The sequence below is a fragment of the Nycticebus coucang genome, chromosome 9 (assembly GCF_027406575.1).
Source record: "Nycticebus coucang isolate mNycCou1 chromosome 9, mNycCou1.pri, whole genome shotgun sequence".
In the NCBI taxonomy this organism is placed as follows: Eukaryota; Metazoa; Chordata; class Mammalia; order Primates; family Lorisidae; genus Nycticebus; species Nycticebus coucang.
In genome coordinates, this window is record NC_069788.1 from 14,783,313 (window position 1) to 15,936,745 (window position 1,153,433).

The 1,153,433-nt window shown below is 36.8% G+C and overlaps 1 protein-coding gene, 1 long non-coding RNA gene and 2 other non-coding genes across 5 annotated transcripts; 1 reads left to right on the forward strand and 3 right to left on the reverse strand.

Annotated features, from left to right (window-relative positions):
- Nucleotides 1–99,252: 99,252 nt before the first annotated feature.
- Nucleotides 99,253–99,359, reverse strand: LOC128594987 (U6 spliceosomal RNA). The gene has a single exon (XR_008382683.1). It is a non-coding gene; the product is annotated as a U6 spliceosomal RNA (small nuclear RNA).
- Nucleotides 99,360–143,735: 44,376 nt separating this feature from the next.
- ADGRB3 (adhesion G protein-coupled receptor B3) lies at nucleotides 143,736–882,332 on the reverse strand. 2 transcript variants are annotated; one of them, XM_053603066.1, is made up of 30 exons: nucleotides 881,561–882,332; nucleotides 592,051–592,161; nucleotides 585,613–585,774; nucleotides 579,220–579,384; nucleotides 567,862–568,026; nucleotides 567,239–567,403; nucleotides 550,505–550,606; nucleotides 550,027–550,133; nucleotides 534,490–534,684; nucleotides 514,054–514,122; nucleotides 508,895–509,003; nucleotides 481,615–481,764; nucleotides 480,691–480,766; nucleotides 467,829–467,931; nucleotides 457,105–457,148; nucleotides 303,704–303,830; nucleotides 301,974–302,077; nucleotides 297,964–298,066; nucleotides 206,025–206,175; nucleotides 203,528–203,597; nucleotides 200,639–200,705; nucleotides 198,200–198,285; nucleotides 192,690–192,788; nucleotides 192,193–192,364; nucleotides 180,383–180,478; nucleotides 179,092–179,131; nucleotides 172,823–173,466; nucleotides 162,284–162,319; nucleotides 150,901–151,005; nucleotides 143,736–144,540 (listed from the first exon to the last, which is right to left on the reverse strand). In XM_053603066.1, exons 1-30 carry the CDS (start codon nucleotides 882,315–882,317, stop codon nucleotides 144,352–144,354), a joined length of 4,569 nt encoding a protein of 1,522 aa, XP_053459041.1. In that variant the 5' UTR covers nucleotides 882,318–882,332; the 3' UTR covers nucleotides 143,736–144,351. The 2 variants fall into 2 exon arrangements, with proteins under 2 accessions (XP_053459041.1, XP_053459042.1); XM_053603067.1 differs by lacking the exon at nucleotides 192,690–192,788 and having other exon boundaries at nucleotides 881,561–882,317.
- A 2,615-nt stretch (nucleotides 882,333–884,947) lies between these two features.
- LOC128594358 (uncharacterized) lies at nucleotides 884,948–885,025 on the reverse strand. The gene has a single exon (XR_008382539.1). It is a non-coding gene; the product is annotated as an uncharacterized LOC128594358 (long non-coding RNA).
- A 210,766-nt stretch (nucleotides 885,026–1,095,791) lies between these two features.
- LOC128595071 (U6 spliceosomal RNA) lies at nucleotides 1,095,792–1,095,894 on the forward strand. Its single transcript, XR_008382760.1, has one exon. It is a non-coding gene; the product is annotated as a U6 spliceosomal RNA (small nuclear RNA).
- Nucleotides 1,095,895–1,153,433: the final 57,539 nt, after the last annotated feature.

Genomic DNA, 1,153,433 nt, shown 5'->3' on the forward strand with positions numbered 1-1,153,433 from the left:
TGCTCAGACCTCGAGAGAAGGACATAGTTCTAGCCTGTCGTGAGGCAGGTAGATGCCACCCTGACTCCAAGTCTCAGGAGGTTTTTATTTAAGATTTTAAGGCATATATTTACGGAATGAAAAATACAAGAGTTAATAGTTTCATGACTCAATGGTGCAAGTGGTCTTTTGATTATGAAAGAGGTCATCAGGGTGGAGGCACTAAATCATGGAATAATTCTCAAGGGCAGAACTAAGTAGATAACAAACGAAGTTGCTTTAGGGGATGGGAGAGGATCCGTTATGGTTCCAGCCTTCAGGCTCGGTTGTCTTCAATCAAGATTAGTTTTTAATCCTTTTGAATTTTAGATGTCCCCAAACAAGTTTTCTGTCTATGCTGGGGAACATTCCAACCCCCCTAGGTATGTGCAGAACAGGGATGGGAGGCAGTTGAAGCCCAGGGAATTCCCACATGAGTCTTCTGGAATGTCTGCCTGCATAATATTTCTACTCACATGATTTGATAATTTTGTAATAAACCCTGGAGATTCTTGTGAAGAATGGATCATTATTGTTAGAGAAGATATAACCATATTTATAATCTTTTAAAATTTCACATACATTTAAATGTTATTCATGTTTACCCATACAAAAAGCAAGAAATGGATTTAGCTACAAATATTGTATAGAAATGTCAAACTCATGGAGTAGGATGGATAACAGTTATGTATACCAGACACACATTACACATTAAGGGAATTCTAGCCATCTCTCTTTTACACAAGGGGAAACAGAAGTAGCAGACTCTAACTGCCAATGTCAACTCTGTTTCCATGATTCCCGTTAACTCTTGGATACTGGTAAGAAATAAGAGTGAATGATATATTGGAATTTGTATTATTGACAGAATTTCTTTCTGCAGTAGGTCCTTTGTCTCAGAGATTCAAAGAATGAACCCATGGACCACACAGAATCAGTGATAAGATATGATTTATTAAATAGAAAGGCATACAGAAGGAATAAAAGGCACCAGAGCCTCTGGCAGAGAGGGAAGACCCAAGTGGGAAGTCCCTTGCAGGTTTTTTGTCTAGGGGGTTATGTTTGTAAACAGAGAGGTCTTGAGAAGATGTGGTAGAGGGAAGACACCTTTCAAATGTCAGTTAGCAAATGAGTGTATTAACAAATAAATGTAGTCCTTCTGACTCCCAACAAAGTGGCAGGGAGTTCACTTCAGAAGAGGCCAGGCTTACGTGAAATACTGATAAAACTGCTTTTTTCCTATCTTTGCTTGTATTCAGAGCATGTAGTTTGGAGAAAAAGAAGTCTGTTGTGTAGGCCTAGAAAATGGGGGTCCTTGTCCAGCCCTGAATGGGGAAACACCGTATCACTAGTCCATCTTATATTTCTCTCTTTTTCAATTTATTATTTTTTACTTTATTTTTAGAAGGTTAAATGGGGTCTATTTGAAATTTTACATTGCTTATAATTGGATCCATTGTTAAGCCTTCTTTTTCCCCTCCTATGGGTGTCAGTAGAATCTTTCATTTTGTGATTTTGAATTTTGTATCTGTATCTTCTATTTTCTCCTTCATTCTTTTTCTCTCATGGAAATTTTTTTCTGTTGTTGTTCTGCCATCACACTGAAAAAGTTTATTTATTATAAGTCTAGCACAGCCTGCTAATTGCTTATGCATGCCATTCTTTCTCACTTCCTTAAGAAAAAGCCTGGAATTTACTCCAAGCATTAACATATGCTTAAGTAAAAAACTCTAATTCTCAACTTGCAGATAGTGGTGGCCAGCAGATATTGTTGAGTGGTACTTCCAGGAAAGTTTCTTAAGGAGCTGACTCAACTGGTATGAGCTGTGTGCCTTGCCTACTGTCTTTCACCCTTTGTCCTGTCAGGAAGGGACTATGTATGGACTGACCCTGAGGAAGAAAGCCACTTTCTATTAGTTGAGCTGGGTCTCTGATATTTCTGCTGCTTCTGTATTTCTTCTAACCTCTTGCAAGTGGGAGATAAAACCCTTGTCTTGCTTAGGCAATATATTTGGGTTTTCTACGATACATAGCCAAACTGAACCCTATGTGCACCCATACATAAGATTTGCTTTGGCTGTAAGTCATAGATAACCCAAACATGTTTTATATTTTAAAAAATGTCTACAGTAGATAGAATGTGTGTGTATACATTTTATATGTGTTGTAAATACACCTATAAACACACTGTAGACATTTAAAAATATGAAGGTGTATAAAAAATTAAGTGGAAACCAAGCATTACCTGGATACATACATTGTTTTAAATGCATATTCCTTTCAGTCATTTTTAATAAATGTTTTGTTTTTACAAAATATTTTCCTTTATATGCTGCCTTTTTTCACTTAAAACTACAATATTTTCCCATATTGTTAAATGTCCTCCCTGAATCTGATTTCAATAGTCACATCGTTGTCCATCTTTTGAATTCACTGCAGCTGATTATTGTCTCTTTATTGTTGGATATTTAAATTGCCTCACTTCTTACTAGACTGATTTTTAAATTAATATTTCTATACATCTATAAGTATTTCTTTAGAATAAATTTATAGAAGTGACATGGCATTGTTAATCATAGTTTAAAATGGAACAAACATTTCTAAAAATCTTGATCAATTTTCTGCAATTGTCTTCCAAAGAGGGCATTCTGTTAATGACTAATATAGGGTATTGCCATTTAAAAATACCTTGTGACTTTCTTAATAAATCGAGTTTTCTTTCTTAAAAAGTTATCCTTATTTGAGTACTAATAAAATCACATCCTTTGTATATGTTTATAGGAAGTCATTACTCTTTTTCTTATTAGTTTATAAAAGTACTTTGTGGATTAAAGATACTGACATTTTGGGTTAAAATTTGATTCCATTTCCTGGCATAGTGCTGGTACCTAATAAGTGCTCAACAAATTTCGATTGATTATTAATATTTTTCTTTTAATATTTAAAGATAGGAACATAATAAAGGAATAAATTTTGAGTTTTGGTAGAAAAGAAAGAGAAGCATTCTGTTTTGTGGTGTTGACAGGGTATCTACATGGAGTTGTATTCTATCTCATTATATACAAAATATAAAGTTAAAAAACTCATAAATACTAAAAATATTGTATCAAAAGTTATTCCTCTCATCTCATTTAAAAATTATTCTATCTTTGTGTTTATGTTAAAAATGTTTGTAATATATTAATAAATCATATTGTGTATCATCATTAAAAAATCTCTTGAGAACTAATTATGGTGTGAGAAGAAAATATTAGAAATTCTATTTTCACTTTTTTTTTTTTTAAATAATTAAGCTTTAGGTATGGAGCAACATGGTGGTTCAGAAGGATCATTCAGCTGAGCTCTCCCAGAACGAATGGGGATAAAGAGAGAACCCAGCCATAACTGGCACAAGGACCTGACCCATAGTCATAGCTCAGGGAGCACAGTGAAGAGGTGATGAGCCAGGTACAGCATATAATCCAGAGTGCTGGAAATATGATGAATTAGGCAAGTGTTTGTGACTGGCATAGGGGTCTGGAATGGGAAGAAGCTTTTCCAGAGATTTCAGTTGTTGGGGAAGCTACATACTACATGGAAAGCTAGGATGAGTGGGTGGACTCTAACAGTATATAGCAACCAGATTTGAATATCAGTCAGAGTGGATCTGCTATAAGTTTGGTGGCTGGTGTGGCAACCATACTGAGAAGGTATCAGTGACCAGAGGGTGCCATTGTGGGAAGGTCATGAGAAAGTCTTAGCAGGGGCTTAAAGCATAGGCATCTAAAATTCCATCTGCTGGGATCAGAACTCCACTCTTGGGATAGGCTGAGGGACTCCTGCACCCCATGGGAACTGGAGTTGGGGGCACTGTGAGACCTTCCCCTGAAGAATTCTTGTGAGCTTTAAGAACCCAACCCTATAGCATCTGAATGCTGAGGAAACAATCAGGTGATTACCAAAGGCAACTAAGTTTGAAATCAGGACCATAGAGGTTGCTGGCTTTGCTCTCTGTCTTCTATTAAAACCACAATGTCATCTGGTGTTCCTGCAACATATTGAAACATATTGTCATCACGAGCAAGAACTTCTGTTTATTTGGCAATAAGGAAGAGTTTGGCTTTACTCAGGCTGAGGCCACTTCAAAACCCAAGCTCTGAGATCTGAGGGAAAGAAATTTGAAGTAAAGGTGGAAGTGAGAAGGAAAAAGGAGGACAAGGAGGTGAACAAGTAGAAAGAACCAAAAGTTGGACAAGTGATAGGTAGAATATAGAAAGGATGTGGCAGAGCTTAAGGAAATGAAGGAGACAAGCAGGGAATGTAAAGTTGCAGTAGAAAGTATCAAAAATAGGTTAGAACATGGAGTAGAAAGAACCTCAAAGCTAGAGGGTAAAGTTTTTGAGTTAACCCAGGTAGTTAAAGAGGTAGAAAAGAAGAGAGAGAAAGCAGAACAGGCACTTAGAGAACTATGAGACTCCATCAAGCATTCAAACATATGAATAATAAGGATACTTGAAGGGGAAGAAGATTGTTCAAAAGGAATGGAAGCCCTACTGGAGACTATCATACATGAAAACTTTCCAAGTTTTACTAAAGACCTCAGCATATTTCATTCAGATGGATATCGTATCCTGGTCATCTCAGATCAAATAGAGACTCTCTAAGACATATTGTAATGAACGTGTCCAAGTCAAGATGAAAGAAAAAGTTCTGCAAGCAGCCAGGAGAAAGCTAAAGATTAAAAGTCAAAACCTAGTTTCCACAGTGGGGCAAAGGATAAAACAACACAATGGACTCTCACAGAATAATATGAATAGAACTTCACCACCGTTATCAATCCTCTCAATAAACTGAATTCACCACTCAGAGGTACAGGCTGCCTGATTGGATAAAAAAAGCACAAGCCATCCCTATGATGTCTAGCCTTAAAGGACAAATCAAGACTCAGAGTTAATAATGGAAAACAGTATTTCAAGCAAATGGAAATCAGAAAAAATGAGGGGCTGCAATCTTGCTTTCAGATACAAGTAGATTTAAAGCAAGTAAAGTTAAGAAAGAAAAAGATGGACACTTTACACTGGTCAAAAGAACAGTACAACATTTCAATTTTAAATATTTATGCACTCAAATGCTCGCGGATTTATGAAACAGACCTTGGTGGATCTGAGCAATATGACATCCCATGACACTATAATAGTCAGGAACTTTAACACCCCTCTGCTGACAGTACTGCACACATCCTTTAAATAGAAACTAAACAAAGATACAAAGGACTTAAATGTGACCCAAGAACAAATGGGATTAATACACATATATAGAACACACCATCCCCAAACTAAGGAATACACATTCCTCTCATCAGCCCATGGAACCTACTCCAAAACTGACCACATCCTAGGATACAAAACAAACCTCAGCAAAATTAAAAGAATAGAAATTATACCTTGTATCTTCTCAGACCTTAAGGCAATAAAGGTGGAACTCAACTTCAACAAAAACATTCATCCTCACACAAAAACTTGGAAATTAAACAACCTTAGGCTGAATGATAGCTGGGTTCAGGAAGAGGTAAAAGAGGAAATTAAACAACTCAACTCTAAGAAAAACATTCATCCTCACACAAAAACTTGGAAATTAAACAACCTTAGGCTGAATGATAGCTGGGTTCATGAAGAGGTAAAAGAGGAAATCATTAAATTCTTCAAACATAACAACAATGAAGACACAAGTTACCAAAACCTGTGAGATACAGCAAAAGCAGTCTAAAGAGTGAAATGTATCTCATTAGATGCCTATATTAAAAAAAAAAAAAAAAAACAGAAACAGAGTGCATCAACAAATGTATCAATCATCTCATGGAATTGAAAAAAGAAGAACAATCTAATCCCAAACCTAGCAAAAGAAAAAGAAAACAACCAAAATTAAATCAGAGATTAATGAGTTTGAATACAAAAGAATCATTCAGAAAATTAACAAAACAAGGAGTTGGTTTTTCAAAAAAAATAAATACAATAGACAAACCTTTGGCAAGATAAACTAGAAACAGAAAAGTAAAATCTCTAATTACCTCAATCAGAAACAAAAAAGGGGAAATAACAGATGCCACAGAGATACAAGATATCCTCTCTGAGTGCTACAAGAAAGTCTATGCCCAGAAATTTGACAATGTGGAGGAAATGGATCAGTATCTGAAATCTCACCTTCTCCCTAGACTTAATCAAGAAGAAATAGATCTCTTAAATAGATTGGTTTTAAGAACCGAGATCAAAGAAATAATAAAAAAAAATCTCCCAACTGGGCGGCACCTGTGGCTCAAGGAGTAGGACGCTGGCCCCATATATTGGAGGTGGTGAGTTCGAACATGGCCCTGGCCAAAAACTGCAACAACAACAACAACAAAATCTCCCAACAACAAAAAAATGCCCTCCAGGTGGCTTCACACCAGAATTCTATCAAACCTTCAAGGAAGAGCTTATTCCCATACTGAAGAAATTATTCCAAAAAAATTGAGGAGGAAAGAATCTTCCCCCAACATGTCTACAAAGCAAACATCACCCTGATACCAAAACCAGGGAAAGACTCAACTAAAAAGGATAATTTCAGACCAATTTCACTAATGAATATAGATACAACAATTCTCAATAAAATCCTAGCCAATGGATTATTGCTACACATTAAAAAAAAATCATCATGATCAAGTTGGTTTCATCCCAAGTATGCAAGGCTGGTTTAATATACATAGGTTCATAAACTTAATTTACCATATCAACAGGAACAAAAACAAGGATCACATGATCCTCTCAATAGATGCAGAAAAAGCATTTGATAAAATTCAGCATCCTTTTTTAATTGGAATATAGGCATTATGAATATAGGCATAGGTGGCACATTTCTTAACTTGATTGAAGCCCTCTTCTACAAACCCACAGCTAATATTATACTGAATGGAGTAAAACTGAAAGCTTTTCCACTTAGAATTGGAACCAGACAAGGTTGTCCTCTATCACTACTACTATTCAACATAGTGCTGGAAGTTTTTGTCAATACAATCAGGCAAGAGAAGGAAATAAAGAGCAACCAAATAGGTGCAGAAGAGGTCATACTCTTGCTCTTTGCCAACAATATGATCTTATATTTAGAGAACGTCAAAGACTAAACCACAAGACTTCTAGAAATAATAAAAAAAATTACAGCAATGTGTTAGGATATTCATCAACATCTATGAATCAGTAGCCTTTGTATATGCCAATAATAACCAAGAGAAGCAGCTAATCAAGGACACAATTCCCTTCACAGTAGCTTAAAAATAAATGAAATTCCTAGGAATATATATAACAAAAGAGATGAAGAAACTCCACAAAGAAAATTTTGAAGCCCTAAGAGAAGAAACAGCAGAAGATAGTAACAAATGGAAGAACATACCATGCTCATGGCTGGGAAGACTCAACATTGTGAAAATATCTATACTACCCAAAGCAATCTACAGATCCAATGCAATCCCCATTAAAATATCATTATCATACTTTTAAAAATTGGAAAAAATAACTCTTTATTTTGTGTGGAAGATAAGAAACCCCATATAGCCAAGGCAACTCTTAGTAATAAAAATAAAGCTGGAGGTATCACCCTACCAGAATTTTGGCTATACTACAAAGCCACAGTGATCAAAACAGCATGGTATTAGCACAAAACTAGACACAATGACATTTGTAACTGAATAGAAAACCATGAGATGAAACTAACATCTTATAGCCACCTGATTTTTGATAAATCAAATAAGAACATATGCTGGAGAAAAGAATCCCTATTTAATAAACAGAGTTGGGAGAACTGGATAACCACATGTAAAAGCCTGAAATTGGACCCACACTTCTCACCACTTACAAAAATTGACTCAAGATGTATACAAGATTTAAATCTAAGGAATAAAACAATAAAAATCCTCGAATAAAGTGTTGAGAAAACACTTGAAGATATCAGCCTGGGAATGATTTTATGAAGAAGACTTCCTTGGCAATTATAACAACAATAAAAATAAACAAATGGGACTTAATTAAACTGAATAGCTTATGTACAGCTTAAGGAATCAACAACCAAAGCAAACAGACAACCTTCAGAATGGGAAAAGATATTTGCATATTATGAATCAGACAAAAGCTTGCAACTAGGATCTATAGAGAACTCAAATCAACCAACAAAAAAAGACTCAACAATCCCATATATCATTGGACAAGAGTCATGAATAGGAGCTTCTCTAAAGAAGATGGAAGAATGGCTAACAAATGATGAAAAATGCTCATCATCCCTAATAATCAGAGAAATGCAAATCAAAACTACCCTGAAATATCACCTAACCCCAGGGAGATTAGCTCACGTGTCACAACATCTCAAAACTGCAGTTTCTGGGGTGGATGTGGAGAGAAGGGAACACTTTTACACTCCTGGTGGGACTGCAAATACAACCGCTTTGGAAGGAAGTTGGAGAATCCTCAAAAAACTCAAATGAGACTCCCATTTGATCCTGCAATCTAACTACTAGACATCTACCAAGAAGAAAAAAAATCCTTTTATCATAAGGACATTTGTACTAGACTGTTTATTGGGGCTCAATTATAATCACCAAAATGTGGAAACAGCCTAAATACCCACCAACCCACGAACAGATTAACAAGATATCTATCTTCTTTAGAGAAGGTCCTAATAGTATACCATGGAATACTATTCAGCCACCAAAAAAGATTTTTTACGTCTTTTGTATTAACCTGGATGGAGGCGGAACAAATTCTTCTTAGTAAAGCATCACAAGAATTGGAGAGGCAAGAATTCAATGTACACAATTCTAACATAAGGGCAGCAGATGAGCTAATACAAGGAGGAGAGGGTTAGGGGAAGGAGAGAGGAGAAGGGCATCATGGTGTACAGCACACCATTTAGGTGTGGGACACTATTATAAGAGGGACTTTATCTAAAAATGCAATCAGTGTAACCTAATACTTTGTACCCTCAATGAATCCCAAACAATAAAAATTAAAAAAAAAAAAAAAAGAATTAAGCTTTCCTAAGTGTCACCTATGATGAGTACTAGCTGTCTTGTGTGGTCTCTGTTCCACGTCCCAAGGTGCATCATGTACAGTTACCTGCACCAAATGTTTAGTTCTATACCTACAATGAGCTGATAGTGGCACCCTCCTGTGTCTTATCAGGGTTCTGCCCCATGATGACATTGGATAAGTGGATTTTCAGAATTTATTGTTTTTGAGTATTACCCTGTTTCCCCGAAAATTAGACAGTGCCTTATTTTAAGGTGTGCTCCCAAAGATGCGCTAGGTCTTATTTTCAGGGGACATCTTTATCTTTCCTGTAAGTAGGTCTTATTTTCGGAGGATGTCTTATTTTTGGGGAAACAGGATAGCTAAATATACTCACTAAAGGGACAAGAGATCTAAAAACATTAATATGGAGACTATAGCTTGAAAAATTAATAATACAAGCCCACATACATCATAAAAAAGTATCAGAGCTGACTCCTTATTAGGCACTTTGTCAGCCATATTACATGGTTAAAAGCAAGGATCATTTCCTCAGATCTGACAGAGTCTGCCAAATACATCCAATATTATCCATGTGTAAGTTTTGTGCTAATGGCAAATGGAAAAAATAAATAACTTCCTTTTGTACCATGGAAAGACTATATTGAAAACAGACATTTGGAAATCTTTTCATACTTTTCATAGGAAGTATCATAAGTGTGCTATTGGTAAAGTTACACACACACGTATATATATGTGCATACACATATAAGAAACTTGGAAACATAATTTTTAAGCTGTTTAAAATTATTTCACATTTATTAGTTGCTTGAACCCATTCAAAAAATTTAAACAAGCAAAAAAGTCTAATGCATTTTGATGGCAACTGATTGAAATCAGAGAAAACAGATATTTATCAGCAGAGATATTTGCTTTCAATGACTGCTGTAAAAGATACCTCTACTATATATCAAAATAATCCAAACTTAGAAAGTGTTCTAGAATTTAATTACTTATAACAAAATATTTAACCAAGATTTTAAAAAATGAGTCAACATATTCAATCACACTCAATGTATTTGGGAAATATAATCTTAGAAAAATAAAGTTTAAACATATAAAGTTAAAGTAAAACTCATAAATACTGATAATATTGCATAAAATAAAATTCCTCTAATCTCATTTAAAAATTATTCTATCTTGGTGTTCATGTTATAATGTATACAACATATAAATATATTATACTGCATGTTGTCAGACAATATTATAAATAAACATACCTATTGATATTGGTAATAGAGGGACATTATAAAAACGCTTGGAACCTGTTGGTGAAATAAAAAATTGGAGGTTAGCCTGAGAGATTACCCTTTTTCAGATAATTGAGGGATTAAAGTCATTTAGGGATGTGTGTCCAATGAGAAATGTGGGGAGAATGTGAAGGGGCACAGTCCCCTGCACCCTTGTAAGGTGAATCAGTCTCATTTGTGCTCCTTGAGGTATGAGGACCTGAGAAGAAACACTTCCAGTACTTGGGCTAGATGTGAGTTTTGGGGGATATTCTCACCCAGCTTGCATAAGCAGCTTTGCTGAAAAATGCAGGCAGTCACACCTTAAAGGAAAGAATGTGCCGGAGGGCCCCCGCCAAATTGCAGCTGGAGACAGATCATCTGCCTGGGGCAATGGACCGTTGCACTTAATCCCCTACCTCTATTTACACCATAACTTTCGGTTAGTCATACAGGGAAGTGGACAAACAGAATGGACAACCCAGCGCCTTTGTGGTTTATCTCCATTGTTGTTTATCTCCAAACAGGATATTCTTAGTTTAGAAAGGTGTGTACAAAGTAGCAAATTAGCTACTACTGCAAAGTAGCTGTATTAATGCTGATAAGGAATCTCGATGACAGTTCTGTTACCTTTTGTCTTCTTTATTCTTGGATTATTTTTATCTGATGAGTTTGGGTATATAAGAAAGTGAATAAAGACAAGTGATTGCTGTTGTGCCTGAGCAAGCACCAGCCTTCCCTTTTAAAATCATTCATTTCGTCTGTGGTGCTGCCTCTGTGTCATCAACCAGTAGCCCAGTGGACAGCAACAAGAATGGAGACTGAAGACCCCATTCTTGGCAAAGGAAAACACCCCCAGAAAAGGGGAAAAACAAAGGACCCTATCCCTGGTGCAGGGACCTGGCAAGAAAAGACTGTTCGGAGTGCTCCTCTGTCTCCTGACAATTGGGATCCAATTATAGAGCAGAAGCCTGTGGAAACATAATGCACAGAATCTATAGTAGAAACACGTATGAAAATGCAAAGGGCTCTGTGTCCAATAACCCTTAATTTCAATTCTGTCACTAGCATTTCCTAGTTGTATAACTGGGCAATTTATTTCTCAGAAATTCATCCCCCATATACATAAAATGCAAATAATACCTAATTCTTACAGTTATTCTAAGCATTTCTGAGATAATATGCACAAAATACTTAGCTTCCTGCCTGGCATACAGTAGATGCTCAACAAATGATAGTTTTTGTTATGGCACTTACTCAATGTGATGTCATTAACTGAAAAAATGAATTTCCTAATAATTATCATAGTAGTCTGAATTTCATTTGCATATAGGAGGCATTCCCATGTTTTTTTCCTTTTTACTTTCTTTACCACATTGATGTGAGCTCGTATTTACTCCAAGTTTGTGGTTTGTGGTGGATATATTTCTACTGGATAGGGAAGGATATAAAAAAATTCCTATTACCTGTGATTTGCTCCCCAAAGCAGTTAGATTTAATTTTATCTCTGATCCACCTTGAATCTTAGATCCTTTCATGAGACATCACATCCTTTTTCTTGTCCCTTTTGCTATTTATTAAATTGTATTGCATCATAAAAATATTCCTGTGCTCTTTTACCTTTCCACTCCAGCTCTCCACTCATCCCCACTGTGTTTAAGACACTACTTTTAGGCCATCTCTTCTTTGGACAGAACCCTGCTGCCAGACAGTTCTGCCCACCTACCAGGAAATCTTGAAAACATCCTTTGTAGGCTTTCCAATTTACTGGCAGGTGCTAAGAAATTCGTATTTTCTCAGCCCTGAGGGTCCAAATGCTATTCAGAAAATCCAGCCTTTGGCCAAGCTTTGTGCTTAATTACTGCTGCCAGTCACCTGTCAGCAGAAGAGCTGCACACCTTTGGCTTTTGATAAGTAAACCAAGCGTCTGAAGGAAGATCATCAAGAGGATAGAGGTAGGGTAATGGCAGGCAGAAATGAGTTTCTACCCTGTTTCCCCGAAAATAAGACAGTGTCTTATTTTAGGGTATGCTCCCAAAGATGCGCTAGGTCTTATTTTCAGGGGACGTCTTATCTTTCCTGTAAGTAGGTCTTATTTTCAGAGGATGTCTTATGTATCTAGAGATCCCTGGATTTCTCCTTCTCTCTCCAGTTTTTCCCATCTCCCGGAGGGTTTTCATTACTGGCCAACAGAATTGCCCTCCCTCCTGCCTCATCATACATCATTACATTAGGTAGATCAAGGCTGCTACATGAAGATTAAGAGGCTTAATTCTCCCTATAGAAGGTCAGAGAAGAAACTTCTCCCCCTTTGTTTTAGAACGCTTACTAATGTTCTAATTTCAAGAAAACACGAAACATTAAGTTCTTTCTGTGACTTTTAAACTGTGTGCAAATTCTTCTGAGGGACAGTTAGGTCTTTCCCCAGCTTTATGGTATAGCAGCGTCTTTCTCAAGCACCTGGGAGCCATGTCCTTGACACGGTGACATGAAGGGAGACAGCTTCCTGGTCTCTCAGTTTCTGTGGGAGAATAGGAGCATAACTTTGCTGGATGCCTTGGTTCAAGTTGCAAAACTGTTTTTTGTGATTAAGATAGGAGAAGTTTGTTTTTTCTTTGAATAAAGCTGATTAGCTAGCACAGATGGTCACCCCAATTACCAGTTAACGTTAGGATGAACTAAGTGGGACAAATGGTGCTATTAAGTCCTCTTACTTAAAGACTAGTTATATACAATGGATTGTATCTACTTAACAATACACAAGGGTGAGATTTCTTTCTGTCTCTGCAATCTACTTGTGGACTACCCATGACGTGCAGTACTTTCTGGTTTAATGCTTATTCAAAAACAGTATTATTTTCTTTCCCTATTACCTTTGTGGAGAGAATTTCTGGGTTGGAAGAAGATTTTGGTTTTAATTATATTTTCCCAATGTAATTATTTAAGGGGGAGGGTGCATGTAGAAGGGAATATAGTGTTTACTGTGAATAAAAGAAATTCAGTTTGTTGGAAAAGGGCCTGAAAAAGCCAGGGAAGAAAAATATGGTGGGGTGTAGTGTGCTAGAATATCTAGGTGGAGATCGGGCAGGAATTTACATGTGGTCTAAGACACCTAAAAAGAAGTATCTTAAAGTAAAAGACAGTGCTCTTTGCTACAATTTTCATAGCCACTTCTGGATTGAGGGAAAGGAAGGCAACTTCTCTGCAGGCTTTCCAGATGCCGGCAGAGCTGGGTACAAAGCAAGATGAAGGAGTCTGCTTTCTTTTTCAGAACAACACTGGCAAAAATGATGAAAACAGACATAACTTAATGATATAGTCTCTTGAAGAGAGAGCATTTCTGATAGGGAGTTCAAAAAAGTGTCAACTGACAAAGAAATCAAGAGGATGAACAAAGTGTTCAGAAAAACTGGACAACTAAGCTTTTGAGAATATGAACAGGAACAATTTGATGAAAACAAGTGAAGGACTTGAGAGGTACCTTGTCTCCACGCCATCTGACAAGTTTCTGCTCCTTCCGTGATCTCTCTTCCTTCTACAGATCGGCAACTGTCTGCCACTCCAGGAAGCCTGGACATAGAGCTACCTCTAACCATAAAAGCAAAAAAAGCAACCTTCACATGCTTAAAATAAAATGAGTGCCTCCTTGGCTCTAACTCCGTTTTCTCCTTAGCAGCTCCTGGCACTGGTCTCCGGGTAGGCTTTTGGCTGACACTGGAGTCAATTCATTTGTAAGAATATTCTTAGAGCTCTGCCGTAAGCTAATGTGAGTAGGCAGACTACACATCACTATTTAAGAACTACAGACTGGGGTTATACAAATGGCCTTACACCGGTAGATAAAACAAGATGTACAGTTCTACAGGGGGAAAACTTCCTGAGTGTTGGTTCAGGAAATGTTTGAACTCTGACATTTGAGTTCTTGATAAGTCATTATGTTTCTGTTTGTTTCATGAGCTGGGACAAGTGTAAATAGTATTTTACTAGTTTTTCATTCTTTGTTTGAATATCTCTATCTAATATGCTATTAGAAATTGTGGCTATGTAGTTTTCAGAGCCATGAAGAATCTCATAAATAATAAAGGAAGAAATTGAACAGGAAATTAGAGCCACCTCCTGTAACCAAGTTTGAATGTCTTTGTCCCTCCAAACTATGTATCTTGGAACCTAATACCCGATGTGCTAGTAATAAGAGGTAAGACCTTTTGGCAAGTGATTAAAGTTATGAGGGCTCTGACTTCATGAATGGATTATAGCTCTTATAAAGCTGGTTGAAGGAATGCCTTTTGCCCTTCTTCCCTTCCGTTATGTGAGGACACAGCCTTTGTCCTCTCTAGAGAACATAGCAACAAAGTGCCATCTTGGAAGAAGAAAGCAGCTTTACCAAACACTGACTCTACTGGCACCTTGATCTTGGACTTCCCGACCTCCAGAACTATGAGATATAAATTTCTATTGTTTATAAATTAGTCTGTGGTATTTTTGTTTTAGCAGCAGGAATGAACTAAACCAGAGAGAATGGCACGTTTTTCCAGTTTACCATAAATGCATGCATTAGCTTAAGGTGGCAATTCTTTTTCTGAAGGACTGTCATTTACAGTTTTGCATGATTTGATCTGGTACAGATTTTACATTGGCGACCCACACACTATGAATTTAAAGTATGAGAACATGTGCGCTAATGGTTAAGAATGGCTCACTTTTGCCCAAATGTATTCAAATAAATTCAACAAGTATTTTGTAGTTACCTATAGTATGGGGACACTGAAAACAAAATAAAACAAAACAAATGATCAAAGGAAGAAACACAGAGGGAGAGTCCATCTCCAGTATGACCCCAAGGAGGGTGTTTTTTCCCCAACCCACATGTTTCCTCTGGGTCAGAGGTCAGCAAATGTTTTCTGTAAAGAGTCAAATAGTACATTGTTTAGGCTTTATGTGTCACATATTTTCTGCCACAATGGCTCACATCTTCCAGCGCAGTGTGAAAGCTGACATATTGTCTATACAATACGTAAACAAACTCGAATGGCTATTTCAAAATAACTTTATTTATGGGCACTGAAGTTTTAATTTCATATACTGTTCATGTGTCACAAAATATTCTTTTGATTTTTTTCCAATCATTTAAAAATGTAAAAACTATTTTTAGCTTGAAAGCTGTACAAAAACAAGTGATGGGCCGAATTTGGCATAAAATGGCCTATTTTATGGCCTAAAGGAGATCATAATTTGCCTACTCTTGTTCTATGAATAAGTAACTTCTCATCATAAAACTTCCGACCTCTCTTGACATTGTCACTGTGCTTAGGGATCTGGGGAGAGAAATTGGGCATCTGTAGCTCTAGCCCTTCACCTTTTTTCCTCTTTGGAGCTGGAGAACACTCCATTCTTCTCTGGAGAGAGGTTCTGCCTCAGGTGAGGAAGCTATCCCAAGTCTAACACATGTTATGTCTGTTGATCTCTGGAGTTCAGGATTGGGAAATTCACTTACTCACCAACATAAACTACATCCTGAAACCTAGTTTTACCTGAGTGATATTTTGGCCTCCAACATATTGATCTTATCAGGTTCAGAATTTGGATAGTAAGAAGAGAGCAATTTGTATGCTTACTGCAATGACCTTGAGAATTGATATCTCTTCCCAGAGACCAGCAAGTCATTGTTTCAGAGACTTCAGTGTGTGGACATTCTTTAGTCACAGACATCAGTGACTGGAGGTGTGCCTGGAATGTATAAATACTAAAAGTATAGTAAGGTCTAACAATACTAGGAGGCAGAATTTGGGTGGGAGGGGCAGAGGGAGGTTGACTGCCCCAAAACTGGGGTTAGAGTCCTGCAGTTTTTAGACTGCCTATAAGCTGATGCATATGGTTGTCAATGCAGTTTTTTTTCTTTTTTAATGGCTCCTATGATATAATCAATTAGGTTTTTAAAAATTTCAGTAGATTTAGGGTGTACCAATTTTTTTTTTTTTTTTTTTGAGACAGAGTCTCACTATGTCACTCTCGATAGAGTGCTATGGCATCACAGCTCACAACAATCTCCAATTCTTGGGCTTAAGTGATTCTCTTGCCTCAGCCTCCCAAGTATCTGGGACTACAGGCACCCGCCACAACGTCTGGCTATTTTTTGGTTGGAGTTGTTATTGTTGTTTGGCAGGCCCGGGCTAGATTCGAACCCGCCAGCTCTGGTGTATGTGGCTGGCTCCCTAGCCACTGAGCTATAGCCACTGAGCCTACAAATGTTTTTTTGATACATAGATGAATTGTATAGCAGTAAAGTCAGAGCATTTATTTACTTATTTATTTATTGAGACAGAGTTTTACTCTGTCATCCTGGGTAGAGTGCCATGGTGTCATAGCTCACAGCAACTCCAAACTCTTGGGCTTAAGCAATCCTCTTGCCTTAGCTTCCCAAGTAGCTAGGACTACAAATGCCTGCCATAAAGCCTGGCTAGTTCTTCTGTTTTGTTTGTTTGTTTGTTTTTTTTTTTTTTTTCAGTAGAAACAGGGTCTCTCTCTTGCTCAGGCTGGTTTTGAACTTCCGAGCTCAGGTGATCCACCCGCCTCGGCCTCCATGAGTGCTGGGATTACAGGCATGAGCCACTTCACCGGGCCAAGTCAGGGCTTATTGTGCCTGTCTCTCAAAAGGTATATGTTGTACCTGATGAGTGATTTTTGTGTCAGCTCCCACCTGCACTCCTCCCTTCCAAGTCTCTAATGTCTACTATTCCACTCTGCATGACCACAGATATCCATTATTGAGCTCCCACTTACAAGTGAGTATATGTGGTATATATTTTTCCATTTGGGGATGCCTCATTTAATGATTGTGGCTTTCAGTTCCATCTAAGTTGCTGCATAAGACATTATTTATTCTTTTTTATGGCTGAATAGTATTTCATGATGTTAATACATTGTGTGTGTGTATAAGTAACATTTTCTTCATCCAATCATCGGTGTATGGGCACTTAGGTTAGGATATCTTTTCCTTTGGGGGTAGAAATCTAGTATCATGATTTCTGGATTGAATGGTAGGTCTATTTTTCCATTGAAGAAAAATAGAATCACCAAACCATTTTCCATAGAAGTTGTAATAATTTACATTCCTGCCAACAGTGTACCAGTATTTCCTCTTCTCCACACCCATGCCAACCTCTATTGTTCTCTGACTTTAAAAAAATGGCCATTCTGACAGGTGGTGTTTCTTTGTAGTTTTAATTTGCATTTTCCTGATTAGTAAGGTTGATTGTTTTTTCATAAGTTTATGGCCCATTTGTATATCTTATTTTGAAAAATGTCTGTTCATGTAATTTTTCCACTTTTTAATGGAATTATTTGGTTTTCTTTTCTCCCTTGGTTATTTGTTTAAGTCCTTTGTAGATAGTTATTTGGAATAGGTACAGTTTGTGACCAATTTCTACCATTCTGTAGATTGTCTATGTATTCTGTTGGTTATTTCTTCTGCCGTGCAGGAACATTTTAGTTTAATTAAGACCCATTAACTTGTTTTTATTGTATTTGCTTTCAGAAGCTTCAGTCACTATTGCCCTTCATTCAATACTTTTTTGATTTCCATCTTGGTTTTGTCATTGACCCAAAGATCATTCAGCAACAGGTGGTTTAATTTCCACATATTTGCACAGTTTTGAGAGTTCCTCTTAGAATTTATTTCTCGTTTTATTCCACTGTAGTATGAGGAGATACATGGGTATAATTTCAGTTTTTCAATATTTGTTGAAACTGTTTGTGTGAACTAAGATATAGTCTATCTTAAAAAACATTCCATGTGCTACTGGGAAGAATGTATATTCTGTAGTTTTGGGGCAGAATATTCTGTAAATGTCTGTTAGGTCCATTTTTTCTAGAGTCCAATTTAACTCCAATGGTTCTTCGCTGATTTTCTGCCTGTATGTGGAATACTGAAGTCCCTGGCTATTATGATATTCCTGTGTATTTCATTTCTGAATCTAGTAGTATCTTATTTGTGAATAGGGGAACTCCGGTGGTAGATGCATATTTATTTAGGATTGTTATATCTTCTTATATAATTGATTCCTTTATCATTGTATAAAAACCATCTTTTTTTTTCCCCTGCTGTTGATTTGGAGTTTATTTGATATCTGATATAAGAATAGCTATTCCTTCTCAATTTTGGTTTTAATTTGCATGGAATTTTTTTCTTTTCCACACTTTATTTTCAATCTATGTAACACTTTATGAATTAAATGAGTTTCTTATAAACAGATATTTGGGTGGTGTTTTTAAGTCCATTTCATCAATCCATATTTTTAAGTGGGGGCATTTGGATCATTTGTATTCAGTGTCAATATTGATAAGTGAGATTCTGTTCCAGTCATTATATTGATATCACCTCGTTGCTTTGTATCTTTCCTTGTGTTATCATACTTTTATGTAAGAGCTGTGAGTTTTCACTTTCGAGTGTTTTTTACACTGATGAGTATCAACCATTCCTTTTGTTTTTAGAGCAATTTTGAAAATTTCTTGCAGGTCAGTTCTAGTGGTGACAAATCCCCATAGTACTTACTTGTTAACAAAAAAATGTTATTTCACAAATAAAATAAATTTACACAAATGTTATTTCACAAATGAAGTTGTGAAACTTACTTTTGTGTACAGGATCTTGGCTGATCACTGTTCTGTTAAAGAAGACTAAAGATGGGATCCCAATCCCTTCTGGCTTGTGCCGTTTCTGCTAAGATGTATGCTGTCAGTCTGATGGGTTTTCCTTGTAAGTAACTGGATGCTTTCATATCTCAGCTTGTAGGATTTTCTCCTTCACTTCGACCTTGGCCAGACTGATGGCTATGTGCCTTGGTGATGTCCTAATTGCCACAATTATTCCAGGAATTGGTTGACCTTCTTATATCTAGATATCCAACTCCCTAGCAAGACAAGGGAAGTTTTTCTACATTATTTTCTTAAATAGATTTTCTATGCTTTTTTGCTTTTTCTTCTTTTCTTTAATGGATGCCTATAATTCTTACATTGGGCATTATATATAATGCCATGTTTCTTGGAGTCTTTGTTTATTTCTCTTGCTTCTTTTCTCTTTATTTTTAACTGATTGGGATGATCTGAAAGCCTTGCTTTCACATTCTGAAATTCTTTTTCCTGCTTGGTTTATTTTGTGTTTTGAAATCCCCCCAATGACTCTTCTATTTCCAGACATTCTGTTTTGTTTATTTTAAAATCTCTATCTCTTCAGTGAATTTTTCATTCATAGGCTAAGTATTTTTGTTTGTTGGTTTCTTTGTGTTGGATTTCATCTTTCTTGTTGATTTGTGATCCATATTTTGAATTCCATATCTGGCAATCCTAATTTTTTTGTCGTTCTTGTTAGAGTTTACTGCTGGAGAGCTAGGGTGTCAAAAAAGCCTTTTTTTTTTTTTTTCATGCTGTCAGTACTTATGCTGGTTCTTATCCATGTGGAACCTTTTCTTTTAGCTCAAAACAGACAGCTCTGTGGCTCTGCTGTCTTCTCCACTGCTGGGAGCTCTTCTCCACTGCTGGGAGCTCTCCTGCTCAGTGTAGAGAGAGAGGGTTGCCATCTTTTTGGCTGGCCATGTGGGTCAGTTGTACCTCAGTCCCTTGGCAGAGTGAGTGTGCAGGTGCCTACCATGGTGCAGTAGATGAGGCGTTCTTCAGTCCCCAGGCTCCTGGATGGCAAGCTTGAGTCCTGGGGTGACTAGACCAAGATTGGGCTGGTAAACCTTCCCTTGACCTCCCCTGAGCTGGGGTGCTGGCTGTGCTGATGAGAGCAGGAGCTCATCCTGCTCTAGAAAAACGCTCATGTGGGAAGGATGGCCCCTCTTGACAAGGCTGGCTGGGGCAGGCAGCTATGGGATGCACAGGCTGCTCACATTCCTCTCTCATCAGTGACAGCATTCTCTGTCTTTTGGGGCCACAAAACACTCAGCTTCCCAGCTTCCAACCTGACCTGGCTATGTGCTATGGCTAAAGTACCCTGGTGAGGGAGGTGCGGTTGTGTCAGGGACTTGCCTCCCAGGTGGGTAGGGTCCTTCTGGCAGAGACAAGCAGTCCAGGAAGTGGACTGCTGGCTCTGACCTCCCTCAGGGAGGAGGTAGGTTTTGTCCTTGGGACACACAAAAGCACTTGCTGAAGATTCTGAGAAGGAAAGAAGCCCCCAAGCCTCACAGAATCCTTGGTGTGAAAGGTACTTTGTCAGAGTCAGGGCAGCTGTTCCTAAGTGCCCCAGCTTAAGTATTCCCCCAAGGAATCCTTCCTGGTCCCAAGTGGAAATAGCCATGGCTATCTCTGCAGCAGTGGGTTGGGGAGGAGAGAAGAAGTTGACCTTCTGGTGCCCCTGCTGCCCTGTGACCTAAGGATGCTTTACTCTGTCATGCTTTACTCTCCTCTCAGCTTGAAGTGGCCCATCCCGAATGCCCAAGCTCTGGGCGACCCACAGTTTCCCTCTACCAGTCTCCTAAGGCTGCTCCAATCTGAGCAGATGGCAGGAAGCACTGGTCATAGACACAGATGTGGCCTGGACGTAGATACACAGAATCTAAGATTCGCAGGTCAGAACAGTAGTAAAATCACTGTTCATGAAAGGAGGTCAAAGAGCACCTGGGCACATGAGCAGAGTACTGTCGAGAGTGTGTTCCCCTACAAACCTAGAGGTGGCTGTCCCATAGTTTATTTGTGCCAAAACTTGTGTTTGGGAGCAGCACAAGTCCAAGGCACTGGATGTAAGAAATCCCTGTCACATGAGCTTTCGCTGGCTGCCCAGCTTCAACCTCCAGAATGGTGCCTGGTGCCAGGGGCCACCAGCTCCACCTCCTGTCAGACCAGAGGTGGCATTAGATTCTCACGGGAGCACGACCCCTCCTGTGAACTGACCCTGAGAGGGGTCTGGGTTGCAAGCTCCTTATGAGAATCTAAGGCCTGATGATCTGAGGTGGCGTTGAGGACATAAACAACATGTTTTGGTGTCACTGCTTCCATCACTCCAACAGGGGACCATCTAGTTGCAGGAAAAAAAAAAAAAAAGAAAGAAAGAAAAAAGAAAAGAAAAGAATAAACAAGCTCAGAGCTCCCACTGATTCTGTATTATGGTGCATTATATACTTATTTCATTATATATTACAAGGAAGTAATAATAGAAATAAAGTGCATGACAAATGTAATGTGCTTGAATCATTCCCAAATCATTTACCCCCCTCCGCTGCTCCCATCCCAGCTTGTATATAAAAGGTTTTCCATGAAACCAGCCCCTGGTATCAAAAGCGCTGGGGACTGCTGGCCTATGGACTTCTGTGCATGCTCCCTTTCTGGAACAATGTATTTGCAATCTCCAAGCAGCTCCCTGTGTTAGATCTGAGACCTGCATAGGCTGGGAACTTCTCTTTTAGCCAAAATCATAAAAGTTCATCTGAGGAAGTAAAACCCTGGGGGATTTTCTCTCATTGTTTCATGGCATGCAGGAGGTTCTTCTAGCTGTTAGCCAGCCTCTGGCCAGGCAAGTTGCTCTAACACCCTCTCCTTACCTACTTTTGATGCTTCCCTGGTGAATCCTAATACTCTCTCACAGATAATATGTTCAAACTGTGAGAATCTGCCTAATATTCCGGTTCTTTTCCATGGAGGAGCATGGGCTACCTGTGTCCAGCTGGCCATCTTGATTGGCACTCCTGTTGATGGTTTTTATTCAAGCTGTTAGGATTAATAAGAACGAATGAAATGGAAGAAAACTTAATTTATACCATCACACATCCTTGTATTATAGAAATATTGAATTTACTTTTGGAAAAGGAAGCATAATTTGTGTGTGTGAGAAAGTGCGTGTGTGTATTATTTCTGAAAAGTTATTTGAGAAAAAAAGCAGCACACTTTAATAAAAAGTGTGCTGATACCTAACTTAGAAGTAGAGGAGAAAATCCATAGAAAAAAGATTTATTTGGATTCCTAATGAATGGATGTAAATACAATAGGCAAATTGACAGCAATTACTGGAAACTGCCATGCAGATTTAAAACCAGTACTAAAGGATTTTACTCTGTAGCTTTGTCAGCAATTTGTCCCCACCTTTTCATTCATTCCTTCTCAAGGTCTCTCCACTCTTCTAGTTAAATTGGTCCAGGAAAGCATCTGGGCCCATATCCCAGTATGTGGTTTCTGTCTGTGCGTATCATTTCCCCTGCTTGGTACTCACTGAACCTTGTCCATTCAGGTGGAAGCGTTTCTTCAGGTGTAGTCCCAGTTCTACCTCCTCTAGGATGTGTTCCCTGACTACCCCAACTCAAATTCAGGTTTCCCTTTTCTAGCCCCTTATAGCATAAAAAAATCTATTTCCTTAGTTAAGCGAGGTGGATGTAGCTAACACTCATGGCATGCTGGTAATGATTAGTGTTATGGAAATGGGCTTAATTGAGACAGGTTGTGGGTTGTGTTCATTTTCTGGTTTTAAATACAACTTCAGGCCTTTCTCTCCTATTTAATAATACTTACCTGTATACGGGGGCATTCCAGTGACCTCTTACTGAGAAACAAAAGTGCCAAAATTTAGTAGGTAGAAACAAACATTAATTTCACTCACAAATCTACAATTTGAGAATGGGTTGATGGGGTGGGTCTGCACAATGTCAGTAGGGTGTTTCAGAGGGGGTCAAGAAGGTCCACTCGGCTGGAATATTGATGCTGGCTGCCCCTTGGGAACTCCGTGGGGCTGGAGATTAGCGGTTGGCGGCCTCAGTTCCTTTGCATATGGGCCTCTCTATGGGCTGCTTGGCTTTCTCACAGATAACTTGTTTCCTAGAAAAACGGCAAAAGTACGTGGCACTTTAGGATCTCACCTCAGAAGTCCCATAGTATCACTTTGCCCTACTGTCTTGGTTGAAGAAGTCTTAAAAACCTACCCAGATTTTGGAGCAGGGATATAAATGCTACCTCTAGATAGTATGTGGGAATATTCTAGAAAAGTCTGTGGGACAGGAGGTACTGTTGCAGTGATCTTTAGAAAATGTAACGTATCGCGATGGAGTTTACTTGAATGAAACTAGCAAATGATTCCAGCATACTAGTATTTTAACTATGTTTTGCTAGAGACTATGCTGGTTAGTAGTTAGTTTTTCTGGATTTAATTTTAAATTGTTAATTATATTCTCATTGTCTCACATGGGCTTCCTTTACACCCCAAACTAAATTAAAGGGCAGGGACCATAGTTTTTAACCACTCACAACAACTGGCAGGATGCTGGAAATCTGAGAGATTCAGGAAATGCTCATTGGGAGATGAGTAGACAAGGATTTGTGCAATTTATTTTGCCTTAATAAGGAAATGAGAGTGGTGTTTTCAGGAAAACCTGTATTAAACACTCAACTGAGTATTTTTCTATAAAGCCGTCATCTTAGGAGGTTCCACAATTTTTCCAAAGTGGCTTCTCTTGCACATAACATTAAAAAAATTATCATTAATTCTTGCTTCTTGAGCCCTAAAAAAAAATGGTTGGAGATGTCTGAAGTTTGTGGCCTAGCGGCTGGGACAGCCATACAGGTGAGTGAAGTTCACTGAGCATCAGTCACAACTTTTGCTTACAGCATGGGCCAGATACTGTAGGCCACCCAAGACACACACACACACACACACACACACACTCTCCAACACACACTATCCAACACAAACACTTAGGTGCTATTCAAGACATATACACCTATGTGTACATCACACCATCACACACACGCACCTCAGAGAGAGAGAATGAGAGAGAGGGACACAGGTTGATAGGACAATCCTGAATTTAATCTCATCTCACCATTCCCACTGCTGTCGTTGTGAACTAAGCCTCCATCACCTCTCAGCAGGTACAGTGTTCTCTGTTTCATGTCTGTTTATGTGTTTCATAGAGTAGCAAGAAGAATTGTCTTTTGAAACCACAAATTAGAATTCTTACTCAAGCCACCACATGAGGGATGGCGGTTACTGTTTAAGAGGTGCTGAGTTTCTGTTTGGGGTGATGAAAGAAAAAGTTTTGGAAATAGATAATGGTGATGTTTACACAACAGTGTGAATGTAATTAATGTTCCTGAATCGTACACTTAAAAGTGGTTAAGATGGTAAATTTTATGTTATATGTATTGTACTATAAGAAAAATGTAAATCAGACCACCTGGCTTGTTACTAAGATCTTCTAAAGGTCTCCTTGCGCTCTTATGAAAGACCTAAATTTTTTGCCATGGGTCATGAGACAGTCTGTGGCCTGGATCCTGTGTGCCCTCAGCCTCTCCACCTGCCACTCTGCTTTGGCTCAATGGGACTTTTGTCTACTTTGTCCCAGTGATGTTCTTTAAATAGGCTCAGGGTTCCTCAGTGGGGTTTGCCATGGGGTTCCTTCATCTGGAATGCTTTTCCCCCAGAAATTTCCATCACTCACTCCTTGTTTCCTTCAGATCTGTGCTCTGGGCTGCCAATTCATTTAAAGAATTTCCCCCAGTGTTACACTTGTCTGTACCTCTTCCCAGCTAAACACTTTTGGATTATTTTTTGTGGCCCCTATTGCACTGCAGCCTCTCTGAGGGCAGCGGCCTGGTGGATCTCGCTCACTGCAGTGTCATCTGCTCCCGGAACAGTGCTCAAATGGATGGAAGAATTAAATAAAAATATGTCCTCATATTTGTCGAGTACTTAAATTGGAATTCTTATTCATTCTACAACATGGAGGAGCCTTGACATAATTATACTAAATGAAAAAAGACAGACACTAAAGGATAAATATTGCATGATTTCACTTATGTGGGGTACCTACAGGAGGCAAATTTATAGAGCTAGAAAGCATAATAGCGGTATAATAATTTAATAAGTTCTGTAACACTTAATAAGTTGATGTTTAAAATGTTCTAGGAGCACATCCTAAAAATAATCCTGGGGGCTTGGTAGGGATATATTATGTACTTTGAATAGAATCACTGATGTTAATAATTTAATGTTTATTATATTCTAATAGATGATCATAATTATCATCACTGCTCATCTTTATTATGTGTTTACAATATTCCAAGCACTGAGGTAAGAGCTTTGTATGTATTATCCATTTAATAACAAATGTAGGAATTACATGACATAATTTTATCGATGAGGAAATGTAAGGTTCAGAGCAATAACTGGCCCCATGTTACTCAACTCCTGGCTCTGATGGGAACTCAAATAGCTACACACTGTCCTGAGCACAAAAGAGATGCTGAAAATTAGGGATCCCCAAACACAGTGGTGACTCAGAACCACTCGGGGAATTTAAAAATGATCTTTACATCACAAGTCAAAAGCTATGTACAGGAGGTAATATAGTTTCCTGACCCCAGTTTTTTCTTTTCCCTTTTTCTCCACTGAGTGGGCTTTGCCTCAAATAAGCACCCAAATATCCAGAAGGAAGAAGTCATTTGAGGCCCTGCATGGATTCTTTGAATTCAAAGCAGACCCACTCATCTGAAAAATTATGATTTTGAATTCCCAAACCAAACCAACCAATAAATAATCTTCAAACCCTTGATTGGTAATATTGAGATTCATATTTATGAAAGAAAGTTTATCTCATTCAACTATAAACAATAGAATGGAAAAAAATAGACCAAGAGCCTGTTCCTTTTATCCAAGAAAAGAAAAACCCTTTAGAAACCCGCTAGGCCTGGCTATGAAAGGACTCTCGCCCCACCCTGGCTGTCCAGCCTCAGCCCCATCACAGGGCTGTCTCACACTCTGGGGACAGCACTGGAAATCTGGGAAGCAGAGATGCCAGATGACTTTACTTAGGTGGGGCACAGGGAAGCAGTTATAATGTCAACTTCCATCTCTATCTCTGCCCTAAATGTCACTGAAGAATATGTTCAGGGAATGTCATGCTTTATTTTGCTCTTATCTTAGAACTCTAATTTTAAGGCACCTACACAGCCTTTTTCTCTCTCTCTCTCCCTCCCTCTCTCTGTAACACCCTGGAATCACTGTATACTATTGATAAAAATTACTTCAGAAATAAAAGTAAGCCAAGGAAGGATTTGGTTTACAATATTTCTCAATCCGGGCAGGATCCTAATCCATGTTTTATTATACTACAGCCCGAGGAAACAGACTTCTAAGATGGTGCTCCTGCCGTTGTGCTGTCCCCTACCTCTTGAGTGCAGGTTGGACCTTCTGACTTGTTTCTAAAGAATAGTGTACATCAAAGGTGATGAGGCTTCGCTTGCATGATTAAGTTTCCAAAGACTCTGCCTTTCATCTTGGTGGGATGCTCTCTCTTGCTCGAAGATGCTTGCTCTTACCATATTGGCTCTCTGACTTTGATGAAGCAAGCTGCCATGTCAGAGGGGCCTGTGTGGCAAGAAACCAAGGGCAGCCTCTGGCCAACAGCCAGCAAAGAACTGAAGACCTCAGGCCAGCAATCCACAAGGATTAAATCCAGCCATCAGCCACATGAATGAGTGAGCATGGAAGTGGATTCTTCCCTAGGCGGCAGCCCACCAACACTTTGATCACAGCCTGTGAGAGACCCCTAAGTCAACACTTTGATTGCAGCCTGCATATGGTATCCTGACCCACAGGAACTAGGAGATAATACATTTTGTTGTTTCAGGACACCAAATGTTGAGGTCAATTTGTTACACGGATAGGTAACAGTGCGATAGCTCAAGCAAATCTCAATGCTCACATTGGCAGAAAATAAAATCCAACACTAGAAAATAGAATAAACGCCCGAAATCAGGTATTTGATAAGTAACTTAGATACTTATTCTTCTTTGCGTGACACTTCATTCCTTTCTCCCAAACAGTTCCTCAATGATAAACTAGGATTGGGTTGGAAAAAATAAAATGTAGTAAGTTTACACATACTGGTTTCCATCGTAAATTACTTTGAGTTTATTAGGTGCCGAGATTTGGTAAATGTTTTCTTTTTTCTTTTCACTGAATGATACAAATTTATGTTTGACTATAATGATACTAAGTAAGTGGCAGCTGGACAAAAAACAATAAATGTAAGAATGAGAGGCGGATGATATGGGCCTTATTGGAGGTAATGTCCATCCTGTGGGCACCTATATATTTGTGTGTGAGAAGTCCCCATGGCAACAATAATTTACATTTTATAAAGATTTTAATATGATTATCAGTGGAAATTCTCCATCAAATCTTACATTGGAGGAAAATTAATAAAAAGGGACTCCCCTACCTCCATTTGAGAATTATAAGCCAGTGATATCAAAATGACGATTGTCTAAATCTTGGGCTTAACAAATCAAAGTTTGTGTTTGTCAATTAGGTTTTACTTAGCTACCTTGGGTGCTGATGAAGGAGATTCCCATGTGACAAGCTGTATATGGAGGAGGGAAAAGCCTGGGAAAAGCAATAATATTTCAGTCTTACACCAGCAGTAGGCAGTCGCTTCCAGTGATTTTGCTTTGTATAGATTTTTAATAAATATGGACCTTTCATGGCTGGAAACATTTATCCTGTGCTATTTGTTCCAGATTCATATTGTTTAACAGTCTTACTCCATGAACTAGATGTTTTCTAGGAGATAACTGTTATGAATGAGTTATTAAGATAACCTCACAGGAAAAATAAAAAAGAATGATTGCTCTTCAGTGATGACACTTTGTTTAATGGGACAATATTTTTCCTTACAGAACCCAATGCCTTCTGGCTGAGGGTAATGACTGTACTTAGGCAGAGATATAGCCTAACATCACTTATTTTCAGAGTATGAGGGGTGTGAGGGGTGGGAGATCTCTTTCCTTCATCAAATGAAACTGATAATCGGAATAAAGCTGGTAATTGGGATGGATTATTGGTCTTTATTTTTGTTTTCATGGAATTAACAGGCACAGAAAAAAATATATCAATACAGAGCTGAGGCTAAGGGTATAAAAGTTGGTACAAAAATATACATAGGAAGAGGGTTAATGCATTTTTGCCTTTTTTTTTTAAAGAAACAGAAGCTCACTCTGTTACCCAGGTTAGAATTCAGTGATGTGATGAAAGATCATTGCAACCTTGAACTCCTCAGCTCAAGGGATCCTTCTCCCTCAGTCTCCAAAGTAGCTAGAGCTGTATGCACATGCCACCACGCCCAGCTAACTCTTAAATGTTTTGTAGAGATGAAGTCTTACTATTTTGTCCAGGTTGGTCTCAATCTTCTGACCTCAAGCGATCCTCCCATCTTAGCCCCACAAAGTCCTGGGGTTATAGATTCAGCTACTGCACCAGCTGGTATTATTTATGATTAGATAGGCTTTTCTCAGCTCTCACAAGAAATGTTATTGCTTATATTTATAGCTATACCATGTATTGGATTTGTTAATAATTACTCATTTTAGGAAATTTAGAGAATACAAAACATACATAGATATGAACAAAACTGACCCATTATCCATTTCCATTGCTCGGAGGTAACTATTGTCCTATTTTCTAGCATAGATCTCTGTGTGCGTGTCAAGCTTTTCCACTCAGTGCCTAATTTTATGCAAGTTACTAAATTCCCCTGTGCCTTGGTTTCTTGCTATATAAAACAATGACAATAATAGCAAATGGATTGTTATAAAGATTAAATGAATTCATATACGTATATGCTTGGCTAAGAGTAAAAGCTATTGTTTTTATATACAATATATTTGATTTGAATTGAAGCTATATTGTACACATGGTTTTTTACACTTTAGCATTATCTCGGGAAAATGATTCCTAGTTCATGGAATAGTATTGAACAATATGATGTTAAACATCCAGATAGTATTTTGCCATATGAACAATGCATCACAATTGATTTAACAAATTCCCTTTTATTAGATAGGTAGTTTTTCCCATTATAAATAATGCTACAATCAGCCTCCTTTCATCTACATTTTTACCAGAAATATAATTATTCTTTTAAAATAAAGATATAGAGGGTGAATTCTTGAAACAAATGGCATTTACGATTTTAAAGACTTTTTCGTTAATGTTGCCAACTTGTTCACCAATTTACACCTCCCCTAGGAAATCTGTTAGAGTTCTTCTTTTCTGAAACTAAAAGACACCCAAAAAAATTCTCTTATGCTTCTTACTCATCAAAAAAACAAAACCTACACCAAAACCAAAATTCTGTAACAATTTTATAGGGGTAAAAATATTTTAATTTCCATTTTTCATTATTGGTGAAGCTGATTTTTATGTCTTTATCATTTAAAAAATTATGTTTATAGATTTCTAGAGACTGGTAAGGATGAGAAACTAAAGGAAGGGTTTTCTTTTATTTGATTAAAGACACACGGCCTATGTCACCGAAACTTGGGACTCTGTTAAGATACAGGTAAATTGAGTTTCAGAAGTTGTCAATTTGGCTGATAGGGGGATTAAATCAGCTGTTACCTGAGCTGATCTGTTTTAAAAAACCAAACTGTAAGTGGAAGCTTTCCTTGACTTCCTTCCACACGAGGGCTCTCAATGCTGCTACACTTCATTTCTAAAACTTTTCTTTTAAGGATACACTCAGAACATAAGTATTTCCTTAACAGTTAGTAAATTCCATTTTCACGATTAACTACCTTGGTCTTTAGAAATGTTCCACTGTCTGATATGAAATATAATATATAGCAAAATGTTACAAACGACGTAATTGCACAGGAAATCTGTGACTACCTACAGAATCTATAGCCAAATTATTAGGACGTAGAAATGAGATCAGCATGTTTGCTGAATATAAAAACTGTCATACAGAAATGAATAGCATTTCTATGTATCATCAAAACTAATTAGAATATGTGATTTTAAAAACGCGTTCAGTGCAACAAAACATCTATCTGGTATCTAGAGATATAAAAAAAGTCATTCATGTCTTTTTTGGAGAAAATCTTAAATCTCTACTGAAGATAAATGTAAATAAATGGAGAGAAATTCTATGCTGTTGGTACGAAGACAACATAGCAAATGTTTCTAATTTGCCAAAATTTATTAATAAATTAATTTTATTCTTACAAATCCAAAAGTGCTTTTCTTGAAACGTGATAAGATTATCCTCCATTCTAAAGCAAGAATGGGGCAGTGCCTGTGGCTCAAGGAGTAGGGAGCTGGCCCCATATACCAGGGTTGGCGGGTTCAAGCCTGGCCCTGGCCAAAACTGACTGCAAAAAAAGAAAAAAAGATAAAAATGAAACAGGAATGAAGGGCAAAGAGTTAAGACAAATTTAAAGGAGGAGAAGAACAAAGAGGGAATGTGTTTATTTTCCCTACCAACTTATAATACTTACAAAACTACAATAATTAAAGCAGTATCACTACTAGATTAGATGAATAGGCCAACTTAAAAGGAATTTTTAAAACCTAGATGAAACATCATGTTTGTAAAAACTTGTGAAAGGAGTGCCGTATGAATTAGTGGAGAAAACTTGACTGTTAATATGCAGTGCTGAGACAAAACCATTACGTGGGAAAAGTAAAATAATAGTCCCAGCTCCTACTTCATTTACACAAAAATTCCAGGTGTATGAAAGGCCTAAATAGATAAAAAGTGAAATTCTTAAACTTCCATGAGGAACATAGGAGATGATCTTTATGGCATCAGGATAGTGAAGGGTTTCTTAAATAGGACACAAATGAAAATATGGATCAATTTCTCTATGGAAAATACAGATCCTGGGCATATACCCAGAAGACAAAAAAATCACATCATAACAAAGATATTTGTACCAGAATGTTTATTGCAGCCCAATTCATAATTGCTAAGTCATGGAAGAAGCCCAGGTGCCCATCGATCCACGAATGGATTAATAAATTGTGGTATATGTACACCATGGAATATTATGCAGCCTTAAAGAAAGATGGAGACTTTACCTCTTTCATGGATGGAGCTGGAACATATTCTTCTTAGTAAAGTATCTCAAGAATGGAAGATAAAGTACCCAATGTACTCAGCCCTACTATGAGACTAATTTAGGGTTTTCACATGAAAGCTATAACCCAGTTACAACCTAAGAATAGGGGGAAGGGGGAAAGGGAGGAGAGGGAGAGGGGAGGTGGGTAGAGGGAAGGGGATTGGTGGGATTACACCAGCGGTGCATCTTCAAGGGTATATGTGAAACTTGATAAACGGTCTGTGAAGCTAGTGAATGATGCCCCATGATTATATCAATGTACACAGGTATGATTTAATAAAAAAAAAAAAGAAGAAGAAAAAAAAGAAAATACAGATCACCCTTCTCTTTGGAGAAGATATTTGCTAAGCATAGAGCTAACAAAGGTTTAGTATCCAAAACACATCATGTGAACAACATTTACAGCTCCATAAGGAACTCTATCTATCATCTATCTATCTATCTATCTATCTATCTATCTATCTATCTATCTATCTATCCATCCATCCATCCATTTAACTATCTATTCCTCCAGCCATTCATCCACCTACCCACCTATAATTCAGAGGAGAAAACGGAATGACCAGTATACATATGAGAACATGTTCAACCTCCCTGGTTCTAACAGTTACAATCCATTCAGGAGACATTAATCATGAATAATTAGAACAGGGAAAACGTAACACAAAAAATAACTAGTAAAAAGTAATTAACTGCTAAAAGAAGTTTAAAGGGACTGTTAAAAGATAAAGAAGTAGCAAATACAGAAAACAGCTACTACTTTTGAATAGCATGAGAATAAACAAGACAGGAATTAAAACATTAGAATACAGCCAAAAATCTCTCCCCTCTTCTCTGCTCTCTTTTCTCTCTCTCATCTCCCCCCCCCAACATAAAACAAATGTATACTTTTATATTCTAAAAAGAATTTAGAACACTCTGCTGCCCTTTCCCCACGAGTTACCAGTGGGAGGAACTTCACTAGAAGGCCTGGGCTGGGGCTGGTCGGTAGGATCAGCCAACCTAGTGGCTGAGAAACTTGCCAGAGGGTATGAGGGGGTTGGAGTAGAAGGGTGCAGACCAGGGGTGAGGACGCTACCAGGCCTCTTCCACATCAATTTCCTGGCTACTGTGCTGAACAAGAAAAGCCCTGCGAATGGAGGAGGGGACACACCTTTTTGCTCTGTCTTTGCACTCCTGGTACTCTGTATTGACAGAGACTGACATAAAAGGGCACATGTTGCATCGGGCCCTGCTTCAATATTGCAGAGCAGGACAATGAAGGGTAGATTTGGAGCAGAAAGTCAGTGAAGTGGTAGATGGTACATTGCTCATAAAAAAAATGCAAATAAAATAGCAAGGAATACCAATGACAAAAATCAAACAGGTGATAATACCAAGTACTGGCAGGGAGCTGGGGAAACGAGAACAATCAGACGTTGTTGTAAGAATGTGAACAACGAAGCTGTCTTGAAGGACAATTTGGCAATCTTCCAGCAGAGATACAGATGTGTGCACCTCATAGTTCTCAATGCTACCGCTGGGTACAACAGGGCAAGGTACCTGACTACAGGCACCTGACTAATGAAATGCACATGAGGATGCCTATTGCAGTTTTTATTTTTAATGACCAAACATCAGAGACAATCTAAAAGTCTATCAGTAGAGGTATTATACAATAAATTGTGACATTCTTCATTGATATTTTAGCTATGCAGCAGCTTATAAGGATGAATTAGATCTACAGACATCAAATTTAATAATTTTTAAAAATAATGTTGAGTGAAAAAAATGAAAGTTGCATAATGACTCTTTAATGTGAGACCATTTATGTAAAATTTTTAAGGCAGACAAAATAATGTTTAGTATCAGGGATTAATGAACTTTTTTTTTCCTTCACATTTTTATTAATATTCAGTGCAATGCTGGATATCATTCAGATATTATCTGTGATGGTTAATTTAATGTGTCAACTTGGCTAGGACATGGTGCCCAAATATTATCAAACAATATTCTAGATGTTTGTGTTATAGTGTTTTGGGATAAGATTTACTTTTTTTTTTTTTAAGACAGATTCTTATTCTATTGCCTAGGCTAGAGTGCAACAGCATTATCATAGATCACTACAACCTCAAATCCTGGGCTTAAGCAGTCCTCCTGCCTTAGCCTCCCCAGTAGCTGGGACTACAAGCATACACCACCATTCCTGGCTGAGTTTATTTATTTATTTATAGAGATAGGGTCTTGCTATTGTCCAGGATGGTCTCAGACTCCTAGCTTCAAGCAATCCTCCACTTCAGGATTATAGGTGTGAGCCATTGCCTCAGACCTAGATTTATAATTAAATCAGTGGACATTCAGTAAAACATATTACTCTTCATAACGTGAGTGGGCCTCATTAATTTATATGAAGGCCTAAATAGAACAAAACACTTATCTCTCCCAAGCAAGAGGGAATTCTCTAGTAGACTGCCTTTGGACTTCATCTGCAATATCTGTACTTCCCATTTTTTTTTTTTTTTATTAAATCATAGCTGTGTACATTAATGCGATCATGGGCCACCATACACTGGTTTTATAGACCGTTTGACACATTTTCATCACACTGGTTAACGTGGCCTTCCTGGCATTTTCTTAGTTATTGTGTTAAGACATTTACATTCTACATTTACTAAGTTTCGAACATACCCTTGTAAGATGCACCACAGGTGTAATCCCACCAATCGCCCTCCTTCCGCCCACTTAACCCCTCCCCCACTCCCTTTCCCCCTTCCCCCTATTCTTGAGTTATAACTGGGTTATAGCTTTCATGTGAAAGCCATAAATTAGTTTCATAGTAGGGCTGAGTACATTGGATACTTTTTCTTCCATTCTTGAGATATTTTACTAAGTAAAATATGTTCCAGCTCCATCCATGTAAACATGAAAGAGGTAAAGTCTCCATCTTTCTTTAAGGCTGCATAATATTCCATGGTGTACATATACCACAATTTATTAATCCATTTGTGGATCGATGGGCACTTAGGCTTTTTCCATGATTTAGCAATTATGAATTGGGCTGCAGTAAACATTTTGGTACAAATATCTTTGTTATGATGTGATTTTTTTGTCTTCTGGGTATATGCCTAGTAGAGGAATTATAGGATTGAATGGCAGATCTATTTTTAGATCTCTACGTGTTCTCCATATCTCTTTCCAAAAGGAATGTATTAATTTGCATTTCCAACAGCAGTGTAGAAGTGTTCCCTTTTCTCCACATCCACGCTAACATCTCTAGTCTTGGGATTTTGTGATATGGGTTAATCATACTGGAGTTACATGATATCTCAAAGTAGTTTTGATTTGCATTTCTCTGATGATTAAAGATGATGAGCATTTTTTCATATGTCTGTAGGCCGTGCTCCTGTCTTCTTGAGAGGAGTTTCTCTTCAAAGCCCTTGTCCAGCCTGCGATGGGATCACTTGTTCTTTTCTTGCTTATACATTTGAGTTCTCTGTGGATTCTGGTTATTAAACCTTTGTCGGAGACATAACCTACAAATATCTTCTCCCATTCTGAGGGCTGTTTGCTTGCTTTACTTACTGTGTTCTTGGCTGTGCAGAAGTTTTTGTTTGATCGGGTCCCAGTAGGGTATTTTTGAAGCTGCTTCAATTGCCCGGCCGGTCCTCCTCATAAAATACTCACCCAGACCGATTTCTTCAAGGGTTTTCCCTGCACTCTCTTCTAGTATTTTTATAGTTTCATGTCTTAAGTTTAACTCTTTAATTCAGTGAGAGTCTATCTTAGTTAATGGTGAAGGGTGTGGGTCCAGTTTCAGTCTTCTGCAGGTTGCCGGCCAGTTCACCCAGCACCATTTGTTAAATAGGGAATCTTTTCCCCACTGAATGTTTTTAATTAACTTCTCAAAGGTCAGATAACAGTAAGTAGCTGGATTCATCTCTTGGTTCTCTATTCTGTTCCAGACATCTACTTCTCTGTTTTTGGGCCAGTACCATGCTGTTTTGATCACTATCGATTTGTAATATAGTCTGAGGTCTGGTAGCGTGATTCCTCCTGCTTTGTTTTTATTTCTGAGTAATATCTTGGCTATTTGAGGTTTTTTTCTGATTCCATATAAAATGAAGTATTTTTTTCAATATCTTTAAAGTATGACAGTGAAGCTTTAATAGGGATTGCATTAAAATTATATATATTTTTGGGTAGTATGGACATTTTAACAATGTTGATTCTTCCCAGCCATGAGCAGGGTATGTTTTTCCATTTGTTAACATTTTCAGCTATTTCTTGTCTTAGAGTTTCATAGTTCTCTTTATAGAAATCTTTCACGTCCTTTATTTCCCAAATGTTTCATCTTCTTTGGCACTACTGTGAATGGAATAGAGTCCTTAACTGTTTTTTCAACTTGACTATTGTTGGTATATATAAAGGCTACCAATTCATAAATGTTGATTTTGTAAATTGAGACGCTGCTGTATTCCTTGATCACTTCTAAGAGTTTTGTGGTAGAATCCCTGGTGTGTTCCAGATATACAATCATATCATCTGCGAAGAGTGAAAGTTTGATCCCTTCTGACCCTATATGGATACCCTTGATTGCCTTTTCTTCCCTAATTGCAATGGCTAAAACTTCCATTACAATGTTAAAGAGCAGTGGAGACAATGGGTAGCTTTGTCTGGTTCCTGATCTGAGTGGAAATGATTTCAATTTAACTCCATTCAATACCATATTGGCTGAGGGTTTGCTGTAGATGGCCTCTATCAGTTTAAGAAATGTCCCTTCTATACCAATTTTTTTAAGCGTTCTGATCATGAAGGGATGCTGGATATTATCAGAAGCTTTTTTCTGCATCAATTGAGAGAATCATATGGTCTTTGGTTTTTAATTTGTTTATATGCTGAATTACACTTATAGATTTACAGATATTGAACCAGCCTTGAGGCCCTGGGATAAAACCAACTTGGTCATGATGTATAATTTGTTTGATGTGTTGCTGGATTCTGTTTGTTAGGATCTTGTTGAATATTTTTGCGTCTATATTCATTAGTGATATTGGTCTATAATTTTCTTTTCCTGTTGGGTCTTTTCCTGTTTTGGGGATCAGGGTGATTTTTGCTTCATAGAATGTGTTGGATAGTCTTCCTTCTTTTTCTACCTTTTGGAACAGGTTGAGTAATATAGGTACTAATTCCTCTTTAAAGGTTTGGTAGAATTCTGTTGTGCAGCATCTGGTCCCAGGCTTTTCTTTTTAGGGAGGTTTTGTATGGTTGATGCTATTTCAGAACTTGTTATAGGCCTGTTCAACATTTCCACTTGATTCTGGCTAAGTCTTGGAAGGTTACATGCTTCCAAGTATTGGTAAATTTCCTTCAGATTTTCATATTTCTGAGAATAAAGTTTCTTGTAATATTCATTAAGGATTTTTTGGATTTCTGAGGAGTCTGTTATTATTTCATCATTGCCGTTTCTGATTGATGAGATTAGAGATTTTACTCTTTTGTTCCTGATTAGGTTAGCCAAAGGTTTATCTATTTTATTGACTTTTTCAAAAAACCAACTTTTTCATTTATTGATCTGTTGTATAATTCTTTTGTTTTCAATTTCATTTAATTCTGCTCCAATTTTGGTCATTTCTTTTCTTCTACTGGGTTTGGGGTTGGAATATTCTTCCTTGTCCAGCTGTTTGAGATGTCCCATTAAGTTGTTAACTTCCTCTCTTTCCGTTCTCTTTAGGAAGGCTTGCAGTGGTATAAATTTCCCTCTTAGGACTGCCTTTGCGGTATCCCAGAAGTTCTGATAATTTGTGTCTTTATTGTAATTTTGTTCCAAAAATTTGGCAATTTCCTTCTTAATCTCATCTCTGACCCAGCTATCATTCAGCATAAAGTTATTTACTTCCATGTTTTTGTATGAGTATGCAGATTCCTGTTATTATTGAGTTCAACTTTTATTCCATGGTGGTCCGAGAAGATGCAAGGAATAATTTCTATTTCTTTCAATTTTCTGAGTTAGACTTATGACCTAAGATGTGATCAATTTTGGAGTATGTTCTGTGGGCTGATGAGAAGTATATGTATTCAGTTTTGTTGGGAGGAAATGTTCTGTAGATGTCTGCTAAATCCAAATGTTGGATGGTTAGGTTTAAATCTAAAATTTCTTTGCTCAGCTTCTTATTGGAGGATTCATCCAACACTGCCAAAGGAGTGTTGAAATCCCCAACTATTATGGAGCTGCAGGAAATAAATTTGCTCATGTCTGTTAGTTTCTCTTCTAAACTGAGGTGCATTCTGGTTGGGTTCATAGATATTAATAATTGAAATCTCATCATATTGAGTATTATCCTTAACAAATAGGAAGTGACCATTGTTATCCTTCCTTCTTTTTGTTGGTTTAAAGCCTTTTGTATCTGCAAATAAAACTGTAGCACCTGCTTTTTTCTGATTACCATTTGCCTGAAATATGAATGACCATCCTTTCAACCTGATTCTATATTTGTCTTTTAAGGTAAGATGTGACTCTTGTATGCAGCAAATATCTGGCCTGATTTTTTGTATCCAGTCAGCTAACCTGTGCCTCTTCAGAGGACAGTTTAAGCCATTCACATTAATGGAGAATATTGATAAGTCTGGTAAAATTTTGGGTATCGAGTTTTTTGAACATCCAGTGGACATTTTTAATCCTTTCACCAGTGTGGAAGTTGGAGTTTGATCAAAAGTTTCTAAGTGAGTTTACTTTTGTGGTAGAGTACTGGGCTGGTCATCATGGAGGATAGGTCTGAGAATATCCTGAAGAGCTGGTTTGGTTATGGCAAATTTCTTCAACATATGAATGTCATTAAAGTATTTAATTTCTCCATCATAAATGAAACTCAGTTTAGCTGGGTACAGGATCCAGGGTTGAAAGTAATTTTGCTTTAGGAGGTTAAAAGTCAATGACCACCCTCTCCTGGCTTGAAAAATTTCAGCAGAGAGATCTGCAGTCATTCTAATATTCTTCCCTTTGTAGGTAATGAATTTCTTATGTCTAGCTGTTTTGAGAATTTTCTCCTTCATATTAAATTTAGTGAAGTTAATTATTATCTGCCTGGGGGATGTCTTATTGGGATTGAGTCTTTCTGGGGTTCTGAAACTGTCAGCAATCTGAATTTCAGAATCTTTTGGCATGTCTGGAAAATTCTCTTTCATAATTTCATGGACAAGAGCCTCTGTACCTGGCGAGGCCACTTCATCAGTTTCAGAGATTCCAATGAGGCATATATTAGTCTTCTTCATATTATCCCAGAGCTCTCTGAGAGCATGATCCATTTTGCTCTCCATTTCTCTTCCTCTTTGAGAGTTTGGGAGCGTTTGAAAGCTTTGTCTTCAATGTCAGAAATCCTTTCTTCTGCTTGCTCCATTCTCTTACTGATTGATTCTACCGTATTTCTCAGATCTTTGAAGGCTGCAAATTCTTGCTTCAGTACATCAAAATCCTTGGTGGTTTTGTCTTTAAATTCGTTAAATTCTTGAGACAACTTTTGAATTTCTCCTTGAATTTCTAATTCCGACTTTTGAATTGCTCCTCAAATTTCTAATTCCAAATTTTCCTCCATTTTATTAATCTTGTTTGCAATCGAAATTCTGAATTCGATTTCTGACATCTCGGACAGCTGTTTATGAATGGGATCTTTAGTTACATCTTCCATATCTTTCCTTGGGGGGGTTGATCTATTCTGGTTATTCATGTTAATGGAGTTTTTCTGCTGATTCCTCCCCATGATTGTTTTACCCCGTTTGATTTTTCCCCTGGAGCTTTGTCGAGGACCCGTACAGTGCTATCGCCTGAGAAACTGGGGACCTGTTTGGTGTGGTGGGGCTAAGTGGTTCTTTTTTCCAGCTGGTTTCTGTTTGACCCTAGTGAAACAGTTACTCTAGGTTGAAGTCTCAGCTGTGGAGAAATACCAGCAATTAAGTCACCCCACCCCTCACAGGCAACAATTGGAAAAGGAAATCAAACCTTCCTACAACCACACACCCAGGGCGCCACCTGAATAGTCCTCAGGTGATTGGCTGAGTTCAAAAGGTTCAAATCAAGAGTCTTAGTCAGCACCTGTCTCAGGTAGGAGAGATCCAGGTGGCAACTGGATCACAGGTGTCTGGTGACTATTCTGATTTGGCTTGCTCCAGTGCTGCGTGGAGTCAAGAGGAGCTACCCAGCAAATAGATCAGTCTGGGAAGATTGATGCCTCCTTCCCCACCTTGCACCTCTGTCACACCCAGTCACTGATAGCTCGGTAGTTGGCTGACCCAGTTGCCTATAGTGAACAGATACTCCAGGGGTTGCATCTGCCTGAATCACAAGGAAATCTATTTCTGCTCAGCCAGGCCACTGTGATTCTGCCTCTATCTAGCAGGAGGAGGTGAGGCCTGACAACCTTGGTGCTTGATGGAGGCGGGGGGTGTTCATTCAGTTCCAGCCCCACCCCTGATTGATGTTACTGACTGAACAGACCCGAACAACTTTGCTGGAATTTGTTACTGTCCCTGCTAAATTCCCCTGCAGAAGAGAAGCTGTTTTGAGTTCCCAGAGCCTGTGCCTCAGGCCCTGTCTTTGCTCCTGCAGGTTTATATTTGGTTACCTGTCAGTTCTAGCTTGCTGCCTTCCTTTCTCTATAGGCTGATGATCCCCTGAGGGCCGGGTGCATCTTAGGCTCAGTAAAGCAGTCCTCTGGGTCACCCCTGCGCTCCACCCAGGTCGGTACCGCCTCAGACAAACACTTTACTCACAGGGCTTGCGTTTCCACCCCAGATCTCTTCCATGGTAGATGCCTGGCCTCCTCTAGTTGCCCAGGAAGACAGGGGGTGTGGCTTCAGAATATCCGGGAGTGAGCCGTATTATTGCTAAAAGATGGCTGTTGCTCTGCACCTCAGGGCACTGCTGATCCGGTGTGGTTTCCTCCCAGCCGACCGTCCTCTCCTCGCTTCGGTGCCCCAGAGTCAGCACTGAACAGCTGCAGTTTAGGCACTGTCCACACCCCTCCAGAAATCACCCATGGATCTGGACTCCTGGGGGACAGGCCTCCAGACCTCAGAGTGAGAGTGGAGGGGAGTGCTGGGAGCTCAAAGTTGCAGGTAGAGAATATGTACAGTTTTATGCAGTTTTATGCCTGGCAGAATGCCAATAGGGGCACCCTATTAGAGGAGGTAGGTCCAGTTTTTAGAGGGTCTCTCCTGTGGAATGTAGTGGGAGGGCCTTTGAATTCTGCTAGTTTGTTTGTGGGGCACTCCGAGCCCTTCTGATGGGGGAGGGGACTCCCGTCCACTTGGTGATGGATTGTGTACCTTTTGTTTGTATCCTTGTGGTTGTAGCTTGCCTTAGCAGGGTTGATGTGCATTCTTCAACCTTCTCTCTTGGTGCAGCTCAAATCCACCAGATTACTTGCTAAATTTCTGTCCTTTAACGCTCCTTCTGGATGGGAGCCTCTGTGGAAAGCTGGCTTCAGTCAGCCATCTTGTCTCTGCCCCTCTTTCTTTTGTTTTTTTTGTAAAGAGCCTGGTGATGAATATTTTGGGCTTTGCAAACTATATGTAATCTCCCCTGCCTATATTCTTCTTTGTTTTAACCCTTTAAAAATGTGAAAAACATTTTAACCCATGGGTCATAAGAAACAGGCTGGGGCCAGATTCGGCACGCTGGTTATAGTTCATCAATCTCTGCTCTACATTGTGTATGAAAACCTAAGTGTAGGAACACATGGATGTGAAGGCTGTTTATACATGGATATGAACTTCATATTGGTGGCTGCTTCTCAGCAGGGAGGGATAAAATCAGATTGGGAAATTATGGTAGAATCTCAATATTTTCTGGCTTCAGGAAGTGAGTGAAAATATATCTTCTATATTATCCTCTTCATTTTACTTTATGTTTAACATATTTTCTTATTAAACATAACTTGAAAAAAGTATTATAAAAACCAAGGGCACACACAGTGTACACATTAGGACTAAAAACTATAGGTGTGATCCATCTGAAATGAACAGCAGAGAACTGCTTTTCCACTCATTTTTATTATTACTTATACCTACATTAATATAAATACCTGTGTGTATTTAGAATCAAATCTGTGTGTATCATTTGTAGTGTTAGTTTGTAGTTTGTGTTCCAGAGTATTTAGAAAGAGACAAAGGAAAAGCTATTTAAAGAAACAAAGCACAATGTAGTTAATTATGAGAAGTTTAAAGATAAAGGAGAAAATTATTTGAGGTAGACACTGCTTTTGTGATGAAAAAAAGACGAGGAAAGGAAACTATTAGAGAAACCAATCTTTTAAAATGATGGGTTTAGATTTTGAGGCACGAGCTCAAAGTTGTGAATTTGTGGTATAAGAAGTTTGCTCTAATTCTCAATTTTTCATGTGGAAACAGCAGTGGTTGAGTTACACAGTAAACTTCATGATAGGTTTAGTTTGATTGGTAGTAGCTATCTGCATTTAAAATTACTTTGGGACACAGTCGTGTCTATTAATGGTTTGATAATCATAAAATTCAGGTCACAGAGAGTAGTGCATTACAGAAATGCCAAGGAGATAGTCATAGCCTCCTTTCAATGGACGTGCTTCTGTTAAGTCTTAGTTGAAGGTCACAGGGCACACTTTCCTATGCGCATTGTAATGTAGTTTAATTTTAGCTTGACTAACATTTTATTGCAATATCTGTTATATAAGTCACTTTAAATTTGATTGAAAAAATATGACTAAACAAAAATAGAGATCAGTTATAAATTCAAGGGGGTCAAAAGATCTCTAAAAATGTTAATTAAAATGTGTAGCTCTGTAGAGAAGTGACTAAACATATTGTGTTTTATCTAGAGCAGTAATCTGGACCAAACAGAGGGTAGTGTTGGTTTGAACCTTGGCTTAATGTCAAGCAGTGAGTCCCTATCTGGGATGCACAGAAAACCCAGGGTTCTCCCTCAAGTTCTCTTGCTAAGCTACTGCACAACTAAGTTTCCGAGTGCTAATCAAAAATACGAACAAACAAAAATCAAACAAGCCGACAGCAAACAGAGAAACAAAAAGACAAATGAAGTCTAGGACTATGGCATTCATCTTTGTAATAAAGCGTTTACTTAATTACAAGGGTGTTCATCTAGTTTAACCACCACTGTTTTATTACCACTCGCTTTGATTTCCCTTAGTGTAGTTTGATGATGATGGTTATTGCTAAGCACCTCATATGCGCTCTCCGTTTATGACATATAAAACATCTTTAGCTTTGGGGGAAAAATTTGCTTTAGAAATGTGAACTTCATTTTGGATGATGAAGTGGGTAATCCATCTTCCAATGTGAATGAATCGCTCATTAAGTGCTTGGGTATGGTTGTGTTTACAGTAAAGCGAAAACCATTCTTAATAAGAAAGTTTAACAATTTACGTAAACCCTGAAAAAATTTGGTCTTCTGGAACATTTAAAAATGCTGGTTGTTATATTTCAGAATGAAAGGGTAATTTAGGGGGGGTTCTGTGATATACAGTTAGTAATCATTCAGCAGTATTACAACTCAGTGAGATACATAATTAATCTGTTGGAAAATTATAGGGTTTGCAATAAAGAACAAAGGAAATATTAATAAAACATTTAGGTGAGCGGGAGATTTCATAAGGCTTTGACAAATGATGGTCACCTGTTAAGTTTATTAGCCAAATGAGTTGATTATTAATAAATATATTGAATATTAATAAGCAGATTTTTGTTTAGAGGCTTCATTTGGTATATGTTTTCTTAAAAAAGTGTTACTACTGCTCCAATGAATTAAAAAACTAACCTTAAAATCCAAAGAGTAAATCCAAGAAAAGCATCCATGTTTAAATACAATTTAGCAAATTTCCCTATATAATGAATTTCATGGACTATTGCTGGGCTGGCTTATATATTTCTTCTTCTAGTACTCCTGAGAGTATTGGAAAGATGGGACAGATGCACTTAGCAAATGCTTATAATTAGTTTAATTAAGATAAAGCAACATTAATTCAATGGTTTGGCTATGAAGTTGGCAACATGTCTTCCTCTGTGGTGCCAAAATCATAATTTCATGAATGTTTCCATCAGCAATTTTAGAAGAGCTGAATTTCTTTCAGATTTCTTTGAAGAAAGTGTGCTTTCATCTCTTCCAGGCAGTTTTCCTGTTTGCTCAAGACAATTGTTTCTAATCCTCTTGGTAAGGTCCCTGGTCCCCATCTCAACCTCAAATCTACTTTGCTTACTGAAAATCCAGACTCATGTGGCATCAACCTTTCGTGATTTTGCCACAGAATGGGGCGTTTCTTACCTTTGCCCTAAAATCTTCAATTATTTTATTGTATATATCTAAAATGAACAATACCATGTTTTGTCCAATGTTTTGTTTAAAATAGTTGTATTTTAAATTGCGCACGAACGTTTATGGATACCCTGTATATAGTGAAGTGGTTACTGTAGTCAAGTTAATTAACATATCTAACACTTCATCTAGTCACATAGTTATCCTCACTTCTTTATGATAAAAGCACATAAAATCTCTTTTACAACCTGAATGTGTTAGATCTCATTGAAAGTCTTTTATTTGCTTTATTTTCTCTTCCAAGATATTAAGGGAGTACAAATGTTTTGTTGCATGTAAACCTTTATAATGTTCAATTGAGCACCTTGGGTGTTTCCATCACCAGAAAAGTTTTCATTGTACCCAATAAACAAGTTTTCCTCTCTCAGCCACCCACCTTCTTGATTTCCAATGCCTATCATTCTAATGCTGTAAATGTTCAAAAAATACATATTCTATTTCTATTTTTTGCACAATTTGTAATAACTTATTTTACTACCTTGGTTAGGGATTTCCAAAAGAAACAGTAAGATGTGTGTCTGTACCTCTATCTTTATCTATTTATCTATTAATAGATTAATTGTCAGAAATTAGTTAACATGATTATGGAGGCTGACAAATCCAACAGCTGTAGGGTAGTGCAGCAGGCTGGAGATCAGGGAAGAGGTGATGCTGCCATTCAAGCCTGAAAGGTGTCTGCAGTATGTGCTTCGTTAAGGCCTCCAATTGATTGGATGAGGCCCAGCTGCACTGTGGAGGCCAATATGCTTCTTTACCCCAAATCTACTAATTTAAGTGTTGATATTATCTAAAAAAACACCCTCATGGAAACATCCAGAATAATGTTCGACCAAATATCTGGGCACTGCCTCAATGAAGTGGACATGTAAAATTAACAGGTACATGTATTGTCAGGATCATCAGTATTGGTAAAAGACTGGGGCGCCTGTAGTCCCAGCTGCTTGGGAGGCTGAGGCCAGAGAATTGCGGAAGCCCAAGAGCTAGAGGTTGCTGTGAGTCCTGTGACATCATGGCACTCTACCGAAGGTGGTAAAGTGAGACTCTGTCTCTACAAAAAAAAAGAAAAAAACATTTGTGACCCCAAGTCCCATTTGCTACTCAGAACATGGGATTGGGTTATAGTCAATTTTATCTGATATAGATATAGCTATTTCTACTTGGTTTTGATTTCCATTTGCATGAAATGTCATTTTCTATTGCTTCGCTTTCAGTCTGTGTGTTTCTTATAGGTGAAGTGGGTTTTATGTAGGCAGCATATATTTGGGCCTTGTTTCCTTATCTGTTCAGCCACTCTATGACTTTCGATTGGAGAAGTGGCTCCATTGACATTCTGTGTTATTATTGATTAGTAAGGACTTACCACTGCCATTTGATTACTCCTTTTCTGGTTGTTTTGTAATTCCTCTTTTCCTTTATTAATGTCTTACTGACTTCCTGTGTGGTTAAGTGATTTTCTCTGGTACTGTATTCAAATTTGTTACTTTTTATTTTTAGTGAATCTATTATAGATGGATGGTTGTAGTTACCATAAGGCTTACATAAAAAGTTTTATAGACACAGCAATTTATTGTAAAGAGATGGCAACTTACCTTAGGTCACAAAGAAAAGGAGTCTTTTTCACTAACAAGGAAAAAAATGGAAAATAAAAACACTACTGTTTATTCTGTTTATTTTGACCTCATGTTGTGTCAATTTATAGATTTTTATATTGCTTATCTCTTAATAGGTTGTTATAGCTATTATCAGTTTTGACATATTTGTCTTTTGGGCTTTATACAGATGTTACAAGTAGATTTCACACCACCCTAAAACATTACTGGGTTTGTCCATGTACTTAATTTTACCAGTGGGTTTTGTACCTTCAAATATTTTGCTTTGTGCATGTTAGTCTTTTATTCTTTCGGAATGACTAACTCCCTTTAGCATTTCTTAAAAGACAGGTCTGGTGGTACATTCTCTCAGCTTCTGTTTGTCTGGAAAGAATTTGTTTCTCCTTTATATTTGAAGAATAGTTCTGCTGGAGACAGTATTCTTGGATTGCAGTTTTTTCTCTCAACATTTTGAAAATGTCATATACTCCTTTGGCCTGTGTGGCTTATGGGGAGAAGTCTGTTGTCAGATAAATTAGAACTTCTTTATATGTTATTTGCTTTCTTTACTTGCTTTTATAATCCTGTCTTTGTCCTTGACCTTCGAGAGTTTCATTAGTACATGCCTTGGGGTAGTCTTATGTGGGTCAACTCTGATTGGTGTTCTCTGATCATTTTGTACTTGGATGGTTATTTCTTTCCTGTGTTTTGGAAAGTTTTACATTATTATTTATTTGAATAAGCTTTCTATCCCTTGCTCTTGCTCAATTCCCTCTTGAAATCTGCTTGTCCACCTTGATCTCACTTTTTCCAGTGTAGAAAGTGTGAGTCGGGGGGATTTTTTACATGCTTGGTACCAAGAAAATTGCAGGAAAAGGCCTGGCAGATGTGGAACTCCAATTTCCTTATCATCTGAAAGCTTTTTACTTCTCTGTGGCCCTGGTAACTGTCTTCTCATATTTGAGTTCCGGGAAATTGCTGGTGATAGTCTTGATGCTGTATATATACTTGCTTTTAGTTGTCTGTGAGGAAGGGAAATTATGCCAACTTGTTTCTATACTACTGTTTGGAATGGGAAGTTGGAGAGCCTTTTAATGCCCTACTTTATACATCTTGTTTTTGACATGACTCCACTACTGTGTGTCTTGAAAGGAGCATTTATTTCTTTAGCTGATATGTTTCGTGATCCCTCCTTATCCGTGGGGGATATATTCCAGATCCCTGATGAATGTCTAAAACCCCTGGATGCTACCAATCCATGTCTCTTCCTATTTGTACAAAGCTTTGATAAAGTTTAATTTATGAGTTAGGTGTAGTAAGAGATTAATAACAACTAATAAAATAAAACTATTATAATAAAATACTGGAATAAGAGTTAAATGAACGTGGTTTTCTCTCTCAAGATATTTTATTGTGTATGATATTTTCAGACTGGTAGTTGACCCAGGTAACTGAACCCACTGGGAGGAGGGGGGGATGCTACTATGCCTGCTTCAAGGGCTTTGCATGTCGCTCTGAGAAAGAATTCCTGGTAACCACTGTTGTTCCAGATTTCAGAACTCCATAGTGACAACCTCTTTATAATAATAAATTCTGTATCAAATAGGTCTTTGTTCAACAGCCCCCCAAAACTTATTTTTCAATTGCAGGGGACAGTCTCCATTCAAACTGAGGTTTTAGAAATTTCACGTTGCTTTAAAAAGGTTGGAAGATATAGTTGGATTTAAATGCTTGCACATTACAATTTTCTTTGTCACTGCATGATTTAATCTCTAAAGCTGCCTGCTATGTGGAACTTGTCTCTCTTGTGTACTGGTTAAGTATGCAGGCTCTTGAGCGACCCTGGCTCACTCTGTACTCTGGCTTTATTATTTCCTGTGAAACTTGGGCAGATTATTTAACCTCTCTAAGTCCTAGTTTGTTCCTTTGTAAAGTGGAACCCAGGTGCAGTGCCTGGCACATAGGAAGCACTTGATCAATATCAGAAGCTATTATCATTATTGCTAGTAATAAGTATGTACCTATACTCCTTTATGTATGACATGGTAGGTAAGAGTATGGGCTCCAGAGCCAGATTCACCTTGGCCAGATATGTGACCTGAGAAAGCTCCATACCCAGCCTGACCCTCATCTTCATTATCTGTATAATTGAGATGAGTATATACTTAATAGGACAGTGGGAAATGATTTGAATTAGATAACATACATAAAGCACTTGCTTAAAAGCTGAACAACTTTTGCTATTGTTCTTAGCATGAAGATTTCCTTCCTGGGTCCACCTATCTGTGATGGTTATCTCCCATAAACATGTAAAAAAAAATCACTTAAATCAGCAAATGGTACATGCTATGATGCATGGCTTAACTTGTTACGTGCGTATCCTTCCTTCCAAGTTCTAAGTCCCTGGGTTAGAGGGTTCATGCTAACATTGCTATCCACATAAACTTCCCTACACATACCCCTGATTAACATATATTTCTATATGACATCTTGTAGGGTTAATATGTCATATAAACATGAATGTTCAGGGAGAGTGATAAGTTGTTATTAAGTGAATTCATGATTAGTGAAATGGGCATTCACTTAACATGTATATTGGGAATGCAATGTGTGGCAGGCTCTGTTTTAGGCTCTGGAACTGTCACAGCAAAAAAGCATCTAAAGAATAACGTTTTGTGTATTTCACTCAAAAATACAGTTTGGGGTTGGGAGCATGCTGATGAAATATGAAAGTGGAAAGACAGGAATGGAAAATTTTTGGTCCTGAGGTAGAGAGATCGTGGGGGAAGTCAAGGTGCTGACTGTCACACCATGGCTTTGTTCTTTCAGGTTGTGAACTGCCTTGGAGCATTTCCCTCAGCAGCCCAGGATTTCACTTCTCTGTCTCATTACTGCAATTCCGCCCCTGGCCCTGCCTGTCTCTTTTGTCCATTACTTATTGGACCTCTCACTGTGACTTGAATATTTACTTAAATTGTGTTTGTCCTTTGATAATTATCTGATATTTTTATGTAAGAAAGACAGAAAAGGGCAAGAGGAGACAGAGAGAGAGAAAGAGTGTTTAGCTATTCTTGAGCTTGGCAATTAGTAGTCAGAGGTAATCTATAAGAGAAAGGGGAGTTAGGGTGGTCAAATTCTACTGCATATGTTGTTTTTACTTATATAATAACCAATTGTACAGTTTATGAAGACTAATGCTTAAAGTACCAAATAAAATGTGCAGTACTACATATAGATCATTTATATTCACTTAGTATTGTTTTGCTGGGGCTTTGGGTGGGGAGGAGAGATTACAAAGAAACGAGATCTTCATCTGAAAACAGATGTGTAAGCTGCTGACCAATTGGTGATTAAAGACCGTTGTTCTTGGTACAGTTATAAGAAATCCAGATTAGTGAAAAGTCTGCACAGAGATGCTCTATCTCACACATAAGATTTTTGGACAGATGTGTTCCACACCTGAGTTTGTATTTCCCTCCTAGTTTGATAATATTCTTTCTCTCATCTAGTAGCAAGTTATTTTTTCAAGTTATTTTTCATTCATTTCTGTATATCCTGAGGCATTACAATATGCAATTCACAGATGAGTTAATATTTTCAGGGAAAGTTAGTAGCAGTAAATGATACATCCATTGGTCACTCTGATGCGTTTAATGACAGAAACAAAGACATCAGACTGGTGTCTACTTATAATTCTAACTTAGCCAGCCCCTGAACTTCCTTGTGATACACTACAGAACTAACAGAGCTTAAAAAATTTTATTGTTGGGCGGTGCCTGCGGCTCAAAGGGGTAGGGCGCCGGCCCCATATGTTGGAGGTGGTGGGTTCAAACCCAGTCCTGACCAGAAACTGCAAAAAAAAAAGAAAAAAGTTTATTGTTTTCCTCCTTAACCCATCTCTACTCTGTGAACCTGAATAACATCCCTCTGAGGAAAAGCCTAATGCTTGAAAAAGTGAATCCTTTCTTGCCTCAATTTAAGCCTTTCCAAGTGAATAGAACATATGGCATATCCTCATAAAGCTAAAACTAATCTATGATTTTGAAATTGTTCCATGGAACTCACAGAAATCTCACAAGAACTAACCAAGTAGTTTGATTTAACAATAAAAATAATATAGAAATGAGGATGAGTGCCGCGCCCACGGCATATAGCTGTAGTGAGGCAGTGCTGTCCGCGTTATAGAATGACGGGAAGGTGGTTTGTGCTCCCCGGAGCTTTGCCCCCAGCGCCCCCAGTATGCACAGCATCAGAAATGTTGCCTAGCATGCTCAGTTACCCGCTTAAGTTTAAAGATTGTGGCGTCTACTCATGTGTTTGTCATCCTGTACCAGAAGTCTGTTTGTTCTGATAAACTATCAATATGTACTTTCTTAAGAATGAACACAATACACTGTTAATCCAGATATAACACCACCTCATGAGCTATTAGACTCAGTGGCACCAACAATGAGCACATAAAGATGTTTTCCCACCATAAATACCAGTGAGCTAAGACGATAAGCTTAAGGACACGAAATACAAATTATCTACATAAGTTACAAAGTCACTGAAACACATCCACCCACCATGAAGTCCTGTTCAGAACATCTTACTTCACCAGCTGTCACACATAATAAAAATCAATAAAAAAACTAATACTTGTCAAGAAATTTACTCTAAATCAAAATTATAATTATCAATAACAATAAGATCAAATAGTAAATGTAGAATTAGTCAAGCATTAACATAAAGAAGATATCAAGCTGTTCTAAAAAGATAATAAGAAACTAAGAAAAGAGTTAGAGGCGGTAACATTCCTGAGATAGGAGGAGAGTTGACTAATAACCGCTACCCTCCGGGAAGCGGAACCTTAAGACATAACAATGCATGATAAATCACACTTACAAACACAAAGATAACCCGCGCACGTAAGCAGAAAGATTGCAAACTCTGTAAAAATGTATAAATACCAACATGTGTACCCAGTAAATTTACAGCTGCATACTTCACCCGTAGTGTGTCAGTCTGTCATTCCTTCGCCGATCTCTCAACCTTCCTCGTTCCTTCTCCCTACTTTCCCTCGGACTGGAGCCCACCGACAGGGCGGTCCGAGGCAGATGAGTAACTGTATATTAAACATATACTTGAGCTAAATCCAGCATGTTTCCAGGCCTCTGGTATTTTCACCGTATCTACCAGCCCCTTAAAAGTCTTATAAAAATTAGCAAATGAACTTAGGATCTTGGTGTTGGGGTGTGTGGGTGCGTGCCATCTTGGAATGTGAGTGGATTTCCCCCTGTTCCATAATTGACTTTGAGGAGTTGAAACTGGAGATGATCTATGATGTCTGTAAAAACCTAGTTGATTCTCTGTTTAACATTTTGAAACATCAAATTAGTCAGTGAAATGGGTTATTTGGGAGCTTGGCTGACTACACTGGCTGATAATGAAAAGACCTTCTGATGTTTGATTTTTTTTAAGTATGTTTTATGACTAAGATTTGTTTATTATTATGTTCTTTTAGGATGGAAGTTTGGAACCTCTTTTTTACTATTTGAGGACAGAAGTTTTAAAAGCAAAAATTAAAATGGAATTTCAATTATTAGTAAGGGCTTTTCTGCTTAGTAAGGTCATTTCTTCTTCCCAAGATGTCTGATAGAGCACATGTAAAGAATCCAGGGCTCTGCAGACACAGTCTGAGAGCCACTGTCCTAGGATTTAAATTCTTAATAGGCTATGATGAACTTTTGGTCAAAAGGACAAATTCTGAAGCAAGATGTGTCTAGGTTTTAATCTCAGACCTGAGATTTATTGGTTCTGTCTACTTGGGCAAGCCATTTAACTTTCCACACTTCATTTTACTTACTTCTAAAAAGGGAATGACAATATGAGTGTTATAAGGATTAAATTAGATATTTCAAGGGTTCTTATTTGTTTTGCATCATAGAACACTTTGATGTAATTAAAAAATAACACACATAGGATTATAAATCAATCAATCAAATAAAAATATAATTATCAAAATATTAGCAATCATGGGTATAATAATAATATATGATTCTTTACATGTTAAATAACAAGCTCTTGTGATGAGGCTAGTACCTCACAATTTCAATGCAATAATGAGCATAAACAAGTTTCAAGATCACAACTGTAAGTATAATATGTGATGAAAAACATTTGATTTCTATAGAAGAAAATGCTAAATTTCTATTGAAAAAATACTCGATTTCCATTAAAGTTTAGGAAACATAAAGGTGTAATTTTTTCCTTTTAAATTCATGAATCCCTGGATTCTACTATACTTTTAATTAAGAATGCCTGTATCAGAGGGTTTAATACATTTTATAAAATAGGAGGTTAAGTCATATTTTTTGGCTATAATTATTACTATTATCATCATTGTCACCTTTTCAGAGGCAGAAATACGAATTTAGAGTTAGTAATTTAGTAATAATGTCTTAAGGTTATTATGAGATACTAAAAATTTAGGAAGTATTCAATAACATTATGAAGTAAAATATCTTTTTCTAAATTATACATTCAGTGTGAGAAATGTATAAATGTAACCTTTCAAAACTTTAGTGAAAAGTAATGAACTAGTGATTGTTGCAGATATTTCATGAATAATTTATATTATTTAGCGTGTATTATTTTAATATTTGTCATTCTTAAGTAGTATACACTCACTTAGACATAGGCTGTAAGTATGGTAACTCAATAAATATTTGTCAAAGGGTCTGCTGCACTTGCAATTCTAGTCATTGCCATCAGGTGGCAGTAAGGCAATGTAAGTCAGCATTTTATTTGCCTGATTAAACAACAAAAACACCTCACTGTAATATGACAGTACTGATATTGCATTAGAATTCTATGTAATTCCCTCTATAGAGATCCTTCACCCTCTTTGTTAAATATATTCCAAGTTATTTCATTTTCCTTGCTCCTACTGTAAAGAGTATTGAGTCTTTCATTTGATTATCAGCTTGACTGCTATTGGTATATATGAAAACTACTGATTTGTGTACACTGATTTTATATCCTGAGATATTGCTGAATATCAGTTTTATCAGTTTATCAGTTCCAGGAATTTTGCAGATCAGACCTTGGGATTTTAGGTATAAGATCATATTGTTGGCAAGGAGTGATAGTTTGACCTCTTCTGTCCCAAATTGGATACCCTTGATATACTTTTAATGTTTGATTGGTTTGACTAGGACTTTTCAGCACACTATGTTAAATGGTAGTGGTGACAGTGGACATCCTTGTCTGGTTCCAGCTCTAAATGCAGATGCTTTCAATTTTTCTCTCTTCAGTATGACACTGGCTATGTGTTTGTTATAGATGGCTTCTATCAATTTAAGGAACTTCCCTTCAATGCCAATTTTCTTAAATGTTCTTATCAAAAGGGGTGCTACATATTGTCAAATACTGTTTTCCATATCTATTGATAGGATTGTATGGTCATTCTTTATACTTCAATTTATGTGGTGAATTGTATTTATAGATTTCTATATGTTGAATCAACCTTGCATCTCTGGAATGAAGCTCACTTGGTCATCATGAATATCACTTGGTCATCATGAATTGTTTTTTTTGTTGTTGTTGTTGTTTTTTTTTTTTGGTATGCAGAATTCTGTGTCCTAAGATTTTATTCTGTATTTTTGCCTCTATATTCATTAAAGATACTGATCTTTAATTTTCTTCATTTTTTTTCTTTTTTTGGTTATGTCCTTTCCTGGCTTTGGTATCAGGGTGATGTTTCCTCCATAGAAAAAGTTCCTTCTTTCTTAATGTTAGGGAATAGATTCTGCAATATAGGTACAAATTTTTCTTTGAAGGTTTGGTAGAATTCTGGTGTGAAACCATCTGGTCTGGGACTTTTTTTGTTGGAAGATTTTTTTCATTGTTGCTCTAATTTTTATGCTTGATATTGGTTGGTTCAGGAATTCTATTTCTTTCTGGTTGAGTCTAGGGAGGTAGTGTGGTTACAGGAATTTGTCCATTTCATCTATGTATTCAAATTTCTGGGCATACAGGTTTTTATAGTATTCAGTGATGATGCTTTGTGTTTCCATGGAATCTGTTATTTTCCTCTTTTCATTTTTGATTAAGCTTATTAGAGATCTTACCTTTTTGTTTCTGGTTAATCTGGTGAAAGACTTATCCATTTTTTATATCTTTTCAAAGACCCAACTTTTTGTAGAGAGAACTATAAACATTGAGAAAAGAAATTGTTAGCAAATGGAAAAACATATCATGCTTATGGACTGACAGAATCAACATTGTTAAAATGTCTATACTACCCAAGGGGATTTACAGATTTAATGCAATCTCCATCAAAATGCCAATGTCATATTTTGCAGATACTCAAAAAATAGTTCTATACTTTGTATATAACTAGAAAAGACCCCAAATAGCCAAAGCAATTCTGGGAAATAAGAACAAATCTGAAGGCACCATTTTATAAGACTTCAGCTTATACTACAAGGCTGTCATAATCAAAACAGCATGGTATTAGCATAGAAATAGAGACATAGACCTATGGAACAGACCAGAGAAGAAACCATCCTCATGTTGTCATCTGATCTTTGACAAAGCAAATAATGGGTACACTGAGGAAAAGAATACCTATTCAATAACAGGATAGCCACATGTAAAAGTCTGAAACAGGACCCACATCTCTCACCACTCACAAAACTTAACTCATGATGGATAAAAGATTTAAACCTAAGGCATGAAACTATAAAAATCCTAGAAAAAAAGTGTGGGAAAAACTCTTAAATACATCAGTCTAAAGAAAGAATTTATGAAGAAGAACTCAATGACAATTGCAGCAATAACAAAAATTAAACAATGAGACCTGATCAGGTTAAAAAGTTTCTGTACAGTCAAAGACACAACCAATAAAGCAAACAGACAATCTAAAGAATAGGATAAAATATTTGCGTGCATCTGCAAATGGTTGATAAACAGAATCTACAAAGAACTCAAGGAAATCAATAAGAAAATATCAAACAACCGCATTGAACATTGGGAAAGAGACATGAACAGAAATTTTTCTTATGAAGATAGGCTAATGGCCAACAAACACATGAAAAAATGCTCATCGTCTCTCATTATCAGGGAAATACAAATAAAAACCACATTAAGATATCACCTAACTCCAGTGAGAATAGTAACATCATAAAGTCCCAAAGCTGCAGATGGTGGCTTGGCTGCAGAGAGAAAGGAACAGTTTTACATTGTGGGTGGAACTGCAACCTCTATGGAAAGTAGTATGGAGATTCCTCAAAGAACTAAAAGTAGAACTTCCATTTGATTCTGCAATCCCACTACTAGGTATTTACTTGAAGGAAAAGAAAGACATTTTATCACAAAGACACTTGCACTCAAATGTTTATAGTAGTGGAATTCATAGTCACAAAGATGTGGAAACAACCCAAGTGCCTTTCAACACTTGCATAGATTAGTAAACTGTGGTATATGTGTACCATGGAATATTACTCAGCCATAAAGCCAAGATGGATATCCAGTATCTTTTGTAACAACCTGGATGGAACTGGAGATCATTCTGCTAACTGAAGTGTTGCAAGAATTGAAAATTTACTCAATACTAAATTGGAACTAATCGATCAATACTAAATTGGAACTAATCAATCAATCCCTATATGCTCATGTGGAGGCAAAACTCAATGAATTCAACTAGGGAGGAGGCAGATGGGGGATGAGTAAATTCGTACAGGATGGGTAAATCTTATGGGTATATTGTCCACTTTCTGGGTAAAGGACACCCCTATAATGCTGACTGTAACCTTACAGAAGCAAACTATGTAACTAAAACATAGTACCCCCATGATAATCTGAAATTTAAATAAAACCTATGCAAGATATTTTCTTAAACCACATAAAAAGAATTGAAACTATTAAAAATTAGATAATTTACTGTCTCTAAAATTTTTATCTATTTGACCTTTTTCCTTTTTAATTGTAATCCTAGTATGTTTTTGTTCCCATTTTGTGGTGGCTCATGCCTGTCATCCTACCACTTAGGGAGGCCAAGGAAGGAGGATCACTGAGCCCAGGAGTTTGATGCCAGCCTGGAAAACATGTTGAGACCCCATCTCTATTACAAATGGAAAAATTAGCCAGGCATGACAGCCTGTACCTGTCATTCCAGCTTGGAAAAGGAGTTTGAGGTCATGGTGAGTTATGATGATGCCACTGCACTCTAGCCCAAGTGACAGAGTGAAACCTTATCTCAAAAAAGGGCTAAGAGAGGATTGAGAGGAGGGCTACTGGAGACTGAGTGAAATATTGTGATTTATAGTAAGAAATACATATTTTGGTCTTCATCTCTGGGGCCTGGCACAGAAGTCCTAATATCTTGAAATTTCCTGGTTGTTGGAAATGCCTTTTTTTCTAATTAGGTGACTCTTCTGGGCTTCTCACAAAGACTAGGCCATGATTAGAAGCTTAGAATTTTTCAGCCACACTCTCATCTTTCAGGAATGAGGAAGGAGCTGGAGACTGAGTTAAAAATCAGTCATGCCCATGTGATGAAGCCTCTATAAAAATTCCTAAACCATGGCAGCACCTGTGGCTCAAAGGAGTGGGGCTCCGTCCCCATACACCAGAGGTGGTGGGTTCAAACATGGCCCTGGCCAAAAACTGCAAAAAAAAAAAAAAAAAAAAAATTCCTAAACCATGGGGTGTAGAGAGCTTCTGGACTGCTGGACACATAGGAGTCATTGGGAGGGAGGGTGGTGTATCTGAAATGCTATGGAAGCTTTGTGTCTCTTCCCTCATACTTTGCCCTACGCATGTTTTCCTTTGGACTATTTCTGAGTTACATCCTTTGTGAAGAACCACTAATCCGGTAAGTAAACTGTTTCTCTAAATTCTGTGAGCCACTCCAGCAAATGACTGAACCTAAGAAGGAGTATCTGGGAACCTGTGATTTGTAGCCAAGTTGGATAGAAGTTGTACTCAATCTGTGAGACCTACTGCAGGTGATCGCTGTCTGAAGTGGAGGGCAGTATTGTAAGATTAAACCTGGGGTCTGATGCCATCTCCACACAGTATTGGAATTTAGTTAAATTGTAGGACACCCAGAAGTTTCACTATGCACCTCTGTGCTAAATGACTAGTAGGCAAAGTGTGTGTTGATGCAGGAGAGACAGAGAGAATTGCTAGCATGATGCCCTGGCATGGGAAAAAAGGGATGGATCCCATGGTCACATGCATGGCCTGGTGTAGACAGGTGCAGGGATAGTTCATCTCTAGCAAAAAACAAGAAGGAAGAGTATGTGGGTGTAGATGCTGGTAGGAGTCTGGAAGTTCTTTTCTAATTGTTTCAATATTACTAGTGAACTGGGACTCAAGACCAACAACCCAAAAGTGACTTTTGGGATGAATAACAGATCAATTAAGGAAGAGTAAAGGTTAGCTCAGATCAAATCAGGTCTCTAGCCAGTGTCTGGGCATGACTGGATTGAGAGTAGGGAAAGGTGGATAGTAAAAATTGGGTCTACATTTTGTTAAGAGGATGTTAGTAAGAGCTTGGTAGGAAATTAGGACCCCATTTAAGAAAACTAGGGCTCGATGGGGAGAGCAAGATGGCGGCCAAGTAACAGCTTCCCTGAATCTGGGCACCGTGAGTCTGGGGAGATAAGACTCCAGGCATCTCTGGCTGGTGGGATCTGCCTATAATCATCCCTCTGAGGATACAGGGAGTCAACAAGAGACTTCTGGACCACAAGAGGAGGATAAAAACAGTGGAAAACTGGCAAGTAATCGCGTGTGTTCGATCAGTCTAATCCCGCCGACAGCTACAAGTGCAGTAGCAGTGAGACTGCAAACCGGAAAGGCCTTACCTGTGAACTGTTTTGGTGTTTTTGGACTTGGCACTCAGTTGAACTGCCTTGGGGAGAGGTTGAGCGGGAGTGCGGAGAATTTTGGGTGTTGTCTCGGACCCCAGACTGAGCCGCTGAGCTGGACGGATGGAGCTAATAGTGTTTGGCTGTAGGCGCAGAGAGCCATTGTGAGAGAACTGCCCCAACAAGGTCCACCCTAGGGGTTGCAGAGCAAGGATCAGGCGGGACCTAGTAACCTAGTGACTGAATAGCCTAAAGGCGGGGTCTGAACCGCTTTACAGCCCTAACCCTCAGGGGCAGAGTGAGACCGGTTTTGGCACACTGGGTAAGTGGATAGCCACTTCACCAGTGATTCCAGCGACAAGCACTTTCCTGGAAAAGCTTCTGCTTAGCAAGTTTAGAAGCTTAAAGTGCCTTTTAAGAGGGCTGAATAGAGACTTAGGGTGTCTACCCTGTGGGGTTTGAGAAATCAGTAGAGGCCTCCAGTCGTATCAGCATTGTAATTAACATCTCATACCCCAGAAGACCACCTGTTGCCCAGACAATATTCAGCAAGATATATATACTGCTTTGTTTTTGGTTGTTTTTTTTTGTTTGTTTGTTTGTTTTTTGTTTATTTTGATGTTGTTGTTGTTTTGTTTTGTTTTTTAATTCCAACCTTTTCTGTACAGATTTTTTCTTTTCTTTCTCCAGTTTTCTAGTATAAATACAATTCCCATTGCTGGCTTTTTCAATAACTAGAACTTCATTTTTGCTAGTATTTCTACCCCTATTATTTGATTTTTCACCCAATTTTATCCTGTAAAGTTTTCTGTTTGCTTGTTTTGGTTTGATTTATAGCATTTTTGTCTTTCCTCTCTACTTGGTGGAGGTGGGGTACTGTGTCTGATCAGGTTAGCAAAGAGTTGCAGACCTCAAGGGAACCACCCAACCGGGCAACCCCAGAGGTTGGGGTTTTTAAGGTTGTGTCAAAGTACCCTACTGTACACCTATATTGCTCTGTCTCCCTCTTTCTGTGCTTCTCTTCTTTTCGTCAATATTCCTTTTACCCACCCCCTCTCCTTTCTCTATTTTCTTTTTGTTCATTCCTTCCTTCTTTCATCCCTTCTTGCTTTTCAACTTTCTCATCCTTCTGGTCCTATACCAAAAGGACTCATCGAAACCTTAGTCCACAGGCACAGGAACTTAAAGAGCAAGAGGAAGTGAAAGGAAAATTAGGGCAAGGAAACAGATAAAAGAAATCACTCATGAGGAAGAATCAGCAGAAAACTCCAGGCAACATGAAGAACCAGTCCAGAACAACCCCGCCAAAGGACCATGAGGTAGCTACTGCAGAGGATTCCACCTGTAAAGAAATGTTAGGAATGACAGAAAGGGAATTTAGAATACACATGATGAAAACAATGAAGGAAACTGCTAATAAAGTGGAAAATAACAAAAAGGAAATCGAAAAACAGAATCAAATAAGAGATGAACGATATGAAGAATATAGAAAGGATATAGCAGAGCTGAAGGAACTGAAACAGTCAATTAGGGAACTTAAAGATGCAATGGAAAGTATCAGCAACAGGTTAGACCATGTAGAAGAAAGAATTTCAGAGGTAGAAGACAAAGTTCTTGAGATAACTCAGATAGTAACAGAGGCAGAAAAGAAGAGAGAGAAAGCAGAATGTTCACTGTCAGAATTGTAGGACCTTATGAAGCATTCCAACATAGAAGTTATAGGAATCCCAGAAGGGGAAGAAGAATGCCCCAGAGGAAGGGAGGCCATACTAGAGAATATTATAAAAGAAAATTTCCCAAATATCAACAAAGATTCTGACATACTGCTTTCAGAGGGATATCGGACCCCAGGTCGCCTCAACTCTAACCGAGCTTCTCCAAGACACATTGTGATGAACATGTCCAAAGTCAAGACAAAAGAAAAGATTCTGCAAGCTGCCAGAAGTAAGTGCCAATTAACCTATAGGGGCAAATCCATCGGAGTGACTGCAGACTTCTCTAATGAAACGTTCTAAGCAAGAAGACAATGGTCATCTACCTTTAATCTACCTAAACAGAACAATTTCCTGCCCAGAATTTTGTACCCTTCTAAGCTAAGCTTTAAAATGGAGAGAGAAAGCAAATCATTTACGGATATACAAACATTGAGGAAATTCACCACAACGGGACCAGCTCTACAGGAAATACTTCAACCTATTCTACACACTGACCATCACAATGGATCAGCAGCAAAGTAAAAAATCAGAAATTAAAGGACAGAACCTAACCTCCACACTGATGCAAAAGATAACACTAAGCCATGGACTCTCACAAAATAAGATGAATAGAACACTACCACACTTATCAATTATCTCAATAAATGTTAATGGCTTGAATTCCCCACTGAAGAGACATAGATTGTCTGACTGGATTAAAAAACACAAGCCATCCATTTGCTGTCTGCAAGAAACACACCTGGCTTCAAAAGACAAATTAAATCTCTGAGTCAAAGGTTAGAAGGCAATTTTTCAGGCAAATGGAATTCAGAAGAAAAGAGGAGTTGCAATCTTATTTTCAGATACATGTGGATTTAAAGCAACTAAAGACAAAAAAGACAAAGATGGTCACTTTATATTGGTCAAGGGAAAAATACAACAAGAAGACGTTTGAATTCTAAATATTTATGCACCCAATTTAAATGCTCCCAGATTCTTGAAACAGACCTTACTCAGTCTGAGCAATATGATATCCGATAATATCATAACAACAGGGGACATTAACACTCCTCTTACAGAGCTGGACAGATCCTCTAAACAGAAATTAAACAAACATATAAGAGATTTAAATGAGACCCTAGAACAACTGTACTTGATAGACGCATATAGAACACTCCACCCCAAAGATAAAGAATACACATTCTTCTCATCACCCCATGGAACATTCTCCAAAATTGATCATATCCTGGGACACAAAACAAATATCAACAGAATCAAAAGAATTGAAATTTTACCTTGTATCTTCTCAGACCATAAGGCACTAAGGGTGGAGCTCAACTCTAACAGAAACATTTGACCCCACATAAAGACATGGAAATTAAACAATCTTCTGTTGAATAACAGATGGGTGCAGGAAGAAATAAAACAGGAAATTATTAACTTTCTTGAGCATAACAACAATAAAGACACAAGCTACCAAAACCTGTGGGATACTGCATAAGCAGTTTTGAGAGGAAAATTCACCGCTTTAGATGTCTACATTCGATAAACAGAAAGAGAGTGCATCAACAAACTCACAAGCCATCTTATGGATTGGGAAAAAGAAGAACAATCTAAGCCTAATGTCAGTAGAAGAAAAGAAATCTCCAGAATCAAATCAGAGATCAATGAAATTGAAAAAAAAAGAATCATTCAGAAAATTAATGAAACAAGAAGTTGGTTTTTTGAAAAAATTAATAAAATAGATAAACCATTGGCCAGACTAACGAGAAATAGAAAAGTAAAATCTCTAGAAACCTCAATCAGAAATGATAAAGGGGAAATAACAACTGATCCCACAGAGATACAAGTGATCATCTCTGAATACTACCAGAAACTCTATGCCCAGAAATTTGATAATGTGAAGGAAATGGATCAATATTTGGAATCACACCCTCTCCATAGACTTAGCCAGGAAGAAATAGAGCTCTGGAACAGACCAATTTCAAGCACTGAGATTAAAGAAACAATAAAAAATCTTCCAACCAAAAAATGCTCTGGTCCTGATGGCTTCACACCAGAATTCTATCAAACCTTCAAGGAAGAGCTTATTCCTGTACTGCAGAAATTATTCCAAAAAATTGAGGAAGAAGGAATCTTCCCCAACACATTCTATGAAGCAAACATCACCCTGATACCAAAACCAGGAGAAGACCCAAACAAAAAGGAGAATTTCAGACCAATCTCACTCATGAATATAGATGCAAAAATTCTCAACAAAATCCTAGCCAATAGATTATAGCTTTATCATCAAAAAAGTCATACATCATGATCAAGTAGGTTTAATCCCAGGGATGCAAGGCTGGTTTAACATACGCAAGTCCATAAACATTATCCACCATATTAACAGAGGCAAAAATAAAGATCACATGATTCCCTCAATAGATGCAGAAAAAGCATTTGATAAAATCCAGCATCCTTTTCTAATTAGAACACTGAAGAGTATGGGCATAGGTGGCACATTTCTAAAACTGATTGAAGCTATCTATGAAAAACCCACAGCTAATATTTTACTGAATGGAGTAAAAATGAAAGTTTTTCCTCTTAAAACTGGAACCAGACAATGTTGTCCTCTGTCACCTTTACTATTCAACATAGTGCTGGACATTATAGCCAATACAGTTAGGCAAGACAAGGAAATAAAGGGAATCCAAATGGGAGCAGAGGAGGTCAAACTCTCCCTCTTTGCTGATGACATGATCTTATACTTAGAGAATCCCAAAGACTCAACCACAAGACTCCTAGAAGTCATCAAAAAATACAGTGATGTTTCAGGATATAAAATCAATGTCTACAAGTCAGTAGCCTTTGTATACGCCAATAATAGTGAAGATGAGAAGCTAATTAAGGACACCAGTCCCTTCACCATAATTTCAAAGAAAATGAAATACCTAGGAATATACCTAACGAAGGAGGTGAAGGACCTCTATAAAGAAAATTATGGAAACAGCCTAAATGCCCACCAACCCAGGAATGGATTAACAAGCTGTGGTATATGTATACCATAGAATACTATTCAGCCATTAAAAAAATGGAGACTTTGCATCCTTCGTATTAACCTGGATGGAAGTAGAAGACATTATTCTTAGCAAAGCATCACAAGAATGGAGAAGCATGAATCCTATGTACTCAATTTTGATATGAGGACAATAAATGACAATTAAGGTCATGGGGGGGGAAGCAGAAAGAGGGATGGAGGGAGGGGGTGGGGCCTTAGTGTGTGTCACACTTTATGGGGGCAAGACATGATTACAAGAGGGACTTTACCTAACAATTGCAATCAGTGTAACCTGGCTTATTGTACCCTCAATGAATCCCCAACAATAAAAAAAAAATAATGAAAGAAAAAACAAAAAAAAAGAAAATTATGAAATCCTCAGAAAGGAAATAGCAGAGGATATTAACAAATGTACGAACACACCATGCTCATGGATGGGAAGAATCAACATTATTGAAATGTCTATACTTCCCAAAGCAATCTACCTATTCAATGCAATTCCTATCAAAATACCAACATTATACTTTCAAGATTTGGAAAAAATGATTCTGCGTTTTGTATGGAACCAGAAAAAAACCCGTATAGCTAAGGCAGTTCTTAGTAATAAAAGTAAAGCTGGGGGCATCAGCATACTAGATTTTAGTCTGTACTACAAAGCCATAGTGGTCAAGACAACATGGTACTGGCACAAAAATAGAGACATAGACACTTGGAATCAAATAGAAAACCAAGAAATGAAACTAACATCTTACAACCACCTAATCTTCAGAAACCAAACAAGAACATACCTTGGGGGAAAGACTCCCTATTCAATAAATGGTGTTGGGAGAACTGGATATCCACATGGAAAAGACTGAAACTGGACCCACACCTTTCCCCACTCACAAAAATTGATTCAAGATGGATAAAGGACTTGAATTTAAGACATGAAACAATAAAAATCCTCCAAGAAAGCATAGGAAAAACACTGGAAGATATTGGCCTGGGGAAAGACTTCACGAAGAAGACTGCCATGGCAATTGCAACAACAACAAAAATAAACAAATGGTACTTCATTAAACTGAAAAGCTTCTGTACAGCCAAGGAGACCACAACCAAAGCAAAGAGACAACCTACACAATGGGAAAGGATATTTGCATATTTTGAATCAGACAAAAGCTTGATAACCAGGATCTATAGAGAACTCAAATTAATCCACGTGAAAAAAGCCAACAATTCCATATATCAATGGGCAAGAGACATGAATAGAACCTTCTCCAAAGAAGACAGATGAATGGCTAACAAACATGAAAAAATGTTCATCATCCCTATATATTAGAGAAATGCAAATCAAAACCACCCTAAGATACCATCTAACCCCAGTGAGAATGGCCCACATCACAAAATCTCAAAACTGCAGATGCTGGAGTGGATGTGGAGAGAAGGGAACACTTTTACACTGCTGGTGGGACTGCAAACTAGTACAACCTTTCTGGAAAGAAGTATGGAGAAACCTCAAAGCACTCAAGCTAGACCTCCCATTTGATCCTGCAATTCTATTACTGGGCATCTACCCAGAAGGAAAAAAATCCTTTTATCGTAAGGACACTTGTACTAGACTGTTTATTGCAGCTCAATTTACAATCGCCAAAATGTGGAAACAGCCTAAATGCCCACCAACCCAGGAATGGATTAACAAACTGTGGTATATGTATACCATGGAATACTATTCAGCTATTTAAAAAAAATGGAGACTTTACATCCTTCGTATTAACCTGGATGGAAGTGGAAGACATTATTCGTAGTAAAGCATCACAAGAATGGAGAAGCATGAATCCTATGTACTCAATTTTGATATGAGGATTATTGATGACAATTAAGGTCATGGGGGCAAGGAAAAGCAGAGAGAGGGAAGGAGGGAGAGGGGTGGGGCCTGGTTTGTTCCACACCTTCTGGGGGCAAGACATGATTGTAAGAGGGACTTTACCTTACAAATGCAATCAGTGTAACCTGGCTTATTGTACCCTCGATGAATCCCCAACAATTAAAAAAAAAGAAAAAGAAAACTGGGGCTCAGAGTAGGCATTGATTACTGCAGTGAATAGAATCTGGAAAAGTCTGAGAAAATCAAGGCTAAGCCATGAGAAGGAACTGAATAATAAGGAAAGACTCAGTTTAGTGTGTCTGGGATACAGAGACCCATCCCAGGTACAGCTAGATCCCAGCAGAGATCCTCACTCTGACTCAACCTCTGTCAAGGTGTCAGGGGGCTGAATACATACGTGGAACCCCTTTGCTGCTTGGAGCTTGAGATTGTTGGGGGATAAACAGAAAATTACAGAATTCAGCTTGTTTTTAGTTCTATCTACATAACACCAAATGTTGAAATTCTATCAATTATGTTATGTTATGTCCACATAAGTATGGAAATTTAAGCAAATAGCTTGAGTATTGGGCTTGTGCCAACATGGTCTCTGACATCTCAAAATAAGACTATAATTTCTAAGTGAGTATAAAATGTTGTGATAGTGTGTTTCTTTTAAACAATTCAAATGTTTATATACATTTTAACATGTTATTCTAAGAGGCAGATAGCATCATGCTGGATGAGAAAGCTGTGTGATGGAGCTGCAGAATATTCAAGTTCACAATGTGATGAGCAGCAGACTCAAAACTGGTTTTGATTCAGTGAACACTCACTAAGTTGCTGTGTGTTGCACATCCTCCTGGGTGTTCTGTTTTGGTGTACTATTTCCACTTTATGCTCTTCACAAGAAAAAAAAAGATTGTCTTAGTCATTTTGGGCTGCTGTAACAAAATGCCACAGGCTGGGCAGCTTATAAGCAACTGAAATGTATCTCTCACCATTCTGGAGGCTGGAAGTCTGAGATCAAGGTATCAGCAAGGTCAGGTTCTGGGGAGGACTCCCTTTCAGGTTGCACACTGCAGACTGACTTTATATGCATGTGGTAGAAAGAGAACCAGAGAACTATCTGGGCTTGTACTTCCAAGGGCACTAATTCCAGTTACAGGGGCTCCACCCTAATATACTAATTACTCTCAAGGGCTCCACCTCCTAATACCATCAGTTTGGGGATAGGATTTCGACATGTGCATTTTGAGGCACACAAACGTCTGCTGCAAAGACTGTTCTGAGAAAATTTCCATCACTAGAAAGAACTATTTTTCATTTATGCTAAATCATGTGAAGTTATTCTACATCTTGTATTCATCAACATATTCTTGCAGGCAGCACCTGTGGCTCAGTGAGTAGGGCGCCAGCCCCATCTACTGAGAGTGGTGAGTTTGAACTCAGCCCAGGCCAAACTGCAACATACTCCTGTTATTTTCACTAATAAATGATTTCTACTTAAATCTGCCTATATTTTCACAAGAATGGGCTATAACTATTCCAATGCCATGTTCCAATTATACCACCTTCTGAAAGAGTGTTTTGTATGTTGAAGACTATTTGCAACTTTTTATCAGCAACAGCAAAGAAGTGTCAGTGTTCATCATGGTAAGTCAATTAATACAAGTGAATTCAAGTCCTGCCATTTCTCCCCTGAATGCTCTGTGTTTGATTGCAGACTAGTGAGCATAACAGAAAATAAGCAGCAGTAGGAAAATTGTGCCACTTTTCATCTGCATTCAACTTGAAGGCAGGTGTTTATAGCTACTTTAAGTGAGTGTTCAGATAATGTGGTACACTTTGTCATCACTGTGCCAAGGCAAGTAATCAGAGGCAAGGAGATCTGTGCTTAAAGAAATCTGTCGATAAGTTGACAAAGTTGATCTCTATAAAGCTAATGGGCTTGACTGTTTAAATGCTTGCTTGGGAGACCATTAAGAAGACAAAACTTCTAACAATGCCAGAGGCAGTGCAGGCTAAAGCCTCAATTATTTACTGTACTAGTATTTTAAGATCAATATTCCTTTAATTTATACAGTTTGGAACCAAGCTAGGACTTTCTGTCTCGGTATTTCATGGTACCATCTGGAGATGGTGGTTTTTTAAGAATGTGCATGACTATTTGAAAATTCTGTTATGATGTGTGAAACTTGGCATAGGTGATAATAAAACATATATATAAAGGCCTGTCTTCAGGAAACATGGGGCCAGTAATTGGTACACTTGTTACATTGTAAGCGTATCGATCAAGTTCTCTGCTTTTCTTTTGCCTACACTTGTTGCTTTTCTGAAACCTGAGCATGGGGCAGTTATCAATGGGCACAGCTAAGTTCAATGAAGAGCTAACTCATTAGAGAAACCCCCAAGCCGATTCTAGGAACATTTATTTAAAAGCATATTTTCAGTTCACGAAGCCAAACAAACTGGAATCGAATGATCAGTCAGCTCCATTGCCAAAGAAGAAAATTTTAATTCTTTAAAAAAACAAATACTTTTCTCTTGGAGCTGCCTCCACTGCTTCTGCCTCATTCCTATAAATGTTTAAACCGTTTTACATTCATTTTATTCTTATTCAAATGAGCGACACTTTCACATATTTTAAAAATCAAAATAATATAAAAAGATGTACACTGACAGGTTTTTGCTTAATGTGTTTCCCCTCACTCCTAAAAATGACCATTTTATTCCTTTTTCGTGTGCAACCTTCCAGTGACTCTTTATGGAAATACAGCTAAATACTAGAACTGCTGTCTAGGTTCTCGTCTGCTCCCTAACACTGATCTGAATTTTAAGTTTTTTTCAATGAAAAAAAAGAGAGAAAGAAAAAACCAACAAACTCAAATACTGGATCCTGGGCACCTGATCCTAGGTCTTGTCATGTCAGCAGTACAGGGATTCTTTTTAACAGTTGTGTGGTATTCCATGATGTCTACATAGCCTAATTTCCCCCTATTAATGAACATTTGGGTTGCTTCCAACTTTGGCTCTTACAATGTGGCAATAAATAATTGTTTGTTATGTCATTTCTTGTTGTGCAATTATGTCTCTGAGGCAAATTCTCCTACATCTCACCAGGACCTTTCAAATTTGCAACTCCTAGTCAGCCTGTGGCAAAAGGGGGGAAGTAGATAACTACCACCCAATCAGATTATTATATTTAAAGTATAATATATATACACACACACATATATGTTATCTGTCAACAAATTATTTTATCTCAAGGTGATGATTTAAGTACCTATGTTTGAGTCTCCCCCTTCTCAATTAATTATCATTGAAACAATAAAAGAACTATTAAGAAGTCTTTGAAAAGTCTGAATAACACGTTCTTCTTAGCAAAGTCAGAAGATTAGAGAAGCAAGAATCCAATATAATCTATTTTAATATGAAGGCAATAGATGAGCTAACACAAGGGGGTGGGTAGGGGAATGAGCAAGAGGGGAGAGGGGAGGAGACAGGGAACGGAGGTCACGGTGTATGGCACACCTTTTTTTGGGGGGGGAACCCAACTACAAGAGGGACTTTACCTAACAACCACAATCAGTGTAACCTAATTCTTTGTACCATCAATGAATCTCAAACAAAAAAAAAAAAAAGAAAGAAAGAAAGAAAAAATAGAGAAAAAGTAAAAAATAAATAAATAAAGGAAAAAGTCTGACTGGGGGTAGAAAACTGGAAAGCTCACTGTGAATAAACCGTGTATCTTTAAGACATGGTGCAGAGAGGGTCAGATTGGGGAAAACAAACAGCTCCCTCTGAAATACATGTCTAGGAAAAAATCTCCTTGAGCATAAGTAAATGTTATCCCTAGGAGTAGTCACAAAATCTGCCCGAACTCAGAATGGCAGTGTCTGGAAGTGAGAAGGAGTCGTGGGGCACGCAGCTAAGGAGCAGGGGTCATAATTTTACTCTTCCATGACTTTGGGAAATACCAGCAAACACAGGCTGATTTGATCATTCACTCTCTCAAATTCTTCCCTGGCTTCCCATTCTTCCTAGAATGGCCAAATCTCATGAGTCATTAAGTATTCATGCTTCTTTCACACCAGATGCTATTCATCTTTAAGATCTCAGCTGGAGTATCCCACCACTAGAAATATATTTTGTGAGCCCCTTGAACTGAGTAAAATATAATTTAAAATAATTCAAAGTAGACTGTAATTTTCCTTTGTGGTGCTCATCACAACCATAATTAGGTGGTTGTTCAATTTCTGTCTTCCCTTGAAGAATATAGGCTTTCTGAAGGCACAAAAAACATTTCTTTTGTATTACAGCTACATACCCTGTATTCTGTTATATGGTAAGTATCGATACACTTGCACAGAGTTCAAGTCAATGATATTGATAGCTGTTCATTCTATATTTATAGAAGCTACTTGGAATGAACCCTCCATTGAGAATGAGGGCTGCAGCCATAGACAGTTTGGTGATGCTAAACAAATATTATGAAAAAGTTAAAAGAGAGTTTCTTCACAATTATCCCTTGCCATTTAGTTGAAATTCCTTTTTTGTAACTCAGTCAAGAACAAAGGAAAATATCAATGCTTCCTTTCCCTCATGTTGTCAAAGTAAACAAGGATAGATTTTCAACAATGTAAAAGTCCATCTCTCTATGGTTTGTAAATATAATGAAATCACTGTGATTGTGAAATTATTAAGTAAAATAATGGAGACCAAGTAAGACCAAATGGCCTGTGTGGAACTTACTTAAAATGACAATTAAAAAACACAAATATTTTTATTCAACAAGATTCAAGGTGATCTTGCATTTATATAAACAGAGGAATTAGAAATTAGAAAAGATGTATTTCAAGTTACCCAGTGATTACTGAATTTGAAAAAAACAGGAGAGCCATTGAACGTCCAATTAGATCTCACAGAAAACTGAATCAGTGAATTGGAAAAGCAGCTCAAGGAATTATTAGAAAATGTAGAGGGAGAAAATAAGTGGTTATTCCAAGGAATATGGCATAAACAACAGAGAGGATAGATCCAGAAACTCAAGTATAGGCATGAAAGTAAATACATAAAACTTCTTCTGAAATGGATGTGTGTGACATCCATCTGGATGCTGGTTTAGTATTCTACTTCCTTCACTTCCTCCCTAGAGATGCTAAATCAATATGTCTAGAATTGAATTTAGGTATATTCGTTTTTCAGAATAAGTACATTAAATGTTTAATGATGTGACAACATTGGAAAACATTGCCACAAATGAAAGAAAAAGTAAGTCAGAAGAAATTTTAAAAGTTAAAACAAATGATAAAAGATTATTTCCAGAAGTTTTTAAAAATTTTGGTCATAAAATGACACAAAAAGATAATGAAAAGAAACATATTTTAGTAAATCAAATTTTAGAATAAAAGGGGAAATCTTCTGAGTATCCATTCAGAAAAACTTATAAAAAACAAAAAACATTAGCTGTCATTCTTTTATAATACCAAAGGCTAGAAGACAAGGAAGGAGTGTCAACAGAGTTATGGCAGAAAAGCCTATATTCCGTGAGAGGCCATCGTTTATGGCAGGAGCAACAGAGACATCTGCAGAAAAGTAAAGTGTTGTATCTTCTTACCTTTCCTAAAATTATTACACAAAGAAGAATATTAAAAATTAGAAATGGGAAACATGTAGCCTTATGTAGTCAACAGAGCTTAATTTAAATGTTAAAAATACAAGTTACTGAATTAGATGATACACAATACCCCAAAAGAAAATAATCTGTATTTTTTTTTAAAGACATTATCTTAGCAATACCTTGGACATGAGCAAAAGAAGTAAAAGTATACATGTGGATATTCTAAATATTTTTTAACTCGATAGAGAAATGCATTTTAACGTATAATTAAAATTTAAAGATGACCACCAGTTACCTGAACACGTGGCCCCTGGAGTAAAGAACTCCCCATGCTTCCTACTGCTAGGTGTGGCCACATTGCCAGAAACTCAGAGTCCGAGATCCCCAGAGGGACACAAGGGGGAGCTCCAAACTCTGTGTAGAAACTCTTCACATCCTTGGCTGAGTCCAGAACTCCACAGGCGTTGAGCGAGTCTCCAGGGCACCCACGGGAAAACAACAGCTGGAAAGCTTAACAAGGACACTCCCACCAACAGACAACTTGGGAGCTACTGCTGGGAATGCAGAGCTGGGGGTTCGATTCTCACCAACTTAATGGTATTTGGACAGCGCCCTCAGACTTTGGATGGAACCCAAAGGACCATAGTCCAGTGTGTAAGGGCAAACCGTTTTCACAAAGCCTGAAAGCACACCTCCACACTATCAAAGTGATTCTCCACTAATTCAATTGTCCGCAGGAACACAAAACTCTTCAGAGAAAGAGTTTTGTACTAGAGGCAAATGGGCAAACAGATCGATAGGATGAAATAGTTTAGCAACAAATCCCCCAAAAGAAATTGTATTAAGTAATAACAGTTTCAGTTGCATTTAAGAGAAAAACATAAGATAAAATTTGGTGTACAATAAAGAAATGGAAAAGTGTGGCTCATAGCCAAGAGAAAAATATGGTTCATAGAAACAGAATCACCCAGATAACAAAATTAGTAGATAAGAACCTTAAGATAGCTATGAGTAATATGTTAATGAATCAACTAAAAATGATCGAAGTAATGGGAAGAAACTGGGAAATTTAGAGGAGAAATAGAAAGTCTACAAAATGGAATTTCCAAAATTAAAAAAATACAATATCTGAAACCAAGAATTAATTTTATGGGATTAATAAATAGTACAGGAACAACTGTTTAATTATTTGAAAAGAAAAATAACATTAGACTTCTACTTGACATATTGCATGAGAATATAAGACTTAAATGTAAAAATGTGAAATTTTCCTGTAAAAACATTAAATACTATTATAAAATATTTAAAACAAAAACATAAAAATGGTACACAAAAATATAGGTAATAATTATATTATCTTCAATTGGAGAAGGTCATTCTCACTATAGCACCAAATGTAGAAACTATTTTTGTGTGTGTGTTTGAAAATTCCTTTATTATAGGTAACTATAACCCTCTATGTGTTAAAAAGCTTTCTTTTTAGATTACATTATAACATCTAATGTTAAACAAAGAATCACTGATCAAAAAATTCTAAACGGTTTATGCTTTCATAAATTATTATATATTAACAGTAAGATTTTACCCTTTTAAATTAATCTCAGTTGCATAATACTGTAGTAGGAATGGAAAAATAAACAGAAAAGTGGTTAACACGTGATGGTGACCTTTCCTATACAAAGGAAAATGTGAATTTATAGTATCATAATATTTTACTTATTTATTTATTTTTAAATTTCAGAATTTTACAGGGGTACAAGTGTTTTGGATACATGGTTTGGCTTTTGTACAGTTTGAGTCAAATTATAAATGTGCGCACTACTCAGATAGTGTACATTAAACCCATTAGGTGTAAATTTACTCTTATTTGTAAGAGTAAATTATAAATTTTGGGAGTTTTACTCCCAAATGTGCACATGAGTGTTGATAATTTAGTTCCAATTAAATAGTGAGCATACATGGTATTTGTTTTTCCGTAAGAATGGTCTACAGTTTCATCTAGGTTGTTACAAAAGGTATTAGGCCACACTTTTCTTATGAGTAGTATTCCATTTACACACACACTGCATTTTATTATTCTACTGATGTATTGATGGGCACTTGGGTTGATTCCACATCTTTGTGATTGCACTGTAATAAACACTTGAGTGCACATGTCTTTTTGATAAAATGATTTTTTTCTCCTTTGGATAAACACCAATAATGGGATTGTTAGATCAAAGAGTAGGTGAAAAAGCTTCTGCACAGCCAAGGAAATAATCAATAGACTGAAGAAACAACCTACAGAATGGAAGAAAACATTTGCACACTACATAGCCACTAAAGAATCTATAAAGAACTCAAATTAGAAAAAACAAACAAACAAAAAAAACCCCTCCATAAAAAAGAAATGGCAAAGGCATGAACAGAAGAAGCCTTTCAAAAGAAGATAGACTAATGGCTAATAAAAATATGAAAAAATGCTCAACACCTCTAATCATCAGAGAACTGCAAATAAAAATCACAATGAGATATCATCTATCACCAGTGAGAATGGCATTTATCAAAAAGTCCCAAGACAACAGATGCTGGTGTGGATGCAGAAAGAAAGGATCTCTTATACATTGTTGGTGGGGCTGCAGACAAGTACAATCCCTGTGGAAAATAATATGGAGATACCTCCCCAAACTGAAAACTATTTTTTAAAGAAGTAAAGATTTTATGAAAAAAAAAAAGTATTATGAAAATAATACTCCCCCAAACTAAAATACCAATTTTGATACAGGAATAGCATTTGTAGAATAAATATGCTATTTATTTTAGTATAAATATGTATCATCAATTAATAAAAAAGTCAACGTTTTAATACAAAAATGGGCAGAGGATAGGATAAACAATTTGCAAATAAAGAAATATAAATGACTAAGAAACATGGGGTCAATTTTCAGTCTCAGTAACAGGTAAAGATCCAACTGAAGACAAACGAGATGTCATTATTCATCTATCAGGTTACCAAGTTTATAAGATTTAAAGGATAAGTTGATGGTGACTTGGGGAATTGGGCAAACATACAATGAGGTCGGAATATGAGATAGAACAACTTTTCTAAAAGGCATTTTGTGAAAATATATATTAAAATCATTAAATATGGAATTCTCTTTAACATTTTAATGTTAGAAATGTATCCAAAGGAAATATCTAGATATTCCATGATATGCATTTATGTAAACTTACAATACAAAAAAGAGGAAACCTCCCAAATACCTATGTTAGTCATTTCAGACAATTGTAACAAAACATCACGCTATAACCTGGGTGGCTTGTACACAAAAGAAATGTATTTCTCTCAGTTCTGGAGTCTGGGAATTCCAAGATTGAGGAGGTGTCAAAAAATTCAGAGCCTGGTGAGGACACATTTTCTAATAGAGGTGCCTTCTTGCTGGAGTAGAAGAGCTAAGGCTTCTCTCTGGGGTGTCTTTCATAAGGACACTAATTCACTTTCCAAAGGGATCTCCTCTTAATACCAGAGGATCCCGCCCCGAGAGCAATGTCCACTGAGACCTATGGAAACTGGCAGCAATTGACTGAAGAAATATAGAGTTAGAAGTGATGGTAAAGAAAGACAAGAGACATAGAGTAGAATTAAAAGTGGGAGCTCAGGGGTCCATTGCCCATGGTGGGATTCTGGCAATGGTCCAGGGTGTTTGCTCCATTCTGCTTTTATTGAAGTCTATTTGGCCAAGTGTAAGATGGGGGGGGAACAAAGACATCAGTAGTTTCTGGGATTGATCATATCAGCTCCTATTGTTATTATTATCCTTAAGGGTAGCCTTCAGAAATCTGAAATCTGAGCCTTGTATTGGGAGAGCCTCCTGCTTGAGGTCACACACACAGATTTCTAGGGAGGTGTTAAGCTCTGCTAGTTCTGTATGAAGTAAAATGCCACCACCGTTGTTAATGTCCTCTGAGAGATTCGTTAGAGGGAGGCATTTTCCTTCCATCACCACCACAGAGGATCTTCCTCTGTGATAAGGGATATAAGCTTTTCTGCTCAAATCTCAGGGCTCGAGCTACTCCCTTGGTCTCTGCCTCAGGCAAATGCGAATCTCCACAAGGGTATCTCTTTGCCTGTTTAATGGGCAGGAAATGTCCTAGAAGATGTATCTTTTCTAGGACTTGCCATAATCTCTTTTATGGCCATTACTCTCTTCAGAGTGCTCACAGACCCAGCAGGGTGTTTGTAAGCTGTATCTCCAATAGGCTAGAATTTCAGAAAAGGCAAGAAGCTTGCTAACAATAGCTAGCTTAAATGTAACTAGCTGACTTATCTTTGTTCTAACTCACTCATCTTACTTAGTTTTCCTCTTTCTCGGGGGTACTTTCCTTTCCCAAGAATGGGTTCTTCAGTCCCCATTCTCCCAGCACCATCCTTTGGGAGTTACAATTTCAACATATGAATTTTGGAGGGACATAGCATTCATCCCACAGTAATACCAAAAATAAAGATGGATTTACAAGTTGTAATTTATTTATTCAGGGTGGCCATAAAGTTTATGTGCAATTCTAAATTGCTTTGGGGCCATTGTAAGTCTCTGAATAAACAAGAGACAATCTGTGTTCATACTTTGAGTGGCAAGCTTAATTTAGAAAATCTGCAAATTTGAGAAAGAGATTCCGTTAATTCCCTTTGAGCTTTTTTTCCTCTCAAATTGACCGAAGCCCTTCGGGTCTTTCCATGGCCATGGTTGGACTCAAATGTGTACACAGAGCTCTCTTGGCACAATTCAGCAACAGCTTCCAATGGAACTCAGTCATTGTAAGCCCTGGAGTGCTCCTTTCAGAATTGCATCTTTGGTTTCCTGGGTGATGTAGACATCTGTACTCATGTGAGAACAATACACAACTTTGTTACCAGAAGTGCAAGCTACTTGATTTCTGTGCAGAAAGGAAGAAAATCAGAAACTGCATAACATTTCTATTAAGATTCTGGGGGAAAGTGTGGGGAATTCAAATGGGAATATGTTATTTTGTGCTGAAATATTAAAATTGAATATTTATAGGGACACTGTGATAAAAGCTCAGTGCATGAGTAAACCTTTTTCCTTTCTCCATAGTTTGGAAATAAACCTCTAATAGATAACAACAAGCTCCATAAGCTACTGGTGTTTTAATTTCTTTTAAATTGTTATTTCAGGCAGTCCTTGATTTACACAGTAGTGAGGGAACATTAAATGGTTATATGTGCTAAAACTGTGCAAATAAAGTGTAATAAAAATGGGAAAATCTACAATAATGCCTCGACCATTCTACATTGTTGTTAAAGTATTAAAGACAATACTGTACTGTTAGTGTTCAATTTATAGGATTTAACAATAATAATAAAACTAATATTTGATCGGTACACTGCTATTTAAAATATTAGGAACATTAATAATTAAATTGTTTTATTTCTTTATAAAATCTTATTAAGTGTAGTTTGAATAGTGCTTGGTTTATTGTCATCATATAACATAATACAAGGTGATAGTCTTTCTGTGTTTTGGACAATCATACTCTTTTCCTTAGGAACTTGTTTCAGCTTTCCACACTTTTGTCCTTTACTCCTTTGAGGTTGTAAAATGTCAACTACAATTCTGTAGTAAGAAGTATTTGAGAGCATGACGTCCTCTGAGACACCATTTTCTTTTTCATCATGACCACTTTTCTCATGTCTGTTCCTAATTTTACCTTCACTGTGTTTTTTCTTTTAAATTTGTATTTAATTACAAGATAACATTATATGTTTTAAACATATACAGTAGGATGTTTTGAAGTATATATATATTTTGGAATGGTTAAGTTTAGCTTATTAAAATGCATTATTTCAAATAGATGTTATTTTTGTGGTGAGAGCACTTAGCATCTGCATTCTTTACATTTTCCAAGGATAAAATGTCATCATTAATATAGTTACCTTGATGTACAATACATCTCTTGAAAATTATTTCATCTATCTAATCATCATTACATATCATCTTTTGCACAGCCTCTCCCCACCTCCATCTCTCTCTTGACTACCTCAACCCCTGATAAAAACTATTTGATTCTTTTAGTTTTATGAGGTTGACTTTTTGGGATTCTATATATGAGCGAGATCATGCAATATTTATATTGTATTGCTTTCCTGGCTTATTTCACTTAGTATAAGGTACTTCAGGTTCATCGAAGTTGTCACAAATGACAGGATTCCATTCTTTTTTTAATAGCTGAATAATATTCCATTGTGCATGTGTAATATAAGCCACATTTCTTTTATCCATTTATTAATTGATGGACACTTAGGTTGATGCCATATCTTGGAATCAGCTACTGTGAATTGCTTCAATAAGCATGTGAATGTAGATAACTTATCAGCATACAGATTTTATTTCCTTTGGATATATATGCAGTAGTGGGACTTCTGGCTTATATGGTAGTTCTACTTTTAATTTTGGGGGGGAATCTCCATACTGTTCTCCATAGTGACTATACCAATTTACATTCTCACCAGCAGTGAATAAGAGTTCACTTCTTTCCACAACCTTGGGAATATTTGGTATCTTTTGACTTTTCGGTAATAGTAATTCCAACAGTTGTGAGTTGATATTTCATTGTGATTTTGGTTTGCATTTCTGTGATAATTAGTGATGAACATTTTTCATTTACCTGTTGAAGTGTCTTTTCAGCTGTTTTACCTATTTTAAATCAGGTATTTATACTGTTGAGTTGTTTGAGTTCCTTATATATTTAGCTATTAACCCCTTGTCAGGTATACAGTTTGCAAATATTTAATTCCATTCAATAAATTGTCTCTTCACTCTGATAATTGTTTCCTTTGTTGTGATGAAGCCTTCTAGTTTGATGTAATCCCATTTGGCTATTTTTCCTTTTTTTGGCCTGTGATTTTCAGGTCATACCCAAAATAATCCTTCCCCAGACCAATGTCATGAAGCATTTCCTCTATAGTTTTTTCTAGTAGTTTCAGAGTTTGGGGTCTTATATTTAAGTCTTCTATACATTTTAAGTTGATTTTTGTGTATGGAAAAAGATGAGAGTTAAATTTCCTTCTTATGCTTATGGATATCCAGCTTTCACAACACCATTTATTGAAGAGACTATCTATTCCCCAGTGTGTGTTCTTGACACTTTGTCAAAATCAGTTGGTTAAATGTGTGTGTTTATTTTTAGGCACTTTATTCTGTTCCATTGGTCTATGTGTCTACTTTTATGCCAGTACCATGCTGTTTTGTTTACTATCGCTTTTTAGTGTACTTTGAAATCAGGGAGCATCATGCCTCCTGCTTTGTTCTTTCTGCTCAAGATTGCTTCATCTATTCACCTTTTAGGATTCCATATAAATTTTAGGATTTTTTTTCCTATTTCTGTGAAGAATTTCATTGGTATTTTTATAAGAATAGCACTGGACCTGAAGATGGCTTTGGGTAGTATAAACATTTTAATAATATTAATTTGCCCAATCAATAAGCATGCATATCTTTCCATTTCTTCGTATACTTTTCAATTTCTTTCATCAATGTTTTATAGTTATTGTAGAGATGTTTTACGTTCCTAGTTGTATTTATTTCTAGGTATTTTTTTGTAGCTATTGTAAAAGGGATTGTTTTCTTGATACTTATTTCAGAGCATTTATGATTACCATATTGAATTGCTACTGATTTCTGTGTTTTATTTCATATTCTGCAAATTTACTGGATTTGTTGGTTAGTTCTAAGAGTTTTTTAGGGTTTTCTACATACAAGATCATGTTGTCTTCAAAAAGGGACAATTTCCCTCTTTCCTATCTTGCTTGTATGCCTTTTCTTTCTTTCTTTTTTCTAATCATTCTGGCCAGAACTTCAAATACTAAGTTGAATAGAAGTGGTGAAAATGAGCATACTTGTATTGTTCCAGAGCATAGAAGAAAAAGGTTTTAACTTTTCCCTATTCAATTTGATTAGCTGTGAGTATGTCATACATGACCTTCATTGCATTGATATACATTTCTTCTTCTCTTTCTAACTTGCTGAGAATTTTTCATCATGAAAAGATATTCAGTTTTGTCACATGCCTTTTCAGCATCTTTGAATGGATCACATAGCTTTTGTTCCTAATTCTGTTAAATTGATGTATTCATTTATTGATATGCTTGTGTTGAATCATCCTTGCAACCCCGGAATGAATCTCATTTGATGATGATGAATGATCTTTTAAATGTACTGTTAATTTTGGTTTGCTTTTGTTCTTTTGTTGAAGATTTTTCCATCTAGGCTCACCACAGGTACTGTCTTGTAGCTGTTTTTGCTGTGTTCTTGTCTGGTTTTGATAAAGGCCTCTTGAAATGAGTTTGGAAGAATCCCCACCTCCTCAATTATTTTGAATAGTTTTAGAATAATAGATATTTAGTTGTTTTTTAAATGTTAGATTGAATTCAGCAGTTAGATCATTAGGTCCCAGGATTTTCATTGATGAGAGACTTCTTAGTAATGATTCAGTCCCCTTACTAGTTATTTGTCTGCTTGAGGTGTTCTATTTTTTCACAGTTCAATTGTGTTAAGTGGACGTGTCTGGAAATTAATGCATTTCTTCTGGTTTTTCCAATTTATTAGCATTTGATTATTTATAATACTCTCTTATGGGCATATATATTTCTGTGGGATCAGTTGTAATATATACTTTATTCTTTTTCATCTCTGATTTTATTTATTTGGGTTTTCTCTCCTTTTTCTTAGTATAACTAATGAGTGAAGATTTTGTTTATCTCTTCAAAAAAACAATTTTTCATTTTGTTAATCTTTTGTATTGTTTTCTTTTTGGTCCCTACTTTATTTCCGCTCAGATCTTTATTATTTCTGTCCCTATACTAGTTTGGGGGTTAGTTTGTCTTTTTTTTTTTTTTTTTCTAGTTTCTTAAGGTGCAACATTAGGTTGCTTATTAAATTTTTCTTCTTTTTCTTAATGTAGGTGTTTATTGCCTAAAACCTTTCTTTTTGAACTGCTTTTTTGGGTGTTTAAGTCCCCAACTACTATTCTATCTCTCTCTTTATATCTGTTATTATTTGCTTCATGTACACAGGTGCTCTGATGTTGATACATATTTATAATTGGTGTTTCCTCTTGCTGAATTGACTCCATTGTCATTATATAATAATCCCCTTGTCAGCCTGTCCATTGAAACCAAAGTCAGGCATTGACTCTCCTCTTTAGCTATGAAAGTCCTAATTGTATTTTCTTCCAATAAAAGATTGTTTAAAATCTACATTGAAAATCTGTTTAGTGTAAGTGACCTTTATCAATTACCTTACCTTGATCTTCTGGAGAACTTGCTATAGCCTCTACATCAACATTTGCTGCTTTGCCTTGCACTTTTATGTTATAGAGATGGCTTCTTCTCTTAAACCACATGAACCACCTCTGCTAGCTTCAAATTGTCATCTGCAGCTTCCTCACTTTTCTCAGCCTTCAGAGACTTGAAGAGATTTAGGGCCTTGCTCTGGATTTGGCTTTGGTTTAGGGGAATGTTGTGGCTGGTTTGATCTTCTATCCAGACTACTCAAGTTATCTCCATATCCATAACAGGCATTTTGCTTTCTTACCATTCATGCGTTCCCTGAAGGAGCCCTTTAATTGTTTTTTCAAATGCTTTTCCATTCTGTTCACAATTTGACTAACTGGTGTAAGAGGCCCAGCTTTCAGCCTATCTTGGCTTTCAACATGCTTTTCTCACTAGTCTTATTCATTTCTAATTTTTGAAATAAAGTTAGAGACTTGTGACTTTTCCTTTCTCTTGAATATTGGAGGCCATTGTGTGATTATCATCTAGTCTGATTTCTATATTGCTGTGTTTAGGGAATAGGGAGGCCCAAGGAGATGAGAGAAATGGGGGAATGGCTGATTAGTGAAGCAGTCAAAACACACAACATCTATTGAGTAAGCTCACCATGTTACATGGGCATGGTTCACGGTGCCCCCAAACAATTATACTAATAACATCGAAGAGCACTTATTACCTATCACCATAGCAGATATAATAATAATGAAAATGTTTTAAATACTAAGAGAATTATAAAAATATGACACAGAAACACAAAGTGAACACGTTCTTTTGGAAAAATGCTGCCAGTAGACTTTCATGACTCAAGCTTGCCACAAACTCTCAATTTGCAAGACATGCAGTATCTTCAAAACACAATAAAGCAAAATGCAGTGGAATAAGACATGCTTGTGTCTCTGTCTTGTTTTTTTCTTATATCCATTTAGCTATTTTATGGCTTTTAATTAGAGAATTTAATCAATTTGCATTTAAGGTAATTGTTGATAGGTAAAGATATACTCCTGCCATTTTGTTAATTGTTTTCTAGTTCTTTATTGATTCTTATTTTTTTTCCCTCTCATACTATCTTCATTTGTTGTTAAGCTATTTTTTTCTAGTGGTATGCTTTGATTCCTTGATTTCATTTTTATGTTTCGTGTATATGTGATAGGTTTTGGCTTTGGGATTACAAAAACTTACCAAATACATCTTATATTTATAATAGGTTGTTTTAAACTGATAGCTTTGATCACACACAAAAGACCTCTATACTTTAACTCCACTCTCCTTCACATTTTGAATTTTTGATGTTGCAATTTACAACTTCTTTTATTACATATTCCTTGACCAATAATTGTAGTTATTATTTTTAATAGTTTCATATTTTAATCTCTATAACCATGGTATAAAGGTATACATGGTTTACATACCATAATTATAGCATTAATGTGTTCTAAGTTGGACCAGGAACTTATTTTCATTGGTGGGTTTACATCTTAAGAGTTTTCCTATTACTCTTGATATACCTTTTCTACAACTTGAAGAAATTCCTTTAGCATTTCTTCTTATAAGATGGGTGAGGAATCTGATAGTGAGGAACTCCCTTAGCTTTTGATTGGGAAAGTTTTTCTCTTTTCTTCATTTCTGAAAGATACCTTTGCTGTGTATGATTTCTTGATCAGGATTTTTTTTTTTTTTTTTTTTGTAGAGACAGAGTTTCCCTTTATCACCCTCAGTAGAGGTAGAGTTCTGTGGCATCACACAGCTCACAGCAACTTCCAACTCCTGGACTTAAGCAGTTCTCTTACTTCAGCCTCCTGAGTAGCTGGGACTATAGGCGCCCACCACAACACCCGGCTATTTGTTGCAGTTTGGCCAGAGCTAGGTTTAAACCTGCCACCATCAGTATATGGGGCCAGTGCCCTACCCACTGAGCCACAGGCGCTGCCCTCCTTCGGGATTTTGAATATATCATGCTATATCCTCTTGATCCATATGGTTCTGCTGAGAAGACTGCCAGTAGGTATATCGGAATTCTCCTGTATGTTATTTGCTTTTCTCTTACTGCTTTCAAGATCTTCTCTTTGTCTTTGACCTTTGAGAGTTTGATTATAATATGTTTTAGGATAGTCTTATTTGGACTGAATTTTATGGGTAGCCTTGCACATTTCTGTACCTGCATAATTATATCTTTCTCCAGATTTAGAAAGCTTTCTGTTATTATTTCTTTTTCTTTTTCTTTTTTTTTTTGAAACGGATCCTCAAGCTGTCACCCTGGGTAGAGTGCTGTGGCATCACAGCTCACAGCAACCTCCAACTCCTGGAATCAAATGATTCTCCTGCCTCTGCCTGCCAAGTAGCTGGGACTAAAGGCACCCTCCAGGCTATTTTTTTTTTTGGTTGCAGCTGTTATTGTTGTTTAGCGGGCCCAGGCTGGATTCGAACCCGCCAGCTCAGGCATATGTGGCTGGTGCCTTAGCCGCTTGAGCCACAGGTGCCAAGCTATTGTTATTATTTCTTTAAATATGCTCTCTACCTTTTTGTCTTTTTCTATTTTTCTTTAATTTCGAAGACCTAAAAATTTGCTCTTTTGTTATTGAACCACAAACCCAGTAAGATTCTTTTGTTCCTTTTTATTAATTTTTCTTTTGCTTCTGACTGTATATTTTCAAATATCCTGTCCTCAAAGTGTACTGATTTTTTCTTTTGCTTGATCAGTTATGCTGTTCATGCAACATATTTTCTTTTTCATTATATTCATTTTATTTTTCAGCTCCAGGATTTCCATTTTATTTTTTAAATTCTCTGTTAATTTCCTCTGATAAATTTCTGCATTGTTTCTCTATATTTTCTTGAAATTTGCTGAGTTTCCTTAAAATAGTTATTTTGAATTCTTTGGCAGGGAGCTCATGCATCTCTGTCTCTTTAAGGTCAATCACTGGCACTTTATTTTGTTTATTTGCTGAGGTCCTGTTTCCCTGATTGTTCTTGAACCTGTGGTTATGCACTGATGTCTGTGCATTGAATATGTAGGAATTTATTCCAGTCTTTTCCATCTGGATTTGTCTGTGAGTGTACTTCTACAGTAGATAGTCCTAGAAATCTTGAGTCCCTAAGTCCATAACCACTGAAGCCATTTTAACAGTAAAGTGTGACATAAGCTTACATAAGCTTACATCAGCTGCAGCTGGCACCAAGGTTCACATGTTGCTTGCTATGATCCTTAGCTCCATTCTTTGCTTTTAATTGCCCCTTGGTTTGCTAGTCCTGCAAACATCCACACTGCTTCTTGTGGGATAAGACGAGAGCGAGCTTCCTGTGAAGGGTGGCAGAATAATGAGGAGCCAAACATCTGCCTCTAAACTCACTTTTTCCATTAAAGAAACCACAGATCCAGGAGAATTCTCCACATGCAGCACTTTGCAGGGTTGGGGGCAGGGCAGCAGGGTTAGGAGAATTTCTTTTGCTGTCTGATTTGCTCTTGGCTCTGTGGTCTAAGAAAATGTCATGGCTTTAATTCAGAACTCCGGAATATTTAAGATGATCTTGACTCTAGGTAGTGGCGGGTTGGATTTTCTCAGTGGTGGAAGGAAACTGGAGAACTCCTTCTTCATGGTTTTGCTGACATCACTCTTCACTATATTCTCTGGCTACACTTCTCTCTCTCTCTCTCTCTCCCCTAAGGGTTGCAGGGTAATTCCCACAGTCAGTGATAAGTCTATTTACATTTGAGTGTAAGTTCTCTCCCAGTGTTACTAGTCTTGTTGCCAAATTCCTTCTTTTGATGGTCTGTTTTTGTGAGATGCCATGTGGAAAACTGGGAGACAAGGAAGCAACACAAGCACACGCTCTACTATGCGTTAAACTGAAGAATGTTTATACAGTGACCAACCACGGGCAGACTTTGATAAAAGTGTTGTGATTATACACAGGTCATGATTGTACCTTTATTATTCACCTAGTGATTTGTGGAGTGAAAATCTAGCTGTGAAGTATTTTACATAATTACTCATAGTTAATATGCTCTGGTAACTGAGATTTAAATGGTGGTGTTAAGGGAATGGTGCTATTTAACTAATCTGTAGTAACTGGAATTTTTGCAAAATGAGGTTGACAGTGGATTAGAATCATGACCTCAAAACTTAGGTAAGAGGAGACAAAGTTCTGTGGGAAAACTAGAGCTTCCTTTGAATTTCTGGTGTCAGAACTACTTTTCCTGAAGCTGTGGGTTGAACAACAGCATATTTTTTATGGCAGCACAATCTGAAAGATTAAGCTGCATTCATAGAGTTGATACAATGTGGACCATAGATGAGTGAACTGAAACTGACATTCGGAGTGAGATTATTGGCAGATTTGTGGGAATAGAAAAGAGTTGTTTGTCTCTGGGTAACAACAAGGAAAGATGAAAATAGTAGGAAAAAATGGTGGAGTGGTTCTGAACATCATAGGAAAGATAGAGATACTCTGATTTCAATAATCCAAGAGTTTTATTTAAACAGTGAATTTGTTTTTCAAGGTCTATATATTATGCCAAAATAGACCATATTTAAAAAAATATAGTGGACAAAATAATATCCAGATGACTAACATAAAATTGTAAAGAAAAAGCTTTCTAGTAAATAAGATGAGGTCTGTGTAGTAGTGAACATGGAGATTTTTAAAAAGTAAGTGGGTTGTTCTCATTCAGTCAATTAGCAAAAGAAAAATTTTATTTTAAAGTATGGAAGAATTTGTCAAAATATCTTTTAGGAAAATAAAAAGAATGCTCATGAATACTAAAATAGAGTCAAGGCATCAGGTGCATGTTTTAACACATTTTGTGAATCAGTTTTGGAGATTATAAAAGACAAGAATTCCATGCAATACAGAGTTGTTATTTGCAGCTTCAAGAAAGATAAGCAAACATACAAAGTTATTAATATTAGAAGAGATGATTACACAAAATTTATACATATAGGAACAATTTATGAAATGTTTTTGTTTATGAGAACAGTTAAGAATAAATTGGATTTTATCTTGAACATTTCTCTTTTCCATTAATATTATATTAGTAAATAAGCAGATGGCTCTGCATCTGAGGTTTGCTAGATGATTGATAATTGATAGAGTACCTTGAGAACTGGATTTATCTCCCAAATTGGGTTTAGCTGACTTGAAGAAGAATCGTTGCAATCAGAAGGATGTACCAACCCTGATAATACATGTGAGCAGGTTCAGTTGGAGGAGGTAGGGAGAGCTTGGGAGGGTGCCTCAGCAGTCATTATTAGATAGACTCATAATTACATAATTAGCATTTTTATTAGGATATCTGAATAAGGAGTAAATATCAAATTAGGGGAACAGCTGAAAAAATGAACTAGGAACAGTAGTTCATAGCAGTGGGGAATGTCATAAAATATAGATAGATAGAAAATGAAGAACTCCATTGAGGAAAAGAAAGTAAGAGAAAAGAAAAAAACAAAACAAAGCAGAAGTCCAGGTTAGGAAGATGATGAATCATTTCCACAAGAACTTCAATCTTAAACTCAATTTAAATGACTTTGAAATTGCATAATAATACCTAAGGTATCTGCATAGACAATAAACCCGGGCATTGTAAATTGTTATCAGGGTGTTGTCACCCCAATAAATTATTCTGTCTACACCCGTATCTCTCGTGTAGCAAAAAACTACTGGAGTGGAATGCTTGGATCGGAGGTGGGCAGAATATCATACAGATTGTAGCATAAAGTCTTGAATTTATTTCAATTATCTGATTCATTAAGGCAATGTCGTTGTTGATGGTTTTCAATTAGAAGGATGTGCTAGGCTTTAGTTTGGTAGCTAAGCAAGAACCAGCTGGTGGTAGCTATTATTTCATTTGGAAATACAGAATCCAAAGAATTTTCTAAAATTTTGCATTGATGTAATTACTCCTGTTTATTTGAAAAATTGAATAGACAGATAATTTTTAATTGAACATCAAAGCTAATATAGCTAATGAAAAGTAAATTGAAATTCATTTGGGAAGTCTTTACTAGACTACTGACTCCTAGGCAAAAAAAGCAGTGTGATTAGCAAACTAAATAGAAATTAAGGATGAACATTTTTCTTACCTGGTCTTTATTGGAAAAGAAACACCTTCAAATTTTATTACTTTGCTTTTGCACTTTTAAGTCATTTAAAAATGCAGTTATAAGAGCAATTATGTCTACTTTGCCTTAATAGCCAAGACATTTAAATCTATTCAAATCCATTCTGTCCTAATATGACTTGTTCTATTTTCTACCTCAAAATAATGTCTCTTTATCATCCTGACAAATTCATTCATTGTTTTACTATTTCCTAAACAAAAGATACTCTCTTTTTCCTTAAAAAAAAAAAGAGAAGCATTTTATTGTGAAATGATTTAAAAACTAAACCTTTAACTCTCTGAAATCTTTTATTTACACCTCTACTGGAATTAAAAAACAAAAATGAAAGCAAAAAAGTAAAATAAAACAGAATCCAAAACTAACTAGCTAACACTGTCACCAGCAAAGCCACAGAAAACTTTAAGAATTTTATCTAATGGTATGTTCAAATCAGGGGAGAACATTTTTTAAAAACCACAAAAGTAAAACTAAAATTTGTTAAATCTTCTTTATCATAACTAGCAGGTATTGATGCTAGTTAACCACTATAAATATTATCCATGGAAACAGAATATCTCATTTATTCTTTATAACCTCATGAAGGGTTAGTATTGCTGTTTCTAGTTTGTAGGCATAGAAAAGTTCACAATTTGCCTAGAGACTCAGAATCTCCAGGAAGGTTATAAAGAAGCTACACTCAGCCAGCTGCGCCCCACGCAGTTCCCGGTATTTCCCATTTTGGGACAGTCCATGCTCAACGCTTCAAAACCTATCTCAATTATTTAAAAAAAAAAAAAAAAAACTCAAGAGGGAATGTAATCTTATTTGGCGTTTGGAGAAATGAATTTGATGGTATAGAAGGGCCAGTGGCCATTCAAGTTAGGATTCTTCAATGCTGGGTGAAGCCAAGCGTTCATTTGATTTTTAAACCTCAGGTTGTAGTTTAGTCTCCTCCAGCACGATGTCAGTATTTGTACCATGCTGTCTAGGCTCTGTAGGGTAGGCAAAGGAATAGGGATCTGCTTAATGTGAAGGTTTATGTTAACATGTAATTGACGGTAAGGTCTCCTGCATTTATCTGCTGAGAGACGTCAACTGCAAAATCTTTTCTTCCATCTAATGTAAAATGATCACAGGTAGGATATCCCATCATATTCCCTATCCTGTCAACAGTCAAGAGGAGGGAATTATGCTGAGGGTATACACCAAAAGCTGGGAATCTTGTTGTCCATTGTAGAATTTTGCCTACTGCACAGTAGAAGCTTCTGTAAAATTTTTGTTGCCTCACATATAACAAAGATGGGGAAAACCCTGATTGTTACATGAGTGTGAACTCACAAGATTAAACTTTACCTGAGCCCCATAACCTTGGAAAACAGCTATGATTAAGAAATCTCATACTTTTGTGTTTCAGGTTGCTATAAAGAACCACTCTTCTCCACATGACTTAGGTAAAACTCAGGGGTATTCCCTTGTTTACCTGAGACAAGGCTTAAGTTCCCATTTTTGCCTCATTTAAGATTAGCAAAACTCATTTGTTCCCACTAATCAATGGGAAATGATTAAAAATGCCTCTTAATATGACTTGATCAAATTTTAATTAAGTTCTTCTTCTTCCTCCAGACCCCTGAACTTTGGTCCACCCTCAGCTTGAGGCAACATACACTTATTAATGGCCTCTCCAAAGCGTAGACTGACAGGGGTGTCCAACCTGCATCCTGTGGGCCACGTGCGGACTATTCGAGGCTTTTTTCTTATCTGTGAGATCAGGGAGAGTGTGCAGAGGCCTTTTCCTTTGCTCAACAGCTTTCATCAGTATTTGTGTATTTGCTGTGGGGCCCAAGACAACTCTAATTCTTCCAATGTGTAGCAGAAAAAGAAAAAAAGGTTGGACACCCCTAAAACATTCTCTGCCCTCCTGCTTATCATTACTTCACTCCTTCATCCCACTTCCTAGATAAAGGTTCTCTGGAGACTTGCTTACTCCTCCCATAAAAGAAAGCTCCTTTATGCCTGCCCATCTAGAGATGCTCCGGGCATCAGAGGTAGAATATCACTCTCTCACAGTCTCTTTCCCCTGCCTTGCAATATTCCTTTCAAATGGTCTCTCCTTAACCTAAGGCTGGGTTTGTTTTTTATTTGACTCCTGTGTGCCCTCTAAGGCCGTATTCCATTCAACTGACGTGAGTAGCATTCTAAACTGTTGCTCTAAATGCAGAATAATTGTTCTTACATCTCTTACTGCCGTGCAAGGGACAGTGACCCCAGTGACTCATGCAGAAATCTCCACGCAGCAATGGTTCCCTTCATTGGAACAGTTAATTAAAATTACCCCCCTCAGATGCCAATGAATTTAATCTGGTTAGCTTAAATTAACACTGAATTAAAATTATAGCAAGTTAGAATTTAAAGAAGAGAAGTGCAAGGCAAGGTCACGACAGTTTTAAATGTACTAGATTGCTATGGATCCTGGCAGCAGGGTGAAACTATTTTTATTTGGAGGCTAGGTCAGGATGAAGGATATTTTTAATCCTTTGCTTATACCCAAAGGTTCATGTAAAATAAAATAAATTCATGATCTTTAAATGGGGTCTTGTAGGCTTCTAGGAAATGTTAGTCACTCTACAGCTTCATTTCTTTTTTTCAGATTTCTGATAAGAACTAAGTTTCATATTCGTTTTTCCATTTTTAACATATTTTTTTAGTTTCCAGATTTAAATTATAGCTGTGGTTTTTATATTTTTTCTTCATAAACCAAAGTTTTTTCTCTTTCTCCCCCAGTGATAGTCCTCACCTAGGATGATTATACATTATTTAATGATCGAGTCTACCACGAGACGCACACAAAAAAGATTCCACAGTTCAAATTACGAGAGAACTAATACTCTCGGATGTGACCAGGTTCAAGTGTTCAAACTTGAATTAATAAAACTCTTTAGGTTTTTGAGGAAATTTAGACCTCAATTTTTAAAATGTGTTCTGTTCAGATTTACAAAGCTTCATGTTCACCCAGGAAGGTACCCTTACCAGATTTAGAGATTTAAAAAGTAAAATAGAACTCAGAGCTTAGAACTTACAGATTCAAGCAACTTTCTCAAACCTTTATTGGGCCGAATTCTTAAACACTAGATTTTAGATTTAAATAATGTCCATTAATATATGACGTCTACATTTTAGTGTATAGGTTGAAAAATCAACTAAATTATGTATGATTTAAGACCTGATATATTTCCTAACTACCAGCCAAGGAGATTTAATATGTTGCCTATTACATGTTAACATGTGCTTAGTGGCAGTCTGATAAAGATGATTTTCATGGGAAATCTGACTTATTGGCAATTTGATAAATCCATGTCAAATTATTTTATTATAATCATCTGTTTCTTTGCCCTACCTCATAGCCCTTGTATGAAGACATTAAGCAATACTCAATCATTTAGGCTGCTATAATAAATAGGAGTAATATTAAATTATTTGGAATTTGGATACTTCTACATCTGAACATTTCTACAACTCTCTGAATTTTATCAAATCTCAGATGAAAATGTTGTGCATTAAGAAAGTAGAAATGGTAGCGTAGTAGGTTTTGATCCACTAGGATGAGAAAGGAATAGCAGAATTTATTCCTTAAGTGTATTACCTCGGGTACAGCCTCAGAGATAGGGAACAACCTTATCAAAGACTTAAAATATTAGAATTAGAAAATCAAGATTTTCTTTTAATCTTAAACTGATGGATGAATGACCATTGAGCAGCGCGGTGTCATGATAATGGCTATGTCATGATTCATGACAGTCAGGCGGCAGCCACTTCTACCATCAATTGATGTAGACTGATCCTAGCTGGACCCACAGTGCATTCAACAATCCTTTCTTTATCTTTAAATGATCATGAAAACCTTGTTCACGGTGCCCTGGCACCTGTCTGTATTTGCTGTATCCCTTTATTACTCTTTGCAGATGACTGTATATGGAGACTAAGATCCACTAAATGTTTTTTAAAGTTTTCTCTTTTGAACTTCATGTTTCTGCTCTTATCAAGCATCTCAGAATAAGAAGTGAGTTCTCTCATAAAAATTGCTTTATTGAGATATGATTGTCACATATAGTTTTAGCACATGTCACTTGCGTGTGGTGTGAAGTAAGTGTGTTTCTCTCATGCGCTCCCACTCCTCACTTTCCCAGGAGCCTTGCACATTCTTTAATGCTGTTCCACTGGCTCCTGTCCACCCATCAATGGGTCTTTTCAAGCTTTCATCTTTTCATTTTTTCCTGCAAGGTCAATTTTTTTCTAAGTTTATTAATGTACATTTGTTCACTAATTACTCAAATCTCTGGCTATTACTCAACTTGTAGTGACTTCAAAACTTTCTACTAATTGGCTGGTTATCAAAGTCTTGAGAAAAAAAAATTAGCAAAAACTGCTCTGATGCTCGTAGTGAACCCTCACCTATTACCAGCTGGTCCGATACAGCTAGAGCTCACAATATAGATGCTGGTCTGACATTCGCAGGTAGGCCATGCTTTTCTTTTCAAAGAACATCACCACACAAGGTCACTTGGAGACCCTGGTAAGTGAGACAAAAACAAGGTGACTGTGCAATCTAAAAAAAGCACTGAACACCCCCCTCTCTTAGCTAATGTGAGTGACTACTCCGTTCTACTTACAGCTTTATTCTCACCCTAGTCTGCCCTCCTTATAGATCAGATGTATTGAGATATACAATCATAGCTATAGGTGTGTATGTGAGAGAGAGAGCGGAGGGCAGGCAGACAGAGAGACAAAGGCCTGTATCTGACCAGTGTAACTCATTCCCTAACAATAATGATTTTCCTAACATGTGACTTGGGAATATAGGAATCACTCCTTGGGATTCATATGTGAGTCACATAGGTGTTCCACAAACACGTGAACAAAGATACCATTTCTCTCTGCTCTTGTAACCAAGCCAAGGAAGCCAGTGGCCATGTTTCTTGCCATGTGGAGCAAACTTTTTGGTGCAAAGAAGGAATGCAGGCACGTGCACAGAGGCAGGGTAAGAAACAGAAACAGCGTTCTGAGGTCTCTGCTCTGCTCGCAAGCATTCCCAGGCATCATGCCTCTCTGCCCTTGCTGGAGTTTGGGTGTTCAGCTCTCCCTTAGATTCTGAGAATTCATTAATCTATCTTATTTTCTTAGTTCAAGCAGGGTTTCTGTCACATGCGAACTAAATATTCCAAACTGATAGACTCAGCCACACTCTTCTGTTGGTTTCTATTTGGTCTTTGGGGGCCATACCACAGAAAAGAAGATACACAATGTTTCTGGATGAATGGTTCTGGAGAAGGGAAAAGACCCAGACAGATCCTTCTGACCTTGACCCTGAGCTAGAGTTTTAACAAATAGCCATCCTTACATGTGGTTAAGATTTATACCAGATCTCTCTGTGACCTTCCAGACATTTTAAAACTCCAGATATGTTCTAAATGCAAAATTCTTGTTGAGAAGCACCATCCCTAGAGGTGTTGCACAGAATGAACACATGAATCATGTGTAAACTGGACAACATTTTTTTCTCCTTTTGAAAAGGAAGGGAAAAGCAAACACCAACATCTAGCTAAATAAATTATGTTCTGATTTGAATTTCCATTTTTTCTAGTATTTTGGGTCACAGTTTTGCAATTTGTAGAGATAATAAACCTGAGTCTTGGTAAATAAAAATGAATGAGCATCACTAACATATTTTATTTTGTTATCAGATTTGTCCCCCATCTGGAAAAAGATCCTTGGTGTTAGTTTAAACAAGTGATTAAACAAAGGGAAAGGGAAACATCAGGGTCTTCATATTTAGTTCTATGCAACTGCGTTTTCTGATAAAAATATAACGTGATTGTTGCAGTGTATTAGCTATTTGAAAGTTTCATGGTGTCTAAGCAACCCAGTGAGAACAAGAAGGGAAAGATCAGAGGAAAAGGATTCTTGATTCTCTGAAGTTAAAATGGCAATGCAGTCAATTGTGTGCTTAAATGAAAGAGTGGCAAACACATATGTGAAAGGTAGTTTCCTTTGATAATAATTTCACCGGTAACATGTTCCCCTGAAGAGTCATGAAGGATGGCACTGACTTCTGGAATTATTTATTCAAGAAGGCTTTACTGAGTTCTTGCCTTATGTGACATGTTAATCCAAGCTGTGGAGATACGGTGATAAACAAAAGACCCGGTGTTGTTCAAGGAGCTAGTAGACAGCAAGGTGTGAGGTTCCAAGATCTGGCTGGTCTCCATGCTCGCAAATGATAGTTACGAAAATGATGACTGTATTTCCACTGCCCACGATGGATATGGAAAAGGAAGCTTTACTTGGTGAATTTTACAGTAGAAGCAAGATCCTTTGAGTATACTCTTGCACCTAAATATGTATTTTGCAGATGTATCAAGGTCAATTGCCTTCAACAGGATGAGGTCAATTGCTCCTTCTTCTATTTATAGGAGAACTATGTAATTTCTCTTCCAAACTAGGAAACCTTAGAAAGTAAAAGAAAGCACTAGCAATAATTATGTTAAGACAGTAAGCATGAGGGCAGCCCCATGTACCCAAGTGCCACGCCATCCTTTGTCTGTGGATCCTGTATCTCCTGTCTGTCCACTCTGCTGATCTGTAGCCATTCTACTGCATAGGTATGAATTTTTAAACAGTCAGCCCGTACCACCTAGTAGGACCCTTGAGCTTCAGCAAAAGCTGGCTCACTTTGGACATATAAAAGAGGCTCTGATTTTTAACTTCCCGGGTTTGCAGAGCTGGGCAAAAATGGTCAGCAGGGAACACTTGACATTTGACAGCCTCATTCCCAGTTCTCCAAAAAAAGACCAATCATTGTTGCTTTATCAGCTTCAAAGAATGGTAAAGGACATGTTTGAGTTCCTTGTCCTTGAGCCCTGTAAGTTAAGAGAGAATTATGTGAGAACTCCCTACGGCATCCCTGCTGGATAATGAAGAAACATTGTGAAATTCCCAAGGCTTCCACCTGCCATAAGTGGGACAAGAAGACATGACGTACAGGCCTGCGGTTCTAATCTTCATGATATAATATTTGATGTTTCACAGGTGACACTTTTACTAGCCTCCATAATAAAATACTACAATCATTCTTCTTGGCCAATGTTGGTGCCATAGATTGATAGCTCTGAATGTGTTGTTATTTATTATTATTTCATCTTGATTGAGCTCCAATAGTGCTGCCATTGAATGAGACACACTCTGTGCTTTAAGGAGCATCTGCTATGTGATTTAAAATTATGTATATATATGTAAGAATTTGATGGCAGGAAGAAAGTGAAGGACATTATGGATAAGCCTGCCTTACCTGGGATAGCTGTTCAGTAATTCTCAACATTATTTATTTGATGAATTAGCTTATATTTCCTTCTGGCCTGCCTGATCAGGCATTTTTCTGGTTATTTTCCCCCCAGGAAATCTGTGCTCTTCACCCACTGGACTTTGGACAATTCCTAGAATACCCTGGAAGACTGTATCTGTTTTGTTTTCTGTTAAAGTCTCAATACATGCTTATTGGTTGAATAAACAATTTTTTTCTTTTTAGTGATACAGGTGGATTGATAATATGGAATTTTGGCAGTGCTGAACACTGAAGTTGTCAAAATATGATGTGTATCTTGGGAGTTATTTGAGCACACTGTTTCCCTATAGGCATATACAATCTCAGCTAACACATTTTCTTCTTTGTATTAGAAATTAACTAAGGGGCAGCACCTGTGGCTCAAGGAGTGGGAAGCTGACCCCATATACTGGAAGTAGAGGGTTCAAACCTGGCCCCAGCTTAAAACTGCAACAACAACAACAACAAAAAATTGAATAAGTGTCTCTCTGATTTGAGGTATATCTAGCAAAAGTTCCTAAAATTTCAACAATTATCTACCATTTTCTTTATTGAAAGACTTTCTTCAAGAGTCCCCATTAAAATGTGAATAAACCCTTGTCTGTTAATAATCCCCATAGCTGAGATGAGTTACCAAGAAAGTCTGAGAGAGAGACGGGAAGACGTCAACATCTCTGTTAACTTCTGGTTTGCCCCACATCAACATTTTCACATAGGTTCCAAAACACTAGAAAACCTGTCATTTTCTGGAGAAAGACTCCATGTGAATCAATATAAAACATGGCCAAGATTATGGAACTTGAGAGATAGCAACCGTAGGCATTATTTTTTCTTTTATGAGTTCATAGCTGTGTTTTAGAGTAACAACTGTAGATCCAGGGGAGAGGGACGATTTAGCTCCTATTTCAAATTAAGATAATTATTATCATTTTTTAGAAAAATTATGAACGGCAGTATTAGCATGGCATTGGACTTTTATGCTATCCATTTCCCTTTATAGTTAACTTTCTTGAGTATTTTACTTAGGTAGTAAAGATGAGGTTTTGACAGATATTGTGAGGAGTTATTTTGCCTTCGAAAGACAGACATGTTTACTCTTTAGGGGCCCAAATTTCTCATGGAAGCATTGATGATTTGGACAAAAATTGGGAGCACTCCAGTTGTATTTTCAGTTGTGTGAGTGAGGGGCCGAAGGTAGCACTTACGAACATTAGATTTTCCTCTCTGCTTGCACAAGCACAGAAGCTACTTTAACCTATGATTCAATCAGGAAATTGCTGTTGGGGTGTGAGAGTTTCTCCAGCCTGCAGTGAGTTGAACAAGCTGTGCAGAAGTAAGCTATTTTAGTATGTAATATTGACTTAATGGCAGTACTAAAATGCAAATTAAATGTCCAACCAAGAGGTTACAGAGGTGACAAAAACACCAAGTCGATGATGTGTCATGAAGAGTTTAGAGCATTTTTGATGACGTAGAAAATGTGCCAAGGGCAAGGAGATATACAAAATTAAAGCTATGAATCACCTTTTTTATACAAATTAATTTAGCTAATTAGCACCATGAACCCTTGGGCTTGTTATAGATCAACTGGAATGATGTAAGGCTATGTGCACCTACGGTATAGTCACCACTGCCATTTAGACATCCCTCTTGTATTCAGCTTCCCTCTGTCACATTTCACAAGCCCACACATCCATCTTTCTTCTGAACATAATGGGTCCAAAGTGTGACATTTCACTAAGAAGCAAAGAATATCAGACGTGAGCTTACCCTCTTCTCTGATGACAACTTTCTAAACCCCTTTGAATAAAAGGTAGGTTTATATTAGAAACGATGTGATGCTGTTACGGACAAGTGACCTAACAGAGTAAATCACACTTCAGGTCTGTTTCTTGACCTAAAATGAAAAATAAAGCAACATGGAAAACAAAGATGTGAAATGTAAAATAAAACATTTTTCCTTTTTTAGTTTGTGAGCAATTCTTTAACATAAAATCTCACTATGCTTCTGGCTCTAGGAGAAAGGTTTTAGCTTTTATTTGATTTTACTTTTGAAATTTATGCATGCCTCACTACTCTTCAATCTGTCTTCTTCTATTTATATTACCATATCATGGAAGAGGCGATGCCAAGGCTCCGCAGAGGCCAAGCCCACCCAGTTTGGCATTCTGAAATACGGACAAAAAATAACTCCCAAGGATGTGCAGAAGAAAGGAATTCTGTCTTCCAGGGCAGAAAACAGTCTTCAGCCACTTTTCTACCACCTGTCTCTTTTGGGCTTGCTTAAAAATATATAACAAATACATCTATACAAGTGGACAGTAAAGATTCAGAAAGAACGAATACCCTGAGTGGAAGAGATTTGATTTCTACCTATCTCTTTTTGTGAGCTTCTCCGGAGTTGAATTTGTTTACTTTCTTATCCCCAGCACTTAGTAAAGTGCCTGGCACATAAAATGTAGGTATTCATGAAAAGTTTTAATGAAAAAATGAATTCAAAATACTTAAAAACGAAAACGAGTAAGCGTGACTGAGATTAAAAGTGTAGATGACAGGCAAAGCAGTCAGTGATTTCACAACCCTTTATAAACAGACCTTCTCAGTAAGAGTCACTGTGGAAAGAAAGGTTTCGCTCCCCCCTGCTTTTCCTTCCTCTACTATTTATCTTCATAAAAAATAAAGCACATTTGCTTCTTTCTTCTTCTTTTTTTTTTTTTCCAATTGCCTGCTGCTTGGAGGTTCAGACTTCTGTTCCAAAAAGAAAGTGTATAATCGTGTTTTTGTTTCTGTTTTTTTCCCAGAAGGATCGTTCCCCCCATACTTTATCACAATTGCCTTCACTCTGATCTGAATGCGACAGCTGCTGACTCTGATCTGAATGCCGTAGCTTCTCATGTGAATGACTGCTCAGACCATGCATGGAAAACGTTTCTACACGAGTGTGGTTTTGCTCAGTTGCTCTTGGTGCTCCATTTCCAGTCAAAGTCCTTCCACTGGTTTTCCCTGAGTGATTTCTACTGTTGTCCTAGCAAAAGGTCACATTTGTGGTCTTTCTGCTTCACTAGAGAAATGTATTGATGAGAGCATCACCTTGAATTCCTTGAATTTAACACTCTTGGCAGCTCTTCCCATAAGGAAAGCTGTGACATTTATTTAAACACAATTTTGTTCACATTCTATGTTTTTTTTTTAAACAAGTTATTTGTGGGTTAATTGGCATATGTTAAATCACACATCTTTAGAATGTACAATTGGTTAAGTTTTGACATGTATATACCCTCAGCATAGTCAAGAGAATAAACATATTCACACCCTCAAACTGCTTTTTGATCCCAGGCTCTGGGTCCTGGACCATTTCTTAAAGAGGCGAGGTAGAGGAGTGAATTAACGTTCCCAGGTGTCCTTTCATGCCTATTTCATGTCTGGGGTGGTATTATAATGTATGAAAGAAATTTGTTTTACACAGTTCAAGGCACTTGTGTTGCCTCTATACGATGCTGCAGAGAATTGCTTCGATGCTCTTATGGCAGAGACAGCTAGTTGTCCTCCAATATCTATTCTTTCACTTTTCCTCTAGTAATAGCTTTAGCTGGACAAAATATGCCCTCCCAAAGGACATCCCCATTGCCCAGCTTCCCTTGCAGTTAAGTGTGGCCAAGTTCTGTCCAGTGGAATGTGAGCAGAAGTAGTAAGTGGATCTCACAGTTGTTCTCAGGAAGGGAAGGAAGGATTTTGGAGACACTTTGCTTTACTTTCTCACCAGTGAGAATACAGTGCAATGGTCATCTTAGACCATGAGAGAGAAAACTCAAGTGGAAGATGGCAATGTGAAAACTGAAAGGGATTATGTTGACCCTCAACTTCTTAAACTGTTAGATGGGAGAAAAATAATGTTCTCAATTGTTTAAGACACTGTTCCTTTGTAGGTCCTTTTGTTACTCACTCTAAGACAATGTTGTAATTAATGTAATTAATGGGCTTTTGTTATGTGGTCTGAATGTTTGTGTCCTCCCAAGTGCATATGTTGATGCCTAATCTCTGGGGTGGTGGTATCTGGAGGTGGAGCATTTGGAGGGGGATTAGGTCATTAGAGCGGAGCCCTTGTGGATGAGATTAGTGCCCTTATCAAAGAGCTCTGAGGTAGTTTGTTCACCCCTTCCACCAAGTGAAGACACATGGAAAGCACCACCTATGAAATAGGTATGCCTGCACCGGACACCCATTCTGCTGACATCTTGATCTCAGACTTGCAGAACTCTAGAACTATAAGAAATAAATTTCTGTTCTTGGCTGGGCACACAGTAGCTCATAACTGTAAACCTAGCACTCTGGGAGGCAGCATTGGGAATATCACTGTGCTTAAGAGTTTGAGACCAGCCTGAGCATGAGCAAGACCCATCTCTACTAAAAATAGAAAAATTAGCCAGGCCTTGTGGTGAGCACATGCAGTCCCTGCTACTCAGGAGGCTGAGGCAGGAGGATCCCCTGTACCAGAAGTTTGAGGTTGCTGTGGGTGAGGCTGATGCCACAGCCCCATAGCCTGAGCACTCTGGCTCAAAAAAATAAAAACAATAAATAAATGTCTGTTCTTTATAAGCTATCCAAACCATAGTGTTTTTGTTATAGCAGCTTTCCTGAACTAAGACAACTTCTATTTTATAAACAGTGAAAACTTGGGCACAGAATGAATAAATGGGCAGAACTGTGATCTGAGTAATTTTGTTACAGGGATTATTTGCTTCTTCTTAAATAAACTCAAGGGTGAAGAGTGGGCTATCAAATCATTCAAATCATTTTCAATGAATGCCATGCCAGTTACATAGGAAAATGTATTAAGATTGGCAACCTCAAACACTCTCATAGTTGCTGCTGATTTTCAGACTTTAATGTAGTTCTATAAGTCTGTTCTCAAGAATTGTTCTTTGGACAAACCCTTAGCTAGATACACTAGCCTCATTTGTTATACTCACAACATTAGTATTCTTCTTTTCTCTAGGCCATTGCCATTCTACCTTCATTACAGTGGTAGATAGAAAGTTTTCTAGAATGGCAAGAAGACTTGATTTGATATAATCAAGTAAATAGCCTGGCAGGATGCCTTTTCAGTGCTCTGCCAGAAAGGACTGAGTGTTAAACATGTCATCATTTTATACTTTTTTAAATGCAGAATGCCTACTTTGACATTATCACAGTGGCACAGCTGCACTGAGTTTCCTTGGTACCTCTATGCCCCTAAACATTTGGCGATCCTTTATTATAATGGTAGATATTATGTAATGAAGGTAGTTCTAAAAGGCCATAACACAACAGACCTTCACTGCTGCTGAATTGAAATATCAGGCTCTGCAGATGAACAGGTTGCCTAGCAACTGATAACTGCAAGCTCCAGCGACTGCTCATGCCCACCGAGATTGACAAGGGAACCATCACTGGCTGCTTGTACCTTCCTATTTAGCAATTCTGATGGTGAGACCAAAGGAAGGGTGTGTGATTAATTATTAACCTTTAAAGAATGTGCATGTGTGTGTGTATACGTGTGTGTGTATTCTGTCCTTAAATGTATACTTAGAAACATACAGTTAGAAAATTTTCTTAGAGAAATTCCTATATTAATTAAAAGAGAGTCAGAACCTAGAGGACAGAGGAAGTAAAAAAAAATTAGGATTTGAAAAACAGCAAAATGAGAAATGAACCTACTATGGGCTTTGGCTTTCCATTTTGTATTGAGGCCCAGTTTCTTTTGACTGGGAGGCATGTCTGATGCATGCATGGCTAAGCATGTCCAAGAAAATTTATCTTAGAACATAATAACCGTGAAATGACTTGACTATCTGAGTGCACTTTTTTACATGCAACCATGATGCTTGTGTGTTGTGCTCAAATTGTCGAAGAGTACTAGCAGTCTGACTGAGAAGTGTAGGTTTTCTTCCCCTGGAAATGAGATTTTATTTTATCTTTTGTAGTTCAATAATTAACTCTTGTGAACTATTTCTTTCTGACACTGTTTTACAAACACTGTTTACTTTTTAGAATTTTTGAAACATGTAAACGTGAAGCACTATTCAAATGTATCTCGCAATCAATTCAGGGTCCTGCTGTGCATGACAATTCTTTTGTGAAATGTTTAAGCAAGGAATTGTAACCCCTTTTGCTTCAGAGGAAAAGAAAGAATTCATTTTAAAATCCCTCATATTTTCGAGGCAAATTATTAATTATGACCTCTGTCTCATTTCAAATAAAATTAAATTTATATATTTACTATAAATTTCCTCTAAAAATTATTTTTTTTACCTTCATGGATACACAGCATGTAGGTTAGTTATGCATATTTCAAAAATACATGTACCCTCTGACCCAACAATTCTACCCGTACAAATTTGTCTTAGAATAGGCTCCCAATGTATGGAAACATGTAGGTCCAGCAATACCCAATGCAATAGTGATTCTAAGAGCAAAATCCTGGTAACCTAAATGTCCTTTAATAGGGTACTCATGACATAAATTATTATATAGTTATAAAATGACAATATGTTTCTATTAGTGGAATTAATAGATCATAAGGTATTTGCATTTGTTAAATATGTCAGCTGGGCCATATGCTTTATATCTATTCCAAGTATCTATCATAAATAAGATATTAATATATATTTTTTCAAGAATTATATCTGAGATATATTGTTAACTATACAAAATTTGAACAAGAGAATGTAAAGAAAAATTCTATTTGTGTCCAAAATCTGGAATATATAAATGTTTATATGTAGATACATACTTTTATATCAGTTACTTTTGGATAAAATGTTTAGGTACGGGAAGTGGGATGGGGAGAAGGATTTTGCTTTTTAAATCAGTCACACACAAGTATTACTTTTACAATTAAAATACCCAACCATACATTGCTTAGTACCAATACTATGAAATACATCATTTCATTTATACTTTGTGCAGATAGATACAGGTTGAAAAAATCCTCCTATTATTTCAGCATATCACCTTTATAATCATCTTGTCTTCAATAATCCGGTTAAGGTAAAGATTAAAGATGATACATGTCCCTAGTTGTTCACTGGGTCTTGTGTGTGTTTCTAGAGTCTTAAGTAAATTAACTCATGAACTTTCTGAATTACAGGCAATTATCTTTTGAAAAGTCTTGAGAAGAGTCAAGGGATTAAAAAGGAGCAAATGTAATGCTGATCTCTTTCTTTCTTTCTTTTTGAAGCCCCAAAGCCAATAATATAATTATTTCCTATTAAGTCTTTTTTTTTTTTTTTCTTGATCAAAAATATGGAACGCTTCACGAATTTGCGTGTCATCCTTGCGCAGGGGCCATGCTAATCTTCTCTGTATCGTTCCAATTTTAGTATATGTGCTGCCGAAGCGAGCACCTATTAAGTCTTTTTAAACCTTAAGTAAAATAATGAATCAAGTATGGCAGAAGCGGAGCTATAAGCCTTACATTATCTCTGATGCAAAGAGATATGTTTAAGAGGTGCATGCAAGTACCTGGGAGTAAATATTCTATTTGGGGAGAAATGTTAGTCTGCCTTGGATGACGTGTTTTACTGTATGACCCCTCTCCCTCACGGAAACAGAGATTACTTAAGTTTATTAAAGAAAAATAATGACTTAATTGGTGGAAAGTTGATGGTTTAACAGAATAGACCAACTTTATGATGATTTCCTAACCTCAGTCTCAAAATGAGATAGTTCAAATATAATCAGTTTGGATTGTGATTACAGCGAGAGGGACTGGCTCCCAATTACCAATCATTTTCTGAAAGGAAGGCTAACACACAGAGGTCCCCAAAGTCGATATGATAAAGCATAAATAAAAGGGCTGAAAGAGAAACTTGGGAGATATATAAGACTCTGTCCCTACAAAAAAAAAATTAATTAATAAAAAAAAAAAAAAAACTTGACCTTGTCACTGAGTGGTTGAAGTCTGAGTTTCTTCAGATTCCACAGAATGAACATGGAGATACTGGTAACAGTATTGTTGGACTGCTTTGGAATTAAAGATGATTATAGTCACTAATGTGCTTCAGCACAGCCATTGGTAAACACAAGGCAACTGCATCTTCTCTCTCTCTTTTGAGAAAAATAAGGATTTTTTTTGTTTGTAGTTTCATTTTGTTTGTATTTACCAAAAGGAAGAAAAGCAAGCTAAGGAAAGGTATTTTATTTTATTTTGAGTCAGAGTCGTACTATGTTGCCCTAAGTAGAGTGCTGTGGCGTCACAGCTCACAGCAACCTCAAACTCTTGGGCTTAAGTGATTCTCTTGCCTCAGCCTCCCAACTAGCTGGGACTACAGGCACCCGCCACATGCCTGGCTATTTTTTGGTTGGAGTCTTCATTGTTGTTTGGCAGGCCTGGGCTGGATTCGAACTTGCCAGCTCTGGTGTATATGGCTAGCGCCCTAGCTGCTGAACTACAGGCGCTGAGCCAGAAAGGTATTTTATATCATCTTAACTATTTTTGAAATATTGCTATTAGTTATCTTTTGAAGTTTATAATTGGCAGTGAGGTTGACTTCCTCAGACTAGTTCTGTCAATTGCCAATTTCGCTCCCACGTTGAGCGTTTTTCCCTTCTCCTCCAGGGCAGGCGAGCCTCCTGACCACGACGCCACTGACCACATGGCCCCTCCTCTTCTCTTCCGTGGTTTTGTTCATGTCACTTTTCTTTCCAGAATGACCATCTCCTTTTTTTATCAGCCTGTCATCTCTCTCCTACAGAGACTCTGTCTTCATTCCCTTTCCTATGATCAACTTGACTCCTCTTCAACCACAGAAAGCTTACTTGTTTAAGAGGAGAACGATTTGTTCACAACTTTAAATGTTATTTTTTTGTTATATTGAATTGAAAGCTGCTTCTTCATTTTAATCTCTGACCCTAATTTTGCCTGTTGTAATAATGTAGACTAAATCTAATCTCCTACATGATTGATTTGAATTCAAGGGTAGAAGAAAGGTAACGTATTTCTTGTGAATTTTCTTTTTTCTCATTTTTAGATGTTCTAACTTTCAATCAAATATCTGAATTTTAGGACCTTTGTGTTCCAAACTGTCTTCCTTTGGTGGTTTTCTGGTTTGCTCCTGGTATTTTAAAACTATAGTTCTGTAACTAAATATCCCACATTTGGGTTAGTTAGTGAGCAATCAACTGCAGCTGAAAATTACCTCCTTTGAGTTGAACAAATATTTCTATTAATATAGCCCATTATTGCATTTGCCACTAAAATCAGTCAGATCCTATAAATTGCTCAACATTCTCATGCTAGACAGCCTTGCCTTCTAAGTGTGTGGGCTCAGAGTTAGATGCTTGGTTTCACATGTTAGATTCATCATTTCCATCTATGTGACCTTGGACTAAACACTCTGTGCCTCCATTTCCTCATCTATAAAACAAGGATCATCTATGTGACCTTGGACTAAACACTCTGTGCCTCAATTTCCTTATCTATAAAACAAGTATGATAAAATATTGCTGTGAGCATAAAATTGACAATGCATGCAAAGCATTCATCTTGATACATACTTAGTAGATGTTAGTTATTTTATGAAACTAAATCCAATTCACAGAAATTGTCATTAAATCAGCCCCTTTCTACTTCCACAACACCTGTCCCTCTGCAGTCAACATTTGGAATATGAAATATAGGTCTTCAAATTATATCATTGTGTTTGCTTGAAAATGAAGCCTATTGATATACCTGTTATTTTTATTCTGTGTTTTTGTCTCTTGGACATTTTCCTTCGTTTGTGTCACCTGCTGAGTTATTTGTTTTTAACAAAGCCATTGATAAAATGCTGAATGTGATGGAACACAGACCCAAGAATGGAGCCCCTGGAAACCCTTTCTTCCTGCCCTCCACACTACTCTGCACCCTCTAGATGACACTCTTGGGGGTTTCTGTTCAACCAGCAGTACTTGCAACAAATAGCCTGGTCTCAGTCTTGCATTATTCCTTCTAGTCCTGAATTTCTTGGGCTCCAAAAAGTGCTAATACATTATAGGCACTCAATAAAACAAAACAAACGAACAAATTGCCAAGTCATGGACAACTGGCAAATGCCCATCAATCCACGAATGGATTAACAAACTGTGGCATATGTGTATCGTGGAGTACTATTCAGCCATGAGAAAAGATGGTAAACATAAAAGAAAACTGTTTTATGTTTATCTGGATGGAGTTGAAACACATTCTTCTTAGTAAAGTATCTCAAGAGTGGAAAAAAAAATCTAATGTACTCAATACTAATATGAAACCAATATGTAAACAACTACATGCCCACATGAATGATAAAACACAAATACAGTCTAGCAAGGAAGAGGAGGAGGGAGGGCAATTGGCGGGATCTCACCTAATGTGCACAATGTGAGGGTGTTGAGCACACTCCACTGGGTGAAGGGCTAAGGTACAACTCGAACTTTACATTAGAAATGAAAACAATGCAACCTAAACATTTGCACCCTCTTATTAATTTGAAATAAAAAAGAAAAAAACCAAAAAACAAATCAGCATTGTGATCAAATTGTTATATAAATACAAAGGCAACAACTATTAATTTTGCCTTTAGGAATCAGGGGAGATGCCTCAGAAGTTGTAATATTTGAGTGGGGCCTGTGAATCAGCAGCATTATAAACAATGTAGGAGGTGGTTATAAAGATAGTAATACAGTAGTCCATGACCCATAAGCACTGGGAGCTAAGCTTCCTCAGCCAAGCTCTGAGGAAGTAAATGATAAATGTTTATGTTTATATTTAGAAAACTTATCTTTTGGCTATTAAAGGGATTGTGTGCGGTGCGTGTGTGTGTATGCATCTTTCTCTCTCTGTGAAGGGAGGAATGGAGGGTCAGAAGGAGAAAGAAGGGGTGAGATAGATGGTGTGAGCTAAGATTGGACATTTAGAACTAAGTTTATAAGGGCTTTGAAAGCTTTATTAAAGAGCTGGCCTTCATTCAGTAGGCAAAGTAGAACCATAGGTTTTTAAAGTATGGTTGTGAAATAATTAGATTTTTGTTTTAGAAAGATAACGGCGGATGAGAAGGGATAGTGGACTAAACTAGGGCACTGGTAGAGAGAAAGGAGATAATAAAATTGACTGATTCATAAGGATCTTGAAGGTGGCAGCGATAGGACTTGGAGGCTGATGGAAATGGCAGAGAGGAAAGCTGGATAACTCTAAGGCATCTAATCTGATTAGACAGGGTGGATGAAGACAATGATCCACTGGCCGAGGGAGAGGATGGTGCTGGGAAAGACAGATCTTTCAATCTGCTCCCTGTGCATTTGTGATAACAATGTGTAGTAGACAGAAAGGCAACTGAGAATTCAGACATGGGAGGAAGTACATCTATCAGTGGATTTCACATTACCAGAGTGGACCAGTATGAGCTTTGGAAGGCAGCATTCTAGAAATCGTGTTGGTAACATCTGGATTGTTCATTCTTGACAACCCAGATATCTCCACCTATAACAAGACCTAAAAAGTGGTCTTTCTTAAGGATTTCAAGAAAATAATAGAAGAAAGAGTTGAAAATAACTGAGCCCACTCTAGGAAGTAAGAATTAAACACAGCTGAGTTCAACCTAATCATGGAAATCTATACAAAAAGTAATCAATAGTTCTCCACCATATGCAAATGTGGACCTTTGCCGCGGACCGCCAGTCGAATGAGTCTCAGTCCGAGGGCTTTCAGGGTGAGAACGGCTCAGGTTGATTGAAAGGGCGACGCAGGAAAATGACAAACTGCCACACACCAAGGATGATGAAGAAAGCAGTTGTACTTTACTGAATTTTAGGCATGGTATTTATACATTTTTGACAATGTGTTACGGACCACAAAAGATATTTTTATGACTTGCTGATGCTTACAAAGTTCTTATCAAGTTTTGCAGATGTGAGTAGTCAACCGTCTTTTCTTACACAATGCTTTTGCCCGCAAGGGGGAACAAAGACTGCTGCTTATCAGCAGTTACTTTTTTACTTCTCTTTAATCTATGTTTAAACCTTCCTTTTTTGTGGGACTGCTTTGTTCACATTTTACATTTTTCTTTTATTACACTTAATTTTGATTTCATATGTTATAGGAGTTATATGTGTATGATTTAGGTGTTAGATTTAAGTTTTAAAGAGTAATGAGTAAAATTGTGTGGAAAAACAATTATAGTGAAAGAATAGATTTTAGAGAAAAACTTTACTAAGGAATGTAGTTTCAAAGAACGAGATAAGAAGTCAGAGGGAGTGGGTATCTGGTAGGAACATCTTAACTCGCCGTTTCTGCATTCTCTTGATACATTGTTTCAATTAACTGACCTTTATGGTGGGAACGTGTTCCCTTGGAGACATTTAGTCTCCATTGTATAGATGAAGTCATGGATTAGTAAGTCATTATGTTTATTCTTAGTTTCTGAGGACATTCAAGCAACAATTAACCATTCAACTCAACAAACAAGTTTCAAACAGGTTTCAGGGTAAAGGTTATTCAGGCCTTTATGCCGCACCTCATGAATTCTTACGTTCACTAAAAGGCATGCTAGGCAACTTATGCGCTGCTGTTGCAGGCCAGGGGGACCGGGGGCAACGCTCCGGGGAGCACTCACCGCCTTACCACAGTTTTTACAACGCGGACAGAGCCATCCCGCCACGGCTTGATGCCGGGGGTGCGGCATTTCCCCCTTTTTTGTTAATGAAACGTAGCTCAAAGAGGTCTTGGCGAACAGCCTTTAAGGAGGAAAAGACACAACGAAGGAGACAAGGTAACAGTAAAACAACACAGAATATCAAGCATCCAATAATGACAATAAACACAATGTACTGAATCCAGGACACAGGATTTAAAGATTTAAGATTGTCAGAGAGGGATTGAGCCAGTGAATCAAGAGAAGTGCTAGGTAAATGAGCTTCACTGATGGCAGTGATATCTTTTTGAAGAGTATGTAAATCATGTGTAATATCATTGTCCTTCCAGACACCCTGTAGATGAGCTTTAGTTTTGTCCCAGGAAGTGGACATATTATAAGGTAAAGGAGTTACACAAATAGCAGGAAAGGCAGAATGACATCTGGTTTGAAGTTTATGTTGTATAAACTTTATATCTTGTCCTAAGGCTAAAACTACTTCTTCTAGGATGTTAAGTTTTGCTTCAAGTTTATTATCTATGCTGGCTTGAGTCATTAAAGCTAGAGTTATGTTGCTGCTGAGAGAATTAACAAAGTGAGCTGTGTGAACTTCTTGAACCAAAGCAGTAGTGGCTACCGCAAATGTTGTGACTATAGAAATTAAAGCTAAAATACCGAGAATCAAAGCAGCTACAAACCTCTTAGGTCGAATTAATTGATTAACAGTATGTAAAACTTGTAAAGCAGAATTATCATACCAAGGATCATCTTGTAAATCAACAGGTAATAGTACATAAGAGGGTCTTTTAACAATTAAAACAGAATTAAACAAGCGTTCATTGAATAAATCAGTAGAAGTAAGACAATTTGTAACTTTACAAGCGGTACAAGAAATATGATAAGAATTTTTAGATTGTGTAATAGTTAGATACCTATTTGGAGCTAAAAGTAGAGCATATGGATATCCAACACAAGTTCGTATTGATATTGGATTAGGTTTAGGCATATTAGGTTTTTTTTCTAAGATTAAGTTAGAAGCAGCAATAAGTCTAAACAAGTCATAATGTATTTGAGTTCTATTGTTGTATTGAGCCACCCATATGGGCTCAACTAAACCAGGTGTGAACCACCTCCGTACTGGCTGAGGGGAACCAGACCATTGATACCTATGATATTTATCCAATTGATTAGATAAATATTTGTTATGATCATAGTAGGAAGTAGGAGAATAATCCCAGATAATTGTATTAGAATTAATGGGAGAATGTTTGTTAGCAGCGTCTGGGAATCCGCAAGAAAGCCAAGTAGGGGTTTTTGTTAAAGAGGAGTCCCAGAAATGATTTTTATCTCTATATTTTTCATTACAATTAGGGAGAGGTAAGTGGTCCACAGATAAACAAGTTTCATTATAATCAGGACTTCCAATAGTTTGTATTTCATATTCCCACATATAACGTCTATTGGCATCATGAGGATCAGGAGCATCAGATAAAAAGACTCTGTAACTTGTGGGTAAACAAAAAGGAGGCGGTTTGCCTTTTAAAGTAAAGCAAATAGGTAAGGAGTCGGCTTTGCCAGTGAAATTAATTAAAGCCGCAGCATGATGTCTGGATTCTGAGTCAGTTAAACCTCCTAAGCGGATAGAATCATTAGAAAGAATTTTTATGGGGTCTGGATCTAGCCAGCCCACAGGGTGTAGCAGAGGAGGATTAGGAACATAAGACCAATAAGCTGCAGTTTCTACCGTAGGAGTAGAAATTAATGACAAAAAGGCAATAAAGTACATTGTTGGAGTTAGAGGGTTGTTTTGAGATATGAGAAGTTGTTTAGCTTGTTTCACCAGGGTGCGGATCCGTGTCCATGTGATTTTTGAGGGTTTCGGTGAAACTTTCACAGTCGTCTTCATCTGTGCAGACAGGATCTTCATCCGCCGCAGGCGTTGTCTTCTGCGCCGGGGTCTCCGGAGGAGCCGGTTTGATGAGCCGGTCTGGAATCCAGATGGGAGAGTCGGCATCCTGTGGAAATATGCAAGCATAGCCTCGTCCGGAGGTTAACAATACATCAGGGCCTTTCCATTGGCCCGATAATAAATCTTTCCAAAGAACTTTTGGAAGGGTGGCAGCCGATTGTGGCTGCCAATGGGAGAGAGCAGGGGTTAAATTGTTGGAGTTTACATTAAGGTGATTTAGGACGAATAAAGCATGGGTTAAAATATGATGAGGAGAGAAATATTTATGAGCTTTTTGAAGGCGTTCAATTTGTAATTTTAATATTTGATTAGTTCTTTCAACAATCGCCTGACCCTGAGGATTATAAGGGATCCCCGTAGAATGAGCAATTTTCCACTGTATACAAAATTGTTCAAATGCTCGAGAGGTATAAGCTGGAGCATTGTCTGTTTTTAGTTGAAGAGGGACACCTAGCTGCTGAAAGCAGTAAAATAGGTGTTGTACAACATCTTTGTAGGCCTCGCCAGATCTTGCAGAGGCACAGATAAAATGAGAAAAAGTATCAACAGTAACATGTACATATTGTAATTTTCCAAAACTAGACACATGTGTTACATCCATTTGCCATAATACATTGGGGCGTAAACCCCGAGGATTAACACCAAATTTTAAAGGATGATGAGTAACAGGACAGGATTTGCACTTCAAGACTATTTGTCTTGCCTGTTCTCTAGTAATTTGAAACATTTTTCTTAATGCGTTAGCATTTTGGTGATGTAAGGCGTGGCTTTCTTCAGCTTCGGCCACTGATGCCACTATAGTATGTGTTAATAAATCTGCAGTGGCATTTCCTTGGGCCAAAGGGCCAGGTAAATTAGTATGTCCTCTTATGTGACCAATATAAAATTGATTATTCCTTTGTTGAATTAAGGTTTGTAGTTTCTTTAATAAAGGTAAAATAGTTGAGGTTCCTGTTAAAAGAGCAGTTTCAAGAGCCGGAAAAAGAGAAGCAATATACTTTGAATCTGTATACAAGTTAAATTTTTGTTTGAAATTATTAAAGGCCGAGATTAGAGCCCATAATTCTGTTTGTTGGGCAGAGGCTTGTGTGACCTCTTTAATAAGAGGAGACAGGCCCGGGCTAAAAACTACGGCTCGACCTGTAGAGGAACCATCTGTGAACAAGGTTATTGCGTCAGACAGAGGCTGTTTGGAACACATAAGAGGAAATATAAGTGAAACTGTTTTTGTAAATTCAATTAAAGGATGTTTAGGATAATGGTATAAGATTTGACCTGCATAGCCCTGTAAGGTTAATACCCAATCATCATTATTTTGAAATAGTTGTTCTACTTGAATTTTATTATAAGCAGTTACAATTACATGAGGATCTTTACCAAATAATTCTCGTGATCTCTTTCTTCCTTTATCAATTAATAAAGACACCAGGTATGGATAATCAGCAACAATCTTTGTCTGAACATGTGGTAAATGAATCCATTCTAAAATACCTTCCTGCCATAGGCAAGCTGTAGGAGTATACTCAGTAGAAAAAATGAGTAAAGACCATGGGTTTTGATAATTAATTTGTTTAACCCTAGCTTGAGTTAAAGCCTGTTCAACAACTTGTAAAGCCTGCAAGGCTTCTGGAGTTAAATGTCTAGGGGAACGGGGATTAGAGTCTCCCTGTAAGATAGTAAACAAAGGACTAAGGGTTCCCGTAGTAATCTTCAGAAAAGGTCGAATCCAATTTATTTCTCCCAGTAATTTTTGATAATCATTAAGAGTTTGTAATTTATCTCTCCTTATTTGCACCTTTTGAGGTGCAATATAGTCAGAGTGAATCCATTGTCCCAGATAACTTAATGGTTTATCTCTTTGAATCTTCTCTGGGGCAATGACTAAGCCAAATTTAGTTAATTGTTCTATAGCCTTTTCTAGCATTAGCTGTACTTTTGGCAGCTCAGGATGAGCTAGCAAGATATCATCCATATAATGAATTATGTAAGCACTAGGAAATTGTTTTCTCAGTGCTGCTAATGCAGCCGCCACGAATTTTTGACATAAGGTAGGGCTGTTTTTCATGCCCTGTGGTAAAGTTTTCCATTGATATCTTTTAAACGGTTCCTGTAAATTTAAAGAAGGAACGCTGAAAGCAAAACGAGGACAATCTTCAGGATGTAAATTAATAGTAAAAAAGCAGTCTTGCAGATCTATAATTATAAGTGACCATTGTTCTGGTACTGCTACAGGAGACGGAAGCCCAGGTTGAAGGGAGCCCATGTCTTCCATAATGGCATTTACTGCTCTTAAATCTTGTAAAAGTCTCCATTTACCAGATTTTTTCTTAATAACAAACACAGGAGTATTCCACGGACTAGTGGATTCTTCCAAGTGACCTTTATCTAATTGTTCTTGTACTAAAATTTGTAATGCCTGTAACTTTTCTGTTGTCAGGGGCCACTGACTAACCCACACAGGAACATCTGTTAACCATTTTATTTTACAGGCATAGTTTTCTGCAGTGGCCCCTATGAAAAACACTGATCGTTAAGTTGATCACCTGTAACTAGTTTCATGTCTAGGACATGTAAAAGATCTCGTCCCCATAAAGTATAGGGTAGAGAGGGTAGCACATAAGGTTGAAAGTAAATTTTCTTGTCCTTATATTCACATAACAAATGAGATGTACTACGCATGACACCAGAAACAGAACCGAGACCAATTAAAGAAGACCCAGTTCGATGAACCGGCCAGGATCTCGGCCAGTCGGAGGCAGCAATGCAGGTTACATCAGCGCCTGTGTCCATCAGGCCCTTAATGGGCCTGCCTTCTATTTTCATTTTTAACATCGGTCTATCATATAAATCATGTATAAGAGCTACACAATCTTTATCAGTAAATCCAAACTGTCCCTCTCCCCTGGCATCATGTAAGTGATAAGTGGGGAGTGGTATATATGGCAATAATAGTAACTGAGCAATTCTTTGTCCCTTATGAATTTGTGTAGTTTCTACTAGAGACTTTACCATGACTTTAATTGTATTTTCAGTGTCAGAATCAATTACTCCTGGAACAATTTCAAAATGTTTGGTGTAATTGGAACTTCGTCCCAATATAACACCAACAGTACCTGGCAATAACTTTCCTTTTATTCCTGTGGGAACTAACACAACACCATCATGTTTGGATATGATTATATCTTTAGAACTGGCAAGGTCTAAACCTGCACTGCCAGGAGTCCCACGTGGGAGATCATGAATTGTCCATTCAGGTGGTATACAATTAATAGTAGATGTGGGCTCTAACTTAGGTCGTACTGCGGTAGAAGCAGGAGACTCTCCCTTGGAGTCGGGGCTAGGAGAACGCCCCTTATCTAGTTTTTTGTCTGGTTGGTATCAATAAAGTTAGCACCCTTGTCTGACAAGGGGGTTCCATCTTTATGAAATTTAGATTTACATTCATTTTTCCAGTGCCTGCCCTTCTTACAACGAGGGCATGGTCCCGGGGGTAATCCACGGGACTTATTATTATTATTATTAGCACCGGTGGATTTCTTACAATCCTTCTGTATATGACCTGGCTTCCCACAGTTATAACAAGTGGGTAAGTCATGTGGGGGATTACACCCAAAACATGTATTACTGGGGTCTCTATCAAAAGCACCTTTAACATATGAACTAAATTTCTGACCCCGCATAGCTGCAGCAAACGCCATTCCCTGGACAATTGCTGGTGAGGCATCCATGCATGCTTTAATATAATCTTGTAAGGTACCTGTTTTCCTGAGTGGACGTATTAAGTCCTGACACAGCGTATTTGCATTTTCCCAAGCCAATTGCTTGAGTAATAATTCTGTGCCCTCTGATGGTGGAAGCATTCTATTAATAGCTTCTTCCAGGCGAGAAATAAAGTCAGGATAGGACTCTTCCATACCCTGTTTTATGCCTGCTAAAGTTGTGCCCTTGGTTCCCGGAGGAGGTATTTTTCGCCAAGCGGAGACTGCATTATGGCTGACTATCTCTAAAAATTGTCGGGGTAGTTTAATTTGATTTTCAAAAGAAGCAAATTCATCTGTCCCTAGAAGCATGGACAGCGTGGGCTGTGCTTTTCTTCCTACATGTTGATTAATACTTTCTCTACATCTATCTTCATACTCTGTTCTCCATAAAATATAATCACCTGGGGAAAGCGTGGCTTTGGCCGTTTGCTGCCAATCATACGGGGTAAGCCATTGACTGCTAATTGATTCCACAATTTGTAAGGTATAAGGGGCAGAAGCTCCCGATGTACGGACAGCCTGTTGCAGTTCTTTAAGCGTCTTTAACGACAGAGGTTCCCAGGTGGGTGGTGCCCTATCCTCAGTGGGAAAGCGTACCGGGAAAGCAAATGTAAAATCTCCCTGCTGACGGGCTTCTCGCACCGCCGCTTGAAAACCCGCGGGCGGCGGAGGGAGACAAGGAGGTACACGGGGAAGCGGAGCTTGTGAGGTTGTCTTAGATGTGACTTTTGGGACACGAACTGCCGGGTAAGCTCGGCGGGGGTGAATAAAATCATTCATTCTGTCCCTCTCATCTGGTTTAGTAAATTCATCGACCACATCCCACTCGTCACTGTCTGAAGAATTATCAACCGGTGGGAGTGGTGGTAGAATGTCTTTGAGCGTTGGAGCCGAAGGGACAACGCTCTCAGTGTTTGGTACCGGTTCAGGATCTTTAAGAACCTCGGGGGGAACCTCATCAGGAATCGGTGCCCCTTTAGATTCAGGATCACCAACCTCCAAATCAGTTTCTCTTATAAATGCTTCTAAAAAGGTATTGTCAGCTAAAAGTTCTCTAACTTGTAACCATAAAGGAAAAGCCTGAGGGGGCAAGACCTTCTCCCCATGTTCTTGCATGTATTTCCGCATTTCGCGTCCCACCCTTTTCCAATCGGAGAGAGAGAGAGAGCCTTCCTCCAGAAACCAAGGACTTACCAACCTTATGAAATGTATAAGCTCCTCCAACCGTTTGAGAGACACATGAAAACCATTTTTCTCTAATAAACGCTGTATCATGACACTGAGCATGTGTTCTTCCTTACCCAATGTATGCCCCATGTTGTCCTGCGGATTACTCACACTTAACCGGTCAGCCTTTACCGGCGGGACTGCAGCTCCCTGGTGAGAGTCGCCTTCAATCTGAAAAAAGAGAGGAAAGAAAGAAAAAGAAAGATCACCTGTCCTTCAGGTCCCTGTTCGAGGCGCCAGCTGCCGCGGACCGCCAGTCGAATGAGTCTCAGTCCGAGGGCTTTCAGGGTGAGAACGGCTCAGGTTGATTGAAAGGGCGACGCAGGAAAATGACAAACTGCCACACACCAAGGATGATGAAGAAAGCAGTTGTACTTTACTGAATTTTAGGCATGGTATTTATACATTTTTGACAATGTGTTACGGACCACAAAAGATATTTTTATGACTTGCTGATGCTTACAAAGTTCTTATCAAGTTTTGCAGATGTGAGTAGTCAACCGTCTTTTCTTACACAATGCTTTTGCCCGCAAGGGGGAACAAAGACTGCTGCTTATCAGCAGTTACTTTTTTACTTCTCTTTAATCTATGTTTAAACCTTCCTTTTTTGTGGGACTGCTTTGTTCACATTTTACATTTTTCTTTTATTACACTTAATTTTGATTTCATATGTTATAGGAGTTATATGTGTATGATTTAGGTGTTAGATTTAAGTTTTAAAGAGTAATGAGTAAAATTGTGTGGAAAAACAATTATAGTGAAAGAATAGATTTTAGAGAAAAACTTTACTAAGGAATGTAGTTTCAAAGAACGAGATAAGAAGTCAGAGGGAGTGGGTATCTGGTAGGAACATCTTAACTCGCCGTTTCTGCATTCTCTTGATACATTGTTTCAATTAACTGACCTTTATGGTGGGAACGTGTTCCCTTGGAGACATTTAGTCTCCATTGTATAGATGAAGTCATGGATTAGTAAGTCATTATGTTTATTCTTAGTTTCTGAGGACATTCAAGCAACAATTAACCATTCAACTCAACAAACAAGTTTCAAACAGGTTTCAGGGTAAAGGTTATTCAGGCCTTTATGCCGCACCTCATGAATTCTTACGTTCACTAAAAGGCATGCTAGGCAACTTATGCGCTGCTGTTGCAGGCCAGGGGGACCGGGGGCAACGCTCCGGGGAGCACTCACCGCCTTACCACAGTTTTTACAACGCGGACAGAGCCATCCCGCCACGGCTTGATGCCGGGGGTGCGGCAGACCTTTCTCATTAGGAAAGGCTGAAAATGTTTGTCCAGGTGTGGTGAAGATAATTCTTTTCCTTCAGCTTCTACTGGCCCTGTTCTATAGTCCATGCTATTTTGTCTTATACCAGAAAGTACTGACCACACATTGATGTGCAGTTCCTCGAATTTCAGTTTTACAACAAGAGTGATGAGTGCTGTATTTAGCGCCTTTATTTCAAATACTTTATACTAACTACATGCCCTTAGTTATTACTGACTGTCAGAATTGCTTCTTTCCCCATATGTCTTGTCTGTCCCCCATTCTCCTGCAACTAAACTACTTTCTCTTTGATTTGCCTTTGTGTACTCTATGTTCAGTCCCAAGGGGAGACAGAAAGACAAAAGAGCTAAGGAATACTGAGTAGAAAATTTAGAAGGTAGTCCCTCTCCTTTTCATAGGCAGATTAACTTCCAAAGTGTGTCCAGATTAAATATAATTACCTCTACTGGCCTGATATTTGCACACCCCAATGCTTCTTGCATAATTGTGTTGAAATATTTCACTGTCTCTTGTACTTTTGAGGTTTTACTGACTTATCTTTTTGGCTACCAGAATAGTGGTAGTTAAACTCCTGAGTTATCCTAGTGAGAAGAATGTACAACCAGCAGACAGAGACTTGATGATAGAATCCTGTTAAACCACAGTTCCTAGAGAACTGGCAGAGGAGAGTATGAAGAGCTTACAGTACTCAAATCTGGTCTCCAGGGATTGATACTTTTATTTTTCCCCCTAAAATTCTTGTGAGTAATTCATTAAGTAATCTATTCTTGAATTCTCCTGGAGATAGGTGTTAAGCTCACTGATCTATAGTTTCCAGAACTTCTGGGATGGTTGCCCACCTCGCTGCTGGCACACCTCCCAGTCTCTGTTATCTCTCAGTGATGACAAAGAGTCCTGAGTTCTCTTCTGCCTGTTCCTCTCTATTTCTTCTTCTTCTTTTCTTTATTATTAAATCATAGCTGTGTACATTAGTGTAGTCAAGGGGTACAATGTGCTGGTTTCATATACAATCTGAAATATTTTCATCAAACTGTTCAACGTAGTTATTATTTTCATAGTTATTGTATGTAGACATTCGCATTCTACCTTTAGTAAGTTTCACCTGTACCCATTCTAAGATGCACCGTAGGTGTGGCCCCACCCATTACCCTCCCTTCCCCAATCTCCCCTCCCCTGGCTCTTTCCCCATATTCTAGTGCTATAGTTGGGTTATAGCCTTCATATGAAAGCTATAAATTAGCTTCATAGTAGGGCTGAGTACATTGGATACTTTTTCTTCCATTCTTGAGATACGTTGCTAAGAAGAATATGTTCCAGCTCCATCCATGTAAACATGAAAGAAGTAAAGTCTCCATCTTTCTTTAAGGCTGCATAATATTTTGTGGTATACATGTACCACAGTTTATTAATCCATTCGTGGGTCAGTGGGCACTTGGGCTTCTTCCGTGACTTAGCAATTATGAACTGGGCTGCAATAAACATTCTGGTACAGATGTTTTTGTTATATTGTGATTTTTGGTCTTCTGAGTATATACCTAGTAAAGGAATTATAGGATCGAATGGCAGGTCTATTTTTCGATCTCTGAGTATTCTCCAAACATCCTTTCAAAAAGAACATATTAGTGTGCATTCCCACCAGCAGTGTAGAAGTATGCCCTTTTCTCCACATCCACACCAACATCTCTGGTTTTGGGATTTTGTGATATGGGCTAATCTTACTGGAGTTAGGCGATATCTCAAAGTAGTTTTGATTTGCATTTTTCTGATGATTAAGGATGATGAACATTTTTTCATGTGTCTGAAGGCCGTGCAACTGTCCTCTTTAGAGAAGTTTCTCTTCAAGTCCTTTGCCCACCCTGAGATGGGATCACTTGTTCTTTGCTTGCTAATACGTTTGAGTTCTCTGTGGATTCTGGTTATTAAACCTTTGTCAGAGGTATAGCCTGCAAATATTTTCTCCCATTCTGAGGGCTGTCTGCTTGCTATACTTATTATGTTCTTGGCTGTGCAGAAGCTTTTTAGTTTGATGAGGTCCCAGTAGTGTATTTTTGATACTGCTTCAATTGCCTGGGGAGTCCTCCTCATAAAATATTCACCCAGGCCAATTCCTTCAAAAGTTTTCCCTGAACTTTCTTCTAGTATTTTTATAGTTTCAAGTCCTAAGTTCAAATCTTTTATCCAGTGAGAGTTTATCTTAGTTAATGGTGAAAGGTGTGGGTCCAGTTTCAGTCTTCTACAGGTCGCCAGCCAGTTCACCCAGCACCATTTGTTAAATAGGGAGTCTTTTCCCCACTGAATGTTTTTAAGTGGCTTGTCAAAGATCAAATAATGGTAAGTAGCTGGATTCATCTCTTGGTTCTCTATTTTGTTCCAGACATCTACTTCTCTGTTTTTGTGCCAATACCATGCTGTTTTGATCACTATAGATTTATAATACAGTCTCAGGTCTGGTAGTGTGATTCCTCCTGCTTTGTTTTTATTTCTGAGTATGTCTTGGATATTCAAGGTTTTTTCTGATTCCATATAAAACAAAGTATTATTTTTTCAAGATCTTTAAAATATGACAATGGAGCTTTAATAGGAATTGCATTAAAATTATGTATTGCTTTGGGTAGTATAGACATTTTAACAATATTAATTCTTCCCAGCCATGAGCATGGTATGTTTTTCCATTTGTTAACATCTTCAGCTATTTCTTTGCTTAAAGTTTCATAGTTCTCTTTATAGAGATCTTTCATGTCCTTTGTTAGGTAAACTTCCAAATATTTCATCTTCTTTGGCACTACTGTGAAAGGAATAGAGTCCTTGAATGTTTTTTTTTTTTTTTTTTGGCTTGGCTATTGTTGGTATATATAAAGGCTACAGATTTATGGGTGTTGATTTTGTAGCCTGAGACATTGCTGTATTCCTTGATCACTTCTAAAAGTTTTGTAGTAGAATCCCTGGTGTTTTCCAGATGTACAATCATATCATCTGTGACGAGTGAAAGTTTGATCTCTTCCAACCCTATGTGTATATCCTTGATTGCCTTTTCTTCCCTAATTGCAATGGCTAAAACTTCCATTACAATGTTAAAGAACAATGAAGACAATGGGCAACCTTGCCTGGTTTCTGATCTAAGTGAAAATGATTTCAAGTTAACTTCATTCGATATGATATTGGCTGTGGGTTTGCTGTAGATGGCCTCTATTAGTTTAAGAAATGTTCCTTCTATACTAATTTTCTTAAGTGTTCTGATCATGAAGGGGTGCTGAATATTATCAAAAGATTTTTCTGCATCAATTGAGAGAATCATATGGTCTTTATTTTTTAGTTTATGTGCTAATTACATTTATAGATTTAGGCATTTTGAACCAGCCTTGAGACCCTGGGATAAATCCCACTTGGTCATGGGTGTATAATTTTTTTGATGTGTTGTTGGATTCTGTTAGTTAGGATCTTATTGAATATTTTTGCATCAACATTTATTAGTGATATTGGTCTATAATTTTCTTTTCTTGTTGGGTCTTTCCCTCGTTTAGGGATTAAGGTGATGTTTGCTTCATAGAATGTGTTGGGTAGTATTTCTTATTTTTCTATATTTTGGAAGAGGTTTAGTAATGTAGGCACTAGTTCTTCTTTAAATGTTTGGTAGAATTCTGACATGAAGCCATCTGGCCCTGGGCTTTTCTTTTAAGGGAGATTTTGTATAGTTGATCCTATTTCAGAACATGACATGGGCCTGTTCAACATTTCCACTTCATTCTGGCTAAGTCTTGGTAGGTGGTGTGCTTCCAAATATTGGTGAATTTCCTTCAGAGTTCATATTTCTGAGAGTAATGTTTTTTGTAATATTTGTTAATGATTTTTTGAATTTCCAAGGGGTCTGTTGTTATTTCATCTTTACCATTTCTGATTGATGAAATTAGAGATTTCACTCTTTTTTTCCTGGTTAGGTTAGCCAAAAGTTTATCTATTTTATTGACCTTTTCAAAAAACCCACTTTTCGATTTATTGATCTGTTGTATAATTCTTTTGTTTTCAATTTCATTTAATTCTGCTCTAATTTTGATTATTTCTTTTTTTCTGCTGGGTTTGGGGTTGGAATGTTCTTCTTTCTTCAGTTGCTTGAGATTTCCCATTAAGTTGTTAACTTCCTCTCTTTCTGTTTTCTTGAGGAAGGCTTGCAGTGCTATAAATTTCTCTCTTAGGACTGCCTTTGCGTTATCCCAGAGCTTCTGATAATTTGTATCTTCATTGTCATTTTATTACAAAAATTTGGTAATTTCCTTCTTAATCTCATCTATGACCCATCTATCCTTTAGCATAAGGTTATTTAGCTTCGATTTTTTTTTAATGGGTATGCAGATTCCTGTTGTTATTGAGTTCAACTTTTATTCCATGATGGTCTGAGAAGATGCAAGGAATAATTTCTATTTTTTTAAATTTGCTGAGGTTAGACTTGTGACCTAGGATGTGATCAATTTTGGAGTATGTTCCATGGGCTGATGAGAACGATGTGTATTCAGTATTTTGGGATGAAATGTTGTGTAGATGTCTATAAATCCAGATGTTGAATGGTTAAGTTTAAATCTAAAATTTCTTTGCTTAGCTTCTTTTTGGAGGATATATCCAACACTGCTAAAGGGGTGCTAAAATCTCCAACTACTATGGAACTGGAGTAAATCAAGTTGCTCATGTCTGTTAGAGTTTCTCTTATAAGTTGACGTGCATTCAGGTTGGGTGCATAAATATTAATAATTGAAATCTCATCATATTGAGTATTACCTTTAACAAATATGAAGTGTCCATCCTTATCCTTCCTTATTTTGGTTGGTTTAAAGCCTATTGTGTCTGCAAATAGGATTGCAACACCTGCTTTTTTCTGCTTTCCATTTGCCTGGAATATAGATCTTGAGTCTATATTTATCTTTTAAGGTAGGATGAGATTCTTGTATGCAACAGATATCTGGCCTGAGTTTTTGTATCCAGTCAGCCAACCCGTGCCTCTTTAGAGGACAATTTAAACCATTCACATTAATTGAGACTATTTTGAGAGTCCAGTGGACATTTTTAATCCTTTTGCAACTGTGGAATTTGGAATTTGATCAAAATTTTCTGGGTGGGTTTACTTTTGTGGTGGAGGGTTACACTGGTCTTTATGAAGAATAGGTCTGAGAGAGAGCTGGTTTAGTTATGGCAAATTTCTTCAACATGTGAATGACATTAAAGTATTTAATTTATCCATCATAAATGAAACTCAGTTTAGCTGGATACAGGATCCTGGGTTGAAAGTTATTTTGTTTTAGAAGATTAAAAGTCGATGACCATCCTTTTCTAGCTTGAAAGGTTTCAGCAGAGAGATCTGAAGTTATTCTAATATTCTTCCCTTGTAGGTGATGGTTTTCTTTTGTCTGGCTGCTTTCAGAATTTTCTCCTTCATATTAACTTTAGTGAAATTGATTATGATGTGTCTGGGGGGATGTCTTATTCAGGCTGAGTTAGTGCTAGAGTTCTGAAACTGTCTGAATTTCAGAATCTCTTGGCATGTCTGGAAAGTTCTCTTTCCTAATCTCATGAAGAAGAAACTCTGTGCCTTGTGAAGCCACTTTGTTGCTTTCAGGGATCCCTATAAAGTGAATATTGATTTTCTTCAAATTATCCCAGAGCTCTCTGAGAGAGTGATCTGTTTTGCCCTTCATTTCTCTTCTTGAAAGTTTGGGAGCGTTCGAGAGCTTTGTCTTCAGTGTCAGAAATCCTTTCTTCTGCTTGCTCCATTCTCTTACTGATAGATTCTACTGTATTTCTCAGATCTTTGAGGGCTGCAACTTCTTGTCTCAATGTGTCAAAATCTTTGGTCATTTTGTCTTTGAATTCATTGAATTCTTGAGATATCTTTTGGATTGCTGCTAGAAATTCTAATTTGATCTTATTTGCTATCCAGATTCTGAATTCAATTTCTGACATTTAGCCATTTGTTTATGCATGGGATCTTGTGCTGTGTCTGCTTTATTGTTCCTTGGGGGAGTTGATCTACTCTGATTATTCATATTTGCACAGTTTTTCTATTGATTCCAGCCCATCATTGTTTTTCACCATTGCTTCTGGCCATCCTCAGAGTTGGGGAATTGTCTCTCCAAGATTAGACCCCAGTGGGATGACTCTATTGTTGTTGGATCTTTGGAGGGAGTAAGATTGTGTAGCTCCTCTGGGACTGCCCCAGTCAGGGAGTTCTGGCTGTGGGAGCAGCTCTGGAGTGTGGCACACCTGGATCCAGCAACAGGGTGGGGGATGGTGTATGTGGTTCTGGGAGTACCTGGCACCCGGTGACTTTGGCACAGAGAGCCCGGGGCTCCAGCAGTCTCTGGCCAGGAGGAGGGCTTCGCACAGAGGCAGGGAGGGCTCCAGAGGGAGGGTTGGGTCGTGCAGCTTCCAGAGTCCCTGGCCAGACAGGCGGGGCCGGTGCAGAGGCAGGAAGGGTACAGGAGGGAGGATGCAGGTTGCACGGCTCCCGCAATGGCAGGGAAGACTTTAGTCCAATTTTTCTGCCTAGCAAGAGAGTGTTCAGAGTCGCAGCAGGGTCCGTCTGAGGAAGTAGTCTCACCTGTAGGGTGAGACAAGATGTCCACAGTTCACCGCTTGTCTGTAGAAAACCCACAGGAGCAAACGAAGAGAAAAAGAAAAAAAAGAAAGGAGACAGAAAAATCAAAAGCAAAACACAGCTCTCTTGGGGGAGGAGATGGACACTTTTCCTTTCAGATGAATTTTGTACTTGAAGTTGGTTTCTTGCGGTTACAGCTTATCTCAGCAGAGGTGACCTGCAGTTATCATTTCTCTCTTGGCTGGGCTCCCAGTCTTCAGCATAATTGGGCTGTTTCTGGACATTATCTTTCCTTTTGGATAGGAGCCTCTTTTGGAAGCTGTTTCCAGTGGGCCATCTTGCCCCTACCACCCACCGAGACCACTCCTCTCTATTTCTAAACATCATCCATCTGTTCCTTGAGGCTTGTGTCCCTAAGGGATGGATACCCTATCACCCTCATTTTAACTCTCTTTTTCTGGATTTTTTTACTGACCTTGGAAGCTATCTTCACACCATGCTTTTCTAATAGGAAACATTAGGAAAAATGAGAAGTTCTTAAATTTTATGGAAAACCAATAAAAAAAGACAAAGTTATCTGATTCACCTATATTGAATTTAACATTCCAGAGTTGATTAATTTTATAGAAAATGGAGTCATTTCTTGAATACCTTTAATATTCTTTTAGAACCTTATTCTTTGAAAGTATGGATTTCCTTTATTCCTTGTACCATTAAGTCTCACCTGGATTTACCTTCTGCTGTAATTCTTTCTTGGGTTATAACCATAAGCTGTTTAAATCTAGATCCAGTTGCATATACCAGAATCCATCAAAACAGTGACTTAACACTAGCTGGACATTTACATTTTTCACAAGTGAAATAAGTCCAGTGCTAAGCAAAGACTCCTACAATGGCTCCAGACTCACCAGGGACCCAGCTACCTTCTCTCTTGCTGCTCTGCTGTGCTGCGTATAGTTTCACAGCACAGCAGAGCTGTGACATCCTTCAGTAATGCACTGAAGGATGGGCTTCTTCAGTGACATCCTTCACAGCTGCACTTCAGCCGGCAGGAATGAGCAATGGGCAAGGAAAAGCAACTTTTCTTTTGAGGAGACTTTCTAGAAGTCCCCGTGCAACACAGCATTTCTACTCACACCATGGGGACACTCATATTTGTAAGAGAGACCAGGATATGTGATAATAACCAGATAAAACTATGACCAAATCTAGTCTTTGTTTGGAAAAGAAAGAGAGAATGGATTTCTGGCAGAAAACTAGCCATATCATCATTCCTGAATTTATATTATACTTATAAGAAATACCATTTAGTTAAGAGCAATTTTCAATAGCCTTGCTATCTTCAACTTAAGCGTATTTTTTGTTACCATTCTTATACTTCTTTACATAATATGCTTAGCTTCATAATTGCTTCTTAGCTTATCACAGAGTATGTTTGGATATGTCAGTCCCAACTTTTCTCAGCACTGTTCAAGTCTTTCATGGGAGTTAGGGGTAGTGGAAGTGGCTTAGTTTTTTTTGAGAGTCACTTGATTTTTATTTTGAGTTATTCATGAATCACTATCTCTGAGAGGGAAGAAATTCCTGTTTGGATTTTATGTCATTACAGGAAAGCAACTTTTTAAATCTGACTTATAAATTCTGCTGTATCTCTCAGGAACTCCACACTGTTCCTGTATGAAAAAAATAAGCTGGGTTGTTTTCATGCTCCCTGTAAAAAATAAAATTATTGCATGCAATGCTGCTAAGCATCTGCCATTTTCTGCTTTTTCTTCCTCTATTTTGTCTCTGACTCTATTAGGCTTCTCCTTCCTCACTATATGTTAAAGGTCACAGTTTCTAGGTCTCCTACCTCTGCTATCTAGGAGACAACATCTACTCTGCAGGTCCAACTTGTGGAGGGCCCTTATACAATGTATCGATCAGGCACAAAAACAGGATGGCGGAGGCGTACTTTAGGAAACCTGCTTGCAGGCTTCGCCCTGGCAACAACCTTGCTGCCCGTGCCCTTTGCGCTCATTGGAGAGATACCTAGGTCAAGAAACCGCAATAACAGGATGTGTCCTAGAGTATATATACAGAGTGCTGTAAACAAGGTTAGAGAGGGCTTTTCCATCCTGCTCTCCCCGGACAAAGAGAGGGCTTTTCCATCCTGCTCTCCCCGGACAAGGTTAGAGAGCTTTTCCATCCTGCTCTCCCCGGACAAGGTTAGAGCTTTTCCATCCTGCTCTCCCCGGACAAGCTGCTTGCCCCTGATAATAAACTTGCTGAAAGCTGTCTGTGTTGGTGTGTTCGTCCCTGCTGGCCGGTGGCCGAGCGACACCGACAACTGGTGCCGAAACCCGGGAACTTCAGGATCCCCTCTCGAGACTGCTTTCAGCTGACAGGTAAGCCGCCCCCCGTGCCGGGTTTGTCCGGGTAGCCCCACCAGGTAGATAAGTGGTGGGGGAGACTTCTGCGGTAACCGCAGAGCTTGCAAGGGAGGAGAAGGGATCCGGCTCGTGACAAAAGCGAGGGCCCGCGTTCAAAGCGGGGGAGGAAAAGGGATCCAGGAAAAGGGATCCAGCTCGCGACAAAAGCGAGGGCCCGCGATCAGAGCGGGGGATTGTGTACACGGGTCATTGGCCACGACCATAGTGGCGGGTGTTAGTCTTTTGTTAAGTGTGTGTACTGTCTGGTGTTCGTGATCTGTCTTGAGTCTGAGTAAGAACAGCAGTTCGTTGCCTGTCCTCGTTCAACACAATCTTCTTCATTTTTAATTTTTTAACTTTGGATGCCAAAGGGCAAACAGCAGCAGACCGCCACTGCCTGGGTCGCCAATGTCCTTACCAGCCAATGGTGTGGCCCAGACCTGGTTCGCATCTGGAACCGAGGTGCAGTTTGTGTTTCTCCACAGGACCAGAGCTCCCCGGTGTGGGTCCCGGAAAGACTCACCTGTCCAGTGAACCCCCCTCACACGATGAAGCCGCGCCCATGGAACCACATCGAAGCGCGACTTCGGAGTCACCGCGGCCCTTGTCACGGCCATCGCCACAGCCCTCGCAGCCGCCGCCACCGCGACTGCAGCCCTTGCGGCGGTCCCCACCACTACTGCTGTCAACCAATTGTCCGCCTCAGTTGCGGAGGCCCTGCGCACCCGGGCCGCCGCAGCCGGATGCCTTCGCGCTGGACTGTTGTTGGTCGATTAGGGAGTGGACATTTTGCAGCAGCGGGTGGATGATGTGGAGAGATGCCTCTCCTTTGGTTGTTTAGTTCCTTGTGTGTTACCCCCACAATTTTTGAACCTAATGGTACCCTGCGTAATGCTTCCTTGCAACTATCCCGTTACCTTCTGGGGAGCTGGGATGCATAATTTGAAAACCTCACCCGCAAAATGTTGAATCATATTGTTAGTATCAATAGCACTGGAGTGCAAGTAATTACATCTCGCGATATTCTAGGAAAAGTAACTAGTTTGCTCTCCCATGCCCGCAATTGGGCCGGCACCGCGGCTTTAAGTATTATACTTCTAGTTGCCATAGTCTTTTGCATCAAACTTCTCCTTACCCTCCGCCAAAGACAACAACGAGACCGCGTCATCGTCCAGCAGGCCCTCCTCGCCCTCCAAGCAGGAGGTTCCCCCCAAATCTGAATTAGCATGCTGGACCAGTAGCCAATGACGGGTAAGATCACCCCCGATGTAGATCAACCTAAGACAGAGGACAGGCCACTGCTGCCTGTACCCTCCATGACGGGTAAGACTATACTCGGAAAGGGGGACAACCTAAGACAGGCATGGTCACAACTCGCAATAAATAAATAAAAAGGGGGAGATGTGGAGGGCCCTTATACAATGTATCGATCAGGCACAAAAACAGGATGGCGGAGGCGTACTTTAGGAAACCTGCTTGCAGGCTTCGCCCTGGCAACAACCTTGCTGCCCGTGCCCTTTGCGCTCATTGGAGAGATACCTAGGTCAAGAAACCGCAATAACAGGATGTGTCCTAGAGTATATATACAGAGTGCTGTAAACAAGGTTAGAGAGGGCTTTTCCATCCTGCTCTCCCCGGACAAAGAGAGGGCTTTTCCATCCTGCTCTCCCCGGACAAGGTTAGAGAGCTTTTCCATCCTGCTCTCCCCGGACAAGGTTAGAGCTTTTCCATCCTGCTCTCCCCGGACAAGCTGCTTGTACCTGATAATAAACCTGCTGAAAGCTGTCTGCCTTGGTGTGTTCGTCCCTGCTGGTCGGCGGCGGCCGAGCGACACCGACACCAACTACCACCCATAAGCAGATTGATGGCAGATATATCTCTCTAGTGCAAGCTTTCCTCTGAGTTGTAGACTTACTCATCTCCGTACCTAATATCTTCTGTGGAATGCCACCAAGAAACCTCGAATTTAACAACCCCCAAATAAAGCTCCTACTCTGCAGCCCCTCTTTTATGCCCTCACCTTCACACCTTCTTAGAGTTGTCTGTTTAACAGTTGCCACCACCATCCATCTCATTGCAGAATCGAGACATCAAGTCATCATCTTGGACACTTTTTCTTTCTGTTTCTTGACATATCCAACCCTTTCTAAGTTGTGTTGACTTGATCATCTAAATACATTTAGATACAATCATTTCCCTCCATCTTTAAAGGCACCAAATCATCTTGGGTGACTGTCAACTGCTCGACCATCTCCTAACTTGTTTTTTTAAATCTACTCCTGCCTAGCCCCTCTACTATATTACGTCCAAAATGTAATATTTTCAAAAGGTAGACAAGAACACATCACTCTTTTGTTAATACTATTTCAAAGTTTAGCCTTTTTTTCCTTGGGATAAAAACAAAGTTCTACAACATGATGTACAATGCTCATCTGATGTGGCCACTTCTCAAACTTTTACCTGCTTTTCCTCACTTGGCCTTTCTTTGGATACTTCATTCTCTGTGGCCTCTCGTGTCACAAGGCCTTGTGTTCTGACTTCTCTACCCTCTTCTTTTTATCACAGAACAGATGGTGGCTTACTCATTACCATTTGTAGGCTTGATGTCTAAGTTTGCGACCAGATCAAATTCTCCTCGTGGTGCTGTCCCGGCAATGTGTCCCAGCACCTCACTCTTTCATAGCACTCATTTTTTTCAGGAATTCATGATTAACAGTGATTTTCAAAAAGATAAAAGTTCCACAAGATCTTGAACCACATTTGTTTTGACTCAAAATGATGTCTTCCTGTCTCAGAAAAGATCCTGGCACACAGGACACATTGGATAACCCTTTGTTAAATGAATGGATGGTTCCATGACTATGATGAGTCCTTTTAGACTGATGCTCCTTTTTAATGATGCAGATGAGATTAAAACAAATTTTCTAAATCTGGTGAAACAGCACTGGCAATATGGGTTTGGGCTGGGTTTTGTATGTACTGTGGGCAGCACCATGCTCATTATGACTTCTATTATATTGCAGCCTATTGATGGCGAACAGACTAGATTCTAAGTCAAATTGTGAAAGTTTTGTGCCATTTCTGTGTCTTCTGCTGCCTCTGTTTCAGCTCCATTTTGCTTCCTCTTCTCAAACTCTTTCCCTTCTATTAAAACAGGAAAGCACCTGACACCAGGTGTTTTCACCTGTTTTTATCATCAGTCTCCTCCACTTTCTATGCTATGTTTCTCCCCGTGGTTCGTTGTTTCTTTCTTTCTTTCTTTCTTTCTTTTCTTTCTTTCTTTCTTTCTTTCTTTCTTTCTTTCTTTCTTTCTTTCTTTCTTTCTTTCTTTCTTTCTTTCTTTCTTTCTTTCTTTCTTTCTTTCTTTCTTTCTTTCTCTCTCTCTCTTTCTTTCTTTCTTCTTTTTTTTGAAACAGAGTCTCATTCTGTCACCCTGGGTAGAGAAGAGTGCTGTGGCATCATAGCTCACAGCAACCTCAAACTGTTGGGCTCAAGCCGTCCTCCTGCCTCAGCCTCCTGCATAGCTGGGACTACAGATGCCTGCCACAATACTAGTTTTTCTATTTTTAGTAGAGATGGGGTCTTGCTCTTGCTCAGGCTGGTCTCCAGCTCCTGAGCTCATGTGATCCACCTGTCTTGGTCTTGCAGAGCGCTGGGATTACAGGCGTGAGCCACTGTGCCTGGCCTCTCCCATTGATTCTTTACTTTCTTACCATCAAGCCTTCTCATTTTAGTATCTATCTCCTTCTACTAATAGTAAACCAGGTGTGGTTCTAATGGTCATGTTCCCATTTCCTTGCCTTCCATTTTTCCGACCTGGCATCTTTCTGGGCTGGAGCTGCTGGAAACTCACCCTTGACACCAGTAAGGGGAAGAGACAGATCTGGTAGTCACTGACTTCTCCCCTGGGTTCCTGCAGGATTTTCTTTGCACAAGAACACTTGACTGAGGGGTAGACGGCAGCTACAATCAAGTACACCCTCTGGTTGCCAAGCCAGGTGCCCTGTGTGGGAATGCCTCCCCCCAGGGGAAAGGCCATCTCTTTCTAATTTATACAAAGTCACCAGTATGTATAAAGTTTCAGTTAGGCAAGATGAATAAGTTATAGAAATCTGCTGTGCAAAATGTTGGCGATAGTTAACAATTCTGTATTGTGCACCTAAAAATTTAGGAGGATAGATCTCATGTTAAGTGGTCTTACAACATAAACAACAGAACAACCTCCTCACCTATCCCCCAAAAGAAGCACAAGTGAATTTTGGAATATGATGGATATGCCTATGACCTTGATTATGCCGATGTTTTCATGGGTGTACGTGTATGTCCAGACTCATCAACTTGTATTATAGACGTGTAGTTTTTGTGTATAACATACTTTAATAAAGTCCTTTTAAAAGTCACCATAGCAGTCGGGGCAGTGCTAAGACTTTGTTCAGTTCTCCCCTGGGGCCTCCAATCGGGCTGCCTCCTGCACGACCTCCTGCCTTGCTCGCTCTGCCTTTCTCAAACTATTCCTTATTCCTTCTCTCAGCTCCTGGATTCCCCTCCCTCTGCCTGTTCATTTTCTCACAACCCCCACATTTATATTTTCCACCAATTCTGATGCTATTTTAATTTATATTTCTTTCTATACATTTGTTTTTTATTTTTTATTAAAGTGACATATGCATAATTTAGAAAGTTAAGTGGCTCCAGAGACTTCTTATGAGAAATCGCCAACTCTTACCTGTTACGCCTTCTCATTTTCTCCTCTTTCTTCAATCGTATAGTCAGCAAGGATTTACTGGGCATCTTCTCTGTGCCACACGCTGCTCTGGGTGCTTGGGATACACAGGTGAAGAGAATAGGTAAAGATCCCTGCCTGTGGATTTATATTCTATTGGCGTGAGGAGGCACAGACAAGAGATAATATTGAATAAACAAGTAAATTGTTGGTATGTGTGATGGTGGTAGGAACTGTAGGGCAGAAAGAGGAAGCAGGGGAATTGTGAGAGGGGTAGATGGAGGGCTCAACTGAGCCTCACTGAGGAGACCTCGGGCAATGGGCAGTCAATTGGCCGTGCACTTGTCTGGACGAGTGCTGTCCAGGCAGACCCGACAGCATGGGAGACCTGAGTAGGCGGCAAGGCCTGGTGTGTACACAGAAGCCCAGACAGCCAGTGTGGCTGGAGCAGAGCCAGAACAAGGTGGAGTAAGAAATGAGAGCATCTAGGTAAGGGAGGAGTAAATCATGTAGCCTGTTAGCAGGTGGGACAGTTTGCAGCTCTTATAGCAGTTTCTATTGTTCATTACCATATACTGTGAATTAATAATTCTTTTAGTTTTGGTTTTCAGGTTTTAGGTGATAACAGAGTTTAACTCTCATCTCCTTATTTTCACCTTGAACCTATTATTTTATCCCTTCCCCTTCTACAATGTAGTTACATTGTAATTATATTTAGATCAGTAGCAATGACTACATGTTCACACCTGTGTCTGTGATGCACACCAACTGAGCATAGCCGATCTGTGTCGTATACTATTATTGGATATCTCAGTGGTTCCCAGTGTGGGTGCCAGGACCCAGGGGACGCCCCAAGATTGTTGCAGGGGTTCCACAAAACCAAAAACTGCTTTCTCAAGAATGCCAAGATATTAGTTGCCTTTTTCCCTGTATTGGCCAAGGGTATCAATGCAGGTGTGGTAAGACTTCTGGTGCTTTTTAGTGCAAATAAAAACAGTGGTATCAAACTTCACTAAGACTCATGGTAGCATTCTTCACTTCAAGGCACTCTCAGGATGCAAAATAAAACAAAAAAGAAAGTGAAACATGGTGCAATGTCACACATGAAGGGCCTTAGTGAATCAGTAACAATGATTCATTGTATTATTATTAAATCTTTGTTCTTAATTACATGTCTTTCTAATATTGTGTATGATGAAATGAGAAGCACACATAAGGCGATTCCTCTGCCAACTGAAGAACTATGGTTGTCTCAGGAAAAACTACTTTGCAATGGAGTTGCAAGATGAACTAGATACTTGTTTTATAAGCTAAATTTTTCTTGGAGAGAAAAAATTGCAGGCAAGTAGTCGAGAGACATTTTCTGAATACTGAAAAAAGTGAGTGAACCTGTCCCTTTAAGGAAATCAACTGAGAGTATTTTTTGCCAATGATAAAATTTGAGTTTTCAAATAAAAATTCAAATTTTGGAAAACTTGTGGCTGCTGCCATGAGCTTGATAGCTTCGTAATACTTAACTCTTTTCTGATGAGATTAGTGGTGAGAGGAATAAATGTGATTTTTAAATATTATATAAGTGAAGACCTTAACATAAGGAAGACCTGCATAACTCAACCACTATCTTCTAAGTAATCAATGCACAATATTATAAAATTATGGCAGGTACAAGACGTGTTCAAAGTCGAAAAGAAGGCTCTCAAAGTATAAAAAGTTTATTGATATAGTTTTAGATTCCTTGTGGCAACTAACTGTTCTGCTGCTAGTTTTGGTGTACTATCAAAGAAGAAGATGCAGACTTATCTAGAAAGATTATAAAAGCCGCCTCGTTTTTATTATCACGTATTTGTGTGCGTTATGTAGTTTCAATGGAACATACCGAATGGAGAAGCCAAGAAGAGAATCCAGCTGTCTTCACATCAGCCAGGCACTTGAGGCACTTGGAAGAAATGTACAACAATGCTATTCTCATGACACTTTATTTTATTTAGTAAACTAGGTTATTTTCCTAAAATATGTCATGTTCACAAATACTGGTTTATTATTGTTCTTCTTAAATAAAATGTATTGAGGGAGGGTGTTGGGCATCAAGGGATAGGGTTCACCTTTTGTGGGAGGGACTCAAATATAAGAGGGTTTATCTAACAAAAGCAATCAGTGTAACCTGCTTCTGTGTACCCTCAGTGAATCCCCAGCAAGAAAATAAATAAATAAACAAACAAATAAATAAATAAAATTTTAAATGATTCTTTTAAATTTCCAGTAGGTGTATATCAAATATTTTCATAAAGAGAAGATATCTGGGGTAGCTATTTTTAAAGAGTGTCAGGAGGTTCCGATCCCAAGTAGAGTCTGAGGGCCCCTGTGTGACAGGACAGCTGGGGAGGAGCATCCCCTGCAGCGGCAGAGTCCTCCTTCCACGGCCGGAAGCCTCTGCACAGTGTGTCAGCTCTGTTTGGGTGACGCACAAAGGGAGTGGTACTTTAAGCCCCACTGGGCACATGAGGAACCTTTTGATTATTAAAAAAACCTGCAAGTCGAGGCTGAGGCAAGAGAATCGCTTAAGCCCAGGAGTTGGAGTTGCTGTGAGCCGTGTGACGCCACGGCACTCTACCCCAGGGTGGTACAGAGAGACTCTGTCTCTACAAAAAAAAAAAAAAAACCTGCAAGTGCTTGTATTTTTATTTTATTATTTATTTTATTTTAGAAACAGAATCTTTCTCTGACACCCAGACTAGCATGCGATGGCCCAATCATAGCTTTGAGTAGAACTCTTGGGCTGAAGCGATTTTCCTGCCTCAGCTTCCTCAGTAGCTGGGACTGCAGTTGCATGCTGCCATATCCAGCTAAATTTTCCTGTTTTTTGTAGAGAGAGGGTCTCACTATGTTGTCCAGGCTGGTCTGGAACTCCTGCTCTCAGGCAATCTTCCCTAAAGTGTGGGGTTGCAGGTGTGAGCCAATATACCGGGTCTGGTTTATGTACTGAGCAGATCCTGATACAATTCTACCTCACTGCTGGCAAGCGCAGATCTGGGGGTTCTGTCTGGAGAAGCTTCATGTGGATTCAACACCCAGAACGCAAGTGTGTGTCAGTTCCATAACTGACACAGAGCAGAAATTTGCCAGAAACTTTTTTTCAACCTTAATTATCCTTCAACAGTTTTCTTAAATATCTTTCCTTCTGTAGTACATGATAATTCAGGAGCAATTTTCTTGTCATCATGTTTTCTTTCTTGTTTTAATTTTCAAACACTTGGGTGATGATAAGGGAGGTAAGCTACGTGCCATGGAATGTTTTTCTTCTGGCATAAGTCGTGCTGCTAGTTTGGTACGCTTTTAATAAAAACATTGTTTTTCTTTCAAAAACTGAAGAATTAAATTTGGGTTTACACTGATCATAAACTGTGGTGAAACAATCCTTATGAAGCCCTAATTTCAATCATTTAATGAAAAGCAACTTGACAAATAAAAATTAATTTTTGAGATGAGCTCCTCTTCCTTAATGCTTGGCTGGAGAATGCAGTTGCCTTGTGATAGCAGCACTGCCAATAATGATATTATCAGCAGAGTGCTGTACTCTCTTTTAATAATTCAAATACCTTTCTTTGATATAAACAAAATTTAGCATAAAAATTCTATTATCTAAGAATCTTTCAAAGTGTTCTAAATTGTTCTAGACTACAGATAAAGCGATGTGTTCTTTTTACATGAAAGGAGAGATGTTGAATCCATTTCAGTAATTTTTATTATGTGGTGAGACAATATTTTTAAAAGTCATCTCCAGTTTCACTGTGGGACATTAAGTAACCAAAGGAAATTCTCTGCATTACTTTAGTAGTTCAAGGTCCACTAAGCCTACCTACTGTTGTATTTTCAAATAAACCTTGGTGAATTTTTGTCTTTTTGTCCAGTGTTCTTTTTCTAAGGAATAAGAGATCCTTGTGTTTCTTTTATAGATACTAAATCAATCTTTGAGGTCAACAAAACAGATTATGATTGCTAAAAATTTTGGAAATATTCCATTATGTGAGGAGGGCCTATTGTGAATTCCTGCCTTGAAGGAGCTTTTCCAGAATGTTCCTAAAGGTGATATGCAGACAAGGTGAAGCTCAAATGCAGCAGGATTTGAGGATGGCTGCTGTGCCCCTGTTAAGGCTGAAGGTTCTGCAGAGGAAGAGAAAACCAGCTACAGCAAGGCTCAATTCAGAGGACCTGACTTTAGTAATAAACAAACACATAAATTAATGTTTATGGAACACTAGCTCTTTACATTAGAAAAGGTGATCTGAGAAGCCTAATACAGCTTGTAATCAAAGGAGACTTGGCCTTTCATAGTTTAAAGGGCGGGTAAATGACCACACTTCAAGAGGGTCTGTGCACCACATTTCTAACCAATCTTAGTGATGTGCCAAATGTTTTCATCATTGATACCCCAAAGTGCCATTTTAGTCATTCTGATTACATGAGTAAATGACTGTGCTAGCTGATAATGTACTTGTTAATAAATTAGTCCCTAATTGCTTTTGTTATCCTTGTCAGAGAAGGAAAAGATGTCTTTGTCTTCAGAAAAAGAAGCAAATTAAGTTCAAGAACTCATCCTAGTAAAAGTGCTACCTCCACATTGCTGAGTATCACTATGGCCACTTTGAAGTGCTCTCCTTGGCCATCTGGTGACTGTTGTGGTATTCAGCAATGAGGTAGGTAGCACGTTTCTTAGGATGAGTTTGCAAACTTAACTGTCTGACCTGGGCCAAGTCACTCTCATGCTTCTTACTCTCCCTTGGAGAAAGAAGAGATTTCACGTGCTATCGCCCATCAGATTAGGTAACCAGGCTATGTTACCAAAACAGCAGTGAACTCCAGGCTGTGTCTTACAATGTGATGGTATGTGATGATGGTCCTAAAGTACCAACTGTTTTCTCTTTCAATAAATTTTAGAAGCATGCATGGTTTCACTTTCCTTAAAAGCAAAAATTTATTAAAAGAAATAATGGTCTAAAATTCAAAGAATTTTAATTTTTCTCCTAAATATTGAAAGGAGACTTGCATTGTGAACTTCTGCCCTCAGGGAATACTTTTGTTATGATTTACAAACTCGGACTGGAGATGACGTGGCCTTCCAAGCGTTTTCATTTATGTTCCAGACACTTCTGCCATGGGAGTACACAATCACATAGTCTCTTTCTTCACTGACATACATTCCCCTGAACGTCTTCTTTATAGGGTATGATTACATTACAGTGTTTATTGGAGTCATATATTGCAGCTAATATGACTAATTACAGTGTTCATAACATTTGGGAAACTAACTCTTCCTCAGCATCATCAAGAGCCCGTCAGTCCTGCAGTGGTAAAGTTATGACTCCCATCTTGCCGTCCCACTTCCTACACAACTAGAAAACAAGTCTGTTCAGGAACAAGGTTCTCCCCTGTTCTCCCATTTCCTCTTCTTTTTCTTCTCTGTCATGTACTTTCCCATCCAAATGATTCTTTTCTTACACATAAGTAATAAGAACAATTGTTCCTCTGGGCTATTGGGAGTAGTGTGCTTGTTTTTATAATTAGTTAAGGGCTGAGGTTAAATGAACTCCTAAGAGTAAAAACATTGTTCTTAATCTTGATCAGTATGTTGGCAAAATATACAAATGGAATCCAAGCCTACTGAGAAACAGCATTCGTTTCACTCAGAACAATTCTACGGAGTCATAAATATGTTTCCCCAATGATTTTATACCATCTGCTAGAGAACCAATGTTCCCTAGACAAATAGGTGAATAATCTGGATTTGAAAAGAAATCAAGAAGCTTTATTTACTGTTCACAGCAACAATTAACATACATAGGAGACCCCCCCAAAAAAACACCTTTAAAAACGCCCTGTGGCTGACGGTCCCTTCATGTCTCCCTGTGCCTCCATGTGGCTGACTGTCCCTTCATTTCTCCCTGAGCCTCCATGTGGCTGACTGTCCCTTCATGTCTCCCTGAGCCTCCATGTGGCTGACTGTCCCTTCAGTGTCTCTCTGTGCCTCCTTGTGGCTGACTGTCCTTCATTTCTCCCTAAGCCTCCATGTGGCTGACTGTCCCTTCATTTCTCCCTGTGCCTCCATGTGGCTGACTGTCCCTTCATTTCTCCCTGTGCCTCCATGTGGCTGACTGTCCCTTCATTTCTCCCTGTGCCTCCATGTGGCTGACTGTCCCTTCAGTGTCTCTCTGCGCCTCTATGTGGCTGACTGTCCCTTTAGTGTCTCTCTGTGCCTCCATGTGGCTGACTGTCCCTTCAGTGTCTCTCTGTGCCTCCATGTGGCTGACTGTACCTTCAGTGTCTCTCTGCGCCTCCATGTGGCTGACTGTCCCTTCGTGTCTCTCTGCGCCTCCATGTGGCTGTTTCTTCAGTGTGTCTCTGCACCTCCATGTGGTTGACTGTCCCTTCAGTGTCTCTCTGTGCCTCCCTGTGTCTGACTGTCCCTTGGTGTCTCTCTGCGCCTCCATCACCTGTCGGCTTCTTTCTTCCTTTCAACATCCCCCTGGCTTGTTCGCGGCACCGACAATGCCTCTTGGTCCCTTTTCTTTTGCACAGTGTTTTCACTGAAGACTAGAGGCTTTGTAACCCCCACAATTCACAAATGCCTTTGTCTCGCAGGGAAGCAAACATTTGCTGTCTCGTCTCCAGGTTGCTTTCAACATGTGCCTTTGGTGTTTCTCCCAAAGTTGGCTTTTAATTCTTCTTCCTTCTCACTGTCTTTCCCTCTCCCTCCTGTTTTGGCCTCTGCTCCTTATTCACCAGTCCTTCAAAATAATAAAGATGCTTTTATTTTAGAATTCTTCTACTTGTGTCTTTTTACGATTTTTTTTAACAACAGAAATACTCTAATAGGTAGAAGTTTGAAAGGCCTATCTATGTAAGTATGTGTCAGTATAACTTGAAACTTCAGAGATGAGGATCCATTTCTAAATGACCTTTTTTTGCGTATGTGGTTCGAAGTAAGAAGTAGAATAAATTGTTCAATCTCACCCTCAATGTATCAAATATTTCTGGGGCATCAGAGGGGACATGCACAAGGACGATTTAGCCTGAATATCATACACACTTAGGCAGGGGCCTACTGAAGCCTATCAGCTTATCTTGGATATATTGCTAAAGGAATCAGGATAACTTTTAATAATAAAATAATGTTCAGACATTTTTCTCTTTAAGTGTAAAGTGATAAATTCTGAAAAACCTACTGTGCCAGAATTATAATTCTGGAAGATAATTACACCAATTAAAATAGGGTTGGGAAGGTCTGCACACAGCTGTGATGGAGTGAAGCGTTGGGAATTGTGGACGGGGCTAGCAGGCTGCTGTAGAAACACGTGGTGGTCATAATGTTGAGTCAACACAAATATGTGTGACTTCAGCTCTGTAGTGCCCTAGAAAACATGTTGGATAAATACTCAGAGGGTCTCTGCTTGGGTTCCTGAGAAATCTGTGTGTCGTGTGGTTATTAACAATTTCTTGGCTATTCCACAATAACACTTACAGAATTACTTTTTTTTTTGTAGAGACAGAGTCTCACTGTACCGCCCTCGGGTAGAGTGCCGTGGCGTCACACGGCTCACAGCAACCTCTAACTCTTGGGCTTCCGCGATTCTCTTGCCTCAGCCTCCCAAGCAGCTGGGACTACAGGCGCCCGCCACAACGCCCGGCTATTTTTTTGTTGCAGTTTGGCCGGGGCTGGGTTTGAACCCGCCACCCTCGGCATATGGGGCAGGCCCCCTACTCACTGAGCCACAGGCGCCGCCCCAGAATTACTTTTTTAAAAAAATCATACAAAATGATGTCTCGGATCTGATGCTTTGGATACCTCTATGAAAAAAATAAAAGGCCACACCTTTCATGTAATTGAAGTATTGTTAGGAGCCTAATAACATCTTTTTCATCAGATGAATGATCTGCTGCTCAATTAAAAGAGTGCTGATTATGACGCCTGTCCCTGCTCAAGAGGCATCAGGGTGGATCTCCATGAAGTGCTCTCTGATTCGCTGCCAACCTTGGCAGGGATAGCGGTTTGTTCGGCCTCCTCTTCCATGCCTTTCTGAAGCAAGAAAAGAGCTTGGCCCACTCCGAGTCTGGTGCTCCACGTCGAGCACCAATCCATCTGAGCCAGTGGCCCCGGCAGTTTCCCATGCATGCTCCTAGCAAACGAGCTTCCTAGCAAACGAGCACACAGGTCTGTAAAACTGGGAGACCTTGACAGTGATGGCAGAGCCCCAACTCAGAGTGTCAGTATCATACTTGCATCTCTCTATGGGTCCCCTTTTCACCTATCTGATGAGTGACCAAGAGTGAGATTGTGCAAATAAACTGCTTTTGTTTCTCATCAGATAAATCGTCTTATTTGCCTGGAGGATGGGTCTGGAAAACTCTGGAAATGAAAAGGAAATGATAGTTGCCTAAAAGCTGGTCACAGTTCAAGATCCTAAATCAAAGACAAATACAAGTCACTGGCAGAAGGGCCTTGTAGTGGGTGGTATCTGCTGAGAGAGATGCCTGGTAAACCCCCATCTGCAGCAAAGTGTGGCAGCCATTTCTGTCCACAGAGGGGATGGCATGGTTGACTGTAAAGAGAGGAGGTGGCCTAACCATGAATTAGCTCTATTGATTATTCTGCTTTTCTGATCCTGGGGTCACAGGGAGGAGGACAGCAAGGGAGCACTTGCCAGGGCTTGATTTTCCTGTCATCCCATGAAGTGGGGGACAAACCAGGAGTAGCCACGTGAAAGCTCTCCCAGGCTTAGCCAGAAAAATCACTGTGCATAAACTTAGCTGTTCTTGCTAAAGTCATCAGATGGTCAGAGATTGTATAGAAATACATCTAAGACCATTCAGATTTGTCTGGTTACATCACTTAGATGTCAGTGTGCTCTGTAGATATATGACACACAACTCTAGCTGTAAAAATATCTGGCAAATTTGATACTTCTATCCTCAGAATTATTATTATTATTAATCCTGCCTATGGCTAATGTTCAAGAAGGCTATTAGTATACATTTTATTTTTAAGAATAAAAGGTTTTTAAAGACCATACTACTCTTTTTAAAATAAGCACAATTAGTTGCTAGACATTTCATCTGAACCTCATAGCAGTTTTATACAAGGATAAAAAAAGCCCATGTCCTGGCTTCCCAGGCTAATATTTGATGAGTATTCGAGTGAGCACGGGGAACACAGCTGGTCTTTTTCTTCGTGCTCTTTTTCATTTTGATGGTAATTCTATGACGGAAAACAAAGAACAGAAACAAAAAACCAGATAACATCAGCAGCTTTTATCCACCTTTATTCCCTGGTTAAGGACGCTTATACATAACCTATGTCTTAATTTTATCTTGAAAGTTGAAGTTTGTGGAATGATGATCCCAGCACGGTAGCAATTTCAGAGAATTCCTAGTAAGACAAAACCAAGCTCCTCTTCCCATCATGACTTGCATCCTCTCCTTGATGAAGTGGATATGGTACCCACTCCCCCCAACTCCTGGAACAGAAAGACGTAAGTAATCTCCGCTAGTGTCCCCTCTGATAACATGGCTTAATGATCATGAAATGGTACGGCCATAAGAGACAGGGTGTCCGCCGACCTAATCATATCTGCAAGCATGACTTTCAATTCACAATTTAAAAATTTTTAATAAAACTATAACTGGCTAATTAATACTAGTTAGTGATTTCGGAATCAATTTTTCAGCCACTTTATCCTACATAGGACACTGGAAAATTATACCACTTAAAAGTTCAATGTTTCATGAATACTTACAAAGAATGCTTCTGTGAGCACAGCGTACTTTTTAATAACCTGAGGCTAATGTTCTCTAAGCAAAAGTTATCATTTCTATGTTCAGTGATGTAGAACACTGGGCTCAAGTCTCTGACGTACCCTCTTATTGAACCAAATCCAAACATGTGTTCTGAGGAGGTTCTTGGCAGTTCTTCCAGAACACTGTTCTGTGTGGTGAGGGAACAGTCTTCTGGATATCGTGTTTCTAGATTATGAGGACAATAAAGCACACAGGTCTCATCTTAATTCACCCACAATACTCGCCACTGGGTTTAACCTTAAACTTTCTGCTACCTACAACTTATCATTTTCAGCAGAAGAATTGAGAACTTTAAGACAAAATTATGAGGATGAATCTTGGCTCTGCCGGTTACTACTTTTTGTGATCCTGGAGAAATTATGTACATCAATTTCCTCTTTTAAAAAAATGAGAACAATGGTGAAATATGCCCTATAGGGTTTATTTTGAGGATGAAATGGACATTTCTACATCAAGCATTTATAAGCACTCAGAATGAGCTTAAAATTGCCAAAATTTCTGTTTCAAAAAATTATATTCAAGAATGAGTTCTTGATGTAGAATGGATGTTCAATGTTTTTTTTTTTGTGTGTGTGTGTGTGTGTGTGTGTTCAGCCAGACCGTGGGAGAGCTATATACTCCTAGCACAATGTTTTTACCCTATGACAAACTGTTCCTGGTGATTGTACTTGGATATTAAATATTTACATATATAGTCAGGGTTCTCCAAAGAAATAGAACCAATAGGATATATGTATGTGTGTATGTTTACACACACACACACACACATATATATGGAGAGAGAGAGAGAGAGAGAGAGAGATGTGTTTTTAAGAACTACCTCATATATTGGAGGTCCTGTCAAGTTTAAAATCTTTAGGGCAAGGTAGTAGCTGGAGACTGAAGAAAGACTTGGTATTCTAGCCCTATTGCCAAGGCAGTCAGGAATCAGAGTTCCCTTTTCCCCTGGGAACCTCAGTCTTTTTCTTTTAAAGGCTTCAACTGATTTGATGAGGCTCCTCCACATTATGAAGGATAATCTGCTTTACTCAAAATCTACCAATTTAAATGCTAATGACATCTAAAAAATACTTTTATAGTGATGTCTGGACTGTTATTTGACTAAATTTCTGGGTAAGTATCTGGGTGGGCTACTCAAGTTGACACATAAATTACCCAAAACATTCCCTTCAAGCAGGGACATAAGAATTATCTCTGAACAACTCAGAGAGTTTATAAGGATACTACCGATAAAGAACTTACCATATAATGAAGCATGAAGGGTTCACAAGAGGCTCTGATGGGAAATGTTGACTTGTATTTCAGAGACACTGTGACCCACACAACTAGTTGTATTTTATCTTTGCAGAGGTTGCTAGGAAGCTCAGAACCCTCACTCAGCACAGCCCAGGGAAGAGTCCAGGGCCCTTAGGGATACATTTTAGGTGTTGAAGTGTACTCAGCAACCCCCCACCCCCCCACCAGAGACTTTTTGACTTCTCACTTAGGTGGTTGCTGTGAGGAGAATCATTTTCACAATGGGATGTTGGACCGTATGTAAGAATTGTTAGATGCTCTAGTTGGATGGTTTGAGGTGACTGAACTTCAGTGTTCTGAGCTCAGGGGTGGGCCTCATTAACTCAGCTGCCTTTCAGGAGTCAGCATTAGTGTATTTGTGACCCAGATTGTCTTAACCTTCTCCTCAACTTGGCTAAACTTGAGACGATCTTCTTCCCGACCTCCCCTTTTTTATAGTTTTTACTTTAGAAAACTTGTAGATTCTTTATCTGCCTCTTTAACATGTATTTTTTTTTTTTTGGACTTTTTAAAATCTTGTCAGTTTTCCAGCCCAGAAAAGTTTTTCTCAAAGACCTTGGAACCATTTCTGTGAAATACATCATCTGCTTACAAAATTCATCGGCCATAACCAGTCTTTAAATACAAGTGCAGGGAGGGTTTGGAAGGTTGCAGAAAAGTGAAAATGCAGCAAAAGTACAAGACACGTCCCCTGCCCCACATTTGGTCATGTCCCTCACATGTCTCCTGCCACATCATTTGCTCATGTCCCACTTCTGCCTCTCCACACAGAATGCCAGTCTGGCATGTTATGTGATCCATCCGCACCCCATTTCCAATACTGGATGTATAACATGGTGTAAAGACATCTCTCTGACTTCACAGAAGTGCATTATAACAATGTTGTCTTTGTGTACAAGATTGTGCATGTGCATAAAATTGCTGAAACTTCCTCGGGAAATGACTAGATACCCCTTCTGTGCATCTGCATTTGTGAAAGAGAAATGTTCTCAAGATCTAGACTCTCTGGGCAACAGCATAGGTGGTGGTGACCTATCACCATTTTTGATCGATTGTTTGTCAAATGAATGAGGTTGCCCATCATAGTATGTTAGATGACCATTTATTACTGCATCAGTTACAAAGCTCGGTGAACACAATTACCAGTCATAGTAATATATGTTTATACATTTCCCTTTTTGACTTCTTTATGAATATGGTTTTTCTGCTCATAACAATTGTACCTGTGTGACTGTTGTTAGTACACCTGAGTGTTTATGCTTGCAAAAGTACGTATATTTTTATTGCCTATTTTATTGTATAAAATAGCCTATGAAGTATTGTTATGTTTTTATATGTTTTTCAAATAAATCCCCTTTAAAATATATAAATAAATGTCTTTTAAAGAATTAAAAAACAACAACAAAAATAAACATGGGAGAGTCATGAAATAAAAAAATATACAATCCTCAAGGAAGACGGTGCCCCTGTCTCCCAGTTTCTGTGCAGGTAGGAGCCAAACTTCTGCTCGCTCCAGTGTGAAACTACCTCCAGTCTTGAAGATACAAGAAAGTGAATGTGTCTTAGGAGTTAGGTCACTTAGGTAACTCAGGAGGCCTGTGCTCCCTCACCCCATTCTGTCTCTTCAGAAACTGTGCGGCCTGCTTTCCCCTAATGTAATTGGCCCGAGTAAAGTCTTCTTTGCCTGTGTAAGTTTGTCCAGTGCAACTTTTCTTTGGACCCCTGGATGCCAGGTCTGCGGACCCATACCAATGGCATGTCAAGGAATGATTTCAAAACATAGCATCAGTTTTATATTTTGAAACTGAACCAGCTAAGTATTTCTGAACCAGCATCCCAATACAAGCACATTTTATGGTGTAAAGGTATAAGCAGGACTCTAACCCAAGAAACGACTGGTAAACCCAGCAGTAAAATTAGCTATTCATACCAAGCCTGTGATGCTTACCACTTTAACTCTGGCATGATAGCGGCATAAAGATCCACTACTGTTGGTTTAATATGAGAAAATCCTTTCTTTTAATCATTACAGTTTTTGAAAAATTTCTCTCATTCCAGTGGGCTGTTTGTTTCTTTACCTATGGTAATCTTGAACTTTACCTGAGGCCTGAGCTCATAGAAAACAACAGTAAGGATCAAAACATTCACCTGCTCTCCTCACCCTACCATTTGATAACTTGACCAAATTTGAGTCAGGTTTCTTGCTTTCCCCAGGGCCATGAGTTCAGGACCACTCTTGAGTTTAAACTCAAGTGTTGGGATCTTAACTCAGTACTGTAAAATTGGACAAATTCCCCTCCCCGCACCTCTCAGGATTAGCTGGCACAAGTACCTGATTACACGTACTACCTACTCACCCGACGTCGTCCACATGCCTGGCTCTTTCTAGTCTTGTTTATGGCTCCAAAGAGAAGGCCTTTCTTCCTGTCCTTTGAGATGTTCATAGATCTTACAGTTAGAGCATTCGTTCTTTCTATTGCATTAGCTCCCCTTCTCCTGCTGCAATAGTCTTTTCAAATAAAGCCTCTCCTCCTTTAAATCTACACTTACTTTTTATTTGACATCTGAAAATGACAGGCATTTTCATTGATTGCCATGTTTTATCCATCGCCACATTCTCTGGTTCTGTTCTTGCTTCTGACATCTCTTTTTCTCTTGTACATCTTCAGTCACAAATTTAACGTCAGAAGCCTCTCAGAGGCAAGATCAACTTTGTCACCATGAGGAATTTTGTGTAGATGGACATGCTAGAGATAAATTTGTTTCATATTTTTCAATGAAGTCCTATACATTTTTAGAATTTAATTAGTTGTTTTTAACATAGATGACTCTGGGAAACAAACTTGATAAAAGTTTCTCCAAGAAGCTGATGATGAATTAAAATTTACAAACTACATTTTCTGAAGCAAAGACTTCTTGACTATGAATTTTCTTTTTCTTTTTTTTTTTGAATTGTGGCTATGTGTTTTAACAGAGTCTGAAGATAATATGAAAATTCAAGTTGGCTTCTCTTTTCCATCTCCCGTTACATGTGTACAGGAAATAATGAAATTAGGAACATATTAACTACATATATGTAAAGCAGGTGCAAATAAAACCAAACAATGGACCATAGAATCAAATTTATTTAAGAACATTTGTTATGTCAGGTCAGCCATGCCCTTTTCTTCTGTCCATCAGCTACTGGCCTTGCTCCCGCCATGACACTGAGACCATGTTTCCAGTTCTGTGCCTCTACTTCTTGCCTGAAAATAACTCCATGGAACTGGTTATAATTTTATTTTGGGACTTAATAATTGAGCAGGAATAGGGATGAACATCATAGTGTCACAGAAAATGGCTCTAGAGAAGGAGTCAGGAGACCTGGCGTTTGTTTATGGTGATCCTGAGTGGATCACTTAAACTCTTCCCATTCCTTCCAGATAACTGATTCCTGCCTCATGTGTTAATCTTAAGGACAAAAAGGAATAATAGAGTTAAGAAGGGCTTATTAGTATTGAAATACTATCATTACTGGTTTTGCATACGTATCATATTTTCAATAGATTATGAGCTATATAAAATGGAGACCCTAGAGAATGCTAACTGGCTAACGTAATAGGTACATAATCGTAGTTCAATCCTTCGTTTCCAGTGTGAGGCTGTATGTATGACAATACGCAACACTAAAATGAATTCCCCAATTAACTCAACATTCATTGTGTGAACATTATTGTGCTGGGTTCCTTAAGAAATATAAAATGCTTCAGTAGGATTCCTACCCTCAGACACTTACAATCCCTCAAAGGACATCAGAAATATGTATAAGTAACAAGACAGAAGATTAGAAGAGTCGTGAGAGTTCATAGGAGAAATTATTTCCAGTTTCGAAACTTAGGAAGAACTTCATGAAGATGAAATATATGCATTATACCTTGAAGCACAAGTAAAACAAAGACACAGAAGAGCGGGAAGAACTTGTACTCCAAGGGCACAAAGATCCTGGCAGATCATGAGTGCAGGGCGCTGGGAAGGAACTGCCCAGGATGGAGGACACGTGTGTGCATGTATGAAGTGGAAACGTACAAGGACTGGGTCAGAAGAGGGCCTGCTTAAAATTTGGATTCGTTGATATTTATCCACCTGCACTTTCGGTTATAGATTAAACAAACAAACAAACAAAAATCCACTTCTGCTACAACTTAGAATCCGTCTTAGAGTAACCAAAACATTTGCCCTAATATTTTTTTTTTTTTTTTTTGTAGAGACAGAGTCTCACTGTACCGCCCTCGGGTAGAGTGCCATGATGTCACACGGCTCACAGCAACCTCTAACTCTTGGGCTTACGCGATTCTCTTGCCTCAGCCTCCCGAGCAGCTGGGACTACAGGCGCCCGCCACAACGCCCGGCTATTTTTTGGTTGCAGTTTGGCCGGGGCTGGGTTTGAACCCGCCACCCTCGGCATATGGGGCCGGCGCCCTACTCACTGAGCCACAGGCGCCGCCCTGCCCTAATATTTTTTAAGTATGTGATTTCTACTTAGTTTTGATGTATTAATTTAATACTAAGTTACTAGAACTAAAGAAAAATCAAAGTGAAAGAATGTAAGTTACCGCAGTGAATGTTTAGAATATTAGGCTAATGTATTGAACATTTATATGTTTTTAAACATTTACTGAATTGTTTGAATTTATGTTTTCAAACATATGCTGAGTGTGTTTTTTCCATCAAGATTTTCCAATGTGGAGTGGGTGACTGTAGGTTACTGCAATGAAACTGGGCGTTATCGATTTAGATATTTAGATAGAAAGATAAACAGATATACAAACACATGTACATATATACCTACACATATGTGCATGTTATACATGTATATAGTGAGATTGATTTGTCAAATATTATTCATGTCGCCAAGAAGTCATCTTATCAATTCAATAGGCTATACAATTACATTATAATTAACATAAAGTTTAATTTATTGAAAAATCAGTCCTTAGTTATGTTATACTCTTTTTTGCATAACAATGTTGCTTTTATTTTTAAAATCTGATTAAAAATATACTTTTCACATCTTGACATTGAGAACACCGTAGTATCTGACAAGAGTTCAGCGCGAGCTGTGGGCTTTTTAAGGCTCTCGCTTAAGAGGCGCACTTGAGTGCTGAAGCACCATTGTCTCTGCTTCCCGGCCTGAGCGCTGGGTCCCCAAGTTGCTGAGGAGCAGGAACCGATTCACCTGAGTTTTGGGCAGACCGCAGTAGACTACACAGCTCAGGTTTAGCCACAAACTAATCTAAATAAACATTTTAAGAATTTTGAGGACCTCAGTCTCCACTCTGCCCCTCCTTTACATGCCTCAGTCTAAAACTCACAATTTCAGCTCCTCGAGAGGACAAGAGATTGCTGAAACCCTTCCCACGGCTTTTCCTTCCTGTGTGTCTGAGGGAGCGAGACGTCAGCGGTGTGGCTTTAACAAGGGACTCCGTGAACCTCTTGGGCAGCTGGCCCCCCGCAGGCTTCCTGGCTTCAAACCAGAGACAAATCATTCTATCAAATACATCTCTCCCCCTTCTCCTTCTGCTAGAGAATATATAGATAAAAAATTTAAATCCTGAATAAGTTCATTTTTTGTACGCTATGAAGAACTGTAACATGAGTAGTCTCTTTTGTAAAACATGCAGTGAACTTCATTACCGAAAATTAACATTTCCCCTTGTATGTTTTTCCGTATGGTAACTTACTGCTTTCTAATAGTTGTCTTCTTGCCACAAGATAGGGGGAAAAAATATAATTTTTATGTCAGAGTATGATGGTAGCAGATTTTTGACAAGCCCCATTTACATGGTACATTGTTCCAAAGGGTGTTTGAGTAGAAAATACAGAAGCATGATACAAACCTGTTATTACATTTGAGAAATCATTAGCCTCTAAGGAGTCATAATGGTATGCTATTAAAACCGTGAATACATTTTCAGTATCCATATTGAAAAAAAAATCTTTATAAATATGTAAATTTCTGTTCAACAAATCCAAAATAAAATGCACTAAAAAACTGATATGTAGACAAAAGTTTATTTACACCATACAACATTTTAAATATTTTATACACAGCTGCAGCAGAGAAAGCTACTCCGAGCTTTCCAGATAAAACTGCAATAATAAAGATGTGAAATATATTATTCATATAAAAGTGAGATTATTACTTTATTGCATTTAAAGCAATGAAGAATGTAGCTCAACAAACATTCATTTAATGACAAAAACTTTGCTTTTATATTATAAAGTAAAAAGTGTAGTAATGGCCAAACAGACTGTTATAAACTTTAAAAACTGCATAAATATATACATTGTGCTTCATGGTGAAGTTTTTTGAAAACTAAACCATATGAAGCAGTTACAACATGAATCGTTGCTTGAGGTTTATCTATAAAGATTACCTTACAAATCCATTCCACGGGTACTTACAACACAGGATGGTCAGAATGTACACCTGGTCGTCCTTCCACTAGCCTGACCAGTGAGAAGTTACCTTATGAGAACACCACTGACATTTGTCACACTGAGGTCCTGACAGGGTCGTCACACTGTCCAGATAGAAATGTTAGGCTTCTCAAGTCTTAAGTGTCAGTGCAATATTTTTTTTTTCTTCCACCTCAGTGCATGATTTTGTTAAACTTCTGTTTGAAAGTCACCCTCCTGCACATCCAGAGGCAGATTCAGACACTTCTCCCACTCCGCTGGCCTCAGTTCCAAAGCATCCTTTGCCTCTGTATCTAAGACATTGATTGTGGTATAATGTTGGTATTCACTGGGGTTTTTGAAAGTGTCCCATGGATTCTTGTTTGGTGCTGGATTTTCCTGTTGTGAAGGGAGGGGAGGAGAGTTATTTATTTGATATTTGAATTTTCCAGCGAGAGAGCATATTCACAACTTTAATCCAGTCTATATGATTCAGAGATGATTTGAAATGACGGCCAGCTGCAAGAAATGGCTGATTTCAGTTTTCTTTCATTGAACAAACTGATGAGAACCTTCTCTAAGTTAGCCTACAATTTTCTAGGACTCTAAGGAAGTGAACAGCGCTATGGAAGGCAAAGTAGAGGAGCTTGTGGGTGGAGCATCTTGTGAAATATCAGCAAGGCTACATGCTCATGTAGGAATAAGAGCTAAGTCACCACTGTGATTAAACATAGTAAAAGCTATGTTTGTGAACATTTTGAATGGGGTAAACAATTTAAATATTGTGAACATTTTGAATGGGGTAAACAATTTAGAGATATTTACTGGGGCGTATTATTTAATAATAGAAACAATTATCCAAACTTACAGTATTGTATAAAAATAATTTTAGATTAGTATCTTTGCTTAATATTCTCAAAAAATTTTACTTTAGGGAATATTGAAATGTCACTATAGGCCCCTGTTAGTGATTTTTTTTTTTTTTTTGCTGTGCAATACTTAGATTCATTAGTAATCATTATTCACGAGAGAAAATTTAACTGTTTCTCTAAATAACTTTCAACTTTTAATTTTATCCCCCCCCCCACATCTATCAAGCTTTGAGGCTTTCCTCTTGAAAATATCTATCTTTTAATTTCCGTTAGCTCTTGATTTCTTTTATTCAAGATTATTAAAGTAGTTTTAAAGGCCTAACATTATAATTTTATTTTCATTTTTCAGTATAGAATTTAGTGAGAGTACGGTAGTTGTTTAATGTGTCTTTCCAACTCCCAAAATCTGGCCATTTTCTCAAATGGAACATCAAATAGGTGCTCGAATTATGATCTGAGTCCACTCTGTACATTAAACATCGTCTTAAGTTATGGGTAAGAAAGAAAGGTACTCTCTAGATACACATACAAGTAAGCCACATGCAGTGGTGTGCACTGTGGTCCCAGCTACTCAGGGGGCAGAGGAGGAGGATCCCTTGAGCTCCGGAGTTTGAGACCAGCTTGGGCAACATAGTGAGACCCTGGTGCAAAAAAATAATGCTTATCATAACTAAACATTAAAATACTAAAATCCTCAATGCACTAGATGTTTTGGCAGTTATTAGCCTTACTCACGGGCAACACAAGGAAAAATCAGCTAATAGCAAAGATTTGATGAAAAGTTAACTTTCAGGATATGTACAAGGGATTAATTCTGCTTTAGTCTAATATCCTAAAGCAGGCATCCTCAAACTTTTTAAACAGGGGGCCCTCAGACCACTGGAGGGCCAGACTATAGTTTAAAAAAAAAAACTATGAACAAATTTCTATGCACACTGCACATATCTTATTTTGAAGTAGAAAAACAAAACGGGAACAAATACAATGACACCGCCTCAAGTGGCCCACCGGCCACAGTTTGAGGACCCCCGTCCTAAAGTATCATGAAGCATAGTCTTTTTTTTTTTTTAACTTTATTTATTTATTTATTGCAGTTTTTGGCCGGGGCTGGGTTCGAACCTGCCACCTGTGGTATATGGAGCCAGCGCCCTACTCCTTTGAGCCACAGGCACCGCCCCATGAAGCAGAGTTTTATTGCCCTTGCTCGCCTGTCTTTTCTTTCTTCCTTCCTTCCCTCTCTGCCTCTTTTCAACCAGTATTTATTTATTAGCTGCTCTGTGCCAGACATGACATCATTTACATACAAGGGAGGATAAGGTGACAGATCAAATATGGAAATGCAGCACGGTCCACCAGGGAACTTGGGGTTTAAAGCCTGATGCACCCAACTCAAAACACTAGTCTGTCCACCTCACATGAAAGTGACCTTGAGCAATTTACCACCTCATATGAAAGTGACCTTGAGCAATTTACCACCTCATATGAAAGTGACCTTGAGCAATTTACCACCTCATATGAAAGTGACCTTGAGCAATTTACTTACGTTTTCTGAACCTCAACTTGAGTATTTGCTAAACAGAAATATATTTTGTATTTTGTGTCAAAGGACTTGGCAGAATGCATGAATCAGTACCTACCTGGTGGGGTTTGAAAATGTTAAAAAATGTAGGACTGCTTAGAATAATACCTGGAGAACTTCATAAATGCTCACTATATAGTAATCATACTTATTATGGAAGGTGGTTATAGTTAAATGGAGGCATAAACGATATTTCTATCTATGATCCAGAAAAAGTGCTATGAAAATTCAGAGGCAGGTAGAGAGAAGGCATTTTTTTTTTTTTTTAAGGGAAGCACATAGCACTCTCTGACAACAGTGACATTAGGGCTGGCTTAGAAGGATGGGCGTGGCCATGAAAATATGTGTGATTGAAGGTTTGGTGGCTGAGCAGGAGCACTAGGAAGTAAAAAAATCCACAGAGGATGGAGATGGGAAAACTGTGAGAACATTGACCTATTTATTTCTGTTGGCATAAAAAGGAAGGGCAGAAACAAGCCAGAACATGAGGGGTTTCGAAGGCCAGGCTACTCCACTTGGAATTTATTTTGTATGCAATTGATAATCACTGAGCATTTGGGGGAAATATGGTGCCTTGACTCGTCAGTCATCAACTGATAAGCTCACTGGTGTGAGTTCTGCTGAGTCAGTATGTCAAGTGGACTTACCGTATCTTAGACAAGGTCTTCCTGGGTCTACAGGAGCTGTCTGGGAATTTTTAGTTTAACAAAAAGTCCAATTAGTTCAACCCTGAAATAATTCAAAGTATGTAAAGTGATAGCTTATTTGCTTGGAAAATAGAAGCTCCCTTGTGTTTGGAACAGGTATATGTTTTTCCTTCTATGTTGCAAAGGTCAAGCACTGTGGATACATGAACTAAAATGGCTAATCTCAAGCTTTGTCAGAATATCTATAGTCTAATTCCAAAGCGTATTATTATCAGTAATGACCTATTGAATTTCTGAGAAGTCCTACTAGTGATTAATACATTAATTCACTACGTTGGCTTTCTTATTGATTGTTTTTGGCATCCCAAGGCACTCCCAGGTGAACTGGGATTCTCACCTTTGTTCACAAATGCACGGACACCCTTTAATTCAGAGGCTTAGGCTGCTTCAGTGGTAAAGAACGACTGCACCCAGAAGTTAGAGTGGGAATAAGGTCTGTAGGGAGTGAGGATGGGGGCTGGCAGTCAGGGCATGGTGCCAGGAGCTACTCATTTTCCTGTGTTTTGGGCATGCCACGAGGGAACTTTACAGACTGTCATATAGAAAAGTGTAACATTTTCAATGGTCTGAGTGAATGGTGAACCATGGGACAGCCCAGAGGGATCACTGAAGCAGTTAGGGAGAAGAGCAGGTACCAGAAAAGGCTTCAATGGAGGCCTGTATCTTATGATAAACAACTCAACTGGAGCTAGTGTGAGTTCCTCAATTTATGCAGCTGTTTTCTGTTTGTTTGTTTCATTTTTGAGTTTGAGTATGGAATACAGGAGACGCAGTTAAACTGAAGCATGTTTGTTAGAGGCCCAATAATTATAAATTTAATATAAGCCAACATGCGCAAAGCTTCCAAAAATGCTAATTTGATCTGAAGCTGAATTGGTAGAAATAGAATGTTAGATGAATATGAGAATTCAGAACCATCCAAGATAGGGCAGGGCTGTCTGAGCCTTTCCCATAGTTGACGGGTGCAGGGACACGCTGGCTGTGCATTGTGGATAAGTCCCTCTCTCTCTCCTTCTTACATACATCCTTTTTTGTTCTTACTCTTCCCTTTCTTCATCCTTCCCTTCCTCTCTTCTTTCTTTCCTTCTTCCAACCTACCAATACTTGGGAACAAAGTAAAAGAGCGTATGTTTATTCTAAAAGAGCAAGAATTTGGAGAAACTACTTGGGGGGAAGAGATCTTGACTGCGAATGGCTGTGAGACACATTCAAAGTAAATAGCTTCTTTTCTGGAGATCATTGAACTGTGCCTTTTCTTAGTTTGATTTAAATACTGGAAGCAGGGAAATGCACTAAATAGTCTTTTCATTTCCCTTTGATTCCCCCAAATCTATTTTTCTACATAATTATCATCATTTGCAGTTCTAGGCAGGTGTTGTGAGTTAGAAGCACAGAAAAAAAAAAAAAAAGAAAGAAAAAACCTTTTATTGGAGATTTTAAAAAAGTCTTTCTCCATCCAATTATGTAATTTTTCATTACCAATGTGCCACTACAAATTATGTGACTGAATTGAAGATAATGAACTCACTCACATGTTAATTATTAATCAAAACTGAATAAGGAACTTCCCCCCCATTCTTAGATATTTAGGATAATAGTCAAGAAACAATGAAAATTCTACCTTCCCCACTCCTAACCTTCCAAATGGTAAATATTTATAAATCTCCTCTAGAAAAGGCATACTGCTGCAGAGAAGTGGGGTAATTAGTAGTCTATTTTGGTTGTCAGGAAACTGAGATACAGATATTTGCACTATTAATGATTTAATATTCAGACTATACAAGGGGAAATTATAATCATTTTATAGCAGTCAGCGAGCTGTATCTGTTACATAAGCCTTTTAGATTTGTAAATATAACCCTTTCCTTTTATAAAAAACAAATGAAGTTTCTTCAATTTATTTCAATGTTAGCTTTCAATATTCCAAAATGAATAGCTAATGTGTTTAGGGCAAATCTCAATGGTGTAATTCTCGTTTGCTAGCTAGCTGAAAATTGATGGCTCAATATTAGGAGGAGCAGATAAGAAAGAACCACTGACGATGTATGAAATATCTTCTATATGCCTGGCCTTGTGCTGGTGATGACAAATAATATGTGATCCCTGTGTTAAGGAGCAAAGTAAATTGACACGAACATGAAGTATTTAGAGACCAAGTCAAAGTGTACAGTATTCCTTAAAACAGTCAACAAATACAGATTAAATTATCATAGGCATTCAGTAAGTCAGCAGCAGGCATTTGCTGATAACGTATGGCGACCGGCGTTGTCCTAGTGCTGAGAAAAAGAAAAGAAAAACAGAGGGATACATTCAATTCTTGCTCTAATGTCAAAGCTAACGTTACAATCAGGAAACTAAGACTCATAAACCAAACAGGAAAGAATCACCAGATGTGGAGGGTGATCAGACACCTTTTTGTACTGTAGAGAAAAGAAATATATATATATATATATGTCTGGAAAAGAAGGAGAGCCATCCAAGGTCTGCAAACAATAGGAAGCAAAGAACATACCAGACTCGGAGTGAAAGACGGCAGTCCCAGCCCTATGTCTGTTTCCTAATCTATCAAGTGTCCTACTTAACTATTGAAACTTGTTAGAATTGAGGGGACCGTGTAGTAACTACTGTTTTCTATTTAGTAATTGAGGTTTATAGAAACCTGAGTTTGGTGACTTGCTCAAGATCAGCTAGTTCCTGCTTGAGCTTTTGATCAGTATACTCATTTCTAGAGCCCCGGTCCAGTGCTCCTACAAATAATTACACAGCCTTCTATGAAGCTGTGACTGTGCCATGCATACAGGAACTGCACAATGTTATTTTATTTGATGAAGCCCTATGTCAAGATTGCAGGAGTGCATGTGAAGAAGAAGAGAAAATTGATAATCACTGACCAAAGTCCCCCAGGTTGATGTATGTACCAAAATTCTTACCACAACACAAGTGCAAATTGATGGCTCCTGGTTGCATGTATATCTCATGTATATAAGTTAATTATATTTTATGCCCTTAGAATGTCAAGCATTAAATAAAAATGAAAAAATCAGCCAACTATTTGAATTTTTCTATAAACTGAATTTGAACTCCAATGATAAAATGGCCAGAGAAAGCAAACTAATTCTAATGAGCGTGTATAAATAATGAGATTTGAAATATGAATATAATGCTGAACGGTTCTGTCATTCCTAATTAGTCTTTTATTTTATTTATTTTTTTGTAGAGATAGAGTCTCACTTTGTCACCCTCGGTAGAGTGCCATGACGTCAAATGACTCACAGCAACCTCCAGCTCCTGGGCTTACGCGATTCTCCTGCCTCAGCCTCCTGAGTACCTGGGACTACAGGCGCCCGCCACAACACCCAGCTATTTTTTTGTTGCAGTTTGGCCCTCTACCCTTGGTATATGGGGCCAGTGCCCCACTGAGCCACATGCGCCGCCCCTTAATTAGTCTTTTAGTAGTCTTTTCAAAGTACATTTTAGGGGCTTATTGTCTTTTTCTAGATATGCCAGTCTTGAGCTCCCAAGGTGAGCAGCAGCTTGTGGAGGGCAGGGTGAATACCCGACCCGGCGCATCTTCCAGCCTGATGGAGCCCCCCATACTCACCAGACTGCTTGTATTTGGTATATCCCGAAATCTGTCCAGAGTTTGAAATTTCTGATTTAGTTCCTGAAACAGTTCCATGTGCCTCTTCCTTGTATGCATGACCTTCTGCAAAAAATAAATAAATAAATAAAAAAGAATAAGATGGCTGTCATTCCTATTTTGTTTTATGTTTTTATAAAAAGAGATTTAATATTTTTGCCTTAATGATAAGAAAAGTCAAGTTTGGCAGGAACCGGGAGGTTCCAAAAGATGCCACAAATATGAATGATGGCACCAAATCTTGGTCTCAAGTTCAGCCCCTCTGAAACATGAATAATCAGCCTTATAGGCCTTTTCTTCTGCTTATGAAATTACCAAGAAATAGGTCTGTCTTACGGGTGCATTAAAAGTGCAGCAGTCATTCCTATGTAAGATTTTCATCATTCAGAAGTTAAATCTGTTTTACAAAAATTGTTATCATATTTTTAAAATGTTTAAAAAATTTGGACTTGTAAGGCATGTTGAGTGTCTGATGTCTGTCATGGGAAATATTACTTTTTAATGTTTTATTTCCATAAACACTAAAATCCTAGCTGGCTGTACTAAAGGGGGAACAGAATCCCAGGCCCTGCCATTAAGGCTGACTCAAAAGCACTAAAGTGTCTGAAATATATGTAGGATCTAAAATCTTGCATTTTCACATGAATCATGATTGAGCTTCCCAGAAAGAAAATCTGACCCACAGGTTTCATATATTTGTTTACAAGATGGCCCAGATTCTTAACAATTACGGTTCCAGAGCATAAATTATGTGGTTGATGTGCTTTGAAAATACTAGATACAAATATATTAATGCTCTTCATCTCTGCTTACACTCTTTTCTCTCAGCTTCATCATAACTCAACAAATGGAGGCATAAATCAAAATGACCTTGGGGAGTGGTATCATGGGCTGAATCTTTTTTCAATTACAGAGCCCCAAAGAGCCTGGACAAAGAAAATTTAGATGCTGATTTCTTTGTACCTACAAGTCTTGTTTTAGAGGAAAACATGTCTTCCTCAATTTTGACTTTTAAAAGTTAAAAATCAATATTTTGGTGATTCTTCTAGATTATATCTTAATGCTTGTGTAAGATTTTGCAGTATTTTTTAAGATAGGCTTCATTACTGACCGTTTGCTCTTGTGGTTTGCATAGGTATATTACATGCTGGCCTAAGATACGATCTGAATATTTGGTCTATTGTTTTAAGCACCAGATATTTTCAAAAGTAGGGATTTGTTTTAAGAAAGAAATGTCTTTGGGGGAAGATTTATAATGCCTAAGTAATGCCTAATTTCTTTTAAGAAGACCCTTGTACAGAAACACTTGAACTCCTTGAGGAAAACGTAAAAGGCAAAAGAGAAATACAAATTGAATCTTTAACTTGTTAAAAAAGCCTTTCTGCCAAACGTGGTGGCTCACGCCCATAATCCTAGCACTCCAGGAGGCCAAGGCAAGAGGATAGCTTGAGCTCACGAGTTCGAGACTAGCCTCAGCAAGAGCAAGACACCTGTCTCTATTAAAAAACAGAAAAATTAGTTGGCAGGTGCCTATAGTCCCAGGTACTTGGTAAGCTGAGGCAGAAGAATTGTTTGAATCCAGGAATTTGAGGTTGCTATGAGCTTGGCTGACATCATGGCATTCTAGCCTGGGCAACAGAGATTCTACTTCAAAAAAAAAAAAAAGTCTTTTATTTTCTATGCACACTTTAATTTTCTATATTTAGTGACTATGCATCCAGACAATATATCGCTTAGCTAGTTTCTTCTAGTTTCACCAGACTTTTTTCATGTGGGCATATTCTGTCATTTTAAGCCTTGCAATAACCAAGGCTTTGCTCCTCTAGTTCTGGTAGCTGGCTGTCGAAGAAGTCAGGTGGTTGAGGAAAAGAACATGGCAACACTTCTTACGATAGGGACATGAAACATAGCAAGCAATTACAGAGCGATTAACTTCTCATCGATTTTGGGCAAAGTACACAAAATAGATTTGCAGGATTTACAGAGAAATACCAGGCAAACATAATTTGGCTACTGAAGGGTGGTGGAGCTTATGAGAGGGAGGATTTGCATAAGCAACTCCATGGAGGGATTCTGAGGACCACATAGTTGGCAAACATAACATAGTACATTGCGTCCTTGGGGAGACAAACTGTTCCATACACTACCAGGTCCCAATGTACTGATTAAAGTATGGGTTTGTATCATAAGGAATACATCTTGCAAAAATCTATTGCAAATACAAGACTGGCTCTGTCTCTAGTTTACAAAGTGTGTTTTTCATAGGAAGGAACTTTACTACATAGTTATTTTTTTCTGCGGGTGGTAGGAGTGATGTCACACTGCTGACATTTCTCTAGGGATGTGCGTTCCATCCTTTAATACATATTTATGAGCATCACATATAGTGCTAGGTAATGGGGTAAAAATAGTGCACAAAGTCTTGGTTGAGTTCTCCCCTCTTGTAGCTTGAAGTCTAATGAAGGACAAAGGCATTAATCACGTCATAACGCATATAAATGTAAATTTTAACTGTGATAAAACATGTGGTGCCATTGTAGGAGTAAATGATAGAAGAATTTTATAAGAAATACCCAAGTGAGGCAATCCTCACGTCTTGACATACTCATATTTAATTTGAACATTCTCACACTGGGTTATTCCCATGATCCTCTATTCTGTCTTTTCAATTTTCTAGAATTCAGAGGATTTCCAGGTCAAGTTTTGATTCTATGCTTGAATCCCTTCTCCTCAAAAGAGATCTTTCCTTTCCAAAAACAAGAAACTAATCCTCTTCTAAGATAGTTGATACCAAAAGCACAGTGGTCCTATGAGCATCTGATGATTCTATCAGCACAGTCTCTTTTCATCTTTTGTCTTGTGAGAGCATTTTTACTTTGCTTTGGGGAGTTAGACCTTCCCATGTTGCTAGAAACATTACTCTGGGTTTCACTGTTCCCTGGTTAAGACATGGATTATTCTACATCCTTCCAATGAAGTTTTCTTCCGTTCATTAGTAAAAGACACTTCATTTCTTGCAACCAAATATGTCTACTAGATAAAGCATGTTTACAAAGCAAGCCAAATGGCAAATCTGTCCTGTGAAAAAGAAGATACATGGACTGATTCTAAGTTTTCTGATCATTTCTGATTAAGAGCAATACCTTGTTCTGAACTAGATGAATTTTAAGGGGTTAGATTGTTGGGATATTCTAAAAATATGCAAGAAAAATGTAAAGTTTTTATATAAAGTTTTAAATATAAAATATAAAATATATAGTTTTCATCAATATATATGACCAAAAAGCATTTGAAATGTTCTATATAGGATCATGAACATCATTCTGAATAATAAAGCTCAGGGCCCCTGAAGTGAATATGGAAGCAAATGAAAAATCTGGATGCTGAAATATGGGGCCCTTCCTACCTAGCAACATTAATTGCAGATACATCCTCATGCCAGATAATCATTGTAAATTGAAACTGCCACCTTGGTACTTCCAGAAATCACTATAGCAATGATGGTCTGGCATTCTGGCGGAAGTCACCATATGAGAGCCGCCATTGACAGCTCACATCTCTGTCATGAACTCTGTTTGATTTTCTGTGCATGATTCCTGCTTGTTCAGAGACTCAAGTAGATTTTCTAGTCTACAAAAGAGGAAGGTCCCTCCCACTGATAAGAATACCAGCTTAGAATACAGTGAACACTGGAGGGTTTACAATTCAACATTCTGGGATAAAAACTTGGCTATGGTTTTAGTTTTCACAAGTCCTAAAGGCTTCTCCTTATTTATTTTCTTGTATGAGTATTTATTTGCAGCACGATACCTTGGAAGGTCTTAACTATTTGACTAGAAGTTTTCATGCTTATAAATCTTATCGGTCCATTTCAATGGCTGCTTTTATATGTTCACTGGCCTCAGGATTTACCTGCTTACCTTTTTCTTTCTTTTATAACTTAAACATGCTGTTTTCTAAAAAAAATTGACTTCTGTGAAAAGCTCAATTTAGAACTTCATTTTTAAAAATCATGTAATGGTGATAAAAGTCTAACACATGTGGATTTTCTGTTAAATAACCAAAGGTATATCCCCATCGACAATATGCACACAATTCAGTTTCCTTTAGTTGCAAATATTATAGGCATCTTTGCCAACAATAAGTGCCTGGTATTGTTCCCTTGCGTTCAGATTACTCTCATTGAACATTTTTGAAGCTGCAAATCAACTCCCATCCTAAGAGACCGCCAACCTAAGTGCATGAGAGAGATACAATACTGTCCTGAGTAGCTTACTCCATAGGACTCTTTTCTTTCAGTTTATACTTCTTTAAGTCAAAAGTCAGTCTTTGTAACTCTTTAATTTTTGATATTAGAAAAAAATGACAAATTACAAAGCACATTCCTTATATTTCAGATGTTTGAGAAAAATGAAGACAAAAATCAAACTGTGTGTCTCGGGCGCCTACTATCTCCCAACAGCTCTCTTAGACCCTTTCAGTGCTTGGAACATGCCAAGTCTGATAGCTCTGGATCTGGAAAAGCTTACATTAAGATCTCAGTTCCATCACTGTCAAGTTGTGTGATCCGACGCACAAAACTCAATTGTCTTTTAGCCCCAGTTTCAGCAATCAGACTTACCTTGCAAGGTTAATTTGGAGACTTAAAAAAGAATATTATGCACTTATCACTGGACCACACAGATAGGAGCCACTTAAGAAATGGCAGCCATTATCATCTTTCTTAATCCTCACAACAACCCAGGGAGGCAGGAGCCATTATCTCCATTTTACTGATTAAGAAACTGAAGCTGGAGGAGGCTAAGTAGTTCCCCAAGCTCTCACACGTGGTGAGCATTCTGTCATTCCTCCTGAATCCTGCCTCCTGCTCTGTTGTGCCTCAGAGATTCAGGGACCATCCTCCTTTACACTTCCTGATTTGCGATTACTTCTTACTCAGAAGGAAAATGAGACCAAACAACCCCGGAAGGGTTAGGTGCTCTTGGCAGTGAGCCCATCAACTCTTCAGGTCCTGACTGCAGTGAGCTCTGTAAGGGTGGGTCCTCACATCTCGCCTCTGAGCACGTCCCGGGCAGGGACTTTTCATCTTTGTGTCCTCACTCCTGGCACAGTGTCCGACATTCAGCAGTCGCTCAATAAATGTGTGCTGAACAAAGTAAATGAATGTGACAGCATAGGTATACAGCCAGGGAAGGTAAGTATTTTCTTCTTCTTCAAAAAGGTTTCTTCACTCTCTCTTTTTAACAGCCCCATCAGGAGCTCTACCTCCCCATCTGATTCTGTTATGTTCCCTTCTTTTTCATACAAATGGAAAGGCCCTCTAGGTAGGCTTTACCCTGTAACTTTAAAGGATAGGGCCTAGAAATCATGTGCTGATAGAATTATAAACCTGTTGGCCTGAATTCACTTTTCCAGCCTTTGGAATTTATCCACCTGAACTGCCTTGTCCACACCCACTAGGATAAACCTGTGGGTATTTTTATTCTTCACTGCTTGGCATGTGAGTTCTATGACACCGTCTTCCCCATCCTAAGGGTCATGGTGAACACTGCTACAAAACACAGGCTAACAGCTGAAAACCGTAACATGTTAATTTAATCAGAGATTTACAGGACACGCGAGCCTTCAATACCAAGACCCCCAAATCAAAGGCAAACCAAACCATCCATTTTTATGCTTAGATTTGATGAAGAGTAGATAGTTGTGTGGAAATGTGACAGGACAAAAAGAGAAAGATCTAACAGTAAAAAACTGACTGGGAAAACCTAACAAGGCCTGAGTATGCAGATTCTTCTCAGCTTCTTTGCCAGCATTTCTCCCTCCTGAGTCTGGGGCAGGGCCCAGCTGGAATGAGGGGTTTACGTCGTACTATATTGCACAAGGCTATGTCAGAGAACTTTTTTATGGCTGGCTCTTAGACAGAAAGGCAGGGGAAGGTCTTATGACTTGCTGGTGGCAATAGAAGTTCTAGTTTCCAGGGCCATTTTGGGGAAGAGGCATTCTAGTTTTTATGACTTGCTTCGGGGGAGAATGTGAGGTGATAGGAGAACAGGAGAATGTCAGAGAGATTTTTGTTCTAAGGCTGCTTCTGAAGCCTTTCAATATCCAGTAATTCAAATTACTCAATGGTCCAAAGCACTGTACTTTGGGGTATCATTTTCTGAACCTCAACATTCCTCTCTCCAAAGTGGGTTGTGCAATACTAGCCTTGGGTGAATATCAAAGGTCATATAATGAGGCAATGCAGAAGCAGGGATTAAGCTTAATTCTTAACGCTTCATTGTGAGAGGGGAAGGATTTACGTGGCTTTCCTTGGCCAAAGTCCCAGTGTGTCCATAAGACAGAATATGTAGCAAATGAACAATGCCTGACATTATGGTGCCTATGTTTCAAATATGTTTTTATTTGAATAAACACGTTGCTGTCCCTTAAAAGAAACAAAAGGGTCTACAAAATCCAAAGTTGCATATTTTTTATTTTGCCAGTCTTAATCAGAGACATACTTGCTATAAATGCATAATTTTTCAACAGTTTAAGTACCATAGAGAAGATGGATATAGTCTAGGACTGAACTGCTCAGCTTTTCATCCCAAAGTACTCCAGTTATCTACTGAAGTTCACTTATTTCTGGGGGTGAGGGAAAAGGCCGGAAGGGACCTGACATAAACTTTACCTTCAGTGTCAAGTTCATCTGTGTTTTTGTAATGATATTGAGTTACTATAAAATATTTTATTTTACTTGACTATGTTTCTCTCAGTTTAGAAAAGGAACACTTCTACACTGCTGGTGGGAATGCAAATTAATACATTCCTTTTGGAAAGATGTTTGGAGAACACTTAGAGATCTAAAAATAGATCTGCCATTCAATCCTATAATTCCTCTACTAGGTTTATACCCAGAAGACCAAAAATCACATTATAACAAAGATATTTGTACCAGAATGTTTATTGCAGCCCAATTCATCATTGCTAAGTCATGGAAAGAGCCCAAGTGCCCATCAATCCACGAATGGATTAATAAATTGTGGTATATGTACACCATGGAATATTATGCAGCCTTATAGAAAGATGGAGACTTTACCTCTTTCATGTTTACATGGATGGAGCTGGAACATATTTTACTTAGTAAAATATCTCAAGAATGGAAGAAAAAGTATCCAATGTACTCAGCCCTACTATGAAACCAAGTTATAGCTTTCATGTGAAAGCCATAACCCAATTATAGCCCAAGAATGTGGGGAAAGGGGATAGGGAGCGGAGTGGAGGGAGAGGGTAAATGGTGGGACCACACCACTGTGCATCTTACAAGGGTACATGTGAAACTTAGAATATGTAGAATATAAATGTCTTAACACAATAACTAAGTGGGTGCCGTGAAGGCTATGTTAACCAGTATGATGAAAATATTTCAGATTGTATATAAAACCAGCACATTGTACCCCACAATTGCATTAATGTACACAGCTATGATTTAATAAAAAAAAAAATTCAAGCCCCCATGACGATGGGCCATGATGATCCTGATCTTTTGTCCTCTAGCCACCATTGCTGCCGCTCAGTGAGAGAAACACAAATTTAGTGCATCTGTGGAGCTCACTGGAGACTTCAGAGAAATATCCTAAACTGTTTTCAAAAGGCCACATCATTTGCATGAAAGAATGTAATACAGCTTATCTCTATGGTTTTGGAAGAGGAGATAAAAAATAAATATCTTTCTCTCCATATATTTTTAACATGGAGTTGATATTATTACCTACTACAGTTTTGGAGTGGGTGTCTGTAATTGTGTTCCTAGGAATTGCTTGAGCCAAAGCTCAACCTGAGACAGACAAATGAAACAACCTGCTTCATTTCCAGTGTAAGACCTTCTGAGGTGATGTGTGCTTAAAGTATTAAAATGGAATTCACCTTGACTGGATTTGAGTTTTGTTCCTGGGACTAGTCCCAACCCAGGCTCCGAATTAGTCATCTTTTTTCTGATCCTTTATTCAGGTAAGGACCAAATTCTATAGGTTCTGCCTCTGTGGTTTCCCTTCACTGCCCCCTTTTCCTACTGCCTCCAGGAAGGGGGCCTTTAGTTACTAGACTAGCCGCACCTGAATGGTTTTCCAACATCGTTTTCCACACTACTACAAGCTGTTCTGTTACTGACATATTCAGCTTTCTAAAGCCCAGATCATAGCAAATGCTTCCTCACTGAAAAGAAAAACCAAAATAAGAACAAACAAAACAAACTCTTACTAGCTTTTAGTAGCAAACTGTAGGGGAACCTGAGCCCTGACCTTTAGCATAAGACTTGCTTGGGAGACCTGGAGAATCACGAGAACAGCATCTGAATTTTGTGTGCAGGAGATCAGAAAACTGGTCTCCAAGAGAAAAAATGTACATGTGGGGTGTGGAACTAACAGTTACGGTAAAGATTCTCTGGATTCCAAAGGTCCCCTGATGCTGGTGGCAGAGGTTGTGCTCAAGGTCTGCAGTTTTCCAAAAACAAAGGTGGAGACGTTCTATCTGCCCTTCTCCATATCCTTCCTAGTTAGTGCTAATGACGGACAAACAGCTTTTGTCTACTTCTGACCATTTTGTGTTAATAAATATCAATGCTGAGGTTTACTTGGGGTCACCTGGTGACCCCAAACCCCTTTGACAAACTAGGTAAAAACTCCTCCTGGACTACAAGACATGGTTTCTAAATAACCCCCTCTGTATGTTTTTTATTTTTTATTCCATTAATCCCTGTTTAAGTAAATTCTGACTTCTAATTTCTTGAGGGTGTCCTGAATTTCCCAATGTCTTTGCCTTTCCCTCCTCCTGGAATTTCTACTTGCCATTTTTCTTCCTCCTTGGATTGTATCTGACCTGGATATCTTTGACGTCTAATGTGGTTGTATTTGAAGTATCACCTCTAAGGTTGCCCATTTTCTATACCGCCTCTGCCTTAACTCGAGTACAGTGCCCAATAACTTTTTGTTAAAACAAAACTGGATGGAAAAATAATTTAATTTTCATTTGTTCATTTCAAAAAATTATTGAACACTTACTGTGTACCTGGGCCTCTACTGAGAGATGGGCATATAAATTCAAAAGGGCATTTAGTCACAGAACATAAAAATATCACTACAGTATTTTCTGTATACTTTCCAAAAAGCAAGAATTAGGGCTTCTCCAGTTTATAAATGATCAACCCTTTGCTCTATTTGTTCTAGAAATATCCTGGAGATGGGCTTTTCCTTAGGTACGACATTAGCCCCAAGAATTTTAGGGCTATAAGAATTGACAGGCTACTGTTATCATGTATTAACTCTGACAATTGTGGCAGGCTTGAAGCTTAAAGAGATGATGCTTTCAGGAGTCCGGGGATCGGACTGTGAGCGGCCAAATGGCTAAGCTGGCCATCATATGGCAAAGCCTACAGGGGGGGAAGGATCTTAGGGAACTTGACATGAATTTGATTAACCCAGCCGGAATTAAAAGAGGGGGGCAACTTGGACTCTTCCTCAAGGTGCACCCACAAAAATACAAATAGATTGTATTAAAATTCATCAACACTTAAATCTGCAAATAATTTTTCTGAACCAAATCCATGTGATATGTGCCACATACCTGTATTTGCGCATGGCCCTAAGGAGGATAACATTCAGGGGTTTGTAAAGAAAAAATAATGCCTTAAAGTTTTTTTCCTCCAAATTTTGACAACCTTAGTAATCATGTAATACCAAAGAGTTAAGGGAAGAAAATGCCCCAGGTTCTTTTGCTGCAGCTTCTCTATCAGCAAATGTTTTGTAAACAGTACGGTTTTATGTGTGGAATACTAAGCATAGAAAGACATAGCAGCTCCAGGAATCTGCTACCAGTTGCCATAGAGAATAGTCAAAAAAATAAATGAATAGTTTTCCTAAAGCTGCAAATGATACAGGATGATTAGATTTCTTTCCAGCGCTTGTGATTACATAACTTTAGTTTGTTGCACTAAGGCTCAATTTTACATCTAGGTTTTTACTACGTTTGATGACTAGTGGGTTAATTCCCATCTCCTTTCTTTTGTAAGAACAGAACAATTTATTGGTTTCAGACAAAAAAAAATATGTAGTATGATCCTCTATTTTTGCCTACCCAAAGAATTAATGTAAATAATTAAAATATCTCTGTTCCTTAAATGGCAGTAAAAAATCTAAAGGTGAAGGATGCTGACTATCTTTGAATTGTTATTCTTGAGAATTGTACGCTAAAAATTTAGGACACAATAAAGTATGTATCACATGGTAGTTGCTATAACAGAGTTGAATCAGTATTAAAATTTGGTACATTATCATCCAGACCATATTCTTCAACATTAGTGTACATTTTGTAGGCTGAAGTGTTACTAAAAAAAAAAACAAACAACAGGAAAACAAGAAAATGGGTTCTAAAACCATTGTTGACCCTTGCAGTAAATAAAAACAGTACATCTCATTTTGATACCTGATGTATATTGTAGAGCTATAATATTCATCTACATAAATGGAATAATTGAATTATAATTTCCATGTTCTGGGAGGCTTCTGTAAGTTTAGGAATAACAGTAAGAATAGAGTATTGAGTTCTATGTACATATCACAAGGGTACAAATGTGCTAGAGAAGTTTATAATGTGTTATATCCAATTATGTCAGGAAACTATGAATCATGTCCAATTATCAAGATGCACAAGTGCACTTTATATGACGCTTCAACATCATTAATTTTGTTTAGCTTAAGCTGCTCAAATGGTATGATTTCAGTAATTTCCAGCATCAATATGACAGCATCACTATAAAGTCAATGTAAATTGGAAAATGAAAACTTTCATCTTGTTTTATCTGTGAAAAGACATTTACTAAACATAGGAACACATCAAATCAACACTAGCTAAGAATCTGAATATACTGCAGAGAACCTAAAAAGTAGGAAATCAAACATAAAATAAGTTCTCAGAGAAAGCCTTGTTAACTCGCTGAAGCATGCTCATAGGATCTGTTTAGGAAGTCACAGTAATACTAAGAACATTATTTTAAATATAAAACACAGGAAGTCAACCTTCCCACCTCCCCACAAACTAAACCGACCATCAATTGCCCACTTATTATTGCATTTATAAAGTAGGTTTCTTACTAATCCAGAAAAATCTCAGTCAGCATATACTTAAGGCTATTAGAAAATTTTGTCTATAACTAATTACACAATATGGATTTTAATTTAAAATGTGTGACTTATTAAATTAGTGCATAGTACTTTCATATAATTGCACAGATTAAAGTGTTGAAGTAATTATGTATGAATTTTAAACACAAGTAATTAAACTTATAAAATAATTCACAGAGACTTACCTCAAAGTCAAGGTCTGAATATCGTGATTTTCTTCTCTGTTAGATATTTCCCCAAAAAAAGGAGAAAACCAATAAAGTTACGTTTAGTCATTCAAAAAAACCATAAATCATTATTTTCAATAGATAATCCTGCTTTTCTATGTTATACATATTCCTTTTGCATAAGAACATGTGAAAAATTTTAAAATTTCAAAATATTTCATTCTTAGTTTTCCATTTTTGCTTTGAACTTCTTTTAAAATCACAGCATACAAAAATATAGAGTATTTCCCATCTCAATCTCTTAACTCTTAATTTTTAGTTAGGAGAGATATTCATGAACATTCAGACAAACATTTTGATCTTGAAAGAGACTTTATGTCTACTAAAGCAAAACCACTTTGCAAACACCAACAATTAAAAACTGTATAAGAAAACAATCAGTGAGTTACCTCAACATCTCCTACGAACCAACCTTTAGTTTTCCTTTCTACCAAATGCTACATGATCCTTTAAGTCCCAAAGTTCTGTGTAAATCTCATTCACATATTTCTTAAAATCTGATACTCCTCCATGATGGGAGGTCTTGTGGCCATCCCTTAGGAACCAACGTATTATTTCTAATTAAGCAAAACTACAAACACTCCAGGCCACAGCAAAACATAGACACACATGCATATGTCTCGTAGTGTTACTTTATGACCCTGACTTTGTTACGTATTTCCTGAAATCTAGTTATACATAGAAATGCATTAACAAAACAATGTGCCACAGGCCTGATAAAATCAGGAAATAGAACTAAAATATAATTAATGTGATCTCAGGTGATAGGATGATCATGATATTAATGTAAAGAAATTACTCTCAGCAAATTACTAAAACAGATTTTTTTCTTTAATTTGCATTTTTCTTTTCTTCTTTTTTTTGGTAAGCTAGGGGATGATGCACAGTGAGAATTAATAAATAATTAAAACCTGTAATCCTGTAATATTCAGGCTATTGGAAAAATAAGTAAACCTTTGAGCAAACTATTTTGTATTCCACCCCCTCCCATCGCAATTGCCAACAATCTTAACTTCGATAATGTAACAGGGAATTACATCCAAGAGAGGCAGGAGACTCTATTGTCTACGGTAACTGTTGAACATTAGGAGAGACAGAAAAGTACTAATGTAGTTTGTTGAAAACTAGGATTAAATTTCTGCAGCTAGAGTTTAAACTGTCATTACAAAACCAGAATGGCCCGGTGTAACATACTCCTCAAATCATGTTTCAGGAGACAGAGGTCTGCAGCAAAAGAAAGGTTTCATTTTGAAAAGAACAAAAAAGTTCAGAAATAATTTTGTTTTGGTGAAACCACTTACAGTTAAAAATGTCGTCTTCAAGTACAACCAAGGACAAGGCAGAGGGGAGACTTCTTTAGAAAATGGGAATTGAGCATGGGGATCTCACTTTCCCCTTGTCTCCAACATCAGCCTGGTCCCACCCTAGTGACATCTGAGAGCAAGAAGAGAAGGTGGGAAGGCCCTGGACCCACCTCTCCTTTGCCTTCTCCCCGCCACTGTTGTTACCTAACCACACTCCCATGTATCTCGATGCACCCAGACGGCACCTGGCTGCAAGGCGCCAGACTCCATGTCAGTGTTCCCAGTCCGCTCCCGGTGCCTCACCTTTTTTTGGTACTGTGACTCAGGAGGACATGTTTGTCAGTGGAAGTTAAGCAAAATTCTTTTGTGCAGCAAAATTCAAGGCTGGAAACACTGAGTTTTAAGCAACTATTATTAAATATTAGTTATGTCCTTTGCATCCTATTTGAAAATTAAATAGTGATATCTTATGAAAAAGGTTCAGCTAGCTAGAAGAGTAAGAGGCCCTTCTGCTGCATGCGCTGGGGGGTTGGCTGCTGGCCACAAGTGATAACTGTCAGGTGTCACCCTGTTTGTTTCTGAGCACAAGGACACGCTGCCTAAGAAGTGGAAAATACTGATAAATATGTATTCCTAAAGGCTTCATATTTTAGTAGCAAGAAATGGGAGCCTAGAGGAACACCAGAGATAGAATTCTGCTTCTGAGAGCAGATGTCGCTTATGTCAATGTGAAATGTGGAAAGCAGAGGATTCACTCCTCCAAATAGATCTTGTGCTCTCTCTCCTATTTAATTCTAAGAATAATTAAATTCAAACATAAGGTAGAGTGGAACTGACGGTCTTGAGAAGGTAGCCAAAGGAATAAATAAATGAAACAGGCAGATTTTAATGAAAGGAGTCTGAAGACGGTGGTGAGGTTTGGGGTGGATGAGAAATGAAGCAATAAAGACTTAAAGATCTGAGAGTGGGGGGGAATGGTGCCTTTTGTAAGTCTCCGAGGCTTAAGACAATTGTGTAGTGTTATTACTTTATTTATATTTATTTATTTTGGAAGGAAGGGGTAGCATGCAGTGGCATCATTGTAGTATTACTGCACACTCAAAATCCCAGGCTCATGTGATCCTCCTGCCTCCACCTCCCAAGTGGAGAGAATTCTCCACCACGCCCGGCGAATTCGAATTCTTCAACTCTTTTATAGAGATCGGATCTCGCTCTTGCTCTGACTGGTCTTGTACTCCTATTCTCAAGCAATTCTCCCGTCTTGGCCTCCCAAAATGCTAGGATTATAGGCACGAGTCACCACACCTGGCCAGCCATATAATCCCTGTGGGTGGTCGGAGGAAATATTATTTATTTTCCCAATTTTATGAATGAGGAAAACTGAGGGCCAGTGGAGTTAAAACGGTTCATTCACTTCCCTTGGGTCTTCAGCAAATAAGCTGAGACTCACCCTCAGGACTTCTGGCTCCAAACACAACTTTTTCTCCATTCTCTCTTGCTACCTGCATACAAAGGTGATATTTTGCAGCCAAGATGTCTGTAATATTTTTTCTGACTGTTACTAGAATTCAGTGGCAAGAACATTAGATGACCAGTCAGTCCACGGTTGCTAGCAGTACGTCTGAAGTGCTTTCTAAGCCTAATTGCAAGAGCAAGCAGATTAGCTGCTACTTGCCAAATGTGCTTAATATTTTGTAGGAGAAAAATTATCAATTTGATATTTAGGTGTTTGAGAGAAAGATCTGTGTTGAGTAAAATAACTTTCCGAGATGGGACAGCTTATGAGCAAGGATATAATAGGAACAGTAGCAGATTTTTCCATCTCAAGATATGACTCTCCCATTGCAAAATCTAGTTTATCTTAAAGAAGCATTGGGAAACTAGTAGCTTATGTGTATAAGAAGAATCAGAATGTTAAGTTCTGTTTAGTTCAGGCCTATTTACACCCCTGGTATACATGCAGTGTACTAGAAAGTCTTTCAAAGCATTAAGTTTGTTGAAACCAAGACTGACATAGTTTTTTATTCAAATTTCCTTTAGAGCTTTTTGGAATGTTATTGCAAGGTCTGAAGGTGATCAGAAATAATGGTTATATGTTTAGGAAATGACAATGAACTTTAAAAATGATAAATCCATAAATTGATAAACGAAACAAATGCTATATGTTTAATTTAAAATAAACCAGAGTGATATTTCAACATTTTACAAAGATATAAATACCTCTGGAAATATATCTCTAATTTTCCAAATAACTTGATACATAAGAAAAAGATAATTTGTATCAAATAATCTATGCTGTTTCCTCTTCCTAATTTCCCACTTAGAACTCATCCTAGGCCAGGCACAATGGCTGATGCCTGTAATCCTAGCACTCTGGGAGGCCGAGGCAGGTGGATTGCTTGAGCTTGTGAGTTTGAGACCAGCCTGAGCAAAAGCGAGACCCCCATCTCTACTAAAAATAGAAAAACTGAGGCAGAGGATAGCTTGAGCCTGAGTTGGAGGTTGCTGTGAGTTATAATGCCAGGGCAACAGCTTGAGACTCTTATCTCAAAAAAAAAAAAAAAAAAAAGAACTCACCCCAATTTGTATTCTGTTCTCAACACTCCACAAAGTTCTTCTTGTCAAACAAAGGTCTCTGATGAGCTCCATCTGGTCAAATTGCAAGGTCAATTTTCTGTCCTCATCTTATTAGACTCTCAGAAGCTTTTAAACGTTAACCGTTTCCTCATTAAAGCACTCCTCATATGTCAGTTTTCTTTTTCTTTTTCACTTCCTCCTATTTGGGGAAGCTCATTTTCAACTCTCTCTTGTTGGCTCTTTCTCCTATGCCTGCCTTCTAAATGTCGAGTTCCTGAGCTCTCCTTTTTCTCATATTCTCCCTTGTATAATCTAACTCATTTTCATGACGTTAAACACCATCTTTTATGTTCCAAACATACTCTTCTTCCTCCCGTCTTTCCCATCCTCGGCTGTCAGCATGCCTCGCCAGGCAAGCCAGAGGCTTAGGACTCGCCCTTCATCCCTTCTGCTTCTCACCCTGCATGTTAAATCCATCAGCGCATGTTCCATCCGTTTTATCTTTAAAATAAGTCTTGTTCTGCCTACTCCTTTCCATCTCCACTTTTGCCTCTATTGTCAGGGCACCCTCACTTATCTGGAATACTTTAGTAGCTTCCTAACTGTCCCCAGCTTTCCTCTCCACCCCTGTCTTACAACCACTGGCTCTAATCCTTTCTCTTTTAAACAGCCAAAGTGATGGACGGAAGGATGGATGCATGGATGGATAGATGGGTTGAGTGGGTGGGTAGATGGAGAAATAATCTCAATTATCTTCTGTGTAACACTCTCTTTCATTGTTTTGTAAGGGCTCTGCAAAATCTGGTCTCTTCTTTCTACTCGAATGTCATCTTAAGGAGCTCCCTTGCTACAAGGTCTTTGGATCCTATGAGAATATGCCAAGCTCTTTCCCACCTTGGGACCTCTGCATTTGCAGTTTCTTTTGCCTGAAACATTCCATCTCCACCTCCTCACCTTCCCAGCTCCTTGAAAGCCATGTTCCTTTTCAACTTTTATTTCTTATACTCTATAGCACTTCAAAAGGCTTCCTAGACCATGTCATTTAAAGAAGTCTCTGCTGACTGCAAAGATATAGTTAGATAGAATGAACGACAGTTGAGAGCACAACAAAATGACTATCATCAACAATAAGTTACGGCACATTTTAGAATAACCAAATGAGCCAAACCAGAATGTCCTTAACTGCCCAAATTGAGGTGATGGATACCCCCATTACCCTGATTTGATTAATGCGCATTGTATGCCTGTATCAAAACATCACATGTACCCTAGAAAGGTGCATGATTATTATGTTCCCATAATAATTGAAAATGAAAAAAAAAAAGAAGTCTCTTCCTTGCATTCCAGGGCTAACTACCGAGGACAGCACAGTTTTTCAGAGTATTCACTGGTATAATGGTTAATTATCTCTCGCGCACAGAGTGTATTCTCCACAGGAGCAGATCCATGTCTGTCTTGATCACTTTTACATCCCCAGCATCTAGCAGAGGGCACACCACAATCACGGACACTCACAAAGTTACTTATAAATGATTGAAAGAACTGCACTATGGCAGACCAAAAAAAAGTCCAAAGAATGAGACATTTTGTTTTTGTTTTTGTTGTTGTTACTTTTTTCCAGGGAATACTCTGTGAGAGCTGGTTACGCAGGTGGACTAAATATGCAAAGAAAACTACTATGAATGGAGCAACTGCTGGCTAGCATAATCAAGACAAGTTACAGAAGGCAGCCTTATTCCTAATAGAAGGGAGAAATTCTTTAGGACCATTTAAGAGTGACCAATGTGCAGGAGTCTGAGAAATGCTTAGTGAGCGCATGCAGGGAGGCATTTCCCGGTATCTAAGCCTTGTAGAATAATGAATGATTTCTCAAAGGGAGTACTTCATTGTTTGTGTCACTGCAAATGAAGCCAGACAAGACACTGGAAGATTCACAGCAAGTAATAAATTCTACTGACTAATGAATGACACTCTGACTGCCATTAAAAGTTTCTTTGACAGAGAGAACCAAGAACCCTCTTGCAAGGAGAAAGCTCTGATAGCAAATTCATTAAAAATGGCTGTGGAAATGAAATCTGAGAAAATTAATTTTTTGAAATGATTTTTATTCAAGCTAATTTTGTTTGAATGCCTGGATGGAAGGCAAAATCTCCTAATTGAGGAAGAAAAACCAAGCAGTAACGATGGGCAAATCCTCCTTTCACCAACCTATGTGAGGAAAAACAATGTAAAAGAAAAAAAGTTGTTTCTGTACATGGTCAGTTTTGTAAGGGTTTCTGTCAGTAACAGAGTCCCCAAGGTCCAAGTGAGGCCATAACATTTTCTCTAATAGCCTGAATATCGATTTAGTTCAGTATGCAAGCTTCTTTGCAGAGATTCAGGACATAATGGTAACGACATGATAATAACACAATCTTCCATCTGAAGTGCTCCTTAAGGTTTTCAAAGGGTTTTTATGTACATTATCTAATTTAATCCTCACCACAGCTATAAGAGAGGTACCTGTAATGTGATATTATTCCTAAAACATTTTACCTTTAAAAGCCATTATGGTGAGAGCACTATAATTCATATCCAGAGAAAAATTGGTGTAAAATATAGCCTAGAACGGTGTTTCTACCCACCCATTTACAAATCGAGAGCGACCTGAGAATGTTTTCAGGCATGTAGGTAAGTTTATATAGACAGAGAAAAACTTGAGCTGTTTTTGGCAATAATTTTATAATGTACTAACTCCTTTCGGTTTTTAAGATTTTTGTATTGATAAGAACAACAAAGGCAAGATTTTTCAAGCGAACAGACACAACTTAGGGTGTTTCCATGCCAGCAAAATGTTCCAAAGTAATCAAATGATGGAGGGAACTGAGAAGCCCATAGGGAGAGGAGGTATCAAACCTCCTAGGTCAGACGAAGAGACCATCAGCCAGGGGCTGGGGTCTTGGCAGAAGCAGAAGCACCACAGAAGACAGAGCCAAGGACAAAACTTTCGGAAGGCAGAAAGATGGAGGGGAAATGTTCCAGGCTTCTCTCTACTCTCCAACCTGCAGTTTCTCACTAGTGCTTCCCACCGACTGAACCCAGAGGAGGTCAGCCACACAGAAACCCACATCAACCTTCAATGAAGCAGAGAAAAAGGGTGAACAATGTGTTAGGAAGACAGTTAGGAGCTCTGGTTCTCCCCGGGGATGAGGGGTGGACGCCCTGACTTGGGGTTGCCCTTCCACTATCCTGCCCTGAGTAATTTTCCACATCTGGGGGAGGAGGGACCATCCTGCCAATCTACCACTCAGAATGCAGCATGCCTCCTGCCAATCTGCCAATCTACCAATCAGAACGCAGCATGCCGACTGCAAAACAATGCATAGGGCTGCCTGGCCAACAGCACGGGTACAACCGGGTCTGGACAGTGACCTAGTACAAACTTAAGGCTAATTATCATGTCATTAGCTTAAATCCATATTGCCATTCACCCTCCTCTACCATAATGTCAGGTTCATGGGAGGTCTGCATGTGAAAAATTCTACCATATTAATATTGCAATTTCCCCATCATGGTGGAGACTCTAAATCTAAAATTTTCAGAATTGCTTAACAAGTCCATTCTGGGAATGACTATGGTTAGGAAGAATTATACAAGAAAGAGAAAAACAAGGTAATATTGGGCACAGAGAAAATCTAGATATGGTTTCATGTTAAGATACTGGATGAAGGGATTATACTTTTTATATTCAATAATTGTGGGTTAGCTGAACAGACCCCCCCTTAAAGCTGGAGCCTTTTCTGCTGGAACTGTCCTGGGGTTGGGCAGCCTCCCTCTGCCTTTGTTACCTCCTGCCTATTTGAATAAATACCTCCACCACCTACTCAAGCCTCTTTGGCTTTCTTTTCTTCTCCCTCAACTTGTTTCCCCCCACGCATGCACATTCTGTGCTACAACTGGTAGCTTTTGCCCTTTCCTCTTTCTTCCCTTCCCCACTTCCCACAATGGTAATTTGTGAAAACCTCCTCTTCTGGAGGCAGATTCCTGAATTAATATAAACATCTTTGTACAATATCCTTCAAAGGCTTCCAGGGTACTAGGCCATCTTCTGCTGTGCCAGCTGCCCAGGATACAGGTTCCTGTGGTTCTAATCATCCTTCCCACTAAAATTGCTCTATTGCTTAGGCCTCCTGGAACCCCCATAGTTACCACCATCATCTTCACTTTACCTTCTAAGACTCAAAAACACCTTCTGCCATTGTGGGAACATCATCTTCCTCACCAGTTGACCTGGCATATACGCCCTAGCAGAGCTGACATCTCTGTCTGTCAACGCTCAACACAAACAAACAAACAAACAAACAACCCAGCCACACCACTGGCTTTGTCCTCACAGACTGCAGCCTTATTTCTGAAATCTACTAGTTGTACATACTTCTATAGGAAAAGAGCTTTACTCATTTCATCTTTATTCACCGTGTCCAAGGGTCTGTCAAGGGTTTAAAAGAACCTTAAAGTTACCTTCATGCTAATACTCGTGCTCATTACTCTGTCTTCCAGACAGCGTAAAGTTGATCAGGACAAAAAGATTCTATTCCAAGATTTGCTGTTCATTTCATTTACTCTATAACCTTGAACAGAAGACTTTACTTCAAGGATTATAACAATTTATCCACTGCACAGAGGTGTTGTGGAGATTAATTAATTCATGTTTTTAAGGTGATTTGAGGATCTGCTAATGAAAGATGCTATATAAATGCTAATTTTTATTATTCATTCTCACATCCATATATTCTCTTTCAGCTGTCTCATAAAATGGTCACCCTTAGAAATTACTATTAAACTCTTTTAAAGAATGAAAATGAGGAACTGAATTTTCATTCTGAATCCTGAATTTCTGTCCTTTTCAAGATGTAATTCTTGGGATCACTAAGTCATTTAAATGAAGATCTTTTGGCGGAATCACAGTTATATATGATGCTTATACTTAAGAATATAGAGATTTGGAAAAATTACAAACTGAACACAGTGGTACAGTGTATTGTTCAAGCACATGTTACCTGTACAATATCAAACCCGGTGAGGCTTTTAGGCTTTTAGATGTAAAACATTTTTATAACAATCCAACTATTTTTAATAAAATTCCATTCATACTTTCTAAGTACATTTAAAAGAGCCATTGGGTACAAAAAACTCCCATATGGTCATTATGATGGCTTATGATGTTATTGCTTGCACACTTGCTGAAAATCCTTTTAAAAAATTTGGGACTTTGCATAAACATTTTGCTTTTGTTCTTCTGTGGTCATTATTACAGTAGACATGGCTAGTCTCTGGGGCATGAAAGTTATACATAGGGAAATGTGAGCTCTTTCGTTAATAATAATAAAATATTTGTGTCCAGAGGCAAGGTCTAGACACCATGGATGGAGCTGAACTTGGCCTCACTGTCCTTATTTATCCTTTGGTTCTGAGAACTTGGGGATTTATCTTAGGTTTTACCCACATTCCTATTTGGTCTAAAATTTCCTTTAGCTAGTTGAGAAAACTTTACAATTATCCTATTTCTCACATTTCTTTAGCCTCTCAGAATGTCATTTCATTTTGATCTAGTGGAAAGAATGGCTTGGGAGAGAGAAGAACAACTGCCTTTGGGAACTTTTTGGTACTTAAATATACAATTATCAACATAACTTTGATAGAAAGGGCAGACAACCAATTATAGCACCTTTCTCTACATAGTGTCTAATGCAATTATCTAAAAACAATTTTCAGGTTATATAAAAGAATGCATGTCCTGCATTGTACACTGAACTTATATCAGCAGCAGGGCTGCACCTACTTTCTTCTGAGAACACTTGTGGTTGCTTATGAAACACGTGGTCTGATGTCCATGTGGCTGGACGTCAGAATCCCGGCTCTTAGTATACATCCTTCCTGGCAAATGACAATTTAAGACCAAAATTTTTAGTGGTCATCATTTCATAAGTATTTAGAGTAAAGCAATATTTACCCTGAACCATACTGATCCAATGTAATAATAATTAGAGTTTACAATCAGTGCAATTTTTAGTGGTCATCATTCCATTAAGTATCCAGAGTAAAGCAATATTTACTCTGAACCATATTGATCTAATATAATAATAATTAGAGTTTATAATCAGTGTAATCGTGAAACTCAGGGAAACATTTCTGTTTTGTTATTTTTAACAGTTACCTTTGTGTGGAAAATGCAGATCTTGGTTTGGTTTGTAATGCCAGGCGGATGCCCTTTACACACCAAAACGACCAGAGGAACATCAGAAAGATCTTTAGTAGTTTTTTTTTTTTCTGTAAGTGCCCTATTTAGTTCCTAGTATTAAGCAATTATGCCTGATGGGTATCTTTTAAAATATGCTGGTTTTATTTTTTTTAACAAGATGGGTTTGAATAAGGGGATTCTAATGCTCTACCAGAAAAACCCTCCTTCCAGAATCTTAATCCCACCTCCAAAAAATTCTTCTAAGATGCTAACTGCAAAAGCGAATGTGAGTCTTCTTCCCCTAAACCAGAGTCACATGAATTGATTGATCTGGACACCCTGTCTCTATACCTATATGTCAAATCCAAAGAGGAGATTTAATCTTCCATGGCTCACCTCTAGAGAACTCATGGATATCGTCGACCCGGTTTCACTTCTTGATAGTCCTGCATTATCATCCAACTCAGAGGCCATGAAATTCTTCACAGCTGTGCGCGGCTCAAAGGGCAAACTCTGCATATGCTCCTGGGGTGCGAGATGTGGATCTAAGTTCATACTGAACTGGTCCATTACGGGGGGATTCATATTGAATTCGGGATTGACTTTATAGTGCAATAGCCTTTCATGCGGCAAGGTTTCCATGCCAATATTCATTTTGCTTTCCTCCTTCATGGTTGGCTGGGTATTTACAGAGCTTCTGGGCATCACAATGTAGTCACTTTCCATCATTCTCTCTTGAGGGTGGACGATGTCCATATCAGCCCCTCTCAAGTTATCATCCGTACATAAGTAAACAGTTCTCCGCAATTCACTGTTCTCTTTTTTCAAGCATTGGTTGCTCAGCTCATTCATACTCATAGGCATGTGCAGACCTGTGGGCTGCTGGATTATGACTTTGGAAATGACGTTTCCAGGCAACGTTGAATAGCTCAGCCCTTCCGGATTTGTCCCCTTTTCTTCTTCGTCATCATTTAGAGAAATCCTGGAGAGCGTTCCCGTTATTGTGGCTGCCCGGCAAGGACCGATGTCCTTATGAAGAACTGTGAATCAGAATACGAAAGTTGATAAAAGAGATTTAATGTGTATTTGTTTTTTATTATTATATTCTAGTGTCTCTTTCCCTACTAAATAATTTTCTTAATAAATTGAAAAATCGATTTTAAAGATTACATATCAACCGGTTTGTATGTGGCCTAGACTACTCACTCCCTCTGTCTTAATTGTGGTATGCCCTCATAGATCTTAGGTCGCCCACAGCTACAGCATATCTGAAAGTTAACAGGCTTTCAGAAATCACAAAAATAACTCTGCATAATTTTTCAGGGAAAGGGTGATTGCCAGAGATATTTTCTCCATTTATCTATTACAAAGTTTTTTTTTTTTTTAATTGTTGGGGATTCATTGAGGGTACAAGAAACCAGGTTACACTGATTGCATTTGTTAGGCAAAGTCCCTCTTACAATCCTGTTTTGCCCCCAAAAGGTGTGGCACACACCAAGACCCCACCTCCTCTCTCCCTCCCTCCCTCTTTCTGCTCTTCCTTTCCCCATCCCTCCCTCCTTCTTTCTCTCTCTGCTCTCCCCTTTCCCTACCCCCACCGTGTCACGAATTGTCATTAATTGTCCTCATATCAAAATTGAGTACATAGGATTCATGCTTCTCCATTCTTGTGATGCTTTACTAAGAATAATGTGCTCCACTTCCATCCAGGTTTAATATATAGGCTGAAAAGTCTCCATTTTTTAAAATGGCTGAATAGCTTTCAAAGGGGTTTTTAAAAAATAAAATTATCAATCTATTCACACAGATTTTATTTTTTCTTAAAGGCTTTCACAAGTGTTCTAGAAGTTCTATTCATTAAAATACTTCTTGAAAGATGTAATTAATGAGAACTTCACTCTAATGGGTCAAAAATTTCTCCCAAAATTGTGCATGTTTAAAATTAATGAGAATTTATCCATTGAAGTGTATATTGTCACGGTAGATAAGTGATTCAAAAGTAATATCATCTTCAGCTCTATGCAGGAAAAAAAGAAATTTTTAAAAAAGATCAATATACATACTTGGATGCTTTTATGGGGTTATTAAAATTGCCAATTAAATTTAAGAAGAAAAACTGTATGAGCCATTGGAAACTCCATTCCACTATAAGTCTAAAAAATAGCGATTTAGGGAAAAAAATATATGGGCCAGGCATAGTGACTCACACGTGCAATTCTAACGTTAACTCTGGGTGGTTGAGGTAGGAAGATGGCTTGAGGCCAGGAATTCAAGACCAGTCTGAGTGAAGCAAGACTCCATTTCTAGTAAAAATAGAACAAATCAGCAGGGTGTGGTGGCACAAGCCTGTAGTCTCAGCTACTTGGGAGGCTGAGGCAGGGAGATCTCTTGAGCCCATAAGTTTGGGGTTGTTGTGAACTATGATGATGCCTCTGCACTCTAGCCAGTGCAACAGAGCCAGACTCTGAAGAAAAGAAAGAAAGAAAGGAAGGAAGGAAGGAAGGAAGGAAGGAAGGAAGGAAGGAAGGAAGGAAGGAAGGAAGGAAGGAAGGAAGGAAGGAAAGAAAGAAAAGAAAAGAAAAGAAAAGAAAGAAATAAAGAAAAAAGTGTATGATAATTTGTAACTTGTAGAAAGAAAGGGAAAAAAATGAAAATGTAAACAAATCAAACACAAACAAACCAATCGACAAAAGAGTTCAGAATCCTTCACTATAATATATTTTAGTTTTTTTAAATCTCTGTGTAAAAATGAAACCATGTTTTATGGCAAATAGAGGCAAAGTAACTCAAAGCATGCTTCACTGTGAACAACCATCAGTATGAGGGTATGAAAGAGTAAAATTTTGAAGACCTATTCTTGGTAAATTTGGTATTGAAAGCACACAAACAGCTCTGTGTAAACGTTGGCTTAACAAGTGCACCTACCGCTGTCCTGTCTACAAAGCTGAGTAGTTGTCATTTAAAATTTCATTAGGCATAGATAACACTAAAATAATTGGTTTATTGTCTCATAAAAATTTCAGAAATATTGAATTTTGTATATTTTTCAATTTTTAACTAGAACAATATTATGCATTCAAGCAGAGGTGAAAAAATAGAAGATTATGGACATTTTCCTTATTACATAGAAAAGGAGCCTTTAAAATTATTTCAAAATAAGAATCATTCATGTAATATCTATCTTTAAGATATTGTGTATAGTAATTGTATTATTGTCTCTTTATTTTAAACACTATAAATCATGTCAAATCTCTATTTTTTTTATTTAATCAACAATTTACTTGTGGCTTTTTGTAGCTTACTATGATATGTCACATAAAATGCAGTTTTAAGACATTATTTCTAAACCTCTTAAGATAATAGACCACTAATAAATTGTGGTTTGCAGAAATAATTATATATGAAAATATTAAGATACAAAATATGTTAAACAGATGGAATGATAGTCTAAATAAAATACTGCTTAAATGTCTCCAAATTTAGGAAAGGGCACTTTTAACCTTTAAATGTCTATAAAATCAATCTAAAATTTATAGCAGTAAAATTCAAAGGTGAGTTGTGGGAATTTATCATATTGCATCATGAACAGATACTTTTACACTTTTATTAATATAGTATAAGTTATAAAAGAAGAGTTAGTACAGACTATTGACTTTATAATCTGTGTACAAGACACACTTAATTTTGTACAAATATGACATGAATTATAGCTATAGATAATATATTTTTATCAAATTAAATAGCTATATTTACTGAAAAGTTATAGATATTAAATATCAGGATAAAGAAAATTGTTCTAATGAAATAGTGACTACTCTATATGAGAGATATACCTGCTTCTTAGACTTGTTCAAAATATATTCCAATTTTTGAGTATGCATCATAAATAAATCACAGCATTTCTTCATGAAAATGTGATGTTGAAGTGACGGGACTTTTCAGAGAAATTAATCAAGTAGTGAAATGAAAATGCACTCCCCCCAAATCATAAAACACTTGAGTATTTTGCATAGTCAGATGCATGGTTCACCCTTTGGAGAAGTGAATTTCAACAAAATTTAGAGGAATATTATTTAGAATAATCATCTAAGACTTTAAAATTGAATATATGTCAGTATGGACAGTAATCTCCAAATGAACTCTGAAAAAAACTCCTGACAACCTCAGCTAAAAAGAGCACCAATCAAAAATGAAAACAGAAAATAAAAACATTAAAAATTATTTGCTAATAAAATCATGGTACTGGCTTATATGCTAAATCCTAGCATATAATGAGGCCTGGGAAAAATGAGTAATTTAATAAAAGAAAGCCAAATAAATACTGAAGGGTTAAGGTCATGGTTCAGGGAGGAGGGTCTGATACAGCGGTTCTCAAATGTTAGCATGCATCAGAATTACCCGAGTGGTTAACTTCTTGGAATCCCCTCTGCCAAGTTTATGAAGGAAAAGTTCTGGGGTAGGGACTTGAAATTTGCATTTCTGTTACCTTCCCGGGTGATGCCAATAGTGGTGGTCTGGGAACCATACTTTGACAACTGAGTTAATGTTAATAGCTGTTGTAAGTCTCCTTTATCAAGGAGAAGTATAAAGAGAACCCCAAAAGAGGCTGAGAGGAAACAAAGTTAAGGGAAGAAGATTAGAAATTAAGCAAAAATCTAATCATGTTAAATACATCCAGGCTTCTGGACCTACACAAATCACATCCCATCTTGGAACACAGATGTGGAAACTGGCACCATGACTGGCAATATTGGAGAAATGATAGAAGGTGGATAGAGCAAAGAAAAGATATCTGACAGTTATCCAAAGAGGAAATGGTAGATGCTGGAAAACAAACATTAGCGATGTTGTGTCTTGGCAATATTTTGTTAGATTTTCAACAAGGAAGGGTAATGCTAACACCCTGCACAGATCTACTATGGTTTGCCAAATCGTGACAGTCATTTTATTGCTCTGTGATGAACATACTCTGCCTAGAGTATTTTGATAGAATCCAGGCACGGGATTAATTTCTTACACTCTTTTAACAAAAATTGTGAACTGAGATTCTGCACAGATCTTCACAAAGGGCACCTGCTAGCAGGTGGGGTGTGCCTTACGGGAGCATATGTGGGTTCTACAGTAAGTCTCCACTACTCTATTGATGGTTTGAATGAAGACTTAGAAGATATTCTCACCGAGCTTTAAGAACCAAACAATCTAAATGGGTGGTATGTGCAGGGACAGGAGAAAGTGTTTGGGCTTCCTCTCCATGGCCTTGAGGACAGGACAAGATGACGCTGTCTGGGTTTTTTTCTAGGAAAGCGCCGTGTATTCCTAGAAGACTAAATGTGGTATATTAAGGTCATGCTTATGTAACTGCTGCTTTACATGCTGCGGCTTGTGTTCCCAGAGGTGTAAAAATGCCCAGGACCTTCCCCCTGTGCAGACTGTGACTTGCAGATTGCAATGTGCAATGAGCTCCATGGCCGCCAGGAGCTGGGGCGAACTCGCCACGCTTCCTCTTCCTGCCTCGTGTGAGCTGAATAAAGCATGTGACACCCGTCCTCCATGCTCAAGTTTCTCTCCAGTCTGGCCAAATTAGAGCACTGGCATTACAGTTTGCTAACCTGAAAGTAGTAAATAATAGCAAATAGAGATAAATGCAAAAGCCAGAATATTTTTTTCCAAGGAAAATATACCAAAAAGAACTTTTACATAATCTTAGACTGGAGGTGCCATAACAGCTCCTACAAAAAGTCTTAGGAATTTTATATAAGTTGACACCAGTACTGAAATGGAAATCAGATACAAACGTAGGTAGCATTAATATAAGTAAAGTGCCAATTGTGATTGGGCACTAGGTCTGCGAAGATGCTATGAGAAATGAGTGATGAAGTATGGCTTCTTTAATCTGGAGAAAAATGACTCTGATTGGGCTAAATGTTAGTGGCTTTCACATTTTTGAATATTTAGTTAAAATAGATATTCACTCTTGTTCTAAAAGGCAGCACCAAGACCAACAACCAAAAGGTAAGATGATGTATATTTTATGCCAGTATTAAGGAGACTTTTCCAACAACTGGAACTATCTCCCCAAATCGAACATGGACTTTCCTTTAAAACTCCCGAGCCATTTACTCTGGTGAGACTTCAGCCACAGGCTGGAGGACAATGGGGTGTTAGTGCTCTAAGGCAGGACATGCTGCAAGCTTTCTCCTGGCTCCCTCTAAAAATATACCAACAACAATAACCATAACACATGTAAATGTGCTCACACACACACACAGACACACAGACACACAATGGTATTTCGTCCTTACAGCAAACCATATTGCATATACAATGACATCGAGACAGAGAGGCTAAGCTGCCTGTCTTACACCTGACGACCAGTACCGGAAAGAATGGAAATATTATGCCTTCACGTTTTGCGGTCGTGCTGACCCCGAGGAACCATTCCTCGCCCCTCTCACATTCCTCCTTCTCGCTCCTTCTCGCTCTTTCCCTTGCCATTTCTCCCCCTCCACACGTACATTTCTGTTATTATCATCCTGACACTGAAAAGATTCTATTTATTCATGAACATGAATATAAGTCGTGTAAACCACAGCATTTGATTTAAAATCAAAACACATAGAAATAATTTAACTCCCCGATGATTTGAAAAATATAAACATTCTTACCTGATCGACAAGCTATGTCGACATCCTTTTCAAAGTCTGTCTGTAACAAGAAACAGTAAGACATAGAACCATCATTTAATGAAGACCTCATGTGTCTTTTACGAATCATATTGTCTGAGGCTTACAGATGTCTAACTAGGCAGTATGAGTTTATTGTTTTGTGCAAAGGCAGTTTCTCAAGAAATAATTAGATTGCTCTCGAGAGTATTTTCTGAAGACAAAATGTTGACTAGTATCAATTGGAATTTGGCATATAATTTTAACAAGGAAGTAAGTTGCTTAACATCATCTTCATTTTGGAAACTGACCAGTATGTATAAAAGGATACAATTTTAAGTCACTTTCTTAAATTCCCATGAATATACTTAAATGTCTTCGTTTGTATTTGAACATTCAATTTGAGTACATTGTTTGTAATAGAATGTATAATAATATAGCCTTGTCAAACTAGGCACTTCCAGTGATTCATTTTTACTCAAATGTGGCAAAAGGCTTTCAGGTTTAGAAATTAAAATTGAAGATTAAACAATGCTCATCTGGTCCAGAACCTTCTGGAAGTTAGTTTCATCCTCATACTTTCCGTAAACTTTTAAACAATTCAATTTATTGAATAGCAAAATTAAATTATCCCATCTTAATTAAGGTCTTTTAATCATATGCATTTTCCTATGAGGCAAAAGATTTATATGATCCAGAGAGCAACCAGTGTATGATACACCTTTTCCAATAACTATGTTAAAATCAGAGATTTGGGTAGTTACCTGTTTTTATTAAGGAATGAATTATTCTTTCTCAAGTCTTAGTTACTAATGTATCATTTAACCTATTATTTTGTTCTCTAGTCCATAAAAATTAACGATAAGTCAAATATAGTATTAAAAAAAAATCCCTGTTTAAGTTCTGCTTTGAATGACACAGTTTCAATCTTCTTTCATTTCTAAAATAGTTATGCTTAAAGTATCCTGAAATTCCAACAATAGTCAGACCTCCTGTTCAATAACTGATCTGTCACTGGAAGGGTGGCTACTCCTGTGTTTTAGGACAGTAGTTCGATAGCTGCTCATGGAATCACCAATACTGGACTCCACCCCAGGGGACCAGGAAGAAATCCTGGCCTCCCAAGCAATCCAGACAGACTACTTACCTAGGATCAGAATCCTAAGTCTGTTAACGAACTAAAGCCAAAGTCACTCAAAATGGGATTTTGATACTATTTTACTAGCAGGCTATTTTTTTTATTTTCTTGAGATATAAGAACTTAATTAACAATCAGAGGAAAATAAAAGCTCACCATGATTTGAGCATGCCCATTAGGAAAAGAACTGGAGGAATCAGCATTGATTGGATCCTGGCAATTTCTCAATCGGCATCTAAATGCATCCTGAACCTGTGGGGGGAAGAAAACAACGCACATTAATTTTCTTCTCTCTTAATAATGATAAGATACTATCTAGGTTGGCAATCAGCTATGAGAAAATGGTTGTCCTTGTTTTATAATCTAATACCCATTTTGTTTGTTCTTAATACAAATACTGGTGTACTGGGACTTTGCCTTATGCCAAGGAAATTTATCACTTGCCGTAATCGACAGGGGGAAGCTCTGGGATCTCCTTAGTTATCAAAATGGCCATATACGGCTCAGTACTAATAATTCCTGCCAGAGGGAAGATTTATTCTACTGTTACAAATAATATGTGCCTTTCAGGGAGAACTTAGTCTTTTGGTATGGCATTATCTTCATAATAGCTTTAAACATTGTGAAAAATGAGATGACTCAATGATCTCTGGCCTGGAATTGATTTGGGATATTTTTTCCGTGTGTAAGAGATCTTTGGGCAGACTATTTTTTTTTGCTGTCTTCCCTGATATAAAAAACAAAACACAATGAAACAAAAGAGAAACAAAACAGCTCTATTTCCGATTGACTGTCTTGGGAATAAAACATCACCCAGCAAAGCCAAATTTCCTTAATATCCATTCATAATCGAATTCTGAATAAAGAACAAACGTATCACAAGAAAGTTCTAACAACGTTAACTCTTTTATTAAAAGTAAGTCAGTAAACATGAATGGTTGCACAGCAAGCACAGAAGCAATTGACCATGACTCTGATCCTATAAGGCCTGTGCCTCGGTTTGTCCTGTTCATTGCCTCTGGTTCCGTAGGCTCCGTACACGCTGGGGAGAGACACTTCACAAGTAGTGACTTAGTGCAAGTCAATCAGAAAGTCATTTTACTAATATTTATTTTTCTAACTTCATATTATTGATATTCTCCTTCTTATTTATTATAATCTGTTTGATTGGTTTAAAAAAAGCATAGATGATGTGTTTTCCCGTATTATATTGAAGCACCTTTATAAAGACTACCAGTGTCCACAAAGAAGAACTTTTACTTTTGAAAAACACTCATGTAAAATATCCCATCGCCGTTTTGATATGAGATGTGGGTAATATACCTGTGGGCCAGAAAACAAACAAACAAGCACACGAACGCACAAAAACCAAACCCTGGAGCCTATTGTTTCCAGCTTCCTCCCAGTGCTCTCAACCCGTTTCACAGTCATTAGTAGCCTCTGTGCAAGTTTCAGGATTTAGAAAGTGGCACCAAGTTTAGTCACCACGACAGACGGGCCAACCAGTCTTGTTATGAGACCTTCATCTACTTCTGTTTCCCCACCTCGGGTTCTAATCCTGGTGCTGTCACCATGAAAGCTGTGAAGTAAAAGAACTGGGAGGGGGGGATGGATTCAGTATTCCCTGACTCTCTCCCCTTCTATGATGCTAATGTTTCTATAGCTAGAATCTCCCTGGAAAAGAATGAGGAGCTGTCTGATATAATGCAGCAAGGTAATTTCTGACTTCCTTTTTCAAACACGTCAGGACAAGTACAGATACTGTAAAATCTAGTCCAATCATTTTTTTCCTACAGGACTGGATGAATGCTTTGTAGAATGAGACCATCCGGCGTTTCCCACTGGAGCCACAACCAGGACAAAGATTTTTGAGACGTGAATGTTTTCAGCATCCTCCTTTTTCTAAGACGGTGTCCTCAGTCACAGAGTGACATGCTAAAAATCAAAACTTTGCAATGAGTCTAGTATTTGCCAGCTAACCACTTTTTCTGATACACAGAAATCTGAACTGGGGCATCCACAAATAAAGTATATCTATTTCTAGGAAACAACCTGAATTAACCAGTGTCAGAAAAATAAATCCATGCTAATTTTCTGTTTGTGCCCCAAGGCAACTGGTAAAGAAGCACTGTTTATAAAGGAAGATAAATAATGTGTATAAATGTATAAATGGGAGCTTGTCCCATGAAGATTTCTTTCAAATCTATTTCTAAGTATTACGATACATAATATATGAAACATTCTGGTAAGACCAAACATGAATCCGACTGGTCCACACTAATCACTTTATTTTCAGACTTTCAGAGTGTAACTATCAGTATTTCTGGCTAACAATGAAATGTAAAAAAGCAACTTCTGTAAGTTTCTCTTAAAAATTCACTAATTGAGGGAGATATAAAAGATACTTAACTCCTTTTCAGAATATACAGACACTAAATCCATACCTTCAACTACTAACCTCCCAAATACAATAATAGAATAAAAGGCATTTCTACACTGGAGAATGATGTCAGCTTCACAGATCAGTCCATGCTGTTTAGAAGAATGTAAAACAGAAGAGTACAAAAAATTTCCAGTAACTCCAGGGTCATCTGAATGGTCATATAGATGCCTTAATTTAAGTGTTAGACTCTCTGACTCTCTACTTCAGATAGATCTGTCGAAGTCTTCTTGATTCCAAATGTTCCATTAGGTTTTCTAAAAAATCTTAAAAAATGCATTGGGGCAATCTAGAGGAATTGGCCTTAATATTTGGCCAACATTGTCAGGAAAGAATGATTAGTCTAGATTTCATAATCACAGAAGATGGTGCTCCAGGCAACAAAGTACTAGAGGAAGCCTTCACAGCCAGTTGGAAATATTTTGATAATAAATTCAGTTTTCTATCAGGTAAACAGTGTTTTGATTTTGGTGAGTCAATGTGAATAGTGCTGAAGAAAAACATCTAGAATTTTCTAAAAATGCAGACATCATAAAAAAGGTAAAAGAAAGGGATGGCACCTGTGGCTCAAGAAGTAGGGCCCCGGCCCCATATACCAAAGGTGGCAGGTTCAAACCCAGCCCCGGCCCAAAACTGCAAAAAAAAAAAAAAAAAAGGTAAAAGAAAAAAACCCCAAAAACCTTGAATCTAGACCTGCTGTCTCATCCTGAAATTAAAATCTTCTGTGTCAACACTCATAATTCCAATGCTGGACAAGGCAGTCTTTAACTCCCTATTCATGGAGAACTAGTCACTTACTTTAGGTAATATTTTAAGTTAAGATTTACTAGATATTAAAATCATGAGTTCTTATATAATTAATATTTTTTAAAAAAACTTACTTGAAACTAGTAAATATAGTTTTTAAATAATCCTGTAGAGAACAATTAAATAATTAAGATAAATCTTGAGACAGTTCAAACTTAGACTTCAGTATTTCTTTTTAGGATAAGCTTATAGTAGATTGTTCACTTTAATTGACAGGTTTACATATTTGGAGGAGGAGCAAGAAATAGATATGTAACTGGCCATGGAACATTTAGAGGACTTTAAGGAAATTGGATGGCATGTGGTGAGATGAAAAAAAAGAAACATGACAAAATACGGTGAAGAAAAAACAATAAGCCATGGAGGTTGCCTCCTGGCAAGCGTCCAAGCACGCCCTTCCAAAGATATCTTGACTGGATCCTGCTGTGGGCTGCTCTGAAAACTCCCGAAAAAGCCATCAACCCTTCTTCTTGTGGAGAAATTCCTGGATGAGACAGAAGTTCAAAGAGGTTTGCAGAGGTATGTCTGGCTCCTGTATCTCCCCCACAGAGAGAAGAATTCAGTTCATCTCAGCAGCAGCAAACTGAGAGCTTCTGGATTGGCCGGAGCTCTGAAGGCAGCTGGCAGTGTCACTGTGAGAATCGGCGCCAGATTGAGTGATTGCTGGGGACCAGCATGGAGCGTGTTTGGCAGTGTTGCAATTTAAAAGAACCTCGCAGGGAAGAGCGGTGCGGTTTGAAGTGGGCTCTGTATTTAGCTACTGAGCAACTCAAACCCCAGATCTTCACCTTTCAGGGTATGGTTTTACCTCTTTCCTTCTTGCCTCCCTGTTCTGGAGGATCATTTTAAGCCAGGAAAATAAATAAAGTTACATTCTTGTCATTCTTTGAGATTGCTTCCTTGTGGGTGGGGCAGTTCTGCTTTTCCTGAGTCTCCGGCCTACTATTGTGTCTATTGTTTCAGATGGCTCTGCTCTTTCCCATCACACAAACCTGTACCTAAGTTAAGCACCAGGTAAGTGAGACTGTTCTCATGGATGCCGTCCTATGGATGACTTCACATTATTGAAACGTTACCTAGCTTTTCTGATAGCGAAGGAAATAAAAAACAAAAATGAAGGTTTGTCATCTGCTATACAAAAAAAGAAAGATCTGGGCTACACCCCCAAATCTCAGTCCTAATAACTTTCTGTTGGAATCTTCTAACACGTAAAGTTTCACTGAATCTCTAAATTGCTTCAGCTTTTTACCTTCAAATGACTTTTTGCATCACTTTTGGGGTCATTGTAAAAGCTTCTCTAAATGACATTTCTTATACATAGTCTGAAAAGATGTAGCAGCATTTCTTTAACATGCAAATGGCAAAGAGAAGAAAAGGAAATTATGGAAAGAAAAGGAAAGGAGATTTTGCCTATGCCAGAGACCGTGGTGATCCCGGGCCTTCACAAGGGATCCTTTCCGTTAGCCTCATGCCACCCACCACGGGGCAGGCGTTATTTCATTGTGATAGATGGGGGCGCCCAAGATTTGAGAGCTTAAGTCACTTGTTTAAGATGACGATAGTAAGAAGTGACTGGGCTGGGAGTGGGAGCAGGTCACTTAAACCCGAAAGCTAGTCCTCCTTCTAATACACCCCTTTGCTTCCACCCTTCTGGCCTTCCTAAGCCAAGAATAAGATTGGGTGAAGGAATGAATCACAGCAATTACTTCTAAGGGGTCCGACATTATGTTGCTGTACCATAATCTTCTACCTCTTAAAATTTAGATAAAATGTAAGAAATAAAAAGCTACGAGGTAAGTTTTCATTTGAAACATCTATTCAAGACACATTGAACTTCTTTGTTACCAGTCTAACACTCTTGCAAGGGGGCCCTGTGAGTGTGGATGGAGAGGGAGGTGGGACTTGCCGGTCCACATGCCTGTGTCCAAATATCCCTCCTGATGACAGAGAGAAGAACCGCGCAGGCCCCCAGGGTGAAGGACAGGTGGGAGGGCAGTGGTAGGCGACAGCAAGTCACAGTGGGATGTCCCCTGGCAGGCATGCCCGCTTTTGCCCATCTTTCTCCTGAGCTCTGAGTCTGAACTGGTTCACTGATGCCATTTCTCTCCCCTGATTTCAAGCTCTTGTTCACCCCTTAAACCTCTGTGTGAACTAAGAGAACCACAGTGCACGTTAAGACTGATACAAATATTGACAATATAATTGCAATTACACTAAATCAGAAAAGTCTAATCTGGGATGAGAAGTAGAATTTATAGTCCCCTGCCTAAGAAATGGAAAGGCTATGAGAAGAAGTGCGGTTGATAATTTCTGGGAAACGGAATAAAGGGATATGGACATACTGTCCACCAGACACCACAGTAAACCGTATGCCCGGTCACCTCTCTCATCTTTTGATATTTGAAACCTTAATCAAAGGAGGACTAACTTCCTTAACCTTTCAACAGCATTGTTCCCTTAGGGCCCCATTACATTCTGGAAAGGTGTACAGGAGCATGAGAATATTGTCCGCATTTGTATCATGTCCATGCTCCTATTTAAAAGCAGCCTTTGTGTTCCCACTCTGTTCTGACAAAATCCAAGTTCCTTTTGATACCTCCAGCCATTCTACCACCTCAAAGTACATATCCTATTTTACTAAAAACAAATCAGAACAACAAAAAAAATTAAATGCTTTTCTCTGATAAGGACGTTTCATCCTGATAAGGACGAAGCTCTTAAAAAAAAAAAAAAAAAAAGACAAAGCTCTTCGTAACCCACTTCCCCCTTAAATCTTCCTTCCCGGCAAGCTCAGAATGTTAGTCTCAGTCCCTTGACCTTCCCTGCACCAGTTCATTCACTTGCTAATTCCCTGCAATTTATTTAAATTGTGATATAACACCACTCACAGGGGCTTCTTATCATGACCACTGAACAAACACCCTGGCCAGAGAGCTCTGAAGCGCCACTTAATCAATGCCAATGTCCTCACGCGTCACCACTATTGTCTTTCTTTTGATGCGGCAATAATAACTATTTTTAAAAAGTCACTCTGGTGTCCAGGATCAGATCACGCCTCCATGTGCTTTATGTGGTCCCAGAAAACAATCAAACTCTTTACTCTTCACTCCATCCCATATACGCCACATGCCCAGTAATTCCTCTCCATCGTCTATTTGAAACTTTTGCTTCCTTAATCCTTCCACCTCATTGTTCTCTCAGGACCCACTGAGTTCTGAAGTCTCTTACCAACTACTCCTTCTGTAAAGACCAGTTGAGCCTCAACCCACCCTGACTGTGCAGTTCTCAGATAGAAATCCTTCTATACTAATGGGTCACACCTCGTTTCTCTGTAAGTGGTCAAGCTTTGAGGTTCACACAGCTTTTTATTTGAGCTATTATATGCAACATGGAATATTCTATACAACATCTTTTTGAATTTTTTGTCTAGTTATTTAATCACTACTGACTTCATTTAAAAAAATGTTTCCCATTAGGAGAATATTGGTTTTACAGTAGATAGGAAAGAATGCTTGACTATGTAGTCACTGTCATGGGCTTATAAATAATTTTGTTTATCTGTACTCTTTATGGAAAATAATAAGACCAAATGGGAAATTGGTTTACAAAAGTGAAGGAGGGAGTGAGGGAGAGAGGGAGGGAGGAAGGGAAGGTTAAAGAAAGCAAAAGAAAGAACGGAAGAGAGAAAAAAACAGTTCATTTTTATTTTAAGCACTTTGCTACAAAATTGTTTCACAGGTTTGGATCAGGATTTTGGGACCTCATCTGGTGCAGCCTAGCCCTCCTGCCAGGGCTTGGAAAAGAGAAAAGAGGAGGGCGGCGCCTATGGCTCAAGGAGTAGGGCGCCGGTCCCATATGCTGGAGGTGGTGGGTTCAAACCCAGCCCCGGCCAAAAACCAAAAAAAAAAAAAAAAGAGAAAAGAGGAGCTTGCCCCTGTCACTGACTCCACAGAACAGCCACAGGATTCTCACTCCCTGATAACAACAGAATTATCCATTTAAGCGTTTTCTTTCTCTCCTTCCATTTAGCGGAAGAGTTTTATTGTAGCTTATTTTGTATCACAGTCTTGTTATTTTCCCCCTCTGACATCGAGCTGTAAGATTGAGCTAGAGCCAGACACAGCTAGAGACAGAGAGATGGAAGGAAGAACGTTCAGGCACCAAGAAAGTGGTTTCCTAGCAACAGTAACTATTTCAAAGGTTTCATAACTCTTGTGTGTTTGAATTTCCATAGCAATGTGGGGAATAGTAAATAGTATATGCGGATATCTGCTTCATCCAGTGAATTCTAACCAACTGATGATGGTTGAGGGAAGGAAGCATCTATAATTGTCCTGTTAGAATTATTATACATATTAGCTTCTAAGATCCAGGTTTTGTTGCTGAAAGTGACGTGTTGTGATAAATCAGATGGCTTACTTTTTGTACTACTCTCACTCGCTCTTTCTGTTTTCTCTTTTCTACTGAAAAGAGCCATTTTCTTTAGAGCCATTTACTAAAACAATTCAAAAGAAAACGTTAATCCAGAAGAAGAACCTCTATTTTGAAGAATATACATTTTATGAAATTTAATATTAAGATTTCAGGTCTGGAATTCACAAGAAAAAGCTATGCAAAAATCAATATATATATATATATATTTTTTTTTTTTTATGGAGTGGAATATAATTGAGTTGGAAGCACCAGAGAGATCATTTTGCCCTTCTGTCCTGATTTGAAATGATTTTAGTTTCAAAATTGTAGCCAATAAAAGCAAAGGCGCTTCTAAAATAAATTAGATTCCATGTACAACACATTCAAATTACTGCAGTTCTAGTACTATGTATTTTGTTTATTTTCTTCTTAAACTGCAAGGCTATATTCCTTTTCTGTATACCCACCTCCTCCACAGAAAGATTGCACAAAGAAATGCGGGTAAAGCCTTTTGAATTCATATTGGGACAGTCATTAAAGACTAAAGAGTATAAAATGATGTTCATGAATGTCAAAAATACACAGAACTAGAACTATTTATGTAGCTAGCATCTAAATCAAGAGGAAATATTTCTTACATTGCTGATACATTTTTAAGGAAGAAAAATCCACACAAATTATTTTGACTTATGGTGAAGAACATATTTTAAAGTGAAAGAGCACTCAAAACTACATTCCTAGGATCTCTTATAAATTATCAAACAGATTCATAGGTATGAACCATCACCCAATACTTTATAGCCAGTGATCTATTCCATAAGCTTTGGTGTATTTTTCTGGAATAATTGTTCACAGGAGACCGAGGGGAGATGGGAGTGTCCTTCTGTTTTCATAACACCATGGTTGATGTTAGGGCAACATGGTTGATGGTGTGATGAGACAGACCCACTGCCAGTGTCAAGGAGTATGCATTTAGAAGGTCAAAAGGAATTTCTGTGGCCTCAGGAGGCCCACGATGATATGTTCCTTGGGATTTGTAAAATCCGTTTAAACAAGAGCCTTTCGGGGCTTCAGTAACAACTTCTTCTTAGGAATTCTGCAGAAGACTTGCCCTACAACTGAAATCTGTTCCGTGAATTTATAGTAACATTACAAGGTATTTTAAGGTTCAATGCAAAAGAAAACAGTGGCACGAGATTTTTCACTTCAGTGTTGGTACTAAAGAATGTATGCCATTCTGATGTTAATTTAACACCTATAAAATTATTATTCAATTTAAGCTAATAATTGAAAATGCAAAAGAGATATATCCATAGTTTTATTCTCCATTGATACAGAAAGCATATATTTACAGGCACCTACTTTAGCAGAAGCATTTATTTTATGACTTGATTTAATTACCCTTCAATCATGTTTTTCACCATTAATAGTCCAGTTATCAAGTATGAAAAAATTCTGATGAAAAACTAGATTTTTCATGCCAAACATTTTTCCTTATGTAAGCAGGAAAATTTTGATAATTAGCCATCACCGTATGTCACTCTGAAAAACGCATATTCTTATGATAGCCCAAACTATCTAGAAAGCTTATTTCAGGAAAACAAAACAAAACAAAACAAAACAGAAGCTTATTTAGAGATGTAGCACTTTTTTATTCTTTAGCACCTAAGATACTATGATGTTCTGAAAACTGCATGTAGCTATACCATGTATTTTACATAAAACCTGCAACATTTCATTCTAAATTGTCAATCAAAAATATATTATTTATCTAATCTTTAGATCAGTTTTGTTACTTAAATACGTTATAGAAAGATGAAATACAGAAGACCTACAAGATAATTATAGTTGGAGAAGAACATAAGCTAAATTATTGTTCAATTTCCTTTTAACTTTTATTGCCTTGGCCTATAAAGAGTTCTGTACTTGGAAGATTTGTAATGCTGATATTCAACGTGAAAATTTGTGATGAAGGAATAGTAAGGCTTGGAAACTGTAAACTACGTCAGATTTCTTAAATGGGGAAAATACTCTCCTCCTCTTGCAATGTGAAGTCCCTCTTCATCTGTTTTCATTGTGTTTTTTTTTTTTTCATAGAATGTTCTTAGAATACACATGTAGGTTTACTGCTGACATCTGTATCTTATTAAAATAGCTCAGAAATATCGTTATCCCATCTGGTAAAGCAGGTAAAAACCTTTGGTTCCCTCCACGTGTTGTATAAACTGCGTGGTGTGTATTTACATTCACATGTGTCTCTTTGCAAGGTGCACATCATAATAAAGATCTCAAACAAACTAGGTAATGCAGAATGACAGAGGAGACCATTTTCTCAAAATCACTAGCATGGCACTGTATCAGTGTGTTTGTCACCGCTCATCCCTAGAGTAAACGCTAAAATGAGTCGTAAACCCTGTATGTGCTGTGTCAGTACCTGCAAGTATTCAGAATAATTTGCACACAGGTTGGAAAACAATGTTTTATCCCTAAACAAGTCAAGTCTGAAATCTCTCACTGCTCTGGTTGGATCTGGAGCTAGTTCACATCTCCACTTAGGAAGGATGACTTCTTCCTTCCCTGACTGCTGACAGCGAACCTCAGTCATGACCCAGGGAAATGCTGTGATTATAGGTCTGCAGTTACTGGGGACAATTACTGCCTGGCATGTCCCACTGTGCACAATGTTAGTATTTTCTGAGAGTAAATATCCATGTCAAAATCCTTAATGTTTAGTAACCTTAACTATAACTCAGTATAGAGACAAAAGAACTGTTCATCCATCTCCAACATTTTCTATTTAAAATAAAATTAGTTAACATATGTTAACAGTAGCCGGGCGTTGTGGTGGGCGCCTGTAGTCCCAGCTGCTGGGGAGGCTGAGGGAAGAGAATCGCGTAAGCCCAAGAGTAGAGGTTGCTGTGAGCCGTGTGACGCCACGGCACTCTACCCGAGGGCGGTACAGTGAGACTCTGTCTCTACAAAAAAAAAACAAAACAAAAAAAACAAAAAAAACATATGTTAACATATTAGTTAACATAATGAGGATTTGCTGAGGGAGGAAGCATGAGTTAGGGAATGGGTTGATGAACTATGCGATTGATTGATTTTTTTGAGACATAGTCTAACCTTTTTGCCGTTGGTAGAGTGCTGTGGTGTCAATAGCTCACAGCAACCTCACCTCTTGGGCTTAAGAGACTCAGTCTCCCAAGTAGCTGGGACTACAGGTGCCCGCCACAACAGCCAGCTATTTTTAGAGAAATAGTTCTATTCTGGCTTGGGCTGGTCTCAAACCTGTGAGCTCAGGCAATCCACCTGCTTCAGCCTCCCAGAGTGCTGGGATTACAGGCATGAGCCACCATGCCAGGCCCCTGAACTATGTATTTTAAACATAGGCTACCCTATCCTCTCATCCACCATGTGTTCTAACAGACATGTGTCTATCAATCACTCCTGAATCCTCTCTTTCTTTGTTATATTTTTTAAAAGTTTCAGATTAATGTGAGAGTACAAAAAACTAGTTTAAGATGTTTGTATTTGTTAGAGTCCCTCATGTAGTTGTGTCCCACACCCAAGAGGTGCAACATATACCCTTATATTGTGCCAATTAGGTGTGAGCACACAATTCCCTTCCCTCCTCTTCTCTCCCTCTGCCCTGGTGCCCCCTCCCTCCAACTGTCATTTTAATCATAAGGACATTTGCACTAGATTATTTATTGCAGCTCAATTTACGATCAACAAGATATGGAAACAACCTAACTGCCCATCAACTCAGTAACAGATTAACAAACTATGGTATATGTATACCATGGAATACTGGTCAGCCATAAAAAAATGGAGATTTTATATCTTTTGTATTAACCTGGATGGAGTTGAAACACATTCTTCTTAGTAAAGCATCATAAGACCGGAAGACCAAGTATCCAATGTACTCAATACGAATATGAAGCCAGTAGATGATTTCATAGATGCCCACATGAGAGAAAAACTGTATCCTATCTTTAACCTACTTTTCCTGGTTCTTGGCACCTCTGGCCATATCTCCTCTTGCATAGACCCATCTGTTTACATCACTTTCAGACTAAAGCTCCAGGGGCCCTCCTAAGCTATGGGCCCTCCTGAGCTAGGCCTTAAATCTACCTGTCACCTTCAACTCCTAAGTGACTGCCAGTGGAGGAGACCAGCTTTCATCTGAAGATCAAGATATCAAAATAAAAGATAATACTTGTTAGCAAAAAATAAACAAATAAATAAATAAAATGCCCTTCTAATCATCACTCTTCTCTCTTGTAAGAATTATAGTTCTCACCTCTCTTCGAAGAATGCAGTGGACCATGACGATGACAAAGCCTTGCAACGAATCAAACACGGCAAAAAGGATTTGAAACAATATGGAGCGTTTATCTGTCATGGCCAGCACGGCGGACATCCATGTCAAGGCCAGGAGGGGCAGCACCACACAGGAGCTCCACAGAGACGCCCTAGGGAGAGACAGAGGAAGCGACATGAAGTGGCTGCACATCCTGCCCGAGGCCAGCACCAAACCCCATCAGCAAAGCATTCTTGTATGTGGTACCAAGACCACTAACTTGGAAACCACAAAGCAGATCACAGCTGAGAATTTTATATTTTTTTATAGACTATCCCACAATAGGTATAAAGGCAGCTACCAATTACGAATATTTAAGTATGCTCTTAGCTCTAGTATTAGCAAATGCATTTTTTTTTTTTTTTTTGCATCATAGCATTTTCTCACATGCACTGTAAAAGATTTGTAACAAGAAGATGTAAATGATTGGGACTAACATGGCGTTACTGGCGGTGGTGGCTGACAAAGCTGTTGTTGAAACTACTCCACACTTGGCACATTTGAGCGTCAGACCGCTATGGGGCTCACTCATCTGACTGCAAACAAACAGAACACCCACAAAAAGAACAAAATATTGAATGGTCACCGAAAAAAAAGTTTCTGCTGCAAGTTAGCTTTTAAATACGATTTCATGCAGAAAAGTATACTTATCAAAGATGAACGCTCTAGACCATTGTTAAAGATGCATTTATACTATATATTATCTTTGTAATATTTCCCTTACAATAGTATGGGCCTTAGTTGCATGCAAAGCATATTGATATCATTTACACCTTAAATAGCACTAAGTCTATAGATCAGAGTTGCCCAATATACTGAGTTAAGCATGTATTTGTGTAGACATATAGTGAGAACCCTTTATTCAGACCTCTGACAATCGAAAGTATAAAGACTCTTAGCTTTAAGGATTTTCGTTGTTATTTGTGGAAGGCACATACATCAGTTAAAACCTTCTGAAATGTAAACATTTATCTCGGAGTTTCAATATAGAAAGGGATATATTTGAGGAGTATTCAATTAGTTTTTAAACATGCAGCTTTTATTTCAACAGATTCATATTTTGAAATTTCTTACAGCATCAATGTACCGTCCGTATTTTAAGATGATCTGAATATAGGGACTGATGAAACTTAATGAAATATTAGTTGATAATATAAGGAGTGATAAGTTTTCTGCTTTCATAAAACCCATTTGACATAATAAAGTTTAAAATATTCTTTCAGAAATTTCTGAAGTCATAGACGCCAACCTCATAGCATCGAAATGGTCTATTCTATTATAGAGGATTCTACAGGTAAATTCAGATCCAAACAATTCAGACTCCATCTGGTACATTACAGAAGCAAAGCCACTCTGCCCAGGTAAACTCTGTGTGCATTTTTTGTAAAAGGGCGTACCTTGAAAATGATGGGTTTATTAGAACACAAACCAAAACCAAAAAGAGTTATGTGAATTAAGATTCAAAACTCATTGAAATAATATTCTGTGGTGTGAGGCTTTAGTCTGTTCCCCTGGGCTGTCTATACCTAATATGTTTACCCTGTAAGATTTTAGGAATAATGTTTTAGTGGAAATACATGACGATGTATATAACAAAAGTGGCAGAAGAGAGAAAATTGGAAGAAGCTCATTGGTTAGAATGTCTGGTTTCTTTTAAATAAGTGTACTCACTTGTGACTAGTTCTCATGGGAGATAATAAATTGGAAAGCTAATAAGTATGTAGCTTGATCAGCAGACCCCATGAGAAAAACGGAAGCTTTTGAAGTTGGATATGAAGGTGAGGACTACAGTACTAAATCCTTCACTTTACTGGTCCAACCCAGAGTATGTGCAGCAACCGCATGGGCCCAAACTTCTCAAAATACTATGTAAACAGTATTCTATCTAGTTTAGTTCACGAATGCCTCAATGGATACGGGATATGCTTAAAACCACTCCCAAAGAGTACTTAGACTAGTGATCTCTACAGAGGCTACACTTCAGCTATTTATCCCCAGCTCCAAAGACTCTAATTTAAGGAGTTCCGTGCATTTTGTCTTTTTAAAAGTTCCATAGATTATTCTGAGGAGCAAATAGGACCACCACTGCCCTAATGATACATTTGAATTAAATCTGATTAAATCTCATCAGATTAATATGGAAAAGGCCTGGATTAGCCATTTATTAGTTCCTTTATCGCTGAAGGTAGGATAGTTGGTACTTGTGCTGTGAACATGAACGTGGCTTCTTTCTCAATTGAATAGATACTTTGTCTTTAGGCTCTGAAACAAGATCGAAAAGCCAAAAATTACTAAAAGCTAATTTTGAGTAAACAATGTATAAGCAACTATCCTAGTCCTGAAAACTGTGATTTAATCTAAGTATGATCTTGTCTGAAAATAAATTTTATATCAGTATTTGAAGTGTTTATTTGTCTTTGAGATTTATTTGAGTCCTATACCTACTTCCCTTACTCAGGGCTAAATTATGAAAACCATGATGGGGACCAGTTGATTAGATATCTCTGGCCTTCTATTACTGAATGTGAATAAAGTAGAAGAAAGATTAGTTACCTAGAGAGATGTGATATTTTTCCTGGTTTCTATGGCCACTATAGAATTTAATAAAATAGGAAGAACATATAGTCCAGATGCTAAATTGATTGCTGCAGTGAAGAATAAAATCTTATTTATTTCTTACAGAGGAAATTATGCATTTGTAAAATAAAAAGTTTGGTTAAAAAAAGTTGAACTGTCTATATGTTTAAATATAACAAATGTATCCACCAAGGCACGTATCCACAATCTCAATTATTCAGTCTACTCCCGTTATTACTGTGTATCTCAAAGTTGACAAATTCCCAAGTTACCTTCTTTTTTTTTATTTTTATTTATTTATTTTTTTTTTGTGTGTGTTTTTTTTTGGCCGGGGATAGGTTTGAACCCGCCATCTCCGGCATATGGGACCGATGCCCTACTCCTTGAGCCACAGGCGCTGCCCACCAAGTTACCTTCTTAATTTTTTCTTTCCTATAAAATATGATCTAATGGGTTGATTGTTATTACTCTAAAATATTTCCCGGAAAGGAAATATATTCATTCCCTCCCGCTATGGAAAAGTCACATGCAATTTTCGAATGATCCTGATAAATAGTCTGCTTAGTTTCAGGTAGATAACTTAAAGCATTGTTTTAAACAGTAGACAAGAAAGCTACACTGCAGAAAAATAGAAAAAATTAAATTTTATGTTTAAGATGTTCTAAAAAATATACCTGACATTTTACCCTGTAAAATAAATCTCCCTTTGGTAAATACATTCTATGTATTAGAAAAAATTTAATATAGTTTGGGTATTATAAATCTTGTCAAACTATTTTATTATTTATTAAACATTCTTTCATTCATTTCCTTATAAATATTTATTGAGCACACACGATGAGGTTGGCCATTTCTAATAAGTGATTACAAAAAGAAGGGAACAAAGAAATAGAAAAAGAAGAAATACCCTGATGTAATATTCTTTTCTAAATAATAACATAGTTGCATAAAAAGCTTGATATGTATGTTTTTTCAAATAACCCAAAAAGGTTTTTATAATTTGAAAGAGCAATTGTTGAGTCTATAAATCAGCATCCTGCTCAATATTTCTGTAATTTTGATTATTTGGTATCAACTGAAGTCTTTCTTTCTTTTTTTTTTTTTTTTTTTTTGTAGAGACAGAGTTTCACTTTATGGCCCTCGGTAGAGTGCCGTGGCCTCACACAGCTCACAGTAACCTCCAACTCATGGGCTTAAGCGATTCTCTTGCCTCAGCCTCCCAAGTAGCTGGGACTACAGGCGCCCGCCACAACGCCCGGCTATTTTCTGGTTGTTTTGCATTTTGGCCAGGGCCGGTTTGAACCCGCCACCCTTGGTATATGGGGCCGGCGCCTTACGGACTGAGCCACAGGCGCCGCCCTGAAGTCTTTCTTTCTACAGTATTCCTTACCTCTCCATGAACTGAAATTATTTCAACAAATGTAGCTTCTAAAATTATTTTAACCATGCTTTGCAATAGATAACATATTTCAATTTATACTTACCTAAACTAGAAAAGCATTTCATATTAGCGATATTTTTTTCAAAACTAAAGTCATTAATTTATAAATAGCTCGAATTCTGCCTTTCTAACCTATCCATTTCTCTGGCAGTGGCCTCTGGACTAGAAGAACACTGACCCAATATTGCTAATGAAATATACACAACTTTTAAAAATATTTTTAGAATTAAAGGTTTTGAACTTATAATTTCTTGGCTAATATATACATATTAAAATGGATAATTTTAAAATAATGCAACAATATCATTTCTTCTAAATCTATGTTATCTCTTACAAAGAACTCTATGAATCAAACTGGGTGTTGCACATAAGATAATTAACTGATATGAATTTAATAAATCCACAGCACTGGCGTCATTTCGATGCTCTCACCTCTCTTTCTGACCATGGACGGTGGAATCACAGACCCTTGATTGATAGTCAGGGACCTTGGAAAACAACTTCACCTGTTCCAGTTGGCTTCCTTACTTCACTCAGAGTAGGAATGATGAGTGGATGCTTGCTGTTTATTAGGCACTTGAATACATGCTTTGTACACATTATACAGGGTGTCCATGAAGTTCATGTGCAATTTACTACATTAAACTATTTTAAATTGCACACGAACTTCATGGAAACTCTCTATTTCATATAAGCTAAGAGACAAGAGGCTTTTTCCCCATTTTACAGATGAAGACATTGAGTTGCAAAAAGATAGTGATGTGCCCCAACACACACAGAAAGCTAGTAAACTGCAGGGCTAGATGCTGAACGTGGCTTTGTTTAACTACAAAGCTTTATCCTAACCACTACACCTCCCATTTTTCTTTTTTGGTCTAAATTATCTGTGTTTATACCACTGATCGCAGAGCTGAGTTTCCTATACCTGGTATTCAGTATAATCAATTTATTTTACTGATTATAAGGTGGGTAAAATCCCACCTGAAGGTTAAAATGAACGCTACTTGGGTGATGGGCACATGTTTAGCCCTGATTCAAGCTATGTATCAAAAACATCTGTACCTCCTTAATATTTTGAAATTAAAAAAAAAAAAAAGGTCAGAAAAAAAGATAGCTCAGCGTCTGTACTAAGTTCCAGTTTTTCTATTTAGGGTGTTATGAAAACTTACCTGCATTGAAAAAAGGCTATAATTGAGAGAAGAGATTCCTCTCTCAAGAAAGAACTTCCAGTGATATTTTTATTACATTATTGCAGTTCTAATGTTTGATATAAATGATATCAAATTTTTATATTGAGAGTCATTAAAACTAGTCTTTTACTAGGAAAAAAATGCCTGAATTATCTTATCTTATAAATCATTACATAGATTATAAAAGCACAGAAGACTTAAAATTCTCACCCATAAATGATCAAATTGTAGCCAGTTATAGTTAAAATGCCAACAAAATGAAAATACATGAAAAAAAGTGTTTGATATCTTTTTCTGATGTATACAATTAATCAGAGAAAATACAGCATTTCCCCCCTGTTTAGGTTGGCGTGTCCCTATTCTGTTGTGTCATATACCAACATTTTGTCCAATCTATCTCCTGTGCTTTGCCACCCAAACTAGGAGTCCTTTGAACCCTTACCTAAGGACAACTACGCTAAGTCCAGTCTTCACATTTATCCTACGTAAGAAGGGAGGAGCAGGCAGTAGGCACAATAAACTCAGGTTTTTTAATTGGCTGTTATATTGTTGTTAGGTTTTTGGTCATATTCCTTAAAAACAGCATACTGGAAACTTTTGAATGACGGAGTCTACCAGAAGCACCAGCACAACCAAAAACGAAATTCAAGGCAGAGTCAAACGCAGTCAGTGATGACCTGGAAGTGGAGTATGGGAGTCACCGGTAAAGAACCTTCAAAATCCACCAATCGCAGCTTACCCGGCTCTGTGTTTGAGCTTTTTATCTAGGATCCCATCTCTGGAAACAAGTTTATTAAATACCAAAATGCCAATCACCATGTTGACCTGTCAAACAGAAACAAAGTTGACCTTTCAATGATACTGAAGGGAATCAGGTCCCTGTTTCTCCTGAAAAATCATCTTTTGTCAATTTATAACCACGCTCACAATAGTCCTGGTAGGTAGCGCTTCTCAAACATTTTTTAAGTGCATAAAGAATAATTTAACAGAGGTGTGCAACTTCACGGTTGTTAAGTACATTAAGTACATTTGGTTTCCTTGCTTTGTTGCTAGCCCTGGGGTGAAATTAAATTTCAGTTGCCTAGATTTTAAATGCTACCATATATGCTAATCTGACATTCTTCACTTTGAGTCAACCCTGAATAGAATCAACTGGTTCAATGAGCTTCGCTCTATTTATTAGTGCCAAAAGATTTTGAATCTCAGAGTATGAGGCTAAGGTAAGTCCTGGCAGCCAAAGGTATTGATGCTTAGTCACCTTTTAGTGCAGGGAGGACAGAATGCCTGAATTTCAAACAGAGTGTGCTTGTTCTTTTTTGTGGGCTAGGGAGCATTTTGCTGCTTGGTGCTTTCCTAGGCAAAAAGGAAAGTCTATTCAACTCACCAGAATCCTTCAAGCAATGGGCACTAGCACCAATTTTTACAATATGCTCTAGTGAATACTTACTATTTCCTAAGACTTTCTGGCTATCACTTAAAAGGTCCTTTTCATGATATAGGGGAAATTAAATTGCACACATTTTTATTTATCAAAATTATAAAAAGTTACAGAAGTTTATTTGTCACAGTTTATCAGGACAAGCACCTGTTGGTCTCCCACTATTTCCACAGATAAAATAATCCAGTCTAATGGGGAAACCAAAATAATAAAGACATTTCTTTTCTTTTAAAATTCCTTTCTTGCCCCTTATCTTCCATGATTCCTGGGCAACAGAATCTTGGTGCCTGCCAATGCAATCTGTGCATAGAAATCTGAAATATGTTTAATTGCTGATGTAACAAAGATCCAAAGTACATCTATTAAGTAGGGACCTTGGAGATGTCAGTCTTCATAGTTCCTGATAAGATGCCATTTAACCAAGTGAATGCCATTCATCTTTCTGCTTCTCACTATTTGAATTAAACGAACAAATGTATTCCACAGTTTCCATTAATCTATGACTCAGTCATGAGGGCACTTATCACCACTCCAAAGCCCATACTTTGGTGTTTCAATTATAAACATATTCTTTGTTTCTTCATTTTAGGATTATACGCACATTAACTGAGCAGCTGAGGGAAATAATTCAATTGATTAAATAAAAATTCACTGCAGCAGACAACACTGTGTCTAATAGTTTTGATTTCCCTATGCGCTAAGCCTCACGCCTTGATTTTATTTTTCTTGTGAAAAATAGGTTCTGCTCTCTGTTACAGCTTGGAGAAAGGAGAACAGACTTTAAAGAAGGAAAAATGTCACACACTCTAAGTTAGTAAGAAAGATGTTATTGGCTCCCAGTGTTCTGAATGAATTGTTCAAGAAACCAAAGGGCAATTTTCCAATCAGAAATCTAATTGCACAGTGATATGAATCTCCATATTTAATTTAGGTCATTTTTTTCCTCCCTTATTTTCGCCAATGATTTATTGGGCAAGAAAGATTTGTAATCAACAAATCCAGAGAAAGAAAGTGAGACAGAGAGAAAGGCAAATTGGTAGGAACATTGTTATGTTACCCTAACTTAAAATTTTAAGCAATTACTTTGTGATTCTGAAAATAAAAATTTTAAAGCCTTATATATAACATATGCCAGTAATTCTTAATCAGGGTGATTTTGCCCCACATGGAACATTGAAAAAGTGTGGAGACATTTTTGATTCTTATAACTGGAGGGTGCTACTGGTAGGTAGTAGATGGAAGGGACAGATGTGTCAAACATCCTTAAATACATAGGACAATCTCTATAGGAAAAAAAAAATCCAGTCCAAAATGTCAGTTTCACCAAGGTTGAGAAAACCTGCTAGGTATTCTGCTTACATATCGGCAGCTTTGGAGAGCTCTTCCTGTTAATACCTGTGTCCAGGGATCATACAGAATTATATAAAGTGAAATGATAATAAACGGTGAGATTCTACACTTTAAAGAGGAAGAATTTATTAAGATATACTCAAACGTTTTCACAAATCTGAAATTACCATAAGAGAAACATCACAAACCCAAGTTTAATATTCTTTGTATTCAAAATAAGAATATTTTAGAGTAACGAAAGACCGAACATCAACTGACATTCAAATCAATGGTTCACTGAACTTTACAATCTACACACAAAACACATTATCAAAATCACCACTCTAATTGAACCAAAGTAGTCTTCTCTCGCTAAAAGAAAAACGACGTAAGTTGATTTCAATGGTTTACCAGGACAACAGCGGCTGCAGGTCCAACGAAAGCATAGAGAAGTCCTCCTTCCAGGGAAAGCCAGCAGCTGAAAGAAACATTAGATAAAATCTAAGAAAAATCTGTGATAAGTATTAGACTAAAGGATGATGTGAATAACTTAGGACGCACAGTTAGCCTTGGAATTTTGGCATATTTCAAAGATATTTAATTGGAAGAATGCATAGATGATTTAAAAGAAAAAAGCTCGGATTAGAGCATTTCAGGAGTGAGAAATACTATATGCCTCTTACTGAACAGGAACTTTTATTATAAGGCCTTAGGTTCAGGAAGTTAAAACATTTTACGCAAATCACTCTTGGAATGAGATTTCTGTATTTACTTTTATTACAAGGGTGACTATTACTTACATTTTGTAAAATGCGACTTTGTATCCATTATTGAATTTTTCAAATGCACTTTAAAGCAAGAACAGTGTGTTTATAGAGTCTTACCTGTGCTATTTAACTGCTATTCCTAGAGGCCATGGAGACGTTGGGTGAAATTGGTTGAAAAGCCATCGTGGCAAGGAACAGATAATCTACATTTGTATGCTTTTTTCCTTCAGATTTCATTTTTTCCAAATACTACTGAGAAAATTCACTGAAGATAAGTTTGTTTGTTTATTTATTTATTTATTTATTTATTTTGAGACAGAGTCTCACTATGTCGCCCTGGATAGAGTGTCATGGTGTAACGGCTCACAGCAACCTCGAACTCTTGGGCTTAAGTGATTCTCTTGCCTCAGCCTCTCAATTAGCTGGGAAGGGACCCACCACAATGCCAGACTTTTTGGGGGGTTGTAGTTGTCATTGTTGTTTGGCAGGCCTGGGCTGGATTCAAACCCACCAGCTCTGGTGTATGTGGCTGGCACCCTAGCCACTGAGCTATAGGCACCAAGCCTGAAGTTAAGTTTTAAATAAAAACAAAAATAACTGTAGCTGTGTCTGTTTCAGTGGCTAAACTCACCAAGAGATGTAGGTTTTTGCATTGATAGAGACATGATAACCGGTTTAGGGAAAAACATTCATTCTCTCGCAGGAGAAGGGAAGGGAGGGGAATGGTGTCCAGTGCTGGAGGCTTTGCAGGGGGGCCCACCCGCACGTGTGTAATCCAGAAAAGTCAAGATGAGGGGAGCCTAAGGGACTGCTCCATAAACAGCCACGCCCCCATGTTCTGCCTTTCAACCCTTTCACTATTTCTTCTCAGTCCACAGCATCAGCGTGCTGCCTTTGAAAGTAACAGCGATGAACACCGATTCTTCTGCATCTAACAAGGAAGTGCTCTGTAATGATCGTGATGGTGGTTACACGCCCAGAGATCCCTCAGAACTCATAGAACTGTACACTCAATAGGATGAAATAGGATGACTGTTACTCTATGTAAATACTTCAATAACATTTATAATCTAGTAGCCAGATGTATACACACACATGCAGATTATCAATACGTGGATACACATTTATGTGTATGTATTTAAAGTCTGCAGTTAGTTACTGTTCTTCAGTGTACCAGCAGACAGATAACATTTTACTTCCACACTCTGAGATGGACAATTTAATATCTATTATTTTTTATGAAATGCTTGAAGAATAAAAGTCTTTAGGCTGGAAGAACACTATTAATTTTGAGAATGTGACTGAATTTCTGCTGCGTTTTTGTGTACGCTAATCTTTCAGCCAAGATTTAGTACATCATTTAAGGTTTGCTAGCAGAGATTTTGTATAAGATTTTGGTTATTTCCCCTCCCACCCCCCAGGATTTACACTGCTCTAAAGAAAATGCATAGTTATAAACTAAATACATGACTCATTGCATTGTATTTGGCTTTAGTTATAAACTTTTTGAAAGTAGGAACCATAACATCTATAATCCTACTTTCTTCATACTCCCAATACAGCACCTTTTAAATACTAGATTCATCTCAATATAGTTATGCTATTGTGAAAAGTGACAACTTAAGGTAATAAGGGCTCTGCAATATAATAGCAGTGCTGTTAGAACTGTTTTCACTAATATAGATTGCATTAAGGAAAAACAAATGTTCTGATGACACAAGCTCTTTAAATTCTTCAGGAGTTTCTTTAGGATGGGAAGGTGAAGAGATATCTCTTGGTATACAGGCAATTTGAATGAAGCCATCAGAGGTCCTAATAACCAATGATTGCTACCTCAAATCTGAAGACAAATAAATGGAACATCACACTTTAAAACTTAGGCGTTTAATAAGATGCATATCTCATTCCCATTTGTCAATTGCCTCCTCAACTTGAGAGCAGATGAAGTAAAACATGAAAAAACATTTTAGATTTGAAATATCAGATTTAAGCTTTATAAATTCTTGCATAGCATTTATCAGCACTACAGCTATAAAATGGGCTGTTGCTACTCCTAAGTTTTCCCGTAGCTCATGCATTTTCCCATGTGGAATCTATTGATCCATAATTTTTAGTCTGCATTGCCACCTAACAGAGCAATAAAACGTGAACTAATGTGACAAATATGGTTAATAACAATATACATTATCATCAAGGAAATTAGAAGCTCAGAGTAGAATCACATTCTACAAGGTTAAGTATGTCCAGATTTATCCAGTTCTGAAAAAAAAAAAGTACTTGAGATTGAATGTGTGCTATAAATATTGAAATGTGTAAAAATCCAAATAACCCTGATTTTAGATTGAAATAAGGATTCAGAAGGGTGGCACAGCACATAAGCTCCCTTATATTATTCTTCACCAATGCAATTTCTACCATTGTTAATGACTCAGGGACAAACTGCAAGCCATCAACAGCGTCGGCCAAGACTAATGAGGACTATTTGATGATTTGCTTAAGTATAAACGTGATTTATCACCGTGGATGGACTTACTAGTGATCAGTGCCATATCCTTTCGTCCTGGTGAAGCCCACAGACGTGGCGACTACTAGGGCTGGTAAACCTGTAAGAAAAGCAACGTCACGTTTCATATTCAGTTATAAGAACTGTGCTTATTGATCCAATAAAAGCCAGGACAAACTCCAGACGACGAAATCACAGCCACTACCTTTGGATGAATCACTTCACAAAGTATGTTTCCATTACAATTTTTTTTTTCAAGTACAAAAAATCTGAGAGTGACACCTGAGTTTTCAACTTACTGCACTTCTCTGATGTTGCTAGGTTACCACCGCATTTGACATGGGTTGAGAGGGAAGTAATAACAGAGATTTAGTATACCTTTTAAGTTATTTTACCTTCAGGGTCTGCACTGTTATAAAGGAAATTTATACTTATAAAATCAAAAGGCAAAAATGGGATGTTTTGCTGTGAAGAAATATCACCGAAGGGGAACATTCAGTTGGCCACAGATTGATCCTCATCAAGTTGTACTTACAATAAGACGAAAAAATAAATACTATCAGTTAATTTTTACTTTATAATTTATAATGTAGAAACAGAGAGTTCAATTAACCTGCACAAGTGCTCCAATTATGACCTAACATCTTTTTTTGTTTGTTTGTCTGTATTTATGTGAATCACACCTCATTCAAGATCAGTGGAGCCTCCCTGTACTTTGGTAAATAGAATTATGGCTAACTTACGCTGCCTACAGTTTTTTTAAGTTGTGGTGATCCTTCCTTTCAGGAAGATCACACTTGCTTTTTCAGCTTCTTGCGTTCTCTGCCCTATCATTCTCATCCTGCCGGCTATCCTCTCTGCTGGGAGTCTTCTACAGTGACTTCATATTCTCTCAGGAGGAAGAACATCTCAGAAGGACATATCATATTTTTGAACAAAATATTGGTGACTCTCTATAAATACAGCACAAATTATTTGTATATATATATCTGATGTTATAAATAATGATTGTGTCCTGTAGAAAGCCTATTCCCCTCCGGCCCCTCTTCTTTTACTTTCTCCTTCACACATGTCATTTGTTGACTTTTTTGATTGACTGGACCAAGTTCATTAGAAAAATTAAAAGTTCTCTCCTGGGTCATGACTGAAGAATTAGTCTTTTTTCCATACAATTTGGGATTAAATTTTTTTTTTTGCTAAATTCATCATGTTTCACTTGCCCATCATGAGACTCATATGCCACAGTTCTGCCTATCCACAGACTTTCTGCCAGTCTAGCACCACTGGTTTAGCTTTTGCTACCCACAGTAGCTTAATACTAGCTGTCGAATTAGTAACTGCAAACCCTCTTCTCAAGATCATTAGCAACAATTTTTAATAAAGTCTTTACTAATCCTGCAAATCACTATTCTTTATTCTTTATCAAAAATATGTTCTTTTACCTGAATTCTGTATTTCTTGGACCTACGGGACAAGTCATGATTCAATACTAGCTCAGCTTTAGAAAGTCTTTGTCATGGAAAACAGACAAAAATTTTATGACAGTCTAAGCAAAACACATCCATCACCTTCTTAACTGCCTTCCCATTTGCCTGCACATAAACTCCTAACATACCAGTCAGACACAGTAGATCCTTGCTGAAAACTGGGCCATCTTTAAATGTTCTTGATCCACTTTTTCCATCATGAATTATTCTAGTATTGCAATAAGTCCACTTAGTTGTAATTTTCAAGGTTCTCTCTAGCATTCTAGCATTCTATTCTCCATCTAGTAATACGATTGATATTTGTTGTATATTTGGTCTAAAATTTTCTAGTTTACTAGCATGAGTGAGTCCTTTAAAATGCAAAGGTAAACATGGAAAAAAATGGAATTTTTCTAAAACTGGTTTTTTAAATTAACTAGGCTGTCATCAGAATTGGTCCTATGGTATAGATCTTTGAGATGTCTATGCCTTAAGGTGATTTGAGAGGAACTTTTCCTAATAAATACAAATAAAAATATAGTTAATTCTCAGTCTGTCTGCACTTCTGTTTTTACTTTGAGAACCCCACTGAGTAGCTGTAAGGTTTCATTCATCCTCTACATGGTCTTTTCCCTATGGTAAGAATAGTTTTGTTCCTTAACTGTTTTGAGAATTCTTGCAATGGAATCTGCAAAGTTTTTTGGCAGGGAGTACCTGCCCAGTGAACCACCATGCCTTGGGCTCTGGGCATTTCAAAACATTTGAATTCTCAGAAAATATTAACAGAGAACACTTTGTTTTTCTGCGTGTATATCTCTGAGGTCTCATCTCACACTATGTGGGTACTATTGATTGTTAATTGAGTACTACATGGCCATTCAATACTTACTCCTTTTTAAAATAACAAATGACCAACAGATGTTCAAAAATGGCCATCCTCATGTGCTTCCACTTTCACATATCAAATTCAACACGAAGTAGCCTGGGGATAACCTGGGCCTGCTGCCTCACAATGTAAATGTTCATAACAAGAGCGAGAAAGCGCGGATTAATCTGCTTACCCCATCCAAGGCACAGAAAGCGTTTCCTTATAAGCCGTGTCCTGATTTTTCCAGTTACAGCCATATATGATTGCCACGCCTCAGTCAAAACCCAACAGAATGAAGCCAGGAAGAAAAAATGCAAAAATGCAGTGGTGGTTGTACAGATGCTCTGTGGAGACAAAACAAACAAACAGAAAAAGACTCACGCTGAACCTGGTCTGGGCCGTGGGGTAGAAGTCTCGTGGCTTTCAGAACATCGTTAATTTCTGACTCATTGCTTTTATTTCAAGTATCTACCTGTCCTCAGTGACAACAGTAATTATTTACAGAAATTAGAAGCCATATATTCTTTATGCTGCATATAATACCTATAATAAAAAAGTATATAACCTAATTACATTTGTGCATTCATTTTTTTATGAGGAAAACCTTGACTATAAATTTAAACTCAAGGGAGTTTGAAATTAATGCTTTGCTGAAATTTTTCCTTGAAATATAATTATAAGAATTATGGGCTTCCCCCCCCTGGTTTTAGTTACAGACATCTTGGCATAATTATTTTGGCTACATTCTTTATCCTTCCTTTACAACTGAGAATTTTTTTTCTTTTTTTTTTTTGAGAATTTTTCTTTATTATTTTATCTGTGTTGATGGTAAGATTATATTTCCAAGTGCAATAGCCTTTCAGAAGGAAAAATTACTTTGCTTTTGTATGTGTGTGATATTTAAGGTATAACAGCAAAGTGAAAAATACGATTTGGCTAGGAGCTTACCACAAAAATAACACATGTATCTGAAAGTTCTTAATACCTTGCTGCTGTGTATTACATTGCAATGTGTATCCTAATCAAATCATTTTGAAAAGTTAATCAAGTCACTGGCAGTACACGGCTATGATTTTATAACTATATTTCTTCATGCAACTTAATCATTTTGAATGTCCCAACCATTAGTTGTAACACATCTGCAAAATATCAGCAGCTTCATTTTGGTAAAGGGTGCTATATTTTTCCTAGTGGATATAATTTCTTTGTGTTAATCTTGTTGAAATGCAAGTCTTTATAAACCAGACCAGCAGCAAAATGAATTCCTTCCTTTGTCATTCTCATTGTTGTTTCTAAAACTTGAAAATAGCAAAACAAAGATAGTATGACTAAATAATAAAAAAAAACTCAGCGCAAAGAAATAAAAATATAACTCCCATCTTCCCCTTCTACCTTGATCCACTGCTACTGCCAAATATCTTATTAGACTTTTTATTTGGGGGCCCAAATTATTCATATTATTTGTTTATTCTGTTGAAATGTGCCAGATATTAATTTAGCTTTCCAGTTCTTCTAATCATCTAACAAGAGCATTAGCATGTTTATCTCACCAGGCTGTCTCCATGAGGACAGAGACTGCATTAGAGGCTCAGTACCACTGTGCTTGGTATACAGCAAGTGCTCAACCAATATGACTGTTATCATCATTATTACAAGAGGCACTAAAAAAAGGTATTGCTGTTTTTCAGCATATGATTTCTTATTTCATGTAATATTTAAATCTACTTAGTTTTACATTTACCATCACAAAGATGATGTAATAGTGGGTTTCTTGAACACTCTTCCTCACACCTACTCCCCCATCTCAGGTGTAATGCACCCGCTCTCCCCAGTGTAATTCCGCTTATACTGAGACACTGACATTTTCTTTTCCAGGTTGTGGTTTGATTATGTGCAGAATTACTCCTTCGCTCATTCTTGATCTGTGGTCCCTGATCTCCATTTGAATTTCAAAGACAACTCTTCCATTTAATATCCAATGACATTTGTATTTCATTTCCATCCATCAGTTTGCCTCATCTCTATTGTATGTGATAGCAAAGCTATTCCTTCTGCGTTTTAAAACTATTATGAAGGAGTGATATCACACAATGTAAATATGTTGGAATGTGAAGAGTTGAAGTGCTGGATGCATTGAAATTTTGTAAGAAATAATGACGTGGATAATGTCTAAATACAGAGATTTTTGAAATTTCTTAATTTGTTGGTTACTTTGGGACTCCCTGGTATTCACTCTCATTCTAACACAAACCAAAGTAGACGTAATTTGGGGCTACTGACATTATTTCAATAATTCATGTCTCTCTGGACAATAACAGAAGTAAAGACTATTTCTACAGGTAGCAACATTCAACCAGGACTAGACAAATATTCATACATTTCTTGAAAGTGCTCTAAGTATGCAGGTAAGCTGTCTCATACCAAAGGATGTGTATAAGAACTAAGGAGATCTAAAGTCACAAAACTAACTGTATATGAAGAGTACAGCAAAATCTACAATTTAGAAAAATAGAAAAGGGTAACTGCATTTTGCTTCATCAGCATGTGCCAATCAATATAAAACCAAACACTCAATATAATGGAACAAATGGTGATTTTTCTGCTCATGTGCTTGGTAAGTTGCAACACTGAAAACAGTCTTTTTAAGACATAGCTTTTATAAATAAAATTATTATCATTATTATTTTTTTTTTGAGACAGAGCCTCAAGCCATCACTATGGGTAGAGTGCTATGGCATCATAGCTCATAGCAACCTCCAACTTCTGGGCTCAAGTGATTCTCCTGCCTCAGCCTCCCAAGTAGCTGGGACTACAGGTGCCTGCCACAATGCTTGGCTATTTTTTGGTTGCAGCCTTCATTGTTGTTTGGCAGGCCTGGGCTGGATGCGAACCCACCAGCTCAGGTGTATGTGGTTGGCGCTTTAGCCGCTTGAGCCACAGGCGCCAAGCCTATAAATAGAAATTTTTAAAAAGGTTTATGATTTTCCACTAGACACATCACCTTCCCCGAGAATGGCCTTTCTAATGTTCCAGGATCAGGATTCTTTAATTTCGTCTTCTAGTCTAAATCCTACATTGGCAAATTCCCAAAGATTAACCATCTGTTATATCCCCTAAGTACAAAGGCCTTTTTCTTTTCTCTAAAAAACATAAAAGAAAATTGAAGGAAAGAAATTGGTGCTCTACCAATTCTTTTTTTTTCTGAGACAGAGTCTCACTATTTTGCCCTCAGTAGAGTGCTGTGGCGTCACAGCTCACAGCAACCTCAAACTCTTGGACTTACACAATTCTCTTGCCTCAGCCTCCCGAGTAGCTGGGACTACAGGTGCCCACCACAATGCCTGGCTATTTTTTTTTTTTTGTTGTTGTAGTTGTCATTTAGCAGGCCTGGGCCAGGTTCGAACCCACCAACCTGGGTGTATGTGGCTGGCACTGTAACTACTAAACTATGGGCGTCAAGCCAACTAGGGCTTTTTTCATTTGCAAACCTCCAGCTCTGATTCTTCTTTTCTATAAACAGGTTCATGCTTTGGCAACTGGTTAATTACTGATACCACTGAATCCACCATTGTGATCCTTGGTCTTACACCTTTCCTCACCCAGCCCTCAGTGTAGGCTCTTGACTCCCAGGCGAGCTGAGTCCTCACTGTTCACCATTGCAAACGTGCGACCCACTAGCCCTTCAAGGGTCTCATCCAGTTCTTCTGATCTACCTGCTTTGTCAAATACCAATCTGGTCTCATCAGTGTCAGACATGATGAGAATTACTGACAGATATTACAAAACTTAAAATGGAATTAAGTGGACAAATGGAACACTGTGTATACCTGTCACCCTAATGCACATGTTGCACTCCAAAGCCTTGGAAACAACAGATAAGATTTCTCAAAGTAATTGGAAAAATAAGTGTGAACTGTGAAGGAAATCCCATAAAAATGAAAGCATATGAGAACAGAGCAAAGATGGATACTATATCCCAAAGCTAGGTATTGGGAGCAGGAATTTTACACATGGAAGGCAAAAAAGAATTATGATGCATGGATGACACAGAAGTTCTAGAATATATTTAAAAGACTTGCCCAAAAGAAGAAACATAGAAAATTGGAGGAAAGACAGAATTAAAAAAAATATGATAGGAAAATAACTCAGAACTTTTAAAAATTCTCCTGGGTGTAGGATAAAGATCACACACACGCACACACACACAAGATCTATTGTGATGAAATATGTGAACATTGGGAACAAAGAAAAATCTTAAAAGCTGTCGGAGTGAAAAGAAAGATTACTTACAAAGAAATAAAAATCAGATTAACATCCGATTCCTGTGAGCAACTCAGGATACAAGAAGGCAGTGTAATAATATCTTCAACATTTTTAGAGAAAATAACTTTGAAGATAAGATTCTACCCCCAGCCAAACTATTATCCAAGTGAGAGGCTGAAATAAAATTATTTTTAGAATTGAAAGGAACTTTGAAGTTTATTATCTCAAAACCCTCTCTGAAAGAATTGGTAGACAACCTAAACCACTAATAAAAAGAACAGCAGGAGGTGAAAATGAGATACAAGAAGTAAAAAATAAGAAGATAAAAGATAGTTTATAAAAACTAACAAAATCTATTAATCATAAATAAGTGTTTAATATTTACACATACATACAATTGTTAAATTATAACCACTTGGGTATAAAATGCAAAATCATATCATCAAAGGTCAAAAGAGAAGAGAGGTGAGTGAGGGAACAGAGCAAAATAAAACTACCCTACGACATTTTTATATTTTTTATTCTCAGGAACATTAGAGATACTGATTAACTTCAGATGAGGAAAAGATATGTTTGAATATTCATGTTAAAAATGTTAAAGTAACCACAAAAATGTATAAACAAACATTCATTAAATAGCAGAAAAAATAGAACTAAGAAAAATCTATCACTCCATTAAAAGGTGGGTAAAAAGACAAACCTAGAAAACATTACAAATGGAAAATAAGAAAATAAAAATAATTCCAAACCTCAAAATAAATGAGACTGCTTTAAATTCATTGGTTAGAAATTATTAACTTTCATGTTGGATTAAAACAATTCTATTAATAATTCCGGTAATTTATTTTGAAGAGACGTACCTCAAACCCGGGGAGACAAGAAGATTGCGAATAAAGACAAAACGTATTATACAAAGCAATGTCTAGTTAAGTAAAAATCAGATGTCACATCGTTAATACTGGGAAAAACTTTGAGAGGAAATGGAACTTCTCATACTGATAAAAGGAGCAGGGCGCAAAGAAGATTCAGAATAACATATCTCTATGAAAACAATAACCATGTTTCAAAAAATAGTAAGCAAAAACTGAGGAAAGTACAGGGAAACACTGTCAAACTGAGATTATGATGAAGAACTTAAGACAGCTCTCAGAAAGCCACAAAAAAAAAAAAAGGAGGAAAAATAATGTAGATGGCTATAATAACACAATCAGGACACGTGATTAATATTTTCTCTTTGCAATAATATATATAAGAGCAAGACATGCGCAGTTCTTTAAAATGTCAGTGAAGCATTTACAGAAGGGAAGTAGTGCTGGAAATAAAATGGATTCAAGACAGCTTATAATACTGAAGACATTGTCACAGACTGCAACTCAATAAAATCAGAAATCAAAACTCAAGTTTTCTGCCTCGGGGAAGACACTGTTAAATAATTAACAAATTAAAGAGAAATAAAGAATCTAAATTATAAACTACTTAGAACTGAATAACAATTAAGGCAATATATTTATCAAACTTGGTGAGATTTGCTATGATCATACTCAGGATATTTGTAGCCTTAAGTAGAAAACAAGAGAACACGAAAACAAATGGGCCACTCGAAGAAATTAGAAGAGATTTCAAAAAGATCAAATAAGAAATTAAGAAACTGAAAAATTAAAAACACAGTAAAATTCATCAATCAAACCCAAGCTGACTCTAAGAGGCTAATCCTTGGTAGCTGTGATTTTTTAAAAGGTGAGGAAAAAAGAAAAATAAATAATATTGTGAATAAAAAAAGTTATAAAAAGCATTTCATATATACAAACTTAAAAAGTTATATGAAAGGATATTCTAAAAAAATTATTAAAATTGGCCTGAGAGGGAAGACTAATAATATTAGATAAACTTATAGGATAATGAAAGAATAACTCTTCAAAAAAATACACTAAAAGTTCAGAAAAATTTACAGACAAGTGCTAACAAAAAAGAAGCATATAAAATTCCCATGTTATAATATATTCCCAACTTATTTGACAAAGAAGCTATCATGACACTTATACCAAAATGAGCAACTAAATTATAAACCACTTTCATTTATTAGCATAAATGTGAAAGTACAAAGCAAAAGATCAAACCCAGAAATACAGTAAATGGATAATAAATCAGTTTTAAATCAGTGTGTCCAGAAATGGGGGATGATTCCACATCACAAGTAACCTCCGTATAATGTATTACATTAACACATTAAAGCAGAGAAACTGTGTGATTACATCAATAAATGTGAGGGCATTTACTATACTTCAAATGATCACTTAAAAATAATCTTTGCAAATTATGAACAGAGGTGAACAGTCTTCCTTAATAAAGATGATCTTTCTGGAAATTACAGTGAAAATCATGTTCAATAGTAAAATTAGATTAATTCTATCAGTTATAAAAAAGAGGAGGATGTCCACCATTGCCTCTAATATTCTAACGTATGCAGGAGTTTCTCAGGAAAGCCATAAAAGAAAAAGCAAGTATAAAAAGACAGACAATATTGTTATCACTGCATATAATGCCTCTCATTAGAAAATCTGATGGAATCAATTTTTAAACTACTAGAAATAAAAAGATCAAGATGGCTGGATGCATTTTATTAACATGCATTTTATTTCGTACACATTGAGATCAATATACAAAAACGAATTTTCCTATATATCAGCAATACCATTTACCCAAAATGTATAATTACACATGACAGATTTATCTCTCTTTTCTCCCTCCAAACAATGCTAAAATGACCAAATTATGAAGTCATAGGGAAGAAGAGAATAGCCAGTGGATACAGTGAACCCAAGGTGCTGACAAATTCGGAAGGTGCTGAGGGAAGAAGGTTAACTGACGTAGAGTGGGAGAGGTGGTTAAGGCGGATGTGCTTGTAGAGCATGCGGGTGGTATTGGAAATATTGATTGTAATAAAGCCAATTCACTCTGCCGGTATCTGAAGGGCTTAGTTCTTAGAAAGCATAAGGACAAGAAATGGAAGAGGCCAGTCTCCCTTCCTCCCTCCCTTCTTTCCTTTGTCTCACTAAGTCACTCTCAGTAGAGTGCTGTTGAGTCACAGCTCACAGCAACCTCAAACTCTTGGGCTTAAGCGATTCTCTTGCCTCAGCCTCCCAGTAGCTGGGACTACAGGCGCCCGCCACAACTCCCAGCTATTTTTCGTTATTGTTGTCATAGTTGTTTAGCAGGCCTGGCCGGGTTTAAACCCACCAACTCCAGTGCATGTGGCCAGTGCCCTAACCACTGAGATATGGGTGCCAAGCCGAGGACACAGTTTTAATAGGGACTGTAAAAGAGTGGTTGGCTGAAAAAATCTACACAAATACTCCAACCCCAGAGTTTGAACATCCCCTTGATCCTTTACACTGCTTTTGGACAATATTACCTGCTCTTTCCATAACCTAATCCTCACAGTTTTCCTCCTTTTGTCCTATGTGAGATGGCCTTGTCTCCTACATCACTGATGTGAGATGGCCAAGCCTCCTACATCACTGATGAGGTACAGACCATCTCTGCTATACTCTCTGAGCCTAGGAAATTTCTGCCTAATGCCATCAACTTTCCTTTCCAAAGCAAGCGTTCCCCTTTCATGTGACAGTAAATGTGACAGGGTAGCCAGATGGTAGGTTTCTCTTGTCACATTGCGTGTTTTCAACACTTCTGCTTCATTTATTAGCGATACTTAAAATCTCTGTGCCTCTTTCCTCATCCATAAAACGAAGATTATAATAGCATCTACCTCACAGCATTGCTGTAAAGATTGGTTGCATTGTAACTAGTTTTTTTGGGGGGGCAGGATAAAATTTTTTAATTACTACAGCATGTTATTACAGTAAAGTTTAACACATTTTTACAAATACACTTTTTATTGACAACAGATATTATAAAACTTAATGCATTTTTATAAATGAATATACCAGTATAACTCAAGATCAAAATTTAGAATATCCCCAGCCTTGGGTGACACCTGTGGCTCAGTGGGTAGGGCGCTGGCCCCATATACTGAGGGTGGTGGCTTTGAACCCGGCCCCTGCCAAATTGCAACAAAAAATAGCGGGGCACTGTAGCAGGAGCCTGTAGTCCCAGCTAATTGGGAGGCTGAGGCAAGAGAATCGCTTAAGCCCAAGAGTTTGAGGTTGCTGTGAACTGCGATGCCACAGCACTCTGCCACAGCACTCTACCCTGAAATTCTGTCTCGGAAAAAAAAAAAAAAAGAATATCCCCAGTCAATAGTGACCTCCCAAGCCTAACCTCTAATCTGACTTCTAATAGCAGACATAATAATGAATTTGATTCCATCCTTGGTCAGCTCGGCACTCTCTTTTTTCAGTTAGCACAATCTCTTAGCTTACAAATCTGTGGCAATCTCTACATTAAACCAACCAACCACCTCTTCTTTGTCCACGTCTCTGTATCAACGACCCTATTATTGTCTGCTCTCACTGGCTCTCACTGCTTTCTTTTCTCTTTTTCCAATTGTGGCCCAATTTCTTGAAAGACGCAGCTACTCCTCAACTTCTGTTTTTTTTTTTTTTTGGCAGTTTTTTTTGGCCAGGGCTGGGTTTGAACCCACCACCTCCAGCATATGGGACTGGCGCTCTACTTCTTTGAATCACAGGCACTACTCTACTCCTCGACTTCTTTACGACCTGTACGATCTTTCCTCCTGTCATTTGCCATCTCTCCTGAATCTTCCTCCCTTAGGAATCACTCAGGACCTCCTAATTTCCAAAGCTAATGAATATGATATTTCCAGTTTGCCATAAAAACTTCACGTGTCAATATTCTCAATTTTCCTATATAGTCTTCAAAAGATTTTCTAGTTCTAAAATTCAACGAGACAATTAATTCTCTAATTAGAGGCTTTCTTCTCGAATGAATTTTGGAAACTTGTCCCATGAAACTATCCATTTTGTCTATATTTTCTAGTGTGTGAGTACATGATTGTTATAATATTCTCTTACAACTTTAAAGGAATAAACTTTTTTTATTCTCTAATGTTGCTTATCTATGCTTCCTATTTCTTCTTAGATGTATCTGAAAAGTCTGTCTTATTATTTTTCAAACATTAATGAGTTGAAAAAATTACAGTAATGAGTTTCTTAGAGTAAGAAATATTTTACTGCTTTTCACTTGGCAGGTTTTCAATATTTCTAGAAAAAAATACACAACGCTATTCTAAATATTCAAATAAGTGAGATAAAGATTTAGCATTTAAAAAAATCTTAGACACTTATCTTTTAAGTATTTCAAAAAGCAAAAGAGAAAATGTTTTCTATGAGGGATGCATGATATTAAAAAAACCTTCATGGAATACAGAATACACAGAATCTTGGGGTTTTTGGAAACATGAAATACAGAATATTAAAATGAAGCATTTTTGTATAATATTTAGAAATTCCTAAAGAGTATCAATATCTGTGGTATTTATAAATAAATCAAGAATTTCACTATAGCAACATTTGCAATATAGCAACATTTCAACAGTCTTAGGCAAATTAAAATAATTACTACATACAAAACAATTCTTACTTGAAATAGATCATTTCATTAATTCACACACTGATTTGTCTGCAATAAATTAGGAGTGCATATATCTTGCTATTTACATGGAAGAAAAACATGTATAAGACATTTACAATATAATTATGGACACACTAGTAACTTTTAAGATATGAATTAAAATGTTCTTTTACTATGGTAAGAAATCTTGATTCATCATCGTAGTAACCTCAAAGGCAGTTCTTTACAAACTACACCAATAACTACCATTGACTTTACTAAAGACCATGGTGCCGACAGACTAAAAGTAAATTATGGTGAAGATGAAATAAGATAATGGCCAAAAAGGGTTTTGCACAAAAGTAGTACACAACTTCACACAAAGTAAGTGCTCCATAAGTGATAGTTCATAGTGAGATTACAGGAAGAGTTTAGTCAGATATATGAGTCAAATTTTTATTTGGCAAAATAAGCACATTTGAGGATACCTGACTGCATCTAAAAGGATGATGAGAAAACTAATGTATCAAAAACTTACTCTCTCTTAAACTCTAATTTTTTAGCAGTGCTGCAAGATAAATAGTTTACAAAGGAGGAAATGAAGCTCAAAGAGGCTAAATAACTTGTCTGAAGTTACACACGTAAATGAAGAAGCACGTGCTCTTTCCACGATAACCTTGTCTTATCAAAAAACTCTGATTTCCTATTATGCAGCCTTAAAGAAAGATGGAGACTTTACCTCTTTCATGTTTACATGGATGGAGCTGGAACATCTTCTTCTTAGTAAAGTATCTCAAGAATGGAAGAAAAAGTACCCAATGTACTCAGCCCTACTATGAAAGTAATTTATGGCTTTCACATGAAAGCTATAACCCAGTTACAACCTAAGAATAGGGGGAAAGGGGAGAGAGAGGGGGGGGAGTGGGGAGGTGGGCAGAGGGAGGGGGATTGGTGGGATTACACCTGTGGTGTATCTTACAGGGCTACATGTGAAACTTAGTAAATGTAGAATGTAAATGTCTTAACACAATAACTAAGAAAATGCCAGGAAGGCTATGTTAACCAGTGTGATGAAAATGTGTCAAACGGTCTATGAAACTAGTGTATGGTGCTCCATGATCACATTAATGTACACAGCTATGATTTAATAAAAAAATAAAAATAAGGGCGGCGCCTGTGGCTCAAGGAGTAGGGCGCCGGTCCCATATGCCGGAGGTGGTGGGTTCAAACCCAGCCCCAGCCAAAAAAAGCCAAAAAAAAAAAAAAATAATAAATAAATAAAAATAAAAATAAAAATGTCTGTTGAACAATAAAAAAACTCTGATTTTCTAATATTAATTTTTAGATGATTATACTATATCCTTTTGAGTCACATAAAATTCTTTTTGAAATAAACAGTGTACAGACAATAAATAAATGTTATGAAAAACAAAAATTATATAAGTCACTACAAACTAAAAGAGAGAAATGTGCTGTTTCTAAGTACATTGACACGTATACAAACGAACTTGGAGGTTACCTGTGGAAGCGCCTAGATCCCAATGAAATGAATTATTGATATCAATGGGAACACAAGGTTCATCATTTCATAAAATTAAATGCAAAGTTTTATGGCCCTGATTATCTAATCGGAAGCTTTTTGTTAATATCTCTTTATCCACCCGCCCACATTCCCTTGCTGCTTCTGACTTGCTACATTACAACAACGTCCTTTGTACAGAGACAGCTGACAAATATCTCTCAGTGACCTGGGTACTTCGCCTGGGCATTTTCTGTCTTGTATTTTACAGAAAATATCCATAGAAGAGATATGATGGGATTCTACTGTTTCTTAAATCTCTTAGTTCACAATTAAACACCAGTGGTAATATCTGCTTAAAAGCTATGGCAAAAAGCTGTGATGAAGAACCCATCTTTGCTGAAAATTTTCTGGCTAGGCTCAGTGGCTCATGTCTGTAATTCTAGCATTTTGAGAGACTGACGTGGGTGGATTGCTTGAAAGCACCAGTTCAAGATCAGCCTGAGAAAAAGTGAGACCCCATCTCTACTAAAAATAGAAAAACTGAGGCAAGAGGATAGTTTGAGCCCGAGTTGGAGGTTGCTGTGAGCTATGACACCACCACATTCTACCCAGGTCAAAAGCTTGATATTCTGTCTCAAAAATAAAATAAAACAAAACAAAATTAAATTAAATTAAAATTTTCAGTTATTTTCTGCATACTCATAATCTCTGTCACAAGACTGACTCTACATAGCAGAAATTGCCAGTATAAAGTCATATATGATACAAAATAATCAATGAATCAAGGAACAATAAAATTAATAGCTAAGTAACTCCTCTTTGCTAGATTTTAATAATTTCATATTAAAATAAAGCATCATTATTAAAAAGAAAATGAAGGCTAGACATCAACAGAGATACAAATCTGTTCCACAGATGTCAAAAAACCATGTATCTACAGAAAAATTCTCATAATTTGAAGATTTTAGAAAGTTTGTTGCACAGAAGAAGAAAATATGATTTTTTGAAATGTGTCCTTTGGGGATCCAAACATTTGTACATCACACACAGCAGATGCTTCATTATATATTGTTATCTCCAGGCTTAGGAAAAACAATTTTATTCAAGATGAAATATAATTAGGGCATTTGCTGAATAAGGCCAAGAATTCAATGAAAGTCAAAATTTCTCTTCAGAAAGCTAAGAGAGTGGATGTTCAGTATTATCACTGCAAAGACTGTAACCCCGTGAAATGGTGTATTTGTTAACCTGACAGAATTAACCATTTGACGATGTACATAGATTTCAGGACGCCATGTTGTACAAGTGCATACATTTTTATCTGTCCATTTAGATAAATAAACAAAGGGAAAATGTGTTATAAGGTCTAAGAGAGACACTGATTTACCCTGTGTTCCTTATCTATAGAGTGATTCTCTTTTAGTGGGTTTGAGGTTTGACCCTCAGGGTTTAGGTATTCCTTCTCATGTCTCAAGGATCGTATATATTGGTCACTCAAAAGCAGAGCTAAGAGCAATGCAGACAAAAAATCACTTTCAACTTGTAACAAGAAGAGCAAACAAAATCCTGAAGCCCTGTTGCTGAGATTTCTAGGCTTTGAGAATATTTCTTTCAATGACTTGGATGGTAGAAGATAATACTTCCCTATTAAGAAGATATTTATTCTGTTTACCATGTTTGACCAATGGTCCTGTTGGTTTCCTAAGAGTATTTTAATGTGGAATGAAACAATTTTTGATTTACAAATGACAAGGCATAAAAAAATTCTGATTTTTTTGAGGCAAGCTAGTATTTTTTTAATCTTGGCTGCACACTGGTATCATGTGGGGAGCTCTAAACAGTATGGCTCTATTAGTGCTACTCCCCAGGATTCTGATGTCGTCTGTCTGAGGTGCAGCCAAAGTATTAGAGTTGCTAAGGGTCCCCAGGTGATTCTAATGTGGATCCAGGGTACGGAGTCAGCAACTTAGACACTGGCAGACTGACTCTTGGCAAGCAAATCTCCCAAATGTGTGACACACATTGTCTCACTTCTCACAGTCTTAATCTTTTATTTGTAAGATGCAGGTGAGAATGAGAATATCTATAATGTAGGGTTACTGTAAAAATGGCCTGTAATATATGCAAAGTACTTAGTCCTTGGAGGATTCTCAAAAGTATTAACGATAGGGCGGTGCCTGTGGCTTAGTGAGTAGGGCGCTGGCCCCATATACCCAGGGTGGTGGGTTCAAACCCGGCCCCGGCCAAACTGCAACCAAAAAAAAAAAAAATAGCCGGGTGTTGTGGCGGGCACCTGTAGTCCCAGCTATTCGGGAGGCTGAGGCAAGAGAATCGCTTAAGCCCAGGAGTTGGAGGTTGCTGTGAGCTGTGTGAGGCCACGGCACTCTACCGAGGGCCATAAAGTGAGATTCTGTCTCTACAAAAAAAAAAAAAAAGTATTAATGATAAAGACTATTCATGTGCATTCCCAACCCATGATGGTAAATTATTTGGACACAGCCAATTTCTAAAGTTCTAGAAAGAGTAACAGAAATGGAAGACTGTGCTGTGCATTTGTAGTTTTATTCAGCATGCCGTGAGAACTGGTAGACTCCTTCTTTAAACTAGCTATGAAGACAAACTAAACCATTCATATAAAGATGAACATTTGAACAACAAAAAGTACATATATATGTGTGTGAATATACACACATATAAAATTTAATTATAATATGGCACTCTGCGTGTGTGTGTATATACATGCAGAGTGCCAAAAAATGTATAATATTCAAAGAAAGGAAAAAACTGCTTTAAAATTGTAATAATATATACCAAGAATGTTTGTTATCTGGTATACTGTATCTTGTATGTATTGTAATTGCAGAGGTCAACTGCATGGATATATATATGCTGTTACATGCGTATTTATTTGCAGGAAGAAGGAATACTTTTAATTGATCTTATTCTTTGGCCTTCTCCAGACACTTAAGAGAAAATGCCACTTATGACAACTATCCCAGTTGGGAAATGCTAATGCTATCACTGGGTCTCCAGCCTGTTATGGGTGTGGTAATTTATGTAGCTCTTAAAGGACTTCTACTCAAAGGACCAATTTAAACCCTGAGATTGATTCCTTTGGTGCCTGTTTTTTAAGACCTTATTTGTTTAACTCTGGACTCAATTTCAGATTTGAAGTTTAACATGCCCCCAAATTCTCTTTCTACCTTTCCCCTTAAGCCAATTCCTCCTTCTGTGTTTGTTACCAGTGAAATAAAACTATTGCTCCCAATCGGGACCCTGGATGTCATCTCTGTGATTTCCTCATATGCAATCAATCTCCAATTCCTAGTTGACTACACAGAAGAATGATTACAGCAACTCCACTGATCTCTCCATTTCCATGGACTATCAGTGAAAACTGGGATTCCTGGGTGGGGAATGCTCTTTTGCTAGTTCCCCCTCCACTGGCAAAGAGTAAAATGGAAGCTTCAGAGCTAAGTATGTACCTAGTGAGAACTGCTCCCACAAACTCAGCATTCACTAAATAAGTTAATAAAGTTCTTCAAATATGTCTGGCATAGACAAAGTACTCAATAAACAGGAATGGGAGTCATCAATGTTTTTATGATTAAAATATAGAAGAGGATATGGTTATGGGATTTAGTTATACAATGAGAAATACAAAAATGAGTTTAAATATTAAATGACAGGGTCACAGAGGGGCTCCTGACGAATAAGGATGAGAAAGAACTGATTGAGTCAAGTTTGGGAGATGTCTGATGGAAATAAAGTCTAAAGTACACGAGGACCAGTCCCCTCTGAACTTCAAACAGGTAGGAAGGAAAAAAGGTGGAATGTAGATAAATTAGCACATTTTGTGGTGGGAAGGGGAGATGATCTCAGTCTGTTATGGCTAACAAATTCTTTCTGGAGTAGGAGTGGGGTCAGATGTGAAGGCCAAAGATGTAGCAGAGAGATCTGAGGGTTGAGTACCCGCAAACAGATTGGAAACTCTCTTTGCTTAGAATCGGAAAGCCAGATCACATGGAATTGCTGGGAAGTATTGAGGCTGTGCTGGGCTCAGTGACTCTGAAGTTTTGTCAGCTCTTTACCACCAGACAGACAAATGGACTATACCACAGACCCCCTTCCAACATTGAAACCATGGATTCCAGTCCTCTGCAAAGGGGGAGATATACTAGTTTTGCTGTTTTTCTTTGGGGGCTTTCTCTTGAATCCTTTTTGAAAGAACCATCCTGGTGCTTGGTTCTATTTCCTCCTCCCTTTGAACTTCTTTTGACACACTTGTACCATAAGAAGAGATAAACCAGTTACATGAAAGCAACTCATACTGTTGCCAAAAATAAATCAAAATTTCAGTCCACTGGTTTGGAAATGCTAAAATCACATTGTAGCAAATCCCTTATTCTGAAGTAAGTTTGAAGATGTGTCTTGAACTACTTGTTCTCTTTCTAATAAACAATTCCCTTTGAAAGTCTGGAACCCTACCAGGTTAGTTTCTCAGTCTCCCAGCATGTGGGAAAAATGACTATGGTCCACGTATTAAAGTTTATATTGGACTAAAATTACAGATGGCAAAACAAACTATTTCTAGTGCCTTTACTTTTATGAGTAATGACTATAAATACCTAGTGGGAAGACAGTCATTTATTGGAAAAAGATAGTTCAGTCCTAAAAAACCCTAGGTAGTCTTTTTCCTTACCATGGCTTCTTTATAGGGCTTTGTCATTGAGGAATTCAGGGTCAAAATACCTATTGAGTATCTGATGTAAGAAAATTCTGTATTAGGCAAGTTATAAAAGTTTTACACAGGAACATAAAAAAGAAAAAATGTGTAAGTATAAAAACATCTCCAAGCAAGTACAACCCATGCATGTGTTTAGAATGGATTATTGGAAAGAGTGAGGTCAAGAAGACAATGATAGGGAGGCACCTGTGGCTCAGGGGGTAGGGCGCCGGCCCCACATACCCAGGGTGGTGGGTTCGAACCCAGCCCTGGACAAACTGCAACAACAACGAAGAAGACCATGATATTTCCAATGTACACTGAATTTATATTGCTATTGTTTTTTTGTTTGTTTAAAACAGATTTTTTTTAATTACTAAATTTCTTTAATCAATACAGAACATAGCTAAATTGTATGACTACAACTCATTTCTAAATCTAAAGCCTAAAATAAATTGAGAAAAAATTGGTTGAAACGAGGAAGGAAATTAAATGTCATTTGCTTTACCTTCAGGACATGGAAAAATTAGCAGCGTAATACACAATAACCTCTAACTTTGTGTAGAAATGATGACAGCTCGATCACAATGTTTACAAGTTGAGCCACAGACTTATAATACTAAGGTCCTTGGTCTTCAATATGACAAGTCATGTTTTATGCCATTTCCTTCTTTCCTACTTAAAATTTTTATTCTAAACAAGAATGGGAAAAAAAGGTGTCAACAAGAATAGAGAAGAACAATCCAAAAGATCATTAAGTCAAAAATAGATGTTGCTAAATATTTTAACTATAGTCTTTTATTGTTATATCATGACTTTAAATTATATAGTTCAAAATAACGTGGATGAGCTGAGAAACTCCCTCCATTTTTACCCACAAGCATAAAAGTAGTATAGAGAAAGAAAGAAAGATCAGGGCCCAAGGTTGAGGGGGAGAGGGTGGAGAGGGGTGGGGAAGGAGGGGGAAATGTGTTCCCAGTCTTCTCCGGAGAGCTGTAATTTTATCCCTCTTCGTTTTGAGTGGGTGAAAACTGTTCCTCTCACCCCACCTCCAACCTTGCTCCTATTCTTTTCTATATATTTTTGCCTTCTGAGAAGAGGCGTGGTGGCAGTCAAAGTTAGCAGGAAAGAGAGAAGAAAGAGAATCCAGTTACACCCGGCACCCTGCCCTCCCACTCTGACCACGTGCTCTGATGTCAGGATTGCAGGAGGAAGAGTCTTACCACATCATCTGTCTGATTTAAATGAACCAAATACTACGTAAACAGCCAAGTCATTTCAAATCGAGCTAATACTACATAAATAATATCTGCCTTCGTCTAAGTGCCTAATTATCTATCTTATTCAATTCGGCTTGAATATACCGTGTATATTTCTGTGACAAATCAGATTATCGTTCACATTCAGTCCTCGATCACAGTCTCTCAAGGCATAAAATATTCCCTTGTTGTAAATGAAGCACTTTGAGAGGAAGATACATTCCCCTTGGTTTCCAGAATTCCATTCAATGCATGACTACAGCAAATAATGATTGAATCTCAGAATAATGTGCCTTTTTTTTTTTTTTTTTTTTGCAGTTTTGGCTTGGGCCAGGCTTGAACCTAGCACTCCCAGTATATGGTGCCAGCGGCCTACTCCTTGAGCCACAGGTGTCACCATAATGTGCCTTTTTTTTCCTGCCATGAATTCAAAATTACTTTCTCTTACACCATCACATTGTTAAAAATTCCTATTTTTATTCTTATTTCATAGATTGTATCCTGTAGGGGGCAGAGGATACAAATTGTATCCTCTTTTATGTCCACTACAGTAGCTGGCACATAGGGTTTATCTAGTAAATACTTCTTATATGAAAAAAAGAAAAATAACTCTATTATCAATAATTTCAAAGAGGATTTTTGTCTAAATATATTACTTGCTGGGGATTAACTGAGAGGAGTTCTCCACTCATTGTTGTAGTTGGATCATTAGTTTACCTCAATATTTTTTTTTCTTTCTTTGTTCTTACAATAGAATATATATAATATATATATTTCAAAATAACGTGGATGAGCTGAGAAACTCCCTCCATTTTTACCCACAAGCATAAAAGTAGTATATATATATATATATATATATATATATATATATAGAGAGAGAGAGAGAGAGAGAGAGAGAGAGAGTGTGCTGGCACATAGGATCCTAGAATAAAAACCAAATTTCCAATCTTTTTTTTTTTTATGTGATTAGAGTCTTGCTAATGGAAGAGAAGCAAGAATAATAGGTAGACATTTGTAGAGTATCTTTCTTTTTCAATTTTTTTCCTTGTGTCAGCAGGAATGTTCACATGATGGCTGGAGCTGGAGCACCCATATTGGACATTGAGGTGGAAATTCCAAGTTTAGCGTGGTAGAAAAAAATCATTTCAAAGGAAATGAGTCTGTAATGATCACAGAGTTACCTACATTTATAAATATAAACATAAAATGAAATAAATTTTTATCTTTTCTATGTCTCTATTGTTTTGGTTAGATTCAAAGGTTAAACCTAATTGTTAAATTTGGTATCAGAGCATAGGAGAAAGCCACATATCATCATGCTATTAACTGTCAAAATATTATCCATTGTGTTTGAGTAAATGCTATCTGTGACTAAACTGGAATAAATTATATTCATCTGCCAACCTCTGAAGTTAACCCAAATATTTCTACTTCATTTAATAAACTCTAAACCATTACTTCCTTAATTCCACTAAATCTCTCTGCACTTAGCAATAAATGATATTTGTAGTGTGGTAGGTTTTACATAGTACGTTAAGACTCATTATCTCATTTTATCCTTTATCATTTTATCCTCAGCAGGAAAGGGAAGTATGATCCACTATCATTCTGATCATATGGATGAACAAAATAGGCCCAGTTGAGACAATAGGCCCACCACCCTCCAAAAATCACACTTTAAGGGCAGAGATAGAATTCAAATTCAAGCTTTTTGATTTACCAGTCCTTATTTGCTTAACTTTATACCAAATGGTCTTACTGGATGTTTTAGAACTGAAAATGGCTTATACTATCTAATATTATTAGTCTAGAGTAGGTCTCAGACGGCTAGGCCTTGCTCAACAAAGTTCTCACCTTGTCGGGGTGGCGCCTGTGGCTCAAGGAGGAGGGCACTGACCTCATATACTGGGGGTGGTGGGTTCAAGCCCGGCCCCAGCCAAAATTGAAAGAAAAAAAAAAAATTCTCACCTTGTCTCTCCTTGCCTTTCTAGTAATTCATGTCAAGATTCTCAGTATTCATATTATCTAGATACAATACCACTACCAGAATGTGCTCAGGTTTTAAATTTAAAACATAACTTGAATTGAACTACCTCATCCAATTATATAGGAAAGGGGACTCTGGAGTAAAGACAGCAACGCTTGTGCCAGCCGCACCGTCTCGCCATCTTCCCTGGTTCTTTCACTGGGATGCTCCGTCAGCCTGGGCTGCTACAATAAACTAAAACAGACAGACACGTGCTCCTTATGCTGTCTTTAAATAAGATCTTGAACTCAGGACTCGGGAGGGCTCAAGAGGAAAAAATTCTATCCTTTGTAATAACATTTTTTAAAAACAGGATAAATACTATAAAAAAGAGGAGATATTTGAAAGGAATACAGAGAAATGGATAGATCAAGACAAAACTTGGTCAAGCAAAGAATTGCCAAAAGTGTCAGGGAGAGGTGACAGAGAGATGTAGAAGATACACTTATAATGTAACTTCCACTTTACCGTGATCTCAAATAAGATGCTGCAGCAACTCCAAACGTATAGTACTCAAATGACTCAAAAGCCAGAGATTGTGACACACCACTTTTTAGTTGATTTGTATTTAATGTGGATCACGTAAGCATGGCAACATCCCCTAGCTTTGTTTAAAATAGAGCACATAGTGTGGTTCTGAAATTCATACGAAATTTAGCTACAGTCCATTTTTATCAGCTGCAAATGTGATTGTCTTTAAAGTCATCCCTCCACAGATGATAACGGCATCAGGATAGATTTTTAGAATCAAACAACAGTCAATGAAAAGGGTCACTTATTGAGAATTCAGTGCGTCTCTATTTAATATTCCAGTTTGGACCTAGAGCATAAGTATAATTGGGGAAGCAAAAAAGTCGTTGGAAGGAAACAAGATGTATTTTTACAAATGTATTTGTAAAATACAAAAAGTATTTTTACAAATACTATGATATCCTGGACACAAAACGGAGAGGGGAGAATTAGGGGTGGCAGACATGCGAACCAGGAATTGCAATATCCAGGGACTATCCTAAGAAGCTATGATCGCAAGGTAAGTAGGAATAAATACGATGAAATACTCTGGGAAATCCTGCTTGATCCTCCAAATCTCGGAGTCATCCTCCCATGTTCCTCTGGGCCTAGACCTCCCGTTAACATATCTCGTACTATATCATCACAGCTTGTTTAATTGTCTCTCCACAACCCTCTCTCCCCACCACATACAAATTAGGAAGTAAATACCAAAGACGGTGTTTCCACTTGCTATTATTTTCGTTAGTATTGATCCTTGTGATCTCAGAATTGGGTCCTGACCTTTGTTCAGAAATAAAAACATTTAGCTGCTGAGTGGATGACTGAGTAAATTGCCGGCTGAATGAGTATTTTCTGACTTTGCATTACAATATTTATAGCAATTGATATACCTGGCTTATCTCCCTTAGTGTAAACTTCCTGAAGAAGATCTATTTTCCGTTCAATTTCTTTGTATGTTACTTTGCATAGCACATAGGTTCTCAACGTAATAAATCTACAAGTGGGAAGCTATACTTACTTTCTGCAATGAATGAGAAGGCAACATGTCACTCTATAGATGATAGCGATTGAGGACTTTTGATTAAAAGTAACACATAAGATAAATGTCAGTGGTCTTGATTTTAAAAAGAAATTACGTGTTATACAGCAGTACATAAAGACATTGTTGGGCTTGTGAAGATAATATAAGGGTGGTGCATATTCATTGCTTGTGTAGATAAGATAATGGTGGTGCATATTCATTGCTTGTGTAGATAATATGATGGTGGTGCATATTCATTGCTTGTGTAGATAATATGATGGTGGTGCATATTCATTGCTTGTGTAGATAATATGGTGGTACATATTCATATGATGGTGGTATCAATTCATTGACATGCTGTTAATTTCTATAATATAAAAGAAAATCTATAGTAATATACCAACTCCCATCCTACTTCAACGCTAACATATATGATATTTCCTCCATATTCACAGGGGATTGATTCCAGGACCTCTGTCAATACCAGTGTCCATGGAAGCACTAGACTCTTTTATAAAATGACACAGTATTTGCATATAATGCATGCTTATCCTCCTATATACTTCAAATCATTTTTAGATTACTTATAATACTTAATATAATACCTACACATCATTTTTATTCACAAGGATTCAACCTAGCATTCTATGCATGGTAAATTCAAGATTTGCTTTCTAGAACTTTGTGGAATTTCTTTCCTCCCTAATGTTTTCAACTAGGTGTTGGTTGGATCCATGTACTCAGAACACATAGATATGAAGGGCTGTGACGGTATTTAGAATTAATGACAGTAGACTATTCTAAGTTCTGAGGAGTAAATGTGATCAAAGAAAAAGCCCAGAGCTGACCGTACATGAGCTGGTGCTCAGGTGGCCTAGTTAGCTAGGGTTCCACCAATGTGACCAAGGCTATTAGTCTGCGGTCCCCATACTGACTATTTGGTTTCACTCTGCTGTTTTTTCCTCACCACTCACCACAAACGCTGGTGCTCTAATCTTCATTGTCTGCAGAATAACTGTAAAGGGACTTGTGTGTAGAAATGTATAAACTTAGTCTCAGTTTTAGAAAAAAAAATTAATCAGGAGCATCACCTTCACAGCAGAAGAGCAGCAACTTCATATAAATAAAATATGATCCTATAATTCTAACAAAGAAGTAACTTATAACCTCTCAGCCAGCAATCATTACTAAGCACGAAAATAAATATCACGAGCATAATAACAGTCACTGTGTAATAATGGCTTGGTGATGCTGTCTCATGTAGAACACGTTGTCATTAATAAGCAGAATGATTAAATGATGTTTCTCTGTCTTAGGTATATTTTCCCATGTATATTTAGGTTTACTTTAGGAAAATCGTTGTGTTTTCGACAATTAAACTCCTGTGTTGTTGTTTTAAGTGGAAGCTGTGTGGCCAGGGACTGAGCTAAGTTTATTTGCATTATTTCTAGCTTGTACAATAGTCCTTTCGGGACGCACTATCATTTGTTATTATCCCCATATGCAGATGAGGAGAGTGAGGCTCAGACAGAGTTAGTAATATGGTCACAGTCCCATAAAATGCAGTAAGCCATGCTGGGATTCAGACTTAGACCCATTGAAATGTTCAGCCTTAGAACTTCTTTTTTTTTGGCTGGGGCTGGGTTTGAACCCACCACCTTCGGCATATGGGACCGGCGCTCTACCCCTTTGAGCCACAGGCGCCGCCCGCCTTAGAACTTCTTATGTGACTGTATATCTTATCTTAAATATTTGAAAATCATAGATTCATGCCTGTTCAACAACAGAGCTGGAGAGTAGAACATAATTTTAGCCAGAACCCTTCATTTGCAAACCATTTTAGAAATACGGAACACCCGTGTATGCCTTCAAAACAAAGAATGCTGAAGGAAATAACAGCCCTTATGCTAGAGGCAGATATGCTGAGAAAAATAATGATTATGTCTCTGAAGATACAGAAAATTACAGCAGGCACATATTTTATGCAAGAATATATTTTATTATCAATTTCTATACAGTTAACTTCTGCATTCAATACAGCAAAAACGAAGCAGTAGAAAAAACAATTAGACATCCCGTTTTGAAGTACAAAGACTGACAAAATATAACTATCCAAGAAGCAAAAGGGTAACTTTCACTTATGTTTATGTAGCTAAGAGTTTAAACCAATAGAATCAAACCACGAAGAAAAACCAAAAGTTGCAGCATCTATAATATCTGGTTATACTTTTATTAACATCCAGTAGCTCTGTTATATTTTACTTTCACTCCCAGTAAGGAGAGTCTACCAAATACTGTATAGGAAAGGAGAGAACTTTTAAATTTAATTCATTTTTTTCCTATAAGACTTTAAAATCCTAGAATCAGGGGTTTTCACTTATTGAATGTGGTCACATCAAGTGGATGTTATATTGTTGTCTTGATTCAAAGGCTGTAGAAAAGAGTTTTCCATGGTGATTTAATTATCTACCCAATATAATTTTTTAAGGGGAAAACCTAAAAGATCAACAACTTAAGGATTAAAAGGGACAGCCCTCAGCCCTATGCCCCCCTAAGGATAAAAATGCATAAAATGTGGCACTAGATAGACTACCAAAGGACCCCTGGTTACCATTGGGAGCTGAAACAAGAAGGCAGAGTGATGTCTTATTCCATGTCATCTGAGAACATGCACACATGTAGGGGGATTTGAATTTTCCTCTGTGGTTGTCCATGAACATGCTTCCAGTATTGTTTGGGAGTCACAAATCAATTTTATTGAGTAGGTGCATACCAAATATGTGAATAATGAATATTAACGATACATAAAAAGCTTAGCACACTACGTGCCATGAAACTCCCCAATAAATGTTAACTGTTGTTTTGGCAAAAAAAATCAATAAATAAAAATAAAATAAAAATTCAACTTGATTTACTATTCAGTCACAAAGCAAGAGTATTAAAAATTGATTTAACATGGAAATTAGAAAATAATTATATAAGCTTTGTTTATAAAAATGTATTTTGGTTGAAATTTTTACTTAAGAGTAAGATTATTAAAAGAAAAAAAAAAAAGGAAAGAAAAATTGTAAGGTGGGCCCATAATGGAGCTCGAGTCCCAAGTGCAATTATCCAGTAGAGAAGGTTGAAGTCCTACAAAGCACTCTGAATTCAGGGAGAGTATCTTTCAGAGAAGAACCACAATTCTTAGGAGGTGATTACTATTAAGCTAATGATGGGCTCCTGTTTAATGACTGAACCAAAGATCAGACTCTTAAAAATAAAAGCCCCCTTTTCATGCATTCCATTAAAAAGACAGGGCCTTTTAGAGATAGGGGGGTTACGTGCTGTTTTACAATAGTCTATTATTGTTTAGGGAAGAAGGCATAAAGTAAAAATGAGCAAAAGGAAAAAAGAAATAAAAAGGTGAGATGGACTGGTAAGAGATTGGAGCTGAATAGATGGCAAAACTTCGTGAGAAGGAAAACTATTGAATGATTAGGAGTTCAGGAGGCAGCAGAGGGAAGGTGAAGGTAAGCAAGACAGCCTGGGTTTTCCGTTCAGAATGAGAAAACTGTAATGCAAGTGGATCATCACGAAGGTCTTCATTCTCACGGTCTTCCCCTACAGGGGGCTGAGGAGGAGGAATGTGGGGGAGGGGAGCTTGATCTGCCTTTCTCAGGGTGGCAGAGGCAGAAGAGAGGAGGGGCGAAGGGGACGCAGAGAAGGCAGGCACGTTCTGCAGAACTTTAATGAGATACACTGACATATCTGTCTAACATTTTTGTTTCTTCGTTTCTCTAAAAATGTTTCTATATGGTATTAATTCTTCTTCCAACATTTGGTTTAGTTTCAGGACCCATATCATTGGAGGGTCCCTGTCACAAAAGATATCAAAGCACTCTTACATAACTGGATCCCTCTGCCAAGTTCTACTATGCTGTTAACAACTGCATTCAATACGGCAAAGTTGTGAAAATAATAATATCAATTACTCTCTAATGTCAGTCTGTTTTCTGGCACTGTTTCTTCTGCTACATCGTTTTCCTTCCCACCTGGTACCAATTCAGAAGCTCTGTCTCCATCAAGTTGTCTTTCATTAATGCCTCTGGGGTGTGTCTATGAGCTGTTGCATTTTTCTAAGATCTATATTTTGAAACCCTTTACCCACCACCCTTTTTTTTTATGCCATAACCTCGATCTATTTCATGATTTCCTTGGTTGGCTCTGGTCTAAGTTCTGTGAAGTCATGTACAACAGTGGACATAGTTTTCTCCAGCCAGAATGTATCATTTCCGGTGTGATAGCTTTCAGGACTTTTTCTGCATGACATTTCCCATGGTGTAAACCTTCCAGACTTCCATGAAAGTGTCTCTACAGCAGCTCTGTTCAATAGTGTTGACAATTCTTTCCCTAGAGCACTGTGTGTAATGAGCCTTGAAAATCCTTATGACCCCTGATCTCGAGGGTGAATCGGAGCTACGTTTGAGGGTGAGTGGATTACTTGAACATCTTTAGTGTGGAACTCATGGGGCTCAGGGTGGCCAGGGGCATTGTTCAACACCGAAAGAACTGTAAAAGGCAGCTCTTTACTGGCAAGGTACTTTCTAACTTCAGGGACAAAGAATCAATGGAACCATTACTAAAAAGGAGGTCTCCTTGTCCAGGCATTCTAGCTGTATGGCAAAAAAACTGGCACTGGTGTTTATCTTTTCCTTTCAAGGCCCAAAGATTAGCAGGTTTATATGTAAGGGCAGTCCCAATCACAAACCAGACTGCTTTTACACCAAACAGTGGAGTTAGCCTACTCGTTCCAGCCCTGAATCCTGGTGTTCACTTCTCTTCCTTATTAATTATATCCTTTGTGGTGTTTTCCCCCAGAATAACACTTCTGACTACATTAAAAAACTTATTAAGCAAATATCTTTTCTCCTCAATGAATTTCTTAACGGCACCTGAAATACTGTCTGCAATTTTATTCAGTTATATTTAATACTGCATCTTTATGTTTGTTTACATTTCTCTCAACTATGAATAATGCCATGTATGATCTGTGTTTGTGTAAGTTTTGACATATTTTTAACTTTTTATAGTAGACGTGTGTACATTCTATGGTAGCAAGTCATAGGATATTATCTACATATATTTCATGTATTCATGACATACCTAACTGTATAGTTTGTGTTTTTTCACATTATTGCAAATCTGCAAAATTTTTTCTAATTTTTTTATTGAAAAAAATCATCTATAAGTGCACTTATGCAATGAAAACTATAGAACATCGATGAAAGAAACTGAAGAAGACACAAAAATTAAAAAGGTATTCCATGTTCATGGATTGGGAAGGGGAGTGGACAGAAGGGAGATGAAAGGAAGCAGGAAAATGGATTAAAAAATAGAATTAGATAAAAGGAATAAGAACCACTGTTTGGTGGCACAAGGGAGTGACTACAACTAAGGATCAATAATTTATTTTGCATTTCAAAATAACTAAAAGAGTGGGATTAGAATGTTCCTAACACAAAGAAATGATAAATGCTTGAGGTAATGGATACCCCAATTACCCTGATTTGATCATCACACATTGTATCCTTGTATCAAAATTTCACATGAACCCCATATATATATATATACACAACTGTTATGTATCCATAATAATGGAAAATCTTTCTAAAAATTAAAAAGAAAGACAATGCTTCTATCTCCCAGTCTCTGCAGGAAGGCTAGAGTTTAACAATTAGCACATGAATGGCCCCCAAATCACCACCAGTGTTTCATTAGCACATCTGAGCATTCACATCTTTTTTCAGCAGAGTTCAGTTCAATCTTTCTCTCTTATTGCAGTATTTCCTCTTTCCTATTGAAATGACAAGTCTTCCTTGCTATTTTTAACAACTTTTCGGTGTAATTTTTTTTTAAATAGGGGAAGGTCTCATTTGATTCTTATAATAACTTCCAAATGGTATAAGAACAAAACTCAAAAAATCCAAGTACCAAAAGTACATACTGAGTAAGTGATGGAGTAGGATTTCAAACTATCAGCTCTTTCTTTTATAAGGCCAAGCTCTTTCCACTCTTTTACGTAAAGGAAAAAAAATTAATGACAAAAATGATACAGGTAAAAAATGTAATTTGAGAAAAATCTCTTTTGAATGTATTTTTCTTATTTAAAAAAATGCCATCCTAAATAAAACTGAATTTTCTATTTTTGGTTCCATTTTTAGTGTTCATTTGCTTGGCCACTTCTCCCATTTTAAAGAACACCTAATTACTCAACTGAGGCCCTTCTTTCTGAGTTCACCTTTTATGATCTGTGAAACATCTTCTGGAAACGTTCTGCAGTCCCTTCATTTAATGAGGTATGTTGAAAACCAATATACCTTCACCTCTCCCAGCCTTCCATCTTTAGTAACCTTATTGCTGGGGAAGAAAAATTCTGACCTATTAATTTTTGCCTCCCTCATATCTCAGTAAAATGAGTGTACACAAATGTACTTGTAGTAGTGTAACATCACAAAGCCTTCTCAAAGGCATGTACGTTTCCTTAAGCTTTCCTAAGTGGTTTATGGTATGAAATTAGTGGAAAGCAGGAAGTCACTTATGAACAGAATCTCCTTGGCATTTGTTAGGTTAATATGTATTGGTTCGATGGGCTCCACATATTAATAAACACCCTCCTTGGCCTCCACTGTCACCACGATCAGAAAATTCCTGGCACCAAGAGTTGCTGACCAAACTCTGCAGTTTCTCCTGTTGATGTCTTTGGTGCAGCTGTGTACCAATTAGGCTGCATTTACCCCTGAGTGAAATCCAAGACCGATGGCGATCCAGCCAAATGATGCATCAATGTGGTCAGACTACAACACAAGCCTGTAATGTAATCCAGCTCTGTTCTCTGTTGACAGGTGCTTTAACAAGTTTTTAAAAAGCAGCAGCAAATTTTCACACAGAAAAACAATATCTATAAAAGGCCCAGTCTTAATCCTAATGCGGGATTTGGGGGGGCCAAGAGCTCTGTTGAAAATGATGACAAGTTCCGAGGTTGGGTTTGGACTTCTCGGCTGAGAACTCCATAAAGTATCATATCCTTGGTCTCTATTTTCCTCATAGGAATGATAGGAGGATACCATGACATAATTCAAGTGAATATATTTTGAAAGAAAAGCTTGGTAAGTAAGGAGAATTATTTTTATTTCTAAGAGAGTGGCCATCTGTTTCCAAAGAACTCAAGTGAGAACACAACAATTCACTTTACATGGAGTAAATTTCAGATAATGCGTTTTCATCGCCTCCTGTGCTGGAACATTACTTGAACTGAAAGACACTCTGCCTCATAATTTTCTGACATGTAGAGGGCTCTAATTATTTCTAAGGAAGACATCAATTCATATCAACACGAGAAAAATGTTTCTGTGTCCCAAAATATGCATTTGGGAGATGAGGAGAGTGGAACAAGAAAGCAAAGATAAAATAAGTGAATAATAAGTGATGGGATGGCAGTGATGATGAGACTCTGGGCTAGGACATAACCATTCATACTAGTTATTCACCAGGATTGACCCACATGGGGCTAGTTAATCTCTCAAAATTTGCAGTGCAATTCCGTTCATTGTACTTATTACAGCTATTACCAATAACAACTCTATCTCACTTTGGATATTCATGAACTTAGTTAACATGGATACTATGACAAAAGGTTACATGTTTGATGAGAGTCACTGACAAAGCACAATTTATTGTTTAGCTTAAATGCCAACGGAAGCAGTAAGAGTAACATAACCACACAGGCCAGCTGGGACGGATACAAACTATTCTACATATGCAAACACTATGCCTCCAGCCCATTGAGTGGGACATATATTTTCATATTCTCCCTCAAGATGTCAACAAGATTTCCCGATTCATAGTCATATTCAAGTCTGGCCCCCACATATGAGTGAGGCGGCTGCCTATGTCAACATTTAGAACAAAACAAACAATGAGAGACGGCGAACGTAAACAGTGGGCTCTTCGTGGGTGACTGTGTGGTTTGCTGGTTATTGATTTTCCTTTTCTCATTTTATTAAGAATGATGCAACTGCTGTCAAAATGAAAGGCAGAATGAATCTTACACATCTTCAGTAGTTCAGGTGCCAGCGCTGGCAGGACTGAGCTTCCTGCCTTGGGGTTTGCATGAGATAGCCCCTGCTCCCAGGGCAGAGGGACACGGCAGGGACACGCACAGACGCCTCACACTCGCCCCTCCCTCTAGCATGACCGTCTCCTCAGCCTTTGGTGCAGCTATTTACTCTCCCCCTCGATGCCAGAGGTCCTCTGGCCTATGGTAAAAAGCCTCAGGTTTTCTGGTTGCCCTTTCTGCATCTTACGGGGGAAAAGCAAGTTCAACAAGGAGATGGTGGGGTGAGCAGGAGGCCCATTTATTGAAAAATAAAGGCCAGTTTCCTCAATCCACTTCTCTCAGCCACAGCCCTGCCCTAAGCTGGATCTTTTATTTAAATGGAAGGCAATGTGATCACTACTCTAGAAATTCTGACTAAAAAAAAATACAAGGAAAGACGGCAACTATTGAGTGAGGGGAGCTCCATTGTTCGTTTCTCGTTACCCTGTTATTTATAGATTAGATCTGGATTTCAAAGATCTCTGCATCTACTGACACGGCTAATTGAAAATTGGCTGCAATTTTTAGTAACATCAGGCATTAAAGGAGATTACTTTCCTTTTCCCTCTGCCGCTGCATCTTGGCAGTGTCTCCCAGGGCAGCCAGAGCAGGCTTGCTGCAGCGAGACGGGGCTCTAAGCAAAGGCACAGAAACGGAAGAGACAGAACATCACCAAACTGATCCTTAATTTCTCTCAGTAAGGATTTTATCAGCGAGAATTGGACAAGGTGATATAGAACACAAAAGTACAGAACGTATGTTGTAGCATTGGAACCAGGATGTCTTTAAACACAAAATCTCATTTCTGAGTAAACAGGGACAAAGATCAGAAGTCAGATGTATGTCAAATTCTTGTGCCTTCCAGGAAAAAAGAAAAAAAATTAGGAAATGAATTGTTACATAACCCAGGCAGTATCTCTCTTCAAGCGTTATCAAGAAATCAGACGTGAACATCTCCAGCCTCACTGCACGGGTTTTATCTTCATTATGTAAGGACCATATGTGTAAGTCTTATTTTAAGAGCGAACAGTGCACTGCCCTAGTAGAGAGACACGTGAACAAGACTCAGTGTGGGAAGTGTCGGAGCGCATTGTAGAGAGCCCGAAGGCTGCAGCTTGCCACCAAAGCCTCTATATTAGGCAGGAGACAGTGTTTAGTTGTATCACTTTCACTTTCCTGCCCCTCTGCCTGGCATGTTGAAACATTCCACTTCTATTTTTCTCCATCTGTCCTATTTACCTTGCAACTCCACATGCAAATTTAGGTGCAGCTAAATATGTGATGCCTTTTGAAATACGACTTATGAAATGTGCATGTGTTAGGAAAAGATTTAGATTGTCAGAAAACATTTTCTACTTCGGAATCTATCTTTGCAATCAAGCTGATCTCTTCAGTTCAGATGAATCCCACATACAATGCATGGAAAAATATCACTGTGATCTAACAATTTAAAGAAAAAAATTTAAGCACACTATATCAACCTGGGTGTCATCAGGAAAACAGAAACCTCTTTCTGTGTTTCCATAAGAGGAAATTTAGTATAGGCGATTGATTAAACAGGTGAGGAAAACACTGAGGAGACAAACGGGGGACAGTGAGGCATCTGGGATATTAGAAAGAGGCCACCCCGTTCTGGGGGAATCCTCAAAATTGGTGGGAGTCTGACATCTGGGCAAGGTGGAACCATAATCTGGGCTCCACGTTCTACAAGACTCCATCCTGTTCTTTCCCAGCCATGTTCTTTCCTACAGAAGAAATTCCTGGGCCAAGAAAACATAAACACCCAGATCCCACAACCCCACCTCCTTCTAGACCATTGCAAGCAGACAGATCCTTGGGTTTCCTACCCAAGTGGATGAATGGGCCTGACTGGGTCTTTTCCCCCAGTCTATCCTCCCTTAACAGCACAGAACCACTGAGCCACAAGTTGGCCCAAAGGAGGTGGTGGCTATTTATAGTTGGGGAAGAAAGTGGATAGAGCTTGGTGTGGAGTCCACAGAGTCCACATGAACACTCTCAAAGCTCCTTACAGCATGGGACAGAGGCAAGAGAAATGAATAGGTTATGGGCAAAAGGGTAAGACGTAAGAATGTGAAAATTCTAAATTTGAACCTGGACTTCAGCCTCAGCTTCCTTTGAACAAGGTAAAAGGTCAACACCAGCCACGCTGAGAGAGTGGGGACACCTGTATGACAAGCATTCTTGACTTAAACTAGGTGGCATAGTGAGGAGCATCTCAGTGTCCCCATCTGGGAGACTCTTCCAGTTCCCAGACAGGGGAGATGAAGGAGGACGGACTGACAGGTGGAGAAGTAACAGAGCCTTGGATATGGGAAGTGAGAGCCTCCACCCTCGCCCCCATGAGTCAGGGAAAGTGGGTGTTTATCCTATGGATTTCTAAGCAAGTGATTTTTAAAAAAATGTCATTATAAAGACATGTTTGTCAACATAGGGAAAAAAATAGAAAACAGTGTAATAGTTTGCATTTGATTTAGAGCTTGTGCACATTAGACCACAGAGCAATGGGCTTCTTTTTGTACCCTGCCCTGGGCCCTGCAAATGGTGAAACAATCTGGCCAAAGTGCAATAGCTGGGGCTGTTCAGTGGGAGCTAGACCCAGGGTGGGGAGCTTCGGGGCCCATGCAGGGAGGGGTAGTCCAACAGGAACCAGAACAAAAGAGGAGATGCATCTGCTGTAAGCATAGAAAGAGGCTGGGAGAAATGCCCTCACTTTTCCTCAGTCCTTCCTCCTGCCTCCCTACCATGCACGTCATTAATGGATCCTGCCCAGCAGCCAAAAGGCAGCATAGTCTGACAAATGTCATTTCCTATGATGTGTAGCAGAGAATAACAGAGGAAGGGGTGGGGAATAGAAGTAAGAACAGACAGATAAAAAATAATATATAAAAAAAATGTATGAACTAATGGATTCTGTTGAGGGCTATTTGATCTGATTCAGAAACTCTCTGAAAAGGAGAACATGTATTATACTTTTCTTGGTCTTATCTATCAATTATTTTCTAAATAAAAGAAGGAGAATTGGAGTGATCCAGAAGATAATTTGCAAACTCTCACTCTACCTCTTAATAGTAATTATTCATCCCATTATCTCTAGTAAATGTTTGTGTAGGGAGGGAAATAGATCTTTTTCTCTACTCATCTTAGGTTCGTGGATGAGGCATCTACAACAAAAACAGATTAACAAAAGAAAACCACACCATTCATTTAATCTAGGTTTTAGGAGACCCGGGAGCCTTCACAATAAGATTAAGACCCCCCAAACAGTTAAATCTATATATTTTTAGGCTAGGTTCGATGAAGAGTGGACAGTCGTGGAGAAATTGATGGGGCAAAGAAGCAAATGATCTAATAGTAATAAATGGGGGAAACTTGGCAAGGATTGTTTATTCAGATTTTTCTATGCAACACTTCACAGTCTGAATTAAGGCTGTGCCTTTCCTCTGGGTATAGAAAGGTCACCTCTCATGGAGGGTCTTGTGACTTGCTTCAGGGAGGGTCAGAAAATCCTTCCTAGATTTTATGCTTGAGGAAATAAGGGTGGAGAGAAGGTCAGAGAGACCTTCCTGCACTTGTCCTTACTCAAATTCCTTCAGGTTAAACTATTTAATATGCCAAAGCACCATATTTTCAGGGGAGTGTATCCTGAACCATATCATTTGCCACGATGTTTGGGGCTGCAACAGGCTTTCCTTACTGAACAACCACAATATGTATATGTGAACTTGGGCAGCATTTCCATACAAGGTTTCCTATTAAAGGATATAGAAAATATACCCTGTATTGTTATGAGCAACTCAATTCTAAATATTAAAAATAAATACAGTTACCTAATGCTAATAGTGTTAAGGAAGTGAGAATTCATAATTACACAGAAAAATTTAAATAAGGGTATTAGGGGAAAACTATGGAATTCTACATTTGAAGGCTTGTTCTTCTGGTTATTAATGGTTAGTATGTATTTTTTGGTTCAATTCCGAAATTCCTTTAGCCTTAGTCCTCTTATCTTTCCAACACAGGTAATAATATAAACCTACTGCAAGTTATAATTCGTATTAATATTCCAGTACCTCTGTCCTTTAGTAGATGCTCAAGTAATACTTAATAATAATTATGACAAAACAATCACAGTAATAATAATAAAGTAGGAACTGTTGAAATTCCAAGACTTACATGAAGGAAGGTTTGTACCCCAGGGCTAAAGTAGCCCCCAGTCCTATTTTCCAGCAAAGCAAATGAAGAAAATCTCACAAAGATTAATCCCCCAAAATTAAGAAAATAACAAACCTTCCTTTAGAAACCCATTTCCAGTTTTAAATATTATATTCTTCCCTGCTAATCTTAATGCTTGAGCCAAAATTTTTCTGTCTGTACAATTAGAGATGACTAAGTGTGAAATCTGAGCACAAATATACCAGTGACTATCATCCTAATAAATGTAATAAACTGGTTAGAATTACCATAAGGAAAAAATACTAAATGTTTAGAAAAACTTATTTTGAATACAGGTCAGCCTTATTGTCCTCTTCAACATTAACATATCTTTGAACAATGACTTTCTTGAGTAGTTTCATTCTGTCTGTGATATTGTCATACAGTTACATAAGGTAGACTTACCTGGCCAGAATATTCATTAACTAGGCTTTATTTAAACTTGTATGGTTGAAATTTGGTTAACTTATTCGTTTGGCATAAACACTCTGCTTTTGTTATAGTATTTAGTGTTTGCCAGAGAATAAGGATGAGATGGAATTGCACGAGTATGTTTGAATATCACACATTCTGAATTTAAGGAGGCTTAGTCATATACCGACAAATATAATTAAAGTCTAGAATCTGATTTGGACTGACAAGCAGTTATCCTTCATTTGAAATTACAAGTGACCTATGCTTGTCTCTCTCTCCTTCTCTCTTCCCTCTCCAGCTTCCATATCTCAAGAGTTAATGTTTTGACAACTCCAAGATCAGCCTTTGTTACCAATTATTTTAGAACCACAACTGCAGCAACTTCTGTTTGGTGAGATTTGTTGCTTTCCCGTTTCTGTCACTCCCTTCAGTAATTAACCTTGCTATTCTTAGCTACAAAGCACAGATTCTGTGCCAGCCTTCTTCAGGATTCCATTTTATAATATTTCAATGGCCGGTTACTGTCTGATTTTCTCTGGGGAAAGAGTCTATAATCGCTCAATTGTATTAACGATGAGGATGACTCAATCCCTCCCCACCATTCTCCTTTCCTTCTAATAATACTAAGCACAATTAATCCTTTCGAATTTAGTAGCCTGGATTCAAACAGTTTACTTCGTAGCCTGAACAGCCAGAATTTGGACCCTGAGGTATGTGCAGTAGGAACCAGTAAAAATGCAAGTTTCCATTGCAAAACTCCAAGCTCTGTGTGTTTTGAACAGGCTTCTTTCCTCACAATTGAGAGTCTGTGTGCACTCCCGAGAAGAGTGCTGCTCTCTAACAGCTGCGCTACACACTGGCACTGACTCACGTTGCCCAGCAAGCCAAGCCCAGGATATACCCACAAAAGAGATGGGGCATGGAGTCTGGTACTCAGTGACTGGCGAAATGGAAGAACCATACCTGAAAGCCAGAGAGACTGTTCTCCTGTGTTAGGCTATTTAGGCAATCAGTTTGCACCAGGGGTGAAACTGCAATGCCAAAAATATTTGTGGGAACATGGGTCACTATGAAAGTTTTGAGACAGTGTTATGGTCTGTTATTTCTCTTGGAATAAACACAGTTGGCAGCGTCCTTGCCGATTCACCCAGGCAAGGGTCAATGTGCTAGGCTTATCTGTGTTGGTGGGAGGGCTTCATCTGTTTCCACCCATGTTTTACATCTCTTGACTTTTGTGTATCTCAAAACTTTCGTAAAGACCCACATACAGAAAATCACGCTTTCAATTACTGAAGATCAAATGCCTTAGTCTCAGTTTGTCCTCCCTGTGCACACCTAGCTAAAACTTTCTTTGGTGCCATGAACCAGCAGATGTAGATGAGGCATAAGATGGGGAGGTATAATTCATGGGCTGGAGATAAAAATCGGTGTGGCTGCAAAGAAAAATCTGGGGCAAAACTAAAAACCCTGAAATAAAACCTGTTCTTGTTGTACTGTGAAGAGGTGGAGGCAGCAATGGCCTCTCCTTCTCTCCTCTCATTTCTTGGGTTTGGTGTTTTTTTTTTTTGGTTAGAGGTTCATTAAAAGTGTTAAAGAAGAATTTTTGGATATTTTGACATGCTGGTCCTCTTCTGGTGGAAGAAAGTGGTGTTAGGGCATACCATATGTGGAGGTATTACTTAGGTGACTGTCTGAGAGACGTGATGTGTGAGGCAACTCAAAAGTCTACCTAACACATAAAAATTATCTCTTAGTCCTGTGCTGAGCCGCCTTCTCCCTTTCGAGTTGGTTTAGCATTCACATCATAGAGCTATTCTTTGGCCAAAAAATTGGACTCTGTCTCTGGAGGTCACCTCTGAAATGTCCTTGTGTTAGTACGTTTTAGGATAGGAGTCCTTCTCTCCAATTACTGCAGTATGTATTTTATTAGCTAATTGTCTTTGTTTCTAATGCAAATAGACTACAAAGGGAATAATCCTTAGGAGAGAGGTGGTTCAATTTTGGGTGTTAGGAGGTACAAGTGTAATGCCATGGAAAAGGAAGGTTGTTCTCCTCTGAACCACAGCTGTCTCTGATTGTTCCAATAATACTCCTTGACATACAAGAAAACTACCTTGACAGCAGTATTTTTTCTATCATTCCATATATAGAGATTCCATTGTTATTAACAGAAATCTTGTAGCAGACTTGAAGATTGAAGTCTTTAATTAAAAATGAATGAACAACAACCCTGAGAAAGCTAAAACCAAACTCTTGCCCAGAAAGTAAGTCAGAGTTTAAGCTAACGACGCCCTTGGGGAGGTGTATCAGTTAAGAACTGCCATTGGATTTGCTCACCTTTCAGAAGTTTATCAAGATGTAACAATGTAAAAAGAGCTGAATGAAATCTCTTTCAGTTTCTAGAGAATGGTAGACAGTGATCTTCAAGGAAAGAAAAAAGTTTCAATTGCAATATGAAAGACCCTATCGAAACCAAGTTTTTTTTTTTTTTTGGCTACCACAAGTTTCAGTCACCCAAATAACACAATAAAAGGGAATTCTAATTTCTCTCTCTCTCTCTCTCTCTCTCTATATATATATATATATATTTTTTTTTTAATAAAAGTAAGATTCTAAAGGTAACCTTCTCGGGGGGCGGAGACAAGATGGCTGACTGAAGCCAGCTCTCCACAGAGGCTCCCATCCAGAAGGAGAGTTAAAGAACAGAAATTTAGCAAGTAACCAGGTAGATTAAAGCTGCACCAAGAGAGAAGGTTGAAGAATGCACATCAACCTCCCTGAGGCGAGCTGATACCCCAAGGATACAAACAAAAGGTACAAAATCCATCACCAAGTGGACAGGAGCCCCTTTCCCCATGAGAATGGCTCGGAGTGCCCCACAAACAAATGAGCAGAGTTCAAAGGTCCTCCCACTACACTCCATGGGCGAGATCCTCTAAAAACTGGACCTACCTCCCCTACTAGGGTGCCATGGCGTTCTCCTGCCAGGCATAAAACTGTATATATGCTCTACCTGCAACTCTGAGCTCCCAGCACTACCCTCCACTCTCACTCCGAGGTCTGGAGGCCTGTCCCCCAGGAGTCCAGATTCTTGGGTGATTTCTCAAGGGGTATGGATAGGGCCTAAACTGCAGTTGGTCAGTGCTGACTCTGCAGCATGGGAGTGAGGAGAGGATGGTCGGCTGAGAGGGAACCACACCGGAGCAGCAGTGCCCCAAGGTGCAGAGCAACAGCTGTTTTTGGCAACAATAATGCTCACTCCCAGATAGTCCAAAGACACACCCCCTGTCTCCCTGGGTAGCCAGAGGAGGCTGGACATCTACTAAGGTGGCAACCACTGTGGAACAGATCTGGGACAGAAACGCAGGCCCCATGAGAAAAGGGTTTGCCTGAGGTGATACCGGCCTGGGTGGAGTGTGGAGACAAGAAATGCATGCGCAGAGCAGGGAAGTTCCCAGGGCAGGGCTGACCCAGAGGACTGCTTTACTGAGCCTAAGACACACCCAACGCTCAGGGTATCGTCAGCCTATAGACAAAGGAAGACAGGAGGCTAGAACTGACAGGTAACCAAATACAAACCTGCAGGAGCAAAGACAGGGCATGAGGCACAGGCTCTGGGAACTCAAAACGGCTTCTCTTCTGCAGGGAATTTAGCAAGGACAGAAACAAATTCCTTCAAAGTTGATCTGTTCTATTCTGTCAGTAACAGCAATCAGGGGTGGGGCTAGAACTGAGTGAACACCCCCCAGCCTCCATCAAGCGCATGAGGTGGTCAGGGCTCACCTCCCACTGCTAGATAGAGGCAAAGAGCAGCGGCCTGGCTGAGCAGAAATAGATTGCCTTGTGATTCAGGCAGGTGCAAACCCCTGGAGTATCTGTTCACTACAGGCAACTACTGGGCTATCAGTGACTGGGTGTGACAGAGGTGATAGGTGGGGAAGGAGGCATCAACCTTCCCAGAATGATTTATTTGCTGGGTGGTCCTCCTGACTCCACGGAGCACTGGAGCAAGCCATATCTGAGTAGTTACCAGATCCCTGCGATCCAGGTGCCAGAGACCTTTCAAACTCTCCTACATAAAACAGGTGCTGACTGAGAAAATTGATTTGGACCTTCTGAACTGAGCCAATTGCCTGAGGACTATTCAGGTGGTGTCCAGGGTGTGTGGTTGTAGGAAGGTTTGATTTTCCGTTTCCAATTGTTGCCTGTGGGGGACGGGGGGACTAAATTGTTGGTATTTCTCTACAGATGAGACTTCAACCCAGAGTAACTGTTTCACTAGGGCCGAACAGAGACCAGCTGAAAACAAGACAGAAACACTTAGCCCCACCACACCAAACAGTTCCCCAGTTTCTCAGGCCATAGCACTGTACGGGTCCTCAACAAAGCTCCAGGGGAAAAATCAAATGGTGTAAAATAATCATGGGGTTGAATCAGTGGAAAAACTCTGGTAACATGAATAACCAGAATAGATCACCCCCCCAAAGAAAGATACGGCAGATGTAACTGAAGATCCCATTCATAAACAGCTGGCCGAGATGTCAGAAATTGAATTCAGAATTTTGATTGCAAACAAGATTAATAGAATGGAGGAAAATTTGGAATTAGAAATTTGAGGACCAATTCAAAAGTCGGAATTAGAAATTCATGGAGAAATTCAAAAGTTGTCACAAGAATTTAATGAAATTAAAGACAAAACCACCAAAGATTTTGACGCACTGAAGCAAGAATATACAGCCCTCAAAGATCTGAAAAATACAGTAGAATCCCTCAGTAACAGAGTGGAGCAAGCAGAAGAAAGGATTTCTGGCATTGAAGACAAAGCCTTTGAACGCTCCAAAACTCTCAAAGAGGAAGAGAAATGGAGACCAAAAATGGATCATTCTCTTAGAGAGCTCTGGGATAATTCGAAGAAGGATAATATCTGCCTCATTGGAATCCCTGAAAGTGATGAAGTGGCCTCGCTGGGCACAGAAGCCCTTCTCCATGAAATTATGAAAGAGAATTTTCCAGACATGCCTAGAGATTCTGAAATTCAGATAGCAGACAGTTTCAGAACCCCAGCATGACTCAATCCCAATAAGACATCCCCCAAGAATATCATAATTAACTTCACTAAAGTTAATATGAAGGAGAAAATTCTCAAAGCAGTCAAACGTAAGAAATCCATTACCTACAAAGGGAAGAATATTAGAATGACTGCAGATCTCTCTGCTGAAACTTTTCAAACCAGAAGAGGGTGGTCCTCAAATTTTAATCCACTAAAGCAAAATAACTTTCAACCCTGGATCCTGTATCCAGCTAAACTCAGTTTCATTTATGATGGAGAAATTAAATACTTTAATGACATTCATATGTTGAAGAAATTTGCCATAACCAAACCAGCTCTTTAGGATATTCTCAGACCTATCCTCCATGATGACCAGCCCAATACTCTACCACAAAAGTAAACTCACTCAGAAACTTTTGATCAAACTCCAACTTCCACAGCGGTGAAAGGATTTAAAATGTCCACTGGACTTTCGAAAAACTCGATACCCCAAATTTTACCAGACTTATCAATATTCTCTATTAATGTGAACAGCTTAAACTGTCTTCTAAAGAGGCACAGGTTAGCTGACTGGATACAAAAACTCAGGCCAGATATTTGCTGCATACAAAAGTCACATCTTACCTTAAAAGATAAATATAGGCTCAGGGTTAAAGAATGGTCATTCATATTTCAGGCAAATGGTAATCAGAAAAAAGCAGGTGTTGCAATTCTATTTGCAGATACAATAGGATTTAAACCAACAAAAGTAAGGAAGGATAAGAATGGTCACTTCATATTTTTTAAGGGTAATACTCAATATGATGAGATTTCAATTATTAATATCTATGCACCCAAACAGAATGCACCTCAATTTATAAGAGAAACTCTTAACAGGCATGAGCAACTTCATTTCCTCCAGCTCCATAATAGTTGGGGATTTCAAAGCTCCTTTGGCAGTGTTGGATCGATTCTCCAATAAGAAGCTGAGCAAAGAAATTTTAGATTTAAACCTAACCATCCAACATTTGGATTTAGCAGACATCTACAGAACATCTCATTCCAAATGAACTGAATACACATACTTCTCATCGGCACACGGAAGATACTCCAAAATCGATCACATCTTAGTCACAAGTCTAAACTCAGTAAATTTAAAGGAACAGAAATTATTCCTCGCATCCTTTCGGACCACCATGGAATAAAAGTTGAACTCAGTAACAACAGGAATCTGCATACTCATACAAAAACATGGAAGTTAAATAACCTTATGCTGATTAATAGCTGGGTTAGAGATGAGATCAAGAAGAAAACTGCCAAATTTTTGGAACAAAATGACAATGAAGACACGAATTATCAGAACCTCTGGGATACCGCAAAGGCATTCCTAAGAGAAAAACTTATAGCACTGCAAGCCTTCCTCAAGAGAACGGAAAGAGAGGAAGTTAATGACTTAATGGGACATCTCAAGCAACTGGAAAAGGAAGAACATTCCAACCCCAAACCCAGTAGAAGAAAATAAATAACCAAAATTAGGGCAGAATTAAATGAAATTGAAAACAAAAGAACTATACAACAGATCAATAAATCAAAAAGTTGGTTTTTTGACAAGGTCATTAAAATAGATAAACCTTTGGCTAACCTAAACCAGGAAAAAAGAGTAAAATCTCTAATCTCATCAATCAGAAACGACAAAGATGAAATAACAACAGACTCCTCAGAAATTCAAAAAATCCTTAATGAATATTACAAGAAACTTTATTCTCAGAAATATGAAAATCTGAAGGAAATTGACCAATACTTGGAAGCACATCACCTTCCAAGACTTAGCCAGAATCAAGTGGAAACGTTAAACAGGCCCATATCAAGTTCTGAAATATCATCAACCATACAAAATCTCCCTAAAAAGAAAAGCCCTAGACCAGATGGCTTCACATCAGAATTCTACCAAACCTTTAAAGAGGAATTAGTACCTATACTACTCAACCTGTTCCAAAATGTAGAAAAAGAAGGAAGACTACCCAACACGTTCTATGAAGCAAACATCACCCTGATCCCCAAACCAGGAAAAGACCCAACAAGAAAAGAAAATTATAGACCAATATCACTAATGAATATAGATGCAGAAATATTCAACAAGATCCTAACAAACAGAATCTAGCAACACATCAAACAAACTATACATCATGACCTAGTTGGTTTTATCCTAGGGTCTCAAGGCTGGTTCAATATACATAAATCTATAAATATAATTCAGCACATAAACAAATTAAAAACCAAAGACGGTATGATTCTCTCAATTGATGCAGAAAAATCTTTTGATAATATCTAGCATCCCTTCATGATCAGATCACTTAAGAAAATTGGTATAGAAGGGACATTTCTTAAACTGATAGAGGCCATCTACAGCAAACCCACAGCCAATATTGTATTGAATGGAGCTAAATTGAAATCATTTCCACTCAGATCAGGAATCAGACAAGGCTGCCCATTGTCTCCACTGCTCTTTAACATTGTAATGGAAGTTTTAGCCACCACAATTAGGGAAGAAAAGGTGATCAAGGGTATCCATATAGGGTCAGAAGAGATCAAACTTTCGCTCTTAGCAGATGATATGATTGTATATCTGGAAAACACCAGGGATTCTACTACAAAACTCTTAGAAGTGATCAAGGAATACAGCAGCGTATCAGGTTACAAAATCAACATTCATAAATCAGTAGCCTTTATATATACCAACAATAGTCAAGCTGAAAAAACAGTTAAGGACTCTATTCCATTCACAGTAGTACCAAAGAAGATGAAATATTGGGAGTTTATCTAACAAAGGACGTGAAATATCTCTATAAAGAGAACTATGAAACTCTAACAAGAAATAGCTGAAAATGCTAACAAATAAAAACATACCATGCTCATGGCTGGGAAGAACCAACATTGTTAAAATGTCCATACTACCCAAAGCAATATACAATTTTAATGCAATCCCTATTAAAGCTCCACTGTCATACTTTAAAAATCTTGAAAAAATAATACTTTGTTTCATATGGAATCAGAAAAACCTCTAGTGTGGCACCTGTGGCTCAATGGTGTAGGGCGCCGACCCCATATGCTGGAGGTTGTGGGTTCAAACCCAGCCCCAGCCAAAAAAACTGCAAAAAAAAAGAGAAAAAAAACCTCGAACAGCCAAGACATTACTCAGAAATAAAAACAAAGCAGGAGGACCCACCTCAGACTATACTATAAATCAATAGTAATCAAAACAGCATGGTATTGGCATAGAAACAGAAGTAGATGTCTGGAACAGAATAGAGAACCAAGAGATGAATCCAGCTACTTACCATTATTTGATCTTTGACAAGCCAATTGAAAACATTTAGTGGGGAAAAGATTCCCTATTTAACAAATGGTGCTGGGTGAACTGGCTGGCAACGTGCAGAAGACTGAAAGTGGACCCACACCTTTCACCATTAATGAAGATAGACTCTCATTGGATTAAAGATTTAAACTTAAGACATGAAACTATAAAAATACTAGAAGAGAGTGCAAGGAAAACCCTTGAAGAAATTGGTCTGGGTGAGTATTTTATGAGGAGGACCCCCCCGGGCAAATGAAGCAGCTTCAAAAATACACTACTGAGACCTGATCAAACTAAAAAGCTTCTGCACGGCCAAGAACACAGTAAGTAAAGCAAGCAAACAGTCCTCAGAATGGGAGAAGATATTTGCATGTTATGTCTCCAACAAAGGTTTAATAACCAGAATCCACAGAGAACTCAAACGTATAAGCAAGAAAAGAACAAGTGATCCCATTGCAGGCTGGGCAAGGGACTTGAAGAGAAACTTCTCTGAAGAAGACAGGCGCACGGCCTACAGACATATGAAAAAATGCTCATCATCTTTAATCATCAGAGAAATGCAAATCAAAACTACTTTGAGATATCATGTAACTCCAGTATGATTAACCCATATCACAAAATCCCAAGACTAGAGATGTTAGCGTGGATGTGGAGAAAAGGGAACACTTCTACACTGCTGGTGGGAATGCAAATTAATACATTCCTTTTGGAAAGATGTTTGGAGAACACTTAGAGATCTAAAAATAGATCTGCCACTCAATCCTATAATTCCTCTACTAGGCATATACCCAGAAGACCAAAAATCACATCATAACAAAGATATTTGTACCAGAATGTTTATTGCAGCCCAATTCATAATTGCTAAGTTATGGAAAAAGCCCAAGTGCCCATCGATCCACGAATGGATTAATAAATAGTGGTATATGTACACCATGGAATATTATGCAACCTTAAAGAAAGATGGAGACTTTACCTCTTTCATGTTTACATGGATGGAGCTGGAACACATTCTTCTTAGTAAAGTATCTCAAGAATTTAAGAAAATGTATCCAATGTACTCAGCCCTACTATGAAACTAATTTATGGCTTTCACATGAAAGCTATAACCCAGTTATAACCTAAGCATATGGGAAAGGGGAAGAAGGAGGGGAGGGAGGGGGGACGTGGGCAGAGGGAGGGTGATTGGTGGGATTACACCTGCAGTGCATCTTACAAGGGTACATGTGAAACTTAGTAAATGTATAATGTAAATGTCTTAACACAATAACTAAGAAAATGCCAGGAAGGCTATGTTAACCAGTGTGATGAAAATGTGCCAAATGGTCTATAAAACCAGTGTATGGTGCTCCATGATCGCATTAAGGTACACAGCTGTGATTTAATAAAATAAATAAATAAATAAATAAAGGTAACCTTCTCCAAACAATAGAAAACAAGAACTACTGGTATTAAATGAGCTGGAGACATCATATGTAGACTAAATTTCTCAGGTGTAGAATAGACTCAAATTGAATGTCCACCACTTATTTAAGTCACTTGTACCCACAAGATGAATTTGGTCTCACATTACTGGGGGAGAAATTGAGGCAAATTTATATTCAAAAATTATGTGTAATAAAAAAGAGTGTGTGATTTAGAGTCCTGGGCACCTGGGTTTAAATCTTGGCTCTATCATTTATTCTCTCTGTAAACTTGACATTCAGGGACCTCAGTTTCTCCAAGAGTGAAAAAATAATAAGAATAATTACACTGTCTCTGAGTTGCTGTGAAGTCTTAATATATCAACATTTGTGAATATATCTGGTTTGATGCCTGCTACATGTTATGCTCAGTTTTTTTTTCTTACTGCAGTAATTCCTTCCTTAAGAAATCGTATTGAACATTGATGGAGTTAATATCATTTTTTCTAAAAACTTCACACGTGAAGACTTTAACTACTGTTTCCTCAATCCAGAGGAAACCTCCATTTAGTTGGGGAGTGAAGAGGTTTTGCCACCCTTTCCCACTTAGTAGTCATATTCACTCAGCCCATGTGTTAAAGAAAAAACAAAACAGGCCCCGACTGCACTCGACCATTGGGGAACTAAGAGCATCACTTCGAAGGGGAGAGGTGAAATACATGGTACACACACACTCAAAAGGCTGCTCCTTCCAACCGTGTGTTTATACAATACCCAGTATTATGATAAGAGTGCAGGATATGTACAGCTGCAATGTTGAAATAGTTGTTAGGTTGTTCAACAGACCCTATAGAATTGTCTTCATTATAGGTGCTTGATAAACATCAGATTAAAGAAAACCAGCAGTGTGTTAGTCACACTAAAATAAAGTTCATCAGAAAAGTGAATGCCTGGTCACTAATCCTGCATATTTAATAGCACTGGTATGACACAACAATTTAATTCTCAACAGGGTGTGAAGAGTTTACAAGAATGCGATTTTAACTCTTCTTTCTTTTTAATAGGAGTTAGAATTTTCATTGTTTTTTCTTCAATTGGGCTGTTTCCAAACCAGGAATTAAATGGGTTCCAGAGAGGATTTAAACATGATGACTTTTAATGTACTATATATATAGTTTTCTTCCTGGGCACCTTTCATACTTTTTTTAATTTTTAAGTTTTTCTTTATTGTTGGGGATTCATTGAGGGTACAAAGAACCAGGTTACATTGATTGCCTTTGTTAGGTAAAGTCCCTCTTATAATTGTGTCCTGCCCCCCAAAGGGTGTCACACACCACCATGAGCCCCCACCCCTCTCCCTCCTTCCCTCTGTCTCCTCTCCTTCTCTCTGCTATCCCCTGCCCCCACCCCCTCCCTCTCTCAGCTCTCCCCTTCTCCCATCCCCCACTGTGTACTAGGTCATTAATTGTCTTCATATCAGAATTGAGTACACGGGATTCTTGCTTCTCCATTCTTGTGATACTTTACTAAGAATAATGTGTTCCACTTCCATCCATGTCAGTTTCTACTTTTGAAAAGACTCCCACACAGTTTCTCCCTTGCCTAATATTTGTGATGGCAACAGCTGCATTTTTCACTTGGCTTCAGTGTCGGGTTCTGGCAGGCCTTCCTCTGGACCTGCTATGCGCTGCTCACGCTAGCCTCACCTGCCAGTCTGGTCTCGCTGCACCTGGGATGTCTGGCACACACAGCCTTCGGTGAGATGACAATTAAAAGGAGACAGGTAAATAGCATCTCCTTTGGAAGCTTGGGCTCACACACTGCTGTCGAGATAAGCACTTGGGAGGAGGCAAGAGGCTCCAAGCAGATCGGGGCGAGTAGGAAGGAGAAGTAGGAAGGAAGAATATTAAAACCAGGGACAAGAAAAGGGAAGAGAAGGGCAGATCAGATGTACGAGAGAGGTATTCAAAATGGTAAAGAGAGAAGGGAGACACAAAGCTTAGAAATGAAGACATATGTCTGAGAGGTGTCTGGAACCAGGAAAAGGAAATATTAAGAATGAGGACTGCCAGGAAAAGTTAGCCAAGGTCAGACTCCCCTCAAGCAATTTGTTTTTTTTAATCTATTCTTTATTCAGCACCCGTTTTGTAGAAGCAGGAGTGAAACAAGTGCGGCCCAAACTAACTAAGACACCCCAGTTTCAGTAATACGTCTGACAAACCAACTGTGGGAAGGAGACAGTTGGGGAAGCAGAGGCATGAATCCTTTGGCTCCTTTAATCACAGGAGTATTTAATCAGGGTAAAGCTATTGTTTTACCTTGACCTGCATATAACAGGACTAGGCTAGTATCTTCCTAGAGGTCATGGGTAGGAAGAGAGGCTGGACTCAAGCAGAAAGTCTGTTTTGCAAAGAGTTTGAGCTAAGGCTGGGTAGGGGTTAGGCGTAGGCCCATTATGCAGTCTCAAAATATAGACAAGGGCTGCACGTTGTTTTTGAGCAGGAGACTGACACAAAAGTACTGTTTTTAAAAGAGAACTGTAGGAATCATATGGAGGATGGTTTGGAAGTAGGGACAACTGTGAAGCTGTTGAAGTAGGGACAACTGTGAAGCTGTTGAAGAGAACCAGGTTTGTGGAGATGGAGGTGAGGGAGATTGGACCACCAATGAACTTAGCAAGAGGCAGGTTCACTGGCCAGTTTGTTACGCTCTTTCCTGACTACTCAGTGTACAATATCTATTTCCTATAGCAAAATTTCTCTGTAGACTTCTTGATCATGGGAACTAGGGCTGTTATGCCAGTCCCTATGGATTATTTAAATATTTATGCCTCTTGGGCAAAGAAACAGCAGTAAGAATCCATAAATTCTAAAGTTTTCTTTGAGCATCTTACTACTCCCCAAAGGTGCTATGTGGGTTTTTTTTTTTATTGTCGACTTTCATCATCTTTTTCATTTTCAATGATTTATCTCTACAATTTCTTGCCAATTTCATTTGTTAGATCCAAACTTTTACTTCCTATTTTTCTTTTACTTCTCCGTCTTCTCTGCTGACTTTCTGCACCTACCATAAAGCCCATTATAATGACCTTTCATTTTTCCTCCCCCTGTTTCTAATGAAGAGAATTAACTTGGAGAACAAAAATAAAAAAAAAAAAAGAAAGAAAAAAGAAAAGAAAATTGGTCACATGCATCTGACTGGACATTTTGAAAAGTACGTTTAGTTAATTGTCAGGTTAAGTGGAGAAGCTCACAGAAATTGATGCAAAGTCAAGTTATTTTTGAGGGAAAGGTACACAGTGTCAAGGGGAATGAAGTCCTATTTCAATTTGCATTTCTATTCCTTTTAGAAAGATTCAGAGAAAGAGCCAGATGTTGAAAAGCAATAACTAGGGTGCCTTGCCCAATTTTACGTGATGCTCACAGGCCTTTCTTGAGCGCCTGGCCAAGCTTATGGTCTTAATTCTGACAGGCTGCAAGCCCTTTCCAGTTGCCACCGTAGGAATCACAATGCTGGTAGCCAGGCGGACCAAATCAGTGGGTACAACCCCATTCTCTGACCTTTCCCAAGAACACAACAGGGATCGATTACTTTTACTGCCTGATGGATTACAAAGGAAAGCTGGACTACAAATATAGTGGAAAAAATATGATGAGTGTGTCCAGAGTCCACACATAAAGGCAGTGTGCCAAAGAGAAGGGATGGAAGGTGGGCGAGGGAGGAGGGCAGCACAGAAAACCTCAGGGTTCTGCTTCAGACCAGCACTGCCTGGTTAGGTGATATCAGTTCTACTCCTGACAAGCCTTAGACTACAAATACTATGAACAATGAGAATTAGAGCTTCTTCATCACCTACAGAGAACAGCAGAAAAAGTAATTTTGGGTAAAAGAAAGAGGCATCATTCCTGAGCCCCGTTTGTGGAATAAGCCAGCAGCCCACGAGTCATGGTTGCTTTTTCTCTTTTCAGGGAAGAGCTTACAGAGGATGGTAACTGCCTCCTGCTGCCACATTTTCACAGGGGATCCACCCCGAGCTCAGTGTTTCAGTGGACACTGCTCTGACTAAACATGCTCCGTTGGTCCGGTAAAAACACAGTTCAAAATGCTTACGTGTGTTCAGATTTCCCTCAGATAATCTGCAACTCTGTGTCACTGCATGGTGCATGGATAGAGAACACATGGGTTTACTGAAAGGAATATTCCTGGACCCAGAGAGAACCCGGTTCTAATGGTTGTACATGCAGTCACAGCTGGCACTTGTTTTTACCAGATGCCAACAACCATGCTAAGCTTTCTTCACAATAGAAGAAAACTGAGGTATGAAGAGGTCGGGTAGCTTGCCCAAGTTAACAAAGCACACGGCGTGAATATAGGTCTCACCACAAGAAGGCAAAACACTGCCCAGATTCTCTGGGAGGTCTTTGCTAGTGGAGGGAAGAAGCCCAGTCTTTCCCTGTCCAGGAGTGCAAGTGCGGATATGGCAACTGTTACATAGTCAGCTGGGTGGCCAGCTCCTCTGCAACCCTTGAGAAAAGGGGTGAAGCGTGAAATTGTCTGCAGGCCCCCGGGCTTGGCTGCTCTCTGGGGTATCATTGGTATATCAGTCTGACTTGATTTTCATTACAATCTAATCTCTTCCTCCAAGCACTTTCTAATTGTGTCACTACCCTGTTACAAAACAGAAGCAAAAACAAATATCTTTTAATATATCTCCCAGTCCCCTTGGCAATTTCCTAGAGAATAAAGCTCCAATTATTTTCCCGGGCTCATCTTCCTTTATTCCACCTCTGCTATCCTGAAGCATGGAGCAGCTACCAGACTGCTCCCCATCACTCTGTTCTTTCCTTGGGGTCTCCTTGGCACCTTTGCCTCTGCCTTAGTCCATCTCCTCCTTGGTCCATCTTTATTATTTTCTTCCCGTTCTGTCTACATTCGTTTGAACGTTCTGGAGCTACACTCATCCTCCTCCCTGTATTCTCAGAGAATTTTACCCAAATCCAATAGCTTTCCTCTGTCTTCTAATGTTTCAAATGGTAAGGCGGCTTCCTTTCTACAGTTTAAGGTATTTAAGGGTAAGAATTGTTCTGTGTTCACCTTCATAAGTCTTACGTGGTACCTAACTCAGTGACTGATAAGTATTAATGACATGATGTTTCTACTGATGTGTTCCCACTCCATAAAGGCATACTCAGTTCTGTGCAGCTTATGGTTAGTAAAGAAATCAACATTTATTTAGCTCAATAAATTCTAATTCAATATTGTTTGAGCTGCAATAGGTCCATTACTAATCCTTTCACATATTTCCAACCACCTCCCATTTGTCCTTTATAAAAATCAAAACAATAAACTCTTTATCAGAACTTTGATATTTTCCCTATAATTACTTCACAAAATTAAGACGCTCCCCCCCAAAAAAAGATAAAAAAGAAAAAAACAAATTCTGAAGAATCATATTACCTGGAAGGAGTGGTGTAAGTGCATTTTAATTCACGTTTCGGAAAAGTAATTCAGACTGTCTATTGCCTTCAATGAATTTGTCTCTTTTTTTAAAAAAATGTTTTTATGAACTTGTGACTGTATATTGTTCGGGACCTTTGCATTATTCTTTTATTCAGATATCTATTTTCCCCTTAGTCTCCCCAAGCCCATGTCATCATTTAGCTCTGGGAATAACCTCAAACATTGTATGCCTTCGAGAAACAGTGGGTGGGTTTCCATGGGAGCGGCTTTTTAAATCCAATGTTCAAATGCTAATATTCATCCCATCTACCAAATCATTCTGATTTGGAGCCGTTTCTCTTGAGAAAACTGGAGGTAGAAGCAAGACCTCTTGGGAGACTGGGAGGAGAAAAGTTTTGCATCGTAAGCTCCTGGTCCACAGCAGAGCCTTGGTGAGAACCTAGGAGGAGCCAGGCTTTCTCCTTTGTGAGCATGTCATGCTAGTCGATAAACTGGGAACTGTCCTTATTGAGCCTTTCCCCTTCCCACTAACATGCTCACATCAGGATGATGAGTGACTCTTAAGAAAGCTAGCGTAGACTGGTCACCAGGGCATTTTCTTTCCCTACAGTGACAAGATACATTGTGCTAAATCTGATAAATTTGATTTCACTCCTTGTCATAGCTATCAATTATGTAGCTTCAGTTGGCACCAAACACAGAGTAAGCAAGGCTTTGAATTTGATGGAAAGAGTGGATTCTCCCAAAATGAGTTTTTCTTCATGGCTTCCCTTATCCTTCCTAGATCTTGGCAGGACAGACTGTGCTCTTAATACAGAGCAGTTTTGCCGGTGCCATGGGAGATTCATTGTTAGGAGAATTCAGAGCAATGTGGGCTGAGATGCAGCAGGTGTACATGGCCTGACAGCTTAGATGCCCCTCCACCCGCTGACCCACCTGAGCCAGGTCCTCTGAATCTATAAAGAGAGAGGCAACCGCTCTGCATTTTGGGGTACATCTCTCCTAGGCTAGGTTTCCACAAGCATGAAAACATTCTGTCATACCCAGCAAAGGGACCCCTAAAGGCCCCTAACTGTCTTAGCCTGAGTCCCCACCCGACTCAAACCTCCCTCCCCTTGGATTAATTCCTCAAACAGGTTTCAGAATAGAACAAGGAAATTTCCTGAGTTCCCAAGAACTCCTAGCAACAGGTAAAACAATAGTAGAACTTACCCCAATCCCCTAGCAATGGCTAAACAATGGTAAAAAGCTTACTCAAGCAAAATTCCCCAAGCCAGGTTTTCCCCATGCCAGCTGCCACAAGTAACCCCCTGACTGGCTATAACCCCGCCCTTGTGCCAACCGCCACGCTGTAGCCCCCCTGAGCCAATTCTGTAACCCACCCCGGGGCTAACTAACTGCCACATTCTGCTTTTGGTTTTGCTTTCTTGCATGGCAACAAAAAAGGTTTAAAAGGCAACCTGCTTTTCTCTTCGGGGCCATTTGCCTTTGGGCAGCGGTCCACCTGTGCAAGTGTAATAAATCACCATCTGATTTCTACCTGAAGTGGGGTTCGAGTCTTTATTACAGGTGGCAAATGAGTAGAACAATTCATATTGGTTACCAAACTATTTGAGGTTCTTTTATGCCTCCAAAGGTTTCCCCCCGCTAGCTCACCACTTGTTCTAGTCAATGTCCCCTGCAAAGGGAGCTGCAATGCTAACGTTCTGTGAATCAGTATTTGTGTCTAAAGATAGGCTCAAATTTCCTGATACAGGTGTGAAGAGCCTGGGAGTCTATCCCTGCTGCAGCCACTGTGTGGGCAGAGAATGCTGTTCTCCCTCTATTTCAGAGCACCTGTGACAAGCAGGAAAGCAGCCACAGAGAGGACCTGAATAGGAAAACATGCTCCAGTGGAAATGTGTGCTCCAAATCACCAAAGTTGCTCCATGGTCTGGGCTTAATGAAATGATGCAAGGCTGAGTGCATTGCCTAGTTCTCTAGGTAGCGCTGTCCTTTTGACTAAGCTTTCATACTAATTAATTGGCCTGCAGTGGTATTTCAGGGGGGAATTCTGAAAGATTGGTTACTAGGACATTTCTGTTTGACAGAAGGATGATCCCACCACTGAGATTCTGTCTCCTGATGCAGTGCACTGGGCTTTTTTTTTTCCATCTTTATTTTACTGTGTTTCGTAACATTTGGGAGCTTTTTTGTTGTTACAGAAACATATACAGTAGAACCTTTGTAAGTTGACCACCTAAGGAACTGTAACAAACTGGCCAACATATGGAAGTCATCAACATAAGGAACTAGGCCCACTGCATTGATACGTACATGTGCTGCATGCCTGGTGTGTGAAAATGACATCAATTTAAGGAGGTTGTCAATTATGGAGGCTCTACTGTAATTTTGTTTTGCCCTCATGGAAATGTACGTGGGGTATTTGCCGTTTAGAACTACTGATTGCTTTGTCTTTAAGAACTAGTTTGGATATTCACATTGCGTCCCAGGCATTGTGCTGGGTTTGGGGGATTAGAAAGATTGATTAAAACCTGTTCCCTTCCCCTAGAAAATAAAAGCAAACCTTTGGATGGCAGTTACTACACTCTGGGTCCTCCTCTAAGTGTTTACATATATTAACTCATTTGATCTTAACATTACCATGAGGTAGATTTATTATTATCATTAATTATGACTATTAATGTTATTCCCTTTATATAGGCAAGGTAACTGGGGCACAGAGAAGTGATAGAGCTAGGATTCAAAGCTAGGCCATCTTCAGCCAGAGTCTTTGATTTTTACATATAATGTAATACACCTCGCAGAAAGACCTAGCTGGGAGCTGCAAGTGGGAGACAGGCCAATTCAGCCTGTTGTGATCAGGGGAAGCTTTAAGATTCGACAGTCACAAGTGCTAAGCGTTCTGTGTCTTTGTCCACTGAGATGGGCAGGCCATCTGCACAGAGCAGAAGAGAGAGCAAACGAGGAAATCAGAAACATACATTGCAGGAGTCTCATTGCGTCACCCTCCCTCCTTGCTCTGGCTGTCAGCTCGGCTTCGAGGCACCCATCTCCTGCCGGTGACTGGGGAGCCAGGCCAGAAATGAGGAGCACGGCACCTCACAGCTGTGGGAGGCCCGTGACTACGGCAGCTGAAAGCAGAAGGAGGCTTTTCTCTAATGTATTTTTTTTTCCTTGTTGGAGGTTTTGGTGGCGAGACAAGATACAAAGAGGGAGTCTTGGCTGCCTAGTGTGAAAAGCTGAAACGTGAGGCTAGTCTCCGTCTAGCGCATGCGGACACGTTTTTCCTCAATCCACCCAGTAGCTCTCCCCTTCATTTCTAGGCTAAGGACAAACTCAGCAGCTCTCCTTCACAGGGCTGGAGCCCAGAGACACAGAGAGCAGGCCTTTCGGCTAAGTGGGGTCACATTTTAATCAGATTGCTGAGGCCAGCTGGTATTGACCTTGAAATTGGTAATGTCAAAATGAAGCATTTTTCTCAAAAATTTCAAAAGTAGTTACTTTGGAGTGTACAAAAATAGATCTGCAAAATTAATATCTGACAGACCAATTATCAGCTGGAATCAAATTCTAAATGGAGGCAAGAAAGCATCATTAACTTAAAAAATAGCTAGGCAAATGCACACACACACACACACACACACACACACAGAGTCCCGGCTGACAATGGTTAGAGTCACGCTTTCTAGACTTCGGGATGGTGTGATAACAACACATATTCAGCGGAAGGCCGTGGGCTCTCGTGATGCTGAGCAGCAGCACAACCTGCAGGTTGCAGTCAGCTCTGAGATCAGGAGGTGCTCCGGCGCTCTGCAAGGCCTGTACTTTGTTGCCAAATGATTCTCCCCAACTGCAGGCTGATGCCACTGTGTGAGGGAGGCCAGTCTTAGCTATCATACTCGGTACCTTAGGTGTGTTAAATTTTTTTTTTGTTGACTTGCGACACTTTCAACTGAGGTTGGGACTGTCAGGACGTGACCCTATCATAAATCCAGGTTGGCTATGTGGTAAGTGCCATATGAAGTGTGGAGGAAGAGAGAAAGGGAAGTGGGAAGGGAAATTTTGAAATACACTTCTTGTTATAGGAATGCAAAGATCAGTACATTTAAGAAAGAGACTTTCATTTTCAAGTATTCCATGAAGTTTCTCATTTCTGGATTATGTCTAAATGTGATATGAAAGACTATTTAAAGACAGCGAACATGTTCTTCTTTGCCAGAAACAGCTAGGCATTTTACGTATCTTTAAAAATTATCTTTGATCCTCAGAATAACCTTGTAAGACAGTATTATTACTCCCCCCCTTACAGAAGAAAAAAACTAAGGTCCATCAGATAGGGTAGGAAAACAAAGACACAGGAAATTGAACCTGGAACTTCTAATCTTCACCAAGACATTGAATGTTCACTGATTTTTCAGTGAATACGGCTTGTCATGTCTTACATCCAAAAGAGTCATGGGTGTAAAAGAGTTAATACATAATTTATTGAAATTATACTTATAAATGGCTATCAATGCCATTTATCAAAAAACAGATTGGCCAAGATGAAGAGAAGTGCAAGGCATCATAAACAATGGGGGAGAGTAATTTATGAGATAATAGGGGAAATCTAATATCTCAATTGTTATACTGAATTAATTCATCACTAATATTCTACTGCTATGCATCATAATGATTTATCAGAGCTCACTAAATTAAAACCGCTAATGATTAACCTCTTTTTATGTTTTGACAGGAGAATGAAGTTAAGAGTGCAAAATGTCTCTTGCTTATAAAAGCAACTGATCAGAATGAATGCTTTTATCATATGAATAGATTAAAATTGTTTTTCTAAGATTCCCTGTTGTATTGAAAATGCTAATGATCAGTGAGTGTGCCCCCATGGTGCCTAGACATCGAAATTCTGTAAGTGTAGTTATGAATTCTGCATTTTGCAGTCTTATTCTTTGGAGAAACATTTTATTTTCCCCTCAAAACCATTTTCATAAAGCATCAATTTAAAAAAGGCATCTTAGGCCAGGTGTGGTGCCTCATGCCAGCAATCCTACCATTCTGGGAGGCCGAGGCAGATAGTTGCTTGAGCTCAGGAGTTCAAGACCGGCCTGAGCAGAAGCAAGACGTGGCCTCTATTAAAAATAGAAAAACTTGCTGGGCGTGGTGGTGCATGCCTGTAGTCCCAGCTACTAGGGAGGCTGAAGTAAGACGATTGCTTGAGCCCAGGAGTTTGAGGTTGTTGTGAACTATGATGATGCCATGGCAATCTACCCAGGACGATGAGAGTGAAAGTCTGTCTAAAAAATAAAAAAAAAACCTAATATTTAAAATTAAAAAAAAAAAAACTAAAAAATTAAAAGGCTGTCTTATGTGTGGAGAAAAAACATTACTATCAACCAGTAAAAATGTTTCCAAGGTTAGAGCCGTGTTCTTGGTGTGGGGGGCAGTAGTGAAACTGTGGTGACAATAATAGTTAACTCCAGTCAGTTCTTGCCACATGACGGTGTTTTTCTCAGCGATCCACTTGTACTGTCATACTTCATACTGGTCACAAGACTACGAGGGGGGGACCATTAGTATCTCCATTTTGCAGATTTTGAAACTAAAGCAAAAGTGACCAACCAACTTTCCCCAGATCTCAAAACAAGTGGTGGAGCCAGGGAGTCATACTCCTGGGTCTGTGTTCTGAACCACTGTATCTCCTGTTTCCTAATCATCCTCATCCTCATCATCATTTGGGGTGGGTAGAGTATTATTTCTACAGAAACCCTTAGCAGCAGATCACAACTCTAAAATGTGGCCGTTGATGCTACCTGAAAGCTTACATTGTGGTGACAGATGAGATGACAGCTGCACATCCCTTGAGGTCCTCTGAGGATGCTTACTCTACAAATCCACAGGATCACCTATGTCGTGCCAACTCCGTGATGATGTCACACATTCTGGTGTTCTGTATTTACCAGGGTATCAAATTTGCATTTATGCTGGGACATAGGAAACACAGAACAGCAGGTTCTGTAAAGCCATAATGTTCTCAGAATGACAAATGACGAGGATCAAAGAAGTGAGGTGTGTAGATTCCATTCATATACGATCTACCCACTGTTCACATTATTTATTCTCAGAAAGCCCTGAGATCATTCACTAGTGACTGGTGAAAGGAGGCTGGGAAGCCTTCTCCTGGGCTCTGGAAAGAGAAAGTTTAAGACTGGAAGGCTGTCACATAATATTATATGTGCTTATTTAAAAAATAAAAACTACAAAAAAACTTTGGCGGGAATTTATTTGAGCATTTCTCTCTTGCAGAGGCTTCCTTCCTCCTAACATGCTTGCAATATTTTTTATTTTATATTGATTCCAATTCAGATTTGGAATGACTTATACGTGGGAGGTTGTTTATTTGCTTCTTTTTCAAAATTTATGGGAATAGCCCCCGACTACAGCCTGAATTCGCAAGATAGCTTATTTTAACGTCTTCTGTCTTCTGCTCCACCTGGCCCTTTGTTGATATCTAGACATTCAGTGTCACTTGTGAATGCGATTAAATGTTTCTAGTGTTTTTCTTCTTCATGGTGTTCTCTCCCTCTTCTTAGGCATAAATGGAGACATTTCACAGAAATAAGTTAAATACCAGATGCTGTAGAATTGCAATCCAAATTCATTATTTTTTTTTCCTAGTCTTGTTGCATTTTTTACCTTATGGGAAAGCCCAGTGTTTAGGCCAAATTTGAATGAAGTGAAAATTTTATTATTTAATATGACACCACAAAAACAATAAATGCTTAGTTACTATGGAGATGCCTCAATTAAAGAAAAAATAGAGAATGGCTAGGCCTTACATGGATTTGGAGAAAGGATACTGAGAGAAACCTACAGCATGTAAATTTGAATATAATGTTTGTATTATTTTGACAGCCTTTTTCCTCTAGGAATAACTTGCCCTTGAAACTCAAGAGAAATAATTCTGTTAACCTGAAAATAATCAGAGGACACCATAAATAAGTCCTTCCATATGATCTCAGGGACTGAGAAAATATCTGCAGGTCCACCGAAGTGTTTAGAGCTGTACCTGGGTATAGCTGGGTATCATTTGATGTATAATTACAACTTTTATCTTATGTGTACTCTTTAACCAAAAATATGTAAAAAGAATAACGGATTATTGTATGTCTTTTATAGGAAAGTTTTTTTTGAATATGTATTATACTAGCATCTGGATCATACATACGATTATATATTTTTTATGTTATTTAGAATACCATAGGACTAATAATACATAATATTTAATTAGTCTCAGTTCCATCTCCAAAAATGTGAGGTTAAAAACTGCTTTACATAGAGGCTATTGTTGAAATCTCAAGGGCAATGGGGAATTACTGAAACAGTTTTTCCTCCCTCCTTTCCTGTTTATTTTTTTTTTAGTTTAAAAAATTGCAAATCTTAGACTTGGGAATATTCTTTTCTAAAGAATTTCAGCTGAATTCAAGGGGGAAGAAGAAACTATAAAGTACTGATAATTCAAAGCCTGAAGTGTTTTTTGAGATTTTACTTAAGAATTCAACCTATTGATTGCAGTCAGTCCGTGAGATTCTGGAAAGAGGCACCACTAGTCAGATCGCAATGCTCTTGGCATCTCAGCCCTGCACCACAGACCTGGAAAACGTGCTGGAGGCCTAAGATGTCCATTCTTAGTAAGTCCATGACATCTCAAAGTGCGCCCTTCAAATATTTCCTTCTGTCTTTCCCTGGGAATTAAAAACAATTCTCCTATAAAGTAATGGCGGCTGGGTAGTAGTCAACACCATAGGCCACTAAATGAAGAATGCTAAAGAGGACAGGGTTGGCAGAGGACCCTTTCTAAGCTTTGGTTTCCTTCTTTGGACCAGCGTCCGCTGGAGTTCCGTTGCTGCTCTGCAGACGCCCTCCTTCAGCAGTAGCAGGCGTAAAGGAAGCGTAGAAGGCCTTTAAGCCCCTTATTGCTGCGTAGGTGGCTCTTTTAGACTCTTTAAGTACAGCCTCATTTCTCCAACTAGATTTAATTTTTTTTTTTTTTGCTAGAAAAAAATAAGTAAGAAGGAAGGAAGGAAGAGAAGAAAAGAAGGAAGAAGGGAGAGAAAGCAGGAAGGGAGGGAAGGAGGCAGAGAGGAAAAGGAAGTAACTTTTGGCATAAAAAACCTTTTTCTCTGTACGTTATCTCCCACCCTGGCACTTTTGTGAGGAACTCCAAAGTTCTTTGCTTCTTGGTGCGAACACTGTAAGTCAGGTAAAAATGCTTAGTTGTTTCTGACCTGGGGATTAAAGGGTAGAAGTAACAAAATTGGACTGGCGTAGATCGGTGTAGCAAACACTGATTTTTGTTTTTTCCTTCTCAGACATTTTAAAGTGCAACTTGGAAGGGTGAACACTTCAGCGTATGGGTAATCTTTTTATCTTCCTGATGTTCTTTCTTTTTTTTTTTTTTTTAACTCAAAGTGCCCATTTCAGCTTCTTTGGGGTTTAAATAGAAATTTGTTGACCTTGGATTATCTCTGTTCACATTTTCCCCCACCATTTGAAGACATCCACAACTCCCATACAGACAGCTCAGCTTCCAGAGCTGCCCATTGTATTCCAGCGCAATGCATCATCTCCACTTCAGGTAGCTGGTGACTGGTGGGAATTTACCCCCAGGAGGCATTTCTTTTTGCAATCAGATGCACAGCCCATATGGTGGAAACGCAGAGATAAAGCTCAATAGACCACAGACCTCTCCATCAGCAGGAGAGCTATTTCAGGCATCTGAAGCCTCCCTAAATCTCCCACAATTACTCAAGGTTGTCTTGTCTTCCCTCAACATTAGTGATTTTAGAAAGTTGCACAAAGAAATTTGAAATCTGCCTCATTGCTTATAAGCATTTAGCATGTAAACATTCCCAAAATGGACCTACAAAGAAAATGATCAAAACCAATGCTCTTAGTTCTTATGGTTCCCGACTGTAATTCACTGCTTTATTCTTTTACACACCAGCCATAACTGCTGACATGCATTTTAAAGTTTTAAAATTTTTGAGTACTAACTATAAGCAGCCAACACAAATAATTTCCAGGTCTGTGACACGATCCACATGGAGCCAGATTTCCCATTTTGCTAGATTGCATGTATCTGTCTTTTTTCCCCCATGCTGTATGTGGTCAACAAAATGGCTCCTCTACGTGGCCTCATATTTCTTAGAAAGAGAACTGATTATGGTTAATATAACTTACACAACCTTTTCACATGCAAACAGTAAATTTTTATTAGCAGCATCCAACCAGACCCAACACCTGGCAGAAGTGAATTTTGGTGGAAGAGAATTTTGTTTAAAATGATAATAAAGCAGACAGTTATCAGAGATATAAAATAGAAGGGGAAACCTCACACTCAGAATAATTCAAAACTTCTTTACTGTGCTCTTGGTTCAGACTAGCTGTGGGAAAAGGCAAGAGTGCTCTTCTAGGGTCAAGTCTGTTTTCTTCCTGTGCTCCCCCAAGTCACTGATCCCTTCATGGCCCCTGCACTTGAGGGCTCATCATCTCTTACTTACTTATCACAACAGAGTTGCTCTTTGTTCCCCCATTTCCAGTCTTTCCTCATTCTAATTAGTCCCTCACATGGTAGACAATTCTTCCATGGACAGGAGTGGGGAGGTGATGTCAGGATGATTCAGGTGCACGTCATCTCTATTTCAGGTCATCAGGCATTCGATTCTCATAGAGAGTGTGCATTCTAGATCCCTCACATGCCCAGTTTACAGAGAATCTAATGCTGCTGCTCAGCTGCCAGGAGGTGGAGCTCAGGCCCTGAGGTGAGTGAGGGGGAGTAGCTGTGAATATGGATAAAGCTTCCCTTGCTCACCCACCACTTACCTACTGCTGTGCAGCTTGGTCTCTAACAGGCCACATACCAATACTGATGCTCAGTCTGGGGGTTGGGGACCACAGTTCTAAAGGACAGTTCTTTCCCAACATTTTTACCATGATGTTCGAGGCCAATCTCTGTCCACTTCCAGACTCTCCCTTTGATCTCCCTCTACATTCTGTGTTGGAATTGCATGGCAGTGTCTCTGACTGTCTCTCTTGCTTGAGTAAATTTCTATTTATATGTTAACTCCTTTTCCAATTCCATGTCCTCCATGGAATTTTCCCTACCTTTGCCTTTCCATTCTTACTTCTTTGTGAAGAATTATTTCCTGTCTGCTCTCTGGAGCTAGACAATAACCCTACATCTTGTCCTAATTATCTGGTGACCAGGGCAGCAAATGTAGCCCATTTGTCTCTATCCCCCTAGGAGCTGGTGGGGACCAGGTGATGAAAGGACAGGGAAATTAAAGAAATCTTAGATATATTCCAAGTTCAGATGGGAATTCCTACAACTATTGGGACCAAATTTTGATTGGCCCAGTAGGTGTGTAAATGTGTATGTGTGTGTGTGATTTTACCTTTACTTCATTATTATATATTTTTTTAATCTTTATGTGTTTGAAAACTTTTTGTGTGAGCTACTTTTGATTTTTTAGGTAATTAGAGATGGATGAAGTATACAATGATAAGAAATGATACCTTTAGTGTTGCAATTTTGTTAATAAATGTTTTAACTTATTAAGGCAGAAATGAATTTTTATATTTAAGAAAGAAAAAAAAAACAGACAAAAGGACTAACACACAAATCTGACTAATCAGAATCCTTAATAATAATATTTCATCCTGAAATGGAAAGATGGGCGTTTGTGTATGTATGTGTGTGTTTGTATGAACTTTTAAGTGAAAATGAGATACAGTGTTAGAATGAGAGAAAGACAGAGTGAGAGAGAGGTATGTTTACATTTCTGACTTGAAACAAGTTAGATAAAATATTTTGCTTGATGTATTAATAGCTTTAAATAGAAAACCCAAATTTAGACTAAGATGATACATAATTAAGGGAACATACATGTTTTCTTATTCACTTAAAAAAGCAATACTTAAGATATTACTGTAAATAGAAAAGAAATAGGATAATGCATTTTTTAAACTTAATTTTAACTTTTTTGATATCAGCTGTACCAGTATGAGATTAATCTTCACACTCAGTTTATGTCCTGGGGACAGGGACAGATACTCCACGGGAAGACAGGCAGTTCCCCTTGATGATCCTGACTGGGACCCTGAGAAAGAAGGTGACTGGTGACATAAACATTTTCTAACATATATCCTAGAGGGTTTATATCAGTCCAAGAAAAAAACCTGTAAATTATTCCAAGTTGTCTACTATTTGGCAGGAGCAAAATAAGAGTCCCTCAGACTTTCTTGAGCGGTTTAGGGAGACAATGAAAAAACACACCTAGTTAGCAGCCGACTCTATAGAGGATCAAATTATTTAAAAAAATAAATGTATCGCTTAGGCGACCCATTCAAAGAAAACTCCAGAAATTGGCTCTAGGCCCAGATCATAACCTGGAGAATCTTCTTAAATTGACCACTGTGGTATTTTATAACTGAGATCAGGAGAAAGAGGCTGAAAAAGAGAGAAGGGAACAAAAAAGAATAATAGCTCTAGGGATGGCACTCCAACAAACAAGCACCTTTCAGGGGCAGAGGGAAGCCAGAGGAGCTAAGAACAGGTGCTTCCAATGTGGTCAGACTGACCGCTTTAGGAAGGACTGCCCGTGACTGGACAAACCACCTGGCCCCTGTCCAGAATGCAAGGGTGACCACTGAAGGGTGGCCTGTCCTCAGAGGCAAAGACCTCTAAGAACAGTGATGCCATCAGCACCCAAACTGGACTAAGAGTGCCTGGGGCAGATTCATGGCTCCAGCTTGTGTCATCACCCTCAAGAGCCCAGGTTTGCCTCACAGTGGAGGGCCAGGTAACAGAATTTCTCCTGAACACAAAAACAACCTTTTCTGTACTCCTCTCTAACCTTGATCTTTTATCCCCTGAATCTGTAACTATACCAGTTACCACATTTTCCACTAAGCCTTAAACTGCAATGGGGATGACCATCTATTCTCTCATATCTTCCTAATCATGCCTGCAAGTCCTACTTACCTTTTGGAGAGGAACATATTAACTAAAGCAGGAACAACCATTTGTATAAATATAAGACAAGGACCTATTCCATTAGGTAAATTTCAACAAATCCTTAAAGGCTTCCCCACTACAGTTGCACATTCAACACTAAAACAACTTTTTTCTCCTAGAGATATAGTCATGATCAAAAAGTCTTTCCTCCAGTTCACCTTCCCTAACCCCAACTTGGAAAGGTCCCTTTTCTTTTATCTTGTCTTCTTTTACAACTGTTAAAGTAATAGAAATAGATTCCTAGATACATCATTCACAAGTAAAATCCTAGAACCCTCCACCTTCTACAGAAGCAGACCATGAAAAGAATCAACCACAGTCCACCTACACTTGTGAGCCTATAGAAAGTTTAAAGTTACTGTTTAAAAGACAGCAAGAAAAGTGTTAATGTAGTTCTTTCAACATCACTAACTTTGTTCTTCTAACACTGTAATTAACCCCCTCTTCTCACTGTTCTACCCTTGTCTTTTAATATGCTAATCAAATTTATATTTTCCAAAAATACCATCAAGCCACACCAGTAAAAATAGTTCCAGTCCAAGACCTAAGTCTATCATGTACCCCTGGATCACTCTACCTCCAGAAAAACCCTAACTACCCCTTCTATCATCACCGATTAAGCAGGAAACAATCAGATCGAGTCTTTGCCCTTTTCCCTAACAGCAGTTAAAGTTTCTACTCAGAGAGGGAGAATTGATACAGGTGGTGCCAAGACCTGCTGCCTTAGCCCTGGCGGTGTTGGTGTGGCAGCAGCCAGTGGTGGAAGCAACGGGCTGGAGGGTGAATGGGGGGCCCTGGGAGGCTCCAGTAGCTGGAGTGGCTGGACATCTGTGTGGGGGACACTGGTGCCTTACTGACTCCTCTCTGTGCACTTCGGCTGGTCAATTTCATGGAAACCTACCCTAAAAGTAAACATTGAGTTCTGGAAAAACAATCCCCTGCAACTATATATACCCCCCCAACCCCCAGCTCCAGAGAGCCTGGAGACAAACTTCCTCCAGGGAACAAGAGAGCTTATTCCCCCCCTGGGGTTCTCTCTGCCAGAAGCTTCAGTTTTTGTAGGTTGTATTCTTTGTTTCTGTGAATAAATCCTGTCTTACCACTGATTCTGTGGTCTGTGGATTCATTCTTCGAAACAGCAAGACCAAGACCCTGGAACTCTGGTATCAAGTATGAGATTAATCTTAACCCTCAGTTTATGATGTTTTTAATCACTGATCTATGTGTGGCTTTTTAAAAAATTCGTTGAATGCATGAATAATGTAACATCTACCCTTAATGCAGCCACCCAATACAAAAGAAAATATCTTACGTATTTTCTCTCTTTGTTCTCTGCCAACCAGTTACCTTAAATTAACTCTTGTGACCTGGGGTGACCACACCCTGACCACACCGTTAACTGTTCTCCTGTGTCCTTATTATTCAGTTTTATTGTACATTTCAATATTCTCACAGTTATTCCCTCCTATGCTTAAAGAATGCTTTTCTAGTTTTAATGAAACAATCCTAGGAGTGTCTTCCATTAATGACACAATTTATAACTTTCTCAATTTAATGCAAAGTGTGTGTACCTTCTCAGTAGTAACTCGCCATTTGAAAGAGAATATTGTCAGCTAATCTAAAATCAATGAGGAGAAAATTGTCATGCTGTCAATTTACTGGATTGTCTAAAAAATACAGGGTCACCATAAAGTTCGTATGCAATTTAAAATAGTGTGCAATTTAAAACTTCACATGAACTTTTTGGTCACCCTGTATCTCTTTCGTATAATTTTTCCCTTTAAAATATTATTAGGTACATAGACTAGATAATAAACTTAAATTTATGCGTGCCACTGATTTAATCTGTGTAATGTATCCAGTGAAGGAGGGGAAAACGCTATTTTTAACCACACAGTGGGGTAGCGAATTTGCCATGCCAGCCCCTTTTCTTCCAGTTGCTGTGATTATGGCTTAAGGTTCAAGTTGTTACTAAAAAAGGACTACATGCTTGATTGACTCAATTGATAGATCGGGGGGTTCTACTCAGTCTTTACATGCTTTAATTTTCTCCTCAGTAAAATGTATTTATTAGCCTCATTTCCTTTAAAAGGACAATCTGTGTGCGTTTTTAAAATCTATTCTTTAAAACAGTACGTAGCTTTATTTTCTTTTCTCAATACTGAAATCTTATAGACTGCTACATCTTATTGTTACAGTATTTATAATTTCATTTTAATCATGCCCACAAGTCTCCTCTTTAATCTAAATCTCATGTGAGAGACATTGCCAAGTAATAGCTAATGACTAAAAGAGTTGAAAAAGTATTGGACGACCCAAGGTTTTTTCTGTGACGGCCTTTTTTTCCAGGCTGGGAATTGCTAGTATGCTCATCTACCATTATTCATTTAACTGATAAATACACTTGATATTATGTACCAAAAGCTCTAAGGATGGTAATGCGGTTGATCTCAAAACCGTATTTGAGAACAATTCACTCCTGGAAGTCTAATACTAAAATGTCAGCCACGGTGGAGGGACTGAGCCCATTAAGTGTAATAAACCTATCACAACCTCCAAAGACTGCCACAACCATCCATGCAACTCAGATCAGCCGATGTATAAAGACGAGAAACATCACACTCTATCCATTTGTGTTATAAAAACTGTCCCTTAGTTAACAAAATTGCTCTCAAACATTTAATTTTAAAGTTTTTACTAGTGTGCTAATACTACAAATGCGTCTAGTACTGGGTGAAAAAGGATTTTGTATGATGAAGTGCAATGTAGGTCTACAACGTGAAATTTCTTTCTTTCCTTTTTTTTGCAGTTTTTGGAAGGGGCTGGATTTGAACCCACCACCTCTGGTGAATGGGGCCAGTGCCCTACTCCTTGAGCCACAGGCACTGCCCTATTTTTAAATTTCAAAATGAAATCATGATACAGAAAATTCTATTTGAGAAACCTAAAGTAACAAGAAAATGAAATGTGAAGTAAATGAAGGCTTACAGTAATACGAATTTTACTTCTTACTCCTTACTTGTAGAATCAGATGTTACTATAAGCTAATTATTTCTGTGAGCACTTCAGTCAGGATACTCCTTGATTTGAAATGTAAATGACTTTTATGCTAGTATTAACTGTTTTAGAAATATCAAGGCCTAATGCTAACAAAAGAAATACAAAAATTATTTAATAGATGCACATTGATGCATTCAAATTCTGGCTAATAAGTACCATTTGAGAGAGAGCTAATTTTGAATGTGTAAATCTAAGTAGCAAACTACTTTATCAAAACGGACATATCAGCCTAATTCAAATTATAGGAGAAACAATCATTTAAGTAGACTGTTATACAGTGAAAGCATTTTTAAATGGTCAATATTTTTAATACTTTTATTATCTGATCATGAAATCTCAAGGGAAACCTGTATTCAATGAAGTTTTTAATTCATATTTCATTCTGAATAAACACCTCTATATTGTGATGTAAGTAAGAATATTATCCCTGGAATTAGACAAAGCCGAGCCCAATGTGTGATTCTGACTTGTCTTAGCTGTATGACCTTGAGCAAGAGATCTAACATTTGTAGATTTCAGCCTTTTCATTTCTAAAATGGGGAAATAAAATAACCTGTTTTAATGGGCTATTCTTTTAGGAGTGAATATAAAATATAAAAATATAAATTTATATAAATTGCTTGGCATAGACTTCTCTCTAAGCAAAGTACAAATTTTTTGTGAGCATTTGCAAAAAGTAAATGCTCAATAAAAATGAGTATAAGAATAATACTTATGGGTAATGATGTTTATAAGGGGTAGAAGAGGAGTTACCATCCAAACTGCACGTGTGAAGTCTCTGAACCAAAAAGAACCTGCTCACCTCTTTTCATGGAGGAAAACATCAAGGTCCAGAGAGTTTCAATAATATCCCCAGGATGTCGTCAGCTTTTTAAATCTCCATAAAGTGCTCTGGCTTTTAGTCAGTCCTGCCCTAGCCCCTGCTAGCCCACGTTAGGAGTGGGGAAGTAGTCTGCTAACATCAACGTGAAAAAAGCCCTTCTCTAATGAACAGAGAGTAATCACGGATGACAGAAGAGCAAAGTTAAATGACTTCATTGATTTTTCAGAAAATCAATGTGACGTTTCCATCCAAAGAACTGCTTCCATGCTGAGATCAAGGAGTCCTAAGGCCTAAGGAAAAAAGTGCCCAGGCCCCCAGGCCAGGATGTGTCAATACTTGTGTGTAGAAGCCTGAAACGCTCCAGGAGCCTGAAAGCAAATCATCCCTCTGGCTGCTCTAAAATGTTAGCGAGGTCATCTTGTCAAAGCAGTGATTGCAAGGAGTGAAGTCTAATAGGAACAGCAATAAATTCAAGTAGATATAAAGTCAAAACTGTTTAATGCAATACAGTGGAGCTGACTTCCTGCCCATCCCAAAAGAAGCAACTTCTTTGAGAGGGCTTAGTTCAACAATAATAATCAAGAAAATAAGACACAGTCATTCTGTAGCTTTTCAATAATTCCATTATTAAGTTAGATATTAAAATTATAATTGGGCATTATGAAAACATAAAAAATTATAATTGCACATCATAAAAAACTGGAAAAATAATATGACAAATCTCCATAGTTACTTATCCAAACCTCATCATACTTTTGAAATCCTTGTACACTGTTTTCAAGTTTTATCCCTCTATAGACTAGATACTGAATTCTTCCAGATTTCTCTAATCCAGAAATTTAATAATCTCTTCAATGATATTATTTTAAAAAAGGAACTTCTCTGTTCCTAAAGCCCTATAAACTGAAACTCGATGAATTTTAAAGAACAAATCTTATGCCTGATGTGTGGACCACGCAAAACTGCCAGAAGTCATGATGAGAGACACTGAGACTCCAAACAAGGAGAAGTTGAGATTTTCAGGTTATGAGCAGCTTTCCAAGACATCAGAACAAAACTGCACATCGTAATGAGAATCCTATCCCCCTTAATACTTACTATTTCAATTGGCGGGATAATGGTGTAATTGAAATTCCATAACCAGTACCTTCTGTTGTTGAATGGACAGAATCTGACCTAAGAGATTCTTTAACATCCACTAGTTGAATAAGAAAACAGGACACACATGAGTCTTACCCAATTCTCCATGGTCACTTGATTTGTTCAATTGGTTGCCTTGAAGCTCAGGTTGATGGCTCAAAACTACCCTGTTTCCCCGAAAATAAGACAGTGTCTTATATTAAGGTGTGCTCCCAAAGATGCGCTAGGTCTTATTTGCAGAGGATGAGTAGGTCTTGAGTAGGTCTTATTTTCGGAGGATGTCTTATTTTTGGGGAAACAGGGTATTACACAAACTGTGTTTGTCATTGTCCTATTAATTTTACTTTGCATTTTCCCCTTTTAAACATTGTATCTGTTACTTGTACTTTTGCAGAAGTACAACTTCTAACAGAATAATACTGGTTCAACACTTGGAGATGATGGCAAAAGGCTAAGAAAACTGATAAAATTGAACTTAATAATGGACTATAGGTAGACTCAGCCTGAGAAACTCTCCCGTCAAGCATCCCTGGTTGCTCAAATGTGAGTAAAATTTACTCACTTACACCACTCACTTCCCCCAACATGGGACCAACAACCAGGACAGGCTTGTGCCAGCAACAAGGGACATAAAAACCTAACTATGGCATAATTTATTAGTGATAATTCCAGAGAAAAATTTGACGAAAAGACAAAAAAAAAGGGTGGGGGATTGTTAAAATCAAAACAGAAACAATAATGTTAAAAAAGTCCCTGAGTAGTAGAGCCAGGGAGGGCTGTGAAGAGAGGATTCTCATGCCTGTACACTAATGAAAAGTATCACAAAAGACTCTGAGAAAACAATAATCTGGCACAGAGGCCACTGCAACTTTACACAAAAAAATACTTGCAAGGCCACGTGCCCAGCAATTGCCTATCCAAACTCTGACTGGTGTCACCTTTCTTATTGATCCTTACAAGCAAAGATAACCATTTCAAAGCAATTATGTAATCCTCATTTATCCTTTCAAAACCACAGTCTACTTTTACGTCCCTTAATACACACAGTTTACAGTAGCACATACATTCCCACTGCAATGCTCTTTCCTCAACACTTACTTTGCATAGCTTCTCTTTGTTATGTATCTTGTTAATATATCTACATACAAGTATATGTATGTGTGTGGCTGTTATGTATTAGTGTGGTTGTTAAAAATGGTTTAAAAGAAAAAGATGATTGGGTACACTACTAAAATGTATCGTTGGAATTGGTGAACAGATTAACAGTTTAACTAGTACAAATGAGTGTTAGATTCTATCTATCATAATGAATTTTTTGTAGACTGAGATTAACCTTTTGTGCCAAGATCTCAAAAGACAGTAATTTACATGGGGCCTCAAGGGCAAGTTTTCTATCTACATCTAACTAAAGCTTCAAGAGACTTTGGGCTATTCCCGTCACTATGACAAAGGGCTCGCAAACACTGAAGTACTGACATAGGTTCCTTTGAATTAAATTAAAACACACATACACGCTTCAGATTTGTTTTTCATCTATGACTGTTAACATGAGAAATTAACACCCTATACAGTCCTTTGAAGACACACACAACATATCTATTGTGATCATTCAGTAAAAACTTCACGTCAGTAGCTGTGAACTATGATACTCTACTTTTCCTTCTTTTTTGACATTTTTTAAGCAGAGAAAAATCTAAAACAATAAAACACATTGACATATTTTTCAAAAAACCAATTTCATAAAACCATAAGAAAGCTTTTGTAAGTTCTCCCTTATCTTAATACGTACTTTCCAAAAGGATTCAAGAAACTTGAACTATTTCTGTTATTTTTAGGTATTAAATATGTAAATAATGAACGTAGAATGAAGGACAGGGTGAGGTAAACAAACTGCATTTGCCTGGAAAGAATCACTGTCTTCTACAGATGACCAGGCTGCTAGCAGGGGGCAGGCATTTCTTTAACCTCAGTCTATCACAGATTTGGGTTCAGCTGTTTGAAAATGTGCTTCGGGACACACATGGAGATAGCATTTGGGGAAAATGAAAAGATAGAAACAAAGTGGATAGGAGCAATTCTATTTTTAAAATTACAGAATGACCTCAGAATCGTAAGGCATTAGACTAAAGATGTACAAGGTACTAGTCTGGATTTTATTTAATTAATTTATTTATTTTGAGACAGAGCCTCAAGCTGTCACCCTGGGTAGAGTGCCATGGCATCGTAGCTCATAGCAACCTCAGACTCTTAGGCCTAAGTGATTCTCTTGCCTCAGCCTCTTAAGTAGCTGGGAGTACAAGCACCCATCATAACACCTGGCTATTTTTTGGTTGTAGTTGTCATTGTCGTTTGGCAGGCCCGGGCTGGATTCGAACCCGCCAGCTCCAGTGTATGTGGCTGGCACCCTAGCCACTGAGCTACAGGCCCCAAGCGTGGATTTTTTTTTTTTTTAAGTTGAATCAAAATGATTTCTTAATTTTTATAACATGTAATTTGGTAACTTTCATCTGTATCAGATTAAATTTAGAGATGCTTTTCGTGAGTAAGTTAGATTTTAAGCAAATTTAGAGATTAAATTAGTCATTTTAGAAAAAGTACTTAAAAGTTGGGAGATTTCTACCTCTGGCATATGAGGGTGAGAACAGGACCTACAAGCCTGTGGTAAGAATCAAATGTGAGATCAGTTTAGGACAGGCTGAGAAAGAGTCTTGTGTGCGGGGTGAAAGCTGGGGTGGTGCGCGCTGTGTGAAGACACTGCACTGTACTGTACATACATAGAGTTATTTTAACATGGATGAGTGGAATCATCCATGTTACCTTATGAAGTCCATGAGAAGGTCTGAGGTTCAATACTGCCTGCATCTCAGCTCACTCACGACAGTGTTTAACACTGCAGTCCCCTGAACTCACCCTCCGAGGTTCCTATCTCACTCAGTCATGGGTGGGCCCAAGGACTCTCAGCTTTATAGAACTCTGGGTGAGTCTCATGACCAGCCCAGCGGAGAACCACCGTATAGGGCAACATTCCAGTTCATTTCTTTCTAGTGAAAGGCTATTATCTGGATTTCAGTAAGAGATATAAAGAGTGGGGTGGGGATTTGAAAGAGAGAGGGAGAGATGAGAGAAAAAGCCAGTGACATTGTGGATATTGATCTCACTTGGAGAGAAAACGATGGGACCATGTTTCTTAACAATGATTCAGACTTTCCAGAAGTGTAAGGCACCAACAAAATTTAAAAATGAGCAAGGCCCTGAGAATATTGTGGAACAGCTACTTAAAGATAAATAATTTTTTTTTTCTGGCAAATATGTAAGGGTGTTTCTTTTTAAGGTTTAAAAGTACGCTCACTCTAATCCATTACTGTTGTTCTGTTATACAGTAGGATGGTGGGTGGGTGTGTACAGAGGGTCTGGCTGAGAGGCCCTATTCTCAGGTGCATGTGTGAGAAGATGGGGAGTGAGAATGCCAGCCGGAGACCCAGCAGGATAAGAAGAAAATAAGCACAGTCCACAATGGCTGTGGCAGTCAAATCCTCAAGTTCCAAATCCAAAGGAGAATGGGGTGGGAAAGCCAGACCTGTCTCGTGAGAAAGATGGTCTTAGTACCAAAAGGAACAGGAAAAAACGATGAAAGATTTAGTTAGGAAGATGCAAGAATGAAACCAAAAGAGGGGCCAGAAAGAAGAGTTTTAAGACGGACAGCTCAAGTTAAGACCAATGACACGGATAGTTTTTAGCACATGAAAGCAGAGCCCTGTTGGGCTTGAAATAGCTGTGGCAGTTCCTAGGTATAAATCTCCTTGGTCTATGAATCACAGATACCCTGGTTGTATGTAACTTCTGTGCTTCAAGGGAAATGAATTTCTCTAGAGAGGTTCCTCCTCACTTGGTAGATTGGCTTTTTCAAGAAATTTTAATGGAGATAGTTTTCGTGTCTATCTTTGATTTGGTGAATGAGGACAGGAATACAGGTACCCATCGATGGCTGGGTGCATTTCTGACCTTGAACACTTTGACAATCTTGACTCTGGAATCAAACTGCCTACTCCGAGATGTAGGGCTGTACGGAAGGGAATAAATATTTTAAATATACATATAAGTCGTCTAAAGGAGGTTCACAGGAGCATCTCACTGGAGCAGTCTGAGTTCTGTTTGGATCTGCTGCTGATCACTCAATTTGCTTTAATCAACCCTCCACGTCTCAGTTTTCTCATTTGTAAAATGAGGAGTTTAAATGAAATTAATCAAGACTCCTTCGAACAACAACATCATATAAATTCTTATGAGACATCACATCAGTCTCCCTGAGGATTTAATCGGTCTGAAATTTCACTTCTCCATAAAGCCTCCTCAAACTTATCAGCACTGACCCTCCCACATGTAAGACAGACATGTGGAAATTCAGCTTTAAATTTAGCCTCCATTTTTGAGCCTAAGTTAACACATGCAAGAATTGCACAAGAGGCAAAGATGACACATCTTTCTGCTAAATTGTTGTAGCTTCCAGAGGCTACTGTCCAACACAGTGCTGTTAGGAAATGTGAGTGCTGCCTAAGAGAAACAGAGATTCCACTCACGAGTCAACCAACTTTCTTGTGTCAAAATGTAAAAGTCACTTAGGTGCCATCATGCAGAAATATCTCTTCCCACCATTGTGATTTTGGGAAGAAAAACGTGAGAGAAATTTTTCTGCCTCACAACCAATTATATATCTGAGATATAGCAGATGAATCGAGAATGAGGATTTATGTTCCCTATGGACGTCAACGCCAGTATAAAAAACACCCACTGATGTCAGCGGCAGTTCTACCAGTTAGTATAGAAAGACAGAGTTGCTTAGTCTCCTCGCCTTGCAGATGTGAACTGAAGAAGGTCAGAGCAAAGTGATGTTTGGAGCTTCCTTTAACATCTCTTGAGAGCTACTCTTTCATAAAGATAAACTATACCTAAAAGTAACCTTAATTTTAACCTTTGTATTTCGGTAAAGAGTCAGACTCATGTTTCCTGAAACCTTATAGTTAACAAAATTTAAATGGATCTCTGTTGGGAAAATTTATATGTTTAGAAACTGCTATGTGTAAAGTCTCAAATACACTACCATACGTAGTGTCCCCTGCGCCCTAAATCCTTGGGGCACATGCTCCAAGATTCCAAATGGATACCTGAAACCTTGGCTAGTACCAAACCCTACCTATACTATGTTTTTTTCCTACATAGACTTACATATGAATAAGTTCAATTTATAAATTAGTATGGTAAAAAAATTAATAACAGTAATCATGAAATATTACAATTATAATAATATACTGCCATAAAAGTTGTATGAATGTAGCTCCCCTCTCTGTCTCTCTCTCTCTCCCACACACACACACACACAAACACAATAATACTGCACTGTAGGTAACTAAAACTGTTCAAACTGAAACTATGGACCCTGGATTGGAGGGAACTACTGTCTTATATTTAAAAATCAATCATTAGAATTTTCATATGATATTGGTAGGAAAATTTGAGAAATTACCAATAAAAGGTAGATTTTTTTTAAAAGCACAGGTGCAATTAAAAATAGCATATCACATCTAGGGTCCTAACCATTCACTGACAGAAAACCATTAGTGTAAGTAAAGAACTGTCATTGATAAGACCGAAGGGAACAAAATGAAGAAAAAATAGATCCCCTCAAACGGAGTTGTCTTTCACAAGCTTTTAAGTCTGCTCATCTTTTTCCTGATGGACTTCCACTTCAGGGTGCCAAAAATTTAAACATGTCTAGAAAAAAAATGAAATATAATGAATAGCTTTGAATAAGCAGATGAAGACATGCTTCTCTTTTAGAACAGACTCACTAGGAACCACGGTGCTGCTTTAAGTGTGGTTTTCAGTAGCACGAAACAGAATTTGATATAAGGCTGGAGTCTTGTGGACCCCATCCAAGGTATGCCAACTTAAAGACAAGACAGGCAAGTTGGGTGCTTTATTACACACTAAGTTTCTTTTCCCCCCAAACATATTGATGTATTTGTAGGAGATACACAAAGCATTAAAGGCAAGGCATACTAATACTGATTTTAAATGTTTATAATTTTTTGATAAAGGCAAATTCTCTAATCATAAATTAAACTTACATAATTTCACAAAACAACATAGTTCTATATTCATTCTAGTATTACCAAGTAATACCAAGGTCCATATGGAATTCTTAACTATCCTTTAGCTCTCCTGATTCTGGTCATATTTGGGCATATATGATAAAATTTTCCTTTTCTAAAAAGTTTAAAAATGCTTTGGTCTTCCTTTTCAATTTGGATCGCTGAAATAAATGCTATGGAAAACAAACCAAAGATTTACCATGAACACCCAAACGTTAGATATTATTGTACAAAATGTCTTAGAAGATAATTCTCTCCCAAGACACAGATTCATATATATGCATATTTATTCATTTAAGGCCTTCTCATTTTACGTCAGCTCTTGAAAAAAGTATAAAGAGGAGCTTCCTGAATAAGACACTTAAATAATTTTACTGAGGCTCTACAATTTCAAATAGATGAAAATAAACATATAGAAATTAGCATATTTATGTAATAATTCCTATTATAGGCAGTCCCCAGGTTATGAACAAGATAGCTCTGTAGGTTGGTTCTTAAGTTGAATTTGTATATAAGTTGGAAGAGGTACATTTACCTATTTATTACCTGTAATAGCCTCTGTACATAAGTGAGAGTTATATGTCAGTCAGATATTCGTAACTTGGGGACTTACTGTCATGGCCCCTGTTCATAAGTGCAAGTTGTACATATGTACAAGTCAGATGTTTGTAACTCGGGGACTTATTGTCATGGCCCCTGTTCATAAGTGTGTAAGTCAGATGTACATAAGTCAAATGTTTGTAACACGGGGATGGGGACTAACTGTACATCCAGCAGCTCCTGGATCTGCATTTGGAAAGTCAAACCCATTTTCACTTCCCTACATGTGATAGACCTTCATGAACTTTGATGCCAATGGCATGTCTCAAATAAATATTTTTTTATTCTGCTTATATTGATCCCTACAAATCCATTGCAAGCTGAACTTATGGCATTTGTAAAATTCTGCCAGTTCTAACACCTCGAAACCTTTTTCTTACAGAAACATATCTTTCTCTGCAGGGTTCTGAAAAGTCTCCCAGCAACACTCATTAAGAAATGCCACAGCTATAGATTAGCCTTTCTGCTACTATTTTCCTTGTAAAGTAGTTTTTTGATGACAATTTTATATTCAGTAGTGCAAGTGCGTGTAATTATTCAAATTCAAGAGCCTATTGTAAATACAGGTGGTGGGGATGATGACAAGAACACCCAGAAGCGAATGAACTACTATGACTTTAGACACAATTTTGTTTTGTTCGTCATTCTATTTAGTGACTATTACCATCAGGAAAGATCTTTGTATGAGAGTGTAAGGGCAGATTTGGTCCACTTGCAGGGAGATAATGTTTCTAAATACAATTTAGACTGGCGCAGATGTATGATAAACATAATAATTCCCATCTCTAATATATTAATGTATCATCACTAAATTTTGTGGAAAAAACACAATAGTAATTGCTAATGTTCTCATTTTAATATCAGGACACTGGGAAATTAGAATACATGAATAAAAACACAAAATACATTTTTTCCTAGTCAAGAATTCTAGAATCTCAGACCTGTAAGGTAATTAAGATAGTTTTCTATTTAGTGTCTCTTAGAAGAGTCCAACCCTTCTCACACTTTACCTCAGCTACCCAATATAGATGAACATATTTCCAGTTAATGTTGAGGCAGGCTAAAAGACTTGAACAAGTCATCTTTTGACTAGTGACAGGGTTAGGATTTGAGAAAAGAACTCTTTTATCTATGCCAAATTGACTCTGAAAGAGTGTCTATAAGGAAGTTCTAATAATAAGACCAAAAATTGAGTAAATTCATTTCTGTTGCCAAGGAGGAGTGCCTCTCTATTTCCCTTGCACTGCTCAAAGGAAGGTAAAGGTGCTTATAGCAGAAGGCCTATTACTTTTGTGTGTCTGAATTATTGGCTTCTTGAAGGTAAGACTCCAAAGCCTGGGGAGAGATATAAAAGCATATAGTTCCACCATATAAAATCATAGACAGAAAAATATTGTACACAAGAATTTGCATTAAAGGATATAATAGTGCATTATTATATGCATTAAAAGGATATAATACATGGATGTTTTTAATTTGTCTTTAATAGATCCCTCCCTTACATCATCTTTCCCACCATAAAATGGAGAATTATGAAAACTAAAAATTTGTAATTGAGCATAAATCACATTGCATGCATACACACATACATATTTTTGTGTGTGAGATAAAAACAGACCTCATACAAGACATTCCTATGTTAGGGAGAGTTTTGTTTACGTGTATTTGAGTTGAATAAGATTATGTTTTCAACTTCTAGCTAACTTCTCTCCTGTTGTTAATTGTAATTTTGTACTTAGAGTTGTTATAACTTACATGGAAAACTTACCCAGCTTACAGAATCTCATTATTATCATTTTATTCTTTTTATTCTTTGATATATCCCAAGGCGTTATAGCTGAGTTCATTAGTATTACACACACATTCTTTGGACTATACTCTAAGATGATGCAAATACTGAAGAGGGGAAAACACTATAAAAATATTCTTCTTTAAAATTTTAAAATTTAAACTGTCTACTATATGTTCTTGAACACTGGCATACAGGAAAATATTAAAAAGTGGTAGTTGGAGGGCTGAGAAATGTGGCTGAAATAAGTTTCATAATTGAAGACTTATAAACTACATGTTCCTTAAAAGTATTCTTCTTATAAGCTCAGCTATTGTTGAATCTCATCTCCTTGGGGCTGAGAACTTGCATTAATTTACACTGTACTGACTCATTTTCTTATTAAACAAATTTGAAATGATATGATATTTTTGGCTTAGCTGGATTCCTTTCTCTTAATATCTTGTGCTTTCCTCTAGGAAGATCAAAAAGTTTAATAATCATCTCCATAACATTTCCATGGTGTATTCTTAACCTTGGTTGACACACAGGAAAGCTGAGGGGAGCAGAGGATTACACGGGCTAATCCACACAGAAGGACTGGTGGGCGGACGTCAGCCTTCCATTCCTTATCCAGCTTTCCATTTTCCATTGCGAGCTTCAGTAGCAGTGGCTCTTTACTAACCAGGATGCCTGTCAGAACCACCTGTGGAGCATTTTAAAACCATCGATACAATTCCCAAAGTCACAGCAGAACTTGGAGGTGGTGTGTGGCAGAGGAATCGAAAACTCTCCAGATGGTTCAAACTGTCCTGGGATATGTGTCTTGCTCCTTCCGTATGTTTGCCTTTATTGGTAATCCTTTCTAAAGTGTTTGTCCCATAATAGTGATTGAATAATTCCTGTTTGGGGGCCCTGGACTACCCATTTACTCATTTAGAAAAATGAAAGGTAATTTCTTTCTTTAATGACTTTGCAGTTTTTGATTTTGCAGAATGCATTAACTTTATCAAATGTGTTTAAATAAAAATCAGCAAAATTCCTAACTGCTTCACTTCCCTATACATGTAAACTTGATATGTAGTTATTTCTCATATTGACAAGCCTTTGCCAGTATTCTATGAAAAGAATGCCAAAAGTACACAGTATTCATGTCTCCTCCGAGTTCCAAGAAAAAGAAATGGCAGAATGGGAGTTTATAAGTACATGAAAAGTGTAAAAATCAGCTCCTGTCCAGGATTTTCATTTCTGTACCTTGCTAGTCTTCCTCTAATCTCCAAGAATTCCCTTGCTTTTCTTATAATTCTCCCTACTAGCAGAAATAGTTGTCTTTTTTTTTTTTAAATCCTTCTCTGTGAATACAATTCCATTTCTGAAAAATGGAGCTTAAGCACTTTCTTCTTTATATTGCTAGCTGCAGAGATTTCATTCAAATTCCCCTCTTTCCTGACAAATGGGCTCTGGAAGCTTAACAAGGATCCTCTTCATAGCTGGCCATGAGACTGGGGACGCGGCATCAATACACTCCAGCAATCTCCACTGCAGAGTAACAGCCACGCTTCTACAAATAGACAGGGCTGCCAACAAGCATTAAGACTACCGTGATGCCCTGCCCTGCGCCATACCCTGAAGGGTCTCCTTCTTCCTTGATGTGCATAGCTGAGCTCTATTATCACCAAAAGAAATTACAAGTGGGTATCCAGGGGAGAATCTGCACTGAAAATACACTTCTCTCACAAAATTCATGCTGTCTCCCTCACTAATGCAGACCAGTCGACTAAATCTTGAACACGATCAGCAGACAAAATGGAAAATAATTAACTTTTTCCCCATCTGTGTAATGCGTTTTTGCCATTTGTTTTTAATTGAGTTTATCATCACCTTCTAGCAGTGGAAATAGGTAAACAGTGTTTTGTTTATTTCAGGTGGCATTTTTTCTTCTTCTTCTTTTTGCGGTTTTGGCTGGGGCTGGGTTTGAACCCGCCACCTCTAGCATACGGGGCCAGCGCCCTACTCCTTTAAGCCACAGGTGCTGCCCAGGCATTTCTTTTCTTTCTTTCTTTTTTTTTTTTTTTATTTACCTCCTATTACTAATGAAGCCAAATGAGAAGCCTACAATGGGTGCAGGAGGAAAGGCAGAGACATTTCTGGGAAAAAAAAACCCATCAGTTCTAAGTGAGTAAGAAAAGACACTCAGTAAGGTAAATCTGAGACGTGATTATAAGAATTATAGCTTCAGAATTTAATAATAAAAGAAGATATATCTTTTTTTTTCTTGACAGTATGGAAAGGAAAAGAAAAAAAAGATGGTATAATACTACCTACTCCTAGTCCCATTATCAGTGAAAGAGCCTCAGAAGGAAAAACTGAAGCATACTCCATGAGCAAAACACACTTATACACAACAGGATCCTTCCTAATATTAGATTAAAAAATAAACACACTTATGCTATTACAGTGTTAGTAAAAAGGATCAGACTCTAGTAATGACACATAGGTGAATGTCTTAATTTACCTTTTGAATAACAACCCTTATTATGTTTGGATTAATAGGCCAGAAGGCGGCTGTTTTCAGGTATTCTGATGCTGAGCAGTTAAGAAGAGACCAGACACACAACACTTACCTGGGCACTTTTTAAACCCAGTCAGGGAAATTTAAACATCAATGTTTTCCAGATAGAATATTCACTAATGGGTTTAAAAATCTGCTGTCTTCCATTGGAAGTTATGTCAGAGTACTTTCTATAACCCAGTTACAACCTAAGAATAGGGAGAAGGGGGAAAGGGGGGGGGGGTGGAGGGAGGGGGATTAATGGGATTACACCTGTGGTGCATCTTACAAGGGTATATGTGAATCCTAGTAAATGTGGAATGTAAAGGTCTTAGCAAAATAACTAAGAAAATGCTATGAAAGCTATGTTAACTAGTGTGATGAAAATGTGTCAAACGATCTATGAACCAAGTGTATGGTGCCCCATGATCATACTAATGTACACAGCTATGATTTAATAAAAATTAAAAAAAAGAAAAAAAAAGTGGGGGTGAGCCCCACCCTGGAGAAAAATAAATAAATAAATAAATCCACATGTGTCTGAAAAAAAAAAAAAGAGTACTTTCCCAGCCTAAATTCAAGTCCCTGCAATCTTTCTAATTTTTTTCTTTTTAATTTGAGAAATAATTTACTCCCATGTAAAATTGACAGTATGGAAAGTAAAAGTAAAATTATCCGACTGTCTGGTGGGAAACACGCACGCTCATTTCTTAACTCTCTACCAAGACTCTTTTTGTATCTAGTCCTGCCCCCAAAATACATAAAGGAAAAAGTGGCTCATGATGTTTTGATTTTAGAAATACTTTTCCCCTCAGGTAATCTGAGCAAGAACAAGTGATTTACAAAAAGCAAAATCAGTCTGCAATTGCATCCTGTTTTGACACATTGGAAATACACAGTACTTAGGAAGGAAAATGCTCTGACTTTCAAAGAAAACATATTTAGGAAATAATTCTGTGAAAAGCCCCAAAAGACAAAGACTTGAAGGATAACAAGACCAAGGAAACCAATGCTTGATGCAGAATATTTTCCCTAGAGCGCGACACAGTTCCCTCAACAAACTCCTTATTTCTCCAACCGTTCTTCAGTTTAATAACTGGCATTATGTCTGAGCCCCCAAACCCTGAAATTTCTGATGTCCCTTCTTTCTCAGCATCCTCATGCAATTGCCACATCTTAATGGTTTTATTTCATGAAGCCAATCCATCCTCATTACCACTAGATTAATAATAATGGTTATTGAACACAGATATCAATTCTTACCTAAATTAATCTGAAGATTCAATGCAATACAAACAAAATTTCAACAGGTTTTTGTTTTTTTGTAGAAATTGACAGCTAGATTCTAAAATTTACTTGCATATCCAAAGGACCTACATTAAACAAATGTAGACAGAAGACCTCAAGTAAACAAAGTAATCTTGAAAAAGAAGAATGAAGTCAAAGGACTCAAACTCTAACTTTCCAGATTTACTATACATATTTGGTAATAAACATTACAGTATTGGCATAAAGATCAACATATAGGCCAACAACAAAAATTGAAACTCCAAAAATAGACCCCCACTTACAGCTATTTGATTTTATAAAGATAACAAAGCAATTTAATGGGAAAGGAATACCTTTTCAACACATGGTACCAGAGCAACTGGATATCCACACAGAATAAAATGAACCCCGACCACTACCTCATATAATACACAAAAATTAATTTAATATAATTCATAGATCTACATAAAAGCTAAGACTATGATGGAAAGCTTACAGAATATAATACAGAAGAATATATTCGCAGTCTGGAGGAATAGCAAAGATATCTTAAAGAACAATCACAAAACACAAACTATAAAATAATTATAAACTGAAATTTATAAAATTAAAAACTTCTACTCAGCAAAAGATTCCATTAATAAAATCGAAAGACAAACCAGAGAGAAAATATTTTATGTGTGTATTACAAAGAACTTGTATCCAAAAGACCCAAGTTAAAAAGGGAAGGGCTTGAACACATACTTTTAAGCAGAGGATGTAAAAATGCCCTATAAACACATGAAAATGTGCTAAACTTTAGTTATTGGAGAAATGTAAATTAAGAAAAAAAAACGTTGGCAAGGATACGGAACACTGCTGCAAACTATCACAGATTGCTGGTGAGAGTACAAAATGGTATGCCCGTTTTGGAAAGCTGTTCAGCAGCTTGTAAGTTTAAAAATTCTAACCTGTCTTCAAACCCAGAAGTTGTACTCCTAAGTATTTACCCAAGAGAAATGAAAATCCATGTCCATTTAGATTTTTTTCAAGAACGTTAAAACAACTTTATTCATAACAACAATAACAACAACAACCTGGAAACAAATAGCTATCAACTGGAGAATGGATAAACAAATTGTGATCTGCTCATACGATGGAATAATAGCGATATTAAAAAGGTAATGCACTAATACACACAACAATACAGTTGCATCTCAAAAACAAGTTTAGTAAAATATGGCCTGAACAAAAAAGTACTTCTTGTATGATTCCATTTATATGAAATCCTGAAACAGACCAATCAATTCATGATGAATGAAATCAGAACAAAGGTTGCCTATGAGGGTTTGGGGTTGACTGGAAGGAGACAGGAAGGACTTTCTAGGGCAACAATTCTGTTCTATAGCTTGATAAGGTGCTGGTTATACAAGTATCTGTTGGTCCAAACTAATCACAGCATTTACTGTACATTTTACTATGTATATAATTTTTACCTCAATCGGGAAGGATACAAACTTCCGGTTAAGAGAAAAAAATTTCTAGAGATAACCACAGTAATAGTTAAAAATAATACATTCTATATTTGAAATTTGCTAGAGGAGTAAATCTAAGTGTTCTTACAAAAAATGATGTAAGGTCGTAGGTGACGGCTATGTTAAATATCTCGAACACAGGAATCATCAAAACACCAAGTTGTACGCCTGAAATGTATGCAATGTTTTATTTGTCAGTCATAACCTCCATAAATGAAAGCTTATTGTATGCCAGGTATTGTCCTAGCTGCAATTTTACTTGACATCCCTTCCTCACGTCTAGAGTAAAAAATAGCAACAAATGAAGCTTACGTATTGTCATCACTCATTTAAAGATATTTAATGAGTGGCTGCTATGGGTTGGGCACTGTTCTAGGCACTGGGTATACAGTGTAAATCAAACAGTGTCCTTTCTCTTCTCAAATTTTAATTCAAATAAGATTGAAATGTAAAGTTGTGGTTATCAAAGAAAAAAGAAATTGGATTCCTAGAAAGAGTAAATAGGAAAAGCATTATAGTGTTTTGATTTTGAAGGAGTGAGATTTTAGGGAAAGCTATTCTAAGATTACTGTTTATCTGCAGGACATATGCAAGTTAACTAGGCTAGCCTAAGAATGGAAGAACACTAGTTATAGTAAAGAAGGGAGTATGTGAAAAAGCCAGGAAGCTGAGGAAAGAGCGAGGCAAGGCATGTAATTGATGGAACACAACTAAAAGCGGTCTTTCTAATAATTTCACTGGGACAGCAGCACAAACCAGCCACCTGACTGATGGCTCACCGGCTATCTTTATAGCATTTCTAGTGGATGGCCAGGGTGACAAAAATACAATGAAAGAAAAATAAGAGTACAAGGCAGTGGGATGGGAGAAGCAGTATGTAGGGGCCAGATGATGTTGGAACTTGTGGGCCATGTTACGGTGCTTGGATTCCATTTTGAATGTTATAAAAGCTTCAGGAGACAGGTGACATGATCTGATGTACCATTTTAAAAGATCGCTAGGCTGGTGTGTAAAAAAAATGGTTAAATAATTTAACAAATGGCACATGCCCAGTAAGTGGTGGAGCTAAAAATGCTTCGGTTAGAATAAGTGAAATCTGCATCCCACCTGGGTGATCTAGATGAGGGGGTATTTTACAGAACATCTTCCCACTGCAAACACGCCTTCCGATTACTGCGGCTCTGACACATCTTCCCTGCAGCCTCATGAAAAACCCTAAGCTAGAATTGCCCAGATAGATTGCTTCTAAACTCCTGACTCATGGAAACAGTGAGGATTATAAATATTTATATTTTTAAGCTACTAAGCTTTGAGGTAATTGGCTAGGTAGCAATAGATAGCTAGTACAGATTATCCTTTTCATTACAATAAAGTGTGTTCTTCCCTAAGCATACATAATTCATGTTTTACCTTTATTTGGGATATTAGGAAAATATATAACAGAAGTTTCTCGATAGGGAAATAGATATTTTTATTTCTAATAAAAAGAAAACACACAAAAAATAAGCATCTGTGTGAAAAAGAAAACCAGAACGACTTTGTATTTTGTAAAAGCAATAAATATCATCTCTATCCATCAGGAAAACTCACTTTAAAATACAAATAGAATTTAATTGACAATGGGAATATAAATAGATACAAATAAGATTTATGCAAAACCCTCTGATCTTCATTGTTTATGTATACCGATGTATCATCCACCAAAGACACATCTCTAGAGATAAATAAAAAACTACGTACATTATAGTTTAACATAGAACATTTACATTGGCCCTCATCATTACTATTAATGAATTAAAATGCTGTTTATAGTTCTACTGTTAATAGTAATCATTTCTTCTTTACATTACAATTGAAATCTTTATCTCTGATTCAATCCACCAGCAGCCTCGAAGAACTACAAATATTTTAATTTACTTTAAATTTCCTACATCTTACATTTCATAGTTAAGACCTAGGCTGAACTTAATCATATGCCTATTCCTTTCTTCAAGGCTTAAGATTTAAAAAGAACTGAGTAGCCATCATAAAAGAAGTGAAAAATGAACTTTAATCTTCAAATGTGCTTATTTTCTTTTTTCTGATTATAGGCATTAGTGTTTGGTCTTTAGTTCTAAGGTTTTATGTACCTAATATACATAAAAATTATCCAACTTTTAGGATAAAGTGAGCTAGAATAGAGAGGGAGAGATAAAAAGAGGATTCTGTTTATGGGTGAATATGGTGGGGAATTCTATCATCTCTATTTTCTGCTTCAGATGTTACTTTTTTGCCCTTTCAGATGAAAGACTTTCTCAATAAGGGCTTTAACATTTACTGTTGGACATTAAGAAGTTCTACAAAGAAAATGGGCACTGTTATCACATGTGCTGGGCCTTTGTTAGCTACTTTTAACCTCTTTGATTTACAAAATCCCTTCCTTGTTTTGACTGGTTTGATTCGCTTTTGATTTTATAATTTTATATAATGGTAAACAATAGTCATTATAAGCGGAGAAACTTTGTGTTTAGTTCTTGCTGCAAAGAAGAAATTCAAAGTGCTTTGCACCCCTTTTTATCTCTGCAGAAGCCTTTTCAGAAACTGTCAAAGGTCTCGTGTTCCAGTTCTGCAGGCTACACAGGCTAAACTTTGGGTAGACACTTCAGAACTGAAGGTCGTTTTTATTTAAAGCATCAGCCTAAAAATAGGCTAGTCTCACCTTACATTGCATTCTTCTGTGCCTATGTATACTGGATACTTATAGAAAACTCCCAATTTCCCAAAGTTGGCAAATGGTGGTCCCAGGCCAAATCAAGCTTAACCTGTTTCTTTATGCCTGTTGTTGCTTTTGAACTACAGAAACAGGGTTGAGAAGATTCAGCAGAAACCATATGACTTACAAAGGCTAAATATTCACTATATGGCCATTTACCCCCAAAGCTTGTCAACCCCTGAATTAGATCCTATAGCATTGGTCAAAGGCATTCTCCACAGTACTCTTCACCCCACTCCAATCTCTCACTGGGACAAAGTTTTCCTTGGTCAAAAGATCTTTAGTGATAACCTAAATTCTCTGCTATTCACTTCATATTCATCCCCTGAGAGGCATAGTCTCAAAGTTCATATCTTGGGCCCTTGAAAACTCTCTTATAATCTTATCTTAAGGGACTTTCATTTTGGGGGAGAATTTTTGAATTAAAATAACATCTTCCTTTCTCGGGAAGGGAGATGTTTATCTATCATTTCAGTATTTTATAATGTATTAAGAATTCTAATAAACATTATCAGCTATACTACAACATGGTTCCCTTGTTGATATTAGTCAAACTTATGACCAGTTTTTGTTATGTACTTAGAAGGGGAAAGATAAAAAAAATCACACATAGGGAAAACTGTAATTTCTCTATTGGTTTGATTCTATGGGAGAAAAACAGATTATCTTTCACCCTTCTGTAAGACTCCTGATCATCCACTCTGCTTCTCAAATTTTCTTTCAGATATTTCTGCACCAAGATAAAAAATCTGACTCAACTCAATCAACGCTCATCAAAGGAGGGTCTCAAAAGGATTTTCTAAGTCTTGGGTATTTCCTCAACTCCCTTATCCTATCATAAAACAACAAGAGTAACAAAAAAATATTGACCTGTGTTGCAGTCATTCCAAATAGGGCTCCCAATGTTGAAGTGGTTGTACTTCTGTTATATTATCCCTCATCTAACAGATATACTCATAACTTCAATCACTCAATGTTTATTGATTTCATCTCAGTTATAAAACAAGTACTAGTATTAATCGTTATAAATTGTAGAAAAAAGATGAAAACACTGCAAGACTTTTGAGTGTGAAAACACTGCAAACACTTAAGAATCACAGTACAGTAGATAAGGTTAATCAGTAAATGAACAGTTGTAGAATAAAATTAGTATTAAAGAACAAGGTATATATGTATGTCATGAACTATGGAAACAGTAAAATATTGAAGGAGCTAAGATGATTTGCATAAGCCAACTCTTGAGAATGGTAGGAGTTTTTCAAGGAAAGTCAAAGTCAAAAGCACAAAGACAGGAGTAGCTCCCATAGACACAGAATATCTGGGAAAGCAAAGAGATAGGGCTCCTGCCAGAAGCAGAAAGGGAAAGTTGAAATCTAGTCCTTGTTGCCAAGCCAGAAGCCTTGCTATAGGCTATTGGTCTGGAAGGAGAGGATCATTTGCATGACTTTTCTACCCAGAAGAAGCGTCCTTCTCTATTGCCCACAAAGTTACCTGATGTACTACAGGTGACTCCCTGTATGAGACAGTCATATGAATATGGGTGATGTTTAGAACATGGAGTGAATCTCAAAACTCTACAGAACTTTACTGGAGTTTTAAGCAGGGGACTGACATAATCAGGAATGTGTTTTTTTTTCTTTAAAAGTAAGATACTTCTCACAGTCATATTGCAGATGTGCTAACACAAACAAAGGCTACAGGAAGAGACCAAAGTTAGAAGAAAGTTACAACTGTCCAACTAAGGAATCATGAACGCTGAGTCTAAAAACAGGCCAGGATGGAGAATAGGAACTGATGATCAAGTCATGGAGTCCTTCTACATTTCCCAAAGGACACTCCTATAGGATACTACAGCTTCCTGAGGATAATGAAGAGTACTTATCCACAGTGGGACTGACATTGTCAAATATTCTCAAAATAATTGCTTTTACGATGGGCTGAGATGTGATTCTGCTCCTCCCCTGTCGCTTACACTTTGGGAGTTTTGCTCAGCTTTGAAGTTGGAGCTAACTGCACGCGCCGAATACCCAAACTGGCTTCCTTGTCCCTCAAGGTTATTTCACTCCTGACATCTCATCCATTTCATCTCTTCATTGCTAAATAATTCAGTGGGTCAAGAAACTAACAAACCAGTCTGTACCACTGCTAATGAAAGTTTTTAGAAATTTAGAAGCATCCTAGCAGAGTGAGTAAGATACCTCAGAATGGATTCAAATGAATCACACATAAGCTTATTACATTCAGATCCTATTACAAACATCATAGCAAGTCAACAAATTAGATTTAATAAATCTAAATGGGAGGCATTAGCTTCAGCCATTAGGATCACACATATATTTGAGACACAATAAACACACACTTGGGACATTATTGGCAAGATACGCCTTCTATGAGAAAAATTATGACTAAGCACATTTTAAGGTTCTGAGCAGTATTTTACAAGATTGGCATTTATTAGTTTTCAGGGTCTCCTTAACTTAAACCCAGGAACCATATCAACTTTAACGCATCACTTAGAGCTTAAAACATGGCCCAAGAAAACAGTATTTATTACCATACTGGCTGAAATGATTTTTGGAGTAGGGAATCATACTCTTTGTAAAAATAATTGTGCCTATTAAGTTTATAAATGGCTTACATTTATAAACTTAATAATGTATTCAAATAAATTTACTTATTCACTTGGTAATTATTTATTATATACTTTAATTATAAAGACCATATACTGGTAACGAATTTAAGAATGAACATAAAGCAGTCCTACACTAAGAAGTATATAATCTGGTTCAAAACAAGTAATGTAATACAAAATAGTAGGTAAGCCCTGGAAATTGTAGAACCCAGAGAAGATAGACCTAAGCAGAGAGGATACAAGAAGGTTTTCTGGAAGGTGGCAAAACTGGGCAGAGGGTTAAAGAATGGCCATGAATGGGTGGTACCTGTAGCTCAGTGGGCAGGGTGTTGGCCACATACACCAAGGCTGGCGGGTTCGAACCCAGCCCAGGCCAGCTAAAATCAATAATGACAACTGCAACAAAAAAATAGCTGGGTGTTGTGGTGGGCACCTGTAGGTCCAGCTACTCAGGAGGCTGAGGCAAGAGAAACACTTAAGCCCAAGAATTTGAGGTTGCTGTGAGCTGTAACCCCACAGCATTCTACTGAGGGTGATATAGTGAGACTCTGTCATCATCTAACTCCAGTAAGATTAGCCCACATCACAAAATCCCAAAACCATAGATGTTGGCGTGGATGTGAAGAAAAGGGAACACTTCTGCACTGCTGGTGGGAATGAAAACTAATATGTTCCTTTTGGAAAGACGTTTGACCCGTCATTCGCTCCTTCAATCCACTACTAGGTATATATCCAGACCAAAAATCACTTTATGACAAAGATATTTGCACCAGAATATTTATTGCAGCTCAATTCATAATTGCTAAGTCATGGAAGAAGCCCAAGCACCCATCTACCTACAAATGGATTAATAAATTGTGGTATATGTACACTATGGAATATTATGCAGCCTTAAAAAAGATGGAGACTTTACCTCTTTTGTGTTTACATGGATGGAGCTGGAACATATTCTTCTTAGCAAAGTATCTCAAGAATGGAAGAAAAAGTATCCAATGTACTCAGCTCTACTATGAAACCAATATTTAAGCACCCACACTTCCATATGAAAGCTATAACCCAATTACAGCCCAAGATGAAGGGGAAAGAGGAAGGGGAGGGGGGAGGATGGGTGAAGGGAGGGTAATCTGTGGGACCTCACCTATAGTGCAGTTTACAAGAGTACATTTCAAATCTATTAATTGTAGAGTATACACATCTTAACACAATAATTAAGAAAATGTGGTGAAGGCTATGTTAATCAATTTGATGTGTTTCAAATTGTATATAAAACCAGCACATTGTACCCCATAAATGCATTAATGTACACAGCTATGATTTAATAGAAGAAAGAAAGAAGAGAAGAGAAGAGAAAAGAGAAGAGAAGAGAAGAAAAGAAAAGAATGGAAGGAAAGAAAGAAAGGGAATGAATGAAATGAAGACAACTAGGAAGTCAGGTAAGGTGGGGCTGGGTGGAGGAACAGAGCTCAGGATGAAGTACCTCCTGAAATAAGAAATCATAGATTAATTTTGATTAATAAGCAGTTTGGTATTGCTGGTGTAATAAAATGAAAGTTGGTAAAATTGTATGAGGATGGAGAGGACAGCATTGCAGCATGAGTCATGTTTAAGATTGGTGTTACCTCAGGTTTTATAAGCTACAGAATGCTTTCCCGAGTAAAACTGATTTTTGAGTTCTATGTTATTGTAAGAAAAGCAGTAATGGAAAATCTACATAGATCAATAACATATGTTTCATTGCTTGTGTCTGAGCACAGTTTGAAAATCATTTCTATAGGAAATGAAAAACAATAAATGTCACGTAGCCAAGTAGAGTGGTCAAATTTGAGTTTTCATTTCATCACTTGGGCTACAGGGTACAGAGCGAGTTTGGTAATGCTGGAGCAGCAGATATGACCAGTATGTGATAAAGGCAAGAAACTGGATTTGAGAAGTATTTGAAGGTTCAACTGACATAGGTGGATGATGTATTAGTTTTACTACATGATAGAGAAGGAGAATCCAAGGGTAACTTTCAGAGTTCTAGCTTATGCAGGTGGGTTGCAGGCCACAGAAAAGGCCTTCAACTTAGACTCAATGTATTGATGCAGGGCAGAGACACAAATTTAGGGGTGAATTTAGGGGTGACCAGGACTGAAGCTCAGAAGAGAAGGATGTAATAATATGCACACCAGGGAGTCATCCTTATCATCACCATGATTACAGCTAATGTTTAAATGGAGCTTACAATGCACTGGGCTCTCAGTCGAGTGTGTGGTATGTGCTATCAAATGCAACCCTGACAAGAATCTAAGATCTAGAGATGCTCAAGATCACACAATGGGGAGAAGTGGCCAAGTGAGGAAGCTCATCTGGTTTGAAATGCCTGCCTTTAACCATCCCCCTGACAGAATGCTATCTCCAGGGGGAAAGACACAGAGCTCTGAAACTCAAGGCAGGGGCAGCCACTTCCAAGGGTATCGGGGGAGACACAGCAGATAGTGGGAAGCACATATTCAATATCTTATGTCAAAATCTGAAAACACATAGGCATTTAGAAGCCAGGCATGTATGTAAATATATGTGAAGAGGCTGAGACTGTGACAAAAGAAAGTCATGGGCGAAATGAGTGATTTGGAGTGTGCTTGGTCCAATTTAAAGTATCAAATTCAAGAAATTTTACTTTAAAAACCACCATTCTGACAAGACAAAACCCATTACCATAACTATAACCTCTAGTTTGCCCGTCTTTACTAATCATACAAACCACAAACAAAAACATAACAGCATCTTTATGAAGGCTAAATAAATACAAAATGAAGGAAAAAGGAAAACAAAGACTTAGTAGTACAGGTGGCTTTTTAAAAAGCACTTAAAGACAGAGAAGTTCTATACCTTTTGCAAGCCAGTGTTAAAGACAGAGCACTTCAATGTTCCAAACATAAAAAACGCGAGACAATCTCCTCTTCTCTGGAGATGTTTATCCAAATAACATAGAAACTTCCCTTTAGCTCTCAAAGAGGACTTGGTCTTGCCTCCTAGGACTCTAAAGAGTAAAGCTGGAGTCTAACTTTGTCCTATCAGATTTGACTAGCATTTTTCAAATTTTAACTTTTGTATGCTTGCTAGGATGTCTGCAATTTATTTTATAGTACATTAGTATTCCCAATATAATATTATACACGAATATGTGCCAAATAGTTTACCCCTTAATTCACGGAGGGCTCCAGGAATGTATAGACTAGGTTGGCCTTTTGATTTAGGTATATCTACCCACAGCCAACACTGCTCATTATCAAACTAAATACAAAGATTGGGGTCTTTACTGATGAACCAGTGTCTGGTTAATCATTATGATGGATGTACTGGTAGATTCCCTTTGGTAGAAATAATGCCACTTGACTTGCTAAAACAGTTAAACACTTTTTACTCTTGAATGAACTGTATGTAAGATTCTGTTGAGCCCTATATTTTGTAGAGAAAGGGCCTGCAGTTTTATCAGTTAAGCATGTTGTTTCCAGGCATTGGAGCAGGAGGATTTCTGATTAAATAATGCTGACTGAAAGGCACAGAATCCTGCTTCTAGAATATTGCTATGTCTACTATAAGTGCATATAACATATGGTATATCAACGAAGTATTTAAAAGTCCTAGACATTCATTGAGTAGGTTTTGTTCCTGATTTGCTAATGCATGATTAATCATTATCTGAATGTATGATAAAATGTGAATTTAGATTTGCTTTCATTATACTCTGGTTGTAAGGCTATGGGAGAGAAGATATCTCTAGGTACTAATGGCCACTCTGACCTCCTTTGATCTAATCAACAAAACAAAACAAGCAAACAAAAAAACGAGAGTTTTGCCAAACGTGGCCCCATCAGTTTAAATAAGGGCTGCCGCGAAATCTTCAATATGATAAATCACCTCCAAGCGTTTTGGGAAAAAAATAGTAGATATATGTTTTTGTCATTCAGAAAACTATTCTCTGAATTTATGTTTTTCCAAAATCATCTTTGCTTTCTACAAAACAGTAGTACCAAAAATAATCAGCTCAACAAAAAACATGTGCATGCTTTAAGGTGTAAAGGGAGCTTTTTACAAATAAACAACATTTGAGTGATCTGTGAACATCCTGATTGAAATTTTAAATGAACAAAGACATCAAAGGGCAGCATCAGTTTATGAGAAAGCTCAAAATATAATAACGAGGACTAGAATTAAATTTTACAACTGCATTGTAAGAAAAAGATACAAGAAATCGAATTTAGTCCCATACTTTGTTGAATATACAGCTTAATGATTTGAATATATTCACATTTTAAACAATAGCATGTTGAATATACAGCTTAATGATTTGAATATATTCACATTTTAAACAATAGCATGTCAACTAATTTCTATCTCAATTCAAAAGGAAACAGAAATACTCAGGAGTGAGATAACTGGGTCAATTACATTAAACAAGCAATTCGGACAAAGATCCCGATATTACACTCCAAAACTATTCTGGAGATTAGTATCAAATACCTGCTTTCATACGACTAGCCATGACAACTCTAAGCTGCAGTGGCCAGTAATCGTTTACCAAGAAGCTCTGCCAGGTGTGTCCATTTTCTAAGTAGCAAGTGCTAACGCACCAATCAAAACTTATCAGGGAAGTCGAAGATAAGAATCTGATCAACTACAAAATGCCCACAACAGCAAAGGGGCCCTACAAAAAGCCTAAATAAAATACTATACCCACAGGTCAACAGTTTATCTTTTTTAAAATAGGTACTTGGAGTTTACACAAATCATAAGTTGTACAGGTGATGATACACTTACTATTTTTCGCTTCTATGTGTGTGTGTGTGTGTGTGTGTTTTTCTATTTTGAGAAACCATTAATCCCAACTACAGTAAAGCAGATAGAGCCTTTCATGTACCACATTCTAATATATAATGGCAACTAGAGTCAATTCAATCCGATCCAACACATGAAATACATTATTTTTCCCCCTAGAAAACTTAATATTGTTGAGAGTGAGGATAATGAATAAAATATCAGCTGGGCGCCTATAGCTCAGCAGCCACAGTGCCAGCCACATACACCGGAGCTAGTGGGTTCAAATCCAGCCCGGACCTGCCAAACAACAATGACAACTGCAACCAAAAAATAGCTGGGCATTGTGATGAGCGCCTGTAGTCTCAGCTACTTGGGAGGATGAGGCAAGAGAATTGCTTAAGCCCAAGAGTTTGAAGTTGCTGTGAGCTGTGATGCCACAGCACTCTACCCAGCATGACATAGTAAGACTCTGTCTCAAATAATTATAATAATAAATTAAAATCTCAGTGTTTTACATTGTTCTCTTAATCACTCTACTGTGAATTGTCCTAGGCTTGTAAGAACGTCTACTCGGAGCTAGTAAGACAAAATTAATGTAGCATAGAGATAACTAATAATTGTTCAGTTTCTTCATCACTACCACCACCTACCACCTACTCTTCCCCACGAACATCAATAACTTTTACAGCAAAAATTAGCAGGGTCTAGCTAGAATAGAACCAATGGTTCCAAAACCACATGGAGTCTATTCTGTTGTTAGTGATGTGGGGAGAAACCAAACTATGCCATACTTTTGTTTTTTAATAAGCCCATACACGTCAGTCTTTAAAATCAGAAATGAAAAATAAAACTAGTATTGTCTTATCTTGTGTTTAATATTCATAATATTTGCATAGACCACGGAGATACTGTTTAATGGAAGAAAGAGGGCTTGAAAAACTTGGGGAGGTCAAATGAGGCAGGCAGAATGTCATTTTTTGAGCCAGTTTTAGTTTCTAACTATTGCTAGCATTTGGACTTACACAATATCACTGTCACTAGCTGCACATAGCCCCTGAGCATTTGAAATACAGGTAGTCGAATGTATTGTAAATATAAAATATGCACCATATTCTGAAAACCTAATATTATACAACACTGTATTACTAAATGTTCTATTAATTGTATCTTAAAATGATAATATTATAAATACACTTAAATAAAAATTTAAATTACTTTCATGGCTTTCCATTTGTGTCTTGCATTTCTCTGAGATGGCAATGATTCTAGGGGTGTCCAACCTTTTTTCTCTTGTGCTGCACATTGGAAGAATAACGGCTGTTTTGGGATGTACATCAAATACACAAACACTAACAAAAGCTGATGAGCAAAATAAAAAGTCTATCTGTACATACTTTTCATGATATCCATACCACCACACCACAGATAAGCGAAACAGTCCTCTAAAAAACCAGCACCGTGGCCCGTGAGCAGCAGGTTGGACACCCCCTTTAGCCCATACCCACTATAATATGTGGTAAATGTTGCAGAACAGTCTTTTTGAACACTGGGCTTAGAACTTTTTATATTCTGTTAAGTATCAAAATACTTTTTGGTTAAAAAGTTTTGACGGACAATTTTACATGTGATGTAGCTTTCACTTAATGCTCTCTTCAATTACTGCCTAGAGATGGTTTTTGAGTTGATTTTCAGGAACGATACTATACTTATAAGCAATTCACAGTTGCCTTTTAAGAATCAATATGTTGATAAATTCCAATAAAACATAGGCATTGTTTCCTATTATGATTGGATCCTATTACAATTAGACTAGTGAATCAAAATATGTGCTTTTAATGTCCCTTTGAACTTATAGAACTTGTATATAATATTTAAACAAAGGCATATTTTTACTATTTTAAACAGCCTCTCAATACACAGAATATTAAGCTGAGGGATATAATGCTGAAATGGAATAAGACAATTTTCACCCAGAAAGTAATAAAAATAATTTTGTTTGTAAAAATTATTTTGACAGCAATTTTCCATTTTATCTAGAATAAAGCTTTAGATTATCAATAGCTAACTGTTTGGCAAAACATAAGCACACAGAGAGTAATTACTAGTCATACCTTGTTATGTGTCTGAGTCTGTCCAACCAGTATGAGGATGTTTGATGAGATGATAGACAAGCAGAAGTTAATTAGAATGATGGACCTCTCAGAGCGTATGTACCTAGGGAGACAGGAAAAAAGTGTCCAATTTTAAAATTCAACAGAAAGATGACTTCTGTATTGTGCAAGTTATAGGACTTCATTGGGAAAAATAAACACCAAAACACAGCCTTTTCAGGAACGAAAATATAAAAACCAGTTTTTAAAATAAAGATTATTCTTAAAGACCCAATTTTATAGTGGAATGGTGTGTGAAAGGGTCTCTTAGAACTTATTTTCCTTTGATACCAGGGTGGAAATTGTGGCATTTCTGAAAAAGCCTAAGGTGCACCTCTGTTACCACAGTACATTTTTTTTCCAGAAATATACATTTACTTGGGAATGTATCCATTAGTATAATCACCTTACATATACGCGTGTGTATAATATGTTCAGTATTATCAGCTGAATCAACCAATAGAAACTTTAAGAAGCAAAAATTAAAATTGCACACAGATTCTGAACAATCCTCCTTGTTGACTAGAAAGATACCATTACATTCATGAAATGTAAACACTTTCATCCACTCAAGAGTTTTTATGTATTTAACCTGTTTCTCTTCATATTTTTCTTTTTCTGAATAATAGTTCCAAAAAATCCGGATCTTTTTCTTTAAAAACTCATCCAATCCACAAACGGATGGATCCGCAAGTGGATTGGATCCACTATCAGGCTGGAAATTACTTGGCACCTGCCATATTTTACCCTTATGAGGAAGCGTTTATGTGCAGCCTGTAATATAGTTTTTAAGTGCGCCTAGAATGTAAGCCATAGAGAAGACTGCTCAGAATCAAATGTTTCACCAGCTGTTTTCCCTGAAAGTGTAACAGCTATTTTGCTTTCCCGTACCCTGTGGTAAATCATGGAATGACAGTAACAAAAAGACATCCTTGTGTTTGCTGTGCATTTGAACCCATTCAATTCACATCATACCATGCAGTCACGTTCCACAGCAGGCATGGCATTGTCTGTGCAGTGTTAGATGGGGGTACCAAAGATAGGGAAGCCCGCTTTGGAAGGTAAAACCTATCAAGGTTCTCCCCCCAACTTTGCCTTTGAAGAATATTTAGGCGAAGCCCCCCATTCCCTCATGTATGTCAGAAAAGAAACCAGAACCAACACAAGAGTAACAACATAAAACAAAAAGGGGGTGGGGGTAATAATATAAGAGGAATTTCCTTTCTTCCCAAAACAAAGCCAAATGAAATTAAGCTAGGTCAAGTCTCAGCATAAAATGGTCACGGAAGTGGCTGAAACTTGTTCCTGTAATCGTGAGTTGCTATATATACATATGTCCATATATACGTGTATATATATATACACATGTATATACATTATATATTTATTTACATATATATATAAATAAATCACACAGTGGGATACTGAAGACCACCAAATGTTAAGCTGTCCTTTTTATTTGTAAGTGAGGGGTATAACGTAAAAAGTTTAAGGGCTTCACAAAATTAACCCTTTATATAATGCCAAAGCTTTCCATGACAACACAACCCCACAGATGATATTAGAAGGGTTGCAGTTATTATTATTTTTTTGCTCCATAAACAGAGAAATACTGTAATAAAAACTCAGACTGACAATCCTGAAAAGTCTTTAGATGTTTCCATTTTTATAAAAATTGTTGCCTTCGAAATTTCTATAAGATGTCTCAACTTCCTAAACTTTTCATACCATGTTTGATGTTTTAAATGAGATTTGCAATTGCTTTATGCCAATATAGTGGTTAAAAGAACATGGTTAATTGTCCAGGTACCAATATAACTCTACAGAACACTTCTTTAGATACAACATAATTTAGTGTGTTAAATTTTTGATGGATATTTCTGATGATCCACGTGGAATACCAACAACTTTCAAAATAGCACATTACCTATAAAATAATTAAGATCCTTACACAGTTTGTGAATCTTTAGAAAATCACAATTTCTGAACATTTTACTTAGGCAAAAAGGTGATAAGATCCTAACATGCTTATTTCCATAATGCTACAGGGTAAATTCAGTGTTGAGAAGGAGCAATAAATTCATCCTGCTACAAGATTCAGTTAATAATTCATGAGTCTTGACACTTTCTTCAAACTACTAATACTACATCAATTCATCTGTTTGTAGACAATGAGTTTCTGAACACTAACTTGTAGGAATCCAGATTTGCACTGTTTTTTGGTACTCTCTTTTATAATTTTCAAGTTCAGATCATGTTTTAATAGATTCTTTAAGGTATTATGGTAATTCATAGAAATCATGGTCAGTGATATTAAATTTTCTTAATGAAAACTTTCTTATGGGCAGATTAATATTCTATTATTTGGTTAATTTTACTTATCATTTATACTGACAATGTTTATGCTAGCGTTAAGCCATATGTATTGGAGGGTAAAGAGGAGGTAGAATTGGTACCCAGACCCTAAGTGCTGAGAGATGGAATTTAGTTATGAATACTTCAGTGAGTAAGGATTATGATGCTGTTGTGGTTACCTAGTTCCTGGCCTTTAAATGCCTCATTTTTGCCAAAGTGCCATTCAGGAAATTGTGTGAAACCTTTACCTTGCTCTGCATTACTAGGATAATAACCTCCTGGACTGAGTCCTGAATCCAGGATTCTGATGCCGACAATATAATGTGCAGACTAAGCATTTCTTTCATTTCCTAGAATTGGCCATATTTTAGCAGACTGTCCCACTTTGCCGGTGTTTCACCACCACAAAACTTCTTCACAGGAGGGCAGAACTTCTATTACACACAGCGTTAAAAATAAAATATGTGCACATCTCGGCACATATTTTATTTTTGTATGAAGCATAAAAGTTCTTACTATCTTTGACAATTTAAATATCCTCGATAATTAATATTTGCTCTCAGAAGAGTAAAACTTACAGGGAAGAACACAATTATTTTTAAAAGGAAGTTAAATAAAATGGCCTTCTTTGAGTAAATTGTCATATACTTTTTAACTGAATTGCTTTTTGATTTTAAGTAAAAGATAAAGACTAGTAGATCTGTGAGGCAGGAACATTTATTTTTGAAATTTTAATATTGCAACCATTCAGAAAATAGAAGGTAATTCTATATTTACTAAAGTAGTTAGGTGCATGTTAGACCTTTTGATAATAAATAATATAAAATGTTTAGTATTTAAAATTTTAAAAATGATTAGAAAGTTTGGCCACATAGCTATACGTATTCATTATCAATATGTAAATAGATATAGTAAAACTTGCAAGTCTAATTCCTACTAAATTCTTACTAACAAATCTTAAAGACATAGTAAACTTTCATATAATATCAAGCAGGAAGCAGGTACAACTTGAAATACTGTAGAACAACTCTTTCAATCACTTGCCCTTGTTTACATATTTTTATGATTTCCTTTAATCGATTTGTCAAAGTCTGATTTAGTGGAACACTCAACCAGGAGGCATTTCCTAGAGATTTGTCATAACGTGTTAGTGCTTTAATATTATAGAAGGTTTCATTTGTTGTGACATACAGAGAGCATGTGTTTGAAACTTAAGAACTTGGGATTCTATTTCTATAACAGAGAAATTAATTTGACTGTACCAGTAAACTCTCAGGCTAAAGAGCAATTGGGATAAATAGAAACTACCCATACAGTTAGCTTGGAGCAGAAGAGTGCCATGCTTGGGGCTAAGCAACATGTTGAAGGCTCTCCTTATTTGAATTGGGAAGAAAACTTTGTGTGTTTTTGTTTATTTTCTCACCACAGGAAAGTACGAGAAGAAAATTAGGTAAATGCCATTCATTTATTACAGCTCAATCACAGCAATTATAAAACCGTTGTGCAAATACTGCTATTAGTAAATTAAGAAGGCAGGAGAAATGTAGTAATCATCATACTCCTTGATTTAACTTTGAACAACTAAGCATTCTATTTCAAATCCATCGATTACATACCTCCATAACGCTGCATAGACAACTGCTAAGGTGATCAAGGCCAAGCAAGAAAGGCCACTGCCCACTATTAGGGTAACTGAAGGTGTACCAGAAGATTCCATGATCTGTAAAAAAGAAGGAGAATTTTTAAAGAAAATAAAGTAACTTCTAAACTCAGTACAACTAGCCTATCACTCAAAAATAGCCCATATATTTAGTTGTTATAGTAACCAGATAATTACCCATGAGCCCACTCTCTTCGTATATTCTCAACCTCTACCATTGCTAATTCAAGCTTCCCTGTCTCTCCCACTATGGACTCAGAAAAGTCCTCAGAGACTTAAACACTTGATTATGGCACGTTACCTACTTATCGCTTCCTAAAATAAAGACCTGAAACTACAACCTGGTCAACATTCACATGTTACATTTTCTCTAGCTAAAATTGCAAGCAGCATTCATTTTTCTTCAACTAACTACAGTTCAGTCATTTCACAACATGATTTTTAGTAAAATGTATCTTGAGCCTCATCTGCAACTCATTATGTTACACATACCTGTCTCTGGTACACAGATACTGAAAATTATTTCAAACTTTCAGACTTTTGACAACTTTGTTTCAAGCCAGCTAGGCTCACACTTAATTTCACTTGCTTGGCCTCTGAGAATACTGAAGAAAATCAAATGTCAAATTTAAGACCTTCAAATATATTTTGTAATTTTTGTCTGTGGATGAAATACGTGGGGATAGTTTTCACATTGCCAGTATCAGTCCCTAAATATGTGACCTTGAAAAATCAGCTTTTATATCTTTTAAAACATATATAACAGATTAAAAGCATTCACTTATCTGAGAGGTTTCTTTCCTTGGATGCTAAGATGGCATTAAGTAATAAAATCTGTTGGTTTTCACAGTGTCAATACAGAAGTTTGAAGAAATACACTTTAAGATTAAGTGTGTTCTAAAACCTTAGCTAAGCACATCAAATTATATTAAGTATTTTTTTTTGTCATCAAAATAATAAGTAGACTGATGCTGATTCAGGCCAAATTTAGGCAGAAAGTCACATTTACCTGAATAATTATTTTCCAACATTTCAATTTTTGTTCTATTTTCTCAAAATATATTTGATGAGAATCTTATTTTTCTTTTAGGTAGTTCTATGCAGCTGACTCAGAAACTACTTTCACAAAACCTATATACTTTTAACGAATTATTTCTCAGTTTCTGACAGCCATGCTTTCATGAAAACTTCATTTGAAAAAAAAAAGAAATCTATGCATATATATGTGTGTAAAATTTCCAAGGGCATCCTGAGAAAACATGTACTGAAAATACCCAATGCAGACATGCAGTGTGTTCGGCTGCACTGTCTGGGGGTCTTCAATCTACTACTAACAATATTCTTACAAATTCCCCAGAACAGCTTTCCAGCTTTAAAATAAAGGTTGAGTTGGCAAATATTTTTATTTGAAAGTTTGCAGCATATTAATAATAGGGTTGGAGTGCATCTTCAAAACTATACTGCAGAAATTTCAAGTTAGAAGACATAAAATTGAGTAGCATTTAGTTACAGCACGCCAGCTAGCCTTCATTCCACCAAGCTACTGGAGCTAAGGAGGAGACAAACCCGTTTTCGCCACCCTGCAACATTTTGCATCTCCCCCTTTAAAATGCAGTTCCCTGGAGGAACACTGGCTACCAGGTCCCTGCCTTTGCATGACAGCCGTGTTTTCCCTTTGTTACTTACTATTTCTCTAGGTTGCTGAGCCAAAATGGCGAAGGTGGAGAGACGATCACATAAGCATTTCGTGTGGGATGCATCGGTAAGCACAGTTTTACATCCCTGGGTGGACCACGTTCCCAAAGACTCGTTCCTGCAGAGGGGGAGGGTGGGGGAGATCGGGATGAATACGCCTGGCGGACAAATCCGTAAAGAAGAAATGCAGCCTAATTGAGAGAATCGTCTACTGTAATTCCCGTACAGGAAAAAAAAAAAATCTACTTGTTGTTGAACAGGACGCAATTTAGATGCATATCCAGGAATGCAAAGCGCGAGCGGGGAGCCGGCGGCAGAGCGCGTGCAGCGAGCTGTCCAGCGCGGAGGTGCTGAAACCAGGGCTGGCTCTGTCCAGCCCTCCGCCAGCAGCGGCCGCGAGTCCAGCGGCCGCTTCCCCAGCTCATCGGATCGCTTCACTCAGGATGTAGGGAGGCTTTTCATATTTTCATACCGGCTCTGATTCCCGGCCCATATTTTGGACCATAAACGCTGGCTTTCAAAATGCAGATGTCTCTGAAAAGCCTGCCTGAAAGGTTACATGGCTCGGGTTGAGGGATGGGATCTTCCCCGCTGCTGGAGGGGGATTTTTTCCTCCCTTTAGAATAGCTGCTGTGAAAATTTCACCCTGGAAACGGGAAGCAGCAGCAGCGGCATCAGCTGGTTCTGACTCTCACTGCCTTTGCCTGGTATCCAGGGGAGGGGTGGGCTCCAGATAGAAGCTCCTACTCCACACTCCACTCGGCCCAACTCACCATTTCTTCCCCTCGCCCGCCTCTCTGCCCTGGGGCAGAAGCCTTGAGCTAGCCCCAAGTCCACAGGCCACTTAGAGCAATAACCCCACCCCAGCGTCCAGGAGGAGGGGAGGAGAGAGCCTGGCTCAGAGTCCTCTTGGTGTGTAGCCATTTAAAATGCTAAAGCACATGGTTTATTTCCCACCCCAGCAGAACAATAAAAATGGTATCAACCTACATCTTCTTAGTGGGGGTGGGGATGGGGGAAGAACCTTCCACTCCCCAGATGAACTACTCTACAAGAGGAGATTTAAAAAAAAAAAAAGAAGAAAGAAAGAAAGAAAAGAAAGCTATAGAGCTCCACCAATCAACTTTATTACCATTACACGTGTTTCAAACTGAATGCACCAGCTGTCACCTCCCCTCCCCCAGGCATGGACTCTCTCCATTTAACACACCTGTGTGTGTGTGAGAGTGTTTAAATTTGAAACCAAGTTGCTATCCTGTGTTTAAAATGACTTCAAAACTCAAAGAGAAAAACACAAGATTTGATGTTAATTTTGATATGGGACTTTTGATTTTTGCCTCCTCTATCTCTGAATGCCTGAAGCTATTGGGTTAAAGATGCATGCAGTGTATTTCAGAGAGATTGCAATGAAAGAGGCCTCTCTGTAATGCTTGAGAAGAATATAACTTAACACTACAGAATATAACTTAACGCTATTTCTTTTTGGTATCCACCAGCAATATCCTTTTATTATTTATGATTTTATGTCATTACTATTCATGACTCAATATACTCCTAATTACAACTTTTTAAAGAAAGAATACACTGCATTTGTTACACTTTATTTGAGGGGAGTTAGAAAAAAATTATACTCAACTTTCCCCACACACTTCTAAGCTTTAGCCATTTCAACATTTGTAAGTATTCTTTTCTTTCTCATGATGTCATTGCAACCAAGCCATTTAAAGGAAAAAATATCTGTTATACTTTCAACTGCAACAGTATTAAATTCTGGCTCTATCTAATCATAGCAGTGAATCAATTTATTTTATTAGCTGTCTGCCTCTTATCTTCTTGTGACAAACAGTTAAGGGCAAATGAAAAGCATTTATCTCAGCTGATCAAAGTTTAAAGAAGAAAGATACACTTAAGGGAATCTGACTTGTTTTAAAACACAACATCTGCATTATTCATCCTGGACAGCAACTTTATTTTAATGTAGTATCAGTACTTTCAAGATGGAGTCCAGGACTTCCACTTTTCACATTGTGAAGCTATGCCCAATAAACTAAATCAATATCTTAACAAGAATAAAACTTCCCTGTAAATAAGACCTCCTATGGGACAAAGTTATATATTTATATCCATGTAATGAGCATTTATTTGATCTTAGCATCATTAAACTTTAGCTGCTTACATTCCATATGATGTGGCTGCGTTGTGAAGACCATGTACATGTTACATGATATCTTTAGCAAAGTGGGTCAGTTTATTTTATTTTGTACAATGATTGCATTCTTGACCTGGCCCAACCCCAGGGGAAATTGGAAAGTAAGTAACACTGGTCTCCCTGGTTTAGTCCTGCACTCCTTTCAAGCATGAGAAATGCTTCTAATCTCGCTGGGTCCCTTTTCATGCAGACATTCCTGAGGCTACATAACCTCTGTCCTTATCTTTCTTCAGAACTATTATCCTTTGGTTGACTTTATATAATGTACAATAATATATGAATGGCTGGAGACAGCTTAATGTACTCTTTTAAGTTTAAAAGTAGATATATACCAGAAAGTAATGCGTCTGCTAGAACACCAGAATCTGTAGCAGGTAAGTAGGAGAAGGGATCTTGAAAAGTGAGGGGTAACAACCAAGCTCTGCATTTGGTCACTCCCAAGCAACAAGCAAGCAATGCTAAGCCATTCTGACGCCAAATTGTTACCAATTGTTTCACAAAACTCTTGATATTTAAAACTCATAAATGAGCTTCTTCCATCACCAGCATTCATATAACTATTATTACAAACACTGTACTATGAGTTGTCTGTATATTCATACTTTTCATAGCTTATTCCTACTGTACAAAGTTCTTTGAAAGCATGGTACATGTGTCCTATTGATTTCAGGGAGACCTTGTAAAGCAAACTGTTAGGTAGCAGAGCAAATGTCAGGCAAAAGAGCTTCCCCATTCTTCAAAGAGCAGTGTTTTTGAACACGTGGACTATGTCAACAGTCACATTCTTCTTCCAATGTCATAGTTCTGCATATTATAATAAATGATACATCTGTGAATTTATCTTAGTTATTAAGTCTAGTTTGTCATCAGTAGGGCAAACAAACACAGTGAAATAGTATTAAAATGAAAGATATAAGAGTAACAGAAACAGAAGGGTTGTCTAGGCATATACCTTATATTGAAAATTATTTCTTTTTCATAGTGTCTTTCTTGGGTGTTAATTCATTTTATTTGAATAGTTTTCAAACATAACTATACCTGCGGAAATTCCATACAACTAGCACATTCTCTTTTGGCTGCCTCTATGGTCACCCATGTTATCTGCTGTTATCTGCAGATATCTGTTATCTGTACCTCATCTCCTTCTTCCTATCGCTGTATGTAAGCTGCTTAAAGGTAGGAAACAGCCTGCCTGTCCTAAGGATTCAGAAGTAGGTATCCAGAAACACAGAATTCTGCAAAACTATGACCCAACATTTATTAATTTCTAGCTTAATGTTATTTTCGTTATTGCCCTAACTTCCGAAGAGTCTACACAGTTTCTTTGGAGATCTGAATATTTAGTTGAGGTTTTCGGTTCACGCAGTTTTAAATAGTAAAGCATGTGTGCATGTTATCTGGTATTCAAAATTAGAGAGAAAATTATCTTCTTACTTCTGTGAACTCTGTGTGGTGAAAAACTTATAGCAAAAATGTATAGCGACACATCAAAATTATATCAAGAAATTATACTTTTAATCTTTATAAATACCAATACAACTGGATATTACTCTTCAATCTGTCTTCTATAAAACTGTCCACTATGATTCATAATCAATCAGTATGTAAGTTATTTATTATGAATAAGTTACACACTTATTGTAGGAAGTTTATTAACTCTTATGATATTGAATCTGTTTATTCAAAATCAGAACAGCCCATCTTTTAAGAAAATTTACATAAAATTTCTACTGCCTTGTCCTCTAAAAGAAAGTAATAGCTTTCCAAATCCCAGCAGTACTTAATTTCTAAGGATTAGGCAGACCTATATTATTTTTAATGCATATGTTACACGCAAATGATGTATATATGGATATTGGTATAAATTATTCTCATAATGCAGATTTTTGGAGTATAAATGAGATAATATTTTCAATTTTGAGTAGAAACAGTCTTGGAGGGTAATCTTTAATTTTCAGGATATTGCACATACTGAGAACATTGTTATCTCTGACAACTCTCAGAAAGTTTTGCTGGAAGCAACCTTAGTGATTATCTAGGCCATTGGTTTCCAACACTTGCAGTGCATTAAAATTACCTAAAGAACTTTAAAAATTAACCCCTAGGCCTGGGCTTCAGCATTATTAATTTTTTAACCCCCCACCCTGATGATTGTAGTGTGCAGCCAGGGTTGAGAGCCACTGATCTATTCCAACCACTTACTTTTATAGATAAGGACAGTGAAGTGCAGCAAATTTAGGAAACGTGTTTTAAGTCTCCGAGTGGGAAGCAAAGCTGGTCTTTTCGTTTTGAGACAGGGACTTCATTAAGTGCTAAGTTATTATTGTAATCTTTTTTAAGACAGAATGTGTTGAACATGGTCCTGTGAGGTTGTAAGAAGATTAACTACACAGATCTGATACAGTAAATACATATATTTGACTACAAAAGACTAACACTGCCATAAATCATACATACATACCATTACTTTATTCATTTGGATAAGACTAAGAAGCACATACTTTCCCACCACCCAGAAAAACACCTAAATCTAGGCATGGAATTGATAGTGGTCCTTGCATCCCATAATACCAGATGTTTAAATTGTCATCTAAAAGCTAACTAGTCCCAGGAATACGCCAACACTTACATCTCCCTCACATTCCTTTGCACCTGTTAATGCTTCCCATTCAGCACCCTAATATTAATTGATAAATTCACCTCACTTCCTTCATTGATAAAATTAGCATGCTCCAGGCCACATTAGAATATGAATGCTTTTTAGAACTGTATCTTGTTGATTTTTGATCTATGACACACTGTTTTTCACTTAGTAGAGACTTAATGATAAATGTTTAGTTAATTCAATGAATTTTTACATTTCAATGGATGACTTTTCTTTATTTTATTTTATATTTTTTTGGCTGGGGCTGGGTTTAAATCCACCACCTTCGGCATATGGGGCTGACACCCTACCACTTTGAGCCACAGTCGCCGCCCAATAGATGACTTTTAACATAGAGTTTGATTCAGACAGGTTGTCTCAGCTCTAATTCATTTACTGTCCTTTAGCATACAGCCAACGTGTAATGTGAAGAGTATTTATTGGACCTTAATAGGTTCATCTATTTGCTTTTGGTCTTTAAATATCATTTGATGATGAACTGTAAAAGTATCCTGTGGTGAGTGTGTTCCATCCAGCAGTCCTTATTAGCCAGTCACTACATATCTAATGAGTGCTTTTCAAATGCCGGGTAAGATAGAAGATACAGAAAACAATGAATAAATAAATGTAGTTAGCTTCTCATAAAAGTTGACAATCTGGTCAGTATGACTATACATGATCCAAGAATATGTTTTCTGCCTAATTAGTTCTACAGATTATTCCAGAAAATGCTGTGAGTTCTATCGTTCTATTTCAAGCCACCACCATCTCTCAGCTGGATTAATCTCATCACCGAGTTCCTTGTTTCCATTCTTGCCACTTACCCTCAAGTCCAGTTTCAATACAGAAGCCAGAGAGATTCTGTTGACAAATAAGTCAGACCATGCCACCCTGCTAAAAGCTGTCAATGGCTCTTCTAATTTCACTCAGAGCAAAACACAAATCTGTTACAATGACCTATGAGGAACTACGCTCTCTGGTCTCTCACTGGCCCTCCACATTTGTCTCCTCACACTTTTGTGTTTTCCTGTCTCTTCTAAACACAATGAGCTTCTTTCTGGCCCCCTTAGCACTTTGCACATTGACCTAGCCTGCACTCTCTCTCTTTTTTTAAATTTCAGATTACTATGAAGCTACAAATGATTAGGTTTCAATGTTTGCGTTTATTAGGTAAGGTCAGTGTTGCGGCTGTGCCCCTCCCCCAGGAGTGTGCCACATACTCCTACACTGTGCCTTTCAGGTGAGAGCACAGCAAATCCCTTCCCTGCTCCCCTGCTCCCTCTCCTCTCCCCTCTCCCTCCTTCTTACCCCTCCAACTTAAATGAAATTGAGTTTGCTCTTGTGTGGGTGTCTATTAGCTCGTCTTCTTGGGTCATATTAGTATTGGATACTTGCTTTTCCTTTCTTATACTTTACTAAAGAGTATGTTCTTCAGCTCTCTCCAGGTTAATATAAAAGATGTAGAGTGAGTGCCACCTGTGGCTCAGTGGGTAGGGCACCGACCCCAAATACCGAGGGTGGTGGGTTCAAACCCGGCCCCAGCCAAACTGCAACAACAACAACAACAACAACAAAAAATAGCCTGGCTTTGTGGTGGGCACCTGTGGTCCCAGCTACTTGGGAGGCTGAGGCAAGAGAATTTCCTAAGCCCAGGAGTTGGAGGTTGCTGTGAGCTGTGTGATGCCATGGCACTCTACCGAGGGTGATAAAGTGAGACTCTGTCTCTACAAAAAAAAAAAGTCTCCATCTTTTTTATGGCTGAATAGAATGGATTAATAAACTGCAGGGTAAGTAGGATGCACAAAGATATTCACATTGCTTGTTCCCCCTCCTCACTTTGGCCTCTCTCCCCTTATGTGATCCTAGCAGAGATGTCATCACTGCCTACCCAATATAAGATAGTAACTCCCCACCTTGCAGTAGGTTAAAAATGGCCAGAAATATACCATGCATATTATTCTTCCCATCAAGAGGTGGGGTCAATTTCCTTTTATTTTAAATCTAGGCGTGCCTTCAGCCTTGATTTAATTAGAAAAATGTAATGAGGGGATGTGTGACTTCTGAGTCTATGCCTCAAAAGATGTTAGTTTCCACGAACTAACTTTCCACTTCCTTTCCACTAACAAGATGTTAGTCATCTTGAAATGCTACTATTATGTGAGGTAGCCCTGGCTAACCTCCCGGAGAGTGAGAGATTGGCATCCACCACCACACATGGGAATGGAGTCATATTAACAGATCCAGCTCCACGATGAACTGCCAGACGCAGCAGATGAATGACACACATAAGATCCGCAGAAGAACTAACCACCTCAGCTCAATTTAATCGCTGAACCTTAGAATTATGAGTAAATAAAAATGGTTGCGATTTGAAGCCACTAAGATCTGAAGTGGTTTGTTATATGTTATTGATACACCACGTACCACCCCCATGTCCTTTACTCTTAACTCTGTTGTTTCCCATGGCATTTATCACACGGGATATATTATATACGTATTTTTCTATTTGATTTTTGCTTGTCTTTCCTCACTAGAATGTAAGGATCAGGAGGACAGGGATATTCTTGTGTTCACTTTGATATTCTCATAGTGCTTGATGCATAGTGGGTGTTTAATTATTATTTCTTGAATGAATGCCTGATGAAGATGCTGATTTTAGATAGTTGAACTTACACCATTCATTCATTCATTCACTTATTCATCATCGAGTAAGATGCAGGCCCTGTGCTAGGTAATTTTGTGGATATATTAGATTCCCATGTTGCATTTCAAAGCTCGAGAGCTTCAGTGGAAACTATCTCACCGGTGTAGTGTCACTGCCTCTTTGTCATGAAATACACATAAAAGTCAAGAATATGTCACTCTTAAGGTCAATGAGCTCTATTTAGAAGCATGGTAGTTTTATGGCCAGTAACACATTTAAAGATTAAATATGCTAGCTTCCATCATTAATTATCCCAGAGGCAAATAATAATAATCAAACTAAAGAAAATAATGGCTAACATTTGTTAAATGTCTACTCAGTATTACGTGCTATGGTAGACACCTTAAACATATTTTTTTAATTATTAAACTTAAAATTAAGGCAGATATTATTATTATTTTCTCTAGAGAAAGATGGAGTTCCTATCTCCACCCAGCATCATAAAGACCCTAGAGATGAAAGAGTCTAGAGCTGGAGGTTGCCAGGATATCTGAATCCATGTGCTGTATCCATGCACACCCTGGACTGCCTACTTTGCTGTTATTATTTAATGTTCAAAAGAAAGAAATGGAGCCCAGAGATGGTGACATTCTTAAGGACATCAACTTGGTAAACAGCTGTGTTACTCATTGAGCCCAAGTCTATGTGGCACCAAGGCAGAATCCCCTCACTCTGTTGGCTCAGTGAGGGACGGACAGAATGAGAGAGCAGAGTCAAAGGTGGGAGCTTCCAGGGAGAGTGCTCAGAAAGGGTGACAGAGTACTGAGAATTAACATCTCACGGAAAATAAGTGGGGACGGTTTCATTAAAAACTGATTTATCAAAGGTCAACCACGTGAGAGAATAAAAAGATGAGGCACAATGACAGTCCTTGTGGGGATGGGGAGGCCACTGCAAGCCTTTGAGAGAATAATTTCAGCAGAGGGGTCACAGAGAAATTAAAGGGGTCACAAGTTAAAAAAGGAACCTTGTGATATCAAAGAGATCAGCAACAAAAAGGAACACTGCGTGGAAGGCAGACAGCACAGAAAATTATGTTTTTGTCAAGTACGTTTTCACTCTGAGGTGGGAGTCAGTCTCCTGACGTCTTACAGTTCAACCCGAGACGTCCATGGAGAGACAGATCCTGACAGGGCACAGCAAAGATGAGAAAGACGTCCCCAGTGTGATTCACAATGACGAGAGTGTTAATATTAAAAAGAAGGAGAGAAAGAAAATATCTTCTCCTGAAACCACGAGGGCCAAGGCGTTATTGCTTTCAGTAAGATGGAAGAAAAGTCAAGAATACAATTTCATTTAAATCATTTTAAGTCTTCTTTCCTCAGAAATTTTCAAAAAATTCGTTCGGAACATTAAAAGAAAAAAGCAAAATCTGGTATAGACAGGAAAAACAGAAGACAACTTGAGGGATATGGAAATATAATTTTGAATAGAATTAAAGATGAATGTTGCTATATACATTTGTCAGCTGATGAATTATGTATGATATGTCTAATAAAACAACAAAATACATCTTTGTTCTGAATAACTCTAGATTAAGAAGGACTTCCAAAGTTTCTCTTGGATGGAGGCAGAAGCAGATCTTAAATTATTATTTTTTCTCTCATTTCTTTTCAAAAGGCTTGAAAATGTCTTTAACATGGAATGTTAGTTAATCTCAAAATCACAAAATAATTCATTATATTTGCATATTTTCTTCCTCAAAAACACTGTTTGTCTGGGCTGAGAACCAATTTTTAGACCAACATAATTTGTAGCAGCTGAGACGCACAACCCTTCAAAATCAGGATTACTGAAATAAAATGGAGCAAATTTAAACGTATGTTACTTTCCACACTAGTTTTCAAATAATCTAGACACAAGGCGAGTCCTGAGATATGATTAGATCATTGTAAAATTTATAACAAAATGGATCCAAGATCTCACCAGTTTAATACTAGCTAGTTCATTTTCTGATTCTAATGGCTTTTTATTCAGGATTTTTAAAAAAGGATTAATCCCAAATGTGGTATACTGTGTATAGAAAAATAAACATACAAAAAAGGAAAGACTGAAAATATATTAGAAAAAATAATGAAGTGTAGTTGTCTCAAAGGACTGAATTATGGGCATTGTTTTTAGCTCCATCATTATTGTATCTACTTTTCCATTATTCTCATATATTACCTCTGCCACCTGAAAAACTCTTTTGAGATTCAAAAAGAAAATTGTATGAAATGATATCAATGTAACTTATAGTTATATGAAGATTAATTCTTTTATAGTCTATATTTGCAGGAAATGAATATTTCTTTTTATACACTTCAATAATCTGAACCCAACAGTTCCTTCATCAGAAAACTAAAGGATATAGTTTAAAACTGTATGTCTTTCAAAGTGTACATATCTTTATATGTGACTTAGGAATATAAGAAGGTTCAGATATCAAACAGATTCTCCAAGTCTTTTAGTTTTGGTTTTCAAGTCATTTTGTCACATATAAAATTTTTCTCATAAACTACAGTACCATCACAGTACATCAAATAGAATTAACAAGGTTAATGGTTTGGTTCCTAGATAGATGGTCATTTTTGTTACTTACTACTGTTTACTAATAAGGCTTTAACTTATGTATCTTGCTATATTACATAAATAATCTCTGCAGATTTATGGCAATAAGTCAGATTTTGCAAGTTGATATTTAACCATGGACTTACAGTGGCCATTTATAAGACCCAGTCGTTATATTGTAGAAGACACAGCAAAAGAACTATGGGGTATGAGAAAAGGGGAGAGGGAGGGGAGGGGAGGGGAGGGAGAAGGATGTGTGGAAGGAGGGTAATTGGTGGGACCACACCTATGTGCATCTTACATGGGTACATGTGAAACTTACTAAATGAGAATGAATATAAATGTCTTAACACAATAACTAAGAAAATGCCAGGAAGGCTATGTTAACCAGTGTGATGAAAATGTGTCAAATTGTATATAAAACCAGTGTATGGTACCCCATGATTGCATTAATGTGCACAACTATGATTTAATAAAAAACAAACAAACAAACAAACAAACAAAAAGAAAAACCAGTTCATAAGCCTAGGAGTACAAGTAAAAGTAGTCAACTGTTTCTCCTGAAAATTTATGGTACATGTCTTGGGAAGTGATCACGAGAATTAGGGATTCTTTCATAAGCCAACTCAATATATTATTAAACATTATCTACCAAAAACATTTTGTAAAATAGTTTAGTTGTTTAGTTTAGTTTAGTTTAGTTTAGCAGGCCCAGGCTGGATTCGAACCCACCAGCCCCGGTACATGTGGCTAAGGCCCTAACCACTGATCTATGGGTGCCCCTGTAAAATATTTTCATTAGTTTGTAAAAGGTACATCTGTGATGCACAACAGTCCTCTATAGGCTAAAACCCTAGTTCCAAGATTTTCAACAGCAGAATCACTGAATAAGCATCTTAGGCCGCTATTTGCATTTTATACCATTTGCCCCCCCTCCATTATGTTTGAGATTATAGTTATGGTGAGGCTCGGCTATACACTGCTTTAATCATGTTTTCACAGGAGGTCATAGGTTCACTATTTTCTAAGTTAAAACTTTGAGCACATGCCTGCAATGTTACTCTAAAGTAAAAGAACAGTTCTCAAAAATTTACAGTTGAGACATTAAATTGAGACATCAATTAAGGGTTTAGCCTAATTAACTAAAATTTTTGATGCATTTTTTCTGGGATAGGGCCAGGAATATGTGATTTTGATATCAGAGTTATTAGTTTCAAGAAATAGAAAATTAAAATCGTGAGTTAATTATACTTCGAAACTATGATTCATCACCGCCTACACAGAAATGGCAAAAATGAGGGTTCTTTGGACATTTATATCATTTAAACAACTATTAAGATGACATGATATTCCTAGAACTCTGAAAAAGAGAGTCCTGAGTATTAAAGGAATGTTTCTGTGTTCACTTCCTCAATGTATTATGTGCAATTTGGGAAACTGAATATGAGTAAAAAGAAAATGGAGAGGACTGGAGAAGCCGAACAAGCTATTCCTATATACAAACACTTAAAAAAGTAAATAAATTGTCTCTACAAGAACAAACTGGATCCAATTAAAATATAAACTAGTAAGGTGTTCACTTCAAACCAAGTGGTTCAAAATCATGTACTTATTAAACTAGCACATTAATTTTGCATCAGTTTCAATATCACTCATTTGCAACTATTGAACTCTTTAAAAACTGATCAATATCTCAGCATTGCAGTGTTAGAAGTGAAAAAAGTTCACTCGATAAAAGCCATGCTGTGAACATTTTGTACCTACTTGATGATAGAGATAAGTGCACTTCCCAAATCCAAATTTACAATAATGGCTTCAGTAAATATCACAGAAAATTTTCTTTTCATCAGCTTTTATTCTTCTAATTGAAATGACACTTTGGATTTGCTTGTGATCACTTTCAAAAGAGCTTGCCAATTTTTCTCCCTTTTACATTATCTGTAGAATCTAGAAAAACAAATATCTTTGTCCTGCATAGAGTTTTTAAGTTTAATTTAATTTTTACATCAAGATGTGGCAATAGAAAACTTGGCTTCTGACGTATCTGCACTGACGGAGTCATCTGGAGGATACCACGAGCATAACGCGGGACTTAGTGTCCCCTTTTATAAAATCAGACAATTACATGTTCTTTCTACCTTACAAAAATATTATGTTGATAAAACTCAAAATAATGAATATCCCTGACAATTGTTTATTTAGTGGCTATCTGGATCAGAAATTACTTGTAGGAATAAAAATCCTTTTTCTATGGGCAGCGCCTTTGGCTCAGGCTCAAAGGAGTAGGGCGCTGGCCCAATATGCTGGAGGTGGCGGGTTCAAATTCGGCCACAGCCAAAAACTGCAAAAAAAAAAAATCCTTTTTATACAAGTTAAAATTATATATAAATGCAATATATGATTATTATAATCACATGGATCATTTTTTGACAAGAAAATAATGTTGGAGGGATCAAAGGACATAAACATGATTATCTGTCAAAGATTCTCTCTCTTATGGTGGCACCATAACATTTTCAGAGTTGAGAGAAATGCCAGAGGTCAAATTTGGAAGACCCAAATTTAAGAAAGCTAAAGTAATTAATGTCCTCCAGGAAGAAAAAAAGAAATGAAACGAATTGACATTTACCATGAATTCTCTTTTTATCACTCTAGAGGTTTTAGGAAATGAAACCCAAACCCTCTATTGCCAAATCTCTTTGGCATCACAGAGCCACACAGCTACCAGTTGAGCCACATACTGTTTTTAAGTCATGGATGGACAGAAAAACATCAAATGAAAAATGATATACTATCAAAGAGAAGAATCGACCATCATATCTTAGTATGAAACACAATATAGATGGTCTTCCTATCTTCTAAACATTGCCATTACCAAGAAATTACCAATAGAAATCTTCCACTCTAAGTACCTTCTTTGAAAATTATGACTACCGAAAATAAATATCCTGGGAATGGTGGTCAAAAAGAACTCTCTAAGAAATTCCACAAAAGTAATTATTTTTGTAAACTTCTAGCTTTTAGGAACCTTGAAGATAGAGCTCTTTTGTGGGAGGCCAGAAATCACCCACCTTCTGTGAAACAGTGAGATGTCTGGTAAGCAAGAATAGAGTAACAGTTCCTGCTGACAGGAGTTCACAGAGGAAGCAAACACCTGTATCACCCACCACCTGGCCGGACAGCCATTTGCCAAGGTATCTACTTTTTTAGCTACCTGACGACTAGACCAAAGAGCAACAGTGGAAGAGCAGTGGAAGCCTGTGCTACACCTCAATGACATCCCATGCAGAAACGAAAACAAAGAGGCGGGAGTGTCTTTAAATGAATTAGGTAACATGGCTGCTTGTTAAAGTCCAACGCAAATTGATTTTTAAGTTCTGATATAAAATTTGAAAGGGCAGTATTCTGCTATGCATTTATGGGTAGATAAAATTAAGGCCTTTTGATGATGATCTAGACACTCTAAAACACTAAATTTGATAATTTACAGATTATGACATTTTGGTTTAATGTCACATATTTGAAAATGTATGAAAAATGCTTCAGTGCCTCTTTTGTGCTAGCCAGAGTCCAAGGCACTGGGATTGCAAAGATTACAAAAACAAACATAGTCCCTGTGTTCAAATATAGTGAGAGACCAATATATACTGTAACTTGTTCATCCTAACCCTAATTGTGGCAATTCCAAAATCTATAACTCGGTGAGAAGTTGTAGGGTGTGGCTAGAGCTCTGCTGATAAAAGGAGGAGTATCTAAGTCCATTTCTCAAAAAGCCTGGCATTTAAAGAAATATACCTTGTCATGTATTTAAATAAATGCACAGTCTTGTCTTCCTATCATACTGTTACTCCTCTTCTTAATACATTACAAAGCCAAGCGCTGAAAATTCACGGTTGAAGGACAGCACTGAACCCCCAGTGGCATAATTAACATTTTAATGAGTAGTCAAGGCCTTTCTGTGTTTTGAATCTCAACCATGTGTCTCCTGAGTGGATCTCAATCTGTTGAGTGAATGAGATGATTCTGTCTTAGTGAGATTTTAAACGCGTGATCACACAGGCCACAGTTTCACCTTGCCTTTGCTCTCTCCTTTGTTAAAAAGTTTGACGTTCGAACGTGCCATGGCAGAGTCCAGCAACCAGTCTTCAGCCTTCTCTTCTCTTTTAGCATGCACAGAAACGGTACCCTAACACTCATGACCCAGGAGTGGCTCATTTTCAGTTAACTGACCAAGTCATTACAAGTTCCCCTCCTTTACAAGGTGCAGTGGGCTAACTGCTATTTGGGGACACAACCATTTGTAGAACGAGCATCGGCTAATGCTTTTAATTTAATTGTTTGCAAATCAAACTTTGCCAGCTACACCAAAGATACTAAACTTCTTCATCGGGGACAAGTTTCAAAGTCATTAAAAAGCTATTTGTTTTGAGGCTTCAGAAAATAAAGTATCTAAAAAAATGTTCTAATGGATAGAAAACCACTTTTATTCCCAGATAAAATCTCTCAAAAACATTAAAAACCAATCTCCTTATTTACATTACTAAGCCAAAAGAAAAAAAAAAAAAACCTGTCATGAGAAAAATTCCCATGGGAAGGTTTCAAGTATCATAAAAATGGGGCTTATAATGGAAAAGCTTTCTCTGCCACAATTAATATAGCATCACTAATATCAAACTTGGGCTGCTTCTCCTGTCTTCATATCTCATTTCTGACCACTGCAGACCCATTACTATTATGTACATTACACACAGCGCACAGGGATGTTCTACTATTATTAGATAAAGGGTGAAGAATGTAGGGGAATTTTAACACTGATTTCCTGGTGATAAGAATGGATAGCTCAAGTTTTTGCTAAAGAAGATGTAACCATTAATAATCCACATAGATATTGATGTAGTTCAACCACTACTTTAAATTTTGCTTACTGATTCAATATAAAACCAAGGACGCCATGCACATGGTGAATTACATAATCTTTCAGCAAACTTGCAAACTCCAGCTGTGTTTCTTGTATCCCTCAGGTCTTCTATTAACCACAGTCAAGAATATATATTTTTTAAAAGTTAAAGCATGAAATGTCTGCCATTTTTAGCTGATTGGTATTATGAAGAATAATCGTCATATGGTATCTGTCACTGATAGAAAGTTTGTCTGGAGAAGAGGACGCCGAGTTCTCCCCAAAGAATCAGACATCGACATAATGTGCCATGATATAAACAACCTATTTTTGTAGCCAACTATCCAGGATACATAGAGAAATCCCAGGAAGTCAGAAATTTTCCTACAGAGGATACATTTGCTATGAAGATTGTTTATTCTCCGAGTGACACATAAAATTTACTTTGCTAATGGCACAATTTCCAACTTTGCAATTTCAAGACAAAGAAACAAATTATCTGTGTTCTAATTTTCACTAATTCAAGCCATTTGATGTATTTTCAATGTCCTAGAGTTGGTTAACTATGGCCATTCCCAAAAACGGCTCTGGGAAGTACAATAATACCTGCATCCTGAAGCAGTGGTTTTAGGTTACTGAGGTGCCTCCTGTACCTTTTAACCTGTGAGAGAAACGCTGATAGAAATTCATGGCATGTCCAAGGCAGAGTGAGTAGTTCCATGAACTACATGCAGTTTTGAAAACATATTTAAGAACTCAGTAGATGTACAGAAAATCCAATGGATCTGACCCCACAAATTCTCATTGGCTCTAATGTTCTCTGGTGACTGCAATTTTCCCTTCCTTCCTTCCTCTCTTCACCTAATTAGGATCTTCTTGCTAGCAGACTTGCAGGACAAAGCTTGCTATAAAAACAGATTCTCTATGGAAAGTCAAGCTTATGTAATAGGTGCAAGAGCGAGACCTGCTTTTCGAGTGCCCACGTATGTTCTAGCAGTTCCGTGTGATTTCTTTTAGGTTGTGAATGTAGACGTCCTTTGAGGCCAGGGTCCCACCCCAGGGTCCGCAAGGGTCCACAAGACCTGTGGAGCTGGCAGAGATGGACTGAAGGAAAGTAAAGTTAGAAGCAGTGAGAGACAAAGAATAGAATATTCACAGGTGGGAAATACAGGGGGCCATCTCCCCTGAGTGGGGTTCCAGGCAATGGCCTGGAGTATTTATTTCCTCAGCTTTTATTGAAGGCTATTTCCTCATTAGCCCGGAGGGTAAGCTGAGGAAGGGAACAAAAACATCCGTCATTTCTTTGAGCAAGCTTGTCAGCTCCTATTATTTCTATAATCATTAACTGTAAGGGTCTGAGCACCTTCAGACATCTGGAGCCTGAGCCTTGTGGGGGGCAGAGGGCGGGACAGCCTCCTGTGGTCACACACACAGATTCCTTTGGGTGGGGGTTAATCCCCACTAGTCCACTGTGGAGTAAAACATCACTGCTGGTGTCAGTCTCCTCTGAAGAACTGGTGGGGCAGGAGAATTTTCCTCTGATCCCCACCCAGAGGCACCTTCCTCCGTGGTAAGCATGCACAAGCCCTCCTGCCTATATTTCAGGGCTCCAGCTGTTCCCTTGATCTCTGCCCTGGCCAAATACAAACCTCCACAGTGGGCATTTGCCTTGCCTATTGACTGGGCAGGGGGTGGCCTGGCTGACCTTTCTACTCAGGCCTTGCACACAGCTTCCTCTGTGGTCATTGCTTCTTCAGTGTTCGCAGACCCAGCAGGGGTGTTTGCAAGCTGGATCCCCTACAGGCCAGGCTTCTAGGACAAGCAGGAAACTGCTCAGATAAGGGATTTAGTGGTCGGTTTAACTAATCTGTTTTTATTCCCCCTTGCTTAGCTTATTTCTCCGTTTTTGCCTTTTTCAGGGGGTCGTTTCCCTTGCCAAGAATGGGGTCTTTAGTCCCTATCTCTTTCTTTCCCATCTCACATGACAAGAAGAAAAGCCTGTTTTCACAATCTCTCAGCTTCCCTTCTCTGCTCCCTCTTCTCAGAGTCCCAAAATACAGACTAAATTGATTCCTGCTTCTATGTCTGCCCTGGGACACAATCTTCAGTATATATAAAATTCTGATGTAAGTGGGACATTAGAAATAAAAAAAAAATAATAATTTACTAATGGAGTCTAAGATTGGACTTCTATTTAAAATACGAGTAGCTTCTTTTGGTACCAAAATCAGTCTTGACATTAATGGGTCCCACAGATTCAACTATACCTATTTATGGACCATTTTGGAGGAAAGGTTTCATATTAATGTAACAATGACTCTCTCTTTTGCAATGTAAATCTTGAAAAACCTTGATTTTTTTTTTTCAGACAGAAATAAGGTTTTTACATGTTCACTCGAAGATATTAATGTTATGTGTGAAAAGAAGTATTACTCAAGACTTCCTCCTGAATATCAGAGGGCCTTGCCTTGCTATTTAGAGTGATCTGTTCTGAGCCAAACTCTCCAGCACCTGCATTATATTCATTTAATTTTTGTAAAAGCTAAATACTTACCTATCTAAAAGGGTAGGGGAAAAGTGCTACAGCCATCTTTCTTGTGGATTCAAATCTTACCCTGAGATATACATCAGGAAGGACTCAAGGACAGAGAACTCTTCCCTTTGTTAGCCAAGGAGGCTACGAAGGAAAGAAAATCAAGGGTTTTAATCATCCCAGCAGCACAAAAGAGAGAACATGCTAACAGCAGAGTATCCATGTCCTGCGGCATCATTCAAGTAAATCCAACTCCTGCTGGACCAGAGTGGAGGCCTCCTGCAGCCCCTAAAACTGGGCAACACTCCCTTTCCTTTCCTTGCAGCTCAGCCACTGTGAACGGAGTGCGGCAGCCCTGCTGTATCACACAGCCGTCCTTACCAGCCACGGTACTGAACTAGAGATGATTGATGACTGCACCACTCAGGGATAAGGGACAGGAAAGCAGATGCCCAAGGCTGGGTTTTGCCAGTTTTATTCTGTGTGCTGCCTATAGTTTCATAAAGATCATTTTCTTTCCCCCTACAAGTTTTATTTACAGTCATTTGCAGATGCAACTTGAGAGACTCGAGAGTAAAGCAGCCAGTGTTTCAGACCTCTCCTCAGTATAGGTAGTGATAAGAACCCTCCGCTCCTTGGTGACTGCAGCCAGGACTCGGGCCAGCTTCCACGCTGCTTCCCTCACTCTGGGGTCATCTGCCGTGAAGCCCCTCCTGGATGCGCTATCTAACCCACCCACTCAGACTCAGAGACACTGAGGGTCCCCTCTTCTCACACTCACCAGTTAGAATGGATCCAGAATGGCAGAAAGGTGTGGTGATGATGCCATGTGACCCCTGTGTTTCAGCGGTAAGAATCCTGCCTCATCATTGTCTTTTCAATTTTTCCTCTGTCATCTCCTTTACAGTTTCTGGACAAAGGCTGCAGGTGAGCGAGAATTCAGGAGTGGAGACTGGATGGGCAGCCCGGTGGCCCCTTCATCTCCAAACCTGAAGGCAGGCAATGCCTCTGTTTATCCAGACTGACACCTGATTTCCTCATCCCACTGCGATGACCATTTAAATGAACACGAAAGCCACGAGGACCCTCCCATCCCTGCTCACTGCTCACTGCTACACTACCACCAAGGAGCAGACTTTTTCTAAATATTCTGTCCAAGCAGATTCTTTCTGCCTCAGGGTTCCATGTGACTGTCCCAAGGCTTTCTAGGCTATTTTTCTGTTTCTTTGGAACTGAACCATACGGCTTCATTTTATGTGTTCTTGGAATGGCTTTGCTCTGGCAACATGACAATGTTCTCTGTCCTCTGCACTCTCAGAATGGACTCCCTGGTTCTGTGTTATTACACAGTCCTAGTTTTATCTACAGGCACTGCTCAGGGTGTCTACTCAGTCTTACTTACGTTTGCTTTCCCTTTTATCAAATCATAACTGTGTTCATTAATGCATTTCTGGGGTACAATGTGCTGATTTGATATACAATGTGGAAAGCTTACATCAAACTTGATATTATATCCATCACCTCACTTACTTATTTGTTGTGGTAAGACATTTATACTCTAAAGAATTTTGAAATGGACCATTGCATTATGCACATTATGCACATTCTCCCTCCTCCTGGCATCCCACCCCATCCTCTTCCCTCCTTTCTGGATTATAGTTTTGTTTTACCATTCATATGAATGTGTAGGTGATTATATATTGGTTTCATAATAGTACTGAGTACACTGGGTACTTTTTCTTCCATTCCTGATACACTATACTAAGAAGAATATGTTCCAGCTCCATCCAGCTAAACATAAAAGATGTAAAGTCTCCATATTTTTTATGGCTGCATAGTATTCCATGGTGCGTGTGTGTGTGTGTGTGTGTGTGTGTGTGTGTGTGTGTGTATATATATATATATACCATAATTTGTGAATCCATTCATGGGTTGATGGGCACTTGGGCTGCTTCCATGACTTGGCAATTATGAATTGGGCTTCAATAAACATTCTGGTGCAGATGTCTCTGTTGTAAAATGATTTTTGATCATCTGGGTATATACATAGTAGAGGAGTTGTAGGATTGAACTACTTGTAGTTCCTTGAGTATTCTCCAAACTTCTTTCCAAAAATTACATATCCTCCACCTTTTCCTGGGCCAATGGCATTAAGAATATCCTCAAATAACCTCTGCTAGGTCCTGTGAGTGTTTCTTCTCTTAACTAGGTGTTAAAAACTTTTCAAATTACATCTTTAACTGCTTGTCAGGAACCTTGATCCACAATCAAACCTAAGTAAATTTTCTCCATAATTTTGTTATTCAAATGCAAGTGATTCCTGGCAGTAGTCTTTGGAGATGGAAACTAGGCCCATCAGAATCTTTGATCAAATAAATTATTATTATTATTGTTATTATTTTTTTTTTTTGCAGTCTTTGGCCAGGGGCCAGGTGTGAACCCGCCAGCTCCAGTATATGGGGCTGGCGCCCTACTCCTTTGAACCACAGGTGCTGCCCTGATCAAATAAATTCTTTAGCCAGAGTCTTCTATCCATCTGTCTATCTAATAAAAAACAGTGTCTGGAACTGTTAGAAATTTAACAGGACTTTGGGGAGATGAAAAAGATACTCTTGCACTATATATTACAATATTTAAAATAAAGCCAGTATTTAGTGGCAGTCTAAAAATATGCTGGACAGAATATAGTTTTATTTAGATTATAATCTCCTATCCCAGTGGAAGATTTTGAAAATAATCTTTCTGCACCGAGAAGCAGTCAAGGTAGATATATCAGTTTAGGAGATTTAAATGTATTTTAACAATCTAGATGAACTGTGAACATAGAATTAAAGGGGTTAGCAACATTCTGCTTGAGGATTATTAGGGCCTAAGAAATTTATTTCATCATGTGAAAGACAGCCACCCACATTTAATCCCTTTAACAAGAAGCCAGAGAAATTTTGTTTTAACTATGGGAGGAGGTCTTTTAAAAAGCCATGGAATATTACAAGAATATTACAGGATACCCCAAAGGCACCTTCATACACAGGGAAAATGAGAAATTGTAGCTAAATGTACCTTTATTTACCAAATATTTAGTACGGAATTTTACAAAGAGGTGACCAACATGTAGAGAATATTTTTTATGTATTTTGTAAAATTCTATTATGATATTTTGTAAACAGAGGCACATTCATCTATAATTCCCCATTTTCCCTATGTGGGGTGACTGCAGGGGTGACTTTCGGGTCCTCCTGGATTATGAGAGAATGGTCAAAGCCACAACTAATAGGCTCTGATGTGTTTTTTCCCCTTCCTCCCCAAATAATTGAAATATTTCTAATGAGAATTGTGGCTGCATTAGATCTGTTTAAGGTCTTAGAACTCTTTATTCAAGCAAAAACTCTTGAGTTTAGCTAGTATTATCCCAAAAAGAAAATACATAACCTTTGAAAGCAATGGATATTTTGTAAGACAGAAAGATTGAATACAATGTAGATATATTTATATATTTTTATTAATTTTCTATTTTTCCTTCTTTTCAAGACAGAGTCTCACTCTTTTGCCCTGGGTAGAGTACCATGGTGTCATAACTCAGAGCAACCTCAAACTATACTGGGTTCCAGCCACCCTCTAGCTTCAGCCTCCCCAGTAGCTGGGACTACAGGTGCCTACTAGAATGCCTGGCTCGTTTTTCCATTTTTAGTAGAGATGGGTCTCACTCTTGCTCAGGCTGGTCTTGACCTCCTGAGCTCAGGCAATCAACCACCTGCTTTGCCCTCCAGAGTGCTAGGATTAAGGTATAAGCCACTGAGCCCCACCCTTAATCTCCAAATCTTATTCAAAAATCCAGTTGTGTATCTGATATCCTTTCTAATCTTGCGTCCAATCCAGGATTCTGCATTGCCTGTGCACTGAGTTGTCTTAGCTTCTTTATCTCATGTGGGACAATTCTCAGTCATCATCTTTCATAACCTTGATAATTGTGAAGAGCACTTATTTTGTGAAATATTCTTCTACTTAGGTCTGTGTGTGTTTTCTCAAGAGTAGACTGACTATGTATTTTTAATAGGAACATCACAAAAGTGATGTTTTGGTGCATAACGTCAGGAAGTAATTGATGTATGTATGTCTAGTTCTGGGTGATGTCAACTCTGAGCACTTGGCTAAGGTTGCATCTGCCACACTTCCCCACTTTTTCCATTTATAATTAATTAAGATCTTTTGGAGGAGATGTATTTTATTTGGAGAATATGAGCTCTCATAGAGACTGAGACATGGGTGATTCTGGGGACCATATGGATGGAAAGTTTCTGACTCCTACATTACATTAGGACACTTCAAAGTCATCTCTCTACAGCCCTGCAGCAGAGTGTTTATCTTAATTTTAAACATACGCAGATTTTGGGAGTCAAGTTTGTACAGCAAATGTCACCAGCCTGGCTGTTATTTTAGCCACCTTGTTGGTTGATCTTTGCTAGAAATATCTACCATTAATATAGCATAGCTCTTAGATGTATGCTTGCCCCAACAATAAGAAGGCAGTCACTTTTGCTTAGCAGAAAAATAAAACAGATTTGTCCCTCAGCAGGGACAGAATATGCTTTAACTTCACATCACTTCAAGCAGCATAGACGGTAATACCTGCACTTTTAAGTGCTGAGAACCCATATCAGGTACTCCATGTTATCATCTGTTACTAAGCTGAGGCCTCAGCACAACATCACTTCCAACTGAGGATCGGGACAGGAAGGGCTTTGAGGAACGTTCAAATCCACCATGCGTATTCATCCCTCTGTGTGCTTTTGCTAAGGCTGTTCTCTCCTCTCCTTAACCTGTGCATAAAACATTCTTCTCTGGTTCCGGTCAAATAGATTCTCCTCTGAGATTTTCCTTGATATTTTACACCCAGAAATACCAAAAACTCTTTGTGTTCTGATAACCATTTTAAAATTTTCATTTATAAATAACAAATTGGACAAAGGTTAGTTATGCAGGTCACTTTCTCCCCTCCTCAACTCCTACTCAATTTTTAGGTCCTTAACATCAGAGACTATGTTATTCTAAGTGGAATCACAATACGTAGCTATGAATTTATTGGATAGTAAAATTGAGCGTTCATTGATCAAATTAGTACAAACTTTAAAAACGGTAAAACAGTGAATGCTATATCACATTCTCTCTATTGACATATTTATTGATCAACTGTCAAATCTAACTTTACCCTCCTGGTTATAGAAAGATTTAAAGTGGTTATTTAAGAATATACAATAAAAGATAAAAATAATATTAAACAAAAATAGATATGAGCAAGTAGGGATAGGAGAAAGGAGCCAGGGCTGTATTAAGCAAAATACACGTTGTACTGTTCTGTACTTTTGCTGGAGATGAAGTCTAAATAAAGCTTTGTGATAAATAAGAAAAAATAGTCCCCAAAATGTCAGATAACCCAGGGTACCATACTATATACCCACAAAATGTTCCAAGTCCTGATTTCTTTACCTCAAAGCCAATGTATAGCAAATACTAATTTCTGAAAACAAAACACAGGAATAATCCCGAATCATAAAAAAGTATTTCATAATTGCTAATCAAGGTTTATTGAAGCATTACACATGCTAGTCTCCTGTTTAGATTTGTGATTTTGACAAAAAAGCCCCCTGGAGCTAGGGCAATGGATAGGTGGCCCATATGGTAAAATACAATGTGAAAGTTAAGTGCAAATTAATTCTCCCATTTAATGGATTTTCTCATTTCTAGAATTTATGTATCGAGCAAAGAAAATGACGCTCATTTGAAAGCTTTTTCAGGCGGAGTAGGGATAGTGAGGTATGAACAAATAACTGAATTTTTTCATGTGCCTGCATTTATTTGTGCAAAGTATTCACAGTCATCACAACATAAAGGACCTCTTCACGAAATGAACACTTCACTTATAGCGTGAACACACTCAAGTTTTTCATTGGAGAAATGGGTTAAACTCAAACATGATTTGATCGCATTACAGAAACACTTTTGTAGTGCTGTGCATCAGCCTTGCTACAAAAGATAGTATCATTTTTCCCTTTCACTTTGATATACATTTAAAATTAAAATAATGCCTGCAACCTCCCACCATCATGCTGTAAAGAGCCATCTCAGGCCCACAGATCTAGAACATTCTAAAATAAGCAAGATGAAAGCTAGTTCTGACTTGCTGATAAAGGTGACATGTGAAGACCCTTAGTCAAACAGCACCCATTCCTTTTTTCTGACACATTAAGTTTTCTTACCAAACTAGTAGGTTCATTGTCTGCAATGGAATTTGAAATAGGAATAACTAGCCAATTAAATATTTCAAATATTCTGCCTAGCAAAAATCAAGAAAGGAGCCAGACAAGTAAGTAGTACAATTTTATAAATGTTCATTAGTCTGGAGGAATAAAAGAGAAGGGCATATTTCAGTTTTTACTGGGGAATCTTTTGTTTTGTTTTTTTTTTCCTTTTTAAAATACAACTTTTATGGAAGAGATACAAGAAATAATCACCTTTAACCTTAAAATCATTTTGAAAATACTGTAAGTTAGTTCTTTTGTTAGGTCATCTTTTAAAAATTTCAATGTTCTACATAAAACAAGAACTCAAAATAGTATGGTCTGAATTATTCTTAACTAAAAAGTCTTGTGTTTCTCCAATTTCAGGCTAAATTAACTTGTGCATCTACTTTAATTTTTTTAAATGTAGTTCTGTGTAATTTAGGTTTTCCCCAATTCAGCAAAGCTAATTAGAGGGCAATACTGAGAAAGGTCTTCACAAAGCATGTTTCATAGGCAAATAAGCAACAAGAATGCATTTTGATGCTTTTTCAAACGTTGTATTTTGCTCAAAGTAAGGTTGTGCTAACCATATTCGATTTCCTGGAAATTCATTATGTTAATACTGAACATTAATTGTACTCTTACACCCAAATTTTTAGAGGTCAGAAAATATTAAACTTCTTTTTTATCTTAAAAAGAAGAATCAGATAATAAAGTATCTTCTTGAGTTTACCTCTTCTATGCTTGATACATTCTCTGAATTATGCAGTATCTGAACATTAATCCTATAATCAAAATCATGGTAGAATATGTAAAATACAAAGAAGACTAGTTGTTATCCACACAGTATTGTTTATGAAGGATAAAACAGTGGATAGTAATGCAATCTAGTGGTTGAGAGATGGATCTGGAGCCACCTACTCGTGTGGTCAACAAATACGATGCCAGGCCCAGTTCTAGGTCCTGAAGATACAGCAGCAAAAGAAGCAGATATACTAGATACCAACAATTTTATATAATATAAATCAGAGTGGAGTAAGGGAATAATCAATTCCAGAGATGTTCCTTGGTTTCCACTTGTGCAATCTGGGCTGTTTATGATCAGTTTTAACATTATTTTATGTTGCTGTCTACCTCATAGAGTTGTTGAAAGAAATTAAATCTTATAATGGAGATAAAATGCTTAGACAGTGGCTGGCACTTAGATGCACAAAAATAATAATAATAATAATAAATAAATGGTAAGGATGAACAGGATTGGGTTTGGAAGAAAACCCCAAATAATATTCTCTTTCACATAAAAACTGAAGGCAGGTATCCTAAGGTTGATGTGATATTCCACTGTATTAATAGAAGAAGGTCCTTTTCTTTTATTGCTCTATAATGTATGAGCTCCGGGTTCAATCCCTAAGATAACTGATCCAGATCCAGACAGCCCATCTTCATTCCAGCCACCCAGAAAACAAACAAACTAATAAACAAACAAACAGGGACCTTTCCCTCATGTCTTAAGAATACTTCCTGAAAGTCACATATAGCGTTTACTAATTATACTTCATTGACTCGTCAGATTTAGGTGAAAGGGAAGCTGGGTTGTGATTTGAATATCTCCTCCAAAACTTATTTTAATTGCCATTGTAAATTTAACTGCCATTGTAACAGTGTTGAGAGGTAAGGCCTGTGAGAGGTGATTAGGTCATGAAAACTCTTCCTTCATGAATTAATTCATTCCATTATCACAAAAATGGGTTAGTTATCTTGGGAATATATTCCTGATAAAATGATAAGATTTTCTCCCTCTGACTCAGATACTCACTTTTGCCTCCCCCACCTTCCCTCATGGGATGGCCCTCATTCACTGCCAGCAGCGTGCTGTTGGACTTTCCAGCCTCCAGAACCATGAGCCAAATTAACTTCTGTTGTTCATTTATTACAGTCTGTGGTATTACAGCAGCAGAAAATGGACTAAAACACTGGGTAATGTAAGTTTTTTTTCTGTTTTGCTTTGTTTGTTTGTTTTGTTTTTATGTTTAAGAGGTTTTTTTACTGTAGAAAAAAGACAGGATTTTGGTAGTAGTTTCACTCTTTGATACGTGGGGCCAACGTAACTGAGCATGAACAGTTGGTCTAGAGTAGCTTTGAAACTTCTAACGTCTTAGAGGGTGGAGAAATGCTACAGCAATGTGTACCTCACGTGACATAAATTAAATAAAACTTTCTTGTATTAAGCAGACGTTAGGCTTTTAAGTTAATGTTTTGATGGTAGGAGTGCTAAGCCACATTCTGTTTCATTTGCACAATTATGTGTTAATGAAGCTTAAGTCTGGTTGGCTTTGCCAAATGTCCAAAAAATTTAGAAATTATTCAGCATTTACTTGAGTAGGGTTTTCAAGGAAAAAATATATTAGTAAATTATAGAAAAAATTAATATAAAAAGAATCTACCTTTATTATGCCAAGCTTTGCTTAATATTATAGGAAGAAGATGCACCGCAGGTGTAATCCCACCAATCCGCCCCCTCTGCCCACCTCCCCCCTCCCTCCCCTCCCTTTTTCCCTACTCTTAGGGCATTGTAAGCATATATGTGAAACTTAGTAAATGTGGAATGTAAATGTCTTAGCACAATAACTAAGAAAATGCCAGGAAGGCTGTGTTAACCAGTGTGATGAAAATGTGTCAAACGGTCTATGAAACTAGTGTATGGTGCCCCATGATCACATTAATGTACACAGCTATGATTTAATAAAAAAAAATTCATAGGAAAAAATATTATACGAAGAACATGGTAACAGGCAAACTATGCCTTTTATAAATAAAAAATTCTATAAAGTGCCCATAGCCTTCTATTTGCTTTTTAGGCCATCACTTAACTTTGTCCATTTATTATTTAAGCTTTAAAAGAAACTGGTAACAATTTACAACAATTCCATAATTTTATAGTCTTGGAAACTGGGGGTCAGTTAGGTTAAAGTACTTGATCAAGAAAAAAACCAGTAATGGTGGCACCCAGGAAATGAGCCTTCTAATTTCTTAATAAATTGCTTTGTTAAAAAAAAAAAAAAAAAAACAAAAACAAAAAGAATATGAACCTGGAGAAAAGCACAAGTTGGAAAAGAAGACAAACTGTATGAAGCTCTTAGCACCATTCTTAGAATATCAAATTCAAAAGCAAAAAGAACATAAGACATGGAGCTATCATGTTGGTACTTATGGGGCTCAATATTATCTCAATTGCTTATTCAGGACTTTAAATACTTTTAACATTTTTTGTAATTGAGAATATAATCATTTTTATTATTGTTAAAGGAAAAAAGAAATATAATTTAAGTATGAAAAAATATGTATAATGTCCAATGAAAACACTTTTATCTCATGGAAAGGGAGAAATATTTTGAGGGCTCTGGGCTTTTTATACTTTACACAGAACATTTAGGCTTGAAAGCCATGCCAAGTCTGAGAGGCTTTGAAAGTTCAAGTTAATGTGTCCAGAATAAAGGTTAGCGCTTATTCTTAGTGCACTACTGGTCACCCAGTCAGCTGGTAAATACCAGTTATTAAAAAGTGAATGTGTGCAGGCAACAGCTTCGAGATTGTTAAAAAAATAAATGGTAGTTTTGTTTCTCTTACCAGAACTGTTAATTATCTCAAGTACAACCAAGAACGTTCTCCCATGAAAAATTTGACGTGAAATAAAACATAAATATATACAAAACTCGTGGCAGACCTCCTGGTCTCTGTACATAAGTCCAGAGGGATCACTGGAATTACTCATAGTGAATTGAGAGAAACCAACCCTTGAGATTACAAAGGATGCATTCCATTAAAAGGGATTCCCAGGTTTTTGAAATGGGAGTGCTGTGTGATAATATACATGTTTGTCTGTGGGGATTATCCAAGATAACGCTAATGTTTGTTAGGTTAACAGAAAGATGTAATGATTCCTGACAGCAAGCAGATTGCACACAGAATAATACGTGGAGCAAGAAGCAGACAGCTTTGTGGCTGCAGAAATGGGCAGGGGCCAGTTATTAAAGGTCACTTTTCTAAGATTGGCCTTAATCGTGTAGATGATTTTACAATACCGAGAGATTTTAAAAGAAAATGACATGACTTCCCATCAACTTCACTAACTCCTAACGTATCTCCAATCTTAGTATAATTAAATATGGGCAAAAGAAAGGGAAGACGGGGGGCGGGGGGAATTAGAAGGAAACAATAAAGAAAGGACGGGAAAGTGAAAGGGCTCTGGCATTTGTGCCCCTAAACCCAAGGTTTCCATTTGATCTTGACAATACCGCCCATTTTGTTGATGAATGATTTCTTAACTAGGTGTAGCACTGAAAACCTTTTCAATGATAAGAATGATTAAACTATAGCAATGACAATTCCATGCACTAAGCAATGCCCTTTTACTTTCTAGGATTAAGGTGTGATTTAGAACTTTTCACAACCTCATGCATTATGCTGTACTAATGTCACAAACAGCTTTTTATCAAATATCTGTGTTCTTAACTGAGATCCTCTAAGGCGTCAGAACCCTATCATTCAGTGGTTGCAATCAAATCTATTATGTTACCATTTTTACTATCTGTCATGGTGTTAATTTTCACATCATATTTGCTGTTATGATTATGCACTAGCAGCTGGGAAGACTTAATTTATGACTTGGCCATTACTGTTGAAGGTCATGTAACTCCAATGTTCTGTTAAAGCATTTGATCACACCCTGCATACCTTGCCAGAGGAAGATTTTCTTCTGGCAACTCCTCAGGCTTCTGTGGAATTTATCACTTTATCAACCAGGAAAGTTGAAGCAAGTAGGCACTTATTTCTGGTAGCTGCCAATAAAGTATCTGATTTATCAAATGCCCTCTGTTACCATACCCAGTTTTTCTTAATTCAGTAGTTGGAAGAAATGACGCTCATAAAAATTCAGCTACCCATACACTCATCCGTCAAGTATCATTTGGAGATTAACTTAGTTCTAAAAATTACTTGAAACTTCATCTAGGAAAATGCACTGCGCTATTTTAGGTATAGGGGAGGGTATGTTCAATTCTACCTATGAAAAAATCTACTAATAGTGTAAGGGTAAATCATGTCATAGGATGATTTGAGATAAGCAGAGGAAAAATCTGTCATCCATCTATCCATCTAATAAGGAGTAGGAAGTATAGATTGAGACGTTCTAGAATGTAAAATGCACAGATAATGCAACTGGGAAAGTGTTTATGCCCTAGACGTGAGAGAAAAGAGAGTCAGGATACACTTCAGTGTGTAGAAAAGTAGGGAGGTTTTAGCAATCTTTCATAGATACCATAGGTAACTTCTCAATTTGATATCAGTTAAATATGAGAATTATTCTTTTATCAAGGAAAAATGTGAAACATTTATACACAGGAATCTGAAAAATGAAGATATAACTCCCCAGTGGAGTTTAGAAGCTCATATTCCTTTCTGATAAAATAGGTTATGGGAGGAGGGAAAAAAAGAGCAATTCTATTGAGGGATACTCAGGGATTGCTAGGGAGGATGAATGGATGGGAACAGAGATGAACTGGTAAATAGTTCCCTATTTGAATGAGTGTGAGAGACAGATGTTATTTCTGTTTAGGTGTGATAACACTCCTGGCCCTACAGAGAGAATAAAATAATGTGTGTTCTCCTACTTGAGTCTGGATGTTAGAAAGATAAAGACACTTTAATATTTTAACATTTTGGCAGAATACTGATGGTCGTGGTGGTGGGGAATCAGTGAGACTTTAAGGCTTCTTAAATCAGACCAGCATTAAAATGCCAAATGGGAACATAAAGTATCAATTTCATGAAACAAATTGTCTGCCAACATTAGAATAATTGTAACCAAAACACAACCTCGCTAATTAAAAACATTTGTGAACAGATGGAAACAATATATCCTCAAGATAAGACTGAATTCTACTTTGGGTTCAGCAGAATGTTCAGGGAGAACTGAGAATCACACTGGCAGACAAGGTGGCCTGTGGGAATGATTCTACTGGTTCAAGGTAAACCTAGCTCACCATACAAAGAGCTGCAAAGGGCAGCTCACATTTTCCCTGAACGACATGTTTGAGTAGTGATGGCAATGCCTTATTTTGGGGACCATATTTGTGCCACTGTAAGTAGCAGGGATAGACTTAGAGGATATGTTGGTATTTGATAAAATAATCAGTTGGATTGGAGAGTGGTGGGAAGATTCTGAGGGTGATTGAAGTAATCAGGAAAAGAGTAAGAGTCAAATGAAAATTCTGCTATGAAAGAAATCTCATGAAGGAGAGACAATTTACAATAGACCTAAGGTTGATGATACCCATGGTTACACTTCTGAAATGGACAAGAGAGCGGTGATGCCGAGGAATAATGACACTAAGAACAAGCACATAAAAGGAAGATATAATTCTTTAATAAGTCTTTAAGGAATAAGTGTTTAGAAGAGAATACATCCAAAAATAAAACTCTAAGACATGCCCACTTTCAAGAGTTAGGAAATAAAAGATTGAAGGAAATCAGGGTCAGAGAAAGAATGAAGAGCGATTAGAAAAATAAATAAATAACCAAGAGAGGTTAGAAAAAACCAACAGAGTATCCCAAGACAAGAGTATGTAGTCACGAGGGCCAAAGGTTCCAGATAGTAGGGTTCAGGAAGAAACAGCTGAGACAGGTCTTGGGAACTTTAAGGAGCCAGAGGAGGAAGTCAGATCCCGCCAGGTTGGGGAAAGTGAGGAAGCAGCGAGTATAGATCATCCTGTGAAGAATTTTGAATCAAGCATTTCAAGAAATGGGGTTAGTTCAAGAAGAATTGTATTTCTTCAGTGGGAAAATATCTGGATGAAAGTGTTTGAAGAACTAGAGAAAGTAAAGGGTGATTTATGGGGCAAGGTCACAGGTAGAATCAGAATAGCATGTTTATGTTAAAGCTATTGAAGCAGTATGCTCTGGGAAGCATTCTTGTTATTTTATTGTCACTTATTAAATAAATGTACATTTGCATTTCTTTAACAAATTAATAATAATATTAATAGGAAGATGGACTTTAAGTCCACATAGATTCTAGCTTTTTCTAAAAAAAAAAAAAATTGCCATTTCTTTTAATTCTCTTTGCTTTTAAAATTCAACTCTGGGCCTCTAGGGGTTGGCTTTTTCAGGTTTTCATAAAGCCACCTGCTTGCAGATTCCTTGTCTGTAGGACAGTCTCGGTGCGTCTGCTGGTGAGCCACATGGGACTCCATGGAGCTGCAGCGGGGAGCCTTGCTGAGCCTTTCCTAAATCTCACAGCTGCTTCTTCCATCCTGTCAAGCAGCCACTTGTTTTCTACAGAAGCTTAGATTCAGAATTTGAACAGAAACATTTTATGGTTGGTCAGAACCTCCAGTCAAATAAAACCTGTGTGGACAGAAAGCCTTGTTGACGGCTCAGGCCGACACACAGCATTTATCTCTGGTGTCCCCACGGTTTTTGTGCACTCAGGCCTTTGCTCCTTCCTAATCCAGGTATTTCCCTTTAGTAGTTTTCTCTGTCATTGTGGCTTTAATTCCATTTGTATACTGATGACAACAGATTGATGTTATAAAATTAGCCTTAATGTTCTCTCTGTCACATCTGTGCTATACGCTTGCCAAACTAATGTCAAAGATAGGGTATCTTGAGATTTTTCTTCAACCTATCCTTACCAAAATTTTTTATAAAATAAAAATTTTTATAAAATACAGGCTCTACTATAATCCTTCAGATATTCTCTCTCACTTTCCATAAGCTTTATGTTGTAATCCAGCATTTTGAATATGAGAATACCAGACCCAATAGAGTTTTCTCTATTTTTTTTAACTAAAAATTGATTTGTGTTAACAAAAGAAAACAAGAAATGTACATAAACCAAAAAAACAGACATCCACTTCTAGCAATCTCAACAGAAAAATACTTTAAACTTCTACATTACAAAGGAAACACCAACACCATGTCTTACTTTATCATCGCCAGGCTGGAGTGCAGTGGCGTAATCACAGCTCACAGTAACCTAGAACTCCTGGGCTTAAGTGCTCCTCCTGCCTCAGCCTCCTGAGTAGCTGGGACTACAGGCGCACACCACCATGCCTGGCTAATTTTTAAATTTTTTTTGTAGAGATGAAGTCTATCTATGTTGCCTAGGCTGGTCTTGAACTTCTGGCCTCAAGCAATCCTCCTGCCTCAGCCTCTCAAAGTGCTGGGCTTACAGGTATAAGCCACCATGCCTGCTCCTTAAACTCTTTTGTGATTAACATTGAAGGACTCAAAAACTTTAATAACAAATAACTACGTAAGTTTCAAGGGACATTTATATATACAATCACTTTTAATTCATAAATAAATCTTGCAAGAGAAATATTATTACTCTTGTTTGCATCCAAAGTCGTGAAGAACAGAAAGCTCAAATAATCTCCAAAAGATCATCTATCTATAAGTCATACAGCTGAGTTAAGGCTGAAGCCCACATCTTCCAAGGCCACACCTCCAGATCGTTCCATGATTCCCCGTTACCTCTAAGCTGTATGTTACTGTTTCCGGCTTCCCTCCCAGCTTCTATTACAGTGATGCTGCCACTTGAACCACGAAAGGAGATTAGGATGAGCCTTACCTCTCTCAGGAAGAAGCTAATCCAGGCTTAACTTTTAGAAACATGTAGAAGTAATCATGGTAAGGCACAAAGGCAAGGAAAATTTCCATCTTTTCTTGATTATGATATGAAGTGCTAACGTTTTGTGGACACTTACATTGGGAACTCTACCAAGTGCATCAAAGGAATGATGTTTAATTTTCATGATAGTATTATGCAGATTAGGGTTATCACCCCACTTTATCAATGTGGAAACTCTGGCAATGATAATTTAACCTGCCCAAGGTCACCCAGCTGTTTTCAAAAACAGTCTGACCCTAGAGCTTGTGTGCTTAACCTCTGTTTATAGTCCTTCTCAGCTAAAATACTTGGAATGCAGTGGGTCTATTGAGACAGATTTTCCTTCAGAATAGTAATGTAGCACCCAGAGAAGTGTTAGCCGAGATGTGCTGAGCAGTGAAAAAGAAGAGTGAGGATAATAAAGATTTCAGAGAAAGTCTCCCTTCCAGGAATATTTACCACCACATCCATCGCCGTTCTGAAGTGCGCCATCTGTTGGTGTATTTCTGCTTCCCCTCCAGCAGAACACCTGCCTGCTTGGACAGGAGCAGGTGACGGACTTAAATTCAGTCACACGCTCATTTGCTGTACCATTCTCCTCATTTGCTCCAATGAGCCCAGCCCTTGAAGTTGATTCCTATTAAATGGTCAGATTTCTTTTGGAGTTTGATAGATGATGGGCTTAGGATGTAGAAAATGATATTATAGCAATTAATCTGTTAATTGCTTTTAAGAAAGTGTACTGAGATCACATTACATTTGGGTGTCACTGACTCATGTATTCATTCATTCAGTGGATTCCCAGTATACCCACAAGAAAATCCAAATTTTCCAGCTCACTCTAAAACCTTACGTGATTTGGTCCCTGTTAATCACTACAGATCTGTCTCTCACAACTTTCCCTCTCGGCCCCTTGTTCGCTTTTTTCCTGTTAAACATGCCACATTTATTTCTGCCTGATAGCTTTTGCAGTTCCTATTTCCTTTGTCAGGATGACTCACCCTGCCCAGTCCTCAGATGCTCACTTTACTCAGTTCTCTGCTCCAACGTCACTTCTCCCTAGAGGCCTCCCTGGTCGTCATCCCACCATTCCAGTCTCCGCCTTCACCAGGTCTTTTCTTCATACCACTTATCCTAACTGATGAGAGGGTGCTTCTATTTTAATTTTTATACACTAGAATATAAATTCAAGAAAGGAAGGGCTTTATCAGTCTCATTTGCCCTTTTATTACCAGGGCCCTGACCAGGGATTGACTTATTTCACATGCTGGAATGCCTAGTGGTTTTCAGACATTAAATTAGATTCTAGTATACAATTATTAATGAGACTTAAAATGTCCTGCTCTCCTAGGACTTATGTTTCAGTAGGGAATATTTAAATAAAAAAACCAAATAAGTAATTATTAATTTAAGCCAAAAGGCAATAAATTAATAAGCTGAATACCCATAGTACATACCACTATTAAGAGATTCAGAAACATGAGAAGTAGAAAATATTATTCCTACCCTGATTAACTAAAATTATTCAAAAAAAATACAAAGGATTGAAATGGTATGCAGATGAAAGAATAATCAGGGAGGAATAAGGATATTAAGAAATCAGAGGCAAATTTTTGTGTGTTTGTTTTGTTTTAGAGACAAAGTTTCACTCTGTTGCCTGGGCTAGAGTGCAGTGGCATTATCATAACTCACTGAAATCTCAAACTCCTGGAGTCAAGGGATCCTCCTACCTCAGCCTCCTCAGTAGCAGGAACTACAGTTGTGTACCATCAAGCTTGGCTAACGTTCTTGTTATTTTTTGTTGAGACAGTGTTTTACTATGTTGCCCAGGCTGAGCTAGAATTCCTGGCTCTAAGAAATCCTCCTACCTCAGCCTCTCAAAGAGAAGCTAAGTTTTGAATTAAGAGAAAAGAATTAAGTGGATGGGTACAGAAATTGGAAAATGCTTCTTAGACATTAAATTAAATCAAACCTTTTTTCAAAGTGTTTTTGGTATTTTTCCTTATTTCAGATTGTCTTATTTCCTCCCAACCTTTATATTTCTTAACCTCTTACCTTTGTTTGACATTATACACACATCAATAAAATGTTGACACTTGATACTGTTTGAAGTTTAATTTATACCTGACTCCAAACTGTACCTTGGTTATGGAACAAGAACTAAATGACAGAAGGGATCTAGGAGTCCCACATTTAGAACAGGTGAGGAGAAATATGAAGTTGTAAAAATAAAGTGGAAATTTAAATTTAGCATCTGATATGTGCATTTGTGAATTTTTCATAAATTAGCATACCCAAGTATATATGTATTTGTGCACATTTTTCTTATTTTGAAGTCTAGAAATGAGTTGTTGCTTTATCAGAGTTATTTATTTAAGTAGATAGGTGGGTAACTAAAAAAAATTCAACAACATAAAAAATAGTCTTTAGGATAATGATTATAAAGCATTTTTCTTTCAAGATTTAAACTGAAATTAAATCCTGTTATTATAATACACATGTATATGCAACATTACAAATACTTACCAAGTGTCTAATAAATTTTCAAAAATAAAATGTGAAGATTTTTTATTTCTTGAGAAGATGGCTAACACTATTAAATATGAAAACAAGGAATACCAAGTTGACCAATAAAAGTTCAATTTAGACTAAAATCTACTAACAGAATTTTTTAAAACTTTTGTTCTACGTTCAAGGGAAACCAAGTATACACAATGTTAATATTAATAATATAATAAGAGCTATTATATATGAACATATACTCATAAAGATGTTGTTGGAAGTGCAATTATTTCTAATTCTCAAAAACAATTATTACAGTGTGTTATTTCCATTTTGAGGATGAAATATTAGGGCCCTGAGAAGTGAAAAGACTTGTTTACAATAACGCATTCAGATCCAGATCTACCTGAATGGGAAGCTGGGTTCCTTCTACTTCATCAAACTACCTTCATGAGATGACAAATCATCCTTTGTAATAAGCCAAGGGATTATTTCTTTAAGGAAAAACAAAACAAATAGAAATAGAGACCTTATCTTACTTTCCCATTATGTAAGTGTTATGGACTGAAAAATGAGGTGTTTAGGAGGGGGCCCAAACCAATATGGACTGGTGTCATGTTAAGAAGACAGACAGACCCTTGGGATGCATCTCCAGAGAAAAGGCCATGTGAGGACACAGGGAGAAACAGCCATGTCCCAGCATAAGACAGTGGCCTCCGGAGAAAGCAAACCTGATGACACCTTCATCTTGGTCTTCCAACCTCCAGAAGTGTGAAAAAATAAATCACTATTGCTACCCAATTTGTATTGCTTTGTCATGGCAGCTCAAGTCAGCGAATACTCTAAGGCTTCCTTGTTTAACATTTTATGAAGACCAACTCATAATGCTCTATTATTACATAAAACTCTCATTAGAACTCTAATTCACATGAAATTGGCAAGGAAGAAAAATTTTATTATGCAAAAGTTTATGAGTTTATGCACCTGCGCAATTACACCATAAACATTCTAAAATGAATGGAAACTTCTATTCAGAAGTAATTTCAGATTTTCTGGGCAGTGTGCAACTTTTATCAGTAGAATACTCATTTTTTTTCCTTTGGAATCAATAGTTGTTTTTAAACTCCAAGCTCTGATAGATAAATAAGGCCTTGCTATGGCATATTTATGTTTTTGTGAAACGTTAAAAAAAAAGTGTTTATTTAAATCGATGTTGAAGAAATGTTGTAGGCTGCAGAGAGGCAGACGTTGTGATGCTGCTAGCCCTTTCGTTTGGTCTGGCCTTATCTAGCCGTGTGTCTATGAAGCCTCTTTGTGTATTGCTTTTTCCACATGTAAAACCAATAAATGAAAACCTGACCTCCTAAGAATAAGGTCTAAGGAAAGGAGAATAATGGTAAAATCAGGTACAGTTTTAAAATTCAGTAGAACCTTCCCAGTTGACCACCTCCCTACACTGACCACCTCCTTAAATTGACTTAATTTTCATAGACTGGACATGAACCACATGTCCTCAGTATATGAGGCCTAATTCCTTATATTGACCACTTCCATAGTTGACCGATTTGTTACAGAACCTTGGGTGGTCAAGTTACAGAGGTTCTACTGTATTTCCATTAATGAAACTCTGAATACTAAAAGAGTTCAAATCCAATGTTTTCAACATGGATCCAATAAGAAGTAGGCCTAAGGGGAGAGGCTTGGCCCTAAATTCTTAGGACATTTGGGGTGTCTTATATCCTATTTCTACCACTGCTCAAAAACATGTGGCCAATGTATCTGCTGATTCTAACTTCTCTCCAAACACACAACTGTTTCTAGCCATTTATCCACTTAAAAAAAAAAAATATTAGTATCTTTTATAGAGATCACACTATGTGCTAGGCACTATTGTCCACACTTTACTTGTAAATAGCACATCAAGTTTCTAACTCCTATACTATTATTCTACTTTGTGTACTAGGTGAGAGACACTAAGTTTCCAGGTCACACAGCCAGTAAGATTTTCCTTGGTTTCATGCTGGGAGAATGAGGACCAAAGACCCTATTCTTGGCAAGGGAAAGCACCCCCAGTAAAAGAGGAAAATTAAAAAGTAAGCTGAGTGAGTCAGAACAAAGAAATGTAAACTAGCTGAGCTTGAGACTGTCGGAGTCCTGCCCCAGGGAGCAGGGTCCCCTAGACTTGTGGAAACTGGTGCTGATTGACTGAAGAAATACAGAGTTAGGAACGACAGGTAAAGAAAGAGACATGAGACACAGAGTAGAATTAAAAGTGGGAGCTCAGGTAGTTGCATTTCAGCTAGCCATTGCTAGCAAGCTTCTTGCCTTTTCTGAAATTCCAGCCGGTTGTGAATACAGCTTACAAACACCCTGCGAGTTCTGTAAGCACTCTGAGGAAAATAATGGCCATAGGAGAGACTGTGGCAAGTCCTAGAAAAAGACACATCTTCTAGGGCACTTCCTGCCCATTATACAGGCAATCTCCACCTATTGTGGAGATTTGCATTTGCCTGGGGCAGAGATCAAGGGAATAGCTCTAGTCCTGAGATATGGGCAGAAGAGCTTATTGGTGGAAAGGAGGAAAATTCCTCCTTTCCACCAATAAGAGACTAACACCAGTGGTATTTTACTCCACAGGGAACTAGCAGAGTTTAACACCTCCCTAGAAATCTGTGCGTATGATCTTAAGCAGGAGGCTCTCTCAATACAAGGCTCAGATTTCAGATTTCTCAAGGCTACCCTTAAGGTTAATAATAATAACAATAGGAGTTGATATGATCAATCAGAGAAACTGCCAATGTCTTTGTTCCCTCCTGCACCTTACCGGCTGGGCAAATAGACATCAATAAAAGCAGAGTGGAGCAAACACTTGGTGCCTTTGCCAGAATCCCAGGAACGGGCAGTGGATCCCTGAGCTCTCACTTTTAATTCTACTCTATGTTTCATGTCTCTTCTTTACCTGTCACTTCTAACTCTGTATTTCTTCAGTAATCGTCAACAGTTTCCACAGGTCTTAGTGGACCCTGATCCTGGGGCGGGACTCCAACAGTCTCAAACTCAGGCAGAGGAGCTCTAGAGGCTCCTCTTCTAAACATTAAGCACTATGGTCTCCAATAAAATAATACCAAATCTCTTTCTTTTTTTGTGTGTGTAAGTACCCAAATCTCTATAGTATGGTTAAGAAGTCAACCTTACTAGAGTTTAAAGTGATTTGATCACCATCACGTGACTTGTAATATAAATGGTGAAACCACATCTAGAAGCCAAAACATGTCCTTTTCAGGTGCACTCTTATGCAATCAAAACCATTTTGGAAATACAGAACGGAATTCACTGTTAATCACCTTCTTGCCTTAAGCTGCCAAAGTATGCCCTTATCAAGAAGGAACCAGTAAGGTATTATGAAAGTCTGCTGATTTGATGGAAAATTGAAGAGCATCTAGTCAGAGCATCCAGCTCCAAGGATGAAGGCCTTCTCAGCAACGGCACTGCATGGTCAGCATCACTATGACCCTGTGAGGAAGAGCGCATTGTGCTACCTGCTGTATTAGACTCATTTAAGTAAGAGCCTTGCACTCTCAGTTCCCATCTATTTGAGTTGCTAATCCCTCTGCTCTTTAATTGGGGGTAATATTTCTTCTCATTTTCTTCACTATCTGCCATATGACTTACATTTAAAAGAATGAACCCAAATTCATTTTGTTTAAGGAATTTATGGCAACTCCTGAGCTATACAGAGAAAAAAGAGAGAGAGAAATTCTAGAGAGACAACTCACTAGTTTAAAGATTTACAGAGAGAAATAAGAATGACAGAGAGGGAAAAAAACCTTCTGAAAACCAATATAAGAGATGGTGAAGACAGATGAAAGATAAAATGGTAGCAGGAATACGGGAACTCAACAACAAAGTCACGGAGTAGAACAAACTAGAGCTTCATCCTTTTGCCCTGGCTTTATTGTTTTTATTTTTTTTCCCTACCAGACTTGACCTGGATCTTTCATGGTTCAAGTCCTAAAATAATGCCACCTTAATTTGTGATATGTCTCATAGTTCACATGGCACCCTTTACTCCTGATTTCACAGAAAAATGCTATGAGATTCTTAGATTCAGAGAGTTCAGTAGTTTTCTAAAGGTCACACAGCTAGTGAGTGGCAGAACTTAGGAGCTCTAACCACAAACTCAATGTTCTCTTTACTGCATGAAGCCACCCCTTCAATGTGAAGGTATAATACTGTGTGACAGTGTCAGGAAAGGTACAGCTGTCCACTGCTGTCAATTCTCAACATCTTGATGTCTCCAATGCTCTCTAAGTCCCTCTGTCTCACTCCCCGCCTCCCTCCCTCTCCCCCACGCTTCCCTTCCTGATTTTCTGTAAGACTGAGATGAGAAAAAAGGCCTGAAAAATTGACACTGAAGAAGTACATCACTAATAGATGCTGATTTCCTTTATAAAATTTTTTTCTCATCAAGATAATGCTAAAAAACAAACTACGTTAGAGTTTTTGTTTCAGTTTTTTTTTTTTTTTTTTCCTGGCTGGCAAGTACCTACAATATAGTTATCCCTTTATCCCTTTGCCTCCTATCACACCTGCCTAATCTCTGAAAGGATGAGGGAGGAGAGCTGGCGGAAGGTGAGGCAACACCTGGAGGGCAAAATTGACTGTGAGAGGGACTTGATGAATGTGGAAGAGAGGATCAGGCAGTCTTCACGAAAACCTGGCATAGACCCTCTACTCAAGAATCTCAGAAAAGTAAATCCAATTCTTGATTGAAAGCAAAAAGAAATACAGCTTAAGGTGACTTACTTAGAAAGTTTAGGACCTGTGATATTGAAAAGTTAAAAAAAATGGCCATTAACTTAATTTCATATATATATCCCCCAAGAAAATATTAACATGGCCAAGTTTATACTTCGAAGCCCTCAACACTAACTGAATTTATAGCAAAATGCCGCAGTGAGCAGTGAAATACTATGATAAATACATGTAGATAAAAGCTCAAAGTGAGCTTGGATGTGGCTGTGCACTGCTGTATCCCTTCCACCTACTTTAATGCAGAATCTAATGAACCCTCAAAAATGCTTTTCTAATGAGAAAAAGTATACATAAGTTTTATTGGGCTTAATATATATGCACGATTTCACAGTTAGAGATCAGCCCTACACATGCAAAGAAATTGATAACCCAGCGTGGCCTACTTTTAATATGAAAAATAATGCAAGATTCAAAGTGTAGAACCATTTCATCATTTTATACTACTACTTAGAAACGACAGGGGAAAAAAAAAAAACCTCATATACTGAAATTCACAAGGGTAAAGACTAAGACTAAGGTTTATTAGCTGGCCAGGACCTTGCCTGCCAAATTGCCCTTTCCTCATTCCTTCCAAAGTAGTTTTTAATTCCCTACTTTAAACTTAGATAAACATTCATTCATAGTTGTCCCCAAAGTACTTGTAGCCTGCTTTCTGACCCTCAAATCTTGTACTATCTAATCATAACACTCATCTTGCTGTATTGTAATTACTTCTTTACTCATTTAATGGTCTTCCTCACTCCCTCTGCTTAATGCAAATTTCTTTGTCCCAGCCAGGGCTGTGTCTTCCTTATTTGCAGCTGTATTTCTAGTGCATAGCAAACAGATCTGCACAGGGTAGGCCCTCACGGATATCACCCCAGTGAAATAAAACACATGTATATATATATATTTTTTTGTAGAGACAGAGTCTCACTTTATGGCCTCGGTAGAGTGCCGTGGCCTCACACAGCTCACAGCAACCTCCAACTCCTGGGCTTAAGCGATTCTCTTGCCTCATTCTCCTGAGTAGCTGGGACTACAGGCACCCGCCACAATGCCCGGCTATTTTTTGGTTGCAGTTTGGCCGGGGCCGGGTTTGAACCCACCACCCTCGGTATATGAGGCCGGTGCCTTACCGACTGAGCCACAGGCGCTGCCCGAAATAAAACACATATTGAATGCACTTCTCTTTCTCGGCTTTGGAATGCTCAAAACTTCCTTCATCGGATCTATATTCTACAGTAAAGTAAGTAACCATAAAACATTTATTTCAGATAGCTAGTTAAAGCATATTTAGTATGCAACCATAAGCTATAAATAATATTACTGTAATTATGAATCATAAAAGTAACGTTTTGAGTCACTTCCTGATTTTAGTACGTTATAACTGAACAATTATATTTTCTTAATACTCATGCTAATTAAAGAACCAATGAAATAACTGTATTGGTGTGTTTGCAAGAAAAGATGTTCATTGTTTTCACAGATTTCAGATGACTCCTTAAATTTGTTTTCATCTAGAAAGCAAATTTCTTTATAATTGTAAAAGCCCAAATTATTTACATTTGAAATTGTTGAGACTGATTAATAGTACAAAAACCACATTGGTTTAAAGAAAAGTATTAACCTAAGAGTGGGAAGCCCTAAGTTCCAGTCTTAGATTTACCGTTAACTGTGTAATTGCAAATAAGATTCATAACACGTAAAAGGCTGCTGTTTCACTTCCAATGGTATCTCTTGTGGAGATCAGATGGGATTAAGAATATAAAAGCATTTTGTAAGCTCAACAACACCACGTAAATATAGTCACACATCATGTAGTGATGGGGATAGAGCCTGAGAAATACCCTGTTTGGTGACTCTGTAGTGCAACCATCACAGTGTACTAACACAAACCTGGGGTATAGCTTACTGTATACTGGGGCTCTCTGCTATAGTCTATTGTTCCTGGGCTACAAACCTATCCAGCAGTGGTTCTCAACCTTCCTAATGCCGTGAACCTTTAGTACAGTCAAAAAGGGTCGCAACCCACAGGTTGAGAACCGCTACTATACAGCATACTATTGTACTGAATGCTGCAGTCAACCGTAACACAAAGGTTAAGAATTTCTATATCTAAACATATCAAAACATAGACAAAGTATAGTAAAAATATGGTATACAGATAAACAATGTATAAGGCGCTTACCATGAACGGCTCTTGCAGGGATATAAGTTGCCCAGTGAGTGTGACAGCCTAGGATATTAGTACACCTCACTCTGGACTTTATACATGTACTACACTTAGGCTACACTAAGTTACACTAAATTTATAAAATGTTTTTCTTTCTTCAATAATACTACAAATTAGTCTTAGCATATTTTTTACCTTAGAAACATTTTAACCTTTGGATTCTTCTGTAGAACACACAAACACATGATGCAGCTGTACAAAAATATTTTCTTTCTTTGTATCCTATTCTATGAGCTTTTCTTCTTATTTTTAGGTTTTTTTTTTTTTTAACTTCTAAAACTTTTTTGTTAAAAACTCAAACTCAAACACACACATTAGCCGAGGCCTACACCGAGTTGGATCATCAATATCACTGTCTTCCTCTTCTCCAGTTTGTTCTACAGGAAAGTCTTCAGGGGCAATGTGGATGTGTGTCAAAATGCCTCTGAAATACCTCCTGACAGACCTGAATCAGGTTGTTTTTCAACAGTTAACTTTTCTGTAATAAGTAGGAATACATTAACAACATAAAAAGTACAGAGCCGTAAATAATACACGGATGTGGGAGGTAGACAGGCTGATTTCTCAACAGGGCGCCCTGACTCAATCCTAGGTATCCAGGGGAACATTTGCAGAAGAACAATCTGGGGGTTCTTCAAATCCATGGAAAATGAAAAGAACCCAGAGGTGCCCTGACTGGCTGGACTAGGCCTATATTAGAGAGTCAACAGATGGGAGGGATTAAACTCTGTGAATGCGTAGTTAGGAGGTTAGGGAACCTGGTTTACTTCCCCTGCAGGAATGGAACTAGCTTCTCCCACCCCCTTTATGAAATACCCCCTGGCTGTTACCAGGCTCCTGCCCTTACCCACACTCTCCCACTCTATCCAGTCTTCCTGCAGACTTGAGATTCTTTCAACCCCATCTTTTGCACAGGCACCTTGTTGGAAATTGAGCGGGGCTGCATTTTCTTGGTTTACCTGACCTGAGTTAATGTAAGCCTTCTCCAGACACGTTCCAACTTTGTTTTAAATTCATGTTATTTCCAGTGTCATTTCATCCACCCAGCACTGAATCCAGGCAAGGGTTCACGTGCAAACGCCCCCAACACACCAGTAGCAGTCATTGAGTATCATAAAGTACTATGTACTGTACATAGTCATTCGTGCTATACTTTCCTCGGCTGACAGCATAGTGGGCTTGCTAACAGTGTCACCACAAGCACACAAGCAATGCCTGTGCTAGGATGTTATGACCACTGTGATGTAATGAGGCAGTAAGAATTTTCAGCTCCATTATAATCTTATGGGACCACTGTCATACACAGTCCGTCATTTACCAAAATATTGTTATGTGGTGCACAATTGTATGATACATTAGTATAGTTAAAATTTTGCAAAGGAGCTTTATATCCTAAAATAAGTTTAGATATTAGTAAATAAAATTCAATATGCTGTATGTACCTCACAAAATAGAGACAGAATTATATTGATGAGAAACTGAGGTCAACTGCTGACTCGTTTTAGCAGAAATTGGCTTAAATTATAATAGATGTGCCTATTTATGATGCTGAGAGATTCCCTAAGGAGAAGCATGTTGAACTAGATGGCATTTTTACTAGACAGAATTCTTTTCCACAGAAATGAATGTGGATGTTAATATGCGTATGACTCTAATTATAGTCACATTAATAATTCCACTTTTTTTTTTTTTTGAGACAGAGCCTCACTTTGTAGCCCTTGGTAGAGTGCTATGATGTCACAGCTCATAGCAACCTCCAATTCTTGGGCTGAAGAGATTCTTTTGCCTCAGACTCCCAAGTAGCTGAGACTACAGGCGCCCGCCACAATGCCTGGCTATTTTTAGAGACAAGGTCTCACTCTGGTTCAGGCTGGTCTCGAACTCATGAACTCAGATAATCCGCTAACTTCAGCCTCCCAGAGTGCTAGCACGACTGGCGTGAGTCCATAGCATTTTTAAACAAACCCTGCATTGCCTCTTCTTGTGCTGAGCCAATAGGAAATCCTGAAATCTTTCATTGTCGATGCAAAATCTTTAATATGAAACAGCACCGATGTGGACAAATAGTAATAGGAATTTTCAGCATTTAAAATGCTGTTATGAATGCAAACATCAAAATACAGTTGAATAGTAATAATTCTTAGGCAAATAGTTCTCAAAGGAATTTACCCAGAAATGCTGAATGAAGACTGATGAACATTCCTTATTCTGATGAACATTCCTTGTTCCAAAAGTCCTTAGTCTGACTCCACCAGAGTAAAGATGCTGTTTTTAATAAAGTCACCATTTCCTTCCACTCATATGCTATACCCCAAATGTGGAACTTTAGTTTTGCTTTGATTTCTAAGTGTTTGGAAAGTACACATCGTGTTGCAGAAGAAATACTGTTAAATTCAATGGGCATCACTTCACAGAGTGACTATGTGAAGAAAAAACACAGAAGGTACTTTCTGTTCTATTAAATATTTTTAAAAAAATTATCTTTCCAGTAAAATACCAAGAAGCATTTGTGATAGTATTTTGATTTTCTCTTACTGAAGATACTTAATTTTATGACATAACAAAGACATTTGTAATTAAATTTCAGTTACTTTTGCAGCCCAATTAACACACGAGTATGGAGACCAAGGATATGTCCAGAATACACACTCCAAATAAATGTGTCTATCATAACTTAAAGAATTAAAAATATATGTTAAGGCAAAGTACATAAGATGTTTTAAAATGAGTTTCATGTTTTTCATCTTTAGTATTAAGCCTTGGAAATGCAATAGTACCCTTCCCCCTCAAAAAAATCTCCGTATCTGCTGTGAAAATTCATCAAACATAAATCAAGTAAAAAGAGACCCCAGGAGGAAGACATAGTAGAAATGACCATAAAATATTTCTTGGATGTGAACTGCAAGAGCAAAAGGTCTTAAATGGAGGATATTCCTTTTTTTTTATTAGTTAAGATAAAATTAACAAACACAAAAATAGCCTTTTAGTTTTGTAAGACTGATTGACTTTCTGATTATGGACCTCACTCCGTTCTCCAGTCACATCTAAAAGAAAGCAATATTAATCATATAAAGATGTGAGAAGAAAGGTTTAAGAAAAATGGACTTTTACAAAAGAAAGTTTACCATACTTTCTGAAAATAACCAGTGTCGTTATTCTACCCACAATTTATTCACTTCTCAGAAAAGGCACAGAATGATTTATTTTCTGAATGGCTCCAAATTAAAGGGACTTGACAGCTTCCAGGTCTTCTGCACATTTGCTGATTTCAGAAGTATCTGGGCTTGCAGAACTTGGTGAACAGCCAAAGGGCACCTCTAGCTGCTTTCCCTTCCACTCCCACTGGGCTGCCCATCTCCTTTCAAGAGCTAGCTTGGCCAAAAGCTGGAGAAACTTCTCAGGAGGGTGGACTCTTGAAAACCCCTGTATGTAGGACATCTACCTAGAAAACTCTTTTGTTTGATTTTGGGTAAAACTGGAGTAACCGATTTCCATTCTGCTTTTAAGTTGGCTAAACTCCAGGGATCAAAATTCACCAGGTAACAACTTCAAACAGGGTGATCAGCCACATTATGGACAGTGCTACATGAAATTATTATTGATGGTATATTACTGCTTGAATTTGAATGTCAGATAAGTCACATAATTTCACTTTAAAAGTAAAAACATCATTTTCAAAGATCTAAAACCTAATACAGGTTATACTCTATTAGTCCTGACAGATATCATTGTCATATAGATGTTCTACCATAATTTTAGTAGATCCTAGGCAACCTCATGTGAACAATAGCAGTTGTTATTGCCCTAAGTTTTATATCTGCTAAAATTCTTATCTTGGTCCTTCTGGCTCATCCTGACTTCATGTGTATACTACTAAAAGAAAGACCTAATGCACAGATATTTATTGGAAATTTAAATTCAGAATGTATTAGATACCAGATTCTTATATAAGGCTGTCATTTACCACTTGGGAATTCACAGTATACTAAGATAAGGCTTCAGAGCTAACATTATAGGAAAAGACCTTAATTGTTTTAATTTAAAAATTGTGATTCAAATAAAAGCCTTATATCATTTCTTTTGTTGTTGTTTGCAGTTTTGGCCAGGGCCAGGTTTGAACCCGCCAGTGCCCTACTCCTTGAGCCACAGGCGCCGCCCAGCCTTGTACCATTTTTAAAGGCAAAAATGATTTCACTTTCTTTCAATCTCAATCTCTTTCCCTCTCCATATTTGCAAACATTCACACATTGCAAAAGAAAATACAGTATAAATACTATAATCAAGTATTGTTTTGAATTCCTTATAATTTCAGAAAAGATTGAGAGAAAATCAGAAAGACAAAAAAAATCATATATCAAAGGTTATGGTTACCATTTTAATTACAGTTGTCTCGTAGCTGAACCTAGACCTTGAAGAATCTATTCAGCTACGGACTTTATTAGAAAAAAATATTGCTATGAGTATACATAGGAGCAGAGGTGCACACAATTAGTAATAGCACACCTGCTTGTGAAGAAAAGCACCTGCTTATGTGCGCGTACGTGCATACACACACACACACACACACACACTAATTCAGACATACATTGAGCACTGCCCCTGGCTTTCCATACAGAATGAAATTCAGTTTAGTACTGGCAAAAGCCTGAAAGAAAAATTGGAGGAAACAGAGTTTCAGTTTAAGATTAATACAATGACCTGTATACTCTAGTTTATTTTGTTCAATCATTCATTTATTTTAAACTATTTGAAAAACGGTGACTGAGCTTTTATTATATGCCAAGCATTATTTTTCCTTCCTTCCTTCTTTCTTCTCTCTCTCTTTTTTAAGGTGCTGGGGATATAATGGTCAGAAGATAGATCTACTGTTTTAGTAGTACTAGTATTTTTGTTCTGCAGTGGATGGGGCAAAAGTAGAATTTGTCATTTGGGGGGAAGGGAGCTTTCACTGAAGTAAAGTTATGTCCCATCTTCACAACAGATTACAAATTTCTGAGTGGCAACAAAGTCCACAGTGCCTTCTAATACTGCTGTGGAAGAGAGAAATTCAATGCATTTAGTTCTATTGCTCTTAAAATAAGAAGTGTAAGGCCTTTTTGTGTAGTTACAGCCAAGGCCAAAAATAACATATGAAGTTCTATTTGTTCAGGAAAGGGTTGCAGGCTGTTTTCTTCTGTTTCATTTGCTGGCATATTTGAATACCCAACGGGGGACTCTCAGCTTCTCTTACCCCTCTGAGCAGGCTTTACTCCATTTTTTCTGTCAGAACAAATTTCTAACAAGGCTAATTGATTACCAGCATCACCCCCACAAACACATATGCATACCCAATTTTTAATCTAGTAATTTTAAATCTAGAATTCTGATTTTCTTTCTTTTACTCATTTTGATCACCTTAGTCCTTTTGGTTCATCCTGACTTAATGTGTATACTACGGAAAGAAAGACCTAATCCACTGATATTTATTGGAAATTTAAATTCAAAATGCATTAGATACCAGATTCTTGTATAAGGCTGTCATTTGACAGTTGGGAATTCACAGTATGCTAATTGCTTTTTAGAAAATACAGCAGTCATTGTGTAGTCTTTGCAACCTAAAAGTCAATGATAAGTATGTCCTGCCTTTGAAAGATAAGGAGCATATACATATTGTGTATTTCCTTCAATTACACGCATCAAGACCTAAATAGAGCCTCCTGGATGGAATAAAATCAACATTGCAAAATCAGTGATAAGGATGAATGCAGTCCTTTAAGAGTTCAGAAAGCATTTTACTCTTATAGGGCATATAGTATGAATAGTGGTAGAAAAAAAAAATGAAAGCAGAAATTCTAAGAAAGAGCACTTTGTCGCTTGTACCAATATACCATGTTCTGTTTTGTGCTGAAAATGTTCTTGGATCTGGTCTAATCTGGTGCATCAGTTACACAGAGATTTTTCTTTCATGAAAGCTGTAAGAGAGCTTAGACACTTTTAGCAGCCTCATGGCCGAGGAAGGGACATCCAAAATTATTAAAAGATAGCTCAATGAATATGAGGGTGTAAATCTACAAGAAGGGTTTTCTTCTCTGTTCCAGCTAGGTCACCAGAATGTTATCAATATTAAATAAATACTAGGTCAGCCAAGATACTTGTGAAGCTGTATTGGGAGATAGATTTAATGAAAATTCAAAATGCACATTGTAACTATCTATCTATTAAATCTATCTCCCAATACAGTTTCATAAGTATGTAAGTGAAAGACTAATATTTTCACTTTTTCTTCTACATGTGAGGTATTTTCTTGTAAGGAATTAATTCGAAGGGTAATTCAAGCTAGAAAATCATAAAATAATTTATATAATATTAAAAATTAAAACATGAATGTAAGATGTAAACTCTGGCAAGTCTAATTCTGTGCAGGTTTAGCATCATGTACTCAATTAAAAAAAAATCCCTGACATACAGAGATCATCCTTTCCCTATACTGCATTTGAAGAAAATAATGTAAAACTTAAAAATTAGATATTTTTAAAGTGAATTCTCAAGTAATATACAAATAAATGCTAGGACAGAATATTTTCTACCAACAAATGTGTCCCATGAAAATTATGAATTTAGGATAATAAGGCTATTTTCCTGAGCATTTTAACTTATATTATTTTCCCTTCCATTAGGAGCTTTTCTTCTGGGCTCATATGAAAATATCTTTTATCTTTTCTTCAAATCCATGTCCCGTCCTTTTATTAAGCAACTCATAAGATAAAATATCCTTACAAAGTCCAATTTGTTTTCTGAGGCAGTTTATACTTTTAAAAATAATGATAATGTAGCTTTTGAATTTTCTACGTGTTTTAGGATGTACCATCCTAACTCTTTGTTACAGAAAGTTACATGTACATATCAGTGATCCAGGTCTTTTGAATTATTTTGACTTGTTACCATTTTGTGGTGGTGTAGCCATGATAGTGGTTGGTTGTTTTTGTTTTGTTAGATGATAGGAAAACTATGTTTATTTTTTTCTCAAGTCATCTGAGAAAAGGCAAATTGTTACATCTATTTGACTGATTTTTATGGCATCTGTGGAAAATTATGAAAATAGCATTAGAAACTAATGCATCTTGGAGACCCATGTCTTTGTAATGGATGGGCCTACAAAGAGTCAATGATTTCAGTTATAACTTGCTGGAGCAATGCAGAGATGGGGGTGCCATGAAATTAATGATTGCATTTCTTGACTGGATAGACAAATATGAAATGTCATGGCCACAAGCCTCAATTGCTATTTGAGTTATGAATATTTAAAAAGTTTTATTCTCTCACTTGCCTACATATCATGACATGTTATAATTATTATATTTGAGTTTTGTGAACTTATTTTTATTTCAACTGAAATAAAATTACTGTGATTGCTGTGTCAGTTAATTTTTCATAAAAATACCTGTCATCATAACACAAGGAAGATTATTTACATTGTCCATTTCCATTAAGCACAAGGTATAATGGTAGCATATTTTCTTTCATCAAAATGAGTTTTTCATGCCTATGACATTTATTTTCATCCATATCTTTTTGAATCTATAGTGTATCAGAAAGTCTAATACATATATATAAATGAGAAGTTAAAACTTAAAGATATAATTTAATTTAACATTTAAGACTACACTATGCCTACTCCACTGCCAGCTGCAGTCCCATAATGTACCTAGGTATGCACCAAGGTACTACCACCTGCCTGGATGCTGGATATAGTCTTACAATGTATCAGGTTCCAGCCAAGGTCCTGTGATAGCCCAAGCATAAGCCCAGATCCTGCAACCCACCCCATAGCAAGCAGTGGTGTCATGAAGGCCTGGTGCCCTAGACCCTCAGTATGTCCAGGCATTGGCCAAGGTCTCATGATCTGCCCAGGCACTGGCCTACATTCACAGACTGCCCAAGTGCTGACCAAGGCCACCTGACCCAGCAACCACCAAAGTGCTGTGACCCTCTTGGGCACTCAGATACTGGAAATGCTCTGTCAGTTCATCTAGGCACCTACCAAGGTCTCAAAACATACCCTGCTGCTGTCTGTAGTCCTGTGACATGCCCCTTCACCTGCCAAGGTGCCATGATTCACCCACGCACTAGACAAGGCGACACTTACCCCCTTTCTCCATGGACAGGGACTTGCTGGCAAGAGGTTCTAACAGTGGCTTTGAGACCAATACACAATCTATATGCATATCCCACAGCACTGGCTTGGACTGTGACAACTCTAGGGGAATGGAAGAATGTAGGAGAACAGCTATGTGATGGGCTCTCAATGCATCTGCACTGCTTCTGCAGGATCAAGTCTCAAGAGTAGGCCACAAAAGCACTATCTTCCCCTTCTCGAGTACCCAGCAAAGAAGAACAGATCGAACCCATCAAACCTCAGCTGAGAGGTTTCATTCAGATGAGGAGAAATCAGTAAAAGAGTCAGGAAACATGAAAAACAAGGTAGTTCAATCACCCCAGAAGATCATAATAGATCCACAGCACCAGACCTCAACCAAAAGGAAATTGTTCTATTTTCAGAAATGGAATTCAGAATAGAGATAACAAAATGAATGGGATAGAATAGAAGGTTGAAAACCAACATAAAGAAATAAAAAGAAAATGCAAGACATAAATGAAAAATATGAAAAACTCAATAAAGAGATAGACAAAATGAGAAAAAATATAGATGAACTTAATTAAAGAGTCATTTAGACAATTAAAAATACAGGAGAAAGCTTCGGTAACAGGCTAGATCAAACAGAAGAAAGAATCTCAGAGCTTAAAGACTAGGCTTCTAAACTTACCCAGTCACTCAAACATGCAAAATAAACAATAAAGAAGAATTAACAATCAGAGAAATATGAACCTATGTGAAGTGAGCCAATATAAGTATTCTTATAAGTATCCTGAAGGGAGAAGAAAAAGCAAGAAGGATGGATAACCTATTCAAAGGAATTAGAAGAAATTCCCTGGTATCACCAGACATTCAGATATGCAAATACAAGATGGTCATCCAACTCCAGAAAGACTAAGAACAAATAGGACACTGCAAGACACAGTCATTCACTTGGTCAAATTCAAAATGAAGGAGAAAATTCTACAAACTTCAAGATAAAAGCAACTACTAACCTATAAAGGAAAAAACATCAGGCAAGTAGCAGATTTCTTTGCGGAGATTTTACAAACCAGTGGGGAATGGAGCCCCATTTTTATACAGAACTACAATTGGTTAAGAATTTTGTATCCTGGCTTGGTGCTCGTAGCACAGTAATTACAGCGCCAGCCCCATACACTGAGTGTGGTGGGTTTGAACCTGGCCGGGGCCAGCTAAACAACTGCAACAAAAAAATAGCTGGGTGTTGTGGCAGGCACCTGTAGTCCCAGCTACTTGGGAGGCTGAGGCAAGAGAATCACTTAGGCCCAAGAGTTTGAGGTTGCTGTGAGCTGTGATGCCATGAGACTCTACCAAGGGCTACAAAGTGAGGCTCTATCTCAAAAAAAAAAAAAGAATTTTTTTATCCTGCAAAACTAAGGTTCATAAATGATGGAGAAATAGGATGTTTACAGGAAAGCAAACATTAAGGGAATTTGCCACTATTAGACATTCCCTACAGGAATGTTCAAAATCTCCTTGTACATGGATACCCAACAATGTGAAAACACCCAAAAGTTAAAGCTTAGAGTTCTTATAAAACAATAACACAAGAGTGAAAATAAAACAAGTTATGATCCAATATGATGAACACAACAGCATTCCACGAATCAATACTAATACTCAACTTTAATCATCTTAATGGCTGGCTTAAAAGACACAGGCTGGATGAATGGACAAAAAAGCAACTCAAACATTTGCTGTTTCCAAGAAACACATCTAAACTATCAGGACTCACACAGATTCAAAGTAATGAATGAAAAAATATTCTATACACATGAAAACCAAAGGTAAGCAGGTGTGGCCATTCGAATATCAGATAAAATAAAGTCGAAATTAATGATGGTCAAAAAAAGCAAAGGTGGTCATTATACAATGATGGTAAAGGGAACAATTCAGCAAGAATACATAACAATCATACACACACACATACACACACACACACACACACGACACAGGAGTTCCCAGATTCAGAAAGCAAATTTTATTAGATCTAAGGAAAGAAACACACAGTAGAATCTTAATTGCCAAGGACTTCAACACCTCACTAGCAAAACTAGACAGATCATCAAAGCAGAAAATGAATAAAGATACACTGGACTTAAACAGGATTCTATAATAAATGGGCCTAATAGATATTTATAGAACATTTCACTCCCAAACTACTGAATAACACTTTTCTCATTAGCACATGAGATATTTGTCAAAACTGATCATATCTTAGGCCAGAAAATAATTCTCAGAAAAAAAAATCAAAGCCATACCAAGTATAATCTCAGACATAGTGCGATAAAAGTAGAAATCAATTCCAATAGAAGCACTCAAATCTACACAAATCATGGAAATTAAACAACCTGCTGCTGCGCAATGCTTAGATAAATGATGAAAATCAGGTGGAAATCAAATAAGTCCTCATACTGAATGACAAATGGGATACAAGCTTTCAAAATCTGCAGGAAACAGAAATAAGTAGTCTTAGGGAGAATACTCATAGCCTTAAATGCCTACATCAGAAAGAAAGAAAGATCACAAATTAACAACCTAATGTCATATGGCAAGGAACTAGAAAAATAAAACCAAACCAAACCAAAATCAACAGAATGACAGAAATGAAAAAAATCTCAGAGCAGAACTAAATGAAATAGAAACAAAAACCAAAAAAACCCCAAAGATCAATGAAACAAAAGTTGATTCCCTGAAAAGATAAACAAAATCAAAGACCACCAGCCAGATTAACCAGAAAAAGAAGAGAAGGGATACACATAAGCTTAATCAGAAATTATAAAGGAGACATTATAACTGAAATTGCAGAAATACAAAATATCATCTGTGAATACTATGAAAACCTCTATACAAATGAACTAGAAAAATTAGATGAAATGGATAAGTTCATGGAAACTTCCCAAGACTGAATCAGGAAGAAAATAGAAAAGTCTGAACAGACTAATAACAAAAAGTGAGACTGAAGCAGTAATAAAAAACTTCCAGCAACAACAATAACAAAAATCCCCAGACCAGAGAGATTTACAGCCAAATTCTACCATAACTACAAAGAAGAAATGGATGCTATTCTACAGAAATTACTCCACGATATTCAGAAGGAGGACATCTTCCCTAACTCATTCTGTGAGGTCACTATCACCTTAAAATCAAAGACAGGAAAGGATACAACAACAAAAAAAGAAAATAGAAATCAATATCCTTTATGAACACTGATGCAAAAACCCTCAACAAAACGCCAGCAAACCAAATTCAAAAGCACATCTAAAAGATGTTTCACCATGATCAATTTGATTTCATACCAGGATGCAATGATGGTTCAACATGAAAAATCAATAAATGTGATTCGATGCATCAACAGAAACAAAAACAAAGATTATATGATTTCACTTGATGCAGAAGAATTTATTAAAATCCAGCACCCTTCCATGATAAAACCCCTCAACTAGGCATAGAAGAAACATACTTAAAAATCATAAAATCTATATGTGACAAACACACAGTTAACATCATACTGAATGGGGGAAATTTGAAAGCATTCCCCCTAAGAACTGGAAGAACACAAGGATACCCATTGCCACCACTTCTATCCAACATAGCATTGGAATTCCTAGCCAGAGCGATTAGGCAAGAGATAGAAAGGGCTCCGAGGACAACCATCCCTGTTTGTTGATGATAGGATCTTGTATCTAGAAAACCATAAAGACTCCACCAAGAGTCCTAGAACTGATAAATACAGACAAATATCAAGTCACCAAATCAGTGTACACAAATCAGTAGCATTTCTATACACTATTATAACACTCAAGCAGAGAGCCGTATCAATGACTCAATGCCATTTACAATAACTACAAAGAAAATAAAATACCTAAGAATACGCTTAACCAAAGAGGTGAAAGATCTCTACAAGGAGAACACAAAATACTGATGGTAGAAATCACAGAGGACAAAAACAAATTAGAAAACATCCCTCATTCATGGACTGGAAGAATCAACATCGTTTAAAATGTCCATACTGCCCAAGGTGATATAGTGGCTCAATACAGTCCCTATCAAAATACCAATGTCATAGTTCATAAATCTAGAAAAAAAAATCCTAAGTTTCACTGACAGCCAAAAAGGAGCCCCAATAGTCAAAGCAATCGTATGCAAAAGGAACAGATGTGGAGGCATAGCATTACCTGACTTCAAATTGTATTACAGGTGTATGGTAAGCAAGACAATATGGTAGTAGTATAAAAGTAGAGACAAAGACGGAAGAAACAGAGAGAGAATTCAGAAATAAAACCCAATTGCTACAATTAACTGATCTTTGACAAAGCAAACAACAAAATACACTGGGGAAAGGGAGCCCTATTCAAAAAATGATGCTGGAAAAATTAGACGGCCACATGCAGAAGAATGAAAGAGCATCTTCCTATCTTTTACCACATGCAAAAATTAATTTTTAATTCATTAAAGATGGAGAAAAGTCTTAAAGGTAAAGCATAAATCATAAAAATTGTAGAGGAAAATGTAGGATAAATTCTTCTAGAATTTGGCCTAGGTGAAGAATTTACGACTAAGGTCCCAAAGGCAAATACAGCAACTACAAAAATAAATAAATAAATTTATAAATAAATAAAGACTTTCTCACAGCAAAGGAAATAATCAACAGAGTAAATAGACAATGTACAGAATGGGAGAAAATATTCACACACTACATCAAAGGACCAGAATCTACAAAGAACTCGAACAAATTAGCAAGAAAAACTAAGTCATGAAAAAGTAGTTAAAAACATGAATAGAAGTTTTTCTTTTTCTTTTTTTTTTTTGTAGAGACAGAGTCTCACTGTACCGCCCTCGGGTAGAGTGCCGTGGCATCACATGACTCACAGCAACCTCTAACTCTTGGGCTTACGCGATTCTCCTGCCTCAGCCTCCCGAGCAGCTGGGACTACATGTGCCCGCCACAACGGAATAGAAGTTTTTCAAAAGAAGATAGATGAATGACCAACAAATATCCAGGAAAAATATTACAAGGAAATGCAAATTACAACTACAATAAGATACCATACCTTATCACTAACAGAATGTCAATTATTAAAAAATAAAAGGCAGGAGCTGCTGGCCTAGATGCAGAGAGCAAGAAACACTTATATATGGTTGGGGAAACTGTAAAATAGTACAACCTCTATGAAAAACGGTATGGCGATTCCTCAAAGAAATAAATGCGGACCTACTGTTCCATCTGGTAATCCCATTTCTGGGTATTTACCCAGAAATTACTCAAAGGAAAAGAGGTCATTTTATCAAAAATATATCTGCACTAGAATACTATTATAGCTCAATTCATAATCACAAAGATGTGGAACCAACCTAAATAAATACCCATCAGTTCATAAGCGGATAAAGAAAATGTGGTATATGTGTATCATGAAGTAATGTTGGCCATAAAAAGGAATGAAATGACGTCTTTTGTTGTAACTTGGATGGAATTAGAGACCATTATCCTACTGAAGCATCTTCAGAAAAGAAAACTAAACACCACACGTTCTCCACGTTCTCACTAATAAGTGGAATCTAAATGATGGGTACATATGGGCACTAAGAGTTACACAGGACATTGGTATAGGGGGAATCGAGCCCTGATCTTTAGCATAAGACTCATTTCCTGCTTGGGAGACCTGGAGAATCATGAGAATGGCTTGTGAGTCCTATGTGTGCAGGAGACAAGAAAACTGGCCTCCAAGAGAAAAATGTACGTGTGAGGTGTGGCAATACCAGGCCTAATGGTCACGGTAAAGATTCTCTAGATTCCAAAGGTGTCTTGAAGCTGGAGGCAGAGGTCTTAAGGTCTGCAGTTTTGCAAAAACAATTTGAAATATTCTGTCTGACACTTTCCATGTTCCCCCTTTTTAGTGCTGATGTCTGATCAGTAACTTTTAACTGCTTTTTCCTCCGGACCAGAGGTTAGCTCAGGAGGGCTCCTCCTGGACATTCTCAGTCTTCCGACACTGATTTTGGGCCAAGCCTCTTCATTCCTTGCATCAAAACCTCATCTGGTGACCCCAAACCCCTTCACATGGGAAGGCAAGAAGAGGGGGTGGGAGGGGTTGAGGGATAAAACTTATCTATTGGGGACAGTGAGGACTCTACTGGTGAGGGGCATACAAAAGCCCTGAATTAAGCATGAGATAATAATCCATGTAACAAAAATATTTGTACTCCTTTAATATTTTGAAATAAAAAAGATAAGCAGTTTGGTCAGCATAATATTGCTATTCTATATAACAGCACTGGGGAATTTCTGATAGTGAGGCCTATCCATCATCAGATAATCTAAAATCATTATATGTTCAGATTTTATCCACTAAGCCCCACATTCAGTAAAATTAGTTACTTCAAGTCAAATACAGATTTTACCACTTGTTCAGGTAACTAAGTATATATAGATATTAATTAATCTTTTGATGTAAAAGATTACTTTCAAAGATGTCAAAATACTGTGACTTTTTTCCTCCCAATATGAATTTTGAGGGGAAAAACAAACATCATAAAATCTTCTGCATCTTCATTTATTCAGCCATTTCTAGGCATAATACATGTAATTTAATATCTTAGCAACACAGGTTCTATTTTAAAATAAAATACATGTTTATAATCAACATGTCTGTAAGATGAATTATTCAGCTTTTCTTAGGTCCTATATATTGAGTCAAATAAAAAGAAAAAAAAATCCATGTCAACACGTAGATATTTATTCCCTAATATACTTTCCAGAAGGAAGAAAATGCGAACAATAGGAGTTTATTTTGTCTTTCTAAATAGATACGTTGGAAACGGCTGATGAATGCAGAGATATATTAAAAATATAAAACTGATTAAAGCATGAATCTACTTTTATTCTTCACCTATATAAGTTAAATTTGATCTTAATTTCAGACCAAGAAAAATGAAATAAATAATCTAGGCATGTATTCTGAGAGTTGGTTGGAGAATTTTTAATGCTTTATTTGGACTTCGGTAAGGAGCTCTCTACCAGAATCTTGAGCCTACGGCATTTAGCAATTTAAAGTTACTGGAGCACTTCACAAATTGGAATTCCAATGTGAAAGAATGAAGGTCTCCTAAAAACTTGAAGCACTCCAATAATTTTAAATTATTTTCTACTTTGCAAGTTCAGAGCCCTCACTGGTTATAAAGAGAGGCACTTATAACAGAAGGGAAAGTAGGACAATAATTTCCTATCATTGTGTACAGGGAGGGCAATTTTAAGGCACTGAAGTACTTATAGGTTTTCCAGTTCCATTTGAAGGATTTCCATTTGAAAGGAAGTAAAAGCAGAGTTTATAACAGAACAATTCAAAACACACTAAGTAGAGAAAAATATAGAACATAAAATAATGTGTGTCCTCCAAAATGTAAAAGGAAATTAAATTATCTGATAAATTGTTTACTTGGCATAAAGTAGCAAGATATAGGGAGATAACATCCACATGATAGCAACACTATACTTTAGAAGTAATAATTCAGAAAGTAGTTACTGCATGTTATAAGGAAAGATTTACAACAAAAATACCAAGACGTATATGCTGAGGTTTAACATATCATTTAAAGATACACTGAAGTCAGTTCACACAGGCTCTGGAGAATTGACCACGCACATCTCTTCCCAATTTTGTATTGTTGGGCAAAATTATGTTGGTAGTTTAAAATTATCCATGATAGCAGTATTTGCACTATAAAATGATAAATCTTACTAATTAAAGCCTTTTTCCTTTGGAGATCCAATAGTTAACACTTACTAGCACACCACTGGTTATATCCAATTTATTTCTATGCCAGATTCTTTCAGTTATCAGGGAATGTGAGTCCTGAGGTTATCTTAAGTAATCCAGGGATAGGAAAAATGAAAGAAAGGTGATTCTCAGTCAAGAAGAGTCTCAAGCCAAGTGGGATGATCAGAACCAAATAGTAAAGAACTAGGAGCATCTTGAAAATTACAACTCAAAATTTGGTGATTCAAAATCCAAAGCACCTATAATATCTTTAGCAAGAAGGGTCATAGCTTTGGATTTCTTAACTCAATTTCTGCTTCTTCAGGAGACTCTATCCTTATCTTTCCATTACTAACTGGTTTCTTCATCTTCTACTCGGCAACTTTTCTCGGTGTCATAGTTAATGCTTCATGATAATTTTGAATCACTCCTAACTCTGTCTTACATATGTATTACCAAGACACCATCTTGCCTCATATGCGAACCTCTGCGTGTAGCTTTGCACTTGTAGTCTTTGCTGCCAAAGAGTTGATTCCCCTCCTCAACATTTTCAAGTCAAAATTACACTGGGAAATATGGTGAACTAATTTCTGTAAAGATACATGTCATGGAAATTCTCTTATTGGCATTTTAGACAACTTATTTGTTTATTGAGTATATTCTTTTGGTATTACTAGAAATAATCCTAAGTAAAATTATTCCTAAAACCAAGAAATTAAAAATCTAGTGGTTGACTAAAAGAGTATAATACAAAAATGGAATATGACAAATTTAATAGAAGAGGTACCAAGAGAGTACTGTAAACTTTCAAAGAAGGGAGAATATATGTATTTCTGGCTACATGAAGGCAGTTTCCAGAAAAACAGTTTTAGAGGTCTTTAGTAGATGGTAATCATCAATGAAATAAAGATCAGGACAACGATATTCTAGGCAGAAAGCAGAAGGTAGAATCTGAATTTAGTTGGAAGATAATTCTCCATGGGTCTATAGTGTTTACTGCTTATCTTGGAAGCAAGTAACTGATTACCATTTTTTTCTGAACCATATTTCCAAGACAGAGATAAGCATCTCTCTTTTGAAACAAAGCACAGAAATTCTGTCCATTATAAAAGGTTTGAATTCCCTAAGCTTAGGGTTCCCATCCTATAACACAATCCGCTTGGAGTACAGGCATTGTCTGGCCCTGCTCATGTTACCCTGTATGAAGTGGGGCTTAAAGAGCTGGCACAAAAGATGTTGACACTGAAGCTCCTATTCACACAGTGGGTAGCATGCGGGCCTTTGTCTCTTGTCCAGGCTCTTTCAATATAGTTTCAGCATCCATGAAATTCGTGTAGGCTAACTTGATAGATGGCAAGGAAGCAGAGAAAAATCTCAGATTCTTAATAGTTCTGGACAGAAGTGAGGCATAACAGGCCATGTTCCACATATAGGCTGAGTACCTAGATGGGATACTGGAAAAAGTACCAGGCATCACTTAGTATTCAATTGTCAGAAAGAAGTGTTTGTATTTAGTGATGTAGTGATGCTGAAACAATGAGAGGTGATATCAAAACGTATTTGAGAAAGGTTAACATGGTGGTTGTGTGTGTGTGTGTGTGTGTGTGTGTGTGTGTGTGTCTGTCTATAGGATTGATTTTAGTGGGAAGAGGATGAGTTAGAAAGTTCAGAGGACAGATTACTGCAGGAATTATACTGCACATGTAGTTCAGGTCTTCACTAGAACTGTACCAATGGGAAGGAAGAGGTGGGCCTGATTTGAGACGCAGGGAAGAAATGGAATTTATAGGGTTTAACTATGAGACCGATTTAAGAAGGGAGGAAAACAGTTACTCCAGTATTATTTATTAAAGTGAAAAACTGAAAAGGACTTAAATATTTAAGATTTAGGAAATGATAAGAAAACGATTTAGTAGCCTTGGAATTAAAAGACTAAAGCTATTTTAGTAAAAATATTTTGAAAGTACATAACTGTGTTTATTTGATAATGTATATGAAATGAAGCATAAACCAAATATTTAAAATGGGATGATCTCAGCTATATAAAAATACACAAAAAGTTCAAGAGGAATTTATCCATTAGGTAATGATGTTATAGATATTTTCAATTCTATATGTCTTAATACTTTAGATGTTTATCTACTGTACATATAATACATTTATAGATTTTAAAAAATAAATTTTTTTAAAACAAAAATTATTAATTCAACCTATGTGACTGGCAAAATTTATTAGCAGTATTATTTTTTAATAGGAATATTATGAGAAAAAGTAAATATGATTGATATGTATAATGAATAAAACATCAATAAAATTAAATGAGTCATTTTATTTTTAAAAAAACAGTTATTATTTTACAGAAGGTGATAAAAGATCTCTTTCTCTAGTTCTCTGAAATCTTCATCCTATCAGCTAAAGTATTGTCTGTGGGAAGTGTGTGGATATAATTTTGAAATGAATGTGTTCCCAGTCTTCCATCCCCTCCTCAACTTTCTGCTTTGTCCTCCTTTTCCTCACCTGTCATAAGACCTTTTGGAGTTCTCCTATCATTATTTCATTGGTTCAGCACCAATGACTGTTTCTCAGTTGTTCTGATTCTTTTCATACACTGTCCCATGCTCTCAACCTTTTCTATCCACCTGCCATTATTTATCCATAATTCTCTCATTCTGCATAGGTCCTGATCTCTGTTGGGTAAAGACAGAAAGTAGTAATGATTAAAAAGCGGATAAAAAAAATCAGTGCTATATTAATTAACTGTTGTAAATTAATTTACCCTCCATTTACCCGATTGCTTTGTCCAAGATTACATGTCCAGCTTCATCTATATTGCTTTCATCTGAGTCCAGGCTATCTTTCTTTCTCACATTGTCTATTGTGAATAGTTTTTTTACTCCTGTCTTATCCATTAAGTGATCCACAAAAATACAAATTTAAAAGTAAGTAAAAATGTGATGACAATTAATGACAATTATGGTTATGGGGGCGGAAACAGAAAGAGGGAAGGAGGGAGGGGGGTGGGGCCTTGGTGTGTGTCACACTTTATGGGGGCAAGACATGATTGCAAGAGGGACTTTACCTCACAATTGCAATCAGTGTAACCTGGTTTATTGTACCCTCAATGAATCCCCAACAATAAAAAAAAAAAATAATAATAATTACAATATTATTACAGACCTAAAAAAAAAAAAAGTAAGTAAAAATGAATAAGCAAACCAGACCACTTATTCTTTTTTTTTTTTTTTTTAACTTATTCCATGGCTTCCAAGTTCCATAGAAAAGAATTCCAATAACTGTCCTATCTTAGAGGGCCCTGCAGGTAACTCATATTATTTATTTAGTGCCTCTGTCACTCTGCCTTCCAGTCACACTGGTGTTCTTTCTGTTTCCATCTCCTGCTTTTTGTTTTGCCACTTTCTCAGATCTGGGTGCTTGGACCAAATCTTCACGTGTATAGACTCCTAATTGTCTGGCAGGCCATAGCTCCAGTGTCAGCTTCTGGAGGAGGCCTCTCCTGACTGCACAAAGTAGCACTTCTTGCTGCATCTGTCTCTACTGGAAAGTCTCTCTTCTGTTTGATGACTTCTTCATTTTCTCTCTTCCCTTCCACTAGGGGAAATAGGTCCTAATAGCAAGAATCTGGTCTATAATGGCCATTGCTATGCCACCAGAAGTAGGGCGTGATTAGTTTTGGTTGTTGTATTACATAAAAGACTCAAAATATTACTGGTTGTAGAAAACTATATGTTCGTATTAATATAAGTATAAACTAAATAAATATAAAATAAATGTGGCAATAGGTGGTGAAAGGGTAATATGGAAGCTACACGATCTTACTAGGAATGCAGGCTCCAATCTCTCTGCTCCACTATCCTCAGAGTACAACCTCTGACTTCAAGGTTGTACTATGGTCCAGAAAGCTGCTGTAGCATCTTGTATTTCACTGGCTAGAATCAGTCACATGGGCATGCCTTACTGCAAAAGAGGATGGAAAATGTAGTATTTATTGTATGTGGTATGGCAATGTGCCAGAATCAAAGATCAAGGTGCTTTGCTAGGGAAAGAGATAATGGGCACTGGACAACAACATCTTCCACAGGACATAGGGTTGAATAGATTCTGAGGATTATTTACGCAATCAAATGCTCCTTTTTTGACTTTATATTATTTCTTTAGGCTAAGTAGTTGCAAGATGGTGCCCTAAAACTTCTTGTTAATATCCAACAAAAGATAGTGAGGGAGACAAAGTCCCTTCTGTTTGTTTTCTCAATACAGAGAGGAAGCATCTTTTCTATACACTCCAGAAAATGTTTCCTTCTATTTCATTAATCATAAATGAATCAATAACTATGTCCAAGGGAAGAGATTAGCCTGGGAGTAAATCATGTGCACATTTAAGAAACTGGAAGTTGAGGTCAAAGCAAATGGAATACGTGTGAGAGCTGTGGATACCTGATTGACAATCAGAATAACTATAGAGTATACGGTGAGTGAAAGTTGGGAAGATTATTTTGGGGATTGCACATGTTTCTGAAATCAAATCATACAACATGCACATGTTGAATAAAAAGAGTGTTATCTCCAGCAGTGAGATAAAGGAGAGAAGACTCTAGGCATCTCTGGCTGGTGGGATCTGCCCAGAAACATCCCTTTGGGGACACAGGAAGACAGTGAGAGTCTTCTGGACCCTACAAAGAGGAAAAACGCAGTGGAGAACTGGCAAATAGGACTCATCAAAACCTTAGGCCAGAGGTATGGTAACTTAAAGAGCAAGCGGAAGTGAAAGAAAAATTTGGGCAAGGAAATAGATAAAAGAAAACACTCATGAGGAAGAATCAGCAGAAAAATCCTTGCAACATGAAAAACCAGTCCAGAGCAACCCCACCAAGGGAGCGTGACATAGCTACTGCAGAGGATTCCATTTATAAAGAAATGTTAGAAATGACAGAGGGGAATTTAAAATACAGATGATGAAAAAAATGAAGGAAATTGCTGAGAAAGTGGAAAATAGGCTTGGCGCCTGTGGCTCAAGCAGCTAAGGCACCAGACACATACACCTGAGCTGGTGGGTTCGAATCCAGCCCGGGCCTGCCAAACAACAACGACGGCTCATGTTCTAAAGATCCTTTGTGTGATGAACAGGCTTTTACCTAAACAAGATTCGATATACAAATTTTTACCAAATATAGGGGTTTGAAGATCAAAACAAAACAAACAAACAAAAAAATAGCTGGCCATTGTGGCAGGTGCCTGCAGTCCTAGCTACTTGGGAGGTGCAAGTAAGAGATGAACGATATGAAGAATATAGAAAGGATATAGCAGAACTAAAGGAATTAAACAATCAATTAGGGAACTTAAAGATGCAATATAAAGTATCAGATTAGACAAAGATTAGACCAGGCAGAAGAAAGAATCTCACAGGTACAGGACAAAGCTCTTGAGATAACTCAGATAGTTAAAGAGGCAGAAAAGAAGAGAGAGAAAGCAGAACGTTCATTGACAGAATTATGGGACTTTATGAAGTGTTCAAACATACAAGTTATAAGTATCCCAGAAGGTGAAGAAGAATGCCCCAGGGCAATAGAAGCCATTCTAGAGAATATTATAAATTAAAATTTCCCCAATATCACCAAAGATTCTGACACACTCCTTTCAGAGGGATATCAGACTCCAGGTCGCCTCAACTCAAATAGAGCTTCTCCAAGACACATTGTGATGAACCTGTCCAAAGTCAAGACAAAAGAAAAAAATTCTTCAAGCTGCCAGGAGTAAGTGCCAATTGATCTACAGGGGCAAATCCATCAGGGTGACTGCAAACTTCTCTAATAAAATTTTTAAAGCCAGAGGACAAACAATTTCCAGCCCAGAATTCTATATCCCACTAAGCTAAGCTTTAAAATTGATGGAGAAATCAAATCATTTACGGATATACAAACATTGAGGAAATTTGCCACAAGACCAGCTCTATGGGGAATACTTCAACCTGTTCTACACAATGACCATCACAATGGACTATGAGCAAAGTATGTACCCAGAAATTAAAGGACAGAACCTAGCTTCCACAATGATGCAAAAGATAAAACTAAGCAATGGACTTTCACAAAATAAGATGAATAGAATGCTACCACACTTATCAATTATCTTAATAAATGTTAATGGCAGAATTCCCCAATGAAGAGGCAGAGATTGGCTGATTGGATTAAAAAACACAAGCTATCCATTTGCTGTCTTGCAGGAAACACACCTTGCCTCAAAAGACAAATTAAAACTCAGAGTTAAGGGTTAGAAGACAATTTTTTCAGGCAAATGGAATCCAGAAGAAAAGAGGGGTTGCGATCTTGTTTTCAGATACTTGTGGATTTTAAGCAACTAAAGTCAAAAAAGACAAAGATGGTCACTTCATATTGGTCAAGGGAAAAATACAACAAGAAGACATTTAAATTCTAAATATTTATGCACTCAACTTAAATGCTCCCAGATTCTTGAAACAGACCTTACTTAACCTGAGCAATATGATATCCTATAACACCATAATAACAGAGGACTTTAACATTCCTCTCACAGAGCTGAACAGCAGATCCTTTTAACAGAAATTAAACAAAGATATAAGGGACTTAAATGAGACCCTAGAACAACTGTGCTTGATAGACATATATAGAACCCCCCAAATAAAGAATATACATTCTTCTCATTGCCCCATGGAACATTCTCCAAAATTGATCATATCTTAGGACACAAAACAAACCTCAACAGAATCAAAAGGATTGAAATTTTACCTTGTATCTTCTCAGATCACAAGGCGCTAAAGGTGGAACTCAATTCCAACAAAAAAATGTTCAACCTCACACAAAGGCATGGAAATTAAACAGCCTTATGCTGAGTGACAATTGGGTGCAGGAAGAAATAAAAGAGGAAATCATTAACTTCCTTGAGCATAACAATAATGAAGACACCAGCTACCAAAACCTGTGGGATAGAGCAGAAGCAGTCCTTAGAGGAAAATTTATCACTTTAGATGCCTACATTCGAAAAACAGAAAGAGAGCATATCAACAAACTCACAAGCCATCTGATGGAATTGGAAAAAGAAGAACAATCTAAGAGTGTTACCTCCTAATTTTCTTTAATTTCTTTCTTTCTCTCCCCTCCCTCCCTCCTTCCCTCTCTGTCGTTCTTTCTTTCTCTTGTCTTTATTAAGTAAAACTAATAAAAGTGTAAGAACTCTCTTGTCCAAAATTGGAGTCATTAGCCACTTGTGACTATTAAGCATTTGAAAGGTAGCTAGTCTGAATTGAGATGTGCTATAAGTATAAAATATACACTTGAATGGAAAGACTTAGCATGAAAAAGATAATGTAAATACATTCTTAATAAATTTTATATTGAGTATGTGTTAAAATGGTAATAGTTTAGATATACTTGGTTAAATAAAATATATTATTACAATGAATGTATTATTAGAATTATTAAACTAAATAAAAACCTTTTACTCTTTGTACTCTATGGATTCTGGAAGATTACCAATTACACATGTGCCTTGCATTATATTTAAGTTGGATAGCAATAATCAAAAAAGGTTTTGATCACCTTTTGTTACCTTCCATGGGCTCCCTACATTGACTCCTGTACCTTCAAACAAAACTAAACTACTAGCAACTGAAATGCTCTAATTATGCACCTGAGCCTCCTTTCCTCTGCCCCTATTCACTTGTCAAACACTTGCTCCCATGCTGCCTCTTCCATAAAGGCTTCCCATGATACCTTCCCAATAAGAAGTCCTACCTTCTCCATTTCAAATAACATACTATCCAACTTTAGCACATGATTTTATAACAGAAAACACCTCTTTCTATATCACATATATTAGAGTGAATTGTTTCTATGTTTTAACACCTCTATAGATTTCATTCTTTCTTTTTGAGGGAGAGGTGATGCTTCTAAATCTTTATATCGTCCCTTGGCTGTGATAGGAGTTTAAGAAATATTCATGGATGACAGCGTATACAGTGTTGCTGTGAGAAACCGGATTGACAGATATATAAGCTTCTTCTGGAAGAAAATCTGAGAAATTAACAGAATGAATTTTAAAGAAACAGCAAGTATCAAAGGGATTTTGAAAGTGATGAAACACTAATTGTGTGGCATAAAGAAAAAGAATACTTCCTATGAAAGCCAAAAGTTTGTTGTTGACCATCCACATCATTCGGTTTCGATCTAGTGGCTTTTTAGCAAATGCTTTATTTTCAGCACGCACATGAAGTGCAATGGTTGAAGGGAAGAAGTCTCAGAATTGGCCTTGTTATAAAAATTTGAAAAATTACTTCTGAGTGTCTCGAAGCAATTGAGTCTAAAATACTAGGAAAATGTTCATGACCTTTCTGTATTCTGAGGTCCCTTGAGAGCAGAATAAAGAAAATCCATCCAGAACTCCTCCATAGGGTCAACCTCCCCTAATTTGTGAACCAGTAATGCTTCCTGGAGCCTGAATGGTCTTCTTGAGCTGACTCCCTGGTAGAATTATTAGCTTGCAAGAGTCCACCAGAGAGCCTTCCAGCAATTCTGTTTTTCTGCACTTAGCTGGCCAAGGACCTCAGGCTATTAAGACTAAATAGAGGCTGTGTATGATAATCTAATTCAAGGTCAAGCTGCAAACTATCATCTATCAGGCCACAGTTGCCAGGAAAAAGTTCATGAGCATTAGAGCATTAGAAAAGGCTGAATCTTCCTGAACACTTAAGTTGGAAACCAATAGTTATAGAATATTATTCTTCAGTTTTTCCTCAGAAGATTTTGTGTACATTAAGGTCAAAGCAATTACATTCAATAGATTCAACATGTACTTTTTGCAAGACCCTTATTACCACAGTCTAAATTAATTTATGCCATATTTTTGTAACTAAGGTGTTTTGACATAGTTGCATTGTAAGATAAAAATAAATTTAAAAATGAAACAGAGAAACTGACAAAGGAAGTAAGGACAAGAAAGTCAACTCTAGTATGAAGTTATACTGAATAAAGCACACATCCTGTAAAGACCTATATACAGTACAACTAAGAGGCAAAGCCCACACCTTCTACACCTTGGTGAAGAGTGGATTCAACTGGTCAAGTTACAGGGATTAAACCAATATTGTGTAGCACAGTCCAAGGTGTCAGGATACAACTTACAGAGGTGATCAATATATAGAGGTCAATCTTCTATTGAGTATATGTGGTACATGTCCATTCTATGAACATTAGGTCAACTTAAGTAGGTGTTTAGTGCAAGGAGGTAGTCAGCTACCTCCATAGTTCTACTGAAATTTCTAGATGTGGGCTACATATTTAAAAAATACACTGCATTATTATTAGTAATCAGTTGTAAAATTGATAATGGAGATTTATAATAAGTGGGCTTTTTTTTTTTTTGAATACACCCATCAATCTGATCTAGTTTCCCTCCTCTTAATTTGTCCACTTTTGGAGTATATTTGTTCCCTAGACAGGATGGCTATTGGGAAAACATCTTTTTCTTCCTGCATAAACTTCCATCTGCTTTACTAAATCCAGAAGATACTCATTACAATCACTGAAAAAGTCACTGAAAGTGAAAGTGAATCCCTTCAAAACATATCAAATTTTCATGGTCAATATTATAAAACAATAATAACAAAAACAAAAATTGCGATGTCTGTAAAGCATAAATATGTTTATATTTATGTTGTATTTAGCAATTTTGTTTATAACCTAACTATACATCAATTCTTAGAATCACTGTAGCCTGAATCAAATAATGATATTTCCAACACAAAATTAAGAGAGGGCAGAATGCCATCCTGTTAAGATTTGGTATAATACAAGTAAATTCAACAACATTACTTACAGAAACTATGAAAGCACATCTTGCTAAATTTGAAATGTTAGTTTCTAATTGATTTGGATTAAAGTTTAATTCTAAGTTGGATATTTGATCTGAGCCATAATCAGTGAGAGACTAATAAAAAGCCTTTGATTGGACTGGTGGGGCTAAAAATGCAATTGCAAACTGTGTAGACTAGTTTGAGAAAACACTAGTTTATTGGAAAAGTTTTCCCTTTGAAAGTGACCTTTGGTTCTCCATCAACATCATAACTTGGGTATTGAGCAAATATTTGAGTAATTAGTATGTCCTTCCATTAGCTAGTCAATTAACTTTATTTGTTGCTTCTTTGTAGATTTTGTTTTTCCGTGCTAGAATTCTGCTTTTAATTCCATCTTCAGTTATTCAGGTAACTACAATCACGTTAGCCCACAGCTGCACGTTAGCTGATGGAATTGAACCCAGCATTTTCCATAGTCTTACCTGCTTGGTGACATTCTATAACTTTCTATTGATTAAACAACTTTCTTTGATAGGCACTGGCTCTTATAATGTATTGGATTCTAAACTATGCAGCAAGTCAAAATTTCAGGTGAGGTAGTTAGGTCAAGACAATGTGTAAATACATCCTCTAAAACTTAATCTGTCATATGTAATATGAGTTTCAATTCTGCATCCATGTTCTTGGGACTTAAATAACCTCCTAGTGTGAGCAGATCATCCATTGTTCCTCATTCTGGAGGGGAAGATCATGATAAATCCAACTCCCTTTCAGCTACTTCTCTGCTCTTGGGCACATGGGAAAGATTCTATTGCTGTGGGAATCTCACGGAGGGTGCCTAAGAACATTACCCATTTCAATGCTAGCAGCCCTGGCCCCTGCACTGGAAACTAAGAAGTTTGTGAGATGGGTTCATGCCTTCTGTCCAGCCTCAATACAAGCTACCCTGCTATTTCTGTGATACAGCATCTGCATCCTTCCTCAGAGCAAGACAACCACAGGGTCTGGTTATTTCTTCCTGGACTCTGTTCAGAAATGTGGCATACGAGATGTCCCTTCTGTTCTTATATCCCAAATATATCTGGGGAACTGTATTACCGTGCCATACTGGAAAACATTATTTAGTACTGCTGTAAGCAAACAACCTGGAAAAACCTAAATTCCTGAATTTAGATGTTTGGAGAAGGAAATCTAAGCAGTCCACGATCCTAAATCAAATGACGCTACACTTTATAAACTAGAGGAATGGAGGTGTGAAGTAAGAATCAGTGTCAGCTTTAGGAGGAGAAAGCTCATTTCGGGTATACCCGAGCTTTTGTCTCAAAACTTTTACCTTTAAAAGATGTGTATCTGATTATGTCATTTCTTGTTCTAAGACCGCTGATGACCTCCTACTGAATGGAGAATGAAGTGCATCCTCCTCATCCTGGTCCTCAAAGCTCTCCCCATTAGGCTCCAGGTTTCATTCTGTCCACCTCTCTGTACTACAGGCTGCAGACACAACAGCCTATCTGTCAATTTGCAAACAGGTACAGATGCAACCTGTACTTCAAGACAGAGCATCCATAGAAAAGGGAAAACCAAGGAGCAAACCCTGACCGAGAGTCCAGGGTCTAGATGGAATGACAGGGCTGCCAGGCCTCATGGTGCTACCCTATGGGTAGGACTTTTGCTTTTTTGTGTTTACTGTAGACTTCCTCAGTATCTGCGCCAGTGATTTTCAACCAGTGTGCTGTGGCTGTGCTGTGAGAGGATCATAGGCACGCTGCGAAAATTATTAAAGAATGTTAATAAAACTACTTTCAAAGAAGTTTCAAGTAGTAAGTATATTCTTTTTTCTCTCTCTCTTTTTTTGATCAACATAATTTAAGTGTGCCATGGAAATTTAACTATAGGTTCCAGTGTGCTGTGAGATAAAAAATGGTTGAAAAACCCTGGCACCTATGAGTGGCACATGGATATACTCAATGTTTATCAGAAAATTAAGTCTCAACATCTCCTGCAGCTCTGATTCAGTGTGCTTCTGGCAATCTTTTAATTATTATATAACTATTTATTCATAGATAGTTTTGACAACAGGAGTGAATATACTTATCGGTGAATGGATTATGAACTAATAAAGTGTCACTCTAACTTTTGATTTTATTTAAATGAAGCTAATCTTCTAAACACTGATGGTCCTTGAAAGCACTAATATTAAAATTTGCAAAAGTATCATAGGAAGCTCAGAGTGAGACTGTGTGACTACCAAGGTTCTACGCATTGCGACAGGATCTGTCTGAGAGCCTGGGTGTTCTTTGCTAGATGGCACTTTCCCCAAGCTAGAAACACACTGAATATGAGAAAACTTTTTGTTTTCTCCCATAAACCAGCCCCTCTAAGGAGTCTTCCCAAGGTTCCCCTCCTCTCTGTTCAGATTAAATAGGAAGCTTCCATGATGTCAAAGGATTAAAATCTAGAGCAAGCGTCCTCAAACTTTGTAAACAGGGGGCCAATTCACTGTCCCTCAGACCGTTGGAGGGCTGGATTATAGTTTAAAAAAAACAAACTATGAACAAATTCCTATGCACACGGCACATATCTTATTTTGAAGTAAAAAACTAAACGGGAACAAATACAATTCACACCGCTTCATGTGGCCCGCGGGCCACAGTTTGAGGACACCTGATCTAGAGGGTTTGCTTCCTCATTGGAAATTAATGTCTTCCTTGCTGAAGTGTGGTTAATATTAGTGATAATGTAATGTAAAATCCCAAATGCACATTAAGAGTAGCTGGTGCTCAGTAAATGATAGCTATTGCAAGGATCATTTCATCAAAGCGCTAATATATCTAACACGGAACTTCATTTCAATTCATTTTAACAAGCATATTTTCAGATAAAAGTTCTTAAATAATCAACATTTGACCTCTTGTGCCTCAGTTTCTTCATCAATAAAATAAAGACAAAAATAGTATCTAGCACACAGACTGTGAAATTTAATTTATTTTATACATAAGACACGGGTAGAACAGCGCTCATATAACTGTAACCTTTCGGTGGATACTAGCCGTTACTGTTAGTAATGTTAGGAGGGTTTAGAGAAGAGTCACGTGAGCAGAGGTAATGACAGTGCAGTAAGATAAGCAACCCCGGAGATGTGTGGAAGAACCAGAAACAACCCAAGGAAACTTTTTAGGGCTTGTTGGAGAGTCTTCCTGGCGGAGGCAGGATACAAACTTGTTTCTGAAGCTGATTAGGGCTCACCAGACAAGGGCTTGGAGTTGGGAGATGACACCATCAACCTAGGTACATAGAGTCCCAAAGGGCACAGTGTGTTTGGAGACATAAACCTCCCAGCCGCTATTGCTGGAGTGTGAACTGGGGTTGGGGGAGAGGACAGAGGGGTTAGTGTCCAGAGATGACACGGAAGTGACACACGTCTTGCACCCTGCACAGTGTGGGTGTTATTCTGAGATCCTTAATTTAGGATTCCAGGACCTCTACTGGGCTTAGGAAATTAAGTTAGCTTTAGGGAAATCAAAACCACCCAGAAATTATTTAAAAATCTTGTGTTGTAGATGAATTTTAAGGGGGGAGAGGTTCTCAGGCTGTTTTCAGACTTTCAAGAGGATCTGTGTCTTCCTTAAAAGGTTCATTATCCAGGATACCATGAATAGTTGGTTTCAAATAGGATTAGATGTGGCTTCAGAGAGGACTCTTTAGTGCAGTGGTTCTCAACCTTCCTAATGCTGCGATGTATTTTCATTGTTACAAAGGGGTTGGGACCCACAGGTTGAGAACCGCTGCTCTGGTGTCAGTAGGAAGGAAGGCTGGCTGAAGGAGACTTGGAACAAGGAAGGAGTAAGGAGCTTTTGCAAAGGGTCGAGGCAGAGTAAGGGCCTGAGGAAGGAGAGAGTGACCGTTGTCCACGGAGGATGTGTGGAGTATTTAATCTGTGCCTGGCTCTGTGCTCAATGACAGGAACAGAAAATCCAGCCCTTCCAGCTTGGGCTGTAACAGAGGGATGAGACAATGGGGCATTGTTTAATCAAGATTGTGTAAGTGCTATGCCTCACCCTTAAAGTTTCCAGAGTTCAAGGACCATGTTTTATTCATCTCTTTCTCTTTTAACTTGCCCACGACAAGGACTCAATTGATGCCTATATAATGGAATAAATATCTTAATTATCCCTTGCTTGGTGACCTTGGCTTCTGGGCGTCTTCTAATGCTTGTCTTCTTATCCTTTAACGACAAGGTCCTGTTCAGAGATGAATGCTCTGCCAACCTAAAGTTTGCAAGTCACAAAGTAATAAATTCATTTATTCAGATTCTTTGTGGAACCACTTCAGCGTCTGGGTGTGTGATTCCATCTGCTTGCCTCGGATTCTACATACTTTTAGTCATCACACTGTACCTTTTGTAAGTACCTTCTTTTTAACTTGACAAAAAATGGCAGCACTTGTTTGATTTGTCATGTCTTTCCTTTGGTTTTCCCCTGTCCCTTCATTCAGGAAATCTATTCAGTGCCTGCCCTGTGTCAGCACTGTGCTGGATTCAGGGGGAAAGAAGATAAATGAGACCTCGGTCCTGCCCACAGACAGTCCTCAGCTTAGCTGGGGATGACAAATACACGTGCAGACAAGTAATTACGATCAAAAGAGTAGCTATGCAGATGGAGGAAGAGAAGGGTGATTCCTTTCACCTAGGGAAAAAATTCCAGGGACACAAAGCTGAATTAGACAATACCTCACCTTCAAAGAGCCCACAAGATGAATGATTTCTGCCTCTGAGAGAGGCAGGGAATACTTAAGGAAAGAAGGAGGTCTCAGTAGACACTTAGAAATACTAATTCAGAAGTAAGGAGAAAGTCACAATTGAAACTATCATAGAACTGGATCAAATAATGTCATACTGGAAGAAGACAGTCTTGACATTGAATGCAATGTCAACATTTTTAAAAACCAATTTTTTAAAGGATCAGTGGGTGTCCCCCTTAGAATTAATGTAGGATAATTCTGTATGAAGTATTGTTTGCTTAATTATTTTTAATTCAGTATTGTGGAAACTAAGGTTTCTTCCTGTAAAGGGTTGTGCAGTATTCACTGTTCAGCCGGCTCCTCACACTTTCCTCTGGCCATCTCAGTGACTGACACCAGCCTGCCCATCCCATTTCACCTGTGCTTTGGGTCACTTCAAAGACATTTCTTATATCTAAGGTTCCCTAGTTGAACTAACTAGCATTTATTAGGACAAACTAAAAATTCTTCTTTTCTCTGCATTTATTTATTTTTCTCATATGGTTTGTGCGGTTTGGGTTGTGGTTTTTCTGAATAGTATTTAACCTTTTCAAAATCATGTCCATTTGTATTTTGTAGGGCATTAATCATTTATACCCTGGTAACATGGAAATGGGGGGATAATTGTTGGCAATAGAGATAGAGAAAAATTGCTTAATTAAAGAAACAGGCACTTGATATAATTTTGGATGGATGAGCTAATGCTTTCATGGCTGTGGCTGTGGCTGAAGTACTAGTGAGGAAAACGCTTGTTTCAACTTGCGCTCCTGTCTAGGGAACAAATGACCGGAAGCTATCTCAGGCTGACATGATGGGGAATGGTTAGGGCATCTCTGCTCCCTTCCCTCTCTTTGAGATGATTAAGAGAATTGATAACATGTTGAACTAAATGTCAGCCAAAATCAATAACCAGGAGGTAAGAGCAGGCTGAGGCAAGTGAGTTGACTCAGACAAACGAGCAGACCAAGGGAACAAAATCTCCCTTCGCTGGAAAGGCTAAGCTTCCTCCTGGTGCTATGGTCAAGAGTAGGAACCTGCTTGTGGATCTGGATGTCACCAACTCCCAGAGACAGGGTGGGGATGGTGATGATGTCAATCAGGCTGCCTCTTGGCTAAGAAGACAGCTTCTTGGTGCAGAGTTTCAACTGCACTGATACACTTCTGAAAAATACATTGATAGTAATTAAAGAGCCATGTATTCCCAGGCAAAACTATGCCCAAACTATGTATTTTATACAACTAAACATTAATACATTCCATTAAAATTATAAATTCCATTCCGTTTATACAATTACACATTCCATTAAAATTATGCCCAATCTACTTACTTTATACAATTACCTACACTTTTAAAGTCATTTACTTCTCCCTTTACATTATAATCATTTTCCCTCATTTTATGAAAGGCTGCTCCATTTCTATGTGGATTCTCCCAGTGACTTTAAGTTGTTCTGTCCTTGATTACATTATTAACTTGATGGGTGATCTAAACTTTCAGATTGGGAAAGAGAGAGAGAGAGACACGTGTTCAAATGTCTATACTTAGACATTTAGAGCCATCAACTGCCCACAGCATGGACCACAGTTAGTGGCCAAGCCTAACATATCTTTACTCCAGGCTTCGGCTTTCCTCTAAATGTATGCTTATTTGTAAATAAAGAGACAAAATTGTACCAAAACCCCCAACAGAATTTAGCTTCACACAGTTCTTTTTATGTAACTTAAACGTTATTTTTTAAATATATAATTTACAGATGGGGTTTATACCAGAAATTAGAAGTATAGTTGTTAGAAATGTTGATTTAAAAGAGTATTAATTTTCTTAACATACAGGGCTATTAATTATCTAACCATGAAAGTCATCATGTAGATACTATGACAGCTTCCCAATGAGTCTCCCCTCCGTTTTCAATACCTGCCCATGCCATATCTATCCTTGTCAGGCAGTTGTTTAAAATTCTTTGCAGCTTATGGTTCTCAAACCAGCACCATCACCATAACCTTGGCCATCAGTGATTTCTGCCTCCTGGTATTCTAGTCAAACCTTTATCTCACCCCTTCCCACTGAGTGTGGGTTGGATTTATAAGAGTGCTTTACTTCTGTTCTGCCAAATAGACTGTGGCAAATGTAGTGGGATGTCACTTCCAAGGTTGGGCTTTTTTCTGCTTGGGGGATAGCTCTGAGCCCTTGCTGGCTCACTGTGAGGAAGTCAGCTGCCATTTTGTGAGTTGCCCTATGAAGAGCCCACCTGGTGAAGACCTGAGGATGTCTTTAACCAATAGCCATCCAGGAACTGAGGCTCTCAGTTCCACCGGTGGAGGGTAACTGAACCCTGCCAGTAACATCTCATGAGTAATTTTGGAAGCAGATCCTTCCCTAGTCGATCCCTCAAATGAGAATGCAGCCCTAGCTGACATGCTGATTACAATCTGCAATTGGACTCTTGATCCACAAAAACTTTGAGATAATCCATGTTTGGTTATGTTTAAGTCAGTACATTTAGGAATGTTTTGTTAGACAACCATAGATAACATAGATACACCTAGAATTTTCTAAAAATGCAAATTTATGAGGATCTACTCCACACCTACTGAATCAGAAACTTTGGGAAAAGGTGCTCAGCAGTTACAGTTCTAACAAGTCCTCCAGGTGACTGATTCTCTGCACGTTCAGTTTGAGAACTACTACTTTTCTTATTACAAGGGGAGCTCCCTCTTAAAGTACCAATGGGAGTCTAAGGCCCCTCCCTTCCCCCAGAGTTGTAGGATACTACATTACAGGACAAAGTCTAAAGCTGTTAGCTAGGGCTACAAGCTAAGCCCTTTCTATGGTTCTTTTTTTGTTTTCCCTAACCTTTGCTTCCTCATCTTGTGTTACTCTTCCCTAAGAATTCTCTGTTCTAATCAATTTCAGCAGCTTCAACTGTGCCTGAAGAAGCTTTCACAGGCACTGTCTTATCAGCTGCCAAAAACTATACTAGGTCAATTATACATATTATTTCATTTACCGATAATAAATGTTATAAAAGAAATGGGAGATACTATTTGTTGAGTGAGGGTAGACTACAAATAACCACCTTATTATGACCAGTTTATTATAACCACTCTCAGGCTTTATTATAACCACTCTCTATGTAATAGCTTATGAGAGTTTCCTCCCCAAATTCTGTGAGATTGGAACTATTACATTTTACAACCGAGGAAAGATTAAGTATCTTGCACGAGACTATATTGCTAGGATTTGGTAAAGCTAACGTTTGACATGAGTCTAACTATAGAGCTGGCATATTAAGCTAATGGGCCTCACTGTCTCTCAGAACACGGTATATAGTTCCTGTAGTTCCTAGGCTCTCTCAAGTCTCAAAGACTTTTCTATCAAACTAAATTCAGAGGTAACTTCCTTTATGGAACTATCCCTGACTCTCTAGGGCAGAGACATACACACATTCATTCATTTGATAAATACTTATTAGAAGATCACTATATACCTGGAAACATTCTATATATTACAAATGTAGCATTGGGAAGACAAAAACAAACAGACTAATGGGTAAAAATTATTTCTATGCAGCTAACATTTTAGTGTGTGTGTCTGTGTGGGGACAACCTAAAAAGGAATACTTGAAAAGCATGAATAGCTATTCTAGATGATAATTTAAAAAGTAGCATAACATAAAGCAGGGAACGATTAGAGAAAATTTGGTGGTGAAGGAGAGGGCTTCCAACGTTGAATTCAATGGTGAGGAGTCCAGTACTGAAATACTGCATTTGAGCAAAGTCCGATTTAAGTGAGGAGGGTAGTTTGTGGCTGAGCTAGGAGAAGGCTATAATTAGATAACGTGAAGCAAACACAATGGTCAGGAGATGAGAGGGTGTTTGCCATGCTGGAGAGACACCCAGGAGACCTGTGTGGCTCCAGTGGAGTGAGTTAGGAGCAGGCACCAGGTGAGGTCAGAGAGGACAGTGGGAGGAGAGATCTCAAGAAGAGTCTTGCAACCCATTGTAACAAATGTGGGTTTTTCTCTTCATGGGATGAGAGGTCATGGAAAACTGTTGAACAGAGGGGATGACATGGTATAATTACTATCTCAACAGATCACTCTGGCTGATAAGTTGATAACATACTTCTTGGGCAAAAGTTGAAGCCGAAAGACTAGTTAGAACACTTAGAAACCTATTTCAGTAATTAAAGGTTTATAATTTAGACTGTTGACCATGGAACGCTGGGCCATGATAACATCAGAAATATTACAAAGTGATTAAATTCTGGACACATTGTGAAGGCAGAGTTGGTGGTATTTACTATGGAATTTGATGTGGGGCATGAAAGAATAAGGAGTCAAAGTTTTTGGCTGGATCTAAAAAAAGTTTTGGCTGGATCAATCAGAAAGATGGAGTTGTCTTTTACTGAGATAGGGAAGCACATGTGAGTTGTAGGTTTGGGGGAAAAGTTCCAGAATTTGGGTTTGGAAAGATAAATTTATGAAATATATTATATATCAAAGAAGATATATAATGGGGAAATCAGAAAAACAGAAATTCAGGGGAGCAGTTGATGCTGGAGATAGAAATTGAGGAATCAGTAGTTTATTTTTATTAAATCATAGCTGTGTACATTGATATGATCATGGGGCATCATTCACTAGCTTATATACAGTATTTAAAACCATGAGACTAGACACAATGATTATAGGAATAAATACAGATAAAATCCTTGGGACCCAGTGAACAAATGTGTATACTCAGATATGACCTTTTCTTCCTCTTTCTTTTGTTCAATATCTACTATATATCTGGTAACTGACTATACATGGGCTTGTTCCTTTCTCTCTCCAACTAAAAGGACCTTTGGAGCCAGGACTCATTTGTATTCAGCCTCACATGCTGGGTACCTGGAGTATGATAGGTTTTGAATTCCTGTTTTTAAACAGTCTATTAACTATAATCAACTCTGCTAATACTTGAGGCAAGTGAAAGAAAATAAGAATACGAAAATCAAACAAATTAATTGTAGTCCACACATGAGAGGAAGGTATAGTTAAAATGCTGATGGGATGTAGGAGAAAGCCATTTTAGTGTGGATCCCTTACATTATATTTAATGATAAAGGGATGTTTTTCAGGAGGTGAAACCACGTTGGTTAGGAAGTGTACAGAAAGGATTTCAGGGATAACGAAAAGATACATACTAGAGGAAGCTGAGCCCTAGTTACTGATGAGCGTCTACATGTCAAATTATGTGTAAGAATCCAAGGAACACTTCGAAACTTCGATCATTAGACTAAGGCCATACTTTGTCAGTGTTCTGCTCCTGGTGAAACCTGAGGACAGTTTCATAAGACATAGCATAGAAGAGGGGGTTTGGAACCCGTAGGAAATAAGAGAAGATGAATAAATGCTATAAGAAAACCACGGAATTAGGAGCTCGATTCTACCTTATTCAGATCTTCAGAAAGGTTGAAAAACTGTGATAATCATATGATATTAGAGTCTGCATTACCGTATGCTTCACTCCAGATCACTCTGAAAAGTGCTCTTATGTTCACTTTGAAGTAGACGAGAAAAAGCTGAGTGGAAGCAAATGAGAAAAATAATATCTTCAAGCAGTCTTTGGAGAAAGCTGTACTTTAGTAATAATGCTGACTTACCAGATAAAGACATTCTCCTGTCCCAAACAATACCCTCTAACAAGCAGTATCAATAGGGAATTTTATCGATAATGTGAATTCAAAATAAACTTTGTTTTTATTTTCCTGTTTTTATGAGACCATACTTGAGTGAAGCATAGTTCTTAGCTAGAATGTCCTCCAGAGCAAGTAATAAATATATTTGCATTGAGTCTGACACTTTTCAAGTCTCATTTTGTGTTGCTTTCTTTGACTGAACTTCAGTTTAGGATTAGAAAATTAGACTTAATGTCATATGTGGTTTTTGATCTAAGTTTATTTAGTCATCTTAGGTTACATGAAATTGTGGCAATTAGAGATGGGGAAAGGAAGACACTATTATCTAAAGCTATTCAATATAATTTAGTAAACATTCATCAAGTTTATCTGATACCTAAGGAGACTTAGCAGACATTCTGTAGGTATTCGTGGGGAGCAAAGATAAAATAATCTTTGACGTTAAATTATTTACAATGGTAGGGAGAAATCATATAATTAACCAGGAGATCTGGTATCAGATAGATCTAGCTAATATTTTTTGAAAAAAAAATGAATCATTAGAGAGAGTGTATCAGACAGGACTAGTAAAACCCTATGTTGAAGAGGTTTAGACAAGAATTGATTTTAAAATCAAACAAAACAGGATTCTTGATGTGGGTTGTCCTGCAATTGGATAATTTAGCAGCTCCGTGATGGCAGGACTCTACTCAATCTACACTTTGCATTATGTATATTCTTTAAATACACTTAGATTTTTTTTTGTGGACAATTTAAATCATTAATTCCTCATATGAATATATCCAAATGATCATGGGAAAGGAAATCTTTTCAGGAGCATCTCTCTCTCTCTCTCTCTCTCTCTCGGAAGTACTTTATCAGAAGCTTTCCTTTCTTTCTTTGCCACACACACAGGTTCCCCTATGTGCTTTTGCTACAAATATACAGTCAAACCCAGAAACAAAAACTAGGAAAAAATACACATATTGGAGCTCTTGTTGTGAGCCATGAGCTCTAAGAAAAAAGAAAAGTATGAAAAATGGCTGTTGGGTAAGACGCCAACAGAGGGCGCTCTGGGAATATCATCATTGAGTAATTTCTCTGAGCAACAACAAGCTTCCTCTTTCTCCCTCTTGCACCTGCCTTCCCAGTGCTCCACCAGGTGCACACACTCCCCAGACATCCATGCCCCTTGGGTCTGTGGTACCTGACGCTTGCAATATTTGCCACCTTTGTGCTTCATTTCCTATTCCATTGTTAATAACCATTTCATTATACATATAAGGTACTGTTCTTAGTGCTTCATGACTCTTAACTCATATAATTCTCAAACCCATAAGGTAGATATTATTACTATCATCTCTGCTCACAGATAAGGGAACTGAGGCCCAATGGGGTTAAGTCATGACACTGTACAATCATATGACCAGTACAGTGCTGAACAGGATGAAAAATAGGTCCTTCATGGCCCCTTTACCACTGTCCTGGGCCATCTTCTCAATGGCTTAAGGAAACCTGGTTGGCATTTGCTTGGACTTGCAAGCTCAGGCCTCCTGGAAACCTGGTTATCAAGAATAGTAATAGAATTTGCTGACACCCTCCATCAAGTAGTAAGCTGGGTTACCCAACTTCCCTGGCTTTTAGTTTCTTCATCTGTAAAATGAGGGAAAACATGACTTCACAGGGCATTTTCATTTTAAATACTTGAAGACAGAACTGAAGTAGCTTTGATAAAAGTTGAAAGTTGTTACCTTCTTTTCTTAGCACACTAGTCTTCCTGTTTTCCTTCTTGTCTCTTTACAATCCACTGTGTACACAGTAAATTGAGGGATAGTTTAAAAACGTTCAACCAATAAACTGTCCTGTTGTTCCCTTTTCTAAAGGAATCATATGACTTTCCACTGCTCTTTGAAAATGTCCAAAGTCTTTACAATGGCTTAAACACCCCACATGATCGGACTGTAGGTTAACTCTTTTCTCATATAAAATGCCCACCAGGTGGACTGTCCTCCCATTCTTTGCCACAGCAAGCTGTTTCCTGCTCTTGTCACAGCCCTTCACAGGGCTCCTTGTCATTCAGATCTCAACTCAAATATCACAGTGCCTTTCCCGGACCATGCGTCCACAGAAGCCCTCTCAGCCTCTCTGCTGACACAACCATCCTCCATCACACTGTCCTACTTTGTTTCCTTCACGTAATTTTATCATTTTCTAACCTTATCTTGTTCATTAATTTGAGGCACAGATCATGTCCATTTTTTAACCAAGAATAGTGATACCTTATCGAAAAGGAACTTCCCATTTTAGTGAAAGATAATTACAATATTTTGGGGCTTCATTGATTGAGAACAGGTTCTCAATTACATATTTCTAAATTCAATAAAGGAGCATATCTAAAACGAATGTCTTCTAATTATCATATTGTGTGTTTATTTTATAACTTTCATTAAATATGTATAAGGAATATAAGAACATCTACAGACACTTCCCTGTTCCCAAATCAGTGAAAAGGATTAATTTTCCTTGGAACTTTTAAAAAAGTATTAGTATTCAAAGGGTTACATAATTTCTCTCATTCAAAGCTTCCAAATGAATAGAAGTTATTCTCCATTTTGTCAAACTGTTATCTTTCCTTTAAGAAGTAGTTGAATTTTATGTATTTTGTAGGAAAAGTTGGCCTATAAAAAGTTTTCAATTGATAGCTTATCTGCACAACGCATCTGCTTTAGAAACAGCCCCAATATTAAATGACAGCCGTAGATTGACTGATTGGAATGGATGGTAACAAATATCTGCTCTTACTTCCCTGTTCTATGATGATTCAATTTACTCCTGCATCTAGTAATCCTTAAAAATATGATGGATGCAAACTCTGTAATAATCTACAGTTTGTGATATGTATCTTGATGAAGAGCTAAATGTACTCATGGAGGTACATCGTAGTATAATGTTACATTTTGTATTTTCTTGGAAGCCAATAAAACACTTATGAATTGTTATTTCCATTTTGGCAGATGAAAAAAAAAAGCTTGGTGGCCTATAGACAATGCCGATATTTATCTTGTTTTAAAGGTAATGGAGGTAGCATCTTGGGACACGTGGCTGGGAAGGGCAGATATTGTGAAAGCATGAAGTAGTCGGTGTATGCCTTTTTCTCTTCTTATTAGATATATTGGACATCTCCTTCCATAGGAGGCAATTTGTCATATTAGGTTATTATCTGTAAGAATTAGCTCTCAAATCCAACTCAATAAATTAGGTCTTAGATTTGAGAATACTTGCAAAGCCTATTAAGCATTTCAATGCTACTTAAGTAACCAGACACAGGCAAAAATGCATTTTAATTCAGAGTTCTCTGTCTGGTTTATCACTTTTAAACTGTCAAAGCTACAGTGATTTTAAAACTTTTAAGCTAATCATTCTTCACTTATAAGAATATGCCATCTCAGTAGTAGCAAGGGCTTTGGTAAATATGTGAAATCTGGTATTTGTCCTTTGAATGAGTGAATGGTTGAGTGCACTGTCTAGACGAAGGCACACTGGGCAGTTCTGCTCATAGACAGTGAGTGTCTACAATGAGGCACTGTCCTGGGAATGGGAGAGCTCAAGGGGGAAAATTTCTGGCCTTTATACTCTTGAGCAGAGAGATTGTCTCTAATACTGAAGGTCATTACCATGTGTAATGTGGGTGGTGGTGGTAAAAAGCAGTTTGGAAAAACTGAGGGTAGAGACTGGAGATTTGACATCAATTTGCCAGGCAAAGGGGAGGCGTATGGAGCAAGGATTCTAGGCAAATGGAACAGCATGGAAAGGAGCATGAGTCAGGGTGGTGTGTTGCGGAAAGTACAAACAGCTGGTTACTGTAATGACAAGGCACAGGTGTAGGAATGGAACAGAATGGTGGTAGATGAGGCTGGATCGTGGACGGTTTCATAAACTACGTCGAGGAGCCTGCACATTGGCAAATGAGGTGGGGAGAAGTCATCAAAAGATACAATATTGTGGTAGAAAAATGGAAGATAGATTTGAGAGTCAAAGGCCGGAGCCAAATTATGTTTCCTACTGCAATTGTTATCAAAGTAGGTCTCTCTTCAGCCCATGAGAAGTAGGAGGCCTCCTTAAATCCTGATCTTGATCTAGGATGGAGACAATTCATAAGCAAGGAATTGTGGACAAAGGAAGTGCATATAGAAAAACTGACCATGAGGTCTGGGAGACTCCTGCGCCTTCCGGAGTCAGGTTCATTATTGTGCCACCACAGCTCCTATTTTGGTATTAAAATTACGATTATGTGTCTTACATAATTTAAACTAGTCTTCCCCAAATCCAATATTGAATTTTGGGAGGGTAAGGGAGATTTCAGAGATAAGCCAAAAGATCTTTGTCTGATTAATCCCATTTGAAATTTTTCACATTTTTATTTGGCCATAATGTGACGACTAACTCTTCTCTAGGACCAAGGCTATTGCATCCTACCTTGTTGAAAATAAACTTCCATTTCTGTGATAAACTATTTCAACATTCTGGAGGTCAAAACATTAATAACGCCTTATGCTCCGTTTACTTTCAGCCGATTATTCTATAGTGCTTCTCAAATTCCCTGCACCCCGTGCCTTATTTTATTCATGTTATCACTTCTATTTGTGTGTCTTTAAAAATCTTTAAACTTATCACACTTGAAGAAAGACTGCAGTAAACTTCCCTGGGTCTCCAAGGAATGTCTTTGAGACCCCTCATGAGTCTCTAACAATAATTATTCAGTTTTCCTCTCTTCTGCCAAGGTCAATCTCTGCCCCTACACTAAGTTCCTTCTCTGTCTTTTATAAATGTTTTTTCAGGATCTAAAATGGAAAAGCCATTTTGTGTGTGTGTGTGTGTGTGTGCGCACTTTCTTCTGTTTCCCACATTTTTTTTTATTATTTTATTTTATTTATTTTTATTTTTTTGAGACAGAGCCTCAAGCTGTTGCCCTGGGTAGAGTGCCCTGGCATCACAGCTCACAGCAACCTCCAGCTCCTGGGCTCAAGCGATTCTCCTGCCTCTTCCTCCCACGTAGCTGGGACAAAAGGCACCCACCACAATGCCCGGCTATTTTTTGGTTGTAGCCATCATTGTTGTTTGGCAGGCCCAGGCTGGATTCGAATCAGCCAGCTCAGGTGTATGTGGCTGGCGCCTTAGCTGCTTGAGCCACAGGCGCCGAGCCTGTTTCCCACATTTTAAATGCAGTCCAGGAGGATACTTGATCTGAAATTCACTTCTATGTCTACCAATTATTGGGTATGACTCTAAGCTCAGTGCCTGAACATGTTCTATAATATTTTCCTTAACACGATGATTTAAATAGATTATTAGAGAATAAATTCAATCATAAACTGAGTACATCAGGGTAGTTCCAGAATCCTCAACTTAGTCATAGGTGTAAGTGACATGGAACCAAACACTGTTGTAAAATCATATATAAAAATGGATATAAATTTTCACCAAAAAATTTCTTAAATGTGCACGATTCGTAAAGGTCAACACTGCTATTTATAAAACAAAAACACATACCCAGTTCTGCTTATGCTTTTAGGCACATAACATACTTGTGGTTTTAAAAATTGTGTAGCCAACACAACTGCCCCAGTGACTAACTTGGGACACACAGAATTAAGCTATTTATGTTCTTGTTATGAAGTACAAGTCACTAGCAGCACCTGTAATTTACCACCTGTTCACCTAATTACAGAATCAGGCATCAAATATTCTGGAAAGCAATTCATTTCCCACATTTCAGATTAAAGATACAGATTTACATAATAGGAGAACATTTATCCCACTAATGGTTTCTAACAAATTCATCCTCAACTTGCATTAAGAAGAGTCACATTTGGGACCTGAATTTAAACAATATATTTTCAAGATTTCTCTTTGGATGCTGTGAAAGCTACGAGAAGCAATAGCTCCATAAGAGAAATCCATTTTTGAGGGGATGATTATGAAATAATGCATGAATTGTAGAAAATCAGATTTAGAGCTAGAAAGAAATGAGACTATTCTTCCTTCCCTCCAACATACTTTTATTTAAAAAACAGAAATATCATGCATTACTGATCTTTGGTTGGGTCTTTTTGGATAATACTATAGACAAATAGCCAAACCATTTATGGTATCAGAAATGTATGGACTGGAGTCCCTAGATAGGATTGTTAAGAAAGAGATTGATCTCACTCAATTTTCCTTTATTCACTCAACAAACATCTAATCAGTACCTACTTTATGCCAGGCACTGCTTTAGGTGGACTACTAAATAACAGATACACAAATCCTTCCCCTGATGGGGCTTGCATGGGGGTACGGGAAAGTAAAATATGTGTTAAATAAATAAATAAAATACACAGTGTTTGTACCATAAGTGCTGAGTATAATCAATACAGTGGGGGAAGGAAGATGGAGTCAGGTTGGGGGATACGCATATCTCATATGAGTGGCCAGAGAATGCCCCATTGAGGAGATATTGGAATAACTGAGAGACAGAAGAAAGCAAACCACGTTGGTGTCTAGAGAGAAAGTACACCAGTTGGTGCAGAGGCTATTTTTGGAGAATCCCTCGTGTACATGAGGAAAAGTGAGGATCGGAATGATTGGAGGGCAGTGGAAAGCCCCATGGGAGAGGACTCGGGGAGCAGGCAGTTCACAGAGACCCTTGAAGGTCATGTTCCAGACGTACTTCCTACTCTGGGTGAATAGTCTGGGAAGAAATTTTGTTAACTGATATTATGGGAAAGGGGGAAAAGTAGGCAGTAGAAGCCTGAGATCGAGACATTTAGAAATGGGGGTATCTTAGTTGTGATGGCGTCTAAGTACCCCATCTAAAGAGGAGAAAAACAAAGCACAGAGCGGCTGCAGCGTGCCCACGTGTGGCTAGGAAGAAGCAGGGTTGGAATCAAACGCTAAATCCTAACCTAACCTCATACGCCATTCCAAAAGGTCACAGGCCTGGCTCAGAAAGGAGTGTGTCTTAGCCTCAAGGAGATGAGAAATTGCTATTGTCGAGTTTAGAATCAGTGACCCCAACGTTAATAATCATCAACAAAATGTTTGGGAAAAATGCCATTCTCTAACATTGTGCTTTGATCTTAACTTTGGCATGTATTTCATTTATTGAATATTTTAAATTAGAAAGCCGGTTTCATGAGAAAGAAGTCAAGGAGCTTAATTGATCCCTTCCCACATTTTCTTTCCAGGGGTTAATTTAGAATGATCTCAACAACTGCCCTGGGGATCTGCCAGGGTCTCCCGTGATTTGCATAATCAAAGTGCATCTGTCTTTTGTCTATAGTTGTGTACGAGTGTACGTCCGTGGACAGAGCATCATGGGAAAGTGCTCTTTAGCTTAGTTGGTTAAGGCTTGAGACCAATTTAGTTGAAAGCATGAGTTCTTCCCCACATAGGATTGTCTCTTGGCCCCAGTACAGCTATAGGATCCATCCCAAACCCCGTCCAGCTGTCTTGAAAATTCATGCCCTTCATTATAAGAAGTACAGAGCCAGACAAGTCAGTCACTACTGATGGGAAAACACTTGCGGGGAGTACATAGCAGAGTGATTGCTGGTCAGCAGCACCCTCTAAATACTCCCAGGCAACCCACATTAGTCTTGAGTTGGAGTGATGCTGTTTACTTCCCTGGCTCGTGACAACAGCAGCAGCCAACATTTTGTCTGTCAGTGTGAACGTCCCCTCTTGTCTGCGGGGCCTCTGCGGAGAGCGCCTTTCTCAGTAGGTCTCTGTGTTTGGGAGGACGCACATCTTCTAAGCTCAGATGTGATCGAGTAAGAAGGCTTTTCCTTGTGGTTTGTTTTCCGTGCTCTTCTTGCAAGGTCGAGCCCAGCTCCATTTCTCAGGAATTGTGGCAGTATTGTATCATCCCAAGTACCAGGCAGGAGAGGCTTCTAAACTCCAAGTATAAACTTCACGTTATAATATTGCTAGCTAATATGTTGCTAAGATGCTAAAAGGCCTAAGTAATTATTTTGAAAGAAATCAGTTTCTCCAGTGGCATATTTGATGATACATCTAAGCTACAGGGCAGGAGGGACTAGGTAAGAGCAGCGGGAATATTGATGTGCGATCTTGTTTGTGCTATGTTGTTAAGCAATGAGGTTACCTTCAAGTAGGGCATTTCATGTCTACGCGTCTCAGGATAATCACTGCCGAAGATAAAGGGATCTCTATATTTCCTTCAAAACAAAAAATTTCTAATTTATTCACTCTCTATTGAAAGTCAAAGGGAAAAATATATATTTGAATTCAGGATAAACTTGTGGTTAAGACAACAGATGTTGGCCCCAAACAGATCTGTGATCTCAGACCCTTTCCCACTTAATATTTGGGTGAGCTGGTGCAATTTACAGAAATTTAAAAACCTATTTCCTTATAAGGATGAGAAGGATGAAAACCCACAAATAGTATTTGGGAGGATTAATTTAGCTAGTATCTAACATACTTAGAAAGTTGAATGGCATACACTATGGTAGCTACCATCATCTCCTTCTTTCCCCATTCCTACGTATAATTTGGGTGTATAAATATTTCCATGACATGAATCATGTACAAACAAAATATTCTTCACATAAAATGCAACTTTAATAGAGCTATGTCATAATTTGAGAAACAGTAAAGATACACCCATAATAAAATCTCTCACCGAGTACAGAATGCGTGAAATTCCTGCCTTAGCAGTTATTTTTCTACTAATAGGGTGCTGAAGAATCAGTCCTAATAGTGGTGAGTCGCACAGGCATTTATTGGCATTTGAATGCCCGAGGGGACAGCCCGTGGTGCTGCCAGGCTAGATAGGTGTTGACAGCAAGAAAGTCAAATGGGTGAGCAGAGGTGAGAGGCACGGGGCAGGCCAGAAAGGCAAGCCTGGGGAAGCAATATCTTGGGGGAGCTCTGGACAGTCAGGTGCAACCAGGTATCTGGTAGGAGTGGATGGGAAGGTGAAGGGGCATGAAAAGGTGATTGAACAGTTCCAAAAATGCCAAGGTCACTGTATGCTGAGTGACAGGAGTCGGTGAGGCAACTGCCTTCATAACTGCCCATTAACACGAATGGCAGTTATCTCCTATTGAGTTATTTTCCTCATTGTTGGTCAGTTTTCAAATGGAAATTCTTGGGCTTAGAATAAACTCGGAAACTAAGATGTGCTTATTTTGAATAGCGCCATGCACTGGTTAATTTTAAAAGTCAAATCATATTTCCCCCCCAGAGTCTTCTGACGAGCACAAAGCAATTTTTCTCTCATTAACATTTTTCCTCTTACAGCCCTTGCTTTCCTTAGTCATTTGAATTATGATGTGAATTTTTTTCCTCCTGCCCTCCCCTTTCATATTAATGGAGCTTTACAGTGAAATATTCTTATTTCTCATTATAATTCATTAACTTAGCATTTTATAAACTTAATATTGTAAATTTCATTAATTGGGAATTCAGGGAAGAAAAAAAATATCACCTCCAATAAAAAAAGCATTCATCGTATCTGGGAACTTCTTTTAACCACGAAAGACCCTGACACTGAGCCAGCCCCCTTCTTCAAAAACATTTGAGAAAGAGGCAAATGGCTTGTCAATGGGTATGTGGCGAGTGGGGGTTACTAAGGTTCCTTTTAAATCTCACTTTTCTTTGGGCATATGATGAACAGTTGAACGCTGACTGTCACTAAGTTTATCACTAACCTGTGATCCACATCAGAATCATTACATAGCTACGAGTCACAGAACAGCTCTGGGAATTGGCAGCTGAACACATTTGTTAACACCAAGGATGTTGGAACAGTTACCCGGAAACTGCCTGTAGCAAGCTGGTGTTTTCCTACTGCGACATCTTTTCTGATGCTGGGACAATAAAGTAGAGGTGGCAGAGACTGCCACCTAGTCTCAAAAAACCTTTTCTTCTTTGTCTTCCTGGGAACATAGTAAAACATATATGCAGGCTTTGTCCTTGAAGTTAGCATGGGCCTGTGGTGCAGTTTTAGACAGTGAAATGCATGTGGATGGGAGGGTCCCATTCCCAGGCCTGGGTCATTAAAACCCTCCACACTCACCTTCCCGTGTCATTCTCTACCCCTGGTTCCCAGAATGGACCTGACTCCAAAGCAACCTGGGAAGATGTGTTAAAGGTGCCAGCGGATCCATCAATTGCATTGCAGAAGCATGGCCACTCTACCATCCGCTTCACCTATTTTTTCTGTCAACTTGAGGAAGAGAACAATATGCCTTGTCTTTAGCCACTGCACGTTAAGGGACTATCTCTTACAGAAATTAGCATGCTGTAACTCAGAAACCACTCCTTTAGGACACAGATTTGTTTGTGTGCATGTGTTTAATTTTTCATTTACCACAGGATAAGCTAATCCACCCAACTAACCACAGGAAACGAATTGTACAGATTTACTTTATCATTTTGTGAATTGATGAGGTATATTACAAGGATAAAAATCACTGAAAATACATTCAAATGTAACCCCATGGGCAAAGGTCACATAGGTATTTGAAAGAAAAAAAAAGTCTGCATAGAGGCAAGGGGAAAGGACTTTGGACACTTGACAAACTTTTGCATTGAGATTCCACATCGACACTCACAGAATGTTGGCATTATAAGGAATCACGCTGGTCAGGCCTTTTAACTTCACATTTCAGACTTGAAAAGACCTTACCAAAAAAAAAAAAAGACTACTCTGTCAGTGAGTCAGAGAGAAGAATGGTATTTTCTTTTGGAAATAAGTATTAATTTTCAAAAGAAGGAAACTAGCAAGGAGGGGTTGAAATCTGTTCTATTGATTTTTTTTTTTTTTTTTTTTTTTGCAGTTTTTAACCTGGGCGGGGTTTGAACCCACCACCTCTGGTATACGGGGCCAGGGCCTTACCCCTGTGAGTCACAGGCATTGCTCTCTGTCTATTCATTTTAGAAAATGTGTTTATACAACCAGAAGGTACCACAAAAAGCTGGGCATTATTCAAAGTAAAAAAAAAATAAATATTCTCCTTTAGATATACATGTCACGGAAATAAACTGGCACCGGAAATTCTGGGTTCTAGGTATCATTCTGACTTCTAAAGGAAATGACGAAATTTCAAAGGAGCTAAAACGGTTGAAAGAAGAAGTTAAGATTGAAGAGAATGCATTTCTTCATTTTGAAGAAGAGGAAAAAAATGATGGTGGAGAATAACCAAAAGGAAAATAATCATAAGGGGAATTTTTACAAAGAAATGGATGTTTATAAATTTCAAATTTATGGACAAGTAGAAGTAGACAAGGATTTCGATATTAAATAAAATAAACTCATTACTTTTACACATAGTAAGAAATATGCACCTGGCTCATAAAGCATCAGAAGCATTTAGCATGAGATACCCAACATATGACGATGAACCTATGTACATCTTTAAATGGTACATTCATAGAGAAAAACAGATGGGAGGTACACATTCCTAAATTCATTGAAATTGTTATCAATCATGGGTTGTAGCTGCACTCCTCAGAGATTATTATTATTATTTTTTTTGGTACCAGTTTATTTATAGAGTAAGAGATTAAAGAAACCATGTTTTATTTAGGATGGGCTTTATAATGTTCTAAAATTCCTTATTGATGCTATAATTGGCCCCTATTTGCAATCACATACATATATTTGCACACACTCATCCATGCATACACTCATATCCACCCCATGTATGAAAACACATACCTTTATATACATAAATGTATATTCACACATATATGTCATTTTCATACTAAGAGTATGATTCTGTAGTATGAAACTACTTCTTTTCAAATAGAGTATCTTAGGAAAGAGGTACCACAAGTTACTATTTAATTTCCATCCCTGTGGTTTCCTGCCTTCCTCAGTGAAGACTAAATCAAAGTTACGTCTTGTTGCTTTGCTTGTATTTCATTTCAGTTACACGGAGAATTGTTCGTAGCGGGAACATTTTCTGTTTTACTTTCTGTTTATTGCCACAGACTAACCTGTTATGACTTTTCCAAATTCAACACTTGGCACTTTTTTTTATTCTTCTAATAGCCCCTACAGTCTCTTTTCATAGTTGTTATGGACCTTTTATCCTCAGGCAGGCTTTTGATAACTGTAAGTCAAAAAACACAAATTGCTGAATTTTCCAAGTTAGAATCAAAATTGGTCCTTTGGTATCATTTAGACTCCAGAAGACTGCAAATTCCTAGTAATTTGACTAGGATTAGTAATTAATGTGCTTCAACTTGCTGGATTCTTTTGAGCTGAGATAAAACATTTTTTAAATAATGACATAAAATGTATAAGTGCCATATCATCTGTACTGGCAAAATTTATGCATAGAAATTAATTCATGTATTTTTCTCTTGGTTAATATGACAGTACATTTATTTTGTTGAATTAAGAGAACATGTTTGTAAAAAAAAAGGTAACTACATTTTTCTTGGCATTAAATTAGCTTTTAGAGGATACTTTTTATGGACCTTGTTAAAATAAGTGTCACTAGGTAAAAATCTGAAAACATTTTACTTAAAGAGGCTTGATGTAATGGGACAAAATTCTTACCTCAAAAATGCAGTTCTGATTCTTTTACTGAATAGTGTTTGAATCTGCTATGTTGCTTCCAGAAGAAAACAGAAGATAAAAAGTCTACAACATACAACAAAGTCATTAACTACTATAATTAGCTCTAATACTTATTTGTAATTTTAAAAGCTTCTTCTTAGTTTAACATCTATGTCAGTAGGTGTATTGTTGTATTATGTAATATGTCAGGATCATTTTTAAGTGAAATTCACAATGTATCAAAATTTTTACTCCTCAGAAAATGCTGTGAAAATAGATGATTTTTCCATGAAGCAAAAGCAACACTAAAACAAAGATTATTTAGATGCCAAAAGTGACACTTAGGTCTTTAAAAATGCACATTAAAACCTATGGAGTCAACTTTCTCTGATTTATTGTATTCTACAGAGACATTATTCTCCAAACTCTTTTGAAACATAGCCATCAGCTTATACTTCCTTTTGTCCATATACTTGTGTATGATCTTAAAACTGTTCTTAAAATTATTTTAGGTACATGTATTTGTATGCCCCCCTCAATTAGAGGGCAGAACCGTCATTTTTATTTCCTTACATCCTCCTGTCCTCTGCCTCCACTGTCTATCTTTTACTACTGGGCTAAGACACACAATAAGAATCATTTGTGACACACAAAGAGCTTGGGAATTACGCAGAAGTAAATCTCTGGTCTCCAAACTCTAGTAGGTTCTCACAGATCAACTGGGAAAATAATACGTGTAGCCTGGGCCTGGTGGCTCACACCTGTAATCGTAGCACTCTGGGAGGCCGGGAAGGAAGATTGCTTGAGCTCAGGAGTCTGAGACCAGTCTGAGCAAAGGCGAGACCCTGTCTCTACTAAAAAATAGGAAAACTAGCTGGGAGTGGTGGTACACACCTATAGTCCCAGTTACTTGGGAGGCTAAGGCAGGAAATCACTTGAGCTCAAGGGTTCAAGTTTTCTGTGAGCTATGATGCCACAGCACTCTACCTGGGTGACAGAGTGAGACTCTGTTAAAAATAAAATAAAATAAATGTGAAAAGTTAGCTGATATAACAGTGTAGCGTGTTGTGTCATGTCCATTATAAACTATCAGTATTCTAAAAGATACAGGGAATTATAGTGATGAGTAAAAGCTTTTAGGAGACAATTGGACTTGCCCTGAACCCTCAGGACACAAAGAAATATTTGTGGAGGACAGTAGAGTAAATAAGCCGTGACAGTGAAGGAGGGGAGAGTGGCATAGATGCTTTGTACAGAGAGTGTTTATTTAAAGCATGTACAAGAATGACAATTTTCTAATAGTCCCATTTAAATCTTTCTGTTTCCACTGTGAAGACATACACAGAAACTACACTCACTGATATTACATATCATGGATTTATATTCAACGGAAAACTACTTTCTTCCATACTGTTTGGTGCTAGATATAAAGGGAATTTTCAGGGTCATCTCTCTATACTTTTTAGTTAAAGATAATTTCCAATACTAGCATTCAAAGCTCTACTATTTGACCTTTATGTTAATTCTATGATTCTTGATTAAATGTTTTGTACTGAGAGGGTATTGAGTTAAATGCTTTTTTTATTTTTCTAATTTGAAGCTAACTTATATTAAAATTTAATCTTGAAATAATTAATGGCCATCATCCAACATCTGAAATTCATGGCTTCCTTTCAAAATGTCATTCTGCTTTAACAGCTCTTAATTTTCATTTGGAGATTTTATTTCCATAAAAGTAATTAGTACTTTTCCAAAAAGTAATCCAAATTTGGAGAAAATGAGTATAAAACCTAGGTCCTAAAGAGTGAACATCAAATAACAACATTTTTGGATGAAGACTAAGAGAGTTCTCTAGCAGAATTTTCTATGTAGAAGAACTCTAAAAGGATCTACCTCAAGCCTAGTTAAAAAAAAAAAAAAAAGAAAGAAAGAAAAAAAAACATCACAAAAAAAAATCTGGAAAAATATAATGGATAAGTCAGGAAGGCATGATGATGAGATTTAAAATGTTCCAAGTTTTTGTAAAATTTTATAATAATGGGTAACATGTTTAACAACAAAGAAATAGAACACTTAATTTCAAAACCAAAGATGTGAAAAAAGTCTTAAATAATCCAAAATAAAGAAACAGAGGGAGAAAAAAAAAAAAAACACAGAGAGGAAAAGAACAATTTCAAAATTTCAAATCTCCTAATTCATTCAGAACAGCACCTCCTTCTCTCTTGAAAGGATACTTGTGTTGGTGAATGACAAGGGCATGGGGCAGATAAATAATTATCTATTGGTTGAAATGAGATCTGAATTGGAGAAACTAATGCATGCAAGAAAGGGTAGGACATGAGCAGAATATGGGGGCTCTGGTCTGAGTACTTATGTCCCCCTTTAATGCATATATGAAAATCCTAATTTCCAATGGGATAGTTTTTAGGTGGTGATATTTGGGGAGGGAATGAAGGTGGTGCCCTTGCAACTGGGATTAGTGCCCTTATAAAAGAAGCCTATTGAGCTCTCCTGTCCTTCTCCCCATGGTAGGACACAGCAAGAAAGCACCGTCTGTGAGTCAGGACACAAGACCACACTAGACACTTAATCTGCTGACTGTTTGATTTTGGACTTTCCAAATTGTGGCTTACAATTTCTGTTCCTTGTAAGCCACATGGTCTAGGCTATTTTTTCATGGCAGCTGAATGGACCAAGACAAAAGATTTACCATCATCTTTAAAACCCACTGAACTATGAAAACTAGTTACAAATAATTGGAGTAAATTGTGTGCTGTAAAGGGAACACTGGTAATAAGACAGAGTTTAGGAAAGGTATTCCAGGAGGGGGTTGATAGTTCATTTCTGTTAACCCCCCCTCCCCAAAAAAATCCTTAGAATAGATTTCTTTTTCTATTTTGTGCAATGTAAGTAAATAGTAAAAGTCCATCAATAGCTGTGGTCCAGTGAAATGATTCTATTAGCACCTCTCTGATGGTGATGTACATGGGATCAAGACAGGGAGGCTGGGAAATTACAGTCAGTATAATTTGGGAAGCAACAATCTAACAGTAAGTGTGTAGCAATTAAGGATAAAGATTTGTATCTTATATTTTCAATTTACGATACTTAACCCAGCCCAACAATGTTTTCCCAAGACTTTTCCATTTAATAGCCTCTTCTTTCAGTGTTACCATTTCTTTTGTACAAGCTCTTTTAAACTCTATTCTCCTTGTGAGGAACAGTGGCTCATGCCTGTAATCCTAGTACTCTGAGAGGCCAAGGTCGCTGGATTGTCTGAGCTCACAGGTTCGAGACCAGCCTGAGCAAGAGGGAGATCCTGTCTCTAAAAATAGGCGGGTGTTGTGGTAGACGCCTGCAGTTCCAGCTACTCCGGAGGCTGAGGCAAGAGAATCGCTTGAGCCTAAGAGTTTGATATTGCTGTGAGCTATGATCCCATTGCACTCTACAGAGGGCAACAAAGTGAGACTCTGTCTCAAAAAAAAAAAACAACAAAGAAAACAAATGAAACAAAACAAAAAATAACAACCCTGTTCTCTTTATTCATTATTAACTCCGTCATCACTTGGGCTAATTTTCTTCATTGTTCCTTAATCCCTGTTCTATCTTTGATGCTAATCATCAACTTCCTTATTCTATCCCTTTTTCTTTCACTTTTCTGTTTTTGCCTCATTTGCACTATTTACAACTTTACAAATCTCCAGTAGGTTGCACAGGAGCTCATTTAATTCCACACACAGGCCCTGAACTCCCATTCTCCACTAGGAAGCAGCCATTCTTGAATTCCATTCTCCACCAGTAAGCAGACAGCATGAAGCAGGTTTTAGAGTTCTCTGTGCCTAACTTTTTTTCCCTTTCATGCTAGTTGAGTGCTTTGGCCAAGCTACTCACCTTCTGAATTTCAAATTAATTCATCTCTAAAAGGAAGATAACTGGCCAGACGTGGTGGCTCATGCCTATAGCACTCTGGAAGGCTATAATCATAGCACTCTGGAAGGCTGAGGTGGATGGATTACCTGAGCTCACAAGTGAGTTTGATACCAGCCTGAGCAAGAGCAAGACCCTGTCTCTACTAAAAATAGAAAAACTAATTGGGCATTGTGGCAGGTGCCTGAGTCCCAGCTACTCAGGAGGCCGAAGCCTGAGGATCTCTCAAACCCAGGAGTTTGAGGTTGCTGTAAGGTATGAGGAGGCCATAGTACTCTTCCCAGGGCAGCAGAGCGAGACTCTATCTTTAAAAAAGGAGAGGGGGGGAGGATAATAGTAATTTCTACCTTACCTACCTCATTAAAGCAGGAAGGTTTACACAGAGGGTTAAAATACGTTTCTCTGTTCAGAAAGCGTTTATGATCTAGTGGTATTTCAGAAAAGTAAATCACCTACCCTAAGCAAAGCTATTGAAACAAGCTCCACATGCAGAAAGAATCCATAACTGGGAATGAATTGGTCTAGCCCTTGGATGAAGACTTGGATAAGACCCAACTGACAGTGCTAATTCAGCAGCCCAAAGTGGGAGCTCTATCAAATTGATCCTTATATTTTTATCAAGACCAGGTATTATAGAACTATCAGAAATGTGGGAATTATCATTAATGTGAACTTGGGATACATAGGTCCCTGAACTGGAGTAATCGAGTTCCTTAAAGATGGTCTGAAAAGAAACAATTTAAACAGTGCCAAACTTCCACTTAGAAAAACAGTCTAAGGAGAAAGTAGCACCATTCCATTTACATTTTTATTGTGTGGCTTTTTGAGAAAGTACTAAAAATAGATTGCTTGGCTTCAAGCCTGGATCAATGATTCCTGAAGTTGTTTTTCTTTTCTTTTTTTTTTCCTTTCCTTTGGAGCTGGAGTGGGCTATACTACATGATTTGTTAAATGGCAGAAAAAGACCTCAGAAGAAATTCTGTGATTACAGTTACTATATATCAAAGGCAGAAAAGGAACACTTTAAATTATTGGTATCATTCCTGCAGAATAAACAATGTTCTTCAAATCATGGATCACAGGATGCCCTACCAGCTCTCTTTGCTTCAACTGAGGATTTATGTCATTTTGGCTTTAAGGAATTAAATATTTAAGTAAAATTGATGTGGCAAAGATAAAGAAATACATTTGACTTTCAAATAAAGGCGTAGATCTTAGACACACTTCCTTATGGAGAGACCGGGGGCAGTAAACATAGGAGGACATGTCCTAAATATTGATGATAAGCACGATGCTTCACGGCCGGCTCACACCTTTCATTGACCGGGTATAGCCTACCTACTATTGCCCACTGGAAAGTAACTGGATTTTTTTTTTATTGAAATGGAGAATTTGTCCATATTTGAACATGTTATATGGACTTTTAGCATTTGATTCCCTTTCTCTCTAGAGAGGCAGCTCTACTGTCTCTTTGGGAGGTTACTATGAAAAAGACCTTTAAAAGCTGGTATGTCTCTTGCCCACAATGAAATGGGATCACTTTTCTTTTCTTATTATAAATTTGAGTTCTCTGTGGATTCTGGTTATTAGACCTTTGTCGGAAACATAACCTGCAAATATCCTCTCCCAAGAGACATGGACAGAAGCTTCTCTGAAGAAGACAGGTGCATGGTCTACAGACACATGAAAAAATGCTCATCATCGTTACTCATCAAACCAAAACCACTTTGAGATACCATTTAACTCCAGTAATAATAGACCACATCACAAAATCCCCAAAGTATAGATGTTGGTGTGGATGTGGAGAAAAGTGAACGCTTCTGCATTGCTGGTGGGAATGCAAGCTCGTACGTTCCTTTTGAAAAGAAGTTTGGAGAACACTCGGGATCTAAATGCAGACCTGCCGCTTGATCCTGTAATTCCTCTACTAGATGTATATCCAAAAGAACAAAAATCACTCTACAACAAAGATATTTGCACCAGATTGTTCACTGCAGCAAAATTCATAATTCCTAAGTCATGGAAGAAGCTCAAAGGCCCATCGACCCATGAATGGATTAATAAATTGTGGTTATGTATACCATGGAATACTATGCAGCATTAAAAAAGATGGAGACTTTACCTCTTTTATGTTTACATGAATGGAGCTGGAACATATTCTTCTTAGTAAAGTATCTCAGGAATGGAAAAGAAATCCAATGTACTCAGTACTATTATGAAACCAATTTACAATCACTCACACTTTCATATGAAAGATGAATCACAACTATAGCCCAGGATGAAGGAGGGGAAGGGAGGGAGATGGGAGGGGACGGGGTGGTTTGATAGAGGGAAGGTAAATGGTAGGACCACACCTATGGAGCACCTTGCACCTATGGAGCAAGGGTACAAGTCAAATCTATCAAGGATACAACACAAATGTCTTAACACAGTGATTAAGTAAATGAGGTGAAAGCTAGGATAATTAGTTGGATGTAACCACCCCAATTTGTACAAAAAATCAACACATGGAATTCCACACAGGCATAAATGTATTCATGATCTATGTATATACCACTTAAGAAAAGGGGTGGGGGGATAAAAAGCAGGTATGTCTACATGCCACGCCAGAAACAACACCTATTTTCTTGGCCTGGGCTTTGCTCTGTGAGCCCTGTCTCGTATGAATCCCCAGGCTACGGAAGCACTCACGTAGCAAAGTTTTAACATTTGCAATTGTGAGAGCCCACTTCCTATGCAAGGCGTTCTCAATATCACTATTTTTTCAAAAAAAGAAATCATATCTCTTATCATAAGAATCATATCAACCAGTAAGAGGTTGATATCTTCTGAAATAAACCTAGCTTTTTGTAATATAGAGAAAGAAGAGAAGGAAAGTGGTTTTTTTTTTTTTTAATACTAACCATGATCTGGCTATATTTAGGGCATCAAATTAAATATACTTTGAGTGCTCAATATAAATTATATCCTAATTTTTATAACAGAAAATTAAGACACAGAGAAGAAAAGTGATATGTCCCAAGCCACTCAGTTATTGAACAGAAACTATAAATAGAAATAAAGCGAAACTCATAGCTTCAAACTTAAAGAAATAACCAGACCGCCACACCGTCATTTGGTGATTAAAGAAAGGATCATATTTTAAGGCACTGAGGGAAGTTTTCCAACATGACAGACTCTACTCATGTTCAGGAATGTGAGGCTATGAAACCACACTTGACTGAGTTAAATTTATAACAGCCTTCATTTTCTTTAAGATGAAGAAGAAAATACAAATTATTGAAGAAAATCTCCATTTAGGAGGAGGTACTGGTGTGCAATTTCTAAAGAAAAACATATATATGGTGAAAAATTTATTTTATCTTAGTATTTTTAAAGCAATGTAACCATCAAGTCTTGACTGTAATTATAAAGGCGATAATTACTCTCTGTAGGGCAAAACCAAGAGAGAATTTTTATGGGAGATTTAGACATTATCTGATATTAAGGCTTCAAACCTTAAAAACAATTTTGTGTAATTTATGGGTCAGGTTGACCTGTACAGGATCATTTTTAACAGGAGTCAGAGATCAAAAATAGGCTTAGAAAGAGAGAGAACACAGCTCAGGAACTGTCATGACAGAGAGAAACACGTAATTTTGAACCCAAAAGAGTTCTGCATCGAGCGCTCTGCACATCTCTTCTCACACAACGAATGGCATTTGGGAATTACAACTTACAAGTACCCTCTTTGTGACAAATACTCAAATATAAAGGCAAGAAATACAAAGTTTTATTGTTTTAAATTCACATCAGTCAGCCCATGTGCAAATGCTAATCTACAGGAGGATGTTAAGCAGAAAATGATTCTGTAAGTATTGTGCCATCCTTTTCCCTCTAGTACTGAATCAATTAATATTTATTGATTGCCTAAAATATACTATGGGAGAATCTGACTTGGAAATCTAAATAGGAGTAATGATAAATATCATGTGTTTCAGTGGGCTTACAATGAATGTTTCAATGCCACTTCCATTTTTATGATTGAAATGGTAATTGGAAATTCAATTTTCTAACCTCCCTTTCAGTTGATGGTTTGGAGTATATCCTGAGTGACTTTTAACCAATTGGTGTGATAACTGTATCTGGACCTTCGATGTTGCTAGGACATTTATGAACTGCACAACAGCCTTCACTCAAGTTTTATATTTAGGTCTTAATCATAACTCAGAGAGTGACACATTTGAATATTTTATCTCTTAGCACTAAAACATAATTGTTACTAAATTAATAATAAATGAAGTATTTTTATTAGATAACATTAGTAAAGCACCCTACTGCAATGTACATTTACCTTGGTACTAAGAGCTCAAAATTATACAATTACAAACACTCAGGTACGTTCCAAAGTGAAATTCCTTTATGTATTTATGTTAGAAATTTTCTTATGTTTCTCTGAAATGGCCCCGAAGTCAACTGGTAGTGATTACCAATGGAAAGACTAAATTCATTTCAATTTTATAAATGTATTCCAGTCCTACAGTTTTCTCAATTGCTTCTAGATTAAAACTGAAGTGGGTAAATACACAGTCATATCTATACATTTTCATCATCTTTACTCAATTCTCTCTTTCCAAGTTTCCTTTCCTCCTATTCTTGTCTTTTCCTATTTGATTAAAATCTCTCTCAAAACAGGCCAAAGAATATTCATCTAAAGGTAGACTGATTGCATGAACAATCTGGTAAAAAAGCAACAACTTTGTTTTGTTCAATTCCGTATTGGTCAAGTCTCAACCCATCTGGCCAAAGAGTATATCCAGTTTCTGGCTTTCCTATGCAGCCCATTTGACTGTTTTTCAAAAACCAACCAAGTGCCCCTAATGCAGTCACCTGACTTCGTGCTTTCCTGCAGGTATGTGATTTCCTTCCTCTTTGAGTAGCACCGTGTTTTCCTAGGTGACATCATTGGCCACCTCTAGGCCCATAGAAAATTTCAGCATTCCCATCGTGCTCATTTACACTTTGCAGAAAACTGAGGGAAGAGTGATTTTTAACCTTTTCTAATTAATTTTGCTACTTCCAAATCCCTCTACAATCTTCATGGTGTTATGGAATTAAGGGGTCCTGCAGCCAGGCACATTCCAGCTGCAAAACTGGATGCTAATCTCCCTTGTTAGTTGGAATCTGAGATGTGATAGGGAGGTAAGCCCAACACATATCTCCACAGGTAGGAATAGCGAAGACTGACTTATCTCACTTTTGCTGTGCACGTACTGTCCTAAAATTTCCTCTTCTCTCTCCAGCCTCCAGCCTCACTTCCCTAAACTCTTATATCTTTCTGGTGGCAAACTCCAACAAACCAATTCTGTCTCATATTAAAGAGGGAGAGAAGAGAGTCTGGATTGAGATGGAAAATGTTCTCTAATTTAGAAGCTAAAAAGCATTCTTAGCATGGAGAGTCCCAGAAAGTAATCCATAACATTCCGTTTAGAGTTGGAGGAGTCAAACTGTAAAGGAAGGGAAGCATGATGGTTAACTCTAGCTATCTACTTGACTAGATTAGGGGATATCTAGATAGCTGGTAAAGTAGTATTTCTGGGTATGTCAGTGTGAGGGTGTTTCTGGAAGAGATTAGCATTTGAATCAGTAGAATGAATAAGAAAGAGCCACCCTCACTCACTGTAGACAGGCACCATTCAATCAGCTGGGGCCCAGATAGAAAAGGAGATAAGAGACAAGGTCAGTTCTGTCTCTCTCCTGAAGCTGGGACATCACTCTTCTCCTGTCCTTGGACATTAGAGCTTCAAGTTTTTTATTTTTGGACTCTGGGACTTGCACAGTGTCCCATCAGGGTCTCAAACATTTGGCCTGAGAGTAACATCATTGGCTTCCCTTGTTCTGAGGCCATTCGACTTGGACTAAACCACTCAACCAGTTTCCCTGGTTCTGTAGCCTGCAGATGGCTTATTGTGGGACCTCTCAGCTGCCATAATTGTGTGAGTCAACTCTCCTAATAAAGATTCTTTCAAATTATCTATCTATCTAGTTGCCTATCTCCAGTTGGTTCTGACTCTGTAGAGAACCCAGACTAATACAGGGAAGAAGGAAATTTCTTGATGTTATGTACCTCTCGGTATTTCAGACTATTATGTTAGGTCTCAGACACACCTAGTCCATATTAAGAAACACACATAGCCCAATCCAGAAATAGTAACTGGGGCAAAAAGCGCAGGAAGTACAATTTAGAAGACCAAGACTTGATTCTGACCCAAATGGTGAGCAGAGTATAAGCACTTTCATCTCTTTTCTGCTTCTTCAATTCATTGAAATAACATAAAATATTCTTAAGAACAGGAATCAAGAACCAAGTCAAAATTTTGAGGACATGGATACAGATGGAAATTGGTTGAAAGATAAACCACGGCAGAACAAACTGCATTCAAAGTGAGAGGTAAGCAATGTTGCTTTTAAAGCTGTGCTACAGAACTTTTGTATTTGCTAAATAAATTAATAAAGGATTGTTGGGCTAGTCAAGTCTTCCTTTCTTGATATATCTTATCTTAGTCTGTTTGGGTTATTATAACAAAATACTATAGCCTGAATAGCTTATAAACTTGAGAAATCTATTTCTTATATAATTCTAAAGACTAGACAGTCCAAGATCAAGGTAGCAGCAGATTCTGCTATATAATTTCTTATAATCAAGGTGACGGCAGATTCTGCATCTTCTTATTTAATTTATTATATAATTCAGGAGGCCGGGCAGTCCAACATCAGGTGATGGCATATTCTGCATCTTCTTATCTAATTTCTTATATAATTCAGGAGGTTGGGCAGTCCAACATCAGGTGATGGCATATTCTGCATCTTCTTATCTAACTCCTTATATAATTCAGGAGGCTGGGAAGTCCAACATCAAGGTGACAGCAGATTTTGCATCTGGCTACTTCCTGGTTCACATGTGTACATAACACCTAGCAGAAGGGGCAAGGAATCTTTGCGGGTTTTTTTTTAAAGGGCCCTAACTCTAGTTATGAAAGCTCATCACTAAATCACCTCTAATGGGCCCTACCACTTCGAACTGTCACTTGAATGTTTGGCAATTCTTTATGTCCACATTGGCATGCATGTTTGCTGTTCGAACAGCAAACATGCATGCCAATGTGGACATACAGAAGGCAACTGATGAAGGCTTGAGAAGTCCTCAAAGAAAGCACTGATCTGCCAGTAGTAGAGAACTCATGTTGTTTGGGGCCTAGCAAAGGAATAAAAGTGGGCACTAAGGGAGCTCTCAACTTCCACAAATGATATAAAAGAAAGACACAGAGAAAGGTACCCTAAAACTGTCCAAGAGGGACATAGGGTTGGCAATGGTCTAGCCCGCCCTCTCGTTCTCTTCCCACGGAATCCAGAGGACCCCTGCTTGTTAACACCTCCACCTGGTGAGGCAGACCCTGTGAGGAGCCTTCCCATTTATCAGGAGGATCTGGAGGAAAAGGTGCCCACCATGTACAGATTCCCCAGAGCCAGCTATCAATGCGATAAAACCCACTCTCTACGTCCATTAATACAGAATAACAATTCAGCCTCTCCCGGTATTTAAAGAGAATTGCAAAAAATAAGTCAGAAAATAGAAAATAGAATGGCAGACTCTGGAAGAAAGAGAAATAATCTGGGGAAGAGAAGAAATTCCACTTTTTAAACTTGTTTTCCTCAAGAGAGTTGATAGAATATTCCATGTATGAGAAAAAATTTAAACTTAGCTCTAATTAGTTTAATTACATCCCAAGACAGTAAGTGAGCAACTTGGGTTGTAAGGAAGTGAATTAAATTAATATGGTTATAATAATTTTATAACTAGGTTATAATAATACATTCCAAGAAAACCAAAAAGAGGGAGTTAGGGTTTAACAATAACAACAAATAGAAAAGTGTATCAGACAAGAGGTGTACCTGAAGTCAAAAGAGAAGAGGAAAATAGGAAAGGGATTTGTGTTGATGGATGTAGAGTCCTCGTGCAGGAAGGACAAAGACCTCTCTACTCTCAGCCTTTCTCACCCAAACACGAGTGAATTCCTGCTTCCATTTACAAAGACATTCAGGAACCACTTCAGGAGCCTGTATCCCAATTAATCCTCCGGGATTTAAGTCAGCTGATAAAAAAAGTTGTGGTTTTAGGGCATTCCCTGCCTCTTGTTCCATAGTTTCCCATCTGCTTCATGGCAACCCAAAACTACTAAAGAGCTAAAACATACGTGCATGGGTGAGATGACAAATTTATAAACACGTAAGGGTCAACCAACCAGCAGGCACAAATAACTACTTTGGATTTTTGCTTTTGGGGGAAGAGAAGGGGACTGATGGGATCTTACTGTGTTGCCCAGGCAGGTGGAATGCACTGGGTATTCCCAGGTGTAATCATAGCACACTGCAGCCTGAACTTCTGGCCTCAGCCTCCTGAGTAACTAGGACTTCAGGTGCATAACATCATGCCCAACTTCCTTACCTTTTTATAGAAGAGAAGTATAAGGAAGAATAGGCTCCCCAAATGAGAGAGAAATTTGAGATCACAAACTTCATAATCTTACACGGGACTTCTGTTAAAATTTATTACATACTAATAAATGGAAGCTATGTGCAGATACTGCAGTTACACAAGGCCAAAAATACATAAAATTTGCTATGGAACACTGTTAATAAACATGTAGACCCATTGCAATGAAGATAATTTTATGATTGGGGGTCACCACAACATGAGGAACTGTATTAAAGGGTCGCAGCATTAGGAAGGTTGAGAACCACTGAGACTAACAGTGACTACAAATGTAATCGGGCTTTTTGAAATAAAGACAAATTCCTATTTTTTAAAAAAAGGAAAGAATAAATTAAGAAAATACAAAATATCCTTAGAAAATGTAATTGCATTAACTTTTTAAAAAAAATCAAAAGAACTGCTTAATAATTAAGCACTTAATTAGTGATCTGAACTACAAATAGTTATCATTAATTTGTTGCTGCGTATAAAGTTATTTAAACCTCACAACATCCCTATAACATAGGTATTATTATTATTATCTTTACTTTCTAGATGAGGAATCACTTATGCACAGAGGTTCAGTTGTATGGCCGTGGAGCCAGTAGGTCCGCAGACACAGAATTCTATCTCTGGCATGCTCTAGCATAGAAAAAGGTAAACATGTGAAAATTATAAAAGAAAAACTAAGAGATACGGAAAGCTGCAGAAAGTTCATCAGTTCATCTCATAGAAACGTTAGAAAGCATGAGATAATGAAAAAGAAATAAAAAAATCAAACAACGAATTTCCATCAGGATGAAGAAAGAGTAGAATCTTTAGCGCCATGAGAACAACTTTTGGAAAAAACAAAAGGCATTCACCTGAACAACAACCCTACATAAAATGTAAAGAGAATGACAAATGCCAGACATTGCAGAGAGCTGAAAACGTCCCCTACAAAAGAACCACATTCATAGTCACACACAGTGCTGCATGATTGGGGTCAACGGTGCTTCCAGAGTCTATGAGGAAGATAACTTCATCTTGAAAGTTTATTTCTAGGTAAAATTTCCATCTAGTGAAAATGTAAAAGGAAGAGAATTTTGGAATAAAAACAGATTGGGTAAGACCTCTGTCCAAAATCCTCCAGTGGTTCACCTTTTACTCTAAGTAATTACCAAGGTCCTCGGGGCTCTTGCATCTTGTCCTCATCTCTTAAATCTTATTGCTCTTCTCTTGCCACACCAACCTCCTTGTTCCTCCTAGAAAATGTGCCACAAACAACTCCATGCCTTTGAAGTCACTCCTTGAAGAACTCTCTTCCCCAAATAGGGCTCGCTCCCTTGATGTCAACTCAAATGCCACCTTCTCGGAACATTGCTTTCCCCTTATTTCCCTATTAGTACCCTTCTCACCTGCTTTATCTTTCTACACAGCTCATGAAGCTATTAGAATTGGAGTGTCCAGAATTATGCCAGGCACACAGTAGGTGTTCAGCATGTATTTTTTCAATGAACATTGAACAAGGTGCAAGAATATTTTTAGAAAATTTCCAAGGCAGAAAGCAATAGCTCTTGCTTCAAACTTGTTTCTGCCTTCAAACTTTAAAGGCAGATGAAGATTGACTGAGTTGTACTGATAGGAAGCAAATTCTATTTTATTTTTTCTAACTTTATTATTTAGTCCTATATGTATTACCTTCATTCTCTACCGAATTCATAAAAATACAAAGTGGTAGTTAATTTGTAATTTTCCAGATCAGTGATATTAGTCCATACCCTGCAAATTTATTCATTTCTATGTAGACCCTAACAGCTCCTCCATCAAAAACATAGACGAATGAATAAAAGCATGGCTGACCGTTAGCTGACACTTTTGTCTGAAAATCAGCATGGCAGAATCAATCTGGTTTCAAACATAAATTTTTGCTAAAACATTCCCAAGGGCAGGCTTTGTTAGTGACCTCAAAAACCGTATGCTATACATCAACCTGTGTAAACCTTAAAAACCTTTCTTTGGCAACAATATAGACCTGGTTTTAGCAGACAGCTTGAGTATCTTTCCTTGTAAAAAAAAAAAAAAAAAAAAAAAAGAAAGAAAAAAAAAGGAGATAATGACTTTTACTGGAGAAATGATCCCAAGGGTGCAGCTACCTTTATTTTTAACTTATCTGCAAACTTCTTTAAAACTCATAGACATCAATACTCTACTTTGTGAAGAATGAACCTAGAGGTTACAAATCAAATGTTAAATAGATGTACAAAGATAACCATGTAAACTTGGAGAAAAGAATTTACATTGGAATAGTTTTTTTTTTAATTTTATAGTAAGAATACACACTTTTCTTTCTCCATCCAAGTGAGGTAATTAAGTTATTAAAATCAAATGTCCATTCCTACTCAATCATGTAAGTAGCATCATCAATGTGCTTTTTGATAGGCAGTCAGCGTTATTACCTATGTTTTAAAGGTCTAGCAAAACTTCACTCAAAACTCTGATTTTCCATGTAATTAACTCTTCTCAAAAGCAAGAGAATTTTAGTAAAAAATAGAGGTAAATTGGGCAGCCCTGTGGCTCAAATGAGTAGGGTACTGGCCCCATATGCCAGAGGTGGTGGGTTCAAACCCAGCTCCGGTCAAAAACTGCAAAAAAAAAAAAGAGGTAAATTGTGTTGTACCATCCTCATTCTCTGCCTGCCATGTTCTGCCCAACACTTAAGGGTAACTTAATTTGTACAGGGTTCTTAACCAACATTTGGTGGGGAGTGGGTGGGGGCGGCTAACTTGCCACACTCAAACCCTTCCCCCACTTCTCTCTTCCTAAGACAAAAACATAAAGGATCCAGCTAGCCCCACCTCCCAGAAGTTTGCACCAAAAGACCCTATCTTGACAGGCAACCTGGGGAATGTGCCCACCCACCCTGCCCCACATAAAAGGGGTCTCTACCTGCTCTCTGGGTGCAGATACCATCTTTGCACTGCTCAGGCAGGTCACTTCACCCTCCCCTTTCAATAAACTAGGCCTGAACGTCTTCTCTGCGGCTATATCTCTGGGTGCAATTTCAATTGTTTACACCTTTCAACACTGTTTGATCTAATTCCACATATCAACCTGGTGATGTGGGTACAATTACTATCTTCCTTCCTATACCTTTAAGGATATATAAATTAAAGCTCAGATAAAGATAGACCAACTTTGTCCAGTTTAGTCAGGATTTGAATCCAGGTCTTCTAACTCCATGATGTTCCCCCCATTCTGATGTCTCCCTGGCCCATATTCTTTGGAGATGATACAGTGTTTCCAAACTTGAGTGTGTAGCAAAGTGACCTAAAGCATGGACTGCTGGTTCTCGTGGCCAGAATTCCTGATTGAGTCTATTCAGGATGGGCCCATCAATGTCATTTCTAACAAGCATCCAGGTGATGCTGATGCTGCTGATCCAGGGGTCACACTTTGAGAAGCAATGCAATATAGAGACGCATGTCCTCCAACATTTAAGATGATACAGAATTCCCATTCCTACCCCACAAATATGCTCCCCTTGTAAGTTTTTCCATCTTAATGGTGACTCCATTCTCCCAGTAGCTCAGGCCAGTTTTCGAAGTTGTAATTTCCTACTCCCCTCACACTCTAAATCTAATTTTCAAACTATCTTCAAAACCTGACCACTTCTCACTGTCCCTACTGCTATCCTCTTGATAGAGACACCATTCTCTATCACCTGGCTCACTGCAATAAACCTTCTGGCCTTTCTGTTTCCACCCTTAATACAGTAGTTGTCAACACAGTAGTTACTGTGAAAGTATCACTCCTTTGCTCAAAACTGTGAAGTGCCAATTTTCAAGTCCTTACATTAGCCTATAAAGTCCTCTGCGATATGGGCTTCTGAATTTCTGTCCTGACTTCTTGTTAAGTTTTCTCTTTGCTCACTGCACTTGAGCCACGCCAGCCTCCTCGCCCTTCCTTGTGCAAGCCCAACTCTCTCCAACTGCATGGAGAACTGTGCCTTCTGTCTGGAAGGCTCCTCTTCAGGTGGTCACAAAAATATACTTTCTTATTTCCTTGAAGTCTTTGCTTAAATTGCCCTTTTCCTTGAAGTCTTTGCTCAAATCACTAACCATATCCTGCCTCAATCCCTACCACATTCCCTTGCTCCACCTTTATTGTTTGAAAGCACTTATCTTCTATGATATAATTTGTCTATTGATAATGTTTCTTATTTACTATCTATCTACCTAGGTTAGAATATATGTTCAGCGAGGCCAGGAATCTTTGTTTTACTCACTGATGTATTCCAAACCCCTACCTGTGCCTGACACACAGTAGGTGCAAATAAATGTTTGCTGAATGAATGAATAATTCTTCCTATTCATGTAACGTTTCATCATAGGTTGATAAATTCCATGCTACTGATCTGCTCTTAGAATCAGCCATTCATCAGTACTCTCTCTGAAATACCTTTGGCTCAGCTAGACACCGAAGATACAATTATCAATAATGTCTTACTTCTATGTAAATCAGGATTTTCTATGATAATGATTAACTGGCAGAGGAGTATTTATATGGTTCCATGTGGACACAAAACACTATGAATGGGCGGTGCCTGTGGCTCATAGGAGTAGGGCACCGGCCCCATATGCCGGAGGTGGAGGATTCAAACCCAGTCTCGGCCAAAACTTGAAAAACAAACAAACAAACAAACAAACAAAAAAACCCACTATGAATAATGATCATAAGCTTTGAAAAATCTGTAAAGTAAAGTGCCAGTATATATTTCTTAAAATAACAGTTCTAATTCTTTTTGAATGAGATAAAATACAGTTTAATTAATATGAGATAAAATTATAGTTTAATTCATATTCTTTTAGGGCATATTTATCATATATACTTCATTTTAAGAGAAAATAAGTATTTAGAATATTGTTACCAAGAAGAAATTTTATTATTGCTGGGCCAAATATATATTTGGCTGTTAATTATTAAATAATCACTTTTTGAAAATGTGTACAGTAAATTTATATAAAGTAAGTCTACATACTTACTAAGACATGGAGGCACTTTTTAAAATAAACCAATGGTCCTTTTATGCTGAGGACATCTGGGGCTATGATCTGATTCCCCTAACATCCAATCTCTTGCAACACTGTCTATTGCTAGAAATTTAAAATGTGATACGTTCCAGAGACTTTGCAAGTAAGATTATGAATGCGACTTAGGCTTCACCAATCATATGCACTTACTTAAAGCCTGAATTTAGAGCTGAGGTAAACAAGGAGAAAAGACAGGGGCATCCATTTTGCAGATGCAAATTGTAGCTGGGTCTTTATTCTGGTAGTCTGAAGTGGACCGTTCCTTAGCATTTTGATCCTGACCACTATAGAATCCCAGGACTGATACTCAATCATCAGTGTGGAGAAAGCCACTTCTGATCTCCAAGAAGGAATAATATACCAGAATTGTTCAATTGTTCTATATTTGCAATGATCTCAATGCTCATTTAGTTTAACCACCTTGTTTTACAGGTGGTGAAACTGGGAGCCAGCTATGTTCTCAACGTGACTGAGGACAGAGTCATGCCTAGGCCCTCGCAGCCCTTGATCATTTGTCCACAGTTCTTTACATCAGGTGGACTCCAGCCTACCAGTGTTAATTATGCTGCTTTCTTTGAGACTCTAGAAAGAGCACAAATTGATGGACTAGACAGAAAAACAGGGAAGGAAAACTTGGAAATTTGGAAGTTACAATTAGACAATCCTCTTATTCTCACATATTTTAAGACAGTCATTCTAGAAATGAATGATGCAGTGTTACACTGCAGATATTAGCAATTCATAAAGAGGCAGCAGTGGAGAAAAAAGCATATTCTTTGGAGGCCACTGTATAATAAGCTCCCAAACTTAGTTTTAATCTAATTCAATAAAACATATCATCCTCAGACACAAGAAGATGAGACAATAGTTAGAGGGCACCAGAAATTTGTCTTGGATTTGGAGCCTGCTGCCTGCAAGCTCAAAATAATGAAAAATTTAAAAACGAACTATCCTTGATTCATCATTCTTGTTTCTGAACATGCTCAGATAATTAAATTTTAAACTAATGTTTGCTTCTGAAATATTACCTATTGCCTCCAAGAATTTGGTTTACTGGGATCTGGCTCTGATGTTACTTATTTTGGAGAGCAGTGATTTAGAATGCACTAGCGTATCATTGTTCTCCCTGCTTAGAGACAAAAGAGAAAAATTAATGGATGCTTGATAAACTGAGAGCCACAAGAATTTCAGGAATGCATCTTCTAGTGAAATAACATATTTTATGCTTTACCAGTGACTTACACACTTTACTTCAAGTACCACGGAGAATTTCAATATGATGGAATTTTATGTAGCCCTAACAAAACTTGAAAAAAACTCCCATTGATAGGGAACTATACTAATGCTATAGCAAATGAAAAGGCAGAGCAAAGGCACTATATAAAGCATCCACCCATTTTTGTAACTACATTTTATCTGAATCCATAGGCAGAACCACATTAGCACCTATACTAAAGATTGTTTGAATATGCACTAATATAGATGGTGGAATTACAGATAACTTGTGGGAGGTAGTTAGACTGGATTCTTCATGGGCCTTCTAACTCAGGATAAGGTGCCCAGTCAGGAGAGTATCTATGTGACTATCCTTATATGGGGAATCAGCAGCACAGGTGAGCTGAGACCATTAATTAGTAATAATCAGAATCCACAGAGAACTCAAACATATAAGCAAGAAAAGAACACGTGACCCCCATCTCAGGGTGGGCAAAGGACTTGAAGTGAAACTTCTCTAAAGAAGACAGACACATAATCTAAAAACACATGAAAAAAAGCTCATCATCCTTATTCATCAGAGAAATACAAATCAAAACTACTTTGAGATATCACCTAACCCCAGTAAGAGTAGCCCACATAACAAAATCCCAAAACCAGAGATGTTGGCCTGGATGTGGAGAAAAGGGCACACTTCTACATTGCTGATGAGAATGCACACTAATACGTTCCTTCTGGAAGGATGTTTGGAGAATACTTAGAGAGCTAAAAATAGTCCTGCCATTCGATCCTATAATTCCTTCACTAGGTTTATACGCAGAAGACCAAAAATCACAATATAACAGAGACATCTGTACCAGACTGTTTACTGCAGCCCAATTCATAATTGCTAAGTCATGGAAGAAGCCCAAGTGCCCATCAACCCACGAATGGACTAGCAAATTGTGGTACATTTATACCATGGAATATTATGCAACCTTAAAGAAAGATGGAGACTTTACCTCTTTCATGTTTACATGGATGGAGCTGGAACATATTCTTAGCAAAGTATCTCAGGAATGGAAGAAAAAGTATCCAATGTACTCAGCCCTACTATGAAGCAAAATTATAGCTTTCACATGAAGGCTATAACCCAACTATAGCACAAGACTATGGGGAAAGGGCCAAGGAAGGGGAAGGGAGGGGGGAGGTAATGGTGGAGGGAGAGTAATGGGTGGGACCACACCTACGGTGCATCTTAGAATGGGTACAGATGAAACTTACTAAAGGCAGAATACAAATGTCTACATACAATAACTAAGAAAATGCCATGAAGGCTACGTTGAACAGTTTGATGAGAATATTTCAGATTGTATGTGAAATCAGCACATTGTACCCCTTGATTGCACTAATGTACACAGCTATGATTTAACAATAAAAATAAACAAATTAATAATAAAAATTAAAAAAAAATTAGTAGCTTGACCATGGAAGCTGAGAAAGAAACGAGACTTACTCTCCCCCCACCCACTTCCTTGCCCCGTTATCTACCTGCTTTAGATGTTCCATTACCCTGTGTCCCTGTTTACCCTTTACCCAACCTTCCTGGGTGCTGTAATCAATTTTTAACCTTGACTGCTGACTACTGACTGCTGTGCATTCTTGCACCCAATAAAAAGAGTCCTGAGAAGCAGGACAGGGGCTGAGAAGAAAGACAGGGGCTGCATTGTTTCTAGGCTGCCACCAGGCACGTGAAACAGTGTATGCCCTTCCAGGCTTCCAGGCTATATGCTATAGTCTGGTGTAAAATGTTCTGATTTTTCCAGCACTGTCTCCTTTGTTGACCACTGTCCCACTGGTAAAATCTGGGTCTTTCTTATCTTGAACCATTCCATCATGTTTCAAGCTTCAGGTTGGCGTCCACTAGATACCCTAAATTTTACTCAGGGAATATATATTATGTTTGTGATAAGGAAAAAAAATTATAGTTGAGACTAGAGGAAGTATCACCAGGGTTTTAACTTCTGAAGTCAGCACAGATCAGCTGGAGGAAAGGGGCAGCTAGGAAGTGGGGTGCACAGAGGCCCAACAGCCAAGAGCCAGGCTCTCAGTGCTGAGCCCCCTTGGCAGGCACTAATGAAGCGTGCATATCAGACAGCCACATTAGTAAGCCCAGCATGCCCACTGCTGTAATGTGCTTTCACAAAGCTCTGCCCCAGGCAATGAGACACCTGCCCAAGGACAATGGTTTGCTAATAAAAATTTTCATCTGAAAACCATATACCTTCATTTCACTCTAGCAGTGTCAACCTTAACAAAGGCACAGCTGTTGTTTGATACTATATCTTTCAGAAATTTCTTACAACTTGCGGCAAGAAACTGCCTTCAGTATTTACTACAATCAGTTGATATGAGTATCCAGCATCCCTTATTTTCCCTGATGCCCCCTACAGCTTACACGAGTACCATCAAAGAACAGTTTCAATCCCACCTGTGTACTGAAACATAACTTTGATGTTCAATCTCTCCATAGCTCTATCCAAGCTGCAGGAAGCCTAAATGTGATTTCTCTAGTTTTCATTTGTTTTTTTTTGTCATAGCATAAAAGATTTAGGGGTGGAAGCAGGTATGTATGAGGTGTTATTTAGGAACCCACTGAGATAATTAATTTTACATATCACCTTGGCTAGGTTATGATGCTCACTTGTTTAGTCAAACGCTAGACTAGACGTTGCTATAAAGGTGTTTTGTAGATGTCAGCATTTACAATCAGTTGACTTTAATTAAAGCAGATTTCCCTCCACAGTGTGGAGGGGCCTCATCTCCAAACAGCTGCACGCGTAAGAACCACAACTGAGGTTTTCTGGGTAAAGAAATAATTCTGCCTCAAAACTATAACACAGAAATCCTGCCTGAGTTATCAGCCTGTTGGCCTGCCCTACAGATTTTAGAATCAAGACTGCAACATCAACTCTTACCTGAATTCCCAGGCTCATGGCCTCCTCTCCACGTTTCAGACTTGCCAGCCTCTACAATTAGTTGTGCAAGCCAGTTCCTTAAAGCAAGTTTCTCTCTCTCTCTCCCTGTTTCTCTGTTTGCCAGTCTGTCTGTCTCTCTCTCTTTTCTCATACATACATACACAGAGATATGCTCGTGCACAGGTGTGTGTGTGGCATGTACACATCCTACTCGTCAAATTTCTCTAGAGAACCCTGACTCACACATCTGATTTTACTTAGATGTGAGCAATATTTGTGTCATTTTCAAGGATTTAGATTCAGAGAAAAAAGAAGAAAATCTGGGTCTTATCTTGAACCATGTTTCCAAGCTTCAGGTTTTCTATTTGTGAAATGGTGATAATAGCACCTCCCTAAAGGCTGCTGTCAGGCTTAAAAGTGAAGTGCTTAGGACGGTGCCTGGGAGAGGATGAGTATTTAGAGAGAGGTGGCTTAAACAGAATTATTAAAGCCATGTGAAGATGCTATCAGGATAATCCTTTGTCCTCCCAGAATCTCATTGTTCGGGCCCTTCACTGCCCTGGGTACCAAAAATTCTGCAGGGTGTACACTCTAATAATATCCTGGGAACACAACAAATTGGGTAATGCAAAGCTCTATTTCAATATGCATTTGAAAGAGAGCTCCCATGCTGTATAAACTCAACCATCCAGGCTGACTCAGGTGACATGTTTAATGTCTGCCTAAAACAGACTAAAGTAATAGTCATTCAATTATTTGATAACACAAAACATGATTAAGAAAAGTCATAAAGATAAAAAGTATACCCACTGCTGCTCACCAAAAAGCTTTGAATAAGTAACTTCCCAGACGCAAAATAATTGACTAAGAGTCTCAATCATTCAATATGAAAATTTATCCTTTCATATTTTCATGCTAGGATATGTTTAAGAAATAATATGAGTTTCTGAACTTAGGTAATATGATAATATATTTAGCCATTTTGTATAAATATTTACAATGTATTGAAATGAAAATTTTATTTTCCCACTTAATTTAATGAGTATTATGAAGGAAATGCCCTTATACAGTCTACGGTGGTTACTAACTATAATATTATTTTATTTTAGCTATTTTAAAAAACTTCAGTTTCCATTAATTTGCTATGTCACATGAAAATTAGAAAAAGCACTTCTATGGGGAGTAACCGGAGGGAAGATGCCTGTGTATCACCCATATATTCACACTCCTACATTCTGTGTGCATGTGTGTGTGCTCATGTACTGTATATAAACACACACAGTGTCATCCTCCGCTATCCACGGGGGATTGGCTCCAGGACCATCGAATCATAACAATCTATGAATTCTGATCTCTTATATAAAAAGGCCCAATATTTGCATATAATCTAAGCAAATCTCCCTTATACTTTAAATTATCTCTAGATTACTTATAGTACCCAATACAATGTAAATGTTATGTAAATACTGTTTATACTATATTGCTTTGTACATTTGTACTATTTTTTGCTGTTTTGTTATTGTTGCATCATTTAAGACAATTTTGATCCATGGTTGGCTGAATCCACAAATGTGGAGCCCAGACATACACAAATACACATAGATACGTATTTATATAAGAAGAATATTTTCTTGGATTAATTTTATGGAAATATGGAAAAAATATGCTTGTGTTGTATGCTTAAATTGCCTTCAATGCTCTCATTTTCCTAATCAGGGTGCTACAGAGTTTTAGCCAGAGGCTGCATTTGTAGCCATTTCCAGCTTCACTGCAACTAGGTGAGTTATATGATTTTGACTAAGTTTTGGTCACCAGGATGTGAGTAAAAACAATATGAACAAATACCAAATCATATTTTGTAAAAGAAAATCTTTACTTTCTACTTCTTTTCTCCTTTGTATTGGCTGGGACGGGGTGACAAGTGGAATATCTGCCTTGAATACAGAGATGGAGGCAAGTAGCAAATGTTGGAGTAGTACTCTGAGCCATCGGGAGGGGCAGAGGTGACCTCATGCACCAGGCACCTGCTGTCTTTGGAACACCTGACTATTCATAGACTGTTAAAAGAAGAATTCTTACAAGGGTATATGTGAAACTTGGTAAACGGTCTGTGAAGCTAGTGAATGATGCCCCATGATTATATCAATGTACACAGCTATGATTTAATAAAAATATAATAAATAAATAAAAAATAAAAGAAGAATTCTTTGCTTGAGCCCCTTACTTTTAAAAATATATTTTATTTTTAATTATTATGGATACATGATATTTATATTTGTTTATATTGTTTATACATATAATGTATGTATGTGACATTTTGATGCAAGCATACAATGTCTAACAATCAAATCACAGTAGCTGGGATATCCATCACCTCAAGAACTGATCATTTCTTTATGTATGGAACATTCTAATTCTACTCTTTTAGTTATTTTGAAATATATAATACATTATTGCTAACTCTAACCACTCTATTGTGCTACTTCCCCCTCCTCACTACCCTTTGCAGCCTCTGTTAACCATTTTCTACCTCCATGAATTCCATTTTTCTTTTATCTCCCACATGTGAATGAGAACAAGCAAGACATGCAATGTCTTTCTGTGCCTGGCTTATTTCATTTAATGGCCTCCAATTCCATCTATATTATTGCAAACATCAAGATTTCATTCTTTTTCATGAGCCTCTGAATTTTTATATGTGTTTACTACAATAGCTTAGCCTATTTCTACATATCACAGAGCCCATATGCCATCAGGAGATTCTTGCCCTGAAAAGAATCTGTCCATGAAAATATTTCATATCGGTGGAACTATAAATGAGCATTCTGTGTCAAAAAAATGACCCGTGGATTACCCAATGGATACCCAATATGAGAGCCAACTGGAAATCAATTCTTTTATGCTTTCTATCAAAGTTACCATGGGAAGTTATATTTCTGAGCCTGCTGGCTTATATGTGTTTGATCATTGCAGCTCTTTGTCTTTTCACAAGTGAGGTGAAACATTTTCACTAAAAATATCTCACTGAATCAATTAAAAATTATCTTGATTTTCAGAAAACTGAACTCAGACTTACTAAACAACAAGATAAACATGCTAGGTCATTCGGCTGAAGTTCAGGTGCGGCTGAGTCAGAAGCTCCATTACGTCACCAAAGATATGCAATTTGATCTGTTTCTCCAGGCAGCTTCCATTCTTGACATTTTAATCCCAATGCTGGCTCCCCAAATCATGGGATGGTTACAGATAGCAAACCGAGCCGTACGCCATCTTCTTAATGGCCACAATTAGTTGGCCATGATTCAGGACAGTCAACACATTCCATTGCTCTAGCCAGAATGTGTAGAAGTTGAATCTACACACAACCAATGGTTTTGAATTGAGGGATGAGTGGTTTTGGCGAGGACAGGTGTGCTGTTCTTCACAAAAGGAACACAGGCTGTGTAGAAAACACTGCTCTATGTATTTCAGTCTCAAGTTATTTGGAAGGTCCATGGTGATTCTAATGGGATTCTCTATTTTTGTATGAGAGATGCTCTGCTTTTTTTATTTTAAAGGCAATCTTTTTACCACAACATTATATCATTCAAAACTAAATTAAAAACATTTAAAAAAAACCCTAAATCATGTGAAAGAAACCAAATCCATTTAATACTCTAATGATGAAAAACATAGTTTTTTTCAGAAAATTTTCCTGTAAATGTTCTATTTTTGTCCTATTGACTATGTCCACAAAGGGAAAGTCTAAATGCATGTTCCACTGAGAAGCTGAACGAGACTTCAAATTGTTCACATACTTAAAATTCAAGACGACAATATCTAAAGTAAGAAGGTTGTTAATTTTCCTGCTTCCTTTACAAACCCCCTGTTCTATCAACAGCATGAATATTATGTACTCAATGTTCATACTTTATCACTTTTGATAAGCTTAGTTTTATATAAAATAGGTAGGTTTTGATTTTGTAATTTTGAAAATAACACTTATATCCTCCTTTAATCAGAAAGAAGGAAGAGATAAGAATGAAACAGTTTTCAGAAGAAATGTTATGGACTTATTATCAAAATAAATTCTATAATAGTCAATAAGGTTTCACCTCCACGCAAGAAAAATTTTAATTTTTTATAGTAAGTTCTTTCATTCTGTACCAATTCCCTAACTTAATATGATTATACATACACACATGCACGCATATTATTTTTCCCACAAAGTTAGAGTGTCTACAGGGGTCCTCAAACTGCGGCCCGTGGGCCACATGAGGTGGTGTGATTGTATTTGTTCCTGTTTTGTTTTTTTACCTCAAAATAAGTAATATATGTGCAGTGTGCATCGGAATTTGTTCATAGTTTTTTTTTTAGTTCCAATGGTCTGAGGGACAGTGAACTGGCCCCTTGTTTAAAAAGTTTGAGGACGCCTGGCTTTAGACAATCATAAATCATTCCTTACTCTTAGGGAATATTATGTTCAAAACCTGGCATCATTCTGTAACATAGCACATGGGCTATTTTAATCTCATTATATTAAGCATAGGAGCTATTCTGGAGTTAATATCACATCCTCAAAAAGGCTGTTTCTGTTCAGGAAAAAAAAAAACAAAAACAAAGAAGACAATTGCAGTGGCACTGTACCATTCCATTTTTAAAGTATCATGACTTTTAGTTAAACTCAATAATGGTAATGACACATTGAAATAGCAGAAATCTCTCATATTATTGTTTGAACGTGGAATTGGATTTTGAAACTAGACTTGCAACACTAAGCTCTTTCCCATTTGTTTCATTAATGAGCTATAATTTAAAAGTAAGTATTACCTTGGCTAAAATATGTCATCAAACTGGCATTGTTTATTTTGTTTATACTAAGAGAAACACCACGATCCCAGAATCTTACAGGCCACTACAGGGGGTAGCTTTTATTAAAACATAAATCAAATACTGTCACCCTCTAACTGAAAGCCTTTCAGTGGTTTCCCATAGCACTAAGAACAAAAGCTAAGCTCTTTGACACGGAATATTAGCAGGCTGTTGGTGTGACCTGCATGCCCAAGACAGTTCCAGGTTATGCCTGCAGCTTCTGCATAATGATTAACACTGCCTCTGCCTCCCCACCTGCACTCTTACAGTATCCTAGCTCAGAATATAAATGAAATAGTTCCAAAGGAGACTCAAGGCATCCCACATGTCAATGCATGCCCGTCCCTACCAGTGGCTTTGCAGACCTGGAGGGCCTGAGTTTGTGCCTGCCTGGAGGCCTCCGGGGATTTCTCCCAATCTTTCCATGGATGACTCATACCTGTTATTCAGGCCTTAGCTGGATCTTACTTTCTCAAAATTATCTTCATGGATTTCCCAAATTAATTTTGACCTCCACACCATTCTTTTATCTTTTCTCTCATAGAACCTTATTCTTTACCATATTGATCCTCATCACAATCTGTCATCTCTCTCTCTCTCACACACACACACACAACGGGGTGCAGTGTTTGTCTTCCTCATCCCTACGCTGCAAATGGAAAGAAATGAGATGTTCTGCACACGATGTCTGATTTATGTCTTCCTCAGATCTGGCATGAAGATAGTCTTATCCTCATTTCAGAGATGATATTCAGAAAAACCAAGCAACTTGCCAGTTACAAATGGAACTGATACAGGACAGGTGGCGCGGTGGCACCCCGGGGGGGCTTCCACTCCCACCCCTATTGGAGGCTCCAATAGCCAAAGGAGCGGAACAACTGCTGGGTAGACACCTGAGCTTCCGTGTCTCCTTCCCTTTACTCTTGTGACTGAAAACGGAACCCCCATTTCCTATGCCTAGGTCAATTTCATGTAAGTTTCCTAGGCCTCAATTCTGTGAATGGACGGTGTCCATTCATTGATACATTCATTCACCTTCCCCACAGACGGAACTGTGTCTATTCATTGATACATTCATTCAGTCCCCCAGCAGAAGGGACCGTGTCCATTCATTTCCTGGCCAACGAACCCACGCACCTATATATACCGCTAGATGGAGAGAGACAAAAAGAGCTTTTCTCCCCGACTTGGGTCTTCTCTCTGGGAGCTTTAGTGTTTTCGTATTCTTTTCTGTAAATAAATTCTGTTTTACCACCGATCTGTGGGTCCGTGGACTTATTCTTCAAATCACCGAGACCAAGAACCCGAAATTCCGGTATCAGAACCAACATTTTCAAACTCAAGTTCATTTGACTCCACATCTCACACATTTGTCTGTACCATGTTGACCAGATAGCTTAGGTAAACACTTCAGCCACTTTGCTGTACTCAGTCTCAAGGTGTAGAGAAATTACAGTCTTAAGAAGAGATTTCTTGGCCAAGTTTAGCATTTATACTCCCTCCTAAAATGAAATGACTTAGGTTTGCGGCTAAGATTCCCAGTTCTCGTTACCAACTTACTCCACGATTCAGACATTTAAGACAATTCCTTCTAGTTTAGCAGCTGGTATTTGGCTCAGTGATATTTTTAAACATATAAATAAATAAAGATTAGTATTTTTTATAATGACTCCTAATCACACACTCCTGGTCAATTTCTCACAATGAGAATGTTACAATCACAAAGAGGGGATATAGAAGGAAAACTCTTTCATTCCTACCACACTGCATAATGTTTGCACATATAAAGCACTCAGTAAATATTTCTTAAATGAATTATTTTCACATATTCCACTGTATATTTAACGTGACATGTAAAATTGAAATGTATTTGTAAGTGATCTTTATATGAACATCCATCCAATGTACTAGAAAATAATTGTCAATTTTAGAAAAAGCGAATTTTAAAATCTCTCTTCATATACCTAAGTAGGACTATATTTAAGCTGTTTTCCTATTTCAAAAGGGCTAATTGATAAGAAAGCACATTTACACATACCATGTCATTTTCTTACTGAAGCTTAACAAAGATTAGACATAAAGTCTATTGTTTTGCTAGTTAGAAAGAACATCACAGATTTATTTAGACTTTCTTTCAGAAGATGGTTATTCAACAGATTTACATATAATGGTGGCATGAAGATCCTCAGTGTAATAACAGAAGTTTTGAAAGACTGGATAATTTGCTAGATTTATGTTTAAGTGAGCAAACATGACTGTAAGAAGTTCTTCCCCTAGGGCAGCGCCTGTGGCTCAGTTGGTAAGGCGCGGGCCCCATATACCGAGGGTGGCGGGTTCAAACCCGCCCCGGCCAAACTGCAACCAAAAAATAGCCGGGCGTTGTGGCGGGCGCCTGTAGTCCCAGCTACTCAGGAGGCTGAGGCAAGAGAATGGTGTAAGCCCAAGAGTTGGAGGTTGCTGTGAGTTGTGTGAGGCCACGGCACTCTACTGAGGGCCATAGAGTGAGACTCTGTCTCTACGAAAAAAAAAAAAAACAAAAAGAAGTTTTTCCCCATACTGATTTTTTCTGGTTGGAAGATTTTCATGGTGCATATGCGCAGGTCCTAAAGTTACCCTGTGATGTTCCTTTAGTAGAAGACTCTAAGCCCATATAAATCCTGATGTGATTTTCCTTCAGCTATTTAGACATTTTGTTTGTCTTTTACATGGCTGATGGCACACTGGTCATCTCTACATTATTATATATTGCAAGCACAAACAAATAATTCATGTTGACATTTTTCCTTGAAGTACAGTCTTTAACACAGAAGTCTCTTGAGGAAAGAGCCTTTCTGGCTTTATGATATAGAAAATGATTAAAGCTTCTTGCAAACTGCTGAATTCATTGAATTCTCCTGGCAACCAAATGTATTTGACCAGTGGTGGTAATTGAAATGAGTTTGTTGAGGAGCAAAAGCTTTTACTTACCTAGATACTTTCCAAAAGGTGATTTACATTCTTTTAGGTTGGAGGAGGGCACAGGAATACATTCTCTCATATTTTTCAGCACTGGTAGGTACTGGAAAAATAAGGCCTAATAAACATAGCAGACGGGAGAAGAACAGCTTCTACCTTGGCCTATCAGGCTACTCTCATTACTAGTTAATTAAAGCATGGAAATGCGTGGCTAGACAGGCATGACTCAGTCAAACCCTGAGGCAAATACTTATAGAAATATTTTTCTTTTCTTCTACATTTCTTGTTCTTCTAGTGTTTGGTTCCACCTCATTCAGCAAAGTAACCAGATAACCTTGGTTCTAGGTTGGGCTCACAACTTGGATCTGCCATCTAGCAGCTGAGTGACCTTGGGTTACTTATTCAGCCTTCCTGTTCTCAATTTTCTCATCCATATTGGGGGATAAAAACAGTCACTCCATTGTAGGGTCATTTCCAATATTAAATGGCGTTTCTTATATAAAAACCCAATCTCTTTATGAATTAGAAGACTCAATATTGCTAAGATGTCCATACTACTTAAAGCACTCTACAGATTCAATGCAATCACTATTGAAGTAACAATGATATTCTTCACAGAAATAGGATACATAATACTGAAATTTATATGGAACCACAAAAGACCCAGAATAGCCAAAGAAATCCTCAGCAAAAAGAACAAAGATGGAGGCATCACGTTACCTGACTTCAAATTATACTGCAAAGTTATAATGATCAAACAGCAAGAACGACTGGCAGATAAACAGGCACACTGACCAATGGAACAGAAGACAGGACTGAGGAATAATCCACACATTTATAGTTAAATCATTTTTGACAAAGGCCCCAGTAAAATATATTGGAGAAAGGACAGTCTTCTTGATAAATGGTTCTGGGAAAACTGCATATGCACATGCGAAAAAGTGAAATTAAACGTCTATCTTTTTCCAAAGGCAAAAATCAAATCAAAATGGATTAGACACTTAAATATAAGACCCAAAACTATGTCCGTAGTAGAAGAAAACACTTCAAGATAGAGATCTGCGCAAAGGTTTCTCAAAGTAAGACTTCAAAAGCACAGGCAACCAAAGGAAAAAGGGACAAATGTGATCAAATCAAGATAAAAAGTTTCTGTATAGCAGAGGAATCAATCAACAAACTGAAGAGACAACCCACAGAATGGGAGAAAATATCTGTGTGCTTTCTATCTGACAAGGGATTAATAACCAGAATAAGGAGCTCAAAAAACTCAGTAGCAAAAAAAAAAAAAAGCCATTAAAAATGAGCAACAGATCTGAATAGATATTTCTCAAAAGAAGACATACAAATAATAGGTGTATTAAAAGAAACTGTTGAACATCACTATTCATCAGAGAAACGCAAATCAGAACTACCGTGAGATATCATCACTCCAGTTAAAATGGCTTTTATAAAAAGGCAATAATAAAGGGCAGCGCCTGTGGCTCAGTGAGTAGGGTGTTGGCCCCATATACCAAGGGTGGTGGGTTCAAACGTGGCCCTGGACGAACTGCAACAAAAAAATGGCCAGGCGTCATGGCAGGCGCATGTAGTCCCACCTACTTGGGAGGCTGGGGCAAGAGAATCGCCTAAGCCTAAGAGCTGGAGGTTGTTGTGAGCTGTGACACCAGGGCACTCTACCGAGGGTGACAAAGTAAGACTCTGTCTCTAAAAAAAAAAAAAAAAAAGGCAATAAAAAATACTGGTAAGGATGTGGAGAAAGGGCACCTTTCATAAATTGTGGCTGGGAAAGTAAATTAGTATAGCTGCTGTGAAGAACAGTACGCAGGTTGCTCAGAAAACTAAACATAGAACTGCCATGTGATCCACCAATACTATCGATGGGTATATGATGAAAAGAAAGGAAATTAGTATATCAAAGAGATACGTGCACCCCCATGTTTCCTTATGCAATATTCATATAGCCAAGATATGGAATCAAGTGAAGTGTTTAGGAACAGATGAATGGATGAAAGAAATGTGATACATAATACACGATGGAATATTAAGTGGACCTGAAAATGAATGAAACCTTGTCATGGATGGAACTGAAGGATATTATGTTAAGTGAAATAAGCCAAGCAAAGAAAAGCAAATATTCTGTATTCTCTTTCCTATGTGGGAGCTAAAAAAATGAACTTACTTATGAAGATAGAAAGTAGACTGATGATACCAGAGGCTACGAAGGGTAGTTGGGTGGGACAAAGAAGTGAGGCGGGGATAGTTAATGGGTACAAAAACACAGTTAGATAGACAAAAAGTAAGTAGAAGGATAGAATTAAAATGTTCCTAAAAGAAGGTGCAAAAAGAAAAAAAGAAAGAAATGTTATCAAAACATCAATGTACTCCATAAATACATACATCTATTATGTACTCAAAAATAAAAAATTAAAATCACATGTATCATACAAATATGTACAACTATTACATATCCATAATAACTAAAAATAAAAATCAAAAGAGCTTAAACTCATTGATAAACAATATTTGGCCTGGGAGGAACATGGCTGGGAGTGGGGAGTTGATAGTAAGAGAATGAGATGAACTGAGCTGGAACTGGAATGTGGAAGAGATTCCTCAAACGTCAGAAGGAGACAGAGGGCCATGGTCACTGAAGGGGGGCTCCCTCCCTTTGCCTCGAGGAGGAGGCAGGACTTCAAGGAATGGCTGTGTGGGACACCAGTGTCCCTAAATCAAGTGTGGAGAAGGAGGGTGCAAAAAGTAGCAGAGGTGTTTCTGCTGACCCATGGCACCCAAAATGAAGTCAATACCAGGGGTGTCCTCAAATGTCCTCATTATGACGTGGACATGAGGGAATGGTGGGAGGAATTTCCAGGTAACTCAGTGGGATAAGAGACTGGAATCAAACTAAATTTGATTTTGAGAATAATGAATGATGAGATATTTCTTGCAAATCAAAGTCTGTGGAGCACAAGTCATATCTACTATATATCCACCATATATCTGTTCCTATATTGCGTATAACCCTTAGTACTGACTAACCCTCTTCATGTATAATTTTCAAGTCATTTGATATAAAAAACAATGTTAAAGCATGTTCACTTACAAATTGTATCAAAACCATACAAAATATGTCTTTAGATTGTGATATTTGCTGTTTCCCAATTCTAATAAAAATACCTTCTTGATAAAAATGGACAGAGTGAAGCATTAGATGGAATAGACATATGTGCTTACACGTCTTTGAAATACACTATAAATAAGTTTTTAAAATAAGTCTTGAGGAAGAGATTCCTCAAACGTCAGAAGGAGACAGAGGGCCTGTCTGTAATCTTTTCCCTAGAAATTTTAAGAAAAGAATAATGAGGAAATGAGAGGATAAAATAATAAAATGTTGAGTTACTGAGCAATTAGGAAACTTTTTACTCAAACAAAGATTATTTTTTCAGTGTTATTCTTTGGCTTCTTACTCCAAATGTAGTTGGTTAGAAGTTTTTGTATTTCCCTTATGATATGATAAAAAATGGTAGAATAGTCTTCAGACAATAATTTCCTTATGTTTATACATAGTTGTCAGAAGATTGAAAAAAAATCTAATAAAACAAGCAAAAATTCCAAGTGGAAATTTAACAACAAGCAGATTTTAAGCTCTGTCTTAGACCCTTAACAAATTAAAATGTGCAGTTCGACTGAATCTAAGGTGCAAACAAAAATTCTGTATTCATTGTATGTTATTATTCAACACCTATCACATTAATGTATACTTTAAATATTAATGACAGTACCCATGAGAGATTTGAGAGATAGGACCTAATTGTTAATTAGTTTGCCACAAGTCCTCCTGCTGTCACTACTTGATAATTCTTGTTTTTTGTTGTTGTTGTTGTTGTTTGTTTGTTTTTTGAGACAGAGCCTCAAGCTGTCGCCCTGGGTAGAGTGCTGTGGCATCACAGCTCACAGCAACCTCCAACTCCTGGGCTCAAGTGAGTCTCCTGCCTCCACCTCCCAAGTAGCTGGTACTACAGGTGCCCGCCACAACGCCCGGCTATTTTTTGGTTGCAGCCGTCATTGTTTTTTGGTGGGCCCAGGCTGGATTCGAACCCTCCAGCCCAGGTGTATGTGGCTGGTGCCTTAGCCACTTGAGCCGCAGGCACCGAGCCACTACTTGATAATTCTTAAAAACAAATGCTTCTGCCTCGATAGTAAATACGTTACTTTATAATTTAAAATATGGTTTATATAAGCTCACATGCATATATAGTTGAACAAGAGAACCTTTCTTAATGGAGATGAAAGAGAAGCTATTCAATTACCCCTGTTCATTATTTCTACAATTCCCTGCAGGATGGAACGCAGGATAAAAGCCACAGGAACGACAGCTTAAAATCTTCAAGCCATTTTAAGATGTGGTTTTTAAAGGTTTTCTTAAAAAATTGGATTAAAGCCATAGATATATCATAATTAATAAATATCCAAAGTTTCATCGCTAAAATGAGACTCCTTTTTATTCCTTAACCAATACATTAATAAAATTTGATTATGGAGACAGAAAGTTGGCATACTCTAGTTATGACATGTATAATTAAAATCTATAAAAATAACTTGTTTAACATAGTCACCAAAGCAGTGCTCTTTAAAATAGCTTTTTTAATACTTACTTTCCTGATAAAATTACCTTCTCTTTATGTATTAACATGGTCTGTATTTCATTTTGGCAAACACTGTAACAATTGCATAGTTATAAGCCACTTCTTTCAACTGAACACAACAATGTCAACAGAATTTCAATAGACCAGGAAGATTCGACTCTCTGTAAAGTTCAATATGGGTGAATGCCCGATTGCCATGAAGTTTATGCCATCCTCCTTACAGAAATCAGTAGGTTTTTATGTTAGTTTTTTGGAGGACAACCTTTGAGCACTTCGAAATTTTCATTTTGAGAATACCCCAGAAATAAGTTCATTCCACGTACATTTTTCCTCTTGGAATTGTTGTCATAAGAATGAAAATACAATAGAATACAATGGCTTAAAAAATATGTAGGAAAGGAGCCATAAAAGAATGGAGTGAATTATACTTTTGATTCTACAGGTTTTCTATTCTTATGGAGAAACTTGAACAAATCTAAACATAAAAAAGAACTCCAGAGTAAAATAAAAGCTGCATAGGAATAATTTATTCATGAGTCTACATGTGAAGTACATCAAAAAAAGGTTGTGACTTCCTTCAAAAGAGGTCAGTTATATCTGGACTCTCATTACAAGTCCAATCTGTTCCATAAATCAGATGTGGCACCAGGTAGAGTCTTTTCTACCAAGTAATCAGGATAAAATTACCGAAGCTCTATTTTCCATTTGGACTCCCCTGTTCTACCTTTGTGGCCCCGCTGCTCACTGATCCATGCCTCAACATCATCTTACACTCCTGGGGACAAGAATGCCTCAGCTCCTGGCCAGCCCAGGGAACGTGGCCTCAATCTCAAGGCCAGTGACCTCTGATTCCCACAGCCATGCATTTAAAACGCTGCTTCTTAAAAGCTGAAACACATCATAATGGCAAGTTGGTCTTTCTTGAAAGGAGTTTAAGTGTACATTAAAAACACTTAAAATATTAAAAAAAAAAACAACACACATACATGAAATACTTTCTCAGGCTTATTCTAGGGTACTTGTCATGCTCACTTATTTAAGTCTTTTTATTAGACTTTTAAGAAAGGTGTCTGTTGCTTGGGATCACTTTTCTAAGTTCATTATAGCAAAATAAATGGAATGTGAAAACTTCAAACTGACGATGCAAATTTTATATTTACATGTTTTAAAGGTGGAAATTCTTAAGGCATAATGTTAGGAGGAACTACAGGGTTCATGTTAGAGTAGACTGCTCAGGTGCAAATTTGATAACTCTCTGTGCTCCTCTGCTATCGTATAAACGGAGATGATGCATCTTCCAGGGCGTCATGAGATTGAGTGCACGTGCGTATAGATTTAGAACAGTGCCCTGCGCATAGGATGGATCTTATCAATGTTTCTTGTACAGTATAGCAGAAACGGAAGTTAAAATTTATTTCTTTCATAGCCTACTTTCGCAAGAAAGATATAGTGATAGGTAAAACCTGAAACAAAAACTAAGTAATTTCCAGGATTTGTCACTTCTGTGCCAATTCATCTCCCTCTCCCGTATTGTCCACTGTTTTGTGCTGCATGTACGTGACACTTATTATGTCTAATATTTGCATTGAAAGCCCCCTAAGGTAGTCCAGTTCTCAAGATAACCTGAGTAAAAACAAAGACATAAAATTGTTTCATTTCATTCTATTGCATTATAGAGTTTTAAAGACCAACCATCCATACTGGTATATACGTTTTTCTCAATGAACCATAATATTCATTTAAGCAATTTTCACTGTAGCAGTATTTTAGATGTGTGTGTGTGCGTGTGTGTGTGTGTGCGCGTGTGTGGTAGAGTGGGGAGTTGTGAGATATTATAGAAATCATTAAAAAGTGGTCAGATGAAGTGCCCTTAATCTGAGAAACAACGTAGGAAATAAAATTTCCTTTTTATATTTTAGGGAATATGTCTGCGTTTCCCAGTCCATAACAGCACATCCGTGGTATCTAAGTACCCAGGGATGTGTGTTAGGCCTAACTCTTCCTTCCTCCTTCCCTCCTTCCCTTTCTCCCACTTTCCTTCTCTCCCTCGCTCCCTCTCTTCCTCCTTCCCTTTCTCCCACTTTCCCTCTTTCCCTCCTTCCCTTCCATTAAATCTATATATTTTCTAAGAAGAAAACTAAATTCAAAGCATTTAATGGACACACATTTAACAGTAATTATCTTTCTGGAATTATTGTACAAATTTTTAAGGTCTCAGTTTTTTAAAAAAAAACTTCTAGCCACTGGAATAACATAAGGGCTCCACTTTATTTGAAATAAGGAGCAATGTGTGACTAGGGGTGACTGGGGATGGGTCTGCTTATTTTGATATGACCCATACAACCGAAGAGCATTTTGAATACAGATGAAAGCCAGTTGTTCTATTTGAGTAAAAACTTTCCAGTTACTAATTACAAACTGGGAAAACACATTTTTAGCTTTTCTTCCCCCTCACCTCTCTCTCTCTCTCTGTCTTTCCTAAAACAAAAAGCAATTCTGATTGTCTTTAAGGAAAAAAATACAACAAAGGAAAAAGTATTAGTCTAGGCAAGCATGTATTTTTCATTTTTTATGCTGGGTGCTGAAATGCATAGCTGTGAACACCCTTGCCTCTTTAGTTATCATGCTGAGTACAGAGAACGTGATAGACCCTGCACTAAATTAGATGTGCTTCTCAGTTGTACAAAGGAATAAACAGAACCCTAAAATACACAGTATTTGTTGAAGGTTATTCATGCCTCAGAGTATAAATAACTTTCTGAGATTCATTTTCAAGACACTATTTTCCTAGTGAACAAATGGATTGGAACAAATGTGTTTTTGGTTTTTATTTTTGAGTTATTCTGTATTCCGTTGCAACTTTCCAGGTGAATAATGAATAACGAGTGCATTTCACGGAACGTAAAGGGAAACAAACAATCAAAACTCAACATTAAAAGAGAAGATAATAAAAAGTTAATATATGACACACGTTTTAAAAATTACAGATGTACACAGAATGATTCACAGAGAATTCAATACTGTAACAAAGAGGAACACATTCAGACCTATTCTTTGTAATACGGACATCCCTAATAAAAGCTAAAATAATATCTACAGAGAGACCAGGAGGAGTTGGTTTTCTTAGGAAATGCTATTAGTTAACTTGTTTAAGTGTACATGACTGATTTGCCCAAATCTAATAATAAGATTTGCTATCATAGGCTAAATACACCATAGAATTATTTTCAACATTGGGAATCATTTCATTTTTTTCCAACCTTATTCTTTAAGGATATTTATACGAGCACCACAGACACTCACACAAAGCAACAAAAGACTGACCCATTCACATATGTAAATCCCTGGGAGTAATGGCATTGAGCCTGGATTACATAGTGCAGAATACATAATCCTGAGTGAGGGATGGCTAGACAAACTCAAACCTTTAACCATCTCCCCCAGCCAATGATGAAGACCACATTTCTACCCTGTGAGACTGGAGGAATATTACTTTCATCTCAGAACCCCACTGGGTAAAGACAAATATATTCAGAGTGTTTATTATTTGGAAAGAACATTAGTAAGCATTTCGTGGTGAGTAGCAAATGCGTCCGAGTGAGGAACAGGAAGGCCACCATGTTTTAGAACATGTTACAAAGCAGCAAAGCCTTCCAAGGATACCAGGGAGGAAGACTTTATTTAAAAGAAACTTTGCACTAATGCATATGCAAAAAAGAAGAACTTTCTGCTAAGAATCACACAGCAGAGGTCTCTGGAGCATATAATGGCCTTACAGGAGGACTGTCACACACACACACACACACACACACAAAATAGCATTAACCATGGCTGAATACTTTCTGGACAACCCTCGTATACATGAGGAAATCCACACTGGAGGTAGGAAAGTTGTAGTAGAATCTGAACATTCAGAAAGCAAAGACAGAACAGAAGTTGTTATTTTCTTAGTCAATTTTACTATATAATCTTACCAATTCCTTAGGTTAAACTTTAAAAAAGGGCTTACAATCATTTCTCAACCTTGTCAGTTCTTTTTTTTTTTTTTTGCAGTTTTTTGGCCAGGGCCGGGTTTGAACCCATCACCTTCGGTATATGGGGCTGACACCCTACTCCTTGAGCCACAGGAGCCCCCCAACCTGGTTGGTTCTTTGCTGTGGGAAACCACACCAAGCATTTCAGGATGTGCAGCATACCTCTGGTCTCCACACACCAGATGCCACTATCACCTGGACCCTAGTCATGACAAGTAAAACGTCTCCAGACATTAGATGTTCCCTGGAAAGGGACAATACTCCAGTGGTCAACCATTGGAAGAAACAATGTTCATATCAAAGTTATACACATCACATTTCATATATTTAGCTATTTAAAATTAAGTTGATTGAGAAATTCTTGAATACAATTTTTTGCCTGTGGCCATAGCACCCGGAACATGCCTGATCTCATCTGAATACTATTTGTCAGACAGGTAATTGGCACTGATTACATTTTTATTTATTTATATTTTTCAGACAGAGTCTCACTATGTCACCCTTGGTGGAGTGCTGTGACGTCACAGCTCACAGCAACCTCAAACCCCTGGGCCCAAGTGATTTTCCTGCCTCAGCCTCCCTAGCAGCTGCGACTACAGGCACCCACCACAACACCCGGCTATTTTTGTTGTTGTTGCTGTTGTTGCAGTTGTCATTGTTGTTTAGCTGGCCCAGGCTGGGTTCAAACCCATCAGCCTGAGTGTATGTGGCCAACACAGTAACCACTGAGCGATGGGCACCACCAGGCACTGATTACACTTTCACTGAAAGGAGATAAAAATCATTTTCATTGAAAGGAGGAAAGATCAGAAAGTCATTGTAAACTTTTTATCATAGCTCAATGTACTCTACGATTTTTTTATTTTTGAAGTTATTATTAAAAAATGTTTTTTTAATTTCATGTAAAAAAAGTCCTTTTTGGAATGTCCTAATGTTGAAAATATATTATTTTGGAATTTTTAAGATGAGAAGTTTATAATCATTTGTTTGGAGCCTAACACATCCCAAGTGTGTGTATGTGTATGTGTGTGTGTGTATAAAAGTTTGTATCTGATGGTATGTATCTCTTTTTTCCCCAAAAATTATTCCCATGCACATATCTTTTTTTCCCAAAAAAACTGTTTTGCTGTCTCTGTAGAGTCAAAATTAACAATACTAGATCTAGGTGATTTGTTTCAGTCATGATTCTTGTTTCACAGTAATAAAACTCAGGTAAGCTGAACTTTCTCTCTAGCAAGTTTGTGTAAGTGTGTGTGTGTGTGTGTGTGAGTTTGTATGTGAAGTATCACAGAGCAAAACAGAGAATCAGAAAATAACTGATGAAGCTGAGGCAGTTTGTTCAAGTCAGAAATTAATTAGTCAGCAATTCAAGAAAATATTTATTTTTACCTAAATTGTCTATATCCAACTGTGTAAATGAGCCACAGAATATCTTGCTTTAATATCAACATAATTATGCCTTTATTTTTTCTTTCCTTATGGATTACTACAACTGTTATATTTAAAATAATTCATAGGGCTGGGTGGAGTGGCACTCTGGTAAGTAGAGGCAGGTGGATTGCCTGAGCTCACAGGTTCGAGACCAGCCTTAGCCAGAACAAGACCCCACCTCTAAAAATAGCCAGGTGTGGCAGACGCCTGTGGTCCCAGCTACTTGGGAGACTGAGGCAAGAGAATCACTTGAGCCAATGAGTTTGAAGTTGCTGTGAGCTGTGATGCCATAGCACTCTACCAAGGGTGACATAGTGAGACTCTGACTCAAAAATGAATAAATAAATAAAATAAAATAACCTAATTCATAGATGTTTAAAGATATGTATTACTTTCCCAGGGAATTTTGAAGAAAGACTATAATTTTTCAGCTACAATAAATATCTCTGAGTCATAATAATTTTAGGAAAAGGAAACATTTTAAAGGTGCTGGTATATCCAGATTTTTTCCCACATATGCAGTAACTTAATATATTAAAAGACACTCATATATATATATATATATATATATATTATACCAATATAATATATTGGTATATTAGTATATGTGGTATATACCAATATTATATATATAATAGTGTGTGTATATATATATGTAGGTATATACTATTACATATATATATATGAAATAGTATATACCTATATATAATATATAAGTATATAAGTATATAAGTATATACCTATATATAATTTTCTTTTTTTTGTAGAGACAGAGTCTTACTTTACCACCCTCAGTAGAGTGCCATGGCATCACACAGCTCACAGCAACCTCCATCTCCTGGGCTTACGTGATTCTCTTGCCTCAGCCACCCAATAGCTGGGACTACAGGTGCCCACCACAACGCCCGGCTATTTTTTTGTTGCAGTTTGGCCGAGGCTGGGTTTGAACCCGCCACCCTCAGTATATGGGGCCGGCACCCTACCCACTGAGCCACAGGTGCTGCCCTATATATATATATTTATAATTTTGTAATGTAATAGCTCCATAATGTAGCCTAAAGATAAGCATGCGTTGATGTTAGTATTAGAGATGTCTTTAGAATTAGAGTTATTTTTGCCCCTGCATAGAAAAGAAGAATCCATTAAAACAAATTGTCTTAAGCAGTAGCTATGATTGGTTAGATATAACACATTTATATGCAGAAAATGCTTTTCACTTAACAATACCAGAGAAGCTACAATCCTCAAAGATCACCAAAACTGTAATGTGCTCTCAGCAAAAGTTAATTAATTCATTCATGATGTAGCAGTTGTTTAAAAAAATATTTTCTTCTAGTGAAGACATCTGGCTTAAAGCTGTTCATGTAGTAATAACGTCATTCATTTGAAATGTTTTAAATGAAGAGATACATTTGTATTATTCTGAATAAGCTGGTCATCGGATATAAATTTAATCTGCATCACAGAGATTCTAATCTCATGCTGTGGAAGGAGCATCAACATAACCTATCTTTAAACATTATCGAACATTCCCAAAGATAAAACAAAACAGAAAGTAGTATTTCATTCTCATTACCAGCTACAGCTTTTCAAGTGAAATCGCTTTTTTAGTGTCCTCTTTTACTTTAATGTTAGAGGACATAAGGGTCAGCGTCTCATGTTTATATAAGGTAGGAATTCAAATAGCCAACTCACAGAAAGTGTGATTCTACTTTTGTTCAAAGACTCAATGCAAATTCCATCTGGATTCCTGAGAGACCTTGAGATTCGCTTCACATTTCACTTGAAATGCAGTGTGTAGCGCAGTTCAAACACAGGAGAGCCAAACCTCTGAGTATCTGAGCCGTTCCCTAAGATTAAATGAGCCACTTATGGAAGTCAGAACAGTGTTGTCATCTTCTCTGGTGAAGCTAAACAGACAATCCCAGTGTCTTTTAAAACCGATTTGCAGCTATGAGAAGAGGGTCATTTGAACAGAATGCAACAATTTTGCTAAAGGAAAAAGTTATCATAAACTATAAACAAAACTGAGGCCAAGAAAATATCTACTTGTAAGTTAACTAGCGAAGAGCTTAGACACTTTTGCAAATAGGTCAATAAAGGTGCAACTATTGAATGAAGGTTTTTTTTTTTGTTGTTGTTGTTAATTTACATGTGATTTAGTGGTATTAAATAGTTAACATACCTGTTTTTCTTACTCTCATGGAAAATCTGTATGGGCCTAACAGATGCATATAATAGATAAGACATTTAATAATGATAAGCAAGGAAAGGAAAAAAGAGTCCTCTTTCTTGGATAGGACAAAATTGTCTTCAATTATAGCAGGCTCATGTAGCTTTGAGACTTAGGTTGGTTTTATATCCTGATGATTTTATATGCATCATCATATAAAATGGTAAGTTAAGTTTTAAAATCTTGACTATCATAGGGTGTAGTGAAAAATTAGCAAAGCTGAAATATGCATTTACAAACTAAAGGGACTTCCAGGCTTTGTTATATTAAAATACTCTAATGGGAATATTCTAAAAGTTGCAGGAAGAAATGGAAATCTCCACTAAAAAATACGTGAGCCATAAAAAATTCTGAGAATAATGAATACAAGTGCTGGGTTTTGACTGTCTTTAAAGGTATTCTAGGTCCCAGGTCTTGCATTAAATTATTGTTCATTATTCATATCTGCTCTGCACCTACATAATATTAGCAAAAAATTTATCAAAACTAGTGTGATAATCCTAAGACTTAAAGAACTTTAAAAGATGAAATATATAAATATAATAAAAGGAAGCAAGGTGTGTGTGTGTGTGTAAGAGATAATGTTCCATGATATTAAAGCAATAAATTTCAATAGGCATCTGTTTGCCTAGTTATGAAAACCATTTGTGATTACTTTGTGAAGTAAATAAATATCTTTCATATCGCCTGACTCATGAACTAAAAAGCAAAAATATTCCAAAACACTGCACTTTCTTCCAGACAGATAAAGCTATTAAAACATCTCAGTAAACTGAAAAATCTTATTGATTTTCGAACTTTAATATTATTCACTACCTAGTCGTTTATGCATTACCAGCCTAATTTTCATTATTTTCACTATTATGTCGGTTGTGTCTTTGAACAAATAATTTACTATCTCTTCCTCAATGATCTCAAACTCCTGAGCTCAGGTGATCCAAACACCTTGGCTCCCAGAGTGCTGGGATCATAGGCATGAATCACCACACTCAGTGACATTTGCGTTGTTAAATGCTCTAAATAAGTATTCTGACTCAGATACAGTTGATCGAGGCATTGGTAATATCTGCATATGGAAAGAATTAAAAGGATGGTCCTTCCAACAGTATCTGACTAGAGATTTCAATTTTTTCCATTTTATATAAACTGTTCAATTTTAAAACATTTAATCTTAAGTTATATATAGATAGCTGACCTTGAAACTTACAATATGAGAAAAATACACTAGAAAACAAACTTCTGATAGCTCTAAGTATAATGACACAGAGCTCTCAACATCAGCTGAATCGTTCATCTTGTGGGTGTCAATTTAATTTGGATATAGATATCTAATTGCTAAATATTAATGATTGCTTATGGTTTTAGTCTATTATTTCTACCAAATCAGAAAGTAATTTGGTCTAATAAACATCACTATCAGTGCCCTTGTTAAACATAAGTAGCAAGTAATAAATTGATAGTTTTGAAAAGAAGTACCTACAGCTTAGATTTTTTCAACAATTATAGGTAAGAACCCAAGAGAGTCATTAGTTTTTATGTCTAATCAAAAGGCATCAGTTAAATTTTCTCCCAGAATAGAATAAGAGCCTATACAGATAAAGTGTCTCCTAGACCCTTCGTTTGGACCCATCTGAGAATCATCCTCAACTCTTTTTTCCTTCACCTCATGTCCCCCTGGTCCCTAAGTCCTGTTGTTTTTAGGTTACAGACACTTCTCTAACTTCTCCACACCTCTTCATCCCACCTCCACTGTCCAAAGCCTTATACTCTGGTCTGGATTCCCGTGGAGCCTCTGAAGCAGATTCTTGCCTGTAGACTCTGTCTCTCTTGTCCACTTTCTTCATCACTACCCAAGATTATTTTTTAAATGTGTCTCCTTTATATAGCTCCCTGGTTTAAACAATTGACATGGCTTTCATAAATTGTAGGAAAAAAGTTCAAACTCCCTAACAAGATAAACACAACTCTCCTCTCTCTGGTCCACACTACTCTCCTCTCTCTGGTCCACTGCCTACTACCTCTACCCCCTGACCCCTCAACCTAGGCTGCCTGCCACCTCTGTCCCTCAATTTAGGCTCTATTCTCAACAAGCTTGATACTCTATTACCACTATACACACTGCTTGTTCTATTTAAAACTTCCTCCCTGGGGACCCCCAACCACCCACCCAACATCCCACAGATGAATCCATCAGGAATTAATTCAGACATTGTCTTTTCTGAGAGTTCTTCCTTGGGCTCCCTTAGTCTAATAGCTTCTGCCCTGTACGTATTCTTTTGTTAATTAATCGTAATCAGCTCTTCACTTTGCAGTTTTCATCACTAACTGTTCACTAACTATAAAGGACCCTCGTTTATTCATTTCTGTGTCCCCAGTGACAAGCACAGTGATTTTCACACAAAATATGTTTCACATATGTTGGTTACAAGCATTATCAAAAATCAGATCTCCAAAGAGGGATCACTGTATGCAAAGGGAGGTATAGATTTGGGCTGTGGTTACAGGTAGGGATGGGGAAGGTGAAGGATAAATAAAACTGAGTCTCAATAACTAAGAAATTTACAATCTTCACATAAACCATTCAATATGCATATAAGGTGTGGGGTCAGTCAACTCTCTCTCTCTCTCTTTCTCTCCAGAATAGACAATGGAGATGATAAAGGTGCTGGAAGAGGCTTCTGCTGCTCATGAAGACAAGCCACTGACCTTGGAGAAGGGTAAAGAGAATAGGGCAGATCATGGAAGCTTGTGAAAACAGCTACAAAATTTAAAATAGATTAAAAGGGGGTTGTTTGTTTGTAAAAGATATTTGAGGATCTTTGCCAGCACAAAGGGAAAGCCCATGGGAAGAGCAAAATTGAAGAAACAGGAGAGGGAGGGTATAACTGTTGAAGACCTTAAAGAAGCTGAAGAAATGAAAATCTAGAAAAAGGGGCCATGACCCCAGACTTCTCACAGGGAAATGGATCCAGACAGGGACTTAAACAAATGGCCCGTTCACAGATTATTTTCCAACTTCGTAATTAAAAGGGTTTTGTAATAACATTTTTCTAATTTTGCGTAAAAATACTTCAAAGTTTTAACATAATGATTTTTATTTAAAATTAATAGATAGTAGAGAAAGCTAATTTTTTATGTCCTTTTATGCCAGAATTTAAATTATTATGTTAATTTAATTAAATTTCAGGGAAAAATGTCTCTAATAGTAAGAATATAGGAAATATGTTTATAGCACTGTTGAATTGATTTCCCCAATGGTATCAGCTGTGATGGGGGCAAACACTTGGTATGAAATTATCTTTTCCAGACAATCAGGGGACTATTTCCTTTGTTGAAATGCTATGTTGCTAATTAACCTTCCATGGCTGCTTAGCCCAGAGACAGACCTTTGCTAGTGAAGATCATGGTCTTTATTTGACTTTGTGGCCATATCTCTCACATTTTCTCTTTGCATCATAAACTTTGTGCCCTTTTCAATATCGTGCCCTTTTTGCATAACCAAGTGGCCAGCACTGTAGGCACCCAATGAATAGCTCTTGAAAAAATGAATATCTAAATGCATTAATAATAAATTAATAAATGAACAAGGGAGTGAAAGAGTGAATGAATGAATGATTGTTAAGCTCCAATCCCTGATGTTCAAATAAATGTTTGATTAGTCTGGGAGAATTCACAACATGTAGTGGAAGGTAAGTCCATGGCAAACTTCCAGCCGGACAATGGTTTGTCAAATGACGTCACTGATCACTTTGGTGTATAAGGGACGTCACTTGTAGGTATGGGATGTTACTCCCATCAGATTTCACTGTGGCTAGGTTTCTCAACAGGCAACAGAGGTAGTAAGGTCCTTCATGATTTTATAGTTCATGCAGTTGCTTGGGGAAGAGACACTGAAAAATCCAGGGAGTGAAATAAATGCAATATTAAGTTTACTCGCTCAGTTGGTTATTTGATTTTTTTCACTCAGGTGACAGAAGTTTAGCAAATGAAAGGCAGCTAGGACTCCCTGAATAATAATTCTCAAATTTAGTGTGTGTTAAACTTCGTTGGAAAGTTTAACTTGCAAAAAAAGAAAAAAACACATCATACTTACATAGCTGCCAGAGGTTGTTATACGATAGAGATAATTTGGGAGCAAAAATCTGCATTTTCAACAAATTCCCCTGTATCAGTGGTTTTCAGCCAAGGATAATTTTGCAGCTCTCACCCTCAGGGACATTTGGTAATATCTGGAGACACATTGGTTGTCACAATTAAGTGGATAGGAAGTGCTACTGGCCTGCAGTGGGTTGAAGCCAGGGATGCTTCTTAACACTCTACAGTGACCAAGTTGAGAGAAACTGCCAGTTGGGGGGCGGGGAGGCGCAGGGAAGGGAGGGATGGTGTCTGTGTCCCTGAGCTGTAAGGCAGCAGCACTATCTCAGCTTGGAGCATACTTATGATACAGATATAAGGGGGTAAGTACATCTTATGTGGATTTAAATTAAACGAGTAGAATTCTAAAATGTTATAAAAAAGATAAGCTCACTTAACAGAAAATCCCTTTATCAGCAGTATTTTATCCTCCAGTGATACTGTATAATAAGATGTTAGTGACTCACTAATTTACTTAGCCCTAACAATAGAGGCTAAGAGTCCATGGTTTTTTGTAGATATCCTGCTAGGGGAAGATTAGCTTAGAACAACAACAACAAATGATATAGATGTTTATTCATTTACTCAACAAATATTCCTGATAATATGCAATTATTAAGCACCTAATAGACATATATCAAAAACATCTCAAACGGTGTGCTTTCCTTATACGGCTAATGATGATGCCTGCGTTCAGAGTAGGTCTCAGTAAATACCTCCTGTTAATATTTTCTCCCCTGTGTTAATTATAGTTTGACTGATTTCCACCCTGCTGGCATTTCACAACGTGATTCATTAAAAAATACTATTGTCTACTTGCAGAAATAGTAGAAATCTGTAAATGACTTTACTGAGCATTTTGAATATTTAAATATCAGAAAGCAATATGACACTTCTCTTTAGAGCTTTGAAAAACTTGCACTAATTAACCCTTTGTCTCCTTAAATTAAATTATCACTCCCTGGCACTTCAAGACAACTGCAAGCCTCCTTTTCTAAACCTGTAATATCAACACATAAGAATTACTCCTTTCACCAACTGTGGTTGATTTACCACTTAGCAGAACAAATGAAGAACTTATCGGTAATTATGAAAATAATTTCCCTCTTTTATTGAAATACTTTGCAGGCACCGCAGCTCAGCACATTATTATTCTGGGTGGCGTAGGTGTTGTTGAAAGGCAGTGTGAAAATAAGAGCCCGAATTATGAATTCCTCCCATGAACACTGAATCACTTTGTATTTTCTGTATAAGAAATAAGAGAGAACTTATTTCTCTCTTGAAAGAATAAAAAAAGAAGAAGGAGAACATTTGAACTTTCAGAAACATGTTAGATGGCTGTACAATACACATTGAACTAGAGGACTTATCAGCTTTGAAATAGTATTTTATTCTTTATTTATGTTTATCCATAAACTTACTACTTTTTTGTGTGATGCATGCATTACATAGACAAGGACATAACCTATTTAAATGTATTGTAAGATTAAAAATTTCATTCCATTTCAATTCTGTAAGTACCTACTGTATACCTACTCTGCTTCAGGACCCTTGTAGATGCTGGAAAAGCTGGAGTGGGCTCAAATATCCAGGAAGCCAAAAAAATCCAGGGGATAAGGAGAGGTTTCCCTGATAAAACCAAGGCCAGTCAAGGCAATCTGTTAAGTTTTACATGCCTGACGATGAAGGGTATCCATATAAGGTCACAAGAGATCAAACTTTCACTCTTCACAGGTGATATGATTGTATATCTGGAAAACACCAGGGATTCTACTACAAAACTCTTAAAAGTGATCAAGGAATACAGCAGCATCTCAGGTTACAAAATCAACATTCATAAATCGGTAGCCTTTATATATACCAACAATAATCAAGTTGAAAAAACAGTTAAGGACTCTATTCCATTCACAGTAGTGCCAAAGAAGATGAAATATTTGGGAGTTTATCTAACAAAGGACGTGAAAGATCTCTATAAAGAGAACTATGAAATTCTAAGAAAAGAAATAGCTGAAAATGTTAACAAATGGAAAAACATACCATGCTCATGGCTGGGAAGAATCAACATTGTTAAAATGTCCATACTACACAAAGCAATATACAATTTTAATGCAATCCCTATTAAAGATCATACTATAAAGATCTTGAAAAAATAATACTTCGTTTTATATGGAATCAGAAAAAACCTCAAATAGCCAAGACATTACTCAGAAATAAAAACAAAGCAGGAGGAATCACGCTAACAGACCTCAGACTATACTATAAATCGATAGTGATCAAAACAGCATGGTACTGGCACAAAAACAGAGAAGTAGATGTCTGAAACAGAATAGAGAACCAAGAGATGAATCCAGCTACTTACCCTTATTTGATCTTTGACAAGCCAATTAAAAACATTCAGTGGGGAAAAGATTCCCTATTTAACAAATGGTGCTGGGTGAACTGGCTGGCAACCTGTATAAGACTGAAACTCGACCCACACCTTTCACCATTAACTAAGATAGACTCTCACTGGATTAAACATTTAAACTTAAGTCAGGAAACTATAAAAATACTAGGGGAGAATGCAGGGAAAACCCTTGAAGAAATCGGTCTGGGCGAGTATTTTATGAGGAGGACCCCCTGGGCAATTGAAGCAGGTTCAAAAATACACCACTGGGACCTGATGAAACTAAAAAGCTTCTGCACAGCCAAGAACACAGTAAGTTAAGCAAGCAAACAGCCCTCAGAATGGGAGAAGATATTTGCAGGTTATGTCTCTGACAAAGGTTTAATAACCAGAATCCACAGAGAACTCAAATGTATAAGCAAGAACAGAACAAGTGATCCCATCGCAGGCTGGGCAAGGGTCTTGAAGAGAAACTTCTCTGAAGAAGACAGGCACACAGCCTACAGACATATGAAAAAATGCTCATCATCTTTAATCATCAGAGAAATGCAAATCAAAACTACTTTGAGATATCATCTAACTCCAGTAAGATTAGCCCATATCACAAAATCCAAGATCAGAGATGTTGGCGTGGATGTGGAGAAAAGGGAACACTTCTACATTGCTGGTGGGAATGCAAATTAATACATTCCTTTTGGAAAGATGTTTGGAGAACACTTAGAGATCTAAAGATAGATCTGCCATTCAATCCTATAATTCCTCTACTAGGTATATACCCAGAAGACCAAAAATCACATTATAACAAAGATATTTGTACCAGAATGTTTATTGCAGCCCAATTCATAATTGCTAAGTCATGGAAAAAGCCCAAGTGCCCATCAATCCACGAATGGATTAATAAATGGTGGTATATGTACACCATGGAATATTATGCAGCCTTAAAGAAAGATGGAAACTTTACCTCTTTCATGTTTACATGGATGGAGCTGGAACATAGTCTTCTTAGTAAAGTATCTCAAGAATGGAAGAAAAAGTATCCAATGTACTCGGCCCTACTATGAAAGTAATTTATGGCTTTCATATGAAAGCTATAACCCAGTATAACCTAAGAATATGGGGAAGGGGGAGAGAGAGGGGAGGGAGGGGGAGAGGATGGGCAGAGGGAGGGTGATTGGTGGGATTACACCTGCGGTGCATCTTACAAGGGTATATGTGAAACTTAGTAAATGTAGAATATAAATGTCTTAACACAATAACTAAGAAAATGCCAGGAAGGCTATGTTAACCAGTATGATAAAAATGTGTCAAACGGTCTATAAAACCAGTGTTTGGTGCCCAATGATCACATTAATGTACACAGCTATGATTTAATAATTAAAAAGAAAAAAAGTTTTTCTGCACCTGAAAGTGCAGAAAATAGTTTTTCTTTTCCTTCATTTTTGAAAGTGATCATCCATGATAGGAGCTGTGATCTCTGCTCAGGTGAGGCTGAAAGTTCTATCAACACAGGAACTATACTAAGTTGAGGCGTGAAATGTCTTTTAATTGTTAAAAGGCTAGTTGCTCATCTATGACACACACTTAGGCGGAATCTGGGCCTTTTAAAACAAAGGTATTGAATTTATTTTAGCTGCACTATAGTTGTCTATAAGTTATCTCCATTTCTTTCCACCTATACCTTTTGTACAAAGAATTTCTTGTTACTTTGTTAAGCCTGTCTTAATTTGGTTAAGCCACTAAGTACTCATCATAATTAAAAATAAAAAAATACCTTAGGCTGGTCATTTATAAAGTACAGAAATATATTTCTGACAGTTCTAGAGGCTAAGAAGTCCAAGATTCAGTGTCTGGTGAGGGCTTCCCCTCCCCCACGATGGTGCCTTCTATGTGACCTTATATGGCAGATAGGTTAAAGAAGCTCTCCTGGGCCTGTGTTATAAGAGCAGAAATATCACAACCTAACCACCTCTCAGATTCCCCACCTCCCAACACTGTTGCACTGGGGACTAAATTTCAACACATGAACTTGGAGGTGCGTAACACTCAGACCACAGCACCAACATCAGTTCAGTATGTCCCAGCTGAAGGGATCACCATACATCCTTCTGAGTTCCACGTAATTAGATATTACAAGAGGTGGATGGTAACGAAATTTAAGACAACAATGAGATTAAATTCTCATCGTTGAATGTAGAGATTAAATTTTCTACCTTCTAAGTTGCAGCTATCTTGTAAGACTTGAAGTTAGTACGAATGAAAGAAAATAGATTCCCTTTGTAGGCAGCAGATAGAGAGGGGGTCTAGGCTCTTTCTTTGACTTTCAATTTTAGTCTACGCTCAGCTTATAAACTGTGAAGGATTTATATAAGTGTATGATTCCAGAAAGGAAGCTGACCTGTTACAGACTTTGGTAAGTATTACCTTGTTGGAATGACACTACCTGGTACATTAGTGCAATTGTATTCCTAATAAAACAGCTTAAACTGTATGCTAAGTATCCCTCACATACCAGAGTGCATTTAAAATTTTTTTTGGATCTTCTTGAGTTCATGTAGTTTCAGAGTCTGCTGCGCTGACTCAGAACATGGCTATCCACACATAGCAATTCTTGGCTAGCTGCCCACTGGCTAAAATGCACTTGGTAGAAGACTTTCTTCAAAGCCACCCTTCCACTCTTATTTCCCTATTTCCTCTCTCAAAACGAACACAAAAACAAAATGAAAACTCAGCCAAACAAAAAACCTGGCACCAAGTTCCAAGTCCTTGGCTATATTTTCAAATATAGTTTCATAAAATAGAACTCCACTGTTAAAGACCCTAACTATAACCTATTAGTGATAAGAAATAGTAGCACCAACTTTGAGTTAGCCCACTGAGTATAGCATTTTAGAAGAGTGCTGGCTTACTATGCTGGTAAAAGTTCAGGGCAAGGAACGTTGCCCAAATCATGCCAAAGCCCAGTTCTACCAGGAGCACCAAAGCACAACTGTACGTCACCACCAGTTCATACCTAAAGGAGCTGCTCGGACCCAACAGAGAGATTGGACAGAAAGCTCATTATATAGGGTGTCCTTAAAGTTCATGTGAAATTTAAAATAGACAAATATTTTACAACGAACTTTATAAACACCCTATATACCTTGTCTCAGTAATTATTTACTATTATATAGAAGATATTGATACATTTTTAAATACAGATGTCCAAATTACTTTTCTTTGCATTATTATTATTGCTTAATATTTCGATGTAGCAATTGTCTGATTCCTTTTCTGAATGTATTTATGTTCATTCATTCTTTACGAGGTTTTGGTTTCTAGTCCTTACCTTAAACATGGTTATTGTTATTAAATTTTAAGCGTTTTTAATTTTGTGAAGGCAAAAAAATGGAAACCTAATAAACACATGTATATGTAAAAAATAAAAAAAAGTAACTTTCAAAATAATATTAGTTTAACAACATAATTTTTAAAAATCTTGTTGAGACGGTTTCTTGGAATTATCCCAGGGTCCTTAAAAACAGTATAAATTGATCAAAAATACTGGGATGAATTCCCAGTTTTGTATTATTGATTTTTAAAACATTTGGTTTAAGTAAATACTTTGAAAAGTGACTAATGACATTCTGAGGAAAGGGAGAGAAAGGGCAGCTGGGGCAAAGGGCAGGACATTCATCCCCTCGGTGTAGACACTGATGGGAGTTTTCTCTGGTACCTGAAGTCTCTGGAGCAGACATGGCGGCATCACTTCATCTAGATTATATTTTACCTTTTCACTCGGGAAATCCTTCCCAAAGCATATGGTGCCTTTAAAAAACAACATTTCCTGATACCCTTGTTCAAACAAGGGCTTGACAGTAGCTATCTTTCCCTGTTAGATTCTTCTACTAACAACCAATGAACCAGACTATTTACACCTTCTCCAAACTTGCCATTTTCAGTCACTGGGCCAAGCATTATGAGAGCATTTTTGTATTGATTCTCATCACAGCCCCATGCGATATGGCAATATTGTGACAATTTCCACTTTTTCAGTAATGTGGAGCATAGGGTGACTAGAAATCTTGGAGTTATTTTTATTGTCACATATTTTTATGCTACTGATTAAGAAGAGGAAGCAAATTTTCAGCTTTATTACTCCAAATAGATAGGCAACTTTTAAGAATAGATTGGGAGCTCCTAGCTCCCATAAGATTTTCACTAAACTTATGAAGTAGAATATTGACCAAAACTAGTCATTTAAAAAAATGCATTCTTTCCAAATCTTTATTCATATATTAAATAACTGACTACAGAAACAGTAATCTGTATATCATGGGCAATGTTTTGTATTTAAAAATATGTAAAAATAAGGCCAGAGAATTTTCATCTCTGAATTGTAATACCATGTTATTAAATTCATATTAAAGTGTAAATGTTACCCCTTAAGTGTTTTTTTTTTTGTTGTTGTTGTTTTTTTGGTTTTGCTTCAACATACATGGCTCTTTGACATAAAACCATTTTCTTTTTTATAAATAAGAATCTCTTTCATCCACAATTCTTAGCTTTATAATGTTAGAAAATATTTAGCTCTTATTTCATAATTTATGCCTACCATTTTCAGATATTGTACAATCTGATTGGATAGTTGGGTTAGTGAGCACTGTGGAGCCAGAGGGAGAGATGTGGTTAAAGGCGGAGAGCCACGCACTAGAGGAATGCTACTTAGAATGGACTGAAAAATGTTAGACTAAAATGTTAGTCTATGGCCAAACATTATATAGCTAGTTAGGAAGCTTAGGAAAGCCAGGAATGAGTCCTGAAATGATATATTCCCCTTTTTGGACACTTGCTAAATAAACATTAATTGTATGTATGAAAAGTGGCATCTTAGAATAAGTCAAAAGAACATAAATCAATTAAATTAAATGGCATTCCCTATTTTCTTTATCTTGATCTGTCAACCCATGAAATTTTTATCTTTTAACACACTAGACAATTTACTTATTTATAATATCCATAAAATTTTATCACTCTTCCCACCCATGTAAGACAGGCTATTTTGCCCACTGATATGTGTGCCAGGGACCTTGAACAACAGAACCAATCACGGGTTATTAAGCAATATTTACAAAGTGAATGAATGAATGAGTGCTATTTGCAAATCTCTTTAGTAAGCCCGGTAGGATTTACAAAGATGAAAGTGACGTATTTCTGGTTTTCAAATACTTGTCTAGAAGGGAATATCAAATTATTGTAATATAAAATGGAAGCTATAAAGGTTCTGAATGTGATATATACAAAGCATTTTAGAGCAGTGTTCCCCAACAGATATGCCGTGGGGCATCGGCATAGAGTTTAAGAGCTACAGATGTGAGGAGATACTGACTTACATTTCCTATTTCCAGAAGTACATTTTTTTTGTTTGTTTTTATAGATCAACATTCCCATTTGAATACTGCTGGAAATACAGTAACATATGTGAAAAAAATGACGATGATTCAGCCATCATGAGGATTTGCAGCCTCAATTCACAATACCTAAGTGCTTCAGGGAACCTCTAGATTAAATGTAATTTAAGAGATCCTGGGTTAAAGTCACCAAGTATTAAGCACAGGCACATACATAATGTGTTGGGAGAAATGTCCTTTATTCTGGCCACCTAGAATCCTCACCAATACTTGTTTCAGGATAATTTACATGATATAAATTAGCAAACTAAGAAAAAAGGTATAATGAGTAAGAATGAAGAGAAAAAAAGAGAGCAGAAATATATCCACAAACATTTAAGATATAAAAATTATTAATATTAACCACAGATTATTAAAAACCCCATGTTTACTGTGTAAAGAGTAGTAAAACACAAGCTTAAAAAATAAGTGCATAAAATAGAAAATTCTAAAATGCAAACAAAAGATATTTTTTTTTAAATTACCAAATGAAATACTTTAGAAATAATAACAGCTAATCAAATTTAAAACTGTATGGGTAGGCCTTGTGGGGTGGCTCATGCCTATAATCCTAGCATTCTAGCACTCTGGGAGGCTAAGGTGGGTAGATTGCTTGAGCTAAGGAGTTTGAGATCAGCCTGAACAAGAGTGAGACCCATCTCTACTAAAAATAGAAAAAAATTATCTGGGCATCATGGCACGCACCTGTAGTCCTGGTAACTTGGGAGGCTTAGGCAGGAGGACTGTTTGAGGCTAGGAGTTTGAGGTTGCAGTAAGCTATGAAGATGTCACTGCATTGTACCCAGGGAAAGGAAAAAAAAAAAAAACCCTCCATGGATAATTAAATAAGAAATTAGACACATTTAAGACAGAACTAATAAACTAAAAAATAATATGGATAACTAAGGGGGGGGGACCCCAGAAATATGGAAGTGGGGTTCTGAGGTGAAGAGGCTAGGAAACAACCTTATTCAGAGTCCCAGATGAATACGGGATATATTATGGGTGAATCTATATTTGAAAATAATGACTGAGTATTTTCCAGAACTAATGGAGAAATAAATTCTTTCTAGACTTTGGCACCCAACCCTGATCCTGCTTGCAAATATTTTCAAATATTTACTTCAAGGTGATACATAATCAATATTTTTCTGTGTGCAAAGATATAAATTCTGAAAAGCATTGCTTTGGGCAGAGGTTAGTAATTTTTTTCTGACTATAAAAGACTTGATAGTAAGTATTTTTTAATTTGTGAGCACTATGGTTTCTGTCGTGACTCAACTCTGCATTTGTAATATAAAAACAGTCATGGGCAATAAATAGGCATGATTATGTCTGATAAAACTTTATTTATAAAAACAGATGGTAGTCCATATTTGTGCCATAGGCTGCAGTGTGCCTAACCCTACCCTTGAGAGTCAAAGCCAGGGTTACAATATAAAATATGTGGCTCCTTTTTACTCCCAGAGTTAGCCCTCAGAATTCATGTTGAGTTTATAATGCAACACTTCTTCAACTTTATAGCCACACTAAAGGATATAATGGGTTGTTAATAACATTAGAGGCACTTAGGTAAACTTTATCAGTTAAAAAGAGATCATTTATACACTAGAAAATTCAATAATACATCTTCAGGAGACCAGGCACTTATGATTCAATGCCATAAAATCTATGATGTACCTTAAAACATTCTAAAAAGAAATAAAAATTTCAATGGACGAAAACTAAAAATTTCTCTGATGCTAATATAAGGGCATTTTGAATTCTAATGGCTTCATGAAAAAACACACAATTGTGGATATCTCAAAGCCTCAAAATGTAATATATAGTATAAGGCAGAAAAGCAAAATGTAAACATTTCATTTAGTTTTCTACTAGTGAATCTTTAATTATATATTTTTAAAGAAATTAATATTTTCCTATCTCTTTCTGTAGTGCTTTTAAAATAACATGGTTGCTTTGCTTACAGAAACATTTTGGCAACAGAAAAAAAAAAATCTTAAAATCTACAGCTAAATCCTCTAAAGTTGACTATTACTATATTTTACTGTAACATAATATTTCACTTTTTGGAGATGGTTAAGTTTTACTTTCATTTACAAGGAGTAGTGTTTTGATAATGTAAAGTTCAGGCATTTTCACTTCTGTCAGGGTGAATTTAATCAAGGGACGCAAAACATAATATAGTTTTATATACATATATACACATAATTATTTCAGGTTAATGTTAGGATTTACACAACTAAGTCGTAACATTTGCATTTGTTAGGTAGAGTCCTCCTGTAGTTGTGTCCACAGCCAGAAGATGTGCATTTGCCCATTACCCTGTGCGAGCACACTAATCTCCCTTCCTCCCCTCTCCCCAACTTCAATTGAATTGACTTTATCTCTTATGTGGGCATATATTAGATTGTCTGCTGGCTTCAGATTAGTATTAAGTACATTGGATATTTGCTTACTAAGAAGAATGTGTTTCAACTCTATACAGATAACATAGTTTTATATTATTAGAGAATTTATGATTGGACATGAAAGGATAATGGGAAATTCTACGGAATCCTGACATCTTTCACGCAATCAACAAAAAATGTAACTTAGCTGTTTCCGCAGTTACCTCCATAATGGGTCTGAATACAACCACTGAAGCAAAATTATATCAAATGTCAGTCAAAAATAGTTACTTTTTAACCACCCTAATAACAGAAAAATAAACATGACCTTAGGAACTATTCAGCAAAATTAACCATGTTGGCATCTACCACATATTGGGCCTATTAGGAGGTGCATATAAAAGTGCTAATTTAGAAGATTGAACATCGTATGTTTGTCACGTAATCAAGTGATTTCTTTCCAAAGTACTTACTGCAATGATGTATTCAGTTATATTTTAACATGTTTAAATAGCCCAATTTATGCTACAAAAGTAACAAAACTTCTTGAAGTTAGTTTTTAAATTCTGTCTCTAGTTAAGAAATTCTGGAAATAGTTGTCTACTGGAATCTTGGTTATAAGCACTTACAATCCCCCAAATCTGGAAACAACTAGTATGCTGAATATCCTGAATAAGGCTTTCTTTTTTTATTGCTGCTCAAGAAAAGTTTCCAGTTAGGTAACTGCAAGTCTGTAACAGATGCTTCCATATTTCTTCTAAAACATAAGACCATAATACACAGTATTACTGTTTTACATGATTAGCTTTTCTTGTTCTATATTCCTTATTAACCGTTAAGTAAAGTAAATCTCCAACAATACTTTTTCTTTGCTTTTTTCTTTTGCTTGTTTATTATCGTTGGAAAAAAAATTGTTTTCTATTCATATTAGGTTTCTCCCAGTCTACCCAGTTTGAACAGAGCTTTATTAAAGAACTGTATCATTTCATTATTCTTTTGAGGGGAAAGACTGGGTTTTCAAAAATAGCAATGCTTTGTGTAATTGCGTTGGATATAGGTAATAGATTTGTGTTAGGGTATATAATTTTGTGGTCTTCCTAATGTATCAGTGCACTGCCAGTCATGCATACAGCAAAGAAAATGATGACTGTCCTGAAATAAGGGGATACGCTGGGGTGTTAAGTCTTACATTTGCTGGAAGTGACCCCGTGAGGTACATGAAGTGGTGACTTCTAATATGAGTGACAAAAGGAGAGAAAGATTTCAGGTTATGAAGAAGTATGGATGATGGAAGCAAAAGGGAGGAATTACTTCAAACTCAATTACGCAGCTTTGAGATAAAAACAAGTTAGTGTCAGTCTCAGTCAGGACGTCATTGTTGCTGCTCCCAACTCCAATAAATCGATTTGAAATATACAAAATGGGGAAGTCCAGTCCTTATAAGGTTTTGTTTTCAACTACAAGGTAGGCAAATAGATTATAAGTGGATTGATAAGACTGTTTAACAATAGTTAAGCCATGGTTAAGAAGCTACAATTAAAGTCAGAAATATTTTCGGAAAGCAAATGTGATCCTTTACAGACCGAAGCATCAGATGGATGATCAGATGGCTGCAAGATCCATACAGAAGAAGCACGGTTTAATTTAAAGGAAGGATTACAGGCTTTCCAGGGAAGGCAGTCACCAGGAGTGAGCTAATACTCTAACTCCAAATTTAGAGTAGCTCAAAGAATGTGCAAATTATCAATCATTCTAATGCTAACTTTGCAAGCCACTTTAGAAGAAAACATTTAAAAAGAAATATTTTCGAGAACCAAGAGATGAATCCAGCTACTTACCATTATTTGATCTTTGACAAGCCAATTAAAAACATTCAGTCGGGGAAGGATTCCCTATTTAACAAATGGTGCTGGGTGAACTGGCTGGTGACCTGTAGAAGACTGAAACTGGACCCACACCTTTCACCATTAACTAAGATAGACTCTCACTGGATTAAAGATTTAAACTTTAAAGACAGGAAACTATAAAAAAAACTAGAAGAAAGTGCAGGGAAAACACTTGAAGAAATCTGCCTGGGTAAATATTTTATGAGGAGGACCCCCAAGGCAATTGAAGCAGCATCAAAAATACACTACTGGTATCTGATCAAACTAAAAAGCTTCTGCACAGCCAAGAACACAGTAAGTAAAGCAAGCAGACAGCCCTCAGAATGGGAGAGGATATTTGCAGGTTGTGTCTCTGACAAAGGTTTAATAACCAGAATCCACAGAGAACTCAAACATACTATCAAAAAAAGAACAAGTGATCCCATCTGAGGGTGGGTAAGGGACTTGAAGAGAAACTTCTCTGAAGAAGACAGGTGCATGGCCTACAGACATATGAAAAAATGCTCATCATCTTTAATCATCAGAGAAATGCAAATGAAATACCTTGAGATACCATCTAACTCCAGTAAGATTAGCTCATATCACAAAATCCCAAAACCAGAGATGTTGGCGTGGATGTGGAGAAAAGGGAACACTTCTGTACTGCTGGTGGGAATGCATACTAATTAATACATTCCTTTTGGAAAGACGTTTGGAGATCACTTAGGGATCTAAAAATAGACCTGCCGTCGATCCTTCAATTCCTCTATTAGGTATATAACCAGAGGACCAACATCACTTTATGACAAAGATATTTGCACCAGAATGTTTACTGCAGCCCAATTCATAATTGCTAAGTCATGGAAGAAGCCTAAGTGCCCATCAACCTATGAGTGGATTAATAAATTATGGTATATGTACTCCACAGAATATTATGCAGCCTTGAAGAAAGATGGAGACTTTACCTCCTTCATGTTTACATGGCTGGAGCTGGAACATATTCTTCTTAGCAAAGTATTTCAAGAATGGAAGAAAAAGTATCCAATGTACTCAGCCCTACTATGAAACCAAGCTATAACCCAACTATAGCCCAAGAAGAAGGGGAAAGAGGAGAGGGAGGGAAGGGAATGGGGGAGGATGGGTGGAGAGAGGGTAATTGGTGGGAACACACCTACGGTGCATTTTACAAGGGTACATGTTAAATCTACTAAGGGTAGGATAGAAATGTCTTAATACAATAACTAAGAAAATGCAGTGAAGGCTATGTTAACCAGTGTGATGACAGTATTTCAAATGGTATATAAAACCAGCACATTTTACCCCATATTGCATTAATGTACACAGCTATGATTTAAGAAAAAAAAATAAAAATAAAGAAGTATTTTTCCTCTCTAAAATAAGCCTCTTTCTGAGGTAAGCAAACTACTTTGGATTTACTTCATGGGTCACATGTGATGAAGCATTTTTGGGTAACCTGTTAATTTGCGAGCTAAAGCTAAAGCAAGATCAAACTATGGTTTAACATTGTCTAAAACTGCTGTGTTTAATGAGAGTAAAATTAAACACATTTGTTTAAAAAAATAAAACTAGTTCACTATAATGTATCTTAATACTGTAATAAATTGAAACATTCTCAATCGTGTTTATGAACTGATACAAGGAAACAGAGATGGGAGTAAATCTTAAACTAAAGGGCATCTAAGCAAAAAGAAAACATTTACCCTTGTACAAAATTAGCCCACAAATATTGGTTGAATGTGTCCTATGAATCAAGAGAATATACCAGGTGTCAAGAGTGCAGGTAGGAAAGATACAATGTCTCTCAGTGAATGAAAATTAATAAGAAAAACAGTAATGCATGCTGCAATGAGATAAAATGGGATGACATAGAGCACACAGAGGGACACTTTGGATTAGGCGGTCAAGGATGTGCTCAAAAAAGAATATATAAGAAGGTACACAGAAGCACAGTTTACAGACTAAAATAAATTAAAAATCATGTCAGTAGCCATCGTACAGAGAATACTTGATCAATTATGACCTACCTATACAGTGCAGCAGGTACAGGAGTGAAATGTAAGTGATAGGATATAAAAATTTCCAAGACCTATATTGATTATGAAATTGAGGTTGCTAAGTGTTACATTCTACAGTGTGATAACATTCATGTATCAGTATTAATATCTACACTGCAGACACGTCGATGCATCGATATCTAAAAGTATGCACAGGAAAATGTGAATACGGGTAACTTTGGGTATATAAGTGGGTGTAGAAACCCTCAATAGTAATGACCCATCAGCCTTTCACCTAACAGCTATGTTTTAAAGTCTTTCACGTTTTACAAAATCCTCATTCATTACTTTTGTAATTAACGACTAATTGAAAATAATTTTTATGAAGGACCTCCTTGATAAACCACAGTTAAAACACAACTTCTAATATTAACTTTAACACTTGAAAATGTCATTTAAGTCAGCCCCTTTCTATATAAAAAGAAATAGCACTATCGTCACTATTGATTACAGTTGAAGGGCCTGTCTCAAAGCTAAAACCATGGGATTGGTAAAACTATTGTATATACGGACATGAAGAAAATGGAACAACAGATGTGAAGAAAGGAAGTAAAGTTGTTTTAAACTTTATTATTTAAACCTCATCCGGAAAAACCATTTTAAGGATGAAACAATCTAAAAGTGTGATGAGATGTAGGTTTTGTTGCAGTGGAAGCTTTTTGATCACTTTTCTGATACATCAAAGAAATATTAGCTACACTGATGTCTTAAGATTATCTTCTTTGAAAGGCAACCAAACCCTTCTTCTCTCCCCAGATACTCTTCTTCAAGGACAACTTAAAAGTTGCATTTAGTAAAGGTGAGGCAGGTTCCTCATGATGGGCAAGAGTCGTGTTATCAGCAGGCGTTAGGAAAAGGAGTGTGCGATTGATTCCTAAGGTGGACGCCAACCTCAGACACCAACAGATTTATAAATTAGACTTTAAATTAAACTTGACACTTTACACTTTCTGTGGAAGGAAGTGAACAGGAGGCACAAAATAGGAGAGTGTTTCTTTTTGGAAAGTCCCTTTCATAGTCGTAAGGGGCTTTTGGAATAACTAAACTAACACTTTTCTCTATTTAGATCAACACAGAAGTACAGTCTACCAGTAAAAAGATAATAAAACTAAATCAAGGTTTGCTGTTACTCACAGAGATATGTAAGTTGCTATAATCAGGAGCTTAAGGTAGCACATTTTTCTTGAGCAGAAAACATTGAATTAAATTTCTATAACATTGTATTCTTCCCTTGGCTACATAACATACTAAGCATCTCTCTGGAATATACCACATACACCATCAAAGTCTTCTCTGGCTACTGGTAGAGAGAGGAAAACATGTAAAAACTTTACTGGCATGGATTTCTCTATGGGGTTTCAAAGATGATGATAATCGATTAGGCCATCCAGCTCCTGCTGTCACCAGGGCAAGTTGGAATTCTGCGTATGGTACTAAGGATCCTAGAAGCAGAGGATTCCTTGACGAACAGACACTACAGCAAAAATAATGTTTAACAGTATTAATTGCAATATTTGTTAATTGCATCAGCACCCTAGGACTGAGCAAATCACCAGGGGGTTGGATCCTTTCCTACAGATTCTAAAAATTTCCCTCTTCTAGATTTTCTGGTGAGAAGCAGGTAACATCATAAAACCTCAGATGTAAACCACAACTGGGGTGAAGAACACTGGGAGATTCTCGGCATACGCAGAATCCAACAACGTGGCGTTCCACCCAACAGCACACTCCAGTAGCTTTTGGAGTTGATTGATATTTATCTCCCTCCATGAAAACAAAACAAAATAGTAGCTGTAAACTACTTACATATTTAAAATAGCAGAGTTTGACTAAGATTTCATGATGGATTTTTCTACTCTTTAAGGCATTAAAATCTCATAGAATTGGTAATGAAATAAAGATGATTTTGACCATATATGCTGTAATTATTTGTACAAACAAAAAATATGGGAAAGATGAATCATCCTTATTTAGCATAATTATTTTCTTTTGTCTGCATGAATTCATCAAGTATATGAATAAAAATTAAATGTCACTCAATGTTTTTATAAGAAAACAACTTAGAAGGACCAAATAAATACTGCATTACCCTGATAATGGATTCAAGGTCATGCAAGTAATGTATTAGCTAAATGACCAAAGATGCTGCGATTCTATTCTGCAGTGCTAAGCTGAATTACTAAGGCGAGATGTTGGAAAGGTAGTTGAGCCTCTACAAATGGTACAATATCAGCACTTTTAAAACAATCCTTGTGGAATTGGCATCGCTACGCACCTTCCACATTAGGTAATGCAATCCTGTCTTCAGATGTAACCTGATGGCGTCATCACACAGAAACACATTGATCATGCTGTCTAGAGATTCAAAACCGAGAACATTTTCTCTCTGAGTCTAACGCCCCGCTGAATAGTACTCCTAACTGGCAGGCTGCTGAAATATCTTAATGTGGTTTGAATATTTAGTCCTAAGCAATGTAAGGAAACATCTGTCACTTACGTTTTTGAGTCATCCCATAACACACAGTAGGGATTCAAAGTACCCTAAAAAATAAGCAGAGAAACAAGAAATATATCTTGAGCCCATATACAGAAGACTGAAGGACTATGTGAAATAGAAACACAACAGCAGATTTCTTACCTTGCAGCGAGACACTTAAAAGATTCCACCTCAATATTTTATAAGAAACCTGTTCCTTTCTCATAGATTTTGTAACCAATTTTATAAAAGTTTATGAAAACAACACATGTATACGATTGTAACCTATATTTAGTTTTGTTGAAAATTATAAGTGAAGCTGTCATATACCAGAAGTCCATTATTTGATAATTTCAATTACATATTTATAACTCCAAAATATTAATTGCCAAGTTACTTTCTTTAAGAAAACCAAAACATTCACAATATTTAAGTCACAGGGAACCATCCTATATTATGCACACGTACAATCACTACTACCATCTACTTTTTAGCCTTTAACCGGTGTCTAGAGACAAAATGTATCAATTTTCAAAGACTTTGTTGACCTGCAATATTAACTAATAAGTAATATTTGTATAGGATCATGTCTAACAAAACTTCAAGTAAAAATGTTGATTTTAAATTCAGTTCCATAATTATATACTGAGTATCCATCATGACCTTCAGAAGAAACAATGAGTTTTCACGGGATTATTCAAATATTTTCTGCCTTGAAGAGTTCTACTTGTTGCAAAGTTTTCTCTTCACATCTGCCTGTATGCTTTCTTTGGCCCTTATCTTGCCCTTTGGAAACTAACTTAATTATTTTTCCTCTACGCAATATCTTTAAGAGATGCGTAACTGCAGATTCTGTCCTACCCCTCAAGAGCCTTCCCCTTATATATTAAACATATTCTGTGTGTTTTAAGTCCCCTATTGTCTTTGCTGCTCATTTCCTGGAGCACGCCCTTTCAAATACATTTAGGAAAATTATCCATTTCTGTCCCACCTGTGCAGAGCAAAGTGGGACTATTACCTCTTCAATTTAGGAGTCATATCCCTGGTAATGAAAACTAAACTAAAATATTAAGATTGTATCAGATATTTTGGTAGACTCTTTTTGAGCTCAACAGGTATTACTCACTCACTGCAGTCTCTTTAGACTTTTTAAACCCTGATTTGGTAAACCCACATATTCATTATTGCTTCCAAGCTTTGCATCATTAAGAAAAAAAAAAACAAAAAACGTGATTACCTGTATCCTCATCCAATCACGTCATTGATTAAAAAAAAAAAATGAACAGGCAAATGGATTTTAAAAAATACCATCCTGAAACAGGTCACTGGCAACCTTGCACAGGTAGACATAGTTACCAGCGAGGTATAACCCGGTCCTCAGGCTTCAGTCTTGGCTTTACGTAATCGCCGGACAAAGCACCATCTTGGCAAGTCTAGGGAGGCTCTTTGTGAGGTGTACCTTTCTGAATGCTGTTTTCTGGGTTTGTTCTAGAAATTTTCTGGAAATAAAAGTTAAACTCACTACTCTAAAATTTGTGAAATCTGCCCCAACCTTATTATTCATTTAAATTGGAACATTTGGCTAACTCCAATGTTGCAGCACCAAAACTATTGTCTGAAATCCATCAAGGACTACCTATCCAAGGGATCTTACTTCTTATCTAACACTTATATCTCTACATTATGCCCTGAGACCATAAAAAACACTGTCATCCTGAAAAAAAGGTCAAGGTCATGTAGAAGCAGATAAGGAACAAACCCGGGAAAGCTTCTATAACAACACGAGAGAAATGCTCATATAAATACCACTGGTCATAGTACCGAGTCACTGACAGATGGGGAAATGTTGGGCATGATCTGTGCTCATTACAATTAGTTTTATGGAAGAAGTGAGTCCTTATTTAATGATTATAGAAGGTATAAATCTCCATGTTCAAAGGACGAAAAGGGGAATAGTGCTTCCAATTGGTTTCTTCCTCTACCTCTTGAGAAATAATCTGGTTTTACTTGGATTTGCATATGACTTGTGACTCTCTGACAAATGCTTGGCATACATAAAATGTTGTACATTAGGCTACATTTATCCAGGGTTTTGTTGCAAGGAGTTCAGAGAACTTCATAAATAAAAAACTAAGCTTGGAATGTCCCATTAAGACATTAATGGGACATTAATGAGTACGGGATTAATCAAGGGTAGCTGAGGGGCCTGAATGATAACAGATCTGTTACATCCAGATCACCGGTTTTAGTAGCATATAATTTATATTAAGTTAAATCTCTATATAAATCATACAAGATGCGGATGATAGACTTTACATTTCCTAGTTATTTTTTTCACAAGAGGTTACAACACAAGAAATAAGACCGGAAAAGAAATATCAAAGTAATTGTTTGGATATTCCTTTCTTTTTTTTTTACCAGTCTAAAAAAACTCATTTATACTTTCAAAGTGTAAACATGAGGAATATTTCTTCTATTCTTATTCTTTGCCTTTGTCACTATGGAGTTTTGTCCTCTACCTCCTTCACTCCTTAACTTCTTAGGCCCTAATTGCAGGCTTCTCGGCCTTCCTGTCCTTAGGAGCATGAGATTGCCACCTGTGTGGAATTATTGTAGGTTGCAAAAGGCACTGTTCAGTCCCGCGTCTCACTAAGCACACTGGGGTTTATGTGATAAACAGACACCTGTTTTGTAGAACATTTATTCTGGTATAATTACCAATGTGTAATTTTGTGAGCTAAGGTCAACAGTTTAAACATTTGACGTTTAGAAAAATCAGCAAGCAAAACGAATTAGAAGAATCTTAGTTCCTGGGTAGGCTTGTGCCTTAAGAAGTAGGATTAGGTAAGATGTAGGATGGGTAGGATGAGACTATTAAGATGGTGAAAAAAGCAAAAACCAATGGGAAATGGATTCTGAACATTAAAAAAATTCTAAACGGTTCTGCTGAGAAACTACTTGCAAAACATTTGTTGTAATTTTCACGTACTTTTTTCAAAGGGCTTTTGTTACAAGAACTGTTATGAGGAATTTACAGAAAATCAATAGCAGGAAATGGTGAGCCCGATAGAGAATATAGTAAAATAAGCGAGCTGTAAACTAATCTGTAGGAATAGATTCCAGCAACGCATCACAACAAGATACAAACACTGCCAGGTAAACAAGTCAAATTGGTTAAAGAAGACAAATTTAACCAACTTGTAATTGGCATATTAAATACTAAACATGCATGTATTCAAAAACGTTTGAAAAAGATATGCTAATTCTCGACAAACATATTTTTTGGCAAAAACCTGCCTCGTTGGGCTACATTCCAAATAGCATAGGTGAACTCATGTTAAAAATATTTATACTTACACATTTTAAGTATTTTAAAAATGTACCATTACCCACATTTTCTAATTAGAATAGGTATTATGCACTCTGCTTTTAATTGTTTTTGCTATTTTCTTTTACTTCTCTGTTTAAACATCAACCAAATCAATATGAGGTCAGATAATTAAGTTCATGAACTCATCCTAGAAAAAGTGCTGCGTCCCCCATTCCTAAATATAACTGTGGTCATCTTAAAGCACCTCCCTTGGGAAATTATGCACAAGTGCTAGCACCTGCTCTGTCCTTCAAAGCACTTTCTCCAGGATGAGTTCATGAAGTTAATTGTCTGACTTTGTAGGACAATAGCTCTGATGATCATTCCAGAAAAAGAGTTCAAAATTGCTCTGAAGGGTGGATTAGGCACTGGTATCCTTATACAGCTTTCTTAGGGGAGTACTTTGGTACTTTGAAGGTTAAAATGTGGTGATACTCCGCAACGAGGTAAGTAGTAACACTTTTTCTAGGATCAGTTCACTTTTTCTAGGAACTTAATTGTAAGGCCTCATATATCTCCTTTATAGTAGACCTTATCCCGGAGTTGTTAATGTATTTCTCCAGTTAATTCTCACTTTTTCCTTGGATTACATAACTTTTGCTTTCTTATTTCTAAAACAGGGGATTCAGATATCCTGTAGCCCTAGTTCTCAAAGATTCTAGAATGATATTCCAAGTGAATTCATTTTATTCTTTCAAATCTCTCTCCCAAGTTCTTTTTAATAATGGAATATTCACTATGTTGAATTTCTCTCCCAAAGCATAGAAGGTTAAAAAAAAAAAAAAAAAAAGAGTGATGATCCAAACAAGTCCATTCTTTCATCGACTCCTTCATGCCAAAATGATTTAGTGAACACCTATTGCGTCCCAGGTACCCTTGGACCACGATGATACAAGGTTGAACAAAACAAATTCACTCTCTCATTCACTTCACTACAGTGAAGGAGGCAGGAAGAAGACAAGACAAAAGAATATCAAGAAGTAAATACATTATCTAATATGTTAGTAACATTTTCTAATCATGAAAAGTAAATCAGAGGGAGTAGGAAAGATTGAGGGATTAGAGCAGATTACAACTTTGTATTGAAAAGGCTTCACCAGTTAAGACCAAATGAGAGCAAAGATCTCAAAGAAGTTGAATATCTATAAATAAATAAATAGTAATGCAGTAAATAAATAGTGAGTAGGGATCTCTACATTTTTTGGGGGGGGGTTAAATTGCACGTGCTATCTTAAAAATGTTTTGAAAGTGTTTTCCTTGAACTACTCCAAAATCAACTGGGATGCTTATTAAAAATGCAGATTCCTTGGCTCTGGGAATTTTGAGATTGACACTGAACCTAGAAATCTGCATTGTAATAACCACACCATTCATAACCGATAATTTTAATCCACATCAAATTTGGAGAATCACTGCTGAAGACACACACAACAGAAATAACATGGTGAAAACATGTCTGTTTGTTTTTCTTGGCAATTTCCAAATATGTAAGCTATTATTATTTCTTATAGTCTCCATTCTTTGAAATAGTTTATTCTTTCTGTCTAACTCTTGCTTTGTGAACTAATAGATATGTTACTTATAATGATTTAATCATTCCACATTGTAAACATACATCAAAATATCGTATGTACCCTGTCAATATGTATAACTATTATATACCCATAATAATTTAGAAAAATAACCTAACATGGTTGCCCTACCCTGTTTTTATTCAAACCCTTGTGGCCCAGTGCTCATATGCAAGAGTAAACTACTAATCTGGAAACCTCAGAACTTTCACATAGTTTTCATGACTCTTGCGAAATAAAAGTAATCGCTCATGTTTGGAGGCAAAGCAACGAATAGAGAAAGTCACTAAGGACATGAGGAAGGGCAGCAACTTCATCACAACTATTTGGACATTTGCAGCACTCTGAGTCAGATGTTCCAGGATAATTCTGTCATGTTGTCCCGTGAATTGGACACTGATCTCTTGAGTATGGATGGGAGAAATACTGTTTGACGGATACCACACTACCTCTCTTTAATTTTCTAAATTTCAGATGACAAGATACTACCTTAAAAAAATGACCTGGATTTTTCTGAGCTTACCCTCTCTTTCTTTCTCTAATATGAGCACAAGCACAGCAGCATAAATAACATGAATTTATTATTCAGGGTCCACAGGTCAGAAGGCTGACTGAGGAGCTCAGCTGAGTCTCAGGTTATGAATTTAACAAGGCTGAAATCCAAGTGTTGACAAGACTGTAGTCTTCTCTAGAGAATCAGAGGATGACTGTCCCTAGAGACTCTTGTATTCATGTGAGCCAGAGTCCCCACTCCCTTCTCAGCTGGTGCTCCAGAACTGTCTCCGCGGTTGAGGCTGCCACCTCTTTTCACTTGCAGCCCTCTTCCTTCCTCTTCAAAGCCAGCAGCGGCATTTTGACATTGCATTTCCCTGAACAGAGCTGAGAAAGGTTCTCTACTTTTAATGTCTCATGTAATTAAACTGTACCTTCTCAGATAATCCAGGATAATTTCCCCATTTTAATACCCTGACCTTTCATCAATCACATCCTACAGAAGTTCCTTTGATGAACAACAAACAAGTCTCTTTTGACGTGTAATCACATAAAAGTCCCTTTTGACATGTATCATATGCATAGGGTGTTAGGATGTGGACATTTTGGGGTGGCCATTATTCCTCCTACCACACAATGTTGACAAACTGTAGCCCATGAGCCAAATCAGAACTGTCGTCTAGTTTTGTAAATTACATATTGTTGGAACACAGCCCCTCCGATTTGTTGATATATTATCTGTGGCTGCCTTCACACCAAAGCAGCATATTTGAGTGAATGTGACAAAACCATTATGGCTCTTATGCCTGAAATATTTACTATCTGACTCTTAAAAAGTTTGTGGACTTCTGCACCAACAACAGCACAACCATTCTAAAATCTTTTGAAGAATATCAGTTATGCATTAGGAATAAAAATAAACTGAATTTTGAAATGTGAGAAGGATGCTTACTCAAGTTTAGGAATTTAGGATATACCAAAAAAAAATGTAGCTAGAGAAAAATTTCTGTCTCAATTTCAGCTGTTGGCAGAGCCATCAATCTTCGTGTCTAGTTAGCATTTCAAGACTCTCCATAAAAATTACCAAGAGCTTTAAGCAGACAAAACATCAGAAATCTTTTCCAAACAGATGAAAGGTAGGGTAGAAAAGTAATTTACAAAACAAAAGTGTACAAAACCCCTCTTTGTAAAAATTATAGATGCACAGACTGAACTTTTTAAAGCTTTGCCAACTGATTTTCAGTTCCTTAGGTTACTAGACTTTATATTCATGAAAATGCCCACTGGATAATGTTGGAATTCCTTTTATTGTTTCTCATGCTTATCCAAGGGTAACAAGCACATTTATTACCGTCATCCTCCGTGTTTCCCACTATGATCTACAAAGGCCTTGGCTCATGATTAATTTTAGTTTAAAATTAGTTTATACACATAAAACAAATCTCTTAATTTGTCAGCTTGATCCTGTTAGTATGCCAGCAAATATGGAAAAGAAAACAAAACCTGCAAAACCAATTCCCATGATTTCTGTTTTGCATATGACCGATTTGAGAAGTACAGACAAACCTGAGAGGTGTCTCTCGACCCTGAAAGACATCAGGACCACCCTACCCAGACCATAAAACTGCTGCGCAGAGGAAGAGATTTGTTAAAAAGGCAAGATCACACTGTAAGCCAGGATGGTCCACTTGTTTCCATTGGAATTGTAAAGCTGATAGAACATGAGATAACTAAGGGCGTGGTTTAAGTCTTCTAACTCATCTTTAAAAACTGTGATTCTGTTCACCTCAGAAAGTCCAGAAGACCCACTACTGTCAGACTCAAAGGATCCTAATAGTGTACATATGTGCATGTTTGTGTACACGGAGATCTAGTCTACTACACTCACTTAGGTCTTGGGAATTAGTCTCCATAAAATCATTAACTTTCCTTATATATTACAGAATCTAACAACTGATAAATATAATTGTAACTCAGAAGAAACCTTAAGAAATATAAAATATAAAATTACTTCCTTGGAAAATATAAATTTGGTATTTCTTAAAAGCAAATGCCAACTCTATAGAGTGTGACAATGAAGCCATAAGACTCAATGACTGGATTAGGAATAGTTGTACTAATTAATGACTTACGAGCTAGTTAAACTACTTTGCTAAATACCATTTACAATGGCTAGGTTCCATATTCCATTATCTATTCCTACTATTCCCCAAGGGCCTTATTATACTTAACATAATGTAAATGCTATTTGTTAAAATGCCCTTTAAAAGAACATGTTTCCTTCAGAAAACGTTAACAGGCTTTTCCCCAGGCTCACTGTTAACTATTAATTCCCACTCTTCCTTTTTGTTCACATGGTATTATGAAACAGATGCGATTTTCAAGTTATTCTTCCTGAGCTCAGGAATGTGCAGCAGGTACTTTTGATATTAGAAAATGAGTGAAAATAGATTTGATATTAAAGGTATGTCATACCTCAAATAGCTCAATTTGGAAGGCAATAACAATGGGTATATAGATATATATGCATATGGATAACTCTGAGATAGATAGATAGATAGACAGACAGACAGATAGATAGATAGTCGGATGATACAAACACACATAACGTTACGTTGTCCCTTGTTATTCACAGGGGGTTGTTTCCAGAACCACTACAGATACCAAACGCACAGATGCTCAAGTATCTCACATAGATTTGCATATAACCTATGCATGTTCAACTGTAGACTTTACATCATCTTTAAATTACTTAGAATACCAGACACAATGTAAATGTTGTATAAATAGTTTTTATACTATATTTTTATATTGTATTATATTTAATTTTTATAGTTATTTTTTACTGATTTTTTTCCCAAATATTTTTGATCTGCAAATGTTTGAAGACCCTGAGGGCCAAATGTGTGTCTGTCTCTACCTACACAGGGTGTTCATAAAGTCCGTGTGCTGTTTAGAATAGTAAGTGTATGTATGAAGTTTTAGCTTGTTTTAATGGACTTGAGTTTCCCTGTTTAAGACAGATCTTTTATTTGCATTTTAGCTAAGATCATTATATACGATCTATATATAGAGAGAGAAACCTTTTTGGTTTTCTCTGCAATAGAAATAAACTGATACTGGTATGTAGGACATTTCTTTATAAGACTTATAATAAATATGATTATATTCAATAAATCAATTATAAATCTCTTCCCTTAGTGAACAACAAAGTCTAAAAATCTAATTTGGATGCTAAAATAAATGAAATTCAAAATGGTGACACAGAAGGCTTTTTTCTAGTACAGAGAACTATAGTAAATATAAATATATAGTGCAGAGAACAGTGAGGTGGGTATTTTAAGTCTAGCGATACTCAGCTGTGTCAGTGGAACTGGGGTGTCCCCCGAGGACAAACAGTGACAGGCACACAGCGGGGGAGCCGCAGTAAGAGTGCTTTGGCCGTTCTCCCTCCAAGAGTAAATCCTTCTTCTTCTCCCCTCCACACCCCCTTTTCCTAACAGATCTGTCTGTATAGTGGAGAATGTGTATGTGTGTATATAGTATTCTTTTAGGAATCTGGTTATTTCACTTACTCAAAATATTGCAAGGCCCAGAATTAATTCTGTGTGACTTGTGGCAATCATCTCATCATTCCTGTGTGCTGACTTTCTTTGCCATTCCAATACTATCTGGTCCTCAATAAAATTTGATGATCCTATGCTCTGTTTTCCACATTGTTTAATCTCCTTTCTAAATTGGCTGACAAAATATAATCCCCGTGGAGAAAAGATGGATTCCAACCTTTAAAATGTTCACGTCAAATAGTTTTATTTAATGAAAACAGTGAGACTGTTTAATCAAAATTATTTTTGAGGTTTCTCTTTTTCAACTCTTCAAAAGGTCTCTTGTCTCATGTTGTTTAAATTATAAATAGCAATTTCATCTTTATTTAGAAAAATCTTATCAATGTTGTTTGACAGAGTGTCTTCTGAACAAGAGACAGGGCACAGATCCTAATCTGATTTACTATTTCCATAATTCTGTAATATGATGCAGGGACATGCCTCTTCCTGCTTTTCACCAATGTTTGTAACTGTACAGACAATAAAGTAATGAAAACAAACAAATAGATAAAAACTTTCATTAAAACCTTTGAACACATGAATAAATCAAGGCCTTATTCAAAAGCAAATGTTCAGGTGTTGAAAGTATCTTCCAGTTTTCAGTGTGGTGAGGAGATTGGTGCTATACTGAGGTATGAGGAGGTAGATATTATAGAAATAAAACTCATTCTTGAGGTTAGATAGAACCAATATGGTCACATTGTGGCAGTAGTCGGAAAAGACCTAACAGTTTAAATATTAACCATGATGTTTGAAAGTTATTGCAGAGAGATTTGAAGTTTTTATTAAATAATCCAGAAAGCCTGAGGCTTCATAGTAAAAAGTGGTTCACGGGAAGATGACTACAATTTTTCTATAAAATGAAAGGTTGATTTCTTGGGGGGAAATCAGGAGTTCAGCAATAGCAGAAAATACAAAAGTTTTGCAGTGGAAAGGATGTGAGTATAAATTTTGTTATGTCATTCATCAACTATATGAACTTGAGAAAATGGCATAATCATTTTTTGCATCAGGTTATTATTATTATTAATTTTTTGGATATTACAAGTGAACTTTGCAAAAAATGAGAAAAATATATAAGTACATGTAAAGCACGAGAGTGACTTATTTTAATACAGAAGTATAAAAGTATAATAAGGAAGGAGATGATAGGAATTACCTTCCTTGCTCTTACCCACCAATTATTTAAGTATTTAAAGTGAATGTGCAAAGGAGAAATGGATATCTGAAATCTGTATATGGGACTCAGTAAGATATGAAGCATTTCTTGTCATACTGGAGCACCCAGGTACTTACAAGAAAACTTTCCTGTTCCTTGACTTAGTCCTTTAAATGTCATCTGATATGCCTTCCCCTGAGTTAGTCACTCCCCCCGTTCTAGCTGCTGCATGCAACTTAAATTCAGTCTTTCCTCCCCATCACCTAGTGAGTTAGACTCTTACTCACTTGGGCTTCCCCAGGGCCTAGCAGAGGGTTTGGTAAAGATATGTGTACTGACAGGCAGTTTATAAACTATTTTCTTAGCTGAATTAAAGGGAATTTTATCACAAACAAAAGCATAGAATAATACGGCAATCCGTTTCTATTCTTTATGCTACAAAGTTAAGAAGATGTGTTCTGGTCTTATCTATAAAAACAATGACAGGTATTATTATTCTTTCAAAGGCAATCCTACAAGCAACTCAGTGCCAGGTGGATGGTACTTACATTAGCCAAATGAGCCAGTTCTATCTCCAGAAACGAGTCAGTCGTTTTGGGTTCAGGCCTTATTGTGACCACGATGATTTTGGAATTAACGACAGTGTAATTTCTGAAACAGAGTAATTATGATTAAAAGGAGAAAGCGTTGATGAAAAGTTTCAATTCCTTTTACTCAATACATTTTGGGATGAATTTAAGCAAATGCATCCTAAGCAAAAACAAAGGCATCATAGTTTCATTCATGGAAAGTTGAAGTAGTTCTACTGTTTTAACAAAACCTTATGTGGTACCCGAGAACTTTGCGGGGGTTGGGAGAAGCCACTTTTCCATTTTAGATGCAGAAAATATGAGAAAAACAACAGTACTGACAAGCTGTCTATGACTAAATCTGATTCACCTATAAGACTAATGGATTATGAAGTCAAGCCTTCAGGCCATCTTTGAGTGATTATAATTCATTTCTCTCAAGGAGTACCTAACAGTTTTGTTCTCTGGGAGATAAAACGCTCTTCCAGCAAAGTACTGTCTTGGCATTTTTTTGTATTATCCCAAAATGCATTAGGATAAATAATTGCAATGTGGAATAACATGAAAGCAGTACAATTTAAATATAAATAAATGCTGTTGCTCATTATAGACCATCACTCATTGTAGCAATAGAGATTTATAGGCTGCTGCCTCATCTCACTATTCTCAATCTAATAACCACATTTACCTTTCTAAATATCCCATGAAGAGCAGTTAATTCATAAAGAAGTTATTTTAAATAAAATCATATATAAAATCTATAAGAAATTGTCTATGTAATATTTATATGAAACGGAACCAGATTTTTCTTGTAGGTTTTCATCCACAATATATAAAATGCTGCAAATCACTAAGTTATTAGAGATTTGAAGATTTGATTACACTTTTAACTATTTGAAGAAATACTGTGTGTGTATATGTATGTGTATGTATGTACATACACACGTATACATATATGTTTTCATCCCTCCTTTTTGATTTGAAATAAACCACCTGCTCTTCCACAGAGTTTGCAGTCTGGGGAACTCACACCAGGCATCGAAGACAAAATCATTTAATTTGTTCTTCTTTTTTGTGTTTTAGAGGCAGTATTTATGGATAATAAAAGCTACCAATTTCAAGTGTACAACTCAATGCTTTGTATGCTACCAAGCAAACACTATCACAACCAAGTCAGACGACCAATCTCTCTCCTTAAACAGTTTCCTGGAGCCCTTTGCACTAACACCCTCCTACTCGTCCTTGCCCATGTTCCAAGGCAATCATGGGCATGCTGTTACTATATAATTTTGGATTGTCTAAAATTTCAATTAAATAGAATCATACAGTACATAGATACATTTTAGTGTTAGACTTAAATTGCTCGGCATGTTTTTCAGATTCATCCATTTTGTTTATTTTGTCATTGAGTAATATGCCATGTATGGTTATAAACCAAAATTTGTGATCTTTTCATCAATTAAGCTATCAACCCTTTGTCTTACATTTTTTAGCCTTTATGAATAATAGCCTATCATACTTGGCTCTTATTAATAATCGTCATTCACACGTTCTGCATTTTCATGTCTTGGGTGAATATCTGGGGGTGGAACTGCTTCATCATGTTATAAAGACATGCTTAATTTTATATGTTTTCTACAGTGCTTGTACCACTGAAGTCATACAATTCTGATATGATAAGACCTTGAACCTTGCCTTCTCTGTGATAATACTTTCTTTAAAGAAATGGTCTTGGACCCAAGATTTAACCAGAAAAAAAAAAAAAAGTGCTAAGCTATTGCATGACTGGGAAACTTTACTTAGGAATAGTAACTATTAGTATATTTTGAGAGGGATAACAAACTTTACTTAGGAATAGTAACTATTAGTGTATTTTGGGAGGGATAACACTTTTTAATCCATTCCTTATATATGCAGTAATTGATAAATAACAAATTCAACACTTAGGAAGTTATTTAGCCTCACAGTAAATAATAACAAGCAACAAAGCACAAATCTATTTTGTTTTTCTTAGGGAGAGGTGGTTGCAAACAGAAAGAGCTGGTTAACTATCCTTTGTTTCATTTGCTATTAAATTAGTCACTTGAAGCTAAGATGCCTTGAGGAGGATATAAACCTAAGTTCTAAATGGCAAGCTCCCTTTGTTAAAATATGCTTTCTTGTTTCTCTGTGAGTAAAAGTGATCAAAGGATAGATGAAATTAATAAAGGTAAGAGGTGATTCTAGGTGATTGATCATTACAGCAGAGATGACAGGCCTCCCAGAGAGTCACAAAGTTTACACGGCTTGGAGTTTGGGGGAATTCCCACCTTTCACCATCAGAAAAATGAATGAACGTTTCTCCAAGATGTCAATCACTCATGAATGAACATGTACAAGTTCCTTTTCCACATCAGCCTGAATAGTTTAAATTCTGATTTGGTTACTTTATAAAAGTACTAATGCTTCACTAAGATTCCGTCCAACTTTTACTCTGGTTTTGTTTACAATCCTATTTTTCTGCTTTTTATAAAGCCCAATCACTGCTAATTTTAATTAAATTTAGGTCATTTCTTTTTTTTTTTTTGTAGAGACAGAGTCTCACTTTGTCACCCTTGGTAGAGTGCTATGGCATCACAGCTCACAGCAACCTCTAACTCGTGAGTTTAGGTGATTCTCTTGCCTCAGCCTCCCAAGTAGCTGGGACTACAGGCACCTGCCACAACGCCCAGCTATTTTTTTGTTGTTGTTGTTGCAGTTTGGCCGGGGCCGGGCCTGAACCCATCACCCTCGGCATATGCGGCCGGCGCCCTACCCACTGAGCCACAGGCGCCGCCCAACTTTAGGTCATTTTTATCCTAGAAAGTTATCTGTATTGTTTTTAAGTTGCATATGTGGATACATTCGTGGAAAACATAAATATGGGTATGCTACATAGGATTAAGCTCTGTAGGAAGTTCTCCGGCTTTGGGAAGCAAAGTAGCTAAAACAAACAGTCTTCTGTGGGTCTGTTACACTGTAAGTCTTCTCAGTACTCAGCTGGCTTGGTGGAGAAAGTCCTTAGCATCACAGATTTTGGTAAATTGTGTGTGTGCCCACACGCTTGCGTGTGTAAACATGTTGTAACACATTTGGAGTGTGGCAATGCCAACTTATTTATGCATATGGTTGTGTTCAACTCAGTCAGGTGAGGACCTCCCCTTCCCCTGGTTCCACTACCCAGGAATACGCACCTACTTCTAACACAGTGTTCATCAGTTCTATGTGTATCTTCTTCAACAAAAGTATAAGCTCAGTGGGGGCAAGATTTGTACCTATCATTTTTATATCCTCATTTGCATCATTCCTGGCAAATTTTAGTACTTAAAACATGTTTGAATGTATGGCTGAATAAACATGCACTAAACACAATACCAAACTTTCTGCCAAGTTGATTTAAAATGTAATGTCAGTCTCACGGTCTTAAAATGCTTAATGAAGGAAAAATAAGCAATTTTACATTATGCAAGGCCATCTTTAAAAAAGTGTATAGTGTACAAAATTATGTTTAATCTATTCCATCAATTTATTCTAATTTGCATAAGTGACTAGCTGGCTGCTGATATGCTACGTCAAGCTTTGTGATCCACTAATGCTTCCTGGCTGGGTGCACTTTGTATTCACTGCTAGGAAAGCAGATCTTACAGCCAAATTGATTTCATGACTAAAGTAATAAAGTTTTTCTCCTGTCCTTGAGATTTGTGCTAGTTGGGATATAAAACATTTAAAAATATGTGGAGTTCATCAGTCAAAGAAGATGCAACGTATTCTTCACAATTTTTGCAGAGTCTTGGGGCACATGAGCTGTTTCTTAAGAGAATTTTTAAAAATTGATTAAAAATGCAATCCAGGCTATACAGGTGGTGATTTGCACCTATAATCCTAGCATTTTGGGAGGTCAAGGAGTTCAAGACCAGCCTAAGTTAAGAATAAGACCCCATATCTAAACAAATAGAAAAAAAAATACAAAACTTAGCTGGCCATGGTGGTTCCCTTCTATAGTCCAGCTTCTTGAAATGCTGCAGCTGGAGTGTTAGGTCTGCCAGATGGTATACAGGTAGCAAGGCTGTGGCTAAATGCAGAGAATGGGAGCCAAACTGGAGCTGGGAACCAAATTACAACTGAAATTGTTTCTTGGTGAAACATACACAGTAAGGAGTTTCTAGTGACCTTTAACTGACCTAGGGCTCATTGCCATCTAATTAGGACAGCAGGGGGGCAGCTTTCAGGGAAGGATTCTGGGGAAGACACAGGAGTAGAAAGGGGAACTATTACATAACTGACCTTTTATATAACCTGGTATGTGATCTGTTCTAAAACCATCACCTGTCGGTCACCTCAACAGTGAGAAATGGCAGCCAGTCCTGCCAGGAGAAAGGCGGGACAGACCGGTGAGCACGTGAAAGGCAGCGGCGTGCTCAGACTCCGGGCCTGGGGCCCTTCCCTCACTCATGCGACTGACTCGTTCCTCTTTCTCTGGAACGTAATTTCACTTTGTGTCACTTTGTGGAGCTTCCTTCTTCACTTTCGCTTCATATAGTTTCTTTGGTTTTCCTGTACCGTGTTTGTGTGAGATCGCTCTGCATCTGTGACCACTCTGTCATTGGCTCAGCGTGGCACCAGTGCTCATTCTTGACACTGGGAACCAGGGGACCAGGAAACATCCACACAGGCCTGACAAGAAGAATCGTGAGCCCAGCCAGGAGTCTGAGGTCACAGCGAGCTGTGGTGATATCACTGCCTTCTAGCTCAGGGGATAGAACAAGACTCTGTCTCAAAAACAAACAAAAAAAGAGCAAAGTAGCTGTCTACAAAAGACTCACTTTGAATATAAGTGAAATGAGAGGAAAATAAACCATATAAATGATAACCCATGTAAATGATAACCAAAAGAGAGTGAAGTGGGCATACTTATATCAAACAAAAGAAATCTTAACTAAAAAATTGTTAAAAGAGACAAAGAAGGACATACTATAATAACAAAAGGTCAATTCACATGGCAGGTGCAACAATTATAAATACACCTAACAGCAGACACAACACATAAAGCAAACATTGACAGAATTGAAAAAAGATGTAAACAGTAACCCAATCATAGTAGAATTCAACACCACATTATAATAATGGACAGATCAACTAGACTAGATGGAAGACAAATTAGAAAACAGAAGATGTAAACAATATTATAGACCAATTGTATCTGACAGACATATACAAACACTCCTTAAAACAGGATGATAACACATTTTTCTGAAGTGAAAACTGAACATTCTCAAAGAGAGATCACGTTAGGCCACAAAACAAGTCTTAACAAATTTGGAAGATCAAAAGATTATACCAATTACCTTTCTGACTCCAGTGCGATGAAACTAGACATCAAAAGCAAAAAGAAAACTTTTCACAAATATGTCGACATGAAAGAATACACTCTTGAATGACCAGTGGATCAAGAAAGAAATCACAAGAACTATTAGAAAACATCTTGAGATAAGTGAACATGGAGCTACAGCACACCATTACTTAGGGGATGCGTTACAAAAAGTGCTAAGTGTCTATAGCAGTAGACAAAACAGTACATTGGAAAAGAAGAAAACGCTCAAATCAGGAACTCATCTTTATACCCTGAAGAACTAGAAAAGGAGCAAAAGCAAACACAAAGTTATAAAAAGGAAGAAAATAATAAATATTAGAGCTGAAATTTTAAAAAAGTAGAAAAAAGAAAAATCAACAAAATTAATGTTTTTAAAAAATTTACAAAACGCTTAGGTAGACTAAGAAAAATCAGACAAGAAGGAGGAGATGTCACACAAATAAAAAAAGACTGTAAGGAACTACTATGAACAATTAATCTCAGGCCAACTAACAGGGCAATCTAAAATAAACAGTACTATTTTTGAAAAGTATCATACAACCTACGAAGACTAAATCATAAAGAAATGAAATTTCTGAATAGACATACAGCTAGTAAGAAGATTGATTCATTGATTGAATCCAAAACCTCTAAACCAGCGGTTCTCAAACTGTGGGTCGCAAGCCATAGGAACTATATTAAAGGGCAGCTGCATTGGAAGGTTGAGAACCACTGCTCTAAACAAAGAAAAATCCAGGAAACCAAAAGCCTTCCTTAGAGGATTCTATAGCACATTTAAGGAAGAATTAACAAAAATCCTTCTCAAACTCTTCCCCCAAATTAAAGAATAGAGAACATCATTACATCCTAATACCAAAATCACACAAAGATACTTAAAAACAACAGCAACAATGCTGGACCAATATCCCCAATGAATCCTGATGCAAATACAGGCAAATCGAATAGAGCAACACATTAAAATGATTATACACTATGCCCAAGTGGGATTTATTCCTGGAATGCAAGGATGATTCAATATATGAGACTCAATCAGTGTAATCCATTGCATTAATAGAATGAAGGTCAAAAGGACAAAAAACACTCCATCATCTCAAGTTAAACATTTGACATCATCCAATATCTTTATGATAAAAACACTTCACAGGTAACTAGGAATAGAAAGAAATTGCCTCATCATGATAAAGACAATACACACAAAACTACAGCTAACATCACACTTTATGGTGAAAGCTGAAAGCTTTCCCTCTCAGATGAGGAACAAGAAAAGAATATCCTTCTTGTCAGTTCTATTCAAGACAGCCCTGAAGTCCTAGACAGAGCAATTGGGAGAGTAAAAGGAATAAAAGGCACCCAGATTGGAAAGGCAGAAGTCAAATGATCTCTGTTCTTAAATCGCATTATTTTATGTGTAGAGAACTCTAAATGTTACATGCACACACACACACACACACACACACCTTTTATAACTAGTAAACAAATCATCCAACTTGCAAAAACTCAGCACACAAAAGTCAATTGTGTCTCTATACGTGAACAATCAACAATCCAAAAAGGAAATTAAGAAAATAATTTCATTTAAATAGCATCAAAAAGATAAAGATGTTGATGAGTAAACTTAATGAAGTGGGAAAAAGACTTCTACACTGAAAACTGTAGCAGAGAACTAACAGCCCATGTAAAATGCAGCCAGGAAAGAGCAGTGCCTGTGACTGAAGGAGTAGGATGCAAGCCCCATATACTGGGGGTGATAGGTTCAAACCCGGCCCCGGCCAAAATCTGCAAAAAAAAAAAAAAAAATGCAGCCAGGAAAAGATACAGTGAAAACATGTTAATGGTTCACTGTAAATTATTAAAATTACTATAGTCTTTTTCATTTTTATATTCGTAGTTTATGTATCTTCAAAAATTAGAACTTTCATAATTGTTTTAAATGAATCCTTCAATTTAAATAAGACTAAATAAAATAGATGATTTCATATATTCTGGGAATTGAGAAGTTCATCAAAATCTTTAAGCTAAATACCTTTGCTTTTAAAACTAAAATTAGCTAACAACTCCTAAAAAGTAGGGTTGAGTTTACTTACAGCTTTGAAATTGGTTAGAATATCAGGTTTGCTAAGAGATGTAGAATGTAGAATTACAAAAATGCTAAGTGATGGGGGATTTAACTTCACTTTTAAAAGATATGGCCAAATTAACTCCAAATTTTGTAAGCAACTCACTGATATAATTTTACTATATTTTATACTGTTAGTCATTCCAATTTGTTCTCTGTGGATAATTTAAATTGCTAATATTTTCATGAAAACATATTCTTTTTTATCACAGAATTACAATATTTCACTGAATAGTAAAAATGAAAAGCAAGGTTCAAAGTTTAGGTCCTGAAGTTAAGACTGTATGTTCTTTTGAGAGCTGGTGGCTTCAGGTTGATTGCCTTCGGAATAAATTGGTGTAAAAGTGATCATGTCTTAAATTTTCTATTATTTCCAGTAGTTCAATATCTTTTCTCATTTGTATTTAATTCTTACAATACTAAGAACTTCAATGAGTTCCATTTCCTAAATATATAAAATTTTCAGCATCATTTATCTGTATTAGGTTAGTGTACTTGACAGGATTTTGCTTTATCAAAATGAGTTCCTTTCTTAAAAGATAATTTTCTAACCACTATTGGCTTATGAGAACACTGTAGATTTTATTCATCTGCATTTTTCATGGCATTTTAATAGTACAGTGGACTTTACCTATAATTTTAGTTAGGTTTTTTATAATATATTTAACGTTAATTACTACGTAAAATTAATTTTTTTACAAGGCTGCATTTTTCCATATTTCTTACCAAAAAATCTACACACTGCTCACATTCTTTGAAGCACTGTGATTTTCCCACAAAAGTGAGACTTGTCTTTATTAAATGAATCAGAGAGTGGATGGTTTACAACCATTTCTTGATTTCTTGGCTTGAGTGTATATTTGGATATACTTTTCTTTTCCCTTAGAGATAATTTCCTTAAAATAAATTCTTGGAGGTATAATTGCTTTATCAATGACAATGCATTTTCAGATCGCTTGGTATTGTCAACTTGGCCTCCAAAAATATTACACAATGAGTTAAAATTCTTACAGCAGTTTATGAGCTTGCCAGGCTATGGCTGTTTGGAAAATTGGGATGTGAGTAGGGTCTGTGTATTAGTGTCCAACCTCTCTCAAAGGACCCTCTGGCCTGGACTGGCCAGCCTTTGCCTGTTAGGCATGTAAGAAGTCATGAGGAAATGAGCAATGTGACAAACTTAAGCCTTGGCACTGACAGCCTGGGCTGGGAGCACTGGGCCAACTTCAGAGCTCCCTGAGACTGCCCAAAAAGGGCCACCTCTCCTGGCTCCTTTATATCCACACACTGCTATAGAAGTGCATGGGTTGCATTGCTTCAAGGAATCCCTATTAGCAGCATAGAGGCAGTGAGATATACCCTGGTTTCCCGAAAATAAGACAGTGTCTTATTTTAAGGTGTGCTCCCAAAGATGCGCTAGGTCTTATTTTCAGGGGACGTCTTATCTTTCCTGTAAGTAGGTCTTATTTTGGGGGGATGTCTTATTTTCGGGGAAACAGGGTAATAGAAGAGTCCTGGGTCTGGCAGACAGAAGACGAGTCGGATTAGAACTACTATTGATAAGACATGTAATCTTAGGCAGGTCACTTAAGCCATAAGCATCTCAGTTCTTTCATGTATAAAATGACAGTTCTGGATGAAACTAAACTTGAATAGTACTTGCAGCAGCGATAGCCTATGGGTCTGTACTTTTTATCTGTAAGAAATTATTCTGAAGAAAAAGAAAACTGAGAAGCTGAGAATAGCATTTATTTCGTTTGGACTGGAGTGGACCACATGTTCTTCAATTGAAGTAACAATTTGAGTCTAGCTTTAAAAAAGAAGAGAATCAAACAGTGAAATAAAAACCGCACCTTGAAGGGTAGGTGAATGTATACTAGGGTGAGAGAAAGGAGAAATAGCTAAGTAAAAGAGCGTCAACATGCAAAATTATCACATCTTTGTGTGAAGGAAAATTTCTAAATTCTATTCAAAACATGACACAAGTCTACCTTTATAGTCCTTGCAAAGGATATTGTGAAAAGGATTATAACAAAATGTAAGATGTCTAAAAACCTAACAGTGAAGCTAACATTATTCTGTGCATGGAATATTGGCTCTAAATAGTCCAATGAATAACTAGTAAAATAATCACCATGAAAATTGTCAAGTAACAACTAACCATAAAGAATACACTTGTTCATTTTTTTCATGTGGAATAAGAAGATACTTCCTTTTCTGTTGTGTTCAACTCACACAAACTTATACAATAAATCTACATATGTATTTTATTCTGTTGTTCCTAAAATATTTTCATAGCATAGACACTAAACTTTCTGTGTACTTCATTTTTTAAAAAAAGAACAATAAAATAAAGGCTTATCTTTATACTATTATTCTATCAACTAGAATATAATTAGATATTAGATATTCTATCAACTGGAATAATTATTACCACAAAAATTCCTTGACTATTAAAGACTATTCTAGAAGTCTTAATAGTAGAGGAAATTGAAAAGAATTAATACAGCATCATTAGCAAGGCTGCCACTCAGTAAATGTTTGCTGACGGACTGGAAAAATCACCCTCGTCAATTAAAATGTGTATTCTTATTTAGCAGATTTATAATTGGTACATCTATCAGTAAAATTTTGAAAGATTTTTTTGAAAAGGAGAAAAACAATCTTGAGGATATTTCATGGTCACTTTATATTACTACATGAGATAAGAGAAAATAACAAGTCAAGACTAGTATTTCACCTTTCAAAGAGTACTTAAGTACGTTGGGGGGGTCACAGTGTGACACACCTTTGGGGGCAGGACACAACTATAAGAGGGACTTTATGTAACAATTACGATCAATGTAACCTGGTTCTTTGTATCCTCAATGAATCCCCAACAATAAAAACAATAAAAATTAAAAAAAAAACTTAAATAATTCATCTGAGAATTTTATTGTCATCATTTCTAGTCTGTAATCTAAATATGAATTTAGTTTTCCTAGACTCATTTACTGAATTACGTCATAAATAGAAAGTACAAATTACAGGTAAAAATATCTGTAATTCTTATATGGATGTCACTATGGATTCCCATCTAAAGAATATGTAGAAATCTCTATGACAAAGTAGATTGTTTTGAAGTTGGAAAGAACTTTTAAGTTCAATTCCCACATAACATCAGTGACTTTTCTTGTGTGTCATAGGTGGTGCTCTGGAAGCCTCTCCTTCAGAGAGTTCTCTGCTATGCCCATTAAATCACCCATAACCTCTGCATTCATCTACCTATAAACTGTAAATGACAAACTGCCTCTACCATGGTTTTTTTAAAGTATATGGAACACTAATTAAATGCTTCTTTTTATTTTTCCCAAAGGGTGATAGTCCCCAGGAAATTCCCAATTACCTTGACTGCATAAATTTATGAAACTTGGAGTATCTTGATTTCATTCTGTGAGCTCTATGACATTATATAGAACAAGAATAGTCATCAGGAAATTTTGCTGGATATTTAGGAGGGACAGTAATAATCTAAATAAAGCATCTTATGTTGAATATTGTATTGGTATTCACTGTACACCTCAGAGGTAAATAGGGTGAATGTGTTTTTGTTTTAAAGTTGAACTGAAGGCAGAGGATTGCTGAGTGACTGACAAGTTTATAAAACTCCTGTCATGTTAAATTGAAATTAAAACACAGGTCACCTGATTTTAAGTTAGTGTCTAGTCTAGAATGCTTAAGAAAAGAAGCTTCACATAAATGGACTCCCTGTGGAAGTAAGTGTCTAACTCTGATTATCTGGGCACTTTTCACTTTAGCACAACTCTCTTCAAATCATCATTCGCAAAGATTGTATAGGCAGTATATCTATGAATAATTTTTTTGTGTAACTGTACATACCAATGAGTTTTAATAGAATCAGCAGAAAAGGTGAGTGTATGTTTAATTAGTTTTGAAATTTTATTATTAGCAAAACAAAAACCAGACATGAATCTATCCAAATTCAGAAAGTCAAAATTTCATCCAAAAGAAACAGGAGGCACAGAAAACTCTCAACTTCTAATGGTCGTCTGTGTAGGGCTGAAAGAGAACCCACATTGCATCCGAAGGGGCTCGCAATGACTCACCATCCATATTAATAATGTGCTACCCAGAAAATTTTTCTGCAAAGAGTAATAATAGTCACTGCTGCTTCCTTGGAATTTATTTTTCTGCTGGACTGAACTCTGTTTTTGTTTATTAAGCTATTTCTTGTGCCCTGGGTATAACTGTACACAGCCTTCATATTCTGTCCTCCTTAAAAACCTGTGGCTCAGTGAGTAGGGCGCCCGTCCCATATGCCAAGGGTGGCGGGTTCCAACCCAGCCCCGGCCAGACTGCAACAAAAAAATAGCCGGGCGTTGTGGCGGGTGCCTGTAGTCCCAGCTACTCGGGAGGCTGAGGCAGGAGAATCGCCTAAGCCCAGGAGTTGGAGGTTGCTGTGAGCCGTGTGACGCCACGGCACTCTACCGAGGGCAATAAAGTGAAACTCTGTCTCTACAAAAAAAACAAATAATAAAAAAAAACTTACAGCTTTGTTGATGAGGGATGAGAAAGTGCTCAGTGCAACTGTGGCTGGTTTAACAAACATGCAACTTTGTCTCAGTCCTCCAAAAGGAGGTGGCGTGTGGAGGAAACAGGTCACGGTGAGAGATAACCAAGTAATCCAAAAGAGATGTGAATTATATTGCCTGTGAGATTTGTTGAAGGACTTAAGACGGTAGAGCAAATAAATATATGTTGGTAGAATTACTATTCATAATTTCTTTTAATGTCTGAGAGGAGAGAAATCACTGCATTTCTTCTAGAAATAGTCCTCTAAATGAACAGCAGCACTTTTTCGTAATGTAATTGTAATTGAAAATTTATTTGAAAGTAATTTGAGACCTTGCGCAAATAAAGAAAAAAATCATGTTCTCCCAGTCATTATGACACTCTTTAGTTTTATGTAACATTGATGAGCAGCGCCATTAACTAAAAATAAAGGGGGGGGGGGAAACATTAATTTCATAACAACCCATTCTATTATGTAGATTTGAGCCTTTTATTTCTTTCTTGTTTTTCGTTCCAGTCCAAGGCAAGTCACAATTAGTGACAACAGAATTGCAGGGCTATAATAAGACACCCAAATTGTCTTATCTAGTTGTTTTTAAATGCATAATATGCTAATAACCTGTTCATTAAATTAATATTTTCTATTTGATTTAAGAAAAAGCCTTTTGTATTATCAAAGCTTGCTTGACTATTTTCATAGAATGAGCTATAATCACATCTTTGAATAATTAACAAGGATTACAGCAGCTTACTGCTTTGTCGCTTACCTCAAGGTGGGCAAAATTAGATCTAAGTTTTTGTATAGGACCGCTCCAAGAACAAATACAGATGATTCATCTAATTCTAGAAAGAATAAAATTGATAACATTAGCAAACTGCAAGAAAAATACTGTACCCTATAAAACTTTAAACCGTTAATTGCAAGGGGATTCCATACTTGATGCAAAGAGGAAGCTGGGCAGGAGAAATGCATCCCTAACCACGCACACAATCCTATACACAACCCCATGTTAAGATGTATTTTTGATGGTTTCATGTTATGAAGTAACTTTCCCTTACGAGGCTAAGACTGGAAGCTGCTTTAGTTTCTGTTGAAGAGTTTATAGTCCCAAGGATATGGGGAAAAAAAGCTAATTATCTTTTATAGCTTTACTTTTTAAAGTCAAAGTCTCTACAGTGAGAATTAAGACCACAATGTCACTTTTGAAAAGAGCCCTTAGTATTAGAGCTTATGGAAGATGTTCTTTAAACTTAGTATTTTCTTAAATTTGTTTTTACATGCCAAAATAGTGTCTTCATACCAAAGCAAATTTTTGTCTGAGACTGAAATAAAAGTGACTTGCATGGAAAATGCAATGCTTTTCAATACCTAATTATTAAAATATTTGAAATATCTGCCACAGGCTTTACACTGGGACAAGATCATCAGTATTGAAACTTGACCATGTCAAGTTCAGGGTAATAATTAGAGCCTTTTTCTTTTTCCACTGTAATAGATACTTTTTTCCCAGTAAACTCAGAGACTTAGAAACCAAGTATAAATTATTTTATATTAACAAAGTTAGTTTAGGATCATCATCGGTACCAATTGTTTTTACATTGTTTAACGCATGAAGATTTAGACCTAGTGTCTTATTAAATGATCTTGCCAGGAATGTTTTGTTCAAGCTCAAATTATTTCATATATTTACCTTTCGATGACACAGGAGTGAAAATGCTTTTTGGAATGACTACCCTATCTTCTGAGTTTCTTGCCCAGTCAACCATTCCCTTCCGGCCTTTCATTGGGAAGTTGATGTCTGTTAGAACAGAGGCTGCAGGAAGTTTCTGAATGCTGGCCACTATTTAAAAAGAGAAATAATAATGTCAACTAATCTTGCTGTATTTTTTTAACATAATCAAAATTGATCAAATCATACCTTGCAGTATGTTCAAAATAACATTTCAAGTCATCAGACCAACAAAATAGATGATTTCTCATTTTAAAATAATATTTTTCATTAAGGTTGGTGATTCTTTCACTTACCCGTCTAGGTTTTTGTTGCTTTCAACAGGGAATCATACAATGATGGCTAACAATGGCATGGATATTCTAAGATTATCAACAGGTACTTTATACTAGTTGTTCATAGGATGTCTTGATCCCCACTGTTAGGAGATCAAATGTATTTCTGTTAAATATTTTGGTTAACACACTCGACCAACAGACTGACATTTGCATGCAACTTTGAATTTTGTCTTGAGAACAGATTCTCTGCATTTCATCAGAACAAATTTTTTCATGGAGTAGATGAGCCACTCTAAAGATGCAGAGAAAAAAATCCATAGTGCTCTGGGAGACAGATCTGTCAGAATCTAAATAAGAAAGTACCGGTAATATCATAATTACAGAACCAAAGCAATATGCAGACATATCCATCAAATAGATTAATAATAACAAGACAATATTTAACACTTCCCCCTGAAATGGAAAGTAAAAAAGCATTGAAAGTATATACATTACTGGAGAATTATGTCTTTAATAGCAATAAATATGATATCAATAATCATAAATGATATATGTTTAGTAATGTCTGAATATATTTTTATTACATGCAATAGTTATATATGAATTTATGTTGTATATAATTTTATTATATATGTATAATAAAATTGTGATGATAAATTCTTAAGCATTTACATATTGTGTGCATTTGCAATTATGAAGTGTACTTTGTAAAACTTTTACATAGGTCCACGTTTGTTCTACATTAAAGCTTCAAGTGTCCCTTGCAGGATTTAAATGGAAAATGGATAGGGCAAACTGTAAAAGCTATCACAATGGAAAAGTTAAAATTAAAAAAAAATTAAGCTCTTCATAAACAGATTTCATTTGAAGGAATTTATAATTTAATTCAGAATATGAAAATTAAGAATTCAACAATATTAGTTGTATAAATATATTACTGTACCATTAATTTAGTTTCCAATTAAATTGGTTACGTATTATTGCATCACATTAGTGCAATTGTACTTTATTAAAGCTCTTTCAGGCTATTATGTAATCCATTATCAGCATAGGATAGACATTCGTTTGGCTTGTAATGTGACATACTAAGCTTAAAAATGTATTTTGTAACTAATTGTTAAGGAAAGAGGGTATTGAATAATACATAAATTAGTTATGGATGTTAAATACTGTTTCTGGATAACAGCTGTAACTATTTTAGTTCCTTTACATTTTCAAACAATATTGTTTTTGCTGTCAGTATATAACCCAGTCCATACGTAATAAAGTTCCAAATGCTATGTATTGTCCCTCATCTACAGTTACTACTGTAGCCCATCAGCAGTCCATGTTTCCTTAAATCCTCTAAGCTCCATTCAGCTTGCAACACTAAGGGCATCACTTTCAAATTTTAGGACTCTAGTTTTGGTTGTCTTGAGATTTGGAGAAAATTATTTAAGTTCTCTTCTTTTAAAACTGATAAAAAGAAATGAAGATTTTCTGATTGTCATACAACTGGTTTCTATCATAAAGGAAAATAAACAAGAGATAAATTGTTGGACTCTGAGGTCTAATAATTTTTCTGTTTCTATATACCTTGGATAGAAAACAAACAAAAAGAAGTAACAAATGAAGGATATTCTGTATCAACTATATGTCACTTTACCCTTAATAAAGGCTAGCCTAATACCATATTCATAAATCTATAAATTGACATAGCTATACAACTACAGATCTCAGTTCATGAAGTACATTCATTCTTCAATTAGAGGCACATTAGGCCATTAAATTATTACTATATAGATTGTACTTTTGAACACAGTCTAGATTAAAGGAAAGTAAAAACGAATTAGGAGCACTAATTGTGCAACAAATTCTTTACATTGCAATAGTCTTAAGTATGGGAAGTACACACACAGACAAAAAAACATTTATTTATTAATTATACTAGGCATGTTTTAGAATCTTTAAAATATTATAAGTATATATAAGTTTCATGTTTGAGAGATTTTCCTAGATGGCAACTAAGTTACTTGAATAAGTCTTTGGTGCATGAGTTATTATATTTTTAATTGGAAAATCAAAATTGTATATATTTATCACATACAGCATGTTGTTTTGAAAAGTATACATTCTAGAATGGCTAAATTGAGCTAATTAGCATACACATTACCTTACATACTTTTTCTCTTTTGGGGTGATGAGAATACTTAAAATCTTTCTTTATTCTTAAAATAAGATTTTACTTTCAAAAAGTATGAAAAAGTTATGACTTAATAGATGATATTAAAATGCTATTTTTCAAGGTATCAATATACATATTGTTTAAAATAGGAAACATTTATAAATACATATGCATATATTATATATATATTATATATACCTTGAACCCTAGCGGGGCAGATATCTAAGATGACATTGTGGTTCTTCAGGACTCCTAAGAATTCAATGAGAAAGTCTATTTCCTTATAACAAGTGAAATTTAAATGTGACTTTTACTTTCTTATTTCAGTCCCTGTTCCAGACACTTGGATCTATTCAATCCCCAATCCCTTCCCTGATTTCAACTGTTCAAAACTTTAGGTAAAATTTAGGTATAATTAAAGTCTTTAGGGAAATGGGAAATTTTAAGTGAACACCAAAGAGGCGAGCTTTAAAAATTAATGTGTGGCTCAGTGAGTAGGGCGCTGACCCTATATACCAAGGGTGGTGGGTTCAAACCCGGCCCCGGGCCAAATTGCAACAAAAGCTGGGTGTTGTGGCGGGTGGCGGGTGCCTGTGGTCCCAGCTACTGGGGAGGCTGAGGCAAGAGAATCGCCTGAGCCCAGGAGCTGGAGGTTGCTGTGAGCTGTGATGGCACAGCACTCTACCAAGGGCAATAACGTGAGACTCTGTCTCTACAAAAAAAAAAAAAAATTAATGCCTTAAGCTACATCTAAGGAATATCTGTCTCATGCTGACAAAGGGCTGTGAACACAAAGCCTAAATGCACAGTTTACACACCCCGTTTCTGTAACAACTGCTGAATTAAAACGAGTCATGTGGGTTTTGAGATGATGTATCAACTTTGCTCAAAAATTGAAAACAATGCCTTTCTTTTAGAAGATTAAAGTGTTTAAAGTAAATCTCAAAGGACTCACTATCCCTGAACAAATGGCACATTGAGTTCTCTAAGAGTTATCCTAAATTCACTGTCCCGTGTTTTCAGGACAACATGAGATTTGATTTCTTATGTTGTAAAAATAGGTGACCCATCACTGATAAACCTTGGAGCAACAGCAGCTGTGCTTCCCTTGTGCAACTGCAATACTTTATTTTGAATTTGGTTAGGCAGCACGAAATGCCTTGGAAAGCATCATGACTGTCACTGATCAAGCTCTCAAATGATTCAGGCACAGTATAGATTTTCTGTTCCTCAGAAAGCATAAGGGAATTTTTGCCGGACCTAGAAGTGCATGAGCCATTTTTTCCTGGTAAGCACTCCCTCTGTTAAACAAAGCAGGCTAATGCTTCTGACCTTGCTACTGAGGGAAATCTCGAGGGTTTAGCCCTTTGAGGCTCTGGAGCATGCGCGCTCTGCCTTATTCACATTTTGTATTGTGGTGGCCCACACAGAAATTGGACATAGTTAATTTGATACATTGCTTGCATTTTGGGCAGGGATGGAAGGCGTGTGGAAGGAAAAGGCTCAGAGCAGGGCAGCCATAGGGTAAGGATGAAGCCTCCAAAGATTAGCAAAATGGACAAAGGCCGACAGCAGAGAATGTGGTCACCAGAGTGGCTCGTGAGAGTATTCTGGATCTGGACCCTGGATGCGAACTTCTGATTTTTTAAGAGATAACCTAATTCTCTCAGGTCAGCTCTGATTGACCTTTGCTATTTTAGGTGATGATTATTAGAAGCATCCCCTATTGGTCTAATAAATCTCTGTTGGAAAAATAAATTCCATGTTTATCTTATAAGTTGTATAATTTTCAGCAAACTGGTATCTTCTCTGTGCCTCAATTGTCTTCTGTAACATGAGAGTGATAATTTTACCCACTTCTTTGGACTGTTGTAGGAGATAGTAGTTATTGGAAGGGGCTGGGAGTAAGTAGCCCGTCTAGATTCTGGAGCTTGGAGGGTCCTATGTAAATGTCTGGAGCTTGGAGGGTCCTATTATTACTGGAGCAAGTTTTCCCATAATCAAATCCAAGGGAAATTATCTCCATTGTGTGTTCACGTTGCTATGCATATGCCAAAGTATTTGACTTTTTCATCCTTCTTCAGCATCCTAGGCATGAGATTATGTATGCAATACTTTATGTTGAATATATTCACATAACCAAAGGCAAGAATAGCACTTAAAATAAATAGAGCTCATCCTATAGTACTTAAATGTATCTCCTAGGGGTGTAAATAAAGGTTTCTTTTTGTTCAGCCTTGTTTCTTTTCCCCTTATTTTTTCTTTCCTTGATTCTTACTTTTTCCTGACAGATTCTGCCAGAGAAGAGGTCCTTCCTCATCTGGTACACAAGGTCGGCTAAGTTAAAAACACATTGCCTCAATACAGTAAGAAAATTACTACATCATGAATGACAAATTTAGTATTTCCATTGCAGCTAAGACTCCAGACTACAAAGAGAGCTTCAAAAGCACTACTTTTAAGCATTGACCTGAGTGTTTAAGGCAGTGACTCAACTCCTGTAGCACCTGATGTAAATGATTAGAGGGAACACCTCGGCAATGGCACCTAATAACTGTAAACAAATGTGGCAGAGGAATCAGACGTTTAAGGGCTGTGCTAAAATCTGTTCTTTTCCTTTTTTCCCTATATTGATGTTTCCAATGTAGTTGAAGTTCGCATCATTTTTCATGTTGATTCAGAGGGAACAACGTACAAAATGAGTCTTGATTTATCAATATTAGAAAATTGCCCAGTTATAAAAATGGAATTGCTTGTGGAAAACATTGGTCAATATCAATAGATGGTCACACATGCAGTTCTGAAATTCTCTGAGAAAAATATGGGGTTGGGGAGAATGAAGCATCATCTTGGTGTGCTAGAAACCACTGATTAGTTTTGTTAGTGTCTCCATAACACACATGGGACTGAGGCAAGTCTGAGTGCAGGATGACCCCCTTGGCGTTTAATAGTTAAAAAAACTCATGATTTCTATAGCACATAGCAATGCTGAGTGCCCTATAAAATACTTAGGGCTCTCGGGAGGAAAAAGAAGGATAGCTGGCATTTATTGAACACTTGTATGACCTTGGAACTCCATGTTGATTCCTTACTTGATTCAACAAGTTTTTATCATGTCCCTCTTCTGTGCCTGGCACTGTTCTCAGCACTTGGTCAGATGCTTTACACATGACATCTTACTTAATATTCAAAACGTCCCTCTGAGGTATTTCCATTGTCACTATCCTTACCATTATTACCAGGATGCTCATTTTACAAATGAGGAAGCAGGCTCTGTTTAAGTTACTTCCCCAGGGCTGGCACTGGTAACATGACCCGAATCCTACTTTATCTACTAGACGTCTATGATTTTGCACAGCTCGCTGCAGTGTGATTTTACCTTGTAACAGATTAATGACAAATTTACTTTGCCTCTTTACAATATTTTTCACTAAGTATGAAAGCCAAGTATAATGGTTCCATTAAAGAAAATAAAACTCTCGCATCTGTCAGGAGATCAAAACTAGATACCACTGAAGAACGGGGGTTATCAAGAGGGACTTTGGATCCGTGCCCAGTCTAATTTGTCTAGCACAATCTCTATGTTCTAACGTTTCCGGGAAAACTCATGTTTGGGGATTTTTACAGCAGTGGTCTATAGGAAGCATTCAGATATTTATACAGATAGATTGTTAGTTGTTCTTTTCTATGCCTCACTTCCCTCATCTGTTCTGCATCTTTCCGAAAAGGCTGAGGTTGCAATGTTGAGGGCCACAGAGAAGGAAGCGGATTGCAGGAGAGTAACTTCCCTGGGAACAAAGCAGCTGGCAGGGGCCTCTGAGGGCCAGAGGCTGCATCTGCACCATCACTCTTACACAGTGTAAGGTCCCCTAGTTCCAGGAGTGCCCCCCCGCCAGATTCAGATAAAAACATTTTTTCCCGTTAGGAGTTTACAGGGTTTTTTTGTAGGAGACTCCAAGAGCTGAACAGCCTCCAGGCGAGATGTTTTGCAGCTTGTGGGTGGACCTTCAGGTAACTCCTCTGCAGGTGTTAAAACTTAAACACCTTCTGGAGTTGTGGGGTCCGTGGCAATCCCTAAGCACGCAGTCACATTCCCCTCACCTGTCATGTACCATCTCAATAAATAGCTACTGCGGAGGATGCTCGGGGTACCTGCACTTAGGGTTAGCCCACCTGTCGCCAGCTTGTACTTCTATCCCTGTCTCGCCTGTTTCCTTTCTGAGATGACGGGGGCGATAGGGTCACGACATTTTTTAAGAGAAAAAGAAGGGTTCTCTGATACTCAAAACTAGAAACGTCAAGAAGGGACCCCATAAATTCACTAATGTGTATGTGAAAAAAACAATAAACATTTAATGTTAAAAAAAAAGAAGGCGCCCATGAGGAATTTAAAGGTTCCTTTTTCAACTTACTAGTTTCTAATGATTTATTGAAACTTTCTATAATTTACCATTTTGTATATACCTTCCCAGAATTAAAATGGTAAAAACCTCACACATCATGTGTGAGTCATCAGCTTCCAGTTCTGTTTTTTATCACTTAGCCATTTTAAAGCCCGGGAGTTTCTGGGTGATAGGGCACACCTCAGTTTTCTGCTCAAGGTCATTCTGCCAGATCTTCGTGCTCTCTACAGAGGACTCCTTGAACCTCTTCTCAGCCCATTCCCACATTCCCAACACTTAATAATGGCACGCACGGGGTACATCTGAAGCTACATACATGACCCATGTTCAGGATGGACTGTCTCAGTCAGGGGTTGGCAAACTACCACTGTCAGGCCAAATTTGTCCCATCTTTTATTTTTGCATGGCTTAAAAGCTAAAAATATTTTTTACATTTTTATGGTTGAAAAAAATGAAAAGAATTATAATATTTTTTGGCATAGAAACATTCTACAAAATTCAGATTTCAGCAGCTTTAAATTAAGTTTTATTAGGACACAGTCACACCCATCCATTTACATACTGTGAAAGTTGTCAGAATTAACACAGAGTCACTTGTGAAAAAAAAATGGCCGAGCATGGGAAGTCCCTGAAGAGAGGGTTCTTATGCATAAAGGCCCGAGGATGAACTATTCCAAAGACTCTGCAAAAAACACAGCCTTGCAGAGAAGTCATCATGACCTTACATAGAAACAAACTTCTGTGACATCTTCCCAACAACTGTCAACTTTCAGGATGGCACCACCTGTGCTATTGATTTCTCGTAGCCAAGGATAATTATCTCAAACAATTATGTAATTCTCCTCATTTTTTTCTATTTAAAAACCTTGGTTTTCCCATACCTCTCTGCATACCCACAAGTCTACAATAGCATGCATATTCCCAATGCAATGTGCGTTCCTGAACGAACAATATTTTTTTTCCAAGGGCTTTTCTCTCAGTCTGTTAGTTGGCTTGACAATATTGTTAACTCAGCCGCTCACATGATTCAATGTCAGAGTTGAGCAGTTGCAGTGGAGACTATTTGGTCCACAGATTCTACAATAATTTACTGAGTCTTTACTGAAAAAATGTGCCTACCTTCATCCTTGACATAAAGTAGTCCTCCCAGACCTGCATGGATATAGTCCAAGACTCCTGGTGGATGTCTGAAACCATGGATATATCCAAAGCACATATATACTGTGCAAAATTTTTCTTTGTTCACAATGTCACAGATAAAAGATTCATTCATTCTTACTATACATCTTAACAGAGTATGCCATTATTTTTCTTTCCTCGTTGATCCAAGCATTTTTACCTGTTTACTTAACACTTTAAATGTCATGTAAGTTGTATGTAACTCATGTTAGTTTTGAGCCTGGGGCCTCGTGAAGCATATATAACTCACAACTCTGTTTACCTTGCATAACCTTGCGAGCCACATGGGCCCCAAGGGAAAGAAAAAACTTTTTCTAGTGTGGCAGTTAATGAGTTGGCTGAGGCATTTATGGCTTCCCTTTGGCATATCTGAATTGCCAGCATGGAAACTCTTACACTTTGGATCCTGAACACAAGCACTGCAATACCTCAACAGTAAATTTGAAAAACATTCTGGTGACTTAGTGACTAAGGGCTGGGCAGCATAGACGGTGTAGATATACTGGACAAAAGGATGACTCAGACCTAGTAAGGATGCAGCCAGGTGTCATCAGATTTCATCCTGCTACTCAGAATGCTGTGGAATTTAATGTGTATGAATTATTTATTTCTGAAATGTTCCATTTAATAATTTTGGATTCTTCTTAGTAAGGTATCACAAGAATGGAGAAGCAAGAATCCAACGCACTCAATTCTAATATGTAGCCAGTACACGATCTAAATGATCTAACACATACCCACATATGAGAAAAGCTCAAATCAATTCAAGGTGTGGGGTGAGCGAACCAGGGAGTGAGGAGAGGGGAGGTGGGAAGGGGATGCGAGTCCCAGTGTCTGACACACCTCTTGGGGGTGGGATACGACTCTAAGAGGGACTCTACCTAACAAATGCAAACAGTGTAACCTAATTCCTTGTACCCTCAATGAACTTGAACCAATAAATAAATAAATAAATAAATAGCATAGATAATTGTTTTAAAAAATACTAATAATTTTGGACCATGGGTGACTGCCCATAACTGAAACTTTGGAAAGCAAAACTTGAGAAAGAAAAAGTTACTGTACCTTCATGAGGCTTTTTTGAAAATGACGATATAATTTCATTCTTTCTATGTTACACAGAGTGTGGTAGGAAAGTTTGAATGCATTATACTAGTTTTCTTTCATTTTTCAAACAGAATATGTTTGTCATCTTTTAGAAACAGACAATTTTAAAAAGTCATCATCTCTACACAAGCAGTTCACATTTTAATCCTAGCATGAATACAAAATAAAATACGATAAAAGTTATTTTTGCATGTAAACCTCAGTATTCATGCAAATGAATATAGAAACTGTTTTGAAAAATAAACTCACTCTCTTTCCTCAACCAGTAAGGTTAAGAAAAGCATTCCTGCAGAGGAAAGAGAATTAAATGACAATTAATCAGATATAACACGAGGAGAGCTTTTGTGTACGTGGCATTACTAACTCATTCTTTCCATGTATGTGTGTGTTTGTATTGTTTTTGATATTTGAGCATGTTTAAACCTTATTAGAAAAATAATTCAAAATCTACGAGGAGTCAGGCAGAAAACAACAATTATAAGGGCTTCCCAAGGTAGTGAATCATCTATTCCCCAGAGAGCGGTAACCATGGGAAGTTCTATCCTCTGATGAGAGATAAGAGATCATTGCAGATTGAAGAGTTCATTCTGTACATTTATTTATCCAGCAAATCTCTACTGAGCCTCGAGAGTGTTCCAAGGACTATTCTACCACTGAAAATTGAACGAGTAAACAAGATACACGAAGTCTTTGCCCTCAAAGAGCTCTTGGTCTAGTGGGGAATACATAAAAATGTTAAGTGAATAAACAATTCAGATGATTTCAGATTGGGACAGATCCCATCACGAAGGATGGGATGTGGGACGCAGGGTGTGGAAAGCTGGCCTAGGAAGCTGTCTCTGCAGCAGACGGTCCCATCTGTGGTGTGATGGACAAGTGTGAGGAAAGGAAGTGTGAGAAAAAGGAAGTGGGAGGAAAGGAAAAGGAAGAGGAAACTTCCTGTGCAGACTCAGGAGTCTGGAAAAGGCCCGAAATGTTCTAGAATTAGCAGAATCATGAAAAGAAAGAGCAGGAGTATCGGGAGTGGCATGATGAACAAAAGCATGGGAAGAGGAAGCTTAAGGTGTCCTAGAGAAACAGGCCAGAGAGTTTAGGTAGGGGAAAGACTGAACATGATATTGTAGGCTAAAAATTCTGGATCTGAAGAGTGATCAGATTTAGACTATAGAGATGTAAATTAGATGTCTTTTTATTAGAGTAACATTTAATAATGTGAACATGGCAAGTTTTCCTGAGTAGTAAAGACGATTCAGCAAATCCTGAGTACCCATCCCATGCCAGACACGGTTCTGAGCACTGGAAATACACCTGTGAACAAAGTAGTTAAAAGTTGCTGTCCTTGTGGGACTGGCATAGTATTTGGGAAGAGACAGACAGAAGAAATAAACAAAACTAGATAGAAATGTTGGTAATAATAAATGATATGAAATAGAATGATGGGTCGAGGTTGGGAAGATGCATCGAATGGAGACAGCTCTTTGGTAAAAATTACTAATGCGGATACCGGAAGGAAGTGAGGTCGGGAGCTATGTAGATATTGATATAAAGACAGAAAAATGGGAGAAATGTAACTTAGAAAAGACCTACTTCTAGAGGATAGAAATAAATAACAGGAGAGATACCAAAAATAAGCAGTGTGAAAGATGGAGCTAGAGAAGGTGGGGGAGAGAAGGGGAAAGAGAGGGAGAGAGAGAGAGAGATAGAACTATCATAGTAAACTAACTCAGAAAAGGCAGAGTTTAATAAGGAGAGGATAGCTACAAGGAATAACAGTCATTGGATGAAAAACAATGAAATCTAATCTAAACCTAAGTTTAGGCCATGCTGTGTAGCAGTTGGTAAACTTTTTCTATAAAGGGCCAAAAAGGAGATACTTTCAGCTTTGTGGACCATGAGGCCGTGGCTGCACCCACCTGACTCTGCTATCATGTCCACAGGAGCAGCCACGGATAGTTCACGAATGAGGGGTCATGCAAGGAAATATGGTATCTAATTATACAATCCAAACTTTCTTGCACAACCAATCTCATAGTTCTTTAATTCAACAAATATTTATTGGTCAGCACTTTCTTCCCCAGACTCCCTCAACTTACTAAAAGGTACCACCATGTACATTCAAACCAAAAACCAGGTGGGGGGTTTGAATGTCTCTACTTCTGATTGTGCTCACGTCCTAAAATCCACCCATCAACACATCCTCTAGGTGTTATTTTTGGAATGTATTTTGACACACTGCACTTCCTTCTCTCTTCTATAACCTTCTAGAAGCCACTGGAATCTGTCGCTTGAACTGAGTCAAAAAGCTCCCTGACTGGACTCCTTTATTCTTCTTTTTGCCTCTTCCTTTTCTCAGAAATCAGAATTATCTTTTTAAAATATGAAGCAAATCATGTTTTTCCCTTACTTGAAAGAATTCAGTGGCTGGCGAAGGCTCTTAGAATGAAATTCAGACTTCATACCTGGCCACAAAACTCCTAATAGCATGGCTCCGTCCGTCTCTGCACTCACCTTACCCTGGCCCGTCTCGTTTACTGACCATGATGAAGACACACGGGTCTTTTCCCCCTACCACAGAGCATTTGGTCTCTAACCAGAACATTCTTTCCTTGTTGGTATCCTCGTTTCTCTGCTATGTTCGTTCTCCCTTAGCTTGGTTTGTCCTGGTATCTAAAGAGGTCCCAGCCCCCATTTCTGTCTATCACATCACCCTATTTTTTGGATAGACCTGTTCATTTTGGGCCTCCCACACTAGATGATAAGTCTTGAATGGACAGGCATTTTCCCTGTTTCCCATGTGTGCTAGGATCTCAGCATGTAGCAGGATTGGTATTGCAACTATCTATATTTTAAAAATTAATGAGATTTACACAGGGCTTACTAGGATGTAAAGGGTTTAATATGATAAGCTTGGCCACTGGAGTCAACCAGACCTTGTTTTCCATTTACTTTGTGAATATTGGCAAGTCGTTTAATTGCTATTCATTTTGACCATCTGTAAAAAGTCAATAGCCTTTCATGAGGGTTAAGTCAGAAGCAGTTATCTCACTCTTTATATCCAGTAAGACCCAATATATGCCAATGCCTTTTTATCCTCGGCCTTAACCACTCTCTACTTTGCATAAAAAAATTACAATCTAGTGAGAGACTTGTTTCACATAAATATCTTGGGTATGAGCAGAAACAGCATAAGAAACTGTCTTCTGAACTCCAGATCTAACACTGAACTGTCTACTTGGACGTTTCACTAACTGTCCTCAGGCAGCTCACATGTAACACATCCAAAGCTTAACTCCTCATTTGCACCAACTCTTCTTTCAAATACACTTTCTCTCTGCAGTTCTTTCTCATTTCTGCAAAGAACACCTCCATCCGGCCTTTACTCAAACCAGAAGTCAGTAAGTTCTGTTTGGCTTGTCGACATCCTCCTGCCCTGAACCCAGGCATCACTGAGCTTACTGTTTCACTTACAAAACACAGACTAATGCTGTCCCCTCCTCACCACCCTGACTGCCGCACCTCGGCCCATCAAATCCTACCTAAATTAAAACAATTCACTGTGTTCCCACCACCTTTCTGGTGTGTTCGCAGTTCGGTCTCCACACCTCAGTCAAAATGGACTAAGCACAAACCGAATGATGCTCCTCCCAGCGGTCTCCTGGAATTACAGCTGTGCAGAATGCAGATCTTTCCAGTGTATCCTGACCGGTCTGACTTCCTCTCCGTATTAGCTCATCAGCCATTAACGGCTCCTCTCCGTCCCCACTGCCAGGCATTTCTTCATTCCATACCTGCTCCTCCTTGGCTAATTATCCATCGTCACATCTTGGCTTAACCATTAATTTTAGCCACTTCATCTTCCTAAAGAGAAATCACGGGTCCTATGCCTTTTAAAATAGGGGAAAGTGAGGTATATGCACCTAAACAACTGTAATATTTTGAAGAAAGTGGAGGAACACACAGCAGCAACAGGAGACACGTTGACTAAGCCTGTAAGTCCCAACAGCAGCACATGACCTCATGTGATCCCACAACACACCGAACCAAGTACAATTAGCCCAGTTTTACAGATTAGCTTTGAGTCATTACAAAGCAAAAATAATCTTTAGATCCCCAGAAGTATGATAGTAGAGATTCATGAGCTTACAGTTGGAATTGTAAACAAACTGCAGAATAACTGTTAAAAAAAATTAACACGTCAACTCCATATTTGCAAACATTTCTTTTTCATCTCAGACAATCGACTCTTAAGGCAGCTAAAGCTCAGGAAACAATTTTGGTCTTTGGATAATCAAACCACAAGGAAAAAAATCCTCAAAGCAAACCATAGTTTACTCTCCGCGTCTGCTACACAAACATACGCAGGAAGATCAAACTGAGTGTTCTGTTTTCACTACAGTATATTACAGGTAGTTAAAAAGAACATAGCAGCTATTATAATTTTGCTCCACCCATGTAGCCTTTGTTATATTACACAATAATATATGTAGAATTCTGTTAAGAAATTATTTAAAATTAAATACTTGATATTTTCAAAATGCTGCGACAGTTCTGAAATATTCTATATTTTCAGGATACATTTTTAAAGATGATAAATGTTACTCTCATAGAAATTTAAATTAGGTTAAAAAAGCACAAAAATATTTTTGACTATATAAAAAACTTGAAAGAATGACCAAATTCATTTAGGAATTCCAGAGAATGTAGCAATGCTACAGAATTACTGGATACCCTCATAGAGATAATTAATTAAATCTTGCAGACCATGGGTTACAGATTACATGTAAAGGAGAAATTATAAAATTAAAGCAGAAAAGATTTCTTTGTCTGAATCATTCAAGAGAGCTAGGATCTGCCTAATGACAAGTAAATGCCTGAAAAAGAAAAGTAGCTTCTTAAAATCGCAAAGTGCCAGGAACCACTGAAATATCTGTCGGCCTGAATTGATTGTCATCATACCCAGAAGGCGATCCTCTAATATACTTCTTTTAATAAGACAAACAGCACAGGTGGTGGTCTAGATTAGTCATAATATATGACTAGAAGTTGGGGGTCCTGGTCTTCTTTGGAAAGTACACAATAAATATAAGATTCAGATTTGTAAAAATGTAGGGTACTAAATTCAGTTAGGAACTTTCTAAGTTCCCTGGAGGAACAGACTGTGGCAGAGGAGACCGAGGGCCCTAATCAAAGTCACATACCAAGTCAGTAGCAAATCCCACATTTGGTCTTGCGTTTCTAAGTGCTATATGTATTCTATCAAAAAAAAAAAAATAAAAGAGTAATATTATTGTCTTTAGAAAGGAGAAAACTGAGGAATTTTGAGAAGAAATAACTTGGAGAAAGGCATTTCGCCAGGGTGCAGTCAAAGTTTGCAAACAGATGTGTCTAGCTCCAAAGCCAGGATACTTCAAACAGGTACAAAATGACATCTTTTCTTGCATTGAAATAAGAACACTAATCTTTAATCTGAGCCCTACTTTTCAGTGTTCGTATTCAGAAGAGAACCAATTTATTTGGAACTCAGAAAAGGAAGCAATAGAATCTGGATAGCCCAGATTTCCTGGCATAACCAAACAAAATAAGACTTCTGAAAAGGTGAAACCATGAAAATAGAAAAAAAAAAAAAAACAAACAAGTTTAAAGGGAGTCAGTGTGTCTTTTCTCTTCACTATTGTTATATGGGCAGACCACTATTTCCATAGAGATAACCGATTATTGCCATAGAAACAGTTAAATTGGGACTGTTTTTCATATTCACACAGACTCACAGTAACATCTTTCTAATTTGAAGAGCAAGACTGGAAGGAAGGCACCCAGTATGCTCACTTTACTAATTTCATATCCTCATTGCATTGCAAAAACCAAGGAAGACCAGAGTAATATTTTATAAAATTTTAAATTTGTTTTCAGTTGGCTTTAGCTCTTATCTTTCTAATTACGCTGTAAATGTGAAGGCACCAGATTCTAAAGGCATTTTATCTCAAACAGAAGAATGAGGTCGTCCCGGGAAGATGTATAATTCCCAGACACTTTAGACACAAGTGGTCCAGGGGAATAGAATCTGCTTAGTTTTTCAGACGGTCCTTTTGCTCAATCCCATCTCTGAAAGCCTTTCCCTAGTTAAGGCTCCTGCCAGACCACTTGACCCCAAGTGAAGCGCCAATCTCTTTATGCAAAGCTTCCCTTCACACCTGCCCCAGGGGTGCAGAGATCATCAAACATTTCTTTGCTAGGGTCAGGAATAGTGACTCGTGCCTATAATCCTAGTACTCAGGGAGGCTGAGGAGCTTGAGTTCGGGAATTCAAGACAAGCCTGAGCCATAGTGATACCCCATCCCTACTAAAACAACAGAAAAACTAGCTGGGCATTGTGCCTGGCAGCTATGGTCCTAGCTAGGCTGGAGGCTGAGGCCAGAGGATCGCTTGAGCCCAAGAGTTTGAGGTTGCTGTAAGCTAGGACACCGTGGTACTATACCCAAGGTGACAGACTGAGACTTTGTCTCAAAAATAAAAAACAAAACAAAACATTTGCTAGAAACTTAAGTTCTTTGAAGAGAATAAGGAAAACTTGAACCTAAAATGTTCGTGCCTCTATTTATCAATCTACAAGGAATTCAAATATTCTCAGCCTATAATCTTACCAGAATCCTTAATTTTCAAAGTTATGGTTTTCTATTTAAGAACAGTTTTTACAACCCATGTCCTGTACACCAAGAAACATTTTACTTCACCATCACTACTTCTGTTACACATTTCCTTTGTTAGGCCTTGACCTCTGTTCTCATGTGTACGCACAGCTGTGGAAGAGGTGAACTTTTCCTCTGCTTTCCCTAGTCATCTTCCCAGTGATGCTGAATATTATTGTGCATTCCAAGTATCTTAGGTTTCCAGTTGGGTTTGGGTCACCTTCTTAGGTTTCTTTTGATCCATAGCATTTTCCAAGTAAATATAATTTCCAAAACAGATGATGGGCCTTCCTACTACAGATTTGGTCCTCTATCTAAGCATTCTCCACTAGACAATTACAGAAGGAATGAAGACAAAAGGAATAAAAAACAAGTTCACAAAATTTTCACTGGCTAAGATATATTATGAAGGGTTTATGAAAGGTAAAAAATATACACATATGCGTAATTAGCCAGAGAACAATTTGAAGTAGGTATGTATGAAGAACATTACTACAAAAGAAAACACATGATCAGGAGTTATTTTACCTTGATGTAGGAAAGATGGAGCATGTGAGTGTGATTTCCCTAGAGTCACATTAAACAAAAACTACACTGAACTTCATTATCTAACAGAAGTAGGTTAGAGTGTGGTTGGCTGAGCAAGGTAATGAAACAAATCTTTAACTTTCAATTACTAAGATGCAAAGGAGAAGCCAGCCACTGTGCCTGGGAACCACTGATGCAGGACAAATCGTGTGGCTGCCCTTTTCCCTCTGGCAGTGAGGTTGTTAGGAGTAAATAGTAACATCCGCATTTGTGCAAACATTAAATGTGGGAATGCTTAATACAGGGATGCTTTACCAAAACATTCCTTGGAAATTCTGAGGAACAAAAGGAGAAAACAAAAACATTATTCTGTACATTGTATTAAAATGGCACTTCTGAAAACAGTTCAGAAGACTGGAGATAGGAATCGGCATAATATAGGGATAATACAGATGAATTTTAGGGTATTTGGGTTATTCAAAGAAAGAAAAAAATAACTATCAATGTTTTCAAGTTTTTCAGGTATAAGAAGCATTATTTAATATGACTCCATGAATAAGTGTGTAGTTGAGTATGGCTGTATAAAGTAGATTAGATAAATCTAGAAACATCATGTAATTACTTTCACCTCAGTTAATTTCTAAAAGAATACAAGCCTCTGGATAATTTGAGACATCATAATACAATCAGTGTTTTATATATTAAGGTCCAAGGTTGTAACCATGATAGCAGTACTGTTATTACAAATTACATTTTTCAAACTGTGGGGATAAAGATGCTTTGCAAAAGTTTTTCCAACTTAGATAATAATATATAAGACATATATATGAGACCCCTCTGTACAATTTCATGCCCCTCAGCCTATTATTCTCCACTACATAGTCAGAATGTTCGTTTAAGACCAAAATCAGATTACAGCCATGCACTACAGCTGAGAATGAACCGTATATACAACAAGGATCGCATGAAATCATAACGCAGCTGAAAAATCTCTATCACCTGCTATTTACTATACAATATTTTATTGTTATTTTCGAGTGTCCTTCTACCTATTAAAAAAAAAGAAAGAAAGTTAACTGTAAAACAGCCTTAGGCTACTCCAGCCTTTGGGAGGTGTTCCAGAACAAGACATTGTTATCACAGGAGATGACAGCTCCGTCCATGCCATTGCCCCTGAAGACCTTCCAGTGAGTGGGACAGGCAGTGCAGGTGGAAAACAGTGATATAATGAACCTGACCCTGGAGGCCTCGGATAATGGGTGTGTTTGTCTCTAGGTGTTTTTTTCTTCTTCTTCTTCTTCTTTTTTTAACATTTAAAAAGTGAAAAAAAAAAAAAAAAGCCCCATAAAATTTTTTAAATAGAAAAAAACTTATAGAGAATGAGGAAAGAAAGTTGTGTACAGCTATACAACATTTACGTTTTATGCTAAGTGTTATTACAATAGTCAAAAAATTAAAAATAACTTAAAAGGAGCAATAAACTAAGGTAATTTATTATTGATAAAGAACGATGTTTTACAGACTTTGTGTGGCCTTGGTGAAGGATATTTGTGAAGTCTACAGTAGTACACAGGAAACGTGAACACTTCATGTTCCCTCACCACTCCCTCAGAGACTCACTGGGAGCAACGTCCAGCTCTAGGAAGGGAAGCTCTCAGAAGGAGAAGGGAAGCTTCTCTAGCTGGGAAGCTCCATTCCTGGTAAATACTCTGCACAGGTGTACCACTTTGTTTCTTATTTTTATAGCGCATTTTCACTGTACCTTCTCCATACCTACACAGGCTTAGATACACAGATACTTCTTACTCTGTTACAAGCTAGAGTATGCTGCCCAGGAGCATGCTGTACAGGGTTGCAGCCCGGGGAAGAGGCTGTACCATATCCTAGGTGTGCAGTGAGCTCTACTGTTCAGATTTGTTAAGTACACTCCATGATGTTTGCACAACAACAGGTTTGCCTAAAGATGTGTCCCCATGAATAAGCTACATATGGTTCCATACTATTTTTCTGCTCAAATCTTCCAGTGGCTTTTGCATCCTGCCTAGAACTTCACTCACACATCTGTCACAGGCTCACTTCCCATGCCCTTTCTGTCTTCCCCTTCTCCCATGGCCCCTCCTCAGCCACAAGGGCACCTATGGCCTCCCCCAGTTCTTCCAATATATAAAGCACATGGTGATCGTGACCTTTGTACATAGCTTTCCTTCTGTCTGAAGTGTCTATCCCCACATTTCACTGCATCTCATGCTAAAGGCTTAGATCTACATTCAAATATCACTTTGCAGGCTGAGGCCTTCCCTGACCTTCCTACAAGAATACAAGAAATTATACTCCTCTCCTGACTACTCCAGTGATTTTCAGCCATAGGTGAAAATAATAGGTTATTTTGAAAGAAGTTCAAAACACAGTAAGTATATATTACTCTTTTTTCTTTTTAATCAATATAATTTAAGTATGCTGGGAAAGTTTAACTATAAGTTCAAGGGTGCTGTGAGATGAAAAAAAAAAGTTGAAAAACATTGCTCTACTCCCTTACCCTCTTGGATTGCTTTATTTCTCTTCATAGCAACTACGACCATTGGGCATATCAGATGGCATTTGTTTGACATCTGTCTTTCTACAATAAAACCTAAGGTCCACAAAACAAGAGGTTGACCTAATTTGTTGATCAAGAAGTCTTCAGAACCTAGAAGGGAATATTTGAAATCAATGTCCAAATCCATGAGTCATGCCCAATCCCACTAACATCAGGGAGAGCCTTACCTGAGGTGGGGTGGGGGGTCTCAATTGGGTAGAAGAAAGCCCATCCACATCCCTGGGTGGTTTGTCTTGCCTGCCCCTTTCAGAAGGGTCTGCGACAGCCTTTCACCACAACCTCCTCCCGGCTTCCCCCTGGAGTCATTTGGAGTAAGTCTCTCATACTAAATACCATGAGATAATTCTTATTAAATCAGAAATAATCAAAGGACTGATAGTGCTGCACAGCATTCCAAGTTCATTTGAAATACTTGTTTTCTCAAGAAAACCATTAGATTAATAAAACAAAGTAATGGGTACTTTTAGTTCCTTCCTTTCCTTTCCTTCCTTCCTTTCCCCCTCCCTCCCTCCCTCCCTCCCTTCCTTCCTTCCTTCCTTCCTTTCTTTCTTTCGAAGCAAGCAACATACACTTGCTTCAGGTTGTCTAGCAGGTGGGGTAAAGGGCCAGAAGGGAAAGGCAGAACCTAACACATTTAGGCTGCAGTCTAGCTGGTAGAACCGACCTCAGGAGCTAAGATAAACAAGAACAATGTTAAAGTGTGTCTCTGGGGCTTGGTGTAATTGACGAAAAGTGCCTTCTTTTTAAAGAAAGAAAGTTAAACAAGAGATGGAAATATGTGAGTTATGAAAGTAAGCAGTGACAGGAAGGAACATAAGCCTAAAAAGAGAAGCCAAACCATTTTATAATTATATCATCACAGTGAAAGTTGGTTTCCCCACAGAAGAATTAGATATTCTACCAAATAAATGACTGAGTTTACTAGTAAATACAAGAAATAGCATAGATTTGAAAAGGCACTGTGGAGACAAAGGCAACCTCAAAATTATACTATACCACTATTCAGATTCAATTTGGATTCAATTTCAGAAAATACCAAGTATGAATGTTTATTCTGAAAAGCCCATTCTCCTTTTAAACCAAAAATGACAGTGATATCTAGCTTGGAAAAGAAAAAATATCTTAACTGCAATGTTTACAAGGCTCTGGCCTCATTGGATTACTGGACTAGAACTAAAACTATATTTTCAAGCATTTTATATTTCTTGGGGTTTATATATAAGAACAACTTTTGAAATTCCTTACAAATCATAATCACAACATTCTATATTTGAAGATATCAGCAGCATAAAAAAACATTCCCTTTTATTTGATACTGTCAGCTTCAAATAATTCCCAAGGAAAGGTTGTGGGATGGCTGTTATTTGGGTGTAGCAACGTTCACAGGTGCAAAGTAAATCTACAGCGCTAACAATATCAACATGTTAAGGGTGGAATCCAGGGATGGAAATTTAGATCCTGTTCACTGTGTCTGTATTTTTCCTTGAGAATTTGCGTATTTTACCAGCGATAATCACATAAGATTTTTCTTAACTCTCATACCCTGAGCTTTATTATTAGTTGCTACTAAGTATTGCTTTTGAAATATTCTCTCCTTTCTATTAACTATATGACACTGATTTTACGTAGCCCTGTCCTAGAACTCCTTACCTGCTGCCTCTAACCATTCTTACGCAGACACTTGCCCTGATTCGTTGTTTTTAACGTAGGTATCACTTTATATTATCTCCCTTTTATCACTGTATTGATAATTAAAAAAATCTTTCACAGCTTCAACTGTCAATTTTATGTACTTGGTCACCAAATGTGTAATTACAGATTTGACTTCTCTAATAAAATTCAAGATCTTATTTTATTTTTTCACTTGTGGGTTATACTTGTCTAAATAGTAATATGTGAAAGATACTATCAAATGTCGGTAATATAAATAAAATCCCAAATCACTTTATTGTCTGTCACACTCCAGTCAAATGATCCTATCAATTCTAGCCTTGTATTCTCAAACGCGTACCCACATTTCTGTTTCTATTCTTACTGGCACAAATTCATGTCTTCATTATCTCCTGCATGGATTACTCTAAAAATCTGTCTAACTATGTTTAGACTAACTATGTTTATAGTCTTTTCCAATTTCAATAAATTCTGTTTTTGGCTCTAACACGTGTCCTACCAAAGCACAATCTTTATCAGGTCAAGTTTCAGTGACTCCCTGTTTATCTTTAGATTTCAGAACCATGTTTCAATATGCTCCTCCAATTTTATTTCATACCCTTTACTTCTATGCATATGGGTTTTTATCAAAATAGTCCACTTATCCCCTATAAATACAATCTCCACTTTGATAGCTTCATACCCTCTTTGCTAGAAGATTGTTCTGGAATATAATCATCTATTTGCTTCATGTTGAATTGCCAACAATCCAGGAATCCTTCAAATTCAACATTAAGTGCTTCCTACTCTAAGAAAAAGTTTTAGTCCTTACCCAGGAAAACATCTGGAATAAATCACTAACATATGATTTATATGATACATACCAAAGTGTACTTGGTATTTGTTTATTTATGTAATTATTCTTTTATGTCTGCAACTAGGCTACAGTCTTCTTGCAGGCTAGAAGATTAGTCATTTATATTAATGATCTGAATCACTTAGCAAAGCCTTTGCTTATAGTAAGAATAGATTCTTTTGTTTTTAATTTTACAAGAAAATTAATGGGCTAGAAACGTACAACACATCACTGATCTTCCTTGAATTCAGCTTAATGAAGCAATTCTCATTCTAAGTCCAAAATGGAAATAATTAACTTCCAAAGAATAGGTTATTCTTATCAATGAAGAAAGCAAATAATATTTATAAGATGCTACATGAACTTATTGTGGAAATATGTAACTGAAAATATAATGAAAACCATAAAGCACTGCGCTGCAACTTTAGACAAATGTTAAAACCACAGAGATTCACTGAGGTCATTCTAATCCTGCCGTCTCATACATTCTTTGGAACTGTAGACTGCTGGGGCTCCAGGAATGCACTTTTGTCCTTGTCACTGCTTCATGTTTCTTATGTTATTTTCTCCCCCCCCGCCCCCACCTATTCAATATTTCCAAATCCTGAGTCTAATTTTTATCCTTTCATTTTATTTTATACTGTGGTGAATATAAAAATGCTAAAGGAATAGATAGTTTCAAGAAAAAAAAGAGTGGGTAGCAAGACACAGTGGACGGGAAGAATGAAAAAGGGGAGGAGGTTCAATTTGGCCATTGGGCGTTTCCAGAGGCTTTTTCAATAGGAGTTCCGGGAAACTAATAAGAGACTCCTTAGAGGGCAAAGGACTGAAGAGAAAATGTTTGGAGAGAAAGTACAGGGTGGCCATCAAGTTCATGTGCAATTTGAAATCATACTATTTTAAATTGCACATGTACTTTATGGTCACCTTATATAGAAAGCAAGTCTAAATAACTCCTCAACAGATATTTTCACTAAAGAAAAATAACTTTAATATTAGACCAGGTGTGGTTGCTCACACCTATAATCCCGGCAATTTGGGAGGATAAAACCAGAGGATGGCTTGATGCCAGGAGTTCCAGAACAAGGGACTGGGCAATATAGTGGGATTCCAAACAAACAAACAACAAACAAAAAACAGAAAAACATAGCTGGGCCTGGTAGCGTGCCGCTGCAGTCCCAGCTACTTGGGACGCTGAGTCAGGAGAATCATCTGAGCCCAGCCAGAAGTTCAAGGTTGCAGTGAGCTATGATCTCACCACTGCACTCTATCTAGCCTGAGTGACAGGACAAGACCTGGCTCTAAAAAAATAAAATAAAATAAAAACAAAAAAAAGTTACATTAAATAACATAAAGATATGCCCCCAGATCCAATTGATAATAATAATTAAAAAATATTAATGATACATAGAAAAAGTCACATTTTTCCTAAAACATAATCCACTTAATTTATACATTTAGAATATTTACAATAAAATTTTACGATGAAAAAGCCATACTGAAAATTGAAATCTCTCAGTAGCATATCAATTTTATATAAACCATTTAGCAGAGTAATCTTTAGTAAGCACTCATTAACTCATGTATCATAATTTCCATGTGTCTACTATAAATGTTATACGCATATGTGAATGTGAAAAGTAAATATTCCATTGAAGCTCAATTGTCTTGTAAGTGCATTGGCTTAACATCTTTCTAGAACTATTTTTTTCCGAACCTGTGTTAGACTTTATGAGATCACAAATCTTTTGAGAAACAGATCAAAGCTACAGGCATGCTCACTGAAAGAACGTACATGCATGTGTGTATACAAAATGATCACAGATTTTTTTTAATCATAGAAGAGCATTTCATTTATCAAAAGCTGATGTGGGTAGGAACATCTTTTAGATAAAAGGAGCTTCAAGTCTTTTCATTTGAACTATTTTTGAAGAAAATCTTTCTTAAATACTTCACCCATTTTCCTGACATCTCAATAACATTATAGAAACTTTTATCTTAATGAATAAAAGCCATGATTTTAAAGACAAATTATTGTCTTACGTCTTAGAAGTAATACTTTCAAAGGTGAGGTAAGAGGAGATGTTACTTCCACGTGTGGACTCCATACTCTGCTGCACTCTGTTAGTATTTCTTTTTCCTTATTTTCTAGCATTACATCTATGTTATTTTCCACCCATATGCCTGTAATAGCACCATGTCTGCTTCCAACTCACTGTACCTAATTCAGCAACTAGAAAACAGAAATCCTGAGACTAAAAGTCAAACTAAGCTATTAGCAAAGTTCTGAGACTTATTAGATTACATGGGCCTTTTGACATCTATTTTTAGCTGTTCAACTTTCTTTCTTCAGGAAGAAAAGTTAAGTGGCTACTCATATAGGCTTTATAAAAAAATAATTTGTAATCTCTCTAAAATACATCGTGATCTTCTGAAGTTCTTTAAACAATCTTAATCCAACACACTCAGAAGACAATGGCCTTAGGCAATAGAAAACTTTTTCAGTGGGCTGGTCTCCATTTATTTTTCACATGTTTTCATGCATTCTCGCTTACATGTCTGTGTTCAGTATAATGAGCATGATGTTAGATAATTAAAATTTGGACTTTGGATGTAAGACAAGTGAGCGGTAACACACATGCTTTACAATATGCTCAAAAACATTGGAAATGTCAACAAAACAGTATAATCAGATTGTGTACATATTGTATCAAATTGGATAACATGAAGAGTATGAATAGTGATGATTATTATTTATGTTAATTTAAAAGTAGTGGATACACTTTTGGAAAATACCTAAATTTTAGGGAGCATAGCCTTCAGTTCAAGTCACCACTGTGACTCGAGTCACACAATGATCAACAATAAATATCTTTGTATATTCAGTATAACAATGTTTGAGATTTTACACATAGAACTTCACTTTTTAATATGGATAATTGAGCCTACATAAATGATCAGATCCCTGTGCAGGACTGAAGACAAGCAGAATGACCTTGATTTCGTTTGCAGCATTATGCTAATTTGAGTTACACTTAAATATTCTTAAAGTTTAATGACATTAAAGCAAGAAGTCAGGTTTCAATACCATAATCTTATTGCAAAAAATACACACAGTTTTCAAATACAAAGTCTTAGAAAGTCAAATAAAGTCACAGATGAATAACTGATCACACTTTTTGGACACTTATAAAATTTATATAGCAAATAATGCTAGTGCTATGGAGAATTTGACATGCTATTATTCTGAAACAACCCACTTTAAATTTACTAGAGTCTGAGATTGCCCCTTTTTTTTTTTAGTTATTTTTCTTGAAATACATTCTGAATAAATGCCATGTGTTGACCTGATAATACTTTTAATTTGCAATGACTTTTAGAATTAGATGTTAACATTTACAGAAAGAACAAAAAAACAATGGTTCTCTGTTTTTCTATCCCAGTTTTACTTATAAATTACTTGGTCAGTCTTCCAGTCCAGCACAGCCCCCTTCAAACTCCTTCCCCATCCACCAAGGAAGTCACATGGTTAAGACAGTTATTCCAGCTTTGATGACTAGCATCCCCCAGATCTCTCTAGATTCTTGCTTCCATGTACACGAAATCTCATAGCTCACCATGCCAACCCTTTCCTCCATACTTTCTTTCCTTTCTATGCCCAGTCATTTTTTTTTTCTTTTCTTTCCCCAGATAAGTTATCTCTCTGTTCCCCAGACAGTGGTGTGATCACTGCAACCTCAAACTATTGGGCGCAAGCTATTCTCCCAGCTCAGTTTCCCTAGAAGTTGGGACTATAGGCCTGTGCCACAATGCCTGGTGATTTTTTTTGTTTTGCTTTGTTTTGTAGAGAGGAGGTCTCTGTATGTTGTCTGGGCTGTGCTTTAACTGCCAGCCTCAAGGGATTTTCCTGCTTCAGCCTCTTACGTGCTTCTTTTATAGGCTTGAGCTATAGACATTTAATTTGGATTTACTCTGATTTCATCCTTCAACAAATATACTACCACTGGTTTCTTTTTACTCTTATTGTAGGATGGGACAGCTCATCCATTACAGAACTGACACCGTATGCTGGATATCAGCAAACTCTGGGCCCTCCAAACAAGCTTAGATTGTCCATTAAGACATCGATGTAACTGGCGAGGTCTTGTGCTACATGAAGAGGGTCTGTGGGCACAAAAAATGTCTTTTGGTGAACGCCACTACAAAGGCTTTCTTCAACTGAAGTATACTAATGGTGGTCAGCTGTAACTCATTGTAATCTGAGGTCACTCTGGTGAAAGATGGCTGAGGATCAATTAGTCCCTGTAGGACTTCAGGACCCCAGAAGAAATCAAGTGTAAAATAAATCACTAAAAGCTTTTATCATAACACAGAAAAAGATTATGTTCTGTACCTGTTGAATCTTCCTAGCTAATCCCCCTACTAAAGACGTGCTCTTCCTAAATCAGAAACTAATGCTTAAATACCTGTGAATAAGAATGTGGGGTAAAATATATTTATTTAAACACATCACTATCTATATATTTCAGTGGTTTTTATGTGAAGACTATTACAGCAGGACAAAGGAAAGAAAATCTTTGTGAATCACACTAGCATGAGAGGAAGCTTGACAGAAATGAGAAAACAGAAATCTATATCAATTCAATGTGTATCATTAAGAAAATTCTTTCTTTGCCCTGGTCAATTTTTAAATACAAAGACAAATGTGCCATTTGGTGAATATAATGGTAGTTACAGAGGGACCTGAGAGATTACTGTGTCCTGGAGGGTACTCAGCCAAACTGAAGCTGCCTGGGACTCCTAGAGAGAAAGTAACTCAGCGTCCTCATGAAAAATATGTGGAAGATAATGCAGACTCAGGTTTTTGGTTTTTTCTAAATCATTAGCATATATACCTTGAAAGTTAGATTAGAGAGCAATGAGCATTTGCCAAATGAAAAAGAGGGGCATGCACATATTATCCTATCCTTTATATATACATAGGCAGATATGTCTGGCTAGGCCTGCAGGCAGGCATACAAATTCATGAAGATGAATACAAACTATATTTGTGTGTACATGTGTATGTATATGCACTTAGTACATAAGTATACAGAGGATGCCAAAAACTGCATACACATTTTACACTAGGAAACAACTGTCTTAAACTTGTAGCACTTAAGTCATATTTGGCTTCTGCAATTACAAGAGATATAAGACACAATATACCAAAAAAGTATACCAGATAACAAACTTTAACAATATATATTGAGTAGTGCAATTTTATTTATTTATTTTTATGAGACAGAGTCTCACCTTGTCACCCTTGGTAGAGTGCCTTGGCATCACAGCTCACAGCAACCACTCACTCTTGGGCTCAAGTGACTCTCCTGCCTCAGTCTCCCAAATAGCTGGGACTACAGGCACCTGCCACAATGCCCAGCTATTTTTACAAAAGGGGTCTCGCTCTGGCTCAGGCTGGTCTTAAACCTGTGAGCTCAGGCAATCTAGCCACCTCAGCCTCCCAGAGTGCTAGGATTACAGGTGTGAGCCACCGCCCATCCTTGAGTATTGCAATTTTTATATAGTTTTTCCGTTCTTAAAATCTGTATACTTTGGGGGGGCACCCTCTGTATATATAATAAACATGTGACTGGGCCCATCTAAAAATCAGACACCAAGTATCCGTAATGTATTTACTCACATATACTTAAAGATATGAACAATGGACATTATTCTTGGATTTGTGTGGTGCCGATACTTGTAATTTTTTTTAATTTCAAAAAGATTTTGAGAAAAAAATCCTATTTCTTACCTACATTTCCAGTCATTAAGTATGAATTCTGAAAGTCCATCATCCCCATTCCAACAATGTGTATAAAATCTTCAATCACCTGCATTAACTCTATTGAGCCTGGATAAATCTAGAAATATAAGCAAAAGTTAGATGGAATTAAAAGTCTATACACATACTGGAATACATAACTGAAATTAGAAAGCCTGCATAATTCGGTCACAATGAGCTCTGTTTTACTTGAAGTACTGTCTGCAGCTGGAAATGACTATTTTTTTTAATGAGCAGTTAAGAATAACACCAGGTATTGCACAGTGAGAACTATGGAAGTGATATGATGTGGTGTTAAATCATAAAGACAAGGCAACTCAAAACATGTAATGGGTTGTGTAATCAGAGATAGAATGACTTGACTTTCGATGAATTCTTTCCATCACTTAAATATAACATAAAACAAACACTGAAATTGGGCCCTTTACATTTTTAGCTTAGTGTCGATTAAGAGCAACACAGGAAGAAAGCAATTATCATCATCATCATGAGGATATTTATAAATTGTTAAATTCACTGCATGATAAATAAATATCTTGGGAGAAACATTTATTTTTAATGAATAGCATTAGCAATAATTTTAGGATTACATTAATAGCTCTACTTCAGGTAGTTTACATGCAACCGATGAGACGATTAGACATATTTTAGATGAGGAGCAGCAGCGGAAGTTCCAGGAATTTGAACAATATACCTGAGCTACATTGTATCTTTCATGGTAACTGAAGAAGTATCTAACTATCTATCTATCTGTCTGTCCATCAGTCCGTCCATCTGTCCATCACCCATCCATCCATCCATCATTCATCCATCCACCTGCCTATCTATCGTCTGTACATCCGTCTTTCCATCATCCATCCATCCATCCACCTGCCTATCTATCATCTGTCCATCCGTCTTTCCATCATCCATCCATCTGCCTATCTATCTATCATCCGTCCATCCATCTGTCCATCACTTATCCATCCATCCATCCACCTGTCTATATATCATCCACCCATCTGTCTTTCCATCATCCATCCATCCACCTGCCTATCAATCATCTGCCCATCATCCATCCATCCATCCATCCACTTGCCTAGTGATCTATCTTCCTACTTGCCTACATAGAGGGTTATCTGCGTCTCTGGCCCATGTAGTTTTTCCAACATCATATGACACCTCACATAGTACAAATGGAGGGGTGTTTTTTTTTTTTGTTTTTTGTAGAGACAGAGTCTCACTTTATGGCCCTCGGTAGAGTGCCGTGGCCTCACACAGCTCACAGCAACCTCCAACTCCTGGGCTTAAGCGATTCTCTTGCCTCAGCCTCCCGAGTAGCTGGGACTACAGGCGCACGCCACAACGCCCAGCTATTTTTTTGGTTGCAGTTTGGCAGGGGCCGGGTTTGAACCCGCCACCCTTGGTATATGGGGCTGGCGCCTTACTGACTGAGCCACTGGCGCTGCCCTGGAGGGGTGTTTTTTTAAAGACAACCTAATTTTGACAACAGCTCACAGTATGTAGAATGTGAAGCCACTTAAAATGTGAATTTTACTATGTGTAACCCATAAAAGCTCATAAAGTCAGTCTGCATTATATATAACCACATTAGAGCATAAAAGTTCCTGAAGTTAGATTAATTTCTTGTAGCTATTCAGCACTACCGTAGCTTCTAGCCATGAAAAATTAGGTGGACTAGAACATTTCTAGCTGCTTTGTACTTGCAAAGGCTACTGCCGAAGAGGAGAGACAAGTGACTAGCAGGAAAGCTGGAAGGAACTCAAGTAGGAGGAAGACAGGTTGAGCAGGGCAGGGCCAGGCACAGGATACGTGCTGCACAAGGGCTGTGGCCAAACACACCCACATGTCAGACACAAGAGTATCCACAGTGCATTTGCTCTCATGTACTCGAAGACACGAACAATGAATGTTACACTTAGAGATGTGTAGCAGAGGTGGCTGCCATTTTTTTTTAATTTCAGAAATATTTGAGAGCTAAATGCTGTTTTCTTAACTACGTTTTCAGCCATTAAATAGGAATTCTAAAAGTTCATCGTCCCCTTTCCAAGAATGTACATGAATTTTTTGTTCGTACTAGAGCTTTTTGCTACTATTGTATTTTTTTCCTCTATCCTAGTGTAGGTGTATGTGTGTATGAATATATGTACTGTGAGGATAAATACAAATTAAAATCAGAGGCTTAGCTGGGCCCAGTGGCTCATGCTACTTGGTAGTCTAAGGCAAGAGGATTGCTTGAGCCCAAGAGTTTGAGGTTGCTGTGAGCTATGACGCCAGAGCACTCTAACCAGGGTGATGGAGCGAGACCCTGTCTAAATAAATAAATAAATAAACAAACAAACAAATAAATAAGAGACTTACTGTTTCCTTTTGAAAATAAGAAAAGAGCCTCCCTCCTTCCCCAATTGTGTTCCCCTCTCCCTTTTCTTAGAGTATTTACTTTGGAAAACTAGTCAGTAAGTTCTTTCTCTGTCTCTTCCAAATGCATGCAAATCTTTACAAGTTAAACAGCCTTTTATACTCCCAGCCTAAACATCCACGAGTGTCTCTCTCTTTGAAAGGTAAACATCAAGGAAGGGGCCACTCCTCTCTCAGCTTCTGTGGAAGGGTAGGAGCCTGAATTCAGCAGCCTCTTGAGCCCTGCATCAAGTAGCAAAATTATCTCCAGCCATAAATAAGAAGTTTATTTTTTTCCTTTACATAAAGCCAATTAACGAACAATACAGTCACCCCTAATTACCAAGTCAACTTAGGTAGAACCATGCATGGCAAATAGTACGATCGAGTCCTCTTATCGGAGGACAGTTGTTGTCCGTCCTGAGGACGCGCAGGAGACAGGGTGTATACCCTTGACTGCACAAGAGTGATGTTTCTGTCTTTGCAAATCTCTTAGTGGATTTCCTATGATATCCATCCCTTCTGGTTCAAAGTTTAGTCAGAAATGAAAGTGTTTTCTTTCCTTTGCATCTTTGTGAAGAGGTTTTTTCTGGATTGCAGAAGATTTTGTTTTTAATTATCTTTCCCAAACAGTAGTCAAATGTTATAGAGCAGGGTTGGCAATCTTCTTCTGTTTGTTAACAATAAATATTTTAGGCTTTGCAGAACATGAGGTATCTCTTGAAACAACTCAACTCCATCCTTATTGCACCAGAGCTACCATAGATAATGTGTGCACGAATGGGTGAGGCCATATTCCAAAATATTAGTAACAAAAATATTTGTTACTAATATTAGCATCAGGTTGGATTTGGTTCCCTGGCTGCAGTTTATTCCCTCCTGTTCTAATAGACATATGAATACGTAGTATTTAATATAAAAAGTACAGAACATAACAAATGACTAACATGGTTTGTCTTGACTAATTTAGACTTGTCAACTCTAGCCTTAGGGGTAATGTATAAAATTGTGCTACGTGGGTTGTATTTTTTTTTTACTTCAGTATACTACATTTTTAGTAGGATGCTTTGTCTAAACATACTTTTATCCTTCATAACTGGAAATAATGGGTAATTAACAAATTCTGAAATGACTTTTTTTATTCAAGAGAGTAAACTTTGTAGAATCCTTCTAGTGTCAATAGTCACTATTTTATTCGGTAAGTTTCCAAATTCACATAGAATTTATATTTCTTTTAGTAGAGCTAGTCCTCTATAATAAGATTAGGGGCTCACGAGGATTATCTCTGATAGATTTTAAACAGGCCTTATTTCCAAGAAGCCCACCCTCTGTGCTATAAACTCAGAGACCCGTTTACTATGTGGCTGCAATTATGACGGCAGCTTTTAAGAAAAGCTGTTAAGATACATTTTTTTAAATTGCAAATAATGATTTTTAAAATAGCATTAAGGATCATTACTCTTGAAAAATATTTTAAACATAAGAATACGGCTAACTCAAAATTGTGAGTAAATGGGTGCACAATAGATTAAGGATCTTCCATTGACAGGAAGCTCTGCCACCATTCATTATTTGTTAAGTTGGAAATCTCACAGTAAATAATGCTATTTGATGAACTGGAGTCTTGTTTTTAACAGGGTATTATACATTTGCTCTAAATATACCCATAATTAATAGTCTGCTGCATTCTAGAAAGATGTGGTTGCCTCTGGAGCTGTAGTCTAAGGAAAGGTGCTCTTTTCTTACAGTGAGTGAATGAGGTTGTCCTCTAGAAGAAACCCAAGGACAAATATATAATTCAAACTTGTAGAAAAAAAACTAGATTCAGGGTCTTAAACTAAGGAGTGATTTTTTTTTTTTTCTTGCTATGGCCAGAAGCACAGAATTTGTACCTGATAATGAGGTATTTTTAGAGAGCCTATCATAATAGAAATCAAGGGCATGTTTTACTCCTAAAGGCCGAGACTATGATTACGAGGAAAAAAAAAAAAAAGATAGTTTTTCTGCAGCTCAGTAAATATTCATTCTTTTTGTCACAATTACCTTATTCTTTAGGGATTTTTAACAAGGGCTAGGTAGAAACTTAAGGAAGTTTAACATTTACTTAAATTTCCACAGGATTTTAAAAACATGATTATTCAACTTTTCATGATCTCTCACCTACTTTTTCTGTAATTAAAAACCAAAAGATTTTACTAACTACGAGTCAGTAGTGTAGCACAAATAAAAATGCAAGGTGCTTTAAAACCATAATGAAAGCAAAAAGGCAACCTACCACACCGACAAGGCACAAACACAGAATAGAAAATCGGAAATTTATCTTTTTAAGAGAGCTCAATTTTGTAATTCTTAGCCTTGAATAAAAATGAGCATCTGTATATGAGATTCAGATTGTGACATTGTAGTAAATGATTTTAGTGGTCATTACACCATAGCTTCCTTCCAGATCTGTGCTTTAGATTGACTGTTTTTCCCACAGTCCCTGACAGGAAAGGAACTTATCAGTAAAAGAATATAGTTATTGTATTAATTCCTTAAAGTCTTAAGTTACTTTTTTACTTGTTTTTCAGATATATAAACATTCTCTCTAAAATTACTAGCATAGAACTTAGGTTGCCTTTTAAAAATCTCCTTTCACATTCCTGAAATAGCAAACCATTAATTTTGGAACACAGGTCGTATATTTTATTTAGCCAATTTCATTTTAAGTCCTGAAATAACCTCAAACTTACCTGTTGGGCATCTTCCCATTTGTCTTTGTTTTCTTCATCTAGAAGGTTGCTTACTATTTGAAAGAAGTTCTGTAAATTAAATTAGATAAAAAGGTTTAATATCACACGAGAGAATATACCTTTCAACACTATCCATTTGCGTTGGCTATGTGGCAAATGTACAAACATTTCAACATGGCTATGTGACCCTGATAGATTATTCTAGAAGATAAGAGCACTCTTTTTCAGCCCCGTCATTCTGACTTCACGTCTGCACCCTCAGAACTCAGAATAGGCAAAACACTTTCACTCACAATTATTTCTTCATTTATTGTCTATGTTCCGCTCTGTAACGTCATTGCATAATTATTCAGTACTAATCAGTACCTGTAATAAAAGTCACCTGTATTCGTCTCATTACAAGTTATCTTGTTAGTTGTGAGCCGTGAGTGCTACTTACACTGTAATTTCAAAGACACTTTATTTAGTAAAGTGAAAAGCTGAGGCAAAATAGGCTCTGTCAGTGGAGACCCAGGATCTGCCCTCCCTGGCTATTATACCTTCATAACTGCTTACTGCAAATATTAAATCAGATTTTGTAAGTTCCTGGCATATAGCTTATGATAACGACTCAATACATCTTATCTATTTGCAAGGTATTACTTTTTGCCCTTCTGCCTTTTGCCAACAAGCCAACGTGGAGGAATGAACAGATGACATGTTCCTATTTAAGTTCCAAATCAAGCCCATCCTTCCTACCCCTGATTGTTGAAGACCTATTGGCTTTTTTGACCTACCAGTAGCCAAATCAGTTTTTGACTTTCCCTTTCTGTGTGGACAGGCACATTCTGATGTCCGTTTCCCATTCACCATGGACACGCTGGCACAGAGGAGGGCTCTCTGTTCCGTTCAGCTGTGTTAATCCTCATTTCACACGGGAGGACTCTACCCAGAAAGAGCCTTTTTCTCCTCTCACACTACACTGCCATCAAGACGCAAGAGCCAGGCAAGGAAAACAAGGGTGACTTTTGAAAAAAGAGCAGTGACGTGGGGTCACTGGAGACCCCAGAAGTGTATGTAAAACGGAGGCGTGACATTTTTCTTAAGCTGTCCAGCAGGCGGTTGCTTGGCTGTGACCTCAGAATCCACCTCTTCTAACTGGTTTGGATGTCACTCTGCAGGGACATTATTTCACACTGATCTGTTAGCTTAGACTAGGACTCCTTTGGGGGCAGAAATCATCATAATTTCTTAGTCTTCTCTGTCTTCCTCTCCATCTAACGTCTCAAAACAGGCACTTGTGTTCATTTCAAACAAATTCACCTGGGTGTTTTTAGATACAAAACAAAGCTGCCTCATTTCCTCTTCCCTCGTGGTTTGAAGCTGTCTCTATATTTAATTGCCCTAATTGTGCTACTTATTTTAATAGTCCCTGGCAATCACATGGTTGAAACATGGTTAGAGTCATAACCCTTACAAAAGTTACAGACTATTTTATACAACTCTTGAAAAAACTGCAATTCTGTCTTAGGCCCGTTTTCAATTCCTTTAACCTTGTTGTACTGTCAGCCACTTTCTCCACTTCAAATTTCCTGCTTGGAGTGTTAACATTTTCAAGGCTTAGCCCATTGAGCTGTGACTCTACCTATGGACAGAAAGAATTAACCTTGAGAGTTCTCCAATTGCCTACGGCAGGTTAACTCAGTAGGGGACATGGTGCTAATGAGACAAAAGTTGCAGGTTTTATCCCTGCACATGGGGTAGCTGTGCCAAGGTCCATGACCTCTGCTCTGTCTCCTGACCCCTGCCAGCTTTCCACCAAGTCCAGGCTGCTGCTAAGAGAGGCACCGAGAGAATCAGAAACAATCTCTGTAACTATTTCTCCATCTCTGAGAAAACATTTCATAAAACTTGTTTCAGTGACAGGAGGTCAGTGACTCCTTGCTGTACACGAAGGCTGCTGCATAAACACAATTCCTGGATGCAAATGATAAATTCAGTCATTCAGTTTTTAAAAATTCACCCAAGAGCATATATAAAAACACGAATTATTAAAATGTACGTTCAGCTAACCAAACATAGAGTATAAAAAAACGCTTCATACTATTCTCCAAGGCCAGTAAAAGGGATTTTTCTATCTCATTGTTGATGTGATTTGGGAATAACTAGTTGTGGTGCCCTAACTAGCACAGTCCATGTCGGGGCACAGAGAGCTATGGCTGAACAGTTCAGGCTGTGAAGAGGGCACTTATGGAGACTGAGTCTTTTATGTTCATCAGCGTATCCTTAGCACATAAGATGCCTTGCCCATGGCAGATATTTAAGTCTTAAATTAGGGGAAATAATGGAGTTACAGAGTCAGTATGCCTCAGCTCTTCTAATAAGACTCACAACCCTTTCTCTGAGCTGACCTTGATCTAACTTGTCTCCTATGCATTAAAAAATATGTACAAATGCCTATTAAAGAATACATGCTTATGTATAAATTCACTTGGGCACCTGGTAAATGCTCTGAAGGGCAGAATAGAAGCAAACTGAATGACACTTTGAAAAGGAGAGTCATTATTATCTCAGGACACTTGACTAAATTTTTGAACAAAGTATGAAGTTTCTTCCATAGCAGCAAAACTGGTCCTTTTTAAAGTTCTTTAGGAAGTCTGCTAATAGTGACAATCTCCCTCTTTTTTGATGATTTCTTTAGGGATCAGGTTATTATGTCAGTCTCTGAAGTGCATCAGACAATAAGTTTTTTTTGTTTGTTTGTTTTGGAGGGATATATTTAATCAGCCCCGATTCCTGGGACTCAGGCTTATTTGAAAATTGAATGTCCTTGGCAGAAGCTGAGCTGTTCAGAGCTTGAATTTGGCAGACTTGATTTAAAGTTTTGTCGACGGATTATCACCTTTGTGGTTCTGGGCACATGTTGTCCACCTATGCCTTATGTCTCTAATCTGTAAAACAGGAATAAAAATAGATACCCAGAAAAGCAGTTGTGAAGCTTAGAGCTAATTCTTAACCCAGTGCCTGACACGTGGTAAGCACTAGCTTTGTGAAGGTTTCACGATTTCATTCCCTTCGAGTTATACGTGCTTTTTCTGACTGGGTACATGATTTGCGTTCATAGCCACGTTATGGTCAGTACACACCTGTGACACTGATACAGACCTTCAAACCAGCCACACTCTCCCCTACCTTCAATGTCTCTTCATCTGTCAGCAAAATATAGAAACAGGACCAATTCACCACTGACTCTGGGCCTGTAATTTGTTCAGCAGGAATCTCTCCTTTCTTTTTTTTTTTTTTGTAGAGATAGTCTCACTTTATGGCCCTCGGTAGAGTGCCGTGGCCTCACACAGCTCACAGCAACCTCCAACTCCTGGGCTTCAGCGATTCTCTTGCCTCAGCCTCCCGAGTAGCTGGGACTACAGGCACCCGCCACAACGCCCGGCTATTTTTTGGTTGCAGTTTGGCCGGGGCCGGGTTTGAACCCGCCACCCTCGGCATATGGGGCCGGCGCCCTACTGACTGAGCCACAGGTGCCGCCCGGAATCTCTCCTTTCTAAGAAAGTGCTGCGCTCGGAGGGGTCTTCTGTGTAGTTGTTATTAGTCACCTATTCCGTGACAGCTATTGTGCCCAATGGTTAGTTGTCACAATGGGCAAAGAGGAACGGTTGATTTTTCTTCACAGGAAGTGTAATGAAAATCAAGAGCAGTAAAGGCAGGTCATAAAGGAAGACCCAAATGTTTCTGCGATTTTCAAGTACAAGTCCAAGGTTTGGTGGTAAGAGATAAAAAGGACATTTTATTTTGTAGAAAGCAGTAAATAATTCTATTTTGATTCTGATTCTACCTGGAGCACCACTTATGGATTACATACAATTTTATACACGTGCTACAGTCTGCCTTCGTATTTAAATTCCTTGTGGAGTTGTAGAGTAGGCCAGCGATTTGAGACACCCGAGTCACAGAAACCATGCTCCCCTCCATCTTAACGAGAAGGGAAATACTTGGACAGCACGAGGAAAAGCCAAGCACTAAGGGGCAAGATTTAATAATGTAGAGCTAGAGGTCTGAAAGAATTACGATGACCCTGCCTAGAAGTACTGAGAGAATCAGAAGTCGTCAAGGACTAACAAGAGAATAGGAATAAGCCATTTGGATAGGACTGCAAAGCCAGGGCTAGATTATGGGTCCCTAATCGAGAGAACACCAGATGGTGCGAGGCCAGGCACGCTCTGCCCTCTCCCTGCCTCTCCAACTTTGTCTAAAGTTCTCTTGCCCCACACTTGCAAAATTCCCAGTTGGTCAGGCTGATTCATGCACCCCAAACTCTTTTCTGCCTGTACACGGTATCCATGCTGCTCCCTTTCCTGGACTGCTGTCCTTTCTTCTTTATTCAGATAAACCTTTCCTTCGTGTCCAGATTTATATGCAATTTTCACAAAAAGGCCTCAGCCAAAGTATATAGGGTCTGCATATTTTCTTTTCCTTCCCCTGTACTGCGTAAACTTCTTTTAAAGTATATCGTATTTTTAAGCCATGATTAATCCGTATGTTGATTGGTTAAGGGATTTTTTTTCCCCAACCAGTTTATAGTCTGGTTAAGATTATTTCTTTTTTCTTTCTTTTTTTTGAGACAGAGTCTCATTATGTTGCCTTTGGTAGAGTGCTGTGGCGTCACAGCTCCCAGCAACCTCAAATTCTTGGGCTTAAGCAATTCTCTTGCCTCAGCCTCCCAAGTAGCTGGGACTACAGGTGCCCACCACAACACCTGGCTATTTTTTGTTGCAGTTGTCATTGTTGTTCAGCTGGCCCGGGCTGGGTTTGAACCCACCGGCCTCTGTTTTTGTGGTTGGTGTTGTAACCACTGTGCTGTGGGTGCCGAGTTGAGATTATTTCTATTTTGTTCAGTCTTTTGCCTCCAGTACACAGCATAAGCCACAATAGCATATAAATAGTCCAGTACAGTAGAACCTTTGTAAGTTGACCACTAAGGAACAGCAACAAACTGGTCAACATATGGAGGTGAACAACATCAGGAACTAGGCCTATGTGCTGATATGTACAGGTGGTACATGTCAGGTCTATCAAAGTTAGGTCAATTTAAGGAAGTGATCAATGTATGGAGGTGGTCAACTATGGAGGTTCTACTGTATTTAAAATTAATGGGCTATACACCTACTGTGGATACAGCACAGGCATTAATGGAATTAAAAACAAAAAACCCACACAAAAACAGTAAGTGGTTTCCACCTAATTTGTTGCTTCCTTTCCAATTCCACACACTCTTATACTAGTGACACCTCCAATGTCACCAGAGCTCTCAATATGCCCAGGAGACAAGATATGGCACTTATATTTACAGATGAGAAAATTGGTTATCTTGAGTAAAGCTGGGGTCAAACGCTCTTCTTATTTTCAACAACATTCAAAGCTTTAAGGTCATCCTTTACCACAGACACTTTTATAAGTCATGGAGCCACAAGAAGCAGCTGTGGATGTTCAACCCTTAGTCTTAGACTTTCGGGCAGCAACCATCAAGGAAAGGGACCTCCCCTTTTAAAAACCGAGCTCATTCTTTGTCAAACACAGGGACCCTTCCTCATGTACTACTACGCCAACCTTATCCCTGGAAACGGGCGTTTGGTAGTAGATGTGCTGTTTTGCTCAGTAAAAGAAAAGCATAGAGTGTAACCTAATTCTTTGTGCCCTTAATGAACCTGAAATAAAAGAAAGAAGGAAGGAAGGAGGGAGGGAGGGAGGGAGGGAGGAAGGGAGGAAGGGAGGAAGGAAGAAAAAAAAAAAAGAACAGCATAAGAAGAGTTATAAAACCTAACCCAGACAGCAAAGTGAAGAGGGAAGCAAAGTTAGGGAAGAGAATGGAGAAAGGGACCCCACCAGGAAAGCTTTATCAATAGCTCAAAGTACTGATTATGGAGGCCCAAAGGAGAACAGTAGATGAGGGAATGGAAAGGTGAGAAAAGACATTTAAATATTTAAAAAGCAGAAATGTATTTCTTTATTCACTGAATGTCTTATCTATTGTCTACTTGACACTATTCTAAGTGCAGAATATAGCAGTAAGCAAAACACAAGGGGGTTCCTGCCCTCAAGTAATTTATGCTCTGGGTGAAAGCAGTTAATAAATAAGTAAATTTTCAAAGATGATTTGAGAGGGCAATTGCAATGGTTTGAATGTGTTCTCTTGAAAATCAAGACATTGCCAAAGTGATAGCCTTAATAAGAGGGGCCTTTAAGAGCTGATTAGGACATGAGAACTCCCCTTAGTGAATGAGACTAAGGCCCTTACGAGAGAGGCTTCCCGCAGTGGCAGTGTTTGACTGGCACACCCCTCAGCCTTCAATTCCAGAGCCGGCGTCCTGCCTTTCTGGAGGTTACAGTAAGAAGTGCCATCTTGGGAGCAGAAAGCAGCCTTCTCTAGACAACCAACTTGCCAGTGCCTTGATCTTGGACTTTATAGCCTCCAGAACTGTGAGAAAATAGATTTCATTCATTATAAATCACCCAGTGTCACATATTTCATTATAGCGTAACAAATGTAGTAAGATGTTGGTAAAAAAAAAAATAAATAAATAGGTTATAGAAAAAGGCTGACTGGGTCAGGAAGATGTGTGTGTATGTGTGTGTGAGAGAGAGAGAAGAGAGAGAGAGAGAGAGAGAGAGAGAGACAAAGAGAGAGAGAGAGAGAGAGAGAGAGAGAGAGAGAGAGAGAGAGAGAGAGAGAGAGAGAGAGAGAGAGAGAGAGAGAGAGAGAGAGAGAGAGAGAGAGAGAGAGAGAGAGAGAGAGAGAGAGAGAAAGAAAGAAAGAAAGAAAGAAAGAAAGAAAGAAAGAAAGAAAGAAAGAAAGAAAGAAAGAAAGAAAGAAAGAAAGAAAGAAAGAAAGAGTGTTAGTGTAGGGAAGATCTTTCAAAGGAGACAGTATTTAAGCTGAGACCAAAATGAGAAGGCCATGGGAAGAGGAAGAGAGTTCCTGAAAAAAATAGGAAAAGAAAGCACAAATTCCCTGGGTAAAGGCAATTAGGACGAGTTTGAGAAACAGCAAGAAAAACAATATAATCTGTATGGTCTTGAATAGAAGGAAGGGTGGGGTGGAGGAGGGAAATATTCATATGGGATGCAAAAGAGTGATAAGGGTCAGAAAAAGTGGGTCTTCTGTCCCACAATGGTTATATGTCTGAGGTTCATTAGAAATAAAAGTCTGTCTTTGGCTGCTGAACGTGGGAACTAAAGTGTGGAGGAGTAAGGGTAGAAACAGAACAATCAGAAAGCATTTGCTTTAATTTTTGAAGCCAGAGATGATGGTAGCTTGGTTTAGGGAATAGTATAATGTGACGACAGATTGTAGACGGGAAGCTTAGAATGAAAGATCAGTATCGGGTTCCTAGTTCAGGTAGTTTAGGCTGATAAAGCAGGTAGCCACCATCATCCTTGAGAACCACACAAGAAATAGCAGTGGTGAGGGGAGAGAGAGAGAGAGAGAGAGAGAGAGAGAGAGAGAGATCGATCCAGTTCCACACAAGGAATCTACAATCTGGCTAAGAGAAGAAGCCCAGGCAGCCAGTTTAACTACAAGCCTACAGCTCACACAGTAGAAAATTTATTAGTAATTTGTCCTAGTTGAAAACAGGAGCCTTTTGATATCAAAAATTAACATTGCCAAGAATACAGTTGAATGGAATGAAGTCAAGGTTAAAACACTGATAATAAACTCAAGTGTGAGAGGAAAAAGCAAGAAAAATGTGAAGGTAGGAAAAGGAAGAAACAGGTGAAAGAATAAATTCTGAAGAAGACGCTCCGCAGCCGGGATAAACCCAGAGCAAACAGACTGTTCCTTCAAGGAGATAAAAATCCAAAGAATGTTCAAGATATAGTAAAACAGGTCTCATTATTTCTTTTTAGCTTTAATGCTAAATATATGATGATATATAATATCATCAACACTCCCCTAACATAGATTAAGGCCTGGATCACAGATTTTCTGCAGTAATGGCTGTGACCCTACTTCTCAGTCTCCTATATAAAAAGTATACAGAAGTGAAGGTAAGAGCAACATTGCTATACAAATCATCTGTAGTCTGCTCTAATAGATCTGTTAACAAATCTCTAAGGAATATTATAACTACCTATGCAGCAAGTGAATAAGCAAAGTAATTGATAATCAGGAAGGAGAGACCTTTAATCCATAGCAACTGGCCACTGGCATGTGAAAACTATCAAAGATTCAGGAAGGCAGCAGGTTATAATACAAGATGGTCCTAGCAGGTTTCAGGGGACAAAAGGAACCTTATGTTTCAGAATTTGAGCCTCTGGAAATCTAGGAGACAAGGGGCTCGGGCTCAGCTGAAGGCCTAGGGTGCCAAGGTCAGCACTGGGATCTGCAGTGTGTTCGGTGACCTGACCTGAGAGCTGTGGTGACAGGGCCTCTGACAGCAGAGCTGGACTGTCCCTGATTGACCACTGCAATCCACGAGGATAAAAGCATGAGAAAACAAATTTTGAAACTAATATCCCCTAACAGTCACTAGTTTAAGGGAAGGGGGGAAAGAGTTTTTAAGGACATCTTGTTTTTTAATTCTTGTTTGAACTCTGACCCAATTTTGAAAACGATGTAAGAATATTGTTGCAGGAAATCACTGGCTGTCTTTCATAATAACGTCATTTTTCTGTTATGATGTAAGGGCGTTTGACCTCTGCAGTTTCAGAATAGTTTACATGGTCAATGGTTTTTTTTTTAATTTTTACCTAATGTTATCAGTGTCTTCATGCTGACTTTATGATCAAGGATTCCAGCAAGAAGTACAGAGTGAATCTGCTCGAGGTATAACAGATGGGGTGAGGCTAAGTGGAAAGAACAAGTCGTCCAATCTTCAGCGCTTTGGGGCATGAACTCAGCGCTGCTTTCCAGTTCTCATTTAAAAATGAAAGGGGAAAAAGTTAGTGATATTTATATGGTTAAATGTGATTATTCCCCCAGAAGCAGCCTGGTAGAGCAGCCAATGTTGCAAAAACATCATAACTCAGGGCAGCAGAATCATCAGCATCATCTCTGGACAGAGGATACTTCTTTTTTTTTTTTTTGAGACAGAGTCTCACTTTCTGGCCTGCAGTACAGTGTTGTGGCATCATAGCTCACAGCAACCTCAAATTCTTGGGCTCAAGTGATTTTCCTGCCTCAGTCTCTCGAGTAGCTGGGACTACAGGAGCCCACTACAATGCCCAGCTATTTTTAGAGACAGGGTCTCATTCTTGCTCAGGCTGGTCTTGAACCTGTGAGTTCAGACAATCCACCCTCCTCAGCCTCCCAGAGGGCCAGGATTATAGGCCTGAGCCACCAAGTCCAACCTCCGAGAATGCTTCTTAATGGAGGGATGAAGTAAGTACTGGTCTCTCACTTTAGGGCAGGCCCGACTGACAGACCGAAGGGTCACCCTGTGAAAGCAGATGCCCGCATTACAGGCTTACCCCCTTGTAATCCTGCATACTGTAGACAGCAGTGACAGCAGGTCCTGTCCTGGGGCGATATGCTTAGCCTCCTCAATAAAAGAAAATTCTCAGAGTCCTTCAGCATTCCCTGTATCCTCACCCCCAAAATCTGTAACTTGAAGCCCTAATACCCATAGCTTAGAGGTGACTGATTGAAGATAAAGCTGTTAAAGAGAAAATTAAGTTAACAGAAAAGGGGAGTTAGTGTGGGCCTTGATCTGATCAGACAAGTGTCCCTATAGAGAAGAGGAGTTTAGGCTGAGTGAGGTGGCTCACAGGTGTAGTCCCAGAACTTTGGAAGGCCAAGGCAGGAGGATCACTTGAGCCCAGGAGTTGAGGTTACAGTGGGCTATGATGACACCACGGCACTCCAGTCTGATAGCTCAAGCAACAGAGAGAGACTTAGTCTCAAAATACAAATAAGCAAGCAAACAAACAACAACAACAACAAAAAGAGAATTGGAGATTAGAATTCACAGAGAGCTATCAGGGACGTGTGTGCGCAAAGAAAAACACCAAGTGAAGACACAGAGAGAAAGTGGTGACCTGCCAGTGAAAGAGGAGCCTCAGGAGAAACCAAACCTGCCAAAACCTTGGTGTTGGACTTGAGCCTCCAGAGCTGTGAGATAATAAATGTCTGTTGATCAGCCACTCAGTGTGTGGTATTTCTTATGGCAGCGGTACGTTCTCCAATAACGATTTTTTAAAAACAGAAAAACCTTTCATAATAAATGGAATCACAAAAGAAAACCACTTATATACTTTGCTAATGCAAATCTTAACCTTTTCTTGACTCTGAAGAAAATAAAGGAATATTCTGAAAGAGTAAAACTACCTATGTCAGGTTGTATTTCTTTTAGCTCACTCAAAATTATTCTTACATTACACGGCATTTTCTGACTGACAGGCTGTCTCATACATATTCTCCAGCCTCCTTTTCCTCCCTTCCTCTTCCCACCTGACCGTGGTGTACACTGTGCTCTTCTGGGCAGCTTGTCAGTAACTCTCAGCAAGCAGCCATCTTCTAGATTTTGTTTATGGTAAGATTTAATCATGTTAATTTGCAAAGCAAGATTTGTTGCTTCATCATTCCCTCATTTAAGGAAGTTATTTGGTGCTGAATTTCTTATTTTCATGTTTATAATATGGGCCAGGCTTAAGTACTACCTAGAAAGAGATGCTTGGTGTGTAACACTCTCTTACAGGGAGACACAGTAGGGAATCCTGCCAGGTAGTTAAGCATTGAAAACATGGTTATGACATGGGGTAATTGTCAGCTGCAAGTTATGGTCCTGCACTCAACCTTGTTTCCACCTAGCCAGGAATCTGGTCATTGATTTAATCAGTTCTCCTCATCTACTTGCTCTCTAATTCTGAAACAGTCCCACAGTGTTGACCTTAACGACTTATACTTCTTTTCTGTTCTCCTTTTTTCCTGACAGATTCCTTGACCTTCTCTTCTGTAACAAGTGAACAAAAAAAAAAATAAAAAAAGCAGTGTCCATGCTCCCTTAGGTGGTGTCTTGAGAAGCATCTGACTTTCTTTTCTTGGCAGGAGGGTTATCAAATAAACATCTGAACTGGCAGTAGCTACCTGTCCAAAGACTGTAAATTTTTCTTCCATCACAATCTCAACTTCTTGGATGATATTAGTAGCCACGGTTCATGATCTCTGTTGTAAGTCAAGTCCTGTGTAAGTATTTGATGTGTAAAATTGAACATGTGCATTAACCCTATGAGGTGCGTACTCTTATCTCACATTGTGGAAGAGAGAATTGAGGTCTATAGAGATGAGTAATTTGTCTTAGGTCTCAGAGGTAACAGGGGGCAAAGCCAAGCCCTGAAGTTCAGGGTTCTGCCTGGAGAATAAGCAGTCTATGCTCTTACTTCCCACTTCCCTATCTTCCCAATTCATGGCTGAGAAAATTATTAACATTTCTGGTTGCAGGACGCTTTTTGAATAGAGGATCTCGAGGCATTAGTTGCAAGAGTTTACTATAATTTCTAACTAGAAAAGATCAGATCTTCTTAGTCTGTCAGAAAAGCAGACGACCTCTACAGATGAGGCTTATCACTATCATGGTAATATCTGATATTATATTACCATGTTAATAGTTACTTCCACATTTACTGATATTCTTGGATGTGCAAAACAAAAATGCATCTGGCACTGAAACGATGGGAGAAATAATATTCCAGAGTTTTCACCAAGTGACCTAAATTTTTGATGGGGAAAACCCATGGTGCAACATATCCACTTGGTCCTCCAGTGTTTTAAGATAGCAGATCTTGACTTTGCGGAAATCACTCTCTCTCTTTTCCTTTCAATTCCTTCATCATCTAACTCTGAAACATTCAAAGTCTGCATTTAAGAAAGAAATTGGAATGCTGAGGTCAAAGCTTCCTATTAAATTTCAACCACTGGGAGAAAAACTTCTCAAATCCAGGGAATGCTTCAGATAAACCAGTGGTTTTCCAGCATTGAGTATGGCCTATTTGAAGGTCATGATCAATTTCTCTTAGTGAAATAGAGAAGAATAAAAAAATACCAGAGTATCTTATACATAGTAAGGTGAATATTATTTTGTGAAATTGCTTTTGAGTTATTTATTAATGTTAACTGTGTTTGTTATACAAGGTACGGTCAAAATAATTTGTTGTCAGGGAGGAGGAAGATGCCTGAGGAGAAAATGGCCCTTACATTCTGATGAGTTTGAGGAGCACAGCACACTGAGAGTCTCTGTGGACACCCCCACATGCTTGTTCTTTCCATTATTTTCTTTCTTCATTCCCCAAATCTAAACAGTCTCAAAGGCCTACCTTTGATCCACTAAGAGGTATCTCTTTCCCTCTTTTCTGACCCACTGGCACTAAGTTCTGCTGTCTTGGTTTCTGACCTCTATATCTCTATATCTGTATACCTCTGTATCTACCACAGCATCTTTGTGGGTCCCCCCACCATTCTTCTTTCACTCCCCAATCCATGTTACTTCTAAAAAGATTCAATCTTTTAAAATTCATATTTAATAACTTCATTTACAGAGAATCAAATCTAAACACTTCTCTTTGCTCTTAATACCCCAGTCTTCATAATCTGCATTTTCCAATATATATCTCATTATCCACAAGACTTGGTTTCCAAAACAAGCTCTGCTTATGCCATTTCTATGCTTTTGATTATACAGTCTGACGATCTGTTGAGTGTTTCTCTGCCTAAATCGCTACTCCAAATTCTATCTGAAGTCCTAACTCTCCTGTGAAGTTTTTGCTTATGACTGAAGTTCTGACCTCTGTATTTTCTAAAATTCCTAGAAGACATACTGTATTTACATTTCTCCAGTCTAGTTTCATTCATAAGTTTCTTTTTCTTCAATGATATTGCAAGCAGCTTGAGAACAAGGCCCATTGTTCACTTTCATGTTAAGAATTACAATACTAGCAATAATAATGTTATTTAGAAACCACCATGTACCAGTTAATTGGGTAGGCTATTTTTGAGGGAGGGGGACTGGATTTCACTCCGCTGCCTAGGCCAGAGTGCAGTAGTGTCATCATAGCTCACTGCAACCTCAAAGGCCTGGGCTGAAGAGATAGTCTTGCCTCAGGCTTCTCAGTAACAGAAACTATGGTCATGCGCTACCACGACCGACTAATTGTTCTATTTTTTGTACAGACGAGGTCTCCTTATGTTTCCCAGCCTGGTCTTGAACTCCTGGCCTTAAGTGATCCTTCCTCCTCAGCCTCCCAAAGTTTTGAGATAACAGGTGTGAGCCATCAGGCCTGGCCTGTGCCAGTTAAGTACCACATGCTATGCATGAATCGTTATCTATTTAATATGTATTATTTCTTAATCTCACAACAAGCCCCTCAAATAGATGTGTAGATCTTTACCATGCATATATTCTGTGTTTCTGAATTCACTTACTTGCTAAAACATATTTGTAATCTCAAAACCAAAGATCACAATGCAGTAATGACCAATTGTGGTCAGGTATAGAATGGTGAAAATTTTGAGTTGACCCTGTGGGTGCTCCCAGCTGAGAAACAGCTGGAAAATGCTCTGCCTTTTTGTTTCATTCTTCATATCGTAAACAAGTGTCCTTTTCTTTTAAGATTGTTTCTGCTTTTTTGTTGGTGATTTCACTGTTGAAAATGGCTCCAGAATAGTGCTGAGGGAGTATCTAGTGATCTTAAGTGTAAGAAAGGTGTGATGTGCCTTTCATAGAAAATAGGCATTAGATACAAACTTTGTTTAGGCATGAGGTATAATGTTGGTGGTTGAGTTTAATGTTAGCATATCAACAACAGACATTAAATAAGGTATCTTTTAAAAGACACACATATGAGTCTAGGCCATTTTTTGATCAGTTGAAAATTTTATACCCAGATTCTCAGAGGAACTTAATCCGCTATTTCTCCTTGGAACAAATGATTCAAAAGTTGTTTGTAATGGTTGTTAATTCAGTGTTTGCTGTAATTTTATAGAATATGCATAGAACTCCAAGTAATAAGAATTGATGGTGCTGAATCTTTTGTTTCTTTTTTTTTCTTAGAAATAAATAAAATAGAAAAAAAAATCAAGTAATATGCCTGCAGATAACAAGATGGTGACTGAATAAGCTGAAATTGAATTTATGTATGTCTGGTTCAACTTTGTCAGTTCTTACGGTTTCTGGTGTGAGCAGTACAAACTCGACCCTCTATTTACAAAGTGAGAGTCCGTATGACTTTTTTCCATTGGTTTAAAAAAAGTAAATGAACAAGCTTTCTCCTGCCTCCTCTCTCTTCTTCCCTTCTCTTTCTCACTCTTTCTCTCGCTTCCTGCCTTCTTCCTTCCTTCCTTCCCTTCCCTTGCTCTTTCTCTATGCAATGGATGTCCACACTAGTTTTCTTATTTTTTGTGAAACAATGTGAATTACCTAACATTATTATACTGCCCTTATTCATTCATTCATTATTTCAACAAATATTTTTGGTTATAATGCTTCAAGTGCCAGGCTATTGTGTTCTTTGAGACACAATTGTGTGTCAGCAACCTTAAAATTTACTGCTGAAGGCAGAACTAGAAATAATACTTATGATGGTATGCTTGAGAGTGCTATAGTAGGGATAGCATATAGTAGTGCTATATAGGGTTTCAAAGCTCAGAGAAGTAGCAAAAAATCTAATTCCTCTTGGGATTTGTTGAGAAGAATTTTAAGAAAACCTGATCTTCAGATTGGGCCTTGGAGGAACGTATGGCAGATCAGAAAAGCTATACCCCATAGAGATCTAACATGAGAAGAGTCTTGCAGGGATGCCTAAAGGTTTGGAGAAGAATATTCTTGAAGGAAAAGGTCTTTGAACTATGTTCTACCCATTTTTAAAAAACAAAAAAATAGTCTGAGATGCGGAATGCCCGAGCTCAGGAGTTCCAGACCAGCCTGAGCCAGAGTGAGACCTCATCTCTAAAAAATAGCCAGGCGTTGTGGTGGGCACCTGTAGTCCCAGCTACTTGGGAGGCTGGGGCAAGAGTATGGCTTAAGCCCAAGAGTTTGAGATTGCTGTGAGCTGTGATGCCACAGAACCCTACCCAGAGTGACAGATTGAGACTCCATCTCAAAAAAAAAAAAAAAAAAAATTCCTGAATTAGGGTAGGATTTGGAAGCTTAGAATTGTGTCACAGGTACAGGCAGTAGCTTTTCTTTCTTAGAGGGCCATAAAATGATGGTGTATATCAGAGTTGCTATTGCGCAAACCAGGATAAGTACAGCTCCACAGTCACATCCACAGTGTTACTTTCAGGGAAGAATAACACTTTAAAAGCAGCTTCCTTTCATGCTTCAGCAGCTGGCCAGGCAAAACCTCTGCAGCCATCTCTGCAGGGTGTAGCTGGCATGTTGCATTCAATTCTCAGGGAACTGAGAGTGGCTAGTTGGCTGGTTTATAGTACCAATAATTTCATAAACAATTTCCTCTTTTTCCCTTTGCTCTATTCTCTTTTGCGGTTCTACTTCAGTTTTGTCATAAAAAATAAATAATGGCTATCATATGCTTTGATGATGAACATAGTTTTAATTTGCAACCCCTGACAAAGAGTTAAGTGGCTGCAGGCAGGCAGAGTTATGAATGGAGGGAACCAGCCTTGCTTTGTAGTTAACTCTTGTTGCTTATTGGAGTAATTGTGCCCATTTTAATGGAATTTGGAGTTGATTTAGTAAAGGGAAACGTTTGAGATCTAGCCACGCATTTTTCTATGAAAATAATGTCAATTATTTTTACTTCTGAGAATTCACAGGATAAAGTTTCTATGTCCCACTTATCTTAATTTATAGGGGAAAACAGTATACTTATCTGGTTTAAAACATGTAGACTTATCTGGTTTAAAACATGTAGGTGTTATATACATTTTGCTTCCTCTTTTTCTATTGTCAATCAATGGCAGTAAATTATTCCTCTTAATAAAAGAAAAATAATAATTCTAAGAACTTAAAGTTTGGGTGAATGCTGTCCCTCAGTAAGGCAAATGGGGAAAACTTAAATCATAATTTTATGGATTCCTTAAGCTGAAAACGTATTCTGATTTATGAAATTGCCAAGCTATGTATGTTAAAGTATTTTTTAAAAAAAAAATATTAAAATTAAAAATAACAGCTTTCTGTGTGAGCTCATTTACAGGATGACAACAACAATAATTTACATAATTTATTTTAAGGGTAAATCTACATTCTATGTGTTTGTTCATTTAAAATATTTATATAAATTTCTCACATCCTTAACTGTGATTATTGAACAGAAATAGATTGGATAAAAACACAAGGAAAAAAATATTTTACTGACATTTAGAAACCGTATTGAATGAAATTTTTCATGAACAGGTTTCAAAAGCAAAAAAAGAGTTGCTTTTTAGTAATAATAATGATGACTGCACATCTGAATGGGAGTCACCTGCACAAAGAGAAATGCTTCATGGGTTGGGACAAATCATAGCAGTTTTCATGTTCTTAACTGATAATATTATCAGAGCCATCTTATTAACCTCCAAAAATTTCCAAGGTCTTCACAGTTTAATTTATGTAATTCTTAATAGAAAAATGCAAATACATATATATCTGTGTGTATATGAGTCATTAAATCCCAGTAATTTACTAATGAGATGTCTAGGCTTTTCTGATGATCTCATTTATATTAGCTATTTTATATCTATAATAACTATTCTATGTTTCTTTCACCAATACATCAAATCTATTTTTAGTGAATCTAGCATTACCAGCCACTTTACATAAAATGCCTTGCACATTACTACATTTAAAAGAACTCATTCTATTTGAGTTTTGTCTTTCCTCATCATTTTCCAGTGGATAAAGAATGATGAAAAAGCTCAGCAGCACATGCATGATTATTAATTTTGTTGTTAATTAATTCAATGAATATTTGTTGAACACCTTGCCTAGTTAAGATTATATGCTAAATCTTGTTTGGTGGATGTGGGCTGGAGCTTGGCTAGGGTCCAAAGATGAATCAGAAAAGTTTCTCCTTTTTCAAAGATTTGCTAATGAGTGCTAATAATACAACATATAACGAGATGCGAGAGAAAAAGTGCTGCTGGTGATTAGAGGCCCAGAGAACCAAGAGATGACTTTAGAAGGTTGGCACAGACCAAGCCAGTCTAAAAGCACAAAAGAAGCAAAGACCTGGAGCCAGGAACAGGCAGAGCTTACAGGAAGCAGGAAGGGGCTCATTTGCATCAAGTGTCTGATTGGCTAAGAGGATGTGTAATCCCTTCCAGAGGAAGTGTAATCCATTGCAGAGGCTGGAAAGGTAGATAAACTACCTCTGAGGAGTATTCTACAAACCAAGATAAAGACTTTGAGTTGTCATTTAGGAGGCCTTGATACTACAGCAAGGTTTCTGAGTCAGAAGAGACATAAAGCTGCCTTAGGACAATTAAGTACAACAGTGAACAACATGGATAGGGATTTAGGTAGATATGGGAGGGAAGATCAAAGGAAAGAGGCTGAAAAAATATGTAGGCTGAGGTAAGGAAACTGAGGTAAGGAAATGCTGCCTTAGAAAACGGCAGTAGGAATGGATGAGAAAGGGCACTGTGCTGGTGACCCAACGGGAAAGGAAAAGAAGGGAACAGACGAGATATTACATGTTCAGCCTTGGAACTGCTAACTCTACAAACAAAAAACAGAAAACACAAGAAAAACTGAATTCAAGATTAATTTAGTTGATGCCATGGTAAGTCTGAGCTGCTACCCAATTAAAAATGTCTAGAGTCCTCAGAAATGACAAATTCTGAAGTGAAGGGCTGTTCATTATGGTTATGAACCATAGTCTATAGTCATGCAAAGAAGACAAAAAGTATTTGCAGAGTAAAGGGATTAAGTTGTGAAAAGTCAAATACGTGAGGCCCAAAGTTCTCTGAGATTTCAGAGGAGAGAAGGATCATTTTCAGATGGAGTTAGGAACTTGGTGGTCTGGCATTTGAAAAGACTTACTGGACTTGAGCTAGGATTTTGGCAGGTGGACATAGAAGAAGAAATTCCAGAAGAGGATGGATGGCATCCCAGTTATCTGAAAAGACACAGCAAAGCCCATGCCACAGGAAAATGTAGCTCCCCTCTGTAAGGGAATGGTGAGGACACCACAGTGCTTGGGATTTTATGTATATTCAGGGAACTAATGAGGAAGTAGGATGGAAATGGAGAAACGGTTTCTGACTATGCTAACCTGACAGCAAAATTATCAGCCAAATTGCTCTATTTAAGTCAAATCAGCTAAAGCCCCTGACTAAACAATTGTTTAAGTTAATTGTTCAGTGAGTACTGACTGATAATAAATAGCTCAATCAAAACATGTTGAAAATATAACTTGGGAATCTTAATTTCTTAAACTTCAGCACCTATCTGAACTCTTAAAGCCCTATATGTTTGAGAGTTAGAGATTATTCAGTGCAGCATTCTACCAGGTGCTTTGGAACATCTGAAGGGTTTTTTAAATTAAAATTTGCATTTCACATTGAAGACTTTAAATGTTACTTTTTAATGTAAATGCTAATACATCCAAGTATTTCAGAACTTTCAGGGAAAAGGTACACTCAGTTTACTTTTTAAAATTATAAAAACTGTTTCTTTGTCAGGAAAAAAATACATCTTTGAAATGCTCAAATGGTAGTAAGTCTTCCATCCAAACCTCTCAATGTATTTCTTTTTCTTTCACCCCTTACAAAAATTGACTCAAGATAGATAAGAGACTTAAATCTAAGACAAGAAACAATAAAAATCTTTGAAGAATGTGTGGGTAAAACTCTTGATGATGTTGGATTGGGGAAAGACTTTAATAACAAAAGACTTTAGTGGCCATCACAACAAAAAAAATTAACAAATGGGACTTAATTAAGCTGAAAAGATTCTGTACAAAAAAGGACACAACAAGTAAAGCAAAAAGACAACCTTCAGTATGGGAAAAGATATTTGCAGGGTATCAATCTGACAAAGAGTTGATAACTACAATCTACAGAGAACTCAAGTTAATCAACAGAAAGAGTAAGCAATCCCCTGTGCCTCTGGGCAAGAGAGAGGAACAGAACCTTCTCTGAGGAAGACAGATGAATGGCTAATATACATTTGAAAAAATGCCCATCCCTGATCATCAGAGAAATGCAATTCAAAACCACTCTGAGATATCACCTAACCCCAGTGAGAATGGCCCACATCACAAAGTCTCAAAGCTGCAGATGCTGGTGTGGATGAGGAGAGAAGGGAACACTTTTACACTGCGGATGGAATTGCAATCTAATACCACCTCTCAATGTATTTTTATGATCGTAATTTTAAAAAGGAATACTAGTGATGTAGAACTCAGCAGGAATAATTCTCATAGCCATGACTTTCAGCAGTATACACATGTAATTTTAGCAATATATGCAACTCTATACAAATCAGGGCATCTGTATTATTTACGAATGATTCTGTGATTTCACAGTCTTCTTTTCCTCTTTCCCTCAATAGTTAATTAAAACAAATATAAACAAAATAAAACAAATTGTGTGTTTTCCAAGTGAAATTCAAATAAAGCTCACAAATGAATAGTAGGTTGAAAGAAAAAAATACCTGATCTGGGAGTTTTGCCAAATCTTTATTTAAATGAACTTAATGCAGAGAGATATAGGAAGAATAGTTACACCGGAAATGCAGAAATCAACTCAGCATTCTTGGCAAGAGTATCTTTTAGTCTATAGCACAAAAAGAGTTCATCTGAAATGCAAACTGCAGTTGCATTAAATGTGCTTTGTTAGCCATTCAACAAGCTTTGCTTTAATGGCAAAGGCAACATAGCAATTGTGTGAGCGCTTAAAATTTATTATGGAAATAAATGATGTTGCTCTAAAAGTCTTCCGTGACAAGAAAACATATGCTATGAGGAGTTACTGAATTACCAATTTTCTTATCCAAAACAATTTTTTTATTTGCCTCAGATTTTCAGGCAACGGTGCCACAAAATTAAATATGGTTCTCCCTCTTCTAATAGCAAACCTCCCAAAAAACCTTATACTACGTCTTCTTTGCATGTTATAGTCCATATGCTTTCATTATGCTTAATGTACTTTTAATAGTCTCCTATGGCAAGATGGTGATATCAAATGTTAAAATAAAATATCCAGGATACCACCTTGAATTTGCTATAGCCTCTGTCTTCTCTGAGGGCTCAAAGCACTTCATGCATGTTCTCATTCAGTATCTCCAGGAGGGGCAATATGTACATTTTATGGTTGAGGATGCAGGGGTGAAGAATGACTAAGGGAACTGAGGTCATTTCCAGAGCTGGCACCAGGCACAGCTGGACGGTTGCCCTGCAGGAGTGAGTGAGTATTCTTCTACGCCCAGAGGGCTGCCCTGGGTTCTCGGGGCCCAAACTTGATTACATCTTCACTAGTCTTCTCCTTCCTGGAATTGTCTCCCTTACCTGGACGCCATCAGATGCAGGGATGTAACTTGCCCTTTTAAATGTGTCTGTTACATTTCTCAAGATCTCCACAGACATCAGAAGATCGCCTGCATAGAAATTTTTCCTCTGAGTTAAATCCAGCAGTGTCTTCGTCACCTGGGACATGCCGTCGCCTGCCAGCATTCTCTGACCCTTGGCGAGGTGCTCCTTAATCTGTGGTGGTCAAAAGAACAGAAGAACCATCAGAATCTTCCCATTTCTCTGCGTATCTCTATCAAACAACTGTATGTAAAAAATTGCTCACTCAACTTTAAAATAGCCTTGCAATACTTGTGTGGATTTTAAAACCAAATTTTGTGTATCCCATATTCAGATGAAAACACCCAGCATGAGAAAACTAATGTATACATTTTGGCAGGCCCGATGGACTTGCCACTTCTAGTTAGAACACAATACAACACACTGGGGAAAATGTGTGTTAATTTAGGTTTTTAATTGGAGTAAAAATTTAAAGAAATACTTTTGCATATGGAAAACATGGGAGATTGTTTAGTAATGTGTGATCAGATATGGGAGATTATAAACACTTCAAAATATCTACTCTTTACTAACAAGCTTAGCATATTAACTTTTGCCATACATCTTAAAATAAACACATCTTTATATAGCACCCAAAAAAGTTGTCACAAGGACAATTTTAACTTATGAACATATCTCTAAACTTTAGATATTTACTATGACATGATTGAAAGCTAGATTATTTTTGCTTTCTTTTAAAAAATAAACAACAGCAAAACTAATAAAAAATTCCTTAACAACAGAATGAACCATGAAAATGTGAAGCTTAAATTAGTTTGATGGCCATAGAAATGTGCTGCCAATTCTCTTATCTGCTTTTCTTACATTTCAAGGGAAGGGGACAAACATCTTACACTATGCAAGAAAATACAAAACCAGGAGATAATAGAGCTAGTGAAGAGAAAGCAAGACTCTATTGTACTTTTACCTGCTTACTAAAATTGTTCTTTACCTTCTCATTGCTAAATCTGTGCTAAAATTAACTTCCAATTGTGAAATAATCAAGAACATGCCAGAGAAATATTGAAATAGATAGGTTAAAGTGTAATAATTATAATTATCAATTTCCATTAAGAAAAATACTTTATTTTCCCCCATATTTTCTTTCATTTCTGTCCATCTCCCTTAGGTGGCAGCCATCAGTCGCAAACTAAAGCCCAAATGATTGACACGGCATCAGTAATTTAGGCCTATTTGCCCATTTCTTTAGGCCCAATGCCAGTTGCTATAGAGTGGCATCAACACCTTTCATCATGATATAGACACAGCATTGGCCAATAAAAAGGATGGGGACCCACAAATGAGAAGCCAGCTGGTTTCCACAATGACATGAACCATCAGGCTAAATGCCTGCTTCAAAACTACTGACAATTATTTGCAATTTCCTTTCCAGTCCTGTTTCCATGACTTCATATTTTTGCACTAAATATTCCACCCTCCTTCCTTTCCTTATCTCTTGTTTAAAAACTGCTCTGAGTTAGACTTTGTTCTACCATATCTCTTACCTAGGAAAATACAAACAGCATTCTCCTCACAGTTAATAGGAACCACTTGCTTACGTATCTTTTTGCCTCCATAGTGTTTCAGCATTTTGAGGGGTAGGTTCCCTGTCTTATTAAAAGCCTTACCATACAGTTCAAAGCAACTTTTTTAGACTGAATCACTTGTTAGGCCTAAGTACATCTTTGTGGTACGACACGATGGATTGAGCTTCAGAGACAGGGGTGACTGCATTGGTCTTTCAATTTTGCAGCTTATTACTCATGTAATGGAGGCACAAGAGACTGCATTTACTACATTTCTTCTACGATTTGAAAAGTATGACTATGTTGTAAAAGTGTTTTAAGATCATTCTCTTAATTTGAACGAACCCATACAAGCCTAACATAACTAGCAGAGGAGCTAGAACATTCAGGAAAGCATCTTCCCCGTGATCTGTCTGCCCTACATGCTCTACTTCCTGAAGACTTCGAAGACGTTCCCCTCGTTCACTGTACTCTGGCCACTCTGGTCCTTTTTCCCTTCAATGACATTAGCTGCAAGCCTGTTCTATTGTCTTTGCTTTTGATCTTCTATTTGCCTGGAACAGTCTTTCGCCATGCTTGTTCATCACCTTCTCAGAGAGGCCTTACCCAACTCTCTCTCTTTACTGGAATCCTTGTGATTCTCTGGGATCTTACCCAACTTCATGGCACTCAAGTTTCCTGCCACTATGCAATCTATGTCTTGGCTCATTCATTTTTCTGCCTTTGCTGTTAGAATATAAGCCTCATGAAGGAGATGATTTTGTCTATTTTGTTTATTGGTATATCTCAGCATCTACATATTTTTTTACTTTTTTTTTTTGACACAGAGTCTTACTTTGTCACCCTTGGTACAGTGTCATGGCATTATAGCTCACACTGTAACAACCTCAAACTCTTGGGCTCAAGCGATCCGCTTGTCTTAGCCTCCCAAGCAGCTGAGACTACAGGCATCCACCACAATGCCTGGCTATTTTTAGAAATGGAGTTTCACTCTTGCTCAGGTTGAAATCCTGAGTTCAGGCAGTCTACCCTCTTTGTCCTCCCAGAGTGCTGGGATTACAGGCATGAGCTATCATGCCTGGCCTAGCATTTACATCTTATTCAACACACACATTGAATGAATGACTCCTGTACTTACCCTTTTAGGTCATGGGATTAAGTTAGGCACATTTGGAAAATACCCTAACTCGTTCATGAACAGAGTCCACAGCAAATTCTCATATCAAATATCATGAGATAAGTAAACTGTCTGACATAAAGAGACAGTATAGCCCTGGGCTGTAAAAGTGTCTGGTTCAGTAGGTAAAGTGCGAGGTAAGTTCTGTAGAGATATAAAGTTAAGGTCTAACCTTAAAAAATGTCATAAAATTTGGTCCTCTATTTTGTGTTGGGGATGCAAATCACAGCTGCAATACTCAAAGCTGCAGAAGATTAAATTGTTCTCCATTAGGAATAGAAGGCAGCAATGGTTGCCAAGGTAAATAATGCCTGACTGCTTCAAATAAGCCTTTTATCTATGATGCTGGCAAGCCAGACCTGAGAGGAATTTAACTCATATAGCTCTAATGTATGCTTCCTCTCAAACAAAACGTCACAACATTGACTCGAATCTTGAGAAATAAAACATTTAGACATGTTTTCTGCTTGCAATAAAAATAGTTACAGAAGGCACTGGATGGTTCAACTCATAGGAAAGCCAGTCTGTCACGTCTGGGTCAGCATCAAATCCTGCCCTAGTCCATAGTAAATTAACGTCATTGCCATCTGACAGCTGCTTAGCAGGCTCATGTGTGCAATGAGTTGTTCTCAGGCCAGCTCTTAGCAAACAGGTGCCCAGATCACAACACCAGTTCTCACAATTGGCGCTGATTAGCATCCTTCCTGGCATTGTCAGTGAAAAGTGCTCAGGAAAAATACCTTGCAATATTTTCCACACTGGTATAGACTATTCACAGTGTTTATACAGGGCATAAGGAGCATTTGGATGAGACACATTTCTGTCTACAACATATTTACTTGAAAGACAATTCCCAGTTGCTGATCTTCCTTTGACAAAACAAATGTATTGTGAAAGGTTTGTTTTTTACTTTCTGCCTAAGCGTTGTTACCTTTTTTCTAGAATGACAAATATAAGTTTATCTGCTAGATTGTTCTTTTTCTTTGCTGGATTATGAACAAGCTGAAACTAACAGGTTTGCTCACCTTACTTTTTCTCTATTTCAAACTGTTCTTCATTTGCAGTCTCTCTTTCCTCCTTTGGGTTATTTCTGTGGTTTAATTCTAACATGATCTCTAAGATTTTGAATCCCATCCAATCCTTTCTTCAAAATTTCTCTCTTAAAATCAGCCTTTTATTTAAGATAATGATGTGTTTTATTTATTTATTTTTATTTTTTTTTTTTTGTAGAGACAGAGTCTCACTGTACTACCCTCGGGTAGAGTGCCGTGGCGTCACATGGCTCACAGCAACCTCTAACTCTTGGGCTTAAGCGATTCTCTTGCCTCAGCCTCCTGAGCAGCTGGGACTACAGGCGCCCGCCACAATGCCCGGATATTTTTTTGTTGCAGTTTGGCCGGGGCTGGGTTTGAACCCGCCACCCTCGGCATATGGGGCCGGCACCCTACTCACTGAGCCATAGGCAGCGCCCCGATGTATCTTATTTAAATACCAACTTTTCATATTGTTAACTTCCTTTTAATTATCTTCTCTCTGGTTTTCTTCAAAAGCAAAAGTATAAAGTCTGGTTGGAGACTAAAACTTATTAAATTGCAAATTAAACTTTCTAATTATCTATAAATCATACTTTGTGAAAATCTTGCTAGTATGTTAAATTTAAAGAGCATCTGGACTGGACTCGTAAAGTCTAGATTTAAGTTGTGGTCCTTACATGTAGACTTTACTCACTACACAGGACCACTGGAAAAATGATTTACCTTTATTTTAGGATCATTTGATTTGTCTGCATATAGGAAAAAAACTATTACTTGGCTGTGATGATGGATCAATACAAAGACAGAGGTCAAAGTAGACATTCAGTGATTGTTTCCTCTTATTCTCCCATCATCTTCAATTTCCAATTTCTCTGAATACTACTATGTAGAGTTCTATCTCTATCCCTTTCCTCATGGACATGAGATGGATACTTGGCTAGGTCTTCAATACCTAACTTCCAGAACACTAATTCTTTCTTCCACTGGATCTAATTGGCTATTTAGTCTATCCATCGATTTCAATGACAATATTTTTCACTTACAAAAGTTCTGTTCAATTTTTTTCATATTCTTCCATGCTTTCTGTTGTTTTGTCCCTTAATTATTTTAAATCAAGGTATTATAGTTTTAAAATGTACTTTTTGTTATGTTTTATTTCTTGCTTTGCTAAATCTCCTGATTCCTGCATTTTCTGATTTTCCCTCATGGTGTTTTGCTTTGTGGTATTTGTAATTATTGCAAAATGATAGTGGGATATATCTATCCTTTGGGAGCCCCAAGTTAATGTAACAGTTATTAGAGATACTTTTGAGTGTATTTCTCTGGGGGTGATACCCTCAGATGGTTCAATGTTTCAGCATTAATTTATGCTAATTTTCATGTTAATTCTATCTGCTCATGGTTTAGGATAGGAGTTTCAGTTTCTGAAGGGTGATTTTTTCCCTTTCTCTCCTAAACCTTTTACGTGTATCAACTTTCTTATACACGTTGTAGGCCTAAGAGTGCACAGGGTTTTCTAGTGCATGAGGCCTCAATACAGTGTCAGGTCATTGCTGGAGGCTTGGTGGGGGCATCACTGCTAGCGCAGAGGAGCCTTGCCACCATTCCCAAGAAGGCTTCAGAACCGTGGTTCTCAACCTTCCTAATGCCGCAACCCTTTAATACAGTTCCTCATGTTGTGGTGACCCCTAACCATAAAATTATTTTCGTTGTGCGGTCATCACAACACGAGAACTGTATTAAAGGGTCGCAACATTCGGAAGGTTGAGAACCACTGCTTTAGAATCTCAGCCCTCAGCACCAAGCGCTTACATGTGATCTGAAGCTCCCACAGCTTTTTCCTATCAATCTAGCTTTGATTCCCCTCCCCCCCCCCACTTTATTTCTGGTATGTAAGGATTCCCTACCTTTCTTTTCAGAGAAGCTACAACTCACTATTTGAAAATATTAATATATACTTACTGTAGTTTATGCGGAACTCAACACGATTGATGAAGGTCAGTTTGGTCCACCACACTGTTCCAACATTGCCACAGATACCCTGATAATAATCAGTTTATATTTGTCACCATTTCCCAAAGAAATTTCATGGATTCCCTGAAATTTCTTGTTTATTCTCTGACTCATGCTGCCCCAAATCCTCTTGTTAAATTATCTCTCCTTTCTTCTTCATGAATTCTCTTCAGATAAGATAACTGCAATCATGATATGATCTCTACTTTCAAGCCTCATAGAAGTAATCTTGCTTCTATGTTATGTTGTGGTAGTGTTATCTCGTCACTAGACCATAAACTCCTAAAGGGCCTGTAGTTTCATAGTCATCTTTGTTTTCCCTGCAAACTTCAGCACAATGCCACACAAAAGCACCTGTTCACAGAGCTTGCTAAATTGAACTGAAACTACAGCAGGATTGTCTTTTACCTTCTGCATCTCTTAAGATTCAAATTTGACAAGGTAAAAGCAGCAGTCCATGATTATTCAAAACAAAGAAGTGAGAAATATGTAATAATTGGAACATTTTATATTTCATGAGAGAATTGCCTGTTAAGATATCCAGTTAATATGAGTAGGCAAAGAATTTCAGAAATTTTAGACATCTACAGTCCGGCTTATATAATTTCTATCCCTATAAATTAATATATCATTTATTGGGTACTGATCATTGGCAAGCATTGGAGTAGACCTTTTTATAAGTCTATCATTTGAGTTTTAAAATGACCCTTGGAGGTGCTATAATTACTGATATTTCAGATGAAGGAGCAGACATGTAGTAAGGTTAATCTGTATTCCCCAAGATTACGGGGTTCCTATAGCGAGATTCGAGCTCAACCCGTCTGATTTCAGAGTCCATGTACTTAACTATACTTAACCCAGGTTTTCATTATACAGTGCATTCATTATAAATTGTACAAATGTTTATTTTGACAAAGTTTAGATATGTTAATATATTCAATGTTTTGACAATATTTAAAAATCATTCTCAAACACATTTATTTTAAAGAAACATGTTTTTCAGATGAAGAAAGAATACAAGAAAAAAAAAAAAGACTTGAAACTACTTACCAGACTGTCAAGGTATTGCCAATTATTTGATTAATAGTTGCTATTTCAGGATTTAATGTATAAATGTTACTAATGCCATTTACCACACTACCTACAATAGATATTATAGGTAGTTTTACTCAAGCGGCAAAAGGAGCTTCTTAAGGATGTGACAAGGACTCTGTTTCCTTTGGATGGTATTGTTGGACTTTTTTAACTTTTAGTCACTGAGCGATTTTAGCAAGGTTTTATAATTTCAATATTTCCATTTAAAATTCTAATTATCAGTGACTATACCTACTCATATTGCAACACTCCATGAGCATGATTGCTCCAAAGGACAAGTCTTAAAAGTGTCTGTGTCATCCATGTTAATATTGTTGATGAGCTCCACAGTGAAAGGGAATGAAATGAAGCCTAAAAATTGTTGCTTTTCATAGTTCTAGATTAAGCCTCCTTGCTCTTTATAGAGAGAGATGCGGTGAAGGTCATGGTTTAAAGAGTAGGTGTGTTTCTGAAATAACCATATTCTTTTTGTTTTATACCTCCCACTGCCAGCCACACAGTTGCCTCTATTGTGTGAATCCTAAAAAAAAGGCTTATCATAGTTGTTCTGTGCAAAGACACTAACTTTAAACATCATATATTTATATATTATTTTCAGCATCAACTCCTACAGTCCATCTGTAAAGTATATTAAAGGCTTTCACAGTTCTAAGTGGTTTCAATTAAAAGATAATTATACATGAAGCTTCTTTTCATAAAGCAATAATCAGAATATACATCTTTCAATTCAGTTCATAATTCTGTTGTTTTCTAAAGCCCAAGTCACTCCCTGGATGATGGTATTAGGTTACTTATATTTCTACCTGCAGTCAACAAGAAAGACAGAGGTTATCTAGATTATTCTTAGGGAAAAGAATATAACATACTCTTAGATCTAATTTGTGAATATTTCTTAATTTCCCCTATATTTGATATAAAAAGCTTTTGCTCATCTCAGAGTTGCCTTAAGGCTAGAATTTAAAATTTTAAAAGACAATTCTCATATAGAGACAATATGACAGGGCAGATCTAGTTCAGAATTGCCCTGCATAAATCATATATGTGTCACCCAGGACCTAGAAATGTCTTATAAATATGATTTGGCCACAGGGGTATGGATGTCTTTGTTTCTTATCCCAGGAATCGCTGAGGTAAGAAATAGGATGGCGCTAATTTGAGGACTGCAAATTATAGATTTAAGAATAAACTGAGTCATGAAGTTAAAAAAACAAACAAAAAAAAAACGAAGTCAGATATACACTGTGCACACTTCCTTAAAACCCAGAACTTTTGAAAATAAGAATGAAAGGATAGTAGATTTATCAACCTAGTAGAAACTAGAAACAGCTTTAAGAGTGATTGGGTAGAATTTGACAAAAGTTACAATCCTGAGCAAAGGACATAAGTAGGTGAGATTTCTTTCCTGAACACCGAATGTTCATAAATATTTTGATCCAGGAATGGAGCTAGCATATGCTCTATGAGCTCAAAGCAGTGTCATGGTCACAGACTGGGACCAGAGTTTTAGGACCCTTTCAAGTGGGAAACAGAACTCTAAATGACCTCATCACTTCTTTAAGGCTTGCTCAATCCATTTCCATGACTTGACCTTTCTGCTTCTAGGGAAAGCACATCACTCCGTGTCCCTTAGAACAGGATAGGCTATGCTATGCTAACAAACAACCCCAAACTCCCTGTGCCTGAAACAACCAAGAACTACATCTCACACTACACATACAACCCACAACATCAGGGAGGCAGATCTGTTCATCATTGTCGTCCAAGAGCTTGAGGTGATGAGGGCAATAGAACTTGCACTAGTAATGACATCATTAGGCCTGTAATGACAAAGTTCGCCACCTTACCCCACCAATGGACCAGAACTGGGCCCCCAACCTTAAGGGGATGAGGAAGCACAATTCTCCTATGGGCCCAGGAAAAGAAAATCATGTGTCACCTAATCTGTTATGTCTCGTGATGGCACAGAGCTCACTAATTGTTACCTTACTTCTCTGCCTCTTTCTAACACCAATGCATTCATTCATCAAAACTTCAACTCTAGATAAAATCTACCACAGTGTTTCTCAAACTTTAACATGCATATAAACCACAAAGAGAACTTTTCAAAAGGCAGATTCTGATTAAGGGATTTTCATGTGGGACAGAATTTGAGAGTCTACATTTTCAGAAAGCTCTCAGGCACTACTAATATTTCTCGTTCTCAAAAAACATTTTGAAGAGCAAGGCACTACCAAGTGCCTTTTCTGTATCTGCACCTGAGTAGCTCTACTCAGCTGGAGAAAAATCACAACTAAACTGACGACTTATACTCTAAATTCTGTATTTCAAACCTCAGATTACACTCAGTGCAGCCTGGTAATCCTATTATGTTTCTCTAATAGGCTTATTTTCAATCTCCTGGAAATTACTATTTTATACCTTTTCATCTCTCCTGAAAAGACATAGCATCTCCTCCTAAATCCTCACTCTTAGCTAATGATCCTGCCTCAAACTGAATGGAGAAAATGGAATCCATGAGAAGAAAAACCCAGAATCTCTCCCACGCAAAACCTACCAAGTTCTTTTCACTGTATTCATCTTTCCCTTCTGCTCGCCATGTTATTTCTTCTCCAACCAAAGCCATTTTTTTTCTTCTGCAACTTTTGCTATAGATCTCAGCTCTTTCGGCCTTCTTGACTTTTCATTAATTTTATTGTTTCTCTTCTAATTTTTTACTGTAACTCTTTCTATCAGATCTTTTAATATATAAAATGTTCTAATACTTCCATTTAAAACAACAAAAATAGTAATATCTAAACCTTTTTTGACCTTACCTGTTTTTCTGAACTCTACCCTATTCTTCTGCTCCCCTTCATCATCAAAATCTAGCCTTTCTTCACTTCTTCATTCCCTGTTCTTTAGGCTGATGTCTTCCTAAATCATTTCCTGTCCAGGAGTGGAATCTAAGCTTCTGACTCCTATATCCAAATACTCTCTCCATACTTAATGGAAACCTTTGTCAATTTCCCTGATTATCTCTCATGATCCTGCCTTCCCTATCTCAGAACAATGGCATCACCATCAGCCAAATGTGATCATTACACCTAAATGGATAATGCCATCATCTCCCATCCTGATGACTATAGCAGGCTTCATAGCCAGTCCTGTCACCCATGGTCCATCTTCAAACAGCCATATGACCTCCTTTAATTAGAATGAATCATGTCACTCCTCTACATTCAAGGGCTTCCCATTGAACTTAGAATAAAATGCAAAGACATTTAAGGCACAGCAACTTTTTTCCCCTAGCTAGCTCTCCAGATTCATTCCACGACACTCTTGTTTATTGCCTCTACCCAGAGCCTGTCCTTTCACCTCCTTACAGTCTTCCCATATGGTATTCCTTCTATGTAGAAAGTGCTCTGGTTTACTAACAAATACATTCTCTCTAGTCTTTGCATGTCTGTCTCACGAGCTCTATCTCACTTTTCAGATCACTGTTTTAAATGCTATCTCGTAATAGAGACATCCTGGTAGAAGCTAACTAGAAATGACAGTGTATCTATTAGAGGTATTTTATTTATCCATCTATATAATAGGTTTCCTTAAAATTCTCTAAGAAACACAATCACATGTTTCTAAAGATTATAATTATTACTTTTGTTATTTTTATTTTTTAGTAGGGAAGATGTCTTATTGTATTGTCTAGGCTGGTCTCTAACTCCTGAGCTCAGGCAATCCTCCCTCCTCAGCTTCCCAAAGTGCTAAGATTATAAGCATGAGCCACCAAGCCCAGCCAACATTATTTTTCATTTTTGTAGTACTATTGAAATTTACTGGCTTGGAATAATGTATAATTCATGTAAGACCAACAAATTACAAAAAAAATCACACTTGTAAGGATTTTAAAGGGCTATGTAAGCAGCGATGAGGACACGAACTAAACACGTATCTTTTCTGAGGTAAGCCCAAAATTCCAGCTATTTATTTTTCTCTGGGAAGTGTTCTTAAATCTAGGCAAGAACAGAGGGGCGGTGTGGCCCAGAAAGAGGAACTTGGGCGTACAAAGAGAAAGTATGGTTATTTGATTGTCTGGGACTGATGAAATATGTTGAAAACCTGAGTGGCCCTAACAGTATTGCTGAGATTTTTCCTCATGAAACCTTTGCTGAGTTTCAAACCGTGTAGGAAGCTGAGGAGCTAGGATGAAAATTTCTAAAACATAAAAGTGTAATTTTCCCCATTTGTTCTTTGAGAACAAATGCCACTGAGGGAAGAGTCCAGCTTGAAGAACTCAATCCCTCAAGACATTTGATGGATTTGAGATTGCCTGGGCAGAATTCTGGACTATCGAGGAAGGAACCTCTAAAGAGCAGAACTGAATCTTCCATGGTTCCTCAGGGCTGGTGGGATAAGCACATGCTGCAGGCTCTAGAGAAGCTGTGGAAAAGGCAGGAGGAGCCTTGACCCAGGTCAAGTTCTGACTGAACTGAAATATCAACTCCTCACTGTATTTGAATAACCAAGAAAAGGAGGGCTGCTTTCTGGTAGACACTAACATGGTCTGAAGACCCTACATTTGTTTTACACAATGTCTAACATTGAATCAAATATTACTAGATATGCAAAGCAGCCAGTAGCTGTCACTGACAACGAAAAAACAAAACAAAACAAGAAAACAAAAAAAAACTAGACTCGCAGACTATCCAGATTTTAGAGTTAGGAATTAAAAATATTAAATAACTGTGATTAAAATGCTAAAGAAAATAGAGGGAAAAATTATAAGATAGACTTTGTCTATTCTTTACTGGAAAATTCCCAAAGAGTTGTAATCTTAAAAGAACAAATTTAAACAAACAAAAAAACTTAAAACATATTCTAGACCAGGAGCCAGTGAACTACAGCATGCAGGCCAAATGCAGTCTATTGTCTGTTTTGGCACAGAATGTTTTACTGAAAGACAGCAACACCCATTTGTTTATTTACTGTCTGTTAACTGCTCTTGTACTACAAAGCAGAGTTGAATAATTACAACCGAAACCATATGGCATGCAAAATCTAAACTACTTACTATCTCATTTCTCCTGAAAATGTTAGCCTTGTTCTAGACTTAAAAGACATGAAGTCAATGCAATTGAAATAATTTTACAGGCATAATGGAAAATGCATCAAGAATCTGTGAAATATGATATAAACTTTGACATATAAATAGTTTAGAATATACAAGATTTAAAAAATGGCTTCCTCCCCAGTTTTTTTTTTTCCTTCATCAGCTCCTCTGTAAATATTATTCAAAGATGTGAGCTATTATCAATCGCTGAACATGGGGAGAACTCATAATTTTATTCAGGAACACATGTTAAAACCTTTGTAATTGTGGAGATGAACTCAAATCCCAAAACTTTAACATGTGGTTCTGAATAAAATTAAGAGGCTCACACGATTATAACATTCAGACAGGATTAAGAACTAATGATCTTGCTTCTCCCTACTTTCCCATCCCTTGCCCTCCACTATCTATCTAATTCACCTATATTTTGCTACATGTACAGCTCAAATTAACACTATGTTGGATTCTAAAATTTTATTCTCATTGAGATGATTCTTTAAACTCAGAAAGATCTTCTGCACACACAGATATTAATACGTCATAGTTACACAGCCCTTTTGCAGCCTGTTAACATTTCACATGTGGTATCTCCTCTGTTCTCCAAAACCTCCACAGACGCTAAGCTCATGGCAACAATTCCATTTTGTAAACTACACAGTAAGATTATATGACTTTTCCTAAGGACACATAAGAAAATACCGCTCCTGGTGCCAGAATCTATGGCCCTATATCAAAGCTTGATGGTAAGCGATTAGGCTTTGGAACAAATGTGTTTGAGGCATAACTTTCACTCTTTCCCACGTGGCTTGCTCCCCTGCAGATCTTCAGTTTCTTTCTATGCAAACCAAGGCAGGAATGCCACCTGGGCAGGTTCTTGTGAAGACTGGAGCTAATTTATTTATTTTATTTTATTATTATTATTTTTATTAAATCATAGCTGTGTACATTAATGTGACCATGGGGCACCATACCCTAGTTTCATAGACACATTTTCATCACACTGGTTAACATAGCCTTCCTGGCATTTTCTTAGTTATTGTGCTAAGACATTTACATTCCACATTTACTAAGTTTCACATATACCCTTGTAAGATGCACATTTACGTGGATGGTGCTAATTTATGAAAGTTCCCAGCCAAGTGCCTGGTACTTTGTAGACATTAACAGCTCAGAGGCTGCTTGTTATACTAGAAGGTCATACAACCAATAACTGTACCAAAATCAACAAGGGCATATGGAGAGCGGCTATCCATTACTGACTGAATGATTTTAACAGCGTTCACAGTTCAAGATTTCATTTCTTCTATTTTACATAAGGTATCTGTCATTCTCCATTATCAGATGGCCTGCGCTCAAGAATGAAAACTTCTTTAAATACTGATATATGAAACACTGAATTCAAAAAAGCTATTATTATTTATTCTTTCAAAATTTGTAAAGATTGGCCAATCATTTACTTAATCCATGCAATTATTCCCATTTCTCATCCTGACTAAAGAAGAACTGAGTAAGGATACAATTGGATTAAAGCAAAGACAGACTAATGCCTAAAAACTAAGGAACAATAAAATCCATTTGAATTAAAATTATGAAAATGTTTTTGCTTATATTTACTTGTGAAATATAATGGTCTGAGTTATTGACAGTTGTTATTAAAATAAGCTTTACATTTTCATATACTTACATTTGATATTATAAAGCTAAGCTATATACTAAGCTATACTGTAAGCTAGATAGCATATACTATAAGCATAAATATACACACACACAGATATTTATGTGTATATATATTTATGTGTGTGTATATATGTATGTTTTTATATATATATATATAAACAAAAAGGTAAATGCTAATACCTTTACACACCAAATCAGTAATTGAATTCAGGATTATTTAACTATGTAAGAAATACATAAATATAGTTATATTTTTATTATATTAATATGTGTATAATATATAAATATATCCATACCTTTATATAAACATAAATGTTAAACTTTCTATTTCTAAGCACATAAATATATTTATGTATTTGTCTACAGAGTGTATGTATACAACAAATATAAGGCTTTATGTAGCCATATAATCACCGATTACTGATATACTAATAATTACATAGTTGATCCTTGACAAACACAGGTTTGAACTATTCAGGTCCAATTAAATGCAGATGTTCTTCTGCCTCTGCCATCTCTGAGTTAATAAGTCCAACTCCTCTTCCTCCTCTTCAGCCTATTCTATGCCAAAATAATGATGATGAAAACCCTTAAGATCATCTACTTCATAAACAGTGAATATATATTATTTTATGATTTTTTTGTGATATCATTTTCTTTTCCTTAGCCTACTTTAATGTAAGAATATAGTTTATACAGTTCCCATAACATATAAAATGTGTTAATTGTTTATGTTATCAGTAAGGCTTCTAATCAACCACAGGCTATTAGTAGATGAATTTGGGGGTAGTCAAATTTATGTAGTTGAACTTTGGTGTAGTGAAATTTATTTAGAGGTCAGCACTCTTAACCCCACGTTGTTGAAGGAGCAAGATATATATATATATAAAATTAAATTATTATCAATTTAATTACTAATTTACTATGTAAACAGATAGCATTTGGCTTTCAGATTTCTAAAAATATACTTCTTGTTCTTCCAATAATAAATACTAATCCCTTCAATTGATAGAAGTGGTTATTGTTCAAGTGACTTCTCCATCCATAAGCAAGAATATGCTTCAGAAATTTTTTTAACAAATTATGCAAATTTTTGAGCGACAGTAAGAACAGTAAAAAAAGAAAAAGACATAAGCACAACCAAACAGAAAGGCTCTTCAGTAAACATCATTCCTGCCAAGGTTCAACTTTCCAGTTGGCTTCTGCTTATATTTTGTTCCACACCCCACCATGTTTATTCACATCTGGAGGCCCTTAAACTGCCAGGATGGAATGACAACAGTCTCCAATAATGAGAAGGACTTATACTTAAACATATTCATACATCATATTCTCTGATTAATTCAAGGATGTGTGGGGAAAAGATGGGCCATTTTAGGAAAATTTGGCCAACATAATCTTTGGGGGTAATTAAGTTTATATGGTATAACAGCACTGTCATTTTTTCCCCATTTATTAATCTCAAACAGCAATGAGAAATTTGATGCCTAAGTGACATGACACAGCTTTATCATTTTCCAACTACTAGAAAGTTAAAGAATTTAAAAATGGATAGTATTTTTAAATGTCACATATAGTATTTAACATGGGCTTGAGCCAATTATGATACACAGGCCTTACACCTACCCCCCCATTAAACAAAGAAGCCTTTCATTTAAAAAAGCAGGATCCGTAAATCCTAAGCTTAAGGAACCCAACAATTCAGCACTGACGTAGACAAATTCCCTTTCTCTCACATCCCTTTTTCCTTCGAGCATTTTTTGAGAGATTTTACTGGTTTGATTGTACTCAGAAGGTTAAAATCTCACACAGTGATTATTAGCAAGAAATAAACAGAGCAAGTACTAAAGCTGGCTTTGCACCTACTGAATGCTGCAAGTGTCTGTACTCATTTGATATGCATCTTGCAAAGCTCGGCTGTTCCCAGAAGGCCACTCCATGAAGACTGAGAGAGCAGCGTCTGCTAGTGGTGCCTGCACGTCACAAAGAACAGAGAGAAGCTTTATAACAGGGACGCTCGAAGGCATCACACAACTAGGAGGCAGCCTAAAACAGGGTTTGCAGTTTTTTTTTTTGCTTTGGAAAACATGCACATAAAATTGTTATTTTGAGTATTTTTATAACACATTAGTCACGTGGAGAAACCACTGCATGGGCAAAATTTCCGTAGGCTAGGTCTCGTCATTGGCTCCATTTACGAAGCATTTTACTGAAATGGTTTCGTTAATTGCCTGTTGGGCAGATTTATTTATGGGTATAGGACAAAAGCATGACTTCATAAGCAATCCCAGCATGCCGTTCTTGGACTGTGATCACTGGGGTTTGGGAGGTCATCCTGCCGTACCTGTGGCATTCAGAGGGCACTGGTTGAATGCCAAGTCGCCTGCTGGAGTTCTTTTCCACACCATCGACATCAGATAATCCTCTGGGCATATTTCATAAGGTGCTGCAATTTAAAACAGAGAAACTTGAATGTCAGTAGTGTTTTTTTTTTTTTTTCTTAAATACTGGCAATAAATGTCCTCAAATACATTATCTCTACCTGCAGAGATCTTTCACTTCCTTTAAAGTGTATTATTTACTGAAATGTTAGTGACATAATCATATACAAATTCCTGCCAGATTCCATTTTATTATAGTACCTACAAAATATTCACAGATTTTATATTCTTTTTTAAACTGTTTACGCAAAGGCTTTGTATAAAAGTAACTGGAAATAGCCTGTACATTGAACATAATCAAGAGTATCAATCAAAAATCTTTCCAATACATAAAATGGTTTAGCATGCTATATAATAAAGTGATTTCCAATAAGCTAAAGATGTTGAAAAATATTAATCAAAAATCTTTCCAGTGTGTATATAATGTTTTAGCACGTTATATGGTAAACTAATTTCTAGTCAGCTAAAAGCCACGTTAAAATTAACTGTATATGTTAAAAATAAAAACATAAAAGTGCAAAAGTATGTAACCTTTTATTTTTTCAACTAAGGGCAACAATGCTAGTCATGCTATGTTATATAAAAATAAACTGATTTGATATTATTTTCTGAAGAGTTTCAAAATCTCAATTTAATTATTGAGCAAAAGAGCTAAGAGGAATTTCAGGAAAAACACATATGTATCAGAAATATTATAATGAAATGCAAAAGAGTTTAGAAAGCATGAGATCCATCTCTACTGTGTTAAAAGTGACAACTTACTTGCATATAAAAGAATATTAGTCCTTTCTCTAGATACACCGTTGTGCTTTTCACACAGCACTGCCATTAACATGTATATGCTCCTGTGTTTGCCCTCATGCCTGGGATCTTGTTTACATCTTCTCATGTTTGTGTAACTTGCACCAAATGGTGTGTCAGGTACACAAAAGTTGCTCAGATTGAATGAATAAATAAATGAATATATGATTATATCAATACCTTGATAAATAAACAAAGACTTAAAAATAATAATAAATATATGGGTGGGACCTCCTGGGAGAAATGTCTTTAAGAATAATGTAATATTTAATCCATCATTCTTGTCATTTTACTGATACCAATTCTACTTTTGACTTTATGAACTCGTTAGATTACATTAAAGTTATGTAACATTATGGTGGGTTGCATTGAATGGGAAAGAGCCACCTTGCCAGGATGCCCAGCCCCTCTGCCTTTGGGAGACAAGGCATGCACTCTTGGCCTGTCAAAGCACATGGACTGTTAAGTAGGGAGGGCCAGGTATGCTGGGCTAAATATAACCTGGCCTGGAACTCTAAAGCTGGATTTGTCACTGAGTCTGGCCTGGGAACGGTGGTGATGAATAGGATTGGAGTTTGTATACACTATAAATATTAAAATAAAGATGACTGCCAAATTTGAACAACTCTCGAGAGAGTGAGGCAGCCTCTGTTCAGGACTCCCTTATCCAATGTTTTAAGAACAGAAACAGCAGAGAAAAATTAAAGGGCACACAGTGGCCGACACTAGCCCAGTACACTTGTAACCGCAGCCACAGTAACAATACAATCAGCTGTTTCCTGATCCCCGCACTCGTGTTCACTATACTACAGTCACGCCTGCCCTCACCTCCAGCGACTCAGACATCGACCTCAAACAACAGGGCTGCAACTGCTCTGCTCCACCTACACACTGATTTTTTTTTCAATCGAATGCTGAACGACAATACAGCATTCATGGGATGCAAAACTGTGTCACAGACAAGTGACTAGTCCTATGTACTTGTCCTCCTATCTGGGGGCCTGATTGTGAGACCAGAGTAGAAGTAGGTGCAGAATTTTTTATACATGGGGGTCCTGGAACCAATTCCATGAGTACCCTGAGGAGCAAGTACCCTTTAAATCCTCAGTAGATTATTTGTTATACTCCCCCATGTGAATGCCATGTAAATTGTTGTTATACTATATTGTTTAGGGAATAGTTACAGGACAACGTTTGTACATGTCCCATACAGACACAACTTTTTTTTTTATTTTTAATTTAAAAAAATTTTTTTATTATTAAATCATAGCTGTGTACATTAATGCGATCATGGGGCACCATACACTGGTTTTATAGACCGTTTGACATATTTTCATCACACTGGTTAACATAGCCTTCCTGGCATTTTCTTAGTTATTGTGTTAAGACATTTATATTCTACATTTACTAAGTTTCACATGTACCCTTGTAAGATGCACCACAGATGTAATCCCACCAATCACCCTCCCTCCGCCCATCCTCCCCCCTCCCTCCCCTCCCTCTCCCCCTTCCCCCTATTCTTAGGTTATAACTGGGTTATAGCTTTCATGTGAAAGCCATAAATTAGTTTCACAGTAAGGCTGAGTACACTGGATACTTTTTCTTCCATTCTTGAGATACTTTACTAAGAAGAATATGTTCCAGCTCCATCCATGTAAACATGAAAGAGGTAAAGTCTCCATCTTTCTTTAAGGCTGCATAATATTCCATGGTGTACATATACCACAATTTATTAATCCATTCGTGGATTGATGGGCACTTGGGCACAGACTCAACTTTTTCTTCTGAATATTATTAACTGACGGTAGGTTGAATGCACCATCATGGAACCCATGGATACAGAAGGCTGACTGTGTCTGTTTCGCTGGTTCAGACGTGTTAGACTGACATCGCCAACTGCTGAGTGGCGTTTCTGCTCTCTGCACTTCTACATCCACCATTTTTCTCCATAATGCCTTTTGTTTTCTCTCTTTGTATTTTCTGACTCTATCAACAGTACCAAAATCTTGTCCCAGTAACTAAAACCATCCAATTCATCTTCTACTTATCTTTTCCTTATTCTTAACCTTCAAGAAGGTTTGATTTTACTTCCAGCACTTATTTAAACATTCATCCTGTCCTGTTTACATTAGGGTGGCAACCTTATAGGCTCGTGCACGTATTCACTTCACATGTTTTAGAGAGAACCTCTGGTGCATGAGAAAAACACTCTCTGTCCCATGGTTCTTTCAGTCAAAGGGAGGAGGCAGAGCTGAAGCAATTGAACACACAATCATTTGAGTGCAATTATGATAAGCGTGTCACACAGTAAATACAGGGTGATGTTCAATCCAAAATTTGAAGAATCAAAGTAGGCTTCCTGGAGGAAGTGACACTTAGTTCATTTAGTGGGGACTGGCCATGGGAGGCACAATAAATGCTCCAGGCAGAAGGAACTTTGCTCCAGGTGAAGTTCTTGGAGCAGGGAAGAGCCTAGAGCACCAAAGGCAGCAAGACTGGAAGAAAGGAACTAGGGGTGTGGAGGGATGGCCTGAAGAGACAGACTGCCATTAGAGCCTCAGTGCAGGATGGACAGCCACTGAAGAGTTCTAAATAAATAACTGACATGATTAAGAAGATGAGTTTGCCTTCTGTAGGTTGAGCAGCTGGGTAAAACAACTGGGGCGCTAAGGCAGTGGTTCTAGGCTGGGTTTAGGTAGGCTAACTGGACTAAGAATGAGGAATGTGGTTGCACACAGGTGAATCTGGGAGGCAGACAAAATGATGTGGGCAAGCAGGGAGACGCAGGCTCAAGGATGATGCCTACTTACAATGGCGACGAACTATGTACAAATTGCTGCTATTCCTCCTGCTTCTGCCCCTTTAATCCAATTTTCACACCACATCAATGATCTCTAAAATGAACTTTAATCCCATAATTTGTCACTTAAAACCCTTTCATGCCTTTCCTGAATTGACAGGATAGAGATAACCACACTCTGCGTCCGAAAAAGAGTCCTTCTGGTAAACCCTAACCTAGCATTCCAATCACAGCTCATATTTTCTATTCCTTAGTTGTACAGAAATAGTTGTCATCCTCCAAATATTCATACTTGTCTGTCTTTGCAAAAATTATATATTTGACTTAAAATGCTCTCTCCCCTTTTTGGGGGGTATACTTATTTTTCTTTAAAACACAGCTTAATTGACATATTCTCCAATAACTCTTTTTTTTTTTAAACTTAAGTCACTGACTATACAATTATTACAGTTTTTTTCATAATAGATTAAAAATACTTGGTTATATGAGTGAACCTCCCCAATGCCCAAATGTTGCTTTTTAAGAGATAACACCAGCATATCATTGGTGCCCAAAACTCTTTTGTTAAGTTAATCACGTTTACTGAGGAAACAACACACTAGAGCAGCAGTTCTGTCCAGCAGAGCTTTCCACGGTGATGGAAAATCCACTGGTCAATATGGTCGCCGTGAGGCAAATGTGGCTAGTGCAGGTGAGAACTGAATTTTCAATTTCATTTAACTTTCATTAATTTAACTTTAAATAGCTGTCATGTTGGACAGTGCTGTAATAAATGATAACCGTGTTTCTGCAAATGTTAACAAAAACTATTACAGAATATATTTTAAAAAGACAAATCAGAATAAATGTTAAAGTTCACAAAATACCCTCATGAATAGTATACTATGTAATTGAATCCTATATATAATGATGAGTCTATTTTCAATAATGATAGGACAGTGGTTAATCTAATATCACCATCACACTTGATCATCCCTTTTATTCATCTATACATCCCTCTTCTGCTCATTATCTTTCTCATTATCTAGTCACTTATAATCTTTCACTCTGGCTTCACTCATGCTGTCTTGGTTTTCAATGCTTTCAAACTCAAATGTTCTTCTGTTTTCGAGCACATTTCATAAAAACTGTTGCTGTAGCTTCTAGCATTTACTGATTCAGCTTTGACATAAAGCAATGAGGAAACAATCCGTACCTTGAACTTTTCCATTTCCCTGCAGTGGCATCAGAACACCGTGCACATCCTGCCTGGATCAGGCAGGAGACGGTCCTTTCCTCCGTGCCCCTCCCCCACGCCAACGGTGTGGTCAGAATAGCTGGTCATTGCAAACGTTCACCACTAGATGGCACTGGTGTGCCAACAAGGGAAAATATTTACTGGGCCGGCAGGTGAAACTGCAGGGTTCAAAATCAGGGTGGGCGGAAGTGGGAAATGTGTTGAATATGAGTCAATATTGTTTTTTTTTTTTTTGGAGGACACCATTTGGGTAAAAATAAAAAGCCCTAATTTACTTTAACTACGAAGCTAGCCTCAGTTACAAGATCCTTGCAATAGGGGCTCTTGACCTCCGATCCTGTCTGCTCTGCCCGCCTCCCACAGCTACACAGTCCCGCCCCTGTCTCCCCTCCACCCTACCCCGCGCATTGTCTTATGGGCTCCCACCTCACAGCCCTATGGTGTATTTCTTCTGCCCCAGGATATCTCCCCTCCCTCTCCTCAAATGTGTCTGCGTGGCTCACGTCTTTACTGTGGGGGAAGGAGAGGAGTGAGGTTGTAAATGGTCTAGCAGCGTTCATGTCCACTTAGGAGCAAAAAGATAAGTTAGGACTCTAGTTACCCTGAAAATTAGTCTAAAGAGGTTTCCAGGCTACCGTGTAATGATTAAAGCTAACCTTGTAGGGCTATAGCTTACTTAGTAAGGGCCTAGGGACCCTGTTTAGAATCCCCTGATGTGTCCTATGTCTGTCCCAACTCTGGTGAAGGAAGAAGCTGATTAAATAGAAATTCTCCCTTGTCCAGCCACAGCGCTCAATTACTGAGTCCCATCTGCTTAGTGACTAAGTGACTCGGTTTACCTACAATCAAACAAAACAAAAACCAAATATGTTTTAAACCTAGAGAGACCAGCAAACACCACGTCCTGCTCATGGCAAATCTGTGAAGGCCTTAAGTCGTTGACCTTTTTTGGAGACAGAAACTCAGTAATAGAAATGATAAAGAAAGAAAGCTGGCAGAAGAATCATAAATCATAGGTTCAATTTTGCAAACTGGGCCAGCGTTTTCTGATTTTTATTACTAATATGAAATCCCACAGCTATTTTAAATCTCACCAAAGGTGATTTGGCATTCTTTGAAGATCACATCTTAAAATTTTTTGGTACAGAAAATAAGTCCATTTGTGCTCAAAACAAAAGCTTAAAAATGACTTAAAAAGTCATTAAAAATTACTATTTTCTAATGTTTTAGGTTTATGAAATCCCCAGTAATGGGAATTTTTTTTTTCTCCTTGATGCTACTTATGGAATTAATTCATGGAACATATGTTCACTGAGCACTCATAATGTCCCATGGTTTGAAAAGAATAAACGTGAATAGTCAGCATCTCTCAACTCCCAAAATGGTCAGAAAGACGCTAAGATGAGGAGAAACAGTAGAGTAAGATGCCCATTGTGATCTGGGAAGCTCTTGCTACTCCAGAGGGCTTTCCAGTCAGGGGAGGATTTCCAGATGGGATGCAGGTTGAGCTGTAAAGGAACGGAAGTTGGCCAGGGAGGCAGCTGTGGGAACTACACACAGGAAGGTCTGGGGGGCATGGAGAATTGAGTATGTCCGAGAAACTGCCCAGAACGTAAAGTTGGGGATGAGTAAAGGTGGGTGGGGTGGTTAGAGGAGGGCAAGGGATGATAAATGATGAGGGAAGCAAGGAGTTTTAATTTATTTTATGGGCAAGGGAAATTTATTATATTTTTCATATGTTGTATGTGCAGCATGGAGAACGGATTGAAGGAAAGTGAGCCTGAAGACAGGAAAGCATGTGCTAATCTAAATGATATAATTGGGGAAAAAACAAGGGATCAGAAGAAGTGCCAATGGGAGTGGACAGGTTCAAATTTACTTGGGAGGCAGAATGGGCTCAGCTTCATGGCTAACTGAATGTAAGAGTTGGGGAAGAGAGAGAAAAATAAAAGACAGAACTCAGGTTTCCAGGAAGGATGTCTGGTATCCTTAACACACGAGGAGGAGATGGCTTGAGAGAAGAGATGATGAAAATAGTTTTGAGTTTGAGATATCTGAGCATGCTTCAGTATTATCAAAAACTCTCCTGATATATGGACCCAAGCTCAGAAGAGAAAAAAGGTAGATACTTCATATGTTAACTTTTTTCCAATGTGTATTTTTTTTAAATTATAAAATGCATCATTAGCTCAGGCTACCCTCTGTACTCAAAATACAAACATATTATTGTGCAGAAATATGAAGGATTTCAATTTTTTTAGTGCCTTCGTAAAGAGAAATAGCACCTCTGTTCATCAGCTCAAAGACCTCACTGCTCTGACCAGTGTAAAGATATAAAAATCCACTTGTAAGATACCACCATACTTGAAGTCACAAGTATGTCGTCAGCGTGCTCCCTTAAAACAAGGTAGCAATTACCTAGCGATGAGCTGTTAATCTGTCTATTCAAACTGATTTTATGTCTCTTAAAAAATAGCAGAAATTATACAGTGTTTAAATCAATTGGATGTGGAAAATTAGTTTTCACCCTATATGCCAGAATTTCGGCACTAAAGAGAAATCGATTCTAAAGTGTAGAGTGGGCAGACAGAGAAAGAAAGAACAACCTGTATTACTTGAAATTCCACATTCCAAATTTTACTCGCTGGCAATTCATGAATCCTTATGTTCTGTGCTAGTGCATGATAGGTAAATAACACAGACCCGGGCTCTGTGCTCACGTGACTCAGAGCTCTCATTTCCCCGGTGGGACCCACTCATGTGAAGAATTCCCGCTGCTACTAAGGTCTGAGGGAAAAAGAAGAGAGTTTATGAAGTGCATTTCATAACAGCCTTCCTCATACAGAAAAGGGTTTTTAATCTGTCTCAAGTTGAAACAACACACACTTATACCAGCAATATTTACGTATCACTACAAGTTATTTTTCTAAGTACATTACATATTTTAAATCATCATATTCTCACAATAACTTTATGAAGTGGACAGAGTTGTTAATCTCCTTTTAAACACAAGGAGATGAAGACAGTAGGTGTCCAGCCTGAGGCTGCTCAGTTAGGAGGGGGTGAACCACAGCAAGCGGACAGCTCAGCCCATTCTCAGAGAAGTTCATGTCCCCTCTGAGCACAGGAGTCCTTTCCTTTTGCTGTGGTGGTAAATACGTCATTTATATATGTTGCCAAAATTTGTTTCTAACTCTGGAAGTCAGCAGACCATGAACTTTAAATTTACTAGAAAAAAAGCACAGCACTGCAGATTGTCTGCTGAAATACCTGGTCTGGACAGTGTTCCACACACACACTTAAGAATCCTGTATTATCATCCTTTAATTCTCTATTTCAGCTTAACAACCATGGTCACTCTAGTTTCAACCTGTTAACAAAGTGAATTAAGCAAAAAAAGCTAGCTTTCATTTTGAGGAATAATTTTAGCTGTTTGCTAACTTTCAGTTACACCGAGTTTTGTAATGGAGTATGCATGAGATTTTGCTGGCAAATTTTGTTTACTTGTGTTTTTATGTTATACTCGGAACAGCTGGGGACGACAATGTTTCTCAGCCTTCCCAAGGTCAGGGCCCACGAGAACATGGTAACATCTGCAGGCATACTGGGAGAAGCAGGCAAAGCTGCTGTTGGAGACCGGAGGCCACTGGCCACGGCTCCTGTCTTATCAGCTGCCCTCAGGCTTTAGGTGTGTGTTGGGGGTGGGGGGAGGGGGGTCTCTATCTGAACACACCTGGAAACAATCCTTGGCAGTCAGGGAATGGTAGAACTGCCTGTGAGGAGCTCTAGCCTACAAGTGAAAACAGTAACTTGCTATAAAGAATTATAGTTTGCTACCTCCAGCATCTCAAAAGTTTACTTCTAAAGAAAGAAGGATCATGCACAAATTTATTTTTAAAGAAAAAAGAATCCTGACTACGTGATGTGATAAAAACTCCCATCCAAAAAAGTAGTTAGCCCATTCAATAAACAAACAGAATTTTTTTGTTTTTTTTTTTTCAAGACCGAGTCTTACTCTGTCTCTCTGGATAGAGTGCCTTAGCATCATAGCTCACTGCAATCTCAATCTCTTGGGCTCAAGTGATCCTCTTGCCTCAGTCTCCTGAGTAGCTGGGACTACAGGTGCCCACCATGACACCTTGGCTAGTTTTTCCAGTTTTAGTAGAAACAGGGTCTTGCTCTTGCTCAGGCTAGTCTCAAACTCCTGAGCTCAAGTAATCCACCTGCCTCAGCCTCCCAGAGTGGTAGGATTAAAGGCGTAAGCCACCAAGCCCAGCCTAACAAACAAAATTTGAAAAAATAAAAGATTATAAAATGTAAGGCACTAACATCACAGTCACTGCAAACTATTCACATGCTTTTATACAAATGTTTTTTCACTAGTTCAGCTATAGCATTTATGATATAGAATAAAAACATTAAAAGGAGGGGCAGTGCCTGTGGCTCAAAAGGGGTAGGGCACCAGCCCCTTATGCCGGAGGTGGTGGGTTCAAACCCAGCCCTGGCCAAAAACTGCAAAAAAAAAAAAAAAAAAAACAACATTAGAAGGAGCATCTATCTACTAACCTATTTTGTTCAGCTAGGCTAAGTGTGAGGTAAAGAATTCAAGAGACTGAAAACAGTTCATTTTCAGTGAGTTGGAATCCTAGCTGATAGATATAAGCATTTAATAATAACATATAATAAGAGAAGCACAAGTGATATTTATAGGAGTTCAGAAAAGAAGGTGTACTTATGAGACTGTGAGAGAAAGAAGCATTATTAAGGGAGGGCACTACTGTAATGGATGGGTTCCCAAACCAACAGGTGAGGATGGCGGGAGGAGGGTCACCAGGGACAGACCGACTGGTGAACAGTGCACCCCCAAGAACTGGAGACGGCATCTGTTTGATTCTATTATCTATAAACAAATATCTATTTACAATAATATAAATTTATAACTGAGTAGCACAGGATAACACTGGGAAGCTGGTGGAGGTGATAGGACTATGAGACCTCAGGGATCCCAGTAGGCCCAGCAGGCACCGAATTGGACACGTGATGAGAAGTTATAGAGGTGTTCTGAGCAAGTGAGTCACGTGCCCAAGGCCATGAGGAGGGGAGAAAAATCAGATAAATCTGTGTAGAATAGATTAGAGAAGTGGGGTGTCACTACTAAGTGGGTAACAGTCAAAGACTACATGAACTGCCATTTAATACCCAGATTCGCTGTAGTATCATAGCATCTCATCCTGCAAACAATTTCCTGGGGCACATGTTACCATCCCCACTGTATACATGCAGACACTAAGGCTCAAATCCGTACTTTGTTGGATTCCACGTCTCCTGCTCTTTGCACTGTGCTACTTCTCTCTCACTAATAGATGGTGGCAAGAGAAGACACAGCAGGGACACTGAGGAACGGAACTGGAGGGACGTGGAATCTTTCACTGGGAAGGGGATTGCGAGAATGAGGAATTACTCCAGAGGATGCCAAGGATTTGGTGGTCAGAGAGAAAAATGTGCCTGGTCATCAACAGTCCAAACTGATTCCCACATTAGAAAGGTACAAGAAAGGGTGACACCTGTGGCTCAAGGAGTAGGGCACCGGCCCCATATACCAGAGGTGGCTGGTTCAAGCCCAGCCCTGGCCAAAACTGCAAAAAAACAAACAAACAAAAAAACAAGAAAGGTACAAGAGATATTTGTGAGAGATTAGGCATAAAGATAAAGACTGGCAGCCATTCCTCACACATGTGAGAGTTGACAAGAGAGAGAAAAAAAAAAAACAGAAGAGAAGTGCTCAGGGGCAGAACCTTAAGGTCATTCACATGTCAGGATGTACAAGGAGAGAAAAATAAGGGGGAACGGAAAATGTCAAAGACTAATATTCTTATGTAAGAATCTTGGTAAATGCAGAGCTCAAAATTAGATTTTTAAAGCTAACACTAAATATTCTTAAAAGTTAACTTTAATTTAAATCATCATTAAATGGTTCCAAGCGTCTATTTTTTGCTATAAAACAATGTGGGATTAAATAAGGAAAGAAAAAAGGTATTTTAAAATGCTGCTTAAATTGTCTTTTCAATTTGAGAATGATCAACATGCTGCCACATTATTTATAAATTGGACAACGTAGGGTAATATAAGATTACAACAAATCGCTTTGGTTTCTGCTGTGCCAGAAGCTGTGAGAATTCTCCCGAAGTCTCTTCTGAGGATCAGTCTGCTAAGACGAGTTATGATAATAATTATCCCCATAGCAACAAGTTGAATAGCGGACATCTGGTGTACATGCTGTACACACGTCGTGGTACTATCCCATGTACACAGTAATTATTTTAGACTTCAGCAGTTCCTCCTTAATTCCGCACATAAAATTTAGCAGCTTTGCTGTGAAACTATGGACTGGAATAGGTAATACAATTCATGCTTTTTGAGGCAAGGATTAGGTCTTATTTTAAACATTTATTAAAAAGAGTGTTCTTTTTTAATGGAGTATCTTCAAGTTCCAAATTATCTCCTGCTTTTTAGAATTTATTTGAGGTGACTTAGCAAGACCAAATAGAACATTTACAATGAAAGATGAAAGAAATCAATACCTAGTGCCACCTACTGTCAACCTTCAAGTCGGCAGTTGGTGTTAGGTGAACATCTGGTGCAAACACTTAGGTGGAACATTATTTGCTATGTCCAAAAATATTCAGTGGATACACTTGCTTTAATCTTTTAAGGAATTTAGTAAGTAATAACGTATGTGCTTATAGGATACATAGATAACATCTGACAGCAGAAAATATTAGAAAAGCCAATGGCCTGGTAGCTTTTTAAAGGACTATTTGAGATTAACCTTGTCTTTGGAATGAGAAAAGGTAAAGCAGGTGCCAAGCTTTCAGCAAACATTTCATTATAAGGTAGTATGAGTTTTCCTTTTTCTTTAGAACTTCAATGCAATTTTACACTGATAGATTTGGGTTTCTAATTTCATCTGTACTTTAAATGGAGTGCAATGGTCCACACAATTAAAAGAGTCAAGTGTATTAAACTAGTTAAACCTGCCTCTAATTAAAGACCAAATATTCTTACCAACAGTGATTAATTCACCATTCCACGAACTGGGGCCTGAGGAGAAAAAAAGGTCATTGTAAACAAGGACCTGGTTTTCCTCCCTGACATCAGCCCCACACTAAATATCATATATCTATATATGTAAATGGTAGCTAAGAGCTTGCTTGGCAGGATAAGAGACAGGGGACGTATACACTTGCTCAGGAAGAGAGTTGCTGGAGATGGTGATGACAGAACTAGTGAAGATCGGTGTCTTGGCAACGCCTCGTTTTATATCAAACTTGTTCAAATGATTCACAAGTTGTTTTTCCTGTCCCTATGAAACAGGAAAATGGGAGGACTGGTGATGGATAATGACTTAAACCATCTTTCTTGACACACAACAACTAGTTAATAACCCTATTTTTTCTTAAGGAATTCTGTAAAGAGATCTTATTTTGGTTGAAGCATGAGCTGGCCAGAGGTACTCAAAATGAATTGTATGAATGTTCATTATCAACCAATTCCAGAAACAATCTCTTATTATTTATGAAAAAGCATTAGAGGAATAAAATTTCGCAATCTGGTTGAGGCGATATGTATTTAAACTTTCACCAGCAGAGAAGAGGTAGAGGACCATCCAACATCTTTGTTAATTTCATCTTATTATTATTATGACGATAAGTCATTAAAATCACTCCAGAGGATGGCCCGCAGACCAGCATCACCAGTACCACCCGAGAGCTTGTTAGAAAGGCAAATTCTACTTTATCTCTGCAAAAAATAGAAAAATTATAAACAGTAGCCTATAGGCCCAGCCACTGGGGAGGCCGAGGTGGGAGGATCACATAAGCCTGGGAGCTATGATAACACTACTGCACTCTGGCCTGGGCAACAGAGCTAGACCTTGTACTTCTTTCACCCCAGCCCCCAAAATAGGGAGAAAGAAAGAAAAAAATGCAAATGCCTAAATTAACAGGCACTCACTAGACCTGTTGAAACAGAAACATGGAAGGTCTGGGGCTCAGAACTCTGTGTTTCCACAAGCTGCCCGGGTAGTTCCTACGTGCACTGAAGTTTGGGAAGCTCTGCTGCGTAAGTGAGGGCAGGCACTCAAGACAGGAGTGCAGAGTAAGCACTTCGATTCTTTCTTCCTATTGAAGAGAAGTTAGAAGAAAATTACTCAGAAACCAAATGAATAATTTCCTGGTCCCCAGAGAATACGTAATCCTGTTGGAGAACAACCTTAGAGAGCTGAGGAATAGTCGCTCCCAGAATGATGATTCTCCTAAACTGGGGGAGAAGGAGACTGCGCCAAATTCGCTGTATCATAGGGCTTTAATACAAGTGCATTAAAATGTTGGAAACAAGTTTTGCATCACCAACACTAGTGCTGCCCTCCCTGGGAATGAATATTTAGAGAAAAATATCACAATAATCGCTACAGCTCTGGTGTAAGTTGCCATCACCGTGTGTATTTATGATAAAGCTACCTTACTTCACAAGGTTTTTGAACACATTCAACCAGCAGGCTTCACTCACCATTGATAGACAAGGCAATCATGATTCCAAGAAGAAAATTTTATGTATGCATTAGTGTAATTTTTACTTATAAATAGTGCGTTCCAACTTAGCAGTTAATGACTGAGGAGTAATGGATCGTAGAATCACAGCTATAGAAATAGCGAGCCCTTCCCCCGGGAATACAGCAAGCAGGTCCCCAGGCAGCCAGAAAGTTAATTTAGGCCAATCCAGCAGTAACATTTGCTCTCTGAATAATATTAACCAGGAAAATACTAGAGAAAAACAGCAAAAAATAAAATCCCTAACAATACGATGTTTCACATCATAGAGAAATACCAAAATCAGGGGAGCTGTTACCATCCTACTGTTTTAACTCTCAAAGCCTGAGGGAATACAGTGAGATGGAGATAAATGAAATCATTACTTGGTGTGTTTGACCAATTTAAAAATTGGGCCACTTAATAGCTCCCTTGCAGTTTTTCTGTTTCTCAACTAGCAGTAATTTTTAAAATAAGTTTTTCTTTCCTGAAATTTTTTTGTAATAAAAATGAAAGAGCTATCTCATTGCTGATCAATGATGCCATTTTTAATACTTAAAAAAATCTATTTACCAATAAAGAAATACCCTAATCTCAATGGGAAAAATTTTTTTCCATTCTTTGTAGACATAACAGCTTTTGATTAAATTCAGATGATTAATCATTATTTTCATTAATTATCCAAAGATGTGTATATATTATATTTCTCCTTCCTGACAACAGAGGGTCTCTTGGCACATTTGATTAATTTGTTTTGCAACCTAATTCAATGAAGCATAAAAATAAATAGTAGTTGTTTTCAGAAATCTGAAGAAAAATTAGGAATGAACGGTCCTAAAAATAATACTAGAAAAATATGTTTTTTAAAAAATAAATGTGCTGAGGTTTGTTATTGATGAAAAAGAGAAAACTGCCTTAGTAAGTGTTATGGTGATTTGAAAGTCTTCTCAATTTATAGTGCAAATATGTAAATAATATAAAGGCTGAAAATAGGAATGCTAAATATGTGACCATAAAAGTAATACTTATAGACCACAAAGAGGAACTCCAGTATGGGAGAAAGCATGTGCACTATGGAAAACAGTTATTAATAAATGCAGCTCTTTTTATAAAATATTTGGGGGATCATAAGATGTGATGTATATTAGTGCAAGCACTAATTTATAAATCATATAGTTGATTCAAGAATTCATTTTAATTGTGAAAGTGATTTTTATTCACGTGTATACTTATAAGTAATGTATGGTTCTCTTCAAATCATATTACTGAAAAAAGTAAAATGAAAACATTACTAATACCCAAAATGTATAGGGTAAAGTAATTCTTTTCAGTTTTCTGTGATAATTTCTCACCCTGCCTTAAATCATGAAAGCCAGCAAGCAAACCTATCATACAAGCTATACTATCTTTCTTATAAATAGATGTGTAAAATGTTTTCCAAACAGCAGGTGGCAATCTTTGTAAATTTGATGGCCACAGTTTTACCTTTACCTTTCTAACCGCAGAAGAAAGACGGTTTTAAAGGACCAGTTAAGAGCCTTGCTATGCTCAGACTGCTTTAGGTAACTTCAGATATTAAAAGGTGTCGTATTTAATCACGTCTACTATTCTAATGACATTTCTCCCCAGGCAAAATAAGTGTTTTTGTTTAATACTTCTTACTTCTAGTGTAGCCCAGGAACAATTTCCCAGTGCTCCTCTGTATAAGGATCCCTCTCTTCACAACCCCTTCATGCTAGTTACTTCATACCATACCAAATTCACGTGACCTTAAGAATTAACGAAATTAATTTTAGATCTTATTTAAGCTGTAAAAATCTCTTTCATATATATTGTTACTTTTAAGATCCAGTTCTGTCGGTAGTCTCACCCCCGAAACTGTGAGAAAACTAACTATGGAGACATACAAAACTCTGATTCCTCCATATCTCTTAGACTACTTTAGTTTTCTTAAATTGAAGTAGTCACGTTAGATAGAGACAAAAATTTGTACCTTTCCTGAACTGAAAAGGAAACTCAAAGATTTGGAACTACCCCGCTTCCCCGAAAATAAGACATCCTCCGAAAATAAGACCTACTTACAGGAAAGATAAGACGTCCCCTGAAAATAAGACCTAGCGCTTCTTTGGGAGCACACCTTAAATAAGACACTGTCTTATTTTCGGGGAAACAGGGTAGCTGGTCTCACTGTACCCCTAGGAACCATATAGGCAGAGAGATCAGCTAGTTCGCCCAGGAAGAGTTCCAGTTACTACCAGCAAGAGGAGGCCCTGCCAAGTCTTCAAATTCTCTAAGTTCGGCACTTTCCTCTATATCACACTGGGAGGTTTTGAAATTCTATCCTATTAACCTCTTCAGCACACTTATTTTTTCCTATCATATCATTCCCAAATCCTGATTATCACTTATTTATTAAGTGCTCAGTGTGTCAGTAATATTTTATGACAGTTTGGACTGTATGCATGTTTAGGAAGGAGTCTTTGTTCTGTACGATCTTTTAAAATATGCACTCTAAAATTTGGGCAATTTCTGACTTTTCTTTCTGTTCCATGGTTACATGTACAATTTTCTAATGCAGCGGCACTTCTGTTCTTTCATTAATAACTAAGACCTTAAGCTGTCACTTAAAATTCCTCATGGGAATTTTTTTTTTTTTATAGTAGAAAACAGGGCAAGGGCAAGTAAATGGAAATACCCAAGGTCACTCATCAAGGTGAGAATAATAAGCAACAGAACTTAAAAGGGCTTGATAGTTAACACCATGTCTTTATCTTCTCTTCTTTTAGCTTTCTAACACTTATGTTTTTATATTTCTAATATATATTATAGATAATCTAAGGCAAGTTGTTTTGTAGTCTCAGTAAACTAATACTCCATAAAATATTGGAAATATTTTTACTGGAAATAAAATATTGGAAGTACCCATAATTAATGTAAACTATACCTAGTCTTATACTCTTTGGTAAGGCTACCTGTATATTATCATATTTTTCAATTTCATTTTGCAACAACAAATAATTAAAATACTTACAGGACTATTTTCTGAACATAAACAGAGATTGCCCCATATGTAATAGAAACAAGTAAACTTCCACTGATCATAATAATCCTTGACTGAGAAAGTACTGCCCTTAATTAATGGTAATATTGTAACGTCTTATTTTTTCAGGTTATAAAGTATTTCCACGGGGATAAACTCCGTTCATCTCACCAGGGCACCGCTGCTCACTGCATCTTCTCACTTCCTCGCCCGTTCCTTCACACTGCTGCCCTGTTATGGCTGCACCCTGACAAGTCCGGATTCGCCTCTCCCAGCCTCCGTCACAGGACTTGGAACAACCACTCCAGTGACCCCATTGATTCCACTGACCATTGGCTGAAAGAAAGGTGGCACAGTCAATGGCAGAGGTGTCCCGCCTACTGCTTGGGAATTTTAAAATCTGAGAGTATTACTGTCCCTTTAGTTTTTAGCAATTGACCACCATGAATAAACTTTATTCATATATTTAAATTACTGGTCAAATAGAGACAGCACTGTGATTAACAGAAGTTCATATGAGCATGTCAGAGCCTTTACATGGACATTAAACCTTACTGGTAAAAACAATGCCAGTTCAGTGCTAAACGTCATCAACTATTTTGGTATTTAATCGCAGAACTTCCTAAATTTTATTACTTTATTAGCACGGCATACAGTGGGATAAGTTCTGGTGTAACTGGCTTCACCTAGAAGACATACCTAATTATTATGACATAATTCCAGGGCCGCCTGGCACAGTCCCGTCACATTGTGTGAGGGGTTGGTGCCCTCTCTGAGCAGGACTCAGGCCTCACCTGTACACTCGGGGTTGTAGCACTCTCTGCTTTCCGCCCAGGGCCCTCTGCACTCGGAGCCCCCGTGAGCAGCCGCGGTGCACTGGCGACTCCTCTGCTGGGTCCCGTTGGAGCATGTCACTGAGCACTGGCTCCACGAACTCCACTCCTGCCACTGGCCATCCACTGCCAAAGGAGAAACAGGCAATATAAGGAAATCTCCCACAGGGAAGGCTGCACACAAAGTACATGGTAAAACCACCCTTGAATTGGAATCTCAATCGAGGGACACCAAATGGGAAGGTCACCCTAACGTGAGATTTAAATATTACCCTCTGAATTACTAGTGCCTTATTTTCCACTTCTCTTTCCTATTATATATCCAGTATCTCTTTATTCACTTATTTCTCTAAAACTATTTATTGAGTCCTCTAAAACATAAGGCCTTGGACAATGAGATGGCTACATAGAGCAGTTGAATAAAATGAATACTAATAGCAGATACAGCACATATTTTAGAAAAGGAACCACTAAAAATAAACAATTAAGAATGGTCTAAAAAAAATAAAAAAAAAAGAATGGTCTAAGTAAATCCATTATATAGCAGTGTTGTAAAGGATAATTTCGTCACACTGTCAGATATAACTTTGGAGGGTCCATGGAGTCTTCCGTGACTAACCGAGGTTTCAGGCAAGCCTTGAAGGACAAAGAGAAAGCACTGAGGATTAAAGTATGTCCTGCACAGAAGGATGTACAAAGCTCCTTGGCAGAAGAAACATGGCCATTTCCAGGAACTGGAAGAAGGTCATTGTGAATAGACTCTAGAGAGCTGGGTGCAGAGAGGTAACAGAGGAGGGTGGTCAAAAAGAAGACACCGGATTTTATAAGACTTTTGTCAGCTGTGTTATGTTTAAGAAGATGCTGAAGGATTCAAATGGGGGATTCTATGATCAGATACAGTCAGGACAAGGAAGAATCAGAGGAGAAGTTGGGGAGGTCTGAGCCAGGATAATGAGGCAATGCTGATGAGAGCCTTGGAGAGATTAGAAAGCTACGAGGAAGGGGTGGTGAGAGGAACTCTTGAAGGAGCTGAAACTGAAGAAGAAACAATCCAGGTTACTCCCAGATGACTGGTGTATAAAGATTGGAATTTTTTTTTCTTTTATTAAATCATATACACATAGATCATGAATATATTTATGCATTTGTGGGGTACAATGTATTGCTTTTTTAGACAATTTGGAATGCTTACATCAAACTAATTAATTCAGCTTTCACCTCATTTACTTAATTATTGTGTTAAGACATTTATGTTCTATAGTCGATAGTTTTGTCTTGTACCCTTGCCATATGCCCCATGATGACTGGAATTTAATATTGACTGTTGTATTTGATTTGTCTTTAGGATGTTCACATTGAGATTTATTTATTTATTCATTTATTCAAATGATTTTTGAGCAACTACTAGTTATGAGATGCTGTGGTAAGTGTTAACAAGACATAGAGAAATAAAAGAATATAAATCCCAACCTCAAGAATCTTATCATTTAAGCCAGTATGCATGCAAACAAGTAAATAAAAGGTTAAGGGCAAAAATTTCCTGACACGACACACAGTATTTAGGCTTTCAGAGGACAGATAATGGAGGAGTAATTATATTAGATTGACAACGGTGAGATGTGGGCAATTAGGACATAAGAGATAGCATTGACAGAGGCCTAATCATATAGGCCACCAAACAGGAATGAGCCAAGGATTCAACCAAAAGTATTCTCCAGATTAGAATGCAGCAACTAGCATATCTGTGTACACATGTGCTAGTGTATGGCTGTCGGCTTCTTCCAGTATCATTCCATGGTTCTTCCTCTATTTGATCATAAATAAAAGAGATTTCACCACAAATGCAAAGTTCTGACTGATCTGGGCTAATGTTGCTGTGAAAATTCATCCAAACAAACAAGAAAGCTTGGCAGAATATGAGTAAATACTTTCGAACTAATTTCAAGCCTCTCATGTAGCTATTAAAAAGAAGGTTGTTTAATAGGTATCTAGCTGTTAATAAACCCTTTGTGAGATTAAAAATCACAAAATGCTAATTCAATCATCCCATGCATGTAATTTTGGCACCTCACTTTATTAAACGAATCTGATACAATCTTATTGACAATGTACTCCATTTGCTAGACAAAAAAGAAAATTCCAGGGAATCATAAGACATTATAAATTATTTCTCCCCTACTTTGGCTTTAAATATGAGTGCATTTTTCATTTTAGAATTTTGCTTTTCAGGGCTAACACTTATTAAAGCTTGCATTATGAACTCTCACTCTCCTAAGCATTCTCAGAAGGGCTTATAAAAACAGATTCACGCCCTATGCCTTACTATCTATTTGGCCAAAAAGTGTACATTATTGAGAATGCTCAGAATGCAACGCATCAACAAAGGTGAATGAGGTGATGCCAACCTCATCTTAGTGCTAAGCAACTAGTAGAAAGGAATAGATGATGTTCTTCAGCGTTCCGGTTTGAGGCAAATTTTGAGAATGATCTATCATGAACGCAATAGGTGCCCGCTCACTGGCAAAGAGAAGATAACACCTTTCTAGCTAAGAGGATGTGGAGTCAGGAATGAGGAAGTCAGACGTGGAAATCAGAGAGAAGAAATTTAGCAGAAGGAATAAGAAAAGCCCTTGCTCAAAAGATAGTAGGAAGCATGAGGATATAGATGATGGGATTTGCTCATTAACTTTTCACTGAAAGAAGACTTTGTGTCACCAATAGTAAAAAAGAAAAATTAAAATTTTAAATTCACACACATGTAACATTAGTCGCTCAGTCCTTGTTGACAATCTACATATTCTGTGTTATGGCCGACATTCCAGAGAGGGTTAATTATTAGAAACCAGATGATCAACAGTACTGCCCACTAAGAAATACACTAAGAAAACACGTATTTTCGATGTGAATGGTTATGTTTATAAAGTCAGTTACAGGAAAAAAATGACATTGATGATGTATCAAGTGGACATTTTTTGTTCCTTTCTATTTATAGTGAGATTCAAAAGATCCTTTTACTGAACATGAACTCCACTGTTAGGGAAGAAGTGACTCGACTAACTCATTGAATAGAAAAAAACAAAGAAGAAAAGCTTGACATTTCTTTGGTGTGTCAAATTCAAGTCATTGAGAAAATAGAGAATTGAGAAGTCAGAAAGGAGAGGGACATACGAATTTAATTTAAAGGACTAGATGGCATAACATGTATATGAAAGAATTCATTTTCATGCCAAATATGAGACATTATTTTAGTTTTTTCTTTTCAGTTGCATATTCTAGAATTTTTTAAAAGTCATTATATATATATATATATATGTATATATATATTTTTTTTTTATAGGGACCTTAGCCCCGAAACATCTCAGGAAATTATAGTGTCATTTCACTGAATGAGAGCAGATGGAAGACAGGGAGGTTGGGGGGAAGTGAAAATTAAGAGTTCTGTTCTGGACATTTAAGCATTTTGAAACATAATGTATTCATTACCTTTTAGGGATAAATGCTGAGAAACTTAAAAATAGGCATTTATCATATGGTATATCCATATTTCTTTTTTTGTAGGCACTCATCTAGGTTCTCCAAGAAGTGAGGGGATGCCATCTTTCTTTTTATTTCTTTAGTGGGGAACTGCTGTGGGAAGGAAGCTGGTTCTCCTTCAACCCTGCATGCAGGCTCCTCCCCACAGTTAGCAGGCGGCAGTGGAGACAACAGTGCCTCTGCTCACGGCAGGGCTGACTTCCAAATTTCCTAACAAGAACCTCTCAGGGTCTTTGGAAACCTATCATGTGAAAATACCTTAAAGCTTTGTAAAGCTGCGTGCCTACTGAAATATGACTCACATCTTGGTGTTCTTTCAGAAAAGAGTTCCATGATAAGTTGGGAAAATGTAAATGTTCCAGAACCCCTCTTAGAGTTTCATAATGCACTCAGAAGTAAAGCTGTAGAGAGGATTTAGTCTGTGACTGGCCTTGCTCCTCTAGGACCTGGTGGAAGTGTGTTGAGAAAGATGTCTAAGCTTAGCTTTCATGTCAGAGAGTCTGGGGGGCTGTGATGGAAACAGATACACAAATAAACGGTGAATAAACAAACAAGAGTGTTTCAGGTCCAAGTGTTATGAAACACGTGAAAAGAGGGAATGCCCAACCAGGCCTCTCTGAAAAGATGATACTGAGCTGAGTCAGAAGCACCAGAAAGAGCCAATAACGTGAACATCTGCAGAATGCCCCACAAAAATTCAAAGTTTTGAGATCAAAAAAGCATTGTGTATTCAGGAACACATAGAAGGCTGGAGCTTGTGGGACCGTGGAAAGGGCAAGGTGGCAGAAGATGGGTTCAGACAGCACCCACCAGCCAGATCTTATGGGGCCCTGTACGCCATGTAAGCAGGGGAGATACAAAGGTATGGGGGATTTTTAAGTAGAGAAGTGATAAGATACAATTTATATTATAAAACTGAATTTTACTGTTGTGTGTAGAATGGACAGGATGGGGCAGGAATGGGTACTGGGAACTATTGCCCTAGACTAGGCAGAACTGATGATAGAGTGAACTGCGTTGGCATCAGTGGGCATAGAAAGAGGTGGATGTATTTGTGATACTTTCTGCATGTAGAGTTGGCAGGTTCGTGGGAGGCGATAAAAAGTAGGGAATCAAGTTTGGTTTGGGGGCTTTTGCTTAATCAAATAGGCAAAAAGTGGATCCTTTTATTGAACCATGTTAGTCTATTATCCAAACAAATCTGTTCATGTACAGCCCTAAAACCAAAATTTATATTTTTATGACACTGATTTTTGGATTGCCATTTTGGACATGATTCAAGGAGTAGTACTGTACTAAAGAACTTTGTTTACAACATTGCCCCCCAAATTTATTTGGAATTCAATCCCCTCCTCTCTTTTTCATTTTAATTATTCATGCATTAATGAACACTATACCAGAATACATATCTTTTATAGTATGTAGCTACATTGAGATCAATACTTTCTCGGGCCTTTTTAATTTGTCTTCATTTCCATTATAAGCACTAGCAGTTGGGTTTATTTTATTTTTTAACATTAGTTTTAAATTTAGAAGCTCCAAGTAGCTATTATTTGATGAGTGATTCTACAAAGATGACTAAAAATCCAGAAGAGTAAGGGTACATTTTAAAGCTGGGGGAACACTGAGAGACCAGCCTGTGTTATCATTGTGTAATGTGCTCCCTTAATACATAAATGTCACTTTGGGTACAATTAAAGTTTCACTTTAGCAGCATAATAAATAACCAGATTGTCCAGAATCAGAAGAGTTAAAATGACAAAAATATTAAATTATTACATGTCTGGGCTTTACTTTGTTATATGAACTTCTTGCTGCCACATAAATATAATTGTGCTCACCTAGTAGAAAAATTGTCTTTGTACAGGGGCCAAATTAAATTCTGTGACATATTTTAATTAAAGTATTGTCAGAGGATTTTCACAGTTTGACCAATAATTGCTGACAATTTAGAATAGTTTAGATAACAATAACCACAAATTAGATTATGCACTGGTCCATAGGTTCTGAATATTTTAATAATTCAAATTCTCATTTGGCACCGTCTTTGGGATGAATATTGTGGATTGATTAAGTCTCCTATAAGGAAGTATCAAAGGGAGAAAAATTCTGAGCCCTGATTTTGAAGTTATTTCAGTTAGTGATGGCAAAGTTAGAGAGTTCAAATTTGCATTGAGTTGGGAGTTACCCAAGGATCTGGAAAGACTCTTTCAGGATACAACACTGAAATATACCATAGTCCGACCTCTGGCTTTGGGCATATGTTGAAGAGCAAAAAATCCATGTCTGCCACTGGCCATTTTAAAATAAACAACAAAGGAGAAAAAATCAAAATGCAATATCATCTGTAAAAATTAGAATTAAAAACACAAGCAAATGATTATGGTAAGGTTAAGAAGAAGAAAAAAACGTGGTAAACAAGTTAAAGTTTAAATGAGAAAAATATTAGTAAGAATAAGCAAGGCAAGATTAATACAGACACGATTAATTTTAAAAATCTTTCAAGCTAAGAACTGAGTGAACATTGGAATAATGTTCAAAATCTAAGCTGATACAAAACAAATACAATTGCCATGCAACAGATTAGAAAGTTAAGTAGATAAAATTGAAATTAATTTAAGAATAGGTTAATGAGCCAGCATTTGAGTTTCAAATTATAGCATCCTCATGCCACGACAATCAGGGACCTTTGACCCAAGTTCCAGCAAATGTCTAGCATTTTCCCACTTACTATCTTCACCTGACAGAGGGACCTCTGGCTCAGATCTCTCAGGTGCTGAGAATCAAAATTTTAGGTGCACAAAAGATTTAAGCCTCTTGCTTTAGATAATAGAGTTTCTGAGGTCTTATTGGGGACTGATTCTCTCTTTTTAGTGTCTGTAAGAGTATATAGTGTCTGTAATGTATCTGAAAACTACAACCTGACAGCACTCCTGTAGGGGTCCCTGAGTTCACAGGAATGCTGTTTCTTTGTTTTGTTTTGTTTTGGAGACAGAGTCTCAAGCTGTCACCCTGGGTAGAGAGCTGTAGCATCACAGCTCACAGCAACCTTCAACACTTGGGCTCAAGCGATCCTCTTGCCTCAGTTTTTCTATTTTTTTTTTTTTTTTTTTTTAGTAGAGACGGGCGGGGGGCTGGGGGGGTTCTCACTCTTGCTCAGGCTGGTCTCGAACTTGTGAGCTCAAGCAATCCACCAGCCCCGGCCTCCCAGAGTGCTAGGATTACAGGCATGGGCCACAGTGCCTGGCCTAGGAATGCCATTTCTTAAAAAATGTAGGATGATCAGTGTTAAAACTGCTCAGCCTTACAGACTGACACCAACCTATATATAATACTTGTCCCTACTTCAAACCCAAGAGACAAATCCCTTTGAGTCTACAATTAAAGATGCAGTACTGAAAATTTATCATAATATCCTGTTTATTTGACCTATTTTTTCCCAAAACCCCTTAATGTTAAAGTAATACCTTCATATAAATCATAATAAATATCCTCCCCTTTATATCAAGATGTATAGTTTCCAAGGTACTTCTACCTAATATTAATCATATGCAAACCTATGACATGGAAGGATAATGAATACTGGCTGCATTTTATAAATGAGACAATTGAGGGAAAGAAAAGATAAGTTGCCTAAGTAAATATTCTTAATTAAGTATTAGGACCAAACCTTAATCTCTATATTCTGAATTCTAGACTACTCTGTTTCCCACTGAATCATGCAATTAAATTCATTTTTACGTAACCCAGTATATAAATGAAAAGATATCCCAATAGATCTTTTATTTATTTTAGTCTTTAATCTTTCACATAATTATTATTTATCCCTGTCCTTTATATTACTTATACTTTACTGTATACTTATCAGATTAAGAAATGGCTAAAGGGAGAAAATGAGAAATAAACTTAAATCATTGGCTCCTCTAGTCTTCAAGTACCAACTGTAGGAATAAAATTATCACCATAAAGTAAAAGAGTATAACGGAAATTAGTACAAAACTTGAGATTTTAAACTAAGAACTTAAGCTTTTATCTTCTCTGAAGTGTTTGATTTTGGAAAAAGTAATATAAATTTTTATTTGGGGATATATATCTATATAATTTTATTAGAAGCCCTACTAGAAAAATGTAAACATTCCATTATGTTTGACCGTTTTCCCCCATTAAATATTAAAAAAAATGAAACCTTAAGGACAGAGGTTTCTAAAGTGATCAAATCACTCTAGCAGAAGAGACACCGTGAGAAACGTTCAGAACTGGTCCTACGCACACAGCGAGACCTCTGTGCTGTCAGCAGCCCGCCTCATGCTCACGGTGAGGCTGTGTTATCTCCTGCTGGTCCTCAACCATTACAATAAACATACAGACAAAGTCACTTCAGAGATAAGAACAAGCTCACAGTGCAACCCTCAAAGTACCAACCATTCTTCTTTCTCAGCTAATATAAGTGACTGTTATTTCTTTTCGAATTATAGCTAGTCTTCCATTCACCCAGTTGACTTCTTAATATATACAAAAACAATCTTTGTTCCTTCCTAACAGCATCCAATCCAGAACTAAGGCTCTTTTCCTTAAATCCTCCGCCAAATCAACTATCACAAGCCCAAATTCCTTAATAAGTTTTTCTAACATCCTTTTACTGAGATGCCCCATAAGTCCTTGTGTTGGTTTTTCCTCCCTGGGAAGAGTCACAAACTCAACTTTGTCAATTACAGGTGTGAGCCTGACAGACCCTGGTTGGAAGGTGTAACTTCATAATGTTTAGATGTTCTTCGTTGCTCCTCACCAGGTTCTCTACCTTTCAGCATCTCGTCTAGTTCTTTAACCGTCTTGTGAAGTCGGTATCCTTTTACAGATGCAGAAACCAAGGATCACAAGAGTGACACAGTTACATTAAAAGGTAAAAGTCTAAATTTAGACACCTGTGTTCTCTTGCAAAAGTCCGAGATGTAGTCTTTCCACTACACCACACTAATGTATAATTAAATAGACATAGGAAATGTCCTTTAAAATCTTGGGATAAACTTAGAAATTTGGATTGTGTACGTGAAAAAGTCTTTTCAACAGTAACTGTTGGATAGATACTACCAGGTACAAAGTGGGATGAAGAGATACATAGGAAATTGAAGAGAAGTTCCTTGTCCTCAAATATTTCAATTATTAGTAGCGTTACAAACTCAATGCTCAATTAGTGACTGCAATGAAAATCCAGAGAAAATGGAAAACATAGGCTCAACTACGAGAAGCTTTGAATTTGGTAAGATGGAAAAACAGACCACAAAGACTTCTAAATGAACACACACACACACACACACACACACACACACACAGTATTTTACCTGTTAGTACAGTTGGAAAAAGGAAGAAAATGAGATCACATGATGTTTATAGCCAGGGAGTAAATAATAATGAATCCCCTTTGTTGCTCTGTGCCTCCTGCCAATCTCCCTCATCAAAATCAGCCACTGCTCTCAGGCATGGAGTACCAATTTGAACACATAACTCAAACTAGGAAATACCATATATGCTTTTTCCAACCTTCTTCTCTCCTATGTGGATCCTTCAAAAGAAGTGAGTAATGCCGGACATTGACTAAGCAAAGCATCTGATAAGATAATGACTATTTATATGTAGATATCAAACTCTGCATGAATAAAAAATACTTCATTATTTGATGAGAACAATGTATATATAATCATCCTTACATAGTGTCTAATTCATTATAGTGGTTTGCAACCCACATCATCTATGTTGGTTAATACACTAGTGTAACCAACGAGAACGTCTATAGATGTTGATCCACATTCTTCACAACTGATTAACACCCTTTAATTTGGTAAGATGGAAAAACAGACCACATAGTTTTTATCCCTTCAATAATTTCTTATGAATCTCAGGTAGGATGGTTAGATGAAATGTCTGTTGAAACCACAGAGCCCTTCAATTTTCATTGAGATTAGAATATTTCCAAGCCTTTTTTAGAACTGCTAACTTTTTACAACTTTATGTCTGAATTTTCTGAATATATTGTAAATTTTTTGATATTAGGAACTATATATCTTCTCAGTAGTGTCTTATATCTAGCTGATACATGAGGATGCTTTTATATTTAGTGAACATGGATGAATTTAGCTATCAGATGATGAGTTCTAAGGAGTATTCCAAATGTTTACATTGTATCAATCTCATATTTTATCATAATGATCAAATTTAGAGAAGTATATGAAATCATTTTAAAATCATAGTTATTAGAGTTCCCTTTCAAATAGTAAGTGAATTGGGATACAATATGAATCCCAATTTTACATCGTATCTGATGCAACTAAATTAAAGAAAAGAAATAACAGGATTCAGAAATGACACAAGATGTTTAAGTACTCAAGGTTGGTCCCATAATACTCACTTATGAAGGGAGGAGAGGTAGCCAGATTTGCAAATAATATAAACATAGTCAAAAAACAAAAGCTCTACCCATTTAATTTTGTTACTCTTAAATTATAATGATAGTATAATAACATTTAAAACCAACTTGCTTGGAAACACATATGTTTACTATTCGATTGAGAAAGCCCCCATGACTACATCAATTTAGGAAAATGAGTTTTGACATCTGAATCATAACAATATGGTTTCCTATCTACTGACATTCTAGTATTTTACCTCTAGAAAAGTTCACGGAAGGTATGGACTAAATGAGAAACTTGGTTCACAGCACTTTAACTGATCAGTGCCATTTTAATTTTTGTATTTATGGGGTTAAAGTTAGGCAAAAGGAGTATAAAAACGAATGTATTAAAAGAATTCAATGTAGTTATATATTATTTTTCATTTCCTTGTATTATCTGTTTCTTAGCACTATATGAACAAGTAAGAGTGAACTATATTTGATTCTCTATAATTGAAACCATTTAGCACTTAAAAATATAAAATAAATACAAAATTTGTATATAATTTTCCAAATCTTTGAAGAAAAGGCATGGTATAAATATGTAAGTGTGTGTCTATCTGCCTGTGTGTCTACAGAAAGAGGGAGAAGAAATAAGGCAGAATATAAGTGATCTCATTAAGAGAGTTTCAAATTTACTTTGGAAGTATTTTTTTAAACCAAATAATAAGATTATGAAGACGTTTCTCTGGCATAATGGGAGAAATTAGTTATCAAAGATAGATAAAATAGAATTGAAACATTTTAAAGGAAGGAAAATATTAAGATAACATAAACAGACACTAAGAACAGACTATACAGTCTTCATAATCACAAAGTATTATATATCGTTTATGATCTAAGCATGTTATCCATCTAACAATAGATCTAGAAAGTCTGATTTTCTAATTCATATCTGTCATTTTTATTCATGACGAGTGGTACATTCCAACTCCTTAATTAAATTAGTGTGAAGGAATAACATTAGGATGACTACCTCTAAATCAAGTCTATCTACTTTCAGTACAAAGGCAATAATCATGTCTAGCCTTTAGGACTCCTTGTAATTTTCCCAGGAGGAAAAACTAAGTGCAGATAAAAATCTTAGTGGAAAACATTAATATATACATTTATAGAAATCCAATAAATGTGAGCATTGATTGATACTCACCCAAGGAAACATTACACACCACTATGTATGATGGAATCAAGGAAAACACTCAGTTTTAGGCAAGAAACAAGCAAAGGGTATATTTTCCAATGTAACCCAATGAAAGTTGTACTCAGTATTTCCTATGAACACTAAAGATCACACATGACGTACATAAATGCAAAGTTCACCGAATGCAGTTTGTGCTCACCTGGGCAGAGAGCAATATTACAAGGCTTGTGATGGGTTTCAGGTCCTTCACACGGCCTTCCTCCATACTGAGGAGGGGTGCACGACCTTGTTCTTGTTCTTTGGCCTCGACCACATGTAAATGAACATAAACTCCAGGGTGACCATTCCTCCCAAACTCCATGTACTGTAATAAAGCAAAGAAGCTTCAACAACAAAAGCAAAGAAGTAGAGTCAAAAATATTTTTCTTTATAGTTAAGAAACAAAACTCATCAAATAGATAAACATAAGAATATTTCAAAAGATCAATAGAGATTATTTTCTATAAAATGTAAAAGATAAATAAAAATTCATCAAAATAATGGAAAAATATGTGCTTTTTCCTGTATTTGAACAATTATTCATGTCATAAACTAGAGACTTACTTCTTGTTATGTTTAATAAAAATGAACCTCTTTTCTTCATGGTAAAGTAGTCATGAATTATTTTTAAGTCAAAGTAATATGAATCAATAGTGTAGAGAATTAACATTCTCGTACCTGACATGATCTTCCAGAGTTGAATTTATATTTAAAAAGCTAAGGGTCAACTTAATTTTTCTAATGCTTGTAAAGGTTCAGGATTAAAGACTTTTATAGCATCAGAAAACAAAATTAAAAGTCTGAAAATTAATCTATATTTTTAAACAGGTTTTTAACAACACATTTTAGAATATAACTATGTTTTTTCCTTTTAAAAATTTGAGGTCAAAGTCACCAGAGTTTGAATTAAAAAAAAAAAATTCAAATACTGTATCGACTTGCATAAGATCCTACTTTTTTTCCAAATGAATGGTAAATATGAAAATCTCTTTCTAATGACCATAAAACTAGAAGATGCTTTTCTTCCTCTTACAACTTGACACAAAGGGAAATCCTTCTAATTAATAGAAATTTCTAACAGAAACAATGATCTAATTAAGATTATGCCTAACATAACTATAGATATGTCAATTTCTCAAAACTACCATTATAATTAATTCAAACTAGATCATAAATAATAACATAAATTGTGATCCTTCATAATAATATTGTGATAAATAGTAATATCTTTTACAAATTACCATCAGGCTTCACAGTTTAGATCCTTTGCCTGCATTGTCAAATCACAAGTCTCATCCTAATTCCTAATATTTGGGACAGTAAGTAATAGTATTCAGTGAGTAATGCAAATAAAATGAAGCCAGCAAAAGCATGCTCTTTGGTTCAAAAGTTCCTGTCTTGATGATGAATCTCTGGGTTTACTGTGCTCTTAGATGGTCCAGGTTCAGAACTCCTGGGATGAATAAAGGCAGAGAAATCTATAGCAGAATATAACAAAAGGAGATGTTCATTTTCTCTTCAACATTGGTAGGACTAAGCAGAAGTCCATGTAAGGCAGCAGAGGAATTATACGAGTAAATACAGTATTTCTAGAATCTTCTTCATGTATATGCTAACTAAGTTATTATTTTAAAAACACATATTTGACACCTTAATTCTGAGGTACCCATTCTCTTCCATTTATGTATCGAAGTTGCCTCATCTGGCTGTGAAACTATGGTCCAATAGTGAAAAGATGAGTCAAATTTGAGTAATAATTAATGAAAAGGGCATTAAGATTCTGTGACGCTTTCTGGAAAATATATATTTTAAAATAATATATTGAAAAATAATAAGAGGGTGAGAGAAAGTAAAATGTTTTCATTTTTGTCATGAAAAGTTTGAGAAACCAAAGCTAATTAGAATCCATTAATATATGAACAAAAAGTCCGTGTTTAGTGCTAAGAAGACTATTATAATATATACATATATAATTATATTGGGAAATTTAAAACGTAATTTACATGAATATATTTTGTTATATAAATGGATATGTTTATAATTTTTTTGCATTTATTTCCAATTACCAAAATTACTCCATTTAAAAACAGATTTTCCGTATTTCTATATAAAGTGTTAATGATGCTATATGGTATTCATATTGCTGCTTCTGTTCCTTTTCTCTTCTATCAAATTATAACACTGTACATGCTTTGCACAATTTCAGGAAAAAGGAAGTTGTTAAATTGGCAGATTTTTCTTCATAAATTACAAAATATGTTGATTAACCTTGATGGCTTAAACTATGAAACTGGAATCCTCAGAAAATTAATGCTACTTAATTCTTTTTAACAGTTTTCATGGTTACATGATAAAATGTCATGACTTATCTGGATCATTTTTAAAAAGATAAAATGTTTTTATTCATTTGAAAAGAATACAAATCATTAACAATGCTATTTTAGATACTACTGAATTAGTAGGAAATTATAACACATACCTTTTTATGTTTATAGATGCTATTTGTAAGATTAATGTTAAAGATTAGACATTTTTATTTGAATGGAAAACTGTTATTTTTTATTTTGCAGTAAAATCTGAAAATCTATAATGATCTAGTTCATTTAAAAAGATCCTAATAAAACCAATAAATACAAATCTGCCTCGACCACCTAAATTATTTTCTTCCTAGCTATACATATGTATATTTTTTGTGCTAACTGGAAAGGAAATGAAGGATATAAAATACACAGAATATATTAACATTAGATTTTGAAATAAACATATAAATTCTCTTATAATTTAGACTGGGCTGTATATAAAATATCTCTTTTAAGGGACAGGTTTCTTTTTTTTCTTGAGATGTAAATGGATATGACAACTGTGACATTTACAAAAAAATCCAAAAGTATTCCTTTTTCTACATAAACTTCTATAGGATTAGAACACATAAAGATTACAACAGTCATTCTCAAGCAGGAATAATGTTGACCCCGCCATTTGGCAATGTTGGAAAATTCTTTTTTTTTTTTTTTTTTTTGTCACAACTTGAGGAGAGAGGGGAGCTATTGGTATGGAATGGGTAGACATCAGTGCTGCTAAACATTCAAAAAATGTACCTGACATGCCCCCCACAATTAAGATTTATTGCATTCCCTGGATAGCTGAGAAACCCTGGATAGATGGGAAAACTGTAATTTAACCGGGACAGCAAATATACAACTCAATAGAATTCTCTACTTTGCTCAATTGACTTTCTGTTTATGTCCATTGTTTTCTATTCTGAGTACTAACAGTTCCTGAAGAAAATATAAAGTCAAAACAAAAGATTTGCTTTGTGGTACAAGAAACATATTATTCAATTTAATTAAGAAAATGCTTCTTTTGAAATTTAAAGGATGTGTGTGAGTAAAGTAATTTATAACACTATTGACTTTTGGAGTGCAAATAAATACAAGTTCTAATTCTATCATTCTACATATTTTGTGAAAAGTGACTTTTATATTTAATTTGGGTTTCTCTTGTGTTAATTTCATTAGTTAAATGCCAAATATATTTGGGTGGCCACAGGGTGACAGATCAGTTACTGATTTCTGAAGCTAATTTTCCTCTTGAGACTTTATTACTTTAGATAAATGTTGACACTGATTAATTACTGTTTAAATTTTTAAAATTCATTTTCTGTCACTGGTTTCAGAATATATTAGATTGAAAAGGAAGTATACTACCAGCATGGAAAATAACTAAACAAAATATTGAACACAAAATATTTCATAAAAAAAATACAACAGCCATATTAAAAGAACTCCTATTTCCTTTAGTAGAATCCTTATTCTAGATTTTTAAAACAATAAAGTTGCAAAATTATTCATGTTTGGAAAATTGAAAAGAAAGCAACAAAATTCTTTTCTTCCTCTTACTTCAACACTAAAATAGAACAATGATTAAAATATACATTTTTCTTATCAACACCACTATGTAACCAAATTTTGAAAGATGAAAAACTCTATGTATGAAGGTGAAGAGGTGTTATTGATTGGTGTGCACTTGTGTAAGTATTAAGATATTTAAGAAATCAAGGAAAACTTTATAATTATGAAATATTGTTCAATTTTCTAGACATCAGAGTGAAAGAGCTTGGCAGTTTGGTGTGGGAGAAGCACTCTTGCCCATTTCATGGGTTCTCCAGGCCCAGTGAGAGGTTTGTTCAGCAGTTTCTGGCAGAATGATGGTGACTTCCATATGTCAACTCTGTGAATGCACACAGCAGTGACTGGGAAGTCGGCTCTGAGTGGAAGATTGTGGAGAAGTTTAGGATCCAGACTCACATTTGGAGATCCATTTGCCATCAGACTGTATCCTTATATATTGAAAGGATCTTGACCATTCCAATAGATTGCGATGAAATAAATGTATATTATCGAGTACAGATTAATTCTCTACTGACACTTTTATCATTGCCAAGGACTGGGAACTTGATCTCAGAAAATCTTTTGTAAATACTGTAAGTACGGATCAACTTTAAATATTCTCCCAGGAAACCCTCTATACCCCCACCCAAATGAAAATCCACAAGCATTTGTCCTTGTGGTCAGAAGATGTCATTTCTAAAATATGTTGGTCAAATGATACATAATTACAGCTACAATTTCAAGAGATCTATTGTACAGTATGGTGACTGTAAAATGATAGGTATATTATTGAAAAATGTAAACAGAGTGGACATTAAGTGTTCTCACCACAGAAATGATAACTCTGCTGTGTATAAGGTAATGGATTTGTTAACTAGCTAGATTGAGCCATTTGACTATATGTATACACATGTGTACATGTACCTCAATACATCATGCTGTACAAGATGAAAATATATAATGCTGTCAATTAAAAAAATAAATAAAATCCTTAGCTCCTTCCTTACTTTCTTCTGTCTTCTCTTACCCCAGGTGCCTAGATTCTATGAACCCTATTTTTACCATCCTTTTTTTATTGTCTTCCCTCTCCATGACCTCCTTAAGCATTTTTTTCCTTTGAATCTTGTATTTTTCATTCCATGTTTTTTCTTGTCTAGTCTAATTCCCACTGGCCATCATTGATTTTTCACTTTTTCACTGGCTCTCACTGCTCATCTCCTGTTAATCTGTCTTTCCTTTCTCACAGTCTTCAGCTTTCTGCTCCGCTTAGCTTTTAATTTTACCTTCATCTCACTGCTTCAGTACCTTTCAATTGTGTTATAAAGGAATTTCCCACCTCGTTACATCATTCCTCCTCCACCTTCTGCCCACCACTTCCTTCTATTTCCTAGACTATCTTTTTTTATTATGAGAAAAACCACATCATGTAAAATTTACCATCTAAACCATTTTTAGTGCACAACTCTGTAGTGTTAAGTATATTCATATTGTTGTGAAACAGATCCTTAAAACTTTTTCATCTTGAAAATTTGAAACTCTATACTCACTGACGACAACTCCTCCAGACTGTCTTTTAATGGATCAACCTGGCCTATTCTGCTGAAAAATTGAGATAGTTCTTGCCCTTACCCCATGCTACCCACTCTCTCCTCTTGCTTTTAGCAACTGCAGAATTAGCCATCTCTAGAAATGGATCTCACCAGAAACTTCTAAGCCCAAGTTAGCAGATGGAAGGCTGCTACGGTGTCTGTCCCCTTCTTTATACCTACCCCTTTTTTGAGGCCGCTGGAAATGCTACAAAGGCAACTTCAGAGTCACCTGTGGTAGTCAATAAGTTTGCAGTCACCCATACAGCAAATGATTGGACAAAATGTAAATCCAGAGATTCACAACATTATTGTCTTTTTGAACCTCTTGAAAGAAAGCCCGAGTTCCTATTCATATTTAGTTTTATATAAAAGCCAGTGGTCTGAGAAGAAGAAACGTGTATAATATACATATGTGCTTCACTTGAACAACAAAATTTTGATGTAACTTGGAAAATCTGCCCCTAACTAAGCATGCTATGATGTTATGGTCCTTTTAACATGACCGATCACTTTCTCTTTGCCTCTCTCTTCTCTCCTTTATGGCTTTGTTTGCAAAGCAGTGGATGGCTCTATGAAGCAAGTTACATGAACAAAATAAAATAGCAGGAAGTTATTTTGTCAGGGACACTGTTTTCCCTGATAGGATCAAATATGTGGTAGGAAAAAGGCTGAGTGCCTGATGGACTATGTCAACCAGTGCCTTAAACAATGGATGCACATCCTATTTCTAGTATGCTGGCAAACTACATTTGTCCTCAAAATTAACTGGATAGTTTTACTTTCTACAATACAGAAAAATATTTGAACCTTAAATACTATTAGAAGCAGATACAGAAATTTGAAGCTAATATTCGCTATGCATAGGGTAGGGGAGTCACTTATATTATTTTTTGACTGCTCTGAAAGCAGAAATAATCCTGTACATGATAAAATATCACAGCTGAGTAAGAATGACACTTATCCACTCTAATTAAAATGGCTATACCAAGTTCATATGAAAATAACAAATCGTTCCAAATGCGTAGCATGACACAATTCAATAACATCCACAGTTGTAGTTGCTGCTAACACTACCTGGACAGAGGGCAGTGTTATTGCAAACCCTTGATTCTCTTAATGGGCCGCTGCAGTGGGTCCCGTAAGGTGATACACAAGTTCTGGTTCGCACCTGCGACCCTTGACCACAAGTAACTGAGCATGTGCTCCACTGGGACCACTCCTCCACACCAGATTCACCTGTGTGCAAGACAACAAATAAACATGAATACCGTCTTCAATATTCGTCTAGTGAGCATTATACAAACCAACATTATGACATGCAAGAAAAACTTAAATGTAAAAAATATGACAATACATCGAAAGGTTCAAGAAAACACTTCAGAGAAAAAGAAATTTAAAGAGGAATGCATATAATGCTGGTGCAAAGACCGGGTCGGCTATAACTTCTTGCAAAGTCCACTGCATGCAGGGCACTCTGAAGGAATACTACTACTATACAATACTGCAACACAATACTGCTAGACAGTAGTAGTCAGCATTGTTCGACATGAGTAATTGCTGAAGTGATTCTCTTCAAGCCAGTCTAAGACTTTGTACTTTGATGGGAAAGGAAGCAAAATGTATTTCTAAGTTTACTCTTTGGCTCTGGAGAACAGAAATACATCGACATGTCCTTCCCTGGTCCTTTATTGCATAACACCCTTTCTAACGCTAGATGAGATAGAGCCTTGGAGTTTGGACACATCCAATTTTTATTGTGCTGAGCACTGACACTTATTTATAATTTATTCTAGTACAATCCCTATTATTTCATCCTATGACAGCTATTTATTTTGTGGTAATTTATTAAAATCCTTCTGCCCCCAATTTTACCTATGTTTTAGAGTAGTGATTTTTATGTGAAATGAATGAAAATTCGTCTATAACTTCTATTAATTTAATCTGGACTAAAATTTACTCAAAATAGGGCTCAAAAAAGCCAATGGATATCTGAATTCATTAATTTTCTTGGAGTTAGCATTATACTGGCTCTTATTTTTAACTATCTATCTCTTATTTTTATTATTATCTGTCCCAAGGACTCTAAGAGTCAAGTATTTCTAAGATCATTGCCATAGGCTTCTAATTCTGGTCTGGCATCATGTTCAGGATCAATTTCAAAAATTGTTTGAAAATTTGCAGATGCTTTTTTCCAAATTCAAACTGGGTCATTTACCTGTTAGAGTAACCATTTACATTAATCATGTAGTTGCTGGAAATGTTTGCACTTAAGTGTTCCTGAAACCGTGTATGACTAATTAGATAGCTCAAAGAGAAATTTAACTGTATTTTATAGGTTCTGATTAGAATTTGCATTTGAATAGATAAGATAGTTTGCAGGCTTTCTTTCAAGAGGTTCAAAAAGACATGATGTTGTGAATCTACAGATTAACGTTTCGTCCAATCATTTGGTGGATGGGTGACTGCAAACTTATCTATCTTTTGTGGGGGGAGTTAGTAAATAACTTAGAAATTATTTGCAGTGCTCCTGAAAGTGTCTGGTCCACAAACTGGTTACTCAAGGACAGAGGAGTTTGGGCCTGAATGTAACTAAATACACAGATCTTTTCTCAGTGAGAAGTTAGTTCTCCAAAAAAAAAAACAACTAAAGTACAACTTCTGTTTGATGAAGCAGTTGATTCTATATTCTGGTGTAAATTGTTTCTCTCCTTGAGGGACCACAATAACCAGTTCATAAACAAGCATTGGTCCACCAACCACATTACTCAAAGTAGCACCTCTATAGAGCATTTGCTCATATATTCGTCCACACTGTGCCCCCAAAGGCGTAAATGATAATGTATTTATTTATAACGAATGTATACCATAAGGGCACAGAATGGTATCTACCCTGTTTCCCCCAAAATAAGACATCCTCCGAAAATAAGAACTACTTACAGGAAAGATAAGATATCCCCTGAAAATATGACCTAGCACATCTTTAGGAGCACACCTTAAAATAAGACACTGTCTTATTTTCAGGGAAACAGGGTAGGATGACAGACTATGTTATATTAAATAGGACTGCTTTCAGTGTTGTGATAAGTGTTTGTCTTAAAAGGACTATATGGATTGCCCTTGATTACTTCAGAATTATTTTGCTTTCACAAATTGTATATAACTAATTGCCTAAAAACATCCTTGGATAACTATTTGAAAAATATTTAAAGCCATGCCTCAATAATTAGTTCCTTTACATTAAAGATACTCTATCGAGATTGAAAATCATTATTCTATAAACATAATAATAGGAGAATGGTTAAAAAAATATCCATACATATATGTATATATGCACATGTATATTTAGCAATGAAAATTTTAAGCTTAAAGTTAGGGAAAATATAAGGCAATTTTTAAAATGATATTCCAACCTGTTTGTCATGAGATTAAGTGAAATATAAATATTGTGGTTATATGTTATTGGTTAAAAGCCAGAAAATCATGAACAATGCAAATTCTGTAAGTGAAATGATAAAGGTTATGAATAAAATTAGTTCTATTTTGCCACAAAGCATCCCTCTCTTCTCCCCTCCATTGCTATAATGTCAGGGGGAAAAATAATCCAGCTAAAATGAATAATGGGCTGGGACAAAGAACTACTTTTAAAGTACTTTTGTGCAAATATTTGAACATCTGGGTTGCCTCAGAGTGTCTGATCCTGTCGTGGGGCTGTCTAGATCGTGAGAATTTAATAATGGACACTCAGACTTGGCCTTCTTCCCTCTTCCTCAAATGATGGTATATTTTATTGATCAAAAATAAATAAGACATATACTAGCTTTCAAATTTTGAATCAAATTTTGTCACTAAAATAGTGGCTTTCCTACTAAAATGATCTTTGATAACTAAAATGCTACAATTTCCAACGATATTTCCACCAAATACTTCTTCCATCTATGCTGCTGCTTCCTCATAAAGGTGCGAGACCATTTTATCAGAGCACACCAGGCCATCGTGAGAAATAGCTAATATACTTTAGAAGAAGGATATTAAAAAATACTCAGTGGCATCAGGATAATAGAGTATAAGAAAAAAATATGATTTTAAATCTATATCTACCTATCTATCTACTTATCTAAAACTATCTATCTACCCATTTCTCTACTTATATCTACATATCTACATGTAGAGAGAGCACAAACTAAACTGGTACCTGAACACGTAGGCACTTCTTTAGCTTGGCAAAAAACACAAAAGGAACAAGGAAAAACACTGCAATTAAATTCAGGAAGTCCTGTGTTTGATAGAAAGCTGTCACTTTACTTCTTTGAATCTCTACAATAAAATAAGTGAAATCTAATTTGTCCTCAAAATCTATTGATATGGATTGAGAAAGATAACGTGAGGAGTGCTTTTTAAATTATGAAGAAATATTAATGTAACATTTTGCTAGTATGTTAGAATCATGAAATTAGAAATGCAATTTGAATTTTATATTTCTCTTTTAGATAACATGCTACATAGTCCTAATGTGGGGGTTTTCCTCAGTGTAATAAAAGATGACTCTTCTAATTATGTTTATAAATTCATTTGATGACTATGATCAAATACATTGGTAAGTACAATCAAAATGTTTTAAGCTATCATCTTCACACTTAATTTAGATGTCTGTATCACTTTATTTCATTTCCCTTATAAATAAATATAAATACAAATTTTGTCTTAGGCTAATAAAGCATCATCTATATTGAAACTGGCATATCTCTTTTATTGGATTGACCAAAATAATCAAGTTATTTTAATAAAGTAACACTCATTTATTAAAGGCAATTCTTTTTTAAAAGATCTACTTTATTATTCTATAAAAATTGTGTTTAATTACATTATTTACTGATCATATTGATTAAAGAGAATAAGTTACTTATTTTGAGAATTCTTAAATCATAATGTGTGACAGCTTTTGCCCTTAAGCCCATGATAAATGTAAAAAATACATTGCATTTTATTATCTGATTTGCCCTTTTTCATTCTTTGCTCTCAAATTACTGATATCAAACTTTTATAATTGTTTATATGTAATACTCCTTGTATGAAAGGCAAATAGAGAAATTTTATAAACAAAACTTAATTTTTGTAAACTTTCATTATAAAGCACTTACCTGCATTTTTCAGACTAGCTTACCCTGTAAAGAAAGTATAATCTAGGAAAACGTTTAAGAAAAAAACTCTCATTTTTGCTTTATAATTGTCTACTAACAAATTATACATTTTAAAGATTATTTAAAATAGTGCAGCTTTCCTGTTTTATATCAGTATTGCAATAATATAATTTTAAGTATTATATATGCACTTATATTTGCCTATACTACTTTTGTTTGAAATAAAATAATAAATATCAGTTTAAGCATCCAATCAATATTTTCAGAACTTTAATTTTAAAGTCCACTGCCTCTTCTGAGTTATTGTTACAATATGAGGAAATAGTTTTAAAGCTCTTCATGGATTTATTCCATAAATGTCTAATCTATTTTGCCAACTCACATGCTACTATACGTTAGAGACAAAACAATTTCTGTGAAAGTATGAGTAAATACTAAAACATAATTTAGCAATTCTTACTAAGAATGCACAATGTTCTGGAGATTTGAATTTTCAAAAAAAGATTTTGCCTTAAAATTGTTCATTTTCTTAATATACTTCACAAGCAAATAAAAAAATTAAATCTCGACAAAAACTTTGGCTAAATTGCATATTTATGCATAAACTAATTTTACATATTAATGGAAATTTAAAACTACACTTCTCCATTTGCCTTCCCATGACTCCAATTTTTAGGAACATCAGTAAACCAATGGCTGCCATTTCTTTTGCTCAAGAGAAGGACAGCTTCTCTAATCTTGCAAATTCTACAAGTAATGGTGCCCGGGAGGCTGAGTAGTCAGCCCATGCTGTGTGCCTCTATTAATGTCAAGCATCCTCCAATCTCTGCTCAGTGGTTGAGACTTTCTGCTCTTTTCTTGAGAAAAATATTCTTAAGAATTTGGAAATTTGCCTGACCCTGGTAATGCTTTTTTCAACTCATTCAGGCTAATAGTAGAACTATAGATCACCTATTTTTAAATGAAGGTGTACAAAAATAATCCAGATAAGCAATATTTCTTCACTTCTGGACTTGACTGCAGCATATATCTAAAAAAAACCTAAAAATATCTCCCTATAGAATTTATTCTAGATACTTATGCTCTGAGAATTTGACCTACATACAACTAATGTATTAAAATCTACCCCTTACTCTGTATCAAGAGCACAACTCATTAACAATATTTGCATTCTATGGTGCAGACTCTGAAACGGTGCTCTTAATGAATATTGGGCTGAGAACACGTGAACTGAAGGAAAGACCCAGACTTTGATGGAATTTTATCAAAATCACATTGAATGTTATGTTAGTGAGCTGATCATGGATTTGAAACTTCTATATTAACAGTAAGACAGATTGGAATATATAAAACTTCAGAAAGACAGAGATAAAACTGTTAGTTTCAAATTTCACGAAATGAAGGCAACAGCTGAAAATTTTCATAAAAAAACAATTTAAACACTTTTTCATCAAAGCATGTGCCACATACGAGGTACCCAGATGGAATTATAAGCCATTTATTATGAAGAGCCAAAATATAAATCTAATTCTTTGTTCAAATTCTTTGAGCACACAGCCAGGCATGGTGGAACCCGTCTGTAGTCCTAACTACGTGGGAGGCTTAGGTGGGAATAATTCTGGAGCCCAGGACACAGAGGCTGCAGTGAGCTATGATCACACTTCTATACTCCAGCCTGGGCAACAGAACAAGATCCCATCTCTAATTTTAAAAAATACATAGAGAGATAGATATACACATAGGTATACATGCATAAATATATACATGGAGAGAGGCTTTTAAAGTAATTTAATTAATTGAGAACTAAACATTTTATTAACCAGAAAGTCATTTAAATGGGCAATATTTTACAACTTACTGAACACTCTCAAGGTTTTGCTATTTGGTTTATGCAACAAAACTTTCTTTTCAAATATATATTATTCAATTCTAAAAACGTGTCTGTTTTGGTACATTTTAGCAATCAATTAATATTGACAAGTAGTGTGACACAAAAATATTCGATTAATCTACATCTAAAGTCCTGTTTAAAAATCTAATTCTTAAAAGGCCTATGCCATTAATTTTTAAAGAAATAACTTTGTTGTCTGTTTCAAAAGTTTAATGATACAGATCAAGTAGTTAACCATAAATAAGAATACACAAATCCGTAATGTCTCATAGTACAAGCAAAATAACCCTTACACACTTTTTGTGCACTTTTCAATACACAGCTACTTTATTTATGGACTTTAACTGGTGACAAAAAAAAAAAAATGGCTCAAAAAAATATCAGCTCCAAAAACTGACAAATGTGCAGCAAAAGATTATGAAAACATGCAGTGGTTTCATTAAATTAACAACAATAAATAGAAAAATGTAACTAACGTATTACCAGTTTGTGCCATAAATTTAGCAGCGTCAGCTTGTTCCTGAGGGACCCTTTTTTCATGAACAGATCGAGGTCGCTGACTTTTAATTGTATGATCTCCCATCATTCCAAATTCTGAAGACAGAATAAAGGTATATGAAAGCTTGGGTGTAGACATTTCTCACAAATCACATCACTGTCTCATGCAATATGTTCCTACACATACCTAGAAGTTATTGATTAAATTCACAGTTCTGAATTGGCTAGGCTGGATCTTGGGATATCTATAAACTCAAGTCAGAAAACCTATAAAAATGAACTAGGTTTCAAGAAACAATAACAACAGTCAATGAAATGACACGTTTTAAATCAACCCGATTAACGGAAATAGTGTACTCTTTTGACAATATTTGGAAGTAATACATAAGAAAAAATACAACCACAGTGTTCACGGTCATTTTTTCAGAGTCCTGACTTGGTAGCATCTGCTTCTTTGCTGAATAGTAATCACCCCCAGGAGTTTGTCAGCACCGTTCTTGCTCCTAGATTACTGAACTCTATAATCTAAACAAGATTCTAAGGTACAACTACTCAATGGATTCTTTTTCTCATCCAAAAATGAGGTTGTTCTTGGTTGTCTTCAAAAGGTCATGTAAAAGGTGGCTTTGGTTATTCCTCTTCTTTCCTGCCCCACCCTAAATAATCCCTCAGCATTGTTCTGACCATATATAAGATGTTTACTCTTTTAAGTTTATATTTATGTAGTAGAAGGACTCCAGTTTTCCATTATGTAATCTTTTGACAGAACACCTCTTAAGAAAGGCAAAGTATCTGGGCGCACCTCAGAGGCAGATGGTAAGAGGAAAAAATAATAATTTGAACAAAAGAATAGCTTTTATGCAACATATTTTAAAAATTCATGTGCTTAGAATTCTGCAATAGTTCTGTGCTTATTGAACTGTTACTACAATTTTAAGAAAAACAAACCCTAATGAATGGGACAATCGTTGGTTTGGAATCATAGAAGTTAAGTAGGGGAAGGGAATATCTGAGGAGCAAGAAATTGTAGTGCTTTCTCTTACATCAAGAAAATTATGGAGCCCTTAAGACCAGGTCTTTTATATATGAAAAAGATGATTGAATAAAATGTGTTCTAATGATAGTGCAGACATATTACCAGAACTGATGACAAAAATCTGAAAGCAAACAATATTCACCAGCTGTTTATCTTTCTGCCATCAATTGTTAAATAAACTTATGCTAAAATATTGCAACTTACTTTGTGCAATTAAGCAGTGTATTTTGTAAGCACAAATTCTACCCACTCCTGTCTTGCATTAAGGAGAAGAGACTGGCACCTTTCTGTCTGTCCTGGCAAATTCCCTCATCAAAATTAAACTATGGCACCTGACAAATTGACTTGTTAGAAATTCTTTCCAGATATTCTCCCAGAAACAACACTGTGAAAAAAATCTAGAAATTTAAGTGTGCACTTATTTTTGTTAGACAACATTCAAAGCAGGAACTGGAAATTTTCATAAAATGTTCGATCTTGTAAAACCCGTCCCTGTTTTCAATCACTGCCAACACCCTTCCATTTCATTCATTTACATAGACAGTGTGCACTGCCTACATCACGTTTCTCCAGGTGAATAAGAAGTATCTAACCACTTACCATTTAGTGATTTTGGAAATTTATCATTTAAAAATTTTATATCTAGACTGTTATACTCTATCCAATATTTAAAAATACTATATACAATTAAAATGTTTCCATATGTGAAATAGCCAAAGAATTTAGTGGTAACTTTTATTTTCGGTGTGCTTTACCTCTAGTCTCTTAAATAGCTAGTTTAAATTGTGTGTCTGTCTTTGTATGTCTATGACTTTTAGCATTTAAGACAGAGTGTATGTTTCCACAATCAGTCGGTGGCTCTGATGATCACACTAAAGTAGTGTTAGCACTAGAAGGGAAAGGATGCCACAAACAATTGCTCCATGCCTATAACGTAATTACCCAGTAACTATATATATAACCAGTTGTAATAGAGGACGATTTTTAATGCAGTGGCAGTATGTTAACAACCTGAAATTGCTGCTCTGGGGAAAAACAGTTTATTTGTACAGAAAGCATGATCCTCAAATTTAGAGATCCGAGCATGCTGGTGGACAATGCTGGGATGATTTTAAAGTGTAATGTTCAATTTTTATGCATTTCTTAAGTTTAAATAGCAATATTTATTTTTGTAAATAGAATTTGAACAACTCATTTTACATGATTAGCCAGAAGGTGATATATAGCTTTCAAAAATATATATAATACAAATTAAATTTCCACTTTAGTCATTTCTACTTATTATCAGTAATCAAAGTCATGTGAACATTTGTTCTGATATCTTATTATAGGTCACAGTATTCAAGATTAAAAAATCATCAATAATTTATGGACTTGGTTATATACTTCTTACATAACTAAGAATTTAAAATGAAATTGCTGGTTCTTGTCAACATAATGTATCTGAAAAATTATTTTTAAAATATGACAATTAACAGGAGGCCCTGATATATCTAAATTATTCATAAGGTAGAAGACCTGCTAATAATTTATTTCTTTTTTCTCTGTGGAAAAAACAACACTATGGTGGTATTTTTTTGAATGTTTCAGACCTAAATTAACTTAAATATATAAGTAAAATATGTGAACTGTTGTCTAAAGTAAGTTTCTTCTGCCAATGTTTATGTGCCCAGTTCTTATGGAGGTGGGGGGGAAAACAACTCTGTTTTAGAGTTAACAATATAAGGTTTAGCAACAAATGTTATAGTTCCAACCATACCTCACCATGGATTGTTTTCAAAACGTTTGTGATCTCTTTCAAGATGACATCATCTTCTCCACTTTTAATGAATATAAAGGCCAATTGGATCATCCAAACTTAGAGAAAAACAATTACTACTATTTTCTCATGTGGTGACTGTGGGTTGAGGCAAATCTATAGCATATCATGCTTTCTGAATAATTTTTTTCATGGGTGGTTGATTCAATTCGAAGCATTCTTATTTGGCAAAGATAATACACTACATTAGTTACATGAGAAAAATAACATAGCCAAATAAAATGATGATCTGCTTTGGTGAAAGCAATGAGAAGCAAGTTATGAAATCAAATGAAATAATGTACAGCATAACATTGTGTATGTATTTATGGTACATGGCGTATGAAAATACAGGGTTATTTCCTATATCTTTATGTTGATGTTGTCAATGAAGTAGTAGTGGGGTATATATAATAACTATGTTCATTTACAAAATCCAAATGATTAGAAGTGACTTCAATGTGTGGACACTTTTTCTTAGACAAACTCTCATTATTCATCTCCCTAAAAATCAATAGTCAAATACAATCACAGTTACATGAAAGAAAGGTTTTGACGATATATTACCCTAAAAATAGTTTTATGCTTTTTCGTTTCCCATCCAGGAACATATATAAGTAGATCATTTAAAAAAAGACTTGAAATTTTTCTCTTTGTAGTCAATTGTCAGCTAAGAAGTTTTTGTTGGGAAAATCAAGGGTCATAGTACTATTAAAGTGAAGTCATCAAAAAGTTAAAATACACACATATATGTGTTATTTGACCTTGTGTTTATTTTTTAACACATGGACAAGCAGATCACTAGATTAGCAGATAGCAGCCATTCCTGTAATCTGTCTTGTAATGTAAATACTGCACGCTGTGACTTTCCTCTGCATTGCCACAGAAACCTTCCTGGCAGAGGCCATTATTGTTTGTCAACAAATCTCAGAGTTATGTCCTACTTACACTTTATGACCAAACTACACCACTTTTTGTGTGGAAATGGTCAAATGACTGCACTTCTTCTCACATCTTCCTCTAAGCGAAACACCTGCCCTTACAGCCATGGCTGCAAGAAAGCCTCTCACCTAGCCTAGCTCCAACGGCACCACCTCCTTGAACTACTTCCTCATTACCAAACCAAGCTGCCTCTGCCTTTTTTAACTTCTACTTTATTATTGAATCAATAATAAACTTTTATTATAATTATTAGATTAAGTGTCTCATACCTCCTACTAGACTATCAACTTCTAAGAGAAAGGAAATATGGCTCTGAATTTTAAAATCACCTTCTGCTTTGCACATAGGTGCTTTGCACATATTTATTTAAATAAATAAATTTGCATTAAGAATTTCTTTTATGGGCAGCACCTGTGGCTCAGAGGAGTATGCGCCGGCCCCGTATGCTGGAGGTGACAGGTTCAAACCCAGCCCCGGCCAAAAACTGCAGCAACAACAACAACAAAAAAGAATTCCTTTTAAAAATGCAAGTTTCTACATGTCCAGAACAAATCCTTAAACTTGCTTGGTGGACAGTTCACTCAGTGACATACTTGAAAATTAGTCATGCATGTTTATGATGATCAACATTCCTATTCCTAGAATTTATTATCCATAAATACATTCAGGTTAATATTAAAATAATTAAAATACTGCTTTATTTAGAAATTAAATCTCACTGACCTAAATGCCTTATATACATTTTTAATAATCATTAATTATTTAATATGTTTGGAAGTAACGTAACAAAATTGAATAAGAAATGGTCTCCATAATTGTAAGCTCAGAGATCAAGGAAATCCTATAAGCATGGTCTGACTATTTATTTTAGTCAAAATATTGAGCAACTCACTTTGTATATTAATTTCCTAGATACTAGACTGCACTTAACTACAATCACTTGCTAATATCTCTCCCAAGAGAAATAAATCTGTTAAGCCATATAATTGTACATAGGATGTGACTCTCATTTATTGTAGCCCAGTAGGAAATAATATTAAAATATGACTTGTTGACAGAAGAACAATTACATCAAGTGGATGGCTTAAGGTACAGTAGACGAGTAAATTCTGTTAAAAGTAACCAGATAGTCTCTGGAAAAGATTATTAGATTTAATGCAATCTAGGTTCATATTTAGGCAGGAGTATAAGTTACTGAATTTGTTCATTTATTTCTACATTTACTGGAAATAGCATTGACACAATGATTTTACATGCAATTTTCTCCTGCACACTTTAGGTGGGAGATATTTGCATAGTGAAGAAAAACCCAGATTATCATCATCTTGATATCTTTCTGATCCCTGAGATATTTTCTTGATTTTCATAGATATTTGAAATATTTTCAGACTTAAAGACTGTATTCTTTCACTCAACAAGCATTTTTTGAGTGCCTATAGAACCACGATTTCCATAAAAAGATAAAGCTATGACAGGAGTATTGATAATAAAAGACATTTTTACAACTAGCATGGGCTATTAGAAACTCGAATATTAGAATTATTCATCAGTTTTTAAAATTACGAATAAATTTTTTTTAAAAAAGTCTTTGGTTTTGATTATAAATCTAATAATTTCATATTACTCAAGAACCAAACAAAACAGAATAAATTGTCCATAAATTGACACCTTTCAAAGAATACAAGGATGATGGTTATACAATAAATTGACTGATATTAGGATATATTTAAATAAAATAAAAGATTATGAAATATTAAGAATCTGAGAAATCCATCATTAACATTTAAAAGATTAAGCGATATTCTTGTTTTCAAATTATTTCTTGGTTCCATTGCCATAGTTACATGCCTGGCTATAGGGACCACGATGCTATTTTACACATTAACAAAACAAACCCTGCTTTTCAAAATACTCCCACAGAAATAATTTTGTTAGGTTTCTGGTCATTACTTTGTTAACTGAGTAATTTTACAGCACTTCTAAAAATAGATAAAACATGAAGCATTAAACAGGCATGCTGCTAGTATCTTTATAGAAAATCTAAAAATGTTCATAAGGTTTCAATGAAGTTTTTCAATTTTGTAACACATTTTATAAGCACAATTACCAAATACATTTAGTGTGCAACCTTTTAGACAATGCTACTATATTTTAATTTGTTAATTTTAATTTAATATTATTTCAAGTAGAAACTTTGAAATAATTACATGTAATTATGGATGTTTCTAGAACATGAATTTTTGATACCTGCAAATTACATGATAAAATTCATTATTTAGAATGATTCCAAGAAATCTGGGGTATAAACTCTTAAATGATCATTTTTACACTTATTCTGTCTTCTGGGAAATGTTAGTAAGTTGGGCACACTCTTCCATGTTAAGAAATCATCAATATGTGTAATCATGTAGGAGTTATTAATATTTCTTATACATTATCCAAATGTAGTTTATGATCTAATATCTTTTTGAGTCACCTACTGAATTCTTACAAACCAGCATAATGGGTTTCTGAAAATAGTTTTATTTGTTGGCGATGAGGAAAGTAAATGCAAAAGCACGTAATGATAAATGCAATCTACTTCCAATAGTAAACTAGCATTTGAATAGCTTTTCTTGTTGAATTGTGTCAGCATTTAATTTAGCACATTAATACACCATGCTGAAATAAGATGCTTTATACTGTAAATTCTAGCACCTTTTGCAGCCGACTAAAACTCTTCCATTACAAGATTTTAATGACCCTATTGCTTAAGTACCTTAAAAGCTCTTAGAGAATCTGAAATGAAAGAAAGTAACTGAATAGTCCTTGGATGAAATTATTTCTATGTTTTCTAAACTAGAGCAGGGCTTGGCTGCTTTCCTGCCAAAGGTTTCTGATATGCTGAGGGATCTTACGTGTACACAGTGGACTTTACAGAGGCATCCAAAGGGAGAGTACCCTGCTTTGGTTCATGTCTACTCAATACTTTTACTAAATTTGCCGAATATAGAATACTTTAACTTAAAGTAATACCACTGTATATGTATTTACTTAAAGGAATAAGAAGATATTTTATAAATAGTAATTAGTGTATTATTTTATATTATTAGTAGTAGTAATTAATAACAAATTATTAGTACCAAATAATTACTATCCCACAAATGAAATCTAAAAGGTAAGTGGTTACTTGACCAAAAATTATATACACTATAGATATATCTTAATATTTTTTTATCTTGTCATAAAACACTAGTATCTAGATAATTCTGATGCATCTATGTTGCACTTGAATTAAATTCAATTGGGTTGAAAGGTTTCCAGTTTTACTTTTTGTACTTGGAGGCAAGAGAGAAAAATTTCTTCTGTCTTTTATGTTTTATGGAGAAATGCAGTTTTTTTTTTTTTTTTTTTGAGATGTAGAAATCTCAAATTGAGTACTTCTAGTTATGTTTCAACATTTGTCCACTGATATTTTATGGTTTATCACAAAATGTTTTAACTTAAATCAGAATATTCATACATATTCACTAAAATAAATACCAAATCTGGATTTATTAGTGAAAATAATTCTACTAAAACATATAGTGTTTATAATTTCTAAAAATAACTGCAACACCATCTTGACAATTCCATTAACCTTTAGCTTATTTTTCAGGGATAAATTAAGATACGTGGTAAATATTTTCAGTGTTCTTTTAATACATAAATAATTTTTATAAACAATTAACATGTATTAAAACTTATTTCAAATTATGAGCATGAAAGTCCAAATGGCATGCTATAGATGGATCTAAAAATGATCAGCTTTTCAAAGTAGTGCTTCATATGCTGAAGATAATTAAGACCATTTTAACTGGGATGTAGGCTAAGACTTAATGTGGAGAGGATGAAAAAATAAACAGGCAATCAGGAAGTGCAGCTCGTATTTTAGAACATCAGGCCTTAAATTCCCTGCACCTGTTTCCTCTTCTTGCAAATAGAGATTCTGGGAACATTACCTTTAAGGTCTCTTTAAGTTCTAAGATGTTTTATTTTCTAGGTCAAAAGTTGTTCTATGAACAAATAGGCTCTCAATGGATCAATAGTCTAGGAAGACCTGACTAGGTCTGTACACAGATACACATACTTGTGCACACATACACACAAGTCTGACTAAGGTGGTGGCTTCAAAACATTTTCTCAAATAAATCAGTTTTGAACCGTTATCTTGATCTATGTCTAAGAATTAAAGCCAGTTTTGCTTGGCATGCAAGGTCTCAGATTGTCTAACGCTGGTTTAAACAAGTGCATCGATTTTGTAGCTTGCATTCACATTGGACAGAGAGGAATTTTTTTCAAAGACATTTGGGGATACATAAATTTCACTTATTCAACAAGCATTAAATGAGCACCCATTACTTTTCCAGAGAGACAGAGCAGTGAACATAGTAGGCAAAATCTTTTTTCGGTGAGAAAAAAAATAAAGTTATTCCTAGTGTGACATTAAGACGTATGAAATAATATATGAACATTACATTTACTAAATAGCCCTTTATAAAGATTAATTATAAGGAATCATTATATATTTCCAAGATTAAGATTAATAACTTCCAGTGTGTTCGTTCAATCACAGGTGCAGACACGAATTGTCACTGTTGTTGACCACCAACAATATGGTGGTCTCATTAGTCCCTCTTGAATATCTTTAGACTTTTCTTTTTTTTTTTTTTTTTTGTGGAGACAGAGTCTCACTTTATCGCCCTCGGTAGAGTGCCGTGGCCTCACACAGCTCACAGCAACCTCCAACTCCTGGGCTTAAGCGATTCTCTTGCCTCAGCCTCCCGAGTAGCTGGGACTACAGGTGCCCGCCACAATGCCCGGCTATTTTTTGGTTGCAGTTTGACCGGGGCCGGGTTTGAACCTGTCACCCTCGGTATATGGGGCCGGTGCCTTACCGACTGAGCCACAGGTGCCGCCCCTAGACTTTTCTATCTTTTTAATTTCAATTGATTTTGTTATATGCCAATCTATGTACCTCAGAGAGAATATTTATCCTTTCTCATTCCAATATCTTATGGTTACATCATACATTTTTAAATTTTTTCAATTTAAAAACTACCCTAGACATAAATATCTTTTAAATAGATGTATTATTCTCCTCTATTTTCTTACTGCTAGACATTAATGTTGCCTTTGAAGTCTTGCTACGAGAGATTCCTAAAGTGGTTTTGCTGTGAGAAAGGAAAATTTAAATTTTGATTGATATTGCCCCATTTCTCTTCCAAAACATTGATCCCAATATACCTGACTACAAGTAGGGTAGGAAGTGAAGATGTTAAATCATTTTGATCTATTTGAGTTCTATTAACACACAACATCCTTCTTCATATTGATTGATGGTTCTAATTTTGTCTAATTTTAATGCTATTATTCTGTTTTATTGACATGTTTGGCTTCTGTATCTTTTTCTATATTTTATTCTGGCCCCTTAGTGTCATTTCGCTGTCAGCATGTATCTTACATGCAACTTACACAGCGGAATTTAAAAAGAAAACCCAGACGATCCTCTGCTTTTTAATATGAAATAAAATTCATTCACATTTATTATTAAGATATTGACTTTTATTTTCTATTTTCTATTAGAGTTTCTCTTTATTTTTCCCCTTTCCCATTTCTTTCTAGATTGATATAGGAATTTTCACCGACCTTTTCTTTGCTCTAGATATCCTAATTTAATTATTCACAAGAATCATATCTTAATTTTATTGCAGGTATATAAAATATACTTTTTAATCTATAAATCTCTTTAGTTAATCAGTATCTATACTCTTTCCCAACCAAGGTAAGAATTTGAATGTGCTGTCTCTTTCCCCTGCCTTGACACCCATCTGTCAATTACTTCCAAAGTGTTACATTTGTTTCAATAATTTAGATTTAATTATTAGATACATTAGTTTTTTTTATTTATCTTCCCTCTTAAATTTTTTAAATTTTACTTAAGTATATGCTGTTACACAGAATGGGTCTAAAATTGGTTTATCTTGTCCTTACATTTGAATGTTAGCTGCTGGGCTTAGACATGTAGTGTTGAGAAATTTTTTTATCACTGAACTTTGAAGATACATTTCATTGACTCCTAGCGTCCAGTGTTGCCCATTAGAAGATTTTCTTTTCTTTTCTTTTTTTTTTTTTTTTTTTCTGTAAGAGAACTCCTTTTACTTCTGGAAGCTTTTTAGAATTTTTCTTTTTATCCTTGGAGTTCTGAAACTTTACCAGATTGGTCTTTTCCATTCAATTTACTTGGTGTTCTATGTTCCCTTTCAGTATAAGGACTGCCTACCCCTTTGGGTGAACACACTGGCTGTGCTCTGCTCCTTAGCTAACTTACCATTTCTTTGTTTTCTTCCATTTCTCTTGTGGAGGTTCTGATTTACCTCAAACTGTGCTCTGCTTCCACCTCAGCCCCTTACAGATGCACTAAAAATTTTCTCTGGAAAAATTAAGCCCCTGATTTCTGATTACTACAGGGTGACTGCAAAGCATTTAACTTCCCATTCCATTTTCCGAACAATTCTCTTCCTTGTTACATAAACATTTCAAAAGAATATCCTCAAATTCTTCACTTCCTACTCACCCTATAATGTCAGGTAATCTGACTTCCAACCTCCTTCCCTGAATGAAACCGTTCCCGGAAACCAATGCCTCTTAGAAACGGCCTGTCATGTTCACCTGATTCCTTTAGCATCTGACACCCTTCTTCCCTCCCCCATCCCACAACCTTTCTTGAAATACTCAACCTCCTGGGCTTTCAAAGTTGACAGAATTTTAACTTTCTTCTTCCTCTTGCTTTTCTGTCTCTTTTATTGTTTTAGTGACTTTTCATTCTCTAAATGAAAGTTTTCCCTCTACGTTTTCTTAGAAATCCCACTCATGCCCACAGATTCATGGCTTTTAGGCAAACAGCTCTCAGCTTCTCACCCTCACAGGTTAATCTACATCTTCTGTACCACCCACACTAACTGCCTCTCCAGGATTTATGAAAACAAACTAATCATTTTCCTTAGGAAAATGACTCCAAACTATATATTTCAAATTTCCTTTTAACAAACATACGGTGTCCACAATACCTATTTGGTGAATAAATGAATAGGAAAGTAAAAATAAGCTGAGCAGAAATAGTGCAGAAGGCTGTCTTAGGTTTACCAAAAGATCATGATGGACCAGTTCGTTTACTTAAAGATATGCCCCAGGACTTGATCTGAAAAGTTGAAGGTTATACATAGAATAAAGAGATCATTTTGCATAATACCAGAGGGAAAATTCAAAGGGCACTGAAGCTTCCAGGGAGAGATGGTGAAGCTCACCGGGGACTACAGAAAAAAGAACTGAGGTTAGGTATCCGGAGAGAGGGACAAAATGACAGGTGGCTAGAAAAACGGTGGTAGGTGGAGAAGAAAATAGAAATTCCTTCTGAAAGGAATTTCAAAAGCAGTATTATTGCTTAAGCTGTGGCAAAATATAATCCCCGTAGTGAAATACAATCCCTTTCTTCTCCAACCAACTTTTACTAAAAGCCTGCTTAAGGTGTGTTACAGATGTTTAAAGAGAGGGAAAGAAAGAAAATATTGGTTAATGATGAGGTTGCCCCAGAAGCAAAGTGCAGAGCCAGGACTAACAATATAGCTGAAATACATAGGCAAGCGGACAGGCAAAACTACGCACAACTCCCAACCCTCAAAGGATTGCTGGGAATATTAGGTATTTCTAGTTCTATATGACATGGAAACTCAAGCCAGTGTTTGTTTAAAATTTAGACTTAGGTAAACATAGTCCTTCAAGCAGCTTGATGACAATGCTAGGATTATAAATCGGTATGTTGGTCTCTGGGTAGCTCATATCATCAGTAGCAATTACAAATGGTGCCTCCGCTGACTTTGTACCTTCTGAACCATATAGAAACACTGACATAGTCTAGCAAAGAGTCCAGAGTTGTTTACTCATCGTCACAGGGTGGAGTTTCTATTAAGATTACTGGCCATGAGGCCAAAGATGTGCAGGGTACTTGAGGACAGCATCACTTACATGCCAAATCTTCCCTATTTCATTTTATAGGTTGTCCTAAGTTATTGACTCTAAATATGTGATTATAGCTCATTTTTTTCAAAAGAAGTTGCTAAGATTCTGCTCCTTGGAAAGAAAAATATGTTCCTTTGTCGTGCAGTTTTCCTAAAAAACACTTGAGACGATATTTTCTCATTGAAAATATCTCCACTTAAACCTATATATTCTTTATGTTATTATTCCTCTGGCAGAAGATTGTGTGAGAGTATGTCTTCCCAGCTGAGATACACTTGGTTGAAAGAGGTTATTTTTGAATGGCGACACTGGTTATTTGATGACTAAAGCTTTATGAGTCAACATGGTAAGTAGCTGTACCACCAAATTTCACTTTAAACTTCGATTGCAGTTTTTGACACACAGAATTGAGAACTCTTGTAATAATTAGTATTTAGTTGTGGTCTTCATTTTTTAGATAAAGAAAATATATGCAAAGAAAGGTGTTCAGAACAGCAAAACTGTGAGAAGGAGGGTAAGGACCGCCTTGAATACTATGAAAGTTTAGTTCCAGTTTTATTTTATAAATAATTTTTGAGGACCCAGTGGATAAGGCTGTTTAGAGTATAAAAGGTAGAAAATCTAGGGCAAATTCAAATAATCAACCTTCAGTACTGAAATATTAGTGGTTACAGTCCATCAAGTTCATGTGCAATTTAAAATAGTTTTACGTATGTTCCATACAAACAGATTCTTACTAAAATCAAGAAGTGAGAATATTTAGTTTGGAAAATAGAAGAAAACCTTCAGAAAAAAATAGTGGTTATCTTCAAATATGTGGAAACTTATCGTGTAGCAGAAGGATTTGAAAGGAATCACCTACAATGTAAATGAGGAAAGAATAAAGAAAAATGGGGCAAATCAATGCAATCAGTGTAACCTAATTCTTTGTAACCTCAGTGAATCCCAAAGAATTGAAAAAAGAAAAATGGGCCAAATCCATCAGAACTTTCTAATGGTTTGGAAGGCACAAAAAGGAACAGGTGGCCATGGGAGGTTCCAAGACTCTGGTCACTGCAAATGCTTACGAAGCGGCTGTGTGAAAAATGAATATTGCCGAGAGAATTTCTACATGGACTTATCTCTGATTCTGAGAAATTGACTGTGATTCTTACCTTGTTCCGAAGCCCACATGCTATCATTTTTAAACTCCTGTTATATCTCTATCAAAAGCATTTTCCAAATCTGCCAAAGTCTTACCATTTCTACCACTACCACTCTAGCCCGAAACCCCTTGGTCTCCATTGCTTGGACCACCGGGCTAGCCTGCTAGTTCTTCATGCTACCCCCTGCCGTTTCCCCTGCTTATGATTCATGCTCTATCCAGCAGACAATCAATGTAAATACCTTCTTAAAGTCTTTTTATGGCTTCCAAATGTTTAGTGTAAAATCCAAACTCTTTACTCTGCCTTTTAGGAAAAGCCCAGTAGAAACTGCCCCAGTCTGTATTTCTACTTCTCCTATCACCTACCATGTCCTGGCCACACTGGTCTTTAGTTCCTTAAAAACACATAGATCGTTCCTTTTTAGGTGTTAGTTAATATATTTAGCTGAGAAACGAATTCAGTTTAGTTTCTCACGGCTGATTCTCCTAGGCTGATTTCTTCTTATCTTTCTTACCTACGCTAAAACGTCACCTTCAAGAGACCCTCCCCGAACACCAAAAATAAAGTACTTATAAAGTCATTTTCTAAGACCTGATTTTAATTCTGGACAAAGAACTCACCAATCAGTACATATGTTTTTCCAAATTTCTTTAATATATTACTATATCTATCAGCTCGCTAAGCCATGAGCTACATATTGATAGTAATCTTATTTTTATCACTATAATGATATGTTTTATAAGTGATTGGAAAGTACTTTAGAGGGACAGAGAGAGGAAAAAGAGAGAGAAGAAGATAAATTTTTATTAAGGAATAACACTTATTGAATAATATCATCATCTTAATCTTACTCCCTGCATTCTAGGTGATTTTTTTCAGATATATTTTCCAACACACAAACATTGCCTTTTATAGTACACAAATTAGTGTTTAAGTTACCTACTGAATTTTTAATTTTAGTAATTATATCTTTTATTTTAAGTAGTTCTGTTTTTCTAAATCTGCCTATGATTCTTCTATGTTGTTCTATTATTGTTTTCTTTATTATTATTTGTTTTCAAGTTATTTCTTCTTTTTAAAAACATCACTTTCCATGTTTCCCCTGTTGGTTTATTTAAGGTCTTCATCTTTATGTTTTTTTTCCCTACATCTTCGTGGGTTCCTTATGCTGCATCTACTGATTCTTCTGCATTTTTTTAATTTTTCTTATAGTGTATTTTATTTTGTTGGGTTTTATTTAATTTTATTTCTATTGAGAATTTATCTTGCACAGTATCTTTTGGCTTTAAGTTGCTGTTTCATAAAAAAATACATTCACATCATGTACTTAACAGTGTGTACGAATAAGTGTCCTGCTCATGGGGATCCCCCGTGCCTACCCAAACCTAGCCCCAGATAGAAGACAAGCTTCCTTCTTACTGTTTTCCAGGCCCACTGAGTGAATTTTTTCTAGACCTCCTTTCACAAAAAGGATAGTTTACTGAGGCCTCCAGCTTTTGGTAGTTGGACTGATTGTAGTTCTCCAAACCTAAACAGGCTGGGGGCATGTTCCTGTCCACATGGCAGCATTGAGTCCCCAAATCTTGGCCATGTAGAACTTACAACTACCAAAACAGATAAAAGCCCCCCAGCTTGCTCTTCATATTTTATCTTTTTATTGTTCCTGTCAATTTGATGGGCACCTACATACTTTTCCCTTTCTTTTTTAGATTGACTCATTTTTTTCTGTTATTATTATTATTATTATTTTAGCATTTCTATGGGTTTTTCACAGGTCTTGATCCATTCACATTAAATCATTCTACCATGTACTAGAATTCTTTCCATTGAAGTAGGGATTACATTTAGGTGCTATCTTCTGAATGAGTTAGGCCCTTTAATTATTTCCATTTTAGACATGGAGATGACATTTAAGAGGTTATGGCCCAACGCTCATAGCTCAGTGTTTAGGGTGCCAGCCCCATACACTGAAGCTGGTGGGTTTGAACCCGGCCTGGGCCTGCTAAAACAACGACAACAACTATACCAAAAAAACAGCCAGGCACTGTGGTGGGCACTTGTAGTCTCAGCTACTTGGGAGGCTGAGGCAAGAGAATTGCTTAAGCCCATGAGTTTGAGGTTGCTATAAGCTGTGACTCCATGGGCACTTTACCAAGGGCGACATAGTGAGACTTTCTCAAAAAAAAAAAAAAAAAAAGAGATTATGTTACTTGAGCTAATATATGTTGAGTCTGGGACTCCTAACATTACACTTAATTAGGGCCCAAATTATGTCATCAGATACTATGTATAAAGCCATATCATTGATGGGATCACTGGGATCCATCTCAATTTACTGTAAATTTTATATATATGTACTTTGCATGCTTTGCTTCCCTAAATTTGAGTACATGGTTTTATGGTGTTAATCTTTGAGGATAGGCTCAAATATGATTAACATGAAATCAAGTAAAATTATGTTCAGTGTTTTGATAATCTCAGTTGTAGCTCCCTTCCGACTGGTTTGTAGGTTTTATTTAATATTCTGTGGCAATAAAAATATGCTAAATTAAGAGCCTCACAATGTGAATTGACATGAAGATAGTCTTAAAAAGAATGTAATCTCATAGTACCATCAACACGAGGCTGGAGTAATGGAACCACGTTAAAGATGAGTAATGTATCTTTCTGCTACTTCCCTTACGTTTTCACCCTTGGCAACCAGATGTCTTTTTAACTTTGCCTCTACCAAAATTTCCCTTATTGAAAATACATAAGAAGGTGAATTTGTATTTTCAGTGAAGCATTTAAAAACGTGAGTACTAAGCCATATTAGGTTCATTCTAGAAGAAGCATAGAAAAAATTGGACATTTACGCATTTATTCTATAAATTACTGAGACGAAAAAGGCATTAATTTTGCTGTCCTCTGCAGATCTCAAGGTTTTTTTTAAGCCTACTTTTAATAAAAGAATAGAATTCTCACAACAGTACTTAATTCTTCTTAGTAAATGGTTGAGAAAGAACTGAACTCTTATACCAGACAAGCAATCTGTTAATCACTCAAAAAGGTCACAACTGAATCATACAAAAACTTTATTTTTCTGTATAACAGTGCTCTATGTTTTTCTGAAACCTAATGGTTTCAGAGAACCAGTATTTCCCCTTTCTCTATAAAATACTAAATTGACCTTAAAAACAGGACTTGAAAAAGAAAAAATCCTTCCAGACATTAAAAAAATGAAATAAAAACAACCACCAAATGATGTTTGACATTTAAGAATGAACTTTGTGTAGCAAAAAAAAAAAAAAAGTCATTTTCCAAAAAGCCAACTTCCACTTTCCCAGAAACGAATTTTCAAATGAGACATCCAGCTAAAAAGTAATTACTAACATTATTTCTTTTCCAAACACTACTACTTTAGTTAAGTGCTCAGATTAAGTAGAAATTCTCTCTCAATTCTCATGTCACTTTTGCTCACTAACACTGCTAAACCTCTCTCTGTCTCCTGCTCCATCTCTCTCTTTCTCTCTCTCTTTCTGACCATCTCCTCTAAAGACAGACAGCATCAGATGCTAGTATCTAGAGTGTCACATTGAATTTAGTGACTTAGACAATTAAATTGCATTTGTGGTTTGCTATCTTGACCTCAGTCATGTTTGCCTTCTAAATCACATACTGTTTCTTCAAAAGGCTGCCTGTATGCTTCAGTAGGAGATTGGAAAACGGTGGCCAGAACCATTAGGGTCCCACTCTGAGGCAAACAAGTGATCAATATCAACAAACACGTGATAAAATTACCATGAAGTGATCATATGAAATTAAAATAAGAGCGCACAGAAATGTCAATATTTCCTTTCTTATGTCTAAAGTGAGGACACCAATATTTGCTAGTCTCCAACTCTACCTCTACTCATTGGTAAAAGGATGTAATTTGTTGCCTCATTCATACTTCTTTGAAATAAATATCTTCCTTCACTGATGTAGAGATGAGGAATACAAGGATAAAATAGTGTCCAGTTACGGTATAAATTAGAAAGCTGAATTTAAAATGCTATATGTTTATGTTCAAGGCCCAAGTTCTCTGTCCTACAATACTAAAAGTAAATACACAAATACAGGGTCATTTCTCTTCATAATTCAAATTCACTACAGAAAATAAAAGATGTTAGATGAATATTTATTGTATGCATACCCACTTCCTTATCAAGAAAACCTTACCTAAGTTGCCATCTAAATGTGGGACTCTCTTTTGGGGGAGGCCTATGTAACAAGATGTTACAAGATTTTCTTCAAGACTTGTACCAGGAATAACCTAATTGTGCAAAGTTTTCATCGTTAAAAATAATTTACTTAATTAAAATCTCCAAAGTATCTTGGGAGACAAAGGCAACGTTCATCATGACTATCATCCAAAGGTGAGTATTGACAGATGTCATTCAAAAGAAGACAAAAGAAGCGCTTATAAATTTAAAGGAGACTGAATATTTCCTGGTTGGAATTTCCCTTAATCATCAGGCTTGCTGGCCAGCTGCCAGACATGGAAGGTCGTACACAAACAGCAGGGAAGACAGATGAGACCATGGGAACTGCAAATACAGAAGTGGACTCGTTGTTACGGCTCATGGAGGTGGGTGAGGATTTAGGTAACTTCAAGATAAAAAGATTCAGAAGTAGTAAAAAATGGAACATTCTATCAGCACTCAGGAGGTCACAAGGAATTACTTTTGAAAAGTTTATGACTTCATCAGAGTTCAACTTTACCTTGAGTTTAACTTCTTAAGGGAAATACTTAGCAGATGGAAATATAGGCAAAGAGTGCTGATATAAGGGTATCGGCTTATGAACTTTTTACTGTGATCTGGTGTCTACGAAACAAAGAAGGTATATAGGCTGCTTTTGGAGAAGGCCTGTGTTTGTAGTTGGGAGAGACGAAGAGGTACTTTGAGGTAAAATGAAGATGAAAAGGGAAGGTAGACAGAAACTAGCAGAGTGTTCCCCAGGGAAGTCCAGATGAGACATAGTTAATGCCTAAGAAGAATGCTGTCAACAACATTACAAATTGGGATATTAGGTACAATTGGGGACCCTTATATGGAAAATATTTTCCAGAAAGATAAGAGAAAAAACAAGCTGATTAGAAACAGAAAAATGTTACATTAATAGAAAAAATCAGTAGACTTTTTTTTCTGAGAATGACAGAAAACTCTAACAAATTCAATGAAGAGATAAAACTCTATCTAAAAATTAAAGCGCAACAGATAATTAAAAGGATGTATTTATTTTAATATTAAAGTGGATATATTATTTTAGTAAAAATATTAGTGCTAAAGTTTTATTGAATTTAATAATTTCCAGAAAAAGATAACCATAATTTAAGAAACAGAGGAAATATTTCATGTCCTATACAAAAAAAAAGAAATAGAAAGTGTTAAAGCACCATATAAAAATAAGGACTAAAATTATATATTCTAGGAGATTGATTGTTAAGCTTTTAAAATAATTTCCTGATGAATAAAAGTGATACAAAAGTTGAAAAGAATGAAAAGCTACCTAATTTGTTTTGTGAAATTAAGATAACACTGATAACAAAATCTGAAAAAATGGTTAAAAATGAATCCATTTAGCAAAATAGTTTATATGAAAATCCTAAGTAAAATATGAGAATGAACTTAATAGTTCATGAGGTGATAAATTTATCGCAGTTATGCAGATTCTATTCAAAGAATTAAAATATGTAGTAATATTGGGAAATTTAGAGAAAAGTAACATTTTCTAATAAATCTGGAAAAGTCTGAAATGTATCAACTCTTCTTAATGAAAATTATTTTTAAAATTATAATTCTTTTTTTCTTTATTATTTATTTGTTATTGTTGGGGATTCATTCAGGGAACAAAGATCCTCAGGCCAAGTCCCTCTTATAAAGTCTCAAACCAATAATTCAATCATATTTATTAGTGAGACGCTAGAGGCATTTTCAGAAGTAAAAAGTACTAATAAAGGATGCTCATTAAATCAATAACTATTTAGCACAGCTTGGAAGTACATCTGATATAATTAGAATAAAAGCATTTATGCAACCAAAAATAATGAAATGAGAAAGAAATCATCCTAATTTGTAGACAGCCCATTTTTTTTCCTTTTTTTTTTTTTTTTTATTGTTGGGGATTCATTGAGGATACAATAAGCCAGGTTATACTGATTGCATTTGTTAGGTAAAATCCCTCTTGCAATCATGTCTTCCCCACAGAAGGTGTGGCACACACCAAGGCCCCGCCCCCTCCCTCCTTCCCTCTCTCTGCTTCCCCCCCCATGATCTTAATTGTCATTAATTGTCCTCATATCAAAATTGAGTACATAGGATTCATGCTTCTCCATTCTTGTGATGCTTTACTAAGAATAATGTCTTCCACTTCCATCCAGGTTAATATGAAGGATGTAAAGTCTCCTTTTTTTTAAATAGCTTACTAGTATTCCATGGTATACATATACCACAGCTTGTTAATCCATTCCTGGGTTGGTGGGCATTTAGGCTGTTTCCCCATTTTGGTGATTGTAAATTGAGCTGCAATAAACAGTCTAGTACAAGTGTCCTTATGATAAAAGGATTTTTTCCCTTCTGGGTAGATGCCCAGTAATGGGATTGCAGGATCAAATGGGAGGTCTAGACAGCCCATTTTTAAAACTTGTAGAATTAATGTTTATTGTGTCTGAATATATGATAAAATACTCAAATTAATACCTTTAATATACAGACAATACATTAGAAATAATAATTTATAAAATAAATTTAAAAATGTAAAAAAGACACATATGCACAAGCTATATAGAGCAAAACTACAAATTTTAATCAGAATTATTGAGTGGTCACATGCCGCCAAGTACTCCCAATATTACTTTATTTACTCCTTACAGTTTTTGTTTTTGGTATACATCTTCTTTTCTTTTCTGTTCTTTTGTGTGTGTGTGTGTGTGTGGGTGTGGGTGACAGAGTCTCATTCTGTCGCCCTGGGTAGAGTGCTGTGCCAGCACAGCTCATAGCAACCTCAAACTCGTGGACTTGAGCAATCCCCTTGTCTCAGATTCCTTAGTTGCTGGGACTACAGGTGTGCACCACTATGTGAGATCAAACAGTCCTTCCAGAGTGCTAGGATTACTGGCATGAGCTACCGTGCCTGGCCTATAGATCTCATTTTCATTTAAAGCTTAGAAAGATAAATGAAGTCACCTAACGTCACACAGTTAAGTGGCAGGAAGAAGAGAAAAGAAGTGAAGGGGAAAGAGGTGAAGAAAATGTTGTGACTACACAGGCAAATACTCATAGAGATGGCAGGTTTTACTGTGGAGGATGTTCTGTACATTAAAAAAATAGACTTTTTATCAGAGAAATCATCAATAAAATTTAATGTTTAACAATCAACCAGGGAAAGTAACTGTAGCAATTTACATAAATATACAGCTAATAGACAAGGAAATAACTATAATTAATGAATATTCATTCCACTAGCAATCCAAATAATATAAATTATGGTAACAACAATTATTTTTATATATTGTGTTAGAAAAAATTAAAAGCATAAACAATTCTTTCAAGGAGTCATCAAATGAACACCACCCATAGAATGCTATTGAAATCTAAATTAATTAAACCTTTTGTCTTTAACATTTTGGCAGCTTTTATTAGAAACTTTAAAGTTGCCAATACCCTTTCACCAAGTAAGTCTACTTCCTTGAATCTGATTAAAAATACTAGGAACATGGCCAAAGACTCATGATTAAAATATATATTACAGAATCTTCTCCAATAACAAACAATTAAAAACTAGGGAACAACTAGTTGATAATATAATTAAAGCTTCATTTGAAAACCATTTTCCAAGATATTTAATGGCAATGAAAAATGCACCTGCTATGTTTGTAAACACTGTTAAAAAAAAAAAAAAAACAATAAAACAAGCCTGCAGCATATATCTCTGTGAGGTTATAAATCATTTTGTGTGTCTTTCTAACTCATTGTGTCTTGCGGGTTATACACAATAATTACATTTTATTCAAAAAAATCAGAAAGGGATTATTTTAAAAAGTCAGTGTTTAACACAGTTTCTCTAAAATATAGACAGGAAAACTAGATTTGTGTATTTAAGGAGAAAGTAGGTGGCAAGAAAATGGAGACAGGGGTCAAGTTTGTTGCCGCTATAACTTTCTGAAAGGAAAGGAGAAAATCAGGGCGCTAGTTAGAGGGAAGACGAGAGTGGGAATAGCTGGGAAACTTTTTAAACTAATTTGCACAACTCATTCCAGTTTGAAGACAAAGGACTGCTGTGAAGCAAGGAGACACAGGACGCTCCCCACCTCCACCCAGTGCTGTGGAATGACAAGGCTGAAGATGGAGGTCATGGACCAGCCTGCAGCAGCGAAGCTGTCACATGGGACACAGGTAATTGCTTGACCAACCAAGCAGAAAGGAAAGCCTGCTAGGTTTGTCGTTACTATTGTGATTAAAATAGATCACAGCATATCTTGCTGAGAAATACTTCTGTGTGCAAGTAATTTTATAATTTTAATTCACATTAAAGGAACTGTTTTTGCTCAATCCTGATAGACAGGAAATAGAAGAGATGTCTGATACATTAAGAAATTATCTGCTTCCCAGATTCTCACAAATCCCCCAACCCTTTTGAGACTGAAGCACTCCTTCCCTCAGCTACTGGGACTATTGGTAGGTGGCTGCTCTCTGCTGAGTTCTTCTCTGGATGTCGCCACTGGCTAAAGAGAGTTGTCTCATTCAATGGGACAGCAGATATCCAAAGACTGGCCATTGCTTCAATTCAGACATCTTTGAGGGGCTTTCCCAACTTCAGAGGTTCCTCAAGGGATCAACTGAGACATTTGTCGGGACTTCGATAGAGTTCAGCTTCTTGCTCTGTCTGTCCTGCTTCATTCTTCCACTCTCCCTGGTCCTCCTCTAGAAGGCAGTGCCCAATAAATACACTTCCTGCTTGTATATTTCTATCACAGAGTCTGCTTCCCAGGAAACCTACACTGCATTGTTACCACTGTATGTTATTTAATGTATACAATATTTTGCATGGAAAATATATTTCATTATCTTTAAAAAAAAAGTATGTTGAACAGATTTTTTATGTCCTATCAAATTCTTCAATGATTGGAGAGTGTGAAGGAGGGGTAAAGTGACATTGTATCTGACCATATGAACATCAAAGAAAGAAGAACTTTTATTTGGAGATGAAAATGACCAGAAAGTTTCAATGAAGAACAACGTTAAATACAATATTGCCTCACATAACTGTAGTAGGAACAAATTATATAATGAATATTTGCGAAAAAAGAACAAGTGCCAAATGTCTGGGAAAGTATTGATGTTAGGTTTCCACTAAGGACAGAAAGTAGAGGCACCAATAGGTAAAGAGATTATACATTTAAGGCATCTTATTTTCTATCAAATAAGAGTTAAGAATAAGTTGGTTTCCCATCGTACGGAAAGCTTTCTAACCCTGTTCTACCCTCACATATCATTACAACCACCACAATGATAATAATAATAATATCCCATCATACTCAAACATTTAATTTGGACCCACTCTTTTTTAATTGGACAAAAAGTGAAATTTCTAAAGAGATTAAAGATTACAAAATGAAAATCATTCAGCTCTACATTATCCATTAGCTCTCAGCCAAATAACCAGACTCCAGCAAACTAAGGAAGGAAGCTAAGACAGAGGATCTAAGGCTTTACATGTAGTTAAAAGAGTTACAATATTATGTTTGAAGGATTCTACTCAAGACAATAGCCATTTGGAAAAAGCGGCTCATGAATAAAAGAACACTGAAAGAAAAAAATAAGAAAAAATTAACTTATTATTAATTGGTCTTAATGCAAGAGGTCCGGAAAGAGGCTTTGTGAATTTCATGTCGGCTGGAGAAAGGATAAGATGGTCACTAACAAAGCAAACCGGAGCACTAATTAGATGACCTTGGGCTGTATCCTACAGTTTAATCTTTAGGCTTAGAGCTGTAATAAACCACATCGTGGTTTTAGAACTACTATTTGGGTCTATTAATACTGATATGATATATGTATAGTGATGCTCTGCATTGGCCAAATAACATAAGATACAGGAGAAGACCCAGCAACCTAAACATACATTTTCTGCATCATGATTTCCTCCAGTATGAGCCAAAGTTGGCAGTTCATACACAATGGTCATGTTAATCTTTAAGGTGGAGTGAGATTCAATTCTATGTAACATGGTCAATTTTACAAACATACCCACCTTTAAAGTAAGAAGGAAGAAAGATCGACATTCTTCATAGTGCTACCTGCAATGAAGTCATGAATATCACAATGGAACTTCATTAGGTTGGGTGTTTAGGAAAAAGATGTCTTTGGAAAATAGTTTTCATATTTGAAACAAGATCATGAGAGAGATACGAAAGCAGAAAGCCAAACCAAGAGGTTCTTGCACGTCCGTGGTTAGAAGCATGCCCATGGAAACAAGCAAAATGTGTACCAATAAACAATTCCATAGATTAGTCAGATACGAGTTTTTTTCATGGAATAAGCATGAGGCATGTATTCCAAAGGATACATGTCAAGTGACTAGTATCAGAAACTAGCACTCATTCCACACATTTACCTTCACTGAAGTGTGTGTGTGTGAATATGTGTGCATACAGAAATGTCTCCAAAGACATGTCTACCAATTTTTTTTCCTTTTTTATTGAGACAGACCTCACTATGTGGCCCTCGGTAGAGTGCCATGGCGTCACAACTCACAGCAACCTCAAACTCTTGGACTCATTCTCTTGCCTCAGCCTCCCAAGTAGCTGGGACTACAGGTGCCTGTCTGTTGCAATTGTCATTGTTGTTTAGCTGGCTCGGGCCAGGTTCGAACCTGCCAGCCTGGGTGTATGTGGCTGGCGCTGTAACCACTGTGCTGCGGGCGCTGAGCCCTGTCTACCAACTTTTAACTTGGGTTCCTCTCTGTAAACATAGCCCAGTGGGAGAAATTGCAAAGCTTGTACTCAATTTACATTCATGTGCCACGTAATGATGTTAAGGTCAATGACAGTCCACATACATGACTATGGTTTCATAAGATAATAATGGAGCTGAAAAATTCCGATTGCCTAGTGCCACTGTGGGTGTCCTAACATTGTATTGCAATCTGTTCTACGTTTTGACACACAAATAATTGCCATTGTGTAACAATTTCATAGTCTTCAGTACAGTAACAGGCGGTATGAGGTCCTATCCCTAGAGCAACAGACTATATCATATAGTCTAAACATATAGTAGTAGACTATACCATCTAGGTTTTTGTAAGGACACTCTATGATATTTGCACAGCTACAAAATTACCTAATGACAATTTCTCAAAACACATTTCATTGTTAAATGAAGTATGACTGTACTCTTGTACGTTTTGGGGTTTTCATAATACATACGTATTTATTAGCTATGGTAATGAAAACATTTAAAAATTGGCACTGAGCATTTTTTTTTTTTAATCAGAGGATTACCAAAAATAGCAGAATAAAAATCAGTCAAGGCTAAGAAGACTCAGAAGCTTCCTCATCCTTATAAGTTTAAATAAACTTAGTATGTAATTACATATTTTATGGAATTTTCAACGAGAGGGGCTCTGGACTTGCTAGCACATGCAGGAAACTTATTATTTAAAAGAGGAACATCAGGCAATTGTGACTGAGCAGAGAGGTTTTTATGGTAGAGACAACAGTACAAGTCCACTGATCATCCCTACGACAGTCCCCTGAGGCGCTGGACCACTGAGTCCCACACATTGGTTTCCTGAGGCGCTGGACCACTGGGTCTCACACGTCACTTCCAGAGGCGTTGTAGTTTTCGTTAATCTGTTTCCAAATGATGTTTAAATTTACAGTGGCATTCTCACACAATTCTTCTGAACCATTATTTTAAAATGAATATTTTCATGACTAAACACTGTTTCTTTCCTTTATGTTAGTAACGAGAAAGCTGAATATGTGGCTGTTTCTAATCAGACCAGGCGCTGGCCCAGCTCATGGATAAGATGTGCTTTTTTAGATTGTATGATGGTGAAATTGCTAAACTAGAAACCTAATTTTTTTTAAAGGGTCTCACCCTGTCACCCTCAGTAGAGTGCTATGGTGTCATAGTTCACAGCAACCTCAAACCCTTGGGCACAAATCATCCTCTTGTCTCAGCCTCCAGAGTTGCTGAGACTACAGGTGTCCACCGCAAAGCCTGATTAGTAGAGCTGGGATCTCGCTCTTGGTCTGGCTGGTCTCAAACTCCTGAGCTCAAGAGATCAACTCACCAAAACCTGGTGTTTGCACCGTAGAATGTGCTACTTCAGTAGTGCCTGCCTCTAAAGTCTGGACATTTCACTTTGGCCCTTTCAATTATCTTCCATTTCCAGATGTTTTAGAATAAATAGCTTATATCAGTGATTCTAAAACTTCAGTTTACATAGGAAATACTTGGTGAGCTTAAAAAAAAAAAACAGATACTAGGGTCTAACTCAGACCCAATGTCTATGTGAGAGGGCCTCAGGAATATGTGTCTTTAACAAGCACCAGATAACTGGCAGCAGATTTCTACTTCTCAGCAGTCACCCCTACAGGAGTGTGTACCAACCATCACAAACCGTTCACAAGAGAATGTGGTGTGGCTTATCCCATGTCTTAATGATCATGAAATTCAACATGAACTTTGTATTTCTGGCTTCCATTTAAATATACAAAGATCCAGCAATACAGATGATTCCTCTTGTATTGCTAACATAAAAAAAAATATTTAAAAGTGCTTGTTGAGACTACAATATACAGCCTCCAATTATGAAGTCTCCATCAATCCCTAAATGCTTATCTGATCAGTTTCATTACTTAATCTTACCTGTTAAGAACTCGAGGCTTTGAAATTTATCACACCTACCAAAAATCTGTCTTTTTCAGATTAAAAAAAATGTAAACCCTAATATTATAGAATATTTAGTTTTTAGTTCTATCTTCATCTGATGTCTAAAAGAATAAATATATCCTGATAAAAACTAATATTTGTTGGTTAGATTGTATTTTGGGTATGTCAGCATTAAATTTGACACCTTGTTCCATTCATTAAGAAATGTGTGCTCAGGGGGATCACTTGAATCCAAGAATTCAAGACCAGCCTGGGCAACACAGTGAGGCCTGTCTCTACCCATTCCCCCCAAAAGGAAGAAAAAAAGAAAGAAAAGAAAGAATTATGTTGTAGAAATTTTTGTGGTGGCTTTTGATTAAAAAAATAGATCATTCTGAATTATTTTTAGGTACTAAGATATATAGATATATAATAATATGGAATCTTATTATTTTTATATACAGAATGATTTAATTTTGTGTTTTCATTGACCACTACTTATAAAATTGCATCTTGCTTCACTAAATATCTTATTTTCTTTTCACCATTTTTTTTTTTTTTCCTGGTTTGATCACTGCACTTGCTGCTAGTAAGCTCAGGTCAAAATGGAATTATAGGCCTGCTATATTTTTTTGGTTTTTGACATAAATTAAATTATATGTCCTAGATTTCTAGAGAGCCCCATTTTAGTTATTATAGACCAATAAATATATGTATTCTTATCAAAACACATGGATTGATATTGTTTCTAAATTTCATACTCAGAGCCTTTAAAAAAAAAAAAAAGAAGATGCAATGGGATAAAATCTGCTACCAAATTATGTCAAAATTATATAATCGGAGGTCAGAGAGACCTTTAATCACATGATATAGCCCCAGACCCTTCATTCCACTCAAACACACAGAGTTTAAACTGAGAGAACTAGTGCCAAGCTGATCAGGTGGGGCTTTTGTTTCAGGTTATCAAACAAATGGAAAAGACTCTTATGATTATATTTGGTTAAATGCATTTTTTTCCATTTTTATAGCAAGTAATATAGTCAATTCTAAGTCAGTTGTATAGTCGGTTAAACTAAGATTTAACAAGATTGCTGGGTTTTTCACGACCTCATCCAGATTGTACAATCAAATATACTAATCACAATTTTAGTGTCAAAATCTGAACTTACCTGTTCCATGTTTCTTCAAATCTTTTTATTCTACATTTATTCAAGGGAATTTTTGAATTTTCATGGCATAATGTTGCAGAGGACAGTAGTCAATATTCCTTCATTAGTGATTCATAATGAAAAGAGCAAACATCACCAGTCTATTGAAGTGATGACATGCTGTTCTTGCTTAATGAAAAATAGATTAAAATCATTTGACACTGCCATATGTTTATAATCATTTTCTAAGCAGGAAAAAAATGCATTACTACTAATTTATTGTCCTAAAAAGGTTTCAGGGTACTAAGTCTCTTTTGATGTGATAATAGACACAATTTTCAGTGAATAAAATAGCAGAATATGTGTAGCTGTACCTGCCATTTTGAATCAGAGGTAGCCCTATGAATAATACCCAATTACTCATACACTGGTTTCAGAATAGAGATAAAAAGCGTGGTACACAATTGTGGATTCCATGTACACCAAGAAGATATTATTAAAAACTAAAAACCACCAGTAATAACAAGTTTGTTATGAGTCATCCATACTCACAGTCCCATCCATTTTATAAGAGTTTCTAACGTAATTTCATATAGTAAGAACAAGATGTTCCTTACAGCTAAAATTTAACATTATTGCCAGTGTTACCATTTCTCACATTTTGAAATGTAAAACATTTTTAACAGGAAATACAACACTTTTGTTGCTTCCTACTTTTTTTTTCATTTCTGGATAAAATGTGATACTTTCCCTTCAACTTCATCATTATTAAGTCTATTCATTAACTCAGTAAGGAATTTTTGTTCTTTAACGTTAGAAAAGGCTAAATTAAATTATTTTAAATGATGATGTATTGTGATTTCACGTTCTCCATTGTGGAATACTACCACTAACAGGAAGTAATTGTAAGCTCTATAATCACAAGAGACCTCATTGCTTTATTCATCACGCTGGCTACCCTGAACACAGGATAAATACAGGAAGAAAAAGCTTGTTCTAGGTTTGCTATTTTTAGCTGCCACATAGAACAAGTGCTTGTTCTTAGCTTACTGTGAACTCTCACTCCTATACGTCTACATAATCTTGTTTTACCTAATACGTTGGATATTTTTAGCTCACTTCTCTGCCAGTGAGCTACCTTGGGTTTTGACCAATGTTTTCTTTCTATAACACATGCCCATTAAAGAAATTCTAAATATAGAATATGTACATGTATGTATGTACGTGTGTGTGTATGTGTGTGTATAATATTTGGGGGAAAAATAAAACTTAGCCTTTACTATGACACTGTCATATGAAAATGTTTTGTTTTTGTGTCTTCTGTTTTTATTTTACTGTGGAAGACGAAGAGGCAGGGCTGAGACTGGTGCGGGGGCTTTATGATTGGCTGCAGGTGTTAACGAAAACAACCCATAGACAAGAGGCCAATAACTCCAGACAAGAACAGGCTGCCACCGGATGTGAACTTTGGCCAATTACATTATCATTTACATCATTTACATTGTGGTGTTAAAAAAATTTCTACTCTTGAAAACATAATAGTCCCCAAACAACCATTATAGTATGAAAATTGGAATTCTAGGAATTACTACCCTAGTTCTTAGTAAAAGCCAATCTCTTGGCCTTGAATATTCCTTCCCCTCAACTAGGAAGACTATAAAAGATCTAGGACCACTCCCTCTTGACATAGGTATGCTTTCCAAGTCTGTTCTTTTCTTTCCTGAGGGTGCACTTTCAGTGCCAATTAAGCTTTTGCTTGCTTGGCTTATGTGGTGTATCCTAAGGAACACCTAGAACTTGTAAAAATATATACTGGAAGGCCAGTTACACTGATGTATATATCTGCATATTTTTCCTGCTTTTCTATTTATACTTATGAGAATTGTCCTTATATTATATAGAATCGTGACTATTTTAAGGACTTCTTTATCGTGTATTTTAATGTATGAATTTGTTCCCTTCTTGTTTGACAATTAAGTCATTTATATGATACAATGGTATTACAAGTAAGGATAAAAAGAATATTTTTTCCCACTTAGTGTGGTACACATTGTCAAAGGTGGCTCTTGATCCTCTCCTTCCTGACTCTCACACGCTGCTCATTCTCTGGAAGTTAGTGTGCCTGGATTTAAGGACTCATTTCTATCAAAAATAGTACGGCAGAAGTGATGATATGTTACTTGCAAGACTGAGTTATAAAAAGACAGTGGATTGTGGTGGGTTCAGACCCGGCCCCAGCCAAACTGCAACAAAAAATAGCCGGACGTTGTGGCAGGCGCCTGTGGTCCCAGCTACTGGGGAGGCTGAGGCAAGAGAATCGCCTAAGCCCAGGAGCTGGAGGTTGCTGTGAGCTGTGACAGCCTGGCACTCTACCAAGGGGAATGAAGCGAGACTCTGTCTCTACAAAAAAAAAAAAAAAAAAGACAGTGGATTCTTCTCTCTTGAGTGGCCTCTCACATTCTCTTAGATTACCTGTCCTGGAGGAAACCAGCTACCATCTTGTGAGACACTGTGGGGACACTGTGTGCCTATGTGACAAAGAACAAAGACCTGTAAATAATCACATCTTCCACCACCACCACCAAGTGAGTCTTCAGATGAGATCATATTCTGACCAACAGCAACCTCTCAGGAGACCGTTAGCCAAGGGCATCAAGGTAAGCTAGGAACCATATTCCTGACCATAGAAACTGGGAGATAGTCAATGCTTATTTCAAATAAATTTATTGCCAAATTTGAAGTAACTTGTTATCCAGAAATAACTAATACAGACATGGAGAACAGAAGTGAGATTCATGATAAAAGCCATAATTCCAAGAGCATGGTACCGGTAGAGCATGACATTGACATGAATTTATTTCCCAGGGTATGAATTCCCCAGTCAGAAGTGATGCTCTTGGGATATCATCATAAGGCACAGTATAAATCCAAATGTGATAGTTTTGGCAGAAGCGTTGCAGGATGGAAAGGCAAAGCCATATCCTTTAATAAGAAATCACTGCCCCTTCCATGATGGTAATGTTCAGTCCATTGATGCTCTGGGGAAATACAGTTAAATCATGGGCTCTGTGTTGATCTCTGCTGCGAGTCAGTGGGATACTCAGCACTAGATGCATCCAGATTACTGGCAGGAAGGCCGCATTTCTGGGCCCATACATACCCTCCATCCTTGTCACCAAGACAACTTTGTTCATGAACTCATTGGGCAATGACAAGAGTGGTTGGGAAAAGACACTGACTAAAATCCACAGAATGGATCATTCTTTGTAGTTCTCTATCAAAATCCTCCTTTTCTGCAGGAGTCCCTCTTTTTCAAAGGACATTCACAAGAGATATGAACTGCCTGCCCATTTGGACAGATCTAGACACATACTCATTTTCACAGACCCCCTTGTGACTAATTTCCTGGTCATCTTCCAAGTCTTAGAAAATCTAGCCACACATTGAGCCACAGCCTGTGAATCTCTTAGATACGTACTGCTATTACACAGCAGCAGGTTCACACTGTACATCAGAACAGTCCAGACATGAGATCACAGGGTCAGTGTCAATGGTCATTTTTATGACTTTACGTTATTATTTTCAGATGGCTATTACATTTATTTTACTGCCAATAAAATCTGAGTATATTTGACTCTAATCTTATTAATTATTACATATTTCTATATTTTATTAAAAATGTATAGCAGGGCTTTCTGGAAAGTATCCAGCCATGTAATATGAAAAACAGAGACACACCAGGAGGCTGAGGCAAGAGAATCGCTTAAGCCCAGGAGTTGGAGGTTGCTGTGAGCTGTGTGAGGCCACGGAACTCTACCGAGGGCCGTAAAGTGAGACTCTGTCTCTACAAAAAAAAAAAGAAAAACAGAGACACACTTGGCTGGATATTTTCTGCACAGCCCTCTTATACATATGCACACACACGTGTACACACACACAGAGTCAATACATTAACCAATATCCAGAGAAACTACTCTCTGCAATGCTTTCTTTAAAACTTTTCTTTTATTACCTTCAGGGCAAAATGTCATTCCCTATTTTTGTTATTGTTTACCTTCATGTATAGTGTTCATATCTTTTTCTTGGTTCATGTACTCAACTCTTGATTTGTAAAATATAAAATCCATTGAAGTTACTGATATATTTTTGAATTTCTCACAGTGTTATCTAATACTTCTCATTGTTTAGGCAATAGTTTAAAATATTTATATTTTAATCTTTCATAATTATTTTCCTCTGTCAACATTTTAATCCTGAGAAAAATATTCTGCTGGGGGGGCGGCGCCTGTGGCTCAGTCGGTAAGGCGCCGGCCCCATATACCGAGGGTGGCGGGTTCAAACTCAGCCCCAGCCAAACTGCAACCAAAAAATAGCCGGGCGTTGTGGCGGGCGCCTGTAGTCCCAGCTACTCGGGAGGCTGAGGCAAGAGAATCACGTACGCCCGAGAGTTGGAGGTTGCTGTGAGCCGTGTCACGCCACAGCACTCTACAGAGGGCCATAAAGTGAGACTCTGTCTCTACAAAAAAAAAAAAAAAAATTAGTTTTAAGGTTATGGGGGGGGGGAAGCAGAAAGAGGGATGGAGGGAGGGGAGTGGGGCCTTAGTGTGTGTCACACTTTATGGGGGCAAGAAATGATTGCAAGAGGGACTTTACCTAACAATTGCAATCAGTGTAACTGGCTTATTGTACTCTCAATGAATCCCCAACAATAAAAAAAAAAAAAAGAAAGAAAAATATTCTGCTGGGATATGATATTTACTTCTATGATTGCAAGATTTAAATATTTAATATTTAATGTTTTAGTCCATTTGGTCCACAGTTTGGTATAGAGATATGAATGATAGTAATTACGTAAGAATGCCAAAAGCCTTTATTTAAGAAATATTTCTATGCCTCATAGTTTTTCTCAAAAAGCCTTTAATACTAATGTGTAGGTAACTGTCAACTAATTTTTAAATATGTTTTTCAATTTTAGATTAGTCTTTGATTTACCAAAAACTTTAGAAAATCACACCAAGAGTTCCCACATACCCCACATCCAGTTTCCTCCAATGTTAACACCTTAGATTATTGGGATGCATTTGTCAAAACTAATGAAGCAATATTGATATACACATATTATTAACTAAAGTCCATACTTTTTCAGATTTTCTTAAAATTTGCCCTAATGTCTTTTTTCTGTTCTAGTATCCCAGTACAGATACCATATTCTACTTAGTATTAACTCCTAAGGCTCCTCTAGACTGTGGCCGTTTCTAAGACTTTCATTTGATGACATTAACAATTTTGAGGTGGCCTAGTCAGGTACTCCCCCAATTGGAGTTTGCCTTGTAGTATTTTTTTTTATGATTAGACTAGGCTTCTAGAATTTAGAGAGGAAGATTATAGAGGTGAAGTACCATTCCCATCACATCACATCAATGGTACATGGGAACATGACTTATCACTGTTGATGTTGACTTTGGTCACCTGTCTGAGGTAGCATTTCACATATATCCACTACATTCTTGTTTTCTTTTCCCATACTATACTCTTCTGAAAGAAGTCACCATGTTTTGAGACAATGTGGAAAGGCTCTTGAGACAAGGAACCAAGATCTAGAAATAACTCCCTGAGTGAGCTTGGAAGAAGAACTCCTACTGCCATTACCACTACATTTAAGTGGTAAGGAGTCATGTCTCACCTGCACAATGTTTTAAATAGTGGCAGAAATTGCTTTTCTCTCAAAGCTAATGAGTTTTGCCATAACGCTGTAATGGTTAACTTTAGTGTCAATTTGACTGGAGTAAGAGCTACCAAGATGGTTGGTAGAACATTATTTTTCTCTGAGGATCCTTTCAGAAGAGATTAACACTCAGATCAGTAGACTGAGTAGAGAGTATCTGCCCTCACCAAAAGGGTGAGCATCCTCCTATCCACTGAGGGCTCAGCTGCAACAGAAAGGCAGAAGGAGGGCACATTTGCTCTGTTTTCTAGAACCGGGACACCGCCTTCACTTGCACTGGACATCAGAGCTTCAGGTTATCAGGCTTTTCAACTCCCAGACTTACACCAGTGACCCCACAAGCTCACAGGCCTTGAAATCCAGTCTGAGTTATACTCTTAGGTCTCCCGATTCTCCAGACAATTCCCATACTAAATCCCCTCCTATAGATATCTCTCTCTCCACCCTATTGTTTCCGCTTCTCTAGAGACTCCCGACTAATACAGATGTGTTTCTGTGAATTTCTTGTATTATACACATAAAATGTAAAGTGTTGTTCCACAATAAAATTATTTAAATCCCCACTCCTTTCTCCAGTCTTTTCCCAGTTATCTAACCTCCCTCTTACCAGCTACATGGACACAGATTGAGATCAGTTGTTTGGCAATCCCTGTTTGTGTCTTGGGTAAAGTAGGGCAGAGATTGAACTCTATGAGTTATTACCAAAGTGAGCAGCCAGGGTGTGGCCAGGGGGACCCAGAAATACACTGATTTTCAGGTACTATAGGAATTAGGTTTTTTTGTTTGTTGAAAGTTATAGGCTCTGATTCTACAAATCATGTGTTAGAAATTATCTTCGTTGGGAAGAGTGTTGCCAGGGGTGGCAATAGAACCAAGGCACCTAGCCTAGCAGATGAGCATTTTTATATCTGATGATGAGATTGGATCAGGCGAAGATTATGAATATTACTTTTCTTTAAAATTCTTAGTGAAACATCAGGAGTTTAACCCCCATATGCCTCTTTCTCATTTTCCTTATTGATTCTCTCCCCTTTCCTACGTACTTCCTGCTTCCCAAGCACAAAACAAGTTTGTATAAAACTTACTATGTATGAGATTTTTACCTTTGCAAGGATGCTTATTTGTGACCAGAAGATAATAGTTTGGAGACGTTATAGTCAATTAAAAAGAGAAGAATTGTTTTTCTTTTCTTTCCTTTTTTTTTTTTTTTTGAGACTCAAGCTGTTGCCTTGGGTAGAGTGCCATGGTGTCACGGTCACAGCAGCTTCAAACTCTTAGGCTTAAGCAATTCTCTTGCCTCAGTCTCCCTCCCAAGTAGCTGGGACTACAGGTACCTGCCACAACACCTGGCTATGTTTTTGTTGTTGTTGTTGCAGCTGTCATTGTTGTTTTAGTTGGCTGGGCCAGGTTCAAACCCACCAGCCTAGGTGTATGTGACTGGCACCATAAGCACTGAGCTACAGTTGCCACCAAGAACTGGTTCTTGACTAAAGCAAAATTCCTCTCAGGATTTCTACTTGATCTAGAACTTTAAAATTGCCACTTTGGAAATTTTTCAGTTAATTATTTTTCTCCTAAAAAAAAAAAAAAAAAAAAATATATATATATATATATATATATATATCTGAGAACAACCTTAGGCTGAGCAGATAGAAGAAAAACTTTCACATTTCTTCCTGACAATCTCTAAAAAGGGTGCCATGGATTTTTTCATATGGTATTTCCTTTAAGTAGTATGTATCAGGGCATAGAGGACATTCACAAACTATTATATTTTCTAGTTCTTTTATAGTTTTTTTTTTTCAAAACTTTATATTATTACTAACTGTTAGGTTAACAACTTCTACAAGAAATATAACTTTCAAGTATTACTTGTACCCCAATCCTTACCTTTCTCCAGTTCGTTATTAAGTCTATTTGTTCCTCTTAAAGGAAACTACCGGTTTCATCGATCTTTAAATCAACAAAAAGGCTGTGCTAACTTTGTTTCTGGCTCATGTCTTTATATCAGAATTTTAAGTTCCATATGGAATTGTTAGCTAGAGAAATAGATACCACTGTTATTTGTTTTATCTCTTGCCCTCTGCTCCATGTTATTAATAAGAAATCATTACATGTTTTGTTTAACATATTACTTTGAAACTTATGAGTATATTTTTCTGCTAGTATAGATCAGTCTTTTTTAAAACATAAATTGTTTCTTCAAGAATACACACATATATGACCATTCGGGAGAAAAATGGCACCATTTGAATTTCCAGGATCCACCCCTTAGCGTTCAGATTTCATTGATCTACGGTGGGGTTTGCTGTTTGTATTTTGAACTGTTGTGGACCAGCCTCAACATGTAGTGGGTTTACTTCCTTATGGCCTGTTAGTGCGGGAGACTGATGAAAATTATTAATAGGAGTTACAGAGGATTAATACAGAAATAATAGACATGGACAAAGAGATAGTTTTAAGAGCAGTGAGCCTTAGGAGGCAAGACACACTTCTTCGTGAAGCTTTCAGCATGCCGCCCCGAGTATCAGGCTAGCTCTGTATTTATTTCATACATCAGTGTTACAGTCATAAATCTCATGAATGCAAGGCAAACAATCCTATCAAGGTTCTTGCTGCACTTGAATTTCTCTAACTACACTAACTCTACAGCTGATTACGTTAATTGCATTGATTTACATGTTGTTTTTTACTGTTTTAAGGTATATGGTCTTAATATAAACAGAGTCTTGATAAGGAAGCCCATTAGAGGCTGAATCAAGGAGAAAATCCTAGCTGACCCACAGTCACACACCACAGATGTGAGGTTTTAATACTCTGACAGCCTTATGTTCAAAAAGATAGACTCCTCTGGCCCAATTAAGGTGACAGAAGAAAAGAGATATCTCTTCTCCTTATCTGGTCTGGAACAAGTCTTCCTGCATTGGATAAAGTTTAAAGAAAGTCCTCTCTCAGAGCAAGCAGCCCTGCTCTGGCAGAAAGCGGCTTCAAGACCTCCAGCCAGCTGCAGCAGCGCAGTAGCTGTGAAGGGAGGGAGATTTGACACGCCAAGCTTTATATTAAAGTGACAGGGTCTCGCGCTTTGTGCTCAAAGCCAGGAAAATGGGTCTGAATCAATTGTCTATTACTGCCCCTCTTTGTCCAGACTCTGTTCCCTATTCCTAATAATATATCTAATCTCCTAACAATTAATAATTGAATATTGGTTTCAAACTCATAAATCATTATTACTAGTAATGCAAGCACATCAAGATATGACTCTTCCCTTAAGTATTCCCACATGCATTCTTCATTGAACAAATTATCTGGTGATTTTACTCCTCGAGAAACATCAGAAAACATTAATCTGAATAATTGGCATACTATGTAATACAATAATACTTTACCCACATCAAGTTTTAAGACTATAACCCTTTATATTTATATACTCATGCTTTAAAATATGAAATATTAAAAAAAGATAATGAAATATTTTCACATTAGAGAGCTTCAGTTTATTCTCCTTTAATTTGAGCATATCACAAGTATCATTGACTCCTCCCCCCTCAGAGCACATCGCAGGTCTATGGAGGAGTGGACAGACAGATTTTTCCAATTCTACCTTCTTGGTGCATGGCTAGAAGACTGGACCCAGAAAAATGTTCTTTTAAGCACCATGAAAATTTGCAATGTCCTGGATACTAAATTCACATTTCATAAGACTTGAAAAAATAAAACAAAGAAAAAATGTAAGTGCAAAAGACATTATATTTTAAGTCAGTATGACTAGTTTCAAAGACTTTAACAGGAAGTATAATCTGAATTTTTTAAGCATTAAACTTAAAAAAAAAAAAAATCAGTCTCACTAGATTCTGTGGCTTATGAAGCCAAAGGAATTTGGAACTAACTGAAGGAGCTGCCAAAGGAGAGTTAAGTCTGGAAGAAAAGGATGTCTTTAAGAATTTTGCTTCCTGTGTATGGAAAGGAGGTTTAACACCACTTTAATAATTTTTTCCACTAATTCCCTTGACCTATGAGATCTTGATTTTTGATAAAAGCAGATTTTTTTTTCAATTATGATACTTTTCAATAACCTAAAGCGTGTAGTTAGCTAGGGATTACCAAATGATAATGGGATCCTGTCTTATTATATACACTGAACACTGAAACAAAAAATATGTTAATTCGCATAGCAAGGAGATTAATAGTTATTTGAAGTAACAAATTAAGCTTGTATCTTAACTCTTACGATCTGAAGTGAAATGTTTATGCCAAAATTACTGGGGCACACCACATGTTCCTTAGACTCATTTGAATTTTTGAGATCAGAATGAGTTAGTGTTTTGACGGAGCTATCTAAATAATTATTTCATCTGCATTTCACAGATCATTAATGGAATTTTTTTTCCATGCTAACCAATCTAACTGTGTATACAACATGAGTTCCCAAGGTAATTATCTGCTTTCTAATATGTTCCTTTGGGCAAGGGGGGGCAGATAAAGGAAATACTTGCAGTCTTTTGAGGACTCATGCTATAACTTTCACCACTTTAGAGTCATTAATCTTTTATTTTCTCCAATTTTCTACCTAAGGAGGTGCAGTCTAGGAACAAATTAATGGTATACATTTTGTAACTCACATAGGATAGGAATCTTTCTCCAGAACAGACATTCTGAAAGTTCAGCAAAATCCTACAACGCTCATACAATATGCCCCATATTTTATATGCCAACTTATTTTTCGGAACAGTAAAAGAAAGGTCTATTTTGCTTTCCATGTAGGACGTTGGTCAGGAAGCCCTGTATTTCTACAGAGGGACAGTTTTTTGTTTTCTAATTGAACAGACACCACCTGCCAAGCACAAGTCATGGAAAATCTATATTTAATTCTGTGGAAAGATGATAGAAAAGGATTTCAATTTAAAAATTACTTCATGTTATTATTCATAAGATTATCTATAATTGGAGGTAAAATTGATAGGATTAAATATTATTAAAATATATCATTAAAAATAAATCACATTAGTTATCTATATATACAGGATGGCCAAAAAGTTCATGTGCACTTTTAAACTGCACACGATTTGAAATTGCACACGAACTTTACAGCCACTCTCTATATTATCTGTGCTTTCTTAAGAAACTGTATGCTTTTCAAACTCAATTCTGCAGTCATATGCCTAGGTACGTAAGTCTTGGATGAAGCAAGAGGCATAAGTATAGTATCTGAATAGAGTTAGAGTTAGAATTTGTTTCTAAAATGCAAGTTTCTTTTCTAGGCCTGGATGTTTATAAAGACCTCACACTGGTGTTAAACAGTTAAATAGCTGGAATTTATTTTTAACATAGATTTGGAAATACATTAGCATTCATTAAACTCATGCTTCTGAGCTAAAGCATATCTACGTCATTCTAGCACATTTAGCTGTAATGTGTTTCTTTTTTCTTTTTTCCCTCCTTACTTTCTTTTCTTCCTTTTTTCTTTTTAAATATTCATAGCATTGGACAGGAAGGATAACACTGAAAAAAAAATAGTTCATTGTTCTGGAGGCAAAACTTTTTTTCTTTATCAGAAGATATGGACCCTCAGGGTACATGATAAAAAAGAACACTGATTTTCTCAGATGCACTTCTTTTTATATTTAACTTTTAGAAGATATATCTTAGACAAGATCTTCTATTTTAAAAACCTAAAAATGTTACACAATCAATTTCATACATAGTGAAATAAAATTCTATTAAAAGTATCACTCTCTGGTTACTTAAGTAACAGAAGCAGTTTAACTGGCTGGCTGCTTTATTTTACTCAAACCATCAAAGTAAATAACTATGTTTTGGGGCCATAACTAGAGTTTATTTTCCATGCACTTACAAACAATCACAGATCTTTTCTCTTTCTCATATTAACTGACAATCTGAGAACCATAGGTGTTATTTTATTTTTCTTTACTATACGATAATGGCAGTGATCCCAACCTTCCATCATTAAAATTCCAGAAAATATCATGAGCAAAAATTATGCAAAACTTTCAAGGGTCACGGAGGTCCCAAAAATAAATCTGAGGGAGGCATTGGAGGAATAATTTTGAAATATAATTTTTCTGCAACATAGGAAGAAGGTGGGTGAAAATGGAGAGGCTAAGGACTGTAGATTTGAGGCTTCATGAAGTAAAAATGTTATGCCACTTTCTTCCCCGTTAAGTACCATTCAGATTGTGTCATTCCATTGATACGATTTTAATTACTTCTATTTTAAGGGACTTTTCAACATCTCCCCATGTAACTATATAAGTTTCCTTGAGTTATTTATTTATTTATTTATTTATTGCTGAAATATATTGATTTAACAACAGTGAATTAATTATGGAAAATTTTGTTTAATAGTTATATGTCTTCTGATCAGTCTTTTTGGTATTTATCAATACACAATTGATACTTATTGCACACAAATCATACATGACCCCTGCTCTTAGCAAGTGTTCTTAGATCCACTGCATAAAAGGGCATCAATCGGGTGTTGAGTTGGAGAAAAAATACTCGCAGCAGTGACACGGCTAATTTAGAGTAGGGGCTCAAGGGAGACCTCCCTGAGACGTTTTAATGGAGACTAGAAGTAAAAAGACATGAGAACTGTACAAAGCAGGAAGAAAGAGGGAACTATTAGAGAAATAAAGACAAAGGCTTTTGATAAGAGAAAAGGTTCAGCCTGTTGTGGGAACTCAAGCGCTGCTATGGCTGGGGATTTAGTTGCTGGAAGTGAAGTCAGAAATGCCTCCTTAATGCCAGAGGTCAGTGGTTTGGACAAACAAAAGCCCCTGGAGGGTTTTCAGCAAGAGAATAGGAATATGTTACAATTTATATTCTAGGGATGTCACCTGGTGGCTGAGTGGAAAAGTGACTGCAGTGGGACAAAGGTGTTTTACAAATCTCTATACCTACACGTAGCAATTCAGTAGCCACCAGCCACATGAGGCTATTTCCATTTAAATTAATTCTAGCTCTTCGGGCAGCACCTGTGGCTCAATCGGTAAGGCACTGGCCCCATATACTGAGGGTGGTGGGTTCAAACCCGGCCCCGGCTGAACTGCAACAAAAAAAAATAGCCAGGTGTTGTGGCGGGCGCCTGTAGTCCCAGCTACTTGGGAGACTAAGGCAAGAGAATCGCCTAAGCCCAGGAGTTGGAGGTTGCTGTGAGCTGTGTGATGCCATGGCACTCTACCGAGGGCCATAAAGTGAAACTCTGTCTCTACAAAAAAAAAAAAAAAATCTAGCTCTTCAAGAGTCACCTGTGACTACTGGCCACCCTACAGACAGCACAGATGGAGAACATTTCCCTCAGGGCAAGGACCTGTTTCTAGGCAGTGCTGCTCTGCCACATCCCCGTGTCTTCGTCTCCAGGCTTCAGCTTCTCCCCCTCTCTGCAGCTTCTCCCTCTCTCTGCATCTCCCAGCTATGTGGTCAATCCTCATCCTCATTCCCCACTTTCTTGACTTTTCTGTTTTTATGGCCTCTTCTCTCTTCAGCGGCCTGTTCCACAACTTCATTGAGCTATTTACGATGGTGGCTTAAATTCAAAATATCCACAGAATAGCCAGGCGTTGTGGCGGGCGCCTATAGTCCCAGCTGCTCGGGAGGCTGAGGCAAGAGAATCGCCTAAGCCCAAGAGTTAGAGGTTGCTGTGAGCCGTGTGACGCCACGGCACTCTACCTGAGGGCGGTAAAGTGAGACTCTGTCTCTACCGAAAAAAAAAAAAAAAAAAAAACATAAAAAACATCCACAGAAGTATTTTGTTTTCTCCATGACCACTAATTAAACTTGACCCTACTGATTTTATCAAGGACACTGTTTGCCTCTCAGTCACCAGCTTGAAGTCATCTGACTCCTCAACCAGAGATAGATCTTCATTCAATAAGTTGTTTAATTATACATAATCTATCATCATAATGTCTCTTACATATGTTTCAATTCCAATAGTGCCTACTTGATTCTAATGCTATAATTCCCCTGATAAAATTTATTCCAAATCAGCACTAGAAGACTAGTGTTAAAGTTTCAAATAATGTCCTCAGAAATATATACTTCTTTCTTAGATGGGATGGTCTTGTCTGGATTCAGAAAGCTGTAGAGTAGCGGTTCTCAACCTGGGGGGTCACGACCCACTGGGACTGTGTGAAAGGGCCGTGGCATTAGAAAGGTTGAGAACCACTCAACCTGATGCAGAGGATCAGACCAGAAGCAGTCCACCAAACAGTGACCGTGACCTTTTTTTGGTGCTTCTTTTGATGCCAGTTTGGCTTCGAGAAGTGCCTGGAGGTTTCTCTTGGTCCACCCAATGAGCCGGTCATCACAGGTTGTTGTATGAAATCCACTTTTCATCACACATCACAATCAGATCAAGAAATGGTCCGTCATTGTTGTGTAGAATAAGAGAAGGTGACACTTGAAAATGACAATTGCTCTGATTTTCAGTCAGCTCATGAGCTTTTTCACTTTCCAATTTGCTTCAAATGCTGAATGACCATAGAACGGTCAACACTGAGTTCTTCTGCAACTTCTCATATGTTGACAGAGGATCAGCCTTGATGAGTGATCTCAGTTGATGGTTGTCAACTTCTGATGGCTGGCAAGGATGTTCCTCGTCTCCTTTGCAAAACTTCTTGAACCACCACTGCACTGTGCATTTGTAGCAGTTCCTGGGCCAAATGTTTTATTCGGTGTGAGTTGTCTCCACTGCTTTACCACCCATTTTGAACTTAAATATGAAAATCACTTGAATTTGATTTCTGTCTAACATCATTTCCATAGTCCAAAATGAATATAAACAGCAAATAATAATCCATTAGCAACAATATACAAAGCAAGAAATGCACATTAAAACGATGTATAATATAACCACCACATTTAAACATGCATTCCAGTATCAAAGGGCAGATTTCAACAATGCAGAAACCACAATTACTTTTGAATTAACCTGTAGATTCAAAACTGTTTAGTTTCTTTCATTAATCCTTGGCACATTTTTAAAAACCTGTTTCTGCTTTTATTTATTTATTTATCTATTTATTTCAGAGTTTACAATTTTCCACCCTGTATATAGAGTTTATTATTGTCTCATATCTGATTATTCCTAAGATCAATCATAGCATAAACAAATTTACATCCCTTGAAGCATCTAGTGTATTTATTCAATTGAATCAAGTAAAACCCCTAATTCATTACAAATTTTATCGCAGCTGTAAGGAGACACAGGGCCTTGATCTATCTATGTATCAAAATACATCTGAGGTCCTTGTGAAAATTGTTCTGGCAGAACACTCTGATGCTCTGAAGTTTGGGAGTGAGAACAGTCTTCAGTCAATTTAAAGTCACTCAGATTGATTGTTCTTACCTACGAAATGAAGCACAAAGTGTTCTGTTTTGTCAGGGAAAAGATATTTGATAAGAATGAATGGAACATCATGCTTGACATTCTCAAGTTACTTTATTCACCTGTGAGTTAAAGTCTGCCAAGATTTTAGTTCAGAAATTATTTAGCCCAAGACAAATGCCCAAGAATGTAAAAGTCATGATTTCTTCTTGGTTATTTAGCACAATTCTCTTGATGGGTGGCTCTCAAAGTGAAGAACAGATAGGCTGACATCTTGATGAACTAAGTGCTTCATTGCTTCCTCAGAACTTTGGGGAGAGAAGGCATTTCAAGAGGAAAATTGTTCATCTCTTAAGTCATAAAATGTACAGAAAATATTATTGACTATTTGTATATACTTTTAAGAAATCAGTTAAAATATTTTGAGTGAATAATTATTTGATGGTCATGTATAAGGTTTTATAAAAGCATTCATTCCTTTTTATGCCTCCATAACTATACATCTAAAACTTATATGTAATTACAAAAGAATTTAAAAATTGTACCACACAATCTGGGGTTAATCTTCAAATGCTATGGGCAAGCCCTTTGCTCCTTGGTCACTGCTGCTCATTCAGGAATATTCCTCAATAACAGACTGAAGTAACCAAGGAGATGTAATCTCACATATGGCTATTATATTACTGGTTCCATTAGGTGCCACTGGACAGGTTCATAGTCTCAGGTGGATAAGCCACGGATGACATCTAGTAACCAAGTATAGATTTAATTTTTAGAAGAGTTATTGTTTGAAGATGCTGTTTTTAAAAGTTATAACTTGAATCATAACAAGCAAGATGCTCAGCTAAATGAAGTCTGAATTTGAATATTTGGATAAGTAGAACAATTTGAACTTGTTCAGTCATTGTTGTAAGTCATTAGTAACACCACTAAAATATTATTCTTAAAATTTATACATTAATGAATCAAATGTTTACCCCACTATTCTATCTATCCTAATCAATCCTTCTTTCCCTTGATCTCTACCTCTAGTAGCATTTGAATTTAAGTCCTTTCGAACATTAAAAGAAAAAAAAGAAGAATGTTGAGAATGGTGGCTATCCATGCTTTGTGGAAGAACATTCTTCCTCCCCTCCCTCAGCCCTCCAGTTCTCAGAACCTGATTGCTCACGAGCCCATTCACGATCTTATCTTCCACAATCCATCTCAAATTGTCCCTCATCCTCCCATTTCCATGTATGTTTCTATCTATGGGAAGAATAGATTTTGTTCCTCTTTAAGTCACTAAGGTTTTGTGTCAAAAACTGAGAGGCATTGTTATGGCAGGAAGGAAGCACACACTTGGGAAGGAGGAAGAACATGGGAAGTGCAAACACTCAGGTCCTTTCACCCATGAAGTGTGGGTGTGGAGATTCAGGTTTTATATTGTTCTTTTTGTCTTCTTCTGAGACCAAGTCTTACTTTGTTGCCCTCAGTAGGTAGTGTGCTGTGGCATCATAGCTCACAAAGTGAAACTCTTGGACTCAAGAGATCCCCTTGCCTCAGCGTCCTGAGTATCTGGGACTACAGGCGCCCACCACAACACCCAGCTAGTTTTTCTATCTTTAGTGGAGACTGTGTCTTGTTCTTGCTCAGGATGCTCTCAAACTCCTGAGCTAAAGAGATCCACCTGCCTCAGCCTCCCAGAGTTCTGGATTGCAGGCATGAACCACCACACCCATCCTTTATGATTAAAATTTTCCACATTATGTATGTTACTGGTGAAAACAAGTTTCACCTTTAGTGGATAGGTAGAGCAGTCACTAAACTTTTGAGCTTTTACAAAAATACTTTGTCTTCATACACTTATTTTTTGATATAGAGTATTTTATGCTTTTGTTTGTTTGTTTGTTTGTTTTTTGAGACTAAGTCTCACTTTGTAGGCCTGAGCAGAGTGCTTGGTGTCACAGTTCACAGCAACCTCAAACTCTTGCGTTTAAGTGATCCCCTTGCCTCAGCCTCTCAAGTAGCTGGGACTACAGGTGCCCATCACAATGCCTGACCATTTTTAGAGTCACGGTCTCACTCTGGCTCAGGCTGGTCTCGAATCTGTGAGCTTAAGTGATCCCCTTGCCTCAGCCTCTCAAGTAGCTGGGACTACAGGTGCCCACACAATGCCATTTTTAGAGTCACGGTCTCACTCTGGCTCAGGCTGGTCTCGAATCTGTGAGCTCAGACAATCCACCCGCCTCAGCCTCCCAGCATTTTATGTGTTTTTAATATAAACAAATGGTAAAATAAATCACATAAGATAATGTTGGCAAATATCACCAGTTTAATTCATTTTAATTAAAGCAAATATTGAGTAAACTTGGCCCTGATAAGGCTAAACAATGCTATGTGGCTATCATCTTGATTTTTTGCCATGGCACACAACATTTCTTTGCAACGTAAGAACTGACATAGTGAGTCTGTTATTGCCATAAGCTGATAATAATCGTTGTGTTGATTGATGATCAGAAAAGAACATTTAAGAACGTTGTTTAAACACCAGTGGAAAATGTGTAAAGATTATAAACCACTCAAAGACAAGTTATCAATAACCAGAAAAATAATGTTTACCTATAGTACCCCCGTATGCAAATTCAAATCCTAGGACACTGTGCGCTAGCTAATAGACTATAAGGACAAGAATCAATGGGAAAGTCCATTGTTCTATTGTTGAAAGAGTATGGAGCATTTTGTCATTTTAATCCTTTTGTCAGGCTTTCAAATTAATACTTCTGACATGTCAATTTAATTCAAATATTTTCCTACCCCAAAGCCTACAGTGGATCCCTAAGACCCACACAGTGAAGTACAATTTCTTTCTTTCTTTTTTTTTTTTTTATGAAGTACAATTTCTGAAGACTGTCTACCTGAATTACATACCCTTTGTACATACCCGATCAGTCCCACCCCTTTCCAACCCAGGCCCCAGCCCCAGCCTCCAGTAACTCCCATTCTACTCTGTTTCTGTGAGTGCAACGTTTTTAGAGTCTACTTATAAGTGAAAATGAGGCATTTGTCTTTCTGTGCCTGATTTTTTTTTTTTTTGGTAGCATACAGGAAATAATAATGCATTGTACATTACTAAAAGAACAGATTTTTTTCTTTTTAAGTTTAATTTCATTAAAAAAAATGTGTTGAGAAACTTTTTAACTCCTCCTCTCTCATCTTTTTTTTTGGGAGGCTTAGAAAACTCTAAATCTTTGAAAATATAAGAGGGGATTAAATGATGCTCACCAAAGTAGAAAAAGAGAAACTCTCTTGACATCATCATGAATGGAATTTGTTTTACAGTTCAGGCTGGTATCAAGGAGCTATTTGCTCCTGGCAGATTAGCAAGCCATTTGAAAGACTGTATTTGCTTGAGTGTCTATTATTGAGTATATGGCCTGGTATCATACTATGGTGACAGCTCTTTAACATTTTAACTGCTAAAATTTACCACATAAACTAGTCAAGAGGGAGGGAAGGCATAAGAAAATTACTAGGTAGATTGGGTCTAGCTGACATGTGATTAGATCAGTCACAGAGACAGATTATTATAAGCAATGGTAAAAATGAGGTGTTCAAAATGGCCAATTGTACTGCCAGAGAATCTGGCTCCACAGATACCTCTGGATGCTCCACACGTCCCTCTGCAATATGATTTCAGAATCCCCTACTCTTACCAAGCTATGGATGTGGAGATTATCCTTAAAAGAACAGTTTTCAAATGTTTTTACCCAAAAGAAACGGTAAGTATATGAGGTGACAGATTTGTCAATTAGTTTGATTTAATCATTCCACAGTACAACCATATATCAGAACATTACATTGAACTCTTATAAGTGTATAGTAAATTCAATTAATATTTGTCAATGAAATTTTTCTTTTAAATTCTAAAAATTCTGAAAGCTGCCATTTTATATTCTTTGTAATCAAACTGCCTGCCTTCTGATCAGTTCAGCAAAATGCAGTCTCATCTTCCCCTCCACAATTCTCAATTACTGTTAGTGCTAGAATGTCATAAATCCTTTCAGACCATTCAAATTCTCCCAGTTTTTCAAGATCTCAAAAGAATTCCTTGACCATTATGGGCCTCTGACCGATAACTATCTGCACAATTGATTAAGCAATTATCCACAGCAATTACACAGTGCTCGCTTATTACAGCGCCTCTATTATTGTCCTTAACTGTTATTTAAATCTTCTATAATTTATTCAGTTTTCAAAGTGTTGTGCCTTTTCTTTCTACCTGTATTATAAACTCTCTGAGATTATACAGTGAGTTTTATAACAGTGATCTCCAAACTGGCGCCTGAGTACTCAGAGGAGGTGTATGAAGCCTTCAAAGAACATTTTCAGGATGTTTCTATTCCACGTGTACTCCCACCTGAAAGTATCTGAGATTGATCCTGCAATCCCATTACTAGGTATCTTCCCAAAAGAAAAAAAAAGTCATTTTACTGTAAGGACATAATATTCGAATGTTTATAGTAGCCCAATTTACAATTACCAAGATGTGGAAACAAGCCGAATGCTCATCAACCCATGAATGGATGAATACAATGTGGTGTGTGTACACCATGGCATGCTATTTAGCCATAAAAAGACGGAGATTTTGGTATCCTCTGTTATAACTTCGATGGATTTTGAGAACACTTTTCTGAGTAAAGTATCATAATAATGGAAAAACAGACATCACATGTACCTTTTACTGTTTTGAAACTTGTAGATTAACAACATGTTCACATGAGAGAGAAACTCAAATAAAACCAAGAAGGGAGGGAAGGAGAGATGGAGGGATTGGGGGGAGTCAGTGGGTTCCTTCCCAGCAGGAATAAGTATGTGGTCTATGGTACCCTTCCCGTGTGAGGGACGCGGCTACAACTGACACTTTGCCTTACAAATGTCAGCAATGTGGCCAAATTGCATGTAGTGTCACAGTAAAGGAAAATAAAAAAATAATAACTATTAAGAGAAAAAAATTTTTTGGCAGAATAACAACAAGAATAATCAGATAAACCCTAAAAAAGAAAAGTGAGTGGAAGAGGATTAGCTGGTCCTATCAGATACTAAAACATATAATAAAGTATGTCCAATATAAAAAAGGCAAATTTTTATGAAACAAATGCAAAAAAGCTAAACTCTCACCCATCGGGAACCTTGTCCTGTGTGCACTGATACCACACAACACCCTCCAGGCCTCTCTCTGTCACTCGTGGTCTCCTACCGTCCGGCTGCCATTGTGTTAAGGATAAAAGCCCCGGCCTGGCCTCTGCCTTCCCACCATGTACTTTCTACCTACTTTCTCGAAGCTTCTCTCAGACTACATCCTAGACCCTTGGGTGATTTCACACCGTAGGATTCTTTAAAGTATTTCATCTGCCTGAAATACTAGGGTTTACTTCATTTTTCTTTTTATCATTATCATTATCATTATTATTATTATTTTGCAGTTTTTGGCCAGGGCTAGGTTTGAACCTGCCACCTCCAGCATATGGGCCTAGCGCCCTACTCCTTTGAGCCACAGGCACCGCCTGGTTTACTTCATTCTTCACCTAATTTATTCTTGGCCCACAGGTTTCAGTTGAAAACTCTTAACTAAAGAGAAACTCGTTCTGACTCCCAAGCAATTTAAGTTCAACCTGTTATCCTTTCCCCTGAATCCCTTCATGAGGTCTTTGTAGCCCTTGTCACAGTTTCCATTTATTTGATTTATTTCATTTATCTCCATCTAGACCCTCAGCCCATAAGCAAAACCATAGTATCAGTTCTATCCACAGCCACATCCCTGTGCCTAGCATCAAGGAAGGGCTTATAAAGTGTTTGCTGAATAAAGAATGAGTAAAGCCTACGTTGATTCCAAAAATAAATCTAACTTAGAATTAAATGAACCTTGGAAATCATGGAAACCAAAGGAGTGATCTCATTGTTGAGACGGAGAATGAGCTCAGCTCCCACAGTTAGTGCTGGGGAAAAATAGGAAGGAAAACCAAGCACTTTGAGTTCCAGTCAAATTCTCTTTTACTTCTTCCTTTCTTGTTGATAACCTTACGCAAATATCCATTGACATAACAGCAAGGTATGCTTAAATTCCTGTTTGAGTTTAAGATTTATTCATTTTAATTTTAATTAACTAAATGAGATAGCTACAGATTTAAAGTGATCTTGCGCCCCCATATTTCCATATGTATAATAGGATGGCTGTTCACAAAATGCAGCTTAGTAATCACATCAGAAGAACAGGTTATAAAATATCTTTTTTTTTTTTTTTTTTACTTTAGTGCTTTGAGAAGAAGAAAGACTTTGTTTTTTAATCATCTCCCTAAAAGAAAGATAGGAATGATAAAAATAATTACATGGTCGATTAAGAATTAAGTATAATGAAATACTTAAGAAAATTAATCCCTCTTCAGTGCCTTTCTGTATAAGCAGTCTCACAGAGCACTTCAGAAAGACCAATTTGCCACAGTGCACGTTTTCTCACTCTGGTTCCTCACATCGGACTCAAAATCAGTAATGAAAGTGGCCACTAATGGGACTGTGGCTTACCTAGTTGCTCTTCCAGGGAAATAACCATTTCAGATCTCTTTAATATCACATTATTTCAAAAGGTCTTTTTAAGCGTTGTATATACTGTTTACAGTAAAACCGGGGAAGAGGAGAAAAATCTACACTGCTGTAGAGAATACCCTGAGATAATCTGTATCAACAACTGTAGCTGACATCTTGCATGCCCCCGGACCAGGGAGGAGTCCAGAGGCCCCTAAAAAGAAAGAAGGTCATCTATCCAGAGAGCAAACTTTAACTGACAGATATAGTTATATAGGATATTTTCACAGACTAGGACAGGATGATGTAATGTTAAGGAAGCACAGAACTCTTGTAAGACCTCTGAGATGACATAGTTTTAAAATCACACTAAACATTATCGTTACGTTCAGTACAATAAAATAGGAATCTGTAGTTCTGCAGATAGCGGAACAGTACTACATGTACATGGAAAACTCCCAACAGGAAATGAGAACTTCGGTACCCTGTGGCTTAAATGTTATACATGAGAGTATAATCACTATTATTTGTATGCAAACTACATATATTACCTATATTGAATCACCACTTCAAAAGAGAATTTTGAAATACCTTGAGACTACAATCTAAATACATTTTCCCCTTGTAATAGAGCAATTACTGATAATATCCATAATTTTCTGTGGAAATAACATCCGTATTATGTCCTGGGTTTAAAAAACGCATTAGAGCATATTTAGGAAATGAATGGGAATGTAACATGTCTAAATCAAAGTCAAATAACCTTTAAGAGAACATTAAAGGCTGCTAATGGATTTAGTTTATCAACACCTAGGAAAACACAATACTATACAAAAAAGGATTCACAGATTTCACACAAGCAATTAGGAGCAGATTATTATAATCACAGATCTCTGTGCACCAAATCTAGATGTAACTTGCCTAACAACATAAAAACTATAATTATGGTTAAAAATTGAAATATAGCAAATATTTGGTCAACTTCTGTTTAAACTAGATGAATATGATAATTTGTTTTACTCCTTTAAGTTGAAACATAAACCTAAAGAAAACTACACAGCTTTTATTCATTTATCAAAAAAAAAAAAAACCTGATTAAAAGTTAGCTATTCAAAGAAGGAGCTACCTTCTAAAACAAAGTATTCCACAATGAATTCTAATCTCTTGGGAGACGCCATGATTTCTGGTCCCTGAGCCTATCTCCCTATAGCCAGTTCTTCCTAACTGACTCTCTTTGGACCAAATAAGTTGCCTTCTAATAGGATTTGTGTCATGACTTATCCCCAAATGGCCACACTTACTAAATGGAAAACCACATGGAGAGGAGGACTCTCTGTGGCTTCGTCATCCTTATACCGTCCAGAGCAGGGCCAGTACACCAGTGCTCACTCCGGAAATGCATACTGGATGAACACAGTTCACCTACGCACTTAAAAAGCAGATACTGAAGAATGAAAAGACGAGATGAGAAGGAGTAATATTTGTGTTTTATCAGTCACACAATTAAATCATGGATTTGCCACTAAATATGTAAAGATGCCCAATGTATATTTGGTAATACTTTAAAAAATTTTATAAGGGGCTCAGCGCCCATAGCTCAGTGGTTAGGGCATCAGCCACATGCACTAGGTGGGGCTGGTGGCCAACCCAGTTAGGGCCTGCTAAAACAAGAATGACAACAATAACATAAAGACAGCCAGGTATTGTTGCAAGCATCTGTAGTCCCAGCTACTGGAAGGCTGAGTCAAGAGAATCTCTTAAGCCCAAGAGTTAGAAGTTGCTGAGCTGTGATGCCATGGCACTCTACCAAGGGCAACAGAGTGAGAGTGCCAAAAAAAAAAAATTTTTTTTTTTTTGATAAGGAATCATAGTTTAAAATCCTGGGCTATAGTGGCAGTAAGCTACTTGCCCCAGATCACTTCAACAGGCAATAAAGCCCCATTCTAGCTCTTCTAGTGAGTGACACTTCCTTGGTAAAGAAGGAGAATTGTGTTTCCTCATAGCTTCCAAACAATAAATTACTAAAGACATATAAAAGATCACATTTTCTGTTACCCACTTTTTACATGACTAATAAATTGGTACAGATGGTGGTGAACTTTTTTTTTTTTTTAGTACATAATCTCATTTTATCACCTCTGGTAGAATGCCATGGCGTCACAGCTCACAAGAACCTCAGACTCTTGGGCTCAAGTGATTCTCTTGCCCCCGCCTCCAAGTAGCTGGGACTACAGGTACCCACGACAATGCCTTACTATTTTTAGAGGTGGGATCTCACTCTAGCTCAGACTGGTCTCAGGAGCTCAGGCCATCCATCCACCTTGGCCTCCCAGAGTGCTGGTATTAACGGCATGAGCCACTGCACCTGGCCCTGAACTTTTGATTATTTTTATAATCCTTGTACTTTACAAGGTAAGACATATAATTTTATAAGAAAAAGTAAAATATCAGCAATGCCTAGAATATCATGTAGGCATCCAATAGTATTTGTAGAATCAATTCATGAATGAACTAATTGATGTGTTTTGTGGAACAATGGCTCTGCTGATCTTAATTTGGAGGTGCTCTGTGGAAGCTCTCTGATGCCTTCTATAAATGCCCTGCTTATAAATCACAACCCCCTTGGGAAGTATTGGCCTGGAAGTTATTTTCACTATAGCACGATTTAGGAGAGCTCTAGGGTTCACTTAGATCATAGGATACCTAGCAAGCTTAAAATACAAGTGTTACTAGACAGAGCAGAAAAGGACGCTTTGGAGGTGGGGCAGAAAAGATGATAATTTTTTTAAACGGATTGTAACAGAAGTTTTGGCAGTCTAGGCATTTTTACGCTTCAGAGAAAATTTGACATGTTTTTTCTTTGGTGAAGTGATAATAGCATATAATTGTATAGGAAACAAGAAGCTATTCATATGGAACAGATGACATAGACCATCTTTGACTACAATGTGTTGTTATGTCTGCTTTAGCTGCAGGAATTATTAGCAAATGGAGCAGCTTGTAATTTTGATTCAACATTGCCTCGCTGATGGTGAGCTGACAGCCACTCCCTTTACCACTTGCCAGGGATGCACTTACTTGAGGGGAAAGGGCAGGATCTTTGGCATACTAAAACTTCTGATATAATATCTTCTGATTTAGAAATCTCTCTACCTTCGGCAAGTGTCAAGCAATATGTCCATGTCCAGCTACTATTGTTGGGGTGTTATGACATACAAAATTCCGTTTTATTAAAACTGGTTTGCATTTTCACTATTTGTTAGATTGACTACAGATACACATTGAATAAACTTGGATCAAGGTGCCAGGAGAAAGAATAAAAGCCTCAATATCTGCTTTGGACTATTTGTCCAGAATTTTATTGAACACAAAGACCAACTAATGTCGCAAATAAACGGGATGGGACATGAATGTCCTAAAATGTCTGTCCAGGCCCGATCATATGTGTAGTCTGAACTCAGAAGATATGCACATTAACTTGGTGATAGATTATCTCATTCATTCTGCTAATATTTGTCAGTACCTACACACAGAGTACTTCATAAAATTAGGTTTTTACTATAAGAAGATTATTTTTAAACTTACAACTAGCAGATTCATAAAACTAGATACGCCATGATCATAAGGAGGCAAGCAACTAAATTATGATCAGGTCGTTGAGAAAGACGAATTCACACAATAAAGTTCACACTCGCTCTTCTTTCTCCATTCCATCTCTCACCCCCACCTGCACCCATTTAATCTTGACTTTATTCTAAACAAGTCGAGTTCAAAAGGAACACTACGGATTTAGTTTAGATGAGTCCAGATAAGTCCTGATAGGTTTATAATGTAAAGCATGTAGTGAAACTTAATTTAACTCTGCTTCTAACATATATCATATATACATTAAGTATAAATCCTATGCATATAACATTTAGTTTTTCTGTCACCAAAACTGTTTAATTTCACTAATCTTATCTTTAAACTTGTATCTGTATCACGCCATTAGTGAAATCCTCTGTGTGTTTCTGTGCTGAGGTCCTATGCCATTTAATTTTTACCAAACCCAATATATCATTATATCCTCATCTTACTAAATAGGAAACTGAGTTTAATGGACTCATGTTTTATACCAAATACTGCAACTTTAATGTGATTATAGTTAAAATTGACCCAGGGAGAATACGAATATTCTACTGATGGACTTATTTCCTTAAATTACCCCAATTTAAAAATGTTTGTAAGTATTGTGGTGAATATATATTTTTTTTCCTCTGGCATTTGCACATACTCATTCCTCTAGTGAAAATTCTCACATTTCCTCTAGGAAACCAGCTCCGTCCTGCTTAGTCTGTGTTGTGTGGGCGGGGCTAATCCTAACTCCATCCTCCTTGGTTGGCCTGCGAGTCAACCAATGTGATCTGTCCAATCACAGGCCAGAGTCCATTTCTTCAGGACGGTAAACTCAGCACTGGAATGGGACTTTAGGTTGAGACAATGAAAGTTCTCCCTTTCCCTGAGTTCACTAGAAAGACGCACACTTACACGTTTTTCTGTCAGGCATGTTGTTCAGGAACAGTACAATCCCGTGCCACCAGGCGGTAAAGATTAACTAAGAATGAAGGCCACAGAAAGGAAAGTAGAGGAGAAGGAGAGGCAGATTTCTGACACTAATTGAGCACCTGCTGCTAAAGCTGCTGAGAATTTCAGGTAATTAAATCAATAAACCATTTTTTCTTTAATTTCACATTAATATGAGGGTACACAAGATTCAGTTACTTCGTTTGCATTTCTAAAGTAACATTCAAATTGTAGTGAGTGGAGCCCTTCATCCCGAGGTGCGCTATGTGAGCTTCCATTGTGCCCATTAGGTGAGAGTTTACCATTCCCCCTCCCTGCTCCCTCTTTCCTCTTCCCCATTTCCCTTCCTACTTGAATATACTTGAATTTTACTCTTGTGTGGGCATGTAGTTGTTTTCCTATTGGTTTCATATTAGTATGGAATACTAATTCTAATAATACTGGATACTTTCACATTTACATTCTTGTGACACTTTACTAAGAGTGTGTTCCAACTCCATCCAGGTAAATACAGAAGAAGTAATCATCTTCTTTATGGTTGAATAGTATTCCGTAGTATACATATACCTGTTTACTAAGCCATTCACTTGTTTATAAAACTTGGATTGTTTCCCAATTTTGGCAAATGTGAATTGAGTTGCAATAAACATTCTAGTGCAAATGTCTCTGTAATGAAGTGACTTCTTTCTTCTGAGTAGCTACTTAATAACGGGATTGCAGGATCAAATGGAAGGTATACATTTAGCTCTTTGAGAATTCTCCATACTTCTTTCCATAACAGCTGTATTAGTTTGTGATCCCAACAGTAGTGTAAAAGTATTCCCTTCTCTGCACATCCACACCAGCATCTGCAGCTTTGGTCTGTTCTCTTAAGCCATTTGAATGATTCACACAATCAGAAACAAAAAAAAATCTTCATCAAACCAGAAATAGTCACAGAATAGGCATACTTTTGTACTTGCCTTTATGGGACTGCACACATTTTACAACATAAATGAACAGATTATCCATTCTACAGGGAGAGGATTTTTAGGTACTTTTCAAGTTTTCATTAATATAAATAGCACAAACAAAACTTCTAAAACACACAGCATCTTGTATATTTTTGGGTCATATCTTATAATATAAATTTTGTAGACCATTATTGTGAAATGAATCTTTCCTTCATTGTGCCAGCAATCAGTAAAAGTCACTGCAAACACTTCACCCTTTGCAAAACTATTTAATTTTCTAGACTGCTAAAATGAACAAACACCCATTAGTTTTCGGATCATGGTTTTAATTAAGTTGTTTAAAATTTTATGTCTCTCTTATAAGAATGAAATAAGTACATAATAAAATCCTCTGACTTATAGCAGGGTAAAAATATTGGGTCATTTTCCAATAAGGCATAAAATTCAAAGAAAAAAAGGAACTATTAAAAGAGTCACCCTAAAATATTTCCTTAAATATATTAAAACCTAAATGAAGAAAAATTAAAGAAAGTAATTTTAGGTTTAATCTAATGAAATAAGTTAATCACATAGCAACGAGAATTATGGTTGCAGAAAAGCTGACATGATATTCTGTAAAAATTAAAAGCTCAAATTGCATTAAGTATAATAAATTCTAGTCATGACTGTATTTCTTAATGAAATTATACATATATGGCCTGATCTTGATTAGATCCTGGCTAGTGAAATAAAATGGGCTGACCCCAATTTTTGAAAAAGATAACAAAATGGAAGTAATAAAGATCAACTGAGTCGACAATTATCAACAAAATTTATGTTTTGTGATGATTACTTTAGTGAGCAACTGAGATGGACTGTAAGCCAATGCCCTTGATATAAATTGGTTTCAAATTATATCTTCCCCTCTCATCTCTCACTATACGTAAATGTAAAGTACTTTCAACACCATGAGTTGTAAGAAGGGAGATAATGTCTTTTCATCTTCAATACGTTAGAAGAAATTTTCAGATATGTCTAATTAGCCCAGATCCATTAAAATTGGGGATATGCTAAGAACAAAAGTCCTTTAGGAATATTGTTTGGAAGACCTCCTGCCTTCAGTGAAAGTGTGTACCAGGAGAAAAAGGCAACACAACATGATGGGCTTTTTATGAGAATAAAGTAGATTGATAAAAATAAAAGTAGATGTCAAGAAACGTTTTAATGTTAAAAAATTATGAGACTGGCTTTATCTAAATAATAATAATAAATCCCAAATCTTTTCTTTTGAACATGTGTGTTATTCTTCATTCTGTTTTTCCAAATGGTGGCAACTTTCTATCTATTACTGTTCTCAAATGCTGCCACCTAAAGATTCAATTGGGTACAGCTAACAATGTCTAGTAAAAAAGAAGGCTGAGTACCTGAAGATTTATAAAAAATCAAATCATCTCTTTATACCTAAATGTAAATTTATAAATAATTTTTTCTGAAGTTTACCTAAATGGAAATAGAGAAGCAATATCTTAAACAATTAATGAATATTTTATCAATGACCTTAGCAAAATAAAATTTAAAAATCATGAGACCTAGGGTGGTACCTACTCAAAGGAGTAGAGTGCCAGCCCCATATGCTGGAGGTGGTGGGTTCAAACCCAAAAACTGCCAAAAAAAAAAAATCATGAGACCTAAATGTTTACACTAATACTATTAGTAACGAAAATTATAAAGGCATTTTTTACATTTCCAAAACAAAGTGTTTAAGGTATTTATTTTCTTATTAAACATCTAAGGTTAAGATATAGCCACATGAATCCTGTTTTTATTAATGCATTATGGGTTGTATACAAAATATTTCTAATTTTAAAAAAAGTCAGTGAAAGTTATACATGTAAACTAGTCAAACCAACAATAAAAAGGAAGTTTGGCCATGTGCAAAAATATGCAATACAGGCTATAAATATTTTGAAGAAGATATATTTGCTTACATCTAATCATGCTGACTAGGTATATCCAGAAAAAGACAATACTAAATGTAACTCCTAATCTACTTAATGTTTTTGTACTGGTGCTTTTGGAAATCCATAAAAAGAACATATAACAAGGATTCTACAGTGTTTTTCATTATAGACCATAAGGATTAACAATATCTGGAAAATAAAAGTATTCTGTCAACAAAAATATATTCTAAGACGACACTGGAACTAATTCCCTGGATAGAAAAATAAAGTATCCATCCATTCACAATATCCACTCTTATTAATTCCTTTGCTGTGATTATATATTTGCGAAAGACTTCTAGTAATAATTGCAAGTCCCAGGTATTTTCTAGAATACCATTACCTAGTGCCACCTTTCAGAAATCAATGAAATATTGCTTTGATTTCTATGTCCCTCTCTTATGAGTTTAGTTAAAATGAGTTTGTTAATCGAAGCCTGATAATAGACTAATCGTTAATCGAAGTCTATATAATAGACTAATATAGTTCATTGTCAATACCCCACTAAGCGCAGAGCTCATGTACTGGACAGAGTCCTTCGTACAACAGTTCACCTTTCTGTTTAACATCGTTTTATCTGTAATTCATCTTGTAAATGTGTAAAGTCCTAACTGGTAGGACGTTTCTTGAGAGCTGAGACCATGTCTGTCTGGTTTATTTACCTTTGAAGCTTAATGTTTGGTAATCTTAATGTATATTTATTGGTTAATTAAATAAATAAATGAATTATGTATACTTAAAATTAAGCTCATATAATTATATAGAACGAAAGTTAGTTTCAAATATAAAAACTAATATTTTTATTCAAAATAACTTCCTGTATGTTTTATTCTAGTTTATGCTTTAGCATTAGCTATAAACCACTAAGAAATTAATTTTCAACACACAGCATATGTACAGCATTTGTAACACTTATAATTTTATCAGGCGAATATGGTACCCATTAACAGGCTTGCTGCTTCTAGTTTCCTATGTGATCCTTAAAAAGAACTAAAGCTTGGGTGGCGCCTGTGGCTCAAGGAGTAGGGTACCAGCCCTATATACTGGGGGTGGTGGGTTCAAACCTGGCCCCGGCAAAAACTGCAAAAAAAAAAAAATAATAATAATAATAATTAAAGCTGCTGTCTAATAAAATATTCCAAGAAAAACTTTCAACTCTTAACACCAACATAATTTACAAATAAAATCATTTGTTTGTTTATTTTTTAAATGTGTTTAAAATAGTATCAACATGGTTGATATTAAAACCCTGTATCACTTTGAAACCTCGAAGTTCTGGTCTCAATCCCCATAGGTCTGAAGGCTTCAGTGAGACCTTATTCTAAAATGTTTTAGAATGTTTCTTTTTTCCTTATTCTAAAAATGAAAATAATATTGTTATCGTCATAGTAATACTATGTATTGGATCAGCACAATGACACCAATTCAAAGCTCAGTAAATGACAGTTATACATCAGGATAAGGGAATATCTGATAATTAAAGTCAAGCGATTTATTGTAGTTCTAACTGGGCATGTGCACTTAGATGTGATCTTAGAACCAGCCACATCCTCCTCACTAGCTAAAGTAAACCACCCGTTTCTACGTCCAATGGCCCACTTTCATCAGATATCTCAGCTGGTTAGGTAAGTACCGGTAAGAAAGGGAAGTAAGACTCAGTGTTCTTTTCCCAATTTTCTTCTGGGGAGAAAAAGAAGGAAAGAAAGAAAATGCTTCATTTCTTCCGACTCTCATGCTTTCGGTGAATTGACATGGAGGTTACTGAGGGATAGAAAGTGTCTGCTGTCTTCAACTTGCCCTAAAGCACAGGTGTTTATGTGCAACCCTGACCACTGTGTGACCAAGCTTGCTTTTAGGTTTTATCTTCCATTCATGCAACATAAGGTTTAATTATCATCATCGTTTGTTCAGGATTCTTCAAATGCAGGTTTGTGAGGAGCAAACCCCAAAAATGCACTATATGAATCATGATGAAAAAATTATATGGGCTATTCACTTATAGATGGTTTAATGGAACAATATAGTTATAAATTCCATGAAGGTATCAGATTATTAATTTATATACAGTCATCAATGTTAATTAATTAACAATGGTTTTACTACAATCTTGTATAGAATTCTGACAGAATCTGGCTCTGTACAGTTGAGTTACTACACATTAACCTTGGCCTTTTAGTATTCTTACAGTTATCTAGTTTTTGTTTAAGGTCTATGAAAAGCATTTTCAAGTTTTCCTAAATATGAAGCTTTAAATATATGGATTTATATGAAGTTAATTCAGAATGTAATGAAAATTTTATTTACTATTAACTTTCTAAGAGGCCAATGTGTTTTCCAGGTTAAATACTCTTTGAGCAAAAAAAAAAAAAAAAAAATTAAAGAGGATTTAAAAGTCTATGGTTCACAATTCTTAATCCATAATCCATAATTTATAGTTATGAAGAATTTAGAGACACAAAAGTCAAGCCTAGAAACTTGACGTGCTATCAGGAAATGTAATAATAAATCATAAGAGCATAACATGTTATTTTTAGGAAGATCTTCTTTAGAGAAAACAGTTACAGTATTAGTATTTCTATGAAATCATATATTTTATGTTTGCCAAAATCCCATTTGTAAGTGGTAGCATTTATTATAAGGAATATTATTCCATCATATCAGAAAATCCTAACACTGTCTGTAGTATCACATAGCATAAAAAATATATACAGTTAACATTCCTAAAAGTCAAATTTTAGATTAGGTACATACTATAATGTGTGGAATAGCAGCATTATATTAACATCATTTTAGAGATTTCATTTAATATTTAGGATTTCAAAGTTATATTAACTAACATGGAATAAAAAATAATATATATTGTAAATTTTAATAAAATAAAATGTCCAAACATACTGAATTACCTTTGGGGAAATAATATAAGCATTTTAAATATTTAATACAATAAAGTGGCCGGGCATGGTAGCTGTAATCCTAGCACTCTGGGAGGCCAAGACAGAAGGATTGCTTGAGCTCAGGAGTTCAAGACCAGCCTGAGCAAGAGTGAAACCTTGCCTCTAAAAGAAGCTGGGCATTGTGGAAGGCATCTGTAGTCCCAGCTACTTGGGAGGCTGAGGCAAGGAATCGTTTGAGCCCAAGACTTTGAGGTTCCTGTGAGCTATGACGCTACAGCACTCTACCGAGGATGACAAAGTGAGATTCTGTCTAAAAATAAATAAATCAAAATAAAAATAGCCAGGCATTGTGGCGGGCACCTATAGTCCCAGCTACTTGGGAGGCTGAGGCAAGGAATCGTTTGAGCCCAAGACTTTGAGTTACTGTGAGCTATGATGCCACAGCACTCTATCGAGGATGACAAAGTGAGATTCTGTCTAAAAATAAATAAATAAAAATAAAAATAGCCAGGCATTGTGGCAGGCACCTGTAGTCCCAGCTACTTGGGAGGCTAAGGCAAGGAATTGCTTGAGCCCAAGAGTTTGAGGTTGCTACGAGCTATGACGGCATAGCACTCTACCAGGAACGATGAAGTGAGACTCTGTCTCAATTAAAAAAAAAATCTAAAGTTGAATCTTATGCATTAATTTGTTAAAATTATTGAAAATAATAATGGAAGGCATTGGTTAATCATAAAATTTCCCTTCTGGCAAGCAGAACCTTTATTCACTATTCTCAACTTTCTGTTTTGAATCCTTTTTGCTAATGCACTCAATCCTATCTTATCACTGGTGCTTATAGAAATCACATCTGCTGCACTAAAAAATGTTGCCCCAGTTATTTCCTCTCCAGCGATTAATGGCATTACGTCCAGGGGATTTCATTAGCTTTCAGAGAGAAAGAATACATGCAATGTAGCCATAATCCAAACTGCAATCTCAGAAAAAGTAGCCAAACCTAAAAGCAGAATATGTTTACCTGCTATTTAGAAAGGATTTGCATCATTCTGTTTGCTGAAAATGGTTCAGAATTATGAAATGTGAGTGCATTTATCATGTTACATATTAACATTATTTTTAAACTTGAAGTATTTGTCACAATTTTAGTAAATGTAAATTATTTACTCATAAATAGTTAGATCAGTTCCCCCCACCCCAGCAATGCTATTCTTCCAAAGCTAACATGTCCTCCAACTGTTAAGTTAGAAAGAGGAACACATGTGGGTTGGGGTTTGTGGAACGTGAAGAATCAATCGATGTATTTATTTCCTACCTATTCCCCTCTCCTTTTTCTGGAAATTTTTTTTTTTTTTTGTAAGGTGATCCTAAAGTGTTAAGAGTTTTATCAGCAACATTAAAATATAGTACAAGTCTAAGTAAGGCCCTAAAACTTATCCAGTTGTCTCCAAATAGGGCACCAACACAACATTGGTCTTTCCTGTCCAGAGCTACTAAGCTGTAGGAAGTCTGTTTGCAGTGGTATTTTGGATTATACAGGAAAATACAGCCATGGAAACCACAAAAACAGCTTGTTCTACGTTTTTTGGGTATATTATTTCATGAATCACATATTTAATTCAAATTATAAGGGGGAATAAATCAGGAGATTAATAAAGAGCATATTCACAAATGGCCGTATTTTGGTGTATCTATTTACCAAACGTCAGATGCTGGCATATCTTAATCTGGAGACTGCAATGATATTATTATTTAGGAAAAATAAAGAAAGACGAAGCATTTTAAAAAATAAATTCTTGCTTTCTCTTCTTATACAGTCTTTTTAAAAATCAGTTGTTGGTCATTTCTTCTGTTCAAATGATGTATTCCTAACAATTTTTATCTCTTTTTTTGTCATATTCTTTCTTTCAGTCTCGATAAAAACTTAGTTATTGCATTATAGAAAATAATTAGTAGGTGGCTAAGTCATTACATAATATTTTGCAGATAAAAATAAACAAACAAAGAAAAACCTCTATCCAAGACTGGCATAGACTTATTTTCCAAAGGGCTCTCGTTTTTCTGTAACCCTACTGGAATCTTTGGCTGCAACCAAAGCTCTAAATATTGCATTAAGGGAATTATGGTAAACTTTCCAAGTGTGATCCAGTATTAAAGCCTTACAAATATGGATATTTACATACTGTATTTACATGAAATGTACAGCAAAAGAAAAATAATTGATAAGAATTAATCACAAAAATCATAGGAGTTATTTATAATCAGTATATAATTTGTATAAATTTTTGTGCAACTGTTATACAGCAAAACTTTAACAAAATGTAAGTATCAGAGATGATCTTATGAAGAAACAAACCTAATCACAAAGGAATAGATTTAACTATAATGGAATATTGTTCACTGGGTAAAAATATTCTCTATTGCGTCTGGGTAGATTTTTGAGTAATAAAATGAATTTAATTTGACTAGAAGATAATGAAGTCCCCACATATTAATATCCTATATACATCTGTTGAATATACATTTTCCCCTTTATATTGATAACTTTTAAGCCCTTTTTGTCAGAGAATAGACTAAAGCATAGGAATAACTCTCTTAACCTGGCACTTAACAGAGTTAACTCCCTTATTTAAAGAAGAAAGGATATTTTCAAAAGAAGAGAGCTTTCTGGTTGGTGTTCAGGGAATAAAGTAAACCTCAAATACAAAATACGGGGAAAAGACACTTAGGAATGTGGATGTTAAACTTTGTGACAAACAAGCTTATGAACAAGGAAAACATTTTATGGTATATAGCAGCGGTTCTAAACCTGTGGGTCGTGACCCACAGGAACTGTATTAAAGGGTGGCGGCATTAGGAAGGTTGAGAATCACTGGTATATAGGCTTATTTAAATTCTCATGAAGTTATGCTTTATTGGATGCACGAACAATAAAATTGATTACCTAAACAATAAAAATAAAAGGACCTTTTTTTTCCCATCAATGCAATTAAAGCAGTCAATGCTTCTAAGAGACTACTAAATTCACCTAACCAAGTTAAAGAGTATGTTGAAAGGAAATGCATGTTAAGTTTTACAACTCACCTCCATTTCCACCTCAGTGATTGATCTGCTTTTAACTTTTCAAAATGTTAATATTAATTATGGATTTTTCAAGTAGGAGTAGAAAAAAATTCCTCCTCCCTGTAATTGACAACTGAAGGTAGAAATCATAAGTCAATTTCTATTTCCACAATTTCTCATTTAAAGAAGTTGTTCATAAGAATAACACAATTCTTTTTGATAATTTTTGTCTCTGTTCTTTTACATGTTGGAATTAATTTTTCCACCAACCTTAGTGCTTTCCGAATATTCAAGACCACATTGTCCAAGAGCAATGCAGGTCACAAACACCAAAGTTGTAAGTACTTTTGCTCAAACACTCAGACCTGTAACAGGTTTGACCAAAAGAGAGGAGCGAACAGATAGGGGTATAGAAGCAGTACCTAGATTTGGCACCTCACCACAGAGGGACTCGCCCTTTGAGCAGGCTACTCTAGGCCTCAACTCCTGTAGAACAGTTCCCTAACACCCAGACATAATATTAGATTTTCCAGACACTCTTTAAGCACATCGCACACATTTACTTATCTCACTTCATAAAACCCTAAGGAGCAGGTACTATTTTTCTCCTCATTTTAAAGCTCAAAGAAACCAAGGCTCGGGAAAGTTCAATAACTCGTTCTGTGTCACAAAGCTGGAAGTAGTTGCTGAGTTGGGATTTGAACTCTACACAGACTGACTCTATAGACCATGCCCAGAAACCATTACATTTCATTGCCTGGAAAACTCAGGCGATCTATGAGGCCTCAATGGTCTCACCTGTAAAAATGCAGACTAAATCAGGGTCAAAAACTCAAACATTCTTAGAGGCTCTGAATGTAGTAAACAGATGGAATATAACATTTGCAAGATGGTAGGGACAACAGGAGCTGTGGGAACCTGACCAGCCTTAACTCAGCTCCAACTAATGGCTGGTAGACAAGACTAGTCATGTGGAAGTTCCAGCTGATGTTAAAGACAAGCTGAGAATCAAAAACTTCTTTGTAAAATTTCTAAACGTTTAAAATACTATGTAGGCCAAGCACAACCTTAGTTGAATTTTTCCCATGAGCCATCAGCTGGTGACGCCTTAACCAGAGGAGTTCTAAGGTTTCTTCCAGAGCCAATGTCCTAATAACCATTTGTAATGCCCATGTGGCTGCATGTCTATCTTATGAACAGCCCTTACGGGAAATGATGCCACTGGTTTCTGACACAGGACATGCAGCAAAAATCATGTGACTAACTATAGGAAAGAAGATGCATTTGTCTTCCAGAGTACAAGAATTTAGCCTTCTATTCAAAGCTATGCATGTATGTGTGGTCATATAAAATTGGAATTTAAAGTAAAACTTTATAATTTTCCATATGTGAGAATGATTCCAGAAATCCAAATAAATTGAAAACATAGACTTTCCCTATTTTCTTTATCTTCAGAGTATTAATTTTGCTCTCACATTAGATTTATGATTTGAGTGATCTGAGTTGGGTGTACAAATACAGCTTGCTAAATTTTACTGTCAGCTTTCATTATGTGCATCATAAATGCTTAAAGTGATCTTTGATGTTCTTGCATGATTTCTCTCCGAGCTTTTCCAGACTAGAAATTTTAAGCTTCTATAGATATAATTATAACTCTAAATTTGAACTGTGCATTTGGCATACTCAAAACAACTAAAGATAAACCTTAAATTTCCTATTTCAGAAATTCTCTATAAATAATTTCAACTATGATTTTAGTCATAGTTAAAGTTATAAATATAAATATAAAGAAGTGTCTCCAGCAACTAAAGACTATTTACATTTTTGAAAGAATAAAAAACTTGGGGATCTTGTTTTCTGGTTTTTTTTTTATATTAGCAAGCAAAAGTTGAGACATGGATGGAATTAGTAATTGCGATGATAAATGCAGAATAACTGAAATGCAAACATCTTGTAATTAATTTCTCTCTGATGTACTTTAGCTCCAGTTGATTGCTGAGAAGGATAAAATCTTTGAGGTTAAAGTCATTAGTCTCATTGGGATCTCCTGGAAAGGATTCATTTTGGCTTCAGAGGGCATCAACCAAACCAAAGCAGAGAATTTTAGAGCTGAATGAGATGCTGAGATAAAGTTATAACACACACACACACACACACACACACACACCTCCCAGGGTCTTGAAGTCCTGTGCCCAGAATTATGTTCAGCAAATAAAATCCTTCTTCATTTCTACTCTTCCAGGAGTTTGTATTATCATATTACAAGGCTGCATATACATCTGGCATATGGCTATACAGATATACTGCACAAATATGTATTTATTTAAAACACATCAGAGAGAGATAATAATAGTTACAAGGTTAGGACAATTCTCCAATCTAGATTTTCCAAAATAAAACAAATAAATAGCAGCATTTTATACTCTCTTAAAAATAGGCATTTGGAAAATAAAAGAAAATAAATATGCTTGCTTTAAATGTATGTTGTGAAACTACCATATTAATTGCTTAAACCAATCTGTGGTTTTGGTTTAAAATTACATTATTGTGTATAAAATGGTACATGGTCCCTACGATGAACATCTTTCTGAACATGACACATGGTGCATGAGACTAGTACCAAACTCTGACACAAGGAATTTTTCAATAACCCACCTTCCAAAGTGAGTTGCCCATAAGTAGGGCCATATCTCTTCCCTCACTGCTCTCTAACCATCAAGATATTACAGAACCCCTCATATCCCTGTCTAAGAAACATATGTGAGAAGAATACAGGTAGAGTAAGAATCGTGTGTTTCGTGAACATTTTGCACTTCTGGTAAAAGGAAACTCCCTCTTCTGGCCATGACAGCAGGAAGGAAGGAAGAAGATCTTCCCTCTGTTTCTCCTTAGATATTTGCCTGGGAAATAGGTTTACTAATGTGACTCAGGTCTCTCTGGAAAAAGAGAATTGGAGAGAGACAAGAGGAGGGTAGACAGAAGGTACAAGACTGACCAGCCACAGACCGAGCATTTGGAATGGGAAGACGTGGGTTTCCATGGACGCAAGGATGCTGAGGAGGATGGAGGATTTGAGTTTCCCCAGACAGCTGCCCATGAGATGAAGCAACCCCTGAAGTTAGAGGGCATGAGTTCCATCACTGGGAGGGATGACATGGCTAAGGAGTTCTGCAGTTACCTTGTACTTTCAAACTAGGAAAAGGGAACAGCAGAAAGAAAAGTTGTGCAGGACCCTTCAAAGCATGCACCTGTGTAACCCACAAGAGAACCAACTCTGCTTCCTTTCATAAACCCCAAAGAGAGAATGAGCTAAGAAAAGGCAGATCCTTCCCTTCCTTCACAACCTCAGTTCCTCAGGCATGGCCCGTTTGGGCATGAGAGAAAATGAAATTTTAATCAAGTTTGAGGTTATAGTTTTAACTGAACTAGATCTTTAATAACGAAGTCATAGGAAACTATATAGTATATGCAATATATTATTAGGGAATACGAGGAGCTCTAAAGATGATCAAATGATTAATGAAAAGCAAAGATGTTTTATATTTAAACTGTCCACTTAGTCGATACTCCTCAATAAGCTGAGGTTAGACCAAGATTCAATTATGTGTTGGTCTTTGTATTTTATTTAGTTTTATTTTATTTCATTTTTGAGGAATAAAATTAGTTCAGACCCTCCAAATCAAGAACAGGCACATAGATGCCAAAACAGCTAGCAAACTGGGGATCAGACCTCTTGCTTTACTTTTGACTTTACCCAAGGAGGAGAGGAAGCAGAAACCAGAGATGCAAATAACTTTGCAGATCATGACCCAGCCTTCAGGGTGGAGGGTAGGCAAGCTCACCCTTCTTTCAAACCCTTAAACAGGCCAGATTAATGGGAATGTAAAAGGTATAGTTTATTTTTTAGTTGGAGTACAAACCTAAGAAGAATGAAAAGAAAAATGGTGCTGCAGAAATCTACAGGCTATTCAAGCACTACATGCTCTATTTATAATTTCTGATAAATTAATAACCTAAAGACAACAAACTGTTTTTAGAAAATTTTAATGGCTCAAACCTCAGGATGTTAGTGTAGGATTTAAAAGAAATCTACCATGGATTTCACTGAATCCAGGGGCTCCTAGAAAAAAAATGAACCGGCCAGTACCTTGAGCAGAAAAGATGTCATGTTCACACAATTAACTATTAACTTATATGAATTAGTATTAATCGGCAGAAATAACATGCAGATCCCTAATAACAGTGGGTTAAACAAAAGGGAGGTCTGGTACAACAGTCAGCTTGCTGCTCCACCAAAGCCAGGCTGTGGCTCTCGCTCCATCCTTATCAAGATGCAGCTCTGAGCAACAAAGCAGACTTAGAGCTTATGTTCTAACAATAGCGCACTTTTCCTTCATCTCCTTGCCCAGTCACATGGCTGCTCCCTCCTAGCTACCATAGCCTTTGCTGAAAATGAAAGTTCTATTATTGTAGGAAAGAGTATATAGAGGACAAATAACAACTGGCAGTTGCTAACACATCTCATATATGGCAAAGCCAAATATATACATAAAGCTGTATCTAGGAATTACATAAGAGCTATATTCTGTGCAGTCCAGTGGATATTACATATCCATGCCCTAAGTTTGTGCGCTTTCTTCACAGAAGAGCCTATCATTTAACAATTACCTTGATAAAATAATTTTGATTATGTGGTTTAAAGCCCACAGTTGAAGAGAAAAAAACAATTATAAGAAAGGAGAGGAAATGATAGAAGAAGGCATATTGAATTATTCTGTTCTTTGGCAGCCTGAAGGGAAATCTAAGTAGGAAAACACATTTCCAACATTCGAACTGTACAGAATAAGCACAGGATTTGGTATAAAGCATATGGCATTCACTTATCATTTTATCCTATCCGTATTCCTGGAATATTAATTGAAATTCATTAAATATCTTTTTGAAAGGCTGTTCTTTTAAAAAGGGGATAACTTGCCAGATGCGGTGATTCAGACCTGTAATCCCAGCACTGTGGGAAGCTGAAGAGGGAGACTTGCTTGAACTTAGGAGTTTGAGACTTGCCTGATTGAGGGTGAGACCCCAACTCCTAAAAAAAAAGAAAGAAAAGAAAAACCCAACTGGGTGCTGAGAGAGGCTGAGGCAACAGGATGCCCACAGCTGGAGTCAAAGGTTGCAGTGAGCTATGATGCCATTGCATTCTGCTCAGGGCATAGGGTGGGACTCTATCTTAACAACAACAACAACAAAAACAACAAACAAAAGCAAAGTAATAAAAATAAAAAATAAGCAAGGAAATAAAAAACAACAAAAAGGGGAGAACTTAATGTAATGGTTATTGAGAGTGGCTAAGTAAAGCTAATTTCTGTACTTACAGAAAATAATCATCAGCCATTTGGAAACTCAGATATCTAAAACAAACAAACAAACAAACAAAAGTTGCTATTCTCTAAATAAACATAATAGCTAAAAGTTTATATTTAATGTATTCACATTTATATTCTTAAGTACATTCATCGATAAACAACTTTTATGTAGTGGGACATACAACTCTGTAAAATATGTGGGTTTAAACACTGATTTTTCTTTACCTAAGGTGAATTTTTTAAATTTTATTTAATATCAGTAGCTATGAGTCAATCATTTTAATAAAATACATTGATTTTACCTCAACTTATGTTATGATTTGTCCTGTTAAAATATTTCAAATTAAATTAAACTGAATTATAGTCAATGAGACTATACTAGTCAATGAGTCAATGAGAAATACTATAGGGGCCATTTCAATACGTAAATATATGGTAACTTTGATAACAACTAGCACTTAGAATAAAGATTTCTATTAATACATATTTTTAAATAAACATATTTAATCATTTCTTCTATCTGCACTCATTGAATTGAATTTGTGAGTATAAAAATTCTCCAAAAATCCAAATAGGTGGCAAATAGGTGTTTCTAATGAGAAAGAAATAAGTTCTTTATTTGAACATACCAAATAGGATGCCTTGTAGGAAGATTTAAATAATTGGCAAACATTTGTGGATTAAAATGGTGGCAAGAAACAATAAAAAATACAGTAATTATAAACTTCAGGGAAAATAGAAAGTAGTAGATAAAATGAAAAATAGTCATAGCTGTGAATATCCTTAATATAATCTTAATAATGTAAATGCTTAATTCTTACATATACTAAAATTATAACACAATTCTATTGAAGACAATTGGAAGGTGGATGTGAATGGAGAGAAAAGAGATATAAATCCTGATCTTTTGTAGTGGGAAGTTAAAAAATCATTTCTAAAACTAAAAATCGGGAAGAAAGACGACAAGCAAGTAATGTAAAAAAGATAAATACTAAAGCAACAATCCAAAAGCACAGTGGTGCCCTTAGTGGAAGGCAAGGGAACAGATAGTGTTTTAGAAACAATGTTTGATATGCATTCGACCTTTTGTTTTTTCGTTTGTTTGTTTTTGAGATAGAGTCTTACTTTGTCACCCTCAGAAGAGTGCTGTAGTATCACAGCTCACAGCAACCTCAAACTCTTGGATACAAGCTATCCTCTTGTCTCAGCCTCCTGAGTAGCTGGAAATACAGGCATCCACCACAACACCCCAGTATTTTTTTAGGGACGGGGTCTTGTTTTTGCTTAGGCTGGTCGTGAACTCCTGAGCTCAGGCAATCCACCTGCCTTGGCCTACCAGAGTGCTAGGATTATTATAGGCATAAGCCACCATACCCAGCCCTATATTTCACCTTCTAACTGCAGTTAAGAGCAATCATGAAGAAAATGAGTAGAGGAAATTTAATACATAAAATCACGCAAATTTCCCTAAGGTATCTTGGACAGGAATTGTCACATTTTGAGATGTTCTAAGATTCACCACAGATTATTCAATCTCTCTGAGCCTCAGTCTTCTTAACACCACCTCTGTAAAGTACGATAATACTTCTTTTACAACATGATGGTGAGGGGTGAGGATTTGAGATTACGTTTGTAAAGCTCAACACCATTTGCTGCACCATAAACACACAATACCTTAATTCCCTTCTGCTTTCTCTTGCATTGTTACTATTGTGTCAAGGAACATTAGGGCATAAGATTCCCGGCTTACCCACTGTGCCTGTAAGTCAGACAGCAGGCACCTATGTGAGAGACTGCCACATCCCCATTGACAGGCTTTGTGAGGAGATGGTTGAGAATTAATGTCATAACTTTTAGATAGATAAAGGATATCAAAGGTGGTCACAGTGTGGACAGAGAAGGTTTGTGAAGTTATGTGAGGGGGAAATAGTAATGGTAAGTCCTTATGGCTAGTGCGGAGAGTTTCCATAGAATGATCTGGAGAGTTTAGAATAATTGTCCTGAAGTTGGCAGCCAGAAGAGGATAGTGCCAGACTCACTCCAAGCAAGAATGGCAAAGGACAGCCGAATAGACAGTAATAACAATAACAGTAAAAATTAGCATACTTTAATATAGCCCTTATAATATGCCAGACATTGTTTTAAACACTTTGTATATATTACTCCATTTAATTCTCAGAACTTTAGTGAAGCACAGAGAGGTAAAGAATATGTGCAGTCACACAGACAGACAGATATGAGTTTGAACTAAAAACTCTTAACTCCAAGAGTCTAAGAGTCTATAAACTATGTTGGGCTAAGTGGTACTTAACAATTAACTTTAAGAACTTGCCATGGTGTGCTTACGTTGGCAGCACTGTACAAACAACTCAGTACGGTTTCATAACCTCAGTATATTAGTGTCTCACAATTTTGTTCATGTTGCCCTTGGTAGCATCTTGCTGAGTGGCAATATTATTAATGTTGTGTGTTTTTGTGTGGTGTGGCAGCTGAAGATTGAATTAGAGGAACAAACAAATATTCCAAAATTTCGTGCTAAATTTGGCAAGAGCAAATGTGAAATCAGGACTACATTAGTCCATATTTGTGGGGATAATACCATGAAGAAATTGGCCGTGTACAAACGGATTAAACATTAAACATTTTTCACAGGGAAATGAAAGCATCACTGATGTGGAGAAGTCAGGCAAGCCAGTAACTAGCAGAACTGACAAAATCATTGCAAAAATTCATGGAATTGTGCTTCAAAATCATCAGCTTACTGTGAGAATATAGCATAAGTAAACATGGATAAAGAGTTAAGAAAACCTTAACTGAAAATCTTGGCCAATGCTCATGGCTCTTGCATCACAATGCACCAACTCATGCAGCACTCTCTGCAAGGGAGTTTTTAGCCAATAAACAAATAACTCTGGCCCCCAATGACTTTTTTCTTTACGCCAAGATAACACAAATATTGAAAGAAGACTTTTTTATGGCATTCAAGACATCAACGGTAATATGGTGATAGTCCTGATGGTCATTCCACAAAAAGAGTTTCATAGTTGCTTTGAAGAGTGGGCTACACACTGGCATCTGTGCATAGCTTTCTGAGGGGAGGACTTTAACGGTCATCATCGTGATATTCAGCAAGGATGAATTTTTCAGGATGAATTCACAGTCTTAATCATCAGACCTCTTAAGATGTGTTAGAACCAATAGGAATAACCTCCAATTAGGAAACTGAGAAGAGGTAATTTTGCTATGGTCTCTTGAAAATGAAATATTACACAATTTTATATTTGCATGGCTGTGATATACTAAATAGTGCATAGAATGCTTTATTTAAGCAGACAGATGGTAAGTGGTGAAGTTGGGCTGCAAACCTGGGCCAGCAGAACTATAGTTAGGCACTATCCACTGTACTAGAATCTGATTCACAACCTGCAAACTGATGATAATAGGATTTATTTCATGCCCTGTTCTTGTTTTGCAAAAGCAATGACTAGCACAGTGGTTCTCAATTGTGGTCCAGGAATCTCTTGGGAAATTTAAGACTCTCTCAGGGTCCACAAAGTCAAAAATAATGCACAGGTAAAAGATCCACATGTGATGAAATATCAATCAGTGAATTCTAATGGAATGAGTCTGGGGTGTGTATTGATGTGGTTTCTGATTCCACATTGTAGCTAACTTTTACGAAACTAAGAGTATCCCAAAACTCACCCATAAAGTTGCCATACATAGAGGATATGGGACATTCTGAATGTACATTTACAAAATATTCATTAAAAAATTTTACAAAGTGGCAGCCAACACCTGAAGAGTAAATGTTGTAAATATTTTGTAAAATTTCCCATTTTTGCAATGTATGATGACTTTATGGGAAACTTTTGGGACACCTCTTATAATATCACTTGTTGAGTTTTAGAGTAGCACCAAATAATATCCATAGTTATTTGAAAATTATATTTAAAAACTTTTCCCTTTTGAAGTATTTATCTGTGTGAGGCTTGATTTCCTTCTTGTGCATAACCAGAACAGCATATGACAAGATGCAGCATATTTGTTTTACAACAAATATGTAAAACAATGACACTTTTCTCATTGTTTTGGAAAATGCTATTATTTTTCATAAAATATCTTATTGCTGTTATTATGTTATGAATTTATTTTTATTTTTAAATGGATCAATACATATGTTTACATGTTCTCAGTTTTATTTCTATTAATAGGTATTATCTATGTAAACACATAATTTGGGGGATCTTTAATAATTTCTCAGACCAAAATATGTGGAATCACTGATCTATACTAGCTACTCAATAGACACCACTATTTCTCAGTTTTATTAGGAATTAGGTACAGTCTTATCACCCTTTTTTATTCTATTTTTTATTCTAAGATAAAAATTTGTCATTCTATTATCTAAAGTAACACTTCTGGATGGTTGTGTTCCTATTTGTATTTTTCAGTACTACAAACATTCTACGACTATTACTAATCCAATACATTCTTAATATTTGAGAATGCAATTTAAGCCCATGAGTTATAATGCAATCACTTTCCATTGTTCTTTGAAGAGTAAGGTTTGCTATCTTCTAGCATGTTGTTAAAAAAATTATTGTAATATTGATGCGAAGTGAGTAATAAAAACATTTAATCATACTAAAGTATACAAGTGTAGCCTTATATATTTACTTTAAGACATCACCAAAAATCATATCTTTTGTATTAACAAGGATGAAACATTGAAACACATTCCATAAGAACAGAAAAGCAAATATCCAATGTACTCAATACGAATATGAAGCCAGCAGATGATCTAATTCATGCCCACATACGAGGAAAACTCATGGAGTTTTCCTCATACATTGGAGGAAAATTCATTTCAATTCAAGTTGGGGAAGGAGGAAGGAGGGAGTGGGAAAGGAGAGGGGAGGTTGGAGTGTTCCCACTTAATGGGCACAATGTAGGGGTGTATGGCGCACCTTTGGGGTGCAGGGCATAACTATAAGAGGGACTCTACCTAACAAATTCAAATATTGTGATTTGGTTGTATCCTCACATTAAGTGAAATTAAAAAAATAGAAATCACACTACTAGAAATTACATTAATGCATAATTACATTAAATACATAAATGCTATTAGGTTTTTTTCCCAAAAGTGTTGAAATTAATTTTATGACTTTATGGATCACAAAGCTCATGTTCTGGTAGAATCTCCTAAGGATAGTGTACATGAAACTATTTGAAGACCCTATACATTGATTCTGTATTTGCTACTTACAAGTATTTAAAATTTTGCAAAGCCTGGTAAACAGTCACCACAGCTATAGACATTCAAGGATTTTGAGTTTACGCCTACTAAGAAGCACAGGCATAAACACGTAAAGCAGAAATTTGAGCTTTCATAAAGGACCAGATAATAATACAAAACATAGCAAAATATTTGGGGTAGAGAGGAAGCTCTTTTATGTCAAAATAAGTTTGGAAGCAGTTTCCTTCCTCGCCAAAGCTTTCTGGGGTCTAGCTCAGAAGGCAAAAACATGGAGAAGAAATAAGCTCCCTGTAGGAGCAGGTCCGGGAAATGGATTTCTATGGAAGGACCAAACAAGAGCAGTGGTTCCTTTAGGTTCTCTAAGAATATCCCTGCCCAGAAAAACGAAGACAAAGCTAGGGGAGCCCCTGAGGTCAGCAGCTGGGTGGGGCTTGGTAGGGTTGGGTGGATGGCTGGTCAGTCCCTTTAGAAAAGCATGGCCACAAAACCAGAGAGAAGTGTGTACCCCAGCTTCAGAGTTGCAGAGAATGGAGTTTCGAGTGAGGTATGCAGTGGGTAAGATCTAGCAGTTCAAACCTAAAATCTGTGAAACGCTGACACTGTCAGAACGTTTCTTACCTTCATATCCAAACCCTTTACTAGTATGAGGGCATTTCCTTATAGGCTTGTTTCCTCTCTGTGCCAACAAATGAAGCTCTAACAAATGCCAAGTTAAAAAAAATAACTTAAAAAAATTTAAATTGGCACATAAAATTACATGTATCCATCATGTCCAACGTGATGTTTTGAAGTACATATACACCGTGGAATGGTGAAATCTAATTAACAAAGGCATTACCCCTAACATGGTTATCATATTTGTGCTGAGAACATTTAACATCCACCTTGAGCATTTTTCAACCATACGATATATCATCATTAACTATAGTTACCATGCTGCATAATAGATCTCTTGACCTTGTTCCTTCTAGCTAACTGCAAAGCTGAACTCGTGAGCCTGCAAAAATGCAAACTAAACCGAGAGAATCTGTTTCCATAAAACTGCAAGTCGTACCCAGAGATCTGCAGACATTGCTCAGCAGAAGGAAACAACAAATGAGGGCAATTGTTGGAGGCCTGCACACAGATCTTTGATCAAAGACAGGAGCAACTTGAGAAAACATCTTAGTAAGAGGATGTAGCATCCCTACACAGATCACTATGAACCAAACACTGCAAGACATGAGCAGTGGGCACAAAATTAAGCATCAAGATGATTAATAAAAGATCTGCCCAACACTGGGTCAAAGAAAATTCTGCTTGCACAAACAGGGCGAAGACTTTGACTGCTTCCCTGGTACTGAGAGATTGGACGTAATCAGAACCATAATAATTATAATCTACATTACTTCATTATGTGAAATTTCTTTTATTGTAAGCAGTATATTTCACATGTGATTTCAATCATTTCTCATGTCATTTTAGGTCTTTTTTTTTTGCAACTCCAAGTGAGAATAACCTGCTCAGTTACTAGTCAGCAATGGTATTTTGAACATATTTTTAATTGAAAAATACTAAAAATATTCCCAGAGTGGGCAGATAAAGAGAAGTGCATTCCTTTACAGAGATATGTATAACAAAGAATATCTTATACAACTGCATATTTAATGTTGATTGGTTTTATGTAAGTATGTCAGATTTATAAAAAAACCAACAACATGATCTATGTGTATATGACTTAACAAAAAAAGTAACGAAATAAAAAAAGAAAAAATATATTAACAGAGATATTTAAGATTTTAACTGTTTTCTATTCCCTACATGTTTTTTCTCAGTACAATAACATTTCAGATTTCATATTTTCTCCAGTGACGAAAACTTTTTTTTTACTAGAATGATAAAATCACTACACAATGAAATACATTATTAAATACTTTGCCACAAAAATGAATGAAACCATTCATTTATTTCAACCTTATGGTTATTAAATACCAGGCTTTAATTTTTTTGAAAACAATACAGGTTATGAAATCTCTACTCAATTATAACATAAGTTAATTGCTTTTTTCCCAAATGCATTTTTCTTTTTATTTACTCCGGGCAATTTCTGTCAGATATTATTGTACAATGATATATCACAATTTGTTCTGCTTTGGCTTGGCATGAATGCATAAAAGATTAAAGCTTTATCCATGGGTAAAAATAAATTATGGACACTAATGAATAAGAGCTTTATGGGAAAAAATTCTGGGCTCTAGATACGAACAACGAAAACTATACATAATTTCAGGTATGAAATGAAACGCTAAACTCAGTGAAACTGATCATATTTGCACTGGGAACATTTCTGCTGCTGAGCAGTTCACAGGGCTCCCCATTTAATATTCCAGTCACAAAGGTGACATGGTTTCCATTCCTGGCATTTTAGTTCATTGAGTCTAAAGAACTAACTCATTATTCCATACTCAGAGATAGCTCTTTCTACTTACAACAAAATTCTAACAAAATTAATGTGAGATGAGGACAGTATTAATTCATTTCCAGCTAAATGCTAAATTAGTAATCTGCTCTTTGACAGGCTGCACTGGTACACAGTACAGCACTAAAGGCTACACTTTGTTCTAAGAAAAAAAATATGTTGAAATCTTTAAAACAGGATAGAATATACTTAGGTAGCTTTTTTTCTTCCATTAGAGGAACACTATTAAAAAGATGCTGCAGATGATGTTTGGTACAAATGGTAGAGCTTTTTGTTTTGTATTGTTTTTCGTTTGTTTACATCAAAATGTTTAAGGAAGCTAAAATGCATTTATTTACCTAAGAAAGAATATTTCAGGTGATACCTATGAGGTTTTTGACAATAGCTTAAGTGTTTGTCCATAGTCTTTAAAGATACACCAGTTAATAGCCATATACTAATATAAATGTCTAGTAATTACATAAAATCATTGGAGTATTTTTGTCAGTGATCCATTACCATTTTTTTGAACTTTTTCTATATTAAATTAACTTAATGTATTCTACATATGCTAGTTTAGCTATTTAAACACTCCTGAGCCCATTTACAAAGTGGCTTTCATCTGTGGAGTCCTTACAAATTAAGGAGAAAAGACATGAAATAAAAAAGGGTTGTTTTATACAGAGGTCAAGGCTACAATAAAATAACTAGATCAATCTAGACATTTATGATTATAACACATTTGTAAATATGTGGTATTTGATATATAATTTTTAACCTCCAACTTTTAAAAAGAAAGAGGAAATATAAACTGTTGATGTATTAGGGAAACCAAGGGATTAGTAACCAAGGGACTAAAGTTCAAGGACTTACAAAACCTGCTATTATAGATTCCAAGAACTAGGGTTGAAATGAATAATTCATAAATGGCTTTAAAACATGTATTTTTGTGTCTTTCCCATATAGGAAATGCAAATAAATTGCTTATTGTTTATGAATTGGTCAACAATATTACAAAGGACATAAACTATCTCTGTGAATTCTGTGTTTAATGAAACTTCTATTGACTGTGCTGAAAATCTCCAAAAGTCATTTTACCTCCTTGAAATAATCAGAAGAAACAAAGTCTGGGGATATATTTAAAGACCACCATAATTCAATATGATAAATTTTCTATCATTAATGAAAGAAATTTTTTTAAATGTAGGATATTACATCAACAAAATGACATAGTTTATAAAGTTTATTTGTAATGAATATTAAAAATTACATGTAGCATATTTGATAACCATTTAATAATGCTTATGCAGAACTTTAAAGATTAAATAGTGATTTTGGGGTTAAGATGGCTAAAATATCTTTATAGTATTAGAATTTTCCACTCATGGAACAGAATGCAATTCCTCACAATTAATTCATGTTATTCAATAACATGTTGAGAATGTGAATTCTACACAAACAAGCTCAAAAATGAGATGAAACAACTACATGAGTTAAAAATGACTATGGAAGAGCACAGATTGAAGATCAAAATTCCACCATTACATAGCAATAGATAAAACAAAAGTAAAATTGACTTGACTAGAATTCAAATAAGTGACATCTAGAAAAACACTGAGTTAATATAATGATTGCTGTTTTAATTAAAGTAATTAAAACAAAGTAAGATAAGGAGATATGGATGCAAGCCAAAGGGAATACAGAATAAAGATCATTCATGCCTATAAAATAAAAACCCAACAAATGCAAGAGAAGATACATTTTAATATTGTAGTACCATTCTCAAAAATAAATGCTGAATATAAGTATTAAAAGAATGTGGTACATTTTGAGCAGATTTGAGATAGAATAGTCAATGCTAAGACATGACTTAGTCAACCTAATGACTATTTAAACCCCCAAAATCCTCCTCAAAAAGTGTCACCTAACTGGCAGGAAAACATTAGATTAGCTGGAGATATTTCCAACTTTCAATGCAAGTGGTAATAAAATAACATTTACAAACTGTAAGTAAACAAAAGTGCAACCCAAGAATTCTATAGCCCAGATGTTATTTATGCCCAAGGACAGTAAGCAGATACTCCCAAGTAATAACAAATTAAGATAATTATACCCAGGAGCTGTTCTTTTAGAAATAATAAGCTTGACCATGAAATACTTGCAATTAAAAGATAAATAGAAACAAATTCTAAGAAATCAGGAATCCATGATAACAATGAATGGTGATCCAATTTCACACAGACCTATTAAGAAAAAACTGCGGGGCCTGGGACTCCAGAATAAAACCTGTAGGTTATAAACATGGGCAATGTAAATAATATTGTGCATTATTAACACAAGGAGATGCAAGTATGGGTAATACACTCATATTTTAAAGAAGGATTCAGCAGAGTTAACATTAACGTTAAGTTAACGTGTGGTTTATAAATTAACTGTATTGTCAAGTGTTTTTATATTCTCTTCTCTTTTTTGCTTCTTGTGTCCCCTTCCCTCCTCTGCTGCTGCTTCTTTCTTAGCCTCTCGCCCATACCCTCTCTCTCTCCTTAACGTAAGTGGTGTCTTCTTCTCTGAAGTTCAAGTGAAACTAAAGACGACATATTTTATTTAAAATAAGAACGATACCACCATCACCATGTTAAAAGTCATCTCCATCTAGCCTTTGATCCACCCACATGTTTCCCATATGTATTTTTGCCAGAGAGATGTGGAGAATATTGACATTGAGAGATGTGTGGGATTGGGTTCAGTAGTGTCAAAAGAATGATAGATTTAGAGGGTAGAATTTAAATTTTCTTCTGAATTTTCAGTATTTATGTTATTGAATAAATTATACTTTTGCCGAAATCAACAAAATATATTTTGTTAAAAAATCTAGACACAAATGTAAGAAAGGTATAATATTCTAATTTTCTGTACCTGAATACTAATTGAAGATTATTCAAAGTTTGATTTGGATAATTTGGGTGATTAACACTTATATGTACATGGCTTATCTATTCATCCTTCGATATTTTCCCTACTAAGGAAAAGATAATTTTTCAGTGGTTTTTTAAAATTTCAAATTATTACAAGGATATAAATATTTTTGGTTACATGGATGACTTCTATAATACATGAGTAATGGTTATGAGTGTGCCCATAACCCAGTGTTCACTGTGATCCTTAATAGGTTTTCAACCATCTCCTCATTCACCTTGACCCCTGCTTGATTTCTTTCCGCTGTACACATCTGTGCTCTTTAGTTAATTCCATTTTAATAGTAAGTACATGTGGCATTTTCTTTTACACTCTTTAAGTACTTGACTTAGAATAATGTTCTCCAGTTCCATCCAAATTGTTGCAAAAGGCATTTACTTATCCTTCCTCATGGCTGAATAGTATTCCATGGTATACATATACCACATTTTGTTAATTTAATCAAGAATTAATGGACACTTGGGTTGATTCCACATTTTTGAATGTTAATTATGCTGCAATAAAGATTTGAGTGCATGTGTCTTTTGGATAAAGTGACTTGTTTTCCTTTGGATAAATACCGAATAGAGGGACCTCTGGGTGAAATGGTAGGCCCACTCTGAGTTCTTTAAGGAATCTCCCTGCTGTTTTCCATAAAGGTTGTTCTAATTTGCAGTCCCACCAACAGTGTGTAGATGTTCCTTACTCTCTGCATCCATGCCAGCATTTATTTACTATTTTTGTACTAGTTAATAAAAGCCATTCCAACAGGCATAGGCAATATCTCATTGTGTTTTCTAATTTGTATTTTCCTGGTTACTAGTGATGTTGAGCATTTCTCTCCATACTTTTTGGCTATTTGTCTATCTTCTTTTGAGAGCTTCTGTTCTTGTCTTTGGCCCACTTTTTGACAGGATTGTTTGATTTTTTTTTTCTTGCCAATTTCCTTGAGTTCTTTGTGGATTCTGTTTAGATGCCCGTTGTCGAAGGTAGAGCTTGTGAATATTTTCTGTCATTCTATAGGTGGTCTCTTTTCTCTGTTGATTATTTCTTTGGCTGTGGAGAAGTTTTTTTAATTGAGTCGAGTCCCATTTATTTTTTTATCTTTGTTGCTGTGATTGTCATTGGAGTGTTCTTCATGAATTGTTTGCCTACGCCAGTATCTAGAAGAGTTTTTCTAACATTTTCTACCAGAATTCTTACAGTTTCATGACTTACATTTAAGTCTTTCACCCATTTTGAATTAATTTTTGTGAGATATGAGATACATGGATAGTATTTCATACTTCTGCATGTGGCTATCCAATTTTCCCAGCACCATTTTATTGAATAGAGATTCTTTTCCCCATGGTATATTATTGTCTGGTTTGTCAAAGATCAGTTGGCTGTATGTGGATAGTATTATAGTTGAGTTTTCTGTTCTGTTCCTTTGGTCAATGTCTCTATTTTTGGATCAATACCATGCTGTTTCGGTTATTATAGCCTTACAGTATAGTTTGAAGTCTGGTAATGTGATGCCTCCAAATTTGTTTCTTTCACTTAAGATCGTTTTGCCTATTTGGCCTCTTTTCTGGTATACAAAAAGCATAGTATTATTTCAAGATCTGTGAAAGGTGTTTTTGGTATTTTGATGGGGATAAGATTGAATTTGTAGGTCACTTTGGGTAGTGTGGACATTAACAATGTGGATGCTACCAATACGTGAGCATGAATGATTTTCTCTTTGTATCCTCTGCAATTACTTCCTTCTCTGTGTCATAGTTTACTTTGTAGAGATCTTTCACCTCTTTGGTTAATTATTGTCCTAAGTATTTTATTTTCTTTGCAGCTAGTATGAATGGTATTTAGTTTTTTGATTTGATGCTCAACTTGACTGCTATCAGTGTACAGAAATATTACTAATTTGTGTATATTGATTTTGTTACCTGAGAGCTGACTGAGTTCATCAATTACAGGAGTATCTTAGTGAAATCTTTGAAGTTTTCTAGATGTAAGATCACATTGTAAATAAAAAGCAATATGTTAACATCCTCTTTCACAATTTGTATATCCTTAATTTCTTTCTCTTGCCTATTGCTCTTTCTAGAACTTCTAGCATAATCTTGAATAAACCACGGGCATCTGTGTCTTGTGCCAGTTTTAGTGGAAATGCTTTCAACTTTTCCCTGATCAGCCATTGGTTTGTTATACATGGCTTTTATAAATTTGAGATTTGTTCTGTCTACGCCTAATTTATTGAAGATTTTTATCATGTAAAGGTGCTGAATTTTGTCAAATCATTATTCTGCATCTATTGAGATGATCATATGATCATTGTTTTTGCATCTGTTAATGTGGTGAATTGCATTTATTGAATTACATGTGTTGAATGATCCTTGCATTCCTAGGACGAAGCTCACTTGGTTATGGTGGATGATTTTTTGGATGTGCTATTGAATTAGATTTGCTTATATTTTATTGAGGATTTTAGTGTTTATATTCATAAAGGGATATTGATCTATACTTTTCTTTTTTGCTGTGTTTTTTTCTGGGTTTAGTATCAAGTTGATACTGGATTCCTAGAATGAATTGGAGAGGATTCCCTTCTCAATGTTATGAAATATTTTTGCAGTATGGATACCAACTCTTCTTAGTAGGTCTTATAAAGTTTGTCTGTGAATCTGTCTGGTATGAGGCTTTTTTGTGTTGGAAGATTTTTTTATTATTGCTTCAATCTCATTGCTTATTATTGGTCTGTTCAGGGGTTTTGCTTCCTCCTGATTGACTCTTGGGAGGTTGCGGGTTTCCAGGAATGTATTAATTTTTTCTACATCATTGAGTGTATGTGCATAGAGATTTTCACAGTATTCAGATATGATATTTTGTATTTAAGTGACAATAGTTGTAATAACTCCCTTTTTATTTCTTACTGAGCTTATTAGGGTCCTTTATCTTCTATTCCCGGTTAATCCAGAAAAAAGGCTATCAATTTTGTTAGTCTTCTTAAAAACCTAAGTTTTTATTTTCTTGATCTTCTGTATTATTTTCTTTTCTTTTTTTTTTCTGATTTCACTTAGTTCTCTCTGGCCAGTGACATTTAAAAAGAATTGTAAGTTTGATTTAACTTAAATGTATAATTTAGATTCTTGTCTCTGCACTCTGGTCATTTTTAGACTCTCCTGAAAACTCCATGAACAGACACATGTTTTTGAAAGTGATATTAATAAAAATATGAAGTACTTTCACTGGAGACAATTTAAGAATCTTGATGCTTTTTTTTTTTTTTTTTTTTTTTTGTAGAGACAGAGTCTCACTTTATGGCCTTCGGTAGAGTGCTGTGGTATCACACAGCTCACAGCAACCTCCAACTCCTGGGCTTAAGCGATTCTCTTGCCTCAGTCTCCCGAGTAGCTGGGACTACAGGCGCCCGCCACAACGCCCGGCTATTTTTTGGTTGCAGTTTGGCCGGGGCCGCGTTTGAATCCGCCACCCTCGGTATATGGGGCCGGCGCCCTACCGACTGAGCCACAGGCGCCGCCCTCTTGATGCTTTTTTATATCCCTTTTTCATGACCCAAAAACCACTTCTCACCTCAAGATTTAGGCAAATATCATGCCTTTGAAAATCTTTCTGATACATAATTCAAGTATTTCAGTCATCATCTAAATCCGGGTGAGCTTTTTACATATTTTGTCATTTTTAAAAATTAATCAACCATGGAGAGACATCTCCCTCCCTATTTTTCCCACTAATTAACTTTAAGTATGGCCATTTTCTTAAATTAGAAAATATGTGAAAATAGCAATTAGTACTTGCAGTATCAATGTGCAAAAATCTATAAAAAATTCACAGAATGCTATTACTACCTAAACAATCTCTTAATGTTAGTGTATAAAAAGTGGTTGTTAAGGTTTAGAAAATTTTGAGGAGACTGATCATTGAGAGAATAACTTTTAAGGTGAAACAAATTTTGACAAGAGAAACAAACAAACAATACTTACATTACTTCCTTTCATAGTCAGAATTTTTCTTTGCCCTGCTGATTTAGAAATTATGATACATCAACTATATATAAAAACCTAAACTTATTTTTGTAGAATTATTTAAAACTGGAGGAAAAACTGTGATGAACCTGAGGGGGAGGAGAACTCTCTAAAAATATAAATGGGGTACTTCACAGCTAGTTGCTTAGATCAATGAGAAACCTTGAGCTACTGTGTTCTTTATTTGACATTTTACTCCTAAGAGTAAATGTACTTTCATGAAAACACTTACAAGTTGAGTTCCACCTATCATCTTAGCTAACATTTCTTAAGTGTAAAGATTATCATTTCCCTCTGCTTTCTAGGTAAAAAGTAGTTAATGCTGCTATTAATAGTAATAAACAAACTTGTATTTATATATTATTTACTATAGTGCAAAATAAAGAGACTTGGAGTGAATATCCAGTCAAAAGATTTATGCTTTTCCTCTTACTCCTTTTTATTACTTTTCCAATGTTATCTTTTACAGTCATCATTTCTTTTTTTTTTTTTTTTTTTGCAGTTTTTGTCTGGGGCTGGGTTCGAACCCACCACCTCCAGTATATGGGGCTGGCGCCCTACTCCTTTGAGCCACAGGCGCCACCCCAGTCACCATTTCTCATTTCATGTTTGAAACTTTCTAATTCTTTAAATTGATAAACTATTTTCACTCTATTAAATCACTTTTATTTATTTTATTTAATTTTATAATATGGTTAACAAATATTAGGTATTCTTCATTTAAGTTTCTTAGATTTTTAGAGACTGTTTTATGTTGATATCTGATTTGACTTTGGTTCTTAAATTTTTACTTTCTTAACACAGCTTTCGTTTTTTCCTTTTCTCTTCCTTTCTTTTTCTCTCATTCCTTCCCTCCTTTCTTCTACTAGTTCTTTCTGAATATACCTTACATAGTTTACTCACTCTTTAATTCCAATTGCCTTGATAATGGCCAATGAGGAGAACAGCTGTTAAAGCTAGAATGGAGAGTTCACAGGGCTAAGGGAAGATGGGAACTTTCTCCCTGGAAGGTAACACTTACGTAAATTTAGATCATCAAGAAGTCTTATTCCTGGATACTTGAGAGATAGACAGAACAAAGATCCCAGAAAAACAAGTACTGCTCACACAGAAAAATGGCAAAGCTGACCTTTGGAATGGCGCTATGTTTTGACAGGCTACATAACCTAATGGTCACAGGAGAAGCTGCGCATGTTGAAGCTCATGATTTTAGATAAGCTTCAACAGCTCTACCGGAATTCTGTGAGAAGCTAGATGATATTAAAATTCCTAAGAGAAAAAGACAGAAAAGGTGCCTGCATTTCCATAGCAGCATAAAGTGAAGATGCATTTCTAATTTGGACATCACCTGCTTTGATGACTAGTCAAGGAAAGTTGTGTCCTGTGTTGCTGTGTGCTGTGTGTGAGAGAGAGACAGACAGAGAATGCACGTGTGTCTCTTTCAGATCCTATTCCCACTTTAGCTTCTCTTTCTGTATTGACTTCTAGGAACTGAGAACCAATTTAAATCTACTTTCAGTTTAGTCTTTGACTTGACTTAGTTTTGTTTTAATTACCTTTTTTATTGTATATGTCTTTGTCAGTTACTTAGAAAAGAGTCTGGAATAAAGCAGAGGAAAAAAATACACAGAAGCCTCTGAAATAATCTCCAAAGCAACACTTTAAGTTAGTCAAGATGGCATCCTCACTTTGCATATCGGCATAGGAGGCATGGAGAGGTGAAGCAATTTGTATAAAGCCAGCCAGTCAAAAAGTGACAGATCTGGAACTTAGGATCCAAACTCCTACTTAAATCCATGTTCTTTCTATTAACTCATTTTGCTCTGCTACAGTTTAATTTTTACTAACAAAACAGTTTACCAAATGAAAGATTACATTATTAATTGCTGTGACCGCTGATCTGAATTGGCAGTATTTAGAAAGGGATTATATATATATATATATGTTTGCGGAATGAGAGGCAGAAAGGGGAAATGAAGTAAATTTAGTTAATTTCAGAAGTAAAAATTCAAGGTTATTGTTTGTCTGTTTCTTTTTTTAATACTATGTTAAAAGTGAGAAAAGAAAATGAGGTAAATTGTACATACATCCTCAAGAGCCATATTTCTGCAAATTTTATGGTAAGTAGATGAGCTACAAAGGAGGGAGAGTTAGAGCTGTCTCACTGTTCAGTTGAGTCTCCTTCACATCTGCTAATGTTAATTCCTCTGTTTCAAAGAGACATTGGGAAATGAGCCTCGGTGATACATGAAGGTTCTTTTAACCCCTTTTCCTGAAAGCATCCAATGACGATTCTCAAACCAGATTCTGGCATCTTAGCAGCAGTCTGCAGAGTTCTTGCCATTCCTTTACCTGTCACTTTCCAGGCTAACATTTCCCTGCACATTTTCTCTTGCTGAATACTGATATTTTTTTCTCTCTGAGTTCTTTTTTTCACATAAAAGTGAAAACTGCAGTGTTGAACAATTCAAGACCCAGAATCAAGGCCCGGCTGTAAGAATAGCCATTCAAGTTAACTTTGATGAGGTCTTTTACAGCATAGTTTGAGATAAGGCTTGGTTGTTGCTACTACAAATACATTTTAAACCTAGTGAAATCCTTGAAGAGAAACATTCTCCTTGAAGAGAGGGAGTGGGAGTCTAAGTACCTAGGTGGTTCTAAATGATAAATTTACTCAGAGGAAAAGTTGGCCTTCAGAAATCATGCAATAGCCCGGGGTCACCAAATCAATTTTTTAAATGAGAAAGGCTACCATCCCAGCTTGGAAAGGCCATCTTCAAGCCCATATCTATTTCTTCAGTTAGTGCTATAAACTATTCCTGAATGATACGACTCAGTTTATTCAAGTCTTCAAAAAGATCAAATGAAAAACTTTTTTATTGATAACACCATTTTCTTTTTTTTTCTTTAAAGGACATGTATTTTATAGCAATTCTCACATTTATCTACATTATATCATACAAAATGCAAATTCATCATACTATATTATCTGAAAAGGTATTTGAATTGTTAAACAGATACCAATTATAGTTATGATAAATATAAAATAAATTTATAGTATAAAAGTTCATTGCAATGCAAGAATAGATCACCTATTATTGACTTTTAGTCTTCTTTATCCTTATACTGGTAATTTAAATTATTAGCATCTTTATTTTTATGTTCGTGCACACTGTATGGTATACCAAGTATCAAAAGGGGCAGCCTTATGAACCAAGACTGTTAATTCTTGTAAGCTTAGTAGCTAGAGGGTTAGTTACAAAGGAAAGCTCTTTAGCTTTTGTTTTCTTTGGTATGCTGGTTCTGACATTTTCCTATGTATGACTGTAGGAAATGGTGCATTTCTTCCTATCAAAGGGCTTAAATGGGGCGGTACCCCTGGGGTAGCCAGTGTTTAGATTGCTGAGTGGATAGTGGCAGAGGGGAACAGCTAAAAAGCTTTTGATTTCTCTAAATTAGGCTCCTCAAAAGGGAGATTACTTTTTTGAAGACATATGAATTTTAAATATTTTAAATTCATAATCAAGTGAAAATGAATTCAGCAGTCACATGCACCGTATCTCCATGGGTAAGTATGCGCCACCTTACTGCACACATCCTCTTTCACGGCACTGCACTTGTAATGAAAGGAATAGGGAGGTGAGCTAAGAAATCATGTGTTGTTGCTCCCTACAACAGAGACATATCATTCTTCCATAGCAGATTGAACATCTATCAGTATCGGCAGCAGGCAGCTCATCAGAATTTCAAAAGACACTGCCCTGACCATATTTAAATGTAATCTGCAACACCAGCAGAAGTAAGGCTGTCTCTGCCTGCTGCTTCTTTCTGTAACTAACCAACATAAAAATACAGGAAATAAACTCCCTCTTGAGTGAAACCAGAAAAAAGCCACAGCCTCAAACACAATCTAGGAAGACAGGCTGCCAAAAGCAGTGACAATTGGAGTTGGCCCAGAGAAGTCAAGAGTGAACCCAATCTAGTGCAGTGCTCAGGCAGCAAGTGCTCTCCAGGGCCAAGCCAATGTCTCCTCCCTGGAAAGACAAAATCTTGGTTCATAGCCGGTTGGGTATAAAATCCTCAAGCTGCTTATCAAAGGGTAGCAGAGAAGGTAGGGCCAGGTAAGAAAACAGATTTATGACATTTTTAATATGATTCAAGCTTTTGATTTGCCACACGGAGGAACAGAAGTCACCTCTGCAGTTATTTTTCACGTATCAGAGAAAAGTACAATACCCAGAACTGTTATGTAAAGTGTTGCTGTTACCCCAGAGCAGAAGTGGGCTCCTTGTAGGCTAGAGGGGTAAACAGGTCCCAGGATCAACCAGCTAAGAGACCATCCCCACGTTCTTAAAAAAATGAAAACCTAAACATTTGTACCTTCACATGTTCTGAAATTTTAAAAAATACAAAAAAAATTTATGGGGCCATGGAAAGGAAATAATTTCCACTAAAATATGAGCAACGTTTAGAAGGAAAATTGCTTTTAACCAAATCAAAGTCAAAAAGGTGCCAGAATAAGGCAGATGAACCATCTATTTTGGAAAAATTATATTGTAAAGCAGACACATTACATAAACAGTCTCCTGAAATCTAAGAAATTGCAAAAGTTGTGATCTCCCTAATACAGGAACTCTAAAAATAACAAACACAGGGTCAAATAGAAAAATCACAGAAGGAGGAATCTGAACTAGAACAGCCACGCAGGGTAAAAGGAAAAAGAAAAAAAAAAGGGGGTCATACGTCATGTTTATATGAGTTGGAGGTGTGATTTGGAGGATACTTACTTTTTCTATGTTAATTGAGGGGGGGAAAGTGTACGATTCCTTCTTATAAACATAAGAAAACAAGGAAGCATCATACTTCATTTCCACAGTGAGGTCTGACAATTAGGGTTGTGAACCTGTCACCGTGTACTTACATTGACAGCACTGTACAAACCACTCGGTGAGGTTTCATAACCTTGATGTGTCAACGTCTCACAGTAGTGCACGTGTTGACCTGTGGTCGTGTCTTGCTGAGTGGCATTCATTATTGTTGCCTGTTGGTGCCATCATGAGCATGTCGAAGCTTGAATTAGAGCATCAAACAAACATTGCTAAATTTCTTGTTAAACTTGGCAAGAGTAGAAGTCAAATCAGGGACATGTTAGTCCAAGTTTACAGAGATGATGTCATGAAGAAAATCGCAGTGTACAAATAGATCAAATGGTTTTCTGAGGGGAGAGAAAGTGTCGCTGATGAAGGAAAGTCAGAGCAGCCAGTAACTAGCAGAACTGACAAAACATTGCAAAAATTTGTCAAATTATGTGTCAAAATTGTTGGCTGACTGTGAGAAGTACAGCAGACCAAGCAAACATAGAAAAAGGGTTAGGAAAATTTTGGCCAACAATTCATGGCTCTTGCATCACAACACAGCAGTTCACATGGCATTGTCTGTGAGGGAGTTTTTAGCCAGTAAATAAACGACAGTGTGGGGACTACCCCCCCCTTCTCATCTGATCTGGCCCCCAGTGACTTTTTTCCTTAACCCCAGGATAAAGGTAATATTGAAATGAAGGCATTTTGATGACAGTCAGGATGTCAAGGGTAAATATGACAACTTTGATAGCCGTTCTAAAAAAAAAAAGGGGGCTCCAAAATTGTTTTGAGGGGTGGACTAGGTACTGGTGGTAGTGTGTAGTCTCCCAAAGGTGACTGCAGTGATACTCAGCAATGAAGTATAGAGCACTTTCGCTAGGATGAATTTGCAAACTCAATCGTCAGAACTTGTATATTTTGCTAACTACAAACTTGACCCAAAGACAATGATGAACCCCTTCAAATATTCCAGTGATACAAATTCAAGCTGAATCTGGAAAACAGTGTTGGTCTATGCTGACCAGTCCAATCAACTAGACTCTCTGTGAGACTCAGCAAGTCGTCCCCACCAAAAAGCAGCAGGAACATGGATAATGTTTAAAATAATGTCTCTTTGATTTACCAAGCTTAAACCCAAATGCATTATCTTGAAGTCCCACTCTCTCTCTATAAGTCAGAGTTTGAAATATTCAGAGAGTGGCAAAAATGTTTGAACTCCTTACTAAAACTCTCCTTTAATGTGTATGTTACATATTTTAAGAGTTGATATTGGATTAAAATACAGTCCAATCTCCATAGTTGACCAACTCCCTACATTGACCACCTCCTTAAATTGACCTAATCTTCATAGACCAGACATGCACCCACATGTGTGTATCAGTAAAGCAACCTTGTTCCTTTCTACGTTGGCCAGTTTGCTACAGTCTCTTGGGTGGTCAACTTCCAGAGGTTCTACTGCATATTAAATAGTTTTTAAATGTCAGGATAATTGCTTTTTCTCAAACCATATATATATATTTGATTTAATTCATAACTTTTAATTTGAGAAAAATATTTACATCTAATTTGTCCCAAACTTAAAGGCTTGAGGTCTGACCCAGATTTTTCAAAGCAGATTCTTGAACTTTATTTTATAAACAGTATATCACATGAATTCAGTCATGATCTTAGTACTTTTTTGCTTTAGTGACTCATCAGATTGGAGTTTGTGGCCACCCCTAAATATATTCCTCCAGGCTGTCTCTGCACTGAACAGATGGAGTATCCACAAATAAACTCAGCAACCTAACTCAAAATTTAAAAGGCTGAAAAAACATGGAGTTGAAGTTTTCTCCTATAGGATTTCAACTTGGCTGCAATGTTCTAGGTTTCTTGTCCTTCACACAACTAGTTCTTTAAGTTGCTTTGTTCTAACTTAACTAGTCCCAGCAGCAAACCATCAAACTACCTTAAACCAATTATACTTTAGATTTTTAAAAGTAAACTCTCTCCCTCCCCATATGCATATATATTTACATCTCTATCTGTATAAATATATAAATAAAATTCTAAGCATCGTGCTATATTAATGATATCTTGTTTTTCTTGGAGTACAATATTGGGCCATAGTCAGGAGACCAAGGAGTTTTAATAATTATTCTTAGAGGGTTATTAGCTTCGTGTTGCTCCAGGTGCAACATCACTTGGCCTTACTTCTGGCCTCAAAATAGTAAGAATTAAAAAGAGCAAAGCACTGGGAACCTCAAGACACTGATAAGATATCACACGGCTTGGGCACTGTGTAGACTAAAAGTTGATCACAGTTACCAGAATGATATAAAAGAGTTTACCATATAGGCTAAGATTACATGTTATTTTTCTTTGCATAGCACAATTCTATTGATTTATCAATAGGAGATGGTTTCCAGATTATCAGATTCATTTTTTGTTCATTTAACAAATTTTATTAATTACTTGTATATTTAAGCATCACGTCTGGTGCTGAGAATATTGCAGAGAACTAAGAAGATAAATCCCTGCCTGTATAGAAGCTTATACACTCCTCCTTTGTTATTGTATCAGGCAAACTGATATATTAATTTTCTTTTCCTTTTGATCTTTAATTCCAGAAAAAATATTTGCTTTAATTTTGTACATAATGATTATTAATATTTTCCCAATAGTACTAGAGTTAAATTATTCATATGATGAATTGCTTTTAGTAGTGACTATTGAGAAAACAGTGATTTTGTTTCTGCTTTAAATATATTTGCAAAATATTAATGAATTTTTGTTTTAGTTAAATTATATTAAAATAATTCTCAGTAAACAGGAAGATAACGAAGATTGTGAGTTCAAGTACTTGTTTGTCTTTTAAAGTAAGAATATTTATCTAGTTAAGATACTGTGGAAATTGATTTTGTTAATTGCTTGATAACATGAACAATATAGTCACAGTTCAGATCAATGGTTAGATTTTCAACTTTCAGACTTAACCAAAGCTGCAAAGTGAATGACTTAATACCCTGTATTCCTCTGAAAACCAGCTTTAGACTACCAAAAATGTTCCAAAGTGAAGAACCATATTATCTTAAAATCTTGTTCTTCCATACTCATTATCTTTTTAGTTATTTTATTTATTTTATGCATACTATATTAAATTTTTTAGTTTTTTTATTAAATCATAGCTGTGTACATCAATGAAATCATGGGGTACAATGTGCTGGTTTCATACATAATTTGAAATATTTTCATCAAACTGGTTAAAATAGCCTTCACGGCATTTTCTTAGTTATTGTGTTAAGACATTTATATTCTACATTAAGTAAATTTCGCATGTACCCTTGTAAGACTTAACACCGTAGACACGGTCCCACTGATTACCCTCCCTTCACCAATGAAAAATTTCGTTACTGCTTGAATGAAATAATTTGTTTCACTTATAATTAATTTTATTGAAATAGTTCAGCATGAAAAGTTACCTGTATGAAATTGAATCAAGAAACATAACTATATCTTGGAGTTATTATTTACATACCTATGATTTTTCCTATAAAAGATGGATGTGGCTATTTTGATTTTAAATCTTTAGCCTTTGACAGAAACAGATTTGTGTTAAATATGGGCCAATTGTATTTTTGAGCAGCGTGCTGGTGAGAATACACAGGACAGAACACAGTGGACAGATGCTAACATATCCAAATGGGAGAATCATCAATATAAGAGTTTCAGATCTCCAGGCAGGGAGAAAAAAATATTATACTGTCCCCTAAACATTCACTGACCCAGACAGAATAGTACTCTTTGAACTTATTTTACAGAGATATAAATGAATTTGTAGTAATTTTCTATTTCTGTCCATTCACTCTCCTTTTCTTAAACCAATATCATCACACAGTTGGAAATATGGCGAGGTTAAGAGTGAATCTGTGGCTGTGAGAAAAACAGTTCAAAGTCCTACGTAGAATTTAAACCTTTATTTGATTTTGTTAGTTTCATATTTAATGATGTAATGAAAAAATTAGATTAAGTAAGATAAACCGAAGAACTGGGAATACTAAAATGTGCGTTATCATTGAGGTAGTAGCAAAAATCAATGTTCTTGAACTATATATATGTGTTATATTTATTATATTCTTCATGTATCATATTGATATGATACATGAAGAAAATATTTTGCTCTATTCCTAATTTAGGACTTTGAATCTAGATTCAAAGCAACATGGAAAACTCAGAGATAAGTCAGACATCAGTCCTCTTACCAGGAAAATTAAGAGTCAAATTGAAGTGGTGGATTATAATCAAGTAATTATATCAAAACAAAAAAATACAACATGTATTATCAATCTTATAATCAAGATTATAATCAAGTAATTATAAATCAAAACAAAAAATACAACATGTCTTTACTGAGAATATGATAATAAAGTAATAAATAGGCCTTACACCTTACTTATGTTTATAGAAGCATAGTTTTTTTAATAATTGAGCCATATTTAAATACTATGATATTATTTTAAACAACTTATGAATGTCTTTTTTAAAATGTGTTTGTCAATAATCTTAAGAAATTTTTTAATTAAAAAAATTAACAAAATTTAAGATTTTATTAATTTCGTTAAATCCTGCTAGATTTTGAATACTTTAGATACAAAATTCAATTTACAGTGTATGACAAATTTATTTTTTTCATTCCATAATTGCCACTTTGAGAATTAGTCCATGATTACCCCAAACAAAAGTAATCTTTTCCTTTTCTAATGTGCCTAATTACTGCCATTTTTCTTACTTTGCACTTTTCACAAATTGTCACACATTTATATGTGACAACTAAACATTTAACTCTATTCTCAATCAGAATAGAGTTAAAAAATAGGCCCACGCATATGTGGAGAAATGATTTATGACAAAGTTGCAAAAGCATTTCAGTGAGGGAAAGATAGTTTTTTCAATAAATTATGTTTGTATAATTGGATATCTATATGTAACACACACACACACACACACACTCACACACACTACTTTGACCTAGATCTAACACCACATACAAAATCAACTCAAAATGGCTCATACATCTAAATGTAAAACCTAAAACTTCTAGAAGAAAACATAGGATAAATTTAAAATGTATATAAGTAATTGAAGTGAAATAGCCTGATTTAAACTTCTTAATATTGGAAACTAAAAGAAAAGGATAGCTGTTAAATTTATACTTAATCATTACACACGGTCCTGTTAGCAATATTTTCATTCAATGTAGATATTCATTTGCGTTCAGATCATCATAGTGTAAACCAAAAGAGCTATATATATAAAGAGAGAGAGAGTGAAAATCCAGGAGGGATCTGAGAGTTTGGCAATCTAAAGAAGAACGGATGACAATACTATTTGAGGCAGAGGATGTAATTTGGATTGTAACTATTTCCTCCAATCCTTGGGGGCACAAGGTAGTTCTCATTTCATGTGACTTCCAGAAGAATCTTACCCTTTTGACCATTTCTTTCTTCTCAAAACTATTTCCACCTTGACTTCCTGCTCTCCCCTCTATTCTGGTTTTCTTTCTCTCTCTCTGATGATTCCTCAGCTGATGGTTTCCCCAATATTCCAAACTCAATTGTCTTCCTTCCTCAGCCCTCTCTGTGTAATTTCATTCACGACCCATGTTCAATATCATCTAAGTTCAGTGACTCTGAAACTGTATCACGTGGACTTGTATATGCACATACCAAAGACAGAAAATCACACTCTGAGTCATCTGCTAACTGGAACTTGGTCTTCTCTCTCAAGCTCTGTTTTCTCAGCTGCTCAAAGATTTTCCCACCTAAATATTCCACAAGAATCTGGAATACTTCAAATTTGGTATGTCCCAAACCACAAAAATATGCCTTTCCTTTTGTCTTTTCCACCTTAGCATGTCCCAGTGTCTATGTGGGAAGCCTTGGGCTCTTCTCTGGTCCCTTCAGTCTTCTTTATACTCACAGCTGCTTCACTACTACCATCTCTATTATTTCTCAAACATTTGAAAACGTGCCCTTTCTTTATACTCCTCTTCTCCCTGCCTTAATTCAGCTCCCTGCCATCTTTCACACAGATTATTGCAGCAATATCTCAATTTTTCTATATGTTTCCAGACTTCCCTTCTCAATCCACCTTCTATAATGACATTAGAATTTGGAGTTAAATATAATTATATCATGTTCTTCTCATCTTTTTAAGCATTCCCATTTTTTTGCAGTTGTTTCCCACTAATTCTATGATGATTTCCAAATTTTTTAGCATAGTAGTGGTGTGCGGAGGGCAACTAAACACTTCAATATGAAGTGCTAGGCCATAATTATAGCATTGACCCTGTTGTCCTCATTCCCTGACTCAGGTTCCAAAGGAAAGATTTAACAAACTTGGCTCACTATAGGCTGTCATCTTTCACATCTTTGTACAAATGGTTAAAATGGTAATAACCAGGCAATAAACACCATAATTACATTATAAATTTTACATCAACTCACTTTCCTCTTCTTCATAACCCATAATAGAATTTTTCTATTGGGTAGTTAATTCTTGGCATTTTCAGTTCTGCGATATTTTAAGATACATCATTTCTGGCCATCTACCAAACTAATAAAAGTCAATAAATGAAGAAGAGTTCAGAAAAAGACTTTACTTTTCTAAATTGTAATCTACCAGTTATTTTAATTTAAATTGAAGGACATTATGGCCAAGTCTCTCAAGGCAAATACATGGAGGAGAAAACTAGGATAAAAGTTCTAAATTCTATATATTATTCCTTTTAGAGAGTGAATTTGTTAGAATTGAGAGATTCTAGTTTATAGAAATAATTGGTTCATGTTATAAATGCCAATTCCGAATATGAATTGATCTAGCATTTTATTGTCCATGTGACAGTAAAGAGCAAGGTATTTCCAGTTCTGATACCATCACAGATTTGAAAATGTCAAAAATAATACTTGCTTATAGAGGTGTTTAACCGGTTCTGATTATGGAAATATTTATGATTCATAAAAAATCAAGAATTTACTTAAAATGATAAAAAAAAAGTCATCTACCACTATTTTTTTAAAGAGAAATGTTTGGACAGTGATTACTACATATGCTTTGACAGTAAAATCTTAGCTGGTTATTGGGTCTCTTGAACAATGTATTATTCTACCCACTGATAATTTAGTAAACAGTGTGTCTGAACAGCAGATATAACTATTACTAACACTTTTATCATTATATTTTCTCTTACATAGGATTATTTTATTTCATCTTCTAATATCAGTAAATTCTATTTGGAACATTATTTCCTATTTTAGTCAAAGTGAAAAATAGAGCTTTTGTTACACAATATGATTTAATATAAATATGGAAGAACTAGTAACAATTAACCTGAGTAATTTGATTTTAAGTGAATGCTTTTAATTAATTTCAGCTCAAAATCAGATCCTAAGAAATGAATTACTTGAAATTGCTAAATGCATTTGTCAATAAAAAATGTTCTTGTGTTCTATTTATCAAAAATAAGACATTAAGTATTAATATAATGCTATTAATTATATACTCAATAATTAGTATTTTGTATTTCTCACAACTTACTAAGTTTTTTTTCCAATGGGAATTCACTCATTATAGTAACGTAGGGATTTGAGGTTCTTTACTTTGAGTCAACACAGATGAAAGAGTCAAACCTGATGCATTAGCCATCACAACATTCAACTTTCAAAATTAACACATCCTTGAAACATAATGAATTCTTTCTAAAATAATAAATTAATTTTGTATTGCTCCAAGTAGAAGGATGCCAGGTTTTCTCCCCTTCCTCTATTAATGCTAAAATGATGCAGAGTATGGCATTAGAAATTTAAATATTTTATACAACACCTCTCCCCACTCTAATTCTTTCATTTTCTTGACCTTGTATCATAAAATTCTCTGCTTCTTTTATGTTGAAAGTTGTTAGGATATAATTTTGCTTTAGCATTATAGGACTAATATAATCACATAATAGTTATTCAATAGTTATAGTTAAATAGTTGTTTATAAACCTTGTCTGTTTTACCTGAGATATGGGTTAATTGAGACAATAACTAAATGGGTAATATGAGCCTCAAGGCTACATATTTGCTGACGAAAATTTTTAAATTATTATAGGATAACAGGAGATAATTTCCTTCTGTGTGAATGAATGCTTTGCATTTTTAGTTCTGTCTCATAACTTCCAGTCATACAGTGAGGATAGGCAGAAGAATGCTGCAGCCTTGCCTCTATCCTTCAGTTATGGATTTGAGGGATACATTATTTAAAGTCCTGTTGATAATCATCCAAGGAACAAGAACAAAGACCAAAGCACACATTTTATTTGATCCCTAGTTTGATTCCAAAGCTGATGCACATAGATTTAACTGGTATTAAAAGTGTCCTGATTTTTATGAGCATCAATAAAATGTTAGTCAGCCACACCTTTTTATTCTTGTTTTGTTGTTTATATATGAATTTGCTCTATGCAGAGTTACCCATTCAAATTTATTTTGCTTAAGCTTTGATTTCCAACCCTCTTCTCCCACAGCCCTGTCCAGCCTTAATCTTAGCATTAAGATTCTCCCCTGGGATGGCGCCTGTGGCTCAAGGAATAGGGCACCGGTCCCATATGCCAGAGGTGGTGGGTTCAAACCCAGCCCCGGCCAAAAACCACCAAAAAAAAAAAAAGATTCTCCCCTAAACATCTGCTTTTAGAAACTAGTTTCACTTAGCACATACTATAAATGTTGGAGGCAATGCCATCTCAAAATTGCATAAGTACGATTAAAAAGTTCTTAAGTTTAAGCTTGGTTTTAAATGTTAGAATAACATTTTCTGTATGACTACATTGTGATCTTTTTGAAAGAAGTGCTAGAACATGTTCTTCCTAGGCTCTCTACTTACTGGCTTATTAAGATCAGATTTTGCTTTTTATGTGATCCAGACAGCACAGTACAATTATAGCAACCATCTTCTTGAACTATGCCACTGAATAAAAAAAGGCACCTATATGACTTACTTTTTTACCATATATACATATGACTCTAAATTAAGTACATTTAAAAATGTATGTAGGGCGGTGCCTGTGTCTCAAAGGAGTAGGGCACCGGCCCCATATGCCAGAGGTGGCGGGTTCAAACCCAGCCCCGGCCAAAAACTGCAAAAAGAAAAAACAAAAAACAAACTTAAAAATGTATGTAGTTTATAATGTGCTTGTCAATCCATAAAAAAAAATAGTGAATGTCGTCATTTGCTTCCATTTGCTTCTCTGTGCTTTTTTTTTTTTTTTTGTAGTTTTTGGCCAGAGCTGGGTTTGAATCCACTACCTCTGGTATATGGAGCTGGCGCCCTACTGCTTTGAGCCACAGGCACCACCCAGCTTCTCTGTGCTTTTTATGAATTATTCCCCAGCCACATGAAATTAAAGCCTAATGGGAAAGACTGATATTATTCAAATGAGCTCATGAATATATAAAAATTTATATCTATAGAAAATGCAATGAAGGCCTGAATGAAACCACAGAGCGGGTGTCACTGGAGACAGGTTTACATGTGTAAAGGCCCTTTGGTCAGCAGGAGTGAAAGTCCATTGTGGCTGAACCACAGAGCAAGGGACTGGAGTGTGCAGGGCCTTTTCTGTTACACTCACAAAGATGTTGCATTGCATCTGTGAACATAGTTATTTCTGTCAACCACATCACTGAAGACTACATAAGCAAGGAAACTCAAGCTTCAAACAAGCGTCCTTTTAAATCCGAAACTCTCTTGGTATTCTGCAAAGCCAGCAACTACAGCTTATGACGCATCAGATCCTGTCCTTTATCTATTACAGAGCAAAATCTTAGCAGCTTTCCCTTCTCTCTCCTGCATGATTAGTTTTCTTCCTCTTTAATTTTTGGCCTCTACAAACATGTTAGCATTCTTTTAATCATTTGAAAAACCTCCTCTTTATTCCCACTACCGTGTCCACCATGACCTCATTTTCTTAGTTCATTAAAGAAAAAAAAAATCACATCCTTTCTTCTCATTCTTAAACCAACTCCCACTTTCTTTACCTGGCTTCCAAATTACCAGTGCTTCTACAGTCCAGTTACAGTCCCAGCTTACTCAAAGCTATTAGCATTGCCTGCCACACGTGGTCACCCGTCATTTCCCAACTCTCAGGACACCACACTCACCTCATTTCCCTTCTAAATTAATGGGGTGTCATTGCTACCTGCTTCTTGGGTTTCTTCTCATCTCCCAAACCTCACAACATAGAACTTTGCAGGACTCCATTGACATGATAATTTATCTCTTTTCTATCCTTACTCACTGCTTTGGGGAGTTGGCCCAGTGTTCTATATAAATGAAATCTATATACTTATGCTACTCAAATTTCTATCCATTCTTTCCCTCCTCTTGAACCGTCTATTTGAAATATACAGTGGGATGTCTAACAGGATCTCCAACATCACATCTCCAAAACTGACCTCTGCAAATTCTGGCCATCCGATTCTCCTCCCCATCTCAGTCAGTGCTCAATTTACCCTTGCAGTTGCTCAGACCAAAAGCAATGTAATTGTGCTCGACTCTTCTATTTTACACTCCACCTCCAATCCGTCAACAAACCCTGTAGGCTACACCTTAAGAATGCCCCCAGATCTCACCACCTCCACTGCTGCCATTCTGATGAAAACCACCACCCTTTGTGCCCTGGTTTACTTCAATAGCCTTCTGCTGAGGCTTCCTCCTTTATCTTTGATCAATTCCAGTCTACTTCAGCACAGCAACCCGGCTTCCCCCCCCCCCAAAAAACAGACATCAGAGGACATCATTTCTCTTCTCCAATGCAGAGAAGGACATCATTTCTCTTCTCCAATGCAGAGAAGGGTCCCAGTTCCACATGCAGTGAAGGCCTAATTTCTTCCAGTACCTACAGGGAACACCCTCTTGAGGGTTCTGAGCCCACCTGCTCCTCAGGCTCCCATGCTGCTCTGCCCCAGCTGACTGCCTCGCTTTTCTTTGTTCACATCCCACAATTGCAGGGCATTTGTTTTCACTGCTTCCTCTGCCTGGACGCATCTGTGCAACTTCAATGCCAGCTTCCTGACCTTCCTCAGGTCTCCTCAGTGAAGCTTTCCTTGACAATCATTTTCAAAATGTTATTTCCTGGTCCTACCAATACTCCTTATATTCTTTTCCTATTTTTTCCCTATTTTTCCATTTATACCCACTTAATATGCATGGCTTATTTCTAAATGCATTATTTATTTTATAAGATTACTGTCTTATCCTACTAGGATGAAAACTCCCTAAGAGTAGGAAATTTTGTCTATTTTGCTCACTTTGGTGTTCCTAGCACTTAGAGTCATGTCTGAGACTCAGTAGATAGTCAGTAAATATCTACTAAATATATAAATAAGTGTATAATTTCCTAAAGGAAATATTTCTGGCACAAAAATAAGAAGAAACCAAATGCCCAGGGGGACAGTCAGGTCCTAAAATGTTACTGCATAAAGAGGTCACCTAATGTTCTATTTCTTGATCTGTGTGGAGTGAAGAGGTAATTATTCTATTATTGTGTTCTACTTACAGAGGGCATATATGTGCACATAGGTGTGCGTTCTCTTATATAGATATATGAAAACTCTGTTTATATGTGAAATATTATACACTAAAATCTTTCAAGCCATCTTGTATACCTGCGGGACACACCTCAGCTAAAGGAAGTGCCAGTGTTCTCTAGAAGAACATTCTCACAGCAAAGGTCATGCTGAATTGTCATAGATGAAAATGTGCAAACTCCTAGTCACAGTGCACCTGTACAAAAGGTACCAGGGAAGAAGCCACCCTGAAGGTAGTTTATGAAAAAATTAAAGAAGAAAAGAGCTTGGGATTATACATTGACTGTTCGCATATTATAAATTGAGTATGTTTAAATGATAAAATACATGAAATAATGAAAGAAAATACATGAAACCAACAAGATATTAGGAGAAAAAGTAAAAGAGATCAGGGAAAAATCCCCATAAGAATTGATATTAATGCTTTCCATAATGACTGTGGTAGTATTTGCACGATGTATACATATACATATGTACATATCATGCACACACATTTATCATACATAGATCATACATATATGTGTGTGTGTACGTGTGTATAATAGATATAGATGCAAACACACACACACAGAGGGTGCACATTATAAGAAAGGAAAAAATTGTATTAAAATTTTACTGCTCAATATATACCAATAACAAAACTCACATTTGAGCACCTCTTATTATTGCAGAAGTCAAACATGACGAGTATTACAATTTTAATACAGACGTTTTTCTTTTTTTCAATGCGTATATATTTTTTGGCACTCTCTGTGCATAAATTTATAATTTATAAACACATTTTATATAAATATAAGGAATTTATACATACATATGTGTATGACTAATGAATAGTACACTCAAAATCACTACATTTATTTTTGTATAAATATCGTAACCATCTATGTAGATTGTACCACATTAAAGGTGATTTCAATAGAATTTATAGAAGGAAACGTATGGTCATTGAAATTAAATATAAATGGATAGTGTAAAGAGTAGATTGGATCTAAAATGAGGAACTGTGACCTAGAAGATACAACTGAAGAAATCCAATTTTTTCCCAGACATGTAAGTATAAATAAGAGTTTAGGAGACGTGGGGAGCAGAATAGCATAAGTCCCACCTACATCTAATATAAGGGTCACAATGAGAAAATTTGGTACAATGCAAAATGGGACATATTCACAGTGAAAAGGGATAAAATTTCCCGGAATTGATGAAGGACATGAAACTTCAGATTTAGGAAGCACAACCTAGCCATGAGTAAGCACCAGTAACCCAAATAGGGAGACGCCCCCAGCTGCTCACATGGCAGAAGAACTACAGCACCCAAGGGCAAAATAAAAGTTGGAGAAGGAAAAATACTACAGAGGAGTAACTATTAGACTAAGGGGCAATAACAGGCATCAGAAAATAACAGAGTAAGATGTGAAGTTTTCAGAGAAAATAACACAGAATAGAATATTTAACTAAATTAGTATTCAAGAATGAGTTACTATGACATTTTTACACAAAACCAGAGAAAGTTTATTGCTAATAGACCCTCACTGACAGGACTTTGAACTCGAGGAAAGGATTTTTCTTTAAGATGTAATTATCATTTTAGTTTAATAAAGCGATTGAGTTCCATTTTCTATTTTATAACATGACCTCCATATACTAAATAGCTGTGCGAATTTCTACCAGCATCATCTAATAGAGCATATCAAGCATAAGTCGTTTTGCATCATTAATATCATTACTCACTGACTTGATTATTAATGAAAATACGAGCAGTTCTAAGACAAATCTTTCCCTGAACAACTGGAAACAACACCCATAACAGAAAAAAATACTCATCCTTATTTAAAATAAATGTTTATAAATATCAATAAAACATATTTTCTTCTGTGTTACCTTAATAAGCATTTGATCTATTTAAATATATTAACAGAATGTTAATCTGAATCATCTATGTGTGTACATGTTTCTGTAGCTATCTATCAACCATACAGTCCCAAAAAGTAAAATGGGTGACGTTACCATGCATTTAAATCACAAAAGCATTATTTTCTCATTCAATTTTTTTAAAAATCCCAAAAGTATAGAATGTTTTCATAATTGCCTCATTCTATTTTTTATCTGTACACAATTCTTTAGGATCATGATCTTATTGACTATAGAATTTTCTTTCCTAAATATTTCAATTAGCTTTATTAGTACCTTGAACAAGCATCTTTTAATGACTACAAAATACTCCACAGTGCAGATGTACAAAATCTTTCTTCCTTTCAAGTGTCCACCTCGTCTGTTGCTGTGAATTATTTGAGAGTAGCAATCATCTTTGTGTGCCAAACCTTTTGTGCTTTATGTTCATTTGTTCCAGTTAGAGTCCTAGAAGTGAAACGACTTATTATGTAGCTTGGAAAGTAATTGGGTTGTAGGATGTAAGAGTAAAAGATGCTTGCAAAGACTTAACTTATTGGCAACATAGCATCTGTAAACTCTTACTAACTTTAATGACCAGAGACTCATTTATCCTGGGTTCTAAAATGAAGTGCTTCATAAATGCTTGGGTGACAATTTCTATTTCTCAAGTTCACTGCAGAGTTTCTTAAACTATAGTCCCAGGCTCTAAAAGTGAAATTCTACACAAGAAACGTTTTTATTTGCATGATGAGCTATTCCTTCAGCATGAGATTTGGTGGTTCAAACAGATATTAGATGGACATTGAATGGTTGCTTTTGAATTTTAATAAGAAAAAAGTGCTTCACAATAGGGATATTGCTTTTCAGAGAACACAATAACCGTACTTGGAGAAAGCTTTTAAACTACTCTCACTATGACAGTGTATCTCAAACATATTAAGTAGTTGGTATTTCAAGTAGAAAGAAATATGAGAAAAGAAGGAAGATGTAGGCAAAAAAAAAGAACCAGGTTCACTGATGTCAGTAAAACCTCACCGGACTGCTTTTGATCCCTGTTTTGATAAAATCTAGAATTGTATGCATCAAATTACAAACAATTATTTTTCTTTTCTCTAATTTCAAATTTTATGCTTTTTCCATAATTGTATTATTCATCACTTCTAGTGTGATGTGACTGGCTACCTAAAAAGCTGTTAATCGTTTAGTAATATTGGGAACAAACGTGAGGTTAGTCTGCCCTCCCTTTATGTACTAAATGCCATCAGCTTTCCTTCTGCTCATTTCACAGGGATGTACGTATCTAAGAAAGGCAGTACAACATGGTAGACTTACAGGGTTTAATTGTAGCAATTTTTACCTACTAGTTGTGTGATGTGGGGCAGTGTACGTGAACTATAGGTATTTCATGTTCTTTATCCGTAATGATGCCTATCTCTCCTTTTTTAAAAAATATAAATTTATTAATACCTATCTTATGGACAGTATCATGTGCATTCTCAGTCTAACACACATATTTAAGTAAAGGTCTATGTAGATTTTAAAATATCCAATTGCATCATGTAACCAAGTCCCTTTATTTCTTAATAAAATACATATAAAATGGATAAATAATACTTTGTGTAACAAAAGTTTAAATAAAACAATGCAGCTTTGGGCAGCACCTCAGGCTCAGTGAGTAGGGCACCAGCCCCATATACTGAGGGTGGTGGGTTCAAACCCGGCCCCGGCCAAACTCCAGCAAAAATGGCCAGGTGTTGTTGTGGGCACCTGTAGTCACAGCTACTCAGGAGGCTGAGGCAAGAGAATCGCCTAAGACCAGGAGTTGGAGGTTGCTGTGAGCTTTTGACTCCATGGCACTCTACTGAGGGCAACAAAGTGAGACTCTGTCTCTAAAAAAAAAAAAAAAGGCAGCTTTGCTGTAAGTTGAGTGTATTAAAATTACCAATTATTTTTCAAGCCCCTCCAATGTATTATATACCATATTTTATAAAGATCAAAAAATAAGAGGCGAACACTATACATGGTCCATTTTACCCAAATCTCAAAATTTTGTATAGAAGTAAATTAGAAAGAGGCAGGACCATTAAGTAAGCCATTGCAAAAATACAGCGTGGCCCTGAAGTTCATGTGCAATTTAAAATTTAAAATAATTGCATTATGACCTTCATAATCATTCATTTGATTAATATTTATAGAGCCTTTACTATGACCTATTCCTAAGGTGCTCGGCACAAAACAGACAGAAAGCAAACAGGCATCAGTGAAGGTCTGCTCTGTAATTGTATTATCATTATTATTATTTCAGATGGATATGAGGGTACAAATGTTTAGGTTACACTGTTTTTGTTTCTTAGGTGAAGTTCCAGTTGTAGTTAAGCCCTTCACCCTGAGGGTGTGCTGTACACCCTTACATTGTGCAGATCAGGTGAGAACTTGCCCATCACCCGCCCTCTTCCCCTTTCTCTCCCCAACTCGACTAGAATATACTTGTGTTTTTCTTTCATGTGAGATGCACTCAATACTAACACAAAGGCATGCTTTGTAATGTTAACACTTGCGTTTATTACTAGAATAAAAAATAAAAGGAGAAATAAATTTCCATGGGCGAGCAGTGAGTTTTGCCTTGGAACTTTGGACTTTGAGTTGTGCAGTTTTGCTTTATTTTTATTTTTATTAACCATAGCTGTGTACATTAGTATGATCGTGGGGCACCATACACTTGGTTCATAGATCGTTTGACACATTTTCATCACATTAGTTAACATAGCTTTTGTAGCATTTTCTTAGTTATTTTGCCAAGACCTTTACATTCCACATTTACTAGGATTCACATATACCCCTGTAAGATGCACCACAGGTGTAATCCCATTAATCCCCCTCCTTCCCCCTCCCTCCCCCCTCTCTCCCCTCCCTCTCCCCCTTCTCCCTATTCTTAGGTTATAACTGGGATATAGCTTTCATGTGAAGGTCCTACATTAGTTTCATAATAAGGGTGAGTACATTGGGTACTTTTTCTTCCATTCTTGAGACACTTTACTAAGAAGAATATGTTCCAGCTCCATCCATGTAAACATGAAAGAGGTAAAGTCTCCATCTTTCTTTAAGGCTGCATAATATTCCATGGTGTACATATACCACTATTTATTGATCCATTCGTGAGTTGTGCAGTTTTACTTCCAGGCAGAAATGCCCAGCAGCGTTGGGATGTACACAGGAGATGTCAGCGGTGCATGCAGAGACTTGAGAGTCACATCTCTAGTGGTACTAACCAAACTCAAGTCACGGGAGTGAATAAACCCATCAAGAAAGCTATGAGCAGTCATCTGAGGATGAGATCTTGCAGACAGAAGAAGAACGGCAGGCTGATAAAGAAGGCCGGGAAAGGAGAGAAATGCAAGATGGTGCAGAGGAATTTGAGGAAGTGTGTACCACAAAAAGCTGCCGTAAACAGTAACAAATAGTGCAAAGAGATTGAGGAGGAGAGAGGTCAGAGATTTTGTAACAGGGGTGGGCATTTTTAATGGAGTGAAAAGACTAAGAGCAAGATTATTAAAGGGGTGTGTGGGTGTGATGGCGAGTACATTCCACTGACAGGACCAGCCAGTTGTAATCGAACATTGGTACATGTCACTGCTTTCAGATATTAAGGTAAAAAAATTATGAATGGTGTATTTATAGATTTAAGACTGCATAATTTCCTTAGTGGAACAAACAATATTCCAGTCATTGAACCATCTTTACTATAGCAGATGACAGATGTGAAATTTCAAGGTAAAGAAGCATCTGCCATGCCCACTGTTCCTTTCAGTTCAAATGTTTTACACCGCGAAACGTGTTCTTATCAATCTTTCATAAAAATACTGTAGATTTCTTTGAAATTGATCTTTCCTCAGAGAGCTGACTTTTTTTTAAAAGGATTTGAAAGACAGAAAGTCTAAAAGAGTAAATAAAGAATGGTATAGCTTCACAGTCCTTGAAATTTCTGTATTTCAAATTTTCGTACTGGCAAAATATAACGGCATTTTTCTGGGACTATCTGCCTGAGGATAGAAAGACTTGGACAGTTCATTTTAGAACAGTAGATAATTAGAGCTGCAAGTGATAAATAATTAAACCCACATTTTAGGGGATCAAAATAAGGTACAGGAAAGTTTTGAGGGCCTAAGAACACCTAGCTAGTAGACAAAGCCTGGATAGAACTTTTTTCCTCCTTTTCAATAAAAGTTTTATGCTGGTTATACAACTGACTCTAATTATCAAAATCCTCCCCCCTCAGTATTTCTCACCAACACAAGCTGTTTTGCTTCTCCAATTGTGCCTTCACACACTGCGACAGATTGGATGGAAGGCTGGGAAAGGGAAAGGAAGAAACCCTTGAGGTTCCACAGTGTGCCAAAGGCTTTCGGTCCTGGGCTCTTTCGGTGCTCATTACTGGAGGAAGGCGAGACACTTCATACCTTCATGAAGGCGCAGTGATATTAAAGATGTGAGCAAATAAACTGTATCTATCTCTCAACTCTAAACTTATTTCTGCTCATACTGCAAGAAACACGTTTGGGTGGCAAAGGGTGAGGGTTCTGAGAACCTCTTGTATGGTTTGCAATCCTTCTCTGCTGTGAGCTTCTCAGCTCAGATGAGATGGAACTGGTACCAGTGACAGGAACAGAAAGCTACTCCACCTCTGGGTTTGGTAGCTTGAAACCAAAAAAGCAACTCGGCCACTCACTTTCCCTCTGTCTCCTTTCACCCCCAGTGAAGGATGTCTTTCTCAGTCTTTGAGGTCACATGCTTCTAAAATGGTGCAAACCACACACTAACTATGTAAACTACAGATTCAATAGGCACTTTACAGAAATTAGCTAGTAGATGGCAAAAATAAAATTAAAAAGGTGAAAACAGATCATTGCTGTTGTTTCTCTTTTTGTCCTCAAAATTCTACCCTAGAACCGTCTACATGTACCATCTCACTGTGTCTTTCATTGGCTCATTGCTTTTAACAAATGCATTTGGCTTGAAAAACAGTAAGAAATAAACCACAGCTAATATTTATAAGGCTTACTGTGGATGTCAGACACTTCACAACGGTTTTTATTAAACCTTACAACCAAGGCCACCACGTTAGAGAGGCATTTCAGTTGTTCCCGGGGTTTCCTTGGACCTGTTCTCCACCTGAGCTCCTGCAACACTTTCCTTTAGTGTGTTAGGGTCATTCTGCCCCAGATAGGCTGTTTACACTGCAGAGTGGTACCAGCCAGAAAGGAGTACTCAGATGTGGAAAAAATATCCACAGTCATAAACTAAGGCCTTTAGGGGAAGAAATGTATAATAGCCACAAATTTAATACGTATAAAGACAAATAGGATTAATAAATACCTCTTCACTATGGATTCCATCAGAACTGATAAAAATAAGCCCTTGATCATTGGCATTTATATCAAGCAAGATACTAGGTTTTTCTTTCTCTCATTAATTAAACTAATGCCCTCATTTATAAAATACCAACAATAGCCAATCCAAGGTGCTGGTGCCGAGTAAGCCTTTGAAGAATTCCGAGGTGAATAACGGGGTATTCCCACATTCAGGCATTTAGTCTAGCAGGGAAGAAGGGCCTGAAAACAAGTACAGATTATAAAAGACACTAGATAGTGTAAAGATTCAAGCTGAGGCTTGGCATCATCAGTCTATTTAGGTCAGAGAATTTTCTCTACGTATCTTTCTTTTTTTTCTTTTTTTTTTTGTAGAAACAGTCTCACTGTATGGCCCTCGGGTAGAGTGCCGTGGCGTCACACAGCTCACAGCAACCCCTAACTCTTGGGCTTACGCGATTCTCCTGCTTCAGCCTCTGGAACAGCTGGGACTACAGGTGCCAGCCACAACGCCTGGCTATTTTTTTGTTGCAGTTTGGCCGGGGCTGGGTTTGAACCCGCCACCCTCAATATATGGAGCCGGCGCCCTACTCACTGAGCCACAGGCGCCGCCCTCTACGTATCTTTCAAATTATATTTGTAGCAATAGCACCTAGCAGATTCCTATCAGATGAATGGGTTGCCAGCCCAGATCTGGAGAGAGGGAATGGAATGGAATCCCTTGAAGGGAATAACAAGAGCACCAAACACCAACATTTCCGAATTCATGCATTTGCTTGAGGGTCATTCTGGGTGTTTGTCGGCTTGTTTGCTTACCTATTTCTTTGCTTTTTTCTTTTTCTCTTTAATTGTAAGCATTGTATGATTACACTGATAACGTGAAGGCCAAGGAAGAAGACAACCAAACCTGTGATGTAGGAGAAAGGGCTGTCTGGGAGCCATAGGCATTTAGAGAAAGGTAAATAGTATATTTGTTCCATAAATAAGAGCTTGTAAACCAAACTAATTAAAGAAGGAAAAAAAAAAGATTTTCTCTTTAATCCAGTTGTCATTCATACTGCAGGAATTATTTCTGCACTCCTGTAGAGCAAATTACAAATCAATTTCATATAATTAGATATAAATGCTGTTACATTTTCTAATAACTCTCCATTTAAAAGAGTTATAACTCAGTACAGATTCTTAATCATTTTCATAATAATAAATAATCTAAACTTTTATCTCAATAGGTATTAGCTATTTGCTCCAAAGTAAATATTTCTAAGTTTATTTCAGAATCACTAAATTTTATTATATTAATGAGAGCATACATTAATTATTCCAAGTAAATTTAACTTATTTGCTTATTTAAAAACAGTGAAGTACCATGATGTCCCTTTCATATAATATCAACTAATCATTATACTTTCAAATAGAAACTTTTGCCCACAGTATTGAATTTTATTAGATCTTTTAACTTAATTCTTTTTCTTCCAGCAACGGATCCTTGTTTGATTTCTTTGAGACCTTGAAAGCTAAAAACAGTTTGTCTATGGAGGATTTTCTTTCAATATCTATGATATATATATATATATATATATATTCTTTAATATGTATAATATCTATATATATATTTTTCTTTCAATAAACCAGTTTAAAACCAAAATGCATACATCCCAAAAAATAGAATAAGGAGCTGAAATACCCTCAGTAAACCCTATTTTAAAGCTTTTTGACTATATTAGATGAATTATAAATCAGCAGGCAATTGTCTCGTTATCATATGTTTAAAAAAAAAAACGCGCTGTATAATAGGGTAGCATATTAGACCAAGATTATTTCAGTGATATAGCAAAAAATTTTGGAAATTTTTCACTTTGAGAATGATACTTTGTAAGTCAAAAGCTCACTATTGCACTAAGAGGAAATAAACACAATAATTTTAACAGTCTTGTAGATAACTACATCAATTTTAAGTATGATAAATATGTGCATTTTTGATGACACTGAAAATGTGTCAAAATATACTATAACATATATTAATAAAATTATTACATTATTATAGGAAATATAAAAGCAAAATGAGTATTAAAATTATGTTGAAGATTTTTGGCTGTGCACTTTTATATAAGTATAGTTTATACATTTTTGTGTACAAATATGATTAGGAAAATGATTTTTTTCTTTTGCTGAGTTTCATAATTAAGGAAGGGTTTCATGTAACTATCAAATAAGATTCACATACATATACACAAAAACTTATTTTTGATAATCAAATCAGTCTTATGTTATTATCTTGAAAGTTGAACATTCATTACTAGAAGTATATGTGTAATAACATAAACTATATTAATAAATAAACTTTCCTGCTGGAAGTTAATAATAATTGTCTCTAAGAATCTAACTCAATAAAATCACACAGAATACCATTGTTTGGTGTCTTTCAGAAGTATTAGACTGTTTCAGTCTATTTTGACAAATTTAGCCTGTTGAGTAATTATGTCAGTGCTATAATTATCTTATGTAAGGAATCAAAACTAAATAAGGTCCATCTTCAGAATCTAGTTTGCGAGTACCATAAATAAAAGACTAAGAACTGGAGGTTAAATTCTAACTTAAACTCCCTCTAGAGCACTCAGAAAAAGCAGCTGCGTAGGGGGCCCTGAAGCCTTGGCTAGCTGACTTGAATCAAAGCCTTCCATTATTCATGGTAAGCCAAGTTCTTTTTACTGTCTGGTTCCTGCATGCTCACAGTTAATATGAGCCTACATATCTGCAACAGATAATATTACATGCAGTTTTTGTTATTCTTGAAAACGAGTTTGTTACTGTGACTATTAACACATTTAGCTGACACTACAGAGCCCAATTTACTTCAGTGGATAAAAAGTAGTGTGCCATATTGGAGATTCTAGTTCTTAAATTCATGGGGTCAGTTCTTAAAGAACTCCTAGTAAACAATCTGTGTACATTGACAGGAGTAATATTCACAATTAAGCACCTAAGAAATGACTCTTGGTGGGGAGAGTAAGTCCTCAAGCATTACATAAGCTACTGACTTGAATGGTTATTCCCAAAGGAATTGTTCACATTAGGAAGCATAATGGATAAATAATTAAGAGAGTGTTAACTATTATCTATAAAGCATTATTAAAATGCTAAAATCCTTCCCTTACCATTGGAAATAGGTATAATGATCTAATGTAAACAAGTATTTTAAACTCTCTGAAATAACGTATTTTCATAAAGTGAATTTTCTTTAGAAAAAAATAACTTGGAAATCAGAATCAAGTACATTTTTAAGCACATTTAATAATATAAATATTTCTATTATCCTTCAGCTTTCAAAAGCCCAATGGATAAATTTAAAGCATTTTAGCCTGGGATTTAAGGCTCTTTATGTTATAATTGGGTGATACCCACATCTACAGCTTACGTGAGACTTCTGAAATAGTCTGGTTAACCTACTCATCTTCTTGGTGCTTCCTGTGAAGATACTACAATCACAAACCCATACTTTCAATTATGTCTTTCTATCTGTACCCTCTCTACACCCATTCAGATTTTTTGAGTGTGACTAGTTTGATCACCCATTCATATATTTTTCAAAATAGGCTGGGCATGGTGGCTCACACCTATATTCCCAGCATTTTGGGATGCCAAGGTGGAAGGATCACTTGAGGCCAGGAGTTAAAGATAAGCCAGGGTGAGAATTTGTCTCCACAAAAAAATCTAAAAGATAAAAAAATAATTAGCCACATATTGCGGCATGCACCTGTATGCCTAGCCACTTGGAAGGTTGAAGCAAGAGGATGGCTTGGGCCCGGGAGTACTCCAGCCTGGGCAACAGAAAGAGACTGTCTCTAAAATGTGTGTGTGTGTGTGTGTGTGTGTGTGTGTAGATATATACATGTATATCATTTTGGGGTATGTGTTTTGTCCCTATCCATCTGTATCTATCTATACTATGTATTTCTCCCATAGCATCTAGAAAAATGCCTTGTCCATTCTAAAGTTCCAATACAAATATGTATTTGGTATGACAGAATAATGCAACATTAAGTCATAAAAAACATGAAATATAAACCCTAGCCTTAATACCATATGTTTTATATCACATACAGAGTTAGGTACTTTTGGGTTTTATATAGATGAAGAAAATTTAACAGATTTATACAGAAAATGAAAGTGCTTAGGAATTAAAATGTTCTTATTACAACTGATTATTACTATAAAGATAACAAATGTAGTTTAAAGAATAAAAGTGGAAATGGACATTAGGTCAGCAACAAGACAGTGCAGAATGGATTTTTAGGCATTAAGAATTATTCCTTAACTGATATGTGAAATACGATGGGCCTGTATGCTTTTAATCAATTGTGGAAGATTATATTTAAAATAACCCTCAATAACCTTTCTAACCCATAGGGTAAAAGATAAAAAAAAAATCAGTCTACATTGTTATTTATGTTAAATAATGAAAAAGCATGGTTCAAATTCAGAAAGAAGCTGTGTTGAAAAACATATTTTAAAATACGATTTTATTAATTTATTTTCTAACTACTCGCACATGATTTTAGAAAAAAATACACTGCTCTTCTTACTTTTTTATTGTTCCCCCTACTGAACAGCATCCATTACCTACTTCTGTAATATTCTCCTAATTCTTTTTCCTATTGTTCTCGTCTTACCAATTTCTTTTTTCTATTCCACACATACATTTCAAATGTATTTTAATTTTTCATAAAGTTTTTCTAATTAGCATTTCCTCTTTTTTATTTACTTTTAACCCCTGACACAACCTAAATCTTGTTTATCTCACTAGTCTACCTATCGTGTTTTTCTGATCGCATCCTGTGTATTGTGTAACCATAGAGAACACTCAAAATCATTGATCTCGCCCCTGTTCTCAGAGGAGGAGGAACCCAGGCCTGGAAAGATCAGCTGACTCTCTCAGATGAGAAAAGTCCCTGACACTGCTGTCTGGAAGCAAGTCTCCCGATTTTTGCGGTAATGTTTTTATACCAAATCATCTGTTTGCTCAGCCTCAATAATGACTTAGCCATTTTCTGAACAAGTCCACGTTAGGTAGTTAATTAAGGTCTTGCAGGGGTCCTCAAACTTTTTAAACAGAGGGCCAGTTCACTGTCCCTCAGACTGTTGGAGGGCTGGACTATAGTTTAAAAAAAAACCATGAACAAACTCCTATGCACACTGCACATACCTTATTTTGCAGTAAAAAAACAAAACAGGAACGAATACAATCACACCGTTGCATGTGGCCCGCAGACCGTAGTTTGAGGACCCCTGATCCAGAGCAATGATTCTAAACTGGGCTGCTGGTGGTAGTAATGGTGGTAACTATTTTGAGAAGCATTCCTGGGATATTTTTGATTATAACAATCTTATTCCGTTCTTCCCTAAGGATTCTGAGCTATCCCAACTTCCGCCAACTTCTGCCAACTTCCGATGGAATCCCAGCTTCCCACTGTACCCTAAGTTAATGCCAAGGAGTAAGACAGCAATTGATCTTTGACCAACTGAGGTCATGTTCCCTTTATGTTCGTATATAATGATAATAATAGCAACAGTAAGAAAATGAAGTCAATTCAATGCCAGGAAAACTCAAATATTAACATCTCTGGATACTCATGAGGGAGTTAAAATCTCCAAAATGTCTGATATAACCCAGGAACCCACAACATTCTCTTACTCCAAATCTTAGATCATTTTTACTGAAAAATAAAAATGAACTTTTCACTAAATAATGTATGCTAAAATATGTATTTTCTGACATTAAATTTTCAGGGCTTTGGAAAGAACTGTCTTGATTTGCATAATATACTTGTGTTGCAATTCAACTGCAACCATCGGGGGAAAAGAGGCAGTGACTAATCTGCTTTTAACACCTATTAAAATACACATGTCAAGAAGTGTTCCATAAGAAATATAATTTTTCATTAATAATCAATAATTTTGTCATCAATATTAGCAATAATTTTAAATGAAGGAAATACAAAATCAGTACTTGACCTCTGGAACTGTGAATTCATCTCTTGCTTTTTGACGCTATTTTTTTTCACTAAATGAGAAATATGCTATATAAATAGAGAAATAGGCTTATAATCTCAAAAATCACAATGAAAGCATACCCACAGATATATATTTTTTAATTTAAGAAAAAACATTATTAACAATATTCAAGTCCCAATATCTATTATTGAGATTTTATTTATGACATTCAGCTGGGCAAAATAGGCTCCAGCATCAATTGATTTAAAGTAACTATGTTGGCATGCAACCGGCATTTGGTATTCGCGTTCTTAAAATAATTTGGATGCTTCAAGAATTCAGAGAGAGGAGATATGTGCACATTATAATTGTTTTGTTACTTAAGCAGTAATCACAATTTACATTGGCTAGCCAAAAATACTCTAAGTTTTCTATCCTAAAATTCCCAATCCGAAGGATGCACCTTTCTCCAGCAGCAGTGAACAAAGTACCATGACATGTCCTCATCAGCTTTTGCTTTCCAAAGCACTTTCCACCCAAGTTTATTTTCTTACAGCATTCTTGCAATTTATACTCTTCTTAATGTTGGAGACAAATTATAATACATGAATAGATTTTCAAAGCATTTACTTTTTTTTTTTTTTAAAGTCAAGCTAGGGGTCAGAATTTTCAATTAACTTCACATTGAATTCAATTGTTCTCAAACTTCAACAGACACAAGACTCATCTTTGGTGCTCAGGAATGATACAGATTCTTGGGCCCCATTACAAAGGAATGTGACTCAGTATTTATGGACAACATACCAGAATCTACTTTTAATAGGCACAAATGTTATTCTTTTGCTGGTGGTGTTCTGACCCTTGTAGCTGATCCTCTGATAACAACTGGCTATACAAGACTCCATTCCCTCACTGACCTTCTTTATTTCTATTTCGCCCTCCGCCTCACTTCCTTTCTCTTATTCCTCCTTCTTTCTGTCCCCTTGTTTCTTCCTCACCATATCTATCATTGAACAGATACAAAATACACTTTCTTTCTTCCTCTCTTTTTATTAAGTTATATATTCACAGATCATGAATACATTTATGCATATGTGGGATACAATGTGTTTTTTTTTATACAATCTGACATGATTACATCAAAACAATCAACATAGCTTTTGCCTCATTTACTTGATGATTGTGTTAAGACATTTCAGAACACACTTTCTATGAGTTATCTTGCATAGCATTTTTTGGATTTTAATATATTCTGAAAGGCACATTATGAAATGTGGTATTATTATATCAAGTCTAATTTGCTATTTCCATTTTCTCCATTCACAGCATACAGTACTTAGGTGCAAAATAAAAATGATCTTGGAGAAAAAAATAATCTGCATGGCAATCAAAATAGTTCAAATTTGAAAAGAATCTTACGTATAGTAAATTTATAGTTAGGGGCAGCAAAAGGAAGATCTTGAAAACTGAGGTTTTGCTTCTCTTACCAGAGTGAACAGGTAATCAGCCTCAGAGTCTGAAAACTGTTCCAGTGACAGTATCAGAGACAGAAGCCAAAGCTCTCCTCGGAATCCAACTTATAAGGGGATGGATGAATTTACAGAAACAAGCACTTCTTTCTTAGATTATACTCTGACCAACACTAAATGTCAGATCAGAAACTACTATGTAGGAATCCAGGGAGCTTGATTAAATTTTATTTGTCTTTATTTTTCCAGGACCAAAAGGCAATTAGATCCATCTGACCTTGAAATATTCTTATTAATGGGTGGCATCTGTGGCTCAAAGGAGTAGGACGCCAGCACCATATACCAGAGGTGGCAGGTTCAAACCTGGCCCTGGCCAAAAACTGCAAAAAATAAAAATAAAAAAGAAATATTCTTATTAAACTGATTTTACAAATATTTTAGAGCTTTCTTAAAGGCATAGCAAAGTTATTATGAGTAGATATTGAAGTTAGAAAAACAAATGGGAATTTGCATACTAAATAAATGTTTTCACAATACCCAGTTCATGAAATTCTTGCAATTTTTAACTAATGATGAGTTTAAACAAATGAGCTGCTCTCACGGGTCCCACCTTATGAAGCATCACAGCATCTCCTAGAAAAATGAAGTCTAGTTTCATTTTTTAAATGTTTTACAGATTCTGAGCTCTCTCTTAAGTGGATCACACGTAAGCATTTTAAAATGCTTAACTGGAAATCATCCTGTCCATGAGCTACTGATAATTGAGATGCAGTTCCTTGTGGATCATTCCCATCCTGTCTCTATTTGTATTTTGGAATTTATCATCAAGTGGCAAACATGACAGTGATCGCTAATCACTGTTGTGTTAAGAAAAATTAATACCTATTTCAATGTGATACAGAGGCAACGTATTAAATGTAACCATTATCTCACATTATCTATAGCAAAAAAATGGGCTTTGTTCAAATGAGATGCTTTGGAGAAGGTTTACATATTTTATAATCCATGTGGAAAGTACTTTTTTTTTTTTTTTTGTAGAGACAGCGTCTCACTCTATGGCCCTCGGTAGAGTGCCGTGGCCTCACACAGCTCACAGCAACCTCCAACTCCTGGGCTTAAGCGATTCTCTTGCCTCAGCCTCCCAAGCAGCTGGGACTACAGGCGCCTGCCACAATGCCCGACTATTTTTTGGTTGCTGTTTGGCCGGGGCCAGGTTTGAACCCGCCACCCTCCATACATGGGGCCGGTGCCCCACCGACTGAGCCACAGGCACCGCCCGGAAAGTACTTTTAAAATGGTCAAAAAGGTTAAGTTGCAGTACATGATTGCTGTTGAGATTATAAATTTGCATGATATGATATTTTCTTGAGGTTATCCAGTCCTTAAGTATCAAGGCCTAAAACATATGCATACTTTTAACACATGTTTAATAATTTAACCTAAGTATCTAATATGACAACATAAAACAATATAAATGCTTAGTGTGGTATTGTTTAAAACAGCAAAAAATTAAATATATCCTAAAAATGCATTATAGGGACTAATTTCAAACCATGGTATACTCCAAGGAAATACTATCCACACATAACTCTAATATATAAAACATGAGAATAATGGCCATATATAATTGTAATAAAAATTCTGCTTATAAAATAAATATTGTCATTATGTATTATATGGTCACATTTAGAAAACATACACATAATATATGTCTATATTCATATGTTTGGTTAGATAGAGAGTTAGACAGGATTGTGAATTGTGCTTCAATAAATACTCAAGTGCAGCTGTCTTTTTGATAAAATGACTATCATTTACCTCCTTTGGGTAGATACCCAGTCAAAATTTGTGAGTCAGCATCCATTTCTTAAGGAATCCTCATACTATTTTCCATACAGGTTGTACTAATTTGTAGTCCCATCCACAGTGTGGAAGTGTTCCTTTCACTCTGTATCCACACCAAGATCTATTGTTTTTTGACGTTTTAATAATGGCCATTCAAGCTACAATAAGTATTAATTGAATTTGAATGACCTGACATGTAAAATGCACATTGTGGGACTGTACTATTTTAAAATATTGATTTAAATATTTAATCCTGTTTTTGTATTTACAAGGAAAAAAGTCAACACCTTTACCCTACTAACTGCAAATCCACCTTTCATATTTCAGAAGAATACTTTTTATCCATTTTTTTTCATTAATTGCTTTTCTGGAGATACATGCTTTGGAGAATTATCACAAAATTTTTCTCACCCAAAAGTTTTGATGGAGAACATACTGTTATCAAATAAATTAATATTTACTAATTGCCTATACTATGAATTTAAACATAGAGCCTAACCTAATTGGACAAATAGTATAATGAGAAAGAGAAAAAAAAAATACTTCCAATATATGACATGTACTATTAAAAAAAACTTCTAAGGCACATAACAAGTGCTAGGGCAACACACAGGCAGTTATAATAATCAGACAAAGAAAGTGGCACAGTTGAGTGACATTTGGAAGATAGTTTGCAAGATGAGCCTGCCTTTCTCAAGCTGAAAGTGTGAAACACAGAGGGCAACAGTGTAATTCAGGGCCGGAAGGTATGAATGTGCATGACATTTGGAGGGCCTTCTGATGTGGCTACAACAAAGGTTGTGCAAAAGTTAGATTGCATTCAGACTGTGAACTGACATGAAGTTTATTTTGAGGGTAATGAGGATCCATTAATGATACTTTCCAAAAGGAGTGAAAGGATTCTATCTGTCCTGCAATATAAGGAAAAAAGTATAAGAAGGTACTGTAAGCTCCATATCCTTAAAGCAGTATTTCATGAAAGAACACAGTGTCCAATGATATTGAACGTTGAATAAAAGTGAAGACAATGAGAATGTAAATGAAAAGATGATTAAGATAAAAATCACTGATTTACACCATTTTAGTAGTGCAGTGGAAGTTAATACCTGAATACGCAGACCTGAAGAGTAAATGGAAATGAAGCGAGGTCATGTGTATGAACTGAAATACCCACATATCTGTTTATGTGATAACACCCAAGCAATGAGCAAGAGGCTGGGGTATTGGCAAACATTGTTAGTTAAAATGAAAATCATATTGCAAAGACATGGAAACAACCCAAGTGCCCATCAATTCGTGAATGGATTAACAAAAGGTGGTATATGTATCAGCCATTAAAAAAAAAAAATGGTGAACTAATAGCTTTGTAACAACCCGATGGAACTGAAGACCATTCTTCTAAGTGAAGTATCACAAGAATGGAAAAACAAATTCCACATGTGCTCACTATTAAGTGGGAATTAACACTTATGTGTACATATGGAAATAATAATCAACAAATTCAAATAGGTGAGAAGGAATATGAGAGGATGAGTACCTAATAGGTAAAATCCGTCAGTGTGCCCATCACTTGCTGATGGGCAGACTGATAACTTTGACTTGTATCTTACAAAAGCAATCTATGTAAGCAAAAGGTTTGTACCCCCATAATTTTCTGAAATAATAAAGTAAAATAAAATGATAATTACAAAAGCAAGTATATTGGAGGCTAATAGGAAGGAGGTGGTAAAAAAGAAGACATCAAAGGTATAGGAGACATATGGCCGAATCCTAGACTAGGGAAGGAATGTAGAAAAGAGCAATAGGTAGAAAATTTGGAAGGTGATACCTTGACTTTGTGGGAAAGAGGAAACCTAGAGTGAGGACTTGTGGAGAGAGGAGGTTGAGTGATACAGTTAACAGGATGGCTTCTCAACGAGTATGTTGAGTGACAGGGAATAGCAGTAGGACCGGAGAGTTGGAAAATGTGGTCAGATCTGAATCGTCTGCTTTGGAGCATGCAAAACATATGCAAATCTGGACAGGAAAGGGGACAGGTGAGTAGCCTGGAGGGTCCTGTAAATGTGGAGATGATGAATTGTAATGGAGATTATGAAATGTAACTAATAAGCAGTTATTAGATTCTTAGATTAGTTGACATTTGAGCTCTGTTTTTGAAGAAGTCATAGAGCCAGTGCAGAAGGATTAGAAGGGCATTCTGATAAAAGAGATAAACAAAATATAAATCCCAGGGGTAAAAATATGTGTGATGAGTATATAAAATAGAAATTTAGGTGTTGGGGAGATTAAATTTAGAGGTAGTTATTCTGTAGAAAGGTATATAGTAGAATACTACAAATAAGAAAACTGAACTCTGAATTGTACGCCTAGAAAAGAGAATGGAGGGCAGAGGTCAGTGACGATAGTGGAAGGATAAATTGAGGAGATGATAAGAACCGTGAATGTCATATAAGGAAGCTTAAAATTCATTCTGTAAAAAATAGGATGCTGTCAAAATATTTTAATAAAGGCATTGAATTAATCAGAGAGTTTTAAAAAGATAACTTTGCAGCAATGAGAAACCCAGATAGACCACTTATTTAACAAGTTCATTTTCCCTGAGTTCCTATGAACCCATGGCTTCGAGCAGATAATTCTAAAAACTCTGACATATTTTATCGATAGTAGGACATGGGTTCAACTGATTAAGTTGTATCACTATTAAATGATCGTTTGACGATATTTGCATTTTCAACTAACCAACTGTTTCAATAAACTCATAATTTTGAATATTTTGTTCCATAATCTTCACAAGAGTCGTGAACATTATGAAATTAAGATTTCTTGTCAACATTTACTGAGTTTTACATCCTCCTAGGAAGCATAGTCAAAACCCTTATTTCTACATTTCAGTAAGTGAACGAACTTGAAGCTTTAAACACAGAGAGGATTTACCCAAGCGTTGTACTTTTCCTTCTACATCCATAATATAGAACATCCACATATTACAGTGTTTGCGTCCCATCTTAAATATCAGTCTTATTTCCAAGAGTACAGTAAAATGCATCGACCTCCTTGGTGGAAGGAGTCAAACTGCATTCAAATTTCAGCTTCTGTGATACACATGTGTGTGCACACACACATGTACATTTTGACACATTAGGGAAGGAGACAGACATCCTGGAATTTAAGAGTCTTGAGTTTATGTCTGAGTTCTACAAAATTGAACCTTTTATCCCTAGGTATATTGACTAAAATTATTTGATTTCAAATTCTGCAAAAATAGAAAATTGAAATATTTGTTTTCCTTTTCTCTCTCTCTCTTTTTTTTTTCCTAAGACTTCAGAACCATGTTTTGTTTTGTTTTGTTTTATTTTGTTTTGGTTTTGGTCCGTTGCATTATTGTGTACTTGCTCTTCTAAAATCTCCTAAATCTCATAATCTACTGGAGAAAGAGCTTGTTCCATGTCTGGACATACTTGTCAAAGAGACAATGAGGACACAAGAACATGAGCCTTCCACCGGAGATTTATTCACTCCAGAGCGCTCCCTTTTGTTTAAGAAGGAAGAGATGAGAACTGTGTACTAGGGGCCTGGGCACTGGATGTGAGAAGTGTTGGGGAAATTAAAAACGGAAAGGACAGGATACACTCTACTGAGTTCAAACTCTGTGAGAAAAGAGGCTGTCACCACGGAAGGAGACTGTTGCTTCCAGCTTCCAAGAATAAAGCATGACACAAAGTGGGAAAGGGAAACATCTCTGTGGAGAACAGAACATTTGAGGAAACCTTGTTGTTGGAACTTCTAGAAATAACACACGGCAGAGGAGGAAGACTAAGTTTTTCCATTACATGTATGACAACCAGCAAGTAAAATAATGAAATAAGTGCGATATGTATTAATGAAGCCTACACATACAGACCAAAGGAGCTGGGGAAAACTGAAATTAAATTGAGATGTGTCACCTCATGATCAGCACAGGGTCCCTTTTGAAGACAGCTTTTGCATTAATAGTTCAGGAGGGACCAGCGGGCCTACCTGGTCAAAGGCGCTTCTGGCTCTGAAGGCTCGCTGCTGGGTCACCCCCCAGCCTTCATGACCTTCTCCCCACATTGGACACACTTTTTCATGTCTTCCTCTGTGTCCCCACAATAGCTATTTGAACCTGTCTTCAGCAATGCTATTTTTATTTTTATATAATTATTTTACATGTACACGTCTTAACTCTTAAAACGTGAACTAGTTCCCTTGGAAGCAGAATGCTGTTAATTTTTAAAACTCTGAAAACTCTGAAATAACTCAAGGCTTAACTTACATGACCTCTCAGCAGCAACTGACATCATTGATCCATACCCACTTTCTATAACAGTCCCTGAAATTTTCCCCACAAACCTCTCTGTTTCTTCTCACATTTATTTTACTAGGGCTCTCCTGGTCCTGATTTATTTATTTTTTATTCTATAGGTCAATGCTGTTTTATTAAATGCCGATTAATTTTGGACTGCAGCTTGTGAAATACCACAGTTTTCTTTTTTAGTTCTTAGGGCCTTTACAGTTTGTAATCTGGCCTTGTGTTTTTGAAGTATGCCTCAGTCTCCACACCTCGGTGCCCCTCCTCCGTCTGCTGCCCTCTCCGGTCAAGGTGCTCTTAAGCACACATGCCCTGATGGTTCCCAAGTTCTTAGCTCCAGTCTGATCTCTCATAACTCCAGAGGCAGACACATGGCCGTGCACCTGACACCTTTATGGGAATGTCAAAAAGGCCTCACAAGCTTCACATATCTAAATACAAAGCTTTCACTTTTCCTTCCCTGCATTCCCCTCAAACTTTGCTCTTTCCGCATCTTACTTGCTCAAGCCAAAAATTCAGTATTCCTCTTTGACTCTTCTTTTTCTTTACATGGGAACAATCCATCTGGATCTCCACATGTTGAAATGCCTGTGCATACTGATGCGAGCACTCCCCATTTCTCCCTCCTCCCTAGTCCACGACACCCCGCAGATGGCTGCGGTTGCTCGCCAGCAAGTCTCCCCGCAGATAGCCTTTTACAGTCAAGTCTGTACTCAACAGCCAGCACCATCTCTTAAAAACAGAAATCAGATCTCGTAACTCTGACAGCCAGACTCTTTAGGGTTTCCATGTTTTCCATAAAGATCAATTCTTTTCCACCGCAAGGCCACTTCCTCTCTCCCTAAAACTAATTTCCTGCCACTCCTCACCCCGGGTCCCCACTTTGGCTCTTTCCGCTCCATGCCCAGACCATCCTTTCCCACAGTGTTTGTAGTCACTGTTTCTCTGCTTAAAACCTTTTCCTTCTAGATTCACCTGGAAACCTGCTTCATTCATTTCTATAATTAAAGAAGAGCCTCATAACCTAATGTGTACAAGTGGCGCTATTCAGGTGATGGACACACTGACAGCCCCAACTGAAGCATTATAAAAGGTATTCATGTAACAAAAACATTTGTAACCCGTTAACATTTTGAAATAATAAAAAAAATTCTCTTCCTTATGTAAATTTGTACTTTTCCTCCTCCCTCTACCCACAACTCTATTCTGAAAATGCTTTTCGTTATTGTAATATCTCTCCTCCTTTAAACCAGGGAAGGGCTGAGACAATCCAGAGAGTCAAGTCCTTTCCCCACAGCCTTTCCAAGGCCCTCGACCTTACCTCTTCCCATTGTCCTTTCTCACTTGAAGCTTCCACAGGAAGGCTAAGGGACTTCAACTTTCCTGAGGAATTCATGACATTCCATTTCTCAATCTACAAGGCGCTCTGTACTCTGAGTACCCTGCACCCTCTCCCTTGCTCTTCTGTAAAATTCCTTTGCAGTTTCTAAACACAGCTTCAAGTTTCCCTTCTTCAGTCGGGACACGGTTCCCTCCTCCCAGAGTGAGTCACTCACTCTTCAGGGCCATCTCCATGTTTTAACTGTGCTTCCGCTTCTGCATTCAGTAGTAAGTGTTCTAGTTCATTCATAGTTTAATGTTCATCTCCAAATCCGTCAGATGAAAATACAAAACAGACCTGGGGCATGAAAGCTTATGAATATAATATAAATATTTGTCAAACAAATATTTCTCAAACTAAATCAAAACACACTTGTACAAACTTAAACTTATGGTATACATGGTTTAATAGTTTTCCAAGAGTTTATTTTGCATTTTATTTAAAGCCTTTTATGCCTTAAATTACAAATTAAGTTCGTTGCTGAGGAGGGGGCAGCAGGAAGATTTTTTTTTTTTTACTTTTAAAGTGCATCTGATAGAAAATAGCTTCAAACTTCAAGTTAGAACAATGGGAGTGTCACAGTTAAAAAGTACAAGTGGGAGGATGGAATGCATGATGAGAATAGAAAAGGCATGCAGGTGTATTCACTGGTAACTCGGTAGTACCTGCCAAACTGAAACAATTTACAATGATTTACTAACAAAGCAAGTAAATATTGTTATATGGTTTCAGCTTCCTATTTAAGGTCTATTGTGCATCAGAGGTAAAAACATACATGACTCATGAAAAACGGAAATCTAAGGAGCAGGAACTGATGAAGAAGAGGATGTCTTGACAATATATATCCAAAGGAAGGAGGAAGAAGCATTAGTGAGGTGGTTAAATTAATAGACCATACGTTGGAAGCCTTAGGACAAGTTTTAGTGATGTAACTGATTACACAGGAGGCTCCAGACAGACAGAGCCCTTAAGTATTCTGAACATCCACTCTCACTTCCATAAGATGGCAAATGACTCCTGACCTCCCTACTTCCCAGTGAGGTTGTCAGGGGTGCTGAGTGCCCTGCCAGTGTCCAGACTGTGCCAGCATCTCTCCAAGACAGTTTACAGTGTTCACCATGCTAGTGTCTCTCCAACCTCTGCAACTCTGCAGGTGCTGATCTTCTTGCTTAAAATGCCTTACCCTGTCCCTGCTCTCCACCTGCTGAGACTCACACAAAATCTTCCCAGGAAGCTTTCTCTCCCAGCTCTATCCAGGACTGAACATTTCTACATGTGGTCTGTTTCCACAACTCATGGTTCATGCTTCTTTCCTCTCCCTGGACAATGACCTGCAGAAGGGCAGGAATCAGGTTGTTCCCCACCTCTCTGTACCAGAAGCTTCTCTCAGTGTGTTTGACCAATGCTAGATTCTTATTGCATGGGTGAGGAATGAATGAATAGAGGAAAGACAGATAATAGGGATTGTCATCATGGCTCATTGAGTTCAGAGTCATGGCTTACTTTGTCTGCAAGATAATGCCTTAAGATAAGAAGCAGCAGACATTGTAGCCAGAGATTGCTCTCCCTTCCCCCAATCCCTAAGAAATCAGGACAATGAACAGTCCTCTTGTCTCTGGAAATATTTTCAAATAGCCTTATCGCGACCTGTCAGATTCTTCTCATTAGATTTTGCTAAGGAGAATATAAAGCACAGCCATGAGAGTAAAATAAGTCTTAATGTTTTTCTCCTACACTGATTTTCCCCCACAGAGGCCATCTATATGCAAGCACCCAAGAAGTTTCACCCCAGGGTCTGCTGAACTCATTCTACTTTATTTCATTTCCAAAAAGACTTGCGCCAAAATTGTTAGGCCTGGGGAAAGGCATTCCCTGGACTGACTGCATTAGCAGCCGTAGAAGCAAACGATTCATTGCACGGTTTTCTGAATCTGGGTTATAACAGTAGCACTGTCACCAAGACAACAGAGCCCTGTGTAGTGAACCTCAAAGACAGGGCAAACGTATTTCCAGAAGATCTGTATTCAGAAAGTGCTAAACTAAAGCTTTCAAACAAAATAGGAAACTCTCAGAAATCACTCAGGAAGACTGGTGGCAGAATTACTATACACTACGGCATAAACAATATGACTATCTCTACAGAATGACAAAAACAATGAGGATATTTGCAACCCTGGAAAATTAGGGGAGGAAGGAGGAATTGTTAGGCAGAAGAGGGTTTAGACCTATAATCCATGAATATAAGGTTTAAAATAAAACGGTTGGATGAAAACTACATGTAAGCAGATTCTGGTCTGTGCAGTATAAGAAGAGAATCCAGATGAAGTGATAAAACACTTGGATTACTATGGGCCTCCACGTAGATGCCAAGTGACTCATATATATTATTTTCAGATAATTTATTATGATCCTTTGATATATGAGTATCATTGTAACAGGCAAAGAATGATGAGATTCAAAAGCCTCATGAAATGACTACTCTGCAGAGAAGGAATTGAACTCAAATCTCCCCGATTCCAAAGCTTTTTCTCTTCTCCTTTCACATCAGTGATTCTTAAGCCCAGGGTTATCATTCATTTGGCAGCAAAAATAGAGGTGATTCACGAAGCTGGAATGTGAAATTTCATGAATCTATGATTCTATGACTTTCTATAAAGTCATTCAGACTCTGTAAGGATGAAGTATATAAGACAGTCAAACCCATGGACAAGTTTTTTAAAAAGGCAAAAAAAGAAAAATATGCTGTTCTAGATAAATAATCATTAAGAAATTTTGGATTCTATTGAAAATATGACAAAAAATACAAGCCTTCTCCTCGGAATGCTTTGCATTTTAACTCAAGGTATTCATGGAGACCTTCAAACCCATTCCTGAACACTTTGTGTTTACTTTTTACTTGGCTTAACCTTTTTTCAAGGACTTTTGACAATTTCAGCTTTTAGATTCTCCATAAATATTCAACCTTTAAAAATTAGAAGTTGACTGAGGAAAATTCTGATGTTTTGATTTGAGGAAAAACATTGATTTGACCTCTAGCTAGTTCAGAGCACCTTAAAATTTGCATTTTTATCACTGTATACTTGCATCTGATTAATTTGAGAAGAAATTTATAATTGTTCCTGTGTTTTTCATAGCAACCTCTAGCTTCTCGAATGCCTAATCAATCTTCAGTTAGAAGAAAAATATCTCCTTTGTCTTCGACTTCTGTGCTTTTCTAGATTTAATATATTTTCTTTTATTTCAAATTAAATGTTTTCTTCTGGATAATTCCATTTACCTGTAGCTTATTAATGTTAACATGGATTTTTCTATTTTTATGTTCCTTCTTTGGAAATGCCATTGATTGTTCACAGGACTGAAGATTTGCAGTTGCTAACGTGGTGAGTTTCCAGTTGCACATGTGTGAAATACTAGCCAATAGCTAATATCCCTGAATACACCTTCGTGTCCAGAGGATGTGGATTCCTAAATGCTACACATACATTCACTTTCACTTTCATGTAAAAGTCTCATTGCTTGGTCGCATCTATCTACCTATGGTATTAATTAACATTTTAAATAAACTTCTAATAAGCAAAAAAAAATTAAGAATAATAGCATTTATGACAATTTTCATAGAATTTCTCCACGAAATTAATCAAGAACATCCTGGTTTCTCTATGTGAACCGAAGGAGTAAATACAATATTCTGCCGTCTTAGACTCTTACCATGGCCTGGTACTGAAACTTTTATGTGGTCTGGCCACAATTAACAGTTATATACAGGACAAGATCAAATTGGATTTAAGTGACATAACTCCAATATTCTGTGATCCTTTCTGCATATGAACCTCTCAGAGAGGATTAATTTTCAATTCCTGATTCAGCCTCTTAAACTGTATTTCTAATTTCCTTTCCAGCTACGAAGGGAATAAAGCCAATAAAACAGACTGCCAGATTGTAGATGTGCTAATTGTCACATCTTGAGTAAAATACTTAATTTCTTTAAGCCTCACCTTATAGGTGAAGTGGGAATAATAATGGTACTTACTTTAAAGGATTATTGTGAATATTAAATATTACAGTGGTAGTGATATGAGCGCAATGTGCTGCAGCTATTACTACAGCATAAATTTCTTCCACAAGATGCATCTCATTTTGTAAAAGCGTAAAATGAATTAGCTTGCATTTCAACCTGATTCCATACGTTTAATAATTCTTATATTTTATTGTTTTGTCTTTAGAGATCAGTATAAATTATGCACATATATATGAATATATGTCTGTGTGGATATAAAGGGTAGATATAACGGTTGTGTGCAATTTAAAGTTACAACTATTTTAAATTGCATTTGAACTTTATGTCTGCTATGTAGATTCAAAATATTAAGAAGGGTTAACATATCATTGCTTACCCATGGGATTATATTCTGATTTACATATTGGCTTTGAATCATTCCCAAATTTTAAAGGACACATATACTTTGCTAATATACAGAAGAAGCATATCCATCTGTGCACCCCAGTGTTGGTTTGGTTTATACAGCAGACAGTATAAAAGAGCACAGTCGAGCGAAAGTGCTGCCTTTCACATTCAAGTCCCAAACCGCACAGGGGAATTTCAACATGAAGAATTCAGTTAAGTCAGTTCCACCCTCATCTGGAGAAGACAGCAGCAGAAACGCTCGCTTTGTTACAGATGTCAGGCAGCAGATAACATGCTAAATGGTGCAGTTTCATATTTAAGGATGTCTTCGAGGAGTAAGACTATAACTAATATCAACTAAACTGTGAATAGAGTGATACCTTTATCCTATTAAAATTTAAAATATAAAACATAACCTTGAAGAAAATGAAAAATGCCATGAAAAGAAGTTTTCATACAAAGAGAAAGTAATTCAGATCACATTCAGTAAGTAAAGGGATGGTCTATTGAGGTAAAAGATATGTGTAATCAATACACACGCACACACACATGCATAAAATACAAAAGTCATACTATGCTGCCATAAAAAGGATGGAGGCTTTGTATCTTTCCTATTTACCTGTAGTTGAAGAACATTTTCCTTAGTAAAGTATCACAAGAATGGAAAAGCAAGTACCCAATGTATTCAATACTAATATGAAACTAGCAGATGAACAGCTACACACCCACAGGAGAGAAAAACACAACAAAACTCAAGTGGGAGGAAGGAGCAGAGGGCAGGAGGCAGCAGACTGGTAGGCTCTCAACTAACGGGCACAAGGTAAGCGTATATGGCACACCTCCTGGGTGAAGGGTTCAACTACAACTCATACTTTACCTAACAATTTTTTTTTTTTTTTTTTGGAGACAAAGTCTCACTCTGCTGCTCTCTCACTCTGTGAGCTCCCTCACATCCTAGCTCACAGCAACCTCAAACTCAAGGGATCCTTCTTACCTCAGCCTCCCAAGTAGCCAGAACTGCAGGCACCTCCCACAACTTCCGGCTAGTTTTCTATTTTTAATAGAGACAGGGTCTCATTCTTGCTCAAGCTGTACTTGAACTCCTAAGCTCAGGTAATCTACCCCCCTTGGCCTTCTAAGAGTGCTATGATTACAGGTGTGAGCCACCATGCCTGGCCTAGCTAATAAATTCAAGTAATGTAACCTAATCATTTGAACCCTCCTATTAATCTGAAATTTGAAAAAAAAAAAAAAAAAAGTCATTCTCATGAATATATTTACCTTTAGAGATTTTTGAGACAAATAACCTTTAGAGATAGGTGGTGTAGGAACACTGGAGTATAAACTCTACTAGTCAAGATCTATGTCTTCGAAGTGGTAAAAAGAGGAAAACCATAATCCATCTTTCTTTTTTTTTTTTTTGGTTTTTGGCTGGGGCTAGGTTTGAACCCGCCACCTCTGGCATATGGGACCGGCGCCCTACTCCTTAAGCCACAGGCACCGCCCCATAATCCATCTTTCAACAAAATATTCTTTTAACCAAAACAAACAAACAAAACGCTTCTCTAGCTAAACTACAGTGCCTTGGCTGACCATTTGTTCAATCCCCTCTTGATCCTTTAGACTTTGAATCCTAATTTCATTTCTAGAACTTGTCTTTCCAATCCAGAAACTAGGTTCTCCTACACCATTATTATCATGTCCTCATCTTGGTCAGAAGGCTCTGGGTGGTCACACTGAACTGAATTCTATTTTATTTGATTTTAACATAAAAATAACGTCAAATACATAATTTGAATAATACATTTGCCTTGCTCATCAAAGTTCTTGTGGGTTATATTTTCATTTATCTTCAAGAAAACCTTTTTAGACTGTGAAGATGTGGTCACACTTTTATATACATGGACAATGAAGCCCAGTGATTTCCTCATTCAAAGTCAGCTGGTCATTTGAAACTGCCCAGTTAGAAGTAGAGCTCAACTTTTCCAACTGAGAGAATTCAGTGTTTGTACAATACCCAGCATTAATTTTTTTCCCCAGTAGGAAACTAAATTTTCCCAGTCAATTTCCATAGAAATGACAACAAAAAAGTAAAAAATAAAGTGATAGAAATTTTCAACTAATTGTCTTAACATAAGGCAGGTAGTTATCATACTTATATAGTATTATTTATATCATATATGAACACCCACTTTAAAGCTTTTTAAAAAAAAGGAACATTTTCTATTATTCACCTAATGGTCATGAAATACTATATGTGCAATGGTGTGGAAGGACACACACTAATATTCTGTTTAGCATCATGATAGTGGCATTTTTAACTTTTTTCTCTGAATATAAAGCCTTATATACAGGCTAGAAGAAGATATTATTAATGAAATGCAGGGGACAGATACATTGGGTTAGAATACTTGTCACATAAGCATGTAAGCTGTCCCTTAGGATACAAGATTTTTTTATGTCAGAGATATATCAATTCTGAGATAAGCTCATTAATTTCAAATAAATATTTTGCTAACTAAGTAGTAATGATGCTCTAAGAAAATCAGAGGTTTATCCCTTCCTTATATGGTTATTATCCATCATTAAATTCAGCCATTATTCTTCTCCATTCACCGAAATTGCTTTAATCACAATGTGTGGCAGTGACCTACAGAATTTTGACATTCAAATAAATAAGATGGACACCATTAGACTCTGTGAAGTAAAAGAAAACAAGAAAAGGAAATGGACTACTTCGATATCAAGGATTCTTTTTGGCTCAGCTCCTGTAGCACAGTGGTTATGGCACCAGCCACACACAGAGGCTGGCGGGTTCGAACCTGGCCAGGGCCAGATAAAACAACAATGACAACAGCAACAAAAAATAGCCAGGCATTGTGGCAGGCGCCTGTAGTCCCAGCTACTTGTGAGGCTGAGGCAAAAGAATTGCTTAAGCTCAAGAGTTGAAGGTTGAAGGAGTTGAAGGTTGTGATGCCACAGCACTCAACTGAGGGTGACATAGTGAGACTCTGACTCAAAAAAAAAAAAAAAAAAGAATTCTTTTTGCTTTGCTGATATAAAGCTACCTCCATTTTCATATAGATCAGGTACAACTCGAATGAGTGCCTACAAGAAAGTAAAATCAAGGAAAGCTAAAAGATAATTTTTCACTTGTTTGTAAGCAGACCAAAATTACATTTCTCCCTCTAAAGCACCTTACAACATAATGGAAACCAGGTGAATGTAAGTTTAATGCTCACATAAATATATTAAATAGCTCTCTGTTTACTGAAGAAATTTATATACTTGACAGGTGACATTTCTGAGATGTAGACAATTAGGAGTGGAAAAAAATTATATACATCACAAAGACTATTACTGGGAAGTAAAAAAAAAAATGTATGTAAACATAAAAAGAAACACAATCCTACTTGGAAAATTTGAATATGAATTATGTAGAAGTATCATATCTTTAAATAAATGTGTGATATAATTATGATAGAATAATGAGAGATAATTTGACTCAGATCAAGATGACCCAAGATCATATGCTGAAGTGCCACTGATTTGAACAAAAGATGCTTAGTGGATGGTCTTGGCTCTGCTATTTAGTAGAATGCACTAAGTTTCACCTTTCTCCTGCTCTCTTTCCTGATCTTCAAATTATAGTAAAAACAGCTGTGCTACTAAACTCAGGGTCATTGGAAAATCATACGTGAAACTAAACACGCAGGTTTTATGATCAAGTATACAATTATTAATGCATAGCTGCATTTATTCAGATTTCACTGTTTTAATTTCCAGACAAATTAATATAGGCTCCAATCAAGGATTTATTGCTAAAGCCTCCTTTCAAATATTTCCAAGCTCTTAACAAGAATATTGATTTTCAGCGACAGGAAAGAAAGGTCAGATGGAGCTGGTGGCACTTGTACTGCTAGCATAATATTCAAACCAGGTCCCATTTTCTCAGGGCATCCTTTTGATATTCACCCAGTGCCCTAAACAATGGTCACGTGTTCTATTAATACAAACATGTCATAACAGCCACCGAACTCTGCAGACTGAGTGGGATTTCAACAGCAAAACTAACCAGGACTCTACAACACACCATCATCTACAGTGTCGCATTTTCTAGAGTACGAAGTGTCTCCTGCGTGGATGTGGCTCTTGTGTCCCTGGCCATTTCTCTTACCAAAATTCCTCCTCCATACTGTCCTCCAACACTTCTGACTTACGTACAGCTTGGTACCCAAGCTTAGCAAGCTCTCAGAAACAGATGTGCAGTGCTGACAGCACTGCTCTGCTCCGACCTGCCTTGTCTCTGTGTTCACCTAGATAGGCCCTCATATTTCAAGTTCAGCGTCAGTGTGGTGTCTCCTCTACCCCCAGGACTCGTTGGTTATTGCACTGTATTCTGGACATAGATACGATGCTGGAAGTTTGAAAACTTTATTATACTTAGAGAGACAGGGTACTGTGCCGCGGACCACCCTGTCGGTGGGCTTCAGTCCGAGGGAAAGCAGGGAAACGGAGTCAGGTTGGTTGAAAGGTCGACGCAGGAATGACAGTCTGACACACAGCACTTGGTGAAGTATGCAGCTGCGTTTTACTGAGTTTTAAGTACGGTTTTTATACAGTTTACACAAAGCATTACAGGTTACACAAAGTATTGTTACAACTTGCTGATGAGTCTGGCACAGTCATACTTCTTGTGCTGTTTCTGGATCAACTATCATTGTGTTCATTCTGACAAGACTTATTGCTTACTTATCAGGACAAACAGACATTCAGCTTAACATACACGTACACTGTAACAGAAAGCCATACCCTTAGGTTAATGCGACAAAAAACAGCATGCTGGGCAACATCTCTGTCGCTGCGCACACTGGGGGTGCTGGGGGCTTCGCTCCGGGGAGCACAGACCTCCTTTCCGTCGTTTTACAACGCGGACAGCGCCACCTCGCTGCGGCTTGGTGCCGAGGGTGCGGCAGTACTGTTAGGGGCATGAGTTTTAGAAACAGGTGGTCTGTATCATAATCTTGGCTAATCAGCCTTGTGACCCTGGGCAAAACAATCAGCCTCTTAAAGCCTCAATGTCATCAACTGTAAAATGGGCATAATACATTTAGTTCGGAGGTAAAATATAATTACATTTAAATAGTTGATTGCAGGTCCTGTTATATGAGTTGTCAGTCAACATCAGCTGGTAGTAAACATGCAGGAGCAGGAGTAACCATGGCAGCCGTGTTGTTTGCATGGTGGTCACTCCTCCTTTAAAATATTTCTTGGCAGCAGAGATAATGTCCATTTCATCTCTACCCTCTGTGCTGAGCAATGTGCCATCACATGTTATGTCTACAAAAAATGAGTAGGCCAGGCACAACCCTACTCGCACATTGGATCTCAGATCAGTTCCTCACCGTTCTCTTTCTTTTACTTGGAATATTCAGAAGTGGGAAAATCCACTGACACGTTGCTTCCCTGGTTCCCCTGAGATTAGGCTTCCTAGGCGTGACCAGGGGGAGGGTCAGGTCTGACAAGGCACCTCTGCTTGCTGAAATCCAGTAATCCCACGTCTCTTGTTGTTTTTCCAGCTCTGGGCATGAAGGAACCTTCTTTGGTGATTAACTGGAGGTTTACCTCATCTTCCCTTTTATCTGATTCTAATCATCATATTAAATGCTCTATATTAAATTTACTCTATTGATTTATTGTGGACGCCATGTATCAGGACCGGGGACTGGTTGGTCTCCAGCCCCAGCCTATCTAGCTGTGTTCCCAGGCAGACCCCTGCTGTTATCTCACTCAGGAACAATTGCTCTTAGGTGCCTGAGGGCTATTTACTTTAGCAGAAGGGAGGGAGAGAGAGAGAGTCTTTGTGAGAGTAAAGCAGTCTTCTTAGAAAGATAGATCTTAGTCTTTTTTTTTTTTTTTTGCAGTTTTTGGCCGGGCCGGGTTTGAACCCACCAACTCCGGTATATGGGAACAACGGCGCCCTACTCCTTTGAGCCACAGGCGACTCCCAGAAAGATAGATCTTAGTCTTTAGCAGAGCTTAGCGATCTTCAGCAGAGAGATGCCGTGCTGGTGTTCTGCAGGCAGTAGAAATAACAGAGTAAGCGGGTCCGTGATAGAATGTGCATGCTCCCGACTGCCTTCTCCTCCAGCCTAATACAAGGGTGATCTCCTGCCTCTCAACACCACAGGTGTAGAGACTGCCAGTTCACACTGCTCTCATCTCGCGAGCTCTCATGCTTGTTAGGAGGGCTAAATCCCTCTCCATGCCCTTTTCACCAAGGTGTTCCATTGTTGAGCTATACAGGTATTTCTTATAACTCTCACTCCTCCTAGCCATAGGCTATATGGGCTGCTACAGGCATAGATGTATCTTCCAGGCTGAATCCACCTTTTTTTCATGAATGAACTTCACCTTTACTTTTAGGGACCCACAAAGCTTAAGTAGAGACAAAAAATATTATCTTTGCCAATTTCAAAGGTTTGTTTGTTGTATTAGATTGAGGAAAATTATTCACACAAAAGCATTTTAAAACTATAAATTGTTACACAAATACAACTTTTTGTTAATTTTTTTAATTGTGAAGGAGTAAGTAGCTTCACTGGTCTACATTAGCAATATTCTAAAAAATACTGATGTCCTCCAAGGACACCATGCCTGTAATTTACATGCAGATTAAAGGGGAGCCCAAGGTCCAAGAGATAACTGAGTTTGGCATAGCAGAAATTTTATGAGCTCATCAGTCAGAGCATACTGATAGAAATGGTGAAAGTTATGATTCTACTGAAGACAAGGAACCACTTGGATGACAGCCAACTTAAATTTTGCTTCAAGTCTTAATTTTGCAGATGAGCAATCACATTAAACTCCACGAGAATTCATTCAATGGCAGGTTATATTATCCACTTATTTGAGAAGAACACAAAAACAAAAGGAAGTCATAAAAGCTGATAGCAAGGCTTTGCTTAAGAAATCCAATTTTCAAGTCAATCCTTGAGTTCTGAATCACGACACATTATAAAGCATATTGAACCACAATAAAATAATTAAAAGAGTGATTAAAACATGTTAAATAATGTTTTTAAAAGCTGCATAGTTTTGAAATCCAAATAAGGTCTCTAGTTAAGAATAATGTAGACACATCACTTTCCTTGTTTTGATAATGTATCCTGTTATGTAAAATGTCAACATTGGGGAAAACCAGGCAAAGAATACATGGAAATTGTACTATTTTTCAAACTTTTGCTTAATCTAAAATGATTTCAAAATAAAAAGTTAAAAAATTGTTCTTAGTATATATATATATATATAGAAAGAATCCGTTAAAAATTTGCAGTATAAAATTTGCAGCCTTAAATGATCTGCATGAAATTGGAGATACAGTTCTTACACTGGTACATAACTACAGTTAAGCATTTTCTGAAACACATTACAAATATACTGCCAAGTATGTTGTCAATATTTTCTCTTAATTATCCTCATTTACAATTTGGGCAATGATCTATCTTCTTTTCTGATCTTTCTTTTTTTCTTTTTCTTTTACACTGATTGCATTTGCTAGGTAAAGTCCCTCTTACAATTGTCTTGCCTCCAAAAGGTGTGGCACACACCAAGACCCCACCCCCTCCCTCCTTCCCTCTCTCTGCTCTTCCTTTCCCTCACCCCTCCCTCCTTCTTTCTCTCTCTGCTCTCCCCTTCTCCCACCCCCCTGTGTCATTAATTGTCCTCATATCAAAATTAAATACATAGGATTCATGCTTCTCCATTCTTGTGATGCTTTACCAAGAATAATGTTTCCACTTCCATCCAGGTTAATACGAAGGATGTAAAGTCTCCATTGTTTTTAATGGCTGAATAGTATTCCATGGTATACATATACCACAGCTTGTTAATCCATTCCTGGGTTGGTGGGCATTTAGGCTGTTTCTACATTTTGGTGATTGTAAATTGAGCTGTAATAAACAGTCTAGTGCAAGTGTCCTTATGATAAAAGGATTTTTTTCCTTCTGGGTAGATGCCCAGTAATGGGATTGCAGGATCAAATGGGAGGTCTAGCTTGAGCTTTTTGAGGGTTCTCCATATTTCCTTCCAAAAAGGCTGTATTAGTTTGCAGTCCCACCAGCAGTGTAAAAGCGTTCCCTTCTCTCCACATCCATGACAGCATCTGCAGTTTTGAGATTTTGGGATGCAGGTCATTCTCTCTGGCATTACACGGTATCTCAGGGTTGTTTTGGTTTGCATTTCTCTAATAATTAGGGATGGTGAGCATTTTTTCATGTGTTTGCTAGCTATTCCTCTGTCTTCTTTAGAGTAGGTACTACCCTGTTTCCCCGAAAATATGACAGTGTCTTATTTTAAGGTGTGCTCCCAAAGATGCACTAGGTCTTATTTTCAGGGGACATCTTATCTTTCCTGTAAGTAGGTCTTATTTTCAGAGGATGTCTTATTTTCGGGAAAACAGGGTAGTTCTGTCTCTTGCCCATTGATATACAGGATTGTTGGTTTTTTTCATGTGAATTGAGTTCTCTATAAATCCTAGTTATCAAGCTTTTGTCTGATTCAAAATATGGAAATATCCTTTCTCATTGGGTAGGTTGTCTATTTGCTTTGGTTGTTGTCTCCTTAGCTGTACAGAAGTTTGTCATTTTAATTAAGTCCCATTTGTTTATTTTTGTTGTTGCAATTGCCACGGCAGTCTTCTTCAGGAAGTCGTTCCCGACGCCCATATCATCCAGTGTTTTTCCTATGCTTTCTTTGAAGATTTTTATCATTTCATGCCTTAGATTTAAGTCCTTTACCCATTTTGAATCAATTATTGTGAGTGGAAAAAGGTTTGGGTCCAGTTTCAGTCTTTTACATGTAGACATCCAGTTCTTCCAGCACCATTTATTGAATAGGGAGTCTTTTCCCCAAAGGTATGTTCCTGTTTGGTTTATCAAAGATTAGTTGGTTGTAAGATGTTAGTTTCATTTCCTGGTTTTCTATTTGATTCCAAATGTTTATGTCTATTTTTGTGCCAGTACCATGCTGTCTTGGCCACTATGGCTTTGTAGTACAGCCTAAAATCTGGTATGGTGATGCCCCTGACTTTGTTTTTATTGCTTAAAAACTGCCTTAGCTAGACAGGTTTTTTTCTGGTTCCATACAAAATGCAGAATCATTTTTTCCAAGTCTTAAAAGTACAATGTTGGTTATTTTAATAGGAATGGCACTGAATCAGTAAATTGCTTTGGGAAGTATAGACATTTTAACAATGTTGATTCTTCCAAGCCATGAGCATGGTATGTCGTTCCATTTGTTAATATCCTCTGCTATTTCTTTTCTTAAAGTTTCATAATTTTCTCTGTAGAGGTCCTTAACCTCTTTTGTTAGGGATATTCCTAGGTATTTCATTTTCTTTGAAGCTATGGTGAAGGGAGTTGTGTCCTTAATTAGCCTCTCATCTTGACAGTTATTGCCGTATACAAAGGCTACTGACTTGTGGACATTGATTTTATATCCTGAGACATTACTGCATTTTTTGATGACTTCCAGGATTCTTGTGGTTGAGTCTTTGGGGTTCTCAAAGTATAAGATCATGTCATCAGCAAAGAGGGAGAGTTTGACCTCCTCTGCTCCCATATGGATGCCCTTTATTTTCTTGTCGTGTCTAACTGTATTGGCTACAACTTCCAGCACTGTGTTGAATAGTAATGGTGACAGAGGACAACCTTGTCTGGTTCCAGTTCTAAGAGGAAAAGCTTTCTGTTTTACTCCATTCAGTAAAATATTAGCCGTGGGTTGGTCATAGATAGCTTCGATCATTTCTTAATTTCTTAATGTGCCACCTATACCTACAATCTTCACTGTGCTAATTAGAAAAGGATGCCGGATTTTATCGAATGTTTTTTCTACATCTATTGAGAGGATCATATGGTCTTTGTTTTTGCTTCTGTTAATATGGTGAATATCATTTATGGACCCACGTATGTTAAACCAGCCTTGCATCCCTGGGATGAAACCTACTTGATCATGATGTATGATTTTTTTGATGATAACCTGTAATCTATTGGCTAGGATTTTGTTGAGAATTTTTACATCTATATTCATGAGTGAAATTGGCCTAAAATTCTCCTTTTTAGTTGGGTCTTTTCCTGGTTTTGGTATCAGGGTGCTATTTGCTTCATAGAACATGCTGGGGAAGATTCCTTCCTTCTCAATTTTTTGGAATAATTTCTGCAGTACAGGAAAAAGCTCTTCCTTGAAGGTTTGATAGAATTCTGGTATGAAGCCACCTGGACCAGGGCATTTTTTTGTTGTTGTTGTTGTTGGAAAATTTTTTATTGTTTATTTCAGTGCTTGAAATTGTTCTGTTCAGAAGCTCTATAACTTCCTGGCTAAGTCTAGGGAGAGGGTGTGATTCCAAATATTGATCCATTTCCTTCACATTGTCAAATTTCTGGGCATAGAGTTTCTGGTAGTATTCAGAGATAATCTATTGTATCTCTGTGCCATCAGTTGTTATTTCCCCTTTATCATTTCTGATTGAGGTTACTAGAAATTTTAATTTTTTATTTCTAGTTAGTCTGGCCAAAGGTTTATCTTATTTATTTATTTTTTCAAAAAAACAACTCCTTCTTTCTTTAATTTTCTGAATGATTCTTTTGTTTTCAATTTCATTGATCTCTGATTTAATTTTGGATATTTCTTTTCTTTCTTCTGCTGACCTTAGGCTTAGATTGTTCTTCTTTTTCTAATTCCATAAGATGCCTTGTGAGTTTGTTGATGTGCTTTCTTTCTGTTTTTACAATGTAGGCATCTAAAGCGATAAATTTTCCTCTCAGAACTGCTTTTGCAGGGTGGCGCCTGCGGCTCAAAGAGTAGGGCGCCAGTCCCATATGCCGGAGGTGGCGGGTTCAAACCCAGCCCCGGCCAAAAATCACAAAAAAAAAAACAAAAACAAAAAAAGAACTGCTTTTGCAGTATCTCACAGGTTTTGGTAGCTTGTGTCTTCATTGTTGTTATGCTCGAGAATGGTAATTATTTCCTCTTTTATTTCTTCCTGCACCCAACTGTAATTCAACAGAAGGTTGTTTAATTTCCATGTCTTTGTGTGGGGTTGAACGTTTTAGTTGGAGTTGAGTTCCACCTTCAGTGCCTTGTGGTCTGAGAAGATACAAGATAAAATTTCAATTCTTTTGATTTTGTTGAGGTTTATTTTGTGTCCTAGGATATGACCAATTTTGGAGAAGGTTCTATGGGGTCAGGAGAAGAATGTATATTCTTTATCTTGGGGATGGAGTGTTCTATATGCGTCTATCAAGCACAGTTGTTCTAGGGTCTCATTTAAGTCACTTATATCTTTGTTTAATTTCTGTTTAGAGGATCTATCCAGCTCTGTAATAGGAGTGTTAAAGTTCCTTGTTATTATGGTTTTTTAGGCTATCATATTGCTCAGACTGAGTAAGGTCTGTTTCAAAAACCTGGGATCATTTAAGCTGGGTGCATAAATATTTAGAATTGAAAGGTCTTCTTGTTGTATTTTTCCCTTGACCAATATAAAGTGACCTTCTTTGTCTTTTTTGACTTTAGTTGCTTTAAATCCACATTATCTGAAAATAAGATTGCAACCCCTCTTTTCTGCTGAATTCCGTTTGCCTGAAAAATTGTCTTCTAACCCTTAACTTGAAGTTTTAATTTGTCTTTTGAAGCTAGATGTGTTTCTGCAGACAGCAGATGGGTGGCTTATGTTTTTTAATCCAATCAGCCAATCTATGCCTCTTCAGTGGGGAATTCAAGCCATTGACACTTATGGAGATAATTGGTAAGTGTGGTAGTATTCTATTCATCTTATTTTGTGAGAGTCCATTGCTTAGTTTTACTTTTTCCATCATTGTGGAAGTTATATTCTGTCCTTTAATTTCTGAGTTCTTACTTTGCTATTGATCCATTGTGATGGTCAGTGTATAGGACAGGTTGAAATATTTCCTTGAAGCTGGTCTTGTGGTAAATTTCCTCAATGTTTGCAGATCAGTAAATGATTTGAATTCTCTGTCAATTTTAAAGCTTAGCTTAGCAGGATATAGAATTCTGGGCTGGAAATTATTCTGTTTAAATAGATTAAAGGTAGATAACCATTGTCTTCTTGCTTTAAAAGTTTCATTAGAGAAGTCTGCAGTCACCCTAATGGATTAGCCCCTGTAGGTGAATTGGCGCTTACTCCTGGCAACCTGAAGAATCTTTTCTTTTGTCTTGACTTTGGACAGGTTCATCACAGTGTGTCTTGGAGAAGCTCGGTTAGAGTTGAGGTGACCTGGGATCCCATATCCCTCTGAAAGGAGTGTGTCAGAATCTTTGGTGATATTTGGGAAATTTTCATATATAATATGCTCAAGTGTGGCTTCCATTCCCCTAGGGCATTCTTCTTCCCCTTCTGGAATACCTATAACTCATATGTTTGAACTCTTCATAAAGTCCCATAATTCTGTCAGTGAACGTTCTGCTTTCTCTCTCTTCTTTTCTGCCTCTTTAACTATCTGAGTTATCTCAAGAGCTTTGTCCGTCTGCATCATCTAATCTGTTGTTACTTTCTATTACATCTTTAAGTTCCCTAATTGACTGCTTCAGTTTCTTCAGCTCTACTATATCCTTTCTATATTATTCATCTCTTAATTGATTCTGTTTTTGGATATCCTTTTGTTCATTTTCCACTTTATCAGCAGTTTCCTTCATTGTTTCCTCCATTTCTTTCATTGTTTTCATCATCTGTATTCTAAATGCCTTTCTGTCATTTCTAACATTTCTTTATAGGTGGAATCCTCTGCAGTAGCTACCTCACGGTCCCTTGTGGGGGTTGTTCTGGACTGGTATTTCATGTAGCCAGGATTTTTCTGCTGATTCTTCCTCATGAATGTTTTCTTTTACCTATTTCCTTGCCCTAATTTTCCTTTCATTTCCTCTTGCTCTTTTAAGTTACCATGCCTCTGGCCTAGGGTTCCAATGATTCCTTTTGGTACAGGACTAGAGGATAAGAAGACTGAAGAGCAAGAAGGGAAAAAAAGATTTATAAAAGAAAGAAAAAGAAAAGAAAAGAAGAAAGAGAAAGGAGAGGGGAGTAAGAGAGAATATTGAGAAAAATAAGAGTGGCACAGAAAGAGGGAGATAGGAGCCATATGGGTATACAGTAGGGTACTTTGACCCAACCTTAAAAACACCCAATCTCTGGGGTACCGGGTTGGGTGGTTCCCTTGTCTTTTCTGATCTTTCATTTGGACATAGGTTTCAAGTAACTTAAACTCTTCTGCTTCAAGTCCTAACCATCTCCCATGAGCATAAGAAGACAACTCATCACCAAATCTCCCCAGATCGGTTTTCAAAGTAACAGACCTTGTACCAATGTGTTAAACATGAGGCCACTGTCATGGCTTCATGATATTTACTCTTGGTTTACATATATAGCTTGTTTTAAGGACTAGAAACAGAAGGAAGCATTCAGACTAATAGCAGAATTCCATTCTTAATTATGCAGGCCTTTGGGAATAGACTTCTAAATATCCTAAAGATGCTTCTACTCTGAGTCTGGGTATCCCTGCAGTTACTCAGGATGACCCCTCAGCCTCGGATCTCACAGTGAACAACAGTTATGTCACTTAAAACAACCATTTTCACTTACCTCCAGATGAAAAACTTACTTGTATACTTTTTTCTGATTAAAGGGAACACTGCAACCTGAAAGACATTGCTTTTAAAGAAACAAACATGCCCTTAGGGAAAAAGCTCTTTAGAATATAAAAGTGTCTCTTCTGAGATACTATCTCCTTCTAAAACATGATTCCCATCACACAAGCACAGCTCAGGTAAGAAGCAGGGAAAATAAGTAGATGACACCAATGACATCAACTCTCTCTCCCACTTCCTCTCTCTCTCTCTCATGTGTAAAACAATGCCAGGAGCACACCATCTTGGCCATGAATGGATGGTGTGTGACTCTAAGGAAGCTGAAAGCTGCTCTCTGCCTCACATTCAAAATAATAGCATTTTATTATTAATCTCTCTGATTAGCTTAGATGAATTTGCCAGTGATTGGCACATTAAAAAAAAGAAAAAGAGAAAGAAAAAACTCCTTTTGGGTGGTGCTTGTGGCTCAGTGAGAAGGGTGCTGGTCCCATATACCAAGGGTAGTAGGTTTGAACCTGGCCCCTGGCCAAACTGAAACAACAACAACAAAATAGCCAGGTGTTGTGGTGGGCACCTGTAGCCCCAGCTACGTGGGAAGCTAAGGCAAGAGAATCTCCGTGTGCTGCCTCCCATCCAGTACTCCAGCAAGTACACCCGGGGATACGGGTACAGAAACCTGCTATATATTTTTAAGGCCGTTTTGTTTCTATTATTATTTTATTTCCTTTCTATGTTATAGACTCCCACACATACACATACTACACACATATTATGTACTATATACACGCAAAATATTTTGTGTGTGTTTAGGAAGTGTAACATGGTATATCTATATGTGGACACATGTGTATGTATGTATGTAGATACATATGTAAGATTTCTTTCTTTTTTTTTTTTTTTTTTTTGTAGAGACAGAGTCTCACTGTACCGCCCTCGGGTAGAGTGCCGTGGCGTCACACGGCTCACAGCAACCTCCAACTCTTGGGCTTACGCGATTCTCTTGCCTCAGCCTCCCGAGCAGCTGGGACTACAGGCGCCCACCACAACGCCCGGCTATTTTTTTGTTGCAGTTTGGCCGGGGCTGGGCTTGAACCCGCCACCCTCAGCATATGGGGCCGGCGCCCTACTCACCGAGCCACAGGCGCCTTGGCCAATATAAAGAGGGTTATCTCTTCTTAAGCTCACAGTGGGTGATTTCTTCTTGCCAATCCATCACCCACTATAATTGTGGTGGCAGCCTATGACTGTCCACTACTATAAATCATAAGTCATTCCTATTGTCTTCTCTCTTCATCACTGGCTCATGTCCATTTGAGGTCAGAAACAGGGTTCCCATTTGCTACACCCATCTTTTGGAAACCTAACTGAGAAACCATGATCGTGCAGTTTTGGTTAAGTCCAAACCAGAAATACCTCCCCTATTCCACCAGATGGCAGTCCCACATCAGAACGGGCAAAAACGGGGGGAGGGGAGGAAGTATTTTGGATACACAAGTATGTAATTCTGGCATTTTCTGCAATGAGAAAAACTGACAAACACGCAGGTCGGTTCAGTAAGAAATAAAGTGTCGGTGTTTTTGTACAAACGTATGAAAAATGCGCTGCAAAAAAAAAAAGCAAACAATTGGAACTGTCTGAATTAAAAATATTTTGATGACTAACAAGCTTTTGCTACATGACACTGGAAGAGTTGAAAACAAATCTACAAAACCCAGGATGTGTTCAAGTTCGTGGTCATAGTCACGCTCTACATTTGGTTAGTATTCTAAATATACCTCTGCTTCATAGCTAAAAATTGTCTCAACATTTTCATTTGGAAAATGGGCATGACAAATGTATTGCTGGTAGAACTAAGGGAGAACGTGTAAATGTGCATGAACAAGTTATAAGAAATTGTGATAAAGGGATTTTTAAAATCTACTTTGGCCCAACAACATGGGGCACATGGAGCTTTTCCATCTGTCACTCACAGCAACCTTCCCCATAGACTAGATGGGAGAGTCTCATCCAGTCCCTGGAGAAACCCACTCCAGAGTCTCTAACACATCTCTCATGCCAGCAGCCTGGCTCTGCTCCAAGACCATGTCATTTGCTGGCAGTAAGTGATGCTAATGAAATAGCATCTACTTCAGGATGCCTGTGTGATGTCCATGACCGGCTAACAGGCCAGTTGCAAGACTGTACATTCGTAGTCTTTTAGCTGCTGAGTTTGGTGGTTTGTGGGTTCCTTGCATTAAAGATGGGATAGCTTAGTAGATCAGGATGGTTCTACCTTCCTTGCTTTAGCAAGACAGCATTTTTCAGCATGTTTCAGACATCAGCTAAAGCAAAATTTGGCATCAGCTTTCCATTTAGTATTTTTGCAGCAGACTCTGTGCCCATGTCTGTGAGTGAATTCTCTGGGCCTTCATTTCCTCACAACTGGGAGTCAGCTTTAAGCACATTTGAGAAATGATTCAAAATGTATGTTAGTATATCCGTTTATCTTTAGCAGTTCTTCAGCTCCCGGAGAGACCAACTGATGCTTCCTATTCCATTTGGTTGCATTAGCAATCTTTCAGTATTAGAATGTTTCCTTGTTAGCCATCATTTTCCATGTGTCCAAACACATTTTACCCTTGCTCCTGTGCCTTTTACCCCTGATAATTCTGGTTATTACTGGTAGATAAAATGAGTTTGCACTTTGGCTCTCTGATATAAATTTATCCTGCATGAGCAAAGTATAGAGACATGCAGAACAGGAAAATGATTTGGAAAAATACGTATTTTTCTACAGTACTTCATAGAACTTTGGGTCTGGCAAATGTATCTATTTATGACATACAACTAAATTGTTGATGTCTGGATATATTTGCTAAGTGCATCATAGTGCAAGTGAACTAAAGCCAATTAATCTAACACAAATTTTCTTGGTGATGGTAAAATGGCATACCATTATGTTTTCAGATAAGCACATACACACGTGCCATCACGGCACATGGTTCCATATTCCCTTTACACAGGGAAGGCATAAACATGAGCTTGTCAAATTCTGAATTCTAGGACAATTGGTTGTACTATGACACAGAAGCAAATTTTACATGTTAAAGATTCAACATTAGTGAAAAAACAGCTATTTTGCAATATATTCTGTAAGGAAGCAGGTAAATATGTCACAATATAGTATTATATACATCTTTCCTAACCCCAAATACCATGTAAAATTTGACCTAATTAAAGATCTGTAAAGAACTTTCTAATTTTTTCCACTAACATGAATTTTGCTTAGTTATGAAATGAGGTTTGAGGATTTTTTTTATTTCATATAAAATTCTTCACAAAAATTAAAGATAAATTGCTAGAAAAAGAAAGGTGATACTTACAGACTAAAGCCCTTCCTTGTGAGTGCCCACTATAATCTGCAATATCATTTTTCTTAGATTTGTTTACTTTCCATTACTGATAATTGCTTCTTTTAATTGGACCAAACTAGCTTCATTTAGTCTCCCCCTGAGAGTGTTGTTGGCAGAAATGATTGGCAGTTCTCTCTCCCACACGGTGCCATCCTGAAATTGCAAATGTCAGTTAACAGGCTTCTCTCACCAATGTTTAAGAGTGGGAGTCTGCATTTAGCAGAAAATAGTCTGGGTGCACATATTTCTGAATAAATGCAGGTGAAATGAAGCATTCAAATGGTGAAATCAGGGGACTGAAAGAAAGCGAGAGAGGTCACCCTCCATTCATGCCCCAGACTTTAAGTTCCCAGTCTACTCCTCAGCCAACCCCGGCAGGTGCAACTATATTCCACTTCTAAAGATCATTCTATATAAATCCTCCCTGCTCATCTATGGGAGAGGATTAGGAAGCACATCACTGTCAAATGTGTAAGCTTTCTTTTTTTTTCATATCATAACTTTTTGAACTAAGACTCATATTAGAATTTCTGACCAGGAATAAACGTGTGAAGCCTCAGACCCTTACTTTCTTATTTTCCGTACCTAGTTAAAATCGAGGTGGTAGTACACAGTGAATGACCAATAAATGGGGGAAAGAGTGTAAGCAGAAGCTACTGAAACACAGCAGAGAGTCTGTGTTCATCCCAGCCTCTGGATCCTGACTGAAGATGTGCTCTCTGCACTAAAGCTTGTAAAGAACAATCTCGGCCACACTAATAGTGTTGAAATGATACAGTACAACTCTAGGTGACTTCCCAAATTCTTATTTGTTAATACCACTAACAACAACACAAATGCAATATAGTATTTAATTAATACTATGTGAATAAAATAGCTTCATAATAAATTATCTGGGCATTAAAAAAAAATTTTTTTTTTTTTTTTGGCAGCCAGGTTGTCTGAATGCAAAATAAATTGAGGAAGAGAAGAGGGGAAACTTCTCATGGTTAGGTTTTAATTGCTTGTGGCCGAAGCCAAGAAATCTGTAACTAAGGGAAATAAAGGGAGCTGTAAGGCACAAAATGGAGTCTTCAATGCTGCTTCAGAAATCCCAGAGAGGAAGTCCTGAACCAGTTGCTGAGTTCCCGCTCCATGCCAGTCACTGTCTGATGCTTCCTAGTATTAAATCATTTAATCTTGGATGTCAAGAGGAAGTGTGAGACCGTGATCCCTCTTAGGGAGTGGGACATCAAAACCTTTTTCTGGCCAGCTGTTGTCTGGCTGTTATTTGCACAGAGAAAGTGAACTTCCTGCCTTAAACTTTTCTTTCTTTCTTTCTTTTTTTTTGGTAGAGACAGAGCCTCACTCTATTGCCCAGGCTAGAGTGCCCCGGTATCATAGCTCACAATAACCTCAAACTCCTGGGCTCAAGCGATCCTCCTGCCTCAGCCTCCCAAGTATCTGGGATTATAGGCACCCACTACAATGCCCAGCTAATTTTTCTGTTTTTAGGAGAGACAGCATCTCACTCTTGCTGAGGCTGTTCTCAAACTGCTGAATTCAGGGGATCTTAACTCAGTCTCCAAAAAATGCCAGGAACACAGGCATGAGGCACTGTGCCAGCGCTTGCCTTAATCTTACTGTCTTCTCCCTAAAACAGGGCACTGTCCAGCTCTCATTTCCATCAAGGGGCCCGGGCCCACTATGCCCCGCAGTGTACGCAGGCAGCCACATTGCTGCTCTTTGGCCAGCAGCTGAACCTCCCCTGCCCTGCCCGGCTCCTCACTGATGATCACTTTCCCTTGTCAGGAGCCACTGGGAAATATGGACCTGAGTTGAAGTGGGTTGAGGCTAGAAAACTTACATTTAAAAAAAAAAATTGAATAGCGCTCATGAGAAATATGAAGTAAGGGTTTTACGGAGCTTATCTCAATTGATCCTCACAAAAAAAGTTCTTATTATCCCCACTTTAGGGGCCACAGCCTTCAGCTTTTCAGCATTCCCCAGACTTCCTTGTCTCCCAACCAGTTTATTCTCTTGAACAGTTAAAACTTTCTCTGCCTCAATAAAATGATCTCTTCCAGAACTTTTCTGAAAATCTTACAGGATCAAGGTATATTTTTCAAAGCAAGATTCTGCACAGGGGATGGAGTATATTTCTTGAATCCTGAACAATTTTTTTTTTCTAGAAGTGTGCTTACTTCTGTGATAAATAGACAGTGATAAAATGTTACTGTTTTAAATTCCATTCACATGAAATTGATGTTTCATAGTAACCTATTTGGGGGGCCAACTGGGATGGATTTCTGGGCTTGCTATCATATTCCACACCTTCAGAAAATTCTATTTAATTAGGAACAAATACATCACTGAAGCTTTACCATTTTAGGAAAATCACTTATTTTTTTTTAAAAAAGCAATAAATATGGAAAGGTAATATACCATCACACACCCAATCAATGCCCATAATCTTCATCTTGTAATTAAAAGTACCCAACAATATGTGTAACGACACAAGCAAAATTGAGGGGAATGTCGTCTGGTTTCATTTGGGGGTTGCTAATGCTAAATTTATCTGTTTATCTGAAGCAATCCTAAGGAGACTATTACTAACAAAGTACAGTGAAAACGTACCTTACGTTATAACTACCACTCAAAAAAAGAGACACATTGGAAATTTCAGCATCATCTGACCAAAAAGGCACTAGATGGCAAAATATAGACTATGAAAATTATTTAATCCAGTTTTTCCTGCTTCCTATACTAGCTTTGCCCCTTTCTTAGAACCGATAACTTAATAGACAATCATTTGAGCAGAGGAAAGCCTCATTTATTCAGGAATACCTATGTTCGTTCACGCAAGATCATTTTCAAGAAAAGTAAAATGTCAAACACTGAGCTTTATAAACTCAAAATGGTTTTACGATAGAAACCTGAAATGTATTAGACAGCACCGTCTTCTTTAAAGATGATATTTTTGTGCACAATTTTACAACTTGACGTGTAATTTAGAAGCCAAGGCCCTTCTTTGTCTTTCCTGAGTTCCCTCTAAGTTTTTATATGTGGACAGCCCCCTCTTACCATTTATGCTCCAGCAAAACGGCTCTTCTCTTTAAGCTTTTCCCAGAGATTTTCTCCTTCCCTCCATCTTACATCTAAGTCTTCATGCCTTGCTGTCTCCTTAATTAACCCGATTTACCTCCAGGACCTACCGCTGGTCTTCGGAGGTCTTCCCTGACGCTCCAGATCCAGACTACGGTCACTCCTGAGTTCTCACACTACATGGACTTCCCGTAGCAACTCACAGCATGGTTTTTCTAACTAACCTGTTAATTATCACTTACATCTGTCACTGAACACCAACAAAATAAGGAAAGGATTAATTTTTATTATCACCTTCACCTTTGAGTCTCTAGTGTTAGTACTGTGCCGGACCCTCGATGATGTTCAATAACTGTTTTTTGAATGGTTAAATGCACTGAATGGATATAAATCATCACCCTGTGCTCTGTTTTCTCTCAAGGTTTATGAGCTGAGGAGCACCACAAGTTAGTATCGGTTTTACTGATGTCACTCTTTAGAGAGTTTGGGGAGTATTTAGGACCACATCATTTTTGTGAACATAGCACAGGTAGGGGAAACAGTCTGTGTTCTCTGCGGTGAGAGGAGCTGGACTTGTGTCTTGGCTTTGCTGCATACAAATTGGGCAACTTCAGAAAAATTGCTTAGTTTCGTTAAACTTCAACTTCCTTCTTTATTAAATGAGAAATGTCATAATTGATATTGAGCGTGGAGGTTGCAGATGACGAAAAAAATGAGATAGAAAATGTTTGCAAAATATATTTGTTTGTACAAGGTATACACAGCAATTTATCTAGTGTTTGTAATTACTATTAGCAACTTGTGTAGGGATGTTTTCTGTTTTGTTTTGTTTTATTGAGACAAGGTATTGTTCTGTTGGCCTGGGTAGAGTGCAGTGGTGTGATTACAGCCTACTGCAGCCTCAGATGCCTGCATTCAATTGGTCCTTTTGCCTCAGCCTCCAAAGTAGCTTGGATCACAGGTGCATGCCACCACATCCAGCTAATTTTTCTACTTTTTATAGAGGTGGGGTCTTTCCTGCTCCTGCTCAGGCTGTCTTCAAATCCCAAGCCCAATTGATCCTCCCTCCCCAGCCTCCCAAAGTGCTAGGATTACAGGTGTGAGCCACTGTGCTCAGCCGGTAGAGATTTTCACCCCTACTACAGTCTTCTACACCTTGACACTGTTTCAAATATCTTGACTTTTCCCATTAAAGTGACTGACAGAATAATAAATTTCTTAGTCTTGATTAGAGGTATGGTAATTTATTACTGGCAGTTTTATTTTAAATTGCATGTCTCAGATATGCCTTTTTTAAGCTGAATATATCCACTCCCAAATCTACATATTTAATTTCACACTGTCTTCCAAAATCTAATCCGTGGTTGCATGAGATTCCTAAATACCTCAAGCAAAGAACCTTATCAATACCTCAGACATCCAAATCTGAATAAAAATGGTTAATTTCAGAAACATACTCATCCAACCAGGTTCTATAACTTCCTAAATGACTTCGCTGTGCCTTTGTTACCCACATTCTAACCTCCAGAGCCGCCTCTAGTCCTCCTGTCCGGCTCTCTACCGCCAGCCTCCCCTCGCACACTCACTGCTGGTCCTTTCCATTTTGCTTCTGTGATGCTTCCCATCAGTCTTCTCCATACAATCTCATGGCTCTGTGTGGGATATTGCTATAGTTCCCTAATTGATTACTTGCTTTGGGTTTTCTTCTACTCTAATTCCTCCTACAAAGTGCCAGTAAAACCAATTTTGATAGTTAAATTAGAATTGTCCTCACCATAGCTTCTGCTTATAAATAGAAACGAGCGACAGAGCTGGTAACGTCTTTCTGCTCCCCAAGAAAGCCACGCTTCTCATCAAGCACTCAAAAGCCCATGTGGTCTAATTGTACCTGTGTCTGGAAGACAACCTCTTCTCCTCAAGGTCTGTGTTTTTTTTTTTCCTGTGATACAACTATCCTTCCCCTTTACTTGCTTATTGTTTTTCCTTATTAAAATGTAAGCTCACAGGACACAAGGACATTCTTGCACAGACTATTGTAAGGTCAGTACTTAGAAAATTGTATGTGTGATTCAGAATAGATATCAAATACCCAGTAAATGGATTGATAAATGAGCAGGTGAAGAAGGCTACTATCTTATTAGGTTTATTAATAGAATCAGCTACCTATATTCAAGTCTTTTCTATTAGAATGTAGTCTGTGTATAAGCATCGAAACCCATTTGATGTATAGCCCTATGAGTCACGGCGTGGTTTCACACATTATGGGTGTTCCACAAATGGGAAACCAAATGTAATTCTGGGCACATATTGGCTATTTAATTTTAATTTTGTTCATTTTTCAACCTCTTTTAAAGACTTTTCTGCATTCAATTAATTTGGTACTGTAGTCACTGAAAATCTGATGTGGAATTTGAAACATTCCATAACCAAAGTGAAAGTTTACATGGTGAAAATTGAATATTACAATAATAATTCACCATGATCCGCTACTTCCTACCCTCTTCATCTGGTCAAAGATGAACTCACGAACTAAGAGAGAAACAGCACTTAGTGACAGCCAGCCTGTGCCAGCCACCCTGCACATGCCACAGTCTAAATTCACAGCAATGCTAAGAGGTAACTCGGAGACAGTAAATTTTAGTGTCTAACAAGGAGCTTTGATAAATATTTGCAGAACGAAGGAGGAATTCCTCGATGTCACAAAGCAAATGATCAAGGATGTGCAGTGAAGCGTGTCTGAGTCCAGGGGCTACTCGGGTTTCCTCACGTAGCCCCTCTCCTTGCCAAATCTCGAGGACCACAACGCACTGATTCCAGAACACCCCCAACCTCAAATTTCTGAACCTTCAGTTTTCTATTTTTAATTAATGAGTTGGTGCTGTCTGACATGGACTCTTCTGATTATAATAAAATGAAAATCTAAAAACCGATACCATATTCTCCAAACTCCAAACTCTTTCTTAAAATACAGTGATGCTACGTCTGAGTGACAGGAAGCACAGAGTATACGTCTCCCTCACAAATAACGCGTTGTCCATTTAAGTAATCAAATCTCCGAGAGGAAAACAATTTATTTCATTTAGATTATGGATGCGTAAGGAATTAGTAGGGATCAAATGGAAAATAGACATCCCATAATTGTTCTATCAAAAGTTTTAGTTCCTTTTTGTTTTTTTTCTTTTGAGACAGAGTCTCACTTAAGTTGCCCTGGGTATAATGCCGTGGCGTTACAGCTTACAGCAACCTCAAACTCTTAGTTTCAAGAGATCCTCTTGCCTCAGAGATAATGGGTAACTGAGACTACAGGCACCCACCCCAATGCTCAGCTATTTTTAGTGGGAGGGGGTCTCAGTCTTGCTCAGGCTTGTCTTGAACTCATGAGCTCCAGGTGATCCACGTGCCTTAGCCTCCCAGAGTGCTAGGATTACAGGTGTGAGCCACCTCACTCGACTCTTTTTCTTTTCTTCTTTTTTTTTTTTTTTTTTTTTTGGTACACATTAGGTTGCAGATATCTATGACGGGCAAAACAAAACAAAAAGCAAAAGATAATGTACAAAGTGGCAAGGAGGGGGTCTGCATATTCCAGATGTTATATCTTGAGACAGAAATGTGCATTCCCAAAATTATAACATCAGTAATTTTGACAACCGCTTATCAGACAGTGTTGCTGTTTCCTTAATGTATTCCTTCCGGAGTGCCTGTCTCAGCGGCCAAATAATCAATAAGAGCCTTGGGATAAAAATGAGAATGGAGTCTCAGAATCCAATTACTGAGGTTTGTATATAAAACACCAGAAAACAAAGTACACAGATTTCTTTTTTTTCATTCTATTAGGGTAATAAAAAACAGTGATTGTCAGTTGAAAATGAAGACAGAGTAATTTAAAATGTTGAAAGCATAAAAATATGCCATGCCATGCTTTTAATGATTCAGTTTCAGTTAATTGACAGAAAATCATTAAAAATTTAAGACAACCTCTAGTGGTAAATCTTCAATTTCCCCCATCTTGAGTAAAAGGATAAAGAGTTTAGAGATAGGTTTTTACCTGCCAGCTATCTTAGTTCTTTAAACATTTCTAATAAAAACAGTTTCAGACTTTTCTCAGAACTTCATTTATTAACTACAAGAAAAGAGTGCCATATACCTCATATAAAATTTAGAGAAAATGTCGAATATTTACTATTTTTAATAATAATTCTGTGACTATACTAGATCAAAATTCATATCAAAATGCAGTAGAACCTCTGTAAGCTGATGACCCAAAGAACTGTTACAAAGTGGTCAACATACAGAGTTGGGTAACATAAATAATTAGGCCTACTGTACTGATACCTATGTGGAGTGCATGTCGAATCTATGGAAATCAGGTCAACTTAAGGAGGTGGTCAATATAGGGAGGTCGTCGACTATGGAGGTTTTACTATAATTCAACAACTTTTTCTATATACTTAATACAGAGTTTGAAATTTGTACAAATTTATTTATGTCCTATTTTAATCACTTTGCATTTTTTTAACATATGAAGTCTTAGAATAGGAACAAAAATACACTGTGTGCTTTGTATGTTTTTTCAGTGTATTAGACACATTTTTTAAGTTGGATAATGAATATGCATCTCACTTTTTTATCTTCTTTAACCTAAAGAACATTTACACAACTAACTTAGAAAGTATCTGAAATACTACAGAATAAATTCAGCAACATCTCTAGAAAAAGGAATTTTAATGTGAGGAATACGCGCTGAAACATAAGCCAGATAATGTTAGTACAGATTCTCATAGTCAATGATACACGCTCCGTGATGGACTTGGTGTATCTACTACCACTTCTCAATTGTATTCCTTTCTCTTCTTCATCGTCAATACCTAAAATATACTGACATAAAGATCTAACAGCTGGCATTTTAATTCACAACTTTCATTTTTACTTTACATTATACACACATGTGCATCCACACAAACACAACATAGAAAGACTGTGTTTCTAAAAAAACATTGAGAAATTATCTGGGCATGATGCCACATATCTATACTCCAAGTTAGATAGTATGTGTGTGTGTATGTATATATGTAAATATAATATATATTCAAATATTATATAGAGATATATATTTAGAAATATTATGTAATATACATATATATTTAGAAATATAACATATATACATGTATATATTTAGAAATATTACATATTATATATATAGATATAGATATATTTAGAAATGTGGTCTTACTCTGTCACCCAGGCTGGAGTGCAGTGGTAAGATCATAGCTCACTGCAGCCTCAAACTTCTGGACTCAAGTGATCCTCTTGCCTCAGCCTAAGAAGCACAGACTACAGGCATAAGTCATTACACTCAGCTAATTTTCTTTAAAATTTTTACAGAAACAGGGTCTTGCTATGTTGTTGCCCAGGCTGGTATGAAACTCTTGGCCTCAAGCAATCCTTCTGCCTCAGCCTCCCAAGTTGCTGGGGTTACATACACAAGCCAACTTATTATATATCTCAATAGTATAAATATTTGCACAATTTATTATGCTAAATACAAGCTCAGAGGACTTAATTCAATAACATTTCATTGTATCAGCAGTTATTAAACCAAAATTTTGGTAGAAAAATTGTCATGGAGTAAAATCTTTAAAAGTATAGCAAAACGAGCTTCATCAGAATGCATAATATTTTATAGATGAAATTATACATTTTATCCTTTTTACTGAGTGATACAAAAGAAGATGTGAATCAATGAGGCAAGGCATCATGTTGACATATTTCTAGATATTAACTGATTTACATTCATCAATGACTTCAATTCTAAGTCTTACAAGGATAACTTTATTAAAGCAAAGACTACACTTTAAAAGAACATTTTTAAAAGGACTCAATGTCTATGATCTCACCTCCTAACTTTTGTCTGCATTAAGAAATTGTAGAGGATGACTTTTTTTTCTTAGTGCTATTTGTAGCTTCAGCTCCTCCTGGCAACTTCACCTTCATTTCTGATTCCGGATCTGCAACTTCAGCATCACTTTCAAAGCCTCAGCAGTCTGAAGTCTCCTGTTCACCCCACCCAAAGCTGCCACTTCTGTTTGCTGTTGGCCTTTTGCTGGGTGTATTTTGATGCTCCAGTTGCAAATTGGTTTGTATCCTTAAGAAAAGTCATAAATATACTTCTTTATTCTTTTCATCTTCATTTTGGATAACAGTCATGGTTAGGCTGGCATCCTCTGCTGCTACAGCTGTGTCATCATACTCTTCATTTCTTTTTTCTACCTGAATTTTGATATTCTCCAAAACTCTGACATTTTCTGATACATTTTCTGATTCTGTATTTGCTCCAGAATCTAATTAATAGGACCATATCTTATGTAAGAATATTAATTCAGATTCAGTAAATTCATGTCTGAAAATATTGTTCTATAAAGGACATAGAAATAATTTCTTCAACTAAAGACAAATAGTGATTTTTTCCCTAAAATAAAGAATATATAAAGTGAATTTATCCTTACTGGTCAATCTTCAGATACATTCCCTTTAACATCAGAAATAAGACATGAGTACCTGATAACATCTAAAATGTGCATTGCCCATGACCCAGAGTTCTTCTAGAAGGAAGAAATCTGTCAAGAAGGGGGTGAGGGTGGTGGGGTGGTGAGCTCTCAACTATCTGGTACAATGTAGCACATCTGTGTGAAGGTCTCGACTGCAATTTGGAATTTACCTAACAAATGCAAACAATGTGACCTAATTATATGTACCTTTATATTAATCTGAAATAAATAAGAAAAAGAAGAAATCTGTCAACATGTTCTCAAAGGTTGGTATATAAAAATGTTCATGCTAAATTATTTGTAACATAGAAAAATCAACCAGCAATATATACATCCACCAACATGACATTAAATGAATAAAACAGGACCAATATACTTTTTGAATAGTTAAAACATAACAGCTAAAAGTAGATTTCTCTCCTACATAGACGCAGACATTGTATATATAAACGTGTGTGTGTCTATCATAAAGCTCAACTCGGTGTCATCATATTAATTAGTTCAAACAACCTAAATGACCACAAAAAGGAGTATTTTAAATGAATGTATGAATCAGGTGTAGGTTTAAATTCTGAGTCTTTTGAGTTTATGAATTACTTTCCATCCTTAAGTCCTACATCTCTCACCTAAAGTTTACAAAGATTATACAATATGTACTTGACAGAGGATTAAATGTGCTACTATAAATAAATCACTTAGCAGGGTTCCAGAGAAAATATAGCATTTCTGTAAATGAAAAGTGATATTATTATTACTATAATTCTTACATAGTAGAATTAACTAATAGTTAATAACTATTAGTCTTATTTATTTTTGACAATTTTATTTGGGTTTTGCTTATCAGTTACTATATAAGGCAATATTATTTGACTTCATCGTATGGCGTTTATAATTTATGCAACTATATTTAAGATTTATTTTATTGCTTTTATGCTTAGGTGAAAGCTGAGAACATAGTCTTTCTTTTTTTATTTTCTTTTACTTCTTTGCATAATTTGCTAGTCCCATTTATTCGACCTTTATTTCATACTTGGGCTTATGTCAATTTTGTCTTATTTGGGTGCTTTATCTGTAAATTGCTTATTTAATTATGGTGAGTTCACAGTAAGGTTTAGCACTTAATAGATCATGTTGGTTATCATTATTGCTTATTTTTAACAAAATATACAAGTTATTTTTTACCTTTTTTCCCTTCCATTTAACTCCAGATTACTTTTACAAGCTCTTAGAAAGAGGGTAAGAGTAAGTAAAAGAAAAAGGTGGTCAAGGAGAAAAAGGAGGGGGAGAAGGGGGCAGGGCTTGAGGAAGACAGAAGGTAAGGAAGACCCAGAGGACTTGATACACAAGAGGTGACCTTAAAAGTCCTGCCTTCAACCTATAGAGTAGCTGGGGGAAAAGTAGCATTTGTAAATTATTCAGTTTTACCATTCGGGGGCATGGTAAATCTCTCTCATGTTTAAACATTTTTATATATTTATTGTGTGAACGTTTTTATGTTAAGGTATATTTTAAATAGGGTGTCATGGTTTGAATCATTATGTGAATGATAAGAAGGATAATCTGACATTCCAAGGTAAAACTGTTAAGCAAAATAACGTACATGTACAACATCTCTCAGGTAAACTCAAACGAGACATGCACATTATCTAATTGGTCTCATAATAACATTTTCTGTTTCCCATTTTCCAAATATCATTTTTGAAGACAGGGAAGTATAACGATGAGGAGAAAATCAAATAATAAAGTATATTAGCATTTTCTAAAACCTTAGACTTGATTTGAGAAAAGAAAAAATAAGGCAGAACCTAAGGAAAAGGGCAAGAGGATAGATAATATGTCAATTTAGCAACAACTACAACATATATGATACAACAAACACATCTGGCTTCTGCATCCTTTGGAGCATTGCAGCATAATACCCTGTGTGTTTCCTGAAGGAAACAAAACAAACACTACATCGAGGCTAAATGAGGCTGCAGAGGGCATCAAAGTATGACCATTTAATAAGCAATCCCAGAGAATGAAGGAGCATCCCAGAAACTGAATCCCAGAATCTGCCCGCAAGGAGTTAGTAACTGAATCCCTGAGGAGTGTCAATAGAAAGAGCCCATGGAGAAGTTTTGAGGCATTTATGTGAATATGTCAATCCAAGCAAGCTTGCTGGAGAATATTTAGGGCACTGACTAGGTCTCATCTCTCCCTCTCTCCTCCCCACCCCTCACCTGGAAACTGTATAGATAGGGAGCTGCTGCCTTAACAAGGCATGTGACCTGAGCTGGGACGTGGGGACAGAGCTGCTGCGTAGGGCTGTCAGCAGCTGTCCCGTCTCTCAGGATCACCACGCAGGAGTGAGAACGTCCACTGTAGGAGGGAGCGGAGAAAGATGTCAAAGGAATTGACTTAATTTTTTCCAGCATGATAACAACCCAAGCTATTCAACTAGGAAGCAAGATTTAAAATGATACTAATATACGGATTTCAGAAATGATAAGGTTAGCAGAAGGAAAAATTATCGTACTTGAATATTTTCTTTAAGTTTCCACTGTACGCCATATATCTAAAGAGCACTTTGAAAGCAGCTGACATATTTATTCCAAGCACTGGACATGCTGCTATTACAGTGTCCTACAGTCGGCTCAGTAATTGGACCCTGACTCTAGCTAGAATTCATACCCAGTTATGTTTTGCTAAAGGTAAATTTATCCTGGCAAATGGCACGGTTTTCTCTAGCTAGAATACTAATAGGGAGGCGGCGGTCCACCTGCTTGGACAGCTGCTACTTCACGGAGTCTTTGCCAGGAGCCACCATTTAATAGAATTGTGTGGACATTATGTTTGTTTTTTCTTATTTTTTTTTCTGATAGAAAGCAAGAGGAGTTGGACCCAACTGTTTGCCTTGTTTTCATCGCTTCTGCAATTGATTACGAAACAGTAGCATGGTAGTATCATTTTATTTGGTTCTGTCCAGAGGAATCCTTTGATACTTTATAAATTACTTATCTCACTTTAATAAGGCTTAAAATGGAAAATTAACCTCCCATACATTTCTAATTAGTTTTTAATGAATTTTAGCTTCTCTGTTTGGAAAAAAATCTATCCAACTAGCTACTAGAAATTTAATCTTCGTTACTGAAGCATATGACAACCACCCCTAGGGGAGAAATGTCCTTGAGATGTGTGTGTGCATGTGTGTGTGAGTGTGTGTGTGACTGTCATTCTCAGAAATAACTCAAATCCCGAATTTTTCCCTCCATTGTTGGTGGCATAGGAGCTAAGATCATTTGTAACTAAGAAGTGATTTTTATTGTACAATGCTGAGCCTAATATAAATTATACAATGCTCAAATATACTGAATTGCTTGCATCTGCTTATATCTTATGTTTTCAATTAGAATATAACAGAAAATAATGGGTTTAACTGTCAAATTATGTAATTAAATATAATTTTCCAAGCTAATGATACACTGACTTAAATGAAACCAAAGGTATAGTATCATAGCCAAACTAAATTAAAAATAATAATTTTAAGCAATTAAGGTATTACTTCGGTTAATGAATAAAAATCCATTTGATTTTTCTTAGGTCAAATTTTGCCATCTATGATAATATCAATGAAATAGTTTGTATAGTAAACAAACAATTTTTTCAACTATAGCTCTCATTTTTCTCTATCAATTGCCATACTTTGCTTTCTTTTGGAATAAAAAACTAGTTTTGTTTTTTACATATTGAAGGGATTTTCATCAATACAAATAATATTCTGTATTTAAGTTTTATTTAAGGAATATTCATAGTAAGGAATTTTTTCTGGAAATACCTTGTGCACAAAAGTATCGATTTGATGTAGAGACAACATGACCACTATTTTTTTATGAAATTAGGTCATGTTAGAACGTAAGAACAATGGCTTATGGTTGCTGCACAAATAATGTCTGTATTAAAAATAAAAAAGAGGCTATGGCTAGAATTAATATGGCAACAAAAGGATATGCAAAGATACACACTTAATGAGAAGAATGTATGTAAATTATCATTCAAGAACTGAATAGTTAAAAGAAAAACATTGCAAAATACATTTGCAAACATATGTATTTTTGAACTCAGAAGTAAACAGCAAATTTATGTAAATATTTTAGAATACTTTAACTGTATTTTTTGTTTGCCTCAAATATATGAAAAAATAAATGATTCATTGGCTGTAAATGGTCATGTACACACTCTATCACTCTATATAATAATAAATAGGCCACAGATCATTAAAAACCCACGTATTTAAATAACCTAAGGGCTCAGCGCTTGTAGCTCAAGCAGCTAAGGCGCCAGCCACATATACCAGAGCTGGTGGGTTCGAATCCAGCCCAGGCCTGCCAAACAACAAAAACAACTACAACCAAAAAATAGCCAGGCATTGTGGTGGGTGCCTGTAGTCCCAGCTACTTGGGAGGCCGAGACAAGAGAATCACTTAAGCCAAGGAGTTGGAGGTTGCTATGAGCTGTGACGCTATGGCACTCTACCCAGGGTGACAGCTTAAGGCTCTGTCTCAAATAAATAAATAAACAAACAAACAAATAAATAAATAACATAGAACCTTCTGTAATTCATTATCTACTGTTTTTTCAGCAGGCAAGAAAGTTGTTAAAGCAAGTGGCTTGTTTTATAAAACTTTAATATAGGTAACCTCTTCCAATGAGATGATCTTTCAAGGCTTTTCAAGCCTACAAAAGTTCATGGCCCAGCATTTCATATCCTGGACATTTGCTATATTTAAATTCCCTGTGAAATTGTACATGTTTGTATACATCCACACATAAAACTGCCAATCTTGGAAATCATTCCTTTGAGGAACAAAGTTGGCTGTACTTCAAAAATAAATAAAACAATACAGTCACCCTAAAGCAGCTTTTAGGATTGGGAAAAAGGTGGTCAAACAGACATATAAAAATTGTTATTCTGCACAGCGGAACAATATAAATGCCATAATGCTATAAAAAGTGCTTAATGGACACCATGGGCGGAATATGTAATCATTCATTCCAACCAGCCGCTGTAAAAGCGACTTCAAGAAGGAGATAATAATTCAACTGGACTGTATGTGTGGAGAACACTTTTCTGCATAGGTAAAAAAAGAAGGCAAAGAAATGTGAAAATGTGTGATACCTGTGCCTTAAACAGGGCTGTATGGAGGAATGTATTAGAAATAACAGAAAACCATAGATGACATAAATGTCCTTTTAGGAGAAAATGGGTTACAACTGGAATGTTTTACAAAGACAAGACACAGTGATACTTTTTCAATACTGCATTTGTTGCTGTTGCTGTTATTGGAAGCTGATGAGATGGAGCAAGAAATACAAGAGTAAAAACCAGGGCAGGAGATAAATGATGATCCAAAATTAAGACGGCAGTGAGGATTAAGGTGACGATAGCAGCAGTAATGACTATCAGGACAGGGTGATGGCGGTGACCGTGGTAAGGATGGGGACAGTGCATTGGTAATATCAGAACCCCGCACAGCAGCAGCTATGGGAGGAGCTCTTCAGACGTCCCAAGAACTTGCTAAGCATTAATATGTATTACCTCTAATCTCAATATCAAATCTGCGAGGGCATCCTATCTCCCACAGATAAATAAATGAGCCTTAGAAGAATCAAATAGCTCTGCTGAGGTCACCTATCATCAGAGGCCAGAGTAGGAAGGGAGGTGTGTAAAGCTTGCTCGTTCACGTATGTAGACATTCACCACGGGGCATCCCAGCACAACAGAAGAGGGACACACTTTAGAAGGCAAGAGGATGTAAGCAAGAGTTTCTGATCGAAGCTTGAAGAGGAATCAAGCAGTGAGTAATATGAACGCCATGAGCAAATGCTGACATCAGTAACTTCAAAGGTCAAGGGTAAAGCTAGAGAACAGTTTTCCAAAGTGCGGCGATGGAAGCCAAACTGCACGGGATCAAACATGACGGTAACACCTCAGTGGTTTTCCAGGGAGAAAAGGAGAGGTGGGGTTGGTATTGTGAGAGAGAAAAATAAGCTTAACAAAGGTTTTCATAAAATTTCTTTTTGCTGTTTACTTATCATAATTGTAAAGTCTTAAGCACTTGTAGGATTAATAGCATTTTCTGAAAAAAAAAAAAAAAAGAGCTGTATAAAAAGTGAAAAGGACATTTTGGGAGAACACGAAAAATGAAGAAATGTAGCACTGAAGAAATGAAACTGGGTGTGAACACGAGCGCGGGTAGAGAAGTTGGCTAAAGCTACACATACAGAAGGTAAAGGCATTTTTATTTTTAAATCAGTGATCCGCTAGAGAATGAATCTTGCACTAAAAATTAGTCAGACAAATAAGCTGGAGAAAAAGGAACCATAAAGATTCAGACACTAACTTCAGAGGTTTTGCTAGAAGAAAAGAAAGAGAAAGAAAGGAAGGAAGGAAGGAAGGAAGGAAGGAAGGAAGGAAGGAAGGAAGGAAGGAAGGAAGGAAGGAAGGAAAGGAGAGAGAAGCATATCCAAAATGTAAGCAATCTTTTTTTTTTTTTTTTTTTTCTTGTAGAGACAGGGTCTCACTTTATGGCCCTGGGTAGAGTGCCGTGGCATCACACAGCTCACAGCAACCTCCAACTCCGGGGCTTAAGCGATTCTCCTGCCTCAGCCTCCCGAGTAGCTGGGACTACAGGCGCCCGCCACAACGCCCGGCTATTTTTTGGTTGCAGTTTGGCCGGGGCCGGGTTTGAACCTGTCACCCTCGGTATATGGGGCCGGCGCCTTACTGACTGAGCCACAGGCGCCGCCCTGTAAGCAATCTTTTTTTTTTTTTTTTTTTTTTCAAAGTACTGGCAGACGGTGAATTCATATAAAACTAGGGGTGCTGTTAAGTGGTGAGCAAAACACAATGATGGGGCGTTCAGGAGAGACAACACTCACACCCGGACAGGCGGAGAAACCAGACCCTAATCAGGACGGGGTTCTTGTCAAAAGAGTACACCCAGAGAGGGGGTGAGTACGTAACAGGAGAGGAAGGACAGAAATTTATACCCAATTGGAGGGAAGCTGAAATAATCTCAACACGTGGTTTCTAACTTTGCAGAAGACCAGGAATCAGGAGTGTGGAGAAGAACGGGAAAGACGGGAGAAGAGCTACAAGACACGTCACAGCTATTTGGGGGAAAATGAAGCTGGTAAGCACACTGTAAACTCGGCTGGAGGCTCCGTGATAGTTCATAAATGGAAGGCACGTGTTATGTGATTAAATGTCCATTATCACCCTGGGCGAAACACTACGCCCAGACAACTTTAATCACTCCGTGAATGTAAAAGTGTGCTCTGTTGAGGAAGTAGATATATCTGCAACTATTAGAGTCCTGAGGGTTTTGGAATTAAACAGTTTCTCTTCCTAGAGGCAACTTCCTCCCACATGATGATATGATATGATAAACAAAATGGCCCCGAGCTCCCATCTGGTATCTGCACAGCAAAGGAAGCCCACGCATCCCTTGAGTGATTTTTGCGATATGGAATATGGCCTGCAGTAAAGCAAGCACCTGCGCTACAGGAAAATAATCCACAGCCATTCCACCAAACAGTATTTGAAAACAAGGAGCCTATGCTTTTATTTGCTACTTTGTGTTTAGATTCAGGCAACCACTTTCCGCAAGCCTGGCTTTCTATATTGCCTCTCCACCCACGATCCCCCTTGGATTCAAAGTGCCCTGTGTATGCAACAGGAAGTACTGCATGCACTTGAAATATTATCTTATTAACTTGATTTAGTTCTTAACTCTCATACCCACGGGGTAGATAGGAAGGAAGCAGTGTTATTCAATTATAAAGTAACTCTCCCCATAACCAAATGCTTTAAATTCAACACAGGCATTTTTTTCATTGCTGGCATTTAAATGGAAGTTATATGCAGCCATCTCCTGGGGCACTGCACTCTGTCCTCTCCCCTTAATTTGACCTGAGGAAATTTCCCCGAGCTGAGTTAGCCAAGCACGTGAAGAAAGTGAAAACAGGCCAAGATGCCCATTAATCGGAACTCAAGACGTAGAGAACACACATATCAATGTTTTCTAAAAGCTCCAACAGGGGCTGGAGAAAGGCAGAAGCAGTTTTTACTCTACCTGAGAAGGATCTTTCTTAAAGATGCTCATTTAGGAAAAACAAATTGTCATTTTGTGTACCTCTAGACAAATGTACCATGTTTACATCAGAAGGTTGACATCAATAACCTAACACCAGTTATCAGACAATATCAAGTCTTAGGTGCAAAGAACAGGTCCTGAGCAAGACAATATACAGTCTTATTCATGAGACAATATCAAGTCTTAGGTGCAAAGAACAGGTCCTGAGCAAGACAATATACAGTCTTATTCATGAGACAATATCAAGTCTTAGGTGCAAAGAACAGGTCCTGAGCAAGACAATATACAGTCTTATTCATGAGACAATATCAAGTCTTAGGTGCAAAGAACAGGTCCTGAGCAAGACAATATACAGTCTTATTCATGAGACAATATCAAGTCTTAGGTGCACAGAACAGGTCCTGAGCAAGTTCCTAAGAGATCGTTTCCCCTGTGTCTGAGACCTCTCTCCTTCCTGGCAATCAAACATTCAGTTCTTTGACGCATATCCCCCCTTGTGGTTTCTTCCCTCCTTTCTTCAAATACTGAATGTTCCGGTTTCCCTGTGTTGATCTCCAGCTCACTTCAAACTCTCATCGTCTTTACTCATTTTTATTGTTTAACTCCTACAGAGGGGCTGTTCTAAATGAAACCTTTCTTTTTCTCAGGTCTACATCAACCTCTTTCTCAGCAGGTGGCCTTACAGTGTAATTCTCCAAAAGAAATGCAGACAGGTCATCTAATCTACCCTGAGCTCACTCCTAACACTCCCTTCACTTCAGTCAGAATCCCTACTAAGTCATTCCTCTCTCTCTCATATTAAAAAACAGAGTGGCTCCATCCTGGTACCCAGGCCAAACTACCCAGACAGCCAAGCCGCCCCACCCCATCTCTTCCTGAGAGGTCCTTTCACTTATTACCCTCATCAATGGCAACATATTTCCTGCCCTACTTACACGACTCTCTACTTTATATCTTTAAACATAATCATATCAACAAAATAACCTGGATGAAAGATAATGCTCTATTTTCAAAATGTGTATGAACCCACTGCTCATTCTTATGGCCATTCAAGGACTCTCAGCTCCATTCTCATTAATGCCTTTGAACAGCCTTCTGCTCCCATTCTTTTGTTTCCAAAGCAGTTTAATTTACATATCTGTTCAAGCACAAGCATGTACACACGCACACACATAAACTTATGCAGACATGCACATATCTCACAATCTCTGCATTATTTTTCCGTTTGACACATATTCTAATTGCCTAGATTTCCTCTAAAGCAGCAGTCTTGCCCATCTGGCTGTCCTGGCTCATGTTAGCACCCCACATCTTTCTTGTTACCCCACATCCCTCTCATTCAAGAACACTGCTCAGGGCTTAGTCCTAAGTCTTCTCCTCTGCATTCTCAGTGAGAGCATCCAGTTCACAGCTCAACTTCTCAGATGGTGATTATTTTTTAAATTTTCCTCATTTGCCACATGTGACTTCCACATGTAGGCACTCTCACCAAGTGTAAGGGGTCATATTCAGACTTATATGAGTTATCTGAGCTTAGAATTCATGGTTTCTATTTTACAGACTTCTTATTCCCCAGTTCTCCCAAAACAATACCTTATATATAGTGAGCATTCAATGAAAACTTACTGACCACCTCCCGGATGCCATGTGAAATGCTAACAAGAAGGGAATACAAATAAGATAGTGTATGTTCTCAGAGTCCACCAACAAAGGAAACGATCTAAAAACAGAGCTACTAATGGCCTCGTGGATATAAACACAGCATTGCACAAGGAACAGGAGACAGGAAATGAACAAAGAACAGGAGACAGGAAAGGCTCTTTTCTGCCTGTTTGGTTTTCTTACACTTGATGATCACATTTATCCAAAGCCCCTGCTCTTCCAACTTCTGGGTGCTGAGATTCTCCTGCCTTAACCAGAGGGCTGGCATGAAAAGATACCATTGGGAGAAAAACAAAAGCCTAATTTTCCTAATCCAACCTGAGGGTAATACTTTCCTGCCTTGCATATGATTAACATGAGGATCAAATGTCCATTGTACTTGAAAGCAGTTTGTAAAATTTGTATCCTTAGTTTTAATCTCTGACTTTGGAGAAATGTTAATCTTGCTTGCCAACTCAAGGAAGGCCCCAAATTACAGTGTAACCCTAAACCTCCCCCTAGGGCCCAGCTCTCCTGCAGAATTACACTGCTTCTGGGTTTGCATTCACTCACCTCCAGCTGTTACCGCAGAAAAATAAGACAGCTTTCCTAGACCCCAAAGTGCTTGTGTTTAAGTGACTGAATTTCTTTAAATCCCACTTTTAAATGACTTTGTGCCATATCCAATAGTCTAGAAAACATTCTTATGTTTTCTGAGTCCTATTCCAAGACCCCAAACCGAATGTGTCACATCGTCTGAGGGACATCTAAGACTCGCCAACCAGCACCAGGAGGCTTTATTTTTGTTAATGCCATATCATCACAAAAACATACAGGTTATAAAAAATATTATTCTTTACTTTCATCTCTTTCACTTCCAGTTACATTACTTTTATAACATCTCTCAAACTGCATGGCCTGTGTTCTCCTATGACTCTCCTCTCTACTAAAACACTCACCTAGACTGTGATCATTATGCATTCATTTCTCTGCCTTCCTTAGGTTTCTACTTTCCTATCAAATAATGCAAACTTCACTGAGACTTGCCAAAATAACTGTTTTCACATCAGTCTTATGTTAAAAAACCTTCCCTAAGCATCCCTCACCAGAAAGATGAGTTCCTTTCTTTGTCACTTTCCTTAAAGGCCTATCCCAAGTCCAATTTTGTCCGGAGGACTTTCTCATCACTTTCCCACGGTGAATATGTGCTTGAATTTGACAATTACTTGGCCGGTGATGTCTTACATTGTCATCTGTATTTTTGCCTGTGAATTCTATTCTCCCCGTAAGTCACAGATAGCACATTATACCACACCATCCTTATCATCTAGCAAATCTTCTTGTTTTTTGAAAGAAAATGTTGATGATGTGGTGTCGTGAATTCAGGTGCAGGCCAATAGTGTCTGTCCTGCAAAGGTACTTCTCCTTTACGAAACTGATCTCAAATGCCATCTCTCTTAACCTGAACGTAGCTGATCCATTTACTATCTGCAGCAGCTTAATGATTTTCAAAGCTGACTCTGTTCTCTAATGATTTAAGGTTTTCTTGAATCTTTGAAGGTGTTTCCTTACAATTTCTCACATCACTAAAGTATTTCACAAGGGTATGTTTAACAAATTTTCCCATAAAACACTATTTTTATCAATCAATTAATCAAACATACAAGGCCTGCTCTGTCTGCAGCAAGAAAATCACAGTGTTACCTCTTGAACTTAACCTGAACCACCCAGTTTGACACTCAGTAGTGTCCATCAACCAGGTCCACCTTGAATTTCAAACATTTCTCTTTATTCAGGCTATGTATTTCTGAGATTTGCTAATGAATAGCTTCATAGTTCAGGAATATTCTACCACAAGTGAAATCAATGACCTTTTATAGGCCAAGAAAATTCCTATACTATCTTAATAAGCTAACTAATTCTATACCCAAATTTTGACTTCTTGTAATACTTGCAATGTACTATTTTGCATTTGTTTACATATTTCTTACATATCACCTCAAATTTTCATGCATAAACTTTTCCAGTTAAATCACTAGTTTCTGAAAAGCTAAAAAGATCCCACCTTTCTTGTATCTTCCACAGTATCAGATATAGATAGATGTGGGATGAATACTAAGCTAATGATAATTGAATTAAATGAACACAAAATTACAGGAAATATATAAGTAGTTCCCAGTTACGCATATCACTACATCACGTCCTTAAGGCATTTTATGTCACATAGATAGAAGATTTACAGTTGTGCACGTGCATTTGTGCTCAATCAATAATCACACATGCTTACCAATTAAAATAATTGCAGTATGTCTTCTTCTATTTATGTTCCCTATATATGTATAAAACAAGATTTGTAAGCAGTGAATGGAATCCAGTTTTGACAACTGTGATAGCTAAGAATAGGTAAGGGAGTAAGGATGGGGTACACGTTTGTTTCTGGTAGGGGTTTTGTTTGGTTTTTAAGACATTAGCTTTTCTTATTTCTCTACAGCTTACACTTTAAATTATTTGAGCACAAAATGCTCCCTTGGTGTAAAGAATATAGTTAAGTCTTTTGATTATGCAAATATAATATAATAGCTAGCAGATGACCATTGCATAATAATATATTGTTAATAGTTTTTTTCCCCCTTTCTTCTTGAACTTACATCTCTGCAGTCTTGTTTTATTTAACTTGAAGACTGAGCAGTGAATGGGCTAGAGGGAGAGGAGGTGGGAACTGGTTTTCCGCTGAGTGGACTCAGCATATTAAGGACAGCAGGATGGTGGGGAGGGGCAGGTGCATCAACTCTGGGAATGACCTGGATTATATTCTTATTTCAAGGGATAAACTGGCCCGTGAAAAATGTATAAGTCTAAACTACAGATGGTCAGTGAGGGACCAGGTTGAGAAAAGTCTTGTCCTAAGGAGCCTGAGAGCAGTTACATCCAGAATTAAGTTGCAGTTACTCCTGGTGGTGTCTGGTATTTTCCCTGAGTACTGTGAGGTGGGACAGCCTGGACTTAACTATTCTTAGAAAGACACAGGCTAGCTGTACCCACGCTTGGAGTAACCGCAGCCCCAGCACCAGAAGCCACCTGACAGAAGGAAGCTGCATTAGAGAATAAGAGACAACTCCCAGAAATGGGGAACAGCGGTCTCTGCTTGAGGACAGATGAGCAGAAAAGGTTAAGGTTTCCTTGGGACTTGCAGAAATACATGGAAACAAAATCTAGAAAAGAAGCAGCTTCCTGTAGTCAGGCATGCTGTGACTTAAGACAATGGTTGTTTAGGCAGAAAGGAGGCTCATGTCTGAAATCTGCCACTTTTGACTTACCAGCTTTAAAACTTTTTTGGTCTACATTAGTCACATTTTCCACCAACTCCTCTCCCCTCCTGAGCCATCACCTCCACCATTTTTCCCTTCCTACTCAATTCTAGGTTTCAAAACGCAATGACAAAGAGGTTGTGAAAAATAAGGCAGATGTAGGTGATAGACTTTGTAGAATAAAGGAACTGCTACTGAGTGCCAGAAAAAGAAAAAAAAAAGAAACTATTTATGAACAAACTGATTTAAGCAAAGGATAAAATTAAAAATTAATTGATTCATTTCTTGTAAATATTTTGCAAGAACCCACATTTGATAACATGGAAAAATAAAGACTCATCTATTCAACTATATAGATTCATTTATTCATAGGCTCCTAATTCATGGGCTACAAAAAAACTTTCTATGGCAACCAATGATACATATGCTTTACTTTGATAAATTTTTTCCACAAATTCACCCTATACTTCAAGTCACATAGATTGAACCCATGCTGACACTGTGCTAAGTGTTTAGAAACATGGAAACTCTTTTACCAACAATTCAGTAATCACCAGAAGACTCAATGGTTTCATAGTACCTTAAATATAAAATATTCTAAAACTCACCGATTTTTAAGAGCAATACTTTTCATTATAACCACAAAATATGAGGATACTAATGTCTGTGATGACAGTGTTAATGGATGTATTGCAATAAACCCAGTTTCATAACATAGCTGCTGAATTTTCGATGCAACTTTCTTGAGTTATCAAGCAGGGTCCCCAAATGGATGCTCATTAATCAGATATCCTGGTTAACATCAATCAAATATTCTGGTGAATATTTCTGTTCTACACAGATTACCTATTACGCAAGAATGAGGAAACACTAAGAAAATTAATGTCCTTTGTCAGTTGCATAATTTGCAAATATTTCTTCCCATTTTGTAAGTTTTGTGCTCGCTCTGTTGATTATCTCTTTTGCTGCGCAGAAGCTTTTTAGTTTAACTGTTTCATTTCTCTATTTTTGTTTTCCTTTCATTTGCTTTTGAGGAACTCAACAAGAAAAAACAAATAACCCCATTAAAAATGGGCAAAGGATATGAATAGGCAGTTTCCAAAGAAGATACACAAGTGACCAATAAAGATAACAAAAAATGCTCAACGTCAATAATCATCAAAGAAATGCAAATTAAGCCCACAGTGACATATCATCCTACATCAGTCAGAATGTCTATTATTAAAAAGTACAAAAAAAAAAACACCGATGGTGAGGATGCAAAGAAAAGGGAAAGCTTATCCACCACTGGTAGAAATGTAAATTAGAAAACAATGTGGAGATTTCTCCAATGACAAAAAATAGACATACTGTTTGATCCAGCAATTCTACTACTGGGCATATAATTATATTATATATCATTTAATATCATTATATTAAAAAGACAGTTGCACTTTTATGTTTATCGAAGCACTATTTACAATAGCTAAGTCATGGAATCAACCTACGTGCCATTCAAATGGTCAAAAGATGGCTGGATAAAGGACATGTAGGATAGAAGTATACTGTGGAATATTATTCAGTCATAAAAATAAATAAATCATGTATTTAGCAGCAGCATGGATGAAACTACAGGCCATTATCCTAAGTAAAATAAGTCAGAAAGTCAACGATTGCATGTTTTCACTGGTAAGTGGGAGCAAAACAAAATGTAAAATATAGAATGTAAAAATAGACACTGGAAACTCCCAAAGGTGGGAAGGTGGAAGGCATGAGGGATGACAAATTTACCCTTTGGGTATAATACACACTATTTGGGTGACGGGTACACTGAGAGCCTCAGCTTTACCACTGTGCAATGTGTCCGCTATGTCAATGTAACAAAACTGCACTCAAACTATCTAACTCTATAAAAGTTTTACATAAATAAAGTAAAAGAAATAGTTAATACCTAAACTGCTGTAAGCAATTTAATATTTTATAGATTCAGAGTGCCTTTCAAGAGCATATGTTATTATAATCAAGACAACTATCAATATCCTTATAGATTTATAGAAATCCCACCTAATATACCAGATACAGAGGATTTATTCTCTATTTGACCATTTGGAGTCACTGGTCAGTACCACAATCCCTGACCTGAATGCAGTGGAGTCCTGTTTCATGTATTTATTGAATAGTGATATGAATATTGCTGCAAAAATGTTAGAATAGTCATGATGATTTAATCAGAGTGGTTTATGATTTTCAATAACACTTTTTTTTCCTTAACAGCTAGAATTACTGGACAGATTCAGACTGATACAAAACTTAATCATGATGTTGTTATTTAAAATCACTTTTATTCAACATTACAATACGGGATCATTTATAAGCAATGTTGCCAGTACTAATATGGCTAATGACAATTTTTTGCCACCTGGAAGCATGAGGGCTATGGGCGTTTTATTGCCAAGAAAACACTCAACTACACTATTCTGACTATTTCCAGACTTCATAATCTCTCATGAACTATTCAAAGCTTCTCCCATTTCACACTTTTATATCAATCTTCTTCCGTAGTCTACGTCTAATGCCAAGTTTGCAAATGTAATTGGCTGAAATGATTTCACTTCAAGTACTTAGATGAATTATGCTGAAGTATATGGAAATGGTATATTCAGAATCTGATTCAATTCTAGGAGATTCATTTAGGGCTTAGGAATGAATTCTATAGGTTCAAATGGATAAAAAAAAATAAGAAGCACGCCATTTGATTGCAGATAGCAACAGAGTCGTTAATCAATTGGTCCATTAGTACCAACTCTGCCACAAGCACAAAGACTTCATATCTACTTGCCATTGAGTGATTTCACTGCCCTTACTGCTCACAGTGCACGTAAGGATGAGTCACTGCTCTCCGAGAGGCACACAGAGGCCATGCACACAGGAGCCTATTCTTTTGTCCAGAGTGCCAGAGTCTTCACTCAAATACACTGATAGCCTAAAAGAAAAAGGGTCTCAGCCAGTTCTTTGATTCAGGTGAAATATTCTTTTTTTTTAATTGTTGGGGATTCACTGAGGGTACAATAAGCCTAACAATTGATTGCAATTGTTAGGCAAAGTCCCTCTTGCAATCATGTCTTGCCCTCATAAAGTGTGACACACACCAAGGCCCCACCCCCCTCCCTCCGTCCCTCTTTCTGCTTTTCAGGTGAAATATTCTTATGTCTAAAGCAACTTTATGTTTTATACATGATTATATGATTTAATTCAAGAACATAATTTTGTTTCCAAGTTTCCAAAGAGCTCACTGAGCCTTGTCATCTTCACTTGAGCCCTGGGTGAGCCCACAGCCCTTTCCTGCGCACGCTGCCTTAACATTTTATAGCTTATGTAAGCTACAAAATGACTCCGAGCTGGCTGCTTTTATGACTGATGCATTCCACCCAAAAGACACAATAACCCAATAACTGAGCAAATCCAACAATCCACAAGGGAAGGCAAATGGACTAGGGGACGAAGAATACGAAATGAAATATTTAGAGGATGTGGAAATCAAATTATCTTCAAAGAATATTAAATAAAATAAAAATGTTACTTTAAAAGGATTAGAGAGACAAAAAATTACTTAAGAAATCAAGGGAATGCTTTTGGAGAGAAAAAAGCTACAGAAGAAAAAAATATGTAACAGGGAAAGCCCAAGGATAAATAATAAAAGGATCATACTAATGTACACAGCTATGATTTAATAAAAAAAATAAATTAATTAAAATAAATAATAATAAAAGGCTCTATAAGGAAGGGGGAGTGAAAGCAGAGAAGGGTTTCACGACCACCCGGAAAGCTAACGGGCCCTTGAGCAAACATCTGTGTCACAGGACACAATAGAATGAGCACTATCAAGATATGAGAAACAGGACTATAGTTACAACGCAGTATCACATGTACAAACTAACTTCATAAGCATGATGAGGTGAGATTCCTTCTAAACAAAGTTACAGAAAGAGTGCGTGTCAGTCAGTAAGAAGACAACAAGTAAAAAAGGGAAAAGTTGGTTAAGGAGAGAGACAAGAGGCACTCAGAAAAAGTACAAGTCACTAATGAACACAGGAAAAGATTCTCATCTGACTAGGACTCAGAAAATGAGGTGATTTTTAAAATGATGTGATATTTGAAATCACATTAGTAAATATTTCTAATTTTTGCATAAATTATTTAATTTAATATTAGCCAAGGCTGGCAAGGCTACATCAGAAAGGACATTCTCAAGCTATGGGGTGGCTAATTTGGCTACTAATATTTTTAATTTGGTACAAATATTTTAAAATGTGAAAAAAGGTAAATGCTCATATCTGTGATCCAGAATTCCACTTATAGGAATGCATCCATTAGAAAATTTGCACAGAACGGTTCTTTGCAAAAGCTTTGCAATAAATATGTCCATCAATAGAAGAATAGCAACTGGTGCCTGGCAAATCCTATGGTTTTAATTACTGTAAAGTTATCATCATCAATATCATCATTTTTTCCAAACTGTAATAAACAGACATGGAATCAAAGCTGTATTATATTATGAAATGAGAAAGGCTAGCAATAGCACAAAATAAATAGCAAGATCTAATCAGGTAGAGAACAGTGACAGATAAGTGCAGGTGTGTGTGCTCTAAATTCATTTCTAAATATGCATTGATAGATGTATTTATTATAAGATATATGTCATATAAATAAGAATACTTAAAGTAAGATTATATATGACATAGATATGTGTGTATGTGTCTATACAAAATTCATAAAAATCCTGAAGACGAGAAGTATGGAAGTATTTTTACTGATTTTTTTTTTTTTTTATTCCAGGAAAAAACAGAACCTAAAATTTAGCACCTTACTGCTTTTAAGTATATAGTTCAGTAATGTTAAAGGATGTTTGTGTTGTTACGAAACAAATGCCCAAAAGTTTTTCATCTTGCAAATCTGAAATTCTATATCCATTAAACAATTCCCCTTTTCCCTTTCCCCCGGCCCCCTGGTAACCACCATTCTAATTAAGCTGTGGATATAAATTTGACTATTTTGGATACCTCCTATAAGGGGGAACATGCATTGTCTGTTTTTTTTTTGGGGGGGGGTATTTTTTTTGGTGACTATTTTATTTCACTTAACATCATGTCCACGAAATTCATCTACATTGTAACATATGACAGGCTTTCCTTCCTTTTTAAGGCTGAAGGATGATCCACTATATACCACACTTTCTTTGTCTTTTTTTCTGAAAATGGACATTTGTGTTGTGTTCACCTCTTGTCTACTGTGAACAGTGCTGCTATGAACACAGATGTGCGAATATCTCCTCAGGATCCTGCTTTTAATCCCTTTGGATGGATATCCAAAGTGGGGCTGCTGCATCACAATGATTTGTAAACAAAGAAACTGCCCACTCACAGATTCTAAGGAACAAGAGGGATGGGTACCTTTCACTTACTGTGATATCTTTCCTTAGTTTAAAAAAAATGAAAGTGAAAAAAAAAAAAAACAAAAACAAAAAATGAAAGTGAAAAATGAAACTGTTCTGCTTTTTGTATCAAAAAAGCAATGAATAAGAAAGAAGCCTCTAAGATAAAATAAAACATATGCTTTCTTCATTTTATCTTGGCTCTGTCCTTTCCATCTCCTTCCCATCCCTGTCAAATCAACGTCGTGCACACATCTTTTGCCCACAGTAATAAACTGTTATTTTTTTCAAGCTTGTATGATGCTATGCAAATAAGTGTCCACATATCCATTTCAGGGGATTAAATTATAACAGATTCAGATTCTTTACAAACAAGGGGAGCTATAAGAATCCAAATATCCTCCAGCAGTCCCCCTTTCTTTATGCATTAGTGCTGTGGTTCTTACGTTCTGATACTCCGTTGGCATTAAGTCAAGTCTCATTTTAATTTGCATTTCTCTGGCAAGTTCTGAGTATCAGTTGTTTTCCTATGTATTCAGGTATTTCTATCTATTTCTCTTTTAGTGAATTCCCTTCTCCACTTTTGAGAATTTCCATGTCTAGTGTGAACCAACAAAGACAGAAAAGAAGATATATCTACATGCTCAGCAGTTAATAGACAAAAGTCTACCTCAACAAGTAGAACATATGTCTAATGAAACAGAACTACTTGGAAAGTGAGGGAATACCCAGAACATTAAAAAAGGGAGGCGGGGGAAGCCCTTAAAGATTTTCAAATGCACACTGAAAAGAATTGGGACAAAAATAAACAAGTAGAAGAGTTAGATGTCTCAACCAAGAAAAGCAGAAAGTAAATTAAAGGTGAGAAGTCACTGCTTAGACTTTAATCAGCAGCCTGAAAAATTCCCACGAGAAGGAACACGTAAGTGAAGATAAGAGATGGGGTAGAATAGATGTAGGTGGCCTAATACTCAAGTAATAGGAATTCAGGAAAAAGAAGAGACTAAGAAAGGAGCCATAATTATATATTTAATATTAATAGAAGCTAATTTCTGAGCTAAGGTAATATGTGATTCTATAATAAGAAAAAGCTCACGAAATGCAGACTAGTGGTACCAGAAAATAGATAACGCATGCCTGGCCCTATCTAGTGAGTTGACTTTGCTCTAAGGATAAACATAGAAGTACTTTATCACTCCAGACAGAAGTCAAGAAAAGCTGTTCTAAAAGATGTAAGTAATGCATCTTTGTGATGTAAAATTGGGAAATACATAAAATAATAAAAATATATAAAAATCACTGGCAATACCCTTGTATTAAATAAACCTTTTCACACATCATTGAGTTTATTTTCTTTTTTTTTTTTTTTTTTTTTTTGTAGAGACAGAGTCTCACCTTATGGCCCTCAGTAGAGTGCCGTGGCCTCACACAGCTCACAGCAACCTCCAATTCCTGGGCTTAAGCGATTCTCCTGCCTCAGCCTCCCGAGTAGCTGGGACTACAGGCGCCCGCCACAGTGCCCGGCTATTTTTTGGTTGCAGTTTGGCCGGGGCCGGGTTTGAACCCGCCACCCTCGGTATATGGGGCCGGCGCCTTACCGACTGAGCCACAGGCGCCGCCCTGAGTTTATTTTCTTATATAAGGAAAAACAATAAAGGATTAGAAGTTTATACAGGTACCCTGTGATCACATTGTTTTTTATGAATTCAATTAATATTTTGGGATGATTTAGTGATTATCTTTGGAGTACCAAACATTGCCATAAAATGTTCATAATCTTTAACTTAACCTTCACAGATAACCTATGTGGTCAGCATTTATTATCCTCTTTTTATTGAATGTCAAGTGACTTGCCCTGTTGGTGCAGAGGTGAGAAGGAGGAGAGCAAGGCCTCAATCTTTGAATTCTAAACTCATCCTTTTCAACTATCCCAGCTCACTTTTCAAAGAATGAACCTTATTTCTGAGAATGATGGCTATAGATAGTTCTTTTCTCTTTCCCCAACGTCAAAGTCAAAACACAGAAAAAGAAGAAAAACTTTCAAATTTCTTTTAAAATGTGTATCACCTATCCTGGGAAAAGCTTGAATCTTCATTTCGACATTATATGGAGACATAGTACATAAACAGCATGCTTAATTAGAACTTCAAGAATCTACACAGGATACTGAATTTGAAATTACTTCACATCATGATGAAACTCTCATTAGCAATGATTTGTGGTGAGGCTGGGTAAGTGAAAACAGCCCCGAGCAATTTATCTTCTAGGATTTCTTCAAAAGTCAGTTGTAAAAGAATAGCAGTCGGGAAATGACATAATAATTATAATTTATATCGGAGGAACTCTTGTCTTGCTGTTTTCTTCATATTTTAGGTTAAATTCTTCAGAAAAAATATATATGAACATCCAATCTTGTGAACTTTCAACGAAGAAATTTGGCTTCCCAATTTTTTTATGAACTTCCTGTTCTCCTTCTCACCCAAACAACCTATAATCACCTATGAATAATGATGAGGTTATTAGCCCATTTACCAAAGTTATTGTAAGAAAAAGAACGTAAAAAAATTAAAATGGGAAAGAATTTTTTAAAGGACATCTCATCAGAAGCAAAAGTTTCAGGCTTTAAGAGATCAACAACAAGAATTAAAAGATCCACCGCAGATTCAAAATCTCTAATTATCAGGGAAATGTGAATAGAAACCACAATAAGATATCATCTAATACCAGCGAGAATGGCTCATATCAAGAAGTCCCAAAGCAACACGTTAGCATGGATACAGAGAGAAAGGAACACTCATTCACTGTTGCTGGGACTGAAAACCAGTACAACCTTTATGGAAAATAGTACAGAGATAGCTTAAAGAACTAAAAGTAGACCTATACTTCGATCCACCAGTCTCACTATTAGGTATTTGCCCAAAGGAAAAAAAGACATTTTTTTATTATTAATATTAAATCATAGCTGTGTACATTAATGCTATCATGGGGCACCATACACTGGTTTTATAAACAGTTTGACATATTTTCAATTATTTATTTATTTTGCAGTTTTTGGCCAGGGCTGGGTTTGAACCCGCCACCTCGGGCATATGGGGCCGGCGCCCTACCCCTTTGAGCCAGAGGCACTGGTTAACATAGCCTTCCTGGCATTTTCTTAGTTATTGTGTTAAGACAATTATATTCTGCATTTACTAAGTTTCACATGTACCCTTGTATGATGAAAAAAAAAAAAAGACACTTGCACTCGAATGCATATAGCAGCTCTATTTACAACTGCAAAGCTGCAAAAACAAGCCCAGTGTCCATCAATACATGAATGGATTAATAAATAAATAAATTAATTAATTGTGTACATCTATGCCATGGAGTACTATTCAGCCATAAAAAAGATGGTGACCTAGTATCTTTTCTAACAACCTGGTTGGAATTGGAGACCGTTCTGCTAAGTGAAGTATCAAAAGAATGGAAAAACAAACACCTGTACTTGATACTAAATTGGAACTAAATTGATAAACTCTCAGGTGTGTCTATGGAATCAAAAGTCAAAGGAAATTAAATGGGTAGGAAGAGGGAGGAGAGGTAAGGTAAATTCACACCTAATACAGCCAATGCACATATTCTGGGGGATGCACACACTTATAACTTTGACTTAAAATGTACTAAAGCAACTCATGTAACCAAAATGTGTATACCCTGTATTATTTTGAAATAAAAAAGTCACCTCATTAAGCCACTTTGATATTAGTTTGCCCTATTATGTATATAATAAAAACGGCAACATACATACTGATTAAGGAAGCCGGACTACATCTGTTAAATACCAGATTTGCCAGCTGATAGCTGCATGGCCTTTGGGAGGTTACTTAATCTTCTCATGCCTCATTTTCATAATCTGTATGACGTGGATAAAAAAAAGTTTGTGCTGTGGTAGTTTCAGGAGGATTAAATGTGATAATAAATTTTGACACCTGGTCCAGAGGCCAGCACATCGTAAGCCCCGTGCAGATGCTAGATGTCAATTTTGTGCGTGTACATTTCCTTAATATTTTCCTTTAAAGCAAATAATTTTTCACCAACTTTGCACACATATTTAATGTTCAAAAATAATGTCTGTGCCCCATACTCAAACTCATCCTTTACTCTTCTGTTTTCTTTCCTTTCTTAGAAAACCAAAACATCATTTTGTTGAATAACACACATCAGCTTCCCAACTCCCTCGACTAAAGCATGAATCATTTTCTGCATTTTAGAGAAACAGGAAGTCGGGGGTGGGATTCATACAAAGAACTGACATGACCAACCCATGTACTCTCTGGTTTAGTTCCCGGAAACTTACTTCATTTTTTTAACGGAGTAGGAGAAATGAAAGAAAGGCTTTACCACAGTTTAAGTCCTATAAAATATTATCAGTGTTTTTCTACAGATACACCAAATCTAGTTTTGCAGAATTTTTTCTAATTACATTTTTCTAATACATTAAGTTGTGAAAGGATAACTATTTTATGCATATTTTTAAGATAAAAGGACATGAAAAAATTAACACTGACATTGTGGCCAATATAAGACCATGGACATGGTTCATATCAAATACATCATTCATTCTTACTAGCCAGATTGGATTGTTTTATAACACAGTTGTAAATAGCTCAAAATCTACTCTTCTACCTTATTCTTCGCCACGGTTAATGATACAAGTTGATGGGTTTTTAAAGGTTTTTAATTACTTGTAATAATGGTTGTGTTTGTCATAAATACATTCTCTGTTTATCACTATGGCTTAGTATAATCAGAAGCCTTTGAAAAACCTGCTCAGACATACAACAATGTATGTGATTACTAGTAGCACAGATTTACACTCTCTGAGATATACACTGAAGTTTGTTTTGAAGGAAATTCTATGTTAATCAGCAGAAAACAGCAGATGGAGAAAATGTTATATGGGCTCAATCAAATATAGTTACTGATAAAATAGAAATGGGAGAGTTTTGTATAAGCCTGCAACTTCTTAATAGTTGTCATTAATCACTTAAGGCTGTATCTGTTGTTAATGAATCTTGTTTTTCATTTGAAAATGCTAAACACCCATCATCCTTAATGAGCAACACCCTTTTGATACTAGTAGGACACCCAGTTAAACAAAAACACAGGAAGTTAATTAAAACCAAACAAGTGAGATAATGAAACTAAATGACTATTGATGGCTTAAACTCTACAATAAACTGTATGGACGGTTTGATGTTCGCTAATAATTAACCTACAATTTGAATATGTAAACATTCTGTGGATGCTATTTAGTATCAGGTTTTGGTTTATTTTTTTAAGAAGATGAGTCAAAATTAAGAAAGGAAAATTCACTTTCGTGTTAAACAATTTTGCTCTCCTCTCTCAACTGTTAATATCTCCAATCCTCACCCTAAGCTGTTCATGCTCATAAAATATAAACAAGTAGAAAAAGTTTCCAGGGCTCTCACCCTCATATCTACTACCTACCTGCATTTGTATCTGTACACACTGGCTTCTCTCATCTCCTTCCATGCCCCCGTCTGAAATAAATCCCTCCAATTATGCATCAGGCTCCCTTCCCCTCCCCTATCATCTACTTAAAAACAAACATTTATATTTTTTATGTGAACAATTTTTTCTCTATGAAATAATTCTGGTCAGAATATTAAAACCTGATTAACCTTTTCACAACTTGAAAACAAACAGAACTTTCACTTGACCAAATGGATCTCGCCAGTATCCAATTCTTTGCCCTGTTCCTATTTTCAACAATTTCCTGGCGCAATCTGCCTTTACTTACCACTTCTGTTCTCCCTCTTTCTATTTATCCTTAAACCCAACTCATTCAGACCATTCAGACTTTCGCCTTTCAAAACTGCACTAGAAGTGAGAAACTCTTGGCGAAGCCACCACTAGCAGCTGCCTTGTTTCTAAGTCTCTAACTCAGCGGTTCTCAACCTGTGGGTCACGAGCCACAGGAACTGTATTAAAGGGCCGCGGCATTAGGAAGGTTGCGAACCACTGCTAAGTTGACAGTCAATGATCTCTTCTCATTTTGCTGGACCAACAGCAGAACCTGAAACATTCCTCTTTCTTGGTTTGCCACACAGGACACCACACTCCTGTTTTTATCTTACTGACCAGTTCATGTCAGTCTCCTTTACTGTGTCATCTTCACGTCCCCAATCTTCACATCAGAGTGAGCCAGGACATCGTCTTCAGGCATCCTCCTTATTTATATTGTTCTCTTATAAGAGCATACATTTTCATGGTTATAAACGCCCACTGACAACTTACATATTTTTATCTCTACTTGGACCTTTCTCCTGAACTTCAAATTGGTAAATCTCACACCTTCTATTTGCATGGGCAACACACTCTGTGGACGATATGACCCATACAAAACTAATAACCTGCCTGCAAAACATGCTTTCCTGTGGACTTCCTCAGATCAGTAAATAACATTTCCATTCTTGCCAGGGAGCTCCAAATCCTCAAGGTCATCCTTGTTGATAACTCTCTTGAGTTTCATATTCTACCTGTAATCATTTTGAAAATCCTGTTGCTTCTTCCCTGAAAACATAGACTAATCATTTCTCACAAATTCCATGAAGAGTTTGAGACCAGCCTGAGCAAAGTGAGACCCTGTCTCCACAAACTGAAAAATTAGCAGGGCTTTGTGGCAGGTACCTATAGTCCAAGCTACTTCGGAGACTGCGGTAGGAGGAGGAGACCCTACCCTAGGGTGACTGAATTGAGACTCTGTCTCCAAAACAAAAAAGAAAATGTTTATTAGAACTTATTGAAAAAATATATCATCTTCATGGAAACATGTGAGATATTAAATTGCTATACATGACTCACTCAAGCATGTTTTAAAAAAGAGACTGACAGACAATATAACAACTTGTATCCGCGGCTAAGAGTTGTTACTGTATTAGTGACCCAGGTTGTGATGCTGGGATAAATTTTCCATATTAAAAATGTACAAAAATAATAATTTTGATAAATTTTCCTCATTTTTATGGAATGTAGATAAGGTTGAAAATGCTACATTAAATAAAAAATAGAAATTAATTAATATTCAGCCTTTTATTTTCACAAAATTCAGTCCTCATTTTTCTTTGGTTATCACTATGAACATGTCCTCTAAAAAGCATCTCAGTCTTGTTACGAAGACCTCTAAAGACTTCCCAGCCAAAGGGCCTCTCTCTTATTTACCCATCCAGAGATCTTTTTCTCACAGTCTTCATTTAAATCTTATCAGTATATACCGCTACATTTAATTAGCCCCAGTTAGTAGAGCCACTCAAATTGTGGGAAAGCGAGCCTTACTGTCAATTGACATCAGTAGGTATAGATCAGTACAGTGTTAATACAGTTTAAAATACTTACATTTTTACAGAGATATTCAATATTATATACATTGCAAATCTTTTAAAGAATATTTTCCAAAATCCTATTATTATACGGACAATAACAACTACATATTTCAAATTTAAATAGGTCCATCTCATCGTAAAAGACTGATAAGCTATTTAAAGTCACATAGCTCTCGATGCACAATGCAAAATTCGAAGCAAAAAATAATAACAAAGTATTCTGTGAGAGAATTCAGTGATTGTTATGAAGATCACAAAATCTTTTCATCTAAAACTTTTCATCAAAATGGAAGAATCATCTACTTTAGACAGAAAGAAAAAGATAGCTATCAGGAGTCTGCCCTGCTATTCTTATACAGTCTTTCCTTTCGGCCATAAACTAAATTCAATCTAATGCCTTGAGCTGCCACTAAATAATGATCTCATGCAAGGCACGGTAATAGGATAACCCCTAGGTTATCCAGGTGAGAAACCTTTCCTTCACAAACATGTTATAACTTCAAAACTCCGCATGCTAAAAAATTTCCACAATGTGTAATAAATTTAATTTGTAGTTGTCAATTTATTTTTAACATGAACCCAACAATTTTGCTAAATCATGATAATCTTTCTGGTACTTTCCAAATACCTGCTCCATAAATTAATATATATATTTTCTATTTCTAATTTGTGCTATATTTTCCTGTTTTCTTCTCTATCATAGACATTTATGTAGTCTATAATTGTAGTTCTGGTTAGTACTTTTCAGGAGTGAGTCTATTAAGAAATCAGTTTATTCTGTATCAGTTTATTCTGTACCATTAAGAAAAGTAAAAATATGTTAGATATTCTGAGCATTAATTAAGCTTTCAGAAATTGGGTAAGCATATTTTTCATGCTAGATATGTCTTAGATTCAATGATCTATGTTTTGTATTTTCATTTCCCTTCATTCTAGAATTTGATGTGGTTATCCATTCAACTAATATTTCTGATGGGCTATGTTACATACAGGGCAAGGCAGCAGACAGACTCAATTGCTTCTTAAAGGTGGCAAGCCAGAACCGGAAGGAACAGTAAATAAATAACCACAGGTGTTGTGAATATTAAAAAGAAGACGCTCATTTGCACAAAACTAGCAACCCGATCTACTAAAGAGACTTTGGGGGACAGGTGAAGTGAACAGTATTCAGGCAGAAAAAACAGCATAGACCAGGAGGCAAGAAAGATCAAGGTGAATTTTTAGTAGTGAAATTAAGTCCTTATAATGTGAGTATAGAATAGTGAATAAGGTAGAGTTAAACAACATGAGGATAGAGATATCAATATGTTTTTAATTTTTTACTTGAAATGAAAAACTAAGAACTTTAAATCAAGAGTGACATGGTCAGTGATAAAATCTATTGCGACTTGTGATATTATCTTGAAGCTTTCAATTGATAATACTTGTTTGCATAGTAATATTTGACCTTGTGTGATCGCTACCTTTTATCACTTTGTTTCATTCATTCCAGTGCTGAACTTCCTAGCACAAGTCCACATTCACTCTCAGTAGGAGTCATTTCAGGTGGCCCCTGATACCTCCAACTTCCCCTTACGGACATTTAATCTCATTATCTGAGCTAAAACTTGGATCCCCCCTCTCCCCATACCATATTCCTCTAAACTTTCAAGTTTTTAGAGTTTAAAATTTTCCCCAATGTTTTGTTTACAGAACAGTTCAGCATTCTCTTTCTTGTAGTCTCTAGAGCAGTGGTTCTCAACCTTCCTACTGCCGCGGCCCTTTAATACGGTTCCTGTGAGTCGTGACCCACAGGTTGAGAACCACTGCAAAGAGTCACTCGATTGCCTGATGGGCCCCTTCTCCTCCAGTGCCACCTCCATTCATTTCATTATCACACTCCAGTGTTCAGGATATTTCTCAGTGTTCTTACAAGACCTGTCTGTCTTCTACACTAGCATTGCTAGGTGTAAAAATTTAAATATCCACACAGGTGGCACTTTCAAAGATTCATGACCTCAAATTCAGTGTTTTATGTATTTTACCATTTCACACACACCCAACACCTGAAGCACATCATTCTGATAAGAGGCAGATTCTCCTCTCACTCAACACAGTTTTTTGATTCTTCATCTCGGGATTTTCAAAAACCACACAGCTCAGTGTCCTTAACTTCTTTGGTCTTCTTGATAAATACTACTAAATATATAAAATTCTTATTTTTTGTGAAAGGATATCTTCAGCATTATAAATTCCAGGATAAAGGGACAAGATGCTATATTTTTAATGTGAATGCTTAGCTAGAAATAAGGAGTAAGAACTCCGTGGAAAGTAATCTGTAGGGCTGCAGTGCTCAAAAAGGAAAAGTGGAAACAGACTGTTTAAAAGCAAAATCATCCCATTGGGGAGGCAGAAGGTTTGCCCTTGGTCTCTTCCACCTGTATTCTGTATTCTCTCTCCATTGTTCTGCTACATGGCACTATTCAAAGTAAATTCTCTCTCAAGTCCCATGAGGAAATTTCCCCTACCCTACAGTTTAATTTGTAGCACAAAAATATTTCTGTTAACTTTTATATTTTCAAGTTAATGTTTATGTACTAATTTATGATACCATATACTTTCATGAAAGAATTTTTTAGCAATATGTTAAGTGCTAAATAGCATTCCGTTGCACATTAAAACCAAAATTCTAATAAGGATGGTAGTAAGTCATGGTTCTCAGAGTACGGTTCCCTGGTTACCAAGATTATCATACAAAATATTGGTCCAGCCCCATCCTACTGAATCAGGAACACTGGCATGGGCGCCAACTGTATTTAACACACCCTCCAGGGGACTCTGATGCTTTTCCCAAATTTGAAAACTATAAATAATTGTTGTTAATCCCAACTGTACATGAAAGATACCCAGGCACTTCAAATAATATCCCTGCCTTAGACACATCACAGACTGTGTAAATGTAAATACCTGGGTAGATGAAGGCAGGTTCTTCAGAGATTCTGACACAGATGGGAGTGGAGGCTTGTGGTCTCAGGTCTCAGGCACTGAAACCTGTTGACCGTCCTCCACCAGCTGCATCCTCTGCAAATCATCCTGAACTTCTGTTTTCCAATTCCTCCAAGCTCTTCTCAGCACTCATGTTACATACAATCTCTCCAATGCCATACCATAATTTTAACAATGGTCACAGGGTATATCTTCTATATTTCTAAATTTCAAATTATGGCTTTTAAAAGCAAAGCAACATTTAAAAATACTTCAGTTTAAAAATGTACTTACTGATTTATCAATCTCAAATTCCAGGACTCAAGAAATCCTCTTACATCAGCCTCCCAAGTAGCTGTGGCAATAGGTGCACACCACCACACCTGGCTCATTTTTCTATTTTTGTAGAGATGTGATCTTGCAACGTTGCCCAGGCTGCTCTCAAACTCCTAGGCTCAGGCAATCTTCCCTCAGCCTACCAAAGTGCTAGACTTACAGGGGTGAGCCACCACACTCTGCCTAATATATTTTTAAATAGTTAAATTGAACAAAATTGTTAAAACTAGTAATTTGTGTTTCTAAGTAATACAAATTAGTTAATAGTTTTTTCACTATTAAAAGAGGTACTATCAAAATTAATCGATTTATAAAAATGCATATGTTCATGAGTAGGTAAGTTACATATACCCAGGCAAGCACTACCTCATTTGTTAAAAAGGAATGTCATAGAAAAACAATCTAAGCTTGAATATAGGTATACATACACATATATGTATTTCTACAAAAGTAATTAAGTTGTTAGATTAATTTATGTAAGCTCATTACTTTTGAAAACAGTGATTAAATTCTTTGTACAGTGAGTATTCATGATCTAGATGTCTATAAATTGTTACTATCCAAATACATATATCTTACTACTTTCTATTCCTTGAAATATTATTTTACTTTATAAAAATGACTAATATTATATTATTCATTGCTTTACTCTAAATAAAAAGAGTTTTGGTTTAGGCATAGTATGTTATAAACCATGCTTATGACTAAAACCTGATGAATCTAAAAAGCATATGAAAAATATAAAATAAGAGTTTGAGCATTAGTGAAACATCATATTATTAGAAAATACAAAATCTTATTTATTTTAGCTATATTATATATGTTTTTTGCAGCCAACACCATCATACAATCTCCAGAAGTTTTTTTTTTTTTTTTAAAAAGAAACTTAGTGCCCATAAAAGAAACTGCCCATTTCTTTTTTTTTTTTTTTTTAGGTGTATCATAATTTAAATCATTTATATTTTAAACTTGAACATTTTTCAGTAAAATTAACAGCATTATGGAACATATTTTAATATTATAGTTTTAAATTTGTAATTCTGTATATGTGTGTAACGGGTCTGAGGTCATTTAGTCATCTGGAAATTCAGCTTCCTTTATGCATTAATTATGACTATTTTAAAGTTGACATGGCTTCATTAACTTATAAAACTCATTCTTTATAAAAAATCAAATAGGAATAAATTAAATCAATCCCTTTTGAAAATAAATTTACTATATAATTGTCCTATAGTAAATTAGTAACATGAGTATTAAGATGGCTTAGGAAAACACTCTTTTGAAAGAGTCCAATGGTTAGATACAAGATTAGGGGCCAAATATTAATTACGTGTTTTATTTTCATTATTATTTGTAAGTTTCTTTCATTTTTCAGCACAGTTGCAAGAAAGCACTTGTATAACTTTTGGTGTTCTTTCCTATAGTTTCTTAAACCTGCTCGAATCACACATTTGATTTGTTACTTAGTTATAATCCAGCAAAAATCATTAATTTTCATTTTCTCTCTAAAAGAAGTTTTTTTTTGAGACAGAGTTTCTTTTTGTCACCCTTGGTGGAGTGCTGTGGTGTCATAGCTCACAACAACTTCAGCCTCTTGGGCTCAAGCAATTCTCTAGCCTCACTATCCCAACTAGCTGGGACACAGGTGCCTGCCACAGTGCCCAGCTATTTTTAGAGACAGGGTCTCCCTCTGCCTTAGGCTGGTCTCAACCTGTGAGCTCAGGCAATCCACCTGCCTAGGCCTCCCAAGTGCTGGGATTACAGGTCAAACCACCGAGCCTGGCTTTCTTTGCGTTTCTGAATGATTTTTTTTCCTTCCTTTCTGACCCTAACCCCTGAAAACCTCTGTTTGCTATCAGAACAAATACAGTGCTATCTGTAGATTAACATCTGAAATAAAAGCTAACTACAGATTTTAGCTAATTAAAAACTGGAATTACTTGTACATGAATGAAAGCTACATATAATTTAAAAGTCTCTTTTATGCAAAAAAGTAACATAATTGTATTCATCGTTAATCTTAAATTTAAAAAAATTAAAGCTGAAAAAAAAGAAAAGTCTCATTTAAACCATCAGCATCTTCCACCGCTACTTCTCTTTCTAGAGAATTTGTTGAAAATATAGAATTGACTCCCGTGAGCTTTACGCCCTTTAGCTTCCTTATTTTTTTGTTCAAACTGCAAGAAGAACAAAGCTTAGCAATGACCAAAAGCGGTCAGTAAAGTAGAAAGAAGAGAAAATTTTCTATAGTTCACAATTTTTTAATAGCTAAAAGTTGACTGCATGGGACCATCCTCCATGTGGATTATTTCAATATTTATGTGCCTGTATTTATGGCTCTTCGTTCTGGCTCCACAGTGCCTGAGTTATCATCTATATCACATGCTTGCTGGATATGGGTTGTAATTCCATCTTAAAATGAAAATTTCTAAGGGAAAGAAGCATTACACTATTTAGATTCTGTACAGCACTTCAGATATTAATATTACATATTCACAAAATGTCACTCCTCTTATTCGATTAATTTTCATTTCCCTCTTATTATGATTCATCAACCTATGGTTCTAGAAAACTGAAATGAACTGCGTGAGGTCACATGATTGTTTATAAATAAAAATCCAGCCAAATTTAAATATTAATTTACTCTACATTTAACTATATATAAAAATGTAAGTATTCATCTGATTCAGTTTTGGAGAGGTTTCTATGTGTACTGAAAATATAAAGAAGGATAAGAATGCTTGTCCTATTTTCAACATTTCACTATTCAATTATGGTAGCTTGCAAGTAAACAGATGGAGTAAAATACAGCTTTATTTCCAAGTACCATTTGCCTTACTTTTGAAGCATCCTTTGCTACTAGATAATAAAGTTCTCTAAGGCAAAGGTGATTTCTTATTCATTTTGTATCCCTGGAGCCTGGAAGAGTACTTCACCACTTTATAACATGACATAATAGATTCCTGGTGTCCAGAAGTGGGATCTACACTGTCAGAATATAGGGGGAAAAATGTGTATTTGTAAATGGAGAATCAATACAGCAAGGAAAAGCCATTATCTGACTATGCTTCCCTCAGCACAGCGCTGACGTTCACCGTTTTACAAAGTGCCACCATAATAGCCACAGTAATTGCAACAACCACACAATAATTGAAACTTTGCCCCTGATTCTGTAAATAGTTAGCATGAGAGATTCTCAGAGATTCTTATATGACCCAAACTTGGCTCTGTGCCCTTCACTGCCTACCCCAGCGTGCAAGAACACAATATAAAATTCAGGCCATGGGGCTGTGGAGGGAGAGAAATCCCTTCAGGATCTGTTCCATTCAGGTCACTTGACTTTTCACAGCCTTGCCTGATATCCACAGTGTCCATCACGCTTCCCAGCAGGGGAGGAAGAGCACTCTGGATATCTGTGTATCTGGAGAACAGATCCAGTGGTTTATTTCCTTACTGTTATCAAGGTATATTTAAAAGAGTTTTTAATTCTAGGACTGCACTTTAAAAAACTTTATATTTTTTAATCGAGAGTACCTCTGTCTTGCAGATTTGACATCAGCAACTCGAGGGAAGCTAAGAAGGGAGAGTTCACAGCAGCTCTGCTGTCTAAGAGTGGGGCCCAGGGGACAGGGCCAGAAAATGTGCACACATTGCCAGAAAGGAAAAAACTGCTGAAATTGTAGTTCTCAGCATACACCAACCACTAGAAATGAACACCAGTCACATCGACTTCTGAAATTATGAGAGGTGCTCAAGGTGGTTACCATCAGGGCCCAGACACTTCTGATTATGGCTACTCAAAGTAACACATAGATAGCAGCTCTTAAAATGAGTGTGTGTCTGTATATGTATACATATACAGTACGTACGTCTTTTAATTAAAAAAAAAGTACGTCCCAGATTTTTCACTTGAGGAAGAACTTCTGACAAATAGACTATCTAAGTAGGAACTATACGCTGACATCACAATTTGACCATTTGAGACCCAGCTGCAAAGCACAATTTATTGGTAAAGTTTAGGGACCCTAGGGCCAAACTCTTGTTGAACTCTGGTTCTTCCTTTTTTGCTGACTGTGCTGCTGTAGGAATTACTAGACATCTGTGTTCCTCAACATCCTCCTCTGTAAAACAAGGTTAATGATAATTCCTAGTCACAGGGATGCTATCTAAAATGAAATGGAAGTATCTACTTACATCTATCTATATCTGTATCTGTATACACGTACGTGTGTGTGTGAGAGAGAGAGAGATTGGAAGAAGTCCTATAACAGTGCTACAGAAATGTTTATGTGTGTACGTGTGTGTGTTTTAAATAAAATGCTTTACAAAGCAAATTAGACTGTGTGTGGTCTGGAAGCTTCAGTTGCTGTGGGAAAGATTCTTTCATCATTTCAGGAAGCACTTTTTTGGGGGGAGGGGTTCCCATATTGCTAGGCTGGGAGATGACAGTTGAGTGGTATTCATGGTCTGCCAAGAACTTAATTTGCATACACAAATCTATATAGGAAATGATGTACAGCAACACTGTGGAAACTCATCTGGACATGCCCTGGCAAGTGGTTCTGGGAGCCACCAAACATCAGCAAATATGTTATCAAGCTACAAAATAAATCGAATGCACTTTAAAATGTCCCTTTAGTGTACTCTGTCAGTATTTTATGTTTCAAAAAGTAGAGTCTCACTTCTAAGCATTTCATTAATGTGTTAAAATATCAAAGTGTCAAGATGAGTGAAATTTACAAGTAAAAGCACAGTCAGAAAAATCACATCAAGTAAAATTTAATAAAAATGCCTAGATAAAATAAAGCAAAAGAAATTTATATTAAGTTTATAACTAAGAAATGCTTGATAGTTTCGTTTTCAGGAAGTTTTATAAGTCCCACAGTCATCTTTGGTGAAGGCATTCAGATGGCCTGTGGAGATTTGCTCTATGTCATCTGATTGAGATGACAACCATTTTATCACCCAGAAAGACTTGCCAACAGCTGCTGCACTCTAGTATACTCACACAAATAACCTCTAGCTTCAGTTTTCCAGTTTTTCCGTGTGATATTTGGATTTCCAAGGAATGCCTATAGTACAGAAAGCCCCACTGTTCTATTTGTAAGACAAACCTTATGATCCTTTTAAAATTAAATTGAGAAAGTCCCAAAAGAAAACACAGCATCGCAGTGACTCTTTACAAAGATGAACATGTCTTAGACTAAAACGGAACTTTCAGTAAAAAAAGGGGGAGTTGAATTACAATGTAATGACACTTTTTTTTTTTGAGATGTATCATTTGTTGTGTTGTTTTTTTTTTTTCTCTAAATTTGCCAGAAGCATATTGAAAGTAATTTGGAAAGAGTGTTTAAAAACAATCAAGAAAAAGCATCCTGTCTGCCACATTTGGTACAACTCTTCTGATAATCTTTGTATGACCTTAATTACATGCAATGGCATATGTTTCTTTAACCTACAGGATTCTTAAATTCTAGTCTTAATTTCAACTGTGTCATTGTAACAACAAATAATAAGCCTAAAGATAATTCTGGATTTAATATATGATTTTTGTTGCATAGATAATAGCTTTAGCACATTTGCTTTGACAATTTCTACATAATAAATCAATACTCTAAAAAGGTACATTGCACACATATCACAGTTGGGGGTCTGAATCCAAGTTGCCAAACTTCCATTCCACTGCCATGTCTGCTTTATAATTCTCTCCCTCCAAAAGCAATGTTTATTGCTGTATCCCAACAACATTTTAACATTCATAAAATACAGCAAGACTAATAAAAAGACGTACAGGTCCAGAATCTTACAAAACAGGAGGTCAACCTCACACATCTAAAATTCCACAACTCTAGTCTTTCTAGTTTTGTCATGAACATTTTGTATTTCCTACATTCCAGATATGGGAATAACCAAACCCTCCAAAGAAAAGATTTTCCATGCCCTGTCCACATGGACCATCTTAATGCAGCTCAGCAGTCTCAATTCCTGGGAGTCCAGACTGAGCTTTAAGACAGATGGCGGCAAACCATGCAGAACATTTCTGCAATGCCACAGCTCATTTGTTTTCCTCTGCATAGAAATGACCTCTATCTTCCTGTTTGTGGAGTCATGGACAGTGTATCAGACCGGGAATTAGGAGATCAATCCCAGATTTGGGTTTGCAACTGACCGCATGCACACACCGGGCAAGATATTTAATCTCTTTATTTGATTTTCTTCTCTCTAAACTGAGTAGTTAGGTAAAATAATCACTATAGTCCTTTTTAATATATTTCTTCTATTTTTATATGGGTTGTATGCCTTTGGGTGAAAAAAAAATTACTCAGATGATAACCAAAAAATAGTCATGGAAGGAAAACTTTCCTAGGTTATAATCTTGATAATCTTCAATAATCTAAAAATACAGCAACCCTTCGAAACTAAACTAACTCCACAAACCTGTGTCTATCCAGGAATTTTATAGAAAACTTTAGACAACAATATTAGTAGCTTGCAAGTTGCCAAAGCCATAGGCTTCTCTCATAGTCTTAGATGTCCTACAGAATTTGGCACAGTTGATCTCCACAGACTTTTTCTGTTTTAATCCTGTCTACTGAGACAATACCCTCCTGGAAGTGCTCTGTATTTCTTTAATAAATTAAATGTGATTTCAGACACTTGGGTTCTTTTCCTAGACCCTCCCCTTAAACATCTGTCGACTTCCCCCCACTAGTTTACTCTGGGTTCTGTAATCATATTCACTCATACCCCCCAAAGACAGAACCACCACTGTAGTCGCTACGATTCTCAAACCCCAATTTCCCCTCTAACCTCTCTCCTGAGATAAAATCTGGTTTTCCACCTTCTCCCTTAAATTATACCAGCAACTCAAAGCCACTTTCTCTTAAAGCAGTTTAGTCTGCTCTGCTTTCTCCACCCCACCCAAGCCTAAACCATGGCATCATTCTCAAGTTGACTTTTCCTCACTCCTAACATCTAACTAGTTGCTTTCGTGGTATGGTGAAGATGTTTGAATAGATCCCCTCCTGGGTATTACCACCTTCTCACCTCTTCCGTATCTTTGACATGTGGACTACCACAAAACCTCCTCGTTATTTTCTGTCATTCTAGTTTTCCTTTCTATTTAATCCACCATCTGAACTACCATCTGCATTCTCTCTCCAATACAAACAAACAAAATCTAAGTATTATTTCACACTGCCTTAAAAATTTAGCTATCTAAATTGCCTCTGGGGTAAGTGCTAACATTATCAAAATATCCTTCAAATTCAGATCAAAACCCACTTTCAGCTCCCACTGGTCTTCCTGCAAACCAGGGGAGGAACACAGGTTTGCTGTTTAGAAACATGTGATACACATTCATATTGCAAAATGCCCATGAGGGCCCCATCTCTTTGCAAGAAGTTCCCTTCCTAATCTGTGCAGCTTCTTATACCTTCCAAATTGACTGATGGCACAATTCTGATTCTTAGTAGCACAGCCACAGGTCTGATCAATGTAAATTATTTATGGAAACAATAGGTCAGATTATTAAACACTAAGGCAGTTCTAGAAATTCTGGTGTGTACAACGGCTACTGGCTACTGCTTGCCTTCGTATAACCTTTGTAACTGTATTTCTGATAAGTATGAAAACTTCATCTTGCTTTCATTTATATTCGAAGTACCTAACACATTAAGTATGCTTGATGAATTGGGTAAACGGTTCTTAAATTTTCTTTCCACAGTGATTAAAAAAAAAAAAAATAAAGGATAATGGGAAAGGCTCTCCTTAAAAATCTTCAAGAAAAGTTTGAATTGTTACCAACAATTTACTTTTCTTTATGTATGTTTAATTTTTAGATGTACTGGACTAGATTGTCTAAATCGCAGCTCTGTGAAACAAAGGAACAGTCAGTAAAGAATTCTTTTTGGCATGTAGGGATTCTACGAAAATTTTATGTTTTGATTTTTTTTGTTATTGTTGTTACTTCCAATACAAATTTTGGTGGACTTTTTTTTTTTTTGTAGTTTTTTCATTATAAAATATTTTGTTGGTCTTCAGGAAGCAGAAAAGTTTGTTTTCACCATAAGTAAGGATTTACTAAATTAAAACTTCTTTCCTGGGACAATAAACTATTGAGATATAGAAAACTGACCGGCAGTTGACCTATGTTTTGACCATTCCCAAAAGTCAATGAGTCCATTGAATCTGTAATGTAATTTCATATTCTCTGGGTTGCAGTTAAATTCTGTTACTTGTTAGAAATTTGGAATCTGCACAATAAAGGCTAAGATGAATCAATGTACAGAGGCTGGACCTCTTAATGTGATAACATTCCATGCACTTGCGTCTAGAAAGTACTTATCAGGACTTCAACATTTCCTAGCACCATATGAAATAAATATCAAGGAACAAAAACAACCTTTCTAATGAGGGTCTTTTTTTTTTTTTTAATTTCATGTACACTTCTATTAGAGACCTTGTCATGCTAAAATTTATTTACTATGGCTCGGTGTCCATAGCACAGTGGTTACAGCACCAGGCACATACACCAAGGCTGGCAGGTTCGAACCCAGCTGAGGGCAGCTAAACAATGACAACTGCGATAAAAAATAGCCAGGCACTGCGGCAGGTGCCTGTAGTCCCAGCTAGTTGGGAGGCTGAGGCAATAGAATCGCTTAAGCCCAAGAGTTTGAGGTTGCTGTGACACCACAGCACTCTACTGAGGGTGACATAGTGAGACTCTGTCTCAAAAAATAAAAATAAAAATAAATAAAATTTATTCACTATTATCTTAACATCTGGGTCAATATTTCTAAACCGTGGTACTGTAGCTGGATATTTATTTGATGTGGAGGGCTGCCCTACAAAACCAACAGCATTTGACTTCCTTTTCATATAAGTAACATCATTTTCTATGCAATTTACTGCACAATTTATACCCATTCTTCTTCAGGGATTCCTCAGACACTTAGTTCAAGTGGGTAATAAGATTGTCCCCTGTCAGTTAAACTGTTAAACTATGAACCTAGCAGATTAAGACAGAAGTCATAAAATGTTATCTTTTTTTTATTATTATTATTATTGCTAACTCATAGCTGTGTACATTAGTGCAATCGAGGGGTACAATGTGCTGGTTTCATATACAATCTGAAATATTCACATCGAACTGTTCAATGTAGCCTTCATTGCATTTTCTTAGTTATTGTATGTAGACAAAAGAGGCCAAACATCTCCCAGATTGGCCAACCTTTGCTGTAATCACACTGAAAGTATTAACATCTGAAAACAGAAGATGCCAGTTAGAGGAGGACGACTGCTCCACCTGGGAAACAGACAGGAAAGGGCAAGTCATGGAGACAAAGGTTGGGTCTAGTTGAGGCAGGAGCTGACTCCACACACAGCCATTCATATCTTTTACGATATCTTTTGCAAGTCCCACTTCATAGTATCCTTTCATAAGCAAACTACATGGAAAGGCAAATGATCAGAGGTCTACTTCACTCGCCAAAAAAAATTATAGCAGAAGTTAGTTATATGCTGGCATGTTTAGTATCTTCAAACACTGTTGTCTGAGTACAGCCATATTCAACATGCAAAACATCAATCACCAAAGGGGTGTCCTGGGACCCTGGAACGCCCTTCACAGGACAGTCCCAGGTGCCTTCAGTGGCACATACTTTTCTTCTTGGAATCTTTATATTTTTCTTTGTCTTTTTTGTTTGTAATTTTTCTTTATCTAATTTCCACATGAACATCATCATCTGTAATAATTAAATATAGAAGAAAATGTGGCCACTCTCTAAAATATTCCTTAGGAAAGAAAAAGTTGATTTCTATTTGAGCCTTGACATATGCACTATGGGGCGATCTCTGAATGCTTTCATTTGAAAACTAAAGTGCTTTCAGGGAAGCATACATCAACGTGAAATTATCTTAAGCAGTGATGTTTTGGGATACAGAAGTAACCTAATAAAGTTCAGTAATAAAAGAGAAAGAAATTTAACACACGTTTTTAATATTTAAGACTGTATAACTTCTGTAAGTAGCAGTGACATTTGATGGCACAATCTGTATACGTCAGGATCCCTTTTGAAATCCTCACTTTATAGGCATGAATATTTGTGACTTGGAATAAAATCATACTGAGATTCCGAAAGTATTGTATGTCAAATTAAAAGTGATGACATTATAAATCTGTGGTAGAAAACTAAAAAATACCACTGGTGATGTAGACAAAGCTATAGAGTACATATTTTAAAAAAATAAAGAACACAGTTTCACTAAAATAGTCAATATTCAATATTCAAGACAATATTCAATAACATTGTATTGAGCAGTTGCATTAGTAAATGAAATATCATAAATTTAACAGATGCTTAGTCTACATTTCTGAAAGCTTATTGAGACTGTCCTGGTACCTGCTCCCTCATTTAAAAATCTTCACATTAGAAAAGGAGAATGTATCTAGTCCTGGGGGTTGCTACCTCTTTGGACATACAGATCCATTTAAAGTTAGGTTTCCTTTCCTCTCCTCTCCTAAGGTAATTCAAGGGAGACCGGAGCACTTCATTTTAAATATATAGACATCTATCTTATATAATATGAGGCTGATCATATGTTAGGTATATTGCTCACCCATTCTGAGATCAGAAACTTCTAAGAAAGGTTGAACATCATATTAAAATGATTAAAACAAAAGAACAATGGTTATTAATCTGGTGGTTGATTGCTCTCCAGATTATTCAGTGTAACATCAAAAACATTCCTTCCACCTGTGTGTGCCTAGACCAACAAACAGAAGCCAGGGAAGTATTCCCATGGGTCCAGCTGTGGGCAGGAGAGAGTACAGGGCTCAAATAAAAGCACATATGACTACTTTTTTCTTGATTTGAGATCATTTAGTGGATTCTACACAAAGAATGCAGTTGGTTTTATAAATAGCAACGTATTTAAAAATCTGACACTGGTCCCTCACCTTGAGAGACTGTATTAACCTAATCAATTGATTGCACTTTGTCTTTGGTAGGTCATACTTCCCTTCCAGAGGTTAGAGCTTCTGAAGTAAATCTCACTTTGTGCCTGCCTCTTCAACATTTTTATTTAACTCTCATTGTGTAAATTGCAAAATCCAAGGTCATGCTTAAAGAATAAAAAGAATGTACAAGGGAATGCACAGCTTGAGGGGTGGTCTTGGAGACAGAGAGGTGAGCCAGGGATTTATACCAGGCTTATGAAGGTAGACCTGTCTTAGTAGATAGCACTGAAGGAACCACTCTTTCCTGGGGTCATATCCTAGTTTAGGCCTTTGAAAACCACACAAGTCAACTTCCTGAGTAACTACTCCACTCCACCAGATGCTAGTCAGGTCTCTATTCTCTGCCATCAAGCGGTCTACAGGCTTAAACAGAGCAATTCATAATTGATTCCTTGAATTTCCATTTTTCCACAACTGTAAGATTCTTAGCAATTTGCGTGTACAAGGAAGTTTAGCTAAAGTTCTTTAAACACAAATGGAGCAGTGATCACTACCCAAATGGGTGAAACACAAAAGCCCTACATTTCTTCAGTAGCAGTGATAACACTTCCAAAGCCCTCAATCAACCTCTCCCCATTCTTCTCTCTGTCCCGCCTCACTGCTTCAAGCCCAACTTCTGCACACACACATCCACATGTAGACCTTATATGTGAATCTCTTTCACTTCATCGGGGCATCATTTACTCTTTGAATTGATGCCAATTTATCTGTGCAGATGCTGAAAGACCACAAGAAAAGTTTCTGTGGCTCCTATAGACTCGAGAGAAATAAAAATGGAAATATGAAAAGAGAAATTAAATCTCTTAGAATTTCAGGCTAACTTTCGAAATTCCTTTACATCTAAATGTTACAAGTACTCAGCCAAAATACAAGTAGGGATCTTTTCGATGGATAATTAACAAAACAGAGGCTTCAGAGCACTTCTATAGATTATATAACAGAAGTTCATTTCTCTCTCCCTCTCATTTTCATCGCATGCTATCTGCTTTTAGGTTCAATTATTTATATGTCTATTTTTGTCTCTATCCACATTCTCCAATAATGGTAGCTACTAGCTACAATGTTTTAAGTAACTTTAGACTAATTAAAAATCAATACAATTAAAATTTAGCCTTTCAGTCACATTAGTATCATGTCAAGAGCTCTATGTGGCTACTGCATGTGGACATTATAGACACAGAACACTTTCTACCACCACAGAAAGTACTGTTGGAAAACTGAAGACCACCGCTATCAAGGAGAGACACTCAAAACTAAATAAAGCAGGCATAGGAAACAAGTTTATATCACTATTTCCTCTGTTGGTATAATAAACATATATTTCCCAACTTGCTGCTTCATCTTTTCACCAATTATTTTTTAATTTGGAAAGTTCCAAATCTCTACATTCTATGAAGTGATAATACATAATTAGTACATAATACACTACATATTCTAGTTCAAGGCTGGTACTCTAAAGAACCAGATGGTAAATATTTTAGGCTTTGAGGACCATTCATCCCTGTCGCCACTACTCAACTCTGCTGTTACAGCAAAAAGGCAACTTTAAATGATGTGTGATCAAATGGACATGGCTGTGTTCCCATAAGACATTATTTACAAAGCGGGCAGTGGGCCAGAGTTTGCCTGCAGACTGTAATTTGCCAACCCTTGTTCTAGCTGATAGACAAGCACTTACATAGTAGGTAAAATATTTCTATATAAGGTCAAGGTACACTGTGATTAATGCTATATGGTCAAAGTCTCATGGAAACACAGGGTTGAAAGAGAGATTTTTGACTGAGTGAACTGAGGAAGGTTTCCCAGAAGAGGTCAGACATAAAATGGATCTTGAAAAATGAACGTGACCTCAATAAGTAAATAACGGAAAGAAGGGAATTTAAGCAGGAGGGAACAACTTGAGAAAAGACAAAAGGCCTAACAGCAAAGGACTTGTTCAAAGAGTCAGTGGTAGATCACAGTAACAGGAGCTGACAGAAGCACCAGCTCACACATTAGCAGGGGGCAGTCAGGCTTTCTAAAAGTATACTAAGCTGTTCTTTCTTAAGATTAGCAAAAAGCAGTATTTCTCTAAGTGGTCATTCCAAGGTTTAGCTGCATCATCTCTGGTATTTGTTAAAATTTAGATCTGCAAGCCCTAATCACCCAAACTTCCAATTCACTGTATCTGTTAGAGAGCTTAGAAGGCTTCCGTCTGAACAGATATCACTGTGATTCTGAGACATTTTACCATTTGAGAACCACTGACATCCATGGTTAGTTAAAACTTCTCTAAAACCTGTCCTTAATAATTTAAAACAAGCTGAATAGTTTTAACATTTAAAAGAGTCTGAACGTGTAAGACAGGCTGAACTGTCTTAGAATCATTTTTGAACCTATTTTCAAAATTTATCACTTCCTCAAGAAGAAAATCCTAGAAGTTTGCCATTCCCTGTATTATGTGGTTTTAAGAAGATTCTCCTCATACCAATCTATTTCATCTCACTGAATAGCTTATGTTCATAACACCATTTCAATGGTTAGGTTTTAAATTTCAGTTATTCCTTCCCCCAGGTCACAGCTTTCTGGGTTAAAATACACAACTGCTTTTAATTATTCTCACTCATATCCCTGTTTGCACATTTTTAAAATCAAGTCATCTGTCCAACAGAATTGTTCTGTGTTTTTTTCTTGAGATAAACAAATGACGTTTATATAACATGGCAGATAGATAATATTTTTTATTAATTTTTTAAATATAAGAAAAATTAGGTTAATTTAGGTTTTATAATTAAATATGGCCACTGATGGGAAGACCACTCAGATCAGTAGGAGTGCAATAAATTAAAAAAAAAAAAAAATAAGTGGGTACTTCCAGTCCTTTCCCAGAATAGGAGCTCCCTTGGAATCAACGGCCTTACAAGTAGAATCAATTTTCCCTAAATGCATTGCCTTGCACTTATCTACACTGACTCATTTTTATTTTACCCATATAGGAAGATTTTCTATAAAATCACTTTACCTTTCATCATGTTGGTTATCAAAAACATTTTGACGTGGCATTCTAAAGTATATACCATTTTCAAATGCCAAGGGTTTTATTGAGTATAATGTGGTTTGGAGATGGTAGCATCTATGTGGCTCTAAATTTGGAATTATTATAAAATGCTGTGAATTATGTATAGAACAGTTGTTATAAGGACCTTTTTCAAGAGCAGTGCAGGTTTAGCATTTAAAACTGTTGATATGGCAGAAGTAAAAATTTCCCTTAAAAACTGTCCTTTATTGAAAGGTTGCTCAAGTCAAATTGAAGCAATTTACTTATAAATGTTTTAAACTGTAGTGGCACTTTTTGAAAAACAGGGACATTTCAAACAAAACATTCTTGAGTAGAACTTGAAAACTGCTGAATATCCCGTGTGGAAAGATAAGCACCTAGGTGAGAAGTGAAGAAAGCCGGCTTTATCACCATGTCTCTTCGGGGAAATAAAGAGCACGAGAAAATTAATAAATCCTATAATAAAAAATATTTGAATCTTAAGTTTACAGGCTCAGAGAAAGTAAATCATTTCCAGAAGTCAGAGCTTATCTCTATGAAACAGGAGGATATATTTATTTTGCCTAGATCCAGACTCTTCACAAATCTTCCATATATGTCAGCAAGCTACCTAGTAAAAGAGTTAAAAGCAGTGAGGAACTTGGAAAAAGTTGGCTTTCCCAGGATGGAAGAAGGTGGGAGGCGGGCAAGGGAGGAAGGAGGAAGCTCTCCTTCATGGCATCGGTCAGTTTTTCTGGTGTAAATACTCCTACCACAGAGAATTCCAGCTACGATGTTTTGTCACTCAAAGGAGAGTTGGGAAGAAATGCTGGCTCTGTGAGCTGGCGTGAGTTGGCTGTGCACCTCTAGAAAAGAACCCAAAACTAAGCTGCAATGTAAAGTTTAACACATACGAAGAAATATGGAAAATATAATTATTACAAAACTAGGAAAACATGGGTCCACAAGTTTAAAGAATTTTTAACATCTTCAGGATTATATCCTGAGCATGGACGTATAAAGAAGTTGCAATCCAAATAAATAATAAATAAGTGTCGACATACAATGAACATGCAAACTCCTGCAGGCTGTAGATTGCAGCAGTCATTCCTCTTCTCAGTTGTGGGCACACTGTTATGTAAAATTGCTTCCTTTTTATATTACACCATTGTGACTTTAATTATTTTCTGTTAATTGTTGCCAATAGTGACATAATGACACAAGGGAATAAAAGGGCTGATTCATGGGAAGCATTAACAAGATATACAGAAAGAACCTAGTGAAATGCTGAAAGTACATTAGTTGCCTATATATTTTTTTTTTGTTGCAGTTCGGCCAGGGCTGGGTTTGAACCTGCCACCCTCGGTAGATGGGGCTGGCACCCTACTCACTGAGCCACAGGTGCCACCCCAAGTTGCCTATATTTTTACCAAAACGTTTCTTCCATACCTTTTAGAAATATGAGGCTGGGCAAAGTGACTCATGCCTCAGCAATCTGGGAGGCCAAGGTGGGAGGATCACTTGAGGCTAGGAGTCTGAGGTTACAGGAAGTTACAATCACCGCCCTACATGCCAGCCTGGGCAACTGAATGAGACCCTGTCTCAGATAAACAAAAAAAAAAAAAACTGGAAATATGGACAAATAGCCATCTGGAGAACAGCATGCGAGGTGAGCGGGAGAGTGAGGTGTGTGGAGGAGAGAACCGTGGCTCCAGGACAGGTGTATCACTATGGCAAATGGCCACCTTCTCCAATGTTCAGTTGCTTGTTTCATTAAAAAGATCTACTACTGCTGACTGAGAAATATTGTTCTGAGGAGCAAACAGAAAAAGTGAGTGAAAATCTGTCTCACAAGTAATTAGCATCTGATCATGTCAGGACACTTACTTCTTCCCAAACCCAAACAATGGAAGGAGCGAGAAGCAGAATGAAAATGAAGAGCAGACATGCACAAAAAAATGTGGAGCGCCACCAACTGGAGGCTGATAGAAAGGATCATGCTGCCCAATGGCGCACTCAAGTCTCCGATGCAACTTCAATACACAGAACCATAATAGTTTTTAATGTTAAAGTACTTTCCAATTATTTTCTTGTCAGACTATAGTTTGCCAAACTACCTGCCCTTTACCATTAAAGAAACGGCCTCAAAGTCCTTTATGCTGTCATAAATCAAGGCCAGTTTTTGGATGCAAATCTTTAAGGATGATTAAGATAACCATCATTCTTGGGCTCTTCACAAATACACTTGGTATGTATTAATTCGTTTGATTCTTCTCACACTTTGAATATGAAATGGGTCATATCAACCTTATTTTACAGATGAGAATATTCCTTTTCTGAGAACTTACTTTCCAAGGATGACAAAGATGGAAGTGTCAGAAAAAAAAATAAATTCAAATCTAATTCCAAAATGTATGTTTTTGAACATTTGCTACATTGTAATAGACATTTTAAGATAGAAACAAAACAAATGCTTTTTATGTTTTCCAATTTCTTGTAAATGAATCACTGTTATTCCTAAAACAAATCACATATCAAATTATAAACTTCATCCTTTCACAAGACTGCCATTTGATCACCTCTTTTGTATTTTCCTTTATTTATCCTCATTACATACACATGTTAAATTGAAAACACCTTCAAAACAATTTGTCAATATGCCAATTGTTTGGTGGTACATGGAATATTCACTCAGGTCTGTTTTTCTAGCCGTTCAGTATTTTTCATCATTCTTTTCCCAGTCAGCTATTAAGTAAAACAAATAGATGAGGCTAGGTGTGGTTAGTGAGCCCCAGCACATCAACCAATCTATTATTACCATCTGGTGATGACACTTTGGTAAACACTGACATCAGTGCCGTATAACTTGAGCAGAACGAAAAATACCACTTTTTTGCATAACTAAAACTTGAGTTAGTGTTTTTGATATGGTCTGTCTTCTACGTTCTTGTTTTATTGGAATTAAAATCTTGCCTGGATAATCAACAGACTGCCCTGATAAATGATCAACAAGTTATGAATATAATATGATTTGTGATCTTCTTTCGAAATTCAAAAGACTGTATCAGAAATTAGAGGCTAAAATAAAAATTAAAACCACTAAAGCATGCAAATATGTTATGGAAGTTCCCAAGCAATTAACAGATTTCATTTTGTGGTTAAAAACAAGGATACATAGTACTTAGATGGCAGGTTGTCAGATAATACTTTTTTTAAACATCAGTGAATAGGTTTTTACTAACCTTCCAATGAACAGAAATTACTGTATGCTGTTCCTTTTATGTAAATGAGATCATAAATATTTAAGTACATCAAATATAATGCACTTAAATCAATAGATAAATAATATAAGTGCATCAGATATATCTATATAAATAATAATATAATCACTATTTTAATTAAATGATTTCAAAAGATAAATTTCATAGTAAACCTATTATAATGATTATATAATATGTATTAACTGTGTAAACAATAGGCACATGGGTAAATTATCATGAGATAGGAAATATTAATTTCAACTTCATTGGTGTAAAAATAAAATTTTGGCCAGGTTTTAAATATGGTTATGTGAGCAAGAGAGAGGACAGGAGTTGCCCTTTGGGTGTTCTGTCTAAAAAAAGATAATAGGTTGTGATACAGACACCAAAAGAAGGCAACCTGTTGATAAGAAAAGTACCAATGAGAGAATAACAAAAGGAAATGGAAGTAAAGTTAGCAAAGCACATGAAAATGTGAAAGTAGAGTTAAGAATTTCCATTTAACTTGAGAGAAAATGGTCAGGCAGAGACAGACAGACCGGCAGACAGAGGCAGAGACAGAAGCAGAGATCAAGACTGAGAGGACAGAATAGACCCAGTGGTGAGTCTGGGAATGATTTCATTATCATATAAAATACTCCTAAGAATTAAAAAAGCATGAACTCCAGGAAGCCTGCAAAAAGGGAAGCGAGGATCTTCCAGATACTAAGTACAAAGTGTCTGCAGTGAGTGAGAAAAGGCAGGCAAGTGCCAGGTGCTCTGATTATTTGGTTCAGAACAACAATCTCTGAGTGATCTGTTCATAAAATCTGAAAGTTGGGGGAAAGTGCCTACTACATTCCTCTCAGCCTTTTGTTTCCATCACGGTGTCATTGTGTTGCTGTTGTTCACACCATATGCTATCCTTAATTAGACCGTAAACCTGAATTTGATTTGAAAGGACAGGCTGAGAAGTAAGAAATATCTGCTGATTCAAAGTATAACCTTCAGCTATTTTGGTACAAGGCAGCCTTAATAATCTACAAAAGAAATATGCTGCCAGTATTTGAATGTCAAAGAGGCATTTAAGCACATATAACAAATTGAACAAAATCTGGGAAGTTCCAAAAAGAACTTACTAAAAAAAAAAAAAAAAAAAAATCTGTCATCTATTAACAAAATTATCAGTATTCAATAATATTTAAGTAAAAAAACATAAAAACTTTGAACTGTGAAAATTAAAGCTGTCAAGCTATTTCCAGAGAAGAAAGAAATTTTCTTAATGATTAAATAGTGAGTATTACAAGTAACTTTGATAAAAACTGGGAGGGTTTATTACCCAAGTAAGTAGGAAAAAAGCAAAATCCACACAACTGGTCTGTGCCTCCATCCAGGATCATAACTTGCTAAACTTCCCATTTGTGTTTTTCCCTTTCCTTGTCTCTTTCCACTGCCTCCTCCTTTCCAGTCTTTCCTTCTATATTTCTCTACCTGGGTCACCCTTTCCACATCTTTTCATACCTTCTCACTTTACTCACACATTCTTTCTCTGCCTGATTTCTGAAAAATGTGAGGGAGTATAAGAAAAATACGGATTTCTAGTGATTTTGACAAGGTAGGAATAAAACATGCTGGAGGCTAAAATTCAAATAATTCACATTTGCATTCTAGTGTTAAAGGAAAGCTATGAAAATGCAAAAAAAAAAAAAATGAGTTTGATGTGAATATGAAACAATAACTACTGAAAGGTCTGTGGTGTAGATCAAGACCAAAATTGCTAATATAGCTATGTCCTTTACCTTCCATTCGGAGTCACCAAAAATTGCCACCTCTTTATTTATGAAAGGCTTTTTTTATCTCTGCTGAACTCACATACGTTGCAAAATGATATTCCACACATAAATTAAGCCTCTGTTCAACTTCTATTTCATAAAAATTTTAGTGCTCTTTGAAAGTGAATAAATTTATTAATAACAGTATTGCCCTCAGTCATATTTTTGGAAACTAAATTCTTACTTTTTAAGAATATTTACCTTGGAGTTATCTTTTGTTTCCATAGTACAATATTTCAAGCCAAGAACAGATAGAATCTTTAAGATATATTCCCACTAAAACCATGCCTTCCCAACAAAATATATTCTAAAAGCAACTCCTTCCGATCTTACCTCGTTAGGTAAGAAATTTTCCAGACACAGGGCTTAGTTTTTAAGAAATGTTCATGCTAATTAGGCGTATACTACTAGGAAGCAAGAAAGACTTTCTTTTTTGAGTCACGTGATGACTAACCATACAGATATAAATTAGTTCAGACCCGAAGCCCTAAGTATGAATGAATCAATAGGAATGTCCTTCGGACAATGAAAAGAGAAGGGAACAGCAAGCACTCTGTGGAAGTGGGGGGCTTACAAAAGACCCACCAGTCAAGTGAATCTCTCTTTTCCTGGAGTTAAAGTATCATCAGCTTCATTGGGTTGGCTGAGTCCCCAGATGAAAACCAGATGCTGGCAGGACAACATCCATTCAGCAATTCAAAGTAGAGGCAACTCCAGGGCATATGAGAAAACAAACCTAGCTCCTGTTTTATTTTGAATTAAGACTTCCAAAGACTGTGACACACATGTTGTTTGGGGTGTTTCCATAATCATCAATATTTGCTAATTTTGTAAATTATTTTTGCTTTCCTCTGAACTAGCCATGAACGCTCATACAAAATAGAAATTATTTGTTTCGAAATCTGCATTTAAATGAGGGATTAGAAATTACAAACTTTTGCTAGCATTCCAGAGTGTAAAGGAACTCAAGACAAAGTCAATGTTGTAACTGCAAATCAGAGGAGAAAAAGCTGCATGCAGGTCACACTCTTGGTAGGAGGAAAAAAGTAATGTCTTGGCTTATGAATCCAGGATCTGAAAAGATAAAGATAGCATCAATTGCCTTCATTCAGTGAGAACGCAGAGACCTGGCAGAGAGAGAACTGGCCTGGGTGGAAAAACAAAGAACATACCGAAATATAATGGAGACTTGCTGGGGTTAATTTCACAATAGAGTCTGAAGAGTGAAAAGGGATAAAGCAAACTAGAAGTCAACTTTTCCCAACCAACCTCTTTTGATTATTTCAAGGAATGGAAGGAAAGGAGGAAGAAAGCGTTCCTAAAAAGAAAAGTATTGTATGAATCTAGCCCTTAGAGAGATTTAAAACTATGGATTTACACATCTACAGGAGGTCAATTTCTACGAAGACCAGCTAAATGAATCTAAGGCAAGGAAATGAAGGGAAACACATTGAGTTAATAGTTATTCCCAAATCTAAGACTCTGGAACTAGAGTAAGAGCCAGGGCTGCAAAGGAATCCCCTTAAAGAAGGTCAGAGTAGAGACGTGCCCTGCAGAAGCCAAGGGGATACAGTGATACTGATTCCAGCGCCTCCTCTCAAGGTTCTGGTGGCAGGAGGCGGGAAGGGTTTGCCTTACAGTAAAATTAATATGAAAATAGTGGCTGTAGGAGACAGAAGACGGCTCTTGAAACACTCAACCAAGACCAGCACCAGATAAACCCAAATAACAGATAGCACTTGCCACTGAAAAACGTCAAAGGCAAAACACAAAGTTAGTAATAAGAGCAGAAGCGAGGAATGAGAACCACCCAAGATAATGATGTGAGAGAACAGGTTGGAGTGTGGGGAACCAGGGCAGCAGTGCTGGAGTGGACACATTTAATAACATTCAGAGACAATCAGGGGAAGGGAAGAGCATCCAGGGAGTGATTCTCCTCTGATAAGTGCTCAGGGTATAGATTATATTCAGAACACTATTTAAAAAGCATTACCTGCATCTCTGACTACACTTTCCATCCAGCTTCTCCTTCCCTATCACACCCCTGATGAGGCAGAAATTGTGAGCATGGATTTTAGAGACATACAAGGTAGGTTCACATCTGCTGTCCATGAACTAGCTCTAGGACCTCAATTAAGTGACTCCACCACTGGTATCCCTGGGGGGTGGGGAGGTTGTGTATAAAATGTAGATAATAAAAGCATTTATTTTCTGTTTCTTGTGATGATCAAATGTCATAATATTTCAAAATGTTAACCCCTTTTTAGCACCTATAACCGTTTACACATGCCAGCTATCACCATCCTCATTACCACCACCGTTATTAAACAGCAGATGAGAGCAAGAGCAGAAATGAGGGGCCCCCAAGAACACACTGGTTTTCAACTGCTCACACGCCAAAGCATGTGATCTTGGACAAAAGAGCAATCCATCTAACAAATGCCATTCTTCAAGAGAAATATTATATTTAGGTCATTTCTAAAACAGAATTTTTTTTTTGTGTGTGTGTGTGTATGTAGTTTGACACAATGTATCAGGGCTGAATCTTTTAATATAAGATCTGTATCCTTAGTGGACATAACATTCCTTCCAGAAAAAAACCTATCACACGATTTCAAGAAAATAGTAGCTTTCACCTCTAAGGATAGCCATTCACACATGCACCCCCACATCAATAGGCTCTGCACCTCCAGCTGAAATGCTGACAAAGTTAATAAAAAGCCCCCTGACCCCATCAGCAAATTCATTAGTGGAAAACCAGGCACTTATTATTCAAGGAATCTTATTGTTATGCAAAATTATTTTCTTGAATCTGATGCATTTTTGTATGGGAGGAAAGCATTCTGTCTTATAATTGTTATAATTTTTTGCAAAGTTAAATTAATTTAAAATAGTGTGATAGAGCCTAAACACATTTTAGCTCTTGTACAAGGCATTCCAATACAATTAGTATGCAGTACTCCATCTCAACTGGGAAGGAAAGAAATTGGTGTGACCAATGGAAATGCTATTTGCTATTAACTAGCTGAAACAGCAGCGGGTCTAAAGTATGTGCATCTCATTTTGGATTTAATTATTGCAATAACATCCCATTTGCTTCAAGGTATTACAATTATCTTCTGTTTTAAATTGAAAGGTATTTTAGAATGAATGCGGTTAATGAAGCAAAAGGTTGAAAATGTCCAGAGCACTGAGCTTTAAAGCAGAACCTACATTTTAAACAAGTTATTACTAAGAGTACATGCAAAATGTACTTCTCCCTTTGCCAAAACCCCACTGTGTGTACCAAGTGAGACATAATATTTTTTTTTCTGATTTCAATGCTATTAAGTGAAAAAAAAGACAAAAGAAAAGAAATAAGATGTTACATGACAGATTGATAATTGATAGTAGACATTTAACATTAATCATGGTCTATAATAAAGCTCCTTTTCCAAATTTCACACCATTTGCAAGTAGGAAATACTCACTTAACTTTTTGTAAGAGAAAACTATTTCAAAATGAAATCCAATGAAGCTTCAAATCTGATGTGTATCAAGTGGAAGACATTATCTTATACTTAATTAGCTCTTCCTGAAATAATTCAAAATATTTTTTAAAAATATTCAGCACAGATGTCAATGGGTAGGGCTTTTTAAATACTAGAGCTCTTTAATTGGTTTGGTTTCTGGGTTTGTTTTTTTTTTTAATCTAATGATGTGACACGTTACAAACTTCTATTAATTTTTCAGACGTTGTGTATCTGTGACCCGAGCCCTGTAGGAAATTTCACTGGAGAATCTTGTTTTCTTAGGTAGCAATCACTTGAGGGCAGGAACGAGTCTCTGTAAGAAGGTCAAGTCAAAGCCAAGTTAGCCACAGGGCACAGGAGGCCCAAAGCTCAGGACCCAAGATACTTTTAGGAGACACTGACGTGCTTGAATTTTTTATAAAATCAGACTTGGAAAAATTAATATAATACAGCCTGGGTCATATTTCTCTTGTTACTAACATAATTATTACAATATGTTATTATTATTTTTTTAGGATAGTGGAAGGGACCACAAATTCAAAATTGCTTTTGGCAAAGAAAAGCTTAGGTCACCCCAGGCTTCAGTTACATGGAAATCTCATGATCCTAAGGGGAAAAGATACCCTTGTACCTGAGAAGAACTAGAAAATCATCAGATATTCTTTGTCTTCATCAAAACTCCAGTGGGAATACCAACTGAGATGTAATAGTGAAATATGAATTTTGTCCCGTGCTCAATCTTTGAAGCTGCTCCTATCTGCTTCTCTGCGACTTGTTTTCTAGTATCTCTGCTCAATAATCCTCTGACTTAGGATCTTTAACTCTGAGGCTCTTTAACCTTCCTGTTCAGATCTCCAGAGCTAATTGATTTAGCCTAATTCTCCTTCTTAGTGTCAGCTCTGCACCTCTGGCCATCCCTCCACTCCCTGAGCAGACAGATCAGAATAGAAAGGGGCACGGTACAGTTAGAATAACCAAGCTCATAACAGTCTTTACACTACTGAGATTCCTCCTAAAATAATTCACCCAATTTTCTTCCATGCACAACTTACTACTACTTATTATAAGGAACTGGTGACTTCATTTTGCATAAGAAAGAACAAACAGTATTTCTCAATAATTTACAAGTATAGCTATTCAATTAATCTCACACATACAGGAAACTATATTTTATTCTTTAGCACATGTGATTGGATTATGTTAACTGAGCACATTAAATGGAAACGACTCAAAGAGAGGCAAACATAAACTCATTTGTTTTTACTGAGTATGATTTCTTATACTAATAAAGTGTATTTATTTAAAGTATTTTCTCTTCCAAATACATACGTGCACACACACGTATACACAAATAATTTTATCTCATTGTAACAGAAAATATTTACCTAAAGGAGTTCCTAGAGGTATCTGGATAAGGAAGGACCGCAAAGCACAATCTAAGATGTGATTTAAACTCTATTTCAGCTTTGTTTCAAGATAATCCATTGGCAATCACTCTGAATAGACTATAGGCAAAAAAAAAAAAAAAAAAAAAAAAAGATGACTTTTAATCGGTTGTCACTGACATGGTCAGGGAATCCTTTCATCAAAATAATCTTAATGATAATGACTATCCATGGAACAAAATAAAACATTGTATCTGCACTAGAAAAAATAATTACATATCCATGTAAAATACCAACATTTAATGAGTGCTTATTATGTCTCAGACTCACTTTCAGAATTTGACTTATACATCTCATACTATTCTACAACAAAAAATATTGCTATCCCCATTGCATAAATATGAAAATTCATGCACAGAGATATTAAGTAACTTGCTCAATGTCACATAGTAAGTGGGATAGCCAGAATGTGAACACAAGCAGCCTGGTTCAAAGCCGGGCTCAGCAACGCTACCACACAAACAGGAATTCGTGTGCGTGCTGTGCACAAACACCTCTGTTGTTTATAACATGCTTCTCTTTCTTACAAGCAGGGGATGGTAAAATTTTATATTCAGTAAAATAAATTTGTTCTGCATTAATTATATTGCCATATCTTTTATGGTCATTGGTGTGTGTTTCCTTCATTCTCCAATCCTCACCATGCCCACCTTCCTCGTTGCTGGGTGACGACTGCAGCGCTCTTCTGAGCCACAGGTCCTGTATGATCCTTCCTTTTGCTCCTTCAAGAGTGGTAAGAACTTCTCATTGTTGGTAGTAAAAAAGACTCTCCCCTTGACCAAACTTCAGTCAGGATTCTCTGAACACTTTTTTTCAACTTGGCCTTTATCTTTGCATCTCTGCATCACCCCATTTTTGCAAAATGCCTGCTAAGTCAATTTAGAGAGAATCTCCCGTCCCCAATATTGGATCATCTTGCTGTATGATTAACTTCCTCACCCACCATCAGCCTCCAAGTGATATCTGATCACCCTGGCCTGCCTCCAGGAAGAATTCTGTCAAGTTGGTTTATCCAGAATCATTTCTCACCCCTGAGGCTTCCTTCCTCATAGTAAATTTCTGGCCACTGATTCTCACCCTACTCCCTGACTATAAATCTCTACTTGTCCATGCTGTATGTGGAACTGAGCTCAGTTCTATACTAAGGTCTCTTTTCCTCTTTTGCAATAGTTACTGAATGAAATCTGTGCTTGCTATTTTAACTAGAGTCTAACTCTGGTGTTATTTTTTTAAAACTGGTCACTACGGTTAAATATCTCAGTTTGGTCCACTTAACTTTAAACCATCCCGTTTATCCATCTGATCCCTGGAAGGCCACTGACTGATAAAGAAAGAGACCAAGAATTAAAAACCTAGATTGTTTGACTCAATCATGAATTTTGAAACAAAAAAACACACTTATATAAGTAAAGGGAAAGGAGGAGGAAGAAGGGACCCTAAAATTAGAGCCCTTGTAAGACCACTGAAATGAGGATTTGCAATAGAATGACTTTTAGAGAAGGGAGGCTTCAGAATCACCTATTAAACTTACTGTGCCTGGGGAGATAGAAACAGCAGTGAAATCCCTGAGATTTTTTGAGTTTATATTCTAGTGAAGAAAATATACAAAAAGCATTGTATTAAAGGTTACAGGGTGATATGTTTGAAAAAATAAATGACCTAACTGATCCAGTCCTCAGTTTAGGGTGATGGAGGAAATGACCACTCCACTCTGGTGACGTGTAACAGTCAAGAGTACAGGGAACCAATATATAATCACTTACACATTCATACGAATGACAAAACACAAATGTAGTCCAGAAAGGAAGAGGGGAGAGGAGGAAACGGGGAGGGCGAGTGGAGGGAGGGTATATGGCGGGATCCCAGCTAATGTACACAAGGCAATGGTACATTTCAAAACCAACTAAGAGTATATTATAAATGTCTTACCACAAAAAAAAAAAAAAAGTAAGTGAGGTGATGGCTATGTTAATCAGTTTGTTTTAAGCATTCCACATTGGGGCAGTGCCTGTGGCTCAAAGGGGTAGGGCGCTGGCCCCATATGCCGGAGGAGGTGGTGGGTTCAAACCCAGCCCTGGCCAAAAACTGCAAAAAAAAAAAGCATTCCACATTGTATAACAAATCATCCCATTATACCCATAAATGTATACAGTTATGATTTAATAAAAAAGTACCTGGTCAAGTAAAAAAAGAAGCAAGAACATTTTGGAATAAAGAAAAACTAAATGATCAGTAATTTGTTTTAGACATAATATTTCAAAAATACAGCATTCGTATCTCTGGTAACCATTCTTAAATGCATTTTGTGATCTTAAAAATATTTTCCAATATTACTTGAAATTTAATTATAATAAATATATACTATATGATATAGTATCATATCAAATATAATATTATATTTGATAATAATCATAACCAAATATACACTAATATGACTATAGAACTAAATACACTTTAAAACATATTACATATAGCTACCCTACTAACTGGATATTGTAGCTTTCAAGGGCTTTTTTAAATTTAAGTTTGAGACAAAATTATACCAATGTTATTGGATTTTATTTTTTCATGGAATTTTAAGCTTTCCCGTTTAAAAGGAGCCCTTTGCAAATAAGCAAAGCTTTCTTAGGGCAAGAATATTTAGCACTGATTTATCAAATCAAAGCTTAATTATACATATTTGTCAACTTTAATTAAATGGAACATTTGGGGATTTACTATTTGTTCGTTTGCTTGCTTTTTAGAGAAAATTTGTATATTCTGCTTCTTTATTTAGACAGCTCTTTAATTTGGCCCTTATGTGTTCAGTCAGAAGGTAAAAATGTCAGATCAGATTACTCCCCTATGAGACAGTGAACTGTGACCTCAATAGACTTCTAATCAAAAGTTATTGATAGAAATATTTTCTAAAAACAGTGAAAAGCTTTGAAGTAGGTGAACTCAAATTTGTTGCTGTTAAAAATAGCTGCTTCCTAGAGCATGCTGTTCTCTTCTTAACTTTTAATGAACTCTTGAAAGCTCACTTGAGAATGATAATCAGGTTGGCATTATTCTCTCAGTGCCCTAAATCTAAAATCAGAGCGAAACTTTTAAAAAAACAAAGACATAATATTTGGGCTTAATATGCACAATGGATAGCTCCGTATTCCAGTAGGTATCTTTCTTATATTTTATAATAAACTTTGGACAGTCTTCAAATTCAATGTAGATAGTGCTTTATAATAATTTACATTTAAAATGACATGCCATCAATGGTAAAATACCGCATGAATAATCAAATAGGTTATCAACACGTAGTAGGAACTTATATGCAAAGATCCATGCTGAATCCTCTTTTAAATGCAGTATTAGCAATGGCAATATGCTAAACTCAATACTGAGGCTCCTGATATTTAATATTTTAGGCATTTTGAAAAAATGACAATTAAATCTGAGAAAAAGGTCCTCGATTACAGTCATAACTTATTTTAGAAAGTTAGTAGTGAATAATAATTGTTGTAGTAGAATATTTTAAAATTTCAAATCTAATCCGGCCTTTATGAGTTAAAATGATGAACCCAAAATTTCAAAATTTTATTCCTTTGTCATATTTAATAGTGGTAGTTTATGGAAGAGTGGGAAATTTTATTTAAGTCTGATTTTCTTTTAAATTTTTATCAAGTTAAGAAGAGCAACATCATTCATTTAAAATCCTAAATCATTAATTCTGAGTGACAAAAAAAATGATAAATAGTTTTTGAATTCCTGCATTTTGAATTTACAACATCTTATTATGGCATTTTCAAGCAGTTAGCAAAGTTGAAAGAGTTTTAAAATAAACGGTTGTCTTCCCACTATCACGATTTTAACTATTTATCATACTTATCTGTTAATCATACTAATCTGTTAAAGTCTCTCTATCATTAATCTTTCCAACCATCACTATATATTATTCTTAATGCATTTTAATGTAAATCAATAATAGATTTAAATGTAAGACACAAAACTATGGAAACCCTAGGGAAAAAGTGTGGGAAAAATTCTTAATCTTATTGGCCTAGGAAAGAATTTATGAAGAACACCCCACTGGCAAAAGAAGCAACAATTAAAATAAATAAATGGGACATGACCAAGTTGAAAAGCTTCTGCACCACTAAGTACACAATTGAGGAAGCAAAGAGACATCCTCCAGAATGAGAGAAGATATTTGCATGCTACAAATTCTACAAAGGGCTAAATAACTGGGATTTACAAAGAACTCAAGCAAATCAACAAGAAAATATCAAAGAAACCCATTAAAAGCTAGGCAAGAGACATGAGCAAAAACTGTTCTCATGAGGACTGAGGAATACACAACAAACGTGTGAAAAATGAAAATGGTGGGGCGGCGCCTGGGGCTCAAGGAGTAGGGCGCCGGTCCCATATGCCGGAGGTGGTGGGTTCAAACCCAGCCCCGTCCAAAAAAAAAAAAAAAAAAACACACACACACACACAAAAAGAAAATGGTAATTATCCCTAATCCCTAATCGTGAGAGAAATGCAAATCGAAACCACTTTCAGATATCACCTAATCCCCATGAGAATGGCCCACATCACAAAGCAACAGATGCTAGTGTAGGTATGGAAAGAAGGGAACCCTCCTGTACTTTTGATGGGACTATAAATTAGTGCAGCAGCCTCTGTGGAAAGAAGTATGGAGATTCTTCAAAGAACTAACTGTAGACTTACCATTTGCGACTACATTCGCAAAAGAAAAAAAATTTTTTATCATATGCAAATTCGCACTCCAATGTTTATAGCAGCAAAATTCACAATTGCAAAGATGTGGCAACACCCAGATTCCCTTCAACACATGAATGGATTAATAAATTGTGGTATATGTATACCATGGAATACTAAAATTCAGCCATAAAAAGACAGAGATTTTTCTATCTTTGGAACAACATAAATGGATTTGGAGAATGTTTCTCCTAAGTATCAAAAGAATAAAAGATAAGCATCACACGTGCTTAGTACTAAGTGGGAACCAGAAGATTACAGACTACACGCTCACATGAGGGAAAAACTAAATCAATTCAAGTAGGGGTGAGGAAAAAAGAGGTTAGATAAATTCCTACCCAATGGGTACATTGCCAGGAATATCGCACACTTCTGGGTGAAGGACACGGCTAAAACGTGAACTTAACCTCAGAAAAGCAAACCATGCAATTGTAGGTATCTTCATATTAATCTGAAATTTTAAATAGATTAATTATCAATATTGAATTGCTGAAATCCCAAATTTAGAATACTAAAAAAATAAAAGATCTATTTTAAATAATCTGAAATAACAACCATTAAGTGATGTGAACAGCACGTAAGTTCTAACCACATATATATGTTTCCAGAAAATAAAATAAAATCTTACATATTATATCTGTCACTCAAGTGCATTAGCCAGGGCATCATCAGGAAAAAAGTAAACTACTCTTGAGTAATTCAAAAATTCCAAAATATTAGGTCAGGTACAGTGGCTCACACCTGTATTCCTAGTACCCTGGAAGGTGGAGGTGGATAGAGTGCTTGAGCTCAGGAGTTCAAGACCAGGCTAAGCAAGAGAGAGACCCCATCTCTACTAAAAACAGAAAACCTAGTCAAGTGTTGTGGCCAGCACATGTAGTCCCAGACACTTGGAAGGCTCAGGCAGGAGGACAGGTTGAGCCCAAGCGTTTCAGGTTGCTGTGAGCTATGATTTCATAGCACTCTACTCAGGGTGACAGAATGACACTCTTAACTCAGAAACAAAAACAAAAGCAAATAAACAAATAAACAAAAAATACCAAAATATTAACACAAGATTTTTAGTGGTTATTTTATCCTGGTTGAGTATAGCTTCTCTTATTTGATGTATATTTTTATAAATAGGACTCTAACATTTAAAAGGAATTGGCATTCTCAGCCTTTCCAGCCTTCAATCCATTCCTAGCTGCCCTCCCCACTCTTAGGGCAGAAAGACTGATCCCTGTAGGCAGCCTGGCAGACGTGTAAGCCAACACAGAGTCTAAAAGTAAATTGAAAAACTGAATTAACGCAAAGACAATATTTAAAATTAAATTTTGTAGACCAGTAAACAATTTATAAGTCCTGCCACAAGAGGATCAACTGTATCTGTATAATCTCTTCTTTTTTATCCTAGTTTGAAAAAAAAGTCAACAAAACAAACTAAAAACCTCACGTTTATGAACACTATTTTTGTCATTACAAAGTTGATGGGGACAATGGATGAATAAGACAAAGGAGGGCTTGCTAGAGTGATGTGGCCGCAGCATTTGACATGGAGAACTTCTGATTTCCTTCTCTGAGGCAGAGCAAGGATAATGAAGAGCCAGTTGAAATGGCTTTCAAAGCTGAGGAGAAAAATGAACCTGCTTTGATCCTGTTGTTTGGCAATTCTATCAATCCAAAGAGCCCTGAACCAAGATGTGGTAAAAATGAGATCATTTAGTAAAAGAAGCAAGTTTTCAAGGTCTTCTGTTAAACTGACATGAGGAGGAGCTGTGATCATAGCTGCAAACACGTTGCAAATACAAAAGTCCCCACCACAGTAAAATTATCTATAATTTAGTTAGTGTAAAGATATACACTAACACAGAGAGGGTGAACAGGTTCCATCGTACGTGGCAACTTGGATCGATTGTCAGTGACAGCCCGGAGCCCTGTCCTGGGTGACCGCAGACGCTCCTTTGGGCCAGGTGGGGAGGTTCCCCGGGGGAATGATGGATGCCCTCTGCTGGAAAGGCTGGGGGAACAGCAAGTCATGTTCATTTCTCAGTCCTGTCCCAAGCTCTAACCTGAAAGTACATTTCGGTCAGCGGCTGCGAAATATTGAGGTAATAGAATTGATTTCTTGGTGTGATATTCTACCCTTTTCAACAGTGTAAGATTCAGTCAGAGGCCATTTTCCTGCTGACAAAAATAAATGACAGTTTCATAGTGGCAAAGGTTCATGGATTATTCAAATCATTTTAAAAGATTTTTCATAATTTGGGATTACATTTACCCTCATTTCAGCACGGTATCAAAGATATCTATAAAGGACAGTTAAGTGTTCATGTGTTCTATGGAATAACTGGGCTAAATCTATAAAACATTGTCAATTGTTTACCATCATTACAAGCAACAAAAAGATCCCAACCTTCCCTCAATTCCATAACTAACAAGTGATTTATAAAGGGGCTTAGAGTGGTTTTTCTTTTTTTTTTTTTTTTATTTATTTTTTTTATTGTTGGGGATTCATTGAGGGTACAATAAGCCAGGTTACACCGATTGCAATTGTTAGGTAAAGTCCCTCTTGCAATCATGTCTTGCCCCCATAAAGTGTGACACACACCAAGGCCCCACCCCCCTCCCTCCTTCCCTCTTTCTGCTTCTCCCCTATAACCTTAATTGTCATTAATTGTCCTCATATCAAAATTGACTACATAGGATTCATGCTTCTCCATTCTTGTGATGCTTTACTAAGAATAATGTCTTCCACGTCCATCCAGGTTAATACGAAGGATGTAAAGTCTCCATTTTTTTAATGGCTGAATAGTATTCCATGGTATACATATACCACAGCTTGTTAATCCATTCCTGGGTTGGTAGGCATTTAGGCTGTTTCCACATTTTGGCGATTGTAAATTGAGCTGCAATAAACAGTCTAGTACAAGTGGATAAAGGACTTAAATTTAAGGCATGAAACAATAAAAATCCTCCAAGAAAGCATAGGAAAAACACTGGAAGATATTGGCCTGGGGAAAGACTTCATGAAGAAGACTGCCATGGCAATTTCAACAACAACAAAAATAAACAAATGGGACTTCATTAAACTGAAAAGCTTCTGTACAGCTAAGGAGACAATAACCAAAGCAAAGAGACAACTTACACAAAGGGAAAGGATATTTGCATATTTTCAATCAGACAAGAGCTTGATAACTAGGATCTATAGAGAACTCAAATTAATCCACATGAAAAAAAGCCAACAATCCCATATATCAATGGGCAAGAGACATGAATAGAACTTTCTGTAAAGATGACAGACGAATGGCTAACAAACACATGAAAAAATGTTCATCATCTCTATATATTAGACAAATGCAAATCAAAACAACCCTGAGATATCATCTAACTCCAGTGAGAATGGCCCACATCACAAAATCTCAAAACTGCAGATGCTGGCGTGGATGTGGAGAGAAGGGCAAACTTACACTGCTGGCGGGACTGAAAACTAGTAGAACCTTTCTGGAAGGAAGTATGGAGAAACCTCAAAGCACTCAAGCTAGACCTCCCAATTGATCCTGCAATCCCATTACTGGGCATCTACCCAGAAGGAAAAAAATCCTTTTATTATAAGATTGGTTTTTCTTACACTGAAATTGTTTAGATGATGGATTGGGGGGAAAAAAACACATTAAAAACATAAAGTAAAAGCTACATAGTTTTGCCTTAATGACAGCAGTTAGAGGAGAAAACATACAGGAGATCTTTTTTATACTTTCCAAATCCCTCTCCTGTGACTGGGAAGTGCTAAACTGATTCCAGCACCAATTTCCCTTTTCATCTCTTCATCTATCAACTGCAGTTAACATTTCTGAAAAAGTTTTGAAAATAAAATAGATTACTTGAGAAAAAAATGTAATGTTTGCTTTTATGGAGTGTGAACATTTGGTAATATGTTTATGAAATGCCAACTTAAATACCTGTGGGCACAGGTATTTTGGATTTGAACCTTCTGCCCTGTCTCCACATTAAAGTCCTCCTTCAGGTCCCTCCTCCCTTCCTCTACCCTGCCCCACACACCTGCATGTGTTTTTTTTATTATCTTTATAAATATCTAACTTTGCCTTAATGTGGTGAGCACATGGTGTTCAGTTACTTTTTCTTTGACCCTGTTGTTGCCTCTGGGGGCTACTTTGCTTGCGTATGTGTGCCTCTGTGTGTTTTTCGTATTTTCCAGTAACGACTAGTAGATTTCTCCACTGTTTATTGATAAAGGAATAATTTAAGTCCTCGAGATAAAAATGAAGATGCTTTTGAAAACAAGAGGTATCTGACGTATGGATGCCAATGTTGCAGACTGCTGTCTTCTAATTACACCTCTCTCTGGAGAGGGGGACTCAGCTGTCCCCTCTATGTCCACAAGCCTCCACTGGAAAGTCCACTGAAGCAGGAGGCCCTTGAGACTGCTCCACATGATGGGCGAGCCCTGGAGTACCATCCTGCAGGACTTCTCTCTGTAACAATGTGCCGTCATCTGCATTCCACTTCTTACTATTTCATTCTGATCCACGACCATGGGGTTTGGATTCTCTGTGTCATTTTGCCCATGCCCTCAGGTCTTGTTTGGTTTTTCAAATGAGAGATTCACTTTTAATGGAAAGGAATCTACAGGATGCTAAAAGAAGAGGTCGTCAGAGTAACAAATGAGATCAATCTAGTACCATCATCTACTGTGGACAATATTTTAAGTTTCTTATCAATAATCCCCCAATGCTAAAACTATTTTCAGCCAAACTGGGAAGGTTCCTTCTCATCCGCTGGTATCCAAAGTGCATACTACATGCCAAGAATTATATCTACTTGGTTTTATAAAAGTTATTTGAAATATTGATCTCTGGAAATTTCTAGGAACAAATTAGTTAGATTTACTCTTTAGAATTACCTCAATTACATGGCGAGTCGTTTACGCAAGGGGCTATGCCAGTCTCGTCAAACTTATTGGCCTCAAGTACCTGCACCATGGCAAGTACTTATTCAAAGAAAACTTGGGAAGAACTTATGTCCAATTATTCTAGGGTCAAATGTTTCAGGATTTGTGATGCAAAATACGTAGAATATAAGGAAACTTTTTCATTATAAATAAATGCTTCCTTTTAAAACAAAATTTTAACATTTACTTTATTAATTTTTCTGTGGTGAAAAATCCTGAAAAGTTAGAGAATCACACGTTGAAGAACAAAGACCCCTACACAGACATCAAAATCACCTGGGAAACTTTGTACAAATAATAAATGTGCCTGCACCCACCCACCAGAGATTCTGAATCAACAGAGTTGACAGAACATCTTTGATCCTGGCATTTTTATGATTATTAGCCATGTTCTTCTTGCTTTGTTTTGGTTCCTGGATCCCATAACTTGAATAAATAACTCTTATGTCTGTTTCCCCAGCACCCTCTCAAGCGTACTTTCATTCCATTATTAATAACGATATTCCCTCTAAATGACTAGGTTCTACTTTTTAATACCCGTGTGTCCATCACTAACCGAGAAGGTGAGAATGACACTTCCCTGTCTGTCATATGATAGACATTCAGTGATGCCAGTGGAAATAAATAAAATTAATAAAATACAGAAAATTAAACAATCTGAAATAAATAAACTGACAGAACAGAAACGAACACACAGTCCTATCTATGAATCATGTGTTTCTGTTTATTTTGAAATGATCTAAGGTTCTTACTTTCTTAGTCTTTCCTCACTGGTTTCTATTCTTTGCATCATAATCTTTCACATTCTTAAATGACTGTTGTCTCATTTAAACTTTCTTTAACTTATTTTTCTCTGTTTTACTAGCCTTTTTTCTGTCTTGCTCAATACCAATCACATAATAATCATTCAAAACTCTTCTAAATTGCAAGAACATTCAATAAAATTAAAGCACAATAATTTGTTGGTTAGCTACAAATTCAACCTAAATGACAATAATTGTATATACTGCAATATAACCATAATAGTTCTAATACAGTCTACTTAGTAATCTGTATGTCTTTTTATCTGCCTGTGACGTATCTATCATCTCTTTAGCTATATAACATGTGTATGTAACATCCATCTATTTATCATATCTTTCTATGTATATTTGTTTCTCAATCTGTGTGTCCCTTTTATCTTTACCATAAACATAAATAGTAGAAGTTACTGACTCAATTTAATAAAAAAACTCAATTTTATGTTATATATAACCGGCACGAAATTAGTTAAGTATTAACTGGTACAGTTAAGACTTCAACCTTGAGTTTGTCTGATTACAAACCCTATGGCCTTTGAAAATCTTCAACAGTAAAGAACAAGGGAATCAGGGCAATACGGAATTACTGTTTTACCAAATGCTAAAGATTAAATAACAGGTGGCAAGCAATAATATCTTCCACTGGTGGAATTAGTGACAGTGCTGTCCAATTTGTTTCAGTAGAAAGAAGACAACCAAGGCTGAGGACGCTTTCTAGACAGTGAACATGGCCATGCAGATCAAGTGGCTAGGTAACTGCCTTTGACTTAATTGACATTATTGACATGGCCGATATGGGTTGACACCAAAGAAAGTCATAAATGGCTTAATTTCCTACAACAATAGATGCATGAGGGAAAAAAAGAAATTCAACATAAAAAGGCATTTCATATATATTTTTTAAAAAACAGGTACTATAAATGAATTTATATGCTCAAAGAGAAAAAGCCAGTCATCTTCCACTTAAACCAGCAGTTCTCAACCTGTGGGTCGCGACCCCTTTTTAGCAATGAAAATACACTGCAGCATTAGGAAGGTTGAGAACCACTGACTTAGACTAATAAAAGCAAGCGAATCAATAAGGATAATCAACAGCAGGCTATATCTAAAAATTTCTAAGCTTAAAAATATCAAATGCCTTGCTTTAAGAGGTCTCTCCTAAAATAAACCGTGAATAAATGATTTAATTAAATAAAATGGGTTCAATAACATAGTAATTTATGAAATTTGCCTTGTCAACCAAATGCAAAATGCTCCATCAAAAAAGAATAATGTAAAACATTTCTATACATAAATACAGAAAATTGGTCTTTTCAAATATAAATTCAGAGTTGAACATTTTGATCCCAAGGTTTGATCCATCCCATATAAATTTCCTCACAGAGGACCTTTTAGCATTCTTTTTCATTCTCTAAGGTCTTTTTATTCTCACTGATGGAGCAGAGAGAACAGCACAGGTGATAATTCACCAGGAGTGGGAAATACCACCCTACAAGAGATTTGCACAATGGATTCAATTTACAAGAAAATGAAAAGTCCGTTAGTTAACCAAAGCCATCCACAGTTTTCAGATTTTCTTTAAAGCAAATGCTCATGCAAAGTTAATTACAATCTGACTAGATTCGCTTTATACTGACCTCCTGTGATATATAAAAAAAAAAAATCCATATACTCTATGATCCCTTAAATAGTTTAATTTTCAACTATTTAGAGCCAAGTTAGAAACTAACATTTAATTACATGTAATCATTAGAACAAAAATTACATAAATGTTTACGATTCAAAATTTGGCATATATTGTGAATAATTTTGCTCCTATAAATCTAAATATTTTTAGAAGTAGCTCATGAGGTGTTTTTGCTCTATGTCAGAATAATAATATATTAAGTGTAGGAATTCCCTTATCCAAAGACTTTCATTAATTCATTTGTGACTTTTATTTTAATTTCAAATGAGGTTATGTAGAAATCTCATCATTTTCTCTTTTAAGCTTATTTTTAGAATATGAAAAGACAAATGTCAATTTTCAAACAGACAGAGGAGTATAGAAAATTTTAAATCTAAAACTCGTAAGTGGCATTACTAACATCACTTGGGTGGTTCTTTTGTATTTTTAATGCTGAAAAGCAAAGAGAGAAAAAAAAAATCTACATTCAGCCTTTAATTTCCAAAAGAGGCATTTGATTGCATGTGACACAATAATCTTAAAAACCAATATTTGTTTAAAGAGAAAATGAGAAATTCCAAAAGTTCCCTTTAAATATTAAGATGCAAACCTGGCTAATTCAGATCATGAAAGTTTTACTATAAATCACTGATGCCAGGCAGGAAAAGGAATGGAAAGCCTTCCGAAGGAAGGAAGGGGAGATTCAGATAAACAGAATCTGGACAGAGACGGCCCCTTTGGGCCTCAGACAAGCACAGGAAGGGGCTGAGAAAATCCACAGTGGACATCCAAGACATACAAATAAAAAATCCAAGAACATCTGAGTGTTCATCTCCCTTCCCACCATATTTAATGTATTGCAGGCAGTTACTTTGCCTCTGTAGGATTGAAAGCATTTAAGAATTATGCAGAGATTATCTATCTGGACTTTCAGCGATCCCCATGCGTGCTATATGATAACAGCCAGCAGGAGGACCCCATTGACACAGAAGTTAGAACAGGAGGGGATAAGGGCAGCAACAGACCAGGATTCTCACCTGCTGTGACTATAAGAGCAGTGGTTAAGCAGGACCCCAAATATCATATCTTTCTCTAGGAGAGCAGAAGAGCCCCAGGCACACAATCCAGGCAACTTTCCCTAAAACGAAGAGACATACCATAGGCTTTCTCTTACCTCCCTTACCTTCTTGTCTTGGAATGAGAAAGCAAGCACTCTATGGAAAGATTACAATAAGTAAAGCAAGCAAACAGCCCTCAGAATGGGAGAAGATATTTGCAGGTTATGTCTCTGACAAAGGTTTAATAACCAGAATCCACAGAGAACTCAGACGTATAAGCAAGAAAAGAACAAGTGATCCCATCGCAGGCTGGGCAAGGGACTTGAAGAAAAACTTCTCTGAAGAAGACAGGCACGCGGCCTACAGACATATGAAAAAATAACTCATCATCTTTAATCATCAGAGAAATACAAATCAAAACTTGCCGCACCCCCAACATTTAGCCGGGGTGAAGTGGCGCTGTCCATATTATAAAATGTGTGAGTAGGTGGTATGTGCTCCCCGGAGCGAAACCCCCAGCCCCCCTGGTTTGCGACAGCAGCGCATAAGTTGCCTAGCATGCCTTTGTTTGAACGTAATGACTCACGAGGTGCGACATAAAAGTCTAAAAAACCTTTGCTCTGAAACCTGTCTGTTCAGTTGGATGTTTGATTATTGTCTGATTATCTTGAGAAACTAAGAATAAACACAGTGACTTACTGATTCACAATTAAACACAGCAAGTATGGCTGTGCCGGACTCAGTGGCTCCAAGAGAGCCTGCACAACAGCACGTCCCTACCATAAATGTCAGTGACTTGAGACAATGCAGGCACGGCAAATAAGATGTTCCAACATGACACCTCCTGCAGTAAAACTTTACTTAGAAAAACATCTTACTTCACTAATTTTCATATGTAACACAAATCAATAAAGTAGTTTAATGTTTAACAAACAATGAATCAAAATATAGTTACTAATTAGAGTAAAAATACAAAGAATATATATAGAAGTAGTCAAGCATTATACATAAAAGAATATGTTCAGCTGTTTTTAAAAAGAGATCATAAGAAACTGAGACCAATTACAGAACTAAGAGAAGTCACAAATTTTGACATTCCTAGATAAGGGGAAACAACCAGGTGTTACTAATGAAACCACTTCCCTAGAACAAAAACCTTAAAAAAATAAACCACCTCCCTCCAAAAAGAAAAACCTTGAAAACATATAGTGCATGATAAACCACATATGGAAACACAAAAATAATTGGAGACACAAAGATAATTTACAAACATAAACAAAATAATGATTACATTGTTTTAACCCTGGAAAGAAAATGTATAAATACCAGACTTAAAAATCAATAAAGTACAGCTGCTTTGTGTGGCAGTCTGTCAATTCATCCTGCGTCGACCTTTCAATCAACCTGTACCGTTCACCCTAAACACCCTCAGACTGAGGCCCATCGACTAGCAGTCCGCAACAGCTGGCGCCCGAACAGGGACCTGAAGGACAGGTGATCTTTCTTTTTCTTTCTTTCCTCTCTTTTCAGGTTGAAGGCGACTCTCACCAGGGAGCTCGAGTCCCGCCGGTAAAGACTGACCGGTTAAGCGTAAGTAATCCACAGGTTTCATGGGGCACACGTTAGTTAAGGAAGAACGCATGCTCAGTGTCATGATACAGCACTTGTTAGAGAAAAATGGTTTTCATGTATCCCTCAAAAAGTTGGAGGAGCTTATACATTTCATAAAACTGGTTAGTCCTTGATTTCTGGAAGAGGGCTCCCTATCTCTCTCCGATTGGAAGAGAGTGGGGCGCGAGATGCGAGCTTATGTGCAGGAGCATGGGGAGCAGGTTCTGCCCCCACAGACTTATCCTTTATGACTGCAGGTTAGGGAACTTTTGGCTGACAATACCTTTCTGGAGACTTTTATAAGGGAAACTGCTTTGGAGGCTAGAAGCCCCGAAACTAAGGCAGCCCCCATTCATGATGAGGTCTCTCCGGAGGCTTTCAAGGAACCTGAGCCGACATTGAATACTGAGGGCGTAATTCCCTCGACACCAACACTTAAAAAACTTTTGCCGCCGCCTCCACCAGTTAAAAATAATCTTTCTGACAGTAATAAATGAGATGTGGTTGATGAATTGGCCAAAGAGGATGAGGAGAATGAGGAGGTTAATTTTATTGATCACCGCCGCGCTTACCCAGCAGTTCACATTCCTATGACAACACCCAGACCGGCTTTACGGGCTCCACATTCTCGTGTGCCCCCTTACCCCCCCGCGCCGGCCGCGGGTTTTCAGGCGGCAGTACGTGAAACCCGTCAGCAAGGAAATTTTACTTTCGCTTTCCCAGTACGTTTCCCTACTGATGAAAGAACGCCACCGGTCTGGGAACCTTTATCATTAAAAACACTAAAGGAATTGCAACAGGCTGTTCGTACATCAGGAGCCTCTGCCCCTTATACTTTGCAAATTGTAGAATCAATAGGTAGCTTGTGGCTTACTCCTTATGATTGGCAACAAACAGCCAAAGCCACACTTTCTCCAGGGGATTATATCTTATGGAGAACAGAGTATGAAGATAGATCAAGAGAAAGTATTAAACAACACAAGGGTAAGAAAGCACAGCCAACTATGTCAATGCTCCTAGGGACGGATGAGTTTACCTCTACAGAAAGTCAAACTACATTGCCCCGACAATTTTTGGAGATAGTTAGTCACAATGCGGTTGCTGCTTGGCGCAAACTGCCTCCTCCAAGAACCAAGAGTACCACTCTAGCAGGAATAAGGCAAGGTATAGAGGAATCTTATCCTGACTTTATTTCTCGCTTAGAAGAAGCCATTAATAAAATGCTCCCACCATCTGAGGGTACAACATTATTGCTCAAGCAACTGGCTTGGGAAAATGCTAACACGCTGTGTCAGGACTTAATACGTCCACTCAGGAAAACGGGCACATTACAGAATTATATTAAAGCATGCATGGATGCCTCACCAGCAATCGTACAAAGGATGACGTTTGCTACAGCAATGCGGGGTCAGAAATTCAGTTCATATATTAAAAATGCTTTTGATAGAGACCCCAGTAATACATGTTTCAGCTGTGACCCCCCACACGCTGTGCCCACCTGTTACAATTGTGGAAAACCGGGTCACATGCAAAAGAATTGTAAGAAATTTAATAATAGTAATAATAGTAACAAGACCCGTGGAATTCCCCCGGGTCCATGCCCTCGTTGTAAGAAAGACAGACACTAGAGAAAAGAGTGTAAATCTAAGTTTCATAAAGATAGAACCCCCTTGAATGACAAAGAAAACACTGATCCTGAGGATCAGGACGTACAGAGATCAAAAAACTAACAAAGGGGCATTCTCCCAGCCCAGGCCCCAAGGGAGAGCAGGCTGTAGCTTGTAAAACACAGCCTTTATCTACTTTAAATCCTCAAGCCCCTGAATTTACTATTCATGACCTTTCATGAGGCACTCCTGAAAGTGCAGATTTAAATTTAGCAAGTGAAAGAAATGTCTTATTATCCAAATGGGACGGTGTTACTTTAATCCCCACTGCAGTAAAAGGGCAACTTTTGCCGGGGACAGTTGGAATTATAATTAAGAGAAGTTCAAATTATACTAAAAACTTTGAAGTTATTCCAGGAGTAGTTAACTCAGATTCAGAAAAGACAACACAAAAGAAGACGCCAGCGGCTGCTGCAAGATCTCACCCGCCGCTTGGAGAAAATGAAAGTACACTCGCCGATAACAAACAAAACCACCAACACATTTCCACTGACTCCAAGACGGCTAAAAAGGCCCAACGGGGAAAGAAGCTGGAGGCCCCCCTGCCCTTCGTGGGGCGGGCCTGCCTCCCAAGTGTTACAGCCCCCAGACAACAGCACTGGCGGAATCCCAAGGGTGAAGTTTAAAACCTTTATTATTGACCCTTTACCACTAGTAATTTGTATAAATAAGAAAAATATTTTTACAAACTGAATCTTTGTCAACGAATAAAATTCTTGCCTTTTAAACCTTCTAATTATCAGTTTAGCTGAATGAATAGGTAACTTCATGGTAAACTGGGATCCTGTTTCGTAGAAAGTAAGTTTTTGAAAGTAAGAGAAATTAAACAAAAAGGAGAATGACATTGTGTAAAGAAAAAATCTTGTGTGATAAATTTTGTCCTGAAACAGAATAGTTATGTAAGAAAGTAAAAGACAGAGCGAAAGTTCAAGAAAGTTTAAAATGTTTGTAGATGGTCTGTGCAAGTTAAATAAAACTCATAAAAGAGAATTTGTGAAAAAATTTACATGTGATCCAGTTAACTATGTATTTCCTTTAAAATCTTTTAACTTGTAAAAATAACCAATTATATTACTTCTTCTGATATATTTCATGTAAATAATAAATTACTAAATGTTATGTTAATTGTAAAAAAAAAAAAACCTTCTTATGTGATGTTACCTGTAGATCTACAAGACAATCCTTGGTATGATAACTCTGCCTTACAAGTTTTACACACTGTTAATGAATTAATTAAACCTAAGAGATTTATAGCAACGTTAATTTTAGGAATTTTAGCTTTAATTTCTATAGTCACTACATTTACAGTGACTACAACTACCTTGGTACAAGAAATACATACGGCTCACTTTATCAACTCTTTAAACAACAACATTACTTTAGCCTTAATGACTCAAACCAACATAAATAATAAACTTAAAGCAAAATTAAATATTTTAAAAGAAGTAGTATTAACTTTAAGACAAGATATTAAGTTCATACAACATAAACTACAGACTAAATATCACTCAGCCTTTCAAGCTATCTGTATTACACCTTTACCTTACAATCTTTCTACATCATGGGAGAAAACAAAGACACATTTACAGGGTGTATAGAAAGACAATGACATAACACATGATTTACACACCCTTCAAAAAGACATCTCAACTATAAGTGAAACTCATATACCTATTACGTCCCAATACATTAGCTCAATCACTGACTAATAATCTTAAAACCTTAAATCCTATAACCTAGATTCAGTACATTGTGTTTATAGTCATTATTGGATGTCTGATATTCTGTGTTGTCTTACTGTTACCATGTCTTCTTCGTTGTGTGTTTTCCTCCATAAAGGCTGTTCGCCAAGACCTCTTTGAATTACGCTTCATAAACAAAAAAGGGGGAAATGCCGCACCCCCAACATCTAGCCGGGGTGAAGTGGCGCTGTCCACATTATAAAATGCGTGAGTAGGTGGTATGTGCTCCCCGGAGCGAAACCCCCAGCCCCCCTGGTTTGCGACAGCAGCGCATAAGTTGCCTAGCATGCCTTTGTTTGAACGTAATGACTCACGAGGTGCGACATAAAAGCCTAAAAAACCTTTGCTCTGAAACCTGTCTGTTCAGTTGGATGCCTGATTATTGCCTGATTATCTTGAGAAACTAAGAATAAACACAGTGACTTACTGATCCACAATTAAACACAGCAAGTATGGCTGTGCCGGACTCAGTGGCTCCAAGAGAGCCTGCACAACAGCACGTCCCTACCATAAATGTCAGTGACTTGAGACAATGCAGGCACGGCAAACAAGATGTTCCAACATGACACCTCCTGCAGTAAAACTTTACTTAGAAAAACATCTTACTTCACTAATTTTCATATGTAACACAAATCAATAAAGTAGTTTAATGTTTAACAAACAATGAATCAAAATATAGTTACTAATTAGAGTAAAAATACAAAGAATATATATAGAAGTAGTCAAGCATTATACATAAAAGAATATGTTCAGCTGTTTTTAAAAAGAGATCATAAGAAACTGAGACCAATTACAGAACTAAGAGAAGTCACAAATCTTGACATTCCTAGATAAGGGGAAACAACCAGGTGTTACTAATGAAACCACTTCCCTAGAACAAAAACCTTAAAAAAATAAACCACCTCCCTCCAAAAAGAAAAACCTTGAAAACATATAGTGCATGATAAACCACATATGGAAACACAAAAATAATTGGAGACACAAAGATAATTTACAAACATAAACAAAATAATGATTACATTGTTTTAACCCTGGAAAGAAAATGTATAAATACCAGACTTAAAAATCAATAAAGTACAGCTGCTTTGTGTGGCAGTCTGTCAATTCATCCTGCGTCGACCTTTCAATCAACCTGTACCGTTCACCCTAAACACCCTCAGACTGAGGCCCATCGACTAGCAGTCCGCAACAAAAACTACTTTGAGATATCATGTAACTCCAGTAAGATTAGCCTATATCATATAATCCCAAGACCAGAGATGTTGGTGTGGATGTGGAGAAAAGGGAACACTTCTACACTGCTGGTGGGAATAAAAATTAATACATTCCTTTTGGAAAGATGTTTGGAAAACACTTAGAGATCTAAAAATAATTCCTCTGTTAGGTATATACCCAGAAGACCAAAAATCACATCATAACAAAGATATTTGTACCAGAATGTTTATTGCAGCCCAATTCATAATTGCTAAGTCATTGAAAAAGCCCAAGTGCCCATCGATCCATGAATGGATTAATAAATTGTGGTATATGTACACCATGGAATATTATGCAACCTTAAAGAAAGATGGAGACTTTACCTCTTTCATGTTTACATGGATGGAGCTGGAACATATTCTTCTTAGTAAAGTTAACTCAAGAATGGAAGAAAAAGTATCCAATGTACTCAGCCATACTATGAAACTAATTTATGGCTTTCATATGAAAGCTATAACCCAGTTATAACCTAACAATAGGGGGAAGGGGAAGGGGGGAGGATGGGCAGAGGGAGGGTCATTGGTGGGATTATACCTGCGGTGCATCTTACAAGGGTACGTGTGAAACTTAATAAATGTAGAATATAAATGTCTTAACACAGTTAAGAAAATGCCAGGAAGGCTATGTTAACCAGTGTGATGAAAATGTGTCAAACAGTCTATAAAACCAGTGTATGGTGCTCCATGATCGCATTGATGTACACAGCTATGATTTAATAATAATAAAAAAAAAAAGAAGAGAGCTTTCACGGAAGGTTTAGATTTGAGCCCCTCTGCTCTCCCTACTACCCAACCCCTACCCATTACAGACAGAGGAACACATGAAGAAATTGTACTCAGAAGGACAATTCTTCTCAAGGCAATCTGTGTTATAATGAGTAAAATTCAATTTTGACATGCTATATAGTAGTACCCAGATATGATTTTAGGATGGGATGATTTTTTGCAATTATAGCCATTTTTTAAAGCCTCACATTTCTCCACTTTTTCATTTCCATACATTCTAGAAGCTCTCTGCACTGTCCTATACTGTACCCACTAGCCACCTGCAGCAATTTAAATTGAAATTAATGAAAACAATAAAATTAAAACTTCAGTTTGCGAGTCACACCAGCCACATTTCAAAAGTGTTCAATAGCCACAGATATTGACTATTTCCATCACCACAAGTTTTATGGGACATTGCTGACAACAGGCTGTGCTGTACCTAATGCCTCATAACAGGAGATATAAAAGACCCAACACAGGAGAGAAATGAGCATTCCTGACTTTGATTCTAAAAGCCTACACCCAGAGGGATATGGCAAGGAATATAATACATAAATACAGTAACTGGAAGAATGAGATTTAAAAAGACTGAAGCCTTCTCCAAAGACAGGAACCGTGACCTGGGGAGCAACGAGATAGTAGTTTAGGAAAGCTCAAAGTGCCCATTTGCTTTCCTTAATGTAGACTAAAAACAACAAAATGATTGCCAGCTTCGAAAAGGAAGATGGCACAAGACCTAGGGGTCGGGATGAGAGAAACACAGCATGATTCTGAGGTACACTATCAGAAAAATAATTGAGGGCCATATGGGATGCCAGCCGCCTCAGCAGACACCTGCGTGCTTCAGCAGAGGACTTAAAAACAAGATGGATTAACCCTCCCGCACACACACCCCCCGCCCAACGTCCATGCCAACACCTTGATACTAGTTATCCCCTAGAACTTAGATACGTCTCAGAGGAGTGAAGTGGGAGATTGTGTAAAATATTCACTCACATGAGGTTTCTGCCACTCTAATGGACAGTGATTCTAAATGGATCCATATGTCCTATTACCCAAGTTGGGAAATGAAATAATATTCATATTCTTTATACTTTCTTATAATAGGGTTCAATATGTCAATTTTCCAGGCCCCTGGCATCTTGCCTCCTACAAAGAAAAACTGCCCAATTTGTCAACAGTCCCAAATCTGCAAATGACGATTTTGAGTGCTTTCCAGATTTGGGGGTAGATGCCACGTGTCTGGTGACTAATGTGCATCTAATTTGTCAATTAGTATAGAACATCCAGTCCTGCTGAGAGCGTAAGTTCAGGATGAAAAAAATTTTTTTTTGGTAATTCACAGACATGAATATGCATAAAAATCAAAGATTGATCAGAGAAAATAAACACTAACAGTATCAGGTATCAGGCATCATTTGGGTTTAAGAAATCCCAATGCCATGTTTTGTTCTCCTCATTGATGATATACTTGGGTATGTTTTGATAGATAGCCATACCCTAGGCTATCGTTTCATTTACTCTTTTTGCTGTGCAATTGATTTGCACAAGCCTAAAACCTACAGTTGTAATTATATGGACATGGTGAGGAAAAGCATAACCCATAGAATTCATAAAGGAGTAGTCACTTTTATTAAAAAATTTTTGCTTCAACCATTTTCCCACTGTTATATCTTTTCTTAAACTGACAGTTTTCTTTAAAATGGAACACACTCTGTGTTTTCAGCTTTGAACTTCCTTTAAAGAGATTCTGCTGTACAGCTAGGTAGTCCTGGAAGACCCTATGACCAACTTTCTTTTTTAGGATATGTTTTTAAGTGTTGATTTTGAAGACCCTTCTGAAAACATTATTTCATTGTTGACATTTGTAAGGAGGCAACTCTCCCTCCAGTAATAGCTACCACTTTCATTTCTCTTTACAATATCCCGTGCAGTAAGAAATTATTTTCCACCTCCCATAATAGGAGTGGGGATCAAAAGACAAACTTTTTAAAATTGTGATATTAAGTTTCAAAATTCTATCAATTTCAAAATTACAGTAATACAACATAGCAGTGAAATGTTCAGTAACCTCTGGTAGACAATATTAGTCTCAAATAACCACTTCAAAATATCCCTACAGCTTCCCTTACTTCTTTGATTTTAGCATTAGTTAAGGACCATTGCTGGCGAATGTGCATTTCCTGGGCCTTTGATACCAAAAGTACAGGTTTAAGTAACCACTAGTATATTTTATATTTTTAAACCAAGGTGCGGTGATGGGATAAAATACAGAATATTTAAATGCTTTGTCTCACTTCTTAAAATTAGAATAAAAAAATAAAAAGCAAAAGTTCAAGATCAAAGAGTAAATATACTTGGAACTGCACGGCTTATATTGGTTCAGTATCCTAGCTCGCTGTATTGCTATTCTTTACTTTCTTTTTTTCCTTTTTCCCTAATTTTAAATGTGGAAGAAAGATTTTTATTGCTTTAAACACCACATTAACTTCCTAGGGGATAATCACCGTAGTTTTTCCCTCTGTAAACAGCCTGTGAAATGACATCAAAGTCAATGGACTCTAAAACTGATTTTAAGAGATTTTGCTTAGTTACCCCAAATGTTAAAAATGTTTATCCTATTTTAAGTATTTTAGGGAATATATTTAAAATCATGTTTAGAAATAATTATTAAAATCCTCCTTCTTAATTATAAGGTTGTCTAAAAAAGGCATTTAATCCACAAAGATTTATGGAAGCGCCTGTGTATATGCAATACTGTTGTTCATCTTCAATATCTAACAGGTTTGTTTGGGAATTTGAACTGACTTACTACCTGTTAAGAAAAGAAAATGAAAAATGCATTTGAAATTTATAAGCAATCTAGATACACATTTTTAAATGGTTAAATTTATATATACAGTAGACAGACAGACATCCTTTTAATTAAAGTTTAAAATAGTACTCAGGCAGAGTAAAAATAGAATTTGGCACTTTAATAACTTCTATTAATTGTCTATATTAGTATCTAGAGTAGCTAGCTATGTACTGAAAATAACCTGTTATCTGATATCCATAGGTACTTAAAAACTTATTTCAATAATGCAAAAATGTGAATTAAATAATATATTATCTTTCAGATGACTGCTATTATATTTAAAATTATAGTCTAAGAGAGTGACAACTAAAGAATCAATGCATTTAAAATCAGTTACGGTATGTAGGTGGTTGCAAAAGGAATCATAAATTTATATGCACAGTCTACAACCAGGGGAGTTAACTAACTGAGATGCTTGGTAATGAAGAGGCTTCAAATAGTGTGTAGAAGTGGCTGCTAGCCATAGGCACATCAATTTTAAAATTTCTCTGAGAGGGATAAAACTCAGACATTACACATTCATCTATCAATCGACCAAATGCCCAGTCCTTTCCTCAAGGCTCCTGAATATTCATGGAATTGTGACTTAACATTCTTACAAGGTCAGCAGCTACTTTCAGAGAGAAAGAAGAAAGAACACACGATGAGAAGCCTACCACAATTCCTACCATGATTCAGGCAGTGAATTAGAAAAGCAGTCATGTACTCTACAAAGCACACTCAGCTTTATCATGATCCATTCAAATATTCAACTGATGCCACTAGAAATACGATGAGTAAATTACTATTCCTAACCCTATATATGTTTTAACCTACTTTGTCTTAAAAGCAATTACAAATGGAAACATAAATCAGTGAAATGTAGTTTGGAGAAATCTTTATTAAGTTCCTAATCTTTATAAAATATTGTGGCATTATTGCCTGAAAAAAAAAAGTGCTAGATGTTTTATGAAAAGGTTATTGTCATTTAAAATTTTTTTGGCATAGTTTTTTCCTTTCCTTAGGAAAACTGCAACCCAGAGTAGGTTCTGTATGAAATAAATAGTTTCTGTATAAATATTTTATACATAAAATAATAAAGCACAGGGGAAAATGAGAGGAAAGAACTGATTTATTTAAGGGTACCAGCCATATGCTAGGTACCAAATTAGAGAATTAATCTGTATGACGTCCTCAATACTTATGGTAGGTAGCTGTTACCCAATGTCCTATGGCTGAGATTATACGGATGAGGAAAGTTAAGCTCAAGTACATAAAATTAGTAAAGGGAATTGAGCCCAAGCTTTTCGAAGTCAATACTCTGTTCTCTCCATAACCCAAGGAGACATGATATAATTACTCAGCGGCTAGAAATGCCAATTATTCTTCTTAGTTTTTTTCTATAAATCTAAAATATACAGAAATTTGATTCTGATTATGGATGGAGAACATACCAGCAGACAGAAATAGTCATTTTGACATCAAATCTATTTACTCTGTCACACAAAAAGGAATTTTTCTTTTTGTGACTTGAATTTTGTAAGGAAGAAATCTGTAGCCTCTAAATATATTTTAAGCTGTTTTTTCATGCCTCAAAAGCACACTAACAAAGGTATACACATACAAGATAAACGCTGTATCCACATCCATCACTTACTTCATAGCAACTGCACATTCACTAACCACAGATGGAAGAGAGAAGACCCCTCCCACTTACTGCCTGAGTGAGTCCAGGGCTTCAGTTTCACACACAAGGGACAAGAACTGTGCTAAGAACGCTAAAGAGAAAGTGGTTCCTAGGAAGTCACTGACACAGGAGTTGTGAGTGTATTGATTAGGAATGGTAAAACAGGTGGAAAAGAGGCAGGCAAACGCTCTCAGCAAGCTTGCCAGTGTTGGGAGTGAAGAAACTGCTTGGAACTTTTGTTTGCAGAATAATGTATTTGGTGCTGAAATTACAATTCATTCACTTCTGATGATATGTACTCTTTACAAGCCTGTTCAGTAATAAAACTCTAAGTATTGCATGACTATAGAAATTTACAGCACCTTATGGAATTTTTAGAATCTTTCTTTTTCTTTCATTTATCCCTGTCATTCAAGAAATAGCTACCCCAACCAACCAATCAAAAACCCGAAAGTTCTGCTTTCTTTTTCATGGAGTGTAAATTTGTGATAAAGCGATTTCTCATAATTTTATGAATTCATATGAACATATACCCAGGTATTCAAATAGTTATCTACATTGTTCCAGACCTTATTGGAAGGGTATATAGGGCTTGAGTTGGTTAAACTTGGTTTGTTCTCCTGACCATATTCATTGTCTGCCATTCTCCCCTACGCTTTGTACCCTATGGACCTCACCACCTAGAGTCCCTCGGTGCCTAGTTTGTGACTTGTAACAGCCTGCATGTAGGCACCACCTAGTAGGCTTGAGGTGAGGTCTCTGCCTTTTCCCTCAATGCCTGATTAGAAATACAGCTGCCCTCCTTCAACACTACCTGCTTAGGATCCCAAGCCCAGAAACTATGGTTTTTACCCAGTTGCTCTTTCAGTCCTGGGGCAGCTGACAACTTCCCACTGATGTTTGTCCTCAGGCACTTCACCCTAAACTCTGAGCACACTTTTGTAAGCCCACTGAAGGCACAATCTGTGTCTTACTAGGACCCTCATACAAGACATCTTTGGAAAAAATATGCCTAAAATAAGAAAGAGTAAACTAAGGAATAATTAGGACAACAGGGAATCATTAATGAAAGGATAAAGTAGCATCAGAGAAAAGGTTACTCTTCAAAAACATGTTCCAATTATGTCCTGTGGTTTATTAATAAAGGCTGGATCTAAATTTGATTCTACACTTTAGGAGGCCAGATTTTCATTTCCCATGAAGTCAACAATGTCCCGGGAGAGGACCTAGCAATAGGCCTATGTGATAACTTAATTTTGGAAAATCTGCATAAATAGGATATTTCAATTACAAACAGTCAAGAGCACTGTCTCTTTTCAAGAAAACATTCTCCCCTCCTACTGGGTGGCAAGACAATGGCCAGGGGTAATTTGAGATCCAACTGTTGCAGATGTACATATGGACACTTAAGGAACAGTCATATCTTGATAAGCTTGCATTGCTAGTAATAACGATTTAATAAGCTTAAAACCAATATTCAATTGTTACTTGTAAGTAGGTTAGGAATTGAATTAAGAAAATGATTGTAGATGATGGGTACAAGGGAACAGAGACAGGAGAGAAGTGGATCAGAGAAACCCAAGGCCTGGTACAAAACGCACTGTGGAAGGCCTAGCCCCTTTCAGAGGCTGTCTTGCTAAAACTTCACCCCTCCTCCACAGCAGAGGTCACTGAGCAGGCAAGGCTTGCCAGGGCAGGGCTGCCCACTCAGGGAGAATGAGTGCTTTGGGGAAGTTAGAGAATAAAGAATGTTTAAACCTCATTAAAGAGAGAAGGGGTCTCTCAGGACTAGACAATGAAAAAAAAAAAAAAAAAAACCCTCCGTTCTTCTGTGGCCTTGGAATGGCCAGAAATGTCAGTTCATCTGAATACAAGGCTTCTTGAGTGTTAATTGCCACCCCTGTGATTTGTGTGCCTGGCCTAATTGGGGTCTGCTTTGACATCCTGCTCCTGGACTGTGTTTCCTGTCCCATGTTCTGTTTGTGGGAAGATCATAAATAACTCAGAGCAATAATAGCAAAAGGTAAATCAGTATAATTAACATAAAGAAATAGTTTAGTTAGAAAATACAAACATGGCAAGAACCATGACATAATTATTAGCTTTCCTTTATTAGATTGATGCATGAAATAAAAACGGATCCAGCCTGGAGTAAGGGGCTGACTGCTGGTCCTCATGGTGAAGGCAGACAGACTCCTGACCCAGCTGGTCCTTAAACATTCTCTTGTGTCTTGTCTTTTCATTATTTTTCTCATCCTCTCATCTCTGCCAGCCACTGGGAGGGAATTCACGGCATAGTTTGAGGCTGGTCCCCAACAATCTGTGGTGAAGGTAAGTTGTGGACCCTCTTATTTGGATTTTGCGGGATCTCTTTCCATATGTAATTAGGCTTTCATTGTTAGCTTTTCCAGAGTAGGAACAGATCCCTGGAGTCCTCCAACTGGTCACCTCAGGCACAGTGACATGGTAATTTTACTAAAATAAGAACATCTCTTACCTTCTAACAGTGGAAGTGTGTGGGTAGTGGAGAAGAAAAAATAATTTGAAATATACAGAGCTAGAAATGAGTCCTGTGGACAATTATTCCAAACACTAGGGCTACAAATCTTGTTTTCTTTTGTGGGGGAAGGAGGGTTGTTTGTTTTGTTTTTTAAGAGATGAGGTCTCACTCTATCTCCCATGGTTGTGTGATCATAGCTCACTGCAGCTTTGAACTCCTGGCCTCAAACTATCTCCCTGTCTTAACTTCCAAGTAATTGGGACACTCAGCACACATCACCACATCTAGCTAATTTTACTTACTTTTGTGGAGATGAGCATCTCACTATATTACCCAGGCTGTTCTCAAACTCTTGACCTCAAGCAGTCTTCTCCCCTTGAACTTCCAAAACGCTGAGATTACAGGCATGAGCCATCTGGCCAAGCCAGGACTATGAGTCTTTAAGTAGAAAATTAGGTTCTCATCAAGGCCTAGTCAAAACAGACATTATCCCCCATAAGCAGTATGTTTGATAAATATATCACACTTCTTTCACTCTCTCTTATGGACATGAATTATATGAAATAGAACTTATCAGATTTTTATAGCACAAACCTGTGGCAGTTCTAGGAAACCCAAGTTCATGTGTGTGCAAAGTTGCATGTTTTATTCATCTCAGCTATCAATAATAAAATAAATGCCAGAGGGAAGATTAAATTACCTTTCTATTTTTTTTAGGGAAAAAATATAAAATCAGTATTTTATAAAGCGGTAACTTAAAAATATGCAGCCAGAATGTTAGAAAAAATTGTTTAAAATATCAGATAACTGATTATAATATCAGATAACTAATTCAGATAACTGCTAAAATTACCAAAGTATCTATTATTCTGGATTTCATGATGTTTGTGTTATCACTTTTTAATTGTGAATTTTTTAATAAATTTGTCTCTTGGTCTTAAGTAAATATTCACAATAATACCTACTTTGGTATTTTTTTCTTTAAAAGAGTCTTCAAATCAAAAATATAATCAAATCCCACAAAGGCTGCTTTTTTCTTCTTTTTTCCCCCTGCTGATAGTCAACGAGATCACAAACTAGATTAACATCACACCTAAAACATATAGCAGTCCTTTGTACTAATGTCTAAACTACTGCTAACAATGGTGCATTAATAAAGGAACATACAACTCAGATCAGTAATAATAGTAACTTTTTTTTTTAATTTGAAGAATAAATGCATAACACCTGGGCTAGAAACATAAGCTCTAAAAAAAGCTTAAACATGGGATATTTATATTCAGTGCACCCTCTGAATACGACCCTATACTCACTTTACATTTTATTAGGAGTTATTAGAAACAGAAATTGAAGATAGGTTCTTCACAGAAAATTAGGACAAAAACACAAGATGCATTTCCGTAATCACAGAGCAAAGCCTGTGATTGCATAAAAATCAAAGGAATAGGTCATGTAAGTTACAAATTCAAGTGAATGTGAATCTTGACATTTGGGGAAAAATAAACTAGAATAAATGTAGTTGGTTTTCTCCCTTTCTCTCTCAACAGGAATGCCTACTAGAGCAAGAAGTTAAAATCATAAATCAGGTTAGGTATATTAGGAATTTTACCTCTTGTAGATCTTTGATGTTTGAGCAAATACCAAATATTCAACCCAATTAAGTACGGATAGGTGGAGGGAAAAATCACAATCTCTTACACTAAAGAATATTTAATTAAAAAATACAATACTTAAAAATTAAACTCAGTCTAAGGTTAAACTTATTAATTATGGCACATGTCACAAAGTGGAGAGAACCGAAGGCCTAGAACTAAGGCACCTGCATGCTAATTAATCTCTAGCACTTTCCTAGTGGTAGGCAAGGTCCTTGACCTAAATTTTATTATCTGCAAAGTGATGGGGTTGGCGTTATATTTCTTAAGTTCTTCCTGTATCTTAAGCCAACCCTCAAAACTTAGTCTTATAAATAGCTCCTGGAAGTAAAGAGCTCCAGCTTTCATGACTTAACTTTCTTTGACAAATTGCTCAATCTCCCCTGGACTCTATTTCCTCAAGGGCCAAATACAGATAACATTATATTTCTCTCTTTCTGAATGTATTTGACAGGAATGGTGAAAAATGACACTGCTCTTACACTAAAACCTAGTGTTCCTTAGTGACTAATGTACCTGAGAAAATTCACTTTATAAATGTTAATATTAGGAGGGAACATACGCTTGCAAACTTTTAACTATTTTACACATGAAAACTTAGCATATTACAGCATATTTTCAATTTTATAGCACTATTTTTCCCCTCATGTAACTTATCAAAATTGTTAGATGTATATCTATTTGTGTGAGTTATATATTCCCTTTTTCCTCCTCTGAAAGGTAAGGTTAATAGTAAGTGGTACATAATAAATACACAGTGTTTATTGATTACTCATGACTCCACAGATAAAAGCTAATTAATTATGTGCCTAACTCCAATAAGGATAGAAAAAAACATGGCTACATGATTTTTTTTCTTTCAGAATAAGTCATATAGCTCAGTTCCAAAATTTAAACAAAAATGTTAGTAAACAGTGCAGAAAATGTATTTTATAGTTAAAGACCTACAGACAGAAGTCTACAATCTTCAACCATAACCAATTTCACTACAAAATTTTTTTTAAAAATTGATCGCTTTGTAATTTGGAATAAAGAAAAATAGATATTTATCTTGTACATAATGATTCTCACAACCACATATCTGAATACATGTAATGACTTTAATCTTATCTTCATTTATCCCTAATGTAATCTTTAATTAAATTGGGATTCTTCTACTCTCTAAGTAGCCAATAAACTTGTACTTAGCACACACTAAGTTTATTTATTCAGTTCCAATTTTCATGAATTATTTGTAGAACTATGTATAATATATCCTCTCATTAAAAAGATTCTAGTTCTCAAGAAAGTATAATCTAACAACCTAAAAAGCTACCTCTATGAATTAAATAGTAGTTTGAGTTTACACATATACTTACGCATACACAAATGTCCATATATATAAAAAATATATATCTTCATTATATTGGGAAAATAGCCATACATGTGTACATGTGGCAAAATTTCTAACAAAGCCTATATGATACAAAACAAAACACTAAATATCATGTTTGAATCAAATGCAAGAATCTGTGATTCTATTAGTTTGGGGAGAAAATATTTAAATTTCACATCACATATTCTTCTTTAGAAAGTTCTATACATATCTGAATACATACATGCCTATTTATATTATATATACACACACACAAAGACACAGGGGCTTCAAGAAGTTCATGGAAAATGTGTATTATGAAAAAGCTATGCATTGATTTCAACATGTTTTTTGCAACAAAATAAATTCATACTAACATATCTACACAGGATCTAGTTCAAGGTACTAAGAAGGATAAGACATCAGTCTGAAAAGTGGCCCAGTCAGAGCAACCTGAATTCTGCTAAAATTCAAGCATCAGATTTATGTTGAAGCATGGGTGGAAGAAAGGTGAAATCATTGATGCCTATGAAAAGTATATAGGGACAATGCCCCAAATAAATCAGCAGTTTACCAATGGATAACTTTTAAGAAAGGACAAGACCAACTGAAGGTGCAGCCTGCAGAGGCAGACCATCCATATCAATTGGTAAGAAAAAATTAATACTGTCATGCCCTAATTGAAGAGGTCCAATGATTAACAGTAGAAACAACAGCCAACATCCACAAGATGTCTCACTTGGTTCTGCTTACACGATTTTAACTAAAAAATTAAAGCTGAGCTTTACATTTGATAGGTGTCCAAACTGTTGCACTCAGAACAGCCAAAGAAATTTTACACAGGTGGGATGGAGATCCTAAAGAGTCTAATTGAAGAATTATAACAAGAGAGGAAACATGGCTTTACTAGTGAGCGTGATCCAGAAGGTAAAGCACAATCAAACGATGGCTACCAAGAGGTGAAAGTGACCCCTTCAATGAAACAGTAAATTGGTCGAGAGCAAAGGTCATGGCAATAAGTTTTCTGAGATCCTCAAGGCTTTTTGTTGACTTTTTGAGGACCAAAGAATGATAACATCTGTTTATTATGAGAATGTTTTGAGAAAGTCAGCCAAATTTTTAGCAAACACACTAGAAATCTTAATAAGAGAGTCCTTCTCCATCAGGACGTGTTCCTGCTCATTCCTCTCATCAAACAAGAGTAATTTTTTAAGAGTTTTGATGGAAAATCAAGAGGTATTCACCACAAAGTCCTGATTTGGCTCTTTCTGACTTCTTTTTATTTCCTAATCTTAAAAAAATCGTTCAAGGGCACCTATTTTCTTTCAGCTAATAATGTAAAAAACGACTGTACTGACATGTTTAAATTCCTCAGACTCCTCAGTTCTTCAGAGATGGACTAAATGGGTGGTATCATAGTTGACAAAAGTGTCTTCACCTTGATGCAGCTTATGTTGAGAAGTTCATATTTTTTATTTTTATATTTTAATTTCATTTTTGAAGTACCCTCATATCTGCTACATAAAAACTATCAACCTTCTCAATTTTCAGTCAACACAATAACATAATTTGCCTTAGTTTGCTATTATAATTACTTTACAGAATGTAAAATGTTTTCTGTTTAAATATTCCAGAACTAAATATTTTCTGAATAGGCTTTATAACGTAATCAAATTTTAAGGCCTACCATGATATGATCTCTGTAATAGACAATGCAGATGTATGAATTAAGAAAATGAAGCCTCCAGTCTCTGGTGAATCACAACCTATTAGGTTATATATACACACGAAGTAGCACTATATAGTCATTTAATGTTATAAGGGGACTCCATAATTAACTGGTAAATACATGGAAACATATAAAGGGATATTCATTTGCTTCTAAATGAGGGAAAATTAGAAAAAAAACCACATTTGAACTAGACTCAAATTTTTAAGTTGGACTTGAATACACGTGTAGGTTTGTTCAAATATTTCAGGAATTCTCTCTTTCTTGGGGCCAGTCCTTCCAGGGATTTCTTTCTGGTTGTTGACTGGGCTTGTGGGGAAACATCCTCCTTAAAACGAATGCTGTAATCACATAAAGAGGCAGACTTGTAGTCTTTGCATAGTCTCCTCATGACTGCAATTGAACTTATTTTTCAATTTATCTGATTTCCCCCAATCCTAATGGCATGAAGAACATACCTAAGTGGTATCTACTAAGTAAATTGTAGTACTTATTTCATCTGTTTATGACCATCTTCTTTCTTCCTTCCCACATGTCCTCTCCTCTACTGGTAAGATCAGGTAGAAAGTAACTCTATATAGACCCAGTTCATTCCTTCCCTTATGTCCATCTTCCCACTTTTTCAACTTTCTATTATTTTTTAATTTCCTAGTTCAACCTCTTAGTTGAGCTTTTATTATGACCTTCTTGTTTTACTACTGAGAGTTCTTCCTTGTTCTCTGATTTTTTTTTTAAATACTTTATTCTTTTTTGTTAGTTTGTTTCAGAGATGCAATATATTCTTTCATTTCATTCCAGGACAATGATAGCTTCTTTACAGTCATCTGTTACTCCCTGAAAGTTTTCATTTTCTGAGTTTCTTTTTTTTTTTGTCTTTTTTATTTGGATTCTTAATGTTAACTTCATAAATGACAATACTTAATATCAGAGGTTTTCCTCAACGTGATATTCTGAATAAGTTGACTGGAAATTGTCCCTCTGGCTGTGTCTAATGTGTCTAATCAATGGATTTTACAAAAAATACAAATCCAGAATTTCCATTGGAGACCTTTAACATTCAAATATGTCAATGTCTTTTGCCTGGGTTGGTTCAGTTTCTGTTCAGTCTTACCCTAAAGATAAGCAGTACCAATATTTGGGGTTGAATCCTGGTTCTCCTTTTCTTCAATTATTTTTAGAGCACATCTCCCCATGGTCCTATAACACTCAGTATCCAACTCTTCCTTGGTTTCATAATTCTATATTTTTAAAATATATGAACATAAACTTCTAGTTAAAAATGAAAATGTTACAGTGATTTTAACGATTAGTAATAATTTAAAAAATTGATTTAGATAGCTATACGGTATATGGCTCCACTTCTATTCCAAGAAATAATCTATTTATGGGTGGCTAGCGGCATATCATAAACACATCCTCAAAATTTCTCTGGAAAATTTATATTAACATTGGAATCTCTCATAATTGCAATTTATATAATAGTTCTCATTTTCCTCCCAATGGAAATCAAGTCCCACTTAATAAAGGTTATATTAAAAGAGAGGGCCTAGTTAAAAGTAGGCCAGACATCTCTATTCAGATTCCAGTGACCCCATTATAAAATCTAAGATTAAATCTCAAGAAATGGTCATATGCTGCATTTTTTTTCTTTCTTTCATTTATTTATTTATTTTTTACATTTTCTACATTGCTTTAGTATTGAAGGTCTAAAAAAATGCATCTTTTGTACCTCTTTTGCCTTTGAGCTAACAGGATTATTTTTTTTACAGGCCACAATTCAGATTTTTTTTTTCAACTGACAATATAAACTATAACAAACAATGGAATGGAATGAAAACCAAGAAGTAAAATGGTCAGGGAAGGCACTGTATAGACTTAGCTGAAAAAACAAATCAATAAATAAGACAGATAAGGTAGGTAAACCAAGTAGGTTAAATCAGACACAACTAGAGGGCAGACATGAGAGCTATGAAGACTATAACTTGAACATCACAAATTACTCTGGGACACCACAAATGAGAACAAGACTAAGATGCAAACTACAGTCCACAGTGAGATTTATTCCGTGTCTGTTGCCATGTATGTGAGAAATTTAAATGGACACAGAAATCTAGATGTTTAGGTTTTCTGGATATCAAGTGAGATAATTTTCACTCCCAATTCCAAATGGGAAGTGTGTATCCCACCCCCTGACATTTACCAGTGTGCCAGCACTCACATGGGGTAGGCATTCCCATGAGTTTACACCCAGCACTCTTCACCCATTTATGAACCTGCTTGGCACACTCAGACCACTGCATTTGCTGTGCCTTGGATAAGGCATTTGCACAGACAGAGGGACACTGCCTCAAAGGTTTAATGGCAGAAAACATTAGCAGGTCTTAATAAATGTAAATCAGATAAAGTCACTTCTCTGTTCACAACCTTACGCTTACCCAGTATCTCACAACAAATAGAACAACTCTTCCTGCCAGGCCACAAAATTCATCTGGATTCCAGTGGCCCACTGATATGTTTACTATAAACATTTCTTTAACATACAATAATAAGTACTATAGAAAACTTAAAAAATATAAAACATATGAAGAAAAAATACTCATAATTACATATTCTAAAATAATTAGTATGCTGATTCTTTTTAATACATGTATCATTTTGTAAGTATATTTTTTCAAATTTAATGATAGTAATGACACAAACTAATTTGCATGCCAATAAAAATTTGAGAACATCTTTGCTTTATGGCTGAATTCAATTATCTTTTGATATATCATAATTTAATTATTGTGACATGTTTAGGTAGGTTCCAGAACAGTTTTTATAAATACTAGCACCACATAAATCTTTATCTACACCTCAAATTATTTTGCAAAACAGATTCTGGAAAGTAGAATTATGAATCAAGCTACTTAAACATGTACCAGTAAATCAATGTTCATGCTTTCCACAATATGTATCTTACCTTTAACCAGTATCAGTTAGTTTTATTTTAAAATATTTAATACTTCGTTTAAAAAAATACAATCACTATATTTCCTCTGTCATTAGTTCTTTTCTTGTGTTTGGTACAGTTTAATTTTGTGGAATCAAATATACTTACTATTTCATTAAGGTTTATTCCTTTTCTTTTTATGGTAAAAAGTCTCATCACTGCTAACACCAGAAAGTCCCATAAATTTCTTGAAGAATTATTATTGTTCATTATTCTGTTACTTTGAAAAAATAAATCACTAATAGTTCTGAAATTTAATTTAGTATATGGTTACTTTAGTAAATGCTAAAGTAACATTCTAAAGTAACATTTTTCTGCCTACTAGCTTGTAAAGTGCATTACATCATTGGAAGAAAATAAAGCTATCAAATTAAATAAATTATTATGAATTTATTTTCTTGGGTTTTATTTCAATTTTCATGCTATTCTGATTATCTTTCTTTACACAGTAGCTTTGGTCTTCAGGATATTCTCTATTTGGGGATAGAATAAAATAAGACAAAATGACTATGTAAAAACAGATGGTGTTAATTGTACAGTCCTCAAAGTACCTCCTTATCATCAAAGTGTAAGAAACAGTACTCAAGTGATGATTATAAAAGATAGTTAAGCCAATAAGGCATATAGTGGGAATTAAAGATATACAAATACTGTATACCCAAAATAATTTAAAATTAAGAAAAGTTTTAAAAGCCAAAAAGGGAAAGAAAGATTCTGTGTTGAGTCTGAAGATGCCTATTTGCAGCTGGTCCCTAAGCACAGTGCCCAGTGATTTCTTCGGTGGATCTGTGGTTTCATGGCCAATCTCTTCAATGGCTCACCACCTTAGCTGGAGAAATCTCCCAGTAACCTCATAGTATTTGACCAGCCTACTGCCCATTGCTCTTTCTTATAATTATTTACTTCGGTAGATGTTAGTCTGGATCTAGTCTTGATCTATAAAATTAACTGATCTTGCATTGGAAATTTCTCTTTAAAAAGAAGAGAAAATAAATCTTGAGAAGAAATGACTTTTATTTGAAAGGTGATATGCAGCAATCCACTTCTTCTTTCAAACTGGTCAGTTAAGTACATTTATGGTAGAGGTTGAGTGGGTTTTTTAAAATATTCCTCTATAACTTTATTTCAACTAATAATGACTCAAAACTGTTCTGATGCAAATTTTTCTAAATGCATGTGATGTTTTATCTTACATGTCAGTTTGACTGGACCGTGGGATGCCTATGTATTTGGTTAGACATTATTCTGGATGTGTCTGTCAGGGTGTTTGTGCATAAGATTCACATTTGAATTAAGAGTGAGAGAGTCTGCTTTTTCTGTCTGTGTTTGTGCTGTAACATCTGTCTTCTCTTATTCTCAGACTCATACTCAAACTAGAACGTATACCTTTGGTTCTCCCGGTTCTTAAGGCCTTCAGCCTCGTACTATAACTATACCATTGGCTATCCGATCTAAAGCTGCAGATCCTGGGGCTGCTTGGCCTTTAGGACAACGTGACTAATTTCTTATATCCATATGTGTGTGCATATGTCTATATATCTATGTATAATTTCCAGGCTAATACACAGAAAATAACAACTCAACATGAAAAATAACTGAAGAAAAATGTGGAGTTGTTTCTATGAGAGAGTCCTTGATTATGCTAATAAAAATGCAGTAATCATGAAAAGTGCCTTTTTTTTTTTTTTTTTTTTCAGTTTTTGGCCGGGGCTGGGTTTGAACCCACCACCCCCAGTATATGGGGCCGGTGCCCTACTCCTTTGAGCCACAGGCGCCGCCCTGTGAAAAGTGCTTTTTAACTTAAATAAATGTTCTCAGAAATTAGAATTTTCTTACTTAACTGCCAAAGGAGTTAATCAATTTAAAATCTTTTCTTCGAAAAGTCATTTTGAAAGACATTTCTTCAATCTTTATTATGTATACAAAAAACAACACAGAGATTTCTTTCTCAGTTAATAACAGCATTTTTCCCACTCATTAATTCACTAATTCAATTGTAGCATAATCATTGTTATACAACTAGAGAGTAGAGTGGAATTCTTGGGAGAAGTAAAATTCCAGGTACAGACAATTTTTTTTTTTTTAAGTACAGATTCAGTGTGCACTTTGGAAAGTCACCTAACTTCTAGAAAGATTCTGATTTTCCTTCAGAAGAACAGAAATAGCATTCTACCTATACTTCAGAGTGGCTTGAGGATGTCAGATACCATAAAGGTAATGTCTGCCACAGTAAATGCCACAGTAATGTTATTGCTATTACAGGGCTTTTGCCACCTCTAATCTGAAAAATCAGATAACCAAGATTATTGTGTTTTTCCAAGTATGTCAATCAATGCTCCAAGCAGTTTGAAAGTTCCTTCTAATGAATGCAAGAATCTTTACTATCAACCATCACTTCAGTATGATGAGAAACTTTTATTTTTCTGTCATCCAAATATCCAGATAATAAAAGAGTTGAAATAAATGTAAATCTGCCCTCATTAAAAAAAAAAAAAGTGATTAGTTTATTCCATTTCAACCGCTTTTGGAAAGGTTTGATGTTCTAGCATAGCAACACAATTCACTGAGGAGATGTCATTTTGGAGAATAAAAGGACAAAAACAAGAACTGGAGCTTTAAAAATGTTGTAACATGTTTCCAACTTTTTCATCCAGAAATTTTACCTTTAATTCCTGGTGAATTAATGTTACAGAATTTGAGCAGAAGTTTTACTAAATAGACTAAGAAAATAGTGAATTAGCACATTTCATGGATTACGTAAGAGATTTCAAAGAATAGGTGCCTCATTTTAACTATCTAGCTAGTAGGGGTGAGCAAAAACAACTGCAAATACCCCCAGGGGTCCTCAAACTGTGGCCCGTGGGCCACATGAGGCAGTGTGATTGTATTTGTTCCCGTTTTGTTTTTTTACTTCAAAATAAGATATGTGCAATGTGTATAGGAATTTGTTCATAGTTGTTTTATTTTTTTTTAAATTATAGTCCGGCCCTCCAGCGGTGTGAGGGACAGTGAACTGGCCCTCTGTTTAAAAAGTTTGAGGACCCCTGAATTAAGGAATAAGCAGAGTCCTTTATTCCACAGCCTTGAATTTTTGTATCTTGTGAATGATTCTATTTTTTTTTTTTTTTTTGCAGTTTTTGGTCGGGGCTGGGCCTGAACCCACCACCTCTGGCATATGGGGCCGGCACCCTACCCCTTTGAGTCATAGGCACTGCCCTGAATGATTCTATTTACAAAATCCTGTTGCTATCACCTTAATTCTCTGTGCTATTATCTCGCATTACTGTTCAATTGATCTCTTCCATTTGTAAATTATGAGATATAAGGCCTAAGTCCTCTGATGACAACCCTACAATCTCCATAACTTTGAAATTAAAAAGTAAATTTGGAAATATTTGGCTTAATTTCCAAGTCCAATAGCTATCTTATAGACATGTATAAATAATGACGTGTATATCCATGTATGCATATATAAAGATATGTGTAAGTGTGTCTGCATGTGTGTGTGTATAGAGATGTACTTACTGGCAAGAATCTGAATGATGCCATAACAAGAGTGAACTAACAACGAAGCCAACTGTGACTAATTTCACATAGCTCTTCTGGTTACAGATGCCTAGGTTTAGAAATTAAATTCTATCCTGTTGAGTTGCTCTAGTTTTTCTATTCAGAGTGGGACATCAAAAGCTATAGGATTAAAGGGGTTGAAGAGCTCTGCGCAAGGTTAACCAGCTCTACCACATTTCAAAGAGACTAAGAGTCCAGAACAATGCAAAGGCCATTACCAGAGTGCACAGCAGGGCCTAGCCTCCACCACACACTTCACAACCTGTCCGCCACACTGACCACTGCTGTTCTCTTTCTTCTCTCCCTCCCTCCGTTCCTTATTTTACAGATCTATTTTTACAGCCTCTATCTTTCCTGCTTGCTTGTTGTTTTTTTTTCTTTCTGTACTCTATTCATTTTCCTTCTTGTTGCATTCTTCTTTCTTTCTTCTATTACTTCTCTGACAAGAACATGCCTATGTCTTAGTCCATTCAGGATACCACAGCAAAATACCATAAACTGGGTAGCTTATATATAACACAAATTTATTTTTCACTGTTCTAGATGTTAGAAAATACAAGTTTAAGGCAGAGTCCATGTTTGAGGAGGACCTACTTTCTGATCCATAGACACCTTCTAGCTGTATCTTCTCTTGGTGAAAGGGGTAGGAGGTCTGGTCTGTCTTACAAGGGCACTAACATCATTCATGAGGACCCCACCCTCATGATCTAATCATGTCCCAAGGACCTCACTTCTGTGCTTAGGACTTTAACATATGAATTTGGCAGGGATAAAAACCATAGGAACCTATGAAGTGTGTTCACCATTATTTATTTTATTTATTTATTTATTTATTTATTTTGCATGTTTTTTTTTTTGGCAGGGGCTGAGTTTGAACCTGCCACCTCCGGCATATGGTGCTGGTGCCCTACTCCTTTAAGCCATAGGCACCACCCTATTTTATTATTTTTTTAAGTATTTACATTTACTGTTCTCAATTCTCTATGGGGAAAAGTAACTGAATTATCATTTTTATCTTAACGATGGTTTTCTTTTAAACATGGCTCACTAAAGGTGATTTTTGTTTGCTTGTTTCTCCATTGAAAATGTTGACCTATTTATTGGAGCTATGGTTTGATAGACTGAGGTCTCACATAGAAGGATTCACTAATGCAGCAGGTAGGTGTGATGTGCACCAAAATTCCTCCCCCCATGTGACGAAGCTGTCCCTGGAAAGCCCTGCCTTGCCAGGGACTTAATTGCCCAATGCTCTGTATGGCCAGGTATAGCCATATACCTATTTTTTCCAGAAAAATGTGAGCAGGAGGGGCACTTTCCGTCCAGAAGGAGCAAATCTGCCTTCCCCACAAGCTTTCTCCTTCCTCTGCTTGGATTCATAAAGTCACATTTTGTTAGGGATGGTGGCCCACAATGAAGGAATTTGTATTCTATCATCCCAAGAAGGAAGCTACCCACAAACCAGGAGCACCTTCATTGAAATGTTACATGAACAAAAAATAAACTTGTACTGTTTGGCCACTAAAATTCTAGAGTTTGCTACAGTAGCAAACATTACCCAGACTAATATGCTGTAATCTTGGAATTTTTTCTTTTTTAGCCAAGTTTTCAATATTTTCATATCAATCTAACATATACTTAATTATATGCAAGTGCCTCATACACAATTTAAAAATTGCAGAATCCCAGAATATATTAATGTACTTTAAAGAGAAATCATAAAGAATGCCAAATTCAAAATAATTCATTAAAATAGCATAAGAATTTTTTTAATGGAGTTCAGAAAAGCTATCATTTGAATTTGTGTGAATAATATCAAAATACCTGCCATGTAAGTCATCAGACAACTTGAAATACACCTTTTTTTGAAATGTTTTATTATCATTATAATGTTCCTCTGGTGGTGTTGTTATCAGCATTATTATTTTAATGTGCAAAATCTAGATTTTAACTGAATCCTGGAATTAATGCAGTGTTATAACTTTTATAATAATGATACCAATATTTTGTATCAAAAATCATAATGACATTCAATAAATGTGAGTAATTCCCAAAAAGAAGAGATATAAAACAGTTAGCTCCAACTGCAAAAATTCTTAAAATGATCTCAACTTCACCCCAAATCCCTCCGATTACAGATTACACCCATAGTCTCTCTCTCTTTTTTCTTCTTTTTTTTTTTTTTTGAGACAGTATCTCACTATGTCACCCTCAGTAGAATGCCATAGTCATAGCTCACAGCAACTTCAAACTCTTGGGCTCAAGTGATCCTCTTCCCTCAGTCTCCCAAGTAGCTGGGATTACAGGCACCTGCCACAAAGCCCAGCTATCTTTTTTTTACAGACGGGGGTCTTTAACTCCTGAGCTCAGTGCATTCACCCACCTTGGCCTCCCAGAGTGCTAGGATTACAGGTGTGAGCCACTGCGCCCAGCTCTATACTCATATTCTTAATGATTTTAACTTTCTTTCCCATGGTTTTTCATTCTATGTACCTATCTTTTATATGTTCCAAAGCAAAGATCACAAGGTCAAAGGCAGAGGTCCTCAAACTTTTTAAACAGGGGGCCAGTTCACTGTCCCTGAGACCACTGGAGGACCGGACTATAGTTTAAAAAAATATATAAACAAATTACTATGCACACTGCACATATCTTATTTTGAAGTGAAAAAACAAAACGGGAACAAATACAATCGCACGGCCTCATGTGGAGTTTGAGGACCCCTGAAGGTTTGTTTACAGGGGCTGGAGGACAGGCCCAGGATTAGGGGAACTGATGAAATGGATCAGTCTATACCACCTGAAGTTGATTTTTGTTTACTTGTTTCTGTATTGAAAATAATGTTGAGCTCCTCACTTACCAAATTTACTGTCAGTCACTATTGACTGGAGTTTTAAATGGAACGATTCATTAATACCAATGGATAAGGCTACAGACACTACAGACTATTGGCAAATGTTGTGGAAATGATGATCCAGCATTTTTGAATCCTCATTTATTTTTTCAGAGAAATTTAAAATCCAGAGTTGTATGTAAAATTACTTAAATTTTAAAGCCTAAATAGGCAAATTAAGTAGAATGTGGACACAACCTTGACCTATGTTCTAAAGATTTTCCTTATATGTAAATAACTGAGAGTATTTTAAATTGACAAAGAAGATAAAAATTATTTGTGGGCAAAGATACTCTGGCCTCCATTTGGATCTGTAACGATCTAAGGAAACGATATGACATTTTCTAGGATGACTTATTAATGAATGGATTACCATATTGTTATTTTTTCTGGGTTATATGTTATTATATTTTTAAAAATTATAAGCAGGGTAAAGGAAAAAATCTGAATGCATCTTTTCTTTTGTGTATCCCCTTTTATTATTTGAAAATCCTTTAGGAGGTTCTATGATCCTATTTATATCAATAAATTCCGAATGTTCCCCTGAAACCTTCATTTTGCCGGGAAGAAGGAACCACATCAGGGCTAAGTAGTGACAACAACAACAACAAAAAAAAAGATTCTGTACTAACAAGAAAAATAATAACTTAAGAAAAAAATGTTTAAGAAAACTGAGTTATCAAAGATTTGCATTGAACAGAAGCCAGTAGAAATGCAACAGGTATAGTAAATCTTTTACTATTTCAGAAAAACAATCTATATACAGTATAAAGCACAAACTTCCATAAATTCTTTGCCTAGGCTGACCTCTAGAATGGTTCCATGCCTTATATTTAAGTCTTTTAGCCATCTTTAATTAATTTTCGTATTTAATTACTCCTCTGGTGAGTGACAGGGGTCCTGCTTCCTTCTCTGCATGAATCTACAAGTATCTACCCAGCCTTCCTGGCACCATTCATCAAATAGTTCTTCCTTTCCCCAGGGTATGCTGTTGTCAGGGTATGCTGTGGTCTGCTTTGTTGAAGATGAGTTACTTGTAGCTATACGGTTCTATTTCTGGGTTCTCTATTCTGTTCCATGGGTCTATGTCTCTACTTTTACACCAGTATCATTCCATTTTGGTTACTACATCCTTGCAGTATAATTTGAGGTCAGGTTATGTGTTGCCTCCATATTTGTTCTCTTTGCTTAAGAATTTTTTGGCTATTTGGACTCTTTCTTGGTTCCCAATGAAGAACTCTTCTATACATAAGCCTATGCAAAGATTTATACACACACACACACACACACACACACACACACACACACACACACCATGGAGCACTACTCAGCCACAAAAAAGAATGAAATAATGTCATTTGAAGCTACTTTGATGCAACTGGTGACCATTATCATAAGTAAAGTTTCTCAGATTTGGAAAAACAAGCACATGTTCTCACTAATAAGTAGGACCTAAATGGGTACGCATGGGCACAAAGAGATATATAGGACATGAAACCAAGAATGGGGGAGGGTGTGGAGATGAGGAATGAAAACTTAATTATTAGGCACAGTGAACACTCTTCGGATGAGCACATGGAAAGCCCTGACCTTAGCATTATTTATACAAGGTATCTATACAACAAAAACATTTGTACCTCCTTAATACTGTATTTTGAAATTTAAAAAGAATATAATTATAAGGTGTTCCAGATATTACTTTAAAACCTATTTGGCTGGTTTTTAACCACAAACTGCAAATTTACTGAAATTATGTTTGCAAATAAATATTTTGAACACAAGTGTCAGTGACGCATGTGGTGTAAGAAAAATACATACATTAATAGCAAAGAAAAAAGAACTTGTAGTTATTCCATGCTGCTATGTGTGGGGCTTTTAACAAATACAAATATCTGAATAAAAGAAACAATAACTTTGCCAATATAGTAAGTGTTCTTGCCAAAAATTAATACATGTAATACTCTTTATTTGTACTATTTCTAAAAAAGAAAAGTTGTACATTAAATATAAATTATTTAACATTTCTAGAATGAAACAGAAAATGTAATTGAACAATATTATGAAATAGTTGGTTCCTAAATCATGCATTGTTTTGGGGGTTTTGTTTGTTTGCTAGTTTTGCTTTGCAAATGAGTCAGGGACTATAAGATTTTTGAAAAGCTTATTTTTTTAAAGGATGCTAGCTACTTTCCTGTAAGTGTGGGTAAAAACTAAACACAAGGTAAAACAGAGATGCCCCATGACTCGAGTTACATGCACCCAAGAATTCTATCATGAACTCAACACACATTCGTTAAAAAATACATTTTACCCCACATGGCACCAAGAGCTATGGAGGACATAAAAGTAGTTAAGATATTGTCTCTGTGGAGAAATTTAGTACAGCTGGAAATCCAAGATTGTAGAAATATTAGAAAACAAAAGCAAGTACATGAAAATGTAGCTTAAAGGAGATTCACAGCCTATGTAGGTACTTCAACAGCAGCTCCTGGGCTGTGAATCAGCTTTATTGCAGTCTTATGATTGGATTAGTATTCTAGTTAGGTAACACCATCCATAAAATGGCACATTTTCATTTGGGAAACAACAAAATACTGGAAGTCAACTTTATTCTCTCTTAAAGGAGATTACTATTTTGGTCAAAATACTCTCCCAGAAATGTACAATATAAAATGTACAGTATTTTAGTATAAAAATGCTAAATAAGAAAAAGAAAAGCAATCATATAAGTGGAAAATAACATGACACTACATTATGATAAATTTAATTAGAAAATTATAAAAATAAATAAATATATCACAGCAACAGTGGTTTCCCTAAAAATAAGGTTCTTCAATTACCACTTAGTTGGAAGGCTGGTAATTGTCAGAAGGCTCCAAACAACAGAGTGATTGAAGGCCTTGACTAACGCTTCCCTACCTAAAAGAAATAACAGCATTCTGCTTAGTTGTGGGGGGCTCTTGCACAGGGAGGCCTGCAGACCCGCCTTCAGGAGAAGGTAAACTGGGGAAGTTGCTGCCCTGTAAAGGAAACTCTACACTCTACGTAGAGTTGCTATCTCAGCAGATTTTTTTGTTTGAAACAGTCTTATGGTGTTGCTTGGGCTTGAGTTCACTGCTGTCATCCATCATAACTCACTGTGAACTCCAGCTCTTCAGTGCAGTGGTCCTCCTCCTCAGCCTACCCTCAGAGGATACTGAGAATTCTCCCTCAGTATCCCAAGTAACTGGGACTGCAGGCACCTCCATCATGCCCTGCTAATGTGGTCTTGCTCTTGCTCTAGCCCTAGCTCTTGAACAGGCTGGTCTCAACTCATGAACTCATGCAATCTTCCCTCCTTGGCCTCCCATAGTGCTAGTGATACAGGGCAGGTGCATCCTGGCTTGGTCAGCACCAGCCACATGGGAGCACCTGCCATGCCTTCTATATCTCTACCCTTCTACATCTCTACCAGTGTTGGTGCAGCAGACTAGGGGAGGCGGAGCTGGAGCACAAAGTGAGGCGAGAGGCGGAGAGTCTGAGCATGGGGGAAGCCCGCGGCTCCCTAGAGGGCACAGTCTGCGCTGGAGCCTGTGCCAACCCCAGAACCACCCTTGGACCTAGAGATCCCTCCTCTGGCTGCGCTACTCCTCTGTGAGCATTTCAAAGGCCTGAGAGTGACACAATATTCCCCTATCCAGGGGGACCCCTCATTGCCTTGTCTTGGTCAATTTCACGTAAGTTTCCTAGTCCTGGGCAGTAGTGAACAGTATCCATTGATGCTCCATTCACCTCGCCCCGGCTGGAAGGGACCGTATCCATTCACGATGCGCTCAGTCATCTCACCCCAGGAGAAGGGACTGTATCCATTCATTGACGCTCCATTCACCTTGCCCCGGCTGGAAGGGACCGTATCCATTCACGATGCGCTCAGTCATCTCACCCCAGAAGAAGGGACCATATCCATTCATTGATGCTCCATTCACCTCGCCCCGGCTGGAAGGGACTGTATCCATTCACGATGCTCTCAGTCATCTCACCCCAGAAGAAGAGACTGTATCCATTCATATGTTACCAAGTCTTGGCCAAATGCAACTACAAAGGACCCAGGCAGAGAGGAGATGTTCTGACTTAAGTCTTTCCCTCTGCCAGGAGTTCTCGGGCTTTTATTTCCCCTGTAAAATAAATCCTGTTTTACCACTGATCTGTGGTCTGTGGATTCATTCTTCCACTCCCCAAGACCAAAGGAACCAAGTGAGGAAGAAATTCCGGTTTCACTGGGGTTCCACCTGTGAGAAACCCACCCGGCCAGAGCTTTTCCTTAGTTCCATCCTCCTCCATTGTCCTCTCCGGCGTTTTCTTCCTATTCCTAATCTTGCTTCTGCGGATTTTCAGCGCTTCCTCTGAGTTGTCTTACTCTCTGCATCTTCTGTGCATTAGCTTCTTACTTAACTTGGATTTCGGATTTGCTTTTTCTCTAAGGTTTACATGGACTTGGCTCAAATTTATTTCTTAGCTCTAAATACTACTTTTAGATTTTACAACCATTTCTAATTTTCCTTTTCGTTTTTGCTTTTGATCCTCTCTATCTTCTATCTTTTGTGCACCTGTTTGCTTTACCAGATTTTATTCTGGTTACTGGTTTTGAGCCAGAACTTAATTTTTTTTAGCAACAATTTCAGAATGTATTATTTATTTCCTTGATTTTCTCTCCTTTGTATTAATTGCCAACAAAATGCAAGTTTGGAAAAGGGAATGTTGATATATGTGTCTAAGGAGATGAAGGCTATCTTACTTCCAAGTGCTCCTGCCCTTCCTAACCTTGGGTTCAAAAGAAAATATTTTGAATTTTGAAAATATTTTGGCATGCAGCAAAATTGCATCAAAACTAAGACTGGCATAGAATAAAATCCAATATCTTCCAAATATATTATAATATGATATACATCCGTTATCTACAATAAGCACACCCCTTGAAACAGAGTCCAAAACTTTAACTTTAAGCTCACTTTCCTATTTTATCTCTTACTCTGATCCATACACTGTGCTATAATTTGTGAACCCCAGCAAAGCTCCTTCACTCTCCAAATACTGTTTTGGAAATCATAGGATTTAGAGATAGAAGCACCTGGCTTCTAATTTGGCCTCTTAATTGCTTGCAGCAATCTGGACAAATTACTCATCTGAGCTCCTTCTTGCCGGCAGGTTTAAATGGCTGCACATCTTGTCTGCATGCTGCTGTTTGCATCTCTGTTCCCTTTACAGGTTGTACCTGTTGCTGGAAGAGTTTTCTCACATCTAAACCTGTTGAAATCCCAAATGTTTGCCGCACCCCCGGCATCTGGCCGTGGTGGGATGGCTCTGTCCGCGTTGTAAAGTACGTGGTTAGGCGGTCTGTGCTCCCCGGAGCGTTACCCCCAGTCCCCCTGGCTTGCAACAGCAGCGCATAAGTTGCCTAGCATGCCTTTTAGTGAACGTAGGAACTCATGAGGTGCGGCATAAAAGCCTAAAACCTGTCTAAAACCTGTTTGTCAAGTTTAAATGCCTGATTGTTTTAAGGAACTGAGGATAAACACAATGACTTACTTGTCCATAATCTCATATAACCAAAGGAGACTTAATGTCTCCAAGGGAGCACGCTCCCACCATGAATGTCAGTGAATTGAGACAATGTATTGAGAGAATGCAGAAAACGGCAAACAAAATGTTCCATCACGATATGCACACCCACCATCCACAGTGCCTCTCACAGAAAAACTTTTCTCTAACACAACATGCATTATCACCATCTGCAATAAAACTTTACTTAGAAAAACATCTTACTTCACTAATTTTCATATGTAACACAAATCAATAGAGTAGTTTAATGTTTAATAAACAATTAACTATGAATCAAAATATAGTTACTAATTAGAGTAAAAATATATAGAAGTAGTCAAGCATTATACATAAAAGAATATGTTCAGCTGTTTTTAAAAGAGATCATAAGAAACTGAGAACAATTACAGAACTAAGAGAAGTTACAAGCCTTGACATTCCTAGATAAGGGGAAGCAACCAGGTGTTACTAATGAAACCACTTCCCTAGAACAAAAACCTTGAAAAAATAAACCACCTCCCTCCAAAGAGCAAAACCTTGAAAACATATAATGCATGATAAACCACATATGGAGACACAAAGATAATTGGAGACACAAAGATAATTTGTAAGCATAAGCAAAATAATGATTACATTGTTTTAACCCTGGAAAGAAAATGTATAAATACCAGACTTAAAAATCAATAAAGTGCAGCTACTTTCTTCATCACCCGTGGTGTGTAGTAGTCTGTCAATTCACCCTGCGTCGACCTTTCAATCCACCTGTAACGTTCACCCTGAACACCCTCGGACTGAGGCCCAACGACTGGCGGTCCGCGACAAATGTTCTTCAAGGTCCAGCTTATAGATCAGCTATAGTTTTTCCCTTTGCACAATAAACCAAGAGTAGTACCATTTCATATCTCTTTCCAGCTATGTTTAAATTCTAGTTATTTTAACATTTCTGTTGCATTTTCTTAGTCTCTGCTTATAATTAGCAAATGTCTCAGAAAAAAAAAATAAGAATTTCACGTGACCTCCAAATGTATTTACTTACACACGTTTATGTGAAAGCTGCATTTTTATATATATAAGGACTTTATGTATATCTATTTGTGGTAAAAATCACACACACACACACACACACACACACACACACTTGCTTCCACCAAGTCTCACGATGCTTCATATCTTCCAAATGTATTTAGGTATTTTAATCATTTTGTGTTGCACCTAACTCATGCTTTCGCCTAAAATATTTATTTTTCAGTCTTACTTTGTTGCCCCAAGCTAGTTCTCTGTCATCATAGCTCACAATAACCTCAAACTTCTGGACTAACACGACACTCTTGTCTCAGCCTCCCAAAGAGCTGAGGTGTGTGCCACCATGCCAGCTGGGTTTGTGTTTGTTTGTTTTTCTAATTTTAGGAGAGACAATGTCTCACTCTTGCTCAGGCTGCTCTCAAATTCTTGAGCTCAAGAAATCATCCCACTTCAGCCTCCTAGAGTGCTAGGAATCCTGGCGTGGCACACCTAAATTTTTTTTTTTTTTTCAGACAGAGTCTCACTATGTCACCCTCAGTAGAGTGCTGTGTCATCACAGCTCACAGCAACCTCACATGAACTACTATGTCTGGCCCACTAAAAAAAATTTTTTTTTTGGGTGGGGCCTTAGTGTGTGTCACATTTTATGGGGGCAAGACATGATTGCAAGAGGGACTTTACCTAACAATTGCAATCAGTGTAACTGGCTTATTGTACCCTCAATGAATCCCCAACAATAAAAAAAAAAAAAAAAAAAAAAAATTTTTTTTTGAGACAGAGTCTCAGCATGTCACCTTCAGTAGAGTGCTGTTACATCACAGCTCACAGCAACCTCAAATTCTTAGGCTTAAGCAATTCTCTTGCCTCCCAAGTAGCTGGGACTACAGGCGCCTGCCACAATAGCCCGGCTATTTTTTTGTTGTTGCAGTTGTCATTGTTGTTTAACTGGCCCAGGCCAAGTTCGAACCTGCCACCCTTAGTGTATGTGGCAGGCGCAGTAACCACTGTGCTACGGGCGCCGAGCCCCACCCAAAATATTTTTGACAGAATTCCAAACGAAAGTCAAATCAAAGAAAGCACATTAATAATACCAGAAAATCTTTGTTCTGTCTAAGCAAGATGCCAACCACTCAGACATCCTTAAAGAAATTGCCTCTAAGGTGTCTTAAGGTCCTCATATCCAATGGTTCTAAAAATAGGTCATGTGGTGCTTTCCAGGGAACTTCTAAATAACGAAGATGCAGTATTTAGAAACGACTTTGGTTTTAGAGTTTGAAGGCTGTCCCTTAATTTATAGTATAAAGAATCTAATTATCTTAAATTTCCTTTCCCCAAGGCTACTATAATTTTGGCAACTCTTCCAGTAATTGTTCTCACTCAAAGGCAATCATGCATAATAGCACAGGAGGTAGACAGTCCCCACACACTCTCTATATGGAGGGCAAAATGTGTTTTCGGCCAGCATCCATGAAGTACCCAAATGTAGGACCTGCTGCAGGAGAATCAGGCCAGAAATTTGAAAGCAAGAAGATAAAAAAGCTTCCAAGTTCACTAATGGGAAACAAAAGTAAGAGTATGAAGAAATAGTCCTTTTTAAAAAGAAACTCAGGAAATTGTTTTGTCATTTCTCTAAGCCCAGGGCAGTGGCAAGAAAAAGACTACTGGTAAAACCCCAGGAGTGATTATCTTACATTCTTAAGAACATGTCAAGGTTTATCCTTTGCCCTCCTCCAATTTTCAGAGTCTCTTTTTATTTTAGGAACAACTGACTTTTCTGGCTAATGCCGGAGTCTCTAGTCAATTCCTCAATGGAACAGCAGACAGCCAGGTAATCTGAGAATAGCCAAGGGTAAAAGACCATGAAGAGCAGGGGGGTTCCCAGCATGGCTTCAATCCACGTGCCTTCATCTCTTTATCTAGAAACGATGCTACTGAACATCTATCTTCTCTGGGACTGAATTTCTCCTGTAAATGGTAATAATAATTAAACTCACTTTCCAGGGGTTCTTGGGAAATTAAAATAATTAGTAAACAGAGATTCTTGCAATTGGTAAGTTACTACTCCACTTCCCTCCATTCTCTATGGATTAGTCAAACTTCACCAAACAGAACCAACAAGGGGTATGTGTGTGTGTGTGTGTGTGTGTGTGTCACAAACATTCACACAGCTACCTACATTTGGCTAAGGAAGAGAGATTTAGCTTAAGGCACAAGATCACATAAGGCTGAAGTCTGAAGAGCATTTCTACAGCTGCAGACCCAGGAAAGAGCTGATGTTGCATTTCCAATAATGCCTTCCTATCATGAGTTCCCGTACCACCAATTTTGAAGTGCCAAAATCTATAGGCGTGAGCTACCGTGTAGGGAGGGTTCTGGATGTCATCTAGTTTTAGCTTATCCGTCAGCATTATGTAAGATCTGGAGGAAGGATATTCTTTCTGTCAAAAGTATGCCCATGGAAGCATCCTGTCTTTTACAGCATTGTTCCATTACTGGTGGTTGTCAATGGTGTAGCATGGGCCTTCAGTTTTGGGCTCATGGCTTTAATTCTTAATTTTTTATCAACTTTAGGTTAAATAGGAGACATAAGCAATGTTGACCATAAGAGGAGGAAGACCTATGAATCAGCATTTTCATTGCAAACGCTGCTTCAGTAGAATAGTGACTCCACCAAACAGTTCTGATGGGTTTTGCCTAAATCTGTAATATTAAATTTCCAGCTGTATTGTACATACCCACAAAATCACTTTTAAACCTTACCACCAACACTGTTTAAGTTATGAGAGTATTATTAGTCATCCTATAATAATGATTATAAACTAAACTGAGCTAAGGGTGCCAAGTTTGATCCTAATGTTTTCATGTTACTTTTTATCACAAAGAAAAAAAAAGCACCACTTCTATATTCAGTGTTTAAAACGATAGCCAAAGAGAAATATGTTTAATATTAGCAAATGTAAGCCTTACTTACGATGGTGATGTTTATGACCGCTAACCATCAGTGTGTGGTATCACTGTGCTGCTTTGCACTTTCTAAACCCCAGCAGAGCTCTGTGCAGTTGCTACTGCGGTTGTTCCCTTTTCATCCAGGGGTTGTCCCCCCCCCCAAAAAAAAAAGATACAAAAATTCTAATAATTTTAATTTAGATAAAATTCTTCTGAGGAATATATTTTGGACTCCAGTTAAGACTTCAGAGGACCAGTGCCTTTCTTACCCTTTCTTCTAGCCCTTGGAACCCAAGGGGCAACAGAAATCAAATATGAAGGCAAAGACTGACTGACTCTTCATTTATAGCAAATAAACAAAACCACCATAATCCCCAAACACAAGCTCAAGAGAGCCTACCAAGTATGGGGAAATGTGAATTGCTAAGAGAGCGGCACTTCACTCTTCACCTTCTTATTTATTTTATTTTTTGAGACCGTCTCACTCTGTTATCCAGGATAGAGTGCCACGACACGACAGATCACAGCAACCTCAAATTCCCGGGCTCAAGCAATCCTCCTGTCTCAGCCTCCTGAGTAGCTGGGACTACCAGGGCCCGCCACAATGCCCAGATAGTTTTTCAATTTTTTTTTTTTTTTTTTAGTAAAGATGGGGTCACACTCTTGCTAAGGCTGGTCTCGAACTCTTGAGCTTCAGCAATCTGGCTGCATAGGCCTCCCAAAGCGCTAGGATTACAGGCATGAGTCACCACGCACTGTACACTCTTCACCTGTAGAACAACAGAGGTCCCTAGATCACCCTGGCTGGTAAAGAGGGTAGAGGTGACACCTGGTGAAAGTGGAAGGAGGGAGATCCTGCCACTTAGAGACTCTAATCTGATTTACATACTAGTTACAAGAACACCAAAAACTGAAAGATATGCTCCAAGTAGTCACCCACAAGGACCAGAAAAGGACTGAGTAAGAATGTGTTTGACTATAAACCCTGACAGAAGCTGCTCCGGTTTCTTCACTCTCAACTCCACTCTCCTAGTCCCTGGCCGCCCCCGCCAAAACCTCCCATGTGCTTCTCCTCCTTTATGTAATTTTTCAGAGGCAGTAAAGTCAGGGGATCGATAAGGGCATATGGAGACAGACTGTGTGGGTTCAAATTCATATTCTGCCATTGATGAGTCCTCTGCATACTCAGCTCTTTTTTTTTTCTCAACTTTCTCTTTTGGACCAAAGTAGCATAAAAATACCAAGATAACAATAAACACATATCTTAGTCAGTCCGGGCAGCTATAACAGAGTGCCATGGGCTGAGCAGCTGGTAAAACACAGGAATTTATCTCCCACAGTTCTGGAGGCTAGGGGTCTAAGATCAGGATGCCAGCACAGTCAGCTTCTGGTGAGGTTGCTGACCACTGACATGACCTCTTATATCCTCATTTGGCAGAAAGAGAGCTTGCTAGCTCCATGGCCTCTTCTCCTGAGAGCACTAATCCCATTTATGAAGGCTCCATTCCCATGAACTGATTATATTTCAAAGGCCCCATCTCCAAGTATCAGCCACCACACTGGGCTTAGGATCAACATTTAAATCGAGGACTAGGGAACACAAATAAAAAATTCTCTATTCTAAATATTTTATCTTCAACATTTTCATATCACAAAAAAATATAGTTTTTGAAGACGGCACATGAGCTATAAGTAATTGCTTTTTAAAAAGTGCTTAAAATTATTATATTCTACAAATGTAGGACTTATTAGTAGAAATAGAAGTTAAGACAAATGAGAACACTTATTAAGAAAAGGACAAATATCAGTCAACATATTTAGCTCCATTTAAAAATAATTCTTTTATCCCGTGAGTAAAATTTCTATATTCAAATTTTGCTGACAGGGCCATTTTCCTATTGACCTGGAATGCTTTTAGTGAAAATTAAATTGCAAAGAAACCACTATGCTGCAGATATTTTAGTTAGGCTAACTGTAATCATAATCTATAGTACACTAAAATACTTTCAATCATATTTGGCATCCCATTTTTTTAGGTTTTTCCTTTATTTATTTTTTTTATTAAATCATACCTGTGTACATTAATGCGATCATGGGGCACCATACACTGGTTTTATAGACCATTTGACATATTTTCATCACACTGCTTAACATAGCCTTCTGGCATTTTCTTAGTTAGTGTGTTAAGACATTTACATTCTACATTTACTAAGTTTCACATATACCCTTGTAAGATGCACCGCAGGTGTAATCCCACCAATCACCCTCCCTCCACCCACTTCCCCCCTCCCGCCCCTCCCTTTCCCCCTTCCCCCTATTCTTAGGTTATAATTGGGTTATAGCAATCATGTGAAAGCCATAAATTAGTTTCATAGTAGGGCTGAGTACATTGGATACTTTTTCTTCCATTCTTGAGATACTTTACTAAGAAGAATGTGTTCCAGCTCCATCCATGTAAACATGAAAGAGGTAAAGTCTCCATCTTTCTTTAAGGCTGCATAATATTCCATGGTGTACATATACCATAATTTATTAATCCATTCGTGGATCGATGGGCACTTGGGCTTTTTCCATGACTTAGCAATTATGAATTGGGTTGCAATAAACATTCTGGTACAAATATCTGTTATGATGTGATTTTTGGTCTTCTGGGTATATGCCTAGTAGAGGAATTATAGGATTGAATGGCAGATCTATTTTTAGATCTCTAAGTGTTTTCCAAACATCTTTCCAAAAGGAATGTATTAATTTGCATTCCCACCAGCAGCATAGAAGTGTTCCCTTTTCTCCACATCCACGCCAAGATCTCTGGTCTCGGGATTTTGTGATATGGGCTAATCTTACTGGAGTTAGATATCTCAAAGTAGTTTTGATTTGGATTTCTCTGATGATTAAAGATGATGAGCATTTTTTCATATGTCTGTAGGCTGTGCGCCTGTCTTCTTCAGAGAAGTTTCTCTTCAAGTCCCTTGCCCAGCCTGCGATGGGATCACTTGTTCTTTTCCTGCTTATACGTTTGAGTTCTCTGTGGATTCTGGTTATTAAACCTTTGTCGGAGACATAACCTGCAAATATCTTCTCCCAGTCTGAGGGCTGTCTGCTTGCTTTACTTACTACGTTCTTGGCTGTGCAGAAGCTTTTTAGTTTGATCAGGACCCAGTGGTGTATTTTTGAAGCTGCTTCAATTGCCCGGGGGGGAGGTCCTCCTCATAAAATATTCACCCAGACCGATTTCTTCAAGGGTTTTCCCTGCACTCTCTTCTAGTATTTTTATAGTTTCCTGTCTTAAGTTTAAATGTTTAATCCAGTGAGAGTCTACCTTAGTTAATGGTGAAAGGTGTGGGTCCAGTTTCAGTCTTCTACGGGGTGCCAGCCAGTTCACCCAGCACCATTTGTTAAATAGGGAATCTTTTCCCCACTGAATGTTTTTAATTGGCTTGTCAAAGATAAAATAACGGTAAGTAGCTGGGTTCATCTCTTGGTTCTCTATTCTGTTCCATACATCTACCTCTCTGTTTTTGTGCCAGTACCATGATGTTTTGATCACTAACTATTTATAGTATAGTCTGAGGTCCGGTAGCGTGATTCCTCCTGCTTTGTTTTTATTTCTGAGTAATGTCTTGGCTATTCAAGGTTTTTTCTGATTCCAAATAAAATGAAGTATTATTTTTTCAAGATCTTTAAAGTATGACAGTGGAGCTTTAATAGGGATTGCATTAAAATTGTATATTGCTTTGGGTAGTATGGACATTTTAACAATGTTGATTCTTCCCAGCCATGAGCATGGTATGTTTTTCCATTTGTTAACATTTTCAGCTATTTCTCTTCTTAGAGTTTCATAGTTCTCTTTATAGAGATCTTTCACGTCCTTTGTTAGATAAACTCCCAAATATTTCATCTTCTTTGGCACTACTGTGAATGGAACAGAGTCCTTAACTGTTTTTTCAGCTTGACTATTGTTGGTATATATAAAGGCTACCGATTTAGGTTTTTCTTAATACAGAGTCTCACTCTGTTGCCCAGGCTAGAGTGCCATGGCATCAGCCTCCCTCACCGCAGCCTCAAACTCCTTGGGTCAAGTGTTCCTCCTGCCTCAGTCTCCCAAATAGCTGGCACTACAGACATCCACCACAACATCCAGCTAAGTTTTTTCTATTTTTATTAGAGACAGGGTTTTGCTCTTGCTCAGGCTGGTCTCGAACTCCTGAGCTCGAGGGATCCTCTGACCTCAATTTCCCAGAGTGCTAGGATTACAGTCGTGAGCCACCAGATCTGACTACTATCACAAATTTAATAATGAAATTTGGCATGAAAAAGAAACAGAGAAAAAGCCGAATATGTGACTGTTCAGCTTTTCATATTCAACTCATGTTGAAATCAAGGCAATTTGCTTATTGAATGTTGTAGCATTTCTACTACTTTAAAGTCATTTCTATTCAAAGCTATTAATGGTTTCTAAAGAAGGAGGGCAAAAGTTTCATGCAAGCAATTCTGAATCCTGTCTTCTTTAAAGGAGAAATGTTTCTTTTGTAATAACTTAAATACTCAAATGAGCTGCATTCTACGGGAAAAACACACACGAATACTAATAGCAAATCTGAGCAAATACAGGCAAGTACAAGAGGCACAATATTGGTCATGTGAACTTCAATGGATCTTTTTATCTTATCAATCTCAAGCTTAAAATTCCTATAATATAAATAATATTATATTATTATATTTAATAATATAAAGGTATTTTTCAAGTATTAAAGCACAATTTGTATTATGTATAATTTACTATAGAAATTTTTTTGTAAACCATGCATTTTTAAAATATATAAAGAGAAAACAGAACTCGATTCAGTTCCAGCAGCTTTTCAAAATACAACTGATGGAGAACATTAGTAAAAGTGATTTGATGGACACAAACTATAATTTATTTACAAAATACATTCAAATTCTTTCTCAAATCTAGTCTCTTTCATATCTATTTATAACAGTTTAGAAAAATGAATTGGAATAATAGAATTTAAAATAGATGTTTAAATGTTTTCTTAAGTATTTCCATTTTTATTATTCTGTGTAACATTATTGAAAGCTCATGAAATGGACTAACATGAAATTTATTGTTTACTTGGGAAATAAGATTAGATTACATCTGAAAAAATTTTTTTCATGATATAAATAATACAATTAAATTCCAGATACCTCAGGAGTTCATTTTTTTCTCTTTCCATTTTCCCCTATAAGTGCATAGTTCCAGAATAGTGATTTTATAGTCAATTTGCGAAACAGGATCAATAAAGAAAGACACATAACTATACCTTCATGATTCTCTTGGGATAACATTTATATGTACATATATATGTATAAACACATATAATACATACATATATATGCATAACCAATTTTTTAAAGGCTACAAATGACATTTTTATAGATAATACATTGTTTTCTAAATTTTCTATAATGGATGCATTTTATAATTTAAATATATATTCATTTTTCATTTCCATGTACAGACACTAAAATATAATTTTTAATTTCAGAATATTATGAGGGTACACGTTTTGCTTACATAGTTTGTTTTTGTATTTTTTAAGTCAAGGGTGTAAGTGTGCCCTTCACCCAGCGAGTGTGCAATGGACCCTTTATGTGTGATTTTACCTCTCCCCACTTCCCACCTACTTGACTTCTATTGAGTTTTGATCCCATCTGTGCATAAAAGGGTTGACCCACTAGTTCCAATTTAGTATTGAGTACAGGTGGTATTTGTTTTCTTGTGATACTTCACTTAGGAGAATGGTCTCCAATCTGTTCAGGTTGTAACAAAATCTACTAGGTCATCATTTTTTATGGTGAAGTTGCATTCCATGGTATATATCTACAATGTTTTATTAATCCATTCATGTACTGAAGGGCACTTGGGTTGTTTCCACATCTTTGAGGTTCTGAACTGTGCTACTATAAATGTTCAAGTGCAAATGTCTTTTTGATAAAATGTCTTTTTTTTTTTTTTTTGAGACAGAGTTTCACTTTGTCACTCTTGGTAGAGTGCCATGGCGTCTTTTCCTTTGAGCAAATACCTAGTAGTGCGATTGCTGTATAGAATGGTAGAATACAACCTTGAACCTAACTCATGACTCCAAAAATAGACACAGTGAGTACAACGCACACCATCTGGGTGAGGGGAACACTTGTAAGTGTGGCTCACCCTGTATAAAAGCAATGCATCTAACCAAAACATTCATGCTCCCATAATATTCTGGAATTTTCAAAAAGATCAAAAAAGAAATATTGGGGGGAAAGGGTTGTTGTATTTTGAATACTCTTGACTTTCTTTGATTTGCATAGCACTAATTTTGATATTAAACATCAGATTTTATAATGCTTTGGAAAGAAATACACTTCTAAATGCATTTCTTATGATCATAGATAGCTTTTACTGAATTCTTGACCAAGCATTCTTGACCCCAAATTTTTCCTCTCAGTACTTGACTTCTCGAGTATTCCCAAACATCTTGCCTATGGACTATGGGTTTCATTTCAATTCACCATCTTAGAGCATTTTCATTTTTGATAATGTGAAATAGATTTTCTTTGAAAATTAAGTTAGATTATTTTCTCTAATTGTTTCATATTTTTCCACAAATTTTTAAGTATCAATTACATGAAAAGGACTATTCTAAGCTCCTTAGATTTCCTTAGTTTATTATGTGGCAAATCCATAGCTATTAAGTGACAAAGGTATAATATGAAAGTCTGTTTGCTTTTTCACAGGACGTCACCCATTTAAATTATCTGCCAGAACCTCAGAGTCAACATTTCTGCACCTTACTTGACTCAACTTGATCCAGCTCCTCTTGCAAATTCCTGAGCATACCAATGCCACAATCATCAGATCTGAGGCCTTTCTCTTCCTCTGTGCTTCATTTAAAAATTTCTCACCTCTTGCCATTTTAAATGTCTGAAACCAATCGTATTGCTTTTCTTTGTGGCTTGTCTATTACTGTTCCAGTCGCATTATTTTTGTATTACTGTCGAAGTGCCATCCTGGTCCTCTTCAGGTTCCCTATTCCCTATCCAGAGGGCCTAACTGGTAGCTTAAACTTCACTCACCTTCTACCTTCTTGACTTTTTGTCTGCCTTTCTCCATTCCCATTACAAATTCCTTCTAAAGCTCTCCACTACTGTCAAGTTAAAACCAAAAGAACCTAACCTAAATAAAGAACTCTAAGATGTTCCGCCTAAGTCTATGTGAGCCTATTCCCCTTATAATCCAACCTCTGTACCTCTCAAGAATAATCCATAAACACTCATTTATGTACCTCTGTGAAAGCTGTGTCCTTCTCCCAAATCATACTCTTGCCAATCTTTGAAAGTCCAATCTAAATTCTAATGCTCATGGGTACACTGACCTTTTCTTTTTGACTACCTATATTTGCTGCTTGCCAATAATGGCAAAAAATTTTAAATACTCTTCATTTTGAGTATATGTAATATTAAATATATTCCCTACTTATACTTCATCGTTCTGACTTTAAGGCTAAGAACATAATATACAAATGAATAAATCTCTATTTGCCATTACTAAATCATGTAATACCATACCTAGAAGCACTTCTTAGAAAATGATATTCCAAAACAAACATATGTCTGTATAAAATCATTTAACTCATAATATACTATATCATCTTGGGATGCCATGTATATGTTATTCATTATGTTATCTGTGGACTAATGCATACAAATATCATATAATTTTGGAAAAATTATCTTAATAAGAAAATACCAAGAATCATGATTTGCCGTCAGCCATTTATCTGACTTACCCACATACACCGTTTACATAAATGTCATCTGCAACTACTGTAACATAGCATGAGCTAAATTAACTTTCTGCTGAAGAAACTTACAAAAATTCAATGGTATTTCTTGACAAGTTTTAAAATTTAGAATTAGTGTTAAGAGTAATTATAAAATAGTTTATCTGGCTGTTACTGAAACATTTAACTAGAGAAGAAACATTTTAAAAGAATTCTATTATGATATACCATAAAAGAATTTCAAACTTATCTTTATTCTCCCTCTATTAAATACCTAGAAATTTAGATATATGGGAGCAAAATTTTAAAAGTGAGGAATATCAATTTGAGTGACTTTGAGTGATCTGTACCTTAGAAGGATAAGTCACATCAACTCTTCTTAGGTTTCCTACACAAAGCAATTGAGTGTGCATCCCAAAATTACAGAAATACTAAAGGAAACTAGAAGGGTTAATGCACACAAAATAGAGTCATTTGAAAAAACAAAAAAATGGAATATTAAAACATACAGCAGAGGGCGGCGCCTGTGGCTCAGTGAGTAGGGCGCCGGCCCCATATGCCGAGGGTGGCGGGTTCAAACCCAGTCCCGGCCAAACGGCAACAAAAAAATAGCCGGGCGTTGTGGCGGGCGCCTGTAGTCCCAGCTGCTCGGGAGGCTGAGGCAAGAGAATCGCGTAAGCCCAGAAGTTAGAGGTTGCTGTGAGCCGTGTGACCTCATGGCACTCTACCCGAGGGCGGTACAGCGAGACTCTGTCTCTACAAAAAAAAAAAAAAAAAAACATACAGCAGAAACTGTACTCACACATTGTACATTATAAAATTTAAAATCTAACAAATGTATCAAACATCTTAAAAGGGGTGAGCTCAGTGCTTGAGTAGTCAAGTCAACGTTAAGATTCTGTTGAGTATGACACTGGTTATTACTATATTTCTTGCCTAAAATGTGCTTATTTGAATTTCAAGGATATTCTACCATAACAACCTGTGTCAACTGCCAAGAGCTAGCTCTCTTTTTTGAGTTTTTATTAATTCAGTTGAAATCTAGATTTAAACAATATTATTCGCATTTTGCATAATTAGAAATTTCAGCTGGTATTATTCAGTTCAGCATCTTCAAATCTTCTTTTCCCTTTTAAGGAAAATCACTGGCCAAAGAAAACAAGAATTAATAGTACTTACTCCCGCCTGGTGTTCAGGCATGCATGGGGTATCAGTGTAAAAGATGGCTACCGCTATGTCAACTTTATTATTCCAGCTATTAACCAGATATTCAAAACAAGTAAACTGCCCTGGAATGGCTTTCTAAATTTTTCTTCTTTATCTGTTAGATTAGGCAAATGCTAGAATATTTTTAATCATGTACGTAAATTCCTTCCATATCATTAGTGTGATAGATGAATTCTAGAGTAAATCAAATACAACAGCTTTTGACATGAAAATAAAAATAATTCATATCGGGTCCAACGTGAAATATACTTGTGTTATAACACAAACGTAATACTTACAAATTATATCAAAAATCAATAAAAATCAGGCACATTTATTTATGGGGAAGTGTTTTCTTAATAAATGTGAATGAAATTCAAGAACAGAAATAATAAATGAGGCAAAAGTAAAGAAACTTCAAATCTTTTGATGCAGTTTTCAAATAATTATTTTTAAGTTAACTTTTCTCACTTTGTTTTTTGACTGACATTTACCTACAGGAGGCGTCTGATTTTTTCTTCTTAGAATAAAGGAAATAGTTTTCCTTTTTATGAAAAAAAAAAAAATTTTGTTTTGATTACCCCCTCTCAAGAAACACATCTCCAAACCATTAAATCGCTATCTTTCTTTTTAAAGTTTGCATTATCTTGATTTTTAGTAATTGAGTGTTATCACAATTATGAAATTCATTAAGAATTATTTTAGTCAGAATGAATCATGATTTATTCCTCTTCCTAATAGGACAGTATTCATTTTCAGTTCTAAGACAAATAAAAGTTTGGCATTACAAAAGAAATTATGAAAATTATTTTAAAGACGAAAATTAAAATACTCTCTGAAGTAAGGAATGAACTTTTCACCTCTTTTTTTTATATATATCCTTTATCTTCTGGTATTAGAGATGCTTAATCTAACTATAAACTATTTTTGTCTAATAGAAATGACATCTTACCAACTTAAAATTATTAACTTACATAAGAAAAGGTAATTGTAATTCTAGTTTTATTTTGATCTTCAATAATCATAATTACAGGAAAGACTAAGTACCTCCTTGTGTCAATGTGGTGCTTAGTGAAGTTCAAGGTAATTAAATTGCAAAGTCTTTACCATCTATGCCACTGTAACCTAAGACATTCATATTTTTCCTAGAACAAAACATTCTAAAAGAGTATAAATGTATATCTAAATGAATATTCACATTAATTTAAAAATATATTAAAAAAACAAAAAAGTCCATATGAATGAATAAAAAGCATCTCATAAGCTGTTCATGTCTCTGAGCAGGTTAAAATCAACACCTCAATTTTAATCACTTGGAGGTTTCCTAGGAGAACTGAGATTAAAGCGTTCTTTGAACAATGAACCTGGTTAAAGAAGAAAGCTCCCCAATGAGTGAGGGTATGAGCAGGCTACACGTAGGGAAACAGGAAGAATTAGAAGCATTTCTGGATAGAGGCTACTAAGCATATCTGAGGAAATGTACTTTGGAGAGTTTATAATAGAACCTTATCCTATTTTAAAACATCCTACAGTTACAAAGGATTACCCATGTTAAGTGCCTTTTGAATTATGGAAAAAATATTAGACCATACTTATCTTTGCAGGATGGTAGTAGATAGAGTATAAGGATTGAGAGAATGAACCTGATTTCAACTCTGCCCCTTCTCAGAGTGCTACTGGGCAATTCACTCAACCCCTCTGTGCCTCAGTCTTCCAAAAAATGAAAAATACAAGTAATAATAACAGATACATCATGAGGCTCTTAGGAAGATTAAAAGAGATAATATTTAAAATTTTATCTGACATACACATAAGAATTTATTGGTATTGTGATTATAAAATACACAAACAAGTCCACAAAAATAAATAAAAAGTATAGGCACAGTAGTGTGTTTGTTCCATTTGGATTCTCTTCCAAATATCTACTATAGGCAATAATTTTTTATTAATAGATAACTAAATTAGACATTCCCCACAGATCCCAGATTAACCGAAAAGTTATTAGGGGTTAAGTTGCACAATGACAATTACAGCAAGCTAAAATTAGACAAAATAAATATGTTAGGGTGAAATTACCTAAATTAAGTAAGGTCTGTATAAAAAAAAAATCTCAATACAGTTTTACCTGTTAATTTTCTGCACTTATTGAAAAGCTAAAAGCTTAAGTTTTTTAAGGTGTTTGCCAAGTATGATGTTTGCCAAAAATTTTCCGAAGTTGAAAATTTTAAGTAGAAAGAGGCAGGTGTTTTCTTTTATCTATTATATTTACAGAGTAGTCCTAGGACAGTATGGCCGACTCCTAGTTCCCATTTGCTTCTCAAGTATTCCCACCTGTAATCTGAGGACTAGGACAGACTGATCTGCGGTCTTTTCAGGACTGATTCATAAACACGTCATAAAATTACAAGATTGTCTATTTATGTTTCCATAGCTTAGTCTGTTTCAAAACTGACACTGAAACAAAATTTACCTAACTTGCATTTCTTAAAGATTAATACATTTAATTTTTATTTACTCAAGATGGCACAGAGACCCATGCTGACTTATATGTAATGTTTTCCCCCTAGAGAAAAAAAGTAGTCCTGTAAAATTACAATTTATTTCAGACAGGTTTTTTTCTGGCACTTAGGTGAATTTCTTTTGATAATTATTCATTGGTCCTCATCCTTTAATGCTAACTCTTCCCAGGAAACAAAAAGAAAGAAAGGGATGTGTTTACTTTCAAGCTGGTTGTGTGACTGATGTAAGGGTGGATGCTTATTCAGAAGGGATTCATTGTATTTCTAATCTTCTACAGATGAGTAAAGCTGGAGCTGACTAAGACTGAAGTCATTATACCTCATTTACTGCAGACAGCCTAAAACAGAGGTTTTAGATTACTCGCCATAAAAAAAAAAAACATGAATTATAAGAACTGACCACTTCTTCATTATTCATGCATTAATTTTTTTGTACAGACTATAATTTTTAAAAATGGCATGAATATGATCTCTATTCTACATACAGATACAGAAAATGTGGTTTATAAATATGTAGCAAACTGCCAAATGTCACAAAGCCAGTGGAAGGTAGGGCTGGGAATCAAAGTCTGAAAAGTTTGAATATGAAGACCAATCTTGTCACTGCTTCCTCTGATACAGAAGAGGGAAAGAAGAACTAAGTAAATAAAGAAATGTCTTCCTAACAGAATATCAGAGCCTTTCTTCAAAATATCAAGCTCAGCAATCCATCCAACAGCTTGTGAAATTTACCACCATCAGCAGGACCATTATTTCACATACACATATGCCAATGAACTAAACCAATACTGCAATAAATTTTGTAACTATGCTGGCAAAAATAACAATATTAATAGCAACAATATTTTTGGATGTTGTTTCTCATTTTCTAAATGGCTTTGAGGTGTATCATACGTAGTACTTGTCACACATCCTGTGATGTACAATCAATTTTTATCTTTGAACTAACCAAAGCTCTAAGACAGTGATTTTCAACTGGTGTGCCATGGTACACTGGTGAGCCATGAAAATCTTTAAAGGCCATTAATTAAATTATTTCCGAAAGAACTTCAAAGCATAGTATGTCCTTTTTTATACTTTTTTTTTTTTGATCAACATAATTTAAGGGTGCCATGGAAGTCTATAGGTTCAAGTGTAGGTTGAAAAACACTGCTCTAAACGATGTGACTTGCCTGAAGTTGCACAGGCAATACCCTAAGGCAGTTGTTCAGTCTTCTAATCCATGTGCTCTTCCAAATACCAAGGACCACAGAACTCTAATGTCACATTTCTAATTCTCTTGTTCGTATTGTCTAAAGGTACAAGTTTCATAAAACTGAAAGTAAAAAGGCATGAACTTTTGAAAAATAGAATATAGGTTTATGTTTTATTCACATTTTACTACATTAAGCCTAAGAATAAATGTTAAAAAGGAGACAGCAAGCAGGGTACTTTTCAAGGGAAACTGACTCTGCTCAAGAAGAAAAAAGTGATTCATGGCAGGCGAAGATCAAACTATAGTTTACTTCATTTTAACAGGTGTACCAATCCTTAGGAAAAAAATTAGAATAGAGATTTTAACTTTATTTACCCAATAAAATGTAAATCAATTTAAATTGATGTTATTGACAAAGGATGAGACCAACGGGACATACCTATTTATAGGAAAATGTCCAGAAGGGGAAGTTACTTAGGTAGCGAAAATGTAACTGCAGCTACTTCTTGGTTAGAGTCTACAGGAGACCATTATGGTTAAAAATCACTGTTTGTCAAATAATCCCTGAATATCATGGAATAATGCATTTTAAGAGGAAAATAAATGGTGATGTTATAAACAATGTGGTTCACTTTCCAGACGAGGGATAAAGGGGAACATAAATGTCAACTCAGACTGTTCTCACGAACATGAGCAAAAAACTAAAAAAACATTTCTGTAGAATGAACAATCCAGAAGGTACTTTAATTTCTCCAAGGTCAATTAAACAAATTGATTACTTTTTATTATGAATCAAAATTGTATTTGTTGTAGTAGAGAAATCTAATGCAATAAAGGGTTCTGGGATGATCCAATTAGTGAAAGTTCACATTTATTGAGCCTTTACTATACAGTCCATGTATTTTGCTAAGTATTTTACAAGTATTACCTCATTCAATCTTCTAAATGCCTCACTAAGATTATCACTTCTTCACAGAACAAAACAAAACCAAAATCATGAGATTTAGACAGGAGCACAATATTCTCAAGCCTACAAAGCCAGAAACCAGGGTTTACACCCAGGAAGTCTCTTAACCACGTAACACCTTTCTTGCAGCAATTTTTGTTTTCCATTAAAATAACTTTCCATAAAGAATATCTAAAATTTGGCAATGAATTTATAACTATGAGGTACATATTAATAGAATTTAGTATGGAACAAATTTTCAAAGGATCAATTATTGAAGAGAATTTGAGACTGTTAATTTGTTATGCCATGATACATGTGATTTCAAAAATGTAAAATTGTTCTCTTTTAAAACTGACACCTGTTTTCAACTTAGAAACCTACCTGGCAAATGGTCTATTCTTAAATCCTAAGTGAAACTTCAATTTCTGATATACGAGAAGATCCACAGACTCCTGTTCTGAATGCAAGTATTTCATTGACTCCAAGTGAATTTTCAAACAAATCAACTTGAAGTTCAAAGCTTTCACTGCAAATGGTAGGTTCATTCTTTCTCATTCCTATGCTCTTCTAGTAAGTCACTCCAATTAACTGTGTATTTAGTAAATATTTAGTTAGCAAATGCAGAATAACAGGGAACGTATTCTCCAACTATTACCATATTTATCTTTTCAAATGATGTATGCGCATGGTATCTGTGACTATTTCGTGTCCCATATCCATGTGTTTGCATGTGGATGTGCGTGTTACATGTTGGACCTGACCTGGCAATGCACTCCATCCCTGAATTTTCTTCACACAAAGGAAAAAAAAGCAAAAAGCGTTTTCTATTTTAATTTCTCAGTTGCTCAATGGCCTATACACTCTTTGTAGCATCCGAGAGTGTTCTAATTAATGAGCACATCATAATCCAAAGTTCTTGAGAATAATAACAAAGCCAAGGAAATAAATGAAAGGCACAGGTCCACGGAGCAAAGCTTGCCAGCACACCACGAGCAGTGGGAAGAACTATTCCCTCCCCACTAAAGAGCTCACAGAGGCTTGTGTAAAGTTTACAGCCATCTAGGTTTTTCCTCCCACCTCTCAGGGGAGATAAGAATACTTCTCAACATCACAAAAGCCCACCTACTCAAAAGGGAGGTTAATTATTGCTATCTAATTAACCTCACAAGAAAATTGTTAAGATTAATGAAGCAGTGCTTACTAAGTGATTACAAGCTTCTCATGAACTACCAGGGAAATATTTGCTTACACAAAACACCTACGTGTATACTAATAAAAGATTTTGTATAGATTATTGTAATGGTTAATCTATAGACCAGTATATTTATTTTAGAGACAGAGTCTCACTTTGTCACCCTTGGTAGAGTGCAGTGGTGTCGCAGCTCACAGCAACCTCCAGCTCTTGGGCTCAGGTGATTCTCTTGCCTCAGCCTCGGGAGCAGTTGGGACTATAGGCACCTGCGACAACGCCCAGCTATTTTTTTTTGTTGTTGCAGTTTAGCCAGGGCGGGGTTTAACCCACCACCCTCAGTATATGGGGCCGCCGCCCTACTCAACCTAGCCACAGGCACCGCCCCCTAGACCAGCATTTAAAATTCCAGCCTGGGGTGGCGCCTGTGGCTCAGTGGGTGGGGTGCCAGTCCCATATGCCAAGGGTGCAGGGTTTGAGCCCAGCCCCGGCCAAACTGCAACAAATAAATAGCCGGGCGTTGTGACAGGCACCTGTAGTCCCAGGTACTCGGGAGGCTGAGGCAAGAGAATTGCCTAAGCCCAGGAGTTGGAGGTTGCTGTGAGCTGTAACGCCACAGCACTCTACCGAGGGTGACAAACTGCGACTCTGTCTCTACAAAAAAAAAAAAAAAATTAAAATTCCAGCCTGTGTAATAGATAAAGATAGATGGATAGATAATAGATCTTAAATATATATATATAAGACATAAAAAAGAGAAGGCTGAAAAAAGGGAGAGGGAGGGGCTATGAGAGAAAGGAAAAGAAGAAGGAAAAAGAGGTGGAAAGGAAGGAAGGTGGGCAGGAAGGAAAGGCTAAGGGCAATGAGCAGAATACCTTTTTATTTTGCAGTGAAACCATCATGTGAGAAGGAACGTTTCCCACCCAGTTCTGCAACAATCATCGTTCAGCAAAAGATCACTATAGTCTCTCCCCCCTCTAGATTTAAAATATGGAAAAACTCACATATCTTTTTGAATAATTGAAAAAAATGTCCCGGGTAATAAAAATATAGAATTATTATAGCTATTTTAGTGTCAATTACTTTTAACTAGGCTAAACCAAGATTGCTTTGAGAAATAATACCTAAAATAAAATCCAAAGTGTGACTAGCACTGAGTTCAAGAGCAGCTACTTCAGAGCACAACGTGAGATATGTTGGTGAGGTTTTTCCCCCTAAAATTATCATTTACTCACACAGCCATCACATTACTACAGTTACACTACAGAGCACCTCACCAATGTACATCATCATTTTTTTAGCATAAATACTATAACTCCCAGCCCCCCTCAACCAGGCATTCATTAAATAGGTTGGAATAGGCTGGGTTAGGCTGCAATACCAACGACAAAGCCTAAAATTCTCAGTGTCTCAAAACAAGAAATGTTCTATGCTCATATTTGCAGCCATCACAGACAAGGGCTTAAAGCAGGGATGCCCATCCTTTTAGCCACTCAAGTACTCGGCTGGCAGAGAAGGTCCTTCTCTTTAGGGAGAGGTCTTCCTGCCAGAAATCAACAGACCTTCATGGTTTGACTCTTGTGATGAAAAGTCCCAGCTCAATAGTGGTTCCTTTCCCTTTTGCTTAAAACTTACTGGCCAGCCCCAGTCATGGCCCCACAGAACCATTATCAAACCAGGAACACAATTCCTATATGCCCAGGATGGCAGAAGTCTAGAACTATTTAGTAAAGAGCTGGTTAGTGACACCTCAGTTATTCACTTGTATCTGTGGAATGTCCACGCTAATAAAATTTTTGTCATTGTTTTAGTAAGATGTAGTCAGTCATGGATATCCAGTAGGTGTGAACAATCAAAACAGAATGCTTTTCATTGCTCTAATAATTTTAATTTATTCCAAGAAACTTGATAGTTTGTAATGAACTATTTGAGGATTAACAATAAAGAAGAGGGTCAAAATGAATACCACCCAAAGGCATTTATTCATAAAATTAGAGCTTCTGAATATTTATCAATTAACACCAAAGCTTTAAAAAATTCTAAATAAATATTCATATTCATATAGGTAAAACTAGTATGTGAACAAAATATATGCCTGTGATAAGTTAATTTGCAGGAAGGTCTTAGAATACAGATTCTTAGAATACAGAGGTTTAGAATACAGATTCCTGGAGAGAAAAGATGGAGGATACAGTGTCTACCCTGGTGTCCCACATAGAGCCTCGGGATAAGGGCTCCAGACAGATTCTGAAGGAAAGTGTTTACATCACAAGCACAAGAGATAGGTCATGCGCAGGTCTTTATTTATTTTATTATTTTTTTAAAGATCCAATATACATCATTTTTTTTAATTTTGTAATTTTGTTTTTATTTACTTTTTATTTTGATTAAATCATAACTGTGTACATTAATGCATTTATGTGGTACAATGTGCTGATTTCATATACAAGTTGGAATACTTACATTAAACTGGTTAACATAGCCTTCACCTCACTTACTTAATTATTGTGTTAAGACATTTAAACTCTACTCTTGATAGATTTGACCCCTGCAATATATACCATAGGTGAGGTCCCACCAATTACCCTGCCTCCACCAACCTTCTCCTTCCCTCTCCTCCTCCTCTGCCCTCCTTCATCTTGGACTATAGTTGAGATTTATCTTTCACATGAAAGTGTGGGTGATTATATATTGGTTTCATAATAGTACTAAGTACATTGGATACTTTTTCTTCCATTCTTGAGATAGTTTACTAAGAAGAATATGTTCTAGCTACATCCATGTAAACATAAAAGAGGTAAAGTCTCCATCTTTTTTAAGGCTGCATAATATTCCAGAGTATACATATACCACAATTTGGTAATCCATTCGTGAGTCATATATACCTAGAAAACCAAAAATCACTTTGTAACAAAGATATATGCACCAGAATGTTTACTGCAGCCCAATTCATTGTAGTGGATTGGGGAAGAGCATGATATGGAGAAAAATGAGGCACATATACAAGGCCCATAAGATCCTGGACAAATTACAAATTTTGTTTAGAACAAAACACAGTAAAAACAAAATGACAATCTTTACACATTACCAGTGAACATTAAAAATATTTGTTTCTCAGAAGAAGGAAGTTTATAACAATTTTTTTTTTTTTACATTGGCTTCATATAGAAACTCTAAGATTTATAATTCTTCACTGTTCTTTCAAGCAGAGTTGCCTCTGGTACCAACAGAAAAAGAAAGGAGAGACTATTTATTAGTCAGGGTTCCTAGAACCCTACTTCAACCAAAGCAGCTCTGTTTTAAAAGATCTGTTATATACTGGCTTATATTTAGAAAAAACGGGTTTCACTGCTAAGGGGGAAAACAGTTGCGTATATTCATATCTTATTATTTACTTGTGTCTTTTGCCTGACTCAGTTCTTACTACCAAGTGGATCAACTTCTGTCTACTCTGACCCCAAACTCCCATTGCTCCATTTTTTGTGGTTTCTGTGGTTTCAGAAAACAGAAGCCAGAGGCAAGCACTTGTAATATTTATCATGCCCAGAACGCTTTTACTTCCAACTGAACACCAAAATATGGTCATCAGGGGAAACCACTAAACAGGAGGAAGCCAGACATTTTTAAGAGAGTGGGTTTTTAATATGGTACAAGCTGAAGTATTAAAATGTTCTGTTTGGCATGAATGGAATTATGGTGCTCCATAGCTATTTACTTCATCATGTTTGAAAGTAAAGCTTACTGAAAAATAAAAAGGCCATTGTAATTGGCTAATTTCTCGGGCAGCACTTAAAATAATACACACCGTCTATCCTTAATGTGACAAATACTAATCCCAGCCAAAAAGAAGCTGACCACAAGCTGACATATGTATAAAGGAAGCTGACCTCTCCTAGAAGCCAAAATCAACTAAAATTTCTCAGTCGACAGTGCAGAAGCAGATCTTTGAAAGTTTGCCATCTTTATTGGGAAAGATTATATAAAGCAAAAAGATTTTTGTCTTCCCAAGCCATCCTCTTTTCCACATTACAATTATTATGAGTATTAAACATATAAAGAAATATTTCCAAAACCATCCACTAAACATTAAATATTTGTTATGTGTTACCCACTCAAAAACTCATAAAACTCTGCTTCAAGACAAGTCAGGCTTGCTTTTCTTTTTGTTTTCTGTTTGGGGGTTTGTTTGGGGTTTTTTCAGTTACTTCTTTTCCCCTCAGGTTCTTTTCTTGATGTGAAAAAGCAGCAAATGGATAAACAAAGAGAAAAAGTAAAAAGCAGTAATTTCCTTTATGGAACCTTACAGGAAAACATAAATGCCTGGATTCCTTCTCGGAATAAAACAAAGAAGAAATAAAAAATGTATGTGTTCATGTTTTGTTTTTGCTTTGCTTTGAGAAAGATAGTGAGAAATCAACATCAACAGGCTAAATAAAAATTGGATAGCAACTCCAATTCCCTTTTCATTCAATCTTTCCATGATACAAAATTGGAACGAAATCTGTCAGGAATTTTTATGTTTTGAAGCTATTTGTTTCTGCCTATCAACTTCCTCAAATCTCTTTAAATGTCCAGGGCAGTATGAATATTCCAGTGTTACATAAACACTGAAAAAATTACATTTAAAATTATATATATATGAGAGAATATATATGTATTATGTAATGTCACGGACCAGCCACCGCACACAGTGTGTTTACTTCTTAGTGGCCTGGTGGTGTGAAGAGACCGAAGAAAATCATTAGTAGGAGTTATAGAATATAAATATAGAGAAATAAGACACAAAGAGATAGTTTTAAGAGCAGTGGGGCTTAGGAGGCAGCACACACTTCTTCGTGAGGCTGCCAGGGTGCTGCGGCGAGTATCAGGCTAGCTCTGTATTTATTTCATACATCAGCGTTACAATCATAAATCTCATGAACGCAAGGCAGTCTCACCAAGCTTCTTGCTGCGCTTGCATTCCTACTAACTAGACTAACTCTACAGTTGATTACGTTAATTGTAAGGATTTACTTACTACTTTTTTATTGCTTCAAAGTATAATGGTCTTAATGTAAACAAAGTCTTGATAAGGTGGCCAATCAGAGGCTGACTCAAGGACCAAATCCTAGCTGAACCACAGTCACACTCCACAGCTGTTATATTTTAATACTCTGACAGCCTTGTGTCCAAACAGACAGACTCCTCAGGCCCAATCAAGGTGACAGAAAGAAGAAGATCTTTCTCCTTATCTGGTCTGGAGAAAGTCTTCCTGAGTTGGACAAATTTCAAAGAATTCACATTCTTAACTCCCCCAAACCACTCCCTGAGAGCACACAGCCCTGCCCTGGCAGAAAGCAGCTTCCAGGTCTCCAGCCAGCTGCTGCATCACAGCTGCAAGGGGAGGGGGCTACAACACGTCAGACTGCCGAAATATTAAAATGATAGGCTCTCGCCCTTTGTGCTCAGTGCCAGGAAAATCAGCCCGAATCAAAGTCCCCATAACTGTCTCCCTTTGTCTAGACTTTGTTCCCTATTCCTAATAACATTTTCAATCTACTAATAATTAATAATTGAGTACTATTTTCAAACTTATAAAATCATTATGATTAGCAATGCAAGAACATGAAGCTATAACTCCTCCCTTAAGTCTTACTACATGCACCCTTCAATGTAATTTAAAAACAGACCAATGAACAAACCAACACGTAAAAATAGATAAACACTCTGAGGGCCTAACCTCAAAGCAGGTATTAAGATCAACATTCTCATTACTTCTTTAAGTTAATTTCTCTGTGCACCTGGGATGCTCTATAGTCAATCTGCAAAAGGGCTAATGATAAGAAGACCTTCAGCACATTAAATGGAAGAACCGAAATTTGAAACATGATGTTGAATCAATTTCATATGTAGTCAGAAATTACCTCATTACCACAACCGCATACCCCTGTATTAGTCAGGTTCCAAAGAGAAACAGATGATATGCTCAACCAAGGTAACTCAGGAAGGAAGTCAGGGAAGGACAGTGCTTGGAGAAACCAAGGAAAGAGTTCAGTCCCCAGGGCCAGGAACTGCAGGAAGCCTTCACCACCTGCAGGTTTCTCAGGGAGTAATGAGAGGAGTGGTTCCCAGAGTTGCAAAGAGGAAAGTCTCCTGACAAACTTCCAGCAATGCAAAAGGAAGCGGCCCAGAGGAACAGACACCTGACCTTGCTCTTAACTCACCCTCAGTGGTATTTCTCAATGCGCCATAAGGTAAACAAACAAACAAACAAACAAAAAAAAGGAAGGCATTATTTCTCTACAACACACATTTTCCCAGAAAATGATAATAAAGTAAAAATCAAAATGGATAATCTTAGTAGATCTAGCCAGACTCTGAACTTGAAACACATGCTCTTTAAACTCAATAAGCTTAGATGTAAAAATCAATAGTTTTTTTTTGAGACCTGTATCACCTTTGTTTAAAAAAATATATACCAGGGTGGCGCCTGTGGCTCAAGGAGTAGGGCGCCGGTCCCATATGCCAGAGGTGGTGGGTTCAAACCTAGCCCTGGCCAAAAACCACAAAAAAAAAAAAAATGTAAAAAAATATATACCGAATAGAACAAAAATCTAATGAATTTATAGACAATACCCGGCATCATATAGTGTGGCAAATATATTCTAACTATTGTCCTGGCTAGATACAAGATTTTTGTTTGTTTGTTTTTAATGATTAGGTCAAAAAGTCCTGTCCTAAATCACTATGTCTCTTTTGGGTTATAGAGATGTTATTGAATATAAATTCCAAAAAGAGTTATGTTCAGCTTAGATAATGTTCCCATTATATATTTGCAAATTCACGTCCCACTGATCAGACAAGATCTGGCCTAGATAATGCTGAAAGTACCTTATAAGTCTGAGAATTTGTGTCCCAGATTTAAGTGATCTAGAAACAGAGGGACTGAGAAAACCTATAGCTATGGAATTATTTATCTTTTTATTTGAACTTTATCATCAAACATTTTATTTGAAATTAATAGTTTTTTAGAAAAAAATAAGACCATGGTCTTTAGACTATTGTGCATAATCAAGACACGTCAATAAGGCAAATAATATGTGCCCAACACAGTTACTGCCCAGACAAAACAGTATGTACAGGGCAGCACCCATGCTCAGTGGGTAGGGCGCCTGCCACATACACCAAGGCTGGCAGGTTCGAACCCGGCCCGGGCTTGCTAAACAATGACAACTACAACAACATCAGCAAAAAAAAAAAGCTGGGCATTGTGGTGGGTGCCTGTAGTCCCAGCTACTTGGTAGGCTGAGGCAAGAGAATTATTTAAGCCCAAGAGTATAAGGTTGCTGTGAGCTGTGATGCTACAGCACTCTACCCAGGTCAACAGCTTGAAACTCTGTCTCAAAAAAAAAAAGTTATCTACAAAAGAGCTTTGTAAACTGGAAACCATTTCCTGAATGTTATGTCTTATTATATTTTTTAATGCATAAACTGATTAAAAGTTTTACTTCTTTATTTTCTAGGGGTGAGCCACAAAACTTTTCTTTAAAACTGTGCTTCATGGCTCAGCGCGTGTAGCTTAGTAGCTAGGGAGTCAGCCACATACGCCAGGAGCTGGGGGCTTCTAATTTAGCCCAGGGCTGACAAACAACAATGACAGCTGCAACCAACAAATAGCCAAGCATTGTGGCAGGCGCCTGTAGTCCAGCTACTTGGAAGGCTAAGGCAAGAGAATTGCTTAAGCCCAAGAGTTTGAGGTTGCTGTGAGCTGTGACACTACAGCACTCTACCCACGGTGACAGCTTGAGACCATGTCTCAAAAATATAAATAAATAAAATAAAATAAAACTGTGCTTCATTACAGAACAAGTTATTACTGTTTTGGCCTACAAACATTTTTTAATTTTATCATAATTTTTAAAAGCATCTTAATTTATGTGGAGAAATATCAGTAGAAACGTCATAAAATGAATGCTGTGGTATTACTCACCCATAATGAATTACCCAGAAAAGCAACTTTTTTCTGTGAAATTTCTATCACCTCAACATATCTATTGTTAAAAAGTAAATTCATCTAAATAGACTTCTCTGGTTGATTCTACAATTTTCTTAATGCTTTCTATCATGTCTAAGTGTATTTAAGTTACATTATAAAGATTGTAATCTGGTTCCATCAAGGTTTACTGTTTTTCCCATACCCACATTTGTTCTATTTTCCAAAACAACTCTCAACCCCCAAGGAAATTTGTTATCTAGAAGAAATAATTTGAGAATATAGTACCCATAATCAGCTTAGCAAATAATTTATTTCATTTAATATGGTAGGAACCAAACAGCAACCATTTTACCTTTGTATTTTATAACATGTTCCAGGCATAATGAATGTATGGCAGGGGTTACGTATAGGGAAATGGACATCAGAAAATAGACTGAATTTAAGACAAGACTCATTCACTCAATTAACTGTTAGATAATCAGCTACAAACTCACATATTTACTATGTAATTTTACTGCGCTTTCTGTGTAAACTAGGAATATATTATTAACCTTTAACAACTACATATCTGGGTCATTCTCTGCAAATGAGAAAACTATCTGGAAGGTAATTGAAACACAACTGAACATACAGAAGTTAGCATTTTATGGAGAGTCACTGATGGCAATTTTTAATTTTCCTTTAGGAAAAGATCTACATCTTTGAATAATTACTAACAAAATGAGCTTTTTTCAATACCTAAATACATAAGCTTTGGGGGGGTGGCTCGGGGGCTTGTTGGTCTATAATAAGTGATCACAATTCAGGGAAAGAAATCCTAGCAAAGTCACACTTTATTCCAAATGATTTAATATAAGCTAATATTTCTGGATAATTTCTTTTCAAAATATATCTCAATATATAAACTTTATTTTGCATAATGCAGCAAAGAATAACACAGTTGGGGACTATTTAACTTAAATAATAGCTTTTCTGCCTATCAGCAATGACATCCAAAGGACAGCTTTCCAGGCCTGGGATGACTCACAGTAATAATTTGAACGATTTGATGTAGTATTAGTTATGCCTCCATCAACACAAAGGTGTTGAGATGCTACTTTTTATTATTTAATACAAAAATAGACACACATTCAGGAGGCTTAATGATCCTTTGTTAAATGCTCTAAATTCACAAACAAGTTCAATTAGTTAATTGACACTGCATCACTATTCATTATGTATTTTCCATGGTTTATAAGAGTCAGCCAAAGAATAAAAATAAACACAATATTTTAAAAACTGTATTGATTTCAAAAGAATCTTTTAAGACTAGGCATGGTGACTCACGCCTGTAATCTTAGCACTCTGGGAGGCTGAGGCGGGAGGATCACTTAAGGTCAGGAGTTTGAGACCAGCCTGAGTAAGAGCAAAACCCCACTTGTACAAAAAATAGAAAATTTAGCTGGGCACAGTGGTATGCACCTGTAGTCCCAGTTACTTGGGAGGCTGAGGCAGAAGGATGGCTTGAACCCAGAAGTAAGAGGATGAAGTAAGCTATGATCACTCCACAACACTCCATCCCAGCTAACAGAGCAAGAGTCTCCAAAAAAAAAAAAAAAAAAAAATCTTTTATATTAGTGTAGAATAATACAATGGAAAAGACTGGCAAATCAACTAGATACACTAAATACCATGTAATGATGTTATATAAAAGAAATGTAGAAAATTTAGAACAATCAATATGTTATAACTAAAAAATATCCTACTTCACAATGAAATACTATCAGCAGTTTCAAACTTAGGGGAAAATACCCTGGTGAAAATTTATTTCACCTATGATGCATAGGTTATAAAAGAATTCCATGCTAAGTGTATGCATCTAAAAATTCTCATATTGAGAAGCTACCACTACCTTCTGCATCGAATGGCTTCACTATTGATAACATTCTTTTTTTTTCAATTTTGTTTCCTTTATTCATATTTTCATCCATACTCACATAGAAATGTAAATCTTTCTTAAAATGTCCAAAACAAATTCCCTTTTCTAGTAATCAGGTTTATAGTCATTAAGAAAGGATTCAATGCATAAAACATCAGGGAAAAGTGCTCAGTGGACTCCCAATCAGCACACTGCTCGAGTTATAGTAGACCCTGGAAATAAATGGTATTACAACAATGAATAGAACCATGAAAGGATGTTTTTGAGCCAATGGTACCATTGCTCTTCTTCCCACAACACACACACACATACAACTAAAGCAAAGTTCAAACAGCTCCCCAAAGTTTGCAGACCCACTAATGGCCACGTGCATCACATGGTACTAAAGTCTCTTCTTCTCTTTGCTTTCCCATCCCCCAGAGCAAAACAAAAACATATAAAAAAAATAAAGTAGATTCTGGTCCTATATATAGAAGATTTATTAAAGTTTTTCCTCACCCCCCAAAATCTCCCAAAGCCAACAAATGTCTGAGCACTGTGCAAATTTAGTTTATCATTTTTAATGTTAAATTTTTCTAACCTGGACATTGGTCATGTCTGGATTATTTGACTGTATTGAAAGAATAAAAATTATAATTTTAAACATTCCATGACAAAATGTTGTAAGCACATAGGCATGTCTGAATCTCATATAAAAAATGAGCTTTAATCAGAAATTGTTTTGGTCCACCAAAGATTAAAGGAGAGGGTTTGAGGGCAAAAATAAGGCAGTGCAATTTTTCCAGGGTCTATAACTTGAGCAGTATGCTGAGTGCTTTACACGTTCTATCTCATTTAAAAGAACACTCCATCATGGTAGGTCCTATGCCCATTTTATTAATCAGTTAAGCTCAGTCACTTCTCACAGGTGCTACCAAGTGGCTGAGTCATCTTAGGAAGTATCTGTCTTACACCAAATCATTCTTTTCATTTCAATGAAGTGACACGTGTAGAAAAAATTAACACCTTTCTGATTTCTTATTGGTGAATTGTATCTTTAACACCTTTCTGATTTCTTATTGGTGAATTGTATCTTTAACACCTTTCTGATTTCTTATTGGTGAATTGTATCTGGAAGAAATTTCCACAGGTCTGATGGGAACTAAAATATTCCAAGTCATTAACTGTATTCGTTTTTTTCCTACATGATGTCATTTCCTGTATTCCCTGAGAAATAAGCATTCTAAACTAATACGAGAGGAAGACAGTGATGACGTAAAATTCTAGTTATAACAAGGAAGTGCAGATTAAAATGTAGTTCTCTCTGGTTCACGATCATAAAACCCAGCACATCCTTTCCTTATAATATAAGAAAAGTTCCTTTTGTTTATTTCTGTTGTTGTTGCAATTGCCATGGAAGTCTTCTTCATAAAAATCTTTCCCCAGGCCAACATCCTCAGGGAGTTTTCCCCCTCATTTTTCTCTGGGATTTTTATTATTTCATGCCTTAGATTTAAATCTTTCATAGAATTTGAATCAATTTTTGTAAGTGGTGAAAGGTGTGGATCCAATTTCAGTGTTTTACATGTGGTTAAGGTCAGGAGTTTGACCTTAAAATTCTTCCAGTTCTCCCAGCACCACTTACTGAACAGGTATTCTTTCCCCCCGTTTATGCTTTTGTTTGGTCTATCAAAGATCAGATGGCCGTAAGAGAGCCATCTCTTCATTTCATCTCTTGGTTTCTTATTCAGTTCCATATGTCTATGTCCCTATTTTTGTGCCAATGCCATGCTGTTTTGATCACAGTAGACTTGTAATATAGCCTAAAGTCTGGTAGAGTGATGCTTCTCACTTTGTTTTCATCAATAAGTATTGCCTTGGCTATACAAGGTTTTTTCTGGTTCCACACACAAAAAAAGAACTATTTTTTTCCAGTTGTTCAAAGTATGATGTTGATAAACTGAAAAGCTTTGCACAACTACAGACACAACAATCAAAGCAAACAGACAACCCTCAGGATGTGAAAAGATACTCACAGAGAACTCAAATTAATCAACTAAAAAGAGAGTAAACTTTCCTATCTATCACTGGGCAAGAAACATGAATAGAACCTTTTCTGAGGATGACAGATAAATGGCTAACAAATATATGAAGAAATGCTCATTGTCCTTGGTCATCACAGAAATGCAAATCAAAGCCACCATGAGACATCACCTAACTCCAGTAAGATTAGCGCATATCACAAAGTCCCAAAGTTGCAGATGCTGGCACAGATACAGAGAGAGGGAAACACTTTTACATGATTGGTGGAACTGCAAACTAATACAGCCTCTTTGGAAAGAAGTATGGAGAATCCTCAAAGAACTCAAATTAGACCTCCCATTTGACCCCGCAATGCCACCACTAGGCATCTACCCAGAAGAAAAAAATCATTTTACCATAAAGACATTTGCACTAAATTGTTTATCACAACTCAGTTTATAATTGCTAAGATGTGGAAACAATCTAAATGCCCTTCAGCTCAGGAATGGATTAACAAACTGTGGTATATGTATAACATGGAATACTATTCAGTCATAAAAAAGATGGTGACTTCACATCTTTTGTATTAACATGGATGAATTTGAAACACATTCTTCTCAGTAAAGTATCACAAGAATGGAAAAGCAAGTATCCAATGTATTTAATACTAACATGAAGTCAGATGATCTAATTCATGCCCACATTGGAGAAAAACTCATTTCAATTCAAGTTTGGGGGAGGGGGAATGAGGGAAGGGAGGAGTTGGAGCTTGGGGTGCACCAATGAGCATAATGTAGGGGTGTACAGCACACTTTGTGGGTGCAGGATACTACTACAAGAGGGGTTCTACCAAACAAATTCAAAAATTGTGACCTGGTTGTACCCTCACATTACCCTGAAGTTAAAAAATTTAAAAAAAGAAAATGTTCAAAAAAAGAGAAAAGCTTATGTTGTAATTAACACTGAGTCCTGACCCAAAAGCCAGACTGATTATAAAGAGAACTATGTTTTATTAAAATGCAGCAATCTGGAAAAAAATCAATTTAACAAGATTGCTTCTACTATGAAATAAAGTAAATAAAAATATACATGAAGCTGGATTCTTAGTAAAGTAAAATTGCTACCCTGATCTTAAAACTAAATTGCAGTCCCTTTAACTACAATTGTCATAAAAACGGCACACGTGCAAGTCTGGATCCCATGTGCCCAAACACCTCACTTCAATTTTCGTGTACTGCTTAATATGCTTCATGCGTTGTCTGTCAAAACTATTATGACATAATAGCGTTTTCTTTTATTAAGTGCTGCATCTATGAACTACTTCCTAAATGGTCTAGCAAATTTCTAGGATGACAAGAGGAGTAGGTATGGCATTTTACTTGGCCAGGTCTACAATTTTAATTCCATCACTAATGTATGTGTAGATCATAATCAAAAGTGAATAATCAAAGCACTAAGGAAACATACAACATACTCTTCACTTGTCTCCTTTCTTGGAAAGTTTGTCTTCAAACAGTGGAAGAGACGATTTGAGAAATGTCATTGCTATACACATAATGTTGGGGTCGGAGAGAATAAGGGAGAGAGAAATGCACACAGGTAAACAAAGAGAAATTGGTAAAGTTTCTTACTTTTTTTCCTAGATGGCCACATACGCAAGTCATATTTATCATTATTATTTTAAGATAAATACACATAAAATCAATACGATTGGTCAATAACTCCATTCTTCTTGTTTTTAATGTTATTAAAGACACCTTGGAGATCAGAAATAAATATCAATAATGTGTTTACAGAAATTGGAAATGATAGAAATGGTAACCATCTTCCCCTAAAAAAGAAGTCAAGGTGGTTGCTTTCCCAAAGTGATGTATTTTTATTCTTTCAATTGTCATCAATTTACTGCTGTCTTTCCTATGGAGATATCATTGTTTTGTTTATTTAAACATTCATTACAACCTGTATTTATCAAAACCCTGTTTAGACTGTGCTAGACAATGGAAAAATCCAGTTTTCTTCCTTTGTAACTTGAAGAACTCAAAGTCTGGTGGAGTGAAATGGAAATATAAATGGAGAAAATCCAACTGCCGTATGAGAAATGCTTAGAACAGATGGGCGGTATGTGTGAAAGGCTATGGGATCCAGCTAAGGGGCAAAGCAAAGGAACTATTATGCTCTGTTTCTTCAAGGAACAACAGATTCAATAACTCTTTCCACATTCTGGTAAACTGTATGGAATCATGGCATTCATTTACAAAGGAAGTCAGATCAAAGGAACATGAAAAGGAAAGTGAAAGGCAAGACAGTGCAAAAAATAACATGAGGTCAAACAGTGCAAAGGGAGGAAAAAATGAGGACGATTAAATCGACAGAGACACCAATTTCTCTAGATTGCAATATGTGCCTAAAACTGCAACTACGCAAAGACTTTGGCTAAAGTTTACCCAAGCACATAGGGAGACTTTCCTGGGGTGGTAGAATACCAAGGATTAGGCAGAGTGGAAAGACAAATATGTGTGTGTGTTCAGATTTCCTGGAATCTATACAGGGATCCCAATTTCCTTTCACATAATTAGAGCCATTGATGTTGGGAGGAAACAAAGATTCCATTAAGGCTTATTACGTGATTTAGGATTTAGATATCCCAGTGTGGAAATTTTTCTGCCCACACTGTTTTAATTATTTATTTTCAATGAAATGGGAAGAAATTAAATTTGATGCCACATTTTATATCTTAGCAATATAGTCCAGAATTATGTTCAGTAAAAGGAATTCTATAAAGCACAGTAAAGACCTCAGGCAAACTAAAGATGACTCTGAATAAATGCCAGTCTCTCCCCAGACTTGTATCTGAAAACCTGGTAAATAGCAAAGTTATTTGAGTTTCCTTTAAAAACAAATTTAGATCCATTATATGTTGGCAGGCTTAAAAAAAAAGTGCCTGAAATATCATTTTTTTTAAATAAGCTTGATTTTGTTGATCTACTTGGCTCTCACAATCTCACATAATCACACGCAACCCATGTCAAAATGATCTTAAATAAAAAAATTTAATACTTTAATGAAGTATCAATCAAGTAAATTATATGATAATAAATTAATGATAATTCAGTTATATATTCATAATTGTTAATGCCATTGAAAACAGTAAAAGTTTTCTTCTTGCTGTTTTTTGGCTATGAAGTTGTTCAGTCTATGAATGTATTATTAAAGAATAATCCAGGAAGGAATGTTCTATCCCAAAGTAAACAACCCATTCCTGACAGTCTGGTTCCTCAACATGAACTAAATGTGATTTTGTATTTCCCAAGAACACATTCACAATATTCAACGTTTGTTATCTCTTTGCCATCACCATCAGTATCATACAGAACCATCTACAATTGCGTCTACTAACTGTGAAGGCTCTTCTGTCAAATTTGTGCCACTTCTATGATGTAATACACGTGGAAAATGTTTCCACTACAGAGTACGCCCCTCTACAGAAGGGAGGCCTTCTGACTCACTCCCACGGTGAATGAAACGGAAGCCAAAGACTGCGGAGAGGATTCTTGTATTTATTCCTTCAATGATTTACCACAGAAAATAGAAACCATCAGATAAGATGAAATATAAGTAGAATCTTCAAAACCTCATTTTAAAAGCTGGAATTACATTTTATTACATAAAACGACACATTAGAATAAAATTAGATATGAGTAGCAGAATGACATGTAATTATTAACCTGAAGCCCTAAGAATATCGTTATGTGGTAGTTCATCTGGAATGGTATTAAAGAATTCTTTCATATTACTTTATATGTCATCCCTATCAAATACTTAAGAAGTAATATACTTTGCATAAATGACTAAATTAAGAATCTGTAGATCTTCACATTCCTTTCCTACAATGCAGCATAGCCAAAAAGGGGTTCTTGGAATGAGGTAAGGAGTGCTGCGTGCACTTTATGAGAATTACTTACAAATGCACCGGCTACAACTATGTCATCAGGAACTATTTATCCTTAACTTTCTGACTGGGAGAACCTAAGCAGTTAAAGTGCACAATTCAGAACACAGACAATATAGGCTGTGCAATTTTACTGTTAGTGCACGTTGTTCTTCTATTACATAAACTCTTCTTCGTCCAGCTCTATGAACCTCATAATAATTGTAATCATTAATTTGTGGAAATACTTCATTCCCATCTTGCCAGGGAAGTAGAGACAAGAAATATACATCCTCTCACGTGATTTCTACACCTTATGTCTAAAATCGCTTTTATTCATTTACAAATAGCAGCCATCTAGCACAGTGTCTATAAATCCCAGCACTGTCTTACCCCAACATCTCATAAACACAATTAACAAAATCTTTGAAAATCATGCTTAATGTACACACAGCAACTTGGTTTTTGTCACTTACTACCTTTTATATAAAAGGGCTACAAAAGTGGATTCCTTCTCCACGGCCATCAGGAGAAATCTGATGGCAGAATTTTAACCATTGAATAAACAGATTTTCTACATTTTATTCAAACAACAAATAAAACAAACAAACAGAAACTAGTCGCTGATATTAACTGTTTGATTAGCCAGCTTGTAACATCCCATTTTGTGTTTTTCATGGGGCTTCTCATTCTAGAGGACGCTAATTAGTTTTAAATGGTGTTAAATACCATCCCCGCAGTTGCAAGTGTTTCTCTGGGATTTTTTACTGAAGAAAAGAACTCCTGTAATTTAAAACCACTTTGTTTTCTTCCTTGGTCACAGCTGTTATTGAAACACTGACCTGCAGAAATCTTAAAGGTTCTCAGCCCTCTTTCATTGCCATTAGTCTGCATTTTTTTTTCCTAACAGGGCTTTTCCCCTTGTGCCATTGCTCTTCCATAATTCCCATCTCTTAAATTGCAGCCAGCAGAGAAAAAGCATTAAGCTAGTTAGTCTCTTCTCCATCCCTGCCTCCCTTACAAAGCCTTGGCTACACTCCAAGAAAATTCTTCAACAACGTGTCAATTTTATATTGGTCACAAAGACAACTTCTGTTGGGGGAGGGAAGGAAAGAGGGACTGGAGCTTGGCTGTCCCTTTCCTCAGACAGGGATCTTTGTGGCAATCAGAAAACATTTCCTGCATAAGAAATCAACACACTCTCTGGCTGCAGGGCTGGGGAGGAAGAAGGAATTTGTATCAGCTCTGTCCTCAAAGAAATGGAACACATCCGGGCGGTGCCTGTGGCTCAGTCGGTAGGGCGCCGGCCCCATATACTGAGGGTGGCGGGTTCAAACCCGGCCCCGGCCAAACTGCAACTAAAAAATAGCAGGGCGTTGTGGCAGGCGCCTGTAGTCCCAGCTGCTTGGGAGGCTGAAGCAAGAGAATCGCTTAAGCCCAGGAGTTGGAGGTTGCTGTGAGCTGTGTGAGGCCACGGCACTCTACCGAAGGCCATAAAGTGAGACTCTGTCTCTACGAAAAAAAAAAGAAATGGAACACATCCATTAACCTTCCATATAGGAAAGTCATTTTCTCCCAATATGTCATCCTTTCTTGCATTATTAAACATAATCCACAATCTCAAATCCTCCAGTCGCTCCTGACTGGGGACTGGGTGAAAGCTATAATCACCCCTGCATTTCTGTTGCACTGCTTTTTATGTGTGTGTGATTTTTTTTTTTTTTTTGACCACCCAGCTTATCTCTGTGATTCTGAGATGTTCCCTCTCTCTTCATGTATATCAACAGGAGACCAAAATGATAAGGACAAAAATTCACTTGCAGAAGGCAGAGGGTCTTCATTCTACTGCCTCTCCTCCCCCCACACAACCCCACCCCCGCCAGTCCACAGGTGTCTTCACTACCACAAGACATGAAGAGTTTGAACTTCTAGTGGGTTTTTCCTTGACCCAGGCAAGAAAAAGTACTGAGTCAAGCACCTCAAACAAAATCCCCCGGCCTGAGGAAAAACGGAAGCGCCCCTGTCTTCATGTGTCAGGCACTGGCTTGTGCCTAACAAGCGTGCTGAGTTAGCATCACCTTTTAGTCATGTTGCCCCAAGTTCAAATCTGGAAAGGGGTGGAGAGCGGGAGGGTAGGATGCAAAGGTAGCAGGAAAGAGAAGAAGTGAAGGGGACTTTTTATGGGCTGGAGAAGGGAGAAGTCTACAATTCCATTTCACAAGGTCGAGTCTGTGCATGTGAGAGATTGGGGGGGGGGGCAGTACACAAAACACCGCTTTCCCTCCTAATCATCCTCTGGCTTAAGCTGGCTCCATCTTTCTGCATCTCCTTTCTCCTGAATATTCCACCTGTACGTCCAGGGTATATTGCTGAGCTATCCTGTTCTGAAAGCCTCATCTCTAAAACCCTGAAATCTGAAACAATCTGAAGAGACTTTTACCAGTCATAATCACGAATCAAACGAACCCAAAGATGGCAGAGGAAAGGAGCAATGATTAGGCCTGTGTGTTGAAACAGCATGTCTTAACCCCATCCTCCAATTGTCCTCCCACAGGCCCCACCCGCACAGTCCCCTCTTCGTTGGGCACTTACCTTCTTTGGGTGGTCGCTTGGCCTCCCTGGTAAGATTGCAGACTTGGGTGGTTTGAAGCTCCTGGGTCAGGCAGCCTTCTGTCTGCTCATTCAAGGGTAACACCACGTTATTTAACAAAACCAGTGACTGGTCGTCGATCCCCCACTCTCCCAAATGCTGAGGGCAGGTGCACTTTGTATACATGATCCCACATGATTCTGTTCTCCCATTTTCTGATTTTAAGCAGCTCTCCAACCAAGTGCATAATACATGGCAACCAAACTGGCTTGGGCTCACCTTGTTCAATACCAAAAACTCAAAAAAAGATTTCTGATCGTCTTCCCCCTTTTTCTGTAATCCTGGGAAAGCAGTTGGAAATACCCGACGTATCTGAATAAAATTTTTATCATATTGTAGAAAAACGAAAGCATTCTTGGAATCGCAGAGTTGCATTATAGAATGATTCTTTCTTAAGAGATCCTTTATTTTTTCATGGGAAAAATGATCAAACTGGTAAGCCAGGAGGGAAAAGTTAGAGCAGCTAAGGTCCTTTTTGGAAAATTTCAGGTAAATGCTATATTTGGTTGGATCTGGATTTTCCAGCGTCCAAGTGCAATTTGTAAAGTTTTTGGGAAACATTTCACTTACAGAATACGATCCATAAATGACTCCCTTCACCAAAGTTGAACACCAGAAGTCTTGGGCAGCATTAAATCCAAACATAACCAGAAGATAGGTGGAAAATATATAAATCAGCAGGTTACGAACAGCCTTCATCCTATGTCATTTGGCCTGTAAAAATGGTAATGAAAGTAAAATGCAAGTAGGATTCTACACACATTGAAAAAAATGAACTCCTTTCACTATTATAGCCAGCTGTTTTCAAGATTTCAGTAAAAATCCTTTTTAAAGAAGGACAGGTAATTTTTATTTTATAACACTGGGAAATTATCTGTTGCTGTGTCAACAGCGCCCTCAAGTGGCCATTCACAATGGTCAAATTCTCAATGTACAATTTAAAAATAACATTTAATAGATGTATTAATAGGAACGTCCTAACTTATCTACCAGGATTTTTAATCACTCTATCAGATGAAGATAGATAAAATGTTGCATTTAAAGACCATAACTTAAATATTAATTGTTGAAATATTTTTAATCAGTCTAGACAACATTTTCTCTCCCTCTGTCCTCTGCCTGCAGTAAACATCATCACATGAAATCTAATCTGATAATCTGGGAACAGCTGTCATCATGTGATTTCTTTTCTCTTAAATGTGAAAAGTAATTACGATTAGTTATAGCAACAATTTTAAAATCACAAATGATAATTTGTTACAGATGTAACATCATCTCCCAAATGCCCCTACTTGCCTTTGCAGGGGCCACCATGTGAACTGATGAGAAATTCCTGTGCAAAAACAGGAACATTCATGTGGGTTAACGGAATCTGAAAACCATCATCTGAGAAAGGGCATAGATGGGTAAGTATTTAGGAAGACGTGTTGTTCAACATCAACACTGAGACTAGGATTTAAGGTAATCATTTCAATGTGACATACCCTCTTGGGAAGCATAAAGTAGATCACTGTATTAGATGTCAGGGAAAAATCCCAGAACCGCAGTAATTGAGCTGGCCTCAGCCTTTTAATTTTTTTTTTTTAAATTAAGGCTGTTTTATCTAGAGTTATTGACTGTAATTCAAGCTTTACACAAGGTAGATGAAAGACATTAGCATTTTCTTTTCTAGCAGATTTCAGTTATTGAATTGCTCCCTTTCCAACAACTCCAAATCTCCTATTTTCTTTTTTTTCTTTGCCTTTCTTAGTTTTTTACCCTGGCCTTGTATAACAAAGTAGTCCTTGGTTATATTTACCTCTGTAAGTTGTTATCCAAAAATAACTTGAATATTTTTCAGCTTTAACCTTTAAGAAGTTATTTCTTAGAATAAATGACAGTGCTTTTTTTGTTTAGCCTTTGAGCTGATAAAAGTGATGCCCAGTTAATTTTAAGTCTTTAGGCTGCAGTCTCTTCCACTGTTCTGTAAACAGAGACAGACATACATACAGATAGTTAATAGTTTCCACGCCTGGGTTCTCTCTGTACCAAAGGATAAAACCGTCTTCCTTCCCATTGCATAACACACACCAACGCATGCACGCCAAATCCAGTGACCCAAGACCCTGAAGACAGCCTGCATTTACCAGATTATAATCCAAACTCTATGTCTTGATATAGGCAAAAACAGCCCCAACTCTAAATCTCTCTATAGCATCCGTTTATATTAACACCAGAACTGCTGGGACTATCAAAACACTGTTCTCTATTTCGAACATACAGCTCAATGAATAAGGCATTTTCTTCTTGACAAAATAAAGCCAATAAGTGTTTAAAGGTTAAAAAACAGGGAAAGTTGTAAAAAAAAAAATTCTGGAAATAATTTCCTCTTTTCCTTTTTTTTTTTTTTTCTTTGCTGTAGTACTTTGCAGGCAATGCAGGTCTGCGCAGTGCTTTACAGGATAAAGTGTAGGCGTTGAGAGCCAGTGTGACAATAAGTGTCTAAATTAGGAATTCCATCCATGAAAGGGGGCTTCATTTTATAAGCAGGAACTCAAAAGGAGGTCGTATTTCGTTCCCCAAGGAAATCCGTACTTTTGCTTCCCTGGATGTGACAGTGCGTGTCTGCAATGCTGCGCTCATCTACGATCCAGTGAGCAAACAGCTCTGATTTCACTTCCCTGCATGCCCACGAGGACCCTGAATATTACGCTCTTTCCTTCTACAGTCTCGCTGTACAGAGTCTTGTTTTGTTCTTAAATAATAAAATAATGAATCGTTAGCCCTCCCCCCTTTCGGACTGCAGGGCCAGTTCAAACAACTGTTTTCCCCTCTTAAAGAAAGAAGCAGGGTGGAAGGGGGTCCAAGGGCTGGCCATCGAGGTGTCAAGGGTGTTTTATTTATTTATTTATTTGTGTCTTGCTCAGAAACACACCATCACTGAGTTTAGCTATTCTCAAAACTGATTTTCTGGGTGACACTTTAGTCGAACATAGACGGCGCCATCACTCCACTAATTTTTTTCCCCCAATAGAAAAGCCACTGCCTCCTCTTATATTAACTTCCTTTTAACCTAAAATCGTCCCCCCGCCCCATAAAATTACCCCAATCACACACAACTGCCAGGTTTTCCAGAACTCTCTGCTTATTCCTTGCGTCCCAGCACGTCTCTTGAAAACCAGACTTCTGTAACTTTTCAACTGCGGCGTTTAAGTAAATGCAGACAGTTGGATCTGCTCGCAGCCTCCGTTCCCTGTGCTCCCTTCCCAAACGTCGAGCCACAGCTCCCGGGTCGCCACCCCGGGACCCCTCGCTTACCTTCCACTCGGAAAGAGCAGGAGGCTCTGGCTCTAAGACACCAGCACAGGCTCGCGTCCCAGCAACAGTGACCGAGAGACTCCCCTTCGGTCCCAATCGCCGTTGCCCATTTTCCCCGGCTCAGCTTCAAAAATCAGGAGTTATATTTTTTAAAATGCACACATAGGAGAAGCAAAAGATGGTGGGAAAAATCAAGGAGAGGGGAGGAAAAAAAGCCACCAGGAGCTCAGAGCCCTGTGCGGAATCCAACAGAAACCCACCTCCAAACCGAGAGGGGCTGACAGGAAGCAGCAGGCCCCCGGAAGGGAGACTCCGCGGAACTCCCCAAAATGTGAGTGGCTTAGGAGCGAAGATTTGTTTCCCCCAAATCTGCCCCCGGACAAACCAGCGAGCCAAGAAGCAAAGAAAGCGCCGCGAGGAGAAGTGGCCGGCGGCGGCGGCGGCGGCTCTGGCGGATCGTAGGGGCGGTGGGTTTGTCACAGGAGTGTTCGCGGTCGCCTCGGAAGGCTCAAGCTTAGGCTTTTTTCGTCTTTCCAATGTTCTCCCTCCTCCTGCCCCCTGCAGGTACTGATGGACGGACGGCGACTAAGGAGAGGGGGGAAAAAATCCTTGGCTGGTGATGTCGGAAAGCGGTTTGAATGCCCAGCGAGGAGGGAGGCGCGAGAGGGAGCGAGATAGTAAAGCTCTGTCTCCGGCGTGCGCGCGGGCGGGCGCGCGGCGCTCGCTCTCCCCGGGGCGCGCGGGGGGGGGGCGCGCGTCCGCGTGCCGGCGCGTCCCCGGGGCCGCGCGACCTGCGCCGGTGCGGCGCGCGCCGCGGGCAGCCGGAGTCTGGGCTCTGGCGGCGCGGCGGCTGCGCCCTCCTGGAGTTCTGCCTCCCGAGGGCGCGGGCGGGCGTGAGAGAGGCGAGCGGGGCGGCGGGTGCAGGGCGAGGGAGTCCCGGCGGGAGGCGCCTCCGCCGAGCTCCAGCCAGGGCTGCGGTGCGCCTGCACGTCACGGCTGCTCAAACCCAAGCACGTCCGGAAAGCGGGATTTTCTGCGTCTGGGAGGTTTTTGCATCCTCAGTTCCCACCGCTGGGGCTGGCGGCGACCAACTGTGAGAGAAACTCACTGGGAGGCGAGGCAGGGGGGAGCCCAGGACGGGAAGGCGAAGTGAATGCTGGACTTGATCGTCTTTCTCTTTCTGTCTTTCAGCACCGACCTGTCGCCGCCAGAGAGCTGTCATTTCAGCACCGGGATTCAGAATTGATCCAGTCCGCGGCGGAGGGGGCACATCCCGGCTCCCGAACTGCTGCGGGTCTCTGGCTGGAACAATAGTAGTTTTTCTCAGCGACGCTGCAATTAACATCTTATTTGTTCTGGCTCCAAACAGGCTTTTTCAAGACCGCGGTGGAGCAACCAGAGGTTGGGCTCTTGCATTGCTTTCTGCTTGGCAATGAGATCATGGTTGTGGGGTCTAAACTTTGTTTTGTATTCTTAATGTAGCTGATTCTTTTTCAAGTTTCCCTAGTAACAGGTTTGGGACGGGGAGGGAAGAAACGAGAGAAAGGAAAAGAGAAGCTACCAGATTCTCCATGTGAGAGGGGAAAGGGGATACATTTCCACCATCCCTCCAATCTTTTTATTATCTATTTATTTATGTATATATTTATTTTGCCTCCTGGACAGTTGGCTGAAGTAGTATTTGATGAACTAGCTTCAGAAACACGCTGCAAAAGGTCATTTCCCTCCTGATTATGTCTCCACTTGTAAACGCAGTTGGTGGTTTGCAAAACAAGCGCTGAAACAGTGCAGTGATGTGTTGGGAGGAGACCGTAATGGGTTATTCACATAAAGTGTCGGAGTTTTCCAAAGGGTGACTTGATTGAGCGGCAGGTGGAGTTGAATAAAGCAATTTTCCATCATTTTTTCTCGTCACTCCCTTGCATTTTTTTTTCTTCCTCTTCTTGTTCCTCTGCCCTGGGGGCGACTGGATAGCCAAGAACACCATTTTAAAGAGGTTGATAGTGAAAACTGGAAGGTGCTGATAATCTTTTATTCAACTGGACTGCTTTAAAATATTTAAAAATTAGCCTTTTCCTTGTTAATGCATATTAACAGAGTGACCCTCTTCAAGGCTTTCTCTTCTGAAACGAGGGTTTAGAATAATGCCCTGTAAGGGAAACAGTTAATCATTCCCCATCACAGTTTAACTATTTCCCAGTAACAAATCACCAGCAAGAGAGCAGCCTGGGTGGCATTCGGGTTTTGTGTCATTTCTGCTTCATTACAATATTTTTTATTTATTTAAGGAAATGTGAAAAGGAAATAAGGTTGATGTTCAGAGCAAAATTCAAAACACTGTGTCATAAGCAAACACATTTTTCTTTTAAAAAAACAAAGAACATTTAGCAAAAGAAAAGAGAAGCACATTTTACGTGTTTCAATTTCCACAGAGATGTTATTATGGTACTTGCAAAGCATCTTGATCAGGCCTGTTACTTTAACCAGGGCAAAAGAAAGAAAAAGAGATTAATGATAGATATGGAATAAAAATGGAGAGAAATAGAATGCTTTGCTTGATTTGTGCATGAAATGGAGAGGGAGGAATGTGAGGTTTAGATATACTTCTATGTTGAGCCTAGGGATTTCACGTAGTACCTTTGAACATTGTAAATTTGATGTGTCTTGGAAATTATTAAAGTCATGACACAGTAACAGCCAAAAGGGACAAATTAAAAGCCTTCATCTTAAATGGAAAGGAGCATTCACTTCCAGTATTATTTATATCCAAGTAGAACACAGGGCAGGGTCAGAAAAGAAAGCCACCGTAATAAAGCCCTTCACCCTTCACACTGTTTCCCATAACCTTCATAAATTGCCGGCTTCTGAGCTGGCCCGATGATGATCCTGCTGAGATATATTTATAGCAGATGATTTGTGGATGATAAATAATGCCAAGCAAGACTCATTCTCCAGGAACCCCAGGCCCGTCTGACTTCCTCAGGGGGTCATAATCAAGAATCACAAAAAGAACTACATGTGGACAATCTGGTCTCTGGACCCTGACAGTCGCACAATCCAAAGGCAAACCAAGGAGGAACCACAGCGTTTCATGTCTGCACTAGGTTTCATGAGAAGGCATTGGTGACATATTGACCCAGCAACAAACAGGGCAGCTGTTTACTTGCCCTGTGCTGTGTCCCTTCCTTTCTATTGATAGCCACACATTTTTATGCTATAATATATTTTTAAATCGCCATTTCTAATGATAATTACCAGCTTTCATTTGTCTCCTTCACAAGACCATGTTTATGTGTGTGTTTGAATGTAGGCAGACACATATGCTCTACACATACATTGTATATACATGAGTGTACATATGCACACCTTATGACTAAGTAGACCTACACAGATGTGTGTATATAAATATATATGCAGAGGGCGCCAGGAAAAGTATACTTGTTTTAAGACATGTTATCTACCTATTACTTTTTGAAGTTGAATTGGAGGTACCATCACTGGCCAAGTGCTCCTGGACATGCTATGCACATCCATTTTACTTACAATTCATACACTTTGGGGGAATTGATCAATTATATTTTCTTTTTTTTTATTTATTTTTTTTGATCAATTAGACTTTCAACAAGATCTCTTAAAATGTGTACACGTATATTTTTGGCGCCCTTGGAATATATGATAGGTACATATGTATTTCAGGTGGTACACATATATTTGGGAAGTTTCACTGCATTGCTTTCTGCTTCTTTTTGATGCAGTAATATATTTTAACTCCCAAACTGCTAAATTCATTGCATAAAATAATTTTTATTCAAGCTTTCTGGCTGAATTCCAAAAGGACTACTGAGAAATCAGTCTTAACGCATCAAAATATAAACTACTATTGTGGGGGGGGGGGTTTGTTTGTTTGTTTGTTTTTATTTTTGGCTAGGGCTGGGTTTGAACCCATCAGGATTTGAACCCATCACCTCCGAAGCTTCTAAATATAGTTTGTCTCTTTTTTCATTATACTGATTTTATGTGCAAACGTGAGTACCTCTATATATGAGAATAACGCCATCCTCTCGATCATTGCTTAATATTCAGTATCATCTGCACAGTTCTTATACTCCAGTAATATGTTTCTAGAATATATTTACTCAATTTTAGAAAGTGTTTTCTTGCTCCTTTCTTTCATAGTCTTTCTGGTATTACTATATTGCTACATTCTGAATTTTGCAACTTATTTTCAGTTAGGCTTTAAGAAGCACAGATAGGTTTGCAGATTATTCCTTCTTCAATATGCTTTATTTTTCAATATTTAGTATCTCCAGTACACACACACACACATACAAGGCTTTTGGAAACAACTAGTTCCATAATCAACGAGAATTACTACAATATCTTCGAAGATATGAACCTTAATTACTTTACTATTTACTATAATCAACAAATATTTTACTCTATTGTATGTTAATGAGATTATCAAAATATTATAAGATTGCACTGCTATAAGTACTTACCTTATTTTTAAAATTAACATATTTACTGTAAACTGAGACAATATCTTCCCTTTCTTATTCCTCATTATTATTATTAACTAATATAGACTATCAGGAACTAACTTGGATTCCCTTTAGTCTCTATCAAAAAACAAATTGATGTTTTCTATTTACCCTGTTTTCCCGAAAATAAGACATCCTCCGAAAATAAGACCTAGTCACAGGAAAGATAAGATATCCCCTGAAAATAAGACCTAGCGCATCTTTGGGAGCACACCTTAAAATAAGACACTATCTTATTTTCGGGGAAACAGGGTATATATCCCAAAATGGAAGGCATATGAAAAAAAACACTACTAAATAAAAAGATTGAGTTATAGAAGAGGGAGCTGTGATAGGATAGTTATCTTGGGTTAGCTCAATTGCACTCTCATTCCATATCAAGAACAGTTAGAGTTTAATTTAGTCCAAAATCATACTTGGATCAGGATTCCACGTTCATCATTATTTCTTCATACATTCACACAAGTAAAAAGCTTAAATTGGTAAGAGCTGTCGGCCATCAATTCCTGAGGCTTCATTGGTGGCATCAAGGAAATACGATGAGTTTATAGCACAAAGTGTCACATTTGTGTATTGTGGCAGCGCCTTGGAAAATATGGGCTTTAAAAGCTCAAAGTATGTATTTGTAGTTATATACAAATTCATCCTCAAAGTTCTCTCTGGTTAGTCCATTTTTATATAAAGTGACTTTTTATTTATGTCATCATATTGAATCTCTGAAATCTCAAATTTTTCTAACAATCTACTTTCTTTATTTTTTACCCATGAACCTAACACCAATTGTAAATACCTGGTATGGACAAGAGGCTGTGGCCTCTGTGGACTTCAGTTATCTCACAGAAAAGAACTTGACTGAGGAATATCTAAGGTTCTTCCTGATATGTTCTAACTGAACGCAAGTATCTCACAAGAAAAGAAAACAGAGAAAGAAAAGTGCTATACAATCCTAGCCTAGAAAGATGACAAATGTTTCACTCCAAGGCTGGGAATATCTCTCCATTCTATCATTATTTAGAAAATCATCATAATTTTATCAGCTTTATTTTTCCTACTTGCTATCATCTGCTAATATCCAGACAGCCCTTTCCAATCTTATTCTTCCCCAACTCTAATATTTTTTTTTTTTAGAGTGAGGTCCCAGCCACTATTAATTATAGCAAGAACTAAGCTGTCAGGACCAGAACATCTGTTGACCTTTATCAACACCAGAGATTGAGTTCTACTGATCACCCATTATGTCTGGACTTCAGTATCTCCCCAGTTCTATTCCTACCAGCCCTGGCCACTCACCATTATTCCCTTCTGCCAAATTCTCTCATTTTGCCTTCTGGATCTCCTTACTTTTTCATACCAATAAACAAGAGGACAGAGTATTCTCTTTACCTCTTTCAAGTTGACTGAAACCTGATCTTTTGTGAGGACATGGCACCTCTTCCAAATGTGTCAACTAGAAACCACTTATTTTCATGTTTCCTACATGCTCCGATTAAGTGGGTCAGTGGCAGGGTTGGTATCCTTGTTCTCCCTTTCTGCTTTCAAGTATTTGCTCTTCATTTCACCCATACCCCCCTTTCCACAGAGGTTACGCTCTCTGCCCTTGCTGGCTTGTCCTCTTCCTCCTAGCCCTCATCTTCTGGCTTCTAGGGTAGGGCCCTTCGATCTCAGAATTCCTGAGCTGTTGGGTGACAGTTTCCACTCTCTCCAACTACCACACTTTCTTCTTATGGCTTCAATGCCCATGTCGATGGCTCATCTGACACACTTGATTCTTATTTCCGTTTCTTCATACCAACCACATCTGTAGTCTTTGACTAAAAAGGTAATAACCACTGACTATACCCCGTTCATTATTTAAAATTTAATTACAACCTTTTATTTTTGTAAACTCACCTGCTAAGTCGCCAGGTGCAACCAAATATTTTTAATATTTATTTCTTTACTCCCAACAATTTCTCTTCTTCTTTTCACTTTCCTCCTTATATCCCATCATAGGCAGCCTCTCACATGGACTTATGTGATACCTACTTCCTGTTTTTTGTGCTCCTGTATAATCATCTCACCCTGAGTGTTATTTAGAAAATTGTTTTATCAGATAAAATATGACATTAGTCATGGGATGTCACTCTCAAGTGTATGGTAAATAATGATTGTATATTCCATCGTGGGATCTCTCTCACTCGCTCTCAGGCAGGCCAGCTGCCATGTTGTGAGGGAGTCCTGGAGAGGTTCAAGTGAGTTTGGCTAGACGATCTTTCAAGGCCTGTCAACAGCCAGATGAGTGAGCTTCCTCAATCAGCTCTTAACAGAACTGCAACTCAGCCAACATCTTGACTGCAGCTTTGTGAGAGGTTTTGAGATGCTTCTACATTTTCGATCTACAGAAACTATAAGATCTCAAATGTTTGTTGTTCCCAACTGCTAAGTTAGGCCACAGTAGATAACTAATGCATACCCCATGGATTCCATGCCTCTTATCATAATAATTTACTTGCAACAAACTTTAGCTATCTACTACGTTTTTCTGGCTGGATTACCATGTGTACTATGCTACACAACTGCCCTTCCTGACCCAGGACCCATGAAGCAGAGTATTACAGAGGAAATTCACACCCTCAGGCAGTCTTGCGTCCTGTTTATTCATCATCACAAGCTTCATATGGTCTCACCACATCAGCTAACACCTGAACTCACTCTATTATAATGCCGTATTTTGTGACTTTTGTTTGGTCATTAAGCACAGCACTTCCCCCAATTTTAAAGTTATAACTGAAAATATTTTTTATTCTTTTATGGCAAAACAGAGGGATCGCCTGGGCATTCCCTCATCTTACAGAACAAAATTCCTTAAACTTAGAGTCTTCACCCATTTTTCTTGTCTTCCTGTCTTCATGGATATACTGTCATTATCCATCCCCACCACAGTGACCTCAGACCTTGCTTCTGTTGACTGTCACACAGATAACGCCTCCCTGTCTCCTGGACCACTTCCGTCAGCACGCATACTGGCTATCAATTCTACCCATTCTAAAACTTCTGATCGCCAACCTCTGTTTCTCAGTTGCCCTTCGTAACTCACCTTCTGTTATTGCATTCACTGTACTCCCTCACCTTCTTCGCAGTTTGTAGCTCAGTCCATTCTGGTTTCTGCCCCCACAGTCCCACTAATAAAGTTGTCAAAGTCACTAAAGACCTTCCTGTTGCCAAGTTGAATGGATACAGGTTTTTCACATTTGTCTTCAATTTGTAGCAGCATTTTAAATACAATGCTCTCCACCTGAGAGAGCACTGCATCCAGCATTTCATTTGCATTTCTATTTTGCCATATTTTCCTTGATGTGCTTTTACCTCACTGATCACCTTTTCTCAGTATTTTTTGCTTATTCTTCTGCATAACCTCATGATGCTGACTTCCGTAGAGATATAAGCTGGATCTACTTTTCTTATTTCTCTCCTATCTCTCCCTTGGTGATTTCACCTATTCCATAATATTAAAGAACACCATGAGACTGCACACATGCATACGAACAGGCTGGAACTTTTGCCAGGATCTCTCCTCTGAGCCCTAGATTTTTATATAATCAACTGTCTAATTGGCTTCTCTACTACAGATATCTCACAGTCGTCTCAAATTAATTAATGCGAACCTGCTATTACTCCAAAGAAATGAGTTCTTCCCTTAGTTTTTTTTTTTTTTTTTTTCAGGAAAAGAGCAGTCCTATCCACCCAGGTATCTAACCTGCAGACATGGGAATTACACTTGTTGCTTTGTTTTCCATCACTCCACATTAATCCCTTGACAACTATTGTCTTTCGTACTTTGTATTCAGTTCTCCTGGCTGCCATAACAAAATATCAGATGTTGAATGATTGAAACAATGGAAATGTACTTTCTCACAGTTCTGGGGATTCGAAATCCAAAATCAAGGTGCCTACAGAATTGGTTTCTCAAAAGCTTCTTCTTCTCTCTAGAATGTAAATGTATTTCTCTTGCTGCCCTTTCAAAGGAGCAGCGGAGAGGTGGGCACAATTCAGCTCATGATACATCCCCACGAGGTAAAGCTCAAATCTCCATTAATTCCTTCTTCTCACACCGCCATCTTTCCTTTCTAAATCGTTTTTGCCTAGTCCCTTCTATCTGGTGTTCACTATGCCCCCAATCAGCGATACTCAAAGCAAAAGACAAAAAAAAAAAAAAAGTGTCTTTTTTAAAACAAACGGACATCTTTTTAGACTTCAGTTATATATCACAGCATGTTTAATACATTTCAAATCTTTAATCATGAAATACAGTGCCCTCATCGCCTGACTCCTGTTCCCCTCTGTACCTCCATCCTGGGCCACATTTCTGCCGATGTATAACCACCAAGCTGCATTAGCAGTCTTTCTGTGTCACAGAGACACCAAGTGTGTGTGCGCGTGTGTGTGTTTCTCCCTACAATCTTCCTATAGAAGGATATTTGTACCTGGAATAAACGTCCCTTTTTTCACTGCTAGGGGAAACTGTACAGGCCTTTCCTTTTCTCATGCCTCAGGTTTCATCTTCAAAATTCCTTTCTCAGAGAAGCTTTTCTTTCTTTTTATTTTTTTTTTAAACCACCCACTCTATAGTATTATCTCCTTATATTCTCTTTCAAGGTACTGAGCTGTTTGTACTACTTGCCAATTTCCAATTCTTGAGTTGTCCTCTGTCACTTTTCTTCTTATTAACATGTATTATTATATACTCCTGTCTAACATAGCACTTGGCTTAATAGGGTTAAGTGCTTAATAGGTCTTTAGTGAATAAATGAGTTGAAATTTGCAACAAGATAAAGTATGTATTACTTATGGCCTTTGGAGAACTATCTATTCCAACATCTAGCATATATTTGTATTCTAGAGTCCTCTCTTTCCTGGAACAGCTACTTTATTTCTCACATAGACCTCAGGTGATGGGGTCTTCAGACCTTCCATGTCTACGACTGTTCTCATTTAAATTTGTCAGTTTGTCACAGTTCTTTGATGCTATAACTAAACAGAACACTCCAGGTTTTGGCTGTTCAGCATAGATGGAATAAATCTATACATTCAGAGAAACAAACAGTTGTTTAGAGAAATAAATAATAAATAAATAAAACTGTTTAGAGAAATAAACAGTGAGCATCTACTTTGCCAAGTTGTTATGATTGCCTTTTATTGGTAGATAGAAGTAATGAGCAACTAGCTACCACTTAATTATAAACTACAAGTCCGTCCAATGTCTCAGAAAATAACTATGTGAAGTTGTGAGAAGTGTGGTGTCCGTGCATGGGGAGAAAAGGAAGGACCTAGTGTAGAGAGTAGAGAATGTTGACCTGAAGAAGTGACAGTTGACCAGAGAGCTTTAGGATACTAAGGGATTCTTCATCATTTCAGCCCAGGGGAACAGACCGTACAAATATTGGAGAGAGGGCAAAACTTTGAGAAGGGAATAGAACATATTTTAGAAAAAAATGAAATGAAGAAATAAAAATAACCAAGAGGTCAGTGGCAATTGATAAAGTTGCCAATAAATATTTTGCTACGTGTTAGGATAAAAAGTGGTCCTTTATCATAATAAATGTCTCATATGATGAAAGGATGGTAAGTAAAGAATAATTCCCACAGATTTGCATGTTTAACCATTCACTCTTAGGATATGAGGGAGTGGATGTGAAGAAAAAAGTTAGGAGACTGTTATGTAAGTGGTGGCATCACCAGGGATGAAGAGAAGTATCCAAGGCATATTTGGAAGTAAAATAAATAGACAGAAATAGAGAAAGTGACCGAGTAACTGGATCTGCTAAAGACTTCTGTTACTGAATCTGCTGGCTTATACTGAAGTGATGGTCAGTTAAAATAGTTGGATCTATTTATTATTTATTTATACAATTGAAATTTTTATCCTAACAGTGTGTGTGTGCGTGCACGCACGTGTGTGTGTGTATGTGAGAGAGAAGATAATCATGCTGGCTGAAAATAACATCAATCAGTTCTTTTTCTCATAAATGTGCAATACAGGGAGGACTCTGTAGGTGGGAAAGTTTGTCTTTTGACAAAAGTGTTAGCTGGGATAGTTAACCTATGTCTGGAGGGTCCACGTCCAAGGTTGCTTCTCACTTGACTGGCATGTGATGCCTGCTGTTGGCGGGAGGATCAGTAGGGACGCAAAACGGTGAGTGTCAGTGTCTCTGTAAACCGGCCTTTCTATAGGGCTGCTTGGTCTTTAACATAGAATCGTGGCTGTCTTCCATGAATCAGTGTTCATAAATAAAGGAAAAGAAATCCGTTAGCATATTAAGACCTGTGTGTGTAAATTGGCATGGCCTCATATCTAATGTTATTCTGTTAGTCAAACCATTCAAAACTTTTTCAGATTCAAGGTGGGGGTGAAGGAGGCAGGATTTAAAGGAGGAGAGAAGAAAATCTCTGATCCTTGATGTAATCACCTTTCTCAATGGAAGGAAAGTTCAGGATTGTGTGGTATGTGGGGCACACTCAGAGGAGAAAGATAAGACTTTAATTGACAGCTTCTTGGCAGATCCTATCATTTAAAACATTTGGTATTTCTTCATAATCAATGATATCTGCATATCTGATGTATCTTCCAAGTAAGTGGCCAGTGTTCAACAAGTCAAGTTCTAATACAGTGTCAGTAACATACAGCTGGAATATTTTCTCCATTCAATGTGAATTTCTAGGGGCCGGGATATTATCTGCAATATCAGCCTTTGGACAGCACTCACTGAATACTTTTTCTCTAGCTCACCATTTGAGATTCTTTTAGTTGTTGCAGAATGTTGTTTAAGCAACTAATCCATGTTTATTTTCTCTTTCTCCAGGAATATAACAGATTATTCCAGATACCTTGTGAAAAGAAGTATACACATTATGCCTACAATGTTGTCTTCTGTTACAGCTACAGCAGTAGCTGTTAGATTAACAGTATTGTTTCATAGTGCAGCCATGCTTGTTCCTATTCATTACTATTTCGTTTTCTACAAGTCCACAAACCACCTGTTCATTATGTCTTATGCCATAATTTTTATAGAGGTCGATATTGAATTCATTAAACTATAATTTCTAGAAATCAATCTTTTTCCTTTTTAAAACAGAGCCAGCTACTTCTATTTGTTTCCTGTGTCTACTTATTTTCCAGGATTTTGCAAAGATCATTGGAAATAATTTCATAAGAATACTTACAGTTTTGTTTACTATAATATGATGCAATTTTTCTAGACCAGGGTATTTAAAATAATATAGGGCACTTGAGGATGTTTTTAATATTCTCTTGATATTTTTGTGGATATCATTTCATTCTTAAACATTGTCGTTGGTGCTGGTTCTCACTTTAAAGGTGAAACATCATTTCCTTTTTGAATGAAGATGGAATCAGAGTAGAGATTGAGTATGCTTCCTTTCCTATTACCATTAAACATTCTTGCCATAAAGGCAGGATCTTTTTTAAAACTTCCTATTATTATTAAAATTTGAAATTTTTTATTGAATTTGCCTATATTGGCCTTCTTTCTCTTTTTTATAATATCCTTAATTTAAAAAAGAAAATCTTGGTATAAGGGTTCCTAATGATGCAACTGACTGTTTTAAATAATAGATTGGTATGGTCTTAATTGGTAACAGTTATGTAAATTATCTATTTTTAATAATTTATTTTCTTGATATTTAAAAAAATCTTGAAGATAAATTATTTTAATAAAAATTTCAAGTTTTTGGCAGCACCTGTGGCTCAAAAGGGTAGGTCCCATATGCCAGGGGTGGCGGGTTCAATCCCAGACCCGGCCAAAAACTGCAAAAAAATAAAAAAAAGAAAAGAAAGTTTCAAGTTTTCTTGGAGGGTAATTTTTTATTAAAATCCCTAGTATATATATCTTGAATTTTAATACTATGGAGAATTTGACACTTCCACTTATAGAGAAGACATTTCTGTAAATATGTTATTCTTTGATTTTGCTGTTGGAGATTAAATCTCAGGGAGATTTGCCATTTCTATGTCAACAGTGTTTTTCTATGATCTTAGTTGCTTTTACTAAGGGAAAAACTGGTAAACAGCTTCTCAAAAAGTTTTCTTTTTAAAAGCCACCTAACCTACTTAACTGACTCTTTCAATGTCAACATAATAAATAATTTCTTTATATCCCCCACTCTTTCAGTATTATTGTGAAATTGATGCTGCCTCACTGCAGGCACAACACTCAGGTGACATCTTAATCCTTAGGACATTAACTATAAAGTAATTATTCGGTGACATAAAAAGAAAAACAAACTAGTAATTTGATATCAATTATCTGAATGCATAGTCATATCTTTGTTATAGGAAAGGAAGAGGGATCAAAGATGGATTTTATTAATCCTTTTCCCTCTGTGCCTTGACTCACACTGAATTAGAAATAGTAAAAACTTCACTGTAATCATCGTTCATTAAGATATGAAAATGCAGATCCAGATACATTTATTCAGTTTCCCCATGGGCTAAAAACGAAGGATCCTCACTGAGTAAATGTTACCTTCTGAATGACTGAAGACAGAAAACAAAAAGAATTTTGTGTTTCACACGTACAATTGTATCTTCAGTTGTCTCAAAATTTCATTCTTCAGGCTGTCCCCATTTCAGGGTCCCAGGTGACAATGGAAAATACACGGAGGCTAAAGTTTATTTTATTTTATTTTATTTTTATTTTTGGCAGGGGCTGGGTATGAACCTGCCACCTCCAGCATATGGGACCGGCGCCCTACTCCTTGAGCCACAGGCGCCGCCCCTAAAGTTTATTTTTTAAAAAAACATAGTCTAAGGGACCTGTGGCTCAGTGAGCAGGGCGCCGGCCCCATATACCGAGGGTGGCGGGTTCAAACCCAGCTCCGGCCAAACTGCAACAGAAAAATAGCCGGGTGTTGTGGCGCGCGCCTGTAGTCCCAGCTGCTCGGGAGGCTGAGGCAAGAGAATCGTGTAAGCCCAAGAGCTAGAGGTTGCTGTGAGCTGTGATGCCACAGCTCTCTACCCGAGGGCGGTACAGTGAGACTCTGTCTCTACAAAAAAAAAAAAAATCTAGATTAAGCACAAGTATTGGCAATAGTAAATCATTTAGTTTATCTCCATTTTTCTATGTCAAACTTTGCCACAGAAATATAAAATAGAATTATGTATTTTCAAAACGGTTAGCAACACTAGAGAAATTTACTCCTGTATTTTTTGAACTTGCTCTATCATCGGCGTAACCTGGAGTGTTCACCAAAATGCACATACCCTCGGCCCCTCCCTCAGGGGTTCTAACTCTTTCTAGCCTTTTTAATCATGAACCCATGTGATTTTTAAGATCAGACAACTTTGGGAAATAATAGCATAGTTCAATGTCCTCAATTAGCAAATAAACAAACTGACGCACAGACACACTAGTGAGCAGTCCTACGCTGTGACCTAGTTCATGGAAGGGTTGAAACGGGAAGCTGTGTTTTCATGGCTCCTGGCTCTTGCCCACTTCCAAAAACATTTTTCTATTTTGATATATATATATATTATTATTAAGAAACAAGCATTGTTTATCTTTCTCCACTGAAACCTGAATTAGAACTGCTGAAAAAAAGGCACCCTTCCTACAATGCAAGGCCATTCTGGGACGTTGCCTTCTCTGAGCCGAGGGGGAGAGTTCATTAAACATCTTGTGTCCACTGATAGCTTTGATGGGTGCAATTGAGGACTTGGGGAGGCAATATCATTCTTTTGAAATTAATTAATTAACATTATGGATACAATTCATTGAAGTAAAAAGAGCTATTTATAGAACTACTAGAATGTTATTAATACATTTCTTTAAAAAGAATGTTTGCTATGTCTTTGTTCCAGCAACACATGTGCCGTATTTGAATTAATTAAAAGAGATTATCACAGCCCATCATGCAAAGGTAGCCAAAACATCCTAGTGAAGTCATGTAACTTTGAGACAAGCTGAAGTTTGAATTCTGACTCAGCCTCCTAATTGCTAAGAGGCTTGGGCAAATAATTTCAAACCAATTCTTAATATTAAAAAAAAAATCAATTAATAAAATAATATCACTACTTCATATGTTTAATATTAAGATTAAAGATAATGTTGGAAATGCCAAATGTAGCAGAGGAAATGAGGAGAAGCTCAATAAGTGATAACAGTTTTGTTTACAAGCATATTACATGATTCTGATGTTAACACGAAGAAAAGGAAGGTAAATATAAAAGCCTCCTAGTCTCAAGGCAAAGGAAAGCTTTGATCTGGAACATTGGAGATAACATTGAGCAGAATGGAAGAAAAGGATTGTGTACCTAACATCGTGGCCCACTTGAATTTTATTCTGACTTCAGACTACTTGCTTTATCAAATATTCCAAGTACTTAGGAGAGCTAAATTAAAAATCCACACATATGTACCCATTCTATGTTGTGGTTTACTTGATAAAGTATGATTATTTAAACTTATTTGCTTATGGGTATCTTTTCATGCAAAGCAAAATAAAATCCAAAAATAGAAAAGTATTTGAATTAAACATTTGTTGACAAATAGCAACATTTATGCCATGAACTTTGGAGTCTGGTTATCAATAAATTCTGAACATATTTAAACTCTTTTCAAAAGTATTAATTGTAGATAGGGTTGATTTGTGATTTTTCAGATAGTAAATATTTAAAACATGTTGTTCCTCATTTCTGAATATAAGGCTTAGTTATTAGTGACATATAAAGGCAGCATTCAGAGATACCCGAATTTATGGTGAATAATTGTATTTAATCAAACTTGGGAAATGAATAATTAGTCCATAATTCAAGAACATTGTTAGCATTTTAAATCAAAATTTAGTTTTCTTTCTGTGACAATAGGAGAAATAATAAACTTTCAAAATATCCATTAAATATTAAAATTCCCCTACAAGTGGTAAAATGGTACTGGAATATTTAAAACTACTTTTCATTTTGATTATTTGTTATCTCCTTAAGGACTGCATAATGGATTCAAGACATATACCAACTATAACAGTTTTCATGTTTTTTTCAAGCTACATGGTAAACGCTTGTTGGAAGATGTATTGAATGTAAAGTTTTATTCTGAGATGAGTATTTCTAGCTAATGTCAAACTACTTATAACCTTCTGATGAACACTTACAGAATACAGTTTTGGCAGTGTAATTGAGTGTTTCCATATTAAGGCTTGAGTAATTGGAAAATTAAATTTTCGTCGTGTGCTTACAGTAAAAAGCAGGTCGTAATAATCATTAAAAACTTAGTTCATAGAAATTAAAATTTAAGATTAAACTCTGTTATTACATACCAAAATGTGGAAAAGGGTGTTAAGTTATATTTTGAGGTTACTATTACGTTACTGAATTGTAATATTTTTCTAAAGGTACAACAATTACTAGATGCAACCAACACTTTCAGTTTCTAAAATTATAGAATCTATCAATTAATTCAAAAAGAAAAAAAGACTCATGGAAGCTTTTGTAAAGAACATTATCCATGTTGTCTTTCAAATTATTCTTAGTCTTCTGAGTCTCCATAAACAATCGTCATGTAGCAAAGACTCAAATTCTCATTCACTGCCCATGGAGTTCATAAAGTTGTGGAATTCCATTAAAATTCAGTAGGAATTTTAGAATCAGATCAATTCCCTTCTTATATAAAGAACATTGAGTTCAAATGTATCAAAAGAAGTTTCTCTTTGTATATCCTCTTCATATCTGTTAGAAGGGGGAATGGAACCAGATTGGGGGTTTAAAAGACAAATTTTGATCAAATTCCCATATCACCTGTTTGACACTTTTGATACTTTAATTCATTCCTGAAAAGACGATAGGTGTTTCTTTTCAATCTTTTTCAACCCGTTCAATTCTAAGTTTATAGAGAGATGAAGTCATTAGATAAAAGAACATTGAAAACTAATGTTTTAGAAGAAAATATTTGGATAAAGCTCATAGAAATAAAAATAGCTTCTTAGTTAAAATAAGCTGGTAAGTAAATTACCTGGAATTTTCTTACCACAGCTTTCTTCAATAGATAGATAGATAGATAGATAGATAGATAGATAGATAGATAGATAGATAGATAGATAGATGTTATTAGGAGTTTTCTATGTCTCCTGAGATCATCAGACACATACTTTAAAAACCCAATTTTACACATGAGGAATGTACAAACCACCCAACATAGAATTTGAAACTGCACATTAGAATTTTATATTCCTAATCTTCTCTTTAATTATATATCCATCCCCATCTTCCATCTCCTTCTCTCCAATTTATCATCCTTTTCCCAAGAACTATGAACAAAAAAAATTTTATCTTCTCATATTTTTTCTACCTCTGTCTTTTAGTCTTACTCCCAAGCAGCTCAATAATGTATTTTTCCCAAAACATTTCCCTTCTGAGAAATGATAGGGTGTCAGATTTAAAGATAAATAATTTACATCTTATGTTCTATAAGTAAATATGTATCAAAATTGGTATTGAAATTGTTGATTATATTTTGCATGTTGTATTGCCTAAAAATGTGAATTCTGAAATTAGAGTACTGGGTTTAATTTATAGTACTCACTTAAGTTTCTTAACTATTCCTTAACCTTAGTTTTTCTATTAGTAAGATGGGGTGGAATAAATAACCTTGTACAATGGTAGGATTAATAGTCAGAGTGTTAAGCACTGATTACTATCCCCAGTATACCACAGGTATTCAGTTTCCTCAAATATAAATAATAATAGCATCTGCTTCATAAAGTGGTTTTAAGGTATCAGTGAAAACATGCCAATAAAATGCTTGGCACAATTCACGGCACACAGTGGTGAGCAATCTATTTTATTGCTATTGCAGTTAGTGGTAACAAGACCTATTTTTCTATACGTAATATTGATCTCATACATTAGCAGTTAATTGTAATAAATAACCACTATTTTTGATGTCATGTTAATAATATATTAACGAAAAATATTAAACCAGACAATGACAACCTTAGAAACAAGCCCTTCTCTTGGGTCCACATGTTCAGACTCTAGCATTTAGCACTTATTTAGTAGGTGAATATAAACATACCTAGGCAGAAAAACACATTCTCCATTTTATGGTCTTGGATGTTCCATCCATTAGTTAGTAGTAACTTTCACATGAAAAAAAGAAGATAATATGTGATCCTTGTTATCTAGTCACATAAATACTTGCAATAGAATGACAGTCTTCTGAGGATAGTTATTCACAGATTACTGTTTCTTATACAGTGACCCCTGAACAATGAGAGGGTTAGGGCCCTGAACCCCACTAGTCTAAAATCCATGGATAACTTTTGACTTCCCCAAACTTAACTACTAATATCCTAATGTTCACCAGTAGCCCCACATTTAATATAAACAGTCAACTAACACAGAAATAGACCAGTATCTATAGATACATTATTTAATGAATTCATGACATACCTTTTATATGGTGTATATACACATTTTTTTTTTCTAGGATACATGGTTCATCTGCAAGTCTTTTCAAATTGTCTCAAATTTCCAAAATATTTTCCATTATATTTATTGAAAAATATCTACAGGTAAGTGGATCCATACAGTTCAAATCTATATTATTCCTGAGTCCCCTATATATCCATACTATGAGTATTTTGACAAAGCAAATTAGGGAACAAGACAGAAAAGGACACATCAAGTATGATGGTAAACTCAATCTAAATAATTAACTTAGGGAAGTATAAGTTTTTTTCTATGTTTCGTGTAGGTAAATTAAGGCATATTTTGTATCTCCTAAACAAATTGTCATCAGAAAAGTATAATAACGTAAGTGGTGTAAAAGCATTTTCTTAAACTAAATACTTTGGCTAGGTTCAGACTCCGTTCCATAGCTCAGCTCTTGAAGCAGTGACCTGGAAATAATTCCTAAAGGTCCTTGCTTATTAAAATGATTTGCTATTACAGCAATAACACAATTTCATTCTAGATAGCATCTGAAAGAATCAGTACAGGCCTTTGCATCTTGCCTCCAAGTCTAGGGTTTCTATTTCTTTATACATGTCTCTATTCTCCTGGCTAAGTTCATATCCCCTTGGTTCAAAGCCAAATTTTAATTGAATTCAGGTAGTTTAATTGTGCCTTAGAGATGTCCATAAAATGCGTGCTCCCAGATTTCCTAGCAGAAGTACCCTTTTCTGCTCATCATTCCCAAGCAGACAGCAAAACTACCATCAAACTCCATCTTGCACAACAATGACTTTTTAATGTGGTCATCTCATGTGCTTTGTATTTTAATTATAATTTAGAATGAATTAAAATCTATTTAAATGAATAACATCATCTCTTAGTACTTTTGATGGAAATCCATTTCAGAACATTCTATCTCCTTAAGGTAGCACAGTAAAAAAGTGTGTCATACTTTACTCTGTTAATTTTATACCATCAACTTTGTGTCCCTTTATAATTTAATCCTATATTTTATTGATTTTCTTTAACCAAATAAAATTTAGTGATGTGTTTGTGTCATATACTTTTCATAGACGAAGCATAAAAAGTTTTACTTTTAAAGATAGATTTAATAGTCCACAATTCTGTGTGTAGATTAGATTTTAGAATCTGGCTGTTTGTGGAAGCAAGTTATTTGCTAGGGTACTGAAGATTGTGTTATGTTGTTTCAACCTAGAAGTATCTCACACAATGAAGTCTGATATTATGACGTCACTTACCATAATTAATATCACGTAAGAGTATTATAGTTTATGAAGCAGTCCTTCACATGAATTTGATCACTTATATCCACTTCATTAAAAACAAACAGAAGTGGCATTATTATTCACATTTTATAGATTAAGAATTGGCAAACCACAGATTGTGGGCCAAATGCAGCCACTAACTTTTCATGTAAATAATATGTTATTGGATCACAGGCATGCTCAGTCAATTTCATTTCCTTACAGTTGCTTTGGAGTTATAGGACAGAGACTGCATGCCCACAGAATCTAAAATATTTACAGTTTTATCCTTTATGGAATATTTTCCCAGCCCATATGTAAATTTTTAAATGAAATGCAGAAAGTATGACTAATGTTCCCTATTTATACAGCGTATCTAAGGCACATCTAGGATCATTCAAATGTTAATCCAAGTCTTTTGAATTCCAAGTCCAAGATTATTTTTTTCTTTAGTGTCATGTCAATACTAGCAGGAAACATCTAACTTGATAATGGAAAGCCTTACAACTTATTTTTATTTGATGTGAATGTATAGAAGCAATCTGAGTGTATAACTTCTCAGTTATCTGAGTCTGTGAGGAATAGAAAGGATGTAAGGGTGATCCTGAGGCGTCTTTTTCCGTGCCTCCTTAGTCCTGGGAGGCCAGCAGGACAAGATTATGCAACTTTTGCCATGAAGGTAGACAAGCTTGCAGAACACACGACTCAGGAATCAGATGCGCAAAGGTAAAAGAGTGAATAATGGACGCAGGGTAGTTTGTGAACTAGTACGTTGAATCCAGCACTGTTGGGGAGCTGAAGCCCCATTTCTTCACCAAGCAAGTTTTCATTGCATGCCTGGGTTACTCTGGCTTCTGTCCGAATCGTCGAGGTGGACAGTGATGGATATATCACACAGGAATTTCACCATTTTCTTCTCCTTCTCTTCTGAGAAATTATGACACTTCAGATAGTTCCATTAGATATATTTTTATTAGATCTGAAAAATAATCATAATTGCTATGCTTGCCAAACTAGTCTTTAGGACTGATTTATAAAATATGTGCGATAATAACGTCTTTTGTAAGATAGTTTGGAGTGATACTACCAGGTTGTTAATCGTTTTCTTTTGCTACAGTCCATTATCTAGTCTTCGTTCACATTCTATTTTTCTTTAAATACTGGCTCTACTCTTAATTTACGGGCAAGAATTTGTATTCTAACATTATAAGGATTTGTCATATTTATAAATCCTCTTGATAATATAAATTTCAAACTGCAACTTTTGTTTTGGGGCTCTTGGAGGGTAGGTACAAAATTTTAAAATGCTTTAAATGATTTAATTATACTATGAGTTTATATGAAATAAGTAAAAACCCTAAAGAAGATGAAGAATGTAACAGACATTTTTTTGTAAAAGAATCACTTTGCCATGGATAAATCTATCTAAGGATAGATTCCAAATGGAATGAAGGGAACTCCATATCCCTGATCAGATTAAAAAGTTTTTACACAGCTAAGGGGACAACAACTCAAGCAAACAGAGGGCCTTCAGAATGAGAGAATATATTTGCATACTATGAATCTGAAAAAAGGCTAATAACTAGACTGTACAGAGAACTCAAATTAATCAACAAGAAAAGAGAAAACAATCCCATTCATAAGTGGACAAGAGACTTGAACAGAAACATCTCTAAAGAACGACCAACAAACACATGAAAAAATCTAATTGTCCCTGATCATCAGAGAAATGCAAATGAAAACCACCCCGAGATAACACTTAAGCCCAGTGAGAATAGCCCGCCTCACAAAGTCCCAAAGCTGCAGATGCTGGCATGGATGTGGAGAGAAGGGAACACTTTTGCACTGCTGGTGGAATTGCAAACTAATACAACCTCTGTGGAATGAAGCGTGGAGACTCTCAAAGAAATAAAAGTAGACCTTCCATTTGATCCCACAATCAATCCCATTGCTAGGTATTTATCTGGAAGGAAAAAAAATCTTTTTACCATAAGGAAATCTGCACTAGAATGTCTATTGAAGTTCAATTCATAATTGCCAAGATGTGGAAGCAACTCAAATGCCCTTCAACCCATGAATGGATTAACAAACTGTGGTATATGGATATGATGGAGTGCTATTCAGACATAAAAAAGGATGCAGACTTTACATCTTCCGTATTAACCTGGATGGAGTTGAAGAATATTCTCCTTAGTAAAATATCACAAGAATAGAAAAGCAAGTATCCAATGTATTCAATACTAACATGAAACCAGTAGATGAACAGCTACACAGCCACACAAGAGGAAAACAATTAAACGCAAATTGGGAGGAATGGGAAAGAGGAAAAAAGGGAAAGGGAAGAAGGCATGAGGAATAGTAAGCTCTCACCTACTAGGCCCAACGTGTGGGATGCAGCACACCCCGGATGAAGGGCTCAACTACAACGTGAACTTTAGCTCCCTCACTTGAAATTATAAGTGCTTTCCTTTCTTGTGAGTTTTTCATATTAAACTGAAATGAAAAATAAAAATAATAAAAGCATAAATGTTTCAATGACTAAATAAATGCTAGTATTTTAATGTAAAAAAGAACTCCACATCCCTCATTATGCCTTATATAAGCATTCCCTCATTTGATAATATTTGTTGAATGCCTATTATGATCCAAGCATTATTCTAGGTCCTAGAAACAGCTATGAATAGAATGAAAATGTTGCCTGCTCTCTACCGACTTACTCATGAGGTGCTAAGTGCTATGTTTACGAATAAACCCCTGTAGAGAAATAGACAGTGACAGAGAGGATGGGGTCATCTGTTTTTTACAGGTGGTCAAGGAAGGTCTCTCTGTTCTTTGAGAAGAGACGCGAAGTACTGAGTGTAGGACAGTGTGAGAATAACCTTGGCTGACCCGGCTCCCCAGACCCTTTCTTGCTTATGGTTCTCAGAATAACTGTGTAATGTGCTGGGAGTGAAACAACCTGAGGTGAGGAGGAACTGGCTGGAGGGCCCAGGCTCTGTTGCTGCTCCTCCCTAGAAAACGATGTTCTACAACCTGTTAGGTACTGTGCAATGTGTAGCCCGTGCAGAGAGGTACATTGTATACTTGCTTTTCCATTCTTGGGATATTTTACTACCTGCCCTGGTCGGCTTTCCAAAGCCTGGGAGACGTACTTGCCATGAATCGTAGGCTTCTGGTGTTCCTTGGGAAATAAGTTGCTTCACTTAACTCACTTGTGTCCAGTCTCTGTCTCACAGAACTCACGCCAGTAGATTAGGTATTGAAGAAGTGTTGAAAGTCCTCTGCTGAAATTGACACTAGTGCACAGTCAACCTTGTTGCAGTGAGGAATTGAGTCAGTCATATATGTATCTAGAACCACAGGTATTTGAAATAGTAGGAATGCTAAGTACCAGGACATGAACTAGACACCAGCTTACTGTGTTCTTGGAACAACAAGGAATTGAGCAGGAGGGGAAGTTGACGGCAGATGCAGTCAGAACTATATGGTGGCTGCTGTTGTTACAAACAAAATATCCTGGACTTCCAGGGCACTACTGTGCCTTCTACTCTAACAACTGCTGTTTAGATTCCTGGGGCTGTTGAAGGCTCTCCCCGGGCCATTACGCTAGGCTTTACCATCCTGATAATTGATATCTGAGATTTATCATAGAACTCACTGCTTCATTTTATCCAACATCATAATTAAGCACATTTTATTTTCTTATCCAAATCTCTATCCATAACTTGACACTTGCAAAGTACTTTACTACCTTATTGGTAAAGGTCAGGTTTTTTAATGTCATTTTTTTCCTTGAATATAAATTAAATTTGAGATTAGCCCAGACCTTAATTATGTCTGTTCAAATATTTTCTTTCTCTGTGTAACTCTTTATTTCTCTACTGGGCTAATATATTCCATGTTTAACTTATTGTCTCAAATGAATTATACTTTTATATATTGTGGTCAAGTTTTAATATATGTTTAAGTCATTTTGGTTTGTAAATTAAACCCTTTTTAGAGACCACAAGTATTAGTCCCCACTCTCTCCTACAAAATATTAGCAGGTGAATAATTCATTTGGTTTTCGTATATCCTTGACTTATGAATGGAATTCTTAAAAATTGTACAAAAATGCATATATATTTCACAAGGAACATATGGTCTTTAAAAAACATAAAGAATTTGCAGTCCGAAGAAGAAAATGCTCAGAACTAAACATGATGAGATTTTTTTTTGTTTATAATTATCCATATTGTTGCCTATGCATAAATACACATAAATATGCACCCGATACAAGCACAGACATTCAATACCACAAAGTTGTATGATCCTGTACATAATATTCTGTAATATAAATTTCACTAGTGAAAAAACATTTGAAATGCCTTAGTAAATGAATGATGTAAAGAGATAATCCCTTTCAAATTTGAAAGCAATTGAATAGGAAGGCTGGCACTACAGTATGAAACTATTTATGCCAACTTAAAGTACAAAATCATATTATAGATGGTATATAGAATATACAGCAAAACTGGAAAACAAATATATCGTTTTCAGGATAAGAGGTGCCTCTAGAAAAAGAGGAAGTAGAAAAGATAGTGGTAAAGGTGATTTTGAAAATGTTATGTTTGTTGAGTGTTATGATAACCTTTTGGACATACAGCAAAATTTAACATTAAGTAAGTACATCATTCTCAATCTTCTCTTGATAATTAAAACTTCCCATAAATAACATTTTTCAAAGAAAGTCCCTGGTTTCTTTTAAATGATTTTCTACATCATAACTTTTAATAACCACATAAAATTCCTCATGGGCCTGTGCCATCACCTGTTGAAACCTTCACCTGTGGTTGATTATTTTGAATGCTGCCAATATTTTGGTACCATTCACCATACTTCAATGACAAACTTGTTGCATGTATCTAATGGCATTTTAAAATAAATCCCTTCTGAGCGAAAAAGATGAAAAACATGTAAGAATTTTTATATATTTACACTGTCAAGTTATGAAATGCCATAAATGAGCCTATTTTTACTCTAAATAACAATGGACAATCTCTCAATGCATGTATTCAAAATAAATCTTTCGAATGCCGAGCAAGTAAGACAATGCCGAGCATTATTTCTTTAAATATTCTTTCTTTTGATCTCTGGTGAGGATACATTTATTTTCATATGGGTATTGAATATTTACATTTCTTCCATGTAGTACAGTGGTTAAGGACATGGCCTTTATAATCACAGAGAAATTAATTTGAGAATAAGTTCTGATAACATTGGCTACATTCCCTCATGTTAATTAATTAACCTAAGTCATTATTTTACTTTATGCATAAAAGGTATTATTTAATATATTGGTTTCCTAGGGCTACAGTAACAAAGGACAACAAACAAAATTGAAGCAATTTCAGATCAAGGTGTCAGTCCCCAGGGCTGATTTCTTCTGAGAGACAGGAGGGAAGGATCTGCTCCAGGCCTCTCTTCTTGGTTTTATATGTGTGTGTGTTTTTGTGGTGTCTCACTACTTCTTTCTATGTTTCTGTCTCTGTGTTCAAATCACCCCCTTTTAAAACTTTCTGATTAATGTGAAGGTCAAATGTTTAGGTTACACTGTTTCCATTTCTTTTTGTAGAGACAGAGTCTCACTTTACCGCCCTCGGTAGAGTGCCATGATGTCACAGGAATCACAGCAACCTCTAGCTCTTGGGCTTTCGCGATTCTCCTGCCTCAGCCTCCCGAGCAGCTGGGACTACAGGTGCCCACCACAACGCCCGGCTATTTTTTGGTTGCAGTTCAGCAGGGGCTGGGTTTGAACTCACCACCCTCGGTATATGGGGCCAGCACCCTACTCACTGAGCCACAGGCGCCACCCCACTGTTTCCATTTCTAAGGCTGTTCTAAGGCAAAGTTCAAGTTGTAGGTAAGGGCTCCAGTCATACTGAATTAGGATCCATCCTAATGACCCCATCATAAATTGCTTACCTCTGTAAAAGACCAGGTCATATTATGACAAACTAGGAGCTGGGACTTCAACATACCTTTCTGGAAGGGACATGATTACATCCATAACAGATATAATAATATTATCTTATCACAAGCTAATTGTGAGTATTAACCTATAGCATATTCTTATTACAAAATGTAGTAGCTAATGCAATGTTTTGTTCCTCATTCATATAATCGTTCCATTTTCTGGCTGTGGTTGTATTTTTATTTTGAATTTTTAAGAGATGTTTATGTATGAAGAATTTCAGTTATATATGTAAAAATAGTTCCAAGTTTTTCAAATGTTGTTTTATTTGTATAGCTTTAATTTACTTAAGAAATACTGTATAAATAAATCTATTACACTCTTTTTATAATTTCTCTCTCTCTTTTTAACATGCATGGACTGTTGATTCTCACAGTACAATAAAATACATCTATGTTCGCCATTATTTTTCTAGTATTTTAATAATTTAAATCGCACCTCCTAGTATAATCCCCAGTCCTGATTTGTGAGTGATGCCTATAGATATGAGATATCACTATAAAGATTACATTAGGTAATAAGACAAAATAAAGGGATTTTACAGATACAATTTGGATACCTAATAAATTGACTTGGAGAAGAATATCTCTGGTGAGCCAACAAGGGAGCCCAATGAAAGAAGGTTCAGAGACAGAGGTATTTAAAGCACAGAGATGTTCTGTTGTCCTTGAGAAGCAACCTACCACATTGTGGAGAGGCCACAGAGCCCTGAACAACAGGAAGCCTCTAGTAGCAGAGGCCATGGCCCTGTAAGTGGAAGGCACTGAATTCTGCCAACAACCAGTGAGCTTAGAAGAGGGATGTGTACACAAACTAAGATAATAGCCTGGGCTACACTTTGAGTTCAGCCACGTGACACACTGAACAAAGGACTCAAATAATGTGTACCCAGACTTCTGACACAAAAATATGAGAGAATACACAGGTATTTTATTAAACCATCAAATTTGTAGCAATATTTTATATAATAATGGACAATTAATGGTCCTTATTTATTTCTAATACGGTGCATAGATTCCTGAGAAAGTCTTATACCACATTTCCATTTCTAAATATTTATAATTTTTTAAATCTCTGGGAGGAACCAAGCTGTTTAAAGTATTTAAAGATATAATTCAAGAGTAAATAAGAGTCATCCCCTTCAGTTTCCTTTCCAGGAATTTCTAGATATTTTTCAACAGTGTACTGGATATAAATGAAACCCTGGACAAATTAGTCTTTAAAAATAATGCACTTTCTTTATCAAAACACAGAATTAAGAAATGGAAGATGCAAGCATGGACAGAGAGAAATTATTCACTATATGCACATAAATATTTACTAAGAGCTTTAAGTGTAACCCATGGAGACTTTTAACTATATCTAGCAAGCTAACATAAATAACTATCCAGCTAATTGAACTTTATTAAAGATTCAGAAAAGAACCTAATTTAAAGAAATCTTTGTAAAAGATTAAAAAAATATCAGTTGCCAATATAAGAGCTTTGATATAGGCAAAGAGAAAAGATGTCTAAGACACTATCTTTTCAATGACCTAGAGTCCTGAAATTAGAATAAACTTAGTTTTCTCAACTTGTGATACAGACTAAAGAGAACATGACATAGAAAATGACGGAAGCTGGAGGACAGACAAGTTGGAAGCAGAAGTAGACGCACTCCATCATGTAACAGCTTCCCACCAGTTTCCTGTTTGCACATCTCCAATCAAGACTGCTTTTTGTTGCCGGAATAATTGTCCTGAACATGACTTTTGGAATGCCATTCCTCAATTCAGAAAATTTTAAGTGCATGCAATATACACTTCTTTATTAGTGTTCAATATGTTTCTTAATCTTTCTTCTCCTTATCCTCCCAGACACAGTTAGGCTTCTCTGGAGTCAGAGCTATTTATTTTGCCAATTCACAATTGCATCATGATAATTTCTCTCTCCAGTTCTTTTTCAAGTTATTTCCTAGCGATAAATTAGATTGGGTTTAATAAATATACTCACTGGGCTCGTTTTCTGTGTAAGACACTGTAAGAGATACTAAGATGAATCAAAACTCTGCCCTCACTACTGCCTATACTATCTTCGACAATCTAGCTACTAAAAAGATGAATGAAGTGAGGAGTAAAGAAATGAACCGTGCTATTATTCTCTTTGCCTCTCAACATGTGCTTCAAGGCCCAGAGTTTCACAGAAATGCGGGCCTTTAGGCCCCACTCCAGATCACCCAAATAAGGGTCTGCCTTTTATAAATTCACCAGTGATTCATAGATTAAAAAATACGAAGAAGCACTGATCTACACCATAAAATGTAACCCTTCTTTTTGTATTTCAGGTTAATATGAGGGTACAAACAACTGGCTGCAATATCTGGATTTATTAGGTAGTCCCTCTTGCAATTGTGTCCCGTACCCATGCACCCCTACATTGTGCCCATTAAATGGGAGTACACCAATCCATCCCCACCCCTCTCCTCCCTCCCTCAGTTCTCCTCCCCCCACCTTGAATTGAATTGAGATTTACTCCTTTGTGGGCGTGAATTAGATAGTCTACTGCTTTCATCTTAGTATTGAGTACTTTGGGTATTTACTTTACCGTTCTTGTGACACTTTACTGAAAAGAATGTGTTTCAACACCATCCAGGTTAATAAAAATGTATATAAAGTCACCACCTTTTTCATGGCTAAATAGTATTTCATGTTATACATATACCACAGTTTGTTAATCCATTTCTATCTTGATGGGCATTTAGGTTGTTTTCACATCTTAGCAATTGTAAATTGAGCTGTGATAAACAATCTAGTGCAAATGTCATTATATAAAATGATTTTTTTTTCTTCTGGGAAGGTGCCTAGTAGTGGGATTGTGGAATCAGATAGGAGGTCTAATTTGAGATCTTTGAGGATTCTACATACTTCTTACCAAAGAGGCTGCATTAGTTTGCAGTGGCCCAGCAGTGTACAAGTGTTCTCCTTAATTCATATCCACACCAGCATCTGCAAATTTGGGACATTTTGATGTGGGCTAATAACACTAGAGTTACGTGATATTTCAGGGTGGTTTTGATTTGCATTTCTCTGATGATTAGGAATGTGAGCAGTTTTTCATATGTTTGTTAGCCATTCTTCTGTCTTCCTCAGAGAAGATTCTGTTCTTCTCTGAAGGAGAAGTGATAAAAGCAATTGTTTGCTCTTTTCATGCTGATTAATTTGAGTTCTCTATACATTCTAGTTTTCAAGCTTTTGTCAGAGTTGTAACATGAAAATATTTTTTTCCCATTCTGAAGGTTGTCTTTTTGCTTTCATTGTTGTGTCCTTAGCTGTGCAAAAGCTTTTCAGTTTGATTGAGTCCCATTTATTCATTTTTTTTTTGTTGTTGTTGTTCCAATTGCCACTGAACTGTATTTCATAAAATCTTTCCCTGGGCTGACATCTCATGAGTTTTTTCCACTCTTCTAGGAATTTACTGTTTCATATCTTAGATTTAAATCTTTTATCCATCTTGAGTCAATTTTTAGAAGTAGTGGAAGGCGTGGGTCCAGTTTGGTATATACTTTTGTTTGGTTTATCAAAGATAAGATGGCAATAAGAGAATGGTCTGAGCTCTAGGTTTTCTATTTGAGTCTATATGTGTATGTCTCTATTTTTGTGCCCTTGCCATGCTGCTTTGATCACTGTGGACTTGTAATATAGCCTAAAGTTTGGTAGAGAGATGCCTCTGGTTTTGTTCTTATTAAAAAAAATTGCCTTGGCTGTATGGGTTTTTATCAGGTTCTATGCAATATGAAAAACTATTTTTTTCCAGTTCTGCAAAGCACAATGTTGGTCTTTTCATGGACATTCAATGCATTCAATCTGTATGTTCCTTTTTGTAGAATAGACATTTTAACAATATTGATTCTACCCAGCCAAGGGCATGGTATGGTCTTCTATTTGTTAATGTCACTGCTGTTTTGTTTTTTTCTCTTAGGGTTTCATAATTCTCTTTATAGAGGTCTTCACGTCTTTTGTTAGGCATATTCCTAAGTATTTCATTTTCCTTGAAGCTACTTTGAAGGGAATAATATCTTTGATTAACTTCTCAAGTTGGCTGTCACTGGCATATGCAAAGGCTACTGATTTGTGGACATTGATTTTATCCCCTGACATATTACTGTATTTTTAAATCACTTCCAAGAGTCTTGTGTTTGAGTCTCTGAAGTTCTCTAAGATCATATCATAGGCAAAGATCAAGAGTTTCATCTCCTCTGCCCCCTTTTTTATTGCCTCAATATGTTTCTCTTACCTAATTGCATTAGCTAGAACTTCCAGAACTATGTTGAATGGTAATATTGCTAGAGGACATCCTTGTCTTGTTCAGTTTTACACCATTCAGCATGATATAAGATATTAGCCTGTCATAGTTGGTTTAAGTCAGTTTTACAAAAGTGCCACTTATGCCTATGTTCTTAAATGTCCTTGTTAGGAAAGGATGCTCAATTTTATCAAATGCTTTTTCTGCATCTATTGAGAGGAGCATATGGTCTTTGTTTTTGTGCTACTATTGATTGGTGAATTACATTTATGGACTTGTAAATATTAAACCAGTTTGCATCCCTGGGATGAAACCTACTTGGTTGTGACACATAATTTTTCTTTTTTTTTTTTGAGACAGAGTCTCATGTCACCTTCGGTAGAGTACCGTGGTGTCACAGTTCACAGCAACCTCAAACTGTTGGGTTTAAGTGATTCTCTTGCCTCAGCCTCCCAAGTAGCTGATACTATAGGCACCTGCCAAAATTGTTATAGTTGTCATTGTTGTTTAGCAGGCCTAGGTTGGGTTTGAACCTGCCACCTTGGTTTATATACCCTAACCACTGAGAAATGGGGCACCAAGCCATGATATGTAATTTTTTTAATGTGTACCTGTAATATATTGGCTAAGATTTTGTTGAGTATTTTTGCATAAATATTCACTAGTGACATTGGTTTTTAATTCCCATTTTTGTTTAGGTCCTTTCATGATTTTTGTCTCAGGGTGATGTTTGCTTCATAGAACGTGTTGGAAAAGGTTCCTCCTTTTGAAATATTTTGGAATAAGTTCTGAAGTATGGGTACAGGCTCAACTTTGATATAATTCTGGTGTGAAGCCATTTGGTCCAGGGATTTTTTTGAAGCTTTTTTATTGTTTCTTCAATTTCAGTGCTTGATATTGATCTGTTCAAGAGATCTATTTCTTCCTAGTTAAGTCTAGGGCAATTGGTGTGATTCCAGATATTGGCCCATTTCCTCCATATTGTCAAATTTCTGGGCATCAGGTTTTTATAATTGTCACAGAAAATCACTTATATCTCTGTGATGTCTCTTGTTAGTTCCCCTTTTTTCATTTATGACCGAGGTTATCAGGGATCTTACTTTTCTGTTTCGGTTAATCCAGCCTAAGGCTTATCAATTTTATTGGATAATTTTTCTTCCATTCTTGAGATACTTTGCTAAGAAGAATATGTTCCAGCTCCATCCATGTAAGCATGAAAGAGGTAAAGTCTCCATCTTTCTTAAAGGCTGCATAATATTCCATGGTATACATGTACCACAGTTTGCTAGTCCATTCGTGGATCGATGGGCACTTGGGCTTCTTCCATGACTTAGCAATTATGAATTGGGCTGCAATAAACATTCTGGTACAGATGTGTTTGTTATATTGTGATTTTTGGTCTTCTGGGTATATACCTAGTAAAGGAATTATAGGATCAAATGGCAGGTCTATTTTTAGATCTCTAAGTATTCTCCAAACATCCTTCCAAAATGAACGTATTAGTGTGCATTCCCACCAGCAGTGTAGAAGTGTGCCCTGTTCTCCACATCCATGCCAACATCTCTGGTTTTGGGATTTTGTTATGTGGGCTACTCTTACTGGGCTTAGGTGATACCTCAAAGTAGTTTTGATTTGCATTTCTCTGATGATTAAGGATGATGAGCTTTTTTTCATGTGTCTGTAGATCGTGCGTCTGTCTTCTTTAGAGAAGTTTCTCTTCAAGTCCTTTGCCCACCCTGAGAAGGGATCACTTGTTCTTTGCTTGCTAATACGTTTGAGTTCTCTGTGGATTCTGGTTATTAAACCTTTATCGGAGGTATAACTTGCAAATATCTTCTCCCATTCTGAGGGCTGTCTGCTTGCTTTACTTACTATGTTCTTGGCTGTGCAGAAGCTTTTTAGTTTGATCAGGTCTCAGTAATGTATTTTTGATACTGTTTCAATTGCCTGGGGAGTCTTCCTCATAAAATATTCACCCAGGCCAATTCCTTCAAGAGTTTTCCCTACACTTTCTTCAAGTATTTTTATAGTTTCATGTCTTAAGTTTAAATCTTTTATCCAGTGAGAGTCTATCTTAGTTAATGGTAAAAGATGTGGGTACAGTTTCAGTCTTTTACAGGTTGTCAGCCTGTTCACCCAGCACCATTTGTTAAATAGGGAATCTTTTCCCCACTGAATGTTTTTAATTGGCTTGGCAAAGATCAAATAACAGTAAATAGCTGGATTCGTCTATTTTTTCTCTATTCTGTTCCAGACATCTACTTCTCTGTTTTTGTGCCAGGACCATGCTGTTTTGATTACTATCGATTTATAGTACAGTCTCAAGTCTGGTAGTGTGATTCCTCCTGCTTTGTTTTTATTGCTGAGTAATGTTTTGGCTATTCGAGGTTTTTCTGATTCCATATAAAATGAAGTATTATTTTTTCAAGATCTTTAAAATATGACAATGGAGCTTTGATAGGAATTGCATTAAAATTATATATTGTTTTGGGTAGTATAGACATTTTAACAATGTTGATTCTTCCCAGTCATGAGCATAGTATGTTTTTCCATTTGTTAACATCTTCAGCTATTTCTTTTCTTTAAGTTTCATAGTTCTCTTTACAGAGATTTTTCACGTCCTTTTTAGATAAACTCCCAAATATTTCATCTTCTTTGGCACTACTGTGAAAGGAATAGAGTCCTTGACTGTTTTTTCAGTTTGGCTATTGTTGGTATATACAAAGGCTACAGAGTTATGGGTGTTGATTTTGTAGCCTGAGACATTGCTGTATTCCTTGATCACTTCTAAAATTTTTGTAGTAGAATCCCTAGTGTTTTCCAGATATATGATCATGTCATCTGCGAAGAGTGAAAGTTTGATCTCTTCTGACCCTATGTGGATACCCTTGATCGTCTTTTCTTCCCTAATTGCACTGGCTAAAACTTCCATTACAATGTTAAAGAGCAATGGAGACAATGGGCAACCTTGCCTGGTTCCTGATCTAAGTGGAAATGATTTCAATTTAACTCCATTCAATACGATATTGGCTTGGGTTTGCTGTAGATGGCCTCTATCAGTTTACGAAATGTCCCTTCTATACTAGTTCTTAAATGTGCTGATCATGAAGGGATGCTGTATATTATCAAAAGCTTTTGCTGCATCAATTGAGAGAATCATTGGTCTTTATTTTTAAGTTTGTTTATGTGCTGAATTACATTTATAGATTTACATATTTTGAACCAGCCTTGAGACCTTGGGATAAATCCCACTTGGTCATGGTGTATAATTTTTTTGATGTGTTGTTGGATTCTGTTTGTTAGGATCATATTGAGTATTTTTGCATCAATATTCATGAGTGATATTGGTCTATAATTTTCTTTTCTTGTTGGGTCTTTCCTTGGTTTAGCGATCAAGGTAATGTTTGCTTCGTAGAATGTGTTGGGTAGTATTCCTTCTTTTTCTATATTTTAGAAGAGTTTTAGTAATGTAGATACTAGTTCTTCTTTAAAGGTTTGGTAGAATTCTGATGTAAAGCCATGTGGTCCTGGGCTTTTCTTTTTTAGGGAGATTTTGTATGGTTGATGCTATTTCAGAACTTGATATATGCCTGTTCAACATTTCCACTTCGTTCTGGCTAAGTCTTGGTAGGTGGCGTACTTCCAAGTATTGGTCGATTTCTTTCATATTTTCATATTTCTGAGAATAAAGTTTCTTGTAATATTTGTTAAGGATTTTTTTAATTTCCGAGGGATCTGTTGTTATTTCATCTTTACCATTTCTGATTGAAATTAGAGATTTTACTCTTTTTTTCCTGGTTAGGTTGGCCAAAGGTTTATCTATTTTATTGATCTTTTCAAAAAACCAACTTTTGTATTTATTGATCTGTTGTATAATTCTTTTGTTTTCAATTTAATTTAATTCTGCTCTGATTTTGGTTATTCCTTTTCTTCTGCTGGGTTTGGGGTTGGAGTGTTCTTCCTTCTCTAGTTGTTTGAGATGTCCCATTAAGTTATTAACTTCCTCTCTTTCCGTTTTCTTCAGGAAGGTTTGCAGTGCTATAAATTTCCATCTTAGGACTGCCTTTGCAATATCCCAGAGGTTCTGATAATTCATGTCTTCATTTTTGTTTTGTTCTAAAAATTTGGTGATTTCCTGCTTAATCTCATTCATAACCCATGTATCCTTCAGCATAAGGTTTTTTAGCTTCCATGTTTTTGTATGGGTATGCAGATTCCTGTTGTTATTGAGTTCAACTTTTATTCCATGATGGTCTGAGAAGATGCAAGGAATAATTTCTATTTTTTTTTTAATTTGCTGAGGTTAGATTTGTGGCCTAGGATGTGGTCGATTTTGTAGTATGTTCTGTGGGCTGATGAGAAGAATGTGTTTTCAGTTTCGTTGGGATGAAATGTTGTGTAGATGTCTGTTATGTCCAGATGTTGAATGGTTAAGTTTAAACCTAAAATTTCTTTGCTTAGTTTCTTTTTTCGAGGATCTATCCAGCACTGCTAAAAGGGTGTTAAAATCTCTAACTACTATGGAACTGGAGGAAATCAAGTTGCTCATGTCTGTTAGAGTTTCTCTTATAAAATGAGGTGCATTCTGGTTGGGTGCATAAATATTCATAATTGAAATCTCATCATATTGAGTATTACCTTTAATAAATATGAATTGTCCATGCTTATCCTTCCTTATTTTGGTTGGTTTAAAGCCTATTGCATCTCTGAATAGGATTGTAATGCCTACTTTTTTCAGTTTTCCATTTGCCTGGAATATAGATGACGATCCCTTCACCTAGAGTCTATATTTGTCTTTTAATGTAAGATGAGATTCTTGTATGCAGCAGATATCTGGCTTGAGGTTTTGTATCCAGTCAGCCAACCTGTGCCTCTTTGGAGGACAATTTAAACCATTCACATTAATTGAGAATATTGATAAGCCTTTTGAGAGTCCGATGGACATTTTTAATCCTTTTGCGACTGTGGAAGTTGGAATTTGATCAAAATTTTCTGGGTTGGTTTACTTTTGTGGTGGAGGATTATGCTGGTCTTTATGGAGGATAGGTCTGAGAATATCCTGGAGAGCTAGTTTAGTTGTGGCAAATTTCTTCAACATATGAATGTCATTAAAGTTTTTAATTTCTCCATCATAGACGAAACTCAGTTTAGCTGGATACAAGATCTTGTGTTGAAAGTTATTTTGTTTAAGGAGATTAAAGGTCGATGACCACCCTCTTCTAGCTTGAAAGACTTCAGTGGAGATGTCTGCAGTCATTCTAATGTTCTTCCCCTTGCATGTAATGGTTTTCTTACTTCTTACAGCTTTCAGAATTTTCTCTTTCATATTAAGTTTAGCGAAATTAATTATAATGTGTCTATGAGAATTTTTATTTCGGTTGCGTCATGCCGGTGTTCTGAAACTGTCTGCTGTCTGAATTTTAGAATGTCTTGGCATGTCTGGAAAGTTCTCTTTTATCTCATGGAGAAGAGACTCTGTGCCTTGTGAAGCCACTTCATCCCTTTCAGGGATCCCTGTAATACGAATATTGATTTTCTTTGAATTATCCCAGAGCTCTCTGAGAGAGTGATCTGTTTTTGCCCTCCAGTTCTCTTCCTCTTTGAGAGTTTGGGAGCATTTGAAAGCTTTGTCTTCAATGTCAGAAATCCATTCTTCTGCTTGCTCCATTCTGTTACTGAGGGATTCTACAGTGTTTCTTAGATCTTTGAGGACTGCAACTTTTTTTCTTAATGTGTCAAAATCTTTGATCATATGGTCTTTGAATTCGTTGAATTCTTGAGACATATTTTGGGTTACTGCTTGGAATTCCAATTCAATCTTATTTGCTATCCAGATTCTTAATTCGATTTCTGACCTCTCAGCTATTTGTTTGTGCATGGGATCTTATGCTGTGTCTGCCCCATTGTTCCTTGGGGGAGTTGATCTACTCTGATTATTCATATTGCCAGAGTTTTTCCCTTGATTTCGCCTCATGATTGTTTTTCACCATTGCCTCTGGCCATCCTCAGAGTTGGGGAGGTGTCTATTCAAGATCAGACCCCAGCGGGATCCCTCTATTGTTGCTGGATCTTTGTAGGGAGTGACCCTGTGTAGCTCCTCTGGGGCTGCCCCATCCAGGGATTTCTGGTTGTGGGAGTAGCTCCGGAGTGTGACACACCCAGATCCAGCAACAGGGCAGGGGTGGTGCACATGATTCTGGGAGTGCTTGGCACCCAGTGACTTTGGCACAGAGGGCCCAAGGCTACAGCAATCTCTAGCCAGGAGAAGGGCTCCCTGCATATTCAGGAAAGGCTCTGGAGGGCACGCAGCTACCAGAGTCCCTGGCCAGACGAGTGGGCAGGGAGGGTACGGGAGGGAGGATGCGGGGTTGTCCGGCTCATGGGGAGGCCCAGCGGGCAGGGTAGCAGGTCCCGGTGCAGTTCTTACCGGGGTACGGTTAGCACAGCTCTTCCGGAGGGTGCTGATTGCAGGTCCTGGGGCAGCTTTTCCGCAGGTGGGAGGGTACCAATCACGGGTCCTGGCGCAGCTCTTCGGGAGGTGGGAGGGGTGCCGATCTGTGATTAATATTTATTGAGAGAATTGCTAAGTGTGGTAGAATTCTAGTCATCTTACTTTGTGAAAGTCTCTTGATCAGTTTTATTCTTTGAAATCACTGTGGAAGCCAGCCTTTGTCTTTTGGTTCATGAGTGTTTACTTTGCTGGTGGTCCATTGTGATGATCAGTGTGGAAAATAGGTCTAATTATTTCTTGTAGCACTCGTATTTTTGTGGTGAATTTCCTCAATGTTTGCATATCAATAGAAGATTTGATTTCTCCATCAATTTTCAAGGTTAGCGTAGCAGTACATAGGATTCTGAGATAAAAACTATTTTGTTTAAGAAGGTTAATGTTAACTGTTTTGCACCATTATAGATGCTAGGTTTTGTCCGTTAGTTTGTGGGTGTTTACTTTGCTTGTGGTCTATGTGATGTTCACTGTGGAGAAGAGGGCTAATTATATGTTGTAAAGCTCATCTTGTGAGAAATTTCCTCAATGTTTGCATATTAGTAAAATATTTTATTTAATCATCTAATTTTGATGATTAGAATACAGAAGCTTAGTATACAGAATTCTGGGCTAAAAATTGTTTTGTTTAAGAAGGTTAAAGTGGGTGGTGGTACCTGTGGCTCAAAGGAATAGGGTGCCAGCCCCATATGTGTATGGTGGAGGTGGTGGGTTCAAACCCAGCACCGGCCAAAAACTGAAAAAAAAAAAAAAAAGAAGGTTAAAGTTAGCAACTATTCTCTTCTTTCTTGGAAAGTTTCATTTGAAATGTCTGCTGTCACCTGCATGGATCTGCCTTTGTAAGTCAGTTGGTACTCACTCCTGGCTACTTGTAGAATTTTCTTTTTCATCTTTATTTTGGACAGATTCATTACAATGAGTCTTTGAGATGGTCTATTTGTGTTTAGATGACCTAGAGTTCAATATCAACCTGAAAAAAAATGTTTTGGTATCTTTAGTGAAACTTAGGAAATTTTCTTTTACAATACCCTGTAGCAGGGCTTTCATTCCTTTGGGACCTTCTTCTTCCCTTTAGGGATATCTATAATTCATATGTTTGAATCCTTTTTGAAATCCCAGAATTCTCTGAGTGAATATTCTGTTTTTTCCCCTTCTTTTCTGCTTCTTTAACTACCTGTATTAGCTCAAAAGCTTTACCCTCTTCTCTGAGATTCTTTCTTCTCCATAATATAGTCTGTTTTTGATGCATAGACACTTTCTACAACATCTTTAACTTCTCTGATTGACTCATTCAATTCCTTAAGCTCTGCCACATTCTTTTTATATTATTCATATATTTCATCATTTTGGGTTCTGTTTTTTCTCTTTCTCATCAATTTCCTTTATTGCCTATATCATCCCTATTTTGAATTCCCTTTCTGTCATTTTCCAATTCATCTTTATAGGTGAAATCCACTGTGGTAACTGCTTCATGGTTCCTTGGGGCAGTTGCTCTGTTTTGCTTTTTCATGGTGCCAGAATTTTTCTGTTGGTTCCACCTCATGTGTGTTTTCTTCTTGTTTACTTCCTTCCCCTACTTTTTCCATCTCACTACCACCTTTGCTTTAAATTACCTTATCTCAGAGCTTAGGTGTTGAAGTGGTCTTTTTGCATGAGGTCTATAGGAAGAAAAGGGTAAAGAATAAGAAGGAAGAAAGAAAAGAAAAGAAATAAATATAGAAGAAAGAAAAATGTGGGGTTAAAGACAAGAATTGAAGAGGAGGAGAGGACAGAAACACCAAAAGTCAGTGATAGGAGAAATGGTGGTGATTGGCAAGGTACTATGGCCACACTTACAATTCTAGGACTTTGTGGAGCTAACCTCATCAGGTCCCTCAAAGTCAGGAGCTCCTTACCAGCCTAGGCAAAAGCAAGACACCATGTCCACCAAATAATGAAGAAAAAAAGGATCAGCAATATATCACCATGGGAAATTACAAATACCATGTTTCCCAAGGTCAAAACTGGAGCTCATGACCTCCTTGAGGCAGACCAATGTTGCTATCCCCAGCCATACTAATGCTGTAACCCTGCAGTATTCAGAGAAAAAAATGAAGATAATAAAAATAAAGAAAATTAAAAAATACAATCATATAAGATAAAGGAAAAAGAATATCTGAGCTGCTGTATGGTAAGTTTATGTGAGAAAAATGAGAAAAGTAGAAAAATTTCTACCAAAAGAGAGAAAAATTGAGAGATGTAAAAAAAGGAAGAAAGAATAAAAGGGGCTTTTATTGATATGCTAACATTGAGGAAATTTGCCACAAGAAGACCAGCTTTACAGGAAATATTTCAACCTGTTCTACACACTGACCATCACAAAGGACCTTCAGCAAAATAAACACCCAGAAATTAAAGGACAGAACCTAGTTTTCATGATGATGAAAAAGACAAAACTAAGCAATGGACTTTCACAAAATAAGTTGAATAGAATGCTACCACACGTATCAGTTATCTCAATAAATGTCAATGGCTTGAATTCCCCACTGAAGAGGCATAGATTGGCTGATTGGATTAAAAAGCACAAGCCATCTATTTGCTGTCTGCAGGAAACACACCTCACATTAAAAGACAAATTAAAACTCAGAGTTAAAGGTTAGAAGTCAATTTTTTAGGCAAACGGAATTCAGATGAAATGAGGGGTTGCAATCTTTTTTCAAATACATGTGTATTTAAAGCAACTAAAGTAAAAAAAGACAACGATGGTCACTTCATATTGGTCAAGGGAAAAATACAACAAGAAGACATTTCAATTCTACATATTTATGCACCCAGTTTAAATGCTCTCAGATTCTTGAAACAGACCTTGCTTAGTTTGAGCAATATGATATCCTATCACACCATAATAACAGGAGACTTCAACACTCCTCTCCTAGAGCTGGACAGATCCTCTAAACAGAAATTAAACAAAGATGTTAGAGATTTAAATGAGACCCCAGAACAACTGTGCTTGATAGATGTATATAGAACACTTCATCCCAAAGATAAAGAATATACATTCTTCTCATTGTCCTATGGAACTTTCTCTACAATTGATCATATCCCAGGACACAAAACAAACCTCAACAGAATCAAAAGAATTGAAATTCTACCTTGCAGCTTCTCAGACCACAAGGCACTAAAAGTGAAACTTAACTCCAACAAAAATGCTCAGCTTCACACAAAGGTGTGGAAGTTAAACAACCTTATGCTGAATGACAGTTGGGTGAGGGAAAAAATAAAAAAGGAAATCATTAACTTCCTTGCATATAACAACAATAAAGACACAAGTTACCAAAACCTATGGGATATAGCAAAAGCAGTACTGAGAGGAAAATTTATCTCTTTAGAAGCCTACATTCAAAAAACTGAAAGAGAGCACGTCAACAAACTCACAAGCCATCTGATGGAATTGGAAAAAGAAGAACAACCTAAACCTAAACCCAACAGAAGAAAAGAAATATCCAAAATTAAATCAGAGATTAATGAAATTGAAAACAAAAGAATCATTCAGAAAATTAATGAAACAAGGAGTTGGTTTTTTGAAAAAATAAAAAAAAAATAGATGTACCTTTGGCTAGACTAACTAGAAATAAAAAAGTAAAATCTTTAGTAACCTCAATCAGAAATGACTGAGGGATTGAGCCCTGTGAATCGAATAGTGACTAATTCTCACATAAATTGGATTTAATTTTGACCAAAGCACATTATTTAAACATTAATTTTTAATTCAATTTATTAATATGTTGTTTAGGATATTTCATCCTCATTTATAAGTGACATATGTTTGTAATTTCCCCTTTATAATAATATATTTTCTTCAATTTTAATATCAGATATACCCAGATCAAGTAGAATGATTTTGAAATATTCTTTTTCTACCATCTATAAGATTTGGCATGATCTGTTTTTTGAAATTATCTGTTACTTTTATTTATAAATATTAGTTGTCTATTTTTTGAGACTTAAAAAAATAATAAGAAGAAGTTAACTGATGACTCCATACTGACCCTCAGAGTGAAAGCATTCTAAAATAGACATACTCTTATTTGACATGCAAATGTTACTTTCTTTGCATTATTATTACTATTGTTGCTTAATATTTCAATGTAGCAATTATCTGATTCCTTTTTTGAATGTATTTATGTTCGTTCATTCTTTATGAGGTTTTTGTTTCTAGCCCTTATTTATTTAAACATTGTTATTGTTATTAAAATTTAAGCCTTTTTAATTTTGTGAAGGCATAAAAATGGAAACCTAATAAACACATGTATATGTAAAAATAAAAAAATAATAAAAAAGAATAAAAGGGGCTGAAAAACCATAACACAAATGGAGTATCCTTTGCTATTAAAGAAAACAAACATGAAAAATGTAAATGCAACCAAACAACAACAACAAAAACCAAAACCAATAACAAACACAACAACAACAAAGAAAAAAATCTAACAAAAGCTTGGGAAAGGAGCAAAAATGAACAATATATATGTACACACACACATATTATATATGTCACAATATTTTGCCTGAACACCAGGTGGCACTGTGGTGTTAAGAGATGGAGAACATGCTGCTTTTGCTATATATACAATGGGGCCTGCGGGTGGCACCTGTGGCCCAGTGGGTAGGGCACTGGCCCCCATATACTGAGGGTGGTGGGTTTAAACCCAACCCTAGCCAAACTGCAACAACAACAACAACAACAACAAAATAGCTGGGCATTCTGGTGGGTGCCTGTAGTCTCAGCTACTTGGGAGGCTGAGGCAAGAGACTAGCCTAAGCCCAGGAGTTGGAGGTTGCTGTGAGCTGTGATGCCACGGCAGTCTACCGAGGGGAATAAAATGAGACTCTGTCTCTAAAAACAAAAACCCAAAAAAAAAACAATGGGGCCTGGAAGCTACTTTCTAGTTTTAGAGTAAATTCAGTCTACTATCTTCCTGACTTCTTTGCCCTTTATCAGGGCCTGGTCATTTCACAAGCATTCAATCCCTGAATGATTGGGGTTCCAAAGCTCATGTCTTCTTCTTTAGGAGGCATGCCAAACAGTGGCCCCTGCCAACAAAGTGGCTCTCCTGTAAGATCCACTCAGCTTATCCCAAGGATGGTTGCCTGAGCTTAGAAAGCATGCCAAAGTCAGCTGTGCTGTAGGACCTTGTAGACTGTTCCTCTGGTGTGGCCTTTCCACAATGGCTGCACCTTGCTAGTAGCCAAGCCTATAGGAGAATCACCTGCCCAGTATTCAATCCTACCCACGGGATATTGTTCGAGTCCACTCACACATTTAAGGCTTCCAAGGCAGTTCTACTGAACAGTTCAGTCCAAAATCAAAAACGTGAGGATATCCCTTTCCTGTCTCCAGTCCTCCAGGTTAGGGTTGGCCAGGTGACTCCTGCTCCTAGGCAAGCACTTGTCTTCTGTGTTATCTTTCATCAGCTCCATACCTCCTGGAATCCACCACTGCTTCACTATGCGCTTGGAGTGATGTCACTAGGTACATCCCCACAGGCAGAGGTGGCTAGTTCCCCTTTCTTGCCATGAGTGGCTATTAAGGATCTGGTTCTAATCTGTCATCTTGCCCCACCCTCCAAAGTTGCCATTTTTTGTATAACATTCTATGTTATTAGTTATCATTTTCCTAACTAGATGATCTCAAAGCAATTTTTCTAGATCTTAATTGTCAGATCATAGGACAAGAGCTCTGATGGGCCTTCCTGAAAAAGAGTTATAAAATTGATATGAAGGCTGGGCTAGGTGCTGGCATGGGTCCATAGCTTCCCAAGGGGAGTACTTGATAGGTGACCATGGTGACATTCTGCAATGAGCTATGTAGAACTTTCTCTAGGATGAATTTGCAAACTTTATTGTCTGACCTCATATACAAATGTGATATTTTACTACAATTTTTAATCACAAACATTATATCAGAACGTATCCAAAATTAAAAATAAAGATACATACCAGAGAGACTAATGAGTCAACAATCACCTATATAATTTTTTTATCTTCTTTTTTGTTATGGTAGGGAATTTATGTTGGCAGTGGATTCAAGAAAGAAGGAAAATAAAATTTATTTTTGTTTGTACTGTATAAAAAGTACCCACAATTAAGTGTTCAATATAAAATTTCATACATTAGTGAAAAAAATAAAAGAATTAAATATTGATGTATATCAGCTTTTTTTTTTTTTGGAGCAAGTACTACAAATTTTCTAAAGTATCAGTTTTAAATATAAAGGAGAAGCAGAATGATGGCACCCAAAGCTGTTCATGTCCTTATCCTCAGAACCTTTGAATATATTAATTTACACAGCAATGTGTAATTGAGGTTACAGGTGGACTTACAGAGGTTAATCAGATCACCCCAAACAGGGAGATTAGCCTGGATTATCAAGGTGGGCCGAATGTATCAGAGATGTCCTTAGGCGTAGAAGAGGCAGGCAGAACAGTTAGCAGAAAGGTACCAAATGAGGTGAAAGTGAGGTGATGTGAGAAGGGCTCCATTCCCCTCAGCTTTGAAGATGAAGGAAGGCAGAATAGCAGCCTCTAGAAGCTGAAACGAACAAGGAAATATCTATCCAGAGCTCCTAGAAAGGAATGCAGCTCTGATGCAGCCCAGTGATGCCTTGATTTTTAGCTCCGTGGGACCTGTGTCAGGCGGCTGACCTCCAGAACTATAATCCAATAAATATGCATTGTTTAAGCCACCACATTTGTAGTTATATGTTAAACATAGAAGTAGAAAACTAAAACAGCAGGCTATTTGGTTTATCTGAGTTTATCTGACGGATGACACAGACCTTTTTTTCCCCTTCAGTTTGCATACAAATTCTACCAGTCCTTTGCTGCCCCTGTTAGTCCCTTTACTACAAAGCGCATCTACTTCTGTCTGTGAAGGTCACTCTCTTTGATGACATGTTTCATTTTAGAAGAAACAGATATCCACATGAAGCTGTTTTTGACAGAAGAGGAAAATCTCTCACACGTGTCATCAACCAACTAACTTGCAAACCAGTAAGAGTCATGTTCTGGTCACAAAACTCCCATAAGCTCATAGAGAACTTTCACTTCCACAATGGTGCATAAAGCTATGTTTTGGGCTTGTGAAAAGCTATCTATTAGAAGAAAGTATACCTCTTTATTTATTTCAAAGCTAAGCAGAGTTTGATTTAAAGGTTACAAGGGAAAAAAAGGAGAAATGCCACCCTACCCCACCCCACATACACACAGTCAGGTACTTGTGCTCACTGAAAATGTAATAGCAAATTTACCCAATTGACACATTCCTTAGTACATAACACAAAATGCTGTCATAGAGGAAAACAAAAAGTATACAATCACAGAAAGCCTTTCAAAATATCTGACATGTAAGAAGATGGATGATTAATAAATTAAAATAATTAGTTGGGAATTAAATATTAAAGAAATAAAATGCAGATTGAAATATTTTAAAGAAATATTTCATTCCTGACATAAATCCTTTACAGTTCCTAGTGCTTCTGAAACTATCTTGATCATTTCTCCTAAGGTGAATAGACAACAAATATAGTAGCAGAGAAAACCATATCCCAGATGTTATAATTGACTCTGATACACATTCACAATGTTAGCATTTAATTGTTGTATTTAATTTAATTTTGAAATAGCTTCTTCTAAAAATATTTAATATCTTTTGTAACTTTCCACACTCATAATTATTATCAATGTTTTCTTTCTAGATGCATAGATGAAAATAAAATACTATAATAAAAATTGTGGTTATGTGAACAGTTTAGCTTTGAAAAGTATATTTAATGAAGGTATACTGATGTATTTAACAATAAGTATGATATTCTTATATTCTACACGATTTCTTTAATTAACCTTTTGTATGCACAGCCAGTCCAAGTTGTTACCGTTGTCTTACCATTCCTATGCCATTTTAAATGTCACTGTCAATTAATTACCAATGTTGAAAGTCTGATTTGACAAAATGTGTCATCTGTTACCTTTCGGAAATAAACTGATAGTCACATATTATTTCAAGGCTTGAATAATAACTTTGATATGATACTTAATATTTCTTTAAAAATCTATCATATCTCTCTATTTGGAAAAATGCTTAAAAAGCAAATTGCCATAAGAGAATTATATAGTATCAATTAGTTTTTCATTTACACTAAATGCATATGTCAAATAAGAAAGATTAGAGAAAAGCATAAAAGAGTGGAGAAGTATGAAATTCGTGTTCCTTGTCAGTAGTAAAAAATACACCTGTTGTTATCTTATAATAGAGAGTCCACTTTCCATATAATGCTGTCACCACAGACCTCATGTTTGTGTTTGAATTCATGTATAGTTCTTTGCAACATGTCTTAGTCCTTGTGCTTGTTTTAAAATTAATCTGCAAACATCTGAAAATAGATTTCTTTAAAAGGTAAAATTGTTAGAAATAATTTGTTTTTCCTGATGTGAATATAGTCTCTTCTCAGTTTTTATTACTTGATCTTATATTTTCTTCATGTTGTGATACTAGTTTTACACCTATCTGCTCTTTTGAGACAATTAAATGCATTCTGTGTCATTGACAAAATTTTCCACACAAAGAATGACTCTAGATAGCTTAAAGATCTACATGTGCAATATAAAGTTGTAATTTAGTAGAAGAGATATCAGGAACACACCTTTGTAACTACACATACGGAAATACTAAAAGAATCTTTCAAAGTGCATGTGATAGGGCAAAAGTTTATCATTTTGATCATGTAAAACTTGAGGATTTTTGTGCAATGAAAAAGATCACGTTCTCTTCATAGGAACAGATTAGATAAATAAATAGATAAATTTATTTATAAATTTATAGATAAATAGAAATAAAAACAAGTATGTGATTTCACCAAAGCACTCTGAGCCTGACAGAGTGGAAAACATTGGTGGCTATATGGGATGTAGGAGTGTTCAGGCCCCTCTGGTGGGATTGCAGAAATATGCAGCAGTTCTAGAGAAAAATATACTACTGCTTGGTCATCAATTATCTTCCTAAATATAAGTTCCAGAGTAATTTTTATCCAGCTCTATGTGGGTTCATGTATGTGTATGTTCCTTGTAGTAGAGGTAAGAAGCTGGAAGCACTTTGGACGTCCACTGTTAGGGGACTGAAGAAGCAAACAAATCCTGCCTGATGTGTGTCATGTTGCACAGTGGTTAAAAACAACTGACTCGTGGTCCACCTGGTAACAGAGGCGGATCTTAAAAACATAGTGGCTTGGAAAAAAACAAGAGAGATAATCAGCACTAGCCATGATGAAAATTAAACATGTGAGCACACAAAATAATGACACACATTTAGCAAGAGCATATGTTGACAAAGGATTACATGGTTGCCTATGCAAGTGGGTTGGAAGAGAATGGAGAAGGAAATAAATACAATATGAATGATGGGAAATCAATAACAAAAGTTCACATACCAACAGTGAACTCTAATGATGGTTCCAGAACCATGAAATAAGAGATAGATCATTTGATGCTTTAATAACATAATGTGTCAGAACCACAACACTTTAATGAGCAAGAAGAGGTGATTATCTGATAGATTTAGAAAATACAACGGATCTTACAGTGAGGGATAAAGAGTTATTCTGCTTTGTAGAATAGTTAACCAAGACATGACCTGTCAAAACACTTTAACCTATTTTCTTTAAAGAAAATAACTAGAAATCACACACATCAAACATAGACAACATTTTCTATGCTGGAGAATATTCTACCCAGGGACCAGCTACTGAGTCGGGTAGCTGTGGGTTTTGAATTGGTCTCCCACAGGAAGATAACACATGAATTTGTGATTTTTGTGAATATTTATTTCTCAAAAAAAAGTCTGGTCAAAATGGAGAGGTACCTTTTGTATTGAATGACCTGAAGGTGAAATATCTTTTTAAAATTTAATATATCGTATGAATACTAGTGTGATTATTTCTTAAGGGGGAACACCCCTTTGCTATAAAATATCTTATAATAGATAAGAGATGCTTTCCTTTACTCATTAGAATTAGTATAGGAGAATTTTAGTAAATATTCTCTGGCATAGAGAAAATAATTCAGCTTTCATCATAGAATACCAAGTAGCTTATCTTTTCCTCTCTAGGGAGTCCACCTCAGATACTATCATATTCATTTAGCTTTTAATTCACAACAATTAGTGTTTCTTTTGTTATTTTATTCCGTGGTATCTTAAGGGGTTAATGTCACTTTATTTGAAACTTTTCCTCATGCAGGGAAATAATCAAAACAGATAATGATATTCACTTTGGAACTGCAAACCAATTAAAATATTCACTAGGGATTTTATAGGTTTAAAATCTTCATGATGGAAACAACTACATTAAATAATTGTTCTAGTATGCTATCCTTATTAAGAGTTGATTTGGACTTTAGCAAAGTCCAAATAGAAACTCAATTGTGTGACTGTGGTATATTAGAAAAGCAAAAATGAATAATTAACTAATTCTGCAACTCTAGGTAGATAGAGCTTGTGCCAAAAATAATTGGATAGAGGTGAAAATCTTAGGTTTGACCTAATGTACTATTTTTCTATCACACAATTTGACACAAAACTTTCAAAGACATACAATTTCTCAAATATAAGTCCAGTTTGACATAGAATTCCTGTTCCTTTGTGCTCCCCTGATTCCAAACTAAACCAATGGATTTGGTCTGGTTGCACATTCTTCCTCCAGCACTGGAGGTCTAAAATACTAGTAGCAGAAAAGGAGTTTCTAAGATCACCAGGACATCTTCACATTGTCTGTAGGGTTTAACAAAGTGATACAACTAAATTCTTAAAGGCTCCCTTTCTTACATGAATACGGAAGACAGAAAAAGCTAATTTCTGGGAGCTAGAATTAGTAAAAATCAGCATTTCCTCTATAAGATATAAGCTTGTTTATGTTTAAGATTACATTAATGTCAAAACAAAATGCTTGATTTAAAAGAAACATTTCTTTGAAAAATACAAAAGATCATGAACCTTTATATATTTTAAAGTCATTGTAAAATTATTTTCTTCTGAGTTAGTCTCTTTGCTGCAGTATTTGGCATTAGTCCAATGGAATTTAAGCAAGTGTAATGCGACAAATTGAGAATATGGTCTCACTGATTGCCTGCCTGCCTTCCTTCCTTCCTTCCTTCCTTCCTTCCTTCCTTCCTTCCTTCCTTCCTTCCTTCCTTCCTGCCTCGCTCCCTCCCTCCCTTCCTCTCTTCCTTCCTTCCTTTTTTCCTTCTTTCCTTTTTTTCTCTCTCCATCAACTGAGTTATGTGTTGTACTGCAGTATGAATCATCAATCACAAAATTTAAGACAGTAAGCCCTTAGGACATATTAGTTACGGTAGTTAGTTAGTTACATTATCACATGGTTACTCACTGCTGGGTCCAACCAACCACATAGGAAAATGAAAGGGAAGTTAGACATATTTCAGATGCAGGTAATTATACCTATGGGGGAAATACAGTTTTCTACTACCAACCTTATATGTTACTAAATATATGCAGATTTTTCACTGTTAGGTATTTTTTTAAGCCAAAACATGCATTTCATTTTGATAAAATTACTTGAGGTAAGATTGTTTTAAATTACTTTTTAATAGAGTGCTGCATTTGAATTCAAATCTCTTATGTGACAATTTGTTTAAAATGTATTTTTGTATTTCAAATATATTAACACACTTAATAAACATTAGAGTCAGAGATGGCCTGCAATAATGATTAGTACAGCTGGAGTAACTATTTAGTAATCTCCAGAGTTTTTATTTATTTATTTATTTTTGCAATTTTGGGCCGGGGCAGGGTTTGAACCTGCCACCTCTGGTATGTGGGGCGGGTGCCCTACTCCTTGAGCCACAGGCACTTCCCAAGTTTTGCTTTTTTTTTGGTTGGAGTTGTCATTGTTTTAGCAGGCCTAGGCCGAGTTTGAACCCACCACCCACCAGCCCTAGGTGTATGTGGCTGGTGCCCTACTCACTGAGCTACAGGTGCCGACCCTAATCTCTAGAGTTTTGATAGAGAGGTTATAAAGCTAGAGATATTACTTTTTCTAATCTAATTTTTGAAATCTCTGGCAATGAATTTATTGTACGGGGGAAAAAGTCATATATATTACTTATGTATTATAAACATGGTAGTTTTAGTAATTTTAAAATCTCAGAATTTATTCTCTTTTACTTCTGAAGAAAATGTCTTACTAGTCTCCATATTTTATAGCCAGAACTATAGTTATGATTCTATTTGACGTTTTAACTGAGGACATAAAAAGTCTAAAACAGCAGAATGCAAAGATTTTCTTCAGAAAAATAGAGTTAAAAGATACTACCTAAATGCTACTTAGGCAGCAAATGATGCACTTCGCTCAAAAAGGGCGAAAATTCATCAAGAAAGTCAGCACATGCTTTGGGCCTCAGTAGGGTGTCTGGCATCAAAGTGACATTAAGCCCCAAGCAATACAAGAAGAGTCAAGTAAATTTTGCTTTTATTAGGATGGACAAGATATTGTCCGACCGTAAAGCCAAGCCAGGAGTCCTGTAGCTGTGAATCCTAAAACCTTTTGGATGATAGCAGATTTAAAGGTTTGATTAATGGGCGAGAAACAAACTGCCTAGCAATATCTTACCTGGTCCTTTCCAAATGATGTTGTTGATAATAATAATAATAGTACCTTATAGTATTTCATAGTATGCAAATATTGTGTCTCTTGCAAATATAGCCCCAGCAACCTTTGCACAAAGATATTATTTCTATATGTCATTTTTCACATAGAAAACAGAAGCTCAGTAAGAGTTGCCTATGGTCATGTAGATCAATAAGTGATAAATGTTCATTTGACTCTAGGTGTTCTGCTTCTAGATAAAGTCTTATCTAGAATGATGCACGTCTGACAGGTTTGGACAATAAAGTATTTTTAAAAGCTTGGTTTGTGGAGTTGAAACATTCCTGGAAGTGGAAATTGCAGCGAAGTGGAAAGAACATTGAATAACAAGTAAAAAAATCTGGGCTCAGGTTTTGAAAGCGTCGCTTAAGAATTATGTGAATAGCATTAATCTCTGGCTTTTCTAGGTCTCGGTTTGCTTTTTTATAAAAATTACAATAAATACTTGCCACACATCTCAGAATCATGAGAACATTCAAGAATAAGATTGCTATATTATTACAGACATAATATCTTTATCCAAGTGTACAGACCTTAAAAACTACTTTGCAGGAGAAAAGGGCCACATCACTCTGCATTAAATGTTTGGCAAACATTATCAAGTCATATTTGTGAGAAATCATGTCTGGAACCTGGAAAAATAACCCCAGGAGATACAGAAAAGGTTATTCTTTCCCTCCTTTATATCCTGTCCTCTTCCAAGCCACTCAAAAAAAAAATCTCACCTTGGTATTTTAGGGAAATAATTATTTAGATAAAGCTCAAATCTGTGTCTTACACAGATTCCTGGGAATCCCTTTTAATCAGAGGTGGGCTCAATTTTCTACAGCCTTTCCAGGAGGACTACTTTGGTCTGTTGAAACTGCCTCGCCCACTAAGAGACCAGAAGATGACTGGTGCAGGGCTGCAGAAGCCCCTGCCTCCAGGAGACGGACTCTGCGATGCGGTTGGTGCTCCCGAGCATCACATGAGGCTGAGGCCGGAGCACCTGACCACATCCTTACCCTCCACTCATTCTCTTGCAAGTTCTCCTGAGAAGGCATCCATAATAAATCGCAGGTATGTGATCTCAATCTCGGTCTCCTTTTCTAGCAAACTTGACCTCAGGCAGTGAAGCCTGACACATTTTTCTTAATCCAAACCTCCATAAGGAGTGTTACTTTAGCTAGCTTTCAGTTATTAATCACAAAACCAAAATTTGGTAGCAAATCAAAGCAAGAACAGATTCCACTCATAAGAAAGTGAAGAATTAAAATTTGGGAGAAAGTTTCTATGTCTACTTCACAATATTACATAAGTTAAATCAGGATAAAGATAGTTCCTAGGTCATATTGTTGACTGAAATGAAAATAAATCTTTATAATAAATATTACAGAAAGAGTGAGTTACTCAGCCTCACAATCAAATTAGTTTTAAAGCGAATATTTAAGTTTGACTTCCTCTTCCTCTTTATAAATTATTTAAAATGCACTATCCTCTGTCCATTTTTCATTTCTGCCTTTTTGGGGCTTTTTTTAAAACTCTAACAACTGTAACTATTGATATGGATGTCCTGGGTCAGGGGTGAATATTTATCCATTAACTCTTTTCTAATAAGTCTCCATAGAAAACAACATTGATTTTTAGAAACATTTTTATAATTTTAGTGTCACTACACATTTTTATTGATGCATAATACACGTAGATTTCCACTTTGGGTGGTGCCTGTGAATATTTGAGAATCCATGCAATTGTGAAGGTTTAATCAGGCCTATTAAGATAGCCATCACCCTTACATCTACCTTTTCCTTATGCTAGAAACATTCAAATTATTCTCTTCTAGCTATTTAAAAATGTACAATATACTAATATCACACATAGTCACTCACTCTATTGATCTATCAGACACTGGGTCTTATTTCTTCTATCTGACCGCATATTTGTATCTGCTAATCAGCCTTTCTTCATCCCTCATATCCTCTTACCCTTTTTTGGCCTCTGGTAACCAACATTCTATTCTCTAACTTCATAAAATCCAATGTTTTAGCCCTCACATATAAGTAAGAACGTTTTATATTTGTCTTTCTGTGCTTGACTTATTTCATGTAACATAATAACTTCCAGTTCCATATATGTTACTACAAATGACATGAGCACATTCTTTTCATTGCTAAATCTCATTTTTTGTTTATATACATATATGTATATATGTTTGTGTATATATATGTGTGTATATATGTGTATATATATATATACGCACACACCATTTTCTTCATTCTGTGATGGCACTTAGGGTGATTCCATATTTTGGCTATTGTGCAATGGAAGTACAGATATCCATTTGATTTATCAATTTCCTTTATGTTGAATATGTACTCAGTAGTGGAATTGCCGGATCATAGGGTAGTTCCTTTTTTTGTATCTTGAGGTACTGCTATACTCTTTAATACAGTGACAACTAGTTCACGTGTACCTGTTGGCAGTTTGTAGTCCTTATTTTTAGAAATGTCAAAGAAATAATATAAGTCTTCCAACATACAGGGAGGAACACTGTGGTATCTAGGAGTGCTCCAAATTATTACAAAATAAACTAACCAATACTGCAGATAACTATAAGACAGATAACTCAGCACATATATATATATATACACACACACACACACATGCACTTCCTTGGAGTAACCAGTTTAACCATCCCTCACTGCTTTAACCGTCCTGCAGTAAGTACCCGTTAGCTAACTGAAATACTAAAATCCCCACATAATAGAGAATGATAATACTATTAACATATCATAGGGTGTATGAAGGCATATAATGATTGTACTGTTCATGCTTAATCTGTTTTATATATGAATGTGCAATTATGCAATAAAAAATCTCTGCCTATGCCACTAAATAGTATTTAAGGTAACACATTGGGTTGTCTGCAGATTTTATACTATGGAGAGACCCTGGGCCATGCAGGAGTGAGTACCCTGTGTGAGTAATAAGCTCTTTAAATCACCAAGCTGGACTGGTCTGAGTCATGCTTTGATCTCTCTACTCCATCTGAGTTTGGAGGGCAATATTTCTACATGATCCTAGGAATTCCACAAAACGATTTGGGTAGACAGCAAGCTCTAAGGGATGGAATTAAGAGGAGGTATTTATGGGTGGAATCCTGGTCACAAGAGACTTTAATGTACGGTGGAGTCACTTGGTTACTTGATTAGTAGGGACCCCCATGTGCGTGCAGGCGTGCACTGAAAACATTTGATTTGGAAGTTACAAGACATTATAACTCTTGCATAGTCCTTAGAAAACAAATGATTAAAAAAAAGTGTGGCTGTTTGAAAGCAAGCAATAAAATAGCTGATATTATAATAGATACAGTAATTTCAGTATAAGATCTTAAATTATAATGGATCTGGTGAACAAAAATTAGATTTTTCCCTGGATACACATAAAACATACACTGTGGAATTTTCTATGTAAGTTCCCTTTAGCTAACCTGTCATAAAGTAAAATTATTCAAACACTCATAAATTAAAGAGTTTCATAATTTGAAAAATGCTGAGTTATTGTATTCTACATCCATGCTAGTAATCAGACTAGCCTCAAGTGGAATAAAAAGTACAATGAAGGAAAAAATGCGATTTGAAATCATTGTGCACTTAAAACAAAACCCAAATACCATCAATATATAACATGTACTAGGACTCAATCCAAAGCAAGATACTTATCCTGCTCTATAAAGTGGAGCTACAATAGGGATATCATTTTTGCTGGCATATTTGGGAGATGTTGACGTTTGTGGGCAAGACACCACATAGTGCTTACTGAGATTTCTTGTGCTGGGTAAATTATTACTGTACAATCATTAGCTGGACATTTTATTAATGGATAAAACTTATTCCTTGATCTGTTTATGGCCACCCACTATTTAGATTTGAATAGCTTTGGATATAAACTCTTCCTTTGGTTAGAAAGTTATTATTTATTTTTCTATATAATATTTCAAATCCTCTCTTCCTTTGGGTGAAAACTAAGTTTTTGAGAGGGGGTTCACTCTCAAATAGGAAAGGTATGTTACGTGCAATCATCGAGCAATCCAATGGAAGGTCGACTTCTAGTTCTTTAAGAATCTTCCATACTTCTACCTGGAAGAACAAAAATCATTTTACTCTAAAGACATTTGCCCTGATTGATTAATTAACTAGTTATTTTAATAATAAGTAAGAATAGTAATATTGATATCCTCTAATTGGTTTTTTGATATACTCTAATTGGGTGGTTAGCAGTGATCAAGGAGTCCTTTTTTCCCCCGGAACACTAAAAAATTGTTCTCTTTTTCTACTTGCGTATGTTTCCTTTTTTTTTTTTTTTTATTATTTTTTTTTTTAATTTTTTTTTTTGTAGAGACAGAGTCTCACTTTATGGCCCTCGGTAGAGTGCCGTGGCCTCACACAGCTCACAGCAACCTCCAACTCCTGGGCTTAAGCGATTCTCCCGCCTCAGCCTCCCAAGTAGCTGGGACTACAGGCGCCCGCCACAACGCCCGGCTATTTTTTGGTTGCAGTTTGGCCGGGGCCGGGATTGAACCCGCCACCCCTGGTATATGGGGCCGGCGCCTTACCGACTGAGCCACAGGCGCCGCCCTACTTGTGTATGTTTTCTAATGGATTGTCTGTTTCCTTGTATTAAATGAAGCTGCATATATATATATATATATATATATATATATATATTATGTTAGTACATAATGATTTTTGTATTGTGCAATTTTGCATCAAACTCAAATGGCCACAGAAATGGTTCTGGGACAAAATACAAGACTCTTAGAAATAGTAAGTGTGCCAGGGACACCACGCTGAGGGATGAGGTTAAAACTATAAGCCTTCATCAACTGCTGAGCCTTCCTCCCTGGGACACTGGTGGAATGACTAGCTATGAATCGCAATTAAGTTAAAGCAACAGTTGACAAGGAGGGCTTTAATACATCCTTTGGTGTAGATGGTGTAGATGAATATGCCTTTTCTCTCCTTCATTTTTTTCATCTTTTAATTTTTTTCCCTTTCTTTAAGAATCTCAACTCTTAATCACCTACCCGCATCTGGCTTAGAGTATTTGCTCCATTTATTTTAATTTTTTTCAATAAAAATGTTAGCATATTATCCATTGAATTTTCATAGTCTCAGGCAGAACTCTAAAATCTTACAATTGGGATCAAGCATTTTGAAAGTAGATATATGTCTGCAGAGTCATTTCACACAGTTGCCTTGTAGGGATTGCTTATGATGACAGGTTTTCAACTTCTGACGGGCTTAAAGCCTTTTTAAAGTTTAAATTTAGAAGAATTCTTAGCACATGCCTTGTATACAGTGTTCCAACTGGCTGGTGATGTAACATGCCATTACATTGCATGAATTGACATTTTTCTTCCCTCTTCCTAAGAATTATGGAATTCTTATCTAGAAAAATGAAACTTTATAACTAATATGGAAATCTTCATTGTTATGATTTCACTAGTTCTTTGTATTAAGAGGTAAAAACATTAAGATGAAGCCAAGGTCAAATTATTTATTTCTATTTCTATTAAAGACTATGAAATAAAATTGGCTCCGCATTGACAGATAACAATTCTTTTTTTTTTTTTAATTATCAATCACTGTGTTAGAGCTGGGTTAACTGATCAGAGATTAGAAAATAATTTTTTAATATTTTCAATGAGAAAGGAATAAAATATTTGAACATATTTTGAAAAGCCAAAAATTAGGTACTGATGCATCCTCTCCTTAGAATAAATGCAGAAACCATGTAAAGATGAATCTTAGTATAAAGTACTGACATGTCTATTAGACAATGTCATGAGAAGTTAAGAAAACCAGAGGAAGAGAGAAATTTTTTTAAAGGCAGGCAAAGTTTAGGGCGTTCACTAACTTATCAGAGAATTGAATTAATTATATACATAGAAAAGGCTCCCCTTCCTCCTAGGTCAACACCTCGTAGGTCAACATGCCACTCTGGGACCTATTTCTTTAAGAGCAGAGGGAAGGTAATTTCAATCCACAATCACCCCCCCCTCACACCATTGTCCTTGCAACCTGTACACTGTCCATGACATCCTGGCTATGGTTGTTATCACAACTATATATGTTTTAGGAGTTCAAGAAAATGAGAAATATCCCTTTCTGCTTTCATATTCCAGCTTTATATTTACATGCCAATAATCTAGATCAAATATGAGATGATAATCATAGTAATAATTTCTGTAACATAGTCTAATACTTTTATCATAAACCTGGGTTATTTATTCTGTCAGGTATTTTTCTAAATCATGTTTTTTTTTTTTATGACTTAGTAGTCCTAATACTTTTAAGCAAATTTAAAATGTTCACCAAGTGAATTGTGATATCTTTCAGTTCTTCAAAATTTAACTTCACTAGTTTCTGATGAATTCCTGGTAAGATACTCTCAAAATATGAACCAAAAATTAAGCCTCAGTTCTTTAGAAAGTAACACAAGTTGCAAAACCCATGGGCTTTGAATTTATTCTTTTACCAAATCCTGATTTCCTATTTTGCTTTTTATGGTCACATACTAATCTTTCCCAGTTCTTTAGTTTATAATTGCTACAAAATAGCTTTGTGCTACTCTATCGTTTATCAAGCTCAAATTAAACAATTGACCTTAAAAGGAACAATTTCCTGTCTTCCTTGGCCATTATATTAATTAACATTTATTTCTGCAACTACTTCATTTCTGACATCAAAGCAAATAGTTTATAGATTCTCCCTTTTTTTTTAGCTAGTATTCTTGATTAGGCAAAATCAGTAGATTATGTCCCCCACTTCTTCTCAGTTAGGAAGCTCATGATTCCATCATAAAATGGAATTTGATCTATTTGAAAAATATGGTTATATAAAAGTTCTGTTCTATTCCTCACGTTATATAAAATTTGACAATTTTTTTTGCTTGACACGTCATTATATTTTTCAACCAAAAAATTATGTCACATGGATAAATTTGTATCTTTCTTGTTTTTAAGTGAACAGTGTTCAGAACAAGAACTGTTTGTATATTTTTGTACTCATCATTGTGAAGAGCAACATTCCAACCATAGAGTAAATCCTTAATAAATTTCTGCTGGATTTAATTTATTAGTAATTTTCTAGATTATATTTTCATGCTAGTTTCCCAGGTCTAGAAAGTGACATCTAGTGATTTTGTTCGAACTCTACAGAGAGGATATGTGTGTGTGTATGTGTTTAAAAATATATAAAAAATATGTGCACTGACATATGGCATCAACTGAAAATCATACAATAAGAATCTGCCCTTAAAATGCCTAGATATCCCCCTTAAATCTCTTAAGCTTCAATTACATCATCTTTGGGTTCAGTCAGGGTATATGTGTGCTCACAAGTGTGTAAAATATTTTGAGATTATGTGTATCATATTTTGATTGAGCTTAGGAAATAATCAAAAAAATCTAAGAGGCCTTTTACAGGGTTACATGGATGTATTTATGACACCTGTTGATGGGGAAATCTATCCTCTATTTTCAAGAACATCATTTATGTAAATAACTTAGAATGTAATTAGGAAAGAGTAAGGATGTTAGACTGAGTATAGACACATTTTTTATCACTTTTTTGTAGAAAAAACAAGTTGAAGAACAATTTAGGGGTGGGAAAGTGGAGAATTAATTTGAACGGAAATGGGGCTGTAGTGAAGAACATGGGACCACTGTTAATTTACTTTGCGATATAGCCAACTGACTCATTAATCCAGGTAGGAAAATCTTAATGCCAAAATAGTTCTTCTTGAAAACCATAGAAACAACATTTGCCTTAATTTTAAAGATTAGTTTAATTTTAGATGTTGCTAGTTTTAAGTGAACATCTTCCGTGCACTGGCATTTGATTTCACTGCCTCATATAGTTTAGAAGAAGGTTTGATTACACTAAATAAGCTCTCAACAGCTATCAAGTGTCTGAAACCCAAGAAAAAGGGAAGAAAAGCCCTCTAATTTAGCTTCAACCTTGGCATGATATCTGCAGTATGGATCATTCTTTAAGGAGTGACTCAACTTTTACATGAAATATAATGGCATGACTATTACTTTACACTGGGATTATAATATTTAATATTGTTATCACAACAAGGAGTAAACAATTGCTTAAGGAAATGAGTGATCCTTCTGCTCTGGGCTGCAGTGCTGACTCAGTCATGCAGAACTAATTTCCTGGCAGTCTCTGAATGCACATAAAGCTGCTCTGTAGCTGCCGCTGACAATGAACTAGTGACTAGAAAAAGGAATCTTAAACACAGTCACATCTCCTGACTGTTAAAATCCTGTTCACAAGCCACGCTGATCTAATACACCACACGGCAGGAATAACATTTAAAAAAATGGCTAAACGGTATACAAAATTTCTCGCTCGCTCTCTCTTTTTTTTTTCTTTTTAGTGCATCGCCGGGCAACTAAGTCCTAAATCATTTTACATATTTTCCTCCGAGTACCACGATTCTGTTTGGGATATTTCTTTCCCATGAATAATTAAATGTTGAAAAGTTTGCTAGATAAGTGCTTGTATAGTTAATATTTGTCAGGCTATCTTCACTGAGGCAATTGTTGATCATCCCAACGACTATTTAAAAGAAAAACCTAAAACAATTTGAGTAGGGAGTTTTATAAGAAAAATGTTAATATTTGATACTTTAAAAGAAGTATAATACTTTAACTGACTTGTAACCTAATTGCAATGGTTGTCTGGCTAATTAATGTTTATTGATTGAGCTGTATCAAATGGTAGATTTTGTTTAAAATGCAAATATTAGAACCAAAGTGATTGCTCAGAGACTTTACTACTTGACAGAAAATAAAGCTGCAAGTTGCATCATACAGAACCCCACGCGGTTTTGCAAGAGACTTAATTCTACAGGCAACGCCTGGACACATAACAAGGCTTTACCGCCCTCTAGTAGCAACAGGATTTGTAAAGTTCTTTTGGGAAATTAATTGTATTTAGGAATTTAGAGATATCTGAGAGAAAAATAGAGTGAATATATAAGTGAATGCATTAAAGTTGGAAATGAGTTTAGAGAAAAAATTTTTGATAATCTTCATCATAGTTAATCATCTTTAACATTTCCAGTTATAATATAATCATATTGGATGCAGCCTATCAATCACACTTTATCATCAGTATAATTGTTTACATGTGGTCCCTTTAAACAACATGAATCCTTCTGGAAGAGTTAAATAAGAAGAAGTAGGTTATTTTATGTATTGGAAGATCTGATATAGAATGAAACTTGAGTTGGGGCTTTAAAAACACACAATGAAGTTGATTAAAGTCAATTATTTTTAGTTCAGAGCAATTATTTAACATTTTTATCTATTAAAGTAGTCAGTACTTTTAAATATGAACAAATAATGCTTTCACTTAGTTTAAACATAATGGGGCTCATTAACTTAATATATTCATTTTCTTTCTTTTTTTTTTCTTTTCATATAATCCTAGGAATGTGTAGTTAGAAAGAGTTTTGGTTTTGGTTTTTAATCTTACCTGGGTCAACAATTAGTACAGGAAGATTTAGAAATTTTCAAGTATTTGTGATTGTTAATGTAAATATCTGCTTTTAATGTTTAATTCTAGCCACTATAATGTATGTTTTGGAAATTTAGAGATTGTTTTTGTCTGCTTCAGTTTATGCTAGACTACTAAAAGTATGTTATGGATTTTTAAAATAATGATATGTTCTATTTTAGGTGATGATGTCAAAATATATAGCAATATTTCCCTTAATGTTTATGTTGTACAAGCTTCCTTGTCTTTATATTTCTACTTGATATATCACCGATACTTGCTATATTGTTAGTTCTTACACTCTAATTGATTTTGTCTGGTTAGCTCATTGTTCATTCCAGAAAAAAAAGTTCCGAACTTGCTTTGAAAGATGGACTAGGTGCTGCTTTGGGTGCACAGTTTTCGAGGCGAGTACTGCAAAGGTGACCGTAGTGATGTTCAGCAATGAGGTACCTAGCATTTTTCCTAGGATAAATTTGCCAACTTAATTGTCAGCACAAGTATTTTAATCTCACTCTGAAAGTCTGTTTATTATTAGAAAATAATCGGTTTTAGTTTCACTCTTCAATCGAAACATTTTTGTTTTATATCTTTTAATTATAAATTATTTGTTTTAAATATCTTTTAAGGTAATTTAAAAATACATTTAGGGCGGAGCCTGTGGCTCAGTGAGTAGGGCGCTGGCCCCATATGACGAGGGTGGTGGGTTCAAACCCAGCCCCGGCCAAACAACAAAAAATAGCGGGCGTTGTGGCGGGTGCCTGTAGTCCCAGCTGCTCGGGAGGCTGAGGCAAGAGAACCACATAAGCCCAAGAGCTGGAGGTTGCTGTGAGCTGTGTGACGCCATGGCACTCTACCGAGGGCCATAAAGTGAGACTCTGTCTCTACAAAAAAAAAAAAAAAAAAAAAAAAAAAAAAATACATTTAGGTGACATGCCACAGTGGTTAAGAGTATAAGAGTATAAGTTTCTGGAACCATCTGGATTAGTTTCAAGTTCTAGCTCCACCACTTCCCAGCTGTATGAAGATGGGCACGCAGTTAATCTACTTCTGTACAAGGGTTCTTATGAGAATTGAATGAGATCATATGTAAAATGGTTAGAGAGCCCTGAGGAACATAATAAATGCAAATACGTGTTAGCTAATGTTTTTATTTTCATCCAAATTTCTTTTTTTCTTTCTTTCTTCTTTTTTTTTTTTTTTTCGGTCAGGGCTGGGTTTGAACCCACCATCTCCGGCATATGGGGCCAGTGCCCTACTCCTTTGAGCCACAGGCGCCACCCTCATCCATTTTTCTATTTAAAAAACTTACTAGGCCTGGGGAAAGCCTTTATGAGGAAGACTGCCATGGCAATAGCAACAACAGCAACAATAAACAAATGGGATTTAATTAAACTGGAAAGCAAGGAGACAACAACCAAAGCAAATAGACAACCTACCCAATGGGAAAGGATATTTGCATATTTTGAATCAGACAAACACTTAATAACCAGGATCTATATAAAACTTCAATTAATCCACATTACTTATACAATCCCATACATCAATGGGGAAGAGAGATGGATAGAATCTTCTCTAAAGATGACAGATGAATGGCTAGCAAACATATGAAAACATGCTCATCATCCCTAATTATTAGAGAAATGTAAATTAAAACCATCCTGAGATATCACCTAACCCCAGTGAGAATGGCCTATATCACAAAATCCCAAAACTGCAGATGCTGGCATAGATGTGGACAGAAAGGAACACTTTTACACTGCTGATGGGACTGCAAACTAATACAACCTTTTTGGAAGGAAGTATGGAGAAACCTCAAAGAACTCAACCTAGAACTCCCATTTGATCCTGCAATCCCATTACTGGGCATTTATCCAGAAGGGGAAAAAAACTTTTATTATAAAGACACTGTATCACAGCCCAATTTACATTTGCCAAAATGTGGAAACAACCTAAGTGTCCTTCAACCCAGAAATGAATTGGTAAACTGTGGTATATGCATACCATGAAATATTATTCAGCTATAAAAAAATGGAGATTTTGCAGCATTTGTACTAACCTGGATGGAGGTGGAACACATTATTCTTAGTGAAGCATCACAGGAATGGAGAAGTATCAATCCTATATATTCGATTTTGATATGAAGACAATTAATGACAATTAATGTCATGGTATGGCATGGGGGAAGGGGAGACCAGACAGAGAAGGAGAGAAAGAGTGAGGGAAAGGAAAAGAAGAAAAAAGAAAAGAAAAGAAAATAGTGACTAATTCTCACATAAATTGGATTTAATTTTGACCAAAGTACATTACTTAAACATTAATTTTTAATTCAACTTGTTAATATGTTGTTTAGGATATTGCATTCTTATTTATAAGTGACATATGTTTGTAATTTCCCCTTGACAATAATTATTTTCTCCAATTTTAATATCAGGTGTACCCAGATCAAGTAGAATGATTTTGAAGTATTTCTTCTCTTTCTATTGTCTATAAGATTTGGCATGATCTGTGTTTCGAAATTATCTTTTACTTTTATTTATAAATATTAGTTGTCTATTTTTTGAGACTTAAAAAAAAATAAGTTAACTGAAGACTCCATAAGGAATCTCAGAGTCAAAGCATTCTATAATAGACATACTCTTATTTGACAATTTGAATGTTACTTTCTTTGCATTATTGTTATTATTATTGCTTAATATTTTGATGTAGCAATTGTCTGATTCCTTTTTGAATGTATTTATGTTCGTTCATTCTTTACAAGGTTTTTGTTTCCGGTCCTTATTTTAAACATTGTTATTGTTATTGAAATTTGGGCCATTTGGTTTTGTGAAGGCAAAAAAAATGGAAACCTAATGAACACATGTATATGTAAAAATAAAAAATAAAAGAAAAATATATATAATAAAAAAAACAACTTACTAGCAGTTTATACTCTTAATGAAAAGCAAACCTATTTCTACAGAAACCTGGAAATGACTTCGTTTTGTTTATTCTCCTATAACATTTTGAGCAGAAAGAACTACAAACAGATTTTCTTCCATAGGAACAATTTATTATCATTATTGTTATGCTTATAATCATTACTTCTCTTCTTTGGCCATTTCTTCAGCAGCATCTACAATTCATTATTTGCATCTCCATTCTCTGGCTTACACTTATATTTCATTTCCCTCGTTTCTTATAAGGATTTTGTGTTTTGTCACTCATTGCTTGATTCTTCTTTTTATGGACTCTTTTTTTTTTGATCAGGAAACACAATTCCGGTATTGCTTTTTAGTTCCTTTTCCCCCATCTTCATTGAGTGTCCTTTTATTTCTGTACTCTGAGCTTCTAAGCTCCTTGTCTTTCCATCTCATCTTCAATCTCACGTTTTAGTGTAGGCACCAATCTTGTATGTATCTGACAGCTGTGTAACGTAGATGCTTTCCAAATATTTATTCTGTTTCTTAGGAAAAAAATACTTTAAAATGTACAATTTGCTTATCAATCTTTAGACAGATTCTCCATTTCTCTTATATTGCTGAATTTTCCTTCCTTTTCTCTGCTGTTGCTAATGATTTATTCATCTGAAAGGAAGAACGTTCTATGGATAGATTGATGTTTGCCAACAGATAAAATGTGAATTTTCTTTCATGCACATTATGGTTCAACTGGGCACGAACAGAAACCTTCTAAGTTTTAAACTATATAGTCTTCTTGTGTCTACAACCTCAACAAATTCCTATGACCTTGTGGAGTTTCTTTAAAAAGGCTTTACCAACTAGGAAGAAACCTTTTCCTATTCCCATTGCCTGGTTATCTCTGTGGAAATTTTTTTTTTTTTTTTTTTGCAGAATAAAAAATAATTATTCTTCTTCTTTGACCAAAATAAATACATAAAACATACCACAACTGACAAAGTAATTGTGTCCAGGACATTTGCAGATGTTACCTTTAATACCAACATTTTTTTTTTTTTTTTTTGAGACAGAGCCTCAAGCTGTCACCCTGGGTAGAGTGCTGTGGCATCACAGCTCACAGCAACCTCAAACTCTTGGGCTTAAGTGATCTCTTGCCTCAGTCTCCCAAGTAGCTGGGACTGCAGGTGCCCGCCACAACACTTGGCTATTTTTTGGTTGCAGTTGTCATTGTTGTTTGGCAGTCCCAGGCTGGATTCGAACCTGCCAGCTCTGGTGTATGTGGTTGGTGCCTTAGCTGCTTAAGCTACAGGCACGGAGCCTAATACTAACATTTTATTCTGAGATACAGAAGAACATTCCTCTTGTCTCCTAGGCTTACATAGTTGGTGATTTAGCACAACCCTGGAATCCATAGGTCTACATTGATGGAGGGATAACGGTAGCTATGATGCTTGGGTGGTTGTGAGAAATGGCAAGATTAGTGTGGGTTCAGGAGACAGAAAAGTGGAAAGCCCCCAAAATGGGGTTCCCACGGAGTAAGGAATGATTACTGAGTCTCTGAACTAATACATTCTGAGATTCTGTAATAGTGAATCTTAGAGTTGAAGTCAATCTAATTCTAATGTGATTCATGTTTGACCCTGTTAATCAAGGTTGGAAATCAAAGAATTCCTTGATCAAGGATAAATTCTCAATATCATTCCTTTCTGAAGGTGTGTTAACTCATACTTTCACATTTCAGTGCTGTGATGATTTTGTGACATTTATGACTCTTCATGTTGTTCATTTTAATAGTTAACTGCCGTTTATTCTGAGAGCACAAATGTTTTGGTAACTTTTAATTCCAGCAATGTATCAGCTAAAGGAATATAAAAATATGCTTTTATAAAATATAGATAAATGATGGATAAAATATATCAAATATATATTTAAATGTCCACTCAAGCATTCAAAAAAATAAAGGGCCTCTAAGAGTTCTAAAGTTTTATCAACAATGAGTGGATGGACTTTCTATGTAATATAAAATTATCTATTTTATTAAAATTAAAAGAGACTGCATACTCCAAAAAATAAAAAATAAAAATAAAGATCAGAATACTAGAATACATGAACTGATGCTTGGGCTGTTCTGGAGAGTTTCCAATTTGATAACTAAAGGGCTTGGTTTTTAACGTCTTTGGGGGAGACAGGACAAGACCTTGTTTGAATCTACAGAAGATAATCAGAGGGAGTCAAACCCTGAATAACACCATGAATAATCCACCACTGCCAGCAGAGCAATGCTGCTCTGTATTTCTGTTTAGGCTCCAGGCCACATAAAAACAATATATATCGTTGATATATATGTATATTTTTTTACCTGAGAATTTATAACCAAGGGCCTGAACCTCCCATATATTTGGACTCCAAATGTATACTACTTATGTGGTTCAGAAAGTAACAAGCTAAGAGGTTAAGATGAAAACATATCCCAATACAAGAAGCAACAACTAATGAAAGCAAACGTAAGGTGCTCTAAAGAAAAGTAGAGTTAAATCAATTCTTTTTTTTTTTTTTTTGAAGACTTGTCAAGTGCAGTCGTGGGAAGGGGGCAAGAGTAGAACAAGGAGCTCCCTCTGTAACTGACTGTGAACAATCAAGTGAGATAACTCACTACCTTCGGAACAGCCTAAATCAAGTTTTATTTGACATCTGCTCAGGGATTTCTTCTTTCAGTAGTGGTGACTCATGGTAACCAGACTAATCCTCTAACTCAGTACTAACAGAAACACAGGATAAATTCACATCTAGACTAGGACCAGCACTAGTCATACAGACATACCTGAATGAAGGCACGGAGGTGGTGAAGAACCACTGCATCGTGATTTAGGGGAGGGTAGAACCCCAGGGACACGGGCTCAGCATGAGTAGTATACAGTGGTTGCTTTTACCCTAAAGACATTTGTGCATTTTGGAGGGGGCTGATAATCTGAAATGTTGGACAATTTTGATAGTTTCACATCGTTAGGGGTCAGACATTGATGTCAAGTGCCTGCCAAGTGATACGTGCTCTCGAACATGCTTTTTGTGAGTTTAGACAAAGAACTTGCACACCGTGAGTCAAGGTGAATCAGAAGTGGGCATGATCTAACAGAAGCCGCAGCGCAGCCTCAGAGAGTCTCGGTGGTCTGAACTGGATTTTACTCCTACCAGAATGATTTTCCTCAGGCGTCTGGCAGATGGAAAGTAAATTCTCTACAGAGAAAAAATAACATTTTTCCTGGGCCTGAAATTATTTCTGTAATTTTTATGTACAATATTCACCACTCAATCAAAACTAACAAGATAGAAGACAATGTGATTCTAAACCATAACAAACAATAGATAATGAACCCCAGACACAGGGGATCTAGATAATGGAGTTGTCAGAAAAAGATATTAAAATATTCACACTTAATATGCGCAATGAAATATAAGCAACACTTAGATTTTCAGGAGATAATTGGAAACAATAAGACTCCAAAAGGAATTTTCAGAACTCAGAAATAAAATAACCAGAATTAAGAAAAGGAAAGACATGACACCTTTAATGGAGATCCTCCCTCTTCCCCCAACATGTGTTCTCCCAGACTGAGGACTGCTCTATGGTTATGATAAAGTCTGTTTTTCTTTCTTTTTAATTAAATCATAACTGTGTACAATCATGCGGTACAATGTGCTGATTTGATATACAATGTGCAATGCTTAAATAGAACTGATTAACATAGCCGTCGTATCACTTTCTTTTTGTTGTGGTAAGACATTAATACCATACCCTTAGTAGTTTTGAAATGTACCCTTGCATTGTGCACATTAGGTGAGGTGCCACCAAATACCCTCCCTACTCCCACCCTGCCCTCTCTCTTCTCCTTTCCCTCCTCTCCCCTCCTTCTTTCTGGACTATAGTTGTGTTTTATCATTCATATGAATGTGTAGGTGATGACATATTGGTTTCATAATAGTGTTAGTACATTGGATACCTTTTTCCCCATTCTTGAGATACTTTACTAAAAAGAATATGTTTCTGTTCCATCCACGTAAATCCACAGAAAACTCAAACTATAAGAAAAGAACAAACAACCCCATTTCCTGGTGGGCAAGAAACTTGAACAGAAACTTCTTTTTTTTTTTGTAGAGACCGAGTCTCACTGTACCTCCCTCGGGTAGAGTGCCGTGGCGTCACACGGCTCACAGCAACCTCTAACTCTTGGGCTTAGCGATTCTCTTGCCTCAGCCTCCCGAGCAGCTGGGACTACAGGCGCCCGCCACAACGCCCGGCTATTTTTCTTTGGTTGCAGTTTGGCCGGGGCTGGGTTCGAACCCGCCACCCTCGGCATATGGGGCTGGCGCCCTACTCACTGAGCCACAGGCGCCGCCCAGAACAGAAACTTCTTTGAAGATGACAGGCAGATGGCCAACAAACACATGTAAAGTGTTTTTATGTTCATGTGTATAATGTTTTGTGAGTTGACATCAGGTATTTTGTAATTTTTATTTCTAAAAGTACTCAATATGAAACCAGTAGATGAACAACAACTCACCCACAGGAGAGAAAACATAATTAAATTCAAGTGGGGGGAGAGAGGAGGGAGGGAGAGAGAAAGGGGGGTTGTGCTCTCGGCTAACAGGCACAATGTCAGGGTACATGGCACACCTCCTGAGTGAGGGGCTCAGATACAACTTGGACGTTACCTAATAAACACAAACAATTTTAATCATTTGTAGCCTTATATTAATCTGAAACCAAAAAGAAAAACCCCTCTTGATCTTATTTGCAATGTTTTTTATACAAAGTTTTTAGCAGTTAACAGTATATTTGTGTGTGTATGGGTGTGTGTGTATAAAATGTACATATATTTTCCTATTTTTTCTCGTTCTGTGATTGTGTTCGTGGACATATAAACTGGTTTCTATTATATCCCTATTCTGAATTGTTCCTTCATGAGTATTTTAATGAAAAGTTGAGGAAAAAGAGTAGTCATTGATTTCATCTGCATCTTAAAAATGAAATACATAACTTGAAATACTTTTAATAACTCATTCTGTCATCTAACTTTTAATGATTACATTTTTTCCTTGTGGCAGTCACCGATTACCACGCACTGAAGTTTCGCTGATGAACAGGAAAGTGCCACTTTCCTCAAGGAGTATGTGTGCTAACGAGGAGATGGCTCAATATACGGGCAACTTGTTATGATTCGTTCCACGTTAGAAATAGGCTCAAGATGGGGACTTGGATGAATTTTTTACCAGTGAGAGGGAATGTGTGAATTTTCTTGAGGGAGTTACCCTAAACCTGAATGATGAAGATTTGAAGCTTGAAGAGGTAAGAGGGTCAAGGAAGAGTTTTGAAACTTGTAAAATTTTGCACATGAAATCACCCTTTACAAATCAATAAATGTATGCGAGGCAAGGACCGTGATAAAAGCCTAAAACTCTCTGAAGGCACAGGCCCAGCTTTAAATGATGATAATAAGCCACTGTCCCCTTGTTTGCTTATCTAAAATTGCTACTAAATTGATCTAAAATGTGCTAAATTGGAGTCACATCGCTGGCGTTCATAAAGATTCTTAAATTTCTCTGTTGATAACATCACCTTTATGAAACCAAATGTCAAAGTAGTTTCTGAGATATCCTCCAGGTCCCCCATTCCAATGGATTGACTGATATACCCCGTCCAGCATCCTCTGCCAGCTCTACCAGAAACGGACTCAACTGGAATTGTGACCCCAATCCAGGAACTAACTCAGCACAGGAAGATGATTTCTACACCCCTGGTTGGGCAGCAACAGATCACACCTATGGAAGTCTCCAAAAGCAATAGGACAAGCACTGATCTTTTCATCAACAGTTAAATCTGAACATGATCATAAAGGGATTAACCTCTAATTACAAAGAAAAAGAAAGATTCTACTATTAGCACATAGAACTAACTATTCAAATTTTTTAGAAAAGGGGAAAAATCCTGTAAACACTTGGTTTAAAAATATATCTGGATGCTATGTGATAAAATGACTACTCTGTCTAGTGTATCTAAGCAAGATATCATTTGGAACAGTAATGCAGAGAAACTTCTAAAGAGCTCAAAATTATTATTAATGGGGATCAAGAGAAGAAAACGGCTTCAAGAAATACTGAATGGATTTGATGGGCAGGACCTAACAATTGGCCGAATATAAAGAGTGAGAAAGATATCACAAAAATGGCTCTTCAGGTCTTTGCCTGCACAATGTATAAGGGCCGCTGATTTGCTAAGACAGGGAAATCAGAATTTGGACAGTTATGTAGGAAACTATCATGGGCTCAATTAGTCACTTTGAATGTGAGGCATATTTTATTTCTTCCAGAGGAGTTATAAAACAGGAGGATTTATGAGTTTGAATGCTGAGAAGTATTTTACACGGGATTTAAATTGGTGTTCAATCAGCTCATAGAGAAACGTGAAGTTGTTACAGTAGGTAGGAACACCGCAAATTCTAATTTTAAATTATGAGAAAGGCTTCTTTTTGTGTCATGAATAAATTTAAGGGGGCCAAAATTTCCTTTTAAAAAATAAAATAAAATTTCACCAAATACAAACATGTAACAAAATAGATGTCATTTCACACATCTTTTGCTTAAATTATATGTAAATACGTACATGGGTTGTTCTAGGTTACGAAGCAGCATGCATTTTTTTTTTTTTTTTTTTTACTGTAGGTCACGGTTTAAGCTATTCACCATGCAGTCATATTCATCTGCATAAGAAATATTACATAATTCACTATTCCTTATATAATTTGCTGTGTGATTAATAAGCTTAACAAGGTGATAGAGTCACATATCCACCCAGTAGCCTCATTTCCCAAGACAACTCTTCCAGGCAGTCAAAACACAGTAGTCACTTTCTACATATTATTGGTTTAGGTGTTATCATCTCTGTAATGAGCATTTGTGGAAATACAATATTATCAAAAAGTTATTGTTCTCCTGGCAAGATTTCTTATGTAGTAGATAGAGTGGTGTATAATCCACACTTTAACAATAATTAAATTGAAGGACACAGCACTTTAGACTCAGCCATAGATGTAAGTTCTCATTTAGTATCTTGCAAATCAGATGACGGAACCGCAGACATTGGGAGGGGATGTCATTGGCCCAGTGGCAGGCAAGTTCAGATTGAGAGGTATACACTAATATTTAAAGTGTATAATGAGAACATGTCTATAGCTAGACAAAGATACAACACAGACATCAGAGAACCAGGTAGGGGCCTGGCCCAGCCAATGGAGGCAATATAATTCTACCTACAGGGAGAAGGGGAGTCACTGATCACGGGAAAGAGGTGTGACTTTCCCAGGTAAGGCTGGATGTTATCCATGAATTAAAAATAAGAAGCACAGCAGAGACCTAATTAGTTGGGAAAGACACTATTATGACAGTAAAGAAGCAGAATCTGATGAAACTCTGTAGGCTAGGGCTCGTGATTCAATTTAACCTTTGCAAATCATCATGTCCACGGGGTAGAGAGAAATCTAATGAGAACTGTTAAAGTCGGCTTTGTAGGAGATTAATGACTGGAGCCTAATGTATAAAAATGGGCTGGTTCTAGACACTACTTTTCCCTTGGAAGACTCCCAACTTCTTAAAAAATAGTTCTCTTTCAGTTTGTGAATTATAAAGAGTTTATAATATTGAGCCTACAACACAAGGTGAATCTAAGCAAGTACTAATTAAGTCATGATTCTACGGTCCTGAAATAAATAAATAAATATATATATTCATATACATATATATACATGCTATTAAAACATGTGTTTATATATGTATACACACATAAATATACACACACTATTAAAACGTGTGTATATATATATATATACACACACACAATTATTAAAACATGTTCTTTAGAAATCAAATTTATATATTTTTTTTCAAAATTATAAGAAATGTTAAACTGAAATTTTTCACTTATAATAATTGCTTGATATATTTTTGTTGTTGCCAAAGAATAAACTATTAAACTTTATTCCACCAATACAAACATGATGACTATTCTAGAAGAGTTAATTCAGGGGCTGTTTGAAGCTCAAGGCGAATTATTTAATGGAGAGAAATTTTATTGCACATTTTGTACAGTGCTATATGCACCACCCTTTAAGGACAGGGATCAAATCTTCAATGGCTAGAATTTTAACACGCAGACCTTATCTCTTATTATTATCTACTAGTGATTCCGTATTTACAGGGGCATATTCAAACTTCTTTTGGTTACTCAAGTACTGACCACAACCAGCTAAGGCATGTTTGGTACAGTTAACAAAACATTACATGGGTAAATAAAGAATGTGTTTGAGGTTCTCAAATACATGGTTGGAGATTTCTTCAACAATTCTTGTACACCTTGAAATTTTAAAGTTATGGTCAGCTGGAAATATTTAAATATATTCCTATAATTTGTATATTTATTGCCACCAAGTAACTGATTTTTAAAACTCTGAGACTGACATATACATAATACAATTTAGAGCTAATTATGATATGAGAAATGTGATTTTTCCCTAGATAAAACTTAAATCTATATTATTTACTTTATGTAGCTATAATAATAAGAAAAGCACACTTAAGGCAAATACAAGTAACAAATAACAAAACAGTAGGAAAAATGCAAAATATTGTACTCCAAGCTTTCCAAATTTCCACACTAAGGTTTTATTAATATGTAAAGATTAAGATCAATTATACAGGGTACATAGGAGGCGGAGCAAGACGGCAGCCGAGTAACAGCTTCCTTGCATCTGGGCACCGTGAGTCTGGGGAGATAGGACTCCAAGCATCTCTGGCTGGTGGGATCTGCCTATCATCACCCCTGAGAGGATACAGGGAGTCAGCAAGAGACTTCTGGACCCCAGGAGGAGGACTAAAACAGTGGAAAACCGGCAAGTGGTCACGTGTGTTCAATCCATCTAAACCCGCCCGCAACTGTAAGTTCAGTAGCAGCGAGACTGCAAACCAGAAAGGCCTTACCTGTGAACTGTTTTGGTGTCTTTGGACTTGGCACTCAGCTGAACTGCCTTGGGGAGAGCCTGAGCGGGAGTGCGGAGAACTTTGGCCTTTGTCTAGGGCCGCAGTTTGAGCCACTGAGCCAGACGGAGCTAATAGTGTTTGGCTCTGGGTCACAGGCAGCCATTGTGAGTGATCTGCCCCGGCAAGCTCCACCCTCAGGGTCGCAGAGCTAGAACTGGGTGGGAGCTGGTAACCCAGCGACCAAGTAGCCTAAGGGCGGGGTCTGAGCTGCCTTGCAGCCCTAACCCTCGGGGGCAGAGGGAGACCAGTTTTGGCACACAGGGTAAGTGGATAGCCACTTCAGCAGTGATTCCAGTGACAAGCACTTCCCTGGGAAAGCTTCTGCTCAGCAATTGAACAAGTTCAAAGTGCCTTTTAAGTGGGCTGAAGAGAGATTTAGGGTGTCTACCTGCTGGGGTTTGAGAAATTAGCAGCCACCAGTCGTATCAGAACTGTGATTAACATCTCATACCCCAGAAGACCACGTGTTGCCCAGACAATATTCAAATAACATACACATACTGCTTTGTTTTCGGTTGTGTTTTTTTTGGTTTGGTTGTTTTTTTTTGTTTATTTCGATGTTGTTGAATGTTGTTTTGTTTTTTAAGTTCAAACTTTTCCATACAGATCCTTTTTCTTTCTCAATTTTTCTAGTTTAATTATAATTTCCCATTGCTGCCTATTTCAATAATTAGAACTTCATTTTTGTTAGTGTTTCTACTGCTATTATTTGATTTTCCACCCAATTTTATCCCATAAAGTTTTCAGTTTGCTTGTTTTGGTTTGATTTATAGCATTTTTGTCTTTCCTCTCTCCTTGGTGGAGGTGGGGTACTGTGTCTGATCAGGTTAGCAAAGAGCTGCTGACCTCAAGGGAACCACCCAACTGGGTACCCCCAGAAGGTGGTTTTTTTTTTAAGGTTGTATCAAAGTACCCTACTGTACACCTATATTGCTCTGTCTCTCTCTTTCTGGGCCTCTCTTCTTTTTGTCAATATTCCTTTTACCCACCCCCTCTCTTTCTCTTTTTTTCTTATCACTCGGTCCTCCTTTCTTTCATCCCTTTTTTGCTCTTCAATCTTCTCACCCTTCTGGTCCTTTAACCCTTAGTCCAAAGGCACGAGAACTTAAAGAGCAAGAGGAAGTGAAAGGAAAATTAGGGCAAGGAAACAGATAAAAGAAATTACTCATGTGGAAGAATCATCAGAAAACTCCAGGCAACATGAAGAACCAGTTCAGAACAACCCCGCCAAGGGACCATGAAGTAGCTACTGCAGAGGATTCCACCTATAAAGAAATGTTAGGAATGACAGAAAGGGAATTAAGAATACACATGTTGAAAACAATGAAAGAAATGATGGAAACAATGAAGGAAACTGCTAATAAAGTGGAAAATAACCAAAAGGAAATTCAAAAACAGAATCAAATAAGAGATGAACGATATGAAGAATATAAAAAGGATGTGGCAGAGCTGAAGGAACTGAAACAGTCAATTAGGGAACTTAAAGATGCAATGGTAAGTATCAGCAACAGGTTAGACCATGCAGAAGAAAGAATTTCAGATAGAAGACAAAGTTTTTGAGATAACTCAGACAGTAAAAGAGGCAGAAAAGAAGAGAGAGAAAGCAGAACGTTCACTGTCAGAATTATGGGACTTTATGAAGCGTTCCAACATACGAGTTATAGGAATTCCAGAAGGGGAAGAAGAATGCCCCAGAGGAATGGAAGCCATACTAGAGAATATTATAAAAGAAAATTTCCCAAATATCACCAAAGATTCTGACACATTGCTTTCAGAGGGCTATCGGACCCCAGGTCGCCTCAACTCTAACTGAGCTTCTCCAAGACACATTGTGATGAACCTGTCCAAAGTCAAGACAAAAGAAAAGATTCTGCAAGCTGCCAGGAGTAAGTGCCAGTTGACCTACAGGGGCAAATCCATCAGAGTGATGGCAGACTTCTCTAATGAAACTTTCCAAGCAAGAAGACAATGGTCATCTACCCTTAATCTACTTAAACAGAACAATTTCCAGCCCAGAATTCTGTACCCTGCTAAGCTAAGCTTCAAAATTGATGGAGAAATCAAATCATTTACGGATATACAAACATTGAGGAAATTCGCCACAACAAGACCAGCTCTACAGGAAATACTTCAACCTGTTCTGCACACTGACCACCACAATGGATCAGCAACACAGTAAGAACTCAGAAATTAAAGGACAGAACCTAACCTCCACACTGATGCAAAAGACAAAACTAAGCAATGGACTCTCACCAAATAAGACAAATAGAATACTACCACACTTATCAATTATCTCAATAAATGTTAATGGCTTGAATTCCCCACTGAAGAGACATAGATTGGTTGACTGGATTAAAAAACACAAGCCATCCATTTGCTGTCTGCAAGAAACACACCTGGCTGCAAAAGACAAATTAAAGCTCCGAGTCAAGGGTTGGAAGACAATTTTTCAGGCAAATGGCATTCAGAAGAAAAGAGGAGTTGCAATCTTATTTTCAGATACATGTGGATTTAAAGCAACTAAAGTCAAAAAAGAAAAAGATGGTCACTTTATATTGGTCAAGGGAAAAATACAACAAGAAGACATCTCAATTCTAAATATCTATGCACCCAATTTAAATGCTCCCAGATTCTTGAAACAGACCTTACTCAGTCTGAGCAATATGATATCTGATAATACCATCATAACAGGGGACCTTAACACTCCTCTTACAGAGCTGGACAGATCCTCTAAACAGAAATTAAACAAAGATATAAGAGACTTAAATGAGACCCTAGAACAACTGTGCTTGATAGACGCATATAGAACACTCCATCCCAAAGATAAGGAATATACATTCTTCTCATCACCCCATGGAACATTCTCTAAAATTGATCATATCCTGGGACACAAAACAATTATCAACAGAATCAAAAGAATTGAAATTTTACCTTGTATCTTCTCAGACCATAAGGCACTAAAGGTGGAACTCAACTCTAACAAAAATGCTCGACCCCACCCAAAGGCATGGAAACTAAATAATCTTCTGTTGAATAACAGATGGGTGAAGGAAGAAATAAAACAGGAAATCATTAACTTCCTTGAGCATAACAACAATGAAGACACAAGCTACCAAAACCTGTGGGATACTGCAAAAGAAGTTTTGAGAGGAAAATTCATCGCTTTAGATGCCTACATTGGAAAAACAGAAAGAGAGCACATCAACAATCTCACAAGAGATCTTATGGAATTGGAAAAAGAAGAACAATCTAAGCCTAAACTCAGTAGAAGAAAAAATATCCAAAATCAAATCAGAGATCAATGAAATTGAAAACAAAAGAATCATTCAGAAAATTAATGAAACAAGGAGTTGGTTTTTTGAAAAAATAAATAAAATAGATAAACCATTGGCCAGACTAACGAGGAATAGAAAAGTAAAATCTCTAGTAACCTCAATCAGAAATGATAAAGGGGAAATAACAACTGATCCCACAGAGATACAAGAGATCATCTCTGAATACTACCAGAAACTCTATGCCCAGAAATTTGACAATGTGAAAGAAATGGATCAATATTTGGAATCACACCCTCTCCCTAGACTCAGCCAGGAAGAAATAGAGCTCCTGAACAGACCAATTTCAAGCACTGAGATCAAAGAAACAATAAAAAATCTTCCAACCAAAAAATGCCCTGGTCCGGATGGCTTCACTCCAGAATTCTATCCAACCTTCAAGGAAGAGCTTCTTCCTGTACTGCAGAAATTATTCCAAAAAATTGAGGAAGAAGGAATCTTCCCCAACACATTCTATGAAGCAAACATCACCCTGATACCAAAACCAGGAAAAGACCCAAACAAAAAGGAGAATTTCAGACCAATCTCACTCATGAATATAGATGGAAAAATTCTCAACAAAATCCTAGCCAATAGATTACAGCTTATCATCAAAAAAGTCATTCATCATGATCAAGTAGGCTTCATCCCAGGGATGCAAGGCTGGTTTAACATACGCAAGTCCATAAACGTTATCCACCATATTAACAAGGCAAAAATAAAGATCACATGATCCTCTCAATAGATGCAGAAAAAGCATTTGATAAAATCCAGCATCCTTTTCTAATTAGAACACTGAAGAGTATAGGCATAGGTGGCACATTTCTAAAACTGATTGAAGCTATCTATGACAAACCCACAGCCAATATTTTACTGAATGGAGTAAAACTGAAAGCTTTTCCTCTTAGAACTGGAACCAGACAAGGTTGTCCTCTGTCACCTTTACTATTCAACGTAGTGCTGGAAGTTCTAGCCAATACAATTAGGCAAGACAAGGAAATAAAGGGAATCCAAATGGGAGCAGAGGAGGTCAAACACTCCCTCTTTGCTGATGACATGATCTTATACTTAGAGAACCCCAAAGACTCAACCACAAGACTCCTAGAAGTCATCAAAAATACAGTAATGTTTCAGGATATAAAATCAATGTCCACAAGTCAGTAGCCTTTGTGTACACCAATAACAGTCAAGATGAGAAGCTAATTAAGGACACAACTCCCTTCACCATAGTCTCAAAGAAAATGAAATACCTAGGAATATACCTAACGAAGGAGGTGAAGGACCTCTATAAAGAAAATTATGAAATCCTCAGAAAGGAAATAGCAGAGGATATTAACAAATGGAAGAACATACCATGCTCATGGATGGGAATAATCAACATTATTAAAATGTCTATACTTCCCAAAGCAATCTACCTATTCAATGCCATTCCTATCAAAATACCAACATCGTACTTTCAAGATTTGGAAAAAATGATTCTGCATTTTGTATGGAACCGGAAAAAAACCCGTATAGCTAAGGCAGTTCTCTGTAACAAAAATAAAGCTGGGGGCATCAGCATACCAGATTTTAGTCTGTACTACAAAGCCATAGTGCTCAAGACAGCATGGTACTGGCACAAAAACAGAGACATAGACACTTGGAATCGAATTGAAAACCAAGAAATAAAACTAACACCTTACAACCACCTAATCTTCGATAAACCAAATAAGAACATACCTTGGGGGAAAGATTCCCTATTCAATAAATGGTGTTGGGAGAACTGGATATCTACTTGTAAAAGACTGAAACTGGACCCACACCTTTCCCCACTCACAAAAATTGATTCAAGATGGATAAAGGACTTAAATTGAAGGCATGAAACAATAAAAATCCTCCAAGAAATCATAGGAAAAACACTGGAAGATATTGGCCTGGGGAAAGACTTCATGAAGAAGACTGCCATGGCAATTGCAACAACAACAAAAATAAACAAATGGGACTTCATTAAACTGAAAAGCTTCTGTATAGCTAAGGAGACAATAACCAAAGCAAAGAGACAACCTACACAATGGGAAAGGATATTTGCATATTTTCAATCAGACAAAAGCTTGATAACTAGGATCTATAGAGAACTCAAATTAATCCACATGAAAAAAGCCAACAATCCCATATATCAATGGGCAAGAGACATGAATAGAACTTTCTCTAAAGATGACAGACAAATGGCTAAGAAACATATGAAAAAATGTTCATCATCTCTATATATTAGAGAAATGCAAATCAAAACAACCCTGAGATATCATCTAACCCCAGTGAGAATGGCCCACATCACAAAATCTCAAAACTGCAGATGCTGGTGTGGATGTGGAGAGAAGGGAACACTTTTACACTGCTGGTGGGACTGCAAACTAGTACAACCTTTCTGGAAGGAAGTATGGAGAAACCTCAAAGCACTCAAGCTAGACCTCCCATTTGATCCCGCAATCCCATTACTGGGCATCTACCCAGAAGGAAAGAAATCCTTTTATCATAAGGACACTTGTACTAGACTGTTTATTGCAGCTCAATTTACAATCGCCAAAATGTGGAAACAGCCTAAATGCCCACCAACCCAGGAATGGATTAACAAGCTGTGGTATATGTATACCATGGAATACTATTCAGCCATTAAAAGAAATGGAGACTTTACATCCTTCGTATTAACCTGGATGGAAGTGGAAGACATTATTCTTAGTAAAGCATCACAAGAATGCAGAAGCATGAATCCTATGTACTCAATTTTGATATGAGGACAATTAATGACAATCATAGTTATGGGGGGGGAAACAGAAAGAGGGAAGGAGGGAGGGGGGTGGGGCCTTGGTGTGTGTCACACTTTATGGGGGCAAGACATGATTGCAAGAGGGACTTTGCCTAACAATTGCAATCAGTGTAACCTGGCTTATTGTACCCTCAATGAATCTCCAACAATAAGAAAAAAAAAAAAAGATCAATTATACAAGAGAGTTGGTGGTTCAAGATCAAAATGAAAATGAAAACATTTCTGTAGGAAGAAGTGTGTCAACTCTTAAAGCCAAGTTAATCAAGGGGGCATATCAGATCAAGGAAAGCTCATAAATATTTCAACAGATCAGTCTTTCATTCATTTGACAATTACAACATAGGTCAGTTTACTCAGTAACGAGTATTCATAAGGACTAGAATCCTGAAACGTACTAAGCTCCCGGCTTTCTGCAGCTCTTAACGTAGTAAGTACCACAAACTGAGTGGCTTAAAACAACAGAAATGTGTTCTCTTATGGTGGTGGAGGTCAGAAGTCAGAAATGAAGGGAACGGCACGGCCATCCTATTTCTGAAGGCTTTAGGAGAGAAGTCTTCCTTGCCTTCTCCTACTTATGGTAGTTGCAGGCAATTTTTTATTTCTCTGGCTTAGAGGTACATTTTTCCAAACTCTGCCTCCAACTTCCCCTGGCTGCCTCTGTATGTTTTTCTACTCTGTTCATATTTGATTAAGGGCCCAGTTTCACTGCTTGTTAACTGAACTAATTACATCCCTAATGACCTTATCTGCAAATAAGATCACATTCTAAGATTCCAGGAAGGAGATAAAGTTTTGGTAGATACTATTCAATCCAATATACTAAGCAACGTTATCATCTTTTACAATTCTTATTCTCAGGGAAAAGACCTTGAATTGAAGATCATATGATTAACTACCAAGAGACTTTGCTTCTACTTTTAAGTTACAGTAAGTCTATTTGTCGTAGAATTTATTGAAATCTTAAATATTGAAATGGTATTTTATTCAATATGGGCTGAACAGTATGCAAAATCATTGATATAAATGGATGGAGCCATTTACTGTAATTGCCTTTTTATGTTTGATAAAAGAGAAATACAATTTGGGCAAAAGGATGGATGAAGTGTTAATGGGGTTAATCAGTGTGCTGATGGGAACAGGAGCTGAGGTACAACGGCATTAAAGCAATAATCCCTTAAAGGCAGCTACTTGAAAAATTCCCTTTCTTCAAAAATTCATGTGAACTATCATTAAGGTTAAGAAATTTAGGTATCTGTCAAGATACGTAACTTTAATCATTCATTATTTTAATAAATGTTTGTGGAATGCCAATTGTATGTACATCTCCATGGAGGTTCCGTGTAAGTCAGAGACAAATGTAACTGTGGTTTATATTTCTAGTAAGAAACTTTGGAGAAATATTTGTATCCAAAATCTCCAGTGATAGCAAGCTAAATTGTAAAGGGATTAAAGTGACTCTAAAAAGAGTCCCCTAACTTAAGCAATTTTAAGAATTGCACATAAAAAATGAAAAGACAGTGGAAAACAGTATGCCATTCTATTTCATAACTTTGGATTATGTCTATTAGTTCAAAAGAAGAATATGCACAAGTTTCTAATAATTTCATATTAAATCAGTATATAATTTTTAAAGCAAATTATACTATGTTCTACTGTCTTTCTTTGTTCTAAATATATTTTTCAGAACTTTGAAAACCAATTTCTCACTGTCATGAAAATACTTATGATTTAATTCTAATAGGTCTAACTAAGGAAATTTAGATTTCGGTAGTGTGTTTGTATTGACTAAGCAATGATACAATTTTTTAAGAGTTGTGGATTTTCTTATATTTTATACTGCTTTAATATAAAGTATTTATTTAATACTAATTAAAAAAATTTTGGAAGTTATACTGGTTATTTCAGATGTTCAGAGTACTATTTAACCATTTCCCACTTCGGTGCTTCATTTGAAAGAATCAGTCATTTGGCCTATATGGCATATTTTTGGAAAGTTTGAAAAGAATTGTGCTCCAAATGATTGAAAAACATGGTGATGAGTTTTTTCCCTTTTCCTACACAATTCAAGTTGCATTCATTTGAATGACATAGTGTTGAATAAGAAAATAGTATATGTTGGGCCCCGCCTGTGGCTCAGTGAATAGGGCGCCGGATTCATATACCGAGGGGGCAGGCTCAAACCCAGCCCTGGCCAAAACTGCAACAACAACAAAAACATAGCCAGGCATTGTGGCAGGCGCCTGTAGTCCCAGCTACTCGGGAGGCTGAGACAAGAGAATCACCTAAGCCCAAGAACTGGATGTTGCTGTGAGATGTGATGCCACAGCACTCTCCCTAGGGTGACAAAAGTCAGACTGTATCTCTATTAATTCTAAAAAAAAAAAAGTATATTTTGTTTTAAAACTGATCAGAACAAAATCAGCAGTGGTCCTCACACTTGTAATCCTAGTACTTTGGGAGGCTGAGGTAGGTAGATTGCTTGAGTTTAGGAGTTCAAGACAAGTCTGAGCAAGAGTGAGACCCTGTATCTACTAAAAATAGAAAAACTAGCCAAGAGAGTTGTGGCGGGCATCTGTAAATCCCAGCTACTTGGGAGGCTGAGGCAAATGGATCTCTTGAGCCCAAGAGTTTGAGGTTGCTGTGAGCTGCCACGCCAGGGCACTCAACCTTGGGTGACAGAGTGAGACTCTGTCTCCAAAAATAAACAAACAAGTAAATAAAAAATAAATAAAACTGATCAGAACAATAGAACGGTTAATTTCTTACAAGTACATAATCAAGAAAATATTGTCCTATCCTGTGTTTGTCATGTTACTTAATTCAAGCGAGAGTATAGTACCTTGTACGTTGTAAAAGCAAACTAGGTTTAACTTTAATGCTAATTTATTTATTTTATTTATTAAATCAGTCATTCAATAAGTTTTTGTTGAGTACTTATTCTGCACATTTGGAAGACGTCATGGAAAAAAAAAACAAAATTATTCCTCTTCAGGAGCTCATATTTCAGCATTAATAAAGCAATGAACAGTAAATATAAGATAATTATAAAGCATATAAAATTACAGTGGTTATCAAAAAGCAAAAAGACAGTAGGATAAGGGCTACTGTGTATGAGAGCTATGGCGGTGTTTGCTTTATAAAATACAGTGGACTGGCAGACAGCACTGAGAATTTGAGTGCTGAGCAAAGACTTAGAAAATCTACCCAGGGAAAGAACATTCCAGGTAGAGAGAATAGATAAATAGAACAAAGGCCATAGAGTGGGGTATTCTAGAAGAGCTAGGAGGCCAGTGAGGCTGGAACAGAGTGAGTGGGGAGAGAACAGTGGGAGAGGAGGTCAGAGCAGTAGTGGGAAAGCCAGATTAAGGAAGGTCTGCCTTCGGCTTTGTGAAGGCAATGCTTTTAATCTCAGTGACGTGGGTATGCGCAGCATTACTCTGACAGCCATGAAACCATTACCACCATCCAGGGAATAAGCCCTGGAAAGTCTCACCGTACCCATGAGTAATCTCTCCCTCTCTCCCTCATCCGATCTTTTTTTTTTTAATAAGACTGAGTCTCACTATGTCACCCTCCCTAGCGTGCTGTGGCGTCACAGCTCACAGCAACCTCAAACTCTTGGGCTTAAGCGATTCTCTTGCCTCAGCCTCTCAAGCAGCTGGGACTACAGGTGCCCACCACAACACTGGCTATTTTTTGTTGCAGTTGTCATTGCCGTTTAGCAGGCCTGGGTCGGGTTCGAACCTGCCACCCTTGGTATATGTGGCTGGCACCGTAACCACTGTGCTACGGGCACCAAGCCTCCTCATCCAATCTAAACAATGATTTGCTGTGTGTCACTATTGATTTCCTTAAATTTCTAAAAAATAACAACAATAATAATAATATTATAGAAAATATATTCCTCTTTAAGGGGATGTTGTGGCTTTAAGGTGACCCCTACAAAATGCAGGCATTGCCAATGTGACAGTCCTAGTAAATAGCGTCTTTAAAGGACAGTTAGGCCAGGAGGGCTCCCTTTACCTTATGGACAGGGCTTCCCTGCAGCACGCACTGGGCTGTCCCTTTTCCTTGCCGCCAGCAAGAGTTCTCTCCTGAGCTGTTGGTGCCTTGGTCCGTTACCTCAGAAATCCTTTCCCTGTGCTATTTGTTCAGTGTTTGAAACTGTTGCTTCATGTAATTTATCTGGTTTATTGTTATTTAGGATGGAAAGGTAAATGTGGTCCCTTCTGACTATCCTGTAATCGGAGTGAAAATTCAGAACATAGTGACGCTGCTCCCAGTTCTCACTACGTGGTGCTTTTCTCTTGTGAGGAAGCTCCTGCTGCCTTTTTCAGCGGGTGTCCAGGTGCACCCCCCCGACCTGAGATTCCAAGGGATACTTGATGGAGTCGCTGGGGTTGATCCCACTAATGACACTGTGTTGGGATTTTTCAGTTCTTTACGCCTCCACAAACCACTTCCACAATGCTCTGGAAACAACGTGACCTCCTGGATTGCACTAACATATTCTATCCACTTTCCTGGCATTAGTCCCTTCTTTTTATTATTATTATTATTATTAATATTAATATTATTATTTTTGAGACAGATTGTCACTTTGTCACCTTCTGTAGAGTGCTTGGGCATCATAGCTCACAGCAACCTCAAACTCCTGGGCGCAAGCAATTCTCTTGCCTCAGACTCCCCATCACAATGCCCAGATATTTTTTAGAAAAGAGTCTTGGTCTTGCTCAGGCTGGTCTCAAACTCATGAGCTCAAGTGATCCACCTGCCTTGCCCCCCCCCCCCCAGAGTGCTGGGATTACAGGCATGAGCCATTGTGCCTTCTGGCATTAATCCCTTCTGAGCACCAGCTCACAGACCTAGCCATTTTTTCTAAGTCTCCGAGTCTCTCTCACGTCCTCCCAGCTAATGTTATGTGTGATCTGTCTCACAAGATATAAATCCCCAGCCCTTGCCCAGGGGAGTAATTTCTCCACAAAGATACCTATTTCCTTTGATGCTTATCATTTAGAAGATATTATATCATCTGAATTTTAGCCCTTCTGAAACTTAAATGCATTGTTTGGTGATATAGAGAGCAACCTATAGCTATAGCTTGACTTCTGAGTAGATAAAATATGTGGCCTGATTTTCTGCACTCTGTTCTTATGCCCCAAATTCTTTCCTCAAATCTCAAAGTTGACATTGGATATTTTCCTTTTATACATTAATCTGAAAGAAATAGGTTTTGACCTTAAAAAGTATTTTAATTATATCCTATAAACTTAAAAATAAATGCTGAAAGGAATCAGCATTATAAGCTTTATCAATCGTCACCAAGGCAGGGATTAGTTTCTTGCTTTACTTTCTGGTGGTTACTGAAAAATATAATAATAATACATTGTAGGAAAAGGATAGAGATCTGTGTAATGATTAGGGTAGAGGGTGGCTGGATAGAACAATGCCTGAGGGCGAGAGGTAGACTACCTGTCTTATAGTTTAATCTGAGGTTGGACCAATGTAACAAGTACCTGACATTAGTATTGTCTGTAGCCATGTGACTGGATAAATCCGCAATGATCATTAAAGGGACCACTGACAATGACTTTATAAAAATCTGTAACTTACCTACTTAGTTGTCTTATCTCACTATGCCTCTCTAGGGGGAGAGTGAGCAAGTTTGTTCTAAAGGTAACCATAGCTTTGAAAGATGGGTTCTATAGACAGAACAATTTATGCAATAGCTGGTTAGCTGTTTTAAGTTTTTTTAAAAAGGAAAACCTACTGAAGGTTTTTTGTCTAAGAAATGCCCACATCTTAATGAGCTTTGTCTTTCCAGTTCCAAGGCCTTCAAACGAAAATTAAGACACAAGACTGAGAAAGGTATATTGGTCTCCCCTAATTCCTTATTCCTAAAGGTGTGAGGGGAGGAAAGGAGGCGGCCAAACACAGCAGCAGAACTCACTTGCGCTAAATGGCATTCCTATTTTAGTGGCAGAACCAGACTTCCCTGGCAGGTCTGTTCGGGGAAGCGTATGCTTCCTTGGATCTGTTCTCATCCCGGGACACAGGTTTCTCCATGCTGGATGTGTCTGCTGAAGCCGCAAAGTTGAAACGTCTACTTTCTTTGTTGCAAGAAAACCTGGTTTTATGGCTAAACCTTATATCTGTTGCTAATGATATTTTCCATTCTCTAAAGAGATCATCAGAGAAAGACAAGAGAATAAATGAAAAAGAAAAGGATTTGCTATAAAAAGCTAAATATTTCATTGAAATAGAAAAGCCCCATATTGTCTGGGAAGGCTTCACTCATTACCAGTCTCACTAATTATCACCATCGACATTGTGGAGTTTATCATGTATTGTCATGGGTCACACTGTAACCTTTTTCTGTTTTAAAAATTTATCTTTGTAAGGCAATTTTCATCCTGAAGGCTAATTATTGGAAAACATTTGGTAAATACTGCTATTAAGTTGAAGAAGACAAAGAGAAAGTAAATCCAAAATGACTTGAAATTACTCTCTTTATGTTTATTCCCTATTTTAATTTCAAACTGGCCTCGTTCTCAAAGCTGTGCCTCTAACCTCCCAGGTGACACTTTGGGGCTTTTGTTTACTTGTTAGTACAATGCGATATTGCTTTTTGAGTATAATGCTAAAATCATTTCTCTCCATTCTGCTCTCTGTTACTTGACATAACTCCTAGCTCCAGCAGCAGAAGTCCTCATGGAAATGTCTAGTACGGATAATTGGAGTGGAAAAAGTTTCTAGAATCTCCTTGTCCTGTGTATTCTTTCCAGAAGGAATGGATGTGCTAAAAGTCCAGAAACAAGGTGTGTCCTACAAAAGAGTCTATTTAGTCTATTATATGCAGCTGGTGAAAGTATTTCAACCAGTAGACCCAGTTTTGTTTTGTTTTTTGCGGGGGCAGGTAGACCCAGTTTTTACTATTAAAAGAGGTAAGAGCAAACACCCACAAGAGCAAGAACTTCATGCTTGTTTTTATCATGATTTTTAGGACAGTACTAAATTGGCATGTATTATATTTAAGAAACAAAGAAGCTATTAAAATAATAGCTATTGTTGGGTAAGGTCTGTTTCAAAGCCCAGCAATCTAACAGCAGGGGAAATGCAAACAAAAGAAAATAATGATTAACATTAAACTGCAACAGCTCCCCACCCTTCAAATACATTCTCCCACATATATGATATCTAGTTTACACACACACGTGTGTATATATATGAGACATAATTAAAATAATTATTTTGTAGAGAACATAACATAGGGTGCTCAAAGGCAAGCACATATAAAACTTGTAGCACACAGTTGTTAATTATTGACGATATTAATAATGACAATGGTATAAGAAAAATAGTATAGGGCAGCGCCTGTGGCTCAAAGGAGTAGGGCACCAGCCCCATATGCTGGAGGTGGCGGGTTCAAACCCAGCCTTGGCCAAAAACTGCAAAAAAAAAAAAGAAAAATAGCATATAATACACTATGGTTTATACAATGTTTTGTGTTTATTATCCAATTTGACCTCAATATCCAAACAATTAAAAAGGAATGTCAAATATTAATATGTGTAATAATAATAATACTGGTATGATTTTCTTATGAATTCTAGGCATAATTATAGTATGCATCTTTTACATTTTTTTGTTTAAATTACTAGATGTTTCCACCTGCTAAGTTAACAGGAAATCCTGGGCAATCTTTGCTGTCTTTCACCTGTTGACTGAATACAGAGAACTATTTGGCATTGAAAGAAGTCAGTAAAAATGATGACAGGAGCTCTTGATGGACCAGACCTACTACCCTCTCTATGCCCCTCTAACCTAAATTTCATCTGTTTGTTGTAGCAGTGAGTTTACTTCCTTAATGTATCACTCATCCTGTATTTATATATAAAGGCAGATGACATATATAATACTTATCCTGCTTCCTCTGGGACACTTGCTTCCTGGATCCATGGCAATAAAGTGAAACTAATTTCTTAGCTACTTAACAAACTCAGGTCATACATTACAGCAGTTCAGGCATTTTTCTATGAAAAATTATTTTGTTTTAATTTTGAAGGCATTTTCCTCCAAAACGAATGAAGGGATATCACTCACTTATTTATACACTTGTTGGGTGATGCTTCAGGAAGTCAAAAGCAAGGTCTTTAAAGACAGAATCTAAAAGAGTGCTATTATGATAGCACTATTAGGATACCACTCTTTAACCTATTTATTTAATGGCCTCCCTGGAATCCAGAGATACTGAGCTAAATTATAAAAATGTATTTATTTAAAAATATATATTATATACAAAAATGATAATATACAATACTACTTCAAAAACTTGATAGTTCTAGTCAAAAGTCAATACAATATTTTAAAATAAGTCATTGAAATAAGCATGTGAGTTTGAGGCTGATCCCTCTATGTGGGTATTAAATTGAATTTTTTTTTTTTTTTTGTGAGACAGAGTCTCACTCTGTTGCCCAGGCTAGAGTGATGTGGTGTGATAGCTCACAGCAACCTCAAACTCCTTGGTTTGAACCATCCTCCTGCCTTAGCCTCTCAAGTAGCTGGGACCACAGGTGCCCACCACAATGCCTGGCTAATTTTTCAAATTTTTAGTAGAGATAGGGTCTCACTCTTGCTCAGGCTGGTCTTGAACTCCTGATTTTAAGCAATCCATCCACCTGAGTTTTCCAGAGTGCTAGGATTATAGGCATGAGCCATTAAATTGCATTTTTAACATAATTATATTCATAAACATACACACCATATTCACATGTTAGGGTGAGGATCTGTTGAAATAAATATCATTTACAATCAAAATGTATTACCTAGGAATTACATCCATTGATGTTCTTTAATAATGAGCTTTAAAGATAATTTCAGTTTTTAAATTTCAAAATATTGAGGGGTACAAATGTTTTTCTTACATGAATGCACTGTGTACGGATGAAGTCCCGGCTTCCAGTGGTGACTGTCACTTTGAAATTATTCACTGTACCCAACAGGTAGGTAAGTTTTTATACCTCAACCCCCTTCCACGGCCCTACTTCTTAGTTTCCAATATGGTTTATATCTTTGTGTTCCCAGGTGTATCAGTAGTTTAGCTCCTAGTTTTAAATAAAGTTATATCATATTTCTGCACAGTTAAGAATTATACCTTCACATCTTTAAAAAACTCATTAAACTGTCCTAAGCATTTTGACATGAATGATCTCACTCCATCAAACCCCCTTAAGAAATATACTTTTGGACAAGACGGCTGACTGAAGCCAGCTTTCCACAGAGACTCCCATCCAGAAGTAGAGTTAAAGGACAGAAATTTAGCAAGTAACCTGGTGGATTTGAGCTGCACCAAGAGAGAAGGTTGAAGAACGCACATCAACCCCGCTGAGGCAAGCTGCAACCCCAAGGATAGAAACAAAAGGTACAAAATCCATCACCAAGCGAACGGGAGTCCCCTCACTCATGAGAATGGCTCAGAGTGCCCCATAAACAAACAAGCAGAGTTCAAAGGTCCTCCCACTACACTCCAAGGGAGAGACCCTCTAAAAACTGGACCTACCTCCCGTACTAGGGTGCCACAGTGTTCTCCTGCCAGGCATAAAACTGTATAAAACTGTATATATTCTCTACCTGCAACTCTGAGCTCCCAGCACTCCCTTCTGCTCTCACTCTCAGGTCTGGAGGCCTGTCCCCCAGGAGTCCAGATTCTTGGGTGATTTCTCAAGGGGTGTGGACCGTGCCTAAACTGCAGCTGTTCAGTGCTGACTCTGGGGCACGGGAGTGAGGAGAGGATGGTCGGCTGAGAGGGAACCACACCGGAGCAGCAGTGCCCTGAGGCGCAGAGCAGCAGCTGTCTTTTAGCAAGAATAGGGCTCACTCCCGGATATTCTGAAGCCACACCCCCGTCTCCCTGGGCAACCAGAGGAGGCTGGGCATTTACTCAGGTGGCAACCACCATGGAACAGATCTGGGATGGAAATGCAGGCCCCGTGAGTAAAGGGTTTGCTGAGGCGGTACTGACCTGGGTGGAGTGCAGGGACTAGAAATGCACTTGCAGACCCGGGAAGTTCTCAGGGCAGGGCTGACCCAGAGGACCACTTTACTGAGCCTAAGATGCACCCGGCCCTCAGGGATCATCAGGCTATAGACAAAGGAAGGCAGCAGGCTAGAACTGACAAGTAACCGAGTATAAAACTGCAGGAGCAAAGACAGGGCCTGGAGTGCAGTCTCTGGGAACTCAAAACAGTTTCTCTTCTGCAGGGGAATTTAACAGGGACAGAAACAAATGCCTGCAAAGTTGTTCTGTTCTGTTCTGTCAGTAACATCAATCAGGGGTGGGGCTGGAACTGAGTGAACACCCCTCCAGCCTCCATCAAGCACCCAAGGTTGTGAGGCCTCACCTCCTCCTGCTAGATAGAGGCAGAGCTCAATGACCTGGCTGAGCAGAAATAGATTTCCTTGTGATTCAGGCAGGTGCAAAACCCTAAAGTAGCTGTTCACTATAGGCACCTGGGTCAGCCAACTGAGGGGCTATCAGTGATTGGGTGTGACAGAGGTGCAAGGTGGGCAAGGAGGCATCAACCTTCCCAGACTGATCTATTTGCTGGCTGCGTCCTCCTGACTCCACGCAGCACTGGAGCAAGCCATATCAGAGTAGTCACCAGACCCCTGTGATCCAGTTGCCAGAGACCTTTTAAACTTGCCCACCTGACACAGTTGCTGACTGAGATAATTGATTTGGACCTTTTGAACTGAGCCAATTGCCTGAGGACTATTCAGGTGGTGGCCCAGGTGTGTGGTTGTAGGAAGGTTTGATTTTCCTTTTCCAATTGTTGCCTGTGGGGGGCGGGGTGACTTCATTGCTGGTATTTCTCCACAGCTGAGACTTCAAACCAGAGTAACTGTTTCACTAGGGTTGAACAGAAACCAGCTGCAAACAAGACAGAACCACTTAGCCCCACCACACCAAACAGGGCCCCAGTTTCTCAGGCCATAGCACTGTACGGGTCCTTGACAAAGCTCCAGGGGAAAAATCAAACGGTGTAAAACAATCATGGAGTGGAATCAGTGGAAAAACTCTGGTAACATGAATAACCAGAATAGATCAACCCCCGCCCCAAGGAAAAATATGGCAGATGTAACTGAAGATCCCATTCATAAATAGTTGGCCAAGATATCAGAAATCAAATTCAGAACTTGGATTGCAAACAAGATTAATAAAATGGATGAAAATTTGGAATTAGAAATTCAAGCAGCAATTCAAAAGTTGTCTCAAGAATTTAACGAATTAAAAGACAAAAACACCAAAGCTTTTGACTCACTGAGGCAAGAATTTGCAGAACTCAAAGATCTGAAAAATACAGTAGAATCCCTCAGTAACAGAGTGGAGCAAGGAGAAGAAAGGATTTCTGACATTGAAGACAAAGCCTTTGAATGCTCCCAAACTCTCAAAGAGGAAGAGAAATGGAGAGCAAAAATGGATCATTCTCTCAGAGAGCTCTGGGATAATTCTAAGAAGGCTAATATCTGCCTCATTGGAATCCCTGAAACTTCTGAAGTGGCCTCACTAGGCACAGAGGCCTTTCTCCATGAAATTATGAAAGAGAATTTTCCAGACATGCCAAGAGATTCTGAAATTCAGATAGCAGACAGCTTCAGAACCCCAGCACAACTCAGTCAGAATAAGACATCCCCCAGGCATATCATAATTAATTTCACTACAGTTAATGTGAAGGAGAAAATTCTGAAAGCAGCCAGACATAAGAAATCCATTACCTACAAAGGGAAGAATATTAGAATGACTGCAGATCTCTCTGCTGAAACTTTTCAAGCCAGAAGAGAGTGGTTGTTGACTTTTAATCTCCTAAAGCAAAATAATTTTCAAGCCCAGATCCTGTATCCAGCTAAACTGAGTTTCATTTATGATGGAGAAATTAAATACGTTAATGACATGCATATTTTGAAGAAATTTGCCATAACCAAACCAGCTCTTCAGGATATTCTCAGACCTATCCTCCATAATGACCAGCCCAATCCTCCACCACAAAAGTAAACTCACTCAGAAACTTTTGATCAAACTCCAACTTTCACAGTGGCAAAAGGGTTAAAAATGTAAACTGCACTTTTGAAAAACTTGATACCCAAAATGTTACCAGACTTATCAACATTCTCCACTAATGTGAATGGCTTAAACTGTCCTCTAAAGAGGCACAGGTTAGCTGACTGGATACAAAAGCTCAGGTCAGATATTTTCTGCATACAACAGTTACATCTTACCTTAAAGGATAAATATAGACTCAGGGTGAAAGGATGGTCATCCATATTTCAGGCAAATGGTAATCAGAAAAAACAGGTGTTATAATTTTATTTGCAGATACAATAGGCTTTAAACCAACAAAAGTAAGGAAGGATAAAAATGGTCACTTCATATTTGTTAAGGGTAATACTCAATATGATGAGATTTCAATTATTAATATCTATGCACCCAACCAGAATGCACCTCAATTTATAAGAGAAACTCTAACAGACATGAGCAACTTGATTTCCTCCAGCTCCATAATAGCTGGAGATATCAACACTCCTTTGGCAGTGTTGGATTGATCCTCCAATAAGAAGCTGAGCAAAGAAATTTTAGATTTAAACCTAACGATCCAACATTTGGATTTAGCAGACATCTACAGAACATTTTATCCCAACAAAACTGAATATACATACTTCTCATCAGCCCACAGAACATACTCCAAAATCGATCACATCTTAGGTTACAAGTCTAACCTCAGTAAATTTAAAGGAATAGAAATTATTCCATGCATCTTCTCGGACCATCATGGAATAAAACTTGAATTGAGTAACAACAGGAATCTGCATACTCATACAAAAACATGGATGTTAAATAACCTTATGCTGAATGATAGCTGGGTCAGAGATGAGATTAAGAAGGAAATTACCAAATTTTTGGAACAAAACGACAATGAAGACATGAATTATCAGAACCTCTGGTATAGGCAGTCCTAAGAGGAAATTTGTAGCACTGCAAGCCTTCCTCAAGAGAACAGAAAGAGAGGAAGTTGACAACTTCATGGGACATCTTAAGCAACTGGAAAAGGAAGAACATTCCAAACCCAAACCCAGTAGAAGAAAAGAAATAACCAAAATTAGAGCAGAATTAAATGAAATTGAAAACAAAAGAATTATACAGCAGGTCAATAAATCAAAAAGTTGGTTTTTTTAAAAGGTCAATAAAAGAGATAAATCTTTGGCTAACCTAACCAGGAAAAAAAAGAACAAAATCTCTAATCTCATCAATCAGAAACAACAAAGACGATATAACAACAGACTCCTCAGAAATTCAAAAAATCTTTAATGAATATTACAAGAAATTTTATTCTCAGAAATATGAAAATCTGAAAGAAATTGACCAATACTTGTAAGCACGTCACCTTCCAAGACTTAGCCAGAATCAAGTGGAAATGTTGAACAGGCTCATAGCATCTGAAATAGCATCAACCATACAAAACCTCCCTAAAAAGAAAAGCCCAGGACCAAATGGCTTCATGTCAGAATTCTACCAAACCTTTAAAGTGGAATTAGTACCTATATTAGCCAACCTGTTCCAAAATGTAGAAAAAGAAGGAAGACTACCCAACACGTTCTATGAAGCAAATATCACCCTGATCCCCAAACCAGGAAAAGACCCAACAAGAAAAGAAAATTATAGAGCAATATCACTAACGGATATAGATGCAAAAATATTCAACAAGATCCTAACAAACAGAATCCAGCAACACATCAAACAAATTATACATCATGATCAAGTTGGGTTTATCCCAGGGTCTCAAGGCTGGTTCAATATCCATAAATCTATAAGTATAATTCAGCACATAAACAAATCAAAAAACAAAGACCATATGATTCTCTCAATTGATGCAGAAAAAGCTTTTGATAATATCCAGCATCCCTTCATGATCAGAACACTTAAGAAAATCGGTATAGAAGGGACATTTCTTAAACTGATAGAGGCCATCTACAGCAAACCCACAGCCAATATCGTATTGCATGGAATTAAATTGAAATAATTTCCACTCAGATCTGGAACCAGACAAGGCTGGCCATTGTCTCCACTGCTCTTTAACATTGTAATGGAAGTTTTAGCCATTGCAATTAGGGAAGAAAAAGCCATCAAGGTTAACCATATAGGGTCAGAAGGGATCAAACTTTCGCTCTTCGTAGATGATATGATTGTGTATCTGGAAAACACCAGGGATTCTACTACAAAACTCTCAGAACGATCAAGGAATACAGCAGCATCTCAGGTTACAAAATCAACATTCATAAATCGGTAGCCTTTATATATACCAACAATAGTCAAGCTGAAAAAACAGTTAAGGACTCCATTCCATTCACAGTAGTACTAAAGAAGATGAAATATTTGGGAGTTTATCTAACAAAGGATGTGAAAAATCTCTATAAAGAGAACTATGAAACTCTAAAAAAAAGAAATAGCTGAAAATGTTAACAAATGGAAAAACATACCCTGCTCATGGCTGGGAAGAATCAACATTGTTAAAATGTCCATACTACCAAAAGCAATATATAATTTTAATGCAATCCCTATTAAAGCTTCAATGTTATACTTTAAACATCTTGAAAAAACAATACTTCATTTTATATGTAATCAGTAAAAACCTCGAATAGCCAAGACATTACTCAGAAATAAAAACAAAGCAGGAGGAATCATGCTACCAGACTTTAGACTATACTACAAATAGATAGTGATCAAAACAGCATGGTATTGGCACAAAAACAGAGAAGTAGATGTCTGGAACAGAATAGAGAATCAAGAGATGAATCCAGCTACTTACTGTTATTTGATCTTTGACAAGCCAGTTAAACACATTCAGTGGGTAAAAGATTCCCTATTTAACAAATGGTGCTGGGTGAACTGGCTGGCAACCTGTAGAAGACTGAAACTGGACCTACACCTTTCACCATTAACTATGATAACTCTCACTGGATTAAAGATTTAAACTTAAGACATGAAACTATAAAAATACTAGAAGAGAGTGCAGGGAAAACCCTTGAAGAAATCCGTCTGGGTGATTATTTTATGAGGAGGACCGCCTAGGCAATTGAAGCTGCTTCAAAAATACACTACTGGGACTTGATCAAACTAAAAAGCTTCTGCACAGCCAAGAACACAGTAAGTAAAGCAAGCAAACAGCCCTCAGAATGGAAGAAGATATTTGCAGGTTATGTCTCCGACAAAGGTTTAATAACCAGAATCCACAGAGAACTGAAACATATAAGCAAGAAAAGAACAAGTGATCCCATCGCAGGTTGGGCAAGGGACTTGAAGAGAAACTTCTCTGAAGAAGACGGGCACGTGGCCTACAGACATATGAAAAAATGCTCATCATCTTTAACCATCAGAGAAATGCAAATCAAAACTACTTTGAGATATCATCTAACTCCAGTAAGAATAGCCTATATCAGAAAATCCCAAGACCAGAGATGTTGGCGTGGATGTGGAGAAAAGGTAACACTTCTACCTGGTGGGAATGCAAATTAATATGTTCCTTTTGGAAAGATGTTTGGAGAACACTTAGAGATCTAAAAATAGACCTGCCATTCAATCCTATAATTCCTCTACTAGGCATATACCCAGAAGACCAAAAATCACATCATAACAAAGATGTTTGTATCAGAATGTTTATTGCAGCCCAATTCATAATTGCTAAGTCATGGAAAAAGCCCAAGTGCCCATCGACCCACGAATGGATTAATAAATTGTGGTATATGTACACCATGGAATATTATGCAGCCTTAAAGAAAGATGGAGACTTTACCTCTTTCATGTTTACATGGATGGAGCTGGAACATATTCTTCTTAGTAAAGTATCTCAAGAATGGAAGAAAAAGTATCCAATGTACTCAGCCCTACTATGAAACTAATTTATGGCTTTCACATGAAAGCTATTACCCAGTTATAACCCAAGAATTGGGGGAATGGGGAAAGAGAGGGGAGAGAGAGCGGAGGATGGGCGGAGGGATGGTGATTGGTGGGATTACACCTGTGGTGCATCTGACAAGGGTACATGTGAAACTTAGTAAATGTAGAATGTAAATTCTACATTTAAATTCTACATGTAAATTCATCTTAGCACAGTAACTGAGAAAATGCCAGGAAGGCTATGTTAACCAGTGTGATGAAATTGTGTCAAACGGTCTATAAAACCAGTGTATGGTGCCTCATGATCGCATTAATGTACACAGCTATGATTTAATAAAAAAAAATGGAAATAATAATAAAAAAAGAAAAAGAAATATACTCTTATAATGTTTCATACAATGAGAATTTGCAGGTAGTTGGTGTGGTCTGTTGCATAAGCCATGTAAATAATAGGTCAGGGAACCAGAATTTTATTAAGACTAAGTTAAAGTTCTGTGCAAGCTAATCATGGCCGACTGTTTCTATACATATCATACTACTCCAGATTGTAGTCCAACGACATGTTTGGGCTTATTACTTGTAACTTCAGAGGAAAGCTTTGTGTCCATATTTTAAATTTCACACAGGCAAAACTATGTTTGATTAAAGAGGTGAGAGAAATACTCTTTTTGTTATTCTGCATTCCAGGGTAAGAAAAGACATTACATTCGCTTCAATAATTGACAGTAATAATAAATCACTCTCAATAAATACCTAAAATTACTGGGTGGTAGCTCTCCTATCAAGTAGCATGAGGGATTACTTGACATTACTTAAATAGCTCTGTGAGAACTTATCAAATGTGGGGTATTTTCTCACTTTGAGATCAGTAAGAAAATGTTCCTTTTCACTGGTTAGTGGCATAAAAATTATATGTGAATTCATCTGTTACTATATGGAACCGCAGGTACCAGTCTACCCAGATTTTTTTATTTTCTCGTATGAGGCGAAAGGATTTAAAATATTCAAAAATTTACTATTACTTAAACAAGATTCGATCAAATCATGAACTCTTAGAAATCTTAGGAATAGAGATGTCTTCAACTTTTGAGCACAGGTTTTTTTTTCTCCCTAAAATATCCTTGACGTAATAAAATGTAGCCTTTGTTTTATTATGCTTATTAATTCCGTTCCTATTCCACATTCACTTTTGAAAGTACTCTATTTATAATTTTTTTCTATTTTTCTTTTAAGTATACTTATGTATAGTATATATACATTGGTCCTAGATTTTTTTATTTTATAATATTAAAGGGGTTCAAATATTTTTATTAAAGGGATAGCTTTCATAACACTATAGTCAGGGCTGCAAGTGTGCCCACCACCAAAAACATATTCTTTATACCTGTTTGTACCACATCTGCCCTTTCTCTCCCCACATTCTTGATTTTCAATGACTTTTACTTCTCTGTGTGCCCACGTGTGTTCATCAGTTAGTTCCAATTTATCAGTGAGGACATTTGATTTTTGTTTTTCATGCTTGAGATACTCCTCCTAAGACAATGCTCTCCAGTTCTGTCAAAATTGCTTCAAAAGACATTGATTTCTTTTTCTTTTCCAAAAAAATTTCAGATTGTTATAAGTGCACATATAATTAGATTATATTGTTTACATTTGCTAGGAAAAGTCCGAGTTGTATTTGAATCCTTCACCCACGAGGCGTGCCACATACCCCTACATTGCACCTGTGAGGTGGGAGTTTACTGAGACCCTTCTGCTTTTCTCTTCTCCCCATGTTCTTGATTGTGATTTTCCTCTCATGTGGGTCTATTGTTACTGATCTACTAGTTTCAAATTAGTATCAAGTACACAGGATGCTTGTTTTTCCATTCTTGAGATAGTTTACTAAGAATAATGTTATTCAACTTTACCCAGATAAATAAGGAAGACAAAAAGTCACTATCTTTTTTATGGATAAATAGTATTTGGTTCCATTCATGGGTTGATAGGCACTTGGGTTATTTCCCCATCTTTGTGATTGTGAACTGAGCTCCTATAAATATTCATGTGCTAATGTCCTTATGGTAAAAGGACATTTTTTCCTTCTGTGTAGATACCTGATAATCTACACACATTTTTTCTTCTGTGTAGATACCTGATAATGGGATTGCAGGATCAACTGGAAGGTCTACTTTTATCTCTTTGAGGATTCTCCATACTTCTTTCCAAAAGGCAATATTAGTTTGCAATCCCAACAGTTCATTTCTTTTTATGGCTGAATAGTACTTCATGGTATATATACTACATTTTGTTACTATATTCATGAATTGGTGTGCTCTTAGGTTGATTCTACATCTTTGTGATTGTGAATTGTGCTACAATAATGTTAGAGTGCAGGTGTCTTTTTGATAAAATGACTTTTTTTCTTTAGGTAGATACCCAGTTGTGGGATTGCTGGATCGAATGGTAGGTCTGCTTTTAGTTCTTTATGGAAAGAAAGAAGTGTTATTGGTATGATAATTAACAGGAAATCCTGGGCAGTCATTGCTGTTGTTCACCTGCAGATTGAACAGAAAGAACTATCAGGAACTGAAAGAAGACAGTACAAATGATGGCAGGTGCCTGGATTCCTAGATGACTTTGTGGAGCAGAGCCTCGACTCCCTCCAAATTTGTGTTGTTTGTTGTACCTTACCGTTTTCCATAAGGTTGTACTGATTTGCAGTCCTATCAAAGCACGTAAGCATTCTTTTCTCTCTGCACCTCTGCCACCATCTTTTGTTTTGGGACTTTTTAATAAACATAATAGCCATTCTGGAGGGGGTAAGGTGATACACAGTTTCTTATTGTGATTATAATTTGCATTTCCCTGGTGATTATGATGCTGAGCATTTTTTATTTTTTTAGTATGTTTCTTGTTTCTTGCTGATTTGAATTCATTGTAGATTCTGACTATTAGCCCTTTTACCAATGTATAGTTCATGAATATTTTCTCCCATTCTTTAGGTTGTGTATTTGCTCTATTGACTATTTTATCTGCTAAAGCTTTATGTGCAGAAGCTTTTTAATTTAATCAGGCCCCATTTATTTTTGTTGCTCCTGAATTTGCCATTGGGGATCTTAGTCATAAATTCTTTTCCTACCATTATCTAGAAGAATTTTCCTACATTTTCTTTCAGAATTCTTGCAGTTTCATGACTTATGTTTAAGTCTTTTATCTATCCTGAATTAAATTGTGACTGATAGGGGACTTGTTTTTTGTGGCTTTTTTTCCCCCTTCTGTATGCAGCTATCCAATTTTCACAGGAAATTTATTGAGTAGGGCTTCTTTTTCCTAGTGTATGTTGTTGGCCTAGATTTCTAAGTACAAAGAAAAGTCTAATCTTGACATTTTTGAACACAATTATGTATTCTATTTCCTTGTTCTTGAAGTCTTGAAATTTTACCAGATATTTGCCTATTTGTCAATCTCTGTTTTGATAGCGGCTCACAGAAGGTAACAAACAACTTGTTACTTGCATTTTCTCTTATAGAAAAACTAAAACCAAGTTAAATGATGTGGAAGTTACTTTCGAGACTGAATTTCTGAAATATTTACCTTTCTTGCACAAATCTAAAATTGTTTCGCCCATTAAGGGCTAGCTCAGTGTTTCTGAATTAGAATACTATACATAGATAGATAAACTGATTTTAATGAGCTTAAAATTCTTTTTTTTTCACTTTTTTTCATTGTTAAATCATAGCAGTGTACATTAGTGCAATCGCCTGTACCCATTCTAAGATGCACCATAGATGTGGCCCCACCAATTAATCCTTCCTCCACCAAAACCTCCCCCCTCCCTTCCCCTTCCTTGGCCCTTTCCCCATAGTCTTGTTGCTATAGTTCGGTTATAGTCTTCATGTGAAAGCTATAATTTAGCTTTATAGTAGGGCTGAGTACATTGTATACTTTTTCTTCCATTCCTGAGATACTTTGCTAAGAAGAATAAGTTCCAACTCCATCCATGTAAACATGGAAGAGGTAAAGTCTCCATCTTTCTTTAAGGCTGCATAGTATTCCATGGGATACATGTACCACAATTTGCTAGTCCATTCGTGGATCGATGGGCACTTGGGCTTCTTCCATGACTTAGCGATTATGAATTGGGCTGTAATAAAATTCTGGTACAGATGTCTTTGTTATATTGTGAATTTTGGTCTTCTGGGTATAAACCTAGTAAGGGAATTATAGGATCAAATGGCAGGTCTATTTTTAGGTCTCCAAGTATTCTCCAAACATCCTTCCAGAAGGAACGTATTAGTGTGCATTCCCACCAGCAGTGTAGAAGTGTGCCCTTTCCTCCACATCCACGCCAACATTTCTGGTTTTTGGATTTTGTTATGTGGGCTACTCTTACTGGGGTTAGGTGATATCTCAGAGTACTTTGATTTGCATTTCTCTGATGATTAAGGATGATGAGCTTATTTTCATGTTTTTGTAGATTGTGCGTTGGTCTTCTTTGGAGAAGTTTCTCTTCAAGTCCCTTGCCCACCCTGAGATGGGGTCACGTGTTCTTTTCTTGTTAATATGTTTGAGTTCTCTGTGGATTCTGGTTATTAGACCTTTATCAGAGGTATAACCTGCAAATGTTTTCTCCCATTCTGAGGGCTGTCTGCTTGCTTTACTTACTATGTTCTTGGCTGTGCAGAAGTTTTTAGTTTTATCAGGTCCCAGTAGTGTATTTTTGATACTGCTTCAATTGCCTGGGGAGTCCTCCTCATAAAATATTCACCCAGGCCAATTCCTTCAAGAGTTTTCCCTGCACTTTCTTCAAGTATTTTTATAGTTTCATGTCTTAAGTTTAAATCTTTTATCCAGTGAGAGTCTATCTTAGTTAATGGTGAAAGGTGTGGGTCAAGTTTCAATCTTCTACAGGTTGCCAGCCAGTTTACCCAGCACCATTTGTTAAATAGGGACTCTTTTCCCCACTGAACGTTTTTAATTGGCTTGTCAAAGATCAAATAATGGTAAGTAGCTGGATCCATCTCTTGGTTCTCTATTCTGTTCCAGACATCTACTTCTCTGATTTTGTGCCAATAACATGCTGTTTTGATCACTATGGATTTATAGTACAGTCTCAGGTCTGGTAGCATGATTCCTCCTGCTTTGTTTTTATTGCTGAGTACTGTTTTGGCTATTCGAGGTTTTTTCTGATTCCATATAAAAAGAAGTATTATATTTTCAAGATCTTTAAAGTATGACAATGGAGCTTTAATAGGAATTGCATTAAAATTATATATTGCTTTGAGCAGTATGGACATTTTAACAATGTTGATTCTTCCCAGTCATGAGCATGGTATGTTTTTCCATCTGTTAACATCTTTGGCTATTTCTTTTCTTAGAGTTTCATAGTTCTCTTTGTAGAGATCTTTCATGTCCTTTGTTAGGTATACTCCCAAATATTTCATCTTCTTTGGCACTACTGTGAAAGGAATAGAGTCATTGACTGTTTGTTAGGCTTGGTTATTATTGGTATATATAAAGGCTACAGATTTATGGGTGCTGATTTTGTAGCCTGAGACATTGCTATATTCCTTGATCACTTCTAAAAGTTTTGTAGTAGAAACCCTAGTGTTTTCCAGATATACGATCATATCATCTGTGAAGAGTGAAAGTTTGATCTCTTCTGACCCTATGTGGATCCCCTTGATTGCCTTTTCTTCCCTAATTGCAATGGCTAAAACTTCCATTACAATGTTAAAGAGCAATGGAGACAATGGGCAACCTTGCCTGGTTCCTGATCTAAGTGGAAATGATTTCAATTTAACTCCATTCAATACAATATTGGTTGTGGGTTTGCTGCAGATGGCCTCTATTAGTTTAAGAAATGTCCCTTCTATACCAATTTTTTTTAGTGCTCTGATCATGAAGGGATGCTGGATATTATCAAAATCTTTTTCTGCATCAATTGGAAGAATCATATGGTCTTTATTTTTAAGTTTGTTTATGTGTTGAATTACATTTATAGATTTACGTATATTGAACCAGCCTTGAGACCCTGGGATAAATCCGACTTGGTCATGGTGTATCATTTATTTGTTTTGTTGGATTCTGTTTGTTAGGATCTTATTGAGTATTTTAGCATCTATATTCATTAGTGATATTGGTCTATAATTTTCTTTTCTTGTTGGGTCTTTCCCTGGTTTGGGGTTCAAGATGATGTTTGCTTCGTAGAATGTGCTGGGTAATATTCCTTCTTTTTCTATATTTTGGAAGAGGTTTAGTAGTATAGGTACTAGTTCTTCTTTAAATGTTTGGTAGAATTCTGACTTAAAGCCATCTGGTCCTGGGCTTTTCTTTTCAGGGAGATTTTGTATAGTTGATGCTTTTTCAGAACTTGATATGGACCTGTTCAACATTTCCACTTCGTTCTGGCTAAGTCTTGGTAGGTGGCGTGCTTCCAGGTACTGGTCGATTTCTTTCAGATTTGTGAGAGTAGAGTTTCTTGTAGTATTCATTAAGGATTTTTTGAATTTCTGAGGGGTCTGTTGTTATTTCATCATTACCATTTCTGATTGATGAAATTAGAGATTTTACTCTTTTTTTCTTGGTTAGGTTGGCCAAAGGTTTATCTGTTTTATTGATCTTTTCAAAAAACCAGCTTTTGGATTTATTGATCTGTTGTATAATTCTTTTGTTTTCAATTTCATTTAATTCTGCTCTGATTTTGGTTATTTCTTTTCTTATGCTGCATTTGGGGTTGAAGTGTTCTTCTTTCTCCAGTTGCTTGAGATGTTCCATTAAGTTATTGACTTCCTCTCTTTCCCTTTTCTTGAGGAAGGCTTGCAGTGCTATAAATTTCCCTCTTAGGACTGCCTTTGCAGTATCCCAGAGGTTCTGGTAATTCATGTCTTGATTGTTGTTTTGTTCCAAAAATATGGTGATTTCTTTCTTAATCTCGTTTATAACCCATGTATCCTTTAGCATAAGGTTGTTTAGCTTCCATGTTTTTGTATGGGTATGCAGGTTCCTGTTGTTATTTAGTTCAACTTTTATTCCATGATGGTCTGAGAAGATGCAAGGAATAATTTCTATTTTTTTAAATTTGCTGAGGTTAGATTTGTGGCCTAGGATGTGGTCGATGTTGGAGTATGTTCTGTGGGCTGATGAGAAGAATGTGTATTCAGTTTTTTGGGGATGAAATGTTCTGTAGATGTCTGTTAAGTCCAGATGTTGAATGGTTGAGTTTAAATCTAAAGTTTCTTTGCTTAGCTTCTTTTTGGAGGATCTATCCAGGACTGCAAAGGGGTGTTAAAATCTCCAACTACTATGGAAGTGCAGGAAATCGAGTTGCTCATGTCTGTTTGAGTTTCTCTTATAAATTGAGGTGCATTTTGGTTGGGTGCATAAATATTAATAATTAAGATCTCATCATATTGAGTATTACCTTTAACAAATAGTAGGTGTCCATCCTTATCCTTAATTATTTTGGTTGGTTTAAAGCCTATTGCATCTGTGAACAGGATTGCAATGCCTGCTTTTTTCTGATTTCCATTTGCCTGGAATATAGATGACCATCCCTTCACCTTGAGTCTATATCTGTCTTTTAATGTAAGATGCGATTCTTGGATGCAGCAGATATCTGGCTTGAGTTTTTGTATCCAGTCCGCCAACTTATGCCTCTTTAGAGGACAATTTAAACTATTCACATTAATTGAGAGTATTGATAAGCCTTTCGAGAGACTGGTGGACATTTTTAATCCTTTTGCGACTGTGGAAGTTGGAATTGGATCAAAAATTTTTTGGGTGGGTTTACTTTTGTGGTGGAGAATTACGCTGGTCTTTATGGAGGATAGGTCTAAGAATGTCCTGGAGAGCTGGTTTAGTTGTGGCAAATTTCTTCAACATGTGAATGTCATTGAAGTATTTAATTTCTCCGTCATAAATGAAGCTCAGTTTAGCTGGGTACAGGATCCTGGGTTGAAAGTTATTTTGTTTTAGGAGATTAAAAGTCGATGACCATCCTCTTTGAGCTTGAAAGGTTTCAGCAGAGAGATCTGCAGTTATTCTGATATTCTTCCCCTTGTAGATAATGGTTTTCTTGCATCTTGCAGCTTTCAGAATTTTCTCCTTCATATTAACTTTAGTGAAATTGATTATGTTGTGTCTGGGGGATGTCTTATTTGGGTTGAGTCATGCTGGAGTTCTGAAACTGTCTGCTATCTGAATTTCGGAATCTCTTGGCATGTCTGGAAAATTCTCCTTCACAATCTTATGGAGAAGAGACTCTGTGCCTTGTGAAGCCACTTTGTCACTTTTGGGGATCCTTATAAGACAAATATTGGTTTTCTTCAAATTATCTGAGAGCTCTCTGAGACAGTGGTCTGTTTTTGCTCTCTATTTCTCTTCTTCTTTGAGGGTTTGGGAGCGTTCAAAAGCTTTGACTTCAATGTCAGAAATCCTTTCTTCTGCTTGCTCCATTCTGTTACTGAAGGATTCTACTGTGTTTCTCAGATCTTTGAGGGATGCAAGTTCTTGTTTCAATGTGTCAAAATCTTTGGTCATTTGATCTTTGAATCCATTGAATTCTTGAGATAACTTTTGGAATTCTAATTCGATCTTATTTGCTATCCAGATCCTGAATTCAATTTCTGACATCTCAGCTATTTGTTTGTGCACGGGGTCTTGTGCTGTTTCTGCCCCATTGATCCTTGGGGGAGTTGATCTACTCTGATTATTCATATTGCCAGAGTTTTTCTGTTGATTTTGCCTCATGATTGTTTTTCACCATTGCCTGTGGCTGTCCTCAGAGTGGGGAGGTGTATCTCTAAGATTAGACCCCAGCGGGATCACTCTATTGTTGCTGGATCTTTGTAGGGAGTGACCCTGTGTAGTTCCTCTGGGGCTGCTCTAGCTAGGGAGTTCTGGTTGTGGAAGCATCTCCAGTTTGTGACACACCCGGATCCAGCAACAGGGCTGGGGGTGGTGCGCACGGTTCTGGGAGTGCCAGTCGCCCAGTGACTTTGGCACAGAGAGCCCAAGGCTCTAGCAGTCTCTGGCCAGGAGAAGAGCTCTGCGCAGAGGCAGGGAGGGCTCCAAAAGGCATGCAGCTACCAGAGTCCCTGTCCAGATGAACGGGCTAGTGTGGAAGCTGGGAGGACACAGGAGGGAGGACGGAGGGTTGCGTGGCTCCTGCAGTTCCTGGTCAGGGAATGTGGAGGCCTGGTAGGTGTGGGTCACCGGTCGGGGGTCGCTGACAGCTGTTATGGAGGTCTGGGCGGCACCAAGCCCAGAAGTTTGAGGTTGCTATGAGCTGTGATGTCACGGTACTCTACCCAGGGCAACAGCCCAAGGCTCCAGTGTGCCAAAACCATCTCATTCTGCCCCTAAGGATTAAGGCTGTAAGGCAGCTCAGCACCTGCCTTTTAGCTGCTCAGTCAGTAGGTTACTTTGACCCGCCCAATCCTTGCTCTGAGACCCTGAGGGCGGAGCTTGCCGGGGCAGTTCTTTCACAATGGCTTCCTGCACCCATCTCAGTGGCTTAGTCTGGGGCCCCAGACAACGCCCAAAGTTCTCCGCACTCCTGCTCAAGCTCTCCCCAAGGCAGTTCAACTGAGTGCCAAGTCCAAGAACACTGAAACAGTTCACAGGTAAGGCCTTTCCAGTTTGCAGTCTCACTGCTGCTTGTACTTACGGTCGCCAGTGTGATTAGGTCGATTGAACACACGCAACCACTTGCCAGTTTTCCACGGTTTTTGTCCTCCTCTTGGGGTCCAGAAGTCCCTTGCTGGCTCCCTGTATCCTCAAAGGGATGATTATAGGCAGATCCCACCGGCCAGAGATGCCTGGAGTCTTGTCTTCCCAGACTCGCTGTTCCCAGTTGCAGGGAAGCTGTTACTCTGCCGCCATCTTTAATCTCCGGCCAGCTTAAAATTCTTAAATGGTCACATGATAGGGTATTTTATGCTCAACATGCATTTCACTCACATTTATAGGGGATTTTTCAGTTGAAATAAATGTGAAATGGTCTTTGTACACCTAATATTTTCAGCTTTTTTTGCAAAAATAAGAGGAGTGCCAAATAATTTTAATTAGTTACTAGGTCAGAGTAAATTATTCTTTTTAATTATCTAACTAACTTCTACCATTGCTAATTAATTGTATTTGGCAATAATCCCATTTTCTTTGTAGCTTTTATCTTAAAATTTAACTTTCTCTGAAAATAAAAAAAAGCTGTGAAGAAAGACAAAATTCTGGCAGTTTTACATTTGGGGCATTTTTAAAATATAGAAGATTATGTTATAGCAATGACTGACTTCCTTCTTTCCTAACTATATACAATTATAAAAAAAATGTTGAAATAATTTCTTAGTGGTATATTCCTGAAGACATACAGAATGAAAGGCACCAGATAAATAAAAATCACCACACCCTACCCACTGAAAGAGGTATTACAATTTTTCTTAGCAAAGGTATTAAAATCATTTGTTCATGGAAAACTATAAAAACTGATTTTTACAAAAGTTGAATGATGATAATTAAATACTACCTTAGAAATATATGATGAAAAGATATTTAAGGCTATGTATTAAATTTATTTTCTGGATAAATATTCATTTAAAAAGCAATCTTTTTAAATGAATATTTAAACGCCAGCATCTCAGGGAACACTTCTACACTGCTGGTGGGAATGCAAATTAATATGTTCCTTTTAGAAAGGTGTTTGGAGAACACTTAGAGATCGAAAAATAGACCCGCCATTCAATCCTACAATTCCACTACTAGACATAAACCCAGAAGACCAAAAATCACATCATAACAAAGATATTTGTATCAGAATGTTTATTGCAGCCCAATTCATAATTGCTAAGTCATGGAAAAAGCCCAAGCGCCCATCGACCCACAAATGGATTAATAAATTGTGGTATATGTACACCATGGAATATTATGTAGCCTTAAAGAAAGATGGAGACTTTACCTCTTTCATGTTTACATGGATGGAGTTGGAACATATTCTTCTTAGTAAAGTATCTCAAGAATGGAAGAAAAATTATCCAATGTACTCAGCCCTACTATGAAACTAATTTATAGATTTCACATGAAAGCTATAACCCAGTTATAACCTAAGCATATGGGGAAGGGGGAGAAACAGATGGGTGAAGGGAGGGTGATTGGTGGGACCACACCTACGGTGCATCTTACAAGGGTACGTGTGAAACTTACTAAATGTATAATGTATACACTATACATTTAACACTATTACTAAGAAAATGCCAGGAAGGCTATGTTAACCAGTGTGATGAAAATATGTCAAATGGTATATAAAACCAGTGTATGGTGCCCCATGATCGCATTAATGTACACAGCTATGATTTAATAATAAAAAATAAAAAGCAATACATTATTTAGTATTGGTGCATTTTTATAGTGCCATTATTTAAACCTACTATCTCCCTTTACACTTATTTAAATGCATTTTATGTAATTTAAAAATATACCACACAGCCCTTTATTGTTTAAAAAGAGAATCAGTTTATTTCTGGTAATAGAAAATAGTGATTTAATCACCAGATACTATTACTCATATCAATTGAAGTCTCACAAATAGCTGAAAAGCTTTTCCATATGGATAGAAATTTCAGAGGTGCGTTTCCCTGATGATGGTGGATCTTGAGCACGTTTCATATGCTTCTTTGTTATTTCTATGTCTTCTTTGGAGGAAGGTCTAAATTCCTTGCTTATTCTTTAAATTCAAGGTTTTTTTGTGTGTATATTTGCTCTTGTGGTGTAAATCATTTTGAATATTAATCACTTATCAAATGTGTGATATTTGCAGATATTTTCTCCTACTCCATATAGTGTGTGTTTCCCGCGTGCAGGGCTGTTTTAGTTTGTCATTGGCCCCTTGTATATGTTTGCTTTTGTGCTTGCATTTTCAGGGTCATATCCAAGAATTTGCTTCCTAAACTAATGTCATGAAGCTGTCATTACAGCTTCTATGATTTCACCTAGGAGTTTCAAATTTTATACTAAACAACGATGAGATATTATCTGACACCTGTTAGGGTGGCTACTATAAAAAGAAAACACTGTTGGTGAGGATGTAGATAAATTTGAACCACACACACTCTTGGTGAAAATGTAAAAGTGCTGCAGTTTCCACTGCAAATAGTATGGAAGTTCCTAAAAAAAAAGTTTAAAAATATAACAGAACTACCCTATTATGCAACAATATCACTTGTAGGTACATATCCAAAATAATTGACATACGGACCTTGAAGAGATATCTACACTTCTGTGTTCACTGTCAGATTAGTTATGGTAGCTAAGGTAGAGAAATGACACACATTTTCTTCGACAGACAAATGGAAGAATAAAATGTAACATCTACATTCAATAGATGATGTTACTCGCCTTAGAAACAAGAAATTCCAACTTATACAGAACATGGATAAACATGGATGTCAATATGCTAAATGAAATCAGCCAGTCACAGAAGGAAACATTTCATGAATTGCTTATATGAAATATCCCAAAAAAAGTCAAATTGATAGAAAGAGTAGAATGGTGGCTGCTGGGAGGCAGGAGGGGGGAGAAACAAGGAGTTGCTGCTCAAAGGGTATAAAATTTCACTTATACAAGATGAATAATTTCTAGAGATCTGTTACCCAGCCTAGTTCCTACAGTTAATAATACTGTGGTGTGTACTTAAAAAGTGTTACGAGGGTGCATCTTATGTTAATATTTTTACCATTACAAAAATAAAGAGATGGTATGTGTGTTTTAAAAAATAAATTTAAAAGTATATGTACATTGAAATGACTATTGAATGCATTTAAAAGGCAATGTTATTTTGTATAGGTGATGATTATTATGTCACTAATTTAGATAATTCCTCATAAGCCTCATACCACATCATTCTGGAGTGTGTTCCTATGAATATTCTTTCCCCAGGATCTTAAATGTAGTATATGAAACTAATTCTGTGCTCAAAAAGATTTGGAAAATAGTTGATTAGCACAATGGAAGAGAAAGTTTTAATTCTCATAGACTTTAAATACCTCACTATGCACTATAATCTATGAGAGAAACCCAGGAACTTATTCTATCATGGAATACTATGGGAAGGATAGGTTTTGGAGCTGTAATTCTAGAGTAGGGATTTGTTCTCTGGAATAAAAGATTTTTAAAACATCTATGTTGTATGGACTTTTGTAAAATACGGTAAAATAGATTATGATTTTAATAAAATACATAAAAATACTCTCAATTGTGTAGTTAGATCCAAAACATACACAATTAAATGGTAGATTGCTATCAACCCCCAGTTTTTCTACTTCATCTCATCAGGTTCTGAAAACACACAGCTGTTTACTGGCAATAGTGCAGGGATCAGATTTTAAGTAGCTGTGCTTTCCAGAATACCATTTTTGAAACATAGGCATTATGGTAACATATTCTATTCCTATTCCCATGGCACCAATGACAAATGAAAAGCAATCTTGCCAGGTTTTGCTTGAAATGTTTTGCTGAGGATAACTGAGTTGCGACAATTAACCTATTTTCCTTACCCCCTTCTTCCTTCTCTCCTGGCTCTCCTTCCTCCCTCCCACCCTTCTTTCCTCCTGTAATGTAGTAATAATTATCCATCATTCAAAAATCCTTGATTTAAAATGTATAAGAAAGAAAGCATGAAGCCAAGTTTTGTGCCAGATATGGGTATGTAGGAAATACAAAATAAATAATATGTGATTTGTTCTTCTCTTAGGGAAATGGTATGTATACAAGAAATTGTAATGTCAGTGCAATAACACCCCAAGAGACTCTCAAATAGTACACAAAAGGAATTAAAAAAAAAAAAAGAAACAAAAACCTCTCCATTTCAGGGGCCCATATATGCCTGTTACAGTTTCCATGCGTTTGTATCACTCACACGACCTCTGCACCTTGGGCAACTCCTATATACCGGAAGACAACTACCATTTCCACCCAACAACTATTCTTTTTAACAGTTTAAGTCACCAATTCCAACAGCCATTTTTGGCAATGGCACAATTTTATATTTACTCAAAACAATTTTTTTTGTTGTTTCTTTTACAAGTAGGATGTACTTAAAATGAAGCTTAGTAAGTTATCTTGTTAATTTATCTAAAATCAAATGACATATATGACCTTCAGTCTACCTTCAGGTCATAGGACTGCAAAGATTTTTTTGTACGTTTGATAAGGCTGTTTAAAAGCTTATCAATTTTACTAATCTTTTCAAACAAACAGCTTTTAGCTTCATTGATTTTTCCTCTATTGATTTTCTCTATTTCAGTGATTTCTGCTCCTGTTTTTATTATTTCCTTCCACCTGTTTAATTTTTATATAAATTGCTCTTCTTTTCCTAAATTCTCAAGGTGGATGCTGAGATCATTGATTTTTAGCTCTTTCTTATTTTTTAATGTAAGTATTGATTTTTATAAATTTCTCTCCAAGCACTACTTTATTTGTTCAAACACAGTTTAGTATGTTATTTTTTCATGTTAATACAGTTCAAAACAGTTTCTAATTTTCTTGTGATTTCTTTTGTTGATATGAGTTATTTAGAGGTGTTAAGTTCAAAATATTTGTGTATTTTCTACATATTTCTGATCTTGATTTATATAACAGTTTAATACAATTGTAGTCAGAGAACACAATATTCCATATGACTGAAATGCTTTGAAATTTTTCGAGACTCCTTTTACTGCTCAGAAGACTGTCATCTTAATGAATGATATTTGTGTGCCAGAGACAAATATGTATTCTATTATCTGTAAGTTTCACATCGGCCAAGTTGGTTTGTGGGGATTTTAAACAAGACTTCCATATTCGTAATAGTTTATTTTTTTAATCTTCTTTATCATTCACAGAGGAATGTTGTAAACTCCAACTGTGACTCTGGATTTCTTGATTTATTCTTTTAGTACTATGATATTTTATGTTCATAAATTTTGAAGCTCTATTTTTACATGCATTCATTTTTTTTTTTTTTTTTTGAGAGACAGAGTCTCACTTTATGGCCCTCGGTAGAGTGCCGTGGCATCACACAGCTTACAGCAACCTCCAACTCCTGAGCTTAAGCGATTCTCTTGCCTCAGCCTCCCGAGTAGCTGGGACTACAGGCGCCCGCCACAACGCCGGGCTATTTTTTTGTTGCAGTTTGGCCGGGGCTGGGTTTGAACCCGCCACCCTTGGTATATGGGGCCGGCGCCCTACCGACTGAGACACAGGTGCCACCCTACATGCATTCATTTTTATAATTTTTATGTCTTTCTGATAATATAACCATTTGATGATAATTGAAGTTTTCTCTTTAGTCACTGGTAAAACTACCTTGAAATATATTTCTTTTTATTTTAGTAGAGACATTCCAATTTTCTTATGATTACTGTTTGCATGTAGACTTTTTCCTATCTCTTTAAATTCTTTTTATGTGTATATTTAAAGTAAGTTACTTGCTCAACGGTAATTTTCTACTAATTGAAGTTTTTAGACATTTACATTTAATATAATTACTGATGTAGCTAATTTTAAAGCTACCATTTTATACTTTATTCTTCTTTTTAAATTCATATTCTTGTGGAGTAATCTTTCTTTTTGGGGGCATCCCACTTTATATACACTATTGATAGATTCTTTCTTTTTTTTTTTTTTTTTTTTTAGTGATTCTTTAGTTTACTGATTGTTCTAGAGGTGGTAATACTTCCTTTTATCTTCAATGTCTACCTTCAAAGAGTATTAATGTAACACTTGATGTACAGAGGGAGCCCAAAATAAATATACACATTTTATGAAAGGGAAGAACTGTTTTAAAATTATAATACTTGATATATACTGATAACTTTTGTTATCTTGCATATTGTAATTTATATATCACGTAATTGAAGAAGTCAAACATGATTCGATTATAACATAGTTATTTCCTTGCTTTCAAATGGACATTTATTTTTTGACACTCAATGTATACCACAAAAATCTTTCAACAGTATACACTATTGCCTTCCACCAACTATATTATTTCTGACATGTTTGTTAACAACCTTACAATACATTGTTTTTGGCTCTATTTTAAAAATATATAAATTAAGACTCAAATGTTTTTTATAGTTACCGTTTTTAGTTAGTCTTCATTTTTTCACATAGCTTCCTTTTCATGTGTTATAAATTATCCTCTAAAGTATTTTGTAATTCATCCATGCTAGTATAGAATTTTCTAAATTTCTGCTTATCTGGAAATAAATCCTGACAAATTTTTGATGCATGTAGATATTCATACTCTGTAGATGTTATTAGATTGCCTCTTCTTGGTCATTAGAATTTTAGCTGAGAAGTCTGTTGTTCTTTCTTGCTGTGCATATGTGTCTTTCACTTCTTGTTCTTTTAAGAATTTTTGTCTTTAATGGTGATTTTGAAAATTTTGCTTATGATGCATTTTGATGTGTTTTTCCTCATATACTTCTGCTTAGATTCATAAAACATTTTATGGATCTGTAAATTTGCAATTTTTATCAAATTTGGGGAAATATTGACCATTATTTATGTAACTATTTTTCTGTCCCTCTTCCCAGTTCTTTTTTTTCTCAGACTTCAGTTATATTGACTATACTACCTAAATTTTTTACGTCACTTTTTTTTTATGCCATTACCTATGTCTTCAAGTTCTGATTTTAATTATTCTGAAATAGCTTATCTTCTATGAATTAAATTCAGTGTATATTTTTATTTCAGATGCTTTAGCTTTTATAAAGAAGATAACAATTTTATTGAGAAAAAATGTATAAACCATAATGTTCACCTTTAAAAGTATATATATAACTCAGTTATTAGTTTTAGAAAGTCTATTTGACTTTCAACAATATCTTCCATGTCTTCTCATCTGTTTCTTATTTTTCATTTTGTTAATCATATATTTGACTATATTTATTAAATTCATACTATCAGTCTTAAAGTCCTTACCTGATAACTTGACAATTTCTATCATTTCTGGATTTTCTTAAGTGGATATTTCCTCTGATTATGGATCATATTTTCTTGCCTCTTTGGATGCTTGTTACATTTTAATAGGATGCTGGATATTATTAGTATTTTATGGATGAGTACTGGATTTTTTGTATTTCTTTAAAGAAGTTTGGATTTTGTCCTGGCATTTAACTTATTTAGTAATTAGTTTAATATTTTGGAAGCATGGTTTTAAGCTTCGTTTATAAATCTGAGTTCAGATTAGCCATTCTTCAGACTATTCTAGCCTCATTACTCCTTCTGTTTGGGGAGAGTGAGTGAAAAGAGTGAGAGACTTTCCTTGTTAATTCAGGAAATTCTCCTGTATGTTACCCAAGCCCACGAAGATGGTCCCCCAAGGAGTTCACAAGTTACAGCATTACTAGGCTTGGGGTGCCCCCCAGTGCTAATGTGGATGCAGTGACTAAAGATTCAGATCATAACACTGAAGTCTTTCTGAATACCTAGAAAGCTAGGAAGGACAGGCACCAACAAACTCAGACACTTAAGATAAGAATAAATACTTAAGTCTTCAATGCCTAGACCTCAACAAATATCTAAAAGCATCAAGAACATGAAGGGAAACAGTATCTCACCAAAAGAATTAAATAAAACACCAACAAAAAATCCTAGTGATGGAAGTATGTGAACTTTCTGACAGAGAATTCAAAATAGCAAATCTCAGCAAGCTCAATGAATTTCAAATAAACAGAGAAATTTATAAAAGAGATTGTAGTATTTAAAAAAAAGCAGAAATTCTGTAGCTGAACTATTCCATTGACAAACTGAAAAATTCAACAGAGTGCCTTGAAAGTAGAGGAAAGACCTTAGTGATCTTAAAGATAGGCTATTTTGAAATACACAATCAGAAGAGAAAAAAGAAAAGAAAAATAAGGATGCATGCCCACAAGAAAATGGCCATACTAGGGGCAACCTAAAGGTTACTGACCTTAAAAAGGCAGTAGTGAGAGGGAGAGAGAGATTGGACCAGAATGTTTACTCAAAGCTATCATAACAAGGAACTTTCCAAAGTTGGAGAACAATGGTCAGGTATAAAAAGGTCATAGAAGACAAAACCAATTTCACCCAAATAAGACAACCTCAAGGCATTTACTTATCAAACTCCCAAAAGATTAAGGAAAAATAAAGGTTCCTAAGAGCATCCAGAGAAAAGAAACAAATAATAATAATATATATATAGGAGCTTCAATATGTCTGGCAGGGGACTTCAGTGGAAACTGGACAGGCCAGGAGAGAGGGCAAGACAAATTCAAAGTGATGGAAGAAAATAAAAAACTTTAATCCCAGAATAGTATACCCTGCAAAATGATCCTTGAAATGTCAAGGAAAAATAAAGACTTTCCCCCACAAACAAAAGCTGAGGGATTTGGTCAACAAAAGACCAGTCCTACAAAAAAATACTAACGTGATTTCTTCAATCTGAAAAAACAAGAGATTAACAAACATTAAGAAATAATCTGACAGTATAAAACCCACTGGTAATAGTAAATACAAAGACAGATATTAAAAAATTCTGTTACTGTAATTACAGTGTATAAATTACTTAGATTTTGAGTAGGAAGACTAAAATATAAAACTATTAAAATAATAACTACAATAAATTTTTAAGAGATAGTATTAAAAAGAAGTAAATAGAAATAACAAAAATTTAAAAAGCAAGGGAGATGGAATTGAAGTGTAGAGATTTTTTTTTGTTTTTGTAATTAGAGTTAAGTATTTAAAATACTTGGTTATATTTTTTATAAGCCTCATGGTGATCTCAAGTCAAAAACTCTGCAATAAATTCATAATAAATAAAACTCAAGAAATTAAACCATACTACCAGAGAAAATCACTTTTACACATAGAAAGATGGGAAAAAGAAAGATGGAAACAGAGGATAACAAAACAACCAGAAATCAAATAAAAATGTGGCAGTCATAAGTTCTTACTTATCAAACATAATGGTGGTTATAAATAAACTATACTCTATCCTGAGCAGAAAAAACAAAGTTGGAGAAATCACCTTACCTTACATCAAATTATACTATAGAGATATAATAACCAAAGCAGCATGGTACCAGCATGCAAATAGACATGTAGACCAATGGAACAGAATAGAGAACTCAAAATTATATCTACATTTCTATAGTGAACTCATTTTCAACAAGGTGCCAAGTACATACACTGGGGTCTATAAGGCAGTCTCCTCAATAAATAGTGGTGGGAAAAAATATCTATATGTAGCAGAATGAAACTAGACCCTTATCTCTCACCATATCAAAAATCAAATCAAAATGTATTCAAGACATAAATCTAAGATTTGCAATTACAAAATCACTAGAAGAAAACTTTGGGGGAATGCTTCTGGAATTGGTGTGGGCAAAAGTTTCTTGAGTAATATCCTGAAAGCACAGGCAACCACAGCCTAAATGGAAAAATGGAATCACATTAAGTTGTAAACTTTCTGCGCAGCAAAGGGAAAAAAATCAACGAAGTAAAGAGACAACCCACAAAATGGGAGAAAATTTTTGAAAACTATCTAACAAGGATGTAATAACTATAACATAGTGTATGAAAAACACAAATAACTCAATGGGGGAAAAATCCTCTAATCTGGTTAAAAATGGGGAAAGCATCCAAATAGATATTTCTCAAAGGAATTCACACAAATGGCCAACAGATATGTGAAAAATGCTCCTCATCATTACTCACCAGAGCAATGCAAATTAAAACTACAATGAGATAGCTCACCCCAGTTAAAATAAATTGTATTCAAAAGACAGGCAATAAAAATGCTGGCCAAAATGTGGAAAAAGGAGAACACTTGTACACTGTTGGTGGGTATGTAAATGAGTACAATCAACATGAAACTAGAAACAGAATTACCTTTTATCCCAGCAATCCCACTGCTAGTTATATATCTAAAGGAAAGAAAATCAGTATAATAGAAAAACAACCACCCTCCCATGTTTATTGAATCACTACTTGCAAAAGCTAAAATACGGAATCAACCAGTGTTAATAGATGAATGGATAAAGAAAACAAGGTTCATAGACACAGTAGAATATTATTCCGCCATGAAAAGAATGAAATCCTGTCATTTGTTACAATGTGGATAGAACTGGAGGTCATTATTTTGAGTGAAATAGGTCAAATACAGAAAAAGAAATTTTGCATGTTCTTATCCATATATGGGAGCTAAAATTTAAAACAATAGATTTCATAGAGATAGAGAGTAGAATGATGGTTACCAGAGTCTGGAAAGGGTAGAGGGGATGGGGGATAGTGTGGGGATAATGAATAGGTACAAAAATATAATTAAAAGAATGAACAAGATCTAATCTTTGGTAGCACAAGAAAACAACTATAGTCAATAATTTTTTATACATAATACGTACCCCATGAATATATACAGCTATCGTATACCCATAATAAATGGAAATTTAAACTAAAATAAACTTACTGGTGTCTTGGGAGGCAATATATTTCTTCTTTAATCTTGAGTTAGGTCTCTGACATTTGTACTGGATAAAAAGCATGAGTGATGTTCAGGAAGCAGTAAAAGCCCCACCATTGGACTGAAAATGTCAGTGGTCCTTATTATGAAAAAGCAAAATACTTGGTTAAGTTAGATGTTGAGCACATGGTTATGTTCTGAGAGATAGATAGCTATAAAAAAACTTGAAAAAGTGTCAATACATTAGAGTTATTGTGGGCGTCAGCAACAGGTTGAAAAATTGAGACAATGCATAATATCCTCTCAAAAATTATATGTGAGATCACCACAGGTATATTAATTTCTTTCTCACAATGGTTTTATTGAGCTTTAATTTTCCTACTACAAATCTCTCCATTTTAAGTGTGCATTTTGATAAGTTTTGACTTAGTTTTAACTATGACAACGATGTACAATATTTCTGTTATTTCCCTAAATTCTCTTGTCTTTTTGTAGTTACATCACCCCATCCCAAGCCCCAGGCAAAAACTGACCTGCTTTATGTCACTATTGATTAGTTTTAGCCTGGTCTAGAATTTTTCATTAACGGAATCATGTAGTATGCTCTATTTGTGTTTAGCTTCTTTTGCACACTGTAATGTTTTTAGATTCCTTGCCGTCTCTAGCATCATACGTTCTTTTTTTGAAAAATAGTACATATTGTTTTAACATTCATGTTAATGGATTTTAGGATTATTTCTGATTTGAGACTATTAGGATAAAAGTGCTATAAATATTCTTCCACAAGTTTTGTTTTGTGTTATTAACGTAATTTTTTCAGCCTTCTGTTGTAGAAAATTTCAAACACACAGAAAAGTTGAAAATTTTACAAGACCCAGAATAGCTAATACAATGTTGAAGGAGAATCATAAAGTCAAGGATTCACACTACCTGAGTTCACAAATTGCTATAAAGTGATAGAAATCAAAACAGCGTAGTATTAGTAAAAGAATAGACAAATATATTAATGAAACAAAACATTGTCCTTAAAATAAACCCGCATAAAAATGGTCAACTGGTCTTTGATAAAGTAGCCAAGGCGATACAATGACCAAGAACCAGCCTTTTCAACCAGTGGTTCTGAAACAACTGGACAACCATATGCAAAAACATGAATCTAGACACAAGCCTCACACCCTCCACATGATTCTTTAAAATAGATTACAGACGTAAATGTAAAACCCCAAATGATAAAACTCCTAGACATACAAGGAATTCTGTTAATAGATGACCTATAACTTGGCAATGACTTTTTCAAATGAGTAACAACTTAAAGAAAGAACTGATAAACTAGTTTTCATTGTAATTAACAATTTCTGTCTTGTGAAAAATTCTGTCAAAAGAACAAAAACACAAGCCGCAGATTGGAAAAAAATATTTGCAAAATATGGATATAATAAAAGATTATTATCCAAAATACATATACAAATTAACACTCAACAATAAGGCACAAACTGATTAAAAAAGGGCCAAAGTCTTTAACAGATACCTCACTAAATAAAATATACAAATGCCAAATAAGTATATGAAAAGACGTTTTAAAATCTGTTTTTATCATTATAATTTTTATCTATTTTAAAGACTTTGAATTTTCCTATTAATTTGAGATTCAGCCTTGTATTATCTACGCAAAACTCTGCTGGAAATATGGTAAAATTGCTTTGAACCTATAGATTAATTTGGGAAGAATTAAAAATGTCAAATTATAGAGTTTTCCAATTTGCAACCATGACATATCCTATAATTTCCTTTTTATTTTTTATTTTTTTGTAATTTCACTATTTTTACTCTAAGATATACAATATAATGCTTTGATATCTTTGTCTTGACAGACACTTGAGGTGATTATTATACTCAAGGAAATTAGTATATTCATCATCTTATATAGTTGCCTTCCTATTTTTTTTTTTGTGGTAAGAGTAGCTAAAATCTAATTTTTGTAAATTGCCAGTATATGTATAATACATGTAAAATACCATTAACTGTAGTCCTTATGTTATATAGCTTCGCATTAAATTCATTCATCCTACCTACCTGCAAATTTGTAGCCTTTGACCTACAACTTCCTCCTCTCTCACTACCCCCAGGAACTACTATTTTACCTCTATTTCTAGGTATTATATTTTTCTTTTAATACTTTACACATACAATGGAATCATGCTATATTTTTCTTTTGTATCTGACTGATTTCACTTTAATGGTCTCTTGGTTCATCCGTGTTGTAAACAGTAGGAGCTTCTTTGTTTTAAGACAAAATAATATTTCATCTTATGTGTATATTATGTATGTATATGTGCCATGATTTTTTTTTTACTCATGGTCTTGGCAACATTCATATACTGTGCCCCAGCTGTCCTGAGGTCTGGCTATGGCTCCATGACTATTTTTTAGAATAAACCAGTTAATAAACTCCTTCCTTTTCTGACTTGTTTCTTGTTTTTCTTAGACTAGTCACAAGAAGCCTAATTAATATACTGATAATCTTTAGGCAATGTTGGAATCTTCTGAAATCTGTCAATGCACATAGACGCAATGATAAATCAAAGCGAAGCTTGCTAACGTAAGGACACAACTGAAAAGGAAAAGACTTATAAGAAGTACATGCTTAAGCATTCTCGAATGTCTACTTTGGCATTTTGTGACTAACAGCAGCACAGTTTATGTCTGTTCCATATTAGGGAAAGAGAACTGGGGGAAAATGATGCATAAATAGTATTGCAAAAATAGCTTAAATCCTTAAGCTATTTTCTTTTAGTCAAGATGATGTATATATGAAGTATATGCTTTCATTTTAGATTTTTATTTTTACTTACAAAGTACCCTAACTGAACAATGACTTCCACTGTATGCTTCTGTCACCGACAACCAACAAATGACAACGAATATTGTCACATTATCAGCAAGTAAAGAGGAACATTTTTATTTTTTCTTTATAGATGGTCTCTGTGACATGATTTTTTTTGTTTGACTTCACAAAGATGTGAAAGGGATACACTACCCTTTCCCTACAGTGGACAGCCCCGGAGAGCCTTGGCTCCCACTCAGACACACGAGCACAAGTATAAACAGCCAATGCTTGTTAGTTAAGTTCCGGGAGAACACTAAACCTGCTAACCAACCCATCAAGTGTCAACACTAGGTGTTCTACCAGCTGTACCTGGGTTTCATCTAACGAGAGAGAATCTAATGATCCTGCCATCCCGATCATCGAGCAATTAATTTTAGTTCAATGCTTTAAACATTCTGCAGGCCCAGTGTGCTTCTAATAGTAGTAACTATTCATAAAACTTGTCCACTTTTCACTTTCAATGTAGTATTTACTAAATTATTTGAGATATTTTACACTTAATTATAAATTAGCCTATAATTTATAACATATAAATTAGCCTATGTTCAATGATTTTGCCCAGCTGTAGGCTAATGTAAGTTTTCTGAGCATGTTTAAAGTAGGCTTGTCTAATGATGTTTGGTAGGTGTGGCTGAGCCACTTTAAAGGCTGCCATAACTTTCTTCTTGATTAAACTGTTTCAAGTTTTGCAGGAAGCGATATTCCTTTGAAGACCCTCCAGAGAAATTAGAAAGCTAACATAGTGGAGGCAGGGCCTGAAAACAGAGCATACGGTGGTCACAAATTTCCTGAAAGAGACCTGAGGAGTGGTAAATCAAGATAAGGTTAATGTGCAGCTAAGTTAAAGATTACATCTGTTCTTTACAGATGAATACTTTGTTCTTTGAAGCAAAAAGAGATAAATGGGACTCGTAACTTTTTTGTAACTTTATTGTATTGTAATTTTAAGAATTACCTGGATCAATTGATGCCAGCTGATCTGAAGTTAGATTATGAACGTGTAGGTGATTATGTGTGTACATACAGGATGCTTTATTGTTAAGGTATATAAGTAAATAAGAATAAACTGGGGTCGCTGCATGCCTGAGCGAGCTATAGTCCCCTTCTCTTCCAAAACATTCTGACTACTAGTCTCATCTCTGCGACTCTGGCCTGATCAATTCACGCAACAGTAGGTTATGGATATTAAATGCATTTTTGACTTATAGCAAGTTGATCATAAATCCAGTAGCACAGGTCCTTCTTTGACCCTTGATGTGTCCTGAGAGAAATGTCAAAATAATAATGATAAAAGTGGCTACTTCAGATATTACAACTTTGAAAAGAAATATACTTTACAAATTAAATCAGTACACTTTTATGATAATGAACTTCATAAGGTGAGGAGAACCCATAAAACACTACCGCAAAACATGGTATTAATTAGTCTGGTGTTTCTGCTTGGTACTTTCCCTGAAGATATTAAACATGTGAAATAAGAAGAGCCTCTGGTAAGGTTTTAAAGTGCACCTTAAATTAAATTAACAATTTTATAGCAGTTCCATCCCTCTGGGGTTATGTTTGAGATGTGATTTTGCAATAATCAGTGGTAGTTCAAAATAACGCACAATACTCTGGTGAAATTTATGCTGCTTTATCTGAAACTCTAATGAATCTAGAGTGGATCAATCAGAATTTAGTTTTACTTCAGAAAGAAAACAAATGTGGATTTTCAGAGTTTGTGATCAGCGCTTATGATCAAAGATAGTGATTCTATTAAAAAATGCTTAGAAAGAGTGTGTATGTGTGTGTGCATATGTATAGTAGAAATAAATAAAATAAAGAAGAAGGAAAAACTGAAAAAAAATTTCTGCATTTACAACAGCATCCAGCACTGGCTATAAATTCATTTTAATAACTTTCTACTATCTATATTTTAAGATAGCAGAAAAATCTATCTAAAAAATTTCTGCATTTACAATAGCGTCCAGCACTGGCTATAAATTCATTTTAATAATTTTCTACTATCTATATATTTTTTACTATCTATGTATTTTTTACACAAGCATGGGATTTTAAAAATTTAGTATAAAAATACATAGCATTAGATCAAGTTCTTTTCCCAATCTCTGCATCTCGGATTCCTTTTTTTTTTTTTTTTTACTTTTTCTTTACTTATAAGATTCATAGCAGAAATCATAAAAAGGGATGGTGGGAATCTTAAAGCTCTTCCTAGACGTATGGAATGTGGACATCTTCCTTGTGACATGCATGATGTTGGGTAAAACAAAATACGAAATTGTTGAGAGAAGCCACAGCTATCAAAATGCTTCTTTACCTTTCTTCTTTGTAGTCCATTCACTTGAAATCTGAGTGCAGACATTGTGTGTATGATAACATTAATTCTGTTTTTGATGTAAAAGTTACATTATCAGTCACCGATACACCCCGTTTCAGAATTTACCCTTAAAGTAAGTGATGCCACTGAACAGTATCATGTGTGATTATGCCACACTAAAACCTGATGGGAAAATTCAACAATTGGTCAGAAATACACAACAAAGTTTAAAAGCTAACTGTTGCTAAACATTTTAAAGCTCTCTACAGCTTCTCCATTCACTTTTCAGAAACTAATAATATCCCCCCAGGATGCAGAGATGCCAGAGGAGGGAGCAAGTGGGCGCTAAGTGGAATGGGAAAACGGAAAAATATATTTGCACTGTATTTTGAAAAGCTGAAGGAAAATTCTAAGAAGGTGTGTTTCTTCCAGCTGTAAAACATTAAATGAAAGATCATACAATTTAGCCTTTATTAATGAAAATAACGATAAACGTTTGAAAGCCCAGATGTGAAAGGCTAGAATGATGTAACACAAACTCTTTTTTTTTCCTGAGGAGAGAAAAATTTATTCTTTTTGATAATTTCTATTGCTCTTTTATACTTTACCACTGTTGAAGGATAAAGGAAGAAAAAATCTGTGTGAGTGTCTTAGATTGGGTTGTGGTATTAGAAACATTTGATACGGCTTTTTGGGGATGCTTAATCTAAAGTTAGCTGTTAGAGGAACCCCCTTTACTCCCAGAAACAGTTCTTCCTTAATAAAGCTCCCATTTTCAGTTGACTGGAAGCAGCCCACGGTAATGTGAGCTGGTTAAAATGTAACACTTTATTTCATAATGAAGCACCTGGGGCTCAGGTTAGTCACCACTGCCCACAGGTACCACATATATTTTAGCCATTTTGAAATGACTCTTCTAATATTCTAGAATTGAGGACATAAGTAGATACATTGTGGATAATAAAGGGTTTGTCAATATTAAAAAAAAAAATTCATAGAAAGGAAGAAGTATAGATTGTATTCTTATTGGATTTGCAGTAATAAATAAGAACTCACATTTTAAAAAATATATTAATATGAATATAAAAATACATACAGACATGTATGCGTGTGAAATACACATAAACATAGAAGCACATTACACCAGGTTCACACACCCCCATATATTTCTTGAAAACATAAAGCATCCTTACCATAGTGATCTTGTTTTATGAGTATTATTTTTGACTAAAAAGAATATGACTGCTTGGATAATTCATTTACTATACGACTTGGGCTGGGAACACTCAATAGGAAGTATGGAAGTATCAAATAATTATATATATTATATATGTGAATATGTATCCATATACATGCATTTAATGTATATAAATCTCATGAATGTATACGTACTATCATATATAGGTATATACATAATATGCAGGATGGACATAATGTTAAATTGCACATGAATATTATGTCTACCCTGCATTATATATATTCATATATAATTCACATACAATATGTATTTTATATCCACCCAAAATGCCAGGTTAATGGGACTCCCACTGGGCAAATCTGTGAGAGAACAAATATTGAAATAAATAATGATAATAACAGTAGTGTATTGCGACCTACTGAATAAATAAGTATGTGTCCATACTAATATTATTAACTAATAATTAACATAAATGTAGCAGGGATAAGGAATCTCATCTTGAAAGTATAAAAACAATAATTAAATGTAGGAGAAATAAAGGGGTTAGGAAACCATCATTTGACAGCCATCACAATAATACCTGATTTATATAACATCACCAAAGAACTATAGGTGTAAAATGGGTGAGAATCAGGACATTGCCCAATATTAAAGTACCGCATTTTGCTATATACAAGGTACAATTTTTTGCCCAATTTTTTTTTTTTGGCGGGGGAAGATGAGGATGTGCATTACACAAAGGCAGGAGGGCTTGGGAGAGGGGTGGGGGGTGGGAGGCTGGAGGACTTGGAGCCCAGCACCACCTTGCCCTAGAGAAGGTGTCCTCAAACTTTTTAAATGGGAAAGGTGGGGGGCCAATTCATTGTCCCTCAGACTGTTGGAGGGCTGGACTATAGTTTAAAAAAAAACTATGAAAAAATTCCTATGCACAATGTACATATCTTATTTTGAATTAAAAAAAAACAAAACGGGAACAAATATAATCACACCGCCTCATGTGGCCCGCAGGCAGCAGTTTGAGGACACCTGCTAGAACCTCGACCTGCCAGGCATACAAGGGGTGGGAGGAGTTCCAGTTCAGAGGATCCAGGATAGTTCTGGTGGAGTCAGCCAGTCCAGGCAAGAGCAGAAGCCAGAGGCCCAGCTGCTCAGAGGGGACCAGGAGCCCTGCACTGGCTCCATAGACACACGGGGCTGCCAATTGGCCAGTGATCTCAGAAGCTCCAGACCCTGCTGGCCAAACACAGCCTTCTCAGCAGTAACCCTTGATGTGCTAGGAGGGGAGAGTTTTCCCCAGAGAGGGAAGGGAAAGGCTCCACAGAGCAGGTTGCTTTGGAGGGCTGTGGGATCTACATGTTTACCACCAGGGAGTGTTAATCCTCTCCGAATGTCTCTTCCAACCCAGAGCCAGCCACTTTCTTGAGGGGCATTTTCTCCAGCGTTTGGGCCAAAAATGTGGGTGTACATTGTATACAAGATTACCTTATTTATGACAAAATAGATGTATCTTCACAAAATAATCATTTATTCTAAAGAAAAACATGTAATTTTTCTGTAGAGGAGACCAGTGGAAGCCTCACTTGCCAAGTGATCAAAATTGACCTCAGTGCAATGGGTCAGATTGAAATTGTGTTGCCTGATAGGACACGATGAGAAAACATGACTTCTGTGACATTTCTGCCAAAGATAAGTGATTTTAATATATTGATGAGGATCAATGGACAAATTAAATTAAGGGACACATTAAAAGGACTTGTCTATACTACTCAAATATGACAAAGTCATAAAAGACAAAGTAAGACCCAATCACAGTTAAATAGGAGTGGAGACAGAGGACAACCTTGTCTGCTTCCAGTTCTAAGTGGAAAAGCTTTCAGTTTTACTCCATTCAGTAAAATATTAGCTGTGGGTTTGTCATAGATGGTTTTGATCAGTTTAAGAAATGTGCCACCTATGCCTATACTCTTCAGTATTCTAATTAAAAGAGGATGATGGATTTTATTGAATGTTTTTTCTGCATCTATTGAGAGGATCATATGGTCTTTGTTTTTGTTTCTGTTGATACGGTGAATTACTTTTATGGATTTGCATATATTAAACCAGCCTTGCATCCCTGGGATGAAAACTACTTGATCATGATGTATGACTTTTTTGATGATAAGCTGTAATCTATCGGCTAGGATTTTGTTGAGTTTTTTTGCATCTATATTCATGAGTGAAATAGGTCTGAAGTTCTCCTTTTTAGTTGGATCTTTTCCTGGTTTTGGTATCAGGATAATGCTTGCTTCATAGAATGTGTTGGGGGAAGGTCCCTTCCTCAATTTTTTGGAATAATTTCTGCAGTATGGGAATAAGCTCTTCTTTGGAAGTTTGATAGAATTCTGGTGTGAAGCCATGTGGACCAGGGCATTTTTTTTGTTGGGAGATTTTTTTATTGTTTCTTTGAGCTCAGTGCTTGAAATTGATCTGCTCAGATCTATTTCTTCCTGGCTAAGTATAGAGAGAGGGTGTAATTCCACATATTGATCCATTTCCTTCACATTGTCAAATTTCTGGGTATAGAGTTTTTGGTAGTATTCAGAGATAATCTCTTGTATCTCTGTGGCATCAGTTGTTATTTCCCCTTTATCATTTCTGATTAAGGTTACTAGAGATTTTGCTTTTCTATTTCTAGTTAGTCTGGCCAAAGGTTTACCTATTTTATTTATTTTTTCAAAAAAACAATTCCTTGATTTATTAATTTTCTGAATGATTCTTTTTTCAATTTCATTAATCTCTGATTTAACTTTGGATATTTCTTTTCTACTGCATAGTTAGAGATGAAAGAAACACTAAAATTGAATATGTGATTCAAATTTTATTTCACTGTAAAGAACATTATTTCTAACAGAAACTAATAAGGTTTATAGATTAGATACAATATTGCCTCATTTTTAATATCTCTGATATTGGTAATTGAACTTTAGTGACATATGGGAATACATTTGTTTTTAGGAAAAAACAGGGTAATATATTTATGGTAACAAGGCATCATACTACTTAATCTCCAATGATTTAAAACCATTAGAAACAGAAAGTGAGAGTTACTAATAAAGGACCTATGATAAAATGTTAACAGTTGGATATTCTGAGTGTATAATCCCTGTCTTATTTTTGTAATTTTCTGTACATATGAAATTAAGCTAAAGTACAAGCATTTTCAAAAAGTAAAACTAAAGTGCTATATGCTTTAAATTAACCAAATGACATTTGGATTCCCATAGGAAAACTTTGTTCTATAAGATTGGAAAGAGAAAGTTTATTTAATAGACACACAGAAAAAGAAAGTCATAGTTAGTTGAATCACTTTAGATCCTTGCAATTTTTTGACCACACCGTATGCTTATCCATGTGCTCAGGTTGTTATTCTAGGATGTGGACGTGGTGGACGTGAATCCCAACAACATTTGCTTTCCATTTAGAAGAATTTTGATCTGAGAGACATACCAATGGGCTGGCTATTCATTGGACAGATGAAAATGCATTATAAAAAAGACAATGTTTGAGAAGTTATCAAGACCAGTTAAGTTTCCGCTGGTGTGCTTCTAAAATGAATTATGGAAGTTGCTTTTGAATAAGAACTTCCTTTATTGTTTGGGATTCTTTGAGGGTACAAATGCATTGATTGCATTTGTTATGTAAAGTTCCCTCTTATAATTGTGCCCCACCCCAAGAGGTGTGCCATAAAACATGACCCCCGCCCCCCTCCCTCTTCTCCCTTCTCCCTTATTCCCCTCCCCCCACCTTGTAGTAGATCAATAGACTTCATATTAGTTGAGTAGATTGGATTCTTGCTTCTCCATTCTTGTGATGCTTTACTAAAAAGAATGTGTTCCAACTCAATCCAGGTTAATACACAAGATGTAAAGTCTCCATCTTTTTTAATGGCTGAATAAGAACTTAAAAAAAAATTTAGGCTAGGCATGGTGGCTCACGCCTGTAATCCTAGTTCTCTGGGAGGCCGAGGCAGGTGGATTGCCTAAGCTCAGAGGTTGGAGACCAGTCTGAGCAAGAGCAAGATCCTGCCTCTAAAAATAGCTGGTTTGTGGCAGGTGCCTGCAGTCCCAGCTACTTTGGTGGCTGAGAAAAGAGAATCGCTTGAGCCCACGACGTGAGATTGCTGTGAGCTCTGAGGATATGGCCCTCTACTCAGGGCAACAAAGTGAGACTCTGTCTCAAAATAAACAAAACAATTTTATTGTAAAATTAATTTCTGCAAAAATATTTTTCTGGAAAATGATGCCTTGAGTATGGGGAATTATTTTACATTTTAATTAAAATTTATATGTTTTCCATTTAAGTATATATGTCACTGAGAAAAAAGGAAAGTTGAATTTTTTATGGGAAACAATAAAAGAAATATTCATTCATATTCCATTACTACTTATATTTACTACATGTTTCTAGACTCTTGACTACTAGAAAAAAATACTCCAAAATAATTGATAACTCACCGAAAAATCTTTAAAATGATTACTTTAAAAGTGTCTTATTTTTGTTATCTCATTAAAATAATCTGAAAACTGAAAGCATTAGAACCTTTCTAGGTTGAAAAGAATTATACCTTGCTTTTATTATTTATTTTTTTTTACTAAAGAGTGTTGCAGGGCAGTATATCATATTGATACAATGCAAGGGTTAAATTATAAATTCATGTAAATATTTGCGAGAGGATCATTTATATTCTAGAATTGTGTAAGCCTGTGGTTTATTCCTTGACAAACAATGTTAAGAACTTTTCAAGCTGGCTGTGTCCCTTTGCTTTCTTGTGGCTCAGCAAATTAAGAGATAGGCTTTTGGGGGAATTAACTGAATTGATTTCAGTTCTAATTTAAAATTGTCTATTAGATAGCTCTCCTGAGTACTAGTGTTTCTGTCAAATTCTAAGTTCTGATTTTCATTTGACCACATGCAATCAGCATAATTGTGGTTTTGACAGATAAGATATGAGAAAGAGGAGGTTGGGGATGACAATACGGAGTTGTGTTGATTAATTAGTTTGATATTTCTGCGTAGAAATTCAATTATGGAGATGAATGTGTCTATTTTCAATGGGAAGAGCGACGTCAGGGCTAGAGATGCAGACCCGTATCCACTTGTCCATTCATTGACTACATTTACTTTTATTTATCGTTTCTTATGTGCCAAACCTTCTCTGCATGTTATAACTATGAAGGCTGACACATCAAGCCAATGAGTATAAGAAATTTCCCAAGAAACTACAATGTTGGAAGAAAGGAAGGGAGTGCAGGACCGAGGACTAATGTCTGTAATGTAACTACAGTCATCTGCCACCTTATAACATTTGGGTCAGTATTGAACCCATTTAGGACAGTTCCCGTAAGATTTTAACACCATATTATTACTGTAGCTTTTCTATGTTTAACTACATTTAGATACACAAATACTAACTCCGTGTTCCACTTTCTCCAGTACTCAGTACAGTGGCAGTGCTGTGTAGGTTTATAGCCCAGGACACCATATAGCCTCCCTGTGCATTAGGCTACTCCGTCTAGGTTTGGGTAAGTACATTCTTGTGATGTCTGCACAAGAATGAACTTGCCTAATGTTGTACTTCTCTGAATTTTCCTGATTGTGAAGTGATGCATAATTGCATACCTAAGATCTGAATGAAGGAGAAAAGGGCCCTGGTGGTTTTAGAGCCCTCTCAGAGAAACAGAGACAAAGAAGACATAAAGGAAACAATAATAACAACGAACCCCTCCCTACCCCGGAAATCTTAAGTGCGATTCCACCACAGCATCGAATGCTTCACAGAGTCCTATAGTGACTGAACAGTTGGGGCTGTAAGAAAAAGCTGTATCTTTGCCAAATAGCAGTAGTTCAATTAATGAGTTTTACAAACTTAGCAGAGTGCTGGGAATCAAAGCAAAGTTTCAAACATTTAAGGAAGGAAAACACTGGGATACACAGGAAACTGAGGATAAGTTTTTTTTTATTTTTTATTTTTTTAGACAGAGTCTCACTTTATTGTCCTCAGTAGAGTGCAGTAGCATCACAGCTCACAGCAACCTCCAACTCCTGGGCCCAGGCGATTCTCTTGCCTCAGGTTTCCGAGTAGCTGGGACTACAGGCACCTACCACAACGCCCGGCTGTTTTTTTGTTGCAGTTTGGCTGGGGCCTGGTTTGAACCTACAATGCTCCTTATATGGGGCCAGTGCCCTACCCACTGAGCCACAGGCACTGCCCAGATAAGTTATCCTTTAAAGAGTTTGACTTTAGCGAGGACCTCGCATAATGTACTGCATAATGGCTGTACCAGTTTGCATTCACACCAACGGTGCATTAAGATTCATTTTTCTAAGTCAAGTAAGCCAGATAGAGGAACAAAAACATTGAGTTATCTTAGTTAGTATATGGATTCTAAAGCTAAATTCACAAAAGCAGAGAAGAGTGGTGGTTCCCCAAGGGCTGTGGTGGGAGTGGGGTGGGGACAATGAGGAGCTATTAGCCAATGTTACCAAGTTTCAGTTACACAGGATGAAGAAGTTTTAGAGAGTTTTGTGCAGCCTTTGTATCATGTGTTGGTAATTTGCTAGAAGAGTCGATTTTAAGTGTTCTCACCTCTTTCTCAAAAAAGTGGAAACAAATCCAGACGCAAAAGATGGGAAAGCATTCAGATTACTGGTAGATTCCAAATAAATCTAAAGCTAGATAGAAATGTACCAGACAGAATGGCCAAGAGTTTGGAATAGGACCAGACTTATGAAAGGCTATGAGTACTGGGTATCGCCATCCAGGAACAGATTCAGAAGACAACTTTAAGAAGCACTGAATACCAAACCTTTGCCTCCTTCCATTAGGTTTTATACATATTCATTATAAGGATCAAAGGAAACCCCTATAAGGCTGATGAAGACAAGGCTGTGGTAAGATCGCAAATGTGAAGAGAAAGGAGGTTCCTGCTGAGAAGACAAGAAGAGGTTATTTGTACCCTAGAAGAATATTATACACTGGCTCATTTAATAAACAATCGAGTTGTGCTTGCAGATTTTTTGAGGTTACCTTTCAATCCATTCTACACTGGATCAGGGTTTAGAGATTTTAGAGTAGATGTCAACTCAACCTGTTTCTTAAGATCATACTTTCTCAACTTTCCTTTAAGATATATGAAGACTTCCTTGGTGAGGTATGATAATTAAGTTGATATGTGTTCTGTATGCATGGAAGGCAAAACATGTAAATGTATATTATTTTGTATAAACATTTAAAAATTAAAGATATTTAGTTGGGAAGGAAAGGAGAAAGTTGACAGCAGTTTAAGAGGAAGACATGAGTAGAAGGAAGGTGGGGAATTGATTTAACTAGAAAGGCTTATGAGGAATCTATTACCATGGCAGCTGTTTGATGTATTTGTTGATTCCCAATTTGAGAGTGAAGTGAAATGTACTTTTATAGAAAACTGGGCAATTTGGTGGTATTTAAGGATTTATCACCTATGATTCTCATTATGTAATCTGGACAGACCTGTTCAAGGAAAAAACATAATATGATCATTAAAAAATAATAATTGCTATCATCAAAGGATACAACAAGACAATTATGAGAAGATATTCAACTTATGGTAAGAGTTTAATATAAAAAAGACCCCAAATCAAGAATTCCATGTAAAAGTGAATAGGAAAGAATGAAAGATGTGAGCAGACATTTCACAGTAGATAAAACATTAATGGCATGTAAATATACAAAAGACATCTGAATAATCAAAAATGCAAAGCACAGTCAAAATAATACACATGTACAAATGCCACAGGACTACCCAAAATCAAAAAGCCTGACAATATCAATTTTTGTTGAATATTATAGCGATAGGAATGCTTATCTACTACTCTTGGGGAGGATAGATTAACACAATTACTCTGGAAATAATACCTAGCAAAGTTGGAGTGCACATGTATAAAACCCAGCAATGATATTGCAAGGTCTATAATTGAGAACCTTTTCCAAATGTGCACCAGGAGATATTAAAAAACATTCACAGTGCATTGCTTGGAATTACAGGAAAAATGAAAGCAACCTTAATGCCTACGAGCAGGGAATGATAAAATAAATCATGGTTCTGCTAGACTATAATACGAAGTACAGCAATACACATTAACAAGTCTAAAGCTCAGAAGAGTAATGTTGAATGAATAAAGCAATTAGGAGAAGAAAAATGTATAGTATTATTCCATTTCTCTAAGTTCCAAGTTATAAAAATATTTTTTTAGGAATGTATACATAGTTGGTAAATCTATAAAGTGACACAAGGGAACAATAAAGTCTTCATTTAGAGTTAACAGTCAACTCTGCATAAGGAGAAATGGAAATATCATAGGATGGAACATAAAAGAATCTCAAATGTATTGTCTGTAGTCTATTCCCTAATCTCCGTGGTAGACACTTGGGTATTTTTTATGTAATTTATTATAAAATAACATAGATTTATTCTAAAATCTTCACAGGTATGATATGGTATTTAATATTTAACAGAATTAATTTTTAAGATACAGCAATAGAGAAATCCAGACCATACCTGTAAGTCTCCATAAATTTCAGTGCAAGTCTTTTAGAAAGATGCTGTCTTCCCTGTACAAATTATTATCACCCTTTCTAATGATGCTCAAGTACACATTTCTGTCATAATAATATTTTACTGAATACTTTTTTTCCTGCTCAAGACACCATTTAGATACAGATAAAACGCGGAAAAAGACATACTAGACATTTACGAGCATAGAACGTATTGAAGGCTCTACGTGCAGTATAGTATTATTACGTATTTAGTATTAAATTGGACAATCTGGGCTTGAATATCAGTTCTCTCAGGACCTGGTGGTCATTTTCACAGGGGACTCTTTCTTTTTTTTTTTTTTTTTTCCCAGTTTGCAATGTCTACAACAGGGATAGCAGGAGTTGTCCCACAAGACTGTAGTTTTGGTTTTTGGAAGAGGTAGCCACCAGTCGGGAAGGGAGAGAAGATAATGCATATTAAATATGGAAAACATGGTTCCATAGGATAGATGGATAGAGGATAGATGGCCAGCTCTATTTTAATAAACTCACGATTAAAAAAACTAAAATAGATGTTTTGCTTATAGAATTTACACGACATTTGTGGGCTTGAATTTTAAAACATACCATGTAATAGGAAAGAGATGAGAATGAACAAGGCCTAGAGAACTTTGAAAATAGTGACTCACTTTGTGGCCCTCTAAAAACATTTACATTAAACAGTAAAATAATTTTTGTATTAAAAATATTGTGTGAATTTGTTATTTTCTGTTAACTGAAGTTATCAGTTTCTGTCACTGATAATTTCTGTTAACAGAAAATAAAAGGGAGTTTAGTTTTACTGAAGAAAAGGACATATTAGGCTTATGTAATCTACATCCAAACTGAGGACTAGGATACATATACTCATAGCATATTTTTTGAAGTTAGTAAATATACCTTTTAGAAAGTATAATACACATAAAAGGCATTATTTTATTGTGAAAGAGAAAGAATATACAATATAAATTTAGAAATAATACTAATAAAGAAAATCAGTATAAAATACTGATAAATACTGATAAAGCCAATACTGATTAAAAAAATACTGATAAAGCCAAATTAGAGTTTCTTATTTGGGTAATGCCCTGTTTTACAAAACTATTGCAAGAATGGAAAACTTTCTTAAAATAAGACCTTATTTGAAGGTCTCAAAGTTAACAGATAAAAATAGATTTGCTATTTTGGAAAATGTTAGTGAGAAATAGGAGTGCCTCCCCTCCACAGCACCCCACACCTCCCAACCATGTTTGTTGAATATCATCATCTCATAAACTTGAAACACCAAGGATAAGGATATTACTTCTCTATGATTTGCTCTTGTGAAAAATGCCGTGGCTCCCTGTAAAGAGCATGTCATTGAGTCAAAACATAGCTAGGCAGTTTCATTACTAACCTGAAATGGATAAAAGTCTCTCAGCAAAAATTGTACTGAAAATGTAGGTCAGAAAGTTAAGAGTTTGATGGGTCAGTTTTGACTGCATATCATAGCTCAAGAAAATAATACTTGGTTTCACTACCAGAAGGATGACTTAGCACCTTGTGAGGCAGAATAGTGACACCAGCTGAGCGCTGGAGGAAATTGATAATAAAACTGAGATGAAGAGGGACCAGAATATAACCTGCCTGCCTTTGGAAAATGAAGCCTACATGGACATGAAGGTATAATTATACAGTCTTGGGTCTCCTAATGTTTTTATACTATGTGTTTCTATCAGTTAAAGACTTTCAGTGTGCACCCCTTAAAAGTATATATATTTATCTATGCATTATGTCAATGTACTGTCTTACTAGATGTTTCACAGTCTAAAACAAAACAGAACGTTATGAAGGACGAAATAAAAATAAACAAATGGTAAATGTTTTTCTTCCTCAATTGTTTATGTTCATGTTTAGTGTCTTTATGTCATATTGATTTTGTACCCGTCATTTCAACAACTGTAATAGGAACAGTTTGGCATAGTAAATTTCTGTTTGATCTCCTAAGATAAATTCCACATAAAATTAGAGTAGGAAGATTATAGACGTATAAATGACATTTTAGAACAATAGTGGTGACAGGTCGTGCATATCTTGTTCTAAAATTGGATGATATATTTTAGTTGCAGATTCAAGTTCTTGTAATTTTAAAAAAGTCTTGAAAGTTGATTTAAACGGAGTCAATTAAACTAGGTTGTTCTTAATTTTTTATTTTTGTGTATCTTCAGTTTGGATTATCTTAGTTTTCATCAGAAATCTTCTTTTGCAATAATTTAAACTCAAATTAGAAATACTTGAATGGGATGAACATGAGTTGAAAAGCAGTTGATAACTATATAATACTCATTAATATCATTTTTGTTTCTTGAATGTTAAATGAGTAGGAAGTATAAAAATTAAATATTCTTTCTCTGTTCTTGCTATGTGTAACCAAAAATGCAGAACTTCTGAAATAAGAAACTATTGCTCCTCTCTCTTGCAGGAAATATCATCTCTTTGAAATGAAGTAAAGGTCAAGTCATATGAACAGTGCCCTGAAGTCTCCAACCTTTATTAAAAAGCTCTCAAGCCTCATTTGGTCACTCTTGCCTTATTAATCTCTCTGAGGCTAATATTACATTAATATTACAACATTTAACACCCATAAGATTGTGGGATATAGATGTCTAAGGAAGTGGTGATTTTGGTATATTTTTAAAGAGGCCAATAACATCTTCCCTTTTACTGTTCATGTTTTGTACCACCTTTTGCTGACACAGTTGTGTGTTAATTATTGAAAGCTAAACCTTTCTAGCTATTCATAGAACATGCCATCCACCTCCTAAATTTGAATTATACTTTAACAGTATATTTATGTCAGAAGATGAGAATGACATTCGGGTTTGGACTAAGAAAATTTTCTTCCAGAAGAAAAACCAATCAGAGTGTAAATAAACAAATAAGATAACTAGGTTAACAGATTTCTGAATCAAAAAGGATGTAAAAACAATACACATATCCAATTAATCTAACTAAATTAATTTTTCTTAGACTCCCTCAAATGTCCATGTATCTTTGTAAGAACATGGTGAATTAGTTTTGTCTTCTATAGTGTTTCGGAGAGTTAGCATTTTGCAAGCTGGTGTAATGTGGTTATTGGGAAACGCAGTCATCATCTCAATGATTGAGATCTTATCCATGCTATTCAAAAGACCTGTTCTGCTGAAAACAGAACGGAAGGATAGCAATCTTAATATTTAGCATTTCTTGAGTTCCAGCTATTATGCCTAGTCTAAGGATCATCTTATTGAATCTTCCCACTGTCCCGTGAGTCAGTGGCTATCATTTCCCTTCTTTAAAATGAAAAAATCCAGTTTTGAAAGCCTAACTTGCCTAAATTTACACATCTAACTGATATTAAAACAATGAAAGTCAGTCCTATTATCAAGCTAATTCAGTTAATGTCTCCAACTATCCCAAAATGGTTACAAAAATTCAGCTTTTGTGGTTGTATGTACATTTTCAATTATGTTTAAAAGACCCTTTTAAAGTACAGATTAAAAAAACTATATCATGCCACCTGTTTTTGCTTCTGATGAATTAGAAAAAAATACATCCAGGGATCCTCAAACTTTTTAAACAGGGGGCCAGTTCACCGTCCCTCGGACTGCTGCAGGGTTGGACTATAGTTTAAAAAAAAAAAACAACTATGAACAAATTCCTATGCACACTGCACATATCTTATTTTGAAGTAAAAAAACAAAACGGGAACAAATACAATCACACCGCCACATGAGGCCCGCGGGCCATAGTTTGAGGACCCTTGCTGATTTCTTACCTTCTACAGCTGGAAAAAAAATCTGTACATCAATGTGAAGACTAACAACAAAGTATTCAGAGAGACAGAGGTGTGGCTTTTCCTTTAAGTAAATCATTTGTGTCTGCAACATACTATGCATTAAATGCTTTAATGTATTAGAATAATTGCATTAATGTCTATACAAATTATTGTTTTTCCTGTATAAGTATATATAACTCTTGATTATATTTTCACATAGAGTAGATGATTCACATATTTTAGGGGAGTGTATTAATTCATTTCTATTCCCAGTCATACGTAGTTATGGCTGGTGGATACCAGCAAAGAACTACTAACTTATTCTATTGTTACGACACTATAATATCGTATTTCCACACATTTGACATTCTGCAAATGTTTAGTAAATGGATGAATTAAATATGACTAATTTGAACAACAAAATATTTTTCTTCCTTGACTATGCCATAAGTTGTCACTTCTGATTGGCTTTAACCAACCCCACTGTTCTCTCTGTTGGAAATTCTACTTTTATTTTGACATTAGGAAAAATTTTCTTTCTTTTTTTTTTGTTTGGTAGACTTTCCCACCCACTAATTCTGCCCACTAATTCCTCTTACCTTATCCCCTAATTGTTTATTCGTTTCTTTCTTTCTTTTTTTTTTTTGAGACCTCAGCTCTTGGGCTTAGGTGATTCTCTTGCCTCAGCCTCCCACCACAACGCCCAGCTATTTTTTTTGTTGCAGTTTGGCCAGGGCCGGGTTTGAACCCTCTACTCTCGGTATATAGGGGCTGGTGCCCTACTCACTGAGCCACAGGTGCCACCCATCATTTCTTTTTTCTTTTTGAGGCAGCATCTCTCTGTCGCCCCAGCTGGAGGGCAGTGGTGTCATCATAGTTCACTACAACCTCAGACTCCTGGGCTTAAGGGATCTTCCTGCCTCAACCTCCCCCCCTCACTCACCAGCTAAATTCAATTAGATATTGTTCTGTGACTTATATTTATAATTAAAAAAAAAGTTCCCCAGGTGTTTGTTTTATGTTTTCTAGCTTGACATAATTTATATTAATAATTTAACTTAATATAAGTATTATCTTCTATATAATATTTTATACACGACACGCATACTCATCATGTTTGTGGTTCAGGTGCACACATACAAAATATTAAGGAGTAAGCTTAATCTTTAAAGCTATTTATTTTATTTAAAATAAGATCTGCAGTTTTTCTTTTTTTTCTTTTGTATTAAATCATAGCTGTGTACATTGGATTAATAAATTGTGGTATATGTACACCATGGAATATTATGCAGCCTTAAAGAAAAATGGAGACTTTACCTCTTTCATGTTTACATGGATGGAGCTGGAACATATTCTTCTTAGTAAAGTACCTCAGAAATGGAAGAAAAAGTACCCAATGTACTCAGCCCCACTGTGAAACTAATTTAGGGCTTTCACATGGAAGCTATGACCCAGTTACAACCTAAGAATAAGGGGAAGGGGGAAAGGGAGGGGAGTGGAAGGAGGGGGATTGGTGGGATTACACCTGCGGGGCATCTTACAAGGGTATATGTGAAATTTGGTAGATGTGGAATGCAGTTTTTCAAAACTGCACTATAATGTGAGAACTAAGAGTATCTTTACTTTTCTGATCATATTAAGTGGACTTTTATCTTTCCTTATTTGTACTAACCTTTGTTTTCTGGAACACACATAAGGCTAGATCTTTTGCAGGGAGCACTGTGAGTAGTAATATACCCCTATAACCCAATTTTGGTTGCACTGTAATCTCTACTCCCACCATTACACAATCAGAAAATATTTATAGAATATCTACTAGGAAGAGACAATGAAAATGGGCTGTAAAGGGCATGGGAGGGAAGACTGGCCTGCCGAACAAGGAAGCCTGGAGAGTCCATAGAAACATTATGGGGACATTGTGATCAGCACTCAGCATCCCGACCAAAAAGAGAAAAGAACGTGGGGATGAGATAACCTATGTAACCAATGACCAATAAAAAAGGATGATAATTGGTGACCACTAGAAAAGGACGCTAAGGCCTGAAGGCACCGGGGGACCAATGAGAGAGTCACCAACGATTTCAAACAGTGAGAAAGAGGGTGTCTATTCCTCCGTGCTGCCTTTGGGTCTGGTCTCTGCCTCACTTCTCTCTTGTGAGAGGGACCCGCTTCCAACTCTTTGTGAGTGCTTTCAGCTTTCTCCTTGTTTTTAAATGAAATTCCTCTTTGCTATCCTAAAGCCTGTGCATAGTCACTTCTGCTTTCTCAACACGCTGCATATGCTGCTCCAGGTTTTCTTTGGGTTTATACACACATTGGTTTTCTGTTAGTTCATGCCTTGGTTGAACTTTCTAATTCCGCAAAGTAATTAAAACAGTCCAGATGAGTTTGGGGGCCCCCCACCCCCAACATCCACTGTGTAGGAGAAGCTGATATTCTTAATGATCGAGATATATTAACAAACACAATAGACAACAGTCTCTGCCTTCTCTGCTTCTATAGTCAATAAACACAATAAATTTATGTTATATAACTAGAAATAATTTAAAAAATAAGTGCTATTGAAAAGCATTTATTTATTTGATTTATTATTCAAATCTTGATGAAATTTTGCTTTTCTTCTGAAAAGTTTTTTTTTGGGTGGGGGAGACAGAGTCTCACTTGGTCACTCTTGGTAGAGTGCTGTGGCGTCTTAGCTCACAGCAACCTCAAACTCTTGGGCTCAAGCGAGTCTCCTGCCTCAGCCTTACAGGCGCCCACTACAACACCCGGTTATTTTTTAGTCTCGCTCTGGCTCACGCTGGTCTCAAACCTGTGAGCTCAGGCAATCCACCTGCCTCAGCCTCCCAAGTGCAGGGATTACAGGCATGAGCCACCCCGCCCAGCTTGAAAAGTTTTTTTGTTGATAATTATAAAATAAATTGATTTCCTTTTGAGTGAATATGATCGTGGTGATTATCTGAATCAAATTGTTTAGCATCTAATTCTGGGTTTATAGATGTTTTTTCTCAAAAGACTGCAGGTCATTGTTTATGTATTGTAAGAACAAATGGTTTGAGGCCAGATTGCCTGAGGTCAAATTCCAGCTCCTAGAGAAAATTTTTTAATCTTTTACCTCAGTTTCCTGATCTACAAATTGGAGGTGGCCTTGATCCAAGATTAGTTTTCATCAGTTTCTGCTACTATAATAAAATGTCTTAGATTGGGTTATTGATAAACAACATAAATTTCTCACAGTCTTGAAGGCTAAGCGATCCAAAATGAAGGTCCTAGAAAACTCGGTGCCTGCCTAGGCCTCACTCTGCCTCACATGTGGTGGCATTTCCTGGCTGTTCCCTCACATGGAGGAAGGGGAGCAGGGCGCCTTCAACCTTTCTGTAAGGGCTCTAATCTCACAAATGAGGAATGCTCCCCGGAGACTTAATCACCTCCGACAGGTCCTATCACTCAATATTATCACATCTGGAGATTAAATTCCAACATAGGAATTTAGGGGGAGAGGGCACCACCATTTAAACCATAGCAATTACTCACAAGAATTCTGGGAAGAGTAAATGAAACAGTGTATGTTAGGTAAAAATTCAGTCATCATAATCTGCCGTTACTATTATGGTTCTTGGAGGAGCATTTTTAAGAGTCTAAAAGTTATCAGCTTTGAAATGTGATAAATCTGCAAAGAATCCCAGCTTTGATCTTTCCTAGTTGCATACCCTGGGCAAATATTTGATCGCTTAGATTAAATTCTTTACCTGTGTTTTAAAAATATGTGAAAATATCAGAGATTTTTAACAACACTAACTTAGATAACATATATAAAATGCCTAATGGTGTTAGCCACTTTATATACGCTGAATAATGTAAGTTTTTCCTTAATCTTCCCCAGGTCCAAAGTGACTATATATCTGATTTTAAATGAAAAACAAAATGATAGATATTTCTATTAAAAATATGTGTGATAATAATCAGTTCAAACTTTTGGGCTATTAAGAAATTCTAATTTAGTATTGATGCTTTGCTTTTAACCAACATAGTATTTTCTATAATTTATTATTTTTTTTTTTTTGTAGAGACAGAGTCTCACTTTATGGCCCTCGGTAGAGTGCCGTGGCATCACACAGCTCACAGCAACCTCCAACTCCTGGGCTTAAGCGATTCTCTTGCCTCAGCCTCCCAAGTAGCTGGGACTACAGGCGCCCGCCACAACGCCCGGCTATTTTTTTGGTTGCAGTTTGGCCGGGGCCGGGTTTGAACCCACCACCCTCGGTATATGGGGCCGGCGCCCTACTCACTGAGCCACAGGCGCCGCCCGTATTTTCTATAATTTAAAAGGCAATTATTTTACCTGTTCAAAAATACTTATTCAACACCTATTGGATGCCATGCAATAAATCAGGCTTTCATTATATGAATATAATTCTATACCTATAATTAAAACAAAAATAAAATTTCAATATTATATTTGCTAAAAACAGCAAGATAAAAATGTGAGTGCTGTTATCAACGGAAAGGAATCACATAGCTGTAAACATAATGAGTTTATCATTTAAACATGTTGCAAGTTAATACACCAAGACACTGAGTTGCAGAGGAGAAGGTTTAATCACAGTGCAGCCAGATGAGGAGATGGGAGGAATCCTCAAATTCACCTCCCTGTGGAATTTGGGCCTAGAGATTTTAAAGGGTTTGGATCAGTGTAGTGAGTGTTAATTTTGTCCAAAAGTGCAGCCTGAAGTCTTGGGCTGGGGAGATGAAGAAACTGCATTCTCATGCTAACTGGATTCCTTTGTAGGAGAGGAGGTCTTCAAACCCCTGCTGATTGGCCTCAGAAGTTCCACTGAAATTCAGAATTTGAAAAACATGATTCTAACATCAGAGGCCTTATCTATAAGAACAATGGAATGCAAATAATTAGCTTGTAGTGCTACTGTGGACTTTTGGTTACAAAGAAGTGGGCCAAACTACAGCTTGATTAAAACTTAATTATAACCATAGTTCTTTCCAGAACTCTTCTTGTTAACTCTGTAAAGGCGGTTTGATAGCCACGTATAGGAGTACGTAAAAGTTTGTGATGCTGCCAGGGATGGAGACCTGGAAAAATAAATGCATAAAAATATTGTCAAGGGTTACGGGCTAACCATGGGCTAAGGCCTGGGACATGGGGCATCCTGCTTAGTGCAGGGAACTTTAAGAAGCCCCAGATTCCCAGACATTGGAGCTACAGAGAAAACAGAGAAAGCTGTGAGTCAGATACCAGAGTCTGGGTCTCAGGCGTCACTTTAAAGTTCCTTACAGGAAACCAAGAGCCATAATAGGTTTAGAGTTAGGAGGACAAAGAGTCATTGCCCAGGTTTCTTCCTCTGTCTTCATATTTCTGTATATATGGGTAACTACAAAAGTTTTGAGACAGAGTGTGTTATGTTCCTTTATTTCACTTCCAAGAAACACAGTCAGCTGCGTTCTTTCTGATTCACCTGGGCTAATCTGTGTTGCTGGGTAGGTTTTGTTTATTTCTATCCACACAGATTTTACAATTCTTGATGTTTGTGTATCTCAAAACTTTCATAATGACCCACATATGCTTTATAATTTGTTTTGTTGGAATTCATTTATTCATTTACTTGACCAATATTTATTGATTGACTAACTGCCATGTGTCAGTCGCTGTTCTCAGTATAGGAAATTCAACAGAATTAAAATAGACAACAAATGTCTCTCTAGGTAGAGTTTCTACACTAGGGTGAGGAAGACTGTCACTAATCAAGAGCAATAAATAAATTATAAAATATCGAATGATGTGATTAACAGTAAGGCCAACAGTAAAAGTGGGAAAGGAGATAATATGTGTGGGGTGTGGAAATTTAAAGAGGTTGTCCAGAAAAGGCATAATTAGAAAAGTGATATTTGGGCAAAAACATTAAAAAGTTTAGCATAAAGTATTCTGCTGCTAACAGTAACATTGTAAACATTTCATAGATAACAGACGTAACACATCGTTTTAGCCCATGAATATGAGCAAACTTTCAGTTTACCTGAATCACTCTGGCTGCCCCAGGTATAATAAAACAGACTAAAGCTGGGCAAGATTTTAGTTAAGAGAAACTTGCAGAGGTCGCTAAGAAAGTCCAAACAGACCGTTATTGGCAAATTAGGGCAGAAATTATAGGGGTGGGGAAGGAACAATGAGATGTAAGAACAAGAGAGATGTAAGAAATTCTTAGGAAATAAAATTGAGACAATTTTGTAACAAAAAGCATGTAGAGGATGATAAAGCATAAGAGCTGGGATAAGTCCCACCTTTCTGGATGAACCAATAGGGTACGGATTTCAGCAAAGGAAAGCTTTGAAAGGAACTTGACAAGGCTGTTAGCTTCATGAAGGTTCAGCCCACCAATTATCTAGTATATATTTAGCAATACATTCCTAAGGCCTGCCATAACACCTGCCACGTAGGAATCCAGTAACTATTTGTTCAATTCATGAATGACTAGATTGTGTTTAATTTGAAGTGATTGTGACTCTCAGGAGTTGGATAAGTGCAATGCTAAAGAACAAGTCCTGGAGTGAATTTATGGATTTAAAAGTCATTAAAACCAAAGCAGTAGTAAAAACCAAGAAAGTGAACAGAATTGCAAAAGCAATTATGTGTACAGAGATCAGTAGATAGGCTGATGAAATACCTAGACAAAAACACATGGTGGGGCAAGAACAGTGCAAGTAACAACCTTTATACCCTTCATTTAGAGTTCACTGTTGTAAGCATTTTACAATATTTATTTTCTCTCTCTTCTCTCTCTCTCTCTGTCGCTCCTTTTCCCTATCCCCAGAGTAAACTGCTGGAATTATGTCGCATCATCCCACAAAACTTTAGTATGCATTTAAAAGAACAGGACTACATAAGAGAAGCGTCATTCTCTAATTCGGGATATGAACACTGATACAGTAAAATCGTCAAGTTCACAGACTACATGAAAAAACACAAATTGTTCTAAGGATGCTATTTAAGGCAAAAGATTCCATTTCAGAAATGTACTGATCTATCATGTCCCTTTAGCCTCCTTCAATTTGGAAGGTTCTTCTGGTTTCCCTGGACTTTCTTGATGTTGGCATTCTTTGAAGATCACAGGCCAATAGTTTTGTAGCAGGCTCCTCAATTTGAGGTTGTCTGCGTTTTCCTTGGAGTGATTCCATTGGCTTGCCGTCCTAGAAGATAGCAGTTGTTTATTTTTTACCTGAGGTCAATTTTATTCAACACAAAACTAAACATTTTAAACACGAGCAATATCTGCACCATGAATGCTGGTCCCCATTCCCTGGGCATGGACTACTGAGCTGAGGAATGAGAAATGGCAGGCAAATGAACAAAAATGCTACAACACCGTCTTACCAAAAACCAGGTGCCTCTGCTTGCTGTACAGTTTAGATTTGATTCCAGAGTTCTGAAAAAGTTGATTCTATTGGTTTTTGCCAATTCAAAAAGGTTTCAGTGAAAGGACCAGCTCTCCTGGAACCTTATTCTGCTATTATTCATGAAATCACTCCTATAACAGACATTTCTTATACATTTACTTGTTTTTATCCACGTATATTGACTGGATATACATGATCTGAATCTTAAATAGAAATTCAATTCTTTTGTTTGTTGGTTGGTACAAATGTTTGTATTTTCCATTTGTGGAGAATTATTTGCATTTTTGGCATTAAATTCCTTCTTTTTTTTTTTAGGTCTGCTACAATCAATTGCTTCTTTTACTTCTTTTTATTCAAATTTAGGTTCAATATCTTGGTATAGAGCCCTTAGGTAGGTGTGTTTCACATCTACAGTAATCCACACTATCGGAAATGTGTTAACCAGTGTGAGTCAGCTACAAATGTTCAAACACTACGGAGGACTGCATTTGTACAGTCTCATGAGCCTTAATATAACTCTAAAAACATTCTGTGATCATACAGTCAACCCTGTGTGTCTGTGGGTTCCACATGCATGCATTCAAAATATTTTTGAAAATATTTTTACAAAACGGTAGTGTCCATACTGCACACAAACTGTATAGTATAACAATTATTTACTTAACATTTATAACATTTTAGGTACTATAAATAGAGATGTATAGTTAAGTATCAAGGAGCATTTGCATAGGATATCTGCAAATATTACAATATTTCATACACGACCCTTGAACATTTGGGGAATTGAAGCTCCAGGATGAGTCCTGGGACCAGTTCCCCACAGATAGTGACAAATACTTACCTTTTACATTTTAGAAAAAGATCTATATTTTGGTAGATACTAAAAGTGAACCATGTATTTCTATATAATTGATCATGAAACTAGGGCAAATAAATATCCTCTAAGACAATAAGCACAGTGTTGGTGCTTGTTGATCGGCATTGCTTTTTTGTTTAATAAAAGTAATATCCTTTTTATATTTCTTGATACAATGGATTAATAGAGAAAAATTCTTTAAAAAATTTAGTTCTGAAGTAAATTGCTCAAATTAGAAAAGAATTGCATTTAGTTAATTTAATCAACCAAACTATCCATAAACATTACCTCAACCATGTGGTCACCAACAAAATTAGTTCAGACCATGCTGCTTATTATCCTGCCCAGTCTACTGCTCCCTTCCACACACACCTGGCTCGAGCGACCATATAATAAAAGGATTCAATTTAGAGACTTAAATTATAAATTATGTGTTGAGCTAATCAGACCAGACTCCTCTTTTAACGAAAATAATAAATGATGGGAGTTATAATTTCATTAGAAAAGAAAGATTTAGGGGTTAATTGGATTGAAGTAAACAAGTTTTCACTAAATTTTTGAATTCCATTTTTTTCTTTTCATGTTTATATAACTTACCCTCTATGTCCACAACTGTATCTACTTCAAAAACATCCACAAAAAAAGACAATATTTTCTTTAATCTGAACATGTAGCCATGATTTATAATGCTATCCTTTGCTATTTCTTTTTGACAGCTGCCAGGCGACAGATAGCTGGCCTTTTTGGCTTACGTACCAAGACCTGCTTCTCCCGTACTTTGCTCCATTGCATTGAGATCTTTTATTAACATCTAACTATAACAGCCTCATGTCTCTGGACTGCAAATAAGAATTACTCTGAGAGAGGTCTGGAATTTATTCCATTACATACTGGAACAGGGCCAAAGTCTGACTACTTGACTTCGAGTCTAGTGACAGATTTAGAATCTGTTTTCTCAGAAGCCCAGAGATTTGAAACATACTCAAAGTCTGCCTTATTCTCCAAGATCTGAGATATTAATATAACCTGAAATAGCAGCCCTTATCTTTTGAATTTGACAACTGATGGTATTATAAGGAAAGATCATATGAAAATTCAAATGCACCTAAAAGATAGGAAAAAATTAAAAAAAAAAACAACAATTTTTTTCTGCAATTAGTTGGATCAGGATAAAACTCTTTTAACATCAAGGAGATAGGCTGCTGAAATTATATTTGGATATGACTGTGGGTCCAATATTTTCAGGTCTATTAAGATAGGATAATTTTGAAGATAGACACCTTACAATTAGAGTCTCATAGTCAAAACATAGTTATACAATCAAGTACTTTTTCTGGGTTCTGGACACTATAATTGGAACTTTCTATATACATACATTATTTTAATTCATCTATATGCTACCTTTATAAGATAGCTTTTTTTCTTGCATATTTTATACAAGTGAGAAGTAATAGTTGTAGACATTAAATCACTTGGCCAAGCAACATTCTCACAAACAATACACTAGTAATGGTAGGAGGAATAAAAATTCATTTTTACTTTTTGAAGTTGGTATTCCTATACCATAGTCCTCATAATAATAAAAAGTGAAATTTAAAGCTTCCTTTAGATATTATAAAGAACAAAAATATCATGAATTCATGGAATTCAGTCATTATCTCTCTACAGATGAAACTACTAAAGCCAGCAAATTGAAATGGTAGGTCTACGGACATACAGATAATACCTAATAGAAATTGACAAAACTTTACATAAGACTTCTTCCTAAATTTTAGATTTTTTATTCATTTAATGTGTGGAAATGTTGAATTCATTCATTCATTCATTCATTCATTTTTTAAGATGCTGAGTTGTACTGAAGGCTTAGCACATCCTTCAATACAGCTGGACAAACAAAACCCTGGGAAGTGGAGCTGGTGATGTGGTCAGAAGAAGGTGCACTGACAGGAGATGGAGGCACATTGTAGGATCCCCACCAGTAGAAAGCCATCTCCGTCAGCAGAGGGCGCACTGACAGTAGACAGAGGCACATTCTAGGATCCCTGCCAGTACAAACTGCATGCATTGACAGGCTGACTGGAGTCCGAGGCACATTGTAGGATCTTTGCCAATAGAAAGTCATCTCCGTCAGCAGAGGGCGCACTGACAGGAGTCGGAGGCACCTTGTAGGATCCCTGCCAGTAGAAACTCATCTCTGTCAGCAGAGGGCGCACTGACAGGAGAGGATGCATATTGTAGGATCCCTGCCAGTAGAAAGTCATCTCCATCAGCAGAGGGCGCACTGACAGGAGAGGATGCACATTGTAGGATCCCTGCCAGTAGAAAGTCATCTCCGTCAGCAGAGGGCGCACTGACAGGAGAGGATGCACATTGTAGGATCCCTGCCAGTAGAAAGTCATCTCCGTCAGCAGAGGGCGCACTGACAGGAGAGGATGCACATTGTAGGATCCCTGCCAGTAGAAAGTCATCTCCGTCAGCAGAGGGCGCACTGACAGGAGAGGATGCACATTGTAGGATCCCTGCCAGTAGAAAGTCATCTCCGTCAGCAGAGGGCGCACTGACAGGAGATGGACGCACATGGTAGGATGCCTGCCAGTCTCCGTTTACCCTTGCACTGGCAGTTTGTCATCATGCTTTTCCCAAAACTAAAAATTACAGTCTCAGGTTATCAGTATTTGACAGCACATATTATATAAAGTCATGGTGGCTAATTTTTTTCTGTCACTTTGATTGTGCCATGGAGATCGAACATTATTCTGGATGTTTCTGTGAGGTCGTTTTCAGATGAGATTAACATTTAAATTGGTAGACTAAGTAAAACCAATTACTCAATGTGTTTGGGCTTCCTTCAAATAATTGAAAGCCTGAATAGAACAAAGAGGCAGACCCTTCCCTGAGTAAGGTAGAATCCTTCCACCTGACTGCCCTTGAACTAGACATTGACTTTTCCCTGTGTCTATTCTCAAACTGAAGAACATCAGCTCTTCTTGGGTTTTGCACCTACTGGCTGAGAAGGGACACTAAGAAAGGGACGTAAGAAAGGAAAACCTGCCCTGCTGAGTCAGAAAGTCAGCAGAGCCCATTAAGAATGTGGGTACGAAGCAACTTAGGCCACCAATGGCCAATAGAAAGAGACAACGGCCAATGGACAAGGGCAGCGCAGCCCTGGAGACAGAGAGGCCAATTAAAGACTTGCCACCAATTTCAAATGCAGTGGGTATTTATACCTCCGCAGGCCTTTGCCTCTCCACTATTCTCTCCCCTCTTTCATCAGAGGGTCCCACTTCCAACTCTCTCTTTGGAAGTGCTCTAAATTTTCTGTTTGTTCTTCCTAAATAAAAATTCTCTTTGTCACACTGAAACTTGTGCGGGTTAGGTTACTTTTGCTTCTTATTGGCACTGCCTGTTCTGCCCCAGCTTTATTTCAGTTTTTATTCATTTTTGCTTTCCATTACTGCAGTGCCAAGGTTGAACTTTCTAGATCCGAGAGTAATAAAACGAGATCAACTGGGGTCGGGGAACCAGGACCTGCAACCCCCAACACTGACCTTAGGACTGAAATCACACCATTGGCTCTCTTGGTTTGTAGGCTTAGGCCTCACCTTGGAACTGTACCGTGGGCTCTCCTGAGTGTCCAACTTTTCCACTCACCCTGCAGGTCTTGGAACCCATCAGCACCCGTAAAACTACAAGCCAACTCCTTGTAATAAGTCTCTTTATGGTATATCCATCCCACTGATTCTGTTTCTCTGAAGAACTTTGATGAAAACACAGATTGTTACAGTTTACCATTTTCTACTTTTTCTATGCAGAGTTTTCAGCGTCATTGTAAAAGAGCGGACAGTTTATATTAAAAAAATTACATTAAAGATGTAATGTTTCATTAATGGCAACATCCATAAAATTTATATTTTTTGATATTAAACCACATTATAAAATAGGAAGTCAAGTATGATATATTTTTATTTTTAAATTGGCTTTGGTAATCTATAATAATGCTATTTTATAACTTATCAGATATGATACTTAGGTATTATTGCTTGTGTTATAAATTCTTTGCTTACAAAATATCTTAAAAATTGGAAGACAGTAAAATGTCTTTCTGTACTCTCCTTTATTAAAAAAAATAGGAAAACATAAGTTTCTTCATTGCGTAACCATTGGCTCTATATAATTTTACTTTCAGTAAATATTTGATGGCCTGGCCTTACTGAGATATTTATGTATTCATATTTCAGGCTATCTGATCTGATTTCAAAACCAACCCTGATATAAACAAGCAAACACATGTACAAACACAGAACATCTAACAATGAACAAAGAATGTAGGTATACCTCCTGCATTAAAATTTCCTTCTGACTTAGTTGGCAGATAAGACATCAGAAGTTCTAAATGAATTAAACACTTTTCATTATTTAATAGCAGAAAGCACATACACTTCAGAGAATTTTTCTGTGGAACAGGTAGCAAGGACTGCCTTTTATAGCAGGCATATTTGTGTATCAAGAATTGCACTGAGAACTTTCTTAGGGGAAATTAGAGGACCCTCTACTTCCTAAACCAGATGACATTTTCATTGTTTTAATGGGAATGGCTGAAAATTACACAGAACATAGAAAGTCTGGTCAGAAGCTTTCACAAAATATTACTCCCTAATAAGCAAAAATCAGCTAATACATTGATATTTCCTGCACTTATTTTGGCCCTCTGACTGAAGGTGAGAAGCTTCACTTTAAGAGGATTTAGGGCAGGATTGGTAACAAGGTTCCTAGGCCTCATATAAAATACACAAGTGGTTCTTAGTTTTGACTGAACTATAGAATCACCTGGCAACTTTAGAAAAGACTTAGGCTTAAGCCTTCTTCCCACATTTATAATTTAAATAATCTGGTATTTGCTATGCAAACATTTTTTAAAGTCTGTAAAGGTACAGACAGAGCTGAGAGCTATTGGCACAGATGGAGGAGTAATGGGAGCTCACTTAACTTTTTCATTGTTTGAAAAGGCAGAGAGGCACGATCTGGTATTCAACACACCCCTCAAACTTCACAGAGCCTAACTTGGTGTGCACTGTTTGAGCAGACAAATTATTTCTGATCTTTTTGATGCTATTGGACCTTCAGTATGGGGGAAAGCCTTTTCCTAAATAGGACAGTTTCAAAAGGATAAATCAGAAAAAATGCCAAAACAAGGAATTTTCAGCATAGAATTTGCATTTTGTTATTCCTTCTCTCTCAAGTGCAAATACAGCTCTTGTTCCAATAAAGAATGACAAAAACCACAGGATACACTGACATTTGGTATACTTGTATAGGATCAAGTGTTAACACTATTTATGTCTCTCACAAGAAGGAAAGATTATTACATGAGGAGACCATGCGGGAAGCTGCTTTAGGGCCATGTAAAATTTTCTTATGGATTAACAGAGTGCACAAAACAAAAGCAGGTTGAGGAGGCACCGAAATCCTATTCAAGCTGCACTCAACAGACCTGTCTCTGGCACAGGGTGGTGTTAGCAGGAAAGAGAAATGGTGTCATTTTTCCCTTGCTCTCCCCAGAGTGGCACCAGTGCCTTTTTTCCCTGATTGTGCAAAATAATATAGCAATTAGGAAAACTTACTGTGAAATAGTTCTCTACCACTTCCTAGTCTTGTTACTCTGGACTAGTTAACCTTTCTGTGCCCCAGTTTTTTTCCTTGCTAAAATGAGAGTAATTATAAATACCTAATTAAGTGATTAAGGGAATTGAATAATTATTTGCAAAATGCTTACACTACACCTGAGAGTTAATGACATACTACATATAAAGAATTATTAAATAAAATAAATAAATAATAAAGCCCTCTCCAGGAGGAAACTCTCTAAAAGGAAGTACTTTATGTGAAATTAGAGGTTTCCAAAACATTTCATCATCTCTATGTGATTTGAGTATCAAAATAACTCTATATGGGAGGTTTTGTCTTTCTTTGAAAGATAAATAAATGGAATATAGAGAAATTAAGTAATTATATAAATTTCATATTTAATAATTTGCAGAAGTGGCAACTAATTATCACCTGGAGTTGATTTAAGGAGTTAGCTAATGCAGAAAGTTTGGTAAATGACATACAGATACTAGTACACTGGGCAATTCTTTATCAAACTTGCGGTTTAACTACCACAACAAATAAATAAGTGAGGAGATGGGTTATGTTAATCACTTAGATGTAAGCATTCCACATTGTACCCCATAAATGCATTCATGTACAGAGTTATGATTTAATAAAGGAAAAGATTAAAAAATATTCCTATTAGCCTACCTCTTTCTTTTTTCATTCCTTTTTTACTCCTTGACACCTTTTGCTGAATAATTTAATTATTTCTGTTTATTTTTTGAATTCTTATTAGATTGTAAGCTCCGTGAGGTAGATATTTGGGGTTCATTTTGTTCAGTGCTCAAGAGTAGGCAATTAATAAATGTCATCTAAAAGGTTATACATTATGATTTCTCCTGTTTCTAAGCAAAGATGGATATTTTTGAAAACCTATGAAAATATGTAGTGTTAATGTATTGTTAAATACAGCATTCAGACTCTATTTAGAGGAATACTAAAATTGGCCCTGGCATGACCCTTTTAGTGTTCCCGTGAATTAACTAAACCATTAGAAGATGGTAAATTAAAATCACTTACGAAAGCAGGGCCTTAGACAGTTTTGGTATTGGGGGTGTTGACCCCCCTCACAGTTGAAAATCTACAAGTAAGTTTTGATTCCCCAAATGCTTTACTAATTGTGTCCTGTTGATGGGAAGCCTTACTCATAACATTAATGACTAACACATATTTTGTCATATGTATTATATATTGTATTAGAATAAAGTAAACTAGAGAAAATAAAACGCTATGAAGAAAATCATAAGGAAGAAGAGATGCAGAGCTACACTTGACTGTATTTATTAATATTTATTAATACTGTACATTTGCATCATCTGTTCATTAGGTGGAATCATTTGTCTGAAATGGTGGGCACCTGCAGCTGCAAACCCAAGAGTAAAGAACATTTCAAGCAACTCAACTTTTTCTTGTAATGTCCTTATTTTCTTTCCTGCTTTTTGCAAGCACTCCAACATCACCAGTGGCACTTTGTATGAGTCCCATGGTGTTACTCAAGGTTTACAGTATTTTAGTAAACATGAAAAATAGGCTAAAAACTGTAAGAGATTGCTTTTTATTTGATGTACAATTTAGTAGAGAGATGAACTAGTCACAGGGAGATGATTAGTATCACATGATGTTTTAAGTGGCTATTCACAACTCTTGAGCTCACTGCAATAACAGGAGATGGCCACAAAATTATTACAGTGGTGCAGTATGAACTACAGTAAATTTTATGCAGTTATGCTTTAATACTGAATCTTTACATTTATTTACATCTTTGAATGCAAATGGCACCATGTGTGGAATTTATATTTGTGTGCATATATTTTGAAGAATTTTAACTTTTTATAATAGAACTGTATATATTTTATGGTATAAATAATAAAATAGACTAGCATCTACATATGTTTTGTGTATTCATGACATACCTTTTTCTTGATTTTTTTTTCAATATTTCTAGGCTATACAGTTTATCTTTAAGTTTTTTCAAATTGGAAAAAATCTCCAAAAAGTTGAAGGAAAACGCCTAACTCACTTTAGCAAGAATGTCTTTAAGTAGAACTAATATTCTCTGTCATATATAAGCTTTTAATCTTATGAAGTAATTCAAAATATTTAGATAACATTTTGTAATTCTTTAGCAAATAGTAAAGAAAGATTGACTGGTATGATATTTACATTCTTATGGGAGGTGTTAATTGTTTTATTCATAATATGATTGCACAATTGTTTGTATTATGGACTTGAGTTATAGTCTTAGGCCTCCTTAGCATTATTTAGTAGCAAATAGTACTGCCAAATCTCTAATAAGTTATAATTTTGGATGGGTAGTTTGCCATTACTTGAATAAATGTTGACACATATCTCACACTTGAACAAGTTGTAGTTTGTGGTGACTAATATTGTATAACAGCTGGTCTTCATTTTGTTTGAGGAACTAAAGTTTTATATCAACACAGATGTCATGACAATAGCTCAAAATTGAAACTTGGATAACTTGTCATCATGTCTATGTAGGTACTACCAAGGTCCTGAGCTATAAAAAGAAGGTCTGACAATTAAGTTCATAAACCAAACTCATTCTACTTGTTCTTGAAAAAGTGCTACGTAGCTCATTGCCAAATATCACTATGGTCACATTTGAAATAATAGCTCCCTTTGGGAAGCTGTTCGCCAATGCCAGTGCCTAGTCCACCTAGTCCACCCTTCAAAGAAATTTTAGAACTCTTTTTCTGTAATAACCATCAGAGCTGTTGTCATATTACCCTTGATGTCCTAAATATCATTAAAATGTAATCCTTTTAATATATCTTTATATTTGTGTAAAGAAAAAAGTCATTGGGTCCATTGACTAAGGAGGGTGTTCCAATGCAATTTTTTGTCTACATGGCTAAAAATCCCTCACAGACTTGATGTGTAAACTGGTGCATTGTAGTGATGCAAGGGCCACACCTTCCTTATGCCAGGATTTTCAGTTAAAATTTTCCTATTTCTCTGTTGATGTTTACTTGGTCTGCTATGCTTCTCATAGCCAATGATTTTGATGGGCAGTTTGATGAAGTTTCGCAATGTGTTTGTCAGTTCTGTTCCTCACTGGTTCCCCTGCCCTCTCTTCATCAGTGATGCTTTCTCTCCTCTTGGAAAAATGTTTAAGCCATTTGTATATTTTCTTTTTCTTCTTGGCATTATCCCCCTAAACTTTGACTAACATGTCCCTGATTTCACTTCCACTCTTGCCAAGTTTAACAGAAATTTAGTGTTTGTTCATTGCTCTAATTGAAGCTCTTTCTTGTGAAAGCACACAAAAACATGCAACAGCAATAATGAATGCCACTCAGCAAGACACTGCCACACATTATACAAACACAGCTTTGAGACACTGATATAGCAAGGTTATAAAATCTTACCAACTTGTTTGTGCAGTGCTGCAACATAAGCACATGGTGGCAAGCTTACAAACTTAATTTTCAGACCGTGTATATGTATTAAGAACGTAATTCTTCATTCCTTTCTTTATAAGATTAGGTAAAATTGCATGGAATCCTCCACTACTATGATTTATTGAAAAGTCCAAACCTTTTCAATAATTTCTGCAAAAATTCAGGGGAATATTGTCTAAAATCTCCCTGGACTTTCTTCTCCACTGCATTAATCCAAGCACAAAATGCACCTAATTTCAAAAGAAAATCATTGTTTATATCATGTGCCCATAGACTGCACTAAACTACTTGGGGTTAAGAGGATTAGGTCATATCTTGCATACCACAGTCTGGAATTTATTAAATACTATTGTTCTTCCAGATGAATTCTACCACTTTAACAATTTTCTTAATTTCCTCCATTCAGTGAACCAAATAAAACAGAAAACTATAATAAAAATAAGTCCAATAAAGTTTTGAGTTATACTAACAACAGAGCTACTTGTATTGGGCTAATTTTATTGAAGGCAACAACTATAAATATGAGGAATAGTATAGAAAAAAAAACAACCGTTTGAAGTCACAGATGAGCAAGCAAAAACTGGAGCAGATGCAACTCTTTATTTATTTATTTATTTTTTTTTTTGAGACAGAGCCTCAAACTGTCACCCTGGGTAGCATGCCTTGGCATCACAGCTCATGGCAACCTCCATCTCCTGGGCTTAAGTGATTCTCTTGCCTTAGCCTCCCAAGTAGCTGGGACTACAGGTGCACACCACAACGCCGGCTATTTTTTGCTTGTAGTTGTCATTGTTGTTTGGCAGCCCCGGGCTGGATTCAAACCTGCTAGCTCTGGTGTATGTGGCTTGGTGCCTTAGCTGCTTGAGCTATAGGCACCAAGGCCAGATGCAACTCTTGATGGAAGGGATGCACTAGCTTTAACTGACCATTCCTAGAATACATTTTCAGAGTTTAGAAATGTAAATTAGTTAAACATTAAGGGGATAAGGGAAACTGAAAGTAGTGATATATAACTTGCTGGGTCCCAGTAGCTGCATGTGAACTGGACTCATATATTTTGTGGACCATTGAACTTCATGTGAGCAAAAGTGATTCCAAAATAATAGTTGGAAGCCTTAAAAACTAAAAAGAATTTTTTACAGCTGCCCATGACAATGAATACACAGTTTGGTGTTTGCATACTAAGACATTTGGGCTTTCCAAAGAACCAACTTATAAAAGCAAAACATGAAAACTCCATAGTTGAACAAAGAGTAATTTAACTGTCTGGTATAAAGAAAAATAATACTCTTCAAAGTCAAAGATCTCCACAATGCATAATCCACAATTTCCAATGTGCCATTAAAAAAGAATAGTTAGACATATAAAAATATAACCATTGTCATAAAAAAGTGGTTAAGATAAATGGGACATGAAATGACCAAAATGTTTAAATGAGCAGATAAATAGCATTTATGAGCAGATAAATGATGTATTTCCTTAAAGATTAAAAGAAAAATATGGTCATAATTATGATCTGATGAGTAATTCAACGAAGAAATATATGCCATATAGTAGAATTGAAAGGACATTCTTCCACTAAATCGCAGTGAAGGAAGTAAAACATGTATCACACGTACTTAAACTCAGGTTGGTGAAAATAGAAGAAAAGGTCAATGCTTTTTAAATTTTTTTTGTTATATTTTCCTTTCAACATGTTAGAAATATGGTTCAAGACCAATAGACATTACTAAAAGAGAAAAAAATAATAGCAAAAAAACCCAACAACAACAAACCTTTCATGACTAGTGGAATGAAAATAGGAAGAGTTAATATGTATGTAATTTGAGCCTAAAAAGAAGAGAAAGAGAAAAAAAATATTTTTAAAATATTGAAGAGAGGTGAAGGATATGGTAACCTGTTAACCTCCCAGTTTGATGTAAATATGCCAAAGTGTTTATCAAATCACTATCCCATAAATGCATTAATGTACACAGTTATAATTTAATAATAAATAAAATATTGGTTAAAATTACCCAAATTTGTCAAAAACATCAATTTACAAAGCAGAATAACTAAAATGTCAAATAACAGAAAATGGAGGCAAAGAGAAAATCTTGAAAGCATCTAGAGAAGAATGATGTGCAGGACATTACACTTCTCACAATAAACAATCAAGCCTAGTGAACAATGGAACCAAACTTCTAACATGTTGAAAGAAAAATACAACAAAACAAAATTTAAAAAAACGCAAATCTGACAATGCCAGCTTCCTTATCCCCCCCAAAAGTTCTTCAAAAGTGATGGTACAATGAAATCAATTTTTGGAATGAAAACTGAGAGAATTAATCACCAGCGTCTAGACCTGAACTACCTGAAATACTAAAGAATATTCTTCAGTTTGAAAAGAAATAAAATTTGAAAAAGTTTAGAATTATGGAAAAAAATAAAATACAGTAGAAATAAAAAGAGGTTAAATATCACATGTTTTTATGTTCTTAATTCTTTAAAAGACTTGGATACTTAAAGGAAAAAATACATAATTATAATTTCCTGTTAAATAACATGTATGGTTACAATATACATATAAAAACAAAACATACAAAATGAGACCATAAATTAATGAGAGTATCATTGACTTATATTTTCATGAATTTGTTCAAATAAAATGTAGTTTTTTGCATCTTATCTGAAGGTGCACAAAATGAATTCTATAATTAGTGTGGTAATTTGAGAGTATGTTGTAACAAGAGAATAAACAGTTAAGAGCACACAGATATAATTAAAAAGTAAATAGAGAAAATAATTTTTTCATTTTTGAGACAGAGTCTCACTATATTGCCCTTAGTAGAGTGCTGTGGCGTCAGCTCACAACAACCTCAAACTCTTGGGCTTAAGGGATTTTCTTGCCTCAGCCTCCCAAGTAGGTGGTACTACAGGCACCTGCCACAAGGCCCAGCTACTTTTTGGTTGCAGTTGTCATTGTCATTTGGCAGGCCCAGGCTGGGTTCGAACCCACTAGCTCCTGTGTATGTGGCTGGCGCTCTAGCCACTGAGCTATAGGCACTGAGCCAGAAAATAATTTCTTTTTGCAAAAACTATTTTATTAATACAGAGTATGTTAATAAACCGACTAATGGAGTACATCTCCAATTGGAAGGTGTACTGTTAGATAGGATAAGGTAGAGAAGCAAGAAAAGACTGTATGCTATCTATAGGAAACATGCATTAAAAAATAAAAAAGAAATATACACTAAATATAAAGGCACAGAAAAGTGGAAAGTAAGAAAATGTAAAAAAGATATTACTATTGAAACAGTACACCTAAGAAAACTGGTATGAGGGGCCGGGCATGGTGGCTCACGTCTGTAATTGGAGCACTCTGGGAGGCTGAGGCAAGTGGATGGCCTGAGCTTACAAGTTCAAGACCATCTCTGAGCTAGAGTGAGACCTCGTCTCTAAAAAAAAGCCGGGTGTTGTGGTGGGTGCCTGTAGTTGGGAGGCTGAGGCAAGAGAATTGCTTGAAACCAAGAGTTTGAGGTTGCTGTGAGCTGTGACACAATGGCACTCTATTGGGGGAAACAACGTGAGACTCTGTCTCCAAAAAAAAAAAAAAAAAAAAAAGAAAGAAAAGAACTGGTATGGCTAGTTTAGTATGAAGTAAAGTAAACTTTAAGACAAAGAGATTTATCAGACAGTTAAAGAAACAGTTATAATGAAAAAATGGAGCTCATCACGAAGACATGCAAATTATAAACTTGAATACAGTTAATAATGGATATTTATAACAAATAAAACAATTGCTAGAACAAAAGGAAGACATACAGAAATCTATAATTGTAGTAGATTTCTTTGAGGAATTATATAATTAACAAACAATTTAGAAAGAAGAGGACAAATTTGGATAACACTGTCTAGAAACTTTACTTAATATCTAGAGAATAATCCTTTTTTCAATTGTGGAAATAAATTTTTATATATTCTACAGATTGAAAAAGAAATCACAATGAAAATTTTGAATGATTTTTAACTGAGTTACATTGAAAACATTATAAAAATTTCTGGAAGGCAGTTAAAGCAATGCTAAGAGGAAAAAGTATAGCTTTAAATATTTATACCAGAAAAGAACCGTTCTATTTTTAATCAGTTTCTAACAAAAATATTTAGAAAAGGAGAACAAATAAAACTAAAAATATAATATAGATAAGAACAGAAATCAACAATGTAGAAAATTGTAAAAGCCCAAACTCAATTCTCTGAAAATATTAACATTTGACACCCACTGAGTTTAATTCAGAAGAAAATGAAAGACACACATCATTATAACACATTGTTATAGATACTACAGATATTTCAATAGTAATAAGATACTGTCATAAATTTTATGCCAATACATGTGACAATTTTGATAAAATGGAAAGATATATAGTTACTCATTTAAAAGTTGAAGGGAACCACAGGTGCCACCATTTACCGAGGGTGGCAGGTTCAAACCCAACCCCAGCTGAACTGCAACCAAAAAATAGCCAGGCGTTGTGGCGGGCACCTGTAGTCCCAGCTGCTCAGGAGGCTGAGGCAGGAGAATAGCGGAAGCCCAAGAACTAGAGGTTGCTGTGAGTCCTGCGACATCATGGCACTCTACCGACGGCGGTAAAGTGAGACTCTGTCTCTACAAAAAAAATAAAATAATAATGAATAAATAAATAAATAAAATAAAAAAATAAAAAGCTGAAGGGAAAATAGAAAATCTGAAAATGCAGTCTTTGGTACTTAATCTAGTCTTTATATTTTTTATAAACCACTTCTTATGAATATTATTTTAGAAACAAATGATTTTCACCGGTAAATACTATAAAATGTTTGTGTGAGAAATGACTCATTATGAAAAACCTACACCATTACATACTAATATATAAAATCTATGAGAAGAGGGCAGCATAACCCTACTACCAAACCTTGACAAAGTTAATATAAGAAATTTACAAGACCAATGTTCATGAATTTGATGTAAAAATCCTTGTATATAAAGTTGTATTATTCAAACTTCAACAGGAGAAGAAAAACCAATAAGAAATTACACAGATGATAGGGAGATCGATAATAGATTAGATGGATAGATAAATGGATAGACGGTTGGCTGGATGGATATGTACATAGTAACCTTTATTATGAGGAATTGTCTTACATAATTTATAAGAGATGGCTAAGTAAGTGTTAAATTCATGCAGCATTCAGTCAGGAAGAAAAGATCATGAGAAGGGTGAAACTCCATAGCCATGAACCAAAGTCTCATCCACAGACAAAATTTCTTTTCTCTTCAGAGGAAACCTCAGCTTTAATTTTAAGAGCTTTCAATGTATTTAGTCAGGACTACCATAGGGAATGTATTCCACATAATCTTCCTTACTTTTAACACTAAATCATTAGGAGTTTTAATTGTATTTATAAAACACTTTCATAGAAATGCCTAGGTTATTGTTTGATTGAAAATTTGGAGATTATTGCCTAGCCAAATCAATGCATCAATAAGTCATCACTTATTTATTATAATTATATATATTGATCCAGTACAATTTATCCCAGGAATGCCTTGTTTATGTAACATTTGAAAACATATTAACAGGATAAAGAATAAAAGTAATGAAAAATGCAACACCTATTCATGCTAAACATCTTTTGATCTTTGAAAGATACTTAAGAAAAGAAAAAGGAAATAAATTAATTCCCATTGCCTTTAACTGCTAAAGAACTTGTATCTTAAACACATAAATAACTCTCAATATATAAATAATTCTTACATATAAATAATTGGCAAAACAATTCAACAGACACTTCATGAGAGAAAAATATTTAAGTGGCTCTTAAAAACCATGTGAAAAGATGCTCAATGTCATTAGTCATCAAGGAAATGCAAATTAAAGCCACAGTGAGATACCTTTTCAGATTCATTAGAATGACTACAATTAAAAAGTTGGCAACACCAAATATTGGTAAATATCTGCAACAACTAGTTCTCAAACACTGCTAGGGGAAGGTGAGATCATACACTCTACGGAACAATTTGGTAGTTTCCTGTAAACTTGAGAGGTAGAAATGATCAAAAATTTTGCAATAGAAAAGTCGACTTAAATTACCTATTTTGTTCTGAAAACAAATATAGTTCTCATATTGCACTTGGCAGGGATTTCATCACTGTTTACTTCTTATTCTGAAACTTTTCCCATTTATTACTGTCCACAATAAATAAGAGAAAAATTCTACCATATACATCTCTTTCCTCCTTAAGACTGAATACTTATAGTTTCACAAATCCCAAGACAGCAGGTCTCTTTAATATAGCAAATATTCCATAGAAAGAGTATATAAGGTTTATAGCTTTAAGTTTGCTTTAGCATCCTCTTAATCCCCCATGAAATAATTCAGTCAGTGGAAAGCCAGCTTAACACCACTTTAAGTTACAGAGAGTGCATACATTTACCTAGATTTCTTCAGATATACCTATTTACTCAAGTTCTAGGGGCTGGGACAGGATGGATAGACTGAGTGGTATAAAAACACTGTGTATCTTGATAATATTCCTTATTTTTCGATATTAAATGGTAGTTTTGAAAATGAGAATATAGTTACTTTCATTTTGCATTGCTGAGTATCTTTAGAGGTGTAGCTATGGAATTCACAAAAAATATATATACATATATATATTTTTGCAGTTTTTGGCCGGGGCTGGGTTTGAACCCACCACCTCTGGTATATGAGGCTGGCAACCTACTCCTTTGAGCCACAGGCACCACCCCACAGAAAATAATTTTAACCTAAAATTAAGCAGAAAATCAAGAACTTTGCATTTAGGTGTGAGTTTTCGGTCTTCTTTGAAGGACTTAGGAGGAGTTAAAAAGGGAGCAAAATGGCCCAGCATGCATAATCAGAGTGTAGGCACATTCAGTTTGTCCTCCATTTTGCCTGAAATTAATTAAAAATAAACTAAACCATGCTAAAATTACAAATATAAAAGAAATCCAATAAAATAAGTAAAATAAAATAGGATATACAAATAAAGACTTTAAAAAGGGTCAAGCAAGGCTGAACATCTAAGTTAAAACTTATTACAAATTCAAGGGATGTAAATAGCCAACTTGTACAACAGAAAATCTTAACTAATTGATGTTGAATTTCGTGGAGGGCAGAGAGTACAGAAGTATTCCTGATGAGAAACTTCAAGTATGCATTATGCAGAACTATTAGCACAGAGCTATTATGACTCCTCCACTTTGCTTGTTATAGAAGCAGCTTGAAAGTCAGTCACCCAAGTTTATTCCCGACTTGAGCCATATACGGACAAAGCTCTGCTCAGAAATATAGCAGGTAACAAATAAGCAGCAAATAACATAGAATTCTTCAAGTTTGTTGGAATTCTGAGGTATCATATATTTAATTTTATAATTACGTATATATAATACACAATGTACGATGGGAGTACAAATGATTTTTGTATCAGCCAGCCTTTCTCACAGTATTATAAAATAATGAGAAAGGCTTAATCTGGGGTTGTTTGATATGGCATTTGAATTTCAATAAGGCAGTGATCTCTGGTCTATTACAATTTATACTATTAGTGTTAAATTATGAAGGATATATTATATGTAAGCTTTTATATCATTATAATGAAACAGTTGGATAACACCTTAGAAAAGAATTGTCATTCCAAATTTCATAAATGATCCACAAATCTGAGTGTTAGTATGTCTAACCTCATTATCATGGCAAGGCTATCTTTGTATTTTTTGTTTTTAAAATTTTTTAATTTTTTTTTATTGTTGGGGATTCATTGAGGGTACAAGAAACCAGGTTACACTGATTGTATTTGTTAGGTAAAGTCCCTCTTATAATTGTGTCCTGCCCCCAAAAGGTGTGTCACACACTGAGACCCCCCCCACCCCCTTCCTCCTTCCCTGTCTCTGCTCTTCCCTTCTCCCTTCCCCCTCCCCATGTACTGGGTCATTAATTGTCCTCATATCAAAATTGAGTACATAGGATTCATGCTTCTCCATTCTTGTGATGTTTTACTAAGAATAACGTGTTCCACTTCTATCCAGGTTAATACAAAGGATGTAAAGTCTCCATCTTTTTTAATGGCTGAATAGTATTCCATGGTGTACATATACCACAGCTTGTTAACCCATGGGGGAAAAAATCCTTTTACCATAAGGACATTTGCACTAGACTGTTTACCACAACTCAATGTATAATCGTCAAAATATGGCTTTGTTTTTAATATAATATCATGTACTATAATGTAATTAATTGAATTTAATTTTCTGAGTTAGAGATTTAATATTTCAGTATGTGGGTTATTTATATTGACAAATAACTTGGTAATTTTTTCAATATAATATAACATTATGTATATATATATATTTTTTCTTTCTTATTTTAGCCATGTACTTAGTCTATGCTGAAGGGTAAATGTTAAATGCTTACATTTACTATCAATAAATAAATGACCAACACAGGAGTCTTGCAGAAAACTACATGTAGAAATAGAAAATGGAGTCTACAAAGAAGTAGAAATAAATATATAAATTTTATCCCATATATATAAAGAAGGTAGCCCATGTGTCTCCTTCCACATCTCTTGGAATTGGTATTCATAACTGAACTTATTTGAGTAAAAGCTTCAATGTACCATGCCAATTTCAGTAAAGTTGTTAATTTTTATGAATGACTGGGTCTTAGACGATTATTTGAGATCTAGAGAAAGAAATCTTAACATGTTGTTTTTGTTTATTGGTTCAAAATATTAGGTAATATTTTACAAATGTTAGGTAAATTGATCAAATATTAAGTTCAGTCTCAAATATAGAATGACATTTTCTAGATATCTTGATTCTCTAGAGTCAAATCCACTTTTCCTAGTTCTATACCACGAGTCACTCTTTAATTTGTATATTACCTCTTCTATTGAGTTAAGTACATATTGAAAATTGCAGATGCCACCAATAGGGTAAGTCCTCATATGCACCAAAAAGTGCACATGGATTATGGGCTAAAACAATGCATGTGTACCTTTGCTGTCCAAAAGGACATTCAGTTAGGTGACAAGAGAGCCTCCAACACTGTTTGCCTGGCATGAGATACATGGTGAAATAGTCAGAGGTGGGATGTGCTTTCCTAAATGGTGCAAAGATGCTTGACTTCTAGGAGTACAAATCAGAAATTCAGAGCCTGTTCTATTCTGATATTACAGTGAGAAATCCCCATGGTTATGATTTCTGAAGATATAATAATGGAATAAAGGAAAAAGGGGGATCACAGGTTATTCATTCAACAATGAAAAGCAAGCATATTATTCAGCCTACAAAAGTGCTTTGAAAATATGGTGCTTAGAAAACTTAGTGCTCTCCAAAAGAATGTTCAAATTTACTTTTTTTCCTTTATTACCTAAATTGTTTTGGGTGATGTGTTTCACTGTTCCATTGCACTTCCTGTTTTACACAGTTTTGTTACTAAACTTAATTGTCTAAACTTCTGCAGATTAGTGTGGATATAAAAATACAATTATCCTCTTGAGTTTTAAGTGTAAAATCTATTTCCCAGAACTGGACTTTGGCCAACACTTGTGATAGGAGCACTTCCTTTGATTCAACATAACTCATTATTTTTAACTTTTTCAACATTATTACATGGTCCTTATGTAAGTTGTTTCAGTCATTCTAATTAAAACTATTTCAACTTTCTTTTGCTAGCATTGTAATTCTTTGATGGTATTACCACAATAGTAAATTGACTACAGTTGTCTGAAGGACTCTGATGTTTAAAAATAATCTGTGTTGTCTAATCCAGTCTGTATTTTGAGAAATATAAATAAAAAAAATTATGTGGGGCCACTCCACAATTGCTAAAGATAAAAGAAGATGCAAAATTATTTGAATATGCCATTTATGAATATTACCCAAGGATCACGGTCGGAGACCCACAAGCAATTGTTGCCTCGCTTTAGCAACCTCAAGTTTCGTACCTGGTCTCTGGTTGTTTTTGATCTAGAAAACATTAAGTTTGAGCCAGGGCTTCCTTTGCTTCTCATAAATTTTACTTTAATGTTCTTTTCACTTGTAAAGGTAACCAGAAGTATTATCTCTGCATTGATTGTTCTTTTTCCTTTGGTATTACCAGAATTTCCTAATTTAACTGGAAGTGGAACCTCCAGGCTCTTCTGCTAGACTTTTGATTCCAACTCCTGACTGGTCATTGGTAATAAGTCAAACTAAGTTAAAATGCTCTCAGTAAATACACTGAGGGTTTTCAATTCACTTACTTCTATATTTCATAATGACCCATTTTGTGTGATCAGAGTTCAATTCTACTTTTTTTTTTTTTTTTTTTGGCCGGGGCTAGGTTTGAACCCGCCACCTCCGGCATATGGGACCGGCGCCCTACTCCTTGAGCCACAGGCGCCGCCCTCAATTCTACTTTTTATCAGGATAAAATAATGCTTTCAAGGTCATGAAATTGTAATGCCGACCTCCTTCTCCAAAGGATTCTCTACACTCCTTTACATGGCAAATAATGTGGAGAGGGTTGTGGTGTAGTTTTGTACTTTATGAATGGATACTTCATGCTATGTCTTGGTTACAATCCTCAATGTTAACACTGATTCACCTTAGTGACCTTGAATAAAGAATAAGTTATGTATGATTAATTTTTTAAGTCATTAAGGAAATATTTCTGCTTCTTGAAGTGGATATGAAAAATAGTAACGTGCTTTGAATTCCCCTGAAGAAGTATTGCACAAAGACTTCAAGTGTTATTAATTATAGTGATATATGAGAAGGTAAAAGTATTCCACTAGGGCTCCTGGAAATAAAAAAGTCACATAAAGTCATGTCCAGCCATTATCTGGAAACCTTGTAAAGGTAAAAGTACTTGGCTTTTTTAATACTGGTTATCTGCAGAAAAATAGATTTGTTGAGAAAAATAATTATATGGGTAAGAGTTAAACATTAATTTAGCTTATTTTTATTCAAAAAAGAATAATTTTCAAGTCTGGATAAAGTTTCTGTTTTCTTAATTCTTCTCTGAGGTGTATTACAATACTATTTATTGGTGGGTTTTTATTATAATGAATTTAAAATTACTCTATAGCCTTTAGCACACGTGACTTCAACTTAATGGCAAAAAGATTGCTCAAAGACGGGGTTTTATTACAACACCTTATCCTTAGACTTTATGCATAAAGGCCCAAGATCTACAAAATTTTTATCTTGGCATAATAGTATTATTATACCACCAGAACTATAATAAAAAATTGATTGCTTCTTCTACTATAACATCATTTTTCACAGCTTAATGATGTTGTGATCAAAATACCCTTGGCAATTTGATATATATGTTAGGTCAGGTTATAAGTTACATTCAAAGGTGAAATAGCTTTATAACATTACATTTGTATGAGGAAAAATGCAAACAAGCTTTTTTTGCTTCTAAAGAAGTGCTCAATCTTGATCCCCTTATCAGAAAATAAAAAGAAGAATTGGCTTTCCTATTCATTGCAAAAGGACAATAGTACATAGTCTTTCAAAAAAAATTATTTACATATGCACATAGGACAGGACTGCTGTGAAAGTCATAAAGGAAGATATAATTTATACATTTGTTGGAAAATTTCTCCCATCAAAGAACAGTCCTTACCTGCACCCTTATACTTATTTTTTGTTTTCACATGTTAGTGCAACAAAATACTACCTTATGTGTACAAGTTCCTGCAAGCTTTTGCTCTACATCAAATCAGGTTCAACATTAAAGAACATTCTAAAACATATTTCTGAGATGTTTTGTTTTTGACATTTCATTTTTGTGTCTCACACGAACTGTCCTTAATTGACATTTGACATTTTTGACCGTCCCCCCAGCATTAAATGAAGAAGTCTGGACATTTTAAATTGGAAATTACCAGATTACCAGCACATTTACCTTAATCTGCTTATATAATGTTGTTCCCTCATGGATCTTTGTGCTCTTGATAAACAGGTCTATTCATATTAAATATGTAAATTATAAAATTTCATCAATCATGCATATGAAAAGTAAAATACAAATCCATACTTTCAAAATAAGAGTTGTTCATGTAAGTACAGAGGCTCTCGTCAGAACAGCCGACCTAAGCATATTTAATTGCATCGGCTGTTTGCTATAATAGCAAGTATTTAGTTGCTTTGTGATGAAGTAATGGACTTGCTATTTTCAATTCCTTTTGAGAGTTTATGTAGCTTAATAAAGTAATTTCAGTCAATTCCCAAGATGCTGAGACACTAGGCAGAATGTGAAGGATTTTAAACTCCTTCTCTCTTTTCTTCCAGACAAATGCAAAATGCTAAGGTTCCCCCTACAAGCCGCAAGGGATATGTCCCAATATTATATGTACAATGCAGTCCCATTCACTCATTTTTCTTAATTTTTTTTTTTAGCTCAATTTTAGCTCAATTTTTTTTTTTTAGCTCAGTTTAGTAAGAATCTGTTGGAAATCCCACAATTTCAAAGACTCTGTAAAGACTTAAAATGCAGCATTTATCAATTCTCTCATCATAGTATTTGTTAACTTACTTTTATTCACATCAACATAAAATTAAAGCATTAAATATATCATTTAAAATAATTTAATCTACTTGAAGTATTCTAAAAAATTAAATTAAAAAATTTTTAATTAAAAAAATTAAAGGCACCTATAAACACATAATTGCAGATTAAAACATATATTTAGACTTGATTTTATGAATCTTAACATATCCCTTCAATGAATAGAAAATTCTATTTATGCTATATCCCTAGTAGAAAATATATGCCTTTATTCCATATAATTGATACGGTCATTTTAATCTATTGAGTCTGTATAAACCACATTTCCATTGAAAATGCATATTCAATATATTCTAAATGGGACAGATACACAGAACTCAAAATGTATTTTCAAAAAGATAAAGGTTATAAGCCTTTAATTTATCTTGATAATTACTTCATTTATATGCTATGCACTATTAACACTGGTGTTTCCTCTTCACCATGTGCTATGGACCGGAATGTGTCCCCTGAAAGTTCATATGTTGAGTTTCTAATCCATAATGTGTTGGTATTTGGAGGTAAGTCCTATGGTAAGTTGATCAAGAGAGAGACCCTTATGAATGGTACTAGTGCCCTAAAGAGAAACAAGAAACCAGAGGGAGGATTTCCTTCCAAATGTGAGGATACAGCAAGAATACTGCCATCCTTAAATGAGGAAGAGGCCCTCATGAAGAATCTAACCACACTGGGCTCCTATCCAGGACTTCCATCCTCCCAGACTATGAGAAATAAACATTGGTCTTTTGAGCCCTGTAGTTGATGGCATTTTTTTAAAATTATAGCAGCAGCTATAAAATAACTAAGACTTCCTACTTTATCATTGTGGTATTATGTCCTGAGCCAATGTGGAAAATTTAGAGCAGTGGTTCTCAACCTTGTTAATGCCGCGACCCTTTAATACAGTTCCTCATATTGTGGTGACCCCCAACCATAAAATTATTTTCATTGCAACTTCATAACTGTAATTTTGCTACTGTTATGAGTCGTAATATCAATATCTGATATGCAGGATGATCTTAGGTAACCCCTGTGAAAGGGTCTTTTGACTCCCGAATGGGTTGTGACCCACAGGTTGAGAGCCACTGGATCAGAGCATTAAAAGTAAGAGTCTCTTAATACAATATGACATTCTTATGTTACAGAAGGGATAACGGAAGGAAGGACTCTTTAAAAATGGCTTAGTGGGCCTGAGATTTAAGCTGCTATGATAGCCACATGGATACAGATGATACAGCATATCTGATAAAATAATTCTTCCTGTATAGGATCTACTAGGACTCCTAGTAGGTATGTATTTTATTTTATATTTTTCACAGGAAAATTCAGAAGAGACCTAATAGGCATTTAAACATACTTTTAATGAAGATGATTTTTGAGACAGAAAAACATGTTCTACTCTCAGCATTTTTTATCACTTGATTTGGAACCATTGTGCCATAGCTTGTAACCAGAGTGTTACAAGGACACACTGACCTATCCTTGCATTAATGTCTTTCCCTTCGCTCTCTGTATGAGGAGTGGTGTGGTGCTGTGTATGGACAGTCCTTCTAGGGTTTGCCTTAGAGGTCAACTCCTCAGTGAAGACATCCCTGCCTGCAAATCAAAATTAGCTTCTAACCCACGTCTTTCCATTTAACTTATTTGTGTTTAATTTTCTTCAGTATTTATCACTTTCTACAATTATACGGCAGAATATTTGTTAGAACATACTTCTTCCTGTTTGAGTATTAGGTTATGTAACTATAGGTATCTTGTCTTAGTTTCCACAATCACCTATGAGGAAAACTTGGCAAGCAGAGCAATTGATAAAGGTTCTTTTGAATGAATTAATGTATGAAAGGTAACTTACATATAAAAGCTATTTTAATGAAAACCTGACTCTTGATATTTGCAGGCTGCCCAATTTCAAACTCAATTTCCATAGCTCTTAGAGTGTGAACGTTCATTCTCTGACTATTGCATTTTGTCTTTCTTGGGAACCTAAAGAGGAGGAGGGTGGAAGCATGCAGTGGAGAGGCTTGAGAATTTATCCCTTCGAGATGGATTGTGTTATCCAAAATTTAATTAACTGTTTTTATACCATACATGATTGCCATGGCTGCAATTAAATATGTGCAGTGACTTTCATTACTATTTTTAAAGAATTAAATTAGAAAAAAGAATAAATCTTCTGAAACTTGCATGTGGCCAAGGAAGTTTCACTAATATGTTTTCTCATGGGCATGCAGACGTGAAAGAAAATAAAAATCTCAGCACCCCGCACCCCCCCCCCCAACTGTTTAAGCAAAAGGAAAGTTTAGGACCTCAGGCACCTGTGAAAGACTGGGCTTACGGATAATTAAGAAAGTTCCTTGCTGGCTTGGCAACAGGAAGGGCACGCACATTGTAACTTTAGGTCTTCAGACTAACTCCAGCTTCTAAAACTGAAGTCTGTTCAATTCCACACTGATAATTTATTACAAGTTTATCTTCCCAGGTGCAGAACAGGAACAAGAAAGGATGGAACACTCTCCCACCTACCAGGGAAATCCACATAATTGATGCTTCTTTCGCTCCCTTTTTCTTCTCTCACATTCACATTATCTTGTAAAATGCAGGTTGTCCTGGGCTTCTTGAGAATACAATCATTTCATCTGACTGTCTATCCTCTCTGCTGTTTTTTTTTTCTTTTTTTCTTTCTGTATTCTTATTCCCCTTAAATACTGAACCCTCTATATTGCTGCTCTCTGAAAAAACACCACAAATTTGCCTGTGGTTTGTGTTTTTCCCAGGTGCTTCCTCAATTTTGGCTTAATAAATCTCCATTACACGAGATTTCTGCCCCAGTCACTTATTTTGAGTTGTCACAAACCACAGAATGTTATTCATATATATGTAGTTTTCTTTTTAGAACAATAGGTTTTAGTTCTTAATGAAGTTCCCTAGTAATCCATATTTTTGAACTATCCCGAAGTGATTTATAAAATTTAAAGTACAAATAAAATTATTCAAAATATATTTTACATAAATATAATATATAAATTTGCTGCAAGACCTCAAGATTACATATACAGCACTTCTTATGCCACCAGAAATCTTCTTTGAGGTAGCATGCATATATGCCTAGGTCTTTACTCTCTCATTCCTATGCATATACTTTTCAATGGAGAGACTCAGTATATAATTTTAACAGGAGGTAGTGGGTAGTTACATAAATATTTAGGCTCACTTAAAGGAACATGCTTTCAGAGATGCTGCAAGAGTAACATTCACACAATTCCATCATATAGCTTCATAGAATTGTTAATTTCCTATTGCTTAAAATATTCAATTAAAATTATCATAAAACACAAAACATATATATATTTAATACCGTAATTTTCATAATAATGTGAATATGGAGTTTTTGGAAAAGTCATAGCAAATGAGATTCATTTTATGCCATAAAGAGAAGTTATCTCCTGGTAAAAATATCAACCAGAAAACATACTTTTCTTTCCTATGCTTCAATCTAAGAAAATTGTCAGCCGAAACTCTGCAGGTGACCTTAGCTGTTAGGATCATGTGTAGAGATTTTCCATCATGTTTATCTACAATACTGTTCCTAAAAGACCCTCTAATTTTGTGATCTTAATTTTTCTATTCACAAACATCCTAGTTACTAAGCTTCACCATCATAATTTAATCTATTCATGCTCTCTCAAAATGATAGTCTTAAAATCTTTTTTGTTTATTTAAGCCACAACAGTACATGGCTTTTTACTTTACCTGTGGGTGTCACTTTATAGAGACCATCACTGAAAAACTATGGTGCTATGGACTTACTCCATCCGCCTATGATTAGGTATACAAGCAATTGATTTCATTTTATTTAGTTGGAAGAAAATCCTACTTTTTCCTTCAATTTGAGGTCATTTCTCCTACCTCTCTAATTCAGTCCTTCCATTTCCCAATATTAATAACAATTTATCTGCTCCATCTGATTTACTTAAAATCATGTTTCAAATGCTTTATTCAATCATGATTTTCTTTTTTTGTTTGCTTCTTGGACAATACACTCCTTATTAATGTCTCTTCCAAAACACTACTTCATACAAAAATAGTCATTAATTTCAAAATGGTATAACTGATCATAACCTTTTTAATCTGTTCTCCAAGGTTATTAAACTAATGAGAGCACTCATAGCACTGCTATTCTTTAACAAAATTAATGTTCCTGCTTAGGAGAGGACCAGACATGTTGCAAAGTATTACTTACATCATTAATGAAGGTTCATATTTGATCCATAAATATATAAGTAATTTTGGGATCGTACACGAATTCTTTGCTTAAAATACTACTCAATAATTTATCTCCAAATGTGTTTTTCAAAAGGTACAAATAATCCTCATTTTAGGGGAAAAGCATATTAGAATACGGCAATTGTTATTTTTAAAATAAAAAAAAATGGCACCAAAGACATGGTATAATTAAAAATAGAAACAATCTAATACTACAAGTATTATTTAAAACAGTTTGATATATTTCAAATTGTATATAAACCAGCACATTGTACCCCATTAATGCATTAATGTACACAGCTATGATTTAATAAAAAAAAAATGCTGTAACACTGATCTTCCAACACCTCTTTTCTACATTAGGTCTTTTACACTTTTTTTCTATCTGTTTTATTTTACACATCTGGATGCTTAGGCATCTTTTTGTCTCTCATTTGTCTTTTTTAATTTTTTGACATAGAGTCTCATTTGTATTTAAAACATTGCTATTTTCTATGTGAGTTCCCTTGGCTCAGCTTTATATATGTACAGGGGTTCTTACAATGGCCCCTTTATACACAGAATTTATATTATTGCTCTTATTGCTTTACTGGCTTTCTATATTTAAAACTGTTTATGAATGTTCACTTTTGACACATTCATTGTAAGATTTAATTTAAAAAATAGGCAAAGAAATTCACACATATGAATTAACTGCCTTTGAATTGCTTTTTTCCCCCACATTGGTCTAAGATTTGTGATTTTAAAAATTGGCATAGACAGATTTTCAATTTTTTTAATTTATATTTTTATTTCTGGATTCTTGATAATAAATTGGAAGATTTTAGATAAGATAGTCTAATAATGTTTTTGAACATTTTGAGAGGAATACATATATTTTTACTGTGTACATAAACATAGATTCAAGAAAAATCTTGTGTGATGTTATCCTGTCTCAGAATATTCGCTTATTGGCTACACTGCGGGAAAACACAACATTAGTTGGTTTTGAAGTGAAAACATTGGCTTTTTTATTATTGTACTTTTTCTTTTTTTTACCTGCACTTCAATAAAACTTTATTTAAAAAAAATAAGTAAACAATTGGATTTGGTCCTCAGGCCATAGTTCACCAATAGTTAATACAACATAGATCACGGCTAGTTTCCAGAAAATGATAATTGTAAAAACAAATAAACAGAAAAACTGGTACTAAAAAATCCACAACACTAGAGTGAAACTTATATATCTAGAAAAAAAACCATGTGTGGCTTAAACCACGATGAGGCCATTGGCATTGCTACTTTGGGGGGGTGGGGGGGGAGTCAGATTATTCATATCATGGTTTCATTTTTTTTCTAGATATTATTGTACTTTTATTTCAAAATATTAAGGGAGTTCAAATGGTTTTGGTTACATGATTGCATTTGCAATGCTTGAGTTCAGGGCTGTAAATGTGTCCATCACCCAAATAATGGAGGTTATTGGTTTATTCTAAGAATTAGGCAAGTTTTTGCCCCTTCCCATCTCATCCCTCCCCTTGCTTGATTTCCAGTCTTGTACTTTCCTCTGTGCAGATGTGTGGTCACTAGTTAGTTACAATCTCATAGTGAGTTACATGTGGTTTCTGTCTTTCCATTCTTTAGGTACTTCAATTCCAAGAGTGGTCTCAGGTTCTGTTTCAAAAGGCATGCATTCATTATTTTTTAGGGCTGGCCCAGAGCACATGGCCTCAAGTGGTCCTGAGAAAACGGGCCCATCGTAGCTGGGTTATAGTTTTATAAATTCATACAGACAAGAATTACATGTAAAATCCTAAGTCAGTACAAGAAGGGCATTCATTAGTTTGGCTTGAAAAGGCAAGGGCATCTCAGCTTTCAAGGTATAGCTGAGTTTAAAGAGTCTTTGGTAATTGGTTAAAGAAATGAAGCTTTGATTAAAGGCTTGGAATGTTTTTAACTTAAGATAAAAATTTCTTAAGCAGAGACAAACCACTGGACGTTTGCCCAAATTCAAGTAATCTGTTAAGTAAATTGGTAGCCTGCTGGTGTGATTTAAGCTTTGTTCTGTATAGTTCTGTGCCTGCTAATGATTTAGTATCTTACTCTTACAAAGAATATCTCCAAAAGGGAGGGAGCATGACAAGACGTGTCTGACCTCCTTTCTCGTGGTGGACAACTAACTGCAAAGTTTCTTTTTGGGTGCCTTAAGCCAAGAGAGTATCCATTCAGTCTTCTGTGTGGGTGAAGATTTTATTTTAGTTCATGAAGACGTATTCAATTATAATTCTGAATCCTCTTGCCTGAAACTCTATAATATCTTTTACTTCATAGTTGTTAATGCTTTCTTTTTATCTTTATTATAGATGGTAAGATACTTCTATTATTATTTTTTCTATGTATAAACTTACTTATTGACTGAATTGCAATGTTGTGATATTAAAAAGTAACCACTCTCACAAGAATAGAAGCATTATCACTTCATGTTCTCAATACCAAATTGGAGCTAGTCAATCTAACGTAGGATATTTCCCTACGTGGAAGGGTAGGGTAAATCAACACCTAACTGGTGCAATGCACATATTCTGGATGAAAGGAACCCTTACACTTTTGACTTAAAATGTAAAGAAGCAAATTATGTAACCAAAATGTGTGCACTTCTCTAGTATGCTGAAATTAAAATTGTTTTTCAATAATTATAAGGGCATCAACTTTGAAATTCATGAAAGTATTATAAAATGCCTGCTAAGAAAAAACAAGTTTTTATATCAGAGAATTTGAAGGACCTCAGAAGATACTTTCTAACTCTTTATTCCAAAGATTCAAACATTTTAGTTCTTCTCTTTTGCAGGCATTTATAAATTAGCTCAATATATCACACTTCATTTTTTTTTCCAAAAACTTCAACCTCCCTATGTATATTTTCTTACTTCCAGAAAAAAAGTACATAATCAAGAAATTTTAAGTTTACTAACATTTTCTACTGAGAACGAGCATGAAAAAGTCTTCATCCATTTACTAAGAAATGTGTATAAGAATGAAACATCCTTTCCAATCTTCATATGATTTGTGTATGCAATGATTATCTAAAAATGAAACATCCTTTCCAATCTTCATATGATTTGTGTATGCGAGGATTATCTAATAATGAAAAAGATAATAAGGCTTACCTAGGTTTTATGTGCATGTATTATTTTATTTGGAATAATATATATATTTAGAACCTTGTTGAATATATTTACATTTTATGTAAGCTCTTTCTCTGTGTGTAGATATTATCAGCGAAGGCAAGAAATATTAAAATCAACAGAAAATATTAAATTCTCTAGTAGAAAATATACATAGTTCATAAATGGAGTTAATAGATTAAGTATAAGAATATGAAAATGAAAACTCTTTCATCCCATTAAGAAAATGCACAAGTGAATGAAGACAAAACTTTGTTCCCTCTGGAGTCTGTTGAAGATGCTGATGGGGAAAATTCCTATATAAGATTTAGATATATTCAACAGCTTTAAAAGTTTAATACTTATCAAAATGTTTTATATGCACTCTGTTAGAAATAAGTCTAAAATCACAAACCTCTAAAAAATAAAATGTATCTAAAGAACAGAGAGGAATAATTATGTTATAATGACTTTTAAAGAAATGATTATTTTAATGAAACATTACAAGTGAAAATTTAATTATAACCTAAAAGTATTTCATCAGTGAAAGCTATATCTGATTGTTATGGAAGGCACTCGTTATAAACTGACAGTGTAGTTTCTTACCAGTTGGACATCACCTTGGTGTGGGGAGTATCTTTCAATGGCCTGAACATACCCACTGGCTGGGGTAAAATATTCAAACTCATTATGCCTGCCTCCATAAGGCAAACGAAATACTATGCCAATAAAATAAGAAATAATTGCTTACTCACGTTAACATGTGGGTCATTTAAGCTGTAAAGATACAAGAATAATACCATGTTGAGAGATATACACCAGAAAGTCACTTGGGCACTTATAAATTAGGAAAAATGGCATTTAAGGCAATACGAATGGATGTTTAAGGATATAGAACTCTGGATCAGGTAAGAAAGGAAGGAGATTAGTTTTTCCACCATTGTGAATTCATTTTGTACGATTTCTCTATTTTGTTGTCATTCTTGAGAGGAGAGGTCAAAAAAAGTCACTAAAAATAAAAATTTAATTATATTTTATGGCAGTTGGAGGCAATTAGCTGGCTGAATGGTTCCCATCTTTATCAATACCAACGATCACAAATCAAACTATGTATTTGAATAAAAATTAATAGTTTATGAAAAAGCATTTTAGTATCATGTAATGGATATTTGGGAATGAGGTTGTATGTGGCAAGGTGAGAAAAGTGGGGGAGGGGAGTGTATATAAAAGGAGTTAAAGAAAAACCAGTAAGACTTTTTCTAATTGGGTGAAACTTGCTTGAGGAGAAATGCGTAAGTAGAAAAGGAAAAGAATGATAATTACAGTGCAGTTAGTATACTAGGGCCCAAAGATTAGGCTTATGGATGAGAGGAAGAAGCTGCTTAAGGCTGTGTGGACCAGATGCCTGGCAGTTGGATTGAGATAGGTATAAAAGGCTAAAATGGTTAATTAGAGAATTAATATATAAAGAAGTTACAGTGAGAATTCCAGCTGGAAAATTAAGAGTAAAAAGATAGGAAGTAAAGGGTAAGTTGAGGGAGAGGTAGAGTTAGTATGCTGGTTTTCTTTGGAGAGTAATGAGGAGAGAACACTTTTAAAGGATGAACTGGTGTCAGGTGGTGAAGGTAATGGTTTCAACTGCTTTTGACTAATGTTGATGCTCAAATCCTACTTCTGTCGGAAATGGTTTCTCCATTAGATTGCGAGCTTTTTGAAAGTAAGGACTGTGTCTATTTATAATAATTCTCTGTATGTTCCACAGCTCTTACCAGAGCAAACTGCAAAGAGTTGATGCTCGAGGTTTGATGTTCTCAGAAAGAAGTGTGAATGAAAAAAAAAAATGGAGTTTATTTGCTCGAGTCATGGGTCCCTGGCAAAATCATTCTTGCAAAGAGAACAAATTTGTAGTTTTTGTTTCATGGATATTTGGAATTAGCTTTGCTGTTGCCTGTGTATATGCCTTTTCTCTAACTTTCTCTAAAAAAAACTGATTCCAAATATCCATGAAACAAAAACTATTATTCATAATCTACTGCTTTCATTCACCATTCTGTACACAAAACTTTCAAGTTCCTTTCTGGATTCCTTAGTTCAATAATTTTTTTACCTAATTTAGTGAAAGTGTTGCTTATTAGAAAAGAGTGACTTAGTAGATGACCTCAATATATGAGACATTCTTAAATCTATGAGTTCCTTTCTTAAGGAGACTGATCATCACAGTTAACACTTTCTAAGAAGGAAAAAAAAAAATCATGTGAAATTTTAAAGAAGTAAATGGGATTTAGAAAACTAAATCGGTACAAGTGCAGATACAGAAAGAGATACATTTCAAGACAACTATAATTGGTACCATCAATTTATCAGATTTACACAGTAGAACTTATTTTCAGATCATTGAACAAAGAATTCAGTATACAGCTTCTGTTAATCAATAACAGTGGTTATGCAAACAATTCCTTATGCTCAGGTAAAATAATTTTACCATTTTCTTCGTGTTTAGGAATGTTTATTTGTAACTTTCACTAATCTTTTACTCTTTTATTATTGCTGCAGTATACACTTAGACGTACATTGCGTAATGTATTTATTTGTACAATTAGAACAGTATCACCAAGAAACATATAATAAGCCATTTCCTATTTATAGTTTGAAATACATGTCCCCTGAGTATTCCTTCTAAAGAAATTGCAATGAATGGGATTGACGATAGCATCAATATTCAAAGAGTGGTAAGAGTAAGCTGAATTATAGATTACACAAATACTACACGTCAAAATGTAAACTGGCTGCTTTTTATAACATATAATCTTCAAAGCAACTTTTAGCAAAGGCAGAAAGTCTTTGTCAGATTCCTGTTTTAGAGAAAAGTCATCCTTTGAAACATTTATTTAGATAATTTTATAAAAATGTCTCTAAATCCTGTTTCTGTTCTTAGTTTAAGTATATGGGGGTAAACCACGTCCTACTTCTTGATTTAGTTACTAGTTTTCATGCAATATAAAAAATAGGCCCACCCTATTACAAGGAAGCAATAAAGGCCTGTCAGCATGTTCAACAATTGATTGCTGCCAGACTGATTTAGGTATTTCAGTTAAAATGTCTTTGTCTGCAAGTAACAGTAAACCCTGATTGAAATTTCCTTTTAGTCCATAAGGAAGTCGTAGTCTTCGTCTCCTCTACCTCAGGCAAGGTGGCTGCTGCAGCTCTAGGAAGGTCCTGTACACTGGCCAATGGCCACACCTAGGAACCGAAACCATCTTCTGTGGTATGGTATTTGGAAGGAGGACAAATTTCCCTTGAGCATTCTAGATATTCCCTTCTGTCTTAGAGGTCAGCAAAGTATTCCCTTATTAGTATTCATAAACTGTGGCTTTCATTCCCCATTCTGTACATAAGACTTTCAAGCTGCTTTCTAAATTCCCTAGTGTGTGATAGAGCCACCAAGACTTGTCCGAATCAGTGAAGATTTATACAAATAATTGAGATATTTCCTTAAGATATTGGGAGAGGTAAAGACTTAAACAAAACTAGTCTCTGCCAGGGAAGTAGTGAGAGGAATGGATATTGACATTTTTTATAGCAGTCTATCACTCGTCTGCTATATTGTCTGTTAAAACAGTAAGTTAAAAATGTATTTGATTATTCTTACTGAATATGTAATGTCTGATTTTTAACATCATATGTGCTTTGCTGCAGTAGTCAACAAGTATCAACAATACCAAAATATTGTTTTTAGAAAATGTTTAGTACTAGTCTAATATATACTAATCATTGTACATGGGTAAGTTGAATCTGCTGGAGATTGGTCACAATCCTTGCGGCATTTAAGCTTTATTTATTAGCAAATTTACATAAGAGGGTGGATTTATTCAGGAGCACTCAACAGTTACTCAGGTATAAAAGAATCTAATTAATAATAATGCTAGATTAATGAATTCTATCATAAAATCTACTGTTTTACATCACTTTTTTTTATTTCAGGAAATTATGGGGGTACAATGTTTTGCTTACATAAATTGTTTTTGTTCTATGTGAGTCAAAGTTATAATTGTGCCCATCACCCAGACAGTGTGCATTGTACTTGTTATATGTGACTTAACCAGTCTCACCTCCCCGCCTCAATAAATATTCATTGGATGAATATTATTCTCACATGTACACTTCTGTTAGTAAATTAGTTCCAATTTAATAGTGAATACATGTAGTATTTATTTTCCTGTTCTTGTGATACTTCACTTAGAAAAATGGTCTCCAGTTTCATATAGGTTATTACAAAAGGTATTAGTTCACAACTTTTTTTTTATAGCTGAATAGTACTCCATGGTATACATATATCACATGGTATTAATCCATTCATTTATCCATGGGTTGTTTCCACATTTTTGCTATTGTGAATTATGCTGCTATAAATATTTGAGTGAAATTGTCCCTTTTGTAAAGTATCTTTTATCCCTTTGAGCAAATACCCAACAGTGAAATTGCTAGTAGGTCTACTTTTAGTTCTTTCTACTTTCCATGAATGTTGTATGTACTAGTTTGCAATCCCATTGGTAGTGAATGACTGTTTCTGTTTCACTGCATCCATGCCAGCATTTATTGTTTTGGCACTTTTTGATAAAAACTACTTTTACTAGAGTTAAATAATATCTCACTGAGGTTTTGATTTGTACTGAGATGGTTAGAGATGTTGAATATCTTTTTCCCCTGATGGTTAGAGATGTTGAACATTTTTTTCATGTTTGTTAGCCATTAGTCTAAGATTCTGTTCATGTCTTTTGCCTACTTTTTACTGGGGTAGTTTTGTTTTTTTTTCTTGCTGATTTCATTCAGTTCTTTGTAGATTTTGGTTTTCAACCTCTTATCGGATGCATATCATGCAAATATATTATCCCATTATATGAGTTGTCTATTTACTGTAATCATTGTTTCCTTGGCTGTGAAGAAGTTTTTTAATTTGATCAAGTCTCATTTATTTTTGTTGTGATTGTTTTTCTTGTCTTCATAAATTCTCTGAATAGGCTGATGTTTGTGTATTTTCCAGGTGATTCTTTTAGAATTATGATAGTTGCATGTCTTAAGTTTAGGTCTGTTATCCACCTTGAGTTAATGTTCATGAGTGGAAAGAAGTGTGGATCCAGTTTCAGTCACCTATATGTAGCTGTCCCATCAGACAGGTGAAGGAAATCAAGAGTATCCAAAATGTGGAAAGAAGAGGTTAAATTATTGCTCTTTGCTGATGATACAATTTACAACTAGAAACTCCATCTGAGTCTCTAAAGAGACTATTAGCATTTGTAAGTAAATGCAGTAAAGTCTCAAGTTACAAAATCAGTGTACACAGATCAGTAGCATTCATGTACACCAACGAGTCAATCTGAGAACCAAATTAAAGAGTCTATACCATTTACAATAACAACAAGTAAAATAAACTACTTAGGAAAATATATTTAACTAAGGAGGTGAAAGACCTGTATAAGGAGAATTACAAAATGCTGAAGAAGGAAATGACATAGGATGTAAACAAATAGAAAATCAAATGGATCAACTGAATTTGACATTATTACCCAAAGTAATCTAAAGATTCAATGCAATCCCCATTAAAACGCCAATACCATTTTTCATAGATCTAGGAAATACAATTCTACGCTTTTTATAGAACCAGAAAAAAGCCCAAATAGCCAAAGAAACCTTAAGCAAAAAGAAGAAATTGGGAGGCATCAATTTACTAGAGTTCAAGCTATACTACAAAGATACAGTAACCAAAATAGCATGGTACCAGCACAAGAACAGAGTCATACACCAGTGGATCAGAGCAGAAAACTCAGATATAATACCACCCTTATATTGCCACTTGATATTTGACAAAACAAAGAAAAACCTACACGATGGAAGAGTCCTTGTTCGATAAATGGTGCTGGAAAATTCCTTTTTTTTTTTTGAGATGAAGTTTTGCTTTGTTGCCCAAGCTAGAATGCAGTGACATTGTCGTAGTTCATTGTAATCTCAAACTTTTGGGATCAAGCTATCTTTCTGTCTCAACCTCTCTAGTAGCTGGGACTACAGGTATATGTCACCATGCCAGCTAATTTTTCTATTTTTTTGTAGAGCTGTTGTCTTACTTATGCTCAGGTTGGTCTCAAACTCCTGGCCTCAAGGGACCATTTTACCTCAACCTCCTAAAGTGCCAGGATTAGGGCACTTGGCCCATTGTTTTTTAACTCAAGTATTTATGGGCCCCAACAGCATGCTTTGCATTCTCTAAGGGTCCATACAGTTTGAGAAACATTGTATACAAATGTAAAATTTCAGATTTGGGATTTTTAAAAGAGTAGGCCAAGTATAGACAAACATCAAAACATTAAGAAATACTCAAGGAAAGAATGTGGTCAACTAAAAAACTCAGTTTTAGTTCTATCTCTCCAGTTAATGATGAGTTTGAGAAAGTTGAGAACTCTTACCGATAGTTCCTCTATCTAGATAAAAATGTTCATTCCATAAAGAACTGCATGCTTATGGTTAAAGCACTGATATGTAGATTAATTATGTGGATCTCTGCCAAGAAGGAAGTAATTACTTATTTTTGAAAAGAAGGTATAAAAAGAAATTGTTTTTATATTTAATATTTTTAGATTTAGAGAAGAATGCCAGGATAGTTTAAAGAATTACAGCATAACCTGCACACTGTTTCCCTTAAAGCTATCATCATATGTAACTGCTATATATTTATCAAAAATAAGAAATTAAAATTGGTAGAAAGCTATTAACTCGTCTATAAACTTTACTCATATTCTACACACCTATTCACTGAGGCCCTTTTCCTGCTCTAGAATCCAATCCAGAATGCCGCGTTGCGTTTTGACGTCCTGTCTTTTTAGGTTTCTTCAATCTGTTTTTCTTATTTCTCACAACCTTGGCATTTTTGAAGGCTACTGATCAAGCATTTTAGAGTATACATCAACTTGAGGTAGATGTTTGCTCAAGATTAAACTAGATTTATGAATTTTGAGAAAGAATGACATAAGGTGAAGTGTCCTTCTCATGAAGTTATATGATGTTGCACAAAATTATTGGCATAATTTATTTCTGGTAGTGTTTAACCCAGTTATTGTAGTGTTTACCAGGTTTCCCCACTGTATAGTTACTATTTTTCTCTCTATTTTTTGGAAACAAGTCACTGAATCTAGTTCACGGGAGATACTACCAACAGATTTGACAAATTTTATTTTCTGTGTAATGATTCTAAAAATTAAATAATTGCAAAACAATTATGTATTAAGCCAAAATCTTCTATTTGAGCTTCTATAGGAGGTCGTTTTAGATATATTTCCCAAGGGAACCGCCAAATGAAATACTGTCTTTATGTGTTACAGTAGGAAAAGGTAAATATGTTCCTTCAACATCTTTGATTTCTAAACAGTACTAATGAGAATGTCAAGAAGTTAGTCTTGAATAGAAGGTCAAATGCTTAGAGATATAGCCAGAACCTGATTTTTACAGTGAATAAACCATTTCTATTGTGTCAGCTTCTTTTGATAGCTGAGTGAATTCTTATGGAATGTGAGTGCACATTTAGTCTAAGAAGCACTGCTACTCTCTTGGCCTTAAATTGTTTGATGTAAAGTGGAAAAGTGTCTAATTTGCTTTCAGGTAGCAGCTTGCTGTCTGGAAGAATGAGTACTATTTCAAATACATTTTAGTTGCATTAGGGAAGCATTTCTCAAATTGTGGGTTACATTCACTTTGTATATTATCAGAAAGTCTCTCAGTAAAATGCAAATGCTGCCATACATTTGTATATTCTTTTATTCATTGATATTTTCATGTATTTTTTGAAAAGTATACATGAATTTAAAATAAATGCAAAAAAATCTTTGTATTAATATAGTAAAAATCCTTGAAAAATACATTACCATTATTTTTGACATGCTTCCCACTGTCATCAGATGGACCTCCCAAATACATAAATTCCTTATTTCTATTAGAAGTTTTTGTCAGTATTACAACTATATTTGATATCAGCTTTGAAATCGCCTTCACCAACTTGAATCCATCAGCCATCAAGTTTTGTTGATTATTCTTTCAAAATAACAATTTAATTTATGACTTTGTATTCTTATGGATTTCATCTTAGTTCAAACCCTTATATCTAAACCATCAAAATAACTTCCTTTCTCTATTCTTTCTTTGGTCTCTTTTTTCTATCATTTATTTGATACTTGTCATATCATATACTATTTCCAACCATTGTGTGGAATATATAATTTTTTTGCTAAAATTTCTTCATTGGTTCTCTTCTATTATATTTCCAAAGAATTATCTCACACCTGTTATTGTATTGCTCCTGTCCATTCACAAATTACAGTGGATGTTTCCAACTTGCCTTTCTGACATTTCTCATTTTTGGAAAAAAAAGTGTATATAGACATATATTTCGTCCTTTAGAAAATTCCTTTTTCCTTATCTTAAATACTTATTCTAGGAGGACTCTGTTTCTTTTGGAGGGATTGTGCCTCCTTGGTTCTGTGCTAACTGGTCTGGGATTTAGCACCTGGTAGGATGCAGGTCAATTGAATTTCTTCATCACTATGGCCACAAATAAATATTCGAGGAATAGATATCATTGCAAATTAGGACAATCATAATTCTCCCCCCGTTTTGTATTTGTAACATGAAGAAAGAAAATCTTAAATCTTCGCTAGTGACAAGTTTGGAGATAAGAGGAGTTAGCATTGATGTCGGTTATATTTTCTGCCACAGATAGAGAGCCCTTTTGAGAGAAGAAACCAAAAAAGTAAAGCAGGTAATTCCACAAGGAGAAACTTGGTAGCATTCAAATTCCTTATTCGGGGAAACAGAGCTTAAAAATGGGAAAATATCATAAGAAGCCCAAACAAATGAACAAAATACTCTAGAACAGAATGCATCAAGACATTGGATACCATATCTAATACCTCCACCACCTGCTGTTGCCACAGAATGAATTTTCATTATCTATTTCTTTGCCTTGTTCACCCCAGATTGAAGTTCCAGGTAACATTGTCTGTCTGACCTCAGACATATATATGCACACTGGTTACCAAGATTTGACATAGGCAAAGAGTTACTCCTTTTAGATTTCTGAATATCCTAGCTGGTCCCTACTTCCAATCTAGAGTTACATAGGGCAGATTCTTAAATATAAATAGTCAATTTAGAGGCTAGTCAGACACATACATACAAATGTCCAGTACTCAATCTTTTGGTTAATTTTCTTTTCTGACTAAGCTAGTTTCAGGAATTTCTATTGCAACATGATTTAGACCTATACATTAATTACATGTTAATCAATAAGGAGCTAACTTACCTTAACAACCAAGTTATGCCAGTTACTTCATATTCATTATTTTATTTAATTTCCACAATGTTATGAAGTGTTATTCTTCTCAGTTTTACAGATGAAGAAATGGAGGTTCAATGCCAGTAAGTAACTTCTCATAGGCTATATTTGTCATAGATTGCTCAGTCAAGGAATAGAACAGTGATTTAAATTTAAGTTCTTAACTTTTTATATAATACAGCTACTATTACTATTGCCTCTTCCCCCACCTAAATTCCCTTGAATGTTTTTTGAGTGTTAATATATATTTTATTTACTATATCTAAAATATTATCATTTCAACATGTTATCTAAAGATATTGATAGCTGGGTGCAAGTGGCTCAGACCTGCAATCCCAGCACCTTGGGAGACTGAAGCAGGAGGATGGCTTGAGGCCAGGAGTTCCAGACCTAGCCTGAGAAAAATGGTGAGACCCCATCTCTCGGAAGGAGGAAGCTCGGTTTAAGCATGTTTGTGAAATGTCCAAAGACCCTGCCAAAGGGCTCTGGAAGGTCCTGTAGCCCTGTCTTACCCAGGAAACTTGCGCTCCACTGAGTGTGAGCCCCGGCATAGCAGTCTGGAGTGGGCGGGCCCGCGGTACCACCGTGGAGTATGGGGTGGCTGTCAGGGAGCAAATCTTGACATTCTTATCTTTGCTTCCACCAAGTAACGTTCCATTCACTCTCACATGGTCGCTGAGAGATTTGCCTCCTGGTTCACTGTATTACTCACCATCTGTATCCAGATGTCCTGACCACCCAATTGGATGAATTCCTTGGTATCTTCCTTCTTTACCTCTGAGCATGAACGACCTTTTGCTCCATTCTACATTCTTCACCCACTCACCATATGCACTCTGCACATTGTCATCACCTTTAGTTACCTACAATGTTTTCAAAATCCAATTTTAAACATTTTTCCTTCTCTTCTGTTTTCTCACTTAGTCTAGTATCCATAATGAAATAAAATTGAATTGCCTTATTGTTCCATTATGAGTTTTTATATATTATAGATACTAATTTCTTATCATAAAAATGATTTATAAAGATTTTCTTCAATTTATGTGTTCACTTTTAATTAATTTATTTTTAGACAGAGTCTCACTTTGCTGTCCTCAGTAGACTGCCATGGCCTGACTCTGGGGCTCAAGAGATCCTCTTGCCTCAGCCTCCTGGGGAGCTGGGACTACAAATGCCCACCATAACGACCAGCTATTTTTAGAGATGGGGTCTTGCTCTAGCTCAGACAGGTCTTGAACTCCTGAACTCTAGCAATCCTCCTACATCAACCTCCCAGAATGCTGGGATTACAGGCATGAGCCACTGTGCCCGGTCCCACTTCTTATTTTTAAATTACTTTGAAAATGTCCTTTGAAGCATACAGTTTTTAATTTGAGTGAAGTCCAATTTATCTATTTTTTTTCTGCATTCACTTGTGCTTTAGGTGTTATCTCTAAAAGGCTTTCTAGACAATGAAAATGAGCCTATATTTTGTCGACAGGTTTTAGCACTTTAATTTAGGTCTATCTTCCGTTCTGAGATGATTTTTGTGTGTGTGGCGTGTGGAAGATGGCCAACTTCATTCTTTTGGGTGTGGATGTACAATTTTTTGGCACCATCTTCTGAAAAGATATTTTTCTCCTTGAATTTTCTTGACACCTTTGTTAAAAATTTATTGACTATAAATATTCAATTATATTACGATACATGTTTATTACACTGTCTTGATTACTATAGGGTTATAGTAAATTTCAAAATCAGTAATTCTGGCTCAGCACCTGTAGCTCAGTGGCTAGTGTGCCAACTATATACAGCTTGGTTGGTGGGTTCAAACATAGCCCAGGCCTGTCAAACAACAAACAACAATGACAACTACAACACAAAAATAGCCTGGCATTGTGGCAGATACCTATAGTCCCAGCTACTTGGGAGGCTGAGGCAAAAGAATTGCTTAAGCCCAAGATTTTGAGATTGCTATGACGCCACAGCACTCTACCGAGGATGACATCGTAAGACTTCGTCTCAAAAAAAAAAAAGAAAGAAAAAAGAAAAAAATCAGGAATTCTGAGTTCAAATTTTTTCTTGTTCAAGATTGTTTTGGCAATTCAGAGTCCCTTATATTTCCACATAAATTTTAGACTCAACTTGTCAGTTTATACAAACACTCAAGTATATGCATTGAACTTCTGTTCTTAGTCTCACCCAGTTTACTATGGATTTTCATTGGCCAGGCAGGTAAAACATAAAACGTTTTTCTTAATTCTATATTGAGATTAGATTTGTAGTGATTATTTTTGTAGAGAGGTTTAAACTAAAGAAATTAAAGAAAGTGGAATTGAGTTATGGGAAGTTTAAAATTAGAGTCAGTTTTACCAGTATAAAGAAAAACTTGTTTTTGAGGAAAATTGGTTACTTTTTCCTCTTAGTAAAATTAGAGCTACTACCCTGAAACTCGAGTTCTACTGTGGTTACCATCTTTTTTTGATCACTGGCAAAAGCCAAGCAGTGTCATAAGATGCTTCAAGGGAAGACCAGTCGTTCCTGTGCATTCCTATTAATCAGTTATCAATGGAAATCTCTGCCACTTCCTGATACAGAGTATCAGTATGGAGTTTTATTTGGGCCACAGCCTTAGATGTTTGGTTTTCAGTGTCTATGAAATGGCTCTTTATAAATGACAATAACACAGCTGAACACCAGCCGCCTGCCTAAGATGCTGCCCTGTATTTTGGCCACATAGGCACACAGTCTGATTTTGTGATTTTTGTCCATCCCCTAACTTGCCTTTATTTTTATTTTTGTTTTGCTGAATTTTAAGCTAAACAAATCTGCGCAGCTGAAAACTAAGAGCTGCTTTTGTGGTCAGTACCTTTTACCTCAAAAGTGGTGACACTGTTTTCTTTGAAAAAATGGACATCTTAAGGTCACTGCCGTCTGCGAATATAGTCTTGAAGGCAATAATGGGGTTCAAATGAAGGTTTCTAGCCAAAAGAGTATTCAATGGGCTAACAAAATTTGACACCATTTATACTTTTGTATTTCCCTGTTGTCATAATTTAATTTTTATGCCTGTGAGTTGAACAACTGGCCTACTCCTTTATCTTGCCACCTGAAAGGCTTCCAAACACCTTATTGAAGAATAAAGAAAGAAAAGTAGTCTCAGAATTGACTTTGCCACGTTTCTTTTAGAAATCTTAAATTCAAATAGAAAGCCACCAGTTTCTCCTGGCATCTTCATTCACAAGCAATTTTCAAACTGCATTTGTATAACCTTTTGAAATTCTAAAATACATATTTTTGAAAATAGATTTTAAAAGCATAAAAGAATGCTTAAGAGAGAATGAATTACATGCAGGTTTTTCCCAGCTTTCATTAGGTGGATTTTCAAGTCACATAATAATAGTTCCTCTCTGATACACAGGATTATTTTATCTTCAGAAACATTTCATAATAAATATGTTCACTTTAAGCAAATGTCTAATAAAATATGCCATTTATCTTCATGTTGTTATTAGAAATTATTGCTCATATATCTTTACATATGTTAAGGAATGAAACATTGAAATAAACACGAATGCTTTTTCAAATAGAACAGCGTGTACTTCATTGTTATTTTTATGGCTCCTGACTTTACCTTTTTTCCTTCCCTTTACGCTGTATTTTAGTCCTTATTCCTCCCACTACTTGCCTATGAACTGCTTTTCACAATTGCTTGTGATTTTTACCACAATTCTCTTATGTGTATACACGTATTTCATAACCTTATTTATAAAGTTTTTATTTATTCTGCATGGAGCTGTTCTTAATTCTGTTACTCATTTTGCACAGAGAACGGGGCAGATGTGTGATGGGCAAGGCTACTGCACATGTGTGTATTGTTGTAACTCTTTTTGTTGTAACTCCTTTTGTTTGTTGATGATTTTTTAATAGTTCATCCAAGAATGCCTCCTCATACCAATGCTTAAATAATTCACCTGATTTTACCATCTGTTTTCTCATAACTGATTCTTCAAACTGGCATATGTAAAACATTAGGGGGCAAAAAAAACACCCTGTTTTTCTTTCTGAAAATATGGTTTGTAGGCCATTGCAACTATTAAATAAACAATGTTTTTAAAGAATTTTATCTGACTTTATGCTTACAGATATGACAGGATCCTATTTTATTTCTCCTTTCTTTCTTCCTTCGCCTGCTCTTGTACTGAGTAAATAAATAGAAACTTTGCTAGAATAACAAATCAACAGTGTTTTGACAGGATAGGCAGCTGAGATTAGCAAAAGAAAGATTTTTTATCTTTTTCTCTCAGAAGAGTTGAAAATGCCTTCTTTAGCGTTCAGATTAGGAAGATGATGATTCTTTTCAATGACGGACCTTGGAAGGAAACTGGAAGTTGGAAGGAAACTGGAACGTGGAGCAGCAGGTTACAACTCTAAGTTAGACCTAGGACTATACAAGGCACACTGAAGGTCGGAAGGACCCAGAGATTAGCAGGGTTAAGAAAAAAATAGAGCATGCAGGAAAATAAAGAAAAATTCAAATACTTGTTGAGGCTGGACTTTGAAATGCTATCGATGACTTTATGGTTAATATTTTGCTTTTATATTTACATATATTTATGTGATACAAGTGCAATTTTGTTACATGTATTGAGTACTTGTGGTCAAGTGAGGGCTTTAGGGGTATTCATCACCCAGAAAATGTATATTATACCCATTAAGTAATTCCTCATCATGCACCTCCCTCCCATATTCCCATCCTTCCAAATTTTTATTTCCTATCATTACATTCTGTACTTCCAGGTGACAATTTTTTAAGTACTTGCTTATTGAGACCATGCGTGTGTGCGCGCGCTCTCTCTCTCTCTCTCTCTCTCTATATATATATATATATATAGATAGATTTTTTTTTTTTTTTTTGTAGAGACAGAGTCTCATTCTATTGCCCTCAGTAGAGTGCTGGGGGGTCACACAGCTCACAGCAACCTCCAACTCCTGGGCTAACGCGATTCTCTTGCCTCACCCTTCTGAGTAGCTGAGACTACAGGCACCCACCACAACGCCCAGCTATTTTTTTGTTGTAGTTTGGCCTGGGCCAGGTTTGAACCTGCCGCCCTCAGTATACGGGGCCGGAGTCCTACCACTGAGCCACAGGCACCACGCCTGAGACCATGCAAGATTTTATTTTCTGTGTCTGACTTGTTTTACTTACAATAATGACCTCCAGTTTGATCCACATTTCATTCTTATCAAAGGATAAACAGTATCCTATCCTGTATACATACCCTGTTTTCTTTATCTATTCATTTATAGATGGAAACTAAGGTTAATTTCATATCTCTGTCACTGTGAATAGCTTTAAACATAAAAGTGTGAATACCTTTCTGATCTATTTCTTTATTTTCCTTTGGGTGGATACCCAATAGTGAGATTGCTAGATCAAATGGTAGTTCTGTTTTTAGGTCTTTAAGAAATCTCCATACTGTCTTCCAAAAACGCTATAAAAATTTAAATTCTCCCTGGGACAGTGTACAGGCGTTCCCTTTTCTCTACATTCTCACCAACATCTCTTGTTGTCTTTTTGATGATAGTCAATTTGACTGAGGTCAAATCACATGTCACAGTTGTTTAAATTTGCATCTCTCTAGCTACTAGAGATGTTGAATGCTTTTTCATACACCTCTTGGTCATTTATGTTTTCTTTTGAAAAATACCTATTTGTGTCTTTTGCTCAATCTTGAATCAAACTATTTGTTTTTTGTTGTTGAGTAGTCTGAATTCTTTATATATTATGAATATTAGTCCCCTCTCAGATGAGTCGTTTGCTAATATTTCTTCCACTCTGCAGATTCTTTCTTCCCATTTGTCTATTTTTGTTTTGGTTGCTTTGCTTTTGTGCTCTTAGTCATAAAATTATTTGCCTAGATAAATGTCCTGAAGAGTTTTTCTTAGGCTTTCTGTAATATTTTTGTAGTTTGGGGTCTTACATGCAAGTCTTTTATCCAGCTTGAGTTGGGTTTTTGTATATTGTGAGAGATGGGGTCCAGTTTCATTCTTCTGCATATGTTAATTGTATTTTCCTACCACCATTTATTAAAAATGTATCTTTTCCGCAATATACGGTCTTGGTGACTTTGACAAAGATCAGCTGGCTGTAGGTAGATAGTTTTATTTCTGAGTTTCTATTCTTCTGTTCCTTTGATCCAGGTGTCTGTTTTCTTACCATCATCCTGTTCTGGTTACTATGGCCTTGCAACACAATTTGAAGTCAGGTAATGTTATACTTCCAGCTTTGTTATTTTTGCTTAGGGTTATTTGACTATTCACCTTTTTTTTTGGTGGGAGGCAGACTCTCACTTATCACTTTTGGTAGAGTGCTGTGGTGTCATAGTGATACAGGGAGGTGGCAGCCCTGGTGACTCAGCCAGACTGACAGGAGGACCTGCCCAGGCTTCTGTGTCTCCGCCCTGGGGATGTTGGTGCAGCCTTGGGCAGAGGAGCCAGCAGGTTGGAGGGTAGGCAGAGGGGCTGTAGAAGGCTTCAGTAGCTGGAGGGGCCAGACAACTGCTGGGGAGACACCTCCAGGTTGCCTGCTCTGGGAGTGCAGCCATAGTGTCCCCTTGTACTGGCAGCTAAACAAGGAACCCTCCATTTCCCAGGCCTGGTCAATTTAATGTTTCCTAGACCTGGGACATACTTATAATTTGCCTTCAGCAGAAGGGATTATATCTATTCATTTATTAGGTTATACATATGCTTAGACAAAGACCCGGGTGAAGATTTTCTGACTTAAGTCATTCCCTTGGCCAAGAGCTCTCGTGCTTTTTCTATATTATTTTCTGTACAATAAATCCTATCCAACCACTGATCTGTGGTCTCTCAGTTCATTCTTCAAATCCCCGAGACCAAGGACCTACTGAAGAAAGAAATTCTGGGAACAGTAGCTCACAGCAACTTCAAACTCTTGGGCTCAAATGATTCTCTTGCCTCAGCCTCCCACTATGTCTAGCTATTATTATTGTTATTTTTTATTTTATTTTTTTTTAGAGATGGGGTTTCGCTCTGGCTGAGGTTGGTCTGGAACTCCTGAGCTCAGGCAATCCACCCACCTCAGCCTCCAGTGCTGGGATTACAGGTATGAGCCACCGTGCCTGGCCTGTGCTTTATTATTTTTTTTATACCTCGTGAATTTTAGGAATTTTTTTTTTGAGGAAGTGAAGAATGGCATTATTTTGATAGGAATTGCACTGAATCTGTAGATTGCTTTGACAGTGTGGAAGACCCAAATAACAATCAGATATGCACAAGGAGATATCACCAATGATATCACAGAAAGATCATCAGAGACTTATGAACAAGTATAGACTCACAACTGGAAAACCTAGAGAAAACAGATATTTTTCAGGAAGCAGAAAAAAAAATCTGAATAGATTGATAGTGAGATTGAATCAGTAATAAAATATTTCCCAACAAAGAAAATCTCAGAAGCAAATGGATTCGTAACCAAAGGAGAAATGGTACCAATGTTCCCTTAAATTAGTCCAAAACAGAGGAGGAAAGAATTCTCTCTAATTTATCCATTGAGGGCAGTTATCACCAGGAAACTAAAATCAGACAAGAACACAACAGAAAAGGAAAACTACAGACCAGTTATCTCTGATGACACAGGTGCAAAAATTTTCAACAAAATACTAGCATACAGAGCCCATTAGCATGTCAAAAAGGTAATACATGGGCAGTGCCTGTGGCCAACAGGAGTAGGGCACCAGACCCATATGCCAGAGGTGGCGGGTTCAAGCCCAGCCCCGGCCAAAAACTGCAAAAAAAAAAAAAAAAGGTAATACACCACGATCAAATAGGTTTTATACTTGACTGTAAGAAAGACTCAACATACAGAAATTAATGAATGTGATAGATTCCATAAACAGAATTAAGGAAGAAAACAACCATCATCGCAATAGAGGCAGAAAAAATATTTGATAATTCATGATCAAACCTTCACGATAAAAACCTTCATAATAGGTGGCTCATGGCTGTAATCCCAGCACTCTGGGAGGCCGAGAGTGGATTGCTTGAGCGCACGAGTTCGAGACCAGCCTAAGCAAAAGTCAGACCCCCATCTCTACTAAAATAGAAAAAACTGAGGCAAGAGGAGTGCTTGAACCAAAGAATTTCAGGTTGCTGTGAGCTGTGATGCCACAGCACTCTACCAAGGGTGGTAAAGTGAGACTGTGTCTCAAAATAAATAAATAAATAAATAAAATCTTCATGAGAAAAATCCTCAACACTAGAATTTAAGGAAGATAGCTCAAAACACTAGAGGCCAAATACTTGTATGTCAAACCCACCTTCTACATCCTACTGGATGGGGAAATGATAAAGGCATTTCCTCTAACAAGTGGAACAAGGCAGGTACACCCACTTTCACCACTCACATTCAACATAGTTCTGGAATTCCTAGCCAGAGCAATGATTAATATTTTGGATCATGATAATACTATGTATATATTCCTGATCTCCTAACGGCAAACTTCATTTTCTTATAAGGAACTATACTTACATATCTACCCAGGCTTTAAAAGCATTGAGGAATTGCATGAACAGTAGATACTTCAGTTGGGAGTTTTTAACTGAATCTCATGTGTACTTTTGTCAGTATAAATCAACAGGTTGAACCTAGTTTGTTTTGACCTGACGGAGAGAAATGGGCCTGACCCTCACAAGAGCAGCAATGCTGGGAAGGGATGAAGTGGACACTAACACGGTAACAAACCCATAGCCTCCTGAGTAGTAGAAAGTCCAGTAGTGGAGAGTTCAGTAAGAAATTCAGAACTATATTCTAGCATCCATTTTTCATGCTGATCACCACAACAAATTTTTTTTTGCAGTAGTCATCAGGGGAGGGACCATGGGAGGGTTGTTTACATACTGCAGAGACCAGATTTGTATAGAAAGTTGAAATTTTCCTGACAGGGAGTAAAGATGTATAGTGTGACAGAGAGGATGGGAGGTTCCAGGGATCCTGGGCTGTGACTGTGGCGAGTAACAGATAAGGTAATGCAAAGTCCGCTGGATTTAGCTGAGTGTTAAGACAACACCATCATTAGGGGCGGAGTCGGGTGAGGAGCGGAGATACAGGACTTGTGCCGAAGGGAAACATTTTGAATCCACTGTGGAAATAGCATAATGATGAAATTGATCAGATAAGATTCATGGCTTGGAGAAAGCTGCCTTGAGATAGTTCACAGAGGGAAAGCAAAGTGGATATTTTTGTCTGATGTTGATTGACTGCAGGTTTTAGAAAAAGCTTTAACAAGTAAGAGTATGCTAGGCTTGTGATTTTTCCAGCAGAGAAAGAAAAAACATTTTTAATCATCTATATTTTTGTTTGTTTTTACAAGAATGAGAAGGGTAATGGAGTTAGATGAGCACAGAGGATGACTCTCAAATATGAGATTGAGAGAAAGAAGCTGAACACAAAGGAATATATACTGTGTGGTTTATTTTAAATAAATTCAAAAAGAACAAAACCAATCTTTGGTGGGAAAAGGCATGATATGTTTTAGATCATGGGGATGGTGACACAGTGGGGGGCAGGTTCAGAGGCCTCTGGGAAGCTAGATGATGTTTTGTTTCTTGCTTCAGGTGCTGATCCCATAGAAGTTGTCACTTTGTGAAAATTTATTTCATTCATTTACTCATTGTGATTTGTGTAATTTTCTACATGTGAGTTATTCATCAATATAAAATTCACTGAAATAATTTTAAACTCATGATTATGTAGGTATAGCAAAAGGATGCCAAGAATATAAATGGATATTTCTTGAAAGTTAGAAGCAAGACCGGTGAGAACTGAGCCTGGCATCGTTCAGCGCATTCGGGTAGAGTAGAAATTGAGCAGTTACCTTCTGCAAATGGTGAGGAAAGGCAGCGTCTGCAGGGTGTGACAAGCTAGCATTTTGCAGCTCACAAAATGAGCAGGACAGAGAGAAGAGCAAAAATAGTAAAACCTGACTCTCCTTTTGTCCTCTGAACTCCTGTGTCACCTGTTTGTCACACCCAAGGAAGCTAACTGAAAAGGAAGCCTAAGTGATGTACTTTATAGAAGCATGTCTTTCAGGTATAAATCAAAGGCAGAGAATAGATCCAGCTGAAAAAATAAAAAGCAACCATAAAGAATAATTCAGTACCTGGTGAAATGCTTGTTACTTTGCATCGTTACTTACTAAAGCAAACACATTGGCAATTCTTGGTATGCCTTCTCTCTACGTTTGATATACTAGCAGCCCTGAACCAAACCAACTGGATTTCAAAAGGCTGCTGAGAATCAACCTGGCTCAGGGATTGCTGTGGAGGCCCACAACTAACACATAGCCTGAGGGCTTTCAGTAGTGAGCAGTTCTGACTCTTCGTACCTTTTAGTTATGTTCAATTTGGCCTCTGTGCCTGCTGTTTCATTAGGGATTGTTTCTCTCCAGCTACCTCTGTTTCAAAGATGCCTTCCCAGATTAAAATGCCACTGCTGAACTGCCAACAGCTGGAAATGTGTGTTTAATTGTTCTTCCAGGAATGAAAACATGTTGCACCCATCCCACTGGGACCATTAGCTGCTCTCCTGGGATAGCTGACCGTACTTAATGGTGTGATTTGTGTTGGTAGAACAGGTTTGCTGTTGTTGACCTTGATTTTTTTCTTTAATGTGCAGAGCTAATTGTTTCAAACAATTAGATCCATAACCTTGTACCATAACAATTTTCTAAATAACTAAAATTTATCTCATACCCTTTTACTTAAATTATGGGAATTCAGTGTGACTCTCATTCATTAAGCGAATCACTTAAGATAACTGCCGTGGTTTCCTTAGTCTTAATTTTAATTTATAAAACTAGTGACTGTTTTACTCATACTAAATACACAGGTAGTGTTTTTATATTTGTCATTTATAATTAAATGTTCTTTTCTGTCCTGCACATATGCATATACACGTTTCTTAATTCCAAAACTTTATTCCTCTAAATCAGTGGTTCTCAACCTTCCTAATGCTGCAGTCCTTTAATACAGTTCCTGTGGGTCACAACCCACAGGTTAAGAACCACTGCTCTAAATAAATAAAATGTAACAACCATATCTATAAATACTGACTTTGTTTTACTAACAAGAAATTTTGGATAACATGGACTTTATTCAATGTATATTTATGGTTTGTAAATACGTGTATACTACATGAACCATTAGAATCTTAAAACTATTTTGAGTATCAATAATGGAATCTAGTTTCCCTTGACCTCAGAACCCATTTCACTGCTGCATTAACAGATACAATTAAACTTGTACCTTATCATTTCATTTTCAAAACTACATGTAATTATAAAAGTATCCGGTAATAAAACCTCCAAAGTTGCCAAACATATTTCTGTACACTCACTGTTATTCATGAAAAAAGTAATTTTCCCCAATAACTCAATATCTAAATCAATAGTTAGATATTAAATTCTGGTTAAGAAAATATTTGAAATTCTTTAATTAAAAAGAAAACAAAGAAAAATCATTTCAATACTGGTTTTAAAAAGCAGGCACATGACTCTGTGCACCATTAACAATAACTCCTCTGGTTGCCCTCAATTTTTACCTACTTGAACACTCAATTATAATCGCTCACAGCACAGTGACCTCTGGGGAGTATCCAACTGCAAGTTGTCCAAGTTAATATATGTAATAAAGTTTTGGGAGAGTCATAGTCCAGGCCTGTTGTTCCCACATTGTTACTCTGTAGACTTCCTGCATATGCTTGTTTAATTACATAAGACCTAAGTTATGCTATACCAGCCTAAATAAACAATTAGTCTTTGCATATTTTCTAAATTTTAACAGCATTATTACTCCCAAGGGAATGATATTTGAGGTGGTCCAAAAAGTGAGATTAACTTTGGTGTGGATATAAGCCCTCCAAAATATTTCTCTCCATTAGTTTGCAAAACACTAAATGACAGAAAGATGATTATATTTGTGGTTGCACCTCTTTCAACTATTACTGTGCATGGCATATTGCTGATTGTGAATATTAATACATGTTTGCCTAATGAATAAGTGGAGGTATACAATCTGGGCACTGGCAATCAGAGGGCTGACTAAAATGAAGATCAAATGAATACAATAAAATAGTACTCAGAAAAAATATAATGCTTCCTAAAGGTAATGACATTTTCAGAAAATACATTTCATCTAAATAAAACAAAGGAAACATATGTAGAAATCCATAGATTAAGAAAGTAAGCTGTCACAAGTTAGAAATATAAAGTACAATAGTTATTAAACTATGATTATGACTTAGAGTTAATTCACAAGAAGTGTTTTTAAGGCTCTTTGATTCTCTACTTTCAAAAGTAAATGTCTTTCCTTTCTTGGTTTTGATTTATAATATATTGATAACATTAGATTGAAGAGATGATAAAATGCTTAACTATGACACCAATAGCCAAAATAATCTCTACTGCCTCCAATTTCTAAATGTTCTAACTACTCCTTGTTCTTTCCTACATACGTTTACCTCAATGGAGTGCAAGAACAGTGGAAATTAATTTTCTTTCTTTTTTGAAGTCTAGGCACTACAGTTAAATCCCTTGACATAAATAGATACTATTATGTTGTCAAAATATCTACCATTAACATAAATCATAGAGTAAGCACAATTTAACCTACTTAACCATACTCATTTTTTTTCTTTTTCAGCATATTTGATTTTTAATTCTGACATTGTAGGTCCCAGGTTAAACTAATAAAGGACTTTAAAGAATTATTAACTACATACTTTACTCTAATTTACCTTCCCAATAATCCATCCACTTCATAGTCCATTAAAGGTAAATGAAGATGTTATGTTTTCAAAGTGTGTGTACATTTTAAGTTTCTCTGATTTATTATCTAACATATAATCATTACAGAATAGTTACTAAAATAAGGCGCTGATAGAATTTCTGAGCCTTATCAATTAGGTAAGTACATATAAAATTTCTCTTTAAAAATTCTTACATTGAATATACACACAAACTTTACTTATTATTATCCAAGGATTATATTTTCAGTTTTAAATTCATTTTTAATAATAGGGCAGTGTTAAACATAATTGATGTGTTATTATTCTTTGCTTAACTTCCATAGCCCTTTCAAGTACCAGAATGTTACAATTTGCCTTCTTTATCTATTAACTACAAAAGGTTATGTGAAAAAAATAAGAAATGTCATGTTTGAGAAGATAGCCTGTACAGCAATGTGGACAGCTAGATCCACCTGCCTCCCCCACGTACTGTTCTTCTCCATCCAGGCATACTTCTTCACAATCACAATTTTTGACTTCGGAGTTGAACTCTCTGTAAGTGAAGCCACAGTTCCTGAGAATAAAGTAGTCCTTTTAGCTAAAATGCTTTCTCAAGAAAATATGGTATTAACATATCTCTCAATTAAGCTACCATGTCAATAAATACAAAATACACACACCACACATTTTTAAAAGGGGGAGGGGGTGTTGTCAAATACATAAAACGACAGAAACCTTATCACCAAACTGGACAAGTATAATGCCTGAGAAGGAGATTGGGAGCTAACTGCAGACCTGGTCTCACGTATCATCTGTAAGGCTTACTTTAATAAAGTCAAAAGGGTCTGACTTCCTTTTTAGTAGTTTGGTGGGTTAGATAACTTAAATAAAATCCTATTTCAAGAGATCTAGAAATGATGAAAAGTAAAACCTATTTCCTTGTAAAAACTATCTAGCGAAACTCATAAGACATTTTGAGAAATGCCCAGGGAAGTACAGCAGGGATGGAGCTGACACCCCAGTAGTAAGCACATGAGCTGATGCTGAAGAGTTCCCAGCCGGCCTTTACCCATAAGGGAAGGGAGACAAAGGGAGACCCATTGGATCCTGCAGAGTCGGGATTTGGAAGCCATTCTATTTCTTCAATCTAGAACTCTCAGAAGACTATACTATCAGTTAAATGTATGAACTAGGAAAATAAAACTCATGAGTGAGAAATTAGTTTTTCTTTCTTGCCCTTACCTCTGAGATGGTTTTAAAAAATAACATCCTAAAAATGTAACTCTGTCACATAGAGGTTTGCAGTACAAATTTAGCAACACCTTTATGGTATAAGAAGTTCCAACTTGATAAATTATTAATAAACATTGTTTTAGGTAAATGACACCATAGGAGTAACTGGAAGAAAAACATGCAAACCCTTTTGAAGGAAAATGATTGAAATCAGGCTGCCAAATTGTCTAGTTTTTATATTCTAAAATTTAAATACACTAAGAAATAAGATATTTCAAATAAGACCCAGACATTATAAATACCAGTATTTTATCCAACATTATTTTATCTAATGAAATTCTCAGATAGAGATCATATAATGCACATGTTAAAAATAATTAATTTTTCATTTCAAAAGAGTCAAAACCAAAAATGATAAAAATTGTCTTAACATTTAATAGCACTAAATTGAAATCCTGCAAATTAGAATTTTAATAGGCAATTAAAAACACAAATTAAACACTATGGATATAGAAAGAAGCAAAGATAAAGAGATGAAAAGTAAGAAAGAAGGGTTAAGAAAAATAGAAAATAGAATGAAAATTTCAGCATATATCTAACAGCAAATCTAAAAAGACCAGAAAGAATAGAGTAGAAGCAATATTTAAAAATTTCTAAGATTTTGGGCAGCACCTGTGGCTCAGTGAGTAGGGCACCAGCCCCATATTCCGAGGGTGGTGGGTTTGAACCTGCCTCTGGCCCAACTGCAATTAAAAAAAAATAGCTGGGTGCTGTGCGCTGTAGCAGGTGCCTGTAGTCCCAGCTACTTGGGAGTCTGAGGCAAGAGAACCACCTAAGCCCAAGAGCTGGAGGTTGCTCTGAGCTGTGACACCACAGCACTCTACGAGGGCAACAAAATGAGACTCTGTCTCTAAAAAAAAAAAAAAAAAAAAAAAAATTGCTAAGATTTTAAAAAGACGTTAATCCTCATATCCAGAAATCACAAATTTTAATTAGTATAGTTAAGAAAAGAAAGAAAATAAATGTATAAAGATACGATTGTGAATCCTTACAGCTCCAAAGTCCAAGTGATGATCTTAAAAAGAAGAGCGATTGCCTTCAAAGAAATAATGCTTGTGTTGATACTACAATATAAGCTAGAATTCAAGGAATACTATCTTCAAAATGCTGAAAGAAAATAATTGTCAACAGTTATTGCTACTCCTAATTAATCTCTCATTAAAAAACCCCCAGAGAAATGAAGATTTTTTTTTTTTGCAAAGACTTAAAGTGCTTAGTACTGTATACCCTTGATGAATGGATCATTAAAACACTAATCTGTGTCATTTAAGAAGATGAAAATCGAACTCAACAAAGGAAGTAATTGTTAGAAGGAATAATGAATGAAGAAACTATTCTTTTTAAAATAAATAATAAAACTGTAACAAAACTATATACCTGAAGTTATAACCGATGTACCACAATAACATGCACCATTCATTATACGGAAAGGCACTGAACAGGATTGAATCATCTTAAAATCCTTCTATTATTTCAATCTAAAGTAGGCCTATTACTAAAACTTATTCTCTGTTTAGTAACTATGGATTTTTAAAATGAGGGTTACAACTAAAAGAGTAGAAATAGAATGCACAGATTTCAGAGCAACAGCTGATAAATAATTGGATTTTAGAAATCTTTATCATTCCCAAAGAAGGCAGGTAAAATAGAAAGACTAGCACAGTAAAAATCTGGGAAGTAGCAAAGAGTATAGAAACAAGTATAAATATCTTTGTATATGTTATACATGCAAGAGCACTAAATCACTAGTCAAATATAATACTGTCAAGTTGAATCTGGAAGCAAAATGAATGTATGGTATTTACAAGAGGCATGACAAAAACGCAAGGTCACAGAAATACTCAAATTAAAAGAAGATGAGCCAATTATTCCCTAAAAGCAATGTGTAACAGTATAAGACAAAATTTTATTTAAGGCAAAAAGCAATATTGAGGGAAAAAGTGATCCCTACTTAATGATGAAATGAAAGAAACAAAAACGTGTAGTTTGTTATGAGATTAAATAAGAATAATAAAAAAAGGACAGGATAATTGTGTCTATAGCTATGTCCATTTTTATGTTTATGATGCAACTTACCAATTTTATTTTTTTGATATATAAACATAAAAATTCTAAACTAAAATACCCAAAACGATATACTCTTACAAACAGACAACACTAAAGAGATTTGATACATCCTCATCATAAAAATAAATTTGAACACATTTTTCTCAGAAATTGATAGGATCAAACAGAAAAATGAATATGAGCACAGAAGGTATGCTATGAAACTAATTATTTTTAGCTAAAAAACCCCAAAACCATGGAGGGTAGATAACCTTTATAAACCTTCTTGGACCAGGTACAAAAATTTCCACATATTTGGTAGTCTGTGTAGAACATACCAACAACTAACTTTCTAAGAATTTAAGTCCTGAAGACATCAATTTTGGAGTATTATCCAGTGAAAATAGAAATCTACTTAAAATTAACATATGCAACACACACAAACATATATATGTATATATATCTGCTAGTATGTAGATATTATATCCATACGGGCTTGAATTTGACAAAAATACAATTAACATGAGAGCTAGGAAAAAGGGAAAATACAGAGGAAACTTTAAGAAAATAAAAGATAAGGAATGATAAGAAAAACTGATATATAGAAAATAAAGGTATAATAGATTCACTGCAGTTGGTTTACTAACAAAATATTGTAACAAAATAAAGGTACCTTAAGTGAAATTAATTATACTAAATTTAGAAGGTAAAACTTTAGAAATATGTGAACATAACTATAAATGCAGAAGATCTTAAAAACTAAAATAATAAATATAAAATGTATGTGCTACTAAACATGAAAACTGAGATATTTCAAACAATTTTCTAGGAAGCTACTTTGACTAAACAGACCCAAGAAGAAACAGCATATGTGGACCCATCTATACATGTTAATAATAAAAGTACTGCTCAACAACTAACCAAAAAGCTAGGAGACCCAGATAGTTTTGGAATTAAGTTCTAAAAGTGATTTAAGATAAAATATTTTTAAATAAAAACTGTTTTAGAAAAGGTCAAGGATGAAATATTTGTAATTCATTTTATGGAAATATTAATGAAATAATTATAATTGAATAGGACATTATGAGAAAGGGGTATTACAGGTTACTTTTACTCTCAAACATAGTTACAAATGTTATAAATTAAATTCTAGAAACATATATAGTTATTTTAAAAAAATTCTCTCTAGATTTAAGTTGAATTTATTCTAAGAATACAAGATTTGTTTTAATATAAAATAACAAGAGAGTACAAGGTTTTAGATTACATGGATTGTTTTTTAATGTTTGAGTACCAGTTATATGTATGCCCATCACCCAAATTGTTTTCATATTACTCATTTGCCGGTAAGATTGCAAATTAGTATAATGTCTATGGAAAACAGTGTGGAGATTCTTCAAAGAACTAAAAATAGACCTACCATTTGATCCAGCAAGAATGGTTTTATATTAAAAACTGATATAATATCCAGCATCCCTTCGTGATCAGAACACTTAAGAAAATTGGTATAGAAGGGACATTTCTTAAACTAATAGAGGCCATCTACAGCAAACCCACAGCCAATATCGTATTGAATGGAGTTAAATTGAAATCATTTCCACTTAGATCAGGAACCAGGCAAGGTTGCCCATTGCCCATTGTCTCCATTGCTCTTTAACATTGTTAATGGAAGTTTTAGCCATTGCAATTAGGGAAGAAAAGGCTATCAAAGGTATCCACATAGAGTCAGAAGAGATCAAACTTTCACTCTTCGCAGATGATATGATCGTATATCTGGAAAACACTAGGGATTCTACTACAAAACTTTTAGAAGTGATCAAGGAATACAGCAATGTCTCAGGCTACAAAATCGACACCCATAAATCTGTAGCCTTTATATATACCAAAAATAACCAAGCCGAACAAACAGTCAAAGACTCTATTCCTTTCACAGTAGTGCCAAAGAAGATGAAATATTTGGGAGTATACCTAACAAAGGACGTGAAAGATCTCTACAAAGAGAACTATGAAACTCTAAGAAAAGAAATAGCCGAAGATATTAACAGATGGAAAAACATACCATGCTCATGGCTGGGAAGAATCAACATTGTTAAAATGTCCATACTGCCCAAAGCAATATATAATTTTAATGCAATTCCTATCAAAGCTCCATTGTCATACTTTAAAGATCTTGAAGAAATAATACTTCATTTTATATGGAATCGGAAAAAACCTCGAATAGCCAAAACATTACTCAGCAATAAAAACAAAGCAGGAGGAATCACGCTACCAGACCTGAGACTGTACTATAAATCCATAGTGATCAAAACAGCATGGTACTGGCACAAAAGCAGAGAATTAGATGTCTGGAACAGAATAGAGAACCAAGAGATGGATCCAGCTACTTACCATTATTTGATCTTTGACAAGCCAATTAAAAACATTAAATGGGGAAAAGATTCCCTATTTAACAAATGGTGCTGGGTGAACTGGCTGGCAACATGTAGAAGATTGAAACTGGACCCACGCCTTTCACCATTAACTAAGATAGACTCACTGGATAAAAGATTTAAACTTAAGACATGAAACTATAAAAATACTTGAAGAAAGTGCAGGGAAAACTCTTGAAGGAATCAGCCTGGGTGAATATTTTATGAGGAGGACTCCCCAGGCAATTGAAGCAGTATCAAAAATACAATACTGGGACCTGATCAAACTAAAAAGCTTCTGCACAGCCAAGAACATAGTAAGTAAAGCAAGCAGACAGCCCTCAGAATGGGAGAAAATATTTGCAGGTTATACCTCCGATAAAGGCCTAATAACCATAATCCACAGAGAACTCAAATGTATTAACAAGAAAAGACCACGTGACCCTATCTCAGGATGGGCAAGGGACTTGAAGAGAAACTTCTCTAAAGAAGACCGATGCACAATCTACAAACACATGAAAAAAAGCTCATCATCCTTAATCATCAGAGAAATGCAAATCAAAACTACTCTGAGATATCACCTAACCCCAATATGAGTAGCCCACGTAACAAAATCCCAAAACCAGAAATGTTGGCGTGGATGTGGAGGAAGGGGCACACTTCTACACTGCTGGTGGGAATGCCCACTAATACGTTCCTTCTGGAAGGATGTTTGGAGAATACTTAGAGACCTAAAAATAGACCTGCCATTCGATCCTATAATTCCTTTACTAGGTTTATACCCAGAAGACCAAAAGTCACAATATAACAAAGACATCTGTACCAGAATGTTTATTGCAGCCCAATTCATAATTGCTAAGTCATGGAATAAGCCCAAGTGCCCATCAACCCACGAATGGACTAGCAAATTGTGGTACATGTGTACCATGGACTACTATGCAGCCTTAAAGAAAGATGGAGACTTTACCTCTTTCATGTTTACATGGATGGAGCTGGAACATATTCTTCTTAGCAAAGTATCTCAGGAATGGAAGAAAAAGTATCCAATGTACTCAGCCCTACTATGAAGCTAAATTATAGCTTTCACATGAAGACCCAACTATAGCACAAGACTATGGGGAAAGGGCCAAGGAAGGGTAAGGGAGGGGGGAGGTTTGTGGTGGAGGGAAGGTAATGGGTGGGGCCACATCTATGGTGCATCTTAGAATGGGTACAGGCGATTGCACTAACGTACACAGCTATGATTTAACAATAATAAAAAAAAAAGAATTAAAAAAAAGAAAAAGCACCAGGACAGGACTAGTGGGGAAAATTTTATTTATTTATTTTTTTTGTAGAGACAGGGTCTCACTTTATGGCCCTGGGTAGAGTGCCGTTGCCTCACACAGCTCCCCGCAACCTCCAACTCCTCTGCTTAAGCGATTCTCTTGCCTCAGCCTCCTGAGTAGCTGGGACTACAGGCGCCCGCCACAACGCCCGGCTATTTTTTGGTTGCAGTTTGGCCGGGGTCGGGTTTGAACCTGTCACCCTCGGTATATGGGGCCGGCGCCTTACCGACTGAGCCACAGGCGCCGCCCTAGTGGTGAAAATTTTCAAAGCTGAATCCTGCCTGGTTTTGTTTCCTATTGCTACCATTACAAATAACCACAAATGTAGTAACTTAAAATAAAAACAAAACAAAACTGATTACTGTAATTGACTATGGTAATACAATAAATCACTTACTAAAAATACTATATCATCCTTCAGATATAAAAATAGAACTCAGTTATGCAGAAAGCATCCAATGGATAAAGAGGGAGAATAATGATTTTAGGAAAACAAAAAATATTTCCCAGGAAGATATGGCATAAATGCAAATCAAAACTACCTTGAGATATCATTTAACCTCAGTGAGAAATCGCCCGTAGCAGAAAGCCCAAAGCTGCAGATGCTGGCACAGGTGTGGAGACAAGGTGACATTATACACTGTTGGTGGGACTGCAAATTAATACAGCCTTGTTTCAAGATGTATGGAGAATCCTCAAAAAGCTAAAAGTGACCTCCCATTTGACCTCATACTCCCATTCCTGGTATCTAGGCAGAGGAAAAAATTAATTTTGTCATATGGAAATTTGCACTCAAATGTCTATAGCTTCTCAATTCACAATTGTAAAGATGTAGAAACAATCCAAGGATGTATCAACCCATGAATGGACTGATAAGTGGCATATGTATGCCATGGAATACTATTCAGCCATAAAAACATGAAGACTTTACATGTTTTGTATTTACCTAAATGAAATTAAAGAACATTCTCCTCAGTAATTTACTTCAAGAATATAAAAGCAATCATCACTAATTTGAAACTAGTAGATGAACAGCTATAAGGCCACACGAGAGAAAAACACAATTAAGTTCAAGAAGGGAAGAGGGGAAAGGAAAAGGGAGTTTTGTAAGCTCCCACATAACAGGTTCCATGTAGAGGGGTCTGGCACACCTCCTGGGTGGAGGACTCAACTACAACTTGGACTTTACCTCACAGGGGAAAACAATGTAATTTAATTGTATGTATACTCATATTAATATGAAAAAAAAAACAGATTTATGGTTAATAATATTACTTCCTGACTTGTATAGCATAAGTGATAAAAGAACAAGGAAAATTGATGAATTGATAATCAAAATGTAAGGTCATAGAGAGGCAGAGCATGATGGCAGACAGGACAGACGTGTAGCCCACCTCTCCCAAGCCACCAGGTGAGAGGAAAGGAGGTTTGGACCTTCCCTGTGTGTGGATTATTGGAGTGGACAGACAGCTGGAGACGCCCAGCAAACTGGCGGTTTGCTATATATGAGGGGTAATTTAAAATCACAGACTCTGTTGTAGAGATTCTTCCCTGTTCGGCCGTGCCAGCCAGCAGGCCCCTCCCCTACGGAGGTCAGCAGCTTGTAAATGCTGACAAAATCCAATTGACAAATAATTAATCCTGAACTGAGGGAGGCATCCGAAAGGAGAGCCACTCAAAACCACGGGGAGCTGGGCAAACTGTTGGACAATTGAAGGGAAGGGATCCTGCCCGGGAAACAGACATTTTGAACTACTCAAAAGGGCGGGCACCTTTCCCCCAGGTGTTGGAGGGGGCTGACAGTTCAGGCTGCGCAGCAAACTGGCAGGCCCCCATCCAAAAGGGAAACTCTTAACTGTAAAACTCAGAAGAAGTCCCCCAAGCGCTCCAACCACGGGAACCGGTTTGAAGCCTAGGACCCAGCTTTGGCTTCTGGAGCCACGAAGCTACTGAAGCCACAGACCGGCTTTGGCTGCTGAAGCCGTGGGAACCAGCTACAGGAGACAGAACCGCGAGCCCGCCAACGACCGCGTGAACTCAGCACCGCTCCCCTTATGGCCGATTGCAGTCGCCAGTTTGCGGGGGAACCTGGGAACAGAGTGGATGGACTTAGGAAGCATGGACCCCTGCACTGAGTGGGAAGGTTGGTCGCAAGTGCTGTCTGGAAAAGAACAGCCGTTGCACAATTCTTAGGCAACGAACTTTTACAGAAACTCCAAAATGGCGATCAGCCATGGAAGGTGGTTACCATGGTAATGGTATAAACTGTAAATCAGGTATAAGTCTCGGAACCACTCACACGCCACCTGGTGTCCAGAAAGTATATTGCAGTATGAATATATTGCTACGAAAATTGATCCCTACAGCAGACATATAGATATTTATAGGTAATTTCTACAAACAAGAATATTTTTGTAGTTGGTGCCTTTTTTTAATTTTTTTTTGGTTTTCATGGGTTTTTTTTGTTGTTGTTTTGTTTTTGTCTGTTTTTTCCTCACCATTTTCTTAGAGGAGATTTCGATAATTTTTTATTATTACTTTTTATATAGATATATTTTTTATTTCTATGTCTTCTAATTTTAATTTCTTCTTTCTTCTCATTTAACATTCCTTCTAACACCACTTTTTTCTCTCTTTTTTTCCTTTCTCTCAATTATTTTACGATATCACTATTTTTATTGCAGTTGTTCTTATATTGCTGTTGTGGCTGTTGCCTGTATGTTTATGTGTTTCCGTCTGTCTCTGTATTTATGGGCCCATGTGCCTGGTAACCTTTGTATCTGTTTATTTCTTCATTTGGTCTCAATGAGATTGGTGTTACGACCTGCAACTCTGAGCTCCTAACACTCCCCTCCACTCTCACTCTGTGATCTGGACACCAGCCCCCTCAGGAGTCCAGATTCTTGGGTGAACTCTCGAGAGGTGTAGACAGGACCTGGACTGCAGCTGGCCAGTGCTGACTCTGTAGCAAAGGAGTGAGAAGACGACGGTTGGCTGAGAGGGAATTACACTGGAGCGGTGGTGCCCTGAGGTGCAGAGCAACAGCCGTCTTCAGCAATAACAAGGCCCACCCTCAGATATCCCATAGCCTCTCCTCCTGTCTTCTTGGGCAACCAGATGAGGCTGAGCATCTTCTCAGATGGCAACCGCCATGGAACAGACCTGGGACAGAAACACAGGCCCCATGAGTAAAGGGTTTTCCTGAGATGGTACTGACCTGGGTGGAACACGGGGACTAGAAAACACACCCGCAGAGCAGGGAAACATCCAGGGTGGGGCTGATCCAGAGGACCACTCTACTGAGCCTAAGACACACCTGGCCCTTAGGGGATCACCAGCTATAGACAAAGGAGGCCAAGAGGCTACAGCCAACAACTGATTGTGCTGCGAATACAAACCCGCAGGACTAAAGACAGGGCCTGAGGCACAGGTTCTGGGAACTCAAATCAGCCTCTCCTCTGCAGAGGAATCTGGCAAGGTCAGAAACAAACTCCCACAGGGTTGTTCCCTTCACCCAGTAACATAAACTAAGGGTGGGGCTGGAACTGAGTGAACACCTCCGGCCTCCATCAAGTGCCCGAGGTTGACAGGCCACACCACCCCCTTCTGGATAAAGACAGAGAATAGTGGCCTAGTCGAGCAGATACAGACTACCCTGTGACTTAGGCAGGTGCAAACCCCTGGAGTATCTGCTTACTGCAGAAAACTGACTGGGTCACAGCCCTGTCGGGCTAGCAGCGACTGGGTGTGACAGAGCTGCAAGGTGGAGAAGGAGGCATCAATCTTCCCAGACTGATCTATTTACTGGTGGCTCTTCCTGACTCCAGGCAGCACTGGAGCAAGCCATTTTAGAGCAGTCACCAGACCCCTGTGATCTAGTTCCCAGGGACCTCTTGAACTCTCACACCCAAGGCAGCTGCTGACTGAGACAATTGACTTGGACTTTTTGAACTGAGTCACTCACCTAGGGACTATCCAGGTGGTGCCCTGGGTGTGTGGTTGTAGGAAGGTTTGATTTTTCTTTTCCATTTGTTGCCTGTGGTGGGTGGGGTGACTTAATTGGTATTTCTCCAAAGCGGAGACTTCAACCCAGAGTAACTGTTTCACTAGGGTCACATAGAAACCAACTGAAAACAAGACAGAACCACTTAGCCCCTCTACACCAAACAGGGCCCCAGTTTCTCAGGCCACAGCACTATACGGGTCCTCGACAAAACACCAGAGGAAAATCAAAGGGAGTAAAACAATCATGTGGCGGAATCAGTGGAAAAACTCTGGTAACATGAATAACCAGAATAGATCAACCCCCCCCCCCAAGGAAAGATATGGCAGATGTAATTGAAGATACCATTCACAAACAACTGGCTGAGATGTCAGAAATAGAATTCAGAATTTGGATGGCAAACAAGATTAACAAAATGGAATTAGGAATTCGTGGAGAAATTCAAAAGCTGTCTTTAACAAATTTAAAGACAAAACCACCAAAGACATAGACACACTGAAACAAGAATTTGCAGCCCTCAAAGATATGAAAAATATAGTAGAATCCCTTAGCAACAGAATGGACCAAGCAGAAGAAAGGATCTCCGACATCGAAGATAAAGCCTTTGAACGCTCCCAAACTCTCAAAGAGGAAGAGAAATGGAGAGCAAAAATGGATCACTCACTCAGAGAGCTCTGGGATAACTTGAAGAAGGCAAATATCTGACTCATAGGAATTCCTGAAACAGATGAAGTGGCCTCACTAGGCGCAGAGGCCATTCTGCATGAAATTATGAAAGAGAATTTTCCAGACATGCCTAGAGAACCTGAAATTCAGATAGCAGATAGCTTCAGAACCCCAGCATGACTCAACCCCAATAAGACATCCCCCAGGCATATCATAATTAACTTCACTAAAGTTAATATGAAGGAGAAAATTCTTAAAGTGGCTAGGTGAAAGAAATCTATTACTTTCAAAGGGAAGAACATTGGAATCACTGCAGATCTCTCTGCTGAAACTTTTCAAGCCAGAAGAGGGTGGTCATCAACGTTTAATCTCCTCAAGCAAAATAACTTTCGACCCCAGATCTTGTACCCAGCTACACTGAGTTTCATTTACGACGGAGAAATTAAATACTTTAATGACATACATATGCTAAAGAAATTTGCCATAACCAAACAGCTCTTCAGGATATTCTCAGACCTATCCTCCATAATAACCAACCCAATCCTCTACTACAAAAGTAAACTCACTCAGAAACTTCCGATCAAACTCCAACTTCCACAATGGCAAAAGGATTAAAAATGCCCACTGGACTTTCGAAAAACTCAATACCCCAAATTTCACCAAACTTATCAATACTCTCCATTAATGTGAATGGCTTAAACTGCCCTCTAAAGAGACATAGGTTAGCTGACTGGATACAAAAACTCAGGCCAGACATTTGTTGCATAGAAGAGTCACATCTTAACTTAAAAGACAAATACAGACTCAGGGTGAAAGGATGGTCATCCATATTTCAGGTAAATGGTAACCAGTAAAAAGCAGGAGTTGCAATTTTATTTGCAGATACAATAGGCTTTAAACCAACAAAAGTAAGGAAGGACAAGAATGGTCACTTCATATTTGTTAAGGGTAAGACTCAATATGATGAGATTTCAATTATTAATATCTATGCACCCAACCAGAATGCACCTCCATTTATAAGAGAAACTCTAACAGACATGAGCAACTTGATTTCCTCCAACTCTGTAACAGTTGGAGATTTTAACACTCCTTTGGCAGTGATGGATCGATCCTCCAACAAAAAGCTGAGTAAAGAAATTCTAGATTTAAATCTAACCACCCAGCATTTAGATTAAGCAGACATCTACAGAACATTTCATCCCAACAAAACTGAACACACATACTTCTCATCAGCCCACGGAACTTACTCCAGAATCGATCACATCTTAGGTCACAAGTCTAACCTCAGTAAATTTAAAGGAATAGAAATTATTCCTTGTGTCTTCTCGGACCATCATGGAATAAAACTTGAGATGAGTAACAACAAGAATCTGCATACACATACAAAAACATGGAAGTTAAATAACCTTATGCTGAACGATAGCTGGGTCAGAGATGAGATCAAGAAGGGAATTGCCAAATTTCTGGAACAAAACGACAATGAAGACACGAACTGTCAGAACCTCTGGGACACCGCAAAGGCAGTTCTAAGAGGGAAATTTATAGCACTGCAAGCCTTCCTCAGGAGAACGGAAAGAGAGGAAGTAAGCAACTTAATGGGACATCTCAAGAGACTGGAAATGGAAGAACACTCCAACCCCAAATCCAGTAGAAGAAAAGAAATAACCAAATTCAGAGCAGAACTAAAGGAAATTGAAAACAAAAGAATAATACAACAGATCAATAAATCAAAAAGGTGCTTTTTTGAAAAGGTCAACAAAATAGATAAACCTTTGGACAACCTAATCAGGAAAAAAAGAGTAAAATCTCTAATCTCATCAATCAGAAATAACAAAGATGAAATAACAACAGACTCCTCAGAAATCCAAAAAATTTAATGAATATTACAGGAAACTTTACTCTCAGAAATACGAAAATCTGAAGGAAATTGACCGTTACTTGGAAGCATGTCACCTTCCAAGACTTAACCAAAATCAAGTGGAAATGTTGAACAGGCCCATATCAAGTTCAGAAATAACATAAACCATACAAAATCTCCCCCAAAATAAAAGCCCCGGACCAGATGGTTTTACATCAGAATTCTACCAAACCTTTAAAGAGTAATTAGTACCTATATTACTCAACCTGTTCCAAAAGGTAGAAAAAGAAGGAAGACTACCCAACACGTTCTATGAAGCAAACATCACCCTGATCCCCAAACCAGGAAAAGACCCAACAAGAAAAGAAAATTATAGACCAATATCACTAATGAATATAGATGCAAAAATATTCAACAAGATCCTAACAAACAGAATCCAGCAACATATCAAACAAATCATACATCATGACCAAGTCGGTTTTATCCCAGGGTCTCAAGGCTGGTTCAATATACGTAAATCTATAAATGTAATTCAGCACATAAACAAATTAAAAAACAAAGACCATATGATTCTCTCAATCGATGCAGAAAAAGCTTTTGATAATATCCAACATCCCTTCATGATCAGAACACAAGAAAATTGGTATCGAAGGGGCATTTCTTACACTGATAGAGACCATCTACAGCAAACCCACAGCCAATATCATATTGAATGGAGTTAAATTGGAATCATTTCCACTCAGATCAGGAACCAGACAAAGCTGCCCATTGTCTCCATTGCTCTTTAACATTGTAATGGAAGTTAGCCACTGCAATTAGGGAAGAAAAGGCGATCAAGCATATCCACATAGGGTCAGAAGAGATCAAACTTTCACTCTTCGCAGATGATAAGATTGTATATCTGGAAAATACTAGGGACTCTACTACAAAACTCTTAGAAGTCATTAAGGAATACAGCAGTGTCTCAGGTTACAAAATCAACATTCATAAATCTGTAGCCTTTATATATACCAAAAATAGTCAAGTTGAAAAAACAATTAAGGACTCTATCCCATTCACAGTAGTGCCAAAGAAGATGAAATACTTGGGAGTTTATCTAACAAAGGATGTGAAAGATCTGTATAAAGAGAACTATGAAACTCTAAGAAAAGAGATAGCTGAGAACGTTAACAAATGGAAAAATATACCATGCTCATGGTTGGGAAGAATCAACATTGTTAAAATGTCCATACTACCCAAAGCAATATATAATTTCAATGCAATCCCCATTAAAGCTCCACTGTCATACTTTAAAGATCTTGAAAAAACAATATTTCGTTTTATATGGAATCAGAAAAAACCTCGAATAGCCAAGACATACTAAAAAATAAAAACAAAGCAGGAGGAATCACGTACCAGACCTCAGACTATACTACAAATCAATACTGATCAAAACAGCATGGTACTGGCACAAAAACAGAGAAGTAGATGTCTGGAACAGAATAGAGAACCAAGAGATGAATCCAGCTAATTACCATTATTTAATCTTTGACAAGCCAATTAAAAACATTCAGTGGGGAAAAGATTCCCTATTTAACAAGTGGTGCTGGGTGAACTGGCTGGCAACCTGTAGAAGACTGAAACTGGACCCACACCTCTCACCATTAACCAAGATAGACTCTCACTGGATTAAAGATTTAAACCTAAGACATGAAACTATAAAAATACTAGAGGAGATTACAGGGAAAACCCTTGAAGAAATTGGGTTGGGTGAGTTTTTTATGATAAGGACCCCCTGGGCAATTGAACCTGCTTCAAAAATACACTATTGGGACTTGATCAAACTAAAAAGCTTCTGCACAGCTAAGAACACAGTAAGTGAAGCAAGCAAACAGCCCTCATAATGGGAGAAGATATTTGCAGGTTATGTCTCCAACAAAGGTTTAATAACCAGAATTCACAGAGAACTCAAACGCATTAACAAGAAAAGAAAAAGGGATCCCATCACAGGCTGGACAAGGGACTTGAAGAGAAACTTCTCTGAAGAAGACAGGCACACGGCCTTCAGACATATGAAAAAAATGCTCATCATCTTTAATCATCAGAGAAATGCAAATCAAAACTACTTTGAGATATCATCTAACTCCAGTGAGACTAGCCTATATCACAAAATCCCAAGACCAGAGATGTTGGCGTGGATGTGGAGAAAAGGGAACACTTTTGCACTGCTGGTGGGAATGCAAATTAATACATTCCTTTTGGAAAGAGATATGGAGAACACTTAGAGATCTAAAAATAGATCTGCCATTCAATCCTGTAATCCCTCTACTTGGCATATACCCAGAAGACCAAAAATCACAACATAACAAAGATATTTGTATCAGAATATTTATTGCAGCCCTATTCATAATTGCTAAGTCATGGAAAAAGCCCAGGTGCCCATCGATCCATGAATGGATTAATAAATTGTGGTATATGTACACCATGGAATATTATGCAGCCTTAAAAAAAGATGGAGACTTTACCTCTTTCATGTTTACATGGATGGAGCTTAACATATTCTTCTTAGTAAAGTGTCTCAAGAATGGAAGAAAAAGTACCCATGTACTCACCCTTATTATGAAACTAATGTAGGACCTTCACATGAAAGCTATAACCCAGTTACAACCTAAGAATAGGGAGAAGGGGGAAAGGGAGGGGAGGGAGGGGGGAGGTAGGTGGAGGGAGGGGGATTAATGGGATTACACCTGCGGTGCATCTTACAAGGGTATATGTGAATCCTAGTAAATGTGGAATGTAAAGGTCTTAGCAAAATAACTAAGAAAATGCTACGAAAGCTATGTTAACTAGTGTGATGAAAATGTGTCAAATGATCTATTAACCAAGTGTATGGTGCCCCATGATCATACTAATGTACACAGCTATGATTTAATACAAATAAATAAAAATCAAACAAAAAAGCCCAAAATGTAAGGTCATCAGTTTAACTTGTTTAGAAATCAGACTAAGTCAACAAAATATAAGTGAAACTACAGAAAATTTAAAAACAAGTTAATTACCTTCAGTATTCACAAAAACATACACATATCTGGAAACAAATAAATAGAGAATACACATTTCTTCCAAACAAGCATGTTTTTAAAGTATGTTACCATATAGGCTATTATCAGTATTTGCGATTTAAAAAAAAAAAAATCAAGGCATCTAACAAAACAAACATTAAAATATAATCAAAGAGAAAAAAATTCAAAAATATATTATAACTTCTGTATAAAAGAATAAAACATTTGACTACTACTCCATTCCCATGGCTAATTATAATTGCTGCTGACAATACCAGCCAACTAGCATCTAACACTCTTGTATCCCACCACTCTTTTCTTACCAGACAATTTAATCTCTTTTCTGCACCTCCCAGTGCCATCGCTGGCCTTCAAAAGAGAAACTCCACTGAGCATTTCAAGAAGGCTGGAATCTTTCATTCATGCCTTTCCTTCCTTCCCTTCCTTCTCTCTCTCTCTCCCCTTCTTTCTTTCTTGACACCAGTCTCGTGCCATGGTATCACAGCTCACAGTAACCTCTCAGACTCTTGGGCTCAAGTGATTCTCCTGCCTCAGCTTCCCAAGCAGCTGGGACCACAGGTGCCTGCCACAACCCCTGGCTAATTTCTGTTTTCACTGGAGCACTAATGCCTTTCTTATCACTCTAGTGAAAAGAGAACCTTCTCTGTGGCTGTAATTGGGGGCTGAGTAAGCAAGACTAGTAAGCAAAACATACACGTGTATATATTTACATATCCCTGAGTTTTTAAGCTTTTTCTCTATGGAATATCAGGGAGCTTCAAGCATTTCAATAAGCATTTCTATAAGCCAGGTTTAGTTTTAGGCTTGAATTTGCTAATTTTACAGACTTTTAATGTCACTTGTCACATCCTAATACATTACATTTGTAATCATAAATGAAGACACCCATGTCTATAAATTTCACATTATCAGATTTATATTTCATTTTGGTCTACCCACCCTTAGACTCTAGTTCCATTTGTGATCCTCAAACTTCTACTGATACACACAGGTGACTTCATATTGCATAGATTATTGCTATTTGGGACAATTCCTTTTGTTGTTGTGTTAGTCTAACTCTCCTAGGGGCCTTAAGGTGTAGTGGTGGGGGTGGGTCCTATTGCTCGCGAGGAACAATGTATCCACATGAAATCTTGTATTTGACCTTATAATGAAGAGGAAAGCTTTTAATAGTTGGGAAAGTGTAGAAAAGAGGGAGGTCCACGTTTTGTGGCATGGGAAATTCAAAGGGACTTAAAAGTTTAAAATTGTCAGCCTGGTCTCTCCCTTTTGTCCCCCAGGCATGTCTGTATTTCAAGTACAGGAGATGGAGTCCCAAAGATGCCATGAAGGCTATTTGTTCATACACGATCTCATTTGAATATATATAGCTTCCAGTTTTTCTCTTTCCTTATCTAACATGTCTGCAATCATAGAAGGAAGCGAGCTATTCCCATGATCTTATGTTACTCAGGGCTCTATGATGACTAACCACGACACATACCAAATCTCCTAATTCCCTTCTCTATTTGCACTCCAACTCATGCATGTCTGACAGTCATGCAAGCAAGCGTGTTGAGTCTGTGTCAGAGGAAGGAGCAGTAATGGAACCTGGACTGAGAAAGAGCTATGTCAGGAAAATATGACTGTAGAGTTGACTTTACGTTGAGGGAGTCAGACAGCCAAACCAAACCTGAAAAGAGGAACAGCAGGGAGGAATACTCTGACCTCACTCATCTTCTTCTCTCTGATGTATTTCCTAGTGTTTCCACATTGGCCCAACCCAAAGGGAAGGCAGATGGCAATGGAGTCCTGTCATCTACTTTCCCAACATGTTCAACCATCTGAAGAAAAATAGAGAGTGGCCCTAAAGGAACAAGGAGACAATGTCTTGCACATTCTGCAAGAAGATGATTAATGTTCAAATCCCCAGTGTTTGATTAACAAGACATTCTATTCAGCTATATGTTCCTATCAAGTTCTTCTTAATTTGAAGATTTTGGTGTTCTACTCAATTAGGAGCCAATTAGTTCATATGTGAAGATATAATTTCATTAAGTCAACGTCAAATTTTTTTGAGAATAATGGGAATAACTTTAGGCAGTCCTATTTTCTGTAACTGTGGTAGAACATATTAACACTCCATATGCATAAGAATCAAGGATAATTCTTATAATTTCTAAGCAGAGATGCAATTCTTCCCTTCTCACATTTAGTATTTAAAAGCATATGGGTCTCCTTAAAAAATAAAATAAAAAATAAAAAAAACTTAATGGCATCTGGGAACTTAAAAAAATAAAGCATATGGGTCTCACTTTAACCAACAACAGAGAATTTCTGCATTATAATTCATGTTTAAGAATTTCAGTACTAATTGACTGAAATCTAAAAACTGCCAAGGACTGGCTCAAGACTTGCAAAATTTCAAACAGAAAGGAGTTCAACAGATGTATTAACTATCTGTTCTTACGTCTGTAAATTCCATCTTAGTACTAAGCTCTAGCAAGAAAAATCAAATAAGTAGACACATTTTCTCAAGTCATATATGTTACATTAATCTACTATTTGAAAATAGTCATCTTCATATTGATATATATTCTAATATTTATGGAATGTTTAATATGTACCTAAGACAAATAAGTATCTTTTTTACATGAATTAATGTAATCCCCACGCTTTTTTTGGAGGACTATGTATTTGAATAGAATTTTGCATTTTTTAGAAAATTAAAAGTGAAGATATTGTCTTCAAATATTGTATCATTACAATATATACAAAACATATGGAAAATATTCTGCTTTAATAAAAATCCATAAAACAAAATTTTCTTCTTAGGCCAGTTGTGTGTGTGTATGTGTGTGTTTGTTTACATGGACTTTAGGATATAAATGTGTAATTTATGTCAAATTTAGAATTAAACTCAGAGTAAAATACACCTCAGGTATCTGATACCATCTACTTTTTCTGCCTAATTCCTATGATTTTTATTTTATGTTCTGAATAGCTATATTTTCCATTAAGTTGAATCTTACTGCAAGTTTCTTTTCATTCTCTTTGAAATATATAACATATGCATTCTTAATAAATAAAGTAAAGTTAAACTTAATTGCTTGTTAATATTCCCAGCAGGACCTCTGGCTTTATTAAAGATAGGGAGTGCTCGCTTCGGCAGCACATAGACTGAAATTGGGTACAGAGAAGATTAGCATGGCTCCTGCTCAAGGATGACATGCAAATTCATGAAGCATTCCATATTTTTCTCACAAAGATAATAAAGAATTAAAGCAGTAAAAACAAAAAAAATATGGAGACACAGTTTTGCTTCATCCACAGGAATGTATCATTCAAACCAATTTCAGGCATATGAAAAGAAACATCATTGTTTCATATAGTTAGACACTGGATTATAATATATATCCTCATTAATATTAAGATCTCAAAGCACTTATTCATATTCATTGTTCCTCATCTTATTTTTCCAAGTACAAAAATAGCTACATGCATATAGTAAGAGCACCTCTTTTGATATCAATATATATGCCTATGTAAGCATACATCTTAGCCCTTTAGATTATGGAAACACCTTGCTATGACAGAGAAATCTATAGTAGAGATCTGTAACTTTGAGTATTTATGAAGAAGACCAAGGGATCATAAATGTGTTAGAATACATTCGGTTATAAAAAGTAACATACAGCAAGATGGTCTTCCTTAGTTTTAATATCTAGAAGTGCGATTATTGCTTTGATGAAATCCTTGTTCATGAAAGCAGCATTTTGTAGCCTAGACATCTGGGGACTCCACTGGGCAACTGACAGATGCTTCCCTGGTCTGTTTAATGGGTGCGAAAATCTGCTCTGCTGGTATTTATCCATGTTCCCCATCAGAGTTTCTCTCTACCTTTCTCCTCCCTTCTCTCTACCTGGGGTGTTTATTCTATTTAGATTCCTCAACAGACCTCTTTGTAGGGCCAGGATCCTGGAGGGTGTAAAGGAGTTTAAAGTCAGATATAGATCCTCCTGTTGACGGCCTTGCACAGACACTTCAGTTTCGCTCATTCTTTGAGGGCAGTCAGCTTCTCCAAAGGTGAGCGTCTCCACAGGATTATCTCCTTCTGGGTTCTGGTCATTATTTTTTCCCTTCCATTTTCAGGGCCAGGAATAAGAAGAGTTTTCTCTTCCCTGCTGTGGGTGTTGTACCATTTTTTATGGATTCTCAAAACTGTCCACATTTTCATATATATTTTCTCTATCAAACTGTCCTCTTATGCGTGTGCCGTATCCTTCTTCCTAGAATTTGTACTAACATAGATGGCTCAGCATCTTTGCCTTCTACTGTGCCTGGGTTTTATCCCCTAATCCGCTGAATGTGTCATATTGGCTCCATTCGCTCGCTTGATCCACTCTGATCCATTGATCTCCCTGGCACATTTATTGTTTGAAATTTGAAGCTGGCAACACTGTTTTAGCTCTGTCAGCCTTGGCTGTCATCAAAGAGCAGCCTGTAAAGAAGCAGATGATTGGGTAAGGCACTGCCATTTATTTTCCACAGTCTTAGGAAGCCCTTAGTGATAGAGCCATCACTTCTCTTACGATGGTCTGCCTGTGTTCAAAGCCATGCTGTTTTCACCTCTGCCCATCATTTTATCATTTAGAGCCTGCTATCACAATATACATGCGTAAAGGAAGGGGACAAGGGAATCGACATTATGTAAATTTAATTTGTATTTAAAAGGTATCACCCTTGGGTTACTATTCTAAATATACTGTCCTAATGCTTTCAGGGCATCTATGCATCTGTATAGGTCATCTGCTAAAATTACCTAACATTCATTTCTTTTATATGGCCTTTGTAAGGAAAAAAAAAAAAAAGATTATCCTGGCAGAAACTTCCACCAAGTCTCTTTGAGTATTAAATGAGAGAAATATTAAAATCACTATTTAATGTTACTGTTCCTCATTTTATTTCCTAGAAAATTATGTCCAACTCCTATGAGAGCCGGGAGTTGACTCATTGAGGAATTTCTTACTTTTTCAAAGAGGGCTGCATCTCTCCACAGCAGGCCTGTTTCACTATAATATAACACTTTCCCCCTATGTCAAGAAAAACCCTTTCCCTACTCCTGACAACATCAACCTGGTCTTTGATTAGTGACTGAGCTTGTGACTCAACTCCAGCATCACTGATGTGCATTCAGTGAGAACCCCGGGTGTTTCTTCAGTGTGGGTTTTGCATCACTTTCTTGCCCCTTTGGAGTGGGGTCCATCCTCTGCCCACTGTGTGTTTGGCCACCTCCCTTTGAGGAGGAGGATCATCAGGTCCAAGCCCCATCATGTCTTTACCATAAGAAAGTTGTTTTCTGAAGAAATTTGCTTCCAAGTCTAGGGCATGGGCAAGATAAATCTGACATCTCATTAGACTTGAAGCTAAGAATTTGCTTAAAGAATGATGAGTATGTGAAAAAAAAGGGAAACAGACTCAAATGGCTCCTACCAGCTGCTGAATCTGGGATAATTCGAGCATCAAAATATATAATGATAGCAATGGTTTATAAACAACTGGATAAACATAGGAATCCACTAGCCTGAACTGACATATATCAATAAAAATGAACCATAGACCTTTCATGTAATAGAATGCCAAACTCTGAAGGGGGAAAAATTAAGAAGTTAGGAAAATCATCATTTAATAAAGATATGATGATAATTGATTAGATACAAGTCTCAGTGGATAAATAAAACTGGTCATCAAAGTGATAAGGTCTATGATATCTACACAGTCTTAACATACCTTTCTCTCAAATGCTTAATAATTAAAAATGGAAAATTAGAAAACAAGTAACTTCATAATGGAGAAATGTGGCAGGCAACACATTTACCAAGGGATCAAAGTTAACATCATCAATAATGGAACAAATTGAACAAATTAACATATCTGTATGTGTAACTACGTATAATACAAACATGTAAGATATATATGTTTCTAATATGTATTTTTTTGTTGTTCAAAGAGTATTATTTGGGCAAATGTAAGATTTGTTAAAGAGCTAATAGCATTATCAACAATAATTTTTTTAGGTAAGTGAACGTACCTTTTCTTAGTAAATACACAGTAAAATATTTAAGGGTGTTAAGGCATCATGGATAAGTTTTAGTAAAATAAAAATATGTACAGATATGCAGATTAACAATAAATCTATATATTAAAATATTTACACTTGGGAAATATGAATGAATGTCACATGGGAATTCTTTGTATTATTTTTATAATAACTTTTTTTTTTTTTTTGTAGAGACAGAGTCTCACTTTATGGCCCTCAGTAGAGTGCCGTGGCCTCACACAGCTCACAGCAACCTCCAACTCCTGGGCTCAAGCGATTCTCTTGCCTCAGCCTCCCAAGCAGCTGGGACCACAGGCACCCGCCACAATGCACGGCTATTTTTTGGTTGCAGTTTGGCTGGAGCCGGGCTTGAACCCGCCACCCTCGGTATATGGGGCCGGCGCCCCACCAACTGAGCCACAGGCGCCGCCCAACTTTTGTTATAGTCTAAAATAAATTGAGAAAAAATATAGGAAAATATTAAAATACATTACATTATCCAGATAGAGTTTCCATAACAAAATACCCCAGATGGAGTGACTCAAACAAAACATTTTCCTACAATTACGTGGCCTAGAAGTCCAGCGTCACGGTGTTGGCAGCAATGGTGTCTTTTGAATTCTGTCTCCTTGGCTTGTAAATGATTATTTCTCTCCCTAGTTCTTCTTCACATGGCCTTTGTGTGCATCAGGTCCTGATCTCTTTTTATTAAAATGCCAGTCATATCAGAAGAGGTCCCGCCTTAATAAGTTAATTTCAACTTACTTACCGCTTTAAAGACCTTGCCTTCAAATACAGTGACATATTGAGTTACTGGAAATACTACTTCAAAATATGAGTTTTTCCAGTAAATATTTTGGCCTATAACATATATAAACCTTCAAATGAATTAATATTTCATGTCAATTGACATGACAATTTCCTCTTTGGAGTCAGTTTCTTATGTACTTTATAAAAACTGAACTACAAAAGGCATTTATTTTCATCATCAACTGCATTGAATTATTGAACTGTATTATAGGTTCATTTACATTATTAATTTGAAAAAAATATTGACATGTTTATCGGTGTATTACAATGTGCATGTATATTTATGTGTATGCTCCTTTTATTTAACATAAAAAAGAACTTATTTTTCCTTATGGTAGTGACATTTTAAGGATTTAAAACTGAAGTTCAGGAGTTTTAAAGACTTTCTGGATTGTAGGAGGTGGGAAAATAGAAATAGGATGCATAGTTTTTCTACCAGACATAAACATTGAAATTTTCTCTGGTAATTAGTATTCATTTGAGTTTTCCGTCTTAATATTGTAAAAGCATTTTCCTCAAGTACTAGTGTCATGCTCCTAGTAACAAGTACTGTATTCTCCCACATGAATTTTTGAAGTGTCAATCTAACTGATTCATTAGAGTTATCTTTATTATTCTCATTACTATTATTTTTGTTAACTGTATCCTTTCCCAAATCTAATGAAGTTGCCCATCTGTTCAATACCTTTTCACGTCTTCTGTAAAGGCCTAGAAGAATTTATTTTACAAAGTCTTTGCATATTGTATGCCTGCTTACCTTTCTTGTCATCTTTCAGCAGTTCCACTATTGCTACAGCTTATTACAACCAACCGTAACACTCCCACCTCCCGCCTCTCTCACGCGCGCGCGCACACACACACACGCACACACACGCGCGCGCGCACACACACACACACACACACACACACACACACACACTCTCTTACATTAATAGTTCCTATTTACTCCTTGATCTTAGCTTATACATCTGTGGAAATTTGGGAGGCCTCTGAATTCAGGTCAGTGGCTCTAATGTGAGATCTCATTGCATTTTTTCTTTATTATGTTTATCTTTGGATTAAGAACATTGAACTTTTATTCACAAATCTTAAAATTCACCATTTTAAAATGTACAATTCAGTGATTTTCAGTATATTTTTGTGTACTGCATAATGTTGCACAACTGTCACTATTATTTATTATTATTATTATTATTATTTTTTTTTTTTTTTTTGTGGTTTTTGGCCAGGGCTGGGTTTGAACCCACCACCTCCAGCATATGGGACCGGCGCCCTACTCACTGAGCCACAGGTGCCGCCATTATTTTTTTAATTTTTATTTATTTTGCAGTTTTTGGCCAGGGCTGGCTTTGAACCCGCTACCTCCAGCATATAGGGCCGGCACCCTACTCCTTTGAGCCACAGGCGTCACCCTGTCACTATTATTTAATTTCAGAACATTTTTAACAACTAAAAGATGTTTAGCAATCACTCCTCATTCTGCCCTTCCCCTAGCCCTTGGCAACCACGATTCTATATTCTGTTCCTGTTGCCTATTTGGATATTTTATATCAATGGAACCAAAAGTTACATCATCTTTTGTCTCTGGCTTCTTTCAAGTAGTATAATGTTTTCAAAATTCTTCCATGTTTTAGCATGTAATAGCACTTTGTTCCTTTTTATTTGCCAAATAATATTATATTGTATAGCTATAACTTATAATGTTAATCTGTTCATTATTTAAAGGACATGTGAGTTGTTTTCACTTTTTGGCTTTTATGAATAATGCTACTATGAACGCTGGTGTGGAAGTTTTTGTGTGGACCTGTGTATATGCCTACAAATAGAATTGCTGGAGCATGTGGTGACTTAATGTTAAACTATTTGAGAAACTGTCAAAATGTTTTGCTAAACTGCTGAGTCATTTTGCTGACTACCAGCAATGTATGAGCATTCTAATTGCTCAACATCCTCACCAACACTTGTGATTATACTGCTTTTGATAATAGCCATTTTAAAGGTACCAAATAGTATTTTATTTTAGTTTTGATTTGTATTTCCGAAGTTACTAATGTCTTTTCATGTACTTATTTGCATTTGCGTATCCTTCTTTAGGCAACGTGTATTTATAGCATTTGTCCATTTTTTAATTAGAATTTTTGTCTTTATATTTGTCAGTGATAAGACGTCTTCACCTATTCTGGACACCAGGCAAATTACAAATACTTTCTTCTGTTCTCTTGGTTTTCCCTTCACTTTCCTAGTAGATGTCATTTGAAGCATGTTTTTAATTTCAATGATTTCCAATTTTCAATTTCTTTTTTGGTTTTGCTTTTGGTGCCGTATCTAAGAAATCATTGCCTCATTCAAGGTTACAAACATTTATAGCTCTATTTTATCCTGAGAGATTTATAGTTTATTATGTACATTTAGATATTTGATCCACTGTGAGTTAGTGTGGGGATACGGTATGAGGTAAGGGTTTACCTTTATTCTTTGCCTGAGTATATCCAGTTGTCTATCTAGCACTATTTGTTGAAGATTATTTTTCCTGATGAATTATCTTAGCATTTTGGAGGAAAATGATCTCATGTATCACAGTTTCATATCCTTTTTGTTACTGTATGTGTTGTTAGTCTTAGAATAACATGAAAAATTACCATAGTCTAGGTGTTTTAAACAACAGAAATTTATGTATTTTCTCATAGTTTTGAATGCTAGAAGTCTTAGATCAAAGTTTGGCAGGCTATGTTTCTGTTTATGGCTCTTATCCAGGGTTGCAGAGCAGCTGCCTTCTTGCTATATCCTTCTCATAGTGTGGAAAGAGGGCTCACAAACTCCCTGGTGTCTCCTCTTACAAGGGCACTAATCCTGTTGGATCAGGGGCCCCTGCTAATGACCTTATTTATCTTTAATGACCGCCATAAAGGCCCTACCTCCAAATATAGTCATATTGAGAACTGGAACATCTACATATGAATTTTGGAAGAACACAAATGTTCATTACATAACATGTACTTGTAAATACTGTTTTTTTTTTTTGTGTGTGTGTGTTCTCTGCTAAATTATGCTTCATTCCTGTCATATCCCCGACATCTAGTACATGTGTATTGTAGGCAATGAAAAAATATTTCTTTGATGAATGAGTGAATGACTCTCATTCAAAATTACAAGAGAGAAAAGTGATGAGCTAAATAAATATATTTGATTTGAAACTTATTTGTTGTGTATATACAAATTTTGGTGATTCCAATTTTCATGTTATCATCTTACCTAATTATTCTGAGATCTGAGATCTGTTTGATCAATGGTCACAGAACATTCCACAGATGGAAGGATGACTCAATATATGCAGATTAATAAATGTGATTCATCACATAACCAGAATTAAAAACAAAAATCAAATGATTATCTCAACAGATGCAGAAAACATTTCAATAAAATCCAACATCCCTTCATGATAAAAGTGCTCAACAATCTATGCATAGAAGAAAGATACCTAAAGATTATAAAAGCCATATATGACAAGGCCTTAGCCAATATCATACTGAATGCAGAAAAGTTTCGTAAAATATTTTAACAAGTAGGCATAGAGGGAACATATCTTAAAATAATAAAAGTTGTATATGATATGCCCATAGCCAATATCATACTGAATAGGGAAACGTTGAATGTATTCTCACTAGGAACTGGAACATGATAAGGACGCCCACTCTGACCACTTTTGTTCATTACAGTACTGGAAGTCCTAGCCAGAGCAGCAAGGCAAGATAAAGAAACTAGGAACATGCAAGTTGGAAAACAGGAAGTCCAACTGTCTTTCTAAAACTCCATGAAAAAATTTCCAGAATTTATAAATGTGTTCAGGAAAATGTCAGGTTACAAAATCAATGTACACAAGTCAGTATCATTTATATATTCTAAAACTTCATCACAGCCAAGCTGAGAATCGAATAAAAAACTCAACCCCATTATGATAGCAGCAAAATAAAAATACCTAGTAATATACTTAACCCAGGAGGTGAAAGAACTCTATGAGGAGAATCACAAATCACTGGAAAGGAACCATAGATGACACGAACAAATGCAACACATTCCATATTCATGGATCGGAAGAACCAACAATGTTCAAATATCCATAATAGTCAAGGTAATTTACATATTCAAAGCAATTCTCAACAAAATACCGAAGTCATATTTCACAGAATCATATAATTAAAAAAACATTCTAAGTTTCATATGGAATCACAATAAGTCTGAAGAATCAAAGAAATTCTAAGCAAAAGGGATAAAGAAATTATAAGCAAAAGGAATAAAGAAATTCTAAGCAAAAGGAATAAATCAGGATGTGTTACACCACTCAACTTCTAATTATAGTACAAAGCCATAGTAACCAAAGCAGCCAAACTGGTATAAAAGAAACACATGGATCAATGAAAAAGAATAAAGAACCCAGAAATAAAATCATATGCCTGCAACCAACTGACCTTCAACAAAACAGATATAAACATTTACTGGGGAAAGGACCTCTTAGTCAATTAATGGTGCTAGGAGAAATGGATCGCTGATGCCAAATAATGAAATTGGGTCGCTCTTTCTCTCCATCACAAAAATTAACTTAAAATGGATTCACATTTTAAATATAACACCTGAGACCATACACATTCTAAAAGAAAATCTACAAAAGAATCTATTTTCAACATTGGCATTAGTGAAGAATTTGTCTAAGAACTTAAAGGTAAATACAACAACCAAAATAAATAAATGAAACTTAAAACTAAAAAGCTTTGGCACAGTAAAAGAAATAATCACCAGAGTAAATAGGCAGCCTACAGAATGGAAATCCACATCCATGAACTACACATCAACAAAGGACTAATACCATGAATTGACAAGGAACTCAAACATGTTACCAAGAAAGAAAAATAAAATAACCCTGTCAAAAAGTGGGAAAAGACATGGACATTTTTCAAAAGAAGATAGACAAATGGGCAAGAAAAATATTAAAAAAAAAAAAAAGGTTCAGTGTCACTGATCACCAGAGAAATACAAATTAAATCCACAATGAGATACCACCTTACCTCGGTCAGAATGGCCATTATTAAAAAGTAAAAATAAATAAATAAAAAGAAAAGAAAAGAAAAGAAAAGATGTTGGTATGGATATAGTGAAAAGGCACTGTTGCTGGGCATGTAAATTAGTCCTGTCTCTATGTAAAACAGAACAATATGAAGATTCCTCAAGGAGCTAAGAGTAGACCTACCATTTGATCTAGCAATTTCATTACTGGGTGTCTTTCCAAAGAAAAAGATGTCATTTTATATATATATATATATAAAAGAGTCCTGCACCTGTATGTCAACTGCAGTACAATTCATAGTTGTAAAGAAATGGCATCAACCTAAGTGCCCATTAACAGATGGGTGGATAAAGAAAATATGTGTGTGTGTATACACACACACACACACACACACACACACACACCATGGCATAGTACTTAGTCATTAAAAAAGAATGAAATAATGTCTTTTGCAGCAACTTGGATGGAACTAGAGATGATTATTTCAAGAGAAGCATTAATATCTCAGACATGGAAAACCAGCACATGTCCTCACTTATAAAATGAGAGCTAAGCAATGAGTAGACATGTCATACAGAGTGACATGATGCACATTGGAGACTCAGAAGGGATGAGGATAGGAGGGAAAGAGGGATGAAAAACTATATTAGGTACTATTCAGGTGTGAGTTACATAAATATCTCAGACTCCACCACTATACATTCATCCATGTACAAAATCTATTTCTAACCCGTTTATTGAAATAATGTAAAATAAATAGAAAAGAAATATATACAAAAGTATATAATGAGTTGTGTGTCTGAATTATGTACTGACAATGGGAAGATTGCTATGTAAGTAATTACACATACTCACTATGGTTGCATGTAGGACCTGGAGAAAGGTTTACAGTGAATAGATAATTATGCTAACTAAGGAGAAGTGGTTTTCCCAGTTAGAAGCAACCACCTTTAAATATAAGATTGAATTTCAACCTCAAAAAGCTCCTGGCAATTTAGTGTAGAAGAGCACTGGTTATCTAAGGGGAGGTGAAACTAGCATGATCTATAAAGTTTAGGTTATGAATGGTAGTGTTCAACATTTTTCTCTCTATGATACTCAAAGCTCTATAGGATTTTAAACAGAAATGATCATCAGCATTTTATTTTGGAGACATCACTAGGCAATGAAGAATCATGAGAGTGAGATTATTAGCAGAAGCACAGCTAGAAATTAGCCAACAATCCAGGAACGACCCAAAATTAAGACAGTGTCTCCAAAATGGTTTAGAATTATCAGCATGTGGTGTCTGGTGGAATGTGAGAATTTAAGAGATAATCATCTCTAGTCCCATCCAAGTTGCTGCAAAAGACATTATTTCATTCTTTTTTAATGACTAAGTACTATGCCATGGTGTGCGTGTGTGTGCACACACATATATTTTCTTTATCCACCCATCGGTTGATGGGCACTTAGGTTGATGCCATTTCTTTGCATTATGAATTGTACTGCAGTTGACATACAGGTGCATGACTCTTTTTTTATAAAATGACATCTTTTTCTTTGGAAAGACACCCAGTAATGAAATTGCTAGATCAAATGGTAGGTTTACTCTTAGCTCCATGAGGAATCTCCATATTGTTCTGTTTTACATAGAGACAGGACTAATTTACATGCCCAGCAACAGTGCCTTTTCACCACATCCATGCCAACATCTTTTCTTTCTTTTTTTTTTTTTTTTTTTTTTTACTTTTTAGTAATGGCCATTCTGACCGAGGTAAGGTGGTATCTCTTTGTGGATTTAATTTGTATTTCTCTGGTGATCAGTGACACTGAACCTTTTTTTTCATATTTTTCCCTTTGTTCCCACCATGTTTAGAAATAGAGAATTCAGAATTCATAGCAATCTAAGATCAAAAGGAAGATAAATGACCAAGGATGTTGAGAGTGCTAGTCAGAGAGCTAGAAAATACTTTTAATAGGTATTTTTGGTTGTGTGTGTAAAACAAAATCAAACAGTTTGGTTGCTGTACTGGAATACCAGTGAAGTCAAAAGGTTTAATAAATGCTGAGAAAAAGTAGTTCAAGAACATGTAGAAATTAATGAGACTGAAGAATCCATTTATAGGGAATAGAGCATTAAAAAAAATACAGGGTTAGGAATCCTAATCAGAAAATAGTGTACTTGGGTTTACATTTTTGGAAGTTGATGAATCTTGGATTTGGCACTGTCTGGAGAGTGAAATGCTAAGTCAAGGCTATATTTATGGGAGGAAAGGAGATCAGATGAATTGTTTGTAAGATGTTGAGTAATCACTCCATATTCTGAAGCATGTCCACGCCTTTCACCAAAGCTCCCAGATTGCTGTGATGGCAGAGGGGAGGACTCTGAGCCCACTGCCATGTTACTGAAAAATAGAATTTATAGGGACTGGGAAAAGCAGGTAAAGTAGAGAGGCATAAGCTTCAAAGGTGGCAACGGAAATCATCATGTGCATATGTAAAACCAAAAATCTAAAAGCGCTACAGAAATGTAAACTTTATGTCTGGAAACTAGCATACTCAGAAAATGAAAGATCAGCCTTCCATCCAGAGAGCTGCAGGGAGAGGCTGCTTTCATTACAATCGCTAGACTCGAGGAACAATTTCACTAAAACTTTGAGGGTAGGGTAAATATTAATACAAAGGAAAACACTGAAGGGCGGTATGAAGAGGGAGGCAAGACAGACATACTTGTGTGTTTGAAAAGATTATTTTCTGTCTAGGTGGCGAGAGGAGAAAAAGCTATTTCTATGGGAACATTCACCTGCAGATGGAGTCAACAGTCCCCTTTTAACACAGAGAACTCTGATCTGAGAACAGACCACCTCACGACACTTTATTTTTTCTGTGTGTGTATTTGTGGTTTTATTTTTTTACTAAATTATAATTGTATGTGTTTATGGGGTACGGTGTGCTGATTTGATATACAGTTTGGAATGCTTACAGCAAACTGATAACCATCCCCTCACTTATTTGTTGTGGTCAGACAGTTTACTCTACTCTTAACAGTGCCTGTAGTTCAGTGATTAGAGTGCTGGCCCCATGCACGAGGACTGGCAGGTTTGAACCCGGCCTGGGCCTGCTAAACAACAACAACAAAAAAAAAAAAAAAAAAAAGGAAGAAAGAAAAAAATGGCACTTTTGAATCCTTGAAGTCCATTCCCTGCCTCCCAGCCCCACTGATCCCGGCTAAAGTTAGTGAATAATTCATAAATAGCACTTGAGATTGGTCCCTTTCTTTCTTATTATTATTTTTTTTTATTTTTTGAACCAGAGTCTCACACTGTTTTCCAAGCCAGAGTGCCGTGCTGTCAGACTAGCTCACAGCAACTTCAAACTCCGGGCTTGAGTGATCCTCTGCCTCAGCCTCCCGAGTAGCTGGGGTTATAGGCATGTGCCAAAACAGCTGGATAATTTTTCTATTTTAGTAGAGACGGGGGTCTCAGTCTTGCTCAGGCTGGTCTCAAACTCCTGAGATCAAGGGATCCTCCCACCTCAACTTCCCAGAGTGCTGGGATTACAAGCATGAGCTACCGCACCGGGCAGTGGCTGGATTCTTGTGCCTTCACTTCATTTAGTGCCCTTCACTACCTCAGACCACATCTGTCTGATTTCTGTAAATGTCTGGATTCCCGACTGGACTGGGACTTACTTTGCATATGGTCACCATAGATGAGGCATCTCTAGGCTGTCTTTTCCGACACTCAACAAACTACTTCATACTATGCATAATATTCAATAAATCAGTAAATCCCAATGGTCCCATGCTCCAGGGCCTGTAGTCAGGGAGCCAAATGGCACTTTGTGAGTAATGACTTTGTATTCTTTCAGCAAGTAGGAAGTGAGTTTATGCCTAACAACCAGATTATGAGATCGATTTAAAAAAACAAACAAACAAACAAACAAACAAAAAAACAGAGCCAAAGTAAGTGGCCTACTTTTTATTTAATTTCTAAGTAGGTAGATTATCTCTTTGGGTTAAATGTGGATAATTCAATCACCAACAAGGGTAGTTTGTTATGTTTTCCCTCCATGTTCCAGGACCAGCTCCATGTTCCAAGACCACTCTTCTGTTATGGGAAATTCAATAAGACCCTCTTTCCCCATCAGCAAAGGCTAAATGTTATATACAAGAAGTATTATCTCTACAAATAAGTTTAGGAAGGCAGTTTGAGCTAAGATGATTTTCTGTCTATGCTTGCTTTTACTTATATGTAAGCCTTGCTTTGCCTGTAATGTGCACTTTTGTAAAAATGTTTCTCAGAGCCCTGTTTCTTTTATTATCTTGTCAGGAATGCATTTCGTTGCAAGTAGCAGAAAACCGACTAACCCATATGGATTTTTTCCCCCTCACTTAATAAGTCTGGCGCTAAGCAGACCAGAGCTGGTATACGAGCTTCATGATGCTATCAGGAACTAAGAGCTTTTTAATACTTTTTATGTGCCATTTTTTAGGATGTGGCTTTTTCCCTCCATGTGGCAAGATGACTGATGTGCTTATTTACATGCTCCTGTAAAGAAAAGAGAAAATGATGAAGGGCGAAACAGGCATGCCAAGCTCCTCTCTGTTAGGAGAAGGCTTTCTGAAAATCTACTCAGAGACTTCCGCTTGTACTGCAGTGGCCAGAACTAAGCCATGTGGCCACTTTTAGTCCGGTCTCACTAGATGACAGCCTAAAATAAAAGCACTGTGGATAGGGTTTTGCTTAATCGAAATGCAGCACCCGTCACATGCCTTTTATCCTTGTTACGTGCTTGCAGTACCCTTTCTTGAGATACATATGGTCTTGGACTCCAGTATCATGTTTCATAGTATTTCAGATTTATCTTTTGCAAGAATACATTAAATGTTTAATATCAATAACAGATCATATTTATTAGCCATTTACTTAGTGCTGGAGTAATACTATCATAATTCTATAAGGTATCAATGAAGAACTGGGTCTTAGGTTGAACACATTACCAGAAGTCTAAATGTTTCTTTGTTTTTAATTCATACTTGGTTAAGTATATATTAAATCTCTCTTCTTCCCCTTCTCCTAGCCCTCTTCTTCCTTTTTATTCTTCTGCTGTGGTCTATCTTTTCATTGTGAAAGGTCTTATTATTAGGGAGGAGAGTAAGTTGTACAGTACAGTATTTCTTAAAGTGTGTTTCAAGTGCTGTTAAAATGATACACGCTGAAAATAATGATGAAGTCAAATGATTTTAGAGAATGATAGATACAAAAAGGTGAAAATATTTATTTATATTATTATTATGTGTTTTTCCAGTTCAATAATAAGCTTTCTGAGAGTCGTATCTGAGTGCCCTGTTCCTGTGGATAAACCCAGGCTCTGGTATAATGTTCAGTACAAAGGATACCATAAATAAGGATATTCAGATAAATTCTAGAGTTCCTAATATTCAAATGTATTGAGTAAAGTTCTAAGAGAAAGGATGGAGGGCGTATGCCTCTGCTCACCAAAAGAATCATTGAATGATTTAAAAACTATGATATAGTTTTTAAATTTACAATGCATGAAAAATATATGAAATTCAAAGTTAAAAAAAAAATACAGAAGAATGTAATAATCCCTACCTAACTTGCTTTCCAGGTACCTGATTACTTTTCCTAAAACAAACACTGCTACCAAAACCTTGGTTGTTGTCCTACAGAGAAGCTATGTGTTTGTGTAATTTTGTGTGCAATTTTAGTACAGTTTCTCTAAGTATAAACTTACTCTGTTCCTGTTCTGTACATTTATATCTTCATTAAACAACACATCTCATCCTCTGTACCAGCACAGGGGCCTTTCATTCTATTTTTAGCAACAGCATAGGACCCAACATTATACAGCCAATCCCTATTTTGATGGTTTCCTCTGAATGTAAGTACATTATCTCACACATGAAAGAGTATTTGTAGAATACATTCCCAGACGTGAATTTGTTGCGTTAAAGTGTATGTGAATTATAGAATTTAGTAGATTGCCAAATTTCTCTCCATAAAAGTTATACGAATTTATACTCCCATCAGTACTGGATAAATATCTGTTTCCCCTCCACTTAGAAAATACTGCATATAATCAGTTTGTCATCCATTTCATACAGGTCTCATAAATTACAGCTGAGCGAAGTGGTCTGTTATGACTCTTGAATTTATTCTCTTGGTAACTTCAAAGTCATATCTTGGGTTAGATCCTTGAGCTCTTTTTCAGTTAGTGTGATGAGACATCCTACCCTCTCCCTCTCTTTTATTTTATAATTCTGGTAATTTCTTCTGTTTGTCTTTATTAATGCCTTCCACTTTGTAAATTGGTGTGTGTGTGAGAGAGAGAGAGAAAGAGAGAGAGGAGGTAAGTGGCTTTCGATTTAAACATGCTATTTTATTTAATCATCATAAACAGTACATTTTAAAAGATGAGGAGGAGACAGGAGACCTACTGGAGGGCACCCAGCTAGTGTCACTATATTTATATAGTGACATACAAATATTATATCATATAAACATTGCATCTATAGACAACCTTGTGTAGTATAAAATATTTTCCTCATTTTGTGGTTGAGAATAAGAAAATTCAACAGCTGAATTTACAACTGTTTATGATGAAGACATATTCATGTGACTGATCTACCTTCTTCGGTCAGCCTTAGAAACAGCACCGAATCCGGGTTCTCTTTCTTTTGTTCATTACTGCCTGACACTTGATATTTATTTACTTATGTTTTTAATTATCTATTTTGGCAAGGAGAACATAAGCTTCACAAGGGCAGGGGGTTTATTTATTTATAGCTATATAAACAGTGCCTTAAATTATGTGTTACATGTGGCATGGATCATAAATGTGCTTGAATAAATGAATAAATAAATCATGGCATGTAGCAATATGTGGTTTCCATTTGTGCCTGTCATAAAACACGCTTCCATGAGACGTGACCTCAGTGACATGGTGAAATAAGAACTTTCTGATTCTCCCTCTATCCATAGATTCACCAAATAAGCACCTAGTCATAGATTAATTCCCTCTTAGAGAAAGTCAGAACTGGATGACAAGGGCCAGGCGTGGTGGCTCAAGCCTGTAATCTTAGCACTCTGGGAGGCCGAGGCAGGTGGATTGCCTGAACTCACAGGTTTGAGTCCAGCCTGAGCCAGAGAAAGATCCTGTCTTTAAAAATAGCTGGGTGTTGTGGCAGGTACCTGTAGTCCCAGCTACTCGGGAGGCTAAGGCAAGAGAATTACTTGAGCCCAAAAGTTTGAGGTTGCTTTGAGCTATGAGGCCATGACACTCTACCGAGGGTGACAAAGTAAGACTTTGTCTAAAAAAAGAACTGGACTGGATAACAGACTCCTACTAAAGGGCAACTAAAATAAATCTGCCCAAAATGAGCAGGAAAAGTTGAACCACCCACAGACTTCACTCCAGGTACAGACCTATATAATCAGCAAAAGAAAATCCCAACCTCGGTTTCTGCCTGTGCAAAGGACGGTTTGGTTCTCACATATCACTGTAACCCTAAGGTTTCCCACTGGTTGTCTCTAATTCACCACCTCTGGGAGTGGAGGGGATTAGTCATATTTGAGCTTCTCGAGACCACAAGAAAAAAGCAGCAGTTTTGTATGGGCATGTAATCCCTTGCTGCAGCTTCATCCCCTGGACCAGTTCAGAGAAAGGTCCTAAAAAATGTAGCTCCCTGTTCCTCCATGGAAGCAGTGTGTGACACACTTTTTCAAAGGCTTCTTGGCAACTTGGGGAGTTACAGGGACAAATAGTAGCCCAATGGAAGCTTGGAAAGCAGATTGGCACATCTCAAGCTGTCATCTTGGCTTGCCCCAACAATAACCCCAGGTCTAATAATCTTTTCTAGAAGGGGTTTATCCATATATTGAGCATCTCAACTTTCATGGCTCCTGCCAGAGGGACAGGATGTTAAGCCTCAGAGCCCTGGGAGCAGAGGAGGCTAGCCTTGTTAGCCTCCCAAGACCGCACACCAAAAAATGGCAAGTCTATTCAGGCATGCAAGTACTGCCAGTGGCTTCATCACCCCCCAGAATCAATGCAAAGAAGGGGCTCCAAAAAATGCACTTCCTCGTACCTCCCCAGTAGGGGTTTATGCCACACTTTGAGCACTCCAACTTTTATAGCTGCTACCTGAGAAACTGGATCCTAAAATACTCATAACTCTGGAAGCAGAAAAGACCAGGCATCTGAGTCTCCTTATGTCCCAGAACACAGAGGTGGTTTCTGATGGACGTGTAAACCTGTGCCTACACCTTCTGGGAGTACTGCAGGAAAAAAGATAGAAGGCACAGCATCCAGTTCTGCTGTGGAAGGAGTTCAATGCACGCCTTTTCCTTAGCTTCTTGGTGGTCTGGCTCCTAACAAACTTGCATCAGGAAGGTAATACAGGCAAAAGATATGGATAGATATTTCTCAAAAGCAGATATATGAATGGCTAACAGGTATATGAATGAAATGATTAGCATCACTAATGATCAGAGAAGTGCAAATCAGAACCATAATGAGCTATCACCTAACCCCAGCGAGATTGGCTCTTATCAAAAAGCCTCAAAACAAGTGCTGGTGTGGATGCAGAGACAAAGGAACACATTTGCTATCAGTGGGACTGCAAACTAGTATAACCTCTAAGGACAGTAATGTGGAGATACCTCAAAGAACTAAAAGTAGACCTACTGCTTGATCCACAATCCCACAACTGGGTATTCCCCCAGCCCCCCCCTCCCCCGCCCAAAGACATTTTATAAAAACGACACTTGCATTCAAATGTCTATAGCAGAACAATTCAATATCACATAGGTGTGGAGACAATCCAAGTGCCCATTGATACATAAGAGGATTAACAAAATGTGTTGTATGTATCCCATGGAGCACTACTCAGGCAAAAAGCAAATGGTGACCTAGTATCTTTTGTAGCAACTGGAATAGAATTAGAGGCCATTCACACCTAATAGGTACAAATACACACATTCTAGGTGATGGGCACACTTATAACTTTGCCCTAAAATGTACAAATGTATAAAGGTACATTACGTAACCAAAATGTGTACCCTTGTAATACTCTGAAATAAGAAAATTGAAAAACAAAAAAACTAAGAGACCCATATCACAACATATCATAATCAAATTGTTAAAAGTTAAAGGCAGAGAGTGTCAAAAGCATCAGGGGAAATGTGAATTGATATGTTCAAGACCTGAAAGTCAACAAAGGAAGGGCAAAGTGCTGAGTACAACCCTCATAAGATTAGTGACAAAGTTTTTAGGAGAAACCTCAGAAGCCAGAAGAAAGTGGGCTAATATATTGAAAATGGAAAGAAAAAAATTACAAACTTCCAACCAATAACTGTATGGTTTCAACCATTAACACTATACCCACCAATCTTGTCTTTCAAAAATGAAACAGGTCACCAGGGGTGCATCTTACAAGGGTATATGTGAACATTGGTAAATGGTCTGTAAAGCTAGTAAATGATGCCCCATGATCATATCAATGTACACAGCTATGATTTAATAAAATAAAAATGAAACAGGTAATAAAAATTTTTTTAGAAAAATAAAATCTGAGAGATTTTATCAGAACTAGACTTGTTTTATAAGAAACACTGAAAGGAGTTTTACCAGGTGAATAAAAAAGATTACAACTAGTACAATAAAAATATATGAAAGTATAAAATTCACTGATAAAAGTTGTACATTGTCAAACTCAAAACACTCCAACATTGTAATGGCAATGGGTAAATCAATTATATTTTCAGGATAAAGTTAAAATGCAAAACTATTTACAAACAACTAAAGCTATAATAATTTGTTAAGGGATAGAAGTTATAAAAATAAAACATGAGGAGTAAAATTGTAGGGTTTGTGTATGAGATCAAAATTTTGCTATTATTGGTTTAAAATACCCATATATATTTTATATACAAGAATATCTTATTCAAGCCTCAGGCAGCAATGAAACCAAAGCCTATAATAGATATACAAAAGATAAAAAGAAAAGATTTAAAGTATACAGTTACAGATTGCTATTAATACCAAAAAATAAAGCAGCAACAGAGGAAGAAAGAAAAAGGAATCTATAAAACAATCAGAAAACAATTAACAAAGTGGCACCAGTGAATCTTATCAATAGCTATTTTGAATGCAAATGAATTAAAATCTCTGTTGAAAAGGCATAGAAAAGCTAAATGGATTTATAAAAAGAAAATAAGACTTAACTAAATGTTGCCTTACTTTACCCTAAAACGTGCTCATAGACTCATAGTGAAGAATAGACAGGAAACAAAATTACATGCAATTGGAAACCAAAAGAGAGTAAGAGTGGTTATACTTATTTCAGACAAAAGAGAATTTAGGCCAAAAATTGCTAACGGAGACAAAGAAGGTCATTTTGTAGTGATAAACAGGTCATTCCAAGAAGAAGATTATAAAATTGGGATTCTTGGCTTGTCCTAGTTAATCAGCTTCCCCACGGGTGACTTCTGTGACTTTTCCCTTTTAATCCAATTTGCATCAAACATGAGTGGTAGACCCCCATCTGATGTTCAAATAGATTATTCTGGCAGTGTTATTACAGGATGGATGGCAGGAGAGGGCTGAGCCAGGCAGGGTCAGATGTCAAATGACCACTTGGCCAGTTTCCATCAGAGATGATTCTCCAAATTTGGGGAAATTTTCCCCATTTTTTATATCTTTATTCAGTTCAGGTCAGTTACCAGATATTTCTTTTATAAAGGGATCTTAACCTATTCTTACAGGGGTAAGCTTTGTTTTAAGGTTCATAAAAGTTGCATCTGTGTTGAGGTTGCCTTGTCTCTAGGGCAAACATTGTCATGAAGACCCAGTAATCCTCAGGCCATGGGAGGAAATCCCCAGGCTAGATTAACGTGAACCAATAAGTGACACACAGTACAGTTTCTGCAAGATATTAGAGCAGGTCTTATGGCAATGATTAATGTTATAGCCATAATACATTTCTGATACCATATTATAAGGATATAAAAATTGCAAATATCTATGCACTCACTGCAAATATCTATGCTCATCAGACCACCTGAATATCAAATCTTAAAAGGGAGACATGGACTCCAGAACATAAACAGAGTAGGGGATTCCAAGACACTTTCAGCAACAGACAAATAATTCACATATACGATAAATAATAAAAAATAAAAGGACTAGAACTACATTTTAGTTGCAATGGACCTAGCAGATACACACAGAAGAAATCACTCAACAGCAACAAAATACACATTTTCTTCAAGAGCACACAGAATATTTCTCAGGATAGATCATATATTAGGTCACAAAATGAGTCATAGCATATATTAGGTCACAAAACATGTTTATATCAGTCAGTCCCTACACAAAAATGGAAGAAATACCTCAGGTAAATAACCTAATATAGCACCTCAAGAAACTAGAAAAGGAAGAACAAACTAAGCCCAAAGTTATCAGCAGAAAGGAAATAACAAAACTCATACCAGAAATAAGTAGATACTAGAAAAACAGTAGATAAGATTAGTGAAACTAAGAGTTAACTTTGTGAAATGCTAAACAATGTTGACAAAGCCATCGCAAAACTAAGAAAAAAAAAGAGAGAGAGAAAGTTCAAATAGACAAAATCTGAAATTAAAGAGGAGACCTATAACTGCTGACACAGAAATACAAAGGACCATAGGACACTACTATGAAAACCATATGACAACAAATTAGAAAATCTTGAAGAAATAAATAAATTCCTATTACCACATAACCTACCAAGACTGGATCACATAGAAATAAGAAATCTGAACAGGCCAATAACAAGTATGGTTATTGAATCAGTAATTAAAATCTTTCATGTAAAAACACCTTAGGATCAGATGATTTTACAGCTGAGTTCGACCAACTATTAAAAGAATAATTAATATCAACCTTCACACAAACTCTTCCACAGTAACTGACAAGGAAAAAATACTTTCAAACTCATTTTTATAAAGCATTACCCTTCTTTGCCTTAAACCAAATCTAGACAAAAACAATTTAAGAAAAGAAAACTAGCCAATATCATTGGTAAACAAATGCAAAAATTCTCAGCAAAATCCTAGGGAATCGTATTCAATAGTACATTAAAAAGGATCGTTTTTCATTATTCAATGGGATTTATTCCTTGTATTCGAAAACAGTTCAATATATGCAAATCAATAAATGTATGGGCCCAGTGTGGTAGCTAACACCTGTAATCCTAGCATTCTAGGAGGGCGAAGTGGGTGGATCACTTGAGCTCAGGAGTTCTAGACAGTCTGAGCAAGAGCAAGGCCCTGTCTCAAAAGGAAGAATTAGCTGGACATTGTGGCAGGTGCCTGTAGTCCAAGCTACTTGGGAGGCTGAGGTAAGAAGATCACTTAAGTGAGGTAAGATCACTTAAGCCCCAGGAGTTTGAGGTTGCTGTGAGCTGGGCTGATACCATGGCACTCTACCCAGAGCAACAGAGGGAGACTCTGTCTCAAAAAAAGAAAAAAAAGTTATACACTATATTAACAGAATTAAGAACAAAAATCATTTGATTATCCTAATACATGCAGAAAAGCATTTGAAAAAATTCGGTAGCATTTCATGATAAAAACTCAACAAGTTAGATATAAAAATATTCTTCAACATAATAGAAGTCATACATGACAAGCCCACAGCTAACATATTCCATAAGGAAAAGTTGAAGAATTTTTTCAAAAATCAGGAACAAAACAAGAATGCCCACTCTCATCATTTCTGTTCAACATAGTACTTTGAAATACTAACCACAGCAAGTAGTCAAGAAAAGAAGCAAAAAGCATCCACACAGGAAAATAAAAAGTAAAATTATTCTCCTTTTGCTGACAACATACACATATATACAGAAAACTGTAGTTATAACTAAAAGAAATGTTTGAACTAATACAGGAATTCAGTATAGATGAAAAATACAAAACCTCCACATTACCTTTGTTGGTGCCTCCATGGCACTCTGTTCCTGCAGGAAAGAAACAGCTGGGACATGGACAAGAAGTTCAATGCTTGCAAGAGGTGAACTCCCCATAGGTGCAGGGCAAGCAGTGAGTAACCTCTGCTGTGGCCTTTTATTGAAGCATTATACAACAGGTGTGGGGGATGCCCCGGGATGACATACAAGGGCTACTGCTTAATGATCTCCACGTGCTCTTTCCCCATGGGCTCAACTCCCACCCTGAGACAGTTCAAAGTATAACACCTGCTTGCTAACGCGTGATCAATCTTACCTCATTAAAGCATGCAGTTGCTTGCGGTCTTGTGCCAGGGCTGCAAACATCTCCTAGCTGGCCAGGAGATTGTTCGGTTCCCAGTGCCTCAGTCAAGAACCAGTGACTGCTCTTAGAAGCCTGGTGCTCAGTCTACCACACCAGCACACATCATTCTTGAGTGTTTCCCTACACTATCAACAAACCATCTAAAAAAGAAATTAAGAAAACAATCTTGTTTATAATAGCATCAAAACATAGAAGTAAATTTCATCAAGTCAGTGAAAAATTTGTGTATGAAAACTATGAAACAGTAATTAAAAATTGAAAATGACACAAGTAGGTGAAAGGATATCCCATATTCATGAATAAGAAGAATTAAAATTGTTATAATGTATGTACTATCCAAAGTGCTCAACAGATACAAATAAAGCTATATTAAAATTCCAAATCCTAGCACTCTGGGAGGCTGGGCTGGGGTGGGGGTGTTGCCTGAGCTCAGGAGCTTGAGACCAGCCTGAGCCAGAGTGAGACCTCATCTCTAAAATCAGCTGGGCACTGTGGTGGGCACCTATAGTCCCGGCTATTTGGGAGCCTGAGGCAAGAGAATTACTTAAGCCTAAGTGTTTGAGGTTACCTTGAGCTGTGATGCCAAGGCACTCTATCAAGGGTGAGAAAGTGAGACTCTGTTTAAAAAAAAAAAAATTCCAATGTCATTTTTTATAGAAATAGAATAACAGCACTAAAATTTGTTTGGAACCACAATTGACCCCCAATAGCCCAAGCTATCTTTAATAAAAAGAACAAATCTAGAGGCATCACACTGCTAAACTTCAAAATACTATATATTATAAATCTATAGTAATCAAAATAGCATGGCATTGTCATAAAAATGCACATTTCAACCAATGGACTATAATAGGCAGGCAAGAAATAAACACACACTTAGGGCCAAGTGATTTGTGACAAATGTTCCAGAGCACACATGGGGAAAAGAAAGGCTTTTCAGTAAATGGTAGTGGAAAAAACCTGGATATCCATATGCATAAGAATAAAATTAAATTCTATGTCATCTATTATACAGGGATTAGCTCAAAATGGATTAAAGACTTAAATGTAGAACCTGAAAAATAAAACTACTAGAATACATAGAGGAAAATTCCATGACATTGGACTAGGCAGGGAAGTCACGGACGAGAGCCCAGAAGCACAGGCAGCAAAAACCAAAATAGATAAGTAGGATTGTATCAAACTAAGACTCTTCAGCACAGCAAAGGAAACAATAGCGTGAAGAGACCAGCTGCAGATTGAGAGAATATAGTTACAAGTCATATATTGGATAATGGACCAATTTCAAAAATGTAAAAAGAAGTCAACTACTAAACAACGAGGAAACAAATAACCCTATTAAAAATGGGCAAAGGACTTTTCTCAAAAGAAGACAAATAGCCGAAAGACATACGAAAAAATAATGCTCCAACATCCCTACTAATCAGAGAAGAGCTAATTAAAAGGACAGTGAGGTTATCACTTTTCACCCGTAAAATTGGTTATTATCAAAAAGGTAAAAGACAACAAGTGTTGGTGAGTATATGGAAAAAAGGGGGCCCTGGTACACTTTTGGTGGTATTGCAAATTAGCAAAACCACTTTGGACAACAGTATGTAGATGCCTCAAAAAACTGAAAATAAAATTACCATATGATCCAGCAATTCTACTTCTGGGTTTAGATCCAAAGTAATCTCAATCATTATTCACAATAGTTAAGATATGGAAACAACTAAAGGGTCCATCACTAGACAAATAGATTTTAAAATATATATGTGTGTGTGTGTGTGTGTGTGTGTATGTGTAGGCAATGAAATACTATTTAGCCTTAAATGAAGCAAGAAACCTAGCTATTGCCAAAACATGGAACAACCTAAAGGCCATTCTACTTAGTGAAATAAGATAGGCAGAGAAAGGAAAAACACCGAATGATCTCATTTGTATGTGGAATCTAAAAAAAAATCAAACAAAAAGTCAAAGTCAAAGTAGAATGTAGAATGGTGATTACCAGTAGCCAGGTGGTGTGGGAAGAGTTTGGTGAAAGGGTACAAAGTTTCAACAGACAGAAGGAATAAATTCTGGTACTTTATTGCACAATCACAATATGGTGATCATATCTTAAAAATAACATATTGTATACATCAAAATAGCTAAAACAGAGAATTGTAAATATTCTTTTCACAAAGAAATGATAAGTATTTGAGGTGATGGATAAGTATTTAACCTAATTTGATTATTCCATCATGTATATATGTGGAACTACCACATTGTAACCTATAAATATTAATATTACACTTATTATCTTCAAATTAAAAACAAAAACAATATAATTTTATAGTATTTTTAATGTTGACATGCTGATTCATTTTATGAATATATAATACTTATTTTCCCTTTTGCTTTTGATTATTTTAACATTTTAAGTAATGGTATAATGAATATCTACATGTAAATTATTGTCTAGTTGTAATAGTTTTCTTTGGATAAAATCCTAGGCTGGAATAGCTTGATATTTCATATTTTATACCTCCTTAAATATGTTTACAATAGATTCATTAACAGCAGCTATCCAGGTATCCTGTTGCTAATAATTCAAGGTATTTCTTTAACTGGATATGTAGATTTTTAAGAGAGTACGATAAAACACATAGAAGAATCTCAGATAAATGAGGTGGTGTATGGTAGTTTGGAGTAAGCCCTGCTATACAAAAGGTTAAAATCATGAAATTTATCATTATCAACTGTTTAATAAGGGAGACAACAGTTGTAACAATTGTGGATATGTGTGGTCAAAAATCTCAAGTGGAGAGGCCAGGCATGGTGGCTCACGCCTGTAATCCTAGCACTGTGGGAGGCTGAGGTGGGTGGATTGCCTGAGCTCAGAAGTTCAAGACCAACCTGAGGAAACTGCAACCCTATCTCTACTGAAGTAGAAAACCTAGTCAGGCATTGTGGCGGCCACTGGAAGTCCCAGGTACTTGGGAGTCTTAGACAAGAGGATCGATCAGTTGAACCAAAGAGTTTGAGCTTTCTGTGAGCTATGACACCAGGGCACTCAACCCCAGGGCAACTGAGTCAACTGAGTGAAACTGTCACAAAAAAAACAAAACTCAGGTGCAGAATAAAATTTTAAAGTAAATTTGGGGATAGGTTTTGGCTGTTCACACAGAAAATAGATTAAAATGCCCAATCAAGAAACATGGTGTCTTATTTACAACCATAAGATGATCAAAATTAATATTACTAGAAAAGGGTTTCTGGTGTTTGGGCTATTTAGTTTATTGTACGCAAACTGAACTATTTAATGACATCTTACTCAGTGTTAGAAAATTTAAAAAAACATACTTTTGAAACATTCTTCATTTAAAAATATAAGAATACGTAATTCTCCCCTTTTATATTATTTATAGGTACAAGCCCTTTTTTATTTTTCTCTGTTTTCCAAACCATCAGAATACCCTCAAATTCACTTAAGCATGTAATAAATCAATCAACAATTCCACACTGTTCATTATTCACCTGAAAAGTGAATAGTTGGAAGTGTGCTAGTTGTCAGCTAGAAATAAGGCAAATCATCGTTTCTGTGATTGAAAGATTTAAATCTCTTTGGGAAGAAGAGATATATTCATAGGAAGTAACAGTGAAAGTTGAATAAATGTTCCAGGGAATCAGAAGTAGTACCATAAACAGTCCTATTATTCCTGACAACAGAGGCAGAAAAAGGACTTAAATTTAAAAGTGAGAAGAATAACTTAATTTGAAATTCCTGAAAAGACTATGGAGAAGGTAAGATCAGTAGAATTTGGGTGGAGTCAGATGAAGGAGATGATGTTATATGTCAGGAGAAACAGTATGACTTAATAATAAAAAAAGGTAAAGAAAATGAGTGGGAAAGAGCCAAGTAATGTTCACCCATAGGGAATTAATAGTTCAGCTGAAGTGCATGGTAAATGTAGAGAATCATAGTCAAATGACATTGAAAGACGCAGTAGGCACACTGAATGTATGATGGGCTGAGGCATTTAATAGAAGACTAAAACAGGTGACTAAAACTTCTAAAATGGTTTGCCTAATCATTATGCCTGTAACAGTAATCCACACGCTTTCATAGAGAACTGTAAAGACAGAGGTTGATCCATGAATGAAGTTAATTGACACTAACCGATTTCTTTCACCTTAAAACAGAATGTTCATAAAATGTTTAGCCATTTAGCTCACTGTTGCCCTGGAATAGCAGTTAATAGGAGAAAGCTATATAAGCGCTGTGACCTGGGATAATTTAATGGACTGACCACATTTCATAAACCCAGAGGTTGTGATTCCTAATCCTGCTCTGATAGTTAACACAGCATGTGGTGTTCTCCATTAATTTCTCTTGGTTATAAAATAGCTGTTTTCCTCAACTCTCAAGGGGATCCTACAAAATCAATTGAATAATGACAGATAAGTACTTTGAGTTTCCTAGTGAGAAAACTAAATCTTATAATTGCCTTTTCAACTACCTTCATTTTATTTTATAGAGTGAACTCCACTAAATGTAAGAGCTGGATTAATCTTATCTCCCTTCAATTTTTTTTTTTCCCAGTAAATTGCACAAGAAGAGGAATTGTCACAGAAACACAGGGCATAAAAATTTTGTTCATAAGTGATAAACATGTGATATAACCAGCAATAAAAATCACTTCTATGACATACTTAAGAAATGAGGCATAACCTTGTGTTTTTCTTTTTACATGACTTTGTAATAATCATTCACACACATCTGAAATATGTTTTATGTTATAATCCATTCTTAGAGTGATTTGTATGTATTCTTCTGCTTTTTCATAAATGTAATAACTTTCCCCGATTCTTCAACATTTGGGGGTTCAGATTTAATTTGTATTCCAGGGAGAGATTTATTAAAAATATCTGGGTAAGAATAAAGGTGCTATACTTGGGTGCTGAACATTCTGCATTGAACCAGCAAGTTTATAGCACTGTGTAGGGTAATTTTGGGTACATGCAATAGAAATCAATGAACTTAGGTTGACTTACACACAAAAGAGATTTATGAAGATACTGTGATACTCAAAAGGCAAAGAAAGAATCAAACACTAAAGCCTTTGCAAGGGCAAGTATCAGGACAACTTGTTCTTTAATCGGTCCACCTTAAATCCAGCCTGTGACAGTGTGACTCCCGTGTGCAGAGGGCCGGGTCAGGTGTCTCGGGGCTGTATTCAGAACAGGAAGATTTGTTGGTTGCTGAGGATCCACCATATTTGGTGAATACCGAAACTTTTTTGAGATATGTGCTAAAGGCGCTTTGAATAAAAACAGCTTTAATAATAGCACCTACTCTTAGAGCATGAAAGAGGACATTTTCAAGAACGAGATAAAAATAAACGTATCATGAATAAAACTAATCTGTACAAGTCACTTTATGACTTATATGGTTAATGCTCTTAAAAAATGTTTTGAAATGTAGACTACTATAGAAAATAAGAGGCAAGACCTAGAAAGGGGGATATGTGAAACAACAGTAGACAAGCCAAATTCTAGTCTGGTATATAAAGTAATAGAAAATCTAGTCCGGAAACACACAAAGGGGGTTAGCTGTATATACAAAAATACTGAGAACAGATCGTATATACCGCAAAAAAGCCCATTTTGGCACAAGTTAGTTACTATCATTTCGTATGTTGTGGAAATTATTTTAAGAAAGGGGGTCAGGAGTGGATTAATTAAAGATTTCTGGAAAAAAAATAGATGAGTGAGAAGTAGTGAAGAAGTGTACTTGCATCCCAATGAGATGTGCAATCACAGATCTCAGGGTGAATCACAGTAGAGAACATTTGGGTGAGAATAAAAGAAAAAGCATAATTGATATTGCTGTGGAACTAGATGACAGCTCCCTCAGCCTAGCAGATGCTTTCTTAATACAGATCGTGAAACTGTCACAGAAGCAAGGTAGAGTAGGAATGTGGGACTTCAAATGTCTAGATTTCTGTTGGAAGTCTTGTTTTGCTAAAAGCAACAAATCTGATGAATTCATGAATGGTAGAAAATATGTTCTCCTGGGTGATGCTATCCCCATATGTCTGTTCTGCACCAAGCCTTCTTCCAACCCCACATAGACCTTAGACATCCGATCCAACCCCAGGAATCCAATCCTATGTGAACAAAGCCCCTTAGCACATCGCAGGGTGCTCCTCCTTGATTGCCCTGCACTAACACCTGCCTTTTCCTCAGAACACGGATTCACCTTCAGGTTTTTTAAACTGAAATTTTCTTAATTTCCCATATCCCATGCGATGAAGGATCTGGAGGCTTCTTTGGCTGTCTTTTATTTCATTGATTCTCTTTCTAAAATGTTAGCACCCAAAGGTAGTGGAACACACAAACTTTGCAATGACTCTCATGACATGACATCTGGTTTTGCTACCTTTATCCTCTTCTCATCTTTCAACTTCTCACCACTCGGCATGTTCATTATCCTGAGCTCTCTGACCCTTGTTAACAGTTTCAAGTCTTCAGCTTTGCCATTATTCTGGCTCCCAAGGACAAACCTTACCTTGACCTACGATTTCTTTACCTTCAACATTTAAGACCTTTTTTCTCATTTAACTCCAGTTAATCCCCCTTTCCACACTCTGCCTAGGTTTTAGTGCCAATATTTTCACTTCTGGAATTTTATATTCCACTCCTTTGCCATTTCTTCAAATTGCTCACTCCTTCACCTTTTTCTTATATGGTTCAGGCTACATTTGATTTAGACTACCTTATTTTTCTTTTCAGCTTACCAGAAAAGTTCTCTTTGCTTTCTTAGGCCATATAACTAAATTATATTATTCATAAATCCATTCACTCTCTTGCCAATAGCAGTCTTTCTTCACAAACATTTATCTGGCCAATTAATTATTAACTTTCTCTGCTCCTACATCCAGCCTGTTGAACAGGGTGGGGAAATATTCATAGTTTTCAGATTGTTATAACTAGATACTTTCAGATTTTCTTGTTGTTGTTGTTGTTTTTTATATTTTTATATATTTTTATTTTCTCTATACATATACAAGTATTTATTTGGTTTCCACTTTTTGCATTCACAAAATTAAACAGGATTAAAATTGAATAACAATAACAATATTTAAGATAAGGACTAGAAACAAAAACCTCATAAAGAATGAATGAAGATAAATACGTTCAGAAAATAAATCAGACGATTGCTGCAATGAAATATTGAGCAACAATAATAATAATGCAAAAAAAGAAGTAACATTCAATGTTAGAAGTAACATCTAACATTGTCAGATAAGAGTATGTCTATCATAGAATATTTTGACTCTGAGGTTCAGTATGGAGTCATCAGTGAACTCCTTCTTTTTTTCCCCCAAAGTGTCAAAAAAATAGACAATACTTATAAAGAAAAATAGAAAATAATTTCAAAAAACAGATCATGCCAAATCTTATAGACAATAGAAAAGGAAGAAATACTCCAAAATCATTCTACTTCATCTGGATATACCTGATATTAAAAGTGAAATTTATAAGTGAAATATGTTTGCCATTTCCCTTTATAATAATATATTTTTCCAATTTTAATATCAGGTACTTTCAGATTTTCTAATCTTACTTGGTTCCTAAATACGACATGACATGAATTTCATGTGACCCTAATCATTTCCCTTTCCTACTCACTACAGGAGCTATGTTAGACCTTCCCTCAGGGCAAAGCTCAATTCTATCATCCTCCTTTAATCAGAAGAGAAAACAGAGCTCTCAAGTATAAAGGTCATATTCTTTCTTGCATCTATGTCAAAAAAAATACTTTTGGCTGGAAGTAGCAGAAGTATATCAAAATTTGCTTTAATGAGTAAAGACGTTTATTATCATGTATATGATACAGTTCTGAAGTAAGTGATACCAGGATGAGTTCAGCTGTGTAACCTTGTCATTATGGAACTAGCCACATTTCCATCTGTGGTGGACAGATTTAAGGATGGGCCTTTGAGATCTTTGAGTAATTACGTTATGTAATCTTATTAAAACACTTGCTTTATAGACTCTCCTAGACAACTCTAAAAAAAAAAAAAAAGTAAACATCCATACTTTGGAAGCTCTTATGGCAAGAAAGCGAGGGGAAACTCAATTCAAAAGGCAGCAAGAAACTGCAATGATCAGTATCAACAACCACAAGAAAATGAATTCTGTCTACCACTGGAGTGATGTTGAAGTGAATGCCATGCAGCAGAACCTCCAGATGAAGAAACACTCTGATGCTTTGATTAAGCTCATGGGGCCATAAGCAAAGGCCTTAGTCAAGCTGTGCCTACACTCAAGATCCACGGAAACTGTTACATAAATATGTGTTGTCTTCAGCTACTGAGTTTATGGTAACTTGTTACTTGAATGCCATTCTTGATTCTACCTGTTGCTATCAACAGTTAGTCAATAAGTCCTATTTGGTTTACCTTCAAATTGTAACCACTGCTATGAACTCTATGATAATCATCTTAATCAAAGCCAGGATGATTAAAGCAGCCTTGAAATTACTCTTCTCATTTCTAGTCTCCTATGTTTATGGTATAATAGTAAACTAACAGACAATATGCTCTTTCAAAAAACATAATTAGACCATGGCACACACTCGTGCACCACTCTGAAAAATCTTACAGAAGTTTTTCTATCCCTCTTAGAACAAAATTTATATGTTTTACCATGTCTTACAAAAAATTCAACAGTTAGCCACTGACTATCTCTGAACGCATTCTACCCATATTTCAAAGGTGTGTGAGATTTGCATGAATTAATCCACCTCCCACTATTTTATCATTTACTGATTACTTGCAGTAGATAACAAACATATCCTTTTTCACAAATATATGTATACACACACACATATGCAATTTCTTGGTGGTTGGAAAGTGGCTGCCTTCAAAATACACCTTACAAAGCAGATCTCAGCGATCCTAAGTGAGAGAAAGAAAAGTAGAATTGCCCCTCTGTGACAGCCACTGACGTCTGGATAGGAATCTGGATGATCAAGGGCTTTTTCACAGAAATGGATGGAATTTGCAACAGGGCACATGGAACTAGTGTCAAAAGCAAAACTGTATCACAAAACCAACAACAAAGACTGTCCAGAGCAAAGACGTACTGTCTGATTGAATTTCCCAGTTTTTTTTTCCCATAGGGCAATTGAAATATGCATAGTAGCTTTCAGGCGAGTAAGATCAGAGGGTTGTTGGATAACTCTGTGTGTGCACGCACATGTATGTGTGTGACATGTATGATGAAGGAGTTGTGAATTCTCCTTTAGGGTACTTCCTACTAATCTAGAACGTGTACGTAGGCCAGGATTAATAGGAAAAGTAAGAAACGAAGTTGTGTTTGTTTATCAGCTGTCACAGTAGAGAATCCCACTGCTATTCTTCTCTCTCATTATGAACAGATTGTGTGAATTTAAGAACATTTTATTTTACTGTTTCTTAGCCAATATTAATATAAATATCATCCAATGCGAATATAGTTACAGGGAAGCATGCCATCCACTGTAGTAAAAATACCATATAGGGCAACATGCTATACTTTAAGGTTAACTTATTTAGTTCAATCTCAGTCTATGCAGCAAAATATTATTTTCTTTGTTACTATACTCAGAGCATTTTGTGATTATTTAATAGGTTTATTCTTCCTATTAGATTTATTCTGAAGAAAATCAAAGCCAAATTTTAGTATAAAATATGAAGACATATATTGAATATTTACTGACGTGAATCATGATTTGCAAGTTCTCAGAATTTTCATTTTTTTCTCTCAATAGGCATTAGTATTCAGCAACAAATGATATTCCTTGTATATCTAAAAGAGATATGCTATTTAAAGGTGATCATAAAAACTAAACACTATTTAATGTGTCTTCCTTTCCTCCTTTGCTATCTCTTTGTCCCCATTTCTGTTGTAGTGGCACCTTGTTCTCTTAGCTCAGCTAAAAAAAAAAAAAAAAAAAAAGGAAAAGAGAAAAATAAAAGAAAAATCTCAGTAGAGAGTCCCTGACATCTCAGATGACATGAACTCTCTTTTGTATGCTCTCATTGAAAATCCTCTTTTGCCTTCAGAGACTTTAAAATAATTTTATACCAAAGCCCAACCTAATACTTTTAGGTAAAGAAAAATCTCTATGAATATCTGCCCGAGTCCATGGGCATCACAGTCAGCAAATCCTACAGAACTGGATGCATTCTGTCCTGGGGATGAAGATCAGTTTTGTAATGGGGAGGTGAAATATACCCAATGGGCAGAGGAAATGGATATATTTGGGACATCTTCTAGGACCTCAGTGAGTAGGGCGTGGGCCCCATATACCAACAGTGGTTGGTTAAAACCTGCCCCTGGCCAAACTGCAACAAAAATATAGCCAGGCATTGTGGCGATGCCTGTGGTCCCATCTACTTGGGAGGCTGAGGAAAGAGAATAGCTTAAGTCCAGGAGTTGGAAGTTGCTGTGAGCTGTGTGACACCATAGCACTCTACAGAGGGCAATAAAGTGAGACTGTCTCTACAAAAAAAAAAAAAAAAAAGAAAGAAAGAAAAAGAAAGGAAAAAAAATCTTATTCCACTTCTCCCTTATTTAACACAAAGAAGTGACTTAGATGGAGTCATTTAATTCTTTACATTTGATTCTTTTGGGAGGCTAGCTGACTTTCTGGTAGAAAACAATGCTGAAACTGTAAGCAGATTTCCCTGTGCTTGTCTTTCTGGGTTAAGCAGGCCTGGTGGTTCTTAGGAAAGTAGTCTTACTTCTTTCCTCATCCACTGGAGAGGCATACTTTAGGTAAAACCCAAGAGGGGCTATAGCTTTAACTCAGAGAACATTTTTTTCATGAAAAATAATCAGATTTCGCTTTGTATAATTTGCATATATATTTAAAGAGATGTATTTTATGGGCAAAAAAATAAAGTATATATTTTGCGCTTTCATATGTATTTATGGCCTGGTCTTGGACACCAATAAGCTTTGTAAATTTTTTTTAATGAATCTAAAGTTTCTGGAGCCACACAGGAATAAAATTTATCTTCTTTTTTTTTTTATTGGTGAATATTCAAGTTGAAGACAAGTTAAGTGGTTTTCAGTTTTAAGTCCTATGCCACACCACTCCCCAGCCTGGCCATCCATTCATCCTATTCTTCCAATGATTTGTTTCTGTTCTACTATCCTACTGCTAAAGGGTGATTACTAGAGAAACAAATGAATTAGAAAGAGTCAAAATAAATAATTCAAAAGAAATAGTTATTTCCCCCTTGTTTTTGATAAATATAAATGCCCTAAATTCCAAATTTTACTTACACTGCTTCTCTTCCTTAGGTATTCCTTTCTTCCTTATCTTCTCCATATTTTTTTTTTTTCATTTCTCTATCCCATTAAACTCATATTCAAGTAAAAAAGAAGCTGGGAGAAAAGCTCATTTATATTAATTTATTATAGAGATTTCCAGTTTCACTCATATTAAGGTGATTTTTTTATATGTTAATTCTCTAAATTGACTTGAATTCATTATGCTTAGTGTGGTTAATGTGATTCTAAAAACAAAATATTCATGTAATAATTCATTTCATCTTAAACCATTCTTTTCCCTTAAATTTATACTCTTTCAACATAGTTAAGCAAGGTAGACAGGTTGACATTATTTGCCGAGTCATTTACTTATGTCTGTTAATCCTTTTTGAATATACATTGAAAACTAGAACCTAGGAATGCTGCAACTCAAACACAAAATTCTGTCTAGGAGGAGTATTATATTTTGCAAGTAATGCTGCATTAATTCTTTTGGGATTTATCCATGAAATATGTCACCACAAATAGCATATCTGTGATTCACATCACGAAAAGTTTTTCACCTCATTTGTTAGACCTGACTGGTCCCCTGCAAAAGAAATCTGTACATTGCCCATTTACTCTTTGTCTTTGCTTTGTGTTGCCCTTGCTGATATCCTTCGTGAGACTCACCATGAGGGCCACTTCCTTTATGCCTGCATTCATGCTGGAAAAGAACTAAAGCCAAGTAGACTTGTCCTTCTTAAGGTTTATGACAACCAGCTGCAACCTGGCCCTGACCACTGCTCAGCATGCCTGATATTTCTCCCTCATTGATTCCTTGGCTCATTGCTCTCAGAAATGTTCCAAATCTCTTCAGCCCATAAGCTTCCAATTTTTTCTCCTCCATCTCAGAGCAGATCTCTTAGTTCACTGTGCATGTTGGGACAATCAGAAGGAGTCCTTTTTTTAATCTCAGCATTCCTCAATTGTCTTTGATTCTTTCATTCAGTCTTAGAAATAGAATCTACTCTTGTCCAAAATCCAGAACTGTATTTTTTGATGACACTTTCTGACATCCTAAGGAGTCCAGAATGTATCTTAATGTCATTAGACTTAAGCATTTCAAAATGTTGCCCTCCTTTTTTTTTTTTTTAATTTGTCCAATGATTCAATTAGCAAATATTTACTTGGCACCTACCACAGCAGGCACTGTGTAAGAAGAACAACAGTGAGTTCTGACAGTAAAGAGTTATCAAATGGGTTTTTAGATAACCATACTGCAATGTGGTGAGTGAAAGAATATCAACAAATATGTTATTGAACTCTGACTATACCTGGGCATTATAGTAAACTTGATATTTAATATAAATATAATGAAGTAAAAATCTGTGCGGAAAGTTCTATGATGGTATTATTTTTACCAACTGTGCAAATGAGGTTCTGAGAGATTAAATAACTTGTCAAAGTATATTTAAGTAGTACATAAATCATACTATCATGTACACAATGATAGGGCACTGAATAACATATGATGGGAAAATAGGAATCCCTACTGGAATATTGCAATCCATGTTGGAATACTGGAAATGTCTCCATGGAGCAGTTATATCTTGAAGGCAGAATGGGGACCAAAGACCCCACTCTTGGTGAGAGAAAACATCCCCGGAAAAATGGAGAAACAAGCTGAGCAAGGGGGAATAAAAACTGGTTAGCCAGTTTACTTTTAAACCAGCCACTAAATTTCTGATCTGAGCAGTTCCTGCTTTTCCTGGAAGCCTATCTTGTAGGGGATATAGCTTGAAAACACCCCTGAAATATGGGTAGGAGGGCTTGTGTACCCTTGTAACAGAGGAAGATGCCTTTGGGTGAAGATCAGAGGAAAATTTCTCTTTCCCACCGATTCTTCAGAGGAGAACTGACCCATGATGCCTGCTCCACAGTGAACTAGTGAGGATTAATTTCCTCCAAGGAATCTGTGGGTGTGAAGGGGGCTGCCCTCACACAAGGCTCAGGTTCCGGATTTCTCAAGGCTGCTCAGACCCTTAACGTTAATGATTATAGATAGAATAAGAGCTGACATGCTTACTCAAAGAAACTGCTAACATTTTTGTTCCCTTCCTCAGCCTATCCCCTGGGCTAAATGAGAAAACAGCTTTCAATAAAAGCCGAGTGGAACAAACAGGACCATCCACTGTGAATCCCACAGGCTAGCGGTGGTCCCCTGTGTTTCCCAACTTTGTAAACTTTATTCTGTGTGTCCTGTCTCCTTATCTCTTGTCACGTCTAACTTTACTTTTCTCTAGTAGATAGCCACCAGCTGCACATGTCATAAAAGAACCTTTTTCCGGGGGTGGGACCCCAGCAATACCTGTGGTGTCTTATTAAATTATAGTTGATTTAGGTGAAAATATGCATGAATCTTCCCCTAGAAGGTCCTCCCCTGCACTGCATTTGGAAGAGGTTACTTAAAGCAAGATTAAAATGAGTACCATTAATAGAGCAAAGGAAGTCTAGAAGTAGAATAGCATAAAGTAGTAGTGGCAGAAGATTTTGCAGAGAGGTAGACAGCGTATTTGTCCTTGAGGGCCTTATGTGGCACAATGAGGAGTTGAGACTTTATATAAGAAGAAATTTGGATCCAGTAAAGTTTTAGTAAGAGAAATTAAAAGGTCATATTTTTAGTATTTATTCAGCATTCTACCTAGCACAGGAAGAATACAACATAAAATCAGAAAAGCTGAAACAGAAGTCAGACAATTGTTCCAACAATCCAGGTGAGAGGTGATTAATGAGGGTGATACTGAGCGATGGCATTGGCATCAAGCAGATCTGGGCTGTCATTCGGGTTCTAACACTCACCAACTGCGTGACTTGGGGCTGGTTCTTAACCTTTATGATTTCCAAGTTCCTGAAATGATAAATGAGAGGATTAACTCCCTCACAGATTTATTGAAAGGAACATACGTGAGAATCCACATAACTGCTTAACATATTGGTTAGTATACTTTAAGGATTCACCAAATTAGTGATGTTATTATTACTAAGGTTATGTTTACTTACAGAATCAATGCCAGTAGCCCTTGGCATGGAGTATTAGCTCAAGTTATCATCTTAAGATTCAAGAGTAAATATTGCAGTGATGGAGAAGGCCTAGTGCACTAGGCTGCAGAGATTTCCAGACACAAAGAGGCAGCAAACTTAGTGTGTATGCCTAACATATTATTCATATTACAACAAAGCCTCTCCCTGTGCAAGAATTCCAGCTTCATGTGCCATTGGATCTCCCTCTCTTTAATGAGTTGTATGGGTTACAAAATTTCTACATCAAAAGACAAACCTTTTATTTGTGAGTATGTCATTATTTTCCTGGATTCCTTTGCTATCTAATGCTACAATAAGGGATGACTTTCACAAAGTCTTGGAGAACATACATTAGGGAAAGTATATCCATTTTCAATAAATAGTGCTGGGGAAACTAGGTATCCATATGCAAAAGAATGAAGCTGGTCCCCATCTCACTCTGTGTACAAAAATCCACTAAGATGAATTAAAGACTTAAAAATAAGACCTGAAACTATAAAGCTAGTAAAAGAAAACACAGGGTAAACACTTAAGGACATTTATTTAGGCAGACATTTTATGGTTAAAACTTCAAATACATAGACAACAGAAACAAAAATAGACAAAAGGGCAATATTAAACTAAAAAACCTCCACATAGCAAAGAAAACAATCTACTATGTGAGAAGATGAACTATTGAACAGAAGATATTTGAAAACCATTCATCTTACAAACAACTAATATTCTGACTAGACAAAGACTCAAATAACTCAATAGGAAAAACATTTAAAAGTGGGCAAAACACACAAATAGATAGTTCTCAAAAGATGATACACAAAGGGCCTACAGGTAAATGGAAAAATGATTAGCATCAGTAACTATGAGAAATGCCAATCAAAACCACAGGGAGTTATTAACTTATCCCACTTAAAATGGCTATTATTAAGAAATAAAGAACTGATGCTCACAAGAGGTGGAGAAAAAGGAGCTCTTACACACTTTTGGTGGGAATGTAAATTAGTATAGCCGCTATCAAAAATAGTATGGAGACCTCTCAAAAAATTAAAAATAGAACTGCTATATGATCCAACAATCCTACTACAGAGTATTTATCAAAAAAAAAAAAAGAAGAAGAAGAAAGGAATTAGGAATATCTACAGTCCCAGGTTCATGACAGCAGTCCCACCACTGAGAAGAATTATGCTGGACATTTATTGGAGTTAAAAGTGCATTCTGTCATCTTACATCTGATAGTACAAATAAATTATCTGGGAGATGAAGAATAGTAAAACAAAATTTGCCTTATTATTTTGTACATGGTTAGTCTGAAACAGAGAAGTAAAACTTCATGAATAATCTTCGTTGATAAATTTAATAGTAATAAAGAGTCAATGAGTGAAAGATTAGTAGTAAGGGTTTTTTAAAGTTTCAACACTTACATGCAAACCATGATTCTTGACTTCATTGGTTCATTATCTTTTTTTCTTTTTAATTATGATGGGTACATATCTTTATAGGGTACATGTGATGATTTTTTTTTGATACAGGCATACAATGTGAATTAATCAAATCAATTGTGGTATCCAACACCTCAGGCATTTAGCTGGCTGAATTGTGTAGGGAAAATTTTTGGTAAAGCATTACTAGAAATATAAGAATATGATAGCATATACCACACCTTCTTCCACATCAGAATTCATTAAGCTTTTATTATAGATGAAATGGCAAAGGCACAAAGCCATTGGTTAACTAGGTTATCTTTCATGGAGATCTGGTCTTGGTTTATTTAGCCTGATTTAAATTCCTAATTGTGGGCATTTTGCTCATGTACATAATATCTCTGACTGCTACAGAATTATCTCTTATTAAAAGGTCCAATCGGTTATTTCAATGGAACCTATTTTCTTCAAATAAAAACTTAAGTGTTAAGCAAATCATTGCTGTCATCTTTGGGTCATCTAAATGAGCTGCAATCTTTGTCGTTCTTTCGTCCATGAAATATAAATAAAAATTTATATGCCCTCCATACATTTTTACTGCCTTTTGGTATTACATAAATATTTTTCTTAATTATTACAAAATTGTGATATACTACCATATTTACTGAGATTTTAGAGTCTCCCCGCAGACAACGCAATCAAGTTGCCAAGTACCTAACATTCATTACTAACACATTCAACCTTAAGTGGCATAAATGAGCATTTAAGAAAGTTTCATGTCATCTGTGTATGCCATAGCTGGCGAATGACTTCAGAACAGATGTTAACTTTTAGCTTATTAACTTCTTAGATGTTCATTGGAAATAAGATCTCGTAGGCTGTAAATTATAATACTGACAGACTGGGGACTGGGAAAATATCTATATTTTTTCCCATCAATTAAACACCTTTGATTTTACAGACAATGTCTTCAGTGAAGTCTTTGAGGCTGTTAAATATTGCTCATATCTCTTCAATTACTCTAAATGTTTAAAATTCCATGGAATTATGTTTCCAATGTCAGGTGTTTCACAGTTCTTAATGTCAATCCTTTGGCTCCTTAAAAATATCCCTTATAGTAAATATAGGGAAGCGTGGGTTGGGATTACTCAAGTCACATGTGGAATAGAGCACTGACTCTCAAACTTCAGCATGTGTCAGAAGCCCCTGATCAGGCACATGTTAAAACACAGACTACAGGTCCCACCCCTAAGGTTTCCAATTCATTAGGTATGAGATGAGGCCCAAGAACCTGCATTTCTGACAACTCCCCAGAAGATTTTGATACTGAAATGGTTGCTCTAGGAATCATACTTTAAGAACTAATGGTATTGAGTATATAAATTGACCCAGTTGTCTTCCTAGTATAAAAAATGTTCAATAATTGAAAAGTTTGAGGGAATCCTACAGCCTAATTATAATCAATAATATTTACAACAAAGGTTCTAAGAAGTACTAAAAGTAAAACATTGTTTAATTTTCTTTAACTCTGAATTTCTCCAAATTATTTGATCCAAAATCCCGTTTGTCATGATTAACTAACATCCCCTTGGATATTTCTTGAAATGGAGTTAAGAAAATTTCCCTTATGAGTTTACTATGAAAACCTTACAGCATGAGACTTCTGCTTTTCACAATGCCAGATGTAAAGCTTGGAAGTTGCCATTCAGTCCTAACAAAAACTAAAAGTCTGGACCAACTGAAAAGTAAATAATTTTTCTTAGATCTGAAAGAGAAAGGACACAGGGAAACTGCTGCACCCGAGGCTAAAGAGACAGACAAACACAGGGAATTCTGGTTTACTAGAGCAAAGATTCATGACCTGAAACTGCTGTAGATAGGAAAACCCAAACTGTAATGAAAAATTGCCATAGGCTCAATGTAGAAAACTGTGTATGTTAAAAAGTCCAGGGTGGCCCATAGCAATAGCCTAAAATAATGTGTATATACTGTGAGATATACCCTCAGGAGCTCAACCACATTTTCACACTAAATATTGCAGAAAAGTCCCTTCATGGTTCTTAGAAAAGTCCCTTTTCTAAGAGTAAAGAAAAGGAAACATTTTGAAATATGCCATGCACTCTGTACTTCTAAATAAGACCTATAAGTCCTGCCCTTTTCAGAAAGTAGTTAACAAGAGCTTAAACAGTCGATGTGTTATATCTGAGGATAGGTGACTTTGGAGTGGAAATACACAACTCCAGTCATATCTGGCTTTCCAAGTAAAAGAAGAAAAGTACCCATTCCCTCCCACTTTAGCCATCCTGTCCCACCTAAAAGAGGAAAAGATAAGAAACAGTTGTGAAGTTTCCAGGCCAGAAATACAGGCTCACTGAAAGACTGGGATAGAACTGTGACTAATACAAAGAAGTGATCAGTGCATGAGGAGATGGATACCCCAATTACCCTGATTTGATTAATTCACATTATATGCATGCACACATGCACCCCATAAAGATCTACAACTATTATGTACCCCAATAATTGAAAACAATAAAAATAAATTAACCACGTAAAAAACAAAACAAACAAAAAAGAAGAGGTATAATGGATAGAAATAAGTAGAAAATTTAGTAGATATTAATTCAACTACTTTGAACATAATATGTTGTCTATAATTTATTTTATTTTATTTTATTTTTATTAAACCATAGCTGTGTACATTAGTATGATCGTGGGGCACCATACACTTGGTTCATAGATCGTTTGACACCATTTTCATCACATTAGTTAACATAGCTTTTGTAGCATTTTCTTAGTTATTTTGCTAAGACCTTTACATTCCACATTTACTAGGATTCACACATACCCTTGTAAGATGCACCCCAGGTGTAATCCCATTAATCCCCCTCCTTCCCCCTCCCTCCCCTTCCTTTCCCCTTTCTCCCTATTCTTTGGTTATAACTGGGTTATAGCTTTCATGTGAAGGTCCTACATTAGTTTCATAATAAGCGTGAGTACATTAGGTACTTTTTCTTCCATTCTTGAGACACTTTACTAAGAAGAATATGTTCCAGCTCCATCCATGTAAACATGAAAGAGGTAAAGTCTCCATCTTTCTTTAAGGCTGCATAATATGTTGTCTAAATTCACCAATGAAAAGATACAGATTCTGAGTCAATCAAAAAAAGACCCAACTCTATGTTGTCTATAGAAAGCTCACTCTTAATAACAAGACATATACGGATTATAAATAAATTAAGAGAGAAAATATACCACGCTAAATCTAATTTTAAAAAGTATGTGTGGCTATATTAACATGTAACAGATAGGTTTCAAAGCAAGGAAAGTTATCAGGATATATAAAGCATTAGATAGTAATTAAAGGGTCATTTCTCCAAGAGTACAAACAAAGCCTCAAGCTACATGTGATGAAAACCCCTGCTATTGGGCCACCCTGAGCGTTTTAACACTCACAGTTTTCTACATTGACCCTATGGCAATGGATACAAGAAGAAATGGATGAATCCACTATTACACGGAGCATTCACCAACAAGGACCAAATTCTGGGCTATATGCACAACTTACCAAATTAAAAAAATATTATATAATATCTCCGACTATAATGAAATTCAACTCTATGTCAATACCAGAAAAATAACTGGAAAAAATAACTGGAGAATTCCAATACATGTAGAAATTAAACAACATGCTTCTGAGTAGCACATTCATTAAAGAAGAAACTCTCAAGAGAAATTCAGAAATATTTTGAACTAAACAAATAAAAATAAATGCATAATATCAAAACTTGTGAAATACAGTGAAACCAGTGCTTAGAGGGAAATTCATAGCACTGAATGCACATATCAGAAGAGAAGGAAGAGGCAAAATCAATACCCCTTGTTTCCACCTTAGAAAACCATAACAAAAAGAGTAATTTAAATCCAAAGTAAGCACAAGAAAATAAATAACAAGAATTTGTGTCAAAATCAATGAAATTAAAAGCGGAAAACCAATAGAGAAAATCAACAAAACCAAAAGCTGGTTCTCTGAATATAAGTAAAACTGATGTCTCCAGCCAGGATAACTAAGAACAAAAGTAAATGAAAAAGATGTCATTACAGATCTTATGGGTATCAAAATTATAATTGAAAAATACTATGAACAACTCTGTTCTCACATTTGATAGTCTAGATAAAATGAACACATTCCTGGAAAGATATAATTTGCCAAAACTCACATAAGAAGAAATCGAAAATCTGAAGAGGCCTATATAATTAAGGAAATTAAATAAATAATTTATAATCTTCCAAACAGAAAGCATTATGTACAAGTGGTTTACTTGTAAATTCTACCAAACATATAAGGAAGAAATTACACCAATTCGCTGTAGTCTCTCTTTTTTATATTTATTTTCTTATTTAGAGGGTCTCACTCTGTCACCCAGGGTTGACTGCAGTGGTGTCATCATAGCTCATTGCAACCTCACATTTAGGCTCAAGTGATCCGCCTGCCTGTTGGTTCCACAGGCACAACCAAGGACACCCAGCAATTTTTTTCCCTACTTTTTGTAGAGTCAGTTTTCATTCTATTATTTTTTATTTTTATTTTTGAAACATTATCTCACTCTGTTGCCCTGGGTAGAGTGCTATGGCATCTTAGCTCCACCATCCCAAAAACTCTTGGAGGATAAAAGCAGAGAGCATACTACTTACACCAGTCTATAAGGTCATCATTACCCTAATTCTGGAACAAAACAAAGACAATAAAACTACAACCCAATATCTCTTATGTACATAAATGTACAGATTTTCAATAAAATATTCATAAATTGAATCCAATCATGTGTAAAAAATTATACACCAGTTATGAAAGTTTAGTTCAATTTATAAAGCTGAATTAATGAAATCCATCTCATCAATAGGCTACAAAAAGAAAAATCACAGATAATCTCAAGAGATGCAGAAAAGCATTTGACAAAATCTAACACCTAATTATGATAAAAACAAACTCTCAATAAGCTAGAAAACAGGGAGACATTTTCTCAACTTGATAAAAAATATATACAAGAAATCTTACAGCTAACATAAGATATAATTCTTATGGTGATAAACCTGAAGCTGTCCTATTAAGACCAAAAAATAAGGGAAGGAGGTCCTCTCTCCTTATTCCTATTCAACATTATATTCAAAGCACTAGATAATACAATAAGGTGAGAAAATGAAATAAAGGTAGGCATGTAGACTGAGAAGGAAGAAATAAAATTTCCTTTGCTCACAGATGACATAGTCTTTTTGGCAGAAAATCCAAAAGAATTGACAAAAACCTCCTAGAACTAATACCTAATTAAGCAAGATTGTAAAACGCAAAGTTAATATACAAAAGTTATTTAATTCCCTATATGCTAGCAATGAACAGGATGAATTTGAAATAAAATCTCAACACCTTTCACATTAGAATCCCCCCAAGTGAAATATTTGGGTATAAATCTAACAAACTAGGTGTAAGATCTATTCGATGAAAGCTATAAAACTCCAATGAACATAATATAAATATAGGCATATCACGCTGTTGAACAAAATCAAAGAAAAACTAATTAAATTAAGAGACAGTCCAGGCTTACAGATAAGGAGAATTCCTATTGCAAAGATGCCTCTTCTTCCCAATTTGATTTATGGATTCAGGGCAATCTCGATCAAATTCCAGCAAGTTGTTTTTGATTGTGGATAAACAGAAATACCAAGAATGGCCAACATGATATTAAAAGAGAACAAAGCTATAGTATTGACAATACCAAATTTCAAGATTTAATATAAATCTACAGTAATTGAGACAGTGCAGTTTTGGAAAAGAAATAGATGAATAGACTAAAGGAACAGAATTGAGAGACCATAAATAGACTCCTATAAATATAGCAATTAATCTTTGACAAAGCAGCACAGGCAAAAACAATAGAGAAAGATAATCTTTTTAACAAATGATGCTGGAACAACTAGGTATCTGTCTGCAAAAATTGAATCTAGTCTCAAATCTTACACTCTTCAGAAAAATTAACTCAAAATGTATCATAGATTGAAAGGTAAAATGCAAGACTCTTAGAATACAGTGTTAGAGAAAGCCAAGATGACCTTGGGTATGGCGATGACTTTTAAGGTACAACACCAAAAACAATTCATGAAAGAAATAATTGATAAGTTGGGCTTTATTAAATTAAAAACTTCTGCTCTGTGAAAGTTAATGTTAAAAGAAGGAGATAAATAGCTATAGTGTAGGAAAAATTATTTTCAAAAGACGTATCTGATAAAGTACTTTTGTACAAAATATATAAAGAACTCTTAAAATTTAACAGTAAGAATTAACTTACTAAATTACTTTACACCTTACTAAATTAATTTACACCTAACTAAATTAAGGTGCTATCAAATACTTGTGTAGATGTTTCACTAATGGAGATATATAGTGCCCACTAATACATGAATGGATTAATAAAATGTGAAACATGCATAGCATGGGGTACTACTCTGCTACAAAAAAAAAAAAAAAATGGTGGTCTAGAATCTTTTGTGACAACCTGAATGGGACTGAAAATCATTCAAAGCATCACAAGAATGGAGAAGCACACACTTGTTGCACACTCTGGGGAAGGAATATGGCAATGTGCGGGGCTCCAGATGTGTTATGAAAAGAGGCAGCAACCATAGCTCAGTGGGTAGGGTGCTGGCTACATACACCAAAGCTGACTGGTTCATACCCAGCCCTGGCTAGCTAAACAACAATGACAACTGCAACAACAAAAAAAATAGCCGGGCATTGTGGCAGGTGCCTGTAGTCCCAGTTACTGGGAAGCTGAGACAAGAGAATTGCTTAAGCCCAGGAGTTTGAAGTTGCTGTGAGCTGTGATGTGACAGCACTCTACCAAGAATGACATAGTGAGGCTCTGTCTCAAAAAAAAAAAAAGGTGTGGGGGGTTATATGGGAAATCTTTGTACCTTCCTCTTAATTTTGCTATGAACCTAAAACTGTTCTAAAAGTTAAAGTCTTCAATAATAAAAAATAAAAATTAAAAATAATCAAACAAGGGAAAATGAAACCTTATATTATGCTGTACTTGGAACTAATTGACCAATACTTCAGTGCACATGGAAGTAAATCTCAATGAAAATCAAGCTGGAGGGAGAGAGAAAGGGATGAGTAAATTCACACCCACTGGGTACCGTGCGTATTGTCTGAGTTGAGGGCACACTTGTAACTTTAACTCAGTCTGCACAAAAATAAAGCATGTTTTTATATCTCATAATATTAATATCACCAGGCAAGGATTTGGAGCAACAGGAACTCTCGTTCATTTCTGGTAGAAATGCAAAATGGTAGAGCCACTCTGGAAGACAGTTTGTTACAAAAATGAAAATATAGTCTTACTGTGAGTAGTAGTATTTCTTGGTATTAAGCAAAGAAGATGAAAATTTATGTCCACTCAAAAATCTCCACATAGATGTTTTTAAGCTTTATTCATAAGTGCCCAAACTGGATGCAATCAAGATGCCTTTGATACAGGATAGGTGGCAGCCCTGCCAGCTGAGCTGAGCTGGAGGACCTGCTGCCTTCAGCCCTCCTGGTGTTGGTGCAGCTGCAGAGGCCCCAGGGGGCTGGAGGGTGGGGGTGGGGGTGGGCATAGGAGGCTCCAGTAGCCAGAGGGGCCAGACAACTGCTGGGAAGACACTTAGGTCTCCCTGAACAGTGAGCCAACCCCACCTTTTTTAGGCCTGGTCAATTTCATGTAAGTTTCCTAGACTTGAACGGAAGGAATGGCTTCTAGCCATTCATTAACTGAGTTCCAGCCTCCTTAAATGTAACAATTGAGTTCTGGCTAAATAACCTCATGTGACTATATATACCCCTGAGCAAAGAGCTGGGAGAGAGGGAGAGAGGGAGCCAGCGAGAGAGCTCTTTCCCTGACCTAGGTTCTCTCTGTCAGGAGCATTATTGTTTTTGCATTCTTTTCTTTTCTGTAAATAAATCCTGTCTTACCACTGATCTGTGGTCTGTGGATTCATTCTTCGAATCCCCAAGACCAAGAACTGAGGACGAAACTACAGTATCACCTTCAGTAGGTGAATGGAATAATAAACTGTGGTACCCCCAGATAATGGAATATTATTCAATGCTAAAAATGAATAGGCTATCAAACTATGAAAGGACATGGAAAAACATTGTGTATATTATTACTAAGTGAAAGAAACAGTCTGAAAAAGCTTCATGCTGTCTGATTACAAGAATATGACATTCTTGAAGAGGCAAAACTGTGGGGACAATGAGAAGGTGCATGTTCAGGGTCTGGGGAGGGGACTTTGTTAACTGTCTTCCCTAGTGGTGACACTTTCCCTTCTGTCTGACTCATAGCACGTGTGAGTCATAGAGGCAAGGTGATGTTCAAGAAGTTTATCCTGGCAGTACTCTCACAAGACGGACAGCAAGAGCAAGCTAGTAGCATAAGCCAGACACATCAGGGTAGATGCCTCCCTTACCTGGAGAACATCCACATGGAAACCATTTTCAGAATTGGAGAGATTCTTTCCTCTTTTCAATACTTGTATTCAGTTTAGGAACATTATCAGGCATTTCTTTCAAAAAGGTAGTTTAAGGTATTTTTGTAAGGGTAAGATTTGTGTCAAGGTTCATGAAAGGTGCATTTATGCTGAGGTGATCTGGTCTCTAGGACAGCTAGGATTTTTAGGTCCTATTGTCATATAGACCCAATAATCCTCAAGCCAAGTTTGGAATTCCCTAGTCCAAGTTGTATCAACCTGGTAAGTGACACACAGGGTAGTCCCTGTGAGATGCTTCAGTGGACTTTATGGCTGTCATTAATCTTCATACTTCATTCCATATCCATGAAATATCTTGTAGAGCATGGTACCAAGGATCCAGGAGTACCTACCAAGGTACCAAGGTTCCAGGAGTAGAGAAGATCAGTGAGGAATAAATGGAGCATAGCAAATTTTTAGGGCAGTGAAAACACTCTATGTAGGACAAAAAGATACATTCATTATACCTCTGTCCAAACTCATAGAATGTCCATGGTCAAGGGTGAAACCCGGTGCAAACTGCAGAGCCTGGAAGATTGTGGAGTGTCAACATAGGAGCTCATCAGTTGTAACAAGTCTACACTCTGGGGGAGGAGGATGATAATGTGGGAGGTTCCAGGTGTGTGATGAAAGGGGTCATAGGGAAAACTTTGTACCTTCCTCTTAATTTTGCTATGAACCTAAAACTGTTCTAAAAAGATAAAAGTCTTCGGGCGGCGCCTGTGGCTCAAAGGGGTAGGGCACCAGTCCCATATGCCGGAGGTGGCGAGTTCAAGCCCAGCCCTGGTTGAAAACCACCAAAAAAAAAAAAAAAAAAAAAAGATAAAGTCTTCAATAGTAAAAAATAAAAATTAAAAAAAAAAACAAACAAGGAAAAATGAAACCCTACAGCATGCTGTCTTGAGAAACTTCACGGTTCATACTCTCTTCCTTCCCTTCATTCCTTGGTTCAGAAAATTGTTTGGTGTGTTGTATTTTGGAAATTCAAGGAGGGAGTAAGTCTTAGTTTTCCTCACAGAGAAAGTAGAACTGGATTTTAGGTTTTGTTTGTTTGTTTGTTTGTTTAAATGTGGTAGTAAAGGTGAGAGTGAAGCCATATGAGCCATGTCAAGCGAGAAAACAAGGCTCAAAGAACATAATACACATAAAAACAAAACAAAGGTGGCTCAAGTATGGGGCTGAGCAGATTACATGGCGAGACAAAATTTTAAACCCAATCAGCCTCTTGCACACAGCAATGGTCCACAGTTACCAAAGCCTGCACTAGTACTTTCAGGGAGCTGCTTTCTTTTAACCTATCTGGTAAAATAAACACTATTCTGATGACAGGCAAATTAAAAGCCCTGTTGTAAGCATAGTACAAGGCAAGGTCTCCATTGGACAAAAATGTCTATACACCATAACAGTTTGAAATAAAAATATTAATAAAAAGAACACAGAAGTCAACAGAAATGTCCGCTGTTAAAACTTATGACAATTTAAGAATCAAATGAGTATATAAACTATATAAATAAATAGAAATGAGTTAAATTTTTTCTATAATATATGTAAAAGGAGTGAAGGACTTAACACCTCACTATCTGATAAACATCATAGAAATCGCTTCTGGCAATAATCATCCATGGATGCTGAAAATAGTGGCTGGAGTTTTGGTGTCTGTTTTGCAATGTTCTAAAGAAATACCCAAGACTGGGTAATTTCTAAAGAAAAAAGTTTATTTGGCTCATAATTTTGGTATCTGGAAAAGTTCAAGATTAAGCATCTGATCAGGGCCTCAGACTGCTTCCATGGATGGCAGAAAGTGAAAGGAAGTTGGCAGGTGCAAGTGACACATGGCCAGAGTATGACAGAGAGTGGGAAGGTGCCCAGCAACTTTTAACAACCAGCTCTCTCAGGAGCTAATAGAGTGAGAACTCACTCACCCTCCACCCCCTGCCCAGGGAGGGCTTTATAACCTATTTATGGGGAGTTCACCCCTATCTCCAAAATATCTCCCACAGGGCTATACCTCCTAACATCACCACAGTGAGAATCGCATTTTAACATAAGGTTTATAGGCAACAAACACCTACCATGGGTGTCCAACCTATTGGCTTCTCTGTGTCATAGTGGAAAAATAAGAGTTGTTGTGGGCCATACATTAAATATACAAATGCTAATGAAAGCTGCCACCACAGACCAGCAAAAAAAGTCCTTACATAGTCTCAGACTATCTCCCCATGAAGAACAGCAAACCAACAACAAATTAATAATTGCAAAATGAAAAGGTAGATAATCACAGCAGGTAAAACCCTAATCAAGTGGGCATTTTAATATCATCGGCTCTGGGACAAGGTCCAAAACAAGATTCAATTAAATAAATTAGTATGTATTATTTGAATTTATTCAGGAGAAATTATAAGACAAAATGAACAACTTTCTATAAAATAGATCTGTAGAAGTGTGTAAGTGTATTCTTCAAGTATTTAGCTTGTGGGAGTCACTGGAAGGGTGAGGAACTGTTCCAGATTGATTGAGAATAGAGAGGTAAAACCACTAAATACAACTGACAATCTTTTTCTGGATAATTCACCGTACATTTTATGTTTGAACAACTGGAAAAACTTGAATGATGTTTGTGTGGCATATTAGTTTGCTTGTATTTCTATAACAAAATAATATAGACTAGGTGACTTAAACAACAAAAACGTTATTTTCACAGCTCTGGAGGTTAGATTTCCAAGATCAAGCTGCTGGAAGTGTTAGTTTGAAGGCCTTTCTCTCTGACTTACAGATCTCTGTCTTCTTGTTCCCTCCTTACCTGATCACCCTTCTGTGCACCTGCAATCTTGGTGTTTTTCTCTGTGTTCAAGTATTCTCCTTCCAAAAGGAGAGACTCCTTCCAAAAGGAAGACTCTCAATGGATTGTATTAAACTGGCATCAACTTAATCCCCTTCTTAAAAGCCCGATCTCCAAATGGACTCGCATTCTGAGGTACTAAAGGTTTGGGGCTTCAATGTAAATTTTGGGAGGAGTACAATTTAGCTCATAAGAGAAGGTACTAACTTACCTCTGTATCAGTGTTGATTTCCTGACATTGATGGTTATATTATAGTTATGTTAGAGAGTGCTTTTGTTCTCAGGAATTGTACACTTAGGCATTTGAAATTGATGGAACATCAAATCTTTAAACTACTTTCAGTTAGTTCAGGGGAAAAAAAGAGATTCATAGGTTTTGTTCAAAAAAAAAAAAAAAAGAAAGGAAAGGGAAGGTAGAACCATTGCAAAGAGAGCAGTTGTGAGAAATGTTATAAAAGAGGCATCAATGTTATTCTGGGGGAAAAGTGAGGCAATGGTGATATTTACAAAGTGACCACTACATGTTTCTGGGGCTTTACTCATGGATTAAAACAGCTCATGTTTCAAACAGTAACAAAAGAGCATAAAATACAGTAATATTTTTTTCTCTGACTGTAAAAAAAAAATTCAAGCAGATAAACAACGGGGAGCCCTATGGAAAGAAAAAGAGAGAAAGCCCTAGCTCAAGTACAGTCAGGAAAGATGAAAGATATTTGAAGCCTTAGGCACAGAATGTTACGTCAACTTCTGACATCTTAAGTGGAGAGCTCTGACAGATGGAAGAAAATGCAATTGTACTTACTGTGGATAAACTAGGAACATCAGAGTGGAGAGTAAGTTAAAATAATTTGTGGAGAAGATGGAAGCTAAGCTCAGTATTAATCAATAATTCATATCAGTTGACAGAATATAAAGAGAAGACATCTAATTTTCTTCTAGACTGATCCTTTGTCCTTTAGTACTGCTATCATACTTAATTGTATTCAACACAATTAGTCGATAAGAGTTGGGCCAGTGTTCTAGGTCGTAGGACATTCTGGAGAATATACCACAACTTGTTTTCAAATAAGGACTTACCATCTGGTGGTGAAGATTAAAAAAAATAAGTAACAAAGATGCTCTGGTATTTTGGTATTTTTAGACAAAGGCAAGTCAAGTCTGTTTTGCAATTGAGGGAAAACATGGAGGTCAGGAGGATGAGAAAGTACTCCAGTTACCTGGTCTGGCTTTCTCTTTCTGCGTCAAGCCTTTTAAATGCTGCGAGTGGTTTTCCTCACTATTTCCGGACCCACATATGTTTAACTAACTCCTGTGTAACCATAAGTGTCTGGTAGCATAATTTTTATTTTGTAGATAATAAGGGGACAATACAAATTTCTGAGCATGTAATGGGCATTAACAGACTTCTAATGTGAAGCTCATTGATTATTCCATCCAATGATTTATGAGGTGTATTTCACTTCATGTCTCCCAAGATGACACAATGTCTTTCCTGACAGTCCAGGCCTGAGATGAATGTCTCTTATTGATTGCCTGCAAGGAACTCTGTATGTAAACCTATCAAGGCATCTGCATCATAGTGACCTGTTTGCTTGCCTGGATTTTCCACTCTCTAACATGCCAAATAGGCAGGTACCATGTTTCATTGACTGTTGAATCTTCACACCTAGCTCAATGGCTCGTATATAAGAGAAGGCAAATAGCTATTGGATGAAGAATGAATATCTTCTGAAAATACTTATGACCAAAGTGTTCATAAAGTCAGAAAATTTTCTTCCAATTAGAGAATTACTCATGGATTAAGTAAAACTTCAACTGATTCTTCAAGTATGGATATAATTGGGATAGACAGAGAAGGAAGGAAAGGGATTCTAGGATGAGGTAGACGTATTGTGCAAAGACATCTAATAGCAAAGTTTGCTGTGAAATGTTCTACTTTAATTGGATTGAGAGTTTAGTCTAACTGCAATGTGTGCTTTTTCAAGTATTGTATGAGATACTTCAGAATAAAAATTTGGGGCTAGGTTGTAGAAGATAGGAATATGCTTTGAAATAGAAGCTTACATTTTTACTTCATGAGGAGCCACTGAAATTTTTCATCAGTGTACTGGTTGTCAGAGCTCTGATTTTAGATTCATTCATTACTTCAATATATGTTTTCTGAGTATTTCCTCTGTTCCAATCATCAAGTCAGATTTCTATAGATAAAACAAAGGAAGAGCTATCAGGCCAGTCACTCTGATACCATAAAGGAAGATAGCTTTTAAAAAAGCCAATTGCAATAGGAGCGACTAATAAGACATTTGCTGAGACACTGGCAATAGAAATCTATGACATTATTTTAATAAGCACAATAGGATTTACTGGAGGAAGAAAAAACGAGACAAGGCGATATTTTCACAGGATGACTTATGTGCTATCTCAGATTATAATAGTGAGTTTCGAATCTTCCTATCTATTCATAATCAACAAAATTAAGTATGTTATAACAACAGGGGCCTAAAAGGTGGAAACAGTTTATTGAGTTCATGAAGAAAAAGGAAAGAATTTAGTGGCTTGGAGTGTATAGCTTCATTTTATTCTTCTTTCATTGGTTCCAGAAGGGGAGAAGTTCGTTCTCCTGGCTTCCTCTGTCTCAGGAAGAGTGCACCCTCTGCCCTCTGGTGGAGGCGGTGTCAACGGCTCCTTCTGGAGCAGGCGTCCTCAAACTGCGGCCTGCGGGCCACATGAAGCCGTGTGAATTATATTTGTTCCCGTTTTGTTTTTTATTTCAAAATAAGATATGTGCCGTGTGCATAGGAATTTGTTCATAGTTTTTTTGTTTTAAACTATAGTCCGGCCCTCCAATGGTCTAAGGGACAGTGAATTGGCCCCCTGTGTAAAAAGTTTGAGGACGCCTGTTCTGGAGGATGCCTTATCCAAGGAAAGTGCCTCCTACCTCCCCAAAGGCTGGGGGAGCTGGAGCTTAAGGAGAGCTTAGTTAGGGTTGGGTTTTAGTTCAGTCTACTACAAGGGATTGTTCAACCCAAGCATTCCTGATTTGTGAACAGGGGTAAGGCATTTTAAAAAATCTTCCTAGCTTCTAAAATCAGAGTAGGCTCAACTTTCATCCTTTCTCCTTTCCAAAGGCAGTGCGTTCAAAGCAGAGCTTATCCCTCATTGGTCTCTCTTTTGAAAGCCTCTGCCAAAGAAATGTGCATGCAATGAGGGAGGGTTAATTAATATTGATTGAACTACTTTCATGGTATCCACTTTAACTTATTAAGATTATTAAGAGAACTGTCCCTATTATATTAGATTAGAACATTTCTCTGCCTTCTTGTTTTTGTTGACCATTATAGAGAAGCTTTGATTTACAATACATTTGGGGCTAAGCCTATTCACAGCCTGATCATAAACTTCACTGTCATTCTTAATAAATGACAACTCTACAAAAATTTATAAATGTTTAAGTATTATGAGTACATAACAGTTGTGTCTATTTATGTGTGACATTTCGATACAGGCTTACAATGTGGATCCATCAAATCAGACTAGGTGGAGTGTTCATCCCCTCAGGCATCTCTCATTTCTTTGTGTTAGGAACACTGCATTTTCACTCACAGTTAAAGTACACCATAATGTACTGTTGATTATAGTCAATTTGCAAAGTTTTGACTTTGAAAGCTTCCTAGTGCTTTCCTGTTCTATCCCAACTCCTAAAAATGGTTTATAAAACACAAGATGTAAGGAAATATTGTCCATGTCTTTAAACTGGAAAGATTGGCTGTGGATTGGCAGCTACAGGAATTAAAGGCATAAAGACTAGATAAAGATAATGAGCTTCAGAGGTGATCATCTTCTTTTTCCTCCCTTATTAAAATAGCAGTGAATGTCCAGAGGAGGTCAAAATAGTTGACCCATTTTGTCATTGCATCATAAGCCCAGGGCTCTGGAAATGCCTAGTGTCACCAAAAATCAACTGAGCCACCTTGGCATCCCTCCTTGGTAACTGATGCAAGCTTAAAAACCATTATTATTATTATTAATTTCAGATTAAGATACGTGTACATACAATTAGGTTATGTTGCTTGCATTTGTTAGGTAAAGTCTAAGTTGCAGTTGAGCTCTTCATGTAGGAAGTGTGCCATGTACCCCTACAGGGTAACTGATAGGTTAAAGCTTCCCTTCCCCCTTGCCCCTTCTTGAATTTAAGTCTGCTTTTCTCTTGTGTGTGCCTGTAATTGTTCATGTACTAGTTTTATGTTAATATTGAGTACATTGGATGCTTTCTTTTCCATTCTTACGATATTTTACTTAGGAGAATGTTCTCCAAATTCTTCCAGGTAAATATGAAAGATGTGAACTCTCCATCTTTTTTATGGCTGAATAGTATACAAATACCACCAGTTACTTATCCATTCATGTGTTGATGAGCACTTGGGTTGTTTCCACATCTTAGCGGTTGTGAATTGAGCTACTATAACCATTCAAGTGCAAATGTCCTAATGGCAAACTGATTTTCTTCTTCTTTTGGATAAATGCCTAGTAATGGAATTGCAGGGTTAAATGGAAGGTGTATATTTTTAGCTCTTTGAGGATTCTCCATACTTCTTTCCAAAAAGGCTATACTCGTTGGCACTTACATCAACAGTGTATATGCATGGTACTGGCACAAAAATAGAGACATGGATCTATGGAATAGAATAGAGAACCTAGAGATGAAACCAGCCACATATCACCATCTGATCATTAATAAACCAAGACAAGGCATACATTGGGGAAAAGAATCCCTATTTTGTAAATGGTTTTGGGAAAACTGTTTAGCCACATGTAAAAGACTGAAACCTGACCTGCAGTTTTCACCACTTACAATAGTAGACTGACTCTGGATAAACGATTTAAATCAAATAAACAAAATGATAAGAACTCTGAAAGAAAGTGTGGGAAAAGCCCTTGAAGATACTGGTTAGGGGAAAGATTTTATGGAGATCCTATTGGCAATCACAGCAACAACAAACACAAAGAAATGGACCCTGATCAAGCTAAAAAGTTTCTTCACAGCTAAGGGCACAACATCTAAAGCAACAGACAACCTTCAGAATGGGAGAAAATCTTGGCATGTTACAAATCTGACAAATAACCAGAATCTAGAGAGAACTCAAACTAATCCACACAAAAAAGACAAATAACTCCCTTTATCACTGGGCAAAAGTCATGAACAGAACCTTCTACCAAGAAGACAGACTAATGGCTAACAAAAACATGAAAAAATGCTCATCATCCCTAATCATCAGAGAAATGCAAATCAGTACCACCTTGAGATATCACATAACCCCAGCATGAACTGCCCTCATCACAAAGTCCCAAAGCTGCCTTTGTTTGCCTGGGTATAGGGAAAAGGGAACACTTCAAACCCATTTTAAAGTATTCCTTGAGCATTTGCACAATAGTTGCAGTTGAATATTATTAATGCCAATAATACCAGTTTTAATTTTAAAATGTACATATAAATATAAAATATAGTATCATTATATTCTAATTAGTTTCACAGTTTTAAAAGTGATATATTGGATGTGAATTGTGCACATGTGTGTGCAACCAAAATAATGTAAAATCACAAGTACCCTGGGGACTTGGGGAAACTACTAATTAGAACAGTGTTATGCTGAATTAAAAAGACTCACACAATATATACTTTTTGAATGCTAGTGTCGTCTTTTCTCATAGAATATTAGCAATTTTTAGAAAGGTTTATTTCTAGAACAAAGACTATTTCAAAAGCGAATCAAGTTTTTATGAAAGTTTTAGTGTTGGTAGATTAATGGAAGCTTAGTCATAAATCACAGTGTGCACTTACTAAACGATGGGCTGATTAACTCTTTTAATCAGCACAATAGTCATACAAGATGGGTACTATTATTACCGTAACTTTACAGGTTGGAAAACAAAACAAAACAGGAAGATGTGCATGTTGTCCAAAGTCATCCACACATAGTAAGTGTCAGAGTGAGTAAGTCCCAGCAATCTGGCACTAGAACCTGTGTTCTTAACCACTGTGTTATATGTATTTGCTTCTAGAGCCTAGTAACAGTGGGGACCAGGCTTGCCAGTTTGAGCTGCCAGATATCAGTAGCCAAGTGGCAGAGATAGTGCAGGAGCATCAGCTGTTGAGGGGAAGAAGTATTCAAGCTGCTACTATTTGCAGTGTAAGGGAGTAGAATGAGAGGCAGGAAGCAGAATGTAGATCTAAAAGGCCTCATCCGAGTTGCATTGCCAGGAAAACAACTGTGCAGAATTCCATGAAGTTGCCAAATAAAATCATTCCTACTAAGATCAGATTGAAATAGGTTTTCTTACCCTGAGTGATAAAAACAAACCCTTCCACTGAAGTATCTCCAGTGTTCCTATTAGACGACATTGTCAGGTCACAGACGTCTTTAATGATGTTAAATCACCATCTTGGTAGCTCAAAATGGCAGACTGTGGGATGGGTTATTTTGTGAGTCACAAAATATTTTTAAAGGACTAATAGCTACAGAATTTGGTCATTTCTCCTTTCTAGACCTTATTGAAATTTAAACTTCTATTTATTGTCACAGTGATCTAATAGTAATTTCTCCTGTGAAATTATTTTTACCTGATTTTTCTTAATAGACATTTCTCGATTCTGTGTAAATTCTCTAACACCCAGAGGTGACACTCAGCAGGAATACACCTACATTCCCAGCAGATGTTCTCAGGGCCACTGACCATGCCACTCCTTTTGTTAACTGTATTGAATATCACTCTTATTTATGTCACTATCATTGTCTTTGTTTTACCCACTAATTGTCCTTTTTACTTCTTTTCAAGTATTCTCATCATCCAGAAGTGTGGAACAGGAAGATCCATGCCAGGCGCTAAGGATGAGCATGAGATACTTTTCCTTCTCCTAATCAATGTTAAGCAATCTTATGGCCCCCCGCCAATATCGCCCTTAGTGTCAATGAAAACAAACAGTTTCATCCCAGATTTGTCATGTTCAATGGCCAAGAACTGATTTTGGTTTGAAATAATTTGCCTTGCTTCTGAACATTCAGAGGAGCATGAATCTTCAGTGATGGTAGGGATCTAGGGAAGTCCTTTAGATCAATAGGTTGCCTTTTTTTGGTAAGAAAATCAAGGCATGAGCACGTAAGTGTTAAAGTCACAGAGGCTATTCATGGAAAAAGTAAGAATGGTGATCTTGTATCAGTGGATGTGAAAACATTGGGCCATCCCTCATGAGAGGTCTCTTGCTGCCTTTCCCTGTAATGTCACTCCTTTTTCTGGTTCATATGTAGTTGCTTACTGTGTGCTGAACTAAATTTACTTTACATGCATTAACACTTAATTTTCACAACTGTCTTATGAGGTAGATACTACTGTTTCTATTTCATAGAAAAAAATTATTTTAAAAAGTGTGTAGAGCCTGAGAGAAAGGGAAAATTCAATGATGTATGTTCTTTCCCCTTCAGGAATTAGGAAACTTTGTCATCAAGTGATAAGAGAAGAAAAAATAAAATCAATGGCAGATCCTTTGGTGGAAAGTTTATGTCTTTATGGGTAATGCGTGAGATAGATATTGGATATTTGAGTGGAGATGTCAAGTAGGCAGCCTGGGGCATGGCAGAGAAAGGTCTAGGTTAGACATACATAGAAATCGGGAGTTTTTGGTCTACAGGCTGTATTTACAACCATGAGAATGCCAAGGGATTGAGTAGTTATAGAGAACAAACGAAGGTCAAAACTCAGCCCTGGCACACCAATATAAAGGACAGAGAGAAGGTGAGAAGTCAGAAGAAGTAGATGAGCGGGAGTTATTATTAAATTGTTAATGACGGGCAGCGCCTGTGGCTCAGTGGGTAGGGCTCTGGCCCCATATACTGAGGGTGGACGGTTCAAACCCAGCCCTGGCCAAACTGCAACAAAAAAATAGCTGGGTGTTGTGGTGGGTGCTTGTAGTCCCAGCTACTCTGGAGGCTGAGGCAAGAGAATCGCCTAGGCCTAGGAGTTGGAGGTTGCTGTGAACAGTGTGATGCTGCGGCACTCTCCCAAGGGTGATAAAGTGAGACTCTGTCTCTACAAAATAAATAAATAAAAATAAACAACTAAATTGTTAATGGCACTTAAAATACTATATGGTGTTCTAGAAAAGAAAGGACTAAAGAATATTGGTGAAGAGGGAGTGATCACCTGTGTGGAAATCTGACAATGGATCAAATAAAAAGAAAGAGCATTGACCTTTGCATTTAGCAACATGAAGGGTGTTAATGACATACATAGTAGTTTCATGGAGAGATGAAGGTAAAAGTTTCATTGGAGTGGATTAA

Coding starts and splice junctions, on each gene's coding strand:
- ADGRB3 (XM_053603066.1), bottom strand. CDS start 882,317: ATGAAGGCTGTTCGTAACCTGCTGATTTATATATTTTCCACCTATCTT. Junction 534,685..550,026: donor ACAGACACTTGCAGCATTCA/GTAGGTGCAAAG, acceptor TGACCACCACAG/ATTAAGGAGCACCTCGCCAA. Junction 144,541..150,900: donor TACCAAATACAAGCAGTCTG/GTGAGTATGGGG, acceptor CCTTCACAACAG/GAAAATCCAGCACCAAACAA.